General features: G+C 46.6%; 22 protein-coding genes, 6 long non-coding RNA genes, 1 other non-coding gene and 1 pseudogene across 89 annotated transcripts; 16 read left to right on the plus strand and 14 right to left on the minus strand.

The window, feature by feature from the left end:
• Positions 1–11106: 11106 nt before the first annotated feature.
• Positions 11107–28371, minus strand: LOC139079426 (uncharacterized). Its single transcript, XR_011533069.1, has 2 exons — positions 28034–28371; positions 11107–11461 (listed from the first exon to the last, which is right to left on the minus strand). It is a non-coding gene; the product is annotated as an uncharacterized lncRNA (long non-coding RNA).
• A 247829-nt stretch (positions 28372–276200) lies between these two features.
• On the plus strand, positions 276201–290220 carry CSF3R (colony stimulating factor 3 receptor). 11 transcript variants are annotated; one of them, XM_070594406.1, is made up of 18 exons: positions 276565–276695; positions 277833–277974; positions 278657–278805; positions 279822–279905; positions 281934–282230; positions 283175–283298; positions 283456–283643; positions 284421–284590; positions 284714–284867; positions 284965–285044; positions 285481–285694; positions 286665–286853; positions 287246–287347; positions 287965–288111; positions 288222–288362; positions 288604–288697; positions 288944–289025; positions 289444–290220. In XM_070594406.1, the coding sequence occupies exons 4-18, from the start codon at positions 279842–279844 to the stop codon at positions 289921–289923; spliced, it is 2526 nt and encodes an 841-aa protein (XP_070450507.1). In that variant the 5' UTR covers positions 276565–276695; positions 277833–277974; positions 278657–278805; positions 279822–279841; the 3' UTR covers positions 289924–290220. The 11 variants fall into 11 exon arrangements, with proteins under 11 accessions (XP_008515754.2, XP_008515759.2, XP_008515755.2 ...); XM_070594425.1 differs by having other exon boundaries at positions 276638–276695; positions 277921–277974; XM_008517532.2 differs by lacking the exon at positions 278657–278805 and having other exon boundaries at positions 276201–276695; positions 277921–277974.
• Positions 290221–291272: 1052 nt separating this feature from the next.
• On the plus strand, positions 291273–298172 carry MRPS15 (mitochondrial ribosomal protein S15). Its single transcript, XM_008517531.2, has 8 exons — positions 291273–292096; positions 292354–292398; positions 293534–293609; positions 294434–294482; positions 294969–295053; positions 296244–296302; positions 297583–297774; positions 298023–298172. The coding sequence occupies exons 1-8, from the start codon at positions 291961–291963 to the stop codon at positions 298155–298157; spliced, it is 777 nt and encodes a 258-aa protein (XP_008515753.1). The 5' UTR covers positions 291273–291960; the 3' UTR covers positions 298158–298172.
• A 2842-nt stretch (positions 298173–301014) lies between these two features.
• Positions 301015–326461, plus strand: OSCP1 (organic solute carrier partner 1). Of its 2 annotated transcripts, XM_070594465.1 has the most exons (11): positions 301502–301865; positions 306944–306973; positions 310400–310554; positions 313605–313772; positions 314310–314390; positions 321877–321980; positions 322429–322557; positions 323087–323156; positions 324713–324852; positions 325812–325875; positions 326113–326461. In XM_070594465.1, exons 1-11 carry the CDS (start codon positions 301754–301756, stop codon positions 326227–326229), a joined length of 1170 nt encoding a protein of 389 aa, XP_070450566.1. In that variant the 5' UTR covers positions 301502–301753; the 3' UTR covers positions 326230–326461. The 2 variants fall into 2 exon arrangements, with proteins under 2 accessions (XP_008515752.1, XP_070450566.1); XM_008517530.2 differs by lacking the exon at positions 306944–306973 and having other exon boundaries at positions 301015–301865.
• Positions 306030–329850, minus strand: LOC103549274 (uncharacterized). Of its 3 annotated transcripts, XR_011533119.1 has the most exons (8): positions 329326–329836; positions 328891–329023; positions 321344–321473; positions 311319–311410; positions 310277–310401; positions 309285–309540; positions 307595–307677; positions 306030–307059 (listed from the first exon to the last, which is right to left on the minus strand). It is a non-coding gene; the product is annotated as an uncharacterized lncRNA (long non-coding RNA). The 3 variants fall into 3 exon arrangements; XR_011533120.1 differs by lacking the exons at positions 310277–310401; positions 311319–311410 and having other exon boundaries at positions 309285–309418; XR_011533118.1 differs by lacking the exons at positions 306030–307059; positions 307595–307677; positions 309285–309540; ... (1 more) ...; positions 311319–311410; positions 321344–321473 and adding an exon at positions 324859–325616 and having other exon boundaries at positions 329326–329850.
• Positions 329851–335601: 5751 nt separating this feature from the next.
• Positions 335602–338174, plus strand: LSM10 (LSM10, U7 small nuclear RNA associated). 2 transcript variants are annotated; one of them, XM_008517525.2, is made up of 3 exons: positions 335616–335907; positions 336506–336675; positions 337363–338174. In XM_008517525.2, exons 2-3 carry the CDS (start codon positions 336507–336509, stop codon positions 337755–337757), a joined length of 564 nt encoding a protein of 187 aa, XP_008515747.2. In that variant the 5' UTR covers positions 335616–335907; position 336506; the 3' UTR covers positions 337758–338174. The 2 variants fall into 2 exon arrangements, with proteins under 2 accessions (XP_008515748.2, XP_008515747.2); XM_008517526.2 differs by lacking the exon at positions 336506–336675 and having other exon boundaries at positions 335602–335907.
• A 4946-nt stretch (positions 338175–343120) lies between these two features.
• STK40 (serine/threonine kinase 40) lies at positions 343121–386228 on the plus strand. 3 transcript variants are annotated; one of them, XM_008517521.2, is made up of 11 exons: positions 343121–343348; positions 365460–365579; positions 367506–367591; positions 367956–368099; positions 370222–370449; positions 371284–371336; positions 376833–376948; positions 381546–381690; positions 381841–381960; positions 382437–382521; positions 383878–386228. In XM_008517521.2, exons 1-11 carry the CDS (start codon positions 343330–343332, stop codon positions 384094–384096), a joined length of 1335 nt encoding a protein of 444 aa, XP_008515743.2. In that variant the 5' UTR covers positions 343121–343329; the 3' UTR covers positions 384097–386228. The 3 variants fall into 3 exon arrangements, with proteins under 3 accessions (XP_008515743.2, XP_008515744.2, XP_070450697.1); XM_008517522.2 differs by lacking the exon at positions 343121–343348 and adding an exon at positions 343363–344108; XM_070594596.1 differs by lacking the exon at positions 343121–343348 and adding an exon at positions 344322–344537.
• Positions 386229–392534: 6306 nt separating this feature from the next.
• Positions 392535–394205, plus strand: EVA1B (eva-1 homolog B). 2 transcript variants are annotated; one of them, XM_070594616.1, is made up of 3 exons: positions 392535–392722; positions 393113–393216; positions 393496–394205. In XM_070594616.1, exons 2-3 carry the CDS (start codon positions 393150–393152, stop codon positions 393924–393926), a joined length of 498 nt encoding a protein of 165 aa, XP_070450717.1. In that variant the 5' UTR covers positions 392535–392722; positions 393113–393149; the 3' UTR covers positions 393927–394205. The 2 variants fall into 2 exon arrangements, with proteins under 2 accessions (XP_070450717.1, XP_070450712.1); XM_070594611.1 differs by having other exon boundaries at positions 392537–392722; positions 393144–393216.
• Positions 394206–395034: 829 nt separating this feature from the next.
• On the minus strand, positions 395035–407042 carry SH3D21 (SH3 domain containing 21). 4 transcript variants are annotated; one of them, XM_070594561.1, is made up of 16 exons: positions 406386–407042; positions 406048–406205; positions 405896–405959; positions 405535–405653; positions 405233–405323; positions 405004–405059; positions 404866–404911; positions 404616–404716; positions 404410–404496; positions 404205–404247; positions 397144–397237; positions 396996–397048; positions 396799–396893; positions 395458–396644; positions 395299–395362; positions 395035–395225 (listed from the first exon to the last, which is right to left on the minus strand). In XM_070594561.1, the coding sequence occupies exons 1-16, from the start codon at positions 406387–406389 to the stop codon at positions 395148–395150; spliced, it is 2340 nt and encodes a 779-aa protein (XP_070450662.1). In that variant the 5' UTR covers positions 406390–407042; the 3' UTR covers positions 395035–395147. The 4 variants fall into 4 exon arrangements, with proteins under 4 accessions (XP_070450662.1, XP_070450669.1, XP_070450664.1 ...); XM_070594568.1 differs by lacking the exon at positions 405233–405323 and having other exon boundaries at positions 406386–406608; XM_070594563.1 differs by lacking the exons at positions 405004–405059; positions 405233–405323 and having other exon boundaries at positions 406386–406602.
• A 295-nt stretch (positions 407043–407337) lies between these two features.
• On the minus strand, positions 407338–488615 carry THRAP3 (thyroid hormone receptor associated protein 3). Of its 5 annotated transcripts, XM_070594539.1 has the most exons (14): positions 488451–488615; positions 487387–487447; positions 484748–484895; positions 448239–448346; positions 426710–426879; positions 421641–422546; positions 419385–420098; positions 418283–418455; positions 417412–417523; positions 416288–416372; positions 414166–414353; positions 411567–411762; positions 410766–410909; positions 407338–408907 (listed from the first exon to the last, which is right to left on the minus strand). In XM_070594539.1, the coding sequence occupies exons 5-14, from the start codon at positions 426844–426846 to the stop codon at positions 408686–408688; spliced, it is 2877 nt and encodes a 958-aa protein (XP_070450640.1). In that variant the 5' UTR covers positions 426847–426879; positions 448239–448346; positions 484748–484895; positions 487387–487447; positions 488451–488615; the 3' UTR covers positions 407338–408685. The 5 variants fall into 5 exon arrangements, with proteins under 5 accessions (XP_070450640.1, XP_070450620.1, XP_070450629.1 ...); XM_070594519.1 differs by lacking the exons at positions 484748–484895; positions 487387–487447; positions 488451–488615 and adding exons at positions 476234–476286; positions 477185–477297; XM_070594528.1 differs by lacking the exons at positions 484748–484895; positions 487387–487447; positions 488451–488615 and adding exons at positions 476234–476286; positions 476933–476993.
• LOC139079453 (uncharacterized) lies at positions 477030–488217 on the plus strand. The gene is made up of 2 exons (XR_011533150.1): positions 477030–477120; positions 487835–488217. It is a non-coding gene; the product is annotated as an uncharacterized lncRNA (long non-coding RNA).
• Positions 488616–497300: 8685 nt separating the features above from the next.
• Positions 497301–519173, minus strand: MAP7D1 (MAP7 domain containing 1). 8 transcript variants are annotated; one of them, XM_070594629.1, is made up of 18 exons: positions 518724–519173; positions 505999–506349; positions 505785–505853; positions 505045–505208; positions 504216–504330; positions 502691–502801; positions 501368–501490; positions 501117–501271; positions 500853–501022; positions 500037–500365; positions 499582–499759; positions 499356–499494; positions 499144–499248; positions 498823–498876; positions 498588–498630; positions 498395–498485; positions 498084–498277; positions 497301–497901 (listed from the first exon to the last, which is right to left on the minus strand). In XM_070594629.1, exons 1-18 carry the CDS (start codon positions 518767–518769, stop codon positions 497891–497893), a joined length of 2448 nt encoding a protein of 815 aa, XP_070450730.1. In that variant the 5' UTR covers positions 518770–519173; the 3' UTR covers positions 497301–497890. The 8 variants fall into 8 exon arrangements, with proteins under 8 accessions (XP_070450730.1, XP_070450725.1, XP_070450754.1 ...); XM_070594624.1 differs by having other exon boundaries at positions 498588–498633; positions 518724–519156; XM_070594653.1 differs by lacking the exon at positions 502691–502801 and having other exon boundaries at positions 518724–519156.
• A 4963-nt stretch (positions 519174–524136) lies between these two features.
• Positions 524137–534096, plus strand: TRAPPC3 (trafficking protein particle complex subunit 3). The gene is made up of 5 exons (XM_070594660.1): positions 524137–524434; positions 530648–530745; positions 531228–531327; positions 532687–532869; positions 533338–534096. The coding sequence occupies exons 1-5, from the start codon at positions 524393–524395 to the stop codon at positions 533455–533457; spliced, it is 543 nt and encodes a 180-aa protein (XP_070450761.1). The 5' UTR covers positions 524137–524392; the 3' UTR covers positions 533458–534096.
• Positions 534097–542861: 8765 nt separating this feature from the next.
• Positions 542862–566613, plus strand: COL8A2 (collagen type VIII alpha 2 chain). Its single transcript, XM_070610317.1, has 4 exons — positions 542862–543043; positions 551089–551133; positions 561660–561877; positions 562489–566613. Exons 3-4 carry the CDS (start codon positions 561676–561678, stop codon positions 564405–564407), a joined length of 2121 nt encoding a protein of 706 aa, XP_070466418.1. The 5' UTR covers positions 542862–543043; positions 551089–551133; positions 561660–561675; the 3' UTR covers positions 564408–566613.
• Positions 566614–567864: 1251 nt separating this feature from the next.
• Positions 567865–573272, minus strand: ADPRS (ADP-ribosylserine hydrolase). Its single transcript, XM_070610318.1, has 6 exons — positions 573002–573272; positions 570502–570598; positions 570023–570230; positions 569736–569920; positions 569286–569386; positions 567865–568700 (listed from the first exon to the last, which is right to left on the minus strand). The coding sequence occupies exons 1-6, from the start codon at positions 573213–573215 to the stop codon at positions 568408–568410; spliced, it is 1098 nt and encodes a 365-aa protein (XP_070466419.1). The 5' UTR covers positions 573216–573272; the 3' UTR covers positions 567865–568407.
• Positions 573273–574030: 758 nt separating this feature from the next.
• TEKT2 (tektin 2) lies at positions 574031–578596 on the minus strand. 2 transcript variants are annotated; one of them, XM_008517511.2, is made up of 10 exons: positions 577785–578596; positions 576781–577000; positions 576572–576697; positions 576165–576370; positions 575494–575637; positions 575296–575410; positions 575042–575149; positions 574758–574901; positions 574508–574587; positions 574031–574341 (listed from the first exon to the last, which is right to left on the minus strand). In XM_008517511.2, the coding sequence occupies exons 2-10, from the start codon at positions 576934–576936 to the stop codon at positions 574128–574130; spliced, it is 1293 nt and encodes a 430-aa protein (XP_008515733.1). In that variant the 5' UTR covers positions 576937–577000; positions 577785–578596; the 3' UTR covers positions 574031–574127. The 2 variants fall into 2 exon arrangements, with proteins under 2 accessions (XP_008515733.1, XP_008515734.1); XM_008517512.2 differs by having other exon boundaries at positions 577697–577823.
• LOC139081939 (uncharacterized) lies at positions 577979–603105 on the plus strand. 2 transcript variants are annotated; one of them, XR_011537468.1, is made up of 4 exons: positions 577990–578119; positions 584450–584647; positions 590964–591068; positions 602647–603105. It is a non-coding gene; the product is annotated as an uncharacterized lncRNA (long non-coding RNA). The 2 variants fall into 2 exon arrangements; XR_011537469.1 differs by lacking the exon at positions 584450–584647 and having other exon boundaries at positions 577979–578119.
• AGO3 (argonaute RISC catalytic component 3) lies at positions 584876–700994 on the minus strand. 6 transcript variants are annotated; one of them, XR_011537467.1, is made up of 21 exons: positions 700553–700693; positions 679973–680144; positions 671535–671599; positions 665755–665875; positions 661525–661733; positions 660307–660443; positions 635632–635766; positions 631307–631394; positions 631033–631180; positions 630492–630611; positions 627888–628010; positions 627400–627533; positions 624073–624257; positions 616077–616236; positions 614689–614779; positions 610434–610628; positions 609961–610095; positions 606767–606868; positions 598485–598684; positions 597750–597913; positions 584876–586560 (listed from the first exon to the last, which is right to left on the minus strand). XR_011537467.1 is itself a non-coding variant. In XM_070610315.1 (20 exons), the coding sequence occupies exons 3-20, from the start codon at positions 671582–671584 to the stop codon at positions 597805–597807; spliced, it is 2442 nt and encodes an 813-aa protein (XP_070466416.1). In that variant the 5' UTR covers positions 671585–671599; positions 679973–680144; positions 700553–700888; the 3' UTR covers positions 594594–597804. The 6 variants fall into 6 exon arrangements, 4 of the variants coding, with proteins under 4 accessions (XP_070466416.1, XP_008515729.1, XP_070466417.1 ...); XR_011537466.1 differs by lacking the exon at positions 671535–671599 and having other exon boundaries at positions 700553–700994; XM_070610315.1 differs by lacking the exon at positions 584876–586560 and having other exon boundaries at positions 594594–597913; positions 700553–700888.
• Positions 642742–642926, plus strand: LOC139082134 (U2 spliceosomal RNA). The gene has a single exon (XR_011537862.1). It is a non-coding gene; the product is annotated as a U2 spliceosomal RNA (small nuclear RNA).
• Positions 700995–705876: 4882 nt separating the features above from the next.
• On the minus strand, positions 705877–740342 carry LOC103549279 (argonaute RISC component 1). 5 transcript variants are annotated; one of them, XM_070610311.1, is made up of 19 exons: positions 740094–740342; positions 735005–735188; positions 732565–732685; positions 731940–732121; positions 731407–731543; positions 731048–731182; positions 730810–730897; positions 730021–730168; positions 726337–726456; positions 725850–725972; positions 725580–725713; positions 722255–722439; positions 716733–716892; positions 716490–716580; positions 715202–715396; positions 713338–713472; positions 712626–712727; positions 712109–712308; positions 705877–711867 (listed from the first exon to the last, which is right to left on the minus strand). In XM_070610311.1, exons 1-19 carry the CDS (start codon positions 740116–740118, stop codon positions 711759–711761), a joined length of 2574 nt encoding a protein of 857 aa, XP_070466412.1. In that variant the 5' UTR covers positions 740119–740342; the 3' UTR covers positions 705877–711758. The 5 variants fall into 5 exon arrangements, 4 of the variants coding, with proteins under 4 accessions (XP_070466412.1, XP_070466411.1, XP_070466414.1 ...); XM_070610310.1 differs by having other exon boundaries at positions 707108–711867; positions 725841–725972; positions 740094–740334; XM_070610313.1 differs by having other exon boundaries at positions 707108–711867; positions 731407–731625; positions 740094–740300.
• A 37-nt stretch (positions 740343–740379) lies between these two features.
• LOC139081940 (uncharacterized) lies at positions 740380–741097 on the plus strand. The gene is made up of 2 exons (XR_011537470.1): positions 740380–740524; positions 740853–741097. It is a non-coding gene; the product is annotated as an uncharacterized lncRNA (long non-coding RNA).
• Positions 741098–770468: 29371 nt separating this feature from the next.
• On the minus strand, positions 770469–804771 carry LOC103549260 (argonaute RISC component 4). The gene is made up of 18 exons (XM_070610320.1): positions 804352–804771; positions 798742–798907; positions 795931–796051; positions 794334–794515; positions 794012–794148; positions 793780–793914; positions 792765–792852; positions 789806–789953; positions 789426–789545; positions 789175–789303; positions 788799–788932; positions 787523–787707; positions 786288–786447; positions 783376–783691; positions 783099–783233; positions 777112–777213; positions 776649–776848; positions 770469–774304 (listed from the first exon to the last, which is right to left on the minus strand). Exons 1-18 carry the CDS (start codon positions 804368–804370, stop codon positions 774196–774198), a joined length of 2586 nt encoding a protein of 861 aa, XP_070466421.1. The 5' UTR covers positions 804371–804771; the 3' UTR covers positions 770469–774195.
• A 35786-nt stretch (positions 804772–840557) lies between these two features.
• CLSPN (claspin) lies at positions 840558–871910 on the plus strand. The gene is made up of 25 exons (XM_008517503.2): positions 840558–840808; positions 842996–843101; positions 843839–844287; positions 844867–845028; positions 845722–845799; positions 846133–846205; positions 846774–846882; positions 847070–847647; positions 850443–850634; positions 852489–852751; positions 853687–853862; positions 853960–854024; positions 854597–854796; positions 855128–855282; positions 855850–856076; positions 856902–857013; positions 858349–858424; positions 858655–858758; positions 867974–868138; positions 868235–868356; positions 868602–868729; positions 869055–869160; positions 869738–869820; positions 870082–870243; positions 870551–871910. Exons 1-25 carry the CDS (start codon positions 840785–840787, stop codon positions 870659–870661), a joined length of 4026 nt encoding a protein of 1341 aa, XP_008515725.2. The 5' UTR covers positions 840558–840784; the 3' UTR covers positions 870662–871910.
• Positions 871911–890436: 18526 nt separating this feature from the next.
• On the plus strand, positions 890437–894804 carry C2H1orf216 (chromosome 2 C1orf216 homolog). Its single transcript, XM_070594661.1, has 2 exons — positions 890437–890900; positions 892945–894804. Exon 2 carries the CDS (start codon positions 892950–892952, stop codon positions 893637–893639), a length of 690 nt encoding a protein of 229 aa, XP_070450762.1. The 5' UTR covers positions 890437–890900; positions 892945–892949; the 3' UTR covers positions 893640–894804.
• Positions 894805–945600: 50796 nt separating this feature from the next.
• PSMB2 (proteasome 20S subunit beta 2) lies at positions 945601–977343 on the plus strand. Of its 3 annotated transcripts, none has more exons than XM_008533360.2 (8): positions 945601–945958; positions 946485–946629; positions 946792–947321; positions 951958–952080; positions 955275–955345; positions 973418–973580; positions 975056–975105; positions 977109–977343. In XM_008533360.2, exons 3-8 carry the CDS (start codon positions 947231–947233, stop codon positions 977214–977216), a joined length of 606 nt encoding a protein of 201 aa, XP_008531582.1. In that variant the 5' UTR covers positions 945601–945958; positions 946485–946629; positions 946792–947230; the 3' UTR covers positions 977217–977343. The 3 variants fall into 3 exon arrangements, with proteins under 3 accessions (XP_008531582.1, XP_070466423.1, XP_070466422.1); XM_070610322.1 differs by having other exon boundaries at positions 945614–945687; XM_070610321.1 differs by having other exon boundaries at positions 945628–945743.
• A 6798-nt stretch (positions 977344–984141) lies between these two features.
• Positions 984142–1001601, minus strand: TFAP2E (transcription factor AP-2 epsilon). Its single transcript, XM_070610323.1, has 7 exons — positions 1001210–1001601; positions 1000402–1000884; positions 999762–999813; positions 989507–989729; positions 988035–988153; positions 987301–987442; positions 984142–985064 (listed from the first exon to the last, which is right to left on the minus strand). The coding sequence occupies exons 1-7, from the start codon at positions 1001573–1001575 to the stop codon at positions 984782–984784; spliced, it is 1668 nt and encodes a 555-aa protein (XP_070466424.1). The 5' UTR covers positions 1001576–1001601; the 3' UTR covers positions 984142–984781.
• A 4871-nt stretch (positions 1001602–1006472) lies between these two features.
• Positions 1006473–1015392, minus strand: NCDN (neurochondrin). 7 transcript variants are annotated; one of them, XM_070610353.1, is made up of 9 exons: positions 1015042–1015168; positions 1014705–1014772; positions 1013963–1014148; positions 1013694–1013834; positions 1011625–1012593; positions 1010551–1010792; positions 1009749–1009973; positions 1009284–1009426; positions 1006473–1007984 (listed from the first exon to the last, which is right to left on the minus strand). In XM_070610353.1, exons 4-9 carry the CDS (start codon positions 1013814–1013816, stop codon positions 1007548–1007550), a joined length of 2139 nt encoding a protein of 712 aa, XP_070466454.1. In that variant the 5' UTR covers positions 1013817–1013834; positions 1013963–1014148; positions 1014705–1014772; positions 1015042–1015168; the 3' UTR covers positions 1006473–1007547. The 7 variants fall into 7 exon arrangements, with proteins under 7 accessions (XP_070466454.1, XP_070466457.1, XP_070466451.1 ...); XM_070610356.1 differs by lacking the exon at positions 1013963–1014148 and having other exon boundaries at positions 1014560–1014772; positions 1015042–1015151; XM_070610350.1 differs by lacking the exon at positions 1013963–1014148 and having other exon boundaries at positions 1015042–1015148.
• Positions 1015230–1105572, plus strand: KIAA0319L (KIAA0319 like). Of its 10 annotated transcripts, none has more exons than XM_070610348.1 (23): positions 1015264–1015376; positions 1016165–1016298; positions 1018024–1018100; positions 1018399–1018568; positions 1045336–1045865; positions 1067856–1068102; positions 1070385–1070486; positions 1073189–1073286; positions 1076107–1076194; positions 1077426–1077518; positions 1079621–1079753; positions 1082754–1082982; positions 1084278–1084401; positions 1085016–1085148; positions 1087379–1087527; positions 1088600–1088751; positions 1089109–1089247; positions 1091025–1091184; positions 1095375–1095517; positions 1096375–1096497; positions 1097068–1097158; positions 1098275–1098366; positions 1104283–1105572. In XM_070610348.1, exons 4-23 carry the CDS (start codon positions 1018427–1018429, stop codon positions 1104468–1104470), a joined length of 3156 nt encoding a protein of 1051 aa, XP_070466449.1. In that variant the 5' UTR covers positions 1015264–1015376; positions 1016165–1016298; positions 1018024–1018100; positions 1018399–1018426; the 3' UTR covers positions 1104471–1105572. The 10 variants fall into 10 exon arrangements, with proteins under 10 accessions (XP_008531576.2, XP_070466449.1, XP_008531579.2 ...); XM_070610346.1 differs by having other exon boundaries at positions 1015270–1015376; positions 1016165–1016196; XM_008533352.2 differs by lacking the exon at positions 1015264–1015376 and adding an exon at positions 1015481–1015718 and having other exon boundaries at positions 1016165–1016196.
• On the minus strand, positions 1031216–1085736 carry LOC103559658 (uncharacterized). 2 transcript variants are annotated; one of them, XR_011537471.1, is made up of 4 exons: positions 1085658–1085718; positions 1085339–1085398; positions 1081345–1081509; positions 1031216–1031488 (listed from the first exon to the last, which is right to left on the minus strand). It is a non-coding gene; the product is annotated as an uncharacterized lncRNA (long non-coding RNA). The 2 variants fall into 2 exon arrangements; XR_547027.2 differs by lacking the exon at positions 1031216–1031488 and adding an exon at positions 1036353–1036573 and having other exon boundaries at positions 1085658–1085736.
• On the minus strand, positions 1042172–1043263 carry LOC139081941 (zinc finger protein 485-like; annotated as a pseudogene).
• Positions 1105573–1110327: the final 4755 nt, after the last annotated feature.

Consider the following 1110327-nt stretch of genomic DNA (forward strand, 5'->3'; position numbering starts at 1 on the left):
AGTCCTCTCTATCCAGGCACTCACTGTGCCCCATTGCACAACAAGAGGGTTGAGCCTGAAGACGTTGGGGGGGTGTCTCCAGCTCTGATGCTCAAGCACCCAGTGGCCAGCAGCTCCCGGGGCCTCAGGCAAGTGGAATGTGAATTCCGCATCCCCAGGCCCAGGGGTGGGAGGTGCAGGCTCTAGGAGATGCTGAGGGCCCAGCTGTGAGTCAGGAGCTGATGGATGAGGGCAAGGGGGTTGGGTACAGGCTCCAGCTGAACCAGGGATGGAAATAGCACAGGAGAGAGAGATCCAGGCAGGAGGATGGAGGGGCAACCTGGAGGCTCAGAAGGGGGCTGGAACAACGGAGGGCCTGTCCCACCAGGAAAGTTCGGCCAGAGTTGGGGTTGGAGCCAACAGAATTGGACAGGGACAGATAGACCTGTCCTGGGCTGAGGGGGCATGCAGCAGGCAGAAGAGAACACGGGGGCCCTGGGCCAGGGGTTTCCAGGGTCTCAGCCTGTTGCTGATCACTTAGCAGGAGGCAGGACTACGCGCTTGACCTGCATCCTCCCCTCTAATCCCCCAGCTCTCTGAGATGGATCCCACCATTAGCTCCATCTCAGAGGTGAGGCAGGGGTTAAGACACTGGTCCAAGGTCACCTGGCTGATAGGAGGCAGTCAGCTTATGTCCCGGGTTACTTCTGACCCCAAGCCAGTGCTATGAACCTCAGCTGTACTCCAGGTGTTCCCCGTCCTGGGAGAACCCCAAAAGAAGCGGGGTCTCACTTTGCTAATCTCACCCATTTTAGGTACCACATTTGTGTTCTAATTTGCCTGCGGGAGCTAAACCCTTCACCCTAAGGGCACTAATGGGGAAATGTGAGGTGCTGGATTAGGCCTGGGCCAGGGTGGGGTGGGGGAGAATTTTGGCAAGGTGGGGCCTGTCTGCGGGGACCCCTATCTGATCTAGAACCTGACTCCCACCCCAATCTCAAGATCTCTGCCGTAAACATCTGCATCTCCCAGGACCAGCAAGGCTGCCTCGGAGTCTCAGGGCGCCCTTGTTGGCCACAAGCGCTCCTGGTGTCCTGTTGGCACAAGGGAGACATAAGCTGCATCTGCCACTTCAAAGCGTTTCTGAGAAGTGCCGAGGCGGCAGGAGCGTGGGAGCTGTCGGCGCGAGGGGACTAGCGGGCTGGCGCGTCTCATTCTGCAGGCAGCCCCACTCCGCGAGCTCAGAGACAAACGGCATGTCACGAGGAGCATCGTTCAGGCCCACAGCGGCCCTTGAAAGTAAACCCAGGGGAGGCCGTGGGAGACAAGTGGCTGCTCTCCAGGAATGGCACATACCAGGCAAGGCGAGAGGGGTCCCTGAGGAGCCGAGGCAACCAGTGCCCAGCCCAGTCTGGGGCCAGCATCAGAGGCCTGGAGAGCATCACCCCGACCTTCTGGCACTTCAAGAGCCCCAGAGAAATTCCACAGTCACCACCATGCCAGGCCATGAGGCTGGTAGTCATTGTCCCTCTTCCACAGCTAGGGAAACTGAGACTCAAATGAGAGGCTATAGTTAAGAGGGAGGTTAAGAATGTGGGCCCTGGACCACACTGGTTGGTTCAAATCCTGACTCTACCACTTCCCAGCTGTGTGTCCTTAGGCAAGTCCCTTGACCTCTCTGAACCTCAATTTTCTCATGTGTACTATGAGAGAAATACTAGTACTTCTCCAAGAGGTCACTATGGGAATTAGATGAAAAATGGAACTGACATGTCAGACCCGTAAGTCTTTGATATACGGTAGCTTTGGTGATTATCAGATTATTCAGGTCAATTCAGTTCAATACTTATTGACCACTTGGTTGAACTCATTAAAGTATAGAGTCAAAATAAACCAACTCTTTTCTCCTGGTTGATGATAATGCCGAACTGTTCCCTCCTAGGCCGCTTGCTCTGGTGATATGCGGATGCAGCCTGGACCATATAAAACCTGGGAAGGCAAGGCCACTCCAAAGTCACCATCCCTTCCACCCACCCCTCGCTCCATCCTCAGAGAAGGATGGAGAGCCAGTCACACACAAGGCTCTGCTCCTGCTGGACTCCAGGGGGCCTGGCGGGGTCCAGGTAGGGGAGGTCCCAGGTAAGCTTGGGAGGTGAGACTGGATGGAGTCCAGCACCCAAAGACCAGACGCCGGGTGAGAAGGTGGGAGTGAGCAAGGGCAGGTGGAGTCGGGAAGTGCAGCTCAGGAGGTGAGAGATTAGAGGTGATTTGGGGGGGGGGGGCGCCAAGTCAGGGAGACTCAGGATCAGAGATTAGAAGGGACCTTGAAAGGGCAGGACTGGAGGTGAGAGTTGGAAGGGAGAGCTCGAACAGGACTCCTGGAGGCAGCCGTTGGAGGCGAGCCCGGGCAGATCAGACTCAGAGGTCCGAGGCGGAGGGGAGATACAGGGGGTGTGTCTCGGGGGGTGTGTTAGTTTCCGATGGCTGCCGTAACAAATGACCAGCAGTTAGTGGCTTTAAAACAACACACATTTATTTTCTTACAGTTCTGGAGGCCGGAAGTCCCAAACCAGCTTCACAGGGCTGCAGTCAAGGCATCAGCAAGGCTGGTCCCTTCTGCAGCCTCTGGGGGAGAGTCCATTTCCTTGCTCTGTCCAGCTTCCAGAGGCCGTCCACATCCTTCCGCCTGTGTCCCCTTCCTCCATCCCCACAGCCAGCAGCACAGCATCTTCAAAGCTTTTCCTCTCTGTCCCTTTGCCCCGTCATCATCATACCTTCTGACACCAGCTCCTCCTGCCTCCCTCTTGTAAGGAACTTTGTGATTGCGTGACTCCCACCCAGATAATCCAGGATAATCTCCCCATCTCAAAATTCGTAATTGGAGCATATGTGCAGAGACCATTTAAGGTAATAGTCACAGGTTCCGCAGATGAGGATATGGCCATCCTTGAAGGGCCATTATTCAGCCACCACAGGAGGTGAGAGGTTGCAGGCGAGCCTCAGGTTTTAGATAACTAACAGACGAGATCCCTCCAGGAAGGAGAGAGCAAATTGCACCGAAGACCCAGACCCCAGGAGGTGGGGTCAGTGCAGGACCACAAGTCCAGGACTTGGGGGACAGAGCCCAGCCCTGGGCTGAGCAGGGCCTGTGGAGGTGGTGGCCGAGCCCAGGAGGTAAGGAGAGGACCAGGCAGCCACCACAAGCCAGCAGGGCTCTGTCACACTTGTGGCTGCTTTAGCAAACCAAGGCTCCGGGCTGGCTTCTGCCCAGGGCATCTCAGACGTACCCTGGCAACAGGGCAGTTGTCAGTGGCTGGGGCCGCAGAGGCTCAGGCCACAGGTCCTCATTCCCACGCCTGGCCTGGGCTGCTTCAGTCTCTGCCTCATGCACCCGCAGCCCAGGAAGAGCCGGTCTGCTATGTATCTGCAGCTGGACCAGGAATGCTCAGTGAGCTCGGGGTGGGGGTGGGGGTGGTCCTGTGGATCTGGGAACAACACAGACCCTCCTCCTGCTGCCCTTAGTAGCACACCCTGGCGGTGTCTTCAAGACACCCTGAACGTTAGAACATAATGTGAAAAATGTGCCTGGGCAATTTCATCACTCCTGTTCTGCACAGCATCCCCGGTACCCAGGCAGGGCTTTGACCAGAGTAAACCATCGAGGAAGCTGCCCACGTGATCTGGGTCTTTGGCGTTCTCAGAAGGTTCCTGGGCTGAACCACAATTAACTCTCTTTCCCCATGTCTCCGTTCCTCAGTTTCTCTCTTTCTCTTCTCTTCTCCTTTCCTCTCCTTCCTTCCTTCCTTCTTTCCCTCCCTCCTTCCTTCCCCCCTCCCTTCCTTCCCCCCTCATCTAATTTCTCCCACCACATTCCAGTCAAGAATCCAAGGCAGCTTATAACAATACAGATGTTCAACGAACATTAGGGAAGGGGAAATGAGAGCAGGCAGATTCAGAGCATGGGGTCAGGATAGAAAATACAAACCACACAACCCACAAGCTACTAGAAGGAATTTGGCTCTCAGCCAAAGCAGAGGGAAACGGGATCTGTCACCGGGTTTGGGGTCCACAGGAGAAAAGCAAGAATGCTGCACACGTGTTCTTGGTCTGGAGCCCGCTGAGCCACTGGAATGCCCTCAGCAACAGCAGACGTAAAAGTCCCGCCCTGAAACCCAAGCCCGTGAGCTGGCCATGTTCTCTGGGCCTGCAGCCTGACCCCCTCGGGAGACAGACGGCAGGGATCCAGGCCCCGGGTTCCCGCCCGAGCCCACAGGGACAGCCTCCCTCCCTGGCCCTGCAGCTGGTGCCCAGTGGACCGAGCTGGCGCCTCTCCCACAGGGCGGCCGCTGTCCTGCCCCTGTGGACCTGCTAAGAATCAGAGCGGGGAAGAGGGAAAGGAAGGCACGTTTACCCAGCTCCTACTGCGTGCCAGCCATTGCATCACCCCTTGAGACTTCCCAACGACTCTTTCCCACTTGCCTCTCTGCTGCTCCCTCTGCCTAGAATGTTCTTCCTCCCATTTGCCATTGGACAAACTCCTCACACCCTTCAGGCTCAGCTTACATGGGGTTTCCTCACTGGGGGTCCCCCAACCATCTCTCCATCGTGCTCCCTATCCTTCCCTCTCCACTTTCTTTTCCTTCACAGCACGCATCCCAATTTATGAGGCTTTAGAAATGCTTGTTAAATGTGCACGTCTGCCTTTGCTTCTGCTCTCTGTCCTTCTGTGTGTCTGTGGCATTGACAACAGTGCCTGGCACCTAGGAGATGCTCAGTAAAGACTTGTTGAAGGCGTGAAGGAACGAGGAAGAGACTACTTCCATTTACCTGATGTGTCTCTGGAAAATTCAGTCACTTCTCAAGGTCACACGGCAGGGAGGAGCTGGAGCCAGCCCTGGAGCCCGGATTGTCTGGCTCCAAAGTCCATTCTCTATCCATAGCATTAGCTGCCCCAAGGGGAGCAGACCCCAGCCCAGGATGTGCACATGGGGACAGAGGAGGAGGTGGCCTGGTGGCGTCTCCAGCAGCCCCAGGCAGCAGGAAGATCTGCCTGGCTTTGAATCAATCCCGCCACAGGAAAATGTGTTGCAAGGGACATTTCCTGCCACCTGTTATTCATAAATTCTAGAAACATTTATTGAGCGCCAAACACTGAGCTCAGTGGCAAGGATCCAACAGTGAGCAAGACAGAGGTGGCCCTGCCTTTGGAGACCTCGGTCTGGAAGGAGGCTCCCCGACCTGCTCCCAGTGACACGCGGGAGCCGGCTCAAACCGGCTCGAGAGAGCCGATTGTTAATTTTTCAAGAATTTTCAAGCCAACTGTTAAGCACAACCATTATTAAAAATGAAATTATGTAAACTAACAACTATATGTATTATAAACAGAAGTAATAAATTCTCAAAACTCATTGCATCTTAGTTATTTCACTGTTATCTATGATCTTGAGGTTTTAACATCCCCTGAATCTGGAAACACCATATAAGGACGTGTTGCTGTGCATCTCTTCTCAACTTCAAGTTCGGTGATGACACGTTTGTACTTTGAAATTGGAAGTATTTATACCGTGGAAGCTGGCAAATGCTGCCTATCGGGTTTTTTTGTTGTCTTTCGTTTTTTTGAGAGCCAGTTGCTAGACACTTACAACACCCCACTGCGCATGCCCCAGGATGTAGTCCAGGCCATCTTGGGCCATCTGAGCTCTTGGCTGGAAGTTGGTGGAGCTGGGAATCGGGGGAGGGGGGAGGCGGGGACTGTGGCAGGGGAACATGCTGACCCCTCATTCGCTCCTCATTGGCCTCTGGGTGAGTTTACAGACAGGCCGGGCCTCCGTGCTCCACTTCCTCACCTCCGCGGCATAAAATCTGGGCCTGGCTGCTCCGTCTGAAAACAGCTGCGCCCTCAAAGCTTTCAGGGCCGATTCCCGAACACAGACACAGCTGGACCGCAGCTCCCTCCCTGACGTGTAACTAACTCTCACTTTACTCACATTCTCAGGAAAATTGATGATTTTCTGCCGTTTTATTACACTTGACGATAATTTAAAAGGCAGGTTTAGTGCGTCCATAAAACCGACTTTGCAACAAGCTTGTGATGGTAGAAAAATATATTTGGCCGGGGCCTATTGTTTGGAGATGTAAAACAGAGGCCAGGGAGGGCCCTCTGGAGGGGCTGTGCCTGCCAGCATCTTCTGCTCCCCGAACCCTGGCCCATGACTGTCCCACTTCTGGGAGGGGCCAGGCTGGCCTGGGTCTTTTTCCTGCAGGTCCCCGTCTCAGCCGGAGCAGAACGCCCCCTGCCTCCATCCCTGACCACCTGCTCACTGACCAACGATGCTGCGAACTTGCCCCAAGTTCTGGGGCACACCTGCATGGACCTCTCCGTGGAGGCCCTCCAAGGGCAATGCTGGCTTCCGAAAGGGAATTTATAGCCGGCTAATCAAAGCTTAATTACAGCAGCTCAGCGGGCTCCAGCAGGAACTCAGGCCGGAATGGTTTTGCTAGGAAACTTTTTATGAGCTTAAGCAGAAGCAGAAAATTAGCAAGAATGAGAGGAAAATGGTCCTGCCTTAACGGTGTCCCTGAGCTGGGAATCTGCAGACTCACTCTGCAGAACGTGGCTCTGAGGGGACGGGGGCGGGTGGAGTGCGAGTGTGGGGGCTGCCTGGATGTGGTCCCCTAGGGTCAGTGGGCTGGACCCAGGTGACTCATGCTCCTGCCACCCTTGTGGTGGGGAACATGAGGTGGCCTGATAACTCTCCCCACCACCATCCACCCTCTCTCCATCGCTGCGGCCATCGGGCATGGCTGAAGGCCACCACACAGCCACGTGGCCTGGAGTCTCTCCTCATTCCTGGGCATCGCCCTCACCTCGATTCTTAACTCCTTCTAAGTGCTTCTGATCAATAAACTCTCCCACCTTCCTCCCAAGCCCCTCCACGTTTTAAAATTCTTCTCTGCAAATCTCTAATCCACCACTTACCTAACTCCTTCTCTCTTGCTCAGCCAAGGATCCCCAGAAAAACCAAAAGCCATTAGTTAGGAGTGCCGCCACGCCCCTGAACCCACGCTGTCCTGCACACGCACCCCTCTTTTCTCCCTCCCTCACTTCTCTGAGGAGAAGCGACGTCAGAGCAAGTGAGAGCCAGGCAGACCTAGGTTTGAATCTTGTCACTGCCACCAACTAAAATGTCCTTTCTCAGGCAAGTAATTTAGCCTCTCTGAGCCTCAGCGTCCTTGTCTGTAAAATGCGGATATAAAACGTTTAACACGAGGTGGTTTTGAAGCGTAATATTGAATAAACCACGTGCCGTTAACACCGGCATATTGTAACATTCGATAAATGGTGGCTATTATCTTTACCTATAAAATGACAGCAGAAATCCACAGAGGTGACAGTTGTCCTCTCAAAGCGGGGGTCTGGGGTTCTAGAGCTCCCAGACCCCTGTGTCCGTTGGTCAGACCCCAAAAGGTGCTGGCTCTGCCACCGGACTGGGGAGAGGGTACCCCAAAGGAGAGAGGGCGAGAGCAGCATGGAAGACGAGTAAAGCAGAAGGCTGGGGGCCTCAGGACAAAGAAAGGCAGAGGCCCAGGAGTGGCGGTGCACAAGCAGGCACTGGGCGACAGCGGGTAGCTCCCGGGGGGTGCAGAGCAGGAGGGCGGGGGCGCACAGGGCTCGTTCCAATTGTCAGTTAACGCAGGCTTCAGGACGCAATACTTTGATTTGCAAATTAAGAAAAGACTGAAACACGCTTTGTGGCGCTCTAGCCCATGAAGATGCTTGCTTTCGACTTTATGAACTTCTCTGACAATGAATAAAACCAGCCTGGCAAGACAGGCGCCTGTGTTATTCGGCACGGATTCCTCATTTCTAATGTCATCAATTACGATAATCAGATCACTGTAACACCGGCTGGAGCGGGGACGCCGCCGCCGAGGAGCAGGCGTGCGAGGCCGCAGCCCTTCAGAGGTGCTCGCTCGTGCTTTTAAAGCACCGGGAGACGGCTGAGAAGTGTGTGATTGCCCTTAAGTTTTAAATTACCTGCAATCATTAAAGTAATCTAGTTCATATTCATAAAGCTGTGATTATATTTTACATACCCCGTAAACACTTTATGAGAAAAAGCCACGATTCTGCAACAAAATAAAAAGCCTTGAGCTGGTCGTGTCAAGATGCTAGGACATGTCGGTGTGGAATCAGCCCAAAACACCGAGTTGGAGGTTGAACACTCACCACGGAACACATTCTGTGTCTCTGGGTTGGGCAGTGGGATGGGTTTTTGAAAGGATATTAGGCAGATAAGGAAGAGAAAGGATAAGGGAGGGGAAGACAGCCCATTTCCAGAACTTCCGGAATTGTCCTTGGCCCATGTGTCTGGGTTACCTCTGTCCATCTGACCCATCTGGTACCGGTGTTAAAGGTCACCACTATCATGCAGCATGCCCAGCACCACGCGATGCATGCTGGGATCCTCTAGAGAAGGAACTCTTGCTACTCGCATTTCATAGATGGGCAAACTGAGGCTCAGAAAGGTTAAGTGATTTTCCTAAGATCACACAGTAAGTAGGGAAATCAGCGCCAACTCCAGGTCTGTGTGACTCTGAAGCCTACCCTCCACTTTTGTTTAGGTGCCTTGTCCAAGGTCATGTGGTAGCAGACTGGCACCCTCCTGGCTGGGTGGCAGGTCTGGCCTCACCACATTTGGGCACTTTTTATCATGCCCATTCATATTGTGATAACATAACCTTGGCATTCAGTGGGATATCCTCTGTGAAGTGTCACAAGCAATGCCCACTGGGCACTGGATCTGAAGCCAAGCATTCTACCAAAATCCCTGACTTTTAAAAAAATTATCTATTTCCTTTTTTAATTTTTTAACAGGATGCTTTTTTGACACTAACGAGGCTTAAGCCCAATAATGGTATCCTTCTTTTCCCACCAGAATTAGACAAATGGAGATAAAAATACCAGCTTTAGTACATAGCAGACCGTGGTTCAGGTGTCAGAGCCATGTGGCCTTGTCACGATGAGCCTCCTGCATCAACCTCCTGCCAAGCGCAGCCCTGCCTCCCATGGGCAAAGCCTGCCCCACATAGGAGGGACAGGAGACAGAGCAACCTCTCTGCAGGCAGGCCGAACCCGGAGAGGAGGGGCCTGAGCTGAGCATGCTCAGTGCTTCACCCCAACCACCAATCAGAGGGCTTCCTCCTCTTCCCAAGGGCGGGAGAGGCTGGGCGGTGGCTAGCTAGGTCCGGAGGCATAGTCCGGTGGAAATGCCTCCACCTGGAAACTGGAGTGGTGGCAAAAGATCGCTCCTCCCAGCCCACAAACAATAAAGACTCTTCTAGATAGGAAGAACATCATTTCACATCCCCTGGCTCCCCAGACCTTCCCTTCGCAAGTTCCCTTGGCTGCTCTGCACATTTGCTATGACTGCCGTCGTCAGGCACATCTGTGCCCTTTCAGCACCTGCTACCTCGGAGGTTCCCAGGGCTGCTCGGTAACCATTATGGCCACATCCATTGGCTGGGAGAGGTGTTCATGGGGCAGGAGCCCACCATTGATGCAGGAGCTCCACTCCTTAGGGATGGGCCAGGGGCTGCTTCCAGAAGAGGTCATAATAAAGAGCTTGTGGTGGGTACTTAGCTTTTAGCCTTGTCTTGGCCATTCTTCCCCTGCTGTGCTGACCACCCAGACTCCCACGAAGTCCCAGCATGACTTTGGTTGGAAAATATCCAAAGGACCCAAGGAAATCTCACCCCCTTAAAGTTCCAGGGGCAGATGTGGCTTTTCCAGGTGTGCACTCATCTGGGGTTTTAGTAAATAGTGACCATTAGTGGGAAGGGGCTAGAGCTCCACGGGGCATCAGATGGTCAGAGCTTTAAGCATCCCGAGCCTGCCCCTCTGTAGGGCAAGAGCTAGTCTGGAGTCTTCTCATTTGGTAGCCATCATTCCACACACCTGCGACCTACTGTGAGGTCCTGACACCCCCCGGTTGGCATCCCAGAACAGCAGAGAAGGAAGACAGAGTTAAGTTACACCTAGTATACATGGAAGATAGATGCCCAGGATGGCCTGACATCCACCCTGCCCACCAGCCTCAGGAGCAGGCTTGACACAGCTCAAGAGCAACAAACAGAGCTTGCCTCTTGCACCAACTCCAATCTATCAGTGTTGGCTGCCTGGGAGCGGTGTTAAGGAGGATTCTGAGGCTACCCATGGAACAAGGCAGGGCCCAGGTTCTCAGAAGTATGTACAGGTTCAGAGCAAGGCCAAGATGCCAAATGCTCATCTAAAGGCCCCTGAGCTTTCTGAACCGTTTTCTGTCCCTTACTCTACACCCAGACCACCACCAAGTCCTGTTGACTCTACCTCCTAATACCACTCCTATACCTGCTGCCTCTCCCATCCCCAGTGGCTTGGCCCTGCCCAGGCCACAGCCCTCCCTCACCTAGACTCTTGTCTGTCACAGCTCCCTACCACTTCCTGCTTCTGCTCCTCACTCCTCCAATCCATCCTCCTTCCAGAAGGAGGTTTAAAAACACAGATATGATCATCTTTTAAAGCCCTCACCGTGGTTACAAGGCCCAGCAGCATCTGAGCCCTGCCCACCCCTCCACCCTCGTCTCCACCACCTGCCCCCCAACAACGGGCCAGCTCCTCAAACACACCATTCAGGTTTGAGGGAAGGATAAATAGCACCCTCTCTCCATGTTCAGACTCAGATTCCTGTGTGAGTCTGGTGAGAGAAAAGGGCCAAACTGAGCAAACACGGTCTCCCAAAACACCGATGACAGGAGTCTCTCCTCTTCCCTCAGGAGGGGCAGGGAGGAGCAGAGGGGCAGAGGAACAAGGTTACTTTCCCTGGAGCAGACATTTCCTCCTCGACCCGTGAAGACGGGACTAGGGTTCTCCCTGATATGCTTCCCACCTCAGGGAGCTCACACACGCTGTTCCCACAGCCACCAGTGTGCTTCCACCCCAACCCTTGACCTAATTCCCCTAATCCTCGAGCGCCCAGCTCAAGCGTCTCTTGCTCCAAGGAGCCTTCCTGATTCCTCATGTAAGACGCTGTCATGGCTCCTCACACTCCTTCAGATCACTCATCACAATTCTAATTAGACACAGAATTGAGAAAGCCATTGTTTAATGTCTGCATCCCCATCAGAATGGCAGTGCCCTGCGGGCAGGGTTCTTGTCTGGCTGCATCTCCATGGTAGCCCCAGGACCCTGGCTTTAGGAGCACTCATGCAATCTTGCTGACTGACGGACAAATGGAGTCTTCAGTACCACCACCATCCACGCCAGCGACGATCCACCAAGTCGTGCTGCAGTAACAAACAACCCCAGGATTTCAGGGGCTTAAATAACAAAGGTCTACTTCTTGTTCATGCTATGAGTTCGTCACAGATCATCTGGGTCCTTGGCCTCTCCCTCTGAGACTCAGGTTGACAGAGCAGCCATTATCTGGAGCATTGCTGATCACTGTGGCAGAGGAAAAGAGAGAATGGTGAATCGCACAGGGGCCCTTAAAGCTTCTGCCTAGTGATCACAAGATCCACATCCACTCGACCTCACTGGCCAAAGCCGGTCACGCAATCGCCTCTATGCTCAGGGGCTGGGCAAGTACAATCCTACCCCGTGCCCAGGAGAAATGGAAATATTTGACAGGCTGCACTAATGACTGCCACACCATTCATTCAGTCCCTGATGCCACCAGGCCTGGCCCAGTGTTGGTACTGGGCGTAGACGTGAATCCCAGACAGTGCTCTCTGAGCCGTCCAACGTGGTGACCACATGGGACTGTTGAGCACTTGAAATGTGGCTCGTCTAAATTTGCATGTGCTCTAAGTGTCGGATGCACACCCAATTTCAGAGACCTCCCATGACAAAAAGAATTTAAAATGTCTCACTCACTATCTTTAATTTTGATTACATATTGAAATGATGATATTTGGGATCTGTTGGGTTAAGTAAAAGAAGTTATTAAATTTAATTTCACCTGTTCCTTTTGACCTCATTTAATGTGGTTACTAGAAAATTTTAAATTATATCTGTGGCTCGCCTTTGTGGCTCACATTATCTTTCTATTGGACGGCACTGCTCTGGAACCTCTGAGCCCATCTAGGATGTGGCCCTGAGCAGGACTGAGCTTGCAAATGAAGTCAAGTGGGAGGGAGCCGAGAACGAAGGAGCCAGCGGGTGGGGTGGTCCAGCCACAACATCTCTCCCTCACAAAACCTCACTAGCCCTCCCTGATGATGAAGCCACTGCTCCAGCCCCAGGCAGGGACCCCAATCCCTGGTCTGCCTGGGGGCCCCCTTGCTGTTTAATGCAGGCAAGCCATGGGGTGTGGCACGGAGCATCGCTGCCACAGTCTGATGCCCAAGGAGCTGCAGCCAAGAAGGCTCTCTCGCCTGCAGAGAAGTGTTAATAAATATTTACCGAGCCCTTTGACAGTGCCAAGGAAGAATACAAATCAGCCCCAACGGGCGCCAAGAGAGCCTCCGCCGGGGGCTGGCAGCCAGAGGGGCTGGCCGCAGGGCCAGGCAGCCTACCAACCCTCGCCTGCCGGCACCTACCCCAGAGGGGCCCAGACAGCACTGTTTACAGAAGCTGTGAAATAGGACAATCTCTCACTATTGATTTTGTGCCTCTCCCTGTGATCGCCGCCCTGGATAACTCACAGGGTATGGATTTTTCTATAAACTCCCAAATTAATATCTGCAGCGGGAGGGGATATATTGCTGCTGGATGTGGCCAAGCCTCCTGGCTCCCCTGGGCTGGAGATGGGAGGACACACCCCCTGTGGCTGCCCCTCCTGGGCTAGGGGCCCCAGCCTCGCCTCTGCTTTGTAGCAGTCAGAAAGCTGGGGACACGGAAGCTAACCTGCCGGCCTCCCCCCACCTGCCCCGGAACTCCCGGTGTTCTCTGTGTTTGAACGAGCTTGTGCCCACAGGAGTGTTGCCTCCTCCGTACCCTACATTCATTAAGAAGAGACTCTCCAGAAATGGCAAGGAAAGAGCAATATCGCTAGATTCAGTGGACTTGGGTTCACTTCCAGCTCCACCACCAACCTGCTGTGTGACCTTGGAAAGTTACTTAACCTCTCTGTGCCTCTGTTTCCCAATCAGCACACTGAGGGTAATATAATCTTAGCCTTCCAGGGTTGTTGTGAGGATTGTTTACGTTCCCAGCAAATGTGAAACAATGTAATTTCCACTTGGGTAAGAGCTATAGAGGAAATAAGCAGGGTGCTGATCTAAAGAATAACTTGGGGAGGTCACTCGAGGTAGGGTTAGCAGGGAGGGTCTCTCTGAAGAGGTGACATTGAGCTTAGAAGGGTGAGAAGGAGCCGGGCAAAGAGTAGCGGATGAACATTCCAGGCAGAGGGAACAGCAAGTACGAAAGCCCAGAGGAGGGAAGAATAAAGGAGATGTGGGCATGTGCACAGCACACTTCCCTGTAGGGAGCAGGAGCCCAGGGTTGTGAAGTTCCCTCTTGCTTCAAGGGAAGGGACCTTTGTTAGGGCAGTGGCTGAGGGGGAGGGGCTGGACAGCGGAGAGGGGGCATCCAGCGCGGCTGCCCTCTGGCTCCTCTCTCCTGGGTTTAGCCGCGGACCTGCTGGGAGCCCCATCTCCTGGTTGGGGGAATGGAGAGGCAAGGCGCTGTCCTGGGAGATGGAGAAGAGCGGGGTGGATGGCAGGGGAGGACAGGTGAGATGAGGCGAGAAGATGGAGGCGGCCAGGGTGTGTGTCCGCCAGCCAAGCGCTCCCAGGGCCGCCAGCAGAGCGGGGAGCAGACACATTCGTGAAAAATGAATAAACTCCCCCAGCTGGAGCCAAGCAAACGTCTGCTGCAGACGCGGCTAATCCAATTGTCTTTAATAAAACTGCTAATTGGGCCTGGGAGTCTCCGCGGGGCCTGGCCACGCCAGCAGGCTGCTTAACTGCTCCCCAGTTTCTGCCCACCCGAGGGCCCTCCTCTGCTTCCGTGAGTTAATTCAACCCACGCTTTAGGGCACACAGGCGGAGGGCAAGTCGGGGCCAGAGGAGTTCTCTGACTTGGGCAGGCAGGAGTGCGGCTGGGGCGAGGTGAGACCGCGAGTGTCGCTGGAGCGGGACGTGGTGAAGGATGCGGGCTCTGGAGCCAGGCTGTCTGAGTTCCCATCTCAGCTCTCCACAGCCCCACACCAATTCCTCACCCTCGGGTCTCAGCTTGCTCATCTGTGAAATGGAGATGATAATGACTGTGCAAGCTTTAAGCTGCTATGTGAGGACTCGAAGAGGTGATTCACGGAAAGCGCTCAATGGCCGTGAGCACGTACTCTCAGCCTGCACTGCTGGCCCTGCCGGGGCCTGGCCTTGGACCTCGGTTCTCTTATCAAGTGCTTTATGCCTTTTCTGCCAGGCCTGAACCAGCCCGCTGGATCGCACCCCTTCAACCGGCAGCGTTCGTGCCCGGGGCCTTGTGGGGGCTGGATCCCGCTCCCAGTGGCCCACGGCAGTCCCAAGACAAGCCACATCCCCATCCTCCCCACCTTCCCAGACCAGGGGCCACGACTACATCAGGTGCTGTCGCTGCTTCAGCCTCCTCCGTCAAACTGGTTCCCCCAGCCCCTGCACCGGGCCCGGCCTGGGCCCTCAAGCCCCTGCGCTGCCAGCCTCTCCGCCTACCGTCTCCCCTTGCCCATCACATGTGGGAGAGTGCATCCCACGTGTCCAGGCCCAAGACTGTTCCTCCCGGAGGAGGCAGTGCCTGGCTAAGCCTGAGGCAGGTGCAGAAGCCGGTGGGGCAGGTGACATGCTGCAGGGGTGGGGACAGTGAGCACTGTGGCAGTGGGAGGGGTCGCTGTGTGAAGCCGCCACCAACAGTTTGATATTCCTGGAGCTGAAGGCCGATGGCGGGGCGTCAACAGCATTTGGGGGGCCCGTTAAAGTCACAGGGAGGGAAGAGGGGAAGGGCTGGGCAGAGCCCTGAAGACAAGAGGGGTGCTGAGGAGGAGAGGGTGGGGGAGGGGCTCGGGGGCGGGGTGGAGACAGGCAGGTGAACCGATGCTCACTGAGCCATTAACTAGTGAGCAGACAGTAAGCTGGACGGTCGGCTGAGGGGGAGAGTCGGGCACAGGGCGGGGTCCACGGAGCACAGTGAGGGGACCAGGGATCAGGACTCACCACAGACAAGGAAGGCTGCTGCTCACCCCTGTGGCCCCCCTGAGACTTGGGACCACAAATCCGCAGGGAGCCACGGGGTGTGGCCGGTGGTCTTGTCCAGGTGGCAGAGCCTCTGAGTAAAAGGATGGAAAAGAAGGAGGGAGGAATCCTCGCAGGCTGGTCCTACCAGGCCGGCGTGACACTGGCAAGGGGTAAGGGTGGGGCCGGTGGTGTAGGCAGCTTCCCCCAAGGGCTCAGGCTGAGGGGGCTGCGGGAAAGGCAGAAGAGGAAACAGAATCGAGAGCCACCATGTAGACCTACTAAGCGCCAGGCACTGGGCTAAGCGCTTGATGCCTATTAACCCACTCAGTGCTCACAGCAACCCTGCAAGGCGGGTGTCAGTAAACCCGCCAGGAAGTGGAGGCCCCGAGGGATTAAGTGACTTTCCTGGGATCACACAGCTCACTCCTTCCACTGCGTAACTTGAGAGGACCGGAGGTTGCAGACAGAGAGAGGGATGGGGCAGGTAAGGTTGCAAAGCTGCATCCGTGTCGAGTGATGGGAAGGTCCAGGGTGAGGCACCCAGGGTGCTGGGCAGCCTGTCCATGTGGCCACTGAGACCGCGGGACGGTGGCAGGACCGGGGGTGAGTCAGATGCCAAAGTCCTCATGAGATCTCCCTCCCTCCCTCCCTCTTTCCTTCCTTCCTTCCTTCCTCTCATTCATTCCTTCTGTCAATAACCCAGTATTTATTGAGCACTGGGTTCTAGCTGTGAACTAGATAAATTGGCCCCTCCCCTTGAGGGACTTACATTTTGGAGAGGAGAGAGGATTAAAAAAGCCAATAAATAAATTAATTCCAGCTAGTGACAAGATCGTGAAGAAAATGAGAAAGTGATTGGACCGAGTTCCCAGGGAAGGTCTCCCTGCACGGGAACCTGGTGACGGGAAACAGCCAGCCACCTAGGGCTCTGGGGGGAGAGCATGCAGGCAGAGGACACAGGCAGGAGAGCGTGGCTGAGTGGAGGACAGCCGGCGGGTTAGAGGTGCAGCAAGAAGGTTTGGCGTGGCCGGAGCGCGGTGAGGGGCGGCGGGAAGGGGTGGGCTTCCGAGGTGGTCAAGGGGAGCTTGAAGGGCCTCGAAGAGGCTGGAATCTATTCTAGTTACAACGGGAATCCACCACTTTAATCTGGGGGAAATACGTACCTTGACTCCCATTTTAAGAAATCCACTCCAGCTGCTGTGTGGACGATGGACCGTAGGCGGCGAGAAGAGGAAGGAGAGTGGGCAGTGGGGAGATTTGGGTCTTGTCCAGAGGAGAGAGAGATGCTGCTGGCCCGGACAAGGGGCAGGGTGCAAGGAGGAGATGATGGCAAGCTGGGGAGGTACGTGAACAGAGAGGGGTCCCCGGGAAGCTGGCAGTTCCAACATCTGCCTGTGTGCTCTGTGTTTATGTCCACCATCAGTGATATTTATATTTAGTGAGCACCTATTAGGAGCCGGATGTGCCCTGGGTGATGGGGATACAGCAGTAAACCAGAGACAAAACTCCCCGCCCCCAGGGAGCTTCTCTTCTCGAGGAGGGAGCCAGACAAGCAGCACGTCCAGAGGCTGTCAGGTGGTGGTGGGTGCTGGGGAGGAAAGGAATGCAGGGAGGCAGGATGGGGAGTGGGAGCGGGGAGAGGTGGTCATTTTAGATCCGGTGGCTGGGAAAGGCCTCACAGAGATGGTGACACAGGATGAAGATCTGCCTCAGCCAAAGGAGACCCGGGGAAGGGCATTCCAGCCAGAGGGAACAGCAGGTGCAAAGGCCCTGAGGTGCGAACGAATTTGGCATGTTTGAGGAAACGTGAGGAGGTCAGTATGGCTGGAGCAGCATGAGCAAGGGGCAGAAGAGGGAATGAAGTCACAGAGGCGATGGTGTCTCGTGGAACCCCCTCTACGACCCTACAAGGAACTTAGAGTCAGCCCCACTTCACAGATGAGGCATGGGAGGAGTGGAAGGGTGAAGCGGTGGCCCCTGGTCAGGTGGCAGTGGCCCTCAGAGTCCGGATTTAAACCTGGGCCAGTTCTGAAGCCAGTGAACTTAATGAGTAAACGCTACCGCCATCGCTGGCTGTCATAAAACAGGGAGGGACAAGATGGAGGATGCCTCCCAGCCACCCAGCACTGCAGAATATCAGCCAGCTGCTATCATTCCAATATTAGCCCCATTTTATAGATGAGGAGACTGAGGCAGAGAGCGTTTAAGACAGTTGGCTGAGGCCGTGCTGCTAGAGTGGCAGAGCTAGGCTTCAATCCCAGATCTGAGTCCAGCGCGACGCTCACCCCAGCTACTGCAGTTGGTCCCTGAGCTTGGACAAGGGTGGCCCACAGCCCAGGAAGAGGGAGCTAGTAGGAACAGAATGAAGCCCAGACTCCAGCCTGTTGGGGTACGGCCTGGGCCTCCATCTGTCCATCCATCCGTCCATGTATCCATCCATCCGTCCATCTATCCATCCAGCCTCCTACCCACCACATTTGCTGGCTCTGTACTGGGAATCTGCTACTGGGCCACAAGCAGATGACTTCCCTCCAGCTCTGTGGCTGGCGTTAGGGCTGACCCCTTGGGTCACCTCCCAGCCATACTCTACGCTCCAGAACCAGCCAGGCAGCCCCACCCACCAGCTGCCCATCAGAATGACACATCCTGGGACTTCTTGTCATTTCCCATCCAAGATTCCATTACGAGCTGTGATTGTTGAAGTAATAGACAGATAACGGATCTGTCCAGGCCCTGCCTGGTACACCGGGCAGCTGCCAGGTTTTTCCCCTTAGCCACAGGGCTTGACGGACGGTAATGGATTTCATACTGATACGGGAGCCTGCGGCGGATAATTCCATGATAACGGTTTATCAGGCACTGACGTGAGGTAATGGGTAATCACCAGGCAGAAAGCAAACCCCAGGGAGCCCTGGCCTCTGCCCAGCCCAGCCCCATTTTTGTTGTGCCAACTGCCACCTTTCCGGCTCACAGGCCACCTCCCCTCTGTGTTCTGGAGGACAGCAGAGCACGGGTCGACAGGGCCTGGTGCATCCAGGCCCGGGGTCCTCGGGACTCTTTGTAGAGGAGATTCTCGTGGGTGACACCCTCCCAGCAAGCCCCAGCCACATTCCTTCCCCCGGGATTTGAAGCGAACTTGAGAGAAGAACAAATGGGGGCTTCAAGGACCAGGCAACCCAGGTTCCAGTCTTCCTGCCACACAGAGCCCCGCCTCCTAGTTCAGGCTATCAAAGGGGAGCCAAACCCGAGCGGGACTATGGCCACGGTCTGCGTGCCCTGGGGATTAGCCAAACTCTCTGCAACCTGGACACTCCCTCCCTTGCTGCTTGGGGCTCAGGGGCCGCGAGGGCCCACTGCCGCCACCTCGATGGCCCCCACACCCCATCCACACCTTTGCACACGCTGGAGTGCGCCATCTTTTTCTAGCCAGGGCTGCCCTGATAGAGCCTGTCTTTTCCAAATCTGTAGACAAAGCAAACAAAAAAATGAAATGCATGGATACAGTTTCCCCCGCTTTAGAGTTTTCTCCCTTTTAATTATTTTGTAAACATCCAAACCCTCCTTGTTTCCTTGTGTCTACTCAAAGAGAATGAAACAAACAACGGAGGAGTAAATGATCTTAGAAAACTTACTTGGGCTCCTCATGCTCTGAGGCACCTGGGTTTCCTTGTGTGTTTCCCCGTTTGTTTCCTCTGCGCAGCTGGGATTGTCCAGTGTTTTTTTAGAGAACGTGCCCCTCATTACCTTTAACATTTCTAAGCTGCTCCAACGAACAAGTCCTGAATTATAACTTGTGCAATGTCCCAGTCCCCTCAACAGAGTTCCAGTTGTTCGAATGTGAGCAGTTATATGGATTCCCAAGACCCTCCCCACCGACGACCAGGTCTGGGATCCCAGATCTGAGGACAGGGAGGCGGGAGTGCTCCAGCCACTGGCGGTAAGTCCCAGCCACAGAGAAGAGGGTGCCCAGGAGTTAAAGAGGGTCCCTTCTAAAGAGCAGAGGAGGAGCCCGGAAGAGCCGCCTGGGTCCTGGGGGGAGGTGAGGGTCGTAGGGCTGGGGACCAGTGCCCAGAGGAGGGTGGGGGCTGCACTGGTCTTGAATGGATAGAAAGGACGCCCCGCTGTGAAGGCGCCACCCAGGGGTTATTAAATACACCTTCCTGGGTGCTGTACAACCAAGGCCCGACTGAACGCTCATGCCCTCCCAGGAAGGGAGCTTATTATTGTTATCATCTTCATCCTTCTCTCATAGATGGGGAAACTGAGGCACAGTGATGTTAGGTAATCTGTCCACAGTCACACAGTCACAGAGGTGGAGCCGGGACTCACCCAGGCAGTCTGGCCCCAGAGCTCGCGCTCCAACCAGGACACCATGCTGCTTCTCTCAACCAAGCTGGGGGCACCCAAGCTCAGAGCGGAGAACACACCAGGGCTGAGCCCGGGGGCCAGGAAGCAGGTGCTGAGCTGGGTCTGGAGGATGGCTGAGGCGAGAAGGGAAGGTGGTCCAGAACTCGGAGAGGTATGAGCAAACGGCTGAGAACAAAATGCATGTTGGAACAGCAAGAGGGAGCCTGGGGCACCAAACCTCGAGGCCAGGCTGGGGTATCTGGACCTCACCTTGCCAGGGTAAGGGAGCATGGCGGGCTTCTAGCTTACGCCAGAACAGGGTTCGAGGAAGGTGGGTCTGCTGGCCCGTGAAGCCAGGATCAGGGGGAACTGCTCAGTTAGGAAGCCATCAGGGGTCTGCAGGTCTGAAGTGTGGAGGCCCCCAGCTGTCAGATGAGCCAGGAGGGGCAACAGCAGGCCAGGCAGCCAGGCAGGGCACAGGGCTCAGCCTCGCCAGGTGGGATCAGAAAAGCCAAGATGCCCTGTATGCCTAGAAGACAGCAGCCTGAGGCTCAGCTGGGCTGAACATGGCCCTGCCCAGCCTGCAGGCCCAGGTTCCTGACAACCTGGGGCAGTGATGGGTGCGGCCGGCTCGTGCAGCTTCCACATGTGCTGTGGGCACCACCTCCCAACTCCACATCCAGTGAAGTCAGTAGGTACCTTCAAGTGGGCTGCGGTGCACACAATTACTGAAATCAGCAAACGCCACAGATCAGGGCTTGTTGAACCCTCTGAAGAGCCAGTTATTAAATCTCTGCCAGCGCAGACCTGGTGGGGAGGCTGGGGGAGATGACAGACGCCTGTGCAGGGTCAGTGAGCGCAGCAAGGAAGGAGTGGGCAAATCCCAGGGCCCAAGCTCTCCACCAGGACTGTCTTCATTCATCGTGGAGGCGATGCTTGAGCCCAGACTTCATTCATTCATTCAACACACGTTTAGCACAAAGCTGGGCACTGAGGAGACAGATCAAGTGCCAGGGGAGCCCCGGATGAGGGAGCCATGCAGCCTGTGGTGGGTGAGGACAAGGGGAGGGGACCCCCAAGCTGACTCGGAATGCAACCTGCTGCGGAGGGCGAAGAGGCTGGGGGCAGCATTCCAGGCAGAGAGAGTTCTGCTCCCCAGGCTGCAGCCAGCGCCGCCCTTCTAAAATGCAACCTCATCTAGCAGTCGTGCCTAAAGCTGTCAGGCTTCCCGTACCTCTGGGGACCCAAGACCCGGACGACGCCCTTCCTCCTTCTCCACCTCCTCTTGGCCTGACCTGCTCCCGGTCCCCAGACACACAGGCCTTCTTTCCTGTGCACAGAAGTGCCATGCTCCCTCACCGCAGGGCCTCAGCACACAGCCTTCCCTCCGCTTGGAGTGTCACACACATTCATGTGCACACACACTCAAACTCATCCTCACCTGGCTGACTCCCCATCACCCTTCAAATCTCAGCTCAAATGCCATTTCCTCGGGAGCCTCCCAGACCGCTCTGGGCCCTTCCCACAACCACATCAAGCCCCCACACTCTGCAGGTTTCTCTCTGAGCGCATCTCATAGTCTCTAAATATTCGTTTGTGTGATTATCTGACCAGCATTGTTGCCCACCTCTAAACAAACACTGCCCGAGACGGAGCCTTTGCCTCCTTTGTGGCTAGAACAACAGTGCCCGGCACACAGTGAGCCCTCAGTAATTGTTTGATGGACGTGTGGATGCGTGAACGAATGAACGGAGAGGCAGGCACAGGTGAAGGTGGGAGGCATGTGATGGCACCACAGGTGGGTCCCTGCGGCTGGAGCCCCCGATGCAGGGTGGGGGAAGGATGCCCAGGTCTGTCCTGTGTTGGGGAGAGGCAGAGTGAACTCTCCCCACCCCCGTGCCTGCCCTTTAACCCTTGAGGGCTCAGCACAGGGGGGTGAAGGGCTGGGATGGACAGACAGATGGACTGGGACTAGCCAGGTAGCCTCAGAGAGGCCTGCCGCTAAGCTAGAAGCAGCTCCATCCCCCTCCCCCCCCCCGCCGCCCCACAGCAATCCTGGCGGGCTGAGCCCCAGGGCTAATTAAACTGGGTTTGCTCAGCCAGGCCCTGAAGGGGCCCAGCTCCAAGCACTCCAGATGGGCTTTATTTGTCAATTTGAAAACTAATCTCTGACTATTTAAACAGCAGCTTATCCAGGCCCAGACCAGGATTAGCATTTGGCACCTTGGCTGAAGAGGATGGGCGGCACTCCCCGGGTACGAGGGAAGAATTTGAGGGTGGATTTCCATCCAGAAAGAGGAAGGGCCCGGAGCGCCCCTAACCCTCCAAGCCCGGGGCCTGGCCAACAGCTGGCTCCACGGAGCCCTTCTCTCCCTCCCCACATCCTTCTGGTCTCACGGATGTTCCCCCACCTCAGGTCCCAGAGAGCTTGTGATTGTCTCTGCCCTCACCTGGGGAGGCAAAGAGGGCAGCTAGGTGCCATCTCAGCTCACCCCTTGGCAGCCCCAGCCTCGCTCCAGAGGAGTTTGTAAAACCATGGTCTGGGGGCCCCGGGGAGGCCCACATGTCCCTTGATTATTCCCTGGGGTCTGTTACCCTTGACTCTTAGCCCCTGGGAGCACGTCCCATAGGTCGGATGGTCTCTCGGAAACAGGCAGACCCTGTGCAAAACCGTGGGCTGGCCTCTCCTGTTCAGCTCTCAGTTGGGGTGTCGTCCCTGCTCTCCTTCCCAGCGAGGCTCCCGCCTCCACCTCTGGAATTCACTAAAAATGATCACGGAGCCTCTGTCATGGACCTGGCACTGAACGAGGCCCTGAGAATCCAGGGGTGATCGAGAGACTTGGTTCCAGCCGCTCTGGGGGTGTCACCTCCCAGGGGAGGTAGGCACTGGCAGATGATTCTGCAGTTCCAGGTGTGGCGTGAAGGAACAGCGAGGGCTGATCGTGCGTGCAGTGGGCTCTGGCGGAGCTCCACGTGGCCAAACGCAATGGTCCATTCTCAGGCCTCATCTTGACCTCTCGGCAGCATTTGACCCAGACAATCACTCCACTCTTATCCCCCCAAAATCTGCTCCATTTCCTTGTGGGACCTCATGCTCGCCCAGTTTCTTCCCATCTGGCCTCCCCCACTCTGCGCCCCTACCTCTGAAGCAGGTTGAATGGTGGCCCCCAAAAGCATGTGCTCCAGGACCTATGATTATGACCTTATTTGGAAAAGGGGTCTTTGCAGATGTAATTAAGTTAAGGATCTAAGATGAGATCATCTTGGATTACCTAGAGGGCCCTAAATCCAAGGACAAATGTCCTTAAAAGAGACAGAGGAGATGACGTGGGGAGAGAAGAGGAGGCCATGCAAAGACAGAGGCAGATATTGGGGTGACACAGCTGCAAGCCAAGGGACAGCGGGGGCCCCCAGAAGCTGTAAGAGGCGAGGAAGGATTTTCCCCGAGACCCTCTGGAAGAAGCGTGGCCCCACAGATGCCTTGATTTCGGACTTGTGCCTCTAGAACTGTGGGAGAATGAGAAGCCATCCGGGATGACAGCTCTAGGAAACTGACAGAAGTCCCCTGCTAGTCCTGACCTCTCAGCCCGGACCCTGCACCTCTCCTCTCCTCGCTCCACCGTCTCTCCCTCGGTGATCTCACCCAGGGACGTGGCCTTAGACGCCCTCTATAAACTGAGGATGCTGTATGTGCGTCCAGCCCTAACACTGTCTCTGAACTTCAAACTCGTATATGCGGCACCTACTGGACATCTCCATTGGCCTGAGGCATCCCGAATTTTATAGACTCAAGAAAACTCTTGGGCTTCCCCCCTGACCCATCTTCCCGAGTCTTCTGCATCTCGGTAAGCCCTACTCAGTTGCTCAGGCCAGAACTGTTGCCCGCTTTCTTCCCACCCCATATCTAGTTTGTTGGCAAATCCTGCTGGCTCTACCTTGAAACTGTATCCAGAATGCAGCCCCCTGCCCCCACCTCGACAGCTACTGTCCTGTACCTTGTCTGCCCAGACCACTGGCCTGGCCCTGTGGTCTCCAGGCTTCCACACTCTGCCACCCACAGTCCCTTATCTGCACAGCAACCAGAGATGGCCTGCACAAGCGGGAATCAGATCACATCGCCCCTGCTTGACGCCCTCAAGGGCTTCTCATTGCAAAACCGAATAAAATCGCAAGTCCCTCCTGGGACGCACGAAGCCCCCTCTGACCTGCGTCCTATCTGTACCTGTGACCTCACCACCTGCCGCTCCCCTCACTCCCAGCTCTCCACCCACCCTGGGCTCCTCCAAGCCCACTCCTCCCACCCACGCTTGCTGCTCCCTCTGCCCGGAACTCACCCTGCTTAGATCTCCAAATGGCTCACACCTCCATTTTATTCAAGTTTGTGCTCACATGCAACCTCCCAAGAGAGCCATATTCTGACCATCAATCTGAAATTCCTCATCCCTTTCTTTAGGCATTCATTAAGCCTCGTGTCCCACCCACCCGCCTCCGCTCCCAGGGAAAATAGAAGCTCCACCTGGTCCCATTCACTGCTGGCCTCTATAAAAGTGGCTGGCATGTATTAGGGGATCAATAAATATTTGTTGAACCATTGAAGGCAGAGGAGATATGGTCTCCCTGAGAACGTGATATAGAAGCTGAGGCCGGGGAAATGAGAAAGGGATAGCAAGGCAAAGATGTGGAGGGTGGAAAGAGCTTTCTACACAGACAAAACAGCATGTGCAAAGGTCCTGATGCAAAAACTGCTGGCACGTTCCAGAAACACAGCAGGCCAGTGTGGCTGGGATGCAGTGAGCTAACCAGGAAAACATGGCATCCACCCCACTTAATCAGCCTCAGCCTGTAGCCCTCCAGCCCCCTGTGCTGACCAGTGGGGGCCTCGGGAAATCTGGAGTTTCCGTCCTGCTCAGGCGTCTCCAGTGGTGGAAGAACCACTGGACTGAAGTCCAGAGAACTCACTCCCTTCATGTGTGACCTGTCCTCTCTGGACCTCAGTTTCCCCACTTAGACCATTAAGAGTTGGGGCCTTCCAGCCAAGACAGTCAAGTTCTATGCTCCTTCCCCAGAGGAGAGAGGTTTTACCATCATCCAGGCTGAGTCTCAGCAAACCCACTATCACTGGGGCTCTTTTGTTGCAAATGACAGAAACTCCCACCCAAACTGCCTTAAGCAGATAGAAAATACATTGGTTCATGTGGCTGAAGAGTTGAGTAAATCTGATAAAGCTTCAGCTAGGGTTTGATCCAGGTCTCAAATAATTGTCCAGGTTCTTTCTTCTTCTGCCTCTCCCTCTCTCTATACATGTATTTCTATCTAGTTCCACTTTCCCACTGATAGCTTCTCTTCCAGGCTTCTTGTGGTTTCAAGATGGCTACAGCAATTCCAATCCCTGTATCCTCTCGGATAAAAGGAAGTGTGGTTGGAGAGGAAAGGACAAGGTGGGGAGTACTGAGGGATGAGGATACAGAATAGGCAGGATCAGATCATGCAGGACTTCACCCTGAGGGCAATGGAGAGCCATGGAACGTTTTCAGCAGCGGGATGACAATGACCTGACTACAGCTGAGTTTCCCAAGGCCACCATCAGCGTTGACCTGGGCTGACTCTGCCCGCCACCCGCCCCGGGCCTGCAGCCCTCACTTGCAGGTTTTTCTTCTGACTGTGCTGCTGCCCGGGTCTTCCCAGACCTCTGCCAGGGTCCACACGCCAGCTCAGGACAGAGCTGCCATGCAGGCTCGAGGCCTGGAGTGCAGGCCTGGAAGACGAGGAAAGAGGGAGAGAAGGAGAGAGGAGGCTGCGAGGGAGATGGGCTCAGATGGCCGAGCAATTCTATCCTGGTGGCCACTCTTGGTGGGCTGGAGGCTGAGGGGCAATTCGCTGGTTGCTGAGTGTGCTGAAGTGAGGGGGTCGCAGGGAGAAGAGAAGCACGTAGAGAAAGGTGGAGAGGCCCATGGGAGCAGTTAAAGGCCAGGGCTGTAGAGATGGACAGACTCGCTCTCTGTAGTAGATTTAGATGAGACGGCAGTAAATTCTCTGACACGCCTCCCATCTAAGTGCCCCCCTCCCCTTGCACTGGGGTGAGCTCTGTGATGGATTTGACCAACAGAACACACTGGAAGTTTCCCGACCTAGCCCTGAAGAGACCGGCAGCTTCACTTCCCGCCTCCAGGAACACTCGCTCTTGGAGCCCTGAGCTGCCACGTAAGGAGTCCAATGGCCCAGCTTGGAGAGACCCCATGGGGAGGCCCTGAAACCCCAGAGACAGGAGGGGGATCCAGTTGGGCCCACCAAGGCACCAAGCACACGAGAAAAGCCGTCGTGGGCCCTCCAGACCAGTCCAGCAATCAGCCGAATACCACTGAGGGACCCCGGCCGATGCCACGTGGAGCAGAAGGACCGCCCAGCCGAGCCCCACCTGAAGGCTCACCCACATGTGGTGAGATATCACAGATCGGTGGTTGTTTTAAGCCACTAACTTTGCAAGAGCCTTTTACCCAGAAACAAGTAGCCAGAAAGGCCCCACCATTTTTGTGACCTTGGGTAAGTGACAATCGTCTATAAAATGAGGACAAGGAGGAGCCAGCCTGGTGGTGTAGTGGTTAAGTTTGTGCACTCTGCTTCAGTGGCCCAGGGTTTGTGGGTTTGGATCCCTGGCAAGGACCTACACACTGCTCATCAAGCCATGCTGTGGCGGCATCCCACATACAAAATGGAGGAAGACTGGCACAGATGTTAGCTCAGGGCCAATCTTGCTCACCAAAAAAATGAAAAATGAGGATAATGAGAATGACTACCTCATAGGTCTACTGTAATAATTAAAGAGGTGATGAAGGGACAGCAGTTAGCACGGGGTCTGACACAGAGTTAGTACCTGGCAAAGCACATCTATTATTCTTATTTTAATATTGTTATTATTATTGAAGGATGTGGGAACAGAACAGCCAGCAGGATAGGCCGTAAGCCTGTATGCACTTGGCAGTCTCCCTAGGAGTGTCATTTGCATGGTGGGTAAGAGCACAGATTCTGGAAGCAAATGGTCTGGGTTTGAATCCTTGCCTTGCCGCCTCTTAGCTGTGTGACCATTAGTAAGTTCTTAACCTCTCTGGGCTTTGGTTTCTTCATTGGTAAATATGGGTAACTCTACCTACCTCATAGGATGGCTGGGAGGATAAAATGATTTACCAGACGTAGAGCATTTAGAACAGTGCCCGACACTGGTAAGGGCTCTCCAAATGTCAGTGGTTATTATTTTTAATTGTTTTGATTGTCTGGGATGAGGAGAGCCTGGGACTAGAGGAAGAAAGAATAATCAGCAGGAGGAAAGCAGAAGGGTCTCCTGCTGAAGAATCTGATGGTCGCACTGCCCAAGTGGACGCTCCGAGAGACTGTCCGGGCAATGGGGAACTCCTGGGGCCCTGGGGACAGACCCTGAGATGCTCTACACAGCTGCAGAAGCACACGGTCTTACCTTCCAACAAGCCGAGATGCGGGTTTGGAGACCCCCCCCTGCTGACACCAGCTGTGACACCTTAGAGACCCTGCACCACGGGCGGTGGGGAGAGAATGCACATAACCCAGCAGCTGTTGTGGACACTGTGGTGTGCTGCGCCAAGTCCACCTTCAAAACAAGACGCTCATTCCCCGACTGCTGGGAGTGTGGGCAGCTGACCGCTCGCAGCTGAGTGCCTCTCCTGAAGCTGGCCTCAGCCTGAGAGCCACCCGGCCCAAGGGCGAGTCCTCTCCCTGGAGGCAGGCCACGTTCAGCAAGATCAAAAGATCCAGTCCCTTTGCTGCAGGCAGGTCAACTCCGCAGGGGAGGATGGCCAGCCTGGCCCGGGTTGCCCAGGACTCTTTCAGTTTTAGCACTGAATGTCCCGCCCCCCAGGAAACCTCTAGATCCCAGGCAAACTGGGTCAGTTGGTCACTCTACTGCAGGTCCATCAGCTCCAGTGCTCCCGGGGAGCGAAGGCCTTTGTTGCAAGTGCCTCCCCATTCAACGCCTTCCTCTGCCAACCCAGCATCCTTCCTCTCCTCCCCATAAGCTTTCTCCACACAACTCCGCATCGCAGAGTGTGCCTCCAGGGGAACCCGACCTCAGCGAGCGCCTCCCCTGTGACATGTGCTGACACGCGCCTGCCCTCTTCAGTTCTCATCAGCAACACTGGAGATGGGCATTCCTGTCCCTCTGAGAAAACAGGCTCACAGATGCTACGGAACTTGTTCAAGTTCACGTGGCAAGTCCAAACCCTTTCCTCCGCCATGCAGTAAACCACAATGCCCTTGCCATCTAATTTTTTATTCCTCTATATATTTCTCTAATGGTGCTTTATTGGTTTTGGAAGTAAATCAAACCAGTGTGGGGATTAAATCCCTCTCTTTTGGCCAGGAAGAGCGAGAAAAACAAGAATTTTGCACCTGCCATGCAGAAGAGAGCGATGTGTCTGCCTGGTGTCGCCGGCAGGGGTGGAGCAGGCTGGGGAAGAGCAGCTGCGGGCTGGTAGCCAACTCTGCTTACCTGCAAGGCTCCTGTAAACTCAGATCCTTCTCCACGGCCTCCTGGATTGTGTTCCTTTCTTTGAAGAGAAGATGATGCTCTCAGCCTTCAGCCATAAATAAGCTCCCTGCTTTTCAATTTCTCCAAGAGGCAGCTGCCCTCACAGTTGCTGCTTGCTCGTGGGCTGTCCTTGCACTTGCCCTCTCATAAATGTCTCGCTCTCGTCTGCGGAAGGTCTAGGGCCAGCTTGCTCTCAGGGGCGGAGGGAAGTGCTTCTACCTCTGGGCCTCCCCTCCTGTCCCTTCTCCTCCGCCTTCCCCTCTGCTCACCCCATCTCCCTGCCTTCCTTTGATCTCCTCCCCTCCTCCCTGCCCCCTCTTCCCATCTTCCCATTCGCTGCGCTCCCTTCTCCTGCCCTTCCTTCTTTCCTCCTCTCTTCCCCTCTCCCCTCTCGGTTCCGGCCTTTCCTTCCTTCTTCGATCTGTATTATAGGAGGCCATAGCATCTTGGAAGGACCTGAGGCTTACGAATCAAGCTCACCTGGGTTCAAACCCCAGCTCTGGTCAGTTTTCTCACCTATAATATGGAACAAATGAGAACGAATTCTCAGGGTTATTGTGGAAATCCTATGCGATCGTGTAGGTGACAGTGCCTCTAGGATACAGCACATGGGAGGTGCACCATCTATTTTTATCCCGATCTCCCCAAGAGATATAACACAGATTGGAGTGTCCTCCGAGAGGGAGAAGGAGACGGATGAGGGAGATGACCCAGAAAGCCCCCGTTTCTCATTAGCACTTTGCAATTTGCTGAGAGTGAAGCTGCCCCCAGGACTCCACACCGCCCCCTCCCAGCTCCCGAACCCTTCTTCTGGGGTTGGGAGCGACGTCTGGCACGGGCTCCTCCAGCATGAGCCATCAAAGTGCCACCACACCATCTGGTCTGCCCACATCCTCGCACGGGATTTATTACGTATTCCCTTCCATTAGCATAAATAATATGGAGCTTGGGTTTCATGATGGTTTACATAATAAATAAAACAGGTCAATTGCCCACAAAACTAGTCTCTGTGAACAGTAACAGATTTAATTAGATTTATTTTACCCTGGGTTTTCTGGAGTGAGGCGGATGCCTCTCGTGCCAAGGATAAACTTCCCCATAAACTTCTGCTTCTGGGAAGGCAGCTCCCCATCCTCCAAGGAGATGAACCGAGGAGAGAAGAAGGGGGAGGGTGGGGGGAGAGAGAGGGAGGAGAGGGCAGAGACAGGAGGGGAAGGAGGAGGGAGACAGGGGGTGGCCCTGTATTAGCCCTCACCTTCCACCAGTCATCTGGTCCCTGCTCCTGCCTCCGTACCCGCCTGAACCGCTTGTTACGGACTGAATGTTTGCATCCCCCTAAAATTTATATGTTGAAGCTCTCCCCCTCAGTGTGATGGTGTTTGAAGATGGGGCCTTTGGGAGGTAACAGGGTTAGGGGAGTCGTGAGGGTGGAGCCCTCGTCATGGGATTAGTGGCCTTATAAGACGATGACCTTGCACGTGCCCCAGGGAAGGGCCGGGTAAGGACACAAAGAGAAGGTGGCCAGGAAGAGGGCTCGCATCCAAAACCGAATCAGCTTACACCTTGATCTTGAACTTCCTGGTTTCCAGAACTGTGAGAAATAAGCCTGTTGTCTAAGCCACCTTTTCTACTGGATTTGTTGTGGCAGCTCAAGCTGACTGAGACGCTGCCTGGCCACCTCGGACCGCACACCTCTGAGGGAATCGCTCTCCTGCTCTGAGTCCCTTTCTGCCTTTGCTTGCCCCAGAGCGAGACCAAGCAAGGTTGGCAAGGCCCCCCTCCCATTATTTCCCTTTACCTTGGCCTCCTCTCTCACCACCGCGCCCCACAGGCTGTCTGCACCTCGACCCTCCAGGCTCACATCACACATCACCTGAAGTTACTAAATGCTCTTTCCTCGCCCAGGTCTCCACACCTTTGCTCTATCTGGAACACCCCCTCCAGGCCCCTCCTGTCTCTATCAGTCATCCACCTTCCCTGCCAAGGCTCCCCTCCCCCTCCCCCCGGCTGGCCTAAGTGCCCATCTTCAGGGCAGCCTGTGACCTGCTGACTCAATCTGAGATCCTTGCACATGTGCCCCCACACACAGACCGGAAGCTCTCAGAAGGCAGTAACCGTGGGGCATCTCAACCTCCTGGGTCCAGACAGTGCCTGGCCCGCAGCTTCACTCTTCATCCAGAGCTCCGAGCAACCGACATCCAGTGGTTTTCAGTCCACGTATAGCAAATAAAGGACTCTCTCAAGGACTTCTGGCCTTCCTTGATCCTCTGCTCCAGCAGCGTCTCCACAGCCACCGAGTGACTGCTTAAGACACAATTTGATGAAATATTGAGAGGGTTACAATGTCCCTGCTGGTGGCGGACATCTGCGGGGTTGGCTCGGCGGCATCATGTGGTCACAGGATCCTGATTTTCCCTCGGGAAGCCCCCTCTCTCACACTCAGTCCCCTGATTTGGGTGGACAACACCTCCACGTTCCAGGAGTAGGTCTGTGGCCCAGGACTGGCCAGTCGAGGCACTGCGTCTCCCAGGCTTGGTGTCCGATTCGGGGACACCTGCTGGTCCCATGAGACTCAGCGTTGGATTTGTGTGTGGACCAAAGAGGAAAGAGATGTTTTCTTTTTGTGCAGATGGCTGAGCTGGCAGGATAGTAGCCTGGAGCTTCTAGGGGCCGGCACAGGGGAACAGCCGAGCTAGAGCTGAAGGGGGAGATAATGAGCCCTGATGACGTTGATTGAGTTCCGGATCCCACCCTGATGGAAGACACGTCCATCCTCCAGGCTTTTCCACTACAGGTGAGCCAATAAAACCCCCACCCACACTTGTTTAATCTTGAGAAGCCAGCTTGAGGGAGTTTCTGTCACTCCCGCCAAAAGAATTCTGACTGATGCCCTATGCTTTGGCACAGAAACTTCCTTTTTAGGAATTTGTCCTAAAGAAAAATAGTTTGAAACACAGACAGAGGTTTCTGTACAAAGTGTTGACTGATGTGCCTTCCGAGATCCACTCAGACCACAGCCCTTCTGGAAAGCCTTGCCCACCCCAGACTGAAGGAGGCGCTCCTGTCGCCCGCGTTCACGCCTTCTCCCCAGAACTCCACGCTGCAAACTGGACAACAGTAACCTCCTCAGCTGGACCTGCAAACGGAGGTCACACTCCCAGGAATTCCTAAATGGCAGTGCCTTGGACCGCCCACCCTCACCTACCCTGACAAGAGGCTCCCCATCTCTAAGTGGGTGCTGCCCCTACTTTCCTCGGGAGCATGCCCACCACCCTCTCCCCCCGAGCCCCTTCCGCAAACTGCCACCACCTCCTCTCACCCCTGCTGTGGGGTGCCAGCCTCCCTTCCGGCCCCTGCTCATTCCACCAAGGGTGCTGAGCGCAAGCAGAGCGCCTCCTTCCCTGTACCGCGCCTTCCCAAACCAGGAGGAGGCTCGTCCATCAGCCCCCAGCACATCAGAGGCCAGCCCGTGGTGTTTCATAGGCCCCACGAAAGTCTGAGGGTGATGGCAGGGAAGCGCCACGTGCAGAGACCTACAGCCTCTACCAGGCGGGGGTTTCTCTGAATCTACGGGCTCAGCACACACACTGGAGGTCCCTTAGTGAACATTTTCTGCCCAGCTTCCGCCTGCCTCCACAAGGCAGAGGCCAGCTCAGCCCAGTCCAGACCCAACTGACACAATGCCCAGAGGAGAAACGTGACTTTCCATCCCTCGGTTCAAGACCCACCGCCTCAGTCATTTCCTCTCCCAGGACCGGTCACTTCCTTGGATGATTGACAGGGGGACACTGAGCCCAGGAGAAGGGCCTTTCCCAAGGTCACACTCCAGCCAGGCCAAGCTGGAAGCTTGATCCAGGAAAGGAAGTGGCATACATGCAGGGCTAAGGGATTCACAGCCCCAACTGGAGGGGGGCCCTGTACCAGGGAGGGGACGGGTGACAGCAGGCCCTGCTCTAGCCCTGATTGGGTCCCGATGCTGCCACGGCCTCATGGCAGCCTCCAAGCCAAAGGTCAGCCCGCGGAGACCAGCGGGCCGCCTGCACACCCTGAGCAGACTGTGGGGTGGAAGGAAGTCACTGATTGTCCAGAGATTATTTCAGGAACGAGAGGAGGAGGCCAGGGGCGCATGCCCCACCCATCGGCTTCCTTTGGGGAGCTCATCTCTGCAGAACTATGCAGCTTTCCTAACCACAAATCTGCTAATTATTAATGTGCACTCTGCCTGCGGGGGCTGAAGGGGAGGGCAAGGAGAGTTTCGATTAAAGAGGAAATTGAGCAGAGTCAGGGCCCAAGGGCTGGCAAGCCTGGATAACAATCCCTTGCCCCACCCTTATCACACTCCTGGCCTCTCCTTGAGGCAAGGACAGGGGATGGAATGCCCCTGCCTGAACTTCAACCCTGTTTCCTCAGGCCCTGCCACTTCCTCAGGCTCGGTTGTCACCTGGCCTAGCCAGCTGGAGGCCTGAGTCTCCTTTGTCTGGGGGTCCCTCCCCCCAGTGGAGTTCTCTTTCAGGCCTCACTAAGGGTACCACACGTCATCTCTTAATGTGACACCCCTTGGACACTGTTCCTGGTGCCAGCACACCCTGTATGGTGAAGACTGGCCTTATTTGAAATTAGATAGAAAGATTACAACCAGTAGATCGAGAAGAACCAAGGGCGATCCAGCCTCTCTGATTGTGATTAACGCTAGGTTTAGATGGACATTTTTTTCATGCAAAACTAGAGTAGAGGGGAATCCAACAATATAGGCTATGAAATATATTGTAATATAAAACAGGGGTCATATCAGTCTGTACTCCTTATGAAAACAATTTACTAAAGGAAATGAAAGGCGTTTTCAGAAAGGCCCCAGCTTTTGTTTTCAATCATTTTTTAAAATTCACTCTCTGTTCTCTGTCCCTGTGGTCTTGCCTTTTCCAGAATGTCTCATAAGTGGAATGGAATAGTATGTAGCCTTCTTTAACTTAGTATAAGTTTTCAGGTCTCTTGGGTAAATACCTAGGGGTAGAATTGCTGGGTCATGTGAGGAGAGTATGTTTAACTTCATGAAAACTTGCTGAGCCATTTTCCGAAGGGGCTGTATCATTTTGCATTCCTACCACCAATGTATGAGAGTTCCGGTTTCTCTGCCTCCTTACTAGCACTTGGTATAGTCAGTTTTTTCACTTTGGCCATTCTAATAAGAGTATAGTAGCATATGGTTGTAGTTTTATAAGTTGACTCTTTAAAACAAGCCATAAAGAGTGAAGTGACAAAACTCCACTCAGTTGATTTTGGCCTTGGCCCCGTGATTAGCTCTGGCCGATGATATGTGGGTAGAAGGGACAATGTGTGAGTTCTGAGCCTCAGCCTTAAGAGTCATAGAGTGTTTCTTCTTGCCTCTCAGGGAGCTTTGACTTCCATCGTGAAAATAGCATGTCCTAGGTTGGCACTGGCCCAGAACAAGATATGAGTAGAGACACACTGGTCAACACGGGGGCCCACAGTCTGAGCAACAGCACCTCAGCCAACCTTCAGATTTGTGAGCGCAAAAATAAATACTCACTGTGCTTTATTGTAGTGTTTTGGGTGGATTGTTACACAGCATTATTGTGGCAGTAGCTGACTAAGACACTAAACAATCTAGAGATAACATCTTAAGTTTTCAATGAGCGTTAAGTGAATAAGCTCATTTCTATGTTCAATAAATTGGATTTTTAAATGGGAGCAGAGTAAGCGATAAAACAAAAGGTTTAGATGGAAAAGGAGCAAGCTGGCTGAGAGTCAGGCAGAAATCAAAAGAGGACAAGATGAGGCGAGATTGTAAGTAATACTTAAATCTTCATTAGCAGCCTAAGCCAAGAAACCACAGTGCAGAAAAATGGAATCAGCCACGTGAAGGACAAACTTTAAGAGTTTCCCCAGAATGCAAAGGAAAATGAGAAAGAGATTCAACCAGTCAAAGAGAAATGACAGATAAGGAAGAGAAACAACTGAGATCTAATATACAAATAATTAGTGTTTCTAAAATACATGTAACGATAGAACCAAATCAATCATCAAAGATATAATAATTGAAATGTGTTCAGTTAAAGAACAGTTTGAAAGGAATCACTAAATAGCAGACAAAAATATTGAAAAAAGCTAGAGCCTAAAGACGTCTAGTTAAATTTAATTTTTTAGTATAAAAAATTATCCTCAAAGCAGGCCTATAGGAAAAAAAGTTGGTTCCTGCAAAGAAAAAACAAAACTGGTCTCAGACTTACGTTCCAGAATGACACTGTCCAGCGCAGTGGTCACTATCCACATGACTGCTGAGCCCTGGAAGTGTGGCTGGTCTCAACCGAAACGTGCTGAAACTGTAAAATACACGCCAGATTTTGAATCTAGACTACAATATAAGATACTGTAAAATATCTCAATAATTTTTATGTTGCTCATATGTTGGAATGATAATATTTAGGATTTGCTGAATCTAATAAAACATATTAATTTCATCTCCTTCTTTTTACTTTTTTAATATGGGTACTAGAAAATTTTAAATTACCTATGTGGCTTGCATCATCATCATATTTGGAAGGTTTGGTGTTGCTCTGAAATAGGAATTGGCAAATGGCCCGTAGGTCAAATCAGGCCCACTGCCTGCTTTTGTAGTAAAGTTTTGTCTCAACACAGTGTGTTCACACATTTGCACGGCTCTTTCACACTACGGCAGCAGCGTTGAATAGTCGCAGAAGAGATCAGATAGCCTGCAAAGCATAAGATATGTGTTAGCTGCTTTCAGGAAATTTGCCAACCTCTGCTCTAGAGTCAAAAATACCAAAAGAGTGTGTAGAAATTTCAAACAGGTTTTGAGATTAAAAAGTAAGACAATGTCTAGATAGAGCCAAATTCTCAGGTGTATGTATTTTTCTCCCTTTCTGATTGGCAAAGAGATTTATTTCCTTCCTTCTTTCCTTCCTTCTTTTTTTTTCTTCGTTATTTTCCTTTTCTTTTTTTCTTTTTTAATGATAAAACCTGGTCTAGGTAAGAGCTTGAAGGAAACACACACCCTTAGAGCCTGTTGAAAAGAGTGCACGTGTTACCTCTACTTTTCTGGATGGCAATGTGTTAATAGGTGTCAGTGCCGTAGATCTAGGGCTCACAGGTAAGATTCAGCGAGGTCTATGAACTGGAGTGGGAAAATTTTGCATCTTTATTCTTACTAAACTCTAATTGAAATTTAGCATTTCCTTTAGTTATGAATGTAGGCGTGGTAGGCGGCAAAATGACCCCAACATGTCCATGCCCTAATCTCCCGGGTCTGTGAATATGTGACCTTACAAGGCAAAAGGAACTTGGCTGGTGTGATTAAATCAAGGATCTTGAGACAGAGAGATTATCCTGAATTATTCCTGTCGGCCCAATGTAATCACAAGGATCCTTATGAGAGGGAGCAAGAGAGTTAGAGCCAGAGAAGGGGAAGGGCCAGTGGAAGAAGAGGGCAGAGAGATGCAGGGCCACAAGTCAAGGAGTACAGGCAGCCCCTAGAAGATGAAAGAGACAAGGAAATGGACCCTCCCCTGAGGCCTCCAAAAGGAACACAGCCCCACAGACACCTTGATCTTAGCCCACTGACACTGACTTTGGACTTCTGACCTCCGCAAATGTAAGATAACAAACTAAGTCGTCGTCCTTTGTTACAGCAACAATGGGAAACTAATACACTAGTAGACAAACAGGAGTGAAATTAGCACCTGTCACCAATAGAAATCACAGATATTTTCATATCAGATTATCATTATCGCAGTATCTCAAAATACTGTTTACACTCATCTGAACTTCAAATTTCCAGTAGATAACAGACTTGCCTCTAGAGCTTGAAATTAAACATATCAATAAAAGAATACATGTGTCACTATGTCAAATTTTAAAAATAGTTTGATAATTGCATCCGATATAGTGCGTTTCCTTTGTAATCCTATGTGCTTTATTTTATGCATTAAAAGCATCATTCTGAGAAGGAATTTGTGGCTTCATCAGACCACCAGAGGATTTTGTGGCAAAAATATTTTAAGAACCCTTGTCACCAATATTCCTAAGTTTATTTCATCATTCCTCTATAGAAAGACAGTGAGGCTCTTTACAATCGTTTCATCTTACAAGGATGGAAGAAAGATCTTTATACCTGTCTCATTTTGCACATGTGAAAATAATTCTCAAAGGGTAAATACAAGAAGTGGAATCACTGGGCCAAATAACATGTGTATTTTTTTTTCATTTTAATGTATTCTGCCGATCTTTGATGATGCCAATTTCAGACGTGTCTCTGCTATGAAATCAGACAACCCAACACTTGATATTTGTCAAAGAAATGAGTAAAACATATCTCACTGTCATTTGTTTTCATGCCCCTAATTGTCAAAATGTTTTAAGTGTTTGTTGGCCATATCCCCCTCTGTGAATTGCCAATTCGTATCTTTTGCCTTATTCTGTATGATTTTGTTTTGCTTTTCTTTTAGATTTGTACAGTCTCATTATTTGTTATGATCATTAATCCTTTGTTATCTATATATTGCAAGTATTTTCTCCCAGTCTGTTGTTTCACTTAGCTTGGTTTCAGATATTCTTGTCTTATGGAAATTTTAAATTTTTGTGTAAACAGAATAATCAATCTTTTCTTTTGTGACTTTTATTTGTATCTCACTTAAGAGAATCTTGTCTATCCTACTTTCAGGAACATATCCGCCTACTTTTTTCTAATATTTGCTAGTTTGTTTTAAAGACTGAGTTTTGTTTTGCTTTGTTGAGGAAGATTAGCCCTGAGCTAACATCTGCCACCAATCCTCCTCTTTTTGCTGAGGAAGACTGGCCCTGAGCTAACATCCATGCCCATCTTCCTCTACTTTATATGTGGGACACCTGCCACAGCATGGCTTGCCAAGCGGTGCCATGTCCGCACCTGGGATCCGAACCGGCGAACCCCAGGCTGCCGAAGTGGAACATGCGAACTTAACCGCTGTACCACCGGGCAGGCCCCAAGATTGAGTTTTTAATTCAACTGAAATTTATTTAAGTAAGAATCTACATTGTTTATTCTCCAGATGACAACCCAATTAACTCAACATGACTTATCCTTTCTTCTCCTATTTAAATTGCCACCTTTCTCCTATACTAAATTCACATATCCCCTAATTTAATGAGCATTTATTGAACTCCTACTATTTGTCAGGCACTATTCTAGGCAGTGAAGATACAGTAGTGGACAAGACAGACAAAAGAATGTATAAAAAAGGAAAAAGCGTGAAACAAGATGAAAACGCAAAAGTACATGGTCAATTTTGACAACAAACACAATTGGACTAAATTTCCCTATTGGAAAACAAGGACTCTTGTTGTAGGTCAAAAAGCATAAAGTCAATTGTATTCTAGTCTAAAAATAGTCAACTAGACCAGAGGAATCTAACAAAAAGCCCAGAAAGAGATCCTAGCATTTAAGATAATTCAGTGGGCCATAAGATGGCCTTTTGAATGTGTGGGGAAAGAATAGACTAGTTAACGCGTGATCTTGGGGCAACCTGATTGACTATTTGGGGGGGGAGGGGAGTCAGATCTTTACCTCACCCTCATCAAAATAAATTCTCAGTGGATGAATAAGTTTAAACTATTAAATTCTAGAAGAACCAGAAGAAAATGTCGGTGAACATTTACCTGATTTGGGAGTGAGGAAGGTATTTCTAAGCACTGTGTTTTAGAAGAAAACACAAAGAAAAAGAATGACAAATCTGAAAACATAAAAACTAAACCATTAAGTAGATCCCAATATCATAAACAAAATTAAAAATCAAACAACAAACTAGGAAATACTATTTGTAACATATATGACAGGCGAGGTGAATAACTCCTACAAATCAATAAGAAAATCTGAAAACTCCATTAGAAAAAATGAGCAAAGGACATAAATAAGAAATTTACAATAGAAAACTACAAATAGCCAATAAATACATGAAAAATTTCAGCATCACTAGTAATAAAAGAAATTCAAGTTAAAACAATGAGACATATATTTTGCTTGTCATCTTAGCCAAGCTTTTAAAACATCTTAGACTTAGAGCTGGCAAAGGTTCAGAGGAAAGAAAACTCTTCTAGCCTACAGTGGGAGTGTGAATGGTCACAATCGCTCTGTAAGGCAATTTATTTATATGGATCAAAGGCTTCAAAATGTCCATATCCTTTGATACAGCAATTCCATTTATAACAATTTCTCCTAAGGAAATAATTAGAGATGTGCACAAAGATTTACTTCCAAGGGGGTCCCTAGCATTGTAGTACACAATGGCAAAAGAATGAAAACACAAAAAAATGAAGACAATTTACTTACAATCCCCTACACTGGAGGATTTGTTCAATAAATTATGTTAGATTCATATGATGGAATGCTATGAGGTCATAAAATCACGTTTTTGAATCAGATTTAATTTTAACAGAAGATGCCCAAGGTGTAAAGTTGTAGAGATGAAAGGAATACGAGACTACATCGATTGTATGGGTAATAGATTTCAAGAGTAAGTCTGCCCAACTGTACGACACATCCCCACTTCTAGCCACCCTCAACTTTCTGCTCCTTCTGCCGGGTGCTGCTTGTTTCCCCAGCACTGCCTTCTGTCCTGGGTGTCTCTCCCTTTCTCCCCGGATAACACCACCTTCTTTGGGCACTGCCCCTCTCATCAGTCCCCCTTACCTGCCACGGGCTTCCAACATCTCCAGCCAGACCCACCGTCAATGCATTGGCATCACCCGGTACCAAAGCCTGGTTGGGACTTTCAAATTCTAACTTGAAATAGCTAGATGAAAAGATGAGTTCACTGGTTCACGTGACCAAACCATGGAAGTCGAGTGGTGTACCTAGATTACAGAAATGACCAGAGCCAGGAGTTTGACTGTCCTCCCAACCCTCCTCACTCCATTTCTCACCTCTGCTTCTCTTGATGTGTTGGCTCCGTTCTCCCCTTCTCAGATTGATCTCTCCCACAGGCTGCAGGGAGGATGACACCTGTAACTTCGAGGACCACATCTCACGGTTTTGCCTTCAGAGAAAGACTGGTTCTTTTCCTTTAGTTCCAATTTTTAAAATTCCCAGGGAAGGATCCTGATTGGCTGGACCTGGGTCATGTGCTCACCCACAGGGCTATAAGGTTGACTTCTATGATTGGCAGCTCCCACTGGGACCACAGGGTTGGAGCAAGAGACGAAGCAGTTTCCCCAAAGAAGGGAAGAGTGGCAGGCAGGCAGGTGGAACTCCTCTCCCTTAGGGGAGTGTCAAAGGGGTGCTGTTAATGTCCCTAAGGTCTTATGGGGCTTTAGACAAATTGCTCTTTTTATTTTTGCTTTAGTCCCCTCCCTTCTTCCTAGGTACATACACAGGAGTTCATGTGGGTGGGCCGTGGGAAGATCTGAGCTACAATCCATGACATGCTCAGCCTCACCTCTCCTATACGGCCCCAAGGCTTTGGAACTGGCTACCATTCCCTGCATGCCTTCTGTGGGCCAAGTGACTCGAAGAATTTAAGATGCCTATAGACAGCATGGCCCAGTTCAGCAGGTGGGAGTACAAATGCAGACACATCTGTTAGTATGTTTCCAACCATTTAAGTGTCCACCAATCTTGAAAGTAGGATCCAGGGACTCCCTCTTGAGGCCTCTGTCCCCATCCACTCTACATTATTCAAAAGCCATAGGAGCTCATGCAGTCAAAGGGGGTCAAACTTACTTCCAAACACCAGTAGAGAGAGAAACAGGATGCCCCTCCCAGTTCAAGACTGGTCTCACCTTCCCAGGGGGAATCCGTCCATGCAGCAGGTCTGAATCTTGCCAGCACCACCTGGACATCCAGAGCACCAACTCTTTTATTATGCATGTGTGCATGCACACACACACATCCCCAAAAGATCTTATTACATCCCAGTAAGTTTGCCCACTGGCCTTCTACTTGCCCGACTCGGAACAAGACTCAACCAACTTCCCCAAACCAAGGAGATCTGCTCCATTTCTGTCTCTGTCTATACAGAGAAATAGCTGCTGACTTCTGGATATGAAAAGATTGTAGTTTGTACCCTGTTACATGTATTATTATCTCATTTAATCCTCTCAACAACCGATGAGTTGAGCACCACTATTATCTCCCATCTTATAGATTAGGGAGCAGAGAAGTGGGCCCAAGGTCACTCACCCACCCACCAATGGCAGAGCTGGTATTCAGACTCGGCTCTGTCTGTCTGGGAGTTCACAGATACTGCGCTGGCCCTACCTAGCTGCCTCTTCCCTCAGGGTAAGTTTTCTTCTATGAGGCACTTCCATCCCAGGAGAAATGGTGGTGGTGGCCCTGTGCCACCAGCTCATCAGACATGCTGGCGCAGGGCTGAATCCCAGAGCTGGACACAGCCCAGGCATCCGCTGGGAAGCCCTCTGCAAGCTGCATATACGCCTAAAGAGAAAAGACTTGGCAGAAACACAGTACAGTGTTAATAGTATTTATTGCTAGGTGGCGGGGCTGTGCATCATTTTAATTTTCTTCTTTATGCTTTTCTGTATTTTCCTGGTTTCCAACAATAAACATGAATTGCTTTTATCGTTTGAATAACATTAATGGATATATATATATTTTTAAATCTTAGCTAAACTATCTGTACTGTAATGTTAATGCTAATGCTTTTCTATATCCTCCATGTTTCACTACTGTCTTTCAGAAGATCCTATCTGTCTATCTATCTGTCTGTCTGTCTGTCTGCCTATAGGCAATGTATCAAAGGCTTTAACTTAGTCTCTCCTTCCTTGCTTTGGAATGATTGTCTGGACTCTCAGCGAATGAGAGCCATCCCTCGCAGCCATGTAGCGCTTCATGCCCAGGGACCATTTTCATGGACCCTATGGAGCAGGCATCACTATTTCTCTTTGACAGATAAGAAACCTGGGGCTCCGTATCCCAGCATGGTGCTGATGAATGTCTTTGCCCTCCATCCCAGCCCACCCTGGGAGTGGGGAAGGCAGTGGGTAGAGGAAGAAATGGAGTGAGCCGTACAACCTGGGTCATCTGTGCCCTCAGCAGCACCCCGGACAGGGCTGAGCACATGGGAGGACCTGTTAGAGACTGGCTCATCCCAGGAGATGCGTAGCGAGGAGGAAGGTCAGGACAGCCCCCTCCCTCCCAGGACCCCCCAGGCCCAGGCAGCCAACTGGGGGAAGCTGAGCCTGCCTCCTGCCTTCCTTCCAAGCCCTCTGCCCCTCAAAGACAGGCTTAGGATGCTGACAAGGATGAATCCCCACCTCCCTCTCACTCTGCAGAGCCCCTGAAGGCATGGGCTGAGGAATCTTGTCCTGGGGAGCCGAGTGGGTACTCGTCCACCTTGATATGGATGGTGCTTCCCACTCAATTAACCTGGCGCATGGGTGGCAGGGGTGGTGGGGGTGTCAGGGGGTGCGGGAAAGAAAAATACTTCCTGATCTTCTCCCTGGCTGCGAGATGAAGGACAGCCTGCAGCTCTCCAGCAGGAGCCAGAAGCCTTCGTCTTACCTGTGATGATAGTGAGGGTTTGTTTTCTTTCATTTAAACTCTCCAAACTTAATTTAAAGTTTCTCTCCTTTAAATATGTCCTGGCTGCAGAGTGAACAGCAATGAGTTGCCAAAGGGAAGTGGAGGGAGAGATGATTGCCTGGGTAGATATTGCTGCAGCTTAAATGAAAAACTGTATCCCCGGGAGAACCACGAGGGTAAGAGGGCGGGAGGAGAGCAGCTCTGGGACCAGGACAGGGAGCACAGGCGGAGGGGCTCCCCAGGGAACCGGGGCGGGCCCAAGGAGCCCCGGTCAGTGTCCCCCATGCCCCTCCCACCTCTCCTTTCTGCCCCTTCCAGACAGCATAGGGCCAGCCACACAACAGGGGCCAGCTCGTTCCACAGTGGGGCATGCCTGCTGCCACCCCCGAGCCTGCCCCAGACACCAGAGGGGCCACTTCCCGGCTGCGCCCAAGTTACACTGTAGTTGCCCAGTCCCTACACAGAAAAGACTTCTCCCAGGTAAACCCAGAGAGGAGGGGAGGCGACAACCTGGCATTGAGGAGCACAGCCCCTCAGTGCTCAGGGGGGAAAGAAGATGGCTCATCCAAAAGAAGCGCCAGAGTGTCTGCAGGGTCAGGCCCTGCCCATGCTCTCCACAGAAGGCCCAGAAGCCTCCGAATTGCAGATGTAGGCCCTTGGGAGGGAGATGTAATGAGACCAATAACGGGGATGAGGCATTGGCCCACCACGTGGCAGTGGGCAGATGCCTGCCCTCTCAGGCCTCAGTGGCTTCTAAATAAGAGGCACAAGGGGTATTTGTTGCATTTTGATTCCCCAAGACCCATGTTCCAATATCACCCAGATCTGGGGAAGCGGGGAGCGAGGTGAGGGCTCCTCTCCCATATTGAGTGTTGTCTTCTGGGAAGAAAATTCCAAGTGACCGCCTTCTGGTCTAGAAGATGAGCTTTTCCTTCTCCTGACCCCAGCGCAGTCAGGGGATGGGCCTGGGACCCCTGCTCACCTCCCATGTGACACTCGGAGGGATGTCATGGCAGAGGGGACGGTGGGAGGTCCGTGCTGGCCGCAGCTGTGTAGCCCGATGCTGCACCTGCGTGTCCCGATGCTGTGCCTGCCTGGAGACCACGCTCCCTTTGGCCTGGCCCACTATCACTCTTCATTCTCTCCTGTTGCTGAGGCTAGTTCTCATGTCCCCTCTTGGGTCCGAGAGAACCTAAGAGACTTCCGGTCAATGTCCTTTGGCTTACGTTGCCCAGAGTCCATTTCTGTTCCTTTTAAACAAGAACCAGATTGGTCCAACTGGCCCCACAAGGACTGGATGCTCAGTCTCCGTGTGACAGCCTTTGTTCTAACTGGCCGTGCATTTATGAAGTTTGCTGAGGTCAACAAGCGAGAACAAGGCCCTCGTGTCAGGTTTGTTCTGAGAGAGAGTCGGCTGCCCCTTCCCCACGGCCACCCCATAAACACTTCCCCCCACCACTCACTGCCTCTCACCCTCCTGTCACAGAAGCGAGGTTATGTGTCCTCCACGGCTCAGGGTGTCTTCCCTCTGCAGTCCTTTGAACGCCTCCTCCGGCTTCGCTGTGTCCGGCAGAGATCTCATCAGTTTCTGCAGTCCCCTCGGAGCGGAATCTGAAGGTTCTGTTCACTTTTGCATCCTCGTCTCATCTCAGCTCCTGCTCCTCCTGACTCTCATGTGCTGGTGTTACTCTCCAGGTCTGCGGAGGGACACGCAGGGAGAGCCCTCAGCTGGGCTTCAGGGGCCCCAGCACTGGTCCTTGCCTGCTCTATGACTGTGGGCACACCTTTGTTTCACTGGCCTCGATTTCCCCAACTGTGAAAAGATGGGCAGTGTCCCACCCAGATCTCATCCTCGGAGGGGAGGATGCGCTGCCCAGCAGACAGACCGCGAAGCAAACTGAGGTCTGATGATGGGATTTTTCCCTGGACTGTTGACCCATCACAGCCTCCAGAGGTCTCCCTGCCTCCAGCCCCACCCGGCTCTGCTCGGTCCTCCCCTCCAGTCTCCACACCAGGTTCGGTCACTCCTTAGCTTCACTTTGCTCCAGGCTGTTTGCAGCACAGCCCCATTCATCCAGGCTAGGGGGGCGGTTCCAACACTGAACAACCCCCGTGTGGAAGTGGTGCAGACCAACTAGAAGGATACCCGGGAGCAGACCCTGGAGGCTCCCTGCTGTGACTAGCATTAACCCTTTAGTTACAGGGCACAGGGAGGTGGGGGGGGACATAAGCGAGGAGCTGGGGGCTGGACAGTGGCTCTTTACTAGCCTGAACGTATTTCAATATCTGATCCACTGGTGCAGCCATGCTGTTGGCTTCTCTCCCCGTCCATCACCTGTGTAACCAACGCCCTGCCTTCCATCCCTTCTGTCCTCAACGTTTGCAGAGGTTTCTCTTTTCCCGGCTGAATCCTCACTGATATAACATCTGACACCAGAATTCCTCTTAGGGAAACAACTGTCTTTGTATAAGAAAAATACCTTGATATGGCACTTGGGGGGAGGTGACATCCTGAGGGGAAGATTTGACAAGAGACAAGGAACCAAAAGAGATAGTTAAACCGCTCTGCATGGGAAATAGGTGGAAATTTGAAGGTAGGGGAGAGGGAGAGAGCAAAGGGGAAAATAATAAAACAATGTAGCGGGAGGCTGATGCTCAGGCGGTGGGAATGGATGAGGGGCTTTTAGGAATGGAAATATCAAAGACAGGCTTTTACGCTGTTGGCGTTCTCGCAATCTATAAATCCTTTCTCCTCGCCATCCTCTGGAAATGCCTGCTACCCACAGGGACTTTGTGTGCCCAACCATGCTTTGTTTTAGGAGGGAGGCTGATTTTTTTTAATGGAACATCAAGAAAAGGATTGAGGTCCACGTCTGAGTTGACTCAGGGTGGAACTGACAGCGCCAGCAGGGGGGTGAGAAGATGCACAAACGGAATTAAGTCAGTTCAAACCGGAGCTCAGAGCTAGAAATGACAATGAGCGTAAAGAGCTCAGCTTTCATAGTGCTTTCAATGTGCCAGGCTCTGCTCTAAGCATCGCACATGAACTAATTCATCTAACCTCTCAACAACCCTGGGAAGCAGGTCCTCTTGCTCTCCACCATCCACGGACGTGGAAACTGAGGCACAGAGCAGTTGAGTGACGTGGGTGCCTCTAGCAGGGGGAGAGCTGGCATTTGAACCAGGACAGTCAGCCACGAGTCTGTACTCCTAACCACCACATGGGAGAGGCTGTCCTGGAACGTGCTGGAATCTTGAGACTCTTTTGGCATATGATCTGTTCAATGAGGGTTTGAACCTATCTGACCTGGATTTCAAGGAGCAGGAAGAGCCTAGCAGCATCTGGGTTTGTCCCTTTTCTATCAGTCTCTAACTACCTCTGAGCTCCCCACAGGGAGGGACCGCATTTTACTCCTCTGGGACCTCAGATCTACCGAAGGCCCTGGCACAGAGCAGGAAGCGGCTCGAGTTCACATTTCTTGTGTGAACCAGTAGAAGGGAGGGCAGAGGTAGAGAAGGAGGGAAAGACCCAAAGGGAAGCGGGTGTGTCCATCTGGGCCAGGCTGGAGCTGAAACCAGGGCCAAGGGAGACATTGTCGCCTCTGTCGCCTCCCCTCCCCCGGTGCTAATTCCAGCTCTGCCATCTCCCATGCGGGGCGTGAAGCTGTGGATTTTTCCTAATTGAGAAGGAAAACATCTTCTGTCTGTCTAGTCAAGGCGGCAACATCAAGGCAGGACTCTGGAGGCGACAGCGCGAGCTGGCAGCAAACAACATGTTTCGGAACCGCTTTTCTCACCGCTGTGGTGCGTTTAACTCTCCTTGTGTTTTCAAATGTAAGAGCCAGGACGCCCTCTTTGAAGGCCCCCAAAGAGACAGCGTGCTGGCATCTCAACAGGGACAGCTCTTCTGGGAGGTGCAGAGAGAACCGGGGGATGCCACAGCAAAGGAAAAGTCACTCTCTGCAGTATTGTCTCTTCAGGATCTATTCCAGCATTCTTTATTTCATTTTCATGTGATAAAAATTGAGATGTACAACTCTTGTCTCAGCAGACAGGGGTGGCAGTCAGCTGGGGAGAGCTTTGTTCCCCCGTGTGGGCGGGTGACAGGCAGGAGACAGGCGCTTGGGAAACATCTCTGGGGACCGTGGGGAGAGAAGCCCCTCCTTGATCACCCCCCCTCCAGCACACATACACACATGCAATGCACACACGAGTGCACACACAATACACATACGCATGCAATGCACACACAATACACACATGCATGCACATGTGTGCACACATCCCTTCTCCCCAAAGTCAGGCCCTGATTCAGAAGGAAACAAAAGTCCAGGTCTGTCCTAGGTTCAAGAGGCATGCCTCAGTGACGTCTGCAGACACTTCACCTCCTCCCTGGGGCAGAGCATGCTGGCATTGCTAGGATCAGCGGACTAGAAACTAGGACACCAGGAGGGGGCAGTAATGTAGGCAAGAGAAACTGCTGGCTTGAATTAGAGCAGAGGTGCTCACAAACGGAAAGGGAGGGGCAGATTCGAGAGATATTTGGGAGGTAGACCTGGCGGAAGTCTATAAGTAGAAGAGTAGGAGAGATGAAGGAGTCAAAGAAGGGTGGCAGGTTTCTGGCTTAGGTGCTGCGTTGACAGAGGTGATGTTCCCTGCCATGGAGCCCTGGGGAGGAAGATGACCAGGTCCATCTTGGAAGTGATGAGCTTGAAGGGCATCCAGAAAGAGATGTCTAGCAGGCAGTTGGACATGCAGCTCCAGGGCACAGGAGAGACACCCAGGCTGGAGATAGAGATTCAAGAGTCTTGGGCATGTGGATGGCAACTGTAGCCACCCAGTGGATGGGCTCACCCAGGGAGAGTGTGACACGTGGAAAGAGAAGAAGGCCACGTGCAGAACCCTGGGGATCATCAACACGGAACAGACCTCTGAAAAACATGAGATTGAGAAGCTGGAGCCAGAAGGAGGGCAGAAAACCAGGAGAGAGTGGTGCCTTCAAAGCCAAAGGCGTGTCCAAAGAAAGTGGGTGTGGTCTTCAGTCCCAAAGACTGCAAGATGCCAGGGGAAATAAGGGCCGAGGGGTGTCCATCAGGCGTAGCAGCAAGGGTCCACTGGTGACCTTGGAAGGTCTTCATGGGAACGGAGGACCAACTACCCAGTCGTGGGAGATGAGGAAGTGAGGAGAGGGAATGGAGATTGTTCGAGAAGCTTAGCCTCAAGGCAAACTAGAGACAGTGTCAGAGCCACAGGGACCACCAGGTCTTGGGAGGAGTGGTGTTGTTTGTCTCTCTTTTGGCTTATTTTTACAGTGGAAGAGCCTTCAGTAGGTTTATAGGCTAAAGGGAGAAAGGCAGTACAGAGGTAGAGGTGGCGATAATCAAGAGAGAGGAGTTACTCATGGAGGAAGGTTCCAGGAGAGACAGGGGAAGGGATGGCATCAAGGGCACAGGTGGAGGTTGATGGAACGGCAAGAGGAGCAGCTCCTCAGCTGAGGTGGGAGGAGGGTGTGAGGCTGGGGACAGGTGAAGATGGGTGTGGTGGGATAGGGGGCTGAGGGAGCCTCAGTCCCAAGCAGGCTTCAAGAAAGGGGAAGGAAGGAAGGGGCCTCAGCCTCAAGAGCCTAGGACTGACGGGAAGAGACTGGGGGCAGCAGTGAAGGTTCGGAGCAAAAGAACAGGAAAGATCACTGAGCAGGGACGGAAGGGCAGCTGGAGGCCAGGTGGTGGCCCTTCGTTCATGCCAACAGTTGACTGCTCTGTTGTGTCATCTCCTCTTCCTGTAGTCCCAAGGATAGAAGCTTCTTAAACCTTCCCAAGCCTGTCTGGGGCCAGGGAAGCTGATGGGACCACAGAAAAGGAGGAAATCTAGCATGAGGGAGAATTCCTATCAGAGCCCCTGGCAATGCCACCGGCTACTGTGGGAGGCAGTGAGTTCCCCATCAATCAAGAAATCTATGCCAAGAATCTCAGCTGGGGTCTGTCGCGGGGATCCTCACACTGGGTGGGAAGCTCTACAATGGCCCTCAATCTCCTATCCTGCCCTGGGTTCTAAAGGCACGGGACCAGGTTCGGTTCCCCCTCCCCTGCCCCCCGGGTCAGGAGGGATAACGCCGAGTCTGACCAGGCCAGTGCCCTGTTCACACCTTCCTCAGCCCCCCGCGGCCCACAGGACTCTTGGGAGCTCTTACGCCCATCCATCCTGGTATTCTGAGAGGCCCCGCCCGTTCAAGTTCATTTCTTGTTAAATTCAACCAATTAATGCCTCACTCATCTTTAGAACATCCCCAGTAGTCCCTGGCTATTTGTTTCCTGTAATTTTCAGATGGAGAAACTAAGGGTCAGAGAAATTAAGAATTTTGCCCAAGATCACAAAGCCAGGGAGGGAGCTAAACGATACCCTATAGCTGTGGGTTTTGTCCCATCTATTCTGCTCCACACGGCAGGGTCCACTGCCCCCACCTGGAAGACCGCCTGTGCAGCCCGGAGCAGATGCGTCAGTTCTCCAGCCACATCACTGAGTAAGGAGGCTGTCCCCCGCCCAAGCTCTCTCCGTAACAATCACTGAAAATGCCGCCACCCGGAGCCTCTCAGGATGGACCCCAGATGCCCACGTGCCCTCGCATCTCAGCTGCCTCCTCCCTCTGCCTCAAGGGTTGGCCCAGAGAACACACAACCCAGCTGAGTGTCCTGGCCCTTCCAGCCAGGGAAACTGCTCTTCCCGTCTTATTAATCCTCATGGAATCCTTGTAAGGGAGAAGTTCCTGCCTCATACATGAAGAAACTGAGGCTCAGAGAGGCAAAATGACTTCCTACCAGTCACACAGCCCGAAATGTCTGGGCTGGATCAAGAACTCAAATCTCGAGCCAGCCCTGTGGCGTAGTGGTTAAGTTCGCACACTCTGCTTTGGTGGCCCAGGGTTCACAAGCTCCGATCCCGGGCACAGACCTGTGCACTACTCATGAAGCCAAGCTGTGGTGGTGACCCACATACAAAATAGAGGAAGACTGGCACAGATGTTAGCTCAGGGTCAATCTTCCTCACAAAAAAAAAAAAAAAAGAAAAAGAACTCAAATCTCCTGATCCCCAAACTAATGTTGCTCCCCTTCCACCCCATGCCCTCACTGCTCCCAGGAAGCCAGATTTGATCCACTCTCCAGCTGGATGGCAGATGTTCAGGCGTGGGGACTGATTCCCCTGGAGGTATAGGTATTAATCAGCAGATACAACTTCTCTCCCTGCCTCCGTCCTGGGGGTCTCTGTGGCAGCACCTCAAGAAAGGTCTGGCCAAGGGCTGAGGGAGCTCAGGGCTGCTTAGCGTGGAGCTAGGAAGACATGGCCACTTGCTAAAGATCTCTGAGCACTGTCAGCGGACATCTGGAGTGGTCCCTTCCTGGGTGGTCCCAGGGGGCAGAGCTAGGACCACTGCAGGGGACAAACGGGGATAGTGATGGGATTTTAGCTCCGTCTAAGGAAAAACTCCCTGGAGCAAGGATTGGTACCCCAAGATGGAAAGTCTTGCTTTAGGATGGAAGGAGCTCCTTGTCTGTGGTGAAGGGGAACCCTGCCCCCCATCAGGATGCCATAAAAAATTCCTGCAACAGTTAAAGATCAAACCAAATAATCCCAAATGCCCTTCCTCACTCTGAGATCCTGTGTTCCATAAATTGCGGCATGTGGATCCCAGTCTCCCTCTTTCTCTCCCTCCCTCCCTTCCCTACTAGCCCACCAGTCTCACACTTGCATCTGCATCCTTTTTTATGAATATTTAAATGTCATCTGATTGCATTATGCGTCACGAGTAGAGTTGGAAAAAAATGGGTTCCGAATGGCCCCCTCTGCCTGTCCCCCTCCCTCACTGCCTCGTAGGAGCCAGAAAAACAAATCCATCCCTAAGTCACAGTTCCTGTAGCTTCCTTCTCCCCGACTCACCCCACCGAGCTCTCCTGGCAGCCCACATGCAGGCCGGGACCCGGCACCACCTCCTGAGCTGCCTGGGGAGGTGAGGGGAAGGGGGTTGGGGGCATTCGCTAGTCACAGGCAGTGGGGCCTCCTGACGTGTGTTTTCACGCAGAAAGTCCCTTGACAGGGTCGCGAGCCTCCTTTTTCTGACCCCGCCCCCAGCACATGCCCCAGCCACGGCCCCCATCACCTTCATCCGCGCAGCCCTTCCTCTGCCCTGGTCCGCTCAGGCTGCTGCCACAAAGGGCCACACACTGGGTGACTGATAAACAACAGACGTGGTTTCTCACGGTTCTGGAGGCTGGAAGTCTGAGATCAGAGTGCGACATGGGTGGCTTCTGGGGAAGGACCTCTTTTGGGTTGCCGACTGCCGACTTCTCGATGTGTCCTCACATGGCGGAAGGGGCAAGGGAGCACTGTGGGGTCTGTCTTATGACACTAATCCCGTTCATGAGGGCTCCACCCTCGCGATCTAGTCACCTCCCAAAGGTCCCACCTCCTAACACTGTCACATTGGGGTTAGGATTTCAACATGGGAATTCGGTGGACACAACATTCAGTCTGTAACACCCTCTTTGTGGGGATCAAAAGCTGGAAGCAGACAGTGGAATCCTGCCCCCAAGGCTCAGCTGTAGTGAAGTCATCTTGGCACCCCAGCAATGAGGTCTGGCTGAGCCTGGAGGAAAGAAGCAGGACTGTATGCATAGCCGCCATCACGGAGGGGTCTCCCACAGGACGTGTGACCTCAGGGAGAGGCAGGGAGGCAGCCAGGAATGAACACCCCAGCCCCCCGCTCCTGCCCTCTGCTCTCCTGTCAGGGCCTCCTCTTGGCCAAAGCCAGCCAGAAGCCAGAGGGGAGGAGCCTCTGGAGGTCAGAGGTGTTCGGTGGGTCAGTCTTGGGGCCCAGGGCAGGCTGGACGAGGAAGGGGACAGATGTGGAGCGCGGATGGAGGAGATCCAGCATGGCCAGGCTACCGCTTGGGCCCTGGCTGTCTCTCCCCTCCTTCAGGCCTTTCTTCTCCTTTCCTCTCAGGAGAAAAACTAATTCCTCTCACTTTCTCACGCAGAACCGTTTGGCCAATCTGTTGTTATTGCCTTGGCTCCAGTCAGCATCCTGCCCTCAGGATCCCACCTTCCTGCCCGGGCAAATTATCCAGGAATTCCCCCGAACAAGGACCCAAAGGGGAACTGAGCTGTCATCAGTTTCTTTCACCTGAACTATAAGAAAGGGGAGAGGAAGGGAGGGAGGCATTCCCTACGGGGGGAGTTTCCATCCTGTCCCAGAAAACTCTCTGCTGAGTCTGGAAGCAGAGGGACAGGCTTTTCAGCTCCTTCTGGGCCCCCCATGGTCCTGGGGTAGCGGCTGAAGCCCTACGTCCTCCCACCTGCTTCCCAGAAAAAGTGGGGGGTTCCTTTGGGCCCCCTATCTCCAGGATCTGTACCTACAGGGCTACCATTCCTGCCCACCCAGAGCTGCCTGTGACCCCAAATAGCCCGCTCCCGCCTTGAGGGTCTGTCCCCCGGCTTGGGGGCCCCCTGCCCTGGAGGATAGAGTGATGCTGCTCCTCCCACCTCCCACTCCCACTCCAGCGACAGGGACCCAGGGCAACAAATGGGGCTTTTAACAAAGGCTCCCCGCTGAGGTCTGAGGTTCTCCTCCAGAAGCCACTTCTCTAGCTAAATGCCACCCTCCCGATGTTTGGTAATGACCTTTTTAAGTCTGCACTCTCCTGCCTTGATATTTAGAGAGGAGCCTGGTCTCTGGGGAGGGAAGGGAACTGAATACTTATTCATGGTGCTTCAGAAGGCTGGCCCCAAAGGAGAAGAGAGAAAAGGCTCACCTCTCCCCCCGGAGGCTCATGCAACGGCGGCAGAGACCATAATTCCCCTCGGCCTGCAGCAGGGACTCAGAAGATGCCCCGCGGTGCTGCTGCCTGACAGCTGTCACTCAGGCTCCCCACACCAGCGTGCATGGATGTGTGCTCACACCAGCAAGTGAGAATGTCCGTGAGGGTCCTTGCATGGGTGTGCAGGTGCCAGTGGGAAGACGGGCCCCGCCTGTGTGGGTGCGGGCAGGTAAGGATCGTGAGCGTGGACACAGGGCCGTGGGGAGGTACTGGGACTGTGGCACGCCCACTTGTATGTGCATGTAGCTGGGAACGTGGATGTGCTTGTGTGCACACCTGTGGGGGAATTGGAGGCGTGATCACGTATTTGTGCACAAGGGGCACAGGTCTGTTGGTGGGCACATGTATGTGCACAGGATCTGCGTGTGATTCCGGCTGAGGCATCAGGACTGCAGGCCCCTTCCCACAGCAGGGGGCTGGCCCAGGTAAGCGCAGGAGGCTGGCCCAGGTAAGCACCTGTGAGTTTTCTAGCTGGCCAGGCGGGGCTTATATGGGGTGGGGCACCCTGCTCCACTTTCCCCAAACCCCAGGAACATCTGGCCTCTCATCTGAGCCCCTGGCTGTCCCAGACCCTCAGACTCACTCGTGCCACCATCCCGCCGGGGTCCCATTTTCCTTCATCCCACTGCTGGGATACGAGGAGCTTCCAGAGTGGGTGAGCATGGCCCTGCCCGGGTCCTAGTGGGCTCCATGCTGCCCACCCTTCTGTAGCTGGGGCTGCCCAGTCAGCCCCCCTGGATGCAGCAGGTTGATTCCAGGCCCAAGAACTGACTTCCATTAAGCCCCTGGCTGGTGCCCCAGATCCAGCACAGTGCCTGACACAGAGTGGGCACTCGGTACACACGTGTGGAATGAATGCGAGTAGATGAGGAAAGCACATTCTAGGCAGAGGAGCAGTGGGGCACACAGCACATTGCATTTGGGGAACTGTATAGTACGACTGAATGCATTCGGCAGTAGTTAGCTACATCAGTGTGCAATTGCCCACAGAAAGGTCAGGACTGTAAATTTAGTCTTTCGATTGTACTGTGGGTGCTGTGGTGCTGCCCAGATCCCCCTCAGGACGAGGCCCTCATTTCCCCAGCTGCTGTCTTCTCTCGCTGGGCCATTCGTCAAGAATAGCCTTTGGCAGAAGGAAGCTGCCTCACCCACAGCAATGCCCCCTCCCCAGCTCACATCCAGGGACTTGCCACTGCAGGGTCACAAGGGCTTGGCTCCCTTGCCTCAATTTAGGATAACTCTGAAGGGCCATCCCAGGTTCAAGGCCCCCGTGGGAGTGGCTGAAGCCTTGGTTGCATCCCTGGTCCATCTCTCCTTCCATGCTTCCCAGTCCTTCATTCCCCTCTGATGTTATTCCCAGGAACGCTCTTCAGGAAGCTTTCTGCCAGCAATTCTGCATCTTAGAGCCTGTTTCTGAGGACCTGGACCTAAGACAGGCATTGTTGGTGAGTAGTGTTAGATAAAAGTAGAGGAGTAGAGAGAGAGCCTGAGAAGAGTGTGTCCAGGGAGATGAGAAAAGAAGAGAAGGAGAGAGGATGGAGGGGAGAGGACCAAATACAAACCTCTGAGGAACAAGGATTGGAGGACCTCAGACCACCTCTGAGAAGTGGAAGGAAAACCAAAAGATCATATTGTCTGAAAGTCGAAAGAGTAGAAAATTTCAAGGAAAAGGTGGTTGATAGCATCAAACTCCACAGAGAGGTCCAACAAAATAAAAACTGAAAAAAGTCATTGGATTAGCCACAGGAGGGGGCTGATGACCTTCACCAGAGCAGTCCCCAGAGGGGGGTGGGGGTGGAAGCAGGTGTCACCTGGGTGAGCAGGAAGAGGGGGGAGGTAATGGGGGAAGAATCTTAGGTCATCCTTTGAAGAAGTGGAAGCAAGAAGAAAGATGGTGCAATGCTAGAAGTGATGTTATTATGATCACCATCATTGTTTTTAAGATCAGAGAGACTTGAACACAAACCTTGAGAATTTTCCAGCCAGAAGGCTGTATGCATTCATGGGCCCCAGAGAAGCCTCAATATGTGAACATGTGGGTTTTTCTTTCACCAAAAGCAAAATTAATCCCAACCACTCAAACAAGAAAGATCCGTTACTTTGAACTGAAAGGACACTTGTCACTACAGGAACACCCTACACTGTGAAAAATAGGATGCCAGCTGGTGACAGCCTGGCAGACTTTTGGGGTCTCCCTGAGAGCCCCCTCCATTCGAACATTGTTGCAGGCACTCTCTGTCATTCAGCCTTGGAGGGAAGCCCAGAAATGATGCTCAGAGGCTAAAGTTCTTAGTGAGGTGGCATATGGAATTGCTGTCCCCAACCCATGAACTCCCAAGTTGCCCTTGTTTGGGTCAGTTTGGAGTTCCTGTAGAACTGGGAGGTGGCCACATGCTCATTAGCCAATCCGAGCATGAGGTACAATTGCTCCTCCAATGCCAGGAGGCGAGGAGGGAATGTTGACAGCAGCTTCAGGCAATAGGGAAAGCCTGGGGTTGGTTGTGACTGCAGCACAGACTGGAAGGCTGCGTAGGGCAATAAACTAGAACCCCTGCTCTGGTGTCAGGCAGACTGGGTGTGAATCCTAACCTCACCACTGTATCAGTTATAGGAATGGAGACCTGACTTCAACACATGTGGTTTATTAACTCTCATAAAAGAAGTCTAAGAGAATGTGGGTTGGGACTGGTATGGTGGATCTACACATTCATCAGAAAATCCAGTTCCTGTCTTTCTGTTCTGACATGCACGGCTTCTGTCCTCAAGGTCTCTTCATGGTCCAATATGGCTGAAGGAGTTCCAGCCATTACATTTGCATTCCAGGCATCAGAAATGAGGACAAGAGAGGACAGAAAGGACTTGCCCCTCCATTTTAGGGATATTTTTTTAAATGGTCCTTATAACACTTCTGCCTATATGTCGTTGGCCAGAATTTAATCACATAGCCACATCTAACTGCAAAGGATGCTGGGAAATGTGCTCTTTTATGTGGGCACATTGTCAGTCCAAATAAAATAGAGTTCTGTTAGTAACGAGGAAGGGGAGAATGGATGGTAGGGTAATCAACCAGCAGTCCCTTCCACAGCCTGTGACTTCAAGATAATTTATTTGAGCCCTCTGGACTTCAGTTTTCTTACCTGTAAAATGGTAACAATGGCCCGTTATTATTGTTATTGCTGATCAGTATCACCAATAGGGGTCAAAAACGCAAATGTCTGCAGGGCTCAGGAAAGCAATTTAAATAAGAGACAATTGGGAGTGGCAGGGACTGGGGCTAACTGGAATGGCAAGCTCTGTCTAGAAAGGGAGGTCTCTATGCAACCCCAGCCTCCTGTGATCATGGATATGCTGAGCCATTGCAATAATTCACATTTTTTGACCCTATGAGGGTCACTACACACACTTGAACACACAAATCAGTTGATTAAATATGGCCCTGGAGTGTCAGTCGCTCTGGCCCAGGCACAATACCATCCCTGTTCTCCACCTTTTCTCAAGCCATCTTGATTTCTTTTTGGTATAATGTACACCTTTTCCCTGGTGACAAAGGCCTATTTGGGCAAAGGGTAGTGTGGACATGCCATCCAAAAGTCTATAATGACAGAATCTGGATTTTGTGGGTCTGAGTATGCGTGTGTGCTCGCTAAGTGTTCGCAATAAGTCTTGCAGACCACTACATTCCACCCCTGGCTTATTACAAACATCAAACCCTGAGCACAACCAAAGAAACGCGGTAAGGAACAGGACAATTCTGCATGCATTTCCATCCTTTAAGCAAACAATTGGAGCAAGCCAACAAAAATTTGGATTGGAGACCTGGTTGCTGGCCGCAACTGAAGTGTGAGCCTCTAGCCATGTGACTTGATCAATATCCCTCTGTAAACCAGATTGAAAACTGATGGCATGCATTCCAACTTCCCCTGGCATACTTCCTGTTAATTTCCATTTTTCAATAGCCTTATGGACTTAAGCTCTTTTATGAACTCAGTCCGTGCCACTTGCCTGGAATTACTGATTTTTATGCTCAGGTTGTCCCTGCTTGATTATCCTGATGGGGGTAGAGGAGACTCTCTTTGGGCTGGCCTCCGTGCACATTCCAGTTTTCCTGCAGACTTCTTTGAAAGCATCCTTGCCTTCAGACGCCAAGCCATCTCCACCCCAAAATCCAACATGGCTTAACCTTCAGGGAATTCCTGCTTCCTTTTGGTGCAAAGTGACTTAAAAGACTAACCCATGGTCACTGGGGCTGCTCGGTTATCACACGACACCTGGGGCAGGTGCGTTAGCCCAGAGAAGCAACCTGGGTTATCTCAGTGATGGAGCAGAATGTTAGTCATCTGTTCACGCTGTTCTTTCCAACTCAACTCCAGCTTTTAAATTCTTTCCTATCATCCTCTAATACATCTTTCTCAATTTCTAGGCTTCCTTTCCCTTCTGAGCCCCTAGCTCTTCCCTTGTCTTTTATATATGACATACTCATCTCAGATTCAACATATCACACTAAACGTTGTCACACCAACCATGTGTTGAGTTACGACGCTGCCCAAAGCTTGAGAAACATCAGCACTCAAACGCCAATCTGTTAATATCCCTTTGGGCCGATGGGCCCATGCTTCTAAGCCTCCTGCGTTTAACTTCCCTACTTCACTCAATTTGTTAAGAGCAGTTTTTGTCACTGACGGACTCAGGGTGGTTTGTAATGGTGCCAATTTTACTCAAGGCTCTGTGTCTTCCTTGAATAAGGTTGGACCTTGTCCACAAGTCTCATAAAGAAAGACCCATGAGGTTTGTGTCTGTGTATAATGACATGACTACAAAACTTCACACATTTAAAATCATCTTAGACACAATGCATTTGGTGTGGTCGGAACGGCACCAGGACAAACAGCGTTGGGTATTCCGGGCAGGCTGTGTGTTTTGGCAGCTGCAGAACGGGGGCAAGTTTGGATTCTGCTTGTGGCATCTGGTCTGACAAAACCAGAGCAGTCGTTTCGAAATGTAAATCAGATCATGCCTCTCCCCTCCTTTAAACCCCAATAGCTCCCCATCACACTTGGGACAAAAGCCAAAGTTCTCGTGCTGACTTAAAGACCCTGTGAAGAAGCAGCGTTGGCCTGGCTCGCCAGCCTCCATCCTGTGCCGCGTCCCCACCACGCACTCCGCTCCAGCCAGAGCGGCTTTTCTCTGTTCCTTGAGCACCCCATGCTCACTCCCACCTTATGCACTTTGCACCAGCTCTTCCCTCTGCCTGGGGCTCTTCCCTGGACCGCACCTGGCCAGCACTCTCTTGTCAGTCAATGTCACCTCCTAAGACACACCTTCCTGGTCACCTACACTAAAGTGGCCCCTCAGTCGCTCTCACCAGGCTGTTTGAATTCTCTTCCTAGCTCTCCTCGTTCCCTTTTTTCTCATTTCTTTGTTGAGTTTGTTGACTTCTGCCCTCACTAGACTCAAAGCTACCTAAGGGCAGGCTTCTAGGGGTCTTGTTCACTGCTCTGTCCCCAGCACCTGGCACAGTGCCTGCAAATGGTGGGCGTTCTGCAAGTATTTGTCAGATGGATAGATCACTGCAGGAGAGAAAGTGAGGAAGAGTCGTGCCCTGCCGGCCTGCACTGTGCAGGGAGGGGCGCAGACATCATGCTCCCAGTCTCTAAGTCCCTTCTTCCAGTCTGGCCAAGGTCACCACACCCATGCGCAACCCTGCCCACCCACCAAGTTGCCCCAAAGGCATACAGAGCGCACATCCTGCCCTCTGCTTCACTCCCCCCGAGCCAGAGTTGCCTCCTCTGATGGCAGGTGGTGGAGCAGAGGCTCAAGGAGCCAGTCCATCCTTCACTCAGAGGGCAGAGCCGCAAATTCTGAGGTCTCTGTCTGCACCTGTCATGCTCAAGGATAAACTCGCCATGGCTGCGGCGCAGAGCCACTCCTCCCCGTGACAGCTGTGCTGGCTCAGGACTCGCCCAGTGACGGATCTGTAGTCTGCTCAGCAGCATCCACTGACCGAGCTTGGGGCCAGGGCCAGGTGGCTGTGGAGACGGAAAAATTTATAGCCAACTTCTCCTTGGATAAACTTTGCTGGGGACAAAACAGAAAAGTCCCATTGTGAATGCCAGCCAAGGGTGGGGGCTGCCCCAGAAGGGAGCATCAGCACCATTTCCCAATAGTGCCACCCCATCTCCCCCAGATGGACTAGGGGCTCTCCTGGGCAAAGTCTGGGTCAAGGCCCAGATCCCCTACCCTACGCAACACCAACCTAGACCCCCAGGGGCTCCTCATACCGTGCTCCTCTGTTGACTGAATTAAGGGGCGGACCACTTCCGTTTCATTTGACCTTGACTGGTGGTCAAGGACATCCACTCTGGAAGGAGACAGACCTGCATGTGAATTCCTGATCCTTTCCATGCTCATCATGTGACCCTGAACAGGTGGCACCTCCCTCTCCTCATTTGTCAAATGGGGTAATATGGGGTCTTTGTGAGGATTACAAGAAATGCGTGTGAAGTGCTTACACAGTGTGTGGCGGGAATTAGGCCCTCGAAAATGGCATTTGTTGCTGTCGTTGTCGAGACGTTGTTGTTGTCCTCATGGTTGTTGTTTGTATCACAGTCTATCTTCTCAACCCAAAATCCGTTATCTTGGAGGAGGTGGCACCTTTGACACTGCCAGTGGGGAAAGGAGGCCGAGAGGCAGGGTTCATCTTCCTCCATCACAAGCTCCAGCAGCCGGATAGAGTCTGCTCCGAAGGAAGGTGACAGGGGACAGCCAGGGTCCTACAGGACTCTTCTAGAAGCCTCAAAGAGCAGCCCATGGCAGCGCCTGGAGGTCTCGGAAGCTCATAGACTCCATGAGTGTGTGTGTGTGTGTGTGTGTGTGTGTGTGTAGATTCAGAAAACAACAGACAAAAAGGATGCCTTCGGGCCATCCCTGCACCCGGAGGGCCCATTGTCAGTCTGCTTCCCCCACCAGCCTCCCCACTTGTCCCTCGCCACCGGGCTCAACTCTGACCTCCCTCCTGCCCCAGATCCGTGCCCTCCCACCCTGGCCAGGCCATGCCTGTTGCTCAGATCCGTCCATCCTCTTCCATTCCCTACCCTACTCATCAAACCTTACCCCTCTCTTGTCCCAGCCCCTCAGAGCCTTAGGCACTTTCTAAGCGGCAGCAGTTAATTTAATCAAGTGACAAAAAATGACACCTGCCCTCCCCAGGTGACATGGACGTTTTTTACAGGGCTCTTCCAAAGTCAAAGCTTTGATCACAGGAGGGGCCCTCATGGTGGAATTCAAAGGGAGTGAGAAGTGGGGACGGGCGGCTCGTTGGGGCCGCTACAACCATAGTTGACAGGGGACCGCCTCCTTGACCAAGGCATATGGCCCTGAGCTGCTTGCACAGCGGTTTTCTCTGTCTCCCCTCCTCCCCTCGTGTGAGTTCTTTAAATACAAGCCAGTGAGCTCCTCCGACCCACTGCAGGAGCTCAGGTGGGGGCCGTCACACCCTGGCCCAGCACACAGGCAATCGTTGGTCCTTCTCTACTTCTCGTCCCCGGAACCCAGGGCCGTGTCCGTCCACTCAGCCCCGCCTCCCTGTAGTTTTCTCTGAGGATCAGACACAGGAGGGTGAGTGGAGCTCCGGGCCTGGGGGAGTTACAGCCTGGATTTCCTCCTCATCAGCACTCTTCCGTCCCCTTTGGGACTGGCCTAGTGGTTTTGATGAGGATCCAGAGCCCCCAGGTCTGGATGACAAGAGCTGTTGACTATGGTCACACAGAGGCAGGAAAATCAGTTTTCATGGCACACGTTCAGTTAATGTCTTCACGGTAGACAGCTGCCACCCATCCCAAGCCCGCACTCTCCTCCTTGCAGAGTGGGCACCAGCTTCCCCCTGGCCAGGCAAGGCCACGCAGAGCTTGTTGTGAGCTGTGTCCCTCACCACGAAACCCTCAGTTCAAAAGACCCGAGCGAGGTTGGCCAGTCCACCCCTACCTCCAGCGCAAGCATGCTCTCTATCTCAGGGGAATCCCAAAGAACAATGTTCCCTTTGTCACTCACTCATTTACTGAGAACCGACCTCCTGTCCTGTGGCGGATCAAGACCCTTCTCTTGCAACCAGACGTGGATCTCATTGGTCCAGTGGAGGGCTGTCACAGGGCGATGTCTGAGGGTCTGTGAACAGCCTTGACTCTGGAGAGCTGTTCCACTCTCCCAGGTCCATCGTGAGTTTGTCTTATAAACCCAGTTCCTTCGCATACTCAAAGGAATCCCACCGCACCACCCATCACCATTCTAGTACCTGGAATGGAGTGTTTAGCCCCCGCTCACTCTGGCAAGCATGTTTCTGACTTCTGCAGCTGTTAACACCATTTATTAATATTTTTGACTATGACTCCCTACTTAGATTGAACACCTGTGAAGAATGGCAAAAATAAAAAATACTGGCAGTTCCTAAGTGCTGGAGAGGATGTGGAGCAACTGGAATCCTCCTCCGTCGCTGGAGGAGATGTGAAGTGGCTCAGCCACCCCAGAAAACAGTCTGGCAGTTTCTTAGAAGTTTATCATATGAGTCAGCAACCTTACTCCTAGGTATTGATTTCAAAAGAAATGAAAACTTATGTTCACACAAAAACCTGTGCACAGATGTTCCTAGCAGCATTATTCATAATTACTGAAAACTGAGAACAACTCAAATACCCTAACGGGTGAGTGGGTAACCAAAATGTAGTACAGCCATACAGTGGAATATTACTCAGCAATAAACAGGAACGAGCTATTGACACATGCAACACCATGGATGGATCTCAAATGCATTACGTTGAGGGAAAGCAGCCAGTCTCAAAAGATTCTGGGCTGATGATTCTATTTGTAGAACATTGTGGGAGAGATAAAACTGTAAGAACAAAGAACAGATTTGGCCCAGTGGCGCAGCAGTTAAGTGCGTACATTCTGCTTCGGCCCAGGGTTCAGCAGTTAGGATCCCAGGTGTGCACACGGCACCACTTGGCAAGCCATGCTGTGTAGGCGTCCCACATATAAAGTAGAGGAAGCTGAGCATGGATGTTAGCTCAGGGCCAGTGTTCCTGAGCAAAAAGAGGAGGATTGGCAGCGATGTTAGCTCAGGGCTAATCTTCCTCAAAAAAAAAAAAAAAAAGAACAGATCTGTGGTTGCCAGGGGTTTGGGTGGGGGATGGACTGGTTACAACAGGCCAGCATCAGGGAATTCTTTGGGATGTTGGAATTGTTCTCTATCCTGTTTGTGGTTGTGGTTCCTAGACTCTATGCATGCGTTAAAATGTGTAGAGTTGAACAGAAAATTTTAAAGCCATCTCTGTGCTCCAGGGGGAGAACTGGCCATCCTCATGCTCCAGGGGGAGGACTGGCCATCCTCATGCTCCAGGGGGAGGACCAGCCATCCCTGTGCTCCAGGAGGAGCACTGGCCGTCCTCATGCTCCAGGGGGAGGACTGGCAATCCTCATGCTCCAGGGGGAGGACCAGCCATCCCCGTGCTCCAGGGGGAGGACCAGCCATCCTCATGCTCCAGGGGGAGGACCAGCCATCCCTGTGCTCCAGGAGGAGGACTGGCCATCCTCATGCTCCAGGGGGAGGACTGGCCATCTCTGCGCTCTGGGGTAGGCATATAACCAGGCCCAATCAGCATATTCCCTCCCCCAGCCACAGTGATTGGCAGCACAGGACCCAAGTCAGTCCAATATTAGTCAAACAAGGGGCTTTTCAGGTTGGGGGTAGGAGAGACTCTCCCTCTAGCGTGTCTAAAGGCAGTACCAGCCGTTCACACCTACTGACTGTCAAGTCCTGCTCCCGGCACTTTACAGTTACAAACTCATCTAGTCTTCACAACAACCTCACAAAGTAAGTACTACTCTTATCCCCATTTCACAGATAAGGAAACTGAGGCCAGAGAAGCTGATTAACTTGCCCAGGGTCACACAGCAAGGCCAGAGTTTGACCCAGGTACTCTGACTTCAGAAATGGAGACTTTAACTTCTACACTGTTTTTCTTCTTGGAGTGGCATCCACGCCGTCAACAGCCACATTGAAGGAAGCAGGGGAGAGAGGAATTCCTGAAATCATCGTTTGAGCTCTTGGGTCTAGCCACCCCTGCACTTCACAGATACGTAAGCAATAAATTCCCTTTTATCCTTAAGCCTGTAAGAGTTGCATTTCTGCCACAAGCAGCTGAAAGAGTCCTGAGTAATGTGGTCACTCTGGCTGGGTGATGTTAGACAAGGGACCTCTCTGTGCCTCAATTTTCTCATCTGCAAAATGGGAAAGATAATCGAGCCTGCCTCCCAAGGCGGTTATGAAGGTTTAATCAGACAACAGATGGGCAGCGCTCAGCACAGTGTCAGGCAGAGTCAGCAGTCAATAAATGTTCCCTGTTATTGTTAACTTTCCAGGCTAAAACAGCCTTGTTTGTCCTTCAGAAGTCACTCCTGCCCATTCCTGTTACCAACCTGGAGCCACATTTACTCCTCCTTTTATTCAACAAATATTCACTAGGTGTCTACTAGGTACCATCACTGTCAGAGCGAAGAGGGACCTCAGAGGTCATCGAACGCAATCTCCCCACTTTACAGATGGGAAGACTGAGGCCCAGCAGGAGGAAGGGACCTGCCCAAGGTCACAGAGGAGGTTGAGGACGGAGCTCCCAGGCCAGGCTCCTCTCGCTGCCCCAGGCTGTCTCTTTAGCCAGACTGCCTGTATTTGCAGTCAGAGCTGCCGGTGGGGGCCACCAGGGGTCTTTCTAGGAGAGGAAGGGCAGTCCTTAAAGACACACGCAGCGCGACTGAAGGGCAGGTCTCCAGGCACAGAAGACAGCATGGGCACTCTGCCCATGTGAGTCATTATCACCGGGATGCACCGCAGGCATGGCTACGCCGGCGGGCCACAGCAGGGACCTCTGAGAGAGAGGATCCCTTTGGCCACCCCTCTGCAGGAAGCACCCTCTGGCCTTCTTTCCCTCTCTGTCCCTCTGACCAGCCCAGGAGTAGGTCAGCAGGCTTTGCTCCCCATTCCTGCCCTCCCAGCCTCCCAAGGTTCTAGGCAGGGCCTCTGGGTGACCTGCCAGCCACCTCCCCATCCCTCTCTGTGACCGCACATCATGAAAGGCACAGGAGGGCACTCAGGGTCAGGAATATGCCTCCAGAGGCCTGTGTCTACACCTTATCCCCTCTGCCTTCTCTCCATCCTATCGGCTGCCTCCACATGCCCAAGGGAGGGAGCTCCCCCCTCCTCTCCCAGCTCCCCACCCCAGTGCTTCACTTTTGGGTCTCTGTGGAACTGCCATGCAGGGTCCCTGAGGAGGGTACACTCTCCCAAGGCCCGTTTCCCTGGGTGAGAGCAGGAAACGGTCACAGAGGGTAAGTGTTTCAGGGCTGGGTAGAGCTGGCCGCCCAGCTGGGAAAGCGTGGGTCACCCTCCTGGTAGACACCAAAGAACAGGGGCCTTCAAGTCAAAGCCAGACCCTCCACTGGTAACCCCATGTTGCTTAGGCAGGTCCCTTCTCCTCTGAGAGTCTCAGGTTCCTCTGTAAAGTGGGCTCACGGTCCCAATAGCACAGGACTGTGCAGAGTCCTAAAATCACTTATTTCTTGAGCACCTGCTGTGTGCCAGGCTGTTATGGGCACTTGGAACTGGAGGATGAACATCCTTCTAGAAGGCCCAGTCTCTTGTCGGGGCGTTCGGAGGGAAGGGGGCCCTGGAACCTCTGCTCTACTTCCATGAGGACTCGAGCTTTGTCTGAATTACGACACTTAGTAAGCACTTACTACATGGCCGGCACCATTCTAAGCCTTGTAACAACCTTCCGAGTAAGGTACTGTGATTATCCCCGTGATACAGATGTGGAAGCTGAGGCCCAGAGAGCTGAAGAACCCGCCAGGCGGTAGTCCAGCTCTAGAGTCCACACTCAGGACCCTCTGCGATTCTGCCTCACAATGGGGTTTGCGTCTTCTCTAGGACGTTCTTTGTGACCATCCCCCTTTGCACTGAGCTGAGTTCCTTTGGAAAATAGCCTGCCTCTTTCTGCTGATGAGGACAAGGAGCGGGGCAATGCATGCACTTTGGCGGGACTGGTGTTGTGTCCCATCCAGGAAGGGCAAGGTTCAGGGAGTGGAACCTGAGCGAGAAGCCCCCAAGGGTTCCCCCTCCACCATCAGCACCTACAGCATTTCCCTCTGGGGCTTGGAGGGCGGAGGCCTCTGTGCACGGAAAGGGGGCTGCTGTATCCTTGTGATGTTTGGACGATGTGCTCCCTGAGTCTGCGAAAGAACCAAAACTCCGTGATACTGGTAACCACTACCATTTGTGGGGGGCCGCTGGGTGCTAGGCACTGACTATGCATTTTGCTGATCTCCTGTAACCTCCGCGTGGCTTGGTGTGGCCGAACAGGGACTGAGACCCAGGCCTCCCTGACTGCAAAGTTCGCGACCTTACCCTCTACACCCCTGCCGCTCCCCTGTCAGTGCTCGTCCATCATCCCGGAGACCGGCTGCAGCCCCAGCAGCAGTGGGAAGCTCAAAACAGGTCTAAAGACCCAGGCCTGTGACCTGAGCTCATAATGGTCTAGAGTCATCAAAAGCTGCCTCTCATGCGGATGACATTGGAAGAGACATTTAAAACAAGCAGTTGGGTCCATTGATAAAGCGTTTGCCGCCATGTTGGTCCACAGACCAAAAACAATTTCAACACCAATCCCACATTATAAAACATCAACAGTGTAGAGCACACTTTAAATATTAACGCCTTATTTTTCTTCAACTATTCATAAGATTATATATGTTAGATGATATTGTACATGAGGGAGAAACCCAGAAATACATGGCTTGCACCTCATATGCACACAGATGTCCACATCCATGTGCAACTCATACGTTTAATCATAATAAAGTGTCTTGAGTGTTTATTCTGTGTCAGGCCTTGTGCTAAACGCCTTACATGTATGATCTCATTGAGTTTCCCCAAACCCTCTGAGGTTGGGCTCATTTGATAGAAGAAGAAACTGAGGTGTTAGTGGCCCCAGCTCCCACAGCAAGTCAACAGCAGAGCAGAAACTGAGGCCAAAGCCCTTTGCTCCTTGGCTCACACGCCACACCCTTATTTTAAAGGATGCGAGTATTGCTCTCATTTTAAGCTTGGTCAACAGTTAGATCACTTCCCAGGAAGACCAGAGAAGTCTCTTCAGAGGCAGTGCCAAGGGATAACTTTGGCCCCATCAAAATCTTCACCAACATCTCACCTTGAGAGCTACTGTAAAAAGTATATATATAATAATGTTCTTAGATCTGAGCATGTGATGTTTTCTCAGTCTTGTGTAAATTATAACTGAAGTCATCTTTATAAAATTTTTGCTAGTTGTTTTGATCCATAGCATAAAACTTAAGTTAAAATCACATGCGTTCTATGTGTATAGCTCCAACACAAATCCCCTAGCCCTACCCCAAACTGCTTTCAACCAGGTTGTTACTCCAATCCCTCCCACTTGGAACCCCAAGAAACTCGGGGCCACCCCTGCGGGGTTTCTGTATAAGGTGGAAGCTGGCGCAGAAAGCAGAACCAGGATAGAATCACAAGTATGTATTAACCTAGACTTGGAACCTAGGGGTTTTCCATCCTACCCAACCAGGACTGACACAAAAAGAAGATTGGAGAAGCCCCCAGCCATGGGCAAAAGTGAGGCAGTTTCGAGGAGCTGGGTCTGGGACTGGGGGAGATCTCAGGCCAAGAGATGTCACAGCTGTATTTGGAGGCGTCCCCAGTACTAAATTTGAGCTGGAAACTTCCGAGCCTTCTGTTGACTCAGAAGCACTCCCCTGCATCTTTGCTGTACTTTGTTTCTTGGTAGTAGCTGGTATTAAAAAGCCCTTGGGAAAACGCAGAAGAGGGGTGTGCTCATTCCAGGAATGGAGTCTAAGGTCTCTGTGCTCTCCAGGAACTTGCACACAACTTGACGCATCACAGGGGCTCAGGATAAATGCAGGTTGGGTTGAGCTGAGCCGGAAGGGAAGCGACACTAGAGCAGCAGTTCTCAACCCTGGCTGCGCATTAGGGTCACTGAGCAGTTTTTAAATCACTCTTGCCTGGGTCCTATCCCTAGAAATTCTGACTCAGTGGTTTTGTTGGAGCCTGGGCATGGAATCTTTCAAAAAAATTCCCCTGGGTAATTCAAGAGGGTAGCCAGGATTGAGACCCTGTGGGCCAGAAGAATGAAATGGAACTGCCAAGAAGAACCAGGGGCAGGTGAAGTCAGGACCTGTGATCCACAGTAGAAGGGACCAACTGAGGCTTCACTTAGAAGCTGGCACTGCACTGAGGACCAGGGATAAAATAGGGAACGAGGCTTGGAGTCTGGTAGGGAAGGTAGATATCAGTCAAATAAACTCTGTGTGTGTTGTCTGTATGTGTGTGTACATACAAATAGGGGCAAATGCTCAGAGGAAAAACAAGGGCTATGTGAGTCTTGACATAGCTCAAAAGGCCATGGAAGGCTCCTTGTAAGATACACAAGGTGGAACAAGAGTGTTTTAGGCAGAGGGAACAGCTTGTGCAAAGGCCCAGAGGCGGGTGGGAAGACTGGCACATTCTCTTAAAGGATCGAAGGAAAAAAGACTGAAATCCAAAGGTGAAAGGGCCAAGTGACCTGAAATGAGGCCAAGGAGATGGCGGCAAGCAGCTCAGGCAGCCCCAAGAACCATGGGAAACCCGTGAAGGGATTTTATGCCAGGAACTGACACGATCAGATTTGCATTTTTCTTTTGCAATTTTTTTATTGAGATAAAACTCACATAACATAAAGCCCACTGTTTAAAAATGTATAATTCAGTGGTTTTAATATATTCACAGTGCTGTGCAACCACCATCACTATCTGATTCCAGAACATTTCCACCACCCCAAAAAGAAACCCTGTACCTACTCGTAGTCACTCCAGATTCCCCTCCTCTCTATCTCCTGGAAACCACTCATCTGCTTTCTGTCTACGAATTCTCCTTTTCTGGCCATTTCATGTAAGTGGAAGCAGACAATACGTTGCCTTTTGTGTGTAGCTTCTTTCACTTAGCAGAATGTTTTCAGGGTTCATCCATGTTGCTGCACGGATCAGCACTTCATTCCTGTTTATGGGCAAACAGTATCCCACTGGATGGATATAACACATTTTGTTTATCCATTCATCAGTTGGTGGACATTTGCACTGTTTCTACTTTGTGGCTGTTATGAGTATTGCTGCTATGAACAGTTCTGTAGGAGTTTTCATGGAAACATGTTTTCAGTTCTCTTGGGTGTAGACCTAGGAGTGGAATTGCCGGGTCATATGGCAATTCTATGTTTAACTTTTTGAGAAACTGCCAAACTGTTTTCCACCGCAGCTGCACCATTTTTGCATTCCCACCAGCGATGTGTGAGGTTTCCAATTTCTCCACATCCTTGCCAAGACTTGTATTGTCCATTTTGGTTTTTATGTAGCCATCCTAGTGGGTGTGAAGTGGCATCTTATTGTGGTTTTGACTTTCATTATCCTAATGACTAATGAGGCTGAGCATATTTTCATGTGCTTATTGGCCATTTGTATGTCTTTTTTTGGAGAACGTCTATTCAAATCTTTTGTACGCTTTTTAATTATTTGTCTTTTTGTTGTCAAATTGTAGGAATTCTTTATATACTCTGGATCATAAACCTTTAGCAGATATAGGATTTGAAAATACCTTCTCCCATTCTGCAGATTGTGTATTTACTCCCTTGATTGTCCTCTGCTGCTCAAATGTTTTTAATTTGTTGAAATCCAGTTTACCTATTTTTTTATGTTACTTATACTTTTGGTGTCATATTTGAGAAACTGCTGTCTAATCCAAAGTCACTAAGATTTGTATCTTTCTTTCTTTAAGAGTTTTATAGTTTTAGCTCTTACATCTAGGTCTTTGATCCACTTTTAGTTAACTTTTTTATGTTATGTGAAATAGGGGTCCAAATTTATTCTTTTGCATGTGGATAACCTGTCATTCCAGTACCATTTATTGAAATGACTATACTTTCCCCATTGAACGATCTTGGCACCCTCATCAAAAATTATAGATGTATGGGGTTATTTCTGGACTCCCAATTCCATTCCATTGATCTATGTCTATCCTTATGCCAGTACCACAATGTTTTGACTACTGTAGCTTTGTAGTAAGTTTTAAAGTTGGGAACTGAGTCCTCCAACTTTGTTCTTTTTCAAGGTTGTTTTGGCTATTTAGGGTGCCCTGCATTTCCATAGAAGTTTTAGGATCAGTTTGTCCCTTTCTGGAAAAAAAGGAAGAGAGAGAGAGGGAGGAAGGGAGGGAGGGAGGAGGAAAGAAAGAAAGAAGAAAAAAAGAAAGAGAGAGAGAGAAAGAAAATGTAGTTGGAATTTTCATAAGAATTGCGTTGAATCTGTAGTTTGCTTTGGGTGGCAAAGTCATCGTAACAATATTACATCTTCCAACCCATGAATACAAATGTCTTTCAGTTTATTTAAATGATCTTTAATTTCTTTCCACAATGTTTTGTAGTTTTCAAGCACAACTCTTGCACTTCCTTGGTTAAATTTATTACTCAGTATTTTTTTTTTATGCTCGGTAAACTGAATTGTTTTCTTAATTTTCAGAATTGCTAGTATATAGAAATACAACTGACTTTTGTATATTGATCTTGTATCCTGCAACTTTGCTGAACTTGTTTATTTGCTCGAATAGTTATTCTGCAGATTCTTTAGGGTTTTCTACATATAAGATCATGTCACCTGCAAATTGAGGTATGTTTACTTCTTTCTTTCCCATCTGTATGCCTTGTATTTCATTTTTTCATTTTCTTACTTAATTTCCCTGTCTACAAATTCCATCTAACGTTGAATAGAAGTGATGAGAGCAGACATCCTTGTCTTTTTTTTAAAAAAAGATTTTTTTATTTTTTCCTTTTTCTCCTCAAAGCCTCCTGGTACCTAGTTGTATATTCTTCGTTGTGGGTCCTTCTAGTTGTGGCATGTGGGATGCCGCTTCAGCATGGTTTGATGAGCAGTGCCATGTCCTCGCCCAGAACTCGAACCAACGAAACACTGGGCCACCTGCAGTGGAGCGCGCAAACCCAACCACTCGGCCACGGGGCCAGCCCCATCCTTGTCTGTTTTTAATCTCAGGGAAGAAATATACAGTCTTCCACCACTCAGTACAATGTTAGCTGTGGGTTTTTAATAGATGCTCTTTATCAGGTTAAGAAATTTCTATTTCTAGCTTCTTGAGCATTTTTATTATGAAAAGCATTTTTATTATGAAGGGTGTTGGATTTTGTCAGATGCTTTTTCTGTCTATTGAGATGATCATGTGGTTTTTGTTCCCTATTCTATTAATATAAGGTATTACGTTGATTTATCAGGTTTGTATTTTGAAAAGACCATTCAACTGTACTCTTTTTATAAAGTCAAACTAAACACTGTATTATTTATGGATATATTGTTTACAGATCACATTTAAAGCAAGAAAGAGAGGGGATGATAAAGAGAAATTTCATAAGAGCAGATTCTTTGTAGGGGGAGGGGCCAGGGAATGAGCCCCGAGAGAAATCACAGGTAATTATAGTGGTATTGATCATGTCTAATTTTTAAAAGCTCCCTGGGTGACAAACACGTCCCAGCTCAGACTACCTGGAGATGCTTAGACTGAACATATCCAGAACCAGCTGCCAGCTTCCTCCCTGAAATGCGTCCTCTTCTTATCTTCTCCATCATGTAAGAGGTTCAGCTACTCACTGAGCATGTGTTGAAATAATGACTGTTTTGCAGAACCCAAATTCTAGATTTAAGGAAACATCAGAGTAGAGGATTGCCTCTATTGGACAGTGACACCTACTGGCAGACTATAGCACTACACCCCAGCTCTATAGGCACTCTAAATACTCAAGCAAAAGGAAGTGCAGCAAAGTTTCAGAACGTCACACTAAGAGTGTCAGCAGCGGGGGTTCATACGGCCTGGGCAAAGCAGGGGAAGTGCACCTGAGAGGAAAGTGCTGTGGCATTCTAGAAGTCTCCCTACACACCCATGACAGGGACCTAAAGAAGACTAAGTGCTGACCATCATTTGCTTGATCAAAATTGTGTAATACTTTATAGACAGATTTGCTTCTGTTCATTTGCTCTAGAAACGGCCTCCAGAGAAAGAGGTGGTGTCCTCTGCTCCCAGATTTGAGCCCTGGCATGATTTCTGGAGAAACTGTTGTGGTTGTCCTCCTTGATGCTGCTTTCTAAATAGAAGCACTCAGTCCCAACCCGTGCACGGACAACTGCTTGAGGTTACAGACGTTGGATCCAGACTGTCTGGGTTAGAACCCTAGTTCTGTCACTTACTAGCTGTATGATCTTCGGCAAAATACTTAACTGCTCTGTTTCAGTTCCCTTGTATGTAAATGAGGGTAAATATTGTCCCTAAGGAGTCAGAAGATTCTGTGAGGATGAAATAAGATAATGCATGTGAAGGGCTTAGGACTGTGCTTGGTCTTAAGGTCATTCTGACATCAGATCCCTATAGGGCTGGATCCCTTGGTCACCAGCAACTCAATGGGAGACTCCCGGGCAGTATCTTATCAATCTGGAGCACTTGATACTGTTGACTCTTCCTTCTCACAATTCCTTCCACCCTCGGCTTTCATAATATCGCATAGTGGATGATCAATAAATGTTAGCTATTACTTTCTTCTAGTTTTCTTTTTAAATAATAAGAGCAAAGCATTTATATGGTGTTTATGACAGGTGCAATTCTAAGAGCTTTATATTAACTTACTCAGTCTTTATTACAATCCTTTTAGGAGTCACTATTATTACCCCATTTTGCAGATGAGGAAACTGAGGCACACAAAGTCACACAGCTAAGATACAGCAGAGGCAGGATTCAAACCCAGGCATCCGGCCCGAGACCTGTGCACATAACAGCTGCAAAATGCAGAACTCTAATCCAAGCTGGGGGCAGATGACAGGAACTTCCAGGCTTCTCTGTCAGTCTCAAGTCAAGCATGAGCTGCCCCCCCCCGCCCCCACCCACCCCCCCCCCCCCCCCCGCTTCTTTTCTCAGTCTAGCCGTCCACGGGCTGGCTGCTCTGCAGGTATCCATGCCTTCTCTAGGACACCGCTGAGTTTTTCCCAAAACTTCTTCCTCTCTGGCTGCTCCAAGTAAGCAGGAACCACTCGACAAAGTGTGGGGCCACCTTGCCTAGCTGGGCTAAGCCCTGAAACTGTCTCTAACAATAACAGAAGGAGGAAGAGGGAAATGAGAAAGAGGAGGAGGGAGAGAGGGAGGGCAGTGATGTCAGAGTGGTGACAGACACCCAGGGCAGACAACCAAACAGTGTGAAGCCCCTTGAAATAAAACCCCAGGGGATTTTATTTCCTGGCCCATGGTTGATTTGAGATTGCTAAGCAATAGCTGGGGCCCCTCTGACATTTACTCCAAACTTAGAGCAGAATTATTAGAAATTAAGAGAGACTAGAGAATGCATGATTTGCATGATTAAAAACAGTGCCCAACCCTTGGAAGCAAATGTTTCCTCACAATAGAAACCAAACCACACGGATTCCCAGCAGCTCCTTGTGGCAACCCGCTTCCTTCATTTCCGCCTGTGCCCGGCTCCCCACCCCCAGCACTGCGGTTGTCCCCCTGCTGGTGAGCCCACTTGGAGCAGACAGCTGGGGCTGCTTCCAGCTGTGTGTCAACCATTCCTCAACCCTGAAGGACGCAGTGATGGAGACCCCCGCCTCCATCGCACTCCAGAGAATGGGGAGGATGCGTTAGACCGCCACTTCCATGTCCACCTGGGAGTCCAATTCAGTTTCCCCTCTATCTTCATTCACCAAAAGCTCCATGTCTCTTCTTTTCTCTTTTTTCCCTTTGAAAAAACTTTGTCTATCCTTTCACTAGGCCATGTGGGGGGATCTGCCAAATTGATAGCAATTCTTGGTGCTAATCAAGTGTCAATTAAGATTGATGGTGCTGCCGAGAACTCCAGGAGGTTGGCGGCTTATGCTAATGCTTTAAAAGTCTATTTCATATGCCTTTATGTTGAGGCATTTCATTAGGTTTATTAAGAGCCCAATTGATACATTTCTTGTTGACTCCAAATATTCCTGAGGTGATTAATTCTGAACAATGGGGTTAATTAGTCTGCAGACTTCAGAACACTTCTTCAGGCGGGAGCTTAAGAAACCAGTTTCCAGGGAACGTAATCTCCAAAAGAATTACGTTCCTTTCTTCTTGAGGAAAGGGGAAAAAATTCTCCCTAGGGAGGAAAGGATGGCTGTGATCTCACGGAGAGTTAAATGAGTGTTAAACTCTAATGGGCCTCTGTGGTTGCTTTTTTTTTAATGCTTCTACTTTTACTTTCTGACTAGTAGGTAAATAGCTTGAATTTGAGACGTGAGTGTATCTGGGGACAGGACGCATGGACCCACAGGAAGAGACTGGTGTGGGGAGCAGAAAATGGGGATCTCTTTCCTGCCTCCTGAATAGATGTGTAACCCCCCCCCCCCGCCCCCCCGCATCCGGCAGAGCCGTTCGCCTCTTGGGACATTCCTTCATCCGTAAAATGGGGACAATGACATCGGCCTTCCCCCAACACCCAGAGCCGCTGTGAGGGTGAGATGAGATCACACGTGTGAAAGCCTTTTGAGAAGAAAACGCTTTTCTTTTCTTTTTTTAACCTTTGAGAGGTTAAAAAAAAAAGGGGGACCCATTTTAGAAGTGGACTTTTTTAAACTCTCTTTTTTACATTATTATTCCCTCATGAAAGGGTTTCTTCTTGTAGCTGGGATTTTTCATCTCGTGTTAAAGAGAGAGAGAGAGAGGGAGAGAGTTTTAAAAATAGCTATTTTAATGAAAAGAACGGCTCCCCTAAAGAACTGGGCAGCCCTTTCTGCAGGCTTTGCCGCCGAAACTCACGGTCCAAATTGATTTTTTTTTCCCCCTCTTCTTTAAAGGTAAGTGATAAAATACTGTGGGTTTGAAAGGGCTGACATTTTGGGTAGCAATTAAACTCAGTCCCATCTAGCCGTGCGGCAGCTGGTGGCGGGCCGGCTCGTTATGGCGGAAAGGCTGGCAGAGGATTACGCGGTGGGCTGAGCCGGCTCTCAGAAGAGCTCAGGCCAGCTGTCTGCAGCCAGGTAATTAGACTTAACAAGCTGGCCTGTCCCTCCACCTTCCCACACCCACTCGGGGCAGGGCAGCCGGGCCCTGGGGACCCACCTCACACCCCCTCTCCCGTGAGATGGCCAGCAAGTCGCAGATCCTAATCACCACGGTGATGGACAATGGAGATATTAATGTTGAGGTGCTAATAGTTAGGAATTCATGGCACACAGAGGCGGCAGGGCCTGCTGTATCCCTGGAATCAGCCGAAGGGTGAGGCACTTCCGACAGGTCAATGGGATGTGATTAGAAACCTGTGCAAGGGAGGGACCGACTGGAGCACTTGGCACGAGTTTTCATCCTTGCCCCAGCCATGTTCCCATGGAAATACAGCAGTAACAAGTCACACTGCCAGAATGTTCTTCTCAGGAAAATCCATTCCTCAAACTCCCCTCTGGTGGGGAGTCTGTGATCTCCCTGTGGAGACCCGAAGACCAGCTTGGCCATGAGAGAACCACCTGTCGAGAGGGCTTCAGAGAGCCTGCCACGGGCTGAGCGCCTTGCTTTTGCTCTGCTCTCCAGGTGGCTCCAACCTGCAGCCAGGATGGAAAGCTTCCTGTCCAGATGCAGGCCAATGGTTCAGCCCAGCATGCAGACCCACAACGCCTGGCAGAGTCCGACATGTCTGTGTCATCGGCTGAAACTCCCAACTTCATCCACGTGGCAACAAGACTCAAGAGAAAGACAATGCAGTCCATCTGCTGTTGTCTCTTGGCCACTCTCCCCCATACAGAAGGCATCAGTGACTTCCTGGGGCAGCAAGATCGATCCAGGGCTTTAGCTGAACATTTGGAGTCCTGGAACTGGAGGAACCTGGAGCCATGGGTCTCAGCCCTGAGCTGCCCAGTTCCTTTTGCAGCACCAATGACCCTGTCTCTCTCCAAATTTCCGCTTGCCCATCTGTAAAAAGGATGGGTTGGCCCATTTGAGTGCTCCACCCTCCTCAGCCTGAAATGCCAATGGTTCTGCAAATCTGCCGATCTCTCCTGAGTCACACACACACACACACACACACCGCACACACGAACTCTTGACCCTCCTCTGGGACCAAGTCAGTGGGTGGAGTTGCTCACTAAAACCTTCCAGGACATCCCCAGCCAGAAGCCCCGTCTCTGCCCAGCATACCTGGTTCAGCCGTCCTCCAGAACGTCAGCGGTGATGACTACTACAAATTGCCAGTTGATGATGACAACGGCAGTCAGAGCACCTGGCTCTCCAGGGCTCCTGCTCAGTCCTGCTTTCACTGGTTGCCCCCGGCATGGAGCCACGTCTACCACAGGCACCCATGTACAGTGGGCACGATGAAGTCACGAGGGGAATCGACTTGCCCAAGGCCACACACCTCCTGATGCTCACAGCCAAAACTCCAATGGACGACTGACTCTGAGTCCGGCATTCCCCTCTCATTGCCCAGATGCTTCTAGATGTTTTTAACTGGTCAGTTTAGGGGCCTTCACAGATTGTGCCCCCCTCAGCACGTGCATATATGTGCACACACGCACGCACGCACAGGCATGCGCTCACTCAGCAAGTGCTTCAACTCCTCCCACTCAGGAACTCATTAATCACCGGCTTTGTCCCAAGTCTCTGAACTGCGTTCAAGACCCCTGTCACTTGAGAGGCGTAGGGAAAACCAGGCATCTGGGTTAGGAAGGAGGGTGATCGCTAACCCCAGCAGCAGTTTTCCAGAGAATAAGAGGCATCGGAATACGCCCAGATTCCAGCCAGCACAAGAAGGGGCGTGGGAATCCAATGTGCAGCGCTGCGCAAGAATAAGGGAGGGCGTAGAGGCACGGCGGGGAGTGGGAAGGAGCCCAGGGACAAAGGGGCGGCAGCTGGGATCCAGCCCTATGAGGTGCTGCGTGCCCTTCTCCGAGGGGAGGAGAAGATGAGGGGCAGAGACTTGCCAGGCCCTCGGAATCCACTGTCTTCCCTCATGCCCCCCGCCTTCGGAGGGACAACAGATCCAGTGGGAGTGGGGATCCCATTTGAGGGGACTCCGGGAGATGGGTGGGAGTGTGATGAAATGGCAGGGCAGAGCAGCCTCTGGAGTAATTAGAGGAATTAAAGATGGCTGGTTTCAATTCTCTGCAACCCACCAGCATTTGTTCAATGAATTGAGTAGCCACATCAGGCACTTTAAAGGAGGTTACTTCTCATTTTCTCATTTCCTCCTAAGATCTAGTCAGTGATGTGGGAGTCTAGTCACTGTTCTCTCAACCCCCCTACGTCAGTTGGGGTGGGGCAGGGGAGAGTAGCTAACACCTAAACTGTATTTACCTTTTTGCTTTTCCTGCCAGGTCTTGCTCAACCAGGAGGGGCCAAGAATGCAATCCTGCCATGTGGCCAGAGGTGTTGGACTGGAAACCTTCCTGTTAACTCCCTAGGGAATGATTCATCTGGTGGGAGGTTGGGGAGAAGGAACACGGAGTGTGGGTGGACCCCTTGGGGCTGCCTCTAGAGGAGAGGCCTGCGGTTGTCCACTTCTGCGCGTGCCTGGAGGGCAGGTGTGGAGCAGGGGGCCTAGGGGCCCAGTGGTGGCCACGCTTCCAAGCCACATCTTCCATGACTCTCTCTGCCCAACTCCTGACTTATTGTTCAGCTGGTTCCAAACCAGTTTGGGGAGCAGAATAGGATTATTGCTCCAAGCCCCCTGAGAATAAGTAAGGCTCATTCTCTTGACTCCTCATCCACTCAAGGTGAGATAATAACAAACAAAACTTGGAGAAATGTCCTGTACTGCTGAATATGGGCTGCGATAAGATGGCGGAGGGTTTGCAGACACAAAAGGGGATGAGATGGAATAAGGATGAGACAGGATGGGAATATGAAGGTGTAGGATGATAGGGTTGGACTACGATGGGATGGGGGAAGCAAGACCCAATGGCAGGGAGGCCCTTCTGTGCAGAGCTGAGCTCTCATCTCAAGACGCAACCTTGCAGCCCATGTTCCTGGCCAACAGGGTTGCAACCAGTCAGCCCCCTTCCCGATTGCTCAGCAGGTGCCAGAACCCGGGGAGAGGGAACGGATGGCTCTTCAAGAGGCTGGCACAGGTCCCAAGCAATCTGTTCCCAACTTCCTCCTGCGTGGGTGGTGGCGGCACGTCCCCAGCCGGCCCCCACGCCTCTCACCAGCCGTCAACGCGCCCTCACTCTCTCCTTGTGTGTGTTGTCAAATCTTCCCAATATAGCAGCCCAGAGTCTGTCAACAGTTCTGTTCTGTGCCTACTTTCCCTCCCCAAAGGATGCCAAGTCTGCTGTCCCCTCCCTCGATGGGGGCATCTCCTGTCACGCCTCACCCTCAGCACTGGCAAGCAGAGACACACAATCCCCCAGAGGAAGTGTGCTTGGAGAAGCCATGCCAGCTTCTGTGGTCCGGGTTACCTGGCACAGGAGCGGAGCTGTGCCAGGACATATTTGAGTGACATTAAGGAAGAGGAGTCCAGGGGCCTGGGACACTGACTGGATGCGGGGAGGAGGGAGAGTGGAAGTTGCAGGTGATGCTCAGATTTCTGACTGGAAGGGATTCGGGGAAGATGGTCCTGTTCACTGAGGTAGGAGGTCCCCGAGAAGGAGCAGTTTAGGGATGGAGAAAGAGATGAGAGCTTGAGATCTAGGGAGGCTGAGATGACCGTGGGTTTCTAATGAGGAAGTGCTGTAATCATAAGCAGGGTGGAAGCTCAGGAGAGAGGTCTGGGCATGCAGAAGGTCCCAGAGGGTGGAATGCAACCATCACGGGACAAGCCAGCACACACCCGTTTGCTCCAAAAGCATTCGGCAACAGGATGTTATCGGTACAGCAACCCCCGTGATTCCCTTTACAGACTTCCCCTTGTGTGTCCTGCCAGGGTGCTACTGTGTGGACCAGCCTCCAACTCCAGATGTCTGTTGCTGTGTGCCATCAGCTGCCTTCTCTTTTCCTGTTCCAGCTGTCTCTGCTCCAGGCAACAGAGAGCGACCTGGTCTGGGCTAAGGAGCCCTGAGCTCCCATCCTAGCTCTGCCAACTGCCTTCGGGAATCTAAACGTGTCGCTTTCTCTCCCACAGCCTCCGTCTCCTCAACTGTAGAATGGGACCAAAGACTGTTGGGTCAAACAAGACAGTGCGTGCAGATACTTTACACTTGTGAGGAATTTGGGTGAAAATGCCCAAAAGTCTAGCCAGGTCCCCTCAGTCTTTTCTCCCCACCCCCCACCCCCACTGGACCCACAGCAGAACCTGGACCAGGTGTGGGGGGCACACTGTCCCCATCCTTTGTTGCCTCTTCCTCTGGGTGGGGGGGGGGGGTGGCTCTGGGACACTGCTCAGGTCTCCTAAAACCTCCACAGATGTCCCCCATCCATGCTTCACCAGATGACCCCACGGGTCAGAAGACACCATTAATAATGCTCACATGATGACATTTATGGCGGCCCCAGGCGGCCCTGCTTAGCTCTCAAGGCTGACGGGAAATGTCAGGCACAGAGTGAATTGCTCCTTACAGTGCATATTGGGCAGAACATTTGTAATGATCCCTTATTTGCTGATCTTAATTGAGACCTCGCTGAGGTGGTCAGACCCTCCTCTCCTCTCCTGCCATCCAGCTCAGACACTGGTGACCCCTTCGTCACACCCACCCGAGAGTCCATCTTTACAGAGGACCCGGGGTGGGGAGATGAATTAAGGTGAAGACAAGCCACAGTCCTCCCGGGATGCTGTCCCTTCATTTCAGGAAGGGGTTGGGGGTGGGAGTTGCTAACCTGGGCCTTGAAGGTCAGCTCATGAATCTGAGAAATGGGTTGGTGCTTTTGTGCCCAAGGGAGAATGTCGCACACCCCTGCGGGCTGTGGTGGGTGCATATTGTTGTCTGCTCAGCGCCCATCTATTCCTCCCTAAGAGAAAGCCCCTCAACTGGAGGAGCCACCTTCCCCCACACCAATTTGCCATCCTGGCTGCCAATCAAAGGACTCCACCCCCGGCCACATGGGCAGGGCACAACCCAACCCCGGACCAGGGAAAGTCTTCCCCTGAGGTTTGTCCATTCAGAACCAAAGGAAGACAGCAAATCAGGCAACATGATGGGCAGGTGTTGCTGGTGGCCATGGTTCTGGTCCCCGGAAGGAACCAATCTACAAAGGAATTAAAAATAAAAAAGAATAAAGCCGACACACAGAAGAAAGAGGACTGAGAGGAGGGGGAGATGGTCCTGACGGCTTTGGAGTTCCTGCTTGCCATGGTCCCTGAGACCCAGGTTCTGTGAGCCAATAAAGTCCCCTTTGTGCCTTAACTGGTTCCAGTGGGGTCGCTGTCACCTGCAGCCAGCACCCCACCACACTATTACAAATGCGTCCTCTCTCCCGGCCTTCTGGAGGCAACTCCCACATCTTTGCTGTCTACTCCAGACCACTCCAGAGGGGATGGCCCAGAGACACGGAGCAGGACAGACCCAGTGATCGGACCCTTCCACCAGGGCCCCTCCCTGCGGGACCACTTGACCCCTCTGCCTCCCATCTAGTCCACACTCTCTGCCCTCTGCTGCCCCCACTGGCCACAGGCCCTCATGTGCTCAATGCCCCAGGCCCGAGACCGGTCGAGGTGAGTACACGATAGGGACCCAAATGAGGAAGCAGAAGGCGGCACAGGTATGAACAGAGGCAGCCTCTCACAGCACCGTCCCAATAAGAAACATCTCTGGAAATGGGAGCTCAAAAAAATTCTCACTGTGGGCTAAGAATCCTGCCATCTTCCCCGGGTGAGAACAGCACAGTAATATAAAGTGGGCGTTGGCCTGCCCATGTCGTCTTCCAAGTGAGACCCTCTAGGCAGGCTTCCCAGAAGGCCGGAAGAGCGGAACATAAAGACGGAGAGCCGAGGAGAGAGGCTGAGGAGCTCCAGCGAGAAACGGAGTCAAGAAAACCATAGGAGCTAAGGGGAGAGGGAGCCAAGCCGGAGCGCAGAGTGAGGAAGGCGGGGACAGTGGAGCAGCTGGGGCGCGTGCGGGCGCTCCGAGAGGAGGGGTGGAGCCCCCGGAGCAGAGCAGCCTCTGGATCCACCCTGCCCACAAGTACTGAGGGGTGAGGCACCACTCGTGTGTTTTCAGTCTGCAGAACACGACAGCACACAACATAGCATTCGAGGTCACACCACTTGACCAGTAATTGCCATTGTCCTCATGCTTTTTCTCGCAGGGTAATAGAGATTCTGAGAGAGTTCGTGGCTTGACTGAGGCAACCTCTCTAAAGAGAGAGCCTGGACTCGAACCCAAGCCCGAGCCGCAAGGCCAGGGAGCTGTCTGCTGAGTGAGGCCACCTCCATATGGGTGGGGCTGTTTCTGTGTCGATCTGGTCACACAAAGTGAAAGCACAGCTTTTTGGGGGTCCAAGAAACAGAACCGAGTTTCAAAATGTGGACCCTGCTATTTATAAGCTGTGTGCCTTTGGACAGGTTACTTAACTACTCTGTGTCTCTCACACGGGTGTATCCGATGGGGTCGTTTTAAACATCATGCATCAGAACTTGACACTTAGCAGGCATAATTATAACAGTCACAAGACAGCGTGTGTATATTTCCAGAGCAATTCTCCCATGATGTTTAGTCTGATTTTGTGTTTTCCTGTGAAATCAAATCCAAGAGGTCCACCCCGTAGCCCTATCTCATCATTTTAACCACAGCAGAGAAGACCCTAGAGATGCCTCATCTCCAAAGCTAGTGGTTGTTTTCATCCTTATCACACAGATGAGAAGCTGAGGGTCGGGGGCAGGACAGGACACAGCAGCATAGAGATGATACTTAAAGCCAGTGGACTAGAGGAGGTCTCCTGGGGGAGAGACCTATAGAGAAGAGGCCCAGGACTGAGCCCTTGGGCCCTCCCACATGTGAAGATCCAACAGGGCAAGGGAGAAGGGCCAGTGAGCTGGAAGATGGTGTCCTGGAAACCAGAGGAGAGGATGTTTCAAGAAGGAGAGAGTGGACAGCTCTGTTCAATGTCCATGAGAGGCCGAGTGAGATGAAGACCCAGAAGCGACCAGTGGAGTCCGGCCACGACCTTGGTTAGGGCAAATACTACGTGCAGCCCTGAGCCTCACCCATTCCGCATTTTCCCCCATCCCTCATCCTCTCATGCACTCTTCACTGATAAGATGAAAAAGCCAAAGACAAACGGGTTTTTGAGAATCAAACCCCACCAGAATGTCATACATCACCTCCAGCTGCTCAGGACGGGGTTGACCACAGAAGCAGAAGACAAGGATGTACGGATGGAGATTGTCCCTGCAGATCTTGGCAAGAGAGGCTGGGCTGTCTCGCTCACCACCATTTTTTTTTTCTCTTAAAGGTTAGCACCTGAGCCAACATCTGTTGCCAATCTTCTCTCTCTCGTTTTTTTTTGCTTCTTCTCCCCAAAGCCCCCCAGCACACAGTTGTATATTCTAGTTGTAGGTCCTTCTGGTTGTGCTACGTGAGATGCTACCCCTACATGGCTTGATGAGCGGTGCCATGTCCACACCCAGGATCCGAACCGGCGAAACCCTGGGCCGCTGAATTGCAGCACACGAACTCAACCACTTGGCCCCGGGGCCGGCCCCTCGCTACCATTTTTAAGACTGGAGACATTGCCATTTCAATCCTCCTTCGTGCCATTCTTCAGCAAATAAATATTTATGCTCTCCCACTCTATGAAAAGTCCTTCGTCAGTCACTGGAGACACAGCCATGAATAAGTGACTTTGACTTCAGCCTTGACCCTGAGGAGTTCACAGGGAGGACACACACATCAACAGCTCCTTACAGCAGATCGTGGACATGTCCTGGAGGAAGAGCCCCAGAGAGGGCTCTGGCAACACAGTTGAAGGGTCAGGGAGAGCTTCACGGAGGAGGTGACACTTGGTCTTGGCCTTGAATGACGAACAGAAGCTCAGCCAGCAGGCAATGGGATCACCCACATCCCAACAGGGGCAGTGGAGGCACGAGAGAGCGTGTGGTGACTGGAAGCCTACCCTTCCCTGGAGGGCTGCAGCAAAGAGCAAATGAGGGACCTTGAGGGGTGCGGGGCCCAGGTCTTCAAAGACCTTAAATGTGAAGCGAAGACTCTTGGACTTTACTCTGTAAATCAGCATTTCCTCAGGAATTTCCTGTGAAACTCGAATCTCGAATTTGCTATGCAAAATCGATGAATCAATAAACTCTGGGATCAAACACATTCGGGATCTTCTGCAGAGTAGACCCCTCCTCCTGGAGATTCGCTGTGTTCATTAGCATTTAAAAGCTCAGAGAAAGCAGAGAGGAAAAAGAACGGAAGAGAGAGAGGGAAAGAGGGAGAGAGACAGAGAGAGAAAGGAAAGAAACAGAGAGAAAGAAAGAAAGAAGGAAGGAAGGCAGGAAGGAGAGAAAGAGAAAGAGAAAGAAAAAAAAATAAAGAAAACATACCTTTTAATTTTCTCCATGCATGCCCCACACTCGCCTTTGTTCGTGTAGGGCACACTGGCATCCCCACACAGCTAATACTCCTCAGTCACACAGTGGGAAAAGCTGAACGAGGAATTGAGAATGTTTGCATTTTAAGCAGTTGAACGGTTCCCCTGGAGGCAGAAGGTGGTGAGATGGCTGTCCAGGGGCCCCATTAGCCCCGGAACCCATAGACGAGGTCCAAGATTACCCCATTACCCTGGGACTAAAATCTCTTCACTTATGTCTTCAGCAAATATCCGGTGAGCACCTTTTCTGGGCCAGCAGTGTGGTGCTGGCGGGAGGATGGGGGGGAAATCAGACAGGATCCCGGCCTCCTGGTGCTTATCGGCTTTCAGACGCTGTTCACATAATTATGTAGGTTGAAATTTGAAGGAAAACAACACAGTCTGCAAGAAAGGAACTTGGAATCAGCAGGATTTTCCTTAGTAAGCCATACCTGGGCTGAGATTCGAAGGATGGGTAGGAATTAACTAGGCAAGGAAGGGCAGTGTTGGGGGAATGGCATTCTGAGCAGAAGGAACAGCATATGCAAAAGCCCTGTGGCAGCAAGAAAAATACTGCAGATACAAGACAAAAGGGAGAGTGGGAAACGGTTGCTTCCTGATCATTCAGCAACTTTTATTTGCAGTCCTGTTTATGGATATATATGTCTGGCCACAATTAGAAATAAAAGGCCCCCAGAGTCTGAAATTTGGATGCTCTGGAATGAAGGAGGTCCAGCGAATTGACCAGAGGAACAAGAAGCCCGCCCAGAGTTTCCTGCTTAACAAAGGAGCAAGTGAGGCGTGCAGAGGGCTCGCTGGGGCCTGGTGAGGCTGGGGGGATGGGACGGGGTGCAGCCCGTCTGGGTAGACCAGGTGTTTCAAATCCAGCTGGATGCGACCAAGCTCCGAGTCCCTGTGAGTGGCATAGTTAGCACAGAAAACCTCCTTCCTAGGAAGGGACCCTCGCCACCATCTCCTGAGTGATGAGTGTGAGCCGAGCACTGTGCCCAGTGTGTTGCACATATAACCTCACACTGCAGGCACCTGGATGTCCCCACATTGTCCGATCTTGTGGGTTCACCTTCCTTGTAACATAGAAGGCAAATGGCCCCAGCTTGCATCCCACATCTAGTGGGAAACCCTGCAACCCCAGCAATACCTTCAGGGCCGTATGTATCGCCTAGAGCTCACCCGGCGGAATTCTCCATCGCGTCCGGGTCTTGCCTCCTGCCACTGGAGTCTTCTCTCTGCCCTGGGCTAACAAAGAACGCTGCAGCCTTTCCTTCCATTCCCCAAAGCAACCACGACACAGTGCCGTCCCACGTGAGTGAGTTTCACCGACGCTCTGAGGATAATGACAGTGGTCACACAGCGCAGTTCCTGACTCAGGATCGAGCTGATGCCCTTGAACCTCAGCCGTTCCCGGGGACAGTTCATCGCCATCTTTTACCTTCAAGTCCATGGGTTTCTTGCCATGTGGCTCAGACTCCCTGTCTGTCAAAACCCTCCTTACGCCTCTTCCCGTATACCCTGGGAAGGCACCCATCACCTCAGATGTCTTGAACTGGGTTCACCAAGAAGCAGAGCTGAGATAAGGGTCTGGGTGCAAGTGGTTCCCTTGGGGGGTGCTCCCAAGAAGCAGAGCTGGGGGAACAGGGAAGGTGGGGAGGGAGGGAAGCCGAGGTGCAGAGTTAACGAGTAGGGTACCACCGAGGGCACCTGGGACTTTGTCTCGCTGGGGACCTCTGGGAGACAGTGTGGAACGTGCCTCGCAGGTAACCCACCCGAGGGTCCGAGAAGCCATACTCGGCCTCTGCTTCCGTCCATTACTGGCCGAGGGCTGCTCCTGGTGGCATTCGCTCCCACCTGCACCCAGAGCAAGGCAAGAGAGAGCCCTCGGTTGGAGGGCTGCGGCACCTTGCAGAGGATGGCACTGACCGCTGGGCCATGTGAGCAGGGCGCCAGAGCATCTGCTACAATAGACGGGAAAGGTCGCACACAGCCCATCGAGTCTGTGCCCTTGGGAAAGGGGCAGGCAATTTTCACTGCAAAATGCACCTAAACATTAAGATATGTTGCTCCATCTACCCTGGAGAAAAATTATGCCTCTTTCCCAAAAGATGGAAGGGTCTGTACACAGCTTTGGTTTGAAAAGGGCAGTTGCTCTATAAGGTAGGTACTACCATCACCCCATCTTATAAATCAGGTAATGGAGGCTGAGAGAGGCAGTGAGAGAGTAACAGACCCACGATTCAAACTCCTTCTGACTGCCATGACCACACGCATTCGTTTCTTTCCTTTTTTTTTTTTTTTTTTTTGCTGAGGAAGATTAGCCCTGAGCTAACATCTGTTGCCAATCTTCTTCCACTTTATATGTGGGTCACCACCATAGCATGGCTGACGACTGGCATAGGTCTGCACTGGGAATCTGAACCCGCAAACCTGAGCCACCAAAGTGGAGCATGCTGACCTTAAACCACTATGCTGTGGGGCCGGCCCCATGACCACACGCATTCTTAACCACTGGGTCGTAGGGTCTTCCAGAGCCTGAGAGGCACTTCAATGAACAATCTTTAACAATGACACACATGGACCAAACTTGTCACATTTACAGTTAGGTCCCTCTCCCACCATCCTGTGTCTACAGAGCGGGCCACTATCATTGTGCTCATTTTACAGACAAGGAACCAGAGTCATGGATAGATTTAATTCACGTGCCCAAGTCCCCACAGACTCGCACCATGGTGGCTTTATGACGACAAATTCCAGGCCCTATAACTGCCCCTTTAACTCCCCTGAAACACCAGTGCCGATGCCTCCAGGGCAAATGCATCCCCACCAACTGTCAGAGGCTGCAGCTGCACCCGAGGCGGGATCGGAGGCATGACCTTCAGAGATAAGGGTAGCCTGTCATCCTAACCAACCCCATCACCACCACCACCAACGGGAGTGGCAGCGGCAGGTGCTGGGTGATCAGTACATCACGGGAGGAAACAGCATCTAAAGAAGAGACGGCTCCGGGCTGAGAGGAGGGGCTCACAGTTGTTCTCCAGCACAGAGAGGTGAAGAGCACAGGCAGCCTGGCTTTGAATCCCAGCTCAGACACTTGCCAGCTGCTTGAGCTTGGGCAGGGCACTTAGATGCTCAGTGCCTCAGTTTCCCCATCTGTAAAATGGGGATAGTACTATCTACCTCAAGGGTAGCTACGAATTGGTGTGTGGGGAGCCTGGCACATGGGAAATGCCATGGAAATGTTAGCAATTATGAGGTTAGTGGTCAGGGCAGACTCTGGTCTCTTTGGGAATTAGAGAGCTAAGCAGGGAAACTGAGGCAGAAGACAGGGTCATATGGGGTTAAGTCAGGAGTGAGGTTGGGGAGAGAATGGGTGGGACCTCCCAGGCACATGATCAACAGCATCAGGACCGAGACAAGCCTCAGCCCTGGTGGGACTGGCCCCCTCAAGCCCCACCTTCTCGGGATCAAGGACCAGCCGGGACCCACACTACCCTGGGCAGGTTCTTCTGCTGACATCACCTGTAAAATGAGAGGAGCGAGTGCTTCCCCTGAGGGTTGACAAGGTGGTGGCCTGGGGCCCACTGTCCCCTTGAAGCCCTCTCTTCTGACCACTCCTTGTCAGACTCCCACATGGCCTCCTCCTCATGCGACATCAGCAGCCATCGAGGGGCCGTCCAGGGCCTCTCTCGTGCTCAGTCTGCACGCTGTCCCTTGGAAACCACATCCACCCCCACGGTCTCGGTTACCAACTTTAGCTGCAGGTGTCTGCCAGCTCTCCTTTCCCCGCACAGACTTCCTCCTCGAGCTCCAGATCCCCTTTCCAACTGTTCCCTGGACATCTTCCTCTCCCAGGCACCTCACACACAGCAGGTGCCAACTCATCATCTTTTTCCCACCCTGCCCCTCCCGTCTCGGGAGACAGCGCCACCTCCTACTTGGTCCCCACTGCCAAAGCTGCAGCTCCATCCTCACCACCCCCTCTCCACAGGCCCAGGAAACTCGCTCAAATCCACCCACCATCCTAGACCAGGCCACCATCATCTCTTGCCTCCACCTGCATCCGTCCTGCAGCCAGAGCGATCTTCCTAAGACACAAATATGGCCAGCATCTCCCTGCTTAAATTCCTCAGTGACTCACCATTTTCCCCAGGACTGAGGCCAAACTTCTGAGCGTGGAGTATGTGTCTTCCCACCGCCCAGGCTCTGCCACCCGTGCCTGCCTCATTTCTTGCCCGCCCCTGCAGGTACACCCTGCAGCCCTGATTTCAGGGCAGCTGTCCCTGGATACACCCTCCCAGGTGTCCTGCCGAGGAGGGCTGGGATCTGAGCCAACCCTGTGTCTTCGAGGACCAGCAGGGAGGACGAATAAATGAATGAGGCAGGTCCAGAGCTGTGTGTTTCTATGAGAGGGCTCACGTAGACTGAGAGGCTGGGGAAAAGCTGCTTGGAGATGGCGAGTAGGGGGGAGGGGCAGCTCTGAGGGACATGAGCGCTGGCACCTTGTCTTGAAGGAGACAGTGCTGGTGGGGGAAGGACAGGTGCCATCAGCGAGAATGCCACCTCCCTCTGGTGACCTTTACCGAAGACATTTTCTCTGAATGTCAGGTTCATTAGACACAGGACTGGGGGTGGAGGAATTGCTTTAAAACTGAATTAAAGACAGGACAGACAGACAGACATCCTCCAGGCTGGTGGTGACAAGCCAGCCTGGAGGGCAAGGAGACCCACCCCCTCTATGGGCCGTGGTCATCCTCCTCCGACTGGGGGGTCCTGTCAGGGCCATGTGTCTCCTTCAGGGAGGGATTCCCAACACCCACAGATTGTTCTCCACCCCAGGGTCCAGGGCAAGCTGTGCTAGAGGGGACCCCCAGTCCGTACTGCTCACCAACTGACGAGGATCCAGTGTCCTGGGGGCCCCCAGACTTGGAGCATGTCATCTGCCCAACGCCACCCCTCAGGCCCAGTCTGAGCCACCCAAGGATCTCAGAACCCACTCTGGGTCCACCACATGCTGGACGCTGGGGACACAGAGGTAAATCAGACATTTGTCCTGCCCTCAAGGAGCTGCAAGTTTCATGAGGAAGACACACAGGTGCATAAATATTACCAAATGGTGGACTTGGTGCTGTAACAGAAGCAGGTTCAAGGTAGAGAGATGCTCAGAGGGGAGTGTCTCTGGGTGAAGAGTCGTGAATGGCTTCCCACGAGAAGGTAACATCTGAGCTGGGCTTTGAGGGATGAATAGGAGTTTGTCATCTTGTTTGTTTGTTCTTTCTAGGAGGCGCTGGTTTCCAAAAACAGAATTGGCTGCTTCTGTGGGCCATGAGCTCCCTGGCACTGAAGAGTACAAGGCAACTCTGAGTTCTTGACCCTCAGGTCACCTTCAGTGCTGTATAGCATGGTCAGGGCACTGGAGAGCAAGGGACCCATGGATATCACTCCTGCTTACTGCCCCCCAGTTTTCCTCCACAGCCTCTTGGCATCACTGATGGCGCAGTAGTGCATGCTGGGCACCTTCTGCTCCAAAACTGACAGGCCTCTCCGGGTCTCCTGCCACCCCAGCTCACAGGAATTGGGCTCCTGTGCCATCTGCTATGACTCCGTGTGTTAGTGCCCAGGTCCATGTTGAGCTAGAGTGGGCAAGATGAGACCCAGAAAAGCAGGATTTTCTTTCCTGAGAGCTTCCAGGCGTCACCCCGCCCCCCACCCCCATCCTTAGAACCTCATCCCCATCCACGCCATCTCCAGCTCCCTGCAGACCTCGGTCCCCACCTGGGCGGACCTGCTCTGACCCCACAGCTCGTCCTGGTGCTCTGTGGGGCTCCTCTGCCCCCGTGGACACCGTCCTCCCCCATCCTGAACACACAGCAGCCCCACCCGGGCTCCTGGCTCTGCACCCTCCACGGCTCCTCTGCTGCCAAGTCTGTCTTCACACCTCCCAGAGGAGCAGCTGTCAGCACGTTCTGGTGACAGGGATGGGAGAGACAGAGACAGAGACAGAGAGACACGGGGCGAGGAAGGGAGAGACGGAGAGGGGAGACTGAGAGAGGAAGCAAGCCAGAGGCCGGAAACGAGGGCGAGGGAGTCAGAGACCACCGTGAGGGGAACGGAGCAGAGGATCCCACAGCAGAGGGAGAGACGAGAGAAGGTGAGAGTCTGGGACGAGAGGCAGCAGGCGCACCTGAGAGAGAAGAGAAATCTCCGACGCACCGCGAAGTCCACTCCTGCCGTTGGGAGGAGTGACTCAGATGCACACACGCAGGCTTGTTCACACTCTGTGCTGAGGAGTCGAGGAAAAGACTGCCTGGAGTGTGTGCCAGAGGAAGGCTGGGCTCACACGTGGTTCCTGGTGGCCCGGAGCCTGGGGTGGGTGAGCAGGAGGAAGCATTTAAAGCTTAGCACTCGAGCAGCACAAATACATGTAGGCACACACATACACATGGATATACACACATGCATACAGACTTAGACATGCACACGGACATGCACATACCCATACATACATGCAAACATAGACACACACATACACAAACACACAGTGGTCAGTGGTCCATGGTGTGTTGGGGGAGGGGGATTTCTTGTCCCCTAAAGCCCCACAGAGGCCGAGTCAATCCGGATCTCCCCACCCCTGAGAGGGTGAGTGTGTCCACACAGAGCACAGGGGGTGCCCTGGACCCAGCAGTTTCATATCAGAGTCAAAACACCCATCACGGTGGAGCTGCCTCCAAGGCCTCACGGTGCCGAGGAGAGGGAGCCCAGGTCATGGGGAAGGGACCTGCCCCGGGCCTCACCCAGGCCGTGCAGATCAGGGACTGGAACCTGGGACTCCTGCCTCCAGCCTCCATCTGGCTCTGCAGCTCCAATTGGGAAGGCAGCCGCAGGGGTGACAGTGGGAACTGGGCAGACTGCAGGCACGGGAGCCTTTCCCAGCCTCTCTCACCACCAGGAGAAGCCTCTTTGCCCAGCCAGGCTGCTGTCCGTCACGGCCCCGGTCCAGCACAGCTCCCAGAGGTGGAGCTGGACCCACTGCATCCTGAGAAGAGCTCAGCTGCCCCGCCCCTCTCGGCCTCTGGTGGGCCGGGCCAGGCACTCTCTGGGCTGGGCGAGGCCGCCACCACTGGCAGGGGTGGGCGAGCAGGAAGCACATCCATTCACTCAGGGATTGTCTGACCCCTACAAGCCTGGATGAGTTCTGGCCTAGAGCTGGCTCTGCGGGGGATCAGGAGGCATGGGAAAGACTAGCCTGTCTGCCCCTGGAGACACCAAAGGCAGGAAGTGGGGCTTCAGGGTGGGAGAGGACCCAGCAAAGGCAGAAACGCAAACGGATGGAACAAAGAAAGATTGCACCTTAGGCCAGCTATGCAGACAGAAGTCACCCTGCAGACAACCCAACAAGCCCTTTCTGATGCTACACAGGCTGGGCCCCGTGCTGGGAGCCGGGGACACAGATGCTGATAAGAGTGGCCACCCATTATTGGCCACCACTGACCCTCCCAACAACTCGTGTACTGTTATAGCCATTTCACAGGAAAGGAAACTGAGCTGCAGAGAGCCAGACCAAGAATTCCAGGCTGAGCAGCATCAAAGCTCATCCTCTTTCTTCTGCCCATCCCTGCCTCCCTGTGTGTGCCGAGAGACAACTTGAGTAGGATTCCTTGCAAGGAGAGACCCATGTTTGCTGGGAAAAGACTGTTTTATAAATTCACATAGATACCAGTTTAGCCCCAGAGCCTGGAGCTAAGGTTTCAGAAAAGCCAAGCAGTGCACTGGGTGGTGGAACCCTGGGCTCAGGGCCACACTGCCCGTATCGAATGCGTCACCCATTTCCTCGTCCCCAAAGTGAGGACAGCAAAAGCACATCCTCACAGATGTCTCGTGACTCTTCAGAATTCTTAGAATGTTCCTGGCCCGTCACAAGTGCTGGGAAAACTAGCTCCTGGCATGCGTCAGGGGGGACCCCACTGTTTAACAGAGGGAGGAGCAGTTGGAGGGGTCTAGAAAGGATGAGCGACAGGGGGAGGAGCCGTGAGACAGCACCGCATGGCGTACCTGTGGCGTCCCTGTCCCCCGCCCCCACTCGCCGTCACTCCTGAAATGCTTGCCGAGACTGGATTTGTTGTGAAAACCAGCAAAGCAACACCTGAATTCTTTAGCCAAGAGGACTCAAGGTGAAGTGGAGGGGACGAAAGACCTCAAGTCCCCCGAGATGTCACAGCAATCCTGGAGAAGGCACTGGACTTCCCCAAGTCGTAGGAATTGGGACATTCTCTCCAAATTTTAACTTAAATGCAAGAACAAGAAGGCTTCTAACTGACATCTGGGTTAAACAAACGAGTGAGGTTCGTACGGCGCCAAGGGGTTGGCGATGATAAGACCAGCTGATACCCATCGAGCTCTCTCTACACACCAGGTCTTGGGCATAGCACTTACACGCATTAACTTATTCAATCTTCAAAACACTCCTATGGCATTGGCACCTTTATTAGTTCCACTTTATAGATGAGAAAACCTGGGAACAGAGAGGTTAAATGACCTGCCTAAAGTTACACAGCTCATCAGTGGTGAAGCTAGCAGACGGACCCACAACGTCAGGCTCCAGAGTCCACACGTCCAGCCACTACTGTTATTGCCTCATGGGGCATGAAGGGTACAAGTGACGAGGGGTGCAAATGAGAGAGCCACACAGGGCTCCCAGGAGCAGAGTGCCCCCTGAGCCTGACCTCTGGTCTGCAGACGCGGTCACAGCCGGCAGGCCTCCTATCCCTGACTCCAGGTTTAGCATCTCTCAGAAGCTCCAGCGAGCTCAGGGTCTGCCAGGCACTGATCCCCGATCCGTGCGAAATGTCAAGGGCTAGGATAGGGGCAACTGTGTGACCTCGGCCAAAGCTATCACAGGCCAGCAGCTCTGAACCCATGAGGCTCCATCCCTGCGGCCTGGGCCATGCTCTCCACTGAACACTTGGCTGCCCAAGCCTGGCCCCCACCGTCTCCCAGCACCCCTCCCCTGGCTCCATCCCTCTGCTCAGATGATGCCACCATCTGGGGCCCATCTGCAGGGAGCCTGCTGCTAGCTAGAGAGCAGGCATCGCCCATCTGCATCCCACAGGAGCATCCTGGGACTCCGTAAATCTCAGGACGAGCAGGATAGTACCTGCCAGCAAGAGGTTGGGGCATAAAACACAGTCCTGTGAGTGTCCTGCTGGGGAGGAAGGACACAGTCTAGCCACTCAGGCTGCTCCAGTGAGGTCAGTGCAAAGAGGCAACTCCACGCAGCAGAAGGAGCCTGAGTTGTGGAATGATGTGGGGTCAAATTCTGAATTCATCCTCATTGGATGGTATCCTCATGTGCGTACCCCTCACACTTAGAACAGGGCACAGGAAAGATGTTTGTGGAATGAATGGAGGCAGCCAACCCAATGGCCATTCCAACTTCCTTCTTGCAAACAGAGCCCCAGTTCAGGCCAGATGATAATTGCATGTGATGGCTCTCAACAAGTCATGGCAACCTTGTTCCTTTTATGGTGCTTGGTGAACGGTGATTGGTGAAGGAGTGGGCATGTGATCCAGTTCTAGCCAATGAGATAAAAGGGAAAGTTGGCTGGGGATTCTGGGAAAGTTTCCATTCTCAATAAAAGAAGGGAGGCACGTGGGGAGATCACGCCTGCACCAGGCCCGTCTTCCTCCTCGTGCTTTCCAGGCTGCTTTGGGGAGTAAGGTGTTTGGAGATGATAACTGGCAACCACAAGTGGAAATGTCACCATTATCTGAGGATGGCAGAAGAGAGAGAGAACAGCATGGATCCTCAGTGATACTGCTGAGCTGCCAAATCAACCCTGGAACCTCTTACCATGAAATTCCTTCTTAATTACCAAGAAATGTCCACTAGGTTGAAGCCACTTCCAGTTTAGTACGCAGCTGCTCACAGCTGTAAACATTGCTATCTGATACAGTGTCCAGTGAGTGAATGAATGAGTGAAGGAATGAGCATCTTGTAGCCTGAAAATAATTGTGCAAATGTTTGTCATTATCGACAATATTAATACCGTAACACCTCATTTATTCAACATTATCAGCAACAAGCTTTTGCTCAGAAGGAAATTTTCAAGATAATTGAAGTTTACCCCCTTTAGGCACCAAAATATTATTTTGATTTCAACTGTTTTTGATTTCAAAAGATCATCTGAAATGTATCACTCTGACATCTATCTTTCCTTTCTCTTTACATCCCCCCAACACACACACACACACACACACACACACACACTCATACACATACACGCAGAGGATGCTGGGGAGAATTAATTAAATTTGGCTCAGATACTGTGCTCACCAATGAACATGCATTGCTGAAGTGAGGTGCTGCCCAGCACTGCCCTGGGGCTAGCAGAGGTGGGAGGCTGCAGGATCTTGCTCTGATTTCCAGAGTCATCCCCCTCCCCCCCCAGCCACTTCCCATCAAGCTGCCAGCTGTCACAGAGTGACCGCCTCTTGCAGCCCTCCCCAGCTTGAACGAATTTCTCAGTTTTGGCTGTGAAACCAGATCACCCATTTGTTCGACTTATGTACAAAATGGATTTTGCAGTGAGCCCTGTCCTGGGCATTGCTGTAAGGGGTCTGGACCCCAGATGAGGAAGACCAGGCTCTCAGCCTAGAAAAAAGGGTCATTCATTTATTAAACAAATTTTCACTTGGCACCTACTAATTGAGGAAGCCAAAGACCTGAGTTCAAATTCTGGCTCTATTTACTAACGCCGCAAATCTGGGCAGGTTATATCACCTCTCCCAGCCTCAGTTGCCCTCATCTATATAATGGAACAAATAAAAGTACCTTCCACATAGGGGTGGTGCAAGGAATAAATAAGATACTCTGCTTAATGCTCCCAGAACAGTGACTTTTACTCTGTAAATTCTCAACAAATGCGAGCTATTGTCATCATTTTTACCGTGTCCTGGGCTCTTCGTGGGCCCTAGAGAACAGCGGTTATTAAGAATGGCGTGGCTAATCAGATAGATCAGATGTATTCCTAATAGCTAATAGCTAAGTGCTAATAGGAGAAGCTGGGCACAGGGAGGGGTCAGAAACCCAAAGGAGCGGGTAGAACCCAGACTGCAGAGGCCAGACAAGGCCCCCAGCTGTGCCAGCTGGGCCTGAAAAGTTAGTGGGTGTGTTAGTTTCCTGGGGCTGCCATAAATGACCAGGAACGGGCTGGCTTACAACCGAAGATTGTTCTCTGATAGTTCTGGAGATGAGAGGCCCAAAAGCAAGGTGTCGGGAAGGCCTCTCGCCCTCTTGGCCCCAGGAGACCATCCATTCCTTGCCTTTTCCAGAGGCTGCTGGCTGTTGGCCTTCCCTGTGGCTGCATCACTCCGGTCTCTGCCTCCATCTTCACACGGCCTTCTCCTCTCTTCTGTGCATGTGCGTCGTCTCCTCTTCTGTCTCCTTTAAGAATGTTTGTCATTGGATTTAGAGTCTGCCCAGGCAATCTTGGATGATCTCATCTCAAGATCCTTAACCTAATTACGTTGGCAAAGACTCTTTTTCCCAATGAGGTCATGTTCACAAGCTCTGGGGGTTAGGCTGTGGACCTATCATTTTAGGGGTCACCATTCAACCCACTATAGTGGGAGTCTGCCAGGCAAAGGGGAGCAAGAGATGGCCCAAAATGATGGGACCCCACACAGACAATATGGCGTGCCATGTAAGAGGGGATTCAGTCTGAGGAGGAGTTCAACTGGCCTGAGCAGTGTCAACACAGAGACAAGAAGCCTGAGCTTCCAGGGTCCAGAGAAGGCATCGGGCGCTGTCGCCCAACTCAGCAGGGATCCCCCATCCACACTGGTTATAAGAGGTGGGACTGGAGAGGGCCACAACTTGACAGGCACAGGAGTGCCCGAGGGATTTCTACGGACACCGACATTGCAGGTTTCAGGGCAACAGGTTAATTTCAGACTCCTCTCCTTGAATCTGGAATGGGATGCGGCCTCTGCTTTGATGCTAATCCTGGCTGCCTCCTTGTGCAGAGCCTGACATCTGGCTCATGCCATGGAAGCCTGGTGGTTCTGACTCCTCTGTCCCACGCAGCCCTCCAGACTTCCACAGAGCAGACCCCTCCTCAGTATCAGCCAGGCAGTAACTCCACAAGCATCAACATCCTGAACTATTTATCCAGCCACCCTTATGAGTTCTTTTTAAATGAGCACGTGCCTACACTCGGCATGTTTATTTATAGAACATATTCCTGTATCACTGTGCTAATATTTTACACGCATTGTAAGACATAATTAAAATTATTTAGATTAAAGATAAGATAAAATATTTTAAATTTTTGATTTACTGTATTTATTAATGGTTCAAAGTATTTTTGCCCTCACTAAAAATTTTAATGAGAGCCATGTGATTGAAAATGTTTCATTTAAAAAAAAACAAAGCTTTGTGATACAGCAGCTCAAAGGTCTGATTCTTAATTCAGATCATTTTGATACCTGGTTTTAATTGCTGTTACGGCTAGAGGGAAAAAAAAGATACCACGCAAAGATGCATTGACCCAAATGGGAAAACAGCAAGGCTGCCTACACTTCTAAATTCTCATAGGTATTTTTCATTCCCATCCACCAATTATGCAAAGTTTTTTGTTGAAATTCAGCGAGCAAATTTCCATCTTCCCTGATGTCAATCAGTGGTTCTTGCAAACTAATCAAAAGGTGTTACATTTTTATATTTTTAGCAAATAGGTTCTAAAACACTGTGTTTGAAAGATTTTTTTAAACGGGTTAAAAAACCCTCTTTCCAACTTTTTAAAGCTTATATACATGGGAGCTATTATAGGTGATATATTTTCATCATTTTCCATCACAAAAATCGCAACAATGGAAACATTTCCAAATATTTGTTTTAAAAATGCCCTCTCTATAGCACTAGTTTGTTTCAGAACGCAATTTGTCTTTCAGTCATTGTTTGCATGTCAAACATATCCCAGAGGGACAGAGAAAATGTGTGTGTCTGTGTGTGTGTGTTTCTTTCAAAATGTCTGTTCCCCAAATGCAATGCGGTCTCCTCAATTGGAGTCGGGAACAGAAAAATGGACATTAGTGGAAAAACTGGTGTAATCTGAATGGAGTCTGGAGTCGTGTTAATGGTAATTCACCAAATGTTAATTTCTCAGTTTTGACAGATGTACCTTGGTTATGTAAGAAGTTACATCATGGGAAACTGGGAGAAGAGTACACAGGAATTCTCTGTACTTTCTTTGCAACCTTTGTAAGCCTAAAATTATTTCAAAATTAGAACTGTTTTTAATTTGGTTTTGTAGCCTACTATTGATAGCAAGTTGTCATTATAAAAATAGACAGCAAGTGAGAAACCCTTTTCTTTTTGTGAGAGAAAAATGCATAACTCATCTTTAAGTTCCCCATCTTATTAAAGTATTTTGCCACTAGATAACCATCAAACCTTCATATCTCATTACAAAATAATCAAACCTCTATCTCCTAGTCGCAAAATACTGTAAGGATCCTACTATATATCAAAGGTCTTATTTTTATTATACAAGTCGCATCGATGGCATCCTGCATCATTTTGTGCACGTCTGGCCTCAACTTCTTTATTTCAACAGCTAGTCTTTGAGTCAATTTCATCTTTGGAGCAATCTCTCTAACTTTAACCTGGAATCCTTCACGTATTGCAGTTAAGAATCTACTCTATAGAGGGTTATATTTAGACTGTTTTTCCATAAAACATTGTTTTTATTAAAAAAGTCATTGCTTATTGAAACTACATCTTCTCCGGTCCATCTCATAAAAAAGTAATTCTTTGTATATTTTCTTATTGAAACCCAAACCTAGCACACACCATAAACTGAGACGTGTTAGGAGCATCTGGACTTCCATCAGTCGTACAGTTGAGTCTCCCCCACTGCATCGTTTGTTTTGGTACTTGTCACCTCGCATCTTCAGAGGTGCCCTCTTGCATCTTCCAACCACATTTGCTGACAAAGAAATGCATTTTATTTTGTCCATGAATTGTTTTCTGTGGATTACTTCATCCATTTTTGCCCGAGGAAGCAAGAACAAGCATTTTCTTGATGGTATGTGCCCTTTTTTAACTTTCACTATTAAGTAAGAAAAATCTCAAAAGAGGCATCTAAATAGTTGTCACAAAGTATCCGAACTTATGTACAGAACCAGAGGGAGTGTCACGTAACAGACATCCCTGAAAAAAAATATATTACAGGTTTATCTCTGTGTTCTGGGACTTTGTTTTTAAGGCTTTTGTTGCATCGGTAGGGTTACATGATAACAGACATTCCTGATATCTTAAAGCAATGCAGGTGGATTGCATGCCGTAGGCGCGTCACAGGTCAGCTGTGGCTCTGAGACACAGCGTCCTCACCCAGGGACCCAGACTGACCAAGCAGCTCCTTTCCAGAACGTTGCCAGCCCTTGTGGCAAAAAGAAAAGAGAGTGTGATGGATTGCACACTGGCTCTTAAAGCTTCTACTTGGAAGTGACGTCTGTCACTTCTGCTCACATTTCAATGCCCAAAACAAGTCATATGGCCACACTTAACTCTAACCAGCCCAGGAAGTCAATCCTATATCACGTGCCTGAGAAGAGAACCAGAAATATCTGGGGTGCAGCACCGATGACATCCACGCTTGTTAATTGCAGATGCTTCACACTCTCATTAGCACATATCTCAAGTTTTATCATTGACAGTCATGTGTGTAAATCCACATAGCAAAGACTTCTTAAACTTTTCCTCCTTTCTTGTCTAAAGTCATGTTGAATCTGATTAAATCATCATTGTTGACCCCAAAATTTCTATCTGGAGTAGAAATATCAGTCTTTCCATCTTATGGCTGTTTGATTGTACTTGCATTTATTAGTATTAATGATTTTAAAGCCACGTGCCCATTTTGAGAGGATGGCTTTAATTAAAATTGAATTATCTTATAAAAGGGCACATATATTTCACTTATTGCTTATTATATCCAAAAACTGGAAGCACCATTAACAGGAGAAGAGATATATGTATGCCATGAAATGTTATACAGCACGAGAATGAATGACTTGAAAGAGCCTCACAAATGTAACATTGAATGAAAGAAGTAACTCAAATATAGTGCTTCATTCATACAAAGTTCAAAAACATGCAAAACCAATATATAGTGCTAAAAGTCAGGATAGGGGTTACCCAGCGGTAGGCAGTGACAGGAACGGGGCACAAAAGTGGCCTCTGAAGTGCTAGCAACTTTGTTTCTTAGTCTGGGTGCTGGCTCATTGGAAGTACTCACTTCACGAAAATCCATTGACCTGTATCCTTATAATTTGTGCACTTTTTCTGTATATAAATTATTCTTCGATTAAAAGTTTAGTTAAAGTCAAACTAGATTGCATAATCCATAGATCCCTTAACTGGCCACATAAAACGGACGTATATAGCCAGAAGTGACAAATGAGGGCAGGCACAGCCATTAACCCTGCTACTCCCTCAGCGTACCTTGGCCCCTTCATGCCCCATGGCTGCCTGACATATAACGGGACACCAGTGTCAATCCGTATATTAACCATTAGTAAAGATGAACTTGGCTCTCACTTTTAAATGGATAAATCAATGTAAATTGCAGTTCTAATATTTTCACATTCCCAAAGGACGGTCTTGAAAACCCCACTTTGGAGACAGCTGTTCCTCAGTTCTAAGCCCACATCAGGACCATGGACGGGTCCCGCGGGTCCCAATGATGAGCAGCACACAACTCTAAAATCAGATCCTCCCCGCCCTGCCCAACCAGCACGTAGTGAGGGCCACACCCTAGCCAGCAAGTCTTTCAGAGGCCTAGCACAGATGCTCTGATCATTTTAAATATGGGAAAACATGGTCTTCAACAATGCAAAACTAGGAGTTCTCATTAAACAAAATGCACACACTGGTAAATCTCTAGTATTCCGTTTGATCATGAAATAAATGCTCTGGTGAAGCAAATATCCTGCACAGTAGAGTGTAGATACACGGATCGTTGATTTTAAAGAAATCAGAGTAACATTAAATGCACTTTGGTCTAATACTGCACTAACTGGCTGGACGGCACTGTATTTTGGATGATTCAGAAGACATTTCAGACTGTAATGCTTTAAAACATACAATAAGCAATTGAGGTAGCATTTGCATCCATGTCTTTCTAGCTCCTAAGCTCATGTTCTTTTTCTACCTTATCCTGCATTTTTTTTTAATAACTCAACTGTTAAAAATAGAAAATTCAAAGGACTGCAAAGGAGGGCAAGGCAATTATACCAATAAATCTAGGCTGAGGTTTCCTCCAAACACACCTGAGACAGGCTTTGATGCAAGGAGTTTATTTGAGAGGTGACCCCAGGGAGCATGTGAGGAATCAGGAACACAAGGAAGGAAGAGAACCAATAAGGAGGGATCCTGCGTGGATTACTGCTGTGAACAACTGGATTCTGTCCTCCTGGGGATCCTCTGTGAGGCTGCAGACCACACTTCAGAATCATCCCATCCATGGGGCAGGGAAGCTGAGGTATATATATTGTGGCAGGATGAATAATGGCCTCCCAATGATGTCCACATCCTCGTCTCCAGAACCTATGACCACGTTACCTTACATGGCAAAAGGGACTTTGCAGATGTAAGTAAGTTAAGGATCTTGAGATGGGGAGATTATTCTGGATTGTCTCGGTGTGCCCAATTTAATCGTAAGTGTTTATGAGAGGGAGGCCAGAAGGTCAGAATCAGAGAGAGATTGGAAGATACTATGTTGCTGACTTTGAAGGTGAAGGAAGGGGCCATGAGCCAAGGAAAGGAGGCAGCTTCTAGAAGATGGAAAAGCAGGAAAACAGATCTTCCCTCACAGCCTCCAGAAGGAATATAGTTCTGCCAACATCTTAATTTTAGCCCTTAAGACCCACTACAGATTTGTGATCTCTAGAATTGCAAAATAATAAATTTGTGTTGTTTCAAAATGTTAGGTTTGTAGTAATGTATTACAACAGCAAGAGGAAATACATATGTATAGAGTTGGTTTCTAATTCATCAATTCACATCCTTCATTGATTGAAGATGCAAAGCATGTTCTCACAGCCAGAGAATGTTTTCAGACAGAGAGACATGGGAAACCATCAGGAACTCTGCAAGTGATTGAATGGTAATTTGGATGTGAGCGTCCTGGTAACTATGGCAAAAAGAGAAAAGAGTGGGTCTTAGAAGTCTCTCTCATAAAATGTTCTTCATAACTTTCATCTGTCAGTGAATTCTTCGAGGAATTGATCAGACAGGATTTTATAGAGAGGACGCTTTCAATGAGAGTTTAAAAGAAGGTGTAGAACTTCTTTTCAGATGCCTGTTTCGCAATCAGCTCTGCATAAAAGTAAAAGCAAAACATTCAAACTGAGGTTAGGGAAATTGTCTTTGTGGTGAGTGAGTTGCGGCTCTCTCCTGAAGGCAGAGCTTCTAGCGTGTTCAAAAATGCATGTCAGTCACCCTTTATCCTCTCTCTCAGCTGTTAATTGTCTCTCTGATTTGGGGCAGAAGCTAGATATGGAGAGCTGGTTCTTTCCCGGCTGAGCTCCCAGTGTAATCCAGGAAGGCAGATGCTCTGGCACCAATGGAAGGACACCCACGAGCTGGGAGTCCCAGCTGAGCAGTCTCCATGTTGGCCCTGTGCCATGGAAGCTGTCTGGTCTGCCTTCTCTTCCAAAGCGGGTCCTATAACCAAGAGTGTTGGGTTGCAAAGACTAGAACCCCCATCAGACTTTCTCAAGCAAAAATAAAGAGTATATTATAATGAAACAGAAGTTTCACTGGATTCAAGGACAGAAAACAAAGTTCACCCAAGTTTTCCGGAAGCAGAGGGGCACAGGGACCAGGCCACCCCTCTCTCCACCTCCTTTCTGGGCTCACGCGGCCTCTCTCTTCTCTGCATTTCTTTGAGAATCTGCTCTGCTCTCTCTCCAAGTGCTGGTTCTACATCATGATCTCTCAGTTTCCACTCCCTACTGACTATTCCAAGACATCTGCGTCCACATTTCAAATTCCCAGTAGAGAAATTCAGCCCAGCTCATTGTTTGGGGAGAAGCCTGCAAGGTGCAGGTCACTAGAAGCCAGTGGAGAAGCCTCTTGGAGTCAGAATGCGGTAGCCCTGGGCCAATCAGCCAAGGGAAGGAGGGGCTTATGAGGGTTAGGGGTCAATGTGCCCTGCCAGGCGTCATGCAGCCAGGGTTGGAAATCTCACCCAAAATGCAGCTTTGGCTCTGCTCAAAGATCTAACGGAGGCTTGACAGAGGCCCCAGCAATGACCCCTGAAAAGTGAATATGGTCAAGAGATTACAAAAATGTCTCCCATCCTTGACTCCTCTCAACATCAATACCCTCGCACTGTGACTTTGCGGCTCCCGCCATCAAGAAGTGGAGTCTGTTTTCTCACTCCTTGAGTCTGGACTGGCCTTGTGACTTGCTTCAACAAATAGAAGGCAGCAGAGGTGACAGTGCACCAGTTTTAAGCCTACACCTCAAAAAGCTTGGACGCTTTCTCTCTCCCCGCCCACCACTTCGCTCCTCTCAGAACTCTGATGCTGCCATGTGAACAAGCCTGCTGGAGGGATGTGAGAGACAAGTGGAAGGAACCCCCATTTGGGTCATTTCCCCCAACCAAGGCCATCCTAGACCAGCCAGTTGACCATAGATGCATGAGCAAGTCCTGCCAAAACCAGCCAGGCCTGGCCCAGATCAGAAGAACCAAATGCTTGACCTGTAAGCCTGTGAGTGGTAATAAATGTGTGTTGTTTTAAACCAAGCTTTGGAACATTTTGTTATGCAGCAATAGCTTACTGATACAGCAAGTGAGTACTTGGGTCCCCAAACAGGTCCAGGGAAGTGTGGTTATGAAGAAGTCTGACCATTTGGCTCCAATGGACAACATCTGTCCCTAAGTAGTCACTTGTCTTCCTCTGCTGCCCCAGGCACCAGCCAGGTTGCAGGAGCTGCCAACATCCGCATACAACAGAACCAACTGGCTTGCACATGGGCTATCTGGAAATGACCTCTTGGGTTTTACAGGATATTGGCCAAAAGAGACTTTTGCTCCAACAAAGCTGATCTCCTCAGCAGAGGGAGGATTAGTAAACAAGAGTAGCTGAGCAACAAGACCATGATCAGAGAGAAAGAGAAATAGGTCTCTGTTTACTCCAGCAGGATGGAAGTCTGGGTCGCCTAAATACCAAGTCAAATCAGAGTCCAGAAAGCAGGAAGAGGACTGAGGCACCAGCCTGGATTATGCCTGCCTGCAGACTGAAGTCTGATCTCCTGAGAGATTATTTCTTCTTGCTCTGATTCGCAAGTATTTGAATCAGGGACATTTAATCATGAAATATCAGACTAGAGCTAGGGCTACATGGGTTCAGAATTTTGCCACTTACAACTGCATTTGGGAAGGTTTAGGGGTTTTTTTCCTAAGAAGAGTGTCTGTAGCTTTTCTAAGATTCTCAGAAAAACTATGACCCAAAAACAGTAAGAATTCCAGCTGCAGAGAGATTGCGGGATGCAACATGGCCTGTCTATATCAGTGCTCCCACAGATCTGCAACTGCGTATTACTCTGTCTGCATGTTATTGTACTGATACATTACAATTCCCATAAGAAATTGTAACCGTAGTATAGTATCCATGTATTACTGTAGTTATCTATCCCTTATAAGGAATGTCACTCTAATTATGACTGATGGCACCTATTTTTACTGTATCCGACTTAATGTATCTACACATTACTATAACATATCTATTGCTATAATGTGATACTGTATCTTGATATTGTAATTTTGTTACTTTATTTGTTATTTATCTATCTTAGTGTAGCTAAAAGTTATTTTGTGTATATGCAACTGTATCTATGTGTCCTGCAATTACATTACTGCATCTATATGTTACTTTATCCATGTAACTGATTCTGTTATTGTGTGTAGGAATCTAATTGTATTACTCTATTTATATGTTACTGTATTTATGTTATTGTAGCTAGATGTTACTGCATTTATCACTAAAGTCATGCTTTCTTGCAACTAAATGTTACTGTGAATTTGCATTTCCTCCAATAACAAAATAATAATAGCTGCTTTGTTAAGCAAGTTCTCTGTGTCAGGCCCTCTTTAGCTGCATGCTTTACATACAACTACCTTACTAAATCATACAACAGCCCTGCAAGATAGATGTTATTCTTCGCATTTTACAGACGAGCAAACTGAGACGCAAGGAGGTTAACTCACTTACCCAAGGTCACACAATCAGTATGTGGCAGTGGAGGGCAGGGAAGAATCTAGACCCTCAGTCTGCCTGACTACTGCAGCTATTTGTGACAGCAGCTGTATAACTCTTGTACTGTACTTTCACATTTAGGGCCTAAGCACAGAAAATGGCTCATTGTCTAAAGGCATGAAAAGGTACTTGCCGGATGTAGAATAAAGTTTTTTAAACTATCAACTTCATTTTCTAACACTTCTGTTGAATTAGGAGTTCCTGAATTCAAAAACAATTAAGCTACTAAAAGAACCTTGATTGAGTTAGCAGACAATAAATTTAAAGAACAATGAAATTCATTCTCCTAACTTTCAATGAATTTATAAAGACAGAGATGGTTACATGAGCTTAATTGTTGATGAGCTCTGTGCTTATGAACTTTATCGATTCTAAAATTGCCTGCAGGCTATTAAATGGCAGAAGTCCTCCAACAAAACTGTCACCACCAGGAATGGAGCCCCTTACTCACACCCTTCTACTCCCCGCCTCCCACCGTTGCAACCTGTAACGACCTCAGGCTTCCAAGGAGCCTCCAGAAAATTCCCCTCTACACTCAGAGTTTCTGATTTCAAGGCTGTAGCCCCAACCCCAGCCAATCTTCTTGGCCTTTGCTTCCTGCCCAATTCCTATGTCCAGGAGTGACTTCTCTTAGGAATGAGGCCAATAGGACCAGCGTCTTGAGCTGGAGTCTACTGAATAAGTTCTCAGAGAGGCCTGCTATGACCCAGCCCCACCACCAGTCCTGCCCTAAGCAGGGCCAGCCCCAGGCACACTTGTGAAGTCACCTCCCTTGGTCTCATTGCCCACTGCCCTCTCATCCCAGGCCTTAAAACTCACAGGTAACTCTCCCAGCCTGCCTGCTCCATTGACTCCCATGATGCTTGCTGCCCTGACCCCCTCCTAAGGCTAGTCATTGCCCCTTTCACATGCTTCCCAGCCCCCTAATGGATTCCACTCCCCAGAACCAAAGTCTCTCTTCCTTTCATGGTGACCATCAGCTATCTTTATGGGTAATTGGGACAGAGCTTTAGAAGACCCCCTACCCCTCAGACCTGAATAAAATTGAAGCATAGTGACTAGGGCTTCCTGAGACTAATGTCTAGATTGTTAATGAGCCTCATTTTGAACATTCATAGCACTGAACAGCTTTAGATCAAGAAGATCCTTTGCAAATCAAGAATCTAGCCTAGGGATGGTAAATCTGAGACACGCAGAGCACCGCTCCTTCATCCTGTGTCCATTCCAGACAGCACTAATCAATCACAGATACACTTTCCTAAGGACCCTGGGCACAGCTACAGAATCCTTCTCAGCCCACATCTCCAGCTACCACCAATTAGCCTGAAGTGCCACATGAAATAAAATTCCTTTCTCTTCCAGGCCAACTGCTTCATTGTGCAGATGGAGAAATTGCAGCCCAGAGGAAAAGTAAATCGCCCACGTTTACACAAGTCAGAAGCAAAATCCAGATGACAACCCGGAGATCCCGGCCTCTAATTCCAGCCATGAGGGCAGAAGATACGGCCACACAGTGGGGCAGAGTTGGGGAGATTTGAGCCTCACTTCTAAGGAGGCCCCAAAACACTAGCCAAAGAGGAGCCAATGAGAGCCCTGCTCCTCCACCCCATGGTTTCCATAGCAACCCTCTGGGCCCTGGTTTGGGATGGGGAGAAAGAGCAAGGCTTCTGAAGTGCTTTGATTCAGATAGAAGATAACCTAAACCAATCTTCTACATACACTAACCCACCTGCTCTCATAATAACCCTACGAGGAGGAGCTGCTACCATCCCTGCTTTACAAAGAGGAAACTGAGGCATAAAGAGTCGATCAGTGACTCGCCCAAGCTCACAGAGCTGCCAAGTGCCAACGCTGGGGTTTAACTCAGTCTCCAGAGTTGATGAACTTAACCACCCGGGCTACCAGACTGCACACACACACACACGCACATACACACGCACACATCTACCCCTGCCAACAGCACATGCGAGTGCCCATTTCCCCTGTGGCAGCCACTAGATATTATCAAATGTTTCGATGTTGCCCACCTGATAGGTGAGCATGGGCCATCCGTGGAGGGTTGATCCTGATCTCGGTCCAGGTCTCACCTGAGCCAAGAGCCGCACCAGGGGTACCTGCAGGAGGGAAGCGAAAGGACGGCTCCCACCCACGGGGATTTCTTTCTCCACAGAGGAAGGCCAGTCCACCAGAGCCCTGAGCCGGAAACAATAGATCATCCGTTCACCGGGATTAATGAGGCTTCCCCGTGTTTGTGGAGAGGTGATTAAGGAGCTTGTAGCTGCTTCGCCTCCTGTCACTAGAACAGAAGGCTCAGCGGCCGCTGTTTCCAGAGGCTTTGGGGGTGGGGTACAGGCAAAGGGGTTCAGGGGTCTGCACCTGGCTCCACGTGTGATTTCCTATGTAGGCACCAAGCACCAGGGCGTTCGTCCCACCCTCCCCTGGTGTAGAACCCTCCCCATTGCTGCCCATGCCCTCCACATGCATTTATGAGTCCCTAACATACACCAGTCACCACGCCAGGTACTAAGGGTACAGAGACAACCAGGACAGAAATGGCCCCTGCCCTCACAGTCTGGCAGGAAGATAGGCTAAACCACTAAATATATGATGATTTATTTAATCGCAAGTGTGATTAAATGCTGCCCAGAAGTACAGAGAATCATAAGTGCACATGACAGGGGCCCTGCCTCTCCAGAGGGTCACAGAAGGCTCCTGGGAGGTGGAGGAGGGGGAGGGAGGGTCTGAGCCGGGCCTCTTAGGATGGTCGACTTGACGGGCCTGGCAACTGAGTACACGGTGGAGGTGAAGATGAGATTTCTGACCCAAGGAACATGATGGGACGCACCACAACCTACGTACAGAACACAAGTAGCAGAAGAGACGTGGAGAAGACAAGATGGTGAGCCTGGCGTGCACGAGGCGGGATGGGCCTGCGGCTTGGGAGCGTGGCCTGGGCTGAAGACGTGGGTTTGGAAGACAATGTAGAGGTCACACAGTAGTTAATGCTGTGTGGTTAGATGCCACTGCCAGAGGGAGACAAAAGGGGACCGGAGACTGACCCCTGAGGACGGCTGTGGGAACCAGAGCAAGAGGCCGATGAGAGAGGAGCGGAGAATCTGGGAAAAGGAGATGTCTCAAAACAGGGGAAGGGAGAATTTGCAGAAAGCAAAGGCATTGATGGTGTCAGCTGCTGCCAAGAGATCTAGTAAGAGAGGGACTGAGCTGTGTCATCGGATTTGGTAAGTGAGTCAGCGATGGCTTTGGCAAGAGGTGGAGACAGAAGCCAGAAGAGAGCAGGTGAGGAGAGCGCAGAGATGAGGAAGCGGAAATGGGAGTGAGCCTTTGAAGAGTGTTGCTGTGAAGGGCAGGTGAGAAGTGGGGCGATACTTAGGAGGCACTGAAAGGGCTTTCCAGCTGGGGAACACGGGAGCAAATGTGCCAGCTGAGGGCTTAATCCAGAGGTGGAGAAAGACGGGGAGATGTTGAAGAAATGACCAAATGGATGAAGAAGAAAAGACTTAGGGAGCTAACTGACGGAGGCAGGTCCTAGAGCTGGTTGGAGGGAACATGATCCAAGGCACTCACAGAAAGGGTGGGAGGCCTGGCCAAGAGATGGACCCTTCCCTCTGAAATAGGGTGGAAGTGAGAAAAGTGAGGGCGAATGGACGGAAGTAGAGGGAGCCCACCTCTGATGACCTTGATCTGCACAGTAAGGTCAAACTGAGGTTGTCAGGAGAGAGTGACAGCAATAGAAGGAGGGTAGAGTTTGGAGGAGGGAGGAAAGATTTGGTGAGCAGCTGGGGCCATGTGACAGGAAGACAGACAGAGCTGGGTACGATGGCCATGGGCAGTGAGGGCCCAGATGATGTTGGAAACCATTCTCATTACCCACAGCTACAATAACTCCCATTTGTTGAGTATCTCTACGTAAGTTATTTCGTTCTCTTAAGAGCCCAGTGAGAGAGGTCTCATCCCTTATGTAGAAACAAAGTTACTGAAGCTCAGACAAATTGAGTAACTTGTCCAAGGTAACACACCACTTAGGCAGCAGCGCTGGAATTCTAACTTGAGACAGTTAGATGCCAAGCCCTATGATCTTTTTTCTGACCTGTGAACCAAACTCTGTAATTATCCTCAGCACCACTTAGCAGCAGGGAGTGGGAGGGGAGACAGAGATGTGGAGTCAGCTCAGGGCTGGGGGCTACACTGGCCAGTGGTGCCTTGGGGCCAGGAGACCAGAGAGGTGGGAGACCAGGAGAGAATGGCTGCCCAGGGGTCTGGGCCAGGGGGGAGGTGGGGCGGTGCTGGTGGCCTACAAGGGACCATGAGGACAGAGAAGAGCAGAAGGGCCTGTGGCCATGTGGAGCACGAGGAGAAGGGTAGGAGGGAGGGAAGGAGAAGTGGTCAACACCAAAGAACTTGGAAGCAGGACCAGAGCATGTCACACTGTGAAACTGAGGTCAACGGACTTGACTCAAAGGGGAGGAATTCAGACAACCATTTGGCGGCTCAGAGACATCTGGAGTCTGAACCCACCCTGTCACTTTACTGTCTCTGTGGTGTTGGTCAACGTGCTTGAATTCTCTGGGCCTTATTTTCTCCCATTTCCACCATGGAACCAATAGCCTCTATCTATAGCCTGTACCTATAGAGCAAAACACTTCAAAAGCTTCCTGGGCAAACTTCCCCCCATGCCTAACAGACACTGCATAAACTCGCCCTGCTCATCTCTCCAGCCTCATCTCAGCCCACCATCCCCATCATTCACTGCTTCAGTGTATCAGTCAGTGCCACGATCATGCTGCATAACAAACCAGCCCCAAACTCAACGGCCCATAACAAGAAGTCTGTGATTTAGCTGGGGTTTGCTGATGTAGTCTGGGCTTGGCTGAACTTGGCTCCAGACCGTGAATTGAGTTCAGGTCTCCTACACATGCCTTTCATTCTTCTGGGGCATTCTGGGGCATGTCTTTCTCTTAACAGCAGCAGAGCGCAAGACACAAGCCCAACCACATGAGCACAATTCAAGCCTCTACTTTTATCACGGCTATTAACATCCCATTGACCAAAGCAAGTCACATGATCAAGGCCTAAATTAAAACAGTGGCGGAATGTGCTCCTGCCACCACAGCTCCTGCTGTGAGGCCACAGCAAACATATGGCTGTATAATACAACTACGGAGGAGAGAGGGGTTGGGACAAATCACTCTGTCCAGCAAATCCAGTCATTTCGGCCCCTGTCAGTGCCTGGGTCCGGCTTTTGCACCCTTACAGCCCTTATCCCAGCCGTTGCCTCTGCCTGGGATGCCCTCTGCCACCCTCTCCCATTCATCCCATGGCTGGGTCCTGTTCACCTTTTGAGTCTCGACTTACCATTGTCCCTTTTAAGATCTTCCAATTTGCCCAGGGAAGGAGTAGAAAAAGATTTGGTGAACACGGGACGTTATCCCTGCCACAGATCACACAGAACAAAGGCCTCCATCAGCTGGATAAGCCAGCCACCAAAAGTGGACAGAGAATGAGGCGGAAAAGCCAAAGGAGGAGATGGAGGAGTTAGAGACAAGGACACACAGCGAGAGAAACAAAGGCAGAGACAGCAGGGTGAGGGGACCAAGGGAAGATGCCTAGGATGCAGAGTGACAGACGCCTGCCAAGGGAGGCGCAGAAGGGGACAGTGGCTGAGAAAGTTCATGGAGCCAGTGGCAGCGGCTGTTGCAAAGAAATAAGACCCAGAGGGGCCGTGGGAGAGAGGACGAGCAAGCGCGTCCTCCTGCAAATGCCGTGTTGGCAGTTTCCGGCCCACTATTTCATTCCCCCTGGCCTGTCACCGACACACAGCAGCGGAATCCGAAATCTAATTTGGCCTTTGCCAGCTCCGTAAATGGTGTTCTTTAGGGGTGATTCCCTGGTAAATGGACGGAAATTCTAAATTGGAAACCCACATTGGCCATCCGGGACCCGTTCTCCCAAACTCCGGGCAGGTCATCGTGTGAGTGTTAATGCCGGTGACAAATGGGAAGGCACCAGGCTGCTTAGGCAGCGACTTCAGACAAGCCGGCCCGCTGGCCGCTGGCCCCGGAGATCTAATCAGTGCAGGCGCAGCCCCTGATTGCTGTGGCAGCAGAGGAAATAACTAGACCCCACAAGGATGAGGGTCTGTAACTAATTATTAGAGCAGGAGAGGGAGGGACAGGCCCTCGAGGAGCTGGGGGGTCCAAGCAGGGCAGCTCCTGTCCCCTTCTCCTAGGGTGGTCTCTGGCCTGGTCCTCTCCAACCGCCAGACAGAAGTCACCAACACGCAGAGTGACCATGTCCCTCCCTGGCTCTAAAGTCTTTGCAGCAGATGCCACTCCGCCCAGAGTCACTTCCACTAGCCCAGTATCACCTCCACTCAGCCCACCTCTGACTACAGCCACACGGCGGTGGACAATCGCCCACAAGCTCAGATCCATCTGGCACAGACAAGTGCCACCTGGAAGGGGCATTCCAGGCGTCTTCCACTTCTGCCCCAGGATCTTCTCAAACATTCCAGGAGCTTGGGGGTTCGCTTGGTTGTAGGGAAAACTCAACCCAGAGAAGCTAGCGTCCTCAGGGGCACCCTTCAACAAACAGGGGTGGGGGTCGGTGGAGAAATGCCTCAGCTCTCAGTCTTTCAGGGGGAGGATTCTGGGTCTTTCTCTGGTGGGATCATGCTCCCATCGCCCCCAGAAGCAACCTAGATAACTTACTCTTACTTTGGCTTCTCCTCCCTCCCTGCCTCAGTTTCCCTCTTGTCCCACTCCTGCTTCCTGAGATCATCCCCTAAATAAACCACCTGCGCCCAGGTGCCTGCCTCAGGCTCGCTTTTCAGTATTTTTCCAACTGTATTCTTGGGGTTGCCAGGTTCAGGGCAGACAGCAACAAGAGCAGCTCGTGTGGTTTCTTCCCTGGGACAGAAAGGAGTGGGGTCTGTGGCCCACATCCTCCATAGTCCCAAGACCCCCTAGGCTACAGCCCAGGCTCTCTCAGACCAGGGACTCCCCAGGCACAGCTCCCTATGAGGAAAGTGTACATTTTCATTTTTAAATGTCACTATATAATTTTCATCATGTTTCAAAAAGCTAAGTCTGAGATCATGTGGAACTGCCCTAACTCTAAACCTTGATAACAGAGAGCAGCGTTCCACTGAGAAGAGGTCACATGAGCCAAAGAGCTACAAAGACGGGAGGTTAATGGACGACCTCGAGCATCAGAAGCAGGCTGAGATTTTAGACAAGAGCCATCTGCAGAGGTTGAGAAGTTTGGCCAGGAGAAGGGATCAGGGGGAGGAAATGCTTTTCTTAATTGGAAAAAAGACAGCCCCGGGAAAATATAGCACACGTGTCGCATGATCCCACTCTCGTCTGGTTTTCACTGTGAAAGAGGAAGATGTCGGGGCTGGGAGCACAGACAAAGGAGACCAGAGGCCTTCCGGGGATTTGCAGAAAGCAATCACAGATAAGCTTCCTTCACTGAGGCAGTTAAAGCTGCAGAAAGCAAAGGCACTGGGTTTAACACCTCGCCTAGCTGACCAGAGGTCTCGGGGTCTCAGACAAGCCTCAGAGAAGCCAAGGTTAAATTGCCTCGAGAACGAGAAAAGTGAAGAGTCGAAGAAAAATTAAGCTTAATTATGAACAGTTAAGGGCTAACGAAGATGCTTGATTTACCTAACTGTTTGGCTATTTCTACATCTTGCCCTAAATTAGCTATCACTTTTTGTATGTAGTCGTTAGAGATGAGTTAGCTGTTATGCTGTGCTGTTTAATAAATTCTTCCACACATACACACATATTTTATGTACACACACACATAGACACACAGCATCGGGTTTTGTTTTCTTTCGTTTTGTTATTGCAATGCACAGATTTGGGAAAACACTCAATGTCCACAATTATCCTCAACCAGGCAGAGGCTTTTTGTTCAGGGGACTCCAGCCCGGACCCCACAGTCCCCCTAGTGGCAGCTGTCCAAATTGCAGCCTAAGGCCCAGAACTCACCTGACAGTTTCCAATGGGAGATGCGCATAAGAGGCAGGCAAAGGGGAAGCCATCAGTCGCTGATCCCACAGGAGATGAGCCCTGTGGGGAGCGGCTGGGCATGCCGCTCCGTGGCTGGTAGTGGGGGGTTCTCAGAGGCCAGGCAGGTCTCAGGGACTGGAGGAAATCGGGGGCAGGGAAGCCACCCCAAACCAAGAACAGCCCCCTGCCCTGGGCCCAAGGGCAGGAAGGAAGAGGGCTGCAGGGAGAGCCCAGACCCGGCGTGAGGGAAGGGCATCTCCAGGAGGACTGCTGAGGAGCCAGAGGGAGGAGGAGAGCACAAAGAGGACTCCGCGCGAGGAGCAGGAAAATATTCTGAGCAAGCCCAGGGGGAGAGGAAGAAGGAGGAAATCGAGTTCCTACTGACATCAGTCATTCAAAACACGTGCCCGGGCTTGGACATCGATCAATGGGGAGGCCTCAAAGTCAACGAGTTAGAGAGAGCGGATGACGTGCCCAAGCAGCGAACCCCTATGTTCAGGGCTCCCAATCTCCACACCTTCCTTCACCCATCAGTACATCTAAACCTGGTCACAGCTGAACCACGGCCAAGGGCAAAGTCTCAGGGAGCCTGGAACTGTCTTTCTGGGTGGATGCTGCTAACCGACCCAAACATTATTCTCATGTGGGGGCTCAATTTATTTATTTATTTATTTACTTATTTATTTATGTATTTATTTTTGGTGAGGAAGATTGGCCCTGAGCTAACGTCTGTGCCAATCTTCCTCTATTTTATCTGTGGGACACTGCCACAGCATGGCTTGATGAGCGGTGTGTGGGTCTGTGCCTGGGATCCAAACTCACGAACCCCAGGCTGCCAATGCAGAGTGCTCAAACTTACCTACTATGCCACAAGGCCGGTGGGGGCTCAATTTTTAAATTTCAGTGCAGATGACCTCTCTTGACTTGGTCCCTGAACAGGGTCCAAAGCAGAAAAACAGTCCCACTGGCAACTTTGGATGGGTCACAAGAGCATGAGAACACAACAGGAGATGAGGGTCTGAGTGCCAACCACATAAGGAGCTCGGGGCAGGGGGACAGTAACCCCAGAAGCCTTGTCCCATGGGAGACTCCAGCATGTGACCTCGCAGCGAGGGTCCCTGGTTAGGGGAGGCCCACTCACTAGACGAAAAATTCCAGGATGTGTTTGGATGGAACTGAGTGAACCGGGGAAAGGGCAGCCTCTTCCTGGCCTCCAAGCCCAGCGTACCTGCCTGCACCTCAGAACCCCTGTCCTGAGGGTTGCAGCCCTTGGAGCCCTCACAGGGAGCCAGGCCGCTCAGGGCCACACAGGGATGGCTGAAGCCCTGCTCCGGAGGCCTGCCACTGGGCCTGTGCAGCTGCTGCCATTGGGTCAGAGCTGTTTGACCTTTTCCCCAGGTCTCCCTGGAGCCTCCCTCAGCCTTTCTGCTCCCTCCTTGAGCAAGCTTTATCTCCCCCATATGGGGGTCCCCCCACTCAGAGCAGGGGGTCGTCTCCTCAGAACTGCAGGGGAGAGAGGCCTGCCAGCTCCTCATGAGGCATCTAAGGCCTTATAAGGTGGTGGGCCTGCCTCTGCTCCTCTGAAGGACGAGGTGGCTAGACCCAAAGACCCCTGAGGAGCCTCTGCTCTGGCCACGCCCGCAGGAGGTGGCTGCACCCAGCTCTGGGGACCTTGAACCAGGTGCCTGGGCAGATGATTGGGCAGCTCTGGATTCACGCAGCACAGTCCACAGCCAACATGGACAACCCCTGCACTGGCCCCACCCCTCCATCCAACACCCTCTCGCCCCCAAGGCGACCTTAGGGCAGACTCTGCACAGAATCTTCTCCATCGCTCCAAGGGCCATTTCAAGGCCCAGGAACACAGGTGCTGGAGCCAGACCCGAATTGAAATTCTGACACTTCGTAACCCATATTATCTTGGAGAGGTTATTTCCCCTACCTGAGTGACTACCAGTTTCCACACCTGTGCACTTAGCACGGTGGTTTGTATGGAGGAAGCATCAGATAGTGGCTCAAAGGAGAGAGCCAAAGGATAAATAACAATAAATAAGGAGGGAGAGATTCAAAGTTACCCAGAGACAAACATCCTGAGGATCAAGGCCCAGGACAGGGGTTTAAGCCCCCCAGGATAGAAGCAGAGATGTCTTGCCAGGGAAGAAACAGCAGGAAGGTTTGGGGAGAAGACGGCAGACTGGGGAATGAGTCAGTTCTCACGGCCGCTGAATAATTCACAGGGCAGGCAGGATGGCATATGCTTCCTCTAAGCCCTCACCAGCAGGAGTGCCAGCCTCCTCCCCCTCTCCCTCGCTCCCCACCAGTCGTCGCCCAGGAAACCAGCCCCCTCCTCCTGGAGGAAGGGCCACCTGAGGCCCGGAGAGCTGGGTGATGGAGGGCGGAGAGAACTGGGAAGGGGAGCCGTGGGGCCGGGGCAGGTGTGGGCAGCCCAGGAAAAAGTCGGCTCTGCCAGTTGCTGCCTGGTGAGAGGGCAGGAAAATCTTGGGGAAGAGGAGGCAGGGATCCTGGGCACCCACCCTCCTCAGAAGCCGCTGGAGATGCTACAAAATGAAATAATAAAGATCCAGGAGCAGGAACTGCTGACAGCAGCAGGTCAGAACTGGGCCGATTTGGACCATCTGTCCAGGGGCAAAAGCGTGCTCAGGACGTGGGTCTGTTTTGCCCTAGCATCCTTTCTAGGGTTTGTGTCTGGCTTCCTCGGGGATCCCACTCTCCACCTTCCACCTTCTCCTCTATTCCGCTCTATCTCTCTGGAGAGCCCCGGGCATCTCCTAAGCTTGGAGTGGACTTTCAAAAATAGCTCCTTTCCAGCTCATCGCTGGTACGTGGTCCAGCATCATCCTTGGCCTTGGATAGACCAACACAGGAAGCCCTGGCCCACGGATGCCCGCGCCTCCTGTGTCACTCCTTTCCAGCTGCCTTCCCCATGGGTACCTGCCCTAGGGCCCCGCCCATCACCTGAGGCCAGGCTTCTCTTGTCTTGCACCTTCAAACTATCCCCCAGGGCCCAAGGCCCCCTCCTTGTCCCTGTCCCAGATCCTGTAGGGTCCCCTGGTGCCTTCGTGTTTTCTGATTACTTCCTAATGCAGGAGACACCCAAATTTGTCTTATACAGTAGACACACTAATCTAAGAAACAGAAACTTCTATGGCCTGGCCAGGGCAGATGGCTGTAGGGTGTTATGACAGAAGGAGATCTTTATTGTTAAATGAACTGAGGTTTGGCTCCTAATGTATTTGAAAGCGTTGGCTGGTTGTAGAACCTTGTGCAAGTGTCTTAACATCTCTGAACCTCAGTTTCCTCATCTGAAAAATGGGAAGGGCCCTGTCATAGGATTAAGTGAAATGAGAGAGTATGGCACAAAGTCAGTCATAGCTGTTGTTTAATATTATTATCATATTATATTTAACATTGCATTTATATACAACATATATGTGTGTGTGTTTCCATGTGTTAGTCCTTCCTTTCATCACCCTGATATTTTTTCTGCTCACCCCAGAGGAGCTCATGCTTGCAGCTAAGCTGCACAGAGTTCCATCTGAAACAAAGTCTAAAACATTGAAAACTTCACTCAATTAGCAAATTTGTCATTATTGTCTGAGCAAGCTATAGTTTTTGATTGGATTTGCCAAACATGATAATTTTATTGAGCAACTCAAATTACATAAGGTTGCATTTGCACTCCTAAATTAAGAGAGTGACTTTAGATATGACAAGGGTGCTGCAAAAATAAGTACTGCATATGTTTCAAATTTTCCCAAAATTCCTATTTTTCCCTGTAAAGAAAAATAAAAGGTTTGGGTTATGTTTTTTTTTTTTTAACCTAGGCTTTCCGAGTTTCCAAAAATGTTGTATTTCTCGACCCCGTAAGGTGAGGGAAATATGCCAGAAGCACAGGATGGCGTTTCTAGGACACCCTCTAGCTTGACAGCCCCATCTCTGAGTCACCCACCTACAGCCCAAAGAGACGGGATTGAGCCGGGAGCCCTGGGCTGCCTGCCCCAGGCTCTGAGCCAAGAGGCCTGGTCCCCCTCCCCAGGTTCAGGGCCTCGAAATGAGAAGCCAGATTTGGCCTGGCCCCAGCCCCAGGCAGGTCTAGCATTTCCTCTCTGTCTTCACTTCCAAGCGTTTTCCTGTCTGTTCTCACTTCTCGCACCAACTACACAACTAGTGTTCCCCAAAAAGACACATTGAAGTCCTAGCCCCCTGGTACCTGTCAGTGTGACCTCATTTGGAAATAGGGTCTTCACAGATGAGGTCCTACTGGAGTAGATGGGCCCTTCATCCAGTATGACGGGTGTCCTCATAAAAGGAGAAGAGACACAAAGACCCACAGGGGAAGGCCGTGTGATGACCGAGGCAGAGATTGGAGTGACACAGCTACAAGCCAAGGAACGCCAAGGATGGCCAGCAGTGACCAGAAGCTAGAGGACAGGCGAGGAGGACCCTTCCTTCGAGCCTCCAGAGGGAGCGTGGCCCTGCCAACCTTTTCATTCCAGACTTCTAGGTTCCAGAGCTGTGAGAGAATAAACGTTTGTTTCTTTAAGCTGCCCAGTTTTTGGCCATCTGTTACGGCAGCCCTCGGACACCCCTGCGCCCACCAATGCCAACCCCAAGGGAAGCAGGCAAGCAGGACTTCCTCTCCTTTGCTGATGGACAAGCAGAGGCTAGGGGAGGTCCCCGAGGTCACATCCCTCAGGGAAGTGGACAACCAGGGTCTCCTAACCCCCCGCGCGAGGGGGAATGAGCAGCAGACTTGAATCGAAGAACTGAGTTCAAGTTCCGCTTTTTCTGCTCATCTGCTGTGACCTAGAGAAGGGCGCACAGCACTTGCCTCTCCTGAACACCGTCTCTTTGTTGGTTCGTGATCTGTCTCCCTCCACCCACCCCCGCCAGGATGCAAGCTCAGGAGGGCAGTGATTTTTGTCTGTTTTTTGTTCTTTACTGTACCCCAGGGCCTTATCGAGGAAGAACGGTGTGCCTATAGGAAGCCCAAGTAAATATCTTTTAAATTAATAAATGACTCCTTCTGCCAGGCCTTGTCCTGGGCCCTCGGCTACAAAGACGCATTAGACACGGTCTCAGGCTTCCAGACAGGGGGAGAAACTGACAAAGAAACAGAGAAAAGAAAGAGGCAGTGTGGGGCTCAGAGGAGGGAGCGGGAACTCTGCTGGAGATGGGGGTCAAGACGTTTGCCTATAAAGGAGAAGAGGATGGGGGATGAGGGAGAAATCTGTGCATGTTTTTGGACCGAAGGGGAAGAGACAAGGATGAACATTTCCCTAGGCCCACATTCTGCCGTGCGAAAAACGTTTGGCCTGGCACTGGCAGGGGATGGCTCCAAGCAGACGGGTGATACCAGGATTCGATTTGTGCTTCAGGACAATCTCTCTGGCTGCTCTGAGCAGAGGATGGAGTGGAGGGAGCGTTGGGAGCCCAGGGGAGCTGTGAAGGGTCTGTAATAACAGGCCAGGTAACAGATGATGAGGCCAGAACTGGAGCGTGTTGTCTGCGGTGGAGAAGAAGAGACCGGTTCAATCGAGTGAATGGCCTGTTAGATTTTGGAGGGAGACGTTCTCTGATGGGAAGGAAAAGAAGTCTTCAGAACAGAGAGGAGCTGACGGGATGCAGGTGGGCTCCAGGCAGAGGTGCCTGCTGATTGGCCGTTGATTTTTCTTTTTTTTAAAGATTGGCACCTGAGCTAACAACTGTTGCCAATCTTTTTTTTTCTTTCTTCTTTTTCTCCCCAGATCCCCCCAGTTATAGTTGCATATTTTAGTTGTGGTTCCTTCTAGTTGTGGCATGTGGGACGCCACCTCACTGTGGCCTGATGAGCAGTGCTGTGTCCGTGCCCAGGATCCGAACCAGCGAAACCCTGGGCCGGTGCAGCAGAGCGCATGAACTTAACCACTCCGCCACTGGGCCGGCCCCTGGCCATTGATTTTAACTGACCCAGGCAGGTGTGTCAGGACAACATCACATCTCAGCTCACTTTCCTGGCTTCCAAGGCCCAAAGCCCCTCCAGGGGGCAGTTTGGGAGGTCATCTTCATGTTGGCTCAGGAAAGGAGGCACGTGGTTGCTTTTGGTGACCCTCAGTCCGGGGAATCAAATCTGAGATGGATCCTTTGGAGCCGCCTTCTGGGAGGTCATTGTTAAGCCTCATGTGGAGGGGCAGGGACAGAAATGCTGAAGAAGCAGAGGAAATGAGTGCAGACGGCTCCATCAAGAAGTTTGCCTACAAAGGAGAAAAAGATGGAGGATGAGGGAGAAATCTGTGCATGTTTTTGGACTAAAGGGAAAGAGAGAATAGAGAGGAAGTTACCACAGTGGGGCCCCCCCAAAGTGGATGGGAAAGGATACTGGGCAAAGGGGAGGATATTTATCTTGGACAGAAGGATTCAGAAAATCTGATCCCCAAAAGATGAACTGTGGCTGGTGAGAAAGGACACAGCACTAAGGAGCATTCCCGACTAACGGCCTCTTTTCCTAACGAAGCTGGAGTTGTGTCAGCTGAGAGTGAGGGGTTGGGAGAGGACTGGGGCTCTAGGAAGGTCCGAGTAGTTGGTATAGCCAGGGAGGAGAAGGGGCTGCTGGGAGGAGGCAGAAGGACCAGGATGGTGGAGGTCCCGAGTGGGTGCGGGCCCCAGGGGGCAGGGCACAGTGGTAATGCTTGACTGATGGGCTAGGCCGTGTGTCCTGCAGTCACACTGGGACTTAGATCATGCATCCAGATTTTTGAGTGGGAAAATATGTTGCCTGCTGTCTCAGTTAGGGTCTCAGCAGGAAACAGATGGCACACTCAAATTGGGTAATTTAAGGAGAGTTTATGAAGGGTCTATTTACCAAGGTGTGGGCAGAGCGTGGGGGACCCACAGAGGCAGTGCAGTTCGCTCAGGCTGATTTGCGGGGAGACTGGAACTGTGTTACCATCCCGGGGCTCCAGGGGCAAGGGCAGGGATGGCAAAGTCACCCAGAGAGAGAGTCCTGACGTGGGCTGGCCGACTGAGACTGAGACCTTTGGTCAGCCGGCAGAAGGGAGCCAGGGAAGAAACACCCCAACCTCACTCTCCTGCTGCGGGTCCCTGTTGGCTGAACCCAATGGGAAGCCAGAGGGCAAAGGAGCCCATCTAAGGGTCCATAGAGGTGAGCAGGGTGGAGAAGGATGGAGAGTGGGTCTGCAGGGGCAAACAGAAGCCGTCGGAGCCAGCCGTAGGGATCTCTGCCTTCAGAAACGCTGTGCCACCCGTGGAAGAGGGAGCAGGCCAGTTCTTGTGGCCCCAGAGGGCTCAGACAACACAGCTGTGTTTTTGTGTGTGTCGAAAGGGGAAGGTGTAATGTGGGGGAAGAGGAGACCCTTCTCATCGGTGTCACAGCTCGCCCCCATTCCTCTTCCTCCCACAGCACCTGATTTCTCTCTGGCAGCAGAGTGGTGACACTCCTGTTTAGAAAGAGTTAGTGATCAGATTGTATGATTAGGAGGAAGAGGGTGGGAGACAGAGAGAGAGAGAAGATGCTACAGTGGGTTAGAACCTCTGGGCTCAGCGAACAACCAGGTGGACAGGCACACAGACCAGGGACCACCCCCCACTGACCCCTGTCCTGCTTCTTGTCCCATCAAGTACAATTGAGTCAAAGGTGCTAATAGATCCCTGAGAAAGATAGATGGAGCAATCAGGGTGAATGAAATTAACATGCACAGGGTAATCAACACTCATTAAGCCAATTTAGTGAAGTGATGACCTCAGTCAGCTTTTATTTAATCATATACTTAAATGTCAAATCAATATGCAAATCTCACCCAGGGCTTTTCCAATTATAACCCATTAAAAACTTTCAAGTAAATCAATGCAGCCAGGCAGAGCGGGCGAGACAGGGAGAGACAAGCCGGGCCCCAGACAATCGGACAGTGGGCCTTTTGTTGACCCACCCCCTCTGCCCCCCTCCTCCCAGGGCCCTCGCTGGTCCACCCCACTCTTATCCTACCCCCATGGTCTACCATCAAAACTTACCCCCGCTGGGTCCCATCCTTGGCCCCAGAAACGGCTGTAAGGAAAAGCAGGACACTGAACTGGCTTTTCCCTAAAAGTCACATCATAACCATATTCGCACCTCCATGTACCCAGCACTTTGCTTGTTTCAATGAGTATTTCTGCCCACTGTCTTGTTGGAGCCCCCCCCAACCCCAACTGGGTAGACATTAATATCCCCAATTTACCAACAACCAAACGGAAGCACAGGAAAACCTAAGGGCTCCTCCCGAGATACCAGCTCTCCAATAGAGCAGAGAGAGCGTGACAGCATCCTGAGGCCAAGCCCAGCGCAGACGCCAGTCTGCCCCCGTGACATCCAGGCAAAGGCAGAGGAGGGAAGGGGGAGCCAAAGAGGCCTCTCTTCCCTCCCAAGACCGAGTCATCAACGTCCTGTGCCCCACCCCCAATGCCCTCACGAAGCTGGGCGTGATTGATCCGTGTTTAAAAGGCTGTGTCAAATTCAGTTGACTTGTCCTAGGCCTGTGAAAAAGAAGCCAAACCATGACTGTCTCTGCTTATTATTATCCCATCTGCCTCTGACTCTGGCAGATATGGGAACACCAGCGAGATAAAAAAACAGACAGACAGATCAAGGTCCCATAACAAGGGAAATAAGACAAGAAAGGGCTGACTCTCACCAGATTCTTGCTAGGTATCACACTCACACTGTGACAAGTGCTTTTCCTTTAGTGGTCTCATGTGGAAGGTCTTACTACCCTCTCTACAGATAAAGAAGGGAGCAAAATCAGAGAGGGTGGTTAATGTCCCTGAGGTCACACAGTGAGTAAATGGTGGACTTGGGAATAAAAACCAGGTCTTTCTGAGTCAAAGGCCTCGACGTCCACAGGTCATTCATGCCCAGGGGAACCTGGAGACCTGTTCACATGGGCCCTTCCCAGGGGGATGTACCACCAGTTGGCACAGGCCAGGCTGCTGGGCTAGAGGCCTGGCCTCCTGGAGCTGATATAAAGGGTCCAGGAGCCCCAGCTCAGGCTGGTGCAGCAGAAATGGCAGCTGCTTCTCAGAGACCTGCTTGTCAGGGTCAGCCAAGAACTGACAGGTAGAACACTGGAAGAGTCCTGATAACATCACAGCGAGCCAGATTGAGGATGCGTTCCTGGGGAAGTACATGGTAATTGACGCGCATATGGCGCACTGGTGCTGGGAGGCGCACTGGTGCTGGGCATCGCCCCGGGAAGTGATGGGGAGTGTCAGTGACCAGTGGTGTGAGGGAGCCAACCCTGGTGCCTCTGATAGTTTCAGGGCTGCTGGCCTGCACCTCTGAGCCATTCCCCAGGGGGTGGAGATGGAAGGCCCCCGAATGAGTAGGGAGTCAGAGAGGATCACAGTAACCCAGCTGGCAGAGCCAAGAACCGGTGCCCCTGGCCAAGGCTGGCACTGCGAGATTTAGAATGTGCCAGCCCTGCATGCTTATCCAAGACGGGGTCAGAAATATGCAGATAAAGCGTTAGCACGAAAAGGCAGATGTCTCAGAAACCCCGCAGTTCTAGGCAAACCCCGATGGTTAGTCCCCCATAGATGAGCCAGCTGGGGCCGTCCACAGGAATGGGGTCATCCTCCTCCACCCTCCACCCAGCAGCCTGGGCGCGGCTTAGGCAACTCCTTCTGACAGTTTCACAACAAGAAGGCAGAGGAAGAAGGAACAGGAATAAGAGGCGTGAAAGGGAGGAGCCGATGCACATCAATCAGGGCCTGCAGGTGTCCGGCCTGTGCTGGGAGCACGCAAATCTACGACCTCACTTAATCCTTGGAACGACCCTGGCAGGCAGGTTATTATTCCCATTGTAGAAATGAAGAAACCAAGGCTCAGATCTGCTAAAGAACTAAGAAGAGTGACTACTTCTCCAGACAGACTTTAACCAGTAAGTCACTGCCAGGGAAGAAGAAGCGAGAAGCACCGAGGGCCTTGGCTGTACCAGCCCCGGTGGGCCAGGGAGGAGAAGAGCAGAACTCAGTCTGAGAGATGCTCCTCCTCTAGGAAAAGGTAAGGCGTTTTCCTCGTAGAGATGCTAGCCCCTCTCTGGGTCTTCACAGAGGAGGATGGTTCCAGAGGGGGAAATGGGAATCTAACAGTGAACGGGACCTGCAGTGATCCTGGTTAAGGAGGTCAAGGAGGTCTGTCTGGGGAGGCAGCTCCCCGGGAAGCCCAGATTTAAAGGGGGTTTGTGCAGAAGGCAGGGGACCAGGGCAGAGAGCCCCCACAGACCCACGGGAACCGCCAAACCACTGGCTTGCCAAGGCCGCCCAAACTGCCAAGGGGACTGAAACACAACAGGAAAAAGCTTAAGATGCATCTCAAACCCCGGGAAAATTTCCATCCAAGAAGATGAGAGAGCCCGAGAAATCCTGGAGAACAGAGGAGGAGCAAGAATATTCCAGACAAGCCAAATCTCTTCATCTGGCAAAATGAGGCAAAGGTGCCTTTTCCTAACTTGACCTCCGCCCTGGCAAGGGGCCAGGACCTCCACTCTGTGCACACACGGAAGGCAAGTCGTGTTCGTGATCCCCGGGGCCCAGCACAGGTTCCCCCAAATTTCCTATTCTGTCAAGTGACCTGTCAACTTAGTGAAACTCCGGGGGCTTGAAGCAGTCTCTCAGCTTCTTCGTGGGTGGGTCCTAGGGTGCCGGATGGCAGAGCCGCTCAGGGGGTTCATCATGGCTGGGAGGGAAGGGTGAGCACGGTTTGCCCTTGTGAGTCTGGGGCCAGGGGTGCCGGGGAGTTCCAGGCAGAGGGAACAGCAAACGCAAAAGCAGGGCAGTGGGAGACTCAGAAAGGGCTCGTGATGGTTCCTTCCTGAACAGTAAGCAGGTAACTTCCCGCCCACAGGCCCTCACCATTCACACCTCTCACTTCCTTGACTTAACCAACCCCCACAACACTCCCTTATCTCATTCCTCAAAGGAGCGCTCCTTGAGAACCTACTGTATGCCAGGCACTGTTCTAGGCACCGGCGCAGAGCCATGCGCGAGGCAGACAAGGCCTGGCTTTCATGGCATTTGGAGTCTAACACAGAAGACGATGCTGGGCAAGAGTTTCCAGCTCCATTCTCTCCCAAGGACTCTCCCTCCGTCACACGGAGGTAAAAGCTCCATGTTCTGGACGACTCCTGAACCTGTGCCTCCAGCCCCATCTCTCCCGGGAACGCCAGACGTGCGTTTTCTGTGGCTTCCTTGATATCTACGTTTGCATTTCTATCAAGTATTCTAAACTCAACGTCTCCAAGACAAAATAATTCCACACCTTCCCCCTCCATGGATCCTGTTCCCACTTCTCCTCCAGCCTCCTCAGTTACTCAGGCAAGAACCTGGAAGTCGTGCCACATTCCTGTCACTGTGCACATACACGCACACACACATGTGCACACACACACACAATCCATTCCATAGCCAAGTCCTTCTGGTCCTAATGTCACATACACATAAATGTCCCAAATGTGACCCCTTCTTACTGCCTGCACAGCTACCACCCTGCTCAAAGCCACCATCGTGTCTCCTGAACCATTAAGCCAGTCTCCGCTGCTCCCCTGCCCCCCATCACTCACCACCCTACGTCTGCAGCCACGCTGTTGCCCAAGTGATTTTTTAAAAAAAATAAATGAGACCCTTTCTCTCCTCTGCTCAGAACTCTCAACCACAAACCGTGCCAGGGTCCCTGCAACCGAAGAGAAAGCAATGCCCCAGCTGCACCCTCTCCCGGCTCCACTCTGCCTCAGGGGTCTAAAAGGGTTTTCCTTCACTCACTGTCTCCACTCGCTCACCTCCCAGTCCCATCTCAAGCCACTGCCATCTGCCTCTGAAATTATTCTCATCAAAGTGACTCCTGACCGTCCACTGGCCAGATCCGAGGCTCACTCCGTGGCCTCCTTGGTCTTCATGGGCCATGACATTCTGCCCGTGACGTGGCGTTTCCTCCTCCTCCTCCGAGTGCCCCCTCCCGGGGTTTCTGGACGCCAGCAATTCCCTGGTTCTCCTCTCTGACGCCTCCTCCATCGCCTCTCAGACTTTTCCCCCCGCCGCTCTGCAAGTGGTGGCGGTTCCCAGGGTTCAAAACTCTTTTCTGCTTATTGTAAACACCCTCTTCCGCTTTCACTAATTCATCGCTAATTCGCTTCACTAATTCTCTGAAGGTTCCCTAGTCTCTGTCTTCAGCCCAGACTCCTGTCCCAGACCTGTAATTATACCTTTGTCCTGGTCGCAGCACAAACCAACACATCAAAGCCAGCCATTATCTTATTGCTTTATCCTCACGCAGACCCTGTTCTGATCCAATTTCCAGTGCCAGAAATGTTGGCATTGCCCAATTCTCCTCTCTTCCCCCAACCCCTATATTTAATTTGTAACTTAGCTTTATGGGCTAATTGGTCCCTTAATCGTGCTTGTACTGTCTCCTCCTTCTCCTGTTCCTGCCTCCAGGAAGGCCCTCGGCACCTGCCACCTGGATCGCTGTCTTCAGTCTCACCCGTTCCACTCCACCCTCCAGGGTCACAACACCGAAGAGGTTTTGCTGAAATGCAGATCTGGCTATGTCCCTCTCTTCCTCAGAACCCTTCAATAGTGCATTAACTACACAACACATCGCCCCAAAACGCAGTGGCTTCGAATAACTGTCATTTGTTATAACTCGGGCATCTGTGGGTTGGCTGGGGTCACTCACGGTCTGCAGGTAAGATAGGGACTCAGCTCTCATCTGGCTTCATGGGGGCTCATCCTTTCCCGGGGCCAGCAGAAACATGCGAGTCATCTTGAGATGTGGGCTCAGAATTGACACACAGTCAATTTGCATCATTCTGTTTTCCAAAGCCAGACACACAGCTGAACTAGTATCAAGAGGTGAGAAAACGTACTCTGCCCTGGATGGGAGGATACGCGCAGTTACCTAGCGGCAGGCATGGGTAAAGATGGGTGAAGGACTGGGGCCATTAACGCAACTCACCGCACTGACCTCCCACGGCCCAAGGGTCAAGTCTCAACTCCGACACAGAGACCCTCCAGGAGCTGACCCTGTCACCTCTTCATTCCCATCTCCTGTTGCTCTGAACTTCCATCCACTCCCCAACTTCCACAGCTCCCCAAATATGCCTCGTTATTTCACATTCCAGCTTTGCCTGGGTGCATGCTATTTTTCATTCCTAAGGCTCCCCTCCCTTTTCCACCGTTGTCCACCTGGGGAGTACGTACCCATTCTGCAGGATCTCGCTCAGCAAGCAGCTTCTCCTTGAGGAAGCCCTCGCAGACCCCTTTCCCCACCCCACAGGGTGGGTCACAGCCTCTGTTCACCCCTCCCCCTTCCTTTGTACCCTATTATGGCACTTACCCTGGGTGGAGGTGTCCATTTCCTGCCCTAGGTGTTGAATACCTTAGGACACTATATTAGTTTGTTATCACAGCTGTAATAAATTGCCACAAACTCAGTGGTTTAAACAGCACACATTTATTCTCTTACTCTTCTGGAGGTCAGAAATGCAAAATCCATTTCGCCGGGCGCAAGTCAAGGTGTCGGCAGGGCTGCTTCCTTCTGGAGCCCCTGAGGGGAGAATCCATTTTCTTGCCTTTTGCAGCTTCTAGTGGCCGCCTGATTCCTCGGCTTGTGGCCCCTTCCTCCGTCTTCACAGAGCAGGACGGCGGGCCGGTCTCTCAGCACCTTCTCCTCTTCTGCGCCACATCTCCCTCTCCCTCCATCTCGTGATGACACTTGGGACTACCTGTAGGGCTCACCTGGATAGTCCAGGATAATCTCCCCATCTCGAGATCCTTAATCACATCCGCCAAGTTCCTTTTGCCGTATAAGGTGACAGCCACACCTTCCTCGGATTAGGTTTCTTGGGGGCCATTATTCCGCTTGCCACGGACAGTTTCCGTTTTTCCACTTCTGGTGTCTCGTCCACCTGACTCAGGACCTGGCACAAGACGGGTGTTCAGCACACTGACGAATGAGAGAACGAATGAGGGAGAGAATGAATGCAGCATCCGAGTGGTCACGGGAGGTGCCAGGGTCCCCAGCAGGCTGCTGGTGCAGTCAGTGAAAACCCACGCTCCAGAAACTCCATTCCCCACACTCACCATAACAGAGAATATTCTCTGTAATAAATAAGAGATCAAACCAGCCTTCTGTGCAGTGCAGCAGCCAGGCTGCCTGAGCTAAAAAGGGAAGGATTCCGCCCCGGAACTGCAGAGACGGAGCTGAGAGCTCATCCCACGAAGCCATAACCCCTGCTCCTCGTCACGACGGCACAGACCGGGCTGCATGCCCGTTTCTCGGGCACACGCTGCCCTGTTCCTGGGCATTCAACAGAGAATTGTGGATTCTCCTTTGTGCTAGTCTAATAAAACATGGGCCCTGCCCTCAAGAGGCTGCCCATCCAAACTCCTTTTGAGCATCCTCAAAACAGTCGATCCTCAGCCCAGCAGAATTTCCAAACATGTGGGAACTCATGGCAGTTCTGTTCCTTATACGTTCAGAGCCCCTCTTGGCAGGGCCTTCTATTCATTCAACAAACATTGAGCCCCGAAGACGCGACCAGCCCTGTATCAGCCCTTCGTTCATTGTGGGGCTATCCCAGGAGCTCCCCACCAGCCACAGGTTGACATTCCCTACAGGACTTCTGGAGCCTTCCACCTGGCCCGGATAGTTCCCACTGTAGTGCCAGAGACTGAAGAGAAGTTGGGGGGGCGCCTGAGAAGGGAGATGGGGACAGCCACTGGAACGTCATCAGTGAGTCAACCCAGAGAGGTTTATGTTCAGGTGGGAAAGGAAGCCAAGCTAATTGAGCACAACATGGGAGATGGGGCTATAAAAACAACGACAGTAATAATAGCCACTAGATATTTAATTAGCTCTTACTATGTGCCAGACTGTGCCTGGGCTCAATATGGATTATCTCACTTTATCCTCCTAACAGCCCTGTAAGGTGAATATTATTAGCCCCACTTTACAGATGAGGAAACTGAGGCACAGAGAAATAAAGGAACTTGCCCAAGGCATACAACTGCAAGTACAGGCAGGATTTGAAACATCTAGACTATTCCTTCTAGAAATCTGACCGTGGAGGGAAGATAAGCCGTGTGTGTGGAGAGGGAGGTGCTGTGTTCAAGGGCCTTTATGCTTGGAGGACCCGTGAAGGCAGGGGTTTGTGCAGAAAATAACACACCAGAGCTGCACTGATGGGCGGGGGCTCAACTGACGGAGCGGAGAGGACCCAGGATGTGGGGAGGGGCTGGGCCAGGCCCAGAAGAGAAGGAGGAGGAGGTGGATGGCGACCCAGAGGCCATAAAGTGTCAGAGGGTCTGGGGGCAGCGGGCAGGCTGGAGGCAAATGGCTTCAATATTCACCATTTACAAATGTCCCCCGTACAGCCTCTTGCTGGATAAATCTTCCTAAGAAAGTACGAGTTGAAGGGAAACAACGGAGGTTTGGAGAGGTGACACAGTTGGCCCAAGGTCAGAAAGTTGGTGGCAGCGCTGGAACTCAAACCCATTTGTTGCACAGACACAACTCTGACCCGTGAGACGCCCTGTGCGGGGGTTCGACCCCAGGAGGTGGGAGGATACGTGGCCCACAGCTCACGCTCGAGCCAGAGGGACTTTGCACTCAGAGCTGGAGCCAGCGCCTCAGCAGCAGAGGTCGCAGGGTCTCTGGAATCGACCCCTCCCCCAGCACGGCAGAGCGAGTGATGACAGCTGGACCAGGCAGCCGTGCTCAGAATTTCAAAGCAAGACTGACAGGTGGACCCAGCGTTTCAGAGACTTCCTCTCACCCCCAGACTAGGCTAGGAGACGCTTCTAGAAAAACACAGCAGTACTTGAGAGTGTCTGAAATCAGAAGATTAAGCCAGGAAGGGGGTGGGGATGGTAGGAAGGGAGCCCAGAAATAAAAGGAATGATGAGCTGTCACCTTCGGATAAGAACGTCTCCTGCCCACACAGGGCTGAAAATACTGAGCCCGGATCTTCCTGGACGGGGCTGCTTCCTGACTGTGTGTCCAGCTGTGAGTCCTGCTTGCTCCTCTGGTGCCCCAGACCCTGTGCTAATGCTCTCCTTCCCTCTTCCCCGGCTTTGGAGCTCAGAGACTGACATCGGTGGAACGGCCTGAGGAGCCCAGCTCTGGTGCAGCCCCCGAGGAGAGGGAGCCAGCCCAGGGGCTGGAGGAGACAAGGAAGGAAGAAGGTGGCACGGGGCCTTCATGCATTCACTCATTCCTGCATTCGCTCCTTCGTTCAGCAAGTATTTATTGGGCACCTACGTGCGAAGTATCAGCACTGGGAGTAAAAGATGAGCAAAAGACAGACAGGTCCGTGATCTCAGGGAGTTTACCGAGAAGGGAAGGCAGGAGACCGGCTGGAATCGCGTAGTCACAGAAATGGAAGTAAAACGGTGATCGTCGTCAGTGTGAGGTACAGAGGCACGTGGTCTCACAGGCACGTGAACAGGGGTCGAGCTATCAAGAGCTCAGAGGCTTCCCTAAGGAAGCAGCTGGTGGCCTGAGGTGGGACGCACGAGGGGATTGTCCAAGCGAAACTGGGAGGAGCACCCAGGCAGAGGGGCAGGGGCCACATGATGGAACACTATGGCAGGACGGGCCTTCCAGGAGTGACAAAGGGCCGTCCCCCTGACATCACAAGTTGTGAGTGGGATGATTCCATTGACATGGTGTCATTCCTAGGAAGTGTGGAGCGTAATAGTAGCTAACACTCATGTCACTATGATTAACAATATATGACACTAACGTAACTAATAATATGACCACTAACAGCTAACACCTGTATAGAATTTACTCGATGCCAGACACTGATCTAAGCCCTTTTCATGTTAAGCCTTTTAATTCTCACAGTAATTCTATGAGGTGAATAGCACTGGTATATTCATTTTACATATAATGCCCAGAGATGTTAAGCAGCTTTCCCAAGGTCACACAGCTAGTAAGTGATGGTACCTAGATCCAAACCCAGGCAGGGAAGCTGGAGGCTGGCTCCAGAGCCCAAACCACCTCCGTTTATTGAGCCCTTACTTTAGGCCATGTTCTTGCTCAGTGCTTTACGCGCATGGCACATCGGCTCCTCACAACAACCCTACGGGGTGGGTGGGTACTATTTAGTACCGTTTCCATTGTGTAAATGAGGAAACTGAGACTCAGAAAAAGGGTGGGACTTGCCCAAAACACAACCAGTACATAGAGCAGCTAGTTTAGAACCCAGGACTCCAGAGTTGCCGGGATGGCTTGAAGGAGTTAGAGAAGACAAAGGGGAATATTGGAAGCCAGCCCAGAAAAAGGGGCCTCTTGGGGATCTCTCCGTGGCAACAGACGGACTCATTCATTACTTTAGGGAAAAAGGGATTTGCCGAAATTACGCACGTGCATGGGTGTGATACAACAAAAAAGAAATATTTGGTCTTTGTCCCTGGTTCCTGGCACACAGCTCCTGAAACCGTTGGAATCTCCAGAGTATTAAGAGGGTCTTTTGTATGCTAATGGGATGACTGGAGCCTGGGCCCCTAGAAAGCTTCAGAAGGGGCTGGTCACCTGAAAGACCAAGGCTTGATTAAAGGGTTGGAACTGTTAGCCCCACCCGCTAATCCCCACTTCCCGACCTCCAGGGAGAGGAGAGGGGCTGCAGATTGAGCTAATCACCAATGGCCAGTGATTTAATCCATCATGCCTGCATAATGAAACTCCCGTAAAAAACCCTAAACCCCTGGGTTTGGAGAGCTTCCAAGTTGGTGAGCACGTCGAGGCGCTGGGAGAGTCACGCAAACTGAGAGGACCCGAGGACACGGAAGACCCGAGCCCCGAGCCCAGACCTTGCCCTGTGCATCTCATCCATCTGGCTGTTTCTCAGTTGTGGCCTTTATAACAAGCTAGTAAATGTAAATAAAGTGACTCCCTGAGCTCTGTGAGCTGTTCTAGCAAATTATCAAACCTGAGGAGGGGGGTCATGGGAGCCCCCGATTTATAGCCCGTCAGCCAGAAGAAGAAGCAGCCCAGAATCTGAAGGTGGGGGGCAGTCTCGTGGGATGGAGCCCTTTAACTTGTGGTGTCTGACACTAACTCTGGGTATTAGGGTCAGAATGGAGGTGAATGGTTGGATCCCCAGCTGGAGTTGGAGAGTCAGAGGATTGGTTGTTGATGTTGGAAGACCCCACATATTTGGTGTCAGAAGTGTTGTGAGTAAAAACAGTACAACGGTTCGTGGCCAACCTTTGGAAAGGCCTTCCTTGGGCAAAGCATCCATTTCTGATCAGTCGTGTCCAGGCGCGGCTCACGTGGCCTTCTGTACACTCGGCAAGGGATGGGGCGAGCACGACCCCAGAAGGCGGTGAGCAGCCTGAAATGTGGGGCGTGCGTTTGGGTGAAACAGAAGCAGTTAATATAGGACGTCATGGGGGAGGGGAGGGCGCATGGGAGGAAGCAATGTGGGGCAAGGTCAATGCAGGGGTCACATGTGAGGGTGAAAAGAATGAAGTTATGGGGCAGAGGGCAGGCTGGAGGACCAGGTCAGCTACACACAGAGAAAGAGATAAACGCACAGAACTCTCGTTAGCCTGTGAACTGGGAAGGTCGACCAACCCTGAGCTTCTCTGACACAAACGGCAGCCTATGGAGGGGTTGGTGTCCCCCAGCACCGCGAATGTCCACGGGGCACAATGTCAGCGTGGCAGAACGTGGCCAGGGGGGAGCACAGCTGTGGCCAAAGTAGACGTGTCGAGTGTCAGTTCTGTGGAATTTTGCTGGGGCAAAATGTAAGTGAGGCAGACGGCCGACAGATCAGAATGACAGGGCGGCAGAGTGCCTGTGTGTCAGAAGGGCAGCGTGGCGGAATAGCTGCATATTGGAGTGTCAGTCGGGGGAATGTAGTGTTGACAGGCTGTCGGTGGATGGGAATGTCAGCGGGGCCCGAGGTTGCAGCTAGCTGGTAAGCTTGACCCCTATTCCCTGGGACCCAGGCCACGTAACACTGGGACGTGGGGCTTGCTGTGCTCCTGGCAGGGGAGCGAGCGCCCACGAGGCCTGGCTCTCCCCTCCAGAACAGGGATCTAGAAAAAGGGAAATGAGGTGTGTTCATTTGCTGGGGCTGCCATAGCAAAGTACCACAGGCCTGGGGGCTTCAACGACAGAAACTTATTACCTGACAGCTCTAGAGCCTGGAAGTCTGAGATGAAGGTGTGGGCAGGGTCGGTTTCTTCTGAGGCCACTCTCCTTGGCTTGTAGGTGGCTGTCTCCTCCCTGTGTCTTCACAAGGTCTTCCTTCTGCCTGTGCCCCTGTCCTAATCTCCTCTTCCTATTGGGACACCAGTCATATTAGATTAGGGACCACCCTAAGTGACCTCATTTAACCTTAACCACCACTGAGAGGCCCTATCTCCAAATACAGCCCCACTCTGAGGTTCTGGGGGTTGGGACGTCAATATATGAATTGGGGGGTGGAGGGAGACACAATTTACCCACAACAGGAGGCAATTAGGGAAACCGGGTTAAAGACCTATTCAGTGTCAGGAGCCAGCGGAGAGAGAGGCCCCTACCAGGTGTCAATGGCTCAATCAGGGAAGACTTCCTGGGGGAGGCAGAATGGTAGACAGAACTTAGTGGAACCCAAGGAGACTTCAGCAGCCCAAGGGTGTTAGGTCTATGAAAACAGAGAACCCCTAAAAGTAGAAACAGGGGGAATTCAGGAAGAAGCAACCACCCAGAAAGCTCTGACCTAGGGGCTACCTTCCAGAGGAAACCCTAAGGGACTAAATTCAAAATCTCCCCAGAGTAGAGATAGGTTTAATAAATAATAGCTTTTTTCCCCGTTTTTGAGAGACATTGAAGTTTTAAGAGCATGGGATTTGAGCTCTGACCAGCCTGGATTCCAATCAGGGCTCTGTCATGGTCTGTCCCCTCGGACAGTCTTGTGACATCCCCGAGCCTCAGTTTCCCCATCTATTCAGTGGGAAGGATCCTAGTGCCAGCCTCCCATGGTCATCGTGGGATGGCTGAGACGACATTGTAGAGAAACTTAGAACAGAACTCGGCCGGTAAAATGGCTCAATAAATGGCAGCAAGATGATGAATCCACAGGTCTCTGATTTTGTAACTCCCTCCCCAGACCCAAGCCCCCGACAGAGGGGTCCCTCCTCCCCGTGTGCCCTTGAACCGGGGGAGACGGCCAGCGCCTGCCTGGCCCTCTCCTCCCCCAGGAATCCTCGCAGGTCTCTCCTTGCCTCCTTCAGATCTCGGCTCATATGTCTCCTCCCTGGACCAGCCTAATTAAAATCGCAACGCTTAACACTCCCTCCTGCGTCCCAGCTTCATTTTCCCCATGGAACTTGTCACATCACACACACCCGCTATTTTACTTATTAATGTCTGTGGTCTATCTCCCCACCTCGAGAAGGATGGTTTCAGGAGTGCAAGGGTTTTTCTATTGTGCTCCCCAGCACCTAGAAAAATATCTAAATACATAAATCAGAAGAAATGCTTAATAAAGACCCGTCACCTGAGTGGACTGAGATGAGGCGCTGATGCTGTGGGGCAGGGGCCGCAGCACACAGACAGCTGCAGGGTCCGTGGGAGCGGAGGGGATGGGGTGGCGCTCCTGTCCTGACTTTTCCAGGGGGTTAAGGATGATCAGGGGACTGTGATTCCAACCCTGCCCAGGCCTCCGTGGGTCCAGCCAACCGGCTTTGCAGGGATGAGGAGAGAAGAGGCTGCTCAGGTGTGGAGCCTCCAGCAGGAGCTGCCGAATCTGATAAGGAAACCATCCTCCCTGTGGTTTGCCCATTTCTGGCTCAGGGAACTGAAAAGCCTCATTTCACGGCCTCTGGTTACCAGGAATAGCCCAGGACGGGAGGCCCGGTGATCTCCGCCCAGGACCCAACTGCATCCCTGACCCAGAGCCCACCTGGATAGAGAATCCTAGCCTCTGTTCCCGGAGCCCGGATCACGGAGCTGCTGTTCATGGTGCTGAGTGTCTTCCCTTTGTCCCTTGCGCACAGATTCACAGGATGAGTCCCCTCCCTTCCTGAGTCTCCCCTCCTCTGGACTCACTCTATAGCCAGGGTTCTGGAGGAGACACAACTTCAGTTGCACTCTGAGTGGTGTAGGGGCAGGGGCACATGTGGACACACCTGTGCAGATACACGTGTACACGCACGTGTTTAGTTTTACACATATGTACACAAACACCATCGAGACACACATGCTACCCTGTTCCTCAAAGTGATATCAAAGGGTAGACCCCTGCAGAGGAGGGTTGGCCTCACACCAAGAGGATGCCTGGCTCAGCTCCAGGCCCTTGGCCCCCAGAGAAGGTCATGAATCTGAGAGCCCCCTGGTAGAGCTGGCTGGATGCAGTCTCAGTGTTCTCAGACTGGCCCTTCCAGGGGTGACCCAGGAGTGTCCTGTTTGCAGGCACGGCTGCTGTGTTGGCGGGGCTGAGGGGTGGAGTCAGCACGCAAGGGGACCCAGAGAAAGCAAAGCCTGGGCCCAGTGCCCTTAGGATACTTTGGCCAGAGATTCTGGTGTCTCCAGACCCCAGAGGCTGGGGAGGGACTGGAGCTGGGGCTGAGGCTGGGGCTGGGACAGGCGATGGATCTGGGCTGAGTTGACACTGGAACAGAGAATGAGGGTGACATTGGGGCTGGGGCTGACGGATGACTGGAGCCTTGAGCCTGTCCTGGGGAACACATACAAGCGCCTTAGGGTCTTCAGCTCCAGCAGAGCTGGAAAGCCAAGAGACAAGAACCTGGTTGCAATTGGCCCCGTTCTACATTAAGCAGCAGCTGATGAATGACTTGCTTTTTTGGCTAATGAGGTGAAATAGGAGTGAAGCAATGACAACCTGAGCCTGGGGTCTGCTCTGGAACATCAACAGCGAGAGAGCCAACCCTCTAACCAGCCCCTCGCCTCTCCTGGCAGACGTGGCCTTCCCTGAAGGAGAGGGAGGGTGACAGGATACCCCTAGAGTGTCTACCCAGGAGTGTCTGTGACTGGGATGTCAGCCGACTGTCCCCAGACCCTCCCCACCTGTGTCTGCAAGGGAGGCCTCTATTTTCCCCCCTCCCCCACTGTCCACCTGCCCAAGGCTTGCCCCCTCACCAGGAAGGGCCTTGTAGGCTGGCATCCTCAGTCCAGAGGTGGGGGAGGGAACTGGACAGAACTGGAGTCAGAAAGACCTGATCTAAACCCCACTTCCATCAAGCTGTGAAAATCCCTTCAGAATATAAATAACCATAAACAAACCAGCTGTGTGGCCTCTGGCAAGTCACTTAGCCTTGCCGAACCTCAGCTTCCTCATCTGCAAAATGGGAACAACACGCTTTACTTCTCAGACCCTCCATGCTCTTGAGGTGGAAGGGGCCTATTCAGCTCAAGGACTCCAGGTCCTTCCTGCTGTCCCAGCTGGTCTTCCCGGGGTGGACTCGAGTCTCAGGAGCAGGCAGCCAGAGCCGGAGCCAAGAGTCGCGGTGGAAGAGAAGGGGACCCCACTGCCTTTCATCTCCTTTCTCCAAAGCATCCACGGTCTCCTCAGGAGGGCGGCAGGGCCAACTTCAGGAGAAAATGCCCCAGAGTCTTGACCGAGGATAACCATTTGTACCCACCCCATACAAGTGGCACTTGCTGAACACCTTCTGAGTCTGGCCTGGAGTGTGAATGTGGAACAAGGCAAAGGACAGCCCTGTATGTAAGAACAGCCCAAAAAGAGAGGAGAACGACACAGACTCAAGTGACCATCACACAAAAAAGACCAAGAGATGCCGGTTGACACATAAAATACAAGATGCCCAGTTAAATTCAAATTTTAAATAAGTAACAAATCAGTATTTAGGATAAATTTGGGGGACATATTTATACTAAAGTGTTGCTCATTGTTTACCTGAAATTCACAAAAACAAACCTGTATTTTTATCTGCTAAATCTGACAAACCTAGTCATAGGTGAGGCAGCTGTGATGCGATAGAAACACGCACCTCAGTCAGACGGTCTCCACTTCAAATTCTGGTTCTCCCACTCATTGACCGTGTGACCAGAAGGCAATCGCTTAACCTCTCTGGGCCCACGTTTCCTCACCAATGACATAAATTCTATTTCTTGACCAGGGTGGTGTTTACATGGATGATTGCTTTATAATTTCTTGTTATATTGTACATTTATATTTTATGAACTTTTCTTTGTGTGTTATGTTGCTCAATAACAATAACAAAATATTAAATTTTTAAAATACATATTAAATAAGATAAAGTATGTAGCAGGTCCCTGGCACGGGGGTAAGTGTTCAATTTTTTTTTTTTTTTGGTGGGAACGCAAATACTACTAGGAGTTCCAGAGGTGGTGACAGCACAGAGTAGACAAACAGCCCTTCCAGCTGGGAGAATCCTGGCCGACTTCATGAAGGAGGTGACTTCAGAACTGGACTCTGAAGGAGGAGCTAGATTTCACTGGGGGAGGCAGAAGGGGGCAGGGCAGACAAAGAGAGCTGCATGGTCCAGGCAGCATTCCTTCGGCCAGATGCCCCCTGGGGCTGGCAGGCCCTGGGTTTTCTGAGCATTTGGACATAAATGCTCATGGGGGGACACGAGCTCTCGGTGGTTCTCCACAGTCACCACCACTCCCTGCTGCCCTACGCCCAGTCTGCTTCACTCATTGCCTTCTAGCCTGGCCTCTGCAGGCTTTGAGTCTGTCACTCTGCTAGAGTCAAGGAAAGGAAGGGATGCACAAAGCTCCTTGAGGCTCCTGCACAGCCAAATGGAGGGCTGGGAGAGAAGGTTCTGGAACCTGAAGCTGGAGAGGTCAGCAGGGGCAGGCCATGCTGGGCCTTATATGTTGAGCTGAGGAGCTTGGGCTCTCTCCTCAAGTCGCTGGGGGAGGCCAGTGAAGACTGTTGAGCAGGGGAGGGACGTGATCAAGTTTGCATAGTCAGTTCAGTTCAACCAACACCTACTGAGCACCTCTTAGATGCCTGGGGCGGGCGGGGTACCCGGATCTTACCCCCTGAGCTCACAGTCTGCAAACAGGGGACACCAACTGGACAGCAGGCCATGTCAGCACATGACAGTGCGTGTGCAACGTGGAAAGCACAGTGACAGGGGAGTTTAGAAAGCTCGTGCTGGCAGCTGTGAAGGGAAGGAGACAGACTGCAGTGAGCTGAGACAGGAGACGGGAACACTGCCGGGGAGCCGGGGGTAGGGGAGAGGGGACCGCACCCGGGCCGGCGTGGGGCAGAAGGCCAGAGAGAAGGGAGCAGAGCTATGGGGGTAGAATCATGATATGGGAGGGGGGTGTGAGGGAGAGAATGAGTGATGCAGCTCGGGGGTACCAGCTCCCTGAGAAGAAATACAAAGTCAGAAGGTACCCCCTCTGCAATAGAGTCCCGCCACGGCCCCCAGCATCCTGCCAACACCTGTGACTCTTTTTGATCGAGGGAGCGTGCTCTGAGTGTACGCAGGGCAGTCTGGAAGTGCTGAAGTTAGCGACAGCCAATGACTGATGGGAGTCGGTGAATAAGCACCCAGCTTCTCCGCCCCTCGACTGGGGTAACGCAGAGTTCAGTTGTCTGCAGCAGCATTATGCTCGCTCCACTTGCCCACGGTGGCAGCTTGTTCACGTCACATTCGGTGTTGGCTTCCTCCCCTTCGCTGTCTCACATTCCCTCTCTCCTACCAGTGTTTCCTGGGTCACCTCCCCAAAAAGCTAGTTGCACTTAAATCCTTGTCTCAGGGCCCGCTTCTAGAAAACCCAAAGTAAGATCTGGAACTTGATTAAGTAGTGACTTCCCCATCACAGGAGGTATTCAAGGAGCAGCTAAACAACTTTCCCTGCAGGATCACAAAGAAGAGCTCACTCCAGCAGCGAGTGGAGACCAGCCACCATTCTTGCAAGTTCATCAAACATTTTCTAAGCACCTAGCCAGGGCATGCTTGGCTCTGCTGGGGAGAACCTGGCCCTGCACACACGCCCAAGGCTTACGGCTGGGACAGGGGTCAGGATGCTGGACCCCAGGTGTTCTCTGGACAGGGCTGAGACAGAGTCCAGTAGAGGGGTGGTGGAGGTGGTGACAACGGAGGAAGGGTGACTGCCCACAGTCTCTGCTCCCTGGGTCCGCAAGGCCTGGAGTGCCACTTCTGAGTCCTGCCCCCCGCACCACGTGAGCAGGCCTCCACTCTCATCAGAGTGGGTGTGAGGAGGCGACTCTGGGCCAACTCATTCCGTGAGAGCTTCTGCTCAGGTCCATTTCTGGAAGATCACTCGGCAGAGTGAGTTGTGAGAATTTCAAAGCAGTTTCTGAGTCAGGACATTGTCGGGAACACTATGGCCGCTGTGGCTGCGTCCGCACTGGTCTGACGGCTGGAACGTGACCAGCTCAGTGGAGGCTCCCAGCCTCCTCCTGCCTCTCCTGGAGGCCTGGGGGTGCTCTGCCCCATACTGCGGGTCCTGCTCCCCATCACCTGAGAGACTGGCATTTCCTCCTGGCCCTGACATGGACCTGAGCAAGTCTCCTCCCCTCCAAGCCTCAGTTTCTTCCTGGGGACAGTCCTGGCTCTACTGGGCTGGGTAAGACTGGCAAGGAGGGACAAAGTGATAACAATCAGTTCCCTAAGTGTGTATTGAGAAAACCTGCTCCAGGCCATGCCTGTGCTGGGCCCTTGAACCTAGACATAAAGAAGACACAGCCCTGTGTGTTCTCCACTGGTGGGAAATGAAGCCCACAATAAACACGATCCACGCCCCTTTGCTCCAACAGAGGCCTGAACGAGGTGCAGTGGGAACACACAGGAGTGGGTGACGTCTTCGGTCTGGGTGGGCCAGGAGGGGTCAGGGAAAGCTGAGGGAGTAGGATGTCAGCATCACTCATTCATTCCCCTGATGTTCTTCGTGTGTCTGCCGCATGCAAGCACTGTTTTCAGGATATGGAAATAAACAAAAAAGACCCCCCAAAAAGTTCCCGTCCTCATGGAGCTTGTCGTCTGGTGGAGGGAGACAAACTGAAAAATTAAAATTAGAGGAAAAACTAAATAATAAAATATATAATGTGTTGGTGATGCACGCTATGGAGAAAAATAAAGTGGAAAGAAGGGACAAGGAAGTGCCAGAGGTACAGGAAGTTTGCAGCTTTCAAGAAGAGTTCAGGAAAGGCGTCACTGAGAAGGTGACCTCGCAGAGAACTGGGGGGTGGTGCAGGACAGAGGGAACAGCAAGTGGAAAGGCCCTGAGGCAGAGTGTGTTTGGCATGGTCAAGAAACAGCAAAGAGGCCAGTGCAACTAAAGCAGAATAACAGGTAGGAGGTGAGGTCAGTGAGGTCATGGGGTGGGGGTGAGGGGGCCAGATTGTGTGAGATCTTCAAGGCCCTGGAGAGGCAGCAGCTCTCTCTTTGGGTGAAATGAGAAGCCAGTGGGGGGGGGCGGGGTTTCATCAAAGGAGCAACATGCTGAGACTCGTGGATAATAGAATGGGGACAGAGGCGGGGAGGCCCAGGCGATGAGTCTACCACAGTAATCCAGGCAAGCCCCCAGGGAGGCGGGTGGTGGGAAATGGTCAGATTCCTGCTATATCTTGAAGTTAGAGGCAACAGGATTTGGTGACAGATCAGACACAGGCGTGCAGAGTATGAGAGAAAGAGAAGAGACAAGGATGACTCCAAGCTTTGGGGTTGAACAGCCCGAGGAGCGGGACACCATGACCTGCGCTGGAGAAGCTGCAGGAGCAGCTTGCTGGAGGAGGAAGTCATGATTCCTCGAGGAAAGAAGGAAGGCAAGGGCATTTCAGGCTGAGGGAACAGCATTGGAGAGGCACGAACATACGTGCTGTTGCCGGGAGACCCCACACAATCCTGAAGGTGCTAAAATCTGGAATGCACGGTATGGGGGTGGTCGGAGGTGGAGCTGGAAAGGCAGTTGGAGCCAGCTCAGGAACGGCCCTGAGGGCGATACAAGGGTGTTCTGGATTAATCCCATAAGCAATGGGGAGCCTGCGAGGTTCTAAGCAAGAGCGTAAAGAGGGTCTGAGTCCCTTAGAATGATCACACTCTAGAGGCTTCGCTGGGGAGGGGGAGGCTGGAGAGACAGACCAGGGCTGGCTGAGTGGGCAGGAGATGGTGAGGCCTGAACTCGGGCAGTGGTGGTGGAGGGAAAGGAGGACTCTCTGCTGGAGACCCCTTGTAGGAGGCCAGGCAGCCAGCTGGTGAGTGACGGAAGGAAGGCGTCAACGACAACATGCAGTTCCTAACTGGGGGACTGAGAAGTGAGTGGTCTGAGACCATATAAAGGGAAGGGGGAGATGGGCAAGCATCCGGGGGCCATAGATCCTGTGTCAGGAGGGCTGGGGAAGGGCCCTAAGGCAGGCACCCCATGGGGCTGAGGGATGCTGGCTCGGGACTCAGGCACAGACAGAATAGGCCATTCCACGCTGCTCCCCTCCCGGGGCAGGGGATGCAGGACAGGCCTTGGTCATGTGGACCCTCAGCCCCAGAGGACCCTAGGCCTGTAGGAGATGCTGGATGGGCCATCCAAGTAGGGGCAGCATCTCTGTTTCCAAGGTCCAGCCCAGGCCCTGGCAGGAGCCCCTCCCCTGCTTCCATTTCAGCTGCTGTAAAACTAAACGGCGCCGGGCCTGCGTGCTCTTCACATCAGCACAACAAGATGCTTAGTCAATAAAATAGCTGAGCCAAGTGAACCCAGCATGTGACTCCAGGAGGAGTTTTTTTTCCAGGGGAAATGTTATCATTTTCCATTCCTGTTTAATGAATCATGGGAATTATAGCAACATTACAAATGGCTTTCTGCGCAGGCTATTACTTTGTTTCTGCAGGGTTCTAATGACAGGCCCGCTTCAGTGAGGGCCCAGCCCACCCCCGGCTGAGGAGAATAATGGTATTATTATAAGCAGTCCCCTTATAAGGCTGTGACCTGGGAGGAGTGGTCACCGGGGACCTTATGAATCGAGACTAAAGTGGGAAACCCTGAGTGATGACTTGGGAATTTCCTGGGGAGTCTACACAGGCGTTCCGGGCACTTTCTGCTGCGACCAGGCACAGCACAGCCAGGCCCCCAGGGCTCAAGCCAGAAAATCCGGGAGGTTGGAAAAGGAGGGGAAGTGAGGGAGGCCTGTGAGCTTTATTCCTGAGCCGAGTGTGGAATAGAGGGAGCCGCAGTAACAGGACAGACTCGGTCCCTAGGGGATGCAGGGTGCTCAGAGACAAGGTGTGGTGAGCAGACATGTCACAGCCCTCACAAGACCGCTGGGAGCCCCGGGCTGGCTCCTGCCGTGATGGATACCAGAAGGAGCAAGCCTGGTCCCTGTCCATGGAAGCTTCCGGCCAGGGCAGGGGCAGAAGAGAGGCGAAGGGGAGAGGCTGACCGAGTCAGGTCTGGTGCACAGAGAAAGCTGTGGGTGCGGGTCCCTTGCCCAGCCGCCTGCCCATCCTGCCTAGAAGTGGAGGATCTGGAGAGCCCGGGAGATGCTCCATGGATGGAACTCTCCTTGAGAACGCCCCGTCTGCCCAGAGCAAAGGCTTGCTACCTTGCTTCTTTTAAGCCGCTGCCTGCTTTCTCAATGTCAAGCAAGAGCTGATGTGGGTCTTAAAGGGCTATTGGATCATCCCAATAGCACCATTTGGGGCAGCCTCCCAGCTCACAAGCCCCGCCTGGCCACAGCTGATGGGCTGAGGTAGACACCTAACCCAAACGGAGCCATTCAGATCCTGTCCCCACCACAGTGTGAGAGGTGAGAGAAGTCCTTCTGTTTCATTTGCTCGCTGCTGTCTCCTCAGAGCCTGGAATTCTGCCTGCCACCCAGGAGGGGCTCAATAAATATTTATTGAGCAAATGGACCAACCAACAAATGAATGCATGAATGAGCCTCTATGAGGAATTTGGAAGTTTTAACTCAGAAATACAGAGACTGGGAGACGTGGAACTGAGTCACCTTAGCTGCACGACTAAGGAGCACGTGAGCGGCTCCTGGAGAGAAGACTCACCTATCCCCACGGCCAGGCCTTGGGGCTGCCTGGGTCCTGCCTTCCCAAAGCTGCTGGTGCTCCTCTCGTTACCTCTGAGACGGCCCAACACTCTGACCACAAACCCCCTTCCTGGCTTAAGTCTGTTTCCATTGCTTGCAACCAAAAAGCCTTCACCAACATGGGAAATTCTACACCCTGATGTCCTGAGATGTCCCCCACCTGGCTCTTCTCTTGAAGTCACAGTCACTCCTGGCTGTGCCTGGGGCTGTACCCAGGTCTGTCACCAGCTCTGATGGGCGCTGACTCCGAGGTTCCAGGGACCCAGAGGCAGGGAGGGGCGGCGTGCCAGGACCCCAGGTTCTTAGAATGGGGGGACATAGAAGGCATGGTACCCACCTCCCTCCAGGGATCCCTCAGATGCCGGCTCTTGGGCCCCTCACCCAGGTCAGAGACATAGTGTAAACCCAGGCGCCAGGCTTAGCGGTTCCTGCCTCCCCACCTGCCTCCCGGCCTGCACACAGAGAGGGGAGGGGGTGGTGGAATCAGAGCCCTGAGAAGAGACGAGCTACAAGCTGAAGCAAGAGGAAGGGGCACCCCAGCCCCCAGCCCACCGAGGCTGCTCTCCGCCTGGCTGGATCAGCTCGCTCTTTCCTTCCTCCTGCCCTCGCCCTGGGTGCCCGGATACTAATTATAATGACCCGGTGAGTTACAAGACGGTGAAATTGCTTCCACCTGAGGTTGTCACGGGCTGGGGAGAAATACCAGGGCTGGAAATTAAAGTGTGCCAGCAGGCCTGAAGGGGTGGGAGCAGGAGGGAGGGGGGTGGAGGCGGGAGAAGTACCTGCAGCTTATAAAGTGGTGTTTATGGGATGTCGGGAAGAAGCGTCCTTGGCCGACACTCAGGAATGACTGGAGACTGCCCGTGCGCTGCTGGTCACTGGACATGAGGTGCTCCAGCAGAGGGTGAAGTGGCCAGGGGCCAGCAGAAACACCACAGCCACTGGAGACACAAAGACAGAGAGAACAGCAAACTGCTGTCCTGGGAGATGGGTTGGGGGCAGGCCCGGCTACCCAGACACAGACGCACACACCACGACGTGTGTAAGTCCTCTCTGGCGGGCTCTGAGAGAGAGGGAGGAGAGGAAGAGGGTGCCTGGAGCCCAGCCCAACCTCAGCAGCCACCACATCTCCAAGCCCAGCCTGAAGAAATCCGCCAGATCTGGCCCTTTCGCCCTGGGGACTGTCTGCCTGCCCACCTTTGCTGTGACTTTTTTTTTTCCACTTACAAATGTTTATCTTTATTTCAGAAGGACCTAGAGGACCTTATCCAGATAGAGGTCTTGTCCTCATTTCTCATGGGTGGTGACTCAGTTTTGCTTCTGTGGACGCACAGTAACAAAGCAAAACTGTCTCCCACCAAAACTGAGGTCACCGGAAAGGGGCACCAGATGGGCGATGAAAGCTACTTAACCACTCCCTGTTTGCAAGATGACTTCTTTTGCATTCCTAAAACTTCCACTCTGATTCCCAATATATCCATTTAAAAAAATCATTACTCTCACACTATCTAGAAACAGTACGTTTAATCAATAAGGTTCAGCAAAGCCTGGTCACTTCTAGCAAACCTACGACACCTGTCTACGCTCAAGACGGCGTTTGGCTATCGAAGATGTGCTGGGGTCTTCTAAGCTTTTCCTCAGGATCCACACATCTCCCGAACCTTCCAGGCATGTCCAGCATGGAGATCCAGGACGGTGGGAGGGAGGGTCCCACCTGGAGGACCCGGGAGTCTGCATCTCTGAGGCCAGGACGGTTCTGCTGGACCAACTGCCGAGGTACAGAATCATCTGCGTCACTGAGACCCTCTTTCCAGGTGCGAGCAGCAGGTTGAGGTTGGCCCCCTCGAATTCTACCAAATCCTTAATGGATGGATCTCCCCAGTGCTATTTAAACTGTTCCAGGACACAGGAGAAGGGGGAAACTTCTCAATTACTTTTACAAAGTGAGCAGACCACTAGTATTAATACCAATACCCGAGTGAAAGAACACAGAAAATAACAGATCAATCGCGCTTAAAAATTCCCCCACAACCATTCTAAATAAAAGAAGAGCATATAGAATCTGGCGACACAGAAAAAGAACAATATATGGTGACCCAGTGGTGGGTGGTGGCAGGACACCTATTAATATAATTTGCCACATTAGAGAATCTAAGCACAAATTAACCATACAAATCAGCAACCATTCTTCATTTTCTTAAATTCTTAAACAGCAACTTCTTACCATGATAAACTATATCCATCTTAATCCCAAATGAGGAAATTCTAAAAGTGTTCCCATTAAAGTCAGGAAGGAGACCAGGACATCCGATATCTTCAATACAGTCCTGAGCCACATAATGATGTTTCGGTCAACGATGGACCACGTATACGACAGTGGTCCCATAAAATTAGTACCACGTAGCCTGGGGTGTAGCAGCCCATACCATCTAGGTTTGTGTAAGTGCCCTCTGTGATGTTCACACAGTGATGAAATCGCGTAACAACGCATTTTTCGTATCCCTGCTGTTAAGTGATGCGTGACTGTATCACCTGACTTCTTCTGGTACCAGCTAATGCAGTTAGATAAGAAAAATCACTTAACTACATGAAATTTGAAAAGAATAAGTAAAATTATCATTATTTGCAAAAGATATGTATGTATAGCTGGTACAACGAAGGGAATCTATTGATTCTCTGAAAAACTGTTACCAACAATAAAGAAATTAAATAATGTGTCCAGCTATAAAATTAATCTCCAAATACAATGGCTTTCATTCTTAAAGATGACAACCAGTGGGGCATATAATGGAAGAACATATGACATTTACAATTATAATGGGAAAAAAATCCCTAAAAGTATGCAAAAAATATTTATAAAGAAAACCCTAAAATGCTACTGAGGGACCCAAAAGATGACTTGAACAAATGTAAAGGCATACCATGTTCGTGGAAAGGAAGAATTGACATCATAAAGCTATTTCAGTTTTCCCTTAGTTAATCTATAATATTTACATGTTTCAACAGGAATTTTTAATGAAATGAGATGACTCTGAAGTTCATATGGAAAAAGAGAATGCAAAATAGCCAAGAAAATTCTGAGAAGAGTAGCGAGAGGAGGCTAGCCCTATTAGGCAGTTAAATACATTCTAGAACTGCAGTATTTAGAATAATATGGTAGTGCCTCATGAGTAAACAACCATGTTAATGGAACAGAGTAGAAAGCACTAAAATAAATCCAAAAATGTGAGCACTTAGTGTATAATGAAGGTAGCATTTAAGTTATTGAGCAGATGAATTATTCAGTAATGTTACTGGGACAACTGGGAAGCCATTGAGAAAATATTAAATTAAATCCATACCTCACACCTATACCAGAATAAATTCTAGGTTGATCAAAGATTTAAATATTTTTGAATGAAATAATACGTGGCCTAGAAGAAACAACAAGGGAATTTTTTTAAATAGTATGAATGTAGGAAAGGCCTTTGACAAGACAGCCGGAAGCCAAAAAGAAAAACACTGATAAATTTCGCTATATAAAAATAGAAAACCTCTCCATGGCAGAAATCACCATTAGCAAAGTCAAAAAAACAACAAACTAGAGACGTACCTGGTGCTTACCAAAGATAAAGCATTCATTTCCCACTTGTATCAAAAGCTTTTACGAATCAATAGGGAAAAGACCAATAATATTAGAAAAATGGGCAAAGGATATGAAGATAGCTCACAGTAAGGGAAACAGAGATAGTTCTTGACATTTGAAAAGACGCTCAACCTCACCGGTAATAAGAAAAACACAAAACAAAATGACCTGTATACCTTTACAGATCAGATTGGTGAAGATCAAAAAGTTTGCTAACACACTGTGTGGGTGAGGTTGAAGGGAAATTGGCATTTCATACATGGCTGCTGGTGCGATCTCTGTGGGCAGTCAGGCAATTTAGCAACATCTATCAAAATTACAAATGCGTATGCCCTTTAGCACGGCAATTACACTTCTGGGAAATATACAAAGAGATACATATGGACACGTGTGAATTAGTGCATGCACAAAAATATTCCTTACATCATTGCTTGCAATAGTAAGGAAAAAGGTGGGGGGACTAAAGGTCCATCGACAGGTGATTGCTTAAATAAAGTGTGGTACATGCATTCGATGAGATACTGGGGGGCCATTAATAAGAATGAAGAGTGGCCCAGGATTTCCACTCCTAAGTTCACACCTGGGAGAAGTGAAGACCTGTGTCCACACAACGACTTGTACACAAATATTCATAGCAGCACCATTCATCATAGCCAAAAAGTAGAAACAGCTCAAATATCCATCAACTGATGACTGAATAAACAAAAGATGGTATATCTGTACAACAGAGTATTATTCAGCCGTAAACAGGAACGAAGCACGGATGCATTCTGTGAGATGGGTGGACCTGGAAAACATTATGCTAAGTGGAAGAATCCAGACACAGAAGGCCACCTGTCATATGATTCCATTAATAATAAATGTCCAGAATAGGCAAATTCCATAAAAACAGGAAATAGATTAGTGGTTGTGAGAGACTAGGGGGAGAAGAGAATGGGGAGTGACTGCTAATGGGTATGGGGTTTCTTTTTGGGGTGATGGAACTGGTCCAGAATTAGATAGTGGTGACAATTGCACAACTTTGTGGATATATTAAAAATCACTGAAGTTTACTCTTCAACAGGGTAAGTTTTATGGTATATGAATTATATCTCAAAAAAAAAAAAGAAAAAGAGAGAGGAGGCTCTTTCTGTCTTGTTAGGGGGTGGTCTCCAAGATGTACTGTAAAGTGACAAAATGACGCACAGAAGCCCGTGGCTTATATGGTGCCATTTGTGAACAAAAGAGGAGGAAAGCATATTTCGTAAAAATACGTCTGTGTATCCAGATATTTTCCTGTATATGCCTAGCATGTTCCTGAAGGGACATAGAGGAAACTGGTAACACGGCCTCCAGGGAGGGAGCTGGGAGGCTGGGGGTGGGGTGGGAGGGGGCTCTTGACTGCAGACACCCTTGAACCGGGAGAATTTATTACCTACTCAAATATTAAATTGAATTAAATTTTGTAAATGAAAGTGACCCCTCTGTCTGTCAGAGGTGGGGCGAGAAGTAATAGTAATGAAAGTGGGGCTTCCGTGGGTGGGCTTAGAACGACAAAGGCCTGGGCAGAGATTCCCACGTCAGCCATCCTGGGGCCTGCATGGGGGCTCGAAGAGGGAAGAGGTCCCAAGATGAGCAGGGGCTCTGGCAAAGCCCAACAGGATCCATCAAGAAGGCAGCCGGGGACAGAGGGAGACAGAGGGGGACACTGGGGGACAGGGGAGGACTCCCGTGCCTTTTCCTGGAGACAGGAGCCAGCTGCTCGGAGCTGTAGGAGTCACAATGGCCTGGATGAGGTTGGAGGACAGGGAGGGGCGGAGAGAGAAAATGGTTGGGGGGCCATTTGCAGCACCAGCTGGGTCTCCCTGTGGCAGTGGCAGTAAAATACTTGTGCCCACCCTGTGCAGGGCATGGGATGCAGGGATGGGTCAGACGTGGTCCCTGCCTTCCAGAAGCCTCTGGTCCAGTGGTTTCTGAGGGCTGTGATCTGCCTGTAGCTTGTCCCCAAAGTGCCCCCATGGACAATGAGATAGTGCTCCCAGCCATGACACGAGCAGAGCTGAGAACGACCTGCTTTAGGGGGGAGGGAAATAAGCTGAGGGCAACCTTGGTTTCACACCTAAGGACACGGGGGGCCTCACCGCCCTTGGTCATAAAAACCTTTCTCCCTTTTCCAGTGGGGGGCAGGGTGAGTGGCAGTGGGAAGTCCCTTGGCCACATTGCTTTGGGTTCCATGTCTCCTGTGCCATATTCAGCTTCTTCTTTCCTCCAGCCAGAAAGAGGACCCCATTCATGGTCAGTCCAGAGACTTGGGGAACCAGGGGGAAGCTTCAGGAAAAAGACTCTGAGAAGCCCAGCGAGCTGGAGAACATTCTCCATGCAATGGATACAAGCAGAAACCCTCCTACCCCTGTCCTCAGCTCCCCAGACACAAAAGCCCACATGTGGCCTGGCACGGGGGAGAAAGAGACGTCTCAAAGAGAGAAATCTCCAGAATCCCAGAAGTTAATGGCTCAAAAAAAAAAAAACCTTTTATGATCTCTCATGAGTCCGGCTTGGCTGATCTCGCCTGGCTTGTGTATCTTTGGCAGATCCACTGGACACTGGCTGGTCCAGGGAGCTCTCTCCTGAGTTCTGCTCTGCCTGGTCTCTCGTCTCCCAGGAGGCTAGCTCTGGATTGCTCTCATGGTAGTGGCAGGGGTTCCAGAGAACACTTTTTGAAACTTACTGCTTACACCAAGTTGGCTGTGTCCCATTGCCCGAAGCCAGTCACACGGCCAAGCCCAGAGCCACAGTAGGAGGGGCTGCAAAGCTGCCCGACACCCGTGTGGATACAGGTAGATCACTAATTGGGGCCATGAAGGTAATCGATCTCTCACACTGCAAAGCAAAGAGGAATAGTACCTCCGCCGAGGTAAGAAATAGGGGAAGGTAGGGACCCAGGATGTTCTCCAAATCTACTTCTGCCTAGGTCTCCTTGGAGCCACAGGGAAGGGAAAGGGAGAAAGCCAGCCCCAACCCAGGCCTGTCCCCATGCTGAGCAGCAGGCGTCACGGAAACAGCCCTTTGCCAATTCCAAGGCCCCACTGCAGAGCTGACCACTGGGCCGGACTTCATCTCTAAAGCCCTGAGAAGGTGGGCAGAGAAGGCACAGGGGTTAAGAGCACAGAGAGACCCGGGTTTGAATTCTAGGCTGCCACGTCTGGACTGTGAACTCGAGTGGGGCACTTGCCCTCTGAGGCTGTTTCCTCTTCTGTCAAATAGGGATACGAAGAGACACCATTTCCCAGGGCTTCTGGGAAAACGAACAATACCCTACACATACAGCCCTTAATACAGTGTCCGGCACCTGGTGGTCGCCAGTTATCATGACCCCTCTTTTATGGGTGAGAAACCTGAGGTCCCGAGCAGAGAGAAGGGAAAGGTAGAGTCTGCCACCCACATCCTCTGACCCCCCGGTGTGAGGCTCTCCCTTTGCCCCAAGCTTCAGCCAGCTTGCAGAGACAGGAAAGCAGCCTTTGGAAACCCTGACAACAAGCTGCTTTCCTGGATCCCTGTGCCGATGGCCACGTTGGGGAATATGGGAGCACCGTTTTTGTTTTTGTTTCTGCAAAAAGCTTTATTGCTTCCATTTGGTCCACGGCTTGGAAGAGGGCTCCAGGGTAGTTGAAAAGTTTCCTCGTGCTGGAGGGAGAGGCACAGACCAAAGCCCTGATATCAGGGGGTGCAGAGGGGTCCCTCAAAGGGCGCTGGGCTCCTGAGGCTCCTGGTCATGCTTGAGTGATATGAGTCTTCAAAGAGATGCTCACCCAGCCCAGCTGGAGGTTGGTCAGGGGGTCGCCCATCTTGATGGGTTTCACCTCCTCATCTAGGAAGGGCTATCCAGGAAGTCACGGAGATGAGGGGCTGTGTGGGCACACAGATCCCAGAGGACCTGGTTCAGATTCTTTTCCAGGGCCACCGAGGCTTCCATGGCGGCCAGGTTTTCACCCCACTCATCACAGGCGGCTTCTGCACGTCCTGGAAGAGAGTGTGGCCTCGCTGTGCTGGTTTTGCATCTTCAAGAGGCGCTCCACGCCCTCAAGCTTCTCCTTGGCCAACTCGAGGAAGAAGTGGCCCACGCCCTCCAGAACCACGCCCTGGCGGTCAAAATAGAAGCCCAGAGAGAGGTCGGTGTAGGAAGCGAACAGATGCTGGCTGACCAGGTTGTAGGATACTTCTGACAAATCTGGGACTTCACAGTTGGTTGGCAGTAAGGAGCTAACCACAAAAAATGGTGTTGGCTCGTCGCAGAAGCAGGGCATGGCCAAGAAGATGATCCCAGAGGGGGCAAATGGACATGAGGTTGGAGGGCGATCAGAGGCTGGAAGAGAGGGAGTCCCAGGCCTGTTCCTTCCAAGCGCTATTGAAACAAGAGACAGACGCGCAGGACCGCCAGGGGTGCCTGGGACACCCTCTGTAGTCAAGGCTGGCGTGTCAGTCAGAAGCCCAGCAGGAAAGAGATGTCACATTCAAATTCAACAGAACTTAATAAGGGGGCTACGTACAGAGGTGTGGCAGGATGCAGGGAAATCAACAAGGGGTGGTATAGGGCAAAGGGAGGGAAGCTGGAGGCCATAGTTGTGGGAAGAGGGCTGCATGGCAGGAGCTGTGGCCTCATAGAGGATCGCAACCAACCCCCAATCACATAGAGGGATGGGTGGGAATGGAGGATGAAAGCTATGGCTCCATTCTCCTCCCACTGACCAGCGCCTCTCGTTCACCCACCTGACCAGCCAAAGCACAAAGGAGCCTGTTGAAGTGTCTGCACTGATCAGCACTCTGCATCGCGGGGCAGGGCGGAGAGGGCAGAGAGTGGATCTGTGGACGCACTCGGAAGACGTCCAGCGCATCGGTGACCCTTTGTCTGTGAGCTCCAAGCAATAGACTTCTTCCCAGAACAGGAGCCACGGTGAGCCGAGAAACTCAGTTACTGGGGCTGATTCCAAAACACACCAGCCTGGCCAAGGTGACCCGCAACACGGCCACCCCCTGCTCCGGCACTAGGACCCAGTTCCCTGACTCTTGGGTCCTTGTCAAAGTCAGAAGGCAGAAAGCAAACTCTGATCCCCCTGTCAATCCTGTATCGGGGCGCAGGACTTATTTTCAAACCAGCCAAGCGTCAGAAAGTCACACATCAGGCTTATCTCTCCTGCCACTCATCCCCCGAAAGCCCTTCTCCCGTCCCTGTCATCCCAGACAAATAGACCCCCTCCCCCTGCCCCACATCCTAATATATGTTGGAGCTCAGGGAGCAGTGCCCAGCCCTGCAGAGCCCCAAGCCTGCCCCGCCTGTGCATCTTTAGATAGCAGAGTTATCCTTGTCTGCTCTTCTGGCCTGGAAGCGGCGAGGTGCCCCAGCCACGAATGCAAAGAAAGCCCCCACTCCTCGCCCCAGCCACCTGCCTCTACCCCAGCAGCTCAGAACTGGTGTCTATCTCCCTCCACTCACCACAAGAGGGGCTGGGCCGAATTCTAGCATCTTTGACTTAATGCTGTTTGTTCCAGAGCTGCCATCGGGCTGAGAGGGGTCTGCTGGGACCCCAGACCCCAGGTGCCCCCTACATGTAACAACCCCTCCCTCTATAACCTCCTTCCCTTTGACAGTGACAGGTGGCCCTGGTGCAGGGGCTGCCAGCAGGGAGCATTTTTTTGAATCGGGTTCCTGGATGAAATCCTCGCTCTGCTATTATTGCCATGGGACCTCATTCATTCATTCATTCTTTCATTCATTCTTTCATTCATTCTTTATTCACTCAACAAATATTCATCGCTCGAAGCCCAGTTCCAGGCACTCTTCTAGGCCTGGAGCCACAGGGGGAAGAAGACAGACAAGGCTTCTGCTCTCCTGGAGCTTACACTGTAGTGGGGGCGGCAGGAAATAAACAAGGAGAAAATAAAGTGATAAGGTGGAGAAGACTCAACGTGGGGGTGGAGGAGGAAAAGAATAAAATGGGTGGTCAGGGGAGGGTTCTCTGAGGAGGTGACATTTGAAACAAGACCTTGAGCAATGATCCAGCCTCTCAGAACCCATTTCCTAAAAGTATTGGGGTAATTTTAATCATGTCTGTCTCTCCAGGTTGATAAAGAATTAAATGAGTTAATAGGCATCAAGCCCTTGGCCCAGGGCCTGGCACGGAATAGTGCTCAATAAATTGTAGCTCTGTGTCCAGCTAAGGAAACGGGGACTTGAGGAGGCCCTACAGACCCAGGTATGACTCCAGGTGCAAAGGGAGGGCTCGGTGGCCTGGCTGTATCTGGGTGAGCTTCCTGGAGGAGGCTGTCAGCAGTGGCCAGCTGCTGGCCAGAGGCCAGTCCAGACCTCTAAATCAAGAATGTGCCTCCCTGCCTCCGTGACCTGAGAGGACCCCAGCGCCTGGGCCCCTGAGTCTGGGGAGAGCCTAGACCTATCTGTAATGCCTGAGTCATAGCCTCCACTCCCACCACTCCCCACCCCAGGCCCCTGAGCTGCTGCCTCAGTTTCCCATTGAGGCTGGAGTCTGCCACGAACCCCTACATTCCTGTTCTGAATCACCCAGAGCCACAAAGTTGGATGAATCCAGAACATGGATGAACTCCTTCCGGAGGGTCCACCCACACAGAACTCCATGCCCTTTCGACCAATGGCCCCCGTACCGTCCCCTCCTCCCAGTCTTGCCTCCTCCATCCAGCTCAGCCCCAGCTCCTCCCTCCCCTCTGGGAACCAGAGTCCCATCCCTCCTTCCTCCTAAGGGTGGTGGAGCCCCAGCCAGAGGGAGGAGCAGACAGACTGACGGACAGACGGCAGCCAGGGGAGGGCAGGACAGAGCTCTCAGTCCCAGAGGGAAGGTACACGTGTCCCCTCCTGCCCCTCCCAGGTGCTGCCCTACAAATGCCACCACTCCTGACTGATGGCGGGAAATTGGTCCCCCCTAAGCTCATCTCAGGAGGACTGAGAAATCCTCATGGGGAGGGGAGCAGGATGGAGCCAGGGGGAGGCTGGAGGGGGCCCTGATGGGGTGGGGAAGGGGAGGGCAGCTGCTCTGCAGAAATGAGCCCCCATCTCTCCCAGCCCCGGGCCTCCCCCTTGGCCTCTAGGGGAACTTGGGGGGGCGGGGTGGACACAGTGATGAGCAGACAGCCGGCTCCTGTGTCTCTCTTCATAAATATGGGGCATTCCCTTGCCCTTTCCACCAAAGTCTTTCCCATCCTTCAAGGCCTAGCTGGTTCTCCCCGCTCCTCCCAGAAGCCTTCCCACATCCTCCCAACTGGATGCCAGCTCCACTCCTGAGCACTTACTGTATGCCAAGCCCGATACTAAGCATTCTATATACAGTATCTCGGCAATCCTCACAACTCTCTGAGAAGTAGGAATTGTTACACCCATTCCCCAGATGAGGAAAGTGAGGCTCAGAGAGGTTAACTGATTCCCCCAAGGACACACAACTGGTAAATAGGCAGTGAGACCGGAGTTTGAACCCAGGCCCAACTGACTGCCAAGCCTGCATGCTTCACCACGACGTTCTCCCACCTTGTTCTCTTATCAGCACCTTAAGCCTCTGATATAGACCCTGCTCACAGACTCCCTTATGTTACAGGTTGCCTCGGCTCTGTCTGCGGGCCCCCCCCCACCACCATTAGACTGTGAGGTTTTCAAGGGCGGGGCCATGACTCACATCCCCCCAGCGCAACCCTCCAGAGGCCAGCCTTGGGTCTGCACACAGTAAGCGTCCTTACTCCTGTGTTGGTCTCAGTCTAGGAGGACAAAGAGCCGAAACTGCCTTGCTCCTCCCTCCGCCCACCCTCGCCTCACCCCGCCCCACCCCGCCCGCTCCCCCCAGCTCCATCTGGGGCCTCTAAACGTTCCTCCTGGCTTCACTGAGGCTCTCTCTGAGTTTCCAAACTCTCAACGAGCCTTTGCATTTTAAGCAGACGTGATTGTATCAGATTTCCTCGTCTTTCCAGCGGCTCAGCTCTGCCCAAGTTTGATGAACTGATCTCAGTTAGATAAATCGCGTCGGCTGTCAGCTTTGCTGAGTTTCGGGGAATGACAGTTCCCCGGTTTGCTCAGGTTTAACACGAAGGAGACATTCCTGCCGCAAACCTTCAAGGCCAGGTGAGACAAATAAAGGGTTTTGTACAAATGGCCCCACTCCGCCAATCTGGGCCATCCCGGCCTGTTTCTAGCTCCCTGTGGTTTCTGGAAGGCTGGGAGCTAGCCCACAGCACACCGCGGAGGGCGCTGGGGATGCAGCCTCTCTCTTGGCTTGATGGTAATTGGCAGCATTTCCATATATTTCCATGCCGGATTATGCCATAAATTTACTTGGCTCCAAACAGGGATGCTCACAGTAGGGAATGTGGTAGAGGAATAGGGCCCAGGTGGAGGGAGCAGGGGAGTGCCCCCAGATCTAGGCCTAAGCATCTTGGAACATCCCTCCAGCCCCTTCACCCCAAAACTGGTCTCTCCCAGCCCCACAGGCTGACTGTCCCTGGAGGCAGGCCTGGGGATCTGTGGTCCAGGGCAGCCCCGAGGAGCAGAGGAATCCCAGGTGGGACAGGGAGGGGTGGAGGCTCCAGGTATCTGGGGACAGCACACACGTAAAGGGACACATGGCAACCTCTTCAAATCTTCAGAGGGGACCCCTGAGAGCACTGCTGTGCCCCGGCTGCTCAGCTGGCCAGGGCAGGCCTTTAATGGGCCATGCTTGCCGCTGGACCCAGGGCCAGGGGAGCTGGGGAAACAAAACCACCAGGACAGATGTGGGTCGAAAGGGTCTGTTTGCCTGTGATGTGGGTCCATGAGGAATAACGACTTGCGGGGAGAAATAATCTGCTTTGTGAGGACCCCTGGAGATGAAGTGGACGTGTGAACACCGATGCAACAACCAACACTCGCTCCCGGGGACCCCTCCACTCACGGACATTCTCATCCATGCCCATTCGCTGAAGCCTGCACGCACACCCACCTGCACGTGCACATTCCCCCACATGCTCACAGACACCTTCTCACTCACAGGCACACACAAGCGCAGACACACTCCCATCTACCCACATCCACACGCTTAGCAAGGACCCGTTTGTTGCTTTGTGATGAGTTTGGTTTGTTGTGTTTTTTTTTATGAACATCTTTTGCAAAACTAATTAAGAGGGATTGAAGCCCAGAGCAGAGCTAATGAGCTATTCAAATACCCTGGCAGCAGCCCCACTGGGGAGGTTCAGGGATGTCTCAAGCTACAGTCAGAGGGACGAGACGCCCCCTCCAGGCTTCTCTCCATAGCAAGGAGACTCGGTGTGGGTCTTGCAGGCTCCTCCCTCCAAGGGGCCTCCCGCTGCGATGGGGGGCCGGTGGGAGGGAGCCACCGTATGGAGGGGGCAGTGCCTTTCAGCAGTAATTCTCAAATAGCAGCAGCAGGATTAGCTGGAGGGCTGCTCCCACCCCCTGGGTTTGATTCACACAGCTGGAATGGAGCCTGAGAATCTGCATTGCAAACAGGCTCCCAGGGGATGTGCTGCTGGTCCAGAGACCACCCTTGGAGAACTCCCGCCTCGGGGGCGTCTACTTGCAGCCTCTGCTCCAACAGGTGCCCACCTGGGACGTGTGCAGTTAGGGGCTTCAGTGACCCAGGGGTTGATGGGGAGACACCAGACTCCAGATCCTGCCCTTGACAAGACAGGGCCCATCACACCACAGAGGAGTTAAACCCCCCCAGGATCCCAGCGAGAACAAGATCCCCACCCTCACCTTGGTGCCTGGGCCCCATACAGCAATCAAAGGTCATCCACAGCCATTAGCCCCTCTGTGCTCACCCAGCCCTGGCAGCCTGGCATCCCCAATTGACGGATGAGGAAACTGAGGCAGAGAGGCGAAGTGATGCACCTGAGGTCACCAAGGAGAGCTGGGATCCTAACTCAGCTACAGGCCCCTTTCTAACGAGCTTCCTGCTTTGCCCCACAGGAAGAAGACAACATACACTGAAGTCCTGCACAGGGTTCAGAGAGAGGAATTTTAGTGAAGAAACACAGCACAGAAAAATTTGCACAAGAGCAGCAAGCCAGAGGAACAGAGCTTCCCACTCTTCCCGCTTTGTCCCTCTAAGACCCAGAACCAACTGTTGAAAAAAACCCAAGCCGTGGCCTGCTCCCCATACCCGCAGCCACACCACAGAGTCACGTTAAGCCAGGGAGCGAGGCCGATGCTGAGTCACCCGGAGGCTGCCAGCAAACCCAGGCAATTTCCCTCCAGCTGCCTACCTCCCCCTCAGTTTACTGGCCTTGCCCATGACATACGTAACACCTTGATCTCTTACTCCTAAACAGCCGCCTACACAATGCTAATGTCACCGCGGCCAGCAGAGCAGGGGAACAGGGCCCGTGACTGGGTGCTGCAGGAAGGCACCTGGGACAAAATTCACCTCTGCAGCTGTAGATCTCTGTCCGGGTCAAGTCGGTTGCCCGTGGAACTGTCTTGGGAAGAGCAGAGAGGGGAGACCCAAGCCGTCCCTCCCTCCTCACCTGCTCTCTCAGCCAAGCCTCAGACTGAGGCTGCCAGGACCCAGATTCTTCCACTAATAATTAATCGTTATCGGCTGGTCTAGGCAATGAGTGCATGAACCGGACTGGGCTGGGGCAAGAGACAGGAATGAGCTAGAGCCCCATGAACGTGACCCAGCCCGCAGAATTTCCCTTTGTGCTCCAAGCACAACAGACCTTTTTGGGCCTCAGATGTCTGAAATGGAGAAGTGGATGGATGCCCGCAAAGAAGAATTTTTCTTATCATTTATTGAACACCTACAGTCCGCCCAACGCCTCTCAAGCACTATCTCCAATCTCTACGATAACCCTAGAGCATCATTTGTTTTGTTATCCCTAATTTATAGGTAAGGTGACAGTCGCAAAGAAGATAAGTGACTTGCTAATGCTCACACAGCTAGTAGCTGAACCGGGATTTGAACCTATTTTGTTCTGACTTCAAAGCCTTTTTTTTCTGCTTCGTTGCACTTACCTCATGGATTATCTTCCTCAAGAACTCCTATTCATCCTTCAAAACCCAATGTCACAGCATTCTTCCCCATGTGAAGCCTTTGTTCATTCTCTCTCTCCACCTCACCCAGGCAGGGTTAGTCATTCTTATTAGAATGCTAAATGACATTCTGACTTAGTAAGTGGCATGTGACTGAAGGACCCAGGAATGCCTGCATTTGTTTTGCTAGTTATCCCTCCTCTTTAAGCTACACACCCAAAGAATAACAGAAAAATTGCCACTTATTATTAGCTGGTCGGTGTCTCAGGTCCCTGGGGCATGATTCCTGCCCACAACCCTAAGTCCAAACCTTAGCACCATTGGTGGCTGTGGAATTAGATGGAGCCTATTTCCCCTCCCCTTGAGCATGGCTGGGCTTAGTGACTTGTTTCTAATGGACAGAATAAGGCGAAAATGACTCTGCACAGCCTCGGAGACTAGGTCAAAAGGCACTCTGGCTGCCTCCTTGCTCCTTCTATCTTGGATCGCCCATTCTAGGAGAAGTTAGCTGCCATGTCATGAGGACACTCAAGCAGAACACAGAGAGGCTTACATGGCGAGGACCTATGGCCCCCTACCAATAGGCAGTGAGGAACTGCGGCCACGGCCATGCGGGTGCGCCATCTTGGAAGCAGACCTCCCAGCCCCAGTCAAGCCTTTGGATGACTGCTCCCCCAGCCAACATCCCGATTGCAGCCACCTGAGAGGCCCTGGCCCAGAGTCACACCAGCTAAGCCACTCCCAGATTCATGACACTCAGAGACTGTGAAATAACAATTGTTTGCTGTTTTAAGGTCACCAGGTTTTAGGGTCACTTGTTATGCAGCAATAGATAACTACAACAGTGGCCGACCCCAAAGCAGTGGAGACTCGAGAAGAACTGTCTGAAAAGAGAGTCTTAATGCCTGGCTCCAGTCTTGGTTCCAGAATTTCTACACGGGCTTAGGGTTGACAACCCAATAAAAAGAGGCAGCCGGGGGACTTGTCTTGAAAGCACATCTGAGTAGCAGGCACGGTGTTTTGATTTCATTTTATGAAATTTTATTTCATTTTGGAGTGGAAATGCCAATGGAGGTTGTAGGGGACGGAAGTGCCCCAAAGGCACTGCCTGGCTCAGCTTTTAGTTCTACCATAAGGACTAGGTGAGTGACAGCACGGCCTCTCACTCACAAGGACCCTGCCTGCTAGGACACAGGACCCAACATCCTCAGTCTGGCCAAATCAGCCCTCCTCTGGGGGAAGCTGTATTGGGGATCAGACATGTTCCCTACCATACGTTCTCTGTTCTGCCGCCGCAGCACCTGGTTCATTCCTGTCTCACTCTGTCCCTTTGCCTCGTCCGGGCCCATGTCTAACCCGCTTGCATGTCCTCAGTGTCCACCCCAAAGCCTGGCCCAGATGCAGATGAGGGCAGATTGTAGGAGGTGGGGATCAAGAGTTCTGGGTAAGAGGTGGGGGATATCCCAAGAAGTCAGTACCAGCATCTTCAGAGACCACACGGAGAGAAGGAGCAGAGAACAGACAGGAGACCGATATGGCTAGAGAGCAGAAAGCAAGGCTGCAGTACAAGAGGGTGAGCCAGAGAACCGGGTTCCAGGAGGAGAGGCAAGCAGGGCCTTGTAAGGAATAATGAGAATGTGATATTTATCCCTCGAGCAAAGGGGAGGGGCACGATCAGATTCACACTGGGAGAGACCTCTGTCATTCTTTGTGGGAAATAGATCGAGGAGTGGCCAGCGATGCAGGGGCACCTGCTGAACGTTTCTGCATGTCCCCGGTCAAGACCATGAGGAAATCAGTTCCTGGGATGGTTAATTTTATGTGTCAACTTGGCTGGGCCCTGGGATGCCCAGATAGTTGGTCAAACATTCTGGACATCTCTGTGAAGGTGTTTTTGGGAGAGATTAGCTTTTAAGTCTGTGGACTTGAGTAAAGCAGATTGCCCTCCATGATGTGGGTGGGCCTCATCCGATCAGTTGAAGACTTGAATAGAACAAAAAGACTGGCCTCCTGGAGAAAGAGAGAATTCTCCAGCAAATGGCCTTTGCACTGGACCTGCACCGGTGGCTTTCCTAGGTGTTTAGCCTGCAGCCCTGCAGTCTTGGATGTACCAGTCTCCATAATTGTGTAAGCCAATTCCTTATAATAAATATCTTTTGGGGCCCGCCTGGTGGTGCACCAGTTAAGTTTGCATGTTCCGCTTCTCGGCAGCATGGGGTTCACTGGTTCAGATCCCGGGTGTGGACATGGCACCACTTGGCAAAAGCCATGCTGTGGTAGGCATCCCAGGTATAAAGAAGAGGAAGATGGGCATGGATGTTAGCTCAGGGCCAGTCTTCCTCAGCAAAAAGAGGAGGACTGGCAGTAGTTAGCTCAGGGCTAATGTTCCTCAAAATAATAATAATAATAATAAATATCTTTATAGATTAGATAGATAGATAGATAGACATAGATATATAGATAACATGTTATGTATTCTATATATATACACTCTGTTTCTCTGGAGAGCCCTGACTAGTACAGTTCCCTTCACAGCAGCTCACCCAAACCCCAAGTCTGGCAGAAGACTACGCACAGCAGCACAGGGGGTTTGAACCAAGCCGTCCTGTCTCCCATGAGGTTCCCTGTCCCCTTCTAACTTCTCCCTTGGGTCCCCTCTGCTCCACCACGTGGGCCGCAGGGAGCTCCGCCCAGTTGTGGGCCTGGGGCCTCCAACACTGACTGTCAGTGATGCCACTCAAGAAGCAGAGGCAGGCCTGTCCCTCCCACCTTCCCCAAGGCACTGGCCAGTTTCACAGGCTCCTGACCAAGAGCCCCCACATCCCAGGTTCCCATCTGCTGTTGACGAAGACGATGATAGCCACACAAAGCTATTGTGTTTTCAAATTATGCTCTGAACACATCACACATATTAACTCATTTAATCCCCTCAACAACCCTCAAGATAGGTATTATTACGAAATCCGTTTTACAAATGAGATAACCAAGTCACAGAGAGGTTCAGCAACTTGCCCAAAGTCACACAGCTCGTAAGTGAGAGAGCTGGGATTCAAACCAGGCAGTCTGGCTGGCTCCAGGGTCTATGATCTTTTTTTTAATTGGGGTAAAATACACATAACATACAATTTACCCTTTTAACCATTTTTAAATGTACAATTTAATAGCATTAAGGACATTCGCGTTGTTGTGCAACCATCTCCACCATCCATCTCCAGAGCTTTTTCATCTTCCCAAACCGAAACTCCACCCCTACTTAACACTCCCACTCCTCCTCCCCCAGCCACGGGTAATCTCTATTCTATTTTCCATCTCCATGAATTTGTCTGTTCTGAGGACCTCGTATAAGTGGAATCATACAGCCTTTGTCCTTTTGTGTCTGACTTATTTCACTTCGTATAATGTCCTCAGAGTTCACTCATCTTGTGTCGTGTGTCAGAATTTCCTTCCTGTCTGAGGCTGAGTGATATTCCATTGTATGGATATGCTATACTTGGTTTCTACGTTCATCCATCGAAGGTTGTGTGGGTTGTTTCCACCTTTTGGCTATTGTGAACAATGCACCTGTGAACACTGGTATACAAGTGTCTGTTGAAGCCCCTGCTTTCAAAACTTTGGGTGTGTGCCTAGCAACAGAGTCTAGAATCTTAAGTATATATTCAATTGTCCCTAAATAGTAGACTTTGCAACCACTCCAAAGAAAGTCACCCCCTCTCCCCAGATCTATTCAGCCGAGCTGGCTTCCCTCCCACTTCTGGCTCCCACTCCCCATTAAGCCCTGTGCCCAGCTTAAACCTTCCTTAACTCCAGGCTTTTATCTGCAACTGCCTCCCGGACGTTTCCACCTCTGTGTCTCACAGGCACGTCAAACTCAACATGTCCAAATTAGAAATTCCAGCCCGCCCTCCCCCAAGGCTGTGCCTCCTCCTCCCCCCATGTCACCATCTCAGTTGCTGGCCCTTCTGACAAGACTGAAGCTTGAACCAAATAGGCATCGTCCTGAACACTTCCACTCTCCTGCCCTCACTGACATGCACCATCTACCACTGAGGCTGTCAGTTCTAACCTCTTCACTTCTCTCCATCTTCACCACCCTCACTCCCCAGGCCAAGCCAACACCATCCTTTGCCTGGACCACTGCATCGGTCTCCTCTCCTGTTTCTTTGCATCCGCTCTTTGCAGCCTGACAATCAGCTCTCAACACAGCAGGTGTGATCATGTCGAAACTTTCCCTGGCCTTCATTGCTTGTGGGATATAGTCCAAAGCCTTTACATGGCCCCGAAGGCCCCAGAGATCTGGTGCCTGCCTCTTTTCCAGCCTCCTTTCATCCACCCCCACCCTTGGCTTTCCTGCAGTTTCTTCAGGGGACTTACTCTGTTGTACGTCAGAGTCTGCACATGCGCTGTTCCCTCTGCCTGTAACACTCTTCCTCCCCACACCCATCCCCAACAACCTTTCCTACTCATTCTTTAGACCTCAGCCTAAATGTCACTTACTCAAAGAAGAAGCCCCCTTCACCTTGACCCCCAGGCTAAATCAGGAGCCTTATGTTGGTCTTACACAGCCCTGGGTTCTTTGCCTCCATAGCAGCTATCAAAAATTATGATGACATCACTACTAAGATAATTATTTGTTCCCTCTCTCTTCTCCACGTAGCCATCAGCTCCACGAGTGCATGGTCTTTGCCCATCTCGTTCCTCGCTGTATGTGTGACACCCAGGCTCAAAAAATTATGTTTTGAATGACAGTTATTGAAGACCATGGTTCCTCCCATCAGAAATGACCTTCAGCCTCAGGTGAATTCCACCGCCACCATCCGCCTCAACCGGAGCATGGCTTCTCACCAAAACCCACACCAGCCGTCTCACACAGGTGCCGGGTGACATGCACACATACACACACACACACTTTCACAGGCACCTGCAGCACACTGACACCCACAGCCACACACAGGCATACGGAGCCTCACGGTCAGACACAGGCACCTGGAGCAATGCAGTCCCCCAGCCCACACGCTCACACACTCACAGACACGCACATACATAGACATGTGAAGACACCCACAGGTGTCGCATGTGCACACTGCCATACATTGTCGCACCGGTGGTCATGCACTCACAGCCATGGTCACAGACTCATGCAGACACTGGCACACACATAGCTACACATGTAGCATACAGCACTGTTCACATAGTCTCACACCCATAGACACAGTCAGGTACATATGGGAGGGCACACCTCCCCCAGGGCCTCCCCTGCCCACACGTGCACACGAGGGCATACGTGGCCGGGTCTCAAGTGATGTCTGGAGGAGCCTCAGAGCTGAGACAACCTGTCTCATCTCCTGGATGTGAATCTCTTTCCAAGGCCCCCCCAGAAGCCTTCTACTCCCTTCTGGCACATTCTGCCCCCCTTGGCCATCTGCCCACCAGCCCAGTCCATCCTGGCTCCCAGACTACAGCTTTGAGCCTGGAGCAGATGTGGGAGGCATGACCGAGGGTAGACAGGACCCGCTCAGCAGAACTGTTTGCTGTCTCCCAACCACTGGTAATTATTTACTCTCACACTTTTTTATGCATTTCCATATAAAATTACTCTGATTCTTGGGAAGAATTCAAATGAGAAAATCCCAGAAACAGTGAAATCGGCTGGGTAATAAGGAGCCATTGTCATTTCTCAGGACCTGAGTACTTCTCACCCCAGAGGACAGGAAGTGAATTACACACAGGAGCCCGGCATTGCTGTGCGGAAGAACTGGGATCCGAAAGGGACCCGCGTGCGTGTGAGTGTGTGTGGGTAAGCATGAGAGTCTGTGTTGTGTGCTGATGTGAATGTGTGTGCATGAGTGTGTGTCTATTCCACTGCTCTGTCGCTGTATGGCAAACTACCCTGAAACTTAGTGGCTTAAAAAGACAGTCATTTGATCATCACTCACGATTCTGTGAATCAGAAATCTGGGCTGGGCTCAGCTGGGTAATTCTCCCATTTTATGGAGAGTGAACAGGATGATGGTCAGTTGGAGAATGGAGTGGTCCGGGCTCCAGGACGGCTCCACTCACACGTGTGGTGCCTTGGCGGGGGTGAGGAAGGCTGCGCTCCACCAGAACTTTCAACTAGAACACTACACATGGCCTCCCCATCAGGACGACCTCAGGGTATCGGACTTCTTGCACGGTGGCTCAGAGCTCCCAGAGTTTCCTAACAGGGTGGAAGCTGCATGGCTGCTTATGGCCTAGCCTTGGAAGTCCCAGAACATTCTGTCCACCACATGCTCTTGGTCAGGTAAGTCTCTAGGCCCAGCCAGACTCTCGGCGAAGGGAGGTAGACTCCACTCCTCTCGAGAGGAAAAGTGGGGGAAACCTTGCCGGCATCTTTCATGAACCACCACGCGTATCACACTCCAGAAGTCATCACAGTGTGGTGGAAAAGAAGCTGCGTTTAAGGGAGTGTTCGAGCTAGGTTGGAATCCCAGTGCCTCAACTCACTAGCTGTGTGGCCTTGGACAACCTGAATAATTCCTCTGAGCCTCAGTTTCCCCATCTGTTGTTGGGAGGACTTGTATGTAAAGTTCAGGCAACAGTGTTCAGTGAGCACCTCCTGTATACGAGGTGCCCAATGCATGTGCGTTTCCTCCTGCTTCCCCCTGCTCTCCTGCTCCGGGCCACACACCTTAGGAACTCTTGGGATGGGCGGTGGGGGCGAGTAGGAGAGACAGACCCTGCTCTGAGCCCCAACAGCCTCCTGGGGTCACATCAGGGCCTCGACCCACAGCAGCCTGCCTCCGGCCAGCCTCCCACTGGTCGTCCACTCCAGTACCAAGGCCCGAGGTGAGCCCCGGAGCCTCCACCATCTGCTCCAGCTGGGCGGCTGCGTCAGCTCAGGGCCGTCCCTGGCTAACAATGGCGTTAATTTTTCATTTGTTTGTTTGATTTTCTGCAGTGAATGAGGAATGTTGGAACAACATCTGGAGCCGCCCCAGGCTGAGGCATGCAGAGCGGCCGTGGCAGCGGTGACAGCTCAGAATACGGCCCTCTCCTAGCATGCACATCCACACATCCACACATATACACAGGCTGTGTACACACACGCACATCTGCATGCACACACACAAATGTGTGCATGTGTGTGCACACATACAAACATACCATATACATGTGCATGTCTGAATACGTATGGACATGTGTGTTCGTACATGTGCATGCATACATGAACCTCTATGCATGTGGGTATGCCTACATGCACCCACAAACACGCGCTTAGATATACATACTTGCACACACACACAAGCCTGGCCACATCACAGGACTAGGCTAAGCGCTCCGGCTTGGGTCTGGAGCTTAGGAGGGCCATAGCCCCAAGAGGCCCCTGTAATCCCTGTTCTCTGTGCCCAGATTCAAGCCAGTGGGAGCCAAGACTCACCCACTGCCTGGAGCGGGAGCCCAGCTCCCCATTGCCTGCCCCTGGGGACACAGGTCCTGCTGCTCCCCCCTGCTCCTGCCCTGCTCCCTCCCCAGGGCTGGCCCTGGCCAGGAGCCCTCTCACAGCCTGTTCCCCTGCCGGAGCCCCACAGGAACAGTTTCCCTCTCTGCCCCCAGGAGCCTGCTCACCACAGACCCCATGCTTAGAGACAGGTGCACGGGGGACAGTCACCTCCATCCCCCCAAATGATTTTTTCTCCAATTCTAAAATGAGAAGATCGACCAGACAACAACACCTGAGGGTCTAGCCGGCAAGGACTCTCTCTGCCACCACGGCTCAGCTCACCTCCGGCCCAGGGCATGTCTTCATGGAGCCACGGGGGTGTGTGTCTGCATGTATAGCTGCATGTGCATGCTTATGTTCCTGTTTCTGTGCTGGCGTGTCTGCCTTTGCGTGTTGGTAAGTGTCCACGTGTCTAACTGCATGTGTCTGTGTCTGTCCATGGGTCTGTGACTCTATATGTATATCTGTTATCTGCATTTGTAAGTGTGTCTGTACATTTATATGTCTTTGCTCGTGTGTTTCGGGATCATTGTGTGTCCTTGTGTCTGTAGTTGCTCTTAGACATTTGTGCGAATCTGCAAAGCTATGTGTGCTGGCGTGTGCCTGTATATGTGTGTCTCTGTGCTTTTATACATATGTAAGTGTATCTGCGCCTGTGTATGTCAGTGTGTCAATGTGTGTATATCTGTGTGTGCAAGAGAGAGCACAGCTGTGTGTATGTCAGTGTGTATGTGTGTGTGTGAGCACCCACTGGGGGCCAGGGTGAAGGCAGAAGGCAGTATCAGGGCCTGATCTCTGGTTTCTCTCCAGCTCCATCCGGGCCCAGCTCTCCAGCCAGGGGGCATGGGAAGGGGACAGCCAGAGAGAAGGGAGCTTCCTAGACCAGAATTGGGCCTCTGCCAGACTGTGCAGTGTGGCCACAGCGGCAGAGAGGCATGGGGGCAGGTCTGTGTCTCTGAGGTCCCTCCCCACCCAGGCCAATGGGCAGCGGGGGAAGCTCACACTTCGCTCTCTGTGCATCCCCACAGCATCTTCTCGAGGTCTCCTTGCTGGCCCCTCTCATGGGGGCTCCTCCCTTGACACTCTTTCATGCTCTCTGCACACACGTGTGTGTCATTGATCAACTTTATGCCTCTCTCTCATTCATTCTTTCCTCAACATTGTGTGCGTCCACATCTCACACACACACACAACCCACAGACCATTGGTCTCTGTCCTACTCACACTCTTTGTGAAGTAATCTGGCACACGCATTTGGTTGGATCTCCATTATTCTCTTTCTCTCCCATCCCCTCATCCTCCTTCCCCTCCCAGGGTTGGCAAGGGGGAAGTCCTTACCCTAACAGCTGTAGTAAAGCGTTTTGGATTGCTAGTAACAGAACCCAATGAACAAGCACAGGATTTTTTTTAAAGCAAGATGTTATAAGGATATAGCGGTGTCTTGTGCAACCCAAGGGCAGAAGCAGAGCCCAACCTCAAAAGGACTGTAAAGCTGATGGGAGCCCAGAACCTTCTCTCTTTGTTGTCATCTATCTCCTCCTCCTTCTTCTCTTTCAGCTTTTCCATGCACATGACTAACCACAGATGGCTACCCCACCACGCCTGAGCTTAAAGTGCCTCAGCGCCAAAGACCAGCCCAGACTGACCAGCATCAACCGACAATCTGAGAGAGACAATCTGAGCGGCTGTGCCTGGGTCAGTCGTCCACCTCTGGTCCAATCAGCAATAGTTGGCGCAGAGTCATGCAGAAACATGGCTGCCAAGACCCACCCCTTGGGAATGCCCAGCAGTCCTCAGATGAAAAGTCTAAAGGCAAGAAGTTCAGGGCCAGGCCAGGTGAGTGAGGGGCCTAGGGTCTGCCAGGTAAGGAATCCTGCTGGCACCTGGATGTACAGGGCTGGAACTCAAGACTGCAGATGACGGTGAGTGTAACGGACTGAACCGTGTTCCTTCCAAATTCATACATTGAAACCTTAGCCCCCAGTGTGGCTGTATTTGGAGATGGGCCTCTAAGGAAGGAATTAAGGTTAAATGAGGTCATAAGGGTGGGGCCCTCATCTGATAGGATTAGTGTCCTTATAAAAGAGACAGGAGAGAGCTCCCATGCTAACTCTCCCTGCGTGCATGCACCCAGGAACGGCCATGTGAGGACACGGCTAGAAGACGGTTGTCCGCAAGCCAGGAAGAGAGTCCTCATCAGACGCCAAATTGCCCAGAAGCTTGATCTTGCACTTCTAGCCTCCCAAACTGTGAGAAAATAAATTTCTGTTGTTGAAGCCACGCAGTCTGTGGCATTTTGATATGGCAGCCTGAGCTGACTAACAGAGTGGGTTCATCCATTTAGGAGTCATTAAAATGGAGGTGATGTTGAAGCTGCGGGAGCCCATAGGATCATGTGGGGCTGAGGAAGGGACCTGGGGCTAGCCCACATTACAAGCTTAGTCCTCAAGAGCACCCTTAGTTTCTGATTGGATTTACCCTCTCCACAGCCCACCAAGCCCCAGGTTAGTGCAGCCCTGGACCCTGCCCCCAGCAGCACACCCTCTCTGTCCACCTCCCTGTTCTAGGTGGACGCCTCCCACCCTCCCACCACACTGTGCAGGCCGGCCCCTGCGTGCCACGTCACCTCTTCCTGGCTTCCTTCTCACCTCCGCCTATCCTGGCCCCACCCTCCTGCACATCACCCTCTAAGAAATCCTCCAGATTGGGGGCCACAGAGAGCGGTGCGCACATAAGCTCCAGTTCCCTCCCAGGTAGGTGGTCCTGTAAGTGAGAGCCAGAGCTCAGAACCATGAGAAAAGGGGAAGAAGGGCTTCTTGCCTCCATAGATCCATAGGAACTGGGTTCACAGGTTTGCCAGGAATCATCCCGGCCGCTGACAATAATAATAATAATAATAATGAGCACTTACCATGTGCCAGGCACGGTGCTAACCACACTACGGGCATCACCTCCCTGCATTCTCACAGCCTCCCTCTAAGGTAGGCCTTGTGATACCCATTTTTTGGACAAGAAAATGAAGGCTCAAAGGTTAGATGACTTGCCCAAGGATCCCCAGCTAATTAGTGGCAGAACCAGGATTCAAATAGCAAGTCTGTCCAGCTTCAAAGCCAGAACTCTGAACCTCTGTGCCCTGTCCTCACTACCGGGACACACATCATGTGGTTGGGACAACGGTCAAGGGATAGCTGCACGTGACTGAACAGCCTGCCCTCTGTAGCCAGGAGCTGACAACTACAGGTACTGAAAAGACGAAAGCTAACCAACCCCTCCGAGAACAAAAGAGTTCCAAGATTAATCCACAGTCTGTCTTCACATACTCAATAATTCTGTGCTGTCTTGTTCCTGCTTCAAGTCTTGTGTCCCCAACTAAACTGTAAGCCTCTGGAGGGCAGGACCTGCGTCCTCGTTTTCACCCACATTCTCCAGGGCTGCACAAAGGAAGAATTCAGTACAAACTTTCTGCATGGTTGTCTACACGTTGGTTAGGTAGGTGGTGGATGGGTTGTTTGCTTGGACTGTGGTTGGTTGCTTGGATGGCGGGATGGTCAATTAATCCGATGATGACAAGCTGGTTGGATGGTGTCAGAGCATAGAGTGAGGCCAGGGGGCATTCCCTGAGCTGGAAACTTACCATCTAATCCCAATGGGGGTTCTCTTGGGCTAGAAAAACTCTCCCCAGGAGGGAATATGGAATCCTCAAATGCTTCTCCCTTCCTTTCTTTCTTCACCCTGCCCAGCCACGCCAGGTCTTGCAAGGAAGAGCAGGGTGGTTCTCTTTCCCCATCACCAGCTCTGCATCATGGCCTAATGCAGAGGACCCGGTCACTAGGAGGGCCATTGAGTAGCCCAACATGGTCACCCCTGGGAAGCACCTGGGTGACTGGCTGTCCTTGGTTGAATGCGTGGGCCACTGGGTGGGTCCCTAAGGGCTGGGATGCTGCAGTGTAGAGAACAGAGAGCCCAGTGCTTGGGAGCAGCTCTGCTCATCCTGCCCGGGAAAAAGGTCATGTGCTTCGATATGAGTAATTAATTTTCTCCGAGCCGCGTTGAAAAGGTTAACCTGATTTATGGGATGCAATTGAGTGTAGAATGGGTTGTGTATCTTGTAAAAGACCCGTTCCAGCGTCTGAGTCTATAGACTCGCCCGCAGCTGGGAGCTGGCCCTACCTTTTATGCCTTTATGCAGAATCCACATGAAAATCCTGAAGAGAGCCCTGCTTGGCCAGGAAGTTGCTTCGTGGACTCCAAATCCTAGTGAGAGGTCACTGGAGCATGCAAACAAGGGTCTTTTCTTCTCCTATTACAACGCCCCACTCGGCCGCAGCCGCAGCCTTAATGTTTGTGCAACCCAGGATCCAGGAAGAAAAGCCCAGCACTGGGCTTGAGTTCTGAGTTCGAGGCCAGGCTCCGCCACTGATTCTCTGGCCTTGGTGCTGGACTACACAATTCCCCCATCTCTAAAATGGGGTGAAGATTCCTCGCCTTCTCTCCTTCCTTCTCGCCATTTACTAGCTGTGTGAGCTGGGGCAAGTTACCTAACCCCTCTGTGCCTCAGTTTCCTCATCTGTAAATGGCAGTAATAATAGTACCCACCTCACAAGGTTGTTATGAGGATTCCTTGAGTTAATATTTATAAGAACTTAGGACAGCGCCTAGGTCTAGTAAATGGTGCATAGGATTTGTTAAATAAATGAATAGAGATGGGACCTGAGATGGGAGATGACCAGGGGCTTAGATGTCAGGATGTTCTCAGGAGGGTGTCAGGCAAGGCCAGGACCTGGCCAGCAAGGTCACCTGAACCTTGGCTCCCAGCTGAGGAGGGCACCAAAGGTTCTAGGGCCCCAAGGACATACTGGACTATGCTGGACAGAAAGGAAGCAGATGGAGATGGGATGTGTGGCCAAGAGAAGTTTTTCCTTGTGTCTATCTCTCTTCACCCAATATGTAAGCTCTGCTCCCCAGAGCCAGCCAGGAGCCTGCCCATCAAACCCAAAGATGCTAGTCTAGCACCACCTAGTGGAAAGACTGAAGCCAGCATGTGGATGGCTTCTGGGCCCCTCCTTGGGGAGGGAAAAGAAGCAAAGGTGCTTTTAACTTATCCACCCGCTGGGCACCGGGAGGGGGAAAAAAACACTCCACTAGAACCCTCTCTGAGAAACTGCTCCAGCTGAGAACATCTTCACTCGATGCCCCAGTAGTATATGGCGGTATGGTCCTTTACAGATCGGCATAGGCAGGTGTCTGCAGGCATATATTATGTGTGTGCTTCCGTATGTCTATTTAGCTAAGTGGATTAATATGTATGAATAACTTAGACCAATGCCTGGCACATAAAAAGCATTTAATCAATGTTTGTCAACATTATCATTGTGTGTGTACGCGTGAATGCATGTGCATATACACTGTGTCTGAGGGCTCATGTAAACGTGGATGTATGGATTGTTTGCATGCCTATGTCTTTGTTCATGGATGCAAGCATGTGTATATACGTGGACCTAAGAATGTGTATGTGTTTATGCATGTATATATGTTTGTGGATATAGACATATTTTTATGGCTGTTAGCACGGTGTACATGTAAACGAGGAGGTGTGGATGTTTCTATGTCTGCATATACGCGTGTCTGTGTATATATGGATGCCTTCAGGTATATCTGTACCTTCGTTGAATGGAGTGCCTGGGTATTCATCTTCTGTGGCTGCGTAGCTGTACCACAAATTACCACAAACTTGGCGGCTGAAAACAACACCCAATTATCTCACCATTTCCTTGGATCAGGAATTCAGGCACAGCCTAGCTGGTCCTCTGCCTAAGGTCTCACAAGGCTGCCACTAAGGTGTTGGCCAGAGCAGTGCTCTCGTCTGAGGCTCAGGGGCCCTTCCAAGCTCATGTGGTTGTTGGGAAAATGTGCTTCCTTGTAATTCACGGCAGCATGCTTGTTCAGGGTCAGCAAGAGAATCTCTCTCTCTCTCTCTGACCTTTAGAACTTCTTTTAGGGGCTCACCTGATTAGGTCAGCCCCACCCAGGGTAATCTCCCTTTTGATTAACTCACAGTCAGCTGATTGAAGATCTTAATTTTATCCAAAAAATTCCTTCACTTTTGACATAAAACGTAACCTAATCATGAGAGTGATATGGAGCCGAGATAACCCGGAGCCAGAGTGAGCTGCAGCTAGAAAGTTGCCTATGGCCACGTAAGTTTGTGAAACTCTGCCTGCTCCCACCCCCTCTTGGAATTTTGTGTTATAGGTCAGCACAGCAAAGGCTCTGAGAAGGCCTGCAAGGAGGAAACCTGTCTGCCGTGGTTTAACCAACACTAGGCAATGGATTTGTCCGCAAACCCACTTTTCTCTAAACATGTTCAGCAGAACACACTTTGGGCAACATGGTTTTCAGCTATTCTTTGGCTCCCTGGAAGGCTCATGCAGGCCTTTGGGATGATGGTAAGGATCAGAGGGGCGCTACTGTGCAGGGATCCTGACCCAGTGTGGAAGGGGCCTTCTGGGAGGAGAAGCAGGGAGCCTCTGGAGACGACTCCAGTGCAGGTGGAGGTGGGTGGTCAGTCCAGAGGCAATGGGGCAGAGGACACGGGGACTGCTGAATCCCACAGACACCCTGGATTCAGAAGACAAGCGGATGCTGGCAAGGAAGGTTTGTCTTCCCAAACCCAGGATGCAAACTGGAGGCCACAGTCTGAGATCATATGACTGGGGAGCACCCTAAAATATATGGTTTAGTGGTCAGGACAAACTTTGTCAAAGCAACGACTTTGATTCTCAGATCCACTGCGTATGAGCTGTGTGACTCTAGGCAAACTGTTTGACCTTCCTGAGCCTCAGTCATTTCATCTTCAAAGGAATGGCGAGTTCACATGTCATGAGGATTAAAAAGATAATAATAACTTATTGTGTATTCTATGTGCTGGGCGCTGTCCTGAGCATTTATCTGTGCTAACTCATTTAATCCTAGCAACAACTCCAAAAGTTGGTGCTGTGATTGTCCCCATTCTACAGATGAAGAAACTGAGGCACAAAGAGGTTAGGTCATTTGCCCAGGGTCACAAAGGTAGCAAATGGCAATGCTGGGATTCATACTCAGGTGGCCTGGCTCTGGGTATGGCAGGAATGGCATTCAGCAGAGACCCATTTAGGAAATAAGTAAATAATGCCCGCTGTTACTAGCTCCAGGTGTGCAGGTGCTGGAGAATTGGCTTCTCCAGTCTCTTCCTACCAAGAGTCCACGCCCAAATGAACAGCAAAGGTGAGGTGCCTCCTGCCTTGAAGGCTTCAGGCAGAGGACACCCCAGATCCCCATGGGACACAAAGGCAAAGGGAGGGATGCAGCGGCCAAGCTGAGCCATCAGAGGCACTTAGGGTTAATTTGTTGCGTGCAGAGAATAAATCTGGGGGTGGAGCTGTGAGCCGGAGCCGGGGGTGCGGGGGGTCGGGAACGCAGGAACACATCTGTGCATCTCCCTGTCATCTCGAATTTCATATTTACTTCTGTTGATGAGATTTCGTCATGCTCGATTACAATTCATAGACTCGTGTTTCCAGATTTTATGCATCAAAATGCTCTGATTTACAGAGTCACCCTAAGCCTGACACTGGCCCCCCCCAAGGTGCCGCTTCTGAGCGTGAGCACTGAGGCTTGTCCTGGGGTCACCCAGAGGCCTTGTTTCTGGGTACAGTGGCCTCTGAAGAGCCTCAGGAGGGATGCGGCGGGGTCAGGGAGAGTGCCAAACACCCATGTCTGGGCCGTGCGTGGGGGCAGAGGAGCAACCGGGCTATGGTGGCAGCCACCTGGCAGCCGTGGATGGGCCCACAGAGACCCCATACCTCGCTTTCTCCCCTTCCTCCTGACCCACCTTCAAACCCCTCCCATCCAGCTCTGAGACTCTCTCTCCCTTGCTGGCTTTGACGAAGCAAATGTTGTTTCTAACCAATGCAATATGGCACAGGATATCACTTCCGTAATTACATAAGATGATTAAAAACAAGACACTGGTCCCGCCCACGCCCAAGGGGAGGAGTTTATGCGAGGCCGTTAACCAAAAGGCTAGGAGTATGGGAACCACCTCAGTGAGGAGCTGCCACACAATCCTCATGGCAACCTGTGACCTCATGGCAACCTTTCCCATCTTACAGGAAAGGAGATTGAGTCTTATCAACATTAAGGACATTGTCTAAGGTCACCCAAGTATAAAAGCAGGAGACAGCTCTAGGACTTGACACCTGGTTGGTTTGTGTCCACAACCTCGGCTCCCCCACAGGACGATACTGTGAAGGAGAAACCACACGTAAGCCCAAGTGACCTCCTTGGCAGGAGTCTGTGGCTTTCACATAGGGACTGTGCAGCACCCTCAGCCTTCTCGAGGACACTGAGTCTGCTCGGGCAGCAAAAGTGCCACGCAGGTCCTTGGTAATTGATCTGACCTGGATGCCAAACTTCTCCAGAGGAGCAAAGAGTGCAAAGAGGACTAGAAAAGTCCGGAGCACCAGGGTAAGGGCTATAGCGGAGGCCATGCCCAATATATGGCAAGTCCCCAAGCCCAGGGGACATTTTCACCCCATTCTCAGGCTGGCATATTGACCATGGCTTCAAGGATGGACTCCTGTTAATTTTGCTGACTTGGGGCTCTTCTTGACAGCTTTTCCTAGTAACAAGATTACAAGTCTGTCCCTTGGCTCCTGCCTGGTATCTGCATTCTGGATCTCATAGCAGACCCCTTTTCCTCCCCTCCATAGGTTGGAGGACATTTATGAAGGAAAGTTGCCTTGAAGGATAGAGGATAAGTCACCTCTACTGAGCACCTATTTTGTGCCTTGACACACGTTAGCTTATTTAATCCTCTCAACAACCTTTCAAGGTAGATATCATTATTTCCAGTCTATGTAGAAGAAAACTGAATCTCGAGGTAAGTAACTTGCCCAGGGTCTTATAGCTAATCAGGCCTCATACCCAGGGCGGTCTGGTTACCCAACCAGTGCTCATTCTACTCTGCCAGTCACCTCTCTTTGGGGCTCCGCTCATCACCCTCTTGGCCTCTGCATCCAGGTTCAGGGCTCTTGTTCTTTCTGACTTATTTAGTGCGGGTTTGATGCTTTTCGAATCTGTCGGACCCCTCCCCATACCCACCCTCCCATGGACTCATCCATCACTGTGGGGGAACTTGAGTTTGTCCTCATGGGGTAGGAGTCCTTCATATACTCTACTTTAAGCCGACCAACACATAGTTTGTACCCAAGCCATGGGTCCCTATCGTTCATCATTGGTCTCTGTCCATGGTGCTAATCTGTATTTCTCCAATTCTCAAAGCCCAACCAGAACGTCTTCTTGACCCTTGGATATAGTGCAGAAGTCTGGCTTCCAGCCTCCTACACAATCGGCCTTTGGAATCCCTGATTATCCTCCCGTCACCTGCCTGTCTGCCTGGGTTCCTGATTCCAGCGGAGCTGTCCATTTCTCTGGCATCCGAGCTTTGCCTTCACAGACTTTCATGCCCCAAGGCGGGACATAGCACCACGTGGCGCTGAATTCGTTACCCTCTGCCTAACTGTAGCCACTGGCACCTTAACATGTCTGCTCCCACTATGGACAGCTCACTTGGTTTAAATTGGCTCTGCTTTGGCAATCACCTGCAGACCTCATCTCCTGTTTCAGCTCCCCTCCCTTATCTCCTCAACCCCATTCTTATGGGTCTTGTCCAGTCCTGTGTCCACACCCTCACTTCTGATTACTTTTTCAAAAGTTGTCACCACCCTTCACTGCACTATCCATCACCATTATCACAGCATAATTACTATCACACCTCTCACATTACCACCACTGCTGCCATCACCTTAACCATCACCAACAACAAAATCATCACTTTCATCACAACCCCCCAAAACCATCAACACCATTGCCTCTAACTCCACCATAACCATCATCACCTCCCTTTCCTCATATCACCTCTAACAACAGCACAATCCCAGCACCACAATTCACCTCCTCATCATCACCACTCTTGCCATATCCATCACTACCACCACCACACCACCATCACTGTCACTTACCAAAGCCTTTATTAAGCATTTAATTGGGGCCCAGATATCTTAATTGGGAATTGAACTAAGTTAGAAAGACAGCGGTCTCAATCTCAGACACTCCATGGGCTGATGCTAAATTTCTCGCTGACCCAAGCCTAGTTTGCCCACACCTGTACTGTCCTCACCTCCAACCTCAACACTTTCCCACAGTTCCCTAGGCTTCCTCTATGTCCTCAAGCTAAGAAAATGCCTGTCCTTTCTGATGCCACAGCCACCGTTTGCCCCTGTGCCTTTCTGGGAGGCAATTGCTCAAACACCAACCTCCCTCCCTCCCCACTTCTCTCCTATGTGAGTTGGAGGCTATCTAGCCCAGGCCCTCCTGATCCCGGCTGTTACTACCACTTCCAGTCTTTCCAGGAGCCCAGGGAAAGCTGTGCCTCTGCCACCCCCACCCTGGGCAGCTGAGAGTCTGGCATTGATTACCAGCCCCATAATTACCCCGCAGGCACTGGCAGGGATTTCAAGGCTGATTGACTTCAAATGAGAAATCCATGGGGATTCTGGGCGGGTGGGGGACCCTTTGCTGGGGGGAGGGGCAGGGAGGAAGCCGCCCTCACCTCCACGGACCTCTGTATCCAGAACCACAGCTTTCGCAAGGGAGCATGTCCCTGCTGGGTCATTAGCTGGAGGCCTCACCTGGAGACTGTGAGATCTCGCCAAGCCAAGGCCCCTGCCCTCAGGCACATCAGCCCTCAGAGAGGAGGCATCCTGAGGGAACCTGGACAGGCTTAAGGAAGAGCAGGCATGCTGGAGACACCTCTCCGGAGTAGACAATTGAGGTCTCTCCTCACTGGGTGCACAGGAGAAAGCTGGAGGGTCTGGAGGAAGGTTTGGAGGGGTAGGTGGCAGTTCAGTCAGGCCACTCCAGGCACTAGAAGAAACCGTTCCTGGGTACAAGGGAATTCAGAGGTAAGGCCCACTGGGAAGTGCCTTCTGAAATGAGACACACAAATATCCATCCTCTGATCCCACACGTATTTCCAAGCTCAAGAATTTCCCCCAGGCACCTGGACGCACACATTCGTGCCTGTGAACACACTCTCACCCATGTCCTACATGCAGGCCCTCACAAGCTCAGAGGCAGAAATAAGCACAAAAAAGAAGGCCATCACACGTGCGTCTAGTCACACACACACACACGCATACACATCTTCCCCCATCCTAACACACACCCACTAACATACTCCACACCGTCACAAACTCACATATATGCTCACACATCTTCAAACACATTCTCGCATACTCAGAAGCCAAATACTCAGAGAAAGAGAGAGACGTCAGCTACACCCTCATTTGCTCCTTGAGAAATTGTGGAAAGAGGCGAGCCACTTATTCTTTTCCCCCGCTCCCCCCTCGCAGAGGGGTTTTCATTTAAAAGTTGCCTGAGCCCCGGCTTTGAGATTACAGTCTAGACTATATAGGTTTCCGAAAGATAAGGCTGAGAAATTGATTTCAATTACCAAAATGGAGAGGCTGTGCTTCTCAGCCTCCCGAGCATTAACCCTGGAGATCCGGGAGCTGGCGAAGAGGAATCCTGCACACAGGCACACGTGGAACCCACGACGTGCACTCGGAGCTCACACGCACCCGCTCCCACGCAAAATCTCACTGGCACTCAGCTTGGGCAAAAGGCCCAGGCCTTCGAGTCAGGAGGCCTGGGTTCTAGCCTCGGCTCTGCCAATAGCTTGCTGTGTGATCTTGGAGACCTGCCTTTCTCCTCTCTAGGCGTCTCTTCTTGGACCACATTCCTGCTCCCGAGGGCTCATGAGGCCTGAGCTGGCTCCAGGCTGAGCAGCCGTCTCTGCAGAGAGTGTCAGCTCCCCAAGAGACCTAAGCAGACACTCAGATGCCTTAGGACCCAGTCTCGTCTCCACTCTGCCCCATGGCTAGTGTGCATGTTCCTGCACGCTGAAGCTAACAGGGCCTGTTTTAATCAGAATGAGCATTGTTAGCTGCTACAAGAGGCAGGCTTTGAAATCTCACTGGCTGGACGGATCTTTTCTTAGGCACACAAAGTCCTATGTGGGTGTATTAGTTTTCTATGACTGCCATAGCAAATGACCACAAAATCAGCAGCTTTTTAAAAATACCACTGGTATTCTCATAATAGGTGAAATGTCTGAGCTGGGATTTGGCTGGGTCCTCTACTTAGGGTACCACAAGTCCGAAATCAAGCTGTTGGCCGTCAGGGCTGTTTATCAGAAGGCTCTGAGAAGAAGTGCTCCCAAGCTTATTCAGGTTGTTGGCAGATTATAGGACTGAGGTCCCCATTTCCTTGCTGGTTGTTGGCCAGGAGTCAGTGTCAGCTTTCAGAGGCTTCCCACATTCCCACACTCTCACGTTCATGGCCTCTTCCATCTTCAGAGCCAGCAATGGCTCATCAAGTCCTTCTCAAACTACAAATCTCTCTGACTTCTCCTCCCCACATCTCTCTGCCTTCCTCTCCTGCTTTTAAGGACTCACGTGATTACATCGGCTTTCCCCAGATAATCCAGGATAATCTCCCTATCTAAGGTTATCTGCTTAGTAATCTTAATTATATCAGCAAAGTCCCTTTTGCCATGTAACGTAATACGTTCATGGGTGTAACATTAGGGGCAAAGGTCATGGGAGCCAAAATTCTGCCTACCCCAGTGTGTCAAGTGGCTCTCCTGAGTAGCTCTCCTCTAGTGGTGAAAGGGATCCAGGCTCCTCTGTCATGCAACTCTGCCCTCCTCAAGGTGTGGCCCCCAGTATTGCCACTGAAGGAAAAGAAAGGGCTGGGTAATTTCATGAGATGTCTTCAAGTGCCATCCTGGAAGGAACGTACATCAGTTCTGCCCACATCTCATTGGCTCGAACCAGTCGTGTGGCCCCAACCTGACCGCAAGAAAGGCTGGGAAACATACAGGGGCACGTGGACGTTTGTGCACATGACAGCACACAATTGGCCTCTGTCATAGGGCCCAAGCTCTAAGGACCCAAAAGGAGGAAGGTTGGGGGGAAAAGAAGAGTCTGCCATCTTGGTTCTTTACAAGGAGAAGCAGCGGGAAACTGTGTGTCAGTCTGGGATTCTCCTGTCCAGGGCCTCCCAGTGGGCTCTGCAGAAGTGTGCCAGTCTGCCTATGGGCCGAAGATCCTGAGACAAAGGGAATAGAGGCCACCGTGTGCATTGCCATCCTCTCCTAAGTTCAGGAGAGGGAATATGAGAGACTTGCAAACTCAGGACCACATCCAGGATGCAAGACAAAGTTGTGAGGACCTCGTTGGGAGCACCTAATGTGGTGTATCTGGGAGGCTCCTGACACTGCCAACCCCCAGTAGGATCTTCTCAGAGAGTCAGCCTGGCGCTCCTACAGAGGATTGTTCCATTGGCCATGACCACTTCTCTTCTCTTCCCTGTGCCTTCCTCAGGGTCTTAATGACCATGTCCTCTTCTCTCTTTAGGCTTCCTACCACCCCCCATCAAGGACTGATGACGAGGGGCCCACAGCCCATGGGGCTGTGAGGACCAAATGGAACAGACTTGGGGAAGCGCTTCTCTTCAGCCCAAGGGTTGACGTCCTTTAATAGACAGACAGGGAGGAAAAGAATGCCCAATCCACTTCCATTCCTGATCTGACCTGATTTTCTTGGGACATGACCGTCTCAAAGAGACACGCAAAGGAATCACCATAGCTACTGTGCATGACCCAGTTAACCAGAAATCTCTCCAACCATCACCCAATCTGCTTAGCTAAGTGCAACCCATAGAGCTTTATTAAAAAATGGGAGACTGAGTCATGGTTAGGTATGTGCAATAATCAGCAACATATCAGTGGGCAGAGTTAAGGCAGATCAGGGCAAATGACTTGGGTTAGAAACCAGAAATAAAATTAAGACATATAAACCCTGTTTGGGGGAGAGCTGGCTAAATGATTTGAGGATGGAACCCCCAGTTTTAAGGTTCCTGGGCAGCTGGGATGCTGGAAGATGACGGAGAAATGCAATCACGAGGAGAGGACACAGGTGGTGGTTATACTTGCAAATAGAAGCTGAAATCAGTCGTGAAGGAAAGTTAGAGTAACAGGCAAGAGACTTGCAGACAGCACTCAGGCCAGAAGATTTTTTTTTGCTGCCTAAATCAACTGAATATTTTAAATCCTTTCCACCGCTACAAAAGATGTTCTAAGGCAAATCAGGAGTCGTTGCTTTGGGAAGACTGTACAATCACGGCAAGACATGGGAATAAAAATCACAGGAATAAAAACACTGAAATGGTAGGCTCTGGGCCGAGGAAGCAAATACAGTCTGTACTTAAAGGAATAGTCGTAGCTTCTGCACCTCCCACCCCCCGACCCCTCCTCCCCCCCCCCCCCCGCCCCCATGAAAGTAAAGTCTGAGACAAGGGTTTGTATGTAAGTAGTTTACTTGGGGAAGTAGCCCAGGGAATAGGAATTCAGGGCTAGAGAAAAGGATGAAAATCCAACACGAGTGTGCATTATCAGACTAGCCACTGCTGTGCGCATCTGGGGTTCCACCCTCCTGGGACCCTCTGAAGAGAAGAGTTATGTCGAACACATCAAAGAATTGTCCATCTGAAGATGGAAGGGGAGGGCATTTATCCACCAGTTCCTGACCCCCACTGGTCAAGGGTTGCCCCATGGGGTGGGTGTTAACTCTCTCCGGTAGTGTGTGCCGGTAAATGAGTTCTGGGTGGGGTGGAGGGAAGCCCTGATTTGTAGCATTTGCCAATTCCCGTGGTATAAATACTCCTGCCAAGGCTGACTTCAAGCTGCCCAGGGTTTAACATCTGGCTAGCAAATTTTCTGAGTAGGTGACAAGTGGCTCTTGCAAGCCGATTCAAGCCGGCTCCAGCACATCCCTGACTCATGCTCCCGGGTTTGCCCACATATGGGTGCTGAGTGTGTCCCCACAGGGACCTCAAGCCCCAGCACAGGGAGGCGCTGGGGCAGGAAATGAAAGATGGGCGGTACAGCCGCACAAGGTGCCATCAGGCACACCTGCTTGAAGCGGGTTATGGGAGCAATAGCTGGAGTAGAAGTGGGCCGAGAGAGTTCCAGCACGGCACAGGAGTGGCCCAACACAAGATTACACCCTGAGCGAGACAGGCAGAGGGGGCGGTAGGGACCGGTGAGCTTATCAGGAAGCGACCAGGCCATGTCCCATGGGACTCAGGAGTGAACAATGCGAGTGGGAGTCCCAGACCCCGGAGACAAGAGGAGGGGAGGCGAAGATAGTCACCAGGGGGCTAACCCGTGTGGAGGGGCTGGTGGTTACAGACAGGACAGCACTAGTTACAACTGCAGGGGACCAGCAGGGGACAACAGCTCTGTATATACTTAAGTTAACTTAAGCACTCGACATGGCTCATCCCCTGGGTGGGATCAGTTCTCCACTCCCCCTTCTATTACCTCAATAAACATTCATTCAATCACTAAATTATCTCAAAAGTCTTTGCTCTCAATGAGGTAGCAGCATTGGCCCCAGTGAACAGAGAGCTAAGCCTACCCCTCATGGGGCAGCGAGGAAGCAGGGCCTGCCCTGTGGGCATAGTCACCTTGCCCCAGGCCGTTGCTCAAGTTCCCACCTCCGAATCCCTGTAGCAGCTTGGGAGGGATGGTGGGCAAAATCCAGCCCTCCTCAGGGCCCCCAGGGCAGGGCAGGACAGGGCTGCTGTCTCAGTCCATTCAGGCTGTTGAAACAGAAGACCAGCAACTGGATGGCTTATAAATGACAGGCACGTCTCTCTCACAACTTCCGGAGGCTGGAGTCCAAGACGAGGCCACCAGCAGTTTCACTGTCTGGTGAGGGCCTGCTCCCTGGGTCACAGATGGCCATCTTCTCCCTGCCTCCTCACCATGGCAGAAGGGGCGAGGGAGCCCTCTAGGCTCTCTCTTCTAAGGGCACTAATCCCATTCCTGAGGGCTCCACCCTCATGACCCAATCACCTCCCAAAGGCCCCACCACCACCTTCAAAGACCATTGCACTGGAGATCAGGGTTCAGCATTCAGGGAATCTGGGGAGACACAACCATTCAGTCTGGAGCAACTGCCTTGCTGGGGGAACCTCCAGGGTGGAGAACAATGCTCCCCCATCCTGCCCAGGATCCTCTGGGAATGGCTCTCACCCATCTGTGCTCCCACTGCAGGCAGGCAGGGCCACCACCAGGGTCACAGAACCTCAAAGGTGCCACCTACTGTCTTAGAGCTGGGTGTGAAAGACTACAGGTGTGACAGAAGTCACATTCAGAAAAGCCAGAGGCAAGGGTCACATCCAGGCCAGGAGGCCATGGGGGTTGTGAAGGTCGACAGTTGGACATCAGCCAGGACAAAAGGTGCCAGGAGCTGAGGGAGCAAGAGACATCCACGTGTCAACAGCCAAGTTCACAGAGGATAGAGGCACATGAGATAGCAGACCAGAACATCAAGGGGAATGGCTGAACAGCCCAGAAAATTCCGGCGATGGGGCTTCCAAGTGTGTAAAAGCTTGCACACGTGGGCACTCGCCTGTCCAGCTCACTGAGGACGGCGTTTGCAGGCCCTGCCCAGGGCCCGAGAGAAGGGAAAGTGTGGACCATAGAGTCCAGATTCTTCCTCCTGAAGCGCACAAGAGGAGCTCCCTTCTGCAAGCACTTACGGTCACAGAGAGAGCCAAGGACAATTTCCTTACCTGAAAGGGTCACCTAAAGGTAGAAATTCGGGCTCTGTCAGGGGTGTTTCCCAGGCAGAGTTCTTGCTGCTTCTCCCCCTCCCCACTGCCCACGGCCAAGACCGGGCCTGCCTGGATGGGAGTGAGTGGACACGAAAGAACAGGGCATTTCCATTTGGGGCAAACTCTAGCTCAGGCCCAGAGTGCAGGGTCCCCTCTAGAGTCTTTCTCGTCCTCAGCACCTCCTCCCCTGCTTCCCAAGCCCACTGGTCTCAGTGGACTCTGCCTACTGCCCTCGGAGGGGCGACGGAGGAGGTGAAGGGAGAGCGGGAGTCAGGGAGGACGCAGTGTTCCCTTTCCGCTCCTCTGAGCCTTAATTAAGTGCTTTCATTTCCCTCCTTCCTCTCCACACAGGCCGGGCTGAGATAAGGCATTGATCCCCTCCCAGAGGAGGAGCAAGCCGCGGGAGGCCTGCGGCTCTCTCTGTGGGACAAGATGGATGGTTTATTAGCCAGCCCTTAACAGTGTGGTTTGTAACCTGAGGAAGTTCAAAGAGAAAAGAAAGGAAGGCTGAACTGGGGGCTGTCTGGGGGTCCATTTCTCCCCTCAAGGAGGGTTCTGCTCCACATCCCTGACAGCAGAGTCCAGCCCGGCCCCCGCAAGGGGAGAGCTAGGACTCAGGAATGTTCTCGAAGGAGGTCATCTCATGCAGCCAGAATGATGTTCCGTGTTGCCCGAGGCAGGCAAGGACAAGACCCCGAGCTGGGAGTCCAGAAACCTGGGCGTGGGGACCAGCTCTGCCACTGGCTAGCTGAATGACCTTCATCAAGTCTACGCCTCTCTGGGCCTCAGTTTCCCTTTTTATTAATCGAGAGGGTTGACCTGCACCCTTGGTGTTTGAACCCGTGTGAGGCCTGTGTAGCAGGGAGGGGTAGAAGGAAAAGCCAGGGCCCCCACTCCTTCCTTGAGGCCCATTAGACCCCCTGTGTATTGGAATTTCATGTTAGCTCTGTGACATTGGGGACGCGATTGAACCTTCTCGTCTCAATGGCCTCAGCTGCAAAATGGGCGTAGGAATAGAATCAGAGGACTGTCGGGCACTAAGACAGTTCTTAGCACACGGCAAGAATGCCATCATAATTACTTCTTTCTAAAAAACATTTTCTTGCTTTAAAAAAACAAAATGATTTGATTCAGTCTCACGACAACCCTAGCTCAGGTTACTGTCCCTGTTTTAGAAGTGACAAGACTTGACTTAGAGCAGTTAACTGTCTTGACAACAGACACACAGCTGCCCCCAACAGCCCAGGACTGAGATCCCCTGGGTCTTTCCCCTTCCAGGGTCCAGAAAGGAGGGGTGACGGTCACTCATAGACTGGCTCCCAACACTCGCCAAGGGGAAACACTGGCCATACCCAGCCAGAGAGACGGCACTTCCCAGAAGTGGATTTCAACCCACTCAGAAGCTTGGTCTCTTCTTGACCCTTGCTTGTGAAACAGGTGGGTGGGTGCTCTGTCCATTCGTAGGCAATGCCCACCCTGGGAGGAGAAGCAACAAACTCCATCTCAAATTTCGGGTCAGTTTCAAAAAACTAGAGTCTAAAGCTCCAAATTGTCTTCCCCAAACGCAGATGTTGAGAATCAAGACGACAGAGTCTGCCGCAGGGGTTTTCAGACCAGATGCCATAGAACCCTAGTGTTTCTTGAAGGAGTTTTAAAGGGTCAGCCAGGTGTATGATGTCACTAAACAGGGCTCCCGACCCCCATGTCCCCTCTCTGACCACAACTCAAATAGAACGTCTCCCCTTCATGTGTTTTACGTTTGAGGTGTCCGTATGAGATTTCACTTTCTGAAAGATTCTGTAGATTTTTAAAAGTTTAAAACTCCCCTTTTAATGGGAAAAGCAAGGTGCAGGTAGCCAGAAGCCTGATTCCAGCCCATCTCTGTCCCATGAACTTGAACACATCCCTTCCTCTATGTGTACAGAGGACTGGGCAAGGGGGTTTCTCTCCGAGGGGCATTTCCCCCTGTGGGTCTCCAGTCCAGCTTGCCTCCCCAGGCCACTCTGCAGGGTGGGGGTGAGGCCGGGTGAGGCCCGGTGACGGGGGAGCCACGTCCCCAGCAATCCTCCCTGCATGTGTCCCCAAAGCCACAGGAGGACTAATAAAGCCTGGGGTTGTTTTCTTCCTCCTCTCACTCCAGAAATATTGATACTGGCTTGCCAAACAGAAAAACAATTCTTCTGTCCTTATGGCGGAAGGAGGACAAGGAAAATGAACCTGCTCGTTAGCAAGGCCACCTGAGACGCCCCCACCTCGCTCCTCTGTTCTCCAGAACAGCTTGGAGACACAAACTAAAACACAGATGAGAGATATTCATCTGTTTGCATTCGATTTGAGCCCGAAGTTCCCAGCTCTTGCAATGGAGAGCCGCAGTCCGACATGCCGGACCAGGACCGGGGTGGTGGAGGAGTGACGGCAGCCTGTGAGGTGCAGTAATTATAAATCAAGGGCTTCTCCGTAATATCCGGGCCCCTTCACTGTCTCCTTGGTGATTAAAGCAACACAAAAAAGTCAGGGCAGGGTGGCTGATTTAAAGAGGCACTGGTGAGGACGGCCTCTTCCCAGACCTCAAGGAGAATCTGTCTCCATCAGGAATAGGACACAATGGCTACCCTTTACTAAGTGTCTACTGTGCGCTGAACTCAGGGCATCAGAGACTTTATCTCAATAAATCTCCCCCACAGCCCTGAGGCAAAAGGGGAATCGTGAACGCTCCATTTTACAGCTGTGGAAACTGAGGCTCAGTGAGGGTTGGAATTTGCTCAAAGTCATGAAACTCGAGGCAAATTCTAACCAGATCTGTCTCACCCCAAATCCCACAGCCTACACTCTTCACCACTCACTCCCCTGTTGCCTCCCAAGTTCCAGAGTCCCTGGATACGAAGACTAATAATAAATTATACTTTGTCGAGTGCTTACTGTGAGCCAGACACACTGCTCTAAGCGTTTTCGGCTATCTCATTTATTCAACAAACTAGGAGGTACGTACTAGTGTCCCCATTTCACAGATGACAAAACTGAAGCGTGAAGAAGCTGAGTCACCTACACAAGATCACACACTTGGTTAGGAATGGAGCCGCGACTCAGTATTCTATAGACTGACCATTTCCTGTCAGTCTTACGGCCAGTGGGTGGGGAGGACTGAGCTGGGACCCTGTGGGCAGCTGGACATGGCTGCACGCCCTGTTGCCGACTCTCTTAGTGATAAGCAGGGGGCAGAACTGTCCTCTTACACATGAAACGAGGAGTTTAAAAAGAAGCTGTCACAGAGGCACTGAGATTTAAAGAGGCACTGTGTGCCAAGTGAGGGGCCTCACCAAGCCTCCATCCTGGCGTCTAACTCCCGCCAGGGAAATCTAACCAGAAAAGACTCCGGCGGAGAGGAGGCAGCTGCCCTGGGGGTGGCCTGCTCATCCAGAACATGTGGGGCCAAAGGCTGTGCAACTGTTTACTGCAGATCCAGGGGAAAGCGAAGAGCTCGGGGTCACAGTAAGTCCTGCTGGGAAGCGAAGGGACTCACCCCCGGGAGCTGAGGGGAAGCAGAAAGAGATGCACACCAGCCAGCCCCCGAGAGTGCCAAGCCTTATTCAGACCAGAGCAAGGAAGGCATTTCACTGGCCCCCTTCCCTTCCTCCATCTCCTTCCCGAACCCTGGAGGGGTCAGTTACAGCAGCCACATCTCGTGTCCCCTACAACCTGTCAGCCACTCTGGCTTGGGGAGGGGAAAGATTTGATATTGAATCACACTTGAGATAGAGATTAATAGATTATTATTATTATTAAAGATTAATAGCTGGGACTATACATTCCAATTTTGGAACTGAAACCTGGTTTATGCCTGAAAGTGACTTTTGTAAATGGATTTATTACCTAAAAGTCAGCCAATAGGCCATGGGGATGAAATTTAAAAGGATAATGGGAGATACAAATAAAGTCTCATTTTGTTTACATCCTACAAATTGTAATTTCTCAATGTATCAGTTCTACCTGCCAAATTCAGGATTCTGCTGGATGAGGCAGCCAAAAGTACAGAGAAAGAGATCCAGAAGCACAGCCCAGAGCAAAAGGACCAACAGGATTCATCTCCTAACGGCACCATGCGGGTTAGGCAGGACCTCTGTGCCAGGCCCCGGGCTGGGGTGTGTCAGGAGAAGCAACAATGTAACCCTCAAACCATGTCAATAGCAACTCTGGGAGGGGTCCAAGGAGGCTGCACTTCCCAGCTGGCCTGGTTCTCCCCTTGAGACCTCCTGTACCCCTCACTAGCTGCAGGAGGCTGAGACAAAACTTTGGAATTTACCTAATGCCTCAGCTCAGCCTTACTCTGCAGACAACTGTAAATCATTGGAAGTGTTTAAGCAAGAAGGCAGCTGGGACTTCAGGTACCTGAGACCCCGAGGGTCAAGAGGGCTAGAGAGGGGGCCTTGGTGTCTCAGGGGAATGGCTTCTGGCTGCTTCTGGGCCACATCTGCCCATCCACCCACCCTCTAGTCCAGGTTAAGAGCTTTTGTAACTTCCCACAGCCAAACTTTAGACTGATCTGGACCTCTCAGGGCCCAACGACAGGAGCTAGAGCTGCCCAGGCCCCCCAAGCGCGCAATTCCTGACGCAGCTGCCCTTGCCGCCTCCAGCCCCTGAGACCTCCTGGCCCGAGCAGAAGAACCACAGTGCAGGCCCCAGCATCTCCCTATATGCCAAGACGCAGTGTCTGCCTGGATCTCGGGGAAGCGGGGTGACCAGCCGTCCAGGCAGCGCGAACCAGGAGGGATGAAGGTGGCACATGTCCCAGAGCCCATATCCCTTGAGACTCCAAGGAGAGAAAGGTGAGCCTGGCATCTCCCCCACAGGCCTGCTGAACACAAAGAAGAACAGAGAGTGTTCTCTGTGGGCGTGAGCTCCAGCCAGCTCCCAGCCATCCAGCTCCAGCCCAGGTCTCAACATCAGCACCAGCTCCAGGTAGGGTCCACCGCCCTGCCCTAGAAACATGCTCTCATTTACCACTTACTAGCCCTTATGCAAGTTACTTAACCTCTCTGCTGTCAGTGTCCTCATCCGTCAAACAGGTGTGAGAACAGGACCTTCCCAATACGTCTTGGTAAGTGAGTGAACACAACAGTGGCTAGCTAGCACCCGTTTGCCCCCAGTCCTAGCGCGGACTCCAGCCCTCGCCCACTTCCCTGCTTCCTGGGCTCGGAGGGCTGGCGTAGCGTACTTCCCTCCCCTCCCTCCGGGGTGGATTGGTTTGAATGTGATCTGTAATCTCCTGAAAGGCCCCAGAGGGACCCATCGTCTCCTTCTAAGGAGCATTAACTCAAACCGCAAGCAGCTCTCCGAGCCTGCGGGGAGGCCAGCTCCCTGGGGAGCCCTCTTGACTGCCGCGGAGGAGCGGGCGGCCCGTTTTCCAACTTGGGAGTGGGAATCGCGTGGCAGCGGCCCCCAGCCCAGCCCCATGCATGCCCAGGAGCCCACCACCCCTCAGAGGCCCCTTGCCCGGAGTCCACCTTGCAGAGCTGGTTTCCTGTGAGGAGGAAATGGCTGCAGAGCCACCTGGGCAGGTACAAGATGGCCCGAAGCCTCCTCCCTTCCTAGGGTTGGAAGCTGCCCTCCACCTTCCGGCAAACGGATTCCCTATGAGTTTGACCACCCTGCCCAGGAGACTCTGCTTCCCCTGTCCTCCTCTTGGGGTGGAGCCGAAGATTTCCCTAGGAACTAGCTCACTGGGGCCCTCATGTCCCTGGCTGCTGCCCCACCATCCACCTGCCCGTGCCAGTCACAGGGCTCAGGAGCAGCGGGAATCACCACTTGTGGGCTCCTCCCTCACCAAGACCAGCAGTCCCGGGGTAAAATCGCAGCAAACACCCAGGGGCCCTCACACGGGCCACGCCCAGGGCCTGTTCCATCCTCCCAGCAGTCCTCCGAGCTCGTATCTCCTTCCTATCACTGCTGTGTTACCACGAGGCCCAGAAAGTTCACGCAGGTTCCCAGGGGCACAGAGCTAACAAGGGCAGCCCCTCAGCCTCTCTCATTTGGGATGGGGGAGGAGGGAGCTCAGCCCACCAGCAGATAAGCCTGTTAGAGGTCTGCCAGCCTGTCTACCGACTCCCTGGACAGGGCCTGCCAGCCTCTGCCCAGCTCCCAGCAGTGGGATGTCACGGGCTGAAGCTGGAGACCCCGCTCCAGTCCATCCCCGCTGTGTCCAGAGCCCCCTACCTCTTATTCCAGGCCTGAGCTGGGGTCCTGCTGGGCCAAGAAGTGACTGAGCCCCAGGGAGGAAAGAGAATAGAGCCAAGTAAATTATTCCCTGCCCCGCCCCCTCCCGATATGCGCAGATGCAGGTTGCCACTCAAAAAGCAATCTCTCCAAACGTTGAAAAACTGCCTGCAATTTATATCTTGTGCTTGACAGAGCATCTCCAAGTCATTTCCTGGCGCACACAGTACAGACTCCTGAGCCCAGGGGGCTGCTCCGCCCCTGGCCCAGGTCACTAGGTGGGGTCCCACCATGGGGGAGGGGAGGGAAGATGGTGGGGAAATCCCCTTTGAGACCCTTCTCACCTTGGAGGGGCTCAGAGGGAAGCCCCAGAGGCCAACAGCTGCAACCTCAGCCGGGGAGTTACAGAGCCACAGACAGAAAAGGAATCTGCTCCTTGATTCCTCCACAGACATTGGAGTAAGCCCCATCCCCGCTCAGGGGAAACAGACGATTCTAACGCCCAGTGTGCTGAGCTCTAAGATAGGGAGCCTGAGGACCCAGCGACTCAAAGAAGAGGTGTCAGCTTTCCTTCGCCAAGCTGAAACAGAGAAAGGAATTCCAAGTGCAGGGCACAGCATGGTCAAAGGCACAGAGGTATGAAAGAGCCTGAGTGTCGCAGGAGGTGAGGCTGGGGGATGGGCAGAGATTAGGGAGGCCCCTGGCTCCAGGAGCTAGCTGACCCTTGAAGTGTGTCCAGAGGGCCTTCAAGCAGAAAGGGACATTGATGGGGGGACAAAGAGAGGCAAAGAGGCCAACCAAGACAGGAGAGAGGCCCCTCAATGAAGAGATAGGGTTACCGTGGAGACCTGGCGATCTGAACGTCTGTGTCCCACCCCCCCACACTCCCCCACCCCCACGCCCCCATCCATTCCCACCTCATCTCCTTCCACCCTCCCCTCGCACACTACCCCTAGCCACACTCACCTTCCGGTCTGTTTGTGAGCCTGCCAAGCTCGTTCAGTCCCCAGAACCTCGGCCCGGCTATTTCCCCCGCCTGCAACGCCCTTCCCACAGATCCTCGGGTGGCTGGCACCTCCTCCTAATGCAGGTCATCGTTTAATGTCACCTCCTCTGGGAGGCTTCCTCTGACCTCAATATCTAACAACGCCTCCCTCTGCCCCATCAGCCTTTTTCATTGTCTTCAGAGCATTTACCGTCTGAAATTAGCTTATCATGGTTTTACATCATTATTCTCTGTCATCTTCTTGGAATGTTAAGCTCCATGGGAGCAGAGGCCCTGTCTGGCTTGTTCTGGGAGGTATCCCGGAGCACCTAGGAGGGTGCCTGGTGCATAGTAGGCACATTAAACATCTGCCAAGTGTATTGACAGGCCCTTCGTCACAACGGCTGAGATTCGAGCTCCCTGTTCAGAGCCGGGCTCTCAGCCTGCAAGTCCCAGCCCCGGTCATTGTCTGTGCGGTTCCTTCTGCAATTAATCATGTTCTGTCGGTAGTACCCTTTGTGTTGTCATTGGAGCCCACATCTCATCCATCTCTGTCTCGCCCCAGGGCCCGGCGCATAGTAGGTGCTCAATCAGGGGTTCCCTGTCATTAGCCCTGCCACCTCCCCCTTGTGAGTGATGGGCTCAGCAGCAGACATTCCAGAGGGCTGAGCAGACAGCCCCTCCCCGACCCCTGCAGGTCTGGAGCAGAGAGAAGGAGCGGAAAGGGGGCAAGTCAGAGAGGGGCAGCTGAGGGGAGTGGCTCAAAGAGGACCAGCATTGTCAAGGACTTGCCATCCTGCCCTGAGGGAAAGCTTCCTTCTGGGGCAGCAAAGCAGCTGTGCAGCCAGAAAGACACAGGTCTTATTCTCCAAAAGCCCCGATTCCAGCTCAGGAAACAGCTCCACCACTTGGAGCTGGGTGACCTTGGGCAAGCCAATTCACCTCTCTGAGCCTCAGGTCTCCCATGGGAAAAACCACAGTGTGGTGGGGAAGAGCAAAGGCTGTTGTGAACAGAGAGTGGCTAGAACATGCCTGGCACCTGGTGGGGGCCCTGTAAATGCTAGCAATAAAAATAATAATAGTGATAACTAGTGCATATGAAGAGCTGACTCAGTGTTAACTACTTTGCTTTCAAGGTTGAATTTAGTCTTCACAACAGCCCTCATAGAGGTAACTTTTTTTTTTTTGGTGAGGAAGATTGGCCCTAGGCTAGCACCTGTGCCAATCTTCCTCTATTTTGTATGTGGGACCCTGACACAGCATGGCCTGATGAGTGGTGTGTAGGTCCACGCCCAGGATCCGAACCCGTGAAACCCAGGCTGCCAAGCAGAGTGCACGAATTCAACCACTATGCCACCATGCCGGCCCCTAGAGCTTCTATCATTAATACCATTTTGCAAGTAAGGACCAGGGGATCCAGAGAGGTTGAGGAACTTGCCCCAGGCCACAGAGCTGGCAAGTAGAAGAGCCAAGATTCGAACCCAGGAATTCTGGCTTCAGAATCCACCCTCTCAAGTTGACATTATTATTGCCAGCACAACACAAAACTGAACTAAAGCCCAAGCTTAACCTCTTGAAGCCTCAGTTTCCCTGTGTATAAAGTGGGTATGATACCCTGCCTGCCCACAGGGGCATTAGGATCCAGGCCCAGGTAGGAAAGCGATTGGGGCGCAGTGGGCCCTGGGTAAATGTCAGTGGGCTCTGCTTCCCGTGCCCAAGGGAGCAGCAGCCAGCCGGCTCCGAGAGCTCCGAGCAGGAAGCTGCATGGAGAACAGAGCCAGCTGAGAAAACAAGTGTCCGCTGCTCATTTGGTAAATGGGATTTGGTTAGAAAGATGAACGCTGCCACTTCTGGCTAATGTGTCATGTAAATTCTAATGATAATACAGCTCCCGCGCCCGCGCCCGCCCCGTGCCCGCCGCCTCTGCCACCGCCGCTCAATTATCTCCCGAGGCTCCTGGCAGAATCCATGCTTCACTGGGATCCTCGCCCTGGCCTGCCTTCCCCAGCCGCAAATAATGAAAACCCGCCTCATCCGCGAGATTGCTCACTTACATTTTCTATTAATTTTTTCCTTTCAGAGGAAAAATGAGAGGAGCTGGGGAAGGAGGGGATAGGGGGTGCGGGGCAGGGTGATCTGCAGCCTTTCCAGGCCCAGTGAGCTCTGTCCGAGGGACACAGGGCCAGCATGGGGAGGGGTGGTGAGGACTGGGAAGACGCCAGCATCACAGCCTCAATCATGGAATCCCTGAGACAGAGGAAGCTCCCCCAGTCAGTGAGGCCCAGAGGTCAGAACCAAGACCCTTGGGTGGGGGAAGGAGCACTGGACTAGGAGTCAGGAGTAGAGGTTCCAATCCTTTATTCACTGGCTGTGTGACTTTGAGCAAGTCACTTAACCTCTCTGGAGGCAGTTCCTTCATCTGTAAAAGGTGGGTAAGCTGGTTGGCTGGTGTCAAGGTCCATCTTGGGCTGACTGGCTGTGATTCTTAGTCTCGGGGACAGACTTCAGCTTCTTGCAAGGAAGGACTTCTCAGCAGACAGGAAGGGGCTCCGTGAGAAGTGATGAGTTCCCCATCAAAGAAGGTATTCAAGCTATGACAGGAATGTACAGAGACTCGCCACTCTCTCTGGCAAGGTTCTGAGTCCAACCCCAGATACTTATGCAGAATCTGATGGTTGGGGCAGAATGGAGAGTGGGGAGGGCAGGGAGAGTGGTCCCCATTCTAGAGAAAGGAAAGCTAGGGGAGGGAGAGCTCCACCCCAGGTCCCACCCAGTGTCCTGAGTCTGCGAGGGGCCAGGAAGAAGCTGCTGTCACTTTTAGAGCCAGTGTCTTTCATGTGCTAGAAATGGTGGATAAAGCCTGGAACCTGACCACAGTTTGTCTTCAGGGAGCTATTTACACTCCACTGGAGTGGAAGGGGGACCTACAAACGGGTGATTGCTCTGAAAAGAGTACATAAACGAATGAAAAAAGCACAGGAGGTCATAGCAGCAAGAGAAAGACACCCACCCATCGCCAGGGAAGGCCTCCTGGAGGAGGTAGCATTTAAGCCAAAAGGCCCTAGATTGGGCAAAGGCAGCCTAGAAGATTCTCTAACCTGTAAGAAAGCATCTAGTATACAGTGGGCACTCAATAAATGTTGTGACTCCACCACCTCCCCAACCCAGAAACCCAGGGTGGCTGGCTTCATGAGGCCAGGAAGTGGACTCAGTCTTGCATGGCTGGAGAAGGGACTATCTTGGCTGTCCCAGACTCCATGTGGCCTGGCCCCTGTCCCTGTGCACACCTCCTATCCATCCGGGAGGGACAAGCACCACCTCACTGCCCTATGACGAGGCCAGCACAACCTCCTTACCCCCCATCTCTGCTTCTGAGACTGCCTGGTGAGGCCACTGTCCACCAGGCCCACAGCCAAGTGGCCTTCCCCAAAGGAAGCAGCCTCTGCCAGAGTCAGAGGTAGCCTCCGCCTTGACCATGCTGGGGCACCCAGGCAGGGAGGTCTATGCAAGAGCCCAAGGGGCCCAAGGCAGGGCCACACACACACAGGGCTCAGCACGCATTTGAAGAGAGAGTCGGGGAGTAGGCGACAGAATTGTACTTACAAGCATAAACACGATGCCATTTTCACAAAGAAAAATCATAAAACCCTACGGTCTTATTTGTATGTATATGGGGAAGGGTCTGGAAGGACACACTCGAAACCGTGGACTGTGGCTGCTCCTGGAGAGCGGGCCTGAGAAGGAGAGGACATTTACCCTGTACTCCAGAAACTTCCGAATTCTGATTTTATAATGAGGAGGCATTACTTTTGTAACTTTAACAACGACTTTTAAAATGAAAGAAATGTTTAAGTTTTTGTAGACTAATTAAAAATTAAATCTGTATCAGAGAAGATTCCCTTCTCCTCTGTTCCCCCATCCAGTAACTGTCCTTGCCAGGAAGTCCTTCTGGATATCAAACCTAAGTGCCTCAAGACATAAAGCTCACTTCTTGGGCTATCTCCAAGAGAGAGGAGGAGGGGCTGGCAGAACCCTCCGGGCCACAGCCTGAGCACTGGCCAACACAGCCTCCACGGCTGCCCTGGGAGCCGCCCCCAGCCCCACGGAAGTGAAGAGGAGGAGGGGGACAGTTTGGGCCTGGCCCCCCTCTGGAGAGAGCACCCCACCTCCCAGGAGGGATTTTCCTGGCAGAAGCAGCCCCTTCAGCTCCCAGGACGCGTGGGATGCCTCCAGGCCCAACATATGTGGATCTTCTAAAACAGGGACAGAAAAAGAGGAAAAATAAAGTCTGTTCCCCCAGGTCTGTTTTCTCAACATGCAGAGGCCTCCAGAAACGCTTCCCACAAGAGGCACAGGGGTGGGGACCAAGATTCAGAGGCAGGGTCCAGTGTACAGATGGGCAAACTGAGGCCCACTGGATGAAAAAGGACGCGCTCTCCATCACCCTGCACAGTGGGCTAGAGGCAAAACCAGGACTGGCAACCTCTGGATTGGAACATGAGGAGAGGGAGACTGCAGGCCTAAGAAGGGGTGAGGGTAGGGAAGTGAGAGCTGGGGAGACCGGGAGTTGCAGAGAGAAAGCTGGAGAAGCTGGGACTGGGTTGAAGAGGGGAGGAGGAGGGTGCCCCTGGCCAGACTCCAGAAGGCCCTTTGAGGGTCACAGGGGAGCTCCTGGGCCCCACGTCACGTGCAGTTGGCAGAGAGTAGACATCATAGGTGCTGCCCACCCCATTCCTCCCCCGTCCAGGCAGGTGGTCGGATTGCCCTTCCTGTCATTGGAAGTGAGGCACACAAGTAGTTCTGGCCCCTTCTGTTAGTGGTATGGTCACTCCCGGGCCAGAGCGTTTAAGTGCCAGCACACCCTCCAGAGCTCTCTTGTCCTCTGCCCAGCAAGGGGCAGAATCCAAGATGGTGGCTGCTCTGTCAGCCAGGTGACTGAGACGAAGAGAGTGACGGTGATGAACAGAGGCTCTGCTGACCCTCGTTGGTCAGTAGAGATGAGAAATAAGTCTTTGTTGTTTTTAGCCACTGAGACGTGGGGATTGTTTGTTATGGCAGCACAACCTGGCCTGTGCTGACGGATACACAAAACACCAGCTTTGGAACCAGTGGCCCAGGTTCAAATCCCACCCACTCCACTGACTCTCTGAATGGCCGCAGGCAAGTCCACTTCCCTCTGGTCCTCTGTGTCCCCTCTTAGAAAAGTAGAGGAGCCGTGCCTGAGATTCCTTCCAGCTCTCAGAATTCCTAGGACTCTCCACCCTTGCCTTAAAAATCTCCCCGCCCCTGGTCAAGATCACCCAGGAAGGTTCCAGGGAGACAGCATGTCTCTGGGCATGCCCAGACGGAGGTCTTTCTATGGCAGTGGGATGTTCTCCCCGCCTTGCTGCTCATCAGCATCACCTGGGGAGCTTTAAAAATGCAGGTTCCTCAGCCTGACTCACAGAGATTCAGATGCGGGAGGTCTGACGGGGTGCCTCTGCTGCCGGGTTTGGGAAGCTGCAGACCAGAGAACCCCCAATGGGTCTCCACAAGTCTGGCAACGGGGAGGCTGGACTGAACGGGCCACACCCAGCCCTGGATCCCCACAGAGCCCTCTGCCTGTCTTTTTTTTCAGGGGTCAACATCCCCATCTCCCTCCTGGGGCTCCGGAAGGGTGGCCTCCTCAGGCAGTCCTGGCTACATTGTAGATAAAAGCAGAACAGGGCACTCAGTAATGCGCTGGAACCCAGCTCACCTGCGCCACCCTGTCGCCCCCAGCCGGGTGCCAGCTGGATAAATCTAGCTTGGAGGCCTGACTCCTCCTACCAGGTCCCTCCCTACCAGGTCCCTCTCCATCCTCCTCTTCTCTCTTCCTCCATCCTCCCCAACCTCCCACTGGGCCAAGGGAAGAAAAACACCAAAGTGTGAATTTCTGATTAAAAACCAGCCTCTGCTTATTGCCTTAGTTCTTCTTGCAGGAGGAAAAAAAGTTCAGCTCGTGTGTGCATGCACACGTGGGCTCAGCTGTGTGTGTGAGTTACTGATTTGGGGGGGGGGGGGTGTGCCTGTAAATAGATGTGTGTGAATGTCTATGTGTCTGTTAGAGCCGAAGGTGTGAGAGTGTGTGTACCCAATTGTCTGTAAGTATATGGTTTGGGTGAGCATATGTATCTGGGTATATCGTGTGTGCAGGTCTGTGTGTGAGTGTGAGCGTGTTCAGACGTGTCCCTTAATGCAGGAAGAGACTTCTAGTTAAACTAACACCATCAGTTTAGGGTAGTGAGTTAATCAAAGGTTAGTTCTGGGAGAAATCATTAAAAAATTACACACCTTCCCAACTCCAATATTTTATTTCAATAAAAGTAAAAGCATATAAGCTTTGTGCCTTTTTAATTTTCTTTAGTGCAGGACCAAAGGTTCCCCTTTGCCTGTGGGTCTGCTGGCGGGAGCAGTGTCATCTTTCTTGGGTAAACTAAACCCGTAACGCACCATCCTCGATTTCCAATTTCAATTTCTCTAAAGTGGAGCACGAACTTAAAAGACACTTGTAAAGTGATGTGAGTGCCGAATCTTCTAGATTTTCACATTTCTGTTTCCCATCTTATCTTACCATTGCTTTTCCACACCTAATTTGATAGCAATATTTTTAGCAATTCACCTTGATAGAGTCTTTCTGAAGACGTCCATTTCGTTTTATAGAAACAGCAACTTTTTGTGTTCACAATATTTTGTTTTACTTATTATTTAATTGAATTAAACAACTTCCATAACAAGTGCCACTGGCATAAATGAATTTGGAAGCAAATGCAAATGACCTTTTGTAAGCCCGTAATTCAGCCTGTGGGAGCAGAAGCCAGTGGACTAGCATATTAGACACAAGCCTCGTGGGCGGGCAAGGTCTGCATGGGGTGGATGTTTTATAGAGAAAAAAACTAACCCCAGGCGAACAGTGGAGGGAAGACGAGTGAGAGGAGCCTCCTGTCAGTGTAGGTCTGCTGAGTGTGTGTGTGTGTGTGTGTGTGGGTGTGTGAGAAAAAGAGAGAGAGGGAGAGCATATGTGCCCAGATGTTGTTGGGAGCACATCTGTGTGTCCCAGTCGCTTACCCCCAGCAGACAAGTCCCAGCCCAGACCACAGGGGACCATGGTCATCCACCCAATCATCCATCTGTGGCAGATGACAGTGATGTTGGTGGTGGCTGGGTCCTCTTCTTAAGTGAGCTGGGCCTGGGCTGTTGGTGGCATGATCTGTGTCCCTGGCAACATGACACAGCTGCGAGTGGGGCAGAGCCCGCAGGTCCTGAGCACCTGCTCCATGCCATTTCTGTGTGCTCCCCCTACAGCCTGTGAGATGGAAATCCTTCTCTCCCCCGCCACACATGAGGAACTGAGACCCTGGGAGGTGAGGGGCTTCCCTCGCGGGACAGGGGTGACATTATGCTGCAAACACAGACCCACCCTGGTCAGGACAGCCCCCCAAGAGATTTAGAGACTTCTGATTTCCCCTGAAGCATTGCTGAGCCCTGTCATGGACACCAGCCTGCTCCTCACGGGCTTCTGTGGAGTTGGGGGAGGGGGGGGGCCAGGGAGGCCCACTGCTGGGTGCCCAGGGGATGGGGAGGGGGCTGGAGACAAGCTGGCACCCACTCCTAACCAGACCAGGGCTCGTCTTAGCAGGGCTCTCTGGATGCTTCAAAGCCGCTAAGCACATCCCCTGGGCGCTGGATGCTCCCATCTTCCTCAGGAGGGAGGAGGAGGGGTTCTTCTTGCCCGTTTCACAGATGAGGAAACAGAGCCCAAAGAGGCAACCCCAGCAGGGAGTGAAGCTTGGGCGTGACCCGCACACATGTCTGCTCGCTTCCACCCAGACTCTCAATGCCTGGCAATTAATAAGTGCATGACAAAATGCGTTCTACTGACCAGAGTTGCCAGATAAACAACAAATAAGTTTTTAGTAACACTATGTCCCAAATAGTGCATGGAATATATTTCTACTTAAAAATTCCTTTGTCGTTGGATATTCGAGTTTAACTAGGCACCCTGCATGGCTGTTGGCTAAATCTGGGACCCTACAATGACCCCTTCCCACTCACCCACCAACCCTCATGGGCAGACACGGGGAAAGGAGAGTCAGCCCCCCACCCCTCCAGAGAAAGAGCTGACGACCCGATGGGAAAGACTCGGGAGGACCGAGGCGTTGACTCAGACAGCCCTGGGTCCTCCCTCCTTGGTGTGTCACCTTGGCCAAGTCTCTTATCCAACTAGTCTTCATGGACTGGTTATGAGTATTACATAAAATAATGCATGCAAAGCGCTGTGTCCTGTGTAAACGTTCAATGGAAGGGAGCCATTATTTTATTATTATTATTATTTACCAGGTGGGGAAATCAAGGCTGAGAGAGAGAAAGTGACTTGTAGCAGACCAGACAGATGCCTATACTCAGGGTTCCTGTGTCCTGGCCCTGGGCACTGCCCACTGCCCAGCTGCTTTACTGCTTTGTGGCCAAGACGCTGGTGGCTGGCTGGGCAGTCAGGGCCCAGTGACCTGTCCTTGAAGGTTCTCCATCTCTAAGCAGCTGCCTCCCCAGCACCCTGGGGCACAGCAAGCAACTCAGAGCCCAGTAGGTTAGACTCACCCACTGCTCCCATCACAGAGTACCCAGAGACTGAGGATGGCCCTTAGTCGCCTCTCCCCTGTGATCAGGGGCTGCCTCCCAGCCCCCAACCCTGGGAAGTTCAGAGAGGCGCTGGACGACAGGAGTGAGGAGGGCACTCCCATCCAGCCATCTCCAGGAAACCAGGAGGCCTGCGGCTCCTCGGCCCCCACCCTCACATCCAGGTTACTTCCAGATGCAACTGCCCAGAGAACCTGGGACTTTGGAGCCTCTCCTGGGGTTGGGAGGGACTGAGAGAAGAGAAGATGGGGCCCCCACCCGGCATCATTGAGCCATCCCTGCCTGGGGCTCCACAGGGGGCCTGGCCAAGAACTCTGCCCCCTCCAGCTCCCTTCCTCCCTCCCCCTCCCCCAGCACCCCATCTGGAACCCTAACGAGCTGCTGACAGTCCCCATCTGCTCCTCTCTGGCTTCCTGGGGAAAGGGAGAGAGAGGAGGGGACGCCAAGAAAGGTGGAGCAGAGGGAACAGAGTGGGTTTCCGTCTCATGCTGAGCCAAGCCCCGTCTCATGCTGGGGGGCTGCCCGTCATCTCCAGCCTGCATGGGTGCCCGCTGCCCTGCCGCCTAGACCTCTTCACCCGTTCCCTGGAGGCCCCACTCCTAAAGGTGACAGAGTCTTTGAGAGAAGAGGTTGCAGCCACTTTCTGTCCTGCCCAGACCACCAGATCCAACAGCGAGAAATCTTTAGCTCCCAGAGGGGCTGTCTCAAGAAGAGAAGGGACAAGCCTTCCTCCCTAGGCCAGGAATTCCCAAAATAGCTCCTCCCCCATCCTCTCTGCACCCCACCTCCCCCACCCCACCCCCACGCCGGGTGCCCAGGACTTCTGCCTTAGCCCATCCTTCCCAGCCCAGCCCCCTCCTGGCATCTGCTCCCCGGCTCCTGCTCGCCAATGCTGCCATCTAGAGGTGAGATGGGGCACTGCAGGAACTGTTGCATGGCCCCGGAGCCCCAGGGGTCCAGGCCCACCATGGAAGGCTGGACCAAGGATGGTAAGGCCCAGACACCTTGCCCGGGAGGCCCTGGGAGAGGTCACTTCATCCATCCCCCTGCTTCCAGGTAGCCATGTGGCCATGAGCTGTTACCTGGTTCCTTGCTCTCTGGGTGACCCCATCCAGGAAACTCAGGGCCCACAGGAAGAGAAACTTCTGTGCAGGCACTTCTTATACGTCACCTCCTCTGAGTCTCACGGCAGCTGCCCTGTGGATAACGTTGCTCCGTCTTATGAAGGAGGACTCAGGCCCAGGCAGGCAGAGGGAACCATTCGTTCAGAGCCATTGACGCCCCCACCTCAATGGGAGCAGTTTTTCTGACTTGTTTTTTCGGGGTTCACTTCAGTGCCTCAAAGTTTCACCGATGTGCCAGTCGGTGCTGGAGGGGCACCCAGTGTGTGCCAGAGTCTGTGCCGGGCCCCGGGCAATCCAGAGACGTTGCAGACCCTGCCCTCGCCCTGGGCATGCTCACTATGGTGGGGAAGGTGGGGGAGCAGGACCCCTGGCCTGGCCCACTCACCAGGGAGTCACCTGAGGCATGAGGCATGAGGGCCCTGTGAGAAGTCACCAGCTGTGACAGCCGTGCTAACAGACATCAACGGCCAGGATGGACCCTTCGGCAGCTCCTGCCTCTCAGGAGTGCTCTGTCCTGGGCTGTCCTTCAGAGCTGCCCAGTGAGGGACAAGGAGAGGCCACCATCCACCAATCCTCTCCTCCAGAGGATCCAGCCTCTCCCAGAAGCACCTGGGACCAACCCCCAGCCCCCTAGCCAAACTGAAGAAACCCCGGAGCCTGGCACACAGTAGGTGCTCAGCCATTTTTTGAAGAATGAGTGAGTGAGTGCATTAGGGGCTGTTCACACTGGAGCTCCCAGCTATATAAGGATGGGTCTACCTCCCAATCCATCCCTCCCCCATTTGGGGCTGCCCTCCCCAAAATGGCCAACGAAGTCCCTAGAGTAAAGGAAACCCAGGAGAATAGGATTCTAGTCCCTGTTCTGCTTCTCACTGGCTGTGTGACCCATGGCGAGACCCCACTCTCTGGGCCTCAGTTTCCCCCTGTGTGTAAAGGGCAGTTGGACTAGGCAGGAGGCCTCTAAAGTAGGCAAGAGGAAGGACCTTGGTACTGGGGAGGAGGTCTAAGCCCACCCAGCCGCCCTGCCTCTCTTGCCCCTTCCGTACCTCCTCACCCAGGGTCAAAGGTGAGGCCATGAACTAGTGCCCCATGGAGACTCAGAGGAATTGCTGCTCATTACGCTTGTGTGTGCCCCCCACATACACAAAGCACACGTGTGTACAAGCATGCACATACGTGCATGGAGCCACATGCGCACACATGTGGGTGTCCAAGTGCCCACGTACACACGCCTGTGTCTGCACACCGCACGCTCCAGCGCGTGCCCTCTGCAGAGCCTCGGGAACAAGTTTAGGGACGCGCTGAAGTTATGAAATTGATTTCTCTGGGAACACTTGGAATTAGTTTTAATTATCTTTATCTTTCTTCCAATTGTGCTCTCAGCCTTCTCCTCGCTGTTTAATCCGTTGCTATCGACTTCCCCGTAGGCGCTGGGGAGGGGCGTTGGGGGGTGGGGGAGAGGGTCATTGTGTTCATTTTCAGAAAAAATAAACAACAGTAACAACCACCCTCACCCGCCTCTTCCTCTGCACCGGAGAAACCAGCCCCTCCCAGGCAATCAGCAAGGCGTCCTGCACACACACACACACACACGTGTACACACACACATATGCAATGGCCAAACCTCAGTCTCCAAGGAAGCCCCATCTGGAAACCCTCCCTGGCCGAGAGAAGAAGGGGCTGAGATGTGATGTGTCCAGATGTCAGCATCTCACAAGTTGGGTTCTTCACAGTGGTCCCCTCAGGAAGCCGAGCTTCATTCAAGATCCTCAACCCCCTGCTGAGAAGCCCTTTCCATCACGTTCTCCAGGCTCTCTTTCCTGAGCCCACCCCCAGCAGACGGGGCCTCCCGGCCACAGTACTTACTGGGGGGAGGGCAGGGCTGGGGACAGGTTCATCTCTGAGACTAGCACACAGTAGGTGATCAGTAAATATTTGTTGAACAAATGAAAGAGTGAATGAATGACAGCCTCTTTGAACCCTGCCTTCAGAGTCTGGCACAGTCACTCATTCATTCATTCAGCCAGTACTGAGCACCAGGGATGCTCCAGGCACTGGGTCAGGTGCTGAAGATACAGAAATGAATGTGACCTGGTCCCATCCCCGTGGACCACCCTACCTAGGAGATTGAACAGGTGGGTAGGGGTTCCCAAACTGAGCTAGTGTAAAGGGTGTACCTGGAGGAAGAAAAGACAGGGGCAAAAGCTTGTGTTTTAAACACCCTTGATGAAGGAAAATCTCCATTTTTTTTTGAGGATGAGTCAATTTCCTCACTCGTGCTCTGCCTCCAGAACTGGGGGTACTGATCACAGGGTGCCCTGTTCTCCAGGGGTCCCCCTACCTGTGCCCAGGCCCAGGCCAACTGTGCAGCAGGCTCCTGGAGGCCGGGTGAGTGTGAAGGGGGATGTTGGCCCCTCCTCCATGGGACACTCCCCTTGGAGCCATGGAGGGGGTGAGGGGCCATCCCTCACCAGCGAGGTGCCAGTGCTAAGTGCCCTGCGGCGCTAATATTTTATGATTAAAAACCATTAAGCTTTAGACCGTGAAAATCCGAGGGACACAAAATCAATGGCCCAATATTGCTTCCCCCAGTAAGTTGTGTAAATATTGTGTCTTTTATTGTTTGGCCGATGGCAAGAGCAAAGAGACAGGTGCAGATTATACTAACAACCCCCCCCACACACACACTACCCCAGTCCAGCCCTGATCTGGCAGAATCAGCATCCTGGCTTGGAGAGGCCTGGAGAGCTGGACGCCGGGAGGGCCCAGGCCGGCCCACTGTGGAAGGTCATGCCATTTCTTCCTCTGCCTCCCACAGCCTGCCCGCCCCTAGACGTCCAGCCCCATTGGCCAAGGGCAGCCCCCCCCCCAGCTCCTCCTCTCCCTGTGCAGTACCCCCTACACTAATCGCACAGACACACGCTTATACAGAGGCACAAACATCACATGGTGACGTGCTCTCCTGACAGCCCGTCCATCACCATGCTCCACCATCTGCTTGCATTTGCATATTTAATCAGGATCTGTCTTTCCTCCTCTGGGGGTTCAGATAAGGGTAGGAAGATCACTCCAGGGGTTGCTCCTGTCTTTCTGGGGAGGAGAATGATGAGGGCCTGTGTCTCCTATCTGGAGCTGAGGAGACTGTGTAATGCCCGGGCTTCCTCCTGCCTCTTTGGGGATGGGGTAATGCCAGATACTGCCCCTCGTCCTGGGAGGGGTCGGAGATGATGCTGGGGTCCCTCTATCAGTGGGGGCATGGGGATGCCTGAATCCTCTCTATCTTCTTCCAGTCTTGGCTGCTCCCTCCTCCCTACCCTGTCCCTCTCAGGGAAGAGTGAGGTATGACCCTGGGATCAGACACCACAAGCCATGTTCTGCTTCCCGTGTGGGTAAGGGAAGTTGGAGCAGAGCGAGGGGATCCTCTAGCAACGCCAGAGAAGCTGCCCTGGGGGAACCCAGTACATTCCTTCCACGCCCTGAGGAGGTGTCCGGAGAAGAGAACCACTGACCTAAGGAGAGAGGAGCCAGCCGATGGGGGCAGCTGGGCTGATGTGATGGGGGAAAGATGTTGAATAAATGGGGAAAGGCTGGGCGGATATTGGGGGGAAAGAGCTGAGCAGATGGGTGGGCCACCTGGCCTGAGGTGAGGGCTCACCACTGGTCTAATAAGGTGGAACAGCTGGGTAACACGGGGAACATCTGGACTGACATGGGGGAACAGGTGGCAGACATGAGAGAACAACTAAGCTCGTTGGGAAGCAGCTGGGCTGATAAGGGATGGTCATCTTAACGAATGGTGGGGGACGGCTAGGCTTATGCTGGGAGAGTAGTTGGCTGAAGTGGGGGAACAACTGGGCCAATGTAAGGGAACAGCTGGTCTGATTTGAGGGGACAGCTGGGCTGAGGTGGGGGACAGCTGGTCTGATTTGAGGGAACAGCTGGGCTGAGGTGGGGGGACAGCTGGGCTGAGGTGAGGTGACAGCTGGGCTGAGGTGGAGGGACAGCTGGGCTGAGGTGTGGGGACAGCTGGGCTGAGGTGTGGGGACAGCTGGGTTGAGGTGGAGGGACAGCTGGGCTGAGGTGGGGGGACAGCTGGGCTGAGGTGTGGGGACAGCTGGGCTGATTTGAGGGAACAGCTGGGCTGAGGTGAGGGGACAGCTAGTCTGAGGTGAGGGGACAGCTGGGCTGAGGTGAGGGGACAGCTGGGCTGAGGTGAGGGGACAGCTGGGCTGATTTGAGGGGACAGCTGGGCTGAGGTGAGGGGACAGTTGGGCTGAGGTGAGGGAACAGCTGGGCTGATTTGAGGGAACAGCTGGGCTGAGGTGGGGGGACAGCTGGGCTGAGGTGAGGGGACAGCTGGGCTGATTTGAGGGAACAGCTGGGCTGATTTGAGGGAACAGCTGGGCTGAGGTGAGGGGACAGCTGGGCTGATTTGAGGGAACAGCTGGGCTGAGGTGAGGGGACAGCTGGGCTGAGGTGAGGGGACAGCTGGGCTGAGGTGAGGGGACAGCTGGGCTGAGGTGAGGGGACAGCTGGGCTGAGGTGTGGGGACAGCTGGGCTGAGGTGAGGGGACAGCTGGGCTGAGGTGAGGGGACAGCTGGGCTGAGGTGGGGGGACAGCTGGGCTAGGTGGGGGGACAGCTGGGCTGAGGTGGGGGGACAGCTGGGCTGAGGTGGGGAAAAAGACACCATGGCAGTGGGGACCGAACAGAGCCACAGGGCAGTGTCAGTGAGTCTCCAGGTCCTGGAAACCCTGGGTATAAACCACAGTCTTCAGTCTTCTGGCCCACATCCTACTTTCCAAAAAATGCCTTTGGAAGGGCTTGCCAGAGCGTCACCCTGATGCCTCCAGGCCACAGCCAGGGGAGGGTCACGGGGGGAACATCCTCTCCACCCCCTCCCCCTCTCCCATGGCCGCAGCTGCGGGAAATGGGGCGGGAGGGCAGCCAGCAGGGGCCTTCCACTCCCCTCCAGAGACTCACAGGAGCTGGCGAGACCCTGGTTCCAGGGCCACACAGCATCAGAAAGGAGCAGGTCTTTGGAGAGAGTCCAGCCCAGGCCCCCATTTTACGAGCGAGGAGAGAGGCCTGAGACAAGCCTGGGCTGCAGGGTGGCCCACAGGGCCGGGGAGCACTGCCTCCGACCAGCCTCCCTGCGGCCATCCCCCCATCTTGTCAGCTCGGGCGCCTGTACAACACACCACAGACTCGGGGCTCAGACCACGGACATTTATGCCCTCACCGAGCTGGACACTGGAAGCCCGAGACCAGGATGCCAGTGTGGCTGGGTTCTGGGGAGGCCCCTCTTCCTGGCTGGTGGGAGGCCACCATCAGCTGTACGCTAACATGACCTCTTCTGCATGCTGGGGGGAGAAGGGGAGCAGAGAGAGGCAGCAGGGTGGGGTGGGGAGGCTCTCTGAGTCTCTTCTTACAAGGGTGCTAATCCCATCATAGGGCCCCACCCTCACGACCCCATCTAAACCTAATTCACTCCCAAAGGCCCCGCCTCCAAGTACCACCATGCTGGGCGTTAGGTTTCAAGGTATGAATTTGGAGGGGACACAGTTCAGTCCATAGCAAGCCCCCAGCCCACTCGACCCCTGCCCGAGGCCGCTGGGGTCCTCCCTTGGTCTGAAACTCCCTCCCAGAAGGAGAGCTGAGCCCCTCCCGAGATTCCTCATCTAACCCCCAATATACGGAGTTGCCCTCAATGAGGGTCCCAAGAACTCAGCAGCCAAGGGGACAGGGCAGCCGCATGCCGCACCCCACCGTGCCAGGCACTTTGCATGTGTCCTTTTATTTAATCCTCCCTGTTCCAGGCTCTTCATATCTAGGCTGCAGCCCAAAGCACCTTTCCAGACTTGTCCCCAAGAAGCAAGGCCTCCAGTGCTGTCCCACAGCCTGACGCACCGCCCCCTCCCTGTTTGAGAAAACCAGTTCCCCACCGGCTGCCACGGGCAGCTTCCTCCCCGCCCGGGCCCTGGGAGAGCCCAGTTGCCTAAAGTAGCCATTGCGCGTGACGTGCAGAGGCCATCTAGGACCTGGGAAAAGGAAGAAGGCGGGGACAGGGGACAGGAGAGCCAAGACAGCTGCCCTGCTCAGAGGGGACCAGCGAAAAATCTCACCCCACGCCGGCCCCCAGGACTCCTCTCCAGGCCCTTTTCCAGCGTGAATGACCCCTCCTCTCAGAAGCAGGTCACCGTGCAGTCCTCAGTCTGTACCCTCTCTGCACACAGCCCTCCCAGGAAGAGGGTGGATTCCCCCAAAATGGGCCATGCTGGTACCATGACTGTGTGTCTGTGTGTGCAGGCAGGTCTGGGTCTGTGCCCATGCTGGCACGTGGGTTTTTTGGTTAGATGCAGACGTGAGGAAACAGTGTACATAGAGGTTACTCAGGAGTCTGATGGCCAGAGTTCAAATCCCAGCTTGACCACTCCAGAGCTGTGTGACCTTTGGCAAGTCGCTTAGCCTCTTTGTGCCCAGATCCCTCATCTACAACCTGAGGCTAATAATGGTACCTACCTCCATAGGTTGTTGTGAAGATTTTTAAAGTTTATACATGTAAAGTACTTAGAACAGTTAGGGGCACATGATAAGGGCTATAGACGAGTTAGCTGTAATTGCTGTGTGCCCATACCCCGATCAAAAGAAAGCTGCTTGGGGGCAGGCACCAAGTCCTACTCTGTCCAGTCCAGCACTGCCCAGGACAGAGCAGGAAAGGTGTTCCATGATGACCAGGGATCTGAACGAAGGAAACAGCCTGTGGGCGTATGAGTGTGTGTGCGTCAACATTGTGTGTAGGTGTGCATGTGTTATACACAGGTACATCATTAACTTGTGTGTCAGTGGTAGATGGCAACTATATACACCACCGTCACTACTGTGTTTTTGTCTATCAGCATTAGGCGACCAGTGTGGCACACGTGTCACTTGAGTGTGGGTGCTGGTGGGTACTGGTGTGTCTACAGAATGTAGGTCAGTGATTGTGTGTTTGTGTGTGTATCAGTGTCAGGCATGTGTCAGCCCCGTGAGCGAGAATGTGTCAGCATGTGTGTATGTGATGTCAGTGTATGGATATATGCATGTGTGGCAGCACTGTGTAAGTGAGTGTGCTTATGTATGTGTCAGCACTGCACACGTATGTAAGTCAGGATTTGTGCATTCCTGTGTGTCAACATTTGGAGTATGTGTGTGTCAGTGTTGAGTATTTGCATAGATGTGTGTCAATGGTGTGTCAATGATGGGTGTATGTGTTTCTGTATGTCAGCATGTGTGTGTGTCCACATCAGCAATGGGTGTGTGTGTGTCAGCGTGCTGTGTATGTGTGCACTGGTGTTGTATATATATATGTGTATGTCAGGGATGGGCATATACATGTGGCAGCATTGTGTGCATGTGTGTGTCAGTGTTGAGTGTGTGTATGTGAGTGTGCCCATGACAGTGCATATATGTGTTTCCGTGGTGGATGTATGTGTAGACATGTGTCAGCTTTGGGTGCATACGTGTGTCAGTGTTGCATGTGTGTGTGCCAGCACTGAGCATGTGTGCACACCAGTGTGTGTGCACATGCATCTCTGCCCTCAAATCCCCCCGTTTGCCTTGAGAGGGGAGGCAGGGAGGGGCCCCTCAGGCCCTGGGTCCGGGCCTGGCTGCCCGGGACCCCTGGGGGTCTGGCTGGCCAGCCCTGGTGCCCGCGCCCACCCAGCCCCTCCCCCCACCGCAGCCTCTCCCTGACTGGCACCCGAGTTAATAAGTGCTGCTTTTCTCCTATTCCGCTCAGGCCCGTGATGGAAAATCCTCGGGCTGGAAGTGAGCCCCGAATCGATAGTCCATTCCATTTAACAGGGTGGCTGTCACCATAACGAGATAAAAGTGGATTAGCTTCTGCGCTGCTACCGCGTCCGCAGGAGCCCATCTGTTCCCTGCACAGCCGGCCGGGCTCGGAGCAGCCACACGACCCAGCGGGACCTGGCCGCGGGGGCTCCGGCCAAGGCCTGGGATGGGTGGAGCGGGGGTCAGAGACGGCCAAGACTGGGATCCAGATGAGGTTCAGACTGGGGCTCAGGACAAGGTCCGGGTAAGATCAGGGTGGGCTCTGGATGGAGATGGGGACAGGGAGGAGGACAGCAAGGGACGAGGGCCAGCTGTGGGCCTCTTTGTCCAGTCTGAAGATCCGATGAACCCTCTGAGAAGCCTGAACACCCCCCAGGACTTTGCATGTGGCTGGACAATGTCTGCGGGTGCATGAATGCCCTTCAGCGTCCAGACCTGGATGCCCAGGAGCCACATAGAGTGTGTAAAGTCACTTCAAGGACAGGCCCTCCCATTCCCCTTAGGCCTGAGGAATAGAAAGGCTCCTATTGCAGCAAGAAGGATGCAGGTTGGACACCAGGAAGAACTTCCTGACCCTGAGGGTGAGCGCTTTCACAAGCAGATGACCAAATGCTTGCTTTTTCAAGATTTGTTCTAGCTTTTGCAAAAGCATGAGATGTCGGGAGCAAACTAAAATGGTGATTGATTCAATTAAACCCTAATCAGTTTCTTTTTTTCTTTTTTTCTGTAGTACATACTGCCAATATTTTTTCCCACTTGGTCTGCTTTTTAACTTTGGGGTTCTTTACTTTTATTTTGTCAGCTCTCACAGTCCTGTCGGGGATTTCTTCCCTATTTCCTTGGGAAGACTCTCATCATCCTGGAATAATCACCTTTGTTTCTTCTAGTTCTTTCATGATTGCATTTTTTCTGTTAACGTGTTCATCCGTCTGGAATTTGCATGAAGTAGGTGTCTTTATTTTTCCCAAATGGTTAACTAATTATCCATCTCCATTTCATGACCAACTTATCCTTTCTCCACTAGTTTGAAATGCTGCTTTTATCGTTTGTAGTAGGGTCCTATTCTGGACAGCTCTGTAAATCTGTTAATTCTTGTGCTAACCAACACAAGTTTGATTCAGGATAGCTTCATGACATATGGTGACATCTGGGAATGTGTTCCTCTCCATTGGTGCCCCTATATCTGGAGTATTTAATAGCTGTGTAAACACCAAATTTTATCTAATGAAGGTACCAGAAAAGCATACTATTTGAAACCTGTGGCGACTGCTTTTGAAGTGTGAGTGGCAGTCCCCAAATACTGTGTCCATTCAGGTTTTGTGGCTCCAGGCGCACGAGGCAGCCTGATGGAGCAAGAGTTGACCCGGGGAGGACTCCCGCGCAATCCCGAGAGATGTGCATATCCCAAGGCTTGCTCTTGGCTGTGCGGGTCGGACAGACCATGAGTCCTGTCTTGGTGTGGGATCCCCTAGGAGCCGTCTCTGAGACAAGGATTTGAATGCAAGCAGTTTCTCTGGGAGGTGAGCCCAGGGAACCCCAGCAGGGGATGCAGAGGGAGGAAGCCGAGAAGCGTGCCCTTTCAAGCCAGGTGCTACAATGGGGAACCGGAGCTCCACTCCACTGGGGGCCTCGGGGACTGTAGACCGTGGGCCTGTTATCCCTCCCATGGGGGAAGGAGCTGGGGCATTGATACACCAACTGGCCTCAGTAGTTGGCCTAGAGGGGCCCTGAGAAGCGGGGTGGACTGTTACTTCCCCAGCATGTCCTGCCGGCCCGGGTGGAGGGAGCAGGCTGCAGCCCCAGACGATGCTGCAGGCTTTTGGAAGTAGGAGGAGCGTGCACTGCATGGAAAGGCCCAAGGGGATCTGGGCAGGGCACCGACCAGTGAGGGAATGGATGTGGTGGCCGGGAAGAGAGGACGAGATGCAGACAAGGGCAAAGGTAACGGGTGTGGGGGGTGAGGCTTTTAGGAAGCAGAAAGGACAGAGCTTGGGGATGGAAGACCCCGAAGGGATGGGTGGGAGAGGATACCAGGGCAGCCCTCAGATTTCAGGCCTGGGAGACAGGATGGATGATGGAGGGAGGCACCTGGATGGGAGACTCGAGAGGAAGAGCCAGGAAGGGGGCTTTGGGACATCAGAGAGGCAATGTCCGGGAGGCAGATGGGTATGCGGGTCTGGGGCAGCGTCGGGAGGTAAATGGAGAGTTGGGAGCCATCATCGAAGCCACTGAAGCCAGGGATGTGGATGGGGTAGGTCCCTGCTGAGGAAGGATCCAGGTTAGGACCGGAAACGGGGCATATGGGGCCTCAGGGAACATCCCACGGACGCACAGGAGCCATTGTGAGTGAAGCTTGACATGGCCTTGTCTCCTCCTGGTTCCCCAATGACAGGAAGGCCCCTCCCATCCTCCTGGGGTAGGGAAGAGTGATGCTGAGGGGGAGGGTGGGAGGGAACAGAGGGGACAGGATGATGCGGATTCCAAAGGAGCCGACAGCTGTCAAATAATATAAAACCTCATATGTTAATAATTCTCACAATTTTGCCAAAGACTTAATGGCTGGCCTGTCAAGAGTGGTGACAGAAGCTATTATGGAAACAAGATGGGAATATTTTGGAGGCAACATCGACAGCACAGCCCTGTGCCAGGCCTCCAAGGACCAGAAGGAGGACAGCCTGGCCTCCTGCCCGCCGCCCCCAGGAAGACCACGTGCTCAGTCAGAGAGGAGCTGGGTCATTGCAGATTCAAGCCATTGACTGTGGATTGATCACCTCTGAGGACATTTTAATTAACCGTCAGCTCCTGGAGCTTCCCCATCCTTCCTGTCCCCACCTCCCGCCCACGTCTGCAGCCACCTCCACCCCAAGACACAAAAAATAAGCAATCGGCCCACAGCACAACACAGCGACAGGCACTGCCGGGTTTCAGTTGTGGGAGGGGCCGAATAGAGGGTCCGGGGACTGGCCGTGGCCTGATCTGGCTGACCTGGGAGCTCTCTAAAGGGTCTTGCATTGCTCATGGCCCCAGGTCTCAGGACTAGACCCAGTCCTGCAGCGGATTCACTAAATGAGCCTGCACTAATTACTTGGTTTTGAAATGCCTCAATTTCTCACATTTAAAATGGGGACAATAGTAGGAAAAGTATATAAAACGTGCGAAAGTGCTTTTAGAGCTTTGATGTCTCAGAATCACTTTCCCCGACTCTCTGAAGCACCTTCTGCTTCATCTTATTTCACTCTCCCTTCAGCTCCAGGAGACGGCATCGTGAGCTCCTTGTTCACAGACGGGGAAGGTGAGGCAGCGAGCACGGCCGGAGTGGGCACACACCCTCATTTGCAGAGCCAGGATTTGAGGCCCCAGTCTTCTCTCCAGCACCAGAATCGCCTTCATATAAGGGGTTCTTGTTAGACTAATAATCTCGACAGCTCTACTTAGAGTGCTTACCTGGTACCCAGAGTTGTGCTAAAGCAGAGCTTCTCAAACTTGACTGTGCACGAGGAACCCTGAGCATCTTGTTGAAATGCGGATTCGGGTTCAGCAGGTCTGGAGCGAGGCCTGACAGTCTGCGTTTCCAAGAAGCACCAGGAGCTACCGATGCTGCTGGTCCAAAAACCATCCTTTGAGAATCAAGGTGCTCAATGCTTTATCTCATTTAATTGGCCCAATGCTCCTATGAAATGGAGACTCTTATTATCACTCTTGTTTTACAGAAGAAACTGAGGCCTGGGGAGATGCAATAACTTGATCAGGTCAGAGTTAAGCAGAAGAACCAGGATTTGAACCCAGGTCACCTGGCCTGAGACTGCCCACTTAGCCCCAGAGCTCAACCATCTCCCCCGTGTTTGCCTGGAAAGTTAATGATCTGGAATCGTCTGAGCCACACCAGGATGAGGCTCTGAGGATGAGAGAGACAGCTCCCATGACACAACAGCAGGTGGTGTTGGGAAGGAGTTGGGTCTTCAAGAGAAACCTTGGCCTCAGCAGGGAAGGAATCTGCACTATGGAATGCAGGTGCTGCTGTATCCTGAAGAGACTGATGCTGATTCTGGAAAATTCTCCTGCTTCAATGGGAGAGCTCCAAACTGGGGATGGTTTGCTTTGATAAGAGAAATTTTGACCTGGTCTAGGAAGAAGCCCCAGAGCCAGGATGAGAAAGAGGAGGCCCCACCCTCAGGGACCAGGAGCTGGGAGGACTCGCCCCGGCCTTGGGCTCAGGGGACGACTTGCAAGTGCCACAAGAGAAAAACTACTCATGCCCTCTCCTGCTCACATCCCAGGAGGGGTCCTTGCCTGCCCCATTCCTCAGGGTGTGTGTTTACAGTGAGGGGGAGAACCGAGAGGCCCCAGGAACTGGCTGGCCGAAGGGGCAAGGCAGAGTCACTGTCAGAGAGAAATCGGTGGGCCCCGGAAGGGGGGAGGGGAGAGATGAGAACAAGGTCATGAGTTCAAATGCCAACAGGGGCCAAGTGGGTGTCAGGAGGGAGTGGGGTGGGCCATGGGGAGCTGGAAAGCACATGGCTCCATCAGGGCCCAGAGCTGTCAGAGCTGATTCTTCAAGTGAACCTGGAAATGCAGATTTTTACATGAAATCCCCACTTTTTTAATGTTATACACTACTGCAAAAAATATTCATGTAATGTTGTGCGGACCTAATAAGTCTATAAGCAAGATATGCTCTCAGGCCGCCATTTTGCAACCTGTGGACCAGAGCCAGCACAGGCTGGGTTGGGGGAGAGTTTAGAGGGTCCTGAGAGAGGTTGAGGGGCTGCAGCCATGCCTGTTAGATAGATAGATGATGGATAGTTAGATAGATAGATGGATGGATAGATGGATGCATAGACAGATAGATGGCTGGATAGGTGGATGGATAGATAGAAGATAGACAGATGGATGAATAGATAGCTAGATAGATGGATGGATAGATAGATAGATGATAGATAGACCAATGGATGGATAGATAGATAGATGATAGATAAATAATCAGAAACTAGAGCTTTAAGATGCAATGCTGTGTGCTGTGAGTAGAATCTTCCTTAGTGTTGTTCAAAAGACTTCAGCAAACATTCAAGTGGTTCTTCCTTTTTATTGGTTCCCAGACTGCTGTGTCTTTAACTGTGACAACAGGCAGTGACTGAGCTATGTGGCTGCTTGGTTTTACACAGGTCCCACAAGGAAGGGCAAGCCCACGGGAGGCTGAGGCCCAGGGGAGCTGCCAGCCTGGAGCTGAGGGCAGGACCAGCAAGTGTCTGCCCAATGCCTTGAGCAGACATCCTGGGCTGAGCAGGTGAGACCACATCTCACCTATTCCACTTGGAGTGGAGGGTTTCTTCGGGAGCCAACAAGTAGATCCTGTACCCTGAGCCACTGAAGACCCACAGGCACCAGGGGAAAGAGGCCGTTGGCACAGAATACAAGTGGCCACTGGAAATGCCACAGGGCAGCTGTTCCCGGGTGGGGCAGGGAGGCTCCTGTTCACGGGTGCAGGCCTAAGGTAAAGGGTCTGGGCAGACCAAGGGGCAGGGTACAGATGAGAAGCCAGCCTTACGGCCAGACATGGAGGAGGATGAGGAGGAGGAGAAGCGGGAGGAGGAGAGAAGAAGAAGAGTAGACATTGTCATGCACCAGGCACTGCTTGCATCATCTCATTTAATGCCCACAACAGCCCTTTAAGGGCCTTAATCTTATTATCTCCGCTTTGCTGTTGAGGAAACTAAGTCTTAAGAAGATAAACATGAACCATCCCAGGGCGCCCTGCCAGGAAGCGTGGTCCAGCAGGGTCGTGATTCCAGGCCTGTCTGGCTGCAGAACCCAGGCTCATGCCTGAGTCTGGAGGCCCTTTTCTGGTGTCTTAGTCAGCTCAGGCTGCGCTAACAACTTACCATGGACAGAGTGGCTCACACCAGCATCGACTGCTCACAGTTCTGGAGGCTGGAAGGTCCAAGATCAAGATGCCGGCAGATCCACTGTCTGGTGAGCACTCACTTCTTCGTTTGCAGACGGCAGCCCGTCTCTCACGTGGTAGAGAGCAGAGAGAGGCAGCAAGCTCTTTCAGGTCATTTCTCCAAGGGCACTGACCCCATCCTGAGGGCTCCATCCTCACAACTTAATTCTCTCCCAAAGGCCCCATCTCCAAATACCCTCCCATGGGGAGTTGGGGTCTCAACATATGAATTGGGGGGAACACAAACCTTCAGTCCTGAGCAGCTAGTGTAGGAAAAGGATGCTTCCCACGGAGATGCCCCCGGGGTCCAGTTTCCCACAAAGAACAAAGCCACGAAGCTCCAGACAGTCCCCAGGGCTCTCTTTCCCGCAGCCAGGAAACAGAGCGACACCCTCGCTGGGTCCTCCTGGTCCCCGCCTGGCCCTGCTCCCAAGCCACGGGGCTGCGAGCCCACACTGCCTGCAGCCACCCGCCCAGGAGCATTAATTGAAAATTAATCCGCTCGGTACGTGCCGAAGTGCAAATCAAAGCTAAGTGTCTCAATTAGGAAGAGAAATGGAGTCGGGCGCTCTTCTCGGGCGCCAGCTTATTTATGGGGATAATATCGTTTTTAACGAGGGGAGCTACTAAAAGGCACAACAAATGCAACATTTAATAGAAAAATATTACAGCATTCCATCAACGGAATGCTGCTGGGAGGGTGGGTTCCAGGACACACAAACACCCTGGAATCTGTCTCCGGTCAGGCGGGCGCCTGTGTATGAGCACCTGTGCATGCGCACATGTCTGCGTGAGCACGCATGTCTACGTGTGCATGCATGTCAGCATCCAAGCTCATGTATGAACATGTGAGAGGGTGTATGTGTGTGTCTGGGTCTGGGGGGAGGGGGAGCAGGCCTGCGTTTTTGCTACAGACGTGGAAAATCCACCTGCTGCCTAAAGTACCCCCATGCAGAGGGCTGGGGCAGCCAAATAAGGATTCAGGGTGTTTTCCGATGCGACGGGGGGCCTGGTGCATTTGGTCCCTGGAGAATTGTAGGTCTCTGTCACCCATCTCCATGGAGGGGCATAAAGGGGGAAACTAGATGCGCGGCCTCCAGCCTCCTGTGGGCTCTCCTTCCACACACGGGCCGCGGTGTCCCAGCCACGTCCTGAGAGCTACAGGACAAGGTCTTCCAGGTACCACCCTGCTGCCCCAAGCTGGCACTTCAGTGTCAGTCTCACACGCAAGAGCCAAGGCCTGTGCTTGCCAGGCTCAAGTCCCAGGTCCCCCACCCACTGTCCCCCCCCCTCCACCCAGGTGCGACGCAGCCCCAGCCACCGTGGCCTCAGCTTTAGCATCTGTAGAATGGGGAAGCGCTGGAGGTGGGGAGTTCAGAACCCAGCCTGACCTCCTGGCCTCCTGGCCACCCAACACATATGCACGCATCGACCTCCTCACCTCGGGACCCCTCCTGGAACGCGAGTCCCAGTCCTGCCCTCACTTCCGTGCCGGGAGCAGCCATCCCACAGCCCCCTACAGGCAGCTTGTCTGACCACCTCCCTCAAACCCCGGACCCCTCCAGAGACGTCAGTGCCTTCACCCATCCGAGGGGCATAACAACAAGGCCTGCCCCTCACGGAGGCAGCCTGCAGCGAGGAGAGAAGCAGACAAGGAAGTGCACTCGGGGCACCCCCTTCAGCACACGGGCCAGAGCGGCTCACAGTCAGGATCACTTGATTCCTGCGATCGGGGTTACAACATCCACCTCTGCCACCTCTTCTCAGCCCCATACCAACCCTGGGAGGCACAGAGTGGGGATCTTTATTTACCCTTGTTTCTCAAAAGAGGAACCTGATGCTCAGAAAGGTTGAGAGACTTGCCTGAGGCCACACAGCAGGTGTGAAACATCAAAAGGTTTGCAGAGGTTCCAGAGGACACCAGAACCCCGACCACCTGGGGCCAAGACCTGGGCTCTCCCGTTCAGAGAAGCCTGTGGGCTCCAAGCCAAGGGACTCCCATTTAACCCAGCTTTGTCTCCCACCAGCTGTTCGACTTTGGACTCTTTACCTAACCTCTCTGTGTGTCTGCTTTTCATCAATAAAATGAAGTGATAACAGCACCTACTTGGTGGGGTTTTGTCAGGGTTAAATGAGCTGATCCCCACAAAGCACTTAGAAGCAGGCCCTGGCACAGGACAAACGTTCAGTGTGTATTGGGATGTCGTTACTAATATCAGGCCACCCTACCCCCAAACGCTCTCCCCATGTCGGGCAGCAAGAATCAACCATCAAGTGGTCCTCGAAGGTCCTTGAGGACAGAAACACCCAGCACAGGAGCCGACGTTGGACTCCTTGGCCAGGTGCCCCCCACCCCTTGCATTGTCATCATTCGTGGAGCTGCGTGCTTCTATCTCATGCATATTTCCGTATGTGTGTTACGCTTGAATTGTTTTAAAGTAAAATAACAATAATAATCAAACAAAACCAAGCAAGGGGAGGGGGGTTGTGCCCAGGAGAAGAGTACTAACCAGGCAGTGGCATTGGTGGGTATTCATTTAAGGTCTGCCTCCACATGCCCTGTGGAGAGTGCTGTCTATCTCCTTTTCCGCACCCAGAAAAATGTCTGGACGTGGCAGGTGACCAGTTATCACCAAAGAAAGGGAGGGGGCTGAGGGCAACTCTTCCCTGGGCGGAGGTCTGAGTCCTTGGGGCCTCAGGGTCAGGATGGAGACCCCACCCCAGACTAGAAGGCTGAACTGGGGGGGCTTCCCCCTCCCTCCCAGACCCCAGGCACCTCCAGATTGACGACATTTGAAAGTGAACTTCCCACAAAAGTCCCTCTCCAGGATTAATATTTATTTCTTATGAAATTTAAATTTTTTAGTGTAATTAAATTTTTATTCGTCTTGAGTTATAGATAAAAATATTTATAACTTTCCCTTTCGCGCCACTGAGGATGAGTTTCAGATGGAACCAATTATCCAGGCCTCCTCCTGGTGACGGCTCCGGGGTCAGGGGCAGGGGGAGGTCAGAGGGACTGGCGGGGCGAGAGCTGGCCTCTGTCACCCCAGGCAACGGTGTCAGCTGGGCCTCCTGCATCCGAGCAGTGGGGGTGATAGGTAGAAGGGCTCGGACCCACCCCACCCCCAACTTCCTGGCAAGTAACTCAGAGGGAGTTGGGCATCAGGGCCGAAGAGAGAGGCCAGAAGGAGTCTGGTGGAGGACAGGACAACGAGACCAGAGAACGAGTGAAAGAGAGGAGGGAGGGAGAGCAGAGAGAGGACCCACATCTTCCCACCGCAGCCTGGAACACGGTGGAACGGCCTGTCAAAGGCAGCCCGTGTTGCTAAGGAGATTGTGGCTCTTGGCTCTGGGGCCTTCAGTCACCTTGTGTGCAGAATCACCACGAGCATCCTCTTAGGTGGCAGCCTGAATGGCACATCTTCAGCAGAAGTGAGGGAGGCATGGCAGAGTAACCACAACTTCTGAAGCCAGGCAGGCTAGCATTCAAATCCTGCTTCTGAAGGACCCAGGATATGTTGTATACCCTCTCCTAACATCAGATTCCTCTTCTGTAAAACAGGGGCCTGAAGATTGCATCAGATGATGTGTAAAGGCCTGGGCATACAGCTGGGGCTCCAATAACGATAGAGGATCCTGGGCTATCTATCCACTGACAGGGAGCTCACTACCTCACAAGGACAGTCAGCTTCGTTGGAAATCCATTTTCTCACCAGACCTGAGCCCTACACCCTTAAAGACAGGGCTAGCTGGACCCCCTCTGATTTTACATGTATTGCTCTGGAACACAATTCCCTCAGGCACTGGGAGATCAGAACCCCCACCCTCGAGACTTTCGCATGCCCACCACACAGGCTATCAACATGGTCTCAAATCTGCCCACGAACTTGCTGCCTTGCTAGGAGACAACTTGGTTCCCCTTGGCCCTTGGTGCAATGATATTATGAGCTGCACGCTGTACAACAGCCTTCCCCAAGAACAACACGGGTGAGATGCCACCAACATGGCCACATTAACAATGACAGTGAATCAGGCACTTGCCACGCCCTCCTCGCCTCCTCCTCCCGTGTGCCAGAGCCCCCAGGTCCAGATCAGACAGGGGCCGGGACTCACCTCCCTAACGCCACGGCACAGGGCCTAGGCTGGCTCTCCCTCCTCCCCTTGCCGGGGCTGCTGTTTGTGCTGGCTAATTAGACCTGTCCCCGGCCCTGAATCATCCCCAGGCCGGGCGGGAGTGGTCATGAAACCAGAGACGGCCAAGCGCTAAGCCGGCCGCGCTGGGCATTCACAGGGCTCCGGCTGGGAGGATTTATAAGGTTTGTTAAATTTCTAATTGAGTTTAGAGCGCAGTGCTGTGGTCTCGGTGACCAAGCCGCATGAACAAGAATCAAGACAAGTGCCCCCATCCCTCATGATCTGGGAAGACAGTGGCCTCCTCATCACACCCTCCACCGCCCCCACCAGCCTGGCTGCCCAGGCCTAACGACAGTATGGTCCAGTGGGCAGCCCCAACAGAGCCACTCAGCACACCCTGCCCAGCTCTGGGTCCACAGACCAGCCTGGCCAAGGGCTGCAGGCCCAGTGTCCACTTGCGGTTGGTTGGTTGTTTGTCTAGACTGGTTTGTCTGTTCTTTTTTTTTTTTGGCTGAAGAAGATTTGCCCTGAGCTAACATCTGGTGCCAATCTTCCTCTTTTTCTACGTGAGCCACTAACACAGCACAGCCATTGAGAGAGGTATGGTGCAGGTCTGCTCCTGGAACCGAACTGGGTCTGCTGAAGTGGAGTGCGCCATGTCTGTTCATTTTTTTGAATAGTTAGTAGACTCACATGGTTCAAAATTCAAAGAGTATAAAAGAATCTCAGAATAAATCTGTCTCCCACCTCTCTCCCAGCCACTGAGTCCTCCTCCCCAGGAAAAACCAGATGTTATCAGTTTCTGGCAAATCCTTCAAGATTCACACATGTGAGCAAACATATACATATGTATGTGTATACTCTTTTGTATGCACGTATTTTCTTTTTCTCCCTTGATATACACTTTTATGGCCCTTGCTTTTTTCACTTAATACCAGATCTTCGGAGTCTAGAGTAGAATGCTGACTTCTCAGCACCCAGCAGCCTGGGCTTCAATCTCGGCTTTGCCCCTTGCTATGCTGAAGCTGGCTCCTGCCTGCTCGCAAGAGCTGATAGTGAGTGTCTCTTCCGACTTCAAGTTCAGTGATGTCATGTTGGTAGCTTGAAATTCTGTGGGAGTATTTACACCACAGAAATTGGCAAACATCATGTATTGAGGCTTTTTTCGTTTGGCGAAACATTGACCAACACAAAACCAGCTTTGCCACTTGTGAGCTGTGTGATCTCAGGCAATTCACTTGGCCTCTCTGAGCCTGAGGATGTTCATATCTAAAATGGGTATAAAATGTACCATGACGCGGTTGTGAGGATTCAATGAGATAACACACATGTTCAGCACCATGCCTGGCACATGGGAAGTGACGTGCTGCTATCGAGGATGACACTATATCACTCTGGGCAGCCCCATTGAGGAGGAAGGCAGGGAATGCTGGATGAGTATTAAGTCGGGGTGATGAAATGGCAAGTTTGTCCTGAGGGATCCTTGAGAATAGAAATCAACCCAGTCTCAGGGACCCAGCTCAGTCGGCATCATCACCCCATCACCATATCTGAGGTGGGCCCGGGCCCATCCCCATGCTGGGCATGCAGGATGCAGAAATGAAGATCGCCCAGGGCTGCCCGCAAGGGGCTCCAGTCTAGTGGGAGGGGATAGCCATCTAGACAGACGATGCCATCGTGCAGAACAGGGCAACCCCAGTGGGTAGGGAGTGGCTTCCCAGAGGAGGTACCCTTTAGGCTGGGCACTGAAAGATGGCCAGGAGCCCCAACAGAAAAGGCTTGGCCTAGAGGGTAACATTCCAGAGCCAGTCTTAGAAAGCCGAATTCACATCTTCTTAGCTCAGAGAGAAGAAGCCACTTGTCCAAGTTCACACAGCGTGGAAGTGACTGAGCCAGGATTCTAACCCAGATCTTCTTGGCCGAAGGCATGACTTGCTCTCCTGCTGCATGGTCTGCTCTCCACCTGGTCACCAAGCTGTCCTGTAATCAATCAGCACTCGTGGCATTGGGAGGGATCTCAGGAGCACTTAGCACCCCCACAGGGAGGGGGTGCCCCTGCAGCTCCCGAAGAGACCGGGCCTCTGGCAGGGAGCCCACGTTCTCATAAGGGGCAGTCCTCACGGTCAGAAACCCCATCCACAGGCTCAGCCGGAGCCTGGAAAAGCACAGGCGTCCCCCAGCTCTGCACTCCCTGGTTCCACTTTTCCAGAACGTGGGGGCTGGAGCCCACCCTCAGGGCCCACGGCTCCCTCCAACCTCCTCCCATACCTCGGCTTGGGTTCCCCGGCTTCCTGTCTGAGGAGCCTGCCACTCAGCGGGGAGCGGATGAGAGAGTAAGGAGTCCAGAGAGGAACGAGCAGTGAGCCCCAGAGCATCCCAGAGCCTGGGCCTCCAGGGAGGGGCCGGCGTGACTCTGCGCTGTCTCTGGAGACCTGCGTGAGTGACAGGCAACTGTCCATCCTCCTCGTTCTCTCACTGGATAATACCCATGGGGCGCCTCCTACTGTGTGCTGTGTGCCAGACGAGGCCCATCAGGGAACAAGTCAGGCAAGGTCTCTGCTCTAGCGGGGCTTTCCTTTTGACAGGGGAGATGGAGCGTAAACCACAAACTAATTTCAGATGGTGACAGTGCCCTAGAAGAAATAAAACCAACTGGTGAGATGGAGAGGGACCGGGTGTGGTCAGGGAAGGCCTCTCAGAGGAGGCAACATCGGGCCCGTTGCCTGAATGGCAGGAAGGAACCAGGCACGTGAAGATCTGAGGGAAAGACGTTCCAGGCAGAGGGAACAGCAAGCGCAAAGGCTCAGAGGCTGTGTTTGAGCTGGAGGAGGCAACCCTCTGGAAAGAGAATGGCCCAAGGGGGCATTGGTCATGCCCAAAACAGAGAGTGCAGTAGAACCATGCACACCACATGCCAATAGGTGACCTCAAACTGTCCTTCCTACTCTCTGGGCCTCAGTTTCCCCATTCGTCTATGGGTGGATAGCAAAATCCTTCCAACCTATAGAGAGAATGAAAGAGCTTGCGTGGGTGTGAGCCTCCCCATTCAGAAGGCATCTCCCCCCCTTCTCCTGGGATGGCCCTGCCGGGGCCTCGGGAGCCTGAGGGACCATCTGCAGTCCGGGGTGTGGGCCTCCCCTGACCTGAGGAGGGGCAGCGAAGGGCTCAGCCCTGAGGCAGGCCAAAGGGCTGGGACAGTTAAGCCAGGTTTCTGCCTCCTTGGAGGGACCTCAAGGACGATAGGGTCTCCCTGCTCAGTGATGCCCAAAGGTTTACTCGGTCAAAGCCACAAGGAGATTTTGGGGTCCAGGACATGGGAGAAGCCAGCAAGCACCCCCACCGAGTTTCCACCCTACTGGGCCCACTTCTTCCCTTCCCCAGGAAGACACAGGTGAGCCATTTCCTGGGTCCGTCTCTGGGTGGGAACCACGGGAGGGCGAGCAGCAAGAGCTGAGACCCCCACATCCTGAGCCCCAGAGTCAGGGCTCCTAGAAATGCCTTCCCACTCCCCACAGGCATTTGCAGCACCTGCACCCAGGGCTCCTACATGATAATCAATCACAGAGACTTCTCCCAACCCAAAGAGCAGCGAGGGCACAGAGCCCCTGGTCCAGAAGCTGGGCATCAAGCGCCGCCTGGTGGCGATCATGACAACCCAAAGTCTGGAGCTGTGGACTACTGGATGGAGAACTGGTCCAGCCCCCTCCAGTATGGGGGGGGGGGGGCGGCGCTGAACAGCAAAGCCCGTGGCTCATCTGGCACAGTGTGCAGTGAGGCAGGTGGGGCCTGACTTTCAGCCACTACCCACTAGAAAAAGGCATGCCCTGAGATGGCACAGAACTTGTCCACGGTCACACAGCAGGTAGATTGCACCTAGTGGCCAAGAGGAGCACTCATTCATCCATCCATTCGTTCCATCCTCTTCGTTGAGCATCCACAGTACGCCAAACACTGTTCTAGGCATAGATCACCCAAGAGTGAGCAAGACAAATTCCCTGCCCTCGTGAGCCTGCAACTGAGAGAAAGAGACAATGAGCACATGAACAAATAAATATGCAGGGTGTCAGGTGGGGATAGGCCCTATAATGGAAAATAAAGCAGAGTAAGGAGAGGAGCAACAGGGGGCTATCTTAGGTCAGATAGTCATGGAAGGGCTCTATGAGGAGGTGACATTTGAGCTGAGACCCAACGGGGAGGTAGAACAGGCAATATCTAGGGGAAGAGCATTCCAGGCAATGGAAAGAGGAAGCCTGCCCTGAAGCTGGGGCATCCTTGGCATGTTCCATTAACAGCAAGAAGGCCTGTGTTGCCAGAATGGAGTGAGCAAGGATGAGAAGGGAGAAGATGAAGCGACAGAGATGGTGGAGGCCATAACAGATAGGGTCCTGTGCACCATGATAAGGACCTTGGCCTTTGTTCTAAGCTGGGTTATGAAGTCACTGGAGGGTTTTGAACAATCCTGATGGGGCTAACATCTGTAAGGACTCAGTATTGCTGAACGAAAAATAGACTGTAAGAGGATAAGGAATGAAAGCAGTCAGTTTGGAGTTAGGAGACTACGGTAAGATTCCAGAGGAGTAATGATGCTGGCTTTAATCAGTAGTTGGGGGTAATGAGAAGGTCTCAGATTTGAGATACACTTTGGAGGTCAAGCCCAAAGAGGTTGCTGAGGTGCTGATATAGGATGTGAGGGAAAGAGGATGAGGCCAAAGTTTTTGCCTGAACATCTGAGTAAATATTTCCCGGGATGGGGAAGACAGGAAGAAGAGATTTGACAGGGGGAGAATCAAGAGTTCCATTTTGGACACGGTGAGTTTGAGGTGCTAGCCATGACTATTCCATATTAGATAAGGGAGTATGGAGTTCAGGAGTGAACGTGGGAGTTATCAGTACATAGATGGTGTTTAAACTGTCAAGAGACTTCTGCTTCCATCCAAGATGAAGGAACAGAGACCAAATTTACCATCCCATCTGAAACACAAAAATAAACCATACAAAATATATGAAACAATGGTTTTCAAGACACTGGACATCATACAACAAAGGACAGCATCCCTGAGAGACAGGAGACAAATCGTCTTAGCTTACTGCACTGAGACAGTTTCCAGGCTGCAGCAGAAAAAGTAGGAGTGGAGGTGGAGCCTGGAAAACACCCTGAGTTGAGGAGATGCAGTTGAGAGTCCACAGAAACCAAGACAACTAGAATTTTCAGGACAGAATACTTGAGAGGAGAGACCTAGAGAGAGAGAACCCTAGAGATCTGCAGAGAGTCCCCCTCAAGTATTTATCAGACTACTGATCAGCATGTGTGCATGAGGAAAATAAGCAAGGCCAAGCCAAGAACAATCCAAAGGGATTAGAGGGAACAGTGCCCAGCACTCATACAGGGTCTGGATTAATGTCTGTTCTCACCAAGACCAGCAAGCCTCATAATTCATGCAGCACTGAGTAAAGTATGCAGCAGAGTCTTGCCTCAGTAGTGAGTAATAATTATCCCTAGCATGAATGCTACTCTGGTCCCACCTAAAATATCTTAAAAGCAAACCCCAAAAGGATCAAAATCTTCCTGCAAATAAATTGCATTCCAGAACAGAGCTTGGAATATTTATAGAAATACAAAAATAACCAGAAACACAAAAACACCTAATGTGTGTGTGATTGGAGTACACAAAGAGATGCAAGATACCCAAAAGGTAAAAATCACAATTTCTGACATCTAATCAAAGATTACTAGACATACCAAGAAGCAGGAAAATATCATCCTTAATGAAGAGAAAAATTGATCCATTGGGGTCCGGCCCCATGGCCAAGTGGTTAAGTTCACACACTCTGCTTTGGCAGCCCAGGATTTCATCAGTTTGGATCCTGGGCGCCAAATGGCGCCACTCATCAAGCCATGCTGAGGTGGCGTCCCATATAGCAGAACCAGAAGGATCTACAACTAGAATATACAACTGTGTACTGGGGCTTTAGGGAGAAGAAAAAAAAAAAGAAGAAGACTGGCAACAGCTGTTAGCTCAGGTGCCAATCTTTAAAAAAAAAGTTAAAATGGCAAATTTTAAAAAAAACATTGATCAGTCGAAACTGACCCAGAACTCACACAGATGTTAGAGTTATCAGACAAGGACATTAAAATCATTATTATAACTGTATTCCATATATTCAAATAGTTAAATGGAGGCATTTAAGATATAAAAAAGACCCAAATCAAACTTATAGAGATGAAAGCTACAATCTGAAGTGAAAAATACACTGGATGGAATTAATGGCAGATTAGACATTTAAGAAGAAAAGATTAGTGAGCTTGAAGACATAGCAATAGAAACTACTCAAAATGAAACACAAAGAGAAAAACAGAATTTTTTAAAAGGGGGCATCAATGATCCGTGGGCCAACTTTAAGCAGCCTAATATATGTGTAACTGGAGTGCCCAAAGGAAGTCAGGCAGGGGGGCAGCAGTTAATCTGTAATTCCAAACCCAGCAAAAATACCTTTCACAACAAAGACAAAATAAAGAGTACTTCAGACATAGAAAAGTTTAAAGAATTCATCAACAACAGACTTTCACTATAAGAAAAGCTAAAGGAAGTCCTTCAGTCAGAAGAAAAAGGATACCAGATAGAAATATGGATTCAAGGAAGGAAAAACACCAGAATTGGTACTAGACAAGTAAATATATGAATTTTGTTATTTAAACCACTTTTTAAAAAGTTAACTATGTAAATAAAAACAATAACAATGTATATTGTGGGGCTTATAACATATATATAAGTAAAATGTATGACAGCAATAGAATAATGGCTGAGAGATGGGAAATGGAAGTACACTATTGTAAGAGTCCTATACTATACATGAAGTGGTACAATAGCATTTGACAGCAGACTGTTATAAGTTAAAGATATATACTATAAACCCTGAAATAATGACTAAAATAAGAGAACTAAAAGTTGTAGCTAACAAACCAACAATACAGATAAATTGGAATCATAAAAAAATACTCGGTCCAAAAGAAGACAGAAATATACAAAAAAGAAAACAAATAACAGATGGATGGCACAAATATAAACAGTTATAATATAAACATTTAAAATATAATATAAAATATAACATAAACATTTAAAATATAAACAAATATAAACATTTGTGCCATCAAATATAAACACACCTCAAATATAAAACACAAATATAAACAAATATAAAACATTTAATAACCAGATGATAGGCTTAAGCCTAACCATATCAACAATCACATTAAATGTAAATGATACAAACACATCAATTAAAAGGCAGAGATTGTCAGACTGGATAAAAAAGCAGGAACCAACTATATGCTGTCTCAAAAAAGACACATTAAATATAAACAAATAGATTAAAAGTAAAAGAATACAAAAAAGTATGCCATGATAACACTAATGAAAAGAAAGCTGGAATAGTTATATTTATATAAGACAAAGTAGATATCAGGTCAAAAGGTATTACCAGGGATAAAGAGGTTTATTTCACAACTATAAAGGGGTTAATTAATACAGAAGACATAACAATCCAAAATGTCTGTGCAAAATACGTGATGCAAAAACAGATAGAACCACAAGGAGAAATAGACAAATCCACAATTATAGTTGGAGATTTCAGTACTCTTCTCTCAATATTTGATAGAATGAGTAAACAGAAAATCAATAAGGATATAGGAGACTTGAGCAACAGTATAGGGCAACTTAAGCTAATTGACACTTACAGAACACTCCACTCGCCGTCAGAAGATACATTATTTCCAAGTATGCATGGAATGTTTTAACAGATAAGGCCACGAAACAAGTCTGAACAAGTACAAAAGGATTTAAGTCTTACAAAGAATGTGCTCTGACCACAACGGAGTGAAATTAGAAATCAATAACAGAAAGGTATGAGGAAAATCACCAAATCCTTTGAAACTAAACAAGACACTTTTAATAACCCATGGGTCAAAGAAGAAATCAAAAGGAAAATTATAAAGTATGTTGAACTGAATGCAGATAAAAACACAACGCAAGATAAAAACACAAAATTAGTGGAATGCCACTATAAAAGTACTTAAGAGGAAATTTATAGCACTAAATGCCAATAGCAGAAAAGAAGACAGCTCTCAAATCATTGACTTCAGCTTCCACCTTAAGAAACTGCAGGGGGGGAGGGCAAGACTGGGTGAAGGAAGCCAAAAGGTACAAACTTTCAGCTATAAAATAAATAAGTCCTGGGGATGTAATATACAGCATGGTCACTGTAGTTAATAACACTGTATTGCATATTTGAAAGTTGCTAAGAGAGTAAATCTTAAAAGTTCTCATCACGAGAAAAAAATTATAACTATGTGTAATTAACTAGACTTATTATGGTGATCATTTTTCAAAATATAGAAATATCTAGTCATTATGTTGTACACCTGAAAATACTATAATGTCATATGTCAATTACACCTCAATTTAAAAAACATTTTAAGGGGGACCGGCCCCATGGTGGAGTGGTTGAGTTTGTGTGCTCCACTACGGTAACCCAGGGTTTCGCTGGTTTGGATCCTGGGCGTGGACATGGCATCTCTCATCAGGCCACGCTGAGGCGGCATCCCACATAGCTCAACCAGAGGCGCTCACAACTAGAATATACAACTGTGTACTGGGGGGCTTTGGGGAAAATAATTTAAAAAAAGATAAAGATTGGCAACAGTTGTTAGCTCAGGTGCCAATCTTTAAAAAAACAATTTTAAATAGTAGAAAAGCAAATTGAACCCAAAGTAAGTAGAAAAAAGGAAATAAAAGAGCAGAAATCAATGAAATAGAAAACAGAAAAATAATCAGTAAAGCCACAAAGCGGTCCTTCAAAGAGGCCAATAAAATTGATGAACCTCTAGCTGGACCCATTAGGAAAAAAGGGAGAAGGCACAAATTATCAATATCAGGAAAGAGAAATGATATCACTACAGATTCTACAGATATTAAAAGGAATAAGGGAATATCATGAGCAGCTTTCTGCAAATAAGTCTGACAGCTTAGATGAAATAGACAAATTCCTTGAAACACAAACTACCAAAGCTTACTCAAAAATAAATAGATAACCTGAATGGCCCTTTATCTATTAAATACATTGAATTTAGTTAAAAACCTTCCAACAAAAAAAACTATAGGACCAGATGATTTTAATGGAGAGTTCTAGCAAACATTTAAGGAAGCCATAACAGCAATTCCACAAAAACTCTTCCAGAAAATTAAAGGGGAAAGAACACTTTCCAACTCATTCTATGACGCCAGCACTGCTCTGATAACACAGCCAAACAAAGCCATTTTGAGAACAGAAAATCGCAAATATCCCTCATGAACCTAGATGCAAAATTATAAACAAAATTTTAGCAAATTGAATCTGACAATATATAAAATGGATAATGTATCAGGACCAAGTGAGGTTTATCCCAGGAACACAAAGTTGGTTTAAGATTCAAAAATAAACCAACGTAATTCATCATATTAACAGAAAGTATTCATGTCCCATTGCCGCTATAACAAATTACAACAATCTTCGTGGCTTAAAACAACACAAACTTACTGACTCACCATTCTGGAGGTCAGAAGTCCACAGGGGTTCCACTAGGCTAAAATCCAGGTGACAGCAGGATTGCATTTATTCTGGAGGCTCCAGGGGAGAAAACTCTTCCTTGCCTTTTCTGGCTTCTGGAGGCTGCCTGCATTCCTGGGCTCATGGCCCCTTCCTTCATCTTCAAAGTCTGCAGCAGCACAACATCTCTCTCTCTCTCTCTCTCTCTCTCTCTCTCTCTCTCTCTCTCTCTCTCTCTCTCAGTCTCTCTCTCTCTCTCCCCCTCTCTCTCTCTCTCTCTCTCTCTCAGTCTCTCCCTTCTGTTTCTGTCATCGCATTTCCTTCTCCGATTCTATCATCTTTTAAAGACTCTTGTGATTACATTGGCCCATCTGGGTAATCTAGTATAATCTTAAATTATTCATGTCTGCAAAGTCTTTTTTGTCATGTAAGGTAACATATGCACAGGGTTCAAGGATTAGGACAAGGACATCTTTGGGGAGGCATTATTTCGCCTACCACACAGACTGAAAAACAAAAAACATCTAATCATATCAATAAATGCAGAAAAAGAATTTGATATAATCCAATATTCATTTATAATTTTTTTAAAACTGAGAAAATCAAGAACAGAAGGAAATTTCTTCAGCCACACAAAAGGCAATTACAAAAAATCTATACCTACAATTACAATTAATGGTTAAAGGCTGAATACTTTCTGCTTAAGATTGGGAACAAGGTAGGTGTGTCAACTCTCACCACTTCAAATGAGCATTGTACTAGAGATTCTAACCAGTGCAATAGAAGAAGAAAAAGAAAGAAAAGCATTCAGATGGGAAAGGAAGAGGTAAAATTGCCTTTTTTTTTTTTTTTTGAGGAAGATTAGCCCTGAGCTAACTACTGCCAATCCTCCTCCTTTTGCTGAGGAAGCCTGGCCCTGAGCTAACATCCATGCCCATCTTCCTCTACTTTATACGTGGGACGCCTGCCACAGCATGGCTTTTGTCAAGCGGTGCCACGTCCACACCCAGGATCCAAACTGGCAAACCTCGGGCCACTGAGAAGCGGAATGTGCGAACTTAACCGCTGCGCCACCAGGCCAACCCCAACATAAAATTGTCTTTATTCACAGATGACATGACCATCTATATAGAAAATCCAATGGAATCTGCAAAAAAGGCTACTAGAACTATTATGTGAGTTTAGCAAGGTTACAAGATAAAAGAAATATATACAAAAATCAATTATATTTTTACATACTAGCAACGAACTATTGGAAACTGAAATTCAAAAATCAATACCACTTACAATAGCATTTAAAAATTAGTAAATACTTAGGGATAAATCTGACAAAAGATGTATAATACCCATACCATGGAAATACAAATTATTGCTGACAGAAATCCAAGAGAGCCTAAATATATAGCTATACCTTGTTTACGGGTTTGAGGGCTAATACCGTTAAGATGGCAATTCTCTTCAAAAGGATCTATAGATTCAACATAATTACACTCCCAGAAGTTTTTGTAGAACTTGAAAAACTATTCCAAAATTTATACGGAAAATGCAAAGAATCTAGAATAATAAAAAACAATTTTGAAAAAGAAGAACAAGTTGGAGGACTAACATTACCTAATTTCAAGACTGAGTGTAAAGCTACAGTAATTAAGACAGCATGGTAGTGGAGAAAAGATAAATATGTAGACCAACAGAACAGAACAGAGTCCATATATTCATATACAGAGACATGTCCCTCGCGAACATAAACGTAAATATATATATGTGATTTTCAACAAATGTTTAAAGTCAATTCAGTAGAGAAAGTCTAGTCTTTTCAGCAAAAAAGTCTAGTCTTTTCCATATCTACATGCAAAATAAAACGAACTTTGATCCACACCTCACACCATATACAAAAATTCATTCAAAATGTATCATAGTCTTAAACGTAAAACCTAAAACTATAAAACTTCTAGAGCATAAGATAGGAAAAAAAATCTTTGTGACCTTGAGTTAGGCAAAGATTTCTTGCTTACAACACCAAAACACAATCTATGAAAGGAATAATTGCCGAATTGAAGTTCATAAATAATCAAAACTTTGTCCATTTGAGAGACACTTTTAAGAGAATTAAAAAAGAAACCACAGACTGGGAAAAAAAGCTTGCTAAGCATATATCTGACAGAAGACTCATATCCAGAACATATAAAGAACTCCCAAAACTCAATAATAAAAATCAAACAATCCAATTAGGAAATGGGCAAAATATTTGAACAGACACTTCACTAAAGAAGATATAGAGACAGCAAATAAGTGCATAAAAGATGTTCAATATCATCATTCATGCAAGAACTACAAACTAGAATCACCATGAGATAATACCATACACCTATTAGAACAGCTAAAATTTGAAAGAACAATTATATCGTGTGTTGTTAAGAATGTGGAGCAGCTAGAACTCATATACTGCTGGTTGGAAGGTAAAATGGTACAAACACATTTGAAAACAGTTTGACCGTCGTATATTAAAAAGTTTAACATATACCTATCATGTAGTCCAGCCATTCATCTCCTAGGTATTTACTCACGAGAAAAGAAAACATATGTCCGTACGAAGACCTGTACACAAATACTCATAGCAGATTTATTTAGAACAGCCAAAACTTGGAAATAGCCCAAATGTCCATCAATGGGTGAATGGATCAATAAACTGTGGTATGCCGTGCAATAGACTACGATCCAGAAATAAAAAGGAATGAACTAAGGATACAGGAAACAACACGGATGAATCTCAAAATAGTTATGAGAAAGAAGCCAGGCCAAAAAAAGAGTACATACCGAATGATACTATTTACATAAAATTCTAGGAAACTCAACTTACCTCTACGGACGGGAAGCAGACCAGCGGTTGCCTGGGGATGCGGTGGGCAGGTAGGTGTGGGAAGGAGGAATTACAAACGAGCAGGAGGAAACTTGGGAGGTGACGGATATGTTCCCTATCTTGATCGTGGCAATGGCTACAACGATGTAAATGTGTGCCAAAACTTATCTAACTGGACGTTTTATGTGTCATTTATTGTTTATCAATTATATCTCAATCAAAAAAAATTATTGCAAGAAAAATAGAGTTGTGGGGAGAGGAAGGACTCCTAGGGATTGAGGGCACCAGCTGTCCAGGTGTTTTTTTTTTTTTTTTTAAGATGGAATTCACCACTCCATGTTTCTTAATGAGTTTCTATAAGGATGAAGCATCACTTGGTCCAGCCTCCTGCACCAGAAAAGCGTGTACCCAAACCCCCAAAAGAGAAGAGTCTGATGTCTGTCTCCCTAACAGTCAGAGGGTTGGCAAGGGCAGGACTCACCAGAGACTGAGAAGGGGCGGCTAGTGAGGTGGCGGGAGACCCTGGGTGGGTGGAGCCTGGAAGCTGAGCACAGTCTTTCAAGGAGAAGAGGAGACAGTGATTGACTCTCAAATGCCCGCGAGGACTGAGAACTGACTGCTGAATTGGCAACGCAGAGGGCCCCGGTAACCTTGACAAAGCTGTCTCAGTGGACTGGTGGGGGCTGGGGGCTGGGGTGGGCTCAAGAGAGAGTGGGAGGAAGGAAGTTGGTGGTGGTGAGCATGGACGATGCTTTTCAGAGGTTCTGCTGTGAAGGGGAGAAAATGCTCATGGCGGTGTCTTTCACGGGATCTTTTATTTTACGGCAGAATTAATCACCCCTTGTCTGTTTAATGACGGAAATGAACGAGTCGTAATGCAGCTCTGAGGGTGAGCCCCCTGCCCCCAGGAAAACCCTGGTGGAAGGTCAGACCAGCAGGTCTCGGAAAATAGCACCAAGGCCCCACTTCTGGGGCTGGAGTGATCGCCTGGGGCTTGCGCCACACTCAGCGACAAACTATTGGGAGCCCTAGGAATGTTCAATATTTCCCTGCCTAGAAGAGCCCCAGGCCCCCAGCCACTGCTTAGGGGCCGCTGTGCCCCACCCCAGCCTCAGCCCGCTCTCTGCCCTCTGCTGAAACAACAGATCCTTCTTTAGGAACTTGCCTCCTAGGGGCAGCGGGATCCCAGGGGAGGCGGCTGATGCAGAGAAAAGAACTCCAGCTGCAGAGCCAATAGTCCTGGGCTCAAGTATTCGCTCCATTCTCCCTATAGGACCCTGGGCAAGTCCCATGAGCACCCCCCAGCCTCCGTTTCCTCTTCCGTAAAACGGGGGGGTAACCCCATCCTCCCAGCATGGTGGTGAGGATGACAGGAGATACATGCGCTGCTCCAGGCACAGAGGGCGGCCCAAGGGACGTGGCTTGTCCTTTCCCTCCAGCCTGCTTCCTGAGCTTCCTGGGGCAGAGGGCTCTCCACTCCTCCTAGCTTACTCCCATCTTGGGTCTCCATTTGGCCCCAGGGGTCTCCAGTTCCTCCCCTGCTTCTGCCCTGATGTGACAGTGTCCCATGGCTGCGGCCAGCAAACGCATGCTGCCAAGGTTGAGCCTGATGGAGGAAGTCTCCCAGCTACCCAGGGTCCCCAGGACCCTGTGAGGGCGGGTGGGAGGTGGAGGAGCCCCATCCCAGGGGATGTTTAGCAAAGTAGTTAAGACTGTAGCTCAGGACCCTAGTTGGAATCTCGACTGCCCACTTACTAGCTGTGAGACCCCCACTAAGTCACTTCACCTCCCTGAGCCTCAGTTCCTGTTCTGTAAAATAGCATCTGCTTTAGAGTTGGCAGGAGGATTAAATGAGAGAACGCATGAATGGGCTTCACCCAGCCCCTGGCCAGTGAGGAGAAGGGTACCTAGGGGCCATTGTAGCTGTTATTTGCTCCCACCAAGCTCACCGAGAGGCTGGTGTCCCCACCCACCTGCAGTCTGAGTTTCCTGTGAGCCTGGGTTCAGAGAGCAGGGAGGGGCAGGGTCTGATGACGCTCCCTTGCCTAACACAGTCACACCCCACCCCTCAGCTCGGTCAGAGGCTTCACAATAATAGACATCCCCTACTCCTGCTAATCCCCTCTCTAGTGTCTGGGGTGTCTCCGAGATCTCCAGCCCAGTTTCTGCTTCTCTCCCAGCCGGGCCCCTCCCACCTTGGCCCTGCTGTTCCTGGCTTGGGAGCAGGGTGGGACCCAACAGAGGAGCAGACTCCACCTGTCTCCCTCATGTAGTGTAGTCTAGCAACTGAGCGGAAACTCAAGCCCAACTGCCTGGCTCTGCCTCCTCCAGGCTCTGTGACTTTAGGCAGGTTACTTGACCTCTCTGGGCCTCAGTTTCATAATCTATGAAACAGGGCTAAGAATGATATTCCCTCATAGGATTATTGTGTAGATTAAATTAGCTAACAAATATAAAGTGCTTACAGTGGTGCCTGGCCCCACTGAGCGCAATATAAGTAATTACTATAATTGTTATCATTGCACACAGTAGGTCTCAGGGCGTGCTTATTGAATGAATGGATAGATGGATGGATTAATAATGAACCAACCAAGCTTTAAGCTTCCTTAGTTCACTGACAACTGAGATTGATGGCTACGGGTTTTGAGCACCTAGCAGGTACCAGGTGCTTCGTAACCCGTAATCTACCTGAACCCTCACAACAACCCAATGAAGCGAGTATTTTTACGCCTGTTTCACAGAAAAGGAAATCACAACTCTTAGAGGTTAACATGTCCAGGATCACACAGTGATTCTTTTCCTTCCTCTTCAATTTTTAATTATACGTGAGACAAAATCACTGAAGAAAAAATTTTCAATAGAGAGAAGCAAAATAAAAGCAATAAAGATAAAGCCGCTTGAGATTCCACATCTAGGATGGTCCATTGCTAAGTGTTTGCAGACTCATGTAGATTTCCTCATGCAAACATATATATATATATTTTTTTAACAAAGATGGGCTCGCATTATGCATACCCTGCGCTACAATAGAGTGTGGCTTTCTTTCTGTGTCAATAAATCCACGCCACTGGCAGCAGCTAGTATTCTATTGTAGAAGCGAATCACAATTTATTTACCCAATTTGCTGCTGTGGAATATTTAGGCTGATCCAATTTCTCACCATTTGATGTGATGAATATCCTCCTTATCCATACAACTTTCTGAACTTGTCCAATTATTTCCTTAGGATAAATTTCCAGAAGTGAAATTTCTGAGTCAAAACAATACACTTATTTAGGGCTTTTCATATACACATACTGCCAGGTTATCTCCCAGAAAGGTTATACCAATTTACACTCCCACTCGTGGGAAATGAGATATGGGCCACTGCTATTGAAGATATATGAAATAGATCAGAAGTGGTGCATTAGTCAGGAAAAGCTAAGTCAAGCTGCAGTAACAAATTAACTCAAATCTCAGTGGCATAATGCAACAAAGATTTCTCTCTGGCCCGCATTGCAGGCTCAAGCTGGGTCAGCAGAAGGAGCGTCGCTGCCTCACACAGTGAAATTCAGGGACCCAGGCTGATGGAGAGAGACCCCCGCCATCTTATAGCTGCACCACTTGGAACACTGGACCTCCAAGGTTGGCCCAGAATTGGAAGAGTGAGCACCCAGGTTCTTAAACACGTGGCTCAGAAGTGACACCCATCGCCTCCACTCATACCTCACTGGCCAGAACTGTCATGTGACCCCATCTATCTGCAGGGAGGCTGGAAAGTGGAGTCTTCCGTGTGTCCAGAAGGAGGGGCCGACCCGACTGCACCAACGCTAGTAATGTCTGCTACAGGAAGGAACGGGTAAACGTCGCAGAGGGTTCCCTTTGGCAAGAGAAATCAGAACTGAATCCTCTTGCGACTTGCACTGGGCCCCGTTTCACTCTCTGTGGTGTGGTTTTTCTTATAACTGTTTTGTCTCGGTGCAACGAAGACAAAGGGGAGGGCAGGCAGTGGGCTGGTGACAGCTCCCCTCTTCCCTGCAAAGCAGCCCCCTCCGGCTTGTCCTGGGCTCCTCACCAGAGCCACATGGACCCCGGGGAGGCTGCACCAGGTCCTCTCTTCCTACAAAGGCTGTGAGAGGCGCAGGAGCGGCTGCTTCGCAGCCCCCTCGGCTGGCCCCTGACTTGTCGGTAATAGAGAACAGCGTGGGGGAGCCCACCCCAAGTCAGGAAGCAGGAAATTGGGGAACAAAAGTGGTAAAAATGAAGGTTCGGGAGTGAGACTGCCCGGGTTTGTGAGCCCGCTGAGCCACTTACTGTCTGTGACCTTGAAAAAGTTACTTTACATCTCTGGGCCTCTGTTTCTCTCTCTCAATGGGGATGATTAAGAGCAGCTACCTCCAAGGGCTGCCACGAAGCTTAAAGAAGTCAATATTCCTTCCTTCAACCGACAACCATACAGCAGACACCCCTATAGACGCTGGGGACACAGAGGCGACCCAAACAAAGCCCCTTCCCCCGAAGGAGTTTATCTTCTCTTAAGGAGACGGGCAACAAATAAACGAACAACAGAGAGCACACAGATTTTCAGGGGGTAATAAGTGAAAAAAAAGAAATTAAGCAGGGGAAAGGAGAGAGAGAGTCATGGGAAGTGCTACTTTATCCAGAGTAGATACCTCTAGAAAGTGACATTTGAGCAGAGATCTAAATGAAGCAAAGAGAGAGCCATGTGGATATCAGGGCAGAAATGTTCAGACAGCAGGGGAGATAAGCACAAAGACCCTGAGGCAGGAGCAGGCCGGCAAAGAGGCCAGCATGGCTGGAGCAAGTGAGCAAGAAGCATGCCGGGAGATTCAAACAGAGGTGCCTATGGCCATGATAAGGACTTTGGATTTCACAGTGGGTGAGATGGGAAGCCACGCAAGGGTTTCGTGTGGTGTTTAAAACACCATACAGCCAGGGCCAGCTCTGGTGGCCTAGTGGTTAGGTTCGGCATGCTCCGCTTCAACGGTCCAGATTCAGTTCCCAGGCATGGACCTGCACCACTTGTCTGTCAGTGGCCATGTTGTGGAGGTGGCTCACATACAAAAAGAAGAAGATTGGCAGTGGATGTTAGCGAAGGGGAAATCTTCCTCAGCAAGAAAAAAAAATCCAACACCATACATCCAGATGACACCAAATGCCTGGTACACGAGTGCTCAGCAGATGTGTGCCATGATGCCAATGACCATGGTGATGACCATGATGATGATAATGATGGTGACCAAGGAAATGTGGAATTCAGGTCAGGTGCTGAGTCTGTACATACCATAGAGATGGAGACAGGAATCTAGGAAGACACAAACAGATGAGTGTTTCCATGAAATCAACCAATCGCTCTCCTTCCCATCCTACCCCCACCCCCATACTGTCCTCCCGCCTAATCTCACTCCCCTGAAGGAAACCTCAGGATGGAAGGGAAATAGTTCTCTCCCAGGCATTAAAAGCTATATGCAACAGGGAATCAAATAGGGTGGAGAGCAGAGGCAGGCTCGGTCAACCCAGACATCGGGCAAGATGGAAACTGCTGGCAAGGCCGGATGCCAGTCTCCCTTTGCCTCAGGTAGAGGATTAGAGGTGGGGGCGACGGAAGAGGAGGAAGAAGAGGAACAGGAGGCTGTAGGGACAGAGAGGGAGGGTAGGGGTGAGCCTGGGCTGGGAGAGGGAGTCCAAGGGCCCAGGAGGCTGGCATTCTCCAGCCACTTAGAGAGCACCCAGGCCAGATGGGGGCCAAGGCTGTGTGACCTTGCCCAAGGTCATCCAAGTGATCTGAGCAGTCTCCTCCCCACCCCCACCCCAGCTGTAGGCATGGATTAGGCAAGGCAGGGGGCGGGGCATTTCCTAATGTCTGCTCCCCAACAACACCCAGGAGGAGATCTGACTTGGTGTGTTCCCTTCAGGGCTGGGGAGGGTCTGTTCCCTAATTAGGGTTCCTGCCCCTCCCCTCCTCTTGGCTCTCTGTGATCTGGACGTGCGCACGCACACACACACACACCCCAGAAGCCCACACAAGCCTTACACAAGAGAGACAAGAGAGTCTGCTAGTGAAAAGCGAAGCCTCTGAAGCCAGACCACCTAGGTTCAAACCCCAACCCTGCCACTTACTGCTGTGTGATCTTGAGCTAGTGGCTTCTCCTCTCTGAGCCTCAGCTTCCTCATCATGGGTTGTTGTGAGGATTAAATGAGTTAATCTGAATAGCAGTACCTGGAACAGTACCCAGCACATACCAGTAAGCGTGAGTGGCTATTCTTGTAGATATCCACACGGGCTCTCGCAGAGGAGCAAAAATCTAACCGTCACCCGCCCGTGTGCACTCTCACAGGTCCACAGACTTGCACAAACACACGGACACAAGCGCCAGCAAAACCCAGTGCACCTGCACATCCCCAATGCAAGAAGGCAAAGGGGAGGCGTTCTTCCTGGGCCTGGCAGCAACTGCCCCCTGTCAGCCTGAGGAGACCCAGCCCACAGGGCAAACTCTCCTACTGGCCAGTCCCCAAGCACCATTGCCCGAGTCCCCACCCTCACTCCGGGGTCTGACCACCCAGCTTCCCTTCTGGGACAGAGTGGCTCCAACCCAGCCCCCACCCACAGGTGAAGGGGCAAGGGTGGGGTCTCTCTCAGGCAACCCCTGGGGCCTCTATTCCAGCATTGGGGACCTGGATCAAACTCTCTTCCAGTCCTCCATCCTTCCCACAGCATGAGATTTGTCTTCTCAGATCTCCTCTGTAACCCTGTCACTATCTGCTCAGAAACCTCCACGGGCTACCCAAAGAGTGGGGCACAAGGCAAAATCTTTAACCTGGTGTTCAAGGCCCTTCAGATCTGATCCCGAACTGCCTGGCCAGCGCCCGTGTCTTCACGGCCAGTGTAGCCTCAACACCCTCCACAGTTCCCCACTTCGGTTCTCTCTGCCTGGAGTCACTCGTCACATCCCCTCCCACCCCGACCTGATCAACCCCTTAAGGTCGGGCTCAAAGTCTTCTCCCTCCATGGAGCCTTCTGTAAACAATGCAGTCAGAAGTCACCTTCAGATTCTTAACCTCTGCACCCCGCAGCCCGGCCTCTGGGCTCCGCCTGCCCGGGCGCATCACTGACTCCTCTGCGGTCCACTGCCTGTCATGAGTCTGTGAGTCTATGAGGACAGGGACCTGGTTCTCTTCGCCCCAGGAAGCCCAGCTGGCATCAGGGACAAGGTATAGAATCATCCTAGTAAATAGCTCCGAGAGAAAGAAAAGAAGGGAAGAGGGAGAAAAACCGCTCTAGACACAGTCAGACCTGTGTCTTAGGCTCCGGGAATAACAACGGACATTTATTGGGAACTTACCAGCCAGGAGCTGTTCCAGCTATCAGTCCTACGAAGAAGGTGCTGTTATTCTCCCAGTTACACAGAGAAGGAAACTGAGGCACAGAGAGGTTGACTTGTCTGAAATCACACAGCTGGGCAGAGACAGAGACAGAGCTCAAACTCAGGAAATTTGATGAGAGCCTGTGCCTTCCTCCTCGCTCTCAACTGCCTCTTGAAAGGCAGATTTCTTTTAAAAAATTAAAGAACGGAGAACTCTCCGCCCCTTGGGCAGCGGATCAGTTCACTGGGAAGCCACTCCAGGCTAGGCTGGTCTCCCAGAGGGATGCACCACCAGGGACTGGTGAGTGAGGGGCCAGGACACGGAGGTGGAGATGATAAAGGGGCTGTGGCACCACACCAGGGCCGGGAAGGCAGCTGTGCTCCGGACTGGTGTGTCCATTCTCCCCAAAAGGGTAAAAGCCGCTCCTCCTCTGTCCAGCTCACAGCCGCTCTATCAGCCAATTGACAATTGGGCAGACAGGGCAGAACAAACGCAGCCAGGAGCAAGGAGAGGTGGGAGCACAGACAGGAGGTGAGTGCGGCTGGAAAACAGCTGCTGTCCCCAGGCCAGATGAATCGCGTCCCAGGGTGCATGTGGGCTCGAGTGTACTGTCAGCAATGGGAGGACTCGAGCCTCGAACAGGCAGTGGCGTCCACGTGTGGGACAGCAGGTGCAATTCCAGCTCTCTCAGAGGGACATGGATTCCAGAAACTTCAGGCCGGGGGCTCACAGTGCTCAGCTCCATCAGCATCATCAAGGCCCCTGCACATCTGCCGCCTCATGTGGACGCAGACCTTGCATAGGCCTGGAGCGTGCTGGGGTTGTAGGCGAGGAGAGATCACGGGGCGTGACAGGGACCCAGAGGCCGTGCTGATGGCCCTGGAGGCCATCAACCAGGACAAAGCAAATCCAAACAAGGACACAGCCAAGGCTCTGGCCCATACCCAGGGCTCAGCTTCAGAAGCTTTCGAGATAGAGAGCTGGTCCGGTGAAATAGCCTCCTCCACCATCTGGCTGGGAGTAGGGGAGGGTCCCTCCCAACGTCGCGGTACCAGAACTCAGCTCAGAATTCCTGAATGAAGCGAGCCAGCTGCCACCCCATCCTCCGAGCTCAGGGCTAGAGGTGGGACTTCTGAGTTGATAAGAGAAGAGTAGAGAATAAATAAGCAGTATTACTTGTGTTCCCACGGAGCCCTGTGGGAGCCTGGAAGAGAGCGAAGTTAATCCTGCAAAGCGCTCTCCTACTCCAGGGTGGATTATCAAAGCACTAGGCTGTGAGGACTCAGAGCAGGTGTGATCACATCTCGCCCGGCGACCCCCATTTGCTATCTCGGAGCGACCCAGCCGTCAGGGAAGGCTACAGACTCCGGGTGTATAGACTGCAGATGGCCGTTTACACAAAACCCCACGCTCTCCTGTGGGAACCACACACACGATGCAGAGGTGGTGGGGAAAGGAGACCTTGGATGACCGTCTGACTAGTGAAGTGGCCTCTGCGTGGGACAGGCTGTGTGGGTCAGCACATGGCCATGGCTTGGATATAGACCGAGAAGATTCCATCTCCAGGGGAGGGGAAAAAGCTGCCAAGAACAGCCACGCAGGTGGGCAGCGGTCTGAGAATCACTGTTGGCTGCAATGGCCACGTCCCAGGTGGGATCACCAGCAGGGGCCTCACAGAAGGCCTAGTGGGCCACGTTATCTAGCGTAAGGGGTTGAATTGTGGCCCCCAAAAGATATATCCACCCAGATCCCCAGAATGTGGCCTTATTTGAAATGAGGGTCTTTGCAGGTGTAATTAAGGTAAGGATCTCAAAATGAGACCATCCTGGGCTAGGTGGCCCTAAATCCAACGGCAAGCATCCTCAGAAGAGACAGAAAGGAGAAAGCAGAGGACGCAGAGAGAAGAAGCCCACATAGAGACGGAGGCAGGGGTGGGAGCCAGCAGGCCCGAACCAAGGAACACCAGGCGTGCTGGCGCCCACGGGGGGCAAATAAGAGCCACAGACGGACGCCCCTCAGAGGCTCCAGAGGGAGCCAACCTTGTGAGACCCGGATTTTGGAGCTCTGGCCTCCAGGACTGTGGGAGAATAAGTTTCTGTCATTGGAAGCCACCAAGTTTATGGTCATTTGTAGCAACAGACCTAAGAAACATTTGGTGACCATCTCAGTTATCTAGGGCTGCATAACAAACTCCCCCAAACTCAGCGGTTTAAAACAACAACAGTGTATTATTTCTGGGACTCTGTGGGCCAGGAATTCAGGCAGGAATGAGCTGATGGTTTTTCTGCTCTGAATGGGTCCAGCCGACAAGTAGATCAGGCTGGAACGGCCACGATCTCACTCACACGTCTGGGGCCTCTGTGCAGCTCCATGGGGCCCCTCTCTGTCTCCATGCGGCTAGCTGGGGCTTCCTCCCAAGAAGGTGGTCTCGGGTAGTCAGACTTCTTACCCAGCAGCCAGCTTCCGAAAGGGAATGTGATAAGTAACAGAAGTGGAAGTTGGAGATCTCCTGGACATTCAGCCTTGGAAGTTACACAGGGTCGCGTCTGCTGTTGGTAAAGTCTATCTGAAACTCAAGAGGGAAGAAAATATGCTCCAACCCTCAGTGGGAGGAGTGGCAAAGAATGGGTGGTATGGCCGTCTTTAACCTGCCATAGAGATCAAACACTTGATGAGACCACATTCTGAGCCTGGGGTGGTGGTTCCAAACCTCAGTCGGGGCAGGAAACACATGGCTCATTCAAAGGGCTCCAAGAGACAGTTCAAGAGAGACTGGACTCTTTGCAGGGGTGCGTGCAGGGTTAACGGTTAAACGGGCTGCCACCCAACAGAGGCCTCCCATTATCCGGACCCAGCTAGAAGCCAGAGGAGGCGGGCAGATGATGCCCTCCATCCATAGTGGTTCTGTGTCCCAGGGCACAGAGGAGGGGGGAGGGTGGGAGGCAGGGTGGGGAATGGGCAAACACCAGCAGGAAGGAGAGAATTCGTGTTTGCAGAGCACTCCTGTGCTCGCCCTACTGTGCTCCCAGCGCTCTCTGTTTGTTGTCACTGCCTCCTGAGCTTTCCTGGGCTGGAGACGGAGGCAGGGCAGGGGCGGGGAGGCCTGGGCTGGACCAGGCTGGGGCTGAGGGGTGAAGGAGCATAGGGCTTCTGTCCAGGCTAAGAGGGCTGGCCAGGACTGAGGGTGGGGACACTCCTGACCCTGACGCCCAGAGGAGGCTGGGACCCCTGCAGCTGGGTGCCCTCACCCCCACCCCTCTGATGGGCCACCTGGTCCTAGGACTCAGGATGGGACACTCCCCCCACACACTCCATCCCAGGCTCCCTCCCTCCCCTGGCCAGGCCCCACCCTCACCACCCTAAGGAAGTTCCCCGCTGACACCTCCTAATTCCCCGATGATTAACTTCCAGCAGATTAGAACCAGGACAGCTATTTAATTAACACGCATGTCTGCGATTACTCAGGACTCATTAAGACTCCATGATTGACTTGTTAACGTGCAGGAATTCAATTATTTGCCTGGCACTGAATTCCTGGCCAAGGCATGGGGAGGGGGTGGGCAGTGCCCGAGAGCCCCAGTCTGAGGGAGGAGACACGGTTTGATCCCAGGGAAGCTGCGATCTGAGCAGAAAGTCATCCTTGTCCCCCAACGCCCCAGGCCGAGGGTGAAGACACAGCCTCTACTTTGAGCATCTCCAAGTGTGAGAGGCAAGATGCATTTCTTACCCCAAGGAGCTTCCTGAGGGGGAAGACCCAACTCATGTCCCCGGGAGCCCCCACCTGGGGAGGCATAGCCTCTCTCTTTGGTACCCCCATTCTGAGAGGGACAAGACAGCCGTCAGAGGGGGCAGCCTCGCCCCTGTTCTGGGGGCCTCAGTGGAGGGGAAAGAAACACCCCCATCATTAGAGGCCCCCGTCTGAAGGGGGAGATATAGCCCAGGCCATGGGGAGTCTGTCTGAGGGAGGACACGTGGTCCCTTCCCAGGAGAGCCCCTGACCCATGAGGAAGACGGGCACAAGGCCAGCGTCTCCACAGGAGGGACCTGGAAACCCAGAAACCTGGAAACCCACAGCATCACAGGGCCGGGGAGGGGCATGCCGGGAATCACCCTCCCCCAGGAGGGGCCAGGAACCAGCATTTCCTTAGAGACTGATGGGGAAGGGGGAGGGGACAGAGAGCCAGTCCCTCGTTCCCTTGCTCCAGGCCTGGTGGCCCCATCCACACACTGAGAGCCTCAATGCTGGGACCAAGATGGTTGACCTCTACAGCCCCAGCACCGCCCTGTGCAGCCTAGGACCTGAACTGTAGCTTTGGAGAAGGACTAATTGAGGAAACTGAGGAGAGAGAGGAGGGCCCAGGTAAGGAAGTCCGACAAATAAGGTTGGATGCCCACAACAGTGATGATAGCAAACTGCCTGAGTGCCTCCTTGACACTGAGCGTTTTTCATCTGTCATCTCAGTTAGTCTCCCCACTTTACAGATGTGGAGACTGAAGTCCAGAGAGGTTATGTAACTTGTCCAAGGTTACACAGCAGTAACCAGGGGAAGCTGGCTGAAATTCGAGTGGTCTTAATCATTGCCCTTTACTACACTGCACCCAAGCCTCTTCAGGCCTGGTGGCCCTGCAGGATGGCCAGCTCACACGTACTCCTGCAGCTCCTGTGGATGAAAGCTCTCTCCACAGAATTGCATTAAGGAAATTCACAAGGGCAGGGTGTGGGTCACCCAAGGAAGGCAGCCCCCTCTGGAGCCCAGTGAAGGGGAGAGTGCGTGAAGGAGCCTGGACCACCCTGCCAAGGAGGCCCATAGGAGGGTGGCACTGCAGGGGGGGAAACTCAGGGCCAATCCCTGGAAAATCTCCACAGTGCATTATTCTGCTGGCATGATAACACTGGGAACAGAGGGGGAAGCCGAGTGGGTGGACTCTGGAGACCCACAGACCTGGGCTCTGGGCATGGCTCTGCCTCCCATAAGCTGTGTGGCCTCAGGCAAGTTATTTCACCTCTCTGAGACTGTTTCTTTACCTTTAAATCGCAGGTGGTAATAGTACCTTCTTTATAAGGTTCTTTGGGGGAGTAAACAACATAACGTATGTCAAGAGTCCATAACCACGCCTGGCAGGTGGAGAGTGACCGGGCGGTCATGGTCACTTGTTAACATTTCAGGAAAAGTGAAGTCACCAGGAGCTAACAATGGTTCACTCTAAAAAGTTACGTCCTGCTAACTAAGCTCCACGTGGAACAGCATTTCTGAGAGGAAGAGTGGAAGAGCACTAAAGATACTTCAGGAGCACATCTGACGCTCTCCTAGAGAGCCTCGGTGATGCTGTGAGAGACGGGCCGGGTAAAACACTGTCGCATATCAACCAAAGCCGTGCTGAGTGCTGATTAAATGGATGGGGGCCATGTCACTGGAGAACGTCGTGGCAAACACATCTGAAGATGACAAGACATCATAAAGCAGGAAGGGCCAACAGCAGGACGTCAAATGACTCGAGGTCCAGAACAGCACATCCAGGCCAAGACGACGGGTGCCCTTTGAAAACTGGTGGTTCCACCAGTATGACAGGGTGCTGTTTAGCAAACAAAGCAGTAAACAGAAATAAGAGACGGGGAGAAAAAATGTGTGTGTGTGTGTGTGTGTGCATGTGTGTGTGTGTTTTGTGTATTCTTATATATCTTAAAATACCCTTTAATGAGCCAGCCCGGATGGCGTAGCGGTTAAAGTTCAGCGCTTCCGTTTTGGCAGCCCGGGTTTGCTTGCCAGTCACAGAACCACACCACCCGTCTGTCAGTTGCCATGCTGCAGTGGTGGCTTACACAGAAGAACTAGAAGGACCTAGAACTAGAATACACAACTACATACTGGGGTTTTGGGGAGGGAAAAAAAAATTAAAAAGGAAGAAGATTGGCAACAGATGTTAGCTCAGGGCAAATCTTTCCCTGCAAAAAAGAAAAATAAAACACCCTTTAAAATCCTTTAAAATAGCCTTGCAATATCTCAAAGGATCTTAAAATGGGGCCAGCCCTGTGGTGCAGCAGTTAAGTCCAGGGCACTCCACTTTGGCAGCTCAGGTTCACGGGTTCAGATCCTGGGTGCAGACCTACACCACTCGTCAGTCATATTGAGGCGGCAACCCACAGACAAAATAGAGGAAGATTGGCACAGATGTTAGCTCAGGGTGAATCTTCCTCACCAAAAAAAAAAAAAATCTTAAAATAGCCTGATCTATCTTCAAATATCTCTGGAGACATACGTCAGAAATTAATAACTTTTCTTTAGCCTGTGGGGAGGAAGGCAAATGCCAGAGGACAGGGGTGTGGGAGGGTCATTTTTCTCTGAATAATACCCTTTTCTAATTTTTAATTTTGAAGCCTGTGAATATATTGCCTGTTCAAAAATTAAATTAAAGAATGTTAACACTGGTTATCTCTGCTTGCTGGGGTGATGGGTGGTTTTACTTTCTTCTTCATATCTTCCTGTATTGTCTGAGTTTTTTTAATGACCGTGTATTACATTTTTAAATCAAGAAAAATAATAGAGCTATTAATATTTTCTTTAAAAGTCTGCTTCCCTGGCAGAGGCTGAGGATCTGGCTGGGCCACAATTCACGTGACAAAAGAAATATTGGAGGCTTGCCATCCAAGGGAAACCATTTAGAAGTGGGAGCGGGCTTGCTGTGTGGCCACAGAAGGCAGAAGGAGGAAGCTGGGGCAGAATGACATACTGCTGCTGAGGGCAGCAGCCAGAAAGAACTTTCTAGCAAGGTTACCGTGGGAGGAAATGAGCTCCCCATGACTGGAGGTATGCAAAAAAAGAAAACCTGAAGTGCTCATCAAGAGGTTACAGAGAGAATTCCTGCTCAGCAGCGGAGGTGGAGAGTCTAGGAGCTATGGGGTTCAAGCTCAGATGTCAAGGGTACCATGGTCTAAGCCCATTGGTGCTGAGCAGGAAGCCCACCTCAGAGGTCGGGGCCTTGCCCACAGGCCCTGCCTGGACCTGCCATTCATTACAGACACAGCCTCATCTGTAATGCAGCAAATGGAAAACTCTTAATAATAGTTAGCGATAAATGATCATAAGAACAGCTCATTTTATTGAGCACTTACTATGTGCCAGGCACTACCCTAAGCACTTGTGTAGAATAACTGATTTCATTTTCAGCACAACCCTGGGAGGTGGCTACAGTTATTATCCCTGTTTACAGAGGAGGAAATGGAAGCAGGGCTGGGCCAAGATGTTGTCTGCAGAGAACACTATGCTGGAGAATTTCTCTCTCCCGGTGTTATGGGATGAATTGTGTCCCCCCCAAATTTATGTCTTTTTAAACCCCCATGCCTCAGGGGCTGGCCCCGTGGCCGAGTGGTTAAGTTCGCGCGCTCCGCTGCAGGCGGCCCAGTGTTTCGTTAGTTCGAATCCTGGGCGCGGACATGGCACTGCTCATCAGACCACGCTGAGGCAGTGTCCCACATGCCACAACTAGAAGAACCCACAACGAAGAATACACAACTATGTACCGGGGGGCTTTGGGGAGAAAAAGGAAAAAATAAAATCTTAAAAAAAAAAAAAAAAAAAACCCATGCCTCAGAATTGTGACCATATATGAAGATAGTGTCTTTAGAGTGGCAGTTAAGGTAAAACGAGGTCAGGGCCAGCCCTGGTGGCCTAGTGGTTAAGTTCAGTGAGCTCTACTTTGGCAGCCCGGATTCAGCTCCCAGGTGCGGATCTACACCACTCGTCTGTCAGTGGCCATGCTGTGGTGACGGCTCACACACAAAAAGAGGAAGAGTAGTTCAGGGGTTATCTTCCTCAGCAAAAAAAAAAAAGTAAAATGAGGTCATATAGGTGGGCCCTAAGCCAACGTGACTGGTGTCCTTATAAGAAGAGGAGATTAGGGGACAGACACACACACAGGGAAGACCATGTAAAGACACAAGAAGATGGCCATGTAGAAATCAACCCTGCCGACACCTTGATCTCAGACTTCCAGCCTCTAAAACTGTGAGAAAACAAATTTCTGTTGTTGAAGCCCCCAGTCTGTAGTCCCTTGTTATGGCAGCAGCCCCAGCAAATGAATACACCAGTTAGTTATAAGCAGACATCCAGGGAATAGCACGTTGTTTAGTCTCTGTCAGTTGTAGGGCTGTGTGTGCCTGTGCTGGTGAGCAGGTGTGAGCGAGTGTGCAGATGCAACAGGGCCAGCGCCAGAATGTGTGTGTGTGCATACACCGTTGTGGGGTCTGCAGGTGAACAGGCACTGATTTGGGGAGACGTGCACAAGTGCACGTGTGAAACCACAGATACGGCTCTGTGGGCGGGCATGCAGGTACACCCGGGGGTGGAATTGTCTGCACACAGGTGTGTGTTCATTCAGCCCAGCCTGGAACAGACTCAGTGCACACACACTCACGTATGTACACCCACGACGACCTCCCCTCCTCATGCCCGGGATGTCTTGATTGGTAAAACATTTCTGTACCGCCCCTCAAGCCAACCCAGTGGGGCAGCCAGGACCGGGTAGAAATGGAAACCGAACTCACAGAACGCAATCCCCAGCCAGGGTTTTTGTCTACATTCTGCTCTTTCACACACAGACCTGGACATGCACAGGCACCATCACACACAGACACACACATGGGTGTCATCACATACCCACACACAGGTGTCCATCACAACACACACTCAGTGTCCACCACATACACACACACACACACACAGTGGTGTCCATCCATACACACATACAATGTCCATCACACACACACGGGTGTCCATCACATACACACACATACGTGGGTATCCATCACACGTGCGTATGCATGCAGATCCCCAAATATAATATAATAATAGTTAATATTTTGCTCAACAATAGACTCAGCACCTTATATGCGTAATCTCACTTCATACTCACAAAAAGCTTGTAAAGTAAATGCCATTCTTACCTTACAGACAAGAAAACTGAGGCATGGAGTGGCTGAGTTATCTGAAGTCACCGCTGGGAAGCAGAAGGGCCAAACCCTGTGTTTTCAACCCCTCTGCTCCACGCCTCCCTGAGTGCACCTTGTTCCATCTTTCCTTCACTCTGTGGAGGTACATAATTATTCATCATACAATGGTCTAATATTAAAATGAAATTAGCAGCGACCTAGGCGTGGGCAGACACTTTCAAACTGTGGCTCCCTCCCTCATTCTCTTCCCGGGAAAGCCAGAGTGGTTTGAAATGATCATACATCTGCATAATGTCTGCCCTTTGTTCTTTTTCTTCCCAAGAAAATTGGCCAAAATACACACTTCTGTTACACCTGGAAGCCTCCAAACCGGGGTCTAACTATGGCCACCGGCAAACAAGGGTACCCGTGGGAAAGGTAGAAATGTCAGTTCTACTGTGGGATGCACAGTCTAGAATTCGGGAATTTTCAAGTTTGGCTGAAGGCACCAAGGGGTCAATTGATGGCCTATTTGGAAGACTGAACTTTAGTCTAAGAGCCTCCTGGATGAAGAGCAAAAGTCAGAGACGCAAATTGTCTCTCCTGCCGAGGCCAGGACGCCGGATGGAGATGGAGATGAAATTGGCAGAAGGCAGCGTGGAAGTTATTGTCCCTTCCGGGCTTAGAAAGCCTGTGCCAAAACCTTTCTCTCTGAATCAGGCTGGACGCAAGACTTTGCTAACCCTCACCCTATGGAATATGCTACCTGTTGATAAAACCTCTAGAACATTCTGCCAGCCGGGCAATCTCAGTCTTAATTTTTGTCCCACCACACACAACGCTGGAAGCCACAGCTATGGGAGGATGGATCCTGGTATCAAAACACACTCACGAAGTGAGTATTTACTGAGCAGCTATCATGTGCTAGGAGCTGAGGATGTTGCTGTGAAGAAGCCACGGTCCAGGGCCTGCTTCGGAGCAGAGATGGGCTCTGCCCCACGCAGCAGTCTCCCCCAGCTAGTGGAGAGAGTAGGACACAAGGCAAGAGCTTCCTCCTGTGTGAGGGGTCTTGACACACAGCCTGGAATGCCCTGGGCACAGAGAGAGAGAGACGCAGGAACATTCCTAGAAAGGGCAGTGGAAACCCCCATGAAGTCCCCGACAGAGGACTGAGAGGACTCAGCCTGAGGGAAAAGGAAATCTCCCTGTCTTCTTTTGTGGCCCTTCTCCTCTCTCTCTCTCTCTCTCCTCTCTCTCTCTCTCTCTCTCTCTCACACACACACACACACACACACACACACACACACACAACCCACCTCTGGCTCTAAGGACAGAAAACCACACCAAAAAGATAAAGAGGAGAAACAAAGGAACAAAGGTCCCCACGCAGCTTTCAGACCCAGAGACGACCCTGACCCTCACTGCCGGCCAACAGACGGCTCCCCCACGGGCGCTCACCACAGGCCAGACACTGAGCGAGGGCTTCGCGGGGCCTGTCTCATCGGGCCTCACCATGTCCCCGATGCATGGCCACTGCAGCCTGCGCTGGTGTTTGGGGGTGAATCTTAACAAGGCCCCGCCTTGGGCTAGTGGATTAGAACCAGGTGCTGCTGGGGAGAGCCCACGGCTTAGAGCACAGAAGGCATCTTTGTGGTATAAAAACGGCATCCTGTCCAGGCTTTGTGGAAGCTGTTACTCCCTCCACCCCACCCCCGAGGGATGAGGAGGAAGTGGGGCCTGAGGTCACAGCTGGTCAGTTAGCAGATGTGGGATTTGAACCCAGGTCTTCAAAGCCAAGGCTTGCACCAACTTTGGTCTTCAGCTTCCAAATGTGCAAGGGTGCCTGTCACACACAACGAGATATGCACGCACAACCTGCAAGCTGGAGGGCATCTGGGACACTTGACACTCTCTTGGGGGATCTCCGAATCTCAGGGGAAACGTCCCCACCCCATGGGAGCCCCTGTCAGAGAGGGAAGCAGAGCTGTGCCATCTGGAGCTCCAGCCTGAGGGGACAGATCTGGCGGACTGGACACAGGCCTGTCCTGGGGTTCTCCATCCTGCAGAGTGATGGGACAAACATGGAACGGGGAAGCGCTGCCAGACCAGCTCTGCCCTTCACCCCGCCAATAGGCCACGGCAGTGGGGTCCCGAGGCTCGATGCTCGCAGGCTGGGGGTCGGGAGGGGCGCCGTCAGCAGCCCGGGACTCTCGGAGGGAGAGCCAGGCGGAGGCAGGAGCCGGGAACAGGCTGTCACTCAGCCGTCGCAGCTCCCCTGGGAACGTTTTACAACTTCACCTATTCTGCGTCGCCTGCTTGACGGAGCATCCAAAGCAATTCCAGGACTATATTTCATTGTCACATTTATTTGCAAGGGGTGTCAGTCAGGCCCCGGAAGTCGGCTGCCCTGCTGCTCCCAGCTCTTTGTTATACACACACAGGCACACACTCGCTGAAACCCACATTCAGGTACACCTCCAGACACACAGAGGACAGCCAGAAACGCACAATCACCCACACGTCATGGACACACAAACTTGGGGTCCATGAATCAGCACCACCATGTTGCACAAAACCAGGGGCACCATTTGTAACATTGTTACTCTGATATATGGTCATCTATGTGCACACAGCAAAGCACGTAGATTCAGTGTCCTTTGTGCACACAGGTGCACAAATATGGACACACACACACTCAGACACCCGGAGAGCCAGAGTCCTCAGGCCAACGGCACTACAGGCGGGCCCTTCCCAGGCAGGCTGGCAGGAGACCCCCCCACGCTCCGAGCCTTCTGGGGCCCCCAAGATCAAATGACATGGAGGGGAGAGGAGCGACGAGCTCTCCGAAGTCCCATCTACCTACGCCATGAGTTTCTGGAGCTGAGAAGGCCCTGCGACAGCCCCCCACCCCACCCTCCACAGACACACAGACACACATATGCAGCAAGAACCCCTTCAGCTGCCGAGTTGAAGCTCAACCATTTGCACTAATTGTCACACTTCTTGGGAAAGGGGTTTAATTAACTCTCCGCAGGCGCTCGGAGGGGAGCCAGGGCCCCGGGCAGGCTTGTTGAGGCGGGGCCTCCCTCTCCTCCCTCATGTGGCTGTTCAGGTGCTGGGGAAGGGTCTCCAGTGAGGGAGTCGAGGGCGTCACATGTCTGGACCCCGGATATATACTGACACCTATCATACGCATTCTGATATATGCATGCCTGTGCACAGACATACTGGGAATCATGCCCACATACACGTGACCCCACGCTTCAAAACGATCGATAGGTAGATAGGTAGATAGATAGATAATAAATGGATGGATGGAAGGATAGAGAATGGATGAAAAGATAGACAACAGGTGGATGGATAGATGGATGGACGGATGGATGGATGGATGGATAAATAGACAGATGAATAGACAGATAATAGATGCATGGATGGGTAAATAGTGACAAATAAATAGATAATGGTTGGTGGCTGGATGGGTGGGCAGGGGCAGGGGAAAGAGAGAGAGAGCGATGTGAGTGGGTAGGTGGGTGGCAAATAGATGGATGAATGAACAAATATAGTTACATACAATCAAGGACACAGGAACACACACAGCCAGGTACTACACACAGTCCTACACAGGGACACACATTCTAACCTCTCACATACTCATTCACTTTCACGTTCTCACTTCCTCTCTTCTTCCCAGCGAAGGAGGCGTTATAGCTTAGTGGTTGAGAAGGGAACTCTGGAGTTCAACTACTTGGAGTTGAATGGTTCTGCCATTTTCTAGCTGCGTGAACTTGGAGACGTTCTTCAAGCTCTCCATGCCTCCACTTCCTCATCTATGAGATGGAGACAATGGCACCTAGCACACACGGTTGGTGTGAGGAGTAAAGATGATGAAAAGTCCTTAGAAAACACGGCAAGTGCTTGGAAGAGTACCTGGTACATAGTAACGGCTCAATATGCTCTAGCTGCTATCGCCGAGGCAGGTATTTCTCCTACAGGGAACAATCTGGAGGTTCCAGAACTATCCAGAACAGGCCCTTGTCCCCAGAGAAGGAAGTTGAGGGCCTGTGGCTCCACCTGTCCTCCCCTCCCCAGCCTCCCAGCCACACACACCGAGGAGACCAGGTCCTGGACCGGAGCCCCGAGGGCAGGCAGGGGATTCCCTGGGGATCTTGTGAGCAGAGAAGCCATGTGTGCAAAGACGGGCTGAGCCCAGCACCGAGCGATCAGCCAGGGAGAACCCACTTCCAGGGCCCCCGAGCCCCTAGCCCCAAACAATGATATACATTTTAAATTTTCTCAAAGATTACATTTTTTTTCCTCCAGACGTTCATCTTGTGCTTTTTGACCAGGATAAACTGAAAAATAATAGAATCCAGATGGGAAGGTGATAGTCATTCGTCCTGCACAGATTGTGCTTCCAGCACCAGCCCCTACCCCTACCCCTGGGGAACGGCTGGGGAGCGAGTGGTCAGGCCCGAGCAGGATGGGGGATCAGGCAGAGGCACCTTGCAGCCCCCTGGGACACCGCAGACCCCGCTAGCCTCCTCACAGTCTGGTGGCACGGAAAGAGCCAGGGTGGGGAGCTGGGAGGACGCTGTGTGACCTTAACTCACTCCCCTCTTAGAGACTCATTTTACTCATCTGCAAAATGGGGTCATAATTCCTCAGCTGTCTACCCAAAGACAGGATGGAGATTTCAATGAGCTCGCATGGGAGGGCTTCGAGAGATGTGGCCCCCACCACACAGGCAGCATCTGTACCCTGAGTGGCCCTGGCTTCCCCACCCACAGGCCCTGGCTCTGGGCCTCAGGGCTGGGTCTAACACATGGGCCTCCTCATCCCCTCTGCAATGCCTCCCTGACTGTACTACCTCCCATCCCCGGACCCTCAGGCCCATCGGATGGCTTGCCACAGCTCCAGCACCCTGTCTAGCTTAGAAAGACTGCCTCTTGTTCCGAAAGACCCTCAAAGAAGGCAAAAACCACAGACTCCCATTCACCATGTTAGTGCCCACTCCTTGGGGAAGTCCTTCCAGTGTCTAACTCAAATCCACTTTGCTGCAACATACTTGCTTACTCTAACTATGGTCCTAATAGGATCAAAGCCTGGTTGACCAAGGTCTACCATTTCCTGCCAAACAAAATCTTTCTTTTCCAATGTTCCTTTCACGGAGAGAAGGCTGACTGAGGAATAAAAAGGACACTGGCACTTGGAGTTCAAGTACCAGCTCTGCCACTTACTGGCTGTGTGACCTTGGACGACTTACCTAACTTCTCTGAGCCCCTTTCTGCCTAGGGCTCAGAATCGTGCCGTGCCTGCCTCCAAGGCTGCTGTGAGAAGATGAGGAAGCCCTGGGTAAACTGAGATAACCCCTGCAGACTTGAAGGATGCCCAGTCCCACAGCCCCGTCCCCTCCTCCCCGACACCCCAGCTCCAGCCTCCCTGCCAAGGGTGAGACTTTATCTCCCCAGAGCAGGAGGGAGGTGATTTGAAGGAGAGGAGAGGAGTGGCTCACTCTCCGCCCAGAGTCATCGGTGGTAATCCGCAGCCGGGCCTATCGCCTCACTCCCAGCTGTGGGGAAGCTGCGGCCTCATCATCCGTCATTAACCGGCTCTTCTGGCGGCTCAATTGTAGAACATGATTTTAATAACCCTGGCAGGAGGGGATCATTTTTCTTTTGTCACTTAACTCCGATTCTGTTGGAGAGAGACAGAGACACAAAAAGAGAGAAAGACTAGCCGACAGAGCTGCAGAGACAGGCAGAGTAAAGGGAGAATCAGGGACAGAGAGTTGGGGAAGGAGAGGCATCCAGAAGCTGAGAAGGGGCAATGGGAGAGGCAGAGCGAGGGAGAAGCAGGGGTAGGAAGCAGCAGCATGAGAGCCCGGCGAGGGTCGACAGCCTTTGCGCCCCGCGGTTCCCTCTGTTGCTCCCTCGTCCTGACCCCCAACCCCCACACCAACCGACAGCAGTTGTGCAGCTGTCAGGGTTAGACACCCCTGACCAGGCAGCCCGCTTTCTGGGGCTGTTCCTTCCCGGCCAGCTTAGGGCCTCGCCGGTGGTCCAAATGCGCCAGGGTTGGGGTGGAGGAGGATGAAAGGAGGTCCTGGGTCTGGGGCCTTTGTCTAAGAGCAGTAATTCTTCTGGACGTGAATACTCCAGTCCAGCGCAGGGGTTAAGAACACAGGTCTGAGTCAGACAGACGCCAGGCTGCGGGCCCGGCTCTGCCACATGCCAGCGGAATGGCCGTGCCGTCCTCCCATGACCTTGCTGTTCTCATCTGTACAACGGGGATCCCCTTCACACAGTTGTGTGATGAGTACAGGAGACGATATGTGTGCCACACTCGGCACAGTGCACAGCACGTGGGAACAGGTGGGAAACGAACACTTAGGCCGCGGAGAACACGGCCGAGCAGTGGAGAGGCCTCTCGGGGTGGCAAGGAGCCAGGGCAAGGGGCGTGCCGTGAACGCGCGTTCAGACTTCTCAAGGCCCGGCTCTGCCAGCCCCGGCAGACATCCCACCCCACCAGAAACCACCGGCAGAGGCAGGAGGGGAGCCACAAAGGGGCCCTGGCGGGATGGCAGGCTCCACGCGAGCCTCCAGCGCTGCAGCCCAGCCCCCAGCACCCGCAGAGCAGAACTGCCGCGCCAGGACCTGCGGTGGGCAAAGCTGGGGACACAACGCCACCTGCTGGCCATCGAGGAATGATACAACGGACCTGCTGGAGAGGAGAGGCTGGGGCTTCTCAGCTCCCAGGAGCACCAACCTTGGGGGCCTGACCAGAAAGAGATTGGGTCTCTGGGTCCTTCTCCCCGCCACAGGGCCCACCCACATCTCCCGGGCAAGCCCAGAAGAAGGTGGTGACTTGGTCACAGCTCTCCAAGTCGGGATTTACAGCAAGGGCAGCTCCATCATCTGAATGGCACTTTCCCTCCAGGCCCCAGGATCTGGACACTGGGAAAGGACACCTTCAGTCCAGCTCTGCAAGACTGCTGTGGACTGGGGGCCTCGGAGAAGAGGGCATCCAGTCCCCAACCTGGGCGAGCCACAGTCCCATCGGGGTGGAGGTGCCGAAGGCAGACCCTCAGTGGGGTGGGGGGTTGTGAGGCTGAGAACACACAGCAGCCTGGGCTGTGGGGGGGCACGGGGTGCAGCGTGAGTTCTGGAAGTCAGAGGAACCCCTTCATCACTGTCCTTAACTCAGTGAGACTCAGTTCCTCCAAGGGCCAGGCCCGTGGATGGGGTTACTCCCAGCTCCATCCAGTGACCACAAGTGCCGTCCCCTCTCTGGGCGTCTGTGTTTCCCCACCTGTGAAATGGGACGAAGAGGGGGAACCCAGGTCTGTGTCCTGAGCCCAGGACTCGCAGCCTAACGGTGCCACCTCTGATTTCTGCTTTCTTCTGTCCAGGAGGAAGCCGTGCTATTCTGAGACCTGCTGGAAATTCCTCTTTCCCAGGAATGGCAGGCGAGCCCAGCAGCGAGCTCAGAACCTGGGCAGGAAGACGGGGCACTGGTGTCCATCGGGCCAGGGCTTGAGCAGGGGCGAGAGGAGCTGACCAGCATATCCTCAGGCCGGGAAGCAAAGGCTCTCAGCCTACAGACCAGCGGGACTGCTCTCTGTGACCGAGGAGCCCAGGTCAGGGTGTCCCAGGACCCTGGAGAGACTTGAGTGGGAGGCCTCACCCTTGTCAGACTTGGGCCCCAGAGCTCCAAGGACTCCTCACCTGGTACTTCACCTGGTATGGGGCTCCTCTGGGCACTGCCAGCCCCCCAGCTCCAGGGTTCTGGAAGCCTGGAAGAGGGCAGGAGGGAGTCTGCACGGCCCCACTGACCTCCCACGAGCCTGCTCATCCCCTGCCTCTCCCGGAAGCCTTCTCTGAGCCAGGGTGTGGTTTGTAACGTGAGGACTTGCCTTCAATAAGCCCCCATGAGGTGCTGGCGCCCGCATCACACTTGGCAGCCAGGATCATTGTTAATTTCTCCTCCCATTGGAGAGAAAATGTGTCCCATGTCATGTTTCCCTGGTCATATCCAGTGAACGTTCAAGTCCTCTTGATTCTCCCTCCTTGAAATCCTTCAAGTCCCTGCTTTTCTGGTCCCCCCATGGCCTGGGCCACCTACAACAGCCCCTGTGTGGTGTCCCCCGCCTCCGTCCACACCACTACAATGAGCGGTACCTTCCAACCAATGTGCCCCTCTCCATCCACCAAGAACAGCTCCGGGAGCTCCTCTGCCACCTCTCCCAGGCCAACCTGGAGGACCCCAGGGCAGCAGAATGATTGTCCCCTTGCCTGGGAGCAGAGCACCCCAACACGGCACCTAACACAGTCCTGGGGTTGGTTCTGGGGTCCCAGGCATTGGCAGGATGCCACAGCAGCCCAAGAGCAGTGCCCTTCGACCAAACCACTGTCGGGAGGCAGGCAGGCTTCCAGCATTAGGATCCAGCCCCCAGACCCAAATCTCTCCACCAGCTCCTCCTTCAGTGTCCCCCTGTGTCAGTCTCAATCTGTTGTCCCTCAGTCTGGGGGCCTTCCTTGCTCTCCCCTACTCTGCGCACCAAGGGGCTGACCCCTGTAGGCTGCATGTCCCAGGCCCCTAGGACAATAAGAGGCTTTAGCTGGAGCTGAGGGTGGCGGGAAGGGAGAAGCCAGGGTATTTCTCAGCCACTCTCCCGCCTCAGGTGGCGTTCCTGACAACTGCAGCATCTCCTTCCATGGCTCCAGCCCGAGCCTGGCAGGCCCACCATGGGGCCGACCCAGCCCCTGATTCCAGGAACATTCCAGGAACTCTGCTCCCCTTGTCTCTCCTTCCTAAGAGTCGTAACAGCTTCCAGCTGTTCATAGTCTCTGGGTTTGCCTCCCTGTCCCCTGATTGGCTTCTCAGCCCCTCCTATTAGCCATGTAGCCAATTCCCTGCATTAAATTCCCTCTATTTAAATACTCTTAACCTCTCTTGTTCATCTGTAAAATAGGGATGCTGCTGGTAGCTGCCTCACTGATTCTTATAAGGACTAAATGAGTTAATACATGTAAAATGCTTAGTTAGACTAGTGATGGGCATGTAGCAAGCCGTGTATGAACACTACATGAATTAAAAACACTGCCAATTGGTTCCACTGTCTTTGTTCAAGTTGAGATGTCCTCCACGTATGCATCCAGATTCCATTAACCCCCCAGTTGACATGTGTCCCCTCCCCGCAACTAAAACCCACATGGCCCAGACTCCCTTGCAGCTAGGTCTGGCATGTCCTTATTCCCTGGCTCTAAAGTGCTGTGTGGCAGCTTCTGGGACCTTAACTTAAAAGAAAGCTGGAGTTTAGATCCCATCCTCCAACCTGTTTCCTAAAACAGGAGCTGCCGTCTTGGACCATGAGGACAAGAGCCACACTCTGGGGATGGGAAGCACTAGGCTAGCCCGTCCCGAGCCTCGGACTTCTACATGACAGAGAAAAAAGCCTCTCTCTTGTTTCAGTCCCCAAACAAACAAATACGCTTTCCCAGTTGCCATGTAGATGGAGATAGTGGCCTTGGACTTTGGCATTCCAGCTGGAGAAGCATTTCTCAAGTCAAAAATCTTTAAAAATCTCCCAGGTCAAGTCCATTCTGGTAGGGAACACACACGCTGACAGATGCCTCGCTCACATCACTGAGGCCACTGAGGGTGCCTTCTGATCCCCACCCGGGAGTTCAAGCCCAGACAATGCAGACAATAGGTCAATCCCAACCAGGGGATTTTGACTCTCAGACAAGAAATGTAAGTACATTGTCTTCTGAGGCTCAGTGCCTGGAGGGATCTCCAGGTAGGTTCCTCGTGTGGGCTTCTTCCATTAGAAGTCAGGTTTCCTATTCGTTCTTGACATCCTCTGCCATCTTGGGCCAGAAAAACTGAGCCCCACTAGCTAGAGTTCTGTCCCTCTTCAGGAGGTCAAAGCCATCCTGCAGGGCTTGTAAGGTCAAAGGGCAGAATTTGGGGGCAGCCAGGTCTTTCCCGATTGTTCCCACTGCCCTTGGCAGCTTCTCCCTGATGAGTTTTTCTACCCCAGTCTCCACGATAACATGGAGGAGCCTTTGGGGAGCGTGCTGATCCTTCCAGCCAGGCCCTGTTCCTCCCTTCCATTCCCACTGTCAGCTGGGGGCTTGATCAGCCCCCTCCTCCTTCCTCTCCTCAGAAGGAAGGTGGAGAAGGGGCTCTGGCACCATGAAGTGAGCAACTGCTGTCCCTCACTGCCTCCTAAACTCTCACTCTTTCAAGAGTCCCATTCACCATGGGGATCACTTCAGCGGCCGTGGACACATCCAGCAGACAAAATGTTCTCATTGCCGAACATGTTTTGACATATTTGAGAGCCCAGAACTTGCTGGACTTAGAACTGACCTTGGTCCCAGGCTGCCCATCCTTTGAGTGGGCCCGTCACCTCTCTGTGTGAGACCTTGCCCACCCCTCATTCCAGCCTTCACCTGAGCAGAACCCACACTCACTGCATTTGTCACATCTCTGCTCCTTAAGCTCTTTGGCCTCCCTAGAGGACACCCCTGCAGTCCTCCCTGGGCTCTCATAACCCTAAGGGTATCAGCACCCACTTGGCAGGGTGGTTGTGGGGGAGGTTCCCCTGGACCCATCACTGGCCCCAGACTTAGCGCACCTGAGCCAGGTGAGAGGCTGGATGCCTCGATGACAGGCTGGACCCATCCAAACTACCAAGAACACGCCGATCTTGCTGCAACCGCTTCTCCTGCCCATCAGCATCCCCAGCAGAGACTCAGCCACGGCTCTCCATCCTCCTCCCCTCCTGCAAGCTAGAAGACTGGGGCAGAGAATGCGGATGGCACTGTGCACGCTGTGCTGGTGGTGGAGAATCGACTGGTTAGGATCAGGGCTGGGAGAGGGTAGAGACGGTTCAAAACCCCAACTAGCACCAGGAGAGCTGGTGCAGTTTGTGGCAGGGTGTACCAGAAGTTAGTGACTCAGGTGGCTTTATGGGAGGTGTGTCAGGCTATTGGCCCAGCCAGGACTCTGCTTAATAGGAAGCCCTGGGAAGCGAACTACAAGCCCTTCCCGTCAATGCAGTCCTGTTAGAAAAGGGGTCTCATTTCCGGCAGGGAGAGAAAGTTTGGTTGGGTTAATTCCACGTTGGCCCAATGGGTAGACGGCAGTACCAAGATGAACACTCAGAGAAATCATTCTACTTTCCCTCCTAATACTGAGACACTTCGGGGGAGAGTTGAGGCTATTTTCTCTTTCCCCTTAAGTTTCAGTCTGTTGCTTGTCTTTGAATTTTGCTTATGGTGTCATTTGTCTTATAGGAGATTTTTATTGTTATGAGGTCAAACCTGACAATGTTTTCTCTTATAGCTTCTTTTTTTTTTTTCAAGATTTTATTATTCCTTTTTCTCCCCAAAGCCCCCCAGTACATAGTTGTACATTCTAGTTGCAGGTCCTTCTGGTTGTGCTGTGTGGGACACCACCTCAGCCTGGCCTGATGAGTGGTGCCATGTCCAAGCCCAGGATCCGAACCTGCGAAACCCTGGGCCGCGGAAGGGGAGCACACAAACTTAACCACTCAGCCATGGGGCCAGCCCCTCCTTTATAGCTTCTGAGTGGTGTGTTTTGCTTAGTCTTGTGTGCCTTCTCTGTCCAAAGGGGGAATTTCTCAAGAATCGTCACTCCAGGACCAGAAGAGTCACTTGAGCCCTGTCTGGGCCAGACAGGTTACCAAGGTACTACGGGGAGAGCTACCCTGGAACATTCTGGAAGCTGATGGAAGGCCTGAGTGGCCCAGCAACGGTGCTTTAGTGATAATAGCAAAATAATCATGCATGTCTTTTCAAAAAGCTTTTTATTTGGAAAATTCCAAACAGAAGGGTAGCAGAGGGCTCTGAGCTCTTATGTAACCCCGCTGCCACATTTCCCTGGGCAGGTCCTGGGACTGAAGCCCTCTCTTATTACGTACCCTTGCCCACATCCACCTTCATACCCTTTCCACAGTGTAGTGGTGTTACCGCACAGAATTGGGGCTCTCTGCCCAGTGCACACAAACAAGCCAATTAATTATGGCATCAGCCTCTGGGGGAGAAATCAGCTTTTTTTCTGCAAGATCGGTCTGCAGGAAGGCAGGGGGCGTGTGCCCTCAGACCTATCTCCCCAATTCAGGATTTCAGGCGAAATTTAAGAGGTTGGGGAGAACCGGCTGGCACACGGAAACGCTGGTGGGACAGGTTCTGATCGGTGGGCTTCAAGCATTTAGGGTAAGGTTTTAAACATTTATGACAGGATGGGGAAGGAATTTAAACACTGGATCTTCCTGAAGGAGGGACCCCTCGCTTCTGATAAGAGTCCAACTTTCAAGTTCCGGTTGTGTCTGGTCCTTGGGTTCCGTGGGAGGGAGGATCTTTGGTCCCGAGGTCGTTTCAGGTCACGATTTCTCCTCTTGCGCATGCCCTGGCTACATGACTTTGCAGATCTTCTGAAAGACAATCCTTAATCACGCTGTTGATGAGAAATGGGGTCAGTCGAAGTGGTCCTGGAGGGCCTGCGGTTACAGCGGCTCACGCCGGCCTTTCTGCTCAGATCCACTCTGACCCTCAGCTCTTTTTCTTCTCCTCTTGTATCCAGCCCTGGAGCTCCCAATCTCTGCCCCCCAGCAAGGACCTCTCTGATTGTTTTGTTCCCCACATGTCATCTGTTGGAAAAATTCTGCCTCCTAAGCACCAGGGTTGGCCCCACAGGGACTCCTGACCCTATGCTGGATTTCTCAAAGTCCCCATGCTGCCAATCACAGCAGTGGCTGGTGCTGGTTTCCTGAGCCCCATCCAGCCATCAGACCATGAAGAGCTTTGCAGCAATGGAGAGCCATTGAAGGTTTGGGGCGTGGTAGTGAACACCTGCTGTCCCAGTGCTGCTGGGACATTGGCTTAGGGTAGGGCTGGGTGCTGTTGAAGCAGAAGCAAAAGGATGTGGGCCCTACCGTCTCTATCAGCCCTCAACTCTACCTCCCCAACACCGGTTGTGATATTGTGATTTATGAGAAATATATATTTAGTCATTCAGATGACCAGAATGCACTTCTCACATACATTTGGCCTTCCTCCACGGTTCTTAGCTCACAGCTCCCATTGGAATTTCCTGAGCGATACGAGCAATGGGAACCTCTTTTGTTATATTTAGTCTCTTGTCTCAGTTCCTGGAATGGCCTCAGAGCCATAGAGGTGAAACGGGTGACCTTTCACCTTATTTATAACAAGCCCCTTTCCACCACAACCGGGTTTATGCTAGTGAGGTGACTTTTGGAAAGCACTTAAAGATGGGGGTGGTTGCCAGGAGAACCAACCATGTGATTAGAGGGCTGGAGTCTTCAGCCAGACTCCTGACCTCTGGGGATGGGAGAAGGGCTGGAGATCGAGTTCCATCGCCAATGGCCAAGGATTTAATCAACCATGCATATGTCACGAAATCTCTACAAAAACCGAGAAGGATGAAGTTGGGAGAGCCTCCAGGCTGGTGAACACGTGGAGATTTGGGGAGAGTGGTGCTAAAAGAGAGCAAGGAAGCTTCACCCCCTTTCCCCATACCTTGCCCTACGCATCTCTTCCAACTGGCTGTTATATCCTTTTATAAGGTATTATAAAAAGATATACAGGAAGCACAATGTTTCTGTGAGCAGCTCTGGCAAATTAACCGAACCTGAGGAGGGGTCATTGGGACCTGCAATCTATAGCTCGTGGGTCAGAAGAGCAATTGACAACCTGGGCTTGCAATTGGCATCTGAAGTTTGGGGACGGGCAGTCTTGTGGGATGGAGCCCTTAACTTGTGGGATCTGATGCTGTCTCCGGGTACAGGGTGTCAGAATGGAGGTGCTCGTTGGTGTGCGAACCCTCCCTGACATCTTCCCCCGTTGGAATGGGGTCCCAGAACCTTCCTACCAGTATCCTTCGAACTGACAGCTCCTGGGCTTCACCATCCTCCATCTCTGTGCTCAGCCAGGTCTGCAGGGGGCCTGCTCTGTGCTGCACACACAGGGGAGAGGGGAAAACAAGCCAGCAGGCCCCATCACCAAAGCCTCGCTGTTCCCTCTGAGCCTGGCATGGACCACTCCCCTCAGCTCTACGCCCCCATGTCCTCTCCCACCTCCGCAGTCACCTCCCCCGGAAGGCTTCCTCGAGAGAGCCAGCTCTGCTCAGCTGCCTTCTCTCCCACAAATCTCCAGGACTCTTAAGGACTTGCCTATGGCACCTGGTGTTTGTTCCTCCTGTGACTGAGTGTCTGGGTCACCCAGTGAGATCACCCACTGGTTGCTCTCAAGGGCGACAACTATCTTCTACCTTCTTACATACCTGCTCCCCCAAGTCCAGCCCCTCCACCCTCACCTCCACGTATCTCGGCCACACTGCCGAAGAAGCCATGGGTGCAGCCACAGGAGCGCCCAAGACCAGACCCAGGACAAGGGGGAAGCCGTGACTCTGGGTGGGTCTTCCAGCAGTAGGAGCCCCCGAAAGAGAGAGGCCCAGCGGGAGTCCCGGGAGGGCTAAAGGGCACAGCCAGCAGGTACAGCTCACTCTAAGCGCCCACCCTCCCCTCCGCCCCGTCTAGCAGGAACGCCGGACCTCTCTCCTCCCTCTCCTCTGCCCCTCCTCCCCTACCCAGAGGTCAGCACTGTAGCCTCTGATTCCTCTCTCTTACAGGCCTGGAAACAGCCCTTGCCCAGGTCCCCTACTCCTCATCAAAGCTTTTTCTCAGCCCTTATCCGCCCAGGCTTCTCTTCAGAATTCTATGCACCTCTTTCACAGAGGTAACACTGAGCCCAGCGAGGGCCCCAACTCACCGCAGGGCCCCTGGTTCGTTAGCTGAGGAGCTGGGCTCCACTGGAGACTTGCACACCCCCAGCCAAGCACTTTATCCATCAATGGGACGATGTGACCACCCCCTTTTCCTCCAGATTCTCTCCTCCCTCGCCTTCGGGAGGTCAGACCTCCATCGGTTCCTCCTCTTCCCCGGCTGCTCCTACGCTGTCTTTCTCATGGACTTCGCCTTCTCCCATTTTTTAACCAAGGAGCTTGCCAAGGGAGCATGTATCCATTCTCCGCTCTTCTCTCTCTCGAAGATTTCATCCTCTGCCTCCCCTGCAGCTCTTACCTCTGGACAGAGGGTCCCCAAAGCCCGTCTCCAGCCCTTTACTCTCCCTGACCCTGGGTCCTTCCCAAGGTCATCTCTTCCTGACCTTGGGGTTGTTAGTACTGACCAACCCCAGCTTGTGTCTGAGCTCAGTCCTCCCCTGGGGCTCAGACATGTCTGAGGAGACCCAAGGCGGGAGGGCAGGCGGGCAGCCGCCCCTGGAGACTTGCAAGGAGCAGAAGGAGCCTGTGCTGGGGTTGGGGGGCATCTCAGGAGGGTCACGCTGAGTCTGCCACTCCCTGGGTCCATCCCCAGCACTCAAGTTGGAGCTGAGAGGGGCTGCAAGAGTTAATGGAGCAACTTGCACTGGGATTTCTGTGATACGCAGGGCAGAAGCAGCCTAGCTTCAGTACCCATGCAACAAAGTGTGACCCAGACTGGGGACAAGGGCCATGCTCCCGACTTCTCCAAGGAACTCAGTATAACTTTAATAGCTTGAAGTCTGCAGGAACCTGATGCCGCTGCAGCTTTGGGTAGTGTCCAGAGGAAGCACCGACAGTGCGGTGGGCATAGGTGCCCCCATGCAGGGCCCTGGCAGCTGTGACATGGTGAGGCAGCCTCAGGCAACCTCCCAGACAGTGGATATCAAGGGGGCAGGAAGCAGGAGCAGGAGCCGAAGAACACAGTGGGTACCATAAGGTCACCCAAGCTGGATGGCTCTTTCGTGAACACCAGGCCCCCTGGAGCCTCCCCGAAATAACTGGACAAGACCTTCAGGTTCTGGAAATCCTGGTGTAACAGATGGGGAAAGAAGCAGGCCAAGGGCAGGTCGTGACTGTCAATGCGATCCCACTGGTACCTTTCCCAGGCTGGTGAAGCTTTGGGGAAACTCTACACAAAGTGCCAACATCACGACGCCCTTATCACTGAATCCTTCTCTCTGGTTCTTGTCTCATCATCCAGCCACCCAGACTCAAATGCTCAGTGCTACCTTCAAAAAGCTCACATGTGTTGAACATTTACTCCATGGCAGATCCCATACTTAGTAGTTTACAGGAATTATGTCCATTAATCCTCATGGTGACCTTTTAAAGTAGAGATGATGAAGACCCCAATTTACAGCTAAGGAAATTCAGAAAAGTTGTGTGATACACAGAGAGCCCTGAGTGAGTGACAGGCATTTGCATAGAGGCAGTGTGGCTCCAGAGCCCCAGCTCATCACAGCATCCTTCATGGTTTTATGGATGGCCAATTCTTCCCTCGCTCCCCCACATCCTCTTGTTGTTGTTATTGCTGCTGCTACTGCTGCTGTCATAGTTTTGAAAGTAATGTGTGCTTCATCTTTTTCCCAAAAGGATATATGATGGCTTTACAACAAAAAAAGATTAATTCATTCAACAGATTCATATTGCTCAAGAAAAAAAATAGCAGTCTTAATGGTTGCCATAGTTGCTGTGACTGATCCTGAAATTTGACTTTGAGCTTCCTGGTAGCCAAGGCAAAAAGTGAAACACTACATTCTGACAGTCTTATTATCAGAAAGGAGGAAGCAGATCAGTTCCTTCACAGGGGCAAATATTTCCAGGAACCAATTCTGAAAGAGGCTTCTTATGTGGGGCCTCATGTCAGGAACATGGTGTGACAAAATAAAAAAAGAAGTCTTCTAAACAATTTGATGGCAGGGGCAAATGGAAGGCTTTCAGTATAAGCACAGGGGACATCATGCAATTGTGGAAACAACAGACTCAGGAACTCCAGTGTGTGGATTGCCTATAGGCTTAGAGCTCAGAAAAGCTAGAGTTCTGCCCATGCGTCTCAGTTCTTGCTGGGCTTTGTCTTCTGAGCACAGAAAGCTGTAGTTGGTTTTCTGACAAGTCCCAGTGGACTGTGGGGTGGGGGTGCGGCACAGCCCCAAGCTATGGAAACCAGAGATGATCCAGGAAGGGTAGTCCTCTTCTGAAAGTTGAGACCATGCACACATTCACTTATCAGATATTTCTTGTGTCCCTTTTGTGCTAGGTTTTGCAGTAGGTGGAATAGGAACCAGTGAAATAAATACACATGTTTCCTAAGCTCGAGGAATTCAAGCATTAACAGGAAAACCTCCTTTTTTTTGAGCACCTACTATGTGTCAAGCACTGAGCTGAGTACTCTACATATAGGATCTTATTTAATATCTCTAGCAAACCTATACAATAAGTTTACTATTGCCAACCACAGCACAGGACCAGACAGAAACTGAACCCCACATTTTGGGCCCCACAATGGGACACGCCCAACAAGGAGGCCAGAGACCCATCAGCCTCTCTGTGTCCAATAGCCCTCGTCTGGTTGAAGGAGCTTTCTTATCTAGAGTCCTGGTGGGAAACTCCACGTCAACAACATCAGATGATGTCCTCATGTATAAATATGTTCCTGATCAACAAATCATTTCAGGCAAGAGAAATTTCAGGGCGGGAAAAAGGGCCTCTGTTCAATTCAACAAATGTGTATGGAGTCACTTCTCCAGGCCAGGACTAGTGCCAGGGTGGAGCCCCCAACAGTGAGAAACCACCCCTGACCTCAAGGAGCCCCCCAGTCTAGTGGAGAAGCAAATGTATAAAAGGTAACTTTCAACATGATTTGATGACTGCTAAGAGTGAGATAAGCCCAGGGAAGGCTTCCTCAAGGAGATGAGTCTTATAGGATGAATAAGACTTATCCAGGCAGAAAAAAATAGGGGTGGGGGAGACAGTTGAAAAAGAATTTCAGGCCGTAGGAAGAGCTCGGGCAAAGGCAAGGAAATAGACAAATAACACGGAATGGGACTCAGAGGGAGCAAGTAGGAGCCACAAAGAAGTTAGGAATTGAGGCTCCTAGTTTGAGGCTAGGAGCCATGGGGATGAGACTGGAAAGACCAGCAGGGGCCAGGCGTTGAGGAGCCTGGACTTTATTTTGAGGGCACTGGGATTGCTGGCAGGTTGGAACCAGGAATGTGACGTGATTGCATTTGTGCTTTGGGAACTTCTCTCAAGCATCAGTATGGAGGATGGTTTAATATCCTGGAGACAGGAAGAAGACACAGTCACAAGAGACTAGGGAGTTGCACACAGTGGAGGACTCGGTCAGGCAACGTTGTGGACACCAGGCCCTCTCACTACAAATCAACCAGATCCTTGAAAGAAAGAGCCTTTTAAAGCATTGCTGGGCGTGCAGGAATAAGGGACTACGCCAAGCCCACTATCACAATCAGCAGAGAGATTGAAAAAACTGAGAGTTGACATCTGGATGGGATGGGAGCTGTAAGAAAACAAAGGAGTGAGGGTAAATTCTACCGTCAGGAGACAAGAGTGGGCTAGAAGCAAGATGGGGGCCATCACCTTAACATTAACCCAGGACCCTCAACAGAGGCTAAAGCAATCCCAGGTCAGTGGTGTCCCTTGACCCCTGACAAGAGCAAATGAATCTTCTCTGGAGGAGACAGCATCCCCAACTTAGGCACTCAGGATTCCCAAAGAATATACATAGGAACCCACAATTTTTTAAAAAAATCAAACACACAAGGAGGTGACAGGGAGCAGAAACAACAAACAATAGATTTAGATCCCTAAGGATGTCAAAAATTGTAATTGTTATAATTAAAATATATGAAATAACTATGATTGAAATTTTCTTGAAAAGATGAAATCGTAAGAGTGATCAAGTAACAAGACAATAAAAAGTGAGCAGTCAGATCTGGGAAAGAACAAAATAGAACTTCGAGAAATGAAAGCAATAACCGAAACTGAAAACTCAACAAATGGGTTAAACAGCATTTGGACACAACTGAAGAAACACAGAGTGAGCTAAAAGATAGATCAGAAGAAAATACACAGATTGCAGCACAGAGACAAGTAGATGGAAAATACGAAAGAGAAGTGAAAAGCCATGGTGGACAGAAAGAGAACAGAGGGAGAAAGAGGGAGAGGAAATATCTGAAGAGATAATGGCTGAGAATTTTCCAGAACTGATGACAGGCATGACTCCACAGATACTGACAGCATAACATATATCTAACAAGATAAATAAAAAGAAATCCACATCTGGTCATAGTGTGGTGAAACTATGTAACATCTTAAAAGCAGCAACAGAGAAAAGACATACCACACACAAAGAAAAGATGTTTAGATGACAATACACCCTCAAAAGCAACCATGGAAGACAGAAGACAGAGGATATCTTCAAAGCAGTGGGAGAAGATAACTGTCAACCTAGAACTGTGAACTTAGCAAAACTATCTTTCAAGACTGAGGGTGAAATGGAGATATTTTTTTCAGATAAACAAAAAGAGTTTGCCATTGTGAGATAATAGAAAATATACATAGATTGGTCTCTGCCATAAATTCCTAACTGATAAGGGCACTAGGAGCATTTTTGTTCTAATATTTGGTCTTTGACCCTGGTTCCTGACACAAAGCACTAAATTCCTTATAATTTCCTGGGTGATAGTCTTTTGATCTAGTAAGGTGACTCTGGGTGGGCTTCTGGATGGTTTCTGGATGGGGCTGGTCACCAGAAATACCAAGCCATGATTAGAAGCTTGGAATTTTCAGCCCTGCTCCCGATTCTCTTGAGAAGGGAGAAGGGCTGAAAATGGAGCTAATGGTTGATCAAGCTTACATGATGAAGCCTCCATAAACTCCCAGAAGTGTGGGATTTGGAGAGCTTCCCAGTTGGAAAACACATTCACATACCGGGAGGGTGACACCCCCCACCTCCACGGGGACAGAAGCTCCTGTGCTCAGGACTCTCCCAGAACTCACCCTGTATATCTCTTCATCTGGTTGTTCACATGTGTCCTTTATTATATCCTTTAATAAACTGGTAAATGTAAGTTTAGTGTTTCCCTGAGTTCTGTCAGCCACTCTAGAAACTTAACTGAACCCAACGAGGGGGTCACGGGAACCTCCAATTTGTAGCCAAGTCACACAGAAGTTGTGGGTAACCTGGGGACCCACTACTTGCGATTGGCACCTGAAGTGGGGGGGGAGCAGAGCCCTAACCTGTGGGATCTGACACTGTCTCCAGGTAGATAGTGTTTGAATTGAGTTAAATTCTAGAACTCCAAGCTGGTGACGTGGAGAATTGCCTGGTGTGGGGAAAACCTCCACACATTTGGTGACAGATGTGTCAAAAGTGAAGAGTTTTCTGTGAGTAGGAAAGAAAGACACAGGAAGAGCTAAAAACTGGACTTTTCCATATATAGGAGGAAAAGCTTGATAGTTTTTCTTACTGTCTTCAATAACTCTTTACTAAAGGAACCTCGGAAGGGTGTGCTATAAGGAAAAGGGAAATTATCCCAGAAGTAAGGTCAGGTATGCAAGAAAGAATGATGAGCAAATAAATTGATAAACACTTAGATAATTCTACACAAACATATAAAATTATAACAACACGTGGGAACAGAAAGAACTAAAATACTGCACAAAAATGGTATGTAAATCTGCAGTAGATCAAAGTTAAGGGGTTCAAAGTTCATTGCTTTATTTGGGAAGGGGTTTTAAGATACTAATAACCTTAGGCTTCATTAGGTATGCAGAATAGAATTTCTAAAACAACCACTAGAAATACAGAAGTAGAGTATCACAATCAATGAAAGAGATAAGAAAACGTAGAATAAGAAAATAAACTCAATAAATCCAAAGTGGGGAGAAGCAAGAAAGAAAGGGGAGAAAGTATAAAGGAAAAAATGGGATGTTAGAAAATAAAAGTAAGTCAAAAGATATCAGTAATCACAATAAACTTAAAAGGACTAAATTTAAAAGACACAGTGTTAGATTGGCTTTTTTTAATGCAGCTCTTTGCTGTTTACAGTGGCACATCTAAAATATAAGGAATTAGGTTGAAAGACTATACAAATACTAATTAAAAGGAAGCTGGGACAGTTACACTAAAACCAGAAGAAAAAAACAGACTTTAAGATGAAAAGCATTACTAGGGATAGGAAAGGTCGGTCCATAAAGATTAAAAGTTCACTTTTCCTGGAGGCACAGCAATTCTAAGTCTGCATGGACCTCATAGCTGCAAAAATTGATAGCACTGCAGGGGAAAATAGAAAAACCCCACTATCTTGGGGGTAGATTTGAATACTCATCTCTCCATTATTGGTAGGACCAGCAGACCGAAAATTAGTCAAGAGGATTCGTACAATATAACAAGCTAAGTTTAATGGAAGTGTATGGAACTTCGCATCCAAGGATTAGAGACAAGACTTCTCAAGCACACATTTTTTTAAATTATGGCCGTGTGTTGCTTAATGATGAGGGTACGTTCTGAGAAATGTATCATTAGGCAATTTCATTGTTGTGTGAACATCATAGAGTATACTTACACAAACCTAGATGGTACAGGCTCCTACAGACCTAGGCTATATGATACTAATCTTATGGCACCTCTGCCATATATGTGGTCCATCATTGACTGAAATTATGCGGTGCGTGACTGTTTTAGTGGGCCACATACTAGGTATAAAGCACGTCTCAATTCCAAAGAACCATCGTCACACAGATCGTGTTCTCTGACTACAGTGCTTTAAAATTAGAACTCGGTAAGAAATAGATCCATTTTAAATTCCCATACTTTGGGAAATTTTAAAGTTTTCTTCTGAGTAATCTGTAAGTCAAAGAAGAAATCATAATGGAAATTTGACAACACAGAACAGAATGATAATGAAAATAGTGCCTGTCAAACTGTGAGATAGAGCCAAAGTAGTATTTCTAGTAAAATGGAGAGCCTTGAAAGTTTCTGTTAGAAAAGATGAAAAGCCAAAAAATTAATGAGCTAAGCACCCAATATAAGAAGCTATAAAAAGAACCATAAAATAAACCCAAAGAAAACAAAAGAAAGCAATAATAAATCTGAGAAATTAATTAAATCAAAGGAAAGAGGCAATAAAAAGATCAACAAAGTCAAAAATTGGTTTCTTGAAAAGACTAATAAAAAGACAAATCTCTGGTGAGATTGATCAAAGTACAAAAGAGAGAAGTCACCAAATTTTGTATTAAAAATTGTTTTAAGTGGGGGCCAGCCTGGTGCATAGTGGCTAAGTTCATGAGCTCTGCTTCAGCAGCCCAGGGTTCACAGGTTTGGATCCCAGGTGCAGACCTACACACTGCTCATCAAGCCATGCTGTGGGAGCATCCCACATGTAAAATAGAGGGAGATTGGCACAGATGTTAGCTCAGCAACAATCCTCTTCAAGCAAAAAAAGGAGGACTGGACAGATCCTAGCTCAGAGCCAATCTTCCTAACCAAAAGAAAAAAAATTGTTTTAAGGAAAATATATACAGAAGAGATTAGAAAGACAGAAAGTGAACACTATGAACAATTCTATGTCAAGGAACAGAGCATTCCAACTTATATCAACTCTTACAGAGAATGGAAAAAGAGCACTTCCCAGCCCATTCCATGAGGACAGTATAACCTTGATTCCAAAATCTAACAATGAGAGTATGAGAAAAGAAAATTATAGGACAATTTCGCTCAAGGATATTGACACAAAAAATCCTAAACGATGTAATAACAACCTGAATCCAGCAGTGTATAAAAATGATAATATATTATAGCCAAGTTGGGTTTATCCCAGAATGGCAAAGATGTTTTAATATTATAAATCTATATATAGATATATATATATATATATGTTATTTATCACATTAACCAATTAATCAAGAAAAAACATTATCCTTTCAATAGACGCAGAAGCATTTGATACCCTTATTCATGATTTTTTTAAAACTCTTAACAAACTAGAACTAGAAGGGGAATTTCTTAAACAAGAAAAGTTATTTACCCAAAACCTTTAGGAAACTTTATTCTTAATGGGAAACATTAGCATTTCCTTTAAAACAATGAACCAGACAAAGGGCTCACTACCACTGCTTCTCTTCAAAGCCACACTGGTAGTCCCAGCCAGTGCAATAAGACAAGAAAATAAAATAAAAACATACAAAGATCAGAAGAGAAGAAATGAGCATCATTCACAGATTAAACGTTTATTTACATAGAAAACCCAAAAATCTACAAATAAAGTCTTAGAATAAGAGACAACAAAGTTGCTAGATTTTTAAAACGATGTACGAGGGAAGAAGAAAGATGTCTTTTCCTATAGGGGAAAAAAATCAATTGTATTTAGGAGATGTAATTTTAAAATATATATCACTTACAATTGCAACAAAAACATAACCAGGAATATATCTAACAAAAGATGTGTAAGACCTGGATGGAAAGAATCATAAATCTTAAAGACAGTAAATAAAATCTCTTCAAAATCCTCCATGTATAGGGAAAATCAGTAGTTAAAGATGTCAATTTCTTCTAAATTGATCAATAAAATCAATGTAACTCCAATCCAAATTACAACAGAATTTTTGTGGATCTAGACAAACTAATTCTAAAATAACTTAGAAGAGCAAAGCTCAAGAATAGACACTACTGGCAAAGAAAAATAAGGTGAGGGGACTTGCTCTGCCCAATATCAAGACTTATAAAGGTAAAGTAATTGACATAGTATGGTATTGGCACAGGGATGGTCAAATAGACCAACGGAACAGAATGGAGAGCCTTCAAACAAACCATGAATATACGGAAATTTGACGTATGACCTAGAAGAAATATTGCAGATCACTAGGGAAAGGAAGAGCTATTCACTAAGTGAATACCTGGATATCCACACAGAAAAAAATGAAATTGGATCCTTTCCCCAAACTATAAATGATAGCAATCCCAGGTGGATTAAAGCCTTTAATATGAAAGGCAAAACTTTTAAATTCATAGAAGGAAATACAGGAGAATATCTTTCTGACCTGAGAACAGGAAAGGCTTTCTTCAACAAGATAAAAAGCACCTAGCTTAAAAGAAAATATTCATAAATTCAATTACATTAAAATTAAAAATTTTTATCCATCAAGACATCACAAAGACAATGAAAAGACAAGCCACCAACTGGGAGAAGTTATTTTCAACATACACAACTGACAGCCCAGTGAAAATATGAGCAAAAGACATGAACAGACCAATCAACATATGAAAAGAAGATCAATCTCATTAATCACCAGTCAATGCAAAGTAAGACATCACGAGCTCCAATTTTACACCACACTGGCAAAAATAGAGAAGTCTAACACTACCAATGGTTGGAAAGGATCTGAATCAACAGGAACTGTTACCCTCAGCTGGAGGGAATGTAAATTAGTGCAAGCATTTTGGAAAAGAAGATGTGTCATTTGTAAGTTTCACCATTTCCATATCCTACTTGCCCCCAAATTCGTCTTCTAAAGAAAGTCATGAACTTATGCATCAGGAAAGATGTATAAGAATGATCCTAGTAGCAAAAAAAAAAAAGGGGGAACTATTGCAACATCTATTAGTAAGAAACGGATAAAACTAATTTTGGGCATAGCTACACAATGAACTATACAGAGATAAAAATGAATAAGCTTCTATCACTAATAGCAATGTGACAGAAATATAATGTTGAATGAAGAGAGTCAAGTCGCAGAAGATTGCATTCAGTATGATAGCATTTTTATAAAGTACAAAAACAAGCAAACCGAGTAATACATTGCTTACAGACACACACATAAGTGATAACTAGATTTTTAAATAGAAAGGGAATAAAAAACACAAAACTCGAGATAGTTGTTCCCTCTGGGGGCTGAGGAGACGGGGAGGTACAATAGGAAGGAGTTTACTGATGGAGGAAAAGATATGGGTGATGTTCTAGATGTTTTCCAGTAGGGTAACCATTAGCCCCATGCGGCTATCTTGATTTATATTTCAATTAATTAAAATTAAATAAAATTTTACAATTCTGTTTCTCAGTCATGCTAGCCCACTTTCAAGTTCTCAATAGCCACATGAGGCCAGGGGCTGTGCTGTTGGACAGCACAGATTTATAGACCATTTCCATTATCACAGAAAGTTCTATTGGACAGCTCTGTTCTAGAACAGAGATTGGCAACCTTCTTGGTAGAGGGCCAGAGGGTAAACTTTTTGGCTGTGTGGAACCTAAGGTCTCTGTCACAGCTGCTCAACTCTGCTGCTGTAGCTCGAAAGCAGCCACAGACAGTATGTAAACGAAGGGCTATGACCGTCTTCCAACAAATCCTTACTTACCGAAACAGGCAGTGGGCCGGCTTTGACCTACAAGCCATAGTTGGTTGACCCCTGTTCTAGATCCTAAGTTGGGTGATTGGTTGAGAGATGATCATTTTATTATTGTGCTTCATAATTTTCAAGCACTTTTATATATTAAATGCTACATAGTACATTTTAAAATATATATCTAGGGACAATTGATGAAATCTGAATAAGATTTGTAGATTAGATGGTATTATGGTAGCAATGTTAATTTCCTGATTTTTATCATTGTTCTGTGGTCATGCAAGAAAATGTCCTTGTTTTTAGGAAATATGCAATGGAAGTACTTATGGGTAATGGAAGATCATATGTGCAACTTACTCTCAAACGGTTCAGAAAAAAAAGTATATGTATATGTATGTATATGCATATGCATACACACACACACACACACACACACACACACACAGACTGTATTAGTTTTCTAGTGCTGCCATAAGAAAATACTACAGATTTGGTGGCTTAAACAACAGAAGCTTATTTTCTCATAGTTCTGGAGGCGAGAAGTCTAAGATCAACGTGTTGGCACGTGTCCTGAGGCCTCTGCCCTTGGCTGACAGATGGCCGCCTTCTCCCTGTGTCCTTACATGCCCTTTTCACTAGATGTGCACATCCCTGGGGTCCCTTCCTCTTATTATAAGGACACCAGTCACATTGGATTAGGGCCCTATATTAATGGCCTCGTATTAACTTAATCACCTCTTTAAAGACCTTACCTCCAAATACAGTCACATTCTGCTGGGGATTAGGACTTATCTGAATTATGAGAGGACACAATTCAGTCCATAACATATAGATAGATGGATGATAGATAGATAGACAGATAATATAGATAGATGATGAAGGAAAGAATGGAAGGAAGGAAGAGACTGAGAGAGAGAGAAAGAGAGAGAGAAAAGGAAAGAAAGAAAGGAGGAAGGAAGGGAGGGAGGGAGAGAGAGAAAGAAAGAGAGAAAAAAGAAAGAAAAAGAAAGAAGAAACAAAGCAAGAGAAAGAAAGAAAAGAAAGAGAAAGGAAGAAAGAAAATCTGATAAAATGTTGAAGATTTGGGTGAAAGGAACACAGAAGTTTTCTGCACTATTCTTGCAACTTTTCTACAAATTTTTAATGATCTCAAAATTAAGAGCTTAAAAACACTACATACACAATTATATATACATAATAAGGCTAAAAATTGCAATTACAATTTTACAATGGCCTATATATGTTATTCTTCAATAAAAAGTTTATTTTAGGGGCTGGCCCCGTGGCCGAGTGGTTAAGTTCGTGCGCTCCACTGCAGGCGGACCAGTGTTTCGTTGGTTCGAATCCTGGGCGCAGACATGGCACTGCTCATCAAACCACGCTGAGGCAGCGTCCCACATGCCACAACTAGAAGGATCCACAAGGAAGAATATACAACTATGTACCAGGGGGCTTTGGGGAGAAAAAGGAAAAAAATTTTAAAATCTTAAAAAAAAAAAGTTTATTTTAAAAAATCCATTAAGTTAAAAGGAAGAGGAGGTGGACACTGGCAAATTCAGCAGCCCGGCTGAGTAAGGAGCCGACAGGGAAGAACCTATGAAAAATCTGGAGAGAGATGCTCCTACCGAGAGACGTAGTGGAAGCCAGAGCAGACTGGGCAGTGAAGAAGCGGAAATGGCACAATGCTGACAACTCTTTACGGTAATTGGGCTGTGAATGGGAAGATAAAGACAGGGCAGTACCGAAAAGGAAATTACGTTGAAGGAATGGATGGAATTGGACCATGATGAAATACTGCTGGCAGAGTCCTGGAGCTGGAAAAGCCCAGAAGCAGGATGGTACAGACATAGCGGTTATGCACACAGAATCTGGAGTCACGCTGCTGGGTTCAGAACCAGATCTTGTCTCTGCCACTTGCCAGCTCTCTCAGTTTTCCCGTCTTTGGCATGGGGTAATGTGACAATAGACCCTCCCTTACAAAGCAGCCAGAAGCATTAAGTAAACGAATGCCAAGAGCTTAAAACAGTGCACGGCCTCAGGAAGCACTCAGTAGAGAAGGTTATGATAGGTATTATCAGTACAAAAGCAGAGGGAGAAATTATGGTGAAGGTCGCTGCAAAGTGGAGGAACTTGGAAGAGCGGTGGAGGGAAAAGTTGGCCTTGGACCGTGGGAGGGATGCCTCATCCTTGGACAAGGCCAGGATAAGCATGTTTGCGGAGCAGAAAGTCAGGAGTAGTCTCTCTTACTGGCCTGATTTGGTAACGGGAACTCTTAAGAAGGGTCCTCAAGTGTCTCAAAGGCACTGAAGGGAGAGCTTGGGGACAAAGGACAAGAACCGAGTTTGAGGGATGGTTTGAGGGCCCAGGAGAAATTGAAGACAAGACCAGGTTCCCATCTCATCTTCCATGAGGGTCTACACAGGCCCCACGCAAGGCCAGGGTGGGGTTGGAGGGGGAGACAGCTGATGACAGGCCATGAAGATCCATGAGGCTCTTCTGGTCAGGGAGTGGGGAGGACAGGACTGAAAAAGTACCAAGGGCATAGGTAATCATCAATGAGTCAATGTTGGGAGGAGAAGGAAGGGAAGGGAGGCGAGGAAGAGGCTGACAGATGAGGAATGCAGGAACTGGGGCCTGGAGGCCTCTCTGAGCCCAGAGAGCAGGAGCAGTGGGGGTGAGGGGGTGAGAGCTAGATGGATAGAGCCTGTAGTCAAAGAGGGAGGTGCTGGAGTGTAAGGCCTTAGAGGCTGAGCAGTTCCAGATGATGGTAAGTTCTACGGTGTGACCATAGTATTGGTGGATAAAGTGGAAAAGCCCCTAGAGATGACTGGTCAAGGAACCAAACAACCAGGGTGCAGGTGCATCATCCATGTGGCTGATACGGACCCTACAGATGGTGAGAGGATGGGAGTAGAGAGGAAGACTACGAGGCAGGCACCCAAGTCAAGAGAAGGAGGCCGAGTAACTGGAGGCCAGTAGGAAAGGAGTGATGGGGAGGCAGAGGGTGACACAGCTGCATGGGCAAGGGCTTCAAATAAGGACCCAGGAGCCACATCTGGATGCAGCACTGGGATCAAGAGGAAATCCAACCTGGTTTCCGGCTCCTGTCCCACTGGAGCTTGGGAGAAGGAGCTGCCTCCATTCATAAGGGCTGCCGGCGGGTGGGGGGGTGCCCTTAGGGATTGGAGGCAATCAGAGGTTTGTGAAGAGCTTGAGAGTATGGGAAGTTTGCTTGACAAAGACAATACAACCCGGTTCTTTACTCACACACTATCCTCGAGCCCAAGTGCAGGGCCTGGTTGGTAGTAAGTGCTCAGAAATATTTGCTGGATTGATGAGTAGGTGGGTGGATGGGTGAGGGCATGGATGGCAGGTGGATGAATGAATGGGGAGGTGTGATGCATAGACAGGTGGATGGATGGATGAGTGGGCGGATAGATGACTGAGTGGGTCGATAGATGGATGGGTGAGTGAGAGGATGAATGCAAAGAAGAGTGAGAGGGTGCGGCATGGGGGTGGGTGAATAGATAAATGAACAATTGAATCAACTGCACATTCCAGGAAACACAGGAGATGGGCCTGGGAGGTCCAAGAGGTGATAGAGATAATGTGTCAGGCCTTGGCCCAGCAGTCTACACCACTCGTAAGAACAGCCATAACCACAAGGAGGTTGCAAAAGCCACCATCCCTCTGCTCCGTGGGCACGCCAGCCTGAAGACTTATCTGTAGGCAGAAGCCCCTGTCTGTGGCCCCTGGGTCCAAAGGGCAGAGCACGTAGGACCAAGGAAGCACACTAGCTACCTCCGGGGACCCCTCTTCTCTCTCAGGATCCAGGCTGGGAACCCCAGGAAGCAGGGGAGAATGCAGACCCCCGTTCTCTTCACAGACGTTACAGATCTGTGTTCACCTCTCTCTCGCCTTAAACAGGTTATTTGACTTCTCCTGGCCAATCTTCCTGGCAAGCTTTTTAGGAGAAATGCCCCTGTCTTCTCCCTTCCGCTGTGCACCCCTGTGCAGTGGGGACGCGAAGCGGCTGCCTGGATCCAGCTCTCTCACCCAAGGAAGCCCACGGTTAAGATGGAAGTTGGGGGGCCGTCCTTGTGGCCGAGTGGTTAAGTTCGCACACTCCACTGCAGCGGCCCAGGGTTTTGCTGGTTCGAATCCTGGGTGCGGACGTGGCACCGCTCATGAGGCCATGCTGAGGAGGCATCCCACATGCCACAACTAGAAGGACCCACAACTAAAAATACACAACTATGTACCAGAGATGTATGGGGAGAAAAAGGAAAAATAAAATCTTTAAAAAAAAAAAAAAAGATGGAAGTTGGCCTGGCCTGGGGACTCTCTCCTTTATCTAGCTGCCCACTACCCTGTCTGCCAGCCACAGGGTTGCAGAAAGGATAGGTTTCCTCCAAGCCAAGATAAGCATCTGAGCTTTGCCTCCCCTCAGCCCCTGATTCCCACCCCCAGGACTGTATCCCTCCCCCGCCACACCATGGAGAGCAGAGATAAGGCCCTCCTGGCCAGCAGACCACAAGCAGAGGATGGGGGATCTTCCCTTTTGCCCACCCAAAGCTAGAATTCTGCTTCCTTCCCTAAAGGCGGGCCCCACGGGAGCATCTGGGCAGCTGTCCCAGCCTCTTTGCCGCTTGGGGCCCTGCGTTTTCCCCTCCAGCATTCAGCGTTGATTGCATCTGAATTGATTCATTTCTCATTTGGGGACACCAATCCCAGGCAGAAGATCCTGCCAATCTGAGCACCAGGGAAGCAGGAGAGTACAGGGGTGGCTGCCACTGGGTGAGAGAGACTTCTCCAGGCCCCTTGGCAGGTAACCTGATGGCCACTCAGGACCTCTTGGGCCTGAAGACCCAGATCCAACATCCAAATTGTTCAGCATCCTTTCACCGACACCTCCTCCACGCCAGGCCCCATGCTGGGTACTGTGGTCACAGATCCAATCCGTGCCTTCACAGAGCACCTGGGAGCCCAGGTGAGCAACACCTAACCCAGCCCAGGAAATCTGGGGAGGCTTCAAAGAGGAGGTGACATTTCAGCTGGGTTTTAAAGGATGAAAGGGATTGATTTCTTCAGACACAGAAATAAAGAGAGGAGCAATCCAAGCAGAGGGAACCGTGTGGGAAAGGCCTGGAGGCATGAAAAAGCAGCATAAAATCGGACAGTGATGGTAAATGGAATGGCTGGGGTGTCAGGCCCATGAAGGCGAAGAGGAGGTTGGGAAAAGGAGTGTGGGGAGAGAGGCTCCAGTGTCTGGGAAGATTAGGTGCAGGTTTTAAAGGGCCTCAAAGGCCACGAGGAAGACTTGGAACTTTATCCCATGAGCAGCGAGGAACCAGTGGCTGGCTCCCCATTGGACAGCGACATGCTAGGACCTGTGCTTTGGAAGATGCCCTCCAGCCAAGGATCACAAGAGTGGCAGCTCAGAAACGAAGGCAGGGAGGCCAGGAGGAGGCCACTGCGCTCATCCCGAAGAACAACGATGGGGGCCTGACGCCTGCAACGGCCAGGAGGTGGGAGAAGTGGGGCGTACAGGGGTAGGGGGGTGGTTCAGGCCGAATCCAGGTGTCTGGACGCCAGTCACCAGGACAGAGAACTGGGTTTTCAGGAGAAAACATGGGGGAGCTCAGTTAGGGGCGTGTTTAGTTTGGGTTTCTGTGGAGTGTCAAGATCCACAGATCTTGGGATCTGAGAAGGGAGAAGGGGATCTGAGAGGCAGGACTGTGAGGAGCCGGCCAAGGTCGTGCAGCGTCAATGTCATCTCTGGGCCCGGAATGCAGGCCTGCCCCCACCCCCACCATCCCCAGGCCTGTGCTCCCTCCTCCCACCCCTCCTGTGGCCTCCATGCACGCTTTTCCCATTCCAGCCTCCCTGCCTTTGCTCTTGCTGTTCTCCTGCACAGAATACTCTCCCCTCCTCTGTACAAACCCCCTCTATCCTGCAAGTTCCAGCTGGAGCCCCAGCTCAACCCAGGGGCTGGAGCAAAGATCCAGGGTCCGAGGTGGGCGGGGTCCGAAAGAGAGGTGGCAAGTGTGGCAGAAAGCAGAGACTTGACTTAGGGCCCAGCTCTGCTGAGAGCTGGCTGGGTGACATGGGGAAGGTCACTTTCCCTCTCTGGGCCTCAGTTTCCTGTCCTTTCAGAGGTGAATAAGGAAAGGTCCTTGCTCTCAGGGGCCTCCCAGCCTAGGAAGGGCCATAAGGTATGTGAGAGGCATATCAAATGCCTCGACTACGGAAATGAGGAAAAAGTGGATGGAGAAAGACTTAGCGGCATTTTCTCTGAGCCTTGAGGATGGGTAAAATTTCAAAAGTAGAGATGGAGGTGGGAGGGGGCTCCCCAGACAGACAGCACGGCCAGAGCAAAGGCCTGGCGGCAGAAAGCTCGGGGTGTGTCCGAGGAAGGATGAGTGTCCAGATTCTGGTTTCTCTCTGAGTCAACAGCTCAGGGGCTTTTTGTAAGCGGGCGGCTCAAAGCATCCAGTAAACACCTGTTTGCACAATCGAGGTCACACACAGGGACGTGTTTGCACAATGACCTGTTTGCACAATCTCAGCCGACTGCTGGATTCCAGCGAAACCAGCCCCCAGGGGACAGCACAACCTCCACTTCCGGACACTCCCCCTGCCCGGGGCCCCCCCGGAACAGCTGGCTCCTTGACCCGCCCAGCAGCCCCACACATCACGCATCACACGCGGTAACAGAAACCAAAACGATCCGACCCCCAGGAGGGCTGCCGAGAAGGGGCTCCCTCCCTGGGGCTCCCTGACTGGGGTTTCCAGCCCCTGTCTGATGGAGGAGGGGGCGAGGGGCAGGCAAGCTGGAGGAGGAAGTTTCCACAAAGCTGACACTGCGTGTCAGTGAAGGTGATGACTCCACATCTGCCTCGTGTTTTTAGCTCACCAGAGTAAACACTTATTGAGCACTTACTGTATGCCTGACTCTGGGCATTATTTCATCAAATTCTCTCAAGAATCCCATGGAACAGATATAATCATCCCCATTTTAAAGATGATGAAACTGAGGCTCAGAGAGGTTAAACAACTTGCCCAGGGTCACACAGCTAGTAAGTGGCAAACCCAAGCAGTCTGACTCCTGAGCCCCTGCTCTTTACCTCTCTACCCTCTAATGCCTCTCCCCAAAGGAAAGACAGTTCTTCCTTAAATCTAACTTTCATTTCAGCTGCTGCAGCTCCATTTCCTCGTGCAGGTCCTCGGTGGAGAACGGAGCACAGATGAGATCAGTAAAATCTTGCTCTGAAATAATGAACTATGCAGAAAGGAAAAAAAAAGAAAGGAATTTTGTTGAACACCTACTGTACACTGGTTACATGCTAGGCTCTGTAACTCCTGTAGCTCATTTAATCCTCACAAAATCCCTGGGAGGAGTTATTACCCCTGTGGCAGATAAGGGAATGGAAACTTGGGAGGGTAAACAGCTTCTCCAAGATTCCGCAGTCCAGGAGACACACCCCAAGAACCCCCTGTGTGCCCAGTGCTGAGGCTGGAGGCAGAGATGCGTACGTGGTTTCTGCCATCAAGGAGTTCAAGTCTAATGGAGAAGGCAGACAGCCAACAGCCCCTGCAGTATTGCAGGAGAAGGGAGGGCACCCGACCGGGCCCGGAAAGATGCTCAGCACAGGCTGGATTTCTGAGCTGAGTCAGAAGCAGGACTCGGCCAGCTGGAGGTGACAGGGCAACAGCAAGAGCAAACGCACAGAGGTGTTCCAGAGCCTGGGGTGGGCAGGTGGCATGAGCAAATTCAGCACCTCTAAAGCATGAAGTGGAGCGTCCGAGGAAACGGAGGCAGAAAAGGCAGGAGAGGGAGGCGGGGCCAGATCATGGGGTATCTTGATTGTCCCGTTAAGGAGTTAGGATGTAAGGAAGGGACTCTGAAGACAGGGGCCCCGCAAGGTCAGTGCAGATAGGAAAGCTCACTCTGCTAGTGCTGGCAGAGGTGGCGAGAGCCCGGAGCAGGGAGCCCAGTGGGGAGGCTGTGAGCGTCCTCCGGTAAGGGCTGGGGGGACCCGACCGAGGCAGGGAGGGGAGATGAATTTCAAAGTTGTTGACAAGACTGAGAGCTCCACAAAGGCAGGACGCAGGCTGCTTCTGCTCACCATGGTGCCCCAAACCTGCTCCAGGAACATATTTTCTGAATGATGAACAAAAGGCCCACTCTGCCTTCATTCTGAGCTGACTGGCTGAGGGAGTGTGGAGAAGGGGATGTGAGGAACAACTCCTGGGTCCCTGGGTTGGGTGACTGGGAGAGGGGGGATAGGGGTATAATTTACCAAGATGAGGCATGAGGGGATTGAGGATAGGTCTGGTGAAGTGGGGGGAAGTTTTAGCCATTCAATCATTCATTCAACAAATTTGTATTAACAGTGGGAGGTAGGGGGCAGGGACAACCAATGTCAGGTTAATGGGGGAAAAGAGAGATAGATATGGGGGGGGTTGCAATTTTTAAAAAGGGTGATCAGAGAAGGCCTCAATGAGAAGGTGACATTTGGGCGAAGACCTGAAGACTGGGAGGGAGTGACTCGTGTAGTTATTTGAGTGGAAAGAATCCAGGCAGAAGAAACAGCAAGTGCAAAGGCCCTGAGGCAGGAGGGAGCATAATAAGTTCAAGGAAAACAGAGTGACTGGAGCAGAGCAGCAAGAGGGAGAATATCAGAGAGGGATGAGGGAGGGAACAGGGGCCCCAGGTTGAGGAGGGCTTTGGTAGATGAGTGAAAGGCTTTGACTCTGACTCTGAATGAGATGAGAGCCACTGGGAGCTGGGGGCAGAGGATGACGTGAACTGACTGCTGTTTCATCAGTGTCACACTGGCTGCTGCAGGAACAACTAACTGGTGGGGACAAGGATGAATGGAGGTAGGAGACTGGGGAGGGGCTATCGCAATGATCCAGTAAGAGATAAGGGTGGCTTAGACCTGGCTGGTACTGCTTTAAGTTATATTTCCATTTTCTAACTTTTTATCATGAAAATATTCAAACTTAGAGCCAAGTTGAACTTTCCAATGATTATCTGTCAACCCAGGATTCTGGTTACATTTTGAAAGAAGAATCAATGGGATTTGCCGAGCATGTGGGGCCTATGGGACATCCGGGGAGCCTGCCACAGACCGTTGGGTATTTCAGTCCGGAACCAGAACAGCAGCCCAGGCCCGCCCCATCACACCAGACTCAGGAGCCCACTTTTCCTAAAAAGGATCATATGTTATGGACACTCTGCTAGTCGGTTGGTACCCAGCCTTTATTGGGTCATAAATCCAATGAACTGTCTGAACCTTCTTCAGAAAAATGCACAAAAAATTATAAACAATTGCAGGGGAATCATGGATCCAGGCAACGAAAGACATAAAATGTAGTCTATTTCACTCAATTAAAAAATACTCAGGGCCGGCCCTGTGGCCCAGTGGTTAAGTTCACACGCTCCGCTTTGGCAGCCCAGGGTTTCGCTGGTTCAGATCCCAGGTGCAGACAAGGTACCGCTCGTCAGGCCACGCTGAGGTGGTGTCCCACATGCCACAACCAGAGGCACTCACAACTACAACATATAACTATGTACCGGGTTGGGGGTGCTTTGGGGAGAAGAAGGGAAAAAATGAATAAAAGAAGATTGGCAACAGATGTTAGCTCAGGTGCCAACCTTTAAAAAAAAAAAAATTCAGTTCAGCAGAATCATTATGAGTAAATGTGACTAATTTCTAGTGAACATATGATGACATTGAGCCTCACAGGTCATCCCCTGTCTTGTTCCCAGAATCCCCATTTCTCCATCTGCCCGGCCTACAGGCAATGGTGGAGAATATGCAGCCAAGTAGGGGGCAGGGAGGAAGGTGCTGTGTTACAAACTTCCCTGTCACCTGAGGCTGCCCGGCTGAGTATTGCGAGGATCAGAGCCTCAAGACTAGTGCTGAAAAGAGGCTCAGGGCGGAGAGAAACTTCGAGCCGGGGTCTGTCTCCCAGGGATGCTCCGCACAGGGGGAGCACGGGAATGGCACTCAGCCTGGTTGGAGCTGGGGCCCTGGACAGCCTCAAAGCATTGAGGTCAGGAAATCCGGAGGCAGAGGAGGGGGACATCGTTGCCACATCCCCCAGCCCCTCTCAGACCCCTCAGGCAGGAAGGCTGCCCGGGCCTCCACAGCTTCCCTCCCGGGCTCCTTCCTGGGAGGAAGGGGCTGCCCATGCGCGGGGACCGTGCAAGGGAGGGAAGGAGGCTGGGCAGGTGTTGCAATCCACCGCCCCTGAGCCTGTCAGAGCTGAGCCATTAACGACAGGGCTGGGGACAGAGGCCCCGGTGGCTGTTTTCAGGAACTGCCTTGAAGAGGAGAGCAGAGAGCGGGGAGGCCAGGCGGCTGCGGGCTGCAGGCTCCTACGTGAGTAGGGGAACCCCAGGGAGGGCTGAACCTTGGGCTTGACGGGGCCCTGGAGTCCCAGGTCCACTCCCCCCAGCTCTGCCAGTGCCCATTCACAGGGGACCTAGGCCTGCGACCAGGGCTCCTGCCTTACAATTTGTCCCTTGGGACCAGGAGCCCCGGACACTGAGTCTCTTTTCCCAGAGATGCCCCCACTTTTTGGGGGGTTGCATCAGGGAAGTCACAAACAGCCGGATATCTCTTTGGGGACACCGAGCGGGGCTCAGAGAAGGACATAATCGTCATCCTTCTCTGGGCCTCTGTCTCAGAACCTGTGTGTCTCCACCCCTCCCTGTCTCGATTTCTACTTTACTCTGTTCCTCCCTCGCTTGTCTTGGCTCTGAGTTTCTCTCAGTCTGTCTTGGAGTCTCTGTGCCTCTCTGTCTCTCACCTTTTCCTGTCTCTTGAATCTTAAACTCTCTTGGCTTAAACCATACCTGGCTTCTCAGCCTCCGAGCGCCTCAGTCTCTCGGTGTCAGCATCCTTGTCTCTTGGGCTCTTTTCACTCTCTGTCTGTTTCTCGACGTCTCTCCTGCCTCCACATTTATCTCCGTGAGTCTCTCCCCACGATCTCAGTTTGTGTGTGTATCTCGCTTTCTTACTCTTTCTGCCCCTGTCTCTCCTGCTCTGAACCACATCTGGGAAGGGCTCTCCCTCGGTTGATTCCCAGCCCCCATCTCCCTCCAAACTTCTTCCCGTAGAAAGAATCTCCACTTGACCAAGAGTAAAAAGAACGAGGGGGAGAGAGGTGTGAACCAGAGAAAGGGAGAGGAGGGGAAAGAAAAGAGGGGAAAGCAGAAAGAGGGGTGGTGGCAGTGACTCCAGGGGGCAGCGTGGTGTGCTGGGACTCAGAAGAGTGGGGAGAGCCCCGCGGACATGGCTGGAGGGAAGGGAGGGTGGGGGGCCAAGGAGCTGGAGGCAAGGGACCCAGAAATGGGGCTTTGAAACTGTGCAGCATGACACAGACCAAAGCAAGGAGGCCGTGCCCACGCAGCCTGTCAGGGGGTGGGGGCACCAACCACGCCAGATTCCAGGAGGCGGTGTCCTGTTCCCCCGCACATGAAAGTAACGTGGTTATGGAGTGCTTCCTCCTCGCAGGCTCCGTGCTAAGCGCTTTGACCACGGATCATCTCTTTTCATCCTCACCACAACCCTGAGAGGTGGGTGCCATACTCCTCTTTCACAGATGGGGAAACTGAGGCTCAGAAAGGGGACGTAATTTGCCCACGGTCACAAGCTGGTAAGTGGCGGAGCCAGGTTCAGACCAGGTGGTCTCAGAGCAGGGCTCCCAACCTCTCCACATACTGGTCCCCAGACAGTGAGACCCTGCTCCAACAGGCCCAGATCCCACTCAGCTGGGGGAGGGGGTCCCCTGGGCTGCCCTGGGGGGCCAGAGACCAAGGTCAAACATTCCAACAAGCAGCAACCCATGGGGAGGATGCCTGGGCCTCCTGGGGTTTGGGGTTTGGCTGCCCACTCTGGATAGGAGCCAGCGGAGAGGGATGAAGTGGTACCTTGCTGAGCATAGGCTGGGCCTGAAGGTGACCCTTGCTAGGGGAGCAGGCCTGGGGTATGATCAAAAACACATGGAGACAGAAACCAGTGTCCCCAAATCTGGGCCTAGGAGGCTAAATCTTCCCCCACAAGTGTGCATGGGGGATAATCAACTTAGCATGCTGAAGTTTGCCAACCACCGAGTGGCAGCCTGGGGTGCTCTGAACAGTTGTGCAGGTTTCTCACTGCACAAAGCTGCCCAGCAGAGGGGCAAGCCGAGGCTGAAATCCTGCCTGTTCTCCAATTGCCGGGTCCTAGTGTGGGGCTGTATCTGTCCAGAGGAAGGGGTACTTTTTTCTGATTTGCAAAAAGTAGATGTATGGGCTAGCAGTTACCTGGTATCCTGACACTGTGATATATATGGATAGACCAGGGGTTTGGGGAAGACCCCTGGAAGCAGGAACAGCCTTGGGTATCTGGGCAGTTCTTAGTCACATCTCTGTCCGGGAAGAAAAGAAAAGAGAGAGGAGCATTCTCCCTTCTGAGCACAGAGGATCTGCCGGGACACCACGTACAGGTATGTGTTCACGTATGTACATGCAGGCTGGTCAGCGAGTGCCACCGACCTGCCACCAAGAGTGCCAATCAGCGCTGGAAGATCAGGTTTCTGGCCCCAAGACCCTAGTGAGAACAGAGTGGAGGGTTAGGCTAGAAGCCCATCCAGGCAGCAGAAACCTTTGCATGCTTCCTGAGACTGGAACAAATGACCCCTCCATCCAGGCAATGTCGCCCTGGCCCCAGAAGGCCTCCAGAGGTCTGTGCCCAGAATTGGGGGTGTAGTGAACCCCCTGTGTCCCCCACCTGATATCTCTCAGCCCACTCTTCCCTCCAGCCATGGCTGCAGCAGCCAGCTTCCCACAGATGTAGCCGGATAGCCCCTTCCCTCGGCAACCTGGACGTGCCAGGGAGTGAATACCCAAAGGGACATTCCTTGACCAATGGGGGACAGGAGTCGGTGGATAAACGTTTCCTTCCAGCCGAGGATAGACAGTCTCTGGACAGTTCTGAGGCGTGTTCTACACGGTTCCTTGGAAGGTTCCAGCAGGAGCAAGCCCCAGCTGTCCACAGAGGGGACCAGCTCGAAGATGCACCCTTGCGTTGGCTTTCCCTCCCTAGTTATTTCATTCTCCCCACTCCCTCACTCTGTTCCTGGGATCTTCCCAAAATATACCCCCTGCACGTAACTCTCATCCCAGGCTCCGCATTCTGGGGGGGTACCCAGCTAAGATGGAAGGGCGTGGGGAGAATGCTGTTCCCGGCTCTCTCCCGGAAGGCATGCACAATGACAGTGCTGGCACTCAGAGTCACTTCCTAGGTGCCAGGCACTGTCCGAAGCCCTTGACTTGCATCATTTCAGGTCTTCCTCCCAAAGTCCTATAGGGTATAGGCTGTTGTGACCTCCATCTTACAGATAAAGAAACTGAGGCTCAGAAAAATCAGAGAACCTGGCCAAAGCCGCACTGTGGCAGAGTGAAGATGAAGCTCAGCTCTTCTGCAAAGCCCATGGCCTTAACCATCCCCCTCTGCCTCCAGGTGAGCCCCAAGCTGGCACGATGGCGGGGCTGGGAACCCGGAACCTGATCAGAGCTGCCCTGGTCATCCTACTACTCCCCGGAAGTGAGTGTGGCCGGGGGCGGGGGTGCCATGGGGGGAGGGAGTTACAGGGAGAGATCCCGGGGTGGAGGAGGGAATCAGTTCCCTGCACTGCCACACTGCTCCTGCCGTCCCCAGAGAATCAAGACTGGGCTGCAGCTGTGGGGTAGGCGGCCTCCCACCCCAGAGCTCTGTAGGCAAACCATCCCCTATGGGGCATGGTGAGAGGACTCAGGACGGTCAGGCTGGAAAAGGCCAGGAGGACCTCGGTCTTCTCTGCAAAGCTCTGTGGGGCTGTCAGAAGGAACCTCTGAGTCCTATGCAGCCTTCACAGGCAGCAAAGGATCAGGTGGAAGCCACAGGAGGCAGGTCTCATCCTGAAATAAGGAAGCCCAGGCAGAGCTTTCCAACGTGGAAACTCTATCTTGAGAGGTAGAGAGCCTCCCATCTCTGGGGGTATGCAAGCTGAGGCCAGGATCAGCAGAGATGCTACACAGCAGGGGTCGGCAAACTTTGATCACTATCTTCAGGCTTTGCAGGCTATGTACAGTCTCTGTTGCATGTTCTTTTTTGTTTTGTTTGATTTTAACTCTTTAAGAACATAAAAACCATTTTTAGCTGGCAGGCCGTAAAAAGGCAGTCAAGCGTAGCCCTGCTGTAGAGGACGCAGCATCGGGCGGAGTTTGGAAGTAAAGAGTCTTGCCAGGTTCCTTCCAGTCTGCAGTTCTGAGTCTGTGAAGTGGTGGGAGCCCCATGCTGAGAGGCATAACCTGCTCTGTGACCTGAGCAAACGGCTTCTCCTCTTGGAGCCTCAGCATCCCCATCAGCAAAACGGGCCTAAGAACGCCTGAGACAGGAGAGAAGGCCTTGTGGGAAGAGGGCAGTGTTCGCTCATTTATTCAGTAAAAATTCACCGGGGCTGACTCTGTGCCAGGCTCTGGGAATACAGGAATGAGCAGAACAGCCAAGGTCTCTGGGCCCTCGGAACCTACGGTCCAGCTGGGGAGACAGACAAGCAAATGATCACATGACTCCACAATTATGAAGGATAATGAGAGCTTTGGGAAAGTTCAGGGGGCTCGGCCTGGTCTGATTGGTCAGTTAACCAGGTGAAGGCACAGGAGAGGGAAGAACACCTCCAAAAGGAAGAGCAGGTACAAAGAACCGGAGATCAGAGAGAGCATCGCGCTTTCAAGGAAGAACACGAGGGCCAGAGTGACCAGAGCTGAAAGAGGATGATCTGAGCCAGAACTGGGAGGGTTAAGCAGGGGCCAGGCCACAAGGGCGGTAAGAAGGATCTGGGTCCTTATCCTAACCACGGCAGCAAAGACTTACATGCCAGGCACTGCTGTCAGTGCCTTGCACATGTTATCACCTCCAATCCTTCCAGCAACACTAAGGTAGAGCTATTGTCATCCCCATTTTACAGATGAGAAAATTGAGACACAGACAGTCTCAGGAACACACCAGAGTCACATAATGAGTAAGCAAGAGAACCAGGCTCTAGTTCCAACATCCACACTGCCTTTCAGAGCAATAATGTGCCACTGAAGTGCTGTGATCGAGACAGGGTAACACGATCAGATTTGAATTCTGAAAAGATTGCTGTGGCTGTGGTTTCTTATCACTCTAACCGTCGCTTTCACCATCCTTGGGGACAGGACTGGTCTCTATCCGGTGCTGTGCTGGAGTGGCTTACAAGAGCTGATCGTCCTCGTTTCTTCCCAAGTGCACATGCAGTGATGTCACACTGCCAGCTTGAAATCAGCCGTGGTGGGAATCCTTACACGAGGGAAAGCAGCCCATATTTCAAATCAGGATCTATTTTTCTCTGTAGAGCCGGTTGATACACACTTACCCACACATCACTCTCTCTAGCCTGCCCCTGAGAGCCTCTCACAGTCCCCATACACACCTCCCCATTCCAGCCCCCAGGTCTTGGGGGATGGAGCAAGAAGGTGAGAGCCCTGCGTCTGGAGCATGAAGCCCTAGCTTAAAGTCTGGCTCCACCAGGCAGCGGAGTCACTCACAGCCCATTCTCTTCCACCCCAGGCCTGGAGGAGTGCGGCCGCATCAAGGTCTCAGCCCCCATCGTCCGCCTGGGGGATCCCATCACGGCCTCCTGCATCATCAACCAGAGCTGCAGCCACCTGGGCCCAGAGGCACAGATTCTGTGGAAACTGGGAGCAGAGCTTCAACCTGGGGGCAGGCAGCAGCGTCTGGCGGATGGGACCCAGGAATCTACCATCACCTTGCCCCACCTCAACCACTCTCAGGCCCTTCTCTCCTGCTGCCTGCGCTGGGGCAACAGCCTGCAGATCCTGGACCAGGCGGAGCTGCAGGCGGGCTGTAAGTCCCTGCGGCCGCCCACCCACTCTGCCTGCCATGCCCTCCTGCCAATACTAAGAAGAGCTATTATTTGCAAACTCTTGCTCAATAAGCACTTTACAGGCATGAGATCAGGTAATCTTCCCTACCAGTGCATAGCGCTATTTAGCCCCACTTTGCAGATGAGGAAACTGAGGCTCAAGGAGGGTAAGTGATTTGCTGAAGCCCACAAACTAATAAGGGTGGAGCCAAGCTTTATATCAGGCAGTGTGGCTCCAAAGCCAGTGTAGCAACCACCACTCTATAGGCTGCCAAGGAAGCCCAATGCTCCGACCACAGGAGCATGTGCCCATGCGGGACATTCCCCACCAGGTGGGCTCGCTCCCAGTTTCTCCTCCACCCCAGTCTCAGCCTTCTGCTCAAACTGAGAAGGATGGAGTTTGTGCCAAGCCAATGCAAAAGGAAAAACGAAGAAAGGTTCTGTTTAAGAATCAGTTACGGCAGACACAGCACTTACACATCACTTACTATGCACCAGGCACTGCTCTGAGCACTGTGTATACAGGAAGTCACTCAGCTCTCACAACTACACTAGGGGGTAGCTATATTACCACTACCCCCATTTTACAGATGAGGAAACTGAGGCACAGAGCAGTCAAGTGACTTGAAGATCACACAGCTAATGAATGGCAGAACCAGGATGAAAACTCAGACCCTACGCTGTCACTGTCAAAGGGGGCAGAGTTGAGGGGCTTCGAGGCTCTGGGATGCTTATCCCTGTACATGCCTGTAATTTGACTCCCCCAGGGCTGCCCCTCCAGGGTCACCCTGCATGGAGACAGGAGAATAGACAGGGTGACCCCAGAGGGAAAGACCCAGAGCAAGGAAACAAAGCCAAGTGGTCCGAGTGGGTGCTTTCTGAGTGGTCCTACCCAAAGCCCTCACTCTCCCCACCCTATGCACAGACCCTCCCGCCACGCCCCACAACCTGTCTTGTGCCATGAACCTCACAACCAGCAGCCTCATCTGCCAGTGGGAGCCAGGACCCGACACCCACCTGCCCACCAACTTCACTCTTAAGAGTTTCAAGTGAGTAGGGGTCTCTACTCCAGCCCCATTCCTTTGGGTGGACCTGGGGCAGGACCTGGGTGGGCCGCGGGGATGGGGAGGCAGAGGCAAAGATGGGAGGGAGAAGGGAGCCTCACTTTCTTCCTCTGCTAGACACCCAAGTCTGGCCTATTGGCAGGAGCCGGCGTGGATGCCAGACCCAAGAGGACCCCATCACCAACTGCGTGCCTGAGAACGGGCAGAGCCGCTGCTCCATCCCACGCAAACACCTGCAGCTGTACCAGAACATGAGCATCTGGGTGCAGGTGGAGAATGCGCTGGGGACAAGCGTGTCCCCACAGCTGTGCCTGGTTCCCATGGATGTTGGTGGGTGACACTGGGAGCAGGGGAGGGGAGAGGCCCCCAGAATGGGCAGACCCAGAGAGGCACAGAGAGGGAAACACAGACCCAGCAACAGGCAAGGAGACACTGGAAGACCCAGAGATAGAGAAAGAGAAGAGAAACAGGCCAAGTGGGACGCAGTTGGAGACACAGAGTCGTGGAAGAAACACAGAGGCAAAGAGACGCATTCATTAATTCTTTCAGCAAATTTCTTGAAGTGCACGCTATGTACTAGGCACTGTTCTAGGTACTGAGGCTACAGCAGTGAACAAAATATCAAAAATCCTGCCCTTGGAATATTACATTCTAATGGGCAAAATAGATTAAAAAAGAATGTTAGATGATGATGAATGTGATGGGGAAATTAAAGCAAGGAAGGGGATAGGGAGAGCTCGGGGTAGGAAGCAGCTACTATTTCAGTAGGTTGGTCAGGGAAGGCCTCCGTGAGAAGGTGACATTTGAGCCGCTGGATATCTGGAAGGAAAGGGCTCCAGGCAGAGGGAACAATCAGTGCAAAGGCCCTGGGGCAAGACTATGAAACAGAGACCCAGAGAGAAACAGACACATATACAGGGAAGACCTGTGGAAACACGATGGCATAGAGAAGAAGAGACACAGAGAGAGAGGGAAAGAAAGACACAGAGACCCCATGGATGGAGAGCCAGGGAGGAAAATGGAACCACAGATGGGGAGACACGCGGGAGCTAAGGCAGAGCTAGACGATGGGACAGGGAAAGGTTCTGACAATCCCTCTCCTTGCAGTGAAACTGGAGCCCCCCACACTGTGGGCCCTGGACCCCAAGACTGAGGTGGTTCCACTCCAGCCAGGCTGCCTGCGGTTGCGCTGGGAGCCATGGAAGCCAGGCCTGTACATAGAACAGAAGTGTGAGCTGCGCCATCAGCCACAGCTTGGAGAAACCAGCTGGGCCCTGGTGAGGCGGAGGGCAACCTCAAGAGCCTGGGGTGGGGGTAGCAGAGGGAAGGGTAAGTGGAGCTGGCCTGAAGGGCACAGGGATCCAGGCTCAGAGCCACGGCTCCACCCCCCGCCACCCCAGGTAGGCCCCCTGCCCTCCAGGACCCTCCAGCATGAGCTCTGCGGGCTCCTCCCATCCACAGCCTACGCCCTGCAGATGCGCTGCACCCGCTGGCCCCTGCCTGGCCTCTGGAGCAACTGGAGCCCCAGCCTGGAGCTGACCACCGCACAACGGGGTATGTAGGTGGTAAGGGGCCTGGAGAACCATCAGGACCCAGTCTGGCCTGCAGGGCCCTCCCTGACCAGCAACTTCTCCTCTCGCTCCATCCACAGCCCCCATCGTCAGACTGGACACATGGTGGCGGCAGAGGCAGCTGGACCCCAGGACAGTGGATGTGCAGCTGTTCTGGAAGGTGACCCCCTCTGAAGGCCATCCCTCCACCCCTGAGACCTCCTCCAACCCAGACAGACCCCTGCGAGCTGGGGCTCAGGACTCTGACAGGTCTGGGAGGCTTGGGTGCATCTGTATGTGATTTGCACACGCTTTGCACGTGCCAAGGAAGCTGGGTAGTGCCCTTCTGGAAAGACTACAACCAGAACTCACCTATGGCAGAGGGTCCGTTCAGGGAACAGTTAAGAGCCTCCTGCACACACCAACTCGCTTCTTCCTTCCCTTTCTCCTAGGACCCGGCACGGGGGAATGGGGGAAGAAAGGAGGGGGTAGAAAGGCTGGCTCCCAGCCCGGGGGGTGCTCAGTTCCTGGGATCTAGCCATCCCACCCAGAAGGCCTCCTCCACTCAAGATGAGCTGTGCATCCTCCTTGTCTTTTTCCTCCTATGCCCACCACAGCCAACACCCCTGGAGGAGGACAGCGGGCAGATCCAGGGGTACCTGGTCTCCTGGAGACCCTCAGGCCAGGCTGAGGCAGTCCCACCCCTCTGCAACACCACGGAGCTAAACTGCACCTTCCACTTGCCTTCAGAAGCCCAGGAGGTGGTCCTTAAGGCCTATAACACAGCTGGGACCTCTCGTCCCACCCCAGTGGTCTTCTTGGAAAGCAGAGGTAAAGGCAGCTGGCAGCTAGTAGTGATGGTTAAGCGTGTAAATTTGGAGCCTAGACTGCCTGGGTTCAAATCCTGTCCTGTCACTTGCTAATAGAGTGACTTGGGTAAGTTGCTTAACCTCCCTGGCCTCTGTTTACTCATCTAGCAAATGGGGGTGCTACAGTGCCTACCCCAAAGGGTTGCTGTGAAGATTACAGGAGTTAAGACAAGGGCTAGAATAGAGTAACTGCTCTGTATGTGTTAGCTATTATTATAATTAGGCAGAACCAGGCTAAGCTGGTGGTGGTGTCTACACACACATACACACACACATGGAGTCCATCCTGCCAAGGAAGATGTGAGAGAAAGCCCCACGTTTTTCCAGCTGGAATACGGTCCCTGACTTAATTGCTTATTCTCAGGGGATCAGCCACCACCACCCCCAGGTTCCCCTGCAAATAGGTCCTCACAAGGTTGTTAACAATTGTTAACCTTGTTAACCTAACAAGGTTGTTAAATTTTTAACAATAACAATAGCTAATATTCCCACTTGCTAGCCGTGTGACCCTAGACAAGTTACTTAACTTCTCTGTGTCTCAGTTTTCTCACTGATAAAATGGGGACGGTAGTAGTGTCCCCCTCAGGGGACTATTAGGGGACTCAATGAATTAACACATCCCAAGGACTATACCTGGCACACACCCAGAACTACAGTGTTAGTTTTTATCCTTATCAAGCACTACTCCACACCAGGCACGGACGCTAGGCTTGTTTCACGCATCATCTCATTTAATCTGCACCAAGACCCTCTGATGTAGGAACTTTTATCATTGTTTTTGCCTTACAGATGAGGAAACTGAGGCCCAGGTGTTGACTTACCCAAGGTTACCTGGCTTGTAAGTAGCAAAGCCAGGATTTGAACCCAGGCTTCTGGCTCCGGGGCCTGCATCCTTTTCCCCTTCATTCCATCGTCTCCTATTCTGTCCCTAGGCCCACCTCTGGGCAGACTCCATACCATGGCCCGAGACCCTCACAGCCTCTGGGTGGGCTGGGAGCCCCCCAACCCTCAGCCTCGGGGCTATGTGATCGAGTGGGGCCTGGGTCCCCCCAGTCCCAGCGGCAGCCATCAGACCTGGAGGATGGAACATAACGGAAGCATCGCAGGGACCCTGCTGCAGGGTGAGGCAGGCCTGGGGGCCGGGCAGGGCCAGGGAGAGGTGGGGAGGCCGTGCCTGTCTGACAGTAGGCAAGGGGCAACCTCAACCACCCTGGAGAAGCACATTCCCCAGTCTTTCTTGAGCCTTCACTACTCTCATCTCATATCCTCAGAATCAGGAAGTTCTTCCCACAATCTAACTGAATCCTTTCTTTCTACAGCCTGACCCTCCCACCTTTCTAGCTCTCTCTTTCACTTTTTCCCCCTTCTGCCTACCAAATGATTTGAAGAAGAGATTGCAGAGGCTAGCCCTGCACTATGAGGGCCAGCTATCCCTGACTAGAGGTCTGAGGTTAGCTCCTGATCAGCAGAGGTTAGCCCCTAGCCAGAGAGCCTTCCCTGTTTCTCTCTACAGAGAACATCAGGCCCTTTCAGCTCTATGCGATCACTGTGACCCCCCTGTACCAGGACACCAAGGGACCCTCCCAGCTCATCTATGCCTACTCCCAGGAGACAGGTTCGTCAGCTACCGGGCCCCTTCTCAGCATCCTCTCCTCTCTCTCAAGGCCTGCCTGGGCCCCATCAGGAATATGCGGGAACATTCCCTTCCTCCCCTACCTCTGGCCTGGAAGACGGTCCTCCCAATCCTGAAATTACCCCTGCCTTACACTGGACCCCTGCAGCGGGACAGAAGTCAGGCGGTGGGCTGATAGACATTGGGCAGGGAGCTTGCAGAATTGGGGGAGCAAGTCTGGCAAAAATCAATCAATTGCCCTGAGAGAAATCAGGTGCAGGCTGATAGAAATTAGACAGAAGGCCTGGCATAAATTGAGAGAGTGAGTGGCAGAAATTAAATAGTGAGTCGGACAAAATCAGGCCTGGCAGAGATGAGGGAGCGAGGCTTGGGAGTCAAAGAGAACCAGGTTCACATCCTGGCTCAGCCACGTAGTAGCAGTTGATGGAGTTTGGTCGAAGTTCCTCGGAAAATGAGGCTTGGACGCGAGTCCCCATCTCTTATATCACCCCCCCTGCAGTAAGTCCCAGTTCTTGGGTCTGGGGAGCCACAAGAAGTCCAACTGGGCTCTCCACCCTGCCCCACACCTGGTCAGCCCCTGCACCTCTCTCTCCTGGCAGCCCCCTCCCGTGCCCCAGAGCTGCATCTAAAGCACATTGGCAAGACGTGGGCCAAGTTGGAGTGGGTGCCCGAGGCCCCTGAGCTGGGGAAGAGCCCCCTTACCCACTACACCATCTTCTGGACCAATGCTCAGGACCAGTCCTTCTGTGAGTCTAACCTCAGCGCCCCACAGCCCCAGAAGGCCCAGAACAGGGTGCTCAGCAGCCTTGGAGCCTCACCATACACACCCAGGGTGACCATTCTCCTTTGCTCCCAGCCACTGTTCTGAATGCCTCCTCCCATGATTTTGTCCTCCATGGCCTGGAACCTGCCAGCCTGTACCACGTCCACCTCATGGCTGCCAGCCGGGCAGGGGCCACTAACAGCACAAGCCTCACCCTGATGACCTTGGCCTTAGGTAAGGGGAGAAGAGGGTTAGCCAAACAACACTTTTAGGAGGGTGTCTTACCCAGAGGATCCCTGTTTTGAGGGTAAACAGGCCTTGCCTGCGTACCCTGGTCTAAGAGGAAACCCAGCCCTGCTCATGGAGCCCAGTCTGAGGGAGGAGGCCCAGACCTGCCCTTCGCTCCCAGTCTGAGGGAGGAGGCCAGCCTTACTTGCCTGCACTCTAACCTCTTCTTGCTTTCCCCTCACCCCAGAGGAGTCTGAGCTGCACACCCTCCTGGGTCTGTTTGGGCTCCTGCTCTTGTTCATCTGCCTCTGTGGGGCTGTCCGGCTCTGCTGCAGACCCAGGTGAGTCCTTTTGAGAGAGCTGACATCCGGCTACCCCTGCCTACAGGGAACTGCAGGCCCAGGTGGGCCAGTGTGAGTCCCTCCCAGCCTTCCCAGGCCGCATGGCCCACGTCTGGGATTCAGGCCCTCCACCTTTTCCTCTCCGCACTAAGGGGCCATCCCCTCAGCTGCTGGGAGTGGGTGAGAGAAAGGATGGAAAGGTGGGAGGGCATGCCTGCCCCAGGCTTCACCTGCCCCCTTCTCCAGCAGGAAGAATGCCCTCTGGCCAAGTGTCCCAGACCCAGCCCACAGCAGCCTGGGCTCCTGGGTGCCTACCATCATGGCGGAGGTGAGAACGCTGGAGGCAGAGGGAAACGGGGCTGGGGGCATTGGTCCAGGCTCCAAGTGAAGGGATCCCCTCTGAAGACAAGTACTCAGGCCTTCCCATCACCTCCTAGCAAGAGCCCCTCCCTTTGGAGTAAAGCAGACCCGAGTTTGAATCCCAGCTCTACCCATTTCAAAGCCTCAGTCACCTCCCTGTGAAATGGGGCTGATCCCACACAGAATCGTGGGGAGATTCGCCGAGCTAAGTGTGAACAGGACAGAGCACGTGTCAGGAACATATGAGGTGCTTTGCAAGTAGAACCCTTTGAGTCCAGCACAGAGCAGCAGGAATGAGCCCACAACTATCCCAGCTCAGGAAGGGACAGGGGCTGGGGCAGACATCTGAAATGAATCATGCCCTCACCCCACGTGCTTGTGTCCAGGAGACCTTCCAGCTGCCCAGCCTTTGTGATGCCAGCATGCCACCCATCACCAAGATCACAGTGCTGGAGGAGGAAGAGAAGAAGCCAGGGCCCTGGGAGTCCAGTGACAGCTCAGGGACCTGTGGCCTCCCCACCCTGGTCCAGGCCTACGTGCTCCAGGGGGACCCAAAAGCCGCTTCCACCCCGCCCGAGCCCCAGTCTGGCACCAGTAACCAAGTCCTCTACGGGCAGGTGCTGGGCAGCCCCACAAGCCCGGGGCCAGGGCACTACCTCCGCTGCGACTCCACCCAGCCCCTCTTGGGGGGCCTCACCCCCAGCCCCAAGTGCTATGAGAACCTCTGGTTCCAGACCAGCCCCCTAGGTACCTCAGAACCCCTAGTCCCAAACCAGGAGGACGACTGTGTCTTTGGGCCACTGCTTGACTTCCCCCTCTTGCAGGGTCTCCGGATCAACGGGGTGGAGGGGCTGGGGGGCTTCTAGGGTTTCCTGGGACTCCCCACCTGGGCCTGCCTCTTGAAAGGCCTGGGCCATCCAGAGAAGAGAAGGTCAGTAAGCCCATCACTAAAAACCACTCGGCCCCAGGAACGGCAGAAAGGCTCCCCGTCTCCCCCATCCCTGGCCCCCAGCAACCTTCCCCACCAACCCCTCATCTCCATGGGCTGGGCCTCCCACTTCAAAGGCCAGAGAATGCTTCATCCAGCCCTGCCCACTAGCCTTTTGTGCTTATCTCCTGTAATATCAGTCCCTTAAAGTGATGTATGGTTTGGTTTTGAGAAACTCTTGAGTGTGCCTGAGTCTCTGCTCTTCTTGCTTTCGGGGCCCTAGCAATTGGGGGATACTTCTCAGAACTGTTCCTTCGTTTATTCTTTCCTTCATTCACTCATCCAACCAGCCCTCACATCGCATCCAGGCCCTGGGCTGGCAGCAGGGATGCAAAAATGACTCCGCTCAGTCCATCCTCAAAGGGCTCCCATTCTCGTGGTGGAGACTTGAAAACTGACCACAGTGTCAGAGGCCAGGGTTACCCGGAGGGAGTTACACAGTACTGCGGAACATGGGGAATAAACCTTGGAAAAGAGGGAAGTATAATTAAAACCAAAATCTTCCGCCAACCTAGAAAACCTCTCCACAAGGGTAGAGGAGGAAGAAAACAGTTTTATTATTGAATGATTAAACCAGGATGTGATGCGCATCACAGGCAAGAGCTTACAAACACAGAAAGAAACGTTCTCCTTTTATACAGCCAAGTGGATACAACTTATTGCATACCTTTTCTCAAGATAAACAATAAGGAGTCCTCAAGCAAGAGGACTTGGCAGCACCGTTTGTTACACCAGGTTCATTCTAAATTCACCTGGGAAACGGGGTGGCCACCTATGTTTGCTAACTGTCTTTATCCAAAGGAGAGAGAAATTTCTCATATCTTTATGAGAGGACGTAGGTTTACGACTTGGAGCCAGGCACCAGCTGGTTAGGCTCCCACCCTCCCGCAGAAACTGGGAGACAGGGGGACTATCCTCCTTAAGGATTACATTTCAAAGAGATGGTTTCCGGGTCCTTGAGAAAAACAATCCTGAGTTGTAAAACTGGCAAGAGGCTTATTTGGCTTTCAAAAAGATTTACATACATCTCAAAAGGGCCGAGAAAGAATTCACAATTACAAATATTCTAAAGTAAATACTCTTAAGAAAAGTGTGAGGGAGGAGAGTTTTTTCCCTTTTTTGCACCAGGGAGAATTAAAAATCATTTTACCTTCTTTTAAGCTGTATTCATCCTTAGACCTTTCGTTTCACAATTATCACAGCTAACACTTATTGAATGCTTATTATATAACAAGGATTTGCTCACAACCGCCTCAGTTAGTCCTCTAACAACCGAAAAGACAGATACTGTTATTACCATCCCCATTTGATGGATGAATACACTGGGGCCCAGAAAGGTTGAGTGACTCGCCCACAGAATCACACAGTGAGTAAATGGCTGAGCTTAAAGTCCAACCCAGTGGTGTCCGATTGCAAAATCAGCGACCTTAATCGCCAGGCGACAGGGCTGCTAGAGAGGAGGCTGAAACCCAGTAGTTCTTACAGGGCCCCATGCCGGACTCTTGGGGGAGAGGGGGTGGCAATACTAGGTTGGGGGAAAAAGGCTACGGCAGGCCCCCTGGGAAACCCCAAAATAACCGGGGCCTGAAGACTGGTAGGCAGAGTAGGACTGCATTCCCAAGGAAAAATGCCACCTTAGAATTTATACAGTATTGTACACCACTAACGAGGCCACGCAACCACCAAGCCCTTACTCTGGAGCAGACCGCTCACCAGACCCCGCCAATAGACCCGGATCCGCCTCATCACTGAGGCCCGCCTTTCCGATCCACCCTCTCGGTCCTCGTCTGCTCCGGTCTCGCAACTGCGCTCGATTGGTCGAGCCTGAGCCAGCATGGCGGCGCCCGTGTAGCCAGTCCGCTCCGCGAAGGGGACGGTGGCCGCGGCGCGGGCCCCGCGGGGGTCAGAAGTCAGCATGCTGAGGGCGGCGTGGAGGGCGCTGAGTTCGGTCCGGACCCGGGCAGTGACCCACGCCCCAGTCCTTGGGCTGCCGGGCAGAGGGGGCGCCAGGCTTCCCTGCGACCCGTGGGGCCTTCTGTCACCTCCTCGAGGTGAGGAGCTGAGAAACCGGACAGCGGGAGTAGGGAAACGGGGGGCGAGGGTGGGGAGAAGCGGAGCGGCAGGATAAGGGAGAGGGGGAGAAGTCAGAGGAGATGAAGAAACGTGACGCAGCGGGGCGGGGAAGAAATGGGGCGGCTGCTAGGCGCACAGGCGCGCAGACCGTGGAGGAAGGTAATGCGAGAGCCGAGGGGGGATCGAGGCTGGGCTGTTTAAGGAGATGGGCCTCGGTCTTCTCTCTTCGATGCAGGTCTCATCCTCCAGGCCGCCCGCGGATATGCCGTCCGGAAACCAGGTGGGGGCTCTTGGGGTGGGACTTGGAGCCGAAGGAGACTGCCTGGAAGGCTTGGGGTGGCCAATGGGACAGAGGTGGCTAGTCAGAGCCACTAGATGGGGTGGGCAAAGGGGTGGGCCAGAGATCCCAAGCAGAAGACCCCACGTCCGTCTGTCACAGAGCTGTAGGCCTGAAGCCTGCATGGAGGGCGAGGGGAGGGGCGGTGAAGGGCGGGAGCCTTCGGACCGGGTATGAGTGAAATGAGCTAGGCAGAGGGAATGCGTGGCCGGCCCTAGCCAGGCTTGCCTAGAACGTAGCACTTCGTGTCTGCCCTTCTGACTTGGAGGGCGTGGTTTCTCATTCCAAGGCAGTCTGCATAGTGGTTAAGCTCTCTCTTACTAGGTTAATGCCGTTGGATAAGTTACGTCCTCTGAGTCTCATTCTAAAATGAGTGTAAAAGTGTGTATTTGAGAGGATTGTTATTAGGATTCAATAACGCATGAAAAGCATCCTTAGCACTGTGCTCCATAAACAGTAGTATTTATTAGTCTTAATATTATTGCTCTTAAAGTATTATAATATTAATATTAAATTATTGCCGCTATTGCATAGCGGCTAAGAAGGGTCTAACTGGAGAAGACAAACTGATCTCTGCCATGCCTCTCCCTCACCTCCAAGGGACGACAGCACACAGGAGGCTGAGGGTTTCCTGTGGCCTCTAGTTGGTGCTTACTTTTCCATTGTGCTAAAGCTAGGAGTCCCTCCTCAACGCCCTTATTTCATTCATGCAGTCAGCCGGCAAGTGTTTGCTGAGTGCCTGTTCTATGCTGGGCCATGGACCAGACTGTGGGGAATTCAAAGGGAGTTAAACTCAGTCCTTCCACAGGAGGACCCATCCCAGTGGGGGAATCTGATAACTGTAGATCCAGACAGGTGTATGAGAGGTCAAGGCACAGTATGGAGTCTTAGGAAAGGCCAACATGAAATATCAAGGCAGGAGCCCACAGGGTTTGCAGAGGAGAAACCGAGCCCAGAGATGTCCAGTGCCTTGCTTGAGACCCTGGATGTCTCTGACAGAGTTGGTGAGAAGAGCCAAGTCTGGGAGGATGGGCAGCGAGAGTTGACTCTTGGTGTTTTCCATCCCTACACTTGACAGTCCGGCCCAGCCAAGAAGATGACCCGCCCCCTTCCACACTGCTCAAAGACTACCAGAACATCCCTGGAATTGAGAAGTAAGCAGGAAGAAATCTCTTTGATGAGGCAGGGGTCCTGGGAGGATTGGCAAGGAGAGGGAGAAAACAGTGGCTTCAAGGCCTGGCCCGCTGCGTCTGAAGTTTGATTATAGAATGGGGAGAAGTATAGAAAGCCAGGCATGGTGAGGGTGAGTGGGCAGCAGGACAGATGGAGCTCAGTGGCTTGCCTTTTTTGTACTCTAGGTAAGACCTTATCCCATGAGCTGCCAAGGAGGCAGTATGCCTCACGGGTCTTTGTAGAAATCTCTCGTCTCCTACTCCTCCAAAAGCCCCGCGAGGGAAGAAATAGTGTCCCCAAGTTATAGATTACCAAGCTGCCCAATGTCGTACAGCTCCTAAGGGGCAGAGCTAGGGTTTGAATCCAGGGCTAAGAGACACCAAAGCCAGGAGCCTCTGTCCTGCACCGTGGGAGCTGGGCAGTCCCCCAGTCCCTTCCATTGTGCCATGAGACATGAGAAAGAACAACGATTATGGAAGTAAAGTGTCTCGAGACAGACTGAACCATATTCTAGCTAAAATGGAAATCCTCTCTTTGCTCTCCCTGTGACAAGTCTAGAACACTCGAGCTGACAGCCCCAATTTTCTGTAGTTATCACATCGTTCTATGTTCTCAGCCCACGTTGAGGTCAGATCCACGCTGACTTTTAATCCCTGAGAAATGGCTCCCGACTTCCAGAGAGACTCATTTGTTGTAAAAGAAGTTTTCGCTCATCGTTGCTTTTCAAACTAAAATGGAAACGGCATTGCTTCCCCTTTTCCCCCTCTCCCTACACCTGTCTCTCATTGCTCTGGTTTTTCCACAGGGTTGATGATGTTGTGAAAAGACTCTTATCTTTGGAAATGGCCAGCCGGGTAAGTGGCCTGGGCCAAACCCCAGCCTCTCTCAGTCCTCTCCTCTGGGACTCCATCCTACCCTGGTAACACCTCCCATCCCATGCTTCTCAGGTCATAGCACTTATCCCACTGTCATTCTGTGTCCACTTGTCAATACCCCCAGACTGAGCATCTCAAGGGCAGGGACAGTCTTGTTTCCCCATTGTACCCCTAGCATCTGACAAACAATAGGTGCTCAATAAAGATCTAATGACTGAATGAAGGAGCAAGGTTTGAGGAAATTCATCCAACAAGCCATTTCTCCTGTCAGTGGCATCGGCCTTAGGCTCACCTAGATGTGAATAGCCTTGTGGTTGCCCAGAGGCCATGCCCTGGTGAGCAGAGTGAAATCAGGCCCTGAGCCTTCAGCCCAGTTGCTATGACTCAGCCATGGCCTCGGAGGTGCGAGGGCTAGTCCTTAGTGGGTGGCAGACCTCACAGGTTCTCTGTCTCTATCTTCAACAGAAGGAGAAGCTGAAAGTCAAGCAAGAGCAGTTGATGAACAAGGTCGTGGCAAACCCTGAGGACACCAGCTCCCTGGAGGCTCGAAGTTGGTCAGGGTGCCCTTGGGGAGTGGGGATGCAGGGGAGTCTGCTACCTGGTACTTGATCCAGGGCTCTTGTCTGCGAGCGCACTAGGGATTAGATGTGGCTTGACAGAGGGAAAGACAGGAAGGACCAAGGGCACTGAAAACTGGACTCTATCCTAAGCTCTGTGATGCTGGAGTCAGTGCCCAGGTCCTGCCTCGTACCTCTGTGTGAGCTCAGGCAGGGTCCCTCAAGAACCAAAGCTTGTGTCTCTGTCTGTCTCCACTCTACAGTTAAGTAGTGTGAAGGGCCTTGTGGTCAGGGCCAAGGTTCCCACTGCACTCTCTGCCGTGCTCCCAGAACTCAGCGTGTGTATGGGAAGGGCCTGCTGTAATGACAGTCTCTCCTCCGGGTCACCTTCTGCTTTTGCCTTCACCCCCATCTTTGCAATACGGGCAGGAATCAAACAAGAGGATACCTGAAGGAAGGATTTTCTGGGCCTTTAGGAGATGAGTGGGAGCTGATAATTTTGAAAACTCATCAGTGAAAACACAGAGATAAGGGTGGCAGCTGGAAGGGGAGAGGCAAGGAGTAGACCCTTGACAGTTTTAGAATTGCATTGGCTAGGACCTCCGGTGCAGTGTTGAATCATTAACCATGAAGCATACATCCTAGACAAATTCCTGTATTTAATAGGAATGCTCTAAAGTTTTGCCATTAAGAATGCTATTTGCGGGGCCGGCCCCATGGCCGAGTGGTTAAGTTTGCGCTCTCCACTTTGGCGGCCCAGGGTTTCGCTGGTTCGGATCCTGGGCGCAGACATGGCACCGCTCATCAGGCCATACTGAGGCGGCATCCCACCTGCCACAACTAGAAGGACCCACAACTAAAGATATGCAACTATGTACCAGGGGGCTTTGGGGAGAAAAGAGGAAAAATTTTTAAAAATCTTTAAAAAACAAAATGCTATTTGCTATGGTCTGGAGATGGTATCTTTGTGCGATTAAGGACCTTCCCTTTCTTAGGCTTTGCTTTCTAAAGGAAAAATAATCCAGTCTTTTGAGAGCTTGAAATTCAGAGTGTTTGGGGAAATATAGAGAGCTATACAAGAGCATTGGTGATTGTTATTCCTTGAGGTCTTGAAACATAACCCAGGCCTGGGCCCTTCCTTCCTCTGTGCCCGACTCTCATCCTCTGTGGTTTGTGGTTTCAGTTGTTGCCTTGACTGTCAAGATCCGCAATTATGAAGAACACATGCGGAAACATCGAAAGGTAAACCTTGGGCATTGTTCACAGCTAAGCCCCAGCAGCCCGGAGAGAGGAGCCTGGGAGGTGGAGGGCTCTGGGAGAAGCAGCTTGAGAGGCCAGGTGGCCACAACCCGAGTGCCCACCCCTCAGATGCAGTGGGGAAGACATTTCCCTCCCGCCTCCGGGGGAGAAATGGGAGCCTTCCCGGGCTGTGCTGAGTGTCACCAAGGTCAAGAACACAGACTTTAGAGCATGGTCATGGTGTCTGGCACGTAGTGGGTGCTCAGTAAGCATTCACCAAATGCATGAATGGGGTCAGATTTCCCTGCGTTCAAATCCCAGCTCTGCCACTTCCACTTAACTAGCTGTGTGACTTTGGGGAAGTTACTTTACGTATCTGAGCCTCAGTTCTCCTTTCTCTAAAATGGGGATCTTAACAGTGCTTGCTGACAGGATTGCGAGGACCATGGGAAATAATAATGGCAGCCAACATGATGCCTATGAGGTATTGAAGCTTCACGCTAAATTCTTTACACGCATCAGCTCATTTAACCCTTAGAGCCGTCTTTCTATCCCATTTTACAGAAGAATAATCTAGGCATGGATTAATTAAGTTATTCCTTAAGGCACACCACTAGGAAATGATGTGCTAGGACTTGAAACTAGGTGATCTTGCTCCAGGGCCCATATTTTTAACCATTATGCCGTATCTCAGCGGTGTTGGGCACAGAGCTGCTGTGACTAGGGAATTGCTGGTATTTTTAATAAACCCGTGGTTGTGAATACAGACTGACCCACTGCTTGCCTGCACCTCAGTGTTTCCTGGAGCTGGTCGAGCCTGCTCCTCGGAGGTCAGTTTTGTTCATTTGGAGCGTGGACCACCAGCCCCACTGCAGAGGTCCCTCACAGAGCAGCACCTGGCTGCGGGTAGGGGTCTCCTGGAGGAGCACAGGCCTCCCCTCCTCCCCACCCCAGCTGACCATTTGCTGAGCTGTGAAGAGGCTGAGTGGTGGTGTAGGTGAAAGAGTGAGACCAGTAGACCCGAGTCAAGACCTGACCTCACACGAGGTCCCTGCCCAGCACAGTTCTAGGACCTCACATGAATCAGATAACATCTTTGAGCCTTTGTTTCCTGTCTGTAAAATGAGGCTAACGATGACAATATCTACTGCTAATATTTGCACTAATATTTGCTTAAGGTTGTTGGGAGGTTTCGATGAGAAGATGAAATGACCATCCTTTGCTACCATGAAGTGGCACACTAGTTATTCATAGAATACTAAAAGTAGTACCGACTCTTACAGGACAAAGCCCACAAGCGCTATCTGCTGATGAGCATCGACCAGAGGAACAAGATGCTCAAAAACCTCCGTAAGACCAACTATGTTGTCTTTGAGAAGGCGTGCAAGGAGCTGGGAATTGAGTACACCATTCCCCCTTTTTACAAGCGAAAAGCCCACCGCCGCTGGGTGACTAAGAAGGCTCTGTGCATTCGGGTACGAGTCAGAATTGCTACTTTGGTTGGCCCCACTCTGGGACTGTGCTGGAGAGGGCAGAAGGGAGGGGTCTTCTGTTTTTGATCAAGGCCTGGCACTGGCCCCAAGGCCTTGAGGTGGCTCACAGGCCACCAGCCCCATGGAGAAAGGCTGGAGTGCCCTCTGGGGGAGTCAGTTCCCAGCCTGCCTGTTCCAGGTCTGAGGTCTGCACAGGATCACAGTCTTTTCCTGCTCCCTTGCATCCCCAGGTTTTCCAGGAGGCTCAAAAGCTGAGGAAGCAACGGAGGGCCTTAAAAGCTGCTGCAGCAGCCCGGAAACAAAGCCAGAGGAAGCCAGAGAGCCCTTCCAAAGCCGGACCAGAGGCACTCAAAGAAAACCAATAAATCCTGTTAAAGTTATGTCTTTCTGCCTTGAAGACTAATAAGAGAGAAGGTGGGGCTCTTTGTGGCCTGAGGAGGAAGAGGAATTCATCTGTTCATTCAGCTCTGGGATCCCAGGGCTGTCTGAGACAGAGGGCACATGCTCATCACACACACTCGCATGCACCACTCCCTGTCGTCCAGGTGGCACTGCAGTGGAGGCGAGACTGAGCCCACAGCAGCACAGAGGAAGTGTGGCTGGCTGGCTGCTAGGTGAGAGGGCCAGCTGTAGCAACTGCCTGCTAGACTGGGCCCTAAGGGAGGAGTGGAAGTTCACAGGGCAGAAATGGGAGGGAAGGGAACCTGGGCAGAAGGAATTGGATGCACAAAGGCGGAGAAGCCTACAGGTGCGTGCTGTATTCAGAGAGCAGTGAGGACTGGAAAGAAAGCTTATAGGGAAGCCGAAGCTGGGCCGTGAGAGGCTCTGTGTGCTAGGCTGAGGAGGGTGCGCTCAGGGAGTGGGGAGACAGTTAAGGGTTTAAAACCGAAGGCATGATGACAGCAACAAGTCTGTTTAGATAGTTAAGCAGCAGCAGTGCAGAGGGTGGATGGGAGGGGGAGAGATCAAAGCAATGTATTGTGTGGGGGAAAGGGATATTGGGGTTCAGACTGAGAATCTGATAAAAGCTACAAGTGTTGTCCCCAGGAAACTGCACATATATAAAACTGCTTATAAATTCTGGGGAGTTAACAGCTATCCCCTTCCCAACAGAGCCCACCTGTTTACACCAAGTTAAGTGCCAAGGCCTTAAAGCCTGGCTGTGTCTTCACATGCATGGGGAGAAGGGGATCTCTCTTCCTCTTCTTATAAGGGCACTAATCCCATCACGAGGGCCCCAGCCTCACGACCTCTTCTAACCCTCATCACCTCCCAAGGCCCCACCTCCAAATACCATCCCATGGAAGTTTGCACTTCAACATATGAGTGTGGGGAGGACACAGACTCGGTCCATAGCACTGGGGAAAAACTGGGCTTCATTGTGAGTGTGAAGGGAAGCCAAAAAGGAAGACGATGTGTTAAGTGATGTCCAAAGGGCAGTAGGAAATTTAGATCCGGGGCTCTAGACAGGTCTGAGCTAAAGACAGGTTTGGGAGTTAGGTTTCGGTGGTGCTTGAAGCCCTGGGCGTGAGTGAAAGTGCCCAGGGAGAATGTAAAAGAAGAAAAAGGGCCGTGTCAGGATGAGAAGGATGATCTCTGAGGGCTTAGCCTGAGTCAGGAGGAGCAGCTGAGGTCGAGGGGAAGGTGAAGTGAGGGTGGCACAGAGAGCCTGGGGTCCTGCAGAATCAGAAGTGAGATCAGAGGCTCAGAACTGCAGGTGAACTGTTCGGATATCACTCCGAGAACAGGAGGGAAGGCTTTTGATGGGGCGGGACTCTGAGTGGACACAGCTACTTAGAGATCTTGTCCTGGAGGGCCAGGTGCCAACATTTATGGGGGTTAGTGGAGAGGAAGGAGAGAAAAGGAACAGACGTTAGTGGAGCAGGCCCCACAGGAAAGGCCTTGTTTTAAGGGCTGCCTTTTTAAGCACATTAGCTAATCTTCAAAGGCACTTCTCCCTCCCCCCCCCCATATTGACATAATTATCCTCATTTTACCATGAGAGAATTGAGGTTCAGAGAGGTTAGGTAACTTGTCCAAATTTACACAGCTAGTTAGAGGCAGACCTAGGATTCAAACCCACATCTGTCTGGACTGCAAAGCCCACGTTCTGTTCGCTATACTACACTGCCTTGGGGCAAACAATGGTCTGAGAAGCTATGGGAGGAAGCTACACTATGGCAAACGCAAATGCCTTTAGCAACCAGGCAAGTAACACAAATACAGGAAGGCCAGGTGTGAGAGTGATGCTAAGCTGCAGGTTACATTCCTATCCTAGTTATGTTCCCCTTTAAGATGGTGCACAGACCAGGCAAAATCAAATCAAAGCCTTGGGCTGCCAGCCTTCAACTACTGCATAGTGTCTGATGCTGAGATGTCAGTTCAGGACCAGAAAGGCTTTACTGTGAAGAGTTTCAGGAGGTGGAGAGAGCTGAAGCCCAGCTGCAGTGAAGTGGGGAGTCAGGATGTAAAGGAAACCCAGGTTATGAGTGTAGACTACTCTTTCAAAAACGTAGCTGTGAAAGGAGGGAAAATGGACCATAGGAGGTGTGGGAAGGACTTGAGTTTGGTATATGTCAAGACTTTCCAGTGGTGGGTGTGGTTATGAGGAAGAGAAGGTGATGCTCCACAGAGGGAGTGACTACCGGTGAGAAGAGTTCAGCTGGATTAAGGGAAGAGGGGATGTCTCCCGAAACGTAGTTGGAGAGCCTTGAATGCCAAGCCGGGCATCTAGACTGTGATCTGTCAAACAGTAGGGAGCCACTGAAGGGATGTGTCATATTGAAACTGGGTCTTCTGAAATTCAGTCCGGTGCAGGTGGAGGAAAGAAAAGAGCAGTAGTATGGAGGAACATAGTAATGCAGACAGAAAAAGAAGTGAGATAAATATAAGAAAGATTTTGGAGGAAAAAGGAGAATTTGGTGAATGATAATTAATGGGACCCAGGGAGACGGAGTTGGAAGCCAAGGCTCAGGTTTCAAGTGTGAGCGGCTGAACGGAGAGATGATTAGTAGGTTTTAGAAGTATTGAAATTTACAGAAACGGTTGCTCATCAAGTAAAAATGCACAGCCGATGGCAGGAAGGTGATCCTGAAGCTCAAGATGGAGGTGAAGCATCGGGTCACCGTTCTCAAAGCAGAGAAGCGGACGGGCGGCCTGCTGAACGGTGTGCCGTAACGCCCTTAGGAGGGCCGCCGGCACGCACCTGCCGGGGCGGGACACACGTCAACGGTGCTGGCTTGCTACGCGGAGTATGAAAACAGGTGGGGCTTCACTCCGAGTAGCTTTTAGGGAGAAATACAAATAATTCAAGGGCTTCTGGTCCTTCCCTCATCTAAAAGAAGTCAGTTCCCATTTTACTGAGTGCTTTCGTGGCACTCTGCACGGTCTCGTTGTTTCCTCCTTGCATCCCTATGAGGTGGGGGTCACCTTCACTTTACGCCTCAGGAAGCCCAGGCTCAAAGCACCTGCCCAGAGTCACACAGCTAGGCAACAGGCGAGCCGAGACTGGAACCAGCTCCGTCTGTCCGGAGTCCGCTCTAAAGTTTTGCTCGGATTTGCCTCCTGCACGGGCACGCAGCCTGCGGCCGGGCGGGCCCGAGGGTGGTCGTGTGGACAGGGCCGGGCCGGCGCGGAGCCGCCCCTTCCTCCGCACCACAGCCCGCCGGCCGGCCGCCGTACCCCGGCCCCCAGACCCTGCCCGGCCCGCGCCCTTCCGCCGGGGCTCAGGGAACTGCAGCCAGCGTTCCGCGCGCCCCTCCTGCCTCCGACTCGGACCAATCCCCCAGCCCAATAAGCGGCCGCCCCCGGGCGCCTCCCAACAAACAGCCTGCTGATTGGCTCCCTTTGCCGCCCGCCGCGTTGCCCTGGCAACCAGGCCAAAGGGACGCGGCGGCCCCGGCCTCCAAGCCTCCGGCTACAAGCCCCGGGCTCTTCGCCGGCCCTGCTCGCTTCCGGCACCATGTCGGTGCGGACGCTACCGCTGCTCTTCTTGAACTTGGGCGGGGAGATGCTTTACATCCTGGACCAGCGGCTGCGGGCCCAGAACGTCCCGGGAGACAAGGCCCGCAAAGGTGAGAGGCGCCCGGCCCGCACGGCCAGCCCCCGTTACAGGCTGAAGTACACCCCTGCACCCTTCGCTCTGACAGGCAGGGACCTTTCTCACAACGCCACAGCCCCATCCAGTCAGAGCCCCGTAAGATTCAAATTCCGCAGAAGATCTTTTCACAGCAGAGGGATTTAATACCCCCATTGGATATTATTAGGGTACCTGACAGCACCCCCCAAATTCCTCATCCCTTCAGATTGAAGAGTTAATTTCCTAATCTCTGTTGACAACTGGTCCCTCCCAAATGTAGGAGTCCCAGCTGCCCACTGCCTGGCAACAGTCTCTGCTAGTCCAGGCATCCTCTTGCCTCAGGAAACAGGTTCTGATTCTCCATGTCTCTGTGTAGTATCCTCCTTCATTAACTGGAGGCCAGTCTTGCTCATTTCAGAAACTATTCCTAGACAGGTAGGGTTATGAAATAACACAGATAAATAAGAAAACATAAGAAAGTCACAGTAGTTGGAAGAGAATGCAGTTGTGGAAATAATTATGTGAGTTTCTAAAATGCAAAATCTGTCTCCCATAAACACCACAGCTAATCGCCAGAATAATGACCACCTAGAACTCTCTGCCACCCTTTTCCTCTGTCTTTTCCTCTTTTCTCAACCGACAGCTGCTTTCACCAAGTTTCCTGGGATTAAGTATAAAAGAAATGTTATATTTCAAAGGAGAGGAAGAAAAGTTGGTGTAAAGGTAACTGACATGGCCACTGATTAAAACATTTATATTCTCTCCAACAGTCTCTGTATGCTCAGCTGATGTTAAACATACATATTCAGATGTTAAGCATACATATTCAGATATTCACTATTGTGTCTGTGCGATTGCTTCCAAGTCCATGCGTGAAGAGAGAAAAAGAACTCCCCATAGCATACCTGCCAGTGAGCTTTCTGAAATGCAAATCTGTCCATCGTCCCCCCTACTTAAAACCCTTTGTCAGCTTTCCACTGCTGCCTGGGTGGAGGCCAAGTCCTTGGCAGGACATTCCAGGGCCCTTCCTGATCAGATCTCTGTCCACCTCTGCAGTCGCACCTCCCACCACTGCCTGCCTTCTACTTTGTATCTTAGTAATACCAGACTGCATGTAGGTCTCCACTTAAAGCATGTTCATTCATGTTTCCATGCTGGTAATCCCCATACTACCCCAAATCCCCCATTTACATGCTAGTCATTTTCCTTCCATCTTGCATTATTCAGCTTAAGAATCATCTTCAGGAAGCCTCTCAACCTGGGGAAAAGGCCTGCGTATACTCCCATGGCACCCCACGCATGCCTCTCTCTACCTTGTCACTGGCCATATTATAGAGAAATGGTCTGTGGACATGGCTGTCTCCCTCATCTTTGTACTCCAGCACCTAGCATAATGCCTAGGGATAAACTGGTGCTCAGTAAATGTTTGTTGAACTGATGATCTAAGTCAGCTGTTTTATGTGATGTTGCCATTTCTTCCTCAAGCAGGTTCTGTTTTCCTTGGTGCCTGGGTTATGTGATTTCATTCCGGCTAATGAGCTGACAGGTAGTTCTTGGGCTGGTAGCCTGTATCTTGGAAGGTGGTGTAAATTAGCAATTAAGAGCATGCTCTCTGGAGTCATACAGATATCGGTCCCAATTCCAGCTTTGCCATTTAACTAGCTTTTTGACTTTGGAGTGTAACCTCTATAAGCCTGTTTCTTTTTCCATAAAATGGAAATAATAATACATACCTTCCAGTGAAGTTGTAAGGATTGAATGAGATCATGTATTTAATGTGTTTAGCACAATGAGCAGCAGGTGCTGTCTTTCAAGAGGCAGTCTGGGCAAGACCTTGTGAATACTAGGGGGCTGACTTCCTTTGTCTTCAGGAGCTGTAGTCCTTCTGGGTTTGCTAGATTCAGTCTTAGGGAATTTCAGCCATCTTTAGTAATTCACACCCACACACTCATTCCATCCACAATTTGGGTGAGTGTCAGGTATCATGTGAGATGCTGGGTGGAGCCTGGTCCAGACTTTCTGTGAATTCACTGGAGGGAGAGCTTTTGATCAGTCTGGTCTAGTAACTGATTCTAAAACTGGGAGATATATCTTCCTAATGACGACAACAAGAAAGATTTAGTAAGCACTTACTGTGTACCAAGGACTTCTCTAAACAACTAACCCCCACGACTATCCTATCATGGAGGTGATTCTACTATCCCCATTTTATAGATGGGGAAACTAAGGCCAACGTGCCCAGGGTTACATAGCGGGTAAGAGGACGAGTAAAGTATTCAAATCCAGGTCGTCAGCCTCCTGCGTTCATACTCTTAACCAATATGTCTGCACTGTACTTCCATACCTGGGGAGACTATCTCAGAATCTTTGAGGGGGTTGAAAGGTCAGGAGAAGATGGAGAGATTTGCAAAGAATATCCAGTATGCACACTGATTTTATAAAAGAAATGACAGAAAGTAGTTGACTGATGGGAGTTTGTCAAAGATAGAGTGAAAAGGCAGAGTAGACAGCGTGGGATTCGAGAAGTTGAGAAACACTCATCTGTTCCAACGTTTGGAGCTGGTGTAACCGCAGGAGCAAGAGCCGCTGTGACAAATCCCCGTGCACAGAGGCCTAGAAAACAGCAGACGTGCTAAACTAGTCTTCATGGAAGCTTTGAATGGAAATCGTATTTCTTCTAGATGTTTTCATTATCTTGCACAACTAATTGGTCTCCTGGAGGCCATCCCGCTCCCGCAGGCCGAAGGTACATATTGCAGTATTTCCCCACGAGGCCTCCTCTGGTTTAGCATTCAACAGAAAGGAAGTGCTCTCTCTGTGGGGCAACTTTTAAGTGTTGCATATTGAATGTTGTCCCACATTTTAAGCATAGCAAGAATAATAAAAGCTGCCTTTGCCTCACTCCCATCCTCTTGAAAATACTCATAAATAAGACCCTCTCACATTTTGTTTACATTCCTCATTTTACAGAAGGGGAAACTGAGGCTTGGAGCCTTTAAGTGATTTTTCTAAGATGGGCGGATCACAGTGGAATACTGAGCAACCAAATGGTGGTGAGGTTCTGTTTTTGTGTTTCTAGTTCCAGTCTAACAGGCAGCTCTGGATAGCCTTGGGCCTGCCTCCCACTCAAAATATAACCGAAGTGGAATTGTCACAAATAAGGCATCTGGACTAATAATAGAAAAATAGGGCATCGTTTACCTTCCCCTGGATCCCGAGGAGGAAAGGGGCTGGGAGCGCACAGCACTACAGAGACCTCTGCTGGAGCGGAGCATCATTACCCGCGGGCATGCCTCTGCCAGCTCCACTTTGTCAGCAGCAGGTAGTCACTGTGGCTTAGGGTAGGTGAGGCCCTTTGCAGCTCCACTGTTCCCAAACACACCTTCAAGAGGATGGTAACTCCATCTCTCTGAATTCCCACAAGCCTATCAGGCAAGACCACCTAGCAAATAAATGCTACAGAGGGGCCAGCCCGATGGCACAGCGGTTAAGTTCACACATTCCACTTGGGTGGCCTGGGGGTCGCCGGTTCAGATCCCAGGTGTGGACCTAGAACTGCTTGTCAAGCCGCACTTTGGGAGGTGTCCCCACATATAAAGTAGAGGAAGATGGGCACGCAGGTTAGCTCCGGGCCAGTCTTCCTCAGCAAAAAGAGGAGGATTGGCAGCAGATGTTAGCTTAGAGGTAATCTTCCTCAAAAAAAATTTTTTTAATGATGGATAAATAAATAAATAAATAAATGCTACAGGAAGATAGAAGATATGGACCTTATGCCAAAGAAGCCAGTGTCTGCTTTCTTGGTGCTCTTCCCCAATGTTTTCTCTCCAAAAGCTTGCGACTCTTGTGGGAGAAAGATCGCAAATTTCCCCAGAAGAGTGTGACCTTGCAATGGGAACCCTTTGCAGCCCGTTAGAGCGTGGCGCTGACTGTGCCCTCAGACTGGTCTCATGGGAGCTGTCAGTAATGTGTACTGAAGGCACATACGCGCTTTGATTATAACTTCAGAAATCACCTCTGAAACAATCTAGTGCAAGCTTTCCAAAAGAGACCATTCAGTACAAAACGTTTTTAAAATGTGGACATGTGTAGAACTCTGTGTATCTGGGGGTGGTTTTTCTAGATTGAAATCTCCCGCAAAAAATGAAGAAACGAAAAAAAGTCATCTTTCATCTTTTATGGGTATTCTCCAAAGTTCTGCGGTAGAGAAAGCAGAGCTGGAAGAGAAGGCAGCCAAGTGCTTGATGGGTGTTGCCCATCTCATCCCTACAGCAACCCTAGGAGGGAGGTGCGATTATGATCCCCATTGTACAGATGAAGAAACTGAGGCTAACCAAGTTGCTTGGAGTTACATAGCTAGTAAGTGATAGAGCCAGGTCTCAACCATAAAGGGTCTTGCTTCTCACAAGATTTCTCTAGCCAAGTACATTTTTCCTTATTTGGTCTCCTCTTGGCATCTCCCTGACTGCCTCTGTCCTCAGGAGCTTTCTTGACAGTGGTCCCATCATTACTTCCCTCTTTTTACATGGAAGTCATGCATCTATATATAAAACTAAATCAGAAACAAATAGACAAATTTTTTTCCTTTTAGTTTACATTTCAAGTTTTCTAATTTGACAGTTCCATCTGTACTCTAGAAAGGGAAATCTTACATTAATAAAACATCAGGTTTTACAAAAAGAAAATCCTTTCTCGACCTGTTCTTGGAATTATTCTTTCTCAGGGAAGTTAGTGTTTTTAAAGGCCTTCTTTTGAATGAGGTGTATTCTCATAGCATGGGAGAGGATGACTTCTCGAGCCTGTCAAGATAAACCCCGGGGTGGCTGGTCCTCCTGAGCTCCTCTCTTCCTGGGCCACTCTCTATAAGATATTGCCTCCCTAGGGCTTTTTTGGAACTTGTTATTTATCCATCATCCTTTAAAAGTTTCAAATGGAAGGCGGGGGTTCGCATTAGACATCACTGCAAACATGAAAAATAAGGTTTCATAGACCAGATAATTGGCATTTTAAAAGCCTCCTTGGAAATAATGCTCTTCCTTCATGAACTGGTGTTTTCTTTTTCTCTGCTTCGTGTAGATGAGTGGACAGAGGCGGACAGAGGACGAGGTATGCTGTCTCTGGGCTGCATGTGTGCAGGCTGCATCCACAGGTTCACTCAGTCCTTCATCACTGGGGCTTCAAGTGGGACCACTCTGCATATTTCAAAGTAAAAAATAGGCATGAGTTTCTCTTTAGGCGAGACGTTGGTTACACATTTGAATCTTTTACTTCAATAAATACCACGTGTAAGATGAAAACCAGACAAACTTTGGTAAAAGGACCATATTGCACCCGAGGTATTTGTCTCTTTTCATCAGTTCCAAGTGTTGCAAGGACAACTGGGGCAGTAGCTGCACTTCTGGGTAGGTTGTCCTATTTGGTAGCCCTTAAAACAATTCTTTGATAGTATCATGTCACCAAAGAATTGTGTTTCAACATGAGTGACCCTCCCTGAGCCATTCTTCTTAGCACACTGAGATAGCTGTTGAGCAACCGAGAAAAATGGAAGCATGTGACTGCATGGCTGCCAGGGCTGCGGGCAGAAGGCATGATTTCATGCATGCGGTATGACTGTGTCATGCCAAATCTTCCATTCCCCGTCACCTACAACTAGCAGCAAACCTGAGAAAGTTGCCGATCCCTCAGAATAACACCTTAGCCTTTCTCGCCTTTAAATGTCACGAGTACCTGCCATCATTTGACATTGGGGTGCAGTTTGTGCATGTCGTCGGTCGTCGTCCTCCATATATGCTCTCATCACACTGAGTATGCTAAGGGGATAACATACATGATACATAAGAGCACAGGCTTTAGAATCAAACAGCCCCTTCTAACTTCAACTCCACCACCAGCTGAGTGACCTTGGTCTTGAACCTCTCTACGACTCAGTGTTCCTCCTCGATAGAATAAGGATAGTTCAGAGCTGCCTTGGGATTTAAATGAGATAGTTCATGGAAAGTTCTAAGCTCAGAGCCTAGAACATAGTAAGGCTTTGAGATGTGGTAACCATCCAAAAGCAGTAGCTTCTCTCTTTTACCCTTGGTTCCAAATTGCGTGTTCCCATAAACAATTAGATTTATAGCAAAGATCGTTGGTAAAAACTCAGTTGCTTTCATCAAGCGAATTATTTCATCAGGCCAGGCTCAAAGAAAAGCCCAATCAAGGTACATGCTATACTTTTATTATATTTCACAACCATCTTTTGCCACTTCTCTTGAGCAATTTTTGGCCCACCTCTTGACTCGCGACAGAATTTCAGGCAAGACGTGTGGATTTTGAAGGCTTTTTGTATACGTAGTTGAATCACTGGAATTTATTTTAACTTAAGCATTCAGAAATGAGCAGAAACTGACTTCCTAATCTGAACCCAGGACTAGAAGCCTGATATATTAAGAATTCAGTTACTAAACCTTCTGACGCACCTGAGAGAAATCGCTTCCTGACGAAATCTGGCTCCCAGTGCATTCCTGCCTTGTGAAATTATGCAAAGCTCATGTGGGTCCCAAAAACTAACACCAAGACAGGCTAACAGAGCCGGTTAAAACCATTTCTCAGGGGCCGGCTCCGTGGCCAAGTGGTTAAGTTCGCGCGCTCCACTGTGGCGGCCCAGGGTTCGGATCCTGGGCGCGGACGTGGCACCGCTCGTCAGGCCACATTGAGGCGGCGTCCCACATCCCACAACTAGAAGAACCTGCAACTAAGATATACAACTATGTACAGGGGGGTTTGGGGGAGATAAAGCAGAAAAAAAAAAAAGATTGCCCACAGTTGTTAGCCCAGGTGCCAATCTTAAAAAAAAGCCATTTCTCGGGTTTAGAAATGGGCTGCTTCTCTAGGGCAAGGACGTCTCCTCTCTCTCTTTGTCCCGGTGTTTCTCTCAGTGTCTGGTACCTAGCAGGCCCGTCTCGAGCAGGTGCTAGGTGAAGCACACTGTGAGATGTAAGCCTGTTCATTTGTGCCCCCATTTTCTTTCCAAAGAGTTAAATGAGAGGTGGGAGCCCTGGGTGCCGGGGCCCAACTGTAACACTGCCGTTTCCTCTTCGGGGGCATTTGTGTTCACAGCTCTGCCCACAGGGACACGGCCTGCCACCCTCTCTTTCCAACAGGTGAACTTTCTGGACCTTCTCTTGCAGGGAGCCATGGTGATATGTAGCTTTTTCACTTCCCAGGGGAAAGGCTTCGTTTTGCTTTTTAGTTTGCCAGAGCACCTAACAATCACCTTGGGATTTTCTTTCTTTTAGAACTGATTTATTTGGGCCTAAGCTATTTTCCTTGATCCTGCCAAGGGCTCAAAGACGCTAGAGAAACGCCCCAGCCCCTAGAGGACTGGGAGTTATTTGTGAGCGTTAGCATAATCAGAGCTGATGGGATTCTTTACCTTGGATTCTTCCTCTTTGGCACTCCTTCCTGGCCTATAAGTCTGTGGAAAATTCTTCAGATTCTCTCTTTTGAGGCCTCTGGGTGGCTTTTCAGTTGCACCTGTTTCCTTGCAAATTGTGCATTTTATAAGGGCTGCGGTGAGAAAAACATTGGAAACCCCGGTCTATTGCAGATCCTTGCTTATTTGGGTCCAAGGCAAAAGGCCATGCATGCGGCAAACCTGGAAGAGCCCCTCCGTCTCCAAGCTGTCCACGCTGGGGAAATGTTAGCGCACATTAAGGGCAAGCTGCAGTGGGTTTTCCTAGCGCTCAGCTAATGTATTTGAGTAGCACAAAATATCTAGGTATTAAATAATTAAGTATTATTTATTATTAAATAATAATCTATCCGAATGAGTGAATGAAGAACTAGAACTATAAATTCTTTGGTTGGCACCTGCCTTAGGACCTTTTCTTCTCTCCAGATGGAAATTTTCCATTTGAGCAACAGTGCGAGACACGTCACTACAGTGACACTGCTACAGTGTCATAGCAATATTAGAGATGAAATGTAGGAATTAAGCCATTCTAAAGTGGGACTCACCTGAAGTGCATGTCTTATAGAAACATTAGAAATGTTTTAATCTCTAACCATTTCATAAAATGTTTTGAAAAAAAGAGAATCAATTACCATTATTGGTCCCATTTTTATAAAATTTAATTTTAAAGTAAAAATGTTATAGATTTGCTAAACAAACAAACAAAAAAGAGTGATGCTGTTTCTCGTCTTAAGGAAGATTCTGATCTACAATGCTTATAGGAATCTTTTTTAAAGAAATGTTTCCCCTGTAAAGTGAGATAATATATGTAAAAGTGGTTTGTGACCTCTGAGGCACAGCACATTTGTACACTGTCACGTTTCTGTTTGCTCTGCGATGGTCTCATAAAGCACTCGGGACCCCGCTTTCTATTGGGACACCTGTGTGGTTTCTCCCCAGGGAGCAGGTCTCACCCAGCACGTCAGCATCCCCATTCTGCGTAGGCCCAGCTCCTCCGTTCCATTCGCACGGAGAGCGTTTCCTGAAGAAGGCTTCCTCCAGTACCGTGCTCGGCTGTATTTTCTCTGTTTCTGCAGTTCTGAATGACATCGTCTCAACCATGTTCAATCGGAAGTTTATGGAGGAATTGTTCAAACCCCAGGAGCTCTACTCCAAGAAGGCCCTGAGGACTGTCTACGACCGCCTGGCTCATGCCTCCATCATAAGACTGAACCAGGCCAGCATGGACAAGGTGAGCGGACGGCTGCCTCTGTGGCTGGTCATAGACTGGAGTCAAATGAGATGATGTATGCAATGGTGCCTTGCCAAAAAATGGCACTCATAAATATTAGTTGTTACTGAGTTTCAGAGTGGGGAAGGACCTCAGAAGTCATCCACACCAGCCCCTCTGTTGTTCCACCTGCCCGAAGAGGACTGGTGTTTATGCCCATATTTTTGAACACCTTAGCCCAATACAAGAGCTCAACCCGGAAAACTTTAATTCCCCTTCATTCCTGACAAATGTCAGCTCTGCACTGAGGAAACCAGGCATTTGTTAAAGCAAATTCAAAACTGCTCGGTCTTTACTTGTAACATGAACATATCTGTTTCTTTGGGAAACAAATTATTAGGGCATTCTTATTTTAAAAATAATTTCAAATAAATAAATGGCAGAGGATAGACAAATTTCCTATTCAGAAGAATTCAAATAATTTATGTAGATGCTCTGCCGTCAAGAAAGGAGAACATAACTCCCTACTCCTTCCATGGGGGCCGCACTTAGTGACTTCCTTCAAAGAGGACAGTTTGGAAAGGGGGAAAAGCAGTTAATGGTACAGTGGAGAAAGTGACAGATACGACCTCAGCCAGGTGCTGAAGGTCAGCATTGGCAGAGAGAAGTCATGTTGGAGGTATGTGTCCTGATATGATGTGATGAGGATGGCACTTTACCCCTCTTATCGTCCTCCCCAAACCCACCACCCCCGTCTAACCATGAGGAAAAAATCAGACAGATACCATCCGGAGGTCATGTTACAAAATTCCTGAGCAGTACTCAGAGGCCACCAAAAACAAGGAAAGGCAGAGAAACTGTCACGGACGCGAGGAGCCTAGGGAGACATGACAACTAAATGTAATTGGTCATTACAGAGATCCTCAAACAGAAATAGGGCATTAGGGGAGAATTCATGAAATCTCAATAAAATACGGACTTCAGTTAATTTAAAAATCATCATCATAATAATTCCTTTTCCATTTTTTCCATTATATGGATTTTTAAAAAATCATGAGGCCTGACAGTGGATGCTGGGTGTGCAAAATCAATGCTCACTTATTGCTGGCCCCTGGGAACCTCAGGGAAACAGACCGCCTTTAACTGTGCCCCCTACCTCCTGCCACTTACCTCTGGAAAGTTGCTTTATCTCCCTGAGCCTCCACTTCCTCATCTATAAAATGGGGGTCATCATAGCTACTTCATCAGTGCTGGGAGGATTAAGCGGGAAACATACATGTATGATGACATGCCTAGGCCTGGCACAGAGTAGGTGTTCGATAAGTGCGAATTATCTTCTCTGCTCTGCTTGCTCTTCTCCCTCCGCCTTTAAGAAGGTTTAACTTTCCATAGACAAATGACACAGAAGATTAAATGGGATCAAATGAGGTAACGTATATAAATGTGCTTGGTACATGATGGTAGTACACGGTACAACAGATGGCAGTGGTTATATTTTCAACCCTGACTCAGACGAGTCCATAACTTCTCTCCTAAACTGGTTTATCCTGTCCCCCGTGCCCCAGACTTCCCTGCCTCCGTCAGCAGCAGCATCCTTCTCCCAGGTGCTAAGTTGAACGTGCTGTAGTCATTTGGCCAGCCCTCATCTTCATCCCCCACATCTAGTCACATCGTCACCATATACTCACAGCCTCTCCTTCTAAGTACCACATGCTCTTCTTTTCCCTGCCTTTTCCGTTCCCACCATCTTTATTCCAGGCCTTAAGTCTGGATTACTCCAACAAAGTGTTTTTCATTCATGTAATCAATGGATATTATTGCAAACCTACTAGGAGCCAGGTATCAGCTAGTCTCCCTGACTGCAGTCTCTCCCTTCTCTCACATCTCATTATTGCCAGACTGACTCATCTTGGTTAATCACCGCTTTTATCATGTCGGCTCAGAAAACTTCAATAGCCCCCTAATTTCTTTATTTCCCACCATCCCCGACATTATCTGTCCTCTCCGGCCAGGCTGTTCTCCTCATTCTCCCAGGAAAATAGCATACTCAATGCTGCCTCCAGGCCCTCACGCATGCTGTTCCCCTCAACCAGAATGCCTTTCCTCTCCCTCAGCCCATTTGAACCATATCACTGCCTTCTTCTTCCAGAAAGCCTGTCTTCACTACTTTGGTCCTCACCAATTTCTCGCCTCTTGTCATTCATGGACGGTCATACCATCCATGGCGCCTGTTGATATCTTCTTAAGTATTGTTCATCATTTAAGATTGTTCTTACACAGTTGTCGAACTTTACACTTGCCACTTTCGCACATATCCTCTCATTTCCTACTCTCAGCAGCTCTGCAATGACAGGAAATTAGGGAGTATTTTTATAGATGAGAAAATTGAGGCTCAGAGAGGTGAAGAGGCTTGGCCAGCGCCATCCAGCAAGTCAGCAGCAATGGAGGGCTTGAAGTCGGGATTTTGCTCTCCAAGTTCAGCACCAGCTCAGGGCCCCACAGCTGCTGATACTGTTTCAAACATGTTCCATCAGCAATACAGAGAAGCTGACCAGAAGTCCTGGTTTACCCAGGAATGCCCTGGTTTACTCCTGTTATCCTGGCTTAATTACTAATATCACCCCCTTTTACTCTCAAAAGTGTCTTGGTTTTGAGCCAGCCCAGTGACCAAGTGGATAGGTTCGTGCAGTCTGCTTCAGCGGCCCAGGATTTGCCAGTTCAGATCCTGGGCATGGACCTACACACCACTCATCAAGCCATGCTGTGGCAGCATCCCACATAGAAGAACGAGAATGACTTACAACTAGGATATACAGCTAGGCACTGGGGGGCTCTGGGGAGAAAAAAAAAAGAGGAAGGTTGGCCACAGATGTTAGCTCAGGGCCACTCTTCCTCACAAAGAAAAAACAAAAAAGTGGCTTGGTTTGGGTGATAGTTGATATGGTTGTCCGAGCTGTATGATATGCCCAGAACTGGTTTTCATTCAGTGAGTGCTTGACTGAATCATTGTTTGGAGGTTCTGACATCTGCTCTTACAATCCTATTTATTTTGTTCGTGTATGGGTTGGCAGCTCTATGACCTGATGACTGTGGCTTTCAAATATCAAGTCTTGATGTGTCCCCGTCCCAAGGATGTGTTGCTGGTCACGTTCAATCATTTAGATGCCATCAAGGGGCTCATCCGAGACTCCCCAGCCATCCTGAATCAGGTCGATGAGACTTTCCAGCAGCTGACTGAGGTAAGCGCATTGTCAGCTTCTCACCTTTCAGGCCTGGTACTTGCTCTCATTCCTCAGTTAAGAGCGGGCAGATCCTATGACAGAGAGAACAAGATGAGGAATGGCAAAGCCTGCCGCACTCCCAGAAAATTCTGAAGATCTATAAGTGTCCATTTTGGTACTGCAATTGGCGTTACCATCTTATGCCCTCTTACTGTTGCCTTCAGAATTGGAAGGCAATGATACTGAGCATGGTCATTTTCTCCTAACTCTTCTGAAAGAGAGTTGCTGGTTGATGTTATGCTAAGTCCTGAGGAACAGCCTCTCCAGGTCTGTGGGGACCGGGAGAGGTGAGGTGTACCCCACTCAGGTGTGGCATAAGGGGGTTTTTCATTAGTGAGGGAGCGGGGCTGGCTCTCCTGCTGTCCTTCTCGCCCCATCAGCTGAGTCCTCTCCTTGCTATCAGCTCCCATCCCTGAGCGCCCACCACCCCTGCCTGTCTGCACTCTCATCTCGCCTCTGAAAGTGAAGTGCTTCTTTCTGCCTTGGCTCCGGCAGGTATATGGGGGTCTCTCTGCGGGGGAGTTCCAGCTGATCCGGCAGACACTCCTCATCTTCTTCCAGGATCTGCACATCCGGGTGAGTGCACGGGCAGCCCTGGGAGCGCCATGCCACTGCAGTCCTCGGGAAACGGGGTGCCAACTGGTCAGGCAGACAAGGGCTGAAATTCTGCGCAGTTGGTGATGTCCTCGGTGTTTGGCTCCATGATGATAAGCTTTCTGATAACAAATCTCAGCAATTTTGAAGTGGACCAAGGAACACAATGGTGCTGCCATTCCTTCCCAGTTACCTTCCGTGTTTCTTTAAAATACGGTTTCTCCCCTTGCTTCTCCAGAGGAAATGTACTCTCAAGGCCTCCAGCCTAAGATCAATTCCAAAGCCTTTTCCTAGCCGTTAGCATCCTGGACCTCTCCAGGGTCTGACACCATCAGGGGGCTGCCCTCCTCCTCCACGAGACTCTCACCTTTCCTGGACTTCATGGTGCCAGACCATCCTGGCCTTCCCTCACCTCTCCCGCCTCTATGCCTGCCACTCCTTCCTCTCCCTCCTCCTGTCTCCAAACCTTCCTCCTCCTGCCTCCACCCCTCCCCTCTGTTTAGGAATTCTCTTTCCTACCCCTTTCCAACTCCGTCAGCCAGGACTCCTGAGTCTAGCGTCTGCTCTGGCCTCGCCCAGCCCTGCCGTCCCGACCCACATCTCCCCACCTGCCTGCTGAGTGCCTACACTTAGTGCCTACAGCTGAATGTCTGTGGCCAAACTAACCTCTGAAATTCAAGTCCTGCCTCAACTTCCTGATTTCCTCTGAGGGCACCACCGTTCCTTCACTCACCCGCCTCAGAACCAGAGCGTCACCGTTGATTCCCCTTCTCTGACCTTCTCATTGCTTCTAGGCCCGTAGAGTCTACCTTTTCCATCTCCACACCCTCCTTTCCACTCCTACTGCCACCAGCCTAGCCCAGGCCCTTGTATTCTGGTTGGCTATTGCCTCCCAATTGACCCTGCCTCCCCCCGTCATGCCTACTCCAGACAATTCTGCACCCTAACTTTTTTTTTAAGATTGGCACCTAAGCTAACAACTGTTGCCAATCTTCTTCTTTTTTTTTCTGATTTTTCTCCCCAAATGCCCCCAGTACATAGGTGTATATTTTAGTTGCGGATCCTTCTAGTTGTGGCATGTGGGACGCCTCAGCGTGGCCTGAATGGTGCCATGTCGGCTCCCAGGATCCAAACTGGTGAAACCCTGGGCTGCTGAAGCAGAGCACATGAACTTAACCACTCGGCCCCAGGTCCAGCCCCTACACCCGAACTTTTAAAACACATTTCTGAGCTTCTGAATTTGGGGCCTGTCTCTCTTGGACAGAACTTTGCTTCTTCCCACAATTTAACGCACAGGTGTGGGAATGACGGTCTGAAACGGCCAAAGCAGCCGAGGCCCCAGAGTCAAGCACACTTGCGTTCGAGCCCCAGCTCCAGCCAGCTCCACGAACAGGCAAATTGCTGCTCTTGAGCCTTAGCTGCTGCTTCTGAAAAACGGAATTGAAAATACCTAATGTAGCGTTTGCTGGGAGGGTTAACTGAAGCAGCGTGTGTGTTTGCTTGTACGTGTGTGGCACAGAGTGCTCTGGAAAGACAAGAGGCTGGTCGCAGCGGTTGCCTGCTGGGAGTGGGGACCTGCGTGAAGGACAGGGAGGGGAGAGAGACTTGTGTTCCATCGTATACCCTTTGAATTTTGTGCATGTGCATGTGTAACACAGTCACAAAATAAAATTCAAACAAAAGGAGAAATAGAATGTGGTTAGTGCCTGGTTGTTATTTCCCTTTCCTGGACCATGAAAGACAAGTAGATTTCAACTCTGAGGCCAGTTTTATTGTTAACTCTCGTGAACAATTTTACTTGCTATGGATGGAGCAATAATAACATCAATATAAATTAAAATCTCTAATAGTCATCAATTAAAATAAAAAATATGAAAGTACAAATAAGATTGAGTTTTGCGTTGCTTTAAAATAGTGAAAACTCTGCATCATATTGTCATCAAGACTGAGCATATTTGGATATTATGGATTGTAGTAATATAAGCAGTCATATTGATTTCTCAATTCTGATAAGATAAAATTCATTATAATGAAAAGACTTTCCTAATAATAAGTCTATAACAAAATCACTAAAACATATTAAACCACAAAATATATTAAGCTTTAATTGCTAGATGGACAGGCAATGAAATGTCACAATGTTCATTGAAACATCAAACAAAATCGAACATCAAAAGAAATAGGGGTCACACAGCCTGATGACGTCCAGCCGCTGATTGTAACATCGGCCTGGTTTTCCAAGTCTGATCTTTAATGCTGTTTCTGCTGAGCTGCAGTTTGTGATTGCCTATACAGATTTTCTGTTTTCAAAGCAGTCTTGACAGTTTTTCGGTTTGTTATCAAAACCAACTAAATCAAGAAAACGCAGCTCTGATCTAACACTCTCTTGCTCGTTGTTTAACCAAAGCGAATACAAAACTCCTCATCTGGATATCCAAGGCTTTCTGGGGAATCACGAAACAACCTATGGTGGCCTTAATGTGGTCAAGGCCCTGACCTGTGCATGGGGCCTGGCCAGAAACTGCATGAAGACCATTTGGCGTCCTGAGCAGTTGTTTACAGCCATCTGAATTCCCACCGCCTCTCAGCCCTCCCGAACTCCTCCAGAGTTGCCTCCTAAAGGGTGGGCTCCTCAGGTCACCCACCCCCTCCCACACTCTCATTCACATTTGTGTGTCCTTCCTTCATGGACTCTCCTTGTGTTTTTCCATCTTCGCCTCTTCATAAATGTTCTTTCAGTCCCACTCCATTATGCACTCCACTTGGAAATATGTCATCCCTGGAAAACTAGTCAGCCTAACAAATATTTATTGAGTGCCCACTCCATGCCAGGCACTGCTTTCAGCATTGAGATATGTAAGTACAGAGAACAAGACAGGGGTCCTGCCTTGAGGAGGTTCTTGGCTAGTAGGAAGAGACAGGGAGGACGAGCAAGTCACGTTCTAGTTCTGATAACTTTTAGGAAGATGGCAAGATAAGGTAGTTATAGAGGGTCGCTGGGTGGGATGTTGCACTCGACCAGCACTGTCCAATAGAACTGCCTGTCGTGATGGAAATGTTCTCTGTCCGTGCTGTCCGATATGCTAGCCACTAGCCACATGTGGCTGTTGAGCACTTGAAATATGGCTGGTGTGACTGAGAAACTGACTTTTTAATTTAATTTTAATTTTCATAGCCACACTTGACTAGTCGCTGCTGTACTGGACGGCACATCCTTAGATGATAGAGTCAAGGACAGCCCTTCTGAGGACAGCCCTTTTAGCTGAGAGTATAACTCACAAAGATCCCAGGAAGAGCATCTAAACTGAAGGGAGAGCAAGTTCAAAGGCCGTTAGTGGGGAGAAGCATGATGTGTTCCTTGGATGAACAGAAAGCCAATGTGAATGGAGCATCTCTAGGCAGGAGTGATGCTCAGAATATAGTTAACAGGGGCTGGCCCCGTGGCCGAGTGGTTAAGTTCACGCGCTCCGCTGCAGGTGGCCCAGTGTTTCGTCGGTTCGAATCCTGGGCGCGGACATGGCACCGCTCATCAAACCACGCTGAGGCAGCATCCCACATGCCACAACTACAAGGACCCACAACGCGGAATATACAACTATGTACTGGGGGGCTTTGGGGAGAAAAAGGAAAAAAGTAAAATCTTTAAAAAAAAAAAAAGAATAAAGTTAACAACCTATGCAGCGTGGGCCCAGACTAATGGGAACAGAGGCTGGTCATAAACTGCTACTTACTGGTTGACTTAGCTCTCGGCCCTAGTACCCAGCTTCTTCTAAGACTAGAGGAAAGATTGCAAGCACTGTAAGGTGAGAGGTAACGTGATCCGATGTGGGTTCTGGAAGATGAACTGTGTGGGACAAGGGTAGAGGTGGGACAGCAGGTGGGAAACTCCTGTAGAAATCAGGTAAAAGTGAATGTGTCTACATGAGGTCTACCAGTGGAGACAATGAGAAGCATTTAGGTTTGGCATCTGCCGCATTTAGGATCTCGGGGCAAGATCATCCAGACTTACTAAGAGCTTGGATGTGGAGAATGAGGGAAAGAAGAATGATGAGCAACTACTGCTAAGGTTGTGGCCTGAGCAACTGAGGTGCCGTTTACTCAGAGAGGGACGGGCTGAAGGAACGTATATTTGTGTAGAAAAACTTAGTTCTATGCAAGTTTGATTTGCCTGTTAGACACCCAAGCAGCAATGTCGAATAGGCAGTTGAATATCCAAATCTAGAGCTCTGGGGAGAGCCAGGCTGGAGGCATGAATGTGGGAATCCTCAGCATACAGCACAGAGGTGGCGTTGGAAGTCCTCTGGCCACTTGGGGAGGCTGGGCACTCTTTCTCACCTGAGGCAGGATGGGAGAAGCAGGGTCGGTGTTCTGCCAGCTTCCCTCTCACTTTCAGATCGTTATTCTCCCGCTCTCACACTCAGCCCTCCTCTTGTAAGGCCATCAACCATAATACCGTCCAGAGCCCTGTACTCATCACTCACTGCTGAAACTGTAAGCCACCACCATATTCCCTGAGCCTTTAAATCCCTGGCTCACTCCTCCCGACCACCGGAGTCCCGCCATCGTCCCGGGGAGCGTGAATGCTCATGGAGATGTCTCACACAGCACTCCAGCCCCGCAGCGCAGTCACCTTCATTTCCTTTTTCCATAGGAAACATGGTTCCTGCCCTCAGGAACTTATTAGAGAAGGGGAAAAATACACTAAGTGCCTTACAGATGTTTGGTTCTGAAATAGAAGAGTGCAAAGAGAGAGGACACAAAGGAGGGGGCGTCGCTTCCACCCAGAAGAATCAGGAAGTCTTCACAGAGGATCTGCTGTCTTCTCATAGAAACTGGCTTCCACAGGGCCCTGGGGACAAGGGCAGGGGTCGAGACGGACACCTAGGCAGAGGACAGCGTCTCACTAAGGGCAGGAGGCATGTAACTGCCTGATGTATTTGGCGGTGGAGCGGGGCGGAAGGCTGTAAGCGATTGAGTGTGGCTGGAACATAAGTTCAAGGAGAACATGGCCACAGAGAGGAACAAGGACCACCTGGACATTATCTGGCAGGCAGCAGAGAGCCACTGAAGCAGAAGAGGGACACGGTCAGACATGAGTTTAGAAGAGTCTCTTAGCAGCAGAATGGAGGCTGGATCAAAAACAGGTGAGGGGGCCTGGCCCTGTGATGCAGTGGTTCAGTTCAGTGCACTCTGCTTCGGCAGCCCAGGTTTGCGGGTTTGGATCCTGAGCACGGACCTATACCACTCGTCAGCCATGCTGTGGCAGCAACCCACGTACAAAATAGAGGAAGATTGGCACAGATGTTAGCTCAGGGCGCATCTTCCTTGGCCAAAAAAAAAAAAACAAACAGGAGGCAGGGAGACCAGTCAGGAGGCTCCTGCAGTGGCCAAGCAAGAGATGATGAAGGCCTGCACTAAGGAGCAGGGCAGAGAGGAGGGGCCGGATACAGGAGTGATCATTGGGTTGGCAGGACTGGGTGACTGAAGAGACATGGGAAGATGGTGGACGGGACAGCTTAGATTGCTGACTTGGCACCTGGCAGTGTCATTCAGGGAGATTAGCAACACCAGGGGAGGGTCAGGTTTGGGAAGACAAATGATGGGCCCTGTTCTGAGCAGGGTGAATTTGAGGTGCAGCCCATGGAATCTATAGGTGGACACATCTGATAGGCAATGGGATAGATGGATCAGGTGCCCAGGGAAGAAGGCTAAGTGGGAGCTCGAGATCTGGGGGCCATCAGCACAGAGGTGAACATTGGCTTATGGGAATAGATGAGATTACCTGGGGAAAAAAGAGGTGGAGTGAGAGGAAAAGGGCAGGGAGAGTCACACCCATAGCTGAGGGCCAGCAGAGGAGCTGGGCAAGCAGACAGACCCAACAGTCCTGTCGAGCCACAGGCAGGTTCTCAGGTCAAACACCACCACACACTTGACTTAAATTTGTACATTTCAGATCTACTAGGACATAGTCGACACTATTAGAATTAGGCTAACAGAGGCTCCAGCACATATGTATATTCCCACTTCTCTCTCCAAATTTTCTTTCTCCATGCCTGTAGTATTCACATCCCTTGGTCACAGAATCTCAAGTTTAAAAATTCCTTACAGGTCACCTAGCCAAACCCTCTGACCAAACTAGTTTATACATTCCCACCAAAACATGACTTGTGCCTGCCCGTCTCTGCTTCTGAAGTGTCTTCACACCCACCTTCTTCCTCCAGGCCCCACACCAAACCCACAGTCGCCCCTACCTACCTCCCGTGCTGAGGTCAGCGAGCAAATATGCATGTGCTATTCAGCGCATCCTGCTTTATGGTATCATTTTTTTCCCCATTTTATGTTTGTGTCCTGTGTCCAATTAGACTGCAATACTGAGAGTATTTGCTACTATTTATTGAGCAGTTACTATGTGTCAGGCTCTGGGAGAGTGCTTTTTGTTCATTATCTGACTTGGTTGTCACACTAACCCATTGAATAGATCCTGTTATTACCCCCAATTTACCGAAGAGAACATTGATGCGCAGACAGGTTGTGTGACATACCAAAAACCCAGAGCCGAGGGGCGGCCCAGCTGAGAGGTACCCTAGCCAGTAACAGCAGCGCGCCACACTACAGCTTACAAACACTTACCGCTGTGCATTCTCACTGCCTCGCACACAGCAGATGCTTATTTTTGGTGATATTCCTAATATAATCTTGTAGAATTTTAGAGTTTGAAAGAACCTTCAAGTTTATCTCATTTGACAGATGAGGAAGCTAAGGGCCTAAAAAATTGATTAACTGCTACAGTCTTCATGGGATTTTATCTGACCAAGACGTCAGTATAGAGTGCACAAACCAGGTAGTGGAAATAAGCATAATGTGGTGTTTTTGGTCACATAGAAGAGCTTCAAACTCTAATGCCAACCCGATCCACCTCTCCAGCCCCTTCTCACCAGTCCAGCTCACGGCTAAGACCTCGGGCTCCAGAGTCAGAAACTCAAGGGTTTGAAGCCTCGGCTCTCCCCGCTGTGAGCAGGCCGGCCCTGGGGAAGCGTCTTCACCTCTGAGCTGCCGATTCCTCGTCTGTAAAATGGAGATAATGAGGTCCTTGCAGCTCAAGCCTTGCGGCTGGATGGAAAGTTAGCAGGGAACTAAGGAGTTTAGAGTCAGTGTTGGTTTGGATGCCCGGGCCTGTCTGTTACTGTTCTCTTTGGGCAAGTCGCTTCAATCTGAACCTCAGCTTCCTCATCTTTCAAACGGGGGTAATACAGCTTTCCTGGAAGATTTGCTGTGCGGTTCGCAAGAAGTTCTGTTTGTGCAAACACTGCAACTCTGCAGGTGTGAGTTCTGGTGAGTTTTTCTCGCTTCTTACTGTTATAAACTCACTAGGTAACATTTCCAAACCCTTATACGCTTTCCAGCCTCAGAATGCTTATGTCTGTGAAAATGTACTAAGAAAAACGACAGTAAGTGTATTGTTTTCCAGGTGTCCATATTTCTAAAGGACAGAGTTCAGAATTCTAATGGTCGCTTTGTGTTGCCCGTGTCCGGGCCTGTTCCCTGGGGAACTGAAGTTCCAGGACTCATCAGGTGAGTTCTCAACAGTAACTGTCAGATCAGTGCTTGGGGTGCCGGTAAATCCATGTGTGGCCACCACAGAGAATGCGGCATGCTGGGCCCCTCCCTTTCTTCAGCAGAGCACAGCAGCCAGGAGGTCATGTTCTGATGCCAGCTCTGCCGCTTAGCAGACACTTGAGGCAAACCGCCCCGTTCTCCAGGACTCATTCCCTCGTCTATTAAATGCTTACTGTGAGGATGACTAAGACAATAAGGCTCTAAATGCTTACACAGTGCCTGGCGCATAACGTGTGCTCGATAAATATTATTATTATTGTATGATTGTTATTACCCTCAACCAGCATCTTCATCTTGAAGGAGTGCATGAATTCCTTTTTGTCCCATAGTACAAAGAATAAAGGAGCCTCCAGGACTACCCCAGCTTGGAGAACATTCCGTCATATCACCCTTTGTATTGTAGAATGTTCAACAGCAAAGGCGAGGAAGTGAAGACTGTAGAATTCAAGCACGGCGGAAACTATGTCGCTGCACCAAAAGAAGGTTCTTTCGAACTTTATGGAGACCGAGTCCTGAAACTGGGAACTAACATGTAAGCACATTCTCCCTCCCTGAATGAATTCAAGTCCCAGGGGGTCCCTTCATTTAAAACTCCAGCTTGACTTCTGCCGTGAAAATCCCTGCTGACAACTGGAGTAACTTCTCCCGACATACAAGGTGCAGAGCCCTGGCGTTTTCACAGGACACCTAAGATGGCCAAACATAACGCACCTCCACAGGTTTAAAAGACAATGTTAAATAGTCATGGAGCACAACTAGCCAAACCCTTCCCGCAGTGGAGACCCAGGAAGGCTCGGCCTTCACGTAACTGTTCATGTTTCTCCAGTGATACCCATTACTTTGCAAGAGGAAGCATTTGCACACAGCTTCCCAGGTATTTTGGGGGGAGGAGAAGTGAAATTTGAGTGGTTGAACCCACTTAGTTGTATTCTGTGCTCCCAGCACCTTTCTGGATGCTTTTTAATGTCTCACAATAAAAGCTGTGCACTATCTTGATGAGTAAGAAGGAATTCGGTGTAAAAGGGCTGGACAGTGAGGTCATGGTTTTCTGTTGACACCAGGTACAGTGTGAACCGGCCTGTGGAAACCCATATGTCTGGAGCATCAAAGAACTTAGCTTCACAGACACAGGTGAGCTTCTGCCCCCCCTCCCCCGTATTTATTTTCAGGCTTATTTCTAGGTACAAAAATCTTGATGGGGAGAAGGGTGGGAACTCTAGATTTCAAAGCCAGCCGCATTTCCCTCATTGTTTGCAGCCTTCTTGAGTCAGCGTTACGAGTACACAGGTTTTTAATTGTAGTTTCTCATGGAGACTTCCAGTGATCTGACTAATTAGGTAATTTTAGGCTTGGCTCAACCCCATAATTAGGCAGGAACCACACACCAGGATATGTGAAATATCATTGTACCAGTGCTATTAGGTCCGTGGGTGCTGAGTCCAGCACCTGTGTGTATTCTCATCATTACAACATCCCTTTTCAGTGCTTCCCTATAGATGATGTGGTAGCTAGGTTCAAAATGGGGTTTTAGGTTCTCTGAATTCCACCTTTACAAATTTTCACTGAACTAGGTACCAGCCAGCTATAGGACAAATCACGGAATAGTCAGTTATTCAGCAAACATTCGCTGAACTAATTCTGTGGGCTGGGTACCCAGGGACACAAAACTGGCTTAGTTGTGGTCTCATCCTGAAGGCCTAAAGAACTCTGGGCAAAACAGCGATCGAAACAAATAACCGTAACACAGTGGTATTCTGAACAAAATGCTGTGCCAGAGCACGTGTTCTGACCAATAGGGTGGGGTGGGGGGCAGGGGGCAGGGGTCAAGAAGGCTTTTCAGAGGAGGTGACATTCAAGTGGGTCTCTAGAGTGGGTAAGATACTGCGTAGCTGAGAAGGAGAAATGGGCCTGCAGACCAAGGCGACAGTGTGGGCAAAGGCACCGGGGGCTAAAGAGCAGAGTGCTGGCGGAAGTGGGGAGGCAGCGTCTCTCCCACATGCTGCCTCAGAACGTAACTGAGGCAAGCAGCCTGAGATTCAACTGGATGGGGACACTGGGGCCTTAAAAAATTTGGACTTTGTCCTTTAGGCAGGAGACAGAGGGGTTTGTCTCCAGCAAGGGAGAAGTGAAGTGAGAACTATTTTAGACAACTCTGGCAGCAGAGGGGACAGCTGGATTAGAGAGTGCCAGGTCAGGAGGAGGCCAAGGCTCAAGTAGGGCCAGACGGTGAGAGAGGAGGGAATGGATGGGGGAGTGCGTTCATGACAGTCACCACCTGAGGGCAGTGCGGTAGCTCCTCAGGAATGAGGGCCCTTGGACCCGGAGCCTTTACTGAGGCTCCTTGTAAATGCTGAAGGAGCCAGACTGACTGAAGAGGAAGCAGTGTCCTCCTTAAAGGAGGAAGGCAGTCTGGGGAGAGCGGGGGTCCCTGGGGCCTTCCACTCATCTTGAAATTGTGAAAAATTTCGGCTTTGCTGCCTTGCTCGAATCCCCCTGCTTCTGACGCAGATTATTTCTCCTTTTGGTTAAGCCTGTTTTCTGTGCTTTATTTGGACCTGGTTCTCCCCAGAAACAATTTAAACAGTTATTGTTTTGCCTTGTTTTGTAATACCACCCTGGGTCTCTGGGTCTCCACAGGAAACGTGATCACCTTCATGTGGCTAAAAATCGTGAAACTGTTTCTGCAGGAAAGCATTGCTCCAAACCCACTTGCTAAAGAAGAGCTGAATTTCTTGGCCAGGCTGCTGGGAGGGATGGAGACTAAGAAACCCAGTGACCCTGAGGCGAGATTCCGGCTGAATCTCTTCGCCACTGAGGAAGAGGAGGAGTATGTTTTAAACCCTTTTTTTTTAAGACATGTAAAAAATTTACATGACATTTTAAGACATGCATAAAAATCCCGAAGGTGATAAGAGCCCAAAAATGACCATGATAAACCAGTGACACCTGTAAATACAGATGAGAAGATCATAAAGGAAATAGCAAATTCAATAACCTAGTTAAAGCAGAATCCACCAGTATTAAATAGCCTGAAGCTTCTGGATTCATTCAACAGTAGTTCTGATGTTTCACTTAGCAAGGCACAGCTGGACAAGAAGTGTTGGTGGTCGAGATAATCATATCAAGCAGAGTCTGTTAAGAAACCCGAGGGAGGTTAGAGGGTGATGTCTTTGGGATTAGACAGTCTCCCCCAAAACCAAGAGCAGCGGTCATTCACCGAGATTTATACAGTGGTTTACGGAGCTTTTCTGTCCTTCGTTATCTCTTGATCCTCCTCACAACCAAATATTTGGGGGTGGGGGGTTGCCTTCTGTTTCCCTGTCCGCTGAATTCGCTTCTTCTGTGCACTTCTGTGTGGCAGGTGCTATGGTAAGTGCTGGGGACACAAAGTTGGAGCCTGTCCTCAGAGCTCCCAGCGTAGCAGGAGGATGAACGCTTCATGACTTATTTCATCGCCGTGTCATAAATGCTCTGATGGATGACACGGTGACTGACTTTGCACCGGCCGACGGAAGGAGTTGGCATCTGAGCTTGGTCTTGGGGTTTGCCAAGCAGAGGAAGGGGAGGAATATTCTTGGCAGAGTTTGGTATCTACAAAGGCACAGAGACATAGAGGACTTGACTTTCTGGAGTGCAGAGTGCATGGGTTGGGGACAGTGGAAAGGTGAAGGGAAGTAGCAGAAGATGAGGCAGAAAAAATAGGTTGCCAGATTATCAAGTGTCAGATGACCATGTAGCAGGGAGAAGACCCTAACCTTTGACCCATTTCTCTACCATCTCACGCAGGCAAGCAGCGCTCACCAGGCCAGAAGAGTTATCCTATGAAGTTATCAACATACAAGCTACCCAGGTGTGTGCAGGGGATTACACAAGCCAAATTCCCCTCCCCACCTGTAATAACCTTGAACTTCGAAGGCCCCCCTTCTCCTCTCTAATCAGCATGTAACTATAGTCCCTGTTCTGACAAACAGGTGAGGAACTGAAATGCATCCCAGTGGGGGGACGAAAATTAAACACCAGTTGCACAAAGAGGCTGTGGCGCCAGCACGTCCTCTCCGTTCCCTCTCACCTCTCGTTTCTCTACCAGGACCAGCAGAGGAGTGAAGAGCTGGCTCGGATCATGGGGGAGTTTGAGATCACGGACGCGCCGAGGCAGAGCGCCAGCAAGGGGGACGATTTGCTTGCCATGATGGATGAGTTATAGCTGTGCCGACCAGGCATACCCCTCCCCTATAGGGAGAGGCTGCCTGATGAGGACCCTGCGGGATGCCCCAGGGAGCGAAACGATGCTGCTAGTTTCCTACTGGGTGAAGCCCTTCCGCCTTGTTCCTGTTTATGTTGTAACGGACTACGTGAGTCTCCCTCCAGGAGCACAGTCTCTGGAAGGAGCACGGGCACATATTTTCAGCAGAATATATTCCGGCTTTTAAATCGGATCTTCCCCATTTTCTTTCTGGTTTTATGGCAACCATCCAAGGCATCCTGGGCCATAGGTTCAAGCCCCAGAGAGGGAAGGGGGCATTCCTGTCGCCACTTTCAATTACAGCTTTCCTGTGGGGACCTACAGCTCACAGATGCCTGGGAATCGTCATGAAACTTCAGAGCTTTCTGGGATGTATTCTGCCTTGTACGAGAGTTTGGACTAAGTGGAAAAGACAGTTGCCTCAAACAGTTAGGGCCCAGTTTAGACAGCCCTTCTCTCCCTGGTACACTGGGAACTGTAACCTCAGAGGCAGAGTAAGCAAGGCTGTGGCAGGGACACCCAGCTGGGCCCCACGCAGTGCATGTGGGGTTTGAGTTCTCTGCACATCTCTCTGTCCATATGAGGTGTGGGCTTATACCACGTGGAGATGTGTACCAAGGAAATATTTTGCTTTTCAGCATGATATGTACTCCTTACCCCCAGAATCTTCCTCTGCCACAGTGTTCTTTCCTCCTCGGGTCACCCAGCATGATATGCCATGACACCTGTCTCCTCTGCTTCACCGTCAGTGGCCAAGCAGAGCCTTAAGTGGGAGACATGGGTGGCACATGTGGTGTGCCACTGGCCCTTCCGCAGGGTGCCAAGTCTAATTGGGATGCATGTAAAATATCTCAGGCCACGGCTGCCCTGATTGCCTCAGGAAGGAGCGTCTGCCCTGCACCACATGCTCATCCCAGGACTAACTGGTGGGCTTGGGGCCAGCCAACATCCAGAGGTCAGTGTCCTCTCAGTCCTCTGGAAGGAATATCCAGAATGGCAGAGGGTAGGAGAGAAAGGGCAGGAGGAGGGTAGCTGAGCTGGTCATTGCCTGAGACAGACCAACCACAGGGACCACTCAGGCTCCTCGCACCTGGGCAAGAGTGGAGGCAAACACAGTTCTGGAATGTGAGGGCCAGGGAAGCTGTCCTTTAGCTTGCCCAAGGCATGGGGTTTGGATACAGAAAGGTAAACCACCAAATAAATTTAAGTTGCTTCCTACCCATGAAGTTACACTTCCTCACCTACAAAGACCCCCCACCAAGGGGTCAGCCTGGTGGCAAAGCAGTTAAGTTCACATGCTCCGCTTCGGTGGCCCTGGGTTCACCAGTTTGGATCCTGGGTGCAGACCTACGCATCGCTCATCAAGCCATGCTGTGTGGCAGCATCCCACATATAAAGTAGAGGAGGATTGGTGGCGGATGTTAGCTCAGGGCCACTCGTCCTCAGAAAAGATAAATAAATAAAATGCCTTAAAAAAAAAAAAAAAGACCCCCACCAAAAGTTCCTTTGGGGAGGAGAAGCATATCGTGCTGTAAACCACTTGTTACAGGCTTACAAAGTGCCTTCTGTTTTAAGCAATCTGGCCACCAGTGGGGGTGGCCTAACTGGGTGACAGCTGAAGGGGAAGGTTCTCTCCTGTTCTGAGTCTGGCTCCCACCACCCTGCCACAAACACGAACTTCGCTGTGGGCTCTGAGCATGTCCTGGGGCCTTGGAGGTGGGCCGCGAGCTGCCGAGAAGCAGCCGCCTCCCTCCGCCTACCCCAGAGCCATGCCAATGGTTTCAAACGTATCTGTCCTCCTGGTAAATAAAGAAGATACAGATCTCTGGTAAGGCAGCCTCATGATGAGGCAATCTTGGAGTTTCATGTCTCTAGACTTGCACAAATATTGAGAAAAACAAGTTTATTTGCACGGTGGTTTAGAGCTTCCAGAGAAAGCACGAGAGTCGGGAGGAGGCAAAGAAAAAAGAAGACAGGGATTACTCTGGCAAGAATGCAAACCAAGTACTAACAAGGCATCAGTGTTCACTTCAACCAGGCCACAGGCACGAGGGTGTCACACAGCAGTGCCCAGTGTGCTTCAGGGGAAGGCACGCCACGGTCAGAGCCAAGATGCTGGGCCTTGCTCCCATCGCCCCCTAATGCACCCTGGCGTCTGGGGCAGTTACCCTCCCCGAGCCTCAGCCCCTCATCTGTAGGAGAGAGAAAGAACTAGTTCAGTGGCTCAAAGCCGACTTGCCCAGATAGGTTGTTGAGTTTACAGATTCCTAGGCCCTGTCCCAGGTGGGACCTAAGGATGGGAATTTTTACCCCTCCTGCCCCCTACTCCATGCTTGGGGGTATAGAGCTGCTCTCTTTCAGCTTGTCTGTGACTGACCTCTTCTCAACTAAGTTTCAAACTATTCCTCTCTTGTCCTTAACAGAGTGTGAGAATGCCCTACAGATTATGCACGGTAAAGCGCCAGAAAATCCTTCTGAACGAAAGTACTTCAGTGCCTCCCAAGAGATGTGATAAAAATTGAGGGGGGAGAGGAAAAAAATGTACTTAGTCCTCAGTTCTAAGAGGAAAGTCATCCCATGTAGTCCACATAAGTATCTAACCTTTTTTAAAGGTAAACTCACTTTTCGCCTTAGATCCACAGCCTATAGGTGAGAAACTTCAGCACAGTAAGCGGATCCCAGAGATCCTGAAGTCTAACGAGGATCAGACTCATTCACCCACGTGCGTGTGGTTCACATCCAGTATAGAGACCGACTCAGCCACAGGAAACCGTAGAAAGAGAGATGCAAATTTTAGAAGAAATATATATTTGCCATACAATACCTAATTCTAAAAACTCAAATTCAAGCCTGAAAACTAATACAACCTTTACCCACCCCTCACTCTCTTGAAATTATGCCCTGGATGACTCCTTTTCAGCTGCTAAGTTCCTGGACAGCTGACAGCAGAGAGAGTTAAAGGGGATGTTTTTAGGCCAGGGAACCGCCTTCACAGCTGAAGGTCCCCTGCCGAGCTTCGTGACTTGCTGTGAAGGAAATTCTCAGATCATAACTTACCCCCTTTCCAATAAGAATGTCAAGATGCTTTCCAAGGGTCAATGGAAATTATCGTGGATTATTTGATGACCTTAACATTTCCCCCCTACATACACGCTGCATTTCTTGTTTGTTTCTGGCCAGTGGGTGCCTCTGCTGACAAAAATAGCACTAGCTTCTCTGTTACTTCCCAGAACTGCATGAAACCCCGGCTGCGTTAGCCCGGTGAGGCCACACCACTAGCACAGCCCAGAAGGGCTGGAGGCAGACCCCGCACTCCTAAATCCTAGATGTGCGCATTTGCCTCAGATCCCTCTGCCCTCCTTTCTCCCTATAAAACTCCCTGACTTCCTTCTGAAACGTTGCGGCCAGCATTTTTTCAGGTTCTCAAGGGGAAGTCGTGGTGTCAGCCAAGGACATTTGACCCGGGTTTTCTGGATAACCTGAAGACCTCCCAGCTTCGGTTGCCAATGAGAAGATAGTCCTGGGTTTGTGACTCTCACTCCTGTCTCCTCTGTACCTCAGCCTGTCTGTCAGCCACGCCCTTCCTTCCCTTGGCCACACCCAGCTCTCTCTGCACCTCAGATGTTTATCTGAATGGCTGCCGAGGATCTGCTCCTCTCCAGACCGCTCCCACACACACCTTCGCCCTGCTTCTCCAGGGCCTCGTTCTCTCCGTCTTAATTCATCCAGCTGCTCCTGCGTCCCTCTCCATGCCCTCGCCAGCCCTCCAGCTTCCTTGCTGCCTCACCTTCCCCCGCCTCCACCACCATCTCCCTACACAGGCGCCTCCTCCGTCCCCAGGCCCCCACTGTGCTAGATCCAATAGCCTTCCCTCCTCCCCATTCTCCTTGGCTGTCTGAAGGCTCTTGGCCCTACTAAACGCCCCTTCCTTCCTAAAACTCCCTCACCCTTTGGTGGCTCAAATCATGCTACTTTCTGACCATACTTCCGCTCTCTCCCTCAGTGGCTTCTGACTGAGGATTGCCCTGTGTGATATAGATGTTGATGTAGCCATTTTTAAGTCTGTCAGGACGGCCAGGTCAGTTGCCAGAGGATCCTTACTTCATCCCTGGCTTGTTTTTTCCCATTGCTTGCTCTCATCTCATCCCTCAGTCTCCCTCCGGTGCCCGCCCTCCCCCCATCCCTTACTCTCACCCCAGTGCTGACCAAATGTTTTATGTGCCCTTCAGTGCTTAGTTTGCATTCTTCTGCAAATTGTTTTGCATCCCTTTTTTTTAGAGAGGCCATTACTTTCAACCATTACTGTTGACTCGCAAATCCCTGTATCCACCCTCACCTGAGCGGCAGGCCCACTCCCTGAGAGACTCCACATCACCTCACATTTAGTGTCTAACACTGACATCATGTTTATTTACTTAATACATTTACTTCACTTTCAAAAGGCATGAGGGAACTTCTAAAATTAAATATAATACAAAATAGGACAGTTTTCCATAGAAAAGAACTAGAAGCAATGAGTAAAAGTTACATGCATCTGGTTCACATCCAGTATAGAGACCAACACAGCCACAGGAAACCATAGAAAGAGAGATGCAAATTTTAGAAAAAATATATATTTACCACTACATCTGTGGTTAGTCGTTAGTGCCATCAACATTCCTAACAAAGGAGCAGAACACCTGGCAAAGACATGAGTTGCTGGTCACTGGAGTCTGTCGAGGGCATTTGGACACTGAGTGGTAGCTTGGAGCGGGTGACCTGGGAATGGCCCTCAGGACTCTGTGATCCTCTGACAGTTGGAAACAGAACCGCGACAGAGCTCATCTAAAAGGAAAAATTCAAGGCTCCTGAAATGAATTAAATTCAGGTGGGCCGTGTACTAGTTTGGGTTTTTGGCAGCAAAAAAATTGAAACCAATTCTGGCTACTTAAGTAGAAAAGGAATGTACTGAAAGGGCTTCAGGCAACTGACAGTTGTCAAGAAGACTGAAGAACCATGAGAAAATGGCCAGGAAGAGGGAAGGGTAGGCAGCCTAGGGAAGGACTCCAGCACCAGCAGCACCCGGGAATAAGGCGCTGGATGACGCAGACACCAGGATGGAGCCTAAGCAGTCCCAGCTAGCTTGTGTCACTTGCTCCAGATTTAAACGCCTGAGTTTAGGTCACAAGCCCATGCTGTAGCTGACAAAGATCAGAGACAATATCTGGCCTTTAAATTATCAGTAGTGGGATGCAGAACCCCAGCTCCCACCAAAATTCATAGAATGTCAGATTTCCCCAAATGTGGGGAAAGGAGTTCAGTGGCTGAATAACCAAAAAATGAGATATCCTCCACAGGCATGAGCCGCGTCCCCACTCCCAACCCTGTTATTCCTATCAGTGGGCCACCAGCTCTCTGGGTATGTTGTTAGTGCCCTCAAGTTGATTCTGACTCCCACTGACCCCGTGTACAGGAAGAGCGGAACCCTGCCCTGTCTTTTTGCATCGTCCTCTCATCTTCCAATGTTATATCAGACAATGCTCCACTGCTATTCGTAGGGTTTTCTTGGCCAATTTTTTCAGAAGTGGGCGGCCAGGTCCTTCTTCTTCGTCTGTCTTAGTCAGGAAGCTCTGCTGAAACCTGTCCACCGTGGGTCACCCTGCTGGCATTTGAAATACCAATGGTGTAGCTTTCAGCACTACAGCAACACGTAGCCGCCACAGGATGACAACTGACAGATGAGTGGTGTAGTTCACTGACCGGAAACAAATCTGGGCCACAGCAGGCAAATTTTAACCACTAGACCACCAGGGCTGGCTATATCTCTCTAGATACGCAGGGTTAAAATTTAAATCCTTGATTCCTCCTCCTCCCACCCGCACTCTGGATTTAATCAGCCTCCAAGGATTCTGATTAGCTCTTTTCAGGATCTTTAACATTCATCTCTTCTTCCCAGTCCCACTGCCACATCTTCATTCAGATCCCTATCACCTTCTCACCACATCCATAAAACCCAGTGTTCCTCAAGCAACTGTGGTTTGTAGTGTGAAGCGTTTGGGCCTCCTAAGGCCTTCTCCCTGTCTCAACACTCAGGAGACTAGTAGGAGAGGTGAGATTTACGTAGATCAACACAGCGAATCTGCAGGCAACAAGCAAACCTATAGTGAGCGATATGCCATAGGGGTCAGAGGAGAGCCGTCACTCCCAATTGGGGGAATCAGTGAAGACTTCAGAAAGGTACAGCGATTGAGCTAGGCTTTGAGGGAGGGACTGGACTTAACATCCACAGATAAGAGAGGATCTGAGGCAGACGGAGCAGAATAGCAAAGGCAGAGGCGAGTACAGGGCGTGTCTGGGGGTTGCTGAGTGGCTGAGTCTGACTAGAGAGGACAGTGGGTCTCAAATTTTAGTGTGCATTGTTAGATGTGCCAATTCTCAGACTCCACTTCTGATTCTGTAGGTCTGGGGTTGGGTTAAACAAGCATTCCAGATAACAATAAGGCAGCTGGCTCCCTTACCACATTTTAAAAAACACTGGTTGGAGAATTTGGGTAGAGTACCTGGGGGAGATCCAGCTGGAAGGTAGGTTGGAATCAAATCAGTGTTAGCACTGGAACCTTTATTCTGCTAGTGAATTGAACGTTTTCTTGGCACGTAAATAATAAGATCATAATTGTACTTTGTTGGCAAAGGATCATGAGACACAAAGACCGGTAAGATGGTTTTTCTGATGAATCAAGTGAGAGAAAGAAGGTCTCAACTAGGGTGGTGGCAGTCAGAGTAAACAAAAGGCAAGTGAAGGATGGGAGACACACTTCAAAGAATTTGCAGGGCTCAGTGCCTGTGACAGGTGTCGGGGAATCAAGAAGTGATAGAAGTTGTCAAGTTTATTCATGGTGCCCAACTTGGGTAGTTGAAAAATGGTGGTAGCAACCACAGCAATAGAAAAATGCAGAGCAGCAAGTGATTTTGAAAGGACTTGATGAATTTGTCTCATAGACGTGCTGAGTGTCAAGTACAGTAAGACATGTGGGAATCAGCAACAGACAGTTGGAAAATGGAGATCTGTAGAGCAGTCTGGGCTGGAGACCCAGACAAGAGACTCAGCGCATGCGGTAGATGGCGTGGAGACAGACACGACCAAGTAGAGAGCTGGACTGGGAAGAGAGCCCCAGAGAAAGCACACGCGTTTGGGGAGCAGGAGAAGAGAGTGGGGTTAAAAAAAAGGAGAGATGGAGAAGAAGCAATCAGAGAAACAGGAGAAATGAAATGATGCAATGCCCCAGGAAAAAAAAATACCAAAGAGGAGGATGGTCAATATCATCAAGCACTGAGAAGAATCCAGGGAAACGGACTAAGAAAGAAGATAAAGGTTCTCCTTATGAGTAAGGAGATTATTAGCAACCTTTGCCAGAGAAGTTAGTAGAGTCTTGGGGGTAGAAGCCAGATGACAGTGAGTTGAGTGAGTAGGTGAAAGCCCTTGGGAGAGAACAGCAGTTCTCAAACTTTTGGGTCTCAGAACCCCTTTATACTCTTAAAAAGTATTGAAAACCCCCAAAAGCGTTTGCTTATCTGGGATAGATATACAATATATCACCTATATATAAAACTGAAAATTTTAATGTTCATTCATGTAAAAATAACGATAATAGACCCATTAACATATTTTTATTAAAAATAATTACATTTTCCAAAAGACAAAGTTTGGGGAGAAGAGTGACATTATTTTACATTGTTGCAAGTCTCTTTAATGTCTGTCATAACAGAAGTCAGCTGGATTCTCGAATCTGCTTCTGCAGTTAGTCCGGTGTGATGTGTTCTTTTGGTTGAAGGACACGAAGAAAATCCAGTGTCACACAGATACGAGGCTGGAAAAGGGACTACGCTTGGAGAAACACCGGTATAGAGGCCTCTCTTGAGAAGTCTGACTGTGGAAGGGGAAGCTTGCATGGAGGAGAAAGTTTCTGTTTTCAGGATAAGAAGAGGCCACCTGTGATCGCGGGTGAAAAGGGCAGGCTCCTGGGGAGATGGAAACCAATGAGCGAGAGAGTGAAGGAACAGAACCAGCCTAACTCTCGGTGAGCATCTCCTAGGTGCCAGGTGCTTTCACACACTAATGAAGGTCCCTCAAACCTTATGACAGTTCTCTGACATAGACTATCTTTTTTTCTCCTGAGGAAATTGAGGCTGAGATGAGCGACTTTTCCAAGGCTATACGGAAAGACCTTTTAAAAATGTAGATCAGGGGCCAGCCCAGTGGCATAGTGGTTAAGTCTGGCACTCTCTGCTTTGGCAGCCCTGGTTCACGGGTTCAGATATCAGACACAGACCTACACCACTTGTCAGCCATGCTGTAGCGGCAACCCACATATAAAGTGGAGGAAGATTGGCACAGATATTAGCTCAGGACTAATTTTCCTCAAGCAAAAAAAGAGGAAGCTTGGCAACAGATGTTAGTGCAGCATTAATCTTCCTCAGCAAAAAAAAAAAAAGTAAATCAGATCCTGTCACTTCCCTTTGATAGCCTATTATTGCACTTCTAGTAATAGACAAGGAATCTGAGGCACAGAGAGGATAGTTAAGTTGTCTAAAGTCATAGTTAGCAAGGAACAGATTTGAACCCAGGCACTGCCTCCAGATCCAGCACTCCTAACCAAGAAATCCAAACTCCTTACCTTGGCTTACAAAACCCTAAATGCTCTGGCTCTTGCCTTCCTCTACAACCTCTTGTCACACCACTCTCCTCAGTCTTACTGGCCTGGTGAAACCAAATGATGCAATGCCCCAGAAAAAAAAAAAAAAAAAGACGAAGAGGATAGTCAGTATGGTCAAACACTGAGAAGGACATAACGGATGTTCCAGCCTGTCACGGAAAGGTCATCCAGCCGAACCTGTTTTTCTAATCTGTCAAGCTCATCCCCACCAGGTCCTTTGCGCCAGCTTTTCCCTCTAATTACAATGTTTCTCTCCTAGTTTTCACAAGGTCGTCTTCATGCCATTCGTTTCAGTTCAAATGTCACCTTCGCAGGACATCCCTAAGCATCCACACAGCCACTATCATATCACCCTATTTTAATCCTCTGAAGAACTTTTATCATAATTTTCTTGTTTGTTTTCTTATAGACGACTCCCCACACACACCCCCAGTAAATCAAAGGGTCATCAGATCAGGGAGCTTGTGTCCTTAGTCACCGCTCTACGTCCAGAGCCTGCGAAGGAGCCTGACACATTGGCGAAAGCTTGATGAATATTTACTGAATGAATGAATGACTCCAATGAAAGAGAGAATCCAATGACGTAGGCCGAGGACTGCAAGAGCGCGAGCCACGGCGCCCGCGAGGCATTCTGGGGATTGTAGTTCTGAGCTCGCCCCACCGTGGCGCAGGCCCGGCGCGCTGACGTGCTCTCTATGCTCCGGGAGGGCAGAGTGGCTCCGCCGTTGCCATGGCTTCTGAGGCCCGCTGCTGGAGGGAGCCAGCTCGCTTAGGCGTCTGCTAGCTTCCGAGGCGCCGCGGACCCGGAAATCGGAAGGGATCCGGCGCGGTGGGTTTGGGGAGCCTGGTACCCCGGAACTCCAGAGAGCGGCGGGGAGCAGGGGCAGCGTTTTCTTCCCGAATTGCTGAGTATAGCGCATCTCCGCAAGCCCACTCCCACTGCTCTGTGAGTAAAGGGTCGTCCCCATCCCCATTTTACCGATGGGCTAACGGCCTTGCAGAAGCTAAGTGGCTGGCTCGAGGTGTCCCTCCTAGGAAGTGACAGAGCCCGTCCGAGAGCCCGGGCCTGCCTCTTTGCAACCCCAACCCCTTGCTTCGGCGTACTCCTGGGGAAGCCTGGGCGGGGTCTTTAGACTCTTCCGGCCCAGCTCCCAGCCTCGCTCATCAGTGGTGTGGGCTGGCTTGCCCCACCTGATGCCACCCTGCACAGCCCTGTCGGGATTCTGAGTGAGGTCTTAAGGAAAGAAAATTCCACCAGCATCCACTCAGCCTCTGAAAATAGGGGATAGATAAGACAAAGTTACGTTAATACAATATTGGGGCACGTTGAAAGCAGAAGAAAGTACCTTCAATGTAGCGAGATTCTGTAAGCCTCATGTAGCCTATGGTTTAATAGATGTGAAAACAGGTTCAGAGACATTGAGTAACTGTCCTAGGTTTACAGAGTTTGTGGGTGGAGTGGGGATTCCAACGTAGCTTTCTCTACCTTCAAAACCTATGTGGTACTATTCTTTTCAATTAGTTACCTAAATTTCTACTTATAGGATGGCTGCATGGTGTAGACCAGTCGTTCTCAGAGTGTGGCCCCCCAGACCAGCAACATCACCATCAACGGAGAACATGTTAGAAAGGCACATCCTTGGACCCCACCTCAAACGGGCTGAGTTAGAAACTGGGAGTGAGGCCCAGCAATCTGTTTTAACAAGTCCTGCAGGTGATTTCTGAGGCACACTAACGCTTGAGAACTGGTGATTCATCTAGGGGCCCTGTTAAAACGCAGATTCTTCAGGAGGTCTGGGGAGAGACTAGAGAGTCTGCCTTTCTAACAGGTGCCTGGGTGATGCTGAGACTGCTGGCCCCCAGACCATACTTTGAGTCGCAAGGGTGTAAATTACACTCTAGATGATCAGTGGTTCTCAAACTTGGATGCACATTAGAATTACCTGGGAGCTTTTAAAAAATAGGATACTTGGGCCGCGCCCCTGACTAAATGAATCAGAATCTCTTGGGTGTGGCAGCCAGGTAGAAACTCACTGGGTGATTCTAATATGCAGTGAGGGTTCAGAATTGCTGATGTGGGGTTTGGAGTCGGGCTGCCATGGATTTGAATCCCAGCACCACCACTTATCAACTTATGATGTTAGGCAAATTACTTAACTTCTCCTGGCTGTATTTTCCTCATTTATAAAATAAGTATAATCGTTGCAAGGTGGTATGAGGATTCTGAGGTGTGCACATGAGTACCTGGCTCCTAAGGGTGCTCTATTGACACAAAAATTGGGGAAGTACACAGGCTGGGGGGAGTCCATGCTGAGAATTCTGTGCTAGAACCTGGTGGAGGTGAGTTGGCAGCTGCACCCCCTCGCCTGCTGCAGCTCCCATCTGTGTGCTCCTCCCACAGGGAGCAGCCAGCAGTGTGGAAGAATGGCCGTCAGCCACTCAGTGAAGGAGCGGACCATCTCAGAGAACAGCCTGATCATCCTGCTGCAGGGCCTCCAGGGCCAGGTAACCACTGTGGACCTGCGGGATGAGAGCGTGGCCCGGGGACGCATAGACAATGTTGATGCTTTCATGAACATCCGCCTGGCCAACGTCACCTACACAGACCGCTGGGGGCATCGGGTCGAGCTGGATGACCTCTTTGTGACGGGCCGTAACGTCCGTTACGTCCACATCCCAGATGATGTGAACATCACCGCCACCATTGAGCAGCAGCTGCAGGTCATCCATCGGGTGCGCAACTTTGGCGGCAAGGGCCAAGGCCGGCGGGAATTTCCCTCCAAAAAGTATAAATGAGCCTGTCCCATGAGCAAGCTCCAGTCCCCACTCAGGTTCCTCCAGCGTTCTACTGAGCCAACTGTCTGCCGTCCTTCGCTGCCCAGAACCTGGGAAGGGATGGGGCCCAGCCCAGAACTGATGTCTCTGACAGACACCACCTGTCACAGCTGCCTTTCATAGGGTTCTACTTCCCAGACTCACCCTGGGACGCAGAATCCTATTTTTCTGACTGTGGCCTTGGGGTAGGTGAAAATCCTCCCTTTTGATCATTTGTATCTGAATCTTTTGATATACTGGTTTAGAGAATCTCTCAAATAGTCTTCAACCCTCTCCCAGTGAGTGTTATTAAATGTGCTCAGCCTGAGCCACCCCTAAGTGTCCCGGTTTCTCTTGCAATTGTGTTTGTTTTCTCATAAAACTAAATTTGGATACAAATAAGCCAGTGCCTCGTGCTTCTGCTTGATGTGTGCCGGGCTCTCTGTTGGTTCTGTACAGTGGGGCGCTGACTCTCCACCTTGGCTGCCCAGCCGAATCACGTGTCCCACCATCAGCTATTCAGATGTAACTGGTACGGGGCTTGGCCTGGGCATTGGGGAGTTTTTTTAAGTTTCCCAGGTGAGACTAATATGAGCAAAGTTGAGGACTACAGTCTGGAGACTGTAGGAGAGTCCTTCAGTCTGGTCAGGTGGAAAGTGGCTTTTCTGTTCCGATTCCCTGTTGAAGGGGCTGTTAGTCTCGTTGCCGTTTCCTTAGGTAGAGAGGCTGGAGTAACCCTGGGCCCTCCCCTCCAGCGTGGGAGCTCATCCAACAGCAGGAAATCAGGCTCCGACTCAGACTTGTTAGGTCCTCAGGGAAGAAGGGCTTCTCAGGTTAGAACCCAAGTCTTTCTTGTAGCTGCTAGCAAACTACCGTTTCAATGAAAGCAGCTCTGTCCCATGGAACCAGAGAGTTTGTCTTCATCAAACAAACATCCACAGAGCAGCCGCCACATGCCAGGCTTTCTGCTGAGCACATTGTCGAGTAAGATTTGGTCCCTTCTGAAGAGGGGCTTATAATCTAGTGGAGGAGGTAGTCAAGAACCACAAGATGAGATCCAGCCTGAGAACTCCCACACCCGAGTTTTGAGTAAGGCAAGGCCCTTGACCTTAGATGCTTTCATTTCTTGAGGGAGATTTGAGCGAGGAGTGTTCATGTGGGCACGAGTAGCCCAAGGTCATTGCATTCACATTCCAGCCCAGTCTTGGTCAAAGTGTTGTCCTTGGACCACCTCATCAGAACCATCCAGGATGTGTCTAGAAAAGACACTTTCCTGGTTCCCCTTTTCCCCCAACATGAACCAGAATCTGGAACCCTGGAATCTACATTATTAATATCTGCCCCCCCATGATTCTTCTGCACACTGTATTTATTTCATTGCCCAGGGGTCCTAGAACCTGCTTAGATTCTGCCTTTTGCCTTCAGGAGAGAACAGTGGGTCCTAGCAGAGAGAAAACCACGTCTCTGAGGTTCCAGGCCCCTCTGACAGCTACAGTTAAGGGGATCGACACCGCAAGGTGACTGCTGGTAAGAGAAAAGCAGAGGGCAGGCACAGAAGGGACATCCTCCCTGTGGAAATGCCCACGTCCTTGCAGCACGTGGGGAGACAGCCACCCTGTCTGGAATAATGAACTGGGGGGAGTCCTCACTGCAGCCCCCCTTGCCAGGGTTCCCCACATGTCTGCAAACATTTCCAGCCTTGAAGAGGGCGTGTGCTGGGAGTTTGGCCTAGGGATGGAGGACAGGTGTACCTCTGATGCTTTTAAATGGTGCGCCAGGGGCTTCTACATCCTCAGCAGGGCAAGGAGAACCCTGAGGCCAGGGAGGGAAGTGGGAGGCCTAGCGCAGATGGCTGAGAAGAGAGGCTCAGGACATATTCCGTGAGCATCGTGCACCAGACCCAGTGGGCCCTCTGTCGTTCCTAGGCAAGGCTCTGGGAGGATAGATGGGAAGGAGAGGAACCAGCCCCACTGAGACACAGTCCTGCTGATCCCTGGGGTAGAGCACAGCTAAGTCTTCAAGCCCCAAGGTGATGGGTCTTTTGACATCCAATCCTGGATTCCTGGGAAAGGCTGTCAGGGGCCCGGGTGGGGACTGAGAAAGCTCAGTGCCTACAAGCCTATGGCGAGCCAGGAATGTCCTAACTGCCACTGGTCATTCACTCCACAAGTAATTCTGGTCATAATGCTAGCTTCTGAGGGAACATCACGATGGACGAGGGTCCTGCCCTTAAGGAGCTGACATTGTAGAGGGGGAGACTGACCACAAACAAAAAAAGTAAAAATATTTACAGATGTCATGAAGGAAATAAACAGGGCACTTTGAGAGAGAATACAGAGGTGATTTTATTTTGGAGAGTGTGGTCTGAAGAAGTGAAATTTAAACTGAGAAGGGGGCTGCCATTTAAAGAACCAAAGGAAGGTAGAGGAAACTGCCAGAGCGAAGGTCCTGAGGTGGGAACGCTTGGGGGTCAGCAGCAATGACAGAGTACCATCGTGACTATTGATGGAGGAGAGAGAGGCAGGCGAGGCAGAAGAAATGGCGGGGCGGGGGTAAACAAATGATACCAGGCCTCATCGGTAAGGAGTGTAGCTGGTTCCAATTTCTGGTGTGTCAGTAATATAGCTTGAATTTTCTCTAACTTGATTGAATTCCTGCTTTACCTCACTTAGCCAGAGTGGCAGAAACTTAATTGCAGTCACTTCAAAGTTCCCCCAACTTTTCTTGGAATTGGTTGAATGTTAGGGCACTTCCTTTCAAGGTGCCAAAGTGTGGGAAGGGTGGCCTGATCTGGTGGTCATCCCATCATACTAGCATCCACTGAGATGTCCTCGTTTTGTTCTGGTCTTTCGTCTGCTGAGTTGCTCCCCCCGCCCACCTGTCTCAGCATTCAGATTTTTATTCTACTTTTCCCAAGCCAGTCAGGCCCAGGAAATTCTGAGGATCTTGGGATGGTTAGGCCCTGTTTGCCCGCATGCAGTACACAGCTGTTTCTTCAGAGGGTTTGGTTACTTCCTGGCGCTCCACCAGGAAAAGGAGCGCAATTCTTCCTGCTTCCAGACCCTGAGACCCGGCTGATGCCCTCCAGCTACCAGGCTGAGGAGAAGCTTCTCTCTCTGAGGGACCACCCGCTAAGTCTCGGTCTCCCAGATCCCCTTGGTTGCATGGTTTTCTCAATGTGTTTCTGCACAGAAATTCTTTCCATTCCTCCCCGAAGGCTAGGCTTCTGGAATTCAAAAGCTAAAAATGAACTCTGCATTCTGTTGTATCATTTGTTTCCTGACGTAATGAATGCAGAGTAACCTATCGATCTGCATAAGGGAAGGGCTGAGGGACACCCAGGAAAAGAGGAAAAACATATTTCAAAATGTCATCGCCCCATCAGAGCTTGGGTTTGTGGTACTCATTGCCATGGCCTTTGTTCAAGCATGCACATACACCAACATGGGGGCTCAGTTGATGACTGAGTCCCCGGGAATTCTGAGTGCTCAGGGCACATGGTGTGTCCCCCAACCCCTTCCCACTCCAGGAGAGAAGAGTTCAGGGGTCTCTCTCATTTTGGGGTGGGGACTATCTGGGCAGGGCTCTGAGGAGAGCTGAGTGGGCATACGGCTTGACGTTCAGATCTCCCTGGAGGGCCGTACAAGTGACGCGGAATCTCCAGTTCTCAGCTAGATGGGACTTGAGGGAGAATGTCAGTTCCGTGAGTTCCAGTCTGGCCTCCTGGCTGAAGGGTCCTCGAAGGAAACTGGAATCCCTTGGGAGACAAAGTCTTACCAAATATGAGGCTCATGTGGAGGGAGAATACTAAAAGAAGCTTCGAAGGTGAGGAGGCTGGGAACCACTGATCCAGTCCACCTCCATCATTTTACAGTTGAGGAAACTGACGCCCAGTTTCCTCAGGGGGAAGGGGGAGGGGCTCTCCCCAGGTCCCACGATGAAGTCAGTGGCAGAATGCCAAGATGGTCTCATGAAAATAGCTACTGCTTGTTGACTCTCACTGCGGGCCAGGCCCTGCGCCAGGGCACTCCACACTCTGGGAGGGCAGAGTGGCTGTCTTTTTTGTCCCACTGGGTCTCCAGCTCAGAGCTCTGTGCATAGTGGGCACACCATACATCTTCGTGAAATGAAAGAATCATCTCATTTCACCGTTACAACAACCCTGGGAGGAAATATTAATAGCCCCATTTTACAGATGAGCAAACAGGCCCAGAAAGATTAAATGACTTGCTCAGGGTCAAAGAGCCAGTGAACGGCAGAGTAGGGATTTGACCTCAGGTCTGCATGGCTCAAACTCCATGATCTTAATGATTACACTACACTATTCTGCTTCCTGGCACTCCTGACATCACACTGATGACAAGCACAAGCAATGCTCTGCTCACCTCAGTGGTGGTACCCAGCCACCAGGTATGTGCCTGGCACTCTAAACTTACCATCCCCAGGCCTTGGAGCTTGTCCACAAAGAGAAGCCAGAAGCCCAGGCAGTAAGTAGAGTTTGCTGGGTTTCAGAAGCCTGAGGAAGCTTCCCAGGGTTGAAGCTCTCCTCCTCTCCTCCGTGATGGGCAGATCTGCCTATACCTTGTCAAGCAACCATCTCACACTGTTGTGACAGGCATCACTTTGTTATGGCAGCACCATCTGCCAGTATGCCCAGAGTTGGAGAGCCAGCAGGAGAGTATGTCACCGTGCCTATGTGTGTATGTGTGTGTGTGTGTGGAGCAGTGGTCTCCTCATGCTGGTGTCCTGATGACAGTTTCTCATTTCCTCTGGCTGGCACCTTTAGTTTCTATTCATTCCCTCTTGTCCTCCCCTCTTTCTGGTCCTCCTCCTCTTCTTTGTTAAAATCCTATATTTTGAATCAGCTGAGAGTTTCCCGGGGGCGGGGATGATGGTGTCAGCTCCAGGTGATTCATCCAGCTGATAATTAGAGCTCTGGAAAAACCAAAACTTGTTCCTGTCAGAGTCAGGGCTTCCGGAATCCCTAGGTTTTTCCCTTTGTCAGAGAGAGGAGCTTGGTGGGCCGGGGCTGGCTCCTTCGTGCCTGACTGCCAGTCATCCCCGTCACTGAGATGAGTGTGAGCACTCTTACTCCCAGGTGCTAGGAGAAGATGTTTCCAGACTCAGTGAATCCTCACGGGGATCCCACCACGTGTTACCCCTATTTTGACAGATGGGGAAGGTTAGAGAACTGGCACGTAGTCACTCAGCTTGTCAGGGACACAGCAAGGACTCAAATCCAGCCTTTTGGGAATCTAGCAGATTTGGTTCAAATCATAGTCCTGCCATTATTAGCTGTGCGTCTTTGGACAGTTTACTTCACTTCTCAGGGCTCCAGCTTCCTCATCTGTAAATAGACTCCTAATGCTGATGTCTCTAACGTGCTTAACACAGCCTGTGACACAACAGTAGGAGCTGTTTACATTACTATTGTAGTTCAGCCATATCAGATCAGCGGGCACCGGGCATTCAGAGAGACAAAGAGATGGACCCGGGAGGAGGCAGCCAGACTCACTCGCACTAACTCTCATGTCCTGGCACCGCCTGTGTGGAGATGACAAACACGCATACACGTAAGTGCCTGGCCAAAAGCCCTAGGAAAACCCAGCAGCGCACACAGGCTTGGACACGCGTGCCCACACATGGATACAGAGTGACCCAGGGGACAGCTGAAAAGACACCGGGGAGTTAGCTAGTCCTATGCAGCAAGCACGCTGGCTCACACCTCTGAGACAAAGACGTGGAGCCGTGATCACTGGTGCTACTGCCATTGAGCCCTTCTAGCTGCTTCTGCTTGCCAGAGGAGGGAAGCCAGGCTCTCGGAGGGCCCCAGTGAGTCACCAGCCTGATGCAATCCCTTTAAAGGGCTCATCTGCTGGTGCAAGAAGCTGATTCATGGAGGGCGTGGTTGCTGGAGGAGGAGGAGAAAGGGACCGAAACTGCAGCAGGAGGGACTGAGGTCAGACAGCTGGAATCGTTCCTAGGAACTCTTCACCGTAACCCTGCCAGGTCAAGACTCCAGGGCTCTACAGGTTGAAGCGGGGTTGCTACAAAAGCGAGGGGTCTTAGAGGGAAATGAATTGTGAAGGCTGCGACAGGAATTCTGTCGTTTATTGAACCTAACCGCAGCATTCTCCGCACGAGCTCCAGAGACCGAGAAATGGGGATCAAGGAAGAGCCATTTTTCTAACCAATACACTACAACTGGCCGATCTTCCAACCACTGGAGACTCCTCCCAACCCGGCAGGGCGAGTGTAGGGCACGCGAGGTTCTGCGGAGTTGGGGCGGGGATGGTGCGTCCAGCCCAGCCTCACCGCAGGCATAGATCAGCGGTAAGTACCGCCCCTTTAGCACATCGGGCTCCAATCGCTTCACATGTTTCGGCCCAGACCCTGCTCTTAACCAATCAGCCATCGGATTCTGGCCTCTTGCCTGAAGGCTTCCGCCCATCGTCAAGATGGCTCCCGCCCCCGCGCCGTGGGGCTGAGGACGCGGGCGAGGGGCGGGGCCCGGGGAGAGGGGAGGGGCTGCGGCTTGGCCCGAGAGGAGGGGGCGGTGCGTCACTTCCGTTGTCAGGTGGCGGCGCCGCAGCCATGGAGCGAGGCGGCGGTGGCGGCGGCGGCTCGGGCAGCTGCGCTGGGAGGCGGCGGTGAGCGGCTCCACGCCCCCGGCCCGGCTCCCGGCCCCCCGGGACGGAGCGCCGAGCAGCCGCGGCTCCGGGCTACGGACTATGGGCGAGCAGCGCTGAGCCCCGGGGGAAGGTGAGGGCGGGGGTCCCGGAGCGGGGAGCCTGGCGGGGGGTGCGGGCTGGGGGGGCGGGCCTCAGCGGCCGCGGCGGTGACACCCGGGTGACAGCCCGAGGCCGTCCGGGTGCGGCAGAAATGGCAACAGCGGACGCCCCGTCCTCTGCCGGAGGCTGCCCTTCCCGGGCGGCGGGGGCGGGAGCTGCCGCGCACCGGGTCCCGGGCGGCCGCGGGGAGCCTCGGTCCCGCCGCAGCCCTGGGAGGGGGGCACTGCCAGCCTTGCCTGGAATCCCTCGGCCGGTGAGTGAGGGCACCAGCATCTGAACCAGCCAGGTTTTTCCCAAGAGACACCCTCCGCCTCTCCATGCTTCCGTCCCGATCCCGAGAGTGACTTGAAAGTTAGAACGAGTCCCCAGGGAGGGCCAGCCGGGGCTTCCTCCGGGAGCCCTCACCTGATGGCACGGGCATCATGGCTGCTGGGGAATTTTCGCATCCCCGGCGGCGTTCAGGTGCGGGTCAGAGCTGCCTGCCTGCCATGCTCCGTTCGGCCGGCCTTTTCCAAGGAGAGAGCCTGCTGCTGTGGTCACTGTTTCACATGCTGTGCCCCGTCAGGCCCGCCCATTCCCACGCCGCTTGGTCTCACCTTCCAGGCAGTGGGTAGGGGCATTGGGATTCCCGACACCCTGTTTTTTCTGCCCACCCCCACTCCTTAGGATGCCTAGTTGTTGGCGGAAGGAAGAGATGACAGCTGCCTTCGGTGGCAGGATAGACTTTGCTCTGTTTTAAGTCATAGGAGGAAACCGGTTGGCTTTGCTTGGTTTTGAGAGCTGTGGGGAAGAGGGTAGTCATTCTGGGCTGGGCGTGTTTCCCTCTTAGCTTAGCTTTGCATGAGATAAGGAAGAGCAGAATATGTCATTGTAAGGCCGAAAGAATCCTTGTTTGTAAATAGTGCTTGTGAGCTGCTCCAGTGCTCCTTAAGGGCCCTGCTCTGCCGGTTTGTCAGATCTGGACAGTCTGGAGACAGTCCTCATTCATTCATTCCCCATATGACAACAACAGTGTCCTTGCCTGGAGAGGCACGGATCCCATATTATAGTGGTTAAGAGTGGGCTTTGGAGCCACACTTCTTGAGTTCAAATTCTGGCTCCACAGCTTTCTAGCTGTGTAACCTTGGGCACATTGTTTAACCTCTCCATGCCTCAGTGTTCTCATCTCTAAAGCAGGGGTGATAACGTAGAGTTGTCATGAAGATTTGAAAAGTTAACACATGTAAAACACCTAGAAACACGTCTGTCACATAATAAGAGTTCAATAAATGTTAGCTATTATTCTTATTTCAAGAAGTTCATGTTCTGGTTAAAGTAGACTGACCTGTAAACCAATAGTTGAAATGTGGTCTAAACAAGCTGGTAGCAGGGGCCTGCCCGGTGGCACAGCGGTTAAGTTCGCATGTTCCGTTTCAGCGGCCTGGGGTTCGCAGGTTCAGATCCCAGGTGCCGACATGGCACCACCTGGCAAGCCATGCTGTGGCAGGTGTCCCACATATAAAGCAGAGGAAGATGGGCACAGATGTTAGCTCAGGGCCAGTCTTCCTCAGCAAAAAGAGAAGGATTGGCAGGAGATGTTAGCTCAGGGCTAATCTTCCTCAAAAAAAAAAAAAAAAAAAAAAAGCTGGTAGCAGCAGGAACAGAGAGCTGTGGGAGCCTAGCAGAGGAAGGTGCTAGCTCAGCCTGGGTACAGGGAGGGTCCTGGGAAGGCTGGGCAGGAGCGATGATGCTGGAGCTGCATCAAGAAGGACAGGAGGGCTTAGCCAAGTGAGAATGAGGGGGCAAGGTGTTCTGCTTAGAGAGGGAGAGACAAGCAAACTTCTAGTTCATTCCAGAAGCCTCATGTTGTTCAGTATGATGGTATGAAAGTTGACAATGTGAGGTAAGGCATTATAGGTTGACAAGGGAATGCCACATTAACAATTTGGGACTTTACACCAAGGGCAGTGGGGAACCAGTGAAAAGGTTTTAGGCAGAGGAGTGACACGATTGGATCTGAGTTTTAGAATTCTCTCTCTGGGGTCCTGGCAGAGGAGAGGAGAGACTAAAGGACTGGAGACATCTCCAGAGGCCATTGCAGGCCTCTGAGAGGAGAGTGGCGCTGGGATCTCTGCTGAGAACACACTGTATGCAACCGGTGGCAGATGACAAGCTTCCTGCATTGCCCTGGGCTTCTCTGCCTGGCCCAGAAGTGCCTGGCATATGTGCCCCTCTCTTCCTGGGATTACAGGTGCTTGAGCAGCGGGGGAGGTGAGGCTGCCCTCTCAGAAGACCAGTTGCAGGGGGTGCAGCATTTGCTCCCTCAGGCCTTTAATTTGACGTTTGGGAAGGCGGCCGACTGTAGTGGTTAACAGCCTGTTTGGCTCTGCAGACAGACAGATCTAATCCCAGTACTGCTAGTCACTAGAAGTTACTTATTCTCTCCATGCCCAGCTTCTCCTCTGTAAAATGGGCATGGTAAGAGCCCCTCCCTGGTAAGTTAGTTGTGAGGATTAAGTAAGGTGTTCCAGGTCCTGCATTTAGCACACCCCGAGTAAGAAATGCTTGGTAAGTGTGAACTTTTATTACAGGCTGTAGGAAAGAACTGCCAAGAATTAGCTGAAGCCATTAGTGGCAACTACAACTATGTCCCATTGAGCTGTCACAAGTGTCTTGAGGGATAAGAAGATCACAGAATTTTATTGTATTCTTTCTGAAAAGGAAATCTCTGGGGAGTTTACCGGTCTGTATGGGAGCCATGCGAATGATTCAGCTCGGCTCTTTAAAAGAACCACTTTTTAAAATAGAAGTAGGACTGCTGAGCAAAAAATCGTATTTTATTTTATTATTTTTTTAATCAAGTCTTTTTTGTGAGGAAGATTAGCCCTGAGCTAACATCCGCTGCCAATCCTCCTCTTTTTGCTGAGGAAGACTGGCCCTGAGCTAACATCTGTGCCCATCTTCCTCTACTTTATATGTGGGACAGCTGCCACAGCATGGCTTGATAAGTGGTGTGTAGGTTCGTGCCTAGGGTCTGAACCCCAGGCCACCAAATTAGAGCACACAAACCTAACCACTACGCCACTGGGTCAGCCCCCCAAAAATCATATTTCAAAGTATACTTGGGAAAAAAAATATTTGGAGTTTCTTCCATTTGTGTCCCTATTGGTGACCCTAGTCTGGTATCTGAATTAGTATTGTCAGGAAGCATCACACACATTGATGTGTGTGGTAGCTCAAAATCCAGAACCCCAGTTCCACATGCATGAGCTGCCACGTATGGCTGGGGATGTGCTGGGTACTGAGGGCAGAAGGAGAATGGAGAGGCAGGTGCTGCCCTGGAGGAGCTTGTGGTCTAGCAGGGACTGGGCAGGCTCCTGACCAGTTAAAACTTGCATAGAGTTGGGCAAGTCTGTCACAGGAGTCTGTGCCGCATATAGTGGGAACCAGAAGGAAGTGATTCCCCTGGGGGATGAAGAAGACACTGGGGAGAACTTTGGAGAGTCCTTAGAGCTTAAACTGGATCTTGAAGGCTGAATCGCACTTTCTGAAGGCTCGTGGAGCCCTCCAGGCAGGGGAGCAGCGTGGCACAGCATGAATGCGTGTTGGTGTCTGTGCACTTTGGGAACCACAAGAGGTTCTAGCACAGGGTGTGAAGGGACCTGGCTGTAGAACATGCTGGATAGGTAGGCACCAGTGCCAAAATGCTTGAACTTCTGATTTTGTTGGTGATGGGGTGCTTTGTTTTAAGTGAAGGAAATACCATTAGACCCGCATCTTCACAAGTGGCCTCCTACTGCAGGAGGAGGATGGATTCAGGAGAGAGTCTGGCGTCACTGTAGGAGGCTGTTGCAATAATCAAAGCAAGGGTGAGTGGGGGCCTGGATCAGGGCAGAGGCAGTGGGGACGGAGAGGAAGGGCAGAGGTCAGAGCTATTTGGGGGGAGAGATCAACTGGACACTGAGAGTGTTTGGAAGTGATGGTTGAGGGAGGAGCAAGGGTGGCAGGTGACCCTGAGGTTCCTGGTTTGGATGACAGAGTGAATGATGGTGCAAATAGGATGGCTTGGGAGAAGAAATGTCCGGTGAGATTGGCCAGCTCCGTCAGTCGGCCCTGAGCACACTCTCCCAGGAGAGGATCTGTTGCGAGTCTGTGGCACCCTGTCCAGCTCCGGGCCAGGCTTCTCTCTGGTTTTGCTGGAGTCAGTGCCCTGAAGAAGGGCAGCCTCCCTCCCTTCACCTTCTTCTGCCCAGATTTGCCCAGGCAGATGAGCTTCTTCAGAGTTTTAGGAACTCAAGTGGCTGAGTCTGCAAAACTCCTGTAATTTCTTCAGCCTTCAAATGTCCCTGAAGAGCAGCCCCCTTCAGTCTGGCGTTGTCCACACTGATTCAGCAGATGACCAACTGATGGCATCCTGGACAGCGGCATACCCTCAGGGGAGAGATGGCTTTTCTAGTACTCCCTGGAGATCAGATCTAGAAAGACTGAAATTGGGTTTATTCAGTCCCTCTTCTCAGGAAGGAGAGGTAGCTGCCAGAGGCCACCTAGGACTCCTTCACAGCCATCAGAAAAGTGAGAGGAAGCTGCCCGGGTGCCCTCATCCCCCTGAGATCTCTGGAGTGGGAGCCAGACCTGAATCTGGCTGGGCTGTGGAGAGGGATGTGCTGATGGGCCTCAGACAGGTCCTTTGGAGGCTGACTCGTGCTTTCCGAAGGCTCGTGGAGCCCTCCAGGCGGGGGAGCAGCATGGCACAGCACGAGTGTGTGTTGATGTGTGTGCACTTTGAACTGGGGAGATTTTCACAGGCTTTGTCCTGTCATTTGTGGTGTCAAGAAAGTAGAAGAGAAAGTGGCCTGAGATAAGAGCATTTCTTCCTCCTCCACCTGCTCAGGTGAAACCGTAGCCTTGAAGGTGGCCCTGGGCCCCCCGCAGCCCTGCGTGTCCTCTTGGGATCTGTAATTGAGATTCGGCCGGGAAAGGATGGTACTGCTTGCTGTGATTTACTCTGTGTCTTAGAACTGCTTCCACTGTGGCACATGCACGTCTGGGTCACTTTCAGCTACATTGTGTCATCCCCGGGTGTGTGATTTATTCCTCAAGCTCTCTACTGATGAACTGAGGTTAGTTTGTCTTCTGCTCTCCCAGCAAAGCTGAAGCAACTCTCTGTATACATAGAATTTTGCCCATCTTAGGTATCTGCAGCATAAATTCCTGGAAGAGTGTTGCTGCTTCAAAGAGTACTTTTATTTTTTTATTTATTTTTAAGAATTTGTAGAAGCTGGCCCCGTGGCCGAGTGGTTAAGTTCACGTGCTCCGCTCCAGGCGGCCCAGTGTTTCGTTTGTTCGAATCCTGGGTGCGGACATGGCATTGCTCATCAAACCACGCTGAGGCGGCATCCCACATGCCACAACTAGAAGGACCCACAACGAAGAATATACAACTATGTACCGGGGGGCTTTGGGGACAAAAAGGAAAAAAAATAAACTCTTAAAAAAAAAAAAAAAGAATTCGTAGGCCCCCACCTTTTTTTCAGTGAGGAAGATCAACCCTCAGCTAACATCTGTTGCCAATCTTCCTTTTTTTTTGCCTCCCCAAAGCCCTAGTACATAGTTATATATCCTAGTTGTAGGTCAGTCTAGTTCTGTGTGGGATGCTGCCTCAGCATGACTTGATGAGCAGTGCGTAGGTCCATGCCCAGGATCTGAACCAGCGAACCACTGAAGCAGAGTGCTTGAACTACACCACCATGCCATGGGTCAGCCCCATAGGCCCCCTTGTAATAAAGTGGAGCAGCTTGATTTTCCCCCAGCAAGCAAAGGTACTCTTTTGAGGTGAGGTCCTCCTTCCTGAGGCGACAGTGAGAACCCCTTCCCCTGAGGAGGCCACAGCCCAGTGGCGGTGATCCTCTTCTGGCTGATGGCAGCCTGTCTTGGGGGTGAGTTTCGACTCCCCGGTGCAGCAGTGCACAGGCCTGTGATTTCAGAGATACTTGAGTTGTTAGGAAGCACAGAGGTTGCAAAACTGAGAAGGGCTTTTGTCGTTCAGAATGAAGCTCTCCCCTCTAAGTATGTTTACAGGCCACCAGCTACTTGGCAAAAGAGACGGAGGATCTTTAGCCTTTCAGGAGTCTGTGACCTGAGGGACCAGAAGGAAGAGAAAGTGGCCTGCACGGTGTGGTGGGAATTGGCGTGCGTGCCGTTCCTCTTGGGGTTTAGGGCAGAGCTGGTTTGAGGTTTGATAAGGGAGCAGCACCTGCTTCTAGGGAGGGGCTCGTTCATCCCCATGGGAGACTTTGGGGCTGGCATAGCCCACAGTTCGGGGGCGCTTTTGGAACCTGACTGCTGGCGTCTGCCAACTCTGGAGAGCAGGAGTTTTTTTTGCACCTTTTGCAGTGGATGTGGAGCTCCTGGCGTTACCGTGTTTGGGGTGAGTTCCATGGGGTATGTCCTCTTCAGACTCTTCCCCAAACAAGTCCTTCCAAGGCATAGGAAGGAACCCAGCCAAAAAAAAAGGCTCCCCACCACCTTCCAGTCCTCTGTGAAGTCCCCTGCAGTACACATTGAATCCTCACAATCTAAGGAACACGGGGTTACCTCTGTGTCACAGAGGAGAAGCCCCAGGCTCAGAGGGGTTAAGTAACCTGTCCACTATTACACAGCCAGCAAGGGCAGAGCCGGATTGCCAGCCCACACTTGGGTGACTCAAGCGCCCATGCCATCCCATTTCTCCATCCTGGCCAGGCTCTGGCCCCAGGGAGCCCAGCCCACGTGGAATCTTGGACTCATAGAGCCATAGAGCAGGAAGGGACCTTGACAAAGCTGAAGCAGCCCCTTCTTTGCCAGAAGAGAAACTGCCACTGCCTGAGACAAGTCCCCCACTCTGGCCCTGTGAGTAGTGGGTAAGGAGACTTTCAGCCATGTCACCAGCACTTAAGGGCTTAGGCTCAGATCAGACCTGGCTTCAGAACCCAGTTCTGCCACTTGCTTGCTGAATGACCTTGAACAAGTCACCTCCTATCTCTAGGTATCCTCTATGAAAATAAACAGGACACATGAAATGGACACAATGCTCCTTGCTCCTAAGATCGTAATGAGGACTAGACAGGAGGTATCATGTCTAAAAGCCTAGTGCCTGGCCTGCAGTCAGGACCCGGGGCGGCCTCTGGTGAAGCCCAGGTGAGCTCTTTGCTAGCAGGTCTGTGATTGTCCCAAAAGCGGCATCATGAACCAGCCTCAGGTCTCCAGTTTGGATGGTTTGGTGGTCCTCCCAGCCCTGATGGATGCCAGGTGGCGAGCAGGAAGTTCCTTATAGGTGTGTTTGCAAGTTACCTGGGAGAAATTAAGTGTACCAGGCAGGAGTGATGGTTTTGTGCCACCCCCCGGCCCGTGCAGCCTTGCATCTGCACACAGGCCAGTACACTCGGGGCACACACGCTCACATGTGTTCCTGTGCCATACTTCCTCAGGTGTGCCTTCTCTGAGGCCCAGTCTCCCCCAATTCCATTACCACTCCTAACAATTCTAATAGGTTCAGAAAATTTTCAAATTTTTAAAAATTATTCTGGTAGTCTATGGTAAAATAGTTAAACAATATGGAAGAATAGAAAACTCTCCCTTCCCTCCTTGGGCCCCTAGTTCCACTGTCTGGAGATAGGTACTGTTAAGTTTCTTCTAGAAATTTCCTATGCATATTCAATGATGTGTACAATCTTTTTTTTTTTACCCAGATGGTATCATATGATACAAATAGTACTGCAGTTTGCTTTTTTCTTAATGTGATGTATCATAGACATCTTTGTCAGCAGGGGTGGACCTAGTCTTAAAGACCACATAGTACCCCATTGTCTGGATGGAACCAGTCCTCTCTTGGTGGGCGTTTGAATTCTTTCCTGTCTGCTTTGTGCGTGTGTTGATTTTAGTGGTTTTGTCTTTTGTGATTTCTTGCTGCTCCGCGTGGTTCTGTAGGGACCCTCACGCATCTCTGTCTTTGGGGTTTTGTGTGAGTACCTCTGTAGGGTAACTCCCTGGAATGGGAACTGCTGGGCCCGGGGCACGTGCGTTTTCTTTTACTTTGTTGGCCGCAGTCTCATACCTGTCTTCTGCGCACCTGTTGGGCCTATGCAGGGGGCTCTGAGCTGGACAAGGCCCCATGCCCTGCCCCCAGGAGCTCACTCTCTCAAGAGACACAGGCAAGCAGCCGTGTGACAAGCGTGTTCCCACTGATGTGTGACAGAGTGTCGGTCACTGGGGGCTCGTGGCCCTCGGGATTGGCCGTGGCTGGCTTCTAAGCAGCTCAGAGCAGGCGAGGCCCACTGGTCTGAATGGGCCCTGAGAGTCACCCTGATGGCAAGGCCTGCGTCTGCTTCTGTAATCTTGCCTCTCTGGGCAGCCACAGCCGGCAGCATTTGGTAAAACTGCAGAAAGTGAACTGTACTGCTTACTGTCAAAGTTGTGAAATGTAATTGAATTTAATTTTTGATGAGGCAGTTAAGGAAAGGCAGTTTGCTGGCCCCAGTCCAAATTGCCTTTCTCACAGGATGATTGTAGTGATTTTTGCTGTTAAAAACAGTATAAAGAGAGAATCACATGCACCTGGGCCTGGCCGGGGCTTTCCCATCTGTTGCTCTGGAAATCTGGGCTGGAAGGAAGGAAACTTAACATTTGTCTAGTGCCTCCCACGTGCTGGCTCCTGGCAGTCCTCAGGTAGCCCTGTGCGGGGGCAGCACTCTCCCCCTCCTCTAGATGCGGAGACTGCAGAGCAGAGAGACATGCATCCAGGTCACACTGTGGACACAGAGATGGCTCTCTGACTCAGCCAGCCCTTCTGTAGTCACTTGCTGCTTTCTCCCTCCTGATTTGGGCCGTGGTGGGTGGCAGGAACCTGAACTCCACATGGGACCCCATGGCAGGCCTCGTTCCAGGGCTGACTCACTGCACAAAGCAATAACTGATGGTTTGAGCTGAGGGGCTCCCTACTCAAGTGCTCATGCTGGGGTCCCCCTCGTTGCAGGGAGGCTGGCATGACAGGAGAGGGCTGTCAGTGACTTGGTCTGCCATCACTGCAGATGGCAGAAGGGCCCCTGCAGAACCAAGGGGCCACCAAGAAGGCCTCCCAAGCCAGTGTGCTTGGCTGCTTCTCTGGGTGGGAGAAACCCGAGCAGCACAGCCCGAGAAAGAGCTATTAAGTCTGTCCCTTCCTCCTCCGACACCCACACACAGTGACGGATTATTTGTTGTCACATCAGCTGCTTCCGGAGGCCCTCGGGAGGGGTGAGCTGGTGGCTCTGAGACCAGCTGCTGAGGAAGCCCTTTGCCCGTCTGCTGGGACTGGTTTCTTCATTTCTCTTTTCCATAGAGGGGCTACCAGTCCCCCTCTGTGTGCACAGCCCCAGAGCCTTTGCCCCCAGAATCACTCTGGGACACATCTGCCTGGCCAGGGGCCTTTAGCCTCCAGTCTCTCCCCCCAGCCTTTGTGGAGGCCGCGGAGGAGCCCAGTGGGGACTTCGCAGGGCAGTGGGGTGAAGAGGGACATCACCGATTACATAATCTCCTTGTGTGTGAATCCTGCTTCTTGGAGGAGCCTGGAGCTGGACCGCCACACTGCAGACGCTGGGCTTCCTGTGAGCAGCGGGGTCTTCAACCCCCGCTGGGCCCCAGGACTGCTGCGCCCAGCACGTTGTAGTCCTGCTGAGGAAAGGCGGCAGCCAGAGGACTGGTCTCGGGCGGATGTGCTGAGGGGGAGCAGGCTGGGCACAGGGCCCTCTTTCTGACCGCCCCTCCCACTTCCCACTGAGCTGAGTCACTTCCTCTCTGGCTGCTGCAGGTACTCTCCCACATGCCCAGCACAGAGCGGGCTTCAGGGGTGGGGTTCACCCTGTGCAAGGAGAGAGCTCTGGCTAGAAGCAGCCAGTTCACTCGTTACCCCCGAGGCAGTAAAGTACTGCATTTAGAGAATGATGTGATGTTATGTATTCTTGACAAATTAGAGCTATACATATCCTGCATTTTAAAAATGAACAAAATCATCACTCTGTTTTGGAACAGTGACGATGACAGCACATGCATGAATCTTTGTCATCAGGGAGTCCTGGCTGAAGCCGAGGGATTACTAATCCGCCTCCCCATCCCCCCAGCATCCATCCTGAGCACAGAAGCAAATGGCTCCCAGTGGGTTCCTGGGGAGATTGCTTGTAGCCTCCGGCTCCCGCTGAGAGGGTTCCCGCCGGCCTCAGGGATGCCTGCCATTCAGACTCGAAGGAAAAGCCCGAAACAGAGCCCTTTCCAGTCAGCCATCAAGAGTCGCAGAAAACAGGCCGCAGGCAGCCTCCTCTGGCCCTGGTGAGCTGGGCCGGGGTCTCTAGGCTTTGGTTTGTCAGCAATAAAGGGGGGAAATATTTACTTTGTAAAGTTATGAGAGTTAAAGAAAATCTAGGAAACTGAGAACAGTTCCTGGCAAGCAGTAGGTACCCATAAACTGATACTTAACAAGGTATGCGCCTGGAGAGACTTGTCACCAGGGGGGTTCCCTCAGCATGGAGCAAGGCATGCTCACTGTTCACCCAGCAAAGACCTCACAGCACCTCCAGCTACAAGATCGTGTCTGATCCTTCAGTCATCCCTCTTTGACAGATGAGGAAACTGAGGCCCACAGAGGGTAGGCAACTCTCACAGATGGTAGGTGACTAGTTCAGGGTCACAAAACAAGTGAGTGATGGAAGCTGAAATTTGAACCTGGGCCTACCTGATGCCAAAATCCATCTTGCTCTCCCAATTGACATTTGGGTAACTACTCCACAGTTTGAACTGTGGGCTGCAAATTCCTCTTGGTTCCTGGGGTGACTTTGTAGGTGGAGAATGGGTCTGTAGAGAAGTTGGTGGCAGTGGTAGAAGCACCTACACGTGAGTATTGAGGTGCAGTGGGATGCTTGGGCCAGGGAGGGGTGGCTGGCACTGGCGTGTTGGCTGGTAGGAGGATGTCTCAGTATCCCAGCCTCAGACTCAGCCCTATTCTCTAGAGAGACCCTGCCCGAGGGCCCTGACACACCTCCTCCAGGGACAAGCAGGGGCCCCCTCTCACCCTGCTCACCTGCAGCTTTCTGGCTTGGCAGCTCCCTGATTCCAGGAGAATGATTGCTTATACGGAAGTCCAGAGGGTACTGTCCTCTCCATGGTTGGCATTCCTTAGAACCACCCCTGACATCATGTGGAGAAGGAGCAGCTGAGGAAGCAGTGTGGTGAAGTAGAAGGAATATGGAATCCAGATTGGAAAGCCTGGGTTCACATAGGTAAACTCTTTCAGCAACTAGCCAGGTGACTTTAGGCAGGTGTCTCAGTATTTCTGAGCCTCAATTTCTCTTTCTAGAAAATGTGTTTTGGGGTCAGGGGGCAATCAGTTATAGTCATGTATTTGAAAGTGCTTTGCAAGCTAGAAAGCTGTGTGCAAGAGTTAGTTGTGATAGTTAATGTGAGAGTGTGGGCCTCCTACATGGATTCTGATTCCAAAATTCACCATCCAAAAAGGGGCCCAGGGAATTTTCGAGGGAACTGGCAGTGCTCTAGTGTGGAGGGGGTCTGGTCTGTAAAGCACCGATCCACAGATCGTCTTAGTTGGATCGTGTGTTCAGATTTCACACCGCTTGCCTCAAGTCTCATCATTTTCATTCCAGGTATCGTCAGCTGAATGCATAGTTGGGCCAGAAGTTCTCTTTTCTGGGGGAAGCAAGAGTGGTAGGAATTTTTCTGACCAGTAGAAGGACCTTCACACTACAAACCTAGAGTGGCCAGGAGGACCTGTCACTGGTGTGAGGGGGCAGGCCAGGCTGTCACTCACATGCTCCCACAACTTGCTGCAGGAAAGCGCATCTTTTTGCTAGATTCAGCCTAAAGGGAGCTGGTCTGTCCCTTTGACAGTGAGGGGTTGGGCCTGAGCTGCAGGCATGGCATGGATGGGTCTCAGTCCTCAGTGGGTGTTGCTCTCCAGCAGTGAGCACTGTCTAAGCACAACTCCTGGTGGTCAGCCAGCCTGGAACCCGCTGGCCGCAGGCATCTAGACATTTCTGACATGTGACTTTTCCTGGACAAACTATTTCCAGCATCGCTACAGCCTGTTTACCTACAGCTGTGACACCCCATCTCTGGTCCTGGATTCCATCTCCTGCCATGAGCTGGTGGACCATCCGTACTTTCTCTTGGGTCCTACTCCAACCTGTGGCCTCTAGTTGGGTGATCTCTTTCCCCTGTCCCAATATGGGCTTTGGTGCCTTCTGGGTGCATAGCAAACAGTTCTGTACTGTTTTCTCATTCAGCAGTTTGGCAGGCACTGGGCAGAGTGCAGGGAAAGCAGAGGTTGTTCCCTCAGCCTGCGATGGGGGCAGTCAGGCAGATAAATCAGTGGTTATGCACAGCAAGAGGAGACAGAGGGATGCTCAGGTGCTCTGGGAGCTAGAGGAGGAAAGGTGACACCAGTGAGGACTGAGGGAGAAGGAGGAGCCAACCAGGGAGGGGAGGGCAGGGCAAGGGTGTTCATGGCACACTCAGGGAATTGTGAGTCATTCGGTGCGGCTGGATGTAGGGGGCATGTAAGGGCGGTGAGGGTGAGGCTGGAGAGGTAGCCTGGGTCTGGCCAGGCTCACTGAGGAGTTTGGGTTTCTTCCTGAAGACCACGGGAGCATTGGAGGAACCCCCCACCCCCACCCCAGCAGAGACAGACAGAGATACTGCAGGCCCACGTCCCTGAGCAGAGGAGGAAGTGCAGCCTGCTGGAATCTGTCTGTCCAGCTCCAAATACACAGGTGGCTGAGGAGGTGTCTTCTGATGGAGTCGTTCCTTCTTCCTTCCTGATCAGCCTCATGGGGAACAGAGGCCCACTGTCTTGCACCCGTTGCAGAGAAACCCTTTGAAAATGTGCTGCAGAAAGACGCCACCAGGTGGCAGACCTGGAGATTGTACAAAGGCCTCATTTTTTTCCCATTCCTTTAGCACAGTGTTTGGGAGGGAGGAAGGGGGACATTCAAGACTGAAGTCCTGTTCATGCTCGGATAGCTCTGCCCAACAAGTGTGAGATTCCGCCGTGGGCTGTGCACCCACATGAACTCCCTGGACACACGTTCCTCCAGGGTCTTGGGAGCTATTCCAGCCAGTTGTACTTTCTCCTTTGTCTCTGGGGACCTGAGAGTAAATTGCAGACATTATGACCTTTTACCCCCAACACTTCAGCATCTATCACCCAAGAACAAGGACATTCTACTATATAACCAGAATACAATTTTCAAATTCAGAAAATTTAACCGATATAATACTGTTATCTAATATACAGTCCATGTTCAGATTTTGCCAGTTGCCCAGGCACGTCCTTTATAACTTTTTCCCCTGGGATCACCCATCACATTTACTTGTCATATGTCTTTAGTCTCCTTTAATCTAGACTAGTTCTTCAGCCTTCCTTTAACGATCTGACATTGATGTTTTTGAAGCATACAGGCCTGTTTTGTTGAATGTCCCTCAACTTGGGTGTGTCCCACGATCAGATTCAGGTTATGCCTCATTGGCAAAAACAAATAAAATAACGTAAGTGATGTCGTATCCTTCTAAGTGCAGCTTATCAGCAGTGCCATGATGTCGGTTTGTTCTCTTATTAGTGATGTTAACTCTGACCATTTGGTTAGGGTTACAGCTTGCTTTTTTCTTTAATTGAGGTACATTTACACACAGTGGATTTTACAGATCTTTTTACTGTACAATTCTGTCGTTTTGACAAATACATACACCCGGAATCACATCCTTTTGATTGTAAAGGTGTACAGGCCAGTGTACGTGCTCCGTCCCCCGCCCTCAGTCCTGCTCCAGGAGATCTTGGACTGGAGGCACTAGGTCTTAGTTCCACACTCTTCCCCGCCCCAACTGACGTATTGAAGGAGCCATTGGGGTGGCCTCATCATCGTAGACCATCCTTTCTTGTGCCTTCAGTTGATAATTGCCGGCTGGTGCTCAACCTTTGCTCCCCCATAGACCAGTGAACAAAACGAGGGTGAGATGCTGTGTGCCTCTGCTCCCCCATAGACCAGTGAACAAAATGAGGGTGAGATGCTGTGTGCCTCTGCTCCTCCATAGACCAGTGAACAAAACGAGGGTGAGATGCTGTGTGCCTCTGCTCCCCCATAGACCAGTGAACAAAACGAGGGTGAGATGCTGTGTGCCTCTGCTCCCCCATAGACCCGTGAACAAAACGAGGGTGAGATGCTGTGTGCCTCTGCTCCCCCATAGACCAATGAACAAAACGAGGGTGAGATGCTGTGTGCCTCTGCTCCCCCATAGACCCGTGAACAAAACGAGGGTGAGATGCTGTGTGCCTCTGCTCCCCCATAGACCAGTGAACAAAACGAGGGTGAGATGCTGTGTGCCTCTGCTCCCCCATAGACCAGTGAACAAAACGAGGGTGAGATGCTGTGTGCCTCTGCTCCCCCATAGACCCGTGAACAAAACGAGGGTGAGATGCTGTGTGCCTCTGCTCCCCCATAGACCAGTGAACAAAACGAGGGTGAGATGCTGTGTGCCTCTGCTCCCCCATAGACCAGTGAACAAAACGAGGGTGAGATGCTGTGTGCCTCTGCTCCCCCATAGACCAGTGAACAAAACGAGGGTGAGATGCTGTGTGCCTCTGCTCCCCCATAGACCCGTGAACAAAACGAGGGTGAGATGCTGTGTGCCTCTGCCCAAAAGAGCAGACCCTCCCCTTGACCCACAAAACAGCTGTCCTCTGCCCTCTACCACCAAGTGTGCACCTGGCACTGTCCAGAGCCCTCTGCCTCCTCAGCAGCTCAGCTAAGCCACAGGCCTCCTCTCTCCCCCACACCGAGCTGAACGTGTTGCTCAGGCTGGCCATCAGACTCCCTAGGCCTGTAGTCTCAGGCCAACAGACAGCAAGTTCAAGGTCTCTTAAGCCTCAGTCTTGTTACCCTGCTTCTTCTGCACCACCACCCCCAACTCAGTGCCTAGCTATCCCTTTCTCCTTGGGCGGGAGAAATTCAAAACTACTCTTTTTAAGCTAATGGTAGCACACTTTATCAAATGCTTACCATATGCCAGTACGTGCTCTGCTAAACCTTTTGTATGGATCATCTGTTGGTCCTCTGACCACCCTTGTAAGGTAGACATGCTCTGTGTTTTGTAGATACAGAATAAATCCCTTGTCCAAGGTCTCATCGCTATTAAGGGATGGTGCTGGAACCAGGTCTGGCTTACTCCAGAACTCTTGCTCTGACTCAGAGGTTCCCAACCAAGGTGGCTTATGTGGGTCAAGATGGTGATGCCTTCAACCTGAGGGTGACTGGGCCAGACAGAACAGCTGAGTCCCTCAGTCTTTTCACCCCAAAGTGCCATGCAAATGTTTCCCTTTGTGTTGTGACATGAAAAAGACTGAAACACAATGCTCTAACCACATTGTTCTGCTGCCTTAGTGTCCTAGGAGCACAGACTGTCCTCTGCCTCCCGTCCTCTGCCTCCCTCCTGGAGTCTGGTGCCCATCTAGACACACAGACTCTGAACACGTGTGTGGCAGACAAGCTCGAGGCCAGGAGTGGGTGGGAGCTCCATGCTCATTTCTAGGTGCTGGGTGGCCTGGACCAAGGTGCAGGGTCCGTGCTTTCAGTAGACACTGCCAGGAGTACAGACCAGAAGTCAGGCCTGCATGGTTCAGGAACTTTTTGTTTGTTTTGTTTCATTTTGATGGAGCCAGGAAACATGAGGGTGGGGATAGGGGTTGCTGACAGGGAGAGCTTGAATTGTGACGCCATCGGCTTGGTCTGATCATGCAGTATAGACACAATCCTTTGGCTCCTAGCAGGCATTGGAAGCTGCTGACATGTCGTGACTACCAGCTGCTGTCGTCGTCACACACACGCACACACAGACAGCGAGTAGTGCCCTGGGCCGAGGCCCACTCTTGGCTCTGCAGGGACTGCCCTGGCACTCTGCCTTCACCGTGGTTTGTAGGGTCACTCATCTCTCCAGGAGCCCAGAGGTTGCAGCAGGAAGCCTAGGACCACGTGGAGTGAAGAACTTCCTGCACATGTGGGCAGGCCCCGTCACTGCCCCTCATATTTGTGGGGGATGGGGGCTGGCTCTGCCCCTGTGCATGTGTGAGTGTCCTGGGACTGTCTGTCTGCGCCCCTGTGTGGAGGCCTGTGGGGATGCTTCTGGGTGTGAGTGCCAGGCCCTCCTTGCCTTGGTCAGCTACTTTGCACTCAGGTGGAGGTGAGGAAAGGCTGAGCTGGGAAGGCCTCAGAACCACCTCTCTTTGCAGCCACCTCCTTTTGGGGTTGCTGGTCCGTCCCCTGTGTTGAACCTTGCCCTGCCATAGGGTGCTCTGCCTGGCTTTACCCCACCTACCTGCCTGTACCCTGTCACACTACATCCCTGAACGCGGCATCCTAGGCCTTAGAACCTTAAGTGTTGCCAGCATCCTGGCCTTCGTGCCTTCTGGGAGAGCTGGGCCCCCATTGCCAGCAGCTTTGGATGAGATGACCTTAACCCCCAATTGATAGGGTAGGACAGGCATCCCCTCCTCTGGGCCTGCTGTGGTGGCTGTCACAGAGCTGAGACCCTTTTATGCTGAGGCCCACATCTCACTCCCCAGGCTGGGCCAGGCAAGCGGAAGCCCCTGCTTTCAGAACCAAGGAGCAGAGCCCCAGCCTGCAGGCAGCGGGGTGCCAGGCTGGCTTCTCTGCCAGTGCTTCCCTCCCGGTCTCCCCACTGCCCCTTGTTGCCTCACTGAGCTTCCTATTGAGGCCAGGTCCTAAGGGGACTGGTGCTGACTTGGGAGGATAGCAAGTGGAAGAGTTGACAGATTTAAAGCTCCAGAGGCTTCTCACCCAGGACTGCTGAGTCCCTGGGGAACTGAGCAGTGGCCCAGGAAACACCAGGCAAATGTCTGCCCTTAGCCAGGCTGGGCCAGGGCCCTTCAGGCCAGCCTGAGGACCAGTGTCTCTGGAGGGGGCTGGCCCCAAGTCCTTCTGAGACCAGGGTAGCCAGAGCTTCCACATCACAGTCTCACTGTGAAACTGGGATCCCTCAAAGCAGCCTTTCCCATGGGAGCATTTGTGGACCATTTGCAGGTGTGTCTCTGGAGGGACCATGTCAGGATGATTTGAGAATGGGGTGCACCCTCCCTGTGCATCAGCAGGGGAGTGGGGGAAGGAGGGTCTGTGCTGGGGGTTTGTTCTTGCTGTCTCACCAGTGAGCCTGCAGCAGCTTTCGGTTTCCCAGGCCTGCCTCTTCACGCTGCTTCCTTGCTTCCGCCAGCTCTGAGGGGCATGAAGGGATGCTCAGGAAGGGAAGCAGCCTTGCTCCCACTTCCCCTGCCAGCATCTTTTCCCTCTCTCTGCCCGTCTGCTGCCAACCTTCTGTCTGCCTACATTTTGGAGCAGTTCCCATGCCGTTTGCTTGAGCTGAATCCTGAGCAGGGTGGGAGGGGTCAGGCTGAGCCCACTCATTGTCTGTGCTGCAGCTGCTGCCGGCAAACTGTTGTCTAGACCGTGCCTGTGCGTAGGCGCCCAGGCAGTGACTACACAGATGTGAGGACGCCTCCATGGTGCTCTCCAGGGAGCCGGGAAGAGAGAAGAGACTTAGTGCTCCAGGGAGGATGGAGAACAGGGCCAGAACGGTAGTGAAGCCAACTTCTCTACTAGGGCCGGGCCAGCTCGGGAGCCGCCTGAGGCACACAAGCACAGGGCTGCCGACGCAATGAGAGCCATCACCAGCTGGAGGGAAGGCACTACCCACTCAGAATAGCTGCTCGGCCAGGCACTAGGGGTGCAATCTTTTTTTCCTGTGGAAGTTTTAGTCTAGTGATGGGGGGCAGACATTAAGCATATAAACACACAAATACGTAATCATAAAAAAACGGAAAGTGGTCTGAAGGAAAGTTGTAGGATACCAAGTGAGACTGATTGGGACCCACTGGTGTGGGGATATCGAGGAAAGCTTCTCTGAGGAAGTGGTATTTAAATTGAGAAGGATGCACAGAAGTTCCCCAGGCAAAGAGCAGGAACACTGTTCCAGACACATTACTGCCCACGTTTTTAAGATTTTTCTAGAAGCAGTTTCATTCTTCCCTGCTTTTGTTTGAATGACTTTGAACCTGCTTCCAGCATGAGCCTTTTTGGCAGAAGTCACGGCCGAGTCTAACCATGGCTTCTGCTCCATTTGGGGACTTTCAGGGCCTACTGAGTTACATGGTCCTCGTTACTCTCAGAATGAAATCACGGGTCTGCTCCTCAGTGGCACAGCTCTGAAAACACATTGCAGCTTGATGGGAGGCAAGCCTGGCAGGTTGGACTAGACATGCAGCAGGTCCTCTCTCCTACTTTCCGCTTCACGGCGTGGACTCAGTCTTCTGGGGGTTAGAATAAGGGCCAAAATGGCAACATGTGAAGATTTAACCTAACTAGTGAACATGGACCTGTTCTCAGAGTGGGGAAGGCCTTCCAGGAATAACAGCAAAAAACAAACTAAAGAAGAAAACAACTATTTGACTACATAAAAATTTAATCTTTTTTGGGGCCGGCCCTGTGGCTGATTGGTTAAGTTCGTGCATTCTGCTTCAGCAGCCCAGCGTTTTGCCGTTCAGATCCTGAGCGCGGACATGGCACCACTCATTGGGCCATGCTGAGGCAGCGTCCCGCACAGCACAACCAGAGGCACTCACAACTAGAATATACAACTATGGACTGGGGGCTTTTGGGGAGAAGAAGGAAAAAAAAAGGAAGATTGGCAACAGTTGTTAGCTCAGGTGTCAATCTTTAAAAAAAAAAAATTAATCTTTTTTTAAATTAAAAAAGTTAAAAGATCAAGAAAAAACTACATCCTAGGTCAGTTACAGTCTGAATATATAAAGAGTTCCTAAAAATCAATGACTGATACACACATAGCAGTTAAAAAAAATAATGAAAGGAGAAAACAATATGAACTGGAAATTCATAAAGGAAATAATGCACAGAACCAGTATGCATGTGAAACAAATTCGACTACATGAATAGTTAAACTATGAATTTAAGCGATGATAGACTTTTTATTACCCATCAAATAGGCAGTTTTTAAAAATAAGGAAATAGTCCTGGTGCAGTTTCTGGGACTGTCACCCACACTGCTGATGGTATATCAGTTGACACAGCATCCCTGAGAACAGCCCAGCAGGGTGTGTTCAACGCCTTTCAATCTGTGTACCCCATTTGACCCTGCAGTGCCACTTCTTGGAATTTATCCTGAGCAAGGGAGACAAGTATGCCAAGATCTATGTGCATAACGGTTAATAAAAATATATAAAAAGTGGAGAGAACCTAGATGTCCCTAAATAGGGGTATAGCCCAACAAATCATGGTAACAGTATATTCTTACCAAAGAGACTGTGTGGCTATTTCAAGTGATGCTACAGAAGAATATTGTCATGCAGCAACGTTGATTATGGTATTTTGTTTTGTTTTTTTATGGCTTTATTGATATATATTTCACCTACCATAAAATTCACCCTCATAATGTATTTTAGGTGGGAAAAAAGGAAGCTTACAAAATGGTATCACAGTGTGGTCGAAATTTCTGTAATAATGAAAACTGTACATAAGTGCACACGCAGACAGACACCCACACGGGAAAGTCTGCTTGAACGTTGACAGCCAATACTTCAGGGTGGTGAGATTGTGGGTACCTTATTTTCCATTTTTGCATATTTGTATTTTCTAATGTTTCTGCAGGGAATGTCAATTACTTTTGTTTGAAGAAAACGTACAGAAGTTTAGGGTTCAGTGTTCCCGAGCCCTTTGTGGAAGAATGAAGGCCACACTCCTGACGTGGCTGTGAGGCCCTCTAGGTCTGGGTCACCTCTCGCCACTCCCTGCCTCGCGCCGCACACTCCAACAGCAGCTGCTTATGTTGCTTATGTGCCATTTCTTACCTGTGTGCGTTTGCTCACCTGGGTCCATCTGCCTGGGATGACCTTGCCCCTTGCCCAGCCCACTCCTGTGTCACCTCCTCAGAGAAGTTTTCCCTGTGACCCCTCAGCCACACTGGGCCAGGGACCTCTCCTTGGGTTTGGGCAGCGGCCATCCCTGAGCATCCCTGTGACTCTCCACCTTCCCTGTGTGGGACTCACTGTGTACATCTGTTTCCTCGCCCCACCTCCAGGACACTGCATTCCTGAGGTGTTAACTATAGAGAGCTAGAGGGAGCAACTCTTTTTTGGGTTTTTTATCCATGTCTAGAGGTTAATGTCACCTTTCATTTTAACTCTGGAGCAGATAAGGATCACCAGGCAGATCAAAGTGCTCAGCAATCTCCACTGGTGTCTTTTAACTGGCTCTTAAATGTACAATATATATATTTTTAAAGTAATTAAAGAAAAATGTGAAAATAGAGAGGGAAGAGAGAGTAACCCCCCCATTGACAACTTTGGGGGGCTCTTCCATCTCAGAGGCTCTGTGAGTCAAGGAGAGTTTGAGAGGAGCTCCCCAGGGCAGTCATCCTCACATGTCATGGGCAGAAGCAGCCCTGGGCCTCATGCTCACCGTGCCATTTCCCAGGGCCCGCTCCCCGCCACCCCTAGAGAGCAGATCAGTGGGGGTTCCGTGGGACCCATGAACCAGCAGCTCGGACCACGGGGCTGTTGGTATTTGGGAGGAAGCCCTCACTTGGGAAAGTCTCCCTAAAGTACATCCACCTATAGTCCTGCTTAGTCCCAAGTCGAGGAGCCGTGGTTCTTTGTCACTGGGCACCTTGGATGCTCCTCTGGGAGGGGGAGGAGGTGGCAGCAGGAGCAGCAGCGGCAGCTGTGTGACGCATCCCTGAGTCAGAGACTCGCAGGCTGGGTTAGCATAAGGAAACTCGCTGACTCGCTCAGTGAGAAGGATCTTTCTCTCTCGTCTAGAGCTGAGAATGAAGCGGAGAGCATCAGACAGAGGAGCTGGGGAAACGTCAGCCAGGGCGAAGGCTCTAGGAAGTGGGATTTCCGGATATAATGCAAAGAGAGCTGGACCGTTCATCCTGGGTAAGCCTCTGACCACAGGGTGAGTGGGGGGGCTGGGAGCTGGGGCATGTGCACTGGTGTGCATTCTGATCTGTGGACATGCACAGTGCCACACCCACCAGCGTGGGATCCTGACCAACCCTCAGCCTGGACCTAGTTTCACCACTTTACATGTAGTCTGTTTGTGACTGTGGAAGATCTGGAGCCTTAGGTCACTCTGTTCCAAGAGGTGTCATTTTGTTGTAGCTGATCAGCCTTAAATCAGTCTCAGCTGAGAACTAGACTGTCTCTTCCCCCAGAGAATCCTGTAGTTGCCCCCAGGATGTCGCCCACAGGACTTACTCAAGCTGTGTTAGAAGGTCCCTCATCCAAGGCACTTCTATGACCATTCTGGGAAGGCATGGTTAATTTCACAAAGCATTTGGTATAGCCCCCCCAAACTTCTTGTGAAATTGGCAGAGAAATCCTGTAGAGTTGGGTGTTCCCAGTGGTCCAGAGGAGCAGCGGGGCCTTTCTGAGTGATGTCAGAGGCCTGGCAAATCCAGATTACTTGTGCTCAGGGTTGCAGGTGGAGTGGGCTTTGAGGACCCCAACTCTCCTAGCAGCCAGAGTCTGGGTGTGAGTTTTGCTTTGGGACAACATCTTGGACTTATGGGCACAGGACAGTTCCACCTCCAGTCATGCAGCAGAGGGTTATTGATGCCTACTGTGTGCCGCACCTGTGCCGTGTGCAGGGATGCAGCGGTGAAAGAGACAGACGCGCTCCTGCCCTCACTGGTCTTCACATTCTATGCTCAAGTGCTGCATAACAACGTTTCTGCCAACGTAGACTACATATATGACAGTGGTCCCAAAAGATTAGCACCGTATAGGCTAGGTGTGTCGTAGGCTATACCATCTAGGTTTGTGTAACTACATTCTGTGATGTTTGCACAATGACAGAATCACCTAACGACACATTTCTTAAAACTCATCCCTATCGTTAAGTGACGCACGACTGTAGTTGGAAAAAGAAACAGTAAACAATATACAAGATCCTCACCGGGGGCGGTAAGTGCCTCCATGAAAGCAAACAAGATGATGTGAGAGTCAGAAGGGCCTAGAGATAGTGCAGACAAGGGAGGGTCTGTGTGAGGAAGTGACATTTGAGCTGACCACCGAGGATGAGAAGGAGCCAGCCATGTGAAAAGCAGGAGAAAAGCATTCCAGACAGAAGGAGCAGCAAGTGCAAAGGCCCAGAGACAGGAAAGGGCTTAAAATCTTAGGAATAAGAGCCCAGTGTAGCTGGAGTATGGTCAGGGGAGTGGGGAAGCAATCGGAAAGGTGGACAGGAACCAAATCATGCAAGACCTTGGAGGCCAAAAAAGGAGTTTCGCTTATACATTAAGAGCAGTGGAACACTGTTAAGGTTTTTAGCAGTACAATAGCACTGTGACATTATCTTATTTGTGCTCTGAAAGCTATGGCAGAGCGCTGTCACAGGACAATGAGCAGTGTACATCTCCAGAAGTATAGAAACTCCCAAAAGCTGGTACTGGACAGGGGCCGGGTGGCTGTATCAGACCACAAGGGGAGCCTGTTAACGCTGTCGCCTCCTGCGCCCTCTCCCTGGAGTTGCTGATTCAGAGGCTCCAGGTTGCAGCTGGGATCTCTTTTTTTAACACGTGCTCCCCAGCAATTCCAGCATGCACCCACCATCGAACACCCCTCTCTTTGGGAAATGTGCCTGTAAAAGCCAGGTGTACCTCAGGCCGATGCACACTTACTCCTCCATTTGTGGAGGGGAAACCTTGAGAACTCTCCACCAGGAGACTGAGGGGTGAGTTCAGTGGATGTGATCCGTGGTGCCCTCCTGAAGAGAAGATCTAGCCAAAAGACCAATTGGTGACATGGCACCACCATAGACAGGGCCTCTGAAAAGTAAGCTGGTGGCTCTCTGTGCCATAGGTCCCCGTCTGGGCAACTCACCGGTGCCAAGCATTGTGCAGTGTTTGGCTAGGAAAGATGGCACGGATGACTTCTATCAGCTGAAGGTAAGTGAGGCATCAGGGTTGAGGGAGGCTGGGGACCCAGGGACCATCCTGCCAGCCCGGCTCCGCCCTCCTCTCCACCTTCATACCTACACCACTTGTGAACAGGAGTATCGCTGTCTCTTCCCAGGAAGCAGTCAGTTCACACAGTCTCGCTCTGAACAACTCCTGGTTTAAAGAGCTTGTCTGTGCATAAATTACATTGCCGTCACATTAAGAGAAACTTTCGCTTCGTACGAGCACGTGTGAGTGTGTGCAAGTGTCGCATGGTAGAACATGAACCCCTGCTTTGCCCGTTCTAGTCATTCTGCTTTGTAAAGTAAGGTTTTTGGGTTTTTGTTTTTTTTGTGTGTGTGCCCTCCTAAAGATCCTTACCCTTGAGGAGAGGGGGGACCAAGGAATAGAAAGCCAGGAGGAGAGGCAAGGCAAGATGCTGTTACACACCGAGTACTCTCTGCTTTCCCTCCTCCACACGCAGGATGGCGTGGTTCACCACCATGGGCTCTTTCAGGTGAGTGGCAGAGGGGGCTGCCTGTGCCCCTTCCCCCTGGCCCCACACCCTGCCTGGCTCCCAGGACTGGCACTTGCTGGGGCCACATCTGTACTGTGAGCAGCTCACCCATGCAGCCCCCTAGTCTCCCTGCACGCTGGGAGGGCTGGGGGTCAGGCTGGGATCCTGCTAGCCGCTCCAGCACTCCTGCTGTGATGGTCACAGCCCAGCAGAATGCACAGAGTTTGCATCTTGCAGGCTTTCTTTGAAGAGCCACTTTTCCAAGATAAAAGAAAAGCAGGAAGTCATTTAAAGACACAAGAGCTCTTTCTAGTTGTGGGCCAGGCCCCGCTGGAAGGGAAGGAAATGAGGAAGACTGGGCATTTGGGCCACCTGTAGATCTCTGTGGTTGTTTTTGGTGCCAACAGTCCTTTTTCCTGCCCAGGCATTTCAGTTCATAGGTGTCCCTGAGCCCCATGCTCAGTTGTTCCAGGTCCCTTAAGAAAGGTACCAATTAGCAACTTGTCCCCTGAAAAGAGCTCTCCTCAGGGCAGGACTGCAGTGTGTCTCCAGAAATGAAGAACTGGTTCAGCGTGCCTGGGGGGACTCCTGCTTAGGCCTCCCCCGGCAGAGCTTCTGGAGCCTCAGCCGGGTCTGCTGGCCAGGGCCCACTCTCGCGAGGATGGACCTGGTGCTCGAGAGGCAGCGCGGTGCAGGGAGGGCACACGGGTTTTGGAACCAGCAGTCCTGATTCAGGTTGTATGACCTCAGGCAGGTCACTTCAGGTCCCAAGCCTCAGACTCGTCATCTGTAAATGGGGTAATGACAACAGTGCCTTCCTCGTAAGGGGTGGGGAGGATGAGTGAGAGAGTATGAAGCACCGAGCTGCCTCTGGTCATCGTCGTTGTTATTTCAGGCAATAAGAGCTCCTTGTTGGCTCGATTTCCTGAAGTGACATAAATGGAAAACGCTTCCCACCCCACGCATACACCCCACCGAGGGCTTTATTCTTAGATGTGCAATTAGAGGCAACTCTGAAAATGGGAGAGTTTCCCTTAAACATGAGGTCAAACTGAGGGTGATTGGGATTTCTTAGTATTTCCTCTCTGGTTACTTCCAGAGCTTGGCCTGTCATTTTGATAAGAGAACCTGGGTGATAAGAAGTATTTCTAGAGTCACTCTGTGTGCCAGACACTGTGGTGGCCTCTGAGGAAGAGAGCATAAGACGTGCAATCCTGCTGTTAAGGAGAAACACGGGTATTCAGTCCCTAGGAGTTCCCCAGAGGCAACTGTCAGTCTGCTGGGGGTGACACCGAGGGCTTCCTCGAGCTAACAGGATAAAAGTCCCTGTGTTGTCCCTGGTTTTTGTCTCACTGGAAGTCCTTTTTCAACAAGGAAAATTAGTCCAGAGCTTGCAGCCGTGGTGGTGGTAGCGCTCAGTACCCACTTACTGAGCCCTGGCTGGGGCCAAACTGAGCACTTAGCATGGGTCATCTTATTCTCAGCAACCTGTGAGGTAGGGGTTGCCAGCTCCCTTTACAGATGAGGACCCAGTGGTTTGCACGGGTTGGGGGAACTGCCCTGGGTCCCACAGCTAGCATGAGGTAGAGCTGGGGCCCAGACCCAGCTGTCAGGGACCAGAGCTGTGTTCTTACGTGGCTGCCCACAAGTCCTGCTTCCAAACGAAAGCAGTTGTCTTAGACACACAGACCACTTGCACCATCTTGCACATTGGGAGGAAGTTTACATTGATTGTTGCTGGAATCCCTGAGAGTGCCATGGAGGAGAGAGGCCCCAGAGCCCTGGGTTTGCTACCTGCACCCTTGGCTCAGAGGGCCCTTTGGCTTTAAATGCCCAGGCCGTATCTGAACATTTGCATTAGGATCAAAGCATGAAGCCTGAACCAGAGCTGCATACATCAGCCCCTGGCCGGGCCTGGCATTGGCACACTAGAAGCTGGGCATTGCTTAGCAGCCCCATGTTCCCTGCTGCCCAGGCCCCAGGCCTCCACCGCCCGCACACATGCAGGCTTGTTCCAGGCTCTCTCATTGGTTTGTGTATCCACCTCCAGGGGAGAGGCCCTGGCCCTGGCCCTGGCCCTGCTGTGCCCGCAGCCAAGCCTAGTCTGTCCCTTGCCTCCCAGGACCGCACCTGTGAGATTGTTGAGGACACAGAATCCAGCCGAATGGTTAAGAAGATGAAGAAGCGCATCTGCCTCGTCCTCGACTGCCTCTGTGCACACGACTTCAGCGACAAGACGGCCGACCTCATCAACCTGCAGCACTACGTCATCAAGGAGAAGAGGCTCAGCGAGCGGGAGACTGTAGTGATCTTCTACGACGTGGTGCGCGTGGTGGAAGCCCTGCACCAGGTGCGCTCGGCCCCTCGTAGCGCCCTCCTCCTCTGGCCTGGGAGCATCCTGGGCCCCATGTGCCGCAGAAAGCCATCCTTCTTGCTGCTGCTCAGCAGAAGCAGCTCAGTCTCACCTTACTCGGGTGTGCTTTGCCCCTGAGAGTGTCCTGAAGGAAAGTAGCCGGCTGACAGTACGCAGATGAGGCACATACTGCAGGCCTCAGCCCGTGCTCCTGTGTGGGCTGCCCGGGCAGCATGGCAGAGCCCAGCACGGTAATCCCCCATCAGTCAAGAGGCTAAACTGTGGTCTCCCAGCTCGGATGACAACTGTGAGATAGCCACCAGTGGCAGCCACAGCCCATCTCTGAGCTTTTCCGAGGTTTGGAGTGTCCCATACCCCGAGGTCCAGGTTAGGAGAGCCTGGGCCTCTTCCAGGCACACAGCTCCTGCAGGCTGAGCCCGCATTACTTGGTCACCAGAACCATGAGAGTTCATCTCTGACCTCAGATCCATGCAGGGTGCTTGGGGGTTTTTTGGTTTGATGTTTGATAAAGGCAGAGAGAGGAGTGGTTTTCCCCATTGGATGTTGGCGCGAGGGGAGAGAGAGCTGGGCAAACTGCCCTGGGTGGGCAGAGACTGCCGGGGTCACCTTTCACCCCGTTGGTACACATGGTTATGAGGCCTTAGAATGGTCCTGACTGTCTGTGGCTTACAAATCCAGGCCCAAGCCTAAAGGGACATGTCACAGAGCTTTTTCCTTCCTTCCCAACACCTGGAAAGCCCACATCTTACAGGCTGGGCCCATCCCGGCTCTCACCTTCAGGGTACAAATCACGTGCCTGTTGTTTTCCAGAAAAACATTGTGCACAGAGACCTGAAGCTTGGGAACATGGTGCTCAATAAGAGGTAAGATTCACTTTTCTTCTTTCATGCTGTAACCTTGGGGTTGGCACAGGCTACATGCTGCCACTACCCAGCGCCCTGCAGTGTCCCCATGAGGACTCTGACTCAAAACAGCCCACTTCCCCCAGGAATCCCATGGGGTGGAGGATGGGATGGCTGCTTCTGCCTCTTGCCACCTGGGAACATGGTGCTTGCTAAGGGGAGCCTCAAGGGTCCCGAGAAGGGAGCTCTGGGAAGGATCTCAGAAGTCCTCCCTGGTTCATGCCTAGTGGGTGCTCAGAAAATGACTAGAAGAAGTGGACAGGGGCCAGCCCCAGGAGCATAGTGGTTAAGTTTGGCAAGCTCTGCTTCGGTGGCCTAAGTTCATTCCCCAGGAGCCGATCTACACCATTTATGGCCATGCTGGGATGGCGTCCCACATACAAAATAAAGGAAGGTTGGCAACAGACATTGGCTCAGGGCAAATCTTCCTCAGCAAAAAAAGAAAGAAAGAAATGGACAGGTGGGAGAAGAAGTGACAGATGAGCCAAAGGAGGTCCTGTCGGAGGTCAGGTTCCCAGGAGACAGACTCTGAGCTGGGTATGCAGGAGGTTTACTGGGGGTGCTCTCAGGGGAGAGCGGGGCACCGGGCAGAGAGAGAGAGGCTGAACTGCAGTGCAGTCATGACAGGGCCTCAGCTGGAAAACTCGAGAGCCAGGTGGCCCTTCAGATGTTCCAAATCCAGGCAAGGGGGCGCATGGCCCTGTACCCCCACGGTGACCAGCCACTGAATGCAGACTCTGCCCAGGGTGGGGCATAGCCTTGGCTAAGGGAACTTCCCAGGGAAGGATGCAGCCACTAGCGGTCAAAACACTCCCAGCAGCGGGGAGAGGGCGCCTCCATCTTGGAGAGGATCTGGGTGGCTCAGTCCAGCATCCTCAGTGAGCCAGGTGGCAGAGGAAGATCACGCAAGGCCCCTGTCTCAGGCTATCACCCCATTCAGGCAGAGGGTCTGGGCCTCTCCAGGTGATCTAGGGCAGCAGTAGAGGGACACCAACTGTGCAGGGACCCAGGACTGACAGGAGAGCCACACTGCACCACCACAATCCCAGGAATGCAGGGCTGGGAAGGGCACCCCTCTCTCACCTCCCTCTCATGTCCAGGAGTTGAAGTGATTTGGAGGGCTTGCAAGTGGCAGGCAGCACAAATCTCACAGCAGAAGCTGTGCGGGGGGTGATCTGTTCCGTAATGTGGTTGCCCACCCAGGAGGGTTCCTGGGCCCATTGTCCCTATGAAGTGGCCAAAGCCACAGCAGTCGCAGGAAAAGAAGCTGCAGGGAGAGGGACCTCGGGAGAGGGGCACAGGGGCCCAGACCCTGCGGTGCCAGCCTGAGAAGCCATCGGGAGGGGGCTGCCATCAGTGGCCCAGCTGGCTCCACTCTTCTGCCAGCACCACTGCTGCTGTGGCAGGCAGTGCCCAGAGCTCACGGTCTGATGGGGCGATGGCCTGAGAGCAGATAGCACTGTTTTGAGGACCAGCGTGCAGAGAGAGGGCTGGGGGCCACCAGAGGGGCCAGAGGCTCTACTGTCTGAGTCAGCCTGTGTGGGATGAGTAAGTATTTGCCTGCCTGAGAGTGAAGTGATGAAAACCTGACCCGTCGGCTCCACAGGGAGGCGGGAAGGAAACGGAAATTCCAGGGCAGCTGGGACCCTTGACTGGCCGCGTGAGAGAGTTCAGGAAGCCAGGGAAGAGCAGGACTTGGGGGTCTGACCTGCTCCCAGCCCAGCACTGCCTCTTACTTACCCTTGAGGCCGGAAGAGTTTGTTTGTTTGCTGATTTATTCATTGATTAGTTCATTCATGTCTTGAGAAGCTGCCGTGGTACCAGGGCTTCTCTGAGCTTCCATTTCCTCATCTATGAAAGTGGAGATTAGACCTCCTTGCAGAGAGTGGCCGAGCCATGAAACTGCCTGACAGGGTCTGGCCCATCATACGTGCATCCTCCTGCCCGACCGGCCAGGGACTGGGGGCCCAGCTCGCTCGCTTCCCCGTGGCGCTGAGGCCTGCTGTGTGTTGAGAGGCCGATGTGGACACCAGCAGCAAGGCCAGCAGTGGTGCAGCCGCAGCTCTGGATTGCAGGAGGAGGGCGGCTGGTGAGGAAACTGGCCATCCCAGCCCTGAGAGCGTGTCGTCTCCTTGTTGGGAGTCTCGGGCTTGGGCCTTCTGTGGGATGTTGGGCCAGTCACCATCCTGCTCTGCACTGTTACTGCTCACAAAGAGAGGGTGTAGTTTTTGAGCACCTGAGTCCATCTGGCTGCAGAGCCCGTGTCCTCTCTAGCCGTCCACGCAGCCACAGCCGTTTGTTGGCTCTGAATGAGTATCCCAGGGCTTGTTATGGGAACGTGCAGTTGGGCTGCCTGCTGACCACACCAGCTCTCCAGGCCTCTTTGTCTCTGTGGTGGATTTGCTTCCAGCTCTCATTTCTCCAGGCCCCCTAGGTTTGGGGAATATAATCAGGATTGTGTGTGTCTCGTCTGTGTCTGTGTGTGCATGCACGTGCATGTGTGTGTTTTCCCAGGATTGCAGGGCACCAACACCTCATTCAGACCCTGCATCTTGGCTGCACTTCCTTTAATCTGATAAACCCCCTTGTTGTGTCTTGGGGCAAGCAGAGTTTCTGGCTGCCTCTCCCTTGAGTCGTAGGTGCGCTGGAAAGGGGCAGGGCGGTGTGGTGTAGAGACCACACTGAAGACCCAGGGCCTGCTCCACGTGTGTCCAGGGACACCCTGCCCTTCCTTGCAAAGTGGAGGGTCAGCCTGGAAGAGCTCCAGCCCCTTCCTGCCCTACCCGTCAGGCCAGACCCTAAGTCTGGCTGCAGAGGCAGGCAGACAAGCTGTGGGCCTTCGTCTGCTCCTCGCGCAGCACGGAGCATCCCCAGGGGAGGGGACAGGCAGAAATGCTTGTGAAACAGCTGCAATGACAAGGTCACCCTGCTGTGGGTAAGAGGCAAGGGGTGAAGTCTGAAATCCCCTTTTGGGGTTATGCGAGGTTTGCTGTGGGTTCTTTCTCCTTCCTCCTTTCTTTTTGGGTAGGCAAGTTGCACACCAAGTTCCTAGAAAAGGAGAAAAACACTGTGGTAGCCCAAAGGGCCATAGCTAGAGAGTGACTCACACGGAGCGAAGCCTGCTGACACAGAACAACCTCCTCTGTCCCTCACTGCCCTCACCCCTGCCTGCCAGCATGAGCCTGGGGGGTCTGGGACTCCCAGGGATCTGTGCGCCACCAGCCGACTTGGGCGGTGGTGGCAGGCCGTGGAGCATCGCCAGGCTTCAGGAGGTCTTGGAACTGACCGTGCGGTTTCCCGTGGGAGAGGAGGCTCCAGGATCCTCGGCGGGCAGAGCAGCCCAGGCTGGGTCGGCCCTGCTGCCCAGCCCTGCAGTCTGGGCCATGTTTTCCTCGAGCCCCACGTGCCTTGCCCCATGCACGGAGCGCACAGAGCACCGAGGAGCCTGCCAGCAGAGCCAAGGGGGGCCTGGCACACACTGCATGTGCACTTTGGGGCCTGTCGCCACCATGCGGCACCTCGCTCCCTGCCGCGGAAGTGGCATCTGTCCTGGGGTCTCCCATCAGCAGCCTTTGCCGCATGTGCCCCCCGTTGGAGGATGAGGGGCTGATCCGAGCCAGCCAGGTCCTGGGCGCCATGCTTCCCTGGGATTACCTTCTTATCTTACTGAATCCTAACACCGCTCTGGGAGATAGGTGCTAATATTTTCCCTGTTTCACAGATGAGGAAATGAGGTTTAGCACGAGATTAAATAACATGTCCAAGATCACACAGCCAGGAAGTGGCAGAGCTGGGACTGGGACCTGGGAGTCTGGCTCCCACGTCCACCAGACTCTCCCCTGAGCCGTCCTCCTCCTGGTGTCTCGTGCCTCCAGTGGCAGTGGCCATCTGAGCAGGGGAGAAAACGCAGAGCTTCTGCGCAGCGGGGACCTTGCAGACAAGAGGCCTGTGCACTCCCGCGTGCAGGGCACTGATACGGCAGCCCAGAGTTGGAGCACTCCCCTTGTCGTGGTCCTTGGTCAAGACCCCCTGCCTGTGCTCCTGGGCCCTACCTGCCCTGGGGGCCCCCAGTCAGGTTTCTGCGGCATCGGACAGGCGGCCTATATGGAGAGTGAGAGACCGTGTTTCTGTTTGGATGGCAGGGGACAGACTGCCCTTTGTTTTGCACCAAGCCCTTTGCCAGCAGAATTCCCCCAGGCGGCTGAGGGCTCCTGGAGCCTCCTGGACACAGCTCCTGGGGAATTCCACCCTCCGCCCCACACGCCCCAGGCCTCTGGGAGACCTCCCCACCCCTGAGAGGCACCCAAGCCCCTCGTGGGCTTCCCTTCCTGCCATCCTCCCACTTCTCCGCCAACTGGCTGACATGGGGGCCGGGCAGGTGGCCCGCGTCTGTGGGTGGAGAGGCCCCCTTCCTCACTGGCCCTCTCCATGGGGCGAGGAAGCCTTCCTGGGCTCTTGGAGGGCTCCCCAACCCCCCGCATCCCCACGTGTGGTGTAAGGCCTTCTCTCTGGGCCACTTCCTTTGTTCACACCACGAGCCTCCTCAAAAGGATCAGGGCCCAAGGCTGCTCTCACCTGGGACTCTCTCAGATGGGGCATATGGGTTTCCAGGTCAGGGCAGAGTCCGGAGTACAAGACAAGGGCTGAGTCAGCCTTGATGGAAATGAAGGGAAAGTCTGGGGCTGAGCACTGTCCAGGGACACAGTGTACAGCCGGCCAGTGTCAGTCCAGAGCACAGGCTCTGTGGTCAGACAGACCTGGGTTTAAATCCTGCTCCACTGCCCGCTAGCTGTGTGAGCCTGGGCAAGTCCCTTGACTTCTCTGTGCCTTTGTTGCATCATCTGTGAAGTGTGGCAGTGAGAAGTTCTCCTCATCTCAGCTGTTGTGAGGGGTGAATGGAAACCATCCCCATCCAGCACCTGGGCCTGCACTTACCAAGGCTCAGCAAGCGTTAGCTCTGAGCACCGTCAGTGATGCTGACGGTAATGACAAAGGCGATGACCAAAGGGCTCAGCACAGGGGACAGAAGTGGCCTCCGAGAGTGGACCTCAAAGCTCTGCTGGGGTTGCTTTTCCTCGCATGTCAGTGAGGGAATTGAACTGAGTCTCTGGTCACTCCCAGTCTGCATGTCATGTGAGGTGGTTTTGGGAAATCTCCACCAGTTGTTCAAGCCCTGAGCTGTACCCCTGAGACTCCGCCAGGGCACAGGGGAGCAGCCAGGAAACACTCGCCTGGTCGGAGGGACTCAGCTCCCCGCCAGTCAGCTCGGCAGGGGACAACCAAGGGTGACTGATGGGCCAGTGGTCACCTCCCGAGTGGCACTCCCCACGCAGCCATGGGGACGGCAGTGAAGGCCAGGGGAGCAGGAAAGGATGCTCCCAGGATGGGGGGTGGGGCCAGCAGGGACGCCCATGGGTGCAGACACCAAGCTGTGTTCACTCTGCCTCCTGCTCCCAGGACACATCGGATAACCATCACCAACTTCTGCCTCGGGAAGCATCTCGTGAGCGAGGGGGACCTGCTGAAGGACCAGAGGGGGAGCCCCGCCTACATCAGTCCCGACGTGCTCAGTGGTACGTTTGGTGGGCCAGGCAGCAGGCCTGGGCTTCACACAGCCAGGCTCTGCGGCAGTTCATTCATTCAACAAACTGTATCTGTGGGCGGGCCCTGGGCCAGGTGCTGGGGCTTCAGTGGTGGCCCAAACCAGTACTGTCCCTCCAGGTACAAAATTGGGGTCTTACAGAGGATGAGATGGTGATCGTCACACTGAGGTGTGTTTAATTACCCTCTGAGAGTAGTGCTTAGAAAGGAAGAATGTGACTTCTGTGAGTGCAAAAAACGGGCGCTTGAAGGACTTCCCCGAGGAAGTGACATCTGAGCTGACACTGTCAGGATAAATAGGAGTCCACTGGGGTTGTGTGACTCGGCAGGGGCAGCCTGGCATATTTGAGGAACCAACAGAAGGCCCTTTGGCTGCTGCTCACAGAGTGAGCCTGGTTCACAGCCAGACAGGGGGCAGGTCAGAACCGCAGGGTAAGAGCCGCCATCCTTGATGTCAAGTGCGAAAGGAAGCCATGGGACAGGTCTTCCCTGGTGTGCGTGAGGGGATTTGCATGTCAGAGACGTCACACGCTTCATTCGTTCTTTCTTTCCTTCTGCTGGCGTTTACCCAGGGCCTCCCGCTTACGAGGCCCATTCTCAGCACTTTGGGCACAGCAGTGACCGGGCACAGAGCCTCGGCCTCCAGGACGGCCGGACGGAGACATGCCGCGCAAAGTGAATCCGTCATCTCACAGTTCCCCCACTGACCGTGCTGCTAGGGGCCAGGCGCTATGCCGAGCACTTGATGTACGCTGCTGAGAATCTCACAGCCACCCTGTGAGGCCACTGTTCCAAGTCCTAGTTTTTTACGGATGAGAAAACCGAGGTTCGGAGAGATCAGATCTCTTGTCCAAAGTCATAGCTAATAATAAACCGGAAAACCGAGGCTCTACCCGGGGCCACCTCCCACCCAAGCCCCACTCCTAGCTGCTTCACCGTAGGCTTTCTTTCCCTTTCCCACTGTCCTGTGCCACATTGGGGTCCCTCTGTCCTGATCCCTCAGGGGACCAAGGGTTACATCAGCTCCCGTCGCTCCAACATGGAGGTTTCAGGGTTGTCTCCAGGGTCTGCCATCCCCAGCACACCCCCATGTGTGCCCCTCCTCGCAGTGGCGGAACCAGCCTCTTCCCAGGTGGCCCATGTCTTCCTGAGGCGCAGGCTGCTGGAACTTGCCACACGCATTTACAGTCCCCTTGGAGGCTTCTACTGGAAGGCCAGGCCTCTCCCAGGGCTACCCACGTGCACAGGGTAGTGGTGTCCCTCTCCAGAACTGGGGATTTTGGTTCGAGTCATTGCAGCCTCAGCTAGAGGGATCTGGGTGCCAAGGGCTGGATCCCAATTCCCTGGGCACCCCCCCCCACCCAGCCTGGATGCCCTCTGTGCAAGTCCCCAAAGCATCCCTGTCGGTGACAGAGCCAGGAGGATGGACTGGGCCCCTCCGTCAGCCTGGGCTACGAGGCAGGGCTGTGACTGTGCAGGCCTGGGTGGGAGGGCTGCCTCTGGGCAGGACGCCTCCTCAGCAATGCCACGCTAGGGTGGCCTCTGTGTGCAGTCACTTCCTGCTGCTGCCCACTGCCCCTCTCTCCGGCTCTTCCAGACTCATGGCAGTCTTGCAGGATGGAACAAGGGAACCTACTGTTTCAGAGAGACTGAGACTGGGAGACCAGAGACCGGGGCTCTCATTCTGGCCTTGCTGACTGGCCACTCTGTGACTTGGCCTTCGGACCCATTCTCGGAGTCTCAGTCTCCTCATAGATTACAAGCTGAAAACAGTCCTGCCTCCCCCATTGTTAAGCAGATGATTATGAGTCCTGCCAGGTGGGTTTCCCCCACACAGCTCTGCCACCTCATTTATTCTGTGTGCCAAACTCAGTCCTGGGCATTGGGCATGGAGCTGTGAAAAGGCAAATGTGGCCTTGCCCTCACAGAGTTTATAGTCTGGTTAATAACTGTGTGACCTTGGAAAAGTTACTGATCTCTCTGGGCCTCAATTTTCTCATCTGTAAAATTGGGATGATAATAGCCCTCCTTCATTGGGTCCCTTTGGGGTTAAATAAAGCCTTTACCTAGTGTCTGGCTCAATAAACATTAGCTGGCATTATCTTTACAAAAGGAAAGCTTGGCGGTCAGTATTCCCTGGAAAGCCAAAGCTCAGGGAAAGGTCACCTGACGGTTAGAGCTCCTGGGAGAGCTTGCCTGCTGGAGGGGGCCGTACCTCTCCCCTCCGGGTCCGGGCAGAACTTCGAGTCCTTCCAAGTCAGCTGGCCCCGGCTGAGAGCCCACAGCAGTCCTGGCAGCAGCGCCCCTCCCTACGCAGCCCGCGATTCTGGCTCGGGCATCCCAGCAGGAACTGCCTTCCAGCTGCTGCAGGGTGCCGTGCCTTCTGTGGAGCCACACAGAGCTAAGAGTAGTGGCCCAGTGCACTCTCCTGGGGGTCCCACTTGGTGGAGCAGTCTGGGAGAAAGGGGCTGCCCTTGAGTTGGCCCTGGGGGCAGCTGCACAGGGTCGCCCCAGCTGCTTTCTCGCATCGGGGGTAGAAAGGGCCGGGGGCGTACAGCCTCAGGAAAGCGTGGCAGGGCTCGTCTCCACAGATCTGCCTGTGGGACCAGCCAGCCGAAGCTCTTGCCCCACGGGTGCCCTTGGCTTCTCATCATTGTGCTTTTCAGATGAAGTAACAGGCCCGTTGAAGGTGGTCCGTGGTACCTTCGTAGGCACAGGCCAAGGCCTGTAACAGCATTTGTCCATGCGCGTGTGCACACTCCCTCCCTGTTAAGTTGCTTGACCCCAGGGCTGGCCCGGTGGCCTAGTGGTTAAGTTAACGTGCTCAGCTTTTGCAGCCCAGGGTTCACAGGTTCAGATCCCAGGCACGGACCTACACACCGCTCATCAAGCCACACTGTGGCAGCATCCCACATACAAAATAGAGGGAGATGGGCACAGATGTTATCTTAGGGCCAATCTTCCTTACCGAAAAATATATATATATTTGTCAAAGTGAAAAAATATGTTGGAATAAGTTCACAATTTAAGAAAAAAAATTGCTTGACCCCAGTGGGCCTGGTGAGACCTTCAGAACAGACGTCTCCCACCCCGAAGGCATTTTCAGCCACCCAGGAAGGAGGCTTTTGGACCAGAAAAAGGATTTTAGTTATCTGCGCGCTGCCTGGTGCCCAGGGAGATGACGCCAAGGTGCCCGGCAGCGTCTCTTCCACACCCATAGGGAGTGAGCCATGTTCTGGGGTGCTGGCTGCCATGGAGACCACTGCTGGGCCAGAGAAGGCGCTGTCTTGGGGGCTTGGCCCACAGGGGCTTTTGAAAAGCTTGAGTTGTTCTCATATTTTACGTTTTGGGGAGCAGGTCAGGCAGCAGCTGGCATCTGGGAGGAACTCTACTGCTGATGGGCAGGTGGGCAGATTGCCCTGGAAATGGGAAGGGGACGCTTGTACAGTCAGCTGTGTGACCTTGGACAAAAACATCCTTGTGCCTCGTTTTCCTCTTTGGAGAAATAGACAAAATACGGTCATCTCTTGGTGTCCGCAGGGAATGGGTTCCAGGAACCCACCTCGGATGCCAGCATCCACGGATGCTCGAGTCCCTTAAATAAAATGGCACAGTGCAGTGATTACGGTCAGTTGGCCCTCCCATGTCTGCAGGTTTTGCATCCGCGGATTCAGACCCCTGCGGATTGAAATGTGAACTGCGGATCGCTTGGTTGAATCCGTGGATGTGAAACCTGTGGGTACTGAGAGCCATCTGTATCTAATTCATAGAGTTGTGGTAGAGATTTAATGAAATAAAAGTGTTCCTTCCAATGCTGTCACATTGGTGCTCAGTTGAATGTTCGCTCCTCTCTGTCTCACAGAGAAGAGAACTGTAGCACAGAGCTGACTTAACTGGATTCTCCTTAATGTAGCAAATATATGAGTCCACGCTGGGCACGGGTTTCCGCAGTGAGCAAAGCAGAGGGGCGCCTGCATCTGAGAGCTTACCTTCTAGAGGGGGAGACGGGAGTGAACAGACAAAGAAGGGGATGCTCACACATGGCGCTGGCGCTGGGGGGGATAGTGACCGCGGAGGGCCGAGGCTGGCTGTCCAGGGCTGGCGACCTCCTTGTTCCACATACACTGTTGGCCACCAGCTCTGTGAGCCACTGCTGGGTGCTGCGGCCATAGACCCAGGCCCATCCTTCTGGGGCTTGAAGTCTGGCCGAGCAGGGCTGGTGCTGCCAGGAGGCGGCACGAGACACGCTGTAGGTGGATGGGCTGCACGAGGCCAAGTGTGACCCCTTCTCCTCAGAGGTTACACCAAGGTGGGGCATCGTCCTATTGAGCATGAGCAGGAGTCAGCCTGAGGAGCAGGGGAGGGCCAAGCATGGCCAAAAGCTCAGAGGACCAAGCCGGGGTGGCTTGCTCTGGGAACAAGGCAGGAGGGTGACTGGAAGTGTGGGTGGCAAGGTGGAGGGGTCCCGTGGGTAGGGTTTCAGGCACATAGCTGGCGAGTTGAGGGGATCCCAGGCCTGTTCTCCTTCGTGGCCTGGGCTAAGTGCGCGCGTGTCCCTGTGTCCCCCAGGCCGGCCATACCGGGGCAAGCCGAGCGACATGTGGGCCCTGGGCGTGGTGCTCTTCACCATGCTCTACGGCCAGTTCCCCTTCTATGACAGCATCCCGCAGGAGCTCTTCCGCAAGATCAAGGCCGCCGAGTACACCATCCCTGAGTGAGTCCTGCCTCCCTGCAGGGGGAGGGAGGCCCAGCCCATGGGGCTCAAGGGGCGGAAACAGCACAGGGAGGCTGGGAGTCCTGGGTCCGAGACCCAGCAGCAGCCTGCCCAGCCTGAGCCCTTGCCCTCTCCCTCTCACCGCATCAGGGATGGGCGGGTTTCTGAGAACACGGTATGTCTCATCCGGAAACTGCTGGTCCTCGACCCCCAGCAGCGCCTCGCCGCCACCGACGTGCTGGAGGCCCTCAGTGCCATCATCGCATCGTGGTAAGTGGGCGGGCACTGGGCCAGGTGCAGGGCTGGGTTCTGCCTGTCCTTAGGCACTGCCTGGCCTGCCCAGAAAAGCCGCCTGAGGTTGGGCCTGTTTCTCTGTCAGGCAGAGTCAGATTTCCAGATTTTGCCCATGGGTAAGATTGGGAGGATGCAGGCAGAAGTCAGGGTTGAGCATCTCCTGCATGCCAGTTGATGCCAGCTATGGGGTAGCATTCCCTCACTGAGTTCTCACCATAGCCTGTGAGGTAGACGTTGTCCCCCTTTATTGAGAAGGTGAGAAAACAGGCTCAGAGGAGCAGAGCCAGTCATGTCAGGAAGGGGCTGAGCCAGGACCCCCCCCAGGTCTGTTGACTCCAGCCAAGTCTTGGAGCAGTGGGGACCTGGGCTTCCTGGGCTCGTGCCAGCCAGGCCAGGGCAGCAGGGGCCTGGGGCTGCCTGGAGCCAGCCTGACTTGGCTGCCTCCCCTGCAGGCAGTCCCTGTCGTCTCTGAGCGGGCCTTTGCAAGTGGTTCCTGACATCGACGACCAAATGAGCCATGCGGACAGCTCCCAGGAGGTGAGTTGAGGAGGGCAGACAGTCCAGTACCAAGTCCTGGGGGCCAGCCTCCAGGGAGGGTGGGCAGGGCAGGGGCAGAGGTGGCAGCTCCCAGCAGGCCACAGGGCCTCCTCAGCCTGGTCCCCAGCCCTCCACTTCCCCTGGGAGGTGGGAAAGGGACACAGGCCTTTGGCATGGGACTTGCCTTGTGTCTGGCTCAGCTGGCAGTTCCATGGCCTGCGAGAGGGTTGTAGGGCAGCTGAGGTGGAGCCCCTCCAGGGAGGCCTCGCAGCGGCCCAACCTGGCCCTCAGCTTCCTCTTCCTGCCCCAGCCCTGGCTCTGCCACATGCTGGCCCTTTAAACAGTCACTTTCCTCTGCCCCTGACTCACAGGGTTCTCTCTCTGCCTTCCTGCTTTGAGTTTTTCAGATGATTCATTTTCTCCCAGTTTTCTCTCCTCCCCTGTTCCCTGCTCTGGAGAAAGTGCTGCGCCCGGGATGGGGGCGGAGACCTGGGCACTAGGCTGCAGCTGGCGGGTGATCTTAGGGTGCCCCCTGGAGGGCAGGGATGCTGTAAGGACCTTCCCTCTCTGGCCCACCCTGGGGTTCCACAGCAAGCGTTAGGTGGGCAGGACCAGGAGGAGCCAGCCTGGAACCATAGCAGAGAGGAGAGAGAGTTCCAGGTCCTACCCTCCAGCTCCCACCCGCTCCCAGGGCTGTTCAGCAGCTAAAAATAGTCATCACTAGCGTGCAGTGAGTGCCCACCCCAGTGCATCTCCCTCAAGCCTCTTACAGGCCTGTGGGGCCAGTGTTCTTATCTTTCTTTCACAAAGAGGCAATTGAGGTTCAGAGAGGGAAAATAATTTTCCCAAAGTCACACAGCTTGGAAGTAGTGGAGCTGAGCCTCGAACTCAAGTCTGATTGCAAAGCCCTGCTTTCCCCTTCTGATGATTAGTGCAGGGACCTACCACTTCAGATTGTGACTGTGCCTGGGCCTCTCCAGGAGCCCAGCATGGGGTGAGATAGAGTAGCAGGGTTGCCAGCCCGGCCCCAGGCCCCTCTCTTAACACTTGACCTGCATTGGCCCCCAGGGCTCTCTAGACCCTGTGTGAGGGGAGATTACTGCCCCCTTCACAGGCGAGGAAGCTAAGGCTTCTGAGGTAATGTGACCTCTGCCAAGGCCAGTGTCTTAGGAGAGGGGATCCAGCTGGAGTGGCACCCAGGGCGGCCAGCAGGGCAAGGTGTGGGTTGGCCAGAGGGCCTCAGGGACCCACATTCTCGGCCAGCAGCTAGATTGGGCGCCAGAGTGTGGGCCCGGGGAAGAAAGAGGCCTCTGGAGCTGGGCCACTGACACGCACACCTCCCTCTGTGCCTCGCAGGCCAAGGTGACGGAGGAGTGCTCCCAGTACGAGTTTGAGAACTACATGCGGCAGCAGCTGCTGCTGGCCGAGGAGAAGAGCTCCATCCACGAGGCCCGGAGCTGGGTGCCCAAGCGGCAGTTCGGCAGCGTGCCCCCCGTGCGCCGGCTGGGCCATGACGCGCAGCCCATGAACCCCCTGGACGCAGCCATCCTGGCGCAGCGCTACCTGCGGAAATAGCAGCCTCGGTCAGGCAGGGCCACCAGCGGCCGCCCGCCACCTCTTCCCAGCCCCCAGCCCAGCACCCAGCTGTGGGGGCTGGGCCCCGTGGTTCTGAACTCTCTCCAGGGTGCAGCGGGGACGGGGCAGGGACAGCCCAGGTCATACATGGGGTCAGCAGAGGTACCACGAAGCTACCTTTTGAGATGATTGCTTGATCGTTTGGTTTTTTAATCTGAGAAGCCTAGATAACTAATCTGCTTTTAATCACGATGTTTTAATCTACCTCTGTCTCTTTAACCATGCTGTCTCTGGACTGAGTGAGAGGGAGGAGGAGGGAGCCCACCCTGTCCCAGGGTCTGAGCCGGCCACTGCCGGGCAGAGCCCCCACAGTCCAAATAAGCTGAGAGTGCAGCTCGCTGCTGGCTCCCCATGAACGCCCACCCCACGCTCCCCCAGGCCCCTCCCACCCGGTCCCGTCCTGCCCCTCCTGAACCCAGGCCCTTCCGTCTAAGCTTTGGAAAACCTTCACCTCATCTTAAGCAGAATTCAAATATATTTATTTTTGTACTGAAACCAACTTCTCTCCCATCTCTAGGTGGCTAGGCCCGTGGCCTCTCCCTGCCCCCAGCCTGGCTGGACAGCAGGGGGCCACAGCCCACAGATGGGCCCCTCCCTCGCCCCCAGGCCCAGAAGCCCCTTCTTGCCGTCCCCTCTCCCCCTCCCACCCACCAGTCCCTCCTTGTTTCTGGTGATGGGGAGGCCTCTCTAGACTTGGTTCTCTTTCTCCCATCTCAGTAGCTTCTCTGAGGTGCTGTACCCTCGCATTAACCCTGGCTTCCTTCTCCGCCCCTCGCCGTGGTGCCGTGGTATCAAGGTAACTTGGACAGAGATGTGAAAGGGGTGCCTGTGGTCAGGCTGGGGAGGGCTGGCTGGACTCCTGTCCGTGTGAACAGGTGGCCCTGCGTGCACGCCCTCTCGCTCCCCACACCCCACTCTGTGTTCAGAGAACAGTGGCGGCATCTCCCCTCTGCCCTTGCCTCATGAGAGATGAGGCGCCTCTCCCAGCAGACCCTGGCCAGAGTCCTTCCTGCAGCCTGCGGGGCTCGTGGGGAGACCTGTGGGGACCGGGGGCCCTGCCTGGCTTGAGAACAGTCCTGCTGCCCCTTTTGAGCCGAGATTTTGAAGTGGATGCCTGTCTTGCCAGAAACGCTGTTCTCACCAGAATGCGCACCCCCCCCAACTGGACTTGGCCCTGCCCAGTGCCAAGCAAAGTGCTCCCCCCAGCCTACCCCCACCGCCTGCAGAGGCCCAGTGTTCCCTCCAGGCAGCCCTGGGGCTGCAGGCCTTTCCTGCCTGGCCATGCTCCCCAGTGGGGAGGTGACCGAGGCCTGCGTGACTTTGTTTCCCAGAGTGTGAGCTGCCCCCTCCCCAAAGCTGACTCACTGTGAGTGGCTTGGGCAAGTTCCCAAACCTCCTTGTGCCTCAGTTCCCCATCTGGACAAAATGGGGCCACCTCTTGCCAGCAGTAGCAGGGCCGCCCACGCCCCTTCCTTTCCATGTCCCCACCCCAGCACTTGGGCGTCCCGTGCCTCTGCCTCAGTGGGCCTTGGGAGCCCGTCTGAGCCCAGCACTTACCCCCTGAGCACGGCGCTCTGCCTCGACCAGCTGTCCAGCCGCTGGGAGCCAGGGCCTCGTGCCGTGGGGGCGGGGGGTGCCCTCTTTTCTATATTTATTTCAAAAAGAAGTCTCCTAAGGGAGTAGAAATGCAGTCCAGCCTAGGGCTCCCAGCCCCTGTGACTGTCCTGTGAGGGTCTCAGCCGAGCCCCCGTCCAGCAACCTGCCCAGACCCTCGGGCCTGCTTGCCACGTGTGGTCTTTCTCCTTTTCAAAGCAATATCCTCGGGTTCTGCAAAGCCCTGTCAGACAGACTGGTCCCTTCCAAGGTCAACCCATGTGTCTGATTACATTTCTGGTAAAGCAAGTGAGAGGAGGTGGGGTCTGTCCTCACTGGGGGTCACACGCTGAGAGAAGTCCTATTGTAAAGAAACAAAACAAAACGGAAAAAGTCACAAAAAAGTTTGTATAAAGACATATTTTTGTACTACATGGGGACTCTTCCTGCATGTCAGCAATAAAACTTCCTGATCTGGGGCCACTGTGGTCTGTGTCATCTGCCCTTCCCGCCCCCTCGCCTGCATCTCCATCTCCCACCCGGCCCGTCTCCTGCCGTCCCAGCCGGCCAGTGCGGGATTCTGCGGCTCTTGGCTGTACCACCAGGTGCACTGGATAGGTCCCCTCGGCCCGAGCGGGCTGTCAGGAAGGGGGGTGGGGCCAAACCACTCAGCATTCTCCCAGACCCGTTGGTGCAGGGGGACCAGAACCACCCGGCATTCTCCCAGACCCGTTGGTCCAGCCTGCCTCTAAGTGCCCGAGGGGGCGCTCCCTGCTCGGCTTGGCGCAGCCCGGACCTGTGCAGGCAGGAGGCAGCCCACAGCAGCTGCAGCTGGCAGAGTATTGATCCTTTCTCCTGGCCAAAGCCCCTTCTGGGGTCGGGGGACCTAGCCAGGCACAGTGCCCAGGTGCCCACACGCCCATCCAGGGCAGCTGGGGTAAGAAGGACCAGGCCTTTTCCTGCACCACCCTCCCCTCCCTTACCCTCCCCTCCATAGGAAGCCAAGGGGGTTCCTTCCTTCCTTTCCTCTTTCCTTCCTTCCTTTGCCTAAATTTAGGCTTTGCAGATAGAGGATCAGAGCAATGAAGCTAGAGGTCGGCTGGCCACCCCCCGGCACGGCACAGGGCACAGCAGACCCCCTTTTGTGGCCAGGTCTCCCACACAGGCCCAGGTCCCAAAGGGAGCAGAGAGCCAGGCCTGAGGAGCCCCCTCCCAGTCAGTGTCCACACAGCAAGAGGGGGTGGCACCCCTCCAAGGTGTGAGAAGACCCTGGCGCTCTGCAGCTGCTTTAGAGTAGGCCCCAGGCCCCTCAGCCCCTCCCTTCCCCCACGGCCCCACTCCTGCCCCAAGCAGCCAGGAGGCCAGCCATCCTCCTGGCCCCTCCTGAGTCTATACAAATTTTGCCCATTTCTTCTGGCTCATGCCTTGTCTATCGAGCTTTCCTAGATGCATCAACAGAAGGGACCATCACGCCCAAGCCACCATTGCCACCCTCCAACTCTACCAGCTGCCGCCCCTGGGCCTCGTCTCCCTTTTCGGCCTCCCTCCTATGCCCTGACCTGATCAGCCTGTGTTCTGTGCACAGGACTCCCCCAGGCCCTGCACGCTTACACTCAGCAGCACCCAAGCCAGCAGGCTGCACGCAAGCAGGGACTTTGCTCACTCATGTGTCCTCAGCACACAGAACGGGCCTGGCATGCAGCTCGCACGCCAGAACTGTCGGGTTATTAACCTAAACTTCTAAGATGACTCTTCACCAGTTTTTATTGCGAGCTCTGAAACCAAGGAAGGGGAAAGTCCCAGAAGGGTGGCATAATCTGCAGCCTCCTGTGCTCCTGAGGTGTTGAAGAGAACTGAGCAGTTCCCCTCAGTGTCGGCCAGCGCCTGTCGCCAGGGTCCTTGGGGAGCGTCTGAGGTGGGACAGGGAGCGAGGGAATGGAGGCTCTGGGGCTGAGTTGTTCAGGCTCCAAAGCCAAGTTCACCTTGACTTCTTGTCTGTCGATCTGTCCCTCTCTCTCCCTCGCATGACCCATGTCCAATCCTGCTAATCCTGCCAGCCCAGCAAATGTGAGCACCGGCCACAGCTCTCTGAGACCACCCCGTCCCAGCCCCTTCCCCCTTCCCGGTCTCCCTGCTCCCACTCCCCCCCTGACAGCCCAGTAGCCACCCGCCAGGCAGAGTGAGCCTTTTAAAAGTCCCGTTGGTCCCTCCTGCTCACACCCCTCTGATGGCTTCCACCCCAGGCAGGACAAGCCCCACAGGCCCGTCTGTGGTTTATAAGGCTCTGTGTCACACGGCTCTACACTGGCCTCTAACGTCTCGGCCCGCATCCCGCTCACTGTCCCAGGCACACAGGCTCCTCGCTGATCCTGAAAGAGCCGAGCACGCTTCCACCTCAGGGCCTTTGCGTTGGCTACTCCTTCTGGAAGGCTCTTCCCCCAGATATTTGCACGGCTCCCTCTCTCACGCCCCTTTGCTCAAAATGTCACCTCCTCGGAGAGGCCTTCCCTGACCATGTCCACCTGGTCTTCACTAACCCCTTCCCCTGCTTTAGTTTTCTTCATTGTGCTTATCACAGCCTGACATGATAGCATATATTTATTGTCTGTCTCCCCAGCTGGAAGGTTGAGCTCCTTGAGGACAGGACTCTTTTCTGGCGTCCGTGCAGGGGTAGTCGTCACAATGACTGGGGGGCGTTGCTGGCATTTAGAGGGTGGGGGCCGGGGCCTCCAGACAACCCCACGAGGAAGGCAGATGCTACGTCTTGCACGACATGAGTGAAAAACTTGTTTATAATGACCAGAGCCAAGAATCTAACTCCATTTTATACATAAACACAAAGGATTTGTGTATACCTAATATACTCTGAATTTCCTGGGAATGCAACTACCGTGTAAAAGGGAGGAAATCTGTCCTTGTTTGTTCAGAATTTTACCAAGAGTTCTTCATCGTTGCTGACACTGACACACCCCATACCCCAGAGTCAGTCTGTACGTGTAGCTCTCACCTTCCTGGCAAGTGATCACTTCCCAAATACATATCATTACCGTTTATTTATTTTACAAGATGGAACAGATATATACATATTTTTTTAAATTAGAAATGGAGGTAATTTATGGACATTTCTAGAATTCGTATTAGCCATACATTTCATTTCCGGAGCATAAAAGGACATTCGTCCCCACAAACATCATTCAACCTCTCTGAGCCTCATTTTCCTCCTCTGCAAAATGGGAGTCACGCTACAAACTACACAGGGTTCCTGGGAGGATTCGGAGGGTTGGTACGTGCACAGCATCCAGCAGAGTACCAGGGTGCAGAAGGGTACGCAATATCCACAACTATTATTCATTTTGCAAACTTTCACAGTACCCTCTTCCCGGCAGCTGTCCTGGGTGCTGAGGGGGCACTCAGCGGACTGGGAAGGTTTTAGGAGGCTCTGAGTGAGTCCCCGTCTTCCCTCCATCCAGGGCCTAGGCAGTCCCTGACCCCACAGTGGGATGAGGGCCCAGTGTCCAGAACAGAGCAGCCAGGACCAGGCCCCACTTGGCCACTGGGGAAGGGAGCAGAATCAGGCTCTGCACTGGGCCCTAAACACGCCAGCCCCTCCCAGGGGCTCTGGATCTCTCAGCCTCCAGACCGCCCATCAAGATCTGTCTTTCCTGCGTTTCACACTTTGTGCCTCCCAAGGTGACAAGTCTCGAGTCTCACAGGCAGACAGGAAGGCAGAGAGGCAGCCAACAAGAGGGCAGGTGGGCAGGCAGCGGGTCAGTCACAGGCCGACAGACAGGGAGGAAACCAGCAGGTGGACGGGTGAGATGCAAGCCAGGCCGGCAGGTGACAGATACGTGGAGAGATCCCAGCCAGCACTACCGGAAAGCAGGTGGCTGGGCAGACCTACAGACAGGCCGGCGGGCGGGGAAAAGCAGGCAGAAAAGCAGGTAGGCAGGTGGCCAGGGACTGTGGGGATGGCTTGCATGGGCCAAAGGCTTCAGGCTCCTCCCCAGGGCCCCAGGAGCAGCTCTCAGCTTCTTCAACCCCTCCAGGGCAAGGCTCACTTCTCCCAGCTGGCCTGGCTTGGCCACATGCATCCCCCTGGGGAAGGCCATACTCTGGGTACCATGTGTCCCTCTCTCAGAAGGGACCGGCAACCATCTGAACCCTCACTCTGCTCCAGCACGGCCACCTGCTTCACCAGGGGCGAGTCACACCTGACACACTCCAAACACACGTCACACGCCAACCCAGACACACACACACCTTTGTCTATAGGTAACAATACCTAGAGATCTGCATAGCACAGAGATGCACAGAAACAGCTTGACACAAACATATGCAAAATCTTACAGCCCCCACACACACGGAGAGGCACGCACGTGGACCCTCACAGAGACACAGGTACGTGCCATACAAACTGAGGCACAGCATCCTCCACACGCAGGGGCGGTCATACAAACACAGCAGTAGCACACACTCGTGTTCACATGGATGGCAGGCATTCAACCTGTCAGTGCAACTCACGGACACCCACTGAGCTCACAGCCAGTGGTCAGATTCTGGCCTCACCTTCACCTCTCAGCTCAGTTCAACAGGTCTTCTTCCCTCCTCACTAGCCTCTACGGGCTGACTTTTCCCTGAGACCTCTCGATGCTGGCGCCTCCAGAACTCAGGCTTCAGATGCCTTCTCTTCTCTCCCTGCCCCTGGGTGATCTCACCCACTCCCGGGGGCCCTCAATCCATCTTGTGTGTTGAGGACCCTCAGACACACTTCCAGCCCAGTCTCCTCAGGGCTCCACCTGCCTGTCTGACACCTCCAGCCAGATAGCTAACGGAAATCTCAAATCCAACTATCTAACAGGAAACGTGCTCCCCACCGAAGCTTTCCTCAGGCGCTCAGGCCCAGTATCAGGCCCCTGTCCTACATGCCTCTTTCCCTCACCTCCACGTCCAATGCAGGAAGTGCTGCTGATGCCCCCTTCAGCACACCGCCTGAATCCGGTCCTGTGTCACCTCCTCTACTGGCCATCTCAGGCCAAACCCTCAGCCATCGCTGCCTGGATGGCTGCCAGCCTGCTCACTGCTCTCCTGCTCCCATTCCTGCTGGGACCCATCCTACAATGAGCCCCCACAGGGATCTTTCCAAAGTGCATCACCAAACCATGACACGTTCCTGATTAAAATCTTCCAGGGGCTCCCCCTCCCTACACTTACCGTAACATCCAGGGCTCCCCCCTACACCCACAGTAATATCCAGGCTCCTCCACAGAGCCAACTAGCCCTTTCGCAGTCAATCGCCCCATCACTGTCCCCGGGCCTCTCCACCCAGGGATAGAGGTGCCCCAAGCGTGCTCCTACCTCAGGAGCCCTTATTCCTGCCAGACACCCTTTCCTGGATCCTGTCCTGGCTGCCCCTCCTGAGGATTCAGGTCTCACCCGGGATGTCCCTCCTGAGAGCCGCCCCAGGTGTTCTCCATCATATTACTCTGCTCCATCACCCTCTGAGCACACAGCAGCCCCCGAGATTATCTTCTTCATGAGTCGTTTGTCTCTCCAACTCCCTGTCAGCACAAGGGCAGAGACCCATGTCTGTTGGGTTGACTGCTGAACCACAAAAATAGTTGTACAAATATACAGATACGGGCAGAAATACCTCCACACATGCTCACAACACAGGTTAAACACCCAAGAATCCCTTTCCTATCCCCATGGGAGTCAGTCCTAGTCTTTTCCCCAGCTAGCTCTGCCCTCTGCTTGAACCCAGTCTCAGGACTGGGAGCAGGGGGTCTCCAGCCTGGACAGAGAGGGGGGTCACTGGCCCACAGGCCTCAGGCTGTGCCTTCAGCTATGTCTGCAATTTCCTCTCCCCCTTCCTTCCCTCCTCCTTTCTAAGGCTCCTGCCAAGAAGGCCTCCCCCTCACCCCAGCCCAGGAAGGGGGGCCCCAAAGCGGGGGTGGGCGTGGGGGCAGCCTAGGAGTCTGGGCAGGAAGACAACCAGGGCTGCACATACTGATCACACATGTTGCATGCACAAGCCTGAGCCCAGGTGGAAATGCACGTGTGTGCATAACCAAGTTTAGCTGGGAGAAAATATCTCTGCGCGCTCCGGTGCAGAACAGCACAGGGGCCAGCAGAGGCCCCAGGCAGGGATCAGCAAGGCTGGCCTGGCCCTGGCTCAAAGCCAGAGTCCAACATTCATTAACCTTGTGTGACCAGAGCTCCGCCAGCTGGACACACTCACCGCGGAGGAGGGGATGAGCACCCCCTCCCTCCATTGTGGGTTGAGAGTCTGGGGGAGGGCTGCCATGGAGGGGGAGAAGAGGAGCCATCTTCCCCGGGTGTGGGGGCCTTCTGGGAGAAAGAGCAAGGTATAGGGAAAGGGTTAAGGGCCCAGCCAGGTTCTAGGGTCAGAGAGCAGTGGGTTCAAATCCTGACCCTTTGGTAAAGTTATTCAATTTCTCCGTGACTCAGTTTACTTATCTGCCAAGTGAGGATAATGACATTCGTGTGATAGGGTTGTTAAGAGTAAATCAAAGAATATTATAAAGGGTTTATTTAGCCCATCGCCTGGCACCGAGCAGAACTTCATCCTCGTTATTATTATTGTTGTCAGTAGTAGCCTGGGGGCGGGTCCCTGCACCCGGCCTCCCCAGCGGTTTCCTGTAGGGGAGCAGACGCCCCGCAGGCCGCGCTCCCCCTCCTCGCGGCCGCCCGCTCCTCTCCCCTTCCCCTCCCGGCCCTTTTCCTCTGCGCCTCCCCCCGCCCAGCCCCGCCCCGCCCCGTCCCTCCTCTTTCCTCGGAGGAAACTTTCCGCCGGCTGGTCCATCGGCCCGTGTCCGGCCCGCGCTGCCGCGGCCTGGAAGCCGAGCCGGGCGGGCGGGGCGGTCGGGACCGGACGGGGCGGGAGCGGCCCGGCCCCGGGTGTATGCGGCCGCCGGACGCGCTGGGCGGGCAGCTGGGAATCCGGGCGCTGACGGTGAGTGAGCCCAGGCCTCCTGGCCGGTGGGTCCCCGTGGGGCGGACGAGATGGGAGAGGGAAGTGGCTCCCCTCCCCGGAGCCCGCCTGGAAGTGGGGAGGGCACCCGCGTCTCTCCCCTCCATTCTGCTCCCGGGATGGCGAAGCTGGGCCTCATTTGGGGACGCCTCAGGGGGCAGAGCCTTCTGAGGCCGACTCCCCTGACCCCAGGTTGGAGGGGTGTCCGTGCCCAGGGCAAGGATCCCCCCCAGAAAGGGCCCAAGTCTACAGCCGCTCTCTCCAGGGTGGAACCTGAGCTGCAGCTCAGGCAGAAGAGCTGCCCCGAGGAGGAAGCGGGGTCAGGGTCAGCTCTAGGCTGGGGAGAAGGATCTAACTTTGCTGACCTCACAGGCTGACAGGGGCGCTGTCCCCCCCCCCCCAGAGCAGCATGGATGCCCCCCGAAGGGACATGGAGCTGCTCAGCAACAGCCTGGCGGCCTACGCACACATCCGCGGTGAGGGCGGCCCGGGCGGCCCGGGCCGTGCACCCCTCCCTGGCCCCGCTCGGCCCTGCCCTCCCACCTCCCCCCACCATTAAAACCTCCCTTAGCCAGTCACCTACTCCCAGTTCCCCCATCCTCACTGCCCCCCATTGCCCGATAACGGCTACCTAATGTCCTTCAAATAGGGGGTACTGTCCTTGTCCCCCTAAACTAAGAACCTGGAGTCTTTTCGAGATGGAGTGACTCCTAGCCGCCAAGGCCCCTCCATGACTTCTGCCCTCTGACCCCCAGCTAACCCCGAGAGCTTTGGCCTCTACTTCGTGCTGGGCGTCTGCTTTGGCCTGCTGCTAACCCTGTGCCTACTAGTCATCAGTATCTCCTGCGCGCCCCGCCCGCGGCCCCGGGGACCCGCTCTGCGCCCGGACCCCCGCAGCAGCACGCTGGAGCCCGAGGACGACGACGAGGACGAGGAGGACACGGTGACGCGGCTGGGCCCCGACGACACACTGCCCGGCCCGGAGCTGTCCGCAGAGCCCGACGGGCCCCTCAGCGTCAACGTCTTCACGTCGGCGGAGGAGCTGGAGCGGGCGCAGCGCCTGGAGGAGCGGGAACGGATCCTGCGGGAGATCTGGCGCACCGGGCAGCCGGACCTGCTAGGCACCGGCACGCTGGGGCCCAGCCCCACGGCCACGGGCACCCTGGGCCGCATGCACTATTACTGACCAGCCCCTGCTCCTGCTGCAAGGCGCTCTGGGTACTGGACGTGCACACGAGCTCAGAGCTGCCCCAGGACCTTCGGACTGCCCCTGCCCAAGGTGCTACGGAGGCCCCGCCCCCAAGGCTCCCCCGGTGCTATAGGGCATGGGTCCCCACCCTCTGGGAGGCACCCTTCCCCAGTCCTGCCAGAAAGCCCTGGGGGGAGGGCAGGAAGCAGGGTCCCCACCCCCTCTCCGGGGACAATTGAGAGGTGAAGTGACCAATGAAAGCTGCATTCTCATTGACTCAGCCTCCCTTTGTCACCCCTGCCCCTAATGGCCCCAGGCTCCTGCCATGCAGGAGGCCCCAGGGCTGAGACCCCACAAGACTCCTTTACCAGGCTGACCACCTCCATCCACCCACCCGACGCCTCAGCACACACGCTCGCACTCCCTTCACAGATGGCAAAAACACGCCTGCACCCCGACTCCACCACCTCACCGCAGCCTCACACACACAAATATCACTCGCATTCCTCACTCGCGAATGCGTCCCTTACCGGCAAACGCCTGGGCACACGTCGCGCCCGTCCCTACAAATGCTCTTGGGTTCACTCATCATTGCAATGACTCCCCACCCCCACCCCAGCCCCCAAGGCCTCGGGACCCAGACCTTGACGCGAAGGCGCTGTTGGCCCCAATGTAACCAAATATGCCTGAACTGGGGTGTAGAGTGTCTGAGCCGAGGTGCGTTCCTTTGAGCCCTTCTGAGCGGACAGTGGGGCCAACTGGGAGGAGAGTAGGCCTGCCCAGCCCCTCCCCTGGCGCACAGCTGGATTCCGGAATCCGGGCCGGCGGGCAGAGCCCGACCCCGCCGGGGCCCCTCCTGCCGGCCATCTCTCCAGCGCCGAGCTGACGTCCGAAGGAGACACCCTTTCTCCGCTCCCCCCCCCCCGGCCCCCAGCCATCCGGTGGATAAAAATAGCCGCGCGCAGGCCTTGAGAACGGTAATGGGAGCCACATGTTGGCCAGATGTGCCCGGGAGAGACCGCCAGGAATGCGGAGGGCCGCGAGCGCCAGGCCGGCCCCGCCCCCGCCGCGCAGGCCCCGCCCCCGCACGGACCAGGCAGGCGCGGCGCGTACACAGCAGTTTACTTTCTTGCGTTTCCCAAAGTCGTGTGCAAGGACGTGGGTGGCCGGAGCCAGACTTCGCTCCTGGTCTCGCCGTAGTCCCTCCCGGGCCCACCCTCAGTGCGTCTGCGTCTGCGTCTGCGCGTGGATGGAGCCCCGGGCCCCGGACTCCTGGGTCCTCCGATTCAGCCGATCCTAGTCAGAAGAGGGCGTCAGGGGAGGGCCAGCCGCCTGCTCTCTCCCCGCCCGGGGCCCGCGCGCCACCCACCTCCAGCAACTGGCGCTTCTCTCTCTCCCTCTTCAGCTCCTCCCAGAGGTCGGTCAGCTTCCTTCTGCGGACGCGAGACCGAGGGGAGGGGGTGGGCCAGGCAGGCTTAGGGCCCCCGTCCCTCTTCCTCCCACACCCCTCCCTGCCCCCTCCACTTACTCCAGCTGCACCCCCATCATCTCCAGCGACCGCCTTAAAGACACCACCTCGTCTTGTAGCCTCTTTATGTCGCCCCTGTCACTTTCGCTGTCCGTAGGATTTTGCGGGACCAGGGAATGGAGGCTGGGAGTCTCCTGCGGTTGTGGAGTCGGCTCGATAGGATGTGGAGTCTGTTGAGTAGGGGCTACCTCTTTGGGGGGCGCCTCCTCTTTGAGGGTAGTCTCATCCTTCGCAGGTGCCTTCTGGAGAGGCGTGGTCGCCTCTTCCCGGGGGTGGGCCTTCTCAAGGGCGGGCATGGACCCTGGCTTGGACTCAGACTGGAGTGGGGAGCTATCCCTTTTATCCAGGGGGTGTTTCACCGTACAGAGTGGGGGCTCCTCTGGCATATGGACCTCCTCCTGGGATTGAGCCTCATCGGCCACAGGAGGCTTGACCTTCGGCAGGGCTTCCTCCGGAGAGAAGTGATGGAGCAGAGTGTCGTCTCGGGTGGAGGCCTCTTCAGAGAGCACCTGCTCTGGGGTCAAGACCCTGTCTAGGGTGGGGGCCTCGTCTCTAAGAGGGGCCATCTTTGGGCTGGGGGCTTCATCTTCAGGTGGGATTTCTGGGGCAAGGGCCTCATCCACAGAAAAGACCCTGTCTGGGCTTGGGGCCTTGTCCTCCAGAGTTGGGGTCTCCTCTAGGGTAGGGACCTTATCTAGAGTCAGGGTTTCCTCTGGAGTGGGGCCCTTATCCAGAAATGGGGTCTTCTCTGGGCTGGAGGCCTTGTCCTGAGATGGGGTCTTTTCTGGGCTGGGGGCCTTGTCCTCCAGAGTTGGGGTCTCCTCTGGGGTAGGGACCTTATCTGGAGTCAGGATTTCCTCTGGAATAGGATCCTGATCTGGAGACCGAGTCTTGTCTGGGTTAGAGGCTTTATCTGGAGACCGAGTCTTGTCTGGGTTAGAGGCTTTATCTGGAGACCGAGTCTTCTCTGGGTTAGAGGCTTTATCTGGAGACCGAGTCTTGTCTGGGTTAGAGGCTTTATCTGGAGACCGAGTTTTCTCTGGTCTGGAGGCTTTATCTGGAGACCTAGTCTTCTCTGGGCTGGAGGCCTTATGTGGAGACGGGGCCTTCCCTGGGGTGGGGGTCTTGTCCAGAGTGGGGATATTATCCACATGAGGGGCCTTTGCTAGGCTGCTCTGTCCTTCTTCCTGTGGTGATGGGGGCGAGGTCTCAGCTGAGGGCGGGGGACCTTGACCGTTTGAGTGGTTCCCCATGGCCTGGGAGCCTTCACCCTCACAGACTATCCCCCTAGGGGCCAGACTCTGCCCAGTATCCCCCTCTCCCATGTCTCGGGCCTCTCACCTGACTGGTTGCAGAGCGTTGCCGGGAAGCCTGGGTTTTGGATCGCTTTCTGCCCGGGTTGCTGGGACCTCCAGTGAGGAAGCTGCCACTGGAGCCTATGAGAGCAGAACCTTAGGGGCCCAGCCTACCCAGACCCTGAGTCTCTCCTTATCTCTGTCCCCAGTCCTCAACCACTGGAGAGAGGCAGCAAGACTTACCGTTGTCTCGGGAGGGGTGCTTCTGACTGTCCCAGCTGGGAGTCCCAGGTGGCCTGGAACGCATCCTCATCAGACCCAGAGGGTGGGGGGCAGGGAGCAGCATTGCTCTGGACCCTCGTCCTCCTCCCACCCCCACCCTGCTCCTTACTTGGCTTTGCTGGGCCCAGTGGGGGCTATCACCAGCTTCTTGACCATAGGAAGGGCTGTTTTGGGCACCATCTTTTTTGGTTCCTTAATGGGACCTGGGAGGGGAGAGGGGAGTGTGGCATTGGTTCACTCACTTATGCGTCCATCTCACAGTCACTGGCCCTGTGCTGTGCACAGAGGACTAGGGACAGGAGACGGATCATCTTGACTCTGCTTCCTGGGACTTCTGGGGAAGCTGACCACACCTCATGCCACATGGGCACAGGGGTGTGTGGGAGCACCCCGAAGGGACAGCTCGCACACAGTTGTCAGGGAAGGCTTTGTAGGGGAGATGGCTCCATCTGCCGCCAGTTTTTATCCGTACTTTCCTAAGACCTGTTCCCTGCTTAGTGCCTATGACTGCTTCCCTGGTTCAGGTCTCATCTCTCTCCTAGAACACGGCAATAACCTCCCCCTTCCAATACATCCTCCCATGAACTTCCTTGTCTTCTCTCTCTCATTTACTCCCTAAGAGATCTCAGCCAGTCTCCTGGGTTTAATTATCATCAACAAGCCAACGACTGCCAAATTTTCATCTCTAGCCCCTTCGTCTTCCCTCAACTCCAGACTCATATCCGACTCCCTCTCAGTATTTCCACTTGCAGAGCTAACTGGCGTCACACGCTTAACATATCCAAAACTCATCTCTTGCTCCCCCCCACCCCCTTGCCTGCTGAATGTGCCCCTTTCCCAGTGTCCCCATCTCACCCATTCACCCATTTGCTCGGATGACAAAATGAGGAGTCATTCTTGACCCCCTTTGTTCCCTTATGCTGCGCATTCAAACCCTCGGTAAATCCAGTCCACTCGACCTTCAAAACATGTCCTGAGCCCAACCACTTGTCACACCTCTGCCACTGAGCACGCTAGATCAAGTCAGCGCCATCTTCCCCTGGATTGTCACCACAGCCCCCAACCTGGGCTTTGGCTGCGTTCACCGTGCCTATGGTGTTCCTCCCACAGCAGCCAGTGAGGGAAGCAGACATAAACAAAAGAAACAGACTATGGAGTGTGTTCGAGAGTTACGAGGTGTTACTGAGCCAGCTGAAGCAGGGCAGTGGATAATTTTAAATGGGGTGGTCAGAGAACCTGGGTAGGTAACTTAACCCCCCTGTGCCCCAGTGCCCTCATCCGTCACGCATGGATAACAACAGTCCACATCTTGTAGGGTTGATGTGAGGTTTGAGCGCCTTACCCACGTGAGGTGCTTAGAGGGTTTGGCATATAGTCAAAGCTCAGCAGATGTCAACTTCGACCTCTACTTCCAGTAGTATGGCTGGTTAGGTGCTCTAGGGCCCTCTCACTAGAGAATAATTATATACTGCTTGGGATACAATTTTGGGGCACTGTTGGACTTAAAAACAGTAGGGGAGGTCCACAAAAAAGGGAGGAACTGGAGCCAGAAAGGTAGTGAGAGAGCATACTGCTATGTGGTCACTAAGCCTAGGGCCTGGGACGAGGAGCAGTGTCCCAGGCTCTATTCCCTCAGCTCGCCACAGGCCCAAGCTCGGTAGCCACACGGCAGTGCGACCCTTGCACCACTTCCTTCCAGAGGTCTGACGTGGTCTCAGGTGGTTGGTGCCCTCTGGCTACTGGCAGAAGGAGAGGCAAGTCCTCTCTGGAAGCGATCTTTCTCTACTGGGGCGTGCAAGACTCCCACAGATTGAGACCGAGTCGGGAGCTCACACACGAAGATCAGAGAACATGCGGAGGCGGGCCATGGAGAGCGGGAGTCAGCGACATAACACACGGCAGACACTGGGACTGCCAGGTGAAGAACTCAGCACAGCTAAAAATAGGTGAAGAAACAAAGGATGAGCATGCAACAGAGGGACCATCAGGAATAAGCAGGCAGATTTGGGAAAAAACAAAACAAAACTGAACTACTAGAGATGAAGAGCAGTACTCTTGAAATAAAATGCAATGTCTCGGCTAAACAGCAGATCAAACAGAGCCAAAAAGCTAGAGAGAGAATTAGCAAACTAGAAGTATAGTGAGCCGGGGAGTGAAAATTTTGAAAGCAATGTTAAAAGGAACAGAAAAGAGAACTCGGGCTTGAGGGTGGCTGAGTGAGGTGAGAGACAAATTCTCACCTCCCAAGGCAACCATTTCAGCACTCTGGAAATTGACCAAAGGCAAAGATGATGTGAGAAGCGTTTATGCCCGATGGGGTTCTTGCCTAGGGCTGCACCATCCCCGCGCCCTAGCTTGGTCCATGTGGACATTCTGCAGGGTAGGCTAGCTAGGCCGTGAGGACCAGCAGCTCCTCTGCTGTAGGTGAAGGGTTGAAGGGTGAAGCTCACTCAATTTTGGGGTGTAACCTTCGATTTGGCATTGGTTTCCTAGCTATGACACCAAAACCACAAGCAACCGAAGAAAAAAATAGATAAACGGGACTTCATCAAAATTTAAAACTTTTGTGCATGAAAGGACACCATCAAGAAAGTGAAAAGACAACCCACAGAATGGGAGAAAATATTTACAATCATTTATCTGATAAGGGACTTTTATCTAGAATGGATAAAGAACTCCTACAACTCAACAGGAAAAAGACAAACAACCCCATTAAAAAACGGGCAAAGCACCCAAACAGACATTTCTCCAAAAGAAGATATACAAATAGCCAGTAAACATATGAAAAGATGCTCAATACCATTAGCCATCAGAGAGATGCAAAGCAAAACCACAATGAGATATCACTTCATACCCACTAGGATGATTATAATCAAAAAGGCAGATCATAACCAACATTGGTGAGGATGTGGAGAATTGGAACCCTCATGCACTGCCAGTGGAAATAGAAAATGGTGCAACCACTTTGGAAAACCCAAAGTTAAACAAAGAGTTATCATGTCACCCAGCAATTCCTTTCCAGGGTATATACCCATGAGAGATAGAAACATGTCCACAGAAAAACTTGAACACCAATGTTCCTAGCCAAAAAGCAGAAACCATCCAAATGTCCATCAACTAATGAATGGATAAAATGGGGTGCATTCATACAATGGAATATTATTTGACACCAAAAACAATGAAGTATAATACATACTACAAAATGGATGAAACTTGAAAACAAAAGGGATAAGAGAAAATATTTTGTTGTTGTTGTTGAGGAAGATCAGCCCTGAGCTAACTGCTGCCAATCCTCCTCTTTTTGCTGAGGAAGACTGGTCCTGAGCTAACATCCATGCCCATCTTCCTCTACTTTATATGTGGGACGCCCACCACAGCATGGCTTTTGCCAAGCGGTGCCATGTCCACACCTGGGATCCGAACCAGCGAACCCCAGGAAGCAGAGAAGCGGAACATGTGAACTTAACCAGTGCGCCACCGGGCCAGCCCCAAGAAAAGATTTTTCTAATGTATCTAAATATATTAACAACTCTTTGGTGAGACTGAACAAGAAAAAAAGAAAGAAAAAATAAACATGAGAAATGAAAAAAAGACTGTAACTGCAGATACAGATTATAACAGAATATTATGAATAACATTACACAAATAATTCAAAAACATCAATTAAAAGGATAATAAAAAAATATAACTCATTAAAACTGATTCAAGAATTTTAGCCAGGGCTGGCCCCGTGGCGAAGTGGTTAAGTTCACGCGCTCCGCTGCAGGTGGCCCAGTGTTTCGTTGGTTCGAATCCTGGGCGCGGACATGGCACCGCTCATCAAGCCACGCTGAAGCGGCGTCCCACATGCCACAACTAGAAGGACTCACAACGAAGAATATACAACTATGTGCCAGGGGGCTTTGGGGAGAAAAAGGAAAAAAAAAAAATCTCTAAAAAAAAATTTTAATTAAATTAAAAAAAAAAAAAAGAATTTTAGCCAGATTTCTGGCCAGCCACTGTTACCCAGGGACCAGGAGACAGAATGCTGTCTGTGCAAGTTTCCTAAAGTGTGAGATTTCTTCCCCTCTGAGTCCCAAGGTGAAGCCATTTGAAGAGAAGTTGTAAAGGGGTCTTTGAAGATGTAATCAGGTTAAGATGAGGTCGCGCTGGATGAGAGTCGGCCCTAAACCAATGACTGGCGTCCTTATTAGAAGAGGGAAGTTGGACACAGACACACAGGGCAGAAGACCATTCGAAGACAAAGGCAGAGAACAGAGTGGTGCATCTACAAGCCCAGGATTGCCAGCAACTACCAGAAGCTAAAAAAAAGGCAAGGAAAGATTCTTCCCCTAGAACCTTCACAGAGAACGTGGCCATGCCATCATCTTGATTTTGGATTTCTAGCCTCCAGAGTCGTGAGAGATTAAATTTCTGTCATTTTAAGCCAAAAAAGAACAAAATTTTAGCCAGACTTGCCCAGAACTATTAAAGAAATTGAAGAAGTTTAAAATCTTCCCATAATGGAGACAAACAGGGCCAGATGAATTTACAGGCAAGTTTTACCAACTTTTAAGGAAAGATGACACCCATCTTATATAAGATCTACCAGATAATTAAAAAAAATAATGTATCCTCCTCCACTCATTCCTCGGGCCAGTATAATCCTGATAATCAGATGAGAACCGTAAAAATAAATGCAAAAATCTTAAAAGAAAAACTGGAAAAGTATTCCTACGGTATATGAAAAGATAATAAACCATGACCAATTTGAATTTATCCCAAGAATGCAAGGGTGGCTTAATATTAGAAAATTCTAGGGGCCGGCCCAGTGGCACAGTGGTTAAGCGCGCATGTTCTGCTTCAGCGGCCCGGGGTTCGCCAGTTCGGATCCCAGGTGTGGACCCAGCACCGCTTGGCAAGCCATGCTGTGGTGGACGTCTCGCATACAAAGTGGAGGAAGAGGGGCACGGATGTTAGCTCAGGGCCAGTCTTCCTCAGCGAAAAGAGGAGGATTGGCAGCAGATGATAGTTCAGGGCTAATCTTCCTCAAAAAAAAAATAAATAAATCTACAAGTGTTATTCATCACATTGACAGATTAAAGGAGAAAACCCATATCATTTCAAAAGACTCGTAGAAACAATTTGAGAAAATTCGACATCCACTTGACAAAAATTCTAAGTAAACTGGAAATAGAAAGGACCTTCCTTAGCCTGACAAAAATGTATGTACGAAAGATCTAACCAACATCCTTGTTAAAGGGGGAAAGTTAGAAGCATTCTCCTTAAAATCAGGAGCAGGGTAACGATGTTCAGCATCACTACTTCTATTCAAAATTGTATTGAGATCCTAGCCACCATAGTGAAACAAGAAAGTGAAATTAAAAGGCACAAGGAGTGGAAGAGATAGAGAAAAACTGTCATTAAAACAGACATGACTGTCTTCATAGAAAACATTAAAAATCTACAGGTAAATTAGTGGAAATAACCAGAGTTTAGCACCATGCTGGCCAAAAAGTCAATATACAAAACTCAATGCATATCTGTATTCCTGCAATAAATAAAAGGGTATCTATTTTTTTAAAAAAAGACAGAATAAAAACTCTGAGGTATCTAGGAATAAATCTTGTAAAAGTTGTGTAAAACTTACATGCAGAAAATAATAAATTATGCTGGAACAACTAAGTGTCCACATGGAAAACGGTATAATTGCATCACTGATTAAAACCAATGCTACATAGATAAAAGGAATTAAAAATGAAAGGCAGCACTTTAAAAGTTTTAAAGACATTATAAATGACTATCTTTCTGAACTCGAGGCAGGAAGGATTTCTTAAACAAGAAAAAATCTGCTCACCACTAAAGATAAGATTGATATGTTTGCATTAAAATTAAGAATTCCTGCTCTTCAAAGATCCTAAAGAAAAAAGAAGACAAGCCAAAAACTTGAGAGAAAATATCTGTAAGATATATAACCCATAAAGGATCGGTATTCAGAATATATAAAGAACTCCAACAAATTATTACTAACTAACCAGGAAAATGCAAATTAAGTCCACAATGAGATGCTATTTTGTACCTACTAGATTCACAAAGATAGAGAAATCTGATAACACCAAGTGTTGACGATTTGGATCAACAGGGTCTCCTCTACACAGGTGGTGGAGTGTTAAAATGTGCAATCACTTTGGAAACCAATCCGATTTTATTTCCTAAAAGTTGAACATTCATACACCCTGCAATCTTGCAGTACCGCTCCTAGCATCACATCCTAGAGAAATGGTGATACCTGCACACTGGAAGGCAGGCACACAAATGTTCATGGCAGCACTATTTGTAACAGCAAAAACTAGAAACAATGAAAATGTCCAGCATCAGAAGGAGACTGGGTACAAAAACTGTGGTAATTCCATTTATAAGGAATATTATACAGCAGAGAAAAATAAATGAACTACATCTGCACACAACACGGATGAATCTTAGAAACATAATGTCAATTGGAAACAGCAATTCCTAGCAGAGTATAAACATATGATACCATTTTTATAAAGCCAAAAACAAGCAAAAATAAGTGGTACATTGGTTAGGCACACACACATGTAAGTAAACTTCAAAACTCAAGGGAACTATAAACACAAAATTCAGGATAGTAGTTACCTTGGGTGTGGGGAAGCAGCAGAATGGGAAAGAGAAGGAACAGACAAACTATTGGCAATGTTCTAGTTTTTGGAACACCACAGGTGTTCATTATTAAGTTTTAAAATACAAATGTTACATAGATTTTTGGCATGTGTGAAATATTACATGGAACAGTAAATGCAAGGACACACATTACTACAGACACACTGATACATATACAGAGCTCTTCACTGACGCACTTACTAGTTATGTGAACACACACACAGTATCATAGACCCAGACATATCGATCTACACATTTCCTTACAGAATGAAACAAATCTAAACCTGCTGATAGCCATATTCTCAAGACACACAGAGACACAAGGATGTTAACAGACACAAAGTGACATGTTCCCAAACACCGACGACTCACAAACATTTCTACCAGGCCCTTAACCCATGGGGAGGTGCTCCTAAGGAGGTGGGCTGGACCACTGGGGAGCTGCGAGTGTTTATGGGCTGTGGGTCTCCCAGAGAACACCCCCCAAACCCAGGCTTCCCAGGCACCCACCTGATTCCCGAGATACCACTTTCCGTGGGGCCAGTTTCTTGATCTGTGCAGAAAGGAAGTATCAGAACCCGACGAGGAACAGCCACATTTCCAGGCCCACCCTCATTAGGGGCGACCCTCCAGCTGTATCCAGTGAGTGCCATGACCCCCAACTTTGTCCAGGGTAGCCTGCCCCCGCCACCTGAGTACCCAGCTCTGTACTCACTGGAGGTGGTGGGAGCACAAAGTTGTCTGGGAAAACTCCTCTTCTGCCTTGAGACTCTCCTTCCCACCAGCCCTTATCCTCTGTGGTCTGGGAGAGAAAGCTGCCTTGGGGAGGTGAGCCAGGTCCCCAAGCCCCTTCCTTCCCGGGTCCCACCCCTTCTCAACATGCCCTTCCCTGCGCCCTCCCATGCCCTGTGCCTTTCACACCTTCCTTAGTACTTTCACCTCGTCCCCCCTCCGCAGCGCCAACTCGTCTGGGGCCTCCGGCTGGTAGTCAAACAGGACCCTGTAGGTCTCTGGGCGGGAGCCTGAGGGGAGGTCAGTCCACTGAAGCCAAACCCCCCTCCCTAGATCAGTCAGCAGCTCCCTCCTGCATCAGCCTAGCTGCATCTCCCTCCCCCCAGTCACAGTGGCTTGGGGGAGGGGGTTCTGAGGGACGTTTTGGCTGGGTGCTTACCTGTCCGCAGGTAGTCTGGAGGGCTGTCATAGGTCAGGCTGCTCAGCTAGTGGGGGCGGGGGGTGGGGGGGAACAAGCTGAGCCTCCAGCCCCACTAAGAGGGACTCACCACCCCTGTGCCCACTCCACCCACTTTACCTTGGGAGGCCGCTGGGGACCAGGGCTGATTGAAGGCATGTCTGGGTTACCAAGGCCTGGTGGGGGATAGTGAGGTTAGGGGTGGGTGCCAATTCACAGTTTAGATCATGGGAGAGGTCAAAGGGGTCCCAGGGTCAGGATGAGAGAATCACAGGCTCAGGCCACTGGTCACTGCAGATCGCAGAGTCTGGTCACAGGGGTTGAGGGGGTCACAGGGTCCAGGTCTCACTTGGGGGCCCACTGTCCAGCAACTCCACAAAGTTGGATGGGAAGGCTCCCAGCTGCCCGTTCTTCTTCCCCAGCCACCAGCCGTCCTCAATCTGGGGAGGAGGGAGGACGGAGGGGCATCTGGTTCTGCCCCAAGAGTCTCTCTAGAAATCTTACACCCTTGGTCCTGCCCGGATTCTGCTGCCTCACCTTCCCATCTCTACGCCCCTCACCATCCCCACCGCCCACACCCTCACTCCCCTCAGCCGGAGACCCGTGCTCCATCATCTCCCCCCAAACCCTCCCATCACCTCATCCCCTCACCTCCTTTACCACTTCCACAATCTCCCCAGCTTGCAGCTTCAGCTCGTCCGCCTGCTCCGGGCTGTAGCTGAAGTTCACTTTGCACCATCTTTGGGGATCCCGAGATTTGGCGGGGCGACCTGGGGTCGGACGAGAGTGAGGCCGCTTGAGCCCGGCGCGCCAGTCCTCAGAGCTGAGGGAGGGGCGGGCTGCCAGCGTGCGGCGCGGTGCCTCCAGGCCCCGCCCCGGGGCGGAGCATTGTACTCGAGAGCCAATCACAGGCCGCAGGGCGGCCCCGCCCAGAGCCGCGCCCGTCACGGCGAGCGGGGGGCGGACTGGGCCGCCGGGGCCCCGCGCGCCCGCCCACCTGCCCGGCGCTCACCTCGGCGGCGCGCACAGCGCGGTCTCGGCGCCTCCCCGGCGCCGCGCAGAGTCTCCGGGATCTCCTGGGGACGAGGGCACCGGAAAGGGGGCGCTCAGCTCCCGCGGGCGCGCGCTGAGACCCCCCCAGCCCGACCTCCGGCCCGGCCTCACCTGCACCAGGCGCTCGGGGAAGAGGCCACGGTGGTCCCCCAGCTCTCCGCGCAGACAGCCCCGTGCGGGCCCCTCGCACACCTGCCGCACCACGTCCCCGGGCGCCAGACTCAGCTCGTCCTCCTTCTGCGCGCGGTCTCCGGCCAGGACCAGCATCTCTGCGGGCGGAGGACGGGGCGGAGGCGCGGTTCAGAAGGGCCCAGTCGGGGCAGACGGGCCACGGCGCGAGTCCCGGGCTCCATGTAGAGGAAAGCGGGAGAACGCGCGGGTGGTGTAGACTTCTGGCACCATTTCCACACGGTTGCACAGAAGAGCCGCCCTGAACCCTCTGCACATACCCATGGCTGCCGGGCACCCTTCAGAGCCAGGCGGGGAGGATAGTGCGGTCCCGCTGGCAGCCGAGTACTGGGCGGGTGTAGGGTGGGACGAGCTGCGAGAATGTGAAGCAGAGGAGGCGGAGACACACGAGCGTAGGCCAGGCTCTAGGTGCTGGGAGTGGGCGTGGGAGAGGGGGCGGCCCGGCTCAGCAGGTTCGGCCCCCAACCTCGGGGTGAGGACTCCAGGGCAAGTGCTGGAGTCACAGGTGGGGAGAGGCACAGAGCAGGGTGGGGCCCCCCACGGGGCAGCAACCCCTCTAGAGCCGGCCCTGGGTGGCTGGTAGTCCCCGTGGTGCACACGAAGCTATTGTTGGTATACTCTGCTTTCCCTGGGAGGCATCTCCTCCTCCCAAAACCCTTGCTTCGGTGGCCAGGCCTAGTCTGGTTTCAGAAAACACCTCGGTTTCTCCTTGGGGGAAGGTAGCAAGGAACCTGAGGAGCTTTCACCGCTCCTGCTTCCTACAGCCAAGCCCAGAGCTGGCAAAGGCTGAAGGTCAGAGCCCACCTAGTGCCAATCCCATGTGGGCAGGGCTAACTTTCAGGTAAGCCTCCTGCTCAGTGGTGAACACAGAAGGCCGAGTCTATTATTTACACCCCTTGACCCCTGCCCCCCACCTTGGAAGCGGAAGTCCTTGCTCATGACACTATAGTGAAAAAATCTGGTTCTCCTGGGGTGTCCAAGGTACAAGATGAAACAAAACCACTGTGATGGAAATGAGGAATTATTAGCCAACAGGGAGCGGCTGAGGTTCCTCCCAGAGGAAGCAAGTGTGGGGCTGGGAGGATGGGCTGAACAGCAGTCTGGGCCCAGGCCCCACACACATTTTCTCTCTCCAGGTCCCTGAAGCGGCTGTGGGAGAGCTCCGCCTCCCCCCAACACACACACACTCAGGCTGACAATGACCAGAACCCATTTACATCTGCCACTTCATTTATTATTTTTTTATTTGCAGGAGGAGTTGAAACAAATTTTAAGGGTGTTTTCATTTTTTTTCCCTAAACATGAATCATTCAAGTAAAACCAACTTAACTATAGAAATGTAGCAAAGTAAGGGGAAAGTAGCACAACAACCCAAGAAGCAAGACTGGGGGGAAGAGGTGGGTGCAGTCCGCATATTACATATGCATAGATGCCATATGATTCACCTGCTCAGGACCGCCTCCCCAGAAGGCAAGCACAAGGACCCATTTTAAGAGGATGTTTTCCCCCCAAACATCTGAGAATGTTTCAACTTAAAGCTTAAGGTTAAAAAAAAAAGGAAAAGAAAAAACAAAACCAAAAAACCCCACAAACCACCCAGCCATAACCACCTTCCTTAATCGATCATAGGAGTTTCTTTTCATTTTATAAAAAGATTAATAAAAAATATTGAAAAAATTATTTTTTTCATCTTATATTTGTAAAGATAATAGAATTCAGAAGTTTCTTAGAAAACAGACCAGAAACTGCTGTCCAGTTTCCACCCCTGGTGCTGAGAGGATCAGCAGGACTAGAAGGTTTGGGATACTGGAGCTGCTGGTGGAGAATGGGAAGCCCAGCCCAGAAGAAATCAGAAAATACTGGGGAGGGGGCACACATGGGGTGTGGTCAGGAGCAACACCATGGGATACATGGCTGCGCAGAAAAGGGGAACACAAGGTGGTCAGAAAGGCCCTGAACTCCTCCTCGACATACAAAACCGATTTTTACAAAGATCCAAGCAGTTTGGTCCCAAACTGAGGTGAACACTTCAATGTTTATTCACATGCTTTGTTTTCTTTTTTAAGAATCAAAGTTGCCCAAATTAAATCTTTCTGCTCATGTTACTACATATGCCTAAAAAAAGAAGAAGAAGGGCTTTTAAAATCAGGATAAGGGAGAAGAGATTGAAAATCATCAAATAAGTCCTCTTAGCTCCAAAGGAAATGAAATTAAGAACAAAACTGTTGGTTTCTAATAGGGAACAAACCAAAATCCAAGACTCGCTCTTCCCTCCCTACCCCAGCCCCCACCCCACACACCAACGACAAATGAGAAACACAGCTAAAGCCCAACGTGTTGTGTTCTGCTCAAGAGCTGGGCCTGCCCCCAGGCTCTGCGGCTGCCGCCTCTGTCCAGTGGGACGCAGCGCCAGGGATGCTTTTGGCTATAGGATTCCGCACGGCCAGTGGGGGGTGGGGGTGGGATTTTCAGAATCTTCTCGAGGCTCCTCTGTTTAGCTCCTCACCAGCCATCTTCCCGGCGCCTCTCTCCCCTGGGCAGGGGCTCCCATCAGTGGCCCCTACTCGGTTGTGGGCTGTAAATTGTCCTTCTCTTCTCGGTTCTCTGTCCCACTCTCATCATCTTCAATCTCCCCTTCCTCCCCACTGAACTTGTCATGGGCCCATTTGGGGCTGGTGCTGGATTTCCGGAACATGAAGCGGCCCCGTCCCCGGGGAAAGGCTCCTCGGCCCCGGCCCCGGCTCACCCACTTCTCACTGCCTTCGCCTTCGCGGTCATCATGCTGAGGAAAGAAAGCGGCCATCAATGCCAGCCAGAATGAAGGAGAGTAGCCAGAACCTTTTCTACTCCCACCCAAATGAGACTTTTTCAAACAAATCTATGCCGCAACCCACCTTTTGCTCCTTTTCTGTCCTCCTCCCTCTCCCCTACTCCAAAACTGCTACTGATTCAGATCCATGAGAATATTCAGTTCGGTGCCTTAGGAATTCTAAGGCAGTAGCTCGGGCATTATAACAATGATGACGACGATAAAACCCTAACCAAGCACTGGAAGAGCTTCACATGCATTCTTTCATTTAATCCTGACATCTACCCTATCATTATCACCCTCCACTATGCAAATGAGGAAACAGGCTTAGGAACTTGAAGCAGGTCCATATTATTTACTATACTCATCTCTCAAAAGATGGGTTTGAGAGAGCCAATCCACCAAAACATGAAACTCTGTCTCATCTGGGATGTCGGGTAGCTCACAACAGAGGAAGCGACACTCAGAATGCACAGCTGGGGCTCCAGCTCTCCCTGACTCTCCGCACCCTCAGCCAAGAACAGGCAGTGAGACCAAGGGCAGATGACCTATCTGCTCACGGTCTTAGATTAGTCAGTGGCACAGGCAGGACCACAACCCAGCCTCCTGTCTTGCCTCTCCCTTCTTTAGTTTTATGCAAGGAGGCAGTGTGGCAGAGTAGAACACAACCTACACATGTCTCAGACAATCCCTGCTCTGACGATCTCACGAGAGGAGGGGTCCAATGAAAGAAGGAACAAGACAGCACTATGAAAACCAGAAGTCGCTGTCCTTGTTACCTCATCAGCTCCATAGCCCCAAAGAGTCTAAACCATCCACCCACACAAGTAGGACCTCAGGCTTCTAGGGGTCAGCTCAGCTGAAGAGCCAGCTGCTGCTTATCAGGGATGCTTGCTCACCAGCCTAAATGAATCAGGTCGGCGATGCTCTTCAGGTGGCAGACGGGCAGGAAAAAGGGCTTTGTATGACCTTTAATCCCTTCCCCTAAAGCAGTCCCACTCCAGCACTTATCCTGGGCTCAGCCACCAACATTTCCCTAGACATAGGTTCTAGGGTCCTCTAGGAGTCTCAAAAGCAGCTCCCAGCAGCCCTAGAAAAGCAAAGGTGGCCATGCACAGTCGTCTACCCAACAACCTGTTTCCTAGCCGTGCAACTCGCACCAGAGACCCACGCCAGCCCTTCTTGTGGGGGATGGAGACTCAGCTCCAAGCTCACCCCGGTTACAACACTCAAGAGTCACATTTACTTGGATCTGAACCTGCTGTGGACACAGGAGGCCAGGAGAGCTCACTCATTGGCCAGGTAATTCAGCCTAGAAAAGCCCCAACCTGAGACAGGGCAAGAGGCCCAGAAGGTGCCCGGTACCTAGGAATGACCAACACCCTAGATGAAAGACGCCCTAATCTCTTCTTCAAAAAGAGATCCTGAAATGGCTTTCCTGTCACTCTTGCACTGGGGAGCAACAGAGAGGAGCTGTGGCCTCAGGGGAAGGTTATGGCTCCATCTCTGGGAAAAGGCTGGAAGGAAGCTGAAGTTGGGTGAGCAGTAAAACAAGTTTACAGACTAAAAGGACAAGAACCACCCTTGCTGCTTATCTATCCTGAAATCCATAAACATGTTAGACGATCAACCCTCTCAAGGCCAGGGCCACCTCTCTAGAGAACACTCATCCCACATCCCAGTGTGTCCCACAAGCGCCCATCCTCCCAGCTCAATATGACTGCCTGAGTATTTAAGCACAGTTTTGGACAGACCAAGTAAGGCCTCAGCATCAGCCACGGTGTGCGCCAAAAAGCCCTCTGGCCCTTCCTGGTTAGCCCCACACACATACCAGGTAATACTTCTTGCTTTTGGGCGTGTACTCAGGGTCCCACTCCTCCTCCCGGTTTCTCTTTTGAAAATCGTTGCTGCTGCTGCTGTTGTTGTTACCAGAGTAGTTGCCTCTACCCCAGCCTCTCCCTCTGGCTCGAAATTGCTGTGGCAGTAAACAGGGAAAGGGAATAAAACACCATGTCAGGAATGGAGGAAAACACCTCCCTGCATTCTGATCAAACACTTTTCTGGCACAGAATAGATAGTTGCCCTCAATCAATATCCTCGTCAACTGGTTTCTAGCCATTCCCTCTGCTCATCTCAACATAAGTATACAGCCTAGACAGCGGACAACATGGCACATGGATTCCCTACATACTGCACGGTCAAGATAACTGGGGGGCCAGCCCCATGGCAGAGTGGTTAGATTCAGCGTGCTCCGCTTCTGTGGTCTGGGTTCACAGATTCGGATCCCAAGCGTGGACCCACACCATTGATCAGCCATGCTGTGGCAGCAACCCACGTATAAAGTGGAGGAAGACTGGCATGGATGTCAGCTCAGGGCTAATCGTCCTCAGGAAAAAAAAAAAAAAGAAAAAGAAAAAAGGTGGGACATCCTGAGACCAGAAGCCCTCAGAGGCTTTCCGGCCAAGCAATTATAACTAAAAATGGAAAACCTGGGGAATGGGGAGCCACAGATTCTGAGGCCTAGAGACTGACTACTTGTATCGAGGGCAACAAAACTGGTATTCTGATAAACAGAAAATTAGAACTGGTAGGAGCAGGGGCTTAGAGAAAGGGGGAAGGGACAGGGTCTTACATAGGTCCCTCGAGCTCTGCCTCCTCTTTCACTTGGACCCACAAAGTCTTTGGTCCCCAGTCTTGATTTGTCAAAGCCCGTGGTGCTCTCCTCTCTCTCCTCTGTCTCCTCAGTGTACTCTTCCGCCTTGTAGGAACGGGATGACTGGGAGGAAGAGGATGATGACCTGGACCGGTCTCGTGCTCTCCGGTGCTTCCTATGAAAACAGAAGAGCCAAGGAAATCAGTAAGCCTCTAGGGGCTCAGCCCTTGGGTGGGGCCTCATGGATAAGCAGCATGGGCAATGAGGAGTGCGTCTGTGATGAAGATATTGAAGACAAGTAACCTAAGAAAATCCAACTTGCCCCCAACTTATCCACCCAGGGTACCTGGGGAGCTTCCTCCCAGTTCTGTCAGTCATGTTCAGTGACAGATCTATGTCTGAGCCTGTGATGAACGCAGGACATAGACAAGAGGAACAAAGCACAGTCCACGGCCTCTGGTAGCTCAGTCTAACACACATGCATGAATCAGAAGGGCAGAAGGAAACTAGCACTGTACTGAGAGCCATGATGTATCTGGTACTGGGACAGAAGCTTTATATATTACCATCTGCTTGTGCTTTATGTTCCTTTTACTTCTCAATACCTGTCTCATGGGGTTGCTCTAAAGATTAAAAAAACAATATGCTTACACTTGACATTGACATAGCAGGCATACTGTAAATGGCAACTATGATTACTCAGTATTATTTCCTCCATTTTATGGATAGGAGAGTCAGATGACAAAGCTGAGCAGAACCTGGATTCAAACCTAACTCTGACTAATTACGCCACTACTCCACACACCACCTTCCAGTGGCCCCAACGGGTTGTGTTATGAAGCACGGGATCTAGCGAAACTCTTCCCAGAGTTATTTCCCTAGCCCTTCCCTTCACCTGGGGGGAACTTATAGTCTATGGCAAACTACACTAATATGATGAGTCACTGCCTACATACTAGAGGTCGGGGCCAGCCCTGCCATGTGGTAGTGGAGGAGGTTACCGGCTGCCTCTAAGGTGGCAGGAAGGCCAAGGTCCCAGGAGTAAAGAAGGACTTACAGGGAGAAGCCAACCAATAACCTATCGTTTGCGTCCTCCCTTCCCACAATCCTGCTCCATTATGAAAAGCACCTTGCGCCCTTCCTCCCACCTCCATACGTAGGAGAAGCTCAAGAACTTAAATATGTGAATCATGTTGGTGTTTCCTAGCATTTACTCATAAAAAGGATAAATCTGAGTTCATGTCATAGGATTCTTATAACTTAGATGTCTAATTCTGACTCCTAGAAATCAATGCTCTTTTAAGAGGTTTTCAAAAATAAAATTCCAAAAGGCCCCAGATTTGAGTCCCAGCATTGCCTTTTATTACCTGTGTGACCTTGGGTTAAGTCATTCTTCAGTCATATGAGAAAGAGTTCTTGTGAAGTGAATGTGATACATAACGACAACAAGGACATAAGGAGCATTTTTCTTCTTGCCTCAATCACAGAATACTAGGGTTGCAAGAGACTTGTTCAAGGTTACACAGCGAGTCAGAGGCAGATGCATGTGTTCCAGGGAAAGGAACCAGGGTAAGTAATCCACACCCAACCCTGAAATGCTCAGGGCTTCTGCCTGCTTTCCACCAGGGGCAGTGCTGAGGACCACTGTCCCACCACTTTCATTCCCCAGTGGGGATCAGCACGTCCTCTATCTGTGGGCAGCCCTGAAAGCTGCTATGGCTCCTTATGCAGAAGTAACACGGTGGAAGGGGAGATAAACTGGAACAGAAGATCTGAGTTCTGATGTCACCGATACTTGTGTAATCTCAGACAAATCGTTCTGAACTTAGCTTCTTTATCTTTCAATTGGCAAAATCAGTATCACAATAACTGTCCAACTTATCTCAAAGAATTGTTATCAAAAAATGCCTAGGAAAATGCTTGCCAGCTGAAGTTCCACAGCAGAAGAAGGGGTGCCGCTTCTGTGGGAAAGGTGTGGGGCCGCAACCTGCCACGTTGAACAAGACCCGACTGAAGAGTCATGCAACTTTCAAAAACGTAAACAGAAACGACAGCACCCTGGCATGCACGCTTCCCTATGAAGTTCAACAATGCTCCCTCTGTTTAGAGAATACTTGGAACACCTCTCTTGGAAGTGTCTGTGAAACTAGTTCAGAAGGCGTTTAAGACCAACAATCTCGTCCTATCTAGTTCCACCCTGCTTCTCTGACTAAACAGCGTTATTACCTGACAAGGACTTCGAGCCATTTCTAACACAGCACCTCCCCATGAAGACTTGCGATGAACAAGGAACGTCTGAAGAACCGCAGAAGGAATTCCCAAATGATTCCTCACGCTGTCCTCACAGCCCCATTAATGCCACCTCCCAGGAGGCCTCTCTGACAAGGACCACACCTACTTCACACAGAAGTTCTGTTTTCACACTCGAGACCTCACTTGACAGTGACATGGTATAAGAGAAGAAACTGCCCACGTTGCTATCATCCCTAACCTCAAAGCTCTGGTGTGCAGCCAAAAGGGATCAGGCAAGAGACTCCACTCAGGAGTCGGAACGAGGGGACAGACAGGGGTCACGTACTTCTGCTTCTTTGATCCTTTGTGAGTTTTCTCTGTTTTCTCAGCTGACCTTTCCCTCGAGTGGCTCGAGTCTCTGGAATCCACTGATTCTCTTGATTTACCTCGTTTAAGATCTCTCTCCTTATGTTTTTTACGACGTTCAATATCAAGGCGGAGATCAACAGGATCATCTTTGTATTTTCCCTCAGCCTGCCAAAAGAGAAATCAAAATTAAGGTTTCTGTGACCCACAGCTGCCAACTCAACCACCCCACAAACTGTGGTTTCTACTGCCATGGAGTGGTACACAGGAAGCACTGGGAGTGTGTGGCACCTCACCCAAGCCTGGGAGGGACACAGGATGCCCCACAGAAGTCACTTCATAAGGATCCCTGACAGAGCCCAAACCAGTTCTCTAACATGATGATGACGACCACCTTCTGGAAACGCTCTATACTGATCTCGCATTGTTTCCTCTGCGGCCCAGTAACGACTGGCTAACTTAGAAGTTGAGAAAGCCAAAACCAGCTCTGGAAGGTGGCTGGTTAGGCTGGCTCCGGCTCAGCCACCACCAAGAGTGGAAGTGTTCATGTTATCCTTCCCCTACCTGCGCTGGAATAGCCACCTGGGGCTCATCCTCTACTGAGTCCAAAGACAGACAATGAGAAACTTAAGGAGACCTCCAAAATGCTTAGTTATATTGAGAAACTTCTCTAGAGATAGCATATCAAAAACCATAACAGAGCATTCAGAAAATGGCAATGCCAGGTCAAAGTTTACTGTTAAAAAAAAGAAGAAGAAAAAAAAATCTTTTTCACTCACTTCCTAGGAAGTGTAACTATCAGGGTATGTATGCTGCAGACACAGTACGAGCCCAGCAGCATCAAGAGGCTTCCACCCCAAACCATCAGGGCAAGGGCTTTCAACAGTCCTCAGGAAACTCAGTGAGGGTAGAGATGCAAGGTGCTTAAGGACATTATACACTAGGTCTTGTCTCGTGGAAGTAAAATGTCCCTAATCTAAGAGGAAGGAATGAGCAGTTCACTCTGTATGAACATCTTACTTACACAAACTAAGGTTTTTGGTGAAATAAAGTTTAATTTTAATTAACAGGAGTGGTAGGTAGAAGTAGGTTTATCTTATCAAGCTGTTTGTTTTTGAGAGAGGGAACGGGGCCTCTGCACCCTCCAAAGACAGAGAGAAACGTGGCCGCTGCTCCCTTGGGCAGTGCAGACAGCACCTCTAAGGAGTTGGCTTTGTGAGGCACAGAGGACGAGATCTCTTCTGATGTTTCAAAAACGTGCGTTTCACATGGTTACTCCCAAGCTGGTGGGTACTTGGAGAAAAAGAAAAGGGGGATGGGAGAGAAGAGAGATTGTGCAAGAGGGCCTCTCATCACATTCAACTAACAAGACAAATTTGTTTGGAAAACTTTAAGATTAATATTTTTAGAAAACGTTTCAGCAGCATCGGAGGAGCCATCTCTAATTTTAAATTTCAACTGTATATGTGAATGAAGGTCAATAAATACTAAGATTTTAAAAAACCCAAATCTAGTATTTCATAGTTAAAGATTGCATACAAGTTTTAACCTCTTAATAACAGTGTTTACGTGCACATCATAGCAAATGTAGCTGGGCTATCAAAGTCATGTTTAGCTTTAAAGTAACAGTAACCGAGAGATGACAGATATGGTACAATGTTAGGAAAAAACTGGACTAGCTGTTCAAAACAGTCTACGAAGTTAAGATATGAATATTTTACTCTGCTCTGACATGCATGTCTTTTTGAAATCATGGTTGGAAATAGTGCATGTATATAGTTGATTTGATAATACTTACAAGCAGAAAAATATCACAAAAAGTTTCTTCTCTCATCATGGGCACTTGTTCCAAAACTCCTCTCTTTTTTCTCAAGCTCACCTCAATAGACTTTGGGGTCATTTACCATATTCTAACCACTTCACAAAGGTTGTTGATACATTTAATAAAAATTAACCCTTTGTAGTTCATTTTTAGAATTATGCCCATCCTTAAAAGAAAAACACAAACTTAAGTAGAGAGTAATTTAAACAAACACATTTCTGTCAAGTTCATGCCCAACGCACTCATTTTGTTGGAATTACTGATCAAAGCAACAGTTCACCTTGTAGCCAGGTTCCCGGGGACTTTTCATGTCGTCATGAGCCAAACCATGTTTTCTGAATGTACTGGGGGAAATGTCTATCCTCCTAAAATCGAAAACACAAAAACTGTTTAAAACGTCACACTGTGAACATAGTACTAGTAATACCTTCGCTCTTAAGTTGGGTAACGGAATCACAGGCATTCCTTTTTATTACGTTTCATAACGTACATATATATTACTTACACCCTTTGCTTATATATTTATATTTTCCCATAGGCACGCACGTGCGTGCGCACACACACAAAATCTCAACTTCTCAGTCAAACTCATACTGAAGAAACTTCTTATTCCCTCCCTGTACTGTTACAGCCAGGAAGACAGACTCACACACAGCCATGCCTATAATCTCAAGTTCACACAAGAGTATGCTCTGCTAAACCCCAAGCGCAGTTCTCATCTTGGGAATTAGAATATAATGGCTCATTATTCACCTATGACATTAGGTCTAAGTCAGAAACAACCACCCGGCATGTGCACACATCCCCAAAGACCCTAAATCCAAGACTGTTGGACAAACATGGTTCTCCTACCTATGGCAACAGGTTCAAGAGCTGACTAATAAGGAATTAAAAAGATAAGGCCAACTTTGTTTCTAGACAAAGTCCCTATTTGCTAAGTAGACTCCCACAACCAAATGTGAAATTCTTTAAATTTTCCGGGCTTTTAAAACCTTTGATAGAATCCTACAAGCTCCCCTACCCCCAGCCCCTACCCACTGCAAATTCTTCCAGAAGAAGAACTGATATATCAAATAGATGGGATGCTTAAAGAAACTTAACACTTACTCTACCTACAACAGCTCACAGTGCTCCCAGGTTGCTGCGGGCCAGCTCCCAAGAATACAAGGGCTCATCTATATAAAAACAGCCGTTTTCCTCAGACCCTTTCCAAGGTGAGAAGTTCGCAGTCACGGAAGCACGCCCTTTCCACGCACAACTAGACGCCCACTTGCTATCCTACAATCTGGAGGATGTTACCCTAAATCCTGTTGCTAATACACCTAACATGGCAAAAACAATACAAGTTTCGTATCTGATGAGCAGTCTGTTATCATCATCTCCGGTTAAGGCTGAAGTCCTCACCTGTGTATTTCTGGGCTTTTCTTGTTTTTAGCTGCCTCTTGCTCAGTTCCTCTTTTTAGGTATTTAGTAAAGCGTTCATGCAATGTCATTCCTGAGGACCCAAAGTGATGCTCTGTGGGAAGTCAAAGGAAAACACATTAGGCTATCAAAGGCAGACACAATATACAACTCTTCCGCATGAATCTGCAGCCACACAGATGAGATGAAAGTAGTCAAAGCCATAAAACATAGAAAAGAGGACGGAAAAAAAGCTGGTTCAGACAAAACCCAATGTTGGGCACTGGATTTCCACCGTAGCTCCCTTATCTTAGGACATGGATACAAAGACACCTGACGTTTACTAGCCTTTGAATCAAAGCATCAATTCCTGCCTGAGTTTAAATCTCAGATGGAACCGGTAACTGGCCCAACGAGCTACTACATCATCTTCTCTTGGCCATTCCCTAAACTCACCCACTTCCATGTGCCCCGGAGATGGTAAAATAACGTGGGGAAGAAATCCAAGCCACAAGGTCTACAAGAGATCTCTAGAGGCTTCCATTTGCGAGACAGGAAAAGACAGAGGTGTTGCAAATGCCACGTTTCATACCTCCTTTCTCAAGCGTTTTAAATCTTCATGGGAAGGATTTTACCTATTCTCACAATTACAGGTTACTACCAGCATTTCAAAATACTCAGCAGTATAACTAAAAAAGGAAAACTCCTCCTCCTGGACGGAATTTCCTTCAAGCCAGTCCCTAGCTTCAAAGGCCCTTTCAAGGAGATAAAGGGCCCCAAAAGGCTCCCTTCTTCACCCACTCATCTTTCTGCTTGTAATAGAGGAAGCTAAGTGTGTGGGAAGGGAGCCTGAGCAGGCTGGGTTTGGACTCACCTTTAACATGGTGAACAATGGTCACTATATGCTGGGCAAACAGTTCCGAGGGGCTCCGCTGAGACTGAGCTGACTGTATGTGCTGGAAAATGGAACGGAATTCCTGTTCCTTTTTGTTGCTATGGACGAGATCCCGACAAAGCTTGCGCTCCTGAGCCAATAAGCCACTGGGTCTGCAAATGACACACAGGGAGGCCCAATGTAGTAAGATATACAGAAAGTCAGAACATTTAAACCTTAAAGATCCAATGCATTTTTTTCCAAAGAGTTTTTCATTTATCCACCAAGTTCCTTTTTTTCTTCCTATCAAAGTTCAAAGTAACCTCAGTACACCATAACCATGGAAAAAGGCATCCAAAATCTCTCTCTCCCTTTTACTGGGAATCTTTAATAGGAATAAATGGGCAGGATGAAGCGTTAAACCTCAGTGACTGTTTTTGGGGTAACTGCTGGTTTTAACACACAAAACAAGTGGGAAGGTATTTTCAAAAGATCAACTGGCTTGGCCAGCCAGGGCCAACCAGTGAAGTGACACAATGAAGCAGGAGTGGGATATGGCTGGAATGCTGCTCAGGCAGACTTCCAATTGGCTGCACAGTTTTTACACCAAGTAAGAAACAGTCAGCCTGGGCCTCACCACCCTTTCCTAAAGTTCTCCTACCAGCCCCAACTCTAAAATTGCTACATCATTTGATAGAATAAATAACAGACTCTGGTGACCTAGCTAACAATGGAGAAATGGATCCTGGATGGCTCCACTGACAAAAGACTTCAACCTTAAGCACATTTAGGAAGCAGCAGGATGACTGGGGCGGTGGGGGTGGCACTGCAGCGGTGATGGACAGAGGGCACCCAGCAGCGACAAAGCCAGTCACTAAAGACTGAAAGGATGTTTCACTACCCATGTGAGACTGACTCCAACACATAATCACTCAGTGCCACACACTTGCCTCTGAGAACCGGTCGACATGAAGGCATCAGCACTGAGACCTGGACAGCAGGGGAAACACAGGAGGGGCCTGTCCTGGTTCCAGAATGCCCTCGGGGAGAAAGATTAGGAGACACCACTAAAAAACCCTGAGGATCAAGGACGACATCTCACCTTGCAAGGTCCTCATCAAAAGAGTCCATCCGGACATTGACCTGGGCCTCTCGAGTAATAGAAAAGGAAGACTTCCCCGTGGAGAAGTCTCCTTTGGCGCCTAGCTTCTCTCGGCTCTCAGAGGTCTTTCTCGGTGGAGGCGATGAGCTTTTCTCTTGGACTGATTTGTAAGCTGTCACTCGGAAATTCTTTTCAGGCACAAACCCCCTGTGGCCACTTTCACTCCTCTTGGGCCCTCCCCGATCCTCCTTTTTGGATCTCTCTGAGAAAGACTCCTCCTCCAGCTCCTCTGTTTTTCTTTGCTTTTCCTTCCCTGGAGGTGCATACACCAGGCCCTCCCATTTGCCTGACTTCTCCTCCTCCTGGTTTTTGTTTGCACCTGCTATGACTTTTGACATAAACTTGGGTTCATCATCAAACTCAGATTCCTTTCTCCCTTTAGCTTTGTCCTTATCCTGATCATCCATCTCCTCCTTGTGGAAGTCAGCCATCTTCTTCTCAAAGTCATCTCGGAGCTTATACCTTTTGGGAGACTGGCTACCCCGAAAAGGCTTCTCAGTGTCAGTTTTGGGAGCAAATGGATCAGATTTCATTTTCGTATCACCTAAGCCCGTGTCAGAGAAGCTCCCTTTCTCTTTCATTTTCTCCTTATCAGTATTTGTTTGTTTCTGTTCCTTATCTTTTCCATTCTCTGTCTTCTGCTCTTCTAGATACCTAATTATAAAAACATAAGGGAGACACACAAGAGGCTTCTTAGGAAACCTGATCTAAAACAGCACCATATGGTCTTGGGTTTTTCATTCTCTGAACAAACATGTCTTGTGGATTCCAGTGTTACCAAAGGACTTTCTACTTGGTTACCTTCAAGTGATTTCTGAAAACCTGCCCTTCACAGATCTATGAACTTGGCATTTAAGAGAAAAATACATGGTCCATAGAGTTGTGTCTTACAAAAGCAACCAAAAAGAAAATAATAAAGGTAATTTTTAGGATACTAAAAAACAAAAACCTACTTACCTGTGAGTGGTCTAGGAAAAAAAAAATTAAGGTCTTATCCAACCTTCACTCAGTCACTTAAAATCTGCTTTCAGCAAAGTTAACATAGAATGTTCAACCTTGGACTGTTTTGCTTTTATACAACTCACACTTGGAAATATAAGTCTCAAAAGAGACTTCAAATTTGCTTCAAGTCACCTAGAAGATCTAAATATGAAATGTACTGCAAACACAAATAAAAACAAAATACATGTTAATTGGGGGAAGGGGGTAAAAATCATCCTACTCTTTCTCATGGAAAAGTAGAACTCACGCCCGAGTTGTCTAATGAGATTCACAGTCCTGGCAAGGAACAAAACTTCTATTTAAGATAGACTTACTCAAGGCTGGAAAGTACAGATTCTGAACATCTCACTTGTATCATTAATGGAGAAAGCCTAATCAAGTCACAGTTGCATATTAACATGGCAAAGAAGAATCAAGGGACAGCAGGGCATCAAAGAACATACTAACAAGAGAAAAGAAAGAAAAAAGGAAACCACTTGCTCGGTTAAGTCCCTCTTGACAACCTGGTCCCAGTGCAACGTCCCTGTTAGGTCTCTGCCATCCCAATCCATCCAACGACACAAACAAAGATTCAGGTTCCAACTCACCATGTCCCCCAGGGTAGAAAGACGGAAGCACTGTCACGTCCTCTCCTAACACGCAGCCTGGTTGGCTTCTACTGGGACATGCACCCACCTTGCGATTTTAAAATAAGGCCTTCCTGGACTAAGCCTTGGACTTTCCCATTCTGCCCAGTCTCCTCAACTGGAGGGTATGAGGATGCGAGGGTGCAGCTCTTCACCATGATGGGCTGATGTAGATCGATCACAACAGATGGTGGGTCCTAGAGGGTCTAACAGCTCCAATGGCCATTCACTTTGGCAAAGACCATAATTTTTTGATAGCTGACCCACAAATCTCTACTGTTCTCTGGCTTACATTGGTAGAATCCAAGGCAAATTTTAAATGTGAAAACATCATTGCAGAGTAGTCTAAAGAAACTTTATGCTGCAATACAAATTCAGGAAGGTAGGAAAGCTAGAGTTAAGCTAAAGGTTTCCTTAGGTGATGCTTTTAAAGATTGCTAATGGAAAGTTTAGGAAATGGGGGTTACCTTATTACCATTAATCAGAGTTCTAACTTAGATCGCATTACAATTAAACTGCCAGCTGGTGAGATAAAAACACAGCTAGGCAGGAGAAACAAGATACTTGCCTCTTTGTATAGGCTGCTCCTCCTGGAGCAGCAGCCTCCTCCTTCTGAGACGAGCCATACGTGGAGCCACTGGCCGGTGGACTCTTACCCACAGGGCTCTTTTTGGATGGACTCACGGACCCAGAGCCATGGTCGAACTGACCTTGGTGTGTCCCAGCCTGGTACCCAGCACCACTCTGCAGAGTTGAGCCCATCTGGGATGTGCTAGAAAGTGGAGGGCTGGGTTTTGGCACAGGGCTAGGACGGGGTGACCGCCGCCTCACCACCACAGACTGGAGGGGGCTTTTGAGAGCAGGGCTTCGCTCCCGGGGACTCAGGTCGGAAACTGCCGAGGCCCGTGATGCAGAACTAGCACTGTATGTAGTGGCATCTGGCCATGGCTTCGAGCTCTCAGATGCTTTCGTATCTTGAGAGGTGCCTCCAGAGAACGTCTGCTCCTTGGCCTCGTCTCCCTGGTTATCCCCGGCAGCCTGAGATGGCCGGCTATCCTTGGAAGAGGACTTTTTCTCCTTTGCAGACTTGCGCTTAGAAGATTCAACTCGGCTGTGGTTGGAGGAAGAACGAGAGGATGAGGAGCGCCTTGACCTGTCAGAGGAAGACTTATCCGAGTTTCTAGAATGGCTCCTGGACCTTGGTGAAGGAGACCTTCTCTTTGGGGACCGGGATCGGGAACGGCCCCGACGAGGACTGTATGCTTGCCGGTAATTCTGCCAATTCGAACGGTAGTTTCCATAGCCTCCTCGGTTATACTGGCCCCACGGATAAAAGCCTCTGTTGCGCCCACGGAAGTAATAGGGCCTTCTATAGCCTCTGTTGTGACCTCGGAAATCCCGATTCTGATACACTCTTGGGTGATTTCTCTCTCGGTTATGAGCTGGAGAATATGATCTGGAACGAGACCTAGAACTGAAAAGGGGGACGGGGGGTGGGGAGAAATGTTTAAATTTTTGACACAAGCATTTTTATTCAAGAAAAATCTGCCAACAAAGAGGTAACATTTTGAAATCCCTGCTCTTACATAGCATTTATTTTCAGTTTTGTTTTCAAAGAAAAGGCATAAACTTACATATTTAATCCCTCTGCTTATGGTCCATATTAAGTACAAAAATATAGGTAAGAATCACTTTAACAAATGAGATGCAAGATTGCTTCATTAATATTGTAACACATTTCAAAGGAAGACAACGTACTTCTAGTGAGTGAAATATCAAAACGTTCTTAATGTAGTAAACTAAACAAAGACCATTTTAATAGAGCACACTAACTGCTCACAGTTTCACAGGCAGAGGGCATTTTACAGGTGCAGGAACTGCAGGCTGTGGTACCCAGATGGGTAACTTCAGGGTCCTCTGGCCCCTACACTACTATAAACTCTACTCCCCATTCTAGTTACCACTCTCTGTCTGGGCAGGGCTAATTTCTGAGATTCCACTAAGATCTGGGGTGGTAAAAACACAGTTACAACAGGTCTAAACCAAACAACACTTAAAACTTGGAGAATGAATCTGTTCAAAGTTTGAAAGAATTTTAACTGAAATTGGATCAGCAAAAGACATAAATGTTGGTTTTTTATTGGGGACCTGCAGATGGCCTCACTATTTAGAAGGTCAAGTGTCTGTGCTATCCTATAAGATCTTACCTAAGTGCCACAAGAGGGCACCATCTGACCACAAGACACCCAAGTACATGGGAGGTTAGCAAGAGGAAACTACCAAACAGCCCGAAACTTGCACATCTTTCAAGGCAACATAAAGCCTAGTGCTGTGTTCTTCTTCACTGAACAACACAGAACTCTAAGTCAGCAAAGGTACGTTTGAGAACCACAGGGCCTCCAGAGTAACCTAACTTTGTAAAGTTACACGTTCATGAATGCCAGGCTTGTCAGGACAGGGAGTTTTGTTTCCATTAAAATTCTATGTGTTGGTGTAAAACTCCACTGGGGTTCTTGGATACCACTCGTTTCGTCAACTATGATATAGATCATTAACATTAACCACTACTCCTAAGTAGCTGGCTAGAAATATCTAAAATTACTAAAAAAACTCTTTCCAAAAATATTTTCTTTACGTATAAAATAAAAACCCTTCAGCTAATCAGCAGACCTTCTCATGTCAGGCCTAACTGGGAAAGGATGCACTTTGGTTGCTTGCATGTTTCATAAATAACTCTATTTAGCAAATGCGACAGGTTTTAACAACTAAACAAAATGGTATTTTTAAAAAGAAACTTACATTTAATTTAATCTAAAGAACATGATGTGGGATTTGCTTTCCCACTACTTACTACCCACAGGGCTCAGGTTCTTTATCTACCCCAAGAACAATAGCAACTGGCACAGATGCACCACACTGCTGGTTGTTAAGGTTGCTATCTAAGTACAATTAAAAAAAAACAAAACAAGAACTTACCTTCCACACTTCTCATTTGAAAACAGTAACAATACAAGAAAAGGAGGGAGAGGCGGATGCAGGCTATAAAACTGAACACCCAATTAAATGGCTACACTTGAGGGAGGTGATGCACCACGAGCACTAAGGAGGGTTTAACTCATGTTCCCATCCTCAGAGGCTACTGCTGCTTCTGTCACCAATTACTAGTGAGGGCCCTGTGGCATACTGCATCCAAACCCCGCAGTCATTGCACAGATGCAGGAACATGAGTCTCTGCAGATTGCAAATGAAGTTATTTCTGAGAAGTCACTTAAAAGGATACAGTCTGTGAAATACAAGGAAACAATCAATTTTCTCCAATTCTGTAGAACTCAGCATTTAAGTTAATTTAAAGGCATGGTTTCTCAAACTCTCTGGATAGTACACTTTCCTTGTAGGAGAAGGAAAACAAAAGAAAAAAATCATGAAACAGATAAGCCAGAAATAAAAATGGAACATCCAGTGGCAAATTTATCTGTTTCTAAAAAACAGAGAAGTCAGAATAGAATCAAGTATAAAAAAATGTTCTAGTGGAGAAATTCCTCCAAAATAACAATCCTATAGGTGTAAGATGGCACCTCAAGTGGCTCCAGACCTCCCCCAGTACGTCCTGCCCTCATGTGCCAAGTCAATGACCATGCCAAATGATTTGCAGAATAAGAGAAGACATCCGCCCTACAGATCTGCCCAGAATCCCAGCTACCACAAACACTTCAGAGCCGGGGAGTGTTTTTTCAATTTGGTTTGTGTCAGTTCCACTGACTCTCAGTTTTGGCTGTACAGCCTCTAGTAGGTCACCTTTAAGAAGCAAGTGAGCTAAAACCGAGGTTTAAACGGCCCAAATCAAAAGACTCTGGGTGCGAGGCAGGAGCTACCAGAAGTCTGCTCAGTCCCATGGCCTTGATGGCAATTTCCTGAGGTAAATATAAGTATACGTAGTGGGTTTTCCCTCTTCTTTTTTGGGGGGTGAGAAGGCGCGATAGAATTTTACTTAGCCTGTGACCTAACTGGGCAACAGACAGACTCTATCTAGCCCAGGGCGTGAACAAAGTGTGGTATGAAAATGGATGCCCAAGAAACATGGGAGAGAGGGAAAACTAGCATGGGTTGGCCTCAAGGTGTAATGTTACCTTAAAAAAAGAAAAATCTAGTGTTACTTTTGTTTGATGGAGAGACTCAAAGTTTATAGCCTCCTATTCTACGTTATATTGGAGTCATCAATATTTATGCACACCTACTTTTTGTTCAACCGTTAGTCTGAAATTAATTTTCAGGCAGGCTTCTCACAGAAGAATTTACTACTTCTTCATTTAAGAATTAACTCCTTGGGGCCGGCCCCGTGGCCGAGTGGTTAAGTTTGCGCACTCTGCTTCGGCGGCCCAGGGTTTCGCTGGTTCAGATCCTCGGCATGGACATGGCACCGCTCATCAGGCCATGCTAAGGCGGCATCACATGCCACATGCCACAACTGGAAGGACCCACAATAAAAATATACAACTGTGTACCAGGGGGCTTTGGGGAGAAAATGGAAAAATAAAATCTTAAAAAAAAAAATTTAACTTCTTGTTCGAAGGGGAAAAAAAAACCCCACCAACCATTTGTTTAACAGTGTTTCAGAAGTACTATAGGACTAAGGAAACCATGAGGAAAAAAACTTAACTTTTCCTGAAGTTTATTTTAAATTTCATAATCAATTCACTTAAGAAAAGGATTCTACATACTCATTTGAAATAAACAGCAGGTACTCCAAGTGGCAAAACTGAGAAATTATCTCCTTGCCCAGCGCAATTCTGACAAAAAGAACGAAACTGTGCAAAATCCCCCTTTGGTATTTAAACACATCAATATTTCCCTAACACACATACAGAAACTTGCAGCTACTGAAAGGTTCTTAACTATTTACAAAAGAGAATTAAACAGTTTTAAAGAATGAAAAACCCAACTCACAACACATCAAAAGAGGAAAAGACGCTGGAGGTTTGGCATCCTATTCCAAGACATAATTGAAATAGGGAAATCCACCTAAAGGTATGAAAACTGACTGAATTAAAGAACATCGGCAGTAAATTACAAAGAATTTAGTATGACAAACTGATGTCTACGATAGTGATTCTTAGATAGTTTCAGGATGTGTTTTACTAAATAGATGCAGGTTGTTAGTAACTGGCACATCACGTATATACAAACGACTCCTGATAAGTTTTTTAGGTTTAATTATTTAGTTGGTTAAAGCTCCCTTTCCTCTCACTGTTGTATTAATCCTCTTAGCTATCCTTTCTCTGCTGATGATGCAAATAAACTTTGGTCCAAGCCTCCAAAAATACTTCAGTGAAAAATAATCAGGTGTAGAGATTTGAAGCAAGCAGCTCAAACAAAAATAAAATGCTCCTTCTTCCAAAGTAGATGAGAAACAGAATGTGCTGGCAGAGGAGAAAAGGAATTAGGCAAACAGTACGGCAATCAAAGCTGCTGTGGATTTGGAGCATTTGAAGAGCCCTAGAATATCTTATAGCCCAACCCTCCACCTCAAGCCAACCCCCCAGTCCATTTGACACTCACAGAAAGAGTCTAACACAAGATCTTCAAGACCCATAGTAACCGAGGAAACGATTACCGCATTATACAATCGCACCCCCTTACCTCAGCCTGCGCTTCCTTGAACGAGACACAGATCGGCTTCGGGACCGAGACTTCGAAAATGAACGAGAACGAGATCTTGATGCAGATCTTGAGCGAGAAGAGCGAGATCCAGACTTGGATTTGTTTGTTTTAGACATCTCTGAGAAGAGAGGGTCACTTTTCAATTACACCTAATGTAAGAAAAGAGATTCAAACAAATGAGTGAGTTTCTCTGCAAACTTGAACTTCTCTGGACGCCTAGAAACAATTTTTTAAAAAAACAAAAAAACAGATGAACTGGGGCTGGCCCCAGGGCCGAGTGGGTCAAGTTCCATGCGCTCTGCTTCAGCGGCCCAGGTGCACAGGTTCGGATCCCAGGCACAGATCTCTTCCACTCATCAGCCATGCTGTGGAGGTGTCCCACATACAAAATAGAGGAGGACTGGCACAGATGTTAGCTCAGGGCCAATCTTCCTCACCAGCACAAAAACCAAAAACAGATGAAATGACTGATTTTAAAAAAATTTACTCTTTGCCCTTTCATCAAGCGGGATTTCTAAGCAGCATGATCCCAAAGAGACCAAGCCACAGCAACTGGAAAACCTGACAGGAAACTCCAAGTGCAGAACGCTATAAAACACTGACAAAAATGAGGGGAGCTATCAATGATTGGGTGCACACAATAAGCAGACAAATTTTGTGAACTAAGTTAGCTGTTAATAAAAGTACTGAGATGACCTGAAACATGTTTCCCAGTTCTAACAGAAGAAACCCTACACAACGATATCTTGGTTATAAAAAGTATACAGCACATTTGACCACTTCTCTACTCCCTCAACCTTGAAGCCATGTGGCATATCCTTAATATTTACTTCAAGGAAAAGGTTTAAAAAGTGTACAAGAGGGGCCGGCCCTGTGGCCAAGTGGTTAAGTGCACATGCTCTGCTGCGGGGGCCCAGGGTTTCGCTGGTTCAGATCCTGGGTGCAGACATGGCACTGCTCATTGAGCCATGCTGAGGCATCATCCCACATGCCACAACTACAAGGACCCACAACTAAAAATACACAAACTACGTACTGGGGGACTTTGGGGAGAAAAATTAAAAATAAAAAAATCTTAAAAAAAAAAAAAGCATGCAAGAGTATTCTCAAATATTCTAATCTCATGACAGCACATACTAACTACATCCTGTAAAATACAGGGTACTAATCCATAAACATAGGCCTAATTTATAAAGTAAAGAACTGTCACTTTCTTCTAGCTCTTTTTGTTTGGGGGGTGAGGAAGATTGGCTCTGAGCTAACATCTGTGCCAGTCTTCTATTTTCTATGTGGGACACCGCCACAGCTGGGCTTGATGAACAGGGTGTAGGTGCGCAACCAGGATCCAAACCTACAAAGCCCAGGCCACTGAAGCTGAGTGCAAGAACTGAGCCACGATGGCCAGGAGGCCCAGGCCCTCTTCTAGCTCTTCTTTACCATCAAGAATCAACCTTCTTTCAGGATCATTTTCCCACGAAAAAAAGAAAACTGTCTTTTCCCCTTTTCTTCCCCCTCCACAGAAATGAACAGAGAGGCTCAGAGTTGCCCTGATGAGTGACCGCTGGGTTTGGTCAGCAAGGTGCACTATCAACCCTTCTCGCTTACTCTCCTTTATACCCTAGAGAACTGTGGGCATGTTCCAAGGAGCAAACACTTGAATTGCTATAGCGTGTGTCTATCAAAGACCAGGAAGAGTAAGGGATCAAAGATCACAAAGCTCGTCAATAGTCAAACCAGACCCAAACTCCAGGGCTTCTTCTAGCATACCTCACTGCCTCACTGCTTAGCAAAACAGTCTTTTAAGTGATGCTGCCCCTGGCTTTGTTAACAGGGGAAATAATGATCAACATTTCAGCTGCCCCTACCTCTCAGGTTTTTTTGCTATTCAGATCTCTGCTCAAAAGCTCTCTCCTCAGAGGTGTGCCTGGCCACCCAATCAAGAGTAGTCACCCAGTCATTCTCCAGAGTCTAGTCCAGTACCTTACTTTTTTCCTCAGAGCCCTAAACTTCGTACTTGAAACTACTGTGTTTACCTGTTGTTCCATCTTTATCCAACTAGAATATAAGCTCTCCACCAGCAGAAATCTCTCCCCCTTTTTTGGCTTAAAAGACGACAGTTGCGTCTTACTGTCGGAGGTAAGCAGTTCAAAATGGGTCTCACTGGCTAACCTCAAGGTGCAGGCAGGGCCACATTTCCTGTGAGGGCTCTGGGGAAGAATCCATCTCCCTGCCTTTTCAGCTTCTACAGCTGCAGTCCTTGGCTTGTGGCCCCTCCTCCGTCTTCAAAGCCAGCAGCACAGCATCTTCAAATCTCTCTCTCTCTCTGCTTCTGTCTTCACACTGCCTTCTCTCTTACAAGGACTCTTGTGATTACACTGTGCGCACCCTGATAATCCAGGATGACCTCCCCATTCTAAGATCCCTAGTCACACCTGTAAAACGTGTCCATTTTGCCATATAAGGTAACATTCCCAGGTTCTGGGAATCGGGACCTGTTCCTTTGGGTGGACATTATTCAGCCTACCCTGCTCTCCTGAGCAAGACGCTCAACACACGTTTGGTGAATTGCATAAGAAAGGGACGGACTACTACCCCAGCAGAGAACCAGAGCACGAGACCTGAGAAATCCCCAAGGCCCCTCCCAACTGGGAGGAGGGACCAAATCACTACCCTCTCCTCCCCCAGAGAAATCTCATCTTTCTTATTTACTGCTGTATCCTCAATGCCCAGAACAGTAAAAACTTAAACAGTGTATTTATTAACTTATTTTATCCTCAAGGCAGGCATTACATATCCCATTTTACAGATGAGGTTACTAACACATAAAAAGAGGGTAAATTAACTTGCTCAAGGGCACACAGCTTTAAGCGGCAGGCCTGGGTTTGAACCCAGGTGACTGGCTCCAGCCAGTCTAAACTGCTGTTACATTGCCTCTCCAGCGGTGTACAGCACACAGAAGGCCTAGATTTGTGGAATGAATGAATGCACATCTCCACTCTTACTGAGTGTACGATCTGGTTAAGGAGGCAAGATACAGACAAACTAAAAGGTAATATGTGCTTCAAATTATTATATTCAAGTTTTAAATATGAGTTTTAAGAACCTATGGAAAGGCAAAGGGCCCAGGAAGCTGCTCCAGCTCTCGGTCATGGAAATAACTATAATCTCAGAGACGTATTACAGGAGAATGAGAAACTGCTAGGAAGCCAGAGACACAGGGCAATGAGTAAAAGATTGCTAAATGAACCTAGTTCCTAAACTGCTGGTTAAGGGCCTGGTATGATCCAAATATCCTCAACTTTCCAACATTCTTCATATAACGTGGTTTCCTAGTTACAATATTACCTGTTTACCCCGAATCAGTCTGTCTTCCTTCACTGGGATACTCAGAACTTAATGTAACTCCCCAAACGTGGCCTAATACAGAACTATTTAGATACTATTAACGGATCCTAAAATTTCTCTGACAGCCACCCCACATGTTGATTCCGAGTGAGCTCAGAGTCACTAAGCCCCAAAGCCCTTTCTCATAAATCCTTCTGCAGCTAGAAGATCTCCTCCTCAGCCTTGTATTTATACAACTGCTATTCTGTTTCTCCCCCCCCCCTTATTCTAAACCCAAGCATAGAATTTCAAACAGCCTTTTGAAATCATTTCAGACACGCTTGGAGCAAGGGGGTTCATCTTCAAACTGTTCTGCAGAGCCACCTGAGAGGATATCTCCAAGCCCATCGCCCTTTCCAAAGCCCAAGCCTCTCCACCCAAACCACTCTGATCACCGAGCAGATCAACAGCCCTTGGAAGAACAAGGCTCTTGGAAGAACAGACACATTTTGCTTTAAACAAAGGTCTCAAGATATATAATTACATGGGTTTTATATCATTAGAAACACAGATCTTATTTTTCTACTCCAAGAAAAAGGAATAACATAAGCAGAGGCGGCCAAGGCAAGCTTCTCCAAATCAAAAACTCTGAAAGATAAGGAAGAATTAAATCACTCCTTTTCCTTTCTCACTCTGGACTGTAGTTTGTTCTTAGTGCCCCTAGTGACTATGCCAGCATGGCGCTTGGCACATGGTGGTGTATGCTGAATTCACCAGAACGAACATTTTGGGAGTATGTGCTAGTCTGCTTCATGTCTGGAACCCTGTAGGCAGCCTATGGAGAGGCTATATTTGGCAGGAGATTGGGTTCCTAATACTAAGTAGTGCCAAATATAACCTCTCAAGAGGCCACCCTGGGGTTCCAACCTTGGCAGCCCTACATGGCCAAGCTACAAACAAACTGCAACTGTCCTTCAGTCCGTAAATATTAGGTACATATTCAGAAAGGTCTTCTCAGAGAAGATTTAACTGTTTATTTGTATAGAAAAAGGACTTACTAGTCAAGCAAATAAAAATGTAAGGCAAACATACTACAACCTGAAAACAGAACAATAACATAAAACAGACCCAAAGCCTTCCTAATATGTAAAAAATTCAAAACTAAATTCTTTAAAGCTCTCTGAAGCCATGGAAGGACATGGAAATTGAGGGCCAGGGAACTAATGCCTATGGCGAACAGTGTGATCTCCGGATATCCACACCTAAGCCATTGTGAATGGCTTCACTGCTGTAATTTAATGTCTGTACAGGGCTTTGCTGGGCAAACTATTTTTTCTTTTCTCATTCCCATTAACGTCAAACTTACTATCTCACAGGATAGTCAACTTCTTCAAGAGACGGGCTGTACCTTAAAGTGCATATCCAGAGCATTTCTTATGGTGCTCTCACTTCAATGCTCACAGTACACTCACTTTAAGACCAAAGTACTAGGTAGTCTCTTGATAAACACCAGTCTCTTTCTCTAGCAGGACCAGCTGCTTCCCTGCAGCAATGAAGCATAGAGGTGTCTTTATCTTATTTTCTTAGGTTATCAGAATGAATTCACATCATGAAACTGTTACTAATTCCCACTCCAAGGATTCAGGAGAGAACAGCCAAATGGTAATTCAAGAAAACAGGAGGAATAACATTTATTTTTAACGTTTAATTTGGATTATAGGACCCAAATAAGATCTAAGCCTAGAGAATTTCAGGACAGATGAATAAATCTCACCCTCTAAAAGGAAACTACAGTAGTCTTCCATTATCTGCAGTTTCGCTTTCCGTGGTTTCCATCACCCACAGTCAACCATGGTCTGAAAATATTAAATGGAAAACTCCAGAAATAAATAACCCCTAAGTTTTAAACTGCATGCTGTTCTGAACAGTGTAATGAAATCTTGCGCCATGCCGGTCCATCCAGCACATCCACACTGTATCCGCTACCCATCGGTTAGTCACTTAGTAGCCTAGTCGCTTAGTAGCTGTCTCAGTTATCAAGACTGACTGTTACAGTATGATACGGCTTGTGTTCAAATAACCCTTATTTACTTAATAATGGCCCCAAACTCCAAGAGTACTGGTGCTGGCAATTCGGATGTACCAAAGAGAAGCTGTTGTTAATCTCTTACCGTGCCTAATTTATAAATTAAACTTTATCATAGGTATGTAGGAAAAAACATAGTATAGAGAGTTGGGTACTCTCCGTGGTTTCAGACATCCACTGGGGAGTCTTGGAACATATCCCCTACAGATAAGGGGGTACTAGTGTCAAAACAATGGATGAAGACAGTTACCTACAGAAATCTTCCCAAAAAGCAACCCTCCAAAAAGAAATGCAAAAATCTCAGCATAAAACTTAGAATCCTTGAGGTAGGTCCCTAATTTAAGACATCAATATTGTAAGATATACTGAAATATTCACATGTTCAACCTCTATGACATGAGTTTATAAACACACAAGTTTTAGTAATGAATATAAATACTGAAAGCGGGAAACTGAAGCATAAGAATTTGCATCTTCTTGAACTTCACAGAAAGAGGTGGCTATGATTTAATGAACCATAACAATTATCTAAGGAAAACTACCCACCTAGAAGGAGGGGGACCATTGAGTTCAAACCTAAAAGTTAACAGATAGCCCAGCAAAAGATTTTTGCCGTTCTGGCTGAGTCAGGCTAAAGGTGCGGGTGTCACACTTACATCTAGCAATGTGAAGTTTACAGGATACTTGTGTTGACAGTGGGGAAAAGGATTTTAAATTGGGACTATCTTGAAAGGTTGGGATCCATCAGTTCCTCAGGTAGCACTATTCAGCTACCATGATTTGACGGATTTACTACTTAAAAACATCCAGCTCCTCGTGCTCTGTATCTAGAATGTGTTCATCAAATACCCTTCTAAATTAGAGTTTGGTCTCTGGATGGACCAGCCTACCAGAAAAGACTGCCCCAGGCAAATACTGGCTCTCTTGCTAGATGTGTTTCCATCAGAAATTGATTCTCTGGCACTTTAGCAATAACAACTGCTAACCTTTACTAAGATGTGCCAGATAAGGAGCTGGAAACTTCAGTATTATTTTACACACACAAACTGCATTAAGTACTAAGTTCTGTACCTGTTTCACAGAAAAGGAAACTGGGACTTAAGGAGTTAGGTAATTTGCCCCCAAAGTTCCACAGCCAGTTTAGTCCAGAATTCAAACAGAGATCTCTCCAACATCACACCAGTGACACACCATTACTTCATGGCTACCCCCCAGTTACACTCCACCCATCAGTCTCTTGTGAATTTGATCAGTTAAAAAAAAATCTCCAAAGCATAATTATCTCTGAATTTGGTTCTTAAACCAGCAAAGCCGAGATGCTTAACTACAGCAGCCCACAGTTCTCCTCCCCACACCTATCCCTAACTCACAACATGAAAAAATGGAAATAGGCTCTGCCTGAAACCTGTATCAGAACTTCCAGTGCAAAAAGAAGCCCCTTGCCAAAGACTGGAGGAATGCCTCTACTGGAGGTGATTTTAGAGAGCCTGAACTAGGAAAACTACAGCCAGGTGTACAGAACAAAGAGCTTCATGTAACGAGAGACTAATAACAAGAAACATGAACATAATGACAAGGGTTAAAAAACTGTCCCCGCCTGGAAAGACAGCCCCCAGAGGGGCAGATCCACCCCAGCCTCCTTCTGGAAGGATTCTCTGCTACAGAGCTTCCTTCCACTGCCCTCCACCTTTAAGTATGATGATAGCTGTAGGTTTTTCATAAATGTCTATGATCAGATTGAGGTTTCTTTCTACTCTTAGTTCGTTGAATATTTGTATTATGAAAGTGTGTTGGATTTTTTTCCAAATGTTTTTACTGTGTCTACTGAGATGATCATGTGGTTTTGGTCCTTTGATCTGGTGTATTCCATTAAATAATTTTCAACTGTTATCACGTAACACCTGCTTTTTAAGATATATCCTGAAATTAGTCTCCCCTCTTTCTAGATCTCTAGCATAACCTTAAAAGAATGGGAAAAGTCCCTGAGGACTGACCCCATGTCCCTGTACTCCCTCCCTTCACCCAGGCCTGAGTCTCTTCTCTGCCAAGAGGACAGCACACTTTTTCAGATGAGATGAGACTACATTAGATAACTATTAGGTAATACAAGAGTGCTAACCAAATTAAGCTTAACAATTCAGGACACCAAACCCAGGAGGCTACAAAATGGACTGCTCAGAGATCACGTCTGATTTGTTCTCCATTTTATCTTCAGCACTTTGCACAGTGCTTAGCCAGAGTGGACACTTGGTATTTGCTAAATGAGCAGGTTCTTTCAAACTTCCTCTTCATCCTCCGTTATCTTCATCACACAAGCAGGAATAATAAAAGATCAGTTTATCAAATACTAACAACACAGTCCACGAATAAAGCGTGTATCACAGCCCTAATCATAATCACTCCTGCTCAACTAGAAGCTGAGGTCATTCTTATCCCTTCTACATCTTACTCAAAGGCACAGAAGGCCAAATGATCTCAGTGTGAGGGAGACACACACTTCATTTATTAGTGTCAGCTCAGAGGGAAACTCCACTGCCTCAAAGTCAAGACAGGCATGCTTTCAACACTCACTAAAGGCAAGAAACAGAAAATTCTTGGTGAATAAGACATAAAATGACTAAGATAAAGAAGAGATACATGAGAAAATACCAAGAAAGAAATCCGCCATTCATAAAGGTTTGTAGAGAAAGTAGTGGGCCTGATTTGTGCTCTGTATGCCTCTGGATAGTCAGAGGTGGAAAAGTAGAGCTCAGGTGAAATATTAAACATGTTTACTATTTTATGCTTTTCTCTGGAGATCATGCTCTCCTGAGTAAAAGAGGGAGGGAAAGAGGGCATAGAATCAAGAGCAGCTGTGGGTAGCTCAGGATACCACACTGCCAAGGCTTCACCTCCCCCCATCTCCCTGAAGGAATCAAGTCAGAGAGCCCTTTCCAGCATGTACTCTACTAAATGGCTCCCATAAATTATTAAATAAATCAGTAAATATAATACTAATTTCAATTCTGAGGTCTTAAAATTTACAGAAGAGAATACCCACATGGGCATTAAGCACCTTCCTGAAAGGGGGCAGTGGGGCAGTCCTTTGGCGAGAATGGCAATTTTACTGCTTAAACAATTTCAGGATACAATAAAAGGCTTGCCCTTGCCTATCTTATAGAATCAAAAGTACTCTGGAGTTTAGCACCAAAATTCTTACACTTTAAGTATTGAATTCTATGGGATTTGGTATAACTTGTTTTAAAAGTGTGTACTATGTAGGTACAGATGTACATATAAGATAAACGCATGTAAGCACATGCAGCAAACTGTTAACAGTGGTTACCTCTGTGGAATAGGAAGGAAGATATGAAGGGGACGGGGGCAGGGGAAGGGAGAGACACGAAATGGGGCAGACAGAATGGGAGCACTTGCTTCTTACCTTGTATTTTACTTTTTTAGCTAGTCATTTTACAGGTGAATTCCCATTATTTAAAAAAGAAGTTGTTGGTACTGATTTATCTTTAATGTGGAACCAAACATCTACCTACCCTCTTCTGAGATATTTAAAAAATCTGAAAAGTTAATTTCTACATGACCCTAAGTAAATAAAACTGTATTTTATTTATCTATTTATTTTTTGCTGAGGAGGATTAGCCCTGAGCTATCATCTGTGAGAATCTTCCTCCACTTTATATGCGGGATGCCACCACAGCATGGCTGACCAGTGGTGTACGTCTGCTCCCAGGATCCAAATCCATGAACCCGGGCCACTCAAGTGGAGCACAGTGAACTTAACCACTACACCACAGGGCTGGTCCCTAAAACTGCATTTTAATCACTCAAGGTCCATTTCAGGAAACCTTATTAAAACAGAGTTGTTTTGCTCTTCTATGACTTTCAAGAGGGTTAAGAAATCCAGCCTTACAGGAAACTGGATTCTATTTTTTAAAAATATTACTATGGAAGTGTTGAATCAAACAATGCAAAAGTAGAAAAGAATAAACAGTGTAAGGAACTCAAGTGTACCCATCATCCAGCTTCAAAGATTATCAATTCTCCGGACCTGTCCAGTGACGCAGCAGTTATGTTCACATGCTCTGCTTCAGTGGCCTGGGGTTAGCCAGTTTGGATCCTGGGCATGGACCTACACACTACATATCAAGTCATGCTGTGGCAGGTGTCCCACATTTAAAATGGAGGAAGGGGGGGCTGGCACCGTGGCCGAGTGGTTAAGTTCGCGCACTCTGCTTTGGCAGCCCAGGGTTTCGCCGGTTTGAATCCTGGGCGCGGACATGGCATCACTTATCAGGCCATGCTGAGGGAACGTCCCACACACCACAATTGGAAGGACCCACAACTAAAAATACACAACTATGGACCAGGAGGCTTTGGGGAGAAAAAGGAAAAAAACAAAATCTTTAAAAAAAAAAATCTTTATAATGGAGGAAGATGGGCACAGATGTTAGCTCAGGGCCAATCTTCCTCAGCAAAAAGAGGAGGACTGGCTCAAGGTTAATCTTCTTCCAAAAAAAAAAAAAATCAATTCTCTACAGGTGAGCTCTATTTATGGTCAAAATCCTAAGAGGTCTGGGTGGATACAGTCAGTCTCTGCAGAAATTTTCCCATACCTTTTCCCTAAAAAAAAAATCAGGGGCCAGCCCGATAACATAGTGGTTGAGTTCACATGGTCCGCTTTGGCAGCCCAGGGTTCACGGGTTTGGATCCTGGGTACAAAGCTACACACTGCTCATCAAACCATACTGTGGCAGCATCCCACATACAAAAAAAATAGGAAGGTTGGCAGAGACTTCAGCTCAGGACCAATCTTCCTGACCAAACAATAACCAAAAAAAATCAGAGATTCCTTATGTTAAAAAAATCCAGACAGGGGCAGCCCTGTGGCCGAGTGGTTAAGTGCGCACACTCCGCCTTCGATGGCTCAGAGTTTCACCAGTTGAGATCCTGGGTGTGGACATGGCACCGCTCGTCAGGCCATGTTGAGGCGGTGTCCCACATGACACAACTAGAAGGACCCACAACTAAAAGTATACAACTATGTACTGGGGGGATTGGGGGAGAAAAAGCAGAGGGAAAAAAAAATCCAGACATACAAATATCAAATCATTATGTTGTACTTCTAACACTAATATGTTATATGTCAATTACACCTCAATTAAAAAGCAAAAACAAACAAAAAACCTGACATGCAATGAAGGGAGCCAAATGGCTCCCCTCTACAGGCTTCTCCATTTGTGCTCTCCAAATAACATGATAAAAGGAGAAGCATTTAGTAGCAAAAAACAATCGCTCCGATTTAAGTTCAACCACATTTCCCTTACGTATGTATTTATTTTTGAGGAAGATTAGCCCTGAGCAAACATCTGCTGCCAATCCTCCTCTTTTTGCTAAGGAAGACTGGCCCTGAGCTAACATCTGTGCCCATCTTCCTCCACTTTGTGTGGGACGCCTGCCACAGCGTGCTTTGATAAGCAGTGCGTAGATCTGCGCCCAGGATGCAAACCGGCCAACTCCAGGCCACCAAAACAGAGTGCATGAACTTAACCGCTGCGCCACCAGGCTGGCCCCCAAACACATTTAAAGTAAATTCCAAAGTGCGACCTTAAACTATCTCCTAATACAGGACATGAGTAGTCCAAAACACCATTCTCCTTGGGGGCTGTTTTTAGAAATGTGAATAGTTCACAACAGCTGAGGAAATTACTGTAAGAGGGGAGAAAATACACATTAACAGACTACATTTTTTGATTAGCAACCCAAAAAAGCTAAGGTTTCTAACTCTATGGAGTCCAAAATCCACTGTAAAAATTGTGAGCTCACTTCAACTGTTTGGCATTTGGGGAAATACGTGACACGGTAACGTTTTACCAATGTGCCTTTTGTGCTAGCCTTACTACTGACTTCCCTGAAAATGCCTCTTTTATTAATGAGAGCATATATTTTAGTTCCCTTATTCTAACAATGGACTTGTTTACAAAAATTCTCAACTGTCCTTCCGAAAAGTTGTTGTTGGGCTGGAAAGAGAATTCAGAGGAGGAACCAGCTCGGCAAATTTCCCAGCAACAACTCAGCACAGGGATGCCTCCGTGCTGAGCAACTGGAGGGCTCAGGGGCAGCCAGTAAGGCCCGCCCCCTCAGAGAAACAGTATTTGGCCCTTGGTTCTCACATCAAGGTTAACTGCAGAAACAAACGGCCCAACTGTGTGTACTGTTTTCACTACGTAAAAGGACTAACTCGTGTTAGTTATCCATGGACACAGGGATAATTTTTCTAAGCGAGCATTAAGAAGTCTCCCTGAGTGGGGCTGGCCCCGTGGCCGAGTGGTTAAGTTCGCGCACTCTGCTGCAAGCGGCCCAGTGTTTCGTTGGTTCGAATCCTGGGCGCGGACATGGCACTGCTCATCAAACCACGCTGAGGCAGCGTCCCACATGCCACAACTAGAAGGACCCACAACCAAGAATATACAACTATGTACTGGGGGGCTTTGGGGAGAAAAAGGGAAAAAATAAAATCTTTAAAAAATAAAAAAAAGAAGTCTCCCTGAGAGCAAGCTCTGAAGTAGTTGAAAAGCAAAGCAATTAAGGAATGGCAAGCCTCGAGTAAAAGTACACACAGTTTATTTATAAAAACAAGAGAGCTCTTTTCCCCTAAGTCAAGAACATTGCCAATGTGGGAAGTACTGGGCCAGCTCTTATCCACAAACGTTCCCCTCCAAGTCCTCCAAAAGTCAGTCTCTGCTCTCCCTGCTCCATCCTATTACTTTAGACGGCAAATAGGAACACCAAGTTATCTGCCCCAGAAAATTCATACCAAACTGCATCGCAAAAACAGAAAAAACGATGACATTTTGCTGTGACTTCAAACTTGAGGAAAAGGAGTAATTCCTTTCTAACAGTTTTGCTACTTACTTTTGATGCCTTGGCCAGTTTCTGACCTGTTCTCCCAGACCTTGTCTCCAAAAGCCACGCGATGCCCTGCATTCAGTGGGTGGTGCGGGCACTCAGGGCTGTCTATCCAAGAGGGAGCCCATCCCACTCCAGGAAGTCTTCTTGACTTCCTTCCTTTCAAACCCAAGAGCCAGTCATCAACTAAGAAACAAGAGATGTTGCTTTAGCCTCCTGTTTGGCTATTGAATGGACTTTCTTCCTTCTCTCTTCCCTCCTCTGCCCAAAAATATCAAGACTGCTGGGGGAGGGCAAAACTCATCTTTTTCAATGCCACTGGTGAGCAATAAAAAGCTGCAAAGAAAAGAAAATCACTGGCACGAAGCAGTGTTCAAACACCTTAAATGAGAAAAATGTGCCAAAGCCAACTAATGCTCCTGATGAACCCAGAAACCCTTAGTTGGGACAAGTGTTTTCACCTTTCTGTGCTTATTTTTTCATTAATATAATGAAGATCTGGAATGGCACTATCGCTGACTAAAAAGAGTTTGCACAAACTGAACAGGACAGTCCTCACCCCTACTTCAGCCATGTCCGAAAAACAGAATTAAACGGTAAGGGTTAACGCTTTGCTTTTACAGAAGAACCATCCCTCCAGCTCCACGCCATCCACTCTGAAATTCACTGCAGAAGAGATCACTCAAGATTCCTATCACATCCTACTCCTCCAGAGAAACTGGCCAATCTGCCTGAAATAGTCCAGCTGATCAGGGACTTGGCCACTGACTTGTTGACTGTAATTAAACTCATCACTTGCCTTGGGGACAATCCAGCTACACCAAATTCAGGCGGCACCAACCTGACTTGGGAAAGACAAGTTCCCAGAACGACTCAGGGCTCTGCTTCAGCACAGGCCTGTCAGGGGGAGGGACACTGCTGCTTCTTTCCACCAGAAAGCCAGAAAGAAGTCACATTTCGTTCTTGCTCTTCAGTGAGTGAACAGTTTCTGGTCCTGAAACATGGCAAACTCCACTCGTTCCATCTTTCACTTTTTAAAGGAACAGGACCACATTACTTCTCAATATCTTGGAAAGGTAGGAAAAAGTCAAAGAGATATGTATTTTCCATATGGCACACAATACAGCATGTAGAGGATCACTCATTATTTCAAGTCTGATTTCCACACAGGAATCAGAGTCTCATTAAGCTTTCTTCTTTATTTACTTTTTTAACACCAGAGAAAATATTAAATAATTTAAGATCATGACAAATCTTTGCTGGGAAACAACTAAACTCCTGTATCTCCCCCAATCAGAAAACATACAGAAGTCTTAAGACAGCTAGGATATTTAATATTCCCAGAAAGCAACATAATTTAATCAATCAGCACATGAAAATTGTGAAAAACATACAAAAATAATGAGCTTAGGTCTCAAGTTGCCAGCTTGAAAAAAGCTAGTACAATAAAATGTATGCAAAAAATTTTATGCACCTATTTCTTTTACTGTAAGTATGCCTCCCAGAGGTATTCTGGAGGAGCAAGAAGTATGTAGGTGGAAAACACAACTTTATTTGCCAGCACCCTGTGTTCTAAGTATAGTTTATCTAATAACATCATAGCAAAAGGAAGTGACTCAGAGTAAGAGAGGGGTTCTGGGGGACTTGAAGAAAGTATAATCTCTGTAGATTTCAATTTACTCTCTTGTTAAACGTGGATAATAGTGGACATACAACTTAACTTCTCAACTTTCAGGATAAGTAGCAAGTAGGTTGGGCTTTACAAACACAAACAGGACACTGCACTAAGAGGTGCTTACTGGAAAGGCAAATACACAATTATTTCACAATTTTGTAAATAGTTTTGCTTTCTCATTAAAGCAAGTTTCATAATCTCTGTACTTTATAGGTACTTTGGTAAGACTGGTGTGAGCATAATCTCCAAAAATACCATGGTCCAACAAGTACCAAGAGCATTCTTCTGATCATTCTATTGGAATGTACTGAACACTTACTCCGTGCCAAGCATTATGCTAGATGCAGCAAACAAGAAAGACAAGTTCCTTGCCCTGTTGCAGAAAATCATTTTTTAATATCTCTTCAGGCCCATAATGTGACTTGGGAAGTTTTCTTTTGCTTGCACCAGAGTAAAGTCAGAAAGGAGGTCGCCAGTTGTGAGATCTTTTCCAAGCCACATTCCCTCTTTGAACTGAAGTTTCTCATGTGTTAAAAATAGGGATAACACTTAAGTTAATAATGATGTATCAATATTGGTTCATTACTTGTGACAAATGGACCGGACCAAAGCCTTCAAGATGTTAATAACAGGGGAACTTGAGCATGGGGAATATAGGAACTCTTATGAGTTAAATTCTGTCCCCCTACCCCCAAAATTCTCATGCTGAAGTCCTAACACCAGGTACTTCAGAGTGTGACCTCATCTGGAGACAGGATCTTTACAGATATATGACTGATGTCCTTACAAAATGGGGAAATCTGGACACAGACATAGATATGCAGAGGGAAGAAGATGTGAACAGACACAGGGAGAAGATGGCCACCTACAAGCCATGGAGAGCCCTGAAAGATCCTTCACTCATAGGTTTCAGAAGGAACCAATCTTGCCAACACACTGATTTCTGAACCTCTAGCCTCCAGATCAAATCATGTGGGACAATAAACTGCTGTTGTTAGTGAGCTAGTTTGTGGTACTCTGTTACAGCAGCTGTAGCAAACTTACACAGGAATTCTGTACTAGCCTTGCAATTTCTATACATCTTACGCTACCCTCAAACAAAAAGTTCATTAAAAAAAAAAAAAGACAGGGGTAATGGTGTTCATATGTAGCAGTTATGAAGACAAAAGTAGACAACTAAAAAAATCCCTGCTTGATGGAAAGGGAACGATGTGCACACAGAACACAGGATTACCCAACACACGGTACACAACCAGGCTAGGCCGAGAATCCAGGTTTTCTTCAGTGTTTTCCATAATATAATGGCACTTCAAGTTGGGCATAAAGGTGGGTGGTAAGTGAGGGGATATACTGGAGTGTATTATCAATCTAAAATGCCCTGTCCCAAATGGACAGGATCCTTGAGTCACTTTCTAATACTGGACCAGGTACTGCAGTGGGTAGTGGCTCTGGCACCAAAAAAGAACTGAGTTCCAATCTTGGCTCCTCCACTCATTAGCTGGATAAGATACTCTCTCAATCATCCAACAGTGACCTACACCTCCCAGGACCGCCATGGGAATTAAGGAAGTGTACGTAAACTGCCCGGCATGCAGCAGGTGTGAGCTCACACCAGAAACTATGTTTAGCCACAACCCCAGAGGGGTGAGAGGGAGATATTTAGGAACTTCTCTGAGAGGAAACAGATTTCACCACTGATTCTATTTTCTTGCTATTAGTAATAAGTATTCAGATATCTTCCTACACAGAATAATAAGTGTTTTATACCTTCACTGGCTACATTGGGATGTGCTGCACTGAAAAGATGTACAGAAGCAGGAAAAGGCCGTGTTCTAAGGTTATGACCTTTGGAGAAAAAAAATCCCTTTGCTGCTGGATGTTTCAGGGAAAATCAACAGCAAGCTGAAGCACCATTCATTCACAACTTGTTCATCACAATATCCCCACTGCAGGCAATTTCTGGTATTTTCTCCTGAGAATTTGTTCATTGGGTGTCTATTAAGCTCAGGATCATCTATGCAATTAAGCGTCCATCATTAGAGAAATAGAATGAATAGCACAGTATAGTCAGCAGCTTAAATAAAATCTCTGATTCACCCCAGAGGCTCCTCTCCTATGTCCCTAGGGGACAGTAACAGCAATTTTAGTTCCTGTTTTAAATGGGTATGTGTTACCACTGGGGATTATTTTCTCCCCATTTTTCAGAAGAACCCTCAGCTTTTCTAACTTAATAAAGACACTATAGCCTATGTTAACTAATGATCTACAGCTTCCTTCCAGCTCTCATTACGGTAAACCTTTTTAAAAACTAAATTAAACAGCCAATCATGACAACTATTTACTTTTCAAAATGAAATTATTATTAAAGACCTTGGGCTGAACCAGTGGTACATATTACAATCACCTACAGAGCTTAAAAAAAAAAGTCTATCAAAATTCTTATTCAGAATACCTGGAAAGAGATTAAAAATCAGTGGTTTATGGACATTCTTCACAGATCCCAAGGACCAGGACTATGGTCTCTCTTCATCAAGTAATAACCCCACCACTGATACACAGACATCTACTGTTCACATGGAGTTCTACATAAAGCCTATTTACAACTCTAAGAGCAGAAATCAGTTGTCTGACATCTTTTATAGACATTAGTCATTTTAGGATCAAATCATCTTCCCCAAACAAGTCTATCACACAGAGGTTTGGAGGGGAAAAAATGTGTGTTTTTATTTTGCTACATGTTAATCTATCACTGCTCTAAATTCTGTTTAGAATATGGAAGAGCATCAATCAATAACTAAATCATATTCATTTATGTCTTCTGCCCTTCAGAAGTATGAGCTCTTAGAGCTGCACTGTCCAACACACACGTGGCCACCAAGCACCTGAAATATGGCTGGTCTGAACTGAGAGGAGCTGTACGTACAAAATAAATACAGGATTTCGAAGACTTAATACGAAACCAGAATGTAAAGTATCTCATTAACTATTTTTTATATTAATTACATGTTAAAATGAGAATGTGGTGGATATATTACATAAAAGATATTAAAATTAATTTCATCTTTTTTTTTTAATGTGGCCTCTAGAAAATGTGAAATTACACGTGGCTCATGCTAGACTTCTCTTGGACAGTGCTGTCCTAAAGGAAAACAATGATTACGTCTTTTCAGGTGCTCAGGTTTTGAACCTGATCCAATATTTTCAGTCGCTTTTAAATTCATCATTTATTTTCGCAGTTTCTAGTCTCTATCCACTAATAGTTCCTGTTGAGCTAACTACCTGATGTCTTTCCATTTACATCGCACTTTACCAGAGAAGTTGGGGGAAAAAAAAGAGATGTCTTAACATACACAAAACTCTACGTAAAAAATCAAAAACGATTTCAAAATCTGCTATCATTGGGGCTGGCCTAAAGTTTGCGCGCTCCGCTGCAGGCGGCCCAGTGTTTCGTTGGTTCGAATCCTGGGTGCGGACATGGCACTGCTCATCAAACCACGCTGAGGCAGCGTCCCACATGCCACAACTAGAAGGACCACAACGAAGAATATACAACTATGTACTGGGGGGCTTTGGGAGAAAAAGGAAAAAAATAAAATCTTTAAAAAAAAAATCTGCTATCATTTTGGATCTTACCACTCACCTGAGTCTACAAAAGAAAAGAAATCCAAGAACTCAATCTGTTGCTTCCATTTAAAATGAATTAAGGCACTATTCAAAGCTACCTAAATTTGAGAAAACTCAACTACCCCAAGCCCAGGTAGATGCAAACACTCAACCAGAACTTAGCTCAGACACACGTGGCCACTGCAGCTCCCCTCTCTTGGATTTCCTTCAGGAACGGCATGTAAACTACCTAGACAAATAAGCCTATTTCCTAGAACACCTTAAATTTGCTCTTTTAAAAAAGGAACAAAACTGATTCATCAGATTTATAATACGAAAGCTCTGGCTTGCCAGTTTCAAAACTCTAAGTGATCTGGCCCCTGCCTACTTCTCCATCATCATCTCCAACCACTCTCCCCGCCTTCAATCATTCTACCCGAGCCAGTACGGCCTTCTCTCTCTTCCGTAAACAAGCCAGGCATCCAGACACTCAGCATCTGTACACTGGCCCGTGTGTCCACACAAACACCCTTCTGCGGTCTCAGGCAGGCTGGCTCCTTTCTCATCCTTCGGATCTCAGCTACTTGTCAAGATCTTCCTCTAGTTCACTATCCAATGAAACCTCACTGTTTCCACACCCCCAAGTTACCCTGCAGTCCTACTGTTTTCCTAGCACTTAGGAAAATCTGAAACTATCTCATCTGCCTCTCCAAACTTACAGTAAGCCCCCCAAGAACAGGGGTCCTGTCCGTCTTGCTCACAGCTGATATCCCTAGCACAGACAACAGGCACAGCAATGAGCACTCCAGCGTCTGACTGAATGAATCAAAAAATCCAAAGCTGCCTTTACACACACTCACTCCCCATTAATAGAGGAGGGAAAAAAAGCTGCCTTAAAAGATGAAGGTGAGGGGCTGGCCCCGTGGCCGAGTGGTTGAGTTCGCGCGCTCCGCTGCAGGCGGCCCAGTGTTTCGTTAGTTCGAATCCTGGGCGCGGACATGGCACTGCTCATCAAGCCATGCTGAGGCAGCGTCCCACATGCCACAGCTAGAAGGACCCACAACTAAGAATATGCAACTATGTACCTGGGGGCTTTGGGGAGAAAAAGGAAAAAAATAAAAATCTTTAAAAAAAAAAGATGAAGGTGAGAACCTTAGAGGTTAAAATAATCTAGTAAGCTTATTTTAAAAATTATACAACTGGCTTCCTATGTACATGTCCTTCTAGTCTTTATTTTCTAATTTCTAATACTTAAGCCTCTTGAAGAACTGCCATATTTCTGTATGGATAAAAATAAGTACAGAAATAATTACATTTTGCTTGCTGAAGCTGGAGAGGGAAGAAAGGCTTGCATCACTAAGTATTTAAAGATGAAATAAGGCTATAATAATAAAAATATTGAGGATTAGCACAAGACTAGACAGATAACGGTAAAAAAGACAAAGTTTAGGGCCAGGCCCCGTGGCCGAGTGGTTAAGTTCACGTGCTCCGCCTTCGTCGGCCCAGGGTTTCACAGGTTCAGATCCTGGGCACGGACATGGCACTGCTCATGAGGCCACGGTGAGGCAGCGTCCCACATGCCACAACTAGAAGGACCCACAACTAAAAATATACAACTATGTACCGGGGGGGAATTGGGGGAGTAAAGGCAGGGAAAAAAAAAGAAGACTGGCAACAGTTGTTAGCTCAGGTGCCAATCTTTAAAAAATAAATAAATAAATAAAGACGAAGTTTAGAAACAGACCCTATAATACACCCTTACAAAGGGTGCTTTTCAGGGGCTGGCCCCGTGGCCGAGTGGTTAAGTTCGCGCGCTCCGCTGCAGGCGGCCCAGTGTTTCGTCGGTTCGAATCCTGGGCGCGGACATGGCACTGCTCGTCAGACCACGCTGAGGCAGCGTCCCACATGCCACAACTAGAGGAACCCACAACGAAGAATACACAACTATGTACCGGGGGTGCTTTGGGGAGAAAAAGGAAAAAATAAAAAAAAAAATCTTTAATAAAAAAAAAAAAAACAAAGGGTGCTTTTCAAAGAACCAGAAAAAAGGATAAACCAATAGTTGGGACAACTGACTAACGACTCGGTACAAAAAGCTGGATTTCTTCTTACCATAAACAGAAATAAAATTCCAAATATAGTAAAGAAATGTAAAAATATAAGCCATTAAAAAAGAGAATATTAGTGTCAATTTCATAGGCCTATATGAGCCTATTAAAAAGATTATCACTGGGGGCCAGCCCGGTGCACAGTGGTTAAGTTTGGACGTTCCGCTTTGGCGACCCGGGTTCGCCGGTTCAGATCCCAGGTGCAGACATGGCACCACTTGGCAAAAGCCATGCTGTGGTAGGCATCCCACGTATAAAGTAGAGGAAGATGGGCATGGATGTTAACTCAGGGCCAGTATTCCTCAGCAAAAAAGAGGAGGATTGGCAGTAGTCAGCTCAGGGCTAATCCCCCCCCCACCAAAAAAACAATATCATCAATTTTCTCAAAGGTAAAAGATACTGTATCCATCATAAATGCTGACAAAAATAAATTTAAATGAAACCTTAAAAAAATAAAAATATAAGGACAGGAACACAAGAATAAGAATAATAGGGGGGCTAGCCCTGTAGCCGAGTGGTTAAGTTCACACTCCGCTTCAGTGACCAGGGGGGTCGCTGGTTCAGATCCTGGGTGCGGACATGGCACCGCTTATGAGGCCATGCTAAGGTGGCATCCCACATGCCACAACTAGAGGGACCCACAACTAGAATACACAACTAGGTACTGGAGGCATTTGGGGAAGAAAAAGCAGGAAAAAAAAATAGAAGATTGGCTACAGTTGTTAGCTCAGGTGCCAATCTTTTAAAAAAAAAAAAGAACAGGAAAATTGACCATAGCATGCAACATAATTTGGCTGTGAATAAGCTACACATAACCATAATACTGTCAACAGTGACTATTACTCTAACCAAAATTATATTATAAACAGTGACAATAAATGTGGATATATGACGTAGTCAGGGGATTCTACCAGAAACTGTTACTATCCAAAGTGGGAAGTTAATAAATAATACCAGAAGCTGTAAAGTCATTAAGTAGCAAAATAAGCTTATCATTTAGAGGTAGCACCAAAAGAAACAGTAAAGAGTTGAAAACGACTGCCTCTAGGGACTGGGAAGGAGGTGGGCAGGCACTGCTGTTTTTCATAAAAAGCCCTGTGGAGCTGATGGTCTGACATGTCTATTACAGGGTTTTTGTACATGTTTTAATAAAAAGTAAAATTAAAAAAGTACAAATGCATATGGAAAATGCTTTTTAAAGTTAAGACAGGAAAATGTACTATGGGGGAAATCAAATGTATACATGAATTTATTCATATCCATCACAAAGTTATCTAAGACAGGGAAAAAGGAGAGAAAAGACTAAATGCCTACCAAAAAGGAGCTAGTGAGATCAACTATATGGCACATCCATGATGAAATACCATAAGTCATTTAAAAATGCAAACAGGAAAAAATTTGTTCTTGTGAACAAGAACCATGTGACAAGGAAGTACAATTCCAATTTTGATTACACACACACATATCCAAGTAACACAGGGATGAAAAGAGTGTTCACAAAATGTTAATGATAATAGATAAGTTTATGGATGATCTTTCTCAGTATTTCCAAATGAATAAACGTGTTATTAAAGAACTCAAAAGTTAGTTAAAATAAAAAAGTAACTGCTGCTTCTACAAGTTGGAATGAAATCAGAGCAAAGCTACTTTATCATCTTGTTTCAGTTTGTTAAACTGAAAAACAAACACTGCCTAATAAGAAGCCAGAACTTCCATTAAGGAATCTCCTGGATAAACAATTCTTAACATAAGACTGGTTTTGTAAGTCAGTGAAGTTATTATTAGTTCCTTTTACTACCATGCACTTACCTTATTTGAACAAAGATTCAGCTTGCACCAGATCCTAAACAGACACTCCCTCAAAAGAACACTGGCAGTGCTGCTGGCTTCTCCAATGTACAAAGTCAGGATAGGATTCTGGAATGAGAGGAAATAAGCGGTGATAAAAGTTATCCAAACCTTGCAGATTGCATCTCAAAATACAGATGCTTGAAATCTATAACCAAAAACTCTACTTTAGCCCTCAACTTCACCCTAAGTGGACACAGGCTTCTCTCTCAAAGTACCAGCCTGAGGAGCTCTGTCTCTCTCACACGTTCCCCTCCACCCAACCTTCCACAGCAAGGCTGCAGTACGGAAAGCTAAAACCTTCCTCTTGTAACCTGATACTTTTGCCAGCAATATTTCAGGTGGTATGGTTTGCATTATGCAAGACTAATTCACAAACTGCATAATTCAACCTGGAGGATTACCTCAGAAGAATTAGACACTTGAAACCAAAAACATTTAACTGAGGCACGCTGAACTAAATTTAACAAATACATTTCAAGTTAAAATAACTCCCCATTCTCATCCCTCAAAGCACGTGGAAAAAAGCCTTCTGATCCAATTGTTTAACATTCTCGTATCTAAACATTACTAAAATGACTTTACATCAATGCTATGTAGTGTTACCCAAAACAAGAAAAACAAAGTTCCAAGATCATCAAGCTCATATATGTAGTTAATGTCCTCACTCCTAGCTTATTAAAGCCTTATCATTCACCCATATTACTATAAAGTAGGAAGGTACCCAAGATTCAAATAACCTGAAGATGCAGTCTTGACATTAATCTTTTCTTTTCTTGCTTACTCAGCATTCACTCAGATACCCACCACCCTTAGCTTTCTCTGAAACCTGTGGTTTGCACGCTGCTCACCCTTGCTTAGTGCACCAGGAAAGAAAGGAATCTATTTCCTTAAGCTATGGTCTCTTGGTACATGTTGAACCCTCAGCCTAAAATGACTCCTCCCCTCTCAGCAAACTCCTCCTCATTCCTATGAGGGTCTCCTTCCACAGTACGGTGTCCCTGGCTCGTGAAGCCTGGGTTAGGTACTGCTTCTCTGTGTTATCCTAGACGTGTCTCTCCTTACACTCATCTCATTGTATCTGTTAATATGTCAACTTCCCTCACAGGGCTGCGAACTCTATACACCTAACACTGATGTGTGTTTGCTGAGTAAACTGAATACCCAAGCAATAAACTCTTGACCTATACCAAAGGAAATCAGTAAGTGATATTACAAACAGGCAATAAGAATCCACTCTCAAAACTAACAGGATAAGACTTTGATCCAGATAAAATTAGTATTCAGTCAGATCCTTTACCAAATTAGAGACAACGTTGATAGATTTACTCAGTTGATAAACAGTAAAAATATAGCAATTTCAAACACTCATTCTTTCAAAATACTTTTGCATTTATTCTTGCAGGTTATTCTTAGAATTCATCCTAGGTTACATGAGCCAAAACTTCTTTCCCTGTTTCTAACTGCACAGGGGCTCACATCAGCCACCTCGAGGAAATCCCGATGACTGCTCCAGGACTGAGAACCGCTTACTCCACAACACAGTGAATTAAAGAAACAAACGACAGTATTCCAATACATCCATCCTTAAGGTTCTAATCGGACAGCAAGCACACATAAATTTGCCATTTTACTACCCCATCATGTTTCTTTCCTATTATTTAACCTCTTCTTGGATACTGGCAAGAATTCTATCATCCCAGCAAGTCTTCAATTTTCCACTGTCACAATGGGTGGAGAAGCAAATCTGAGGTTCTGGCCCTTAGTTATTCTGTGACAGTAAGGAGATACCTGAAGCCCTGAGTCATCCCTGCCACCACAGCTTTTATGTCCTGCCTGTGTCATCTGGACAGTCACAGGCATACTTTTCAGCCTTTATCTCCTGAACCTCCCTTGGTGAGATACCAGTATATTACCAAGGACACCCCAGCTAATACACACCGGTATATTAGCAAGAAAAGTATCTCTTTTCCTCTTCTACACAATTTCCTTTTAACTGTCCACTTATTCAATAAAAAAATGTATCAAGTACCTACTACATTGCCAGGCACTATTCTAGGCAATGGAGATTCAACAATTAAAAACTCTCCTCATTCCTGGAGCTTACATTCTAGCGGGGAGATGGGGGCACATGAGGGAATGAAAGTTACGACTTTATATAAAGTGGTCAAGGAAAGCCTCTCTCACGAGACAGTTGAGCAGAGACTTGAAGAGAAAGAGTATGCTGTGCCTTCTCTGAAGGCAGAGAGGACCAAAGAGAGGAAACAGTAAGTGTAAAGACCTGGGGAGGAAACATGCTTGCCTTATCTGAGGAAGAGAGAAAAGGAGTGGCTGCAACGCACAACGCCGCCAGGGAGCAGTCGGAAGATGGGGTCAGAGGCTTGGGTGAGTGGATGAGGCCTTGCACGCCATCATAAGGACTTTGGTTTTCCTCTGGGTGATGTGGGCAGCCACTGAGTGTTGTGAGCAGAGGAGTAACATGACCAGAATTACGTTTTAAAGGACTGAATTATGTTTCAAAAGTTATGTTTTAAAAGGATCATTTTGGCTGCTGAGTGTAGAATAGATTTTAACAGGGCAAGGTCATAAGAAATTGGCAGATATTGCCTACAATAATGCAGGTAAAGGAATGCAGTGGCTTAGACCAGAATGGAATACTCCCACACTCCATACACTGCTAGACCTTAAGTAACAACATAGTTCCTAAACACAAAGCATGAACACTAACATTCGAGGACCATAGCACTTGTACCTTCTACGGTTAAAGAAGACTTGAAATGTTTTTCTCATCTCTCCTCAAGCACCTCTGGTAATCTTTTATGAAGATACAGAATACAAGGAAATACAAGGATGACCGTGCCTGCTCCTATGAACCTGAGGTCAAGGCTAGTCCTTTAAGCCACCAGGCAACTTGCTTATATATTACTTAAGGACTAATGTGTTCTAGTTTCAAAGCATGATGGTGTCAACAAAAGTGAACAAAAGAGGACAGTGTCTTCTATTCAAGTTAACCCAAGGTATCCAATAAATAACGAAATTTAACCTTAGCCACTCCCCATTGAAAAAAATACTAGGAATTGATGAGATTAGGACAGTTGAGCAAATAAACCTTTAGTCTGTCTAAGCAGCTTCCATGGGTATCAGCAGGAACCAAGATTGAATCCAAGACTGGTGAAATTACTATGAACGGCTCTGGAGAGAAAGACACATACCTCCAAGTGCGTCATGCATACAGGGCCTTCTACATTAGGGGGTCAGCAAATGATGCACAGGCCAAATCTAGCCCAACCTGTTTTTGTACCACCCATGAGCTAAGAACGGTTTCCACATTTTTAAATGGTTGAAAAAAATCGAGATTTCATGTGAAATTTCTGTGAAATTCCAATTTCAGCATCCACGAAGGGTTTTATTGGAAAACAGCTAGATCCATTCGTTTACAGACAGCTGCTTTCACACTACAACAGCAGAGTCTGGTTGCAAAAGAGACTGGATGCAGTGGTCTCACCACTCTGCACAGCTACAAACTGCAGTGAGGCAGTTACAACTCTACAGTATTTGAAGCACTGTGCAGTGTCATATCATATATTATTTTTAAACCATCAGTGCATATCCATATGTCAAAACAAGAAAAGAAAAGCGGACTGTTAAAGAGAATGTTGCCCATTTAAGGCACAGTGTGGAGGTCAGTGGGGGCAACATCAGTAGTCAATTACAAGGCAGGTGGAGGGGAAAGGTGCTGACCTAAGTAATATGAAAATGAGTGGAAGAGGGAAGAGTGAAAGCAAAAGGAACTGCACATAACCACTGTATTCTAGTTGTTAAAGTCGTTTCCCAGGGGATATGGGTTAACAATTCTGACATCACTACACGTATATACTGGAATTAATAAATAAGAACATGGTAAGAGCCAAGTTTCTCGGTTGAGAATCGGAGGATAGTCAAGAAAAAAGCAAAGGCTGGAATGGTGCACACAGTACTGGATTAGAGTTGGAGACAGCACTATGAACTCATGTTTAGCTTACTGCAGATACAAATGGATATATGTGGAAATATCAAGAACTCAGATATTTCTATACGTATACAGAATACATGTTAATATACAGATATTTCCTGTAAGTATACATATTTTTCTATAGGTATATGAAATATATGTTAGCATATACACATCTATTTCCTTGCTTTGTCAGCCTACAAGACCTAGAAGCAATAATACTCCAGTAGCAAAGAGCACACCTAGCACCCAGACCTTGATTTCTAATACCATTGTCCAGTGAAAGAAACCAGGGCTCCTTGGAGAAATGGCTGGATCCTAGGGGTGGGGCAGGCAATACACAGGATGAGCCTGGAGTATCTTGCAAGGTCAGAAAGTAAGGAAGTGTTTAAAAAAAAAAAAAAAAACCCACAATGAAGGACACTCCTGTCCATCTGAGAGTTCTTAGCCAAAACTGGAAATATCTGAACAAAATACAGTCGTACCGGATAACTCAAAGTATAAAATATCCATGAGTCCACACAGATATAAATAAACGACTGAATAAATCAACAAATGGATGAGAAGAGACCAATCTCTCCTGCAGAAGAATTCCAAATAAATTACGTATATACTCCACCTTCAAGGGGGTGGAACATAACTCTCCACTCCTTAAGTGGAGTGGAGTCAGCCTAGTGATTTCCTTCCATAGACTACAGTATGGAAGGCAAGGGAGGGAGTAACTTACGTTGGAGAAACTAGCCAGGACTAAGGTTAACATCAACAATAAATCACGTTGATAGCATACACTCCTTGACATGATATGATGAAAATGGCACTTTACCTCTGTGGGCTTTCTCCCCAAAATCCCTAACGCCTGTCTAATCATGAGAAAAATATCAGACAAATACCAATTGAGGAACATTCTACAAAACATCCAGTACTCCTCAAAACTGTCAAGGTCATCAAAAATAAGAAAAGTCTAAGAAACCGGTCACAGCCAAGAGGAGTCTAAGGAGACATGACAACTAAATGTATATCCTAGATGAGATCCTGGAACAGAAAAAGGACATAAGGTAAAAAAACCAAGAAAATCTGAATAAAGTATAAACTTTAGGAATGTGTCAATATTGGTTCATCAGTTGTGACCAATGTACCGTGCTAATTTAAGATGTTAACAACAGAGGAAACTGGTATGGGGTAGAACTCTCTGTACTGTTTTCTCACATTTTCTGTAAATCTGAAACTCTTCAAAAACAAAACATTTGTGTGGGGCTGGCCCCAGGGCCAAGTGGTTAAGCTCGCGTGCTCCGCTTCGGCGGCTGCGTGTTTCCTTGGTTCCATCCTGGGCGCAGACCTGGCACTGCTCATCAAGCCTTGCTCAGTCATCAAGAGGCAAGGAACACCAATCAAAATCATTTACCCTTTTTCCTAAACAAATGGGTTTTTTTTCCTTTTTCTTCTACCCAAAGCCCCCCAATACATAGTTGTATATTCTAGCTGTAGGTCTTTCTTGTTCTGCTGTGTGGGACGCCACCTCAGCAAGGCTTGATGAGCAGTGCTAGGTCTGCGCCCAGGAGGGAACCAGGGAAACACGCAGCCGCTGAAGCGGAGCACGCGAGCTTAACCACTTGGTCATAGGGCCAGCCCCACACAAATGTTTTGTTGTTGAACAGTTTCAGATTTACAGAAAATCTGAGAAAATAGTACAGAGAGTTCCTGCCCCGATACCAGTTTCCTCTGTTAACTTTATTTTTTTGAGGAAGATTAGCCCTGAGCTAACTACCACCAATCCTCCTCTTTTTGCTGAGGAAAACTGGCCCTGAGCTAACATCCGTGCCCATCTTCCTCTACTTTATACGTGGGACGCCTGCCACAGCATGGCTTTTGCCAAGCAGTGCCACGTCCGCACCCGGGATCCGAACCGCAAACCCCGGGCCGCCGAGAAGCTGAACGTGTGAACTCAACTGCTGCGCCACCAGACTGGCCCCCTGTTGTTAACATCTTAAATTAGTGCGGTACATTCCTCACAACTGATGAACCAATACTGATACATTCTTATTAACTAAAGTTTATACTTTATTCAGATTTCCTTAGTTTTTACCTTATGCCCTTCTTCTGTTCCAGGATCTCATCTAGGATATACATTTAGTTGTCGTGTCTCCTTAGACTCCTCTTGGCTGTGACAGGTTTCTTAGACTTTTCTTATTTTTGATGACCTTGACAGTTTTGAGGAGTACTGGGCTGGATGTTTTGTAGAAGGAGGATGACTGAAGCGATATAATTGATACTGCTGGGCTGTTTACTGGAGAAGTCAATGCTGAGTCTGAAGTGACTGAAGAGTGAGTTAGCTTCTACGAATAATCTGTGTGGAACACCAATTCAATACAATCCGAACTTGAATCTGCTAATATGTGTCACAAACGATGGTGATAAAAATGTGTGGAGAACAAAGGGCTAAGTTCGACAAATTTAGAGAACTTGCAAAAATGTAAGGTATTTAAGGCATATGGTTGGTTATTCACTGTACTATTCATCAGGAGGTATTTTGCAAAAAACTTTTAATCCATCGTGTGTTACTGAGCCAGTATTATCAGGAGTGACCTTCATGCGCTCTCAATTCACTTTCATAGACTTAACTATCATCAGTTTTGTGAATTCTTGGCAGAAATATAAGATGAATCCTGACATGCCCTATCAAATAGGCTTAGCATAGTTCAATGGCTTAGCAGCAGTAAAATTTTTTGGTTGTTTTTTAGCTCAGGGCTGAAAGTGAAATTTTTCTGAACAAGAACCACCACCCTTAAACACTATTATTGAATACTGAATAGCTTTGGAAATTAGCTTTTCAGCAGACTTGAGCCAACTGTGCAACTGAGGAGCTTCCATCTACTCTTCGATTGGAAATGATTAATCTGCATGCTAAAAGGCAAATATCAAGTATCTAACAGAATTCTATAAATGCATTCCAAGTGATGAATATGCTCAGTTAGAATCATATGCTCCAAATAAATCATATGCTCATGGATTAATACTAGCACTTGGCAGTACTTATCTGTGTGAAAAGACAGTTCCAAAGATAACATACGTAAAGTCTCACTACACATTTCAGCATTAACAGATGGACATTTGCCATCGATTTTAATAGGTAAAGCTAACTTTCATCCCCAATGACGTGGAATGCTATCCCCCAAAAAGAATTCCATTCTTCTCACTAACAGATCTGCCTTACAAAACTTGTATTCAATTATTATATTTTGAATTTTGCCAATAAAAAAAGTTCTCTCTTGTTATTTAAGTACCTACATAATATCCCCAATTTTGCCCAGCAACTTACAGTAAGGCAAATAAAATTAGTAACCAATCATCCCAAAACAATTTCCAAAGCACTGACCCGATAAACACTATGAAAGCACACGCTCTAAAGCTGGACAGCCTAGGTTTGACTCCTAGCTCCACCAGCTAGTAGCTGTTGAGACCTGTGATAAGTTACTTAATTAAATCTCAATCTCTGTCTCCTCTCTGTGAAACTGGTTCCTACTATACAGGGTTGTCATGAAAACTGACTAAGTTAATATATGTGCAAAGCACTTGACACAGTGCTTACCACATAGCAAATACTAAATACTATTATTAATCAGGCCAATGTCAAATGACAGGGTTAAAAGCCAACAAGACTTCTTCCAGCGGGTATGAGTAGTCACTTGGTTATTAAACAATTACCTTCTCTATCAAGAATTCAAAGTTTGGCTTTATGGCAGACTCAGAACATAAGACACTTTTTATATCTTCAAAAATTCTTAAAGAAGCAGTGTGCTCTGGCAACAAATCCAAGCCTATACTTGATTCCACGCTGAATGAATCTGCCCTGTAAATGACGCCATTATTCCGTGCCCCAGGTTCTCAACTTACAGGACAGGAGCAACATGCCATCTGTGCACCTGATACTTTCTACCTAGACGGGTGGTTTTTCAAGTCATGCTCTCAGGCTGAAACCTCCAGCACATCCAGCTGACAAGACTGTCGGGAAATCATAACAGCTACTTTCCCAGAATTTATCACCTTTTTATCACGTTACACAACTGTTATAAGCTACCCCATTTCCCTACAACATAACCCTCTATTTCTCTGAAAACTACTAGTCATGCATTATTACTACATGGCACCTTGAGGGTGAGTACTAAATCAAATTCCTTTTTGTGTCCCCAGCGTCTAGAAACATGTTTGTTAAATGACAAATGAATATTAGCTATATATATATATTTTTTTTTACTATAGTAAAATATACCTAACACAAAATTTACCATTTTAAAGTGTACACTTCAGTTCAGTGGCATTAAGTACATTCACACTGTTATGAACCATCACCAATCCATCTACAGAAGTTTCTCATCTTTCCAACTGAAACTGTGCGCTCATTAAACAGTAACTTCCCCCCTCCTCACAACCACAATTCTACTTCGTCTCTATAAATTTGACTACTCTAGGTACCTCATGTAAGTGGAATCATACAACATTTGTCCTTTTATGTCTAGCTTGCCACCTACCATAATGTCTTCACGGTTCATCCATGTTGTTGCATATGTACACAGTTTTAAAAAGAGAAAAACATGTACAGAATCAGAGAACTTGAAATATTAACATAAACTTTTCTTTGCTTGAGTAAACAGAAATGTTTAATTCTTTTTACCTAGTTTTTTTTTCTTTTTAGTAATACGTGCACAGTAAAAATTTCAAACTGTACCAGAGTATATAATGAAAAGAAGTCTCCTGTCTAACTTCTACCCTCCGTCTCCCCAACTTGCAGTCCCCCTCCCTGGTTTAATATTTTACTTTGGAACACAACCACCAACCATATGCTGCCTTGCCTTGAGGATGTCCTATTAGTAAGAGATTCAGTTGGCCTATCAGGACTGGCTATTCCTCTCTTCTAAAAATACTAACACAAAGATATAAAACAATGTACAAAAAAATTTTTTAAACATTTTACAAATATTTCACTGGGTTAACATTCACTGAGTGCACCCTATGAATAATGTCTTCACTAAACAGCATATTGAGGCAAGAAAGAGTACAAGCTCTGGAATCACATAAAAAGCAGTTTAAAACATTTTGATTCTTGAGCCTCAGTTTCCTGATCTATCAAACAGAAGTAACACTACCTCAGAAGTTGCTGCAATGATTAAATGAGGAAAACATCCAAATTATAGTATGGTTCCTAGTAATATAGGAAGCACTCAAATAACAGTAATAAATAATTGTTGATTTCCTTCAGTGAGCAGTGTGGAGAGCACAGATGAATGCGAAAATCCATGCCATCCCAGGTGCTTATAACGGAACAGAGGAGTTTCTCTCTGCTCAGTATTACCCTGATTCCACGGAGAACCTGGTGAATACAATTTCCAGCCTACGTTTATAACTTTTATGGATCTACTTCTAAACCTCACTAAAATAGTTATTTGTAAAAAATAATTGGGACTGGGAGCGCTGGGAGAAGGAAAAGTTCATTATCATCAGACCATGTGTAGGGTATGTAACCTCCACATGGTCTATAGCTGGCTTTAATCAAACAGCGGAGGGGCCGGCCCGGTGGCACAGCGGTTAACTGCACACGTTCCACTTTGGCAGCCCGGGGTTCCCCAGTTCGGATCCTGGGTGCAGACAGACATGACACCGCTTGGCAAGCCATGCTGTGGTAGGCGTTCCACATATAAAGCACAGGAAGATAGGTACGGATGTTAGCTCAGGGCCAGTCTTCCTCAGCAAAAAGAGGAGGACTGGCAGCCGTTAGCTCAGGGCTAATCTTCCTCAAAAAAATAAAAAATAAAAACAAAAAAAGAGCAGAGTCTTGTGATTAAGAGACCACGATCCACTCTAATCTAGATGCAAAAACACTACCCAGGAGAATATCCACTTTGGACAAATACGACTGGAATTAGTTATAGGGCATTAAGAACTGGAAGCAGTCCTAGAGCTCTTATCTAGCACAACCCTAGTTTTACAGACAGGAATTGAGTCCAAAAAAGGAAGAGATCTGCCCAGGAAGTGAGCTAATACTGGAGCCCGAAGGCTCCCGGCTCTCGGTGGCCCAGTTCTTTCACATCATCATGCCTTTTATCTGTTCAAGAACTTTAAGCCACAAACTTCATCCAGTTGGCTCTGATTTCTCACTTTTCTTCCCAGTTACTTACTATCGAAGGGAAGTTTGTTCTTAAGGTGCCTTAGGAAATCAGTCTTAGAAAACATTCCTAAATAATCTCATTATTATTTGGCTAAAACGTACTCTACTGGAAGCTCCAGGGAATGTTAAACAAGAACAAACGTAACTCACTAAAGACCTATTTGAAAGGCAATTTCAGTCAACAGAAAACTCTTAATTTTAGAGTTGCAAAAGCAGATGGTACATTCAGAGTTCATCTTCCACAACTGTTTAGTTTTACCAAAAAAGTTTCACCCAAAATAGTAATTTGATTAATAACCCATTTAACCCAGAGTATCAGACCAGGATAACCAACTTTTAGATGAGTCACACTTGCTTTCTTTTGTAAACAAGCAACAGGAAAGAGACTGAATTTGATGCCAGAATACTCTGCCACAAATATGATCAAGTCATGCTGGAGAATCTACTAAAACACATTCATCTTTGGAGATTTTTTCTTCTTTTTTTTTTCTTTTTTAAATTACAAGTCAGAAGTAGAAACTGGTTTGACATGAAGGTCAATAACTACTTCTCAGAGTACTGCCAAATTAAACTTATTTTTAACCAAACTTACTACTAGAAATAATCCTACAAGCAGTCTGAAAATCTATCCAAAATGTCCATCTTTTCTGGTTCTAATTCTAGAAAATAAATGTGCAGCTGCTTTGCAGCTGATGTTAACCCAACAGCAATTTACAGACACCATTAGGGGAACGCAAGCCTCCTCCTGCAAAACACCAAGGCCACCTAGGCACTCCTAGCACAGGTCCTCATGAAACGCATCTTGCTTCCGAAGCAGTCACAAGCAATCTAACAGCTACCAGAATCAGCCCTACATTCATAAGTTTAACCAGGAAAATAGATTGCTACAAAAACTGGCATAACCACATATGTTATTTACTAAGAGAACTGTCATCTGTCAAAGTGATTCTTGTAAATAGAGTTTTCTCTCTAAAAGATTTAATCAGCTGTTTGACTCATGCCATCCCTGATTTAGCAATCCTGCTTTCCAGTTCCTGGAAATTTGGTTTCAGAGTACATTAACATTTTTCCAATTTCTCATGCATAAAGTTAAGAACATTTAAGCCCTGGCGAAAAGGTATAAAGGTCACTATACATAGCCCAAAAACAAGTCAAGACTTGAGGCTCAGAATATTGAGGAATACTAAAATAAATCACATGGGAAAAGTAAGATTAGACTCCTACCTCACATCCAAAACAAAAATAAACTCCAAGCGGACTAAACAAAACACAAGCAAATAAATATTAAGTGTGAAAAGGTTTTAAACTTTTAGAAGAAAACATAGGAGAATATCTGTACGAATTCAAGGTAGAGGATTTCAAAGAAGATATAAGTGTAAACCATAAAGGTAAAGATTGATAAGTATGTCTACATGCTTTAGAAAATCAAAACAAACCTACAGACTAGGAGAGTATATTTGCAACACATATAACCAAGGATTAAAATCCAGATTCTAGATTATATAAAGAACTTCTAGAAATCAATAAAAAGGCAAAAAATTGGGGGCCGGTCCAGTGCTGTAGTGGTTAAGCTCGCACACACTGTTTCAGCGGCCCAGGGTTCACAAGTTCAGATCCCAGGTGCGGACCTACACACTGCTCATCAAGCCACACTGTGGTGGCGTCCCACATACAAAACAGAAGAAGACTGGCACAGATGTTAGCTCAGCAACAATCTTCCTCAAGCAAAAAGAGGAAGACTGGCAACAGATGTTAGCTCAGGGCCAATCTTCCATAACATAAAATAAAAAATGGGGGAGTGTGCTCAAAAATTCAATTGTTTAGGTGAAAAAAGATTTATTAAATAAATATTTATTGAACACCTACCATACACCAGGCACTGTTCTAGGCACTAAAGATACAACTGACAAAAAGAGAAAGTCTTTGACCCCATGGTGGGGTGAGACATACAAACAAGTTAACTCTATACTGTGTATTAAATGACAACAAATGCTAAAAAATAAAGTGGAGTCGGGATAAGAACACGCAATTCAAAACAGAGGAAACTTATACGGCTAAAACACATATGAAAAGATATTCATCTTCACCAGTAATCTGAGAAATACAATTTAAAACTATAACAAAATATTTCATACTTATAAGAATGGCAAAAATTTTAAAGTCTAACAACATCAGGCATTGTTAAGATGTGCAGCATGGAGAGTATCAACTAGTCTAACCTCTCTGGAGAATAGCGTGATAGTGTCTAACAAACATGTGAACAGCCGGGGCCAGCCTCATGGCCGAACGGTTAAGTTCACGCACTCCGCTTCGGTGGCCCGGGGTTTCGCCAGTTCGGATCCTGGGCGCAGACATGGCACCGCTCATCAAGCCATGCTGGGGCAGCACCCCACATGTCAAACTACAAGGACCCACAACTATAAGTATACAACTATGTGCCGGAGGGCTTTGGGGAGAAAAACGAAAAATAAAATCTTTAAAAAAAAAAAAAAGATGTGAACATCCTATGACCAAGCAATTCCGCTTTTAGGTATAAACACTACAGAATCTCTCCCAAATCTATAGAAAATACATACAAGAATATTCTTGGGGCCAGCCCAGTTGCATAGTGGTTAGGTTCGCATGCTCCCCTTCAGCAGCCCAGGGTTCACAGGTTCAGATTCCGGGTGCAGACCTAGCACCACTCGTCAAGCCACACTGTGGTAGCATCCCACCCAGACAAAATAGAGGAAAATGGGCACAGATGTTAGCTCGGTGACAAATCTTCCTCAAGCAAAAAGAGAAGGACTGGCAACAGATGTTAGCTCAGGACCAACCTTCCTCACACACACACACACACAAAAAAACAAGAAAAAAAATTCTTGACAGCACTGAGTACGAATAGAAAAACGGATATGAAGCTTAAAAACACACAAAAGTGATAGCATATTTTGTTTAGGAAAACATACATTCTTAATAGAAGTCTACAAAGACATGTAAGTATCATAAACACGAAAATCAGATGAGTACTTGGAGGCGAAGGGGGGAACAATTCTAAAGATTTAGCTACGGTGGGAGAGCTTTATTTCTTATAGGTATTAAATTGATCTCTGAAATACATGGGTACTAACTGCATTATTCTTTGCAATTTTTTGCATGTCTTATTTTTTTCTTGTTTTGTTTTGTTTTTTTAAAGATTGGCACCTGAGCTAACAACTGCTGCCAATCTTCTTTATTTTTTTTCCTGCTTTTTCTCCCCACTTCCCCCCAGTACATAGTTGTATATTTTAGTTGTGGGTCCTTCTAGTTGTGGCATGTGGGACACCACCTCAACATGGCCTGATAAGCGGTGCCATGTCCGCACTGTAGGGGAGGAGGACATTTCCTCTCCCCAAATGGGGGTTCGTCTGGCTGGAGAACAAATTAAATTCACATGAGACAGAATAGCAAGAGAAAATTAAACAAAGCTTTATGAGGAACCATGGCCCGGGGCCTTTCTTCCTGAAGGAAGAAAGGGCACCGAAGAAGTGGGGTGCAGACAGTGGTTATATACCCCCAAACGGGGTGTTTCACATGTGATTGAAATGTCCCTCCCACAATAGTCACAAGATTGCCCTGTCGGCACAGTGCTTGATGGACACAGCAGGTAATGGTCTGCTATCTCGGTGGGCGTAGCAGGAGGCAAGTGGATTGTCTGGAGCTGGGCAGTCACAGGTGAGCTCGGCAATCAGTTCCTAGCCTAAGGAAAGATGCTTAATCCTTAAGAAATGCCAGCATTGGGAGGGGGAGGGAAGTTAGTTACAGGTTACCAGACTAGCACAATAAAATGCAGATTTAAGTCTTTGCCTTTGGCATTGATTAAGAGCTTCCAGAGAGAAGGTCATCTCCTTTCTTCTTCCTGGTACAGAGAGGGAGCCACCCCCTACAGATAGAGATTTACCCTACAAATGCAAAGGTGTCCCAACAAAGGGCAAATCTCATTCCTCAGAGCCTCCTTCCCTGTCCCAGTTTATCAGAAGCAATCAGCCTCAAATAATCCTGATTCCAAAGAGACATATCTTGGGGTGGCCAATTCCAGGTCCCCACAGCACCCAGGATCCGAACCAGCGAAACCCGGAGCCGCCGAAGCGGAGAGCGCGAATTTAACCACTCAGCCACGGGGCCAGCCCCTGCATTCTTTTTTTAAGCATGAAAAAAAAAAACGTTTGTACAATGCTGAGCACTGAGGTTTTGCTACCTTTAGACTTCCTTTCCCAGTCCCTCTCTAGAGGGAAAAAAGACTAATATAATTCTCTATGAAAGTGACAGAAAAGTACAAGTATTCCTACGTTGCTCACAAGCTTCTTGGCCACACACATTAATTCAGATTTTTGCAAACAACTTCTAAAGATTGAAATAGGATTCATAAAGCAATGCTCTTAAGGTCAAATCAAAGAAACAACCTCATATTGAAGGGAAGGCATATGAAGGTGTATGTTGAATAGAGGCAGAGTGGTTAAGAGAAAGAGTTGCAAACACATGACCAACTTGCATGAAAATCCTCACTCCACTACTGTGCAGGCTCGACCAGGGTGTATAATTCTACTAAGTTTCCTCATCTTTAAGCAGTAGATACACTGGTCTTTTAAATTTATCATAAGGATTAAATGAATTAATGTATGTAAAGTACACAGCATGGTTTATTCCATAAGGGCAGTTTGAAAAATAACAACAACAAGAAAAGTTGGAAGGGAGAGGATAACAATGGATAGACTCAACAATGAGAATCTTGGGGCCGGCCCTGTGGCGCAGCGGTAAAGTGCGCACATTCCGCTTTGGCAGCCCGGGGTTCGCGGTTCGGATCCCGGGTGTGGACATGGCACCGCTAGGCAAGCCATGCTGTGGTAGGTGTCCCACATATAAAGCAGAGGAAGGTGGGCACAGATGTTAGCTCAGGGCCAGTCTTCCTCAGCAAAAAGAGGAGGATTGGCAGCAGTTAGCTCAGGGCTAACTTTCCTCCAAAAAAAAAAAAAGAGGATTTCATTTTTCCAAATTGTTTCAGTAGGAATCGAGGTGTATTTTACACTTCATTAAGACACTCCCCACCAGCAACATGCTTACATAATCACCAAACAACAAACCAAATCCTTTAAGATATTTCCATATCCAGAATCACCTTCAAAAAACTAAGCTGATGCATCTGTACAATGGAAAAAAGAGATCGTGCTAAATCCCTAGGATTTTGCCTAACTCCACATGAGGTCCTGACAATTCAGGTTCTGAATTACTTAGTGAGAAAAAAAATTTTCACTAAACGCTATATAACTTGTAACAAAAATGTAGCCAAGAAAAAGTTTTGAAATATTTTCAGCAGGAAACTAGATTATTCAAGAGATACTACATGAAAAGCTGAGTATTGCACTCACAATGCTTTATGATGGGAGACAAGCATCAAAATCGTATCCAGGCCTTACAATTTAGATCTGAACAATGGCTTCCTACACACTAAAAGGAGTAAAGGCAGGAGGATGAACAATCCAAAAGACAAGGCCTGTATCCCTTTACCTTTGCAGTGATATTTAACACCCAACAAGGAAACCAAAGATCCTCTCCCCCTCAGAAAGCACTCCCTATTTCTTACTGGCAGCTCTAAGATTAGTTATCAGAATAAGATTAAGTGAGAGGGCAAGGTCGAAATTCCAGCTGGAATAACATATATTGTACACAAAGTTGCAGCTTACATATATTTTTGACTAGTACGTAAAATCTTAGTTTCCTAACAACCACAGCAATAATAATAGTTAATTTCAAAACTAAATAATTTATTTTTCACTTAGATTCATGGCTCTTGTATGCAAATACCTCAACACATTAATGGTCAGAGTCAGGAAGCTTGCACTTTGGTTAACCATGTTAAAAATTTTTTCAGGGGCCGGCCCCATGGCCGAGTGGTTAAGTTCCTGTGCTCCGATTCAGCAGCCCGGTGTTTCGCCGGTTTGGATCCCAGGCACAGACATGGCATCGCTCATCAAGCCATGCTGAGGAGGCATCCCACATGCCACAACTACAAAGACCCACAACTAAAATACACAACTATGTACCAGGGAGCTCTGGAGAGGAAAAAAGGAAAAATAAAAAAATCTTAAAAAGAAAAATTTTTTTCAGTTTCCTTCTCTAAAGAGAAGATGTTTCAAAAATAAAAAGAAGGGGCCAGGGGTGGTCCCGTGGACAAGTGATTAAGTTCGCACGCTCCGCTGCAGGCGGCCCAGTGTTTCATTGGTTCGAATCCTGAGCATGGACATGGCACTGCTCATCAAACTACACTGAGGCAGCGTCCCACATGTCACAACTAGAAGGACCCACAACAAAGAATATACAACTATGTACTGGGGGGCTTTGGGGAGAAAAAGGAAAAATAATAAAATCTTTAAAAAAAATAAAATAAAATAAAAAATAAAAAGAAGGGGCCAGCCCGATGGCAGCAGCAGTTAAGTTCACATGTTCTGCTTCGGTGGCCTAGGATTCACCAATTTGGATCCCAGGTGCTGACCTACACACCGCTTGTCAGGCCATGCTGTGGTAGGCGTCCCACATATAAAGTAAAGAAAGATGGGCACAGACATTAGCTCAGGGATAGTCTTCCTCAGCAAAAAAGAGGAGGACCGGCCACAGATGTTAGGGCGAATCTTCCTCAAAAAAAATAAATAAATAAAATAAAAAATAAAAAGAAATGATCGTAACTGATATGACAAAGCATTTTCAACAGTTATATGACACTTATGTATCATTCATTCAGTAAATTTCAGATGCATTGCTTCTGAATCCAGAGCCCAACAACAATTTCTTAAGAGTTTATTCACTGCAATGGTTAAATTCAAATGGAGTGTAAAACAATTACATTTGAGAATTTCTACTGTGCTCACCTAATGGTTTACTCACCTGTCGAAACAGCACTAGACTAGAAGTCTTGGTTCCATTTGTGCATAAACTCATGTGAGACAAGATTTAACACTTTTACACATCCCAACCATTTAATAATCCAAACCATTAATAATCTGTCAGTAATAAAAGAAATGATAATACATGACTATGCTTAACTTTCACAGGATACTGAACTGTATAATTTTTCATGTATCCTTTATATTAGTATCAAACATATAAACTGTAATTCTCTCAAGGGAAGGAAGGAAAGAAGCAAGGAGTATTTTTATTTCAGAGATGGAAAGATCCAGAAAGCTAGGCAAACATTATCAATTCTGAAATACATCTACTTGCAGCAAGGGGTATCAAAAAGCCTCCGTGTCAGCCGGTGGATTCAAGTCCATTACTCCTGAATAGGAGTTAAATAACTTAACTTTGGATCTAATAATCATGACAACACAAAATGGAGATGTTTTATCATCTAAGGAGTCTGTCCTAATTTATTGGTCAATCTACTCCCTGTACCCTTACTCTGAGCAGCAGCACAGTGGCTATGAGGGGAGGTTTAGAATCAGACCTAGGTTCAAATCCATCTCCCTTAATTAATCTCTTGTGCCCCAGCTTTATCATTTGTAAAACAAAAGACTCTTCACTTACCTCGTAAAGTACAGGATTAGATGAGAGAACATATGTAAAGTGCTTAAAGAAGCACTGACTTTGAAAGAAATCTCAGTCTATAAAAGTACTTCTTTATGTTGGGGTTAACCTTACACCCAGGTTTGCTCAAGACAGTTTACACCTGCTGTCCCAGAGTATTAACAGTGTCCCCTCTCTCAATAGTGTCTTGGTTCAAAGAGATAAATTATATGGTCACAATATCAATTAGGCAAAAATGAACCTAACTCAAGATAAACGTCATCATTAAACCAGGTGAAAAGTGAACTATTCCAGATAAGAACTGGCACCAAAACCTATCCAAGCACTTATAAATTAAAGAAAGACAGTCGCATTTCAGTGTGTAAATTTTAACCCCCTCCCCTCCCAAAAAGTGGAATCATAAGCAAATACTGAACTCTAGCTAATGATATGCATGTTGACATGTTTAGATGTGAAATGTACTGATATCTGCAACTTACTGTAAAATGCTTCAAAAAAAATAAGACAGGAAATGGGCAAGGACTTGAAAAGACATCTCTCCAAAGAAGATATACAAATGGCCCATAAGCACATGAAAAGATACTCAATACCACTAATATTAGGGAAAGGTAAACCAAAACTACAATGAGATACCACCTCACACCCATTAGAATGGCTATTAAAATTAAACATAGAATCAGCAATTCCACTCCTGCGTATAATACCCAAAAGAATTGAAAGCAGGGTTTTGAAGAGCTATTTGTATGCCCATACTCACAGCAGCATCATTCACAGTTGCTAAAAGGTGGAAGCAACCCAAGTGTCCAAGGAGGGATGAATGGATAAACAAAATGTGGTATACACATACAATGGAATATTATTCAGCCTGAAAAGGGAAGGAAATCCTGACAGGTTACAAGATGGATGAACCTTGAGGACATTATGCTGTGTGAAATAAGCCAGTCACAAATAGACAAACACTGTATGATTCCACTTATATGCTGTATTTAGAATAGTGAAAATCTTAGAGACAGAAAGGAGAATGGTGGTCCTCAGAGACTTGGGGGAGGGGAGAATGCTGAGTTACTGTTTAATGGGCAGAGCTTCAGTTTTTCAAGATGAAAAGAGTTCTGGAGATGGATGGGTGGTAATGGTTGCATGACAAAATGAATGTATTTAATACCAATGAATTGTACACTTAAAAATTACTAACATGGTAAATTTTATGTGTATTTTGCCACAATAAAAAAAATTGGGGGGAAAAAAGATGGATGATGAGTTTAAAAGATATGTTATAAAGCACATACAGCAGAACGCTAACAAACGTAGAACCTCGGTAACGGGCATACGGGTGCTCGCCGCACAGTTCTTTCAACTCCTCTGTATGCCTGAAATCTTTCATAACACAACGCTGGAGGAAAAAAGAAACCAAAGAAATGGTCATCCCTGTTAAAATACACCTGCTGCAGAGCACTTAACCTAAGAAATATGAGGGAAACACGAGCCTTCCGGGGAAGACGGAACTTCAAGGCGAACTTATTACATTAAATCTTCTAAAATAAGAAATTGTGATTTAGCTTACCCAACATAAATATCCAATATCCTGAAGACAATACGCGAAGCCCTGATTTAAGCAATAAATTATTCCGCTTCTAAAAAACAACTAACTTGGATAGAAATTAAACCCTAAAAGTATATCAATCAGTAAAGACACTGTATACCACGTTATTTTCACTCTAGTAAATGCCTAGCACTTCAGTAGGCATTTAGTAAGTATTTAATGCCTCATTTCCCCAAAAAAGGAAAATTCAAACAGTCCTTCCATCAATATAAACCCCAGTTCCCACTCAGTTGTTTTTAAAATGGAGAACAGAAACTCTACTAAGTTAAAAGAAAATTCTAATGCAGAGCTAAGTTTAGCAAAATTGTCCCCACGTTCTTCACTTTGGCCACAGAGATAACAGCATTCTCTCTGCCCTCTGAGCAAACCCATTGTGGGCTAAGAGGTAAAGAGAGTTTAAACAGCATGAAAATGGAGATACATAAATGTCACCAAAGGACAGTTCAAAACTCTTCTGTGTCATCAAAGGGGAGAAAACCACCTACTATGAGGCCCCACCTATGACAGGTGGAAGTGACGCTGACAAAAACATGAAAAAGCAATCTAGGCCACTGCCGTCCAACAGAACACTCTGAGATGACAGAAATGTTCTACTCCTACACTGTTCAACGTGGTAGCCACCAAGTTACGTGTTGCTACTGACCACCTGAAATATGGCTAGTATAAAAGTTATATTAATTAAAATTATATTTAATTTTAATTCACTTAAATTTACCTAGCCACCTTCGACTATGGGCTACTGAATTGGACCACGCAGATCTAGACCACAGACCACGTACCCAAGGTAATTTTCTCCCCCAAAAGAATCCAAAGCTTAGTACATACTTAATAAACATTGACTAAGGAGGAAATGGAGAGTGTCAGAGGTTTCTGAGCCAGACAAAAGCATCAGTTCTGGGCACTTTTTTTTACTCTGCATTATGTCAACAAATATAGTTCTCCAATCTACAATATCTTTTCTACCTAGCATTCCACCATATAAAAGTACTACAACATAAGCAGTTCCCTAGTGTTGTACATTTAGGTTACCTTCGATTCTTCTCAACACAAATAACAGTGTGATGATTATCCTTAAGAACCTGTCCAGGGGCTGGCCCCGTGGCTGAGTGGTTGAATTCGCGCGCTCTGCTGCAGGCGGCCCAGTGTTTCGTTGGTTCGAATCCTGGGCGCAGACATGGCATCGCTCATCAAACCACGCTGAGGCGGCATCCCACATGCCACAACTAGAAGGACCCACAACGAAGAATATACAACTATGTACTGGGGGGCTTTGGGGAGAAAAAAATAAAATCTTTAAAAAAAAAAAAAAGAACCTGTCCAATTATTTCCTTAAGGTATGTTCCTCAAAGTGCATTCTGTTGCTCCCCAGAAAAGCTGCAGCAATTTATATTGCTACCAGCAGTACTGAAAATGTCCTTTTCCCCACAACCTTACCAACAATAAGTGTCTCGTTTTTTTAAGTCACTATGGAGATCTGAGGGAGAAAATGGTATCTCGTTGATTTAATCTGTATCTCTCTGGTTTTCATATGGGATTTATTTTCGTCAAGATAATCTAATTTTCAAACGGTTAGCCAATTGTTCCAGAACTATTTATTGAATAATTAAGCCATCCTTCCCTCAAACCTTAAAATACCAGTACACTCAGCACTTTCCATCTGCTATCAGCTGAGGGCTTCTGGGTGTTTTTCATTGTCCTTTCAGATTTAATGTCACATGACTACTTCCTTTTCCAAATAACTAACAAGCAACTCTTCCATAAAGAATAGTAAGATGAATTTGTTGAATCCCTACTATGCGCCCTGGCACTGGACGAATCATCTAACCATCACAATAACCCTACTGGAGGCAGATAGAGATTTCTACATCCGTTTGAAATTGAACAGACACTACGAAGAGTTAAGCAACTTGCCCCAAAGCCCCAGTTTTAAAAAAAAAAAAGCTTTTGATGAGGAAACAAAGACCTCCACCTCCCATCACAGTCATCTGAGAAAACAAAACCCTCCAGGTATCACAGATCACATACCTCCATGAGCACGCCCTATCAACTGAACACCACAGCCGAAAATCGGACAGAAACTATTCCTCATCACACTACTTTCATCATATGAGTCCTCTAACACTGAGCAGCCTCCAGAACAGAAAAGGAAGATAACAATCCATTAAATACATTCTCTTCCTGACAACATGCTATTGTCATTCAATACAGCACTACAGTCAAGGCCACTTTTATCCCCCCTGGCAGGCTGATGGTGAAACAATTCATAGTTGAAGGTAAAATGTCCAGCAAAAACATATGTAAGTGACTAATAAGCCTGAATCAGAAATAAGAGAAAAGAAAAAGCAGGCTAAGTTCTATTCTCCGAACAAAGATAAAGCATTCACCATTAACCCAAGAATCAACCTATTACCTTCTAAATTTTCCAGGAAAAGAAGAGGACTATCACAAACAATACACTGTTACAACCTAAGCTGTTCTGAAACAAGGTTTTAAGTATTAAGCTTTCACAATAAACCAGAGGTTTATCTCTACTTCCTCCATGGTTCCTTACTGTATGACTTCACTATCAGAAATATCTTCACCCAGTCTGAAAGGAAAAACACAAATCACACGTACAACACACCAAAACAGGAGAAATCTCTTGTATATACCCAAATTGTTAATGCTGGCCTAAAGAGATGGCAGTATAGGAAACTTTTACTTTCTACATTACGTATTTCTGCAATGTCTGAACTTTTTCATCAAGCATCTGTCTGTAGGGGTGGGGGGAACAAAACTGAAGACAACTATCTGCCCCCACCAAGGGTTTTATAGGCTGTGCCTTGCTTAACTAAACCCTGGGGTAGGGGTGGGAAGGCCTTAGGGAACCGAACGGTTTTTTATCTTTTTAAAAATGACAAGTTAAGCAGCACCCCAAAGTACAAATTCTCAATGCAGACCTGCTCTGACTGAGATGGAGGGTGGGCTGCTCACAGCCCTGCCAGCTCGCCTCTTGCCCTCAGTAGCTCTCGAGGCACCTCCACGCTCCACACAGAGTATTGTAGAATCTCCTGTCTAATTGACACTTGGCAAAACTTACTAAAAATTCAAGGAAAACAACCACAACCTATGTAGAGAGTTACCTCAGTTTTACAGAATGATCTTTAAAGGATGGGTTTTGAATACAAATTTTTATAAATCCACTTTATAATTCACAAGAGATACACACACTTTAAGAATACAGTTCAGTAACTTTTGACAAAATACACTGTGTAAACACCACCTCAACGAAAACACAAGAGTATTTCCATCACTCCAGAAAGGACCCTCTTGTCCCTTTGCAATCTCCTCTCCCACCACACAAATTTTCAGCTGGGAGCTTAAGAGAATCTAAGTAAACTAGGACTTCATAGTGGGAGCACTTAAAAACACTGCCACCCAGCCAGCCACCTATTTATTCCCACATTCATTCATCCTTTCTTTCAATATTTACTGAGTCTCTTCTATGTGACAGAGAACGTCCTAGGTGTGGGGATTAAGCACTGAATCAAACAAATCCCTGCTTTACTCTCTAAAGAGGTGAAGACATAACAGATTAAAAATAAATAACATAGAGGCCAGCCCGGTGGCGGAGCGGTTAAGTTCACACGTTCCCCTTCAGCGGCCTGGGGTTCGCCGGTTCGGATCCCAGGTGTGGACATGACACCGCTTGGCAAGCCATGCTGTGGTAGGCGTCCCACATATAAAGCAGAGGAAGATGGGCACGGACGTTAGCTCAGGGCCAGTCTTCCTCAGCAAAAACAGGAGGATTGGCAGCCGTTAGCTCAGGGCTAATCTTCCTCGAAAAAAAAATTTACCTGACTCTCTTTTCGTAGTGAGCAACCCCACTCTGGCACCTGACCAACTTCCTCAACCTTCATTTTTAAAGACTTTTTCTGATAGCCCATAGTCTGGTAGCCAAAAGTATTAGTCAAGACTCTAGGGCACATCCTTTAGATACTCCGGGACCATCTTCTGGGAAGCCCTCATGGAAGGGAGAGCTCTGCAGAGAAGCAATCTCCCGGGTAACTTTACAAAGCGGTCTCACCTCTATGGCTTCCTCCATCAATGCTTTATTTATCCTGCCCTTTTTATTAAAGTAGAGAAAAAGAAAACTGAGTTATTAACCCCTCAAAAAACACACAGAATTACTGAGGGGCTGGCCCCGTGGCCGAGTGGTTAAGTCCGCGCGCTCCGCTGCAGGCGGCCCAGTGTTTCATTGGTTCGAATCCTGGGCGCGGACATGGCACTGCTCATCAAACCACGCTGAGGCAGCGTCCCACATGCCACAACTAGAAGGACCCACAACAAAGAATACACAACTATGTACCGGGGGGCTTTGGGGAGAATAAGGAAAAAAATAAAATCTCTAAAAAAAAAAAAAAACACACAATTACTGAAAGCAAAGCAATGGGTTTCACAGAGACATATTATTAAAAAACAAACAAAAATCCACTTTAGTTCTTAGGCCTCGGGCCAGGAGCCCAAAGCCTTCTAATTAGACATTCAGCAATGTCTCTTTGCTTGGCCTTCTATCTTCTGAAACAAGCCAAGCTACACAGTCACAACATTCCAGATGCTAAAAAGCAAATCAGGCAGAACAAAAATGAGAACACTGAAAATACGCCAGCTAAAAAGCCTGGGCAGGGGTCAGATCGATGCCTTCATACTTTCTAAAAGCCCTTGGGTTTCTTCAGTTTGGAAACAAAATAATTCACTGTTTTGAGGTTTCTTCCCTCTTACTGCTTCGTCTTCCTCTTCTAAAGTTAACTAAAATTTCCTTTTGTTTAAAAGAAACAAACGAAAAAAATAAGGCACCAAGACAGAAAAAAATTTTTAAATGGTGATGTAACATTAAGACAGCCAGATGAGGAGCCAGCCCCGTGGCCGAATGGTTAACTTCGTGCGCTCCGATGCAGGCGGCCCACTGTTTCGTCGGTTCGAATCCTGGGCGTGGACATGGCACCACTCATCGAGCCACGCTGAGGCGGCGTCCCACATGCCACAACTAGAAGGACCCACAACGAAGAATATACAACTATGTACTGGGGGGCTTTGGGGAGAAAAAGGAAAAAAAATAAACTCAAGGAAAAAAAAAAAGACAGCCAGATGACTTTAAGTGGGGGCATTAGAGACCTGTATCATGTCTCTAGAACAGGGGAACAAATGAAAACGCCTACAACAGACAAGTAATATAAAGGCAAAAAATAGTAAACACCAACGCACACCCTGCTCCACGTCAGGGACACGCGTCAGGCTGTGGTGAGGTGGGTCACACTGGAGAAGACATGCCCAACCAGAGAAGATGGCTGCGGCAGAGCAGACACACAGGTCCACGGCTGCCAGATCGGATTTTTCAAAAGCAGCCTGAATCCAAATTTTTACACGGAATCTCCCTGTTTTTTAATGTTGACAACTAACTCCAATTTTACAACTCTGTGTGAGCCAAACAAAACACATATGCAGACTGGATCTAGTCCATGAGCCTTCAGTTTCAACCTCTGCCACAAAAAAAAAAAACTTGGTTGTTTCAGCAGAACTCTCAGCTTTGGGGTAGAAAGCACACCCTCTGGTTCCAGTGACACGCTATCATCTGAAAATACACCACCAGATACACGAACATACATCTGAAACCCATAACTGAAGGAAAGCAAGAAGAAAATTATCTTGCTCTTTACACACTAGGGTGCTCCATTTCTACCACTAAAATAGGAACAGTAAACAAAACCCAATGGAAGAAAAGAAAACAATAGGAACTGGGTTTTTGTTAAACTGGTTCACTAATGTCCAGCTTTCTCAGAATGTCCATCAGCCCTTAACTTCCAGACAAAAGAAACTAAAAGATGATTTCTAGGGCATGGCATTTAACCTTGATTTAAAAAAAAAAAAGAGGAGTTCCCTTGAAAGATTAAGAAAGTCAATCTTTTAGAAAGAGTGCCCATGACTCTTACTCTCCTGGTATGTGGTGGACAATTACTTTTTTATGGGCCATAAACCTACGTTACAAACTCTAGAACAGTGGTTCTTAACTCTGAGATTCTAATGAATGTGAAGGAAGGTAACAACCCTTTCCTTGAGAAAACAGACTTCCTCACAAAAATTTTAAAGTTCGTGGGTCCCTTGTAGTCCACCGACCATAGATTAAGAACATCCTGCTCTAGAGAATATTAAACCTACGTAATCTCCAAACCCTCCGCTTCTTCAGCTCTACTCCCTCAATCTACTTCAAACAACTACCATCTTCAGTATTGTACCAACTACTATGTACCTGGTACAATAGCCTCTTAATTCATATCCCCCATAATCCATTTTCCACACCTCTGCAAAAGTGACTCTTTTTTTGGGGGGAAGGAAGATTGGCCCTGACCTAACATCTGCTGCCAATCCTCCTCTTTTTGCTGAGGAAGACTGGCCCTGAGCTAACATCCGTGCCCATCTTCCTCTGCTTTATGTGTGGGACGCCTACCACAGCATGGCTTGATAAGCGGTGCTAGATCCACACCTGGGATCCGAACCCAGTGGACCCTGTGAACTTAACTGCCATGCCATTGGGCCAGCTCTATCCAAAAGTGACTTCAAAATATAAATCAGACGGCAACCCCTCCCACCCATGAGAAGGTTTCAATGGCTTCGGTGTACAACCTCACCTCTCAATCTCGTCTTTAACCACTCTCCTCATTATGTGTCGGCCACACTTGGCCTCTTTTCAGTTCTAAAAGCACACTAAATTCTTCCCATCTTCTAGTGTTGGCACTTGGGGTTCCCTCCACCTGGAATGCTGTCTCCTTGATGCCCTACAAAATGGTCTCCTCACTCTCAACAAAAAGAACAAGTCTGACCACCCTCAGGCCTCTCCCTTTTTAGTGTCCACCCGAGTCCCTTGCTCAATACCTTCACGTCACTTTTCTCAATGTGTAATTTACTTACTTACCTGTGGTGTCTTCTCCCACTATACTGTAAGTTCCCAAATGGCAAGAGCCCCTTCTGGCCCAAACCCCCATGTATTCCCAGAACCTAGGACAGGGGCCTGCAGCTGGTAGGTTCTTAGGCACTATTTGCTGAATCAATCACTCAATCAGTTAAATACGGAATTAATCTTAGATGTTTACAAAATAAGTGTGTGAAGCAAATCACCAAAATCTAGTATGTGAGAGACTAGCATTAACCGCACTTCTTTCAATCCAGGATGTCACCATGCCCAAGGGAAACAGGCTAGCACCTTAAGATTCTGAGTGGTTAAGACTATGCATTCTAAAAAATAAAGAAATCGGGGCTGGTCCGGTGGCGCAGCAGTTAAGCGCGTACATTCCGCTTTGTCGGCCCGGGGTTCACCAGTTTGGATCCCAGGTGCGGATCCCAGGTGAGGACATGCAACCGCTTGGCAAGCCATGCTGTGGTAGGCCTCCCACATATAAAGTAGAGGCAGATGGGCACGGATGTTAGCTCAGGACCAGTCTTCCTCAGCAAAAAGAGGAGGACTGGCAGCAGATGTCGGCTCAGGACTAATCTTCCTCAAAAATAAAGAAAGAAAGAAAGAAAATAAAGAAATCGTGGGGCCAGCCCCAGCGGCCCAGTGGTTAAGTTCGCATGTTCCGCTTCGGCGGTCCGGGGTTCACCAGTTCAGATTCCGGGTGCGGACATGGCACTGCTTGGCAGGCCATGCTGTGGCAGGTATCCCACATATAAAGTAGAGGCAGATGGGCACGGATGTTAGCTCAGGGACAGTCTTCCTCAGCAAAAAAAGAGGAGGACTGGCTGCAGATGTTAGCTCAGGGCTAATCTTCCTCAAAAAAAATCAATCAATCAATCAACCAATCATATGTCTTATGTTCTCTCTTAGCCAGCCACATCTCTCCCCGTCCTGCTGCTAACCTCGGAAATACTCCAAGCTTCCTCCCACCAACTGCTCAGTAGAAAAGAGGCCACTCCTTTTACAATCCATAACTTCACTGGCTAAACCAAATTCAAAAAGTACCTGTACCTGGTATCAAAGGAATATAGTCAAGAATTCCTACTATGACTGCTGCTGCTACTATTACTACCACCACTGCGAGGATAGGACTGTGCCTCGATTGCAGACTAAAAATCCCAGTCACCAAAACCGGAGCTCTTTCACTTGTGCTAAAAAGTTTAAAGAACCGAGATGGAGCTGTATTGACATAAAAGGTTTTAGTTAAACAGTCTGCTACGGAAACTTCAATTCGCCTCTTCTACAAAATACAATCAAGTCTAAAGGGCTGCAGAAAAAAACTGTTTTCGATATTGCTAAAGGGTGTACACTAGTTCACAAAACACATTCCCCAGCAAAAAACAAACTAAGCCCGATTTGCAAGACTAGTTACTCATGGCAGCAGTCGTTTTTGGCTCCTTAACTGGCTTCTACATAATGATACACCCATCAGACTATCTAGATAACAGGACAAACTACAACAGTTAGTATTTCCACAAACAAAAAAGGGAGGGCCATCTGAAGGGGAGGCAAATGATGGTGTGATACAGGCCTTTCCACTCTAGGCCCACAGTCTAGAAATCCTATAAATGATGACCACGATAATAATTTTCAATACATGTCAGGTAATGAGCCAAACAATTTTCAGTTTAATCTCATTTAATCTTCACAATAACCCTGTAAAGTGGTCATTGTTACTCACCGCTATTTTGCAGATAAGGAAACTGAGGCACCTGGAAGTTGACGCCCCTTCACCTGAAATCAAAGTTAGCAGGGCCAAGATGCGAACCCAGGCAAGCCGGCTCCAGGATCTTTCTATTATGCTGCCACCAGAAGCTTCACTGGCTCTCTCTCGCCATGCTCCACCATACTCTCAGAGGCTTTTCCTTCAATCCAATTAACAACCTCCCCGTAAACACTGTACTAACACTGATGGCTTCCAACTCTTGGCACCAGCGCTACTCGCCAGCTTCTGCTGCTATGCTCCACCCTTAAGATTTCGAAAGGCAAAGACAATAGCTGATAAAAGTTGATTAGTTGGGAAGAGAGGCAAAGGACACTGCCTCATAAGCAGAAACACGCCGATTACTATGGGAATGCAAGTCGGCCTCACCTTTAGCCCGAGAGACTGAAATAAAAGCAGATAAATTTGGACTATGCCTCTGCTGGCCACAAACTAGGAAAGATCCGAAACGGCACTAACATTTACTGAGTGCCAGCCACATGCGCTCTAGGAGAAGACAGAACGAGGCCAATTGAGACTAGGTCGGGGGGAAGGGCACCCAAGAGTTCCGGGAAAAGGAGAAATCCAAATAATGGGGTTCATATGACTAAAGGAGGACATGCAAGTGGTGCAGGCCTCTCCCTGGCAGCTTGCAAGGAGAAGAAAGAAGTGTAGGACCTGCTCGGGAGAAAAGGCGGCTCTGAGCGTCGGGACTAGGCCGGAGCGAGGGGAAGCCCTGAAGGGCGGGGAGGGGGAGGAGCCGGAGCGAGCAGGGCCCGCTCAGAAGAGGCCAGGAGGCAGGCGCGGGGGAGCGGCTCCGTGCTGGGCCTGCCCGGGCACCCTGACCCAGCCGCCGCGGAGAAAAGGTAAAAGATGAAACGACTGGATCCTCCTGAGCTGCCCTAATTCCCATCACAGGCCCTCACTCACCTGGGCCCACCGCAGCGATCGCAGCCGCAGCCTCGCAACGGCACAACCGGCCCGAACCTCGCCCCCGCCCGACAGCGCGCCCCGCGTCCCCGCTCTCCGACGGCGGCAGCGGCGGCGTCGCCCCGCTGCCTCCTGGGAAATGTAGTCCTAAGCCCGTCCCGCCTTGCCAACTTGACGGTAGGCTAAACTACGCTTCCCATAAGGCAACGCGAGCGCTGCGCCCGCCGCCTTACGTCACGCGCCAGGTTGTCGGCATCACGTGGGTACCTCCGTTCCATCCCCTCCCCCCGCCTGGGTGGCCTGGGGAAGAAGGAGGGAGGTGGACGGAAGGGGCGGGAGCGTTGCTGACGCCACTGCCCCCACCATTTTGGAACCAGCCCGGAGGGAGGACTTGAGCCCCACCCACTCGCGGCCTGCTTTCGTTGCCGAAGTCTCGAAGCAGGAATGTGGTCGTTTGGATTTCAGTCTCTGTCCTGCTACCTCTCGCTCTGTGACCTTGAGCAAATCGTCTCCCTGCTCTGAGCCTCAGTTTTCTCCCCTGTGAAATGAGGTTCATAGTTTCTACCGCACAGAGTTGTCGCGGGCTCCGACAAAGTAAGGAACGTGAAAGTGTCTGGTACCCTGAAAGCGCGACGCAAAATGGAGTTGTTTTTATTGTGATAGTGTGACCTCCTTCGGAGACCCACGATCCCATGGGCAAAGCTCTTTCTCGGTTCATCCTCCGCCCCCACCACCCCTTCCATGTCAGTGGGAACACATTAGTGTGGTCCTGTGGAGCTTGTTTAAATAGGTGCCACTCACCTACTGAACCAGAAGTTTCCCGGGGGTGTAGCCCTAGAATCTGTATTTTACACAGACCTCTCCAGTGATTCTTAGGCATATGTTTGAGAACCGCTGCGTTGATCAGAGTTTTACACAGGCTGGTTTCTGCTGGAATTCCTGTCCTAGTGAACTCGAACCCTTAAGCTCAAATGCCAGGTCTTCTGTGAAGCCTTCCACGTTTATTAGCTCCTCCCCATCTCTTGACTCCCAACAGTACTTTTGCACTTTATAATTATCAGGGTCTGTGTTTGTCTTCCCCACCAGACTGCGAGCTCTTTGAGAACAGAGAGCAGGTTTGATGGATTTCTGCATCCCGAGGGCAAAGTAAACATGAGTAAATATGGAAGGAGTGTACTGTTCTTCTACGAGAAAAGCTTAACAGGCTCAAGTCTCAGACCCTGCCACATCAGCCCTCACCCTTACCGGCTTCAGCAGCATTCCTTCCACACTGCCTACTCTTTCTTCCTTCTTTGAGCGCTTCCTGTAGGCCGCATCCTGTGTAGTGCTTCTTGAAATGTTCTGACGCAATTTAATCTTCAATTCACAGATTTTCTGAGTGTCTACTGTATGCCATGCCCAGTGCAAAATACTAGGAACACAGTGGTAAACTAGATGGATACAAAAATAATACATAGTCGTTCCTCCTGTTTTCTGAAATAACTATGCTGAATCTCTTCTTACCTCTCTCTTCCTCTGCCAGTTTCCTGGCCCAGAAACTTGCCATACAGTTGCAGCCTCCACCCTCTCCTCATTCAGCCTCTCTCCTTGAGTGAGCTGGCATACCCCAGTAGTCTTTTACATCTCGTCTTATTCCCACAACCACATCTTAGCCTCAAATCACGTAGTTCCAAATGTTTGGAAGTCACCATATCCTGATTTCCCACCTGTATCTCAAACTAAACCTGCCGAAAACTGAACCCTTCTTCCCTCCAAAACAGCTTTAGGGTAGTTAATTGTGTAGTTAATTGTTTACATGTCCAAATTCTCCACTATGCTTTGAGCTCCTCTCAAGGAAGAAAGGCTTATCGCTTATCACTTGTCCCCTTATCACTCCATTCATTTACTGAGTACTTAACTATGATGCCAGGCTCTGTGCTAGCAGCCCAGGAGGAAAACAGTAAACAAAACAAATGTGGTCCCTGCCCTCAGAGAGCTTACTTCCAACTGGAGAGACAGCATTAAGAAGTCTATCACATGCATAATTGATTACTACAGCAAAGTGTATGGTATGTCCTATGACAACAGAGAAGTAGTGTCAGCAGACTCCAGCCTATGGGCCAGTTCCAGCCTGCCGCCTCTTTTTGTATGGCCAGAAGCTAGGAATTGTTTTAACATTTTAAATGGTTGAAAAAGAAAAATCAAAAGAAGGCTAGTTATTTCTTGACTTGTGAAAAGTATGTGAAATTCAAAGTTCGGCATCCATAAATTTGTTTATGTATTGTCTATGGCGGCTATGATCCAGAGTTGAGTAGATGTGACACTATGACCTGCAAAGCCTGAAATATTTACTATCTGCCCTTTACAAAAAATGTGTACTGACTCTTGGCATAGAATCTGGAGGTCCAGACCTGAGGCTAAAAGGTCAGAGGAGACTTCCCTGAGAAAGTGACTGATAAACTTTGTAGTTAACCAGGCTAATAATTGGGGAAGAGCATTCCCGGAAGAAGAAAAAACACAAGGGAAAGCCCTGTGGCCTGAAGGAACTTGGCACATCCTCAACATTGTTAGGCCTGCCATTGACTCTGCCACATCCGGTAGTAGGAACTAAAGCACAATGAGCCTGGTGAAGTCATAAGGCAGATCCTGCTGGGTCTTATAGTCCAGGCTGAAGATACTGGATTTTAGTCTGAAAGTAATGGGAAGTCATTGAAAGGTTTATAGGCAGGGGAGGAATTCAGATTTCCTTTTTTATTTTATTTATTTTTTATTTTTTGAAGAAGATTGGCCCTGAGCCAACATCTGCTGCCAATCCTTCTCTTTTTGCTGAGGAAGACTGGCCCTGAGCTAACATCCATGCCCATCTTCCTCTACTTTATACGTGGGATGCCTGCCACAGCATGGCTTGACAAGCAGTGTGTAGGTCCACACCCGGGATCCAAACCAGAGAACCCCGGGCCACTGAAGTGGAATGTGCGAACTTAACCCCCATGCCACCGGGCTGGCCCCCCAGATTTCCTGTTTTAAAGGATTATTCTGGACAGTGTGAGAATGGATTAGGGCAAACCAGAAGGAAAGTGGAGAAACCAATTAGGAAGTTATATTACAGTAGTTCAAATGAGAAGACACAATGGCATGATCTAGTGTGTTCTCAGTGGGGATAAAGAAAGTAGGCAGATTCAAGATACTCAAAAGATATTTAGGAGATCAAATCTACTGGTCTTTGTGATTGACTAGATGAGCGAGGGAGGGAGGGAGGAGCCAAGGTTGACGTCCCAGCTCTCTGGCTTGAGCAACTGTGTGGATGGAAGTGCTATTACTGCCTTCCTACCCTATTCTGCTTGTACAAGTCTTCCCGCCCTCGTTACAATGTCCTGAAATCATCCATGACATACCTGTGTCTCCTGCACAGCCATCACCTGCATGGCAACAACTTGTTTGTTGTTCATCTTCCTAGGTCCGGGCAGTGGGCTAGGCACAGAATTGGCAGCAGTGTATGTGTATGGACTTTTCTTAGCTCTCCTTTCTCTGTTTCTGATAGGGGCTCCTCTATCCTGCTCCCCCAAGTTAAAAATCTCAGAGGAATCCTGGCTTCCTCTTTCTACTTCATCTCCCATATGGCATCAGTTACAAAGTCCAATGTATTCTGCGCCCAGAACATCTATTGAAACCCCTACCACCCTGTTTCAGGTCTTCACATGTCTTAACTGGTGTAAAGTCATTAGAAAAGAGCCTGGGACAGAGTAAGCGGTATATAAGTGTTGTTTATGATTACGGTCTCTTGCCCAGCCTCCCTGCCTCCTGCCTTTCTCCATCCAGGCCATGCTCTGGAAGGTAGTCAGAGTTCTGTCTCTTCCAGTACAACTCTGATCATGTCATCCCTGGTTCCAGTGCCCTCAGGATCAAACCCTAAATCTTCAATGTGGTCTACAAGGCCCTGAGGGGTCTAACTTTTGACCCTCTCCAGCTTCACCTTCACTTTCAAAGGCTCTCCACTGCCATCAGGATGAAGGGCAAGTTCAAGGCCCTCAACCGTCTGGCCTCCATGTCCTCACCAGCCTCAGCTCCTTCATACACAATGCTCTGGTCATGAGTGCTCATCTTGACCATACTCTGGGCTTCCTGCATCCTCGTGCCAGCTGATGCCCTCCCTCCCCAGGGGCCCTACCTATCAAAGGCTAATCTATCAGTTCAAGATCCCCCTTCCTCACGAGTACCCCAGTACCCTACTCTGCATTTGTCAGATCCTACCTTACGTTGTGATTTCTGCACATTCCATTCCTTCAGTAACCTGGGAGCAAATACAGTGGCCATCTGTTTCTCTGCCTGCTCAACAGCCCTCCATTCCTCTTCCTTCTGGTAACAGCACTCTGATAATCCTTTGAGAAGCCATCCCTCCCCCACCCTTGCTCCAGGGTGGGCAGGTGACTCTAGCTGATCAGCACATTTCATTCCTTTGACCACAGTGATTGGCAGGTGGCTCAAACCAGGCTAGCAGAGGGAATGAGTATCAACCCGAGACCTATTCCAGAACACTGAGAAAAGGGCTTTCTCTTCCTTCTGGGATTGCTAAACTAGAAGAGTAGCAGCCTGGACTTGTTAATGGTCATCTTTGCCACTATTTGGAGAGAACCTTCCTGAGAATGAAGCCAACCCAGCTGGAAGGCAGAGCCATGTGTTGAGAAAGACATACTCCCAGCTATACCAGTTGAGCTTTGGATTCAGCCATGCCTGAAGCTAGCAGCACCTCTGGACTCTTTCATACATGAGCCGGTTAATGAATCAGTTCGACTTGGGTTTCCATCACTTGTAAACTGGAGTCATGACCAGCAGAGAGAAGCTGTTGGAGCTATCCATTGTATACAAGAGGCTCTCAGGGCAGGAAGGAAGGTGAGAAGGGAAATCAGAAGAGACTGGGACCAGCACCAGTATGTGACCCTCTAAGTCTGAAGAGCCACCTGGGGAAAAGAGGAGCAGTTACCTTTGCTCTTGCTCAGACCAACCAAGGTACCTTCACTTCCATCTCTGCTTTGCAGAAGAACCAACCAAACTTTCTGGTCAGGGTAACAGTTGCTTGTATTGTTGATCATTGGCAAGAGGAGGCCCTTCATGGCTGAGCTTAAGCAAGAGATGGTTAGTCCTTAGCCATCAGCTAGCATATACCACCAGGAAATACTCTAGTCCTTGGATCCCAAACTTGTATGTACATTGGAATCATCTAGGGATAGTCTAAAAATCCCAACACCCAGACCAAGTAAATCACAGTCTCTGGGGTGGGATCACAGGCATCACTATTTTTTTAAATTTCCACAGGTGATTCCAACATGCAGACAAGTTTGGGAACCACTGCTGAAGGCCCCCATTTTCCTGTTTCCAAGTCTTACGTTTTTAGATAGGAGAGATTCTCCACCTAGTTGACATTTTGTCTTAAATGTCCATGTCTGGGCCCCACGTCTCAGAGATTCTGATTCATTTGATTTGGAATGGGGCCCCAAGACTGGCTGCTATAGACTGAATGTTTGCGTCCTCCCCAAATTCATATGTCGAAACCTAATCCCCAATGTACTGGTACCTGGAGGTGGAGGTTTTGGGAAGTGATCAGGTCATGAGGGTGGAGCCCTCATGAATGGCATTAGTGCCTTTATAAAAGGGACCCCAGAGAGCTCCTAACCCTACCTCCTCCCATTCCCTTTCTCATTCACTTGATCTCCCCCTGGGGAGAAGGAATGTTTTATGGGATCGAGGAGATTGAGAGAAGCTTCAACAGGCAAATAAGACCTGGGCTCCACTCCCTTTTCACACCTTCCCGCTCCTGTCCTTGATGTGGTGAACACATGGCCAGGGCTCCACTCAGATTTCTAGAGGCAAATCTGGAGAACTACCTCGCTGACCCCATTCTCAGGGTTGGCCCAAAGACTGGGTAGGTATGTCTGTCCTGCAGATCCAGACTGTCCCTTGGGTGGGTCTTCTCAAGATCTAGACATGAGAGGGCAAATTTTTTTGAGCTTAGGTCCAAATACCAGCAGCTACCAATAAAGCTGACTTGGCTCTCCCTCCTCCTGCCTGATGGGCCTATGTGCATACCTCTCAGCTGGCCTGAACTTGGGGAGGGGGTGTAAGTATCACTCTCAAACCCCAACGCTAGCATTGTACCAACTCCATTCATTGGTTCTCCCTGAACTGGACTGTGCATTGTGTCCTGTGTCCTCCGTATTCCCCTAGCACAGAGACTGCCACAGAAGTTCTCAGTATAAATAAAATAATTGACTCAGGTCTTGATTGAATTCCTGCCCCATTTATGAGATAGAAAGGGATACAAAATATACAAATGGGATGCAGTATAATGCCTGCTCTCAGGGCTCTCCAGTGACCAACAGCCTTGGGGGCGCAGGAAAGGCTTCCCAGAGAGGAGGCATCTGAGCTGGTTCTTGAAGGATGGGACGGGCACTGCAGGAAAAGAGCAAAGGTCTGGAGAGATGAAAGGTTCTTTATGGGAATATTGTGTTCCCTCAAGGGCGCTCCGAAGGACTGCTCTGGATCTTGCATCAGAAGAAGGAGCTTGGACCTCACTGATCTATCTCCACTAAGCTACTTCACAACAGGGGAGTTACTCCTCGCTGGCACATTTTAGTTACTCCCAAGACCTACTTCTTTGAAACAGTTGCTTTTTTACCTTTGGTCTAACTCAGTGGTTCTCAATTGGGGGCCATTTTGTCTCCCAGAGGAACGTTGGCAATGTCTGGAGACACTTTTGGTTGTCACAACCTGGGGGGTGCTACTGACATCTGGTGGGTAAAGGCCAGCGATGCTGCTAAATATCCTACAATGCACAAGACAGTCCCCACAACAAAGAATAATCCTGCCCCAAATATCAATAGTGCCGATGCTTCTCAAGCGATGCTGTGGCAGGTGTCTCACATATAAAGTAGAGGAAGATGGGCACAAATGTTAGCTCAAGGCCAGTCTTCCTCAGCAAAAAGAGGAGGATTGGCAGCAGATGTTAGCTCAGGGCTAATCTTCCTCAAAAAAAGAAAAAAAATAGAAAAAATAATATCAGTAGTGCCAAGGCAGAGAAACTCTTTATCTTGCTTAGAGAGAAAAAATGTTCAATGACACTAAGCTGTAAAATATTCTTATGGTCTGGCCAGCATTAACTAACACAAGGTTGTTGTTTCACAATTCAGCAAGTTGTTGCTTGCTCTCCTTTCCCCGGCTCCTGTGTGAGGAGGTGGTGGAAGTTGTGGGCAGGGGATGCTGCAGAGGTAGATTAGTGTCAGGTAAGGATGAGAGATGGGGTTACACAGGGCAAAGAACACAGGCTTTGGAGTCAGATCTGAGTTCACATTCTAGCCTTGACTACTTCTTTAGCTGTGTGCCTTCAGGCTAGTAACTTACCCTCTCTGAGCCTCAGTTTTCTCACCTGTAAAATAGGACTACTCTCACCTTACAAGTTTCAGGCACTCAGCTACTAATAAGACTTCATCCTGAGGCTGTAGGGAGCCATCAGAGGACATTATATAAGCATGGGGGAGGCATATCAGCTTTGAGTGGTTGCGGGGGCAGCCCGGAGGGGAGACTACTTACCTTCACAGTGTCTGGGTTTAATTCTCTGCAGGCAGGTCTGGAAAACTTTCTTGAACTCTAGCTGGAACCTCTCCTTTCATAACCTCAACCCTTTTTTGTTTAATTCAGTGCCTCAGTGGGTTGTTGCCACCGCAGTGCTCTGACTAGGCTGCAGAGAAACATATTGAGGTCGTAATTTGCATTTTGGTCTCCTTGCTGTGGGTATGTTTCCTCCTTTGTGCCTGGGGGTGGGGACTGAGGCTGTTAAAGGCTTTGGGGTTGCCAGGCCGAAAACAGAGGTTGCCAGGCACCAAAGACATTCCCCCAGTCGAGGCTTTTGTTTACCAAGGTCCGGCTCTAGGAGACGTGGAGCTGGGTTATTCCAGAGGGCAGGGCTCCCAGGCTCCAGAGGGGCGGAAGTGGGCCGATCAGAGAAGGCTGGAAGAGTTTTCCCAAGCCTGAGAAAGTGAACAGCGGTCTGAGTGTCTTTGCTGCTGCTGTTGTCTTTCCTTGAGTAATAGCAACTGTGCACCCCTCCCACTCGGGTCTCCTAGGACCTCTGATGGGCCTGCAGAGCTGCAGCTGCTAGTGGGGGGAGGGGATGGCTGTTTGCATGCGTGCTGAGAGTGGTGCTTTGGGAATCACGGCAAAAGCCTACGCAGACCCACGAGGATAGATGGAAGTTGACTGACGATCAGAGTCCTCCCCTGAGCGTTGCGGACTGGATAAACCCTCAGGAATTGTACCCAGTGCTTCGGAGGGGTGGGGGCATTATAAAAAACTAAGTTATGTAAACTTACAGTTAAATAAAGTGTATTCAAAGGCAATAACATTCAAAGGGCATCACTTCCTGATAATTTTTCTGTATTTTGCTATTATTTATGCTCTTGGGGTTACTCACATCTGTGTGGCGGAAACGCCACGTAATGGTGCATTGCTACCCACCTCTTCCCAGCAACGCCATTAGTGACATCATGTTGACAGCTTGAAATTGGCCATGGTGGGAGTATTTACACCATGGAAATTGGCAAAGGCAAAATCAAGTCCCTCCCTAGCACCAGCCCCCCTCGAGCCATTTACCAGCACACCACTGGGTAGAGGATTCCCAAAATATGATTGTGATTGAATTTGGGGGGAGTTTGGGGTAGAAAATGTGATTTAGAGAAATAAGTGTGACATGTCTTACAGCTGAGTATTGTGGATCAAATGCAGACTTGCGACAAATACCTAGTCCAGACATACCTGGAGGCTCATGTCTCCCTCCTCCCTTAGAGACAAGAGTGCACATCCACTCACAAAGCACCCTCTAGTGCATCCCAAAATACACCTGTGGCACCTTCTGGATGGAATACGAGCAGAGACACCCTGAAGGCAGGGACTTTGTTGACTGCTGCTTCAGCAGCCCTCAGACCCCATCTCAGTCTCAGTAACGCTCCCAGTTTCCATGGCTTCCAAATCGGGGCAGTTGAAGCCACGCTGGGGCCAAGGGGATGGACAAGGGCTGATGGGAGAATCAGCCAGACACCAGGAGTTGCCTCTCCTCAAGCACATGCGTCTACTTGGGAGCAGGGAAGGTGGTCGGTCGGGGGCAATTCCTCCCCAGGGACCATTGGCAATGTCTAGAGACATTTTTGGTTGTCACAACCTGGGGGGAAAGGGTGCTACTGGCATCTGGTGGGTAAAGGCCAGGGATGCTGCTAAACATCCTACAATGCACAGGACAGCCCCCTCATCAAAGAATTATTCTGGCCCAAACATCAATAGTGCTGAGCTGAGAAACGCTGTGATGGGGGACTCAGTGGGGAGAAACTCAGACAAGGCAGGCTCTAAGAAGAGGTAAAGAGAAGGTAGCTACTGATCTGGCCCTGCCACGACACCCATTTCTCTGTTTGGGCTGCTCACTCTTAGCCTGTCTTGCCCTTCTTCTCCGGTCTGTCTCTGGTGCTGTCCCTGTTTATCTCTGTTTATCTCCTGGTCTCTTTTTCTCACTCTAAGTCGTGCCATCTGCTCTGGCTGGATCCTTGTGTTCTGAGCAGGGAGACAAGCCTTTGGCATTCGTACTCCCTCGGCCCACGCTAATCACTCCAGCTGCCTCGGCCTGGGAGCCGGGCCAGGAGGTTGGCAAAGGAGGAGGGTACAAAGACAGGGGCCCCAAAGGTCCCCACTCTCCCCACCACCCAACCTGCCTTTGCCCCTAGGGCCCTGAGGCCTGGAGCTTCAGCCTGCTCTCGCCCCCAGGACCTGGGACCTAAGGCAGCCTGCCCAAGTGGCCTTGCCCTGCCCACTTCCCCTCTCTCCCCGCCCCCCCAGCTCCTTAAATTTCTCCTCTAGCCTAGTCCAGCAGCTGTTACAAAACAACTGGGGGGCTGGGCAGCGCCTCACCCCCGACACCACCCTGGGCAGTAAGTGACACCAGGCTCATGACTGCCACTGAGCCCAGTACCCTCTGCCCAGTGACCGGGAACTTGTGACCTCTGCCCTGGTCCTGGTTTCCAGGAAACAGAGTCCAAAGCTCAGAGCCAGGACATGGTTCCCTGTGCTTGGCACCCAGTGCTCAGCATCCAGACTCAATTACCAGTGTTTGTCACCAGGATGCAGGGCCCAGGACCCAGCTGTCAGTGCCCACTGCTAGAGCTGCCCGCCCTGCCGCTCCCACTAACCTCACCTGCTGTGTGCTGGGCCAGCAGGGCCTGGGGTGAGCGCTGTGTAAGGCCAGGGACCCTGCAGAAAAGTTGGTGGCAATTTTTAAAACAGATTTGAGTGACTTAAAGTAAAAATCATTCAAATGGGGATTTAAAACACAAATTGGGGAAAGAACCAGCAGTATGGGCAGAGGAAGGGGACAGAGCAGGGCTCTCTGCCAGATCAAACACAGGCTGCCCTGGGAAATCTGAATCTCAGGTAACAACAAAGACTATTTTAATGGAAGTATTTTCATGCCGCATTTGGAACATAGTTATACTAAAAAATTATTCATTATTTATCTGAAATTCTACCTTAACGGGGCCCTGCATTTTTTAAAATTTATTATTTATTTATTTATTTATTTATTTTTGAGGAAGATTAGCCCTGAGCTAACATCTGTGCCCATCTTCCTCTACTTTATAGGTGGGACGCCTACCACAGCATGGTTTTGCCAAGCGGTGCCATGTCGGCACCCAGGATCCAAACCGGCCAACCCCTGGCCGCTGAGAAGCAGAACGTGCGCCCTGAATCGCTGTGCCACCAGGCCGGCCCCAGGGGCCCTGCATTTTGATTTGTGAAATCCAGCAACCCCAGCAGGGGATAAACCTCTGCCCTCAGCCCTCATCCAGAACCTTCCAGTAGCTTTAGAGGGGAAAACAGGGAGTGTTTCTATTACTGTGCACTTTTGGGTAGGGGGAAATTCAGGGGATTCTACTTTTTATTATTTCTACTTGTATGTATCTTCTCATTTTCTTTAAAGAGTCAGCATTAGTGTTCCGTAAAAAAATAAAATCTTATAGACACTATGTCTTGCCTAGATTATTGCAACATACCCCTTTGTCTGCTCTTTAATTGAATTTTTGACCAGGTAATACAGTCGCGATTCTAAATTCCATAGGTACAGAAGAGCACGCAATGAATATCTCTTCCACCCGTCCCTCAGCCACCAAGTCCCCTTCCCCACTTCTCTATGTTTCCTTCCAGAGACATGTTATTGCCACAGCCTCACAACAGTCCTCCTGCCTCTCGTCTTGCCCACCTGCCTCCATCCCGTGGCCAGCTGGTGTTGCACCTCCAGTCACGTCACCTCCTGACTTAAAACCCTTCTGGGGTCTTCTGTGCCATGGGAGAAAGAATAGACTTGCCAGCTAATCAGGATACAAGGCGCTCGGTGCCTGATTCCCGTCCAGCTTCCGGGACACTTGGCAACATCGCTGCCTGTCTCGCGTGGCACCAGAGGAACATGCCCTGCCTGTTAGTCTCCCTCATTCCCCCAACTGTTCTGCTTCCACACTCTTGCTCCTGTTTCTCCCTTTCAGACATTTATTGCACACTGACAGCATCTGCTGCATGCCAGGCACAGGGGGCCAGACAGGACACAGGGGAGAACACAACTGAAATGTGCCTGCCCCTGTGACTCAGGCTCTGGCAGCGGAGCAGTTAATAGATGAACAGTGGCAATAAAGCGTTTGTTGTGCTGGGGTAGGTACAGAGCTCTGGGGTCAAAGAAGGCCTTCTGGAAGAAGCAATATTTAAGATTTGAACAGTCATCAGCCAACTATGGGGAGGCAGCCAGGGGGGTGTGTCCCAGGCTGAGGGAAGAGTTCATGCAAAGGCCCTGAGACACGGACAAGAGTCACAAATCCAGGGTGGTGGGAACACAGAGAAGAGAGGAAGAGTGTGAGAGTCACAGGCTGAGAAGCCCCCAGAAAGCCACTCTACAGAGTGTGCATTTTATCGTGAAGGTGATGAGAAGGCCTGATAAGGATTTAGGCAGGGGAGTGCCCTGGGCAGATTTGTGGCTGTTGTGAAGAGACTAGATTGGAGGAGAAAACTTTGCTGTTCTTTCTAGGACAGCAGAGAGGATGGCAGCCTGAGTTAACATGAGGGCACCGGGGACAGAGTCAGAGACATTTCAGAGGTGAGGAGGCATGAGGAGTGACTTCCCAGAGATTCTCTGGCTTGGGAGACTATCGGATCCTGGTGGTGTTCTCTGGGAAGGAGTTTGTGAGTCCTGTTGAATTGGTGGTACTTGCAAGATGTCCAAGCCAGGGGGCTGGCCCTGTGGCCGAGTGGTTAAGTTCACGCACTCCGCTTCAGCAGCCCAGGGCTTTGCCGGTTCGAATCCTGGGCACGGACATGGCACCACTCATCAAGCCATGCTGGGGTGGCGTGGCACATGCCACAACTGGAAGGACCCACGACTAAAAATACACAACTATGTACTGGGGGGCTTTGGGGAGAAAAAGGAAAAATAAAATCTTTAAAAAAAAAAACATGTCCAAGCCAGGATGTCCGGCAGACAGATGTGCAGGCTGTCAACCTCAGGAAAGAGGTCTGGACTGGAGATTCTTATTTGGCAGCCATCAGCATAAAGAAAACAAAACCAAAAAATGTTATCTAGCGTCTATTGAGATTTACCGAGTGTCAGGCGCTTTTCTAAATTCTTTACATACATTAACTGATTGATTCCTCACAGCAAACCTGTGAGGTATGTGCCATCACTCTTGCCATTTTACAGATGAGAGGGAATAAAGTTAAGTAATGTACCCAAGCTTACACAACTACTAGTGACAGAGCCAGGGTTTGAACCCCAGGAATCCAGTGCCAGGATCCGTGCTCTTAACGGCACCATCCAGCCTCTCACGTGCACGGTAGTTTGGGCCCCAGAAGTGGATGAGAACAACTTTGGAATTGTGAGTGAGAAGAGGACATAATCAAGCCTGAGGAATACTAGCATCCAAAGCCCAGGGGCTGAATCTTGCTCTTAGGTAAGTTTTCTCTGAAATGCTTAGTGTTTTCATTTTTAAAAATGAATTGCTATACAAAAATTAATTCAAAATGAATCAAAGACCTAAACAAAAGAGCTAAACGATAAACTCTTAGAAGAAAACATAGGGGAAAAGCTTCATGACACTGGGTTTGGCAATGATTTCTTGGATATGACACCAAAAGCACAGGCACCAAACGAAAAAAATAAATTGGACTTCATCAAAATTCAACACTGCTGTGCATCAGACGCATTCGGCAGACTGAAAGGCAGCCCATAGAATGGGATAAAATATTTGTAAATCACATATCTGATAAGTGATTAATATCTAGAGTATGTAAAGAACTCCTAAAACTCAACAACAAAAACCAACTCAATTAATAAGTGGGCAAAGGACTTGAATAGACATTTCTCCAAAGAAGACATACAAATGGCCCATAAGCACATGAAGACGTGCCTAATATCACTAATCTTCAGGGAAATGCAAATCAAAACTACCTTGAGATACCACTTCACACAGATTAGAATGATGGTCATTAAAAAAACAAGTGAAACAGAAAATAACAAGAGTTGGTGGGGAAGTGGGGAAATTGAAACACTTGTGCATTGCTGGTGAGAATGTGAAATGGTATAGATACCATGGAAAATATGATGGCGGTTTCTTGAAAAAATTAAACATAGAATTGCCGTATGATCCAGCAATTCCACGTCTGGGTATATACCCAAAAGAACTGAAAGCAGGGGCTTAAGCAGATATTTGTACACCCATGTTCACAGCAGCGTTATTCACGGTAGCCTAAGGTGGAAACAATCCAATGGTCCATCAGCAGACGACTGGATGACAGAACGTGGTAGATACATACAATGGAATATTATTCAGCCTTCAGAAGGAAGGGAATTCTGACACATTACAATACGGATGAACCTTGAGGACATTATGCTAAGTAAAATAAGCCAGTCACAACAGACAAATATTATACAATTCCACTTATATGAGGTATCTGCACTAGTCGAATTCATAGAGACAGAATGTAGAATGGTGGTTGCCAGGGGCCGGGCAGAGGAGGGAATGGGGAGTTAGTGTTCACAGAGGACAAAATTTCAGTTTGGGAAGGTGGAATGTTCTAGAAATGATTGGTAGTGATGGCTGTACAACAACGTGGATGTACATAATGCCAGAGAACTACACACTTAAAAATGCTTAAGATGGTAAACTTTATGTTATGTGTATTTTACCATAATTTAAAAAAATGGAGAAAAAGTAAAGAGGATAACTTTAACTTTTAAAGATACTATTTAAATTTGGTAAAACATTTCATGTTTGAATTAAAATTTGCACTTTCCAAACAAAAAAATATTATACCTTAGAGTTCCCACTGTTTTAAATTTTAAATACAAAATTCTGTTTATTGTTGTTTTAATAATAAATATGTAAGTTTTATTAGCACAAATGGTCCCGTGGAATGATAGAATTGAAGTAACTTAACTTCTGTTTCTTTGCATTTACAATCAGTGTGTCACTGTTCATTCTTGAAACTACTGTTTAAGCTCAGGAACATGTATTGTCACAGAGTTGGAGACACCAACTGAGCCCAAAGCAAGCTTGAGCGATCCCAAATTATTAAGAAATCACTTTTAAAACAAATGTGTGTATCTGAGTCTGTGTCAATTCAAGTAAGATTTCTCCTAATTAACTTCCATGTAGAACCTCATGTTTATTAAAAGATAAGTAATAAATTTGTAGTTTACATATATATTACTAAAACTCAACAGTAACTAACAGACCAAAGTAACAGACCAATATTTTTTTCAGAGAGATTTTTTTTTTGAGGAAGATTAGCCCTGAGCTAACATCTGCCTCCAATCCTCCTCTTTTTTGCTGAAGAAGACTGGCCCTGACCTAACATCCATGCCCATCTTCCTCTACTTGAGAGAATTATGTTTTAACTGACATTGTTTAAAACTGCTGATGGCTGGTGATACTCAAAAGCAGAACAACTTTTCGTCCTTTCTATTATGGTTCTTGAATTCCTACAGACAATGCACCTTTATTGCCCACACCTGGGGCAGACCCCTACCATCATTCTACCCCTGCTAGGCCACTCATGGCAGTACTGGCATCCAATTCCACCTGTGAGCCAGTTGCAATTGTAGACCAGGGGCTGCCCTTTGGAGGCATTCAAGTTCTCAACCCTTAATTTAAAGGATTTTCTCAGATGTTATCTCCTACGGGAAGCCTCCCTGACATTCTCTCCCTCCCTCTTGAAGCTGGATCAAATGTTTCTTCTTTATCTGCCCATTGCACCCTGTGGCTGGTTCTGTTGCTGACCTCTTACGTTGTATTGTAATTGTATGTCTCTTTCCACTTCTAGACCCAGCACCCTCAAAGTAAGGACCTGGCCCTGGGGATAATTAGTGCTCAATATTCGGGCCACATCAGTATGTCTGGCATGGCTGTCTGAAGTGGAGTGGTTTGGTGAAGGGACTGGTGGTACCCAGGACTGAGTTGTCCCATGATGTCAAGGCCCCTTGAGGTGGGGAGAGGGCCTCATACCAACAAAACTTATTCTGTGTTAGCTCAAGGAATGCCTCACTTGCATCAATAGCCCTATTTTGCAGGCGAGGGAATTGAAGCTCGCAGAGCTCAGGGGAATTGCTCACAGCTGTAGAGTGAGTCCCCGGCCAGGCCTGGACACACACCTCCTGACCTCTCAGCCACAGCCCTGCGTCTGGTCCCGGCAGCTCGGACCTCACCTATCTTGCCAGTGTGCCAACTTAACCACGAGAGGGCGCCAGATGCCCGTCCATGGGGTAGCCGGGCCCAGGCTAAAGGGTGGAGTGACTGCTCTTTTGAGAGGCTCCCACGGACCGCCGGCGGTGGAGCCGGGGAGTCCTGGTAAAGAAAGGGTGTGTGTTGGGGGCAGTGTTGTAAGAGAGCCGGAGTTCAGCAGCGCTGGCGGCTGGGATGGAGGGAGGAGGAGGGAAGGGCATGTGCTGCCTCCTTCCGGCCCTGCCAGGTCTGGCCCTGTTGGGGAAAGGGCAGAGCTGGAGAAAGGGAGGGCTCTGCAGAGCATGGGGCCCCTGCCCCGCCTCCATTCTCACGATCCGACCGGACATTCCTGAGTCTCCGGCGGCGGGAAACCAGGAAATAGACCAGGAGGTCTGCAGCCTGGCCAGTTCTGCCCAAGCCCGCCCTGCCCCAGGACTTCCCGGAAGAGCCCTGCTCCGCCAGAGATCCATGCCCGCGGCTCCCCTCCTGGAACTCCCCCCCTCCCCTTCCCTGCTGCCCTCCTGCCCCTCCCTCCCAGCCTAGGGGATCAGACCCATCCCCGGGCACCAGACCTGTACAAGAAATTGCTACCCAGCGACTTCCAGGTCAAACTCGTGATCTGTCCCCCTGCACGTGGCTCGCTTCCAGAGCTCCCTCTCAGTGCACCATACCAGGACCCATCTGGTTATTTGACCTGGAGAGTTTGGAATCGTCCTTGACACCTTTCTTTTTCAATCCGCATGTCCAATCCATTTTTTCACCTCCTCTATCTACCTCTTGGTTTCCACCCCTCACTGGAGCTGTGCCCATCGTCTCTCACCAGAACTCGTGTTCTTGTCTGGACTTCTTTCTGTCACTCCCCTTCTCTCAGTTCCTTTTCCAGCTGGTAGCCCTGATCATCTTTTCAAATCGTCAATCTGATCATGTTACCCACCTGCTGAAATCTTTCAGCAACTTCCCACGGCTCTTGCAATAAAGACTCAAACTCTTAGCATGGCCCACAGGGTCCCGTGTGGTCTGGTCCTTCCAACCTGTCTGGCACCACCCTCCATCTCACTCTGTTCCAACTATACTTGATGTGCTCATCACAGGGCCTTTGCACATGCTGCTTCCTCTGTCTGGAATCCCACCTTTCTGCCTTGTTAGCTCCTATTCCTTCAGATCTCGGCTCCAGCATTGCTTTCTCAGGGACACTCTCCTTGACCTCCCTGACTGGGTCAGATCCCTTATTATTCACTCTCCTAGCACCATATACCTCTCCTTCACATACCTGTCATAGTTGTACCTGTCCATTTGTTTGTAATATTATTTGATTAATGTCTATTTCTTCCACTAGACTATAAGCTCCATGAGGGTAAAGACTATGTCACTTTTGAATTAATTAATTAATTTTGGAGGAAGATTAGCCCTGAGCTAACAGCTGCCATTAATACTCCTCTTTTTTGCTGAGGAAGACTGGCCCTGAGCTAACATCCATGCCCATCTTCCTCTACTTTATATGTGAGACGCCTACCACAGCATGGCTTGACAAGCAGTGTGCGTAGGTCTGTACCCGGGATCCAAAGTGGTGACTCCTGGGCTGCCGAAGCAGAACGTGAAAACTTAACCGGTGTGCCACCTGGCTGGCCCCAGTTTTTGCTCACTTGAAATCTCCAGCACTTATGTGACTGGCACATAGTAGGTGCCCAACGTTTCTTGAATAAACATGTAAATTAATGTTGCACACTTCTCTCCATCTCTATTTCCTGAGCCTGAACCTCTATCATCTCCTTTCTGGACCTCAGCAATCACTTCTTAACTGGTCTCCCAGTTTACAATCAAGTCCCTGCCGGTTTCCCACCCGACAGCCAGAGTGGTCTAATGAAAATGCCAGTCTGACCATGTCACACTTCCTACTCCCTGCTTAGTAGCCTTCAGTGGCTTCCCATGGCCCTTGGAATAAAATCCAAACTCCTGACACAGCCTTACAAGGCCTTGCACGGCCTGGCTCACCTCATGCCAAGCTCCACCTCCTCAACGGACCTTTCTTAATTCGACAAATATTGAGCGCCTATTGTACCAGGCTCTGAGGATGCAGTGGTGAGCAAAAGCAGACTCCTTCAGACCTGCTTACCACCCTCCAGGTGCACAAACACACCTCCTTTTCACGCAGGACATTTGCATATGCTTTTTCCTTGTCTGGAAAGTGCTTTGTTCTCCTTTCTCTATGTTCCTGACTTTGCCCAGTCAACACCTACTCACCCATCAGATCTCAAATTAAACACCATTTATTTGGGAATATCTTATCTGACCCCCAACCTAGGTCCCCCTGTTAGATGCTCTTATTGCTTTCTGTCTTCCACCTTCATAGCCCTTATCACGTTTTCTATTTTTACGTTTGTTTGTGTGGTTATTTGGTTAATATCCCTCTTCCCCACCAGGAAGCACTGGGAGCTTCCACGTCTGGTTTTTGCTTACCGTCGTATCCCTCTGGGGCTTAGCTGGTGCTCCACAATTTATTGAATGAATAAATGAGTGACTAAATGATTCCCCTGCAAGAGTACTGAGGGTACTGCCTTCAGGGAAATGTTGGTTCTTCTGCCTTGGTGTGAATACGAGCTGGGGGCTGGGAGGGGTGAACAAAGCTCTCACCAAGGAGAAGGTCCAGAAACTGTTAGTCCCGTTCCTGCCCCTCCTTCATCCCCAACACCTGTGACTCAGCCCCGCCCACCTCTCCTTCCCCACCCAGCTCTCTTCATTGTCTGCATGCCTCAGCAACCCTGCCCCTGCTCCTGCTCCTCAGGCCTTCCCACAGACTGCGCCCTTCACCTGCAACTCTTCTCCTTGCTCTTTTCCACATGGCTGGCTCCTCCTCATCCTTCAGGTCAAGTTGAAATGCTGCGTCTTTAGAGGACACCTTCTCTGAGGAGGTCTCCCTCTTATTGCCCATGCTTTTATCCAGTTCATTTTCTTCATTGTAGCTCACAACAGAATTGCATTTACATATTTGCTTATCATCTGTACCCCTAGATAATTTAGAAGCTTTTGGCCACACATAACAGAAACGCCAACTCCATTGGCTTGAGCAATAAGGAAGGCTGTCTGGTGGTAGGACCTGTTTTGGGGCTGGTTAATTCAGTGGTGTTCTCAAGGGAGGACCTGGGTGCTCCCCATCTCATTGCTCTGCCACCCTTGATGTTGCTTCGTCCTCAGGTTGGTTAGCAGGATGGATGCAGCAATTCCAGGCATCGCAGTTGGACTTCCTATCATACGATGAGGGTTTTCTCCTTGTTGTGTCTTAAACCACTACTATATAACAAATTATCACAAAGCTTAGCAGTTTAAAACAACATTTATTGTCTCACACTTTCCGAGGGTTAGAAACCCAAGAGTGGTTTAACGGGTTGGTTCTGGCAGAGGGTCTCTCATGAGGTTATTGTCAAGCTGTGGACCGGGGCTGAAATCATCTGAAAGCTTAACTGGGGCTGGAGGGTCTGCTTCCAAGCTCGTTCACATGGCTGTTGGCAGAAGGCTTCAGTCCCTTGATACGTGGGCCCCTCCAAAGGCTGTTCACAACGTAGCAGCTGCCTTCCTCCAAAGCGAGTGATTCAAGAGCAAGAGAGCAACCAAGACAGAAGCTGCAGTGTCTTTGTGACCGAATCTCAGACGTGACGCTCCATCGGTCACTTGGCCCAGCCCTGGCACAACATGGGCAGGGACTACACACGTGAGAACTCTAGGAGGTAGGAGACACTGGGAGGTCATCTTACAGGCTGGCTCCCACATGGTACTGTGTTTCAAAAGTGAGGGAGCCTCTCCTAGAAAGCCCAGGAGGCTTTTCTTTATATCTGTGGGCTACAATTGTGTCACATGCCCATACCTAACCCAATCATTCACGAGAGGCTCGGGACCATCATTTTTGGCTCACTACAATCATGGTTCATCCCTGGGCCTACAACTCATCTCCACTGATGCACAGGGCAGGATCCAGGGGGGAGACGGCCACCTGAACAAGATCAGGATTGTCTGGAATGAGGAGGGGGCGATGGGAATGGATGTGCAGTAGGCGACTCACAGTGTCTATGACGCTCCCCTGCTGGACTGTAAACTCCAGGAGAACAGACGCTACATCTTTTCCTACTACTGCACCCCAGCATGTAGCCCACTGCCTGGTACAGAGGAGATGCGACCGTATTTGTTAAATGAGTAAATGAATGAATTCATGACTAATTGGAAGACCACAGGCTGGTACCAAGTAGGGGTAGATATCCCCAGGCCCTGGCTCCTTAAGTTCACGTTAGAACTCAGAAGGCCACTTTCTCCCAAGCCCACCACCCGCCCCACTTGCCAGCCCCAAGGATAGACAGGACTGGCAGAATTATTCTCACTTTATTTCTGCAGAAGTTTGATCAGATGCAATAACACTGATTCCAGGCAAGGGCAGGGGGCATGGGTACCCCTAAAGCAACAAGTATCCTGTGGCCCAAGGTGCCCCCCATCCCCAGACCTGGGTTCCCCCTCAGTTACAGTTAAATAGAGAGAGGACGATCTCCCCAGGGAGTCTTGGGAGGGTCTGCCTCCTGCACCCACCCCCTCCACGCAGAGGAGTCTGAGCACAAGCTATTTACAGTATTCACATCCACTGTACCCCACCAAACCAAGGCAAATACTACAGGTGGCCCTTCCCCAAGGGAGGAGGCCCGAGAGGCTGTGAGTGTATGTGTGTGTACTGGGGGGAGGGGGTGTCTGCACATGTGAGCACACGAATGCACTGAGGGGCAGGGTCTGGCTCTGGCCAAAGAGACATCAGTCTATAAGGTGCAAATTAGAAATAACAGAGAGGACCCACCCCCAGGGGCCCAGGCCACTTCCGGCTTTGTTCTGTCTCTTTTTCTTCCAGACATCCTAGCGGATGACGCAGAGGAGCCCCCATAGCTGTGCCTGGATCCAAGGCACCTCCTTAAAGGACTTCTGGGAAAAAAGCAGGAGGGAAAACATCAGGTAAAACCATGCCTCCAAGCCCAGGCAGCTGGTGGTCTTCCAGGTGGAGTGTGAGAGGGCCGGTGGCAGAGCTGGAAGAGAGGGCAGGACCGGGGAAGCGAAGAAAGGCTGCTGAGAGGGAAGGCTGTGGGTCCAAGATCAGGGATCCCTACCTGTGACCTGTGGGGGCTGAACCACAGCTTTCTTGAGGAAGGCTTCTGCCTCTGCGAAGGGCAGGAGTGCCTCTGGCGTTCGGCCCAGACTCTTGTCCCCAGAGGGTCCCTTAGGGGAGAAGCCATTCTCCTGGTGCGCTGGGAGAGGCTGCAGGCCATTCACCAGGGACCCCGGTGACTCCTTGCTTGGCAGGCTGTGGACGCAGGGGCCAACAATCAGGTACCTCCCATCCCAGGACAGCCTAGGCACCCCACAGCTCCAGCCTGACCCTGCCTCCCTGCTCGGGGTCCCTGGGAATCGGAACAGATACCTCCACTGAGGCTCCTGGGGGGCAGGCTCCTCTTTCTGCACAGCCTCCTTCTGCAGCCCCAATGGCCGAGCCTCCCCGGCTTTTGCAGGGTCTACCACAGGGAAGGAATGGCCATCAGTTAGGGGCTGGCGAGAGGAGGAGGTTAGAGATGGGATGGCAAAGGGGATGGAGATGAGGGGAACAGGGTCTTTACCTGGGCTGGAATTGTTGGCTTTTGCCTCCTTTCTGTCTTGCTTCTGCTTTGAAGAGGAAGAGCGGTCAGACTCAAGGGATACCGGGCCCCACCAACTGAGGGGCTGAATTCCTCTCTGCCCAGCCCAGACCCTGACGGCCTTCCCACAGCCTCCGACCCCACCCTAGATACCTTTCCCCCGCCACCTTTCCTCACTGGACCCCCACTCCCAACACTGCCCTTCGGGAATCCTGACCTTGGTTTCAGCAGCTTCTGACTTCCGAGTCCTCTTCATTATCTCCTCTAGACGCTGTTTGGAGGTCCCACACCAGTTAGGCCCGAGCCACGCCCTAGTCTCCAACCTCCCACCAGCCATCCCCTGTCCTGGAATCGCAGGGCCCTTCCAGCTCATACCAGTCCTTTCCAGGCCAGGAACCAGAGCTCGCCCCAATTCCTTCTCGTCTTACCTTCTAAGCTCAAGGCAGGGCCCACTCCCCCCAGCCCCGCTAACTGAAGCCTGGACACCGCCCAGCAGCTAGCCCCGCCCACACAAGCCCCGCCCACTTCCCCCGCACACCTTTTTGCGCTCTTGCCGCTCCTGCTCCTCCCGCTGGAAGTGCTTTTCCCGCTCCAGACGCTGCCGCTCTGCTTCTTCCCGGGACCGAGCTTCGGCCTCCTCTTTCTGCCAAAGACCCCCGGGGAGCTTTAGGCAGCTGGACCCCTGCCTTCCCTCCGGGCCAGCCCCCGGCCTGCCACCAGGCGGCGCCCGCGCCCAGCCCAGAGGGGCACCTGCTTCTGCAGCCGCTCCTGCTCCTCCTGCTCCGCCTGCGCCTTCTCGCGGGCCTCCTGCTCCTCCCGCCTCCGGGCCTCGGCCTCCCGCTCAGCCCGGGCCTCGGCCTCCCGCGCCAGCTGCTCCTCTCGCATTCGCCTGGGGGACAGAGGGAACTCAGGCTCCGTCCTGTGCTTCTTCTGCAGACCCCGTAAGGGCCTCCTCAGTCCCCGAGGGCGCACTCACTTGTCCCTTTCTGCCTGCAGCCTCCGCTCCTGTTCCTCGCGCTCCCGCTGCTCCCGGGCCTGGCGCCGCTTCTCAGCCAGGAGGCGAGTGGCTTCCTCTCGGTCTGTGGTGCCCGCCATGGGTTTGTTAGGGGTCGCTGGGGAAGCAGGGGCTGGGGGTGTGGTCAGGATAGCAGTATCTGGAACGGGATCCAGGACCAGGAGTCAGCACACACCAGCACAGGCACCTCCATCACCCCAGCATGCCCCATGCTTGCTGGACCTCAAGGCAACCTGCCATCGTCTCAGAGTGGTGAGGTCCTCCTCTTTAGCCTGTGATCTGGGGCTGGTCCTGCTGAGGGCAGGAGCCTCCCCTTCCTGTCTCCCAACATCCGCTCCCCAGGCATCCCTGGTGGCCCACACCTCTGGCCACCTCCCCCACACACAGGAGAAGCTGGCTTCTCTTGCCCTGCCCACCTGCAGGGATCTCCACCGTGGGCTGCTCCTTCTGGGGCTGGGCTGGGGTGGGTGAGGGCACAGGCGAGGGTGCTGGAGAGGCAGGGGCTGCAGGCTCCCTCTCGTCACTGGCCTTGCCCTTGCTCTGGTTCTTGTCCTCAGGCCCTGCGGCACTGGGGCTCTCCTTCGCTTCATCCTTCCTCCGAACCCGCCCCTTGGGTGATGCAGTGGTGCCTCGGGGGGATGGTGGTTTTGGAGGCAGAGCGTGGCCTGGTCCTGGGCTGGGGCAGGGAGAGGCAGGCCTGTGCCGGGATGTGGAGGGAGAGGATGGCCGGGCCTTGGATTTGGGACTGAAGAGAAAAGGGGAGAGTTAGGCCTTGAGGGCACAGAGTGTCCACACACACACACTCTGAGCATGTCACTTCATCAGAGAAGTGTCCTCCCAGGGCTAGGTCAGCACCCCCACCTTATATGCTCTTACAGAACCATATAATTTCCTGTTAGAGCATATATCCCAGTTTGTAATTACATATTCATTTGTGATTCTTTGACTAATGTCTGTCTCCCTAGTAGCCGGTACGATTAATATGAGTGAAAACTGGGCCTGGTTTGGCTCACTGAAATGTCCTCAGCGCTCAGAACAGTACCTGGCAGATCCATTCATTCATTCCGCAGGTATGCGTTGAGCGCTTGCCAGATGCCAGGCACTGTTCTAGGTGCTATAGTACTTCAGTGATCAAAACGCTCAAAAAAATATTTCAGGCTAGGGGTGGGTGCCCAACAAATATTTGTGAATGAATGAATGGCCGGCCCTGCCCCTGGCCCTGGCCCGCCCACCTGAGCTCGGCAGCAGTGGCAGCGGAGAGGCGCGGGCGCGGAGAGGGGCGCGGAGAGGCGCGCGGAGAGGCAGGCAGTGACTGCCGCTTCTTGAGGCTGCGCTCGCGGGCCAGGGCACTCTTCTCCTTCTCGTTTTCCCGCTCCTTGTCCTTCTTCTCCTTTTTCTGCACCTGGCGAGGCGGGGGAAGGAGAGCGGGGAGAGGGGGAGCACGGTCAGCGGCTCCCCGGGCCGGGCTCCCTGTCCCCACCTGCGCCGCCACTCACCGGCGAGGCCTCGGGCCGGCGGCGCACCGAGGCGGGGCTGCCCCCCGCGCTGGGCTTGCGGCGCTCCCCGGCGGGGGCGCAGCGGTGCGCGCTTCGGGGGGCGCTGCACGGTGTCAGGGGGCTGGCGGAGGCCGAGCGCGGACACACCGGCACGGCTGCGGAGGCATGAGTGCGGTCTGGGTGAGGCCCACGCGCGAGGCGGGCCCCTGCCCCGCCCCTCGCGGGGGCTCTCCCGGTGCCGCCACCCCTACCCTGGTCCCGGCCGTTTCGTGGCAGTGTGACCGCACTGCGACTCCGTGCCAGGAAGGAGAGGGTGGGCGTCATCAGACGGTCCACGATGCTGCTCTCCCATGCGCTCAGCTGCAGGCTGCGATCTAGGGGAAGAAAGCCAGGAGAAGCCGGTCACCGCCAGGGGCCGCAGGAGACAGGCAGAGGCATAGGGGGATGGCCATGTACCATCCCCACGCCAAACCCAAGGAGTCTCCCCCAGGAGGACTCTCCCCCCAGTCACGCAGGACCACACTTATCCACCCTAAGGTCTGAGCTCCACTGGAGACCCAGGCAACAATACACTTCCCAGGGCAACCTTCTGCATCTCTTGAGGGTCTTCTGCGACCACCCTCCCCAGGTGAAAGGGCTCTGAACTGTGAGCACAGAAAGGAGCCACCCAGGGTTGGTGGAAGACCCAACTGCCCACTTCTACATCCCACTGTGGGGCCCCTCCCCTCCTGCTCTCAGAGGGCTGGCCTGGCAAGGCATGACCCCATGGATTTGGGACAGGGAGGGTCCTTGTGCCCCTCTGACTCAGGAGAGTCCCAGCTTTTAGGCATCCCATGCCAGGGAGAGGCTGCTAGGGGGCCTGGCTGCCCTGGGCCACCCTGCTCTGTCTCCTCAGCTGCTGGGTTATTTTTAAGCCTCAGTCAGGTGGGGTTGGTCCAGCAGCTGATTTGGTTGCTGGGCAACAGAGCAACCAAATAAAAGCTGGAGGAATTTATAAATAACTCCTATCATGGCCTCTTAACATGTGAGCACCAGAGCATGGTGGGAACACAGGGGCCATGCCACCCCGATTGGTCACAACTCTGGAAACAGCCAAGGCCATGGCTGGGGCTCTGAAGGCAGAGAGGGCAGGGTTGCATGGGGTCTCCAGGGTGGAGCCAGAATAAGGGGCCCCCTCCACCCACGCAGCACCCAGGCCAGTCTGGAACTCAGGGGCAGGCCACCTGCCTAAGGCTGGCCTAGGCCAGCTGGCTGTGGTTGGAGATGAGGCTGCCTGCTCATTCCCACTCCCCCTCCCCCCCACCTGCTCTTGAGGCCCCTGCCAGGCTCTCTGCCTGCTGGGACACTGCCCTTTGTCTCTGTTCTCCTCCCCTGCAGGGCACACCTCTGTCCTCAGGGTCCAGACCCAAATGCCGGCTCCCCCGAGGGGCACAGAGCCCTGGGTGGGATAGAGTAGGGATGGAGACCTGGAGTATGTGAGGGTCCGGGGACCTGGGGTTCTTGCTGAGCTCTGGAGAAGGTTTGGTTGTGGCTACAAGGGGCTCTGGAGGGAGGAGGGCTGGGCCTTCTCTTACTTCTACTGGGGGAGTTCCAGAGCGTGGCAGAGGACTTTGAGAGCCGCTTGTTGATTATAGAGTCCACGTGTTTGGGCAGGTTTACTGCCGACACGGAGCACCTGCTCCCACCTGGAGGGGAAAAGACACGGCATTAGGGCCGGGCCGGGCAGGAGCCAGGGGGGGCACTGAGGCCTTCCATGCAGGATGCTCCAAGGGGAGGGTGGGAGAGGGAGGAGTGGGCAGGCTAGGAAGGGGAGGAGGAGGCAGACTTGGCTCTAGGAGGAGGGGAGGTAGGTGACCCGAGACCACCTGGATTGGGGGAGCCGACGGAGAAGGAACAGAGGAAGGAGATGGAGTAAAACTACAGAAACTACAGCCTTCCTGGCCAGGAAGCCATTCCCTAGGGCTGGGCGCTGCAACCCCTCCCCCACAGCCACCCAGTATTGGCACTTGCTGACACTGCCCAGCCAAGGCGCTATGGCTACAACACCCACGGACTGGGACAAATGCAAAGATGGTCCTAAACAGAAGAACCCACAGACACAGTCATTCGCACAAATCCACATATTCATACGGACACACAGAGACAAAGACATGCAGGCGCGAGCATATCGAGTGACAGGTACCCGCATGCACACGTGTGCAGACATGCACAGATAGAGAAACACAAACACTAACAGATAACGTGTCAGACCCAGATGCACACAGGCACAAAGACATCGAAGCAACATTTAGTATTCGTAACAGCTAACATTTGTGGGATGCTTACCATGTACCAGGCACTGTGCTGGGCACCACACACCTGTTACCTCACTTGATCCTCCCAAACATCTACCTACAACCTCGGAGGCAAGTAGGATGGTTATCCCCATTTCACAGATGAAGAAAGTGAGACATTGAGCAGTTAGAGTTCACACCGCAAGTGCGAGAGCTGGGATCCTAACCCAATTCTGTCTGACTTGGGAGCCCTCACTGAGGTCCACAAGGCCACAAACACACCAAGGCAAACGCATATGAAGACACACAACACACAGATCCATGAGTACATACACCAAAAGATACACAGCTAGATATTCTGAACCTTGCCATTACATAAAGACATCCAAACACAGAGGTACATACATGCCAGCAAAGAATCAGACCAAAATCCATGATGGCCCTACATGAAGAATGCTCAGAGACAAAAATCTACCTTCCAAGATAGGTACATAGGGGTAATAGTTTTCTTTAAATACCCAGTGTCCGCAGGGCATTAAAGTCCTCTTTTATGTATCATCAACTAATAATAATTGACAGGAGCAAAGAAAGCTAATCCTAAAATGACAGAGGTTTGATGAGCAAACCAAATGAAGAGAATCCATCTCTGGCTTGAGAGTGGAAGTCCTTGGGAATGGACAGTTTGGTTGACAGACCATTCCAGAAGACACAAGTCACATGAAACAAGGCATACCTGCCACAGGGAGCGGCCGGCTCTTTGCACTCAAGCTGCTCCCTTCCCCTACTCCTCAGGCCCCAGCCTCGCCCAGTCCCTCAGCCCACTCACTGGTCTTGTGTCCTGGGGAGCTGTGGTGCAGGGCCCCTGCCCAGGACCAGCGCTGCTGCCGGATTTCGGCCCAAGTCTTCTTCACTGACCGCTGGATGGCTGCTTCATAGCGTTCCTGGGGGGCAGAGGGGAGAGGGGAGAGGTCTGGGCTCAGAATCATTCATCATACCTGGGAAAAAGGCTCCTCTCTCCTGTGACAATGCCTCTCCCAACCCGAGAAGTTTTCCCTGACTCATTGCAGGTAACCAAGGTTACCGAATCCTTGCTATGATTAAAGACCATTTGCAACAAGTCCCTTTCAAATTGTTCTTGGGGAGCTTTTCACTGTTCTTGAGTCACTTCCTGAGTGGATGAGCTGTTTCTCTGGAGATGGGGTGGGACGCTCCCAGGCAGGGCCACGTCCCCCTGGGCCTGCGGGTCCTGACCTTGGGGCTGTTTTCTTTTTAGCCTGAGGGCCTCTGGCAGGGCCCCGGCCACCTTTCCCTCCATTTCCTCACTGGGGCTCAAGCCAGGACTCTCATGTCGTGGAGCTCAGCACACTCACACAGACACACGTCTGCACACATACAAACACGCACACCCAGGACACACGCCCAAATACGCATACTGACAGCGCACCATTCTAAATGCCCACCCTGGCGTGTACAGAACCAAACATGTCTGCAGTCTCAGATGCCCAGATGTTGTGCAACCAGGGCCACAACTGTAGATGTGAACACAGATATGACCATGTAGACACATGTGACGCAGAGTTGTGAACACGGCTGTGTGTACACACACAGGTACGTAGATCCACGCACACCCAAGCCAGAAAGCAGCACGGACGCACCTTATTCTTCTCCAGCTTCTGCCGCTGCCGCTCCTCCAGGGCTGCCCGGCGCTGCTCCGCTTTGAGCCGCTGCTCCTCCAGCCGCCGCCGGCGCTCCTGGAGCTGTTTCTCCCGCAGCGCCTTGGCCTTCTCTTCCTTCTCCAGCCACACCGCCTTCTTGGCCGCTGTGGGAAAGGAGCCCCGGTGGGTGTCAGGGCTTCTGCAGCAGCTGGGCCTTGCCTGGTACCCCGCCCTGGGTGGGTCTTCCTCCTGTCTGCTTGGGGGGGAGGTGCCTTGACTCTCAGACTCCCCCTTCAGGTTTAAGGGCTTCCTGAAGACTGGCTCAGGCCTCAGAATGAGGGCTTCTCTGACAAGAGGCCTATTCCTCCCCCACTGGCCTCCTGGTCTCTTGGCGCTGAATGAGAAATGAGTCCTTCAGTGCCAGATCCCTGTCTGACTTGGGGGCCTGCTGGACAGATTTCCATGTAGGTATTGTGGGAAGAGCATGGGATTTGGGGTGAGATGAGGCTTCCAGGTCTGAATCTCAGCTACTCCACTAGATATGTGGCTTAGGCAAATGATTTCATCTTTCTAAGCCTCTGTTTCCTCATCCTCAAAATGGGCAGAGAGGATTAAATGAGACAACACGTGCTGCTCTCAGCACGGCATACATATTGACGTGTTCCACAGGGTTAGTGTCATTAATAGGATGTTGACGGTGATGATGGTGAAGAGGGTGATGATGCTTCCCACTCACTCACCCAGGTACTTGGCCCGCTCTTCTCGCCTCTCCTTTGCCAGCTTGTGCCTCTCTCCTGACTTCTTTACGTCTTAGTGGAAGGAATAAGAACAGACTTAGGTCAAGAGGCTCCCTCTAAAGGGAAGTCAGCCTCAGGGCCCACCCCACAGGCCTCATCCCCATCTCTTTTCCCATCTCCCTGGGTTTGAGCCCAGAACTACGGATATCACACACACCTTGCTTGGTGGGAGGGCTGTCAGAAGCTGGCACTGCCGTTGGGGATGGTTGGCTGCTCCTTCGAGGAGGCCTGGCATCCCGTGGGCCTGTGGCTGGTGGGGTGGGTCCCCTGATCTTCACTTCTGAGAAAGGCGACTCTTCCTGCTGGGGGGCTGGCCTAGGCCCTACCAGCCCTGGGGGGCTCTCTGGTTCCAGTGGGAGCTGCTTAGGGCTAGTGGCATTCTTCATGGCAGGAGGGGTATCCGGGGGAGTGTCGGGAACCAAGGCTGACATCGGTGGTGGTGGTGGCGGTGGGGAGGGGTCACCTTCTGGAGAAGGTCTTGGCTCTGGGGGCGTCCTGGCTGCCAAAGCTGGAAAATGAACACAAGAGAGGAGAGAGAGTCAGATAGAACATCTGTGCCAGAAGTTGAACATGTAGCTCTCTCCCTTGTCCAAGTGACATTCATTCATTCATTCAACATGTTTACTGAGCTCCTTCTATGTGCCAGGCCCTGTTCCAGGTACTAATAATATAATGGTGAGAAAATGGTCATGGCCCCTGCCTCTGTGGAGCCCACACTCGAACAGGGCAGACAGACAAATCGCTAGGCAATTACAGTAGAGGATAAGTACTATGTCTGGGGGTTGCACAGCAGAGATGGCTAACCTAAATTTTGGGGGGCTTCCTACAGAAGTAACAACCAAGCTGAGATCTAAAGGATGAGCTGGAATTGGCAAACTAAGAAGGAGAGGGTTCTGGCAAAGAGAAGAGCATTTGCAAAGGGGCGGAAGGGAGCAGGTTGCATTGGAAAAACCGAGAAAAAGTTTGTAGCACTGATTAGTGCCTCCAATGGTAATGACTGGTTTCCACGTCTGCCTCCCTCACCTTTCTGCTTGGCCTGAGGGTCACGGTGCCCAACCCAGGGCCCAGTGCTCAGAGGGTGCCAGCGCTGGGCACATGGGGCCGGCCAAGAGGAAGGACGTAAACATGGGGACAACAGGGATGACCAAGTCACAAAAATCTCCAATGGGCTGGGCAACTGGCTACGTCTCCACGGTAATCTTTTTTTCTTTCCCAACCCTGGGTTTCTTCTTTTAACATGTAAACATTTCAAGGTCCCTGTAAACAACACCAAAGTGCCAAGTAAGAAAGCCACATTTTTGGGTATGTACATGTATGTGCGCACATGTGAACACATGTACGTTATGGGACAGTTGAAAGACAGGCTTCGGAGTCAGTCAGATGAGGGCCCAATTCTGATTTCACCACCCCAGGACAGGAAGAGAGGGCCTGTTTCCCCAGCAGGTAACCTTGGGCAAGCCATTCAACTTCTCTGAGTCTCAGTTTTCATATCTGTAAAATGGGGACAATGAGCCCAAACCAGTAGGGATGTCAAAAAAGTGACTGGCCCAGTTCATGTGCCAGTAAACAACCCACCTCTCCCTTTTCCTGTGGGTCTTACGAAGCTGCCAAACAGAAGCTCTGCATGTTGAGCCCTGGTGACATCTGCTGCTACCCTCTGGGCACTGAGGGGACCAGTGGGGACACAGCCACTGACCTGGGCCGAGAAAGAAGCCCCAGGGTCCACGGGAAAGTCAATCTAAGCAAGGTCTTCCGCTATGGGAACTCTGGCCCTCTCAGGAGGTGACAAACTCCCCATCTCTGTGGGTGACAACATGCACAGAAGGAGAAGACCGTCCCAAGGAGTCACCTTTGGGACTCTGGGCAACTTTTTCAGGCAGACAGGTGTCCAGTGGTTGAGTATGGGCTCCAGAGGTGGACTGTTCGAATATGAATTCTGGCTTCCCCAGTAACCGTGTGACCTTGGGCTGGTGTGACCTTGGGCTGGTTACAGACCCTCTCTGTGCCACTGGCTCCTCTTCTATAAAATGGAGATAGTACCTACCTCACAGGATTGTGATAAGTGTTAGTGATAACAATAACCATTAACATTTATATGTTTCTCGAGAGCTTCCTAGTTCGAAGCATTTCACACATATTAGTTTTAATCCTCACTGACAATACTTAAGAAGGAGGCGCTATAAATATCTCTTTCATACAAAGGAGGACAGCAAAGCAAAAAGAGGTTAAGTAAAGCAATTTGAGGTTGCTCAGCAGCCTGGACTTGAACCCAGGGTCTGTCACCAGAGCATGTGCTCTAACCCACTACACCCTCCTGCTTCTGTTTAAGGCAGTATGAGGTCATACATGTTACGCAATGAAATTATCTGAGGCTCACACCCCTCCTTCCTTGTCCTCCAGCTTCCTGGGCTCCAGGCAGGAGCCCCACCTAAGGCCCTGTCTCCCCAGTGGCCCCTGCAGGTCAGCCCCTAGGCTCCATGACTGTCCACCCAGCTCTCCCCATGCAAGCTCCAGAAGGCTGCTTGGTCATTGCTAGCCTATTCCCCAGCCACCTGCAAACTCCACTCCAACTTTGGTGGGCAATAAAACTGGTGGCAACCATTGCATGAGTGCTTACTACGTACCAGGAGTGAGGTGGGCCCTTTGTGTCCCCATCCTGCATCCGCATATGAACTCTGAGAGGCAGAGATTCTTGTCCCCATTACACAGATGAGACGACCAAAGCTTACCCCACTAAGGGATTTGCCCAGGGTCATAGAAGTAAGATGTGGCAGAGGCAGGATTTGAACCCAGGACTATCTGGGGCCAAAAGGACTAGGTGTGTAAGCACTAAGCTTGAAGGCTGAGGGTGAGGCCTGTTTGTTGCCATTCTCCTAGCACCTGTGCGTGCTGCAGGTGTTGCAAGGAAAACGGGTAGGCGGGTGTTTGTCTACACCTAGGCAAATCACACCCACCAGGCAAGATGGTGAATCTCCCCCTAGGTCCCGGCTAGCCATGTGAAGGAAGTCTGGAAGGAGGAGGAGGAAGAGTAAGGCCTGGAAGGACCAGCCCAGGAAGGACCAGGGTGTCAGATGCAGCAGAGCAGCAAGGTGCCAGGCTTCAGAAGCAGACAGGCCTGAGTGGGGAAGCCCAGCTCTGCTGTGGGACCTGGGACAAGCCCTGAACCTGGCTGAGCCTCAGGGTCCTCACTGAGCTGTTGGGAGTAAGTACATCATCTCTGGCACCCGGCTGGGGCTCAGTAAGTCACACCTGCCCGGAAGAATCTGTCCACTTCTCCCCGTCTCTGCCATAAGAGCCCACTTGGGTCAAGCCTTCACCCCCAGTGCTCCATGACACTACTCTTCTCAAGGTCACCAGTGACCTCCACGTTGCTAAATCAGCAGCCATTTTTCTGTCCTCGTCTTGCTAACCTATCAGCTTCATTTGACACGGTGGATCCCTGGGTGATCCTTGAACGCTTTCTTCACTTGCTTTGAAGACAATACACCGTCCTGGTTTTCCCTCTACTTTGCCGGCTGTGACTTCTCAGTCTTCTTTGCTGCTCCCTCTTTCATTCCCTAACCTCCTTGCTGGAGTGCCCCAGGGCTCAGAGGAGGACCTCAGCTCTTTTCTGCGTCCCTCTGTGCACTCCCTTGGTGATCTCATCCAGACTCAGGGCTTTAAATACCATCTCTCTGCTGATGACAACCAAATATGTGTCTCCAGCCCAGACCTCTCCCTCGAGTTCCAGTTTCGCTCATGCAACTCCCTACTTGACACCCTTGGATGTCTTACACCCCAAATTCAACACAGCCAAAACTGAGCTCCTGATCGCCCCCCTCCCCCAAATCTCTGCTCCTCCCCAGTCTTCCCCATCTCAGTCAATGTCAACCCCGTCCTTCCAGTTTCTCAGGCCACAAATCTTGGAGTCATTTTAGAACCTTTTATCATCTCACACCCCACATCTAATCTCTCTAAATCTTTCTGGCTCCATGTGCAACATATATTCTGAATCCAGTCACTTCTCATTGTTTCCACTTCTGTCGTCTCAGTGCAGCCACTGCCATCCCTTATAAAAGACTCCTTGATGCCATTCTTTGTCCTCCTCTGATTTTTTTCTCAACACTGCAGCAGAGTGCTTCTGTTTAAAAATAAATCAGATTGAGTCACTCCTCTGACAAAATCCTGCAAGGATGCCCCATCTCAGGGGGAGGAAAAGCCAGAGGCCTCACAATGGCCCCCAAGACCCTTCAGGACCCTCCCTCTCCAGCCCATTACCTCTTGGACCTCATCTCCTCCTCCTCTTCTCCCCATGCTCAGTCTCTTCCGGCCACTGATCCTGGATTGGGCCAGGCTCACTCCCGCCTCAAGGCTTTGCATTCCCTGTTCCCTCTGCTGGGAACTGTCTGCCCCCAGATTCTGCATGTGTCACTCCCTCACCTCCCTCAGCTCTTTATTCGAATGTCCCTTCTCAGTTAAGCCTTGACCCCCTATTTAAAATTACCAACTGCCATGGAAGCCTCCCTCCCCTTGCCAACTGTATTTTTTTCTTTTCAACTCTGTTTTGCCCCATAAGCATTAGCACCTTTTTAACACTGTCTCCCATCCCCAGAAGATAATCTCCAAGAGGGCACACATTTTTCTCTGTTTTGCTAGCTGTTCGATCTCCAAGGCCAGCAGAGCCCAGCAAATAGCTACTCCACAACTAATTCCTGAATGAATATATCAATGAACTCCACCCTGGCAGATATCATCATTGTCTCTCTTACCTGGGTGACTACAAATTCCTCCTACTGCTCTACCCACACCCATTCCCACTCTGCTCTTCACGGAGCAGCTAGAGTAATTGTTCCCAAATGCGAATCTGATGATGGTACTCTCTGCCACTTGAAACTTCTCAGTGGCTTCTCATTGCTCTGGAGATAAAGACAAAATCCTTGAACCCAAGCTAGAAGGCTGGCATCATCTTAAGTCCCTGTCTCCCTCCCTGCACCTCTTGAATCTCCTCTCCTACCCTGCTCCCTTCTTGCTCTTTGCACACTCCAGCCACACTGACCTTTTCATTCTGATAACCATCCATGCTTCCTCAGCCACAGGGCCTTTGCACATGCTCTTTCCCCTCTTTTCTTAACTCCCATTTACCCTTCAGCTTTTAGCTCAGTCATCATTTCCTCAGGGAAGCCTTCCCTGGCCTCTTCGATCAGGACAAATTCCTTCACTATATACAGTCATGGCTTCATGTTTGGAGTACTGTGACTTACAGTTGTACACAACTTGCTTGTGTAGTTCTTTTGTTCTTGTCAACCTCACCCTAGACTGTGAGGAAGCCCTACAAGGGCTGGGCCATGGCTGCTTTGCTCACTGCTGCATCACCAGCAGCCACCCGAATGCCAAGCACATCGAGACGGTCACAGAATGCTGCTGAGTGAGAATAAAGTGCTGTGCTAAGAAGCCACCCTTGCCTAGAGCAGGTGCATAGAGAAGGAGGAGACTCCTGCTTCAACAGGGAGTGAATCCGTGTGGCCGTTTAGTGCAAAGGAATACATACTTGAAGGGAAGCAAAACAACTCGATCTCAGTCGAGTCTGGGCAGCTTCCTGGGTAAGGCACTCAGGTAGAAGTTAATAAAAATAATAATGACTGTTTACTCCAGCAGCTCGACAAGGCAGACTTCTTGAGAAGCAAACAGGTCGTTTGGGACTCTTCTTTTGACCCGATGAACTACTGACGCTGAATACAAATATTTTCCTCAGAAATGTGCCAACCCAGGTAAAATGTCATTGGGACGGTGATATCGGGAACAAATCATATTAAGCCAAATTAATTCCTTGGTTAAGTACCTATATGGTATGGTTAGACCAACATCTGATTATTCCTATTTTCAATCATCAAATGTAATCCTTCAGCCACTTCGTTTTATTTTATTCTTGGTCTGTGTCGGACTGTGAGGTTTTAGCCACTGTTAGTTTTATTTCGCTACGTTGACATCTCCCAGAAGTGTCTGTTAAGAACTGGATAAGAGACAGATAGTTTGTATTTATTTCTTGGCACAAAGAGCCTTCACAGCGCAAAGCCGCAGGAGCTGGTGGTGGGGTCAGTAAGTCCTGTCTGATCAAGAGGGACTGCCCCGGGGTGGGCAGAGACATCAGGGCCAGGGGTCTCAGAGGGCCTGTCACGTGTCTCAGGGTGCTCGCTCCCCACCTCCACCCTCTGGGAGCTGGCAGTCCTTTCTTCTCATCCCTACCTCCTCCCTCCCCAGCAACTGCTGCTGGGCCAAATATTCCTCTCACAACACTGATAACCCAGTCTGGCTTTTCTGTTCACCTGCCATTCCTGCCCCTGGCAGGCTGAGAGCGCATCATGAGAAAAGATCCTTCTTGCAGCCCTGAGCCTGATGCAGGACCTGACCCAGAGCAGGAGTTCTGCATTTGTTTGTTTGTTTGTTTTTGAGGAAGATTAGCCCTGAGCTAACATCTGCTGCCAATCTTCCTCTTTTTGCTGAGGAAGATTGGCCCTGAGCTAACATCTGTGCCCATCTTCCTCTATTTTATATGTGGGATGCCTACCACAGCATGGCTTGCTAAGTGGCGCATAGGTCCACACACGGGATCCGAACAGGCAAACCCTGGGCCACCGAGGTGGAACGTGTGAACTTAACTGCTGGGCCACCGGGCTGGCCCCTGTGTCTGTTTAATGAGCAGCTGGATGGATGGATGGACAGACAGACTGTGGAAAACATAGTAAAACACCAACCTGCTCCAAGCTTAGTCTCTTGAACCCTACATGTCTTTTTGTTGTTGTTTTTAAGGAAGATTAGCCCTGAGCCAACTGCTGCCAATCCTCCTCTTTTTGCTGAGGAAGACTGGCCCTGAGCTAACATCTGTGTCCATCTTCCTCTACTTTACATGTGGGATGCCTGCCACAGCATGGCGTGCCAAGTGGTGCCATGTCCACACCCGGGATCCGAACCAGTGAACCCCGGGCCACCGAAGTGGAATGTGCGCACTTAACTGCTGTGCCACCAGGCGAGCCCCTACCCTACATGTCTTGATCATATCAGGGCCCTGTGTGTGCCCAGCCAGCTCCTAAGCCCAGGAAGGGAAACAAACTAATTCACCAAAGCCCCACCATATACCAGGCACTTTCCCTCATCTCATTTAATTCCTACGACAGCCCTAAGGGAAAAGTACTATGGAGGACCCCCACCTCACAGGTGAGAAACTGCTTACTCAGACAGGTTAAGTGAATTGCTCATGTCAGTGTCAGAGGTAGGACCTGAACCCAAGGCTGTCTGATGACAAAACCCTTATGTCACACTGTTTCTGGTAGGCGTCACGTCACCCCTCTCCAAGCCTCCTGCCTGTTCCCCGAAGAAGGAAATGATTTGGTAGTTCCCCAAGGGAGGTTCCCCTCTGATGGTGAAGGATGCAGGTGGGGCGGGCAGGCACTGAGCTCAGAGCGCAGGAATGCAGGGAAGACAGGCTCCTGCCCAGGCTGGCCACCAGGAGGCAGGAAGTGAGGCACCTGCACAAGGGGTGGGGAAGAGGGGCCCTCCTCCACGGGACAGAGCAAGGGAGTGCCAAGGGAAGAGCTGGTGGAGAGGGGGTGCACAGACAGCACTCCTGGACGGGGAGCATGGGGATGCAGAGGCGTGAGGCAGAGAAAGGAAACAGGACAGAGAGCAGCACCTCTAGCCTTAGCCCTCCTGGCTCTCGAAGCAGCTCCTTAGGTGGCAGCTCTAGACCAGACAAATGAAGACAGTGAGGCCGACAGAGGGCAAAGACACACAGAGAGACAGAGAGGACACACCACAGAGAGAGCGGGACACCCAGACAACGTGGACAGAGCCTGCACAATGGCAAGAGACAAGACACATTCTTTCCTCTCTCTCTCTCTCTCTCTCATACTCTCAGGAAACAGACTTCCTGGGATCTGGAACTCTACACAGACACAGACACAGACACACACACACACATCCTCAGGTATGCCCGCGCACGGAGCCTGGCACCCCCTCCAAGGCACGGACAAAGCCTCAGAGACGCACACACAGCACTCAGAGACACAGTGCCCCCAGTATATTTATATGGCCTCCTCCAGCGCACTTCTGCCCTGCCCCTCTGGGCACTCCTTTACCAGGGCCCAGGGAAATTCCAGGTAACAGCAGCGACAGTTAATGCTGTGTTAGGCACAGCTAAACACTTTAAACACATCAGTCCATTTCATCTTCACCACAATCCCATGAGGTAGATATTATTACCCCGTTTTACAAATGAGGAAATAGATTCAGAAACATTAAGACACTTGCTTAGGTCACACAGCTGACAAGTAGCAAAGCTGGGGTTTGGAGCTGCGTCCGTGTGACAGCCTGTACCCTGCACTCTGCTACCTTAAGGGGGCAGCCTCCTGGGTCTCCTCTCCTGGAGAGATCTGGGCTGGAGGCTGGGGAGTGGGCAGGAAGGACGAACCCTGGGGGATGCCTGACTGTGGGGCTGGGCCAGAAGGGGCCCTTAGGGAGAGGCATTACTCCTGGCTTGGACAGAGCTGAGCCAGCTGTGGGAGGGAATGAACTAGGAGGCGGGCAGCCTGCTCCAGCGGTCCTCAGAACCTGGGCCACAGGCCCTTGGCAGCAGGGCATCGGGGCCAGGCCAGGGGCCTCTGAGGGTGATAAAGCTGGGAACCCAACCGAGACTGCAGATCTGAAGGAGCTGTCTGGCCCGGTCGGCAGCCATTGTTCCCAGCCTCCAATCAGGAGCACCTACTTCCTGTTATTTTAGGCGGCAGGAAATGACCCCATGCCGCAGCCCGGGGCCCTCCCTTCGGCCCCAGCAGGGCTGCCCACAAGGAGGCCTACATAGTAAGGGCAGAGGCCCAGCCTCAGGCCAAGGCCTAAGGATGCCCCACGGGCTGGTCTGTCACCGCTGCCCAGGTCCAGGGCCTCCTTCTGGTCCCACCTGCTCAGACTCCAACCTGGCAGGAGGCAAGGCGAACCTGCTCAACCTCTGCCTGCCAGAGAAAAGATCATGGAGCCCCCAAGACCAAGATGCCCACAGAAGACAGTCATGCAAGGGAAGTGGGCCAGACTCTGTCACTAGCCAGCTTAGCCATGATAATTCAGCATAGAGGTTTGGAGGCTTTAGAATCAGATGGCCCTGGGTTCATATCCTGACTCTCCCAGTTCCTAGCTGTGTGACTTTAGGCAAGTGACTTTGCCTCTCTGTGCCTCCTCTGTCAAATGGGGATAACATTAGTCCCTACTCATAAGATTGCTTTAAGGATCAAATGAGACAACGCATCTGAGTGTTGAGCATTGTGCCCGGCACAGAGAAGGCCCTTAATAAATAAGAGTAAGAAATAAGTTGGTTCTCCAGGGAGTCTATTCCTGGCCCATATCTCCTCTTAAATTGGCGAGCAGTGCTAATAGGAGAAGCAATACTGTGTTCTCTACCCCGTACCGTGCTCTCTGCTCCTCTCAGGGCAGAGCTGCAGCTGAGAAGTGACGGAGGAGATGCTGAAGGCTGTGCCCTGGGGTGCCAGGCAGAGCTGCCACCGCCAACAAAGCTGCATTATCTGAGCCTGGCCCCTTGGCTCCCTTACTGGCCCCAAGGCCCAGCAGGAACCCAGGGACATGGCTCCCAGCTGCTTGCGGCCTACCTTCCAGGCTTGGTAAGACCTGAGACCTGCCCTGACTGCCTGGAAATGCCACCACTCCAGTCTGCGCCCTGCTTTCAGCTCCTCCCCCTCTCCCTCAGCCCCGCCCACCAACACTGATGCCCATCCTGAGGGGCAGGGCAGGGGAACTGGTCTAGTGCCCCTTCCTCCTCATTTGCATATGTGTGACTGCATACTAGGGGCTCATTAGAGGTCTCATTACTGGGCCCACCAGCCCAAGGAGGGATGGAAGCTGCCAGTGGAAGGTGCCAGCCAGGCTGGCTGCTGTATGTAGAGTGGCCCACTGCGCCAGTCTCACCAACTTCTCGTCATCCTTTCAGGTCCACCTTAAATGCCGCCTCCTCTGTGAAGCCTTCCACAAGAAGAGCCCAATTATACCTGGGTTTTCCTGCAGTGAACAGCCTGCATCCGCCACTGGGCCGGCAGCTCCCCAAGGGTAGCCACTCTGATTCACTTCTCTGCCATCTGCATAGCCCGCACCAAGCTGGCCACATGGCGGGCATCGGCATGGGTGTGCCGGCTGGCTAGCTGGACCCATCTCCTGTGTCTCTCTCCTACTCCCACTACCCCACTCCAAGTACAGGGGACCCCTCTTTTCCCCAGACACACCCTGGCTCAGGTCCTTCTAGAATTCCCCTCCCCCTTGCCCTCTGTCCCACATTTACCTCCTGAAGTTCTCATTAGTCACACCTCTTTCTCAGGCCTCTGGAGGAACGAAAAATAATAACATCCAAAACCAAATAGTGTTTATTGAGCATGAACCACATGCCAGGGACTAGGCTAAGAGTTTTGTGTGTTCATCTCATTTAATGATCCCAATGTCTCTGTGAGATCATTTCTAGCATTATCCTCATTTTGTAGATGGGAAAACTTAAGATTTAGGTTAAGCAACTTACTTGAGGTCACAAAGCAGTAAATTATGGAGACTTAAACTGTCGGACTCCAGAGTCTCTGCTCCTAGGTAAAATGACTCCCAATTCCTGTCCCCGCCTCCCCCATATTTCGTACCTCCCTGCTGGCACCGGTTCCGATGAGCACAGCCATAATGACGGTAATGATACTGTACTGCGGGTGTTTGGGTGCCAGCTTCCTTCAGGTACATCATTTCTAACCCTCACATTAACTCCACCAGGTTGATAACACTACCTCCATTTTCCAGGGGTATAAACTGTGTGTGGAGGAGGCAAGTTAGTTGCTCCAGTCCAGTAGCCAGTAAATGGCTTAGCTTTCCATCCTGGGCTCTCCATCCTGGTCTTCTGACCCAAAAGCAGATGCCACACTGGTCCCCTACTCCACACTGCCTCCTGTTAATGCTGTTTGCAAAGGGAACTCAAAGAAAACAGGGATCACGTCATGCACACTCAGAGTCTCAGACCCATGTCTCAGACTCTCACAGGGCTCATGCAGTGGGCACGACTTTTATTCCCAGGAAGCCCTTGGTTCATAGGGAGCCCCTGTCACCTTCAACTTCTGTGTAGGGACCAGCCACCATTCCAATCCAGGTACTCAAGTAACTCTATCTAGACCCCTGTGTACAGAAAAGTCTTCCTAATCCAGGACCTTGTATGCAGGCCCCATGCAGGCTCCCCAGTACATCCCATGCATGCCCTCATATTTGGTCCAGCATCCCACTCAAGTGCCCTAATTATAAACTAGCCACCCACTCGGGCCCTCATCTATGGCCCAGTCACCACCCCCATTCAGGCCCCAGGGAACACACCAGTGCCAGGAAGCCTCCGGTGCAGAGGGCCAGGAAGCACATGCAATGGACTCAGGACCTCCCTCTCAGGCCCTCTCAGGCTCAACAGAGCCAAGACAGACCCAAGTGCCCTTGTTCAGCACGGCCTACAGACCTCCAAAGTGCACCAGTCAGATAGCCTCCCCTCTGTGCCCTCCAACTCCCACACCCACACAGTCCCCTCAAAGAACCGCGACGGCACAGGAGGAGCCCACCCACAGCCAAGCAGCTCCACCTTGTCCTGGGCTCTCCACAGGCACAGACACTGTTTCCTCCTAGGCCCATGCCCCAGGGGGTAGGGAGGTGACCCGGATTAAGTTCTAGGACTCCACGGAGGTGTGGGGCTGGGGCCACCTCCCCCCTGAGTCAATGGGAGCAGGACTTGGGTCCTCAGTAATCATGCTCTTCCCTCCCCTTTCAGGAAGAAAGAGAAAGAGAAATCCCTCCCTCGAACACGAGACCCAACCAGAAACCTGTCCCCACCCCCTCATCAGCTGCTCCCAGATCCGAATGGGATTTGCAGAAGTCCTGGGCACTGGTGGTTGGTGGGGTGAGGGGAGGGCAGGGGCGCTTTGATGGTCTGGGGCCTGGAGAGTGTGTGAGTGTGTGTGTGTGTGTGGAAGAGGGGAGATAGCCAAGGCCTCGGGGTGAAGAATGATGTGGCAGGTCCCTAGAGTGCCGGCCTTGAGCCTTCACCTCATTCTCCAGGGCGAGACTCAGGCGCAGAGAGGCTGGGGAGGAGGGCGGCAGAATAAGCAGATTTACTTCTGGCCCCTTCTTCCTCAAATCGGGCTGGGTGGGCTCTGGAGGAGGCCAGGCTGCAGGGGAGGCGGCCCACTCCCCAGCTCCCGCCCTCGCCCCAAACAATGCCGCCTCCCCCTCCCCCTCGCCTTTATCCGGCGGGTTACTTGGCAGCCGCCGCTAGAGACCTCCCCCTCCCCTCCCCTCCCGGCCGGCCCGCAGCAGCAACAGGCCCTTTGCGCGGCAGCTGGAGGGATGGGGTGGGGGCGAGGTCTGGGCCAAGGCCTAGGCTTCGGTATGCTGGGTTCCAGGCCTGAGAATCTGCACCCCCAACACACACAGTAAGGCTGGGGTCAGATGCGCCCACCCGGGATGAGGAGTTTGACACAGGCCTCAGCTCCGTAGAAAAGGATCTTCAGGGCCCGGGGTGGATCGGGAAGAGGGGTGGGGGCGGGGAAGCCGAGGTGGCACTGGGCTGGGGCGGAAGGGTCACCGAACAACTCTGGAGCGGGGTCCGTGCAGATCCCGCCGCCCAGTGCCTCCCAGCGCCCGGGGTGGGGGAGGGGGCAGCTGTCAGAAGATGCGTCGGTGGCCCTGGAGGCGCCGCCGCCGCCGCAGCCTTTATTTTTAAACTTCCAAGTGGTGAGAGGGCGCGGCGGGGGAGGGGTCCTCGCTCCGCGGGCCGGCCTCATCCTCGGCCTCCCCGAGGCTCCTCGACCTCCCCGCCGTCTCGCTTCTGCCTGGCTCCCGGCATACCTGGGGGAGCGCCGACACCCGGCTCCGCATGTGGGCCGCTCTCCATGGCTGCGGCGTCACTGGGAGGACTTGTGGTCTCAGCGGCGACGGCGGCGGCGGCCAGCGGCCAGGACTGGGGTCCCGCGGCGCATCACGCCCGGGCCGGCCCGGCGGGCAACGACTCGGAGGCGGGGGCGCTCAGGGGAGGGTGGAGGCTGGCGCGGCTGGTGGCCTGCGAGGCTCGGCGTCGCCAGCCGCCCAGTGTGTCTCGGCTGCGGCTGCGATCCTGCTCCTGCCCCGCGCCGGCCCAGTCCCGGCCGCGGCCCAACCCTATTGTACCGCCCGGGCTGGGCCCTGCCTCTCCGCCGGCGCGTACCAAGTGCGACGCGGGGAGGGCGGCCCCCGCAGCGCCCGGGGCCTGCGAAGCCGCGCGCCCGCCCCGCACGCCCGCCGCGCCCCCCTCTGGAGCGCGGGGCCTCGAGCCTCCCGGCGCCTCTTCTGTGGTCGCGGCGGAGGGGCGCCAAGGCTCCCGGAGGACGTCCGTCGAGCTGCCTCCCCCTGCGGCCGCGCGTTGGTATGCGCCGCAGCGCGAGAAGACTATGTAGGGAGCGCTCTGGTGACTCACCCGCCACTAGGACTGGGGGGAATGGGGGGGAGCGGGAGTGGAAGCCCCCAATCTCACTCTGGGGCCTGGGAGCTCCAGCTCTTGGGGCCTTGGTGGCAGCTTCAAATATAAATTCTCTCCCAAACCCACCTCAAGCAAAACCCGCCAGGGAGACATGAAGGAGAGTCACAAGGAGACCCTTAAAAGGTCTCCTTGGTTATGGCTGGGATAGGATGCCGCCCGGGAGCCTTGCTGCTGCCCTTCCTCCAGCATCCTATGGTTGGTGTCTTCTCTGCATCTCTGGGGTAATTATAGGCCTGCACCGCTGCTTTACCCAGGTCTCTAATCTGCTGGGTCCCTCCCGGCTCCCAGCTGGGTGGTCCTGGCCCTGAACCTCCCCCACCCTCATCAGCCAACCCTTGCAATCTCCCCGGAAGGATTTTCTCCCCTGTGGCCTATTGAAGGAGGGAATGAGCCCCTTCTGACTCCCCTCCCCCAAGGAGCCCTGCTTCCCAGCCCTCCGGAGTGGATCCCCCAATCCGCTCGCTGGTTAGTGCCAGCTGAGGTGGGGCCTCAAGCCAAGTCCGGCCGGCCTGGGCAGAGAGGGGAGAGCTTCCTGGGAAGGTGGATCAATGATGGTGCTGCAGAGATTGACAGAGAGGAAGAAGGAGGAGGCGCAGCTGGGCCCTGCCCACCCCATCCCTGCCCTTTGTCCTGACCTCCAGAGGGTCAGTTCTCTAGTTCTCCATTGTGCAGAGATTAGACCCAGTAAGATGCTGTCCGCCTGCTCCCCTTTCCCGCCAGAGTCTCCTTTCTTTGAGCAGCTCCAGAGAGCAGCCATTTCAAGAAACAAAAGGGTCTGGGTCTCAGGCAACCTGGGAGCAGCCTGTCCTGGGAGGTGTGAGTAGTTGGGGGCCTCAACTCTCTTGGGAGTGCCTGGGAAGGGAATAGTGCCCCCTCAGACCCATCATTAGAAAAAGATGGTGATAGAAGGCCTGCAACTGGAGCTGGTAACTTTAAGCTAGTGTCTTAACTTTTCTGAAACCCAATTTGCTCACCTACAAAATCAGGAAAATAATAGTACCATGAGGCATCATGGGGTCATTGCAAAGGTTAAATAAGGCAATGCAGATGTAGTGCTTAGCACAGAGCCTGGCATATTGGAAGTGCTTAATAAATATGATGATGATGGGGCTTCAAGGTAACAGTGGATTAAGGTGAGGAGCACATTCCCATCATTGTCGTCAGCTATCCCATCTGCAGGAAGAGGGGACCACGTGGATGATGGAGTCCAAGACTGTCCTTTGCGGGGCTGGAGGCCTCAGGGCCTGCATTTTCAGAGCTGAACAGGCCCACCCTGAGCCAAGCAGTGAGTAGACTCAGAATTCATGAATGGAACCCAACAGGGAGAGAGCTCTCTGCGATAGTTTTCCCCCCACCCCACACCTGATCTTGTAACTGCAGGAATAAAGACATGTAGGTGCAAATAGTGAGACACTCTCATTGGCTAGAGCTCGAAAATAGTGGAGGAGAAAATGGTAGCTCAAGATGAAAAGACAGGCCAGGGATGGTCTATATAGGAGGATTCGAAGGTCAGCTGACATCGTGATCTACATGATGTAGACCGTGGGGAGCTGTTGAAGGTTCTTCAGAAGGGGAAGGGGGAACAGTGCTCTAGAACTGGAAAGCCTTCGTTGTGTCCAATGATCTGGGATTGACTCTGAAGAGCTCACTGCAAAGAGACAGTGTGTGGTATTAGCCTACATCAGGTTCTCAACCAGAGGCAATTTCCCCCCCCCCTGCCAGGGGACATTTGACAATGTGTAGAGGCACTTTTGGTTGTCACAACTGTGGATGTTACAGGCATCTAGTGCTTAGATGCCAGGGATGTCCTTTAACATCCTACAATGCACAGGACCATCCCCAGAGCACAGAATCATCAGGACCCAAATGTCAGTGGTGCCAAGGTTGAGGAACCCTTCCCTAGATTGAGGGTGGAGACACTTGCACCCCCTCACAAGATGCTACTGGTTGGGACCAGCAGGGCATCTGGGAGCTAGGCAACTTGATGGACAGTTCTCCTGGCCAGCCTCAGAAGGCTTCCTGCACAGCTGATGGGTCCACAGTGAGTCCTGGGAGGATGACTGACAGGGAGCTGGGAGAGCACAGTGTCCTGTGATTGATATAGTCGGAGTAGACAGACCGAGTGGCCTCCTCTTCATTTGCCCCTGACTGACCAGGATCCCTGGCAGATTCCAGGCCCCAGAACCTGAGAGGGTTTAGAATGGGTGTCTCTCTCTGTGTTTGAGGCTGCATGACACTGTGCCCCACAGTGCCCCACAAATGTTGGATATCCCAAAGAAGGAGCAACTGGGGCACTTGCAACATCAGGGGCTGCCTGTCGCTTCCCCTGTGCCTCCCCTTCCTCCTGGGGCAGTCCCCTCCCCCTCCACAGAAACTGGCAAGAATGAGCCATTAGTCTCACCGGGAGGCTGGGCTGGCACCAGGGGGCAGGTCACTGACTGGGGATCAGAAATACGTCTCCTTCTTGATCCCCTTATGGGGAGGGCAGGAGCCAGAGTGTTTAGGTTTGGTGGGGCTAGGTCCAGGATGAACCTGATGGGGGGTGAAGGAAATCACTGGGAGATTTGACAGACAGATGTGAATCAGGACCTAGGCCCTGGAGGCGGCCTCCACACCCACAAAGTAGGAAGTGGGAGGGGCCTCATGGTGGGGGCAGCAGAGAGAACAGACACCGGATTCTCCCTGCCACCCCATGAACAAGGTCCTGCAGCTGGAAGGGGTCTCTAATCCAGTCTGGCTGTGCTGTAGCCTCCAGGGCTCACTCCCTGCGGCGGGGGTGGGGAACATCCTCAAGGGTGGTGGTGGCACCAGCTGCAATAAGGCCCCCCTCCCTCCAGCTCTCGGGGAGAGAGAGGAACAGAGAGGGATTGGAGGAGGAGGAACTCAGATCTAGGACTAAAAAGGTTCAACCCTTTGGGTTCCTGGGAGGAGGTCCTTGTCTAGAGTCCCTACTCCCTGCTAGGGATAGGAAGCTGTCCTTGCTGTGTTGTTTTCTAGGGAGAAGGAGATGAGGGCGGGGAGGGGGTGCCCATTGTCCCTAAATGTCCTGACCCCAGGGGTGGTGGAGAGGGATTGGGATTTGGGAATGATGGGAACTGTACTCAGAGCCCTTGGAGCAGCTGAAGAACTTTTAAATTCCCATCTGAGCAAGGAGGAGACCCTACAGATCAGCCTGAATGGACCCCACCCCACTCTTAATTCAGGACTGATGACTCTACAAGGAGGAGTCCCAAAGAAAAAGAGGATGCCAAGAGGAGGGATCACAGGCAAAGGAAGAATCTCAGAGGTTGTAAGACAGGCAGAGGGAGGCTCCGCCTCCTGTCTCTCCAGAACTGCCCTGTCTGACAGCAGGCTGGGTGGGGTTGGTGGCTGGCCGTGACTGTGACTCAGGTTTCTGTGGGCAGCCAAGGGCAGCCGGCAGGGAGGAGCCCAGACCGACAGGCCAGCCAGCTGCAGCTTTCACCTCAGCTGTCCTCTCTCTTGGGAACGCAGGAGCCTCCTCTCTAGCTGTGCTGGCTTCTGGGGGCTAGCTGACCCCTGCTTCCCCCTCCAACACACACACAACCCACCCTCATGTTCCTTCCCAGAACCCTCAGCCCTTGGCCCTGTCTCCCAGCAGCACTGATGCAGGAGGGAGAGTCAGGGGTCACTGACTCTAGGGAGGCTCCAGTCTGTGCCCCAGGGTATAATAATGATTGGTCTTGCACCCTGAGGGAGAGACTGGGGGAATCTCGGGCACTGGCTTTCAGCCTGAGGAGTCTGGGCCCCCCAGCCTTCCCCAGCCTGGTTGGCTCATGTCTGGGCAGGCTGGTTGTCATGGTGAAAGCTAGGGGCTAGAATGCAGCTGCTGCAGAGTCAGGCTACCAGACTAAGTGAAAAGAGGGTGCTCAGGGACCCCCCCCCCACCCCTGCCTCTTCAGAACTGACCAGTCAGGGAGGCATGGCTGGAGCTGGAACCAAAGAGCTACAGTCAGGGACTGTAGGACTTCCCCTTGGTGGTGGGTAAGAAAGTGGCCAGCACATTCCCCTTGTGTTTTGGGGGACTGTTTGTTGGGCTGTGTTTTTAGAGAGTGGCTGGAAGAAAGGAAATACATGTTCACTTTGTGCCCAAGTGCTCCGCATTCATGTCTCACCAATCTTCACAGCAACTGAGGGAGATCCAGTAACTTGCCTAAAATGGCAAAGCTGGGATTAAAATCCAAGACTGGCTGCCACCAAAACTGATGAACTTTCTTTTCTGGGAACCAGGCAGTATAGTTGTTCTAGGGGGGGCAGAGGGAGAAAGTGACCTGGACTTTTTCTAACAGACTGGATATTCCATCAAGAGGGCACAGGTGGTAGGATGTAGATGCTGGCTGCGTTTGGGGTTCGGGGACAGATGGCAATTTGAAGAGAAAGCCACTAGCGAAGGGCTTGACATATAGTAGGTGGTCATTAAATATTTTTGTAATTAAGAACCCAGATCTGCATTATGAGCGATAGCTAGTTTTCTGGGACACCCTGGGAGCTTCTGAATCTGAATCGCAGCAACAGCGGAAGAAGCTAGTTCGAAAGAGGGACTTTCCAAGACCAACCCCAGGGAGAGAGGAATTTGCGGAGCATCTTTGAGTGGGAGGTGGAGGGGTGGGGAGGAACCAAAAGCGTGTGCACGATACAGGATTACCGCAAGATGCGGACGCCACCCAGCGGCCAGAATGCAGCCTGGGGGAGCCAGGCTCTACGAGTCAGCCGCGCGCGAAGCACTCTGGGAGTTGTAGTCTGGCTGAACTAAGGGGCGGTGCTGCCAGCGGGGCTGTTGGGTGTTGTAGTCTGATGTTTGTTGGGCGGGAGTTACGCTTGTCGACTACACCACGAGTCCCGTGGTGCCTCGCGGCAGGCCGCGCAGGCGCGGTGAGTCGGCGCCGGTCAGGGCTGGAGGCTCAGGGGCCGTGGCTTGGTGGGGCGGTGTGAGGAGGGGTCGCCGAGTGGGTCTGTGGCGAGGCGGGGTGGGACGGCCGGCACCATGTCGAGGCAGGCGAACCGTGGCACCGAGAGCAAGAAAATGGTAAGTGGGAGCGCGTGACCTCGGCGGGCGGGGCGGAACGACCCGTTTTGGGGAAGGGGCCCGGCGCGGGACGCGAGGCGGGCGCAGGGGGAGAGGCGGCCTCTCTGAGCGCTGGGAGGGGTGGTTCCGCGGGAAGGAGGAGGAGGCTGCCCGGCGGGTCATCCCGGGGGCGTCCGGGCCTGAGGCCGGGGGGAGGGCCGCTGGAGTAGCTCAGAGACCCCCTCCCCGAGGCCGGAGTGCAGCCTTGTGCTGGGTCAACAACAACGACGGTAGTAACAGTAACTACCCCGCATTGCCCTCTTGCTGTGTGTTGGGTCCTGGGCCAACGACTTTACGTACATTCTCATTTAATCCGCAAAGTAATCCTCTCAGGTGGATAGCGTTATCGCCCTTTTACAGCTCCGAGAGGCTGCCTAACTTGCCCGAATTTACAGTTAGGAAGAGTTAGGATTTGAACCCACGTCTCTCTCAACTCCAGAGCTAATGCCTCAGACTAGTAGACTATTCTCTCTCGCGCACTGTGCCTTCGCATTGTAAGAGACACTCCCATAGTGGTCTTGCCAGAAAGGAACTGGGTATCGTGGAGTAAGAGGTGGGCCAGGGTAGGCAGTGAGTGGTGCCCCTCTGGTGAGAGATGGGGCAGGGGCGCCCCCTTCTTGTCCTGGGAAGAGGGAGACACCGTATAGTCCCATGAAGTTCGGCTGCTAGTGGGGGCTGGGCCTGCAAAGTAAGGTGGATGACATTTTTCTCCAAGCTCGGGGGACTTCTTGCCAGATGTTCCTTTTCTTTGGCATATTCTTCCCTCCTCCAGAATTGCCCATGCTTTGTTTTCCTGTTTAAGAACCTAGTATAGGGGGTTGCCGGCAGGGCAGATCAGGGGCCCTTTGTTGACACTCTGCTCTAGAGGGGATGGTTACACTTCCGCTCGCCTTTCCGTCTTACACCAGGAACAGCCAGCAACCGTGGGCTGCAAGAGGCCCTGTTACTCCACAGAAGTAGTTAACTTTTTCTCTCTCAGACCCCGTTTGAGAAGCTGATGATACCTGTGAATCTTCTCAGAAATATTAAATAGACAAACATACACACAGACATTTGCTTACATTTTGGGGGCATTTGTGGAGCCCCTGAAGATACTTCAAGGGTCGCAGGTTAAGAATTCCTATTTTGGAGGAAATAAAGTTTGAAAGAATAAGAGAAAGAAGAGAATATTTTGCTAGGAAACAGTAACATGTAGGGGCAAAGCATGGGCATTGGTTGGAATTCTGTCTTACTCGATTGGTCCTCAATTTCTTTTTCTGTAGAGTGGGGACAATGATGCCTACCTAGGATTAAATAACAGTGTAAAATAAATGGGCCGTGGTAAATGCTTATTTCCTGCTCCTTTTCCTAAGATGTGAGCAGATAGGAGAGGTCTTCCTGCTTAGTTCTCGTATCTTGCTCGTGTTTTGTACTTTTTTTTCCTGGAATCAATATTGAAATCTTTAATACCACTTGAGCAGGAACCTGCAGGCTCCATCTCCAGTCCCGTTATGCACTTAGCTTTAGCGAAGTGAGGGGGTTAGGAAGGGGCAGCCGTACACGCCTGCCTCAAAGCTTTTGCAATTACTGGAGTCTCTGCTTGGAACTTCCTTCCCACAGATAGTCACTGAGCTCCTCCTCACTTCATGCACAGTTTCAAATGTCACCTCCTCAGAGAGGCCTTCCCTGACCACCTGACTAGTTCTCTATTCTCTTACTCTAGTGTTTTTCGTAGCACTGTCTTATTTCATGTTAATTATTTCATTCAAATTATATATTCACTTGCGTATTTTCAGTCTCTCCCATGAGAATGTAAACTCCACAAGAGCGGGGATTTGTTGTGTGTGCTGCTCCGTTCCCAGCATCTAGAATGATGCCTGGGCCTAGGCAGTCTGTATTTATTGAATGAATGGTGTGACAGTTTGAGTGCATCCTCGAACTGGTGCCTGCTTGGGGCTTGTCACATGATGCTCTTTTTGGCCACAGGGTTTTGACACGCTCATCTCTCTAGGTGGAGAGTCTTCCCCTCTAGCAGCCTTCTTTCCAATCAGCCAACCTTCTGCTAATTGCTCTGTTCCCTGTTAGCCTTCCAAGACTTAAAGGTTGATATGCTCAGGTAGCTAGATCTCTGCCTTTAGTCTGTGCAAACAGAAACAGCCCCTTTGTCTAGCAGAGTTTTCCTGAGCCCCAGCTGTATGGAGAGCTCTATTCTAGGTGCTGTGGGAAACGCAGAGATGACATCCTAGTCTCTGACCTTGAGAAGCACGTACTCTGTAAGAGAGACATACACAGCACAGGGGTGTAGTCCCGTCTGGGATTGAGTCCTGGCTTCAGTGCTTGCTTTCTGTGTGACCTTGGACAAGTTTCTTCATTCTTCTAGCATCAATTTCACCATCTTTTAAAAATAAATAAATAAATGAAGTAAAGATAGAGGCTTGGTTGAGGTAATGCATGTAAAGCTAGCAGTGTGGCCGTGCACCTGCAACACAGTTGACACGTAGTAAATGTCAGCTGGCATCTTCATTAGTAAAAGTATTCGCCTTTGTGTATCTGTGTAGTGTTTGGTTCTTAAATACCGGGGACAATCAGGCCTGCCCTTCTTTTGTGTCTTGTTACTGGTAACCCACCCCCAGCCTCTCAGTTCTCCAGAGCTCAGGTGAGTTATTCCATAAGTAGCAGCTCTCAGTCTCCGTGACAGGAGGCTGGAGAAAAGAGAGGGGGCTGGACTCAATCCTATTACTGATCTTCCTTCCCCAGCTGCTGGGGGCCAGTCACACAGGCTTACTTGTTTTGACATAAATAGTAAGTGTGACTCTTGGAGCATTAGCTCCAAAGATCAGCCCCCTTAAGGAAATCTGATGTTTGGTTTGGGGCACTAGCTGAAAACCCTTTTGAAAACATCAAGTGCAGTAGCTCGCCTGAATGTAGGCTTGGCTTAACTTACTCTTCTAGGCTTGTGCCTGAAGTACTTGGAGAAGTATGTGGAGATCATGTTGGCTATGCCAATATGAAACTGCTCCTGTCATTTCTTGATCTGCAAAGCATCTTCAAGGCTATTGTCTTATTAGCTCCTCTCAACAACCCTGTGATAGGCATGACAGATTTTACTGTTGTTTCTATGTGAGGAGATTGAGGCTTAGCAAAGTGAAATGACTTACCTTAAGTCTCAGCTAGTAAGTGGCAAGGCCAGACTCAGAATCAGGTCTTCTGCCTACAAACCAAGTATTCTTTTTATCTGCCTTATTAATTGTTAGAAAGTTCTTTACATTGATTCAAAATCTCCCTCCTTGAACCTAGATCACAGTGCTCTCTGTGAACCAGTTTAAGAATAAAAATAACAATATCCTGAGTATGTAGCATGCAACAGGTGCTCCAGAAACATTATCTCTTTGGTATCTCACAGTAACCCTGAAAGGCAGATAATATTGTTACCGTGGTACAGATGGGAAAAACTGAGGCTTGAGATTGAGCAGTGGTTTAGGATCACACAACTCTTTTCAGGACAGTGCTCCACTGTAAGAAAACTGATGAGTCTCCGTTACTTAACCTGTTTAACTGGGGGTAAATTGTGTTTGTTCTGCTAACTTCTCTTGGTTGTTCTGAGGATCAGTGAGAAACTGTGAAGACATTCTGAGAGTTTTATAAATGTTAATAACTATTATTCTTAAACATAAAACAGTCTGAAAGTAGAAGTGTTGCAGAAGAGATTCATGTTTTCATTGGGAGGGAGAATGTGGTGCTTTTGTTTGGTGAAGAAACTGGACTGGGTGAATTAGCTGACCTTTAAGGTCCCATGGACGTTCGTTATAAGGGTCAGGAGGACTGAAAACCCATATCTTCACACTCTGCGACCTCCTGTTACTTCTCTGCGCTTCCTCGTCTGTTCTCTCTTTTGTTCACTCCTCTCTAATCATGCTGGACTCCTTACTGTTTCTCAGATATGGCAAACATACTCCTATCTCGGGGCCTTTATGCTTGCTGCGCAGAATTTTTTCCAAGCTGTCTTCATGGCTTACCCTTACCTCCTTCAGGTCTTTGCACAATTATCGCCTTAATGAGGCCTTCTCTGACTACCCTATTTAAAATTGACACCGCCCCCCCCATGCACATATGAACATGAATACTGCCTAATCTCCTTTTGTGTTTTTTTTTTTTGCAAACCATGTATTCTGTTTATTTGGTTTATTATCTGTCTACCTCCTATTAGATAGTCCCTGATACATAGTAAATGTTGCATAATGATTTTTTTCTATACATAGCCCTACACCTATTTTTAAAGCATGAAGATCTTTAAGTTGTATATTTATGTTGCAGGCTTGGTTCACAATTGAAGATGGAGACAGACTTGCAAATTAAGAGAGGGTGTGGAGAGCCTGGGTCAGGGATCTCATTCTCAGATCCCAGGCATTTTGATTCTGTGACCACAGACAGGTCTATCTGCTAGGACCTTGGTTTTACTTATTGGTAAATTGGGGGCTGCTGCCTGGATAAGGTGCTTGATAACTCACGATGTGCATGTTATTTGGCATCATGGTGGGCCGAGGCTCTTGGAGTCTCCATCCAAGGGCTCATGAATAATGGAAGGAAAGCTCTCCTGATTTAAGGCAGTGGTGCCAACCCTGTGGATTGGTAAGTGCTGGATTGTCTCCATCCATTCATGCCCAAGCCATTCTAGTGCCAAACCCTTAACTTTACTAAAAAATTATTTTCCTCCTTAGTAGTTTCCCCTTAATTGCCGTATTTGGTAAATGGTCTCTTGGAGACACCCTGATTTGACTGTTTTAGTTCAGTTCAAAGAGCTTCTTGATTGCAAAACTGATTTTCTTTGACTCCCTAGTGCAGCTAAGCTTTTTTGTTTGTTTTTTTAGGCAGGGTTATTAATATTGCAGTTGTGACTAACAGTGGATAGAATGACCATTGGCTTAGAAACTCTTGGTTTTTGTCCCCCAAAATTACTTTTGTCAATAAACAACTGTTTGTCTTTGGGCAGATTACTTAACCGTTCTGAGTCTCAGTTACTTCATAAAATGAGATTAATTCCTGCCCTTTCTGCCTTACACAGTTATTGTGGGGTGGAAAATGAGATGAAAAATAGAATGCAGTATGTAAGCAGAAGGCACTCACATTATTATTCTTGCAGTGACGTCACCACCAGGCCGTTCCTTAACATTACTTGGACTTTCTTCCCCAGGAGACTTAAAGACAGAAAGGTGCTCTGCTCCAAGTTTGACAAGCCTCCATTTGGAAGGGAGTGGTTGGGTGGCAATCTTGATTTTTCACCCTTATTTCTGTGTAAATCCTTTGGTCCAAATGTACTGTTAACATGTTTCTTACTTTAACTCTGATAATGCCTTTCCCTTCACCTGCTGCTTTCATTTTGTAACCTTGGTATTTGCCATTCCTTTCATCTTCCACATCTCTCTGTTTCTTGGTAGGCAGGTGACAGGCTTCTTTATCTGAGAGTTTCTCTGATTTTAGCTCTGGTTGTAATAGAAACCAGTCCAGGTCAGTAGTGTGTTTCAGGTACACAAAAGAGTATATTGCTTTCAGAGTTACTCACTTTATGGAAACATTTTAGCTATGTGTCAAGAGGAACAGTATTTTTTCCATGCTGATGACTTAGGAGAGGGCTTATCAGTGCAATGGTCTTCAGCTAAGACTGACTTCCTTCCTGATTGACTGGGCCCCTGGGTCCTCTGCTGCTCCTAGTTGGGACCCTGGGAGTGCAGTTTAACTCTAGGCCAGGACACGCCACATATGCTAAACTTTGGAGAAGCCATTGGTCACTCCTGCCAACCCAGGGACTAATTTGTAAATGTCTGTTTTGGGTCCTTCACAGTATCTAGTGAATGACTACTGCTGCTCCCACATCAGATTCTGGTGACCCAAGCTTAGACTTGGCAGCCATGGTGGGTCCAGGGTTGGCAGAAGCCCACCTTGGTGTGTTAAAAGAGTGACTGCTCAGTGCATGAGGTGCCTTTTACAGCCTTTGATAGTGGGTCTAGCTGCAGCTCTGCCACGTTGACCCTAGAGGGCCAAATCTCTTGGCCACTCCACAGTGAATGATATTCTTTCCCACTAGACACAGGTGACCTTCCTTTGAATTCTGACAGTTTCATGGAGGCTGATCCAGACTCTTACCAAACTTTCTCTTTTGTGCAGTTTGGTCCTGACTGCCTTTTGAATCTCTTTTAGAGCTCTGAGCTCTTCACCCTGACCTATGGGGCTCTGGTCACCCAACTATGCAAGGACTATGAAAATGACGAAGATGTGAATAAACAGCTCGACAAAATGTGAGTGAGCCCCTCTGTGGGAGAGACAAGAACGGGGCTTCCAGCACACTGAATCTACGTGGTCCTTTAGAACCCAGAACACGGTCTACTCTCTTTTTTTTTTTTTAAAGATTTAATTTTTTCCTTTTTCTCCCCAAAGGCCCCCGGTACATAGTTGTATATTCTTCCTTGGGGGTCCTTCTAGTTGTGGCATGTGGGATGCTGCGTCAGCGTGGTTTGATGAGCAGTGCCATGTTCGTGCCCAGGATTTGAACCAACGAAACACTGGGCCGCCTGCAGCGGAGCGCACGAGCTCAACCACTCGGCCACGGGGCCAGCCCTGGGTCTACTCTCTTATAACCAACATTTTGGGTAGTTTCCACTGAGGTCATTTAGTGGAATGTTTTGGGATTGTCCCCATTTTCCCTTTACCACAATAGCCGTATGTTCAGACATGAGACATTCAGACCCCATAGTATAGTCTGTTCTCTTTTCCTTCCCAGGGGCTACAACATTGGAGTCCGGCTGATTGAAGATTTCTTGGCACGGTCAAATGTCGGGAGGTGCCACGACTTTCGGGAAACTGCAGATGTCATTGCCAAGGTCATTATCTGGGGCCACCTGGCCATGCCGAAGAATTGCCATTGGGAGGCACTGCTTACCACTTTTTCCATGTCCCTTAGAGAGGCCTTTAATATTCCAAAATACTAGTTAGGCAGCTGTTTGAGCCAAAGCTACCACTTCCTGAGGGTTTGGGAATAGCACAGATTATGAAAAAGGGAGCAGTGGTTAGGAGCATCCCTGTGGATGAAAGCTCCACTGAACCAAAGCCAGATCCCTCCACCGCGAAGATGTAGCCGAGGAGCAGGGGGTTAGGAGCACAGGCTTTGGACTCCGACAAACCTGCCTTCAAATTCTGGCTCCAGTACTTACTGGTTCTTTGGTACGTTACTTTTAACCTCTTTAATTACCGTTACCTCACCTTTAAAATGAAGAAAGTAAGAGCTACCTCACAGGGTTGTTGTAAGGAGTAAATGAAATAATGAATGTGAGCATTCAGGTAAAATTAATATATTTAACTTGGTGTATATATAGTAACTGTTTGCTATTAATAATATTAGTGTTGCGTATTACAGCATTAATAATAAATGATGAGACACCTGTAGCTTTGTGGAGTCAGTTACCTAAAGGTTGGTTGTTTCTGTTGTGGAGCATGCTGGCCATGCCCAAATCCTAGAGAGGGTTGACAGTGGAGAGAGCTCTGTGAGGTTTGGAATTAGGACGGTAGACAGAAGGAAAGATGTCTGCAGAGTAATTCTGCCCCAGTGACCTGTATTCGCTTTCAAGAAGAAGTGTTCAGATAGCACAGAGAGAGGACGGGGAAGTAGGTTGGGGCCTCTCTGCGCTCAGGTGCTGGTTCAGGGCAGCCACCCCCGTCAGAAGATCAGTGCTCCCTTCCACTAAGAAGCACAGGTTGGGGGGCCCGCCCAGTGGCACAGTGGTTAAGTGCGCACGTTCCGCTTTGGCGGCCTGGGGTTCGCTGCTTTGGATCCCAGGTGCGGACATGGTGCCGCTTGGCAAAAAGCCATGCTGTGGTAGGCGTCCCACATATAAAGTAGAGGAAGATGGACATGGATGTTAGCTCAGGGCTAGCCTTCTTCAGCAAAAAGAGGAGGCTTAGCAGCAGATGTTAGCTCAGGGCTAATCTTCCTCAAAAAAAAAAAAAACTGCAGGTAGACAGCAAGTTGTTGCCTAATTGCATAGATACCTTGAAGAAGAGGAGTGTGTAATTGTGCACAGATGCTTTTCCTTTTTGCCCCAAATACCTAAAGCTTCAGTGTCTTGCAGAGGCCACAGTTTTGTTCCCAAGCCACTTAATTCCTCCTTGCCAGTCCCATCACCTTCCCTCTTGTATAGGCCTTACTCCTCTTCCCCATAGTGCTGTTGTGTGTCCCTTGGCAGGTGGCGTTCAAGATGTACCTGGGCATCACTCCAAGCATCACCAATTGGAGCCCAGCTGGTGACGAATTCTCCCTCATTTTGGAAAATAACCCCTTGGTGGACTTTGTGGAACTTCCCGATAACCACTCATCCCTTATTTATTCCAATCTCTTGTGTGGGGTGTTGCGGGGAGCCTTGGAGATGGTGAGTGCAGCTCTTTACCTTCCAGGACACCTGAAATGTAGTAGGGGCTTGAAAAATGTTTGAGTGAAAGAGGGAGAGAGGAGAAAGATCTTTGGCTCACCCCAGTGCTTCGCTGTCTGAGATGGTGACACTGCTGAGTGTGGGATCCAAGTTGGACATCTCCACGTGATGATGATCCTCCCTACTAGGCTGAGAGATGGTGCTGTCAGCCCCTAAAGCCTAGGAACACTTTCCCATATTGGCTTATCTGGTGACAGTCTCATTCCTGGGTGTTCTTTGTGAAGTCTCTCCTTTTGGGTTGGGCCCCTGCCTTTTGCAAGCAAACGTTGGAGTTGGCAATCTTGTCCTTGTGGGAAACCAGCCCCCTTGTTTTGGCTGCTGGGGATTGGCCAGTTGTAGCCCCATCCCCAGTGGTTTCCCAGGGGCTGTGGCTAGGCAGCTGCCTCTTCATTTCCCCACTGTCCCCAGGTCCAGATGGCTGTGGAGGCCAAGTTTGTCCAGGACACCCTGAAAGGAGACGGTGTGACAGAAATCCGGATGAGGTTCATCAGGCGGATTGAGGACAATCTCCCAGCTGGAGAAGAGTGACCGTCCCCAGGACTTCAGGGTAGCCGACAGGAGCACTTGTGGGATCAGAAAGCCTCAGTGCTGCCTCTGTCCTCTAGAGCTCAGTGACTCTTTAACATGGATGTTATATATTCTTCTCACCTTGTTTCCATTCTCCGTGCTAATAAAGAACAGACTGTAACATAGTCCATTTACCCCACAAGTGTGCACATTCAGGAGGGAAATTCTTTGTTCCCTTTCCTTCCAAAGGGGCTGAATGTAGTCATCCTTGATTGGACTAGAAAGAGCTCAAACCATTTTACATTCCTGTTTGAATTTTCCAAAGCAAAACCCACTTTGACCCCTTTAAGAGGGAAGCCTGGCACGTCTGTCCCTGGGCCTTCAGGAGCTGTTGGGAAATGGCCATAGGGAATCCAGGGTTGTGGGACCGGGAGAGGAGAGGCTGGGAGGGTGGATCGGAGTTGCTAGCTATAGTGTGACACGCTAGCGCTTGCCAGGATAGGGGAACCGGTCGTGCCGGAAACACTGACTTCTGGGAAGCCACCCAGGTCTCTCATTCCTGCCTGCTGTTTGGAGGCAGCATCTCCTCTTTTTACAGAGGGTTCATCCTTTTTTCTTACAGATTCTTCAATAAAGACACATTCTTGAGTGAAATCCCAATCATGTCCTGTTTTCTTTCTGCTCAGCCTTGGGAATTTTGTTGCAATGGGGTGAGGAGACCAGCTAAGTTCCTGGGCCCTGCCTTCATTTTACCTGGTCTAGGAATGGCTTCTCCCCACATACCAGAGTCTGGGAAACTTGGAGCAAATGAGGCCCCTTCAGAGTCATTTGTGGTCTGCTGTCTGTAGCAAAATCTACAAACAGACTATTATCCCAGACATACCTAAAATGGATGATCCTGGGCCCTTGGCCACCATGAGTTGGAAGGTTTGGCTAGGAAAGACCATTTTTAAACCCTGATATTGGGGGGCCGGCCTCATGGCCAAGTGGTTAAGTTCACATGCTCTGCTGCTGCGGCCCAGGGTTTCACCAGTTCGAATCCTGAGTGCGGACATGGCACCACTCATCAAGCCATGCTGAGGTGGTGTCCCACATGCCACTAGAAGGACCACAACCAAAAACACACAACTTTGTACCCGGGAGCTTTGGGAGAAAAAGGAAAAATAAAAAACAATCTTGAAAAAAAAAAACAAAACCCAGGTGTTGGGGAGCCATTTATTGAGTGCTCACCACGTGTTGGACGCTGTACTGAGCTCTGTGTGTCATCCCATTTTTAGAGGGAAGGCGACACATTGCCCAAGGTCATAGAGCTAGTAAGTGGAGAAGCCAGGTTTCAAAGCCCCAGCCAGATTCCAAAGCCCCTGTTCTTAATGATGCTGCCTGGTTAGTATTGTCGGGGGAGGAGGGCACAGGCCTTACAGAGCTTAGGATAGCTTTTTTTTTTTAGGATAGCTTTCAAAGGCGGGGATCAGAGGTTGTCAGGCCATTTTTGATAGCACTGTTCTTGGGAACAGCCTAGGGCTTTGAGGTCCAAATACTCAGGTTGTTGCGGGTAACCAGGGTCCCTAGGCCTCCCCCAAGGTCAGTGGACAGGCCTGAGATGAGAGGAACAGTTATAGATGCATTGTGCTTGAAGTGTTTCTGGGTTGTGTAGGTTAGGACCAGGGTTCTGGGACACCAGTGAGAGGCAGTTTGCACACAACTGGCTGCCTCCAGCTGGGTTAGGCCACGAAGGGGGAGGAAAGGTCACTTTTGTGTCCCCAAGTATAGAGAGGCTAATGTTCTCTCTGGGATCCCATCCTTCTCTGAGCCTCTTTACCTCCGCCTCAATTGGGGCCCTAGGGCAGGCACCTCATTTTGGTCAACTGTATCCCTAGCACCCAGTATAGAGCTGCGTCAGATCACACCACAGTTTGAGTGAATGAAGGAGGGATGAACGGAATGAATGCTGGGGCCCAGATGTGCAAAGTGTGTGGTGTCTGGACTCTGCCAGGAAAAGTGAGCTGCACCACCCTTTCCCTTCTCCAGGGGTACCCTCGCCCTTCCTCTCCTCCCAGTACCACAACCTGCTTTCCAGCAGCCATTTGTACAGCGTGAGGTTTTGGATATTTCCTTCCCCAGAATTAAACTTAGGCAACAACACAGGGTTGGCAAGCTGGGGAAGCAAAGGCCCCTTGGTGACCTTTCCCAGTTACAGCCCCTCAACTGTGTGATGCGCCTCTGGGGCTGAGGGGAGGGAAGGGCTGAGGACTATGGAGCTGTTTGGACGTCACCTCCTCATCTCTCCCAAATGAGCCAAACACACAAGTGCCAGCAACTTACCTTCAGGTCCCCCCACCGTACCCCCACCCCTGGAATTAATTAGTTGTAAATTACATATCCCTCTGCTTTACTACGACTGTGAGGCTGGGACAGCCCCCAGGCTAGGCCATTCCCCATTCTCCTTGATGTACTGGCTCACGCCCTCCCAGCAAGATGGCGCAGGTTTGCCTGGCCGTATGGGAGGGGCTGACTAATGAGGTCAGAAACCTGGGTCCTAGTGGAGTGCTGGGGCTGAGGAGTCGGTGCTGGTGGCCTTTGGGCTTGGCTGGCTGGGCAGAGCTCTAAGGAAAGGCCTCGCTCTATAGCGTTTGGCCACCAGGGGTCTCCAGATCACCACTCTGCTGTCCCAGAGAGTGATCATTGGACTCCTGGTTTTCAGAATTTGCTGGAAGATGCACCTGATGGGGCATATCTCAGAGGCTGGTCAGAGCCTGGAAGTGCCCCCTTCCTCCTGTCACACCCACGGGACTTGAAAGCAAAGCTCACATCATGGCCAGGCTGAGGGCCTCCCTGCACAATACAGGGCAGTGGAAAGAGCACATTGGCTAAGAAGTCTGTGGCCCCCATGCACACCCTAAACTCTCCTGCTGGCCTCCTGAGTTCTGCAAGCCAGCTCTGAGCCCTCCCCTAACCAACCCCCTTTACTTCCTGCTTGGAGACCAGAGCACCAGCCTGGTTCCCCCACGTAAGAGTCCTGTCCTGCCCCAGACCGCCGGCACAAATGACACTTCCATATTCAGGTTACACCCTCCCCTGGTGGACTGGCCTCCTCTACATTTGTTCTGGGCATCCAGGTCTGAGAAGGAGGTGGCAACAGAGGCTCAGGAGCAGAAATTGCATTAAGTGAAATTAAAATAGTCTAACAAGTAGTTCATTGTGGATGGGGGGTGGTGCAGGAAGAGCATCCTCCCGTCCTCCCCCAGCTTAAGTGCTACCATGTGCTGTTCCCTGGAAGCCAAAGGGCCGGTGGGAGGGGAGGGGCGGGTGGCGGCAGGCGAAAAGCCTCGCTGTTACCGCTCTCCAGCCTTTGATGCAGGGCCAGGCCTGACCCCAGGACGGCCGCTGGCCACTGCCAGGGGAGCTGTGGGATGCAGCAGTGCATTCCTGGGGGCAATTTACGCTTCTGGCAGGAGGAGAGGAAAGTTTCTACTGTGGGGAAGGGGGTGGAGAGAGGGTGTTGCAGAGGAGGTTAGGTGTTGTGAGGAACAATGGAGGGAGCCAAGGCACAGGGCAGGACCCTTCTGCCTCAACCTGGCTCACTTAACTGCTTAGACGGAGGCCTCCCCCAGGAAGCTTTCTCTGATGGACCAAGAGCAGGTGAGGAGCAGCACCTTGGCCCCCACCGCACATGTGGGCTGCCCAGGTATAGCCCGGAGGACGCCGAGAGAGGCAGCTGCTCTTCCCTCCTGGCTCTGGGGGCCTGGACTGTCAGGCATGAGGGCATCTAGGACAGAGCTAGGCTGGAGGAGAGCTGGGAAGATGGTGTGATGGGTGTGAGAGCATGTGTGAGTGAGTGTGGACAAATGTTATTCACAGCAACGGCTAATATTTATTGTCAGCGCTGGTGTAAGCACTTCACATGTATTTCTCAGCATTCACAACAACCCCATCACTATTCCTGCTTTGCAGATGAGAAAACTGAGATCCACAGCTAGGACATAGTAGATCCAGGATTTGAACCAAATAGTCCAGTATGGGACACCAAGGTCTTATCCAGTACATTGTTTTACAGGTGTATGTTTTTGTGTTTCAGTGTGTGTTTGTCTGCTTATGTTCCTTGAGGAGTGTGTCTGTAGGTGAATTACTTTGTTTAACAAAAACGTAAGCCTGTTCTGGGGGCAGGGAACATGGAGATGCTGGAGCATCTGCCCCTGGGGAGGCAGCTAATACAATGTGGCGGCCGGGGTGTGGCGGGGTGAAAACGAGAGACAGAGACAAGTCCTGGCTCTGCTACTTACTGGTTATGTGACATTAGACAAAGGATTTGAATTCTGAGCTTCAATTTTTCATCTGGAAAATGGGGATAATAACGCCTAACTCGCTGACTGTTTGAGGATGAACCAAGATGAAGTATGAACGTTTCCTGGCATAGGCTCTTTCATAATTGGCAGTTATCATGAGCACGTTATTAGGGGAAATGTCTTGCAAAACTACTGTATGTGGATATGTGAGTGTCTGCGTGTGGGCAGAGAGTAATTTTGTGAAACCAGGGCCATGTCTGTGTTGTTCATCGCTGTATCCCCAAGCTTCCAGCACTACTTTTCGGCACAAAGTAGGTGCCCAATCAATTTTTATTGATGGGGCGTTGACTGAGTGTGAGAGTGGAGTGAGATGGGCCCACAGAGAGAGGGGTGTGCGGGCAGTGTGGGCTTCCACTAGGACCGGCTACGTAATTTATGGGGCTCAGTGCAAAATGAAAATGCAGAGCTCCCTGTTAAAAAAGAACAGTCATGAGCCGCATACCAACGTTTCAGTCAATGACAGACTGCATATACAACGGGAGTATCATATAGCCTAGGTGTGTAGTAGGCTACACCTCTAGATGTGTGTAAGTACACTCTGTGATGTTCATACAACGACAAAATCACCTAACAATGCCTTTCTCAGAATGTATCCCCATTGTTAAGCGATGCACGACTTTATTAAGACTTTTTTTGTTGTTTTTTTTTTGAGGAATACTAGCCCTGAGCTAACGTCTGCTGCCAATCCTCCTCTTTTTGCTGAGGAAGACGGGCCCTGAGCTAACACCCGTGCCCATCTTCCTCTACTTTATATGTGGGATGCCTACCACAGTATGGCTTGCCAAGCAATGCCATGTCTGCACCCAGGATCCGAACCGGTGAACCCTGGGCTGGGGAAGAGGAATGTGCGCACTTAACCGCTGCGCCACTGGGCCAGCCCCTATTACGAATTTTAAGATGACCCAGCAGAGCATTAAACCAAGCCCTTTTTTTTTTTTTTTGAGGAAGATTAGCCCTGAGCTAACTTCTGCCAATCCTCCTCTTTTTGCTGAGGAAGACTGGCCCTGAGCTAACATCCATGCCCATCTTCCTCTACTTTACATGTAGGATGCCTGCCACAGCATGGCTTGGCAAGAGGTGCCATGTCTGTACCTGGGATCTGAACCGGCGAATCCCGGGCCGCCCAGAAGTGGAACGTGTGAACTTAACCGCTGCGCCACCAGGCTGGCCCCTAAACCAAGCCCTTCTGTTCCCGTTGCAGGCCCATCAAGCCAGCCCTGGGCTCCCCTCGCCCGTAGAACATCACCAGCCCCCAGCCACCCCAGCCCAGCTGTTGAGGAGAGAGTATAGGGAGACTCCACCCATGGCCTGCTGTGCTCCCCAGGCTGCCTGGGGGAAGATGAGGAAGGGGACAGATTGCCCAGCGTGGGTAGGCCAGGAGAAAGCAGAGGGAGGGACCCAAGGACCTGCAGCCCTCTCCACCAGGGAGCCCCTCCAGAGCCAGGCCCATGCCTGAGAGAGCCCTCTGCCCTCCATCCCTCTAGGAGCTCACCCCCCCACACACCCCCCAAACACCCCCCAACCTCCAACCAGGCTGCTGGGTGGTCTGGGCACATGTGGTCACATTTAGTTGTTGATTGAAGCAAAATTGTTATAAGATTAGAATATTTAAGGTAACTTTAATTTCCACTGCATTACTGGGATTTTTGAGGATGGGGCTGAGAGATCCCCTGGGCTGGAAGTGAAGAGAATGGTGAGGGCTGCAGGAGAGGTCTTCATTTCCCGACCGAAAAGAAGAAGGAGGGTTAGACAGGGGACAGACTTTCCAGGAATTGTAGAATGAGGAGTCTAGTCCTCCAGCAGATGTGGGAAGTCAGGGGTGGGGATGGGGGGTACACAATCACCAAGGCCCTGGTGGAGCAGGAATTTACTGGCACCACAACCCTCCCCAGACGAGGTGCACACCCTGGGCCACACATCTGTGCAAACACCCCTTCCTCCCCTCAGCTGGCCAGACAGACAAAGGGTGGCAAGAGGAAGGTTCCATCCACACCCTCCCTAGGCTCCAACCTGGGGTGGTTGGAGCCTGGAGAGTTTTCTTATCGGCAGATCAAGATAGAAATTTAGAAGGGATGGGAGAAGATGGTAACGGTAATAAGGGTCGCTAACATTTACGGAGCCACTACTATGTGCCAGGCTGTGTTAAGCCCTGTGTATTCACTATCTCTTCTAAGAGGCCCTTTAGCACTGTGGGAAAGACGAGGACTGGGGAGCCAGCCTGCCTGGGTCAATTCCCAGCTCACCCACTTCCCAGCTCCGTGACCATGGCGAGTCAGTTAACCCGTCTGTGCCTCAGTTTCCCAGGCTACAAAGTGGGGACAATAATGATACCAATCTCAAAGGGTCATCTCAGGGTTGTTGTGAGGATTCAATGAGTTAATCCCCATAAAGTACTCCAAATAGTGCCTGGCACAGAGTAAGGGCCCTGCGAAGGTTAGCTGCTGTCATTAGGGACTATCATTATCCCCCTTTCCAAGAGAAGGAATTTGAGGTTTGGAGAAATGAGGTCACTTGCCCACAGTCACAGAGAGGCAGAGCTGGGATCCAAACCCAGGTCTGCTCAACTCCTCAGCCCATGCTCTGAACCAGCAGGCGGGCGCCAGCGGCGGCTCTGCCAGGGGCTGCGCTAAGCAGGTTACATGCCTCATCTGGTTCAGTTTAACCACCCACCCCCTTTGACACCCCTGCTCAGGCCGAGAACAGTCCTTGAATCCTCTCTGGCCAGCCTCTGATTCTTGTGGCTGAGGGAACTGAAGTCCAGAGAGAGGCAGCACTTGTCCAAGGCCACACAGCAGGTGACCACAGGCAGAGCTGACTCACTGATATCTAGACATCACCAGAGACACAGCAAAGGTGGAAGCCCCTGACAGATGGGATGGCGAGCCTGGCTGAGAATCTGGCCTGGCCTCGCTCAGAGGTGAGCCTGGTGGGAGAGTCTACAGACTTCTGGCTCCAAGACACGCATTTCCTGCCTTGAGGTTTGCTGCGCAAGGAGCTGGTGGACAAGGAGGCAGCTGTGGCGTGGTTGTGGCATGACTGTCTCAGCATCTGTTGGGGGATGAGCAGCAGAGGTCCACCTAGGGGGGCCTGTGAACACTGGGGCCACAGGACCACAGGACAGGGCCCAGACTTGGCCTTCCAGGGCCGACTGAAAGAAGGAGCCAGAGCATTCCCTCCCTGCAGGGCATCGGCAGGGCAAGAAGGGAGAGGATGGTGTGCACCGCATAGAACCAGGCCGGACGGCCCTGGGGAAGTTTATGGAGTGAGTCAGGAGAATTGGGGGAGGGACCGTGTTGGGGACTGGCTGAGTGTGTTTGAGTGTCTGTGTGTGCAGAGCCCACGGGAGCCTCTTCCCCGGCACAGCGCCCCCCTCACTGGTCGGCTTGCTTCACAGTGTCCCCTTCACTGAGCTCCCCTCCCGACTCGAAGATCAGCTCACACTCAGAGCTAAACACTCTTTGCGGATTCACAGATTTAATCTTTACAACAAGCTTTTCAGAGGAGGAAACTGAGGCACCAGAGGTCAGATAACTTGCTCAAGGGCACGCAGCTGCTGAGTGGTGGCCCTGGGACTTGAACCCAGGCAGTCTACCTCCAGGATCCATGCTGTCAACCTTCAGTCCCTGCTGCTTAGCTCCCATCCGCTCCCTGAACACTCGCCCCTACCTGATCCCCATCAAGGGCCCGGTGTTCACACCATCTCTGGGCAGGGCCCCAGCTCTCCACTCCAGCCCGTGTCCTCTTAGGTACCTGGCCGACCATGCCCTGTCGCCTTCCTTGAACAAGGCCCTTGCCTGGCTCCCCTGTAGTCCCTCTGGGATGGCTCAGGCCAGGAGACCAGACCCAAAGACCCCTTGCAATTCCCCTGGTCTGAGGGGTAGGATGGGAGTGGGCCCAGGCTCTGGAGGTGGGCGAGGGTGAGAGGCCCCATTGAGGAGTGGCGGGGCTGGTGTGTACCTTGGCAGGGGGACAGCAAAGTGGGAGGCCTTTGGAGGGCAGGCAGTAGGAAGGGGAAGGGGTGATGGAGGTGGGCCTAGACCCAGAGACAGGCAGCCTTGGGCCCTCCCTGCTCCTTCTCTGGACCTGCTGAGGGCTTGGCTCTTTCCCACTTAGAATACACACACACACACACACACACACACACACACACATTGTCACCCAACCCCCCTTCTCCTGGCTTCAGTTCATCTAAACTCTCTACTGCGCATGCTGCCTCCACCTCCTCCCTTGTGGCTGCTCCTTTGGCTTCTGAGCCTGGCTCTTGCTCCTGCCCCCTCGCCCCCAACCACCAGCCTCTAATTCCCAGTCCCAAAAGGATGCTCTTCTGTGACACCTGACACTGGGAGCCTCCCTGGCCTTCTAGAAACACTCTGCTTTTGCCTTCTGAGTCATTGCTCTCCTGGTTTCCCAGCGCCCCCCACCCCTCCCCGGCCCCCCTCACGGTCCCACCTCATTGGACCAGCCAGGATTATGCCAGCAGCCTCCTTATTGTCCCTGCCTCTATCTTCCTCCACATAGAAGTCAGGGCGCTCTCTCTAAAGCACAACTCTGGACCACGTTACTGCGTTGCTCTAGAGTCTTCTGTGGTTCCCCATTTCCCTGAAGGTGCCCTCTAACCAGCCTCAGCCTGGCCTACAAGATCGCGCAGCATCGGACCCTGCTTGCCGCTGAGCACACAGGCTCACCTCGCTGAACCCCAACGTGCCGATCGCCGCCGACGCCCGTCCTTCTCCTCCCCCTGGGCCTGGGTCACCATTTGCAGGAAGCCTTCCGTGCACTCCTCACGTCTGGGCCACAACCCCTGTGCTGCCCCTTGCCCTCACTGACCACACCGCGCCCTCCTTCTCAGCGGCGGGCTTTGGGGCCCCCCTAGACCCGGAGCCCTCGAGGGCAGGGGACGTGCAGGACGGCCCTCGGGACGCAGGCACAGGGGGCGCGAGGAGGGCTGGGGCCGAGCCGCCCGGGACGTGCGCGGGGGTGGGCGGTCGGAGCGGTCCCGGGGGGAGGCGATGTCAGGCCGGCCGGCGCGCGCTCGCCGGGCGGGGCGCAGGCCTTGGCCGTGGCTGTGGAAAGAGGCGGGCGGAGGCCCCGCCCCGCCGCGCCCCTCCCGCCCCCCACTCTCGCCCGCCCACTCCGGAGCCGCGAGGGGCGCCGGCAGAGCGACGCGGAGCCCCGCCGGCGCGGACCCCGACGGCGCCCCTCCGGAGCCCGCGCGCGCCGCCGCCCTCCAGGGCCAGGAGCGGCGCCGGCGGCCGGCCCTGCAGGTAAAGGCGGGGGCTGGCGCGGCGGCTCGCGCTTGGGGGGCCCCGAGGGCAGGGCCGGCCTGGGCTCCCGCTAAGACTGTCCTGGACGGCCGGGCCAGCGCCTCGGACGCCGGGATGGGGACTCGAGGGGGACTCGGGCCCGGGGGTCGGTGCTGGGATGAGGGAGCCCATCCCAGTCCCTGCACCCCGTTTTCGCTCTGCCAGAGCGGCCTAGGCAGAATCCCGGATAAAGCCCCCTCCTGCCTTCCTCTCCCAGAAGCGGGGGCTCTAGCGTCAGACAGTCCCGGCTGGAATCCCTGACGATGTGGCTCCGAGCGTGTCCCTTCACCTCTGGGGGTCTCCTTTCCCACCTGTAAAATGGGAATGACAACGTTTCCTTCGGAGGGTGGTGGAAGAGAGAGGAGGGGGTGGGGAGCCTTGAGCCCCTTCCAGCCCCCCGCCGGGAAGCCCCCTCGGCTCTTCCCCTCCCCTCTCTTCCCATCTCTCTGCCGTTGCTCTTCGCTGGCGGCCTTTCAGTTTCTGTGTTTTTCTGCCTCTGCCCCGTAGGCCCTCCTATTCTAGGTGTCCTCGCAGCCCCTAAACTGGAAACTGGGGTTCTGAGGAATGTCCCCGCCTCAGCTGGGGACTGAGACTTGCAGGGGGACGGGGGCTGCTGCCTGGCCCGAGGGACTGGGCTCTGAGGGTCCGGAACAGCCTCTGCAACATCTTTGTCCTGGGGCTGGAGCACTGTGGCCCCGGCCCCCCCTCCCCCCGCAGAAAGGGTGTTCAGCCCGAGGAGCCCCGGAATGGCCAACAGGGAAGGGCAGACCCTCTGAGTTTGCTTGTGTGTATGCGTGTCCCCGTGTGAGCCTGTCAGTGCGCGTGTTTGTGGGGCGTGAGGGGGACAGCGAGTATCTGCCGGTATGTTATTAATGTGGGCCAGTCTGTGTATGCTTGTGTGAGACCCTCAGTGTGTGTGAGAACATGGTGGTTTCCTGACACAGAAATGCCGCTGACCTCCCTCGGGGCACCCTGGCAACCCAGAAGACCTTCCTGTCTGCCTTCAGTGCCTCTTGCTGAGGCCCAAGCCCTTGTCTGGCGCCAAGTGTCCATCCCCTCCTGGAGCGCCCTTAGCGAAGGCAGCCTCCTGGGGGCTGCCCTGGGCTTTTGGAAGGTCTGGGGGCTGTGGGGCTGAGATGGCCAGAGGGTCAGGCAGCCTGAGGTCCCTTTCTGGGGACTGACCCTCACTGACCTGAGCCGACGGGGGGCCCTCAGCGAGCCCATTCTAGAGCCCAGGGGAGGAGGTGGGGGTCTGGGGAGGCACCCGTGAGGAGCTGGTGGTCTTGATCAGGGCATAGATGCCCCGACTGTCCTCCGTGTGGGCTGGTGAACACTGACAGACACTTGGACACACAATCACCCGAAACGATAATGAGGACACACCAGACATACACAAACAGCTACACTCCCTCCCACTGACAGTCACACACCATCACATACACAAACATGCTCTACTGAAACACACACCACAGATGCTGAAACAAGGACAGACAGGGCATGTCCATCCGCATGCGTGCGTGCACACGTGCACACGCACACAGACACAGACACACAGACATAACAGACGCACCCAAACTCCTACAGACACACGGCAGGCCCCACATGGCCCAGCCAGACGTGCTCAGACAGGACAACAAACATACACGCACTCACAGTCACCCTCAGACATACTCACCAGGGTCTCTCTCCAGTTTCACCTTGTCCACCACAGTGAAAATGAGTGTTTCTGCTCTTTGGCTTTTTGGCTCAGAGGAAGGGGAAAGAAAAAATCGAAGTGAATGTGTCTGCTAGCCAGAGGCGGGGGCAAGACACCAAGCAGGGCTGCCAGCCTGAGCACCTATCTGCCACCTCCCCTCCTCTGGGTCTGCGCCAGACCAACGGTGGCCAGAGCCCCCACTTCCTGCCCTGCCCTGCTGGACCCCTGGTCCACTTCAGACCCCCCAGGCACAGGCATGGGGCTCCCCTTGTAGGGAAGTGGGGCCTCTGATGAGCTGGTCCCATCTGTGGCCCGAGGGACTTACGGAGTTGGGTGGAAGAACCAGAGAGGCATAGCGGCCTCTCATGTGGGGTGCAGCTGCGTCTCAGGGTGCCCGTCAACGTACATGATGGGGAGGCACCGTGCAAGCCAAAGTTGGGGGCCAGAGGGGATCAGGGGAGGCAGCCCCAAAGACGCGGCTCTGCCTGGGCTTTCAAGGAGAATGAGAACTTTGACAGGTGCGCGTGCTGAAAGGGTGGCTGGGAGGACATTCCAGTCGGAGGCGACAGCAGGTGCAAAGATGTGCAGGAGGGACGCTGCAGAGTTCTCTCAGGAGACAGTGAGCAATTGGCCCACACACTGGGGAGTGAGTGGGAGGGACTGACAACTACTTTGAGGTCAGATTTCCAAGGGCCTTGTCAGAGAGAGGGTGTGAGCTGTAGACTGGTGCAGTCTGGGAATCACTCTCTTTGCTGGGGGCGGGGGTGGGGCGAGGATGAAGGGGCATCTTACAGGCAAGGAGACCACTGCAGAGGCGGGGCAGAGTTTGAGGAGGAAGGTGATGGAGGCTGAGGTGGGTGGTTGCCATGGGGATGAGAGGAAGAAATAGTTGGAGAGGAGTAAGGAGAGAGACTGGACAGGCCTCGGAGACTGACTCTCTGTGGGGGTGAGGAGAGGACTGGCCAGGAGCCTTGCACTGGGTGGCTGTGGCCTGTCCCCAGAGGAGGCAGGAGAAGGGGAGATGTGGGCTTGGACCCCGGGGTCTAGCATGCTGAGATGGTGGGGAGCTGGGTGTTGAGTGTGGCCATGAGTTGGGGGGTAACTGTCTGGGAGGCCTGGGGTGTGTGAGGCCATTATGTGTGCATACATGTGCCCAGATGTCAGCCAGGGAAGTCACGCTCCTAGAAAGAGAATTCCAGACCCACTCTGTTCTGTGGGCATTTCCACGGTGGTGGGGTGTGGACAGCGGATCTTGAGTGAAGGCAGCACATGCAGGGAGGGGAAGAGCTGGCCTTGGGAGTCAGAAAGACCTGGGTTACTTTCCATGTGATCCTGGGTGAGGGACTTCCCATCTCTGAGCCTCAGTTTCCCCATCTATAAAATGGTAAAGCTAATACTTGTCCCTGGGGTCGTTTTGCCTGCAGAGAGGTGAGGAGTGGTCCCAGGTTGCACATGTGATCAGGGTGCAATGCCTGGAACTTTCCCCCAGACTGCTGATCACTGTCCGTTATACCTCTCTGGTTGGATCCTGGGAAGGGACTGGGGAAGACCTGGCCCTTCTTCCCTTCAGATTCTTGTAAAGTTTCTTTCTTTCTGTCTTTCTTTTTTTGAGGAAGATTAGCCCTGAGCTAACTGCTGCCAATCCTCCTCTTTTTGCTGAGGAAGACTGGCCCTGAGCTAAAATCCATGCCCATCTTCCTCTACTTTATATATGAGACGCCTACCGCAGCATGGCTTGCCAAGCAGTGCCATGTCCACACCCGGGATCCGAACCGGCGAACCCCAGGCCGCCCAAGTGGAACGTGGGAATTTAACCACTGCGGCACTGGGCCAGCCCCCAGATTCTTGTAAAGTTTTGAACTGGGAGGTGACTGTCCCCGTGCAACTGAGCTAGGCTGAGCTTTCTGGGTCTTGGAGGACAGAAGCCGGTGGCAGAGGGTTAGTGCCTCCTGGGGAGAGCCATGCTGACATTACCGGCTCATCTCAGGGATGGCATTATGGAGCGTCAGAGAAGAACATACCTGAGGTCACACAGCAGCCAGTGGCAGAACTGAGGCCAGAGGCCAGATCCCTTCTCCTAGAGGCTGCCCCACCTAGCAGGGCCCAGCAGGGACCTGGGATGGAGGAATCTTGTCACCTGAGGTCTCTAATTTCAATTCTTTATGTCCTCTTGGGGGAGGGTAACAGTAAATTTATTGGGCCCCTTCTGTGCACCAGGTCCTGTGTTCACATGTCTCATTGAGTCCTTGTAGCAATGCCTCAAGGCAGGGATCAGTAGCCCATTTCACAGAGGGGAAGGTAGAGGCTCTGAGTGGCCAGTAACCTGGCCAAGTGTCACCTTGCTGAGTGCCAAGCTGGGATTCACTCCCAGATCTGAGAGGACGCACAGCTCACGCTCTTCCCACTGACCTCCCGGGTCACTGCCCTCTCCAGGGCCTGGTTTGGCCTGGTTTTCTCCAGGGAAAGAAATGGAAACTTAACTGTTGAATATCCAGTGTCCCAGACATTTTCTTAGCACAAGGTGCTTTTTCGAGGAGTGGGGAACATTGGGAGTAGCAGGCATGACATCAGGCCCAGAGAGAGCCCAGAGCAGTGAGGGTGGGGATGGCGTTTTCTAGTATCTAAGAATGCTGTGGTCCTGGTGGGTCCTGTGAGTGAGGGCAGCCTCTGGGAGGAGGGGGTCCTGGTCTCGGGTCTCAATTCTGCCACTAGCTGCTGTGTGACCTCAGTGAGCTCTCCTCTGGGTCTCCATAATTCCCCCCGTGAGATGGGCCAGTGGTGCCATCCTGGCTCTCCACGGAGCCTGTGGTGAGCAGCCCCGTAGACTGTGGGGCGGAGGAATCATTCCTCTTTTCCTGAAAGATCCCAGGAGGCCAACTCTTTGGTCTCCGCCCCCATCCAGCGTCCACAGTCCTCATTACCCAGAAGTTCTCTTTTCTGTCTAGCCTCCTTCCCTCCCACCGTGGTGGCTGCTGGCCGCCACACAGCTCTGCGTGGGCCCTCCGGGCCACGCTCCCTCTGACAGGCGACCACGGCTCAGCTCGTGGCAAACATTCTTTTCATAGTTCCCGGAGCACAGCAAATCCGGCTGCTTAGCCAGGAATGCAGAGTCCCCTCCTGCAGCAGCAGCAGGGGCTTGGGGAGGGGAGCCCCTGGGGGTCAGGCAGGAGGGGCTGAGGGGGTGGAGGACCCCCCCCCATAAACACACACAGACACACACACACACACTGTGCCTCAGCTCCATCAGCATCATCTGTGGACAGCTTCGGTCCAAACTCCGGGACCGTCCATCACTGGCTAGCTGATGACATTGGGCAAGTGACTTCTCTCTGAGCCTCAGTTTCTTCCTCTGTAACATAGGGTTTATAATACTAACATCACAGGGCTTTTGGGAGGTGTCATGGTGATGATTATAATAATAATAGCAAACATTTCTTGAATGTTCCATATGCCAAGCACTGCTTGAAGTCCGCTACATGAAATTGACTTGTTTAGTCATCACAAATGCTCTCTGAAGTAGGAATTGTCCCCATTTTATTGAGGAAGCAGCTGAGGCACAGACGAGAGGAGCCACATGCTAGTAAGAGGTCCGGCTGGGAGAACACGTGTGGCTGGGCTCCTGAGTGGTCCTTAACCCGTCATGATTTTTTTAAGCAAAACTCTTAGCCCAGGGCCCGCTTGGGGTTGGAGCTCAGAAAATGAGGACTTCTTCTCCCATGAGCCCACCTCTGGGAGGAGCTGTGAGCTCATGGCCATCGGCACCTCAGTTTGGAAAGTTGGGATGGGCACCTGGGCCAGGGGCCCTGGCCAGCCTCCTTGGGAGCCCGGCAGCTGTCAGAAGCTGGTGGGGGACAGGAGGTGCAGACTGTCCCACCCACATCTGGCCTGGGATTTAGCTGGCAGCAGGCTCTGTGCAAGGAGGAGATGTCGCCAGGGGAGGGGCTCAAGGAGGAGATTAGGGAAGGCAGCTGGAGACGGAGGTTAAGAACAGAGTCCCATTGAAGTTGGCTCAGGCAATGCCCCAGCACGCCCACCCGCCCCAGCTCCCTATTTTGTAGGACAGAGGGAGCCTTAGTCAATGGGTGTGCACTCCTAGGGCCCTTGATAGTGGCTTCCCTCTGTCCCCAGCCTTGCCTGTCCCTGTTGCCATCTGGGACAGCCAAGGGTGGCGGAGAAGTCGAGAGACAGACTGGTGGCTGAGGTCTCCAGGAAGCCCAGGAGTACAGGTTTGGCTGTTTGGGGGCTGGACAAGCCCCAAGGTTCAGACCCCAGCCCCGGTGCTTCCTAGCCCTGTAACCCTGGAGAATGGATGTCACCTCTCTGGGCCTCAATGCTTCTCCTCAGAAAAATGGGACAGCAATTCCCACCTCACAGGGTTATGGCAGAATCTGATAAAATAATGCCAGGGGTGTGCCTGGGGCTATGTCTGCTGCCGAACACGGACTTGGGATTTAGAAACCGTTATAAGGGCTAACATGGGTGGATGGGATGGGGAGCTAGCTTTAGGCTGGGTCTGGGGTCTCTGATCCTGATATCCAGGGCATTTCTCAGGCTTACCTGAGCCAGCCCTTATCACGTCAAATCATCTGTGTAGTGGAGAGGTTAAGAGCCCAAGCTTTGGAGCCAAGAGCCTAGGTTCAAATCGAGGCTCTACCCTTGATGAGCTGTGTGACCTTGGGCCAGTTACTTAACCTCTCTGTCCCTTGGTTTCCCCATCTGTAAAAAAGGGAAGATGAAGTACCTACTTCACTGGGTTGTTGTGAGGATTAAATGAGATAATCTATGAGAAGAGCCCTGAGCAGTGCCTGGCACATAGTAGGTACATAGTCAGTGTTAGCTGTAATTGGTTAGTTCTCTTGTTTGTTTCTTTTCTTTTTGTTATTTCCATCCCCTGAATATGTCCAGGGCTTTTGCATCTCCAATACCGTCACCCGCGTGGTTCCCTTGGCCTGGACCCATCGCCTCTCCCCACTACCACCCGGTGAAATCCACGTTCATCCTTCAAAGCCCAGATCCAGCAGCAGTCACTTCCCCTCTTGAGCCTCTCGGTGGGGGTTGGGGCTGGGGCCAGAGAAGCTGGGGTTGAGCTGGGCAGTGAGGACCTCCCCTCCAGGCTCCCTCAGCCAGGAGGGGCCCTCTGAGAGTAGCCTCATGACCCACCTCTGGGTGTTCAGAGTGGCGGGGATGGAGGCAGGGCCCAGCGAGTTGGCTCCGGTCTCTGGCTGCTTGTGCAGAGACAGGCCGGGATGTCAGAGTTTCCATGGGAGCGGGCAGAGGCGAGCAAGCAGCTGGGGGAGAGAGTGACGCAGCCAGCAGTCCTCTCTGCCAGGTGGGCTGGCTAGGCGTCCCCTCTCCGTCACCCGGGAGTCACGTCTGGGTCTGGACTGCAGCCCCAGCTCCCCTGTGTGCAGCTGTGTGATCTGGAGTAGAGCTTGCAACAGCCTGGCATCCTGGTTGATGGAGGCAGAAATGGGGACCTGGCCGTCCAGGGCTCTGACTGCATCGTGGCCCAAGGAACAACCTTCCGTGGCTCCCCATTGCCTTCCAGAGAAAGGCAAGCACGGGATTCACGTCTCCTCACTATATTGCTCCAGCCTTCTCAGCCCCTGCTTGTCCTCTCAACCCCACAGCACTTCTGGAACCTTCCCTGTATCTGCCAAGTAGCTCCCTACTGCCTGAAGTTCCTTTTCTTACTTGGTCTGCCTTTGAGACTCCCACTCATCCTTCAGGATCCACCTCCGATGTCCCTTCCTACAGGAAGCATTCTGGGGAGACTCGAGGGGGAATCAGTGCTCCCTGCTCTGTGCTCCCATAGCCTGAGATCTTTGCCAGTTACATGCAGGCCACTGGTCTGATGCCTCTAGCTAAGTCAGAGCAGGGCAGGGTATAGGGCCGAGCCATTTCTGTGTCCCAAGGCCCAGCTTAGGGTTCCCCACATAGTAGGAGCTTCCCCAAGCAGGAACCCTAGCCTATAATGTGGGCCACTCCAGCCCAGGGCCTGCCATATAGTAGGGGCTTCTCCAGTAGGATCCTGGCACACAGAAAGAGCTTCCTCAGCCTGGGCCCGAGGACAGGAGGAACGCCATCAACCCAGGGCCAGGCGCCCTGGGGCATTACTCTGTGTGCCTGGAATGAATGAAGGAGTCTCACAGCCTGGCCTCCTGAGAAGAGAGACTGGGGTGGGGGCCAACGTTGCAGCAGGGGCTCCTGGTCAGAAGCCTGTGGCAGGCATGGGGGTGGCTGTGAGTTGGGGCCAGAGGCTGCCCAGGCTCCTGGCCTCTTCCTCATTGTTTCTCCCTTTCATCCTCAGGCCTTCCCTCTGCTGGGACCTTCAGAGGCCCCTCCGACCTGAAAGGTAAGCTAGATTTTGGGGCGGGATTCTCTGATTTCCCTGGCTGGGTGAGGCCTGTGCTTGCTGCTGTCTAACCTCGCTCCCTCCTGCTACAGTGGAAGCCCCTCCCAGGCTCAGCTCAGGGTGTCCTGACAGGCAGCCCCTCTTGCAAGTGACCTCAGCTCCCTGCAGCCTGGGCTTTAAAACCCTGGCCCAATTCGGAAGCAGCTTTTTCTCATTTGTGAACTATTTCGCCCCAGCTCTTTGGCGCAGCCCATGTTTGCTTGGCCTGCCCGAGTGCAGTGGCCTGGCGGGCACTCCTGCCGGGTCCCCTCCCTACCCAGCCCAGCCCCTCCTGCCGTCGCGACGCTGCCGCCACCGCGCGGGGAAGCCGCGAAGGCCCAGGAATCTTGGCAGGCGTGGGGAGGCAGCGGGCGGCGGGTGGCGCTCCGGAAAAGGCTGCAAATGTGAACCAGAAGGCGAGGAATTGGCAGCCGAAAAGGCCCCGCCTGGGCCGGCCTGGAGCCTGGGGGTAGCTGGGTCTCAGGGGACGCCCCCATGTCAGTCCTGGTCAGAAGCTCAAGGCCTCTGCTGGGAAATGAGACTGGCTCCTTGGCGGGGAAGAGCCAGTCCCCTGGCCACCTGCCTGAGGATACGTTGTTGCCCTGGGTCCTGCCCACTGCTGGGCCTCTTCTGTTCCTCTGCCCCTGCCTGGCTGTTCCTACCGCCCTAGGGAGGACCAGCTGGGGATAGTGGGTGTCTAGTCTCAGAGATGGGCAGAGACTGGGGGCCTGGGAGGTGGACCTAGTCCCCTGTGGGGAGGGACGTTCAGCCCAAGCCCCCTCCCACCTGGAGCTAAGAAGGACTCCGCAAGAGCCCCAAAGAAGAGGGGGTCCTATGAGAAGCCATCCTGGGGGCTTGGCTGGAGCTGGGAGGGCGGGTTGTCAGAGGCCTGGAGCTTGAGCCCCTGGGCTGCAGACTGTATTGCGCACCTACTGTGTGCCAAGCCTGAGTCAGGGATAAGGTGGGGGAGGAGGTGCCCAAGCGGAATAACGTCTGCCTGGAGGAGAAAGACAGAAAGGACCATCCACGCTTGGGGATCATGCTGGCAGAGGCAGGCAGGGGGTAGAGGGAAACATTGAGAAGTTTGGGGTGTCTGGATCCTAGGGTGCTGGAGCCCAGGGCTGCTGTGGGCTCCTCTCACTCCCTAAACATGAGTGCTTTCCCCAAGGGTGAGCCCATGGCCCTCGTCCAGGCTGCCCCAACCCAGCCAGTGAAGCCCTATTTTTTTTTTTTTGAGGAAGATTAGCCCTGAGCTAACATCTGCTGCCAATCCTCCTCTTTTTGCTGAGGAAGATTAGCCCTGAGCTAACATCTGCTGCCAATCCTCCTCTTTTTGCTGAGGAAGACTGGCCCTGAGCTCACATATGCGCCCATCTTCCTCTCCTTTATACATGGGACGCTGCCTCAGCATGGCTTATCATGCGGTGCCATGTCCACACCTGGGATCCGAACCAGCGAACCCTGGGCCACCGAAGGGGAATGTGCGCACTTAACCGCTGCGCCACCGGGCCAGCCCCGAAGCCCTATTTTCATCTTCAGCCTATGTCTCTTTCTCTCGAGCTCCAGACCCGCAGGTTCTCTTGGACACCCGCACCCCAGGAGCCCCCTCGTCTTCCTTGCCCAGATGTTTGCTCTGCCCTCGGTTTTCCATGTTGCACCATCACCTGGCCCTATGGGTCTGTTGAACTCTGACCTGTCCTTCAAGCCTCCTTCTAGTACTGCTTCCCAGATAGAGGTCCCCTGTAGTCTGGGAGCCTTACCTGTGGGGGGAGGGATGCTGGGACTCTTGGTGGAACCGAAGCCAGGTGGGTAGGCAAGGTGGGGAGGGGGCAACCTCCGGTCCTGCCATCAACCCGGATAGTGAGGCAGCCCCCAGGTAGCCCTGCCCCAGCCTGGCCGCCTCCCCCCGCGCAGACTGCAGGCAGCTCTTTGGCCTTGGGGTGGTCCTCACGCCTGCATGTTTAAATTCGAGGGGTTCAGAGTCTTGTAGTGATCCCGCAGGACAGAGAGCTCAGCTCATGGGCTCTGGAGCCACAAGTCCCCACCTAGACCTTGGGGGCTGCTCAGGGAGTGTCCAGGGAGGGCAGACCCGGGCCTGATGTTAGCATGAGCGTGAGGCTGTGGACGCTGGTGTTCCAGAGGGTCCCGTCAAGTGACTGACAGCTAGAGATTTACAGAGCCTGGAACTCAGCCCGGCATCTAGGGACAAGGACATGGGAGAGGACAGAGAAAGACAAACGGTCACAGAGATGGGCAGATGGAGGGGACAGTGACACAGAGATAGGAGGAGACGCACCAAGAGATGCCTGAGATACACAGGCAGGTGAGGACCTGGACTTGGTGACACAGAGATGTGGAAGAAGGGACTCAGATGGGAGTGGCGCACACCCACATGGCTCCCACAGCGAGCTGGCCCCAAGACTGCCCCTTACACACATACCTCTTAGCCCTGGAGGGTATCTCTCCACCCCCTCTACCCCCTCCATCCTATTCGGTCCACATCCTACTGAGTCTAAAGTAGGAAGGTCTACAAAATTGGTCTACATCCTTCCTGAGTCCTCCTCCAGGAAGCCACACAGATTGCAGAATAACATGGAAATTATCATGTCGGTACCAGGGAGCCACTGGAGAATCCAGAGCAGGGGAGGGCCATGGGCAGAGCTGTGCCAAAGTATGGTCCACAGCATCAGCAGCAGCGTTAGCATCACTGGGGAGCTTGTTAGCGATGCAGATGTTGGGCCCTATCACACCTACTGAATCGGATCCCTGGGGTGGGGCCCAGGAATAGTTTAACACACCGTGTGATGCGCACTCAAGTTTGAGAAGCACTGCTGGAGTATCTATAGGATGTATTGAGGGAAACAGAGAAGCTGAGGGTGAGGGGTGGGAAAGAAGCTCTTGTGGATAATCCAGGTGAGAACTTGGCAATTTAACTTAACAAACCTTTACTGAGTGGCTTGGATGCACCAGGCCCTGGGTTGTGTTAGGACAGTACAAGGTCTGTATTAGGACAGAGACTATGGGGAAGGAGGGAAAGGAACAGAAGTGAGAGAACTAAAGGAGGCAGAGTCCACAGGATTGGATTGGCGGTTTGAGGGTAAAGGAACAGGGCTGTCGTGTACAGTTGTGCAGGTTGGTTACTGTACAAGCACCCAGGAAAGGTGATGAATAGGGCCTGAGTCAGCTGGAGGGAGGGGTAACCTTTTAACCTTTTCTAATTGTGCTAAGGCACGGTATAGGCTAAAGAAATTCCTTACTGAACCTGTACAGAAAGAAGAGTCAGAAATGATGTCCAGATTTCTGGCCTGGGCACCTGGGAGTAGGGGAGAAGCTAGTAATGGGGGAGAAGGTAATGACAGTAGTTTGGGTGGCAGTATCTGAGGGACAGCCAGGTGAAAATGCTCAACTGTAATGGAGCACAAGCATCTGGGGCTCAGGGAAGGAGACATGTGTCTCCTTGGTGGTGGGAGTGGAACCATGGGAGCTGGTGAGAGCTGGAAACTGCAGAAGAAACATCGAGAGAGAAGAGACGAGGCCTGAGCCAGCTCCTGGGGCAAGCCTGGGTCTGCAGAGTGGGCAGAGGAAGGGAGCAGAGAAGACTCTGAGGGGCAGCCTTCCCCGGAAGGAGGAGAGCAGGGTCCTGGGGTGCGATTCAGGGCTGGGGAGAAGCAAGGGCCGAGGCGGGAGGGTGGGGGGCGAGCCGCCGGCGGGGCTGAGGGCAGGGACGGTTCTTTGGAGAAGCCTGGCTGAGAGGCCCGGAGAGAGATGAGGGTGGCTAGGGGCGAGCTCAGGCCTGCGTGGACCTGGGATGGAGAGGCTGGGGACTCGGGGCTGGGGCAGGCATCCCCCGACGAGAGGTGTGGAGGGCCTGGGCCTTGCGTGGAGCAGACCCCCTTCATCTGGGACTCAGGAAAGGAGGGTGGTCAGGGCTGTCCCATCTCCACGGGCCTCCCCGCCCGGGAGGGAGGTGGGGTGGAGGGTTCGGGAGCCCTGGAGTCTGGAGCTGCCCGGCTGGGCCATTGCGGGTGGGCGTCATGCCCAGTGGGTGAGAAGGGCAGCTCCTCTGCTCCTCGCCAGGATCCGTGACTCCATCCTAGTCCCAAGCCGGCCGTGGGACCCTGGTCAGTTTCATTTCAGGAGTGGTCCGAGGACAGGCCTAGAAGCCCAGAAATTCTCTTTGGGGAACTTTCGCAAGGACCTGGCCTTTGGCAGCAAGTCACCTGAGCTTTTTAAGGGTTAGAGGAGATGTTGCTTTGCAGCAGGCGGAACTGAGGTTAGACTGAAGGGAGGACTTGCTGGCCTTCTGGGTAGCAGGACAGGGCAGCGCACCTGGAGGGGCTGAGGACTAGGATCATCTCAGTTAATCCTTTCACAGATGAGGACACTGAAGTTCAGAGAGGGTAAATCACTTGTCCAACATCACCCAGCTGGTAAGCAGCCGGCTAGAATGGGAGTCCAGAGGCTGCCTCGACCTAGGAGGGCCTGAGGGGTCCCCAGGGCTGCAGCCCTGATAGGAAGAGCCTGGGCAAGAAATGCTGCCCCCTGTTGAGGTGACAGACGCAGGGCTGGAGAGAGAGACACACACACAGACAGGAAGAGAGAAATGAGGCAGGGCCAGAGACCCAGGGAAGGAGCAGGGATGAGGCTGGGCGAGGAGGGAGCCGGGGCACCAGGGGAGAGAGCGGGGCAGCCGCTCTCTCTCACAGAACCGTCTCCACCACAGGAAGCGTCTCATAACATACCTGTGGTTTGGCCAGGCCTGGCTGCCTGAGCGCTCCCACCGCTCCCTTGCTCCCACCGCTCCCTCGGCACAGCTGGCTGGGGGGATGGGGGGAACTGGGAGCAGCAGGAGGCACGCCCCCCCCCCCCCCCCCCCCCCCCCCCGGCTGCTGGAGCCACACCAGCCACACCCCTGCATGGTCAGTTGGGAACTTGGGGGCCCTCAGGCCCCCTTTTTGTCTGGACCTCTGATAGCCAATCTGTGAAATGGGATGGGAGTGGGCAGGCGTTTAAATGCCACGGGATCACCTGGGCCCCTCTGCTGGTCACCCTGGGACAGGACCCTTTGTGAGAGGGCCCTGGCGGGGAGGGGTCACTGTGAGCTGATGCCCCTTCCCCTCTGACAGCCATGTCCCGGGGAGGGGTCAGCATCCACGCCACTTCTCCTTGCTGGACCCCTGTGCTCCCAGCCAGCCTCCTTGGCTGCCCCGGGAGGAGGCCCAGGCTGCCACAAAACGCTGACTTGGACAAAATGCTGTTTTACGGGGATTTGTTGAAAAGGGGGGAAATCCCCGTTAAGGACTTGCAGCTGTCCAAACACCGCGTCTACCCCGCTGCCGCCACTCCTCAATCCCCTGAATCAGCGTCTCCTCATGCAGCCCACCTCGTGCCCTGCCAGCCCAGCCCCTGCCCAGCTGCCCTGGCTCCTGCCTTCCTGCCTAAGGAGTCACCAGAGAGGGTGATGGCTTGCCCAAGGTCACGCAGCAGAGCTGGGCTTGAGCCTCAGGGCCCTCCCCCGGCCCCTCACTCTCCTGCTTGGCCACCATTCCCGAGGGGAGAACAAGTCTGCCCTTCGCACCTCTATTGCCCCTGCAGGCTGCTCTTAGCTGAAGTCCTGGGATGGAGGCCATGTGAGTGTCCCCGCCTCTTCCCATTCTGGCTGACAGGAGCCCCTCTGCCTGAGGAGGGGGCTCTGTGGGTGAGTGTGACATGGGTCTGTGCAAAGGCTGAAGAAAGGACTGAGGGAGTTACTGGTCTTTAAATTCATTAGTGGTCTTTAAATCTCACGGTGAATTGTGAGCAGACACTCAACGGAGCCTCCCTGTGTGCCAGTCGCGTCCTGTGCTGGGCATGAAGTGGGGGGAACATGGCGGGCAGAGGAGAAGAGCCGGAGAGGGTAACAAGAGCTGTGTGGGGACCCGCAGGCGTCAGCTGAGCCAGGGGAGGCCTCCAGCGGGCTTCCCGGGTGTCCAAGAACCAGTCCGAGTCAGGAGGTGGCGAAGCAGAGGGAACCAAATGTGTGGAGGCCAGAGAGCCTCAGGGAGTCTGGGGGTGGTGTGGGAGGGCGGGAAAGGGGTGACAGTGAAAAGGAGGCCGGGGGCTCAGAGGCGCGCAGGCACCTTTGGCTCTGATGGTGGCTGGGGGTGGGGGGCAGTCTGTCCCACCTGGACTGTCATGGGGTACCATTCCAGGGGGGTGTCATTTCTCTCTGCAAACCCTCTAACAGGCTTAGCAGTCCCCTTCTCAACACGGCCGTGCCCTTGCTCCACTCCCCAGCTCCCCACCCAGCCTGGCACATGTCAGCCTCCCTGCTCAGAGCTGGAACAATCCTTCCCACCTCAGCCCCGCAGGCGGCTTGGAGCCCAGAGACAGTCTCTCTCTCTCTCTCTCTCTCTGCTTCCCTCTCTGTCTAGCTTTGCGCTCTGGTGCTCCCTCCCTTCCCCACAGCAGAGTGTCACAGCGGCTGGGGGCTCAGGTTTTTAACCGACCTCTGCTCAAATCCTGGCTCCTCGCTCCTGCCAGTGGGTGCATCCCTGTGCTGCTCCAAACCTCAGGCTCCTCACCGACAGAAAGAGGACTCCCCACAGCTCCTCTTGCCCAGGGATGCTGTGGGAATTGAACCAGATATTGAACATAAGGCACCTAGGCGATGCCTGACCCGAGGTGGGAGCCGGCCTTGCTCAGACACGAGCCTCCTGCCACAGGAAACACCTGCTCTGTGGCCGCTGCGGACCTTTCCCCCCTTGGCAGGCAGAGCGAACGCAGTGCACGAGGTGCTGGGATGGGGCAAGCCCAGGGCGTGGGCAGGGACGCTTCCTGGAGGCCTGCGTTGCCAAGGAGGAATGGCAGGTGGGGAGCTGGCTGGGGGCCCTGCCCGGGCTCCTGGCTGGACTTGGGGCTCTTCCTTTGGCGCCCTGACTGTCTGTGTGCCTCCTTAGCCCTCCCACACCAAGCACCCTCCCACACCAAGCACCCTCCCAGCTAAGCCTGAGGCTGCCTGCACCCTGCACCATCCCCCACCCCTGGTGAGGCCTCAGCTCAGCATGGGAAGGGAGTCAGGGCTCCTGGTGCCAGGGCTATCCTGAGTCCTCCTGTGGCCATGCCATGACCTTGGCCTCTGGCCTACACAGGCCAGAACCACTCACTCTCCCCCTCTGCTTCCTAATACAAGCTCTGCCTCCTCCACCTGCTCCCTCGGCCCCCTGCCCCCCACCAGGCAGAACAGTCTGGCTCTGTGCATGTGTGAGCACCCCTTTTGCCCCCATGGGCCCCCAGGTCAGGTGGCCAGCGCAGGAGGGCCCTTATCCTGCAAGGGGGATGGTGTTGGGGGTTGGGGCTGGGGCTCAGGGTCAGACTGCCTGTGTTTAGGTTCTCACCACATGGGGTCTCCTCATGGCTAAAACAGGGCTAACGTGCCTCCCAGGGCTGATGGGATAGAACTTTGGGTGTTAGGTCAGCGTCTGGGCAGAGCCTCCTGCAGCAGCACCCGGGCAGGCTATGTGGCAGCACCTTGTGAGTCCTGGCAGGGGGAGCAGGTGGCCTGTGCTGAGGGCAGCTCTGCATGGGGCCTCAGCGCTCACACCTGCCAATCATGTGTCCTGGGCAAGAGTCTGACAGTCGAAGAATTCTTCTGGTCCCACATGTATAAAATGGACATAATGACTGGGTGAGCCTCAGGGGTTGTTGAAAGGATTCCGTGAGATGAAGCCTGCCCAAGGGTGCAGAACAGGTTGATGGCAGAGCTGGAATTTGCACTCCAGAGCTGAGCTGGCAGCTTCCCCGACCTTCTCCGGAGCCCTGCACCCATTCCTCCAGAGCTCTATGCAATGCCGCCTTTGCAGGAATGTCAGCCTGCAGCTCCAGACTCACCCAGCCCCAGGGAGGGCTTTGCTGCCGCACGCATCCCTGGGTGTGCACATCCCCCAGGCCCTCCTGCAGCCAGGCGCAGGTGCAGAGAGGCCCATGAGACGCAAAGGGAAGTGGGGCTTGGGTGTGCAAAATGCGATAGTCCCTCATTCAGATATTGACGGGTGCCCGCGGTGAGGCAGACACAGTATCTCTAGTAGCTACAGCAGCCTGAGAAGCAGGTTGTTAGCCCAGTTTAAAAATAACACCTTTAGGGTCAGCCCCCCGGCCCAGTGGTTAAAGTTCCATGCGCTCTGCTTCAGCACAAGTTCGTGGGTTCGGATCCCAGGTGCAGACCTACTCCACTCATCAGCCATGCTGTGGAGGCATCCCTCAAGTAGAGGAAGACTGGCACAGATGTTAGCTCAGGGCTAATCTTCCTCAAGCAGAAAAAAAAAAAAAGAGGAAGATTGGCAACAGATGTTAGCTCAGGGTAAATCTTCCTCACCAAAAAAACAAAACAAAAGGACATCTTTCTTGAGATATAATTCACATATCATACAATTATCCCGTTTAAAGTATACAATTCAATGTTTTTTTTAATTGCGGTAACATTAGTTTACAACATTATATAGATTTCAGGTGTACATCATTATGATTTGACTTCTGTATGCATCATGTTCACCACCAAAAGTCTAGTGTCTATCTGTCACTGTACAAATGTCCCCCTTTACCCATTTCGTCCTCCCACCAACCCCTTCCTCTCTGGCAACCACCAGTTTCTTCTTTGTATCCATGTCTGTTTGTTGTTTTTGTTTATCGTCCACATTTGAGTGAAATCATATGGTATTTGTCTTTCTCCATCTGACTTATTTCGCTTAGCATAATACCCTCAAAGTCCACCCATGTTGTTGCAAATGGTAAGATTTCATCTTTTTTATGGCTGAGTAGTAGTCCATTGTGTGTGTGTGTGTGTGTGTGTATGTATATAGATGTATATACATATATATGTATGTATCTACCACATCTTCTTTATCCATTCATCTGTTGATGGACACTTAGATTGTTTCTATGTCTTGGCTGTTGTAAATAGTGCTTCAATGAACATAGGGGTACATACATCTTTTTGAATTAGTGTTTTCATATTCTTTGGATAAATACCCAGCAGTGGAATAGCTGGATCATATGGTAGTTCTATTCTTAATTTTTTTAAGAATCTCCATATTGTTTCCCGTTGTGGCTGTCAGTGGTTTTTTAAAGTATTCACAGAATTGGGCAACCATCACCAAATCAATTTCAGAACGTTCTCCTCACCCCAGTAGAAACCCTGTACCCATTAGCAGGCACTCCTCTTCCCTTACCCGCAGCCCGAGGCAACCACTAATCTGCTTTCTGTCTCTATAGATTTACCTGTTCTGGACACTTCATATAAATGGCATCATGTAATATGCTTTTGTGACTGACTTCTTCGCTTAGCATGATGTTTTCAAGATTCGTTCGTAGGGTAGCATTTCTCAGTACTTCCTTTTTATCGCTGAATAAAATTCCATTACATGGGTCTACTGCACTGCATCCATTCATCAGTTGATGAACAGCTGGGTTGTTTCTTCTTTTCGGCTGTTATGAATCATGCTGCCGTGAACATTGGTGTATCTGGGTTTGTGTGACGTGTTATCCCATTTTACAGATAAGGCAATGGTCCACAGAGTGGAAACCTCTTGCCCATCTTCCCCGGTCGCGAGTGGAGGACTGAGCCTGGCATCTTCCCCACGCGGCCTTGTTCCCTCCCGAGCTGAGCCAGATGCGTGACAGGGCTAGGCTGGGGCCAGAACGAGCAAGGGGGTAATTTTCTAGAGGAAGGGGTGACAGCTCCCCAGGCTTTGAAGGATGAGTAGGAGAGGAGAACATCGCAGGCAGAGAAACAGCAGGCGCAAAGGCCCAGAAGTGTGAGGCTGCCTGGTGTCTGGACCCGCAAGGAGTTCTGTGTTGCTAGGGCAAACGGTGGGGGAAGGGAGAGGCAGAGAAGGGGCTGGGAGGTGATAGGGTTGGAGACACAGCCACAGGTTAGATGTAAAAGGCCTTGAATGCTGTGCTGGGCACCATGGACTTGATCCTGAAGGCAGTGAGGAGCCCGGAAGGGCGTCACCGTAATGTGAAGTCAGATCTAGGTCAAATCCCAGTTCTGCTTCCTAAAGACCTTTGCTTTAGTTTTGTCTTCTGGAAAGTGGGGATGACAATAATAATACCCTGTGAAAGTGCTGGGAGGATTGAGTGAGTTCCTGCCTCTGGAGAGGCATAGCCCCGGGCTGGCAGAGGGCCAGCCCAGCAAATTGTAGTGGGTGTTATCATCCAAGGGTTTTTGGCAGGGCTGCCGAGGTGGGATGGTGCTCTGGAAGCATGTCTGGCTGCAGAGTGACTGGTCTGGGGAAGGCTGCTGTGCAGGGTAGGGGCCGGGGAGACAGCGATGGGGATGCAGAGCCACGGGCGGGTTGGCAGAGGTTTAGGAGGCACTTCTCTGGACTCCGAGACTTCGGGAATTGCCTGTGAATAACAGCTGAATTCTGATCTTTTTATGAGCCCCTGGGCCTGGTGCCAAACCATCCAGGGGCTGGCTTGATGTTCCCTCTGGTTCCTCCCTGCAGCACGCCTGCGGACGCCATGCGGGGGGCTCTGACGCCCCTGTCTTCGCTGCCACTGCCACCTCTGCTGCTGCTGCTGCTGGTGTTGGGGTGCGGGCTGCAGGCAGCCACTGGCGGCGGGACCGGCGGGGCAGCCGGCTACGCGCCGGTGAAGTACGCGCAGCCCATGCAGAAGGGACCTGTGGGGCCGCCCTTCCGCGAGGGCAAGGGCCAGTACCTGGGTGAGCGCCTCCCCGCCCCACAGTGCCTCCCACAGCTGCTGCCGCCAACACCCTGCCTCCCGACCTCCATCAGCTCCTCCCAGGCCCCCCAGCCACAGCCCCTCAATCCTCACCAAAGATCTTCCCATCTCCACTTTTCTTCCTGATGCTGATCCAGGGCCTCCCACCCCCGGAGGGCCTGAAAGTAGGGTGCAGCTGGCTGGCAGAGGTGGTCTTCAAGTGGGATGGGGGAGGGGACGGGAAGGTATGTTGGGAAGTGGCGGGGGGGGGGGGGGGGGGCGTCTGCTCTGACTGGCTCTAAGGAGGCTGCTGGTGCCCCCTGGCGGCCATTCCACCCCCAGGTCATTCAGAGATGAGAGCCAACTCAAACTCTTGGGGAAGGCCCAGGCTGGGTAGGTTGGGTGCTAGGAGCCCACAAGATGGTCACTGGACCACCCCTAAACCCCATCTTCCGTGACAGCAGGGAGGGGGAGACCAGGGCACGGTCTTCATGAGCAGATACAGAGCCTTGTCTTCTCCCCCGTGTACCCCATGCTGGTGCGGGGAGTGGGTAGGGGGTCCCCGGTCCCCGCTGTCCAGGCCCCTGACTGACCCTTCTCTCTCTCTCTCAGAAATGCCTCTGCCGCTGCTGCCGATGGACCTGAAAGGAGAGCCTGGCCCCCCTGGGAAACCGGGGCCTCGGGGGCCCCCTGGCCCTCCTGGCTTCCCAGGAAAGCCAGGCACCGGAAAGCCTGGGCTACATGGGCAGCCTGGCCCTGCCGGCCCCCCTGGCTTCTCTCGGATGGGCAAAGCTGGTCCCCCAGGGCTCCCAGGAAAGGTGGGACCACCAGGGCAGCCAGGGCTTCGGGGGGAGCCAGGGATACGAGGGGACCAAGGCCTCCGGGGGCCCCCGGGACCCCCTGGCCTCCCTGGGCCCTCAGGCATTGCTGTCCCTGGAAAACCGGGCCCCCAGGGGGTGCCAGGGCCCCCAGGATTTGGGGGGGAGCCAGGGCCCCAAGGGGAGCCTGGGCCCCCAGGTGATCGAGGCCTCAAGGGGGATAATGGAGTGGGCCAGCCAGGGCTACCTGGGGCCCCAGGGCAGGGAGGTGCCCCCGGACCCCCTGGCCTCCCTGGTCCAGCTGGCTTGGGCAAACCAGGTTTGGATGGGCTTCCTGGGGTCCCTGGAGATAAGGGTGAGTCTGGGCCTCCCGGGGTGCCAGGACCCAGGGGGGAGCCAGGGGCTTTGGGCCCAAAAGGGCCCCCTGGGGTAGATGGTGTAGGGGTACCAGGGGCAGCAGGGGTGCCAGGGCCACAGGGCCCAGCAGGGGCCAAAGGGGAACCAGGGACCCGGGGCCTCCCTGGCCTGATAGGCCCCACTGGCTATGGGATGCCAGGACTACCAGGCCCCAAGGGGGACAGGGGCCCAGCTGGTGTCCCTGGGCTCTTGGGGGACAGGGGTGAGCCAGGTGAGGATGGGGAGCCGGGGGAGCAGGGCCCACAGGGCCTTGGGGGCCCCCCTGGACTTCCAGGGTCTGCAGGGCTCCCTGGCAGACGTGGGCCCCCTGGGCCTAAGGGGGAGGCAGGGCCTGGAGGACCCCCAGGAGTGCCTGGCATTCGGGGTGACCAGGGGCCTAGTGGTCTGGCTGGGAAACCTGGAGTCCCAGGAGAGAGGGGGCTTCCTGGGGCCCACGGACCCCCTGGACCAACTGGGCCCAAGGGTGAGCCTGGTTTCACGGGCCGCCCTGGGGGACCAGGGGTGGCAGGAGCCCTGGGGCAGAAGGGTGACTTGGGGCTCCCTGGGCAGCCTGGTTTGAGAGGCCCCTCAGGAATCCCAGGACTCCAGGGCCCAGCTGGCCCCATTGGGCCCCAGGGTCTGCCAGGCTTGAAGGGTGAACCAGGCCTGCCAGGGCCCCCTGGAGAGGGGAAAGTGGGGGAACCCGGCGTGGCTGGGCCTACAGGGCCCCCTGGGGTCCCTGGTTCCCCAGGACTCACAGGCCCTCCTGGCCCTCCTGGGCCTCCTGGGCCCCCTGGTGCCCCTGGGGCCTTCGAAGAGACTGGCATCGCCGGCCTGCAGCTGCCCAATGGTGGTGTGGAGGGTGCCGTGCTGGGCAAGGGGGGTAAGCCCCAGTTTGGGCTGGGCGAGCTGTCGGCCCATGCCACGCCTGCCTTCACCGCCGTGCTCACCTCACCCTTTCCCGCCTCGGGCATGCCTGTGAAATTTGACCGGACTCTCTACAACGGCCACAGTGGCTACAACCCGGCCACTGGCATCTTCACCTGCCCTGTGGGCGGGGTCTACTATTTTGCCTACCACGTGCACGTCAAGGGCACCAATGTGTGGGTGGCCCTGTACAAGAACAACGTGCCAGCCACCTACACCTACGACGAGTACAAGAAGGGCTACCTGGACCAGGCGTCTGGCGGGGCAGTGCTCCAGCTGCGGCCCAACGACCAGGTCTGGGTGCAGATGCCCTCGGACCAGGCCAACGGCCTCTACTCCACTGAGTACATCCACTCCTCCTTTTCAGGATTCTTGCTCTGCCCCACATAACCCGCGGGGGACCCTGCTGCCCCGGCCTCCTGCTCTTTAGTGGTAGAGAGACCTTCTCAGTTACAAAGAACCTCCATTTAAAGAAAAAACCAAAGGCTGAACAGAGGCGGGAACAGAGGTGGCCGTGGCCTTGGCCCCAGGAGACTGACTTGGTTTCTCCCTCCATGCAGGCTGAGGTTGTTTCTGGAAGAGGCTGATCTGAGTTCCTCTCCCCCAAGTGTCTATGCAGTGTCGAGGTTGCGCCCTCATTGCAGGCGGGGCCCCAGGACACTTGGCTCTGCTGTCAGAGACCCGTGCCCCCTTGTGAGTCCTGGGCTCTGCTGGGCAGTGGAGGATGCTGCTTCTGAGTCAGAGCTGAGAGGGACTGAGCTTCCCCCTCGGGGAGACATATTCCCAAGCCCTGCCCTTCCTGCTGGCCCCTATATGGCACCTGCTCAAGGAATGGGGCACCCTCAGTTCTTGGCTGGGACTCTTCCAGCTCCCCCGGGACCTCCAGCGTCTGACGGTGGGTCCCCTAAAGAGTTTTTGTTTCCCTCCAGGGGAAAGGGAGACGAGGGGATCCAGTGAGGTGGCCAGTGTGGACGCCCTGCCAGGACTGCAACCCCAGGGGGGATGCTGTGCATCAGGCCTGGCCATGGTGGGCACAGGTGCGCGGCCCCTCTGCAGGCTCCAGCTGCAGCCATGGGGAAAGGTGGTTTGTGAGGGGTAGGAGCATGGATGTGGGGCTGGATGGCGGTTCTTCACACTCATTTCCATCTCCCCAGGCTCCCCCCGCAAGTCTGGCTCTGTCTAGCATAGGGGCAGCTGCGCAGGCCCCTAGGGACTGCCACAGGCAGGCATGAGGCAGGAGGGACAGCCAGCAGACATAGGATTCCTCCCTTGCTCTCATTCAGCTGCTGCGAGGAGGGCTGGTTTTCTCATACAAAATTGTAAAGGATCCTTGCCACCCCAACCCCAGCATCAAGGCGGGAGCCTCGTTTGGCCCTCAGAACAAGGTGCACACAAGCTGGGGGATGAAGGCCCCGCCTGCGTTTCCTTAATAAGAACCATGTGGTGGGTATGTGCGTCTACTAGAGGGGTTACTGTGGGGGCTTCCTTGCCTTCCACCCTCTGGTTCCAATTTCCTGTTCTGAGTAGGATTAGGGCCCAGGAGGCTGAGGCTCTGAGAAGAAAGGTGCCAACAGGCCCCTATGGAATGAGTTGGCTCTGGAGGTTTCTGCCATCTTCCGCAGCCAGAGCTCCCCTGCAGGAGAGCAGGGTCCCACTCCCATCTCCGCAGCCCCGAGTTCGAGCTGGGGCAGAGAGGGCCACTCTCCCAGCGCTCGGGCCTCTCCCTTAGGCCCCCAAGCCAGCCCACTTCCCTGCACCAAGTGTGACCCTCGGTCGGTCAAGGGGATCTTGTTGCACAGCCTGTCCATGCTGACCATGGAGGGTGACTGCTGACTTCTGATGGTGGTTCCCTCCGGCCCCTGGCCAGGCCTCCTCCCCACCCACAGCTTCTCCCAACACAGCAGGTCATCTGACTGCTCACTTTAACTTTCAAAAGAAGTGACAACTCAAATCTGCTCAAGTGACACTTTCAGAACAGGTTTTGGCTGGGGTTCATGGTGGATTTCTTACTGCCCAACACCCCAGAGAGCTAAGGAGTCTCAAACCATACCTGGTGGGGCCTTTTGCCCGGCCTCGTCCCTGGCTCAGAGTCCCCGCCGTCTGACCTGTTAGGGAGACTTCTGATAGGCGAAAATTCATCAGCTCCTGATAGGAGCCCAGGGAACTAAGGAGGGAATGAGGGGAGCCAGAAAAAGAGCTGTCTCACAGAACTGAGCTTCTGCTAAATGTCATTCCTGAAGCCTTTGGGGAGGGGTGGTGGGTGTTTGCGAAATGTGTATGGGATTTTAGTTCCAGGTGTCCACTTAACTGACAAGCTCTGATAAACGATGTCAGGTTTTAACTATGAAAACTACAGTGCCTTGTGCATTTTTATATTCTGATTCCTAATTTTTAAAAAAATTAAGGTTTAAATGTTTTCAATTCATTTCATTTCTAACCTGGTATAGGAAGTTTAGTTCTTTACTTACCTATTATGTGCCCTGTGTCAGAGATTTGGGAAAATGCACTCGGGAATCAAAGAAAATGGGACTTCTTTCTGAAAAGAAACATAATGGTATTGACACAACCTCAATAAAACCTGTTGTGTGAAACAGCACTGTGCTGACATTGGCATTGATGCAGAGATGTCTCAAGCCTCTGGATTTCACAAAGCATCCAAGGAGCTCGCCAGGGCTCTGCTCTCCGCCCTCTCGAGGCGTGTGCATTCCTCACTAGCTCCCCCGCCATGGGTTCTGTCACCACCACATCGGAAATGCTTGATGCTCCGAAGCTGCCGAGACTCTGTGCCAAGTAGATGCCAAGAGGCATTTTAAGAAACCAAAGTGAGGCCGTGGCTGGAGCTAGGGCAGATGGGTCAAGCTTCCCTGGAACATTCCTGCGAGCTCTCAGGGGTAGTGGAGCATGACAGCTGGCTCAGGATCCCAAGGGCCAAGTTTCAACATCTGATACAAATTATGAATGAAATCATGAATCTTTGCTCCTGTAGCCAGTGCTAGTGCCAGGCCTAAGGCTGAAAGCAGGGCTGGGGGAGCTGTCCTGGGCAGAAGGCACCTGCCCCACAGCCTGCCATGCTCAGCAGCTAGGGCTCCATCCCTGGCTCTGGGGATCAAGATAGCACACCTGAGACCAGTCCATGACCTGAAAAGTCCTGTGGTTTGCCCCAGCCTGGCAGAACCCCGTCTTGGCTGAAAGCAGACCGGCTCAACAGTCCTGACATCTCAGGCCAGCAGCACAGCTGGACATGCTTCTCTCTGCAGAGGCTGGAAGGATGCTCAGAGAACATCCCTGAAGTTGGAGGGGAGGCGGCCCCTCGCTTTCAATTTCCCTTTCTTTGAAATGGATGGCTTACAAAACTTCCTAGTGGGGCAAGGCCTGTGACTGGGGCCTGTGATGCAGCATGAGGCACAGCCTTCTGTACATCCAGGGCACCAGAGATGCTGTGGCATCCTCACCCAAAGATCAGCAGTCCCATGATAGGAGGTGCCCTCTGCATCCTCCTCCAGGGTTCCCGTTCCTGGCGCAGCAGGGCCTGGTCCTATCTGGGGAACAGCCTATGAAGAAGGCAGGCTCCGAGAGCAGGAAAGTCTGGCTTGTTCCTGCCCACTGCCTGGGCCACTCTGTGTGATCTCCAACAGGAAACAGCACCAAACCATGCCTGCTCTGCCCTTCCTGGCTGAACAACACAGCCGGCTGGAAGAACTGGGGGAATCTGCCCGACAACCGAGCAGCTCATCGCCTTGCGTTCCTGGCTGCTAGGAGCGTGCAGCCCAGACAGAGGGGCACCAGGCACAGAAGGTCGGGGGGGAAGAATCCATTCTGGGCAGAGGAAAAACATAGGAACCAGTGGTGGGATTTACCAGAAACTGTTTATTGCTGTGTGACTTCCACTGGAAGCTGTTAACAAGCCCATGGCAGCCAAGGGCCGGGTGTGTATCTAGATCAGCTAGATTCAAATGTCTGTCTTCTTGATCCATATAATCTTGCTCTTTGGGGCCTTGCCCAGTCAAAGACAGGCTTTCTGGCAAACTGGATAAATCCCAACAAGGAGAAAAGATGCTACTGCCGATCATTTCCACCTCCCCCAATCCCAAGTCCTGGATAAAGAAAAATGCCACGAGTACCCCTCCAAAATCAAACCCACCCTGGTCACTCACGTCTGACTGAGGAGCTGGGAGTGTCCCAGGCTCTGCCACCAGCCAGAAATGCAGCACTAGGAGTCCCTCACACGGCGTTCCAATGACCTCTCCAAAGAGACCCCCGCCCCAGTGGGGCAGTCCGCCCACACTGCAGGAAGTCTGAGGCAGGGAGCCACACTTGAGGAACCTTAGGGTTTCCAATCTGCCTGCAGGAGGTCCCGCTGGACATGGCGGAGCCCCAGCAGCTGTGGCCCTCACAGACTCTTCTGGAAGACCCGGTGCAGGGTCTGGGCCAGGATGTCTGTCTCCTCATAGCCCTCACAGCTTTGCTGCCAGCTCTCCGGCACTTGTTCCATCCCATAGTAGGCACCAGCAATGGCCCCGGCCATGGTGGCAATGGTGTCTGTGTCCCCACCAAGCGAGATGGAATAGATGAGAGTCCTTTGGAGGCTGTTGAAGGCGGCGGGGATCTCAGGGTCGGGCTCCATGCAGCGCAGGAAGCAGTAGATGGCGGTGGGCACGGATTCAAAGGCAGCAATGCCATTCCCTGTGGGGAACCAGATTATGGAACTTGACCCCCCAGATCCCCAGGCTTCCTGCCACGAGTGAACACTCTCAGTTTCAGGCTGGGCTGTGATAAAGTTCACAGGCTCTAGAGTTAGACCATCTGGTTCAAACCCTGCTCCCCTCCCTACTGGCTGTGTGACTGGGAAAGTGCCCTCACGGCTAAGGGGCCCATACCTGGGATTCGCCTCCCCATGTAGAGAGTGAATCAAGTTAGTAACTCACAGGGCGGCTGTGAGGGGGAAATGAGACCACAGAGGTAAAGCATTCTGCACAGGCCCAGAATGCAGTAATAACGCTGTGTAAACAAACACCAGTTCTCAACGTTAGCTGTAAGGACTAGTGGCCAGCTGCCATTTCTGGGGACATTTATACATAAGGCTGAAGGTGCTGTGGCCCGAGAGCAAGAAGGCACTGTACTCACAACCCCAAGGACTCTACAGACCTGGCTCTGCCGGCACAGCAGCCCCGGGCACAAATGTGATGGCAGGTGGGACTCCATGCTCCCCTCCCACCCCTAAGCCCAAGGCTGCCCCTGAAGGCTGACGGGGGTGGGGGGACCACCCACCTAGCTCAGACACCACCTCCTCTCTGGTCACCGAGTCCTGCTCGAGAAGCTCTCCAATCTTCTTCAGTCGGCTGGAGTACGGACGCTCCTCCATGCCCAACCTGTGGGTCAGGAGTGAGATTTCAGGGAGGTCGGAGCCAGCAGGGTGGAGACGCCAGGCAGGGGGAAGGGCTGTGTGGGAGGGCGAGGGGGTGGATGTGATCAGGCTGACACCCAGGTACAGGTGCCCTGACAAGAAGTGGGCCTGGGCTGGGTGTGAGCTGGTCATGCTGTTCTCCGCGGCCGAGAGCCGTGAAGCACAGCCAGGGCACGGGGCTCTCCCCACCCTCCCTCGATTCTGCAATTAAAGAAGGAAGGTTTCAGCCTGTGGCAAGGCCAGAGGCCCCCACCCCCCCCCCAGGCATACACACTCACACACGCTTCCAGCCTGTCTCCCTCCCACATACTCACTCCCTGGCATCCGAAGCGGACTGGGCATCACTCTCCAGCTCTTCCATGTGGCCCAGGAGTTGCTGGAGGAAGTACCCACTGGACGACTCACCCTGCAAAGCCAGGTGCACAGCCAGGGCCTGCAGGATGGCACCATTGTACCCCAGGGAGGAGGCATGTGTCAGCTGGGCCGAGAGCCGGGCATACTAGGGCGAAGGCAGTGGAGGCAAAAAGACCTACTGTCACAGAACCCAGAGCAGAGGGGGAGGGAGGGAGGGAGAGTCCAGAAGCCAGCCCGCCTGGACTACCTTCTGTACATCCTGGACACTGCTATAGGCCAGGGAGATGCCGGCCACGCGCATGGCACCCCCGTTGCCATAGGAGCCTTTCCCGTTAAACTGGGCCCGGGCGGGCTCATAGACATCATGACACTTGGGGCTCAGGAGCTTCTTGAAGACAGTGATTACTCCAGCACCGTAACCCCGGTCAGGTTCTTTCTTGTACTCCTGAGCAAATCTAGGGGAGAGAAGGAAGACGGGGTTAGGGTTTAAAAGATGGCTGTCAGGGTTGGGAGAGAAGAAGTCTGGCTGGTTTGGGAAAAGAGGAAGCCTTGGGGACCTAAGGAGCCTGTAGCAGCAGTGCTGTCACTTCTAGCTTGGGAAGCTGCAGCAGCCTTAGACACACGTGCCGCTGAGGGTGGGGGTCCCGGCATGCAGGACACCATCGCTCTGGTCAAGTGCAGTAACGCTACCCACTTGGTTTGCTTCACCCCAGGACAACCCCTCACCTGTGAGCCATGTCCACCTCGTCGAAGGCCTCCTTGGCCAGCAGGGACTGCACCAGCGCTCTGGCCATGGCTGTGTCGTCTGTGTAGTACAATGTTTCTGCAGGGACAGGGCAGGGGAGAGCGAGCTGCAGGGCTCGAGGCTGGCGGCTTTGGCCTTCCGCTCATTCCTTTTATTTACTATTTCTGGAATGCCTGAGGTCAGCCTCTCGCTTCCATCCAGTTTCCTGGGCTCTAGGCCTTGGGGTTTTCAGCCATTCTTTATTCTGAGTCAGTCGCCACATCCTGCTCCTTTCTGAAGGAAAACCTTCCCCCACTGCTGGCTGCCATCACTGCAGCTCCAGACTTAAAACGACCTGCTCTGAGCCTCTCACATGTCCTGCATATTCCCCATCCTCCAACCCAGCCTATATGTGCAGCCAGAAAATTCTTGCCAAGAGGAGACTATTACTTTCCTCATCTCACTCTCCTGCTCAAAATGGCTGGCTGTTGCCTTCAGGCTGAGGCCCAAATTCACGGCCTTGGCGCTGAAGCCCTCCCTCCTCAGCCGGCTTCCACCCCACTGCTCCCCCACACGCCCTCAGGACGCAGGCTGGGCGCCCGAAGTGCTGCTCTAGCACTTCCAACACGGCACGACTGGCTATGCGGTGGCCCTCGACGAGGCTCTAAGCCGGCTGCTGGGGACAGAGACTTGGTTCGATTTGAAGGAAGGCACGGTTCTAGAGGAGGAAGCACACTCCCTAGTGAGCCCGGTTTCCCATTCCTCACACCCGCCATGCCACCCCCTCTCCGTGTATCCCCAGCCCCACCGCCACCTTCTCCCCACTGTCCCTGTTAGGAAGCCCCCACCCCTACTTCACTGGGAGGAGAGGCGGACAGACACCTCGTCCACAGCTGCACTCTCCAGCCTCCCCTCTGGAGGGCGCACTCTCTTCCAGTCCGGCCCCAGCCCAGGGCCCTGGAGACCGTGTTCTTCCTTTGTCTCCTCTCCTGCATCCTCAGCTTCTCCCTCTGTGGTGGGGCGGCACCCACCCTCTCTGCGTTTGCTCCCTGTGCCCTGCTTTCCCCCAGCGAAGCACTTCTCTCCCATTCTCAGCCCACGTGAAGTTAATGCCACCTCCAGCCTACCCAAATAGCACGGCCCACTCCCTTGTTCACGGATGGACAGGTGACCTCAGCCAGGCCAGTGAGACTCGATTTGGGACTACTACACAGAGAAACTGTTCCTCTGCTGGAGCGCTGAGCTGGGAGCTGCTGGGGGCCAGCCCATAGGAAGGGTCTGCCAGAGTGAGTGAAGCCCACCCGGAAGAATGCAGATGGAGCCAGGAGGGGAACTGAGTCTTGAGGAGACGGCTTGAGCCCCTGGAGTCAGCTCTGCTTGAAGCCAGACCCAGTTCCGGACTTTTCTGCCACTTGCGTCCAGAGGGTTCTAAAACACCTCTCAGCCTAAAATGTTTTCTCCTCATATTAACATCAAACCAAAAAAAGAAATTAAAACCATCCCTCCATCCTGCCTTCCCCTCAGCCACAGCCCCTCTCTCTCCTTCCCTTCACACCAAAGCTACTTCCTCATTTCCTCCTAAACCCACTGAAACCTGACTTCCAGGCTTCAACTTTCTACTGAAAATACTTTTCTAAATCCAGACTTCCCCTTACTTAACCTCTCTGTAGCATGACGCCAGTGACCAGCGTCTTCATCTTGAAATGCTTTTCTTGGGTTTTTGTTCAGACCCCCCCCCCCCCCCCGTGCCTCTCCTACCAAACCGTTTCCTTCTCGAGCGCCCTGTCCTCCTCCAGGGTCCCCAGCATGGCCCCTTTTCCTTCCTATCCCACATGATCTCCAAAAGGGCTCATCCTCTGCTTGGCCTCAGACGTGACACTGCGCTGATCTGGGGGATGAACTGGCTGCACAGGGGAGGGAGACGCGGAGGGGACAGTGCTTTACAGGCAGGGGACAGCACAGCCAAAGGCCTGGGCCAGCAGCACGATGTGAAAGGAACTGAAGCGCAGGAAGCAGGGCCACGAGTGGTATAAGACGAAACTGGAGACGCGCAAGGGCCCGCCAGGTGGGACACGTGAAGGAATTTGGCTCTAGCCTAAGCGCACTGGAAAATCACTGCAGTTTCACGCGGGGAGGCCGCGATCGGATCTACGCTTTGAGAAGAGCACTCCCCGCTGTGTGGAGAATGGACTGGCGGGGCACTGATTCAGAGAACCGGGTAGGACAGGTGAAATCGGCAGCGGTGTATACATTGCGCTAGGCACAATCTGGGCGTGGCGGGCACGGGTGACAGGATGCCGTTGCCAGGCCCGGAGTTGGGGAATGCTCGAGGCGAGAACAGTGGCGATGGATTTCGAGTCTCTGGGTCCGAGGTGCCTGCGGGTCAGCCAGACCTGGCCCCTGCTGCCCTCGGCAGCCTCAACTCCGACCACAGGCCTCTGGTGGTCGCGGCCCCCTAGTTCCCCCGGCCCCCGCGTCCCACGTGCGCCCGGCCCCGCCCACCTGTCCGCGCGCTCCCCGGCGAGCCCGGGTCCGGCTCCAGGCTCTGGACGTGACGCAGGACTGACGTCAGGCTGACGGGGTCGTACGCCTCGTAGATGGCGCCCACGCAGTCCCCGAGCAGGGCGCCGGCCAGGCAGCCTCGGAAGCGGGAGAGGGAGCGGGCCGGCCCAGCCCCTCCAAAGCCCGCCGCCGTCATCGCTGCCACCGCCGCCATCCCCGCGGACCCGTCGCCACTTCCGGTGCGTCCGTCGCGCGCCCCACGCGCCGCTTCCCCCCCGCCCACAGCGCCCCCCCGCGGCCCGGAGTCTCGTCGCCGGCCCCGCCCACAGCGCCCCCCCGCGGCCCGGGGTTTCGGCGGCGGACCTCGCACATAGGCCCCCACGGCGGCCCGGAGTCTCGGCGCTGCCCCTTGCACACAGCTCCCCTCCACGGCCCGGAGTCGCAGCTCCCGCCGGCATGTGACCCGCGCTGGTCCCGCTGCTCTGGTTCGGTTGGGCGAGGCCTCTGCTTTCAGCTCCCATTCTCCACACCTGTAAATGGCGTCCCAACCGAGGGGGACGGCCACGAAAGTGTCCTCGAGGGGTGTACGCTGCACCAGACCATCGGACCACGGCAGCCCTGCCCTTCAGGCCACTGCCCCCAAGGCCTGACTTTATGAAGCCTCACCTTGTGCTCCAGCACCCCGAGCCCTCCCAGCGCAGCCCTCCCTCTTGGCTCCGGCCCAGGCTTGGGCCCCCACCCTCAAGCCCCTCCACTGTGATCTTAGCCCCCTCTGGGCCTTGCTTAGGCATCAAGAGGGCAGGCAAGGGTCCAGCTGGGGCAGAGCTGGTCAGAGGTAACGCTGCTAGAGCCCTGGGGGTGCTGGCCTAGCCCAGAGAGGGGTTTCCTGAGGAGAAGGCAGAGAAGGAGGTGGATTTGGAACACGAAGCTTGGGGAATGACATTTCCCATCTTTGCTCCTCCCTACACAGGAGGGCCGAGAACCCGACCCCTCCCTGCCAGCTGTGTGCAGGGGTAGCAGAGAACGGTCTGGACTGAGAACCCCAACCTTTATTAGATTCATTCTCTCTGCCCACCTCCCTCTTCCATTTTCCGCCTAACCTTCCCCTTCTCCCGCTGCCCCCAGGCTAGGCCAGCTCCAGCTGGCAGCTTTTGAGTGGACTCAGGGTGCGATTTGTGGTACGGGTGAAGGTGTCCACCTCAGGCACAAACTTCTCAGCAGGCACAGTCAGCTTCCGACGGGTGTCCAAGCACTTGGTGTCCAACAGCATGGAGTTGGCCTTGCAGGCGATGTCAGCCTGCAGCCGGGCCAGGTGCTTGTACAGGGCATCCAGAGCGTCCCTGGGGAGGAGGCGTTATCAACCCACCACCCCTGCATGGGGCTGGGAGGTCAGGGCTGAACTGTGCGGCCTTCAGTCAGGAAGAGAGCAAGGAAGCCAGCAGGGGGCAAGAGGCCCTGTGGGTGGGAGGTGTCTCTCTGCCCCTCCTGCCCACTCCCCAAACCTACTGTGCTTGTGCCAGCTTCTGCTTCAGGGCAGCGATGGTTGCCTCTAACTGGTGAACCTCGTCAGTGAGGCCGTACTGTGCCTGCAGGCAGAGGGGCGGGTTGGGAGACCCAGGTCAACCATACTATCCTTTAGCCCACGGGCCTGGGTGCTGCCCTACGCCAGCACCCCTGCTCTGCCAGGAATATGTACTGGGGAGTGACCCCAAGGACACCTTAGCAGGGACCCGTGCCCCACTGGGTACCCTCGAACCTGGTCCCGGCAGAGTTCCACATTGGGACGGTAGGTTCTGGACTCTAGCCGGGTATGGCATAGCTTCAGGTTCAGTAACTTTCTGCGCAGACCCTCTTCCAGGTGCCGGATGTCCTCCTGCAGCTCGGCGATCTCTTCCAAGGTCTGCAGGGGACAGAGTGACCGGTCTCCACCAGCTGAACCCACCAGGGTGCGCTCAGTCCAGGCTTTCCTGGCAGGGCCTCAGGCTCCTCATCCCACAGCAGGAAGTCCAGGCCCCAGGGGTCTGAACAGAGAAGACTCACATTCTTCTCTTGCCACTTGAGCTCACTGTACACTTTCTCCATCTCCCGCAGCCGCTTCCTGAAGGCAAATTCTGTTGCAACCCTCTGGGCTTCGAGTTGATTGTTCGTCTGAAGGACAGGAAGGAGGCAGGGCAAGGGGAGGGTGGAAGCTCATGGCCATCTGAGGATATCGCTCCAGTGAGGGGATGGGATGCCACATGGCCAACAGGGAACAAAAGATAAGGAAGAGCGGAACGGGTGGAGCGGTCAGTCACCTCGGCGATAGTTAGCGCGATGGCCTCCCTCAGCTCTATGGCCCCTTTCATCTCGGCCTCTGCTCGGTTCTTGTTAAACTGACTGAAGTCATCCCACTGCTTGAGTGTGGAGGAGCTGCAGGTGACAGGAAATACTGGGGTCATAAGAGTATAGCCTAGGAGAGGAGGAGGAGAGACTGATTGAAACACTCTTCTTACCCACTGGGGACACGTGTGGGATCAACCTTCAGAGAGATGTTTGGGGACTTGAGGTTGAGAGAGAGGCAGCCTCTGTCAATGTCCAATGTCTCCATTTTGCCCCTATGGTCAGAGTTGAGCTGCTGTCGGACTTCCTGCAGGAGGCTGGGGAAGGAACAATCTCGATCAGGAACCACCCCTCCAAGGCCTCAGGACTCAGCCCCCATTGTACTGGAAGGACGCTGAGGGATGAGGAGGCTGGGGTGACAGTGCAGCTGCTGCTGCAGCTGAGACAAAGACCAGCACACCTGGATGAACTCCCCATGGACAAAATTATGACACCCAAGTGCTTGTGCACACCCACGGTGGCACACGTATGTAGCTACACTCACACAGCTCACATACACGCTCACAAATAAGGCACAGTCCAGGGTGGTGGCAAACGGGTATCATTTCTCATGCTTCCAGTCAATTAACAATGGCTCCCTAGAGTAGGGTCATGAGAAGTATTCTGAGACCCCGTCCAGGTGGTGGAAAGAGTGCTACAATCAGTTGGTGGTTTCTGCCAATGGGCACAGCAGGGGCAGAAGGCAGCCTGGGAGCCAGTTACTATTACCCACCACACAAGTGTTCCACGTTTAAGAGAGTCCTCAGGTGCGGGTGAACATGCGAATGACACATCTCCCCCTTACCAGAGCTTCTCAAAGGCCTGGCTAATCTTCTGTTGCAAGGCCTTCTTGGTGGCATCAATGACCTCCACCTCTTTGTGCAGCTCTTCTTCTACGGGGTCCTTCACCACATCAATGTCACGACGACTGTCCCGCAGGGTCAGGCACTCAATCGCCACATCCAGAGGCAGGTTCTTGGCCTGCAGGCTTTGCTCTGCTGACTCTCTCATCTAGAGAAGAGAGGGCACAGGAGGCTGGAGGGGCCGTCCACTGGGAAGCAGCTCTCATCCCCACTTTAGCAGAGGGGCCCGTGAGTGACTCAGATGGACATGCCACCAAATACCCCCATCAAGGGTTCCCCAAGCCTGAAGTGGGGAGGGCGGGGGGATCCTTGCAGCAGGGTCTCCTGGCACCCTGCCCTGGCTGCCTGCCTGTGTCAGGGCATCGATCTCAGCGTCTAAATCCATCAGACATTTGTCCAGCATCTCTTTCCATCGGTTGACAGTATCAATCCTCTCTGCCAGTCGAGTCCTATTGTCATGTTCATCCCAAATGGTCTGGAAGAGACAGAGCCAGATGAAGAGGGTGTTTGGGTTGGGGGTTATCCCTGAGCCCACCCAACTGGGCTCCTGCTCCCAACCTGGTTGGTGGTCTCATTGCGGAGGACCCGGGCCTCCTGGCGGATCTGGTGTGAAGCATCTCGCTGCCGCTCAGCATTAGTGGACAACAGGTAGCTGTTGGTGTGCCAGTCTGGCAACCGGTAGCGTTGACTGGGCTTGACGCTCAGCGTGGCCATGGTGCAGGGGGCAGGGGAGGAAGGGTCCGAACCCCCAGGTCCTGTTCCAAGACACCCACGTCTCCTGGAGAGGGAAAACAAGGCTACAGGAGAACGTTCAGGATGTCCTCTCCTAGATCAAAAGCCCCCTCTGAAGGACCTCCTTCTGTCCATTTTGCTTCAAGCCTCGTCCTGCAAGAAGCCTGCTAGGGAACAGCCCTGGCTTCACTCAACTCCGTGTGAGGCATTAACTGAGTTTCCTCCCACCCGTGCGTCCACAGACACTAACTCTTGGACGCTGCAGCTCCTGGAGCAGGTGACACAACGGGATAATGGAGTCCCTTGGGGGTGTGTGTGTGTGTGTGTGTGCAGTGCTTAGTGGGGCTGGCAGAGGGGGAGTTAGCAGGAAAAATCGCTTTAATCCAGTTTCCACCCCCACTTCCAGCAACCAAGTCCTGTGGGGCTTTCTCTTCTTTCTCTGCCGCAGCTTTGGGCCAGGACCCGAGAGGAGCCCGAGAGAAGGAGCTCTGTTCTCCATCCAGAAAGGACGGGCTAGTTTGGCAGGGCAGGCGGGTTGGCACTGGGGACCGGGGGTGGGGCTGGGGTGGGGACGCTGGCCCTTTCCCCGTCTGGCCGTCACGCTCCCTCCCTCCGCCCTCTGTCGGAGGAGGAGGAGCGGGCGTGTGAGGGGCCCACTGGGAGGAGCTGGGGCCCGTCTAGTTCCCAGCCGAACTCCTCCCCTCCCCTCTCCGGGGTAGTCATCTTCGGTTTAAAATAATACCCCGGCGCTGGCGCAGAGGAAGGAGAGGGAGGGGGGAGGCGGCCCTGGGTGTGAGCCCCCCGGCGGCCCCGCTCCCTCGGCCTCTCACCTCCTTCCCGGCTCGCGCCTCCGCCTCCCTCGCCGGCTGCTCTGCGAGCGCCCCGGTTGCTAGGCTCCCGCCGGCCGCGCCGTCGCCACCGCCCTCTTGTTTAGCTTGGCAACCGCGGGCCGGTGGCGGCGGGCACGAGGCCTTCGCGGCAGGAAAGAGGCGGCTGCGGGGCCGGGGCTGAGGAGGGGCGCGAGGAGGAGGGCACCAGGATACCGCGCTCACTTCGTTCACACGTTAAACGTTTTTCTTTGGATCAAAGTTATGCATCGACAGGATAAAAAACACGTACAGTACATAGAAAAAGTACTCTCCCGCTCAGGCTCACTCCCCAGCAAGTATCGTTCCAGAAGCGTCTATATATTTAACCTTATTTACACACGTTCTTTGGATCCCGTCTTGCCCAACGGTTTCAACCCTCGGTTTGACTGCACAGAAGGAATGATAATCGTATTTATTTGCAGAAGGCACATCCGTGGGAGAGGTAACTGCGGGTTAGAAGCAGTGCCAAAAATCCAACCATTTCTTTAAAAAAGAGAAGGAAAAATAATTCAACCGTGCCAGTACTGTTCCAGGCCTTGGGAAGTGTTGACACTGAATGTTCATAATTAATAGGTGAGATAGGCCTTATCCCCCTGTTCGCAGGTAACTAAAGAGACCGCCTTTGCTAAAAGGCAGGAATGGAAATTCAGGCGTCTGATCCCCAGATACACATTCTCTCTCTTACGACTCCACACTGCCTCTAGTGGTGGCGCTGGAAATCGAGAGGAGGGCAGGGATGCTGTCCCCAACGCTCCCGCCCGGTCCTCTTCTGCAGGCTGTGCAGAAGGGTCCTAGGAGGTGGGTGCTGTTACCGCGTTCATCTTACAGGCGAGGAAACTGAGGCACAGAGAAGTGAGGAACGAACCCAGGGTCGCATAACTAACTGGTAGAGCCTGGATCCAAACTCAGGCAGTCTACTGGAGAGGCCAAGCTCAGGTTTGATGGTTGAGGGAAAGAGAGGAGTCCAAAGAGGCCTCAGTTTTGAAACCCCAGTGATTGGTGGGATGGTGTCATCCTTCACAGAGGGTAGGTAAGGGGTTGGGTTTTGAGAAGTTTGAGGTGCTTGTGATGGATCCAGGTGCTGATCAGTAGGCAGTTAGAAATGCAAGTCTGGAGCCTTGCAGAAAGACTGAGGCTAGAACGTTTCCCAGACTTCCTCGATCACAGAATATATTTTTTTCCACAGAGTATTTTATAAACTCGAATATATGGCTCGTAAGCCAGACATGCATGGAAATTTGTGACAGCTCTTACTAGGATTAAAGAAGACAAAAAAACAGGTCTTGGACAAATTGATTGTTGGAAGAAATGATCACATTTTGGCTATAAAATGTTTTGAAACATTTTGAAACAGAAAGAAGTAAACAAGTATGACCAAACGGTGGGGCTTTGGCGAATATCTCTGGTTGTGGTGGTGGCTGTGGTGTTCATGACTCCTGAGGTTCCCGCACATCCTGGCCAAGGGAAGAAGATATTAGCAGAAAAGGTCAGACAGCTGATGGATTGGACCAAGAAAATCAGAGTAATAATGTGATGCCGTATTCTATCATTTTGTACTAGAAACACCAAGAAACTACCCTATTATTGTGATGTTTACTACTCTCCAGAAGTTTAGATCATGTGTAACATGCAAACGTGCTGCTGAAGAATTTCAGATCTTGGCAAATTCCTGGCGACCCCCCAGTGCGTTCACTATTAAGGCGTTTTTGCTATGCTGGATTATGATGAAAGCCCTGAGGCCTTTCAAGCACTCCAGTTGATGTCAGTTTTCCTCCAAATTTCCTCCACTTTTCTGCTAAGAGGGAATTTACGTCAGATGACGTTTATCATTTGGAAGAAGGAGGTTTCGTAGCTGAGCAAATGGCCAAATGGGTAGCTGAGGAAACTGAGATAAGGAAGGTCAACAGAATCGGACAGCCTACAGATTATCATGGGCCCTTCAAATTGGGGATATTTTTGGCTTTCCTTGGTAAAGTTGTGTATTTACTGAAATAGAATAGGAAATTTATTTTTAACATAAATTTGTGGGCAGTTTTAGCTCTGTGTTTTGTGATCATGATGACATCTGCTCAAATGTGGACTTGTAAAAACAGAGCCCCATATGCTCAAAGGAATCCTCACACAGGATGCATACGTTATATCCATGGAGTGAGTTACTCTTGGTTTGTAGCAGAAATGTCCATCATTTCTGTTTAATACACACATTCTCCTGGGAATCGTGCTCTTAGATAAAGCTGCCATATCTTGTGTGAACATTATAGAGAGGAAGATAATGGGCATGACTGGCATGTGTCTAGTTATAGTATTCTTTAGTTGGCTGAGTTCTTTCTTCAGAGTTAAAGAACATGAGGATCCATTCGGCATTCTCATGGATTCAAAAGAATCCTAGAGATACAGACAATGAAGCAAGAAATTGTTAAAAATGTGAAACAGAAGAATGTGAACTCATTTTTTTTTTTTTTTTGAAGATTAGCCCTGAGCCAACTACCGCCAATCCTCCTCTTTTTGCTGAGGAAGACTGGCCCTGAGCTAATATCCATGCCCATCTTCCTCTACTTTATACGTGGGACGCCTACCACAGCATGGTGTGCCAAGCAGTGCCATGTCCGCAGCCGGGATCCGAACCAGCGAACCCTGGGTCGCTGAAGCGGAACGTGCAAACTTAATGCTGTGCCACCGGGCCGGCCCTCTGAACTCAACTTTTTTAAGTGACTGAGACTTAGCCAAAGGAGACATGAGGTGCCTCGGCAGTAACAAGCCATTTTCTCTCAGAATCTGTGAAGTCTTATGGTGTGTATCTTCCCTGTTCGTCTCATTTTTTCCCTTCCCGTAAATGTCACAAACTACCTAACTTAGTGAACCCCAATGATTAAAATCCTCAGAGAGTAGAAGTTTTCTCGAATTAGAACAATGTTTAAAAGTACTTTAGTTAATCCTTGGTCAGCTGATCTTATTCTCCTATGGAAAATAGCGTCTTAGTAAGGTAACCCTGCATCTAGCTACTGAAACTAAGTGTCTTGCCTTTCCTGGAGGTGTATATTTGTTCAGCCTGCTTTGTGTGTTGTCCTCTGAAGCCTAAGTGTCTTTCTCTAGAGCGTACTTCCAATGTCTAGAGGCAAATGTAGTCCTACTTGGCACTCCATCTCCCATGTCTTTCCTACTGCAATATGCTACCATGCTTCTTGACTGTTGGACATACTACAAACTCCCTGAATACTGGATTATAATTTCTCCATGACTGGTAACCACTTTTTATCTGGAAAGATTTCAGATAAATTATCTTATTTTTCTTTCAAGCGGCCAATCTCTAACAAAATAGTAGTTCCTACTTTGGTGTTGACTTGAGGTCATTTCCTATTTAAATCTAAGAGAACAATAGATATAAAGACAACTCAGAAGATGAATAATTTCATTCACTCTTTTCTGTTTAGGAGCAGGCCAAAATATCAAGTTATTTCCAATATGCAGAAATGTGAAACTGAACATCTTAAAAGTTATTCAATTTCAGCCTTTCTTCCCTCTTAAGTGGAAAAACAAGACACAGATTGGAAGACTTTTTTCCCCCTTTATCTTCTTTCTGTCCTACGTAGATAGTGACAGTTAAGTCCTAAACAGTTTATTACCGTGCTTGGCAAAGGTTGAAATTGCGGTTTACTATTAAATCAAACCCTGGCCTTCCCTCTGGAAGTTGCTATTTACAAATGTGAGAACTGTGATTGTGAAAATGTTTTTTGAGCAACAACAATTTAGTGTGACATCAGAAGATTTCTGCTCTCAATTGGGACTGGGTTGGCTATTTACAGCCACCTGACCCTCCCCAAAGCTACAGTGGGAGACTTTGAGGTTTCATATGAGTTGTTTGCCACGGGAGTTGGGTATAACTGCCCCAGAGTAAATTACAATTTTTTTTTTAAACACAGAGTGGGTGGGATAGTTGACCTCCCTCACTTTAGACACTTTTTGTTTGTATGTTACTCGAGAGGAAACTGCTAGACTCTGGCCTTTGATCCAGCTTACTTTTCTGGTGGTCTTGCACTTGTCTCAGGCCAAATAACTTCAGGTGGAGATGCTCGGGGTCGAGCCTCAGGCGAGGCTGAGTCGTTCGCACAGCACATGACTCAGGGAGAAGTAACGGCTGCTTTAAGTGCACAGTGGCAGATGATGTGTCCTGGAGGCTGAAAGAAATTTTTTCCCCACTTGATTTGCCCTTCTTATCTTCAAAGCCCACTCATCTTGTGTAAGGAAGAAAAGTTTCTCAGCTAAAATGAATGGAAAATAGCTTTGCTGCATTCAAAGCAAAGTGTTATACTTTTGGGCAGATTGTCAAATTAATATCTAAAGGGCCTTAACGTAGACAATAGTAATACTTTTTAATTAAAGGTTTAGATGGCACCTCAATTAAAAAAACCCTTCTATTCAAAGGGATTCCACAGATGGCAAACTTTCATAATGGAAAATCTGTATAGAAGTACAAAAATAAGTTATAAAAATTAAACCCACAAAGCAAAATATATAGGTGGTTAAACAACCTTAATTTTACATTTGTATAAAATACAAGTAAAAACCATCTGAATGATAGTAGTGACTGAAATCCTGTCTGGTGCAGCGTCAAATCTATTTCTATGTTCTGGTTTTGGTTTTTGCAACAGAATGTGTAAATTCTATTTAGCAAGAATGTTATAGTAAAGAAAGACTAATATTGTACAGTTAGCAGTGTCAAGTATTTTTGAATTGGGCTATTTCTAAAATCACTTAGCACAAAAGTCTGTTAATGTCTTGTTTCAGCTGAGAATCAGACATCATATTAGGCTTTGTAATCTTAAGCCACTAATGTGTCTGTCTTGTTTATAATTATAAATAAGTTTTGAACCCAAGTATTATTCATAAAGGAAAATATTTTAATAGAGAAAAATGCTGCTTTATAAAGGCATTGCAAAGGTCTTTATAGACTGTGGAAATGGCAGAGGTAACGAAAATGACAGGAGACAGAAAAAGGATCATCTTCTTTCTACAGACACAAAGATTTCAGTCTCCTTTATGGTGAAAACATCAAATATTGTAAAAATGATCACACCCTTTCCTGGCATTGACAGATTAACCTAATTAATTTCCTAAAAGCATCTGCAAAGGATGCAGGTCTCCAGGCAACTGAACATGGAGACCATGAAAACTTAGACTTCAAGATGTATGGCCCTCCTCCAAAAAAATACAAAGCACAACACCTACGAGTTTCTTAGACTGCCACATTTCTGTATGCTTAAGTGTAGTGTTGTGAGCACTCTTTTCTCTGAAGGCAGTTTCAAGCAGTTGAGCTCTAATGTAACCGGTGATTTGTTCTGTCCAGTCTAACGCGTCTTATTAATCAGAGCGATAGGCTGACGACGGTCTGCTTAGATGACACGGTGCTTTTCTGGTACTACAATTATCTGCCCTACAGCCTCTGTGATTTTTCAGGGCATGGCCTTAGTGTCACTGTTACACATATTTCCCCCATTTAACTGTATGAATTTGGGTATAATTATTGATGTTTTTTGAATTTTTCTGTTTGTGTAGTTACTAGGCAAAGACTGACATTAGAGTCAATTTGTCAAACTTATCAATTGACACATACTGTATAGTTTTTTAAAAACCAACCAACCCTAATAGGCTAACTAGTGCTTCTTTAGTGTAACAAGAACTTTCAAGAATACAAATTATACTGTTACGGGTTGTACAGCGTCTGGGGACAAGTGGCTGGAAGACTGGGGCGGGGGTATAGATAATAGCAAGAAGGGATTGGACTTCATTCTATGATGTTTTGGAGAACATAAATAGGGTGGATGGGAATTATGAAGGGACTTTTCTTTAATATCTAGGCTGGACTGCTTCAAAGTAGTGAGCTAGCCCCAGGTAAGGAGCATGTCCTCTGAGGGATTCCTGTATTGGTCAGAGGCCTCACCTCACACTAGGGTTCAAGTCCAGCGACGGCAAAGAAAAAATGCTTGTGCAGGCTGGGCAAAGAGTGCTACGGGCTGTGGAGAGGCTGCCCCCTTCAAAGGGGGCGACCACTATGGAGTTTCCTCTGATGGCACCCGGCAAGGAATGCAAGACGGGATACCATGAAGTTGCCGAATCTCCTCACTTTTCAAGAGAAGACAAAATCTGGATTTTTATGTGAGATCTTCTGATTTCTTAAATGTTAGTCACTTAAACACCAAACAAAAATTATTTGCAGGCCAAAATTGGCTTGCCAACTTGAGACCTCTGATTTTAGTCCAAAAAATTCAATTATAAAAAATGAAGAGAAGTGACATACCTGAAATTATACAGTTGTGACAGTTGAGAGCTGGCTTCCAAAATTTTAGTCCAGTGTTTTCTTGCATATCATACCTGGGCTGCGTATCCACTTCTGGGCCTGTGAAGATTCCCCCAGTTCATTTTGGTTTCTTTTTTTCCTACATGTTCTAAAATTCTTTCACCACCTGGCAGAGTTTGTAAGCCTGGCTTCTTGCCTCCTCCTCCTCTTTCCACTCCACCCAATGTCTTTTATTTAAGGGAAAATGGATGTGGGTGGTGGGGGGGAGAACCTATTTTTCTTTTCTTCTCCCCAAAGCCCTGCAGTACATAGTTGTATATTCTAATTGTAGGTCCTTCTGGTTGTGCTATGTGGGACACAGCTTCAGCACGGCTTGACGAGCGATGATAGGTCCACGCCCAGGATCCGAACCAGTGAAACCCTGGGCCACTGAAGCAGAACGCATAAACTTAACCATTCAGCCATGGGGCCGGCCCCGGGAAGAACCTCTTTAAAACCTGAGCTCCATCCACATGCCCAGCATTATTAGGTACCTTCCATATATTATCTCATTATTTCCCAACAGCCCTATTATCATCTTTTCACAGTGGAGGAACCTGAGATTTACAAGCATCAAGGAACTTGTCCAGAGTGTTATGCAATCCAGATTTTAACCCAGGGCTTCATAACTCTTAAAGCCTAAATTATTTCCAGTGCATCACACTGGCTCCCTTTACCTAAGCCTGAAGAGCTGTAATGATGAGCACAAAATAGAAAGTTTGGAGCAAAGCTTTCCTTTTTATTGCAGTTATTAGTGAAAGTTACACTTCAAACTGAAGCTAAGCAACGCTAAAACCATTAATTATTTTTTTAAATCAAGGATTGAAAACAAATACAACATAGAACGCTTCCAATATGCAGAATGGCAGAAAAAAGAAGAGTGGTTCTGTCACAGGACATTCTAGTGACAGTTTGGCTCAGAAAGAATTATGACAACTTCTTTAACATAAAACATTGTAAGTGATTGAACTGCTTAAAAAGCGGCTTCTTCAAGCTTCTTGATCTCAACCCTAAGTTTTTTGTAGTAATTTTTTTGAAGATAATTTAACTGAAAGTAGAAAATTTACTACTAAACTTTAAATACCGAAAAAAAGCACTTTTGTTTAAAAACTTTATTTGCCTCTGCTCATCATAATTACATAGTCTTCAAGGAATTAAAATGACAATCAAATCCAAAGCCTGGCCCCTAAGTACACAGTGATAGGATTCAGCATTTGGTGTTTCGAATTATACAGTGATTACATATATATCATCACAGACTTGCTCCCACCCCCACCACGTAAAGTTCCAATTTCCTCTTAACAAAATGTGGCAGTCAAGTTTAGTATCCTTCAAGATCTTATCTGGTCCTATAGCATATTACAAACTCAGACTCATTCCACTGTTTTAACTGATGTTACTGTGTAACCAAATATTAACAAAGGAAGGCTTATAGATACACATTTTGAAATTCTGCAGTCCTTAAATTACTACAGTAAATTGTTCTTACTTATGAAAAGCCAACAAAAAATATAAGGCCAGGCCAGGTTTAAGACAGGGTAGGGAAGATGAGGAAGGAGGTCTGAGTCCAGCACTTTATCATGCTCAAACTTGGTGTCAGTAGAAATATTTGGCAAGAATAGTTGGTGTGGAAAGGGAGGATGGAGAAAGAGGTTACTCTGATTTTATTTGTAACAATTCAGTTTCAAAACATACTGATATCAAGCCCCAAAAATAGTTCACATCTGCAATACAAATAGGCACACACGGTCAAGATGGTTGAAAAGGAAAATTGAAAAGGCTATTTGTCCATCTGCAAGACATGTGCAGGTGGCCCCACCCTTCCCACATGTCCTGTATTTACATTTTACTGTTCAGAAAAGCCCCTTTAAAGAGTGCTGTTTCCTCCTCCATTACTTAGGGTTAAAAAGAAAGCAGCAATTATCTAAAGTGGGAGCAGTTAGCAACGCTTCAAGGGTGTGCATTGGTGTGTAATATAAATGTTCTCTAGAGTGAGTGGTCAGATTACGCTGGAATGGTTATATTACAATTTTAGTCCCTAAAACACTAAAGAAACATTTTTTCTGTATAAACTTATGTAATACACACAGTGTTATAAACATAGAATCTTTATACACACAACCCCCACACACACCACTGCTTCCCACAGCCTATGAATGCATCCATATACTAGTCCACAAGAATGATCTTTATTCACAAGATACAGTAATACTTTTATGGGTCCATAACTCAAAAGAGACATTAAAGCTACACATTACAGCAAAAATTGTTTAAAAGAATTCCTGATATATCAATGTTCTTAGTTATCTCACTCAGCAAGGTGGATTTTTTGTTCATTTTTCCAAGCATGAATCTCTCCAACTTTTCACTTTCAGTACTTGCAATTCTCATTAGCCTATAAAACTAAGACAGATACCACTATGTTAGTGATGAGTTGGAAGAGCCCAACTGCCTGCAAAAAAGGGAGGTCAGCATCTACAGAGAGAAAAAATAAACACTGAATGCATCCATACCCTGTATACCTAAAATGCATCCTTTTTTCTTAAAACAAAAACAAAAAAACAAACTTGTCTGTTGTGACAAGGCATTGCCTACACAACCTGTGGCGATGTGCCCTTTGTTATTTCCTAGAAAGAAGAGCCCCTTCCCCCCATGGAAATGGGTAAGCCTGTCGAAATGTCAGGTTCTGCCCACCAACCATGAAGGAAACTGGGTCAGACACCACGAGGCTTCCTGATATCACCTGCAGATGCTCAGAATTGAATTAAAATGAAAAACTTTTACCATATTTTAACGTTTACAGGTACGTGGTGATTGGAAAGCAAGGTTCAACTCTGCAAAGTGATGAGTGAAATAAGCACACTTTCCTTCTTAAAAACCTAACCCCCTAACCTAACTCCAAAAAAAGGTAACAAAAATATGCCAAGAAACAAAGGGCTTAACTATCTGGTTGTACAACAGCTTCTGATGCCACATGTAGCAAAAACACCTGAAGGCGAAAGGCAAGTTAATGTCTGATTATCTGATGGTTTCACATTAATCTAACTCAAAATACAATCGCAGCTGCCATAGCACCGCTAAAAGGAGTTTGGTTTTTGAAGTTACAGTTTTGCCAAGGATTATTATAAAGAAAAATTCAGCCTGTGTGCTGGCTATCTGACAGGGGAGAAACAGAACAGGATCCATTTGTAAGTGAACACCATACCGTGAAAAGGCCTGAGTTTCTCTTATACCTGTTTGATAAAATGCTCTTCGAGAATTAAAGATATTTTCATAGAGGCAAACTGGAACTGAACCCTTCATACAACAAGACTCCATTATCTTGAACTTCTGAATAGCTTTTCTTGTGGAGAACTCAAGCACTGTCACAAACATTATCCTATTCTTACAACAATTGTGTGAGGTAGGTGAGGGCAGGTATTATCACTACCATTTGACAAGGTAGGCACAGAGAGATTAAGGAAATTGCCTAAGGACGCAGAGCAAATTAGTGGTAGAGCTCTGATTGAATTCCAAGGTTCTGGCTCCTGGTTAGAGCTCTTTCTACTCCCAAAGGCAACAGTTCTCAGCGGCTGTTTTCCAGTTGTGATCCTCTAAAAGTTCCTGCACTTGAAAACACCCATGCCTTCTCCTCTACAGCTCAAGTTTGACTAGGAAATGGGTTAAAAAAAATTTTATATAGAATTTTGCATATATCGAGACATATGTGAGAGAGAGATCTACATAACTGAAGTCGGAGAAAATCAATGTGTAAATTAAGAGGAAAGAATAGTCTATGTGTTCATTCAATACAACTTTTATACTTAAGAAGACATGTCAGAATAAAAGTCACAAACCTTTTAAAGTTTAAATCAGAGTCTGATTCATTAAAACCAGAAGCTATATTAATTTTAAGAAGATAGGGGTCTCTCTTGCAGAGGTTGGAATATTACTTTCAAGAGTAATTTTCTCATCACTTTGCTATAACATCGTATTTCAGATATTCAGTCTGTTCACATTATCACTCTATAGCTAGAGATAATACCTGCAGCATTAACATGTTCAATCTCAATTCTCATTTAATCGGGTTAGGATTTCTTTCCATCTGTATTAACTAAAGTTGCATTCTAATGATTCTCATTCTATTTTTCTTGTTTTATCCCTCCCCCTTAACAGTGTGTGTGTGTGTGTGTGTGTGTATGGGGGTGGGGAGAGAACTGCATGATTCATAAATGCATGAGACACTGATTATATCACAAAACAGAGTGACAGCCCTCAAGTAAATCAAAGCATGGTATGTCAAAGGAAAAACTTTAGAATCTAAACATGAAAAAAGGGCTCAAATAGTCTCTCAATCAAGATATAACTTGTGGCATGTGATCTTCCTTCCCCAACTATTTTAAAGACTATTATTTACTGATAGTAGAAGTCTATGTAAACTGCCTCTAAATCCTTCCTCTTTTCTTCCTTTTCTTTTTTAAAGAGGAGAAAGGGGTTGTACCCTGGGCTAAGAGATGAGAAAGCTCCTAGAAAACTTCTTAAGAATCTTGTAGGGTCAAACTATTAGCAGATTTCGGTCAGTGCTTGCTGTTTCTGGTTTTGTGCACATGTGCAGGGTCATCATCAATACTATGAGATCCTTCTCTTTCTGTGAAACAGGGAGATCTTCACAGTTAATTACCATTGGAGATCCAAGTCTGTTGCTACCAGAACAAAAGCTTCCTCTTGTTAAACTCCCTGGGACCAAACTGTATCCATTAACCTGGTTGGACTGTCTATGTTAGGCAAAATTCCTCCTTCATTACAACCTACCAGTGTTTTTTCCAAATCTTTCACCAAAAACATTTTCTTTTTACAGGAAAGACTACCTTGTCTGCAAAGGCTCTGGTTGGTGTTTTCTATGTAAAGGGAAAAGTTGGAGAAGCCATGTTGATGGCAATGCCATGGCTCTATTTAAGGATACATACTTCATTTAATCTCTTTATTGTCATTCAGAAGCAATTTCCAAGACTTCTCCAATTTACCAGGAACAGATCGAGCTCTAGGTCTGCACAACCAACATAAAGTAAGCTTAGTTCACGGAGGCGCTCTTCTGAGGCCTCTTCTGTAGGTTCAAACAGCGACAGTCCCGCTTTTACCACGGGGTTGTGAGAACCAGATAAACAGTAAACAATTGTTAAGGTTTCTGTCCAAGGATCCAGCAAAGAAATCTTTTCCTCATTTCCCCCCTCACTACATACCCTTATTGCAATCCCACTGATCTGTTTCTTTACAAAGACCTCCTGTTTCTATAGGTTCTTATAATAAAGATAGAGTCACATCTGCAACATTTTTTGTAGAGAGTCTTTCCTTCTTTGGTTCTAAAAATATTATTAAAGGGCCAAATGAAGGATTTTTGTTTGTCCTTCCAACTAAAGCCATGAGGTAAATAAAGATGGAAAGTTTTAGGCATTAAATACCAGAGTGTAATCTCCTTCTCTAGTCTCTGGCACAGCCTCTTAAACTCCAAATATAAAATTACAGATGTGCATAGTTAATTTTTGGAAATAATAAAACCAAAATAAAGCAAAGTTCTAATGACCAACACTCCCATCTGTTTTCTATTCAGGTAAGACTGTTCATGACAGTTCTTTTTTGGGATGAACTATTACTTACTGTAGAAACATTTCTTTCTTAGGAGGTGGACTATAAACATGAACAAGTCACCAAGTACTTCACTGTGGTAATTCAGTACTGATGCTAGGTACCTTGATTTATGGGGCCAACCGGTTAAAAAAGCAAAAGAAGCTCTATGTGTCAGGTTCCTATAAGCTTTCAGGAGGAAAAAAAGAAAATAAAGGACTATTTCTACTTGAGGCTGCCTTAAAAATGTTTGTCTACAAGGATTATATGCCTCTCAATCTAGGATAGTGTTGAAACATAATGAATAAAACTAATAAAGATATAAGCACGATAAATATCCTTGAGGAGGGCATATGCTTGCAACAAAAATATATCTGACTGCTTGAAACATATTTGGCAGCAACAAATTCCTATAATCATAGTACCAATCTTCAATTAATACTTCATGTGAGGGTGAAGGAAGTAGCTCAGAATAGTATATTAAAAAAAAATTACTGTATCTGGCAAAAATGCAGAAAGAAATGATATGGCCAATGTCTATATGAAATCACATGCTGATTCACTGTAAGTTGTAAAATTTTACATGATATAAAAATAACTTTTTCCCAATGATAATTACTTGAAGCTTTTTCATTTAGCCCTCTTAGTGGAAGAATAGATCACAGTACAGCAAAATGTCATACACTGAGCCTTGATAACTTAGAATTTAAAACTCAGAGAACGAGATAAAGTTTATCTTTTAATCTCTAACAGAAAAATGGCCTACCAAGCAAATTCAGTGTAAAAATAAAATGGAAATATTTTATCTGCTTAAGAGAATTCACTTTTTCCACATACCTTTATAAAAAGTGTGCCAATATAAGCAATCTTGATCTATTCACTAGGAAACTGGAGTGACCATATATGTTTGAAATGAATATTCTGTAATCATACTTTTCATTGCCTTTCAATTAATTTACATTCATCAATTATTATTTAAATTTTTAATTAACTTAAATATTATTTTAATCATTCTTTATCCCTGGCTCTACCTAGCCACTTAAACTCTGTTTCGTTACTGATACTCAGGGTTGAATCAACTTTAAAAGTATGCTGGAGAAAAGATGAGGGTAGCTAATTTTCCACATAATATAATTACGGGGGAAAAATCCCATTTCAAAGTCAATTATCAGTGACTTCTGGATCATTTGCTATTTGTTTTCCAGGTCTATAAAAATGGTATCAGAATCCTAATGCTGGATGATGTGACCATTTCAGCAGTTTCGAATGTAGCTGAAGTTAAAAAAAGAAATGTACCACTCATTTATTTGGTAAGTTGTCCCAGAACTGCAGATCAGGTAAAATAAATCCAATTTGTTAGTGTTAGTTTGCTACTTAAGGGAAAGAAATCTAACTTACAGAAAAGCCCCACCTCCCCTCCACATTTAGAAATCTATCTAAAGACTGTCTTTAATGCCCACTATATAAACAACATTAAATATTCTAAGTTAGAAAATAGTGTTAATGGTTTATTGGTAAAAATCCAAACTCTAGACTTTATGGAACTAGTAGTTTGGTGGGTATATTAACATTCCATCTTAATCTTTGCTAATATTACAAAGAAAGAGGAAACACTAGAAATATCTATAAAAATAAAATACCTTAAAACCAACATCTAAGCAAAATATAAAAGTTGCACACAAATTGCCAATAAATATAAACATCACAATAGAAAAATTAATATAAAAAATAAACTCATAATTGCTATTAAGACATTATAAAAAATGAAAAAGTTTAATGTGCATGTATATTTGCAAACAGACACAGTACACTCCAAACAATATAAATTTACTATCATTATTACATAATGCAGCATACAAGGTTACTGAGGTGTGGTGTTTTTTGTTTGTTTTTAGTCTACTTTTTTCTGGAGGAATGCTCACCAAATTCATAAGCAAGAACTGGTTAGGTGATCATTTACAGCTGTTCACTGCTTCCGAGTCCAGGGGAAAACTGCTTTCTGGTAGATTACTAAATTTCTAAGAAGTACGAATGGTCCTGCTATTATCCTTCCTTTTGCTTATTTCCTCCACAGCCCAATTTCGCATGTTCTATTTCTAATTAACTGATCATACCCTTTTAGATACACTGTCATCATTTTTCATAGTTCCCCCATGCTAGAACACAGTGGGAATCATTTAAAATATTTTTTGGTGCCTAAAAAAGAAAATTTCCCCATAGGTAGAGACATAATCAGTTTACTTTTTCTCTTAAACCAATTTCCACGATGACTTGGCTCTCCCTTTATAAGCAGTTTTCTTTAATAAAGATTAATTAGAAAATGCTACCAACAGATATTTAAATACTTACAAAAGGGTCAATCTATATTAAAAAAAAAAAAAAAGGAAAGGTAGCCTATGACTTATCATTCCTGGCAAGTTACCTTTCCCTTTGGGCACTCACTTGCTACTATATCCATACTCTTGTTAAAAAGTTAAGCAGATTTGCTGTTTTTTGTGCCTTATAGATTACAGTCAACATAGCTGAGAACTGAAAGGGTCAATTCTGTTAAAAATTTTGTTTTCAAACTTACAAAATACATTTGGTGAGCATTTACCTAGACACTTTACTGAATAAAAGCTTTACCTGGTTCCCTTGGACTGGATTCAGGACAACGAATAACTATTTATATGAAACTGTCTCACTCTTGGAGTTCTAAAATAATTCATCTTTTAAATTTTTAGTCTCATGCTATTTGAAAAATAAAAATCTACAGCACCATCTTCTGAAAAGGCACTTTCTAAGAACCGCCTTACTTTAAAAAATGATTTAAAAATTTAATTCAGCGCCTACCCTGAAGAACATTTTTGCTTAATACTGAGACCCTAACATCGATACATTAGATTTTGGTTACCTCAGACATTGATATCAAAAAGGAAGGGAGACCAATGGCTGGATAGATGATTTGACAGGATCTTAGTTTTGTCACATTGCTTGTTACTTGATACTTCAACAGGGTTTCTCATTGGTAAATCTCAACGCTCCATATTAAATTTATTATTGTTCTATCTTTAACTAAAATTAGAATCTTTAACTTCTATACTTTAAGAGCAAAAGATTCTTGAGGTTTAATCAACAATGTAAAAATCTAGAGTACTTTGATGGGTAAAGAAAAATAAAATTCAACTAGCAGTAGATAATATTAGCACAAGCCTTGACCATTATCTCTTGGTTAAGAAAAATTATTTTGACCAACACGGAAAATTATAAACTAAAATGTAGTACCGTTTTTAAAAGCAGGAAAAAGTAGTAAGTGTTTTATCCCTTTGAAATATGCATATATATATATGAGAGAGAGAGACAAAGAGAGGAGAGTGATTTTTTTCCACAGGGGAGTCAGCTTGTTTCACTAATCACAGTATCATTTCTAATACTGCCACTGATAAAGAATGTTCTTAGTACAAGCAGGAATTTTTTTAAAAAACAATTTTTTGGAGAAAATTCTCACTTTCACATTTTTGTACTGATTTTACATGTCTATTCTTGGCTTATTTTTTGATTCCTCTAGGATCACAAAAGTGCTTTACATGATCAAATGGGAGGGAAATAGGAAAATACAACATATATTAGAGTCAGGGTTCTACTGCTACTCAGGAAGGCCTCACTTGAGATAAAAGCCTCCCATTATTATTACTGAAGCTTTAAGACATCCATGAATTCTCAAAAAGAATGAAAAGGATTAACTCCATATGGATAAAAAATGCCAAAATAAAGATGCCAAGCCAATGATGTCTTTTTACAGTTTAAGTGAATAAAGGGTAATTTAAGTAGCAAGTTACTGTTAGGGGCAACTTGTCTTTAAAGGTATTCAATAGGAGAACATCTAAGAGGATGAGTTAAGCAAATATTTAACTCAGGTTTAATGATACTGAATAAAAATTATACAGAGCTGACAGTTAAGCTTCTTGGAAAAACATTACCATCAAGTTTGAAATAGCAAGACTACAAAATATTCTAGCTGAATCCAAGTGGCTAGCTTCATGGATTTCATGAAAATCACTACCCTTGGCAAATTCCTGTTAGCCTCTGAAAAAACTCACCAAATTCCTTGAATAATGGTCTCTAATTCCTGGTTTATAATCCATCTAATTATTTCAGATCTATTACTGGCACTCTGAGTGTTCACTTTTTCTTTAAACACTGAGATCCTCTGCCAGCCGTTTCTATTGAATGGCAACTCAGATTTTATTTCCCTAGACATTCCTTAAGTCTGTCATGACTAAGCCTGTCATACTAAACTCCACTAGAGAATATACAAGTAAACATTAGGCAGTGGTGGGTCATCAGAGAATCTAGTTTGGAATACTAGTACAGGTCTTTAGAAGGCTAGGAGTCCCTATGTCAGAAGGTAGAGATGAATCTTTATCAAGTGCCTTCCGAAATACCCAGTACATTCCTACTAGAATCCCTTCTAGACTCTCTTCTAGGAAGAGAAATAAATTAATGGTTACAAACAGGAAGATTTCCATAGACAATATTTTTTCTGAGAAACTTGTTAAACGGTAAATATTAAGAAAAAATAGAGGGCATCTGTACTTCTGTGAAAATATGCCAAAAACCACTACTGAGGAGGTTGAGGTACCTTTTTTCAAAACTGCTAAAGTCAAAATCCACATTTCTAAAACAAAAGAGTATTCTGATATTAAATTGAAACTAAAATGGCAGCACCCATTGTTACCTTGATATTTCACGTTCTTAATCTTATTTAGGGAAAAAAAGGGGGTCTAACACTAGCCTTGAATCCTGCTCATCTCCTTATTGTTTAGTGCAGTAACTGTCAGAGTCTAGTGAATTAAATAAATATAGCAGCTACAGTATTATAAATGTATGGTCCTCAATGCCAGTAACTTGATACTCTAAGATAATAACATGTATCCGCACTTTACACAGACACATTTGCCATCCAGAATATACATTAAAACTCCCAACTCTTCACAGAAAGGTCACTATTGTGTTTCATGACCATTAAATTCAAAACAACCTTTTTTTAAAAAAAATAAAAAAGATCGGAATTCGACACCAGAAGTATAGTAATAATTAAAACAAATTTCAAAAAGTATTTGCCACTTAGACTTCTATGTTAAAATTCTAAGCACAAGATTTCTTGTAATTAGGTTTGATATACCAATTTATTAGTAAGCAAAACAGAAATACACTATACATACTCTTTCAAGTATGCTGAAACCTCAAACTTAACCTTAAACTAGCACTGTTGAAAGTCTAAGAAAGAAACCCCCCAAAAGAATTCACTTCAAAGGTAAAGCTTTATATTTAAAAAACCCTCTGTATTTCCTTCCAAATTGGCTTCACTATAGCACATGTGAAACTAAGTAACTGAAAATTAGGTAAAACAGTAAATAGGGAAAGGGTATCTACAGTGCTTCCCTGGGCCCTAAAGTTTCCCACATGAAACTGCAACTCTCACCGTTAAAGGAAGATGTTTTGCTCATACTGAGCAAGCACAGAGCAATCAAGTTTCTACCATCTAGGATATACTACTTTCTTCTCTTGCCGTTGTTCCTGACTATATTCAGTGAAATTTCAATGTTAAAAAACAACCAACCAACCAGAACCATGCTTACTAGGAATCTTTTTTAGGGGCAGGGTTGGGAGAAAAAATGTATATACTGTACAAATATTATCTCATGTAAAGAGCTTTGAAACAGTGTTGTAAATTGCATTTCAGACACTTCAATATAATAAACGTACAAAATACAGTACTTTCCTAGTTTTCTGGCAGAGGACAAAAGATTTCATACCTATTGGAGGACATGGGCTCAGATTTTAGGCTCAAAATACAGTAAATTGGCAATAAGAGTGGATTATAGGTAAGAGAGAAACTAAAGAGCTAATCCATTCATTTTCATGTGCAGATGGAATACTGAAAGGTTAAGAACAATGCCCACTGGAAACAATCTTTAACATCTATACTCTGAACCAGTGCAAAAACCAAAAAATTAAAATGCAATTTTCATGAGTTACAAAGTGCAAAGCTCCCCTGAATCCAATGTTACTGATGAACTCGGTCTTGACAGCTTTATAGTACTTTTTAATATCTTAACGTGAAGTCAGTAAAACAAAAGTTTTGCAAAACTTTTTTCCACATTTCAGTGATTTAACTCATTTAAAATTATCAAAGTCCTAACTTCCTTTGTCACCATAACCCTAATTTTAAAAGGAAAGTTACGATGATGATGTTAGCAAAAATGTTTTTAAAATATCATTTTAATTTTCCTGATTCATTTTAGTAAATGAAAATGGGCACCTAACCAGTATGATTCTTCAATAAACATGATCTATTTTCAAAGAATTTAAATATCTTCTAAATCTTAAGCTATTCACTGTCCTGCTTAAATCAAAATTCAACTTTATTTCTAATATTTAAGGTCAGACTCATTTAGGAAATTTAACTTCCTTCATTTTCATTATGATTTTTAAAAGACATGCTTTAAACTTGAAAATTACAAAACTTTCCTTCTGAAATTAAGGCTGTATTACTTTGCCCTTTTAAAATTATGGAGGTGCCTGTTTCTCCCACTTTCTGTGGTAAAGATGTCAGACACAGCTTTCCTTTAAAACTGCTTATTGCACTAAAAGATAGCAAAAAGAAGTTGTCAGTTCTTAAAATAAACATGATTATATTTCTATAAAAGATGTGGCCAATATGGTTCTATAATTATTAAAGCACTATTCTAATAAATATAAAAGAAAAGGAAGCTATACTTTAAAACACATACATATATGTTTATATATACACACACATATATATAAAAATATATATATATGAAAATCACATTAAGGTATGAGAGGCAGCAAGTAAACTAGCAAACAAAAAATTTTAAAAACCTCAACAACCCCCGCCCCTCCATCCAATTTCAGAGGCCACAACCCTACAGACTTCCAATCATTTAAAATATTTACCCTTTATAAAAGCTTTAAGGGATTTCCATGTATAACCCATAGAAACAGAAGGCTTTAGAATACATATCACTTATAGAGAGAAAGAGTTACAACTTCTGACAAGGTTTTATATTTATAGCAGCTTTAACAAACTCACTAAAGAAAAAGAATAGTTTAGGTTGCTACTGCTTATGTACACATTGCACAAATGGCAAATGTAAGTTCAGAGCAGGAGGGGGCAGACACACACTCTCACAAAAACAAATATATATATATAAAATAATTCTGTTTTTTAAGAAAGCACTATCAAGAGTTGAGGATTCAGAATTGTGTATGAGACAAGAGACAGGAGTAGGGTGTGCAAAATAAAAATTAAAATCTAGTTTGCCATGCTTCATATTCAAAGGAACCAGATACAGGAACATCTGAATGTCACTGATAGCATTAGGAAAAAAAATGTAGGTGGTGAAGGCAAGGCAGGTCGAGAAAGAAAGAAAAGTCGTGATGGGGGAATAAGAGGGAAAGAAAGTTCCCCAATGGAATGAACTATAAAATATATACATAGACACATATATATCTATTATCAATGTAGATCCAGATATATATGCATATGAAGTATGCATGTATATATTTAAAATATACATAGATACCTTTTACAAGAATACATGAATGCACGTTATTTTTTTTGCACACATAATTGTGAACAATCACTTTGATTATTCATGTAGGTGTGTGTTTTTTTTTTAAAACCATCATTTTCTTTTTCTTTACTTTTTTTGCAAAGATAGTTGTGCTGCCAAGCAACTTGAGGTAAAGGCATTAAAAGGGTTAGACTACAAGAAAGTGAAAACAAAACAACTGCGATACTTCCTACAGGAGACCGCACAAAAAAGCAGTTGGCTGGTTTCATATTGCATAATGGTGCTGTGTTCCTTGATGAAGTAAACAATCTTCCTTGCATCAACATAAAGATCAGACCCTGGCCCCCAAACAGTGTTGGTTTCTGTATGGTTGGAGGCATCACCACTCAACTGACTCCACTGGAAACATACGTTGTATGTCGATTCATCTTTCGGTTCTTCCTCTCAGAGAACATTCTTGGACTTTTTAAGCAAAGTACATTGTGCGTAAGGTATCTTGGTGAATCTGTACAGCCTTGGCAAGAGCTTGTGGATCTCGCCCATTGCTCTGTCCTGAAACGTGGCTTCCTTCAGCACTGTAAGACAAGCGGCAAAGAACACAAAAACAAACCCTATGCTGATGTAGTAATTCTGAAAAACATTATTTGTTGTAGAAAATTTCAAAAATATTAAAGAAAACAGAGGCTAGTATAATGAACTTCCACATGACTATCACCTAGCTTCAATAATTATTAACTCAAGGCCAATTTTGTTTTACTTTTCTCACCTCCCCAGGATTATTTAGAAGTAAATTCCAGACATTCTATCATTTTGTCTGTATATGTCACTTTTATTATCAATAATCTCTCCTTTGAATTAATTTTGTAAAGCAACTAAATCACTATATCATTCTATTACTAAGAAGCCTAGCCTGCACATTTTAATGGGAACCCTTATCTGGGGGCAGTCAGTTCTGACTATCATTGTTTTTCATATGGATCACTGACTCCTCTAATAGCTTGTGGAACTTTAATACTAAATGGCTGTGCTTTATGGCAAATAGAGAGGCACATACATGGAAACAAAGAAATTTCCCAAGAAAATTCTAACATGCAGACCATGTTCAGATTTGGGTGAGAATCTGTATCTGTTTAGCTTTTATATTACCTGTCATGTTCTTTGTCCACGAGATGATATCTGGCTCTAAATGCCACCAGGTGAGCGTAATACGCTGGTGCAGGTATAGAAACAGATCGTGTACAGCGCACATAAGTGTGGCAGAGCTGGTAAGTCAGCAGCTGAAGTTCATCTGCAGTAAAGCAGTTATCATCCCATAAAACATGATAGTGTGAAGGACGGCTGGTACCCTACAGAGAAAGCAATGGCATAGTCTATTGATTTCTAAACTTTTAAATAAATATTCAGCACAGACTAAGTTATATTAAAAACCAGCTTTGTACATTAGTAAAACATATTCTAATTTAATAATCAATTAAAGAACACTTAGTTGATTCTGAGTATATATCCAAAAGAAGTGAAAGCAGAGATTGGAACAGATATCTGCACACCCATGTTCAAAGCAGCACTATTCGCAATAGCCAAAGGTGGAAACAACCAAGTATCCATTGACGGGTGAAGGAAGAAACAAAATATGGTGTGTGTGTGATATATATATATATATATATATATATATATAATGAAATATTATTCAGTCTTTAAAAAGGAAGAAAATTCTGACACATATTACAACACAGATGAACTTTGATGACATTATGCTAAATGAAATAAAACAGTAACAAAAAGACAAATATTGTACGATTCTCTTATATAAGGTACCTGGAATAGTCAAATTCATAGAAAGTGAATGGTGGTCACCAGGGGCCAGGGGAAGGGAGGGAAAGGAGTGTATGTAATGCGTAAAGAGTGTCAGGGAAGATAAGTTCCAGAGATAGATGGTGGTATGGCTGCACAACAACATGAATGTACTTAACGTGACAGAAGTGTACACTTAAAAATGGTTAAAATGGTGAATTGTATGTTACATATATTTTACCATAATAAAAAAATCCAGCACATTTAGTTGAGCTCTTCTGTACTATGTTATTATGGATTCAAAGAAAAAGTCAAAGGTTTCCCGTTTTTTGGAGAATATAATTTAGTAGAGGAGGAGAGGAGACAGAGCATCTACAATTATAAAGCAACTAATAAAGGGCTATAGTAGTACTGGCACTTAGTCCTTTATGAGAATACCAAAGGAAGTAATTGTGGGGGTAAGCCTGGGGGTACACAAGGGAGGAATGAGCGGGACTTGGCCTTTTTTGGGCAAGGAAGGGTGAGGAGACACTAGAGAATGAACAGCCTTAACAAAAGGACAGGAGACATAACATTTCATGGCGTATCTGGGGAATAGTTAATAGACTAGTATGAACAGAGTATGGTGCATGAGAGGAACAAGATGAAGTTGAAAAGAAAGTTGCGAATCAGACTGAATCACATGCTTAGGCATTTGGACTTTCACCAGTAGGTGGCAGGGAGGCACTGCACAGTTTTGCTTTATTTTATTTTGTTTTTGAGGAAGATTAGCCCTGAGCTAATATCCGCTACCAATCCTCCTCTTTTTGCTGAGGAAGACTGGCCCTGAGCTAACATCTGTGCCCATCTTCCTCTATTTTACATGTGGGACGCCTGCCACAGTGTGGTTTGATAAGCTATGCGTAGGTCCATGCCTGGGGTCTGAACTGGCGAACCCTGGGCTGCCGAAGCACAGCGCGCGAGCTTAACGGCTACGCCACAGGGCCAGCCCCCTGCACAGTTTTTTTAACAGGAGATTTTTTAGTTGTGATGAGACTGGGGTTTTATAAAAGCAACAACAGCAATAATACTGAGGATGGATTAGACACCTGAAGAGACTGAAAGCAAGAGGAGCGGTTAGGAGGCTGTTGCATTAGTTCTGGTGCAAGATGATAAAAGTATGAACTAAGGAAATGCCAGTGGCAAAGGAGAAAGATTAGCTCATACTTTAATAAATATTTGTTTGAGTATCATCTGTCAGACTGTGCAAGATTTGGGGGATAAAATTCAAATTATTACTAAATCCTACCTCCCCCAAGTTATTTGTTTATAATGCATATATAATATATTGTACATCCACACATTCAATATTTACTGAACACTCACCATATGCCATGTCCTGTATCTGGTATTGGGCACACAGTAACGAATAAGACACATGCTCCAGTAATGAGACAGATAATACATACATAAAACCATCATAAATTAGGCTATCAAGAGAATTAAAATGTAGGATAGCATGGAAGACTATGTCTGTGCCTTCTTTAGACTGGGTTGTCAGGGAGGGTCTATCTTTCTGATGAGGAGACATGGAAGTGAGCTCTGAATGATAAGGAGGGCTTGTCAGATCAGAGGGAAGAGCATTTCAGGCACAGGGAAGAGAGGGGGCAAAAGTCCTAACTATACGCAATTCATTCAGTGTGCTATCATCACCATGTTAGCCCCTAACTATACGCAATTCATTCAGTGTTCTATCATCACCATGTTAGTCCCAAACACCATCATCTTTTGCCTCGACTATGTTAACAGATTCCTAATTGATGTCCCCAATACCGTTCTTAATCCCCAGTAATCTGTACTTCAATAAGAGTGAATTTAAACTCCCCTCAACACACACCTAATTATGTTAGTGTCCAGTTTAAATCCTTTTAATGGCTTTCCAATGCACTTAACACTAAAATCCAAGTCCTTATCTTCACCCAACAAGGCCTACATGATCCAGCCCGGGCTACCTTTTTAACCTACTCTTTTTGAAGACTAGCCCCGAGCTAACTACTGCCAATCCTCCTCTTTTTGCTGAGGAAGACTGGCCCTGGAAGACCATGCCCATCTTCCTCTACTTTATACGTGGGACGCCTACCACAGCATGGCTTTTGCCAAGCAGTGCCATGTCCGCACCTGGGATCTGAACCCGCGAAGCCTGGGCTGCCGAGAAGCAGAACGTGTGAACTTAACCGCTGGGCCACCGGGCCGGCCCCTTAACCTACTCTTACGCTGCAGTAGCAGTCTCTATTTGATTCCTCAATGGATAAAAATTTTTCCACCAAAAGGGCTTGTACACGTGCCTCTGGCAGGAATTCTCTTCCCCATTCTTGGCTTGGTTAACTCCTACTCATTCCTTAAGATCTCACCTTAAATATCATTTCTCAGGGAAGCTTTTTGTGATCTCTCAATCTAAATCAGGTCCCCACTAAAATCTCTCTTCCTATCTTCACTTTTCCTTTATTGCATTTATCCCAGTTAATAAATATATATGTGAGATTACTTACTTAATATGTCTTCCCCAATAAGCTAAAAGAGGAAGGGATTGGCTTTATTTGCTCACTGTGAATACCTAGTATCAATACCTATCTCCTAAGAGGTACAAAATAAATATCTGTTCATTGAATGAATGAGTAGCCTCTGCCTTTTGGGACCTTATAGACTAGTGGAAGGGGGAGAGAAACAAAAGCCTGGTTACAATGCTGTGTAATAAGTGCAAGAAAGAGGTATGCACAGAGTGCTCTGGCAGTGCAGAGGAGGGTCATTTGCCTTGGGGAAGAATACAAGAAAGGAGTTGGGAGAAGGATCTGGGAGGAATTGATGTCTGGGATGAGTCTTAAAGGATGAGAAAGAATAAGTTAGAGAAGGAATACTTAAGGTAAGGGAGCAGCATGGGCAGGATAGAGTTAGAACCACCTGAAGGTAGTTTAGAATGGCTGCAGCTTTGTGTTTATGTGTGTTTGTGTATGTGAAAGAGAGGAGAGGGTCATAGAGAGAGGAGGTGAAAAAGAGAGGGAAGGAGGAGGAGGGAAGAATGGGAGAAAAGAGTGAGAGAGACACACACTGAGGGCGCAGCAGAAGTGAAGGGAGTAGGATAGGACATATTGGGAATTGAGTTATACGCTGTCCTAAGAAGATAAAACTTCACCTTCAATGGATATGGAGCACTAAGTGGATGAATGATAGGGTCGTATCTATGTTTTAGTTAATCTGATGGAGAAGAAACTAAACGAGGGCACTTAAGGATCATTTTGCAATTTTATAGAAAAGTAATAATGAGACTTGGAACTAAGCAGGGAAGGTGAGAATAAGAAAAAGGGATAGGTCTGGGAGTGAGAAGGTAGATTCTATAGGGTTGAGGGATTCATGAGATCAAGGTGGTAGGTGACAAGGTGTGGTCAAAGACAACTTCAGGGTCTAGAAATTAGGAGAAAAATTGTGTGTTTAAAAAGAGATTGCAAATGAATAAACATTATTTGAATTTAAAATGTTAAAGGGTTCATGGAAGAATAAGAACCAAATCAAGAAAAGAACAGAAGGGGAAAATGACAGGTAGAAGAAAAATATGCAGTGGAAGCCAAATGGGAGACGGTTTCGATGAAGAGTCAGATGCTGCAGAGATCAAGGAGCAACAGTGGTGGCACAGAAGGCAGGCTGCTGTAAGTTGATGAGGAAACAGCATGTGTAATCTTTTTTCTTCTTAATGTAAACATTTTATAGAAATATAGAGAGATAAATACATGGACCATAAGTGTACACATTGATGAATTTTCACAAAGTGAACATGTCCATGAACCCAGCACCCAAATCAAGAAATTAACTGCAACCGCAAAGCCCCTCTGCGCCCTCTCCTGCTCACTACCCTTTCTACTCTGTTCCTAGTAAACTGACTTCTAACATCATAGATTAGTTTTGCCTGTTTTTGAACTTTATAATAAATAGTATTGTAAGCGTGTACCCTTTGGGTTTAGCTTCTTTGGTTTGACATTGTGTTTGTGAAATTCATAGATATTATCGCATCATTCTCATTGCTGTACAGTGGTCTGTTGTACACATATACACTATTTATCCAATCTATTGATTGTGAGGCGTTTGAATTGTTCATAGTTTTTCACTATTATGACCAGTGCTACTATGAACATTAACATACGATCCTTTGGTGAACACAGATACGCATTTCTGTTGGTTATCTTGCAGTGGAAATCCTGGCTTATAGAGTATGCATATATTTAAATTTAGTAAATAATGCCAGACAGTTTTCAAAGATGTTCATTTTAATTTATACTCCCACGAGCACAGTATAAGAGTTCTAGTTGCTCTATATTCTTACTACTGTTTGTCTTTTTTAAAATTTCAGCCATTCTGATGGGTGTGTTTAGGGTGTTCTTTGAAGAATAGTTTGGTGACAAACGGGAGAAAGACATGAGGCAATGACTTAAAGGAGAACAGCAAGATTTTAGGATGGGGCTAACTACAAGCTAAGGGAATAGAATCAGAAGCTTAGAAGAGACTAAAGATATAAGAAAGGATAACCGGTAAACTAAGGGAAACTTAAGGCAGGCAACAGCAAGTGAGACCAATACTACAGGTTGACTCTCCTGTGAGAGAGGAGGGAAGAAAGTAGGCAAGACAGACAATATAATTTCTTAGTGAGGTAAAAGGAAGGGGTCATGTGCTGAGTGTTGGAGCAATACACCAAGTTTAGGGACTGTTGGAAAATGGTAATGAGAGCTATGAAAGAGGAGTCAAAGGATTGTTGAACAACAGTGAAGGATATCTTTGAAATTTTGGTGATTCATATTAGGAAATTATAATTTACGGCACTGCCTACTCTGACTCCTCAACTGGGAGCATTTCTCCATTCAGGAGAATTCCCTTTGGTGGGTCGGGGTGGTCACATGCTCCACCCAGTTAACACATTTCTAAACAGTATGTCGAATGGGATTTATTTTTCTTGCTATCCTGGAATTCCAACTATGGCCCAAAGCAGAGGACTAAGGGTGCTAAGCATCTTACATTCTAAAGAGCTACCAACCTTTGAAGCCAGCCCCCTTCCTTCAAGGGCTCACTGAGAGGAGCCAGTTCAGGACAGGTCTCACCATCAATTCCCCGGCTCTGGCCTCTTGCATCTTATCCCTACTCACTCAATATAGGAAGAGGGTGATTGGGGGTTTTGCGAAAATATGGAATTTTAGTTGTGAGGAAACGCACACTCTCCCCCCTTAAAGGGGGACTCCAAGAAAATCAGTTATAAAGATGAGAAACTTCTAGAAAGGGAGACTATCATCTCATTCCCTAACTGGATATTTCCTGAGCTCAGAGTCCATAGGCCCACTCTGCCAACTCCATAGACCCAGAGTGGTGAGAGTTCTTGGAAGCAGTTTTGGGAGCCAAAAGAATGAATGTGAGTGGAGGCACAGGAGCCATGAAGCCATGCAATGGGATACCTAACCTAAAGGAGCTGGAGTCTATACCAATGAAGAGGCCAAAGCAAGACAGTGCTGCCCTTTGAGGGTCCTCAGCTCCACAGCTAAGGCATCAGAAAGAATCAGAATGGACTACTGAAAAGCTTGTGTTACCCCCCCCCCCCCTCCAACCACTGAGATGCTGGCAGTCAGTGATACCAGATGAGTTAGAGTCCTAGAAGGAGGAGAGGAAGGAGGCATCTCAGAGGCAACCCATGGTCCCTTCTTCTACTTAAAGCTATTGGGAGTGAAGCTCTAGCCTGCCCCGGGCAGGTGCAGGGTAGAAGGGAGGAGTCAAGTTTTGACTTGACTTGTAAATTTAAGTTTAAAAAATGAATGGAAATTTTACTGCAAAATTAAATGAGGAGGGAAGGAAATGGGGCTAAGCTGTAAACACCAGTAAGACCAATAAAAGTATCAAAAAGTTATGGAATTTGGCCAAAATGTCATTAAAGGATCTATTACTCACTGGTAAAATTAAAAGTAGTATTATGAAAAAATAATCTCTTATACTGATTAGAAGTGATTGGGTTTTTAATTTTAGCTGGTAAAAAACAAGAGTCCTTTTTCTCTTTAAAGATTGGCACCTGAGCTAACAACTGTTGCCAATCTTTTTTTTTCTTCTGCTTTTTCTCTCCAAATCCCCCCAGTACATAGTTGTATATTTCAGTTGTGGGTAAGACTCCTTTCTTTGATCTCAGAGAAGTTTGAAAATTCCAATAAAAGCTAAGATGTTTAAAGAACCATCTTTAGTCCCTGTGAAATATTCCTGGTTATTTGCTGACTCGAGCAAAGTTTCAACTCAGTGTCCCAAAGGGAAATTGGTCCCTGAAGTCTCTGGTTAAATACACGGGGGAAAATAATTCCTGTCCTTGAGATTCATAATGACCATCTGCATATGAATGGTATCCAAAAGTTCTAGATTAAAAAAATGTTTAAGCAGCACTTCCAAAATTTATTTGAACAGAAAATCTTTTTTTCTCCTCTGTGATACTTATTAAAAAGTCATAACAGTAGTGTTCCTTGAGATACATGGATGGTAATACTAGGTTAAAATATTTACTCCAATGATAGAGATTTTATCTCTAGAAGGTACTTTTAACTTTTTTTTTTGATGAAGATTAGCCCTGAGCTAACTGCTGCAAATCCTCCTCTTTTTTTGCTGAGGAAGACTGGCCCTGAGCTAACATCCATGCCCATCTTCCTCCACTTTATAAGTGGGACGCCTACCACAGCATGGCTTGCCAAGCGGTGCCATGTCCGTACCTGGGATCCGAACCGGTAAATCCCGGGCCGCCGAAGCAGAATGTGTGAACTTAACTGCTGCACCACCGGGCCAGCCCCTACTTTTAACTTTGTTTTGCTAAGTGACTGTTATCACCCACGATGAAAATGTACAACACTGATTTTAAAGAGGAGCAGATACAAGAATACAGATAAGTGAGTGGGACAATAATTTTAAAGCTGCAGAGTGAAACTGGGCTCAGTATATTTGCGACATATAAAGCTTTAAGATACAGCTGTACAGTAAGGTACATCTTCCTGAAATTTCTATTTTAATCTACGGCAAGTAACCTAAAATAGTTTTGGGCTACATTTTCTCAGACACCCCAAGAATGTGGATTCATTTTCTGCTGCTGAAAAGTTTAAGCAGCACTGAATTAAAGCTTATGTTCTACTAGGTGTAGCTGACAAATTAACAGAGAGATTTTCTGAAGAGAATGAGACTCTTAAAATTATTTAACTGAAACTTAAAAGCTGTAATTCTATAATTAAACTCTTCCACATGCTGAATATCTGCTAATATATGTCAAAGTTTTCTATGAAGTATTATTACCAAAAAGAAGCATACATCAAAGGAATAATCAGGTATTTAAAAATTCTTTTGAAGTATTAGGTTAAATTAAGGACCTAGTTTAAGGAGATTCATTCTATTAAACTACTTATATCCTAGTATTTTCATAGAAATAAACCCCTCTAAAGGTAAGACAGGGGAAGAAATTTATTTACTGAGTTTCATCTAATTTCACGTGGAAATAATTTGGAGTGCAGAGAAGAGTATTTTTTTCTCTTTTTTCTGAGATTTAAAAAAAATATATGTAAGAACGGAAGTTCCTGAATTACAACATTTCACCCGACGTGTAGGCTTACCTGTATTCCAGCATGGCTACAGAGGTAAAAGTCAAACTCATACGGATGTGTAATATCGGTATCAACTGTTGTTCCAGCTGGGATATTGCCACTTCTTCCGACCTAGATTTGTTTGATCAAAGTTCAAACAACAAGACAAAGGTAAAGACCGGGTCTGAAAGCACTTAAAAAAAAATGTATAAGTATATAAGCTGATCCCATGTTTCATTACTTTCAGCTTAAAATATTACTTAAGCAGGCCTTAAGAGCAGAGCTTATTCTAGTCCTGGTTCCTATTCTTAAATGTTGCCGAAAAAAAGAGCTGATAAAACAACGAGTTATTAGTCTCTACTGATGCTTAGCTGGTAGTTAATCCCAGTATGGGTGGAAGACTTAAATAAATTTTTTTTTTTTGGCTGAGGAAGATTTGCCTTGAGCTAACATCTGTGCCAATCTTCTTATATTTTGTATGTGGGTCACCACCTCAGCATGGCATGAGTGGTATAGGTCCATGCCTGGGAACCAAACCAGGGCCACCAAAGCTGAGTGTGCCAAACTTAACTACTAGGCCACAGGGCTGGCCCAAGCATTTTTTTTTGGCTGAGGAAGATTCATCCTAAGCTAACATCCACTGCCAATCTTCTACTTTCTTGTATGTGAGCTGCCACCATAGCATGGCCACTGACAAATCAGTGATGTAGGTCCATGCCCAAGAACCATTTGTATGGGGAGGGCCAGCCTGGTGGTGTTGGTGTTAAGTTCATGTGCTCTGCTTTGGTGGCCCAGGGTTCGCAGGTTCAGATCCTGGGCACGGATCTAGCACCAGACATCAAACCATGCTGTGGTGGCATCCCACGTACAAAACAGAGGAAGACTGGGACAGATGTTAGCTCAGGGTGAGTCTTCCTCAAGCAAAAATAGGAAGATTGGCAACAGATGTTAGCTCAGGGCCAACCTTCCTCACACAAAAAACATACCAAAAAACAAAAAACCATTTGTATGGGGAAACCAAAGCTCAGGAATATAAAATAATTTGCCCAATAGTATACAATAAAGGGCAGAAGTGGGAGTCAAACATGGAAATGACTGCAAAGAAAATTTCATACTAGCAGTTTCAACATCTTATAAGGAAACAGACATCATGATTTCCTCTGAGTAGATACGATGTAAAGGAAATGGTTTGAAATTCCTGATAATGAAAGGCTCCTAATAAAACATTTTAAAATGCATATGTATACTCACCTCCACCTCCTTATTCCTAACACATTAAAATCATTAACAATAAGCAGAGGTTAACAAGGCTAGCAAATCAGAATCTATTTTACCGACTCAGACATTGTTTCTGCCATGTGAAGGACGTGGTGGCTTGAGTTACAGCTGTGTGGACCAATGAACTAGACTTTACTGAGCATAAAACAAAGAAAACAGTTCCTAATCTACTAAATTATGCCTATTCTTAACACACAAATCTCCGAATTAATATAAATATAAAAAGTTTTACTCTATTTAGAGAGGCAGCAGAATGCCTGGGTTCATATCACAGCTCCACCAGTTTCTAGTTATGCGATCTAGAGCACAGTATTTTACCTCAATGTGCCTCTGGCTCCCTCATTTCTAATTATCTCTCATCTGTAATTAGTAGTACTATTTAGAGCAAAGGTGACAGAGAAGCAAACAAATGATGGATTGGCATGACTAAAATCAGATATTTATTAATCATTAAATCTAACTTACCTGTTCCTAATTTTACCTTTGAAGAAATCTTTGGTTTCCAAGGTATGGAAATGTACCTAGTAATTTGGGGTCAAAGGCCTGTAACAACCTGGAGGCCATATTAAAACTATCACCACTGCTATTAGAGACGTAGTATAGAACAGTGATTAAAAGCACTCTGGAGCCAGACTGACTGATTTGAGCCTTAGCTCTACCAACTACTAGCTTTGTAACCTTGGGAGGTTACTTAACCTCCATGTGCCACAGTTTCCTCCTGTGGAAAGTGGAGATAATAATAGTAAGCATCTTAATGTGTTTGTGAGGATTAGATGAGTTAAATTTATAAAAAATATCTAGACCAATGTCTGCTATTATTATTCCTTTCTCTGTATTACTACTACCATCACCACCAATCTACAGCTAGCTAACCTTTATTGAGTGCATAGTATGTGCCGAACACTATTCTAAGTGCATTACATATTATAATTCATTTAATCCTCTCAACAATTCAAATAAGGTAAATAATATTATCCAAACCTTGCTGAGAAAGAAACAAGCACAGAAATGTTAAGCTACTTGCCCAAAGTTACACAGTGAGTGTAACCAAAGACCAAATACAAGATCATTTCTCTCTCTCCATCTTTTCCATTGAACCCCTTTCCCAGCGAACACTGACACTTGCAATCCTCAGATTTCTCTGCTTCAAGGTTTGCAGGATACGGGCAGAGCACTGGAAATGACAGCAAGAGCTACCTGCCTATGTTGCACACAGACAAGACGACAGATTTCCCTAGGTATTTATACCTCCCTCCTCTTCCTGATTATAAAAATACATACTCACATTATAAAATACAGAAAACAATTCTGGGCATGTTAAAGCAAGCATTGTTTAAAAGTTAGTTTGCATGAATTTCCACTATCACTCTAGAAAGTCCCTAGCTTTAAAAAAAACTAATTTTTATAAGATATTTTAAAAAGAGAACATACCTTTTTCTTCTGAACATTTAAGAAAAATATGAACAGAGAGAACAATTTTAAAACTATGAGTGTCTTCACAAAAACAAAAAAGGGGCTGGCCCAGTGGCGTAGTGGTTAAGTTCGTACTCTCTGCTTGGGCGGCCCAGGGTTTGCCAGTTCAGATCCGGGGTGTGGACCTACGCACCGCTTATCAAGCCATGCTGTGGCAGGCGTTCCACATATAAAAAGTAGAGGAAGATGGGCATGGATGTTAGCTCAGGGCCAATCTTCCTCAGCAAAAAGAGGAGGATTGGCAGTGGATGTTAGCTCAGGGCTAATCTTCCTCAAAAAAAAAAAAAAAAAAAAAGAAGAAAACAAAAACACAAAAGCATTAATGGGATTTTGAACATTTAAAGTGGTACTAAGCAGAAATGTGCTACTATATATTAGAATTTCTGCTGTTGCAGGAAGCCTTTGTTAAGTGCTCTATGAACTATGTTAGATAAGGTTGGCTTATCATAGTATTAAAACAGACGTAAGATTACCCGTTCTGTCCTATCAGCACAAAATAATCGAGTGTGATGTCTCTTCTGAACTACAATATAGGTTATTCCAGGTTGATAGTCTTTCTCCAAACTGATGCAGGCTTCTCGAATGGCTAGTAGTTCATAATATAATACCTAGAGAAGATGAAATAGAAAGAGTTGATATAGCCAGCTGTTCTCTTATACATACTTCAAAGTAAGATAATGATTTAGCTTCAGGATTTAGTAATGTCATCACTTTACACCTAAATAGACCTCTCTTTTCCATCTTAACTATTATGAGAGCATGGTCTTAGCAATCAAGGCTTATACATCCATAGTAAACATGTTAAAAGGGAAAATCTAAGGAAGCATCATATTTTGACTTTAGGAATTCTTAACTTAATTAAGACTTCTAAATTCAGAACGAGACACCATATTATAAACCCAGTATCTGATTTAACCAAAGTATGCTGAGATCCCAGGGAACCAACCTGCCTAAACTGTCCCTCTGAAACACCATCCCGATAAAAGATGATACGAGTAGGTTTGAACCGAGTTGACTTATAAAACTGAATGAGAAGTTCTCGGACCATGGAGGCCAAGTCCTGGATGATCTCCTGTCGGGGTCTCTGAACTCTTACTGTAGCACAGTATCTGCTTGGGTGGGCATCCATACTACCTACAACCTAGGTTGGAAAAAGTAAAGAAACACAAAAATTAAGATAATCCAAACTACAAGAATATAAATTTTACCACAATAAAAAAAACTGAAAAAAAGAACATGGATTTCATTTAAATTTGTATTTTATTATAATCTTCCTATTTATCACTGTTCATTTTGAGAGTAATCAAACACAGATAATTCCCAGTGAAGAAGAGAATAAAAGACCTAATATAGGGTCAAAAACTATTTTCCTATAAGTAGGCTGCACTTTACTTTTAATAATTAGATTTAAATTTATAGATGTTGCTGGTGGACCTAGAGATTACTAAGGAAAGAGACATAAGGAAAATAAAAGAAAGGAGGTAAGGTAAAAAGAGGACTCAACCAAACCTTTGATTTCGCTCTCTCTCTTACACTTTAGCAAACCACCCCAGAAGCCAGGCTTAAGACTTTGATATCATCTTGGAACTGTTATGCTTCATAAATTTTAAAAGAATTTTTCTGGGCCCAGGCCCGTGGCTGAGTGGTTAAGTTCGCATGCTCTGCTGAGGCAGCCCAGGGTTTTGCTGGTTCGAATCCTCGGTGCGGACATGGCACTGCTCATCAGGCCATGCTGAGGCGGCGTCCCAGATGCCACAACTGGAAGGACCCACAACTAAGAATATACAACTATGTACCAGGGGGCTTTGGGGAGAAAAAGGAAAAAAATAAAATCTTACAAAAAAAAAAAAAAAAAAGAACTTTTCTCATTGAAATGTCCTTCAACCAGAAGGCTTGAATCTATAGTCAGTCTTAATGTCTTAAATTTGTGTTCTGTATCTGTTCCTCAGAGAAGTTAATCTTGGCTTTGAGAATTACTCTTAATTTTTCTCTTTCTATGTCTCTTTAAATATTGTTATGTGTTTGGAGCAGGGGGAACTTTGAAACATGATCTCTGGAACCCAAATATTTTTATTTTTTAATTTTATTTATTTTTCTTTTTGAGGAAGATTAGCCCTGAGCTAACATTTGCTGTCAATCCTCCTCTTTTTGCCAAGGAAGACTGGCCCTGAGCTAACATCCATGCCCATCTTCCTCTACTTTATATGTGGGATGTCTACCACAGCATGGCGTGCCAAGTGGTGCCACGTCCACACCTGGGATCCGAACTGGTGAACCCTGGGCCACTGAAGGGGAACATGCGCACTTAACCGCTGCGCCACTGGGCCAGCCCCTTGAATATTTTTAAAATGTCTACTACACATCATTCTGATCAGACCCTAGGCTGAGAACCAGCTGGTCAGTGCTTCAAGCTTCTCTTTCTTTTAGGGTACTATTTATACCAAAGTCATGCCTCAAAAATGGAACTCTGGGGGCCGGCCTGGTGGCTCAGTGGTTAAGTGCACATGTTCTGCCTCTCGGTGGCCTGGGGTTCGCTGGTTCGGGTCCCGGGTGTGGACATGGCACTGCTTGGCACACCATGCTATGGTAGGCGTCCCACATATAAAAGGTAGAGGAAGACAGGCACGGATGTTAGCTCAGGAAGAGGCTTCCTCAGCAAAAAGATGAAGACTGGCAGTAGTTAGCTCAGGGCTAATCTTCCTCAAAAAAAGAAAAAAGGTTCATTGCAGCATTATCTATTGTACCCAAGACATGGAAACAACCTAAGTGTCGAATGAATGGATAAAGAAAATGTGGCATATACATACAATGGAATATTATTCAGTCATAAAAAGAATGAAATCTTGCCATTTGTGACAACATGGATAGACTTGATTGCATTATGCTAAGTGAAATAAGTCAGACAGAGAAAGACAAATACTATATGATCTCACTTATATGTGGAATCTAACAAAACAAAACAAAATCAACTAACCTCCTAGATACAAAGAACAGACGGGTGTTTGCCAGAGGTTGGTGGTGGGTGATAAAGTGAAAGGGTAAAGGGAGTCAAAAGGTACAAACTTCCAGTTATAAAAGTCCTAGGGATGTACTTTACAGCATGGTGACTATAGTTAATAATACTGTATTGCATATTTTAAGGTTGCTAAGAGAGTAAATCTTAAAAGTTCTCATTAAAAGAAAAAACATTGTTCGTAACTGTGTATGGTGACAAATGTTAACTAGACTTATTGTGGTGATCATTTTGCAATTACACAAATATCGAAACATTATGTTGTATACCTGAAATTAATGTAATGTTATATGTCAATTACACCTCAATTAAAAATAAATAAATAAATAAATAAAAACAGTACTTCAAAAGAGTTTCTAATTTCGTGTCAGTATTTTAAATGTCTTACTTACCTGAAACCAAAATATGGAACATTTTTACATTTTTCTTCTGTGGGTCAGATTAGAAAATAATCAAGAGTTTTTAAAAAGATAAGCTAGAACTTCTCTACTTATTTATGTACATGGGTTGTATCTGCTTTTTCTTTATCTTCTATATGTAAAACAAAGGAAAAAAAAGAGCTCTCACCATTTCTTTCCCCTGAATGGTATCTCACTACTAAAAAACAAATCCATATCCCTTCTGATGGCACAGAAAGCCTCACGAAAGCTTCCTAGCCTCACAGCCTGCTATACTACATTCCAATTCTCTGCATTTCTCAACGTTCTCCAAACACTCCAGGTTTCTGCCATCTAAATTTTAATATACATTGCTATCAAGGTAGTATCTATTATATTATGTGGCATTTATTACTTACATTTGTTTCTCACACTAGTCTTTAAGTTCTTGGGAATAGAGGCCATATAGCAAAAAGAATCAATTAACAAATTCCATTTACAAAACCTCTGATAATCTAAAGGAAGTGGATATTTTGTAGAAATGGATCTAGTAGAAAAGAACAGTGACCACCTAGAAGTCCAAAAGAATTCAAGTATGAGTAAGCTTTCTTGGAAAATGACCCCAAAATAGCAAACCTGAAATAAGTTTTTTGAATTTCTTTATCATTTTATCTTCTATAAGAACTTTTTTGTGTGTGTGTGAGGAAGATTGGCCCTGAGCTACCATCTGTGCCAATCATCCTCTGCTCTGTATGTGGCATGCCGCTACAGCATGGTTTGACAAGTGGTTGTTGTAGGTCCGTGCCTAGGATCCAAACTGGTGAACCCCAGGCCGCCAAAGGGGACCATGCAAACTCAGCCACTACGCCGCACGGCCAGTCCCTATAAGAACATTTTAATGAGTACCACAGATGGCTCAATACTACCTCTAGGATACTTGAAATGTAAATAATTTATGCATAACTATAAAAATACAAAGTAATACAATTTATTAATAAAGTCAATTTTCTTTATTAATGAAATAGCTTTGGAATCCTAAGTGAAATTTTTAATATTTATTACTAACATTTTCAAGGATAAATAAGATTTATCAGATTGTTAAAATTTAAACAAAGATTATAATAATGGATGGTAGAAAAAATATAAAAAGTCTTCCAGTTTAACTTCTGAAATTTACCAAGTATGCCTAAAATATGTTGACATTTTCAAAACATTGGCCTTTGTTAAAATTAAGCAGTTTTCAAGTTGGGTAAAACATTGTCTGGCTTTCTGCAATTTATAAGAAATACACTTAAAAGATTGACAGAGAAAGGTTACAAATATAGAGGTGGGCAAAGATATAATGGGCAGATGTTAAAAGTAGGAGTGGCAGTATTAAAACAAATAAAGACTTCAGCTGCAAAGTATTAAACTGGATGAAGGTGGCAGATATCTTATATTGGAAAAAATGCAATCCACTAAGCTTATATGTAATGCATCTTTCTGTAACAAAGACATGACTGAAATACATAAACTCTTTGAATTATAAAAAGTAACTGAAATGTATAACCATGGAGAGAAACAGACAAATTCAAGTAGGAAACAGAAGACTTGAGTAATTTAATAAACTTGATTTAATAGATATATGTAAGGAATTTGTAGTTTCCAACCATAGAATTCTTTCAAAAACACAAAGAACATTTGAAAGTTGGCTCTTAGATATATATATATTTATAAAAGTTAGTTTCCAATAAAATATTAAAATTAAAAAAGCTGAAACCAAAATGTTGATCTTTGCGTAAACTTTAGATACCCTGACTAATGACACTCACAGCAGCAATAGAAGGCTTCTTCCCATCACCAGCTGGTGGATGAGTGACATCTGCTCCCAAAAAGATCACTGGTTGCTGGAACACAGAAGGTCTTAAACACATTTTTTAAAAGAGTTAGATAATCCATTTTTTTCATTATCCATTTATCTGTTTCATAATACTGTAACACAACTTCAAGTTGCTGACACAGCACAGAGGAGGTCCCGTATAGACAGTTTCACAGGCCTGATCTACTGACAGCTGTGTTCTCTTAATTCGCGAAGCCCTAGTCAATGAAGTAAAAGCTGTCACAATGGGTCTATCAATGTCTTATTCAGAGCAGTCTCCTCCCTTAAGTGACGGTGCTGGTGGTTGCAAAGGGCAACTGCTGCTAGTGTTCTTCGTAATAGGCATAAAGTAATAAATTTCCTCACATTAAGCCACCAATTTGTATCAATCTTTCTTTAATCTATTTACATTTTAAGCTTATGTAATCTCTCAAGGAGAAAAAGAATCATTAAACTTTACACTGGAAGGGATTATGGGAGTCTATTATTCCCCCTTCCCTGGCCAAAAGTATAAATTTGAATAACATATATTTAATAGTCATAAAGCAGCTAATAGTTCATTTTATTTTCAAAACTCTATCCTTTAAGATTCAAACGACTGTCTCTTAGTTTAGACTTAATAAAATTCTATATTCATTTCAGTTATGAATCTCATTTATTAGGGATAGGAAGTAGAGGCTGTATGGAAAAATAGGGAAAAAAAGAGCTTTTGTGTCAAATACACATGGATCCATCCTTCTAATGCTAATTTGTGGTGCATACTGGTCAAGATATTTAACTTTTTAAAGCCCTAGCTGTTTCAACTATTTAAGGAAAACTGTCATTCAATTCTCCAAATAACAGCCTCTTCCCCAGCAACTGTTTCTAGGTCACTGAGCTCTTGGACATGCTAGCAACCTAAGAGAAACATCTGCCTTCCCCCCCTGACTGCAGCTGCAGCAGGGGCTGATTGCTTGCCTAACTGACGGACTTAACCGACATGGCCGCTGCAAGACCCTCCTTTCTAGGTGGGTGAGCGGCCTCACGATACCAGGTTGAAGATGACTATCAAAAAATGAAAAAATTTTTCAAGCTGGGCTCTCCTGTGAGAAATAAATAAAGCTCTCAATACTTTCTAGCTAGGCAAGAGGTACTTTGCATACTAAATGAACATGGAGGTGGGAGGGGATTTTCACAAGGGAATCTCTTAATCTGGCCAATCCAAATTCTTTTAATTTTTTGCCAAAATGTCTACTTATCTACCATGGCAAAAATCATCAAAGCCATTTCTTACAGAGATCTTAGATATGTCAATATATAGAAAAATAATGACTATGTTATTAAGTGATTAGCTTATCTTACCTTTGATGAGGTACAAGAATATTATTTATCCCTCCGAGTTTAACATTTATCTTTAGGCACAGGTTTGAGAGAGTCTGAGGGGATGTTTTTATGACATTCTTGACTTGAACACACTGTGTAGCCATACCCAAAAGTGTATCTCCTACACGTTTCACCTCCGCTATGGAACAAATGCAAACATCTCTAGTTATAACAAAGGTCACACTTTACTGAAAATTAAGCCAATGTTTCCCCCCTTGAAATACAACCCTCCATTACAGGATACCAAAAATTACACCAATACTAAAACAATGCTGTTAAAATTTAAAGTATACTGCCTTAAAGAATAGGTTAAGTATTTAGTGATAATTTTTCCAATGGTTTTCTTCTTTGTATAAGAGAGCATATTTCTACCATCATAAAAATAGTATAACCACAATAACTGAAAAACCATAAGAGGAGAGTATCATATATAATCCCTTATCAGCATTTTACTGTACTCTTCCAGAACTTTTGTCATTTATATTATTTTAATGCAATTATAATCATAGTCTACTTATAACTTTCAATGCTATTCTCTGACCTTTAATTTAAAAATACAGAGGTATTACAGTGTAAAGAATAAAAGGCCTTTGTTCCTTTCCCCTTCTCCGTCATTGTAACTACCATAAAAAGTTCAGTGTACATAACTTCCTATATATAAAACACATGGAAAACATTTTAAAATAAAAATTGAGAACATGCCATCCATTCTATCTTGCAACTTGTCATTTTCATTTAATGATACAGTATGTTCTGAATCTCAATATATACATCACCCTTATTATTTATAACAACAGCAGTTATGCTGTTTCTACATGCCATAAGGTATCTAACCAGTCACACACTGATAGATTTCTAGCTTGTTCTAGGTTTTCATTATTTCAAACAATCCTAGGAATAATATCCTTGTATATTTTTATTTTTCTTCATTTGTGTAACTACAGCTTCAGGATAAATTTCTATAAGTAGAATTCAGGGGTCAGATATATATATATATTTAACATTTTTATAGATACTGACAAACTGCTCTCCAAAAAGGTTTATTTAGTCATTCAACAAATATTTAATGTGCACCTACTACATGTTACTATTGTGCAAGGCTCTGGATATACAATGGTGAGTCAACAGAGACACTGTTCCTGCCCTTACAGAGCAAGAGGCATTAAATAACTGCTCAAATTTAACATTACAACTGTGAAAGCAACATAAAGGAGAGGTATAAGGAGCTTTAAGATAAAAAAAGTGAGAGAATTTGACCTTGTCAGGGAGGTAAGGCAAAGCTTCCCAAGGAAGGGATGTCCAAACTAAAATTCAAAGGAAGAAAGTCAAAAGAAGAAGGCACATTTACTTGGTGAAGGGTGGAAGGTGGGCTATGAGAAGCAACACAGGTAGAAAGAAGGGAATGAAGAGTTCCTGTGGGGAAAAAGAGCACAAAGTGAGATGAATTCTGAAGAAGTAGGAAGACACGGATTTGAACATGCAAATCCTTGGAAGACCATATTGAATATCAATTTTATTAACTGCATAATTAAAAACTAAATGGGGGTGAAAGGGAAAGGGATAAATTGGATTTGTATCTTAAAAAGACCACCCTGAATGCTGGTTATAGCTCCAACATGTAGAAGGCTTGAAGGTCATCCTTCCCCTTCTCAAAACAAGAAAAAAGCTGAATGAAAGTCAATAACTTTTTCTTAAATTCATTAGAGAACTGAGGTCACAGGACAAACTGCTACTCCCAAAACAGGTGAATACAAAGAATCACAACCAAGATCAGCTTATTAGAAGCAGATGCTGATGAAGCTAGTAACTGGTAGGAACAATTAAACAGAAACTCCTATAACTCAAAAAGAAAAAAACCCAAACAATCCAAATAAAAAATAGCCAAAGGACTTGATTAGACATTCTCCTGAAGAAGATATACAAATGGCCAATAAGCACATGAAAGATGCTCCATATCACTAATCATTAGGGAAATGCAAATCAAAACCACAACGAGATACCACTTCAGACCCATTAGGATGGTTATTATCAGAAAAATAGAAAATAACATGTGTTGGCAAGCACATGGAGAAATTGGAACCTTTGTGCATTGCTGGTACGAATGCAAAATGCTGCAGCTGCTGTGGAAAATAGTACGGCAACTGCTCAAAAATTAAATACGGAAGTAATTCAAATATCCATCAATGGATGAACAGATAAACAAAATATGGTATATACATACAATAAAATATTATTCAGCCTTAAAAAGGAAGACAATTCTGATATATAGTACAACATGGATGAAGCTTCAGGACATATGTTAAATGAAATAAAAAAGTCACAAAAGGACAAATACTGTATGATTCATTTACAGGAGGTACCTAGAAGAGTTAAATTCATAGAGACAGAAAGCAGAATGGCAGCTGCTGGGGATGAGGGACGAATGAGAAATTATTGTTTAATAGGTACAGAGTTGCAGTTAGGGATAATGAAAAAATTCTGGGGATGGATGGTGGTGATGGTTCCACTTAACACTACTGATCTATACATTTGTTAAAATGGTAAATTTTATGTTACATATTTTATCACAAAAAAGAATAAAATTTTGATACATGCTACAATATAGACAAACCTTGATGACATTATGCTAAGTAAAACAAGCCAGAAACAAAAGGACAAACACCACATGATTACACCTATCCGAATTACCTAGAATAAATTCATAGAGACAGAAAGTACAACAGAGGCTACCAGAGGTTGGTGGGAGGGGGAATGGGGAGTTATTGCTTAATGGGTCCAGAGTTTCTGTTTGGGATGATGAAAAAGTTCTTAAAATCGATAGTGGTGAGAGTTGCACAACAATGGGAATATATTTAAAGCCAAAGAATTGTTCACTCAAAAATGTTTAAAATGGTAAATTTTATGTTACGTATATTTTATCACACACATAAAAACTTGTTTAAAAAATAGTTAATCCAGGAACACTCCCATAAAAACAGTACATCAGAAGGAATGAAACTATAATCAAAATTTGACACCAAATGACTGACTTAAGGAAGTTATCACCTCTACTAACATGAGACAAATGAAGAGATCCCAGGGCTCAGGCAAAAGAGGGCAAGAGTACAGAAGGAGCTGAAAAATAGGTAGCAGCAGTCAGGAAATGAAAATTAAGTAAAAAATAAGTGGTAAAAGATCAAAGAGTTTTTCTACAAGTAAAAAAAATAGGGTGAAGGGCATAAAGGGGCTTTTTTTAAAAAATAAGAATTCCAGAATGATCTAACACTCGAAACCATGTGAGTCGATAGTCTGATTTATAGGTAAACATAAGACAATTAAATGATTGAAAAAAAACTGGAGGAGTGACATCAGTATCACGGTGGAGCAAGCTGTTCCCTTAGTCTTGCCCTGCTAAGATACAATGAAAATGACATTCATTAACCAACAGAGGACATTCACACAGCACATATAGGACATCTGAGAGATCCAAGCAGCCATACGTCTGAAGGTCGGGGGACTGGATCACTGGGAAACAGTGGAAGGAGCTAAGCAGATCTCTTTTCCCTCCCCAGCAGCAGCAATCTAGAGCATGGGATCTCATGCAGTGGCTGGTGCATGATTCTGAGAGGTGACAGGGGAACAGGCAGCCCTCTATGGGAATGCTTTCACTCTTGGAGTTGCTTTCCAGCCTGTGGGAAGGCCCCACATCGAGGCAGCTCAGATACCATGTGGGCACCCCAACCAAGCCAAGCAGCCCAGGCAGACTGCCAGTGAGTGAAGAGCAGAATCACACGTGTGAAAGAGAGTGCCCTTCCCCCCACCTCCCACCTGGCACACCAGCTTGGCTGGTCAGGCAGGGCAGCAGATCTGTGCCAGAGCACCTGCATCTGCATGTGTGAAGTAGTGGTGGCCAGTGGGCAAACACAGAGAGTCCTATTTATACATCTAATGGATGCAGTGGGTCAGAAAACACAGTTCCTGTCCTCCACAGTGGTGGCAGATGGAATCTGCAACCAGATACTACTACTATGTGCTGGCAAAGGTCCACCCCATCAAACACCATGAAGAAATACATTAACATTCCAGAGCAGAAGGAAAATGACAAATCTCAAGAAACCAATTCTGAAGTCACAGAAATTTACAATCTAAATGACAGAGTATTAAAAATAGTTACCATAAAGAAACTCGAGTTACAAGAAAACTCAGAAAGACAGTTCAGTGAACTCAGGAATAAAATTAACGAGCGGAAGGAATTCTTCACAAAAGAGACCGAAACTCTAAAAAGGCAAACGGGCCAGTCCCATGGCTGAGTGGTTGGGTTTGTGTGCTCTGCTCCAGTGTCCCAGGGTTCGCTGGTTCGGATCCTAGGCGTGGACCTGCATATCGCTTGTTGGGCCATGGTGTGGCAGCACTCCACACAGAAGAACTAGAATGACCTACAACTAGGATCTACAACTATGTTCTGGGGTTTTGGGGGGAAAAATAACAAAACAAGAGGAAGATCAGCAACAGATGTTAGCTCAGGGCCAATCTTCCTCACCAAAAGAAAACAAAGCCAAACCCCAAAAAAACTCACAAACAGAAATGCTGGAGATGAAGATGACAATGAATGAGATAAAAAATAATGCAGAATCCTTGAAAAACAGAGCTGATATTATGGAAGACAGAATTAGGAATTTATAGAGGACAGAAATACAGAAATACTTCAGGTGGAGGAGGAGAGAGAACTAAGGCTAAAACGACATGAAGAAGTTCTCCAAGAAATATAGGACTCAATTAGGAAAAGCAACATAAGAATTACAGGTATTTCAGAGGAAGAAGCGAGGGAGAAAAAGAGTAGACAGCTTATTCAAAGAAATACTGGTTGAGAACTGCCCAAACCTAGAGAAAGAACTGGAATTACAATTAAATGAAGCCAACAGAACTCCCAATTACTTCAATGCAAAAAGACCTTCTCTCAGGCACACATCAGTAAACTGGCAAAAGTCAGTGACAAAGAAAAAATACTCAGGGCAGCAAGGCAGAAGAAAATAACCTACAAAGGAATCCCTATCAGGCTTTCAGTGGATTTTCATCAGAAACCTTACAGTCTAGGAGAGAGTGGAATGATGTATTCAAAATACTGAAAGACAAAAACTTTCAGGGGCTGGCCTGGTGGCGCAGCAGTTAAGTGCCCACATTCTGCTTCAGCGGCCTTGGATTCGCTGGTTCGGATCCCGGGTGCGGACATGGCACCACTTGGCAAGCCATGCTGTGGTAGGCATCCCATATATAAAGTGGAGGAAGATGGGCATGGATGTTAGCTCAGGGCCAGTCTTCCTCAGCAAAAAAGGAGGACTGGCAGCAGATGTCTTCCTCAAAAAATAAAAAAAAACCCACCAACTTTCAGCCAGGAATACTCTCTCCAGTGAAACTATCCTTCAGATATAATGGGGAAATAAAAACTTTCCCAGATAAATAAAAGCTAAGGGAGTTCATCACCACAAGATGCCCTCTACAAGAAATGATCAAGAAGGCCCTCATACCTGAAATAAAAAAGAAAAGGTTTACAAAGCCTTGAGCAAGGAGATAAAGAGACACACAAAATCAGAAAATTTAAGCTCTTTATCAGAACAAGTTAGCAAACAATTACAACACTAAATATAAAGAGAAGGAAAGCATCAAAAATAAGTATAAACACTTCATTTTAATCACAAACTCACAACACAAAATGGAATAAGTTATGATGACAATAACTTAGACAGGGAAGAGGAAAGGGATGGATCCTGCTTAGGTTAAGGAGATAAGAGGCCATCAGAAAATGAGTCATCATCTATGAGATCTTTTATACAACCCTCATACTAACCACTAAACAAAAAATGAGAACAGAGACACAAATGATAAATAAAGAGAAAACCATCATAGAAAATCACCAAACTGAAATGGCTGTAGAAATACACAGGACAAGAGACAGGGAAATATACAACAATCAGGAAATGAGATAAAATGGCAGTATTAAGCCCTCATATAAAAATAATCACTCTAAATGTAAATGGATTGAATTCTCTAATCCAAAGACACAGAATGACAGGATGGATTAAAAAACAATACCCCAAACAATATGCTGCCTCCAGGAGATGCATCTCAGCTCTAAAGACAAAACATAGGCTCAGAGTGAAGGGACGGAAGACGATACTCCAAGCAAATGGCAAACAAAAGAAAGTAGGTCTTGCCATATTTATTTATATCAGACAAAGCAGACTTTAAGGTAAAAAAGGCAATGAGAGATAAAGAGGGGTAGTATATAATGATAAAAGAGACATTCCACCAAGAGGACGTAAGACTTATGAATACATATGCACCTAACACAGGTGCATCAAAGTACATAAAGCAACTATTAACACACCTAAAGGGAGAAATTGATGGCAACACACTAATAGTAGGTGACCTCCACACCCTACTTACATAAATAAATAGATCATCCAGACACAAAGTCAATAAGGAAATAGTGGAATTAAATGAAAAACTAGATTAGATGATCTTAATAAGATATATATAGAACATTCCATCCAAAAACAGCAGAATACACATTCTTTTCAAGTGCACGTGGAACATTCTCAAAGACAGACCATATGTTAGGAAACAAGGCAAGCCTCAATAAATTTAAGAAGATTGAAATCATACCAAGCATCTTTTCCAACCAGAATGCTGTGAAACTAGAAATCAACTACAAGAAAAAAGCTGGGAATGTCACAAATATATGGAGACTAAATAACATGCTACTGAACAACCAATGGATCAATGAAGAAATCAAAGGAGAAATAAAAAAGTACCTGGAGACAAATGAAAATACATCATACCAACTCTTATGGGAGGCAGCAAAAGTGGTCCTAAGAGGGGAAATTGATAGCAATATAGGCCCACCTCAAGAAACAAGAAAAATCTCAAATAAGGAATCTTAAACTACACCTAACAGAACTAGAAAAAGAAGAACAAACAAAGCTCAGAGTCAGCAAAAGGAGGGAAATAATAAAAATTAGAGCACAAATAAATGAAATGGAAACCAAAAAATATAGTAGAAAGGATCAACGAAACTAAGAGCTGGTTCTTTGAGAAGTTAAAGAAAACTGACAAATCCTTAGCCAGACTCATTAGGAAAAAAAGAGAGAATAAAAATAAATAAAATAAAAATAATAAATAAATAAAATAAACAAAATAAAATAAACGAAAGAGGAGAATTACAACTGATACCACAGAAATACAAAGGCTTATAAGGGAATGCTATGAAAAACTGTATGCCCAACAAACTGGACAACCTAGAAGAAACAGATAAATTCTTAGACTCATATAACCTCTCAAAACTGAATCAAGAAGAGGGGCCAGCTCCAAAGCCTAGTGGTTAAGTTCGGCATGCTCGCTTCAGTGGCCCAGGTTTATGGGTTCACAACCTGGGTGTGTACCTACACCACTCTTCAGCCATGCTGTGGCGGTGACCCACATATAAAAAACAGAGGAGGGCTGGCCCCGTGGCCGAGTGGTTAAGTTCGCACGCTCCGCTTCGGCAGCCCAGCATTTTGCCGGTTGGGATCCTGGGCGTGGACACGGCACCACTCATCAGGCCATGCTGAAGCGGCATCCCACATAGCACAACCAGAGGCACTCACAACTAGAATATACAACTATGTACTGGGGGGCTTTGGGGAGAAGAAGAAGAGAGAAAAAAAAAAAAGAAGAAACAGAGAATCTGAATAGACCAATCACAAGTAAAGAGATTGGAACAGTAATCAAAAACCTCCCAAAAAATAGAACTCCAGGACAAGAAGGCTTCTCTGGAGAATCCTACCAAACATTTGGACTATTTAGTTTGCTCTACTGATTTGCCTTTTTAAAGTTAAGGATTTTAAATACTGTAGCTATAAAATGTTTTAATGTTTGGAAGTTTTAGGATAGGTTTTAGCACAATTCTAAAAGGAACATCAAGTACTTGAGGAAAAACTCAATCTTAAGATATCCTTACCATACACTGGTGTCTTCCCCGGCAAGATGACGATAATAAGCTGGAGCCCAGAGTAGGTGTTCTTGAGATGCCGGAACATGGGCTCCACGCTGTCTGCCCCCTGCGCATATTTGCAGAAGCAAGGCTGGCCCTGAATGGGCATCCCTGCATCTTTAGAAATCTTACGCAGCTGGTCCGTAAAACCCCTAGAAGGAGAAATTAATAAAAATAAAACCTTTGTCTAGTCATAAACACCTACAAAGTAGTAATGGAAAGTTTGGAAAGAGAATGATGAATGAAGCAAAGATACGTGTGCTCCACATATGAAGAGGTCACCAGACTACTGATGTTAAGGGCAATGTTGGGTCAGTAATCTATTTTGCAAACTAACACTACTATACAATTATGTGGTATTTTGTAGTTTACAAAGGGCATTAGTAATAGAGTGTGTTAGTTAAGAGCTCAGCTCTCGAGTTAGCAAGACAGGTTCCAATTTTAGTTCTGATACTAGCTATGAAATTTTAGGCAAATTTTTTCAGTTTCTGTCATCTATAAAATGATTACTTCCATTGTAAGGCTGGTGTGAAGATTAAATGAGATAATGCATGTAAAGCACTTAGCACCTAGCTCAAGACATGGTAAGAGCTTGATAAATTCAAGCTAGTGGACATGTTCTGATTTGATCCTGACATGATTCACAAGGAAGTAGTAGGTTAGGTGTTATTCCCATTTTATAGATCAGGAAATAGTTTCTGGCATATTAAGTATACACCTGAGGTCAAAGGGTTAGACGAATGGCAGAGTTAGAACTATGACCTAATCTAGAATTTCTTTCCATAATATTAACCATATCAAATTAGGATAGCAGGAAAGATTGTATCCTCAGAAAAGATTAAAAAAATATGAAAACATTTTAAAAACAAATGCGGCAGGCAGCACTTTAATGTACTTTTATCCACAGTGAAAAAACCAAAAGACTAATAATTTCATATTTAAAGAAAATTCTGCCTTTAGCCTAGGATAAATGAGTAATCACGTACAGGTTTAACAATTACTTTACTTGTTTTTAAAACAAATAGGTCTAAGTCAAGGATCTGAATTATCTTTGCTTAAAAATACTCTGATTCTCTCAGGACAGAGATCAAGTTTGTAGGAATTCCCTTCTTATTTTTCCTTATTAGTGTTTAACTCAAGAAGTAGCAAGTTCAGGGGCCAGCCCGGTGACGCAGTGGTTAAGTGCACACGTTATGCTTCGGTGGCCTGGGGTTCACCCGTTTGGATCCCAGGTGCGGACACGGCACCACTTGGCACGCCATGCTGTGGTAGGTGTCCCACATATAAAGTGGAGGAAGATGAGTGTGGATGTTAGCTCAGGGCCAGTCTTCCTCAGCAAAAAGAGGAGGATTGACAGCAGTTAGCTCAGGGCTAACCTTCCTCAAAAAATAAATAAATAAATAAATAAAAAATAAAAAAATTAAATAAAAATTAAAAAGAAAAAGCATGAAGTTCAATATTTTCAGTCAGCCTGAATAAGAGCCATTAAGTCCACGATTATAAGACTTCTATCAAGCCATGAATAACAAATACAAAATGAAAAGAATAACTGTATGCTTGAAAAACAACTAGAAGTGTTTTCTTTGGTCTCTGGAGGTCAAGTAAGATAACTGTAGCATTGTCGTAAACCGTCCTTACATTTTACTTGAAAGCAGGGGGATAAAAACTTTGGAGAAAAAAACATATTCGGTGAACTTTAAGACATACATTTAGAGATCTGGAGCTAATAAAAAGGAGTGAACAGAATTAAATAGAATAAAAATTTTACTTCTCACATGAAGGAGGCCAGGCAAATTCTAAACCGACCTGGGGTAAACTGGTCTCTATATCACTCAACAATTATTCATTATGTGAATACTTTATAGGATCTATTAGTGAAGATTTAAACTAGACAACAGTAATTTTCTTAAGAAAATCAGATTTTAGAGGAGAGAGAAGAAATTTACACAAATAATTATAATACAATTCTATTTTACGCAGGAAGTGACAAGTACAAATAGAGAGGATATTGATAAACTACTATGTTTACAGTTAAGAGAGATTACTGCCAGCATCACAAATCATAGAAAATTGGGCATTATTTAGAGGAGTAGAGACAGGAAGGAGGAGTTTTCAGTAAAGAGCAGCATGAGTGGAAACGGAAACTAAGGCTCCCTGGGAGATAGAGGGAATACAGTGCTTCAATTTTTTTGTCCAGAATATGTGAAAATGGAGAAAGGACTTAAGAGGCAGGTGAAAGATTTTAAATGTCATACTGATTTTTAATGTTATTCTTTTATATTTAATAATTTAATGTTATTCTTTGTCAAAGAGAAGCCTAAAAGTTTTGGAGTGGGGGTAGTCACAAGCAGAGCTGGTACTCTTTCACAACAGCACAGCTCCTCAAACAAGAGTAACAGCAGAAGCCCTTGAGACTACCAGAGCCCCAAAGACTTGAGAGTTCCAAAGGAGAGGAGATAAAAAAGAAAAGAAGCGAAAGTGATAAAAAGGAACCAGAAAGGCAAGAAGAGAGAGAATGTCAAGAAGGTAGTCAATTGTACCTAACGCTGCAGAAATTTTGAGAAAATAATGGCTGAGAAGAGCCCATTAGAGTTGATAACCACAAAGATATTAGAGATCTTCCAGGAATCAGTTTCAGCAGAGCACTAAGATTTCAAAGAGGGAGAGAGAACGGAAATCTGGAAGTCTGAGAGAGTAAGTAAGGTAAATTGAATAGTGAAGATTTTGTTTGTTTTAAATTTAAACAGATGATTGTTGAGCACCTACATGTTGACAGAAAGAATCTAGGGAAGAGGGGAAGTGGTGAAGACGGAGGCCAAATTTTGAAAAGTAAGGAAGTGGAAATGAGGAGTTAAACCACTCTTTCAAGGGACTCAGTTGAGAAATAAGGATTTTATTTAATCCTCATCCATTAGATAAGTACTATTATCTCTATTTTAAAAGGTGAAAACTGAAGCATAATGAGATTAAATAAATTATCCATGGGAATAAAGCAAGGAAGCAGAAAAGCTGGGAATTAAACCTATTTGCCATCAAAAGCAGTGATGCTCTGCCTATACCACATAAGCTAGTCTATTAGGATGGCTAGAAGAACGAATCAATGACTTTACTATGACTAACAAATTTAGGAACCTTCATCAAACCGTGGAGAAGAAACATTTTTAAAAGTTTCAGTGATTAAATATGCTCCATTTTGAGACAATATTGCTTAGAACATTAGCTGAGTAATTTAAAATTGAAACACAAAATTGAAACACAAAAAGGTCCCAGAGCCAAACTAATGACAAGACTTACTTCAATATTTCTTCTCTGCACTGCCTCTGTGTGGCAAAACAAGCTATAGCCCACATTTTGATTTCAACTCCTGTGTGGAACTGTTTCCCTCGCATGTCCCAGACTCCGTGGCTTGGCGTTGCTACTGTCCGATTCTAACAGAAAAAGAGAAAGAGAAATAATAAGGCAAAAAAGAATAAACACTTAACATACAATTTATCTTAATGAGCTGAAATAAGCATTTCAAATCACTGAATTGTTATATATCTGATATTCTACATGGAATAGGCTGTTCTAATCATTCTTATTTATATCTTTATAATAGAAAAACAAAAGTTCCACTAAACTCAAGCAAAGATACTCACTTTGAAACGAAAGAAATATTGTTGGAACAACAAAACACTTTCTACATTCCACATTCAGCTAGGATGCAGGATTCAGTAGGATGCCCTACTCTCCATACACTGAAATTGTATGTTGATAATTAAAAAACTATCAAGAGGTTTTACCCGTCCTCCATATTGGAGCATAGGTGCTGGAAGTACTCGTCCAGTTACATGGGCCATTTCATCTCGAACCTTAAATTGAAACTCCTGAACAAATGGATCTGTTTCATAATTTGCACTTCTTACCTAACAACAGAAAAAATTTGTAGTTACTTTCAAAATTCCCCCCAATTCCCTGCTTTACTCATTAGAACCGTCTATCATTTTTTCTTCGCTATGTCCACAATGTTTAACAATAGGTCTAGTTAGTGTCCTAATGATAGAGCAGAGAATCTTAACCTGAGGACCATAGATCATGAATGGACTGAAGGAAGTCTGCGAACTTCTGAGTAATTTATAAAAAACTTAAATGTAGTAGGTTAATAATAAGAAATTTCAACTATTTATAACTCATGAAATGGTAATTTTATATGATCAAATGTAGTATATTCTGGGGAGGGTTATCTAGAGATTGCAAGAGAAAGAAATATCTGACCTAAAGAAGGTTAAGAACCTCTAATTAGAGGATCCAGACATATACTATTAAAATTTATCTTATGTAGACTTTGATAACAAATATTGATAATCCTAAGGCTTCTGTTTCTATTTGATCTACAATTTATATAAAATTTACTTTAATATTTTCAGATGAAAAGTGAAATATCATAACGCTTACTTAATATTTATACACTTGAGACAGATAAGAAAGCCAGTATGAGATACAGATGATAATTTTTACATAATACATCCATACATACAAAGATAAGGAATTTATTCTAATTCAGTGTAGACTTGGATCTCAGAGTGTAATTCATGCTTATAGTATGCTATAGTAACTGTGTTTTTCAAAATATATTTACTTGGTCTCAGGGTAAAAGTCAAACAAGATTACAAAAAGAAGGTAGAGTTCAAGTCTTTGAGTAACAATCCACTTAAAAAAACACCTATGTAATCTAAATAGGTAAAAAGAATCTCCTCATAATAAGCAGGAAAAATTGTTTTCTAAATTAGGCACTAATGCATCTTTTCTTCATGCTTAAATGCTATTCATTTCTGGTGTGTTTTAGTGTACCTCCACAGTAATGTTACAAAGATTAACATCTATTATTTACGAAGATTTGCTGAGTGATGTGCTTGATGCTAAATGTTTTAGAATTTTCACAATAACTTTATGACTATAAAAGTAGGTTTTTATAATCTTTATTTTACAGAGGATAAGCTTAGTAAAGTTAAATGACTGCCCTAAAACCATATAGCTAAGCAAGTGACATTGAATCTGAAACCACGCATGTTCTGATTCTAGAGTTCCCACTCTCAATCACTGCACTAGCCTTCCAGATGCTGTAATTAGAATAACACAGTAATAGTAACAATAAGTGGAGAAGCTAGACTTTGAACCCAGAGCCATTAAGATTCCAAAGTCCGTTTTAACTACTACAATACTGTCTCCCTGAATAGAAAAGTTGTAATAAACGAGTTAGAACAAGTTAGATTTATAGAGACAGTGAAAAGTTCTAGTTTCTTAAAGGTTTTATAATCTTGTCATAGCAGATAAGAGAAAAGTCCACAATGAGAACCAACCTGTATTTTCCTAATAAAATATCATGTAATAACTTTAATTCACTCCTTAGAAAACTATAAGAAAAAAAGGTCTGGGGCCAGCCCTGGGGCCGAGTGGTTAAGTTCACATGCTCTGATTCGGCGGCTTAGGGTTTCACCAGTTCAGATCCTGGGCGTGGACATGGCACTGCTCATCAAGCCATGCTGAGGCAGTGTCCCACATAGCACAAACCAGAAGCACTCACAACAAGAATATACAACTATGCACTGGGGGGCTTTGGGGAGGAGAAGAAGAAAAAAAAAGGTTGGCAACAGATGTTAGCTCAGGTGCCAATCTTAAAGAACCAAAAAAGAAAAGAAAAAAAGGTATTTTTTTCTGTAATTGGCTTACAGAATGAAAGTCAGTTCTGAAATCCTTTTTCAACAATCTTTGAAATTACTTTTGAAAGTGCTATTGTTTTGGGTAACATTCATATTTCCAGACTTTTTTCTTCTTCACTTGGGTAATTGAAATGGTATCCAAGAAGACAGTAAGATCAGATCCACCAGTTGCCTTTTAGTTTTCATTTTGCTTTATTCCATCAGTTTTATAAAGTGGAACTGATAACTCTTCCTCCCCATACAGAACAAGGAGACAGCTTAGAGATCCTATGTGGTTGAAGCTGCCTTTAATTTCTTTATTCATCCTATACAGTCACCAGCCTGAGACTGGGGGCTAAGTAATCATACTCAGAGTGTTAAAGACTCTCACTATTGCTAGTCATAATACTTTGACCTTCCCTCCTTTCTCCTTCTTTTAGGTAGGAGGTAACAAAGCTCTAGTTCGTGAAACTGAAACATTAGTTCTGAGAGAATCTATTCTGGATCTAATTAAAGAGTCTGGGGTTAAATTAGAAGGATCCAACCCTTTGCATAGAACCCACTAAGGTTTACCCTCAGAACACGACTAGATTACTTCCATGATCCCTTCTAATTGTGATAATCCATGAAATGGTAATAAGGACATAGTTCTTTAGGAGCTCACCCTAATATGCTTTTAAAGTCCCATTTCTAGGGTTAAGTACTAACCAGTCTGCTAATTTCCTCTTGTCTATCTGGCGCAGATCTTGCTGTTGCTTTGATCATAGTAGAAGTCTGATTGTCCGTTAGCTTCTTGATACATCGTTGCCCTGCCACAATATTACAGACCTACAGATGGAAAAAAGTTTTATACTAGATGTATATATCCTTTTTAAAATTCTCAGTGCCAATTACATGTCAAAACAAATTTTAAAATCTACTTCATTAAACTGCTTCTTTTACTATCATGTTAAGTAAAAAAGTAGTAAAAAATACTATTTTACAGAATGATTATTATTAGCTAAAATATACACTGGATAAAAAGGCTGAAAAGTGTACCAAAATGCTAACAGTGGTTACATTCAGAGTGGTAGGACTGTGGATGAATTTTTTTCGTATTATTTCATTACCAAAATTTAGAATAAAATAAAATTTAAAAACAGGTCAATCTCCAAAATAAATGTGAGAGTATGAAGTAAGTTATAGGCCATAAAAGACCCCAACAGAATGATGAATAAGAGTATAGTAATAAGCAGCCTAAACATATTACTTCTAGTGGCAGATAGGTATGTTTCTGCTCCTGTCCCACTTGCAGACAGGGAAGGTGCGGGTACTTCAGCTGAAGAGTATATTTTTCTCTGAAATACTGTGCTACTGTTCTCTCCACAGTTTGGCCATTTTCTAACTGTAAAGGAAAGCTGGAAAAAAAAAAAAGTACACATTAACAACTCTTATCTCATTATGAGCTGGCAAAACTCCCAATTCACTAACTACAGCAAGCTGCCTCAATCATCTCTGCTCTGATAAACACCAGCTTTTCTTACGTTTGATGACTGGCAGGCCTTCTTGTTACATTACAAACACGGTATTTCCGTCTCATTGTTCCACAATGAGTCACTTCAACCTTCAGACCTGTTCCCAACAAGAAAAACTGAGGTTATAGAACTGTCACATGTAAAATATTTATAGCTACAAAGCCCGTCCACTACTATAAAAACTCCAATTCTAAACAGACAGAAAATCTGTGATACAGTCAATGTGATATTAACAAAGGCTTTTATACATAACATTGATAATAATGGTTACAATTATGATAGACCTAACTCCAAATCTTTTCCCTATCCCATCAAGCTCTACACATTATAAAATAGTATCACAAGGGGCCAGCCTGGTGGCTTAGTGGTTAAGTTCATGCACTCAGCTTCAGTGGCCTGGGGTTCGTGTGTCTGGATCTCAGGCGTGGACCTACACATCGCTCATCAAGCCACACTGTGGCAGCGTCCCACATACAAAATAGAGGAAGATTGGCACAGACGTTAGCTCAGGGACAATCTTCATCACCAAAAAATATATATATATCATAAAATTTGCAAAGCCTATAGACCAAGGGATAAAGTTCTCCATTAATAAAAAACCTTGTTTATAATAAATTCAGGTATTTATGCTGGGAGAGGAAAAGAGTAATGAAAGGAGTTGTAATAATTGTCAAGACATTCTATAACTTTCAAAATATGTGTTATTTGAATAGCCCAGTCACTGCATACTGACTGAAGATCAGAATTTCATAAAGCTCAAGAAGGAAGTCCTTCAAAAATTTTTAAACCAGGAAAAAAAAATCCAAGGCCCTTTTAACAGAAGTGGAGAGACAATTTAGTAGAAGTGTAATATAGTAACACAGCTCTTTTACTATTAAAAATTAGAAATCAAATGCAAACAAATAATTACTAGAGCGGGTGATCCCTACTTTCTTATGAAATCACTGACCCCTTTGTGAATCTGATGAAAGCAATAAACTCCTAGAAAAATGCACATACACATAATTTAGCATATGATTTTAGATGTTCCTGGATCCTTGCAGTCCATCTGCAGACCCGACCCTGGGAGTTTGAGGATCCCAGGCCTGCTTTAGAATATAAAGCAACGGGCTTTCAAACCACTGGCTGGAATTCTTTGGGATGAATTTTCTAAGCAGTGTTATCCACAGAATTTTCTGAGATGATGAAATGCTTCACATTTGTGCTAAAATTATTAACAATATGTGTTACTGAGCATATGAAATGTGGCTAGTGTGCCTGAGAAACTGAAATATTAATTTAAATTTAAATAGCTACATGTGGCTAGTGGCTACTGTATTGGCTAGTGCAGTCCTGGAACTCTCTAGAGAAGAGTTAACAAACAGATATATATAGTGGCTACTGGTCACAGATAAGCTTCACTCTATTTCTATGGCCTACATTCCAAAGGAGGAAAATCTAAAAAAAGGTAGATAGAGGACAACTTTTAGTTCCCTGATAGTATTTGTGGTTATTATGTTTCTGTTATTTCCCTTTTTTATCTGTGATTCCTAGAGTGCGGTGGTTCTCAATCAGAGATGATTGCGTCCTGCAGGGAACATTTGGTAATGTCTGGAGACATTTCTGATTGTCACAACTGGGGGGTACTATTGGCATCTAGTGGATGTTAGATTTAGGGATGCTGCTAAACATCCTACAATGCACAACCTCCCAGCCCCGACCACAAGAATTATTCAGCCCAAAATATCAATAGTGCTAAGGGAAAGAAGTCCTATTTTCCTATCTAATTATTAACTGTAGTACCAAACACAAAGTTCACTCATAGTAATATTTTCTTCTGCTATAATCAGCACAAATCAAGATGTTAAATGGACACAGTGTCACTGAAGCAGATTGGTGTGAGTTTTTCTTGAGAAGTACTCCTAATTGTATCAGTAGAAGTAGTTTTTATTAGTAACTACCTTTATAAAACTAAAGATCAATTAGAGAATTTACTATGCTTCTATATTATAAAGGAGACTAGAAAATAAAATACTCCCAAGGGAAGTTCCTAAAAGAAGGAAATACCAACAATATGAAGTAAGCAAGATATAAAAATATTTATGTTTAGGGGAAAAACACAACAGAAAAATTTAAAACAAATTTCTGTTATCTACACTACTTAGCAATTTGTTTTTGAGTCTTCCCTTGAATTAAAAAAATTATTAGTAAGGTTCTATAAGCTTACTAAATAAGTTTTTACCAAAAATAAATTGGTACTCTTATATACATAGGATACTTTTACCATAAATTTCCCTCAGTATTTCTGCTCTTGAACTATGAGGAATTATTACACAAAGAAACCATCCTAAAGTTAATATTAAACATTTAGGAAAAACTTCAACTGGAACCAAATGAATATACTAAGAAAATCTATTCATTATAGCACACTTTATATCGCTATTTAACAGTTATCACCAACTTCCTCATGCCAGCGAAAAATGAAACCCAAATATAAAGCACAGAACACACAGCTTTGATTCTCGGGAGTTACTATGGTAGGAATACATGATGTACTTTAAAGAGTCCTCTTTAAAAAAAAAAAAAGCAAGATTTCTTGACTTTGAATGGAAGAAATAATCATCAGTTTGTCAATTAGATCCAACTCAGATTTTTCTACCCCAAATCTAGGGTCATAGGTGCCTGAGGATTAGACCCAAATCCAGGGATTAGCAAAAAGTTGAAATTTTAAAAAATGGACTAGATAATTCTCTGCCCAGGTCCCTCCCCAAACCCTCCATCCAACCAAAACAAATTTTTGGCTTTAATAAATCAAATATTTAACCTATAAACTTGGCTTTACCTTCACTATAACATCAACTTTATAATGATTTCTAGTCATTTTTTTCAGTCATTTCTTTGGGCCCCTGAGCAGTTGAAGTTAAGATCGAGTCCATGCTCTTCGGGCAGCAGTTGAATCCTTGTTCTGTACATCTTGTATTTTCTGTGATAGAGTGGTGATATGAGTTGATTGCATAGTTACCTCAAAATAATGTAAGTGACTTCATGATATCAGAGGTGGTAACTAAGCAGCAACTCCACTGGAAATCATGGCATTTAGATGGTCACATATTAATGGTGGCTAATGCACTACCTTCCAACAAAGTTAACTGTGCAATTAATACTGATTATGAAAGGACAATGGTATGGTTGCAATACAGTAATACATAACACTTTATTATTTTGGCACTTAAATAACTTGAGATAAATGGATGCTTATTTTCAAAGCAGGAAAGATTTTCCTTTTAATGTTTTATTACAATGACTCTCTCCTGGTTACTAAAAGGCAAAGAATAATTACTGGAGCAAGCAGGATGTATTCAGGTACTCTAACTGATTTGGGGAGCTGAAAGATGTTCAGTGAACAAACTTCAATGCTTCATTCAAACTACAGGCTGAAAATTATCTACAACACATAGGTAAAACCTTAAAATAGAATAATTATTTTCGACTATTTAAGATCTAACCCTTAGTATACAGAGAACTCATACTACTCATTCTAATTAGAGAATATCTAAATTCTCTTCATGTCTAAATAATAAAGACTAAATACAGTGGAGTCACATCTTACATGAGGATTAGGTTCTAAAGTCATGAACAAGACAAGAATTTTACACAATCAAAATTAATCTTGAAATATTCCTTAAATTGTGATAAAGTACAGTGTATATGGGTTCCCATATAAAACTGTCTATGTATATTTAAATGTACATAGAAATGTACACATATAAAGAATAAATATATACAAAATCTAAATTTCAGGACACTATTAAAATTACTTTTTTCTTTTTCTCTTTGGAAGACTATGTAGAGATGAATTTATATTAGTAAAATAAGCATATGATGCAACACCATTGTACAATTTTTAGCTACTAAAATAGGCAACACCAATGGTCAGCATAATGTACATGAAATAACTGACTTCCAACTCTAAAACAACACATGAAACAGGCTAGCTCCCTATCCATAAATTTTCAAAGAAATAAATATTCTGCTATCATTTCAGAAAAATAAGGAAGTCATTATATTAGAAAATGTTCAAAGAATGACTCCAGTTCTGAAATAACAATATTTTTTTGAATAAGCTTTCTCTTTTTAACAATATTATAGAAGCATTTTTCCATGGGATACTCTTACATCTTCAGCAAGTAAGACAAAGTATCAACAAAAAATTAGCTGGTATCAATATTAATTCCATTACTTGGCATTTCTTCCACTGAAACACTACCTAAGATGTTATGATAATGAATTTAATGTAACATTTTATAATTGCTCTGTATTTTTTTACTGATGTTACATGAATAGATTTAATTCACCTTTTATCTCTTTGGTGAACTTTACCCGATGAGAATCAGTCAGAGGTCTTGGTTGCTCATCAATATTATGAATGTCAAGAACTTCACACATGAACTGAATTACAGGTTGTGCTTTGTAGAAGGCAGTGGCAGAAACTAAGAAGAAAAAGACAAATAGTACTAATTAATGTTTCCCTAAAAAAAAATTCAGAAACTTGATCTCAGGCTCCATGATAATTATCTAATTACAGAGTAAAATCATCCTTTATGTATACTTACATACATATAAAAATCTTTCCAAAATTAAGCAGTTTCAATTTGACCTGTTTGATTGGAAGACAAGCACAAGAACAGAAAAGCCAAATACTATAGCTTCTACAATCTGTCTCTTTCATCACGGGTACGTGAATCATTCCATTCTCTACTACATGTACAGAGAAGTGTTCTGGGTACGAGACAAGGCCTGTGAAGGGGCAAAGAAGGCCAGAGTCCCTTAGCAGATGAAAAGGTTAATTACTGTTTCTTAAACAAAGCTTTCTATGCCACCCCAGACTGCTTATCTATTCTAGCGAGAGCTCTCCCTATCTTGCAGATTTGAAAAGACAGTGGTATTAAATGTTTTTAGTGTTAATCCAAGCTACAGCTAGTAACAGCAGGGCATATTTGCCCAATGTTATCTAGCTAAAGTTGACAGTTTTCTAAAAGTCAACCAGCATGATTTCTTAATTTTGGGTTTTGGAACCAGAAGAGCTTCACCAATGGTTAGTAGATTACCATCACTCATTTCTTAAACACATCCTTACTGACTACTATGATGTCCTATAAAGGCACTGGGGATACAATGAAAAGTAAAACCAAAGCAGACAATAAGCTACATGCTATCATGTTATTTTTCTGCTTAAAAAACAAGCCCAGTGAGGAAGCTTGGCACACATGTTAGCTCAGGGCGAATCTTCCCCACACAAGAAAAACAAACACAAAATAACATGCCCACTGTCTGCTGAGCTAAGTGTAAACTTTTTATGTGGTGCTCTTTATCTCCCTCCCTTCACAAATGTCCCTTACCTCTGGAAGGATATTTATCAAGCCTTTAACAGCAGTTATCTCAGGACATGCGTGGGTGGTAAGGCTACTGTGCATATTTTTTATTTTCCTCTTTTTAATTTTATCTTTGAATCTTTTTTAAAATAGTGAACATATATTACCTTTTCTTTTATTATAGAAATAATATATGAATGAAGTCTCATCAATATAGATATAGAGAGTAAAGACTTCCTCCAGTCTCCAAGTATCTTTAAGAAGTAACCACTGTTAGTAGTTAAATATGTATATATCCTGTTCTTTTAAAACGTACTTAGAGACAAAAATGTACATACATTTTTTTTGCATGAGATAATAAATGTTCTATGATTTATTTCATTATTTTTAAACTTAACAATATGTCTCAGAGACCTTTCCAGGTCAGTACATTCTTTTTAACAGCTTCATACTATTCCACAGTACGGGTGCATGATAATTAAGTGAATATATACTCTTTTCCCCTCTTAACAAAACAGAACACAAGTAGTAAAACATTAGCAACACTATTCTGTACTTTGACTTTCTTTTTCTCATTATATATCTTAGAGATAAATCTATATGTATGAATACGGAACTGAATTACTGTTTTTCATAGCTGTAGGATATCTCATTGCATGGATGTACTTCACGTCCCTAATGCTGAATAGTTAGGCTGGTTTTGTTTTTTTACTATTCCAGTGAATGTCCTTATATATATATACACGTATGTGTGTGTGCATGCACACACATCCATCAGTACGTCTGTAGGAAAGATTTAAGAGGAATCAATACCTCACTGCTAAACTTCCATCCAAATAAACTTTAGAAATACCTCTACAATTTCTAACTAATTAAAAAAAGAGATTGATAAGACTGTATTAGCATTCTGGATACCTTATTCAAATCCACAGTAGTTTAAACAATGTATACATTACATTCTTCTATTAAAAAATGTGAGAATATTGTGCATTAAAAAAAGGCTGGCAGGATACATACCAAATAAACACACACTGCTTCTGGGTTAATTTTTAAAAAGTAAAGAGATAAAGGAAAATAAATATATGACAAGTAACATGCTTATTTTGCCTTTCCTTTAATCCTACAGGTAAAATTTCTTCACTGGATTACTATACTACTACTACTATTGAGTTTTATATCACTGACTTGAAACTACTAAACAAACTGTGCAACATTCTTCTGTTATTTTTCCCTGTTTATCTCACTATGCTTCTAATCATTTTACTGTTTACCATCTTCTCCACAGGAAAGGCGCACCTGAAGTGAAAAAAGTTCTTACAAAACATGGGTTGAAATAAATGATTACAGCTGAATTAGGCTTGAATTTGAATGAGCAAAGATTTGCTTCTCCACCCCTTGGCTGAATTCTTAATATTTTATAAATCTATACATATGCATTTTATTCCTCCTTCTCCTTTCAGGAATCAGCTAATTTACAGCAAAAGTAATACTTACTTTTAAGATTTTAAAAATCTATTAATGAAATACACCACATTAACATTAAAGGAAATAAGCATAAAATCATTTCCCTAGATGATGGCCCCAAAAAAGCACTGGATAAAATTCAGCACCATAGCTAAAACTCTCACTGTACCAGGACTAGAAGGGAACTTCCCTAATTTGATAAAGGTATCTACCAAAAATCTATGGTAAATTCAACTTCATTTAATAGGAGGTCCTAGCTAGCTGAGTAATGCAAGTTAAGAGAAATAAAAGGTAAAAAGATTGGAAAGGGAGAAATAAAATTATTATTCTTCACAATAAGACTATCTACTAGAAAACCCAATAATCTATAAATTATAAAATTAATGAGAGTTCAGTAAGGTTGCTAGATTTAAGATAAAAAATATAAAAATAGGTTACATTCTTATACATTAGCAACCAACTTAAAATCTAATTTAAAAAACATACCACTTAAAATCACAACAAAAAACATAAGGCACTTGGGATGAAATCCAAAAGATAAGACCTACAGAAACAACAAGCATCTTTACTATTGAATGATATTACAGAATATCTAAATAAATGGAGCAATATACCCTATTCATGTAAATTATCCTCAAATTAATCTTCAAACGCAAAGCAACTTCAATCAAAATACCAACAGGCCCCCTCGACCTCTGGAACTTAAGAAGTTGATACTGAAATTAACATGAAAGAGCAATAATTTTTAAGAATAAGGTCTGACCTAACATTCATCAAGATTTGTCAAAAGACTGTTGGGATAGACACATAAACCAGCAGAACAGACTTGAAAGCCTACCTCAGGCTAAATACAAATTCCTACTTCGAGAACTAAATATGAAAAGAAAAATGAACGTTTAGAGGAAAATATAGAATATCCTTATGATCTTGGAGGTAAGGAAGAATTTCTTAAACAAGATACAAAACTACAAATGATGAAAACTATGAGAAAAAACATACCACAAACAAAGCTCAAAGCAAAACAAAAAACAGGCTACAAATTGGTAGAGGATATGCGTAACACATATAACAAATGATTGGGATCTAGAATATGTAATGAGTTCCTACAAATCAAGATAAGACAATAAAAGTGGCAAAAGATATGAGCAGGCATTCATGGAAGAGAAAAATCTAAATGTCCAGAAACATAAATTTTCACTAATAATCTTATTTGTAATTAAGGAAATATATATAAAAACAATATGAAGCTATCATTTTACACTAATCAAGATGGGCACAAATTTCAAGATGGGTAACAAAAACTGACAACAAGCCAATGGAAGAATGAAAGCTCTTATACAGATTGTAGGAATATAAACTGATACAATCAGGAGAGCAAATGGCAATATACAGTAAATTTGAAGATGGGCATAATTTTCAACCCAGCAATTCCACTATATTGGAATACATACTACAGAGAAATTGCATATCTGCAGAAGGAAACACAAACAAGAATGCTTACTGTAGTATTATTTTTAATAGTAAAATGAATGGAAACAACCTAAATATCCATCAATCAAATAGATAAATTCATAGCATATTCATACAGTTAAAATTAATGGGCAGGTACTAGAATTCAGATAATTAAAATTAAGAAACAAAGTACAGATATTACCTGAGAAGAGTTTGGTGAAAAATGAGATATTATCAACTACTTAGAATGCCAGTATTTAGATACATATAATACAACTAAGGAAAAAAAATTTATCAAAAGTCTAGATGTGTAGAATATCAGTGGGATAGTCTTTCAATTCATGAACATAGTAAATCTCTGAATTTATTAAGATCATTTAAATTTCATTAAGATTTTGTAATACACTCTATAACTCTCATGCATCTTTTAATAGATTTATCAATAAATTGATAAAAATTTTTGTTGCCGTTAGAAATGTATGCTTTCATTTTTTGTCACATTAACTGTTTGCTGCATGTTTATTTTTTTCACTAGGTTTATTTTTTCTTTTCATAGGTAGCAGTGATAGAATAATGAAAAAAGGACACGTTTGGAAATAAAAGACTTAGATTTTAATCCTAGGTCCAGCACTTACTAACTATGATTTCTCTGAATTTCTATTTGTTCATCTATAAAATCAGAAAAATATCTACTACTTGCAGCATTAGGGTGGAGAGCCAATACAAGGCACCTACTTGTGCCTGGAACATGATAGGAGTTCAACAGAACTCTTCATTTTTGAAGAAGTGTCTATTCATGTCCTTTGTTCACTGATCTACCAAAGTCTTAATTCTAGGCAAAATTGTTTTGTCGATATAAACTAACTCCTTGAAGAGGTTGTATGGGAGAATGCCTCATGAAGATCTGTATTTTTTCTATTTTTAATGTAAAATATCACATATTACTAAAGTGTATAAAACACAAATGTGCCACTTAGCAAATTATCTTAAAGTGAACTTAGCAAATTGTTATAAAGTGAATATCCACGTAACCAGCATTCAGATCAAGAGCTAAATATTGCCAGTATCCTAGAAACTTTTTCCCTAGCCCCTTCCCAATCCAAACCTCCTCTCTCAAGGTAAGCAAAATTCTGGATTTTATGATAATCACTTCCTTTCCTTTATAGATTTACAACATTTAAGTACAGATCCCTAAGCACTACAGTTTAGTTTTCCTAATTCTTAAACTTTATGTAACCAGAAACATAAAGTATGTAATACTTTTGACACTTTTGCTAAAGATTGTTTCTAACTCACCTATATTAAATGTAACTAGTATCTTCATTTTTATCGCTCTGCCTAACACTCTGTTGAAGAAATATACAATTTATCCACTCTAATGTTGGTGGACATTTGTGATGATACTTTCCTTTGGTTACTTGAATAACGTCATGAACATTCTTATGGTTTTTCTGATGCACACACAAATACAAATTTCTCTAGTAAAAAAGGCTATATATCGAGGAGCAGAATTGCTGAGTCATGAAGGATGTCTATCTCTAATTCTCCTAGATAATGCCAAACTCTTCCAAAGTGGTTTAACTACTGACCCTCTTACAATCAGTGTCTAAGAGTCACTATTGTGCCAAATTCTCACCAACTTTTGTCAGACTTGAATTTTAGCGTTTCTGGTGAGTGTGTAGTGGTATCTCATTTTTAAAAAATAATTTTGAGGTATAACTTACATATAATAAAACACATTTTAAATGTAAAAGTTCAATGATTTTGATAAATGTATACATCTACTCTACTACTACCCTCAATCAAGACAGAACATTTCCATCACGCTAGAAAGAACCTCCCTGCCTCTATGTAATCAGCTTCTCCCGCATCTGCCCCAGGCAGCTACTTATTTGACTCCTTTCATAATAGATTAACTGGTTCCAGAATTTTATATAAATGGAATTATACTGTATATACCATTTTGTGTCTGGCTTCTTTTGCACATCCTAGTTGAGATTCACCCATACCACTGCATAAATTAGTAGTTAGTTGTTTTTAGTTGCTGAGTAGTATTTCATTCTATGATTAGATCACAATTTGTTTCTTCATTTAGCTGTTGTTGGAAATTTGGGTTGTTTCTAGTTATTATGAACATGAAAACATACACAAATCTTTGTATGGACCTATTTTTTAATTTCTCTTGGGGAAATACCTAGGAATAGAATTGGTGGGTTATATGGCCAAGAGAATGCTTAAAAGAATCTGCCAAAATATTTTCAAAATGGTTGTAAAATTTTATACTTTTACCATTTCGACTTGCTCCACATCCTTATCAACACTTGCTATTGCCAGTCTTTTTTTTTATTTGGTGAGAAAGATTGGCCCTGCACTAACATCTGTTGCCAATCTTCCTCTTTTTGATTGAGGAAGATTGTCTCTGAGCTAACATTTGTGCCAATCATCCCCTATTTTGTATGTGGGATCCCGCCACAGCATGGCTTGATGAGCAGTGTGTAGGCCCATGCCTGGCATCTGAATCTACGAATTTCAGGCTGCCAAAGTAAAGCCTGCAAACTTAACCACTATGCCACCAGGATGGCCCCTTGCCAGCCTTTTTAATTTAGCCAATCTTGTGGGTGTGAAGTGCTATCTCATTGTGATTCTCGTTTGCATTTCCTGAATGACCAATGATGTTTAACTTATTGGCCATTCACATATCTTCTTTTGTTAATTATCTGCTTTTGACCACTTTTTAAAATTGTCTTACTGAGTTGTCCAAGTTTCTCATACATTCTGGACACAAGTCATTTGTTCACATACATGTTTTGCAAATGTTTTCTCCCAGCAGTAGCTTGCCTTTTCATTTTCTTAATAGTGTTATTAAGAGAGGCTTTTTACTTAGATGAGGTTTCCAATATTTTAAGAAATTTTTGCCTAGTCCAAGGACGTGAATATTTTTCCCGTTTTCTTAGACATTTTCCAGTTTTGGCTTTTATGTTTTGGCCTGTGATACACTTTGAATTAATTTTTGAATATGGTATGAAATAGGGGCTAATGCTTATTTTTTTCATACAAATATCCACTTGCTCTAGTATCATTTATTGAGAAGACTATCCTTTCCCCATCAAATTATGTTGGCCCGTTTGTCAAATATCAATCAACCACATGAGTGGGTCTACTTCTGTAGTTATTCTAAAAGCGTCTCAGCCTTTTGGCTAAGATCAAGTGTAGTATCTGTAGCTAGTCTATAACCTGATTGATATGTCCATTTTACCCCAATATCATACCATTATGATTACTGTGGCTTTATATAGCAAATCTTGAACTCAGGTAGTATAAATCCTCTAACTCTGTTCTTTGTCAAAATGGTCTTGGCTATTCTAGATTCTTTCCATTCTCATATACTAAGAGTCATATTAGAATAAATTTAATAAACAAATAAATCATATTTAGAATAAATTGTCAGGACACATTTTTTAAAAAGCCTAATGAGATTTTGGGATTTTGTTGAGTCTATAGATCAATTTGGGGAGAACGGACATCTTAACAACTTGAGTCTTCTGGTCCATGATCATGGTATATTGCTCTCTGCTTATTTCTATCTTTCTTATCTTTCTCAGGAATGCTTTGTAGCTTTCAGCATAGGGCCTTGCACATCTCTAAGTCTATTCCTAAATATTACATTTCTGATGATATTATAATAAATAGCACACACTATTTTTTCCAATTGTAGAATGCTGGTATTATTTCCTGTTATATTGCTAGTGCTGATTTTTGTATAAGCAACTAGTCTCTTGGGACTTTACTAAATTTATCTACTGATTCTGGTAGGGTTTTCTGGGTAGATTCCTTAGGATTTTTTTATGTAGACAATTGTGTCTTCTGCAAACAAAGATAGTTCTATTTCTTCCTTTACAATATTATGCCTTTATTTTTCTTGCCTCACTGCACTGGCTTGGACCTCTAGCACAATGTTGAATAGAAGTAGTGAAAGCAAGTAACCTTGCCTTGTTCTTGATCTCAGGGCAAAAGTGTTCACTCTTTTTACCGTTTAGTATGATGATGCTTGTATATTCTTCTAGATGCTTTCATCAGGCCAAAGAAGTTTCCTTTTACTGCTAGTTTGTTGTAATTCTTAATCATGAGAATCTTAAAATGTGTTAAATGATTCTTCTGTCTGTTGAGAGGATTACATTGCTTTTGTCAGGTGTCAGTAACACAGACAGACTAGCCTAACGAAACTGAGTTGAAAAGCCTTTCCTCCTCTTCTGTTTTCTGAATTTGTGAAAGATTGGTATTATTTTTTCCTTAAGTGTTTGATAAAATTCACCAGTGAAATCATTTCGGACTGGAGTTATTTTTGTGAGAAAGGATTACGAATTCAATTTCTTTAACAGATACAAAGGTTATTCAGATTTCTCTGAGTCAATTTTTCTAACGTTGTGTTTCAAGTTATCAAATTAATCGATACAAAGTTTCATAACATTCCCTTATTAACGTCTCAATGCTGAAGGGTCTAGTGATACCCCTTTCATTCCTGATGCTAGTAATCTGCTTTTTCTATTTCTCTTGATTAGTCTTGCTAACAATTTATTAATTCTATAAAAAGAATCAACTTTTGGCTTCATTTTCTGTACTGTTTTCTATTTAATTAATTTTTGCTGTGATCTTTATTTCTTCCCTTCTACTTACTTTGTGTTTAATTTGTTCTTTTTCCAGTTTAAGACAGAAACTTTGTGTGGTAGTCAGCCTCCAAGACAGTCCCTAATGGTCTTGCCTCCTGGGATTCACACCTTTGCGTAAGTCTGACCTACACTGAATATATCTGATCTGTGCAAGTAATAGGATATTACAGAAACAGCACAATGTAACTTTCAATGCTAGGCCTTAACGTCTTTACAGCTTTTGCCTGGCTCTGTCATGGATTACCTGCTTCAGGGGAAGCCAGCCACAATATTGTGAGGATGCTTAACCAGCCCTATTGAGAGGTCCATGAGACAAAATGCTAGGCCTCCTTGGGGCCGGCCCTATGGCTGAGTGGTTAAGTTCGAGCACTCCGCTTCAGCGCTTCAGCGGCCCAGGGTTTCGCTGGTTTGGATCCTGGGCGCGGACATGGCACCGCTCGTCAGGTCATGCTGAGGCAGCATCCTACATGCCACAACTAGAAGGACCCACAACTAAAAATATACAACAATCTACTGGGGGGCTTTCGGGGGAATAAGGAAAAAAACAAAATCTTTAAAAAAAAAAAAAAAGAAACTAGGCCTCCAGCATAAACTTGTTACCAACTGAGTTTTACAGATGTAAAACAAGACTTAATCATCCATTTAAACATTTACTAAGTACTTACTATATCAGGGACTCCTTTATGGGTCAGAATTTAGAGATGAATCAGACAAAGCCTCTACCTTTTAAGAAAAGATTCTGGGGTAAGATGGCAGATTAACCACAAGCAGTTTATTTCATATTCCATCCCTAACTCCACTAAAACTATGGTAAGGAATTAAAATAAAATAAAAAAAGACATAAACCTAGAAAGAGAGGAGAACAAAAAACAGGAAATGCATCAACATTTTAGAAGATGGAAAGTAACTGGACAAGTGGTAACTGACATAGCAGATTCAGCAAAATGAAATCTCAAGCCAGCTATGTTGGGAAAGATACGAATCAACTGCATTTACATTGTAGAATTCTCAAAAGGCACGACAAGTAGTAGCATTAGGTACCTCTGAAACTGGTGATAGAAGGATAGGCATGGTGCAGAAAAAGAGGAAAGCTGTTTGAGAAGCAGGTAAAGTCCTAGATCCCTTGTCTAACTCCACATCGCTGAACAACTGCCCCTTCTTCACCCCTGCATAAATCTGGAGGTTCATTGTTTATAAAAAGTAAAAGGCTCTTTGGAGGGAAGAAGTCATGCACAATTGAGGGCACAGGGCTGTACCAAAAACAAGGGTTAAATGACTACAAATATTAAAACTGAATGCAGACATTTCCCAAGCCAGAATCCCCAACTTGGCTTCCAGAATGTAAGCAACCAGACTGTTACCCTTCCAGCAGGAATTTGGAAGACTCATCTTTGGGTAACTTGACTAGCCAAGAGGAGAGGCCTAAGGATATTAACACTGTAGGTTCCCCAACATCAGCCCACTGAAATCACTGTGTGATGAAGCTCAAAGTCAACAGGCCCCACTAATGCATTCAAAGCTTTTAGTCAGTGTTTTAGACTCCCTCTGAACTACAAGCAAATAATCAAAGAAAATATACATTTGAGCAAAGCCTCCAAAATGGAAGACAGATCAAAATAAACAAAAAGGAAATCGGAAGAAGCATGAGCATGTGCAGGAAAAAGAAAACTCCAAAATAAATTATTCTCAGTGAAGTAAGAGAGGATACTGCATCTGTGACACAGGAATAGTATGCTATAATAAAATAACATTCAGGAAATAAAAACGAACTATTAGAAATTAAAAACGTAATGGTAGAAATGAAAAGTGACTAGAGGGTTGAAAGATGAAGTTGAGGAAGTTTTCCAGAAAGTAAAGCAAAGCAAGGGAAACAAAAAGACAGAGGATATTCACTTAAAATAGGTGATTATTTTTTTTTTTTTTAGAAACGAGGTCTTATTCTTTTTTTCTTTTTAGGGAGATTGGCCCAGAGCTAACTTGGGTTGCCAATCTTTTTTTTTCCCTCCCCCAAAACCCCCCAGTACTTAGTTGTATATCCTAGTTGTGGGTTCTTCTAGTTCCTCCATGTGGGACACTGCCTCAGCATGGCTTCATGAGCCATGCTAGGTCTGCGCCCAGGATACAAACCCATGAACCCTGGGCTGCTGACGTGGAGAACACGAACTTAACCACTTGGGCATGAGGCCAGCCCCTAAAAAGGGTGAATTTTATGGTATGTAGACTAAACCTCACTAGGGCTCTTTAAAAAATGGAGTACTGCTTTCAAATTTATGAAGAAAAATTATTTCCAACATAGGAACCCAGCTAAACTATCATTTAGGTTTGCCAATACATTTTCTAATGTGTAAGGTGTCAAAAAATTTTGCCTCTTGCAGTACCCTTTTCTCATGAAACTTCTGAATATTAAAAAAAAAAGGGGGGGGGAGGGGGTAAAGAAACAGGAAATCAATATAGGAGAAAGACAAAATTCCCCAGGGAGGTAGTGAAGTGTGATCCCAAGAGGACAGCTGTGCACCACATATGAAGGGCACAAACAGTGTAAATGAAGAAGCAGATTTGATGGAGACTATCATTGAGATTCCTCCTGCTGTTATACTGTTTTTCTAATGTGAGAATAGACTGTAAGCCTATCACAGAAATCTTTACTTGCCCTGGCTTGATCACGGGTTGATAAAGTTCCTGCCCTACTGCCTAAAAGCAGACTCTCATTTCACCCTAAAGAAATGTTCTGCTTTGATCTACTTCTGAGAGGACTAATTTAAACATTATAAAAATCAAATTATTTCTTAATCCTAGAGATCGATACTTGAACTCAAGACAAACATATGCAGCAAGCAACACTAACATCACTAATATTGTGATTAATAAGTTACTTACTAGAAATCTGTTTTCCTTGCAAAGGAAGCACATTCAGTGTGAACTTTTGACTCTAAAGCAGAATAAATTACAATTACTAAATTCTACGACCATTTATATACTCTGACTACTTTCTTCTAGGAACAAAAATAGATACTGAGTGTTTTACAGAAAGCTACTTTTGTACTCTTTTTAAACTACTTTTTACTTTGCTTTTTATAGAAAAGCACAAGGAAGAAAGTAAAAATAAAATAACATTTCTCAACTCAGACGTCCTGGGTCTGAGATTTTTTCTGCCAGGAATCTTGTTTCTTAAGGGATGCAGTATACAGCTATGAATATTAAGGGTGTAAGCTTTGGAGTCAGAACAGTTGACCTCTAACATATGAATATAAACTATGTGACCTTGAGCCTTAAATATAAACTGTGTGACCTTTAGAGAGAGAAAGTCACCTTAAAGAGATTTCCCTCTCTAAACTTCACTTGGGGGTAACACCTAACTCATAGAACTGTGGTGGAGTTTATATGAGATAATGTAAAACACTTAGCATTCTATTTGGTACATAATAAGTGGTAAATAAAAACATCTTAAGGGAGATACAACTAATAACTAACTAATAACTAATAAACACTAGATTCACTGTGATGCTCTTAAAACACAGGAATTACAATAATAAAATGTAAGGTGCAAGTGAGTTAAGCCTAAAGAAGGCTTTATTAAAAAAACATTCCACATTTTGGGGCTGGCCCCGTGGCCAAGTGGTTAAGTTCGTGCGCTCCACTGTAGGCGGCCCAGTGTTTCGTCGGTTCGGATCCTGGGCGCAGACATGGCATCGCTCACTGAGCCACGCTGAGGCGCTGTCCCACTTGCCACAACTAGAAGGACCCACAACTAGAATACACGACTATGTACTGGGGGGCTTTGGGGAGAAAAAGGAAAAAAAATAAAATCTTTAAAAAAAATATTCCACATTTCATTGAATCTAAGATGCTAATGATGATAAGGTATATCAACATTTTATGTATGCTAAAAAAGAAACTTGCCAATTAAACTATGACAAACCACCACACCACCTCTAAGACATCTCCCAATTTCAGAGATGATGAAATGTGAAAAGGATTTTTTTGAGTCTTAGTAAAATTCAGTAAGTTTAATTACTTAGTTGAAAGTTAGGATATTAAATGCCATGAAAACAATGATTTTGAAGACAAGATTAAGTACAATTAGAATTAAACTGCGCTTTTTTCTTTTTGAGGAAGATTAGCCCTGAGCTAACATCTGTGCCCATCTTCCTCCACTTTATACGTGGGACGCCTACCACAGCATGGCTTGCCAAGTGGTGCCATGTCCTCACCTGGGATTGAAGCGGAACGTGCGCCCTTAACCACTGTGCCACTGGGCTGGCCCCATAAATTGTGCTTTCTTACTCTTCCATGTTTATCTCCACCACCAATTTCACCTAGCTCCCATCTGTTACTTCCTCAAAGAAATGCTCCTCAAACACTGAGACTACAATGGATCCCTCTATTGTATTGCCCCGATTGCACTCAGTACTTTATAGTACTCATTATATTGCTCATTACTAGTCTTCTCCAGTGGATTTCAAGTTCAGTAAGGGCTGTTTGGTTCAGTGCAATACACCAAGTCCAAGAATTGCAAAATCAAAATCACTCAGAAACAAAAAAGGAAATATAAGCAAGTAAGATGGTCAGTGCAATATTTTCATTCATTATTTTTCACGGCAGCATTACATATTATTAACAATTAAAAAATAAACCCATCAGGACTGGCCCAGTGGAGCAGTGGTTAAGTTCACACACTCTGCTTCAGAGGCCTGGGCTTCATGGGTTCGGATCCTGGGCTGGGACCCAGCACTGCTCATCAAGCCATGCTGTGACAGCATCCCACATACAAAATGGAGGAAGATTGCTACATATATTAGCTCAGTGACAATCTTCCTCAAGCAAAAAGAGGGAAACTGGCAACAGATGTTAGCTCAGCGCCAATCTTCCTCACACACAAAAAATAAATAAATAAACCTGTAAAAATTTCCAGGCTTTATTTTCATTTCATTAAGATACCATAGGCCTTAAAAAAAAACACTACTAATCTTCTGATTTCTTTGCTTCACAATGGCATAAGTTATCTATACAGTTTGTTCACACAAATATACTCTCACATTTTTCTTGAAACATGCAGCCTTTTAGGTCTATCTCTTCTCCCTACCCCAACCAACCTATTCCATTCCTTTTCCTTCTTCCTAAAGGGAACCACTATCCTGAAGTTGGTGTGTATTTGTCCCATGTTTTGATCATTTTACTGCGTTTTTAGGTATCTAGTATATACTCTTATTCTGTTTTAAATTTACATAAATAATAATATATCCTTTTGCTATTTGATTCTCCCCTCCCCAACACTTCTTTCAATAATCCACGTTGATACACACAGATCTGGTTCATCCATTTGACTGTTACAAAGTACAGCACAATACTATATAACAATTCCTGTACTCATTCAGAATTTTATTTATTCCGCTATTGACAGGAATTAGGCTGCTTCCGATTTCTGCTATTACAAATAATGCCTCAGGCACATATGCAAGTTATCCCTATGGTATTCTACGAGTTTTAAGACGTGCAATTTCATCTTTACTTCATCTTTTCTAGATATTGAAAACTGCTCTCCAAAGTAGTTGCAGCAAATCATACATCTACCAACATTGTGTAAGCGTTCCTTTTACTGTATTCTTACCAACATTTGATATGACTTTTTAATTTTTACAAATCTGACACAGGTGTTAAATGGTATCTTACTGATTTCACTTGCATTTTCTTGACTGCTAACGAATTTGAGATCGGGATTTTCATGCATTTATTGGCCATTTGGGTTGCTTCTTTTGTGAGGTGTGTGTCTTAATCTGCCTTTATATTTTGTAAAGTTCTTGGTTATATGTGCTGCAGAAATCCTAGCATTTTACCTTTGCTTATGGCGTCTTTTATAAGTTTTAAAGTTTGATGTAGCCAAGTTTATCAGTATTTTCTTTGATGATTTATACATTTTAAATTTTGTTCAACATTAGAGATATTCTCATTTTTTTCCTAAAAGAATTTCAAAATTTTGCTTTTTAAATTTAGGACTATAATCCACCTAGAAATAAATTTTGGGTATGATGTAAGATGGGTCTAATTTTTTTCATATAGTTATCTGGATAAACACCATTTATTAAATATTCTACTCCTTCCTTGGTTATTTGAAATGCTACCTTAACATTTACAAAGTTTCTATATACACACACACAGCTTATTTCTAGGCTCTGGATTTTGCTTCATTAACCTGTCTTGCGCTGCACTTAAAGCAGTGTGGTATAATTGTTATAGCTTTAAAATAAGGAGGGCAATTCCTCCCTCTTTATTCTTCTCTAAAATTATATTGGTTTTTCTTGGTCAATTATTTTTCCATATAAATCTTAATAGTGACTTATCAAGTTCCATGATATATCCTATTGGGATTTTACTTAAAATTGCATTTATAGATTAATTTTGCAAGAACCGACATCTCATCAAATTGAGCCTTCTCAATGAGCCTAATATATTTCATTCCTTTAGATTTTCTCTTACAGTTTTCAATAAAGTTTTATATTTTAGAGACCTCTCAGAAATCTTTTATTCCTTGTGTACCTCCTTTTCAACCCAAATTTCCCCAGTACATAGCTGTATATTTTAGTTGTGGGTCCTTCTAGTTGTGGCATGTGGGACGCTGCCTCAACGTGGCCTGACGGGCGGTGCCATGCCTGCACGCAGGATCCGAACTGGTGAAACCATGGGCCGCTGAAGCAGAGCACGTGAACTCCGCCACGGGGCTGGCCCCCTATGCTCTTGTTTTTATTTATTCTTTATTTATTAATTCTAATAATTTATTAATTGTTTATATGACCAAGAGTTGTGCTAGGCATGGAACATATGTATACTAGTGAATAAGATGGACAGTCCTTAGGTCCATGGAGCTTTCATTCTAATAGGAGACACAGAACAATAAACATAATTCAGGTGACACATGCTATTATAGGGGAAGTATACTGTGCTATGGGAATACATAAGAGAAATACCTAACTCAGACTTGGGGAATGGCTGGATGGGGGGGAGTAAGGTGTCAAATACTGCTTCTCAAGGAAGTAACATGTAGACTGAAACCTGTAAGAAGAACAGAAGTTAGCAAACACAATAGTGACTAAATATCATAGTACTGACATCCTTGTCTTACTCTTGATTCTACTGGAAAAGCTCCCACTGTTTAACTGTGAAGTCATCTACTCTTTGAATACGTTTCCTCCCTTGGTTTCCTTGACAACGTTTTTTGGCTCACGCTACCTGTACGATAATCATTAATTGCTCACTGGCTCTTCCTTAATGTTAGTATGCTTCCTTAAATGCTAGTATTCCCTATGGCTTTATCCTTCTTATCCCTGTTTTCAATCAAAATACTATTCCTAAAGAAGTTTTTCCATTTCTACAGTTTCAAATATGGATTTATATACTGAGGAGTCCCAAAACTTTTACTTTTAGCTCCCACCACTACAGACTTTCATATTGGCATTTCCAACTACATACTAGATCTCTCTATCCAGATGTTCCATAGAATCCCCAAGCTTTAGACACATTAGCATTTATCTACTTATACACGGTACATACTGCCAACTAACCAGCAACAGTAGATCGACTTCCCATATTCAGTTGACAACATTACCCTTCACACCTGGTATGAGTGAGTAACTACTCTGAATGTATACTGGCGAGTGCACCCTTGTTGGCAGTTAGTTTATTATACAGCACAGTCAATTAACCTGAAGGTTGTTTCAAAGACTGAATAATCACAACATTTTGTAGGACAGGTATGGGGTTTTGTTTTTGTTTCGAATGTGTCAACTTGGGTAGGCACTAGTTCCCAGTTATTCAATCAAACACTAATCTGGGTGTTGCTGTGAAGGTATTTTATAGATATAATTAAAGACTATAATCAATTGACTTTAAGTAAAGGAGATTATCCTGGATAATCTGAGTGGGCCTCCTGCAGTCAGATGAAAGGCCTTAAAACAGGGCAGAGGCTTTCCCAACACAAAAAGAGAAGAAATTCTACCTACGCACAGTAGCTTTAGCAACTGCCCAAGAGTTCTAGCCTGCCCTTCCGACAGCCTGCCCTAAGATTTCAGACTTGCCTAGCTAACCTCTACAATTGGGTAAGCCAAATCTCTCTCTCTCTATATCTCCTACAGATTCTGCTTCTCTGGCTGAGCCTGACTAATACACCAGGTTTGTAGTTTATTTCCAAAAACAATTCCTTCAAACACCTAGTAAACCTTCTGGTCTATTCGTTTTCAATCAGTTCCATGTGCCAGTAACTAAACCCAAAATTTTTTCTGGACATGGTTTTTAAACCTATTTTTTCAACTTAATCCTTGGAATATGTTCCTTTCCTCTCCATCCCACATAAGACCATCACCATCTCTTACCTGAACTAGTGATTGAAAAAGCCTCCTAACTGGCTTCTCAGATTAGTTTTTTCTCCTCTATCTATTCTCCACACTGCTGCCAGAGGTCTCTTTCTGGAAAACAAATATGATCATGTCACTATCCTTCTTAAAAACCTTTGAAGTCTTCCTACCTACAGGATAGAGGTAATTTTTTTCTGTTTCTAACTCTTATTTCCTTCTATTTTTCTTTGCATTTAATTTTGTTATTTTTCTAACTTTTTGAGATGAATATGTAGCTCATTGATGCTGTTCTTCTTTTGTAATAGGTTTTTAAGGTTTAAAATTCTCTATAAGCATTGCTTTAGCTAATCATACCAGTTCTGATATATACTATTTTCATTACTCTTCAGTTTGAAATATTTAAAATTTTCTTTGTGATTTCTTTGACCAATGAGTTATTTAGAAATTATTTCTTAATAATATCTAAAACTGGACTTCTAGTAGGAAAACAGCTGTAATTTATTTCTAAATTTTCCCACTTTCCTCCTAGAACTCAATACAGAGCAACAAAGAGAATGTTTAAGAAAGAAAAGAAAAAATCCGTCATCTTGAGTGAACCTAGAAGACAATAAAACCTGAAAGTGCCAAATTACAAGTAAACATGGCCCAAAGTACTTCAGACTAGTAGAACCAAAACAAGGGAGAAGGACATGAAGCATGAAAGGAGACTGGTGAAGGAATAGCAAATATTCACTCCCGAAGAGGGTCCTATCCTAAGTGGGAACTGCAATGTTAGAACTGAGATTGAATGGGGGAATCTCAAAAGGATTAGAGAAAGGAGGTGTAGAAAGTGTCATGAGAGTGAGCGGAAGGTGGTCTAGAAGTGACAGATCTCAGGGAGGACTGCCTTTCTAAAACTAAGGCACGCACTTTTCCTTTGTAATTTCAAACTTACAGAAAAGTTAAAAGAATCGTACCAAGAACTCCTGTATACCGTTCACAAATTCTCTACTTGTTAACATTTGAGCAGGCACTTTAAAAGGCAGGAGCTATATTTCTTGGTAGCAGAAACTAGTAAGGACCTGGTGGAGCTCAGGGCTGGTAGTTCACACCTCTTAAACATGTAAATTACTGAAAGGCAAAGGAGATGTGGCTAATCCATCGAAACAATAGAGGACAGAGGCCTCGAGCAGAGAAACCTGGAAAAACACTTTGCTCCTAACGTCCTATCCCCCTTCTTCTAATAGGTGGTTTGGGAAAACTATCTCATCTCATTCAAATATGAATTAAAAAAAAGAGACAAGTATCTGTACAAAGATATCATCCAAAAAATGTAAAAAAGCAGCATAACATTCCTGACAAAGAAAACTCAAAAGAAAATATCATCACAAAGTAGATGAAAATCATAACATTACTTTTTAATATGAATTCAAAAATTTTAATGCAGCTATGTAGAAAGATCTCAGAGCAGAAATTTAAGAACTCAGGGAAGACACAGCCAGTAAACAGGAAAAAAGTGGAATGAGCATTGCGGAGGGGCTGGCCCCGTGGCCGAGTGGTTGGGTTCACGTGCTCCACTTCAGCGGCCCAGGGTTTGGTCAGTTTGGATTGGATCCTGGGCATGGACACAGCACTGCTCCTTAGGCCGTGCTGAGGTGGTGTCCCCCATAGCACAACCCGAGGCACTCACAACTAGAATGTACAGCTATGTACCGGGGGGCTTTGGGGGTAAGAATAAAAAAAAAAAAAAGAACAAAAAAAGACAAAGAAGATTGGCAACAGATGTTAGCTCAGGTGCTAATCATAAAAAAAAAAAAAAAAAGCACTGCAGAATTCATAGAAGAAATAGAAGAAAAAGATTTTTAAAAATTCAAAAAATGGGGGCCGCCCGGAGGCCAAGTGGTTAAGTTCACACACCCCGCTTTGGAGGCCCAGGGTTTTGCTGGTTTGGATCCTGGGTGCAGGCATGGCACCGCTCATCAGGCCATGCTGAAGTGGCGTCCCACATAGCACAACTAGAGGAACTCACAACTAAAATATACAGCTATGTGCTGGGGTGCTTTGGGGGAAAAAAAATAAAAAAAATAAAAGAAAAAAAGGAAAAAGAAGATCAGCAACAGATGTTAGTGCAGGTGTCAATCTTTAAAAAATAAAAAAAATTAAAAAAATAAAGACTAAACTACAATGAGCACATGGTAAAAATTACACCACAAACGGCACAGTAAGGAGCAAACAGGACAGAAATGTTTTAAAAGAAAATTAAATGATAGATTAAAAAAAAAGACTCAAAGGGAATCTCATGTTTTAAATAAAAGTGACCCAAAACGTTCAATAGTGGGAAAAAAAATCTACTAAAAACAATTGTAAAAAAAATACCCTGCAATCAGACAAAAAAAGCAGGTCCCTTCTAGGGAAAAGAAAATCAAGCTTACATCATACTTCTCTACTGAACATTCAATGTCAGAAGACAGTGGAAAAATACCTATAAGATACTCAAGAAAATGTGAGTTGATAATTTTATGTCTAGCTAAACAGTCCTTCAGGAATAAGGCTACAGACAAATGGCTTTCAATATGCAAAAAGTTAGCTCTTATTCTTATGAGATCTTCTTGAAGAAACAACTCGAAGACAAACCAAGAGATGATAGGAAAAATTTCAGCAAAAAGACTGGTAGTTAGCACCAATACAATTAACTGTAGATTTAAGATTAAGAAAAATGTACATAGAGGTGACTGAATGGAATGTAACTGTTACATGCTCTAACAATGTAGGAATAATACTATATACAAATAAATGAATGATAGGAGTAGAAAACAAAAAGTAGAATAAACTCACTGACTGCACCTTACAGTAAAAGATAGGAGTCAAGGTTGAAAGTTAAGTAGTAAAATTTTAAGCAAAATTATAAAGAACAATAAAATAATACTCTATTGCCTAAAATTAGTTAGTAAAGGGGAAGATAGAGAACAAAGCTAATATTATTGTTACTAAGAAAAAAAACTGCCTTAAAAAAAAGAGAGAAAGATGAACATTATATGAAGGTCTAAGTATAAAGGTAACCAGTAGTGGAGGAAAAAAAAAAACTTCCTAATATCAGAACTATCATTTAAAAAGCACAGAAAACAGACCACTTAAAGTTTCAAAAATATCTATAATCAGAAAATATAAAATAATTTGACACACCACAACCAAACATGTACGTCCTGCCTATCTATCTGGCTTAACTCACCCATTAGCAGAAAAAAAGTTTTCAACTGACCCACAAAGCAAAACCATTCTATGCTGCTGTGGAGCTGTATCTGTGATTCAGAAAGTATAAAATATTTAAAGGAAAGGAAAAACTAATGGATAGGATAAGGTTCACAAAAACATAGATTGTAATCCTTTTATTAGACAATGTAGACTTCTGGCCCACAAGTATAAAAAGAAACTCACTTTATCATTGTACAGGGTACAATTCACAATGAAGAAAACAGAGAGGTGTGTATATATAGATATACTCCCAACAGTATAGCAGCAACATTAAGAAAGCAGAAATTACAGGAGATATAAGGAAAAATAGACAGAAACACAATAACAACAGGAAATTTAAATTTATTTCTCCCAGTCTGAGAGAACAAGTAAACAAAAGTAAATGAGAAAATAAACGATCTAAACAGCATAAAATGGTAGTGCTGATGGGTATTCATTTAACTCTTCCTTAATAACTGAATATACTTTATTTTCAAACAGCTATTAAACTTTCACAAAAACTGACTATATATTAGGCCATAAAAAATACCTTGACAAATTCTAAAAGTAGAAATACAAACCAAATTCTCTGATTAACAACATGTTAAAACTAGAAATTCCTAACAAAATCAGAAAATAAAAAGATCTTCAATCTGAAAATTTAAAGTCTCTCAAACAACATTTGGATAATAGGGGAAATACAAATGAAATTTCTAACGTTTCTAGAAAATAACATAATAAAAATATTACATATGAGACGCTTTGGAATAACAGCTAAAACAGTAATGAGAAGAAAATTTACTATTTTAAATACTTATCAGTAAGAAAAAATGAAAGTAGATGAGTTACTAATAGAGCTCAAAAAGTTAGAAAAACTAAATTAACTGAAGTAAAGGAAAAAACCTACAGAGCTAAAAGCAGAAACTAAGGAGTTAGAAAACAGAAAGCCAGAGAACTAAAAAGAATTTCAAAAGCTCTTTTGCTGAGAAAAAAAGAAAAACATCAATTGATTAAACTACTACCTTTCCTAATCAAGAGTAAAAATGACAAAGTACAAATATACAAAATAAGAAATGGGGGCAAACCAGAGAAATAGATAAAATTTCAAAAATATGAAACTACTGTGTAAAACTCTATAGAAATAAATTAAATAGATAAAATAAATAATTTTCTAGTAAGATATAACCTACCAAAACTGACCTCAGAGAGCCTAAACAGACTGATTTTCACAAAATAAACGCGGGAAGTCTTCAAAGAGCTACCCACCAAAATACACCAGGCACAAGATTTTACCGGCTAATTCTAACAAATTTTAAAAGAACTGATATTTTCAATACTATTTAAAAACTGTTGTCCATTTTAGAAAATGGAAGACTTCCAAATTCTTTATGACATGTAACATTAATACCAAAATGTGAAAGAGTGCCCAAAAAAAGAGATGACTACAGATCAATCTGACTTTTGCATTTTGATTAAAAAGGTAAAGTATTAACAAAATCCAGAATCACGTTAGAAGGATCCAGAAATACAAGTTTGATTCAATGTTTGTTAAAAAGAAGAGAAATACCATAGCATTAGCTCCCGAGATGCTGAAAAGACATCTGACAAAATTCAATATTCATTCTGGATTAAAAGTACTTAGTAAAACAGGAATCAACAGATACTCCTATACATATACATATATATGTATATACCATATTTAATGCAGAAACACTGGAAGCAGTCCTTCTAAAGTAAAGAACAAAAAGAGGATGCCCAATAATAACTAACATTTAACACTGTCCTCTCAAATTAGTCAATATAATCTGATAAGAAACAAATTAGAGGTATAAAAATCCAAAGGAAGAGGTAAACCTATCACTACCTATAGATGAAATGATTATAACCTAGAAACTCCAAGAAAATCTTTTGAAAAACTACTGTAAACCAAAACACAACTCAAAAAGGCAGAAGAAAAAAGTTAGTATACAGAAATCAAAAGCCTCCATGTACATAAATAATAACCAGTTAGAATCTATAAACCCATTTAATATCCAAAAAGGGGAGAAAATATCCAGGAACAACAATACAAATATATAAATTCTATATGAGGAAAACTCTAAAACACTCCTAAATGAAATAAAAGTTTTGCACAAATGGAAAATCTTTTCCTGGGCAGAAAGACTATCTTTAAGATGCCAATTTGTCCTCACTTAATTTATAAATACAATGAGATCTCAATAAAAATAACAACCCCTACTCCCATACCCAGTGGATCTGGACAAGGTGTTTCTAAAGCTTATATGGTAAAATAAACAAGTGGCCTAGATAACCCTGAAGAGAAAAATAAGACTAGCCCTAATTAGATATTAAGACATAAAAGAAATGACTGACCAATACATATAAATGTTTGTATATGCATATCTACACACACACCAAAGAGAGAAACTTCTCCGTGGCAAAAAACAGAAACAAAAACCAGACTATACCACAGATCAAAAGACAAATAACAACCTAGAGACAATATCTGTAATTCATATCACAGACAAAAAGCTAAGCTCCTCAATTTAGAAAGCTCTTTCAGTAAATGAGGAGACCAAAACGCCACCAGAAAAAAAAAAATGGCAAAGGACATTAACAAACAGTTAATAAAAAAAGAAATAAGGTGGCACTTACATATGTGAAAAGACAGACAAATGCAAAATAAAAGTACATAAGGGAACTATTTCTTGCAAATCCAACTGACAAAAACCTAGAGTTTGATACCTCTAGTGGCAAAGGTATAAGGAAACAGGTAGCCTCATGCAGTGATGCAAAACGTTTATAGCCTCTATGGAGGGCAATCTGGCAACACCCATCAAAATTACAAATACATTTGCCCTTGATCCATGATTTTCACTTCCTGGAATCTATCTTGAAGATACATCTACATACATATGAAATGATGTTCTGAAATGGCAAATAATTAAATACGCCCTAGTATACATCTAAAAGGGACTACTGAAATATAACTCCTCAATGACATATCCTCACAACGGTAGAAGTAGCTGAAAATAATGAGGAAACTATGTACCGATCTGGAAAGATCTAAGGATCCTTGGAGGAAGGCTGATTCCAGGTACAGGACAGGAAATATAAGAGAAGCCTGGAACATCCTGCTGTGCCAGAATGCAAGAAAGCTATCAAAGACTAATGAATTATCAATAGGACATTGTGATTTTCAACATTAAAATTGCATCCTATGCAAAAGGAATAACAGATAAAAATACCAGTTGGTAATCCCTAGTGAAATAAATGATTCTGGTAACAATGATCAATGAATGGAATATTAGTAACTGAAGAGTTGATTGGGAAATTTACAACGGAGAGATGGGGTCTATTGATCTCTGAACCTATTGACCAATCTTAGTATCACTAAAATTGAGACCACTAGATACTGTGTGCCTCCTAGTATGATAAAATAGGAAGCACTTATGAAGTATTTTGAACCAGAACTGAATCAAGCTTCTAGGGCCAATTTTCATTTTCAGGACATACAGGGGATAGAGGAACAAGGTAATGACATCACAAGAAAACAAAAGAAAAATACAGATTTTTGGATATTCTACAGGAGAAGTGACAGAGCTTCTGCAACGAGTTGATGGCATAAAAAAATGAAAAACAAAACAAAACAAGAGGAAAGGAAATAGGACTACCACATTTAAAAAAGGCATAATAGCCAAATGTGACTGTGTGGATCTTGTTTAGATGCTGATTAGAATCACCTAACTATAAAAGGACATGTTTGAGACAATCAGGGAAATCTGACTATGGACAGGGTATTAGAGGCTACGAATAATGATTATTTTAAATTTTCTTACACACGATAATGGCATTGTGACTGTGTAAGAAAACATCTGTATTTTTAGAGGTAATTACTGAAATAGTAGGGCTAAAATAATGTGCTATGTCTGGGATTTGATTTAAAGATACTACAATAGAGGAAGAAATGTAGATACTTTAAGCAAAGGTAGAAAAATCCTGACAATCTGGATAATTGCTACATAGGTGGCAGTTTATCATACTATTCTCTGTACTTTTATATATGCTCAAAAGTATTTATAAATAAACACCTAAAAATGAGAATGCAATTAACACCACATTAAGCATCAGCAGGAGGCATAATGCCTGGGGTCACCATGATCAGTAGACTTCTCCTCCTTTAAAACACGTATTTCATAATGAAATACTGACTTAGAGTTAAAAGAACAAAAGTGAATTATAACAGAATTGCTCAGACGATCATGTCAAGGCTTTTATATTTGCTTTCACGTGCTTACTTCATGTTTAATAGCATTCCAGGGCAAGTTCTGTGTGAAGGCTTTCAAAATGAAATGTAATAAAAATAGATTTTTCCAGTTCGTCTTAATGTATGTACAAATATTACTTCAAGACAGTACAATTATATATAAAACGTACATATGTATCTATCTATATACACACACACACAGGCCATATACAAATCACCTACTCAATACAGAATATGGTTTTAGTTCCCTTACCGTCAATATTAAGCATCATTTTCCACATGGCAGGCCGAACAGACTGATGGAATCCGAACCATACTTCCCTGCCCCCTCCTAGAGGGTGGTCATATCCTTCTGGAGCTGAGAAAAAGGAACGCCCCACAGGTGTATATCTACAAAAATTAAAATGGCATGTTCAATCCTTTCCTTCTCATGCATGTACTTAACTTTGCAGAACAGGTGAGTCTAGAGCACATAAACTTAATTTATCATAATGACGCTTATCATTATGAATATATGAAACTAAACATTTTTCCAATTTGTGAAAGCTAAAAGCAGTATTCTGAATGAGAACAAAAACATCAACATCCTTCACTGAAATTTTCTATTACTAAAACTAATCTTAGTTTGAATAAAAATAAATTTTATTTAAAATGCTTTCTTAAAAAGATTTTTAAAAATTAACAGTTCCAACCTTAGAAAACACTAAAGAGTAAATAATTATTGATCAAAAAGCTATTTCTATAAATGTGTTTGCAAGACAATGTTTTTCTTCAAAAAGACACATTGATCCTATATATATATACATACACAGATACACCACAGATACACACAATACATGTGTGAGGTGCTAGTGTGATTAAGAGTAGCAATTTCAACACAATTTGATACCATTGCATAAACAATGAAATTACCTCTAAACAAGATGATTTAACTACAGGAATATATCTGAAAATATATCATTACTCAAGATTTATACCTCCTAAGGGAAAGCGTTAGACATTTTTATAAAAAGTATACGTTAAAATAGCTAATGATGTGCATTTACTTTCAAAAGTCAGACTATTTCTGTAACTTACTTCTATCAATGAGTGTGTACACATGCTATTCATCAACTGAAATAATCAAAATGTACAACATCTGGGGCTGGCCCCGTGGCTGCGTGGTTAAGTTCGGGTGCTCTGCTTCATTGGCCCAGGGTTTCCCCGGTTTGGATCCTGGACACAGATATAGCACTGCTCATCAGGCCATGCTGAGGCGGGCATCCCACATGCCACAACTAGAAGGACCTACGACTAGAATATACAACTATGTACCGGGGGCTTTGGAGAGAAAAAGGAAAAATAAAAATCTTAAAAAAAAAAAAAAGTACAACATCTGAAAGTTAACCAAAGGAAGCCTGCACAATTCACTCTTGGGAAGAAAGCCTTCACACTTAAAATCTAAAGAGGGAAAAAAGCCAGAAGCACCCACTTCATGGAGGGCAGATGTCGTAGCACCACATCAACGGCATGGACAGGATTAGTGCTGATTGGCTTGTCTAACTCCAGTGGCTCAGGCAAGGTCCGTCCTGTCAGTACTTCATGTAGTAGGTGCCAACTCACCCGAGACACAAATTTGATTGACACCTTGAAAGGTCGATCTTTTCCACCTTCCCCAGGTAAAGTAACATCTAAATCTACCTGTTGATGGGAAAAGAGTCAACCGATAAAAGTTGAAAAAGATAAAAACAACTATTTTTAAGTTTAACATAAAAATATTTAAGAGAAAACAAGGCAAACATAAAAAATCAATCTCAATGTTGAATCAATAGACTAAAATTTAAATGTTATTTATTCCAGCATTATATGTCACTGTAAAGTACTGGAAACTACCTAAAGGCCCAAACATTTAGGCAGCTATAAAAAAAGAATGAGAAAGATCTCTTAGAACTACAACGGAATAATTTCCAAGCTATACTGTTAAGTGAAAAAACCAAAGTACAGAAGATTACAAATAGTATACCATCTTTTGTGTGAGAGAGAAGGGGAAAATGGGAAACTATTCATACATCTGCTTATTTTTACAAAAAGAAACATAGGAAGAATTAACCAGGAACAAAGAAATTAGGTATTGTCAAAGGATGCAAAAGGAACAGACTGGAAGAAATAAAGGAAGGATAAACAACTCTAAGTATATTTTTCAGTATGGTTTTGACTTTTGGAAGCATGTTAAAGTTCTATATATTAAAAAATTAAAGACAACAAGGATGGAGGGAAAAACTAAAACCGAATGTAGACAAAGTTAAATGAACCAAATGCATTTCAAATAAATAACATAACCACACTGAAAAAAGAAAAAAAGAAAGAAAACACTGGCACGTAGCTCCTGAGCAGAGTGTGCGCACCACACTCTCAGTTGGGGTGTGGAGGAGGGTAGGTGGGGAAGAACTGCAGACACAAAATAACCCTTGAACTCTTAGGAGCAGGTTTGTTTCTGCAGTGGTATAGTGCAGTAATTCAGAACTACTTTACATGCACTGTAGAACTGAACAAATGAGTAAAAGTGGTGATGTCTTGGGGAGCCAGGGGTTTAAAGAAGAAAAATACAAATATGCAGTGTGGGGAGTAAAGGAAGAATCCTATAGGGATAGACTGGACCTAGAAGAATCAGTTTGAACTCATGATTTCCAATATACATATTGTATACTGCATACAATAAGTTGTACTTGCAGGATACATGTTACTACATGACATGTAATATTTATTGTCTGTTTCTTTATTTACTTATTTATATATTTATATTTCCTACCTCCATCCATTGAAAAGGCTTACAAGTACACAGTACTTATAAGTAATAAGTAATGGTACCCCAGTAGCAATGAGCACATCCAGTACCCAAATTTTGGTTTCTAAATTGCATCCCCCAACTAAAAGAAACCAGTGCTCCTTTGAGAAATGACCAGTTGCAGGGATGCAGCGGAGAAAATATAAGATGAACATCTTGTGCCAGAAAGTAAGGAAGCACTCAAAAAAAAAAGTGTGTCATGTCAAAAGGACATAGGAATCAGCTTAAAGGGGCTCCCATTGGCGAAAACTAGGACAATTTGGGCAGTCAAATAAAGACAGGTAAACAGGTGAGAAGAAAACGTTCTCCCTTACAATAGACTATCAACTAACAAATGTAGAAGGAATGGCAGAATTAGAAAATCAGCATTACTACAGAGTAATAATCCTTCCACGCAAGAATCATCAATTACTAAAAAAAGTCTAATGAGAAATAGGATCCTTAAAAGTATCTCCCATATCAAAATTAAAAACTTCCGTACATCAAAAGAGACAATCAACAAAGTGAAACTGCAACCTACAGAATGTGAGAAAACACTCACAAATCACACATCTGATAAAAATATATAAAGAATTTCTAAAACTCAGCAACAAAAACCAAACACCCAATTAAAAAAATGGGCAAAGGACTAGAATACCATTTCTCTAAGGAAAATATACAAATGGCCCATAAGCACATGAAAAGATGCTCAACATCACTAATCATTAGGGAAATACACCTCAAAACCACAATAAAATATTACCTCATACCAACTAGAATGGCAACTATCAAAAAAACAGAAAAGAACAAGCATAGGTGAGGGTGTGGAGAATGTGGAACCCTTGTACACTGTTGGTGGGAATACAAAAATGGTGTAGTCGCTGTTGAAAACAGTATGGTGGTTTCTCAAAACATTAAAAACAGAATTACCATTTATATGACCCAGCAACTCCACTTCTGGGTATATACACAAAAGAACTGAAAGCAGGGATGAGAACAGATATTTGTACACCCATGTTCATTGCAGCATTATTTGCAATAGTGAAAAGGTGCCCATCAACAAATGAATGGCTAAAGAAAATGTGGTATATACATACAATAGAATATTATTCAGTCTTAAAAAGGAAGGAAACTTTGACACATGCAACAGCATGGATGAATCTTGAGGTCATTATGCTAAGTGAAATAAGCCAGTCACAAAAGGACAAATACTGCATAATTCCACTTATAAGGGGTCCCCGGAGTACACCCATGTTCCTAGAAGCATATATTCACAATAGCTAAAACATGGAAGCAATCCAAGTGTCCATCAACAAACGAACGGATAAGCAAAATGTAGTGTATATATACAATGGAATATTATTCAGCTGTAAAAAGGGAGGAAATTCTGACACCTGACAACATGGATGAACCTTGAGGATATTATGCTAAGTGAAATAAGCCAGTCACAAAAAGACAAATACAGTATGATTCCACTTATATGAGGTACTGAGAGTAGTCAAATTCATAGAGACAGAAAGGAGAATGGTGGCTGCCAGGGGCTGAGGGGAGGTGAGAATGGGGAATTAGTGTTTAATGGGTACAGAGTTTCAGTTTATAAGACAAAACAAGTTACAGATGGATGGTGGTGATGGTTGTGAATATATTAAATGCCACTGAACTGTACTCGAAAAATGACTCAGATGGTAAATTTTATCTTGAGTATTTTACCACAATTAAAAAAAATTCTGGAGATGGCCTAGTGGCGAAGCGGTTAAGTTCACATTCTGCTTTGGTGGCCCGGGGTTCGCTGGTTCGGATCCTGGGTGCAGACATGGCACCGCTTGGCAAGCCATACTGTGGCAGGCATCCCACATATAAAGTAGAGGAAGATGGGCATGGATGTTAGCTCAGGGCCAGTCTTCTTCAGCAAAAAGAGGAGGACTGGCAGCAGATATTAGCTCAGGGCTAATGTTCCTCAAAAAAAAAAAACCCCAAAAAACAAAAAAACCAACGCTTAAAATAAAAAAATTCTCTCTCCACAAGAGCAAAGAGAAAAAGAACAACTTTACAGAAGAAACGCAGCAGATACCAACTTAACTAAATGATCAAAGTTAACATCACCATTAATGGAACAAATACATATTACATGCCTCCTGATATGATGTACTGACAAGGAAAGAACATTTTTGTAACATTCCTGCCAAAAATGCTTAATCAGAATCTAATCAAGAGGAAGCACCAGACAAACCTAGACTGAGGGACATTCTACAAAATAACTTCCCTGTAATCTTCAACCATGTTCATGTCATAAAAGAAAAAAAAAAATGGCTTGAGAATTGTTCCAGAACAAATAAGACTAAAAAGACATGATATCTAACTATAATAACAAACCAGGACTGAATTCTGTACTAATAGGAAAAAAATGCTAAAGGACATCACTGGAACAAATGACAAAATTGGAATATGGGTTGTTGATTAGACAAAAGTATCATATCAATGTAAAATATAGTAAAGTTGATAACTGTATTATGGTTTTTGCACTTCTTAGAAAACACACATTAAAGGGCATTATGTATGCAATCTGCTCTTGAATGGTTCAGGAAAAAATAAGTACGTGTATCTCTATATACAGCTGTATCTATAAATATAAAGAGAGATCAAGAGAATGAATGATAAAATGTGGCAAACATTAAGAACACACACTGGTGAATCCAGATGATGGGTATACGTGAGTCCTTTGCACAATTCTTACAACTTTTCTGTACGTCAGGAATTATTTCAAAATAAAAAGTTTAAAAAGATAAACAATGCACACTTACATAAATATGAACTGTAATAAAATTAAATGGTAATAAATTCATTTAAAAGGAGACATTGCAAACATACAGCTTTCCAATAAAGGAATGCATATCTTACCCCAGTAGTTGCCACAGGAAGTGGATTGGCTGTGTAAAGGCTTCTTTTTCCATCATAAACTGGTCTTCGGTCCCCAAATATAGTTACTTTAAAATGCTGAACCATTGAGTCAACTACCTCCCTGAAAAAGGGAAAAAGTACATTCACATAATCCTACGCAAGATGAAATACAAACATTTTAACTAAAGAAATTTCTTATATTATTTAAAGCTGTCAAAATTCTAAAAGACAATCACACAAGATAAAGATTTTGCTTTCAGGACCATGGCTTAGGATACCAGAAAGTTTGATTTCTGGCAAGAGATGATATTAATTTCACAAAACACAGAGAAGAATGAATCCAGTGAATTACTTAATCATTCTGGACCAAGTTGACCTGCAAAATATTATCCTTAGAAACTGATCCCAAATCCCTTTCACCATCTCTAAGCACTGCCTGACACATTCACCTCTCTTTCTCAAAGAGTTTGATGCTCTTTCCTCTATGCTCAAATAGTACCTATTACATCTATTAGAATACTTACTCTGTTTTTTCTAATTATTATATACTTAACTTCTACTAGATTCTGAGGTTCTTGAGTGCAATAAACACACTTATACCTTATACTCTACCATCCTTCTACCTCCTTACCCCATCTTTACAATAATATCAAGCCAGTAAGGATATTTTGAAATGTCCATTTTTACCCAGCAAACATTTTTATCCTGTATACTTACATGGAAACATATTCAATACTTATATGTTTTTTAAAAATTACAGTCTATAGAGAAAATAATACCAAATATCCAAAGGTCAATATTTATTTTTGTACATACATTATTTCTAAAAGCAGAGGAAAGATATTATGATGAGAGTATACTCACATAATGCTGGCATAATTTACAAAACATTTAAAAGAATGAAAAAAAAATTCTTGCCCAGTCAAGTGGGTAAATGGGAGGGAATGGAGATAAAAAAAATATTTTCTGGAACAAAATAATTAAGCTGACTTGATACCCAGAGGAATTTTCTACATGCTCAAAGTTTCTATTTTTCCTCCTCTTTAATTTTATTTTGCCGAAACTATTTAAATCAAGATCAAGTCTTTCCTAGAGTAAATTTTACAACGAAGTTTTGATCAGCTTTTGGGTACCAAACAAATTTCAAAGATTTTCTGCCATTTTAAGTTTTCTTTTGTGACAATTATCAATTCCAGTTTCCTAGGTGAAATTTTACAGACCTAATTTGTCAGGACGTTTTGAATATTTTGTCACTTTTTAGTCAATAGTAAATTGGTGTAATTTTAAGCTTACTAATCCTGACAACTCAATCAAAACCACTCTTAAGGGTCAAAATGGTAGAGGAGATTGAAATAGTAGGGCTGAAACGTCTTAGGGATAAAAAATGTTCTGCTTTGATGGCTAGCACACAGTATATTCTTAAGCAATGTTCGAACAGTGGATAATCTACCTCAATGAACTGCTAGAACCTCCAGTGGAACATATCTAAAGCTGAATTCAACATATCTCCCCCAAGTCAAATCTGGTTATCCTCCTGTTTACCACTCCTATTTAATTATCGGTGTCACCATCTTCCCATTTACCCAGATTCAAAACCTGCCTCATGTCTTCATTCAAGTAGTTGTTGACTCCTCCACCTCTCTGCAGTACTTCTTACATCAGTCCTTTACTTTCCATTCCCAATTACTACCACCTTAAATTAAAACTTCATGTCCTAGTACCTGGGTACTATTTTAAGCTTCTGGTCCTTTATGCCTTTAATTTTTTCTTCTCCAACCCGACTTACACACCACTGCCAAATGAGTCCCCAGCCCTCACTTTTATTCCCAGGTACAAAAGGTTAAGTTAATCAAATTCCTCAGTTCACGGCGCATTATCTTCATTCATCTGTATAAGACCCGTCTTCTAACTAATTGATTTCTTTCCTTGCATGTTCATTTCCTATCCCCATTTCCCTTACCAGTAAGTTATTTCTTCTAATGTGTTTGATGAGCATCCTTTTGTTTGTATACATTCCTACCTTTACCCTCTGTACTAGGTTTTTCAAATCTATTCACATTGTGGTGGGACACTTAGTTCATTGTTCCTGATGCAAAGTACTCTACATGTTGCCTATCCACTCCCCAGCAATATAGGCTCAGAGTATTTTTAACTGTCAGCCACCCAAAACAATGCTGCCATGCAATAGCTGCTTCTATGTCCCCTTACGAACTTGTGTGAGAATTAACTTCCGGTTATACATCCAGGAATAGAACTGTTAAGTCCTAGTGAATTTTACCAACTAAATGATGAAGAACTGCGAAATTGCTCTCCAGAATGGCTGCACTAATCTACACTCCTGGAGGTTCCTACTTCCGTACATCCCAAACAAGATTTGGCATTATCTAGCTTTGCTTTCTAATTTTTGCTAGCCTAGTGGGTAAAACTAAAAGCTTGTTTTAATTTAGATTTCTCTTATTACTAATGAATTTGAGCATCCTTTCATGTGTCTGTGTTTCTTCTTTCATGAATTCCCTGTTTCTCTTGCTCATTTTTCTATTGGGGTCCCAGTCTTGTTGAATTGAAGGAGTTTCTTGATATTCTAGATATTAATTCATTAACAGGTTTAGTTATTGCAAATATCTTCCCATAAAATGTTATCTGCCTGTAAACAATGTCCATGTATTTGTTGAACTGAAATCTTTAATGTTGTATCATCAAATCAATCATTTTTTACCTAACGGTTTCATGCTTTTGAGGTTTTAAGAAATACTTTCCTAATACTAAGTCACAAAGATGTATTATGTTTTATTAACTTAATAATTTTGTCTATATCATTTTATTTGTTATTTACATATTTATTATTAATTATTTTAATCTATATTTATTTTATATCTTATTTTGGTCATTGATCCCTGAGGTTCTTCGTTATAAACAGTGCTCTGTAAGGACTCAATTTTACTTTTTTCCATATAGTGAGTCAGTTTTCCCACACCATCTACTAAACAGTCTATACTTAACTAATAAATTTATAATGCCATCTTTATCTTATTAAGTTCTCACATACACATGGATCTGGCTCTGAGTTCTCTATACCGTCCACTCAGTGGTCTATTTGTTTGTTCTTAGACCAGTATCATGTTTTAATGATTACTAGAGTGTTTTATTAAGTTATAATGTGGGGCAGGGCAAGATCCTTTTCTTTTTCTAAGCTGACTTGGACATTTGTGGAAATTTTTATTCAGAATAAACTTCTAAAGTCCTTCCCCCTCCAAAACAAACCTATCAATACCGTAAGCAAAAGAAACAATATCTAGTGCCCTACATATCACATATAGTAACTAATCAAAAAACATCCATTGGTTAAGAAACTCTCAAATAATACATACTTGGGAGACATGGCTAGTACGCTAAAAACAAATCACTGTGTTAAAAGCTGACAAACTACATAAATGAACTCAAGGAAGAGAAAACATAAAAAGGGCAATTGTAAAATCTAAATGATTATGTTTGAAAAGTTCAACTGCAATAAAAACAAATTAGAGAATCTGAACTGACCCACTGCTCTTGTGGAAAGGGGCTTTAAGGTGACTATAAGTCCAGAATGAGCTAAAAGTGTGATACAGCTTCCTCAAAATTAAAGAACTCAGGTTGCATATATTTAAGTACCCAATATAAGGGAGGCAACCATTATCATATATTACTACACAGGTCATTTCACATTCTGAAGTACTCTTTCAACCTGGAAAAATTTAAGACCCTAAAAAATGAAACACAACCAGTAGAAGGTAATCCTGATGGAAACTCATATAATATGTGTAAAAATAAATCAAAGTAAGGACTTTTAGTTTGGAATAGGAAAGACTCAAAGGAAATTACAGAAGTCTTTGCCTATTTTGATGGACTGTCATGTGAAAAACTGAGTAGAAAATCTGTCTCGTATGGGAGGATAGAACTAGGACAAATAGTTGGAAAAATATAAGGAGCTAGATTTTGGAAGAAAAATTTCCAACATTTTATAACCACAAGAGTTATTCACAAGTGGATAACGCTATCTTGTAAAGTACGTAAGTTCATCCTTGCTAGAACTGTTCAAAGAACAGTTATGTCAGGGAAGATACCAACCAGAAAATTGAAATGAATAAACTCTGTAATCCCTTCTATCAGTAAAATTTAATTAAGAGAATACCAAATAATGAAACGCTGCAGATTTTATCACAGCATCAGATATAAAAACTCCTTTATGAATAATTACATTAAACATTGATTTGAACTTAAGGCTTCAGAGCCTTAACAGGATGGGGTTAGAATTTTATAGACACTGGACAATTTTAACATTAAACTATCTAATTTTTTGTAGATTGGCCCTGAGTTCACAACTGTTGCCAATCTTCCTCTTTTTTTCCCTTTCTCCCCACTGTGCCACTACATAGCTGCATACTTCTAGTTGTAGGTCACCTACTTCTTCTATGTGGGATGCCGCCACAGCATGGCTTGATGAGCAGTGCCAGGTCCATGCCCAGGATCTGAACCTGTGAACTCCGGGCAGCGGAAGCAGAGCACAACTTACCACTTGGTCACTGGGCCGGCCCCCTGAAACTACTTTTAAGTTCAGAACTGTTAAAACCTATGCTTCAAAGGGAATCAGTTTTTATGAGGACCATCATTTATTATCATCTCTCTTCACTTTAACCTCTCGCTAATATGATGTAATTAATTGATGAATTTTAATGAGACTTTAGTATGCAAGTTAACAAAATGACAAATCCAGCAACTGTAAATTTTCATTTCTTATCTCAAAAGATACTGTGGCAAAGAGCCGTTTATTAGAATGTTCATCAGGCAGGCATGTGGAAATAGAGAAAAAACTCTCTAAAATAGTACTTTATGTAGTCAGCTATAGCAGCAAAGGTGCTCATTGTATTATGAAGAAAGTTTGAATTGGGAAACTGCCAATTTGAGAAACCTTTAAAATATGCTGAAACATAAGTATTGGAGAAGAAATAAGTAGACGTAAGTTTTTAGTCCTACTCTGACACTAAGTAGTTAATGAAAGTTACTTGGCCCCTCTGACTTTAGTTCCTTCATCAATAAAAGTGGGATAACAGTCTCAGGGCTGTTACAGGGATCAAATGGGATATTAGTGAAAGTATTTTGGGGGGAAAAAAGTAAGTACGTTTGATACTATTTTTACATAAAAAATTAAGCATAATTGTCTCAAAAATATACTTCAAGAATTATATTGAAGTATTAAAGTCTTCCAAATAACAGATATATCACAATGCATTAGCATCAAATATAATAAACTAACACAAAAAATGAATTCTGGTAATTAACAGAAACTGAACTGAATTTTCTCTATATCGTAGTTGTGGAACACTAGTCTTTTATTACAACAATGGGAGGGATCCTTTGATCTTTTGTTCAAACGTAGAAATTTTAGCACAATATTAAGTGTATAGTGTTAAGCCAGCTTCTTAGCTTATGAAACAAAGTAAAATGACGATAACCAAAATACATTAAATACTTTAACTTCTAAAGCAGTACTTAGGAAAGCAATTTGGGAAGAAAATCTGAGTAAATGATAAGAATTTCTAACCAATCTTTAGTGGCTTCCTTTTACTAATAACTTTAGTCTGAGGAGGAAAGAATTCTTGCAGAGTATAATATGGTGCATTTTTGTAGAACCTCAGGATAGAATTTTAAAATCCTTAAGAATATCTGGTGATTACTACAAAAATGGAACCTACTTTAATACGTTAGGTCTTACAAAGGGCTACAGCCTACCTTCCCACTCTTACCTCAACCACCACTTTCTACATTCTGGTACCAAGTCTTTTGACTCCATCATGCTCTGGTGCACAGACTGTAAAGTAAAATTTAATACTGGTTTCAGTAAGTTCCACTTTACCATCTGACTCATACAGCAGAAAAACGGTAGAAGAGGGTGACTTTAATGTAAAAAGGAGGGGAAATTATTTTCCTGTCAATTGTTACTATAAAGCTCACACAGACCAACCTTCATCTCATGTTTAGGTACCTCTTAATTCTCTGCTCTCAAACGGTAGAATGGGAAATATTATTCTGGTCTACAAGAGAAGACATGAAATAGTATTTTTCCCCAAAAATGACTGTTCCTATTAGTTTAGTATTCATAGCTAAAATAAATTAATCTGTCACGATAGCACAAACAGAAAGAAGGAAGATTGCTAAGGTATAACAAGATGCTAAAATCACCCAGAGGTTCATAATACAGCTGAGAGTCTCTCTTTGTATCCTTCCAACCTCTAATTTATCTTCATAACCCTGTAGTAAGTAGCAGAGAAGGTAACCAATGAATACTTTTGCATCAAGACACAGTTTAAAAGATACAGAGTAGAGAAGAAAGGGGTTATATGCTAGATCAAATTTTTAATACTTTGTAATATAAAATCTGTAGTACACCAGAGCATTTTACTATAAACTATCTTCACAGTCATTTCACATGGGTATGAATTTTTCCATAATCTTACATAACCACACTAACTAATCCAGTGGAGTAAATATTGCTGGAATTCACAAATAACTGATAGATTAGTTTAGATTGAGAAATGAATTTTTAACTCAATCTGGTTTACACCAACAACTCTCCTCTACAACACTTCTTCCTCAGGCCACCACTGAATTCTTAATAGACATGGTCTCTTTTCAGTCTTTTCACTCCTGGCTGCTTCTAGCATTTGCCGCTGCGATCAATCCTTGAAAACCATGATTCTTGCCTTACCTTCTCTGAAACAGATTCTACTTTGTCCTGGTTCTTTTACAATCTCTAAGTGTCTTCACTGGCAAATATGAAACAAAAGTAGCCCCTGAGATCTATCATCAGTCCTCTTATCTTGACTCCATGCGCTTTCCCTAGCTTTTAACTGTTACCTATATGCTGACACATCTCAAATCTCAATGTCCACCTTGACTTATTTCCTGAGGTCCAGGTACTTATTTCCAATAATCTACTGAACTTCTCCATTTTCATGTTTCTTACACAATTCAACCTCCAAATATCCAAAATAGAAAATAAAAAACTTGGTCCTTTCTCCATCTGTATTTCTGTTAAAGCCATCACCATTGCATAAGCTAGGAACTATGAAGCCATTCTTATCTCTTCTCTTTCCCTACACACCTCAATTGTTCACTTTTCTTCTAAATCTTACATCTAAGCCCTCCCTTCATCAACTCTGCCATTGCTGTTAGTTAAGTCTGAGAACACATTTCCTCTAATCTAGAAAAGTAGGTACTAGAGGTACTAGGGGGTATGCTGGAATATGAGGAAAAAAGACGTATTTCTAGTTAATTTTCATCTAACAATTAGAAATTAAGATTTACTAATATTCATGAACATGGATTGACACTGGTGCCCTCACTTAGTCCATGTCAGATGGTCAAGTGTAACATATAGTACACCAGGAATCTTAAGAGAATAATGGGACCTCTATAACACATAAGAGTTGACAGTGGAACTGTCACTCATTCATTCATTTTAGCATGTTACACCTTATTGCAGTTCAAGTGTGTGACATTAATTGGTACATTAATCCGAAAATTTCAAATTATTAAATATATTCTTAATTTATTTCAAAATATTGTTTCTCACACCTTTCATTTTTCTAGTTATGCAATATTTTAGAATAGTAGTACATGTATCTATAAATTAAAAATTTTTAAATGTGGGTGCATATATCTTTTTTTCTTTTAGGAAGATTAACCCTGAGCTAACTACTGCCAATCCTCCTCCTTTTGCTGAGGAAGACTGGCCCTGAGCTAACATCCATGCCCATCTTCCTCTACTTTATATGTGGGACACCTACCATAGCATGGCTTTTGCCAAGTGGTGCGATATCCACACCCGGGATCTGGACCGGCGAACCCAGGGCCACCGAGAAGCAGAACGTGCGAACTTAACTGCTGCACCACTGTGCCAGCCCCTAGGTGCATATATATATATTTATCTATTTATTGTAGAGTGCATGGTCAAATATACTTTAACTAATGGGAATATGTGATCAAAAGTGTGAAGACCAGTGATTTAGACTATTGCGCTAGCCTTCTAAATGATTTCCAGGACTCTGGTCTTTCTCTTCTCTAATTCATTCTCCACACTGCCATTAGTTACACTTTTACTTTTTTTTTTTTTTTTTTTTTGCTGAGGAAGATTCACCCTGAGCTAACATCTGTGCCAATCTTCCTCTATTTTGTATGTGGGTTGCCGCCACAGCATGGCTTGAGGAGCGGTGTGTAGGTCCGTGCCTGGGATCCGAACCCACAAACCCTGGGCTGCCAAAGTAGAGCATGCCGAACTTAACCACTAGGCCACGGGGCCAGCCCCTACACTTTTAAATATAGATGTTCCTCACTACTCAAAAGCCTCCAAGGGCTCTCTACTGTTTCTGAATTCACAAGCCTTAGCATGGATTTAAGACCCTTTATAACTTACCCTTGGCTAACTTTTCAGACTCTAGCTACTCTATTTATACTACCCTACTTCTGTTACAGAAACATGTTATACCTTTGCTCATGCCCTCTCTATACGGATTATTCTTTCCCCTTGTCCATTGGGCAACTATTCAGCTCAGATGCCATGTCATGTACCCCATATCTTCCTCCCCACCAAAAGCAGGAATCATTACTCTTTCATCACAGCACATAATGCACTTCTCACAGAACTTGTCACTCCATACAGACTATGAAATCCTTAGCAGGGATTCTTACTTATCTTGTTATCTCCAAAACCTAGCACAGTGCCTGACACAAAACAGAGACACAATACATTAAATAGTTAATGAAAACAGAGGAAGATCTGAAAATGATCTTTAAGTTTTAAAAGTTATTGCAGGATTTAGAATTATAATTCCAGTGAGGGTCCATATATCTTTGAAGTAGTACCAATAGCATTCTACCTCGGTACAACCACATGGCAAATTCAGATAACTGGTTTAAATTGATCCAACTTAGTGTAAGAAAAACACTAGAGCAGACTAAAAGTAAACAAATCAAGGCACATCCATACAATGAAATACTATACAGATGTTATTATAATTTAAATCTACACAAATGGACAGATGCTAGGAACAAATCCTACCTACTACTCCCTGATGTTTAGCTATACATTATTTATAAAAGTATCTTTGAATTTCAAATATATTGTAGGAATATTAGCCAAAAGACTGATTTCTACTGACTAACTTATTTAGATGCTACTTTAAAAGAATTCTGAGATTTGAAATAATCACCATCTGCTGGCTTTCCTATCTTCCAAGTGATTAACTAATGAGGAAAATAAAACTTGCTTATTAACTGACATATTTTGTATGGTATAGTTTCCCCAAGATAGCTAAACACTCAAAACTACGCCATTTGATTTCCAGTGGCAGTGTTTTCTGGACTATGTCGTCTAAATCATTTTAACCAGAAGTATACCCCTCTATAGCTATGACACCAAAAGAAATAATTAAATGGACTTCACCAAAATTAAAAATGTTTGTGCTTCAAAGGACACCATTAAGAAGTGAAAAGGGGGGGTTGGCCCAGTGGCACAGTGGTTAAGTTTGTGTACTCCACTTTGGTGGCCCAGGATTTGCAGGCCTGGATTCCGGGTACAGATCTACACAGCAGTCATTAAGCCATGCTGTGATGGCGTCCCACATACAAAACAGAGGAAAACTGGCACAGATGTTAGCTCAAGCAAAAAGAGGAAGACTGGCAACAGACGTTAGCTCAGGGCCAATCTTCCGCACCAAAAAAAAGTGAAAAGGTAACAGGCAGAAAATTTTTGCAAATCATTACATCTGATAAGTCCTCTGATAAGGGAATTTTAACTAGAAGGTATAAAGAACTCCTACAACTCAATAATGAAAAAACAAATGACCTAATTTAAAAATGGGCAAAGGACTTGAATAGATATTTCTCCAAAAATATACAAATGGCCAATAAGTACATGAAAAGAAGCTCAACATCATCAGCCATCAGGGAAATGCAAATTAAACTGCGATACTACTTAACACACTAGGATGGCTATAATAACAGACAGATAACAAATGTTGCTGAGGATGTGGAGAAATAGGAATCACCATACAGTGCTAGTAGGAACGTGAAATGATGCAGCCACCTTGGAAAAGAGTCTGGGCAGTTTCTCAAAAGGTTGAACAGAGTTACCATATGGTTCCATTCTTAGGTATACACCCAAGAGAAATGAAAACACATGTTCACATAAAAGCCTGTTTAACGATGTTCATAGTGGCATTTTTCACAAGAGCCAAAAAGTACACACAACTCACATGTCCACCAACTGATGAAGTGATAAACAAAACATCCATACAATGGAATATTATTCAGCAATAAAAAGCAATGAAGTACTGACACATGTTACAATGTGGATGAATCTTGAAAACATCATGTCAAGTGAAAGAGGTCAGTCACTCAAAAGGCCCCATATTGTATAATTCAATTTATATGAAACATCCAGAAAAGGCAAATCTACAGAGACAGAAAGTAGATTAGTGGTTGGCAGGGGCTTCAGGGACAGAGGCACTGGGGAGTGACTGCTACTGAGAATGGGATTTCTTCTTGGGAGGACAAAATTCTCTAAAATTAGATTGTGGTGATGGCTGAACACCATCTCTGTGAACGTACTGAATTGTATACTTTAAATGAGTAAATTGTATAGTATGTGAATTTTATATCAATAAAGTTGTTATTTAAAAAAAAGTATGTCCCTCTCTTGGCGGACTACCCAATTATAACACTATGCCAACAATATTGCTAATAGCAGAAAGGGATTTCCCTCAAACACTCTGATCTGAGATCTCCATTTAAAAACTAAAAGGGTATCAATATAAATTTATTTTTTCCTTCTAAAATTCAATCATCAGAATTACATTACATCCACATACAATATGCAAATATTGGTACTATGTTATTAATCATAACAAAATAGTAATGGTAATCACAGTAGTAAATGATTATAAGATAATGTTTAATTTATAAAAGAAAATTGAACTAAAAAAAAATTTCTACCATACTCTACTACCAATTACTTCAACATTTTTTCAAATCTTTATTCGTTTCAAATAGATCATGCAGTTATAGTAATGCTGTATATACAATTTTTTCCCACCTATTTCAGTATTTAATGATTTTGAATAAGTACATAACAGTCTACTCAAGATTTCTCCCCACATACAAAACCAGAAACATTGGAAATCTGCTTAACAAACATGCTCTTTTACCAAATGATCATTTTCAATCAAAATCATTAAACAAGAAAAAACGACACACACATACACCTGAAAGGAGTGATGAAAGGACAAAACAAAACAAAACAGAGAGTCTAAAGTAGAGAAGTTGATTCACAAAATGATTCAAAAGCATTTCCTGGATATTTTGTCCAAGAAAACTCCTCTGACTAAGTGGAAACCTGTTTGGCATCATTTTACTACTATGATTAAGGCCATAGTGCCAAATATTTGAACATGTGGCATATGGACAAGAGAAACCTCATATGTGTTGATTTAAATACTGCTGCATTTTGGCCCATAACTCTTTACCTAATATTGAAAAGGAATTATAAAGTTCTATCTACTTTCTTCTAACTTTTAGAATTCCAGTTGTTGAAGTGTAGGAATTGAAGCCCACTAACAATTTTTAACTGACTAGTTATGTAGTAGTAATGCAAAAAGTGAAGACAAAAGCTAGGCTTCTGAGGAAAATAAAGGGACTAAGTTTTGCAGATGTTGACGTAAAAACAAGTCAATATTATCTAGTTCTCTTTCCTGTCCCCCGCCACATTCATCCCATTTTACTTTTATAAGCACTTCCTTCACTCTACTGAGTACTTATTATGTGCCAATAATTGAGCTAAGATCAGGGCTACAAAGATGATAAAGAATATTCCTTTTCATGAAGAGGTTATACTGAGAGAAGAGGGGAGCAACAAATAATCACAATACACTAAAAATACTACAAGAAAAGTGTACACCAAGTACTACACAGTCATGGAAAAATGAACTACCCTCTGACTATGGAGCTCAAAAGGTTTGTCTTGAAAAATAATAGAAGTCTGCCAGATAGACAAGGGCAGAGAGGGCATTCCAGGTAAGAGTTGCAGAAGATGGAAAAGGATATAGGTTAGAGCCAAACTAAGAAGGGTACACTGTACCAAATTTCGGATGTTACTCTGTAGGCAATAGGGAGCTGAATAAATTTTAAAGTAGGGGAGTGATATAATCAGAATTTTTTATTTAAAACCCTAACTATGTCAGAAGTGTGAATAATTAACCAGACTGGACAGAGAGAAGTTAAGGGAGACCAATTAGAAGATCATTACAATAGTCTAGATAACAAGTAAGGGTCTGAAACCAAGGTGGTAGCAATATAGACGGAGAGGGGCCAGATTAGGAAACAATTTCTGAAATAGATGCAAGAGGACTGGACGACCAATAGGAGGAAGAGGAAATGGAAGGTCTAGTCGGGGATTTTGGGGAGAGAAAAAGAATATAGTCACATGAGCAGAGTGCGGGGATGGAGATTGACAGCATGAATTGTTTTGACCTGTCTGAAGCAGTGGAAGGAGGTAGAGGCTATACCAAGATTAGGACTCATCTATTCATAGATGGTAGCTTAAGGTAGTACCTGACCAGAACCTCCCCGTTAAGCTTGGCTTAGGCTCACTACACCTGGTTCTTCTCACTTGTTGTACTTTGTTACTGTTGTCTCATCTTTAAAAACACTGTTCTCTTTACTACAGCTATCCACAATTCTACCACTTGTTTTAGATTAACTCAAGTCCTTTTTTCTTGCTTTACAAATATTTATTAATAACTATCAAGTTAGGATTCTGGAGTTCTGGTCTTACCTTTGCTATCAGAAATGTGTGTTCTTGAATAAGCCTCTTAACCTTTCTGCATTTCAGCTATTAAATAAAAAAAGGATCAGATTACCTGATCTCTTTGACTCTTTCCACTTGTAACACTCTGCAACTCCCTTCCTGACCTCAGAAAGAACTCTGCATCACATGTTAATCAGAACATTCATAGGATGGGTTGTTTTTTTTACACGTTATCATAAAGTCTCTTAATACCCATTTGCTTCACATTTCTTGTCTCCTAACCTCTACTAAATTACAAATTTCTTGACAGCAAGAACCATCTATGTCTTAAATGAAGCCTCTGAATAATACTTACTGAATAAGAAAAGGCTGGGGTATTTGACAGTACAAACCAAAATGCTAAGTTGAATATCACTGTTGTCTAAATGTCTTGTCCATCTTTTTTTTTTTTTTTTAAATGTTTTGGTTTTTTTTTGATTTTCTTTTTTTCCTTTTTCTCCCCAAAGCCCCCCCGGTACATAGTTGTGTATTCTTCGTTGTGGGTTCTTCTAGTTGTGGCATGTGGGACGCTGCCTCAGCGTGGTCTGATGAGCAGTGCCATGTCCGCGCCCAGGATTCGAACCAACGAAACACTGGGCCGCCTGCAGCGGAGCGCGCGAACTTAACCACTCGGCCACGGGGCCAGCCCCTTGTCCATCTTATTTTTTAAAACCTCCTTCAAGGAGTATATCACACCATAAACTCCTTTTATATTCCCTGTTTTACCTAAACGACAGCCATATCTATATATATCTATATATATCTATCTATATATATATCCTGTATTTGGGGGAGCTGGGAGAAGAAGCTTACTGAAAGCAGACTGATAAATCTATAAACATCATATGTATTTGTTCCTAGATAAGAGTAAGGAACAGTTAGGAGTTGAAGATCAAGAGAACAGAAAGCATGAAATGATGACAACCACCATCTCTACCTACCACTGCTACCACCACTATCATCTTAAAGGGAATATTACAAAAGGTAAGTAAGGTGGGTGTGGGGTGGGGAGAAAAAAGAAAGCACAGATATAATACCTAACAGCAAGGGAAAAGATGCTCAGGCTGATTTCGAGAGCCTATAAAAATGATTTGGACCTTTTCTATTATCACAGAGAAAAGAAAGCTCATGTTATAATGGAAAAATTTCAAGACTGTTTATAGATTTTTTTTCTGACCATCACACCTCTGAAGTATAATTAATTTCAAAACAAATTACCATGTGTTCTTGGTCAAACTGTTAGGCATTATCATTGTTACTCAGATATACAAGATAAACATAATTACTAAAGCAAAGGCAAATACCAACAGCAAAAGATTTCTGTGACTTCATCATTCTTACCTGTTCACTCTCCTAGGACACTTGTCTGGTTTAATATCTACCTCATAGAGGTAGACATCAATCTTTGGGATTTCGACTTGAAAACAGTTAGCCAGCAATTTAATGGGTTTGCCCATGGTGCCATAGCCAGGTCTTCTGGGCACCATGAGTAGGGGCTGGGCCCCAACGGGTCCTGCCAGGGAGGGGAAAAAAAAGAGTAACACTGTTACAAGCTGCATTTGATAATCTTGTCAACCAGAGTGTGTTAGAACTTTAAGTATAGCTGATAATGGTTGAAGCCTAATGCTGAAAGATGACATCATTTCTAGCAATTCAATGTCTTTCATCCCAACTTACTCTCCTCATTAAAACATAGAAAAAAAAATCTGCGTACTTCTGGAAAATAGTTTTGGAAGGAGAAAAAAGAAAAACAATTACATAAACCCAGGTGAGCACGAGCAAGCACAAATCAGACATAATGAGTATGACAGCAACAGCAAAGTAAACTTAAAAAGGAGATAATGAGGATAAGAGCAAATAAACAAAATAAAAAACAATATACAATAAAAAGGATAACAAAGCACAAAACCAAATATTTGAAAAGATAATTAAAATGAATAAACCCCAGGCAACACCGATTTTTAAAACAGGAGTAAAAACGTTTAAATAACCAGTATTAGTGAAAAAATGATATCACTACAGATACTGAGGACATTACAAACATTGTATCAATAAATTTGAAAGTTTGATGAAAGACATTTCTACAGAAATACAGCTTACTGACACACAAAAAAATATAAAATTTGTAAAGTCCTCTATTGGTATAAATGTAAATGGTGCAGCCACTTTGGAAAACAGAATGGTGGTCCCTCAAAACAGTAAAAATAGAATTACCATAAAATCCAGCAATTCTACTTCTGGGTATATACCCCCAAAGAATTGAAAGCAGGGTGTTGAAGAGAGATTTGTACACCTATGCTCATAGCAGCATTATTTACAACAGCCAATAGGTGGAAGCAACCTAAGCATCCATTGATAGATGAACGGATAAACAAAATGTGTATATACATACAATGGAATATTAAAAAGGAAGGAAATTCTGACACATGCTACAACATAGATGAACCTTGTGGATGTTATGCTAAGAGAAACTGGCTAGTCACAAGAAGATATTGTATGATTCCACTTATTAATACCTAGAGTAGTCAAATTTATACAGACAAAGTAGAAGGGTAGCTGCCAGAGGCTAGGGGAAGGGGAAAATGGGGAATTTTTCCTTAATGGGTATAGTTTCAGTCTTGCAAGATGAAGAGTTTTGGAGATTGGTCGCATAGCAATGTGAATGTACTTTACTACTACTGAACAGTACACTTAAAAATTACTAAGATGGTAAAGTTAACGTTATGAGTATTTTATCATAGTTTAAAAAAAAAAAACCTAGGTAAAAAAAACCCCTAAGTGATGTCTATCTAGCATTGTTTTTAAAGCTTAAAATGTTGTAGCCTTGTTAAACAAAGTTCAAACAATGAATTCAGTTAATAAATTAATTTAACTATTATCTGAATGAACTTACATTCAAAATATCTGAAAAGTCCTGTAACTACTTGGAAAAATTAAATCCACAGTTAAAAATATTTGCACACACACTAAATGATTCCAGATCCTGATGGCTTCTCTAGAGAATTATACCAAACATTTAAGGAAAACAATACCAACCTTACACAAATTCTTCCAGAGAATAGGAAAAAAGCAAAAATACCCAAAATTCAACTTATGATGCCAGAAAAGCTCTGGTCCCAAAATCTGCCAAGAATATTATGAAAAAGGAAAATCATAGGACAAAATCATTCATGAACATACAGGCAAAAATCCTAAACAAAATGTTAACAAATTATATCCAGCAATATATTAAAAGGATAATGCATTATGACCAAGATGAGGTTATATCAGGAATTAAAAGTTGGGTCAACAAAAACTTTCTTTTTAAACTGTGGATGAAAGTACACTAAAGTGCCGCCTGCATCAATCATTTTTAAATTTTGTTGTTAGATATTTTTAAAATCTCTTCTGAGGGCATAATTTTTCCTGCTATCCTAGACTGAGATAGGTAATATTGAGGAATTCTAGACTAGATCATAGTTCTGGTGCTGCCATTTATCTAACCATTTGACTTTTGTCAAATATTAATAGCTCTGAAATTCTATTTCCTGACGTATAAAATGGGAATAATACCTGATCTGCCTCTTTCTTACAAATCTTGTTAGGATCAAATCAGAAAATGTACAACAGCTAACATTTATCAAACTCTTATCATGTCTTGGGCAATGTGCTAATAAATGCTTTACAAGCATTATCTCGTATTCTTCATACAAACCTTATATTGATTTTATAGATGAGGAAAACCGAAATGATTTGACTAAAACATCATAGCTAATAATAAGCAGCAGAACTGAGATTGGAACCTGCCCTGCTGGGCTCTCTATTTTGTTCCATTGATATATTTGTCTATCCTTTTGCCAAAAACACACTGTCTTAATTATTATAGTTTTATAGTAAGTCGTAGACAGTGTCAGTCCTGACTTTATTTTTCCTTCATATTGTGTAGCTATTCTCGGTATTTTGCCTTTCCATATAAACTTTAGGATGAGTTTGTCAATATCCACAAAATAACTTGCTGAAAATTTGATTGGGATTGTGCTAAACAAATATATAAATCAAGCTGGGAAGAACTGACATCTTGCCAATATTGTCTCCCTATAGATGTACATGAAATAGCTCTACATTTATTTAGATTTTCTTTGATTTCTTTCATCAGAGTTTTGTAGTTTTCCTCATATAGCTCTTCTTGTACATATTTTGTTAGATTCATACCTAAACTGGTGGGGGGGTTTTTGGGTGCTAATGTAAATAGTATTGTGTTTTTAATTTCAAGTTCTAATTGTTCATTGTTGGTCTATAATTCAAGACTTACTATAAGGCTACAATAATCAAGACAGTGGTATTGGCCAAAGAATAAACAAATAGATCCACAGAACAGAATAGACAGCCCCAAAACTGACCCACACAAATACAGTCAACTGACACTTGACAAAGGAGCAAAGGCAATTAACAGAAAAAGGACAGTCTTTTCAAAACAAGTGGACTATCCACATGCAAAAAAAAAAGAATCTAGACACACTTTACAGCTTTTCCAAAAATTAACTCACAATGGCTCATAGACCTAAATGTCAAATGCAAAACTATAAAACTCCGAGAAGATAATGTGGGGGACTGGAATTGGCCACCCCAAGATATGTCTCTTGGCACGAGGATCATTTTGGGCTGGTTACTTTTAAAAACTGTAGACAGGAAAGAAACTCTGAAAAGTAGAATTTACTTACCCTTTGTTAAGAGACATTTAGATTTGTAAGGGGAATCTCCATCTGTAAAAGTGTCTCCATCTCTACACCAGGAAGAAGGGGGTATGACCTTATCTCTACAAACTCTTATCACGCTCCTGGGTATTTACCCAAATAAACTGAAAACAGGTCTACACAAAAACCTGCATACGAATGTTTAAAGTAGCTCCATTCATAACCGCTAAAACTTGGAAGCAAACAAGACGACCCTTATGTAGGCGAATGGATAAATAAATTGTGGTACATCCAGACAACAGAATATTATTCATCTCTAAAAAGAAATGAACTATCAAGCATGAAAAAACATGGAGGAACCTTAAATGCATACTGCTAAGTGAAAACAAGCCAATCTGAAAAGGCTACATACAGCATGATTTCAACTATCTGACATTTTGGAAAGGGCAAAACTAAAGAGATCAGTGGTTTCCAGTGGTCCAGGGGATGAAAAGGAGGGGGAGATGAATGGGTGGAGCACAGGGGGTATGATACTGTGATGGTGGATACATGTCACCACACATTTTTCAAAACCCACAGAATGTACAAATCAAAGAGTTAACCCTGATGTAAACCATGGACTTCAGTTTATAATAACGTTATCAGTATTGGCTCATTAATTGTAATAAAACTTACCACACTAATGCAATAATAGGGGAAACTAGGGGGGAAGAGGAGTAAGGAGGTATATGGGAACTCTCTGTACTTTCCACTCCATTTTTCTATAAACTCAAAACTACAAAAAAAAACTATCAATTTTTTAAAATGCATTTGTACTTTGACCTAGTAATTCTATTTCTAAGGATTTATCTACACATATTCTTCCACATGCGTAAAATGACATTTGTACAAGGGTATTCTTGTCTGTAGCACCGTTTGGAGTAATAAAAGAAAATGGAACGGTTCCTGGCATACAGTAAACAATAAATATATACTAAATGAATAAATCAATGCCCAGTGGGGAATTAATGTTACAACCATACAATGGGATAATATGTAAGTAATAAAATAAAAAAGAATAAAGAAACTCTTTAGTATTAATAGATAGGTCATATGAAAAAAACAGTACAGGATAGGGTATACAATGTGTTCACTTGCAGGAAGAAACAGAATATACATTCATATTATACATACATACATTATTTGAATATCTATCTAGTAGGACACCAATATAGTGGAAGCAATGATTGCCTTCAGAGAGGGGAACTAGATGGCTGGGGGGCCTAAGAAAGAAAGATTGATTTTTCTCCCTGTGTAGTCTACTGTGATACAATATGTGTTTTTGTAATACAAATAAGCTTATATGCAATTGTAACAGGGAAATTATGTCAGTTTAACACAAAGGGTTACTTTGGTTCACATGTGATTTTCTTCAGCCTATTAATGCTTTCCCTCACCAAGTAACAGCAGCTGAATACAAAGTATACTAACACAAGTGAATGCAACAATCTGCAGAGGAATACAGTATTGTCCACGATACCCATTCACCTCTATGGTCTTCCCCTTTGGCTCAGTCTGGCCACATGCTCTGACTTAAAATATCTTTTGTGTGATTTCCTCTGAACTATGTGCTGTTTGCCTTTATCTCAGTAATCTGGCAGTCTCAAATCTTCCTTACATCCCACTTTATCAGGCCACCATCATCTTTTCAAAAGATTTTAATGTACAGTCCTATGCTTGTAGTAGTACTTACTCATTAGGACTTTTTTTTTTTCCCCTTTTAGAAATATATTTTTTTAACAGCTTTCTTGAGGTATTATTCACACCACACAATTCACCTATTTAAAGTATACAATTCAATGGCTTTTAGTATCTTCACAGAACTGTGCAACCACCATCATAATAAATTTTAGAACATCTTCATCACTCCCAGACAATTGTTACCACTAATCTACTTTCTGTCTCTACAGATTTGCCTATTTTGGACATTTCATACAAATGGAATCATATGATATGCAGTCCTTTATAACTAACTACTTTCACTTAGCATAATGTTTTTAAGGTTCATCCATGTTGTGGCATGTATCATTACTTCATTTCTTTTTATTCCCCAACAATATTCCATTGTTTGAATGTACAGTTGTCCCTCAATACTTGCAGAGAATTGGTTCCAGGACCCCCCCCCCCCACCCCGATACCAAAATCCATGGATGCTCAAGTCCCTGATATAAAATGGTGTAGTATTTGCATGTAACCTATGCACATCTTCCCATATAGTTTGAATCATCTCTAGATTACTTACAATACCTAATACAATGTAAATGCTATGTAAATTGTTGTTAGATTGTATTGTTTAGGGAATAGTGACAAGAAAAAAGAAGTCTGTACATCTTCAGTACAGATGCAACCATCACAGGCCTTCCGATGTACAGCTGGTTGAATCCACATTTTGTTTATCCATTCACCATTTGATGGACATTTAGGTTGTTTCTACTTTTTGGCTATTATAAATAATGCTACTACGAACACTCACATCATGCCCTTATATGGACACAAGTTTTCTTTTCTCTTGAGTAGATTCCTAGGAATGGAATTGCTGGGTCCTATTTAGCCTTTTGAGGAACTGCCAGACTGTTTTCCAATCATTACGAATTTAACATGTCTGTTTAACTGTGCTGTTATTTTTATTAAATTTTTCACTGTTTTTATTATACTCTAATTACAAAGTTGCATAGGTTTTTACTGGCTGGCTTATCAGGATTACACATATCATATTACAGCAGAAACACCTGTGAATCCCTTTATATCTTTACGAATTTTGAATCATATGCTGCTATAACCTGTTTTTAAAAAATCAAGATAAAGTTTACCTTGTTAATGGAACAATGTATCCAATTAATGGAACATACAAGTTTTATTCAGCCCATTCTACCACCCCTTTCCAAGTTAGATTCTTGGAAAGAGATCATAATCAGTAGTTGAATACCTCATGTAGTGATGAAAGACAGCTATAAATCTCTACCATTCCTTCCATCAAAAGGTGGAGTTTTTCCTTTCCCCTTGAATCTGGGCTGACTTTGGGTTTCAAGAGAATGCAGAGGTAGTTATGTTCTGTACCTTCTGAGACTGAGCTTTAAGAAATCTGCAGTTTCTGCCTTTGCCTTTTGGAATGCTACTTAGCCTCCATGCTGTGAGGAAGCCCAACCTACCACATGGAAAGGCCCAAGTGGAGAATAGCCGAGACTTCCCAGACGTTTTCTTCCCCACTCCCTTCCACTACCAGCTGATCTTCCAGCCACCAAATCTCGAGAAATGATAAACTGTTGTTTTTTTAATCCACCAATACGGTAACAGATAACCAAACATTCATCATTTTAGAAAACTACAGAGAAAATATCTCTTTATAGGACAAACAAGTGGATAATAAATTAACGTATTTAAGTTTATATGGTTTCTTTGCTCACCACCCATGCTTTCCAACTCTGAAAGTCTCTCTTCTTGATATTTCAAATTCATCTTTCATTATCCTAATGCATGTCTTTAAGTAGTGTTATACCAAAAGGCACCTAGGGGATATATTTTCCAAGTCTTTATATATTTACGAATGTCTGTTACCTTCATACACAACCTGGTTTGACACTGAACCCATACATTCAACAGTTTTATCTTCAAATTTCCATAGACGTTGTCTTCTAGCATTTGGTCTATGTTGATTACTTTTTCTGTATGCATTCTTTATATATTTAAGACTTGAGAATACATGAACATGTCCTTGTGTGGTTCTCTTTTTGATAGGTTTGCTTGGAACATAATACATGTCCAATTTTCAGTTGAGATCAATATTTCAGGGAGGTTTCTTCTGTTATTTAATTATTTTTTTCTTTTTCAAAGACCTCTAAAATTTGCCCTCAGTAGGTTGTATACATGGATTTTATATCCAGCCAAGTTACTACTAGAGGTCTTTAAATATACTTTTTAAGAAATATTTGTTTTATAACGTGCATCTGTTAGCTTCAATATCTGAAGTCTGTGATTTTGTTTCTATTGTCTGTTGTCTTTCTTGCACATGGTATCATGTTAGCATATATATCTGGTTATCAGACTGTGTGGTCAGTGTACTTAAAAAATAATTTGAGACCGAATTATTTTGTATAATATATTTCTCAAGGAAAGATCTACATTTGTTTCTGTCAGGTGCCCGGGAGTACTAACAGTCCAGTGCAACTTAGAATAAATTCAAGATTTTAGGCTTTCTGTGAGGGTTATCCACTTCAAGATTATTCTCACCTTTGAGTATAGCATTTTAGGGTCCCAGTTAATGGCAGGGGAGGTCTCCTGTACACTCTCCATTATGTGCTTTGATTTCTGTTCCCCTCACCTTCAGGTATCAAAATTTAAAGTGTCCACGATCAGCAAACGCCTTCAGGGAAAAAGTGGCTTCTATGTTCTTTATGTCTTTCCGTTTCCATTTCCCTTCCATTTTGGCCTGATAATTACAGGCATACCCCATAGAACCTAATTTTTCCCTGTAAAATAACTCTTGATTTTCATATAGCAAACTATCTCCAAAACTCAATACAGCACTTTTTGCAAGGAAGATTGTCCCTGTGCTAACATATGTTGCCAATCTTCCTCTCTTTGCTTGAGGAAGATTGTCCCTGAGCTAACATCTGTGCCAATCTTCCTCTATTTTCTTTGTGGGACACTGCCACAGCATGGCTTGACAAGCTGTGTGCAGGTCCACACCTGGGATCCAAACCCAAGAACCCGAGGCCACCGAGGCAGAGCACACAAACTTAACCACTATGCCACCAGGTCAGCCCCTGCATATATATATATATTTTTTTAAAAAAGCAAGACAACATGTGGAGAAAAGTTTTAAGTTACACTCTGATGCAACTGGTAGAATATCAGAAATCACATATACAAGTTTTTAAAAGCCTGCTGAGTGTCAACAAAGGGGATGTGCTGCTGGTGTTAAAGAAAAGGTAATGAAACCTCATGGTAACCACAAAACAAAAACCTATAGTAGATACAGAAAAGATAAAGAGAAAGGAATCGGGGTCGGCCCCGTGGCTGAGTGGTTAAGTTCACGCACTCCACTGCAGGCGGCCCAGAGTTTCGTTGGTTCGAATCCTGGGCGCGGACATGGCACTGCTCATCAAGCCATGCTGAGGCAGCATCCCACATGCCACAACTAGGAGGACACACAACGAAGAATATACAACTATGTAACTGGGGGGCTTTGGGGAGAAAAAGGAAAAAAAATAAAATCTTTAAAAAAAAAAAAGAGAAAGGAATCTAAGCACATCACTAAAGAAAATCATCAAATCACAAAGGAAAAAAGCAGGAGAAGAAAAAAGGAACAGAGGAACTACAAAAGAGCCAGAAAACAGTTAACCAAATGGTGGTAAGTACATACATATCAATGATTATTTTAAATATAAATGGACTAATTTCTCCAATCAAAAGACACAGAGTAGCTGAATGGATTAAAAAAACAAGACCCATCTATATGCTGCCTGCAAGAGATTCATTTCAGATGTAAGGACACACACAGACTGAAAGTGAAGAGGTGGAAAAAGGTATTCGATACAAATGAAAACCAAAAGAAAGCTGGGGTAGCTATACTTATATCAGACAAAATCAACTTTAAAACAAAGACTGTAATAAGAGACAAAGAAGGGGAGTACATAATGATAAACAGGTCAATCCAACAAGACGATATAACATTTGTAAATATTTATGCACTCAACATAGGAGCACCTAGATATATAAAGCAAATATTAACAGATCTAAAGGAAGAACAGCAATACAATATACAATACAATAATAAGTAGTGACTTTAATACCCCATTTTCATCAATGGATAGATCACCCAGACAGAAAATAAGGAAACATCGGCCTTAAAAGACACGTTAGACCAGATGGACTTAACAGATAAACAGAACATTCCATCCAAAAGCAAGAGAATACACATTCTTCTCAAGTACACATGGAACATTCTCCAGAATAAATCATATGTTAGGTCACAAAACAGGTCTTAATAAACTTAAGACTGAAATCATATCAAGCACAGAAATACAACAAATAATCCTAAAACTGGTACAGAACCCCAAAACACCCAGAATAGCCAAAGCAATCTTGAGAAAGAACAACAAAGCTGGAGGCATCACACTCTTTGATTTCAAACTATGTTACAAAGCTCCTCTATTTTTGTGAAAAATGCCATTGGAATTTTGGTAGGGACTGAGTTGAATCTGTAGATCACTTTTGGTAATATGGACATTTTAACAGTATTAACTTTTCCAATCCATGAGCACAGAATATCTTTCCATTTATTTGTGTCTTCTTCAATTTCTTTCATCAATGCTGTATAGTTTTCAATGTATAGATCTTTCACCTCCTTGGCTAAATTTATTCCTAAGTAGTTTCATTGTTTTTGATTCTATTGTAAATGAGATTGTTTTCTTTTTACTTTATTTTTTAAAGATTGGCACCTGACCTAACAACTGTTGCCAATCTTTTCTTTTCTGCTTAGTCCCCCAAAATCTCCCCAATACACAGTTGCATATTTTTTAGTTGTGGGTCCTTCTAGTTGTGGCATGTGGGACACTGCCTCAGCATGGCCAGGTGACCAGTGCCATGTCCGTGCCCAGGATCCAAACCAGCGAAACCCTGGGCCACCAAAGCGGAGTGCACGAATTTAACCACTCAGCCACGGGGCTGGCCCTAGGGACTGTTTTCTTAATTTCTCTTTCTGATAGTTCATTGTTAGTGAACAGAAATGCAACAGATTTTTGTATACTGATTTTGTATCTTGCAACTTTGTTCAATTTATCAGTTCTAACAGTTTTTTTTGGTGGAGTCTTTACTGTTTTCTATATATGATATCATGTTATCTGCAAAGAGTGACAGTTTTACTTCTTCCTTTCTGATTTGGATGCGTTTTAATTCTTTTTCTTGCCTAATGGCTCTGGCTAGGACATCCAGTACTATGTTAAATAGCGGCAAGAGGGGGCAACCTTGTCATGTTCCTGATCTTAGAGGAAAATCTTTCAACTTTTCACCGTTGAGTATGATGTTAGCTGTGGGCTTGTCACATACAACCTTTATTATGTTGAGGCAAGTTCAGTTATTTTATTTCAAAAATGAGATAAAACCACCTATACATTCTAGCTGTGCCTGACACATAAGTCATAAAAAAAATAACTGTTCAACAAATATTGATAAGCACCTGTAACATATCATAAAATACACTAAGTGCATTTCCCTGCATCAAGCACCTACTGTTTTATTGGGGGAAGGTAGAGAGAGAAACTGGCACACAGAATTTTTCCTTCAGATAAATTTCAGAAGTAGACCTGCCAGGTCAAAGGGCACAGAAAGAGAAACATGTTTCTGACTTTGGATATTTACTGACAATCTGGCATGTGAACACATTACTATCGCCAGATTTCTCTCTCTTACCCTCTCTAGCATTAGGCATTACAATTTTAAAAAACCACTTATGTGTTAACAAATAACTTTCTGCTGTTTTATTTACATGTGACTACTATCAAGATTAGCTTAAAAACATTTTATTGTTCTATATCCCCCATTCTCTTACAAAACTCATTGTCCCCATAGACAAATTTTTTAAAAATCAGAAGCATAAGAGGTCATTTATCTACGCTATTTATTGAACAATTATGTTCGTTTTTATAGATATATAGATTAATTAATAAGTCACAGTTACTTTGCTTAAGTAGTTCATAATATACTGGGCAATATCCCATCTTAATATTTAAGGAAAGTAACATCAACAACAACAGTAGCTAACATGTATTGAGTACTAAATATCTGACATACATTAGATGATTTCTTACAACCTAACTTTTGAGGCAGGTACTATATTATGCTGAGGAAACTGAAGCACAGGGAGATCAAAAACACGTTCACTGCTAGAAAGTGGCAAAGCCTGGATTTGCAAATAGGTGGTCTGATTTCAGAGCCTGCATTTTTAACCAGTACATTATACACAAACTAACAATTGCTGAATGTCTATCAGTCATTAAGTCATTCATTCACTGACTTCTTAATTTGTTCATCAAATATTTATTGACTGTCTCTAAGTGCCAAGCATTGGTGAGGCTCAGGTGAACAATAATTTACTAGTAATAATAAAGACCTGGTCCTCAAGAAGCTTTTATGGGGTGGAGGGGGCAGATTATGTTGTATTTCCCTTTTGCCAATCGGTTCATAGTAACTACTATAAAGAAAAATAAAATAAGTTAAGGCAATAGAAACTGTGTGTGTCGGGGAGAGAAGAAACAGAGTAGGCAGTTAACCATTTTAGATAGACTGGTTAAAGAAAGCCTCTTTGAAAGGGTGACAAGTAGGCAGAAAACAGTAACAAGTGAGAGAACAAGTCATGTGGATATCTGGAAGAGCATTCCAAGCAGAGTAAAAATCAAGTATAAAGGAAAAAGCAGAAGCTTGCTTGATGTTTGATGTATAGCAAGGAGACCACCATGCCTGGAGCAGGATAAGCAACAGAGAGAATGGTAAGAGATGAGGTCAGAGATATGGGAGATCAGATCATACAGGATTTGTAAGCCATGATGAGGCCTTTGGACTTTATTCTGAGATATGAGAAACCAAAAAAGGCTTCTGAGTCAAGCAGCATTCTGATCTGACTTAAGTTTTTTAAAAGGATCACTCTGGCTGCCATATTAAAAATTATATGTAAGGGTACAAACGGTACAAGCCGGGAGATCAGTTAGTAGGCTGGCTGACTGTGCAGGCAAAGGATAATGTTGACTAGGGCTAGGGTGGTAGCAACTGCGGCAATGATATTGATGTGGAAAATATTTAGAAGGTAAACCTGATGGGAACTACTAATGGATAAGGTGTGGGGTATGGAAGAAAAGAGCTCCCAAGGTTTTTTGGTCTAGGCAACTGAAAGAATGGAAGTATCACTTAATCAGATAGGAAAAATTCAGTGATAGAAGCAAGTTTAGATAGGAAATCAGGATTTTTAGGACATGTTAAGCTCGAGGTGTCTATACAAGTAGGTGTCTAGTAGGCAATTAGATGAGTGTGGAGTTTAAGGGAGAGGTCCACGTTGGAGATGTAAATATGAGTGTTCTCGGCATATTAGTGCTATTTACAACCACTAGACTAGAGGAGATCACCCAGACTGTGGTAGGATATAGAAAAATACTAAGCCCTAGGACATTCTCAATGTTTAGAGATTTGGGAGATAAAGAGGGAACAGCAAAGGAAGTGTAAAAGTGATAACCAATAAAGTTGAAGGAGAACCTGGAGAGAGTGGTACCCAGGAAGCCAAGTGGAAAAAAGAGTGTTTCAAGAAGGAAGCAACTTGATCAAATGCAGTTGAAAACTCAAATAAAACGACGATTTGGGAATTGACAACTGGGTTTAGCAAACTCTTTGCTGACCTTGGTAAGAGCAATTTCAGTGAAGTTGTGGGGACAAAAAGCTAACTGGAGTAAGTTCAAAAAGAATGCCCTGGATCTGATCAAGCCTTTAGATTCTAGCAGTTTACAGGAAATTCAGAGGAACATGTTAAATTACACCATGAAGATGGAACCAGCAAAATCCAGACTGTGACAAACAATCCATAAATCGAAGGGGGAGGAAAAAAGGACAGAAAACTTGAAGATTAAGGCACTTAAAAAGACATACCAATCAATCACAATGTGTGGAACTTATTTGGGTCCTGACTCAAAAATCAAAAAATATATAAATAAAAGGCAAACTGTTAAAAAAAAAGTATAATATCTGAGACAAGTAGAAATTTGAACACTGGGTATTTGATATAAAGAAGTATTACTATTATTTTGCTGTGATAATAGTACTGCAGTTTATTTAAATAGCCCAAATCTTTTATAAATACATAGTAGATATTTATGAATGAAACAGTATTATGTCTATACTATGCTTCAAAAATACAGGAGAGGGGAAAGTAGAAGGGACACAATTGGACATAGGTTGACAATTGTTGGGTTTGGGTGATGGGTACGGGGAGTTTATCACACAATTCTTTCTATTTGTATACAAATATATCCTCAATTCTCCATAATAAAATGTCTTAAAAAATAGGAAGTAGCATTTCCTTTGCATACTTAATGTCTTTTTACCATCCCATAGTACAGATAAGGAAATTAAGGTTAAGAAAGATTAACTTCACTGCCCAAAGTCACAGTTAATTTTTTTTAATAGACTTTATTTTTTAGAGCAGTTTTAGGTTCATGGTAAAATTGAGCAGAAGGTAGAGATTGCTCATATGCCTCCTGCCCATCATCATACACACATCCTCCCCCACTATCAACCTCCCTGTACCAGAGTGGTATATTTGTCACAACTGAGGTACCTACAATGACATCATTATCAAGTCACAGTTAATTTGAGAGCCAGGATTTGTCTCCAAAACCCATGCTTTTTACACTATATCGCACTGCCAACTTTTTTCTCCATCATCATTATTTTGCCTGGTGCTTTTTATACAGACTGGCAAAAATCAAAATTCTGTTTCATGAATAAGCAATAGAACAGAACTCTACCATTAGTAACTATAAAATAATCATCATCGAGTTTAAGTATCCAAAAAATATTTTAACATAATCGAAGAAAGCATTCAGTCAATATAATAAATTATACTTCCAGTGAAGCATATTTTAGTTATTTAACAAATACATATATTACCCATTAGAGTTGAAAATGTAATTACACAGAAATACAAAGGACAACCTGGAATTTCTCTGCATCTCAAATTTTTCTTTTAGTAGCTATAGTAAGTACTGGCTAATATCAACAAACCACATTATACTTCAAAGATAAAACCACACATTTTCAAAGCATATGTGTGTGTATACTGTTCACTGACTTAATACTCTAACACTTACTAGCTGCAAGTCTAAAACTAAATAACAGCCTACAGCAAATGTTAACCGATGAAAAATAAACAGTAAACAAATCAAAATCAACTACAGCATCTACAGCCTATTACCATATTGAGGATTTTCACTGGGAACTTTCTTCAATAGTCATGGAATACCTCTTGTTTCAACAATTCTACTTATAGGAATTTATCTTAAAGCAATCACTGGACCAGCATATAAAGACATATGTACGAGGATACTTACCAAAGTTTTATTCATAACTTTAAAAAAAAATGGAAAAAATCTAAACCACTATCAATGAGACTGATTAATATATAAAATTAAATGCTATGTGCTCAGTAAAAATTATTATATTGCTATATAGCTCTAAGTATTAATATAAAAAAGTCCATGATACATTGAGTAGAAAAAACAAGTTAAAAACAATTAACATGAGGGATAGACAGACAGACAGATGATGGATGTTCTGGGAAGAAATACAAGAAAAAATTAACAATGGAGGATGGGATCATATTATCTCCACTTTGTATTTTAGACTTTCCTATATTGTTTGCTTTTTAAAAATAATAAACATGCATTTTTATAATCAGAAAGACTTCTATTTTTGTTTTGAAAAAATAAATATATTGTGTTGACCTCTAAATTTAACATAATAAAATGCCTCTGTTTACTAGTTAAGCCTACAAGGCTAACTAGTAAATATGAGCATGAAATTGTAATAACCTCTTACCTACTAATTCTATCTATTCATTCAATGAACCTGCACAAACATGCTGCACTTATTATTATATTACATTTACTATATGCACTACAGCTAAATAATCATTTATATAGAACATTCAGCTTATTGAGGGTTAAATTTCTCAGATGGCAGTATGGGGAACAATTTTTTAAAAGTCATTTTCCCCTTTGAAAACAAGATGGGACATTACCCAAGTAGTCCCAGCACTATGGAAATGCTCTGAGAATTATTTTGTAATTAAAGTTTGGGTAGCTTTTGAAAAACTTTGAGCACCCAAACAAAAATAGTAGAAAATTTTTGAGTAATGCCATTTTTATGTCAAATATACAGATAGAGATCAAGTCCTAATTTAGAAGCCAGAAGTTGCCAAAAACAACAACAAAAAGACTTCATTACTAAGGTGTAAGCCCATTTTTGCAATCTATTCTTTAATCTTTTTTAAAGAAATTTTGAACCTTTTATAAAATTCAGAGATACACTAATGAACTTCTCTTGTTAGAAGATTTAGAAATCAGTTAAAATATCAAGTATTGGTAATTACTCAAGAATAGTATTATATAAGCCCACAACTGAGAAAATTTTGCAAGAAAACATCTTCCACAAATGAAAAATATCCCATATCTATATTCTACAGATATCTTCTGATTCCCCAAGAATTTGACAATTTAGAAACAATGCAGAAAACTGGCTGAAGTGAAACAAAGAATTCTTCCAGGTTATTTCATTAAACTGACCTCTGAGACTAATGCATATGATTTTTTTATTGTAACCAAACCACAAAAAGCCCACATTTAAGATATGAGAGAAAGCATCAGTTTGTGTGATAAGGTTTGCTAAATCTCAATAGGTTTTTTTTTTTAAGCACTGGCTAGCCAAAGAGTCATTAATATTAACACAGACAATGGCAGAAAACTACAAAAACTCCAAACACAGAAAGGCTGTTCATGTATCCTAACAGCATAATCATTATGGCTGAAAAACCACACAATATTCTTTCTCACATCTGTTTTGTTAATGAGCCAAGAACGAGGGTCTATTGAGTATCCTAGACAACTGAATTAGAAGTAGGAATGTCTGGTGAATGCTGTTCATCCCAACAAACAGACTAAACAGGTTTGGAAAGGATACTGTTTTTAAATAAATTATCTTTTTAGTTTTACCTTCCTGAAAACAGAGTATTTGCCTTTCCCCCCCATCCATTAAGGGAAAAAATCCCATAAATTACTGAAGATCTTAGTTTTAAATATTAAAAGAGAAAATGTTTTGTTAGATGAACAAAATATTTATTTAGTTCATCTTTCAGGTGGACTCTCAAGCATTTTGAGACTAGCGAAACCAACGTGAAAAAAGATGTTTGTGATATGAAGCAACATAGTATTCAAGCAGACTCCAACAGCTTATGACAACTTGGCTTGAATTCTACTCAGAGCTAGGGTTTTTCCATATACAACAGAGAACTCTTCCAGGAAATGTCCCCTTTACAGGGCCCCAGGCCTCTCTGCATACTATCAGGCCAGGCTTATAGAACCAAACAAATGCAATGTTCTCATTGGAAAACAGAAATTAATATAAATTAATTCTTAATTATCAATTTACTATATAAAATTCTCCTAAGAGTAAAAGGAAGTAGCATCTAGAAATCATTTCATTCATTCTAACCACTTTTCTAAATTACTTAACTCATTAAAATTTTTTACACTAATAGATTTATTAATTCAGAATTTGGTTTAAAAATTTAAAGAGGGGTTATATCAGGGTGATGGAATCATGGATAAATTTTAAAGTCTTCATCATGTTAATCAAATTACATTTGAGGGTTATATGTATGTTCTTGTCTTCCTTTGCTTTAAAGTCCTTCTTTAGAAGACAAAAGTTGTTTCTTGCCTCCTTTTCAGTTTTCTCTCAGAATGATCCATCACTGTCAGAGAAATTAAATTCTAAAACAAAAATCAAAATAGGCTTGCACATTTTTATAAGTCCCACTGTCAGTCACGAGCAGCAAATACTAGGAAAAAAGTTATAATGGCCACTCCAGAGCACCACAAGTTAAGTGACAACCAAGTAGAAAAACCACGTTCAAAGTTCATGCTCTCCAGACAGAACAGCATTTTGACATATTTTTCTTCAAGACAAAAATCGACAAGTGAGAAAACTTATATAATAAAAACATTTCACAAAGTGATTAAAGAAGATTGTTTATTTTAAATACTAAACTGAGAACCTAATGGCATTATACATTTTAGTATTTTGAAACCACTTTTATCCATATCTCATTCAAATCTAATTTCATACATGTAATTTTTGTTCCTTTGGAATTTGTTCTCATATGACTTTTCTTGATTTTTATTATTAAAGAAATGTAGAGCCTTAAAGCAACTATATTCAAACACATTAAGAGTATAACTAAGAAACAGTCTATTCACTTTTGCAAGATTGTATAGGACAACTACCAAACATGTTAAATCAATTTGCATATTATTAATTTAAGGTGAAAATAAACGTTTTTCTTCCATTGGGAGGTAGTACAATTCCTTCTGCCCTACACAGTAGTCTGACTTTATCTAAAAATACAGACTAGAGGGGCTGGCCTGGTGGCACCGTGGTTAGATTCACACGTTCTGCTTTGGTGGCCCAGGGTTCGCTGGTTTCAATTCCAGGTGCAGACCTACGCACTGCTTGTGAAGCCATGCTGTGGGAGCCATCCTATATAAAAAGGAGAGGAAGATGGGCATGGATGTTAGCTCAGGGCCAGTCTTCCTCAGCAAAAAAAGAGGAGGATTGGTGGCAGATGTCAGCTGAGGGCTAATCTTCTTCTTCTTCAAAAAAAATACAGACTAGAATAGTATGGTCCTACTTTTTAGGATATCTCTAGATCCTGATAGAAATATCAGGAGAAGTGATATCTCAATGAACATTTCTGCTTCCCCTATTCCCACTTTCTTTGGAAGTAACATAACATATACTCTTACTCCAACTAAAAAACAGAGTTTCATCAGAAGTTCCCCTAACTGAGTTACAGGCACAGATGCTGAACTACTGATTACTATTATTTAAAAATCAACTGTGCCGGCCTTTTCAGTTAAATCAAAGTTCACACAGTACTAAATCAGTAGATTGTACAGGACATCGTTAAAAATCACTTAAAATGTTTCATGTGAAAGGGAAGAATAGACAAATATTAACTTTTACCGAGGAATGACTCACGAAGAAACAATTAAATAGTATTTGTATTCAAAGTCCTCTAATGTAAACAAATTTTTCTATGTATCCACCTAACAACTAGAATTTAAAATACCCTGTTATAAGGTGGTTCTTGAGAATCTCCACACAAAAGAAAAACCTAGGACAGAATTGGAGAATCAAGATCCAACAGTGACTATTAGAGAACATTTACATCTAAAATTTATAAACCAAAGTATGTATCTGTCAAATTCTTGACTTAAAACTCAGTTTTACATTTTTCCCAATTATGCCTTCAATTTCATGTGCAGCATAACAAGTACATGTAAGTCTCGGGAAAAATAAAAATTTTGTTTTTGTTTCTTTTTTAAAGTTTGTTTGTTTTTGGTGAGGACGGTTGGCCCAGAGCTAACATCTGTTGCCAATCTTCCTCTTTTTTTTTTTCCCTCCCCAAAGCCCCAGTACATAGTTGTACATCCCAGCTGTAGGTCATTCTAGTTCTTCTAAGTGGGATGCTGTCCCAGCATGGCTTGATGAGCAGTGTGTAGGTCTGTGCCCAGGATCCAAACTGGCGAACCCCAGGCTGCCAAAGCATAGCAGGTCAACTTAACTGCTCGGTCACATGGCGGACCTGAAAATTTTGTTTTTGATGATGACAATCTTGAGCCAAATTATACTTATCTTTATTATTAGGTTACAGTCAATCACGTATAAACTACACTGAAGACTAAATTTTGCATTTCAAGACGTCCAAGCATATGGTTGATAAATCTAACTATAACTCCCCAGATGTGAAGACAATTAAGTGGGTATCTATTTCGGGAATGGCACATGTAGAAAGAAGAGATAAAACTTATCTGTAGCTCAAGAATTCAAAGGAGCATTTACTGAATCATATTTGGCTAGGTGGATCAGTTGGTTAGGTGGTTTGACTTGAGAAGTATTTTCTAAGATGTTGTCCATATATGTGGGCGTAATTTCATATGAAAAACCCAAAGGAGAAAAAGAAGAAAACTAAAAAAATTTTTTGAAATATCTTTAAAAGTTTTAAGATGACTAGCAAAGTGTTTAACTTTCACATTTTGTTTTCCAGGCTTGACAATAGGACAGTTATGTAAAAATCACCTAAAGCCCTGAATTATCACATTTTCTAAATAGTACAGTAGAAAATTAAAAACCTAAGGCAGGACACAGTTTCAGACATACACAAACCAATGATAAAAACTGAGAGTCTAAACCTCTTCACAATCTAGACAAGCTTTCCCTTCTAAAAAGAAATGAAGGCAAAAAATGGGGCATGCAAAAGAGAAATGGTAGAAACTGATTAAAGAAAATTCTATATAACAAAACTTGTTAATAAAGCCCTCTCCCCATCCCTAATCAACAAATCCTTTATCATCATTATGTCACTGGTTTCTTTTATGTAAGTTTTTCTTATCTTATATTTAGGTCCCTCCCAAACTGGCAAAATGAGATATGAAATTCACGGATTTGTGATACTATTAGTAACAAGACACCTCCCTCACACACAATATTCTGAAAATTAGTTTATATATTTGTGACGGTCTAGATGGAGCATACTTTCAAATTTAACATACCAAGCATGATCATTTGGAAAGCAAACCGTTATGTAACACCTACTTTATGTCCTTCAATTAATTACTTCAGAACCATAAGAGTGTGCTTTTTCTTTTTTTAAGATAAGTACTGCCCGTGATGCTATTTTTCTCAAGAGTGTCGTTTTTCCCAAAGAGAGAAAGCAGTTTTCCTAATCGCCAAATTTCCAGGAATATAACAACTGCTTCTCTACAGAATAGGGAACGAAAAAAAAATATTGTCAGCAATTTTAAGATCCACCCCCTCACATAAGCAGTGATCCAGGCTGATATGACATTTCCAAGATCCTCAGGAACTCTACACCACGCTGCCACAAACATCAGAAGAGAACTCGGGGATGGGAGAAATGCCATCTTGCATTTGACGTTGCACTAGAACCTATGCCACACTTAATTCTCCTCCGTTATCTCAACGTATGTCCACAACCACCTTAAGGGGTAAGCAAGGGAGAGGGCTGGCCGCCCAGTGCCTCTATGGGACACACAACCCGGCTAAAGGACACGCACACCGCTACACCTTCAAGTGGAATAACAAAAGCGACGGCAAACCGTTCTAGACTTCACAAAGAGAGTAACAGCGCCTAGAGAACGCCAAACTTCAATCCTGTAAGCAGTGTGCGCTCCCGCAGCTTCGCCTACTCAGGGCCCCAGGGAACTGCAGCGGGGCCGCGGGGCGGGGGCGGAGGCGGCGGCGGCGGGGCCGGGCGGGGGCGGAGAGGCAAAGCCGCCCGGACGGCGCTCACCTCGCGCACCTGGGCCGGGGCGGAGGGAGCGACGGGGCTCCGGGGACAGCCCCAGCGACCGGGCCGACAGCTCGGACTCACCTGCGGAGCCGATTTCCATTCATGGAGCTGGGGGGAGTGCTTCCAGTGAGAAGGGCGCCCGCCGCTGGGGGCAAGGAGGCGTCGCAGGGGGCGACGCGGCGCGACAGGCACCGTCAGTCGGCCCCGAGGCGGGGTGGCGACGGCTTCTCCTCAGCAACCGCACTCCGAAGGCTCTCACAAGAAGAGCTGCGGTCGGGAAGCAGCACGCGACTAGGCGAGAGGAAGGAGAAGCGTGAGGCAAGGAGAGCTCCTTGCGGAACTTGCGTCGCCCGCGGCCGCTTACGCTCCCACCGTCCCTCCACGACTGCGGCGCCGCCGCCGACCTCCCCCGGGGCCGCCCCCGGAAGTCCGGTGGCGTCAGTTCCGCTGCCCCGGCTCTCCAGACGTCTCAGCCTCTCCTCTCCGCCCCAAGCCGTGCGGGCGCGACGTCGGTGCGAGCACTGCCGGCGCGGAGGACGCAGGGGAGGTGTCGGGGAGCCGGCGCCGGGCCTGGGCGGAGCCTGGGCCCCGCGTGGCGGGGCGTGGCCGGCCCTCCCGCGGTCCTCCGCTGGGTCGTGCCGGCCGGAGACAACCCGGAGGGGTTGGGCTCTTCGCGCCACCCTAGTGCGGGGCGGTGCCTGCCTGAGGCGACGTCGGGGAGCGCAGCGTAGCTTACCTGGGGAGGAGCCCGCTGGAGTGTGACTGCTGAGGTGCAGGACCCGGCCTTGCAGCTGAAGGCCCAGGCCGAGCGCGTCTTGGGCAGGGCCACCCTCCTCCCCGAGCCCCTCCCGCCACGCCCACTTTGGGCGGTCCCACGAGCCGCTTCCTCAGCTGGCGGTCAACTGACCACCACTGTTGATCCCTCTAAGTCCGTACGGTCGCTCTTTTAGGGAGAAAAATTTGCAATATAGTTTGGGAAAAGACTAAGAAACGGAACATTACATAAATATCAGATCGAATAATTCCCATACTTAAACTCTTGAATAGCGCCTCGTCACAATGAGAAGACCTGAACTCCTTCCCAGGGCCAAAACGCGGCCTACGGGGCCCCTGCCTTTCTCAAGAGAGGCTCTCCCTCACCGCTGTGCTACAGCTATGCTGGTCTGCTTTCAATTTCCCCAACAGGCAAAGCACTTCTCTCCGACCTGGAGCCTCTGCTTTTGGTTCCCTTGGCCGGTAACCCTCTCTCTCCACCCTCACCCGCCGCTTCTTTTTATACCTCAACTTACGACTTATCTCAGGGAGGCCTTTTCCCAACCACCAATCAATCTATGGGGTGGGACACCTCTTACTGTATTACAGTATTTCCTTAATAACCCTTCTCCCAATCTGTAATTTGTTATTGTGTGCCCTTTCCCCACTAGAATGTAAGCTTTACAAGGTTACCAGAGCCAGCATATTAACTGGCAAATATTAACTCCTTAACATTTGTTGCCTTAATGAAAGGTACTATTACTTGATTCAGGCCGAAGAATGATTCATGATTTTCCCCTATGTCCCTAAGCATCAGTAATGTTGTTTAGACTTCTAAAAAATCAAAATACATTCTTTTTTTTAAAGCTTGGGATAAAGAGGAGAAAAAAATATCCTGTCTTCAGTTCCCCTCAACCACTGTGGGACTCTGGATCAGTCACTTGACCTCTGGGCTTTGGTTTCCTCCTCTGAAAAATGAGAGTGTAACATGTACCTTATACAATTGTTGTGAGGTTAGGAAATATACATATAGCACAGAGAAAACCCTCCCTAAATGTTAGTGAATAAAAAAAGTATTTACTATAGTTACTGCATGAAAGCACTTGTTAGATGCACCTACCATATGGTAAAAGATTAATAAATGGATGGGATTCAAACTCACATCTGTCCGACTCCAATTCCACCTTTTTCCTTCCCACCTCTACCCCTTTGAATGAAATTGCCCTCCCCAATTTTAAAATATCAAATTAAATGTCACCAGATGAAACACTGTATCTTAAAATTTCCAATCCCTGACTGTACACAATCCACGTCGGTAGCAGCATCAGACAAGGTAAATACCAACTCTTGTGCAAGGGTCTATCACACCCTCAACTCCCCTGAATCTGGAACTGGTTCCCTAAATGACTGCAGGCTTCTTTGGCTTCTCCCAGACAGACATGGTGATGGTGATACACCCTGGAGCTGGGCCACTGTCTTCTTTGTTGGCATTGATGAAGCAGGATTTGGACCTTCAAATTCAGCCTCTAATTCAGACCAATTTAATAAATGCCTTCCCATCTACTTCTGCTATCCAGGACCTCGCCCTCTTTAGAGTGAGCCCATGTGAAAGGTTCATGATCAGAAAGTGAGAAGACAAAATTTTAAATAATTCTGCGAAAAGCAAAGTTGTATGAAGCTCTCCCCTGACCACACAAACACCCCTATTTTTGGATAACCCATTCCCAAATGAATCTGCTCTTAAGGGCACAGAACAGGGTCTTTCTGTATCTTGTTAACTGTCATAGCCCCAGTGCCTAGAACAGTGCCAGTACCTGGCACATAGCAGCATTCAATAAATATTTATGTGACGGATGGATGAATAAATGAGTGGGCTTCAAGAATGGGGCTCAGGGAGCAAGCTAAAACTCTGCCCTCATCCCTTGTGGCACTGGTTGCCGTCAGAAGGGAGAACTATAGCAACAGTACAGAAATCTCAGGGACAAGGAAATCAGTGCCCTCTGAAAGCTGATTCTAAGGCTTCCTGTGCTAGACAAACATCATCACTGGATGAGGAGAGCTTCTATGCAGAATCCTCTCCTCTCACATAGACTAAATGAGTAGACTTGACACTTGAGTTCAAACCTCTTCTAGACCAGTAGTTTTTACACAGCAGAAAGAGAGTTACTTCACATTGCAGCACGACACCTTATAAAACAGACTGGCTTTAGGGACAGAGCGGAGACTGAAGGTTCTCTGCTACCATCTGTGGTTCTAGGAAAGCCACTTTGAGTCTCACATTCCTCATCTGTAAAAACCAGAGTACCCACACAGAGTAGACATTGCTGGATGCCTACCTAAGAGCCCTTATCCCCTTCTTTCTTGCTTAGCAGACATGACTAGTCTTTCTAACCCACATGACTCACCGAGTAACTCCTAATTAAGCCACTCATGATAGACGATTTCATTTGCTTTGCCAAAGACAGTATAGAAGTGGGAAGATGACCCATTTCTTGCACATGAGACATGAGACATGAGGCCAGATCTGCTCGCGCTTCCAGGCATTTCCTTACTTTAAAATGAAACACTGGGAAAATTAGCCCTCTTCTGCTAGACACTGCTCTGTCAGCATTCCCTTCCTGCAATTATGGTAGTCATCTTGGGACCCTGAGGTGAACTAGCATGAAGATAAACCAACACAGAGGATGGCAGGGCAAAAAGACTACAACAACCTGATTTGTTGCTATTATCACTGAGCCATTGAATTAACCAACCCTGGAGCCATATTAAATCAGGACTTCTTGTCATGTGAGAGTTTCCTTATTTAAGCCAATTTAATTGGAGTTGTGTCATATGGAATTGAAGGTAACTGATAAAGTACTTCACGTGAATGCTGTTAAGATGCAATTAAATAACAGATACTGTACAAAACAACTAGTCAAGAACTTCAAAGTACCCAACTTTCTCCTCCTTTTCCAGTTTACTTCCATAAGCCTTTTCCAAAAACTTGGCTGGTAGCCTATGACCTCTTTTAAGAGGAAAGTTCCTTGCCTTCAGAATGAGGGGGAGAGGCATGGAGGGCTCCCTAGAAAGGTCCCTCAAGATTTCTTTGTCCCCAAAAAAACACTGCCAAGAGGACAGTGGTGAAGCTACTGCAGTCCAGAACAAGAGGACAGTGTGTTCCCACAGGGTAAGCCACAGTCACCTAAAAAACCTTGATACGGTATCCCGGGGAAAGCAGCTGTGGTGCTTAAGTGGAGAACTTCTAAATGTACCTCACCCGCAGCAAGTCCACTTTTCCAGCTCCTCCTCCTTGATATAGATGCCTTACAGCATCTATGCTTCTGTCATGCTTTAAGCTGGGCAGGTTTCCTCAGCCTACAGCCAGACAAATAAATGTCTTGAAAACAGGAAACCAAAGAAAGAGCTAATTTTCCAATTCAATGCTACTTTCCATTCATGCAGTACAGATAGCAGCCTGGGATGGCCTAAGCTCAGAACTTGAAAATAGTCTCTTTGTACTTATAACCCTTTCCTTTAGCTGCCAAACCATAACTGCCATGAGACTCTGGGATCTGCTAAGCCAAGAGATAACCCAACAAATACCCAGCCTCACTCTACACCAAGGCACTTGCTAGACAAGAATGTGTTATAGTACATGTCGCCAACTAACTAGGCAAAGGGAAGGCTGCTCAACTAATACTGAAAATGGATGTCCACGGGTGCTAGGACAAGCCTTAACTCAAAACCTTGAGCTCTAGGACCAGACAAATCAGACCTTGGGCTCCCACCATCTTTTTCTCTTGAGCAGCAACCAACAGCCAAATCGTGGAACCTTTTTAACATCAGTAATTTCTAAAACTGAAATTTATGGCAAAAATGTGCCATAATGACCATTCCCCAACTCCCTCTGCTAAATACCTTATTTCTGCTTTATCAAGGGTTATAAATTTACTTTAAGTCGTATTTCAACTGGGAAAAAATCTTTATGTTCCAATTTACTCTTCAAGTTCAACCAACCTCATTAACTCTTGCTGCTGAAAAGGAGCATGGGTCTGGCTGGCTTGCTCCCAAGGGAATCTGGCAGGGGGTAGCCACAGGTTAGTTCTGCAATTTGAAAAGTCTCAACACTTGGCCTCCAGAGGAATGCTAGGCCCACTTATGTACACACTAGCTGCCACTGAACATTTCTCACTGGGCTCTGTGCCAGAATCCTTGTCTGAGCCATCTCCTCACCAGTACACAGAAATACCAAGCTCTAGCAGTACCACGGAGGAATGCCAGAACTTACATGCTTGACAACTGTATCATCAGCTTAAGGGACAAAAACATAGAACCTCCAAGTTGGGGTGACAGTGAGAAAAGATGATGGTAATCTGGTTACATTTCTGCTTACCTGAAAATTCATGAATGCTGAGTCCATCCTGTGCACTCAATATCACTTCTTGATTCTCCCTACTCTGTATTCATGAACCACACATTTCTAGCTCATTTCAATTCTATTCAAATATTGACCTCTTGATATATGCTATGGCCCTAAGATGACAAAAAGGAATAGAATGTAGTTTTCGCTCCTCGGAGTTCACAGGCTCTGGGGAAAACAAGTCATGAAAATAAATAGAGCAAGCTGCTAAGTGCTATCAAGTGCACTGGAACACCATCTATGACACTGGTTAGGAACAAAATTAGGTTTGTTTATTTTATTCTTTTACAAGGATCTCCTGAGGACAGGAGGAAGCTGGAGGTGGAGGTGGCGGTGGTGAACAACTTGGAAGTCCTAGTCCTAGATTTATTTAAATTAGGTTTTTCCAGTGATCATTTTCAAGAAATACTGGAGAATGACCATACAGTTATAAGATTGCAGAGAAGATGGGGTGGAGGATGGTAAAGTAAGTAGAAAAATTACCTCCTTCTCACTGCAGCAGTTCACGTGGTTAATTACACCCTTCTTGGATCGTATTCCACTCTCTTTTCTTCCACCTCATTAAATCAGTCAAAAATATACAAGGTCTCTACTAGTGAACTGACAGTCATCTTAGGCTCTGCTTCCTCTCCTCAACTGTTAAATTGTGTTTCCTAGAGTTGTACACTATGTTTCTCTCGCTCTACTTTCTTCTAAGTCATCTTGTTCATTCCCATGAATTCCTATGGCTGTAACTACCATCTATATGAGTATGAATCCCATATCTATAACTGTAGTTTTGTAGTCTTCCTTCAGCACCAAAACGTGTTTACTGGAAACCTCAACCTCATTGTCACATGGGAACTCAAAACTCAGTCTATACAAGGCTAATTGTCTTTCTTCACAAAATTCATCACCTTCCTTCTAGTTTCCCCGCTTTCCCTTAATCTTGATTAGAGGAATGTCCCAATATACTCACTTCCTCAAGCAGAAACCTGGGCATTAGGCTCTACTCCTCTATTCTCCTTCCGTTATCCATTGAGTCCTATTAATTATATCTACTGAGTGTCTCTCAAATCTGCCTTTTCCTCTCTATCTTCACTGCTATAGCCCTATAGCCTTGTTCCAGTCCCTCATCATTTTTCTCCTGTACCAGGGGACCATTTGGCTACTCATATCCTCCACCAAACTGTAAGCTCCTCAAGGAGAGAGACACTGTTTTCCTTATTTTTGAATTGTGTCTGACTTCTCCTCCACAATACTGCTGGACACAGTGCTTTGCGTGTTTGTTGAATAAATAAATGGAGGCCCTGTAATGTATGATTACATACAATCCACAGTTTCAACACTCCGGAATTTGTTTTATCCACTTTCCTCCTTTAGAAGGGATGGTTCTGCTCTTCTAACAATCTACTATTCTAACCTAAAATCTACAAGAAATATAATTAATCCCAACAGTTTGCTTTCCTGATAGGAAAAAAAAAGAGAGAGAGAGACCGCACTTTAGAAATAGAAGCCACTGTTGTCTTTATAAAACACAGAATTGTGCTGCTGTTGTTGCTTGCTTCAGAAGGAACTGTACATTACAGCTGCTGGGATAACTTTACAATGGACTGGACAAGGTACAGCTCAAAGCAGGACACAAACACAAGTCTCAAAGGGAAACAAATGCAAACAAGTACACAGCTGTGGGGCTCCAGGGACATTTCCCCATCCATGCTGGACTTGAGAGGGATAAAAAGTTTAGAAACTAATGTGAAACCCAGAGTAGTCACACATGCCCACCAGACGGCTGCTAAGTGCAAACATCACACAGCAATCAGGTTGGACTGTGTGCACAGGAAAGTCATTTCATTTTTCCTTATTGCTACTACACCAGGGAACTCAGTGCATTCGACACATTGTCTTTACTTGCACAATCCTTGGAGGGTTTCCTATTTTCCTTTTTAAAGAAGGAAATTTGCCTTCCCCACTTTATTCTGGTTTTTTCATTTTGTTTTGAGCCCATTCCCTCCACTCCCTTTCTTGGGCTCCCAAACAGCAGCCAGAGGTTCTAAGTCAGTAGGAGTAGAGTAAGGGGAGAGCACCAACCTAGCCTCCCTCCCTGCCCAGGGAGAAGGCAAGTCCTAATAAATGGGGGTAAAGAGAAAACCAGAGAATCTCTTTTCCCCAATCTGCGTAAAAGGCCAAATAGGAAAGAGTGCCCTGCATATCCCTGCCATGATCAGACTTTAAGAAGGAAGGCATCCCAGCTACCATCCTGAATTGGCCTAGGCCCAGTAAATATAAATAAAAATAACTTCCCCCGATGTAGTTTCCAAAACCGCATTTTGGCTAGTTTGAGTTGACCTCCTACCCTGAAGGGGAAGGAACCTCCATCCTTCTTTGTTACACATGATGCCACGTCTAAAACACTGTCCCACCAGCCTTGCAGATATCCTATGGGCCAGCTAAGAAGTCAAAGTGTCCCCTCAGCTGCCCATCGTCAGTGCTAGCCTCGTTTACAGAATTCTGGATAAGAAAACTACCCAAGAACATTGTTGCTTAGCCAAAGAGGAGGCCACAGAGGAGCTATCTAGGTGGGAACCAAGAGCTTTTTAGGGAGGTTTCACACTTTTGGGTACCTTCTTCTTCAGCATTATTTTAAACCTAAGTTCCCAGCAACAACAGCCCCAGGCTCATCCCCAGAGGCCAGCAATAGCACCTCAACTCCCAACAGGTCAGGCTGGACTGGAAAAATGATCAATATGCAGTGCTCTCCTTTCCCACCTTTTATCCAAATTCTCTCCATTTTCTTCCCATCACTCTCTTCTTCCCCCATGTCCATTCCCTAACCCTTCAACCCTGGATACAAGTAGCTCAATCCTAGGAAATCCTCAGAAAAGAGAAGCCCCAGGTAGGGAGAAATAGAACCAGGTCCAGAAAAAGCAACGAGAGGAACAACTCCAAGGAATGGACAGGTGTGGAAGTTGCCAGAAGCCCCCTGATTTCATGCCATTTGGGCAGGCCTGCTGCTCTGCCCTCATGTAAGTTTGAGGGCAGTCCATCCCAGAGAGGACATCACTGGACTTGGGGACAGATTCTTGGTCTTCTGCAGCCAAGGAGCTAAGCTTGACCTTGCCAGCTAACAGTGGGATCATTGTAGCCATGCAGAGAATTCATCATCACGTAGGTAGGCAGGCAGGCCAGCAAGCAAGCTGAGTGAAGAGAAAACAGGAAAAGGAAGCCAGGGAAAGAGAGAAGACGAAAAGGAAGGCAAAAGAGTGGAATGAAGGGAACAAGAGACCTGTCTAAGAGGATGAGGCTGAGGTCTCCCAAGCATTTCCTTAGAGCTTAAGTAAGAAGCACCCCTTAAAACAAAGCCAAAGCTTGTTGCCAACACCACTTCTCAATTTGCATGCACCATCTTTCAAACAAGAACAATCCTCAAGGTCAAGGGTATTTTTCAAGTCTCAATGACTAAAAAGAAAAAGCAGAGTAAGAAGTCATTTTCTTGCCATTGCCCAAGCTGCTTCTCTTGCTTTTATTTCTTGAATGGCATGTGCAATGCCAAAGGGCTAAAAAATGCATTTCAAGCCCCAGCTCAAAACCCAACTGGAGAGAGTGAGGCAAAGAGAGAAAAAGGAGAGAACACAAACTTGTTGCTGAGAGTAGGGGGCTACCACCAGCTCCCTATGGACATTTGCAAATGCTGGTGAACGAGTGGACCCTCCAGAAATAGTGCCCTGATCCCAGCCCCAAAATGCACCCAAGAAGAGAACATGCAGAGCCCATTGTTCCAAGAGAGCTCCCATCCCCAAAGGGTGACTGAACACGAAGTAGACAGTATATGAAGGCGATGGACAGGGCAGATGGAGTGTTGGCATCACTCTCTTTAGGCACTTGTGTAAGGAATGTAGGCTCTCCAGTGAGCTGCCTCCTCCCAGAGCCCTCCATTCTGCTCTGCAGCTGGGCTGTGCCCATGGGGCACCCCACGCTGTAGCCAGTAGGAAAGAAGTAAAGGAGGAGTTACTCAACAGTCCTGATGCCTTCTCTATAATCAATGTTTGTGCTACGTTTTGTGAAGTCGCTGAACAAAGTAGCCAATCAGAACAGAACCTGGGATAGACTGTTTTGCATAGCAAATTTGGCTCTGTACAAGGGCTGCTGGGGAGGGGAAATGGTACCTCTAACTGCACAAGCCCAGATTCAGACCGGCCTTCCTCCGCCTGGCCTCCAAGCCTGAGCTAGGTCTAAAGTGTCATGGCTTCATCATCAGACTGGGGCAAACCCAAGCCCAGGCTCCTCAAAAAGAGGAATTTCTGCACTGAAGCTGCAACTCCTCATCCCAAGCAGTGGGACAGGAAAAAATAAACGGTCAAGGAAAGAGGGGGCCTTGCCTCAAGGCCAGCAGGCACCAAGCTAGAACCCCCTACTTTTCCAGTTCTGCAAGACAGCCAAACCCCATCTCTATCCAGGGAGATTTAAAAAAAAAAAAAAAACGCCCATGCTACCCACTCACATGCCCTAGTGGGAAACCAGGAAAAATTCATTTGTGTAAACAGAAGCAACAGAGAGCAGCAAAATCCCCCCAGCCTGTCCAAAGGACATGCTGGAATCTCTGATGAGCCAAAGTGTCAGAGGACAGTCCAGAGGAAGGGAAGATGCACTTGCAGGAAGAGTGCAAGAGTGCAGGGCAGTGCAGGTGAGGGAGTTTGTAGCAAGAAAAAGGTATTATCTGCACAGAGGAAGGATGGAGCCTGAGCCCCACCTTGGGGAGATAACCACCTCCTACCTAGCCAGGCCAAAGAACAAGTCACATACATAGTTCCTTCTGATGGCTCAATGTTTCTGGGATGTAAACTCATTGGGCATGGGAGGGATTTCCAGATTTTGGCAATACACTCAAGTTATGGTATAAAAATAACATTAGCTTTTGTTCTTTTTTCTTATTTTAGACCTAAGGATCATTTGTTATAAGACACCCCAGTTAAGAAATATTGAAACATAAGAGACTTGACCATCAGGGGAAAAAAGAAGCCAAGAGTGAGAAATGTTATGAAAGTAACTCCAGACCCAGGCAGGTGGGGAGGTAGGGAGGACAGGGAGAAAGGGAGGCATAAGTTGAAAGGCCAGGGGCCAGTCATCTCAGCAGCTCCAGGACTCATCAGGTCTGAAAGTGCAAAGGTCAATGGATTTTAACCAACTTGAGGTTGTTATCTTTTTAAAAGCTCAATGAATATGGAAGTCAATTCCTTCAAATGTAAAATGGCTGGCGCTCAGGCTGGAGGCTTGTTGGGTTAGGGATATTTCTTCCCCACCTACCTCCTCTCCCACCCCCACCCCATCCCCCCAAAGAAAGGTACAAAAGGTTGCAGTTCTGCAGCATTACCGTTACAGGGAAGGCACTGGTTACCCACCAGCAGGCGGAAGGAAGACAGGGTCATGTCACTTCAGAGCTAAGTGCCATAGTGCCTTAAGTCTTACTAGGGCTGGATGTCCATCAGGGAGCAGGTGTAAAGTGGGGTAGAAAAGGTGGAATAAGGGAAAGGGGGGGGGGTGGCAGCTGGGGGAGGAGCAACCAAAACCATTAGCATTAAAAATCTTCCTACAAACTGGATTCTCAACCCATTAAAACATCTAGTATCCTAAAATATTGATCTGGGTCTGGTTTCGTTTTTCTCCTTAAACAAATCTAGACCTTTTCTGATTAAGGCTCCTAAAAAAATCCTTCCCTCCTCCCACCCACTTTCGCAAGCCCCTCACTTTCCCATCTAAAGTATCAAACCCAAACCTACCAGCTTTTGTCCGTAGGGCTGCAGAGCCAACCTTACCAAGCTGTCAGGCATGAGTCTTTAGCACTGTGAGTCACATGAGACACCTGTGTATATGGTGGGCACCGGTGCTGCCCCTCTTGGTCCAGTGGGGTCAGGGCCAGATGTGACAAGATGGGGTGAGGAGTGGGGGGGTATGAGGTGGATATCAGAGACTTCTGGCTGGTGGTCTGTCTTACTGGCCCTGTTCCCTACCCTTTTGCCCCCTCTGTAGAAGGAAACAAGGCCTTCTGCACTCTCCATACCCCACCTCCCTCCCTGCTTCTTCTGGATTTGGGCAGCACAGCTCTTGGGGCTTGGAAAGCTTTCTTCTATCCAGTGAGGTAACAGCGTTCTGCCTTCAAGCGAAGTACATGGTGCGCAGAGTATCCTGGTGAACCTGCACGGCTTTGGCCAGGGCCTGGGGGTCCCGCCCATTGCTCTGCCCCGATATGTGGCTCCCCTCTCCACTGAAAAGGAAAAATGAAAGAAGTCCTTCCTGGTGAACTTAGCTGCTGCTAATCCGTTCCCCCATCCTTAGGGTGCCAATTCCCATACCAACTTAAGAGAAAACCCCAACCCAGATTTGGGCAGGTGAGCCCAAGGACACCAAATTGGACAATACCCATTTCCTTCTACCTAAAGAAAGTTGAGAGGGTCTAGCACCAGAGGCTGAAGCAAAAACGAAGCCAGCCTGATCCCAGGCCTCACCTGTCATGCTCCTTGTCCACTAGGTGGTATCGTGCCCGGAAAGCCACCAAGCGGGCATAGTAGGCAGGTGCTGGGATAGAGACGGAGCGTGTGCATCGTACATAAGTGTGGCACAGCTGGTACGTCAAGATCTGGAGCTCATCCGCTGTGAAACGGTTGTCATCCCAAAGGACATAGTAATGGGATGGTCGGCTGGTGCCCTGGGAAGATAGGAAGGTGAGGGGCCCAAGGTTGGGCAGAGGGGATGGCTGATGATAAGGAATGGGATTACTGTTAAGAGCATGGCTGGGTTGGAAGACCCACCCATGAATAGGCAGACACAAAGCCACCTAAGTCATAAAGCACCCTTCTTATGGGCAACCTGCCTAAGACAAAGTACACTTGTGTCCAAGTGCACTAAGGGCTTATTAAGAGAATAATACTGATTTGAATGCCACTCAGTGATATATTCTAGAGGCAGTGGGAATAATCAACTACTTTGTGACCCATTGGAAACCCCAGGACATAGCCCAGCTACCTGGATGCCTGCGTGGCTGCACAGATAGAAGTCAAACTCAAATGGGTGGGTGATGTTGGTGTCCACAGTGGTCCCAGCTGGGATGTTACCACTCTTCCCAATCTGTATAGAGACAAAGACAACCAAGATCCCAAGACCTGCCTGGCCCTAACTAAGAGCCCCAACTCAACTCTGCTCTGGCTCCACCAGAATCCCAAGAGTAAAGCAGAAGTTGCTGTTCCCAGAGGATACCAGGTCTTGAAATAATGGGCTCCTAAAGTCACACGGACCTGTGTTTAAGTGCTGGTTTCACCATTTCTTAGCTACGTGATCTCAGCAAATCATTTAACCTTTTTGAGGTTAAACTGGAGATAACAATAGTACCTACCTCACAGGGCTGCTGTGAGGAAGACGCCTTGTACAGTGTCTGGCACATAGGAGAAGTTCAATAAATGGCAGTTCCCTTTCCCTTCTCTGGGAGCTGGTCTATATATGGGGTCTATAGGCCAGGGAGCTAGGAGGAGGGAGAGGAAGTATAAGGGAAGGAGGGGAGACGGGGGAACAAAAGGAAGGAGGTGGTAGAGGAAGGACCACAAGAACTAGGGTGGAGAAAGGGGCCAGGGAGGATGGATAGGCCAAGGACTAAATCCCCAGATTTTATAACAGTCTTCTTCCATATCAAGAGAAGGAAGACAGGATGAGGTATGGGTGCCTTCCTCAGTCCCTTACTCACTCGCTCATTCTTGTCAGCACAAAAAAGCCGGGTGTGATGGCGTTTCTGCACCACAATATAAGTGATCCCAGGCTGGTAGTCCTTTTCCAGTTTGATGCAGGCATCACGAATGGCCAGCAACTCATAGTGGAGGATCTAGGCACAGGGTGAGGAGGGAGACAAAGAGACATACGGCTATTCTTGAGTTCACACATCTCTCTGAACTAAGGGGTTGCCACTTGTTATACGGCTTTTGTTCAGCCTCCCTTTATAAGCTGACACCCAATCATTCGAGATGATAAGCCCTTTCCACCAAAAAGACCCTTATACTCAGTTCACCTGATATGTTCCTATAAAACCTTGTCTGGGAGGCTTGGCATCAGCAGAGAATATACTCACCTGGTTCCTAGGCATAAAGAGACCTAACATCAGGACACAGAACTAAAGTTCACAGAGAAATCATTAAAATCACAATGCCCAAAGTAAGGTCAATTAAAGGATCAGGAGGATAATGGAAGTTCCCCTGTGAGCTCTAAGAGCACACAGGGGTGGGACCACCAGAGAAGAGCAGATACACTTCAGGAATGGGTGCAGAGAAGGTATATGAGTTCAGTCCTACAAAGAAGCAGGATTACAAAAAAAATGGACTAGCTAAAGAAGCAGCCACTGGTAAATAACCATGGGCAACAGTTGCCTTATGGCCTTGGATGTCAGATGCAGGGAGTCAAAACTGCATGACAGAAGTGGATAGAATTTGAAATCAATTAGAACTACGTTTAAACTCAAACTTTGTCTAGTTGTATTTCCTTTAGCAAGTCACTTAACCCCTCTAAGTCTCATTTTCTCCACTACTAAAGTTACTAAGAAGATCAGCCTCACAAAGATGTTGTGAGGACTAAAACAGATAATTAAGTAAAAGCACAGAAAACCTAGTAGGGGCTTAATAACTGTCAATTGCTTTGCTAAGCAGTTTGAATTTTAACCCAAGGCTATGTGATGCCACCAGACATTTCTGAACAGAGAAGTGATAGGATAAATTTATCTGATATTTTAGTAAACACTGAATGACTTGGAGGAAACTGAGCATAATGGTTAAGAGCATGGATGTTGGAATCAGACCAATTTGTCTGAATCCCAGTTTCACCACTTATTATTTCGGGTGACACTGAAGAAATCATTTAACATTTCCAAGCCTCTGCTTCCTCATCTGTCAAATGAAATAATGATTATTATTTCATAGGGCTATTGTAAGCATTAAAGAGAACACATATGAAGTGCTAAGAACAGTTCATGGCACATAAGAGGTAACAAATAAATGGTAGTTATATTACTATTAAATAGTAGTCAAGGAGACCAGTTTAGTATCCTAGTCTAAACAATAGAATATGAAAGCTTGGGGCAGGGAGAAAGAGTAAGAAGAACACTATGAAGGAATGTCAACAGCAATGATTCTCAAAGTGTGGCCTCCACACCAACAGCATCACCCAGGAACTTGTCAGAACTACAAATTCTAGGGGCCCATCCTAGACTCAATGAATCCCAGAAATTCTAAGGGTACAGCCCTGCAAACTGTTTTAACAAGCCCTCCAGGAGATCTTGATGCATGCTCAAGTTTGAGAACCACTGGTCTAAAGAATCAGTCTTCAACATGAATCAACTAGTAATTAGGCACTGAGGGTTGTCTGTTACAAGAAGATAGATGTATAGATGCTTGCACACTTCACTTCTCAGTTGTGATCTCTGCTCCCAAACCATTTAGGAAAGCTCCCCTAAGAAGGAGCACCTCCCAGTGCCCATAGCTTAGAAAAGGCAAAAGTATTCTCTGCTACCATTAGGCCCTCTGACCTCAAATGTGAAGGTTTTTTCCACCTACTGTGGGCCCTACCTGGGGAAGCTGGCCTTCAGGAACCCCATCTCGGTAGAAGATGATGCGGGTAGGTTTGAAGCGGGTGGACTTGTAGAACTGGATGAGCAGCTCACGCACCATGTAGGATAAGTCTTCAATGATCTCTTGCCGTGGTCGCTGAACCCGCACAGTAGCACAGTAACGGCTGGGGTGGGCATCCATACTGCCTACCACCTGACAATCAAAGAGGCAGGATCAGCCCCAGAACCTCCATCTCCTCAACACTGTCAGGCTGTGGGTTTGTGGAAAGGCTTCTTAGCAAGAAAACTATGCAATCAAATGAGTAGGGTTTTACATTCAATGAGGCCTGGTTTCAATCTCTGTTCTATCAACTCATGCAAAATGTACTTAATTCATCTGACCTTCTTTTTCTTCCTCTCAAATGGAAATAATTCCACCTGCTTGCAGTCCTGTTGTGGTACACATAAAGCACCTTGCACAGGGCCTAGCACCAAGCACAGTAGGTACTTGATAAGTTTGCTTTCCCTACTCCTTGCAGAGGGACATGTAAAGGTTTGGCACTACTAGCTCAAAGAGTGACCTCACCTAGCCACAAGTTTGTCTTTTTTTCAATTCAAGTATTAACCTACCCAAGAACTGTGGTGAAGAGTACTCTTGCAGGTGGTAGAAGTAACATTTTCAAAGGGGACAGTGACCAGAGCCTAGGATGGATGGCCACAAGGAAAACAGGGATACACATAGTATAGGGTTTCCCTGCATTTAGCGAGATAAGCCCAGTCTGCCTAGAGAAATGTGAGGGTTGAGGAAAGAGAAGTGGGAAGGAAGGCCTGATCCCTTAGCAATTCAGACACCTCTATGGGACAGGGAGTAGAGAAGTCAGGAGAGGGATTGGAGAGACATCTAATCTACTAGGTGGATCAGGGGTAGGGATGGGGAAGAGGAAAGGACAGTCCCAGCAACTAAGTAACTCCCTTATAAGGGACTTCAGAGAAGTGATATAGTTACTCCCATATCCCAAAAGTGAGCATGGAGAGAGAGAGAGAAACTCAGACACAGAGCAAGAGTGATAAAGACTGGGCCAAGTCTCTGGCCAAAGCCTACACTCTCACTACCCTCTCTGGAAAAAAGACACCATATAGAGTTAGTTTTATGAAGATACCAAGGGAGTGGCTAATAGAGATGATCAGCTAAAAGGAAAAGATCTTATGAGTTGTCAGGCACCAGGGTTGAGGGAAGGAAATCACGTGTAGTCTTGGGGGCTCAGAGCTAAGAGAACTTTATGAGGAAGTTGGAGAGTATCACTCACTGCTGTGATAGAAGGTTTTTTCCCATCCCCTGCTGGAGGGTGTGTAACATCTGCTCCCAGGAAGATCACTGGCTGTTGAAAGACAGCAGAGCTGAACAAGGAAGAGAAAACAAACAGTGAGGAGTTGGGTATTCTCTTCCTGGTACCATCTAGCACTTTAGTCCTGGTCAGCGTCCTATCTTTTCATCAGTCCCTAGGAGGGTACCTAGCTTGACACGGGCAAGTGGGCAACAGAGTTCATACCGCTGGTGTGGGACTAGGATGTTGTTTATGCCACCAAGTTTAACATTAATCTTCAGGCAGAGGTTGGACAGAGTCTGAGGCGAGGTCTTCACCACGTTCTTCACTTGCACACACTGTGTAGCCATTCCCAAGAGTGTATCTCCAACACGTTTCACCTCAGCTACGAGCAGGGAGAGAACTGATTAGTGTATTCAAGAAATACTCACTGAATTCATACTAGAGGTCAGGCAGTATATGAGACACAATGGTGACCAGAAACACATGGGCTCTCTATTCTCACAGTGTTTACTATCTACCACTAATTTTAAAAATCATGAAGAGCATAACAATAATAAATGCTACAACAGAAAACTTCATGGAGCTATGAGAACATATAATAGGGGGCAATAACCTAGCCAGGAAAGGAATGAGTCAAGTAATGATTGAACTGAAATCTAAAGATAGAAAAGGACTTAGAAGAGAGAAGGAGTTTGGGAGAGAGCACTCCAGGCAGAGGGAACAGCATGCAAAAATGCACTTTGATAGGAGATAACGGCATATATTTAAGAAACCGAAGAGCCAAAGTAACTAAAAACGAGATCAAAGGAACCATGATGTGAGAAAGAATGTGGTCGTTAGACTGATTCAGAGTAGCTTATATTAAGAAGGCAGTTGTTGAGATGGAGAGAAACAGATTCAAAAGATATTTAAGGGACTCAGAGAATATATATGTGAGTAAAGGAAAATAATTTTTATGGATAACTTCTAAGTTTCTGGCTTTTGTAACAGAATAAATTCTTTTTTGAGAGATTTTGAGTTTGAAGTGCTTTTTGGTCATCCCAGTGAAGCTATCAACTAGCAACTAGGTACAGTAGCTGGAAGCTCAAGAGTAGCCTGAAACAGACATACAAATTTGTGAGATATTTAAGTATAGGGAGTAACTGTAGGCATGATCTTGATGAAACCACCAAGGAAGAGAACAGAGTGAAAAAAGAAGAGAGCTTAGACCTGAACAGGAAGAAGATCAGTCTGCAAAGAAGAAAAACCCAGAAAACTAGGAGGAAGATCAAGACGTTGTATTATGAATGCCAAGAGAAGAGAGACAGTGTTTCAAGAAAAAAACAAGTGTTCAACAGAGTCAAATGCTGCTAAGAAATCAGGTAAAATCAGGATCAGAAATGTTTTTTGCATTTAGTGATATCAAGGCAAAAAATAAATGCATAGAGGCAAAAACTATTTTGGTGATAAAAAGTACCAAGGAGGAAATGCAGGATCAGTGATGGGTTTGGTACGTTTTCAATGGGAGAAGCTTGAGCATGTCTAAAAAGCTAATGGGATCATTTCTACTTTCAAGAGAGATGGAGCAGTTAGTGGCAAACCAGTACTTCTGCAGAGAACATTCAGAAAAGCCAGATAAAATAGAGAAATCATCTTTTTGAAGGCTGCAGAGAGGTGCTGAGACAACAAGAGCAGGAGCTAAAACTCCAGGGACAAGAGAATCTCACAGAGGTGAGCTATCTTCTGCCGCTGCTTTTTACCCTGGGTACATTTCATGATTCTAGGTGTGGGCAGGAGGCTGAGATTCTAGGCTTTGCATCAGCAGAGGAACCACCGCCAGGGGAGAGAAAGCAATAGAGTTTCTGGTGGAGACAGACTAGTTCTAAATATGAAAGGTTAAAAAAAACATTTACAAGAAAACAGCCTGGTATGTTCATTGCCTTGAGATTTCTTAAACAGGACACAGAAAGTACTAACCATAAAGGAAAAATATTGATAAACTGGACTACATTAAAAATTTTAAATTTCTGTTCAACAAAATACCCCATTAAGCAAGTAAAACAGCAAGCCACAAAGCAGAGAAGATATGTGTAATACACATCCATATTAAATGAAGGAATTACAAAGAACACCTATAAATCAATAAGAAAAAAGTAGTTAACTCAATAAAAAAGGAAAAGATTGAGTAGGCACTTTACAAAAGAGGCTAGTGAAACAGCCAGTAGACATATAAAGATACTCAACTTTATCAATCATCAGACAAATCAAATTAAAAACACAACACAATATCATTAAATGCCCAGAAGAATGGCTAAAATGAAAGAGACAATACCAAGTTTGGTTAGGATATAAAGTATCTAGAATTCTCATACACTGCTGGCAGAAGTATAAATGTGTTCACTTAAATTCCCTCTGAGATATACACCCAATAAAAATAGTTATATACGTTCAAAGGATATGCACAAGAATGGTCACTGAAGCATTATTTACAATAGTAAAAACTGGAAACAACCCAAATATGTGCATTAACAGTAGAATGGGTAAATACATATAAATTGTGTTATATTCATATAACGGAAAAACTGTAACTACAACTACGCAAACATGGATGAATCTCACAAAGATAATGTTGAGTGAAAGAAGCCAGAAACCAAAAAAAGAACATATATGATTCCATTTATACAAAGTTCAAAGACAGGCAAAATTAATCTATGGTGTTAGAAGCCAAAATAATAGTAATTACCATTAACGAGGAGTTTTAGTGACTGGTAGCCTGGAGTAGTGGTAATGTTCTGCTACCAGAACTGGGTATTGGTTACCCTGCTGAGACACTTCGTGAAAATTCATTGAACTGAACACACAGGATTTCTACATGTACACTATACTTCAATAAAAAGTTTACATTAAAAAAAAGATGATAGTATCAATTTAGTGGAGAGGAAGGAATTAAAAATACTAAAGACAGGATGAGGTATGGTACCAGATCCGAGCTGGGCAAATATGACGCTGTCCTTCTACACTCTCAGGGCAACCACAATGCAGCTGGATCTTGTTTTAACCATCACCTGGCCTCCCAGGAGGGAGGGTGAAGCATCTTTAGAAGAATATGACTGCTCCTCTTATCTGCTGGCTTAATTCCTAGGCAGATGGCCCCACTGTCCAAGTGGTATAATCAAGGAATGGCATGTAAGTCAAAGAAACCCAAGGTCTTAATCAAGGTATGAGACTGGAGAGAGATGTAACATTACTGAGCCCAGGGAAGGGAAAATCCTCTGAGCGAGCACTGCCTTCCCCAAGCATGCTACACTATACTCCCCAAGCAAGCCAAAACATTAGATTCTCCCTTTAATGGAGGGAACCAAAAACGTGGATAATTACTCAAGGCAGTTCTCCTAAAAAGCATGATTACTTGGGGGCCATTAATTTAAGGCCCAAGAGAGAGAGGAATTGGAGGTCAACCAATATCCCTCTGTAAGTAATTATTGAGTATCATATTAGTGGATGGCTCTCCCTTAGGTGTATTTGTACAAAAGGAAGAAAGTTTCAGAGCAGATTCAGACCTACTCTATGCTGCAAAAATATCAAGTAAGGTAGTAACTGATCAGCAGCCTGATAAAATTTCTAAAGGAATCCAGAACGAGACAAGTTGTCGTCTAGATGGGATGACAAGAGAAGGCTTTCAGGAATAAATATATTTAAACTGGGACTTGAAGGAAGGCAAGGTGAGGGATAAGAAGAGTACTTAGATATTTGAGGCAAAGGCAAATGATGTAAGCCAAACTAGAGACTGGAAAGCACAGACAAGGAATGAGCAGTTAGAGTACCTACTATGTGCCAAGTACTCTGTTAGATGCTGCTATTTATATAATTAATTCATGAGGCTCAGAAAGGTTAGGTAATTTGCCTAATCCAGTAAACTGGCATAGCCAGGATTAGAATCCAGTCCAAGCTAATTCCAGAACAAGTGATTTTTCCAGTATGTGTGGCAAAGAGAACAATACAAGATAAAGCTGAAAAGGTTAAACTAAGATCAGGGCCCTTAAAAACTTTTATTTTGTGAAGGGTGACCAATGAAGGTTTTTTGGGGAGTATGGTCACAAAAGGTCTCATTCAGTAACCTATTCAAGAAAGATTTGAGAAGAAATGTCAGAACTAAGTTGAGAAGTATGCGTGGAGAGCAAGGACTATATCTTAAGACCATAAAAAAAGAACGCTGGAAGCAAAGCAAAGAGAAGACAGACTGCCTCTAAAGTTTGGATGAAGGTACCCGGAAGCAACTGTGATGCCCAAGAACGAAAGAAAGAAGTAAAGAAAAGGGCTTAAGGTAGAAAGAGGAGAAGACGACAAGCAACTAAAGAGATGGTCCACCGAAACACTTTATAAGGGCAGAGGCTACATCTGTTTCACTCGCCAATGTACTCAGGATCTGGCACAGTGTTTCACACATAGTAGGTAATCAATAAATTCCTGTAGAAGTAAGAGAGAGAGGTCAAAGGGACAGATAGGAGCTGCAGAGAGGTCAAGGGTTGGATCAAGATTTTAATAATACATTATATGATAACAGTAGGTGATGACTGAAGCAACTAAAATGGATGAGAATTTCACTAGAATGTAAAGAGAAAAAAAGGGCAGAGTATAAAAATCCGGAAAATAGCAGGCACTCCTGGTAATGACACAAATAACTAAGGAGACAGGAGAAAACATCAAAAAGTCAAGAGAAAAGGACAACTGAGAAAGGTCATTGGTGACCCTTTGCAGAGGAGGTTTAGGACGGTAGAGGTAAGATAGATGAAAGAGGTGAAGGAGTAAGTGGCTGGTGAGGAAGTGGGTGTAGAAAATGCAGAGAACTCACTCAAAAAGTCTGAGGAAGAAAAATAAGAGGGGCCAGCCCCATGGTCGAGTGGTTAAGTTCACGCACTTGCTTCAGAGGCCCAGGGTTTTGCTGGTTCGGATCCTGGGCGTGGACATGGCACCGTTCATCAAGCCATGCTGAGGCGGCATCCCACATGCCACAACTAGAAAGACCCACAACTGAAAATATACAATTATGTACCGGGGGGCTTTGGGGAGAAAAAGGAAAAACAAAATCTTTTAAAAAAACCCAAGAAAATAAGACAAAAGCTAAAGTTGGTAATGTGCTCTAAGATGAGGAATCTGAAGACGTTTGAGGTTAAAGGGTATGAAGATCCAAAGGTAGTAGGATGGGAGGGGAACAAGAGCATACACAGGCTGAGCAAGGTAAGAGGAGGGACATCTCTTCCTTCAAAGCAGGAGAGATGGAGAGGGAAAAGAGAGTAAGAAAAGTACTGAGCCAGAGATGTATACAGTCATTTCTATTCTGAAAAGAGAGAGAGAGAGAAAACTTCTCGCAAAGTCCAAGTCATTCCCAGGCAATGGAACACTAACAGAACTACCACAAACTCTGTTTGGGTGTGCTACACAATGTCCTGATAGATAACGCACTCCTAAGGACAGGAATCTCGACTGACCCATTTCTGCATCTGGACCAGCTCAGCCTGGCATAAAGACCAGCACGCAGAGGACTCCAATAAATGTTACTGAGAGGCAGTGTGAACAGCTAAGCAGGACCTGGGATGACTCAACGGCTCATACAGGCTGATATTTTTCCAGTAAGAGGAGCACTGACATTAAGAAACAGCTCTGGCTAGAACCAAGAATCCACCCTGAGTCCTCCCTAGGAGCCTCCAGGGAGCTAGCCTGAGAAGAGTCCTATCACCATTATCACTGTCCCAAGAGAACTGTACCATACACTGGCGTCTTCCCTGGCAGGATGACGATAATGAGTTGCAGCCCTGAGTAGGTATTCTTGAGATGCCGGAACATGGGCTCCACGCTGTCTGCCCCCTGTGCATATTTGCAGAAGCAAGGCTGGCCCTGGATGGGCATCCCTGCATCCTTGGAAATCTTCCGCAGCTGGTCTGTGAAGTTCCTGCAGCACAAGTATGGTCATGACAGGAGGCAGTAAGTCCCACATTAATACCTCTGACCAAGTGCCTCCATCTTAGGTACCTAACACTATGACGGGCACTGAGAGATTCTAAGAGGAATGAGATATAATAACAGCTAGCGTAAAAAATACATTTATAGTTGAATAGGACAAGATAGGGCTTGCTAAGTGTTCAATGGTACAAGCAGAGAGCTGAGGGAGCCCAAAGAAGGGACCTGGGGGAATTCTCAGAGTCCCCACCTTGTCTCACTCAAGCAGCTGATTCCTGTGCTCTGTTATAAGTCCATAGCAATAGGCAGATGCCCAAGAGGAAGGCCTCTTTGCTCAGATTAAAATAAATAAAGTTCTAACAGTGATAGAAGCACAGGAGATGCTCAGTAAAAATGAGCTCCCTCCTCCCTTAGTGGTTCTTTGAAACCTGAGAGCAAACAATTAAACAAGCTTTTTTCCTTTAGCTTTAGGGCTTTATCCTAGGAAAGGAAGAAAAAGTTGGAAGAGGGCACACAGGGAATAGATTAAAAATCAAGCTACATAAATATGACAGACTAAAATGAGCAGCAGGAAATTTAATTTGTGAAAATCCTGCATTTAGATTAAAAGCAATAATGTACAAATAAAGAACAAAAGCAATTGTTTAGGGGACGTCATTATATAGCATATAAATATCAATAAGATAGATTCAAAAGCCTATGTAGTATTTTTTTCACATATTTAGTAAAAAAAAAACACAAGAAAGCTAAATACAGTATGATCCTGTTATGTAAAATTTTAAATCATTCATATACATATAGGTATATAAAAATACGTAAATTGGATATAACAATTCAAGACAGTGGCTGCATCAGAAGGGAGGAATGGGACTAGGATGGAGGATATAAAGGAACGTCAAGTTTATCCGTAATATTTTATTTACTTTTTAAAAAAGAACAAATATGACAAAACTCTGGGTTATGGATACATGGGTGTTTACCATATTATTCTGTATTTTTTAATTTTTGAAAATAAATGTTAGAATAAAAAAATACAACCTAATCATTATTTCATGTAAATCAGAGCCAGGGCTCTGATGGACAACTAACAGTATTTCTTCCACTTCTCTGCCTTGTATACAACTGCAGTCTAGCTACTAAAAAAGCCAATGTGTTACTAGATTCCATTAATAAGTGGGTCTCTACTTCAAGGAAAGTGGTATTCCCAATTTTTTCTCTACTATCAGATCACACCTGGGATATTGTGTCCAGTGCTGGGGGCCACAAAATGTTGAAAGAAGTCGAGGATGAGGAAGGTCTTGAAATTCTGTCCTAAAAGTGATCTAGCCAAGGTAACGGGGCCTCTTTAGGAAGAAGAAAAATTCTGAGGGTTGACCCTAGGACTCCCTCATCCAGCCCCTATTACCAATTTCGCCACCTCCACAGCCACCTTCATCTCTTCCCCCTGTCTCAGTGGAAAGGATGCCTTTTCCTGTGCTCTGGATCCCATCCCCTCATACACATTTAGGAACTTTTCTCTATTTCCTTTCCAGGATCTCTGAGTTCTATTTTCAGCCTTTGTTCACTATGCACATTCTCCCTGGACAATCTCATCCACTGCCATAGCTGAAGACTCCCAAATCTTAACCTTTAGCCCAGAACCACACATCCAACTGGGTACCACCGACCCAGGTGTACAAGTCACATTCTTACCCCTTGCATCTAGGGATAACTGGGAGAAGGGGATGTCTGATGAACTAACTCCTTCCAATTCTGAGATTCTAGGTTTATCAGTTTCTGTACTCCCAAATATCCAAAACAACGGATTGTGTCTCAAAAGAACTGGACAGGAGAAGGACATGGAAATAAGAGAGAAGCACACAGAGAACAGAGTTACCAACAAAGTGACACAAAGGCAGAGAGTTGGGAGCCTTTCCAATACCGCTAAGGGCCAGCTAAGCCAAGGCTAGGAGCAGCCTGGCCTGAGCGGTGCTAAAATCCCAAGAACCCAGGAAAAGAGACAAGAGGAACCCATTTAAGAGAAACTATAATTGTGAGGGTGGTAGTTGTATATCTGTGAAGGGAGAGAAGAGAAGGGGGGCAGGGCAGCCCGAGTCCCCACATTCATCAGGGGTTGCTGTAACTAATCCTTATGAAAATCCAAAGGCCGACTGAACCGACTAGGGCACACATCACTATTATCCTCGTCACTGCCCAATGTGCTCAGCTCCACTCACTCTTCCTCAGCCCCAGAGTGCACTGACTCTATTCCAGATCCAGAGAAAATTAGAAGGCGCCACTTCAAAAAACTGCAGGAACTACCAAACTGTACACTTTAAATCGGTGAATTCTGTGGTATTTCAAATAAATCTCAATAAAGCTGTTAAAAAAAATGATTATAGGGGAAGGGTCCGTGACTTCTTTACCTATTCATTCACTCACTCAAGACCAATCCTCCCCTAACTTGTTCCTCTAAATCATTTGGCTATATCACTTCCTTCAATGCTGTCATCTACTCTCAGAGGCTCAGCCACAGGTGACTGAGGCCTTTACAAATCATGTTCACCTAATTCAGGTCATTTGAACCTGACTGAACAAATTGCATGCACAGGAGAGGACAGCTCAGAGAACCAGCTGAACTTTTGTTTCCAATTAGGAATACAAGCTTCAAAGCATCAGATCTGACTCAATTCAAACTCTGACACTTTCTTGATATGAAAACCTTGCACAAATTACTTAACCTCTTTGAGCCTCAGTCTCCTGAAAATGGAAATACCACCACCTACTGTGAAGATGAAATGAAAGAACATAAAATTAGGTACTACGTTGGCATAAACGTTAATAGTCATCACTACTACTATTTACTATCAGTGTTAATAATTATAACAATAAAATAATTCAGGCCTCCCTTCAGAGATTCATGCCCTGAAGTCATCATCTCTGACACAGATACGGCTCCTCATCAAGACTCCTGACCACAGACAGACAGAGAAGGAACAGACAGAAGTCGGAGCCAGATAGCATAAGGAGGCAGAGTCACAAGTCACAGAAAGAGCAGACTACAAATTAAATTTTGGCCCCCTGAGGTTAAGGGAAGGTAGGCAGCTCTAGGGTCCTTCCCACCGTTCCACCCACACACCCAACCCTCCTTACTTGAGCACCTCTTCTCGACACTGCTTTTGGGGTGCGAAGCAGGCGATGGCCCAGACTTTGATCTCAATCCCATTGTAGAACTGTTTCCCTCGCATGTCCCAGACACCCTGATTTGGTGTGGCAATGGCCCGGTTCTGGGGATAGGCAGAGGGGGTGCCCAGGTGAGCCTTAATAGAGCCAGGTGGGTAGGGGAGCAAAAGTCCCAGGCTATACAACCCAACCTCCCCGCCATATGCCCAAGAGATGTTGTCTGGCCCTGACCCTGCTCACCCGGCCGCCGTACTGCAAGATGGGCGCCGGCAGCACTCGTCCCGTCACCTCCGTCATGTCATCCTTTACTTTGATCCCAAATTCCTGAATGTAGGGATCTAGGTTGTAGCTGGCATTCTTCATCTGTAAGACAAAAGAAGGGGAGCTCAGCAGAGCAGCAGCTTGGCAATACTGCTCACCCTCTGGGTCCCAAGGAGAAAGCCCTGAAGAGCAGCTGGGGCTGGCAAGGAATAGCCCTAAAAAAGGGGGTAAAGTGGAAGATGAGGTAAGTGGGAGTAGATAACACAGGGAAGTAATACAGGAGGGAAAAAGAGATAGGAAGCAAAGTACTACAGAATCAAGAAGCGAGAGCAGTCCTAGGAGTCCCAGGCAGCAAATCCAGGCTTGTGTTCTCCTGAGGGTCCTGCCAAGGCAGAAAAGCATCTATGCTACCAGGGGCCCCCATGACTGAGCAACCAAGCATACATTTCTCTGCAGCCCCACTGACCAGGCGGCTGATCTCCTCCTGTCTGTCTGGGGCCGACCTAGCTGTAGCCTTTATCATGGTCGAAGTCTGGTTGTCGGTCAGCTTCTTAATGCAGCGCTGCCCAGCCACAATGTTACAGACCTGAGGAAACGAGAAGGACAGGTAGCTCTGGCTTGAGTACAGTCCACCTTGTACCTAAAGCCCCACAGTAAGGGAAGAGACTTTGGCCGTCAGCCCTGTGAAGGGAACTGCAAAATCCCTTTTGCATAGACAAGTAAGTTAGAAAACATCCATGTGTAACACAAAAGGCAATATAGCCACTTTGTGATTAAGAGCTTGGGATCCAGAGCCAGATATGGGCTCAGGTCTCATAAGTTAAATAGGGAGAATATTAGCAATCTCATAGAGTTGCTTGGAGAGTAAACAAAATAAAGCACTTAAAGGACTGAGTACAGTTCTAGAGCACAGTAAATACTCAATAAATTGTAGCATAAATTCTTATTTACCAAAGGACCCAGTATAGATCTCTTCTGACTACTAAAAAACTCAATATAAACAAACTGGATTCCTAAGGTAGTAGGCAGCTCTCCAATGGTGACGGGCAGTAGGATGCTTCATCTCACAATCCACCAGGAGATTAGAGATGGCTCTTAATTCTTGAGCCCTAGCCTACAGGTGATCATTGAGATTCTAGAGAAATCAGTGTCTCTGTTGGCTGACAGTGTCCTCTGTTGATGTGAGGATGCAGTTCCTCTGTTTTGGGCACAACAGAACACAACGGAGATGAGAAAAGACTTTCTGGTGATATACAAGACTTCCATTCCCCAATATACTATATTCTGGATGCCGTGAACAGGAAGTCTTTTCGCAGAGTAGAGAGAGCCAGTAGATTTGGAAGTCTTGAGTTTGAAGCCCAGCTTTGCCATTTCTAGGTGATGTTATCTTGGGCAGATCTCTTAACCACTCTGAGACTCTGCTTCTCTAATTTCAGTCAAAGGAAAAAATACTAGCTGTCTCATGAAGTTGTAGTGAAGATTTAGACAAAATGAAATATATAACTTGCTCCCAAAGGTCCAACATTCTGTAAGTACTGGTTCTCTTCCTAATTTCCAGAGTTCATGCTGAATTATGGTAGGGAACACCAGGACAAGGTCACCTGCCCTTAAACTCCATTTCCCAAAGAATACACAAATTAGTCAATTCACTTAATGAAAATCCAGAATTGTTAAAATTTGTGAGGTTGCTCTCTTGAAGGCACCTTAAAGTTGTAGCACTCTCTACAGATGATTTCAGCTACAGAACCAACACTAGGAAAAAGACTAAAGCAGGGATGTGGAGAAACTGGAACCCTTGTGCATTGCTGATGGGAATGTAAAATGGTACAGCTGCTGTGGAAAACAGTATGGTGATTCCTCAAAAAATTAAACACAGAATTACCATATGATCCAGTAATTCCACTTCTGGGTATGTACTAAAAAGAGGTGACAGCAGGGACTAGAACAAATACTTGTACACCTGTATTCATAGCCGCATTACTCACAACAGCTAAAAGGTAGAAGTAACCCAAATGTCCGTAAATGAATGAATGGACAAACAAAATGCAGTGTATACACACAACGGAATATTACTCAGCCTTAAAAAAGAAGGAAATTCCGACATATGCTATAACATAGATGAACCCTGAATACATTATGCTAAGTGAAATAGGCCAGTCAAAAAAGGTCACATTATATAACTCCATTTATATGAAATGTCCAGAACAGATAAATCCATAGAGACAGAAGTAGATTAGTAGTTACTAGGGGCTGGTAGTGGAGTTGCAGGGGAGAAGGAATAGTAAGTAACTGCTAATGGATATGGGCTTTCTTCTGGGGATGAGGAAAATGTTTTAGAATCAGGTAGTGGTGACGGTTGCACAACTCTGTGAATAGACTAAACACCAATGAACTGTACATTTTACCAAAGTGAATTTTATGGTAAGTGAATTACATCTGGATCAAGCTATTCTAACAACAACAAAAATTCCCACCTGAATACAACAGCCTACATAATTTGACCCTGCACCTCTCTCCAAAATCACCTCCTATTTTTCCCCCCATACACCACAGGCCAGCCACTATGGCCTCTGTCTATCTATCAAAAATATCCACGCCCCCTGCTGCTTGAGAGCCTTTGTACTTGCTATTTACTTCCTGCCTGGAAGGCTCTTCTCTCAGGTTGCTACAAGGTTGGTTCTATCCCATAATTTGGGACTCAGCTCAAATGTCTCCTAAAAGAGAACTTCCCTGACCACAATAACTAAAGTAGCTCTCCAACTCCCTCCAACCTTACTTCTATCCCCTTAGCCTGTTTTATTATTCTTAGAGCACTCAGAACCATCTGAAAACTATCTTTATTAATTAATTTATTGTCTATCTCCCCCTTCTAGAATGCAAGCCCCATGACAGCAGGGACCTTGTCTGTCCTGTTAATCTCTACATTCCCAGCACATAAAAAAAGTAGTATATGACACATTATTAGGAGCTCATTAAATATTTGTTAAATAAACAACAGTAAAAATCAAATATAACTCATTATATAAATTATTCACCTTGGAAATTATTGTTTAAACAGAAGTAATGTTAATTTACTAACAAATCTCAGCTTGTAGTAGCTATTACCTAAAGCCTATCTACTTAGCTGAGATTGTCCCTAAAGACTTCTGTTTACACCTCAGAGTATACATTGCCTTCATCCCACTTTCTGTGCATCAGTAGCTACTAAGTCAGTCAGAGTTCTTGCGTTTTGGGATCTCTTCTCCCTTCAGCCTAATTCCCTCCGGTTAGTTCTGAAATTCAGGAAGCTCACAGAAGGCTTGAGCTTTGGTCCCAACTATCTGACTCCTGCTGCTGAAACAGAGTAAGACGGTCTAGGCTAGTGCTTCTCCAACTTTAATGTTGAATCCTCTTTGGATTCTGTTAAAAGACAGATTCTGATTCAGTAGGTCTAGGTGGAACCTGAGACTCTGCATCTCAAACAAGTTCCCAGGTAATGCCTATGCTGTCGGTCCACTGACCATACTCTGAGTAACACTGGACTAGACAATGAAACAGTTAGAAGCCGTTTCTCATTAGCTATTTTGGCTAATGTATACCAAACCAAATACAGCCCAATTTGTATTCTATGACTTAAATAGCATTACTATTTTTTCCTTAATTGCAGGATTTCAAAGGTCTGCTGAAGCATAAGAATATGACATATCTTGGGGCTAAAACTTTTTCAAAAGGAACACATTGATCACTGGGGAAATAGGATTCATGTTATAGGTAACATTCATCTCCATTTTCTGTAAAATAAAGTACACTTGTATCTCTAGGTCATTTAGGATCCCCAGCTCCAGAGGGAAAGAAAAATTAAGAGGACATGAATGTGGGTATCTGAAGTCTCTGTCTGAACAAACTAATTATTTATTAAACAGTAAATACAGCTTTCACCTCTCCCTGGCAGTCCTGAAAGAACATGAAAGCAGGATGGGGGACAAGGAAAAAACTTTGCAGGTAAGAATGAGGCCTCCATCTCACAGAATGACCTCATACCTCTCAGAATGTCAATTTTCCAAACTTCAAAATGAGGATGAGAGACTATGAATGGAAGAACAGACCTCTGAGGATCAGTATGGAGGTACAATGCTTGTTCCCCAGCCCAGCTATTACTAGGCAGCCTCACCTCTAGGGGCAGGTAGGTATGCTTTTGTTCCTGGCCAACTTGCAGGCAGGGCAGGTGGGGATACTTGAGCTGAAGGTTATATTTCTGCTTGAAATACTGTGCCACCGTGCACTCCACAGTCTGTCCACTCTCCAGCTGCAAGGGAAATCTGTTTGGGGAAAGAGAAGAGGTCATAGCCCTGCATTAAATCCCATCTCTCCAGACCCACAACCATGGGAAGCCAAGACTTGGCTTCACCCCTATCCAGCCTCTTTGAGCACTGCCACTCACAGGAAAGCAGGCAATACAGGGCTCCAAGAGTGAAGCCAAAGATCTGAGAGGCAAGTTCCACAATGGTCACGACCATATCTCACCCATCTACATTTCTAGTGTTGAGCATAAAGTAGGCACTCATAATCCAGTACAGTCTGAGATCAAGAAGGTGGATGGGATCAGTGACAACTTCCCCAAGGTCTAGCCCAAGAGCCCAGCTTTCTTTTTCAGGAGGAAGAATAAGTTGAGAGCAATTCTAACATCTACAGAACCAAGACAGGAGTCAAAGGAAGATGCCTGCTCTATAGTAAAGGCCCAAGGAAGAAAGGTGGAGACCAAGAAGGTAAGAATGGTAGGGAGAATATCTATGGATCTAGGAAGATTGCAGAAGGGATGCCAAATTCCCACAGCTAATCTTTGAAAACAGGGCTCATCCTCAGGGTGAGTGTTCAGGGTAGGGGGGAGGAGTGAAGGGAAGGTGTTGAAATCTCAGCCTCCTTTCACCAATGGTATGCCTTAGCAGCCCTGTTAACTTACGTCTGATGGCTGGCAGGGCGGCGGGTAACATTACACACGCGGTATTTCCTCTTCATCTGTCCACAGTGGGTCACTTCCACCTTCAGGCCTGGGATACACACACTGCTTGTCAGGGTTGAAAAAAGTTGCTCATGTGCCCAGGCTTGGCCTCTCCCCTGAATATATCCCAAGGGGATTTCCTTTTAGGACTAAAGAGAAAGTAGCACCATTTCCCTTCCCAACCTGGTTGGGTCCTCACCCTTGATCTCCTTGGTGAAGCGCACACGCTGAGAGTCTGTGAGGGGCTTGGGCTGCTCATCTATGTTCCTGATGTCCAGCACCTCACACATGAACTCAATCACCGGCTGAGCCTTGTAGAAGGCAGTGGCTGAGACTGTGGGGACAGGGTAGGTACAGCTCAGCTCAGGTTCTGTCTTTCAGAATAAACAGAGGTACTGCTCTTTACACCCTCTTCCTTATAGGGTATTGGGATGGGGGAGGGGTCCCAGGGCTATAGGGATTAGACTAGGAGTATGGTTACAGAGCTGGGAGGGATGAGGCTGGGAGTGTGGTCACTGGACTCAGGGTGCCCCTGGCTCCATAGCTCTCCCCACTCACCATCAATGTTGAGCATCATCTTCCACATGGCAGGGCGCACAGACTGGTGAAAGCCGAACCAGACCTCGCGCCCACCCCCCAGCGGGTGGTAGTAGCCCTCAGGCGGTGAGAAGAAGGAGCGGCCCACGGGGGTGTACCTGGCAGGGACAGGCAGAGAACTGGTCCCTCGGGCACAGGCCCCCACCCTGTGAGGCATCCTGGGCACGGAGGAGCCCTGGCCTGGAAGGCAGGACACCAGGGCTTTAATTCCAGCTCTGATCCTTTACTAGTTGTGTGACTGACCTTGTGCAAGTCTCTACTCTTTCTCTGCCCTGCAGGGACAAATGGGGTGAAGTCCAAAGATATCTAAAAGGGACAGGGCCAAGGCTTTAAACCATCTAAATGTTTATGCACACTTGCCTGGATATGGTAGGGCTTCAAATAATTTTTTATTTGGAAAGCACACTGTGAGACCTTAATATGTGCTCATTCCCCTCCTCCCCACATAACATTCTGCCACCACTAGTAGCCCAGATACTAACTACACCCAGTACCTCATGGATGCCAGGTGCCTCATGGCCACATCCAGGGCTTGTACAGACTCCAGGGGAACAGGGATCTGGCCACTGACCAGGGCCTCATGCAGCATGCGCCAGCTCACAATGGCTAGCCACTTGATGGAGACCTTGAAGATTCGATCCTTCCCTTCCCCAGGGATTGTCACCTCAAAGTCAACCTTTGGGAGAGAGAAAGAGGTGAAGGACTGCCAATACTTTCCCACAGTCCAACATTCTTTGCCCTGCCCCAACTGTCCCCCACCCCATAGACTGGCCAAGAATCTGCTCCTTAAGCTGATAGGAGATTATAATGAAGACTTCAGAGTAAATCCAGCCCCTTAGTCTCCAGCCACCTTGGCTCAGGGCTTCTGTCTCTCTCAACCACACCTAGCAGGAAGTCCTTTAGGTCTATTTTAAGTCTAATCTCAGTCAACTTGGGGCAGGTACAGACATATAGTAGACTAAATAAACATCAGTACCTACCCACCCCTCACCCTAAAACACACTTTCTTTGCACAAAAGATGAAAGGGATCTCTACACAGCCAAACTCCAAACAGGGTTACAGGAGATCTGTCCCAACCCAGACCCCTGACACAGGTCTAACCTGACTCCCAACCTTACCCGTTCGTTGCCAATGGGCAGTGCCGTGACAGTGTAAATGTTCTTCTTTCCATCATACACGGGTTTGCGATCACCAAAGATCTGAGGCTTGAAATGCTGGACCATGTATTCCACCACTTCCCTGTGGGGGATAGGAGCGGCCTGTGGAAGCTGAGAGACTACCACTTCAAGCTTTTGGAAGTAATTCGAAGTCCAGGCAATGTCCCATCTACTACTTTCTGTCCTAGCATCTACACTAATCTCATCTACTCTATGGTAATGCTTCTCAAACTTAAACGTTCATATGAATTACCTGGAGATCTTATTAAAATGCAGATTCTGATTCAGTCAGACTAAAGCAAAGTCTGAAATTCTACATTTCTAACATGCCAGCAGGTGATGCTTCTGGTCCTCAGATCACCAAGGCTCTAAAGAACCTGAAAGAGTGGGTAAGAGTGCCTTCTGATCAGAAGGGGAAGATGAGGGGAGAAGGGCTTAATCCCAGGGTCTATCCAGAAGCAGAATCCAGGCTACTCCAATCCCCAAACTGATAAGCAAAAAAAGTAGATGGGGAGATCTGAACTGGAATAAGAATAAACTGTGGAAGAAGAACCTCACCTCTTTCATCTCTCTGAGGTCCTTAGTCCCACCACCCCATTTTCTCTCCATTATCATCTCTTTCTTGATTTCACTTCCTGTCCCTTGCCACTTACTTCGATCTCAGAGTGTCCATTTAACCTTCAAAATTCCAGCCCATCCAACTATCTGACTTCTTCACTTTTTTAAACCAAAGCTCTTGAATACTACTAGATAAAAAGACTGTAAACACACAGTTTCAATCCCAGTTAGGCTTCAATGCTGCCTAGCAATCTTTTTCATGTCCCTGATCACTTCCATCCTTCATAGACTGTGTCAAACCTTCTCAACTACCCTCTAATTCTAGAACCTATTCCTACTTCCTATTAAAAAGTAACTCTCATAACTCTGAAAAGAGTAAAGCAGAGCAGGCAAAGCCATTCTCAAGTGCCCAAATAAACATATTTATATATGCACGCCTCTTTTCCTCTTTCTTTCCTCTCACACTTGAAATGTCCCTTCCATATATAATTTTTAAACATATGAAAATATGTTCACTTTCACTCATTAGAGAAACAATTTAAAATTAGACCAAGATATAATTTATTACTTATCAGAATGTCAAAGATCAAAAAACCCAATATATTGGATTGGTGCAGATATGGGGAAGAGAGACTCTGTTACCTTGCTGATGGGGTATAAACTGGTACAACTTAGTGTAAAAAAAAAAAAAAAGCAATATTTCAAAATTTTTAAACGTATTGTGCCAGCAATTCCACTCCTAGGAATTTATCCTACAGATGCACTCACATTTGAGTGCAAAAATGTATCTATATTTAACAATATTCAACAGTTTCATTTTTGTAGCAAAAGTTTAGACTCAACCTAAATGTTTCTCAATAGACTTATTAAATAAGGTATAATACATCCACTTGATAAAACACCTACAGAACTATGTAAAGGAATGAAGCAAGTATGTACTTGATATGTATTATTTTCCAAAACATATTGTCCAGTGGAAAAACGCAAGGTGCAGAATAAGGTATACAGTGTTCTATATTCTGTGCATTTCAAAAAATGTTCTATATAAATATATGCTTACAAATGCACAGAAAAATATCTGGAAGAATACTCAAGACCAATGAATGCCTCCAGGAAAAGGGACTAGGGGACTGTAGACCAGGGTAATACAAGACATTTTTCATGCTACTCTTTTTGCAATATTTTAATTTTTTACATCGTACATATATAGTTTTTAAATAATAATAAAATAAATTAATTGTAAAAAGAAATACTGCTTCTTCTAAGGCTAATCCCTCCAAGTGTGTATCCTGTAATGTCCTCCAGCCTTAGTAATGACATCCCACTCATTCCTCCCATCTCCGTCCTATACCTTTAACCTCTCCTTCTCCACTAGCTCCTTCTCCTCAGTTTATTAATATATCCATGTCTCATTCTTAAAAACTTTTCATTCACTCATTTCAACAAATATTGAAATGTACCAGGCACTGTACTTGACCCCCATAGTCCTCTCGAGCCAATATATTCCCTCTTTCCCTGCACTTCACTGTTCAGCTATCTGTTCTCACTATCCCTACCACATTACCTTCCACTTATTCCTTAACTCACTGTAGTTAGATTACTAGCCCAACTACTCTACTGAAACTGCCCTGGCAAAAGGCATCAATTATCTCGTAATAGCCAAATCCAATGATATTATTCAACATTTACCTTAACTGGAATATCCTCCCCCAAAACTTTCTTCAATTTGGTGATACCATCCTCTACTAGTTTTCCTTTTACCTCTCTGGATCCTCTTTTAAGGTTCTGAGACCCAAGAAAGTGAAGACTCCTGGACTTGGTGGCTTAGATGTGCATCACTTACCGGTTGACTCTTCGAGGACACTTATCTGGCTTGATATCCACCTCGTAGTGGTAGACGTCAATCTTAGGGATGTCCACCTCAAAGTAGTTGGCCAGGAGCTTGATTGGTTTCCCCACAGTGCCAATGCCAGGCCGGCGAGGTGCCTGGAACACCTGCTGCAGGGGGGGCAGGTAGGCGCCCGCAGCTAAAAGACAAAGAGGCTGGTGAGGGTAGAGTCTGGCAATCTCCTTACCACTTTGATAAGAGAATGCACAGGCCTTCCAGAACAGGAGCAGGAGAGTGTAGGGGAAGCCTCTTTCCTGCCAACCCAACCCAATCGAGGGTTTCCAATGGCTCAGACAACCCAGGCTCACTTTTTTTTTTAAATCTCTCTCCAGTTAGGAAAATTCCCCTTGCTGTCTATCTTAAGTTCATCAAGTGAATATGTAATAAGTTCCTATTACACATTACGTAGAGGGCTAAATCTGGCTCCCAGTAACAACTCTTTCTTCCTTCTACTAGATTAACACACCTGCCTCTACCAGGTATCTAGCAGACCAAGAATGCCCTATTCTCTGCCAGCCAGATGCTCACTTGAATCATCACCATCCTGAACACAAAATAGCAGCATCTTAATGCTCCTCTGCAGTGTAGGCATGAATAAGATCCAAAAGAAGCCAGATTTGGGAGAAATAACGGGGACATTGTTTGATAAAGGACTAAGGAAACTAAATGGCTGAAGTTTGAGAGACAGAAAAGGAAAAACGGCTAAAAAGAATAGAGTTTAGAGACTAAGGAAAGGAGAGAGGCTGAAATAGAGAGCTGGTGAAGAGCCCAGAACTGGAGACCACAGTAGGAAAAGGCCTGAACTGGCAAAGAGGAGAGGCTGGAGTTAGCAGCCGGGGCAAGACAGGTTAATACTGGGAGCTTGAGAAAGAAAGTTGCGATTGGGGAGACAATAAAGAAAAATTCAAAAGAAGAAAAAGCTAGGGAATGAAGACAGGCTGAATATAGGAGACTGAGGCAGGAGTGGGATAGAGCAGAGAACTTGTGAAGGAGAGGCAGCCATCAGCACGCTGGAGAAGGAAGAGATGCTGGCTCTGGGAAGGAAAACACAAGATTCTCCCCAGGGCCCACAGCTCCTTGCACACAGAGGGCCCAGACAGTAGCAGAAAGGATCAATTTCAAGACAGAGGGGACTCTTGGCAAAGGGCTAGGGCAGAGCCAGATCCCACTACTTTCTCCTCTCTTGCCACCAGCCTGACTGCTGCCCCTACTTTTATTTTCTAGCTTGAGGGGAAAGGAGGAAAAAGGGAAACTGCCTAAGAGAAGCCTTTGTCCACAGCTACTATTGTCCTTGCCAGAGGAGGACCAGCCCAGGTGGGAGGGGAGAGGAATAAACCAGCACAGAACCTCCCATCACTAGAGCTCTGCTTTCACGGTCAGCCAGGCTGGGGGGATGGGGCATATCCTCAGCTGGGGGGGTCAGGAAGAGGTCAGAACCATTCACGGGAGGGGCACGCTTCCCAGAGCTAAGCTGCTGTGTCTCCTAACCACCTGTCAAGCCCAGCCCAGCCTGGGGGAAAAATCTTCAGGACTCAGCTACACCGGGAACTAAAAGCCTAACTATGAGCACCTGGCCGCCGCCTACCCCAGCATGAGCTAGACAAAAACTGCACACAAGCCATAGACAGACACATACAGAGTGGGAACACATTCCTGTCATACACATCCAAACACACACTTAGACCTAGACAGTGTATCTTTATACACATACCCCTCACTACCTTAGATTGCGAGTTCTTCAAAGGCAGACACTTGTATCTGCCTTGGTCAGTGCTTAATCTCCAGTGCCTGGTATACAGGAGGTGTTCAATATACAGATATTAAATGAGTGAACAAAACAGATCCACAGACACACCACAAAGAACACACAAGCATACAGAGCACACAAACACACGAAGACCTGCAAACTGCTCACGAACAATTATAAACCCTACAAACATGCACCCTGGTGGATGTAGCTGGTAAGAGACACCCTTCCCCTCCCCAAGTTCTTACATTCCATTCACCTTCTTAGTCTCCCAGGCTGAATAATCATTTGGAGCCTTGGGAGAAAGACATCCCTTAGAGCTAGGGGCTGGGTAAAAATGATGGGGGATGGGACAGACACTCTAGCCTCAAAGCCTTCTCTTCCCCAGAAATAGGACTACACAACAGACTTAGCCTTAGGCACCCTCCACTCCAAGGAGGCTTTAGGAAAACAGGAGAATGCCTACCCTCCCCTTCATCCCCAAACTAAGGGAGGCAAGAGGAAGGGAGAACCTCTCTCCCACCCCATCCCCCTGCAAGCCTTACAGCTGTACGAAGTTCCCCCCAACCCAACCCTGCCCCCAGCTTTTAGTCTGAGAAAGGGAGACACTTCCCTTCAGACCCAGACAGGGACAGACGGCCACTTTGTGATGCAGATGAGGGCCCCAGCACCGAGGACAAAGCTTGGGCCTTGGGGGAAAGGGGCGGGGCCCTTCCCTGCAGACAAAAGCAGGGAGGGAGGAGCCATGAAAAGGACACTCCCCCTCCCCCATCCCCAACTAGCCCTGAGAAGCAAAAGTAACAGAGCTGAAGGGATTCCTTCCCTGCAGTTCTGAGGCCCACATACCTCCCAAGGAGCCAGACCGCCTATTCAAAAGACAAACTTAAGGCTGGGTTAGCTGTCCAGTAAGAAAAGACTAAGAGGCCAATCTCTCCAAAAAGAATGTCCACACAAGAGTATACACAAATTATTCAATATCAACATATGTGCTTAACCATTTATGTTCACACTAGAATGTCATTCAATTCAATTAATAAACATGTACTTCGTGTCAGGGCCTAGACACTCGCTGTTGCCATAGATAAATCAGACACTACTCTATCTTCCGAGAGCCCCAGTCCAGTATATGTGCTTGGAACATGTCTAAGCACAGAGGAACACCTGGCCCAGTGAAGTCAGCAACAATACCTTAGTTTTGTATATTGTATCTTCCAACTTCCAAGAGAACAAGCTGGGCCTAGGAAAGAGGCAGTTTTGGGGTCCCTCTATACACAGCTTCCAGAATGAATTTCAATTTACACCCTTTGACGAGGCAAAGCCTGTCCCACTAGGCTACAGTCAACTCCAGATACCAGGCTCTAGTCCCTTCTCTGGAAGTTTAATTCTTCTAACAAAAAAAAAGAAGTCAATTTTTCCATCACTCCAGAGCCCATTAGGAATTCATGGGTGCCAGCTCTCAGCAATCCATCTGGACCGCTATGACTTACTCCTACTCTAGTCCACAGGTTGCTGCACATCCTCTCCAGCCTAGAAATCCAGGAGAGTTCCTGGAATGGAGAGAGGGGCCTTAGGCAAGGAGGAAGTAGTTTTCTGAAGTCAGTTGCTCCCTGCACTCCAACTTAAGATTTACCTGGCCTTTACAAGGTGGTTCGTGTTTTGGGGAAAGCAGTCACTAAATACTTGTGGATCACTGAATGGATGACTTGAATGAGTTGGTACGAGCTATTTCCTTGAGGGGATTAGATCTGGTATAAAAGACAAAGATCTTTCTACCAGAAACGAAATTCATGTCCCAAATGGAAATTCTATTCCCACCCCTAGATCAAATGGAAGGAGGTGGTGAGATAAGACCTAAAGGATTCCCAGGTCTAGATTGCTCCTCCCATCAAAGGGTAACAGAACTAGGACACAGCAGGTGCCACCACCTCACAGCCCATCCTGGGCACTCTGGTCTTCTTGGGGAAACCCTGCCTCAGTTTCTCCTCTGTTATTATCTCTTTTTCTCCTGATTGTTGTGAATAAGTTGTTAAGGCTATCACCTGGGACTCACCAGGTTGAAAGCTAAAAACTACCCCCTCCCCCAAACAACTTTGTGACAAAAGGCTAGCTTAACAACCTTGGGTCTAATGACGTGACCCTGGCAGTTTCTGGGGAATAGAGAGAGGAAAAAGAAAAGATACCCAAGAAGGGAACAGAAGCCAAAAAAAATATTAAAGTATACAAAGAGATTAGGCTGTCACCTCAGGAGACATTTCCATGGAAAGGTCATTATCCTCGGGTTAAGATTCCATCTCTCAGTACTATTGGACCAGAATAGTGTAAACCAGGCAGGCAACCTCTTCCAGGTAAACCTGGTCCTGGCCTTTGTCCCTCAGTAATCAACACCTTTTCTAAGATCTATCTTCAGGAAGGATCCACTCCCAGAACATCGCATCGCTTACAGTCTTTGCTCATCCCAGTGGCAGAATAAGGCACTTTGGCAGCTTCCCTCAACCCATTCTTGGCAAATTGTGACTGAGGTTTTTCAGGGCCAAGTGTAAGAGCCCCCAAGATGAGGAAGAGAACCATTTCTATTTACGCTTTGCCAGGATAACCTTAGCGAGAATGCACCCCATCAGCGCGCTCCTTTTTCGAAGCCAAATCCAGCGGTGTAGGGAGTGGGGGGGATTCCGGCAGCCACGCCCCCAACACATCGGGCAGCCCCTTCCAGCTGCCACCTCTGCGCATGCTCGGGCCCCTCTGTTCCAGCTCCCCAGACTCACAGGGGGGAATCCCGGGGCTGGATCCCCACCCACCGCCCCCTGACCCTCGCCCCCGCGTCAGGCCCAACTGGGGCGGAGCTCACAGCCCAGCTCTAGCGCCTTCACGCAAGAGCCACTAGCCCAGCCCAGCCCGGCTGAGCCCCCGCCCCCAGCATGCGGCAACTCTGGGCCCATTTGTGTCGACCCCCTCCTCTTTTGGACACCTGGAGCCCGCCCCCTGCCACCTGCCGGGCCTCTCCCTAGGCCTCCTGGGATCTCTGGGAGTCCTTACGTGCGTTCAGGCCCTTCTCCCAGGTTACTTCCCACCTCCAGGAGTGCATATAGGCTCCTTTGATAAACGGCCCCCGTCTCAAGGTTCCCTTCGCAAGGTTTCCCCCGGAACTGCACACAGCCCCCTTCAAACTGGGCCCCCCATCCCATAAGCGCCCTTCTCCTTACTTAGGAAACCTCCCCTCACTCGGAAATCCTGCTTTTCACGCGGGAGCCCCCCTGGTCCTTGGAGCACGCACCGTACCCCACTCTCGGGGGCCCTTACCTGCTCCCGAGGGTCCCGCTTCCATCCCATATACCCGTGCGGAGGTCAGGCGGCCCGGAGACTGTGGAGTCCAGCGTGAGGGGCCTAGATACCCCGCACTCTAGCTGCTCGGGCTCCCGGGCCGGGCTCGGCTCCCCCCCCAAGCCCGGCCGCTTGCACGGCCGCCCCCGCAGCCTCCGTTGCCGCCGCCGCCGCGGAGCCTGCAGCAGCTCCCCCTGCGAGCGCCCGGCCAGCTGCCAGTGCGCAGGCGCGACCGCCAGGCCCAGGGGGCGGACGGGAACGAGTCAAGCGGGGCGCTCCGACGGCAACAAAGGCCAATGGAGAGGGGCGGGGGCACCGGGGACCCGAGGCAGCGGCCCCTGGCGGTCATCCGTCGCCATGCAGCCCGGCGGGAGGGCTCCGGTAGAGGCGCCGCGGAACCGCGCAGCGGCGTAAGTGGGGTGGGGTGGGGGGGGGCGGGGCGGGGCGGGGGGACACCCCCGCAGCAGCCTTTGGCCCTGTCTTTTCCCCAGACAGGTCCCTCCAAGACTACACACCTCCTCCACCCTTCGCACAGAGCCACGCGCACATTACAGGAACCCCACCTCATTCCCAGGCCCCCCTCACACACTCCGAGCACCCCAACACCCAGGGCCCCTGCCTCCCACCTCTCCTCCCAATCACCCTCATCCTTCAAGCCTTGGCTGCAAAGCGACTGCCTCCGCGAAGCCCTTCTCTGTCCCCAGTCACTGAACTCACTGACGCCACCCTCTCTTCCAGGCCGAGTGCTGGGCGCTGAGACCACACATATGAAAGAGACGCTGCCTACCCTGAAAGATGTCATATTCTCAACTTAAGAGCGGCCACAGACCTCTATCTGTGGGACCTGGGAAGCACCTGCCTCCACTTTCTCATCTACAGCTCACGCCTGAACTTGGTCAATCTGCTTCTGGCCTCACCACGTCACTTAAAATACTGTGCATGTCAAAATGCAAAGGATAATTTTCAATTCTTATTTCTCTGCATGATCTGACACAGTGCCTCTCCTTCCTTTTTGAGCCTTCTACTTGGCTTCAGCATTTTCTTAGGTCGCCTATTGCCTAAGTCTTTTTCTGTCTTCAAGGGCCCTCTCTTGCTTTTGCCCCATTAAGTAACAATGTTCGCCGTTTCAAACCCAGCTTTCTTATTCTACTCTCCACTTTCCCCTTGAAGGTCTCATCCATTCTTAGGACTCAACTATCCTTACAAATCTCTGTTTTCAACCACGTCTCAGACTCAGATTTCCAAGTGTCTGCTGGACAGCTCCACCTGGATCTCCTACCAGCACTTCAAACTTGAAGAGTCCCAAACTTTTATCTTTCCCCTACAAAGATGCTTGTCCTATGCCTCCTGTCTCTGCCAATAGCACCTTCATCCCAGAATTAGCAGTATCTCTCTCTCCCTTGCTTCTTCCCCTTATTCAGCTGTTCTCCAAGTCCTGACATGTTTACCTCCTCCTGAACTGCTCTCACATTATCCCCCTGCCATTCTGATGGCTCCTTGTGCAGGTGCAGACCCTTATCATAACTTGCCAAAAGTATCACCTCTTCCTTGCTAGTCTCATAGCTTCTGGGAACATTTCTCAACTTAAGAGCGGCTACAGACCTCTATCTGTGGGACCCTTTGGGTCTGCTGCAGCTGATAGGTGGTAAGAGACACAGCTCAAACATCACTTTCTCATATATTCATTCATATGTATTCATCCATATGATTTCTGTTCTTTTTTTGATAAGGAAGACTGTCCCTGAACTAACATCTGTGCCGATCTTCCTCTATTTTATACATAGGATGCCCCCACAGCATGGCTTGATGAATGGTGTATAGGTCCATCTGTGCCTGGGATCCAAATCTGTGAACCCTGGGCCGCCAAAGTGGAGCACATGGACTTAGCCATTATGCCACCAGGGCAGCCCTCATATGTATTGTTTGATGCCTACTTTACACTAGATGCTGTGCAGAGAGCTAGGAAGTTAAGAGGGAGACCATCCAGTCCCTACCCATGGAGAGATTAATTTCTGACACATCACAGTATATGCCTTGCTTCTCTCTAGCAAAGGTTCTCAAACAGCTGGCATCAGAATCACCTGGAGGGCTTGCCTCCAGAGCATGTGATTCAGTAGGTCTTTGGTGGGACCCAAGAATGTGAATTTCTATTAAGTTTCCAGATGAGGCTGATGCTGCTGATCTGGGGACTACACTTTAAGAGCTACTGCTCTATGGTATAAAGTTAAGAACAAAGACTCTGGAGCCAGACTGTTTTGGGTTTCAATCCTGATACTGCCATTTACTAGCAGTGTAACACTGGGCAAATTCCTTAACTTCTCTGTGTCTCAATTTCCTCCTCCCCAATTTTAGAGGGTGAAAATAGTACCTACCTCATTGAGCCATTGTTAATATACATAAAGACCTTAGAACAGTACCTAGAAGAATGAAGGCAATGTATTACCTGTTATCATAATCACTGTCTGCCTTTTGCACTGCCTTCTAAGTTCTTTAAGAACAGGGACCATAAAACATTGGCCTTAAATAACACATTAAACCAGATGGACTTAGTAGATATATACAGAACACTCCACCCAAAAACTGCAGAATACACATTCTTTTCAAATGCACGTGGAACATTCTCCAGGATAGATCACATATTGGGCCACAAAATAAGTCTCAATAAATTTAAGAAGACTGAAATAATACTGAAATAATACAAGCATCTTTTCTGACCACAATGGAATGAAACTAGAAATCAACTACAGGAAGAAAACTGGAAAAGCCACACATATGTGGAGATTAAATAAAATGCTACTGAACAACGACTGGGTCAATGAAGAAATAAAAGGAGAAATCAAAAAATACCTTGAGACAAATGAAAAGGAAAATACAACATGACAAAATTTATGGGATACAGCAAAAGCAGTTCTGAGAGAGAAGTTTATAGCAATATAGTCTACCTCAACAAACAAGAAGAATCTCAAACAATCTAACAGTGGACCTAAAGGAACTGGGAAAAAAAGAACAGAGAAAGCCCAAAATCAGTAGAATGAAAGAAATAATAAAAACCAGAGAAGAAATAAATGAAATAGAGACAAAAAAACACCAACAGAAAAAAATCAATAAAACGGAGAGATGGTTCTTTGAAAAGATAAACAAAATTCACAAACCTTTAGCTACACTCACCAAGAAAAAAAGAGACAAGGCTTAAATAAATGAAATCAGGAAGAGGAGAAATTAGAATGGACACCTCAGAAATGCAAAAGATTATAAGAGAATACTATGAAAAGCTATATGCCCACAAACTGGATAATCTAGAAGAAATGGATAAATTCTGAGAATCATACAACCTTCCAAAATTGAGTCAAGAAGAAACAGAGAGGGGCCGGCCCCGCGGCCAAGTGGTTAAGTTCACGCACTCCACTTTGGCAGCCCAGGGTCTTGCCGGTTCGAATCCTGGGCGTGGACATGGCACCGCTCATCAAGCCATGCTGAGGCAACATCCCACATGCTACAACTAGAAGGACCCACAGCTAAAAATACACAACTATGTACCTGGGGACTTTGGGGAGAAAAAGGAAAAATAAAATCTTTTAAAAAAATTTAAAAAAAAAAAGAAGAAACAGAGAATTTGAATAGACCAATCACGAGTAAGGAGATCAAAACAAGAATCAAAAACCTCCCAAAAAATAAAAGTCTAGGGCCAGACAGCTTTCTTGGTGAATTCTATCAAACATTCAAAGAAGACTTAATACCTATCCTTCTCAAACTCTTCCAAAAAACTAGAGAGGAGGGAAAGCTACCTAACTCATTCTATGAAGCCAAGAATACCCAGATACCAAAACCAGACAAGGACAACATAACAAAAGAAAATTACAGGACAATATCACTGATGAACATTGATGCAAAAATCCTAAACAAAATACTAGCAAATTGAATAGAAGAGTACATTAAAAAGATCATATGCCAGGATCAAATAGGATTTATTCCAGGGATGTAGGGATGGTTCAACATCCACAAATCAATCAATGAGATACACCACATTAACAAAATGAAGAATAAAAATCACATGATCATCTCAATAGATACAGAGAAAGCATTTGACAAGACACAGCATCGATTTATGGTAAAAAAAAACTCTGAAAAAAATGGGTATAGAAGAAAAGTACGTCAACACAATAAAGGCCATATATGACAAACCCACAACTAATATCATTCTCAATGGAGAAAAACTGAAAGCTATCCCTCTAAGAACAGGAGCCAGACAAGGATGCCCACTTTCACCACTCTTATTTAACATAGTATTGGAAGTCCTAGCCAGAGCAATCATGCAAGAAAAAGAAGCAAAAGGGATCCAAATTGGAAAGGAAAAAGTGAAACTGTCACTATTTGCAGATGACATGATTTTATATATGGAAAACCCTAAAGAATCCACCAAAAAGCTTTCAAAAATAATAAATGAATATGGTAAAGTTGCAGGATACAAAATCAACATACAAAAATCAGCTGCATTTCTATACACTAACGATGAAGTAGCAGAAAAAGAAATTAAGAATACAATTCTATTTACAACTGCAACAAAAAGAGTAAAATACCTAGGAACAAACTTAACCAAAGAGGTGAAAGACCTGTACACTGAAAACCATGAAACACTGTTGAAAGAAACTGAAGACAGAAAGAAATGGAAAGATACTCTGTGCTCTTGGATTGGAAGAATTAACACATTTAAAATGTCCATACTCCCTAAAGCAATCTACAGGTTCAACACAATCCCTCTCAAAGTTCCAATGACACTTTCCACAGAAATAGGACAAAGAATCCTAAAATTTGTATGGAACAACAAAAGACCCCAAATAGCCAAAGGAATCCTGAGAAGAAAAGAACAAAGCTGGAGGTATCACACTCCCTGATTTGAAAATATAATACAAAGCTACAGAAATCAAAACAGCATGTACTGGCACAAAAACAGACACATGGATCAACGGAACAGAACCGAGAGTCTAGAAATAAACCCACACACTATGGACAGCTAATTTTTGACAAAGGAGCCAAGAACATACAATGGAGAAAGGAAAGTCTTTTCAATAAATGGTGTTGGGAAAACTGGACAGCCACATGCAAAAGAATGAAAATATATCATTATCTTACACCATACACAAAAATTAACTCAAAATGGATTAAAGACTTGAATGTAAGACATGAAACTTCTAGAAGAAAACATAAGCAGTACATTCTTCAACATTGGTCTTAGCAGCATATTTTCAAGTACCATGTCTGACCAGGCAAGAAAAACAAAAGAAAAAATACGTAAATGGGACTACATCAGACTAAAAACCTTCTGCACAGTAAAGGAAACCATCAACAAAACAAAAAGACAACCTAACAATTGGGAGAAGATATTTGCAAACCATCTATCTGTTAAGGGGTTAATATCCAAAATATATAAAGAACTCATTCATCTCAACAACAAAAAAACTAATAACCCAATTAAAAAATGGTCAAAAGATCTGAACAGACATTCCTCCAAAGAAGATACACAGATTGCCAACAGGCACATGAAAAGATGTTCAACATCACTAATTATCATGGAAATGCAAATCAAAACTAAATGAGATATCACCTCACGCTTGTCAGAAAGACTATAATTAACAAGACAGGAAATAAGTGTTGGAGAGGGTGTGGAGAAAAGGGAACCCTCAAACACTGCTGATGGGAATGCAAACTGGTGCAGCCACTACGGAAAACAGAATGGAGATTCCTCAAAAAACTAAGAATATAACTACCATATGACGTAGCTATTCCACTGATGGGTATTTATCCAAAGAACATGAAAACACAAATTCGTAAAGATATATGCACCCCTATGTTCACTGTAGGATTATTCACAATAGCCAAGACTTGGAAGCAACTTAGGTGCCTATCAAGGGGAAAATGGATAAAGACAATGTGGTATATATACACAATGGAATACTACTCAGCCATAAAAAGGATGAAATCTTGCCATTTGTGACAACATGCATGGACCTTGAGGGTATTATGCTAAGCGAAGTAAGTCCGAGGGAGAAAGTCAAATATTCTAAGATCTCACTCATAAATAGAAAATTATAACAACAAACAAACACACACAGATTGGATTGGTGGTTACCACGGGGAAGGGGAGAGGGAGGAGAGTGAAAGGGGTGATTAGGCACATGTGTATGGTGATGGATGGTAATTAGTTTTGGGGTGGTGAACATGATGTAATCTACATAGAAATTGAAATATAATGATGTACACCTGAAATTTATATAATGTTATAAACCAATGTTACCACAATAAAAAAAAACAAAGAACAGGGACCATATCAGATGCATTTCTGTCCCCCTTTAGTGCCTGGTACAAGCTGTGCCTAGAATGATCAGTAAATCTGGATTGATCTGAATCAAACAGATGGCATCAAAACATCCTCAAAAACAGCAGGACCTCTGCCTTGGTATAATTAAGCTGGAAGCTCAGCATTCTAGAAGAAGAGTTTTAATCCCCTCTTCTAAATACCAAGCCTCACACTTAACTTTGGGGAAAGGTACTGGTCACTATTCCGACCCTCTCCAAAGTGACTAGTGGAGTCAAGCCCTGGCCTCTCAGGGTCTTTCTGCAGAGTGTCTCCATCATCAACAATTTTACTCTTGGCTAGGCAAAGTGGTAGAGTATACAAGAAATCCAGATAGCATTTTGCTTTTTTATGCAAACTTCTGGTGACTCCTGATGTACCTTCCCAGAAAGCCGTTGGCTTCTGTTTCCAATTCAATCCTTACATCTCAGTCCATAGCTCACACCCAAGGGCCTCTGTTGTGTGGGCCAGAGCCCAGATCTTTCTACTTGTACACCTTCTCTATACCCAGAGTTTCCTGGCCCAACACAACAAGAATGGCCTGAGAAAAACTGTGCACCTTCATCTATATTTTCCTTTAATATTTAAAAAACAGCCTGGGAACAATGAAATCAAGGTAGTATAATAGACATAAAACAAATCATATACCCTACTACCAGAAAATGAATCACTGACAGCTCTTGCATGCACCATCTCTTTTTATCTATAATAAAATGTATTTCTTATATATTTCAGGGGATAATTTTAAAAATCAGAAATCATGCACAATGGAATTAATGCCAGCTGGTACTATGAAAAGATTTATGAAAGTAGAATTTTTTAATTACTTTTTTAAAACTGAGGTATAATTGACATCCAATAAACTGTACATATATAAAGTACACAATGTAATCAATTCTAACATATATACAACCTGTGAAACCATCACCACAATCAACAGAATGAACATATCTATCACTCCAAAATTTTAAAACTCATCACAGAGATTTAATAAATATAAGGGAATTTTTTACATAACTATAGACTAATGAATTTGAAAACCCTGAGTAAAATCTTAAATTACATATATATTTTTCCTTTAAAAAATGAAAAACAAGGACTCAAAAGCAAGAACTGAGCAACAATTAAGGAGGACACTGAGAAAGTTATCAAAAATGATCAAAGAACACCTGGCCACGAAGGTTCACTATTTAATACTTTCAACTATTCCTGAAAGAGATAATTCTGTTCCATGTTATACGAATGGTTCTAGAATATGGGAGAAAGGAGAATTTTCCTAATTCGCTCACAATAGCAGATAAAGATCCTCATCTCTTATCAGATGATGATATTACAAAAAGAGATCTCAGGAATATGGATACAAAAGCACAAGTCAAATACTATCATATAGAATTCTATAAGAGTAATTAAAATTATGATAATACTATTAGCTAACATTATTAAGTGTCTACTTAATATTAAGTGCCAGGCACTGTTGCAGTACTTTACATAGGTTAACTCACATAATCCTCACAAAAATCCTGCTGCATCATAGAACAGATAGGTGGGCTTGGGCTGAGAAGCAATAGGTAAATAACTAGCACAGGCAGGTACTATTATTAAAAATGAAAACACAGAGAGGATAAGTAACTTGCCCAAGATTACATAGCTTGCAACTAGCAGAGGCAGAACTTGAACTCAGGCTGGATGGTTCCAGAGTCAACACTCTTAATCACAACACTCTATGACATTATTATTAAAAGAATAGCATACCACAAACAAAATGATAATTCAGGGATGGTTCAAAAATAAAGAAATATCTTAACATAATATACCATACATACAGGTTAATTAAAAAATAAACATTATTGTAATAGATAAAAAATATTTTATAAATTTTAATAACCCATTCTTAGTAAAATAATTAAAGTCACTCATCCTTAACAAGATAATAGAATATCTATTTCTAGCTAGTGGAGAAGCAGTAGATACTTTCCCTTTAAAATAGGAATAAACAAGGTCACTCTTCACCACTAATACTATTTTCATACTGGTTTGGATATTCTAGCCAGAAGAGAGAGACAGAGACAGGAAAAAAGAGAGCAAGAGAAATAAATTTCAGTATATAAGAAAATATCTTTATTGTAGTTGATGCAATTAGATAATAAGAAAATAGTCTTAAAATTAATAAGACTAAGTAAGTGGAAATATTCAAGAAAATAAGCAAAAATCTATAGCATTCACTGCTGATACAAGTAATAACTAACTAGAAACTATACTGATAAAATATCAATTCAAAATACTTAGAAATAAACTTAATGAGAGATGTTCGTGATCTATGAAAAAATCTATAAGAATCAGTAAGAAGACATATAAAACAGTCTGAATTAAGTAGAGAAAGAGGCCAAGTTCCTGGATGGAAAAATCAAATAATGTAATGATGTCTTTTGGACCCTTGCTATTTCAGCCTCAAGTTCTGAGGACTAGGGTCAAGAATCCCCACCCATCCCCATGTATTGTGTTCCAGAAATACAGAAGCAAGGATGGATTCAAGCCAGTCCCTACTCCTAAGAAAAAAAAATATATAGATCAGTGCTATCCAATAGAAACATCATGTGAGATACAGATGTAATTTTAGATTTTCTAGTAGCCACATTATAAAAGGTAAAAAAAAAGGTGAAATTAATTTTAATAATATATTTTATTTAACCCCAAAATATTATTTCAACATTTAATCAATATAAAAAGTTATTAATATTTTACATTCTTTTTTACATAAATCTTTGAAATCTGTTGTGTATTTTACACTCATAGCACATCTCAATTCAGACCAGCTACACTTCAAGTGCTTAACACATGCGGCTAGTAGCTACTGTTCTGGACAGCACAGATGATCATTTCAATGCAATTTTGAGTATATTGACAAAGGCAAGCATGGGTGCCATGGGAACTAAGAGGAGATATGTCTAACACAGTCTAGGGTAATCAGGGTAGGTTTCCTAGAAGAGACACCCACTTAAACAGGCCTAGGAGGATGAGCAGGAATTAGCCAGGCAAAGGAAGGGTGGGAGAAAGGCATACTAAGCAGTATTAGCAGAGCATGAAGATTAGAAACAGCGCATTTGCCAGGAACTAGCAGTAGTGATATTCCAGCACAAAGAAGGTAGCAAGAAACAAAAGAGGCTAGAGAAGTACACCATGCCCAAATCTGCCCACTCGTTCCCCAACCCAAGCCAGAGGAGGGGCAGCAGGGGGAGGGACAGAGGGAGCTGTCCCTGGTTCTGACATCCAATGCAGATTCACAGTGTAGTTCCACCCAGGTTCACAGTTCAGTTCCACCCAGGCTGGAACTGAACTGATCTAGCTCAAGCCTATTTCCCTGGGTCTTCTGTAGCACAACAGGGGCCCCCAGAACAGGGGCAGAACAGGAGAGCCCTTCGGACAGGCTAGCCCTGACTGGGTTGCAGAATCTTAGGAATATCCAAATCTAGGAACAGAACTCTAAGATATTAAAGTTTAGGGTCAGGTATGGCCAGGAAAGGCATTCTCTCTGAAGTAAAAGTAGACACAGAAGGGCTGGTCTGGTGGCATAGTGGTTAAGTTTGTGCGCTCTGCTTCAGTAGCCCAGGGTTCTCAGCTTCAGATCCCAGATGCGGACCTACACACCAGTCATCAAGCCATGCTGTGTCAGCATCCCACACACAAAATAGAGGAAGACTGGCACCAATGTTAGCTCTGGGTCAATCTTCCTCACCAAAAAAAAGAAAAGAAAAATAAAAGCTAGACATAGATCTACTTTATCAAGTGAACCCCAAAGATGATAGTCAAGCTGCATCTTGATCCCTTGGAGAATGTAAACTAACAACTCAATTTTCAACCCAGAATCTGTTTGGGTAGATGTTACCAAGCTGCTGTCAGTGGAAATGATAGGGGCAGAATTAACTCCTACTATCTTCTTTCACCTCCATTAACCCACAAGGGGGCTCAATGGGAAAAAGCTTAGAATAAATATGGCTTCAGTACACAATAGGCCAAGAAAACAGATAGTCTGAACAAGTAGGACTATATAATTACCATTCATTCATAAGAAAGTCAACAGAGAATAATTCTATATCCATTAATTTAAAATTTTAAAGTTTTTCTTTTTAGATTTTATTTTTCCTTTTTCTCCCCAAAGCCCCCCAGTACATAGTTGTATATTTTAGTTGTAGTTTCTTCTAGTTGTGGCATGTGGGACACCACCTCAGCATGGCCTGATGAGCAGTGCCATGTCCACGCCCAGGATCCAAACTGGCAAAACTCCGGGCCACTGAAGCAGAGCGCGCAAACTTAACCACTTGGCCACAGGGCTGGCCCAGATATCCATTAATTTTTAAATGTTTATTATGTACTCAATGATCAAGATATTGTGATGGAACTGGTACACTGGCACTTTATACCAACACATATGATCCTTTGGAAATCAATTTGGTGACATTTATCAACAGCCAGAATGATGTCTCTGCTCTTTCACTTATAATTCTACCCAGTTACATATTAAAACACTTGGAATCAGACAAACGTGGGTCAAATCTCAGCTCTACCACACGTGGACATGTGACCTTGAGCAAGCATAATCCCACTACTAACTGTAATTTCCTCATTCATAGAAATCTCACAGAGTTGTGGGAGGATTAAATTAATGAATGAATGGCAAAGACTAAGCACAGAGTTTAGCACTTATAGGTGCTGAATACACGATAATTCCCATGGCCCTCTGCTCTGCTCCTGGGACAAGTCCTTGTTTTCTTTTCTTTCTACATCATCTCGATCATTCTCATGGCTTAACTTTCCTTTAATCTTTTAAAAATAGTAAATAAAAATAGAAAATAAAGAGGAAAGCAAATTAGTCACAGCCTTTAAAGGGCAGATACTTATATTCCTATCTCCTCCTAGGTTGGGCTCCAAGAGCCAACCCCTAATAGGTTTCTGGCTTGAGCAAGTAGCAGTGGTCCCTTACTCTGAGATTGAAAGCACTAGGGAAGGAGAAGGTTCGGTAAGAATGATAACAAGTGTGGGTCTGACATATTGAGCTTGGGATGCCTGCAAGATATCCGAGTCCAGATGTCTCATACATGGTTGAATGTACAGTGTGGAGCCCAGAAAACATCTTACACTTAAAGATCCACATTTGAGAGTTACAATCATACAGACAGAAACTGAAGCCATCGGTATTAATGAGAACTCTCAAAGAGGGTGTGTTGCTTGAAGACAGAATAGAGCAAAGACAAAATACTACTTAACTCATACCCTCCTATCTAAGTGGTAATAAAATCCTGTGGATTCTACCTCCTAATATCTTTCAATCTTCTAATTTTCTATAGCCCTACTGCTACTACCCAAGTCCAGGTCACCACTAACTCTTGCCTGGATAAGTACAACAGTCTCCTAATTCTCTACATCCAGTCTTGCACCCTCAGATCCATTCTCTAATTGCATCCAGGGCAATCTATCCAAAATACAAATGTGTATTCATTCATTCAACAGATATTTACTAAATGCCTACCAGTTAGTGAACAGGGCAGCTACGTATGTTCCTTGCCCTCATGAAGATTACAGTGACATGGACAATAAACAAGTAAAAATATATATATATATTTCAAAATAAATGCTTTGAAAGAAAAGAATAGGTGGCTGTAAGACAGAATAAGAGAATAACTGGAGATGGTGACTATTTGATATCAGTTGTCAAGAAAGATGGAGGTATTTCTTTAATAGGAGAGAACTAAAATACTGGTCACTGGCATGTAAGTTGGGAGGTTGGGTGATCAGAGTTAAAGAGTTCTAAAGGTCCTTTACTGTTTAGGACAAGGATAAAGGTGTTGATTCACTTTAGACTTTGCTAAGCACACATGGTAAAACTTCAAAAAAAGGTTTTAAAAAATAGAAATACAACTCCAAACCATTAGCTAAATACCTCTAGAATGATTAAAGAAATTGAGTCAGTAGTTAAAAATCTTCCCACAAAAGAAAAATACATCAAATGGTTTTCCAGGAGAGTTCTGCCAAACATTCAAGGAATAACAGATTATGTCAATCTTATACAAACTTTTCCAGAGAACAGAAAATAGAATACTCCCCAAGTCAGTATAATCTTGATACCAAAACCAACAAGGACTGTATAAGAAAGGAATATTACAGGCTACTCTCTCTCATGAACAGGATATAAAAATCCTAAACAAAATAACAGGAAACCAAATCTAGTGATGTATTAAAAAATATATATTATATATATAATATATGTGTGTGTATAATGACCAAATTGTACTTATCCCAAGAATGCAAGGTGGTTCACCATTACAAAATCTGCAAATGTCACGTTAAAAGAGAAGAACAACAGATGCAGCCTATAGATGCAGAAAAATCACTTAATAAAATTGAACACCTATTCACGATGTTTTTTTTAAAAAACCTCTTAGCAAACTAACAAAAAAGGAGTTTCTTAAACTGTTAAAAGGTATTTATCAAACCCGGTAGCAATCACTGTTTAATATTATATTGTGAAAATGTTCAAGCATACACAAAATTAGAGTGATTGGCATAATGAACTACCATATACTCATCATCTCATCCAGATATAACAATTACAAAATACCAACTTTATTCTTTTTTTCTTTTTTAAAGATTGGCACCTGAGCTAACAATTGTTGCCAATCTTTTTTTTCTCCTGCTTTTTTTTTTCTCCCCAAATCCCCCCAGTACATAGTTGTATATTTTAGTTGTGAGTCCTTCTAGTTGTGGCATGTGGGACGCCGCTTCAACATGGCCTAACAAGCGGTGCCATGTCTGCACCCAGGATCCAAACCCTGGGCCGCTGAAGTGGAGCGCGCGAACTTAACCAGTCAGCCACAGGGCCGGCTCCCAAACTTTACTCTTAATAGTAAAACATCAGAAGAAGTCTCTTTAAAATTGGGAACAAGACAAACAGGCCCTTACTTCTTTCAGCATCATACCGGAGGTCCAACCAGCACCATGGGGTGAAAAGAAAAAACAGGAGACTAGAAAGGAAGAAATAAAACTTATTATTCACAGGTGACATGATTATCTACAAAGAAAACTCAATCTATAGACAAATTATTATATATAAAATAAGAGTTTAGCAAGACTGATGAATATGAGATTAATATTCTAAAAAATCCATCATTAAAAAGACAATAATTAACAATAGCAACAGAAATAAGAAGACACCAAGGAATAAATCTGACAAAAGCTGTGTAAAACCTGTATTAAAAAAATTGTAAAGATTTTATTGAAAAACATTTAAAAAGACCTAAATAAATGAAGACAAAAACTCTGCTCCTAGATAGGAAGTCTCATTACTGTACTCTCAAATTCATCTACAGGTTCAGTTCAATCACAACAAAGGTTCTATCAGGTTTGTGTGTAGATAACTTAATAAGCTTATTTTAAAATTTATGCAGATGAACAGAGGCCCAAAGAATAGTAAAGACACTTAGAAAGAAAAATATTAAGGTGGAAGAATTTGTCCTACCAGATATCAAATCTTATTAAACAACTATGGTAATTAAGACAGTGAGGTAGTGGCTTAGGGTTAGATAAATTGGCTTGTATAACAGAATACTATGGAGTCTGGAAATAGACCCATGCATGTATGGAAACAACACTGGTATGACAGAGGTGGTACTGCAGACCACTAGGCAAAAGACACACTAATCAATAATGGAACTGATTATCTAGTTGCAAAAACAAATTGGAGACCTACTTGACTCCGTACACAAAAATCAACTCCTGTGAAAGGCAAGTCTTGAAAAATGTGTAGCGGCCGGCCCCGTGGCCGAGTGGTTAAGTTCGAGGGCTCTGCTTCAGTGGCCCAGGGTTTCACCAGTTTGGATCCTGGGTGCAGACATGGCACCGCTCATCAAGCCACGCTGAGGTGGCATCCCATATGCCACAACTAGAAGCACCCACAACTAAAAAAATGCAGAACTATGTACCGGGGGGCTTTGGGGAGAAAGAGGAAAAATTTTAAAAATTTAAAAAAAAAAGAAAAATGTGTAGAAAAAGATATAAACAACTTGAGATAGGAAAGAACTTAAGTAAAACAATACTAACCAAAAACACACTAACCATTAAAAAAAAAAGACTATGAATTCAACTAGATTAAAATTAAGAATTTAAGGGGCCAGCCTGGTGATGCAGCAGTTAAGTTCACATGCTCCACCTAGGCAGCATGGGTTTTGTTGGTTCGGATCCTGGGAGCGGACATGGCACCACTTATCAAGCCATGCTGTGGTAGGCGTCCCACACAGAAAGTAGAGGAAGATGGGCACGGATGTTAGCTCAGGGCCAGTCTTCCTCAGCAAAAAGAGGAGGACTGGCAGTGGATGTTAGCTCAGGGCTAATCTTCCTCAAAAAAAAAGAAAAAATTAAGAACCTAAATTCATCGAAAGACATTATAAAGAAAGTGAAGACAAGGCAAAAACAAATATTTGCAATACATATAACCATCAAATTATAAGTATCCAATATATATTAAGAACTCCTAAAAACCAGTAAGAAAACCAATTATATTTTTACAAAAGCAAGTCATGAACAGCCATTTCACAGAGGAGGAAACATGAAAAATGCAAAACCATACAAAAAAAGTTCAATCTCATTATTTATTAGCAAAATGCAAAGTAAGATCACAATGACATACCAATTTCACCCACTACATTGGGTAAAAATTAAGGATGTAGACTAATGAGAGCTTAAATACTGCTAGTCAGAGTGTAAATTGATACAACTAACACACTACTTTGTAAAGTTGAAAATGTGCATACCCTACCACCCAGCAATTTTGGTCCAGAGAAATTTCTGCTTTTGCCAACAGATATGCGTAAGAATATTCTTAGTAGCATTGTTTACAATGGCAAAATATTGAAACAACACTAACTCCATCCATAAACAGAACAGATAAATAAACTGAGATACATGTAAATTCTAGAAACATGATATTGAGTGACAAAACAAGAAGTTGCAAAAGAATGCATACGGCATGACTCTAGTTATATAAAATTTGAAAATACGAGAAAGTAAACTATATGGTTTAAGGATACAAACATATATATTAAACAATATAGAAAAGCAAGGGAATGATAAACCCAAATTTCAAGACGGCAGTTACATCTGAGAGGGGAAAGAATAGGACTAGATTTTGAAAGAACACATCTCAAAAGGTAAAGGTAAAACAAAAAACAAAAACCAAAGGTAAAAGTAATATTCTCTTTTTCTCTGTAAACTATAGCATTCTCCTTCATACTATACGTATGTTATAAAAACTCTTTTTTAACTATTTGTGTGATCTTAAGCAACTAATTTAGTCTCCTGTGCCTCAGTTTTCTTATGTGTAAATCAGGAAAAACAATAATACCCATCTCTATCCGGCTGTTGGGAAAATTAAATTGTTTAATAGATACAAAGTGCTTAGAACAGTGCCTCAACTTAGCGTGTAAACATTCACTTACCGCCTGTTTTCAGTGCGGTAATTGTACTTAATGTCTCCCAGACTAAAACTGCTTTAACCTCTCCAGAGAGTACACCCTCCATCTTCTATCAGGTTGGATACGGCAGAGATGGGCAGTCATCTGACTGTTGTGAAGGTGGAGACAATCTGGAAGTCTTAACGGATTTTTACCATTCTTTCAACCTATCTTCCTGTTTTCAGCCTCACCTTCACGCCTATGGCCAGAGGTTCTGGTGCCCCCAGCTCCTAACCCGTGTGTGTTTGTGTTTGTGTGTGCAAAAAGAGCTTGGGAGAGAGAAAAAAGGTGATCTGCAGGGAAAATTGGTTGGCCTTTGGCTTTCCCTCACATTACTTTAGAATTTAGCTTTCTGGCATGTGCAAAATCAGTTACCACTGGCCCACAGGACTTCTAACTTCCGGAAACGTGTTCCTGTTCTCTCCTCTCCTTGGTTCTGTTTTTAAAGGTTTGTACTCTTTTAAAGAAATAAAATCCATTTATTACTATTTTTGTGCGGTTAGTGGAGGAAACAGGTAAATGTGGGTGTGTAATCCACCATATTTAACCAGAAGCCAGGTCTCACTCTTAAATATGAGGCAACACAGAATAGTCGTTAAGAACACACACCCTAGGCTGCTTTGGTTATCATCTTGGTTCCACCACTTTCAAGCTTTCTGACCTTTGCTAAGCTATTCAAGTTCTCATTTCCTTCATTTCAGCATTTATAAACCGAAGGTAGTAGCACCCAACTTATGAGTTATGAGTATTAAATAAATTAATATTTGTAAGAACTTAGAACTTTTCCCATAACACTGTAAATGCTCAATAAATGTTAGCTAATATTTGAAGAAATTTCCCAACATGAAAGTCAGACAACAAAACAAGCAGTAAACACAACTTAAAGGAAAAAGAGACCACCCAAAGCAAATACAAGAAAACTTACCCCTAAAACTGCATTTTATATTCTCAGAAAAATAAAAGATCCTGCCATCACTAAACAAGAGGAGACTATAACGATAGGAACAATTTAAAGGAAAATAGTAAAAGTTTAAAATTCAGACATGAAAGATAAAATTGAGAAAATTATGCCAGGAAGTAGAACAAAAAAACAAAGACAGAAAATAGAAGAGAAAAAAAAAAGAAAAGAAAACTAGAGGAGTAATTCATTAGGTCCCAGATCTGAACAATACAAGATCCAATTCAGGAGAGAGGAGAAGAAATTATCAAAGATCTAACACAAAAAACTTTCTCAGAACTAACCAGCATGTGTTCCCAGAAAGGGACCATTCTGCACTCAGCAAACTAAGAGAAAAAAACTCACAGAAGAGCAGATCATGGTAAGATTTCAAAATTCCAGGGGAAAAAAAGGGAGCTTCCTATCAGAGCACTTAGCACTTGTTTGTTATTTATTATTTTGTCTGTCTATGTGAGGACAGGGACAATGTCCACCCTCCTCACTGACAGATTCGGCGTCAAACGCAGTGCCTGGAAAAGAGGAGGCACGTGGTATCTGTTCAATTGATCTTGTGTAATTTTTGAAAATATGCAAATCCCTCAAAAACCCCTCAATATTTCCAGCGGGCATTTATGGGCTGGCAAAGTCAATGCATCGATTAGACCGATGAATCCCAAAGTGAATATCAAATATCTGGAGATTTTCCTTATGCTTCGAAGGAAGGACCTCGGGGTTTGGAGTGAAAAAGCGCGAGATTTGAATCCCGGCTCTTGCGAGTGGTGCGACCTGAGATTACTCAACCCCTTCAACAAAAATGGACTGACCATGGGCATGGGCAGGGGTGCGTGCAGGGAAGGGACACTTCGGTGCTAAGTACGAAACAGTCCTTTTCCTCCAGAGTTCAAGGTTGAACGGACAGACCAACAGGGAAAAAAAACTACCACAGCCTCCCTACGGGCCGTTCCCCACCCTCTCGAGCCCATTTTCCACGCAGTTGCAAAATATTGTTTCCAACTGAACACCGGCTTAAGTCACTTGCCTGATTAGAGTCCTTCAGGGGCTCCCCTGGGCCCTCAGGATAAAAGGCCACCGTGTTCTGGGAAGGCCTCACGCAGCCCCGAGGCACCAGCTTCACGGGGACCGCTCGCGCCATGGCGTCCTCTCGGGTCTGCAGACACGGCGTCGCCAGACAGGGAGCTGATTGGTGAGCGTGGAGGAAGGACTGAGCATGCGCAGCCTAGCTCCGCCCTCCCTCCCAATTTCGGATCCTCAGGTCTACAGACGGCTTACATTCTCGGAACGTGCTTCCAGTTCTATTGAGGTTTAATTGACATTCAGTAAACTGCACATATTTAAAGTGTGCAATCTGATGAGTTTTGATATAACTATACATACGTGAACCCATTCCCACAATCGAGATAATGAATATATCCATCACTCTCAAAAGTTTCCGCCTGCCAGTTTGTAATTCTGCCTCTTGTCCCTCCTTACCTTCTCCCTTGCAACCACTAATCTGCTTCCTGTCACCATAGATTACTTTTCATTTTCTAGTATTTTATACAACAGGAATAAGTTCTCCTTTTGGCTTCTTTCACTCACCATAATTATTTTGAGATTCACCCATGTTGTGTGTATCAATAGCTCTTTGCTTTTTAATGCTGAATAGTATTCTATTATATGGATATACGACCATGTGTTTACTCACATGTTGATGGGCATTTGGGTTGTTTTAAGTTTGAGGCTATTACAAATAAAACTGCTGTGAACATTTGCCTATAAGTATTTTGGGCACTTGCTTGGGTAAACACCTAGGAGCGGAATGACTGAGACTTACGGTAGGTACATAACTTTTAACAAAGAACTCTTTTAAAAAGCGATCAAGGGGCGGGGGAGGCGGGGTTAAGTTCACGCGCTCCTCTTCAGCAGCCCAGGGTTTCGCCGGTTTGGATCCTGGGCGCGGACATGGCACCGGTCATTGAGCTATGCTGGGGCCACGTCCCACATGCCACAAGCAGAAGGACCCACAACTGAAAATACACAACTATGTACCGGGGGGCTTTGGGAGAAAAAGGAAAAATAAAACCTTAAAAAAAAAAAAAAGCAAACTGTTTTCCAAAGTGATTGCATCATTTTACATTCTCACCAGGAGTGTATGAGAATTCTGGTTGCTCCACATCCTTCTGAACACTTGATATGCTCAGTCTTTTTAATTTTAGTCCTTCGCGGGGTGGGGGGGAGTATGATGGTATCTCATTGTGGTTTCAATTTACACTTTTCTAATGACAAATTACGCTGAGCCTCTTTTCAAGTGTTTATTTGCCATTTGTATATCTTCTTTTTGTTTTTTCAGAGGGAGAATGGTACTTTATTTTTGTTGTTACCAGAAGCTCATCCTTTATCTTTTTAAATTATTATTTTGCTATAATTTTGTTATTGAGGTCATATTAGTGTATAACATTGCATAATTTCTGGTGTACATTATTATATATCAGTTTCTGTATAGACTGCATCATGCTCACCACCAATAGTCTAGTTTTTACCTATCACCATACATGTGGGCCCCTTTACTCCTTATGCCCATCCCACAACCCCCTTCCCCTCTGATAACCAATAATTTGTTCTCTTTATCCACATGTTTTTTTGTCTTCTGCATGTGAGTGAAATCATTCAGTGTTCATCTTTCTCCATCTGCCTTATTTCACTTAACATAATACCCTCAAGGTCCATCCACGTTGTTGCAAATGGGATTATTTTCTCCTTTTTTATGGCATTGTATATATACACCACATCTTCTTTATCCATTCATCCGTTGATGGGCACTTGAGTTGCATCCATGTCTTGGCTATTGTAAATAATGCTACGATGAACATAGGGGCACATAGATCTCTTTGTATTGTTTATTTCTTGTTCTTTGGATAAATATCCAGTGATGGGATAGCTGGATCGTGTGGTATTTCTATTTTTAATTAATGAGAAATCTCATACTGTTTTCCATAGTGGCTGCACCAGTTTGCATTCATACTAGCAGTGTATGAGGGTTCTCTTTTCTCCGTATCCTCTCCAACACTTATTATTTCTCGTCTTGCTAATTATAGCCATTCTGACTGGTGTGAGATGATATCTCATTGTAGTTTTGGTTTGCCATTTCCCTAATAATCAGTGACATTGAACATTTTTTTTTAGTTGTAACTTGATTTTTTTTTTTCGGCAGGGAAATATTTGCCCTGAGCTAACATCTGTTGCCAATCTTCCTCTCTTTTTTATCCCCCTCCCGAAAGCCCCAGTACATAGTTGTATATTCTAGCTGTAAGTTCTTCTGGTTCTTCTCTGTGAGTTGCTCCCACAGCATGGCTACTGACAGACAAGTGCTGTGGTTCCATGCCTGGACCAAACCCAGGCTGACGAAGCAGAGTGTGGCAAACATTAACCACTAAGCAATCACTGCTGGCTCTGAACATCTTTTCATGTGCCTGTTGGCCATCTGTATATCTTCTTTAGAAAAATATCTGTTCATATCCTCTGCTCATTTTTTGATTGGATTGTTTGTCTTTTTGTCATTGAGTTTTATGAGTTCTTTAAATATTTTTGAAATTAACCCCTTGTCAGATATTTGATTTGCAAATATTTTCTCCCAGCTGGTGTGTTGTCTTTTCATTTTGTTCATGGTTTCCTTTGCTGTGCAGAAGGTTTTTAGTCTGATGTAGTCCCATTTGTTTAGTTTTTCTTTTGTTTCCCTTGCCTGAGTACACACGATACTCAAAAAAATGCTGCTCATACTGATGTCAAAAAGTCCAGGGCCTATATTTTCTTCTAGGAGTTTTATTGTTTCACATCTTACCTTCAAGTCTTTAACCCATTTTGAGTTAATTTTTGTGTATGGTGTAAAATAATGGTCTACTTTCATTATTTTGCATGTGACTGTCCAGCTTTCCCAACACCATTTATTGAAGTGACTTTCCTTTCTCCATTTTATGCTCTTGGCTCCTTTGTCAAAGATTAGCTGTTCATAGATGTGTGGCTTTATTTCTGGGCTTTCAATTCTGTTCCACTGATCTGTGTGTCTGTTTTTGTGCCAGTACCATGATATTTTGATTACTATAGCTTTTTTTTTTTTTTGAGGAAGATTAGCCCTGAGCTAACTACTGCCAATGCTCCTCTTTTTGCTGAGGAAGACTGGCCCTGAGCTAACATCCATGCCCATCCTCCTCTACTTTATACATGGGACACCTACCGCAGCATGACTTCTGCCAAGCGGTGCCATGTCCGCACCCAGGATTCGAACTGGTGAACCCCGGGCCGCTGAGAAGTGGAACATACAAACTTAACCGTTGCACCATGAGGTGGGCCCCTTGATTGCTATAGCTTTGACGTATATTTTGAAGTCAGGGATTGTGATACCTCCAGCTTTGTTCTTTCTTCTCAGGATTGCTTTGGCTTTTCAGGGTCTTTTGTTGTTCCATATAAATTTTGGGGGTTCTTTGTTCTGTTTCCATGAAGAATGTCATTGGGATTCTGATTGGGATTACATTGACTCTGTAGATTGCTTTTGGTAATACGGTCATGTTAACTATGTTTGTTCTTCCAATCCATGTACATGGAATAAATTCCGTATCTTTATGTCTTCTTCCATTTTTTTTCAATAATGTCTTATAGTTTTCAGTGTATAGGTCTTTCACCTCCTTGGTTAAATTTATTCCTAGATATTTTATTCTTTTTGTTGCAATTGTAAATGGGATTATAGTCTTGACTTCTCTATCTGCTAGTTCATTATTAGCATATAGAAATGCAGCTGATTTTCGTAAGTTCATTTTGTACCCTGCAACTTTGCTACAGTTGTTGATTATTTCTAATAGTATTCTGGTGGATTCTTTAGGGTTTTCTATATATAGAATCATGTCGTCTGCAAACAGTCAGAGTTTTACTTCTTCCTTTCCAGTTTGGATATCTTTTATTTCTTTTTCTTGCCTAATTGCTCTGGCTAAAGCCTCCAGTACTGTGTTGAATAGGAGCAGCGAGAGTGGGTATCCTTGTTTTGTTCCTGTTCTCAGAGGGATGGCTTTTAGTTTTTCACCACTAAGTATGATGTTGGCTGTGAGTTTGTCATATACAGTTTTTATTATGTTGAGGTAATTTCCTTCTACACCCATTTTATTGAGAGTTTTTATCATAAATGGATGTTGGATTTTATCAAATGCTTTCTCTACATCTATTGATGACCATGAGATTTTTATTCCTCATTTTGCTAATGTAGTGTATCATATTAATTTATTTGCAGATGTTGAACCATCCCTGCACCCCTGGTATAAATCCCACTTGTTCATGGTGTATGATCTTTTTAATGTATTGTTGTATTCAATTTGCTGATGTTTTGTTTAGGATTTTCACATCTATGTTCATCCGTGATATTGGCCTGTAATTTTCTTTTTTGTGTTGTCCTTGTCTGTTTTCGGAATCAGGGTAATGTTGGCCTTATAGAAAGAGTTAGGAAGCATTCTGTCTTCTTCAATTTTTTGGAATAGTTTGAGAAGGATAGGTATTAAATCTTCTTGGAATGTTTGGTAGAATTCTCCAGAGAAGCCATCTGGTCCTGGATTTCTGTTTTTTGGGAGGTTTTTGATTACTGTTTCAATCTCCTTACTTATGATTGGTCTATTCAGATTCTCTATTTCTTCTTGATTCAGTTTTGGGAGGTTGTATGAGTCTAAGAATTTATCCATTTCTTCTATGTTGTTCAATATGATGGCATATAGTTTTCTATAGTATTCTCTTAGAATCCTTTGTATTTCTGTGATATCTGTTATAATTTCTCCTCTTTCATGTTTAATTTTATTTGAAACTTTTCTCTTTTTTTCTTAGTGAGTCTGGCTAAGAGTTTGTCAATTTGTTTATCTTCTCAAAGAAACAGCTCTTAGTTTCATTGATCCTTTCTATTGTTTTTTTAGTCTCTATTTCATTTATTCTGCTCTAATTTTTATTATTTCTCTCCATCTACTGACTTTGAGCTTTGTCTGTTCTTCTTTTCCTAGTTCTGTTAGGTGTCGTTTAAGATTACTTATTTGAGATTTTTCTTCTTTGTTGAGGTGGGCCTGTAATGCTATAAATTTTCCTCTTAGCACTACTTTTGCTGCATCCCATAAGAGTTTGTATCTTGTGTTTTCAGTTTCATTTGTCTCCAGGTATTTTTTTATTTCTTATTTGATTTCTTTACTGATCTGATGCTTGTTCAGTAGAATGTTGTTTAGTCTCCACATATTTGTGGTTTTCCCAGCCTTTTTCTTGTAGTTGATTTCTAGTTTCATAGCATTGTGGTTGGAAAAGATGCTTGATATGATTTCAATACTCTTAAAATTTATTGAGGCTTGCCTTGTTTCCCAATATATGGTCTAGCTTTGAGAATGTTCCATGTGCACTTGAGAAGAATGTGTTTTCAGCTGTTTTTGGATGGAATGTTCTATATATATCTATTAAGTCCATCTGGTCTAGCATTTCATTTAAGCCCACTGTTGACTTTCTGTCTTTATGATCTATCCATTGATGTAGGTGGGGTGTTGAGGTCCCCTACTATTATTGTGTTGCTGTCAATTTCTCCCTTTAGGTCTGTTAATAGTTGCTTTATATACTTTGGTGTTCCTGTGTTAGGTGCATGTAGATTCATAAGTGGTATGTTCTCTTGGTGGAATGTCCATTTTGTCACTATATACTGCCCCTCTTTGTCTCTCACTGTCTTTTTTATCTGAAAGTCTGCTTTGTCTGATATAAGTATGGCAATGCCTGCTTTCTTTTGCTTGCTGTTTGCTTGGAGTATCATCTTCCATCCCTTCTCTCTGAGCCTATGTTTGTCTTTAGAGCTGAGATGTGTTTCCTGGAAGCAGCATATTGTTAGGTCTTGTTTTTTCATCCATCCATCCACTCCATGTCTTTTGATTGGAAAATTCAATCCATTTACATTTAGAGTGATTATTGATATATGAGAGCTTAATACTGCCATTTTATATCTTGTTTTCCGGTTGTTCTACATTTCCACTGTTTCTTTTCCCTTGTATATCTGACTGCCATTTCAGTTTGGTGGTTTTCTGTGATGGCTTTCTCAATTTTTGCTTTATTTATGATTTGTGGCTCTGCTCTGATTTTTTTTTTTTTTTAGTGGTTACCATGAGGTTTGTATGAAAGATCTCATAGATCAGATAGTCCATTTTTCTGGTAGCCTTTTATCTCCATTAGCCTAAGTATGTTCCATCCCTTTCCTGTTCCCCTTCTAAGTTATTGTTGTCTCAAATTGTTCTTTTCTGTGTGGTGAGTGTGACTAAATTGAAGTGTTTATAGCTATTTTTGATGCTTTCCTTCCCTTTGTCTTTTATGTTATGATTAAGTGTTTACTAACCTATTCTGATATAGAGCTGCAATTTTCTCTATCTGTCTATTTATCTCCTTGCTCAAGGTTTTGTAAACTTTTTCTCTTTAGTTTTAGATGGGAGGACTCCTTTCAACATTTCTTATAAGGCAGGCCTAGTGGCAATGAACTCCCTCAGCTTTTGTTTATCTGGGAAAGGTTTTATTTCTCCTTTGTACCTAAAGGATAGTTTTGTTGGATAGAGTATTCTTGGATGAAAGTTTTTGTCTTTCATTATTTTGAGTATTTCATTCCATTCTCTCCTAGACTGTAAGGTTTCTGCTGAAAAATCCACTGAGAAGCTGATAGGAGTTCCTTTGCAGGTTATTTTCTTCCGCCTTGCTGCCCTTAATATTTTTTCTTTGTCATTGACTTCTGCCAGTTTTAATATTATATGCCTTGGAGAAGGTCTTTTTGCATTGATGTAATTAGGAGTTCTATTGAATTCATGTACTAGTAAGTCCAGTTTCTTCCCCAGGTTTGGGAAGTTCTCAGCTATTATTTCTTTGAACAAGCTCCTGCTCCTTTCCCCCAACCCTCCTCACTCTGGAATACCGATAATCCTTATGTTGCTTTTCCCAGCTGAGCTGGATATTTCTCAATGAATTTCTTCAGTTTTTAAAGATCTTAGTTCTCTCTCCTCCTCCACCTGAAGCATTTCCATATTTTTATGCTCTAAATCACTACTTCTGTCCTCCATAACGTCAGCTCTATTTTTATGGATTCTAGATTACTCTTTATGTCATTAATTGTGTTCTTCATATCCAGAATTTCTGGGGATCTTTTTCCTTTCTTTTTTAGAGTTTCAATCTCTTTGGTGAAGTATTCTTTCTGCTCATTAATTTTTATTCTTGAGATCATTGAACTGTCTTTCTGAGTTTTCTTGTAACTCATTGAGTTTCTCTATGATAATTATTTTGAATTCTCTGTCATTTAGATTGTAAATTTCTGTGAGTTCAGGACTGGTTTCTGGAGACTTGTCATTTCCATCTTGCTCTTTGCCTAATTCTCCAATATCTGTGTCTATTTCTCAGTTGTTTCTGAACTGGTGTAGAGAAAAGGGTGTGATTTATTAATTCCCAAACCCTCAACATCTCCTCCACCTGACTGGGGAAACCTACTTGTATTTCAAAACTCAGCTCAAGGCTTCCTGACTTCATGACAACTTCCTGACATTCCCTCCCACGTGTCCCTGCTTGCACTTCCTGTGGTGCATGTGGCAACACTTAGCTGCTCTGGTTTGTCAATATAGCCTTTCCTTCTTCCTCCTTCTCTTACTTCTAAACACGTAAAAGTCTCAAATACATGAAGAAAAACCATACTTGAAATTATTATGACCACAAAATGACATGACTTCAGTCTTGAAAAAGGATAACTGTTCATTATGTAATAGTTAATGAAATAACAGAATACAAAATCGTTAAGATTACAGCTATATAGAAATGTGTTTGCATTGAAAGGTAATATGTAAAATAAATTGCCCATTGTGTTTGGTACCTTTTTTAACAAGAATTTGAAAACTCTTCCTTATTCCTAAGTCTGAATTGCACCCCTCACATACACATATATGGGTTGGGGGTGGGGGGTTAATGTCACATGGAACACTGAGACTCTGAGGGTAGCCAAGTGAAGGCAGTTGGAGAAAACAGGATTAAACATGAGAGAAACCAGGTTCAAATGCCAACCAGGGTCAGAAGCAGAGTCAAGGAAAGAGATCACAGGCGAGTAGCCTGGTTTGGCGCAGTGGTTAACTTCACACATTCTGCTTCGGCAGCCTGGGCTTCACCAGTTTGGATCCCGGGTGTGGACCTATGCACCACTTGGCAAGCTATGCTGTGGCAGGTGTCCCACATATAAAGTAGAGGAAGATAGGCATGGATGTTAGCTCAGGGCCAGTCCTCCTCAGCAAAAAAAGGAGGAATGGCAGTAGATGTTAGCTCAGGGCTAATCTTCCTGAAAAAAATAGAGAGATCACAGGGACTAGAGTTCAGAATTAGATGAGACAGAATCACTGGAGAGCAAAGTTGAGGGTGTAAGGGAGTTAAAGCATTGCTTCCATAAATATCTGTGGGAGGGTCAATGGATTTCATTTGTTTCAGGTATGAATTTTTAAATACTTGCTATTTTAATATTTTTCTTTAATTTAAATTTTTCCTACTGTTATAGTCTCCTCTTGTTTAATGTATGCAGTATCTACCTTTATCTTTCTGAGAATATAAAATACAACTATACAATCATGTAGGGGGCAGTTCTCTTGGGTTCCTTTTGTATGGTCTCTGTTCCTCTTTTTTTTTTTTAAAGATTGACACCTGAGCTAACATCTGTTGCCAATCTTTTTTCTTTTTTTCTTTCTTCTTCTTCTCCTCAAAGCCTCCCAGTACATAGTTGTATATTCTAGTTGTAGGTCCTTCTGGTTGTGGTTGTGCTATGTGGGACGCCGCCTCAGCATGGCTTGATGAGTGGTGCCATGTCCACGCCCAGGATTCAAACCAGCAAAACCCTGGGCCGCCAAAGTGGAGTGTGTGAACTTAATAACTCAGCCACAGGGCCAGCCACTGAGGTCTCTGTTGCCTTTGAGTTGTGTTTACTGTTTGTTTTGTTCTCTGACTTTCATGTTGGAGAGTTTCCTCAAATAATAACATTAGCTAACATTTATTGAGCAGTTACTATATGCCAGACACTGTGTGCTGGTTTCACAAAGATGTATAAGACAAAGTTCTAAGCAGAATAAATACAAAGAGACCTAAGCCTATTATAGTAAAAGTGTTGGAAATCAAAAACAAAGAGAAGATACTAAAAGCAGCCAGAGGAAAAAGGGCAATTGCCTTCTATATTAGTCAGTGTTCTCCAGAGAAACAGAAACAATAAGATATGTATAGATATGTATACTGATGGCTTCCAATCTCTTTCTCCAGTTCACATACAATACCCTCAAATCTAATTTGTCCAAAACTGAACTTACCATCTTCCTCCTTCCCACAAATCTGCTTCTTCTTCAGTGTTCATTCTCTCAGTGGCACTTTTATCCACCCAGCTACCTGAGCCAAAAACCTGGGAGCCTTCCTAATGGGTCTACTTACTTCCCCTCACTCTCTATAACCACTTTCACCAATTTCTGCTTTTTCTACTTTCTGAATGTCTCTTGTGTTCATTCCTTCTCTCCAACTGCACTATCATCGCTCAACTACAAGCCCCATTATCTCTTGCTTGGGCTATTGCAAGAAAAGCCAGCCCTGGTGGTCTACTGGTTAAGATTTGTTGCTCTTACCATCAGGGTTCATGGTGGCTGCATGTTGCTGCGATGCTGAAAGCTATCCAACCAGTATTCCAAACACCAGCAGGGTCACCCATGGTGGACAGGTTTCAGCAGAGCTTCCAGACTACACAGACTAGGAAGAAGGACCTGCACCCACTTCATAAAAAATGTGGCCATGAAAACCCTATGAATAGCAGCAGAGCATTGTCTGATATAGCACCAGAAGGTGAGAGGATGGCACAAAAAGACCAGGCAGTGTTCCGCTCTGCTGTATGCAGGGTCGCTAGGAGTTGGAATCAACTTGCTGGCACTAACAACAACAAATTGCAATAAAACTCTAACTTCCCTTCAGCAGAACTTCAGCTTCAATCTACCCACAACGCAACTGCCAGTACTAACACAGGTCAGATTCTGCTATTCCCAGAACTCATGAATAAACTCTAAACTCCTTAGAATGCCATTCAAGTCCTGACCTGTCAGGAACTGGTGCTTGCCTCTGTGGTCCAATCTTATTACCTTCACTTCCCCCTTCACCTTCTATAAATTAAGAGTACTGGAATTACTTGTAATTCATCCAAACAAGTTATGATCTTTCTTTTTTTTCACCTCTGTGCCTTTGCTGTGACAAGAATTCCTAGAATGCTTTCTTCCACTTTATTCATTTACAAAATTCTTATTTATTCTTTATGAGACAGTTCGGTGTTCATTTCTTCTAAGAAGTCTTCCTTCATTCCCCAGGCTGGGTTAGGAATCTTTCTAAGTGGTCCCATGGTTCCATGTATACATTTCTCACAGCACTTAACTCTCAAACCTACCTTGTTACATGTGTGGCCACCAAGTTTACAAGCGAACCTTTCAATGGCCAGAACTTGTGTCTTTCATCTTTATGTTACCTAGTACACAACAGGAGCTCTAGAAATGTTTGTTAAACTAAAATAATTTCTTTCCTTCTCCAGGCAATTTGTAATATAGTTGCTAGTTTCTCCATCTCATATTGTCCCTCTTCTCCTGAAAGATATGCCATTAGCATCTGGAGAATAAAGTCATCACAGAGGAAATCAGAGCCAAAAGATGGAGAAAAAAGAGACAGAAGAGGCACACGTCTTGTAACAGTGCTGATCAGCCTGTGACTTCTGTACTTGCTGGCCACCCCTTCAGACAGGAGTGGGCACATGAACCATTCTGGCTGGTGTAACACAGTCCTCCAGGGACTGATTCAAGAATGGACATGAACATGACACAAACGGTGGGGGACGAATTGAGAGAAAGGCCATTTGGACTCACCTGAAACACGCAAAATAATGGGGTTCCCATATGGAAGAGGGATTCTGGGCCAGCCTCGGTGGCCTAGTGGTTAACTCTGGCTCACTCTGTTTCAGCGGCCTAGGTTCGGTTCAGGGGCATGGTTCACTCATCTGTCATTGGCCATGCTGTGGAGGCAGCCCACATACAAAAAGAGGAAGATTGGCAGCAGATGTTAGCTCAGGACAAATCTTCCTCAGGAAAAAAAAAGAAAACAAAAGAAAGAGGGATTCTATCACCCAAAGAAGGAGTAAGGGACAACATTTGAGTAGGTGAAAATTGTAGCTACCATAATTGACTGTAAGGGAACAATGTGTCTAGAATCCCCTCATCCCCTCCTTGTCCACCTGGCAAATTCCTGCTGATGCTTCAGGATCTATCCTAAAACTCACCACCACTGTGAAGTCCTTCCTGACTCCCCACGGCAAAAAGTTGTTGTTGTCCCTTCTAGATTCCTATGATTTCATGCTCAGTAGCAGGTGTAAGGAAGTTAGACAAGCATAGACTTAAAATTCTAGCTTTGCCACTCAGTAACTGTGTGCTATTTAACTCTTTGAAGCTGATTCCTCATCTTTAAAATGAGGATACCACTATCAACCTCAAAGGACTGTTGTTGGGATTAAAGACATCAGTCTAAAGTGACCGGCGTATACTAGGAACTCAAGTAATGTTAATCTCGCTGCCTCCTCCTCCCCACCCCATGCCATATTAGAATGAATTCTGAAGAACTGTTTTTACTCTTTTGTGTTCCCAGCACCTAGGCAGAGCTTGGCATGCATTGGGTTGATGAGAAATGTTTGATAACTGCTAAATATAGAGAGAGAGATATTGTGCTGATGGAAAAAACAACTAACTGAAGCAGAGTTAGTTGTGTGCAGGACTTGCTCCTCTGGTCAACTATAAATTCTCTGAGGATAGGGCCATATCATGCCAATCTCTGCTTTAACCCTGCCACGACTTAACAAAAGGGCTTTGATGGTGAGAATTATTTTTAAATTATTTTATTGAGGTCACATTGGCTTATAACATTGTGTAAATTTCAGGTGTACGTTATTATAGATCAGGTTCTGTATAGACTGTATCATATTCACTGCCAATAGCCTAGTTTTTATCTGTCACTATACGATACGCCCCTTTACTTCTTTCACCCTCCCCCAACCCCTTCCCCTCTGGTAACCACCAATCTGTTCTCCTTATCTATGTGTTTTAAAAGATATGATTTTGGAGAGCCCCAGGTTGGGTGAATTGGAGCAGCTCTTCCTCTGGAGAAGTCAGTCCTATAAAGTATGTGGCCATACTGCCATCTGGAGATGGTAGATTTTTCTCGAAACATCACTTAAATAGATCTTCCCATTAAGAGCTATAACCAGAACCCTGAGGAATCTTGCAAAAGTTTTCATATGTGAAATATTGCAAGAAGCTCTTTTAACATTCCCAAATAACAATTTCTAAATATAGGGAGAACCAGGAGGTAAAAACACAAAGTTTTCCCACTGTCCTTTTTTCTCAAATTTCTTAAATTGAGGAAATTGTTTTTAAAAAGCAATCATGTATGTTGCCATTACAGTATATTCCATATTTATTAGACAATTGAAATAGACAAAAGAAAAACAACTGTTGGCACGAGAATGCCGATTTATTCTTTTTTGGACACATGAACACAAAATATCCCTGCAGGCCAAAAGAAAAAATTGCAAAATTTAAACAACCATCATCTTATCTCAACATGGGGATACCACCTCTCCCTTAATAGTTCAGAAAGTACCTCGTATTGCTAGAGACATACATCCAGTCCAAATTTAATAAAATACATTTTAAAACGTTACAGGCCTAACAATATAGAAAAAAATTACACCATTAGTCAAAGGAACAAATGCAAACATTTTCAGCCACTAGACATAGAAAGAGCATGAATATGTCAATAGCAAGGGATAAGAAAATGGTTAATCCATAACAAGATCTTCCCTTTAATTTTACAAGGAAAAATCCTTGGAGTTGAAGCAGTATTGATACAATGCCCTCAGGCTCCACTTTCTTAAAATGAAAGCAGAGCTACCGCCTTGCTATTGAGCAAGAAAATCTTACAGCACATCCACGAAGGGTAGCTCGCACAGGGCAGAGGGGGTGAGCCTTGTTAAACAGTGGATTACCTTTTCCCACAGAAGGGATAGGTAGCTGAGCCTGGTAGGTAAGCTCTGATATAGGCTGGGCACCAGATCCTAAAATACAGACCATATAGAATACGTCTGCTTATAAATCATCACCTTTGGAAGCAGCAAATAGAATTTACAGTAAGACTGAATATGTTCTGCCTGCCCAGACTGCCAGCTGCATCAACCAGCTAGTTCACTTTATAAACCACTCAGGGTTCACTAGCTAACAACAGCAACAAACATAATTGGTTCAACACTTGGATCTTCACCACTCTCTTAATGTCCCCGCGCCTTATCCCCAATTTGTTACTCTTTAGCATTGCTACACTTAAATCTTTCACACCACATGACAGTGCCTAAACAGGCTGTGTTTTAAAAAACCAAACAGCCTAAACCTACTTCTAGAGAATGCACACCTCCCATTGATTGACACATGCATAACGATTCGGTCAGTCCCGAGGGGTTATGTATTCAAACTGTCAAGCCGAATTAAAACTATGCATTCAGACTTGCTGGCAATAGGATTGCTGCAACTCTGACTCCGCAGTGATTACCTCTTAAAGATTCACCCCTCAGCAAATTTTTTCCAATAATCCCAGTTCTTCCATATTTCTTTCCTTTCGTCCCAAACGACAGCATTGCACCTTTAAAGGTACTGTGTTCCTATAAAAATAGGCCTCCCGGCTTTTCCTCCACCACCACACTGATTTACCCCAGTGTCCTAGGACTGACTGAGGTCATACAAACTGTAGAGTTCAAGGTCAAGCGTATAGCCTAATTGCAGGCAAGCGAATCAGGGCTTCCCGGCACTCTGCCTCGCTCTTGGCTCCATATACGCCAGGAGATGGTGAGAAGTGACGCTTCTTCTGTGCGTTATTAACAAGCAAGCCGCAGGCACTCAAGTGCAGGTGTGCTGCCCGCTGGCCAGCCAGCCAACCACCAAGAGTTCTTCACATCCTGGACTCCAGTGAGTCCTTTTCCTAAAAAAGCTTCCGTTTTTTCCTCCTCATGGGTCCAGGGTGGCCATGCTGAAGGGTATTTTGTGCTCTCCCTGAACAACTGTGAATAAAAGCAGCAGCCAGCCCCTCACCAACAAGTCCTGATTTGTATTATCCAAGTGAGGTATTTGCAAAAAGGGAAAAGCTTAAGAAATTAACATCTGCCATCTCTTCACTCCTGCCTAAGTTGTGCCTCAATTACAGAGCTTGCTTTCTTCCCACTATCTGCAGAGAAGAAGATACTGCAGAGAATACCTACTCATCCTAATGAGCTAGAGGACTTGATACACATTATAAAACTCTCAGAGACCAGTCTCAGCAAACACTGGTGGCGCCACTGATCAGCAGCATGTGGAAATGTAAACCTCAATGTATTTACAAGCTTGTTTAAGAGACTGAAGAAAAACAGTGCTTTATATTGCTGGGATTTGAGAAGGCTAGTTTAAGAGATTTGGACTGGCTAATGAGTTCAAGCAAACACCTTTCACCATCAGATCCAGTGTTTCCCCCCCGGCAGTTTCCAGATAGAGGTGGCAAAACCATTTTACCACATCGTGTCTGTCTCTTCCCCTAGCACGTTCCTCAGCCATATGGAGTGTGGCTCTGGGCCTTTCATCTCCTTTTCCAGCTCTCAGTCCTGAGGTTCCAGGACAGAGAATCAGAAGTCAGTAAAATTTGGGCTAGGAAACACTGGCTGGAACTACCAAGACTGTATGTAACTGTTGTCCATTCACAAAGTATTATCTACACTAAATACAAAATACATTTTCCCCTACGCTTTAACTGATGCTTGCTTTAGATCAACTCCCTTTGTTTGGACAAGAAAGGAATCCTGTCTCTCTGTGAAGAGAATTCAGAATCTATTAAGAAAAATCAACCTTCTCTATGCAGTTTTAGCTTAATAAAAGGAAGGGAACCCCACCAAGTACATTTCAGGTTGAAAGAGAAGCAAAAAATTTGCACTGCAAGTAATTGTGCGAGTAACCTTGATTCCCAGGTAAAAAAGTTTTAAACGCTGGTACATTTTTTGCAAGTTGCAGCATCACTCAATGTACCTTAAGGATTGGCAAAGCCTATCCAATAAGGAAGCATCCTGGTTCTAGCTTATTTTAAAACAAAGTGACAGGACACCAACTGTGACTATAAAACAGATAAAAATAATTCTTTAAAAAGGCATGGAAATATATGTCTTTTCTGACTGGTTTCAGAAATTGCCAGATTATGATCTATAAGAAATAGCTGATAAAATCATACTGAGATCTCATCTAGAAAACTACATTGTTGGGGAAGGAAGAGGAGGGACCTTAAAAAATGTTTATTGCCAAAGTTAACTTTCTATGAGAAAAGTTTAAAAATCATTTAGATCTAACAAACCACATAGCAGCATAAAATGGGCACTTTTGAAAACTTTGAAAAATACTAAAAGCTAATTTTTTTTCAAAGAGGGGAAAGTGTGAGTACTTTTGCCATGGCAGTGTAATCTGTCACCGCGACGTGTGTCACATCTGTTTGTGTTACACAATCACCAGAGTCAACCAAATAAAGGAACTGCCTTTCTGAATCTGCAGCCACGTATAGTGCAATTGCCTGGCAGCCTGTACTTACACCAGCACAAGTCTGTAAAGATCAACAGGATAAAGTAGTAAAACTAATAAAACTCTGTAAAACTTTCAAAAATCAATGCTCGTTAAAGGCATTTACAGTGGTGAAGTCAGAAACCTCCATTAAAAAGTCTATGGACCCACACAATTAAATAGTTACACCGAACTGAAGTAGATTGTTTGGTTTTTCTCTCCCACTTATGCATACGCCCCACTTGATGAATACAGAAAAAAGGAATAATCTCTTATAAGACTAGAGGGATGCGGTGAACACCACAGCTAGCAAAATATTCCATAGAAACCTTTCTTGTAAAGTCCTAGAAAGTTCAGGCTGATCAGCCTTTGCATGTTGAGGTAAAAATTCAGTCCAGTGCATCAGAAAAGACAATCTAAGAGTATCTATTACTTTAAAAAAATGGCTCAATTTTGTTGATGCATCAGACAGTGCTGCAAAGTATAGATTCAGTGCAACTATTCCGAGCTGCTGGTAGAAGACCACCTGAAGTCAACTTGGCGCTCTCTAGAGGCGGTAGGCATTTGAAACATTTTGAGGCTGCGGTGCCAAATTGGTGGAGCTCTTTTTCTGAGATTCTCAGGCAAAATACATCGTGTGCTGGGTATCATGGTGGATCTGCACAGCTTTAGCCAAGGCCTGAGGATCTCGGCCATTGCTCTGTCCTGACACATGACTGCCTTCTGCACTGTAAAGAGAATAAAGCAAAAAACCAGGTGTAACAAAAGACCGCTTCAAACTTCGCATGTTTCAAATAGCACGAATAGTACTGGATTCAAGATCTTAGGCTCAGGCTGCGGCTCCTTAAATCATTTGTAATGTCTCTCTAAACATCAGTTTGCTCAACTGAAAAATGCAATACAACTTATTTAATGGACTGCTGCAATAATTAAATGAGATAATGTCTGCAAAGACGCAAATACTTGGGGACCTTCCCCGCGGTGCAGTGGTTAAGTTTGGCACACTCTGCTTTGGCAGCTCGGGTTTGTGGGTTCGGATCTCTGGTATGGACCGACACCACTTGTCAGCCATGCTGTGGTGGCGACCCACATATAAAGCAGAGGAAGACTGGCACAGATGTTAGCTCAGGGCTACTCTTCCTCAAGCAAAAAGGGAGGAAGATTGGCAACAGATGTTAGCTTGGGGCTAATCTTCCTCAGCAAAATAAATAAATAAAAAAGACCCAAATCCTTAACAGTGCAGATGTAAGAACTTCCATTGTCCTTTATGTCTGCTTAATGCCTACTCGTCCTTTATGCTTCAGTCAAATGTCATTCCCCCCCAAAGTTTTCCCTAACTCCAAAGTTCAGGTCAGAACCACTTGGAACATGCTTTTACAGAATCCTCTACTTTTCTTTCATTTGAAATAAACACAATTGATATTAAATTATTAATTGGCTAATTATCCCCCCTCTGGGATACAAACTCCAAGAAAGCAGCAACTTCATCTATCTTACCTCTGGATCTCTAGTGCCTGGCACATAGTATAACCTCAATAACCATCTGTTGAATGAATAAATGAATATATGTACCTAGCACAGTGCTGTAACATAGGGGACACTCTGCAAATGTTGCTATGCCACCAGTCTCACTAGCTATATGACCTTGGACAAGCAACAACTCCTCTGAACTTTGGTCTTTCAGGACAATAATAACAACTTCCAAACATAACTCTTAAGGGTGCCGTGTGATATAAAGGGCTTGGTAAAGTGTCAATCATCATTCCTCTTCTGCCTTCTCTACTTAAATTATTATTATCCTTATCATCTAGACTCAAAGTCTTAGTCATCTTTTACTTCATCCTCTTCTCTGCCACTCACTCTCAATTCACTAAGTACTATTTTTTTATCCCAGGAATAGATTTTTACATTTAACAAATACAATCTTGCTCTAATATACTTTCCCAGCATCATGCCTGCTATTCCCCTTTCACTTGCTCCAGCCAAAAAAAAAAGTGTTATTGTCCAAACATGGCACTTGCTTTCTCTTCTTTGTGTCTGTTATTCCCTCTGCCTGGAAAATCCTTTTCTCTTCTTTGTAGAGCCAAATCCTAGCCATCCAGCTATGAAATCATCTCTAACAGCCTTTGCTCGGATGTCCCATTGCACTTTCATCTATACTGCTCTGGGCTAACTGTCAGTTCCACATTTGCTTGTATTGTTTCCATAACGAAACATAAAATCCCAGGAAACATATCTTCTTCATCTTAGTGTTTTTAGTACCTAACACAGTGCCGGGCACACAGTCAATATCTAATGAACATGTTGAATGAACAGATGTATTACAGAATGGAAGGTACAAAGCCACAGCTGGGCATTTTCCATAATAGCGTATTTTCAACCCTTACAGAAATAGACTTGCAGTGGAATGCCTACTATTTAGCAGCTGAATTCAGACTTGGGGAAGAGCCCAGAAACTGCTACACTTCACAGATGGTCATTTCGAGAAGAAAATTAATGCAAAGAGCTTGTTTAGCTATTTAATAGTAGCTCAGTAATGGGTCAAAATGTCTGATTCTCTTGAGATCCCTATTTGGGGGTGAGAATGGTCTGGCACCCCTCCTTCTCCCACATATACATCCAGGTTCACTCTGGTGCATTCTTCCAGACTGTCCTGAAAACAAAGTGAACAGGTCAGGACTTCCCCTTGCATGAAGTAGAATCCACAGGCCTGTGACTGCTCTGATTGGAGCGAGGGCACCATGTCGGCCACTTTTTGAGGCTGCTTGGGACCTGAGCAGAACCAAAATGCATTTGGCTCTCTCGGAAAACCACAGGCAGCTCCAAATTAGACTTCTTTCTTTGGGCAGACTTTAGACACACCATACAAGTATGAACAAGCCTGAACACTTCTTGGATCAAAAGTCACAGTATAAGCTCTTGAAGGCACACACAATTTTATTTGCTCCTTGAAATTTAAACCCTAAAAGGAAGTTTAACACCTCCAAAAAGTTTTCTGTAGTAGCTCATTTTTTTTTTTAACACACTGCTAACATAGACACAAAGAGATTTTATTGTGACTGAGAAACTTGCCTGTCATGATCCTTATCCACCAAATGATACCTTGCCCTGAATGCTACAAGTCGGGCATAATATGCAGGGGCTGGAATAGAGACTGAGCGCGTACACCGCACATAGGTGTGACATAGCTGGTAAGTTAGCAGCTGGAGCTCATCCGCAGTGAAGCAGTTGTCATCCCACAAGACCTGGTAATGTGAAGGACGGCTGGTTCCCTGGAGAGAGAGTTTTATGATTAATATATTTCTGACAGGGGTTGACTACCTGAGAAAAGAGATGTGAAACCTACTCCTTAAAGTCAGAAGTATTCCTGCCCAGCACACCTAAAAGCAGAGACCTGGACCAAAAGATAACAGCTCTAGGAAATAAGCTTTAACAGAGTTCGCATAGTGTTCTAAAACAAGTCTACTCAAGCTAGTTGCTAAATTTGCAAACATCTCCCTATCAAGTCAACAATCTGGACCAGCTTCCAAATTACCTGAATTCCTGCATGACTACAGAGGTAAAAGTCAAACTCCGACGGATGTGTGATGGTGCTATCCACTGTAGTGCCTGCTGGTACATTGCCACTTTTCCCCACCTACCAAAAAAAAGGTATAATTAGTCATCGAAGGGCCAAACTGAGCTCAGGCCACTTTTTTTCTTTTATGTGTTAATTGATAACAAGTTGGTAAACTGCTCTTAATTGAAGTCTTGAAAACCAGTTTAATTCAAGATGTTGAATTTTCTGTAATTTTCCATTAGCCTAACCATTTCATCCTTAAGTATTTTCTCAAACAAATATCCTCCATGGTTTCTCTGGGGGAATCCAGACAAAGAATTATTTTGCCTGTGGCTTTGGGCTGCATTTTTGTTATCTATTTACAGATGACACATTGGTACCTTCACGGGGGGGCGGGGGGGGGGCGGGGGGGGGGGAAGACAGCTACAATGGAGAAGCTTCCTGAGAAAAAAATCAGTTCTAGCCCTCACTTAGAGTAAAAAAAAAAATCCACAACTTTCAGTAAAAGTAAAGATGAAGGAATCTTTAAACTGGTTCACCAGGTTCAACAAAACTAATACTTTTATGGGATTAGTAAGTCACTGGCACATACATTATCAGGAGGAATGCGCTGAAATGGGAATTAGGAAAACAAGAGTTTCAGTTGTAGGCCTAGCCTTGCAACTACATATCTTGAAGAAAGTGTAATATCTTTGGGTCTCAGTCTAACTAGCTACAAAATTAGGTGATGATCTCTTACACTTTTAAAATTCTAAAGTTCTTCCATAGCCAAAACCCTAAAAATCAAACTTCTAGGAAAGCAGAGAGGGAAACTTCAGAAGTGCATTTACAAGGAAAGGAATTGAATCTTGCTATTTGGCCAATTTTCATCCTCTTTTGCTGTACAGCAGGATTCCATATGAGGAAGTTTATTTAGCATATAGCCACAAATTTGATGGGAATTTATTTGGCTCCATTCTAACTACTGTAACTTTCAGTTGAATAGCATACATCAATGCATCCAAGAACATCTATGAGTATAGAAAAGTCTCATTCCATCAAATTCGTATGTGAACTTGGGTACCTAGCTGGACAAGAGGAAACGTAACTGAGTTATAATAGTTCCAGCATTGTTTCACAAAGTGTGTGCTTTGGGAATATTAATTCTGCAGCATGTGTTTAGGTGTTTTATGGTCAAACAAATTTGAGAAATACCAGATTAAGCCAAAGTTAAAAAGGATTTTCTACTGTATGACTTCTCAGAGCCTTTGCTTCATAATAAAGAGAGATTCAGAAGGCTTATTTAGTAATTTAAGAGGGAGATGGAATATATAGTGATCCCCAAACTTATTTCACCATAGAATCCCTTTTTAAAAAATCTCTTGGAGCCTACAGATCAGAGCCTAGAAAGGGGATGCCCTGGGGAAAAAGGGGATCCAGGCAGGTTCAATTCAACAGTTATTGCTTGAGCATCCGTGTGTACGGCTCTGCAGCAGAGGTTGGGGATGAGAGACAGAGGCAGAGAGAAAACTAGCCAACTTCCCTCCTGCCCTTCATGAAAACCATATACAACAGACCACAATGCAATGTGATGAGGGCATTATAGAAGGCACCGAGAAAAACTGGTGGGAGGAAATAGTGGAATCATGCCTGATAGGATAAGTAGCAGCTGAAAGAGGGGATGGGATAAAAACGGGAAACACTCCAAATATCCCTTCACATCAGGAATGGATAAACAGGGGTTGGCCCGATGGTGCAGTGGTTAAGTGCACACGTTACACTTCAGCAGCCCGGGATTCACTGGTTCGGATCCCAGGTGTGGACATGGCACTGCTTGGCAAGCCATGCTGTGACAGGCGTCCTACATATAAAGTAGAGGAAGATGGGCACGGATGTTAGCTCAGGGCCAGTATTCCTCTGCAAAAGGAGGAGGATTGGTGGCAGATGTTAGCCCAGGGCTAATCTTCCTCAAAAAAAAAAAAAAAAAAAAAAAAGGAATGGATAAATAAACTGTGATTCATCTCTATCATGAAATACTACTCAGCAATAAAAAGAAACAACCTACTGATACACACGATAACTTGAATGAATCTCAGAAGCATTATGCTAAGTAAAAGACGCCAGACTCAAAGGATATGGGATTCCACTTATATGACATTCTGGAAAAAACACAAAACTATAGGGACAGAATACATACCAACGGTTGCCAGGGGCTGTAGGTGAGGGAAAGGGTTGACTACAAAAAGGCATGAGAGAAGTTTTGTGTGTGATAGACTCATTCTACATCTTTACTGAGGTGGTGGTTACACAACTATATGCATTTGTCAAAATTTGCAGGACAGTACACTAAAAAGGGTAAATTTTACTGTATCTATATTATACCTTAATAAAAACAATCAAAAAAAGGAGTAGGATGGATGTGGTCATTCCAGGGATAAAAATGCTCCATGTACACGGGAAATGGAAGGTGTATGAGGGCGTGGTAAAAGACGAAACTAAAATGTTATGTTTTGGCTATCTTGGGAAAATACTGACCACCATAAGAAAGCATGGGTGAAACAGGTGAAGGGGATTAAGAAGTACAAATTTTCAGCTACAAAATAAATAAGTCACAGAAACGTAAAGTAAAGCATAGGGAATGCGGTCAATAACATTGTAACAACTTTGATGGTGACAGAAGGCTACGAGACTTATCATGGTGAGCACTTTGTAATGTAGTATATAATTATCAAATTACTATGTTATACACCTGAACCTCATATAATGTTGTATGTCAATCATACTTAAAAAAAATTTCAGGGCAGAACACAGAGGACTATTTGACTAACTGGACATGGGAGGACAGTAAAGGAGAAGAAGAATTAAAAGACAACCCTGAAGTTTCTAGCTTGGCTGACTCAATATACAGTGATGCCAAGTAACAGAAGAAAAGGAACACCGGGGGTGGAACGGTTTTGGAAGAGGATAAAACAATAAGTAGAAGGTTTAGATGTGTTTTGCTTGAAGTGCCTGTGGTAGTTTGTATCACTGGGGCCAAATATTCCCGTGCCCCTCCCTGGGGGAGGATCATACATCCCCACCCAATTAACTCAGCAGTGGCCATGTAACTTGGTTTGGCTGATAAAATGTGTCCTGAAACGTGTTACTTCTGGGCAGAAGTTTGAGAGCCAGCACACGTCGTGTCGTTTATCTCTTTCCCCCTCTACTACAATGACTGGCAATGTTCCAAAGAGATGCTTCTATGTCAGTCTAGCCTCCAAAGGGAGGACAGCAGGGTCACAGCTGCAGCAGAGCCACAACGAATGTGTAATGTGAGCAAGAAATAAATCTTCGTGGGGCCGGTCCTGTGGCCAAGTGGTTAAGTTCAAGCACTCTGCTTCGGCGGCCCAGGGTTTTGCCGGTTCAAATCCTGGGCTTGGACATGGCACCGGTCATCCCACATGCCACAACTAGAAGGACCCACAACTAAATAAACACAACTATGTACCGGGGGGCTTTGGGGAGAAAAAGAAAAAATAAAATCTTTTTTAAAAAAAAGAAAGAAATCTTTGTAAGCCACTAAGACTTTGGAGTTTTTTGGTAGCACAGCACAGCCTAGCCTATCTTGACTGATACAATGCCTATAGAGCCTTTAAGTAAATATGTCTGGTAGATAATTGGAAGTGCAGATCAGGAGCTGCCAAGAAAAGTCTAGAGCTGGAAATACAGATTTAGGAATCTATAAGAAAACACATGAATCCAGGAAAGTAGGTGAGACTAAAGAGAACTGAAATTGAGAAGAGAAGAGGGAGGAGTATGAAATGCCAGGAAACATCAGTGTTTAATGGACAGGGGAGGAAGCGGGGGTCAAAGACTGATTACAGAGGTGGGTAGCGTTCCTGGAAAGTCACATTGCTAAGGCCAAAGAAGGCAATCATCCTACGTGCTCCAGAGGTCAGTGTGGGAACCTGATAAGATATTGCTAGATTCAAAATGATCAAGTCATTGAGGGAACAACTTCGATGGAGTCATTGAAATCAAAGCCTATAGAGAATCAAACCATGATGTGAGAAGGTACAGATAGAAAGTCAAGTCATTTTTTTCCTTAAAAGTTTGGTCATGAAACAGAGGAAAGATAAGGTGGCAGGTTGACTGAAGGAGAGGCCGAGTGAAGGCAAGTTTATTGGGGGGACTGAGGAAGAGTGAGAAACTTTAGAGGGTGAGAAGGAGGCAACAGAATGGGAAAGATTGAAATTTTGGGAAATAATAGGTAATTAATGAAGTAAGGCTCTAGAGAAGGCAGGAAAGATTAGGAACACAAGCGTAAGTGGGGGGAAAAGAAAGCACAGGTGTAGAGATTAGCCTTTAGGACATGAGGAAGGAGATATGAAAACACAAGCTTTAACTAAACTTGAAAGTAGAGGAGAGGAAGCCAAGGAAACTCATGCCTTCTAGATTTTGTTTTCTGGGGGAAATAGAAGGTTGTTCTATCGTTGGCAAGGTAAATTGTTGGCAATGAAGGTGTCATGGATATGGTTGGGGAATTGAGAAGAGTATAAAGCTTTGGAACAGATGCTATGGAGAACAGGATACATGAAAAAATTGCAGCATCAAAGGCCTAGCTGAGATTTGCTATCATGAATTTGTAATATGGTTCATTATTAAACAAATGACTTTTTCCCTCAGCAAGCCCTATCAGCCTAAAAGTAGAAGTAAAGAAAATGGGCAAGTGGACTGATTCAGAGTTGGAGACAGGCAAGAGGCATATTTAGAGAAGTGAAGATACTGGGAAGGGTCGGGGGTGTAAAGTAGACCAAAGACTGGGACCGGCAATCTTGAAAGGTTAGGAGCGACACAGGACAGTAAAGAACAAAACTATGACACAGCTTGGGGTTTTAGAAAGATAATCCAAGTCCTAAAGCTATATGGATAGCAAGCTGCCAGCGGGATGAAGAGGTGACAATGCAATTAAGGAGGGGGTGGTGGGATGTTTTGTGCCCAGAGCTCCGGCCAGACTTCAGAGAATCCGTATTAGCAGAGTCTAAGAAGTACCACTGAGTCACGGTTTGGGTAACTTAGAAAACAGCACTTTGAGTCTGAGCTGATTGGTGAACGTGGGGCCCAAGGAGAAAACCTCAGTTCTCCAAGGATTCAGAAAACAAAAAGAAACAACTCAGCCTTGGATTAGAGACAAAAACTAAGGGCTGTTCTAGAAAATAATGGGAGTGACCCAGATTACAAGATTAGGCAACAGAAAGAACTAGTCTCCCTGGGGGAGGATCAGGGAGGGTCTGGAACAGATGAAGTAATGTCACAAAAAATATAGAAGCAAAGTCATCCAATATTATACACCTAAACTTACCTAGTTTAGCCAGAAATATCAGATTATAAATAGATAGAATACAGAAAATGTCTTTTATTAAGTGCTTGGAATTGTACCCCAAATGAATATTCATTTATTAACTTAATCCTTACAACAACCCTGTGAAACAGATATTGTTCTTAATACATTTTACAGTTGAGAACATCATGGCTTAGAGAAGTTAAGTAACTTGCCCATGGTTAATAAGTGTGACATCAGAAACATTCAAAGTTGGTACCCTAAGAATCCACTTAACTGATACAAAATCATTTGGAAGAGAAATGTTTCTTTATACTCTAGAACCACGCCCCGGGCACTGGCAGCAAAAAGTAGCAAATGGCAGTAAACCCCAAACAGATAAATCTGCCCTTCAGGAGGTTGCCTTATCATCCTAGTTACCTGGCATGTTTCTGACCTCCCCCCTAAAAACTCTACAAACCAGCATTTCTGTCACACAAGAGAAATATTCAGTCTTGAAGCCTGTATCATTCAGAACTGGTCATCTAAGATCGACTGTAGTTAGTATATTTATTAAATGACTATTAGGCACTTTTGCTTTTAGAAAAAAAAACCCTGTATGTATGCCCACTCAAAAACACATTTACGTGCATCAGATAATGAAGCTTATCCTATGTTTTCTTACCCTTTCTGTTTTATCTGCACAGAAGAGTCGTGTGTGATGTCTTTTCTGTACCACAATATAGGTTATTCCTGGCCGGTAATCTTCTTCCAAGCTAATACATGCCTTTCGAATTGCTATTAGTTCTGGCCAAGCTACCTAGGAGTTAGAAATGGAATGATGTTTAGTTGAGAACTCACTTGAAATCTCTCAGATCTGATTTACCCAGAGTGGCAGATGGGAGGAAGCTCTGCCAGACACCTAGAAGCCCCAGAGGGTAACTATGAGATCATGAGAGTACCTGTTTCATTTGTCCCTCAGACACTCCTCCACGGTAATAGATGATCCGAGTGGGTTTGAAGCGCGTGGATTTGTAGAACTGGATGAGCAGCTCTCGAACCATGTTAGTAAGGTCCTGGATGACCTCCTGACTATAGAGGAGCTCCTGGGAGATCTCCTGGCGGGAGGTCTGCACCCGAACAGTGGCACAGTACCGGCTGGGGTGGCCATCCATACTGCCAACCACAGCAGCAATGGAAGGCTTCTTCCCATCCCCTGCCGGAGGGTGTGTGACATCCGCTCCCAGGAAGATGACAGGCTGCTGGAACACCGAGGGCCTGCTCAGATTTAAGGAGACATTGCCACTCAGACATACAGATGACAATGTTTGTGTTGAGTCAGCTCACCAGATACAATCACAGGTATAATCTTATAAAAGAGAATAAATACTTGTGCCCATTGGTAGAGAACTCTAAGGCCCACTGAGCAGCTGTGCCACCCAGTATAATGCATCTGAATTGACCGAAGAAGTCAAGACGGTTCCTCTGTAATAGTCAGAAGGGAAGAATTAAAAAAGAGGACCCGATCCAAATTTAACAAAATCTCTATGTGTAAAGGGAAAATTTCTCCAGAACAGGCTTTCTTGGAATCCTGAGATTTCTACAGTGGATACAGAACTGCAGGATGTACATGGAACTGGGATAAAAGCCCCACTTCTTTTTAAGATATGAGACTTAGAAAAGAGAATCAATCTATGTCCTTCCCTATTTTATTTTTACTGATAGTATTTATCACTTACACCACATATTTTACATATTTATTTTATTTACTTTCTACACACACACACACACACACACACACAAACACAATGTAAACTCCACTAGGGCAGGAATTTTATTTTGTCCTGTTGACTGCTGCAACCCCAGTGCCTAGAACACTGCCGAGCTCACAGGTGGTGCTCAATAAATATTTGTTGAAGGAAGGAATTCATTTATTTGGCACTGATTTCTCTATCTGAGGAATCAAGGAGGAAAACATCACGCTTCTCTGGTCAATTCTTAGAGGTAGGATTTGGGACTGAGTATTGATTCTTAAAGTGTAATATAGGAGGCATCCCAAACATGAAAATCTCTTGTAAGAGGTACTAAAGATGTAACAGATACTAAAGAATAGATACTTCCCTGAGGGCAGAGGCTCTGTTGTATTTCTCTATACCTATCATCATACAACATGGACCTGGCACAAAGCAACATAACAGCAAAGATGTATTTATAATATACATATATATAACATAGTAACAGCTTACATATACTATGTACCAGCCACCATAGTAAGCACTTTACATGTATCAACCCACTTAGTCCTCACAACAATTGTATAAGGGTGGGACAATTATTATCTCAGTTTTCCAGATTTAAAAAATGAGACATAAGAGGATAAGGAACTTGCACAAGATCCCACAGCTGGGAAGTGGTAAAGCTGGAATCCAAAACCAGGAAGTCTGACCCTGAAGTATACACTAGGCCACTATGCTATACTGTCTCACATGTTTGGGGTAAAATTAAACGATTTCAGCCTTTAGGTGAATTTCCCCTGTGGCCTGTATACCTCACCTACCAATGCTGCAGGAAGGATTTATTGACCTAGAAGTTTCACCCAAGGACAAAAATGAGAATTGTGATATGAACGTGCAAGAGTAAGGGACTCAATTTCATCTTCTTCTCAAGTATAGCAACGACTAATACCACAGCCCTAAACTTAACTTTTCAAAGCACTTTCACATACAGAATTTCCCATAAAAACATTTTAGAGTTAACAAGTCAGATATTATCTCAATAGATAAGAAAACTACAAATGAATGAAAAGACTGACGACCCAATCTAAGAAACAGGCAAAGAACTGAACGGGCCTATTGTAAAAGAAGATGTCCAAATAGCCAAGAAGCATATGAAAATGTCCTCAAATAATTAGTCATCAGGGGAATGCAAATTAAAACCATAATGAGATACTATTACCCCCAACCAAAATGGCTCAAATTAAAAGGACTGATACAACCAAGTGTTGGTGAGAATATAGAGCAACTAGAACTCTCAGTGGAAACAAAAATTGATACAACCACTTTGGAAAACTATTTGGCAGTATCCTTCAATACTAAATCCATGTATTCTCTACAACTCAGCAATTTCACTCTTGGATATACACACAAGAGAAAGACTTAAGTCCACCAAAAATGAAGAAGAATTGTACATATTGAAGGTACAAGAATATCGATCAATAGTAGAATAGATAAAAATTTTGTGGTATACGCTTATAACGAAATAATATACAACAATGAAAAAGAATAAACTACTACTTAATACAGTAACGTGAATGAATCTCAGACACATAATGTTGAGCAAAAGAAGACAGATACAAAATACTACATACTGTATGCTTCCATTTATATGAAGTCCAAAAACAGGCAAAACTAATCTATGGTGACAGAGGTCAGAATAGTGGTTACCTTTGGGGATTATCTATTGGGACAGGCCACAAGGAAGCCTGATGAGGTGCTGGAAATGTTCTTTTTTTTTTCCTGCTTTTTTTTTTCCTCCCCAAATCCCCCCCAGTACATAGTTGAATATTTTAGTTGTGGGTCCTTCTAGTTGTGGCATGTGAGATGCCGCCGCAACATGGCCTAACGAGTGGTGCCATGTCCGCGCCCAGGATCCAAACCCTGGGCCACTGAAGTGGAGCATGCAAATTTAACCACTCGGCCACAGGGCTGGCCCCATGGAAATGTTCTATATTTTAACCTGGGTGGTGGTTACATGAGTGTATAAATACATAAGAAAAAGTAACTGAGATGCATATTTGAGATTTGCATGCTTTACTGTAAAATTATATCATTAGAGCTTTATAAAAAAGCGGGAAAAACAGAGTCCAGAATCTTACCTTTGATGAGGTACAAGCACGTTGTTAATTCCTCCAAGCTTTGCATTTATCTTCAGGCAAAGGTTGGAAAGGGTTTGGGGTGAGGTCTTCACCACATTTTTTACCTGGACACACTGTGTGGCCATACCCAGGAGGGTATCTCCAACACGTTTCACCTCCGCTAAAAAAATATATTCATTAATTAATTTTAAAATGTTTAAATATTCTTCTAATTACTAAGAGTAAGGAAAAAACCTCACCCATTAACATTTACAGAGTGCCTACTATATACTGTACACCATGCTAGATGCTTTTCATCTGTGGCCCTTTCATCTGCTAAACCCCAGGGCAATTTTTTTTCAGTTTGGATAAACCAGCCCTCCCCCTCCACTCTTCTTTCTTCCTGCAGGCCTTGAAGCTGGCCCACTTCCTATAGCCTTAAATGCTGCGTGCCACCACTCACTCAGTCCCTTGAGGTTATTTTTCCCACAGGACTGGTCAGGCAAAGGAATCAGTCTCCCCAGCTCCTCCCTCTCAGTACACAAGCCAGCCCTTTGAATTTTCAGGTTCTTTATTCCTTTTTTTCCCCTCTAAATACTAGAGATATACAGAAGGTAACAAAAGAAACAGAGAGAGAGTTGAAGACATTTCGTAAAGTTCAAACAGCTGGTCTGTCATTCCCAAGTCGTTATTCAGATGATAGCCAAAAGAACTTTGTATCATTCTTCTTAGAATAGATACAAACTACACAGCTCCTTTTCTGGAAGTGCTTGGCTCGCCCATTCTTCCCCACTCTGATATGCCTAAGTGCTTTTCACCAAACATTCCAGTTCTCTCTGCTTTGGGGACTATGAGAAGTGCACTGTATGCCCTGGCCGGCATTCCCACCACATTCCCTGGCCCCCACTCCCGCATCCCCCGCACAGGTTGGGTGGGCCATACAGCTGGTTGTGGCCAAATAGTTGCAGATGTTAAGAACTCTCCAGAGCTCTCTTTTCTCTCTGCCTTGGGGCCAGCAACATTCCAAATAGGGACTGCTCTGCCACCCTGGGCCTCAGAGTGAAAACGATACGATGACATGGAGCAGAGGCTGAAGTCTACCCTCAATGGACACAGAGGGGTAAAAAAATAAACCTTTGTTGCTTTGAGCCACTGAGAACTTGGGGTTGTTTTGAGTGCAGCTTAACCCAGCTTATCCTGACTGTTCTACCTGCTACTTGAAATCATGGCTCATTCAACATTAAAAGGGTCCATACCATATACTGGTGTCTTCCCGGGCAAGATAACCACTATTAGCTGTAGGCCCACATAGGTCATTTTCAGATGTTTAAACATCGGTTCCACGCTGTCTGCACCTTGTGCATACTTGCAGAAACATGGCTGACCCTGGATGGGCATTCCTGCATCCTTAGAGATTTTACGGAGCTGGTCAGTGAAACTCCTGTCAAAACAGACCCAGTGGCACAGTGCTTTCATTTCAGAGTACATTCTTAGCATTTATTTCCCTTTAAGATACTTCTTTCAGTTCTGCAAATTCTTAGCCAAAATTAGAAACAAATAAAAAAAATCTTTGGTTGCCAAAAATAGACTGGCAGATGTATCAGTGCAATTATAATGCACAAGAATCTGTATTACTAAGATATCAGATTATCATTTTGAATTTTTAAATAATTATGCCTCAGCTGGGCCCCAGTGACTAGAACAGCATTCTTGTCCAAAGATTTTTTTAAACATTCAAGTTAGTATACTGGACTGAAGAGAAGTAAGGTCAAAATTTCAGGTAACGTGTTCTGGTAAGCTTGACACAAGAATAGCTGGGTAAGGTTGTGTTCAACTGAGAACACAGAAACACATTGTCACAAAATCAGCGTATTGAGGATTACATTCAAACTTGTAACAAATCTGATGCAATAACACTATCAAAAGAAATCATCACTTAAAGCAAAATTCATCATAAAGTTTTAAATTTTGGATTTGAGAAGTCACTTCAATCTACGTATAAAGGTTTCAGAGCAATTCCTTTTGCGCGTTTGCCAATATTTGGTAGGATTCCTTTCTTTCATCCCAGTTCCCTTTTCCTGCCTTAATTTCTCCACCCTTCTCATTAACTGTCTTTATATAGATAGCTGCATCTGTAAGACGTGAACCAATCATCTCAGTCAGTGACCCTCGAGTAAAACAAGCTTGCTGGTAAATTACAATGATTAAAAATGAACTAGTTTTTATCTTAGCTGAAAAGATACAATTAATACCACAGGAAGCTTCACTAAGAACCCAAGAATTTGCCAACGAGCACTGCTTCAGCCTTGTTAGTCAGAAATTTCTGCTTTAAATGTAAGGAAGCTGAGTCAGATTCTTAATGTAATTCCCACGTTTGCAATTTACTATAACACAAGGTCTTTTTCCTATAGCCAGATGGTGTCACTATAGGAGTCAGGGATTTAGGGCCAGTGCACACAGCACATTCACATAAAGATGGTATTTTCATATCTGGAAGGGATATTACTAAGCTGAAAATACGAAGATACTCACTTTAGCAAATCTTCCCTACATTGTTTCTGAGGCGCAAAACAAGCAACTGCCCAAACTTTAATTTCAATGCCAGCATAAAACTGCTTTCCTCGCATGTCCCAGACACCCTGGTTGGGTGTGGCTACTGTTTTATTCTTTAAAAAAACAAAAACAAAAAAGAAACAAAAGAAAAGAGAAAAGACATTACAATCTAAGGCCATTTTAAGGTTGATGAGGGGATAAACAGAACTCTATTTGGTATTAGCCAAAAGACAAAAAGCGATAATGAGCAAAACTATGGGCAAATTCAGTGTAGTGGTGTAGCGGAAAAACCCTGGATTATTCTCTTTTTGACTGGTTGTTGGAAGAAGCTTGGTGAATAAAATAAGAAGCTTACCCGGCCTCCATATTGTAGCATTGGTGCTGGGAGTACCCTGCCTGTGAGCTCTGTCATTTCATTGTGGACAACAATACCAAATTCTTTAAGGTATGGATCAGGTCCACCCACCATGCTGTTACTCTTCACCTAAAGGACAGGAAAGCCTGCATATATAAAAACCAAAGAGTAACCGTGTCCCATCAGGAGTTTTCTATTGTTTTGTTTTTTCATCTTAAAGCGAGCTTTCTTAAAGACCATGCCTTACTGACCAGTCTACTGATTTCTTCCTGTCTGTCAGGAGCAGACCTTGCTGTGGCTTTGATCATTGTGGAAGTCTGATTGTCTGTGAGCTTCTTTATACATCGCTGTCCAGCCACTATATTACAGACCTACCAAGGGGCAAAGAGAAATTAGTTTGTGCAATGGGCTTCTATACCTTAAGCCTTTGTCAAACTGCATCTTACATCTTCCATTTCCAAAAACAGAAAAAAAAAAACCTCCAAAATTCTGTTATATAATGAAGTTAACTGCCAAAAATATTTTAGAAATTAATACTGAATTCTACCACTAGCTGAGAACACGACTTTTTTTTTTTTTTAACTCATTCAAGAGATTGGCAGATTGGAAAAGGAAATTGAGTTTAGCTTACCTCAAGTGGCAAGTACGTATGCTTTTGTTCTTGTCCCACTTGGAGACATGGAAGATGGGGATATTTCAGCTGCAGACTATACTTTTGCTTAAAATATTGAGCTACTGTACATTCCATAGCTTGACCATTTTCTAGCTGTAAGGGAAAACTATAGGAGAGAATGTCTTTTTAGAAATTTCTTCAAGTTCTTTTTTTCAAACAAGCAAATACCTACTAACATTTTCTATCTTGATTAGTCACTTAGAAAACAAAGGCCAATCTTTTTTTTTCTTTTTTTGAGGTAGATTAGCCCTGAGCTAACATCTGCTGCCAATCCTCCTCTTTTTGCTGAGGAGGACTGGCCCTGAGCTAACATCTGTACCCAGCTTCCTCTACTTTATATGTGGGACGCCTATCACAGCATGGCTTGCCAAGTCGTGCCATGTGCGCACCCAGGATCCGAACTGGCAAACCCCAGGTGCCGAAGCGGAACATGTGCACTTAACCTCTGTGCCACTGGGCTGGCCCCCCTTTTTTTTTTTAAAATGATGATGCTGGGAGGAGTGTATACTTGGGTGTGAGGTTCTTTTTTTTTTTTTAAAGATTGGCACCTGAGCTAACAACTGTTGCCAATCTTTCTCTTTTTTTCTGCTTTTTCTCCCCAAAGCTCCCAGGTACACAGTTGTGTATTTTCGTTGTGGGTCCTTCTGGTTGTGGCAGGTGGGATGCCCCCTCAGCATGGCCTGATGAGCGCTGCCATGTCGGCGCCCAGGATCCGAATCAGCGAAACCCTGGGCCCCTGAAGCGGAGCACGTGAACTTAGCCACTCAGCCATGGGGCCAGCCCCAAGGTTCTTTTTTTTTTTTTTTTTAAATATTGGCACTTGAGCTAACATCTGTTGCCAATCTTCTTTTTTTTCTTCTTCTTCTTTTCCCCAAAGCTCCCCAGTACATAGTTGTATATTCTTGGTTGTAGGTCCCTCTGGTTGTGTTATGTGGGATGCCGCCTCAGCATGGCTTGATGAGCGGTGCCATGTCTGTGTCCAGGATCGGAACTAGTGAAACCCTGGGCCGCTGAAGCGGAGAGCGCCAACTTAACCACTCGGCCACAGGGCCGACCCCTGGTCAATCTTTATTTGAACATTTTCAATTAAGTCATTCTTTAATCAGAACAGTGATTCTGTTGGAATTTTCCATGTTTGTTGAAGCTAGGATGAGAAAAACTTTAAATTAAAATTTAAAAAGAATTTAAAACAAGAAGAAGCTGCAGAACCAGAAAATGCAGAGCCTCCCTAGCAGTCAGTTAACACCCACAGATACAAAGACAATCTCTTACTGGCTGGCTTCTTACAGATGTTTAAATTCAAATAAGGATCCTGAGTCATCCACATGGGAGCTTTGTTTGCTTAAGAGAACTTTTTATTTATTTATTTATTTATTTATTATTTTTTTATTTTTTCCTTTTTCTCCCCAAAGCCCCCCAGTACATAGTTGTATATTCTTTGTTGTGGGCCCTTCTAGAACTTTTGTAAAATGAGTGTAGCACAGTTACGGGTCACATTTTCAGATCCCCAAACTAGGACAAATATATGTAGATCTGAAGGCAATCAGACCAAATACATGAAATTGAGAGTGCGCCAGAATATTTGGTATAAATTGGGGAGCATCATTGAAGAGATTCTTTATTTGGTTCTTCCAGTGAGCAAATTATCTCAAATACTTGGCAAAATAATAACTTTAATCTTGCTTTCTTAACTGTCACAGCCCCACAAAGTAACAACGCAGTGAGTATCAGCTGTGTGATATTTAAATCTATGTGCTTTTAACTCTCATGCAAAGATTATACAGGTCTATAAACATAACTATTTTTACAGGGTTATGTGAAGTAATTAAATAATGAAAAAGACAAAGTTCTTCTTGAAACAAATACTACAGTTCCCAATAGTGACTTCACAAGGTTTTGGTAACTTTTTTTTCCCTAGAGAATAAAGTCAACATTGTAATGTTGAATGTTATAATGTTATATGTTAAAATGGTATAATATGAATATGAAGAATACATGGAATATCATTTTATAACTCAAGAAATTCATGTAATGAATTCATTTATATGAGTCGATATGGAAGAATTTATTCAAATCAGACTGAATACACATTTATCCAGAGGTCACCCAAAAACTTCAACTATCTAGAACAAAGCCCTCCAGGTGATTTTGATTCACATTAAGATTTAAAAATTGAGAACATGGATTTACAACAAAGTCAGACTGGAATATAAGCAAACATACAAACAAAAGACTTCTGACTAACTAAAATCATGTCAAGTTTATATATTTAAGGTCATGCTCTCTACGTAGAAGAGCCCATGTTGTTTGTCTGACATGAGTTTAAAGATCTTGATTACAAGAATAAGACTACATATATAGTAATTTTAAAAGCACTTTCATATATATTATCTCACTGGGCAGAGTTCACAGTCAATTAGAATTTGGGTGATTAGAAAAATGAGATTGACGAAGAGGAAATGAGCGTGCCGCTGGAGGCATGCCAGACACACTGAGAGCTGGAAGAACGGGCAGCTAGCTACAAATGGAGGGAGAAAATTCCAAACAAATCACAAAGCAAATCTTCCCATGACAGCCTTATGTGACTGAGAGGCCTTAACAGACCCTTTGGGCCATGCATTGAGAATTACAACAGTATCACAAATGATGCTTATAATGATGACTCTGCATCATTATATAAAAGTTGATGTATGTTGAGCATACTCTGTTTAAGAAGTGAAATGAATTAAAGGCAAGAAATATGTTTTATAAATATCTCTATCAAAAATATTTAAACATTTCTTAAAGGTTTCGTGCTTAAAACTGATCTTGGTGATTTTGAAAATCACAACATGGGATACCAATTTCTCAGATGATTATAGTAGCTTCCTCTGTTACCAAAAATGTAGTGGTATCATTTTAGATGTGGTTAACATACGTTTGATGACTGGCTGGCCGTCTAGTCACATTACAAACTCGGTATTTTCGTTTCATCTGTCCACAGTGGGTCACCTCAACTTTAAGACCTGAAGTTAAAAAAAAAAGTCAAAACATCAGTATTAATTAAAATCATAGTGACAAAAACAGGTTCAAATGTTGTCTTCAGAAAGCCCTGACATTGTACAGGACCAAAGTTGCAAGGATATAGTAACAATTTCATCATGTAAGGCAAAGAGCCTCAGCTGAGCAGAAAAAACTAGAACCCAGATGACTTAAGATATGCAACCTACTTTAATTCATTAATTCATTCAAAAAATATCTACTAAGTGTCAACTACGTCCTGTCACTTATTACCAGGTCCAGAGACAGGCCTAACGAAGCTTATATTCTAGTGAGAGAAAATAGCTAATAACAAGTAAAGAAGAAAAGAAATTTCAAAAGGAGAATAAATGAACTCGTGCCATTTTATTAAAATGAAAGTTTTTAAGTGGGTAAGGGTTACTTAGTGCCTGATATGTGCCAGGTACTGTGCCAGAAGCTTTATACATCTAACTGCATTTAATTCTTTTTTTTTTAAGATTTTACTTTTCCTTTTTCTCCCCAAAGCCCCCCGATACATAGTTGTGCATTTTTAGTTGTGGGTCCTTCTAGTTGTGGCATGTGGGATGCTGCCTCAGCATGGCTTGATGAGCGGTGCCATGTCTGCGCCCAGGATTTGCACTGGTGAAACCCTGGGCCGCTGAAGCAGAGCACGCGAACTTAACCACTCGGCCACGGGGCCGGCCCCTGCATTTAATTCTTACAATAACCTTATAAGATATATATTATTAACTTTACCCTAGAGATGAATAAACTAAGGCTCACTGAAGTGGTTAAGTAACTTGCTCAAGGTCCCATTGATAGAAGTGGCTGGGGTGGGATGGAAGCCCAGGCGTGTTTGACTGACTCCAAGACCATGCTCCTTGCACCGTGCCGAGCGGCCTCTCCAGGACTACAGCAATGCCAATACCTACCTCTGATTTCTTTGGTAAACTTGACACGCTGGGAATCTGTTAGAGGTTTGGTCTGTTCATTGATGTTCTGAATGTCTAAAACCTCACACATGAACTCAATGATAGGCTGGGCCCGGTAGAAAGCAGTTGCAGATACTAACAAACAGAAAGGAAGGATACTTAGCTTCAGGGAAAGGGAAAGACCGAAAAAAAAGAGCCCAAACAGTAAAGGGTAAAGAGAGCTCCATCCTACCATCAATATTGAGCATCATGTTCCACATAGCAGGTCTCACAGACTGATGAAAGCCAAACCAGACCTCCCTGCCCCCTCCCAGAGGGTGGTAGTAACCTTCAGGAGGTGAGAAAAAGGAACGACCCACTGGAGTGTACCTAAAGAAAAAAGAGTTTGTATGTTTCACAATAAAAACTTGAAAGGTCTTTCATTTCACTCTCAACTTTGTAAACTGAACCAAGTTTGAACTATGACTTATGCAGAAAACTTTCAATGGTTCCAATGCAACCCGCCAAAAAGAAGTCTGACATTTATGGCAAAGAACTCAACCGAACGTACTAACCTCATGGAGGGAAGGTGTCTTGTGATAACATCAAGTGCTTGCACAGAGTCATCTGGGACTTCATTTAAGTGCCCGGCCAAAGCTTCTAAAAGCAACTGAAGACTTACAACTGATACCCACTGAACAGACACTTTAAAGGTTTGGTCTTTACCCTCACCTGGAAGGGTCACTTCCATATCAACCTAAGGAAAAACACATATACACATATATTTACAAAGCCTGAGAGTAAGATCCGAGCAATATTCAACATAGTATATGTATAAGGATATTTATTTTAACACTTTCTATAATTGTAAAACATTGGAAACAACCTATCTGTCCAGCAATAGGGGAATAATTTAATATTGAATATTATGGAATAGTTTAAAAACAAGGTATATGTTACACTATGGTTTAACCTTGAAAATATTACGCTAAGTGAAATAAGCCAGATAAATTCATAGAGACGGAAAGTATAATAGTGGTTACCAGGGAGTGGGGGAGAAGGAAATGGGGAGTTATTATTTATAATGGGCACAGAGTTTTAGTTTGGGATAATGAAAAAGTTCTAGAAACGGACAGTGATCATGATTATACAACAATGTGAATATACTTAATGACACTGAACTGTACCCTTAAAAATGGTTATAATAGTAAATTTTATGCTATGTATACTTTACCACAATAAAAATATCTGAATTAAAAAAAATAAGGTAGATTTAAATGTACAGAAATGGAAAGATCTCCCAGACACATCGTTAAATGAAAAAATAAATCCTAGAACAATATGCAAACAGATAAGACTATACATAAACATATGCATAAATAGCTAATTCACATAATATCTGAAAGGATACATACTAAACTATTACAGCAGCATCCTCTGAAAAGGAAAATGGGATTGAGGGGTGCAGGCAGGTGGGGAGGCAGGAAACTACTGCATTTCTAGATTGCCTGAATAAGTTTATAATGAGTATATACATATGTATTGCTTTTCTAATTTTAAAAACGAACATTTTAAAAAGTTACTGGGGGAGGCTGGCCCAGTGGGGCAGCGGTTAAGTTTGCATGTTCCACTTCAGCGGCCTGGGGTTCCCCAGTTTGGATCCTGGGTGTGGACATGGCACCACTTGGCAAGCCATGCTGTGGTAGGCGTCCCACATATAAAGTAGAGGAAGATGGGCACGGATGTTAGCTCAGGACCAGTCTTCCTCAGTAAAAAGAGGAGGATTGATGGCAGATGTTAGCTCAGGGCTAATCTTCCTCAAAAAAAAAATAAAGTTACTGTGGTATGATGAATATTTTCATAAGTGGGTACTTTATAATATTCTATAATTTACAGAAACTCCATTGTTCAGACTCAGGTAGCACTTAAATAATGTGCAAATTTGGGAATATATGTAAAGATGACATAATCAACTAAATGCTAATGCTCATCTCATCTCCAATTACTGATTAACTAAGGGACAAGAGAATATAGACAGAATAACAAATCTATCACCCCTAGGAGAGACAGCTCTTAGAATTGAATTGTTCTTAGAAAGGAAAACATTTTTTTCCTACAAATTACCACTAAATGACCTAAGTCAAATAAATATTTGTTGCCGTTAACACTTACCCTATCCCGTCCGATTGGCAGTGGATGTGCTGTGTACATGTTTCTTTTGCCATCATAGCCAGGCTGCCGATCACCAAATATTTGCATCTTGAAGTGCCGCACCATTGTATCTACTACCTCCCTTAACAGGAATGGAGACAGTGGAGGTTAGCTTTGAGAAATGGTAACAGTGAGGAAATCATCAGCATACTTTACTCAGCTACTTCAGCTCAACACTCCTTAGAAAAAGTAAGGGTCAAAATTAAAATTGACTCAAATAATTCAAAAAATAGTTAACTGAAGAATGGTGGTGACACGTAAACAAAAGCAGCTAGGAGATGATAAACCAAAAGAAAGGGGAATAAAAGGAAAGAGAGCACAAAATTTACCGCATCCTCTCAAACTCCTGCTTTCCAAAATCCTCTCCTAGGATAAACACAGCCTTATAAGAATAACCTATCTTAGGTATCGAAGTTTGGCATGTTCATAAGTGAATGATGATAAGTCTATTAGCAAATAAACATCGTTTTTGAAGTATACTGGTTTTGGAAAAGAGAGTGGGCAGAAATTCAGAAATCTGAAGATCAATTAATCTAAGATGCATCATACTCAAAGGAATAAGTCAACCCCTTTGACCAATGCTGGTAATTTATTATTCTGCACACTAACTTGTTTTATTCCAAAGTACTCCTAAGCAGTGTAGAGAAGGGAATGATGTAAAATATCCTCATTCTATAAAGATTAGCGATGTAGTTTCTTTCTCCTTAGAATGAAAGCCTTTCTCTCAATCAAGCATGCATAGCTTTATGTAAGTGTTCCTGCATGGATGCCAGGCCCTGTATGCAGGCTCTGAAATAAGTGTAGTCGTAGGAATACTAGAGTATACAGCTTAAGACAGACAGATCACAACTAGGTAAGGTATGAATATTACTACAAATGGAATCTGAGAGAAAGTCACGTTTTCAAACCAAATCACACAACTGAAGAAAATGGATGGAGAAATGTAGTATCATATATTCTCAATTTAAAAAATCTAACTTAAGAACTAACTGTACATTTTTCTACTGGAAGGGTAATTTCTCATCTTACATTCTTTTTTTTTTTTTTGCGGAAGATTAGCCCTGAGCTAACATCTGCTGCCAATCCTCCTCTTTTAGCTGAGGAAGACTGGCCCTGAGCTAACATCCGTGCCCATCTTCCTCTACTTTATATGTGGGATGCCTACCACAGCATGGCTTGCCAAGCAGTGCCATGTCCACACCCGGGATCTGAACCAGCGAACCCCGGGCCACCAAAGCAGAATGTGCGCACTTAACCGCTGCACCACCGGACTGGCCCCATCATCTTACATTCTTAAAATACAACCATAAAGAGTTTTGCAGTGAAGAGATGTTTTCACCTCTATTCTCATTAAATCTCCACAACAATCTTGTGAGATAAGTAGGGCAATGCTTATTGCCCTCATATTAAAAAGAAAAAATAAAAATTCAGAATGGGTAAGGAACTTACCCCTGGTCACACAATGATTAAGTGGCAGAGCTGTATGACCCTGGGCAAGTTACTTAATCTCTCACATATCTATTTCTTCATTTGTAAAATTATGATAATCATAATACCTACCATAGAAGTTTGCTGTATAAGCAAATAAGTATACACAGAGTAATTAGGACAGTGCTTGTCATGTAAGCCTACTTACTCTGGTGTGCTCATGCATATCACTCCAGGAATTTTCCTCTCTCCTGAATCATCGAATTTTTCCTCTCTAGAGCACACAAATATGCTATAATTTATATCATCTTATATATAGATGTAATATATATATAATATCTCAGTGGCTCACCCCCACCCCCTTCCCTATCTTCTACCCGTTTTATTTTTCTTCATAGCACTTATCACCAACTAACAAGTAATATGTTTTGTTTGCTTATTCATTTATTTTCAGTCTTTTCCCCCATTAGAATCTAAGCTCTTCAGGGGTAAGAACTTTTGCCTGTTTTGTTCACGTTGTATTCCTAGAGCATGGAACAATGCATGGCACATAGCAAGCACCCAAGAAAATATTTGTTGAACGGATCAATGTTAGCTATGTACACCACTTCTATTACAATCGACCCCAGTTATACAACAACCAAACCATTATGGGCCTGCAGGAGACTAAACTGTACCAGAAAGCCAAATTATTGATCTATAATGAGAAAAAAAATCAAGCAGCATAAAACATTTCACTTAACAGCAAGGACACTCTTAGAAAAGCAAGAATCTTAAGATGAAGGACTGCTTGAATATCACAGTGTGGAAACAGAGAAAAGGAAAGCGGGTGTTCTCAGCGCACCGTAAGAATGTCTACTACATGACTATGTCGTCACATTTGGTAGATTCCTGTCATACAGACCACAATGCTTAAAGCATCTAATCTAGACCACTCTTGGATAATGCTAGAATTAAACAGATCTTCTCTCTGAGCTTACTTTTTTCAATACTCCAAGATGATTCTTCTGTCTTTCACTTATATTTTTCTCATGTCTAATACCACCACTTAATAAAATTTGAATTTCCAGACAGTTCTGTTTCCCATAGAGATTAATGTCTTTATAATGAAAGAGTGAGCTTTCTTCTTCATTCAATAAATATTTACTGATTGAACAGTGACGTATCCAGCACCCTGCCAGAATCTGTGGAGGATACCCATGTATGAGACAGCAAACCTGCTATTAAGAAACTCACCATCTTAGAGAAAAATAAAGCCTTCATGTTGAAAGAATTTAGAGAATATGATACATCATAAATTGTATGCATTTAAATACAATGAAGTCTACTCTTTCTAATCCTTACCTGTTAACTCTGCGAGGCCGTTTTTCTGGTTTAATATCCACATCATAGTGATACACATCTATTTTAGGAATCTGAACCTGAAAATGATTGGCTAACAGTCGAATTGGTTTTCCAACAGTTCCAAGGCCAGGACGACGAGGCGGCTGAAACAGGCTGGCTGGAGGTCCTAAAGAGATTGAAAGACATTTGATGTGCTATTCGGTCATGAAGGATAATGTCCTCTGCATGATCATCATCATGATAATGATAGCTACAATGATTGAGATTTTATTATTCACCGAACATATTCTTATATAAAGAGCTTGGAGTGTCTTTTGACCTATATTTCTAAATATTTTGCCACGTGGCTATTATTTTGAATATGGGGGACATCAAAATTAGACGGTATGATGAACGCCTCTCAGATGTGGGCTATTGTATAAAACCTTCTATGAGCATCAGTAGATCTATAGATAGGTTTACAAAACTATATGTATTTTAAAATAAAGCCACTTCTAAACTCTGGGGGCCACCACCCTATTCAGGGTGGAGATGATTCATTAATCCTCCACAAATTAGCCTTTATTATTTTAGTTTGTACAGACAGGAGGAGCTTAAACAGCAGCTATATTTATCAACTTACCTGCTAATTTAGAAGTAAAGCAATACCAATAATGATACACTTTCTTGTTTATAACCTGATATTTTTTAGAATCTGGACAATAGATCAGCAGGTCTAGTTTATTTATTCAACAAACATTTATTCGTTTATTACATGTCTAACCTGCACTAGGGACTCAGGAAAAAAACAGAGCCTCTGCCCTCAAGGAACCTACAGTCTAGACCAGCGGTTCTCAACCTGGGGGAGATTCTGTCCCCCAGAAAACATGTGGCAAATGTCTGGAGACGTTTTTGGTTGTCACAACTTGGGGGGGGGGTGCTACTGACATAGTGGGTAGGGGCCGTGGATACAGCTCAACATCCTACAACACACAGGACAGCCCCCCACAACAAAGAAGTATCCAGTACAAAATATCAGTAGTGCTAAGGTTGAGAAACTCTGGTATAGACAGAGCAGTCTTCCCAAATTATTCCATTCATGGTTCACAAGATATTCCACACACACACACACACACAAAAGATACCATAAGTTAAAGAAACTGCATATTCTCTTCCCCTTCTTAAAATTACCTTATACATTATCGTATTAAATTCTCCAACAAGTCATGTAATAAATAAACCTGCTTAACTTTAACTCATCATTTACCCAACTTATGTTTGTCCAGAACTCTCTCTCTCTCCTTTTAAAATCAAACATCTATCAATATTCAGCAGATATGGATTTGGGGAAACAGTTTGGGAAATATTTGTCTACAGAAAACCTTACTCCTTCTCAATGATAATGTTAAGTGAACACTGGTCTGGAAAATAAACTTCTTTTCTGCTATGAATAAGTGTTGAGTAAAATGGACTGTGATTCCAATGGAAAGTTACAACAGGTTCTCTTATTGCAACAGCATTTCGCCGAGAACAAAGACAGTTCACTAAGGAGAGAAACTTTGAAGCAAGAAGTTGTTCCAGTCCAACGTCACTTAGGAAAATCAAAGCAAACTCTTTAATGAAATTTGTGTTAGATCACTATACACTAATTATTAAAGTACTGAAAATATTTTCACATATTAAATTCATTGTTCACTCTTCCTCTAAATTCTACTCATCCTTCAAAACACAGGTCAGGTGTGACCTCCTTGGAAAGCTTTGCTGGAATCTCCTAGACTGTAGGATGCATCCTCTGTGTTCTCAAGACCCTCTGTACAAGGAAGCACTTAGCACAAGTACATAGAAACAACATGTTAATTACTCTGTCTCCTCCACTAGATTGTAAACTCTTAGAAGAAATGGACCTCTGGTTCATTGTTACCTCCTCAGTACCTAATTCAATGACTAGCACATTGTAGGAATTCAATAAATGTTGAGCTGGACAGTACCAATAATCCTTGTAGCCATTCCAGATAGAAACTAAACTGAATTCCAGCCATTACTAAAACCCGAGAATTGTCAATTATTTTTCATTAAAGCAAAAAATTTATACTAAAAATATTATAATTGCTGGGAGTTGACTCCATTTCTATGTACAAGGGGATCTACTCTGGGTGTGATGATATATTTACAATCAAGGTAAGAGGTAAAAGCCATACTGAATTAACTCAATTAAATCATACGGATAAGTCAGCCCTGCCTATTCCAAGATACACTTAAGCAATCATTGTATCATAAATCCAGCTTTATGATAGAAACTTGGAAACAGAAATTTGGATCGAATGACATGCACAAGGACATATGACTTTGATTTTAAATCATGCCTAGAATCTAGGTCTCCTAACTCCCAGGCCTGTGCCTTTTTTTCCCAGATACACATCACAGTCCTATGGTATCTCTCTCTCTCTCTCTCTCTGAAGTACTTGATGCCAAAGAGACAGAAGCAGAAGAAATGAAAGAAAACGCATTAAGAAGTGGAAAAAGTAAATGTGTTTCTTTTCCTTGGCAAGAGAGAAAATTTGGAGGGTGAGTGACCATTTCTTATAACAAATTTAGAAGATTTATTTAGAAAACTATACTCTAAAATTTTCCATTCCAAAAACTGGTTTCTCTGAATTTAGCAAACCACTTATGATGAATTAAGAAACCATGGCTAAGGCCCTGGAGCCAAACTGCCTGGGTTTCAATCCAGTTTTACCACTCCGTAACTGCACGACCTAGGCCAGTTTTTTAGCCTCTCTGTGCTTAGTTTCCTCATCTATAAAATGGGGCAGGTGTGGTAACAACAGCATCTATCTCATAAGGCTATCGTGAGGATCCCACGAGATGATATATATAAAAGGCTTAACACAGTGCCTCTTAATAGTAAGCACTCAATAAATGTTAGCTATTATGATTGTACTTGCATAAATGTTACAGTCAGTGATCAAAGGTTCCTGGGCTTCATAGTGGGGGCATCTCCAAAATTTGGTGACAAAGTTAGAAAATTACATCTTCCGAAAAGGAAACAAGTAAGATTCAACGTAGACCGGATGAAGTCAGACTTAAATGAAGAGGAGGGCATTAGACTAGGAGTTGGATGACCCAGACTCATCCTCATTTCACCAATCAGCCTTCAGACCTCGATGAACTCACTTGAACTCTCTGAATCTTTTTTCTCATCTGTAAAATGGGGATAATAGCTGCCTTGCCTACCCTACAGAGGCTCAAATGAGCTAAGAGCTATGAAAGCACTTTTCAAACTATAAAGAACTGTAAAAATAAAAGTTATCATTAATATAACCAAAATAAATAGCAATCTAATTAAACATATTTCCAAGTTATTATTGTCAGAAACCGAAAGGGGTGAGGGAGAGGAGAGCAAGACTAAGAATGCTTCAAGGATGGTTCAAATGAGGAGAGCACAAGGCACCAGATGGGTGTGCTTTAACAATGAAGCAGAAAAGCTTCGCCAGGTTCTAAAACAGCCTGGATGAACTACCCCACAAAACTATCAACATCCTTTGCTCTGATTCTCTGCTCAGCAAGCAGCTTCTCTTTTCTTCTGCTTTATCTCCCCTCCCACCCCCCCATACACAGTTGTATATCTTAGTTGCAGGTCCTTCCAGTTGTGGGATGTGGGACACCGCCTCAACGTGGCCCGATGAGCGGTGCCATGTCCACGCCCAGGATCCGAACCCTGGGCCGCCGCAGCAGAGCGCGTGAACCCAACCACTCAGCCACGCAGCTGGCCCCAGCAAGCAGCTTCTTGTTATTAATTGGGTTTCCAAAGAACCAGGACACGAAAAAGGACTTTGCCAGAGAGCAGACAAGAAAATAGTCCAGTCAACGGAAAAGATCTATGTAACACTTCGGTTTATTCGTTTGTGTCATATAGATGTGGTTAGTGAGAATTAATTTTGCACAATCCTGGGTGAACTGATAAGTCCTCAAACCTGCAAAAGCCAAAATCAAACAAACAAACAAAAAGGAGTCCCTGGGACGCTCCTAACACCACCAGGTTGATCTTTTCCGTGAAATGCAGTTGTACACACAGTTACATAGTCTCTCGCAATATCAGCTCATAAATGCAACAGTTGCTTCTATTATGAATTACTACCAGGGCAGGAAGAAACATTTGTTGAGTATCTACAATGTATCAGGCTCTACAGTAAGACTTCTCACATACATTATCTGATTTCATCCTCACAACAATCTTGCGGCACACAATTATTATTACCCTCATTTTATAGATGAGGAAACGAAAGTTCGAAGGAATTAAGTAATTTGTGCAAGGTTATACGACTATTAAATTACTAGATTGGATTTGAATAGAAGTCTGTTACATTCCTAAAGACCTGATCACGCCTTTAGCTGGGGGGCATAGGTGAAGTGACCCAGCATAATACTTACGCTGAGGTTCATCAAATAATATTAATGTGACAAAACCAATTTATTTTTAAAAGGCCTATGAAATTTGATTATGCAGGTTTTTAAAAATACTTTAAGCAGCAAGCTAAGGTGGAGTTTAATCATTCGGCTACGTAAAAAAGTTCTAAGTAAACAAACCTTCAAACTTTCCAAATTCAAATGGTAAACAAAATTTTCTATGCACTGAAAAACCTAAAATGCTCTACAACTGAGTCCACTATGTAGTTAAGTTTTGATATTAAAGTTAATTCTATCACAGGCCCTAAACTCTGCCTTACTTAGCCAAGGCATTAGAAACCTGTTGGGGTTTGAGGTGGGTGCACCAGGTCCCAATCTGCAGGGCATTTGTTACAACCTGGAATGGTGCCTCTGGTTTGTGCCGAGTGGGGGAGATAACCAGAGGCCGTTCCAAAGATGGGGAATTAGTTTCCAAAGGACTTTCTTCTTCATTTGATCCTCACAACCACCCATAACCCAATTAGAAGAGAACTTGGGGCATTAAAGCTTGTGCTGGAGCCGGCTAGCCGGTAACTAGCCTGTCATTAAGTGCTAGCCCAGACCACTCTGGGACTGTCGCACAGAGTGACAGACAGGACCATATAGAGACTTCAGAGCCTTCAAGAAAAGGTGGATACTTTGCCCCTTCGTCTTTGCGGATCATGAGAAGTGTCTGCGGGAAGTTCTCCTTCTTCCTTATCTGAGAGCGTTAGACCGTCTGCCAGGGCAAAGAAAAATAGGGGTGCGGCCCCAAACCAACAATACCCCTGGTAGTGGCTGGGGGTCCTTCCCGTTCAGCTCCAGACCAGGCCTCCGCTGAGCACCTGGCACAGATCGTCCCTTCTGAGGCCCAAACTGGCCTCGCCTCAACCCTGGAGGACAGACCACCTCCTGAGGTTGGGTCAGTTCTCCCCTCTACCTGGGGACTCGGGTCACCTTCCTGGGCCTCCGTCCCTTAGACCTCGAGATCTGGCTCATCTCTCCAGGCTGGGGCGCGGTCCCCGCCTCCCGAGGCCCGGGTCAGCTCCCTCCGCCTTGTGCAACGGGGCACAGCTCCCAGTCCCCGAGGCCTGACAGCCCGAGCCCAGGGACGCGCGAGCCTATGGGGGCGACGGGGAGCGACGGTCCCGCCCGGCCACCCGTCCCGGGCCCCGATCCCGGCCCCGGCCCGAGCGCGCTCCTCACCGGGTCCCAGCGCCTCCATGGCGGCGGCGGGGGCCGCCTCGCCCCGGTCCCCGGCGCCTCCCGCTCCGGGCCCCGCCGCCGCCGCCGCCGCCGCCGCCGCCGCCGCCGCCGCGTAACGCTTGATCTCCGGAATATTGGCGCTGGGGGGGGCGCCGCGGAGACGCGGGCGCTGGGCAGGGGGCGGCGGCGGCGCCGGGCCCGGGGACAGGGACCCGGCTCCCGCGGCTCTTCCGGCCTCAGCGACAACAAAAACAATCCCCGTCGCCGCCGCCGCCGCCGCCGCCAGCGGGAGCGGGAGCGGGAGCCAGCGCGCGCGCCCGCCGGGCGGGGACGGGGCGCGGGGCTCGGGGCGCGCGCGGCCGGGGGTCCCGGCTCGCGGAGGGGGCCGTGCGTGGCTCCAGGCGCCGGGTCCACTGAGCCCGGCGTGGGGCAGGGGCGGGGTGGGGCGGGGGCGGGCGCGCGCCCGGAGGGGGCAGTGCCCCAGGACGTGTCGGGTGCGCGCCCGCTCGCCCGCACTGCCCTGTCCGCCCGGGGCGGCCGTCCTCTACAGATGGCCTTGGGGGGCTGCGTGCGATCCTCCCGGAGTCTCCTGACACATAGTACTCCCCCAGCACCCCCAAAACATTGGGATTCCAGACCGCGCTGATCCACAGACACAGTTCTCCGCTTCTGGGGTTGGAAAGTGTCCTGAATTTCACATCAGTCCCCTCTCCTCCTTCCTCCCACCTCAAACTATTTCTCTGTCCTCTTTCTCCACTGTCCTGGGACAGAGAACACCAGGGTCAGCACAGACGCAGCTCTTTTCCTCCGCTTCTTCATCCAACACCGCACACCCACCTGCCCTTCCCTCCCCATGCAGCCAGAAAGCACCACAGGAATGGACCACGATGAGTGATGCATTCTCTCCTTGGTCCGTGACAAGCACTTCTGGTGGGCAAGTCATCAGTCACTTCAGAGGAGAAGAATCTTGCTTTGCTGGCTGACTTCACTTTGGCAGCCAAGAGCCAACATGCTCTCTAAGGCAGCCTGGTCAGGCCAGCAGGCCCAGCATCCTTGGGCCTTTTAGTTGAGACTTCGACTTGGAGAGCATAGGACTACAGGCCAAGAAGCAGGTTCTAGTCAGCAGAATGAGGAAGCCCTCTGTCCACCAGTTTAAAAGGTACAATGTGTATGTGTGGCATTAGTTTGCTAGGGCTGCCATTACAAAGTACTACAGACTGAGTGACTTAAACAACAGAAATTTATTTTCTCATAGTTCTGGAGGCTAGATGTCCAAGATGAAGGGTTGGTTTCTTCTGAGATCTCTCTCCTTTGCTTGCAGGTGGCCATCTTCTCCCTGTGACTTCACATGGTCTTCCCTCCGTGCATGTTTGTGTCCAGATTTTCTCTTCTTATAAGGACACCAATCATACTGGACTGTGGCCCACCTTACAGTTTTCATTTTAAATTTGTTCCCTCTTTAAAGATCTCATCTCTAAATACAGTCACAGTCTGAGGTAGTGGGCGTTAGGATTTCAACATGAATTTTGAGGGGGACACAATTCAGCCCATAAGAGGTGTAGTAAAATATTCATTTGAGCACCTACCATGTGCAGCCATAGAGCCAAGTAATTTTTGTAAGTAGTGATAAAAAATGTTAGGGGCAAACCACGGCCAGGCACTATATTATGGGCCCTACATGTCATTTAATCTTCACGACCACCTATAAGGTAGATATTATTAAGGAAGTTATGTGTACAAATGAGGGAAGTGAAGCTCAGGGAAGCTGAGGAAGTCAGGCTCTGCATTATATGATACGGCAGTGAAGCGTGGAAAAATTGGAGTTCTACATCCTGCATTCCGGTCCTGGCCAATTGCATCCCTGATTGGCTGTGGAAATGGGGACTTTTAATCGAGTGACTAGATTCTAGTCTACTGATACCATGCTCCAGTTTCTTTCCAAAGCACCACACTACTTCTCTGTTAAACTAGATATTAACTGGAAACAATAATAGGGGACAGAGAGTTTGAAGGGGAGGAAGTATTCACCAAATGAATAGACTGGTTTACAGCTAAGACGGTAAGAAAAGCCAACTAGAGGTCAAGTTTTGAGTTAACCCCAGTAGCCACCTCCTTTCTTCTCCACTCCAGGCTAAATCCTTTGCACAGTTGAAACAGTGCTGGTGGCTTCCAGCCTGGTTTATGGCTGACTTTCCCACTCTTAGTTCCTAACAAATTTTCCCCGTATTCTGCTTGCTACCCTGAGCAGAGACCACAGCTTGTTTCCTGTACTGAAAATAGCTCAGAGACCTGAGTATGAAATGTATTTACCCCAGTTTCAGTTGAGACTGCAATGTCTCAGTTGCTCAGTTTCTCACCCCTGTCATTCTTGACCTCTCTGATCGTCTACATTCTCATTCCAAAACTCACTCACACTCAGGCACCTCCTGCTCCCTTCCCAAAGACCCTTTTGACTGAGCCCTCCCAAACCTAACATTTTAGTCAATAAACTCCCCTAAACCTCAGCCTGTTCAGCAAGCCCTCCCTCCATTTCCTGCTGTGGCTGAAAAGAAGCCATGCCCCAGAATACCACTTCCCCCTCAGCTCTCTCTGGTGGTGGCTGCTCATTCCCCCACACGCCACACATCTACAGGACAGGGTCGGGGGTGGGTAGAGAACTTGCAATATATTTACCTGCATTGCACCAAACCTTGAATTCTCATTCTCATATGAAAACCACTTGCCATCTGGCCAAACCACCACAGGGCCTCCCTTGGTGGTATAATTAACTCAGCTCCTGCCTGGTCATATGTTTCAGTCCAGGCCTGGCTCCCGTTACATTTTAAACCCTTGAGGGCAGGGCTTATGCCTTATTCAGGTACTCAGGTTTGTGTTTCTGTTGCCTAACATGTTACCTGGCACCAAATGCTTATTCAGGGAAATTTATGGAATGAATAAATGAATGAATGAATGAACAAGTGATATATAATTAGTGGGAGCTAGAAATGGTCCAGTGGAGGGGCCTAGGTGAAAAACTCTGGGTGAACTTTCAGCTTCTCCAGAGCACGGACTTCTGAATCAGATGGTCCTGGGTTCAGATCCCAGTTCTACACCATACTAGCTCTAAGTACCTGAGACAAGTTCCTTCACTTACTGCTCAAGGATGTCCTGAGGAGGACGTTAAATCATATACATCCCTGTTCTTGTATGTCTGGCGAGGAATAAGTGCCCAATAGTCACTAGTTCTTCTCCCTTCACTCCTTTCTCCCAGCTAAAAGCTGTCCCCTGCCACAGTCTCGCTGTCCCCTGAGAGACAGTGAACTCAAGGTCTCGGCTCAGTCCAAGGGAGGCGAGTAGGACCTTCCAGGCGGAGCACGTTTACATGCCGTGTGCCTGAGCCACCTGACAGGGACTTGGCGCACCCATCTAGGGGTAAGAGCCAGAACATCCTCTGTCAAGGTTTATGAATGGAACTGAACTTCATGAATGTGTCAATGCTCCCCTGAGACCAGACTGAGCCAGAGGGAGCCTTGCTAATGGACACTGTGCCAGAAGGCAGGGCTCCAGCCCCTCATGCTGCTTCATTCAAGCCCTCGTCTGGGCTGCTGGTCTGTGTTGGTGTTTTGACTCCCCAGCCTCACCTCACGTACTAACTTTCCACATGTCTGGAGCTTAAAGGAGAGGAGGAACTTCTTTGCAGTTGATCACTTGGGCCAGGGGCTTTCCCTCTTCTTTAGCTGGAGAGCCCTTTATTCAAACAAAAACCTTAAGTGGGAGCTGAAGTGGGGCCACTCTGGCTGAGGAGGACAGGGACCTGCATTGAACACAACTGAACTAGAGACACCACCTGGCATCCGAACAGAATTTCTGCCCTCCTGTTCCTACTCCATCGGCAGCCTGGCTCTTTTACCTTTTTTTTAATTGAGATGTAATTCACATACTATAAAATTCACCATTTTAAAGTGTCAAATTTGGCGGTTTTTAGTGTGTTCACAAGGTTGTGCAACCATCACCACTATCTAATTCCAGAACATTTTTGTCATGCCAAAAGGAAACCTCGTACCCTTTAGCAGTCACTCCCAATTCCTTCCTCCATCCAGCTCCTAGCAACCACTAATTTACTTTCTGTCTGTATGGATTTGCCTATTCTGGACATTTAATCTAAATGAAATCATACAATATGTGGTCTTTTGTATCTAGTTTCTTTCACTTAGCATAATGTTTCCAGGGTTCATCCATGTTGCAGCTTATATCAATACTTTCTTGCTTTTTATGGCTGAATAATATTCCATTGTATGTATACATCATATTTTATTTATCCATTCATCAGTTGATGGACATTTGGGTTGTTTCCACTTTTTGGCTATAATAATGCTGCTATGAACATTTCTGTAGAAGTTTTTGTGTGGATATAAATTTTCAATTCTTTTGGGTATATACCTAGGGGTAAAATTTCCGGATTATACGGTAACTCTATGTTTAACGTATTGAGGAACTGTTTCCCACCATGGCTACACTATTTTACGTTCCCATCAGCAATGTATGAGGGTTCTAATTTGTCCTCACTCTCACTAACACTTGTTATTTTCAGATTTAAAAAAAAGTTATAGCTATCTTTGTGAGTATGAAGTGGTATCTCATTGTGGGTTTGGTTTGCATTTCCCTAAGGACTAATGATGTTGAGTATCTATTTATTTGCCTATTGGCCATTTGTATATTTTCTTTGAAGAAATGTTGATTTAAATCCTCTGCCCTTTTAAAAGTTGTGTTATTTATCTTTTTTCTTATTGAGCTGTAGGAGTCCTTTATACATTGTAGATATTAAGCCCCTTATCAGATATATGATTTGCAAAACTTTTCTCCCATATTGTGGGATGTCATTTCACTTTATTTATGGTGTCCTTTGAAGCATACAAGTTTTTAATTTAGAAGAAGTCCAATTTTTCTTTGACTGCTTGTGCTTTTTTGTTATCATATCTAAGAAACTTAATCCAAGGTCATAAAGATTTATCCCTCTGTTATCTTCTAAGAGTTTTATAGTTTTAGCTCTTAAATTTAGGCCTTTGATCTATTTTGGGTTAACTTTTGTATACGATGTGAGGTGCTGGTTCAAATTCATTCTTTTGCATGTGAATACCCAGTTGCCCAAGAACCATTTCCTGAAGACTATTCCTTCCCCCAATGAATGATCTGGTACCTTGTCAAAGTCCATCTACTGTAAATGTAAGGGTTTATTTCTGGGCTCTTAATTCTATTCTCTCAATCTTGTGTCTATTGTTATGCTGGTATCACACTGTCTTGATTACTGTAGCTTTGTAGTAAGTTTTGAAATCAGGAAATGTAAGTCCTCCAACTTCGTTCTTCTTTTTCAAGGTTGTTTTGGCTATTCTGGTCTCTTGCATTTCTGTACGAATTTTAGGATTGGCTGGTCCATTTCTGCAAAAAAAGGCAGTTGGACTTTTGATAGGAATTGCATGGAATCTGTAGATCAATTTCAGGAGTATTGCCATCTTAAGAATATGGAGTATTCCAATCCATGAACACAGGATATCTTTGCATTTATTAAGGTCTTTTTAAATTCTTTTCAACAATGTTTTGTAGTTTTCTGGGTGTAAATCTTACACCTCTTTGGTTAAATTTATTTCTAAGTATTTTTAGGGGGATGCTATTGTAAATGGAATTGTTTTCTTAATTTCATTTTTGGATTGTTCATTGCTAATATATAGAAATAAAACTGCTTTTTTATATTAATCTTATACCCACAACCTTACTGAATTTGCTTATTATCTCTAGCAGTTTTGTGTGTGTGTGGATTTTTTAGTGTTTTCTATATATGAGATCATGTTGTCTGCAAATAGACATAGTTTTACTTCTTCTTTCCCAGTATGGATGCTTTTTCTTTCATAGTCTTGCTTAATTGCCCTGGATAGAACTTTCAGTACAATGTTGAATAGAAGTGGCCCTGTTTTGTACTTTGCAGGTAGTTTTCTACTTATTCGTGGTCTAGGGGCCAGGAATCAAGAGACTTGGCAACAATATTTGATTTGCCATCTCTGTCAATGAGATGGCATAGCTAGTAAGGAAAACCATGCAAATCGATTAATATGTTTGCATTTGCTTTTACTTTCAGCCTTTATTTCTACTACACTTTTTTTTTTTTGAGGAAGATTAGCCCTGAGCTAACATCTGCCGCCAATCCTCCTCTTTTTGCTGAGAAAGATTGGCCCTGAGCTAAAATCTGTGCCCATCTTCCTCTACTTTGTATGTGGGACGCCTGCCACAGCACGGCTTGATAAGCAGTGCTTAGTTCCGCACCTGGGATCCGAATCGGCGAACCCCAGGCCTCAGAAGCAACTGCACAAACTGCTTTGCCACCGGGCTGGCCCTCTACTACACGTTTTAACCAGGACAACTGATTTTTCTCTCTTCTTCAACATGAAGCAAAGAGAATGAATTAGGGAATGAGATAAACCTGGACTCGAATTCCAATTCTGTATTGTAATTCTCAAATTTCAGTTCTATAGACCACGTGACATTGTCACCTCACCTCTCTGAACCTCAGCTTCCTCATTTGCAAACTGGAGATGACACTAACTGCTTCATAGGATTATTGAGAGAATCAAAGAAGATAATGAATGGAAAGCACCTACCACAATGCATGGCACTTAGAAAGGGCTCAAAAAATGCCCAATCCCATTGACTTCCTCTCCAGCCCTGAACAAGCCTCCTTTATCTGTAGGTTGGAGAAAATAACCAATTTTAAAAAGACTTTTCTAATACCTGGAGTGGTTTAAGAAAGGAAGGGTTTTGGGAAGTAGTGAGCTCCAGGCTCCAGGGCTGTTCAAGCATATTTGAGATGATGAAAAGATCAGGTCCAGTGACTTTTGTGGTTCCTTAGAGTCTATTAAGTTATGTGAAAATATTTATTGACTTATGTGGTATACAAAGTTTTTCAGCAACTATTCATTGAGTACCTACCATGTGCCAGACCCTGTGCTGGGTGATGGGAAGACAAGGGTGAGCCAGAGAAGCAGGGTTCCTGTCCTCATGGAGTTCACGGTCTTGAAGTGAGACTAACAATAAAAAGAAAACAAACCAAAATGAAAGAATAAGATAGTTACAAATCGTGATGAGTGTTGTAGAATAAATAAGTAACATGAGATAAAGCACCTAGGGGAGGCAATTTTAGGAAAAGTGGAAAGGGACAGCCTCTCTGACATAGTGACATTTGAGCTGAGAACTTGTGGTGGTTTTAAACATGGCCACAAATTCTTTAGCATTTCACCCATTAAGAGGTGGGGTCTATGTCCCCCCATTTTGAATACGAGTGCGCTTGTGACAACTTTGACCAATAGAGAACTAGAGAATTGATGCCATGTTACTTCCATGACTAGGGCATAAAAAGTCGTGCAGTTTTTACCTTTCTTGCTGGAGCTCTCTCTCTGGGAGCCCGCAGCTGTCATATAAGAAGCCTGACTACCCTGAGGCCGCCATGTTGGAGAGGTGCTCCAACACCACCATGTGTAGGCACTCTGGTTGACTGTCTCAGCTAAGACCAGCTTTCCACTGTTCCTGCTAGGGAGCCAGACACGTGAGTAAAAAAGCCTCCAGGTGATTCCAGCCACCAGCCATTTGAGTCACCCCCATCTATTTGAGTCTTGCTAGCTGAGGCTCCAGACACCACAGACCAGAGACAAACCATTTCCACTATTATTTTTCTGAATTCCTGACCCACAGAATTCATGAGCATAATAAAACGGTTGTTTCCTTTTTTGAAATTGAGACATAATTGACATACAACATTATATCAGTTTCAGATGTACAACATAATGATTTGATATTTGTATATATTGTGAACGATCACCACAATGTCTAGTTAACATCCATCACCACATACAGTTACAAATTTCCTCTTTTTTTTTTTTGAGGAAGATTAGCCCTGAGCTAACTACTGCCAGTCCTCCTCTTTTTTTGCTGAGGGAGCCTGGCCCTAAGCTAACATCCGTGCCCATCTTCCTCTATTTTATACGTGGGATGCCTACCACAGCATGGCATGCCAAGTGGTGCCATGTCTGCACCCAGGATCCGAACCCGCAAAGCCCAGGCCGCCGAGAAGTGGAACGTGCCAACTTAACCGCTGCGCCACTGGGCCGGCCCCACAAATTTCTTTTTCTTGTGGTGAGAACTTTCAGGATCTACTCTCTTAGCAACTTTCAAATATACAACATATTATTATTAACCATAGTCACTATGCTGTACATTACATCCCCAGGGCTTATTTATTTTATAACCAAAAGTTTGTACCTTTTGACTCCCTTTATCCATTTCACCCACCCCCCACCACCCGCCTCTGGCAACCACCAATCTGTTCTCTGTATCTATTACTTCAGTTTTTTAAGGGTTTTTTAAATTTCGCATATAAGTGAGATCACATGATATTTGTCTTTCTCTGTCTGACTTATTTCGTATAGCATAATGCCCTCATGGTCCATCCATGTTGTCGCAAATGGCAAGATTTCCTTCTTTTTTATGGACTGAATAATATTGTATATATACCACATTTGCTTTATCCATTCATTCATCGATGGACACTTAGGTTGCTTCCATGTCTTGACTATTATAAATAATGCTGCAATGACTATTGGGGGGAGCACATATATCTTTTCAAGTTAGTGTTTTCATTTCCTTTGGATAAATACCCAGAAGTGGAATTGCTGGATCATATGCTAGTTCTGTCTTTAAGTTTTTGAGGAACCTCCATCCTGTTTTCCGTAGTTGCTGCACCAGTTTACATTCCCACGAACAGTGCACACAGGTTCTCTTTTCTCCACATCCTTGCCAACACTTGTTGTGCAATGGTTGTTTCTTTGTGCCACTAATTTCAAGGGTGATTTGATACCCAGCAATCGATAACTATAACAGCAACAGGTAAGTTTCTTTTCCTTTCCTTTCCCAATTCTGAATCTCCCTCCTGCAAGTATAAATGACCTAAAGATTGTAAAGAGAAGGAGGAAAAGGAAGGCAATGAAGAGAAAGCAGAGCAGGAGGAGATGGGAAAGCTGGAGGAAGAGGTAGAGGAGGAGCTTGAGGAGGAAGTGAAAGAGCATGAGGAGGAGAAGGAATAGGAGAAAGAGAAGTAAGTCTCCACGATACTAAAGTAATGTGTGCGTATGTGGGAGAAGACAATTAGATTCTCTTCTTAAGGTTGTAGCTGGTGGGAAATCTTGAAGACGGGGAACCTGCTTCATTTGTTTCTGCATCCCTAATACTTAGCACAGAGCAAAGGGCCCTTGTACTTGCAAGCTGGGACAGTTAACTGGAGCATCTACACATGGCATCTCCAGCATGGTGGCCTCAGGGAAATCAGACTTCATACATAGCTGCTCAAAGCTCCCAGAAAGTGTTCCGATGAGCAAAGTAGAAGCTGCATGGCCTTTTATGACCTAGCCTCAGAGGTCATATAGTATCACTTCTATCATTTTCTATTGGTCAAAGCAGTCACAAACCCCCCATATTCAAGGGGAGGAGATGTAGACCCTACCTCTTCATGAAAGGGATGTCAAAGAATTTATTGCCATACTTTAAAACCACCACAGCTGCATGGTTAAGAAGCTTTGAGGGAGAGGAAGAAGTCTGAAAACTGAAAGCTAGATTTGGAGACTTTTCAATTCCTACCTTCTCTTCTAGCCATCCTGTCTGGTAGAGGGAGAGATGCTGCTAAAGTGATAGGGGAAGACCAACAGTTCTACGTTGGATCTGTTTAGTTTGAAATGCCTATTAGCTATCTGAAAGGGGCCGTCAAATAGACAATAGTATTTGTAAGTCTGGAGTTCAGAGGCCTTGTCTGGGCTGGAGATAGAAACTTGGAAACCAAGAGTATTATTCACCTGACATTTATTAAAGATGGTGGGACAGATTTTATTCAAGACTATTACAACAGGGGAGAGAGTCTGAGCACCACTCTGAGGGCATGTAGAGATTTATAGCTAATAAGTAGAGTGAGGAGGTTAGTTAACAGAAAATTACTAAGAGGAGACATCAAGGATAGGAGGATTCTTACTAAACTGGCCTAACAGGATTCTTGCTAAAGTTAAGCCCAGAATTAGACAACAAGAGTGAGGGATAGGGGCTGGCCCCGTGGCTGAGTGGTTAAGGAGCTGCAGGCGGCCCAGTGTTTCGTTGGTTTGAGTCCTGGGCGTGGACATGGCACTGCTCATCAAACCATGCTGAGGCAGCGGCCCACATGCCACAACTAGAAGGACCCACAATGAATAATATACAACTATGTACCCGGGGGCTTTGGGGAGAAAAAGGAAAAAAATAAAATCTTTTTTTAAAAAAAAAAGAGTGAGTGATAAAGGCTTGATCAGCTGTTAAGGGTGAAGGATTCTCACTAAACTGACTTAGCAGAATTCTTGCTAAAACTGACAAGGCTGGGCCCAAGGATGAGACCTAGTGGAAAGAGGGCTCAGAGAAGCCTGTCTAAAATTTAGTCAAGGAGAAAGTCTTTGTCAGCCATCAGGTGTTCAAAACCACTGGAAGTGGATGAGATCACCAAAGGAGTGAGAAGACAAGGGGGCGGAAAATGGAGTCCTGAGTCACTCAACATTTGGAGTTTGGCTTGATAAAGAGAAGCTAACAAAGGAGACTGAGAAAGATCAGCCAATGGGGTAGAAGACAACAGGGAGAGTGGCATGTTACCAAAGCTAAGAAAAGAAAGTGTTTCGAGAAGGAAGTGGTTAACCATGTTGAAAGCTTCCTAGAGGTCAAATAAGATGAGGACGAAGAAGTTAATTTGGCAGACTAAAGGTCACTGGTAGCTTTGACAAGAGCAGTTTCAGTGGAGTGAAGAGATTAAAAGACTGGTGGGAGCGTGCTGAGATGATGGAAGGTTAAGAAGCAGAGAAAGCAAATTTGGACAACCTTTCCCTAAGTTTTGCTATGAGCAGGATTAAGAGGAATGGCTGCTGAAGAGAGATTTGGTGTCAAGGGAGGGTTTTGCTTGTGTGTGTGTGTTCTAAGATGAGAGATATTAAGGCATGTGTGTTTCGTGATGGAAATGATCCAGTAGAGAAGAAGTTGAAGATGCAGCAGAGAGAAGTAATTTGATTCTTGAGAAGGCAGAAAGATGTGTGATATAGTGCAGACCCAGGTGAGAAAGCAGAGAATATGGCTCCTGATGCAGATCAGAAAAGTTGGTAGATTAGGTTAGTTGGGAGGAAGAGGAATCTGAATGCTTCTATTTTCTCAATGAATTGTAAATTGAGGTCATGTGAGAATGAAGCGGGGGGAGTACATTGGGGGTTTGAAAGGAGAAGAAAAGGTTGTATTGGACAGTGGGAAAACAAAACTACTGGGGAGTACAGCAGGATCGCTGGGCAGCACTGAGCGCTCATTTAAGGTCTGTAGGCAGAAATTTGGTTGAGGCAGCACAGTTGTGTGATTTTCTCTAGCTGTGTCCACCTGCTCAGATGCAGACACAGACTACTCAGGTAATTGGGTTTAGGAGGACTTGGAGTTTTGTCAGTGAGTATAATGAAGAGAAAGTGACAAGAGAATTAAGAATATTTACCATATGGTAATTACAATGATGTACCATGGAATCTAGACTGGGAAAGGAAAAAATGAGAACATGAGGAGGGTGGGATGATTAGTGAAAAGTGATGATGTTGGGGGATTAGAGGACTCCATGAGGTTCTGATTCAACACTAGGAGATTTATTCATATCATTCATAGCAGAATAAATGAGAAAAATAATACACTTATCGCAATAGATGCTGAAAAAACATTTAGTAAAATCCCACACTCATTCCTGTTAACACACTTGTGCAGACACACATACACACACACAAACACAATTATTTAGTAAGCTGGGAATAGAAAGGAATTTTCTAAATGAGTTAATAAATATAACTAAATGAGTTAATACATATAAAGTGCTTTTTTTTTTTTTTTTTTAAGGAAGATTAGCCCTGAGCTAACTGCTGCCAATCCTCCTCTTTTTGCTGAGGAGGACTGGCCCTGAGCTATCATCCATGTCCATCTTCCTCTACTTTATATGTGGGATGCCTACCACAGCATGGCTTGCCAAGCGGAGGCATGTCTGCACCCAGGATCCAAACCAGCGAACCCCGGGTCGCCAAAGCAGAACGTGTGAACTTACCTGCCGCGCCTGGCCCGCCCCATATAAAGCACTTTCAGCAGTAACTAGCACAAAGTAAACATATAACTTTTGCAATTGTTGTTGTTATTATCTTTTCATAACGTAATAATATCTACCGGAAACCAAAGGCAAACATTGTGCTTGTAGTGGAGGCTCCCCATAGGGAGATGCCCACGCTATGACCCCCATAAGGGCAATCATCCAGAGCTAAATAAATACGTACAGATGTGTTCTATTAAATCAAATCCTTCATATTAAATACAGATGTATTCTGCTAAGTTGAACAAGTTACTGTAATGTGTACAAGCTTTGCTACCAATGCAAGGAAGGGGTATAAAGAGTAACTGAGAAAGTATTTGGGCGGCTCCTTAGTCTCCACGAAACTCACCTCGTGTAAACTGTTAACACCTTGGTCCCCTGATCAGGACATTTCTATGGAACTAAGGGAGATCAGCTACAGAATATCCCTTCCATGATGGCTTACCGTCTGTTGAATGAAGTAACTCTGAGTAAACAATTTGTTTAGATAATACATTCGTGCTTCTGATAATTGCGAGTCTATCCGCCAAATAACCTGTTACAACAAAATGACAGACTGCAAACCCACTAAAATAAAGAACAAGGAATCATGCCAATTATCATCTCTACTAGTCAACATCATATTGGAGTAGGTAACTATTGCTGAGAGACAAGAAAAAGAGATGAGGTATAAATATCAGAAAAACACAATGTAAGCATTTTTTGAAGATGAAAGATACTGACTAGAAAATCTAAGTGAACCAACTGAAAAATTATTGGAATGGATAAGAGAGCTAATAAAATTGCTGTATAGAAATCAATAGCTTTCCTCCAGACCAGTGATAACTTATTAGAATATGTCATGGACAAGAATCAATTCACAATTGCTGCAAAATCTATAAAGAACCAAGAAATAAACTTAACAAGAAATGTGACAGTCCTATGTGAATAAAATTATGAAGTTTTATTCTAAGATAGAGAAGAAAATACAGATAAAGATGTATGGGATTCCGCTTATTTTAAAGATGTCTTTCTACTCAAATTAATCTATTTTTTAAATGAAATTTGGCAAATTAACAAAAAATGTGGGAATAGCCAAAAATGTTGACCAAGTAAGAGGAAGGATTTACCCTATCAGATATCAAAATATGCTATAAAGCTGTAATTATTCAAATAGAACATTATTGGCCGAAAGACAGATGAACATTAAAAACAACATCAACAGAATAGAGGGTCCAAGACCAGATTCTCTCTCTCGCTCTTTCCTCTATCTATCTATTGGAATTTAACACATGAAAAAGATGGCATTTCAAATTAGAAGGGAAAACAATGGCTATAACAAATGTTGTTGGGACAACTGGCTATCCATTTGGGGAAAATGATATGTTCCAACCATTCTTCACACCATACACAAAAAATAAATTCCAGTTTGTTTTTGGATAAATTCCAAAAATGAAGTAATAGTAGAAAATATAAAATATTTCCGAATTGTGGTGTGGGGGTTAAGAAAGAGATCCTTAAACCAGACATAAAATTCAGAAACCATAAAGAAAAGGACTGAGAGATTTAATGTCATGAAAAATTAAAACTTCCCACAAAAACCACCATAAAATTAACTATAAAGAGCTCCTTCAAACCCGTAAGTAAAAGGCTAAGAATCCAGTAGAAAAATTAGCAATTCACAAAAGAAATACAAATGCTAACAGACGTGAAAAAGTGTGCAATCATGAGTAATCAGGAAAGCAAAGTACAAAAATGAGATATTTTTTAAATTTATCACTTGAAAAAATATTTTTAAAGTCAATTACATCCAGTTGGTAAGAGTGAAGGAAATTAGTACTCTCAAGCATTATCGGTAGAATTGTAAATTGGGACAAGTTTTTTGGAAGATAGCCTGTCTATCAAAAATTTAATTGTGGCTTCTCTTGAACTCTTAACTCCATTCTTGGTCTCTGTTCTTGAGAAACTTGAACTTCTGTCCACACATAACATATAGAAGGATGTTTGTTCATTACAGCATTGATTGCAATAGGAAAAATAGAAACGACCTTAACATTCGTCAAAGAGAATGGTTTAAAAAAGTAGGTTATAGTCATACTGTGGAATAATAAGTAACAGTTAAAATGCATGAGATGCATCTCCATGTACTGACATAGAAGGATCTCTAAAATATATTGTTAAGGTAAAAAAAATCCCGTTGTAGAATAAGATGCACAATAAATCTCATTGATATAAAATATGGTATATACTTGTATGTGTGCAACTATAAACTCGTAGAATAAGATCTGAGATTACACACAGAAAGTATTAATAGTAGTTACCTCTAACAAGAGAATTGGGAGGCAGCTAAGGAGGACTATTCATTTTATTCTATATATACTCCTGTTTTCATAGAATGTTTAAAATAAAGGTAATGTAGTCACATATTTTGCATCAAACTAAAATAAAGAGTAATAAAATGTAAGAGAATTAGTTATAGAAAGTTTGGAAAATAAAGAGAAACATCCCTTACAATCTCTCATCTAAAATCAGGACAGCAGTTTTATGAAGGTAGTAGGTGCACATTATTAAATTCTCCCCATCTTTACGTCACAGAGTCTTACTCCCCCAAGGCAACCATTTTCAACTCTTTTGGGTGTTTCTTTGGATACTTACTGCCATATTTTGAAGTAATGTGCTTATAACAGTGTTTGATTAATTACTAACACTATCTAAAGACTATTGCGGAAGATGTGAATTTGACACTGTTAACCTATCGCCTTCCCTCCGTTTCCCCAATACAGCTATATCGCATTTTTTGTTAAAATTTTGCCTATTTCTTATTACATTAGTATAATTACCTACCTACTATGATTATACCTCCTTTGTTGTTTAAGTTTTTTGTTCTTCTTAGAGTTAATAATTGCTTTGTTTCTGTTCTCAAACAGTCTTCAATGTCACTATTTCTTTTTTTCCCCCAGCTTTATTGAGGTATAATTGACAAATAACATTGTAAGACATTGGAAGCATACGTCATGGTGAGGATTTTTGTATACCTTGTGGAAGGATTCCCACCATCTAGTTAATTAACGCAGCCATCACCCTCACTTATTTATCTTCTTTTTAATGAGAACATTTAAGTTCTACTCTCAGCAAATTTCAATTATATAATACAGTGTTATCAACCGTAGTCACCATGTTTTACATTATCCTCAGAGCTTGTTCATCTTATTATCCTCAGAGCTTGTTCATCTTATAGGTGAAAGTTTGTACCCTTTTACCAACCTCTTCTTAATTCCCCCACCCCCCAGCCCCTGGAACCACTTTTGTACTCTCTGTTTCGGCGAGTTTGACTTTTTTTAGATTCCACATTTGAGTGATACCATGCAGTATTTATCTTTCTCTGTCTGCTTTATTTCACTTAGCATAATGCCCTCAAGTTGTGTTCAAGTTGTTGCAAATGGCAGGATTTTCTTTTTTCTCATGGCTGAATAACATTTTGTTGTGGGTATGTGTATATGTATATATATGTGTGTATATATATGTGTGTGTATATATATGTGTATATATATGTGCATATGTGTGTATATATATACATAAACACACACCCACATCTTCTTTTCTTTTCTTCCTTTTTTTTTTTTTTTTTGCTGAGGAAGAGTCACCCTTTTGCTGAGGAAGATTCACCCTGAGCTAATATCAGCTGCCAATCTTCCTCTTTTTTTTTGTATGTGAGCCACCACCACAGCATGGCTGCTAACAGACGAGTGGTGTAGGTCTGTGTCTGGGCACCAAATCCAGGCTGCCAAAGTGTAGTGCGCTGAACTTAAGCATTAAGCTACCAGGCTGGCACACCACATCTTCTTTATACATTTGTCCTTGGATGAACACTTAGGTTGTTTTCATATCTTGGCTGTTGTGAATAATGCTGCAATGAACATAGGAGTGCAGCTATCTCTTTGATATCCTGTCTTCATTTCCTTTGGATATATACCCAGAAGTGGGATTACTGGATCATATAGTAGTTCTGTTTTTAATTTTTTGAGGAACCTCCATATTGTTTTTCATATTGGCTGTACCAATTTACATTCCCATCAATGAGGCATGAGGGTTTCCTTTTTTCCACGTCCTCGCCAACACTTATTATCTCTTGTCTTTCTGATGATAGCCATTCTAACTGATGTGAGGTGATTTCTCACTATGGTTTTGATTTGCATTTCTCTGCAGATTACTGATGTTGAGCACCTTTTCATGTATCTCTTGTCCATTTGTATGTCTTCTTTGGAAAAAATGTCTATTCAATTCTTCTGCCCATTTTTTAATTGGATTGACATTTGTTTTTTTTTTTCCATTGAGCTGTATGAGGCAATGTGACTATTTCTTATTCCTCCCAACAGTCCAACATAGTTATAAAATATCTCTTTTTAAAAAATAACTTATTGAGGTGAATTTCACGTAGCATAAAATTAGCCATCTTAAAGTGAACAATGCAGTGGCCTTTAGTACATTCACAATGTTAACAACACCTCTTAATACTATTCCCTCTTGGTCAAACATATCAGGTAATTATCAATTCAGTTTTTTTCTAGGAAGCAACTTCCTTGAAAGTCTCTGTCTTCCTGCTCCAATCTGGATATAAAATTCTGGGTTAGACATAATTTTCCTTCAGAACACTGACAGCATTTCTCCATTGTTTTCCAGTGTTACTGTTGAGAAAACCAATATCATTCTGATTCTTGAGCTATTTTCCTCTCTGAAACTTTTTGTAGAATCTTCTCTCTATCTCTGGTGTTCTGGAATTTCAAAATAATATTCCTGGTGGTGGCTTTTTTTTTTTTAAGTCACTGTGCACTCTGTGAACCCTTTTATTCTTTTTTTAAATTTTTAATCTTTTTTTTCCCCTCGTCCCCAAAGCTCCAGTGCATGGTTGTATATCCTAGTTGTATGTCATTCTGTTCTATGTGAGCTGCTGCCACAGCATGGCAACTGACAGATGGGTGGTGTGGTTCTGCCATTGGGAAGTGAACCTGGGCCGTCAAAGTGGTGAGTGCACCAAACTTTAACCATTAGGCAATCAGGACTGTCTCAGAACCCTTTGAGTCTAAAAATTCTGTTCTTAAGTTCTGAAATTTCTCTTGATAATTTCTTTTTTTTTTCCTTTTAAAGATTTTATTTTTTTCCTTTTTCTCCCCAAAGCCCCCCGGTACATAGTTGTATATTCTTCGTTGTGGGTCCTTCTAGTTAGTTGTGGCATGTGGGACACTGCCTCAGCGTGGTTTGATGAGCAGTGCCATGTCCACACCCAGGATTCGAACCAACGAAACACTGGGCTGCCTGCAGTGGAGCACGCGAACTTAACCACTTGGCCAAGGGGCCGATAATTTCTTTGATAATTTGATAATTTCTTTGGTAATTTCTCTTTTTCCTCTTTCTGGATCTTCCATTAAATGAGTATTAAACTTGTTAGACTCATCTTCTTCATTTTCTTTTTTTTTCTCTTGAGGAAGATTAGCCCTGAGCTAACATCTGCTGCCAATCCTCCTCTTTTTGCTGAGGAAGACTGGCCCTGAGCTAACATCCATACCAATCTTTCTCTACTTTATATGTGGGATGCCTGCCACAGCATGTCTGCACCCGGGATCTGAACTGGTGAACCCTGGGCCGCCAAAGCAGAACGTGGGCACTTAATCGCTGAGCCACTGGGCCGGCCCCTCTATATTTTTTTGTTCTACTCGCTGGGAAATTTCCTCACCTGTATCTTCCAACACTTCTAATGAATTTGTTAAATTTCAGCCATTATATTCTTTAACTTTCAAGAGTTTCATGTACTTTTAAAGTTGGATATAATATTATTTAGGAGGGTCTCAACTATAGAGTTTGATTGTCCATTCAAATTGTAGAGTGGGGCATGAAAAACTTGACTGGAATTTTTTTTTTTTTTTAAAGATTGGCACCTGGGCTAACAACTGTTGCCAATCTTTTGTTTTTTTTCTGCTTTTATCTCCCCAAACTCCCCACTGTACACTGTTGTATATCTTAGTTCAAACCCCCCCTGTACACAGTTGTATATCTCAGTTGCATGTCCTTCTAGTTGTGGGATGTGGGACGCCGCCTCAACGTGGCCTGACGAGCAGTGCCATGTCCACACCCAGGATCTGAACCCTGGACCGCCGCAGCAGAGCACGTGAACTTAACCACTCAGTCACGGAGCCGGGCCCTGGAAATTTTGTGTATATAGCCATGGTTTACTTTCTGGTGGGCTTCACTTTTAACGTGATTTATTTGGATCATTTCATTGGAGGAGCCCCAACTATCGGAGTGTGTGGACTTTTCCCTTGGCCAGTTCAGTTTCCCTAAGGAAGATCTTCCAGTCTCCTGGAACATAACCACTTGGCTGCTAGTATTCTTGGAACTGAGTGAGGATATGAGGCAGAGAGTATCACCATTCAGTATACAGATTCTTACTTAATCCATTAGAACGTAGTTCACCATAGGATTACAAGGAATAGTAAGGATAGTAGGTTGAAGTTGACTGAAGAAGATAAGTGATAAGAGATGAAGTCAGAGAAAAGGTGATGGATATGCTGATAATTAAGGCTTTGTAGACCATTTTAGGAACTGGGGCTTTTACTCCGAATTAGTTGGAAAACCATTAATGGGTTCTGAGCTGGAGTAATATAACCTTGGACTTTAAAAGGATCACAATAGACCGTGGGGAGGGAGAGTGTTATGGGTTGACTTGTGTCTCTCCAAAAAGAGTGTTGAAATCCTAACCTGCAGCACCTCAGATTGTGACTTTATTTGGAAATAGGGTTTTTGCAGATGTAGTCAAATTAAGATGAGGTCATTAGGGTGGGCCCTAATCCAATACAACTGATTTCCTCATGAAAAGGAGAAATTTGGACACATACACAGACATGCACAGAGAAAAGACTATGTAAAGAGCACAGGGAAAAATCACGTAAAGGTGGAGGATTGGAGTGGTGCATGTACGAGCCCAGGGACACCAAAGATTGCCCACAGACCACTCAAAGCTAGGAAGAGGCAGCAATGGATTCTCCTACAGGTTTCAGCGGGAGCATGACCCTGCTGACACCTTGATTTTGGACTTCTAGCCTCCATAATTGTGAGACAATAAGTGTCCATTGTTGTAAGCCACCCAGTTTTTGGTGTTTTTTTAATGGTTGCCCTGGGAAACTAATATATGAAGCAAAGGTGGAAACAGGGAGACTAAGAAGCAAGCTATTGCAATGATCCAGGTGAATGTTGATGGTGACCTGAGTGAGTGATAGTTGTGGATTCTGGATATGTTTTGAAGACAGAATTTGCTGATGGACTGAATACGGGGTCTAAGAAAAGGAGAGGCATTAAGGATAATTCCAAAGTTTCAATGCTGTTAGTGCCCGAGGTGTCTGCATCTCTGTGCCTGAGGCCTTTCCCAGAAGTGCGAGAGGAAAGCCACTCTAACAATTCCTACCTTAGACTGGAAGTTCTAGGAAATTAGCCCCATCTAGGGGAAGCCCTCAACCAGTGATTCGCGGGAGTCCGTGTATAAATACCCCAGTTCCCTTATCCCTCGGATGGAATAATTCTGACACATGTGTTTTACACTATTTCCCGTAAGATTAAGCTCCAGTCAACCAGTGGTAGCTGGCTTAACAACACATCTTTATTGGCTGCCTTCTCTTCCATATATCACTTCCCCACTCTCCTACTAGCGGCCCCTGCTTCTCTAAAATAAACTATTTGTACTTGAATCCTTATCTCGGAGTCCGTTTTGGGGGAAACCCAAACTAATACACAAGGTTTTCAGTTTGAGCAACTGGAAAGACATTTGCTAGTACTTTTTTCTTAATAAATTGACATTTATTAAGATATGGAAGACTTTGGCAGGTGCAGATTCTTGGGAGGAAAATCATTAGGACATTTTGAACACATTAGTTTTGAGATGCCTGTTAAGTCACCCACTGGAGCGGTTGAGTAGGCACAGAGATATATAGTCTGGATTCAGGGGTGAGATTGACCTAGAAATAGACATTTGGGAGTCAACAGCATATAGATAATATTTAAAGCCATGAGGCTGAGTGAGATCGCTAAAGGAGTGAGGACAGATGGAGAAGAGAAGAGGCCCTGGAATTGGTAGGGTCCTGGGCACTGTAACATTTAAAGATCAAGGAAATGAGAAAGATCCAGCAAAGGAGACAGAAAAGGAATAGCCAGGGAGGTAGGAGGAAAAGAAGAGTGTGTGAAGTCTCAGAAACTAAGGGAGGTAAGTGTTAGATTAGTCCCCTCTTTTCATTTGTTTTAGTCTGCTTCCTTTATTCTGGATGCTTTCATCAATGTCTGGTGATCCTTTTTTGTCCATTCACCTTGAGGAGTCAAGTATCCTAAGTTTGATTTGAATTCTGTATCCACGTGTGGAGTTGGTCATTTGGTGGCTTTCATAATAGAAGCTACAACTTCAGGTCATGTCTCTCAGGCTGTTCAGTTTCTCCAGAGAAAAATTCCCTGTTTTCATGTCTACGGAGGGAATAGCCTAGCAAAAAAGCCTAGCTTCACCAAAGAAGGAGAATGTAGGGGATAGGGGGAGAGTGGATGAGAAACATGTTTGCTCTTTGTTCAGTATGCAGACTTCCCGTGAATCTCCCTTTTTGTAGTAAGGCCCTCTCTGGTTCAGTTGCTGTGCAAACTAAACCTCCAGACCCCTGCCAGGGAGAAGTAGTCATCTGACAGGTGCAAGATTGTAGAGGGGAGTTGAATCCTAACAGATGCTAATAGAGACTTTGGTCCAATCCTCCTGTCTTCAACCCGTTCTTCACCCTGGGTCTTTCTGCCTGGGTTTCTGGGTCCTCTAGTACTTGAGCTTAGCTGGAGTTCTGTGGCAGGAAATGGCTTGCTTCTCATTAGCACCACCTCTGCAGACACTTGGTATGCAGCTTACTCAGCCCTGCTATTTATTCCACTTGGCTTTCCATCTTCTCATCCTCTGATGTCTCCTCTCCTACTCTCTTTATCCTTGTGGGTTTATTCTGGTTGTATTTGCTTGCTATCACTTTTGTGGGGCTCCAAGAAAGAGAAGAGATAAACATATGTGTTCAAACTACCATTTTTCCTTCTCAACAATGGTATCTTGAGACCATCAAATGTATAGCAATTTTCTAGGTTCTGGGACCAGAATTTCAGGAGAGAGGAGAGTTCTTCCCTGGAGAAGCCACATTCCTTAGAGTTCTTGGTGCCTTTGGTCTTCCAGAGTGTCTCTTGTTTTCTTTTTCCCGGAGGCTAGAACTGAGCCAGAAGTGTTTCTGCCTGGTCCATCCATCTATTTTCCAGCTACCTGAATGTGGAGGCTCTTCCTACTTGCCAAGGAAGATTAACTCCTTCCTGTTGTCAACCCTTAAACATCCTTGATGTCCACACAGGAGGATATACACACAACTCTATTAAGTGCTGAAAGTGATGGTAGTTCTGAGAAGGAATCTCCAAGATATATGGGGAAAATATTTGGAAACTTTGGGCTCAGAGTATGTATATGAAGTAGGTAGAGGTGATTTGGGCCACAAATTTTTATTTATATCACTGTCCACACATCCTGGTGTTTCTGAATCTGCTGAAGTTGGTGCTAATAATTGAAAGCATTTTTGTAATGCTTGTTATGAGCCAGTACTATTTTAAGTGTTTATATATTAATTTATAAAATAAATAATTAGATATTAACTACATAATCTTCAACAACCCTGTGAAGTAGCTACTACTATTGTCTCCAGTTTACCACTAAAGAAACTAAAGCACAAAGGAATGAAATACAAGGCTGGGGGAGGGGAATTGAATCTAGGCATTCTAACTCCAGAGCCCAGATGCTTAACCGCTAGGCAATGCTGCCTCTCTTCTTAGGGCTGGATTATATTTTGTTTCCTTTGACTCATCAGTTGAAAATTTTAGGGGCTGGCCCCGTGGCCCAGTGGTTAAGTTCACTCTCTCCGCTTTGGCAGCCCAGGGTTTCACCAGTTCGGATCCCGGGTGCTGACCTAGCACTGCTCATCAAGCCATGCTGAGACAGTGTCCCCAGAACTAGAAGGACCTAGACCAGAATATACAATTGTGGACTGGGGGGTTTTGGGGAGAAGAAGAAGAAGAAGAAAAAACAGATTGGCAACAGATGTTAGCTCAGGGTCAATCTATAAAAAAAAGACAAAAAAGAAAATTTTAGGATATCAAGTTTCAGAAACTGATCAAAGTCTTTCCATACTATTTATTTCTCATTGTATTTAACACTCAGACCATATCTTGATGGCACTCTCACTGATTTTAGCCTTCTGTTTAAAAATGGGAGTCTTCAACAATCTGGATAGTCGTGGACCCCAAGGTAATATTGCTTCTCTATAATTGGGGTCAGTGACGGGGTGGATGCCTGTAACCTTATGACAGTGCCTCTGAGTACTTAAGCACTTGGTCCGGGTTGCAGTTCCAACAAAAAGGAGGGATCATTCTGATCATTTTCATTATTTTCCCAGGGGCAGAGTTTGTGGGCCCATAGTGAAATTCAATCACAATTTCTTTTATTTTTTATTTTTATTTTTATTTTTTTTAAAGATTGGCACCTGAGCTAACAACTGTTGCCAATCTTCTTTTTTCTTTTGAAAAAAAGGCTGAGGCGTGGCTTGATGAGCAGCGCCATGTCCGTGTCCAGGATCCCAATGGGCGAAACCCTGGGCTGCTGAAGTGGACCACGCGAACTTAACCACTCAGCCACGGGGCCAGCCCCTAATTACAATTGCTTTTTTTCTTATTTGGGATATAAAGGGAAAAGTTTTCTTTATCTATTTATGGGTGCATCCATTAAAAAAACCCAACAAAATGTGAGCAGGGGCACTGCGGCCTTAATCAAGGATACCACAGCCATCTCGCAAAAGCTGGAGGTAGGGCAGCAGGTGGACAGCGATCTGCCCAGACACAGAAAATCAGACATGAGACTAATTCTCCAGTAACTCTCAAATTTAGCAGCTAAACTGTAAAGTAGAAAGAGATCTCCTACAGTTCAGAAATCTGAGAACTGGCTTAAAGCATAAAAAGTTTGCTGGAATATTACTGATGCTCAGAGTCCAAGCCCTGCAGAAGGGGAAGTTCTGATCTATCCTAAAAGCATTTGAAACCAGTAGTGAACTGAATCTAACTAGAGCTGCAACAAAGCGAGACCCAGCTCCATTACAGTTTAGAGTGACGGATTTCCTCCACACTGGTAACCTGACAAAAAGGGGTTTACCCTTTTCTCTTTGTGTTGGTTTCTTTAGTTCTTTTACACAAAAACAGATCATTAAAAATTATCAGACACACAAAGAACCAGAAAAAATAAATGACCCATGGTCAAGAGTAGAAATAGTGTTAGAAGCAGATGAAGTGATAGCTCAGATTTAAAAGGATCAGAAAGAACTTTAAAATAGCTGTGATAAATATGTAAAAGTTCTAGTGGAAAAGGTGGATAAAATGCATGAACAGATGGGAAATTTCAGCAGAGAGGTGGAAACTGTAAAAAAGAACCAAATGGAAGTGCTAGAAATGAAAAACATATAAGAAATGAAGAATGTTTTTCAAAGGGCTTAATAGTACACTGAACACAGCAGGGGAAAGAATCAGATGCTTGAAGACACGTCAGTGTAAATTATCTAAACTAAAATGGTGAGAAGTGTGGAACAGAGTGTCCAAGAACGAGACAATATTAAATGTTCTAACATATGTGTAATTGGAGTCCCAGATAGAGAGGGAAGAGAAGATAAACAACAACAACAACAAAAAGTATTTGAAGAGATAATAGCTGAGATTTTTTCTAAAATAGATGAAAAATAAAATACACAGATCCATGAAGCTTAGCAAATCCTAAGCAGGATCAATACACATAAAACCACACCTGGACATATCCTAGTCAAACTACTGAAAACCAAAGATAAAGATAACATTTTAAAAGGAGCCAGACAAAAAAAAGACATGTTATATACAGGAAAGTAATGATACAAAGGATGGATGACTTATCAGAAATGGAGGCCAAAAGACAATGGATGACATATTTAAAGCGCTAGAAGAAAACAACGGAAATATCTTTCAAAAATGGAGATTAAATAAAAACATTTGCAGGTAGACAAAAGCTGAGAGAATTTGTTTCAGGTAGACCTCACTACAAGAAATGTTAAAACAAGTTCTAGAAGCTGATGTCAAATGATACCAGATGGAAATTCAGATCTGCAGAAAGAAATGAAGAGCACCAGAAATGATAAATATCTGGATAAATATAAAAGACCTTTTCAAAAAAGATCTCTAATTAAATTTAGTTACCTATGACTGTTGTGTGTGTGTGTATAATGTATTGTAGTATTTATAAACATATAACAAGGATTCAAATGGCAGAGGTGAGTAAATGAAATTATATTATCGTAAGGTTTCTTATGTTATTCATAAGAGTACAATATTATTTGAGGGTAGACTGTGGTAAGTTAAAAATGCATGTTAAAAGAAGTATAGCTGAAAGCAGAGAGTAAATGGGATGTTAGATTCACCCAAAAGAAAGCAGGGAATGAGGAACAGATGAGACCTAGAGAAAACAAATACCAAAATGGTGGACTTAAACCCAAGCACATTAATAAGTTACACTAAATTTAAATGGATCAAGCACTCCAATTAATAGAGATTTTCATACTGGAAAAGAAAAGAACAAGAAGGATTTCTGAATAGAGGAGCTTTAAGAAGCGTATTTGCATTTGTTCATCTTTCTCTCTTAATTCATATATGCACATATCTTGTAAGAAATGGCAGAGGGGTTGTGATAGCCATACTTTGATTAGTGGTCATAATGTATAAGTCTCATTTGCTTCCATGAGAAGGAAAAATTATAGCATTGCTGTGCCAGATATTTCATTTGGTGATTTTTCCAAGTATTACTGGTAGCATCTTGGCTTATTGATCAAATATATATTTTTATATTAGGAATTCATATCTAACAGCCTCCTAAAAACTTGGCATTTATAACAGAGTTTAATCTCTCTCTCTCTCTTTTTTTTAAAGATTTTATTTTTTTCCTTTTTCTCCCCAAAGCCCCCCAGTACATAGTTGTATATTCTTCGTTGTGGGTCCTTCTAGTTGTGGCATGTGGGACGCTGCCTCAGCGTGGTTTGATGAGCAGTGCCATGTCCGCACCCAGGACTCGAACCAACGAAACACTGGGCCACCTGCAGCAGAGCGCACGAACTTAGCCACTCAGCCACGGGGCCAGCCCCAATCTCTCTTTTAATAAGATAACTTGGTCATCTATCTGTAAATACTGAAAAGAAACACTCCGGAGCAGTGAAAAGAGCATTGGCCTTGAAGTTAGAGAGACTAAATTCAAATCTTAGCTAAGCTATTAATTAGCTATGTGATCCTGAATAATAAACCCTCTTTCTGCCTCTTGTTCTTAGTTTTTATCTACAGAAATGGGATAATTGTACTGACTTGTAGCTTTGTTGTGTTGATTAAATAATGTCTATGAACAGAGTCTATTCTAGTGCCCGACTTATCAGTTTCTTCCCAAAGATAAGAGTTGAATCTGGTATCATAGTATTTGGAAAGCTGGTAGTAGCTCAGAGGAGGGAAATCAAGACATTAATAGACACAAAAAGAATATTAAGACTGAAATCTTGAGAGCAGACAACATCTTTACTTCTTTATCATCTCTGTACTTTGAATATAATCAAGTTCCCTGCTTAGCAAAAATTTGTTGATTTGAAATGATCTTATCAGGCAAGAAGAGCAAAGAGAATTCTAGCAAATTACAGCCCAAATGTTGCTTCTAGTGTTTGGTGACAGGCAAGAGGTTCAGCCCTCAATTAACTAGTCTTTCTGCATCCATTCCATCATTCCATATTACGTTTTAATGGTGGTGAAGGAATTAGCATTTATTTAGTGCCTACTGTATGCCAATCAGAGAATTAGGGGTCTTAAGATATAGCATCTCATTTAACCATTATTTCGTTTGAAGAAAATTGAATCTGAGAAAGGAGAAGTGACTTCCCCGCAGTTACATGGCTGATAAGTGGCGGAGCCAGCCTGTGAGTGAGGATCCCTCTGATGCTGGTGCCCAGGCTTCTTCCATTGCACCATCTTCACCTCTGACTCTTGTCTCACCTGGGATAGCAACAATCTCCTCGCTGGTGCTCCTGTCTCCAGCGTTTTTCTTCCCAACCCATTCTCCAGACCGCAGCAGGCTGAACTTCCTAAAACACTGCATTGTTTACCTTGACTCAACATTGGTTGGCTTCTCTTTGGTAACATGGGTTCAGATTGTTTGTTTGGCATTTAATGGTGACAAGAATCAATTTGTTATGTGACCTTGGGTGAATCATCTTCTGTTGCAGACTGACCCAAGCCAATTTGCTCATTTATTAATTTTATTATATGTGTATTATATACATTTATAAATGTGTATTTGTTAATTATTGAACAGTTTTTGTTGTCGTTGTTCTTGAGGGGATGAGGGGCAGATATCAGTAGCCTCCAAGAGTGAGAAATGGGTCACATTTCTTTCCCCAAACCTTACTACCAAGTGGTGTGTTATGATGAAAGCAAGTCTCAGACTGAAATCTGCCACATGCTCAAAATATTTATTAACAAGCAGGCAAAACCAGTTGTACAACTTATAAGCTCAATGCAGTCCCAGCTCTTGATCCTTTTAGACACTTTGCCAAACACCTTGCATGAAAGGTTTACTGTAGGTAATAAGACAATATTCTAGCAGCAGGATTTATCAAACCTGCTAGTCAGAATCACCTAACAGGATCCTTCACTAAACGGGGAGAAAGCACTGAGTAGATTCTAGCCCAGAACATTACTCTGAAGAACCTAGCTGCTGGGTTCACTAAATTCTTCTATCTTGGTCAAGAGTGGAGTTCCTTGTACAACACAATACTTCTAGCCAAATCACATATTTTGATACCACTCATTTCACCCACGAAAAACCGTATCTAACATCTAACCATATTTACAGCCTTCTCCTGCTGATTGGAGATGAAGATAGTTGAAGTTTCTGTTGTAACTGCTATTGGAATGTGAACTATTGATTTGAATTTCTCACATGCTAACTAACCACTCCCAGAGTGTATATTTCTTATTAGATTAACTAACAGCCTCCAAAGTTTACAGTAAAACTAGTTGATACACATGTATATCAAATTTTCTAACCTGAAATATTTTAATATGTATCATATTAATATGTTATATATCATGTATTTCATATAACATATTATAATATTTAATATAAGTAAATTACAGACAACATAACATCTTCTCTGAGGATCAGTTTGTTCATGTGAGGAGATGGAACGAACTGATTTCTAAGGCTTCGTCCATGATTCTATAAATGCATTTTAATGCAGTTAGAAAGGTCTGGGTTAGGATCATGGAAAAACTTATCGATGGTTGGTAGAGGGTCCTCAAGCATGAAAACCTCTTTTCTAGAACACTAATATTTTCTTCAAAGGATTTATTTTTCTAAAAGAGCAGCTCTTTTCCTTAGCCCCGAACCATAACTGTCATCCTCTAACCCTTCTCTCCTCTTTTTTAATAAACATTTTCTTATTCTTGAGGTATAGTTAACATACAACATTATATGAGTTTCGGGTGTAAAACATAATTTCATATTTGGATATATTGCAAAATGCTCATGACAATAAGTCTAGATAACATCTATCACCATACATAGTTACAACTTTTTTTTCTTGTGATAAGAACTTTTAAGATCTGCTCTCTTAGTAACTTTCAAATATGCAATACAGTATTATTAACTATGGTCATCATGGTGTACATTACATCCCCATGACATTTATTTTATACTGGAAATTCGTACCTTTTGACTCCCTTCACCCACTCCCCATTCCCTCTCTCTGACAAACACAAGTCTGTTCTCCGTATCTATGAGCTTGGTTTATTTTATTTTATTTTATTTTTGCTGAGGAACATTCACCCTGAGCTAACATCTGTTGCCAATCTTCCTATTTTCTTTGTTGTTGTTGTTGTTGTATGTGAGCCGCCACCACAGCATGGCAACCGACAGACAAGTGGTGTAGGTCCATGCCCAGGACTGAAACTCAGGCTGCTGAAGTGGAGCATCTGAACTTAACCACCAGGCAACCGGGGCTGGCCCAAGCTCAGTTTATTTTTCAGATTTCACATATAAATGGGATCATACAGTATTTACTTTTCTCTGCCTGACTTAGTTCATTTAGCATAACGCCCTCAAGTTCCATCCACATTGTCACAAATGGCAAGATTTCATTCTTTTTTATGGCTGAATAATATTCCACTGTGTATGTATATATACACATATACATATGTGTATATATACACTACATCTTCCTTATCTACTCATCCATCAATGGATACTTAGGTTGTTTCCATATTTTGGCTATTGCAAATAATGCTGCAGTGAACAAGGGGGGGCATATATCTATTTGAATTAGTATTTTCATTTTCTTTAGATAAATACCCAGAAGTGGAATTGCTGGATCGTGTGGTGGCCCTATTTATAATTTTTTGAGGAACCTCTGTACTGTTTTCCATAGTGACTGTACCAGTTACGTTCCCACCAACAGTGCATGCGTTCCGTTTTCTCCACATCCTCGCCAACACTTGTTATTTCTTGTCTTTTTGATAATAGCCATTCTTGTATGTGTGAGGTGATATCTCACTATGGCTTTGATTTGCATTTCCCTAATGATTAGTGATGTTGCATATGTTTTCAGGTACCTGTGGGCCATCTGTATGTCTTCTTCGGAAAAATGTCTATTCAGATCCTCTGCTCATTTTTTAATAGATTTTGGGGGGATATTTTTCTGTTGAGTTGTATGAATTCTTTATATATTTTGGGTATTAACTCCTTAGCAGATAGAATATTTGCAAATATCTTCTCCCATTCAGTATGTTACCTTTTCATTTTGTTGATGGTTTCCTTTGCTGTGCAGAAGCTTTTTAGTTTGATGTAGTCCCACTCATTGACTTTTGCTTTTGTTGCCTTTGCTTTTGGTGTCAGAGCCAAAGAATCAACACCAAGACCAAACATAAAGGAGCTTACCACCTATGCTTTCTTCTAGGGGTTTCATGATTTCAGTTTTTACATTTAAGTCTTTGATCTATTTTGAGTTAATTTTTGTGTACGGTATAAGACTATGGTTTAGTTTCATTCTTTTGCAAGTGGCTGTCCAGTTTTCTCAATGCTATTTATTGAGGAGGCTTTCCTTTCCCCATTGTATATTCTTGGCTCCTTTGCTGTAAATTAACTGACCATATATGCTTGGGTTTACTTTTGGGCTATTTTATTCCATTGATATATGTATCTATTTTTATGCCAATACCATACTATTTTGATTACTATGGTTTTGTAATATATTTGAAATTAAGGAGCATGATGCCTCCACTTTGTTTTTCTTTCTCAAGATTGCTTTGGCTATTTGGGGTCCACCCTCTAAACCCTTATCATCCTTTATTTTTCTCAAAACATTTATCACTACCTGACATTATATAGTCACAGTCACTTAATGAGGGGATATATTCTGAGAAATGCCCCATTATTTGATTTCATCATTGTGCAAACATCATAGAGTGTATTTCCACAAACCCAGATGGTACACACTTAGGCTATCTGATACTAAAATTATGGGATCACCATTGTATGTGTGGTCCATCGTTGACCAAAACGTCATTATGCAGTGCATGACTGTACATTTATTTACTTATTTATTTATTGTCTATCCTGCTATGAGAATATAATCTCCATAAGAGTAGAAATTTTGTTTAAAACTGTATCCTCCAAGCCTGACCCATAGTAGGAGCTTGTTTCAATTATCTATTGCTGCATAACAAACCATTCTAACATGTAGTGGATCATTTATTTGCCCACAATTCTGTAATTTGGATAGGCTTAGCTGGTCAGCTCTTCTCTCAGTTTCACCTTTAGTCACTCACATGGTTGCATTCATCTGAAGGCTTAATGGGACTGGATAGTCCAAGATGGTTAAGTCTTGCATTTAGCAGTTGGCTGAAGTGCCTTGACTTGCCTCTATGTGGCCCATCCAACAAGATACCTTGGGCTTCTTAAGTGGTGGCAGCAGTGTTCTAAGATAACGAAAGTGGAATCTTAAGGCTAAGCTTCTGAAGCTATATATACAATGTCACTTTCATTATATTCTGTTGATCAATGCAAGTAACAAGGACAGCCCAGATTTAAGAGATCAAGAATTAGATGGGAGGTGCAGCAAAATCACATTGAAAAAGGGAAAGAACACAGAGACCCATGATTATTCTAACAGTCTATCATAATGCTCTATAAAGGTTTGTGGAATAAATGAATGACAGTACTATATCAGGTCTAAAGTTCCATGCTTCACACGCAAGTTCTGCTGTGATCAGCACAGATCTCATTATCACTCATCGCAATCTGCTCTGTGATTTATTTACTTGTGTGTGTGTGTTTTCTCCTCAAAGGAAGGTATCTTGTCTTATTCTCTCTGTATATACCATGCATCTAGCAGATATTCAGCCTCCAAAGAGACACTCAGTAGATTCTTACTGAGTTGAATTTAATTCAACAACCTTGACATCTTATCCTTTACCTTCCTTTCCATCATCATGAAGTCACCAGTTGACTAATTCCCTGAAAATCTCACCATCATTCCTGTCTCCGTGCCTTTACCCATTCCATTTTCCCTGCCTAAAATACTCTCCCTCTTCCTCTTTGCTTATTTCAGTGTTTCTCCCTGACATTTAGCAACCTTGGCCCTACTCACTAAATTCCAGTAGAGGCAAGGTCATTATGACCACTGTGATAAATACCACCAGTGAAGCCATTCTTTGGGCCTATAGTGGGAACAATATTGTTTTGTGTGTCCAGCACCACCTCCTGTCTTAGGAAGTGTTCCTTCCCCCAATCCAACTATATCGTGCTTGAAGGAGTTATTATATTCCTATAAGACTCTGCCTTTCTAGGTACAGTTGAATCACCCTGCATGTCTGAAGCAGGTGCTGAAACTGAATAGAAAGTAGGAGTGGAGCAGATCAGTCTTTGTCCTTCTGGGATGGAATCCCCTTCCTTCAAATGTACATATATTGGTAGAGTCTCCTTAGGCTGGTTGAGGCATATGCAACTGAGGTGTAATTGACCCAGTGTTGAGGAAGCTAGTGTCTAAATAAACACTACCAGCACCGCCAAGCCATTAAGTTTCTATAGGGCTTTAGGGAAGGTTTGGGTCATGAAAACACTTGGGTTTTTACAAAAACTGAAGCAAAATGCTTGAGGAAACAAAAAGAATAAAACAGGGCAGAGGAATTTCTCTCATACATTTTTTCCTGGGTAGGTAGCCAGAAAGGAAAAGGGTATTGAAGAGAAAATATATGACTGGAATACAAAAAGCTGCTGAGTTAAGGTTTTGGGGTTGCATGGATGGCAGTTTGGAAATGGAATGGGGAGTGGACCTGTGCCTGGGGAACACCTCTTCGGTCACCAGAAAAGCTAAGAGAGAGAGCCAGACAATGGGAAGACAGAGCTGAGTTAGGAAGGGGAAACCTCTTATTCTGCAAATTAACTTGTGCCAAGCTAAAGTGCGTCTGTATTTGGAATTGGTGACCTATGTTCTCAGTTTCGGTGAACGGCACCATAAACCATCTCTCACCGATCCAGAAACCTGAGAGTCACTAGAATCACATTGACCCTACTGTCCCTCAACCCTCAAGGTTAATCATCCAATGAGCCCTGTCAATTCTGCCTCTTTTTTCCAATCCATCTCCTCCTCTCCCTTGTTACTACCGCTGACCTAGTTCAGGCCCCTAGAATCTCACAGCGAGACAACTAGTCTTCCTGCCTCCACTCTAAGTCTAATCCCCTTCCAATCCATCCGTTATGTGCTGCCAAAATAATTTTTTCAAACATGTGTCTTAACAACCAGTTGCTCTCCTTCCTTTTTTTTCTTTAGATTTTAGATTTTATTTTTTTCCTTTTTCTTCCCAAAGCCCCCCAGTACCTAGTTGTATATTCTTCGTTGTGGGTCCTTCTAGTTGTGGCATGTGGGATGCCGCCTCAGCGTGGTTTGATGAGCAGCGCCATGTCTGCGCCCAGGATTCCAACCAATGAAACACTGGGCCGCCTGCAGCGGAGCGCACGAACTTAACCACTCGGCCACGGGGCCAGCCCCCGCTCTCCTTCTTAATAACCCCCCACTCCCCAGCTGCCCGGTTCATCCTGTCTAAAAACTAACCTTAAGCATAGCATTCCAGACTTTTTGTTCTTCGTTTAACTTTCAGCCTTTGTTCTGGCCATCCCCTTCATCCCCAAAATCACACACCCTGTGCTCTAGTCATATTGACCTACTTTCAGTTCCCCAAACACAACATGCTTTATCAAGCCCCTATACATATCTGGAAAGCCTTCTCCTCCCCGGGCCAGCCTGGAGAACTCCAATCCATCTTTGAAATTCAGTTCAGGAGTCATCTCCCCTTGACTTACCCCAGGCAAAGTCAGGTGCCCCTCTCTCAGGCCCCCCAGAGCTACTTGTATGTACTTCCACTATTATACATGCTTATTTACTTGCCTGTTGCCAGTCAGCAATGGGAAACTCTCTGAGAACAAGACTGTATTTTATTTATCTTTATATTCTCCATATCTAGCTTGTGTGTGCTGGCATGCCTTAGAAAAAGGCCCTGGTATTTTTTGTTTTTGTTTTTTAGACCATGGTATTTTAATCATTCATTAAATAGTTATTTATTAAGTACCCACTATATATCAGATCCTGTGCCATTTTTAAAGGTCAGGGGGTACTACATTAAGCAAGAAAAAACATCAAGGCCTTCAAGCAGGGCACTCTCCAAGAGAAGCTTTATGACTGCATGGATTTACAGTACAAAGTTATTTTTGAAAGCAGATTCTGGCAGATGCAATTATTTCACGGTTCCAAAGGAAAGTTTAAACAACTCTTTGAATAATTTTAAATGAAGAAAAAGGGTTTTAGGATAGAGTGGCTGGCTACCGGCAATAGATGGACTAACATGACCAAGACCTGCCACATGGTGGCAGTGCTTCTCCAGGAATGAAGATTTATCGCGTAGGACTCCAGAAAAGTAAGTGGTGCTCACGCTTTTCTCCAGAGGAACGGTAGTACTGTACTAAAAAGTTAACATGGTAGACTTTCTCAATTTGGAGAAAAGAAGTAAAAGATATAACCTATTCAACTTTCTACCTCCAAACTTTCATAAGCGTTTGGAATCTGCTTTTGTTTGTCTGTCAGCAAACAACTAAATAGGACTTTGGAATGGGCTGAGCATGTTAAATTCCATGGTTTATTTTTTCACAGACAGGTAACCTTAGATTTTTTTTAATATTGATCATGTGTGATATAATGATAGATCCTACTAGTGAAAACATTTCCTAATTTATATGACCAGATTAAGTGTGTCAGTACTGCACAATATTTCCTGTAGAGTGCCATACTTCTAGGTGTTCTGCCAATTAAACTCATTTGAGAATCATGATCTGATCCAATGTTTTCTAATTACAAATAAGGAAAACAAGGCTCTGAGAAGCTAAATGATTTCCAAAGGCCACAAAGCCATTTGTGGGACAGGTTTAGGCTAATTCCTGCAAAGTGAACATTCTAGATCTTTCCCTTGCTGCCATCTATAAACATCATAAGAGCTTGTTGGATGATTGACCTTGAGAGTCAAGAGACAGAGAGGAGGCAGGATGACGCCCAGGTTTCTGAATTGGTGAGTGATGGATTATGGCGCCAGTTACCCCAACTGAGAATACAGATTGCTAATTCCAAAAAAAGACTCGCTTTAGTTTGGCACAAATTAACATGTAGAATAAAAGGTTTCCCCTTCCTAGCTCACCCCTTCCACCCGCTGTCTAGATCAGAGTTCTCTCTCTCTCTGTCAGTTTCTCTGGTGACTGAGGAGGTGCTCCCCAAAGAGAAGAAAAAGCTAATTAGTTCTCAAAATGCTAATGTCAGGACTACTATCTCATTTACTCACTTCCAGAGGGGGGTCAAGAAGAATAACATAGTTGTCAGGTGACTGAATTAATTAGTTTAACAAATATTGACTGATTTCTCTACCATGAGCCAGGTATGTTCTATACCCTTGGTTCTCAAAGTGTGGTCTCCATACTACCAGCATTAGCATCACTTGGGAACTTGTTAGAAATAAATTTTTGGGGCTTACATCAGAGATACTGAATCAGAAACTCTGGGAGTGGGGTCCAGCAATCTGTTTTTACTAGCCCTTCAGATCATTTTGATGCATTCTCAAGTTTGAGAACAACCATTCTAGATAGTGAGGATATGGTGTTAAAGAGAATAAAGTGCCTGTTTTCTTGGAGCAATTACATACAAATACATAAAAATAAAATTTCAGGCAAAGGTAAGTGTTATCGAGGAAAACAGAAGATGGAGGGAGAATGTAGAGGGTGCTCAGGCAAGGTGTCCCTGGAATATGAGCTCCTGGGTCAGATTGGGCACGGTGTGAATATTGGCTCCACCAGTTACTAGCCTTTTTTTTTTTTGCTGAGGAAGATTTGCCCTGAGCTAACATCTGTGCCAATCTTCCTCTGTTTTGTATGTGGGTCGCTGCCACAGCGTGGCTGACGAGTGGTGTAGGTCCATGCCCCGGATCTGAACCCACGAGCCCAGGCTATCAAAGCAGAGTGCACCAAACTTAATCACTACGCCATAGGGCTGGCCCCAGTTACTAGCCTTTTAAAGGTTTAGTTTCCTCATCTGCTAAAATAGAGATAGTAATATTACTTACCTCACACAATTACTGTGAAGATTAAACAAGACAATGTTTGCAAAATTCTTGTAACTGTTTCTGTCACAGGGTAAGCCCCCAATAAATGTTAGCCCTCCAAATATGAGGAAAGAGTGCTATGGATATATATTTGGGGATCATCAGGGTAGAAATTAATAGTAAAGTGGGTGAAAAGGTAGATAGACTTAGACGTGAGAGAAGAGGATGGATGGTGGGATCTTGGTGGGGGCAGAAGTGGGTTGAGAAGTGGTGAGGAGGTGAAGAAATGAAGATGGAGAGAGAGAACTTTTATTTGAACCCAGCAGGAAGCTTGGGAGAGGAGGCCAGTGGATGGGGTGACTAACTATCCTGGTTTGCCTAGGCCAGAGGAGATTCCCAGGACGTGGGACTTTCAATGCTAAAACTGGGACAGTCCTGGGGAAATTGGGATGAGTTGGGCACCCTACCAGTGGATAGACTCATGCGGGTGATGTGGGGTTAGTAACTACTGTGACTTTTGTTTTTTGGTGCCCTCTGATCTCCTTACAGTAATCTGGTAAACTATCCTCCAGTAGTTTGAGTCAACCCGAAGGGCAAGGGAGCTCTGAGCTCTGGTGATGCAGTGGGGAGAAGTCAGCCTTGCCTGGACAGAGTAGGATAAGGAAAGACAGAGAATGGACCTGACAGGGCAAAAAGATACTAACCAGCACAGTGACAAGAGAGAGAACTGTCTGAGATTAGTCTGATTCCAGACCTTTTATTCTTTTTCCTGCCTTGTCCAAAGAGTCTAGGAGTGGGATGGGTGGGTGTTTTCTGCATCCTCGAACTAACCTTAAATAAAATTATAAAGGTTACCCAAGGATATTCTTTGGTATCTGAGCAGCCCATACAACTTTCCTTTTTTGATGTTCAGTGGTGTGACTGCCGTGTACAAGAAGGGGCAGGTAGGATCTAGCGGCTCCAGGGATAGAGGTCCTGGAGAAAATCCCCACAGGGGCGCTCAAATACGGGACAGGGATGCCCTGGGGTGCCCGTGGATTTTCTCCCAGCTCACTTCCCGCCTGGAGGGTTTACTCCTCAAATTGTGCTTGATGGGAGCTGTGGCGCTGTGGTAAAGGTCAAAGGTCAAAGTCCACCACTCGCCTGGTGCGCTCTCGCAAGGCCAGACAGCCCCGACCACCCGGACAGCAAGTACACCTCCAGCCTCCCCCAGGCTTAGTTTACAAGAGCAGCCTCCACCCGCCAATCCAACTCGGATTACAGTGTTGTATACTTGTAGGGCTGGCCGAGGCGCTTCGTGATTGGTAGGACGGAGACAGGGCGTGGCCTCATGTAGAAAGCCTCTTCTGGATTGGTGTAAATCGTGGAGGGCGGGGCTTCCACTGTGGCTGGGCGCGAAAGCTCGAACGGCGCTGCGGGGCTGCAGACGGCGGGAGCAGCCGCGCCCCGGCTCACGGAACCGGAGATCTGCCTCATCCCGAGCGGAGCGCTGGGAAGGCCGGAGTCATGACGGGCGAAGTGGTTTCCGAGGTGAGTGCGTGAACGTGCCTCCATCCGCGGCTGCGGGGGCCCGGCGCCAAGGGATGGGATGTGGCCGGGGTCGAACCTGGCGGAGCCGGTCGCGGCGTCTGGGATGACTACAGTTCCCGGCGAGCACCGCGCGGCTCGGCCTCGCGGCCCCCCGGGATCGCCCGGCTGTCCCCGCAGGTCCGCGACTCCGCAGTCCAGCCCCAGCGCTGGGGTTCCCGCGCCCTGGTCTCGCGGCCGTGTTGCTCTTTCTTTGCGGCGCGGCCAGCCCCTGCTCAGCCCCACCCGCCCCACCCGCGCTCCCGTTTGGCGCGTTTCCTGCCGAGGGAGCTCTTCCTCCCACAGCGCCCCAAAAGAGAAGAAATTCCGGGCCGAACCGGGCCGCTGGGATGCGGGGCGGGATTCTCTGTAAATGGACGGCGGGAGTCTTAGGGAATTCGACACTGGGTCTGGAAGGGGCCTTTGAGGTCGCTGCACGGGGCCCCGAGAGGGGAAGTAGAGCCTCAGGGCCTCCTGGTTGGTGGCTGACTGGTCGCTGGCGGATTTGGGCAGAGAAACATCTGTTTTCAAAACTATGTTCTTTTCTCGGGCCTGGACTAGGGTGAGACATTTGCCTTGGGAGCACAATTTAAGGGGGCGCCAAAAAGACTCAGTAATGAAGATCATATTTTAATGCAATATTTTTAAAAATAAAAATTAATACAAAGATTCCATGATTTGATTTTGAACAAAATATCAGACTTTTAAATAAAGACCAGATCCGACCCCGCCCTTGCACTACTCTGCCGAGCTCGACTCACCCCAATCCCGGCCCTGGTTCCAATAAAACTTTATTTACAAAAACAGGCAGCTGAGCTCATGAACCACAGTTTGCCAATTTGATTTTTTTTTTAATATTGCACTAAGGTATTATCTTGATGACTAAGTTTTTTGAGGCCCTCTCTCCTCATCCTGTTCCTGGCCCTGGCTGTTGCTGGTACTGCTGCCAAGAATAGAGTGATTAAGAGCATCACTATGTACGTTTTTGAGCTTTGTGGTTACCTAAACTTTTTGCACATCCACAAACAGTCTTACTGCTTTAAATTTTGGGGAGAATCGTGATCCTCAGTGATTCCGCAGCATGCATTATCTTTGGTTATTATTTTAATAAATGTACCAAACATTCAAATCAATTTGATAATTGTTTGAGAAACCATTAGGATGAAGCCTTGTGCCCTATACATTACAGATGTTAATATTTTCCCCCTTATCAATAAGTTGATTCAGAGCCCTAAGAACCCCAAGGAGGTAGGAGACCTGGCATCTAGGGTCAGCGTGGTCACTAACTGGTCAAGTCACCTAACATACCCCTCCTCAGATTTTTTCCCTTGTGACTTTTAGAATGATTTTATTCAGAAAATTTCAAACATGTACAAACATAGAAAGGCTGGTATAGTGAACCCATCACCTAACCTCAACAATTATCAAATCATGGCAGTCCTGTTTCATTTACACCCCCACCCACTTTCCCCCTCACTGGATAATTTGGAAGCAAATTCTAAACATAATTTCATCCACAAATATTTTATCATGCATCTCTAAAAGATAAGGGCTTTCCATAACAGATAACCACAATATTATTACCACACTTGAAAATTTTAGAATTATTGCTTAATGTTAAATATCAAGTTAGTGTTCATGTTTCTTTGACTCTTACATATACTTTCAGTTTGTTTGAATCAGGATCCAGACAAAGTCTGCATGTTGCAAGTGTTAATATGTGTGTTTATGTATATATCTTAACTCTCTTTATAGGTTCCATTCCCTCTCTTTTTCCTTGCAAGTTACTGTTAAAGAAACCACATAGTTTGTCCTATAGGGTTTTCCATATCTGGATTGCATCTGTGTGATGTTATTTGGGTACACTGAGAAACAGTTCATACAGAAAAAGCATAATAAATGCTTGATTATTTTCATTTGTTTACCGTTACTCAGAATAAAGAGTTGGTTCTATAGCATCCTTCAAAGGTGAACAATGAATTTTTGTTTGTTTTTTGTCCAGTAATTCTTAATGTCATCCCTTCGTTGAACCATTATATTGGGTTTTTTCCTTATTTCAGCCTGATGATCGCATGATGATTTGTATATTATTATGTACTTAGAGTTTTCTGTCACCTGCTGGTTAATGTAAAGTATATTCTCATTTTCTAGGTTCACCTAGAAATCAATGATCCAAAACTCATTCCACAAGAAGCAGATAGTCCTTCAGACAGTGGACAGGGCAGCTGTGAAACAACTGGGCCCTTGAGTGAAAGAGGTTTGTAACAGTCACTACTTTTATTTTTAAAAACAGAATGTGGGGGCTTGTGTCGTAAGTGGGTCGAGTTAGTTTCATTATTGTCTTTTTTTTTTTTCTTCCCTTGGAAAGGAAGATTTTCCCTGGGCTGACATCCATGCCAATCTTCCTCTATTTTGTATGTGGAAAGCTCCTGCAGCATGGCTGATGAGTGGAGTAGGTCTGCACTGGGTATCCAAACCCCTGAACCCGGGCTGCCAAAGCAGAGTGCATGGAACTTTAAACACTCAGCCACGGGGCCAGTCCCCTCATTATTCTCTTGATTTACTAAATTATTAATGCCTAACCTTATTGTTTGCTTTATTATAAAAGCATAATAATAAGCTGTACCCTTTTGAAAATAATCCATTTCTATTATATTATTGAATGTATAAAATGTCTAGAAGCTACCACATTGCCTGGTTGAATGCATTCATCTTATAATAAAAGAATTTTTAACACCTGCCAGAAGGATTAGAACAACTTTACACATTGTAAATATATATAATTACATGTCTCAGTAAGAGACACTTTTCCAGGGAAAATGTTTTTCAAAATGTATTTTTAGATTTGCTTTGCTACAATCAGTTCTTGGTGATAGTTACATAATTTCATAAGGTGATATATCACTTGGATAATTGGATGTTTTTGAGGAGTAGTGGGACTAGGAGGAAGGCCAAATGACAGCAGACCTCTAAAAAAAATTGTGTTTCCTCCAGATTCAGATGAAGAGATATTTGTGAGTAAGAAATTAAAAAGCAGGAAGGTGCTACAAGACAGTGATTCTGAAAGAGAGGACCCAAATGCCTCTCCAGAGAAAAATACCTATGACAGTGTGGAGGAGGAAAATAAGGAGAATTTATACGCTGGAAAAAATGGAAAAGTCAGAAGAATTTACAAAACTCTGGCAGACAGAGACGAAAGTGACATCGAAGAGTCTTCGTATCAGGAAAATCTTGAGGCCCAAGAGACACCTTGCTTAGAGCTGGGTCTCCAATCTGAAAACTCTGTGAACTTTACAGTGGACAGAAAGATTTGCAAAAAACCCATATGTGATAAAGAAGGAACTGGAGGAAAAGCAAGAGTAAAATCAAGGAGAAGACTTGAGAAAGAAGAGAGAAAGATGGAAAAAATTAGGCGGCTAAAAAAGAAGGAAACAAAAAATGAGGTACATTAAAAAAAATAATTTGCTATTTTGAAGGCAGATTAACATTTTAGAAAAAGTTGCTTTTACTTCTTGAGGTTGTTTCTGTACTCAGAATATAGCTTTAAGTTGATTGTTTTGTATTGTGAATGATTTAAAACTTGTTGGTCTTATTCTCCATTTCGGATACATGGAAGACACTTCCAAATAAATAGGTTTCTGATTTTCTTTGTGAGCACGTGGGGTAATTCTTTGCTCATTCTGATCTGATGAAAATTAACTTTCAAAGGAGGATTTTTCATGCATCCATCCATCAGAAGTCTTGTTTGCTAACTAGAAAAACTACACTCAAGTTTTATAAACTAGTTGCTTAATAAGTATTTAACTTATTTGCTAATATGGACAGTGGCATAAAAACCACAGCATGGACTTCAAAGGATGTCTGTGGGTTAGGAACCAGTGAGAATCTTCTAGAATGCCATATATTTGTCTATTAATGAAAGATGGGGTTTTTTTCCTGGCCTGATGCAAATTGCCATATGATGTTGTAAAATATTGGATTTTGAAATGATTGGACTTTGCCTTTCTTTGTGCATTATCCAGGAAGATGATATGGAACAGCCATTTAACGATAGTGGCTGTCTTCTTATGGATAAAGACCTTTTTGAAACTGGGTTGGAGGAGGAAAATAACTCTCCATTGGAAGATGAAGAGTCATTAGAATCAATAAGGGCAGCTGTGAAAAACAAAGTAAAAAAGCACAAGGCAAGTAAAAGATGAATGTAATAAGACCTAACCCCCCGCCACCACCACTTCTAACCTTTGTTTTATTTTCTGATTTACTCTTGGAACCTGATTTATTTTAACTGAAGAAAAACACATGTCAATTGATTTAAGTTTTTCAGCTGTTAATTTTAAAATCTTGGAGTACAAGTGATAGACATACTAACTTGTTTGGAAACTAAGTATTTTGATTGCCCTCATAGGAATGTTGGGAAAAAAAGTAAGATACTTTATGTTGTGTAAGAAGCGGGTAAATAATGGGGCAGAGATGTAAATTTTATAATCCTGTGGCCTCTAAGAAATGAACCTGTAGGGTTTTAGGAAGGGCATCAAAGAGAAGCATCGTCAAAGCATTATCGTCCTGAGTGTTTACAAGCATAATCGTTCTTGCTAAGATTATCTTTAGCTCCCTGGGAGTCAGTGTCCCTCCTTAGGGAAATACGTGATACAGAGGTATAAGAAATGAGGGCCCAAACTCCATTTGAGACTCTAATTTGTTTTCTAGGCTTTATAGAATGCTGTGTGTTTAAAATTTTCTATTTGATAATTACTGATTTACTATTAATGTATCATGATGTGATGTTGGAGGACAAAAGCCATCTGTGAATAAGCAACAGCCTCTTGTTTCAGTTTAATTTTTGTCCGTGTTATTCAACTTGTAATCTTCTCTTTTAGAAAAAGGAACTGTCTTTGGAGAGTGGAGGCTATTCATTTGAAGAAGAAAGTGAGTTATCAAAAGGCAGCATGAGAAAGGTGAGGTAGAGCCCTGTTTGGTGTCATGTTGATCTCTTTCACCAGGAGATTGTGAATTTCTCAGGGATAAACATTTTTTCATGTCTATCATATTTTCCTGGTACTCAAGATATTGCTTTGTACATAGTAGAGACAAAAATATGGATTAGATTGAATTAATTCTATGTGAATTGCAAATAAATGAGCTCCTTGAGTTTGTATTGTATTGAACTTATTGGTGCTTACTGTGCCCCCTCCATCCTCTTTTCTTGGAGAAAGCAAACTTTTGAGGGATGAATATCTATCTTTCTGGATAATAGCATTAATGTAATCTTACTTTTTCTTCTCTTTTAGGAAAGAAAGGCAGCCAAGTTAAGTAAGGAAGCTTTAAAAAAACTGCATAGTGAGACTCAGCGCCTTATTCGAGGTAATACAAGCCAGTACAATAAACTTGCAGGCAAATCGCAGTATTTCTTTGTAAGCTCAACTTGGATGTTCGGGATTTTTGTTTTTTTCAACATTCCTAATATGAATTGGATTATAATATCAAGTTTAGAATTGATCTTGGAGAATGGCCATTGTTCTAAAGCCTCTGGAACATTAGTATAAACTGAAAAAATTTCTAGAACTGTAGTGGTGGTAGGGAGGGAGATTTTTTAATGGTTTTCTATGGACCCACTGCATCAGGATTCCTTTGGGAACCTTTCAAATGTGTAAATTCTTAGGCCCCACAGAAATTCTGATTCACTAGGCATGAAATGGGTTCCAAGAGCCCATATTTTTAGAAAACTTCCTGCATCAGTTTGATTTCACAACTAGGTTTAAAAGCCATTGGTCTTTAGGGAATTGTTTTGTACTTAGGTCCTGTCTTTATTAAAGCCAGGATTGTTCCATTTCTGGTGATGGCTTTGGCTGTACTCTTTAGTTAACTGAACATGAAGTGACATTTCAGAATATACAGTATACGTATTTGCTTGTTTTGTTCCATTTTATAGAGTCTGCACTTAATCTTCCATATCATATGCCTGAGAATAAAACCATTCATGAGTTCTTCAAACGTAAACCCCGGCCCACTTGCCAAGGAAATGCCATGGCGCTACTGAAGTAAGAACCCTCTTTCCTTTTGATTATAATTTTCGTAAACATTCAGTTTTGTAGCAAACACATGGTGTAAAAAGTTCAGATTCCTCACTCCCTTAAAACTGATTTAACTGATTCATTATGTGCTAAGGAGTGAGAATGTTTCACATTGAGGATAATTTTCAACTTCAGCTCATTTTCCCTTCTCTAGGTCATCTAAGTATCAGTCAAGTCATCACAAAGAAATCGTAGACACTGCAAATACAACTGAGATGAATAGTGACCACCATAGCAAAGAGTCTGAGCAGACAACAGGTGCGGGATCTGAAAAGGAAATTAAAGCACTGCCTGTAGTTTCAAAGACACTGCAGATCACTGCTGGATCAGACGTGTCATGCCGTAAGGATTTGATGGGAGGCCAAGAGCTAGAAATTCAGGAGAAACAGAATCAGAGTGATGCTAGATCCTCACCTGGGGACAGCTCAGTGGTGGAACAGGAATCCAGCTTCCTTGGGAACAAGGACACTGGGGAGTATCAGGCTGGAGGTCTTGTGGCACCTGAACCTCATGCCCTGGAGGGAGAAGGCCTGAAAAAAACAGAAGAACCAGAGGAGAACGTGGAAGAGCCCAGCCAGCAAACTAAATCAGCAGCAGCTGTGCCACCTGAAAAAGTGAGGCGGTTCACGCTGGATAGACTTAAGCAACTGGGAGTAGATGTTTCCATCAAGCCTCGGCTGGGTGCTGATGAAGATTCCTTTGTGATACTTGAAGAACCTGAAACTAACAGAGGTAATCCTTTGAATTGTGGGAGGCCTCTCCAGAGTGGTTTATTCTGGCAGCTTTCGATTATAGGAAGGACAGGGAACACAGGAGAAACCGATGACCACACATGATCATGTTCTACAGGGGTACCCGATACTGGTGGACTCTCAGATAAATTTGGCAGGGTATCAGAATGTTCTAAACCTGATTTAAAATGGAAGCCTGCTGATGGGTTAATATACAAAAGAGGTGCATTGCTGTTGTGTTATGGTGTGAAATTCATAAAAGCATTGTTCAGTTTTTCACAGTTAAAGAGAAACAGTTCAGTTCAGTAAATTGTCTGCAAAACTGAATTTCTTTTTTTTTTGCACTCAACAAATATTAACCTATCCACTACATGCAAGATGCTGTAGGGCATAGCAAGAGAAATCTGACATTTATCCTACACTTAAGCTACTTACACTCTAGTAGGGAAGATAAGAAGTATGCAAATGCAGTATTGCAAGAGAGAAGGTGGTAAATGGCATCTTCTATAATGAGCATGTGTCACTGATAATTGGAAAAAATTAAATAACGTGAAGAAACGGGAAACATATTCTTTGCTGAAAGAAACATTTAGAATAAAGTGCAATGGGAGTTCAGAGGAGGGGTAAGTTTCTTCCAATAGGTGGTTAAAGGAAGGCTTGGAGAGTAGGTGGATGTAATTACCTGTTCATTGTTTTTCCCTTTATGCTTTGAATAGGAATCTTCTGACTTGTTCCCTACTCTATCCCCAGTGCTTCCACAGTAGATGACACATTGTAGGCATTCATATTTATTAAACGAATGAATGATCCTTCAAGACAGAACTCAAGTATTACCACATTCAGTAAACTTCCTGACTCATAGGTAGAACTGAGTGTTCCCTCTGCATCGAGGCAGTGTGGCATGATAATTAAGAGCTTAGACTCTGTCACAAGACCAGGCTTTGAATCTAGACTATTCTACTTACTGTGGAACTTTAAGCGTGCTATTTGGCCTCTCCGAGCCATCTTTTTTAAAAATTTAAATAACAGCACTATTTGGTTCATGGGGTTATAGTGAAGATTCGTTGAAATAATGCATATGAATGGATAGCATAAAGAAGCACTCGAATACTGGCTGCTGCTGCTTCTCTTATTAGTGAAATTATTTCCACCAAGACTCTCCTTCACTAAACAGCTGACTCTTGGCGGGTGCTATGTCAGCCACAGTATCTGGTGTGTAAGACGTGCTCAGTGAGTCTTATTTAAGTCCCAAGTAATCTTCCTCCTCATTCATTTCTTTTATTCTCTTGGTGCCAATAATGACCTACCTGTTTCTGTTCCCTTTCCACTGCCACCCCCCGTTGCTTCCGCCCTTACTGAACCACTGTCAAATAGGATGCAGGCTTACAGCTTCTCTTCCTGCTCTTTTGTTTGTAATGTAAACATATCATCCTCTGGAGTTGGGTTTTTGCTGCTAGTAATGTTAGGGACTCAGAATACAAAGGTTTCCTTCCAGTTCTTTTTCCACTAAGACCTTCCAGGGAAGGAAAAATTACATCTCGATTGTAACCACAAAACTCCTAAAGTATGATTCGAGTGCATTTTAGAAAAAGAACCAAACTGAGAGTATCCTGGACATTTTATCATGGAAAAGAAGGCGCATGAAAATATCCAGCATCTGTCGACCCAAAGGGCTTTTCTCCTTTTCCTTTTTCTTTATAACTGTCATTGTCCTCACAACAGATCCCACTTTGGTATGAGGAGTTAGACTGAGTAGGGTTGGTGCCAGGGAGCAGCTGGCTGAGGGAGAAAGGAGGAGGAAATTCTAAACAATACTAGCGGGGAAGAGGAGCACGCCCTGTTGCCACTGGACTGCTGAATTTACTGCTCCCAGTGTCAATAGTCCTGTTCGCATACAAGTTGGGTGTGTGTGACAGAGGCCATGTGTAAGTGAGATTTCCTCTCTGATTGTGCTAGTAGCACTAGGATAACAGCTTTACCAAAAACCTTTTTCCAGTCCTGCTGCTGAGTTACATCACTGCCTGGATTGATTGTCGTTTTCTTTGTCCTTTTTTAAATTTTTGCCCATATTTAGTAAGATTGCTGGTAAATAATGAAATGTTCAAAATAGGGAATAAAAAAAGGAGATTGAAACTCCTGAAAAATTAAGCCCTTGAATAATTAAGAATTGTGGTATTTTTTCCTACTAGTTTAATACTTCTTCTTTTTAAGAATTGAACATATCTAGGACTAGAAGATTAAAAAAAAAAGATGGGGGCCGGCCCAGTGGCATGCTGGTTAAGTTCACACACTCTGCTTCAGCAATCCGGGGTTCACAGGTTCGGATCCCAGGCACGGACCTACACACCACTCATCAAGCCTTGCTGTGGCGGCATCTCACATAGAAAATGGAGGAAGATTGCCACAGATGTTAGCTCAGGGACAGTCTTCCTCAACAAAAAGAGGAAGATTGGCAATGGATGTTAGCTCAGGGCCAGTCTTCCTCACCCCCCAAAAAACCAACTGCACATATTTAGCAACTTCAGTTATAAACTTATATCTTAAAAGTCTGATTTTTGAAATATATTGAGGAAGAGCAGTTGCAGCAGTCCGTTGACCCAGAAGTTTGGGTTAAGTTCTAAGTTATAAGACATAGGTGTTAGTAGCAAAGGGGTTTTTAATGTCTCTGTATTTTTTTTCCCTGCAACTTTGTTGAGCTGAGAAACTTAGTGTATATATATACAGTTCTTGACTGGCATCTTAAAGGAAAGAGTTTAAGCATGGCAAACTGACATACTGGTTGGCTTTTGGGTTTAGAACTGGAAGCCTTGAAGCAGCGTTTCTGGAAGCATGCTAACCCAGCAGCCAAACCCAGGGCTGGTCAGAAGGTGAATGTGAGCGTCATAGTGAAAGAGGTGGGCACTGACGGAAAGGAGGAGCTGAAGGCAGAGGTGGTGCCTGTGACTTTGGCAGCTGAGAAGCTGGATGGAGCAAGCCACACAAAACCAGGTATTTGAGTCCACAGTGTCTTTTGCTTTGTACTCCTGGCAGGTCTTTATGGCTACTGGAGACTCTATAGTGAAAAGTTATAGAACTTTTTCCTTGGAGACTGGACAGCAGTACCTCCAGCATGATTCATGTGTAGCATTGCCTGGAGGTGTAGGGTGGGTAGGATGACTTTATTTCTTAAAGTAGCCTTTGTCTTATTAAAAAAACTAATAAATATCTGTCGTAGAAAATCAGTGGGAAAAATAAACAAAAAACTTCTGCAATCCTCTGTCAGAGACAACTTCTATAACCATACTGTGTATCTATCCTTTTAAACTCTCCTCTTTGCGTGTATGTCTGTGGATATTTAAAGAAAAATAATGTGATCAGACCATGCATTCTGCTTTGTAATCTACGTTTTTGTTTTAACCATGTATTAGAGACAGGTCTATTCTTCCTGCTCTCACTTTGACAATACAAGTAATATATCACGTAGAAAAAAATAAAACATTGAAGAAAAGGTATAAAAGGAAAAATTATTCTTCCCAAAGGTAACTGTTAACAGTTTCTTGTGTGTCCTTCTAGGAAAATTCAAATGCATATACCACTGTGTATGTGTGTTTGTATGACATTAATTACACTTACTCTCTGCCAGCTACTGCTCTAGGTGTTTTACAGTAAATAACATTAGTATCCTTATTTTATATATGAGGAAACTGATATAGAGAGCATTTAAGCAACTTGCTCAAGTTTACACAGCTAGTGAGTAGTAGAACCAGCAGCCTAATCCAGACCACCTAATTCCAGAGCTCAGATACATATTATCTTGCCTTTGAGGTTTTTTTAACAGCTGCATAATATTTCATTGTATGAATATAACGTGATTTGTTTAACCATATTCCTATTAATGGACATCTTGTTCGTTCCAGTTTTTGGATTTCATAAAATGTTGCGTCTTAGGGTCGGATATATGTTGGTTTATTTGGATGTGAAATTCCTTACAGTGGAATCATTCAGTCAAATTTTGATATATATCATCCCATTGTCCCTCCCAAATAGTTGCCCCAATTTACACTGAGTCTCAGTGTATAAGAGTTTCTGTTTCATCTTGTTAATAATGGATATTATCGGGCTGGCCCTGTGGCTGAGTGGTTAATTTCGCACGCTCCGCTGCAGGTGGCCCAGTGTTTCGTAAGTTCGAATCCTGGGCATGGACATGGCACTGCTCATCAAACCACGCTGAGGCAGCATCCCACATACCACAACTAGAAGGACCCACAACGAAGAATATACATCTATGTACTGAGGGCTTTGGGGAGCAAAAGGAAAAAATAAAATCTTAAAAAAAAAAAAAATGGATATTATCAAAACTTCTGATTTCTGCAAAATATGTCAAAAATGGTATCTCATTATTTTGATTCGTATCTCTTTAATCAGAAGTGAGGTTAAGCATTATTTTTAAGTTATTAACAATATATGTTCATTTTTCACTAAACTACCAGTTCATATCCTTTGCCCATTTTACGCTTGAGTTATTTCTCTTTTTCTTTAATAAAGATAGATTTATCAATGTTTTCCTTCAAGGCTTCTGAGCCAGAGACTTTTGAAGTCCCACTCCTCCCCTCTTTCCTCCCTTTTTAATAATGATTTTATAGTCTCTGCATAGGGTATTATCCCAGGTGTAGAACCTAACTGTGGAAGTTCTGTCTTACTTCAGTTCATAATAATCCCCACTTGTCAAAATAACAAATGGCTAGCTCTGATTCTCCTCTGGGATGTGAGTAGAAGCTTCTGGAGTCGCCTGAAGTGCACTTACATTATTGTAGTATGTAGGCAGTCATTACGTCTAAAGCATTTCTTCGTATTTCTGTTCAGGTGAAAAGCTTCAGGTGCTGAAAGCTAAATTACAGGAAGCAATGAAACTGCGCAGATTTGAGGAACGCCAGAAACGCCAAGCACTATTTAAATTAGATAATGAAGATGGATTTGAAGAAGAGGAAGAGGAGGAGGAAATGACAGATGAGTCTGAGGAAGATGGAGCAGAGGAAGAAGAGGAAGTGTTAGAGGGAGAAGAGGAGGAAGAGAAAGCAGTAGAGGGAGAAGAGGAGAAAGAAGAAGAGGAAGAGGAAAGCAATCAGGTCTCTGGCAATTATGTAATTTTTTTGCTTGGTCAGGATAAGGGTAAAAGAAAATTGGATTTGAATAAGAGTATAAGAAGCATGTTCAATTGTATAAGAGGTTTTAGGAGCAGAGATGAACATAGCTAGCTCTTATGTACCTAAATCTTCCTGCATTCAGTTCTGTCAGCAGCATCGAGCATCTGCAGTTCACATAGCCGTAGCCTTGGCTTCTACTGTTGGTTTACACATTCTAATATAATGCTGATATTAAAATGGCTGTGCATTAATAGAGACTTTCATCTTTGTTGTTTATTTAGCTTTCTCTATTCAGAATAAAAAGCACTTTTAACCTTGGCCAGATTGAGGTCTGAAATAAATTCTCAGGCAGGCCGAGACCTTCTGAGTTATTTTCATTCTTCACTGAGGAGGGCATTTGTAGAAGGGCTTCTTGCCCTTGTTCCTGGTATTGTTTTCCATCTGGGGAAGATAGGTGATGATAGCATTTTGGTATTAGAAAAAAGAAAAGCTTTCTTGCTTGACCCCTGGCGTCTCTCGGAAGAGTTGGTTGATCTTTAACCCTGGGTAAAGGAAGAAAGCAATGGCTGGACTGGGCAGCATATCACAGTCTGTGGTTGGTTTGAGATCAGTAGTTATCCTGCAATCTCAGGCTAATCATTTAAGCTCTCATTGCTTCAATAAAATGATGATCCAGTCTTTCGTAATCTTGTAGCAATTTTGGGAGGGCAAAAGGTAAAATAAGTATAAAAGAGCTCTAGAAGTGTCAGGGAAAATTACGTTAATGGTAATAATTAGACTGAGCTTCCTTCAGGGTTACCTTCTCAGATTTAAGATGTGACCTGTAACCAGGCAGCCGTATTTGAAGCTGACAGTGTGTTTGCTTTTAAAACTTTTGACTTCTCTCATTTTGTTTTCGGGTGGCATGATTGATAAAGATTGCAGAATTCCTTCTTGGTAGTGAAGAAATTGAAACCAAAGATGAAAAAGAAATGGATAAAGAAAACAATGATGGCAGTAGTGAAATTGGCAAGTCAGTTGGCCTCTCTGTTCCCCAGCCTCTCTCATCTGATTCTATCTTACTTCTGTTTAAAGACAACTCTTCCAAGATGGGGTAAGTAATTCTCCCTAAGGAAAGATAAGATTCCTTTGGATGTGTCCATCTAGTAAGGAAAACAGATACTCAAACAATTTACCTCCTTATTTTGTAGTTACTTTCCTAGTGAAGAAAAATCAGAAACAGATGAAAACTCAGGCAAAAGGGCTAGCAAACTGGGTAAGCAGTGACTCTTATGCAGAACTTGACTCTTCTTTGATCCTCTAGCTTTGATACTTACAGACTACAATTCCATAACATTTCATTTTTTGAACTCTAGTGGGCTTTTCCCAGTCTGACATGTGACAATGAAAGGGATTAATTAGAATTTTATTTTGGTCCAGGAGTTTTGAAAACTTACATGCCCTTTCTTTGTATTTGACCTTGGGTATATAATAGGTCTGTAGTGAGTATGTGTTGATTGAGTGAACCATTAAATATTTCTATCATATGTAGACCAAAGGAAGATGTGTAAGTGATTGAATAATGGAGAGAGTGATTTTGGCCATTAGGTAGGGTGCCTACCTGAAAGATGGGAACTTTCAGGTGCCACTTTGTTCCGAGTGATAAACCCTGATCGGATAACGCTATCTTAATACTGTAATTTACCTTTAACTTAATGTTTTGGAACATATAACTTTAGAAGTTTGTCTGTGAGTGTTACCTGACAAGTTCATTCTCAACCCTTTTTCCTAAACAAATCCACCTTATTTCTGGAAGCACTCACTTAGAAGTTGCTTCTCTTTCTTTAGATGAAGATGATTCATGCTCACTGCTAACAAAGGAGAGCAGCCACAACAGCAGCTTTGAGCTAATTGGCTCCACAATTCCATCCTATCAGCCTTGCAACAGACAAACAGGCCGTGGGACCAGTTTTTTCCCTACTGCAGGAGGATTCAGATCTCCTTCCCCTGGGCTATTTCGAGCCAGTTTGGTCAGCTCAGCTTCTAAGGTAAGATGGTAATGGCTTTCTAATCTCCTCCCCCTATTGCTTCCCACATTGCTAAATAAAGTGTGTCCAAGCCAACCAACTCCCACCACATTATGTATGTTCAGTTTAAAAAAATCCACCCTCTTTGTGTATTAAAAACAAGCCTCATCCAGTGTTCTTACTTTTTGGGGGATATTTTTCTTTCTGCTTCTCTTGGCTATGCATTGTCCTCCTCAACTGCAATTGCCTGAGAGTAGATTACACATTGCAAATAGCAACTTCTGTTGTTGTCATGACAGTGAATGACATTTGTGAAATGTTTTGTTTTTGTTTGGTTTTGTTTTGGTGCCAGAGTTCAGGAAAGCTGTCTGAGCCTTCACTTCCCATAGAGGATTCCCAGGATCTGTATAACGCCTCCCCAGAGCCTAAGACACTTTTCCTAGGAGCAGGAGACTTCCAGTTCTGTTTAGAAGATGACACCCAGAGCCAACTGTTGGATGCAGATGGGTAGGTAGTTTTATGTTTCTGTGGGTGGTACTGCTTAATTTTGTTTAAAAATAAAGTGAGCTTCTGTTACTCCATCTGTGCCTTCTCTTCTAAGAAAGAGAAGGTGTACAGACCATTAGTATTACATTCTACAAGTCTGAACAAAGTCTGTCCAGAAAATAAAACGTAAATAAGCCTTGCTGGCATTCTGATCCTTCGATCTCTGCCTTATTTGAAATGCATAGCTCTTGTAAGGGCATCAGACTTCCCTGTATCCATCCTACTATGTTATGATTGTTGGATGGGATTGAGAGTTACAGACTTGTGGCACGTTACATGGACATAACACCAAGCCTTACTCTAGCACCATCTGAAATCACCCTTTCCCCTTTACCTTTTGAACAGCACTTATTCTTTCATAAGACTTCCCCCTCTCTCTGTAGATTATCACAAGGCTGAAGTTTGAATCTTGTCTTCTGGTTTGGAATTCAGCTTCTAACTTTGGTATTAGAAATGTGTTCAGAGCTTTTCACCCACTACCTTGTTTTTTTCCTAGAGAATTTCTTACACTCTTCCTTGTGCTTGTAGGTTCTTAAATGTTAGAAACCACAGGAATCAGTACCAAGCTCTGAAGCCTCGATTGCCATTGGCCAGTATGGATGAGAATGCCATGGATGCTAACATGGATGAGCTGTTGGATTTGTGTACTGGAAAGTTCACATCGCAGGCTGAAAAACATCTGCCCGGGAAGAGCGAGAAGAAAGAGAACATGGAGGAACTTCTGAATCTTTGTTCAGGAAAATTCACTTCTCAGGGTAAATATCCAACAGAGAGCATTACGCTCACCACAGCCAAATATCTTAAGTCAGTATCTTTGAAAGCCCCTTACTCTTGGGTAAAAAGTTCATAGAAGGGGCTGGCCCCGTGGCCGAGTGGTTAAGTTCGCGCGCTCCGCTGCAGGCGACCCAGTGTTTCGTCAGTTCGAATCCTGGGCGCAGACATGGCACTGCTCGTCAGACCACGCTGAGGCAGCGTCCCACATGCCACAACTAGAAGAACCCACAACGAAGAATACACAACTATGTACCAGGGGGCTTTGGGGAGAAAAAGGAAAAAAAAAAAAAAAAAAAAACTCTTAAAAAAAAAAAAGTTCATAGAAAACAGGGCTGTGGTGGATTCTGGCATGTAGGCTGAATTAACTGCTTAGTTCTCTGACATTTAGAGCTCTTAGTTTCTTAGGGTGGTAAAGTGTCGACTTAAGACTGCTTTAGCTTTGGCCTTATGATTCATCGTTTATGGTTAATATGTATGCAAAGCTTAGAACAGTGTCTGGTGTATAGTAAATTTCATATAAATGCTAACATATTATTTCCACCTGCACACTTCTTTCTCCACTACCCCCCACCCCTGCTAGAATGTCAGCTCTGTGGGAGCCAGGATCTTTGTTTTGTTCACTGCTATATCTCTGGTGCCTAGCATATAGTAAGCACTAAATAAGGATTTGTTAAATGAATGGATGGTGAGCTCCTTTTGGCAAGCTTACCTTAAAACTATATGAGCAGGCATGTCTTTCGATGGCTGGGAAAAGAAGATTAAGCTGTCATTCCTTGGTGACAAATCTTTTTCTTGCTGTGATGTAGATGCCTCCACTCTGGCTCCATCAGAGTTAAATAAGCAGGAGAAGGAGAGCAGCATGGGTGATCCAATGGAAGAAGCACTTGCTCTCTGCTCAGGCTCCTTCCCAACAGACAGGTGAGTCTCAGCGTTTGGTGGGAACCTGGGAGGGCACGGTCTTCTGATAAAATCTTGGGGTCAGGTTCTCTGAGATTAGCAATAACTGGTCATCTTAGGGGCTTCATATCCTGAGTCTTGCAGTGGGTTTGAGTCTCATATTTACATAGTAAGGAAATTATAATGCTTTCATTTAGTTGGTGGAAAACAGGGTAAAAAAGGGCAAGAATAAGCACATGAAAGTGCTCAACATCACTGATAATTAGGGAAATGCAAATAAAAATCACAATAAGATACTACCTCATACCCATTAGGATGGCTACCATCAAAGAAAGAGAAAATAACAAGAGTTGGCAAAGATATGGAGAAATTGAAACCCCTGTGCACTGCTGGTGGGAATGTAAAATGGTGAAGCTGCTATGGGAAACAGAATAGCAGCTCCTCAAAAAATTAAAATATGATTCAGCAATTCCACTTTTGACTGTATACACAAAAGAAGTGAAAACAGGTATTTGTACATCCATGTTCGTAGCAGCGTTATTCCTAATAGTCAAAAGATGGAAGCATCCCCAGTGGATAAACAAAATGTGTTGTGTTTAAATGCGTTTCCTTCCCTTAAAAGGAAAGGCAATTCTGATACATGCTCCAACACAGATGGACTGTGAGGACATCATGCTAAGGGAAATAAACCAACCACAAAAATACAAATACTGTATGAGGGACTTACAGTAGTCAAATTCATAGACGGAAAGTAGAAGGGTGGTTGCTAGGGGCTGGGGAGAAGGAAGAATGGGGAGTTGTTTGATGGGTATAGAGTTTCAGTTGTGCAAGATGAAAAGAGTTCTGGAGGTTGGTTGCACAACAATGTGAATGTACTTAACCCTTAAAAATGGTTAAGATGGTAAATTTTATGTTGTGTATTTTATCAGAATTTAAAAAATTTTTTTGTTTAGGGCAAGGTATCTTGTTTACTGTTTCTTGAAGAGTTTGTTGGTGCTACTAAAATATTTTCTTTTACTTTTTTATTTTTTTATTTATTTTTAATTTTTTTTAAAGATTTTATTTTTTCCTTTTTCTCCCCAAAGCCTCCTGGTACCTAGTTGTATATTCTTCGTTGTGGGTCCTTCTAGTTATAGCATGTGGGACGCTGCCTCAGCGTGGTTTGATGAGCAGTGCCATGTCCGCACCCAGGATTCGAACTGACGAAACACTGGGCCGCCTGCAGCGGAGCGCGCGAACTTAACCACTTGGCCACGGGGCCAGCCCCTACTAAAATGTTTTCAATTCTTAAGTTGGCTGAGTGCTTATAATTTGCTTCTGACAACTTATTTTTTGATTTGTTGATTTGCATTTTAGGGAAGAAGAAGGTGAAGAGGAAGAATTTGGAGCCTTTCGGCTTGTCCCAAATGACAATGAGTTTGATAGTGATGAGGTGAGTTTTATGGGAACAAAATCATCATAACTGAACTCCATGTATTGATGCTGTAGGTTTTGTTTTGTTTTGTTTTTCCCTAGACTGAGTTCTTGGGAATTTTGTTTGGCATCTTATCAGAAGCAGTTTCCTAGAATGGGATGTTTGGGCAGAAGTTTATAAATCCTGTTTTAGTTGAGGATACATTTTATTCTGTGTAACTTGGGGAGTGATACTATATGATTTTGCAGGATGAACACAGTGACTCTGATAATGAAGATCTGGCGCTCGAAGACCACGAAGATGATGATGAAGAAGAGCTCCAGAGGCAATCGGAGAAGTTGAAAAGGCAAATGTAGGTGATCTGTCCATTCTTCAATTGCTAGAAAGTTGTTTGTTTGTTTTTAAATTGAAAATAGTTTATTTGAACAGGCAGTGAGATTATAGGTTTTCTCCATTTTTAATTTAAGATTTTATTCTTTAAAATTGTAGGGTTTTTTTTTAAATTGATGTTATGATGGTTTACAACCTTGTGAAATTTCAGTTGTACGTTATTATTTGTCAGTCATATTACAGGTGTACCACTTCACCCTTTGTGCCCACCCCTCATCCCCCTTTCCCCTGATAACCACTAATCTGTTTTCTTTGTCCGTGTGTTTGTTTATCTTCCACAGATGAGTGAATCATACAGAGTTTGTCTTTCTCTATCTGGCTTATGTCGCTTAACATAATACTCTCAAGGTCCATCCATGTTGTTGTGAATGGGATGATTTTATCCTTTTTTATGGCTGAGTAGTATTCCATTGTGTGTGTGTGTGTGTGTGTGTGTATACCATATCTTCTTTATCCAGGCATCAGTTGATGGGCACTTAGGTTGCTTTCACATCTTAGCTATTGTGAATAATGCTGCAATGAACATTGGAGTGCATAAGTCTCTTTGAATTGCTGATTTCAAGTTCTCTGGATGGATACCCAGTAGTGGGATGGCTGGGTCATATGGTATTTCTATTTTTAATTTTTTGAGAAATCTCCATACTGTTTTCCGTAGTGGCTACATCAGTTTGCATTCCCACCAGCAGTGTATGAGGGTTCTTTTTTCTCCACAACCTCTCCAACATTTGTTATTTTTTGTCTTGGTTATTTTAGCCATTCTAACAGGTGTAAGGTGATATCTTAGTGCAGTTTTGATGTGCATTTCCCTGATGATCAGTGATGATGAGCATCTTTTCATGTGCCTATTGGCCATTTGTATATCTTCTTTGGAGAAATGTTTGTTCATATCCCCTGCCTATTTTTTGATCAGGTTGTTTGATTTTTTGTTGTTGAGTTGTGTGAGTTCTTTATATAGTATGGAGATTAACCCTTTGTCGGATATATGATTTGCAAATATTTTTTCCCAGTTGGTGGGTTATGTTTTTGTTTCAATCCTGTTTTCCCTTGCCTTGTAGAAGCTCGTTAGTCTGATGAAGTCCCATTTGTTTACTCTTTCTATTGTTTCCCTTGTCTGAGAAGACATGGTGTCCGAAAAGATCCTTTTATGACTGATGTCAAAGAGTATACTGCCTGTGTTTTATTCTAGAAGCCTTACGGTTTCAGGTCTTACCTTTAGGTCTTTGATCCATTTTGAGTTTATTTTTGTGAATGATGAAAAAGAATGGTCAATTTTCATTCTTTTACATGTGGCTTTCCAGTTTTCCCAGCACCATTTGTTGAAAAGACTTTCTTTTCTCCATTGTATGCCCTCAGCTCCTTTGTCGAAGATTAGCTGTCCATAGATGTGTGGTTTTATTTCTGGGCTTTCAATTCTGTTCCACTGATCTGTGCACCTGTTTTTGTACCAGTACCATGCTGTTTTGATCACTGTAGCTTTGTGTATATTTTGAAGTCAGGGATCGTGATACCTCTAGCTTTGTTCTTTTTTCTCAGGACTGCTTTAGCAATCCGGGGTCTTTTGTTGCCCCATATGAATTTTAGGATTCTTTGTTCTATTTCTGTGAAGAATGTCATTGGGATTCTGACTGGGATTGCATTGAACCTGTAGATTGCTTTAGGTAGTATAGACATTTTAACTATGTTTATTCTTCCAATCCATGTGCGTGGAATGTCTTTCCATCTCTTTATGTTGTCAGCAATTTCTTTCAGGAAAGTCTTATAGTTTTCATTGTATAGGTCTTTTACTTCCCTGATTAAATGTATTCCAAGATATTTTATTCTTTTTATTGTGATTGTGAATAGGATTGTGTTCTTAAGTTCTCTTTCTGTTAGTTCGTTATTAAAGTATAGAAATGCTACTGATTTATGTAAGTTGATTTTGTACCCTGCAACTTTGCTGTAATTGTTGATTACTTCTAGCAGCTTTCCAATGGACTTTTTAGGGTTTTCTATATATAAGATCATGTCGTCTGCAAACAGCAAGAATTTCACTTCTCCATTTCCGATTGAGATTCCTTTTATTTCTTTTTCCTGCCTAATTGCTCTGGCCAAAACCTCCAGTACTATATTGAATAAGACTGGTGAGAGTGGACACCCTTGTCTTGTTCCTGTTCTCAGATGGGTGGCATTCAGTTTTTCCCCATTGAGTATGATGTTGGCTGTGGGTTTGTCATATATGGCCTTTACTATGTTGAGTTACTTTTCTTCTGTACCCATTTTATTCAGAGTTCTTATCATAAATGGAGGGACCGGCCCAGTGGTGCAGTGGTTAAGTGTGCACGTTCTGCTTTGGCAGCCCGGGATTCACCAGTTTGGATCCTGGGTGCAGACATGGCACAGCTTTGCAAGCCATGCTGTGGTAGGCGTCCCACATATAAAGTAGAGGAAGGTGGGCATGGATGTTAGCTCAGGGCTAATCTTCCTCAAAATAAATAAATAAATGGATGTTGCATCTTGTCAAATGCTTTCTCTGCATCTATTGAGATGATCATGTGGTTTTTGTTTCTCATTTTGTTAATGTAGTGTATCACATTGATTGACTTGCGGATGTTGAACCATCCCTGTGTCCCTGGTCTAAATTCCACTTCCGCATGGTGTATGATCTTTTTAATGTATTGCTGTTTGGTTTGCCAATATTTTGTTGAGGATTTTTGCGTCTATGTTCATCAGTGATATTGGCCTGTAGTTTTCCTTCTTCGTGTTGTCCTTGTCTGGTTTTGGGATCAGGGTGATGTTGGTCTCATAGAATGTGTTAGGAAGTGCTCCATCTTCCTCAATTTTCTGCAGTAGTTTGAGAAGGATAAGTATTAAATCTTCTTTGAATGTTTGGTAGAATTCTGCAGAGAAGCTCTCTGGTCCTGGACTTTTCTTTTTGGGGAGGTTTTTGATTACAGTCTCTTTACTTGTGATTGGTTATTCAGATTCTCTATTTCTTCTTGATTTGGTTTTGAGAGGTTGTAAGAGTTTAAGAATTTATCTGTTTCTTCTAGGTTGTCCAATTTGTTGGCATATAGTTTTTCACAGCATTCTCTTATAATCTTTTGTATCTCTCTGGTATCCATTGTGATTTCTCCTCTTTCATTTCTGATTTTATTTATTTACATCTTCTTTCTTTTTTTCTTAGTGAGCCTGGCTAAGGGTTTATCAATTTTGTTTGTTTTCTTGAAGTACCAACTCTTTGTTTCATTGATCCTTTCTTCTGTCTTTTTTGTTTCAATTTCATTTATTTCTGCTCTGATTTTTATTATTTCCCTCCTACTGACTTTGGGCTTTGTTTGTTCTTTTTCTCATTCTGTTAGGTATAGTTTGACATTGCTTAATTGAAATTTTACTTGTTTATTGAGGTGAGCCTGTATTGCAATGAATTTCCCTCTTAGGACCACTTTTGCTACATCCCAAATGAGTTGGTATGTGTGTTTTCATTTTCATTTGTCTCCAGATAATGTTTGATTTCTCCTTTGATTTCTTCAGTGATCCGTTGGTTGTTCAGTAACGTGGTGTTTAATCTCCACATCTTTGCTGCTTTCCCAGCTTTATTCTTGTTATTGATTTCTAGTTTCATAGCATTATGGTAGGAAAAGATGCGTGATATTATTTCAATCCTCTTAAATTTATTGAGGCTTGCTTTGTTTCCCAACATATGGTCTATCCTTGAGAATGCTCCATGCGTACTTGAGAAGAATGTGTAATCTGCTGTTTTTGGATGGAGTGTTCTATATATATCTATTAAGTCCATCTGGTCTGGTTTTTCATTTAATTCTACAATTTCCTTGTTGACTTTCTGTCTGGATGATCTACCCATTAGTGTTAGTAGGGTGTTGAGGTCCCCTACTATTATTGTATTGTTGTTGATATCTCCTTTTAGTTTTGTTAATAGTTGCTCTACATACTTTGGTGCTCCTGTGTTGGGTGCATATATATTTGTAAATGCTGTATCTTCTTGGTGGAGTGTCCTTTTTATCATTATATATTGCCCCTCTTTGTCTCTCTTTACCTGTTTTGCCTTGAAGTCTACTTTGTCTGATGTAAGTATGGCGACACCTGCTTTCTTAGGTTTGCTGTTAGCTTGGAGTATCATCTTCTGTCCCTTCACCCTGAGTCTGTGTTTGTCTTTGGGGCTGAAGTGTGTTTCCTGGAGGCAGCATATTGTTGGGTCTTGTTTGTTGTTTTTTTTCAAAGAAAGCTTTTTTTTTTTTAAGATTTTACTTTTTCTTTGTCTCCTCAAAGCCCCCTGGTACATAGTTGTGTGTGTGTTTTTTTTTTCTTTTTTTTGAGGAAGCTCAGCCCAGAGCTAACATCTGCCAATCCTCCTCTTTTTTTTGGCTGAGGAAGACTGGCCCTGAGCTAACATCCGTGCCCATCTTCCTCTACTTTATATGTGGGACGCTTGCCACAGCATGGCTTGATGAGCAGCGCCATGTCTGCACCTGGGATCCGAACTGGCAGACCCCAGGCCACCAAAGTGGAATGTGTGCACTTAACTGCTACACCACTGGGCTGGCCCCAGATAGTTGTGTATTTTTAGTTGTGGGTCCTTCTAGTTGTGGCATATGGGATGCTGCCTCAGCATGGCTTGATGAGTGGTGCCATGTCCATGCGCAGGATTTGAACCAGCGAAACCCTGGGCTGCCAAAGCGGAGTGTGCTAACTTAACCACTCAGCCATGGGGCCGGCCCCTTGGGTCTGTTTTTTAATCCATCCTGCCACTCTGTGTGTTTTGATTGGAGAATTCAATCCATTTACATTTAGAGTGACTATTGAAATGTGGGGGCCTAATGCTGCCATTTTATCATTCATTTTCTGCGTCTCCTGCATATCCTTTGTTTCCTGTCCCATGAATTTTGGACTACAAATTCAGTTAGGTAGTTTTCTATGTTGGTTTTCTTAGTTTTCTCCTTATTTGTACTTTGTGTCTCTGTTCTAATTATTTCTTTAGTCGTTACCAGGTTGTTTGTATAAAACATCTCATAGATGAGGTAATCCATTTTCCTTTTTTTTTAAAGGTTTTATTTTTCCTTTTTCTTCCCAAAGCCCCCTGGTACATAGTTGTATATTTTTAGTTGTGGGTCCTTCTGGTTGTGGCATGTGGCGTACTGCCCTAGCATGGCCTGACCAGTGGTGCCGTGTCCGCGGCCAGGATTCGAACCAGCGAAACCCTGGGCCACCAGAGCAGAGCGCACGTGAACTTAACCACTCAGCCATGGGGCTGGCCCTGAGATAATCCATTTTCTTATAGCCTGTTATTTCCTTAGACTAAGCCAGTACCATCCCTTACCTCTTCCCCTTCTAACTTGTTATTGTCACATCTTTTTTTCTTCTTGTGTTGTGAGTTTGTGGTTAAAATGACAAGATTATATTTATTCTTGGGGTTTCCCTTCCCTTTGTCTTTAATGTTATACTTAAGCATTTGCTAACCTGTTCTGAAGGAGAGCTGCAATTTTCTGATTTTGTCTTTCTACTTATCTCCTTGCTCAGGATTTTGTAGCCCCTTTCCTTTTTTTTTTTCCCCAGGTATGAGGGCTTTCCTGAGCATTTCTTGTAGAGGGTTCTTGCAGCCATGAACTCCCTTAAGTTTTGTTTATCTGGGAAAGTTTTTATTTCTCCATCATGTTTGAAGGATGTTTTCGCTGGATAAAGTATTCTTGGCTGAAAGTGTTTGTCTTTCAGAATTTTGAATATATCATTCCACTCTCTCCTAGCCTGTAAGATTTCTGCTGAGAAATCTGCTGACAGACTGATGGGGATTCCTTTGTAGGTTATTTTCTTCTGCCTTCTTGTCCTTAATATTTTCTCTTTGTCATTGACTTTTGCAAGCTTCACTACTATATGCCTTGGGGTTGGTCTTTTTACATTGATAATGTTTGGAGATCTCTTGGCTTCTGTCACATGGATTTCCAGCTCTCTCCCCAGGTTTGGGAAGTTCTCAGCTATTATTTCTTTGAACAAGCTTTCTACTCCATACTCCATCTCTTCTCCCTCTGGAATACCTATAATCCTTATGTTGCATTTCCTACTTGAGTCAGATATTTCTCAGAGAGTTTCTTCATTTATTTTTAGTCTTAGTTCTCTCTCCTCCTCTATCTGAAGCATTTCTATCTTCCTATCCTCCAGACTGCTAATTCTGTCCTCCATATTATCAGCCCTACTGTTCAGGGAGGCCAGATTTTTCTTAATCTCATCCATTGTGTCTTTCATCTCCAGCATTTCTGATTGGTTCTTCTTTATAGTATCAAGCTCTTTTGTGACATAACTCCTGAACTCATTGAGTTGTCTATCTGTATTCTCTTTTAACTCATTGAGTTTTTTAATGATAGCTATTTTGAATTCTTTGTCATTTAGGGTATAGATTTCTGTTTCTTCAGGATTATTTTCTGGGTATTTGTCATTTTCCTTCTGTTCTGGAGATTTAATATATTTTCTCATACTGCTTCATGGCATGGATTGTGCCTCTGCATAGAGATAGAGTTTGGTTACTGCCTCCACTTGCTGCCACTGCGGGGAGGGAGCAGGAGCTGTGTAATCTGCACCCACCAAGATCCCTGTCAGCTGTTCCTGACAGACTGGGCCACTCCTTGGGATCGCAGAGGTACTGTGGGGTCTTCCATCAACTGTGGGAAAAATCACACGGGGGCTTCGGGTTGCTGCTGTCTGCTCCCACAGACCCGCCCAGACATGCTCCCTCCTTAGGGATTGCAGTGGTGTTAGGGGCTTTTGCAGCAGCTGGGAGCTTTTTCACCAAGACTCTGCCACCGTCTGGTCCTGCTGGATCTCACTTGCCCTCTCTGGGCCACAGCAGAGCTATGGGCATCTAATGTAGCCAGCAGTTAGCTTGCCCAGCTGCACCGCATCTGCTCCTAGGTTGCCCAGCCTTTGTGCTTGGTGGGCAGGGCCTCTCCACTAGGGTCGAGCTGAGACTCTCCCTTGGGCTGGCATGGGACCATGGATTTTCCCATTGAGCCAACGAGCAATCATGCTGGGGCTCTGGATTGTCCCTGCCCACTTGCATGGTCCTGCTGGATCTCACTTGCCCCCTCAGGGCTGCAGCAGAGCTATGGCTATTTAATGCAGCTGGTGGGTAGATCTCCCAGCTGCTATTGCTGAAAAGTTTTATCAGTCAAATTTTAGCTTGCTACCTTTTAACCTAAATTTGCTGGTTCTACTTTTGCTTTTTGTGATTAATACAGATTAAATAAAATCCTTTTACATGCCATCTCTTGACTGTTCAAAGCTGGTCAGGTCCTCCTCAAGTGATTTCTGTATTAAACATCTCTAGTTCCTTCAGCTGTTTCTCACACGACATTGCTTCCAGACTCCTCACGTACTGGATATTCTCTTTATCCTCAGGTGTGGTCTGACTACTGCTCTATGTTGTGGTATAGCCTCATCCCTTGTGCTGGATGCATACTACTTCTAAAGTAACCAAAGATCACAAGAGCTGAATCACTGTAGATCCTGAGGATCTGGTAGACAACTAAAATTCCCTGGGTCTTTTTTCTTATGAATTACTCTCATTCCAGGTTTTCCTCATCCTAGTCTTGGGCAAATGACCCCGCCTTTATTTTTTTAAATATTTTATTATTGTTCTGATTATAAAAGTAAGCTGTTTATTTTAGAATATTTTAAAGGATACAGAAAGATATAAATAAAAAGTCATCCATGTCCACCATCCAGAATATTTGTGGAAGTGTTGATGGTGGTTATTCCTTCATAATCTTTTTTTTTTTTTTTGGTGAGGAAGATTGGCCCTGAGCTAACATCTGTGCCAATCTTCCTCTATTTTGTATGTGGGACGCTGCCAAAGCATGGCTTGATGAGCAGTGCAGAGGTCCGCACCCGGGATCCAAACCCATGAACCCTAGGCCACCAAAGCAGACCACGTGAACTTAACCACTATGCCAGCAGGCCAGTCCCCTCATAATCTTTTTTATGCGTATATTTTTATATAGTTGAGATCCATACAAATTTTTTTTGTATGTACAATTTTGCATCTTGCTTTTCTTCCCAGTTAGCATATCCATTAGCCTTTTCCCATGACATTAAAAGTTTTATAAAGATCATTTTAATAGGTGTTCAATATTATATTGTATGTGGATGACTTTTGGAATTCACATATAGGACATCGTATCGATCCCTATGAGATTTATGTTGGTTTTTTTAGCCCATCATTCTACTCTGTTAAGATCTGTTTTGGGTTCTAATTTGTCACTTGTCAAATTAACTATCTCATACAGCTTTGGGTCATCTATAGATTTTTCTAAGGCAATGGTTCTTAAACTTTACTTAACTGCAGAGTCCTTTGTTCGAATGTAATCTTATAAAGAATAACAGCTAAAAGTTGAACTGCTCAAGGAGGCTGGATGGGAAGATTGGGAAACTGAGTGGCTATAGCCCCTAATGGAATCCCCAGGAACCCTAGGATTCAGAGGAACTCAGCTTAAAAAAAAATAACATAAGTCTGATAAAACTCAGCCTTCAGAAAGCCATCAAATTTCTGCCACTCATGACCACAGATAACAGGACTTTGAACCCAGGGTGATAGCAGATTTGTTCTTAATGGGAACTGAAATAGTAAAATTCACTAGTAGCTGTTTTGATTACCAGGAACTTTGAGGCTCAGTCATGCCTCTAACTTGGCAGTCAAGATTTGGTGGGCTGAAGAAGATCCCACTCCATTACCTTTCTATACTGTACTATCTCCAGTCTGTCTCCCAAAGCTGGTGAGCTTAAATGTAAAACAAAATAGTTTAAACCTTCCAGCAGGTATATCCCAAATGTTCGGGGGAGACTGAGAGTTCTGGCTTTAGAGTCACCAACCTAGTTAAATCCGTGTTCTGCAACCTCCTAGCTGTGTGACCTTGGGTAAGTTTACTCTGAGTCTCAGTTCTCAGTTCTCAAGTGTAAATTGAAGAGAATAATAGTACCCCCTCCTGAGAGAATGGGATAATGCCCTTAAATACAGTTATTAGCACACAGTGTGTATAAATGTTAGACTTTTAAGTATTATCCAAATATATTATAATTATTAATTTAAGCTTATTATTGTTATTAGAGATGGCTCTATATTCTGCTTTTCTTATTGCTTCCAAATTCTGTGTATATTCATTGTTGAATTTTCTAATCTTCAAAATTGTTTTCCAGGAGATTGAAGAAATACCTGGAGGATGAAGCAGAGGTATCAGGGAGTGACGTGGGAAGTGAAGACGAGTATGATGGAGAAGAGATTGATGAATATGAAGAGGACGTAATTGATGAAGTACTTCCTTCTGATGAGGAACTACAGAATCAAGTCAAGAAAATACACATGTCAGTGTCCCAACAAGCCCTTCTGAGTCGTGGGGTGTGACCCTCTAACCAGCCAGAGTGGTCCTGGTTTTGAACACCATATTTCTCCTGTTGTAGGAAAACAATGTTGGATGATGATAAGCGACAGCTGCGTTTATACCAAGAAAGGTACCTTGCTGATGGGGATCTGCACAGTGATGGTCCTGGACGAATGAGGAAATTCCGATGGAAAAACATAGGTATCTTGGTTATTGCCTTTAGAAGGAAATGGTACAAGGTGCACGTTTGTCCAGTTTAAGACCGCAATTGGAAATCAAAGTATAGCCGGCTGTTATGGAGGAGCTGGCTGTAACCATTATTTTCTATCAGTGGATAGGAAAAGTTTGTCAGTATATGGTAAACAATGGGAGTTCATTTGTGTCTGTCCACACACCCTCTCCTGTGGGGACTGCAGAATGCTGATGGCCTTAACTCTCTGCTTCAGATGATGCTTCGCAGATGGACTTGTTCCACAGAGACTCCGATGATGATCAGGTTGAAGAACAACTTGATGAAACAGAAGCCAGATGGAGGAAGGAGCGAATTGAACGAGAGCAGTGGCTTCGGGACCAGGTGGGAAGTCTGCAGGAAATTTGCCTATTCTGACCCTAATTTATGAGGAGGAGAAGACCCAGTCACCTGGCTTTTCATGATAGTTTCAAAATCTTGGGCAACATACTGCTGTCCCTTTTAGTCCTCGGATTTTCTTTTGTGCTTTGAGAAGGTTAACCTGGGCAGTTCTCTTCCTGTTTGTCCAAGTTCAATTCTTTTGTCTAAAGCAACAAAAGGTTGCAAAAAGGAAAAGAAATGATATCCCAGGTGCTCTAGCTTCGAAGCTATGCTAACTATTTGGGGGAGCTGCAGACTTCTGTTACTACTGTCTGAGTTTTATTTTCAGGCACAGCAGGGGGACATTCCAGCTGAAGAAGAAGAAGAAGTTGGGGAAGACAGTCAGTTTATGATGCTAGCCAAGAAAGTTACAGCCAGAGCACTGCAGAAGAATGGTGAGCGCTTGGTCCTCCTCAGGGTCCCGCTCCCTGGATTGTTGGTGCTGGAGCCTTGGAGGCAGCTCCAACCTTTGGGGACTGTCACAGCTTAGTCATGGGCCTCTGTTTGATAGTGTCTTAAAGAAGCCTCTCAGAGGTGTGGAGACAGCATGTTTGGATCTGAGACTGTTGGGCAGTGGACATTGTACTTGTGAATATACGTAGCTGGTTTTACTTCATGTTCAAAGGCAGCTCAGAGTCGTGAATTCTGGCTTCTTTATTTTGTTGCCCAGGATTATATACCTAAGTGTTAGAGCTAGAATTTCAACCCAGAGCTAAAGCTCTCAAACACTGCTCCACACTCTGACTACTCTTGTTTTTTCATATTAATTCTGTTAATGACTAGTCGATAAGTTCAATTTAGTTATCTTTCTTCTCATAGCCACTTACTCTAGTTTCAAGTCATCATTGTAAACTAATCAGAGTTCCTATGGCTTTAGTTTATGGGTTTGGTTAAAGGCTTCTGAGCTTGTTTAGATTTAAAAGTAATTCTACCCAGCTCTGCCCAGAACGAGCTTCTGTCTTTTCTTTCCAGTCAGTCGCACCGTGGTTATTCAAGAATCAAAGTCTTTATTCAGAAATCCTTTTGAAGCCATCAGACCAGGAAGTGCCAGCCAGGTTAGTTGGGGACTTTGTCGCCTGACATCAGGATCTGCAGTGTTATAAAGGCCCGGGTCAAGCTAAGGGGAGATTTTGTCTTTAGGGGAGGGTGGTGGCTACAGAAATGGAAGTAGGTGTCTAAGGAGCCTCCTATTTCTTTCCTACCTGAGTCGGGTAGGAATATGTCCCCTCGATACCTGGGGGAGGCAGGGAGGAACCGACTTCTCGTTCTTGCCTTGACCCTTGGAATTTGCTACCAGATGTCTCTTCTTTCCTCAGCTGAAGACAGGCTCACTGCTAAACCAGCCCAAAGCTGTGCTTCAGAAACTGGCTGCCCTCTCTGACCTCAACCCCAGTGCTCCCCGAAATTCAAGAAACTTTGTCTTCCATACACTTTCTCCTGTCAAGGCTGAGGCAGCAAAGGAATCGTCTAAGCCTCAGGTAGGGAATTTGAGAACTGATTTGGTGACTCTCCAAAGCAGAATTTATTTATTTAATTGTTTGTTTTTAAAATTAAAAAGTATATATTTTTGGCTTAAAGGCTTATGCTGCAGTGTTGATCTTGTGCTCCCCAGCCAAGGGGATTGCAACCCCCAGTAGATAATCAGCTTTGAACCTTGCCTGGAAAGTTTCTATTTCTTTTTTTTTTTAATTGTTCATGATTTAGCTTTGAGTTGCTTAAGAGCTAATTGAAGGTAAATACTGGCATGAGGGTCTTGAGCTGGCTCTGTCTCTCTCTGCTCTCTAGGTAAGGAGACGGGGTCCATCTTTAGTGACATCCCCTTCACCCAAGCGCCCCAAAGCAGACGATAGCACTTCAGGATTGAAGGAAAGCATCTTCAGATACTTGGAAAGCTAACACCATCGAGGGCGCCAGCAGCTGTGTTGAGACCGCGTTGAGAAGTATCTGGCACTGAAGGTTGGAATTGATGCTCATGTGGATGATCCCCCCTTCCTTCATAATCAGTGCATTAAGATTGTGGACAGAGATTCCAGTTCTTTCACCGCAAGGCTCTGGACATCTCTTTCCTTTCCTAGTATTATTTCCTGGGTTAGCCACTAACTTAATTCTGCGGTGTTTACAACATCGACCCACGGCATACTTGGATATTTTATCCCAGCAGCTTCCTGGGTTGATACCTCTTTGTGAAAGGGGTGGTTGGAGCATGAGGGGGAGAAGGAAAAAGTGAGGCATTACAGAAAATTACAGAACACAGTGATTGTCAATACCAGAAGGACTCTTTCACACCCCTAAGATCTGTACCACAGTGACCAGGACTCAGTGAAAGAGGGACTTCTTAGGCAGAGGACCGAGTAACCAACAGATGGGCTATTAGTCTTGCCCTTTCCATTTTTCTCTGTGCCTCTTCGCAAGGCAGCCTCAAATTTCCAATCAACCCTTGCTTTCTTTGTAGTAAGGACTCAAACTGGTACCCAAGTCAGTTGGCCCTAATTTTCTGGAGTATGAGGATGAAGATAAAGGGTTACACCCAGTGTCTGTCCACATTAGTTACTCCATGGGGCAGAGAGTTCTCTCCTGGGACTAGATTTTTGACTTGAAACACTTTTGCTCAAGGATCCCTTTTCTCATCCTGACAAGAAGAAATATAACCATTATTTATTGCATTCGGCTGGGTTGAATACATTTCCCTGACCAGAGGACAATTTAATACTTCGTTACCTTTTTTGAGAGGAAACCACCATGGAGTTTAATCAAAGTATTGTTGAAGAGACTTGCCGTCACTTCCGATTTTCCTTGAACTTCCATGAGGCTCTCAGAATTTTAGGCAGATTTTTTTCCCCCTCAGGACTGAGTGCCCCTGCTGCTTTGGAAAAACATTCCATGTGATACTGTGGTTTCACTGTCAGGAGCTGGACTTGGGAAGTTGGATGAATTGTGCCAGTTTTTTATTGGCAGATGGGGAACAGCAATTTAATTGATGGAATTAGGGTATATTTGGGTTTTCTACAGTTGTTTCTAATACTCAAGATGCTGACTTTGACGGAATTTATGTTTGTATATTTGTAATCTTGTCATGGGGAAAATGTATATAAAGAGGTTTTAATATGTATGTAGTTTTTCAATAAATCTCAGTGCCTTGAAAACAGGATTTGCTGCCCTGATTGAATGCTCCTTCTTAGGTCACTGCCTGTCTAATGTTGAGGAGCATTTTGTTTTCAGGGTATCTCCTTCCCAGGGAAGCCCTCTGGGCCTAGAGTGAGAGGCTGCTGCAGTTGTCCCCTCACTGGCTTCTCAACTCCTGTGAATTGATCAAATTAACTTACCAAGTGGTTTGGGTTCAGTGCGGGCAGAGAATTTACCTAAGTGGAATCTGTTGTTACAGCCCTTTGATTGGCAGCCATGGGTCCAAGGGGAGAGTTATTGCCCCTCCCTTTGAGCTCTCTAAATAGTGCCCAAGACCAGGCAGCCCTTGCTGGGCAAAAGAGAACTAAGGAGGGCTAGGTATTTCCCCTCTTGCCTTCCCATATCCTTTTTTGGGGGAGAGATGGAGAAGAGGGTTGCAATTGACCACTGAGGATGAGACATCAGTGCCTGAGCAAATGGTTTCTGTTCCAAACTCCAGAAAGAAAGCACTTTTTGGAGAAAAACAAGTTGAGTCTTAAGCTCTCGGTCACTTTTCCCCATGCCAGTAAAGCTGTCAAAACGCAGCTTGACCTTGGTAACAAGACAGAAGTGGAGAATTGTGACCTGACCCATATGCCCAGCCCAAAGCCGTGAGCCATTAGCTTCTGCTACGTTCTAATGAAACTGAAACCCCAGGGCCTGCTGCCATGGCTCCTGCTCCAGCAGCTTGAAAATTACATACTTGGAGGGATGTGAGCCCATGAGTCTGGGAGGTAAAGTATGCTGTCTCAGTCCTTTTGCCTCCTTGTTCCACACCCTGGGATAGGGACACATGGTATTTACGTCATTTAAATAGTTCTCTGATCTCATTAATTCAGTCCACAGTTGCAGAAGCCATACTGGGGTCTCTTCTGTAAAGCATCAGGTTATATTTGCCAAAGCACCATAGAGACAAGGTGCTTAGTTCCCTGCACGGTTTTTCAACTGCTTCTCTACAAACTTTACCCCACGTTGAGAATTTCTAATGCCTCAGACTGGGTGTTTTGGGTTTTATCTCCTGGAGTTACGTCTAAGAACTCTTGGGGCTTCCTATCCTGGGGCTCGTGCACCTAAGGGTAGGGGAGAGTATTTCTGGGTGGAATATTGTCCTGACACTATCTGATTATGTCATCCTTGAGCCAGTATAATGTCTTCTACCTTTGTGTCCTACTCACTGCCTGGCACATGGCCTGGAACGTAGTATTGCCAGTAAAGGTTGAGTGAATCATACCACACCATTCAGAACCTCCATTTATATCTATTAAATGAGGATAGTAATTTATGCTTGTCTCAGAGTTGCCGTGAGGTGTAAGTTGGACAATGTATGTGAATGCATTATGTCAAGTGCTGCTCTGCAAGCATCAGAAATTATCAGTATCACAACTGCATCATGTTTTGTGGACCACTCTTCAAAGGCACGTTGTCTCAAAGCATCTCAAACTTAATATCTTTAAAAATGTCATCTTCCCTCCCTAAAAACCTGCTCTTCCTCCTGTTTCCCATTTCAGTAAAAGTTACCTGTACACACCCAGTCACTCAGGCTGGAAACCTGAAGGGCATTCTTAACACCTCCTTCCTTACACCCATAATCAAACAATCTCTAAATCCTGATATTTCTACTTCCAAATTACGTCTTGAATCAGCTCTCTTCTTCCAGCTTTAGCCAATGCCCTGTTCTAAGATTCCATAATTTCCTGCCAGGGTCCTGCAGTAGCCTCCTATCTCCCTGCTCCTATTTCTGCTTCCCTTCCATCCAGTCTGCACAGCAGCTAGAGGGTGACCTTTGAATAAACATGAATTGGAGGATGCTGCTCCCTCACGTAAAACTGCTCAAAGTCTCCCATTGCACTCAGCATTAAGTCCAAACCCCTCATGGCCTGCACGGCCCTGCACGATAGAGCTCTGCCTCCCAACCTCCTATCCACTCTTCTCCATTCATATTACACTCAGCCTCAGGGCTTCCAAAGTGTCCTCTTTGCCTGGAATGCCCTTCCCTCCTTTGTCTGGCTAATGTATAATTCTCTAGATGTTGGCTTGAATCTAACTTCCTCAGAGATCACTTCCATTACCACTCCTTTCTTTTTTTTTTTTTTTTTGAGGAAGATTAGCCCTGAGCTAACTATTGCCAATCCTCTTTTTGCTGAGGAAGACTGGCTCTAAGCTAACATCCATGCCCATCTTCCTCTACTTTATATGGGGACGCCTACCACATCATGGCTTGCCAAGTGGTGCCATATCCACACCCGGGATCCGAACCAGCAAACCCAGGGCTGCCAAAGTGGAATGTGCACACTTAACCACTGTGCCACCGGGCCAGCCCCACCACCCCTTTCTTAATTAGTTTACTTCTTAGTTTTCTGTTGTTTACTTTCAGATCTTTTATCACAATTTGCCACCTTAATGTTTGTTTAGCTCTGCCTTCCTTATTAGACTAAATTCTGTGAAACTAGAGACCATATGTATTTTGTTAAAAAAATGTATGGGTAGTGCCATGCCTGGCACATAAAATTGTTCAATAAATATTTACCGAGCAGCGGCCGGGCCAATAGCATAGCAGTTAAGTTCACGTGCTCTGCTTTGGTAGCCTGGGGTTCACAGGTTCGGATCCCAGGCACAGACCTAGCACCACTGGTCAAGCCCTGTTGTGGTGGCATCCCACATAAAACAGAGGAAGATGACCAAGATGGCTGCCTGAGTAGTCTTCTTTGTCTCTCCCCCTTCAAATCTACAACTAATTGGACATTCATCACTTGACAAAGGATATCCATATAGCGTCTCAGGACGCCTGAGAGACCCGTGCTGCTATATATTGGAAGGCGGATGGACTTCCCCCCGGGAGGAGGTGCAGATAGGTGAAAACTCTCTGACCCTGACCCCCGAACAGCCTAGTACCTGCAAGTGGCTTTCTTCCAGCGGACGCCCCCAGAACATCGCCACACACCAAGGGCAGGAGTATGGGCACACCAGAGGAGCGACGGTGGAAACAGGTGACCACAGCCCTACCTAAGCCCCCCACGATTACACCTAAGCCCAGGGGGAAACTCCAGGGTCCCACACCACTGGTGGCAGGGAAAGCCTCTACTCGCCATTAGCGGAGAGGCCCCGCCCAGCATCCACAACGCCAGGAGGCTCCCGGAGAGAATCCCAAATGGGGCAGCAGCCCGCCAGCTGCCGCCGCCGGTCTCACAGACTGCAGCTGACGCCCGGATGGGGTATGGGGCTACCGGAGATCTGGGAGAGGACTGGGGCTGGGTGGAGTTCCAATGGCCGGCTCCGTGGCCCAGGGGGAAACTCCAGGGTCCCGTTCTGGTGGCAGGCAAAGCCTCTACTCACCATTAGCAGAGACGCCCTGCCCAGCATCCAGAACACTGGGAAGCTCCCAAAGAGAATCCCGAACGTGGCAGCAGCCTGCCAGCTGCTGCCACCGGTCCCACAGACGCTCATTGTCACCCAGACGGGGCAAGGTGCACCCGGAGATTCTGTGGGAGTGGTCTGGGGCTGGGTGGAGTTCCAGCGGCCTGGCTCCGTGGCCCAGGGGGAAACTCTACAGTCTCACAGCAGCCTCAGCGAAAGCCTCTGCACAGCACTAGTAGAGAGGCCCTGCCTGGCAACAAGGCTGGAAGACCCTGGGACAAAAGTAGCATAGCTAGATGAGCTAACCACAGACTGCAGAAGATACCCATAGCTCTGCTGGGACCTGTAGTGGACGAGTGAGATTTTGTGGGCTCCAACAGTGACAGAGCTACAAATATAGGTGATCCTGCCCCTGGCTGATGGGAAAGCCCATAACACTGCTGCAGACCCTAAGGAGGGAGCACGTCTAGGTGGTCTGCAACAGTAAGCACCAGCAGCCTGAAGCCCCCTTGTGACTGCCCCCACAGCTGAAGAGGGACCCAACAGGACCACTGTGACTACGAGGAGGGGCCCAGGCCAAGTTAGCAACAGCTGACAGGGTTCCTGGTTGGTGCAGTGTAAACAGCTGCTCCCCCACCACACCAGTAGAAACAAGTGGAAGCAGTAACTAAACTCTCTCTCTATGCGGAGGCACAAATATACACCATCAAGCAATATGAAAAAATATATTAAACCTCCAGAACAGAAGGAAAATGATAAATACCAAGAAAACAATCCCAAAGACAATGAAATATATAACCTAAATGACAATGACTTCAAAACAGCCATTATTAAAAAACTCAATGAGTTAAAAGAGAATTCAGATAGACAACTCAACGAGTTCAGGAGCTATGTCATAAAAGAGTTTGATACTATAAAGAAGAACCAAACAGAAATACTGGAAATGAAGAACACAATAGAGGAGATTAAGAAAAATCTGGATGCTCTGAAGAGTAGGGCCGATAATATGGAGGACAGAATTAGCAATTTGGAGGATAGAATATAGAAATGCTGCAGGCAGAGGAGGAGAGAGAACTAAGACTAGAAAGAAATGAAGAAACTCTCCGAGAATTATCTGACTCAATTAGGAGATGCAACATAAGGATTATAGGTATACCAGAGGGAGAAGAGAAGGAGAAGGGGGCAGAAACTTCTGCCTGTTCAAAGAAATAATAGCTGAGAACTTCCCAAACCTGGGGAGATAAATGGAACTTCATGTGACAGAAGCCAATAGATCTCCAAACTTTATCAATGCAAGAAGACCAACCCCAAGGCATATAGTAGTGAAGCTTGCAAATGTCAATGACAAAGAGAAAATACTAAGGGCAGCCAGGCAGAAGAAAATAACCTACAAAGGAACCCCCATAAGGCTATCAGCAGATTTCTCAGCAGAAACTTTATAGGCTAGAAGAGAGTGGAATGATATATTCAAAACTCTGAAGGACAAAAACCTGCAGCCAAGAATACTCTACGCAGCGAAAACATCCTTCAAATACGATGGAGAAATAAAAACTTTCCCAGATAAACAAAAATTAAGGGAGTTCATTGCCATAAAACCTTCTCTTCAAGAAATGCTCAGGAAAACCCTCATACCTGAAAAATCAAAAAAAGGAAAGGGGTTACAAAGCCAAGAGCAAAGGAGATAAGTAGAAGGACAATAACAGAGGGTAGCAGCTCTCCATCAGAATAGGTTAGCAAAAGTTAAATAAAACATTAAAGATAAAAGGAAGGGAAACACCAAGAATAAATATAACCCCATCATTTTAACCATAAAACTCACAACACAAGAAAGAAGAGGAAAAAAAAATCTGACAATAACAACCTAGAAGGGAAAGAGAAAAGGGATGGAAGGTTTTAATTTAAGGAAATAAGAGGCTATCAGAAAATGGACTATCTCATCTGAGATGTTTTATACCAACCATCTGGTAACCACTAAACAAATAACAAGAATAAAGACACAGATTACAAATAAGAAGAAACCCAATACAGAAATTTACATACCTGAATTAGTAATCCAAAAATCATGGGACGAGAAACAAAGGAAATGCAACAGAACTGGAAAACAAGAGATAAAATGGCAGCGATAGGCCCCCACATTTCAATAAACACTCTAAATGTAAATGGATTGAACTCTCCAATCAAAAGACACAGAGTGGCAGGATGGATCAAAGAACAAGACCCAACAATATGCTGCCTCCAGGAAACACACCTCAGCCCCAAAGACAAACACAGACTCAGGGTGAAGGGATGGAAGACAATACTCGAAGCTAATAATGAACAAAAGAAAGCAGGTGTCACTATACTAATATCAGACAAAGTAGACTTCAAAGCAAAACAAATAAAGACAAAGAGGGACAGTATATAATGATAAAAGGGACACTCCACCAAGATGACATAATGCTTATAAATATATACGCACCCAACACAGGAGCACCAAAATTTGTAAAGCAACTCTTAACAGAACTAAAAGGAGACATCAACAACAATACAATAATAGTAGAGGACCTCAACACCCCATTAACACCAATGGATAGATCATCCAGACAGAAAATCAACAAGGAAATTATAGAATTAAATGAAAAATTAGACCAGATGGACTTAATGGGTATATATAGAACACTTCATCCAAAAACAGCAGGTTACACATTCTTCTCAAGTGCGCACGGAACATATCTTGGGAAACAAAGCAAGCATCAATAAATACAAGAGAGTTGAAATAATATCAAGCATCTTTTCCTACCATAATGCTATGAAATTAGAAATCAACTACAAGAATAAAGCAGGGAAAGGTGCAAAAATGTGGAGACTAAACAACATGCTACTGAACAAACAATGGATTATTGAAGAAATTAAAGAAGAAATCAAATATTATCTGGAGACAAATGAAAATGAAAACACGCCATACCAACTCATTTGGGACGCAGCAAAAGCAGTCCTAAGAGGGAAATTCATTGCAATACAGGCTCACCTCACTAAACAAGAAAAATCTCACATAAGCAACCTCAAACGACACCTAACAGAATTAGAAAAAGAAGAACAAACAAAGCCCAAAGTCAGTAGAAGGAGGGAAATAATAAAAATTAGAGCAGAAATAAACGATATTGAAACAAAAAAGACAGTAGAAAGGATCAATGAAACAAAGAGTTGGTTCATCGAAAAAATTAACAAAATCGACAAACCCTTAGCCAGACTCACTAAGAAAAAAAGAGAGAAATCTCAAATAAATAAAATTAGGAATGAGAGAGGAGAAATCACAACGGATACCAAAGAAATACAAGGGATCATAAGAGAATACTATGAAAAACTATGTGCCAACAAATTGAACAACCTAGAAATAATGGACAAATTCCTAGACTCTTACAACCTCCCCAAACTGAATCAGGAAGAAATAGAGAATCTGAATAGACCAATCACAAGTAAAGAAATAGAAACAGTAATCAAAAACCTCCCCAAAAATAAGAATCCAGGACCAGACGGCTTCTCTGAATTCTACCAAACATTCAAAGAAGATTTAATACCTATCCTTCTCAAACTATTCCAGAAAATTGAGGAAGATGGAGCACTCCCTAACATATTCTATGAAGCCCCAAACCTGACAAGGACAACACAAAGAAGGAAAACTACAGGCCAATATCACTGATGAATATAGATGCAAAAATCCTCAACAAAATTCTGGCAAACCGAATACAGCAGTACATCAAAAAGATTATACAGGGGCAGGCCCCGTGGCTGAGCGGTTAAGTTCGTGCACTCCGCTGCAGGTGGCCCAGTGCTTCGTAAGTTCGAATCCTGGGTGCGGACATCACACTGCTCATCAAACCATGCTGAGGCGGCATCCCACATGCCACAACTAGAAGGACCCACAACTAAGAATATACAACTATGTACTGGGGGACTTTGGGGAGAAAAAGGAAGAAAATAAAATCTTTAAAAAAATTTTAAAAAAAAGATTATACACCATGATCAAGTGGGATTTATACCAGGGACACAGGGATGGTTCAACATCTGCAAGTCAATCAACGTGATACACTACATTAACAAAATGAGAAACAAAAACCACATGATCATCTCAATAGATGCAGAGAAAGCATTCGACAAGATCCAACATCAATTTATGATAAAAAACCCTCAATAAAATGGGTATAGAAGGAAAGTACCTCAACATAATAAAGGCCATATATGACAAACCCACAGCCAACATCATACTCAATGGAAAAAAACTGAAAGCCATCCCTCTGAGAACAGGAACAAGACAACGGTGTCCACTTTCACCACTCCTATTCAACATAGTACTGGAGGTGTTGGCCAGAGCAATTCGGCAGGAAAAAGAAATAAAAGGAATCCAAATAGGCAATGAAGAAGTAAAACTCTCGCTGTTTGCAGACAACATGATCTTATATATAGAAAACCCCAAAGAATCCATAGGAAAACTATTAGAAACAATCAACAGCTACAGCAAAGTTGCAGGGTGTAAAATCAACATACATAAATCAGTAGCATTTCTATACACTAACAATGAACTAACAGAAAAAGAACTCAAGAATGCAATCCCATTCACAATCGCAATGAAAAGAATAAAATACCTTGGGATGAATTTAACCAAGGAAGTGAAAGATTTATATAATGAAAACTGCAAGACTTTCTTGAAAGAAATTGATGACTACATAAAGAGATGGAAAGACATTCCATGCACATGGATTGGAAGAATAAACATAGTTAAAATGTCCATACTACCTAAAGCAATCTACAGATTCAATGCTATCCCAATCAGAATCCCAAGAACATTCTTCACAGAAATTGAACAAAGAATCCTAAAATTCATATGGGGCAACAAAAGACCGCGAATTGCTAAAGCAATCCTGAGCAAGAAAAACAAAACCGGAGGAATCACAATCCCCGATTTCAAAACATACTACAAAGCTACAGTGATCAAAACAGCATGGTACTGGTACAAAAACAGGTCCACAGATCAGTGGAACAGAATTGAAAGCCCAGAGATAAAACCACACATCTATGGACAGCTAATCTTCGACAAAGGAGCAGAGGGCCTACAATGGAGAAAAGAAAGTCTCTTCAACAAATGGTGCTGGGAAAACTGGACAGCCACATGCAAAAGATTAAAAATTGACCATTCTTTTTCACCACACACCAAAATAAACTCAAAATGGATCAAAGACCTAAAGATTAGGCCTGAAACAATAAGTCTTCTGGAAGAGAATATAGGCAGTACTCTCTTTGACATCAGTTTCAAAAGAATCTTTTCGGACACTATAACTCCTCAGTTGAGGGAAACAATAGAAAGAATAAACAAATGGGACTTCATCAGACTAAAGAGCTTCTTTAAGGCAAGGGAAAACAGGATAGAAACAAAAAAACAGCTCACTAATTGGGAAAAAATATTTACAAGCCACTTATCCGACAAAGGGTTAATCTCCATAATATACAAAGAACTCACACGGCTTAACAACAAAAAAACAAACAACCCGATCAAAAAATGGGCAGAGGACATGAACAGACATTTCTCAAAAGAAGATATGAATATGGCCAATAGACACATGAAAAGATGTTCATCATCGCTAATCATCAGGGAAATGCAAATCAAAACTACACTAAGATTTCACGTTACACCCGTTAGATTGGCAAAAACATCCAAAACCAAGAACGACAAATGTCGGAGAGGTTGCGGAGAAAAAGGAACCCTCATACACTGTTGGTGGGAATGCAAACTGGTACAGCCACTATGGAAAACAGTATGGAGATTTCTCAAAAAGTTAAAAATAGAAATACCCTATGACCCAGCCATCCCATTACTGGGTATCTATCCTAAGAACCTGAAATCAGGAATCCCAAGAGTCCCTTGCACCCCTATGTTCATCGCAGCATTATTTACAATAGCCAAGACGTGGAACCAACCTACGTGCCCAGAAACTGATGATTGGATAAAGAAGATGTGGTATATATACACAATGGAATACTACTCAGCCATAAAAAAAGACAAAATTGGCCCATTCGCAGCAATGTGGATGGACCTCGAGGGTATTATGTTAAGCAAAATAAGCCAGTCAGAGAAAGACGAACTCTATATGACTCCACTCATAGGTGGAAGTTAATATATTGACAAGGAGATCTGATCGGTGGTTACCAGGGAAAAGGGGGGGTGGGGGGAGGGCACAAAGGGGGAAGTGGTGTACCCACAACATGACTAACAATCATGTACAACTGAAATCTCACAAGGTTGTAATCTATCATAACATTAATAAAAAAAATTAAAAATAAATAAAAAAAATAAATTTATTGAGCAATGAGTGATCTGAAGCCTGGAAGAGGTAATGGTAAAAAGCTTGGAGCTGAATTGCTTACAATGAAGTTTTCTAGCATGAGATAGAATATAGGTGGTTGCTGTGTGAGACCTTAAGTCCTTGCTCTGCAACTTGCAAGCGGCATGACCTGGCATAGGTCATTCTCCGAACTTTTTTCCTCAACTGGAAAATGAAGATAAAGTGAAATGGTGTGGTTTAACTCACAGGGTTATGGTTAGGATCAAGGGTACAAATTAATGTGGAATGATTGAGCACGTTTAAGAGGCTGGCTAACGCACTGCTGAGGAAGGGGTGGGGCTCACGCCCCACGGTCTAGCTGAGCAGGAAGGAGAGGCCCAAGCCTCACCAGACCTCCGCAGCCACCAGCGCAGAGCCTGTCCCAGGACCGGTGACGGGTAGCTCTGTGCTGGGACTTGTGACAGTGGTCAGGATGGAGGTCTGCTTGTGTGCCTGGACTCTTGTAGCGAGCTGGAGAAATAGCAAGGCTTCGTGTATGGCTGGTGTCACCCCAGATTTTACCTTTTGAGACCCAGGTGCCGGATCTCTCTGTCTCCAGCAGTTGTATTCTCCTGGTTTGTACGATCCACGTCCTTCCCGTTCCCTCTGTCTGTCCTCTCTTCTCTCACCTTAAAGGTTTTTCATTTTCAGTTTATTGATCTCGTTCTTCCCTGTGGTGGGATATATAATGGGAAAAGGGGCTTTGAAGTAGCTATAGCCTAAGGGTGATCAGAGGAAGCTATAGGGCTGGACGCCTGGGTTCGCTCCCTTTGTTTTAGAAGGAACCAGAGCCTGCTACTCTTAATGGCTGGTGGGCTGGAGGTGGGGGTGAAGAGGTAGCTTCCAGCTCCAGGTGGAGAATTACCGGGCCCAATCTACGGGGTAGAACGCTCCGGGCCAGGCCTGGGAGTGAGTTGTGGTGCAGGTTTTTCGGCCCCCGTCTCTTTTTCTCAGAGGCTGAGGGAAGGGAAAAAGCCAACTGCCCACCCCTCTCTTTGTTTGTCTTGTCTAATTTAACTTATGTTATTTATCAAAAAGACAGGTTATTTGGAAAACCAGATGGACCCAGGCAAAAATCATCTGGGTTTTCCAAACGTGAAAAATTAGGTTCTGGGGGGCCCAGGAGGAAAGGCACGAGCGTGTGTGTGTGTGTGTGTGTGTGTGGTTGGGAGGGGGCGAGGAGTATTGAGGGTACTTTAAGTCTCTGTACTCAGACCCAGAAATTGCTCCACGACATCCCAGCTCCCCCCACTACCTCTTTTTCCTTCAAGTCCTTTATGATTAGAATCTAAATGGGCAAACTAAGATCTTTATGTTGGTGCCTGGGAGTGCTGAAAGGTGTAATTGGCCAAGGATGAGAACATGTCAGGGCTGCAGCAGACCAGCTGCTCACACTTTCTCCATCTCTCCTGCCCTCGCCCCCTCCCACAGAGCTGGTGGGTTAGCAAGAGGTACAGGGTACAGAGAGGTGTCTGGAGCAGAAACCTCCGCCTCTTGTCCCTTCAAGGTTAATATCCCCAGACAATCACAACAGATATGGAAGTTAGACATTAGGGGAAGAACTTACCCTTTCATGACTTTCTGATGATCCGATGGCCAAAGAACCCTGGGGATTGAAGGTTGTGTACCCCTTAAATACCCAGGGAAAGAGTAAGCTCTAGCTATAACCAGGGATTTTTAAAGCTTGTTGTTCTGTTACCTCTGGGCAGCATTATTAGGAAGGAACTGAAGCGGAAGGCTTCGGAGGCATGACTCTTGCCTGCAACAGAGGAAGTGTTCTGACTGAAAGCAGAGACAGCCATCTCTCTACATACATACGTCGAGACACACGGACGAGAGCCAAGACCCTTTCTGGCCTGAAGAATCTTTGGCAGCAGCCATAGCACTTGTCCCATTGTGAATGTCATTTTTTTAAAGTGTCATTGGACTGTGAAAGCCACTTAATAACTTGATCTCATCTGAATAATCTGATTTAATACTAGCTCCACAGTTGCGAGGATTAAAGAAAAAAACATTTGTAGAGTGTCTGCCTCCAGGCCTAGCACACAGTAAACCTCAGTGAGTGCTTGTGAATGAGTGAACCCATGAATGTGAGCATTAAGACGCCCCTGACCATTTCAAAGGTCAGTGTATAACAGTTCCAATAACAGACTTGTGTGCTGTCCCATTGAGCCCGGAGCCTGAGGCGTGATCTAACCCTGCCGTTCATTTCACACGTGTTTAATGAGTATCTGTGGTGTGTGGGGCAGACCCTGTGAGGCACCACCCCATTTCCCTTCCACGGAGGCCTTGTTGGCCCAGCTGCTGGGAGCTCTGTCTGCAGACAGCCTTTAGGGAGGGGATTGCCTCGGCTGCAGAGAACACCTTGCCCAAGGTCATGCCCCTGTCCAGCACAGCCCACATCCAATGACAGGAGGAGTATAAAGGCCTGGCCCTCTCAGCTCATTTGGGGACAATTCTGAAGGACCATTTTAGCTTCAGAGCTCCCCCAGGGGTTGACTGAGGCTTTCCTGGGCCTGTATGGCAGTTCAGCTTCTTTCCTCTTCCTTCCACAGACGTGGATCCCAAGGGCAATTTTTTTTTTAATTTTTTTTTTTATTGAGTTAATGATAGGTTACAATCTTGTGAAATTTCCGTTGCACATTATTGTCTGTCAGTCGTGTTGTAGGTGCACCCCTTCACCCTTTGTGCCCACCCCCCACCCCACTTTCCCCAAGGGCAATTCTTAATAAACATCCTGCATGCTAAATTGTCTGAGTCTGCTTCCTGGGAAGTCTAGCCTGCGAATGTGCTAGTCCTGGTGGCCAAGGCTTTAGGACAGGAAAGGGCAGACTCTTGCAGTTGCCAACATTTGTTTCCAGCGTTGGAGGTGTTGGTGCTGTCTTTTCATGCCCACCAGAGGGCAGCAGCTTCCTAGCAACCTGCCCTCCTGAGATTGAGCAGAGTGGGCTTGGGGCCTTTCCAGGTCCCCCTCTGACCTCCCACCACCAGTATGCAGTATTAGGCAGGATCATCTCCCTTAGTGTGTCCACCCTCCTATCCAATGGAAGAAAACTTTCCGAAACTGTCTAGGCCTTAGTTTTGTCACTCAACAGCCCTCCCTCCTGCCCCAGCACAGAAGGCCAATTTGTCTTCCTACGGCAACCCCTACCCCCTCCTCAGCTGGGCAAACAACCCCCCTCCCAGCCTCTCCCCACGTACCACACACAATAGATTTGTTTTCTGTGTGACAAGGTAATTATGAGCTTGGGGCCAGGAGGCCCAGGGGCCAGTCTGAGGATGGTCACTTCAATCTGGTTCTCCCTGTTCCGCTACCGTTATTGATTTTCAGTTTTATTTATTATGATGATTTTTCGTGTGATCTGGCCCTAGTGACATGAGGTACGGAGGCGAGAGGGCAAGAGCAAATTTATTCTTGTGACAGTTTACCTTCTTGAAACCACCTAACCACCCAACATTTTTTTTTTAGCTACTGGTTTTAGTATCTTTATTTACCTGTCTTCATTCTTTCCTCTAATCCCCAAAGTTCTCCCAAAGATTCTTCCAAGAATCGGAGCCAGATGTGGCTAGAGGATGGAAGCTGGGGAGAGGAATGAGGACAGCAAATAAAGCACCTTTTGTTAGCAGCCATTAACCCCTTCAGCAAGCATTTATTGCATCCTGTGACTGGTCAGTTATTTCCAGGCTAGCTCCAACTGCCTGCTTCTTTCTCAGCCCTTCTCCAGGGCAGTCCTGAGACAGGCCAAGCTGTGCGCCTTTTTTTTTTTCTGCATCAGTTTCTCTGGCTGTGAAAGGGGTGACAGGACAACCTGACCAGGAAGCTTTCAGAGTGTGATTGAGACTGGGTGGAGCCAATTCAAAGAGCACGCCTGCCTGACCTTCTCCCGTCCAGTACTCCACTTCCTTATGGGGAAGAGGAAGGGCAGGCTTTAGGCAAGAAATTACAAGTGGGAGGGGGCGCTCCAAACCGTGGGGACTGCCTGATTGCCGTGGGAATCAGCTGAGGCCAAGGGCGATTTGTGGGGCCATGTTCCCCCAGCCTGTTTTCTCTGTGTGTGCCAGGAGAATGAATAAATCATTGTTGGGGGGGGAGGGGGGGCGGGGGATGCAGCTGCCGGGCTCCTCCCCTCGGCACATGCCCCGACTCCAGCTCCTCCATTGAGGGCTGCTGGAGCAGAGCAGTTTATACACCCAGCTCCCCAAATCCTATTGAGGCCTCCCCCTCTGCACGAGCCACCGGCTCCAAGCGCATTCAGCCTGGCCCTTTGTGCTGGGGGTTAAGTGGTTACATGTGGGGGGCACCCAGAAAGGACCTGTCAGGCCCTGAAAGGCAGTGCTGATACTGTGCCCGCCTACTGATGAATGGGGTGGGTGGAGGAGAGGTGGGCGGCCAGAGGGTGGGGTAGAGGAGAGGGCATGGGGATTATGGAGCCCACAGAGGCAGCTGCTAGGAAGGGGGTGGAACAGGCACCCCCTTCTCACTCCTCCTTCAGATCATCTTCTCTAGCTCGCTTCCTCTGTTGTGGGCTCTGGGCCGTTGGATTTAGCTTCTCTGGGCTCCTGATGATAGAGGGGTTTGGGAGAGGCCATTTCACTTGGGTGCATTGGGAAGGAAGAGTCTAGACTACCTTTTATTCTTCCAGCAGCTCCAAAACACCCCTCAATTTCTCCTTTTTCCCTACGGGGTCAGGAGGGAGGGTGGGTTGGGGGCAGAAATTCATCTCCCGGGCTCATGTGGTACAGTGGATTTGAAACTGTGCCCCACTGAGCTTTCAAATCCCCCTGGGAGCCCTCTCAGGAGCCCTTTAGGGTGGAGGGTTCAGGGGAGGGGAGATCTCAAACTGGGTGTGTTACAAAGATTTTGTTTGAAAAAAACGATTCCAAAGCTTAAAAAAAAAAGCTTTAAAATTCCAGATTTGATGTACTTCCCCCTCATTTTACAGCTGAGAAAACAGCCATATTGGGGGTGGGGAATGGACATGTCTTCCCTAAGGGGATCACACAGCAATTTCTTGATAAACTAGAGTGGCACTTTACCTTTAAGAGGCAGTGGAGAAATGGATGAACAAAACAACTAGGTCACCAGCTTCCAGGGCCTTCCTTTCCTGAGATGAGCTAATTCTGGGGAATAGTTTTCCTTCTAATCTGCCTTAAGGGCTCTTTGGTATGTCAAAGGTCCTCCAGGGCTGAGCCTGGTGTTGGGAGCCCAAGGAACAATGTTCACAATTATAAAGTTACTTAACAATGTTAAGGCATATTATTTTTATTTAACCTAAAAAGGTTAAAATGATTTGATTTGCCTAAGTTCGCAAAGCCATGTGGGGAAGTTGACAGATGATGCGAGCTCAGGAAAAAAGAAGAAAGCAGGACACAATGTAGCTTGTACTCCAGAACTGAGGCCTGTGCTTTGTTCTGATGTGGAACTTTTGGGGGCTTCCTCAGTTATTTCCCGGCTGCCCACAGGATGAAGCCCAAGCTCCTTGGAATGGGTCAAGGCCTTTCACAACTAGGCCAATTTTATCCTCCAGGCTCATCTTCTGCCTCCATTGCCCCCCAGGCTCCAGCCATGCTGGCCTCCTCTGTGTTGTCTGAACACACACATGGCATATGGTCTCCTCTGCCTTCTGCTTTCTCTTGGTGAGCTTCTGTTCATCCTTCAAAGCCTGGCTCAGATATCACCTCTGTGAAGCCTTTCCTTCCCCTCTTTTGTGCACATTACTTTTGCCTTCTAGCTCTTTTGCAGGGGCTGGTCACATTGTATAGCCCACGCTTGTCTATTTCCCTTTCTAAACAGGGAGCTCCCCAAGGCCACCACCAGTTCTGATTCTGCTCTGAATCCCCAGTATAGTACCCGGCACAGAGTAAGCACTCTGTTACTGTGTGCTGAATGTGAATGAATGGATGGCAGCGCACAAGGTCTTTGAGATTGAAACACCTTGGTCTACCATCCCTTTCTTCCCAGGAGCACCGATATTGAAAAATTACTCACCTATAGAGGAACTCTGATGCCTGTCCTATTTCCTGGAGTAGCAATTCCTCTCATCTTCCCTTGTCTCCTTGCCTGACACCCCAGGCCTCCAAGGCCTGGATCTGACTACTCACCGCTAGCCTCTCTTGGCCATCTGTCTTCTTGTCAAGATATCTCCTCACTGCCCACTGCTGGACCTTCATGATGGGCTGGCCTGCTGCAGAGCCCTATTCGGGCTGATACTAGCCATCCCTGGTGATTTCTGTGTCCCTGCCAAGTAAGTCCCTGCAATCTATGTAGCTGGGTGGATACAGCCACAAACACCCCTTCACCTGGGGTGACTGATTCCCTGGTACCCTGACCGAGGAAACTTCTGGTGAATGAAGAACAGACATCTGTACACCTGCTTGTCTGTGGTCATGCAGACACAGGCACCCCTGCCTTCCTGGGGTTTTTGTTCTCCAGGCTCCCAGTTCTCTGAAAATTATGAAATCGCCAGGACCACTGTCTGAGCACTTACTGCACTAAATACACAGTTCTAGAGAATCCCACACGACATTACCCTTGACTAAGAAAAGAGAGGCTACAGACTGATGCCCTGTAAGTCACTTTACTTATTAGGTGGAGAGGTGGTATTATGTTATTTAGAAACAACTAACTTTATAGAACAATGGGATGACCAGTTGATGACTCATTCATGCCAGGTTGTGTGCTGCCCTGCAAGGTACAAGATAGGCTTTAAATCAACAATCAATATATAATTGTCTTTTGTAGCCAGAATACACATGAAGAGGTAGACGCGGGTGTAGCACATTATGGGATTGTACCTAATTACTTTCTCAAAGAGTTTGCTTCCCGTCTCTGACATTCTAGGTTCTGCAGGTCAGGAGGTTTTAGCATCTAGGGAGGAATGTTTCTAATCAGGGAACATAAGATGATTCTGCTGCATTCCAGGCGCTCCTCATTATACTAGAGGAATAGAAGAAAGGAGGTCACAGTGTAGGCTGGACTGATAATGGATATCAAGAGGAAATAGAGTTGCTACTACTTACTGAGGGCTGAGAGGTGCGTGAGTGGGACCCAGGGGACCCCTGCATCACCACCGTGTGCTCTTGTATTAATCAGGATTCTTTTGATTGCTAGTCAAAGAAATTCCACTCAAGTTGGGCTTGGCAAAATCAGGGCCTTATTGGAAGGTACACAAAGGCCTCGGGAAACGGCCTGGAACATCACCAGGACTTCTGTCTTTTGTCTCTGTGTCTGTGTGTCAGCATCATTTTCTTCTACTACAAACTGATTTCCACTTGGCAGGGAATGTGATTGCTACAGCCCTAGGCTCACGTCTTCCCTTAATTTTATTTCAGAAAGTCCCAGAGAAGGACTCTGACTCACCTGGAGTGGAGTTCCTATCCCTGGACTCATCAGGCTCTCGTTTGGAGACAGAGCCGAAAGGAGGGGTGGGAGGAGCTGCTCTGGGCCCACCAATTAGATGCCTTTGTGGCTGTAAGATACGAGAAGACCTGCATAACTCTAGCCCACCAAAGCCCAGAGCCTTCAGGAGTGAGGATCTGGGTCAGCTCCTGAGGAAGAAAACTCTGGCTAACGGCAAGTGGGACTTGCAGTGGATAATGGAAGACTAGTTAGGCCCTAGGACCTGATGGAGGAATGGGACTGAGGTCTCCACCCGCGTATTCTTAGCTGGGGGAGTGGCCAGAGTTTGAGTTACTTCTGCCTTCACCCTTTTATTTCCATTTCCCTCTTAAAATAGGAGTTGTCATAATCATAAAGTGGGTTTTTCCTCTTCCATTCCCCATATTTTTGTATATAGGATTTGTTGGTGTGATGGAATTTGCCTCTTAGTCTCTAGGTTGCAGAATGGACATTGGAATCAAGTTGGGACTAGAAGAGGATGCCTCATCACGCAGATCACGGACTTGAATTCTTCCTCATTAAAAAAGAAAGCAAAAGAAAGGGAGGCGGGAAAAAGACAGGGGTATTTCTAATGTCTTAGGATTCAAAGATGAATCCATATAAGTTTTGCTTTGTTTTTAACGGGGGGAGGCCATGAGGAAGGGGTAGCCAATTGCTTGGTTTGCTCAATAAAGTAGGGGGTATGGAAGGGACTTCCTGGGATCTCATGTCCCTAAAGGCTAAATTTGTCCCAGTCTTCTTCCTGGGGCTGTCTCTAGGCAGAACTTCATCTAAGAAGCCTTAACTTCCCTAACACCAGCTAGTGCTTTTTGGTTTTATGGTTAATGTTAGCAATTACTCCGTTCTTTTTGATTCAAACTGAGTCCCCCCTCCCCGCCCCAGAAGGAAGGGAGTGAGGGGATCAGACTTCATTAAGTAGAAACTGCACAGCTCACAGAAGAGCTCACTGCACAGGCGGCATGAAGGGGTACTCTGCCCTGCCTGGAGGAAGCCACCCAGACCAGGGTACAGGCCATTAGCTCGAGCTTTGTCCCAGAGGGGATTTTCTTTCTTCTGTTGAAACACAGCTTTCATTAAATGACTTGAATGAAATAAGCACAAAATGAATATATAATTTCAAATTGTGATACATGCTATGAAGAAAAGAAACACCGGGGGATAATACAAAAGGGGGAACTAATCTGGGTCTAGGAAGTCGGAGAAGGTTTATCTGAGAAGGGATCTGAAATAGGAGTAAATCGGGAGAGGGAAGAGAATTTTAGAAGGAACAGTGTGTGCAAAAGCCTCACGGCAGAAAGGAGTGTGAGGCCCAATTGCAGAGACGGTGGGCAAAAGGATGAAGCTGGAGAGGTAGGCAGGGCTGGATGCTCAGAGCCCTGGGGCTGCTGCCTTAAAGATTTACGCCGCAGTGGGGAAGCCGTTGAAGGGCTTTAAGCAGGAGGGTGGAACACGATCAGAATTTCATCTTGAAAACGCCACTGTATCTGCGGTGAGGCAAACCGATCGGAGGGGCCCAGCGACTCCTATTAGGAGATAAAACCGGACGTGGACGGGCTCGGTCACGGTTGCGGAAGGCAAGGGAGGCGGTTCCGGCGCTTCGACCTCGCGCGCTGCTCCGCGGAAACCCGAACCTGCCCACGTGGGTCGCGCCGCCCGCCCCGCCCCGCCCCGCCCCGCCCCGCGCCCCGCCGCGCCGACGCCGCCCGACTCCGCAGCCCCGGCCCGGATCCCCGCATCCCGCGCCCCGGCCCGCGCGTGCGCCCAGGCCGAGGGAGCACCCCCCGCCTCCAGCCTTGAGGGACGAGTTCCCGCCGCGGGGCCCGCGGAACGAGAGCCAGCCGCGCCGGGCGGGCGCCTCCAGGCCGTGAGTCGGAGCCGGAGCGGGAGGGCTTGGGGTCCAGCCGCTGGGGTGGGGTGGGGTGGGAGGTGGGGGGGGGAGTGGCAGCCTCTGCCCAGCTGCCTCCTTTGGGAAGATTAGGGAAGGATGATCTCCATCCTCTGTCTCCTGAGGGTGGTCTCCCTCTCCCGCAAAGCTAGGCGGGAAGGGAGGCCCCTCCCGCCATCCTTACAGAGCCACTTTTCCCCCACCCCGGCAAACTGCGGATTAGCTTGGAGAGAAGCCTGATCCGGGGGCGTCTGGGTTCCCATTTTACGGCCTCTGAGAACCGGGTTATCTTTGGCACCATGTCCGCTGCATCCCAGCTTCCTTCATGGCCCCGCCCAAGTTTAGGAAAAAGAAAACATTTGGGCGGGGAAGATCTCCAGGCACCTTGCTTAGCAGGATGGGAGTGCGTAGGTTACACAGGGGCTGTCCCCACACCATTCCCCCCAGGACTTCCACCCACTACTGGAAGTGGGGAGGGCTCCTGCCACCTCTACTAATGCTATCTCAGGCTCTCACAGATCCCCAGTTTTTCTAATTCTAGTCATATGTGGTCAGTAGAAACCTCTTGTCAGTTCAAGCCCTAATTTGGGTAGAAGCTGGCTATTGGGGAGGAAAGAATAGTGTGCTGTGCCTTCCCTCCAGGGCCTCAGGATGGAGCAAGCTAGGGGCAGGGACACAAGATAGCAGATAAAGAGGGAAGGACGCAAGGTCAGGAGAGAGGCTTGTCAGTGGGGGGAGGGGCTTCCCTGGGGCAGAGGAGGGAACTGAACCCAGTTCTTCCAGCCCTGGGCAGCCTGCAGTAGCCTCCTGCTGCTGTTGGCCCCATTTTCCTGAGCATAGGTTATCCCACTGCAGTCCCTCACCCCCATTCACTCATCAGGTATGTACTGACACCTGCTTAGCGCCAGGCTCCGTGCTGGCTCCAGGGAATGTGATGGAGGACGTACAGAGGAGTTCCATGTCTAGTCAGGGAGCCAGATTTATAAGATGCTATTATAAGATAGTTTTAAAAAAAAGCAAAACAGTTGAATGGACATCTACTGACTGTCTACTATATGCCAAGGACAGGAAACAAACGTGGATAAGATAGTGCGTCCCCAGGGCGGTGGGGACCCAGAGGAAGGCCTGCTTAACTGTTTGTGTGTATTGGGACAGTGGGGAGAATATCAGGATGGCTTCAGAGAGGTGGGGGTGTTAGAGCTGAGTTTTGAGGTACAAAAAGGAATTTGCTGGGTGCAGAAGGGAGGACCTTAGAGGGGAGAGGAGAGGTAGGATATTTTAGGCCAAGGGATTGTGTGCAGAGAATAATGGTGTGTTTTGAGATCTCTGAGCAGTTTGGTGTGGCACGAGGGGCAGAGTGGCAAGAGGCAAGTCTGGAGGGGTGAGCAGAGGCCAGAGGAAGCACAGCCTTGAGGCCATGGAGAGGTTTAGCAGGAGTTGAGGGAAGGCCCTCGGAGCTGTGAGAAATCAACTGTATGTTTTTAACTGGAGGCAGAGAGATCAGTGAAAAGGCTGTGGTGGTCAGTAATCCAGGTAGGAAATGGCCTGAACCAAGTGAAAGGAGTGGACATGTGTGTACATACACACACAGAGGTTTTTAGGAGGAAGAATCGTCGGAATTTGGTGGCCAGTGAGATGGGGGAAGGAAGCAGGGTGAGGACCTGTGGTTGGTTGTAGAATTGGAGAGCGGTTGGATCTGGGCTGGAGACAGAGCTGAGAGTCATCGACACATGATGGTTCTTGAAGCTGCAGCAGAGGATGGGGTCATCTGGGGAGAAGTGCATAGAATGAGAAGACAGCCTGCCTCAGAGGGCTGAGGGAAAACTCGGTGCAGGCGACTGAGAATCCACAGTCAGAGAGGGAGGAGGAAACCCACGAAGGGAGGTGTTAGCGGAGTCAAGGGAAAGGGACTGAGGAGTGGCCAGGCTCTCACTTGCTGCCTGGTCCCTGCAGCTAGATCGCCATGGCTTGAGGTGCACCACCCTGTCCTGCTCTGACTCATTCTTCTGCTTCCCCTGTACAGACCAGATGTTCGCCATGCAGCCAGGGCTAGCCGAGGGGGGCCAGAACCTGGGGGGCCCACCCCCTGGAGTATGTCCGCCCGAGCTCCAACCGGACAGCAACTCCAACTTCATGGCAAGCGCCAAGGATGCCAATGAGAATTGGCATGGGATGCCAGGCCAAGGGGAGCCCATCCTGATGAGGAGCTCCTCCGAGTTGCCCTCGGACAACCAGGCCTTCCGGGCCCCTGGACTCTCCGAGGGGGAGGTCCGCAGCCCACCGGAGGGGGCAGAGATCCCTGGAGCTGAACCTGAGAAGATGGGTGATACCGGCACAGTCTGCTCCCCTTTGGAAGACAACGGCTATGCCAGCAGCTCCCTGAGCATCGACAGCCCTAGCAGCAGCCCTGAGCCTGCTTGTGGGACCCCTCGAGGCCCTGGCCCTTCAGATCCCCTTCTGCCCTCGGTGGCCCAGGCCGTGCAGCAGCTGCAGGCTCAAGAGCGCTACAAAGAGCAGGAGAAAGAGAAGCACCACGTGCACTTGGTGATGTACCGTCGCCTGGCCCTGCTCCAGTGGATCCGGGGCCTGCAGCATCAGTTGGTTGACCAGCAGGCCCGTCTGCAGGAGAGCTTTGACACCATCCTAGTCAACCGAAAGGAGCTTATCCGCTGTCTCCAACAGAGGGCAGCACCATCTAGGCCCCAGGACCAGGGCTAAGGGTGTACCTCCACAGGGGTGCAAGGGTATATGTATATATTTGCACGCATGTGTGCGGTTGTGCACAAGTAAGTACATGATTCTTCACTGATATGAGTGCAGGTAAGCGTGAGTATATATGTGCCAACATGTAGGCAGGTATGTGCAAGCATTTGTGAAGCAGCACTTGTGTATCAGCTTGTGTGTGCACACGAGCTAACTTAGGTGCACACCTATACGAGTATGTAAGAGGGAGCATATGTATATGTATAACGTGTGGAAGAGTGAGTCAATTTGTATATGCACGTGTGGACAGGTACCCAACAGTGTGTGTATATGTGCATGAGTAAGGATGTATGTGCAAAAGATGTGTGTACATATGAGTGAGTGAGTAGCCTTGTAGTGGGCGTATGTGAGTGAGCCCTTGTGTGTACAGGCCTATGTGCGGGGGTGCACGTGTGCAGGTGCAGGCATGGGAAGTGTATATTAGGAGCATGTATATTTTCAGGCAGACTCACAAGCAGATGTGTGTAAATAGATATTCAATTGCATGTGCGGGGCATCCATCCACACCCTGGGTTACCCATGACCTACCCTAGCCTTTTTCTCCATAGAAGAAGGAGGGCTCCCTGGAGAGAGAGGGCTAGCCTGCTGTCCTTTATCTGAGGGTTGTGACTGATTCATTTTCCTGGGATTTCCCAGGCCACCTCTCCTTCTCCCTTCCCCTCCTCCCAGACCTCACTCTGCTAAGCTGTTGTCCCTGATGGTGGATTTGCTGCAGGAAGTTTGGTGGCTGCTCTGATCTGCTGTGGCTTTTTGGCTGCGTTTTTGCCAGGGCAATTGGTAGAGAATTAGTATCAGGGAGGGGAGCTGGGGGTGGTGATTGACACCATGGCAGGGGTGGGGGCAGGGTCAGAGAAGATGGGGGACTTCTCTTGAACTTCCCTCTTGAACTCTGCCTTTGGGCACCTGGGAGATGGGGATGAGGGAGACGACAATTGCAGAACCCTGTGAAGAATAGAAGAATTCTACAATATCAGTTCCCAAACAAACCACGCCTCTCCGCTGCAGACCAAGTCAAATGGTTGCAAACCATGCTGACTTAAGCTTCTGATGAAATGGAATGTGCTAATATAATGTTATATGGCAATTGTACCTCAATAAAAAGTTTTTTTAAAAAAGAAAAGCAATGTGTGCTTATAAGTTTGCAAGGAATGGACGAGGTGTTCCAAGGCCTTGGGGAAAAATCTCACTTCCCTCTCTAGGCTTCCTCTCTGCTTTAAGCAACACTGGATGTTGAATTAGTTTGGTCCATTTCCCTGAAATCAGACTGTCCGGGCCAGGAGGAACCACCGTTCTGCTTCCAGGGTGGGCAGGAGGCAGTGTCAGCCCAGCCTCTGGAAGCTCTTAGGATGCTGGGTCATACCCACTTCTGTCACCACATGGCCCTTTAAATGGGGGTTGACAGGCTCCAGCAGAGGCTCCGTGAGGTAGAGGGCAGGTGGGTTCTGGGCAGAACCAAGGTCTAAAGTAGCTGAGCTCTCTGCCTTGCTTCTGGGAGCCAAGAGGATGCAAGATCCTGATGGGTGAGTAGTGGCCTGGAGGTCACGATGCTGCCTCTGGCCCTCATCTCCCTATCTGCAAAATGTGGGGCTTTGGGGCCGGCCCAGTGGCGCAGTGGTTAAGTTCGCACATTCCAGTTCTCGGCAGCCAGGGGATCGCCGGTTCGGATCCCAGATGCAGACATGGCACCGCTTGGCAAAAGCCATACTGTGGTAGGCGTCCCACCTATAAAGTAGAGGAAGATGGGCATGGATGTTAGCTCAGGGCCAGTCTTCCTCAGCAAAAAGAGGAGGATTGGCAGTAGTTAGCTCAGGGTTAATTTTCCTAAAAAAAAAAAAGTGGGGCCTCTTTCTGACAATCTCTAAGAGTTCCATCCCTGATGGTGGGTGGCTGAAAGGTGTAGGGAGTGAGTCTGAAGCAATGGCCCTGGGGATTCGGTGTCCTAGCCCTTGCATGCTGAGTGTGAACCTGGCCTCTGGACCAACCCAGGATGAATATACTGGGACAGAGAAATGCATTTCCTGAGTTTGTGTTTTTATTCTGCCTGGTGTCTGGTGGCCTCTTTTCCACACCGGCTGAGCTCCCCTTTTGAGCAGGGTTCTGGGTTGGGAGCTGGGGTAGGGGGGGAAGACCCTGGGGAGGAGGAATTCTGCCTGCAATGGCTGGCAGTCTGATGGAGGGGAGGTCTCTCCTCAGGGGCCTCTCAGTCTGACAGGAGAGACTTGGCCCCTGCCCGAGAGCCCCATATGGGACTGTCCTTGTCCTTGCACCTTTGGGCCTGAAAGGGGGGCAGCGGTTATGAGGGACACATGCTCCTGTCCCCGCATCCAACATGCACAAACACACTTACATACTCAACCCTGTCCTAGAGCCACCGCTCCGCTGAAGGGGGTCCCAAGTGCAAGACTGAGTTAGGGTCCTTAGATCGGTCTGACACGAATGTAGCTATAATACATGTACATGACTTCAGATACTTGTGGATGCCAATCTAGACTAGATCTATTTTACATTAGTTTGATGATTTATTAATTTCTCAAAAATTCATTACTTTTATAAAGTATTAGTTACCTATTGCTGCATAACAAATTGCCCTAAAACTTAGTGACTTAAAACCACACCCATTTGTTGTCTCCCTATTCCTGTAGGTCAGGAATCTCTCGCAAGGCTGCAATCATTCCAGGGTCCACAGTCACATTTGTTGGGAACATTCAGTTCCTCAAGGGCTGTTGGCTGGGGGTTGCCTTCAGTTCCTTGCCACGTGGGCCCTTCCAACATGGCACCTTGCTTCATCAAAGCATGCAAGCCGAGAAAGTCACAGAGTACTAGCAAGACGGAAGTCACAATTTTCTGCAACCTAGTCACAAGAGTGACATCCATCCCCTCAATGTTCCTATATTCTATTGATTAGAAGCCAGTTACTCAAAGGGAAGGTATTACACAAGGTTCTAAGTACCAGGAGGCAGGGATCACCAGAGGATCTTAGAGGCTGCCAACCACAGAAGGTATATTTTGGTTGATTAAATAAAGTCGGGTTTTTTTTAATCCTTTTTTTTGGAGAGGAAGATTGGCCCTGAGCTAACATCTGTTGCCAATCTTCCTCTTTTTTTTCCTCCCCAAAGACCCAGTACATAGCTGTATATCCTAGTTGTAAGTCATTCTAGTTCTTTTGTGTGTGTGTGAGGAAGATTAGCCCTGAGCTAACATCTGCTGCCAATCCTCCTCTTTTTGCTGAAGAAGACTGGCCCTGAGCAACATCTGTGCCCATCTTCCTCCATTTTATGTATGGGACGCCTGTCACAGCATGCCTCAATAAGCGGTGCATAGGTCCGCGCCCAGGATCCAAACCAACAAACCCTGGGCCACCAAAGTGGAGTGCTCAAACTTAACTACTGTGCCACTGGGCCAGCCCCCCATTCTAGTTCTTCCATGTGGGATGCCACCACAGCATGGTCTGATGAGCAGTGCACAGGTCCACGCCAAGGATCTAAACCAGCAAACCCTGGGGCACTGAAATGCAGTACACAAACTTAACCACTTGGCCATGGGGCTGGCCCAAGTCATATTTTCTTGTTTTTTTTTTCTCCTGAGGAAGATTTGCCCTGAGCTAACATCTGTTGCCAATCTTCCTCTTTTTTTGCTTGAGGAAGATAAGCCCTGAGCTAACATCTGTGCCAGTCTTCCTCTATTTTATATGTGGGTGGCCACCACAGCATGGCTGAAGAATGGTGTAGGTCTGTGCCCAGGATCTGAACCCACAATCCCGGGCTGCTGAAATGGAGTGCGCCAAACCCAACCACTACACCATGGGGCCAGCCGTGTTGATCATTTTTTAATTACGCAAATAAAAATTCTATTCTACTTATAATTGAAACATTTCAGAGAAACGTAATGTCCCCTTTTATCCCTTCCCAACAAGGTATATATATTTTAAACCTCGCAAAGTATACTTCTCACTGTAACAGTCATTGACCCAGAACATTAATAATTCTTGCTGTCTCTACATTTGACATTGAAATAGAAACAATACTGAACCAGTTTTAACAAACTCCCCTTATTAAGTGTTGTTCCAGCAAAGGGCTATAGCTAAATTCGAATAACTTTAACCATGGAGATTTCTAAAAAGGCGACAATATTCAAGCTCTCGGAGCACAAGAGGGTGAATTGCCAGAAGGGGCCCCTTTCCTGAATGTGTGAAGGCTCTTCTAGAACAACCAGAGGTTAAGAGCACAGACTCTGAAGCCAGAGCCCCAGATTTGGATGTTGTCACCATTGCTTCCTGTCTCTGTGACCTTGGACAAGTCAACTTCTCTGTCCCTCAGTTTCCTCATCTTGAAGTGGAGACAACAGTAGTAACTACCTCATAGGGTTGCTGGAAGAATTGAATATATAATATGCAAAATACTTAGAACTGTACCTGGCACATAGTAAACCCCATTAATGAAAGTTATGGTTTATTATTATAAACAGTGCTTTTGTGATGCACATTTAACTTTTTCATAGAAAAACACATTTTTCCTTTAGGAATTTGAATCTAAAATTTGAAAGGCATGGGTCCTGCCCGGTGGCGCAGCGATGAAGTGCGCATGTTCTGCTTCGGAGGCCCTGGGTTCGCCGGTTCGGATCCCGGTGCGGACATGGCACCAACCCGCAAGCCACGCTGAGGGAGGCGTCCCACATATAAAGTAGACGAAGGTGGGCACCGATGTTAGCTCAGGGCCAGTCTTCCTCAGCAAAAAGAGGAGGATTGGCAGCAGATGTTAGCTCAGGGCTAGTATTCCTCAAAAAAAAAAAAAAAAAAAATTGAAAGGCATCTTAAAAAAAACAAAAGCTTTTTTAAAATAAAGCTGCCTAATATTCCTGGCCACAAAAGAGCTTTCTGAGCTGAGAAGGAGATGAAACCAGACCAAGGACCAGTGTGATGAATTGTATGTTTATAGGACCCCTGCTGGTCACTGAGGGTCTAGGGACAGGCCTGCCTGGCTTGGCAGTGGGTTAGGGAAGGAGCCTGCCAAGGGCAGGGAGTCAGCCACAGCCAGGCCAGCAAAGTTTGGGGTAGGGAAACTGAGGCCGTACCCCAGTGAATGAGCCAACCCAGCCAAGAACTGCTGTTTTCCATCAGGTAGCTGGCCCTCAGGCCTGATCTGGGAAGTGCTGAGGCTACTGCTGCCCGTCCTGTGGGTGGCAGACCCGGTCCAGAGATTGTCTAGACGGCCTGCATCTCTTCGCCTGTGGCAACTGTACGGACTGAATGAGGAAATGGACCTGAAGGCGCTTTGTACGCATTCGAACGACTGAGCGCCTCTGCACCAGGCCCTGCGGAGCCCGCCCCTGCCCTAGAGCAGATCTTGCCGCAAAGGGAGATGAGACTTGCATCCAAAAGACGGCTACACGAGCCACTCTGAGCCTAGCAGAGGAGACGGTGGCGCGGGAGAAATGGGTGTTCATCGTACTAAGGTCAGAGCCGGGGGTGGGGCTAGGTCCCCCCCAGGGCCTGCCCGCCCCCCACCCGGGTTGAAACAAGGCTCGGGCTGTGCGTTGGGAGCAATCCGAGGGACTCTGAGCGTGACCTTGCCCCAAGAGGGGGCGCGAGGTGAAGCTCCAGTGCTCCGCGCTGGGGAAGGAGAGGGCTGGAGGCCGGCGTTCAGCTGGTGTTCAGCGGTCCTCGGGGGGGGGGCTCGTCCCCCAAGGCGCAGACAAAGGGGCGGCCGCCGCGCACCCCGGTGCCACCTCGAGGAGCACGGGCCGCGGGCTCCGCACAAAGCGGGGGGCGGGCGGCGCCGAGTCCGCCCCACGCGCCGGCGCGCACCGGCCTGTTGATCCGCACGATGGTGAGCGACGTTTCCTGCGCCTAATCCCAACAAGCATGAAAACGGCTCGCGCCGGCCCGCCAGCAGGCCCTTTGTCCCGGCCCCTCGCGGGACAGCTGCAGCCTGGGTCCCTCCCCACTTTTGTGTCTCCTCCCCCGCCCCCATCTCCCCCCCAGCTGCTGGAAGGCCGGGAGCCTCCCAGGGCTTTCGCCTCCGGCACTTGGGCGCACAAAGCGGGACAGCGCCCCTAATCTTGGGGCGGGGGGCGGGCAGGATTAACCCCAGGGTCTGCAGCGAGAGGTGGGGCCGCGGAGGGAAGAGCAAGAGAGTGATGCGGCCTTCTAAGTGAGAACATCCCTGTGGGACTGGACCTGTGGGTGTGCCTGTAGGGGTGGGTGCGAGTTACAGAGCTGGAGGGCACTTGGGTTGTTCCCCATGCTTCTTGGACTCCTCTAGCCACCCCCTAACATTCAGTGTTCAGACAGCTCTCAGGGCAGGAAAATCCCTAGACCTTGATGCTCTCCTGGGCTGTCCGGAGGACCTCTTCTCTCCACACACCTCCTGGGATCTCCTCCACTCTGTGCCTTCAGTCCCCACCCATCTCGGGGCTCCCAAACCTCTGTCTCCAGCGGGACGTCTGCCTCCCATCCCTACCTACACATCAACGGCCCACTGGACAGCTCCACTCAGATGACCCACAGCTCCTCAAACTTCCCCGGTGGGAAGCTGAGCTCATCTTTCCCCCCACAAACCTGCTCACTCCACTCAGTTATCTGGGGCCTAAGCCTCCACCCTCCTAGTCACTACTCACGCTCGTCAATCACCAAGTCCTGTCCCCTTCATCTCCCAAGCACATTTCCAGCCCAAGCCTTCCACTCCATTCCAGCTTTCCCCACCTTGGTTCATGCCACCGTCATCGCTCACCTGGACAGCTGGAAGCGCTGCTGGTCTGGCTCCCTCCCTTCGGTTCACCACACTGCCCTCCAGTGGGCTTCTAGAAGACTCTGCCAGCTTAAGACCTTTTCAAGGCTCTCCAGTGGCTCAACTTGCTTAGCTTGGCTTGCAAGTCCCTCTCTGACCGGTTCCTGCATCCCCATTGGCCTGATCTGGTGTGCCACAAGTTACTGTCTAGTCCACAAAGACCTTCCTCAAGAGCCTTCATGGGGGGTTTTCCCTCTCAGGAAAGGGAATGAAATCACTGGCTGGCCTTGCTCCTCAAAGAACCATCCATCAGAGCCCAAAGGTCCAGGGAACTACAGGGCAGTGGATGGTTCAGGAAAGCCAGACCCTCCAGAGATGGTGTGTATTGGCCCAGCCTTACCCACACTATGCCTGCCACGTGCAGGACAGCTGGGTTCCTCCCAAGCTGATGAGGTTCTGCCCTCCTTTGGGCTCCCTTAGGCCCCTTGTGGCTACCGAGGCCACTCAAGGTGCCTGAATCCCCAGGGATGCTGGCACCCTTGTCTCTGTCCCAGATCCCTCAGGATGGACCACATCCCCTGAGGCCCCAGAACCCCACAGTTTGCAAGCATATCTATGCCACTCTGTATGTCACCATTGTCACCAGACACCTCCTCCCAGGCACTGCCGGGAACCTGCCTCCAGGGTGCTCTTCACATCCTCATCTTAGTCACAGACAGGAAACTCCGGCATTCAACAAGTGTTTCTTACTGTCTACCATGTGCCAGACCCTGTGCTAGGCACTGGGGACCCAGAGGAGTCAGACACAGTCCCAGCCCCCAGGGACTTCAAAGTCTATAAGTGCTAGCAGAAGTCTGTACACGGTGCCATGGAAGCACTTTCCAAAGCAGGTTCCAACAGGTGGGAAATAAAAGATTTCCATGATCAAAGGGGCTTGGAGAACACTGGGTTAGACCATGCTAACTGGACTCCTTTACTGCAGGACTTCTCAGGGCCTTTACAGTGCCAGCATGCATTGTAAATTCCTAAGAGGAGGACAGTGTTTGAAGAGGGCTTCTTAAACTTGTTTGAGCATGGAACCCTTTTTTCATGGATCATCTTATAGATTGAGTGTTCCAAGGATCACATGTGGGAAACACATAGCCATGGGAATCTAGAGAATGGAGGGACAATTCTGTGTTTGGGGTGGGAAGAGGAATGAGGGAGGTGAGGGACAATTAGGAAAGAGTTCAGAGAGGAGCTGATGTCACCTGGAGGATGAGTAAAAGTAGGTAAGGAGAAGTGAAAAGCATCCTAGGAAAAGTGAAGGGACTTGCCCTGGGGAGGCAGGGACCAGGGGGTCTCTGAGGGTTCAGAAGCAGGGCACTTTCCCAGAGACAGAAGAGTCTTTTGGAGCCAGAAACTGCAATGTGGAGAGGGGCTTTATCTGTACCAGTGTTTTGAATGCTCACTCACATGAACTTGGCCTGAGGCATCTCATCACTTCCTGGGATGCTGGACAGTATACTAAGGTCAGTGAAATATCCCACCTGTTTGTGAGCCAGACACACCTGTCTTCAGGTACGCCCAGGACCTTCACAGTTTAGATGTGTATGGGGTAGTAATGGATGCAGACCTGGAACCCCAGAAGCCAGTCCTCTGAAGAGAGTTCTGTACCAGGGTCATTGGGCTTCATTATAGGAGCCAACGGGATTGCCTCGAAAGACCCTCCCTGCTTTGTGTCAACTGAATTTGCTTCAGTAGAAACCCACCAAAGGCTCAGTCCAGAACACGCAGGTGTATACAGAGGTGTATGTGTGTGTCCAGACTCCTGGGAAGAAGTCCAAAGCTTCTATTCTCTGGTGGGTCTGGTGGGTTTTAATGCCATGCTCTCTCCCATTTTATTTCTCCCGCATCCACGTGTTATTCCCATCCCCGTGGCCAGCTGATCCCCCTCCCATTCTCAACACCATCTTTCCCAACTCACTTCTCTATTACAGCCCAAACCATCTCCCTAACAGCAACAACAACAACAACAAAAAGAGAGAAGAAGAAGCAGGAGAAGGGAGAGGAGGAGGCAGAGGAGGAGTGGAAGGAGAAGAGCATGCCCACAGAGTGCCTACTTTGTGCCAGGGCGGGCATCGTTCTTAGTACTTTAGGTGTTATCTCATCTAATCCTCACAATAACCCTAGGAGGAAAATACTATTATCATCCTCATTTTGTAGATGAAGAAATGAGGCCCAGGGATTTCCAGCAACCTGCCTAAATTTGCATAGTTGGTAGGAGGCAGAGCTAGGATTCAAACTTAGGCAGTCTGGCTACAGAATCAGTGCTCTCACCACCCCAAAATCCACACTGCCCCACATCCATCCCCTACCTACATTTATAACCATCTCCATTTCCTCCTACCTGTATCCCCATCTGGATCTCCTTCCCAATACCTGTCCTGAGTATGCTATTTCCATCCCACTTACTCCATGTCAGTTTCATCCCCATTCATCACCCCCACCCCTACCCAATCTTTGAATCTTCAGCGTCCCCATTCCCTTCCTCTTCCTTGTAACCCTTGGAAAACTGGCTTTAGAGTCTGTTTTCAAGCTCACTAGCCTTGTGACCAAAAGATTAATTCACTTAATCTTTTGGAGCCTTAATTTCCTCATGTGTTAGAAGGGGGGAAGAAAGCAAGTACCGTCTACTTTACAAGATTGTTGCAAGGATTAAATAATGCTTTTGAAGTTGCTTTGTAAATTGCAAAATATTTTACAGCCCAATGTGTTGTTTTGTTAATTTTCCTTGATATTATTTTTCACCCCTTCTGGAAGCAACTGTTTTTATTTCAGTAATTGACCTTTTGTTTTCAAAACAGGGAAACTTTTGTGCTGTTTTGAAATTAATTTTAATGGATGCTACCGAAATGGTAATCTTTATTGTTTGTGATTATTAATAATTTAAGAGAAAGGAAAGTAAATTTGCTTGTGTTAACAAGGTTGTGAATACTTTCCACAGGAGGTCCCGCTTTTAGTATTCCTAAAAATGGAATTGTGAAGAGTGAAGGTGCTCTGGAACAGGGTGGAAGGAGATGAGATGAGAGAGGAGAATGGGGAGTGAGGATGGAGAAGTGGTTGCAAATACAGTAGAGATAAAGAGCAGCGAAGGGATATGGGTGAGAAAAGAATGACCAACACAAATCAGGCCTTCCTGTGCAGTTTCACCCTCACAATAACCCATGAAGCAGTTTCTCTGCTGTCCTATTTTACAGGTATATAAACATAAGTTTCTTTAGATGGGTTCCACTGCTGGCACACAGACACACTACTCTCCATTCTCACATTCTCCATTCGACCCCGACCAGGAAGAAACAAGGTTACAGACTTCTTGCATGAGAAATGAGCTCGTTTGTACCCAGAAAGGGTTCTCTAAGCTAGGGAGCATCCCCACTGACCCACCTGAGGCTAAGTGCAAAGGAACTGAGCAAGAAAGAGGTGGGGCAGGGCTGGCCTGGTGGCACAGCGGTTAAGTGAGCACGTTCCACTTCGGGGGCCCCAGGTTCCCCCGTTCGGATCCCAGGTGCGGACATGGCACTGCTTGGCAAGCCATGCTGTGGTAGGCATCCCACATATAAAGTAGAGGAAGATGGTCACAGATGTTAGCTCAGGGCCAGTCTTCTTCAGCAAAAAGAGGGGTATTGGCAGCGGTTAGCTCAGGTCTAATATTCCTCAAAAAAAAAAAAAAAAAAGAGGTGGGGATTTGCCATTGGAATGGAAAGGGGAGGGAGACACGACAGCAGGTGACAGCTTCGTGCTATACAGCTTTACAGTTAATGCTCTAGAGCACTGTTTCCTCCTTCTCAGGAAAAAAGAAGGAAGGGAAAGGAAGGGGCTGCCTCTTCTGCTTCCTGAGCCTGGAGTGCCTGAAATAATCCTCCCAGGACTCACAAACCCCTTTCCGCCTGAATTCGTTCCTACCCCCAAACTCATCCAGAGAGCAGCCGACTCTGCTAAGTCGATTTCCTGTCCCCCCTCCCCAGACCCTCAATTTGTCTCAGGTACAATCACCACCTTGATCTCCATAATGAAACTTCTCTTATATGAGACTCAAATACTCCCCTACTTCTTTTATTTTTTTTAAAGATTGACCCCTGAGCTGACATCAGTTGCCAGTCTTTTCTTCTTCTTCTCCTCCTCCTCCTCCTCCTCCTCCTCCTTCTTCTTCTTCTTGTCCCCAAAGCCGCCCAGGACATAGTTGTATATTCTAGTTGTAGGTCCTTCTGGCTGTGCTATGTGGGACCTGTCTCAGCAGGACTTGATGAGTGGTTCTAGGTCCGCGCCCAGGATCTGAACTGGCGAAACCCTGGGCCACCTAAGCGGGATCGGTGAATTCAACTGCTTGGCCACGTGACTCGCCCCCTCCCCTAATTCTTAAAGGGATCTTCTACTTTGTATGTACACGTGTGTGCATGCACATACGCATTTCGGGGATGGGGAGTCAGAATGGCTGTGCACTCATCTAACAGATGAGGAGACTGAGGCAGGAACAGGAGAAGGGAGATTTTCTGGCTCATCTGGAAATGGCAGATTACCTTATGGAATCTTCTAGTACCTTGCCTCTTCATAATATTTAACATTTTTCAAAACACTCCCAGTTCTGCTATTTGGCTATAGAGTAGGTGCAACCAACCCCAGTTTTCAGCCAAGAAGCTGTAGTCAAGGTCAAGCAGCATCAACTGACCTTGTGACTTATATGGGTCCCTCATTCAGTGAGACAGGAATGGTTAGGGTCGCTGCAGCCTTATAAACTTCACCCATAGAAGGATAACTGCCCTCAGGAGACTCTAACTAAATTAGCAGCCTACTGCTGTGCTCCATGTTTGTAATAACATCCCTCACATGTGACCAGAATTTTATAGTTTATAGAGCCCTTTACCTCACTTTTCCTATTACTTTCTTGTGACTACACCAAAAGGTTGGCATTGCTATGCCTTTTTATAAAAGAGGAAATAGAGACTCAGAGAGGTTAAGCGACTTGCACAAAGCCTGACAGCTTGTGATGGAGCAACGACTCTGCTCATTCAGCTAACTAACTACTCAATGGCCCAGGTCTTGATTGAATCCCACGGCAACATGCAGCAGGACTTAAAGGAAAGGCTTGCGCATGCATGCCGGGAGGGTTGCTGGCTCAGTGGGAATGCCTTTAGCATTTGGACAATTCTTTGAGTGGGACTGTCCTAGGCAATGCAGGGTCCCAGTTTAGCATCCCTGTCCCCTAGATATAAAATACTAATAAGATTGCCTACCCAATTATTGAGACAACCCAAACACCTCTCTCATAATTTTAGAAGCCCCCTGTAGAGGTGGTATCGGCCTCGCCCACCCCGCTCCTCCCCCTGCCACTGAGAACCACAAGGCTAGTTCTCAGCTTTGGACACTTGTCCCCTTTCTATTGTCCACCCCTTTCCATCCTTCTTTCCTCCCAGGGCAGTCTCAGGACCCCTCCCTCCCAGGCTTTCTCAGCAAGAAAGTGTTAAGAGGTACTGAGACTTGAGCCCCAACCTGCCTCTGAGGCTAAGGAGGCTGCTCCTTTTAGGAGGTTGGTTCCCAGGACTGGGAGGCGGGTGGAGGATAGTTGAAGAAGAGGAGGGAGGGGACCCCACCCCCGCCCCCTGTAGGTTTCACCTAATCTCCACACTGTGCATTATTACCCGCCTAACGCAGCGTGCTTTTAAATAAAATATGCAAAGATTTCCCTCTCAAATTATCTCCCCGGGCCGTGCTAGCTCAACTCCAGCTTGTTAATGGAAAAAATGCAAATAAAGCCTCCCACTTCTCTCCCCCAGCCTCTAGGCTCCGGACAGCTAATGTGATTTCCTTCTTTTTGGGAATTTCTGTTTCCATTGAAACCATTATTTTTAGGGGGACAGGGGGGTTTTTCCCAGGTGCCATCCAAAGGGAGAGTCTTAGAAGGGAGGGAACAGCTCAGGTAGAAGTTTGAGGAAATCACTCCGTTATGGAGCCTGTCCCTTTCTGAGCCTCATTTTGCTCATCTGAGATCTCAATTAGTCCTTCCCAGGGCCCTGTGAGGCTGAACCCAGGGGAAGGCATGGGGCTTGCTGAAGGGTGATGCGGCTTCGGCAAACCAAGGAGTTGAAAGAAAGATTTCTTGGACTCTCAAGGTCTGGTCGTAGTGCTCCTTTATTCAGAGAATAGCATGGGGATAGGACCCATGGGCAGTGAAGAGCAGCAATGGGTTGAGGGTAGGGCTAAATTTATAAGGCATAGGTATGTTTATTATCTCTTTACAAGACAAAGGAAAGAGCTTGTAAAAAAAAAAAAAGTCGTTAAAATGGTATTAGTGCAGGTGGGGTCTGGTTATTGGGTGGTCCTATAACTTTGGATAGGAATCAGGTTGGATCAGGTCAGGATGTCCTATGCTTCCCAGAGGATGATGTTGATCAGTTTGTAGGCCAGGCCACCTTGGCCTTCTCTCCCTGGGGCGGCCTTGGTCCTCATCATAAAATCCCCCCTGAACACTATTTGGCCCCCAAATCTTTTGGGGATATGGACGATGGTCAATCTTCTGTAACTACGTCCAGCTGTACAAGGTCATAGAGCTGTCCGTAAATGGGGCCGTAGGGGTATAGGCAGGAAGTTCAGTGGACTGGAAGGCTGCACCTGTGGAGTCCAAGACTGATAAGGTTACAGATCCTCTGGAGACGAGAGAATCATTTTATGAGAAGTGGTCCAGGAGGCGAAACTTCGCTGACATGTGGAAGACAAACAATGAAATAGACAACAAATTATAATAAGAAATACAAGCAATATGATTAAACCAATGAATAAGGCTTTGATAGTAGTCCAGAGACCTGGACCCGACCAGGAGTCCAACCAATCATTTAGGGATAGGGTAGGGTCAGACATAGATTTAATTTGGTGACTCATATTGGATAGGAAATTTGTTTAGGGCTTCCATGTGCCAGATGATACTTTAGATTCCTCATTGGGGAAGGAAAATTGGGGCAAGGTGATCATACCAGTGGAAGACAGAACAGGTCCAGTGTTGTTGTAAGCTGGGTAGGTTAGAAGGAGGAGATATAGTAAATGTAGTTCTACCTTGCATTCAGGCAAAGTCTAAGTTGCATCATCCAATCCATCCAGGTGGCAGTTAAGACCATAAATTGAAGACACATAACCATTGAGTGCCATGGTGTTAACCAACATATGCTGGGCCATCTATCCCAGTCAGTCCGAAACCACAGTATGTTTTTTTAAGGCTATGATATAAGAACACATATAACATGGAATTTTTCCCCACAGGTCGGGTTCTATTAGGTTACATATCACAAGTATGATTGGTTTGCTGCCAACATAGAGTGGCCTTTTGACTGAGTTGACCTCTAGTAGGAGTGAGCCAAATATATTCATGCCAAATTTGATATTATCCATCCTGTTTGTTCGATGGGTTGGGGACTTTACCTTATGAACTCGTTGTTTATGATCCACCTGTGACAAGGTGAATCTAGTTAGTATTTGGGCAGTAGGGTTGAAGGAAAAGGTTTGATTGTGGCCAGGGAGCTCCCAGGTATCAGAGATGGATGGCCACAAGGTGACATTATGATTAGTAATAAATGAATCTTGTAGAAGAGAAGAGCTATAATCTAATATCCATGAATGTGTACTATAGCTTCTACTGAAACATAATTTTTCTCTCTAAAATCACCTTCATTTTTACAAAAGATAGCCAAATTAAGACGAACTGGTTTGCAAAATAAGTGTAGTTTCAATAAAACTTGGTTCAATTATTTACATAAGTGCAGCAAGAATAGAAATTTGTTGTATAGACTCTTTTAAATCTGCTTTGCTGGAATTTTTTGAGCAACCTCAGATTGAACTTTAAAGGCCTCTCAAGGCCAGGAAAGCCAAGCCAAGGACTTGCCATCAGATTTTGCCTGAAATATCTACAGATTTGGGTGGATTCCTCTCTTCTCAAGCTCCTCCAAAATATTTCGAGATTCCAAGCACCTGCCAGATAAGCAACCTTCCTTACTTACCAGATAAGATTGCTGGAATCCCTGTAAACAAGGTACCAAGGCCAATATTTCCAGAAATATTTATTTTTCTTTATTCCAGCTTTATTCCAGAAAGTTAACCTTACCCTTCAAAGACTGTATTGTCCAATCTGAGCCTGTATGTTTCTCTCAAATATGACATTCCAGTCACAGCCTTGGTAAGATAACCAATGTTTCCAAATGTGTCCTGTTATAAGGAGAACAGATTCTTATTGAACTTATGCAAATAACTATATTGTCATGAAAACTATACTCACTCACTCACTGAGTTTCCAAATTCTGGACGGATCAGGTAGGGCGAAAAAGATAAATGTTTCAGTTCTGCTCACAAAGGTATAATTTCACCAAATTGCTATAAGTTATAGTTAGCACAAGAGAAAGGAGAAAAAGATTTCCATAAATCTGAGAAAACAAAGCAAAACATCAAAAAATCAACAATATTTCAAACAAAAGTCATAAAAAATTATAATCATCCTCGTCAGTTCATACGGTCCTGTAGAATAGATTCTTTTTTATTTTTTTAAGATTGGCACTTGAGCTAACAACTATTGCCAATCTTCTTTTTTTTTTTCCTGCTTTTTTTCTCCCCAAATCCCCCCAACACATAATTGTATATTTTTAGTTGTGGGTCCTTATAGTTGTGGCATGTGGGACGCCACCTCAACGTGACCTGATGAGTGGTGCCATGTCCATACCCAGGATCTGAACTGGTGAAACCCTGGGCTGCTGAAGCAGTGCACACAAACTTAACCACTAGGCCATGGGGCCAGCCCCCTCAATTCTTGATCTTGATCTTCTGTTATCAGTTTCATGAGGTCATCAGTTTCTCTGTTAGATTTCTGTAATTTACCCAGTTCAGTTTTACCATCTGAAAGTTTATCAGAAATCTGTATTCTAGAATCCTGTGTCAGAATCCTTTCCATGGATTTCTCTGAAGAAGAAACATATTTGCAAAAGCAAAAAGCATCAGAGTAAGCAGCAACTATCTGCAAATTACGAAAGACTCAAAAGGACAATTGACAAAGAAACTTGGCTGCTTCTGTGACATCAAGATAATAACTGGGGGCTGGCCCCGTGGCCGAGTGGTTAAGTTTGCACACTCCGCTGCAGGTGGCCCAGTGTTTCGTTGGTTCGAATCCTGGGTGCAGACATGGTACTGCTCATCAAACCATGCTGAGGCAGCGTCCCACATGCCACAACTAGAAGGACCCACAACGAAGAATATACAGCTATGTACTGGGGGGTTTTGGGGAGAAAAACGAGAAAAATAAAATCTTTTTAAAAAAAAGATAATAACTGAAATTATGGCTGACAACCAGGACAGATCAGAACTTTAAGAATGTTATATAATTTTAAAACATTTATATCAATAGCATTCACCCATATAATACCACCTAAGAAAGTTTATCATCACTTATTTGACAATGCTTCCCATGTAATTTAATAGACCAAATAAGGCTAATTAGTTTAGTATTTTCCTCCTTATAGGAAGAGAGAGCAAATTTCTTTGAGAAGTCTCAGGGGCCCTCTGAAAATCCTGAGAAATTCTCTTCCTTCTACCAGGTCAAAAGAAAGCCTTTATTCAGGACTTGAATAGTTTTTTGAGGGGACAGCTTGTCAAAAATATCAAACGGTTTTAAAACACTTGTTCAAATAGGTAACAACACTCACTGAGAAACAATGCTCAGGTATATATTCAAAGTGACAACAGAAACAGTCAAAAGATCTTAACAGAGAGATCTCAGTGCTTCTGAACATAGGGAATTATTTTAACAAAACATAAGGTTTCTGTCTTTAGGTGGACTTACTCAAAGAAACACCTTTTATAACCTCTTTATCAAGAGCAGACCCAAAGTTCATGAAAGTTATCCTTTTGAAAGAGAAAACCAAATTTTAATTTTTGCACCAGCTTATTTGACATTAAAACTCAATTACTTAATTGGATTTACTTTAATCTTAGCCAACTTGACCAGGAATAAAACTCTTTTCAGAATTTCTTCTTTACAACCTTCTACAGCTTTCGGAGTGTGGTCAGGAGCCATAGGGAGGGATCCCAATCCAGCCTTAGGAAAAGAAACCTGCCACGGGAGTCTTGGAGATTGATGACCATCCTCATACTTAAGTGGTCAACCCGTGCCTATGTAAAATTTATATATTAGAGATAGGATTAGGAAGGAATGGATTAATTCATCCTTCATCACCTTTAGGCTTAAGATACTGATTCTCTTCAGGCTGAATTCCATGGTTTGCCCCATAGTGTATCCATGAGCAGCAAACGTGGATTCATACAGCTGTCTGAGAAAGTTCCTGATGAAGTGAATCTAGAGCCATCCTTGAAGAAGAGAAAGGCACAAGGAAGAAAAGTGCGCTTAGCAGAATTTAAGCTCAAAGGCCGGTGAAGCAAATTCCCAGTATGGGCCACTAGAAGAAATGAGGCAGGCTCAGCGAGCTGAGGAGTTGAAGGAAAGATTTCTTGGATTCTCACGGTCTGGTAATAGTGCTCCTTTATTCAGAGACTAGCATGGAGTAGCATGGGGACAGGACCCATGGGCAGTGAAGAGCAGCAATGGGTTGGGGTTAGGGCTAAATTTATAAGGCATAGGTATGTGAGTTATCTTTTTACAAGACAAAGGAAAGATCATGTAAAAAAGTCGTTAGAATGGTATCAGTGCAGGTGGGGTCTTGTTATTAGGTAGTCGTATAACTTTGGATACGAATCAGGTCGAATCAGGTCAGGATGTCCTGTGCTTCCTGGAGGATGATATGGATCAGTATGTAGGGCAGGACGCCTTGGCCTTTCTTCCCGGGGCAGCCTTGATCCTCATCAAAGGGTGGGTGCGCCTTTTCAGTTTAAACCTGCTATGCTTGGTGGATACAGAGATGGAGAAAACACACAAGGCGTCTGCCCTCATGAAGCGCACAGTCTAGCAGGAAAAAACCCAGATCATTTAACATTTTAAAAGCAATTTTAGGATACCTTAATCAAGCAATCAAAATCAATGTCATCATAGTGAGACCAATGGACACCCATCTCCTGATATGAAGGCCTGAGGATACACCATCACCAAGGTAACATTCTCACCAAAGATGCAGAACCTGAGGAATTCAGAACCAGAAGGGAAACCATCAGACGAACCTAAATCCAGGGTCAGGCTAGGAAACAGCTGGCAGGGGCTCTTTAGAAATCTCATGTCATGACAGAAGAATTAACTGTTCCAGATTAAAAGGCCTAAATAAACATGACGACTAAATGCAATGCATGATTCTGAATCAGATACTGGATTGAAAAAAATTTCTGTGAAGGACGCATTGGGACATTCAGCAAACTGTGAATATGGATTGTATTATACACATTTTATTGTGTTTATCTTAAATTGCCTGAATATGATCATCATATTATGGTTACATAGAACATATATTTCCTTGTTTGGGGAAAATATGTGGAAATTTTAAGGGTAAAAAGATCACGATATTTGCAACTTAGTCTCAGATGGTTCAGAGAACAAATGTGGCAAAATGATAACAATTGGTGAATTAGGTGAGAGGTTTAGGGTTATTGATTGAATTATTCTTGCAACGTTTTTGTAGGTTGGAAATTTTTCAAAATAAAAAGTTGAAAAAATTGTCGTTGGCTTTTTTTAAAGCATGAAAATGATATTGTCACTATGATGTTTAAAGTCCTTATCTTTTAGAGACACTTGCTATCAAAACATTTTCAGATGAAATAAAATAATCTGTATTATTTGCTTAAAAATAATACAGGAGGAGTGAAGTAGTTGCGGTGAAACCAGATTGGCCGTGAGTTGATAATTTAAGTTGTGTGATGAGAATATCCTCTTCTTTTTTCTTTTTTTTTTTTTTGAGGAAGATTAGCCCTGAGCTAACTGCTGCCAATCCTCCTCTTTTCGCTGACGAAGGCTGGCCCTGAGCTAACATCTGTGCCCATCTTCCTCTACTTTATATGTGGGACGCCTACCACAGCATGGAGTGCCAAGGGGTGCCATATCTGTACCCGGGATCTGAACCAGTGAACCCCGGGCCGCCAGAAGCAGAATGTGCGTACTTAACCACTGCACCATGAGGCTGGCCCCCTCTTCTTTTTTCTTACATTTCAGTTTTCCATAATAAAAAAAAAAATCTCAGCCTTACTGGACAGATGGAACACAGACCCACAAGAGCAGTATCAAAGCATTGTTTTATTGCATTATTTACAATATTAAATAAAGCTGGGAACAATGAAGTGTCCATCAATAGGGGAATGCCTAAGGAAATTATTACATCCAGTCATGTTTAGGAAGAGGTTGCGAAGATTCCCATTTTATCATATTAGATGAAAAAGCCAGAAGCAAAATGGCAAATGCCATGTGACTTCAATGATATTTTAGAAAGAATAGAGACAAGAAAACATTGAGAGGAAACACACTGAAATACTTACAGTGGTTACCTCTAGATGATGTTATTTGGGTGTGGTTTAATTTTTAAAAATCTGTTTCCAAAATATCTAGTAATATGCTTGAATTACTTTTACAATGGGAACATTTCAACCTTATTTTTTTTTTTTTAAACACCATTGTTTTTGGTTACAAATGAATAATGGTGAATATCATTAGCCATCAGGAAAATGCAAATCAAACCACAACGAGATACCAATTTACACCCACAAGGCTGGCTATAACCAAAATGACAGATAATAACAAGTGTTGATGAAGATGTGGAGAGATTGAAACCCTCATGACCTGATGGCGGGGATGTAAAATGATGCAGCTACTTGGAATACAATCTGGCATTTCCTCAAAAGGTTAAGCATAGAGCTACCATAATTCCACAACCCAGCAATTTCACTCCTAGTGATACCGACCCTGATATCAGTTCCCCCACATTAAACCCAGTGTACGTGGAGTTAAAACCAAAGCACTCATTCCCTGCTTGCTCCCTGGCTTCCTGGCTCCAGAATCCACTATACTCCATGGAGACAGACACAGCCAAGGACAAGCACCTGGATTCACTATCTCCTCCCTGTAAGGACATACAGGCTGGTGGGAAAGCTGCTGACCAGCAAGGTCATGGGCTCCCTCCTCTCTGCAAGTGTCTCAAGGCCAAAGACAGGCTGGTGGGAAAGCTCCAACCAGCAAGGCCATATGGTTCCCCTCCCCTACCTAAAACCCCAAATAAAAACCCTTCCTTTTAGCTTTTTGGGGAGTTTGGGATTTCAGCGTTAGCTGCCCTCTCTCCTTGCTCAGCACTGTGCAATAATAAAATTCCTACTTTCTTCCACTACACCCGGTGTCAGAGATTGGCTTGCTGTGCAATGGGTGAGCAAACTCGCTTCAGGTTCGATATCACTAGTACACATATGCCCAAGAGAACTGAAAACATATGGTCACACAAAAACATGTACATGAATGTTCATAGCAGCATTATTCGTAATAGCCAAAAGTGGAAACAACCCGAATGTCCATCAACTGATGAATGGATGAACAAATGTGGTATATCCTCACAGTGGAATATTTCCTAGCAATAAAAAGAAATCAAGTACTGATGCATTTTTATTTATTATATTATAATTATACTACATTATATATCTTGTATCATATCATATCATATCATATATTATAAAATAATAAGGCCACCAACTACAAGTTTGAAAAATAGGCTTGTGGAATTGTAAACAGCTGGTAGTGACTCCATAAGTATTGTGTAAGAGGGGCTTCAGATAGCAATCTAATGGAAGGGCATGGATCTTGAAGTTGCATTTCCATAGCACTTTACATGCTAAGAAATGATGTTGTCAATATCACAGACTGAGAGGGAGAGTATGATGAGGAGAGAGAAGCTAAAGATATCAGGGATGACTTTTCTCAAATACAACAACTCTTAGAATGCTGGTGTATTTTCTTTCAGATTGTTTACCCTGAGCATATTTTTCACATGGTCACAATCATAATACATAAGCATGATGAATTTGAATTTTTTTTTTGAGGAAGATTAGCCTTGAGCTAACATCTGCTGCCAATCCTCCTCTTTTCGCTGAGGAAGACTGGCCCTGAGCTAACATCCTGAGCCCATCTTCCTCTACTTTATATGTGGGATGCATGGCTTTATATGTGGGAAGCACAGCATGGCTTGCCAAGTGGTGCCATGTCCGGACCGGGATCTGAACTGGCGAACCCCGGGCCGCCAAAGCAGAACGTGCAAACTTAACCACTGCGTCACCAGGCTGGCCCCATGAATTCGAATTTTTGACTTAACATTGTAGTAATTATTTTCATACTCTTACATAGACTTTTTGACCATTATTTTAAATGATTTTATAATGTTACATAGAACAAACCACAGCTTACTCAACTCATTAACCCCTATTGTTAGATATTTAAGTTGCTTCTGATTTCTTTTACTATAATGAAGAATGCTATAATTAAATCTTTGTTCATATTTTCCCTCATATTTCAAACTATTTGTTTGGGGTAGATTCTCAGAGTTAGAATTCCTGGGTCAAAGGCTCTTCATTCTCTTGAGAAATATTACGAAGTCATTTTCAAAGACAACTTTGCAAATTTAATAAATACAAAATCAATAATTATTAGATATAATTGCACATATAACAATGAACAAAGTATACTGCATATTATTATACACAATATTACAATTAATAAAATATTATTAAAACTGTTATTTTAATTTTCCTCCTTCCTTTTTTCCTTTCTTCCTTCCAGATTTCTAGGGAGGTTGAGTAGCTCTCTTTTTTTAACAGTATCCCAATAAATCTTTCATGTAGCACCTATTTTGTGCTAAGTGGCTTTTTCTGCTGAACCTGTTGGAAGATAATTGAAGTACCATGCCATAACAAGGATGTGAGGGCCTGAGCCAGGTCAGTGGTGTTGGGGAGGGAGGAGATGCGGATGAAGTCAACAGACTTTAGGCAAAGTCTAATACCCTCTATGGGATGAGGCAGGGCAAAGGAGACGGAGGATAACTGAATCAGAGTTGACAAGCCTGGGAGTTTGGTCATAAGATGAGAGAACCCAGAAAAAGAGCAGGTTCAGTTCAATCTGGGGCATATCGAGTTTGTGATATCTGAGGACATCCAGTGTGGCTGGCGTAGTGGATACTGTGGTACATCACCCACATTCCTTTTCAGGGGCAAAACACTGATTCTCTCCATTTCTGGAAGCTTTAGTGGCTGAGAGAGCTCTCAGCTGAGTCTCTTTATTGGCCCTCAGCTGAAGAAGCCACCTGGCTCCAGGTCACACTGCCTTCCCAGGCAGCCAACATCAATGTCTGACCAAAATGGGGATATAAAGGCCAGACACCCTTGCTCGAGGCAAGACAAATCTGAAGGCCATCCAGATTCCAGAGGTCATTATGGGATTGGTTGTGGCTTTGGTTTTGACCATTCAGTTCCTTCAACTGCCCAATTTTACTTCCTTCCCTCCCTGACTGGTGTTGACCCCAAGAGCACTCCCCAATACACTTCCTGCCCGCAGATCTCCATCTCGCAGTCTGCTTTCAGGGAACCAACTTTAGATTGTTGGAAATACACATCTGGGCTTGGGAGGAAAGATTGCTTGAGCGATAGAGATTTGGGGACCATTTGTCACAGCAAGGATGGTGGACGTGGGGCAGTGGGTGAGATGATGGGAGATGAGGAGCCAAAGAGTAGAGAAGGGAATCTTAGGGAGTGAAGGGATGAAGGCCTACATTGAGGGGGTGGGAAAAGAAGAGTAGACAGAGAAGGGAGCAGAGACACAACAATGTAGGCTCGAGACCCGTGTTTTCGGGAGGGGCAGCCAGTCAGGGCCGCTCAGAGGTTGACAGAGTCTAGGCCACTTCTGTTTATTTGAAGGGCCAGAGTACATTAAAAAAGTCTAATACCAGAACAGTGTATTTTAAATGTGGTATAATTTAAATGCTTTCATGAATAAACTAATTATTTTAATAGTGATATAAAAATACAATGAATCTGTGTACAATATCATTGGAAATAAAATTAAAAGTGCAAAATTTAGGTTCTTCATGCATATGAAGCCTGGGCCCAAAGCCTCTCCTGGCCACTGATGGTCCCACCTTCCTCTGTCCTAGGCCCTGCAGTCAGCAGAGGCTGACCTGGTCATAACTCGGAAAACGAAAACAGAAAATAACAAATGTTGGTGAGGATGTGTAGAAATTGGAACCTTGTGCGTTGCTGGTGGGCATGTAAAATGGTGCAGCCGCTGTGGAAAACGGTATGGCAGTTCTGCAAAAAATTAAACATAAAAATTACCATATGATCCAGAAATTTTACTTCTGGGTAAATGTCCAAAAGAATTGAAAGCAGGGACACAAACACGTTCATAGCAGCGTCATTCACAGAAGCCAAAAGGCAGAAGCAACCCAAGTGTCCACTGACGAATGAGTGGATAAGCAAAATGTGGTATATACATACAATGGAGTATTATTCAGCCTTAAAAAGGAAGGAGGGGGCCGGCTTGGTGGTGCAGCGGTTAAGTGTGCACATTCTGCTTCTCGGTGGCCCAGGGTTCGCTGGTTCGGATTCCGGGTGCGGACATGGCACTGCTTGGCACGCCACACTGAGGCAGCCGTCCCACATGTAAAATAGAGGAAGATGGGCACGGATGTTAGCTCAGGGCCAGGCTTCCTCAGCAAAAAGAGGAGGATTGGCAGCAGTTAGCTCTGGGCTAATCTTCCTCAAAAAACAAAAAAAAAAAAAAGGAAGGAAATTTTGATATATGCTACGTCATAGATAAACCTTGAGGATGTTATGCTAAGTGAAATAAGCCTGTCACAAAAGGACAAATACTGTATGATTCCACTCATATAAGGTACCTAGAATAGTCAACGCCATAGAGACAGAAGGTGGAATGGGGTTGCCAGGGGCTGGGGTTCGGGGGAAGTGGGGAGTTATTGTTTAATGGGTAGAGAGTTTCAGTTTTGTAAGATGAAAAGAGAATTCCAGAGATGGCTAGAGGTGATGGTTACACAACAATGTGAATGTACTTAACACTGCAGAAGTGTACACTTAAAAATACTTACGATGGTGAATTTTTTGTTACATATATTTTACCACACACACAAAAATAAACAAACAGAAAAAGTGATCGCCTCAAGCTCCGCTCTGAGAGCACATCCATCGCTGACTGTTGCCTGGACCAATCAGACCTGAGTGACTTCATGCAAGCCACCCTCAGGAGCATCACGTGTACGGCAAGTCGCACAAGCTGCACCAGCCGTGAGAGCTCAGGGACTAAACTAACTCTGTAGGCGACCTGGGACTTTATAGGTTATGATTGAAACATCAATTACTTATGGTTGTTAACTAATAAAATAATTAGCTTATACCCACTGCAAAAAAAAAATTGTCTACAGGTAACAAGCGTGGACAGCCTGAATCAGGTGCTGCAAAAGAACTGTAGTTCTCATTTCGGAAGGATTCATCTCTTTGACTTTGGTAATCTGTGCCTTTTGGAAAAAGGAAAAGAACCTGAATTCGTGTCAGTGGACTTGACAGCCAGTAGTGACTGGAAGGAAGTGCAAAGATGGTTATATTATCATCATGGTTTATGTAAATGGTACCCTAGAGTTATAAAGTCTACAACCTGCACAACTGTACTGAGCTCCCTGGGTAGCAGGCAGTGGGTTAGAGGAACACATAAACATGTCCCAGAATCCTCAGCAATACACGGGAGAGGGGATGGACTTCTGTGGTCACCCACGATGGGCACTGGGATTTGTGTTATTTGACTGTAGCCTCAAAGGTACAGGTAGCTATGTTAGGGAGTCTCCGGTTAACATGTGGGCAGGTGTGTATTTACCGGACACGAAGATCACCTCCTCCTCAAGCAGGTGAGAGCAGAAGGAAGTGCTTTCTCCCTAATGCCAGGAACTGGGTGTGATGCCCCTGGCTGTTAGAATGATGTTTGTACAACTCCCATAGACCATCCACTCTTCCAGAACAGATGTGAACTGTGGGCTATGAGGGCTGGAATGGGGTCCTGAGATGCTGACCTTAGAGACAGCCCAGCCCCTCCCTGGCCCAGTGGTTCAGCTGAGCCCTGCTCCACTGTCCAGGGGCAGGGAAGGAGTACCCACCCGGGAGTTAAGTGTTCCGGCCTTAGCGAGTCTCCTGGGGTCCTTTGACCCCCTTGTGTTGGGGTGAGGGGAGGGCGCTCTGAGGAGCCTTCCTGGCTGCAGCCAGGCCTCTTCTGAGGGGCTGACCTGGGGCTCCAGAGGCTTAGGGTTCTGGCCACGTGCCTGCTCCGGTGTGGGCATCCATTCAGCCTCCCAATCTTGTTCTTAGTTATAGAATCCTCACCCACCCCTCCCCCAGCTCATCAGAAACGTGGCGGGCTGGGTCTCCCCCGGGCAGGAGCAGAGACGGTGGCAAAGCCCAGGGTGGAAAGCAACCCCATTCCTTCCCCGGGACCCTCTTTGCCCCTCTTTGCCACCTCTTTTCCAGGGGCTCCTTTGTGGAAACGGAGTGAGAACCAGAACAGAGCAAGCCTCTGGCTCTTTATTAAAGATGTGTATGTGTGCGTAAGGAGAGAGAAGTGTGCTGAAAAATGAACGTGTCCCTTTTCCAATTTCCCCATGGCTCCCTCCTCCCAGCCCTGCTCATCTGTGCAGGTGGAACCGCAGGCTTGTCATTAACTCTCTGTCTCCGACGCCTCTGCCGCTTCCATGCCTGGGGCCCCTCCCCCGCCTCCCCTCCCCCTCCTCCCCCCCTCCCCCTCCCAGCTTCACAGCCGCTGCTGCTCAGCGTCCCTGAAGCTACTCCCTCCCACCCCAACACCCGACCCCAGTGCTTTCCCTGAGAACAAGCCCGTCACAAAATAACCCCTCAGGCACTGAGCTCCTAGATAATAGGAGGAGGAGACGGAGGAAGGAAAAAGGGCAGCAATGCAGAGAATGGAGCTGAGTCTAAACTGATCAAGTTTAGGGAGGAGAGAGTCAGACTGTCCATCCAGCTTTTCATTCTTTTTCTTTCTTTTTTTTTTGAGGAAGATTAGCCCTGAGCTAACATCTGCTGCCAATCCTCCTCTTTTTGCTGAGGAAGCCTGGCCCTGAGCTAACATCCATGCCCATTTTCCTCTATCCATGCCCATCTTCCTCTACTTTATACGTGGGACGCCTACCACAGCATGGCTTGCCAAGCGGTGCCATGTCCGCTCCCGGGATCCGAACCGGAGAACCCCAGACCACCGAGGAGCGGAACGTGCACACTTAACTGCTGCGCCACCAGGCCGACCCCACAGTGCTACTATTTTATCTTCATCTATTCACCTAGCCATCTGCCCACCTGCCTCTCTCTCTCTCTTTCTGTGTTTTCCTTTGATATATTACTTATCATTCATTCATTCATCCATTCATTCATTTCTCATTTATGGATCAAGTCCCAGTCAAATAGAACTACAAAACACTGTACATATAAGAAAAATTTTCCAAGCTTCAATTTTAGAAACCTTGTTTCACCCAGTACTTGCATTCTTGCTTCCACTCTCTGCCAAGGACGGTTTGTGCCTATCCCCCTTCTATCTCTCTGTCTCTGAACCCTAACACCACCCAGCCCTACCTGGGATGGCTCCGCCTTCTCACGAGCACCCCACTTCCCTCCATCTTGGCCTCCTGCAGGCACTGCCTGCCTAACACCCGCTCCAGCTGGCACACTGCTGGCTGCGGGAGGGATTCCCAAGGCCTTTCTGCACTTGAGGGGCACTCAGTGATGCTCTCTCTCCTGTTCCCGCAGTATTGCACATGCACAGGTCTTCCCCCAGCACCCCCTATTCTGCTCCTCCTCATCCCCTCCCTCAACCTGGGCTACGATACTGACTCCACAGAGCCCCCTCAATACGCACCCCCGCCCCAAGTTGAATGATCTCTGTGCTCTTCCCATCCCTCCTTCCCTCTGGATTCTGATTTCTCCTTCTGGGAAACCTTGTTTTTTGAGATGTAACTGACATGTAACGTTATGTTAGTTTCAGGTGTACAGATAACCATTCGATATTTGTATACACTGCAAAATGATCACCACAATAAGTCTAGTTAACATCCGTCACAATACATAGTTACAAAATTTTTTCTTGTGATGAGAACTTTTAAGATTTACTCTCTTAGCAACTGTCAAATATACAATGCAGTGTTATTAACTATAGTCACCATGCTGTACTTTACATTCTCTTGACTAATTTATGTCATAACTGAAAGTTTGTACCTTTTGCTCCCCTTCATCCATTTAGCCCATACCCGACCCTCTGGCAACCACCGATCTGTTCTCTGTATCTATGAGCTTGATTTCTGTTTCATTTTTTAGATTCCACATATTAGTGAAATCATATGGTATTTGTCTTTCTCTATGTGACTTATTTCACTTAGCAGAACACCCTCAAGGTCCATCCTTGTTCGTGCAAATGGCAAGATTCCATTCTTTTTTATGGCTGAGTAGCAGCCCATTGCATATACATACATAGGCTATATCTTCTTTATCCATTCATCTGTTAGTGGGCGCTTAGGTTGTTTCCATTTCTTGGCTGTTGTAAATAATGCTGCAATGAACATGGAAGTGCTTATATCTTTTCAAATTACTGTTTTCATTTTCCTCAGATAAATACCCAGAAGTGGAATTGTTGGATTATATGGCAGTTCTATTTTTAATCTTTTGAGGGACTTCCACACTGTTTTCCACAGTGGATGCATCAATTTACATTTCCACCAAGAGTGCACGAAGGCTCCCTTTTCTCCACATCCTCACCAACACTTATTATTTCTTGTCTTTTTGATAACAGCCATTCTGACGGGTGTGACATGATATCTCAATCTGGACAACTTTGGGTTCGACCTCTGCCTTCTCTACTCCTTGTGGGGCTTTTCTTTCCTGCGTCTTCTGTCTCTTCTGCCTCCACTATTTTCTTCCCGCAACCCACAAACGCCTTCCGCCCTACCTTTTGTCCCATTGCCACCAGCTCAATCTCCTGTCTGCAAAGTTCCACTTCAGGAAGAGGGGTCCTAACTCCCCCTCTCCAGTGTCTCCCTTTCACTCTTTAGTCCACTACAATTAGGCGTCTGTCCCCCACTACTCCACGAAACAGCTGTCACCGGGGTAACCAATGACCTCCAGCTCTTCAAATTTAACGGTATCCATTCAGCTCTTATTTCACTTGTCCACAATGCAATATTTCATGTGATATACTTGATTCCCTTTCTTGAAACGTTTTTCTTTATTGTCTTCTGGGACATCATTGTCTCCACGTTCTTATCATACCTTTGTAATAATTTCTTCCTAGTATTTCTGCCCAAAGATGTCAGACTGAGCTGGCATTTTGATCCAAACACGTAGAAATGTGGGATAGAAGGTGTTAGATTTTTTTTTCCTTCCAATTAAAGATAATGTGTAGCTGAGCTACACAGCAAAGGTAAAATTTCAAACGTCAAGACAACACTATGAACGCTTCAGGGGCGAGTAGGAGCCCAAGCCACGTAGGACATGAAGGTGTTGAGATCTAATCCTTGGAGCTGGGCTTTTATCACTAGGTGCTGGGGCCAGAGGCAAGACTACAGGCTAGAACTGGGCTCCGTGCATAAAGCTGGAGGCAGGAAAGAGCTGTCCTGTCTGTTGATTTGGGCTTACAAAACTCCCTACCTGCCCACTGCCTGGGGGATACGGCCAGAAGTGGAAATGGACCACTCAGTTCAAACAAGGAGAGGTATTCATGTCAACCCTGAGGAATCTGAACCTCCGGCTTGAGCAATACGTGAACAGAGGGTTACAATTCTGAACTACTTTCCTGATAGAGATACCCCAACCTCAAAATAGCCCCAGCCCAGGAGAAAAATTGATCCAGAGCCAGTGAACCACATTGGCCAGAGGCAATCCAAGATCTACTGCACAACCCGGGGCATTTATAGAATCCTGTGGAAGGCAATTTCCTAGGAGATAAGTTCACAAAGAAAAATGACAAAACAAGTAAAGAAATCAAATACCGTAAGAGATAGTCTGCAAAGCATAGATAATAATCTAATACTGTTTAAAATGTTCAAAGAGAGAAAGAAAATAATAAAAATAAATAATAAATTTAAAAATAATAATAAAAATAAATATTTATAAGATATAAAAACAACAGGTGAATTTGAAATATGTTCTAAAAATAAAAAATTATAGTCTTTGAAAAAAATAATTCAATGGATGAGTTAAACAGTTGACTAGATATAACTGAAGAGAGAATTGTTGAATTCTAATATATATGTCAGTGGAAATAACTAGGATATAGCACAAGGCGGGTATAAGTTAAGAGAGGGGGGGTAAAAGTTAAGAGACTTGACAATAGGATAGTAAGCTTCAAAATACGTCTAATAGGCATTCCAGAAGGAGAGAAAGGAGAGAATGAGGGAAAGACAATATTAGGAGAGAAGAGGGCTATTAATTCTTTAGAATTAATAAATGATATGAATTCTCAGATTGAAAATAAATGTGGTGTCCCAAGCAGGATAAATCAATATAGAGTCATACCCAATAAATCACAGTGAGACCACAGAACGTTAAATAAAAATAAAAATAAAAAATCTTAAAAGCCACCAAAAAGAGAAGATAAGATATATTACATAAAAAGGAATGGCCATCAAACCAACAGCAGATTTCTTAACGGCAACAAAAGATGCTAGAGGGCAGTGGAATAACATCATGAAAGTGTGAGAGAAAATAACTGTCTACTTAGGGTTCTATAACCAGCTGGCATATCATAGAAAGGTGAGGGCAAAGTAAATTTATTTTAGTCAAACAAAGACGAAGATAGACCTTGCTAAAAGAATTATTAAAGGATGTACTTCAGCAAGAAGGACTTTAAATTCAGAAAGAATATGTGGGATGCAAGAAACAATGGTGTTCAAAATGTTTCCGAATACTAAAACCTTTTTCCATCTCCTTTACAGGCTTCTCCTTCTCTGTTGATATCTTAAATATTATTATTCCCTTGAATTCTGTCCTCTGTTTTTTTTCTGATTCTACTTGGGCAATCGTATCTACACAAATGCCTTCAGCTAGCATCTATAAACGGATGCCTCAAGACTCTATCTCTATTCTTGGCTTTGGGTTCATATTTGCAATTGCCTGATGGACATCTCTATTTGAATGTCCCAAAGACACCTTCAAAGCATCATGCTCAAAGTAAATTCACCACCTTCCCCAAACCTGCTTCTCCTCCCGATCCCCTCTCACAAGAAATGGCACCAGTACCTACTCAGGGGCCCAAACTAAATGTCTGGACATCACTCTCAACCCGGTCTCCCTGAATCCAATAAGTTACTGACTTCTAAAATGTTTCTTAAATCTCTCCCTGCCTCCCCAAGTCATCGCCTTGTTTCAGACCACCATCATCCCCAGGCTTGACTGTAAAGATAAGTAAGCTTTTGCTTGTAAAGCTTGACTTAAACAAGGCAAAATAATTGGCATGGTGCCTGACAGATAGTAACTACTTAATAAACGATAGGTATTTATTTTTTCAAAAATTAGGTAATCATAAACACTTTGTGAAGTAGGTTCTACTCTTACTCTCATTTCAGAGTTGAGAAAACTGATGCTCATGGAAACTAATGTCACTGACCCCAAGTCACAGAGCTTTCTGATTGAAGACCTCAAATTCTGAACTACTGTCCTCCTCTGCTTCACTTACCCCGTGCTTTTAATCATAGACAGAGGCGACTATTTCCCCCAAAAGATCAGAAGGTGCTCAAGGAGAGGGACCAGATTGGATTTGTTTCTGCGTTATCAATAAATATTTGCTGAACTGAATCTGACTGACGCTTTTAGGATGGAGTGGGCATGGGGTGGGTGCCCCTAAGGATTAATGGTAGAGTTAGTGAAGAGATTAGCAGACAGGGGAGTGTTTGTGGGCAAGAGGTAACTCAGGGGGCTTATGGAAAGAGGGGCTTGATGAGAGGGGCACCTGAAGGACACTGCCTGGGAGTTTGAGCCTCTGGTCCTATGGCTGCTCCTCTTTAATGGTTCGTCTGCTTTATTTGGGGGTGTGGTGGGGGTTGGGCAAGGTAGGGATGCAGGGGCACTATGCTGGCACTGAAGGGCTCACATTGCGAGCATCCACTCTCTTCCTGGGACCTCAGGATGGAGAACAGAGAGATTTAGGGCTCATTTTCCAGGGACAAAAAAGTGCCTGATTCAAAGCCAGGTAACACAATGTCAATTTCTTAGTTTTGACAAATGTACCATGGCAATATACAATGTTAACAATGGGAAAATTGGGTGAGGGGTATACAGGAACTCTCTGTTCTAGCTTTGCAACGTTTCTGTGAATCTAAAGTTATTCCAAAATAAAAAGTTTATTAAAAACAGAAAAGCGGGCCAGCCCAGTGGCACAGCAGTTAACTTCACACGGTCTGCTTCGGTGGCCTTGGGTTCGCCAGTTTGGATCCCGGGTGCAGACATGGCACCGCTTGTTGAGCCATACTGTGCAGGCATCCCACATATAAAGTAGAGGAAGGTGGGCATGGATGATAGCTCAGGGCCAATCTTCCTCAGCAAAAAGAGGAGGATTGGAGGCGGACGTCAGCTCAGGGCTAATCTTCCTCAAAAAAAACAGACAAAAAATATCAACCAGAAGAGCGAGTTACAGCTGATCCCATGGCTGGAATCCCAGGAGAGCATGGCTTTTGAACAGAGAAAGGAAAACTCCTGTTGTCCTTGGACAAGCTATTCTGTTGCTCTGAACTTCAGTTTGTTTATCTGCAGAAGGGAGAAATATCCTTTTACAATGTACCTGCTGGGGGTATGGTGATGATGAAATGAGTGAAGGGACAGAAGGGAGGTCGGGATCCCACAGAGCAGTGAGATTCAGGAGCAGGCTATAGGTCTGGCGAGGAAGCAAGCCCAAGTCCTGGGCAGAAGCAGTGGTGGGATTGGGTTCAGTTCATCCCAATACACTGGATACTGAGGCAGGCTAATTCAAGACACTGGCCCTGGGAGGTAAGGCAGCTCCATCCTCCGCCTGATGGAGCAGGGGCAGGCAGAGACTAACACTTCCTAAGAGATGATGCCCCAAAGCCCTGGACCCTGGATGGCTTGTCTCTGGTCATCTTGTCCTCTTGGATCTCCTGGGAGAGATGGATAGTTCAGAGGAAGTTGAGAGGACAAGGCCCAGTAAGAGTAGCGGCCCAGGTTCTGGCCCCAGAAGACAGGTCCTACGTTATACGTGGAGGTAGGCAGGCAAGTAGCAGATCATGGCCAGAGGAAGAAAGTGGCAACTTTGGGCTGGGGGCAATGAGTGAAGCTGGGCTCTGGCAGGCAGAGCCTGAGTGTTTCTGCCTGCGTGGGTCTTCTTTACGTTAATTACCCGCCAACATGGTTTGTGCGCTGCTCTCCCTTGTGCTGTTTTAATTAACAGAGATCTCCTCTGAGCAAACCAGCTGCTGTGTAAGTTGTCAAACTGTCAGCACACGCAGGATGGGTGCCATGGGACATTAAGTGTGGGAACTACCCATGGGTTCCCCATCTCCCTAGCACATTTGAACCTCCCTCTAAACCCACCCCAGTAGTAATAATGGGCAGGAGAATATCAAGATCAAGAACTTGGCTTTGGGTTCAGACAGACTTAGGTTGAACTTTGTGCCACAAATTTGCTGTGAGAGTTTTGGCAAATCACTTAACCTTTCTGAATTTATATTCCTCATCTGCAAAATGGGAATAGTAACACTGATCTTGCCACAAGGATTGTGGTAGATAATGTACATTACGTGTTTTATCTAGTGCCTGTAGTGCCCAATAAGTTGTTATGAAGTCCATCTTCCTGGTCAGTATAGAGTTCCCTGCTAGGCCCTTTGTAAGTTCATTATGGCCAGAGAGGAAACTTTAACTAAAACATACATGGGAGAAATCCCATAGTTCTCATTATTGATTTTCTATTTTTCTGTGCAATGTCATTTTCCGTTCAATGAACCCTTGCTTTCTCAATAGCTTTGCCTCCCATCAAATCATTAGGAGCCAACAGTCATCTTCTCCCACTTTCATCCCTTCCTTAGCGGGTCCTTAATTTTGTCCAGGCCTGTAGGCCTCTGTGAGTGTGTGTGTGTGTGTGTGTGTGTGTGTGTGTGCTCGTGCACATATGTGAGCCTAAATAGGAGTGTATGAATGAGCTTTTCTGTGAGAGTATGCTTATGAACTTGGGTGTGTGTGCATCTGTATGGGAATGTGGTGGATTTTGTGTGTGTGTGTGTGTGTGTGTTGGCCCGTACATATTTGTGTAGGCCTACGGGGGAATGTGTGAGTGTGTCTTAGTGAATTCATGGACCTGTGTGAACATATATTCCCTAGCCAAACAGGGTGAGCTTGTGTGTGAATCTGTGTGTGTAAGGTTGATGCATGAGAGCTCCTGCGTGTGTTCATGGGTTTGCGTGTGTGTGTATATGAGCCTGTTTATCAATAATAATACCTAATATTTGCATCATGCATAGTTTTACAGAGCATTTAGATATGCTTTTCATTTGATCCTCACAACCTTGTGAAGAATACAAAATGGAATATTCAATAAAAATTCCACATACACTAATAATGTCTACTATATGCCAAGTAGTATGTTGGAAAGGGTATGTGTGAGTCCAGGGGTGGGAATGAGGACATATGTGGTTAATATCAGTGTCAACACACCCACATCTGCCCATGTCAAAGGTCAAAGGGTTCCCTCTTGTCAACACATGTGGAGCCTGAGCTGGTCTGGGCTTTCTGACTGTATACCGAGGAAGGAGGTGGAAGGAGAGATGGGGGAGGGGGCGGGATTTGTAGCATGGAATAGCAGGGAAAGCGGAGTTTGTAGGACTTGGGCAGGAGGTTCTCTAGGCATTTGCCAGATAGGCTAGCAAGATGTTCAGTTGCATTCCCATGAAGCAAACTGTTCCAGATGGAACTTCAAAGGTGGGTGGGAGTGGGAGGAGGGAAACATATTGAGCAGAGTTCCTTTGCCAAGCTTGGCACTGTTAGGTACAGGTGTGTATGAGGGAGGACTCAGATATGAATTACGTATTAGAAAGTGCAATGCCATGTGCAGGGTCATGCCTCAAGTCCAGAGAAGGAGAGGGGAATCCCAAGCCATCTCAGCCGCTGGGCAAGGACTCTCTGTGCCCATCCCACTCCTATTCTGGGCCCTATGGAAGGAAAGCATCAATAAGAAGATCACATCATGTTAGACCCTGGTGTGGTCTGGCTTGTGGCATCCTTTGGCTTGTCTTGTCCTGGTGTAGGCCATCTCAGAAGCTCCCTGGATGTTGCCTTGTGTCTCATTAATGGCATTGCCAAGCTCATTAAGTTGATCTTTCTCCTCTTCTTGTCTCCCAGGTCTGAGCCATCACCTCAGTCACTCCAAGCCTGGGGCTGGGTTAACCCTTGATGGCTCCAGCACAGAGGATCCTGCAGAGGTTGCTGTCGGTCCCATGACACAGGTTCAGAAAGACTGACCAGAGCTCCCTTTGCAGGTAGATTAGTTTTCCAGGGCTACTGTAACAAAGTGCCGCAAACCAACTGGCTTTAACAATAGAAATTTATTCTCTTACAATTCTGGAAGCTAGAAGTTCGAGATCAAGGGGTCAGCAGGGTTGGTTCCTTCTGAGGGCTGCAAGGGAAACTCTGTTCCAGGCCTCTCTCCCAGCTTCTGGTGGTTTGCTGGCAATCTTGGGCATTCCTTGGCTTGGAGAAGTATCACCCCAGTCTCTGCCTTCATCTTCACATGGTGTTCTCCCTGTGTGTGTGTCTGTGTTCAAATTTCCCCTTTTTATAAGGACACCAGTCATGTTGGATTAGGATTTACCCCTAATGACCTCATTCTAAATGGATTTCCTCTGTAAAGACCCTATCTCCAGATGAAGTCACATTCTGAGGTACTGGGGGCTAGGAGTCCATTATATCTTTTTTGGAGGGCAGAATTCAACCCATGAAAGGGACAATCTTTTGCCTTTCCTAACCCCCATCTGAACACTGTGTGTCTTTGGGAAACACCTAAGCCTTTGCATCCAGAATGGCATGAACTGAAGCTCAGAAATAACTTCCTGGTAGAACATGGTGATAGATAAGTCTTTGGCTGGGGTAAGAGGAGGAGAGCAGGAGGAGGAGGAGGAGAGAAAAGAGGAGGAAGTTGAGAAGGAGCGGGAATGGAGGAGAAAAGTCACATCCAAACTCGTTTCAAGACAATGCTATTAAGAAGGGAAACCAGGGCAAAGTCTCTCTAAGGACTTGGGTTGAATATCTCAGCTGGACCCAAACCAAGGCCTTGGCCAGGGAATATGATTTATAAGAAAGAACCTTTCTTCTCACAGAGAAAATGCTGAGCGAAAGAAGTCACGCATAAAAGAGGGCATGCCATATGATTCCATTTCTCTGAAAGTTAAGACTAGACAACAAGAGTCTATGGTGATAGAATTCAGAAGTGGTTCCCTTTGATAGATATTGACTAGGAGGGGGCATAAGGGAGTCTCTGGGGTACTTTGATTTGGGTAGGTGTACATGTATGTGACACCATCGAACTTTATAGTTAAGATGATCTCACTTTACTGTAACTAAATTAAACCATAGAGAAATGTGTAAATCAACCCATTTCTTACTTTTCTTCTCACCACTGATCACTCCGGGCCACTTTGTCCAGCTCTCAGGTTGCTTCCATACTCTTTATGCTCACGATGCTCACAAATGTGAGATAACAGAAACGTCCAGCATGATGCCCGGCACAGAATAGGTACTCACAGGACGCAAATTCCCATCATGCTCCCATGCACATCGTGTTCTGGGAATACAGAAGGGGTGGTGTCCAGAGATGACCTGGGCTCCCTCCTCTCCTACCATCCATGGGGCTTGATGCCGGGCCCTGGGAATAGAAGGTGTTCAGGGCTTGGTAGAAGACTAGTAAAAAATCATGTCCCCTCTCCCCAGGAACAGAACACAGCCCAGCAGAAACCCCAAATCATAATTAAAAGATGCCCTGAAACTCTCTAGGCAGCATGAATTTTGAAGATGAAAGTAAATGATTAAAATAATTAAACACTTCAAGCTGACAAGCTGGAGCAGAATCTTGCCAGCGGACGTTTGTCAGTAATTAGCTAATTAATCCTGGTGCAGATTATAAGCCATAACAAACCAGTCAGGCTGAACAGAGCCGGCTGCTCAGAATTAGACTTTTAAAAAAGAGGAGAAGGAAGGGTGGGGTGGAGAGGGCATATAAGAGGGAAGAAGGAAAAATAAGAAAAAGATATGGTATTTAGGGTCACCTGTCCTTACCCTAGCAGACAGTATGGGCCCAGCCAATAGGGGGCCTTCTGGAGAGTTCTGGGCCTGTGTCTAGACCAGAGACCCAGCATCCACTGGTACTTCAATCAGAATGGATGCTAAGGAGGAGGATAGGGAGTGCTCTGGACCCCAAACCAGAAGGAACAGTAGGAAGGAGTCCAGACAGGAGGTGATGTCTGCATCAGGTGGGTACAGCATTATTCTATTCATTACACCATTCAGCAAGGGACCCCCAACAGTGACAAGGGTCCCATTGGTGTGGACAGGAATGACAAGATCCAAGAGAGGGATCAGGGCCCAACCAAGCAGTCTGGAATCAGGACAGGCTGCAGACCTGTGCTTCCAAGAGAAAGAAAATGAGAGCCACACATGTAATTAAAGAAAGTAAAAAGAAACAGATGGAATTAATTTTAATAATATTTTTTACTTAACCCAATATATCCAAAAGGCTATCATTTCAGCACATAATTAATATAAAAACATTTTTTCATATTTTACATTTTTTTGTACTGTCTAAATTCTGGTTTGTATTTTACATTTACAACTCATCTTAATTGGGACTAGTCATATTTTAAGTGTTCAATAGCCACACGTGCCTAGAGGCTCCCATATCAGAGGACACAGCTCTAGACAGAAGAGAAGTGATGGAGTGGGATCCCAAGCTCTGGGACAATCGGCAGCAGGGTGGAGGCAGACCAGAGTGACATGACCTCCTCACTGTTTGACTTTCTCTCCTTGGCCATTCTCCCTCCTACCTGCTCGTCTTGGCTATTTCCAGTGAAATCAGCCTCAACTTTGCGGGTCTCCAAGAGGAAGGGTCAGGGAAGGAGAGGAAAGAATCCAGAGTGACTGGACTTCTGCCCTGGTGTGACACGTGGGACAAGACAGTGCTACTGCTGCACGCAGAGTCGTGCCCTGCAGTCTGAGAGCGTGAGTGCATCTATGCACCTGCGTGTTTCAAAGGCGCTCTAGGACATGAGCACTGACGCTCAGAGAGCTCCCTGCAGCTGCAGCCCTTGGGTAAAGCTCAGTTTCCTTCATAATAATCACATCGGTCAAGGTACAAGAGACAGCACATTTCACTCAACTGGAATGTTCCGTAAAGACTGTCAGATGGAATCTGTCTCTTAGAAAATAAACAGGATCTTTTCTCTTTCCAATTTTTTTATTGTGTAAAATACACATAACATAAAACTTACCACCTGAACCATTTTCAATGTGCAGTTCAGTGGTATTAAGTACATTCACATTGTTGTGCAACCATCACCACCATCCATCTCCAGAACATTTTCATCTGGCAAAACTGAAACTCTGTATTCATCAAACAATAATTCCCCATTCTCCCTGTCCTTCAGCCCCTGGTAACCATCCTCCCACTTTCTGTCTCTGTGAAGTTGACTACTCTAGGTACTTCATGTAAGTGGAATCATACAGCATTTGCCTTTTTGTGGCTGGCTTATTTCACCTAGCATGTCTTCAAGGTTCATCCATATTGTAGCATGTGCCAGAATTTTCTTCTTTTTTTAAGGCTGAATGATATTTCACTGTATGTGTATGCCATATTTGGCTTATCCACTCATCTGTCAGTGGACACGGGTTGCTTTCACATTTTAGCTATTGTGAATAATAGCTAGTCAGGATCTTTTTGAGGCAAAGACCAGCTGCTTCTAGCCAGAGATAAGTCCATTTTCCACCACCATCCTGGCTTAAGCTCTCTGTGGATGTGCACTGAATCTCAGAACCCACATCAAAGCTCTGGTAAAAGCGAGGGAGTGAAAGGACACAGCTTCTGGATCAGTGGTGCAGACTTGTCAGTGGAGACGTGCCACTGTCCCCACTGCCTGGAGGAGAGATCTGGAGAGAGGGGAGGAGACAAGAGGGACAAGGTGGATTTTGAGGGCCAAAGCCACAGATCAGACTGCAGATTAATAGAAGGCACTTTAACTCCTAAATTCACCACCAAAGAAACATAACATTTCCCTGCCCCCAAACCTCATCTTTGCTTAGCCAAGCCCATGTCTCCCTTGTGTAAGAAGAAGGAAGAAAGCTCTTTAGTTGTACACCAAAAGATCCACATCTGACTTTGCACCTTGGCCAGTAGCTCTTGTCCGTAATTGAATAAGGCAGCATTGCTTAGGGCCAAGGGAGGTGCAAAGAGAATCTCGTGGTGGTCCAGGGCTCAGGGACATCCTTATCTTGGTTAGTGGGATTGATCAGGGAAGGCCCCCAGGAGGAGAAAAGCTTGAGCTGTACCTTGGAGACGGTGAGGAATCAGAGAGCAGAGAGAAGGAAGGAGGGCACTGTGGTAGGGGAATTTAACATAGACCCTCTCATTCACAGAGCTCTGTAGAGCTTATAAATTATGTTCACATGTGTAACCTCATTTCATCCTCATTGGGCTGTAGGATCCCAGAGGTACTGTCTCATTTGAGAGGCAATATAGCATAGTAATTAAGAGTGAAGTCTTTGGATTTCTGGCAGATGGAATACATGCATTTATATCTGTTCCCTCAACAAACCTCACTAAAAGAAAAGTAAAGGAATATGAAAGAGACAATGGTGGACCACAGATGTCAACACATTTTTGGAAGACAGCAAGTGGATGGAAGAGTTGGCAGAGCTGGAATAGTTGCATTCCAAGTGCTACAGAAAAGGATGCCAGACAGGAGTCAGCCAATTGGAGACCCAGGACCAGGGAAAGAACAGATATTGGAGGCAACAGTTACTGCAGAACGTGGGAGGGAGACATGGGGCTAAGAACAAGGGAATGGGCTGAAAGTCTGCCTAAGAAGCAGATCCCTTATGCAGACAGCTGACTACATCTTCTACACCCTGCCAGAGACTGAAGGGTTTATTCTGTTTAAAAAGTAAACCAGAAAAGCTCCAGCCAGGAACACCGGGCAAGGAGGATATCAGGGGAGAAATGTCATAATGAAAAGAAGGACATTAAAGGAGAATCTGAACAGTGGGATTCTAGGGCCCACGAGACATCATTTCTAGAATGCTTGTGGTCAGGTGTGTACGCTCTCAAATGGAGACTGGTACATTCTTCACTGGAGAAACTGAGCAGAGAGAAGACCTTTGTATATTAAAAGAGAGATCAGATAATACGGAGAGAAGATATTCACAGAAGTAATAGGAGAAAATTTCTCAGAGCTGAAAGACATGAGTTTCTAGAGTGAAAAGGCCTACCACAGGTGTAACAAATATGATAAACGGAAATAGGCCCATACCAAGTGTCATCAGCATGAACTTTTAGATGGGCAAGGATACAGACCAAATCTTAAAAGTTTCCGTACAGAAAAGACAGGATAGATATAAAAGATAACATAGAATCAGCAATAGCAAATAGACTTCTCAACAGCCATGTTGGAGCAATGCCTTCAAAATTCTGAAGAATTTGTATACCAGTCAAGCTATAAATCAACTGTGATGGGATAAAGAATTTTCTGAAATTCAAGGTCTCAAAAATTTCACTTCTCAGGAAAAACTTTTGTTCTTTCTCAGGAAGCTACTAAAATATGTGCTCCATCAAAATGAAGGACTAAACCAAGAAAGAAAAAGATGTGGGATACAGGAAAAGGGGATCCAGCCCAGAAAAAGTACACAGGGAATCCTCTGAATAATCACCATGCAGAAGGCCCAGAGAGTAAGTACACATCGAACAGGAAGATGGAAGGCTCCAAGAAGCCTTCAGGAAAGAAAAAAATGGAATTAATAAATTACCTGACGTGTTTTGCCATGTGGATATTAGCATTTAGAAGGTTTTTACATTCTGTTGAAGAGTTTGGGAAGAATTCACGGTCAGAATATGGAAAACTAAGAAAACGAAAGAAAAAATAAGGCCATTAACACAAGGGAAGATGAAAAAATCTGTACAAGAAACGCAATGCACTATCTGTTTCAGCAGTGAACCGTGTGTGCAAAATCAATAGGGCAAACCCTGAATATTGATTCAACCAAAAGTTGCTATATAATTATGTTAGATGGATACAAAAGGAAGAGGTAAGCGGGTGGGCACGGTAATAATATTAAATTATCATCTTTCATAATAGATAAGAACTAGCAGAAAAGCATATTATTTATATATTCAGAGGTAAGTACCGGTAGACACAGCTAAAATGATTTTAAGTAGTTGCCTTGAAGAGTGAGACTGGGAGGTGGGGTATGGACTACCGTTTTCTGTGATAAGACTTGAAGTACTAGTTGACTTTTTAAAACCATGAACACGTATTGATTTGCTTTTAAAGAAGGAAACATACCATGGAATATCATTCAGCCTTAAAAAGGAAGGAAATTCTGACACGTACAACATGGATGAACCTTGAGGACATTATGCTAAGTGAAATAAGCCAGTCACAAAAGGACAAATACTGTGTGATTCCACTTAGATAAGGTACCTAGAATAGTCAGATTCATAGAGATAGAAAGTAGAATGGTGGCTGCCAGGAGCTGGGGGAAGAGGCGAATGGGGAATTATTGTTTAATGGGTATGGAGTTTCAGTTCTGCAAGATGAAAAGAGTTCTGGAGATGGATGGTGGTGATGGTTACACGACAATGTGAATATACTTAATACCACCGAACTGCAGACCTAAAATGGTTAAGATGGTAAATTTTATGTTATGTTTATTTTACCAGAATTTAAAAAATATAAATAACTTAAAAGTTGGTTAAGATAGTAAATTTTGCGTTATGTGTATTTTACCACAATTTAAAATTTTTTAATTAGAAAAAGGAGTGCAGTCTAAAATTCAGATTTCCGGAAGATCAAATGTAAGATTAGAATGTAGGGATGAAATGTAAACTCCAAGAGGACAGGAAATTTTGTCTGTCTGCTCACTGCTGTATCCCTGGAGCCTAGTATAGTAGTCACTCAATAAACAAATATAATGACTACTCAATAAATGCTATCTATTATTATTCTTTGTATTTGTCTTCAGGGCACATCGCTTCCTGCTGCAGCATCAGCATTTCTTCCCATCATGCTTGTGCACACCTGTACACACATGCACTCAAATATGCAGGTAAGCCTCAGGGCATGTTCCTTCAACAAGTACTTGCTGAATGAATTAAGAATGACTCTGCAAGGCAAGCATTATTACCCCACTTTCCAGATGAAGAAAGTAGGCCATACAGCCCATAAATAGGATAACCAGCATTTCCAACTTGGCCTTTAGACTCCATGTCAGGTGTTTTTCCCTCAGTAGCCAACTGCTGAAGAGTGTTAGAAGAGCAGAGCTGAGTAATCACCTAGCTGTAATGGGAATGACTAATGGACCTGTATGGCTGGAAAAGAGGAGGATTTTTGCAGGGGAGGAGTGGGTGATGACTCTGGAGATGTGAATGCTTCTCAGATGATGGGGGAGGGCCTTGAATGTCAAGTGAAAGGACCTAGAAATTATTCAAAAGCAATGTAGAGTCATTGAAAGTCTTCAGACAAGAGAGGCCCTTTAGGAAGCTTTGTTTGGCAGCAGTATATAGGATGTACTGAAGTGGGAGGCTGGGGCACAAAGGCCTCTTAGGAGGCTGCCACAATGAAATGATAACGGTGTAAACTGGCACAGTGGAGGCAGTGGCAGGAGTAATGAAAAATCAATGAGACTTATAAACCTTTAGTCAGACTAATGAGGAGAAGTGGAGAGGAGATGCAAATTACCAATATCAACATCAGCAACGAGAGAGAGTTCATCACTACCTATTCTACAAAAATTAAAAGGATGGGGCTGACCCAGTGGTGTAGTGGTTAAGTTCGTGTGCTCTGCTTTGGTGGCACGGGGTTCGCAGGTTCTGATCCTGGCTGCAGACCTATAGACCACTCATCAAGCCATGTTGTGGCAGCGTCCCGTATACAAAATAGAGGAAGATTGGCACAGATATTAGCTCAGCAACAGTCTTCCTCAAGCAAAAAGAAGAAGACTGGCAACAGATCTTAGCTCAAGGCCAATCTTCCTCACACACACACACACACACACACAAATTACAGGGATAATAAGAAGATAGCATGAACAACTTTACACCAATAAATTTGACAACTTGGATAAAAATACAATTTTCTTGAATTACTCAAGAAGAAATAAATAACTTGAATAGTCCTACTTCTGTTAAAGAAACCACATCTTGTTTTAAGGTAAAGGAGAGTACACCTATAACTTCCCACTGCTCGTTGCAACAAGGCTTGGCATTCGGTCCACCACAGGTCCCATCGCACTCATCCAGCTCATTTAAATGCTGGCTTGAGCTAGTTTAAAGTAGGTTTCCACTTCTTGTAATCAGAAGAATCTTGGCTAATCCAGGATCTTAAAGACCGCTCTTCCAGGATAACACAGCCTGTGGTGTCTGTCCATGGTGCTGACTGTGTGCCCCTATTCATTGCTTCAGCATGAAGTCAGGGCCGCTGAACTCACCCTCAACCTCAGGCCCTCTGTACCCTGTGGATTCTGTCCAGGGTCCTGACCACAATCTGATTTGCCACTACAGCGCTAAGGGTCAATATCAGAGCTTATAACTCTTAACCATACGCTCCAAATTTGGAGACTCAAGAATATGCCCCCCTCTGGCTGTAGCGTCAGAGAGCCTCAGTGGTTCTGCAGTGCCCACTCAGGCAACGCTGAAGCCAAGGTCTGGTGACAGAAGGGCTAAACAACCCGGGGCAGAAGGCCAGCCATCAATAGACAAGTCCAGCCTCCTGGAGAGGATTCTGGCAAGATGAAGGAAGGGAATCAAGGCCACTACCTACTCGGCAGAGCTCCACCCTTTGAGGGACAGGAGAGAAAACTAATGAAAGAAGCCGACGACATAGACTAGGTACATTTGGGGGTAATAGAAGAGGTCACAGCCTGACAAGCACAAGAATGCACAGGGTACCCCTAGATACAATGTGACAAGCTTAGGATAGAACCTCTAAGTCTAGGTGGACCTTGCAGGTCTGATAAATCTGAGTCTGTCTGGTTTCCTTGCTGGAACTTGACAGCTCATTCCACAAAGGCAATCTAATACTATGGCTGAGCTTCCTTGGAGGCAGAATTTCTCCAGGTCAGAGAAAACACTGAGTCTCTTGCTGTCACTTGCACATGGCACTCAAATGATGAAAATAAAGATAGAAGTGGGATCAACCAGAGAGAGCTTCCCAGAGTGGGTGCATCTTGAGAAGAGTAGAGAGTCAATTTCCAACTAACATTTTTAGTTCCTACTATGTGCCAGGGACTGCAAAAGTACTTTCACACACATACTTCCTTATTTAATCCAAACAGTCCAGTGAGAAAGCTATTTTTAATCCCATACTGCGTTAGTCAGGCTTCTCCAGAAAACAAAACCGATAGGATATATATAAACATATATAAGAGGAGATTTATTATAGTAATTGGCTCACACAGTTATTGAGGCTGAGAAGTCCCACAATATGCCACTTGCAAGCTGGAGCACCAGGAAGGCTGGTAGCATAATTCAGCCTGAGTCTGAAGCCTGAGAGTCAGGAGCTCTGATGTCCGAGGGCAGGAGAAAATGGGTGTCCCAGCTCAAGAAGAGAGAGAGAATTTCTTTCCTCTGTCCTTTTGTTCTATTTGGGCCCATCAGCAGATTGAATGATGCCCACCCACATTGGTGGAGGTGGATCTTCTTTATTCAGTCTACTGATTCAAATGCTAATCTCTTTCTGAAACATCCCACAGACACACTCAGAAGTGTTTTACTAGCTATCTGGGCATCCCTTAGCCCAGTCAAGTAGACACATAAAGTTAACCATTATGCATACACATAGGGAAACTGGAGCCCAGAAGGGCAAATGATTTGCCCAAGGTCACACGGTTAATATGTGGCAGAGCCCTTGCTTTTTCCATTGCATGTAAACTCCAAGCTGAACCCTGCACCCACTCGCTCACTCACACTGGACCCTCCAAGCAAGCAGTGCCTTTTGGAAAAAGGCCATCAGCTCCTAGCATGGTTGAATGAGGTGGGTACCTGCCGTGCCCTCCTGTTTTGGTCAAGAGCAGCTAGAGGAGCTCTGAGCACCTATTAGGCCTGGGAGTTGGAGGAGGTTTGGAGACTTTAGGTGGCAGGGAGGAGGAGGAAGCCTCTGTGGAGGGAGGAAGCTGGTGGGGATGGAGGTGGGAGGGGACTGGCTCCCTGCTGCTCCCAGAACCATTCTCACCTGCAGATGGATGGCTAGAGACTCATGCAAGTGCTAATCAGCTCCTTTGACACACGCAGGCTGGGGCTACAATCCATTTTCACATGGAATGCCAGATCGATTCCTCATTCTCTACAGTCGCCAACCAGCCTCCTCAGGCCATCCATCCTTGAGGGGCTGAGGAGCTGGTTAACTCTCTGCACCTCTGGCCACCTGCAAGCTTTGGCCTTCTCTGTATTCTCCCTGGATACAGTCTTCTCCTCAAACCATTGCCAGGCAGAACAATTTAGTGGAACTCTGGGCTGGGAGTCCAACAGGTCTAGGTTCCAGCCTCAGATCAGCAGCTAATGTGTGACTTTGGATAAGTCACCTCATTTCTCCTAGCGTCAATTTTCTCAGATGTGTAATGAGGATAAAAATTTCAGCTCTGCAGGGTCTTTGTGAGGATCCCAATTACATCTAGTGGATGTAAAGTTAGGAAACATTGCAAGACGTAGCTAATCTAAAGCACAGGCTGCTGCTTCTAGAATAGGTTCCTTCTCCAAATCTGGCCCTCCCCCTTCACCTCAAGCCCTATCCTTGAGATCTGACAATTCAGGGAGGGAAGATCTGTTAACATGGTTGTAAGAGAGGTTTTCTCCTCTCTCAGGTTACGTTAAGTAGCCAAAAACAGCTCTTGAGCTGTTGATCTCCTGACATGGTCAGATCTTCTGGTGAGGGCCCGTGAGTTCTGGAAACTGAGCTTAGAACCATCGGAAACCAGCAGACAGGAGCTGGACTCAACAAAGCCAGGTGGAGTGCCTGGGAAAAGGTGTTTCTAGAACTCTGGGTAAATTTCTCGACTTATCTCCTCCCCTCAAAAATGAAATCTCACCCATATTGACAGAAATTTTGTCAGTACTCATCAGTTTTATTTAATTTTAGGAAAGAGGACCATGTTTTAGAGATACCCTCCATATTCTTCCCATGCATATCCTCTTCCAGAAGAAGGAGCCCTCTGTATTCCTTAATCCTATCTCCTAGTCATAGATGATTAGAGAGGAGTAGGGAACATTTGCCCTAAGCTGAGCCAGTCAGATCCTTTCTAACTTCGCGTGCATTGAGGCAACCATAATAGTGTATGTGGAAACAGAAGTCAGTTCACTGAGAGAAGAATGGAGCAGACAAGCAGAAAAACATAGAGACAAGAAATCATGGGGCCCTAAGAGAGAACAATGGGAGGAATTGCTGTCTGAGGATTTTCTGTTTCCAGAAATCTATCTGGAATCTATTAATCTAGGAATCTGTCTACCTCCAACAATGTGTGTAATCCTATATTGGAATTACTTGTTGATCTCATCCTCTCCCTGTGGACTCCTCCTTGAAGATTTTAATCTTTGTAACTCCTTTAGAACCTTGCCCAGTACCTGGCATACAGTTCGTTCTCAGTAAATGTGTTTTGCAAGAATAAATGAATAGTTATCAAGAATGGTGATGACAGTAATGATAATGTCAACCATTCAGATGAATCTGGTGTGTGACTGCGACAGTGTGGGCCAGGGGCCAGGTACATCATCACAGTCAAGCCCCAGGCCAGGAGGCTCCTGGGGAGATGACAAATACTTCAGCATGTAGACCAAGCCGTTGTTGTCACTGTGATTATTTCTGTCATTAGAGTTGGTGTTATGCTACCGTGTGGCAGCTGCCAGCAGAAAGCTGGCCTGCCATGCTTCCTCATGGCAGGAGAACCATCAGGGAAGAAAATGCTCTTAGAGGATAAGCAACAAGGAGGACCAGGCTCAGGATAGGCTTTTAGCTGGGACTCTCATCAATCTAAGCAGCAGTTCTGGGTGGTTGTGGTCATTTGCATCTTCCTCCTGTATCCACAGTACAAATCCCTAAATATGTTGGGGAGCAAGGATATAGAGGAAGGGTGCTATGGAGCAGGAACCACCAGATTAAGGGCCCTAAGCAAGAGGGCTCATCAACTTTCATTGCATTAGGGCCTGAGTGGGCAATGGAATACTTGGGGATGGGCTCCAAGTGGAAGTTGGATTTAGGGTGAGAATGGGAGGGGGACAGGTAATGCAGAGCTTAACATGCTCCTGAATTCTTTTCTAGTCCCAACCCTTGGAGGCGGCCCGCCAGGATTCTTGGATCTGTATAACCTCCTTGGGGACCAGAAGTCAGATAGAACAAATTATACTTCTGATGTTTGTGCAGAATCCCCGTAAGTCCTCTGTGACTTTTATTTCCTAAAGGATCCCAGAATCATTGTATTGAATGATTACAGGCTTTTTGGGCCACTGGAATCCTCCAAAAGTCATTAGGTCCAGTCCCTTGCCTCTGGACAAGAGGTTGAGACAATTATAGATGGTAAATAGCAATTGTTTGCCACTGATGTGCTTGGTGAAGTCAGTTTTAGACAGTACAAGGCAGCAACAGGACCAACGAACAGGACCACGTCAATTCTACTGCAGCTGCATCAGCTCCTGTGGGACCTACAGGAAGAGTTGTGTTTTTGGCCACCAGCAGATGTGACCGCCCTGGTCCTTAGGGGTCATTCAAGGAGCATGAAGGTGTCATTTGTCTGACAGCCTCTGAGATGCTGGAGCCTGCTGCTGAAAACACCAGTCAGCCCTGGTGTTTGTGTTTTGGGTCAATTACACACTCCAGGGAGATGGGGGGGTGGGGTGGGGCGGGGAATAGGAGATTTTCCAGGGAGAAGTCTTCCTTTCCAGGTGGAGAAGCTAAAGCCTGGAGTGCAAGACCCAGCCATAGAGTTTGTCCAAGCTCTAGGTCCTTGAATTGTAATTTAACCTCTTCCCCAGAATTGGCACCATTCCAGAGCCTTCTAACTGAGAGCCAAGCTTCTTTTCCCCAGGTCAGTCGTGGGGAAGACGAGAGAGAATTTGAAATGTGAGAAGATACTTATCTGTCTTGGCTCTTTTTCTCTGAGACTCTGCTCCTATCACCTCAGGTTACCTTGGGCATTCATTCCAAATCTGCACAGTTCACCCATTTGTACTTTAATCTTTGTCTGGTTACCCCAAACACACCCTCATCTATCCCTGGTCTTCTCCCCTACACTCCCTCTCCATTTGAGCTTTTGAGGGGCTGCCTTTCCCTTTCTATGCTTTGGTTTGGTACCCTCGGTACCATCTGGCATAACTCCCCTCTGGCCCAACTCGCCTCTGGCCCAATCTCTTCTGTAATGAAATTCCTGCTGGTACAGCCCTGGTACATCCACCTCCCACGGTGGTAGATAGCCCTGATGGACAGTTCTTATTTGGCATTGACTGGCCTTTTGCATAACTACTGGATACCTCTGGGGCTCGAACAGCTACATATGAAGATAGTGAATGATAAATAATAATAATAATAGTATCATTTATTGCTTACTTAAAAACTTAATTTATTGCTTACTTAAATATATGCTGATCAGGCACAGTTTCTCCAAGAAGAGGAGACTACATATCTTAGAGTTTTGGGAAAGCATGGAATTCAAAGATTCGTGGATTTTCAGGGGCTGAATGGATTGACATAATTTTTAGAAGCGTGGTCATTTGGGTGAGATTTCATTGGCTGGCATTCAGAAGTATGTTCCTTACAATGAGTCAACTCTTGATTGGCTGACTTTTAGAAATGAGAAGCTGTCACTCAGTGGTTGGCTTGCAAAAGCAACTTCACTGATGTAACTGATTATATCAACAAATGTTGATTGATGAAAATGGTTTAAAATCTGTTCTGGTTATTATTTTTTACCAAGGGTATAGAACTCTCATTTATCAATTAGACAGGTTTAAAACAGATTCTCGCTTGATACCATGACCTCAGAAAACAGTCAGTCTTGGGGCCGGCCCAGTGGCCTAGTGGTTAAAGTTTGCGTGCTCTGCTTCAGTGGCCCTGGGTTCACAGGTTCTGATCCTGGGCATGGACATAGCACCGCTCTTCAAGCCACACTGTGACAGCATCCCACGTAAAATAGAGGAAGATTGGCACAGATGTTCGCTCAGCGACAATCTTCCTCATACACACACAAAAAGAAAACAGTTAATAATTTCATAATACTGTGGGAACTTTTAAATTGTGTTTTCCCTTTTGGTCTTCACTGAGCCAAAACTAATCAAAAGAGTCTGGAAGTCACTGTAGAAATGTGACCCAAGATTTCCCAGGTCTGACCAAGAAAACGTGTTCAAACAGCTCCTTGAGTCTGCCTTAGATAGCCAGGTTGTGTTTTCTTTTAGCTTAGATGTGAACTTTTCAATTTCCCTGTGTTGTAATTGATGTAAAATATGAAGTTGGCGGCCAGATTTTGTGCACTTGTGATATAATCTTTGCACCTCTCCAGGAATTTGTTTTTCTGTTCTATAAGAGGTTCTTGCCTAAGGTTCTTTAGACATATCAGCTTGTTAGCATGAATATCTGCTAAAGAATTCCCTTTAGCTTCTATATTATCTCTTTTACTGTGGGTATCTACCCTCACAACAGCAATTTCTTTGGGTAACATCAAGGCATTAAGCATATTAGCTTTCAGTGAATATATTAACTCTTTTGTTTTCAGCAATTTGACATGCCTAGAGAGGGCCACATTTTAGTCATTTGAATTGATTTGGCTTCTAGTTAAGGAATTGGATTCTATAGGAGACTTGGCTAGTTATTGTGGGAAAATTAATATAACACAGAGATGACACCACGAAAGTTGCTTATTCCACGTGAATGCAAACTGGTGGATTTTTTGTTTGTTTGTTTGTTTTGAGAAAGATTAGCCCTGAGCTAACATCTGCTGCCAATCCTCCTCTTTTTGCTGAGGAAGACTGGCCCTGAGCTAACATCCGTGCCCATCTTCCTCTACTTTATACATGGGCCGCCTACTACAGCATGGCTTGCTAAGTGGTGCCACGTCCGCACCCGGGACCCAAACTGGCAAACCCCGGGCTGCCAAAGCAGAACGTGTGAACTTAACTGCCGTGCCACCAGGCCAGCTCCACAAACTGGTTTTGATTCTCCTTCTTGAATGATATAGAAGGGATCAATAACTGCATACCATGTACCCAAAGTTGCATTATTCTGCTCTAGTAAAGATACTAAATCCAACACAGCAGATGCAATGGAGGCTATTACTTGGTTAAGTGTTCAGTAATCCACTGTCATCTGCCATAATCCTTCCAGTCTTTGCATGGGCTAGATTGATGAGTTAAATGGAGTTATGATGGGACAACCACCACTGCGTCATTCAAATATTTGAGGGGGGCACCAATTTCTGTCACATACCCCCAGGGTGGAAATATTGTTTTAAAATAGCTATCTTGAGATATAATTAACATACAATAAAGTACACATACAGTCTGATGAGTTTTGACGTATGTATACATCTGTGAAACTATAACCACAATCAAGATAATTAACATATCCCTCACCCTCCAAAATGTCCTCATGCCCATTGCATCCTTTTCTCCAATCTCTCCCTGGCTCCTCCAGGCATTGCCAGGCATCCACATATCACCTTTCTCTCACTGTAGATTAGTTTGCTTTTCTAGACTTTCACATAAATGGAATCATACAGTGTGTACTATTTTGGTCTGGTGTTTTCATCCAGTATAATTATTTCGAGATGTTTCTAACGTTGTTGTGTGCATCATCAGTTCATCCATTTTTATAGCTGAGTAGCGTTCCATTGTGTGGACACACAACAACGCGTCATTCACTCACCTGTTGTTGGGCATGACTCCCCTCCTCCATCTTTTCCAGTTTTGGGCTATTACACATAAAGCTGTTCTGAACATTTATGTACAAGTCTTTCGTGTCTTTACATTTAAACTGAGTATCTTGTATACAGCATGTAGTTGAGTCTTGCTTTTTTATTTAATCTGACAATTTCTGGCTTTCAATTGGAGTGTGTGGATCATTTATATTTATGTGACAATTGATATCATTGTATTTAAATCTATCATTTGGCTATTTGTTTTCTATTTGTCAAATATGTTTTTTTGTTCGCTTTTTCTTTTTTGTCTCCCTTTGGATTGAGTATTTTACTTCATTTTACGTCCTTTGTTGGCTTATGAACTGTAACTCTGTGTTATTTTAGTGTTTGTTTTGGGTTTATTACGTACATCTTTTACTTATCATTGTCTAATTTTGAGCAATATTATACTACCTCATATATAATCCAAGAATTTTAAAGCAGTATCTTCCAATTTCTCCTCTCCTGGCTTTGTGCTTTTGTTGCCCTACATTTTACTTCTAAATATGGTACAAACCCCACAAATATGTTATTATTTTTCCTTTAAATAGTCAATTATCTCGTAAAGACATTTAAATCATAAAAAACAAAGCCTTTTTATTTGTCTACATAGATATCATTTCCAGAACTCGTCATTCCTTTGTGTAGATAGAAGATTTCATCTGGTATAACTTTCTTTCCCCTTTAAGGATGTCCTTTAATATTTCTTGTAGGGTAGGTCTTCTGGTGACGAATTTTCTCAGCTTGTCTATGACTGAAAATGTCTTTGACATAGCCCATCCTAGTTCAATACAGGGGAAAGTCTTAGCAATTGCACTGTTGTAGCAAGTCTGGGACTGTGACTTTTCCTCCTATCACCAGTGTTGGTGTCCTCATTGTCATCCAGCTGGTGAGTGTCCCACTCCAGAATCCCTTGGAGACTGCTTTCTGGGATCACTTTTGGTACCAAATATTTTAGTTTGAGTTCCCTAGAAGCAAAACTGAAATGCTTATTCAAGTCATTTATGGGGGGCTTGCTCTCAGGAGAAAGGGAGTAACAGAAGTAAGATAGGACAGGGAAAAAAGCTAAGCAAGAATGTGGTCTTGTCTGGAGACTAGCGTTAGAGTGATCCACGGGGAAACTCGGGAGGACAAACTATATCCCACTTTAAATTAAGGAAATTGACCTTTTAGCTCTGTGTCAGTCAGTCATTGGCTGACGGGTGGGTCTAGATGCATAGTCTCCCAGGCAAGGATGTCTCCCAGGCGGTTGAGAGAAATTCCCTGCATAAAGGGACAGTTGTGAGTTGTTATCAACCAACATTTACAGCAGCTGGGGATGGCAGCTACCACAGGTAGGTAAAAGGGTTATTGGCAGGGCATGAATAGTATCCAATACATTAACATTTCTGAATATTTACAGGTGGGCCACTGATATCCAGTCTACCATCATCTCAACCCTATTGTCTAAGCTCACAGGATATTTTGAGTGTGGGCTGTGCTGATGCTTTCATGTCCAGCTTGGGCTTGGGAGTCTTGGCAAGGCTGGCAGCTACCATAGTATGGCCATGTTCCCTAAGGTCCTGCCAAACTTCCAATGAAGGAGCAGGATATGTTTCCTTATACTTATGGAACCATCCAAACCTGCATCTCCTTCCCATCTCAAGAGAAATGCAAGCAAATCTCTCTTCTAAATGTCCCTTTTATAAATAAGGAAGTTGAAGCTCAATGAATTTTTCACCAAAGTGGGAAAAGGTAGGGCTGTGACCAGAGTTAAGTGTTGATTTACAGGTCTCCCACTACATCAGAGATCTGCAAACTATGGCCAAATGAGCCAAATCCACCTCTTCCCCTCCCCCTGCCTTGTTTTTGTAAATAAACTTTTATTGGAATATAGCCATGTTCACTTATTTATGTATTGACTATGGCTGCTTTTGCACTACAGTGGCATCGTTGAGTAGTTGTGACAGACACCATATGGCCTGCAAAGCCAAAAATATTTACTATCTGGCCCTTTACAGAAAAAGTTGGCTACATCATGCCGGTTCCGGAACCTCTACAGACATTCTTTCCAATTCTAAGACTCCATTATCCTAAGACTTTAGTTGAAGGAAGGATTCCCTCTGATTCCTAGTGAGATAGAACAAGTTAGGTCTTGAAAATCCACTTTCTTCTACACTAACAGGAAGTTACAGAATCTCTGGTGTGACTTAGCTAGAGGGGATTTCAAAAGAGTCCTGGGGAGGAAGAGGGAAGAGCCAGCTTGAAAAATCTTTGGGTCCTTTATTTTTTGTGTGGTGGGGTCCTTTTTAAAAATTGAATTTCCCAATTCAGAATGCTGCAGCCTTTGTGAATGAATGAATGAATGAATATTGGTATATACAAAGGAAAAAAGGTCTGGAAGAATACATGCATCTGGTGGGTAGTTACCTCTGGCGGGAGCAGGAGAGATATTTAACTCTTCATTTCTTCTGTATTATTTGTGTATGTGTGTGTATAGTATAACTATGTATTTTTGGCATTTAAAAAACACACAAACACACATAATGAGAGAGGGAGAGGATGGGAGAGAGAGAGAGAAAGACTTAAGAGACTTCTTCTCCAGTGGTGTTTAGAAAAGGATCTTTCTAGGATGATGGATGCATCTGCGTTCATAGTGGGATACTTGACTTAATGACCTCACTTGCCCCTGGCATCCATCCCAAGATAAATGGGCCACTCCAAACTCCTCAGGCTCTGTGTTCCTTCATGGGCAGAGAGCTGGAAGAAACATTCAGAATGGAGTAAGGACTGCACATTTCTGCAGAAGCAAGTGAATTGAATAGTTCTGTTTGGAGATATAATTGCAACTGGTTTTCCATTTCCGAGGAAGTTAGCATGGCTAGTATGAAGACACAATCATGGATGACAGAAACTAATCACGGAATATTTCATCTTTTCCCAGACTGGCTGCAAGATATAAAGGGCTAGCTGCGCTTTTTCCTATTGATAAAAACGAGTAATACATGAGCATTTCGAAACATTCAAACAATACAGATGCGTATAAAATAAAAAGTGGCAGTCTTCCCTTCAAATCATTCTTACCAAAGGTAACAACTGCATGTAATTTGAGGTTGGAACACCTGTAAATAGATCTTTTATGATTTTAGTCTTAATGCTTAGATCTTTAACTCAACTATATTTTATTTTTGTGAAACATGTAAATAGAGCTCCTGTCAAGGTTACTTTTCTCTCTCTAATCCGACTTGCAGGGAAGGAGTTTCTGGCGATACTTTACCGAGTAACGAAGGGAAACGACCACGTAGGGACGCACGCCTTTTTGGCACCCACATGTGCTCGGCCCTTTATACATAGTGCGTGATTTCATCCTCAAGCAAGTCTCAATCTCTCAATTTATAAAGAAAGAAACTAGGCGCTACATAGCATAAGCCATCCGCAGTGCCCGGATTGCAAGGAACCGGGACAGGTCGACAGCCGAGCACAGAGTTTAATACACCCAACGTCACGCCCACTTTCCAACCTCTCGCGACACTTGTACGTCATCCGAAAGCGCCAGTGACCGGGGCGGTCGCGCGGCGTGCGTCGCGCGAAGCCTCGCTGGGTGGTGCTGTCTCACCGGTGAGGCCCGGAAACCGGCGAGGCGCGCTCTCTGTTGAAGCTGCAGCCCCCGGCCTCCTGCCACCCGCCAGCATGGAGTACCTTATCGGCATCCAGGGCCCCGACTATGTCCTTGTCGCCTCCGACCGGGTGGCCGCTAGCAATATTGTCCAGATGAAGGACGGTGAGAGGAAGTAGGGGAGGCCCTGCCGGGCCTGGGTGGAGGGGCAGTCAGAGAGAGTTGGTGTAGGGTTGGATGAGTACCAACCAGGGAAGTCTGCGAGGTGGAAGCCCGCCTGCCCTGATCAGCACTTGCTCATTTTTTGGAACTAGGAGGCGGGCAGACAAGTTTAGGGCCTTGACATTCACTCCCCCCCGGGGCTCCTGGGTCAGTGCTGTGCTCTGGCCTTCGCTAAATGCTTGCTGGGCGAGAGTTGCCTAAGGAATTCAGTTTTTAAGTGTTTAAGCTCCTGCCGGGCTCCAGGCTCCCTAGAGGCCCCCAAATCTCTGATAAGTTTCTTGTTGTCACTACTAATGAGGTTACTTTGCTGACACCGTAAGTGGGATCCTGGGGAGAGTGAGACTGTAGGACTGGAAACCTGGCATTTCCCTTCTGCTGCCTGTATCTCCCCGTGTCTTAGCTCTGATCCTCCTTTTCCAGGGCACTGGCTGTTAAGTTTTCCTTGTATTTAAGTAGTCAGGGGACTGGAGCCCTGTCACTTATTTGCTTTGTGACTTTTTACAGGTTATTTCACGGTGCCCAGATTTCCTCATCTGTTAAATCAGATTAGTGATACCAGCCTCCTAAGCTTGTTGGGAGGATTGAGTGAAAAACTTTTGTGCAAATGCTTAGCACCGCGACAAATACTTAGTAGTAGAAATACTAAATGCTTAAGTAGAAATACTTAGTACTTACTAAGTACTAAGTAGAAGTACTAAGTACTAATGCTAATACTTAATAAATACTAAGTAGAAATACTAGTACTAAATTCTAAGTGAGTTTTTATGTAGTAGGAATACTAAGTACCGTTGCTATTTTAAATGATTTACATTAATTCGTTTAACCTTTTGGGATAGGTTCTATTACTTTGCTACTTTACAAATGATATTTCTGGAGTGTAGAGGTTAAGAAACTTGCTTTAGGTCACAAGTGGCAGAATCCAGGTTCTTCAAACCTATGCAGTTTGACTCCATATCTTTTGCCCGTAACTACTATGCTACACCGTCTCCCTATAGTCAGTACTCAATAAATAATTTTAAAAAGATTTTGCCTGTTGATCTGTGGAATCTAAGATTGTGTTTTCATAATTGATTGTAGACATGGTACTGTTGAAAAAATGTTATGCTTTCGCTCTGATGATTTAATGTTCACTTGACAAATAGATTTTGGGCACCTTTGTGCCTGTTACAGTGCTAGGTGCTGAAGGAATGCAAAGAAGAATAAGATGTGGCCTGTATCTAAAAGAAGTTACAATTTAATACAGACTCATATGTGTACAAACAGTTATAACACAAGCTAGAAAATGATACTGCATATGAAAAGTACAATCAAACTTCTCAGGTAGTGCAGAGGAAGCAGAGATAATTTTTAGGTAATCCAGAGGAAGAAGAGATTCTTTCTAGTTCTAAAGATTAGGGAAAGCTTAGAGGGCAGATAACGGTTCCTCTTGGGTTTAAGGAGACAAAAATGATTAAATCTGGGGTTTCCTGAAGTATGTGAACAGAGGCAAAATAGTGTCCACCACTGCTTTTGTAAGCGACAGGCATCTGATTGTCAGGCTATCATCGCTTGGGGAGCTGGAAAGAACTGAGGGACTTTGCCTGAGTTCTGTTCTTTCTGAAGAAGAGAGACCTAAAAGTGATTTGTTAAACATCTATGATATGTCAAATTACTTTACGAAATTCCATGATAAGTTTGTAGAAGTTCTATTTGTAAACCATACTTTCCAAAGGAGTAAATTTGTTTTGAGAGTAAATCTGTCCATTTTTTTGAATAGTAAAGCCTTTGACATGCATGTGATTGATTTTAGCATGAAGTAGTTTCTAGGTAGAGCAATAACCAAGTCAGTATCTTTACAGGGGATCTGTGTCATCACAAAAATGTATGTGAAATGACTTTGAAGAGTGGAGTGTACTTCTAGGTGTTACAGAGGATGCAACATACTAGGTATAATCCATAGAGGTCTAAGACATTAAGAAAACAAATAAATACTACAAGGTGATTTTGTATGATAAAGAAGTATCACTAGTAAGTACTAGGTTAGTTTTAAATTAATGATTTCAGGAGTATATCCTAAGGGTATTCAGAGAAAAGGAAGGTCACTGTGATGTGGAAGAAAGATGAATTTGAGTTAGTTCTTGAAAGATAGTTGGAAATAATTGCGCTCAACTCTCTCTAATTTTCCCTATAGCCTTTCCTGGTATAAAAATTTTTATTATAGCAGCTTTGGAATTGTATGAGGACTTTTTCGTATCTTTCATTTCATGAGGGACTTGTGTAGGATAGGCACGAATGCTGAAAATGAGTAACCTTTTGGAATTTGTTTTCTCTAAGTATAAAATGAGAATAATAGTTCTAGTCAGTTTTTTGGTTTATCATTTGTAAGATAGTTTGATACCATAGAGAATATGTTTCCCAGAGATTGCTTGCTTATTAAAGTGGCACAACTCTTCAGTTTGGTTACATGCCACATTTCATGTCTCTTGTCTCCAGGCCTATATGGAATTGCTTTTAAATTACTCAGTACTTCAGCCCACACAGAATTCTTTTCTCTAAATTCCTGTAGCGTGTATAATGTGAACTCTGTTGTTTAACACTGAGTATAATAATAACATGTACAGTTTTCCCCACCTATAAGTTAGGCAGGAGTAAGTGATAGTGTTATCATTTTACATGCTTGGAAACTGGGGCTTGGAGAGGGCAAATAATTTGCCCAAGTGGGGAGGGCTGAGCCCAGATTATAGCCAAGGTCTGTGGGGTTCTAGTTCCAGTTGGCTTTCCACAGTATATTGTACACTGATGTTCATTTTGTTGTTCATTTGTTTCATGTGTGTTGATCTTGTAAGTTCTTTGTCAGGGACCGGAAATTCTGTAGAGCTGCATAGGCTGTTTCCCCGCACAACGCAGGGAGCCATTAGCATCTATTGCTTTTGTTTTCATATCGCCCTTCACAACTCGCTGGACGTGTAATAGATGTTTGAAAAACACTTTAGGTGTTATATTAAGTTCATTTCAAAATTGAACAGTTTATTGCCTTAAATTTCAGCATTTCTTTTAAAGGTGGCAAGTTCTTTGTAAACAAGTTTTTTTTCCCCTCAAAATAACAGTTTTTTAAATGTTTTCTTACCAAATGACGCATGTCACATATAGACATTTTAGGAAATATTGATAAGCAAAAAGAAGGAAATAAAAATTGCCCATACTCTTGCCACTGGCAAGAACTTAGATGCCAGTGGCATATAAGACTCTTCTGGTGCTTTTTCTTTGCATTGGTAATATACCTTTAAGTGAATTTTTTTCTTTAATAAAAAGTTTGCAAACGGTCTTTAAATCTCCTGTAGCCTATAATAAAGGTGTGTTTGTTTAGGAGTTTCAAGGGGGTTTGATACTATCCACAGGCACATTTTTTGTGGGTTTTTCCCCAAAGTCTAAGAAGCCATATTACTGTTGCCTACAACTCTCAAACACTTGTGAAGTATTTGACTGTAGCATTTTGTTCTTTAAATCCTATTTAGGGATTTTGACATTTCAGAAGCTTTCAAACAGAAAACATGTCTCCCAGGGAAGATTATTCAGCACTACTTGAAAAATGAAAAGTGAAAGTGAGAATAAGATGGGGAGATAGGCTTTTTCTGAAGCTACAGACTGAATATGGAGTTTTCTTCCTTGGGCACTAATTGCTATCTGAATATTTATTTCTCTATCTAATCTGAATGAGTCTGGTTCAGCTAGATAAGATTAGAGTATTGAGATTTTCGAAGTGTTTCTAAAAAGCTTAGTGTTAACGATGTTTGTTAGAATTTTTGTTTTGGAAGTCATTTTAATTTTCTCTTTGCTTTAGAAATGGTGTTGATTTACTTTTTAAGATGATGTATAGTCTCAGTTTTTTTTTTTTTTGAGGAAGATTAGCCCTGAGCTAACTGCTGCCAATCCTCTTCTTTTTGCTGAGGAAGAGTGGCCCTGAGCTAACATCCATGCCCATCTTCCTCTACTTAAATGTGGGACACCTACCACAGCATGGCGTGCCAAGCAGTGCCATGTCTGCACCCAGGATCCGAACCAGCGAACCCTGGGCCGCTGAAGTGAAATGTGCAAACTTAACCACTGTGCCACCGGGCCAGCCCCCTCAGTTAATTTTTTGTTCTTTCTAGAGATAGCTTCTTAATTTCAAGACCAGTATTTTTCATATATGCTTTTGTATGTGTATAAATATAATTAACATTTGTATTTATAGAGACATTTCAGGACTTTGAAATCATGAGCCTAAAGATAATGGCTGTTGACTTGATACTTTCATTTCTTTGATTGTTCTGTTGCTTGCATTTCAAATGCCTTTACGTGTTTTTAGCTATATTTTCAATTGTCAGCTTTTATATATATTCTCTAACTGAAATTGACATTAATAAAATATGCTGAGGAGTTTAACATGGAGAGTGAAAGAGAGTATTTAATACAGTTGCCCATTAAAGCCTTTTAAAAATAGTGATTAGTAAAATTATTCGGTATAGTAATTAATAAACCTGTTTATGATTGCCTATATAATAGCAAGAAATTTCTGATAAGGTAACTTCTAACAGTGGGTGTTTTTTTCTTTGGGCAGATCATGACAAGATGTTTAAGATGAGTGAAAAAATCTTACTCCTATGTGTTGGAGAGGCTGGCGACACTGTACAGTTTGCAGAATATATTCAGAAAAATGTGCAACTTTACAAGATGCGAAATGGTGGGTAATACTTAGAATGTAGCATTGTTTGGTTTATCTTTAGATTTGCACTGAAAAAGAATATTCTCTACTAGCAGTTCTGCACATGAGCAGACTGGTGTGGTCATATTTTTATTTGAGTCTTCCTATTTTTAAAACCTTGTCTAGACCCTCCTTCTGATCCTAAAGATTTTTCTACAAGAATCACAGAGCAGAAAAGAGAACCGTTAAAACACTGATACTTGGGGGATAAAACTAACACCATCTTGTCGATGAGCATGGTGATATCAGACTTTTTAAGTGTTAGATATTTCAGAAGATGTGCTTTGAGCTAAAGTATATCTGAATCTCAGACCTAAAAGACCTGAATTAAACTCGGTTTTACTAATTTTTTTTATGTGACAAGTCACTTATCCTCTCTGGGGCTTTATTTTCCTTATTTCTAAAATGAGACTCTAGAAATATTAATGGACAATATGCATAAAAATGGTTTGTAAACATAAAGCTCTGTGTAATTGTAGGAGGTCACTCTGTCATACAAGAGTTCTGCCTTGCCTCACTAGTAGGTTGTTGTCTAGGGAGATAATTAGGATTTTTGTGAGATATTTTGCAAGCCCTCATTGGAGCTATCCCCAGAGAGAGATTCTTATCCACTGAGAAAGCCTCCCTATGCAATAATACTGGCCACTAGCTCTCTAAGCCAGGAAAGTTTATAGTGCCACTCTAGCAGAAAGAAACTTACTTCACAGTTTAATAACACTGTTATACACAGCACTGGTATAATGCAGAGCTATGAAAGAAGTTACTTTGAATATAATTTTATGTGTAATATGACTAGATATGATCCGTTCATAGTTTTTTAGGCAGCAAATTTAGCATCATGCAATCAATTCCATAAATATTTTTGAGGGCCTCATCTATGTGAAGCACTGTCCCAAGTACCACAGAGAATTCGAAGATAAACAAGACTCAGTCCTTGCCTTTCAGGAAGCTAAAACACATGGTACTTAGGTTTAAGCAAGTTCAGAATATTTCAAGAATTTTTATTATTATTATTCTTTTTTAAGATTTTATTTTTCCTTTTTCTCCCCAAAGCCCCCCGGTACATAGTTGTGTATGTTTAGTTGTGGGTCCTTCTAGTTGTGGCATGTGGGACCTCGCCTCAGCATGGCTTGATGAGCCGTGCCATGTGCACGCCAGGGATCCAAACTGGCGAAACCCCGGGCTGCCAAAGCGGAGCACATGAATTTAACCACTCGGCTACGGGGCCGCCCCTCAACAATTATTTGTTAATGGTTCTACTTTTTGCTTACATGGCAGGTGAGGGATACCAATAATGTTTCTGAAGTACAGTAGGTACAGCAATACTTTACTCTCTTGTCATGGGAGAGGGAGGAGGAGTAAACATGAGTCGAGAGAGCTGCTTGTTACATGTGTTTTAGGATCTAAAGTCAGTGCATCAACAAGAATTGTGTATGGTTAAAATTGTCCTTAAAACCCCATAAGTTGGGCCGGCCCCGTGGCCAAATGGTTAAGTTCGTGCTCTGCTTCAGCCACCTGGGGTTTCGCCGGTTCGGATCCCAGGCGCGGACATGGCACTGCTCATCTGGCCACGATGAGGTGATGTCCCACATGCCGCAACTGGAAGGACCTGCAACTAAAAAATACACAACTACATACTGGGGGGATATGGGAAGAAAAAGCAGAAGCAAAAAAATATATACATATTAAAAAAAAAACAAAACCCAGAAGTTACCTGTCAAGTATAGTTCGGTGTATGTAACCCTACACAGTAATTCTTCTACATATTAAAGTTGAAGAACTGAGCTAAAATAAGGGAAAGAAAAAATTTATATGCAGATGGTCAGGCATCAGACTTTTCTGCCTTTAAGATAACTCTCAAGTCCTTACTGGTGTTCAGGGGATTGGATAGAAAATTGAAAGTATTCCTGCTTGTCCAGAGTTGCTTCCATTATGATTTAATATGTACTGATAGACTGGTTGTGAGGATGGAATTCGGTAATATATGTCAAAGCACCTAGCACAGCATGGACCCTGAAACATGGTAGCTGTTAAATATTTGTTTGAATTCTAATCTAGATTGTACCCGATATGACACTGGTGTTTGAAATGTTGTAGGGAATAACTTAACCACGTGCCATCTGTCTTTTTAAACTGGTGTTTTCTCTGTGGGTCCACTGAGTTGTGGGTCATTCTTGTGTCTTCTGGCACTAGTCCCAGTTTACTGGGGAGTTAATTTCCAAAATGAGTGCACCGTTAAATGCACACATGATGCCATTCCTCTGGGTTATACTTTGTTGGTGTTACAACTTTTTTCAAAGGTTTTACTTTTGAGATACTCTATTTTTAAAAATGTTGTAGTTAGTGATGGAAGCATTCTTTTTCTGTGACTCGTACTTTTAAAAAATCATATTATACTTAATAAAGTTACTTTCAATGGAATACTACTCAGCCGTAAAAAAAGGACAAAATCGTCCCATTCACAACAACATGGATGGACCTTGAGGGTATTATGTTAAGTGAAATAAGCCAGATAGAGAAAGACGAACTCGGTATGACTCCACTCATAGGTGGAAGTTAACATATAGACAAAGAGAACTGATTGGTGGTTACCAGGAGAAAGGGGGGGTCGAGGGGAGGGCACAAAGAGTGAAGTGGTGCACCTACAACATGACTAACAATAATGTACAACTGAAATTTCGCAAGGTTGTAAACTATCATAATCTTAATAAAAAGAAAAAAAAAAACCTTATAAAGTATGACTCTGAGGCTGTCCTAACTTCCAGCCTCTCTTTTCTCAATATCCTTTTTAAATAAACTTAAAAAATTGGCATCTCAACACCTCTTTTTTTTTTCCACACTTGTGTATCTGTACCCCTTTCTTTCTATTGAGGAAACCACAGTCTGTTGATGAATGAATCACTTAAGGAAGGCTGTGAATTTTATCTCACCACAGAATAGTTACCTTGGTTCTGTTTCATGGCCAGGAATTACTGTCAGTACTGACCAGCTATTTCACAACTGTTGAATGGGGAAAGGGACGAGAAGAAAGATTGCACCCCTCATTCTGTGCACTTTATATACTCTGAGTGTACAGTGGGTGGTAGCGGGTAAGAACAAGGTTGTGGAATGATTTGGGGTACTGTTATTCCTTCTGCTTCATTTTAAGTGTGACTGTTTATCTCTTGTGCCAGGTTATGAATTGTCTCCCACAGCAGCAGCTAATTTCACACGCCGAAACCTGGCTGACTGTCTCCGGAGTCGGGTAAGCAATAGAGCCGGCAGCCTTAGGTACCAGCAGGAAGATCTGTGCTGCTTTACATTCCGATTACATGCAAGTAGTATTTTTGCCGTTTTTTGGCCTTTCTGAGCCCTTTCTGTTGCTGTTCATCACTCTTCGGTCTCTTTGGATTTGTTTTCTCTTTTTGCAGAGTTGCTAATTAAAGCCCAGAGGGCAAATACGCATTCCCAGAGAATTTGGATGGGGCAAATTCTCCAACAGAAAGACCTGTGACAAGCTTTTAAAGTTTTTTTCAAAGTGTTTTCGTGCAAACCATGTTTCTTAATTCCTGTCGTTGAAAGTCCCTACAAGGTAGTGGAGGTGAAACCTTGAAAATAATAGTGCAGATTTCATCTTGAGATTGTGTCTTTCTGTGACTATACTCTCCAAAGCACACAAAATGATTCCTCCTCCTGGGGGGCCGGCCAGGTGGTGCAGTGGTTAAGTGCGCACGTTCCTCTTCGGTGGCCCGGGGTTCACCAGTTCGGACCCTGGGTGCAGACATGGCACCGCTCATCAAGCCATGCTGTAGTAGGCGTCCCACATATTAAAAAAACAGTAGAAGAAGAGGGGCATAGATGTTAGCTCAGGGCCAGTCGACCTCAGCAAAAAGAGGAGGATTGGCAGCAGATGTTAGCTCAGGGCTGATTCTTCCTCAAAAAAAAAAAATTATTCCACCTCACTTGTTGTGTCTGTATTGCTATCTTGAAACCGTCTTTGTTCCATAGACAGCATGTTAAAATGCAACATTAAGTTAAGGATTGAATGTATTAAAGATTGTGTAGGATGTCCCAAAAAGGTTCCTATGATTGGTAAAGGTGTGTATTATTCCCTTCCCACAGGGACTAAGTAATTGGAGCCTCACCATGTGACCTTACCCTCTGTGCCTGTTTACTCATCTATGAAATCGAGATAACTTCCTAACCCCACAGGAGTGCGAGGAAATGAATGCTTGTAAATCATAATATTTAACATTCATATGGCTTTTGCCCAAAGCATTTTGCTTAATAATTTAATCTGCTCACTATTCCACTGAGATATAGTAGATAATTCTCTATCACTGATAGGGAATGAAAGGCACAAAGTGGCAGAAGAACTAGCTCCAGGTCACACAGCAGGTCAGGCAAAGCTACACTAATGGTGCCATAATTGAGTGTTCTTCATTAGCTGCTTGGTTTTTCAGTAGTGTTTCTAGAACAGAGGTGCTCTTTGTATTTTTATTATGGTTTTAGTTTCGTGTGCATTTGCTTAAGCTGAGTTATGACAGAAATCTAAATAAGTACAGGTGTTACTTTTTTTAAGTTGTTTATTACAGATCTTTAAAGCAGTTTATTTTCTAGTACCTAATAATACTATTTGAGAATGTCTCAATAAACGGAATCTCTTTTTCTTAGTGCTAGCTTTGACCAAGGGCCTTGTGCAATATGAAGGTCATGAAATTTGAAGAGAAACTAGAGACAAGATGGATTGGGAGGAGGAGACAAACTTACATACATAGTTCTGATCTGGGTAAAAGGTCAGTCGCCTTTTCTTGTTCACTCCTCCCTGAGTGAGCAAAGTGAGTCGGTCGTATGTGACCTTTACTTTCACCCAGAAGTTCCTGTGGTATTCAGTAAAGAGTATGCTGTGGCTTGCTGTGTAAAGTATTCCTCTGACTTGTCGGGCAGAACTGGAAGAAGAATTCTGGCTTTGAGCACAGTAAACACTTTGTCATAAATGCTCTAGACATTAAGTGAATTAAGCTTCTTTTAGAATTGAGTAAGAATGGCACTGTGCTTCGTGCAAATGCAGTGAATCTGGTTAATCTCCTGGCAGAAATATTTGATTCTTAACAAATAAATACCCCTTCTAGACAGTGACATGGGGCTCTAGTAGATACTGACTTCCTCTGCTTTGTGCTTCTGGGTCTAATCCCTACTCCTCTACCTTCCTATCAGTATAGGTTGTTAGTTCTGAAATATGAATTTATATTTTAGGCACTTTATTCTGGAGAGAAGGGTAGTGGTGGTTTTTCAGTCTTTCTAATATAAATGCAAAGCCACTAGATTTAGTACATTTACACAGTTAGACCAGTTGGCACATGAGGCTTATTTTTGGTCAACCAGTTACCATGCATAATTGTGTGTCTATATCTCAGATTGTTTGATTTCCAGTTTGCTGGATGTGGGTGTGTGGTATTTGGTTCAGAGGACATTTATTTATGACAGGGTATATAATGAATCTTGTGTGAACTGGTTCTTTAAAATGCAGGCAGTTTAGCCTAGTGGTTAAGCACAGTTTCTGGATTTAATCTGCCTGGGTTTAAATCTTTGCTCGCTGACTTGCCAGCTATATTCTTTGGACAAATTCTCAGCTTAATTTCCCTACCTAGAAAGTAATAGTACCTACTTCATAGAATTATTATAAAGATTAAATGAGGTAATCATGCAAAGCTGTTAGCACAGTGTATGGCACATATAACTAATAAATCACTTTTGTTTTTATGCTGTTTTTGCTTTCTGGTTGAAGAAGCAATTTAATAGCTATAAGTGAGTTTCTTATGGGAGATTCTTTGTTGTGGTATTTTAGTTGACCTGATTTGCTAGTAAAGAGTGGGGTATAAAAAATTACTGATATTGATAGGGAAAATAGAAGTAAACCTGTGTGGATTGTCTGTTATGTGCTAAGCTTTTTTCCAGATCAACCCAGTCCAGTATGGTAGCCACTTGTCATATGTGGCTATTTAAATTTAAAATAATTAAAATTAAAACAAATTTAAAATTCAGTTCCTGGGTGAGAGTCTCCTGGACTTTGAATGAGAAATAAACTTTTATTTCTTTAAAAAAATGTGGTTCCTCAGTCACATTAACCAGATTTTAAGTGCTCAATAACCACATATGGCTTATGGCTACCGTTATTGGACATTGCAGATATGGAACATTTTCATCATCATAGGAGGTTCTCTTGGACAGTGCTACTCTAGATAGTTATATATGTGACGTTATATATGGGACGTTATTTAGTGCTTATTATGACACCGTAAGATGAGTGTTATCCTCATTTTATTTACAAGGATACCAAGGCTGGTTAATAGAGAGGTTGAGCTTACCAAAGGCACATATATAGCTGATCTATAAAAGGCTGAGGTAAGATTCTAACTTCAAATACTATACTCTTTCACTGTCTCCTTTATTGGTTACTGGACTAATGTATAAGTATGTTTGTGCATTTGGGGAAGCATAAAATATTCAGTTCTAATAAAATGTAAGGATCTCCACATAGGGGCCTGGCCCCATAGCCCAGTGGTTAAGTTTGCACGCTCCGCTTTGGCGGTCCAGGGTTTCGCCCGTTTGGAGCCTGGGCATGGACCTAGCGCTCCTCATCAAGCCATGCTGAGGTGGCATCCCACATAACACAACTGGGAGGACCTGCAACTAGAATATACAACTATGTACTGGGGAGCTTTGGGGAGAAGGAAAAAAGATCTCCACATAGGATTTTATAGATAAGATATAACAATAAATATTTACTGAATAAATGTCATCCAGTTAGGTCCACATATACCACTGAAGTGTTATTGTGCATTTATACGCTGGAAGGGAATTTTATTGAAGTATTCTTAATGAATGGATATTACTTCTCCATGTAAGGATTAAAGAGCAGGAGGAGATGAAAAAAGACACAGATTGGGGAAAAAATCAATAGCTTTCATTTTAGTTTTTATGTGAATCCATGTGTACATTTAAGTTGGTTTGCTCCTGGTTATACTCCAAGGAGCTGGAAAAGGGCTTATTAGGCTTTTGCTATGGGTTTGACTCCCCAATTTCAAATACTTATGAGGCTTCTTTGAGCATGGGTTTTGGAGTCCAGAGCTCCAGTCTCTTCCCTGGTTTGTATTAATTTGGGTAGTCTTGAATAAATTACTTCTGTTTGCTGAGCCTCACTTTCTTCATCTATGAAGAAAGAAGGAGTGATCAGAGTGGCAAATTAGGAAAACTGAGAATTAACCAAATGAAATATGTTTTGAATGAGTGAATGATTGTTGTTAGTGCTGTCGAGTCAATTCTGACTCCTAGTGACGCTGTATACAGTGGAGCAGAACCCTGCCCAGTCTTTTCTCTCCATCCTCTCACCTTCTAGCTCTGTGTCAGACAATGCTCTATTTCAGAGGGTTTTCATGGCCGGTTTTTTCAGAAGTGGGTGGCCAGGTCCTTCTTGCTGGTTTGCCTTAGTTTGGAAATTCTGCTGAAACCTGTCCACCATGGATGACCCTGCTGGTGTTTTGAATACTGGTGGCATAGCTTTCAGCATCACAGCAACATGCAGGTGCCACAGTATGACAATCAACAGACAGGTGATGTAGTTCCCTGACCGGGAAACAAACTCGGGCCATGGCAGCGATAGCAGTGAATCTTAAGCCCTAGACCTCCAGGGCTGGTGAGTGAATGATACCTCCCTGGAAAATACTAAGTATCTAATTTAAAAGTAACTTCATTGTTAAGGAGCTGCTACTTGGATTTTTAACAGGATTATTTTGAAAATTTTGTAATGTCTTAAAGGAATAGTTTGCACAATGCTTGTTTAAAATTCTCCTTATGATTTGATTAGTGGGCTATAGAAGGGAGAGTGATAAGTAATGGGGCTGTTTCTTGCTTGAAATGAATTATGTGGCATGTTTGGTGTAGCCTATCTGAATGCCCTAAAATCATCTATGATAATCCACCAAGGTCTCCATTTTATATATGTGGAGACTGAGGTATGAACCAGCCAAATCTGATATCTTGGGGGAATGTGGAGTTTGTGGCAAGGCTTAGAGTACAGTGCTGGCCTCCACGGTGTGTAATCTTCAGGCTTTACTACTGCTACTCACTGGCCAAAGTGTTTTCATAGAACCTTTTCTGGAGTGCTTGGTGAGCCTTTGGTAATTTATCTTTTTATACGGCTATACTTGTAAATGCTTAGCAAATAAACAGTAGAAATAATGAGTTTGAAGAATATCATTCAACCCAATGTAGAACTTTCTAAACTTTGTTCCATGAAGCTGCCTCAGGAGACTCACCAAAGAAGACCAGTGTGGCACAACTTTAGCTCTGCTTTATATAGATCAACTCGACTTTTATCTACTTTATGTTGGGGATTCCATTTAAGATTTTACTTGAAAAAAGTGTTCACTTCTCACCAAAGTTTGAAAACTAGTGGGATAGTTGCAAGAGCCCTGCTCCAAGAGGTTTAGCACCAGCTCTTCTGTGAGCTCGTTGAAAAGCCTTGGGAGAAAGAGAGGATTTGATTGAATCATTTTTATGGTTTCTTCCGGCCCCCAAATAGTATGATGTAAAGATCTGGTGTCAAGACTATAAACAGATTTGAATTTATTTTTTCAGTGAAAAGGAAAGAATATGTAGGAAAGAATTTCAGATATTAGTCATTTCCAGAAGTGGCCATGACTTGTCCCAGCACTGTGGCCTAAATGCGTGTTTGGTCTGATTAATAGTAGTCATGTTTAGTGTGTTCCTTTCCTAGAAGAATCCTGTTACTTTGAGCCTTCTATTCTGACCACTAGAGTTGTTGTCCTCATGCCTTTGGTGGCTAGCACAAAGACATCATCTCTTGGTATCTGTGACCTTGTGAACAGATGGTCCAGGTGAAACCTTGACTTTGCAGGTCTTGTCCCCTAAATATGACCATTTGTTATGTGTGATTAAAATACCACTAACAAGGGCAATTTCACATGCTTTTTGGCAAATGTGGTTAGCAGGATGTGACATGACACAGTACTGCCTTCTTCCTCTGTGTGCCATCTCCCTTGAGGCCTCATCTCCCCTGCTTGCCCCCGTCTCACCCATGCCCAGGCTTGCCTTCCAGCTCACCTGCTCCAGATGGGCGGCTCAGTGGGAGGACACTGGCAAAGGCAGATGTGTTTATTTTCCGGAGACAAAATGTTGTGCTGCTGCAGATGGCAGTGCCTTGGAGCAAATGGCAGCCTTTGACACCACTGCCACACAGCCTGGGCATCTTGACAGACAGAGCTGGCTTCTTTTTGGTGATGGGGAAATTGAAAAAAAAAAAAATCGAGATGTTCATCGTGAAGCTCATGGAATTTCAGTGTAAGTAGCAGTTCTTCTGGACCTGGAGAACAGTTTTCTTCCATACTGGACCTGGTCAGCTAACAGGATGTTCACTGTGGGCCAAGAGTTATATGTCTATTAATTACTTTTGTCTCCTAGCCTAAGTAAGACATAAAGTAAAAACTGAAAACATGCCTACATTTAGATGGATATTCAGTGGTACTGCAAAACACATGTGCATCCCAAGTTGCATCTCACAGGAGTCTCTTAGGATTGGGGCTGGCTTGTGTCTGCCCCATTGGAGATACTCCTGTTCTATTTTTGGTGGTCATTTTGATGATCCAAAGGCCCAGAGACAGATGTGCCTTGAAGTTGAGATGCCTTAATTAATATGACAACACTCTGTGCTTATAGTGTTTTTCTACCAAGAAGAATAAGAATTCTGACAGCTGCCCTTTTAAGCAGTTTGCTTATACAGTCATTAGGGCTTGAAGGAAGACAAAGACCTGGATGTTGAATCATTACACTTACTAGTCTTCTAAGAAAAAATGGCTTAAGAAGATAGCTCTTGAAAGTTACTGGCTTTATCAGGAAACCTTTTTTTCTTTTTTTTTAAATATGTGCTGTTTTTCCCAGCCCTAGTGCTGATAGAGTTAGGAGTTTGCAGGTGTAAAGTCCTCCCCCCTCCCCTTCCCCATCTCTCTCCAGGGGGCTGTATGTGAGAAGGTGTTGCTTTCTCACTCAGAGAGCATATATGTGCTACCCTGTTGGATGCCTGCTGTGAGCAGAGAGAACCCCAGTTCTGGTTGAATGGAATGATCCTGTTGGGTGGCTGGGATTGTGCAACCCCCTAATGCCAACTTTTCACTTAAAGCATCTTTCCTACCTACAATGAGGGGGAGCCAATATAGGAAATGGTCTAAATTTGTAGGGTTTTGAAACTTGCATCTTGAAAATTATGTAATTTCCTGTTAAGGTTTGGTTTAAGCCAGGAGCAGCAGAATACTGTGTCTGCTTAGTAAAAACATGCTTTATTTTGAAAATGTTTACCATTAGAAGTAAAGATTTATCACACCTTTTAAGATTACTTTAAACCAGTGCCCTGGCCTGGTGGGAATGCCCTCACACTCACAGATACAAATACACATATACCTTGGCTTCTTGGTGCCTCTTTTTACCTCTTTTTACCTGCCCCAGCCTAGGATTGTGCAGGGATATGAATTCAGTGGCTGATCCCAAAAACTCAGTGAGACAATGAGGTTTTCTTTATTCTCTCCCAAAAAATCAGTAATCTAAAATGCAGGTCGGTGAGAAGTCTTTGGAGGGAGAGTTGACTGTTCTATTTCTTGTCCTGGGAGGTAGTTAACATGTGTATTCATTTTATTCATTAAGCTGTATATGTGTATTTTGTGCAGTTTTTTATGTGTTATTTCACAAAAGAGTTTAAGAAAATAACAAGGGTAAAAGGGCAGGAAAGCATAACACATTTTTTGAAAAGTTAAAAATGGAAAAAATAAATTCAGATTTATTGTTACTTTTGAGTGTAGACAATAGAACAAATAGGATTAACTAGCTTGAAAAGTAAAAGGGAAAGGAGAGGAAATAATAATCTCTAAATCTTTATAAACTGAAATAACCCACCAGAATTCCACATTTCCCTTTCTGATGCCTCCTAGAGCTGAGAAGTTTCATAGGTGCTGATAGTCATTCATTCAGCAAATCTACAGCCTGCATTGTCCTTGGGGCTGAGGAAAAGGTGGAAAGCTCAGAGTGTGCCTTCAGGTGGGGAAACAGAGAAGTAAACAGTCAATTGCACCGCAGAGTGTCAAGTACTACAGTAGCCCTTCGGATAGATAGGTGCTCTGGGAACAGGGCCTAACCTGAGCCTTGAAGGACTAGCTGTCATTAAGGCAAAGATGAAATCAAGGAGGTGCATGAGAGAATGTGTTAGGTTAGGCACTGTGGTTTCCTAATGATGTTCAGGGCAGGGACAAATAGTTCTCTGAGCCTCCTACTCCTAATTTTTCATCTGTTTTAACTAGTGAGGTACTGTATGCAAATTAGGGCTCTACTGATTGAAAAACAAATATAAATAAATATTTTATATGATTTTCTTCTACATAGAGCTAGTTTGTTAAATATGGCTGAGGGTTTTAGAGGAATGGTAAGAAATTGAAACCAGAGAGGTGTAGTCCATGTTATGAAGACCGATGAAAACCTTTATGCTAAACGCAGCAGGGCTCTCTTATTGGCTAAGAGGTGATAAGCATGATCAGATGAGATTTGGTTAGACCATTGGCTACTCTTTGGTGGAGCATTTGGGGAAAGAAGAAGGAAGCAGGGAGACCACTGAGGAGTTTCCAGGTCTATTAAAGAGGTAGGAATAACTTATGTTAGACCTAGGCTGCTAATGTCTTCTAATAGGAGGGCTCCCAGTCTTTTCCCCAGGATTTTCTTAATACTCTACGTATAGTTGCTGTGCACGTCCGAAAACATGTCATATATGGTCCTAAATAATCTTTTCCAGCAAACCTTACTTTTTAACTCAGGGAGTTGAATCAGCTCTGATGTTCAACATTCATAGATATTCATGGGCATGCTTAACATGTACAACTTAATATAAGCCTTGGTGGTATACAATACATGGCTTCTGCCCTTGTATCTTTTGAGAACTGACTTAAAGGTTTATGGAGTCTTAAATTTTCCTTGGGAATTGCCAGCTCATGAAAAAAAGAATTCAAGTGGCCTTGTTGCAGACATGGTGTTGTTGGTTTTACCATTGCACAATCAGCAATTTTATTTTGATGTTATTTGGGAGAAAGCAGTATTTTTGATTAGCAAGTAAAATTAATGTAGAAAACAAATACTGTTAACTAGTTGGTATAATAAGGCATCTGTGCCATGTTGCATTTCAACTCATTAAATTTCTAAACTTCTAATTACAGTAAGATTACAACTTTAATAGGAGAATCATTCAAACTTGGGGTTAGTGATAGCTTTAGAGAGGTAAAGTTGACAGAAATTTGGGGATTATTGAAGGGGAACTTTAAAATCTAATTTTGCTAAAAATTGAAATATACACAATATTTAATTTTTTGCTTCTAAAATTCAGATTCTTTTGACCTTTATCGGGCACCTACTATTTTCTAGGCCTCCCTCCAAGGACCTTTAGTACAGATGAGCACTTTTCATTCCTCACAGCTGACAGGCAAGCAGTAGTATCCCCCACATTCAAATAGGGCACTTGAGGCTCCACGGCCAAGTGGCTATCTCTGGTAACACAAATGTAAAGTTATAAAGCCACGGTTGATCTCGGATTTTGATTGCTTTTTTAACAAAAACACATGCCTATCTTATGACTCATGGCATTTAAAATCATAGTTCTTTCAAATAATTTTAAAGATGTTTTGCTTTTAAAGTTTAAAATGTTGGTTGTAAATGCTGTAACATTCCTGAGTTTAAGTTCACTCAACCATTATAAGAATTTTTGCCAATGTGTTATGCAAAAACATTTGAACATGAGCTAAGTATTATTAAAGGAAAATGAAGACAATTTTTATATTATGATTTTGCATCTGCCAGCATCAAACAGTTATACCAAATACACTTTCAGAGACCTAAGGTGAAGAAAAGAAAAAGAGAAACCTTGGTTAGTTAGTCTCATTTCCAGAGTTAGTGTTTCTTTTATTTTGTCTTGGGCTTCTGAAAATCAAAGGTTTGCTTTGTGTTGAGGCACATTTGTTTCCTTATATCTCAAGTTAGTCTGAGAATTTATAAACATGAGCTGCTTTGTTTTTTAGTGTTACGAAAGAGAAATGTCTCTGAAACAGGAGAGAATCAGGAAAGTCAGGCAATCAGCTTAATTTAGCTTCCCTCTTGGAAAGGTCAGTGTAGGATTCTGAGTCTGATCAGTTTAAACTCCTACTTTTTTCAGTCACAGGATTAAGAGGAAACTGTTTCAACTTCCAACTCATCTCTCTTTTTTTTTCTCTGTAGCAACAGTGGATAACAGGACTTGTCCCAGCTTGTGATCATGAAAGAAAAAAAGTCCAGTTTCTTCTCAGCTCCCCAGAACTGCTCTCTTAAACTTAGAAGTTCACAGTCTCTTGCATTTATTATAGATACTATAAAATAAAGAAAACGAAAAGTTCATAGTCTTAGAGATTAGCCTCTCTGCTTCATCTCTCTTCTTTCACTGCTTCCCCTGCTCTCTCCCCAGACCTGCCTCTGACCCCTTTCTCACTCACATTGTCCACTTCATACTGAATCACTTGCACTTCCCCTAGCCTGCCATGTCTCCTCTCTTGTATCTCTGCTGTTGCGGCCTACACCACTTTGCTGGTCATTCTCCCCTGAATGTACTTGCACGTCTCCAGATGGGTAACTCTTAATTGTCATTTGAGACTCAGTTCAGCATTTTTCGGAAAACTTTCTCTGTGCTTCCCACTCACATACGTTACCCTCAACCTCTTTGTGCCCTCATGGCAACCTAGGAATACCTCTGCCATAGTATCCTGTTGTAATTGTTTTCTTCACTGTCTTCCACATGTGAGCATAGGAACGTGTGTGTAAATAAAACCTCCTAACTGGCTGGCTCTTCATTTGGTCTCATAAATTTGGCTGTATACTATTTTATCTTGCCAGCTGCCTTTGCACAGCATAACTTAAGCTCATTGGATCTAAATTGAGCTTTTTACATTTACTCTACCACATTTCCCCTTATTGAGAGTCCTCTTAACTCCTCATCTTCTATTCTACTAGTTGTAAATTCCTATCAGTTCTGCCTTCTAAATACATCTCATATTCCGTATCTCCCCCTGCATCCCTACTGCTTCTGCAGTGTTCTGAGACATGAAAAAGGCTTGAATCAGCAGGGGAATGGGAATGGTTTTCACTGGTCCTCCATGGTTTACATAGTGAAGTTCATACTCTTTAGGAAGCCAATGACGGTATCGTCCCAGTTCCTGTCATCCCATTTCCTCTCTGCTTCCTGCTGAAATCATGTAATTCACTAGGTATACATGTCCTATATTCACCAGTACCCAAACATTTCGTGTTCCTACGTTTCTTTACCTTCGCATGTATGCTATTTCCTCTATCTGTAATCCTTCCTACCCTTGTCTACCTTGTGAGCGCCTTCCAGATCCAGGCTTCCATCTTCATCACCTGGCACAGTGCTTCTCACATAGTAAATGTCAAATAACATTTATTGAATTTATAATATATTCACATTCCAAATGTACAAGTGAAGTTGATTAGGGTATCCACCCATTTCATAATTATCCTGTGTTGTAGTCTCAGAGAACTCTCTCGGGATTTGGTTGAAGCTTTTTATGAACTCTGTACATTTATACTTAAGGCATAGTCACCATTGTTATTAGAAAAGAGATTTATGGGTTTCCTTAAAAAGGACCGCATCAAAGAGGATTAAAGTTACGGCACAAATGCTTCTGTATTGCGTAGACATTAAGGTTAGGTAGTTCTTCCCCAACCACCACCCCATCCTAGAACCATAATCTTTTAGAGCTGGAAAAGGTACTTCGGTCACGAGGACAGTTGGAAGTTGCTGAAATCTTTGAGATTTTTTTTTTAAGTGTTTGAAATAGTGAATATTGCAATTCCAATATAGGTACAAAAGTCCTTCTTTAATTAAAACAGCAAAATTGACATTGAAATTTTAAAGTTATACCACCAAACCCACCCAAAGTGGATAGCTAGTAAATTCTGTTGGTTATTGGAAACAAGCTCCTGATTCAGAGTTCAAAGCACCAGTGTAAGAAAATAATAATTGATTTGTTAATTAAAAATTAATTAATTAAACCTGCCCTTTTAAAACTTGAAGTGTTATTGGTCATATAAGATGTGATAGAGGAAATAGAGAACAATAGGTACGGTATGCAAAATAGTACATTTTGAAATATTCGAGTGTGAAACTTGCATTTACATATTGAATCATATTTCACACTAATTTCCATTTTGTGGAGGCAGCATGGTTTCCTAGAAAAGTGCACAAGACTTGGAATCAGGAGGCCTGGTCCTGACTCTGACGCTAATTAGGCGAGTCACTGTCCCCTCTTTGAACTTGAGTTCCCACATTTGTAGAAGGGATTTTGTATAAACTAGTGGAGCTTTTAGATCCCCTCTAACTCTGTAAACTGCATTTGTGTGAAATACTTAGTGCCAAAGATGGAATTTTAGGTTGCTTTGACACTGGCTAGGCTAAAAGAAATAGTAAGCACTGTTCCCTTCAAAGCCCATTCTCTGTTTAGTGTGTTTAGAAGTCTATTTGTTAAAACACTGTCATCACTAGACAAACTCCTTTATCCCATTGGTGGTTTCTGCATCTCCTTCCAAATTACTGACCCTCCAGGAATGGAAGTATGCTTCACACGCTGCTTAACATTCCAGGTTGCAGCACGTCACAAAAGAACCTGCACTGTTCTCCACGGCACCTCACTCATAGCAACGTTGTCCTATTCAATTAGAGGTGGCAAAGGCTGGCCTGGCTCCAAAGGAAGACTGTCAATTCCTCTCCTTTTCTGTGTCCACGCTCGGCAGGATGCTTCCTCACGCCCACCTCTCTCCCCCTTGCTGTGACTTTGGCTTCCGCCAGATGTCACACCGCTGCTTGTCACCGCCCAGACTCTCGTCGCTGATTTTGTTGTTTCAGTGTATTTATCACAACTGTTCTCTTTAGCTGTAAAATTTATGGAATTTCACACTCTTCTTAATCACTACAGTGTTTCTTTTTCATGAGAGAGGGAATATTCAAGGAGTTCTGTGCACAAAAGTTGGAGGAAGGAAACAACTCCATCTAACTTAAGGAAAGTTTGCCTGTGTGTGCCATTTACACCCCTTCCTCCCAAATGTATAAAGGAACTGAGCTCAGTTCTGGAGGGCTCAGGGGTACTTTGGATGTCCATTTCAATCCCAGGGAGAAGTACGTAAGAAATGTGCTTATTGGTTAAATTTTATCCCTTTTAGCAACTAAAAACAGGTGAATAATTTTATTGGTTCTCTGTGTTATGTCTTCCTGATCTTCTTATATAGTCAGATCTGTAAATAATGTAGTCAGATGCTAAAAATGATGGTGGTGGTGGTGAAATGATGGTGATAATAGCTAATTTGTATTTTTACTATGTGACAGGCATTGCATTGACCACTTTAGATTTATTTATTTAACCCTTGCTACAGTCCTGTAATGGTGGATACTGTTACTATTCCTGCTGTATAGATGAGGAAATATCAAAATGACTTAAAGCTCTCCACTTAAGAAATAGGCTTTTGGGGCCAGCCCCGTGGCCAAGTGATTGAGTTCATGCCCTCCGCTTTGGCGGTCCAGGGTTTCACTGGTTTGGCTCCTGGGTGCCAACTTGGCACCGCTCATCAGGCTGTGCTGGGGTGGTGTCCCAACATAGCACAGCTGGAGGCACTCACAAGTGGAAAACACAACTGTGTACTGGGGGGCTTTGGGGAGAAGAAGAAGAAGGAAAAAAAAGATTAGCAACAGATATTAGCTCAGGTGCCAATCTTTAAAAAAAAAAAATACGCTTCTATCATGTATTTTTTAAGGGAGGAAAAGATACCACGTTGCCTAGGTTTTTTTTTCGCAGTTGTAAAAAGAGGCAAAATTTTGGCGGTACCTTATTTTAGAAGCTAAAATTCATTTTGAGTTCCCAGGATGGTTTGTTTAAAATTTTATGTATATATATATATATCTCAATTAGATACAACTTTTAAACCTAAGCATGTTCGTATTTGCACTACAAACCATTGATGGTGATCCTCAAGGCCATTGGGCAGAGTATCTCAGCTAAATGTTTAGATTCATTTACTGGTCATTGGGAAGTTTAGGTTAATTCAAAATTATATATACTATTCATCCTAGCCTTTGCTGTGGAAGGTGCCTAGACATAAAAGATACAGTTCCTCACCTTGGGGACCTCATAACTTTGTTTACCGCCTAGACTTGCTATCTAAACAATTGGAATAGTGGAGATAACCACAGACTCGATTATGTCATGCACAGAATAAGGATTACTCGTAAAAGATAGAGGATTTCTGGCATTTCTGTCGTGATTGATTAGTGTTCCCATTTCCCCAGAATCATTGGCAAATTCTCACATGTAATACTGATCATGGGAAAGAAGAGAACTGATGAAAAAGTAGTTCGAAAGTGAGGCTTAGCACTCAGGAGGAACATACTTGTAAGGGTGGAAACAGCGTGAAGGTACTTAATAAATAGCAATTTACTCTCCAAATCTGGATGTAGGATTTGTTTTTGTTTTTTCAGGTTTCCAGAAAATGCCTATGTCAATCTCAATATAGGTTAGGGTGTGTTGACCGTGAAGCAGATATGCTCTAAGTGTCAATGCTTGTGAATGTTTTTGACAATGAACTCCATCACGTTTAGAGCCCCTGAAGAGTCAAGGAAGGAAAGAGGAGTAAACTGTCATTCACTGTATTCCTACCATGTGTCAGGCAGTGTACTGGGCACTTTTTAAAAACATCTCTCTGTATCCCTTTATGAAGACATAGATGAGGAATTTATCTTGTATTTCAGTGCCAGGAGTAGATGGGCTTCTCCTGAATACTTGCCCTGTTTATTTCATGGACACTATGAACTTCGTAGATGATTGTTTTTCTGGTAGTAATTTTAGCATTTATCAAACCTTCGCTATGTTTTAGGTACTATGCGTACCATTTATATGCATCATCTCTTTGAATCTTCACTGTAGCCCTTTTGTGGTAGGTATTATCCCCTGTTTTCAATGTGAACATTAGAATTCAGAGAGGTTGTGACTAACTTTTCTAAAGCCACACATCTGGTACTAGAGCCAGATTTCAAACTCAGATCTAACTCTACAGTGTAGCCCAGCTCTTTCTTCCTGAGATATTTATTTATGCTTATTGTTCTCTCCTTCATTCAATTCTAAATGCCTGATCTATATCCTAAATTTTTCTTACTTAGCAACCCATGTCTAAAAGGAGGTAGAAAGAGAAGGACCCAGGAGTCTAGCAAAAAGCAAGAATATATGTGCATTCAAAGAGATTCTGGCAATTGATTTAAACTTGAACCAGTTCTCAGAAGTAGAACCTACCTCTTTCTAACATTTGTTTAGTGATTTTCTTAATCTTTCTTCTTGTGATACAAGGCATTAGCCATATATATATTAAGACGTGTAATGCTTTCTGGTATGCTTATTATTCATTCATTCAACAAATATTTATTTATTTATTGAGAATATACTATATACTTGTACATCATTGAACAAGCCTTGTATAGTCCTGCCTTCATGGAGCTGATGTTTGGTATAAATATTTGAATAGATGGATTGTGCCTTACACATACTATTTCCCTAAACACACCACAAGCAGTCACATGTGTGTGTGCTGTAAAAAAGCACAAAATTGAATGGCTTGGAATTTGTCTCATTCTAGGAAAACACTAATGAGTCAAGAATATGAGGGAATATAACAGTCAAGAAAGCCATAACTATGGCTTTGTCATTTTGAGCTGTCAGTCTTAGAGGAGTGAGAGAATGACAGTACACCAAACTTTATTTGAAATTTTAAAAAACTAGTGTAAACCAGAGATCTTTGATGGAGCATTGTCAGAAGAATTTCAGAAACTGCAAGTTGTTACACAGATGTATTGATTTAATTAGTCTAGATAACACCATTTATTTATGCTTAAGCATCTCACACATGCAAAAGTTGGTAATTCAAAGTCACACAATAATTTGTGAGTTATCTTCTATACCACGTGTTTTAGCTCCTGAATACTAACTTTGATGAATGTGTGTGTCAGATGCCTGAGCATAAATAAATATTATATAGACTTAAGAAATACAGTTTGCTTTTGGAATTCTGTTAACATAGTTTTATGTAAAATCTTTTGGTGGTGGCTTTTAAAATCACATTAATTGTTTTAAACGCAGTTTAATCTCATAGTATGGGCAAGATCCTCACTGGAGACAGAACACGTCTGGGTTCTGCTGGTTAGGCCTCTTTGGATATCTGGGTGGATCCTTAATATACCACTGCAACTTGCAATAGTTATTTTGTTTTGGTTAACCATACAATGAGTGTTTTGGCGGTGAATGAGGAAGAGTAGAGTTATCCTCTTAGCAAAAAGAAGAACTTATTTTTTGATACGTAAGAGACTGTATTATAAATCTCTTGGGGAGGGAAACCATTTAGAATCCCCTTGCTATATTTCTCTGTCTCTCTCTCCTTTTGCTATCCTAATTTTAACTGTAAGAACACCAAGATATTCTATGTCTGCCTGATTTTACAATAGTTTCCACACACACAAAAAAATGCTATTAGTTATATGTTTTTTGTCTTTAGTTAATTTCAGTAGTTTTGTTGTTGTTTAAAGTGGTAAGCTATCAAAAGGAGACTGGGGTATAGCTCATATACTAGGAATTTAGGTGGCATCTTTTCTTCCAGAATTTGGGATACCTCACCTCTGATATTTTTTCTCACCATACTCCCTAGAAGGTGGGGGAAGGATTAATTAACCCAGTTTTACACATAAGGAAACAGAAGCTCATAGGGGTTAAATATATTGCCTAAGGTCTGGCTTACTAAGAACGGAGTCACGGAATGCAGCAGAGAATTCCAGGTCCTGGCAGAGTATAGCACACTACCCACTGGGAAATGTGATAGGCAGGTAATTACTTTCTCAGAAGACTTGACTACTGCTGGTCAGTTCTTACTCCTCTGAGTCTATCCACCATCTTATCCCCAAAGCAGAAACTTGTTTGCAGGTTGGGGTTACACTGTAATATTCAGGAGATGTTACTTAGCACAGCTGGCTTGGAATTCCAAGTAAATATGTAATATTTTCACATGTTCCTCTAATCTGAGTTTCTTCAGGCTGCCATGTTAATCAGTGTTCAAAGAATGTAACATATCACTTTTAGGACCATTAGCTGTTATTTATGCTCTATAATAGGGTTCATAAGTGTATTCAGTTTCATTTAATGTGCATTTAATTGAATATATAAGTTTAGGGATGGGCACATAACCATGGGTAAGGGCTGCTCACTACCCACTGAGGCAAATGCAAGAGGAAAAACAAATTTTGCAGAGAAAAAGGAAGCCGTGTAAGGTGGGAGTCTCACCACTGATGCCTGGGTTATAGACAGACTGAATTTAACATGGTAAATGGCCTAGCTGCTGTAGAAAAAATAATCATCCATTTGGAGATGAAAAGCAAGGCAGACTTGGTCAAGGTCCTTTGTAGAAATTGCATTTTTAGACTTGCAGGTAATACAAAGAAAGGACATCTATAAATCTAAGTTATAACTACTTTTTGTCTCATTGATAAAAATGACTTCTTAGTTATCTTAGAGGAGCCTTGTTAGATTAGAAAAATGTTAGCATCTCACCTAAATCTACAGTTCATCTAGCATTACTATGTTTCTTTGTATCTGTGGACTTCCATTGTTACTGTCTACATTAAAAGTTTAGTTATTTGACTTAAATATTTGAGAGCTACTATCCTTCCCCACCCCAAGAGTTGTTTCTTTAAGAGTGAGGCAGACAGTTTACCACTTGAGATTTTGGTCCAGGTACCCAGACTGAGTCTCTTTATTTTGGATGATGTGGTTGGAGCTGCTGCTTCCTTTAGTCTGTGGCCTGACACTCTCAGAATTGTGTTTATTGGTTTCAGCAATTAGGAAAGACATAAGAGCACCCATGCTTTGCCTTTGAAATGCTTTTGTAACAAGTTCTGGTCCATAGGCTTTAAGCAGAGAGCAGCTCTTATATATACCTTAAAGTGCTCCAAAAGCTCTTCTATTCAAAGAAAACACACCAACCTCCCTTCACCTCTTACCACACTCTAGGTCCTTTAGATTTCTCTGAATTTTTACTTTCATTGTGATTTACTCAGCTGCAGCTATTTTCTTATTCATCAAGAATTGGGATGCTCCCATTTGCCATGGGAAGAGATGTTGGTGTTACTGCTTGACCATCACTTTGCCATGTCTTTCTTTTGTAGACTCCATATCATGTCAACCTCCTCCTGGCTGGCTACGATGAGCATGAGGGTCCAGCTCTCTACTACATGGACTACCTAGCCGCCTTGGCCAAGGCCCCTTTCGCAGCCCATGGCTATGGTGCCTTCCTGACTCTCAGTATCCTGGACCGATACTACACACCAAGTAAGTTCCAGCACTCGAGGTAGGGAGTAGTAGAGCCCTGTCCTCAGCTACTTTCTGGTCTTGTGCACTACCCCTTGGAGTTGGGTGGCCAGGGCTTGAATAGAGGATAGATCCTAAGAAGCATATGTAGGTATCCTCTGGAAGCTACTCTCTCCTATGGGTCAGTACGGTTATTGAAAAGCTGATAAAAAGTCCCTCTTTTGCAAGACAAAATGAGTATTATGGCCAAAGCTGGGTTTTGTTTTAAAGGGGAATTGGAGTAGTGAGTAAAACTATAATTCTTCAGTTACAAAAGTTCGGGTTTTTTACTCATTTTGCCCTGCTTAGATGCTTATTAGCATCTCAGCTCTGGAGAATGAGCAAGTAAACCAAGTAGTGTGTTTGTTTTGAGCCTGTGAGGATGAACAGGTCCCCAGCATGACAACTGAAGATTTCTTTGTTTAAATGTCAAAGCTTTGGAAGGCACAAGCCTGGGTCCTTCCCTTGGTTCTTATCACCTCACAGCTGCCCCCTCCTGCAAGAAAAAGTTGGACTCTCTACTTGTCAATAAACTGTCAGCTTGGCAAAGCTTCTGGACAGGGATGCTTTTGTGCTAAATTCTATCTTCTGACCCCAATTCCAACCTTGACTTCAGCCACTGTGAGCAAATAGGCTTTTAGGATTCTTAGCTTTTTCAGGCTATAGATGCAGCACAGATAACCACTTCTTACATTCCATTCTTCCCTGTCAGTATAGTAAAAATCTGACTTGTTCATTCCTTTTTTGGTGCTGCCCTCTTGCTCAACCTCACCCACACCAGAGCTCCAGGCCACATCCTGAAAAGAATTAGCCTGGCCTCCTAGTGACTGTTGCTTAATTTGGCATCTGTCAGTAATACAGCTGATTTGCCCACCGAAATAACCACCAACCACCCCTGAAGCCTGACTGCATAATATGTCATCCCGGTTTGCCATGCCCATACACTCTTCCTTTGGCTCCTATTTTATGCGAGTCTCAGCTCCATCCTATGAATTCTCTTTCCATTGTTAAACTGAGACCCAGCTGGGAAAGTGAGACTAAAACTCTGGCCGTGTCCTCTCTTTCCCTGATTTGCAGCTGGCTAGGGCAGATGGAACTGATTTAAGCCCTGGCCTAAAGCGGGGGTTGTGGGGGGGATGGGCTATGAAAAAGAGGCAGGCCGCTGGACTCCTCTAGAGGCAGGCCCTGGCCATGGGAGGCAGAATTCCGTCATGCTTACCCTTCTCTGTAGCAAATCAATTTGCAATGGCTTGTGGCTGCCAGAGCATTGGATCTGGAGCACCCTCAACTGCATATGGAATACGTTTTTTGCAAGCTAGAAGGCTAGGCATATTTTTGCTTTTTTTGTTTGTGTGACACACTGACCTGAAGAATTTTGAAACTTAATCAGAAGTTGCAGTGGAGAGTTGGACTTAATGGCAGCACCTTGAGTACTTGGCCTCTGTGTTCTCTTACAGCTATCTCACGTGAGAGGGCAGTGGAGCTTCTTAGGAAATGTCTAGAGGAGGTGAGTAGCTCCCCTGGGATCCTGAAAGGAATGTTTTGTCTCTCTCTTTGCCAATAATTGTTCCAGTTCCTTGGTTGGATTTTTTCTGATCCTTGCCAGAAGGTGTAATAAATACCCACTAACCAGATGTGAAGTTGCTACTAGGGATAGAGTTTGGTGGGTAGCAAGCTTATTTTTTCTCTCATGGGTCACCTCCTCATCAATGTCAGTCTTGTAATTTGTTTACATTTTGGTTCATCCAGACTAGTGGTTCTCAAATTTTAGCATGTATAGGGATCATCTGGGGAACTTGTGAAGAAAAAAGGGCAGATTCATGCCTGCCACACCCCACCCCCGAGATTCCGATTCAGTCGTCCTGGTGTAGAGCCTAGGAATATTTTCACTAGCAGTCCTAGGTGATTTGGCTGCAGGTGGTAAGTGGGCCATACTTGAAGAACTACTGCCCTAGACCTTATACCTTCTCTATTCTTGTGCCACCCATAGTTGCCATACTGTCTGTTCCCTTAATAGTGCATGAGTCCTAGAGAGAAAGCCTCCCCTGAGAACTCAGGAGGCCATAGAACGCAACTGGGGAGCTTTGGGCAGACGAGGAGAGTAGTCGTTAGTTTATGAGGCCAGGAACATGGACCTCACCCATTTTGGTACTGCTCCTAAGAGTCTGAGGCTTTGGGCTGTAAATGGAGAATGAAGAGGAAAAGAAAGCGGGCCTGTTTTCATTCTTTAACTGTTCTTGGGGCCTAAGGCTAAACTGGAATTCGTGGTCTAGTGAGAGAGTAGGAGAATGAGAGCAGCTGGGAGCATTGGACGTGATGTCAGTTTGCCTCTTACACAAGCCTGTCATTTTCAGTCCACAGTGCCCCCTTCTTCCTCTTGTTTGTAAATCCCCTTTCTAAAGCAGAAACAGATTAAACTCATGTGCTTTACTTAACCGTTCAGCTGAGAGACCATATTAGTCTGGCAGCCCCAAGTGTCAGGAAGAAGCCACTGGAGTATCAAGTGCTTTGAGACGTTATTACCCAGGGATCCTAAAGACAATCATTTTAGAAACCCACATTTCCTTATTGTCGCCTTTTCTTGATCTTGAAGCTTGTTTCTGGACATAGGAGTCATCAGCCAGAGGACTCTGGAATGGAATGGGTTGTTGCTCCCCAGCCCTCAGCTGAGAAAGAGATGGGAAATAGCAAGGGAGGGGGGCTTAAGCCTGGGGAGGTGGACGTTTCTGGGACGTGCTCCTAAGGGAGGAAGTAGAGAGCTTTGTGCCTTCTTTTTTCTTCTGGAGACTTTAAGTGAGGTGTCCAGGAAGGATAGCCACAGAAGCAAAGATTTCCTCCAGCTCTGTTCCTCAGTCTACCCAGGTTAGTGGGGCTGTCTGCTTCCATGGATGCAGGCCACAGCTCCTGTGGAACAGCCTCTCAAGCAGAGTCTTAGGAGAGTGCAGAGGTGTTACTTTAATGATGGGTCAGCTTGGATTGGAGGAGACAGAAGCAGGGGTTGTTCCAAGAGCAGTTCTGCCCACATCCTTCCCGCCGCCCCTCCAGCTACACACACAAGCACACTCACACCCAGTTCTTATAACGTGGTTGGGTGACTGGAGCAACTGTTGGGACTTGAGAGTACATTGCTTTGTCCAAAGCTTATTCCTAGGGCAGTCACTCCTTTATTTGCCTTATTACCTTGAGACGTTTTAAAAGAGAAGTCTGTGTTTCCCAGGCTGATAGGTAGCACTGTGGGCAATATGAAGCCTTGGAGCACTGGATTGTCTCATTCTTTCATCCGCCGACTGACCAGAGAAAGCTCCCAGCTGTGCCTCCCACTTCATGCTCACCAGCTTCCAGTCAGCTGTCAGCTGCAGTTTGGGCTTTCCTCAGTGTCTTAGGACCAGCTGCCCCAAATAGAATATAAGCTCTTATCTGCTGGTCTGCCCAGTGCCTAGAACAGAATCTGGCCCATAGTTAGTGCTCAGTAAATATTTGTTGACTGATTTCCCTCCTGTCTCTCTGCAGCTCCAGAAACGCTTCATCCTGAATCTGCCAGCCTTCAGTGTTCGAATCATTGACAAAAATGGCATTCACGAGCTGGACAACATTTCTTTTCCTAAACATGGCTCCTAACATCATGCCCTCCTTCACACTTGCCAGGGAACTTTTTTGGATGGGCTCCTTTATTTTTTTCTACTCTTTGGACCTGCACTCTTGATAGGTGGTTAATTCAGAATAAAGCTGCATATGGACAAATTGAGCTCTCTGGTTTGAGTCTCAGTCTGCCTAACGTCACCTCAGGAAGGAATCGGGGGAGGATTGTCTGCATTGGACTTTTTTCCAAGACTGTCTTTCCTCTTGTCCCTTTCCCTTCATCACTGCTCTAATTGCCCTTTAACAGCTGACGGCCCCACGTTCCATTTCACTGCCCTGCTTCCTTCCCATCTAGCTCTTTCATATATCTTGCTTGCTAATGACTCATTCCCTCTAAAGCAGTGGTTCTTTTTGCCCCTAAGCTTAAAGTTTTTTAAATCAGTTAGTTAATTTGAGTGGCCAATACCATGCACTTAATAGAAAATGCAAACAGTACAAAAACACATAGTAAAAATGTCTCTGCCCTCACTATAATTTGATCACCTGCTTCTCTTCCTAGAGGAAACTTCAGCTACTAATTTCTTATCCTTTAAGAGACATGCTGTTCCTGTATAAAGTGTGTGCGCGCATGTGCATGCCTACACACATGCAGACGTCCCCTTTTAATTTTATGTAATTTTTTTTATTTTTCTTTTTTCTCCCAAAGCCCCCCAGTACACAGTTGTGTATTTTTAGTTGTGGGTCCTTATAGTTGTGGCATGTGGGATGCTGCCTCAGCATGGCTTAACGAGTGGTGCTGTGTCCGCGCCCAGGATTCAAACCAGCGAAACCCTGGGCCACTGAAGCAGAGTGTGCGAACTTAGCCACTCAGCCATGGGGCCGGCCCCAATTTTTTAATTTAATTTTTTTTTTCCTAGACATCCCCTTTTAAAAATATTTTAAATGTTCTACACATTGCTTATTTCATTTAACACTATATTGGAGTTTGTTTTATATCAGTACATATATAGCTACTTTATTCTTGTTGACAGTTGTATAATATTCTGTTAAATCGATGCACTCTAGGCACTTAGCCAGATATCTGTTTAACTTCCTAATCTAGCTTTTTGGGAGTGAATAATATAGATATTTTTTGATTGGTTCCACTAAAACAGTGGTTCTTTACCAGATGTCTGTATGAGAATCACCTGGGGAGTTTTCTTTTTTAGTCTACATAATTAGGCTGCATTCACTCCCGGATTCTAAGTAGGTTTGGGGCCTAAACATAGGAATATTTTTTAAAGCTTCTCAAGGTATTCTTATCTTCAGTAATGATAGAGAACCGCTAGATTTGAAACTTCTTTGGAGCAGTGGTCCTCAACTTTGGCATGCCTCCCAGTCCGCTGCAGGACTTACTGTAGCACAGCTTGCTGGCTCCTACTCCTATAGTTTCTGCGTGTTTGGGGTATGGCCTGAGATTTTGTGTTTCTGACATTTCCAATTACTGCTGCTGCTGGTCTGGGAGCCACACTTCGAGCACCATTTCGTCTTAAGATAAGCCCTACTTTATCTAATTCTAATTCTTTGCTACTCTTAATATCACATACAGATAGGTTTTTGGTTTATCTGCAGTGAAATGTATCATTTCTAAGATACTACCTCTCTAGAACATTCATATTAACAGTATTGAGTTAACATCAGATTTGAATGTCATACACTTTTTCGTACACCAGTGGTAAATGCTTTATACCATAAGGAGAAAGCTAATCATAGAATAAACGGGGGAGGGGAGGAGTCACATCACCACAGCTGCTTCAACCTCCAACACCACTATGAATATTCATGGCTTTGGGCTTTTAGCTAGATTCCTGAGTCTCTCTCTAAGGCATCTATTCTAAAGTTCCACAGATGATTCTGATGCTTGCCTCAGGTGAGTACCACTACTAAGGCAGAGGCAATCCTGCTTCATGGTTTTCCCATGAAAACCATGGGGTTTTCCATCTATAAAATGGTCATAATTGTACCTGTTCCATGGGGGAGGTTCTGAGGATTCCATGAGATAAAGTAAAGCATTTAGAACGGCCTGGCAAGTAAGTGCTCAGTAAGTATGTTATCAATGGTAACCTTGTTATTCTCCATCCAGGCCTCTCCAGAAATGAACTGGTTCTCTGTCTTTGAATGTAAGTGTCCTCAGGGTAATCTCAGGCAAGCCTACCAGCCCATCCTGACTCCTAATCTCTTTTCTCTAACCCAGATCTCTTTTCTGAGTTCCAGATCAACTTATTCTTCAGTATCTTACCCTCCAGCCAGAGGGACATCAAACTCAACATGTCTGAAGCTGAGCCTTACCATCTGCCATCCTCTAAACTTCCTCTGCAGCATTCTATCTTAGAGAATTAGAGCCACTTGGCTCCCAAGTGCCCAAGCCAGAAATTTAGGCATCATTTATTTATTTAAGCTTGGCACCTGAGCTAATATCTGTTACCAGTCTTTTCTTCTTCTTCTTCTTCTCCTGAAAGCCTCCCAGTACATAGTTGTATATTGTAGCTGTAGGTTCTTCTGGTTGTGCTATGTGGGATGCCGCCTCAGCATGGCCGGATGTGAAGTGCCATGTCCGCGCCCAGGATCCAAAATGGCAAAATCCTGCGCCGCCGAACCACTCGGCCACGGGGCTGCCCCCAGCATCATTTATTTTTAATAAACTTATTTTGGAATAAATTTGGTTTTACAGCAAAGTTGCGAAGATAATACAGAGTATCCTTATACCCCTCACCCAGTTTCCCCTAACATTAATGTTGTCCATAGCCACGGTACATTTGTCAAAACTAAGACACCTGCATTGGTTGGTACGTTAGTATTAACTAAACTCCAGGCTATATTCAGATTTCGCCAGTTTTCCCACTAATTGTCCTTTTTCTGTTCTAGGATACAGTTCAGGATACCACATTGCATTTAGCTGAGCATCATTTTTTATTTCTTCTTTTTCTCCTGCCTTTACATAGTCACCAAGATCTGGCATTTTTACTTCCTAAATCTCTTAATAAAAATCTCTGTCCCCATTATTCTGGTTTATCCTGCATCATTTCTTTCTTAGACTATTTTAACAGCCTCCTAACTTCTTTCTACTTTTAATCTGTTCTCTGTCCAGTTCTTCTCTGTACTCTAAAACCACGTTTGATCATTCATTCCTCTCCTCAGTTAAAACTCAATGATGTTTTTCCATTGCTTATAGAATAAAGCCCAATTCTTTTAGTTTGACATGCTAGGCTCCCTGATCTAGCTCCCCAATTTCCTTTCCCTCTTCTACATCTCCTAAAGCCCATGATCCAACTGAATTTATGTGGCCTCAGCATAGATTTATGACGTCACCCCTCTTTATATACTTACTGTGAAAACAGTAAGCATTGCTTTGTGGAACTTTTTACAGATATGTATATAAGTGTGCTCGAGTCACAATGCAGTGCACGCTGGTATTTTTCTAATCTGTTTTCTTCTATCAGATTTTATTTTTTTAAATGCCACCTGTGTCCCTGTAAATCGATTTCCTGAAGTTTGAAAAACGCTGGGAATGCACCGATTCTTTAACATTCCTTACCAAACACTGCTCAGAATGGTCTTCTGATGGGTTCCCATCTGCTTTCAGGTGATTAATACAGTTTATTCCTTTCCAGGCTTGGGGTGAGAGGGGATAGGTTGGAGGAGAGAGCAGCTGTTTGCCTCAGGGTAGGGAAGCTCAGCTCTGACTGGAGAAGAGGTCTGTGAGGCTGACAAAGAACCTCTAAGAGAGACGGAAGAGGCACTGGAATAGCTTGGGAAGCTCTCAGTGGTGTTGCCGCTGAGCAACAGTGGCTAAGCCTGCTCTGCCTGGATCCTGGCTAATGCCTGAAGCCCAGAGTCCTTTCACTGTCTCTTCACCTTGACCCTTGGACTAAAGCAACAGCCATGCCCAGTCAAGAGAAGGAGGGACATTCCCGGGATCCTTTCTAGATGTCTGCTACTCGCTGAGCTCCTGTGTGTGAGTTACGAGTTTGTGTTTGGGAAGAGAAAGGCCTGCATCTCTTCCTTTATGAGGTTTGAGGGAGGGAAGCTTTTCAAAGGCTTCCTTTTTCTTATTCCTCCTGAGCACTATGATCCTTTAAAAGAAAACAGGAAAGTCTTGTCTTTTAAAGATTGGCACCTGAGCTAACATCTGTTGCCAATCTTCTTTTCTTTTTAAATTCTTCTCCCCAAAGCCCCCCAGTACATAGTTGTATATTCTAGTTGTGAGTGCCTCTGGTTGTGCTATGTGGGATGCTGCCTCAGCATGGCCTGATGAGCTGTGCCAGGTCCACACCCAGAATCTGAACCAGTGAAACCCTGGGCTGCAGAAGCGGAGTGCACGAACCCCAACCACTCAGCCATGGGGCTGGCCCCAAGAAAGTCTTTTTTTAAGTGAAAGTCTTTAAACTCCCAAAATCGTGATGCTTACCCAATCTAAATACTCTTTCAGTTTGCAGCTACTTGGCAAAAAAGAAGCTGTGTAAACCATCCGTGTATACTTTTTCTTTAATCATCGTCCACTTTTGCTTAGGGCTAAACCAAACAAGTCAGTGGCTAAAACACTTTTTGCTACGGGAAAAAAGACAACCAAAAAACCTTACTGGGAAGAATCAAATGCAGAGACCTCATCAGAAGCTTCTTCTGCCACTTATAGTCTCCACACTGTCCTGCTGCCTCTGCACTGTTAGAACCCTGACCATGTACTGGAGGAGCAGAGCCTTGGGGCCCAAAGGCCTGGGAGGACCTGCTTCCCCTCTCTGGGCTCAGGCCCCTGAACCTCTCTGCAGAGGGCCATGTGGTACAGCGGAAACGAAGGGATTGGTGGATCAGACAGATCTGCCTGCGTCCCATTTACCAGCTCTGTGACCTTGGGCGAGTTGATAAGATTTTCTTATCTCTAAAATAGGATTGGTCAGGACTACATGGTTAATTTAGGGAAATTTATCCAGCACTGAAAAGTTTGTGATAACCTAGTTTCTTCCTTTTTCACCTTAGAGGTACTTACAACCTTTTACTATGTGGTGGGCATTGTTTAAATACTGTATATCTGTTATTTCATTTAATCCCTTCAACTTCCCATAGTCTAAGATAATTTTAGTTGAATGTGTCTTGCCAGACCCAGGGCTTTGGTTAAAGCAGAGCATGCTTCCAGCCTTTCCTCCATTCCTCCTTTCATATGGGTGGGTTGCGGCAGCGAAACTTCTTGGGAAAAGGAATCACATCTTTGGACTTTTACCCTGGGAGATGATGCCTAGACCCCATGCTCCCTTCTGCAAAACACTCAATATCTGTCTCTGACAGCACACCTACAAAGAACCGGGGGAAGAGCATACCAAGCAAAGAGAACAGTGAGTGCAATGGCCCTGAGGTATAAAACAGAGTGGTAAATTGAGGAACAGAAAAGAAACCAGTGTGGCCAGAACAAAGGGAATGATGAAGAGAATAGTTTAAGATAAGGTTGAAGAAGTAGGCGAAGTCCAGATCATTGCAGGGCCTTAGTATGAAGTTGTACCAGGGAGGCCAGTTGCAAGACAGTTGCAGTGGTCCTGAGGACTAGGGTGGTGGCAGAGGAGAAAGAAAGAAGATCATGGACTTTCTGATGGATTGGGTGTAGAGCAGGGATCAAATATGACTCCCCGGTTTCTGGCTTGAGCAACTGGGTAGAGGGTGGTGCCATTTACTGAGCAGGAAAGTGTGAAGGAGGTCAAGATTTGAGTACTTGACATAAATTGAAGATGTGTGTTAGACAATCCACTGGAGTGATCAGGCAGGCAGTTGTACATCCAAGCCTGGAATTCAGGGCAAAGGCCCCAAGGAAGGCCCACGGTTAGAGATTAAGTAGAGAGGGAACCAGAGTTGAAACCAGTGAGGTCAGAGGAAACCAGAAGTTGGAAGCCACAGAGAAGAGAGTGTTTCAGAAAAGAGTAAGTGGTCAGCCATGTCAAATGCTGCTAAGTCTAGAAAAAAGGCCTTTGGATTTGATACTGTGGCCATTGAAGACCTTGCTGAATGGATTTCAGTAGACTGGAATAGAAGCCAGACTGAAGTGAGCTGAAGAGTGAATTGGGGGTGAGGAAGTGGAGATAGGGATAGCAATCTTTCAAAAACTTAAACTGCAAAGGAAATAAATGGGAAAGGATTTATGTTTTGTAAGAGATCCTAGAACGTGTGCTTTGGGGAATGATTAGTGGACGATTCAGTAGAGGCAGGGACTGATGATGCAGGAAATAAAAGATGCCTGAAGAGAGAAATCCTCAAGAAGAACAGAGAGCTGGATTAGCATTGGCCAGACACATGTAGCCACCTGCATGCACACTGACACATACAGACCCACCACCAGGGGTCATGGTAATATGGACCTAACGCATTCACACACTGACACATTCACACACAGGCCCACCAAGTCAAAACGGTATACATACTGACCCAGGATTCCCTTCACACACCACACAGAACAGCCACAATGACAAACCAGAGAGATCCACCATCTGTACCCCCCCCCCAACCCCTGCCACACACACAGGTGCCCACAGCTCCTTCCCATGATTTCCCCTTAGAGGCCCCTTCCCACTCGAACCCCTCCTCCTAATTCCAGGCTCTGCCTCTCCCCAGTGACCTTGCCCTCTTCGGAGGCAAATCCAGGCCTGGGCTGAAGAAGGACAGAGAGGGCTTCATATCCAATGAAAAGGTTTTATTAAGAGAATGAGAAAGCAATCTGAGAGGTGGGGAGGTACAGTGATTGCAGGGTCAAGAGAACAACAGCAAATACGAAATCCCAGCGACAACCTCAGGGTCCCTGACACATCGTTCTTCCCTCCCAGCCCACCCACAGCCCTTTGCGAGCAAAAACACCCTCTCTATTCTGGTCCGGCTGGACATCTCAGTGCATGAGCAGAAAAGAGGGAAATGAGTCCTCAGCTTATTGGGATAAATAAGTTGCACTGGACATTTTTAAACTTTCAAATTTAATTACAACATACATAAATAAATAGGACAGACAGCAACAGGAGTGAAGTGCAGCCTGGATTCAAGTTCTCCAATTTGTGCTTTATCTTCTTTGATCCTGAGGGCCCCTCCTGCCCACTTCCTTCCAAGATTAGGAGGGGTCCAAAGAGCCCACTGGGGCTTCCTGCCAGCAGCCCTTTTCTGGGGGTAGGAGATTCTGGATGAGGAGCACATCTCCTCAGTAGCACCTCTGGTTTGTTAACATTTTCCTTCCTGCCATCAGTAAAAACAGCAAGGCCTTGGCCCCTAGGAGCACCCATTGCTACCCAGGCACCCTAATGGGCAGGGCTCAGCCCCAAGAACCAAGCTTTCCCATGCCAATTTCCTGTCTAAGCACTTCTCAGCAATCAAGGGTCAGAAAATTGCACATGAGGCAGATGCCTGAGCCCTTATCAACAAACCACCACAGAGAGGCCACCTCTCCTCTCCAACCCAGACCCCGAACTCAGGGGTTTCTGGATGAATGTCCTCTTTCTGGCCTAACTCCAACCCCACCTTTTAATCCTTTCAGGCCCATCCCCAGGAGCTAAGACCTCATTTCGGGCCTCAGGAGCCCCTTAGGGATGGGGCGGGGGAAGCGGTTATTTCCGATGCTTGGCATCCTTCTCTGAAGCCTTAGTGTCACCATGCCCGCTGCCCGCACTGCTTAGAAACATCTTGTCCAGCCCCTTGAGTGACTCCAGTAAGTAGTTCTGGAAGGCAGTGAGGGCAGCACAGATGGCGGGCCCACCGAAGCCATGGGTGATGAGGCTAAAGTGTGTCAGGCAACTCTGCACTCCGGGCTCCAGGATGAGTGCTGGGCGGCTGTTCCCCAGTGGTGAGCGGTCCTGAGCCATCAAGTCTGCAAACTCCTTGCAGATCTGCCTGGTGGGGGAAGGAGGGTCAGAGGTTAAAGAACAAAGGTCTGAGCCCAGAGAAGGACCTACCACGTGCTGGGTACTTTATATGTATTATATTTATGATGGCTGACCCTGCCAATAGTCTGCAAATGATGATCATACCCATTTTTCAGAAAAGGAAACTAAGGTTAAGAGAGTTTAACTGACTTGCTCAATATCACACAACTAGTAAACAGCACATGTCAATACCCTACAATCTCTCTTCCTGTGGGTATCCTGCCCACATTCAAATTCCAGCTCAACTATTGCCTTATCCTGGAAACTTTCCTTGATCCTCTCTCCCCCTCTCACCCCCACCACACACACTCAATGCTTCACAGAGCTTTGTCTTTGAAATTTTTTGTTGTTAGTGCCATCGAGTCGATTCCAACTCCTAGCGACCCAGTGTACAGCAGAGCAGAACCCTGCCTGGTCTTTTTGTACCATCTTCTCACCTTCCAGTGCTCTATCAGACAATGCTCCACTGCTAATCATAGGGTTTTCATGGCCAATGTTTTTGGAAGTGGGTGGCCAGGTCCTTCTTCCTAGTCGGTCTAGTCTGGAAGCTTTACTGAAACCTGTCCACTAATGGGTGACCCTGCTGGTATTTGAAATACAGGTGGCATAACTTTCAGGATCACAACAACAGCAGCCGCCACGGTATGACAATCGACAGATGGATGGTGTGGTTCCCTGACCGGGAAATGAAACCAGGCCGTGGTCGTAACAGCGGTGAATCTTAACCACCAGACCACCAGGGCTGGCTGTCTTTGAAATTTTTAGGGAACAATCCAGAATCTACCTTGAATAATTAATAGCTAACAGTGAACATGAATTGAGGCCTAGACGCTATACCAAGTATACTATGCATCATCTCACTCAATCCTCACAACAAATCTATACCGTTATTATCATCCCCATTGTATGATGAGTAAACTGGTTTCAGATAGGTTAGATGACCTGCCCAAGTGACTAAGCTGGGATTTGAATCCAGCTCCAGTTTGTGGCCGTTATTCATTTCTTTGTGCATCCTGCATGTGGCTCAGGCAGGAGGATCACTCATGTCTAAGCTTTGTCTCACCATGGAACCCAGCCAGCATCTTAGACATGACTGGGACCCAGGAAGTTCTTGATGAGTGAGCTGACTAATGAGTGTGATGAGTCCCCCTGGATATGTTTCTCCAGCGACAATATGAGCAGCCTCAAAGGTCCTAGGAGTCATGGCAGTCCCCTGAGTCTGTGATTTCACCTCTGCCTAGGGGACTTGAGGAAGCCTCAAAGGAGGGAGAGCGGAGTTGTGATTTGAAGGACTGCATTGGGTGAGGGGACTGGAGGGTGTTCTAGCAAACCCAAGGACGTGAGGACAGGAGAGAGCAAGCAGGTCAGTTAAAGTGGTTGGGGTTTGTGTGGCCAGATTGTGGGCCCTCAGAGTCTGGACTTGGCCCCACAGATTGGTGGTTTTCAAAATTTTTTTTCACTCTTTCCCTCTCTTTTTCTCTCTCTCTGTCTCTTCTTGAAAGGGGACTCTTTCTAAAAACTAAATCTTAATGGAATACCAGCTCATTAAACAGGCCCTGCGGCATCCCCACAGAACCTAGTTTGAAAGTCCATGCAGTAGCAGTGGGAGCTATTGAAGGTTCCTGAGCAGGAGAGCCGTGCATGTGCAGGAAGGCTGAGGGAGCAACGGAGCGCTGGGGTGAGGGGCCAGAAGTGAGATGAGGAGACCAGGGTTGAGGGGACAGTATGTGAATGGTGGTGAGGGAGACACCAATGAGATTTGCAGAGGGGACTGTGTGGGCATTGGTGCTCCGATGGAAGTCACTAGAACAGAAGGGCTGATGGGCAAGGCTCAGGCAGGGAGAGCTCTGCAAGACCACAGAAGCCCAGACCCATGATAGGACTGGGGCTGGTCATGCCATGGGGCAGTATATGGGGTGTGGTACCCACACAGGCCTAGGTAAGCCTCTCTGTGACACGGTGTTTGCTGATGCATAGAATCCAGATATGTTACGTGTCCATTTGTGCCCCTGTGGCATGCACAGCATGGAGCCTGGGTGTGCCGGTGTGTGGTGCCATTTGTACATCACACGTGCACATGAGTGGTGTCCACTGTGACCATGCTTGGTGTCTATGTGCACTGCACCTACACGTGCCTGTTGTGGCACCCCATGACATCCTGTGCATGGTGCCCCAAAGTGCCCACACATGGCATCCTCACTCACTTGGCGGCCAGCAGCATGCTCTTGCGGCTGTGCAGTTCCCCGGGGTCAGAGTGCTGTCGGCACAGGTACTCGGCAGCTGCCTTGGCTGGGAACTCGGTCTCACAGACGTAGCCAAAGTCTCGGGCCAGGTGCACAGCCTCTCCTGGTGGGGACGAGAGTCAGAGATGAGCCTTCACTACAGACAGGTGTACGTTTGAGCCCGGAGCACAGCCTTGACCCTCCGATCCCCTGGCCAGGGGCCATCCTGCCCTGCCCTGTCCTGCTTCTACAGATACCTTCCTCTGATGCCCCGCCACAGCCCAGCTCCAGCACTAATCTCATTCCCCTCCCTCAAGGCCACAAGGGATGGGCTCTGAGCTCAGGGGTGGGAGCTGAGTCCACCATGTATCCCAAAGCCTGAGCTGGAGATGACCAAGCCCAGCATCACCAACCTCCAGGGAAGGAAGGAACCTTCACCGCTCATCCCTTTACCACATCCAAACACTGGCCACTCCTCCCCGCATACACACACATACACATGCTCTCTTTTGTGTGGGTGCATCCACGCGTGTGCATGCACATACACATAAAGACTCTACACACATATCACACACACTCCTTACTTAGACATGACACACAGAGAACACACACGTGACTAAACATACCCTGCCGCATCAGAGACAGCCACACAGTCACACTGGATGACACAGGTCCCCTCATGCTCACACGCATGCCCACCCTCAGGCCTCACTCACCCTCCACCAGTGAAGTCAGCAGCGTCACATTGGCAGCCTTGCGACGGCCGGCCGGCAAGTTGAGCCCGATCTTCTCCAGCCGTTCCCGCAGGCACCGGCCCCCGTTCTTGGACTTGGCCCTTGACGTGCACAGAGAGAGACAGACACACACTATGAAGACAAGAGAGAAGCATGTAGGCTAAGTGACCCCGATGGGGCCTTGCTGCCTCCACCAACCCCTGCTGAGACTTGGGTCTGGCTCTGGGGATGCTCTGGGGCCTCTTTCAGCCTGGTTCCAACCTCTTCCTAACCTCACTGGCTTTGTAGCCAAGATGGGGGCGGGGGGCCTAGTACCCAGCTCCAGGAGCCCTTCATTTCTCCCTAATCCTCTCGCAGCAGGAACAGCCCAGGGTGGGGCAGAATAGGCCAGCATCTTGGGGTCCTTTTTCCCACTTTAGCACACCTGTTGGGCCATACACAGCTACCCAGAGACACGCAGACCTATATGCAGAGATACACAGGAGACACAGGTACACACACAGTCACTCTGGGACACATAGATAATATACACACACACAGGTAAACACACTGAGGGCCAAGAATAAAGACACACACACACCAATAGAGAGAGACATATGCAGACACAGACACCCAGGGACACAGGGACACAGAGACACATGTTCACATCAAGTCAGGATCCCAGGGACATGTGTACAGACACTGATGGACTCACACAAGTCCCTCTGCTGTGCTCAGAGACCAGGAATAAGAAGATACCCCCACACCTGCACAAATGCAGCCCCTACACAGAAGTACAGACAGGTAAACATACGTACATCAGCTTCAGATGTGCATGCAATCACACAAACACACACAGAGTAGGACACACTCCAGCCAACACATCCACTAGAAGTAACACAGGAAACTCACACTCATGGAAACATGTATTCCTGGCCATCCCCTACACCACAGACACATGCACACATATGCACACACCATCCTGAACACATCAAAACTCATAGCCTTGAAGCACAAATACCCTACCCAGGCACAAGGACATGCAGAGAGAGAGACAGACACATACCTATGAAGACAAACCATGGACCCCTAAACACACACCAGAGAGGCCTCTGCTCCACAGGGAATGGCTGTGGGTCCTGGGGTCCCTTTCCTGGAAGAGGGGGTGAAGATGGCACTCTCTCTTCCCCAGACTCAGCCTTGTCCATCCTGCCCAATGTTGGTGAGTCCTCCATCCCTTCTCTGTGCCCAGGCTTCTTTCTCCACCACCCACCCCCAAGCCCACAGACTTGTGGTTGCTGCTGGGGACCTGGGCCTCTCCCCAGAGCATACACAATCCCCCAGGGAGACCAAGGTGGACGTGACCCTGTGGCCTGGGGTGAGGCTGGCCCCTCTCTGACCCCCTGAGAAGGTCTGAAATGACCATGGATTTTGGCCCAGGCACTGTGCAGGGAGTTGTGGGCTGGCCTTCCTACCTGCGAAGGACGCCACCCAGGAGGGAAGCATTGAGGCACTCAGGAGGAGAGAGTCGCCGCTGGACCTCCCCCACCGTCACCTTGTACTTGGACGTCGAGCTGAGCAGTGAGAGCCGGCCTGGCACGGAGCAGAAGACCTCACTGGGGTTCGTGATGCCGCCAACCAGGCTGTCTTTGGCCAGTGAGAGGGCTGAGAGGCTGCTGGCTTTGGAGGGGATGGGGACTGCGGAGCAGAAGCAAGGGCCAGGGAGAGAGAGACAACACTGAGCCAGGGACACAGCACACGGGCACCAGCCAGCTGTGGCATGAGCACGTTGATGAAGCGCCAGCTGTGTGCTGGGCACCCTGCTACATGCTGTGCACACAGAGCTGCATCTAAATGTGCCAGCAGCTTTCTGAGGGAGGCTCTGCAACTCCTGCTTTACAAAGGAAGAAAGTGAGGCACACTAAGGTTCACGTGACTCACCCAAGTCTACTCAGCTAATAGGCAGTGGAAATTGAACCCAGAGCTGTCTGGCTCTTGAACCTGTGTTCACTGAGGGATTCACTGAGCCAGGCTGGTTCTCTGTTAAAACTCAGACAACTTCAGCAGAGTCTTGGAGTTTTGGCATGTGCAATCAGGGAGGGAGATGGAAATGAGGAAATGGATCTGAGCTGGAGGCAGGATTCCTGGGTCACTGTAGCAGGGCAAGGCAGATCTGCACAACCACAAAGAGTCCCTGACATCCCCCCGGCCACTGTGACCCCTATCTCTTTCCCACCCCCAGGACAGTGAGAGGCCGGCAGGCTTTGGACTCCCACATCCCAGGGACAAGGAGGTTGTGGCCCCATTAGGCCTCCAGCCTTGGCCCACTTCCTGCCACATCACCCTGAGTTGCTCAAGGAGAGCAGGAATAAAGAGGCGCACCCTCTCTCCCAAATGCTCTCTAATTATCAACGAATATCTATGGGAGGCGGGGAAGGGACTCTGAGAAGTTAATTTTATAAAACCTTCTTGGATACTCTTGGCTCTAAAAGAAAGTTCTTCCTGCAGTCTAACCTCTATCTTCCTGCTTAGCATCAGGGGGAAGGGAGAATAATTGAGGCACTTGCTTCCCCTTGGGCTTCTCTTCTTTCAAGGAAGTGGGAGCATGGTAGAGAAGGTGGGCCTTGTGTGGGGGGCAGGCAGGGATCAAGCTGGGAGTCTGGGACCAACAGTTACTGAGCACTCACTATACTGTGTGCTTACACAGATAACCTCACTGAATCCTCAGAACAACCCACTAGGGGTCTACATTTATTATTCCCATTTTACAGATGAAGAGATGAAGCCTGAGATCACACAGGTGGTAGACTTAGAACCAGTAGTAAGCCCTGGACTGTGGTCTCAAAGGCAGTGCTCTCAGCCCTCCAGCCATTCGGCACTATTTGCTGAGCACCTGTGTGCCAGGACTGTGCTAATGCAGAGGTAAGCAAGGCTGATCCTGTCCCCGGGCTGGCAGAGCCCCTCCAGCATTCCCACTCTCCACCCAGTCGCCCAGCCAGAAACCTCCATGATGCCCTCCACATCGCCCTCTCCCACCACATCCCACCCATCACCATGTCCTGGAGCTTTCATTTCTCCATGTGTCCTGGATGCAGCTCCTTCTCTGCATGCACAGAGATGCTCGCTAGCTTCCCGCTTGAATGTCTATACAGACCCTGCTCAGGTCTCCTGCCCTGCTCCAGAAGAATCTTTCTGAAACACGCATCACTCTGCAGCCTAAAACCCATCAGTGCCTGGTCAGTTCCCTGAGAACCAAATCCCAGCTCCATAGCTGGGCAGAATCATGCTGCCCATCCTTCAACTATCTACTACGTGCTTTCCATGAACAGCTCTGTGGGGGCCGCCCCATGGCGTAGTGGTCAAGTTCGGCGTGCCCTGCTTCAGTGGGGCTTTGCAGCTTTGGATGCAGGGCACAGACTTACAGCACTCATTAAGCCATGCTGTGGCGGTGACCCACATACAACATAGAGGAAGACTGACCACAGATGTTAGCTCAGGGTGAATCTTCCTCAGCAAAAATAATAATAGTAACAGCTCTGTGGAGCAGATGCTATTATCCATCCCCATTTCAGAGTGAAGAAACTAGAAGTTCAAAGAGGTTAAGATGGCACAGCAATAAGGAGGAGAAGTGGGTGTTGAACTCTGACCACAGACTCCAAAGTTCATATCCTTAACCCTCACAATTCCCTCCTTCACCCTCCTTCGTGGTCCAGCCGATGCCTTACCTCTCCTGCTTGGTCCTCCATTTGTCCTTTAGGCTCTCAACCCACACTGACCAATAGAAATATACTGTGAGCCACATATTAAATGTAAATTTTCTAGTACCTCATTTACAAAAAGTAAAAAGAAACAAGTGAGGTTAATTTTAATATATTTTATTGACCCCAATATATTAAAATTTTATCAGTGACATGTAATCAATATTTTAAAAAGCAAAAATGAACCATTTTACATTCTTGCACTTAGTCTTCAAAATCCAGTGCTATTTTACACTTACAGCCCATCTGAATTTGGACTAGCCACATTTCAAGTGCCCAATAGCCACACGTGGCTAGTGGTTCCGCAGTGGACAGCACAGCTCTAGACTTCAAAGGGGGAGCACAACAGGTAACATAAGCCAGCGAGGTATGGGAGACGTGCCACCCTAGGTAAAGCCACCACTTGGCTGAGTGTTCCCCTGCAGGACACACCAACGTTGCCAGAACTCCCAGTTTGTTTTTTTGGCTGGTGAGACCAGGATTCTGGATTTCTATGTGAAATCTCTGGGTTTTTAAACATTGGCAACAGATTCAAAAATTTAAAAACCCAGTTCTGGCCAAATGGAACATGTGTGAAGCACCACCTGAGATATGGGACCACCAGCGTGTGAGCTGGTGGAACAGCTCACTGTCTCTCTCAGGGCCCCCTCCTTCCAAGCCTCGGTTCAGGTTTTGGCACCATCCCTGGTACAGAGCTTCCCGTCCCTCGGCCTCAGCTCCCTCTCACGCCATCCCTGTCCTGACCACACTGAACTTTCATGTCTGCTTCCACGGCTGCCTCTCCCACCAACTAGGAGTGCCTTGAGGGCAGGGTTTTGGCCCAAGTGGGCATCAGTGAATGCGGAATAAATGAGTGACACAAGGGCCCTTGAAACCTGAAACGAGGAAAAGAGTGATGGCCCACAGCCCAGGTTGTGTGTGAGGGGACGATGGGGGAGCCTCATTCCTTTGTTAGCAACTGATAGTCAAGCTGCCCTTCCTCCCTGGGCCCCCATTCGGGCACCAGGGAGGGCTCAAAAGGTCATGGATGGGGTGAGTGGGAGAGGTGGGCGGATCTAGAGAAAGGGAGCAGCACACACCCTACCCCAGGCAAGTTCCCTGTCCCCAGAGCAGGCCCCAAACTAGGGTGAGGCAAGTGAGGCGCAAACCTTGGGTGCAAAATTTAAAGAGGTGCCAAAAAACTCAGCCATCAAGATAAATAGTATTTTAATGCAATATTAAAAAAATAAAAATTAATGTAAAAACATCCATGGTGACAAAATATCAAAATTTTAATTAGAAACAGGTTCTGATTCTGCTCTTGCACGATCCTGCCTCACTCCCCTTGCCCTCATCCCAGCCCTCTCCCAGAGTGAGAAGCAAGGATGTCCTCACTCAACAGACACACTGACAGTGGACATGCAACGGGAGCGCTGCCTTCCTCCCCCCCAACATCCCCCAGGCCTGTGCATGGGTTCCTTCTTCACCTGTGTCCCTCTGCCTTGAGGAGAATCTTTGGGCTGACAAAACTATTCTACATCTTGATTGTTTGAGTGGTGACATGACTATATGTTTACATTTGTCAAAATTCATAAAAATGCATATCTGCAAAGGGCAAACTGAACAGTATGTAAATTGTACCTCACGCTTGATTTAAAAAATAAAACTACAAATTAATAAAATAAAAAGAAGGGCAGAGCGACTCTCCTCCCTCTCACAACCTCTAGCCAGAGAGCAGTCAGAGGAACAGAAAATTCTCTCCTCCAGCAGCCTCCTCCATCCAACTTCTAATAAAACCTGGGGCCCCCTGGGGCCGGGTGCTGTGAGAGGGGCGTGAGACTGTTCGTGCATGTGCAAACAGGGACATATGTGAGCACACGTGTGTCACAAAAATGACTGTACACAAACACTGTATGCCCTGTCATAGAGCAATGAGGGTGAGACCGTGCATTTGCACACTTACTCAATAAATACTGAGCCCCAGGTATGCACACAGCATAGTCTCTGCCCTCCTCTAGTGCTGCAGGAATGTGGCAGCATGCATATGGATATCTGCAAGTGCTTTTGCTCCTGTTGATATATTTAAACACAGAGTGTGTGCCGGATTTATGCAAACGTAGGTGCAGCTAAGCGTGGATGCCTGACAGGTGGCCATGTGTTTGTGGACATGAATGATAGACTTTGCTGCTTCCCCTACGTGTCCTTTTCCTTTTCCTCAGAGCCTCTTCCCTCAAAAATGGTAAGAGGGATGGAGCCCAAGGTTAGGGAAGCAAGTGGCCTGGGGAAGGGACAGTCATGGAGGTGGGACTTAGACTGGCACAGATTGCAAAGCAGGGACACTGATGTTTGTCTCCCACACCACGGTGACTCCTGAAGCTGAAGTGGTCTACTCATGGTGTCCCCCTGGTGACACAGCAGAAGTGATTCCCATATACACACTTCTACAGACACGAGAGCTCCTAGTAATTCAACCTGTCAGACGAGACTCTCACACACATCTACGCAGTATACGGTCTGACCACTGAATCTGGGGCGTGTGCAACAGATTCTCCTGGAAAGCTGGTTAAAGTCGCAATTCCTTCTAGAAGAAATCGTAGGAGGAAAGTCTTTGTGACCTTGGTTGGGGCAAAGAGTTCCTAGATACCACGCCAAAAGCATGACCCAGAAAAGAAAATAATGACAAATTGGACTTCATCAAAATTAAAAACTTTTCCACCTCAAAAGACTATCAAGAAAATAAAAAGACAAACCATAAACTTGAAGAAAATATTTGCAAATCATATAAGGGATTAGGGATGTGACTCCAGAATATATAAAGAACTCTTTAACTTAACATTAAGATAAACAACCCAATTAGAAAATGGTCAGGGGCCGGCTGAGTGGTTAAGTTCACGCGCTCCGCTGCGGCGGCCCAGGGTTTCGCAGGTTCGGATCCTGGGCGCGGACATGGCATCGCGCATCAAGCCATGTTGAGGCAGAGGCCCACATGCCACAACTAGAAGGATCCACAACTAAAAATATACAACTATGTACTGGGGGGCTTTGAGGAGAAAAAGGAAAAATAAAATCTTCAAAAAAAAAAGGTCAAAATATGTGAATAGACATTTCACTGAAAATGAGATATGAATGGCTAATAAGCACGTGAAAAAATGCTCAACATCCTTAGTCATTAGGGAAATGCAAATTAAAACTATACTGAGATACTATTAGGATGACTATAATAAAAAAGATAGTGTAGGTGAGGCTGTGGAGAAACTGGAACACTCACGCATTGCTGGCGGGAATGTAAAATAGAACAGCCACTTTAGAAAAGAGCTTGGCAGTTTCTTAAAAAATTAAACACAAACTTACAATTCCAATTACTACCTAAGAGCAATGAAAACAGATGTCCACACAAAGACATGTACGTATGTGAATGATCATAGCAGCATTATTCATAATAGCCAAAAAGTGGAAAGAACCCAAGTGTCCATCAACTGATGGATGGATAAACAAAATGTGTTTCATCCGTACAATGGAGTACTACTCAGCAATAAAAAGAAATGAACTACTGACACGTGCTACAACACAGATGAACCTCAAAAACATTATGCTAAGTAAAAGAAGCTAAATGCAAAAGTCTGCATATTTATATATTCCATTTATATAACATGTCCAGAGTATGCAAATTTATAGACAGAAAGCAGATCAGTGGTTGCCTAAGGCTTGGGGTGGGAATGGGAATTAACTACAAATGGGAATGAAGGAATTTGGGGGCGGTGATAGAAATGTCTTAAAATGGCTTGTGGTAATGGTTACACAACTCTATAAATGTGCTAAAAGTCATTGAATTATACTCTTACCACGGGTGAATTTTAGGTATGTAAATTTTACTTCAATAAATCCATTAAAGAATGAAAGTGCCCGGGATTCTCATTCAGTAGATGTGGGGTGGTGCCCAGGAAATCTTCATTCCTCAACAGGCACCCCCAAGGGGTTCTGATGCTGGTGGTTCCTTAGACCACGCTTAGGGTGCCACTGCTCCAAAGCCTGGGGGGAGGGAGGAGCAGCAGGAGGAAGGCAGACAGAAGAGGTAGCAGGACCTGCTGGTTAAATTTCCCTCTCACCAACTGCCAGCGGGTTTGTTTTACATACAGCTCCTACCCTTCACCCCCTGCTCCGTGCTGCCCTCGGGTGCAGCCCAAACTCTTATCTGCAAGGGCACTGGTTTTTCCATCCCTTTCTGGGGCAGGCAGTGGCCTGGGAGGCAAGTGAGACAGGGTTGTGGGAGTGCAGGGTCGGATTCTGCCTTTTTGTAAAATTTTGATATTTGTGTTTATCATGGATTTTTTGCATTATTTTCCACTTTAAAATATTGCATTTAGATATACCATTTATCTAAATCTTGCCTCACTCACCTCCCCCTAGGCCTGGCCCTGCTTGGAGAGTCACTTGGAAGCCCAGACTGTCCCCATCTCCCTCTTCCTTCCCCAGAGGAGAGGGTGACAATTTACATCAGGTCCTGCCCTGGAGATGCCCTGAGATTGGACAAGAGCCCAGCAAAGAGGGATTTCCCACCCCCAGCTCGGCAAACCCCCCCCCCCTTCCTGGAGGGAAGGAGGAACAACTCAGTTCTCACCCCCAAACCACTCCCCTCCAGCTGTGACTGTTTAACTTGAAATCCACAGAGACTTTTAACCTTTTTAACCCGTCTGGCTTTTGTACAGTCGAGGGCATTTGTACATGCTGTGCCCAGGGTGTAGCTTGGCCCTTTCTACACTCCCTCTCCCAATGCACTCAGACTTCAAAACCCATCACTCATTCATTCAACAAACACCCATGGAGCACCTACTGAGCCGGGTCCTAATGTCTCTCCCCCAGGAATCCTCCCAACATCACGGCACCTCCTCTGAGCTCCCCGAAACAGGTGTTTCCTGGTTGATGGGAAGCATTGCTTCCAGCCGATGGGACCCCTGTGAGAACCACTCTGCTTTTTCTAACTTGTTCTTTCTTCAAAAAGAAAAACTAATAAAATTAGACGTATCTGTACAGACCCTGCTCACCACTCTTCTCAGCTAGAAAACTTTCCCTTCAAAGTCTGTCTCCCCTGCCAGTCCTGCCTGCTTTCTGTGCCTCTAGGACAGGGAGCAAAACTGGAGGTGATAAATGTGGGCAGAAAATGGAGAGCTCCCTGCTTCTCCTCCTGCCAGGCCCTATCTGCCATCCTCGGATCCACACCGTGGCTGCAAGAAGCAGCTGATCTGCAAATGTGTGGTTGGACAGAGGCTTCGCTTCCCCTCCCCGCCCCAGGACAAGTGCTTGGAGCAGAGAAGATTTTACAGCCAAGGTCTGGGCCCCAGAGCCTCTGGGCTCCCCTCCCCGGCGGCACCCTGCGGTAGGAAGGCCTCTTCTGGGGTAGAGCTGGGGCTGCCTTCATTTTGTACTCAGGACCCCCAACAGCTGCCCGCGACACAGCCGGCCCCACCACCAGGGCCGGGAGGAGCTGGAGGAACCGGATGCTTCAGCTAGCCAAAAATGGCTATGATTCCAGGGCCCGCGTCGGACTAGGATCCCGGCGGGTGCCGGAGGTCTTCAGGACACGACAGGGGCTCCCAATGCTGTCGGAAGGGCCTGAGGGAGAAGAAGGGCGCTAATCTACAGCCCCTAAGGGGCTGGTGACCTGACCAGAGTCCCTCAACGACAGCGCAGGGCCTAGGCGAAAACTGCCCGCTGCGCGCAGAGCTCCACCGCCACCAGCTTAGCCACAGCGGCTCCGCTCGGCCGCCTGCGCACGCTCGCGCCTAGGACTGGCCCTCCCGGAACCAGCTCCGCCTCCGCGTTTACAAAGCTCGAAAGCGCCGGTATGACCCTCTCTCCTCCCCAAAGGCCCGCCGCACCAGCAGAAGGCTCACGGTTCGAGACCCAGGTGCTTCCCTCTGCAGGGAGCGCACCCCCAGCCCCCTGCAGCGCTCGGGGCTGTGACTCGACGTCGGGGTGGAGCGCCCAGGACGCAGTCTCCGGCTCTGGTCGCCGGCACTCCACCACGCTGCGCTGGGCCACCGACAGGCCAACACTGTCGTCCGGCCGGTGTGCGCACCCAGGTCGGCGATGCCCCGCATCAGGACAGTCCCGGCTGCACTCACTGTGTTCTTGGGACCGCCTTTGGGGATTCCGGGCGCACACCTACGATCCGGGATTTAGGGAAGCTGATACCCTTTGAGAGAAACCAACTCGGGCCATTCCAGGACCTCCTCGAAGCCAGTCTCCTGTCCTGGCTCTGGCCTGGGGATTGGGGTTTCAGGAACTCAGAACCCCAACTGATCCTCTACGCTGCCCCAGGGCAGAGGTCCTCAAGCCTCTTCCCAAAATGCAGGGGGCTGGCCTCCTCCAGGGAGTCAGTGAGCCTAGGTCCCCCAGCTCCCCGAGCCAGTGCAGGAGTCCGGAGCTGGGGGCTGCGACCACGATCGATCGTTGTCAAAGAGTAGACGCAGCCCAGCGATAGGCTCTTGCCAACTGCAGACCTAACTCTTCCTTCCGACGGGTTCAAAAAGTTCCACTAAGCCAGGGCAGCGCCCAACAGCAAAGAGTAAGGTCCCACGCACACCTCCGCCCCCAGTCCAGGCCCCCGGGTTCCTAGCGTCGTCGCCACACCCCCAGTTCCAGATGACACAGCTGCAATACCTGGAGCACTCCTTCCCTAAGTTCCAGGAGGCCCGTCCCCTTCTCTTCTCTACACACTCTCCAGGCGGTCCAGCTAATTGTCAGCCCCTGGGAACCCAGCCCCAGCTCCTGGAAATCCAGCGCCCGACCCCCAGCCCCAGCCCCAGCCCCAGCCTCCCCCGAGAACACGTGGAGGGCAAACAGCCCGGGCTTGAATGCACTCTTTTGAAAAACAATTTGAGCCAAATCCCGCGGGAGCGGCGCCTGCCCCAGGCACGCAGGGCTTGTCTGCACCTCCAATTCCTCCTGGGCACCCGCCCCAAATCTAAGGAGCCGTGAAGCGCCTGGACCCCTCTGAATCTCTGTTTCTGTCTTTCTGTCTCTTTCTCACCTTTCCCTGGCATGGCCAGAACTCGTCCTCAGGCCCGAAAATACACTAGAGGGTCGGTCTCAAACCCCTGGCTTTTACTAACGCAGAGACAGAACACTCCCGAAAATACACAAGGAGCGACCCTCACATGCTAGGAGATCCTCGGTACCGAAGAACAAATTCCGGGACACTACGGAGCCCCTAACACACACATGGAGACCCCCAAACCACAGAAATGTATGCCAACATAACAGACACGCATCACACACTCAGCAACAGAGACATACCTACACGCCAAGAGATACCAGAAAGACACCTAGGAAAGGAACATACGGAGACAGACAGGACCTCGAACTCACGTAGACACCAACACCCAGGAGCAGGCCACCCTGACCCTCCTGCACACCGCCTAACACACGACATTCACACACCAGCTCCCTTAATCCTAAAGGCTGAAAGAGGCTCCTGCACGGAGAGAAAATTCCCCAGGCAAACACGAGGCCGCCGAGGCTCTGCTGAGAAGGAAGGGGCCGCAAGCACTTGCCAGGCTCGGAAATGGTAAGGCTATGTAATGTGGAAATCATTTAATGAAATCCGTGGGAACAGCACCCCGTTCCCACCTCTTAGGAAACAGGGAAGTGGTTTAACTCGTTCTGCAAATTAACTCCAGATCCACAAGAGCGCCCTCCCCTCCGTAGGGTTTGTGTGGCTTGGCTGGCCCGGGCAGCCCAGTGAGCGCGGATGACCTCGAGCCCACTCCCGGCTGCAGGCTCTGGGGCCGACTCACCAAGCGCGCAGCTACCCAAGCTCTGGCCAGGCCCTCAGGCTCCGCTACCCGTCTGCTGGGCGGGAAAGAGTACCCCGTGGCCACCGAGTCTGACGACGCACAAAACACACGCTCCCCGGGAAAGAAAATGGGTCTGCGCGTCCGGGGCCTGCACCGTCTCGCCCGGTTCTGCCCTGGCAGATGCAGCCATTCCTTACCTTTCTTGATCACGGACTGGTCCAGGAGACTCATTCCGGGCTCATCCATGGCCTGCAAACAGGAGAGGCGGTGGTAAGGGCGTCCGTGGAACTAGTCTCTAGTCCCTTCCCAAACCCCTGCTGTCACTGGTCCCTGTTCTGTCTGCTCCGCCCCACGCGCACCACCGTCGCCTGGGGCGGAGACGGGCGGATGCAGGATTCGCCCTGCCTCGGCAGCATCTGCGGCCCAGCCAGGAGCCCTGGGTACCTCGCCGTGCCGTGCAGAACGGGAACTGTGAACCTTAGACAGGCAACTTCCCCGCCTCTCTCCGCTCCAGGCACGGCTGCCCCGGCAGACTGAGACTGGGCATGGATGCCCTACGTGGCCCACTGGAGAGGGAAAGAAGTGGTTCTGCCCCTGTCCATTTACTCCGCCGAGGGTTGCCGCCATCCAGGCACCGCGCAGGGACTCAGTGCCAGGCCGCGTTAATGGCCAAGCAGCATCTACCCCAGGACGTGGGACGCATCCTCGGAGTCGCGAGCGAGAAGCGGCAGGCTGGGAGAAAAGTCGGGTCCCCGCATTCCTCACTCTTTCGCCTCCAGACAGAGTCCTAAATCACCGCAGCCGATCCGGGCCTATCCCGGACCCTTCGGGCCTCACCTGCAGGTCCTCCAGGCCGGGCGGCGCCGCCAGCCCGGGGAGGCCGAGGGGCGCGTCCGCCAGGCCGTGCGCACCGTCGGCCAGGCCGTGCAGGAGCCGGGGCACCGCGGCGGCGTAGTCACGGCGCGGGTCGAGGCCCAGGGCGCGGGCGGGCGGCGCCAGCAGGCCGGGCGGCTCCTCGTGGGCGCGGGCGGTGGCGCGGGGCGCGGCCCAGGCGGCCTGTGGGGGCTGTGGCTGTGCCAGGGGCGCTAGACCGCCGTACGGGTCCCCGGCCAGGTGGGGAAAGGCGGCGGCGGCGTCGGACGCCTGGCCGTAGGGCAGTGGCGGCTGCGGGTAGGGCGGCGGGAAGTAGGGCGGCTGGAAGTCGGCGGCAGCGGCGGCGGCGGGCGCGTGGCAGAGCGGTGGCGCCGGCCCGTAGGCCGCCTGGGGCAGAGACGACAGGCGGGCCCCGCCAGCCGCTGCGCCCAGCCCGTCGGGGCGCTCCTGGGGAAGGAGAGGGGCGCGTTAGGCGACTCACCGGCGGCTGAAAGGACCCCAGCCCGAAAGGATCCTCCTCGGCTCGCGAGGGTCCATCTGCCGTCCTGCCCGCTTCCCGGGGCCCGAGATCTATTTCTGAGTGACCTGCGGGCGCGGGAGCCTCGGGCTGGGGACTGCGGTCTCCTGCGCGCACCGTTCTCAGCTGGAAGAGTCCCTATGGCCCCCTCCCTCCGAGATTTCGTTGGAGGTGGAGGTTCGCAAGGACCAGCACTCAGGCTCCCTAGTCCCCGACCCTGTATGCCCCCGTGTCCCCGCCCCGGAGACTACTCACCATGGCGGAGTAAGTGTGCACCAGCATGGGGCGGGCAGCGTGGGGCGCGAGGCGTGGCGGCGGCGGAGCCCTCGCTCGACGGCGAGCCCTGCGGACAGAGGCGCGGGGAGCCTGCACTGCCGGCGGAGGGCACTTTGCGGCGGCGGGGTGCAACCCAGCCCGGAGCCCAGCGGGCGTCGGGTCCTCAGCTGTGGGCGCCCATGGGCGGGTCCATGGGGGCAAGACGTGGGCCGGACGGGCTCTGATCGCACTTGGAAAAGTCGGTCGACGGGTGCCCAGCGCCCGCCCTTCTTCCTCTGAGCGCAGCCTGCTCCAAACACTCCGGTTATAGTGGCGGGGGCGCGCCGGGCCTCCGGGGACGCGCATTAAAGAGACATGCTGTGGCCGTTTTCTCTCTTCTCCCCAGCGACCGCTCCAGGGGAGGCGTGGCTTTGGCGCGCCCCCACAGGGGGGTAGCAGCCGGTGAATTCAGCAGGTCTCAGACGCCTTCTAGGCTTGAAGCTCCCAGCTGTGGTGACACTGGGAAGGATTCAAGGCTGGGACATAGAGGCCGGAGGTTTGCGTCTCAGCTCCGTTGCATCTTTGCGTTTGGGCAAAGCGCTGCTCTGATGCGGCCTCAGCTTTCTTGTCTGTAAAACGGGTATCAGTCCGTTCTCTAAACACCTCACTGCACCATTATGAGGTGGGCGAACGTGAATGTGGACAAAGTTTGGGAGCTGCAGACTCAAGCCCACTGGCTCACGTGTGCGTGCGCGCAGGCGCGCGCGCGCGCGCGTGCGTGTGTGTGTGTGTGTGTGTGTGTATGTGTGTGTGTTGGGGGGGTATCACAGTCTCTCTCAATGTTTCTGGATCAAACCCCTTTGAGGGTGCCCACTTCACTCAGGCTTTCGCAGGCTGGTAATTCCTAATCCCAAGCCAAAGTCCCAACTTCAAGGAGGTTGAAGACACAAACTGGCCAGACAGAGAGTTGTCTGGAACGGGGGTTGGGCATGAGTTCCACCTGAGAAGGGCTCAAGATGTTTCTGAAGCCACGAGGGCCTCGGCTGGTTGAGTGTGGGCCTGTCACACCCAGAGACTGTTGACTGAATATGAGTGTAACTGACCCACATGGCGGATGGTGTGCGTTCGTTACACCAACATGCGTAGGCTATGTGTTTGTGTGTTACCATGGCGGGCACTGGCTGTTGCTGCCCATGCCCAGCTCTGGGGATCCGGTGTTCTCTCCAGCAGGCGTGAGAAGGCCAGAATGGCAGGATGGGCTGCCTGGCCGGTGGCTTCCTTGGGTTTCTTCACCCTACTTCCCTGCAGTTCAAGACACTCCCTTCTTGGCTCGTTTTCCTCCTTTCTGCTCTGACCACTTCTCAGTCTTCTTTTCTGTCTCCTCTCTTTTCACCCACATCCTCAATGTCAATTATTCATTCTCAGGATTGAGTCTTCTGCCTTTTCCTCCTATCTACACTCTTCGTGAGTCAGTTCATCCTTTCTCAAGACTTTAATGACTACCTGTCCTCTGTTATCTCCCAAACTGGTTATCTCCAGTCTGTATCAATCCAATCTCATAAATGCAATTGCCAGCTGAGTATTCCCTCCAGACATCTTGTTGCAGCCATCTGAGACTTTCCAGGTCTCAAAGTGAACTCAACACCTCCACCCCCGCCACCAACCCCAATCTGCTTCTCCTCTTGTGTCCTATAGTTCTGTAAATGGCACCACCATCCTTCAAATTAAAACAGAGTCGGGGCCAGCCTGGTGGTGTAGTGGTTAAGTTCGCGTGCTCTGTTTCAGCGGTCCTGAGTTTGGTTCCTGGGCGTAGACCTACACACCACTCATCAAGCCGTACTATGGTGTCATCCCACATATAAAAAATAGAGGAAGATTGACACAGATGTTAGCTTAGGGCCAATCTTCCTCACCCCAAAAAAAACCCCAGAATCATCCCAGACTTTGCCCTCCTCCTCACCCCCGCAAGCTCATCTTCATAGACTGTTGTCATTTCTAACCCTTAAACATCTCTCTCCACCCCTCTGTCAGCACCTTAGCTACTATACTATTTCTCACAGACCAGTAGTTCTCAAAGCGTGGGACCAGCATCACCTACAACATCTGGGAACTTGTTAGAAGCGCCAGTTCTTGGACCTCACCTCAGACCTACTAAATCAATAACTCTTGGGGTGGGTCCCAGCAATCTGTGTCTTAATAAGCCTGTAAGGTCACTCAGAAGCACAGTAAAGTGTGAGAACCACTGGCTGGACCATTGCAACAATCCTTTAACTGGCCTCCTGCCTTCATGCATATCTCTTCTGATCCAATTCCAATTCCATTCAGCCACAAGAGTGACTGGCCCATGTCACCCCCTACTGAAAACTCTTCTGGGGCTCCCCATAGCCCATCTTCAGGGAAAAAAAGTTTAAACACTCTAACCAGCATTCCAGGCTCTTCACAGCTGCAACTAATTTTTCTTTCCTGCCTCATAAACCACTTCACAAGAAGAAGAAAGGAGAAATAGAAAATCTGTCCTGCACTGGGCTTGGTGTGTGGCAGGTGCTCAGTGAATGCTTATTAAATGATAAATGAATAAATGGATGAGTTTATGAATCTTTCGGCCTATTGAGGGATTCTTTAGGAAGCCTCCATGTGAACGTGACCCTGGGTAGCTAGACATAGAACCCAGGAATAATCTAAGGAGATCATTTGACAAATGACTTTGATTATGGCTAGTGGGGAGAGGAACGTTCTCCATGATCTGCTGCTGCTTTGGGGCTCCTAAAAACTTCAAGGTCCTATGGCTGCAGACTCTGTGTCTCTTCTCTTTCAGGGCCCAGGGACTCCTCACTTTCTGAGGCATGGAGGTGGGCACTGCTGGTTGCCCACTCTCTGGGATACATGCATACATGTGGAGGCCTGGGACGTGCACAGGGGAACACATGCAGATTCTCCTGGGCACATGGGGCATACAACATGCACAGAGACACTCATGGGAAACACACACACACGTGGGAACACGGGATATATATTGACACATAGGTGTGCGTGTTCAAACACGTATGGACTCCCATTTGGCATACTTGGCATATTACTCTTCTCTCAGACTCAAATCTTTCCCTATCTTTTCAAAAAGTGAGCTTGCATTTGGACTGTATGTTAAGAAAAAACTCAGGCCTGCCTCCTTTATTGTGGACACAGCCTCCCTCCTCCCAGCCTTTGACAACCTCCTGCTCTGGGTCTGAGTGTTTGCAGGCTGGAGGAAATCTGGCACGAGGAGATGCTGAGGCGCCACCTCGTGGTTAGATCCCACAACTGCAGCTCAGGCCCCCCTTTCCTCCCTCTCGGCTGAATTACCAGGAGCAAGCTTGGTCTCCCCTAGTTAGGCTAGCCCCCTCCCTGATCTGGAACCCAGAACTCTCTGATCATCTCTCATTGAAGTACAGAGCTCAGTCTGCCTTGTATTATGAGGCTTTCTGTGGGGTTTGGCTCCCCCACTGCGTGAGGGAGAGTACTTTGAGAGCAGGAACCATGTGTGGTCGCCACTTACTTTGGGGCCCTTCCCTTCTCTTTTCGCTTCCCTAGACGGTCTCAGTTACTCCCATGACTCTAAGGACCCTCTGACAACTCCCCAGTCTGTCACTCACCCAGACCTCTTTCCAGCTCCAGAAGGCAGAAGCAACTGCCCCCTGGGTATTCCACAAGCAGCACAAATTCACCATTTACCAAAATGAGCTTATACTTTGCACGAACCTGTTTCTCTCCCGGTGTTCCCCATGACAGTGGATGGCCCCATTATCCACTCAGTGGCCCAGATCAGGAATCTCGAAGTCATCCTTGGCTCTTTATTCCTCTTCACGTCCAATTAATCACCAAGCCCTATTAACTAACTCCTACCTATATTTTCTCCGTCCTCACTGCCACTGGCTTAGCTAAGGCTTACTACCACCTCTCTGAGCTCCCTTCCTTGGTCGTCCCTTTTGCAGCCAAAATCATCTTTCTAAAATGCAAGCTGGATCACGTTCAGTCTGCTCCAAAATCTGCAGTCTTGGCATGATCTCACATCTAAGCTTCTTAGCATGGCACACCAGGACTTGTTAGATCTGGTCCATGGTCACTGGTCCAACCTCACCTTCCACCACCTCCCACTTCCCACCCCTCTGTCGCACTAATAACCTATTGCAGTTCTCAAGTTTGCATGCCTTTACACCTGCTGTTCCTCTGCTTGTCTATCTGGCAAGCCCCTCCTCACCCTCAGGTCTCAGACCAATACTTCCTGAGTTTTCCTGGACTTATTCAGCCAGGCTGAGGGGCTCTCATGCTTCAGCCACACTTTGTTGTGACCCCCATAGAAGCAACTGCTTATATCTTTAGGAGCAGTCTGTTCCCTTGTTTCCCCTCTAGATTTCAAGCTTCTTGAAGACAGGGTCTTTTTATATTTTTCAGGGATTTCAGGGAATCCACGCCAAGAGTGTGACTCTCAATATATCAATAAATACACGTTCCTGTCTGTCTATGCATAGCCAACCACAGGTAGGCACTTAGGATGTGCTCAGTGAATGTTGCAGACTTGAGGGCCTAGGTGGAGAAGAGTCTGCAGAGAGTGTGGGCTTAGGGCTGGTCTGGCTCCAATCTGACAGCTTGGCTCAGGCTGGTGAGACAGTGGGTGCTCGGCTCCAGCCTCCTGCTGAAGCTCTCAGGCCCTTCTCCTTCTCACTTGGCATAGAACAGAGGTGAACAGCTGGTTGCCTGAAAGCCACATTTGGTCTGCAGGTGTTCTGTTGGGGTAGTAGTGATTTAATTTTTAAAAATCAACATTCAAAAAATCAGATTTCACATAAAAATCAGGATTTCTGACTTCCCTCTTGAAATGGGAGGATGTGGCAGTGCCACTTGGCAACACCCTGGTGACATGGAGGGGCAGGACTTCATTTGTAAACATCAGAACCCCCACTAGGCCTGGCCACATTAACATTTGAGTTTGCAACCGTGTTCTAGCAATGAAGGGTGTGGGCTGAGAAGTTGGATAGCCTGGTGGAGGCTGCCTAGTCTTGGCTCTGGCACTTACTAGTTGCAACACCCTGAGCCAATCACCTCCTTATCCTGTTTCTTCTGTAAAATCAGGATAATGCCTGCTTCACAGGATTCTTGGGGGCGAGCTGAATGAGATAACACTTGTGAAGTGTGCCTAGCAGGGCATGTGTTCAGCAAATGGTAGTTGTGAGCTGCTGGAGCCTGGAAGGGAAAGAGAAAGTGCAGGACAGAGCACACAGAAGCCATCTTGTCACCAATGAACATTTATTGAGTGTCCACATGTGCACAGCTTTGAACTTGGCAATCACAGAACAAACTGGGGGAGAGTAGGGGGGCAGGAAGGGATCAGGTTGGGGGGGGGCCCTGGGTTCATGAGAAAGGTAGTCCCTGCTGGAGCCGCCAGTCGCGTCTCTCTGCAGAGAGGAATCATAGCAGGGTGGGAGTTAAAGCCAGGCACCACGATGGCAATGGGGTGCAGTCACTAGGGAAACATGCGGATCTGGGGAAGGGTCCCTCCTGTTCCTGGCTTCAGCCAGGCCAGATGGCACCAGGAGGACAGGGATCAGATGCTCAGGTGTCCAAGCAGGGATAAGGACAGGCAAAATAAATAACCCCCCAACCCCCACTGTCACTCTGCTGCAACATGACACAAAAGCTTAGAGACCAGGGCCTAAGGGCTCCTGGGTCCCATCAAGGAAGCTCAGGTGGAAGATTTCCCCACCCCCCACCAGGCCTGTCTGTCCCAGGTTTCCCTGGAAGGATGGGACAGTTCAGACCCTGGGTCACTGACGTTGATAGGAAGAACTGCGATGTCAATGGCCTGAGCCTATTCTCTGCCCAAGGGGGCCAAGGGCAATAACCAAATGGCCACTTTAAAGGACGTGGACCTGGGAGGCCAGAGGGGCACCACAACCTAGGGGAGCCCACGCCCTGGCCGGCAGGGCACATGGGCTGAGGCAGCCAGCTCCTGCCAGCCCTGTCCCACCCTAGGGCCTCCCTCCTGTGAGGGAGCCAGACATCGGACACAACGACACCTAGTGCCCCACTCCCTGGGGGCTGCTCCAACCTTCCCCGGCCTGGCGGGGACAGCCACATTGATTTCCAAGCCAATCCTTGCTCCTGAGTAGGCCCAGGAGGCGGGACGCAGTTCCTTACACTTGAAGGGTGGGCACCATGCCCTTGCCCTCAGAAAAGCCAGAAAGCTGGGGTGTTTAGGGGGGAATTTTAGGGAGGGGAGGTCCAGTTTGGGGGCTTCAGGGAAGATGCCTCCTCCCTCCATCCCTCGCTACCCGCCCCCGGGTCTGTCCCCAGTGGACACCCCCTCAGGGCTCTGACAGGCATTGCTCCAGGGCAGCCATACGGTAGTGGCTGGCAGTCTCCTCGCCCGCCTGCAGCCTCATGGCCTCCCGACACAGCCGGTTGGCCCGTGCCAACTCAACCAGGACACCCTGATAGGCGGCTACCATCTCTGGCTTGACTGAGTTGGGGCTGACGCTGCCTAGTAGCTGGAGCAGCTCCTGCGGCCAGCGGGAGCGCAGGGCAGCAGGAGCCAGCCAGGGCAGCAGTGGCACGCAGCCTGTGAAGGCCTGCATGCCCAGGAACCAGAGCTCCTGCAGATCGGCCCAGATGCCCTCGTAGTCAGGGGACAGGGCCAGCACTGCCTGGTCTGAGCCAGGCGTCGCCCGAGCCACGTGGGACTGCGACAGGAAGAGGATGGCAGCTGCGAAGAAACCCCGGGATGCTGGTGTCCCCTGAAGAGCTAGAAGGCAAGGAGGGAGTCGGGGCATGAACCAGATGGGCCAGCTGCTTTGCCAGACCCTTACTTTCCCTTCCTGGGTGGGCACACTCGGGCAGCTGAAGCATAGCCTGGCATCAGCCTGCCTGGGTTCAAACCCTCCCTTTGACTTCACGGCTTAACTTTGGGTAATTCACTTTTCTGGGTCTCGTTTCTTCACTTGTAAAACGGGGCCAATAGTGCTAATCTTAGACATCTGTTGTTAGAATTAATGTAATAATCTTGGTACACTCAACCTCAGGGTCAGATCCTCCTGTAGTCAGAAGTGACAAGAGCGTCTGTTGGGCCTAGAGCTCCTCAACAGGCTAAGGAGATGCACCGATTTGATTCTTGGGCCAGAAGAGGGCACCAGAGGGACCCACGGGCTGCTGACCTGGGCTTTGCTCACCTGCCGGGCAGGGGTTCACCCCTGCACTGCAGATGCTTCTCTTGGAGGCTGTTAGTCTAACCTGGTGGCATTGGTGGGTAAACTAGCATTGGGGCTCTACTCAGGGCCTATGGAGATGCAGCCTGGGACTGAAGGAGCATGGGGGCTAGAGGGCAGGGGTCTCCTGGTCCACTGGGATGTACTTCCCATCCCACTGCCGGGTACCCTGCTGGGATCCCCGTCCAGAGAACACAGAGGCAGCTGAGGGTACGGGCTTGTTACACCCTGTTCCCAGGCATCTGCTCAGCTCCTCCAACCTGACAGATGGGGCAGAGGGAACAGGCAGGGACAGAGGGACCCAAGCAGACACCCACGGCCAAAGTGGGAGACACAGAGGGCTGGTAGGGCTGGAGGGGACGCCCCTCCCCCTGCACATAGCCAGAGTGAGGCAGTGAGGGGAGAAGGTATGTGCAGAGGAACACTGAGCACTGAAGGGTGTCACGAGGGAGGTGAGGTGCTAAGCAGAGAAAAACCTCAATGGAAAGCAGTCATGTTTCTGACTCAAGGCCTGGGTGGGGGCGGCTCCACCTTGAAAACACTGGATTCAGATTCCTTGAGCTGCTGGGAATTCCAGGTGCCTATGCCTGTGCCTCTGAACAGGCCTGTACTTACACCCACCAGCTCCTGCCTTAAAAGTCTTCAGAAGGAAGAGAATGTTATCATTTTGGAAAGAAGGGTGGGGTGAGGTGGGGGCTGGAGACATACTTCAGAGATTTCCTCTTGATTGGAAAATTCTATAAATCCATTTTCTGAAAATGGTGGCTTATGCCCCGAACACAGCAGGTCCACCCAGCTCTTCTGCCCCCATCCTTTAGGACTGGGTCCCCAGGGCTTACCTGGAGAGGTGCTAAGGAGCCGGGCCATGAGGAGGCCTAGGGTGGCCACATTGGCAGCCAGAAGCAGCCTCCCCTGCTGTTGCACCAGTGCGGGCAGCGAAGTCATCAGGGTGTTCATAAGAGACGTGAAGCAGGCATCTCGCCTGGGGAGAAAGGGAGGGAAAGATGGGGGAGGCGGGGGGTTAGGAGAGCCAGACCAAGGCTTGGCAAATTAGACAGCAGGGTAGAGAGTTAACCTCGGGCCCCATTCATGGCATCTGGGGAGCAGAGACTGGGTATGTCTGGAGCAGGCAGATATACCCAGAGGGGTTCCAAGTAAGCCAAATCCGTTAGTGGGGTAGTTCTGTCTATTCTGAGACCCTTTCATTCCCACACTAACAGGAATCCCTGGGCCTAGGAGACTAACGATTTGGGGCAAGTTTGAGCAGCCCCCCTTGCTTCTTCCGACCTGCTCCCCAGCCTCACTTGATCAGTCCTGGTGCAGTGACCACGAGGTTGAGAAAGATGTGACAGCAGGTCTGCAGGCCAATCTCCACGCTGTCAGGCAGCACTGAGGTGTCATGGCCAGGGGATGTGAGTTCCCACTGCTGCAGGAAATACTTGCACAGAAGTGAGGGGGCCCCCTCCTTGATCAGGATCTCCCGGGGCCCATCTTCGACTGTCAGGTGGCACCAGCCGGGCAGAAGGAGCCTGGGGGTGTGGAAGGAACAGATGAATAAGGGGTTGGGAGAGATGAAGGCAAAAGGCTTCTCTTTTTGGGGGCATCCCACATAAGATAAATGGAAGCAGGGGAGGAGGAGGACACGACCTCAGAGGTACTGCAGAAAAATCACAAGCTTCAGAGTTGCACAGCCTAGGCTCAACCTGGGCTCTGCCACATGGTGTGAGTGTGGGCAAGTTACTTGAACTTCTTTGAGTCTCAGCTTCCTCATCCTGAAGATGTGGATGAGACTCATGTCATAGATTTTCTGTGTGGACCAAATGAGATAGTTTTGGTAAAGGGTACAGCAAAATGCCTTGCAGGGAGCAGATGCTCACTGGGCATGAGTTCTGTCTTGATAGAGAAATCTGGGGTTGGCAAGTGACACTTGGCAGTCTGGGAGTCTTGTGGGAACAAGTCCCTGAAAACAAACAGAAATAACCCTAAAGGCAATCTCATGCCCCAGTCAGGAAGCCCAGCACAGCCCAGCTTGGGGGGAGGAGGTGTCCCTGTACTACACGTGTCTTTAGAACTGTCTGGCTGGACAGGCTGTAACTACAAACTCACCGGAGAGCGTCCCCTGGCCAGGTGGGCCCTGAGGTGGTGGGGGAGATGGCCAGGGTGGCCACCTGCTGGGAGAGGTCATTGGTCTCCTCGGCCTCCTCGTAGAGGGTCTTGGCATAGCGGACAAGGAAGGGCAGCAGCTGGCAAACCTCCTTGCGCAGAGATGAGGTCTCTTCGGCCAGCCAGGCACCCAGGATGCGCACGGATGCAAACACAAAGGGCTCCTTCTGCTTCTCCTGCCCCACCTGTTGCCATAGGACCCCTTTGAGATGGAGCAGGACCAGAAACTCTCTGTGCCTGGCCAGCATGCCGGCCAGTCTAGGAATAACACAACTAGAAGGGAATTCTGGCCCACGAGCCCTTCAAAGACAGGCACTGAGCCTCATTCTGCTTTTTGTGCCCAGCACCTAGCACATGGTAGGGACGCACCCAACAGGGGCTTGGCACAGAGCATGCCCTCAGCTGATCGAACTGGACTTCAGAAGACATAGCCCTGCACTTGCTGGGACACAAGTCACATGCCCCTCTCTGCCCATCTCTCTAGTATGTCAAGGCTAGACGGAAACTCACAGATCCAAGGCTAAGTAAACACTCCCTCGGTGTGTTTGGACCGGGGAGGAGCTGGCAGAACCTCTACAGAGGCCGGGAACCAGTCAGCCCTGCTCCTTTCCCCTGCACCGCTGCAAGTTTGTATGTGTATGTGGGTTAAATGATGCTACAGAGATGGAGCAGAACAGACTGCTTCGATTTTGTGTGTGTGTACCAGGGGGAGGGGGGAGGGTTGTGAGTGGGAGGTTACCGTGTTGTGTGTGCGCGTGTGTGTACCGTGATGTGAGTGCACATATGGTGTGTGGTTTGGTGCTTGTGTGGAGGCTCGGGGACGGGGGGGAGAGGGAGGTTTGGTCACACACTACTCCCTGGAGTGCTGGAGGATCAGCCTGTGGTAGTGCATCTTCATCTTCCCATTATACTGCTGTCTCCCCATTACACCAAAGTGCAGGAGTTTCACTTCCCCCTTTCCCCTGCCTTCTGCCTCCCTCCGCACTGGGCTCCCTCTGCAGGCCACTGCACCCTCACCTGCTGCAGGTAGTGGATGACAGCCCCGATGGCCTCCTTCATGATGCTCACAAGCTGTACCTTCTGTGGCTCCTTCAGCAGTGACTGCTCACAGCGGGTGCATTCCTGGATCCCCAACTCCATGAGGGCATAGCAGGCGGTCACTACATCCTCTTTCACCTCCGTGCCTGTCTCCTCCAGTGCCAGCCGCACTTCCACGCATGCCAGATTCACCAGCAGGGCCAGGAACTTGCTCCCGGAGCTGCCCGCCGGGATCCAGTCGGAGCCGCAGGCGTGTGCCAGGCGGGCTGCCAGCTTCAGTGCGGGGTTGCGCTGCCAGGAGCTCAGCTTGCTGCCCAGGATGCGTGCCAGCCCGGCCTGCAGATCCCGGAGGCATTCAGAGGGCACGGTTGTAGGGGGCAGAAAGAGGGGTAGCAACTGGCAGAGCTCAAACTTGCTGGCATCCTCAGCTTTCTGGAAATCTTCACTGAGGCCCCGCAACACAGCCAGCAGGTCGGGCTCTGCCTCCTTCCAGCACTGTGTCTCGGCAGCAGCCAGCAGCCCCACCAAGAGTGCCAGGGCCTGGTCAAAGCCATAGCCATGCCCCAGGTATGCCTGACACAGGGCAGACACAGTGCCACCAGCAATGAGGTGTCGTGGCCCACGGGGTGTGCCTGCCACAGCCGTCAGGCACTGGTAGGTGTCATCGATCATGGAACGGCGGGCAGCATCGTCGGGGTCCCCCCGGGCTGTGAGGAAGGTGCTAAGGATGGGGATCTTGTTCAGGACCTGGGGATGGGCGGCCAGTTCAGGGTCACTGCAGAAGCAGGCCAGCAGGGCCACGCCCAGGGCCCGGAGGACGTGGTCAGGGCAGCCATCTGGTGCCTCCTTGCTGGTCAAAAGACGATTGGGGAAGGTGAAGCCTACAGCATCGAAGATCCGCCGCCGAGTTTTGGCATCGATGTCACCTGCTTTGACTGCCTTGGTCACCTAGGGGGAGTGTGTGCTGTCAGCAGGAGGAAAGAAAGAGGTGGCAAAGACTGTCCCCTGCACCCCGGTGCACTGACCATTCGCATGATTAGGTTATGTAATGGGACTCACTCTGGGCTCAGGAAGCCTCTCAGAGGTCATTTCATCCTGCTCCTTCCTCTTCCCCAGAGACAGATAGGTGTGACCTCTGGGACCCCTCATCTACGAGTATATCTGTGGAAGGGGTCTAGTCCTCCTCAACTACTCATTCTGCTGTTTCATCACCTGGTCAGTCGGGAAGTTCTTCTTGATGTCTAATCTAGACACCCACAACCTGAGTTGGAAGGGGCTTAGAATTCAGTGTTTAAAATCCTCCAAGGATTTAGGGTCCCTTCCTAATTGTTCCCTCTAGAGAAGTCTCTGATCATTCCCGCCACCTTCTCATGGGAAATGGCTCCTGTGTCTCGCCGCTCTGCTTGTCAAAACATTTCCCCTTACATTTCCCCTAAACACCTCCTCTGCTGCAGTGTGAGCCCTTGACTCTGGAGCCTTCTTCCTGTTGCCATGGCAAACAGCAGCGGCTGTACTCCCTCCTCCCTTCACCCCCCCCCCAACCTAACCCCCCCTTCCCAGCACTGCAGCTCCTGCTCTGCTGTCCCCAGCTGGGGTTCCTCCAATACAGCGAAGCCCCAAACCACATCCCTTACCCTCAGCCTAACTACTGCCGGCCCAGCGATCCCCTGGGACCCTTTCCCGGTCACTTACAGCCTTGCTACTCTCTCCACCCCCAGAACAATCATCCCCAGCCCTCAAGTACTCTGCACTAGTTACTACCTGCTGCTGTTACCCTATGAGTCAGCTCCCATCTGCTCTGGGACGCCCCAGAGAGCAGACCCAGGCAGCCTCCTCCAACGCTCCTAGGACCATAAGCCGTATTCACCCCCACTCTCCCCTTTGTCCCCATACTCAGGGGAGCAAAAAAGAGTCCAAAGACAGGCATCTTAGGCCTTCTTTGGTGCATCTAGGGTTGCCTATATATCCTTGGGGACTTGTTGACCCCATTCCTGGGGGGCCCAACCACCCAGCCCTTCCCACCTCCCAATTTTCAGTCAGTTCCTTACTAGCAGCAGGGCTGCAAACTGCTCGCTGTCATTCTTGGCCTCACGGAGGGCTCCTAGGTAGCGCTCCAGGGTGGGGTTTCGGCTCTCTGCCTGGTTCAGAGCTGGCTCGCAATCCGAGGCCATGATGCCCGCCTTGCCCAACTGTGAACACAAGAGGGACTGAGCATCCCTCTGCAGAGGAGGGGTGGGGGTGGGGGTGGGAGTGGAGGATGGAGGGAGGGATTGGCACAGAAGGAGGGATCAGGAGGAATGGGCTCCTCAGGACTGACCTCCTTTGGGGAGCCTCTTTATGGGGCTGGACCCTCAAATCCTTAGGGATGAAGAAGGGACCCTGGTCCAAGGTCACCTCCAGAAAGCGGGAAAGAAGGACCATGCATGCTGCTCCTCTGCTGGACAGCTCTCCTCACCAATCTCCTGGGGGTGGGAGGGTGCTGGCCCCACTGCTCAGCTGTCCCCTGGCACCAGAGGTGGGGTTTTATCTCCCTCCACCAGGCACACACGGAGGGAGTGGTGAGGACAGACAGGGAGGAATGGAGACATACATGGGTGAAGTTCGATTATCCGGACTCAGGCTGACATGAGGGAAAAGGGCATCCTAGGTTTCCTTTCCTCTCCCATCTTCAGAATAAGCAGGAGACAAGCTTGAGCAGAAGTGAGGATGCAGGACGCTGACCAGGGAAGACCTGGAGGGCCCTCTGGAGACCCCACCCCTCCAGCCAGGGCTCTCAGTCGCCCCCGCAGGCTTCTTGCCTCCTCTCCTTTCCCTCCCTCGGGCAGAAGCCGCAGCAGCAGCAGCAGCAGCAGAAGCAGCAGCAGAATTAACCCCTTGCGCTCCCTCTCCTAGCCCTCCCCGCACCGCTACCAGCCTGTGGATGTCGGCAGGGGCTGGAGAAGCAAGAAGGGGTCCCGGGCAGCTCCCAGGACAACGGAGACTTCAAAAGCCGGATAATCGAAGCGGGGCTGCTGAGATGGGGAGATGAGAAGGGGAGGAGGGTTCCTGGCGGTCACCACCTGTCCCGCCGCAGCCAGGTCACAACACGACATTGATGAAGTCACGACAAGGCGGCGATGAGATCACACTTCACGATGGCGCGGTGATGTCACGGAGAGATCACGGCAAAATCACGACATGAGACAGCCCCCAAAGATGACAGGGCAAATAAAAAAAATAGAGCTATATATTGAAAAGGGCTGTGACAAAATGGAGTCTCGACAGGGCACGATGATGTCGCGATATGGCGCGATGGAGTCGCGATAGGGTCCCCGGGGTCTGTCGGCATCGATCAGCGCCAGCTCGGAGAGGTCCCGGCTGGGATGTAGGGGAGGGCCTGAAGGGGGCTGAGCTCACCAGGCTGCGGCCCCGAACGGCGAAGTCTTCTCCGAGAGCGATGCTCCAGGAGCCTGGGGCCGCTGCTCACGCCGCGTTGCCCACTCCGGGCTCCAGGCTGCTGCAGCTCCACCCCCACCCCCGCAGCGATCTCGACCAATCCGTGGCGGCTTCACTCCAGGCTCTGGCCAATGGCGCGGCAGGGCGCTAAACCGTGGGGGGTGCTGCCGTTGCGGCCATCTTTCTTGTGGGTATTGCCCGAGTCTGAGGCCTGGGGCTCGCGCAGGGCAGGCGAAGGTGCAGACTGCCTCTGGAGAGCGGGAGGCGACAGCCTGGGGGCCCAGGTTCCTTTGCTCGTGCGTAGTTCTAACCCCCAGGAGTGCCCCTCCTCCCCTCGGGCTCGCGGCTGGCATTGAGCTTCCGGGGGTGGGGGGGCGAGAGTAGGAGGCCTTGCTTAGCAGGAAGTGTGTTTCCGGGTTGAGCCCGGGGAGGTGGGAGGAGGCGGTGTTTCCGGCCGCCGTCGCTGTCCAGGGAGGCTGAGGCGAGAGGGAGCTGTCCGGGTGGGGAGTCCGCACTACCTTCTTCCTCTAACTCCTCCTCCGGGTGAGGGGAGCGAAAGTTGGGGCCCCGACCGCATGGACCCGAAGGAGGCGGAGGCCGCCGAGAGCCGGGGCCCCACTGTGTGGCCCTGAGCCCCGGTAGGTGGCCGGCGGCGGCTGGCTTCCAGGCCGAGGACCACGAGCTCAGGGGAGGGGCAAGCGGGACGGGTTATTTCTGGGGGTGAGCTGGCCGGGTGTTGGGAGCCGGAGGTGGCCCTCCTGGCCCGGCTAGGACAGCCAGCTGCTTCTGACTTTGCAGGTGCGGAGCTCGAGTCCAAGGCTGGACCCCGCTTCTCTCGGGCCCGGGCCTGGTCCTGCAGCTCCCTCCATTCCCTGACAGTCAGACAGACAGACCGGGCTCGGGGCCCTGCTGTCCTTCTTCTCCCTCGACGAGTGCAGCCTCTCCCTTAGCTGCTGTCTCTGGTTTTTGGTTTCCCCACCAAGATAGAAAGTTGATGCAGAATAAGGGGGCGGGGCTGAGCACTATGTGTTGATTGTGATGTGAAACTTGCCTGATTCAGGACTTCGAAAATTATGCCCCGCAGATGGTCCTGTGGTGACTGCAGTGAGCACAAAGGTGCGACGGAAGAAGTCAAAAGAGAAAACCTCAGGAAGAATTCCAGGAAAGCTTTGCCTTTTCTCACCTCGTGGTGGTTGTGCCCAACCGACAATAGCTGCAGTTAGTGAAGAGCATTAGCTGACTCTCCCTATGTTTTCTTATATGATTAACAGACTGGAAGCTAGGAACAAATCGGAAAGACGACCCCCAGAACAATCTGTTCATTTTTCCAGCTATTTAGAAAACAGTGTCTGCAAATATAAGCAAAGCTATTCATGGCAGTCTGTTCTGTAACTTTCCCAAATATCTGATTCTTTTTTTCTTTAAAGAGCTTTATTCTTGATTACTCATACCGGCTGAATAGGCTGTTTCAGTCGTGCTCTGTCGTTCAAACATATCTTATCGCTGTGTACATAAATGGAGTTCCACGTATGCAGCTGACAGACTGAACTATGATACATCCCCCATCAACCTGAAGTATTAAGTAAACATTCCCCCCTGCTCTGTCTGAACAGCTGCGGCAACAGAGAGAGCTTTTATTTCGGGTGTACTTGTAACGCCCTAAATGCCAGAACTATTGCAAGCTTTTCTAGATTTTCATTTGTCAAGTATTGTGGGGGTGTGTGTTCTCTCCCTAGGTTGTTACCCTTTGATTCTGTAACAAACCGTTTAGATCTTGGTGATGTGTTGTTGTTCCTGCCTCTGGTCAGCAAGCCTTGGACTGGACGCTAGCAGTGATTTGTGCCCTTAGGCAATTGTAGGTTTCAGAGGAATGACTAGTTGGGAGTTCACCGGAAATTAGTCCTGCCTCTCTCTTATGCATGGTTTGTAAGCCTTCGCACTTCTAATCAGCTTGCTGATCCAGTAGTGTTTGTTACTTCCATTATCAAAACCTATTCATTTCTTTTATGCTTCTCTCGCCCACCTGTCACGCTATTGATGACAGGTGTTGAGTCACCTTGAGTTTAAAATCCTTTTGTGGTAGGCAGGAACGTGTTGGGTAAGACACATACACATGCACGCCATTCCATCTTGGGAGGCTAGAGAAGTTGCTGGCTATACTTTGTGATTTAGGCTTCATTTCGTAATCTCTTGAACATATCTCTGGCCCACACACCTCCTTTCTGTCCTTCCTACCCCCATCCCCCGACGCCGCTCCTTAAGATACAACTACAAAACAACTGGAAATAGGAATGGATGGAAGTGAGTGAGAAAGATGAAATGAAAGCCTTTCCTTGGGGGGCTGCACCTCAGTTTTGCAGCTGTGTGTGTGTCTATTTCCTGGTATTTTTCGGCATTGATGCTCAAACCATGCAATGCCAAACTCCCTATATGCTGGCTAGGGGTGGGGCTTGTCAACCTATGCCATTTGCCAGATGTGGATGACAGGTGCACATTTAGGACAGAAGATTTTGAATTACTTCTTCAGAACTCAATCACCCTCCTCATAATGTAGCCAAGATTTATATAATATAGGGAAATTGTGTAAGAGAGAAGAAACTGATGGAAAATTACTTTTTCTTCTGGAAGGGACATCAGTCATCTAGCCCCTGGATTCTAGAGTAGCCAGCACAATGCCTAGCACATAATAGGAGCTATGTAAATATTTGTTGAATGTATATATCAATTCAAGTCAGGAATTGCAAATGATTTTAGGGATCAGGGAGGTGACATTAAAATGTATATTGGATAGATTTTTAAGATAATAGTGGTGGGGACAGTAGCAAACTGGAGAGTGCGTGCCCTGCCTAAAGACAATCACGTTAAAATGTTTTAAAAACGTAGCTAGACAGAACGCTCAGGTTATTAGTTTACCTCTGACGGTCCAACCTCTTCTTTTCATAGATAAGAAAGTGTGTTTGGTCAAAGTCACAAAGCTATTAGTAGCAGAGCTGGAACTGAAACTCAGATCTTTTTTTCAGGTTAGTGCTCTTTCCATTCTTCCACATAGACGATTTACTGTTAGATTAGAAAATAATGCAATATAAAGTGTTTCAGTTTTACAGTAGATTCATTTCGTATCCCTTGCTGTGTTTTTATCCTGATAATTATAGGGTATGTCAAAGCTCAGGTTTAAGATTTATGGGCAGGGATGAGCAGTGAAAGACAAACTTGAAATTTCTGTTCCCCCTGATCTGTTGCATTCTCTAGCATTCCACATTTCCAGGAATCAATTATTAATTACTTGGCATATAATTTGTTCTCTTTCTGTCTTTCTAGGGGACTGGTTCTGCCTTTCTGGAAGGCCATGGAGAAGAGGCTGGGAGTCAAGCCAAGCGCTACTTCCCGGATTTTATCAGGATTTTGTTGGCAGACGTCCGTGAAGTGGTTGAGAGGCCTCTACCTGTTTTATACTTGCTTCTGCTTCAGTGCTCTGTGGTTGTCAACAGGTACCATTTTCTTTATGGATTTAAGATTAAAAAGAGCGCTTTTTGTGAGTCCTTCGGTTCATTTTAAAGACCAGTAAGAGGCAGAAAAGCAATCTGCTAATCAACAGAAATGATCATCCTTTTGGTGGGCACTTTGTTCGGTTTATTTGTTTTGGAACCAAAATTAAATTTGGGTTCTTTCTCATGGCGGAGAATTGGCACGATCATTTTGAGATTTGATGAAGGTGTAATGAAAAGAAACAGGTTTCAAAGTTGGATGGACCTTGGTTGTGGAGCTGAATGTTTTCACTAAATAACTATAAAAGCTCGAGCAAGTTACTTATTGTCCATAAGGAAGAATAAGACCTACCTCATAGCTTGATTTGAGAGAGAATGTAATTAAAGCGTGTAGTACAGCACTCTGAACATAGGTGCTTAGTAAATGGTATTTTGCTTCCTTTTCTTTCCTAATGGAATCTACACTTACAGGGAGAACGTGTTTCTTGCTTTTTCCATAGAAAGGGGTTATGCTGATAGATTTCCTAAAGTGTGCTTTCCTCCTAGAGATTATTTCACCAGGCTACAACCTCTTGCCAGGAAAGAGTGCCAAGAAGGCAACATTTCAAAGAATATCCTTTCTTTCTGTCTTGTTTCTTTCAGTTCTTTTGTTGACATTGTTCCTTGCAGAGTGTGGAATATGAGAAAACAGCAATTTGAGAAAGACTTCTGAGTATGCTGCCATTCTGGGCAGTGACCAAAAAGCTTTCTGTTGTAGGGACCACTGTCTGAGATAACTAATCAGCCTTCTGCTCCTATAATTACAAAGATTTCTGAAAGGAATTGGTGGTCACAATCTTGAGAATCAAGTAATTACTGTATTTAGCAATTTCAGTAACATCAGCTTTGGGGTTTTTGTTGTCTGGCACTGGTGGTTGATGACTGCATAATTATAGCAGTGGAAATTGCAGTTGACAGAAAGCTGACCTAAATGATTTTTACCCAGATGATGCTTTGCTGGGACAGCTAACTATTTCAGGCCAACATTTTATGTAAGATCATTTGAATTAAATAAGTAATTGATTTAGTACCATCAGAGAAGGAAAATCACATTTTTTGAAGTGGACCTACCACATACCAGACCCCTGGTTATAAACATCACATCTCTTATCTCATTTAATCCTCATGATAACCCTAGAACAGATAGTTTTATTCTCACTTTATAGATAAGGAAATTGAGGCCCAGAGAGGCAAAATGACTTGGCCAAGGTCACACAGCAAGAATCCGACAGAGCCAGGATTCTGAACCTAGGTTTGTTGACTCCAGTGCTCGTGCTCTTTATCTTCTGCTGCTCTACTTTCCAAACACAGGTGATCTTTTGGAGGACCAAAGATAGTTTTTTTTTTTTTTTTTAAAGATTGGCACCTGGGCTAACAATCGTTGCCAATCTTTTTTTTTTTTTCTGTTTTATCTCCCCAAACCCACCCTGTACACAGTTGTATATCTTAGTTGCCGGTCCTTCTAGTTGTGGGATGTGGGATGCCGCCTCAACGTGCCCTGAGGATCCAAACCCTGGGCCGCTGCAGCAGAGCATGCGAACTTAACCAGTTGGCCACGGAGCCGGCCCAGAAAGATAGTTTTTTACCTCGAACCGTGATAGGCAGCTTGTTATTTGAGGGATTCCAAGTACAGGGCAGGAAGAAGCGTTTCTGTATTTTCCAATCTAACACTTAGTTAACCATAGTACTATGGGCTCATTGGGCCGGTCTTAGTATCCCTTGACCTTGGGACTTCGAAACAGCACCTAGCGAGCAGATTGAGTATAAAGGTACAAAGGCGGTATTGTTAGGAGTGGTTCTAGTGGGGATTAGATTGTACCAGTTCCATTTTAGAAAAGTTTGGAGCTTTTACCATGGAAGAACCAAGAACCACGTGTGTTCAAACTGAGGGAACATGCAAGCAACACATGGCAGATGGATTTGTTATACATGTTAATTTATCAGAACTCTTTCGCATCGATTTTTCAAAAAACACCATATCCTAATAGAAAAAAATGAATAAAGGATCTAAACAGAGTACCATATGTAAGAAATTAAAATGACTTATAAACATTTAAAAAATATTAATTCTCATTACTAACCGGAGAACTGCAGATTAAAATGAGAAATCCTTTTTAATCTATCTTATTGATGAAGATTAGTGTAAAAACATCTAGTGCTGCCAAGGGGTAACGTGGTTGCCTTCATATTGTGCTGGGGAGTTTGAACAGAGAACTTTTTGGCATAAATATCAAGATCTTTAAAAAGTTCATGTCCTTGGGGCTGGCCCCGTGGCCGAGTGGTTAAGTTCGCGCGCTCCGCTGCAGGCAGCCCAGTGTTTCGTTAGTTCGAATCCTGGGCGCGGACATGGCACTGCTCATCAAACCACGCTGAGGCAGCGTCCCACATGCCACAACTAGAAGGACCCACAACGAAGAATACACAACTATGTACCGGGGGGCTTTGGGGAGAAAAAGGAAAAAATAAAATCTTTAAAAAAAAAAAAAAAAAAGTTCATGTCCTTTGATTTAGTAATACCCCTTTTAGGAATTTATCTCAAGGACACATTTAGATAGTTGTGAATGAGAGCCTTCATCAACGCTCATTTATTCTGTGTTGTAAAACATTGCTACAACCGCCCAACAACAGGAGGGTGGGGAAATGATGGCGTGTCCACATAGTGGAATATTATCCAACCTCAGAATTTATATTTTAGAAAAATAAATACATGGGGAAATGCTCCTATGTTAAGTGGTAACAGCAGGATATACAAATGCATATTCACTATGGTGCCAATTTTGTGAGAAGAAAAAAACATTTTTATATGGTAGAAAGTCTGAAACAAGATATTCAACTAAATATTTGTATATTTTTTGAGTAGTGGCATTATTATCTCTTTATTCATTATCTCTTTTTAGGCAGCTGGTCTACAAATTTTCTTGATTATGCAGTCTAATCCATAAAAAAATGGAGGATGTATCCCAATATATGTTTGTTTATATAACAAGTACCATTGTACTAATGCCTCATGTATATCAGATACCAAAACCAAAAATTTTAAAGGATTAACTAAAAAATAAATATAAATAGTTTTAATATTTCCTTTTCATACCCCAGTGATTTGTCTTGTGCACGTCTTGTAAGCAAACACTCTACTTTGGAGATCATTGCCTTAGGGAACTGGGAACTATTGGGAATTTTAAGTAGAAGAGTAAAAACTGGTAAATTTCCAGGTCATTTTTGCTGGAATATAGAAGAATGATAATGGTGGGGATGGGAGGTAGATGGAAAGGGGAGGGAGGGCAGGGCTAGAGGTAAGAATATCTGTTCGGAAGCTAATGAGATAGTCCAGAGAACATTGATGAGGTGTCTGTCTTCAAGGAACCTCTCTCTCAATGAAGAAAGTCATTTCACTCAATACAAATCGGTAGATGTAGTGCTAAATAAATGGGTAGGATTTAGGAGTTCTGTAGTAAGAGATAAAAGGAAGTTATTATTATTTTTTAATTGAGATATAATACTGTTTAATTCCAGAACACTTTCCTTACCTCCCCAAAGAAACCCCATACCTATTAGCAATTACACCCTATTCCTCCCTCCCCTTAACTTCTGGAAACCACTAATCTACTTTCTGACTTTGTGGATTTGCCTGTTCCAGACATTTCCTATAAATGGATTCATATAGTATGTGGCCTTTTATATCTGGTTTCTTTCACTTCGCATGTTTTCAAGGTTCATTCATGTTGTAGCATGAATCAGTACTTCATTCTTTTTCATGGCCGAATAATATTCCACTGTATGGCTATGCCACGTTTTATTTATTTACCTAGGAGTGGAATTGCTGAATCATATGGTAACTCTTTGTTTAACTTTTTGTTTTCTGCAGCAGCTGCACTATTTTACATTTCCACCAGCAATGTATGAAGGTTCTAATTTCTCCATGTCCTCACCAATGCTTGTTATTGTCTTTTTGATTACAGTAGAGGAGGTTATTGAAAGTTAGAAAAATCAAGGAAGGCTTCATGGAGGAAATGGAACTTGACTTGGGCCTAATAGATATCTAGTTTGCAGATAGACAAACTGACATGGCAAGAAACAAGGACTGGTGAAACAACCAGATGGGTACAGATCATTCATTTATTCATTTTTTTAAACTTACTTATTCATTCAATAAATATTTGTTGAGCCAGGCATGTTCTCTGTGAGTGAGCTCTAGCCAGGTTGCTGCCTTAGTCTTCCCAGTCTGCGAAGCTTTCTGAAAGAGCAGATCACAGTTGCTGTCTCCATTGTCCCACCTCTGTCCTCTTCTGAACCCAGCAAGGTCTGGCTTCTGCCTAAACCTTGGCTTTTGCCAGGGTGACCAGTGACCTCCCTAACTGGACACCTTTACTTCTCACCTTCCTTAACGTCTCTGTTGCATTTGACCCCTTTGACTCCTGCTTTCTTGATGCCCTTTCCTCAGCTGCCTTAAGTTACACCGTGCTTTTCTTTGTTCTCCTTCTCGTCAATGCATTGAGCTTTCAAATTATTCTTCCCACATTCCCTTCTCAGCTTGTCCCTTAAATGTTTTGTTCTTAAGGTTCTGTTTCTACCCTTTCTTGTCTGACTCTTCTGTACTCTCCCTGGGCAATCTCATTCGTTTCCGTAGTTGTGACCTCTGTGCTCACTACTCCCAAATCTATAACTGTTCATTCTCTTCTCTCCAGACCACATAGCCACTGTATGTCACACATCTCCAACTGGATGTCTCACAACTACCTCTGACTTAATATATCAAAACTGAACCCATGATCTTTTACCCCTCTTCCTCCTCCTTTATTCCCTATAACCGGGAAAAGACCACCTCCACTTGTATTCTGAGGTAGAAACCCCTGAGTCATTCTGTACTCTTTTCTCTCCTCCACATCCGAATCGCTGTTGATAGAGTGCCATCTCATGTTTCCACGCAGAGAGCTCCGTTCCTCTGCACGTGCACTTACCGTTTCTGCCTCTGTATTCTGATTCACGTAAACATGAGCTCCCTTCTGATGCTCTCCCCGAAGCCCCTGGTTTGAACTTGTCCTTTAATTTCTCATGGTGTCTATGTCTCTCCCTATTATTGTATCGTATTATACCGTATATGGCTTTGGGCTTTGTGAGGAGAGATTCAGAGTAGGTTTTGCTCCAGAGTGTGGTCCTTAGTCTTCAGTCGAGGCCTTTCTGGTGTCTGCTTGTCTGTGGTGTTAATGTGATTTCTTCGTTCTGGTAGAGCTGGAATTCCAAATGCTCCTACCTCCTACCCCCAGCACTGCTTGACCTCTAGTGATTCTGTTTCCCTCTCAGCCCTGTAGCATCTGCTATTGAATAAACCTCAGGTGGTCTCGCCCTGTGCCTTTACATCCCAGCTGTCAGCCACAGACTGCCAGGGGACCCTCCAAGTGGACGTCTGGGGCCCCCTCTTTTCACAGCTCCTTCCTCTCCAGTGTCTCGCCGCTCAAATTCTAGCCAAACTCAGATCTCTGCTTCTTGGGCTCAGTGAGACCCCCTTGTTCTGTTTGGGTTCCCTCTGTGTGCCGTGGTTGGGAAGTTGTCCCTTAACAGAGAACTGGGCAATTGTGGGGCTCGCTTCAAGTCTCCCTTCTCTTAGGGACTACAGCCTTGCTCGGCCTGTTACCTCCTGACTGAAAACGTTGTTTCATATATTCTATCCAGTTTTATAGTTATGTGTGGTAGATAGTGAATCTAGTACCAGTTACTCCACCATTGCTGGGAGCAGAAGTCTACTATGATTACTTGCTTATGTATCTGCTTCATGAAATTGTCTTACTCATAGTTCCATACCTAGCATCTAGCACATGGTAGGAGGCAATAAAGGTTTGTTAGGTTAACCTAAAGATAATACTGGAGGGGCTGGCCCCATGGCCGAGTGGTTAAGCTCGTGCGCCCTGCTTCGGCGGCCCAGGGTTTCGCTGGTTCGGATCCTGGGTGCGGACATGGCACCGCTCATCAAGCCATGCTGAGGCAGCGTCCCACATGCCACAACTAGAAGGACCCCCAACTAAAATATACAACTATGTACTGGGGGGATTTGGGGGGAAAAAGCAGGCAAAAAAAGAAGATTGGCAACAGTTGTTAGCTTTAAAAAGAAAAAAAGATAATACTGGAAATAGCACCACTCTGGAGAATACGTATTAAGGAGAATCATTCTTTCCTACTCTATTTTTCAATCTTGGCCCATTAAGTGGGCACTTCATTTCCCAGGAGGGAACAATATTTGGAAGGTAATTTTTGCTCTCTTTTCCACTTTTTCTCTGAATGAATGGGAGAGTGATTTTTCTGTTTGGTGAGATTGGGAAAGAATCCCGTTGTGTGAAATGGCTGGTCTTCAGGATTTGCATGCATTCTCTCCCCGCTATGCTCTAACTGGCCTGCCCATGTCAGGACAGCCTGCGTTTGTCCAACTGAGTAAGTTTAATTCAGTACAGGAAAGTATTAGATTGAGATTGTACATCTAAGCTATGTTCTCCAGTCACCTTATCACTTATTATAAAGATGGTATTTTGATCTCCATCTATGCTAACTGCCATGTTTTATTTTTTAATTAGTCCCAAACTCTGGGTGGGAGAGATTAATTATCACTCTCAACCACCACAGAGACTGCAGGTGGGACAAAGACAGCTCCTGGCTTAGCAAGAGGTCTTTTTCCCCGCTAGTTGCCGTTCTTTCTGTTCTCGTAACTGCTTGCATTTGCCCCTGGCAGACAGAAGGCACCTGAACTCTTTTCCTCCCTTGCTCCTACCCTTTGGTGGTACTCTGAGAGCTGTAGCCCCTGTTGCACCAGTCAGACCAAAAGGGATCTTTTTCCTTTAAGAGAATAATATATTTTGAACATGCATCAGTCTTATCTTCAGGAGAAAAGCACTTTCAGGAGACTTTTTAGGTGGTGTTATATCTCTGTTCTTCTTGCATCTGCTGGGCACCTAATTTAAGGTGAATGACTAATGGAATACATCTCACCGCGATGAGCCTTCAGCAGGAACTTTCTCCTGCCAAACTGTCCTATATTCTTAACTACATTGCAGTACAGGAAGGTAATAAATTATTAATCCTAAATCTGTCTCCTCAGATTGTAGGATAATGACTTGAGTACATGGCAGCCGGGGGAAGGTAAAGTTTTCTGGCTGTTAACACGAACCCTGAAAGCTGCTTGATTCTAAAATTCAGCTAGTATTGAGCAAGTCTGTGGGATCTTGTTATATCACAGTTTAATTGACCTAAGTAAGACCAATCAGAACCCTCTAAAGTTAGGCTGCTCCAAGTGAAATGAAGTAATTGTCTCTTGCTTAAATACTCTTCAGTAAAACAATCATCTAAGTCCTTCTCTCTGTTTGAGAAGACTGAAGTTTTGTCTTTTTGCTTGTCTTTTTGTCTTTAGAAACATTTTGCAAACACAAACTTATTTCCTAACTTGTGTGACACAGTGAAGAGGGATAAAAAAATGGCGTAATTGGGCAGTAAATCCAGTTCCATTTAAAAGCTGTCTTAAATTGACTCTCCTCAGGAATTCCTCAAGGGAGGAAATAATAAGATAGCAGAAGAGTTTATAAAAACAAAATAACAATTGCAGGGCCAAAGCAAGGCCTTTTGGCTTATTTTGGAGATTGTGTAAAAATCTTACTAATTGGAACAGCTTCCAATTCAAGGCATTATGTGGAATTGGCAGGAACATGAGCAAGAACTGTGTGTCTAGTTAGTGTTTGGACATCTGTTCTCAGGTGAGTAGTACTGAAGAGTTTGGGTCAAAACGCATAGCTCTTGGGGCTGGCCCCATGGCCTAGTGGTTGAATTTGGTGTGTTCCACTTCAGCAGCCCAGGATTGTAGGTTCAGATCCCAGGCGTGGACCTACACCACTCATTGGCCATGCTGTGGCAACGACCCACATATAAAATAGAGGAAGATTGGCAACAGATGTTAGCTCAAGGCTAATCTTCCTCAGGAAAAAAAAAAAAGCATAGCTGTTGCTTTCAGGGCCTGCCTTTTGAACTTTCTTTCTGATCCTTCATCCAAGAACTTCCTTAAGCAAAGTCAGCCCATGTGGCTAAGGTCCTTTGGCCACTTTTGATTCCAGACAGTACAAGATAAGTTTTAGAGAGATGTTGTAAGATGGTCTTGACCACCTACCTATTCTTCAACTGAGCAAAAGACAGGCGGCAGAGTGGCCAAGAGCATGAGCATGGACTTGGGAGTCAGACAAGCATGAATTTGAGTCCTGGTTCTGTTATGTGCTGGGTAGTGTTACTGAAACCCATCTTCCCTCAGGTTCCTCATCTACAAAATGGGAATAATAGTACCTCTCATGGGATTGTTGTGAGGATGAAATAAAACATTCATGCAAAGTTCTTAGCCTATTCCCAGGTGCATAAATAACAGTTCAGCAGATATTAGCAATAGTCATTATAATATGATAACATAAAATCTTGTTTGGTTAAACTCTTGACTAATCCCAAGATGACCCAGTAAACAGTAGGTTTGAGGTCTCTGCTAGCTTCTTTTTGTTTTCTTTTGGTGAGGAAGATTGGCCCTGAGCCAACATCTGTTGCCAATCTTCCTCTTTTTGCTGGAGCTAACATTGGTGCTAGTCTTCCTCCATTTTATGTGTGGGACACCACCACAGTATGGCTTGATGAGTGGTGTGTAGGTCCACACCCAGGATCGAACCTGTGAACCCCAGGCCACCAAAGTGGAGTGTGCGAACTTAACCACTGTGCCACCGGGCTAGCCCTGCTGCTGACTTCTTAAATCTCTGTCCAGTGGGACCTCAATCCCCACATTTTTGAAAGTATAACATAGGCAGCTGGCGTTTCTGCATTGTCAGGAAAAGTAGGCCTTCATTCATATAGCTTTACAGCTTTACAGCCCTGAGGTTGGTTGAAGCCCATGACAGGGAGAGCTGTATTGTGCCTTTTCCATTATTGTAACCTGCCACTAAGGAGCATGACTGGCTGCTTGTTTCCTCCTTCAGCCAAGGATATTTCTCCTCTGAAAGAGGACTCTGTTCTGCTGCCATGACACCACCTGGCCCTCAGCCCCAATTCAGTTCCCCCGACACTGATGGTGTGCCCATGCTTGGCAAGGCCTGTTGCTAGGCCAGGTAGGTTCTGTCTTTTGGTCAGGACAGTGTTTTGACTGGGGCTGATTCAATAGCACTTTTGGATTTTGTGCAGAAGTAGCTTACAGAGTTAGTCCCTTCCTTCCTTCTAAATGTCTTTATTGGGTGCCTACTATCCTAGGTATCAGACGTGCAGTATTGATTAAGACAGACATGATCTCTGCTTTCATGGATCTTACGGTCCATTGCTTCCTCTGCCATTCTAGGGACCAGAAATTCTCTCTGAGAGGGATGATGTTATTGGTGTTAAGATTCCCTTCAAAGAGGCTGAGGTCTCCCTTGGGTTCCAAGGTAATTCACTGACAACAGAGGCCCAGTCTTCCTTGCAGAATCCCAGGAATGTAGGAGACTAGGCAATTTAATGTCTGAAGCTGGGCTCAAAAGAATAACTTCGGCTCAGAATTATTTAGGTGAAGCCCCTGTCTACAATACAGTCTGTCTCCAGCTTTCCTTTAATCCAGCCCACTCTCTCCACCACCGATAACCCGTATCCCTGAATGAGCAATGAGGTGGTTATCTGGAGGTGGAAAAAGTACTACAGCTGCAGCCTTTGCCCCCAGTTTGGAAGTGTGTGTCCTCTGGAGATTTCATGGGTATTAGATATACCCAGCCAGTCACCTCTTAAAAGTCTTTTCTGTATCAGGGTGCTCCTGCCTTTTTGGTATCAGGTTTGTTACTCAGGCCCTCAGGTGAGCAGTTCCACAGCTTAGCATCATGCAAGACTCAAATTATATAAATCCTGAATTTCTCTGGTCAATCACAAAAGGAAACTGTAAAATACCCTAAGATAAGAAGGAATTATGCGTGTCCCTGAATCTTGAGTTAGCCATCACAGATGCTGTCCTAGGAGAAACAAAAGCAGAGAAGAATTTTGGCCAAGGCCTATCTGAAACTCCACCAACTGCAGACTCTGTCCCCAAAGATGGGTGCCCGGTGCGGCTTACCCCAATTCCCCTTTTTAAACTCTCTCAGCAAATGACAGGATTTTTAGGAATGCTCTCTTTCTTCCAACTGGTGTAACATTTTGCTTTGATTCTAATCCAGCAACACATTTGAGTTTGTTTGAAATAAATGTGTGCTCATGGATTCTCTCAATTTTAGATAATGAGAGGAATACGTAGTGTTATCAGACCTGGGAGATGGGGAGTTTATATTGATTGGATTTTACTTCTGTACTCTAATTTCAGATGCAGGTTTAAAATTTTAAAAGAACTGCCATCCTGCCTATTAAGAAATGGCTCCTCTGATTTTTTGCATACAGCTCAGTGTATATTGTTCTTAACTGAGGGCAACCTGAGTCAGCTGGAGGCTTGTGGAAGTGGGCTGGGTAGAATGAGTGAGTCTTAATCAGAATACATTCTTCTCCTGTACAGAGAAGCTGGAGACAGATTCCATTTCCGCAAGTTGAGTAATCTGCATCCTGCTTGGTCAGTCTGTGGCTTTTGGCCTGAGGCAAAACAGCCCCAAGTGCTCAAGTGGCGCCAAGCTTCTCTTCTACCTGTGCGTTCTGCCTCGTCAGTCTCTAACTGCTTGGTTTTCAAAATCTCTCTCAGCTCTGCTCTCCAGAATATGCTTACACGCTGCACCCTGACATTTCTCACAGTGTGCTTGTCAAATAATGGGGTGAATTTTCCTGTTACCCTTTCTGCGAAAGGTGAAAGGGAGGGCTTGGCCTCTAAGTTCGGGTAAGCAGACTTTGGGCAGGGTTATTTGCCCAGGATGGTCACAGCAGAAGCAAGAGTTTTCTGGCCTTTCCATGGAGACTTTCGCTGACAAGCATACCTTCCTTACCTTTCCCAAGCTGTTTTGATTGAGCTGTTTCGCCTCCACTCTTTCATATTTCACGTGGGGGTTGCTGCCTTGGCAGCATGGCTGCCTCTGTTAGTGAGGAGGAAGAGGTGAAGAGTGAAGGCCCTTTGTGTATGATGTGTTTTCAAGGGTTTTCCTGTGTGCCTCCAGGAGTGTGTGTCTGTATGTGTATGTATGTATGTGACACACACACACACATTACTGAAACACACTTGGATATCCTTTTTGCCCTGCCTGGAATTAATGTTGCTTATGACGCAGCAGAGAAATAGTGCCGTTTTACAGATGAGGGTAAGGAAAGGGCAGTTTCTTTGTGGCCAGAGAGAGTCCATACTAGATAATTTGGTGGTGAGGAATTTTGACCATTTTGCCCCAATTTTTATTTCTGTCAATAGAATGTGTGAATTATAGTCAACTTGAAATGGAGGCATGAGAGAAAGATACATATAAGCACGTCATAAAAATGAAGTCTGTTAAAAGCCACACATCTGCAGTAAATAAACCAAACAATTCCAAGTTATCTGAATGTCAGTCTGTATTATGTAGATGACCTTAACTAGAGCACATGTTTCTAGTATTTGTGATCCCTGGCTCTTTGCATGTCTTATCTTATATTTAGTGCCTTAAAGTATGCTTATTGCATTTTTAATACCTTCTCTAGGATGCTTAATTCAAGTCACTTAATGATAATTAATATCTAGGGGTTATGTGCATACTATAGATACATACGATTCAGGTCAACAAACACTGTTGCTGGCTAAATAAAACCCAGTTCCTGCCATCAGAGAGTTCACCTATGGAGGCAGAGATAGATGTGGAAACATAAAGAAGCGTGAGAAATTCCAAGATGTGCTCTAGGAGCACAAAGAATGAGGCAGGGAAGAGCTGAACCCTGTTCTATAGCAGGCTAGTGAGAAAAGCGATATTCTAATCCCTTTGAGCTTCCTTCTCCCAGATTCATTTGAAGTGATTTTTAACCTGCAGAGCTCTTTTCACTTCTTTACATCAAAGGGAGGTGCAGAGGGAAGAGCGTGTGCAGCTCTGTAAAGCCTAGAGAGTAAGAGCCCTGAGAAAATTATTTCTGCACAGATACAGATTGGCTTTGATTTCATTTAAATAAACTGGCTCTCAAAAATTCTAAGAATACTAGCTACTCACACAGTTTTGCTTTCATTTACACACAGATGAGAAAGCATCTGTAGCTCTGCATTTTATTTGCTATAAGCAAAAAGTGGTTCGAGATATTTCGGTATCCGAAGCTTGGTTGTATTGAGCCCTCACATGGCCCAGTTCAGCCCACTGCAGGTTTGTTTTTTTTAAAATTTTTTTATGACGCTTACATAATACTCCAAAAAGAGAGGTTTTTAATGGATAAATTGACATAAACTTTTCCTCTACTGGCTATGTCTGCTGAAATAACACTTCTTTGTTTGCTATATTATTTCCTCCCAAGTTTACTGCTATTTTATTTAATTTATGTATTTCTGCTGCAGCCCTCTAAATGACCTTCTGTTTAGAAACAAAACCAGCCAGCAAAAAACAAAACAAAACGAAGAACAACCCTTCCCAAACAACAAAACAGTGCTCTGATTCAAGGTTTGTCGTGTGGGTTTCCAAAGAAGGTTGGTATGGTTATGGTGAATGCAAATAATTTATCAGCCCTGCAGTCAGAGATGGCAATCAAATGTAGGTTCTTAACAATAGCATCTACAAGGGGGCTATACAGGGAATTGCTAGATTCGTGACATCATATCCATATGCTTTTCTCTTTAGAAAAAAAATTTCTGTCTTTCTAGAACGACTTTTATATGCAGGCGCAAGTTTATCTGTTATCATTTGATACCTGTGCTTTTTGAAGTACAAAGACAGTGTTACATAGAGAGGTGTGGGTTCCTTCACGCTGTGGCTTGGAGGCGTGCTCTCCTTGCTGACAGCATTATCCAGAGTCTTTTAGTCATAAGGTGGTGGGAGAAAAAGCAAAGCAGGAGATTCTGAGTATATTATATGCAGCATTGTAACCCCCTAGTTACAGTTTTTTTTAAAAAGTACATGGTTTAATCATTTGCCTTCAATCTGTCTTTAAATATTATAAAGCCCTTGATGACTAGATCATTTCTGAGCTGGTGACTCTATGGTAGGAGAGCTATTTTCAGCTACACCAGTGTTTCGATTAATACTCTCACTTATAACCTGGTTGTCAAAATGGCTTTGGACTAAACCTTAACAGATAGGTCTTTTGAAACTTAATAGCAATCGTACCCAATTAATACAAACTTTTGATTAATAAGTACCAGGTAGCAGCTAAAGGCATTACAATTGTGATAGACTGGTTTCCATTTTTTCGCCTAGGTGACCAGACTTTGAGGTGTTTTTTCCTTTTCCTTCTTATGATTGCTCAGGAGGAGGGAAATGGATGGCTCTAGGTGTCATCAGTGATGGATGGCTATTTGCCTAGGTGAACTGGGAAGCTATTCTCCACCGTTGCTTTGTTCAGAAAGTTCCATCTTATGAAAGCCCATCTTGCCTTTGAGTGAAGTGGAGTGGTCTGAAATGGATAGCTCAGGGAACTGAAATTTGGTTGCTCCTTTTATGAGGAAAGATTGCTTTGTGATTTGAAAGGATTTTTCAGTTTAGTGTTTAAGCAGGAAAGGCTGTTTCCTAGCTGGTTATGTTAGATTTAGTTCTCTCTTCTTAATCCACTTGGCTTTTCTTCAGTTTCTCTTTTTGCTCATCTCTTATCATACCTCCCATTCTAGTGCTCTCCCTAATTTAAGTTGAAAAGCTCTCATTTCTTAGTGAACTGAGAACTTTGTTTTTCTCTCCTGTCTCTCTCCTCCTTTAGCTAAGGAAATTAATAAACATTGAGGATCTGACTCAAATGACTAAAACTCGAGTAATTCCATATCGGAGCTGACATCTTTTGCTAGATTTTGTTAGTTTAAAAAATAACATAAATTTATTTAAATATTGGGTAAACTTTTAAAATTAACAAATAATTCTTTGAAGGCTTATTATGTGCCAATCATTTTGCTGGGCCTACAGATACACAGATACAAGATACAACCCCAGCACTTAGAGAGGACAGAGTATGTGAGGTAGACAAACAAATAGGATCCAGTGACAGAAATACTACAATAGAGGTATATGTAGGATATGCAGAAGAGAGGAATTTTGGGGTGAAGGTTTCATCAAGGAAGACTTTCTGGAATAAGTGGTACCTGAGCTGAAATGAAGTGTAGTAACAACAATAAAAGTAATGGCAGCTAATATTTACTGAGCTTTAACTACAATGCCAGGCATTATGTTAAGTAGTTAAGTACTTTGCATAGCTTATCTTGTTTTATATCTATAATAACCCTGTGAATTAAGTACTGTTATCATCATTCCAATTTTTACAAATGGAGAAACCCAGAAATTTAAAGACCCACGTTGACTCAACTAGTAAGTTAACTAGATTGAGATTCAAACCCAGGCAGTCTTATTTCAGGGACCAAAGCTTAACAAGACTTGTAAGGTGGGGGCCAGAAGATGAGATGAGAGAGAATAAGGGTATTGATCTTTTATTTATTTATTTATTTATTATTGAGTTAATGATAGGTTACAATCTTGTGAAATTTCAGTTGTACATTATTGTCTGTCAGTCGTGTTGTAGGTGCACCCCTTCACCTTTTGTGCCCATCTCCCACCCCCCCTTTCCCCTGGTAGCCACTAATCTGTTCTCTTTGTCCACAGGTTTAAATTCCTCATATGAGTGGAGTCATTCAGAGATTGTCCTTCTCTATCTGGCTTATTTCACTTAACATAATTCCCTCAAGGTCCATCCATGTTGTTGCAAATGGGACGATTTTGTTCTTTTTTACGGCTGAGTAGTATTCCATTGTATATATATATACCACATCTTTTTTATCCAGTCGTCTGTTGATGGGCACTTAGGTTGCTTCCACGTCTTGGCTATTGTAAATAATGCTACAATGAACATTGGGGTGCATGGGACTTTTGGAATTGTTGACTTCAAGCTCTTTGGCTAGATACCCAGTAGTGGGATAGCTAGATCATATGGTAGTTCTATTTTTAATTTTTTGAGGAATCTCCATACTGTTTTCCATAGTGGCTGCACCAGTTTGCATTCCCACCAGCAGTGTATGAGGGTTCCTTTTTCTCCACAACCTCTCCAACATTTGTTACTATTTGTGTTAGTTATTTTTGTCATTTTAATGGGTGTAAGATGATATCTTAGTGTAGTTTTGATTTGCATTTCCCTGATCATCAGCCATGATGAACATCTTTTCATATGCCTATTGGCCATCCGTATGTCTTCTTTGGAGAAATGTCTGTTCATGTCTCCTGCCCATTTTTTGATTGGGTTGTTTAATTTTTTGTTGTTGAGTTGTGTGAGGTCTTAATATATTATGGATATTAAGCCTTTGTCAGATGTATTACTTGCAAATATTTTTTCCCAGTTAGTGGGTTGTTTTTTTGTTTCAATCCTGTTTTCCCTTGCCTTGAAGAAGCTCTTTAGTCTGATGAAGTCCCATTTGTTTATTCTTTCTATTGTTTCCCTTGTCTGAGAAGACATGGTGTCCGAAAAGATCCTTTTAATACTGATGTCAAAGAGTGTATTGCCTACATTTTCTTCTAGAAGCCTTATGGTTTCAGGTCTCAGCTTTAGGTCTCTGATCCATTTTGAGTTTATTTTGGTGAATGGTGAAAAGGAATGGTCAATTTTCATTCTTTTACATGTGGCTTTCCAGTTTTCCCAGCACCATTTGTTGAAAAGACTTTCTTTTCTCCATTGTGTGCCCTCAGCTCCTTTGTTGAAGATTAGCTGTCCATAGATGTGTGGTTTTATTTCTGGGCTTTCAATTCCGTTCCATTGATCTGTGCACCTGTTTTTGTACCAGTACCATGCTGTTTTGATTACTGTAGTTTTGTAGTATGTTTTGAAGTCAGGGATAGTGATGCCTCCAGTTGTGTTCTTTTTTCTCAGGACTGCTTTAGCAATTCAAGGTCTTTTGTTGCCCCATATGAATTTTAGGATTCTTTGTTCTATTTCCGTAAAGAATGTCATTGGGATTCTGATTGGGATGGTGTTGAATCTGTAGATTGCTTTAGGTAGTATGACCATTTTAACTATGTTTATTCTTCCAATCCATGTGCATGGAATGTCTTTCCATCTCTTTATGTCGTCATCCATTTCTTTCAGAAAAGCCTTGTAATTTTCATTGTATAGGTCTTTCACTTCCTTAGTTAAACTCACTGTGAGGTATTTTATTCTTTTTGTTGCAATTGTGAATGGTATTGTGTTCTTGAGTTCTTTTTCTGTTAGTTCATTATTAGAGTATAGAAATGCTACTGATTTTTGTAAATTGATTTTATACCCTGCAACTTTGCTGTAGTTGTTGATTGCTTCTAAAAGTTTTCCAATGGATTCTTTGCGGTTTTCTATATATAAGATCACGTCGTCTGCAAACAGCGAGAGTTTCTCTTCTTCCCTTCCTATTTGGATTCCTTTTATTCCTTTTTCTTGCCTGATTGCTCTGGCCAGGACCTCCAGTACTATGTTAAATAAGAGTGGTGATAGAGGGCATCCTTGTCTCATTCCTGTTCTCAGGGGGATGGTGCTCAGTTTTTGCCCACTGAGTATGATGTTGGCTGTGGGTTTGTCATACATGGCCTTTATTATGTTGAGGTAGTTCCCTTCTATCCCCATGTTGTCCAGAGTTTTTATCATAAATGGCTATTGGATCTTGTCAAATGCTTTCTCTGCATCTATTGAGATGATCATGTGGTTTTTATTCCTCAGTTTATTGATGTAGTATATCATGTTGATTGATTTGCGGATGTTGAACCATTCCTGTGTCCTTGGTATGAATACCACTTGATCATAATGTATGATCCAAGAATAAGGGTATCGATCTTAATTTGGAATTTTCTTTTGGAAACAAATTTTTAACTCAGTTTTCTGAGGGTTCTCTATGAACCTCACCTTGGAGACTGTATGTAGTTTTTCATTAAACCAAGATTAAATGAGAGTGGTTTTCATAGTTCCTTTAACTAGTAAAGTATAGTAATTCTACCTTAAGTAGGTAGATTAAAAGAACATTTTCCCCCTCTTTTGCCTGTAAATATTGCCCTCCTGTAAGATGTTATGGTACTGTTTTTTTCTTCAGCAACTTGCCACAATCCAGTACGTCTGAGGCTTCTTTCGCGACAGTCTTAGAGGAGAGGACTTACTCTTCTGAGTGTTCTTAACTAGAGAAGTGCTGCAAGTGTCAGGTTTTGTGAGGTCCTGGAAGCTTGTTTTCCATCTAGCCCACACTCAAGAGTTAATGTGAATAGTGGCTGAGAGGTATCTGTTGGGCAGCTGGTTCCATGGGGAGTTTGTCTTTGATCAAAATGGTCTTTGGGAAAAATGGAAACATTACAGTCAAGGGAAATGAGTCATATGGACACAAAGCCTTTTGATTCTTGTTTAGCAGTTAGTTTAGTTTGAGCAAATCACCTACACCATAACATTTAACAAACTGTGTCTTAACAAAGCTAGGCACACAGGAAAGGCAATGGATAGTAATTATTTTCTTTTCAAAGGACTGCTTTTGTGAGGCTGCTGCCACGTTTCAATCCAACCTGTGTGCAGCTGAGGAAAGAAATGGTGGCCCTTTTTGAAAAGGGAAGAGGGCAATGGTTATTACCCTGACTTTTTCCAAACTTCATAATGCCTGATTGTGCCCTTCAGAGGCTTTGGTTACCTCCTCTGCCTTGCTTTGTGAATATTCTAACCCCCGCAGGAGAGAACTGGGATGGAGAGTAACATGGAACCACTTTTTTATTTGTTTATTAGTGGGTGTGCAGGTGACAGACATGCTGACAGTCAAAAGTAGGGTGGAACGTGCCCCCTGAGGTGGTTTGTTTTCGAACGGTTCCTGTGAGTTGTTTTGGGATTGATGATATGCCTGCTTGTCTCATTTTCACGTGGTAGCCATCTTGGCTGGGACCCACTGCTTCTGAGAGAAGGCATACTTTTGATGATAGCTGCAGGAAGACAGAAGGTGTGGAGCCATAGTTCAATCTCTGACTTCAGCACCAAATTTAAGGCTTCTGCCTTACTGCTTGACAATAGTTCATTACAGGTATAATTATCAAAGGAAACCTTTGAATGGATTCTTGACCATATTATACAATCGTGAGATTTCAAGAAAAGAATTCTGGTTTCAATGAATGTTAAAAGTAAGTGCAAATTTTGCCTATAAAACCTAACCATGTATTATTTTCTACAGAAACTTGGTTCCCCCGCCTGCAAAAGAAGAATTTACCAACTACTCTTTTTTAAAAAATAGTACTGGTGGGACATTCTCTCTACTCCCATTCCCGCCGTCTCAGCCCTTCCACTGGGATACAATTTGATGAATTTGGTTAAAGTGTGAATTCCTAGTGACCTTAACAATATAGTTCCTAAGATAGCGGGCGTTCTGTCTCTGCTTTCTTCTTGCTTGCCAGCCAGCACAGTTTCCAAGTTAGCTGGAGAAGTCAAGCTTGTTACCTGAGATTTAAGAATGCCAGAGGCAACAGCACTGTCTCTAAATATTTCCAGAGTTGTTCATAGCTTTCTAAAAGTATTCGATGAATTTTCTTCTGGCTAATAATTCATATATTCTATAGACTTTTCCACTCTGCTGCTTGGAATCATGAAACCTGGTCTAGATTTTGTGCCAGATTTATTAGAATTCTGTCTTTTAAGAGGTGGTAGTGATAAGTAAGCATTGCTAGCTCCAGAGCCTCCTGTTCTGGGGATCCTCCAGGAAATGCTTGTGGGAGCCCTATATCCTCTACTTTGCCGTGGCTTTAGAAAGCAAAGGATTGGCTCTGCTTCCCTGGTCTCACCCTGGGCAAGCTTTCTACGTGCTCCTACCAAAGTGAGTTCCAGACTTTCCCAAAAGGTTTTCAGTCTAATGTTCTACCAACTGTAAGCCCTTTTTTGTAAGGATTTAGTATTGCTTTTGCTTAGGCCCTGGGAGCAGAGCCAGGCTATGGCGGCGTGGGCAGGAGAGGAACTGATCTAAAATTGGAGCTTATTTTCATCTTACCTTTTATCCAAGTTACTTCTAGAATCCAATATTGACTCTACCAATGCTTCCCTGCTTCCTCCTCTGATGAACTCTTTTCCCAAGAGTAACAACAATGAAAATTGAATCTAAGAGAGGTTAAATTACTTTTCAAAGTTTGGATTACTAGTAAATGGTGGACCTAGAGCTGAAACTGGAACCCATATCTTTTAACCATTCAAAATGGTTAACCATCTTTTAACCATCTAAGAGGAAGAACTGTGATCCACTGAATGGATGAAAAAGACCTGTTTCCCCCCCATATTTTAAATTATTGAACACGTAATAGAGCAACATTAAATAGCATTTAATAAAATAAAATAACTCAGTTAAAATTCCACTAACTAAACATTTCAACTGATAAGTCAGCCTCCTCCCCTTATTGGGAACTATTAAGATTAATTCTCTTAGCAATGCTGTAGCCAGCTAACCTCCCCCAGATCTCACATTTCTTTTATTCCTGGTCACTGTCAAAGATATAAGTGCTTCTGATCATCTGTCCTCTCCCAGGCTCTATTCCTGTGAGCTAAGACAAAGGATCAGATTGTCAGATAATACTCACATGAATCAGAGATCTTACCCATTACTAAGCTTTAGTAATAATTTTAAGAATATAGCAATCAAGAGGTACAATGAAGCAGGGAAGATTTGGAACATCCTGTATGAACCCCCAGATTGTTCCTTCCCTCATTGAACATGTTCTCTGCAGCGCAGAGTAATGGATGAGATCTCTAACTGAGGCTTCCCAGTCACCTCACAAAGCAGGGGGAATGTTTGGGTTATGAAACATTTCTCTTTCATACTACCAGAGAGTTGTGTAGCTTTTGTGATATTCTTCAGGGAGCCATGGAAGCAGAAGAACGCCTTTGCAGGACAAACCAGTGTTGAAGCTTTCCCCCCTGCTTTTAAAATTTTTTTTGTGAGGAAGATTGGCCTTGAGCTAACATCTGTCACCAATCTTCCTCTTTTTGCTTGAGGAATATTGTCCCTGAGCTAACATTCCTGCCAATCTTCCCTATTCTGTACGTGGGACGCTGCCACAGCGTGGCTTGATGAGTAGTATGTAGGTCCACGCCTGGGATCCAAACCCTCGAATCCTAGGCTGCTGAAGCGGAGTGCCCGAACTTAACTACTACACCACAGGGCTGGCCCCTCACTCCTGCTCTTATCTCCTCCTCTTTCAAAGATCTGGATTTTACCAGAGGTGCTAGCAACAACCAGAGAATTAGAATTTTTTTTGCTATCTTCCTTTCTTCTTTGTAATCCCCATAAATCCCCTTGACCATTTCTTCTGAGTCCAAATCTGTTTACCCAAAATTCCATTGGTAAAACGTCTCTGTGACTTGCCTTAAAGCTTTCACCATTTTGTACCAAGGATGGATAGGCAGCCATCCTGTCATCAGTTCCTCATCATTTCCATTCTCTCCTTTTTTCTTGCTATAAAGTGCCTTAACCATTATCATTTGTGTGAGTCTGATTTGACATTCCTGTATAACTTTGTGCTTTTCAACTCACTCGCACTTATCACCCCTCTTTCCCAACTTTTTAACTGTGACAAGAATTCATTGAGTTATTAAACCTTCTCTATACTCAAACTTGTTAGTCAAGACATTAGATAGAGAGAATGTTCTGAGACCTGGCTTTCTCTTGGAGAAAGACAGTGTTTTCCCTCTAGCCTGCAGGCAATGGTTGCTCATTCTCCCATATCCCATGTACCTCTCTCTGAGTTTGGAGGTGGAGCTGATGTCCTTATCACTCCTCACTGTCACTTCTTGAACATTACTCCTCCACTTTCATGTAAAAGCTTCGCTCTTTGAGATTTATACCACTTCCTACCCCTAATCATTACTCATCTACCAACCATCATTCACCCCCCCACCTCACTTATCGTGGCATTTGGGCCTCATCTCTTTTCGACGTACTATCATCAGCCTGGTTGCCTTCAGTATGACCCACCTGATACCTGGCCACCTGGTTTCCTGACAGTTCATCTGTTCATTCATTCTTTCAGTACTTTATTCATGCATATGCATACATGCACTTATTTGTGCATTCATTCATAAAAGATTTTTTGAGGGGCTGGCCTGGTAGCATAGCAGTTAAGTTCATGCACTCCCCTTCGGCTGCCTGGGGTTAGCTGGTTCGGATCCTGGGCATGGACTTACACACTGCTTATCAAGCCATGCTGTGGCAGGCATCCCACATATAAAATAGAAGAAGATGGGCATGGATGTTAGCTCAGGGCCAATCTTCCTCAGCAAAAGGAGGAAGATTGGCAGCGGATGTTAGCTCAGGACTAATCTTCCTCAAAAAAAAATTTTTTTTATGCCAGAATTGGAGATACAGTAGTGAGAAGAAAAAAAACACCCCAGACATAGTCCTGTCATACTGGAACTTACAGTATAGTGGGGGGAAAAGACACTGAATAGATTATCACACAAAGAAATGTAACTTTATAAGTGCTGTAATTGCTTTGAAGGAAAGGGGCAACAGAGCCCAGAGAGTGTGCAATTAGAGAGACGTGATTTAGCATGGAGGCTTCTCTGAGGAAATGATGTTTTAACTGAACCTTCATATATGGAGTTAACTGGATAAAGAAGGGAGGCAAGAGAGTTCCAATAGGTTGGGCAGCATGTGCGAAGTCCAGTTAGGGGAGAGAGCATGGTCCATTTGAGGAGTGAAAGAAGGCTGGTGGGTTGGAAGTAATGAAGGAGGAAGAACATGATACAAGGTGGGCCAGAAAGGTAGGCAGGGTCCAGATCATACAAGATCATTTTAGGTTATGTTAAGGATTTTGGTCTTCATTCTAAGAGCCTTGGGAAGCCATTGAAAATTTTATTTAAATTTTTAAAGTTTATTTTTCAAAAGATAAAAAGATAATACATGTACATTGTACAAATTCAAAAGGTATAAAGGGTATTTAGTGAACAAACAAGTCTCTTACTTCAGTCTCTTAGCTACCTAGTTTCCCCTCCTAAATGCAACCATGCCAATTTCTTGAATATGCTTCCCCAAACAGTCTGTGCATATGTATACATAAACATATTTCCACCCCCCCCCCACACACACAAAAATTGTAGAAACTATACACACTGCTCTGCCTCTTTCTTTTTCCACGTCATGTATCCTGGATATCATTCCACATCAGGACTATACAGAGTGACCTTATTCATCCCAACAACTCTGTAGGTCTTCCTTAATTCATTTAACAAGTTCTCTATTGAGGGATGTGTAAGTTATTTCCAATAGTTTTTTATTTCAAATAACATACGGTGAATATCATTGATATCATGCCACATATGTGATAATATATCTGTTCAATAAATTCCAAATTTAGCTACCTTTATTCTAGAAAGGCTGAAGGAAAGACCTCAGAGCTCTTACATTAGTTTGCAGTCCTACATTTATTGTCTGTTTAATCTCTGTCTCCCTCATCTAATTTATAAGCTCCATCAAAGTAATGCCTAGTGTGAAACAAATGCTCAGTAATATTTGTTGAATAGGTGAATGAATAAGGAGATAAGGGTAATAGCCAGGTGGGAAGAAAGGGTGCCTTTTTATATCAGACAGAAATAATTTGCATCTCTATAAAGATCAAAATCATCTGCAACTTGTCAATAAGTTAACATCTGAATTTACGCTCTAATTATAGTTAATAGTAACTCAAACAAAAGTACGTTCTCTTAGACCAAGGGTTGGCAAACTTTCTTAAAGGGCTAGATAGTGAATGTCTAGGTTTTGCCGGTCTCAGGAACTCCGTTGCAGCTACTTAACTCCGCCGTTGTAGCGCAAACGCAGCCGTAGACAATACATAAACAAGTGAGTGTGACTATGTTCTGGAAAACTTCTATTTTCAAGAAAGCTGTAAATAACTTTTGGAGTTGGCCCTAGGGCCATAGTTTGCCGCCTGTGGCTTACTGAATCAGTAGTGATATCCCTTCTTTCATTCCTGATATTGTTAATTTGTGACTTCTCTGTTTTTTTCTGTCATCAATCTGACTAGAGCTTTGTCAGTTTTATTGATCTTTCAAACAACCAGATTTTGGTTTCATTGATTTTCTTTATTGTTTTTTGTTTGTTTTCTGTTTCATTGGTCACCCTTGTCTTTATTTTTTCCTTTCTCTACTTATTTTGGATATAATGTACTCTTCTTTTTCTAGCGTTTATGATGAAAGCATAGGTCATAGATTTTTTTTTTTATGTTAAAAGTTTGGCCTTTATTTTTCCAGATCTTTTTGAATGCATATAATATATATGTACAAACAAAAAAGCTTCATTTAAAAAATAAAACAAGACCATAATATGTAGATTTTCTGCTGCTTGCTTTTTTAACTTAACGAAGTATCATGAGGATATTTCTATGTCTGTACATGGAACTCTGCCTCCTTGTTTTCGGTTGCTACATAGTATTCTAGAGTAACTATTTTTGTATTGACAGACATTTATGTTCTTCATATATTTCAGCAGTACATACTATTCTAAATGAAATCCTCACAAGTGAGAAGTTCCCCAAGATAGAGGTGCACAGAATATTTTTGTTAAATGTGTGATTTATCGAATGTCAAAGAATAAACTGCTTCTGTATGATTTACTGCACTAACTACATTTGATGACCCTTTCTTTGTTATGAATTTTCTTATGTTGTTTAAGGGCTGAACTTTGGGGGAAAAGTCTTCCTACATTCATTACATTCATAAGGTTTTTCTCCAGTATGGATTCTCTGATGCTCAGTAAGGCCTGAGCTGTGCTGGAGGCTTTCCCACATTTCTTACATGATAGAGTTTTTGTCCAATATGAATTTTCTGTTGTTCGATAAGGACTGAGCTCTTCCTAAAGGCTTTCCTACAGTCGTTACACCAATGGGGTTTATATCCACTATGAGTTTGATGATGTCCAGCAAAGGATGTATACTTGAAAGATTTTCTACATTTACTACAATGATAGGGTTTCTCTCCTGTGTGTATTCTTTGACAGCTAATAAGAGTCGAGCTCTTCCTAAAGCCTTTTCCACATTCATTATACCAATATGTGTGTATGGATTTTCTGATGTTCCAACACAGTCGAGTTATCTCTGAAAGCCTTCTCATATTCATTACGTTTAAAAGGCTTTTGTCCCCTATGTGTTCTCTCATGATGAGTAAGGGTTGCCTACTGAGCAAAGACTTTCCCACAGTCTTTACATTTGTAGGGTTTCTGACCAGCGTGAATTCTCTGATGACTTAAAAGGATAGAATTCTTTCTGAAAGCTTTTCCAAGTTTGTTGCATTTCTGGGGTTTCTCTCCAGAATGAATTATCTAATGATTAATAATTGAGTGCTTCTTGAGGAATTTCTCACATTCAATACATCTATAAGTTTCCTTGCTTATGTGAATTTTATGATGATTTAAAAGAGATGAGCTGCTCATAAAGGCTATCCGACATTCTTTACATTTATGGAATATCTCACCAGTATGATTTCTCTGGTGACTAGTAAAGGAGGAATTATGTCTGAAGACTTTCCCACATTACAGTACTCTGTGGAGCTCCATCTTCCCAGTCAGGGCCTATATCAATCATGATGCTTTTGGTTTGCTCTTACAGAGCAGATCCTTCAGAAGTATTTTGCTTTAGGGCTGACATCTTTGTTTCAAACCAGTACTCCTAGACTGCACACGTAGCTGGTGGAACTTCTTGCACTTTCATCCAGGGCTCTGTCCTTTGCTCCAGCTGGGCAATTAATTTTAGTTTGAAAGAGAGAAGCCCACAGACACCAGATTCCCATAGTTTTCCAGCATCACATCCATATACATGTCCACTGAATAGCATCCAGGTGCCTCCGTTCAATCTGGGTAAAGGCCACAGCCACACCCCAAAATGTCAGTGATCCCTGGAATCTAGGCTGTTGGTAGTCTTGGAGCCATCTGTTTCCTAAACTGTCCTCTCAGGCAAGGGCAGAGAATCCCGCATAAGCCAATAGTTCTGAAGGCTAGAAGTCCAATGTCCAGGTTTTGGCAGGGGTGGTTCCTTCTGAGACCCTGGGTAGAATCCTAACTTGACTCTTCCTAGCTTCTGATAGTCACTGTCAGTTCTTGGCATTCCTTGGCTTGCAGCTGTATCACTCCAATCTCTGCCTCTGCCATCACATGGCATTCTCCCTGTATGTCTCTCTAGATCATTGATTTTAGACTTTTCTTCTTTTCTAAAATAAGCATTTAAAGCTATAAATGTCCCTCTAAACATTGCTTTAACTGCACCCCACAAATTTTAATATGTTGTGTTCTCATTTTTGTTCAGTTCAAAATACTTTCTAATTTCCCTTGTGTGTCGACCTCTAAGACTGAAGGGGATCATTGTCCAGATGTCTGGAGCTTTTTCTCTGTGTAGCTTTCTCCTTTTTGGTAGTTTGTTCCAAAATTCTAGCTATCACAGTCACCCTGAATTCTCTTTCCTCAATTCAGCAAAACTGCACTGTTCTGCTTGGTTCTCCCTCCTTGTCCCACTTTCCTATGTTAAATATGAGAGAATTCTGAGAAGAATGATGGAAAGTTGCCATAAAAGTAACTGACAGTAGTTACTGATGTAACAATTTATTAATTTCAACAAAGTCTGTACACTCAAGTAGCTGTTTCTAAGATTCATACCGTTGGTTACTGTCTTGGAAGGAGGATGAGGAAATGAGGGTATTTTTGTAGCTCTTGTTGGCTTCATTTTTTTCAGTTACTATTTCTTCATCTATTCTTAGGGAAGTTCTGTTTCTTCTGGCATTTTAAATTGCCTTGACTGGTGTTAGATTGGTGCCAGTGTATCTCTTTTCTTTTAAGTAACATTGGCAGATTGGCTTCCATAGTGCTTGCTCAACTCAATATCAATAATCCAGAGCCTGCCCTAATCTCCTATCTCCCAGTTGCCCGGGGTCCACATTTAGTCTGTTGGACATGTGGTAAGTGTTTCCTGGGAATCAGGTTGGCTTTGGCTGTTTATCAGGTTGTTGCTTTAGTTAGTCATGGCCCTTTTCCAGTTATGTGTACATGCAGACATAATTATCCATCTCTTCAGTACTTTGCTTCTACTGCATATTTTCTATATGTCATTCTAAAATATATTTTGTGTTATAGCCCGAGATCCTGGGCTAGGGTGAAGAAAGAGGCACCTCGGGCACAAAATTTAAGGAGGCACTCACTCTCAAGGTTGGGTGAGCCAGCCCTGCACTTACATGACTCTGAGAGTGAACGCTTCCTCAGTTTATATTGCTGCCAGTTCAGTGGGGAAAATATTCCAGCTTGTTCAGCAACCTGCTCTGCTGTTCCCATAGTCCTCACACTGGCCCTGAGAAATACCTTGGAGGTGAGTAGGAAGTCGAATAGCAGGACTTTCCCCAGCCCCTCATCCTTCCATATGCTTCCACCGGCATAGCTCCTTTGTTTTCCTTTTTTCCTGTTTCATGTACTGGAGTTCTGTGTAAAAGGTCTCTGTAGAAGGGACTCATTGAGAAGGGGAACCACTGATGAACTGGAGTAGTACTTCCACATGCTAAAATATCCTGAGCCGAAAAATATTCTTTTCCTTCTTCTGTTCCACTTACTAGACAGGTTTCCCACTCTCTTAAAAACCAGTCTTCAAAATAGCCTCAAACGTTGGTGTTTAGCACTCTTTACAAAGCAGTACTCTCTGTTTTTATTTCATCTTAACATGTTTTCATTCTTTGTTTTTAGATGCCAGTGAAAGCAGGTGCCAGCAGGCGAAGACACAATTTGGAGTTGGCCTGAGATCTGGGGGAGAAATTCACCTCCAGCTTCTTGAAGGAACCCCCTCCCTCCAATCGTGTTGGGCTGCCTGCTGCCAAGACTCTGCCTGCCATGCCTTTTGGTGGTTAGAAGGGATGTGCATGCAGGCAGACTGCAGCAGGCCCCAGAGCTGCCGGGCTTTTAGGACAGACTCTTCCAATTCCATGCTGGTGTTTTTAAAAAAAACCCAAACCGAAGATGATTTGGGCTTTCCACATGAAGATGGTGTACCACATATTCTGGGGCTAGATTGGAGCAGGGCATCTTGGAGGAGACAGAACCCACACAGAGCTACACTCAGACCTGCTGTATCTTCCAGTGACCAGCAAAGCTTAATCAGGAAGCTTCTGAAGAGAAGTAGTCCCAGGGAAGAAGTAGTTACACCGTTAGTGACACAGCATTCTGAAATGAATGACTCCAAGGAACTAGATGATAGGAATACCAATGGCTCTACAGAGGTAAGCAAATTATGAATAAGGAGCAGAGAAACTGTTAAATCTGCTCTCACATTTGGCACATGTGAGCAATGAAACTGATGCTTGTGGGCAGCACTCATAGACTGAGGAGTGTATGCAAAAAGCTGCCACGTGTCATCTTCATGGGTACTGCCCAGACGTACAAGGGTAACTTGACCTTAGAGGTGTTCACTCCATGCAAGTCTGACCTTTGTTTTGGTGAAAACAGAAAGCTGTTCATTATCTAGTCTAAGCTGGTTTTTGGCTACAGGTAAGTGCAATTGTGTGGGTGTTAGTCTCCACCAACGATTCTGCAGTGTTTTCTGCCAGATTGCAAAACACTTGATTGATGTGGTTGCAGTCAAGTTCTCCTCCTCCTCCCCCATCTCTTGCCTGTAAACACATTCCTTATGAGATAGTTTCTATTCCAGACTGTAGTAACCATGTCTGGAACCACAGATTAAGACCTGACTTGCCAGGCTGGGTAGCCGGATGTGGCCATTAGCCAAGCGCTCTCTGGGGTGAATTCTCACCAAGCTTTGTATGCCAAGGGAGATGCCAGCAATAGAGTTTATTCTGCTTATTATGTGTCTTCATTGTTGATTTTCCTGGGCAAATGATTAAAAGGAATGACTCACTCTATGCTCAGTCTCTCTTGATTGCTGTGACTTATTTTTGTATTTCTTTTGTTCTAGTTGTCTCTATCAAGTTGAAGCCAGAGTGGGGAGGCTACGACATGCCAGGCGCTGTGTGTGCTAATCGTTGTACTATGTGATTTTGTTTAATTTTCATAGCAATATTTCCACATAGGTATTATTAGCCCCATTTTACTAGTGAGGAAACTGAGGCCCAAAGAGGTTAAACGGTTTGCTCATGCAGTTAATTCAAACCTAGAATTGGAACCCAGATTTAATATTAAGAAGAAATCTTTTAGTGCAGTATTAGAGATACGGTCTTAGGTTTAATATGCCCCAAAACATTTATGGACACCTATTATCATTGTCAGGTACTTTTCTAAGCACTAGAGATACAAAGATGAACAAGAGAGAAGAGATCCGTGCCCTCAGGGAGTTTATAGTCTAGATTCAGACATGAACATAGGTATTTACAGTAGTGTATATTTATTGCACTAGGAGATTTGTGTAGACAACACAGTAGGAATACAAAAGAGAAAGTGATCCACTTAGGCAGGCAGGTGGTGTGTATGTGCAGGGAAGACTTTACAGCGATGTGTAGCTTGTTTCTTGAAGGATGTTTAGGATTTCACTACAGGGTTAAAGGTAATACAGAACATTCTGGACAGAGGCATAGTGTATGCAAAGGCTCAGTCAGTCAGCAGATATTTATTGCACGTTTACTATGTGCAAGGTACTACACTAAGCTAGGCACTGGAATATTATAGTAAATAAGATGAACATTATTTCTGCCCTAACAGAGCTTACACTCTGGCAAGAAAAACAGACATTACATTTATAATAAATCATTATAAGTTTGGTGCAGGTTATGAGAGGATAAGTGCAGAGAGCTGTAAGAGTATCTAACAGGCACCTAGTCAAGACTAAGGGTAAAATTAGACTACCCCAAGTAAGGAAAGTTGAAGCTGAGACTTGAAGCAGAAGTAGGAGTTAGGAAAAGAAACAAGCAAAGAGTATTTCAGGCAGAGAGAGTAATGGTTTCAAAGCTTGTTAGGTGCCCTAGAGCATGGCAAGATCAAGCAGTTGAGAGAGACTTGTCTTGTTTGGTAAACCAAGCAAGAGAGCTAGTGAAAGAAGAGGCTTGAGAGGTGTGCAGAGCCTGAGGCCTTCTTAAAATATTGGTCTTTGTATTAAGCAGGGAATGATATGATCAGCTGTGTTGCTGTGTGGTGAATATACTGGAGAAGGGCAAGGATGTACACGGAGCAATCAAATAAGAGGCACTTCAGGCAAGGGAACCATTGCACTGAAGAAGGGGGTTGAAGATCCAGGAAAGGAGATAAGCAACAAATAATCCTTTAGAGCTGTGGTTCTCAGACTTTAACACGCATCAGAATCAGCTGGAGGCCTTGTTAAAAATAGAGTGCTGGGCCCCAAGTCCAGAGTTTTTGATTCAGTAGGTCTAGAGTGGGGCCTGAGAATTTGCATTTGTAACAAACTCCTGGAGAGTCCTGATGCTGCTGGTCTGGGAGCACTTTGTGAACCCCTGCATTATAGGTCAGGTGGAGTCCAGAGCACGGAGCACAAGATTACCCTTAAGCAGGAGGAGAGACCACTCCTTCATTGTGATAGAAAGGAAGAAATGGGTGGATATAGGTGTAGCCAAGGTGGATTTTTAGGTTTGGTAGAAGGAAGTTGTGGTGTTCTAATCTCATTCCTGTTTTTTTCTGAAGTGGGATAGATCATTTACAGAGCAGAGAAGCAGAGGTAGGTAGAGTGGGGATAGGTGGGTAGTAGGGAGGAAAATCAGAGGTTTGGAGAGAATGTTAAAGGTCTGAAACGGCCATTGTGGAGGGTAGGAGAAAGCAAACTAGGTGATGAAATAGAAAGATTGCTGGGTAGCATTGAAGATGGAGACCATGAATTTATGAGTGGTACTGATCTTTATAGTTGTAAGATTCTCCTCAGTAGCTCTCAGCCACCTGTCAAGAAAAGGCTGATAGTTTGATTCATCTAAGATTGGGACTTTGCCAATCTTTTATAGAAGGAAAGTGGGGCATGGAAATTAAGGTTGTTGTCAAGAAAGTGGATGAAAGAGAGAGCATAAGAGGAAAGGAAAAGAGGCAAAGATGGGAGGGGCTGACAGAGATACGATCGAGGAGTTTGGCATTCAGAGGTTTCAATGATGAGAAGCAGATAGAAGGGCAGAGGTAAATGTGAGTCCTGGAAGGACAGGAGATGGTAGTCAGAGTATGGGATATTTGAATTTAAGATGTTGGAAGTGGAGAAGTTCTGGTGATTGCAGGATCTAGGGTGTACCTGTGGAAAAGAGTTGCTGAGGTAGAGTGGAGAAGAAATTTATTGGCAACAAGGAGCTCAAAGAACGTATTGAGTTATCCCTGTAGACATTGAGATAGACTTTAATAATGATGATGACGGTGACAGCAGCAATAGCTAATGTTTACTGAGTGAGCACTTACTATGTTCTAGGTACCATTCTGAATCCTTGATGTGTATTAACTTTTAATCCATACAACAAATCCTATGAAGTACTATTACCACCTCTATTTTATAAACGAGGAAACTCAGGAAAAGAAAGATTAAGGAACATGGCCAAGGCAACATAGCTAGTATATAGTAGTACCAAGTCTTGAACCCAGAAAGTCTGATTCTATCCAGTGTTTGTCCTCTTAATCCTCTTACTCTTTAGGCAAGGACTTGGAGTAAAGAGGAATTTTGAGAGCCAGACATCAAAGCCATCAGCTAAGTAGGAGGAGTATTGAGTAAGTTGGGAGATGACAGCTCTCATAAGGACTGAAGTGTAGTACAGCAAGATGGCAAAGGAGAAGAGGTTTTCACAAAGAAGAGTAACTGTTTACAAAGGGCTTTGGGAAGGGGAGCAAATAAAATAGCAGCCCACCTTCAATCCTGAAGTATGGGGGAATAAGTAGCCATCATACTGCAAGGATACGTGGGAAACAGTATCCTCAGGGGAGGGCAGGCTTGCAATTAAGAATAGGTGATCAGGGACCACTCTATGGGCATGTGACCCGTGCAGTTAGTTGTACAAGTCCCCACACTTAGAAAGGCGCTGGTTAACGCTCGGCTGTCATTGTCTTGAAATTCTTAGTAATTTTTTAACAAGGGACTCTGCATTTTCGTTTTGCACCAGACCTTGCAAATTATGTAGCCTGTCCTACAGAAGGTATAGGGAACAAAAGATGAAATGACTGAGTGTATAGGTGACTTTTTGATCATGAAGTAGAAATTCCAGACAGTTCGGTGGAATGTTTGAGAGAAAGAAAAGGAGGTTGGGTCTCACAGGAGAGGAAGTGTATATAGATCACTATAGGGGTAACAGTTGTAGTGTGGTAAATGTTAAACAACTGGTTTTCCCCCAGAAAACAAAAACAAGCCTTGACTTACAGACTTTGCCAATTTCCATGGTGTAAATACCACCATGACCAATTTCAAACTACCAGCATGAAGTCACTGAACACAGAGTTGGGGGAGAGAGGCATTGTCAGCTCATATGAGCTGGCTCTGGCACACTACAGGATAATTATGATCAATAAAATTAGACACAGGCCAGTAAGATTAGAAATATGGTAGATTTAGGCAGTCTCCTGGAAGATGGTGAAAATTCGAACTTGACCCTTATAGAATTAAGGTGTACGCTGGAAGGAAGATCCTGAGGTTGTATGGCTGGGGAGTTCTTTTCCTTCTTGTTTAGCAGCAGTGGGCAGTGGCAATAAATTGCTGCCAGTGAACAGGATCTCAAGCTTTATGGTCTAACATGAAGAGTGGGTAGACATGGGGGGAGGAATTTTGAACTTGGACTATGAGCCCCAAGAGTGAGAGTGGGCCTTTGTGCAGTGTTCCACAGAGGCATTACATAGTTTGGCATCGCATGTTGAGAACTGCAAGCATTGCTAAAGAACGGGGCAAAGTGAAGTCTTCAGATCCAGACAAGTTATATTTGACCTTATATGCCATGCTTAGGAGCTTAATAGTTATCCTGAAGGCCATGGATAGCTCTGGAAGGGTGGTGGGATCACCTTGTGCATTCAGAATAAACTGGTAGGTATTTCTTTTAGGAGAAGACTTGGAGTTCAAGCTTCTGCTTAATGCACTAGGGAAAGGAAGAGAAATGTATACACTGCTGATCTTCTCCTCCTAATTGGGGATGACTGGCTAGCAGCACTAGTTTCTAGTTTGTGCTCTTTTCGCTAAGGTAGGTCAAGCAACTCTGCATCCAAAGTGGGAAGAAATTATATCATAAATTCCTTTTGTCTTGCCTGAAATGCCTGTAGAGCTGCAAAGGCATTGGCTTGTCAGTAGCATTTTTCGTTCTTTTGGAAACATACATATATTGTATCCAAGAGCAGGTATTGTAGACCTTTTGCAATTCCAAACGTGGATAGGAGTGTCACCAGTTTATTCCCCTTTCTCAACTTAAGGAAGAAGTTTGTACTGCTTGGTTTGTGTAATGCATCCTTTCTATGCCGTGAACCTCTGAATTATTGGCAGGAGGAGCATGAAGGGTTGTTGATTGGGTCCTGGAATGTTTGCAGTACAAGCAGTTCAGCCACTGGCAGTTAATTGCTGCCAGTCCTGCTTTGTGAAAGGAGAAGGAGTGTTCTCTTTGAGCCCAGGAAATGAAGGTCCAAATAGGTATCCCCACATGTAAGGTTTGACTTCAGGAAAACTGAAGTGCTCCTGTTTCTGCCATCACCATGTCCCCATTTCCAGTCAATCATCACAGCATTTCAACCCCTACAAGCCAATGGTTATCTGTGGAACAAATGACTGAGAGGATAAGTGAGCCAAGCCCTTGGACACCTCTCTGCTGCCTTTTTTCACCAAGGAAAACGCTTGTGCTGGCTCTACATAAGGCCGGAGCTTACCTCTTACCAGAGGATAAAGGCGTGGGATGTGGGCAGTAACAGAGAAGAGCCTTGCGTAACCAAGCACAGAACCAAGCACTTCTGTTTCTCTTCATCTGGATTTTTGTTTTGTTTTGGTTTTGTTTTCAGGTTTTTTTGCTTGGTTGCTTGCTTTTGGGTTTTGCTTTTAAATCTTTCCTTTAATCTTTTAGGCTTGTGAGATTTTTGCCTCGGGTTCCTTTATTCTTCTGGCTATTATTTTCTGACAAGTTTGGAATCCTTCAGGGCCTTGTTTTCCCTAGACTGTCATTCTCAGTTATCTGAGCAGCAGACATGGAAAATTTTTTAGCCCCAGGCCCCCTTCCAGCCCTCTGACCTGGGTAATATGTGTGGGTTTCTCACCCCTCAGTGTTCTAGGCCCTTCCAGTGCTCTCTGTGTACATATGTGTTCACTGAGCACTCCCCCGAACCCCACCCCCCTACCAACTCCCCCCCACCGCCATTCTGATTTTACCTGAGTGGCTGATTGTGTCCAGAGAAAAACTGGGCAGCCTATTTCCTTGTGTGTGAGTGTGCAGAAATCCCTACTATTGTACTTTTCCCTTTTCAGAAGTATTAGTGCCTGAACCATAATACTTTTTCCTTATTTTATTTTCACCATAACACTTTTTGCTTATTTTTTTTTTCACCATAACTGCTCATTTTCTTCTCTAATCTCCTAAGAATCCTGGTTCTTTTATCTTCTTGTCTGGTTTTTATTCTGTGAAATGAATTTGAAGATGTGTTTATTGGCTACTTTGTAAGTTAATTTATGAAATGAGGTGATGAGGGTTTTGGTGTGAATCCTTTAACAGGTCCTTGCTAATTGACAGAACTTGAACCATGGGAAAAATGTCTCAAAAACAGCCATCTCTTAGTTCTAACACTCCTGTCATCCCTCCCCCTTTCTCCCTTCGTTGGTGGTCTTAGTTTCTCCCAGGAGACTCTGAGAAGACATAACTTTGTAACTGACTGCAGAGATAAACCCTGCCGTGTTCTCCAACGTCAGCTTTAGTTGCTGAGAAGCGCTTTGGGATGTGTCTTTAAACCCTACTGGTTTTGCTACCCCAGGAGGACACTCTTTCCTCTAGTAGGATTTTGTTAGTGACAATGGTAGTTTTTGTCTTATTTTAATACAGTTGTGTCTCAAATCAAAATGTGTTGAAATCTGAATTTTTGTGAATTGTCCTTTGCTCTTAAGTAAACATCAGAGTAGCAGGTGTCTTCCCAAGGAGGGCCCCTACCTGGACTGTGATGAGATAACTTGGATAAGTGTGAATGTCCTGTGTGTGCCCTGCAGGCTCCTACTCAAAATGGAATAGTTCATGATGGAGGGGTTTTGGTCTTCTTGAGTTATGGTATTAATCACTGGGGCTGGCTTGGTTGATTTGGAGCCGGTAGTCCCAGACTAGGGGTGGGGAGGAAGAAGCAGGGAGAAGGAAAAGGAGGGAGAGAGAAATGGAGAGATGGAGAAAGAGCATGTGAATAGAAACCTTTCATCATTTCACCTAAACTTCTTTGAAGAAGAAACAGGTGTATGCACTGGGGGCATGATTGTATGACTTATGGTTTGTGCAGAATGGGTTAGTTTTTATGATTTTTGTCAAGTGCCCAAAAAAATTGCCCAAGGGAATTCCACCCAAGTCTCCCCAACCCTATATCATTCCCTAAAAATTTTCAGTATTGGGGCCGGCTGGGTGGCGCAGCAGTTAAGTGCGTACGTTCCGCTTCAGCAGCCCGGGGTTCGCTGGTTCAGATCCTGGGTGCAGACATGGCACCACTTGGCAAAAAGCTATGCTGTGGTAGGCGTCCCACGTATCAAGTAGAGGAAGATGGGCATGGATGTTAGCTCAGGGCCAGTCTTCCTCAGCAAAAAGAGGAGGATTGGCAGTAGGCTCAGGGCTAATCTTCCTCAAAAAAAAAATTTTTTTTTCAGTATTACTTCATAGTTTCTGAAGTAAAATAATTTGCTCCGTATCATCTTTTTGTTTCCTTAAAAATAAATAATAATAAATAATAAACTAGCTGTTTCTTTAAAAATACAAATCTGCTTGCCTTGCTTAAAAATATTTGTACTCTTCTGCTTTTGGGAGTCTATTCTAAAGCAGTAATTCCTAAATAAAGAAAGAGCTTTGCAAACAATGATGAGACACTGTTTATTTAATAAAAAAGCGGAAGCAGTCTGTTTATTAAGGGGAAAGTGGACATTGTGCAGCCAATAAAAATACTTTTTGTTTTTTTGGTGAGGAAGCTTTGCTCTTAGCTAACATCCATTGCCAATATTCCTCTTTTTTTTTTTTTTGCTTGAGGGAGATCAGCCCTGAGCTAACATCTGTGCCAGTCTTCCTCTATTTTGTATATTGATCACCTCCTCAACATGTCTTGATGAGTGGTGTAGGTCCACGCCCAGGATCCAAACCTGTGAACCGGGGCTGCTGAAGTAGAGTCTGCCGGATTTAACCACTACGCCATGGGGCCAGCCCCTAAAAATACATTTTTGATTGCATGAATGGCTCTTTTGTTACTCTCTTCTACTTTCCACTCCAGCCACACTGAATGTTTGCTTTTCTGTGGAAACCATACTTTTTGAAAACAGCTTTATTGAAGTTTAATTGACATATCATAAACTGTACACGTTTAAAGTGTATAACTTGATTAGCTTTGACCTATGTATATACTCATAAAACCGTCACCACAAAAAAGACAAGGGACATGTCCTTTACCCCCAAATTTTCCTCCTGTCCCTTTGTAATCTGTCTTTCCCGCTCCTTTCCTTATCCCCAGGCAACCATTAATCTGCTTTAAGTTATTACAGATTTTCTGGAATTTTTAAATAAACAGAGGCGTACATTATGTACTCATCTTTTTAACAACTTTATTGAGATATAATTTCTATACTATAACACTCCCTGCTTTTAAGTGTACAATTCAGTGATTTTAGTAAACATATAGAATTGTACATCATCACCACAATCCAGTTTGTTAACATTTCTATCACCCACCAAAATACCCTTATCCCCATTTGCCCCAAAGTTCCCCTGTGCCGTCCCCACTCCCACCCCCAGCTCCAGGTATCCCCTACTCTGCTGTCTGTATAATTTGCCTTTTCTGGACTTTGCATGCAATATGCAGTCTTTTGTGTCTAGCTCCTTTTACTTAGCGTGTTTTTAAGTTCTTCCTTGTTGAGCATGTGTCAGTAGCTGGTTCCTTTTAATTGATGATTTAGTTTTGGTTTTCGGCACATGAATATTCAGTTGTGGTAGCACACATTTTTTCCATCCTTTCTCCACTGAATTGCTTTTCACCTTTTTTGAATAGCAGTCAACCATATGTTTATGAATCTATTTCTGGGCTCTGGTTCTGTTGATTTATTTGTTTATATTGATATCAATACCACACTGTTGTGGTGACTATAACTTTGTAATAAGTCTTTAAATCAGATGTAAATCTTACAACTTTGTTCTTTGTCATCAAAATTGTTTTGGCTGCTCTAGGCCCTTTATATTTCCATATAAATTTTAGAATCAACTTGTCAATTTCTTTTTAAAAAGCCTTCTGGGATTTTGATTGAGATTATATTGGGGCTATAGATCAATTTGGAGAAAATTGATAGCCTAATAATAATAGTGAGTCTACTGATCCATGAACACAGTATGTCTTTTCATTTTTGTCTTTAATTTCTCTCAGCAATATGTTGTAGTTTTCAGGGTACAGATTTTGCATATCTTCTGTCAGATTTATCCATAAGTATTTCATATTTTTGATGCTATTATATATTGATATTTTTAAAAATTCAATTTCTGTTTGTTGGTAGTGTATAGAAATACAGTTGTTTTTTTGTATGTTGATCTTGTATCCTGAAACCTTGCCAAACTCACTTATTCATTCTGGTAGCTTTTTTGTAGATTTCGTAGGATTTTTCCATATATGTAATCACATCGTCTGTAAATAAAGACCATTTTACTTCCTCTTGTCCAATCTGGATGTCTTTTATTTCTTTTTCTTGCCTATTGCTCTGGCTAGAACCTCTAATACAATGTTGAATACAAGTGGTGCAAGTGTGCATCCCTATCATATTCTTGATCTTAGGGGGAAATGAGTCTTTCACCATTAAGTATGAGTTAGCTGTAGGTCTTTTGAAGATAGCTTTTATCAGATGGAGGAAGTTCCTTTCTTTTCCTAGTTTGATGTGAATTTGTGTCAGAATACATGTTGGATTTTATCAAATGCTTTTTGTATGTCTATAGAGATGATCATATGACGTTTGTTTGTTTTTTTAGTGTGTTAATATAGTGGATAACTTGATTGATTTTGAGTGTTAAACCAACTTTGCATTCCTGGGATAAACCCCACTTAGTTATGATGTATTATCCTTTTTATATATTTATTTATTTATATATATATATATATAAGCTCTGTTATTTTTTTTGCAACTGTGTTCATGAAGGAATATTAGCCTGTCATTTTCTTTTCTTGTAATATCTTTGGACTTTGACGTCAGAGTAATGCTGGCCTTATAGAATGAGTTGAGAAATTTTTACTTTTCTTTAATTTCCTGGAAGAGTTTGCATAGAATTGGTACTATTTATTCCTTAAATGGTCAGTATAATTTCCTGGAAGCCATCTGGGCCTGGAGTTCTTTTAGGAAAGTTTTGAACTACAAATTCAATTTATTTAATAAATATATAGCTATTTAGTTTATCTATAATAACTCTTCTTGAGTGATCTTTGGCAGATTGTGTCTTTCAAGGAATTTGTGCATTTTATCCCAGTAGTCAAATTTATTGTCATAAAGTTGTTCACAATATTCCCTTATTGCCCCCTTAATATCTGTAGAATGTGTAGTCATGTTACCTCTCTCATTCCTGGTATTGGTAATTTGGGTTCTCTCCTCGTCTCTCCCTCCCACTTTCCTTCCTTCCATTCCCTCCCTCCTTCTCCTTCTTTCTCCGCCTGATCAGACTGGCTAGATTTCCTCAAAGACAATCATTGGTTTCATTCATTTTTCTCTGTTGTTTTTCTAGTTTGTTGATTTCTTTATTATTTGATTTCTCCTTCTTAATTTGGAATTCTTTTGTTCTTCTTTTTCTAGTTTCTTAAAGTGTAATCTAAAGTCATTGATTTGAGACTTCCTTCTTTTCTAACATAGGCATTTAGTGCTATAAATTTTCCCCATGTACTGTTTTAGCTGCATCCAACAAATTTTGATATTTTGTATTTACAGTTTCAATCAGTTCAAAATATTTTTAAATTTTCCTTTTGACTTCTCCTTTGACCCATGGGTTATTTAGAAGTATGCTCTGTAGTTTCCAAATATTTGGAGGGATTTTCCAGATATTCTTTTATTATTGATTGGTAATTTGATGCCATTTTAGCCAGTGAACATTGTATGACTTGAATTCTTTTAAATTTATTGAGACTTGCTTTATGGCTCAGAATATAGTCTACTCTGGTAAATGTTCAATGTGCGCTTGAAAAGAATATGTATCCTATTATTGTTGGGTGAGTGTTTTATAAATGTCAAATTGATTAATGTTGGTCAGACCTTCTATATCCTGACTTATTTTCTATTAATTTCTATCAGTTCTTTAGAGAGGTGATGAAATATGACACTATGTTTGTACATATATCTATTTCTCCTTACTGTTAGATTAGCTTTTGCTTCAGGTACTTTGAAGTTCTATTATTAGATGCATAGGTGTTTAGGTTTGTTATTGCTTCTTGATGAATTGACCCCTGTGTCATCATAAGTTTATCTTCTTTATCTCTGGCAATATTCTTTGCCCTGAAATTTGTTTTGTCAGGCTTTCTTTTGGTTAGTATTAGCATAATACATGTTTTTACATCCTTTTACCTTTAACCTATTTGTGTCTTTATGTTTAAAGTGGATTTTTTATAGACTGCATATAGCTGGATTTTGTTTTTTATCCAGTCTGACCATCGCTGCCAATTAATTGGAGTGTTTAGACCATTTAATGTCATTTTTGATGTGATTGGATTCGAATCTACCAACTTAGTATTTATTTGCTGTTTGTCTCATGTGTTCTTTGTTCATTTTATCCTTATTTTTATGCTTTCCTTTGAATTAGTTGAGTATTTGTTATTTCCATTTTACCTCCTAATGTTGACTCATTAGTTGTGGTGGGCAGAGTGATGGCCCCTCCCAAGGATGTCAATGCCCTCATCCCAGGAACCTGTGCATAGGTTATGTTACGTGGCAAAGAGGAATTAGGGTTGCAGATGGGATTAAGGTTGTTAGACAACGGCCCTTAAAATAGGGAGATTATGCTGCATTTTCTGGGCAGGCCCAATTTAATTACAATAGTCCTTAAAAGTGGAAGAGGAAGACGTAACTATGGAAGAAAGCCAGAGAGAGATGTAACATTGCTTGCTTTGAAAATGGAGGAAGGAGACAATGAGCCAAGGAAGCTGGGTGCCTCTAGAAACTGGAAAAGGCAAGGAAACGGATCCTCTCCTACAGCATTCAAAAAGGAACAGAGCTGTGCCAGCCCCTTGATTTTAGCCCATTGAGATCTGAGTTGGATTTCTATCCTACAGAACTGTAAGATAATAAATTTGTATGGTTTAAGCTGCTAAGTGTGTGGTAATTTTTTACAGCAGCAGTAAAAAAATTAATGCATAATTATAATTCTTTGTTATATAGTTTTGCTGGTTGCTATAAAGTTTGTAGTATACATCTTTAGCTTATCAACGACTACCTTCAAATGATATTTTACTGGTTCGTGTATAGTATAAGCACCTTACAAGAGTATGCTTCCATTTTCTCTTCTGGCCTTTATGCTATTGTTGTCATACATTTTACTTCTACATATGTTGTAAACTCCACAGTATATTGTTATTATTTTTGCTTTAAAGAGTCAGTTATCTCTTAATGAGATTTAAATAATAAGAAAAAATATATACTCAGTTGCTGTTTTTAGTGCTCTTCATTACTTTGTGTAGATCCAGGTTTCCGTCTGATATGATCTTTCTTTGTCTTGAAGGACTTCCTTTATCATTTCTTGTAGTGTAAGTTTGTAGTGATGAATTCTTTCAACTTTTGTAGGTCTGAAAAGTCCGTATTTCACCTTTATCTTTAAAAAACCCTTTCACTGTTTAAGTAAATCTAAATCGGCAGGCTTGGGTTTTTTTATTTCTTTGCTTTCAGTTCTTTAAAGGTATTGTGGCAACATCTGGTAGCTTGCATTGTTTCTGTTGAGAAATCTGCTGTAATTTTTATATTTGTTCTTCTATACATAATGTGGCTTTTTTCTCTGGCTACTTTTAAAATTTTCTCTTTATCACTGTTTTAAGCAATTTGATTATGTTATTTATAGGTGTAGTTTTCTTTATGTTTCTTGTGTTTGGAGCTTGTTGAACTTCTCAAATCTGGGTTCAAATGTGGGTTTATAGTTTTCATCTAATTTGGAAATTATTGACCATTATTTCTTCAAAAATTTTCTGTCCCCTCTTCCTTTGAGAACTCCAATTAGGAACGTATTTGGCCACTTGAATTTGTTCTACAGTTTGCTGATGCTCTGTTCATTTCTTTTCAGTCTTTTTTCTCTGTGTGTTTTATTTTGAATAGTTTCTATTGATATATCTTAAAGTTAACTAATCTTTTCTTCTGCGTTGTCTACTCTGCCATTAAATCTCTACAGGGTATTTTTCATCTTAGATATTGTAGTATTCATCTTCCAGAAGCTTGAGTTGGGTTTTTTTTTTTCAATCTTCTACGTCTCTACTTAATATATGCAATCTTCCTGTAGCTTCTTGAGCATATGGAATACAATCATAATAATTATTTTAATATCCTCATCTACCAGTTCTGTCATCTATGTTATTTCTGGATTAGTTTTAATTAATTGATATTTTTCCTCCTTACAGGATTTATTTTCTTGCGTCTTTGCATGTCTGGTAATGTTTGATTGGGTACCAGGTATTTTCCTAGTTGAGTTCTGGATACTTTTGTATCACTATAAGTATTCTTGAGCTTTATTCTGGGATGTAGTTAAATTATTTGAAAACAGTTTAATCCTTTTGAGTCTTACTTTTAAGCTTTGTTATGTGGGCCCAGAGCTGCATTGAATCTGGCATTAATTTTTCCCCACTGCTGAGGCAAGACCTTTATTAGTACTCTTAACTGATGTCCCATGAATTATGAAGTTTTCCATTCTGGCTTTTTGGAATAGGTATTATTCCTAGCCCATGTGAACTCTGGGTACTGTCCCTTGTAATCCTTTGGGTAGTTCTTTCTCTGACCTTGAGTAGTTTCCACACATGCATGAGATGATCAGTACTCAGTTGAATACTTTAGAGCATCCTCTGCAGATTTTCAGAATTCTGTCTCTGTGCAGCTCTCTTCTCTCCCATACTTTTAGTTACATTTCTTCAACTCAGGGGTACTGCCAGTTTCTGCCTGGATTTTCTCTTCCTGTGCTGTGACCTAGAAATTTCTCTAGACAGTAAGTTGGGGCACTCTTAGGATTCATCTAGTTTTTTTTCTCTTAGGGATTGCTTTTTTTCATTACCCAATGTCCAGTGTCTTGAGTGTTGTTGTTTCATATATTTTGTCTGTTTTTTCAATTGTTTCAGATGGGAGGATAAAAATCTGGTCCCTATTACTTCATCTTGACCAGAAGCAAAAGTCCACCATGTTTTGTGTCTTTTTCTTTTTTTAAACCTTTTGGCATTTACCTGCCTAACTACTACATGTTCTTTGAGACTCGCCCCAGGCTTTACTTCTTCTAGGAATCCTTCTCTGGTATCCACTTACCCAGATAGGGCCCAGATGCTCTCCTAAATGTTTGTGCAATAGCCTAAGCTTTATCATCGTCTCAGACAGAAGTCTGAGAATATGATGCTTATTGTTCAAATTCATTCCTTCCATATATGTCCTTGATCTTGTCCCCTTGCATCTTTAGTTACTCTTACATTGCTCTCTTTTCCTTTTCATCTCAAAATTTCTAAGGTAGCCTACACTTGCTTTCGCTTTTTCATTCACTTGTATTTAATCCTCAGCCCTGTGGAATTTGGTTTCCAAGCTGCTCTTGCCAGGGTCACCTGTAACCTGACAATTGCCGAGTGTAGTGTATTCTTTTGAGTCCTTATCTGATTAGATCTCTCTGCATTATTTCATATTGGTTGCAATTGTCCTTTCTTTCTTGTTATAGCACACTTTCCTGATTCTTTTCCTTCTATTTGACCATTCCTTCTTAGTCAGTTTTGTGGGTCATTTTGTCTGCTCACATCTTAACCCTTAGTATTCCCAAGTATTCTATTTTCAAGGCTCTGTTTCCTTTACTTACATGCTCTTCTTGGGCAAGCTCATTTACTCCCATGGCTTCACTACTATCTTTGGGAACTTACTTCCAAGTGTGGGTCTCTATTTGAATTTCCCAGAGGTACTTCAGATTCAATATGTCTAAACCATAACTTGCCTGTTATTTTCTTAAAGCTGCTCCTTTAGTTTTTTGATACCACTATAGTTAGTCCCTTACTCAAGCTAGAAACATGGAGTCATCTTAGCTTCTTTTCCCCAAGCCCCAGATACAGCTCAGCTTCAGAAATATTAGATCCTTAATATTTTAAAATCTGTCCCATAGGGGGAATTTCCAGTAATGGTGGGAGAGTAAAGTGCTCTCCTGAACCCTCCCACAGAAAATAATTATAAAATATGTAAAAAATGTATTTAAAGAAACTGGAAAGGATCCAAAAGCAGACAGAACCTAGAGGAGAGTTTACTTTTGAAAAACAGCAACTAAAAGTGATAAAAATTGTGAGTTTGCAGCTTTGAAAAATTTGCCTGAGGGTATTCATCAATCCCTAAAGTAGAGGAAGGTGGCAGAGAAAAACCTCAGCCTTACTTTCTTATGGTGGCAAAGAACAGAGTTCAGAATAGAAAAATTATATAGATATTTGAGGGGAAGTGCCTTTGAAAGTAAGAAAATCACAGAAGAGGGTGAAACTCATAACCTGACTATAAAATCTACTAAAATCCCTGGCTGAACCGCTCAACTACACTGTTCCCAACCATGTGTATCTCAGGTGGCAGAAATCTGAAGTCTTATTGACTTGAGCTGTCAGAGGACAGAGTCTAGGGCTGAAAAATTGGGGAGTGATCTCCAGAAGTAAAGAAAGCACAGTGAGAGCAGGCCCCAAATCTGAGTATAATCTGTGGCCAAGTTCTTGGCCAGTTATTAGATTACCCAAGAAGACCTGCAGGGGACCAGGCTAAAAAAGTAGCTGCAAGAATTACACAGAGGTATCAGTTGCTGCACATTGCAGGGGAAGCAAAGTCTAAAGTTTAAGTCCAGATAAGTTACTTGCCTATTAGGAATAAAACCCCCAAACAATCACAATCCCAAGGAAAACAAAGTAGAATCCAGAGTTACTACAACTGGTAGCTAGAATGTCCAGTATTCAAACAAAATTACTAGACATGCAAAGGAATAGGAAAGAGTACTCATACTCAGAAAAAAGCAGTCAATAGAAACTGACTCCAGCTTGACTCAGATGTTGGAGTTAGTAGTCAAAGACTTCAAAGTATGTTCAGAGAACTAAAGGAAATTAAAGGGAAATGGTTTTAGTGAGTGAACAGTTAAGGAATTTCAAAAGAGAAATGTAAGCAATTTTAAAAATGGGAAAATGGAAAGAAGAGAACTTCCACTTATGGTATTATAAAGGGGTACATAATTTTCTCATTGTAAAAAACAAGTATAAAACTGGACAACATTGTCGAAACCAAATATTTCAGGCCATTAGAAATATAATGGAGGCAGAGGCAAAGTGAGAAGCATTTATTCTTGAAAAGCTGGTAATGCTTTGAGCAAGTACAGTGGGAGTCTGTAGTCTGCTTCCTGGGGCCTAGCCATCTGTCCCTACCTCCATCACCGCAGCTCAGGTGACAAGAAATGTAGTTTTACCAGTGTGTGGCTGGACATGAAAACTAGTAACTTTTCTGCCAGAGGGGTTGGACTTAATTTGGGGCAGAGGGTGAAAACGTACAACTAAAAGTGGCAAACTTGATTGGGAATTAATAGAGAGAATCCACAGCTTTTCTAGCCCGAGGTTGCAATGCCAGTTGGGGTAAGTGGTGGACCTGCTGGAAACTTAATAGGAAGATCCTGAAAATAAGAAAGCCATAGAAGGGCTGAGATAAGCTCTACAGATGACTGAGAAACTACCTGCACATGCAAGAGAGACCCAAGAGAGCCTGGTAAAAAGTAAAAGTCAAGGGAGACTTGAGGATTGGCTGCTACTTTGAATGCAGTTCCCCAAGCAACACACGGATGGATTGGCAGAGGTGAAGCTTTATGGGCTCGAAGTATTTGAGTGACCGCTGGCCAAATTATTGGCTGACTGCCAAACTATGCAGATACAGGTGTGATGCCTAGGAAGCCGGGCTAAAATAAAAACTGGAATAAAAAAAAACTGAGCAGAGATATCAATGGCAACATACTGTGGGGGCGTCAGATTCTGTAGTTTAAGTACAGGGAAGTTACTAAAAATAACCAGCAGCCCATCAGAAAAATAAAACAGAATCCAGAGTTCCTGCAATATATTATTTAAAATTTCCAGTTTTCAACCAGATGTTATGAGACACGCAAAAAAGAATCAAGAAAATGTGACCCACACTGAGAGAAAAAAAGTGATCAATAGAACTGAATTCTGAGTGGACTCAGCTGTCAGATTTAGCAAAGACTTCAATGCAGCTATTAAAAATGTGCTCAAGAGCCAGACCTGATGGCCTAGTGGTTGAAGTTCTATGCTGTCCACTTTGGTGGCCCAGGTTCATTTTCTGGTCGCAGAACCACACCAGTTGTCTGTCAGTTGCCATGCTGTGGTGGCAGCTCACATAGAAGAACTAGAAGGACTTACAACTAGGATATACAATCATGTTTGGGGCTTTGGGGAGAAGGAAAAAGAAAGAGGAAGGATTGGCAACAGATATTAACTCAGGGTGAAACTTTCCCTGCCAAAAAAAAAAGTGCTTAAAAATTAAAGGAATCTATGCACATAAAAGCAACTGGTTAAGTGAATTTGGCAAGCTTGCAGGATATAAGATCAATATTCAAAGATCAATTGTGTTTATATATTAGCAATGAATAATTGGGAATTGCAGTTTTAAAAACTGTATTATAGCACCCAAAAACATGAAATACTTAGGGATAAATTTAACAAAATATTTGCACATATACTGAGCTATATATTGAAAACTATAAAACACTGCTGAGAGAAATTAAAGAACTAAGTAAATGGAGAGATATTCCATTAAAATGGATTGAATAGTGTCCCCTCCAAAATCGTGTCCCCCCGGAACCTCAGTATATGACCTTATTTGGGGAGAGGATCTTTGTCGATGTAGTTAAGGATCTTGAAATGAAATTATCCTGTATTTAGGGTGGGCCCTAAATCCAATTGCTGGTGTCTTTACAAGAAGAAGGAGAGGGAGATTTAGAGACACAAGGAAGAATGCCATATGAAGATGGAGACAGAGATTGGAGTTATGTTGCCACAAGCCAAGGATGCTAAGAGCCTCTGGGAGCTCTAAGAGGATTCTCCTCGAAAGCCTTCAGAGGGCCTGTGCCAGTGCTTTGATTGTGGACTGCTGGCCCCAGTGCTGTGAGAGAACAAATTTCTGTTGTTTTAAGCCACCGAGTTTGTGGTAGTTCGTCATGGCAGCCCTAGGAAACCAATACAGCCATGTTCATGGATTGGGACTTAGAACGATCAAAATGATTTTGAAAATGAACAACCACGTTGGAGGACTTAAACTATCTAACTTTTAAGACTTATTATAAAGCTGCATTAAAGCAGTGGTATTGGCATAAAGATAGACTACATCAGTGAAACAGAATAGAGTCCAGAAATAGAACCATACAAATATGGTCAATTGATGTACCAAGGCAATTCAGTGGGGAAAGGATAACTCTTTTCAATAAATGGTGCTGGAACAGTTGTTTAGTGATATGGAAGAACATGAACCTTGACCCTTACCTCACACCGTACAGAAAAGTTAGCTCAGAATGGATCATAGACCTAAATTTATGAGTTAAAACTATAAAACTTGTAGAAGAAAACACAGGAGAACATTTTTGAGATCTTGTCAGTAAGTAAATAAGTCATTAAAAGCATGAGCCATAAAAGAAAAAGTTGATAAATTGGAGCTCATCAAAATTACAAACTTTTGCTATTTAAAAGACACCATTAAGGAAAATGAGAAGGCAAGCCACATATATTTGCAAAGTACCCAACAAAGGACTTGTTTCTAGAATATATAAAGAGCTCTTGTAACTTAATTAGAAAACTAATAACAAAGCAAAGGATTTGAACAGATAGCCCACCAAAGAAGATATACAAATGCACAATAAGTACATGAAAAGATGCTCAACATCATTAATCATTATGAAAATGCAAATTAAAACCACAATAAGATGCTACTGCACACCTCGATAATGGCTCAAATTAAAAAGACTTCCCACACCAAATTCTGGCAAGGTTGGAGAACACCTGGAATGCTCACACTGGTGGTGGGACTGTACAGTGGCACAGGACTTTACAAAATGGCCTAGCAGTTTTTTAAAAAGTTAAAAGTACATCTTCCATATGACCAGGCTCTCTACTTGTAGATATTTACCCAAGGGAAATAAAAGGATACGTCCATACAAAGACTTATAGAGGAACATTTCTAGCAACTCAATTTGTCATAGCCAAAAACTGGAATCAACCCATAGGTCCAAATTGTGGTATATTCGTACAATAGAATATTACTCAGCAATCATAAGGAAAGAACTATTGATATCCACAGCAACATGGATGAATAGTAAAATAATTTTGCTGAGTGAAAGAAGCCAGACCAGAAAAAATTACATACAATTTTTTGGATTCAATTTATGTAAAATTCTAGAAAATGCAAACAATGAAACTATGATGATAGGAAGCAGAGCAATGATTGCTTAAGGATGTTGGTGGGGAGAAAGGATTATAAAGGAACATGAGGAATCTTTGGAACTGATGGATATGTTCATTGTCTTGATTGTGGTGATAGTTTCATAGGTATACACATATGTCAAAATTTATCAAATCCTACACTTTAAATATGTTAAGTTTATTATATGTCAATTATACCTGAATAAAGTTGTAAAAAAAACCGACAAAGATTTGAATAAACTTCATCAAAGAAAATAAGTGACTGGCCAATAAACACATGAAAAGATGTTCAGCCTCATTAGTCATCAGGAAAATGCAAATTAAATCACAGTCAGATATCATCAGAATGATAAAAAGTAAAAAGACCAAGAATACAAAGTATTGAAGAAGTTGTGGAGCTACTGGAACTCTCATATATTGCTGGTGGAAATGCAAAATGGTGCAGCCACTTTGGACCAAACAGTCCACAGTTTCTTTCTTTTTTTTTTTTTTCCAAAGATTTTATTTTTTCCTTTTTCTCCCCAAAGCCCCCCCGGTACATAGTTGTGTATTCTTCGTTGTGGGTTCTTCTAGTTGTGGCACGTGGGACGCTGCCTCAGCGTGGTCTGATGAGCAGTGCCATGTCCGCGCCCAGGATTCGAACCAACGAAACACTGGGCCGCCTGCAGCGGAGCGCGCGAACTTAACCACTCGGCCACGGGGCCAGCCCCCAGTCCACAGTTTCTTATAAAGTTAAACATACACTTGTGTGTAACCAGCAATTCTCCTTCTAAGTATTTACCCAAGATAAATTGAAACATATATTTACAGAAACATTTGTATTCAAACACTTATAGCAGCTTTATTTATAAGAGCTGAAAACTGAAAACAACTTAAATCTCCATCAATAGATGAATGGATAAATAAATTTTGGTATATCTCTGTAATGATATACTACTCGGTAATAAAAAGGAATGAACTACTGATACACACAATAGCATGGATGAATCTTAAAAGCATTTTTTATGTTTTATGTTGAGTGAAAGAAGCCGGAAACAAAAATGCTATGTATATGACCCTTTTATAAGAAAACCCAAACTAATTAATGGTGACAGAAAACAAATCAGTGGTTGCCTAAGCCTGAGGGTGGAGGCAGGAATTTACTGCAAAGGAGTGTGAACCAGCTTTTGGGGCTGATAGAAATGTTCTCTCTCTTGATTGTGGTTACATGGGTGTATACATTTGTCAAAACTCTTTGACCTATACACTTCAAATGTGTGCAATTTATTTTATGTAAATTTCACTTCAGTTAAGTTCTTTAAAAAAATCCATACCGCTATCCTTGTTTAGCCATGCATCATTTCTCGTTTGGATAAATAGAATACCCTCCTAAGTGGTATTCCTGCTGTTGTCTTATTTCTTCAAACCCATACACTATGCAGCAACCTGAATGATCCATTTAAGACAGAAACTTGACCTTGTCCCTTCCTGCATACAACCTTTTAATTGCTAGCAATTACCTGGTTCCTTAAAGTAGCATATAACGTATTCTTTTTTTGAGGAAGATTAGCCCTGAGCTAGCATCAGCTGCCAATCCTCCTCTTTTCGCTGAGGAAGACTGGCCCTGAACTAACATCAGTGCCCATCTTTGTCTACCTTATAGATGGGACGCCTGCCACAGCATGGCTTGCCAAGTGGTACCGTGTCCGCACCGGGATCAGAACCGGCAAATCCCGGGCCGCTGAAGCAGAACATGCGAACTTAACCACTGCGCCACCGGGCCGGCCCCTATAATGTGTTCTTTAGTCTGCCCCTTGACTGTCTTTCCAGCTCATATTCCATTACTTCCTGCTTCTCACTTTGCTTATGACTCTCAGTTCCCGACACACGCCATGTTAACCTCATTTCTTGTGCCTATATTCATCTTTCCTCTCAGCCCTTTGTTTACCCTTTAAAATTCAGCTCAAGACTCTCTTCCTCCAGGAAGCCTTTATTTATTTAAACAATCCTTCTTCAGTTGCTCCCTCTCTCCAAAAGAGAGGAGTTAAGTACCCTAAGATTGTGTTCCTTTGGTTCATCATAACTTTTATAGTTATATTTACCGTTTGGCTTATTGTGTTTTCAGTTCTCTCCCTCTAGATTGTGTACTGGTGGTTGAGCCCAGTGATTATGTTTTTTTTAAAATATTTTGGATCCACAAGACCTGTTCCATAATAAGTGCTCAATAAGTATTTGTAGAAAGATTAAATATAAATGTCAAGTGAGAAAAGACGATAAAAGTATACATAGTATAATTATTACTATTTTGTTTTAAGCAAAACTCTTTGTAAAGACAAAAAGATTGGGAAGATTTATATTAACATTTTAACATGAGTTTGGGTGGTGAAATTAGTTTCTTTAGTATTTTTGACAGTTTTGCATTTTTAAAAAAACATTTAGCATGCAATTATTTCTTGAGACATAACCTAAAAAACTGGCTGTGTAACTTTTGCCTACTCAAATGAACTTTTGCATTTTTTTAGGTCCACATGGCAGTCACAATTTCCAATCCCTTAACCATAGACCTGACTGCAGAGATTGCTGGTCGGTCAAAGAATGTATCAGTCCAACCTGAGACATCAGAGGATCCCGGCACCACGCCTAGTACTCAGCAAGTAAAAAGCCCGGGGAAAATCCACATTGCTAGCCCTCTGCCTGTGGCTCCCTCCTACAGTTATGCTACCCCCAGCCCCCAGGCCTCTTTCCAGAGCACCTCAGCACCATACCCAGGTGAGGCCCTTTGATTCTGCCCTGGGAGATAGGATGGGAACCTAGAGCATTTGATCAAAGTGTTCTCTTTTAGTGGAAAGAAAGGAGGGAGACATGACTTTTGAATACTGTAGGTTAGAGAAAAAATAACCCTGTCCCTGTAATCGTAGGACCTAGGGCTCTCAATTCTTTTCTCAACAGGCTCCAGCCTATGGGAATTTGTGAGGCTCATTTTCCCAGAGCCAGATTCCGCTGTGCCTGGAACTTAAAGGCACAGGATTCAAATAAGTAATGTTCAAGGAATCAAGCCAACGGAGGCTACTGGGAAAAAAGAGTTGGATCTGTTTGTTGGATCTGAAAGGCTGATTGTAGGTCAGGTATTTATCTCTCTGATTTTCACAGCATCTTTATTTTTAAAGTAACCCATAGGAAGGAGAGTTATACATAAAGTGTTGCCTTAACAACAACTCTGCGCATCACGGGTGCTGTTCTAAGGAGTTAGGAGGAAATAGTTAATCAAGGAAACCAAGTTGATCTTTATCCCCTGAAAAAGTCAACAGGGTGAAGCAAAGCCAGTGAAAACAAAATTTTGCCAACTTTTAATTTCCTAGAGTCTCCTTTGGTGGTACTATAACATGAAATTTTAGGGCTTCAATCCTGAGGCACCAAAGTAATTTTTGTATTCAGACAGAATTTCTGTAAGTTTTGGTGTAATTGTGAAGAGTTTGAGTTGCTCTGTATTTTTGTCCATTATACAATCTCTGAGTATCATAGTTTCTTTCTTTCTTTTGAAAATCACTTCAGAGAATTCTAATTCCACTTCCTGGAGTGTCTAAATGCTGAAGCTTCCATAAAGGATGGTTTCATTTCTCCCCAAGTGCAATGTTCCCAAGCAGACAGACACATCTCAAATTTCATATTTTTCTAGGAAGCCTTCTCACCTCCCAGTCTTGAATTATGGCTGGACCAGCCAGTTGTTTGCTTTAAGCTCTTCTAGTCCCTAGGTCTCATACCAAATGAACAATTATTGTCAGAGAAAGAAGATTTATATAATCAGTGGTTCTCAACAACCTGCAAACATTTTTGGTTGTTATAACTATGGAGGAGGGGTGCTACTGGCATCTAGTGGGTAGAGGCCAGGGATACTGCTAAACGTCTTACTGTACGCAGAACAGTTCCCCTACAACAAAGAATAATCTGGTCCAAAATGTCAATGGTGCCGTGGTTGAGAAACTCTGATATACCTGAGATAGCTAGTGAATAGTATAAAGATAGTATATAGCTATTTGCTAATGTGGGTGTTCCAAAAATGCTAAAGTAGATCAGTTTGAACTGAAATGATCTGGGAAGATTTCTTGGAGAGAAGACTGGCTTTAAGCTAGAAACAAAGCACTGTATTTGGAATAAAGAAAGGCAGGTAAACACTCCAATTGAAGGAAATAGCTTTTACCAAGTCCTCAAGAGTAGACCATGGCTTCTATGGGGTACAAGAGGGAAGATTAATATAACTAGAGGCAGAACTGGGTAGGAAGGGTGAGATGGTGTGATCAGATGATAGTGGTTCTCTAATGCCAGGTTAGGAGTTTGGTCTTTAACATGGTGTGGGAGTCAGGGTCTTAAGTAGGACAGTAACATGATAAGTGGGTATTTTAGAAAAATTAATGGTGATGCGTGTTTTAGGAAGACAGAATGGATTAGAGTGGGGAGAGCTAGCAGAGGGAAGACCAATTAAGATTCTTGGAGTAATCTAAGTCTATGGTTATGGAAACTGGAATGGAAAGAAATTAAGGTTGGCCTTGTGACGTGACACTTGTCTTTCCTTCTAAGAACTGTATATATGTATTTTATTAGCAAATTATTTATCAGCATAAAGGTGATCCTTGAAATAGAATTGAACTCTGTGGAAAGTAGTTTAGGAGGGCTTAGGAACAGACCATAGTTAAAATACAGTAGAGAAAAACTCAAAGAGAAAGGAAGAAAAGTAGAATAATATGGCGTCATGCTAACCAAGAGTTTTAAGATGGAGCTAGTCAGCAGAATGAGATGCCACAGAGGTGAAGGATGAGGGTGAGAAACAGCTATTTAATTTACTAAGAAGCAGTTCGCTGATGACCCCCAAAGATTCTTTTCAATGGAAAAGTGGGGGCAGAATCAAATTTCAGGGATTAGAGAGGATAAATAATGAGGAAATAAAGGCAGTGGCTGAATATTGTTCATAAAAGAAATTTGACCACAAAAGGAAGGAGGGGAGTGAGAGGGCCTGGGTCTAATTTCTTATCTCGTGTATATTTCCCTTGTTTCAGTTGTAAAGGAACTGGTGGTCTCTGCTGGAGACAGTGTCCAGATAACCCTGCCTAAGAACGAAGTTCAGTTAAATGCATATGTTCTCCAAGAACCGCTGAAAGGTAAAACATTCCCTTACATTTGGGGAACTACTGTTTTAATTTATAATGCTACTTAAATACCTTAACTCATTTACTCACTGCAACAGTCCTGTGAGAATAGGAGATAGCAGGTGCATGCACAAATATTTATGTGATACAAGAGGCAATATACTATAATGTTTGAGATCATAGACTTTTGTTGTCAAGCCTGGATTCAAATCCCAGCTCAGCCAGTCATTAGCTGAATGATTTTAAGCAAATTATTTAACTTCTCTGAGTTTCCATTTCTTTCTCAGTAAAATGAGGATAATAATTCCTACTTCATAAGATTACTTTAAGAGCAAAATGAAATGGTATATAAGGCATCTACGTCAGTGCCTAGCACACAGCTGCTGCTCATTAAATGTAAGTTGTATTATACTCATTTAGAAGAGGAAGAAGCTGAAACAGGTTTGTCTGTTTGTTTTGCCCAAACTAGTAAATAGCAGATGCAGAACTTAGAGAGAAGTTATTCAAGACCGCTGCTAACATAGATTTAAAACTTAAAAAAAAAAAGACAATTCCAGTGTGATATACAAAATTCAAATTTATAAAATATATAAATAGGGAATGATTAATTCATTTTTTAAGAAAACTTTTGTAAGATGAGCATCCCTGTCACCTTTGAAGTATATGTTAATATACCAAAGTTTAACTTATAAGCACATATGTTTAGTACCTTAAGACTATCTATGACATGAAGTGAAGCATACTTTGATGCAAAAGGATTGCATTGGGTTTCTGTTACTCTCATTATAAGGTTAGTCAAGTAGAATGCCATACTCTATTCTAAATGGAGTCCTTCCATTTTAGGTACACACATTTCTAATACAGTATTCCTAATTTCTAGGCGTAATAGCAAATAGTATATTTATGCAAAAAGTACTTTAACAGAACTGAAATGCCCTCTCTGTTCTATATTTCTGCCCTCAAATTGAGGTTTTCTTGTCAATTCATTCCACCTTCCTCTAGAGAGCTTTTTCCTTTTCTCCTCTAGTGGTTAGTTAAGGTGAATGGATTCGTTGGCCTTTGAAGACGGAGGTGAGGAAAGAACTGCCTTGAGTTGTGATTGCTTCAACTCTTTTGTGAAAGATATGCTGGGCTCTACTGTATTTTCTTTTCTAATCCCTATTTGCATGTATATTTCAGTAAGTTAATATCACCTTGTAGATCAGTATTTCAAAACACATCAGTTGAGAAACAGATTCTCTTCAACTCTCCTCTTCCCAAGTTCTTCAGCCCTTATCAGATACATGAGATGGATGGTTTCAAACTTTCAAAGTTTGGTGATCATGAGACGGGAGCAGCTCTGCCTGCTCTCCATCCCCCCTCATATCCTGTGACAGCAGCTCTCAGGATCCCTCTTGGGTTCAGAGGCACAGTTTGAAAACCACTAACCTAAATCATTAAAACTAGCATTCTGTCTAACAGACCTATACTCAGTTGTTCTTACCTTTGGGCAAATTTCTGGCTGTAAGGCATAATTCATCCCCTGAGCTTTTCTGTCCTAGGAATATTGTCCTTTTTTGAAATTTGTGTTGCTAGCCTTAGATATTATAAAATTGTCAGTTCCCAGGCTAGTGTGAGTCTGTTTTCTGTGTGGAAAAGAATTTCCAACTATAGTTGGAAGAAATGTCATCTCAGCACCAGTCCTACTGCTGCTGCTGCTTTCCTGCTCCTCACCTAACCTACCTTCCATGGATAGAATGGTGAGAGCTGCCTGGGGCTGACAACTGGCCATAACAAAACTAGTATTTTGGGGAGGAAGGAAGAGTACTCGATCTTATATCTCAAGCTTATGAAATAAAATCGGCCTTAAGATGAAGGCTATCTAAGAATTAGATTCTATGTGTCAACTTTAACTTTTGAACTCATGAAACAAGAAAAAGAATACCATTCTCTTCTAAGTTTGAGGTTTCTTTTTTTCCTTTTATTTTTTCCTTTTGAGTAGTCACTTAAACTAAGCCTTTCTACCAAATCCTACCCTTCCCTAGCCAAGAAATGCATTTTGTTCCCCCCAAAATTAAAACCACTTTTACTGGGGAGGGATTCTATCCTTGCCTTCCCCAGTCATACAGTCTAAGCTACAAATGAGGACCATTTAATGCTTCATTTGATCTTAATTAATTTCAGTGGGGCCTGTTTTAAATGGGCCATCCCTACCATCTTCTGCAGTGTGTTATTTAGCTCAGCAGGAATGAAGTAGCTCTTTTAACTCACCAGGGTGTGATGACCTCAGTGAGACGAGCATTGTGAACACTCTGTAAAAAGCTATTTTTGAACCATGTTATTTAGAAGTCATTGCCGTGCTTTGTTGCAGAAGTTTTGCAAGAAAATGGCCTTTGTTCCCAATGAGTTCATCTGCAGTGGTTGGTAGGACATGTATCTTCACTGGGATGCCATGAGCATCCCTGGTATTTTGAGGGGGGATTGGCCTTGAGAAGGGTGGGTATGGGGCAGGAATGAGCATCGCTGGGAGAGTGGAAGAAGCCCTGACTGTGGCTGAGTCAGCAGAATCCACCCTTTCAACAGAACATTTGGTTTCCCTAGAGGCTTTAGGGTGAGATCTAAAAAACAAAGGCCTTGTCAAGATTTAGAAGAGGTTTGTTATTGGCAGGCTGTCTGGCTGCCCTCTTTGTGTGTAGGTGTGTGTTTTCATGATTTTTGTAACTGCCCTTTTATAGGAGAAACCTACACCTACGACTGGCAGCTGATTACTCATCCTAAAGACTACAGTGGAGAAATGGAAGGGAAACATTCCCAGATCCTCAAACTATCCAAGGTGAATTTGCCTCCTGTCATTTTCAGGGCTGGGGTAGAGGTGTTGACCATTTCCCAAAATGTATACTGTTGGATTTTTTGTCCACACTTAAGTCGGGAACAATCTTTTGGAACTGAATCCTCCAAAAGTGTGACTGGCTGACATCCAGTATTTGTTAGTATATGATTCTCAGATTTTCATTTATGTTGAGAAGACTGTATAAGCATGGTGGTGATAGCTGAAAATATACCCTAAACAGCTTTTAAGGGTAACATAAGGATTTTAGAATTTGGGAGATAAGCTAGGTTATTTGTGGCCACATGACTGTGTAAATTGGCTCAGTCTTTTTTGGGATTCAGTTTAGTTATTAAGAGCCATAAAAGTGTTCATATTCTTTGGCCAAACAATCTCATTCATTCATTCATTCTTTCAACAACAGTTCATTGTATAGTAGTTATGTGGCAGGCATTGGGGGCTTACCAGTGAATTAATCACAATCCTAATATTGAAGGACAATAGAGTCTAGTAGGTGACACTGACCGGAAGCAGGTGTTATAACAGAGGATACACTAGGTCAGTGCAGGGAGTCTTGAAGCCCTGAGGAGTTAGAGTAGATTTCTTACAGTTTGCCTAGTTAGGTTGTGAAAGATGACTAACTTACCAGGTAAAGGATAGAGTGATAATACCCTAAGCAGAGGAAGTAATATGACCACTGGGCCAAATATTAGAGAGAAAATGTGGGAAGAAGGGAATTATATGTGGTTCAACTTGACCAGACCCTATGGTATGAGAAGAGCAGTAGCACAAGTAAGTTAGAGAGATGCAAGGGCCAGATTGCACAGAGCATCGTATGGCAGAGTTAGGACTTTGAATCTTATCCGGAGGGAATATAGAGCCTTTGAAAGATTTTAAGCAGGAGAAAGACGTGTTCAGATTTTCACTTTAGAAGGATCACCCTGACTGCAGACCAATGAGGAACGTGTGGAAAAATGTAGGTATGAGATGATAATCGTCTGAGTAAAAAAACTAAATGAATAAAATAAAACTTAAAAACCACCTATTGAGCTCATATCATGTGCCAGACACAGTGCTGTTGTTTTATGCAATTATTTCATTTAATCTTCATAACAACCCCAAACTGTAATGTTAACATCTGTTTTACAAATGACAAAACTAAAAATTGGAAAAATAGAGTGATTTGGTGAAAGTTCACAAAGATATTAAATGGTAGATTTGACCTGGAACTTTCTGTCTCTGATGCGGATGCTTTTAACAACTGTGCTGTGATGAATGGTTAAAAACTAAGGTGAGGGCAGTGTGAATGGAGAGAAGTGAGTGGATTTGAGAAATATAATGGAGGTTGACTTGATTTGACTTGGTGATCAATGAATTGGGTGGAGGTGTTGGGGAAGAGAAGTCTAGGATAATTCTAGCCTTTGGCTTAGGCAGCTGCACGGATGTTGATGTGATTGTGGTGATATTCACTAAAAGGAGGAGCACAGAAAGAGAGGAGAGTTGGGGGAGGTTTGCAGATGACTAATTCGTTTTTGAACAGAGTGAGTTTGAGGTACCTGTGAAACACTTGAGTGGAGGTGTCCAGTAAATAGCTGGGGGTGTGAGGGCCCAGAGATCTGTATACAAGTCTTGGGTGGAGAGATAAATTTGCACACCACCCTCAAATAGATGACAGTTGAAGCCATGGTAGTAGATGAGATCATCCAGAGAGCGTGTGTAGAGTGAAGAAATAAACGAGTTGTGATTGGACTCTTGGGGAACACTGTCATTAAAGGTATGAAAGAGAGAGGAAACTGAAAGAAATGAGGAGTGGGCAGAGAAGTGAAATCCAGGGAAGGAGAGCATTGCAGGAAGAAGGAAGTAGTCAAAAACGCTACATGGAGTCAGTTAGCATTTACCCAAAGAAGATAATTCCACAGAAGGAAAAAACCCCATTTGCCTGAAAGATGTTCATCACAGCATTAGTTATAATAGTAAAAATTTGGGAATGACTCAAATATCCAACAACGTGGAATGCTTATGTGAATTATGGCACATTTATTCATGTACTAGTCTGTAGCCATTAAAATGACTACTAAAAAGACTCTTATAATGGGGAAAGTGTTCATGCTAAATGAATGGAAAGAAGAAAAATTAAAAGTTTGATACGCACCTTGATTTTACCTGGGCCCTGAATACCATTGAAATAGGAGTTCCTTAAAGGTAGGGATCTTATCTTACTCATCTCCAAACTCTATGCCTAGGACAATGACTGATATGTACTTGGTTCTCAATAAATGTTTGTTGAACAAATGAACTGTTTAAAACTATTTTTTGCATGTGGTCAAGGATTGGAAAGAAATAAGAGAAATATGATAAATTGATGTGTTAGGACAGTGGGATTGTGGGTGTTTTTTTCTTTTATGTTATGTTTATACAGTTAGTGGAAATCAAGAGGGAAAAATATTTAGATATTTGGGAGCTATTTGATATTTTTACAAAATGTTTTTCTTTGCAGAGATGATTGTTTTAATTTCATAATTCTGTAAAGTTGGATGATTGGGCCCTTAATAGTTCTTCTGCAAAGAAAATGGGAGTACAGAGATATTGAAATCCCTTCTGTTGTTTGAGAGTCAGCTAGTAATAAGATTCACATTAAAAGCTATGTTTTTTTCGTTTATAATTCATTGTTTCATCTCTTCAGCAAGTTTGCTTTCTCCATTTTGGAAACAGTGCAAGAAGAGGAGAGTGCAAGCATCAGCATAGGAAAGTTCAGATATATGTGTTATTTTAAATGTAATCGCTGTTCTTTGTGATTGTCTAAAAGATCTTCTCTCACTTGTGCAGCTCACTCCAGGCCTGTATGAATTCAAAGTGATTGTAGATGGTCAAAATGCCCATGGGGAAGGCTATGTGAATGTGACAGTAAAACCAGGTATGTGTTTCTCAGTCCTGGCCTTGTCTCCATCACTCCCTCAGCAGAATTGCCTAGGAGATGGAGATTTGACTTCAGTCATTCTTTTTTAATTCTCATTCTTTTTTTGTAGTATATTTATTGGGCAATTCCTAGCACAATGTAGTAAAAGGTTAGAGTGGCAAAGTATGTACTTTGGTTCTAGTTGGAACACTTGGCTTGGCGGGGAAATATTAGTCACATGGCCCACAGTGCAGTATGGCCTGAGCAATAGTCTATTTGCCTGAGAACTGGTTCTCCAAGTGGGTCATGCTGAGAGAGGACCATGTGTTGTACTTAAGAGACACAAGAAAGCCAGGACCCTAGGAGAAGCATGTAAAAGGAAAACCAGCCAAGTGGCTGGCTTTTCTGATCTCTTTCCAGAAATGTGGGCCTTTGCACGCAGAATTCCTCATTTAAACCCTGCCAGTCCTCTTTCACCTTGGAAATGAAATTCAGGCTTTCTTTTAAGTGATCCACCATTGGTAGATTACAGCATAATAGCAAGATTTCTTGTTTCGTATTTTCAGAGGATTTGGAGTAAGTTGGAAAGTGGCACATACGTTGGCACAAATTCTTAGTACTGTTTTCTGTCTTTGTTGGTAATACATTTTCTTTTCATTCCTTGAACTTTGTAGTCAAGGTAATCTTTTACCTTCTTAAAAATGGGTTTGGCATAAAGACCATTCAATCATTTCTCAAAGAAAAGGCTGCTGGGTATGTAGCTCACAGTCGGGTTGGACCAGAGTGGTTCGTGACCTTCCCATCACTCAGGCCTAGTCACCTCACACACAGTCAGCTCGAGGACGGTTGAGAAATCACCTGTTATCTTTTCAGCACAGTCTGTGTTAAGGGATAGTTTGTTTGCCGAGGCCTTTATTGCACAAAGCTTGCTTGTTGCCCACCTCTAGTCAGCTTGCCCTGAAAGCAATCACTTGCTGCTATAGTGCTTTTCGTAAGCTAGATAGCACATGAACATTGAAAGAACACACAGGCCATGGTCTTAGGACTAGTCCGGTTTGGAAGAGGCTTTAAACACTCTCAGGTGTCTTATGTTAAAATGGCAACCTGGTCTTGTGACTTTCCCATTTGGCTATGCTTCAACAGTCACTTATGTAATAGAAGCTGCTTTATAATCCACCCAGATGTGGCCCGCTCCTCCTATAATTTATAAAGCCCCTCTTCCAATTTCTTCTGGGTCATTTTCTTACAGAGCCCCGTAAGAATCGGCCGCCTGTTGCCATTGTGTCACCACAGTTCCAGGAGATCTCTCTGCCAACCACTTCTACAGTCATTGATGGCAGCCGTGAGTACTTGTCCAGCCGTAACGTTCCAGAAGAGCATTCACTGTGTGCTCTCGTAGAAAACTCTGGTAGAAGATTTGGAGCCAGCTATGTCTGCATTCTGTTTAGGCCAGTCTTCTTGACCGTGTTCTAGGAAGACCAACCATCGGAAGCAACTGATCAGGAAGTAAAAATCAGACAGGCTGGATTTACAATCCCCATGTGGCTTGTTTGAAGTAATATTTCTGCTCTGAGATGGTTAAAAAAGCAAGTGGCTTTATGCACATATTTAGCATTATTTTAGTTCAAATTTGGTGTTTTTCAAATTTGCTCAGATATAATTGCCATTCCCAGTTACGGAAACAAAGCTCCTTCTATCACAGCAAGATAAGTAACTGAGAGTCTTGACTGAGGAGCTCTCACCCAGCCTTCACTGCCTAACAAGGTTCGTGTCAGCCTTCTCCTGGAAAGACTCGCAGAATGTACTCTACACCCCTGCCTGGGCTCATTACATCTTACCCTTCAGGATAGTGTCACCTGATGGGTGCCATGAGAGGACTTCTGAGTCTTTGCCTTGGATCCTGACTATGTGTGTGCAGGAGGTTTCAAGCCTCCCATCTCACCAGCACTTGCCTGGTTTCTTCTGAGACCCGTTGAGGCCCTGTTACCCTGACTGTCTCGGCACTGACAGTGGGTTTTGGCAGAGGCAGTCACTGCTTTAGCAGAGGGATCTCTAGCAAGGTTAAACATTTCATGTAGATGGTTCTGGCAAGAAGAGGAGGCTAGAAGAATAGCAGGCCAAGAGGAAGGAAAGAGAACAGTAAGAAGCACTTGTGAGAGTACTAGAAATGGTTCTCATAGAGCCATTTTATTTTGTATTTTTGTAGCTTTTTTTTTTTTTTAAGGAAGACTAGCCCTGAGCTAACTACTGCCAACCCTCCTCTTTTTGCTGAGGAAGACTGGCCCTGAGCTAACATCCATGCCAATCTTCTTTTCTACTTTATACGTGGGATGCCTACCACAGCATGGCTTTTGCCACGCGGTGCCATGTCCGCAACCGGGATCCGAACCAGCAAACCCTGGGCTGCCGAGAAGCGGAACGTGCATACTTAACTGCTGCGCCGCCAGGCTGGCCCCTTATTTTGTATTTTTGAATAGGTCAAAGTTAAATAATACATAAAGGTATACTGTGAAAAGAATCGCTACCATCCCTGTCTCCCAGCTATCTAGTTTTCCTACAGACGATCAATAGTATTATTTTATGTATCTTTCCAGTGATAATTCATGCATATATAAGAAAATACATATGCAGTCTTTACGATAACACTGGATACACACTATTGTGTACAATGCTTGTTTCTATATGTTGGAGAATTTTTCTTGAATCAGTACATGAAATTCTTCTTCATTCTTTTCTCTTTTAATGATTACATGGCCTTCCATTATATGGATGTATAATTTCATTGTATGAATGTATACTTGTTTTCAATCAATCTCCCTTGGTGACCATTTAGATTATTTTTGGTCTTTTACTATTACAAATGATGTTACCATGAATAATCTTGTAAGCATGACATTTAACATACCTGCAAGTATATCTGTAGGATATATTCCTAGAAGAGGAATTGCAGGGGCAAAGATAAATTTTACCAAATTGCTCTTATGGAGGTTGCATCAACTCACACTTCCACCACGACTTATGAGTGAGCCTCTTTCTCCACACTTTTACCCAGATAATGTGTTATGAAACTTTGGTATTTACCAATCTCATAGGTTAAAAAAATGGTTTCTCAAGTGTAGTTTTTATTTGCATTTCTTTTATTTTAAGTGAGGTCGAGTATCTTCTCACATGTTTAAGAATTTTTGATTTTCCTTTTTTTATACAGTAGCATTTTAACCAGAGGTTGCCTGTGTTGCGTCCTTGGAAAACTACGCAGTGGCGTATTCATAGAGAGGCAGAATGACCCAATATTCCTAGGGAAGAAACACTCTGGAGAGAGAGTCTGTAATTTCATGACATTTTCCTAGCTTCAAGTCTCTGGGTAGTTGTCCTGGTTTGTGTAAACTGGATAAATGCTGAGACCCAGTGCTCTCATGTTGTAACTGATGTTTCTTTGTGGTCAAGAAAGCACTGATGATGATAAAATCGTGCAGTACCATTGGGAAGAACTTAAGGGGCCTCTGAGAGAAGAGAAGATTTCTGAAGATACGGCCATATTAAAATTAAGTAAGCTCGTCCCTGGGAACTACACTTTCAGGTAAATTGGGATCCAGCTTCAGGTTTACTATAGGCCTTTTTTTTTTTTTTTTTTTGGTCTTGTGGGTTTTACATTCTTATAGGAATAACTCTGACAGATATCAAATTCACTGTAGAGTTGGTTGATAATACAGCCTGTGATTCTATTGGTTCTCTGAGCCCTATGGTGATTGTGGTCACACGATGATAACATTTTAGGGCAGAGGGCCCTGCTTGGTAGATCAGGATCCACCACAGTTGTTCCTTCTGAAAGCCTTAGCTAGCAGATCTCCAAAGTTTTTTTAGGATTTCCGTCATTAAGTGAAAGGGCCCATCTTCCTTTGTCTTTTCTCAGGCAAAATCTGGAAGGAACCTACTCCTAGCTGTCCCTTCTCTTTGGGGAATGCTTCCTCAACTTATGAGATCTCAAAATCTTTACTTTTGATTAGTGGTTTATTTGAATATGATTTGTAGAATCTTTCTCTATTGGAGATTTTTGGAGAACTTGATTGAACGAAAGTCCTTTTGGGAACTAGTGGCGACGTTCTAGAATGTGATTAATGAGAGTGTAAGGCTGACTCTAGAGTAATCCTCCTTATATTTGCATAATTCCTTGTATGTTACAACGAATGTGTCCATGAGTATCATACAAACACCATACGTGCAAGATACTGTCTTCATTTTACATCTGAGGAAATGAGCCTTAGTCTATTTACTAACTTCTCTGAGGTCATACAGCTAGAACTGAAATGCAGATTCTCTAACCCCCAAGTCAAGGCTTGTTCTGCTCCACTCCGTGACTCCTTGACTTGACCTGTACATATTTTGTTTATGCTTCCTTGCATGCCCTTCTCAATCTGTTGAGTTCTGCCCATCCTTAAGGACCTGCTCAGTTTTCCACGAGGCTCTCTGAGATCCCTCCATGGAGGACAGGATATGTCTCTCCTCTTGTTGCACTCAGTGCCTCTCTGGGGCACCTGCTGTGGTGCCCCAGCTTATTCATGGGCATCCGTCTTCCCCACTGGGGCTGAGAGGAGTCAGGTCTGACACACCACCAGAGCCACAGCAATGAGTGTCCTAGTGCGACATCTACCAGAATAATAAATACACAAGTTTTGACTTAGCAGCACTCCCATTGACTCCAGACTTCAGGTGAATGAAGAGTAGCTGCCAGGACAAGATTGGAGCCTTCTCACTGGCTTAAAATGAATTTCTAATATAGGAATTTCAATGTTAATGGAATTTAGCCTGAGCCATGTCGATCCTTTTTAAAAATAGTAACAATAATAGCTACTGTTTCGTAAACATTTACTCTGTGTTTAGTACTGTTCTGAGCTGTTTGCATGCAGTATCTCATTTAATCCTTGTAACAGGTATTATAATTGCTCTTGTTTGACAGACTAGGAGATTTAGGCACAGAGAGGTTAAGTGACTTGCCCAAGGTCACACAGGCAGTTTGGCTCCATAGTCTGAGCTTTTAACCACAATGTTGGCCTGTAGAGTTTTGGGTGGATGGGGTATTGGGAGTGATTCTTTTTCTAAGTCTCAGTCTATGAAATGATGGGTTTGGGTTTGATTAACATTAAGGTCCAATCTTGTGTGATTCCACTTACCTTTTGCTCTCTCTGCTTTTATGTGGCAGTAGCCTCTTTCCCCAGCCCCATGGTCAGCTGCGGTTTCGTTCCAGGATACTTGCATGCAAGCCGGGGACTGCTCGAGGTGAAAGTTGGAGTAATGGGCAGCTGCCATTTGTCTACAAGTAGACAAATGGTTTTGTTCTGGAATAGGATATGTTAAAAAACAAAAAACTGAAAACAAGGAAACTGGAAAAAGAGAACTTCTCGGATTTTTCTTTTTCAGATGTTTGCTGATTTGCACATGTCTGTGTGTCTGATGTTTTTGTGCACTTTTTCTAAAGACTGTAATACCAAAAATGCCCTTCAGACCGTAGGGAAAAGGTGAGATTGTGGGTAAAACCCCACAGATGTCTGGCTCTGTCTGTGGCTGGTGGCGAGATTTAAACAAACGACATGTCTTTTCTATGCTTTTCCTCTTTCTGTCAGCAAAATGGAAGGAGCCCAAACCTCCTTGCTTGCTTATGCTCACATTTTGAGGTGGCAAGAGAAGCTTTAGGCTGTTCAGCTGGAAAGCATCATTTAGGTAAAAGCCTGCTCTTATAAATGAACATTTTTTTTTCTCTTGCAAATCCTATTTCACACTGGCACAAACTGTGGAACTGTTGCGTGGGAGAATGCATTTCCATCTCAGGCTCCTGTCTTACCAGAGCCAGCCCTCCTGGTCCATCCCAGAGGCTGTCTGCCTAGGATGTCCGTTCTTGTGATCTGTACTCAGCCGAAACAGGATGATGGGAGGCAAACCTGCTGCAGACAGAGCTTGCTCTATTTAGCGCAGCGTCCTTGAACCCCACGGGACTAGAGGCCAGGTATCCTCTTGTCTGAAGACTTGGTTTCTGGGCTTTGGGGTCAGAGAACTGGGCTTGCATCTTAGCTCACTGTGTAGCCCTGGGCAGCTTATTTAGCCTCTCTAAGCCTCCTGTAAAGTGAGATCGATGGTATCTACTCTATTAGATTGTTGTGAGGGCCGCATCAGACAGTGCTTCTAAAGACACGCAGGCAGCAGAGCAAAATGGTGCTGGAGACATATTGCCTGGATTCGGATCCTGTCTCTACTCCTTTCAAGCTGTGTGACCTTGGCAAGTTACTTTGGCTCTCTCTGCCTCAGTCTCCTCATAGATGTAAGGAGTAAAATGAGGACGGTACTTTACAGAGCTGTTGTGAGGATTTGATGAGATACAAAGCGCTTGGAACAGTGCCTGGCACAGAGTAAACGCTCAGTCAGTGTTAGCTTCTAGTATGACTGCCAGGAGGAATGGGTAAGAATTGGGTACCAGTTAGTAACCCTACCACCTTGGGATTCCTCAGCTTTGATTTGCAGTCCTCTCGTGTTTATTCCTCTTTCCTTAAGCCCATCTCTGATTGCACAACTCTCTCTGCCCTGATAGTTTGACGGTTGTAGACTCTGATGGAGCTACCAACTCCACCACTGCGAGCCTGACGGTGAACAAAGCTGTGGATTACCCTCCTGTGGCCAACGCTGGACCCAACCAAGTGATCACCCTGCCCCAGAACTCCATCACCCTCTTTGGGAACCAGAGCACTGATGATCATGGCATCACCAGCTATGAGTGGTCGCTCAGCCCAAGCAGCAAAGGGAAAGTGGTGGAGATGCAGGTAGGAGGGGGTAGTTTCTGTCTTTTCTTGCCCAGGGGGCTTAGAGCTGCTGGACTGGGTCACCCATCCAAGGCCTGTTTTTCTCCATTTTAATTACCAAAGTCAGATTTGTGCATAGAATACTTGAATTTTTTAAAAATCCAGAAAGTTTAAGGGGACTTTAATTAACACATTAGCAAAAACCTTTATCTTAAATGTTTAGTATTAGAGGAAAAGGCTAGGTGAGAGATGGTAGTTGTTCTAGATGATTCCAGAGGGTCAAAACTATTTAGAAGCTATAAGGGTGCAAACCTTAGTGAACTCTATTCCAAATTGGAGTCGACTGCCTGACTAGATGGTGAGCATCTTCTCTGTGGAGATATTTAAGAAGAGACTAGATCTGTCACCAGGCAGGTAATGTAAGTAAAGAAAGAAAACTGGATGGGGGCTCTGGCGAACTGGAGAACTTCAGCCCTGACCAAAGGGGTCAGCTGCTCTTCAGGTCCAGCTGGTTGTTGCCACATGGAAGTATGGTCCTAATATTGCTTGATCATCCAGCTTTTCAAGAGAAGACAGAAATCTAGACCTTTATGTGAAATTTTCTAACTTTTAAGACACTACAGGTCAAACAAAATGTCTGCAAGCTGGATTCAGCCCAGAGCCTGCCAGTTTTTACCCACCATTCTAGAGGAAGTTCCTACATTGGAAGTTTGCCTTAAATGATTTATAATGTTCCTTCTGACACTTAAGAGTCTATGTTTCCAGACTTGAGGCATGACGTGAAGCTCACATTTCACCTGGCTTTAGTTTAAGTATCATGTTAGGTTTTGCTTCTGTTGCAGAATCTATACAAACCTCACAAGGGGACAGTGTGGTGTTAGCGTCCTGAGTCGCTGCTGTGTTTTATTGAGGTAGCTTTATTAGGATCACTGCGTGGCTTTTGTAGGAAGAACATGGCTTTTAAAATTGTGTTATTTTATTTTACGTTCATGGTCTTCTCTCTGGCTTGGCTCATAGAGACTGACCTTGGTTATCTCTGCACATTTTCCCGTTCTCCCCTCCCTTGTGAGAGCTCTGACTTTATTTGAAGCTGCTGCTGTGTCAGGGAGGGCTGTTCCCTTGAAGGGAGAAACTTTGCAAGATGTTCCACAGGGGCTGATTCAGCATTCTCTAATTCTGCTGAACTGGGAGGTGATAGCCCAACGCCAAGCTGGGTTTAGAAAACCGGGTAAATCATTTCTACCAGAGGAGGACTTACTGTATGATGTTGTGATTCTGGGAGTCTGCTTTTCCACTTGTCTGTTTTTATATATTAGGGTGTTAGAACACCAACCCTGCAGCTCTCTGCCATGCAAGAAGGAGACTATACCTACGAGCTCACAGTGACTGACACAATAGGACAGCAGGCCACTGCTCAAGTGACTGTTATTGTGCAGCCTGGTAAGTTCCAGCCTTGTGGTGCAGCCTCTTCTGTTGGCTGGTCCCTTTAACCTTGGGGAAGAAGAGGGTTTGGGTTCTGAGCTATATGAGGGTAGAAGCAAGAGGCACTGTTCCATGAAGCCCCTGGCAACTTCTGTTGTCCATTCCCTTAGTGCTTTGTTCACAACCAGAGAGAAGGAGTACCTCACAGCCTCAGCTTATGCCCTTGCCCTTGGCTAGTTATCATTCCTTTGATGGGACCTAGCAGATAGAGGCTCTGCCATCCCGAATCTTACCATGTCCTTTAAGGGCCAGCTTAAAGCCCACTTCTTCAAGAAAGCCCAACTTTATCACTCAAACCCTTTCATTTGAACTCCTGTAGTATTATATTTCATATTCAGCATGGCATTATAACTTCATTATGTTCCGTCATGTTCTTTCAGAATTGTTTTATATGTTTCAGTCTTACATTCTTCATTTGAGCTCCCTGGCTGTCCCCATATCTCCCACAGTATCTGACCGTTCTGTGGGCAGAGAGGCAGAATCCTCATGGCTTCCAGAACATATGTCCCAAATGATTGCTTTCCTTTCCCAACTGGACTGTCTGCTTTTGACTCCAAGGCTCTGTCTTTTAGAAAACAACAAGCCTCCTCAGGCAGATGCAGGCCCAGACAAGGAGCTGACCCTCCCCGTGGACAGCACAACCCTGGATGGCAGCCGAAGCTCAGATGATCAGAAGATTGTCTCGTATCTCTGGGAAAAAACACAGTGAGTATTGACACCAAATTCTTATTCATGCAAAGGCTCCAGACCTTTGAAGAGCAAGGTTTTAAGTAAACTTGCTTGCTCTTACTGACTTATCCAAGGGAGTGACTGAGAAAGAAATGTTTGTAATCCCAAACTTCAACTCTAAGAAAATGATATGAAATAATTCTTGTAGGAAAAAAAGAATGCTTACCATCAGCTAGTCCCCGGGCAGTATTTTTGTGGTCCTGGTGCTTTTACAGGTACAATCCATCTGTGAAAATGCATAGTTTAATTACACTTGAGAGGCAGGATGGAAGGGGTAATGGAGCAGAAAAATACCGTTGCTCAAAATTAACTGGGTAAGGCTGGCAGGGGGGATGGGGCAGAGCAACTATTAAGGAGAATTGAAAATTCATCTACAAAATGAAAGCATCGCTCTGTTATTGTTTCCTTGAAGACACCATTTACCAATTATGTTAGCCAGAGGCCAAAGGCAGTAACCAAAATAATGTTAATTAAACTGGAATTACATAGTTGACCCTGGTTCCCACAGTTTCTTCTAGCTCCTTTAAACCGTAACAAATGGAACTCAGATTATATGCAAGATTCTACAGGAAGCAAAAGAATTCCAAGGGAGAGTTAAAAGCATTCTCAGTTTCCAAAGGTAGCCACCATGGGACAGACTGGGTTTTTGTTTCTGTTGTTTTTGACCAGGGCGTTAGAGAGGGGCAGGAAGGGGCTTTAATTTGACTATAGAAACCACCTGACTTAACAATTGGTGCGTTAGATTCTAAAAATTATTTTCCTCAGCTCTTGATTCAGTCTTTTGGAGAACCTAATCTTCCTCAGTCCAGTGTGTTTTATTTATTTATTTATTTTTAAGATTTTTTATTTTTATTTTTTTCCTTTTTCTCCCCAAATCCCCCCAGTACATAGTTGTATATTCTTTGTTGTGGGTCCTTCTCGTTGTGGCATGTGGGACGCTGCCTCAGCTTGGTTTGATGAGCAGTGCCATGTCCGCGCCCAGGATTTGAACCAACGAAACACTGGGCCGCCTGCAGCGGAGCGCGTGAACTTAACCACTCGGCCACAGGGCCAGTCCTATTTATTTTTTTTAAAAGATTTTATTTTTCCTTTTTCTCCCCAAAGCCCCCCGGTACATAGTTGTGTATTTTTAGTTGTGGGTCCTTCCAGTTGTGGCATCTGGGGCACCACCTCAGCGTGGCCTGATAAGCGGTGCCATGTCTGCGCCCAGGATCCGAACCTGCGAACCCTGGGCCGCCGAAGTGGAGCGCGCGAACTTAACCCCCCAGCCACGGGGCCGGCCCCAATTGTGTTCTAATTATAACTGTTTGTTGAAAATACAGCTGATAAACCTTTCAGTTGAGTTTTATTAGTGTTTACAGCTGGAATAATGCTTAGCATAGCTTCGTGGAGGAGAATCTGTTTCAGGAGGGGCCACTAGGATGAGAGGTTATATGTTTCAACAGCAAAGCAAAAGTAGAAGTCGGCAGATTTCTCTGGTTGTCCTGCAGTTTTAAAGAAAGCTCTGGGGCATTTTGATGCTTGAACAGAAGAGCTCCCTGGTATGTGCAGCATTGTGCCCGGATGTTGGCACAGAGCTGACACCCCTGCTGCAGGTTACTGTGTGAGGCCACAGGGGAGAAGGAAGGAGGTAGGGTGTCCTGGGTCCTCTGTGGCCCCCGTGCAGGAGCTGGAGGGAGCTTTGCTTATAGAGCAGCGAAGAAGACGACGGTAGCCTTGAGAGTTCTTCTGCAGCCTTGGCCCCTTTCCCTTCCCTCACTTTTCAGCAGGAGAGAGTTTGGCTTGAGATTAAGAAATGCATTTTGCTTCTTTGCTGGCAAGAGCTGAACCAACTACTGAGCCAGAAATGCTTTTCAGAAACATCACTCTTAAATCATTCTTTTGATCAGAGACCTGTTCAGAGCACTTTCTTCCTCTCACAAACTGAAACAGCAAAGAGTTTGAATGTTCTAGAAGCTTATATAAGGGATAAGGCTAGGTGTGTTTCAAAGTTGGTGAGTGGAATTTTCTGATCAGCAGGTGGCCTGTATTTTGGGGCCAAATGACACTCTGTCCAAATGGAATATTTTTAAATATGCCCTCTCAAGGTCTGGGAAACAATAGTTCATGTCTTAGCTGAGGCAATAATTGTCTCCTCCTGCTGAGTCAGGGACGGGAGAGCAGCAGACAGGTGCAACTCCACCCTCTGGTTTCTCTCTTTGTCCAGGGGACCTGACGGGGTACAGCTTGAGAATGCTAACAGCAGTGTCGCCACTGTGACGGGGCTGCAGGTGGGAACCTATGTGTTCACCTTGACTGTCAAAGATGAGAGGAACCTGCAAAGCCAGAGCTCTGTGAATGTCATTGTCAAAGAAGGTACCTCCTTGCCTTGGGTTGGTGCAGCAGACTCTGGGGCAAATAACGGAAGAATCCATCATCTCTTGTTAGAGTGCAGAAATTGATTAGAGACAAGGAGTGGGAAGAAGGTTGGGGTGAGGGCAGCTATTATTTGCTTTCCTAAAACAACCTTTAAGTGAGAGTGACTGTGAGGTGAATTTTAGCTTCTTGTTTTCCCCTTCCTCCTTCCCTCCCTTCCTTTCTTCTCTATTGAATAGGGAAAGAATTAAGGTTTTTTCCTTTGCGTTTTAATTTTGCGTTTGTGCTGCTAAGCCCCAGGGTTTCTGACTCTCCAGGTAGCTGCAGTGACACCTGCTGTCAGACCTCAGAATGACTGTCCTGCACGGTGGCTTCCTGTGCTCGGCCTATGAGCCTGCATGCTGAGGTCAACTTGAGGCAAGAGTGGACTGGCCTTGCTCTGGTTTGCAGGCGTGGTGGTCAGTCATGTTTTGGGGCGAGGGCTGTCAGCTGGTAGTAGGAAAACCCATCAGATATGCGGATGGCCTCCAGATGCAGTATCCTGAGCTCAGTAAACAGGGCACACACCTGCGTAAACAAAGTTGCAGGTGGGGCCCCAGATGAGCAAGGTGTCTCTCTCCCTTTTCTCTATCAACATAGTAAGGAAGGAATCAAAAAAGATGTTCAGAGAATAGCATTTTAAGCCATGTTTTAAAGAGAATTTGTGGTATCAGCTAGAAGCATCCTAAGCTCCAAGGGTTTAATACGTTTTGGCCCTTTGTTTCCAGTCATCACATACCTCCAAAGCAGAGAGATGGAGTCCTTTCAGGGAGGCTGCTGGAGAATACAGGAGGAAACTGCCCCTGTCCCCTCTATTGTACGGTGTCAGGAGAACATTTCTTTGAGTGGGACTCGAGCCTCAGGACCTGTGGCCCTGGTGGCTTTAAATCTACACTCTTAGTTCCTGCCATGGATAGGCACTTAGTTCTCCATTTAAGATGCTTTCAATGTTTAGTTTCCCCATAAGCATCATGAAGAAGCAGACCTGCTTTTCCAGAATGTTACATTATTTCAGTGATTTCTCTTTGGTTAGAGATGAACAAACCACCTACCGCCAAGATAACCGCGAATGTGGTGATTACTCTGCCCACGGACACGGCAGAGCTGGATGGCTCCAAGTCCTCGGATGACAAGGGAATAGTCAGCTACCTCTGGACTCGAGATGAGGGGAGCCCAGCTGCAGGGGTAAGTGTGCCAGGAGCTGGAGAGCTACACAAGGTCAAGGTCGTGAGATGGGGAGAGGGGCCTGAGCCAAACATTCCAGTTTCAACCAAGTGGTCCCTTATATCAAACCTGGATTGCTCTCTGAAATCCAGAGAGGTTAAATGACTTGCTCAGGGTCACGCTGCAAGCTCCTGTGGCACAGAATGTGTTTCTGTCTCCTGATCCAGCAGCTGTGGCTGCATTGCCATTCCAGAGCAGAAACTGCCCAGCGTTGAAGCATTCCAGCCCTGAGGGAGCTTAGTTGTGACAAGCAGAACTGATTCCACGAAAGGAATGTGGTTTTGTTCTGCAACATAGCCATGTTGTTCAACCCCACAGGAGGTGTTAAATCACTCTGACCACCACCCTATCCTCTTTCTTTCCAACCTGGTCGAGGGAACTTACACATTTCACCTGAAAGTGACTGATGCGAAGGGTGAGAGTGACACAGACCGGACCACTGTGGAGGTGAAGCCTGGTGAGTTCATTTAGTGATGAGACTGAATGGAGTCCTGGATCAGCCAAGCAGGGCCTCGAGTGTGAGCAGACCTTCCCCCGCAGGGACAGAGCCAGTCGGCATGTCCAGCTTTTAAAAAAATCTGCAAACCCGAAGCCAAAAAATTCTTAGAGACTGTCTGTTCCAGCAACACCTCGCCTACCCACTCAAGTATATGGATCTCCCCCTACTCATCTCAGATGGAGGAACAGAAACTCAGAGAGGGCAGGGCTTGCTCAGCGTCACACAGCAGTTGTGTCAGAGCCAGGCCTTTGTGCTCCTGGTCCAGCACTTTCTCCTCTACACATGGCTGATGGGAGCAGGCTCTGGGTGCTTGGGGAATCAGAGCACAGGAATAACTTGAGTCATGATGGCTCATCAGCACCCAGATGCAGAAAACAATTTATTTTTATAAGTTGAGCCTCAGGCTTTGTCTGACAAGCCAGGGAAGGTAAAGTAACTGGTAACCTTTACATTTTCAGATTTTCAGAAATAAAATTTCTTTCTTAAATGGAACTATGTTTTTATTTTGCTTTGAGGCTAATTTGGTATTAGGGAGGAAGCAAGTGTGGGGGTCGGGTAGAGCTTTATAAATTCCTGAGCATCTGACGAGAAGGTATTAACTTTTAACCTGCTCTTTATTATCTAGGCCAAGCTCATGTATAGATGTCTTAATGGGAAGGGATCTTGGCAGGTCTTCCAGTCCTTGTCCTACCTCTTTGAAGGACAACAGCCAAGACACTATAAAGTCTCTTCTGTGTTTAAAATCAGATCACAGATTGTCTCCTAGTTATGTCAATTATACATCAGAACAGGCAAGTGGTGTATCCCAGTATGTGAATAAGGTATTCTGAATAATCACTTTTTTTTTTTTAAGATTTTTTTTATTTTTTCCTTTTTCTCCCCAAAGCCCCCCAGTACATAGTTGTATATTCTTCATTGTGGGTCCTTCTAGCTGTGGCATGTGGGACGCTGCCTCAGCGTGGCTTGATGAGCAGTGCCATGTCCGTGCCCAGGATTCGAACCAACATAACACTGGGCCGCCTGCAGTGGAGCGCGCAAACTTAACCACTTGGCCACGGGGCCAGCCCCTCTGAATAATCACTTTTAACTTCCAAGTGTAGCACAATGTTTAGGACATCATCAAATGTAAAGCGCAGTGTTCTCACGGTTCCAGAGCTGTAAAAAGACCGTGTAGCTGTGATGTTGCTCTAAGGAAATCCTTCTTTCTTGGCTGCTTGGATTTCCTTTGTGGTTACTGTTTTCAAACCCGTATGGTGGATGCATTCCCATTATTGATAAGATGGCTGAGATGAACATTTTCCCTCCCATTATTGTAGACAAAGTACAGCAGGTCACTGAAAATCAGGTGTGGATTGGGAGAGATTGCTGGATACTGCCTCCGGCTTGGCCAGGAGAGTTCAGCAAAGCCGATTGGGCAGAGGCTTTTAAAACAAGCCTTGAAGTGTTTCTTCCCCGCTTGCTTCACTCATCCCCTTTGCCTCCTTGCTTCAGCCTGATCCCCAGCACGTGTGTGGCCATTCTCAGGTTGGTACAGAGACCAGGAGTGCCTGCCTCTCCAAGGCAGCCCCAGGTTGCATTAGTAGGAATTCTCTGTTGTCGCTTTGCATTTGAAGGAGGTCAGTTGCATTTCTGAGTGCTCTCACTGCTTTTCTCCTGTGCCAAAGCAAACGCACAGCGGCAGGGCTGTGTTAACTCTCCTACTCCTGAAGCCGTGACTGATCCACATGCTTTCCAGATCCCAGGAAAAACAACCTGGTGGAGATCATCTTGGATGTCAACGTCAGTCAGCTAACTGAGAGGCTGAAGGGGATGTTCATCCGCCAGATTGGGGTCCTCCTGGGGGTGCTGGATTCCGACATCATTGTGCAAAAGATTCAGCCGTACACGGAGCAGAGGTAGCTGGGCAATGAATGGGGGGAGAAAAGGAAAGACCAGGGGCTCCCTGGGCTTCTTGACTGAGTGAGAAATAGTGTGGGTAGATAGAGAATGGGGGGCTTTCTGACCAGGAACCACTCATGGTGTCCATTTCTTTCATGAACTTTCCTCTTCTAGTACAAGTCACATGCTCTGTGCTAGACACTGCAGCAGGTACCGGGGTACAAGCTCAGAGGAGGCCCAATGTGTGTGAAGGCCGTAGTCTAGTAGGGGAGATGATCAAGTAAACATACAACGTTAGTACAGGGTGGATTTGACGCAACATGTGATTTTGTGGAAACTCAGAGGCAATGGAAAGTAATTCTTCCAGGAGGGTTGGGGTAGGGAGTAATCCAGAGATTTTCCAGAAAAAGTAAAACTTGCATTGATCAAGCATAGGTGGACTAGGAGGAAATTCAGAATAGGGGAACAGCAGGAGAAATGGTCCTGTGGTGTGAAAGTACAGTTTCCTCTGGAAGAAGTCATTTGGTTCAGAGCGCTTTGTGGGCCCCAGGACGCGGCGGAAGATGAGAACGACCATGCAGACTGAGAAGAGGCATATGGAGCCTGAGGAGTTTAATTTCAATAGTTTGGGCAGGAAGGCCCAAGTTAGTTTGTTTTATGTGTGTGAAGTTTTTGTTTGTTTTGTTTTTGAAGCAAATTAGTTTTTTGTTTTTGTTTTTTTTTTGGTGGGGGAGGTCAGTAATGTGGGGGCTAGACTAAAATAGGGAGAAATCTGGGAGACTAATTAGGAAGCTTTTGCACTAGTCTAGTCAAAAGGTGATAAAACCTGAATTAAGGTAGTGGTGATGGAAATGGCAGAAGAAATTAAAAGAAATTCAGAGGTAAATCAGTAGGATTTGGTGACCCTTTGTGAATGAAGGTGAGTAAGGCATCAAAGGTAAGGGTTTTGGTTTGGATGCCTGCATAGATGGTGAATGCCATTAGCTGAGATTAGGGAGACAAAAGGAACCAGTTTCAAAGAGAAGATAATTAGTTCAGTTTTGACTTTTCAATTTGGAGTGTCTTTTTTTTTTTTTGAGGAAGATTAGCCCTGAGCTAACATCTGCTGCCAATCCTCCTCTTTTTGCTGAGGGAGACTGGCCCTGAGCTAACATCTGTGCCCATCTTCCTCCACTTTATATGTGGGACGCCTACCACAGCATGGCTTGCCAAGTGGTGCCATGTCTGCACCTGGGATTCGAACCAGCGAACCCCAGGCTGCCGAAGCAGAACATGTGCACTTAACTGCCGCGCCACTGGGCCGGTCCCTGAATTTGGAGTGTCTTATGGGTTACATAGGGAGATATTCCATCAGGTAGTAGCAAGTACAGGCTGGAACTTGGGGTGAAACAAAAAGCCAGAGATGGGGAGTCACTGCACACATGGAGGAGTCAAAGCCAGGAGGATGAATGTGTCACACTGGGAGAGTGTCAAGAGGGTTGAGACAGCTCTGGAGAACACCAATATTTAAGGAGGAGGCAACAAAAGAAGAGCCAGCAAAGAAAACTAAGAAACAGCAGTGAGAGAGGTGGGAGGAGAACCGGGTGGGAGTGGCCTGCTGGAAGTTCAGGGACGAGCTGGGAGGAGGGGGCTGCCGAAGGATTCAGATGCTACAGGGACGACGGAGTGTGGCGTGGATGCAAAACAGGCCTTGGGTTTGTGAGTAGGTCACCAGAGCTATAGTGGGAGCATTTAATTACATGTTGGGGGCAGAGCCCAAATTCATTTCGTGGTTTCAGGTTAAAAAGATGGTAAGTATAACACCTCTTTGAAGAAGTTGGTGCCAGAAATAATATGGGATGTAAGACTGAGAGAAGACCTTTTAAAAATAGGACATACTTGAGCATTTTTATAGACTGAGGGAAGGTGCAGAGGAAAAGTAGATGGTGGAGATTGGGGTGGTGAGTTATAAATGGAGGTGGGTCTGGGGGACGGGCTGTGGGTAGAGCTAGGAACACCGCATTCTCTGGAGATAGGAGGAAAGGAGGGAATATGTGATATTATAGGTGAATTTAAAGGTAGAGAGGATGCGATTTGAGAGCATGGATACCAATGTCCTGCATTTCGTCTCTGAAACGGGAGGCAGGGCCGTCTGCTTCGAGGAGGTGGGAATGAGGTGGGCAGCCTGAGGAAAGTGTTACGGTTGGGAACGGCAGCTCCAGGAAAGGTTGCTGGCTTTGAGCAATATTAGGGTCTCAGCCAGGGTTAGGGACATGAAGTGAGAACAGTGGCTCGCAACTCTAGCTCCAAGATAGAATCACCTGGAGCTTTTACAGACATACCATCACCTGAGCCCCACCCCCAGAGATTATGATTCAGTTGGACTGCGTGAGTCCTGGGCACCTAAAATCTAAAAGCTCTCCAGGCGAATCTAATATGCAGTCACGGTTCACAGGGGCAGAGACGTTTGAGGATTAGGGCTTTGTTGTAAAGCTCTGCTCAGCAGCCTGTGAGTGGGAACAGGGAAAGTGGCTGCTTGGATGGATGCAAGCTGGTGGGAACTGGTGGGGTGGAAGCAGTGGGAAGACATCCGGGAGAGTGCGGGTCAGAGCTTTGCGGAAGGGTTTGTGTGCAGACTTGCTCTCCCTGCGTTTGGGGCACGAGGAATAGAGAAGCATCACAAAGACTCTGGGTTTCCGGCTTGGACTGGATTGGCTTAGTTGAGGAATTCAGGCGGAGGATATGATTAGAGGGAGATAGTATATTACAGTGGGAAATAGCATAGGCCTGAAGCCGACAGACCTGGCTTCTGAGCCCTGCTCCATTAGTGTCAGCTCTGTGACAGCGGGCGTGTTACTTCACCTCTCTGAACCTGTTTTGTCACTTGTGAAAATGCTCTGACCTGTTTATAGGATTATGGTTGAGGATCGAATAAGATAATGTTTGTATAACACATGGTGAGTGCTCAATTAAGGGTTATCATTTTAGGTTTATTTTGAGACATGTTGGATTTGAGGTGCCTGTGGAAGGTCTGGGGTAGATATTCTAGCAAGCACTTGCGATGTAGATTTGCTCACTCAGACAGACGTGGGTAGAGGTGATACATAGGTTTGAGTGTTATTGGTATACAGACAGAAATTGAAACTAAATCATGGAGTAGGTGACTAGGAGAAAATTATGGGAAATGGACCACAAAGCTTTTATGGTAAAGGTTGGTTTTTCATTCTGGAACTTAGAATGCTAGCCTCATTGTTAGCCTCACTGTGCAGCAAGATTTTAGAAAGTCTTTCATGACAGTGCTTACCAAACTTTTATGTCATGCCACACAAAGAAAATGATGTTTATGTGGCACTTTGGGATAAAGGCTACTTATACTGGAAGCAACTTGTCTGTGGTCTCCAGGTCCCACCTAGCCCCACTGTGTGCTGAGGGGATCAATATCTTGGGCACACCTCTAAAGCCAGTGTGACCCGCTTATTGGGAAGGTTTGGTTTGTGAGACTAACATGGAGCTCAAGAAGCAGGCTACCAAAAATGGAGGCCAAGCACAGAGAACAGATTCCGTGCCAGCCAGATGTGAGTTCAGACATGGTCTGCCTTGAACAGAAATTGACAGAAAGCAAAAAGATTCTGGACAGGGAGTAACAGAATCTTGCACCAGCCACACGATTGTGTAGGGTCTTTCTTGTCGCTGTCATAGTAATGATCATTTGGAGTATATTTTGACCTATGGATAATGCTTTGATCCTGTCCAACAGTTTACATTTTACAAAGCCTTGTGGTTTGTCTTACAAGTAACCCAGGCCCAAACCCAACGGCACCACCGTCTTAGTTGTTAAAAGGCTGACAACAGCGATGTAGCCATCACCAAACCCGCATTTTCCTGACCTCCAGTTACCTGTTTGGAATGGGTCCTCCTGTTAGCTGGAGCAGCTCACTGCAGTTTTGAAAGCACAGGCTTTGGAGTTAGACGCATCAGGGTTAGGATCCAGCTCTGCCATAATTAACTGTGTGACCTTGGGCAAGTTACTTAACCCTCTGAGCCCCAGTGTTGTCCTCCATAAAATGGAGATGACACTGATAATGCCTTTCTCGCTGGTGTGCTGCAGGGGAATGCATGTGACACCTAGCACAGGGTCTGGCACAAACAGAAGGAACTTAGTAAATGGTAGCTGCTGCTATTGTCGTTGACAGCTTCAGCTCATTCATACTGTGGCATGTCTCTGCAGCACCAAGATGGTGTTTTTTGTTCAAAATGAGCCTCCCCACCAGATCTTCAAAGGCCGTGAGGTGGCAGCGATGCTCAAGAGTAAGCTGCGGAAGCAAAAGACAGACTTTCTGATATTCGGAGCCCTGGAAATCAGTACCGTCAGTGAGTAGTTCTGGGAGGTTGGGAATAAGAGCCTAGCCAGTGCCCACAGCTCACGGGTCAGTCCCCGCTGTCCCCAGGCTTCATTTCCTGTTCTCCAGGAACATGGAGATAATCACTTTCCTCCACTAACATTATCCCCTGAAAGAGTTGAGGGGTTCTTAACCTGGGGTCCATGGGCCCCTGAGATAGTGTTCAGAGGGACTGTGAGTTTGAATGGGAAAAAATTGTATCTTTATTTTCACTAACTTCTAACTGAAATTCAGTATTTCCATCAATTATGAAGGTAGGCAACAAACTAGAGTAGTCTTAACAGAGCCTGTGACTTTGAGGCAATAGAAATCACAGATAACTTCATATCCCCCACATGATGAAATACTGTTCTTACTCATCACTACTTCAAAATTACAAGTTGTTAGACCCACTTTTAGAACTTGTTACTTAATGTTTTAATAAAGATACACATGTTATTACTTTTAAATTTTATATTTTTAAGTATTTCAAAAATGTTCAATATAATTGCTTTCCTTTGTACTACTATGTATTTTATTTTTGCAATTAAATTATTCAGAGAAGGGAATCTAGGGGACATGAAAGATTAAGAACTGCTAACAGAGAGAAACAAGTAAGAACAGCCTAGAACCGTCTTTCGGTGGCCTTTCTGACTGCTCCAGGTTGATCTGACCATGACGACGATTACGGGCAACAAGCCCAAGCTGTAAAAGCTCTTGGGGCAGGTGTCCGGGGAATTTCCCGGCAGGCATAGAGCAAGGGGTGCTTCTGTCTTCACGGCACCGGAAGCTGGTTATCCCCCTGGCTCTGACTCTTGTTGACTCTTTCCCCTTTCCTGCTGCTTTCAGCATGCCAGTTGAACTGTTCTGACCATGGCCACTGTGACTCATTCACCAAACGCTGTATCTGTGACCCTTTTTGGATGGAGAATTTCATCAAGGTGCAGCTGAGGGATGGAGACAGCAACTGTGGTGAGTTTTCTGCTTGGCGCTGTGCCAGCTGGTTTGGCGCAGATTGTGGTTCTGAGTTGAGTGGGTGGGTGTTGGTGTTTCCGAGGCAGATGAGCAAGTGAGAAGAAGAACTTTGTGTATTTTCTGTTCGCAGAGGACTTTTCCTTCCTTCCTCCACACTTGCTCAAGGTTAGAGGAAAGCTCTGAGGCAGGCAGGCATCTAAGAAGGACCAAGCTTAGATCAGACCAACTGCGACCTGCAGCTAACTCAGCCCAGCTGCAAGGCCTCGTGTATGGTAGAGTGCCTGCTGCTAGAGCCGAATGGAAGCCTTCAGGCTCCTTTCCCCCTCCCTCTGTTCCAGCTCCTCACAGCCTGCCCACTGCCCCAGGGTCTCAGAGCAGGGACTGGAAAGCAGGTCAATTCAAAAGGTTTAAAGCTTTGGCTGCCTTCAACTTCATGGTCTCACCTTCCCTGGGGAGCCCTGGGGACATTCTTGTCTACAGAGTGAAGCCCCCTCCTGCCCAAGGTGGGAGCAGCCTAGACCTCCCTTCTAGCCTCTCTCTTCCTCACCATTTTGTTTTTCTTGGCAGAGTGGAGTGTGTTATATGTCATCATTGCCTCCTTTGTCATTGTTGTTGCCTTGGGACTCCTGTCCTGGACTGTGATCTGTTGTTGCAAGAGGTAAGATGGATTCTCCTTGGAAATTCATTTGGGCTTCTAGTCATGTATTCATTCATCCGAGAGGTACCTGGCACTTTGCATAGGGAAGGTGCTGAGCTCTGGGTATTCACCCTACCTGTCACTGTTTTAGTTGTTTGGCCCACCCAAGTCATGTGCAGAAAGGCTTTCCTCACCCTCTGACACTCCTGAGGTCAGGAGCACACTCCTTCAGCCAAGTGGCTGTCTGCAGTAATTTGCAACTTGGAAAACATGGCAGGGGTTGGGGGGGAAGTAGGAGGGCCTGGGGTGTGGGCCTGGATCACATCTCTACGATGTGTGTCCTTTCATACTCCATACCTCAGCCTCACCACCTTAACACACGAGTTCTTAATTTTTCTGCTGTCCTTTCTAGTTGGGATTCACGTGTATACGTGTTTTCACATAATTCTAGACTTAGCTTAGTCAAGATTAAGTATTCTGGGTTTTTTCATTTGAGTCTTCCTATCTAGTCTTATAATATTTAATAGTGTTTATGTTCTTCATTAATAATAAGTATGATTTCCGTGTTTACTGAGTACCAAACACCATGATAACATTTTATAGTTAATATCTGTTTAATGTACATAAGAACCTTTTCTCATCTTACGGATGAGGAAACAGGCTCAGGAACATGACACACCTCTCCCTAGACACACAGGGAATGAGTGGCAGAGCTCAGGTTCAACCTACAATATAAGCACACATAAAACTTAGAAAATCGAAAGAATTTTTAAAAATTCCCACCAGCCTAAGACAACCACCATTGATAACTTTGTTGGTTTGTTGCTTTCCTCCACCCCACACCCCTCAAGCGTGGGGTTTTTGTTTTCTTTACATTTTTAACCAATCATTGCCAGTATGGAGTGGTGAGTCCATGCTAAGATGGCCGTATTTCCCTTGCCTTTTCCCAGAATTGGTGAGGAAGATTTGAAGAACAGATCACAGTTGCACCTTCCCCACCTGCGAAGCCAGGAGAAACAGCCCTCCCATTAAACCGCTTCCCCCAGGATGGGGCCCTGCGTGCAGTCTGGCTGTGGTGGGCTGTCTGAGCTCACGCAGAACCTCTTTCCTCAGCAGTGGTGGGATTGTGTTTTTCAGGCAAAAAGGAAAACCCAAGAGGAAAAGCAAGTACAAGATCCTGGATGCCACAGATCAGGAAAGTCTGGAGCTGAAGCCAACCTCCCGAGCAGGTAGTGGGGCTGGGAGCTGGGGCTGTCTAGACTTGTGCACTCTCCCTGTGAAGAGCCTCCATTGCTAGGCCCCTCCCGAAGGCGTCGCTAACAGCTGTTTGTGCCGGCACAGCATTTTGTCCCCTGCCTGGTGAAGGCTGAGGGTCAACCCCGCCCTGCTCTAGCCAGGCTCTGGCTCCAGGGCCCCTTCTCAGCGCCCCTCACTTTGCACAGGGGCTCAGGCTCTTGCTTTCCTTTGCCTGCTGTTCCCCTCAGGATTCCTGCCTCGAGTTCAGCTTTTCAAGCTGCGCCCTGTAGTCAGGCTCAGAGACCTTGGTCTCTTGGGCATGAGCCGTCTGTCCTTTCTGGGCAGACAGCAAGGGGAGGCAGCAGTGAGATCAAAGCCAGTGTCTGCCAGCGACCTCCTTTTCGGCCCCTTCCTCTCCCCTCTTCCTCTCTGGTGTTGGGCAGGTAGGTCCACAGGCTCCATCGTTGTCTTAGAGCAGGCGGGAGGCCAGCTTCCCTGCTGCCTCCGGGTGCATTGGGCGCATCTGACTGGCGCCTCCCACCGAAGAACTTCCAACCGCAGGAGCACTGAGCTGGCTTCCAGTGATGGGCTGGGAGGGGTCGGGCGGCTAGAGCCTCCTTCCTTGGTTGGCCTCGGTCACGGGTGAGGTTCCCATTCATCATGGACGCCCCCCCAGGACAGGCACTGTCCGTTTATGGGAGCTGGACTCCATGTAGAGCTATTCCTAAACACTCTGCAAGCAGAACTATTTTTATTCAAAGTATTTATTCAACATCTCTCACACTCAAAGCTTTGTATTAGGAGAGGCTGTAGGGGAATATAAGAGTTCTAAGACTCAGGCTCTGCCCTCAGAATTTCCGGCTAGTGAAGGAAAAAAGACACATCAGAAGAAAGCGAATGCTCACAGGCTGTCTGGGCTCTGTACCCAAGCAGCTCGGTTAGAGAGCACTGTGGGGTGGATGTGGAGGCGGTGGGCTTGTCCACTGGAGAAGTACAGGCAGTGCGTCCCACACGGAAGTAGGAGAATGAAGGCCTGGAGGTGAGAACGTGCACGACCCACGCTCCGCACCACAGCCCAGCTCGTCTTTGTGTTACTCTGACAGGGATTTTCCAGCCCTTGAAATCCTTCGGTGACCTAACTTTTGGTCTGGTAGACTTGGCCTTGGTGAGCTTCCGTCCGTGTGCTTTCCTGAGATCTTCCTCCTTGCTGATCTCACAAACAAATACTGCTGGTTCATATCTCTGTCCAGAAAGCTCTTTCTCATCCCTTCCTTAGCCTGCTAGTTAACGTCGTGCTCATCCTTCCCCCACATGCCTGCATTTCTCTCACTGTATTCTCTTAGTTCTGTGTTTGTTCCCTTACCAGTTGGTGGAACCCTTGAGGGCAGGGACTGTATCTTATTCTTTGGTGAATATGGATTGAGAGCACTGTGTGCTGGGTATGGTTATATTATGTTGAACAAAACAAACACACTCTGCTCTTGTTTGGCTTCTATCAGACAGACATTAAACGAACAAAATCATAAATATACAAACTGTGATAATGAAAGTTCTTTATGAAGAGTAGCACTTAAGCTGAGACCCAAGGGGTGAGTAGGGGTTAGCCGTGTAAAGACTCTGGGAAATAGCATTCCAGGCAAAGGAGCAAAGTTGGAGAAGGCCCAGCTGCTGGAAGGAGCAGAGGGCACTTGAGGAAGCAGAAGAAGGCGGCATGCTGGATGTGGTGAGCCCAGGGCGAGAGGCACGAGGCTGGACAGGGAGCAGGGATCTTGCTGTGGGTTCCTTCTAAGAGCAGTGGGCAACCATGGATAGTTTGTTAAGTGGGTGAATGGTCTCATTTGATTTACATTTTATAGACACAACTGTGGCTGCCGCGTGAAGGACTTGGAGAGGGTCAGGAGTGGGTGAGAGGAGATTCCATAGAATGTCCTTCTGGTGGGGAGATGATGAGATCACGAGAGGCACAGACTCCAGATGCACTGTGGGGGAGTCTTGATGAGGTTCGTGGAATGTCGGCCGAGAGGTGTGAGAGAAAAGGACAAGTAAAGGCTGGTCGCCAGGCCTCTACTCTAAATTTCTCTGGGTTGGGTCGCGTTAGTCCCTGAGATGGGAAAGATCGGAGAAGAAATGTTGGAGAAGATCACGTGTTTGGTTTCGGACAGTTTGATGAGGACTAACCTGTGGAAAGTCTTGAACATCGGCCTAAGGAGTTAAGCGTTTATCCTGATGGTGATAAGAGTGACATCTTTAAAGTGCTGGCTTAGGAAAATTATTCTAGTGACAACATTGAATCTACTGTAGGGGATAGATTACAGGTGGAGGCCAGCAAGGAGATTTTTGCGACAGTCCAAGGAGGGGGTGCTGGTGGCTCAAACAGTGTGGTGTCAGTGGGATGGAGGGACAGGAAAGGTCTCTCCAGCCTGAGAGACAGAGAGTGATAGCAGTATTGACAGAAGTAGGACACCTGGTGCAGTGACATTTGGGTAAGGGAAAATGAGTTAAATTGAACTCAGCAGAACAGTGAAGACTGGAGGTGCTAATGTAGGGGTCAGCCGTATGCTGCTGAGGATGAGCACCACAGAAGTGGATCACGTCCCTTCTGGGGAGAATGTCGAGGGACAAAGGAGAGTCCAGGGCTGAGGAGCCCAAGAAGACTGACAGCGAGGGGGAGGGGCATCATTAGGGAGTGGTCAGAAGAGGAAAAGAATAAGAACTGACAACGATGACAAGGACACAGGAGAAGTTTCTGGTCACCTGAAGAGCTAGGGTAGAATGGTGAATGACAGCAGAAGTGACAGTGCAGGTTATTTAGGAAGGAAGCAGGCAGAGAGGAAATGGAGGCCCTAAATACTTAAAAGTCCTTTTAGAAGTTGAGCAGTGAAAAGTGGAGGAGAAGCAGGACCGGGTTGGAGGCCGAGGGCTTTCTCGGATGGGGTTTTGGGCAGAGATGCAGAAGATGGAGGTGAGGTTCCTGAGGAGGAGGGTGGGAGTAGGGGAGAAAGGAGAGAGTGGGGGATAAATGGAGTTACGATACCCACTCTGAGGCAGGAGGGAGGGAAAAGCTGGGTTGAAGGGACAAAATGGGAAGGGAGCCTGATTGCAGGAGGGCGGACTCTAGTGGAAGGGGAGGTGGCAGGGGAGAGCCACAGGGTGGCCCATTGCATCCAGGTAACCAAGATGAGACTAGATGAGGGTCAGCAGGCCCTTCTCTTGCGGGCGGTGTCTGGGAGGGGCGAGAGTCCGCTTGGATTTGGTGTGGTTCTGACCAGGCCGCAAGCACCAGCTCTTCTTCTGGGCTCTGTGGATTAGCGGGTACAGCCCAGAGTAGAGGCCCTAGAAGGATGAGAAGAGTGGGACTCAAGACCGCATTGTATAAGGTGTGGAACTGCAGGTCAGCTTGAAGAAGAGTAGATGTAGTGGGCCGTGTTGCAGAGAAAGCCAGTGTCTGGGGAGGTGAGCCGAAACGGACGCTGTTTGCTGGAAGCCAGGTTAAGCTCGGAGAGGAGTAACTGGACCTGGAGCAGTCCCACGTGGGTGGGCGTGGGGCTCTCGGCCCGAGGCGTGTGGGGACGCCCGCCCTCCGGGGCTGTGGTTTATATTCAGCAGCTGTGGTTTGGGGTTTTGTTTTGTTTTGTTTAGCTATTCTATTGATTGTTTCAAAACTTTCTATTGAAGTATATTTGGTTGAACCATATGAAATTACTGATATTTGACTGTTTTGACCTATAAAATGGCAGTGTGTTATGGTTCAACCTTATGTGTACAGAAAACCATAAGCACAGCTTGATGGGTTGTTACAAGTGAACATGGCCATGTAGTCAGCCCCCAGAAGCACCCCCTTTGGTGCCTCTTTCCAGTCACTGCCTCCCCCGCAATTTACTTCTCGTGCCTTGGAGTGGTTTATATAAGTGGAATCACTGTGTTTGGCTCCTTTCGCTCAGCATTACGTTTTTAAGATTTGTCCATGCTGTTAGGCATACCAATAGCTTGTTCATTTGTAATGCTGTATAATTTCCACATTTGAATATGTGTATTTGTCAGATACACTGTTGATGGGCAATTGAGTTCTTCCATTTTCGGCTCTTCTGAGGAGTGCTGCTGTAAACGTTCTTGCCCACGTCTTTAGGTGGACATATGTGTGGGTTTCTGTTAGGTGTAGACCTAGGAATGGAGTTGCTGAGTCATTGGAGATGTTTGTGTTCAGCTCCATTGATATTACCACCCTCCCAGCTTGCAGTGTTTAGTGGGTGAAATCCACTCAGTTCTTCAAGCAGAGCAGGAACCAGTGGTTAGAGGGCCCTGGGTGAGTGCTATGTACCGTGGAGCCTGCAGCGTATCTCCCCTTGGTCTCCTGTCCTCTGCGGCTATGACACAGAGGGGGCTGGGGAACAATGGAAGCTGCGAGGGGGCCCTGGGAGGAGAAAGCCCCCAAAGGACACAGGGAAGCAGGAGGTGAGTATTTCATCCACAGAGGTAAAACAGGGATTTTGAGACCCTTGACCGTCCCCTGGACTTGATTCTTATGTTGACCGCTGTCCTCCATCACATGGGAGAAGCCCAGCAAGCTGGTGTTCTTCTCTGGCCCTGCTGCCCTGCCATCCCGAGGATCAGTGGGAGGCCATGGCTGTCTGCAGTTATGTCCCAGAACTGTACCCTGAGATGGACAGGCTGGCTAAGCTCCTTGCCTGAGCCCCAGAGCACACTGCACAGCTGGGCCAGCACATGGGCAAGGTCTGCAGGGGTGTGGTCCCCAAGTGACAGATGCAGTCAGAGTCTGGATGCCCCAACATTCACAGCCTGAAGTCATAGCTGGCCGGGAAGGAGCAGAATGGCTGAGAATCATCTCAGGACACTCTTTCAGTGTCTTGGGGATCTGGGTGGGCAGGGGGAGAGGGAGCGATGGCTGGATGATGAGGGTTCAAACACACCTCGCCTCACTGGCCACCTTTTTAAGAAAAGGGGTAAGTTCGCTGCTGGGGGTGGGCAGTGCCAGGGCCCAGAGCACTGCCAAGCTGGGTTCTCTCCATTGGCATTCCCACCTCCAGTCCTGCGTCCTCAGCCTGTCTTCTGCTTTCTCTGGAGTGGTACTGGTACCAGCCAGAGGGAAGCCAGCTTGCTGTTGGATGGATCTGCCCTAAAGCTATTAGCAGACAACATTTTATGGTGTGGCCCCTTTACAGCCATGGGCCTTGCAGAATCTCAGGCATCCTTTCTGACCTCAGGTGCTTCTTATGGGGCGTTTTTTGTGTGTTCTGATGAGCTGATGGCTTGGGACTGTCTCTGAGTCCCCATTTCAGTCAGGTTCTCCCAGCCCGAGAGACCTCTCTGAGTAGTGTGCCTGCTCTCCCATCTCCAGCACCTGCTCAGTGAAGCCAGAGCAACTAAACGCCAGAGGGCCCACCGAGCAAACATCTGTGTGGAGTGAAGTTGGTCCTCAGTGTCGGGAACCCTGGCCAGCACTTCACGTGCGTGCTGAGCCAGGGTACGGTGACAAGCTCCTTCTCTAGAGCCTGAGTCCTTGTTTGCTGTGCTTTCCTGCCTCCCGTAGAACTCCACCCTGTTCATCAAGGAAGCTGACAAAACAGTCCACATTTAAAAAGGGAAAGAAAAGAGAATGTCATTGGGTGGCACTAACCAAAGTTAATAGATCCTGGCGATAAAGACTCAGCATTGGACCCAGGTCTGTGGGTCTCCAGGCTGCTCTTTCTGGGACTTCCCTTATGGGACTGTGCCGGCAGCCAGGACTGGGAGAAGGGCTTGGGGGTCTCCTTCCCATCTGCCCCTCCCAGCCCAGAGAGGGGACCATGACTTTCCCCGTCCTTCTCTTCCGGCTGGGGGAGGGTACAGGCTGTGGCTCAAGCCAAGGAAGCTTCATGCTTCTGATGCTGGGCTCCTTGTCTCCCTTCCAGGCGGTAAACAGAAAGGCCCGATGCTGAGCAGCAGCCTGATGCACTCCGAGTCGGAGCTGGACAGCGACGACGCCATCTTCACGTGGCCAGACCGAGAGAAGGGCAAACTCCTGCATGGCCAGAATGGCTCCGTGCCCAACGGGCAGACCTCACTGAAGGCCAGGAGCCCACGGGAGGAGATCTTGTAGCCACCTGGTCTGGCTGTCTCAGGGTAGGGGTTGGCAGTGCCGGGGTCCAGAGCATTGCCAGGCTGGTTCTCATACCTCCCATGTCTGTGGGCAGCTGTTCTCCCAGCGTCTGCTGGTCACTCCACCCTACCACCCCCAACCAGAGCAGAGCTGCTGGTACTTGAATCTAGAGACATTCTCCGGGAACCCCTGAACGAAGCTGTGAACAAAGAGGTTTCCTCTTTAAACCTGTCTGATAGGCCCCCCAAAACAGCCTCACCTCAGGGCCTCCTTTTTGCAAACCCCTCCCTGGCTCCGACAGCGGACACAGCCAGCTCCTGGCCTCCTCCCCAGCTCCCTGTTGGCCGTGTTGCTGCTCCCAGGGCACCTGCACAGCGAGGCCCAGCTGGGCCCCCCACACCTGGGTACAGAACCAAGCACTGCCAGCCTCCTGCTCCCAGAGCACGCTCTGTTCTCTTCTTTGGGATGGGGTGTGCCCTCTCGCTGGGTCCAGAGGAAGGGGCGCTCCCTCCCCTCAGCAGTGATGCCAGGCTGGTAGGGCAGAAATGGTGTCTGGCCCAAGACTGGGGAGGACTGGCTGTTTCAGGAGTGGAGAGGGGCCCTTCTGGCTGCTGGACTGTTATGTTAGGGCAGCTAGGCTGGACGGACTGCCTCCCCTCCACCTCCTGACCAGCCCTGACTACTTCAGGGCTCAAGCCACTGCTCCCTGTGCCCCGAGGAGACAGCTGCAAACAGACTGGAATATTGTGGCCCGAGAGCGCATGTGTGCAACTGCCCCCCTATGGTCTCCTCTATGTCCGTCTGTCCGTGTGTCTTCTCTCTGTGCCCCTTGCATGTATGTGTGTGTTAGAGTGCGTGTGTGTGCACCAGCTCCTCACAGGGCTCTCAGCTACTCACAAGGCAACCTTCACCTGGAAAGACTTTCAGCTCCTTGGAACAGAGACTTCCTGAATCCCTCTGGCCCCGTCACTGGTCCCTCAGCTGTGGTATCTGGGTGTTGAGGAATGGGAGCTTTGGGGGAGTGACTTTTTAAAAAGAAACACAGTTTATACTGCTGCACTACTGTCTGTTGTGAGGTGATTAAACATGCTATTTAATTGTACACGTGCCTGCTGGGTGTGCTGCTTTGTGCTACATCGCTGACCTCTACCACGGCTCCAGCCACCTGTGCGTCCCTGTGACATCATGGCCCCTGACAGGGAAGTCGTGGGCCTGGCCTCAGCGTGTGGCCGATGGCGCTGGGATTCTGTCCTGGCCACTGCCTGCCTGCCGGTAGGGGACTGCGTGCCTCCTGGACCCCTGGCTCCTGGGGAGGGGAGCTTTCTGTGCTTTCTTCCATATGTTTGTTAACACAAAAATGATTCACACGCCCCCATCCCCACCACACACACTCCCCGTGGCCAAGCTGGGAGACACAGAGTGTCCTGATGCCCCCAGGGTGTGGCCTTTAGGATTTGGGGCCCCAGCTCTTTCCTTTTGGGTTTCCAAAGCAGAAGAGGTTGGCTCCCTGCCCCTAGATGTGTTCGCTGTGCAGTGTTCATGGCAGTGTGCTGGGTGTGTGGGCTAGAAGGAAGGCTGGACAACAGCCTTGGACTCCCAGGAAAGGAGAGGAGAGAAGAACCACGGCGCTCATACTCTGCCCAAGGCCTGTGCACAAACCCAGCTGAGGGTGGGCGGTATTGGCTCTGTTTTTACAGATACAGAAACCGAGGCATAGCGAGCACTCAGTCCGCACAGGTCATAAGTGACGGAATTAGAACTCAGGCCCAGCAGAGCTTGTGCTTGGCCTGGATCTAAATCACCTGGAAGGTTTGTTAAAACAGACTGCTGGGCCCCCATCGCTGAGTTTCTGAGTAGATCTGGGGTGGAACATGAGAATTTGCCTTTCTAACAAGTTCCCAGGAGATGCGATACTGTTGGCCCAGGGACCACACTTTGAGAACCGCTGGTCTAGAAGTACGTATTCAGCGCACATGAATACCAGGCAACAGCTGTCCCCTCCTGAACAAGGAAGTTCAGAGAAGTGAGAGCTTGAAGCTTCCAGGGGCTGCGCTGCAGGCTACAGGCTCGGGTTTCCCCAGTTATGCAGGCCCGACAGCACAGGAGTGGACGGGTGGGCAGGTGATCCGGACTTGGCCAGGCTGGTGTGTGGGAATAGCTTTCAATGATTCAGGAAGCAGCTACAGGACTTGATAACTTGCTGGCTTTCTAGATTTTTCCTGTTTCCTTTGAGCCTTATTTCCACATTTTATTTATCTCAGCCACAGCTCATTGAAGGGTATAGTTTTATCTCAGTTTCAGAGATGAATAAAATAATTTTTCATCCCCTGCTTCTCCCACCAAAAAAGGCACAAATTTCAGCAACCAGTGCTTTCCTGGCTTGGAGTCTGGCATTAAGAAGCCTGCCATGTCCCTACCCTTCCTTGCCTGACTTGTGAGTGGCAGAAATCCCTGGACTTGCTAAGGGAGTGCTAGGCTACCTCCAGATCAACCCCTGTCACCCCAAAGGAACCCTTCTGAAATAATACTGAATTTCAGGAGCCTGGGAACCCCTGTCTTGACCAAACTTAGCTTGACCAAACACTCCTCTACCTTTACCTAAGGCTTCTCAGTCTCTTCTCTAGAAAGGCAAGAAGGCCAATAGAGGGCATCCTTGCATTTCTCAAACCCCACGGGTACTGTGCACCTAGAGAGAACTCAGTCACCAGGAAGCAACACTCAAAGAAAACCCCTAAGACTGGAAGGCTGCAGCGTTGGCCTTCCTGTTTGGGGAGGGACTCTGATCTTTGTTCTTCCAGCTTCCCTTTGGCCTGAGAGGTGGAAGGGGCGGAAGAGGCGCTCACACACACTGAGAGTTGTTCTCCGGAAACAGGTGTGGAAAGAAGGTGTGTGGAATCAGGAGCCATCAGCCCCGGAAAGGAGGGTTTGAAGAGCATGGATCAGGCCCTTGACTCCTTCGTGGTTGTGTTGACTGCTTTAGGAGCCCTATATATTCTCTGGTCAAGCCTGAGCCACTGTTATAACCCTTCCCACCCCACTAACCCCCAGTTTGTGGGTGGTGCTGGTAGTGGCTACCTAATAGCAAAGATTTCCAGCATCGCGGCTGTCCACTCTCGTGCGTCCCTATAAAGGGCCCAGAGGGGTGTGCACCTCTCTGTCCAAGTGCTGCCGAAATAGGGAAAGCTCCCTCCCTCCCACCTGGGGGGACTCTCTGAGTTGCTCAGGTTTGACATTGGAGGGTATTGATCAGGCTTTTTTGGTCACAAGGGAAAAACTAAAGTTACCACTCATGGGAAGGACAGGCCTTGCCAGCTTTCTAGCCAATTCTCAGTGCAGATACAGAACTCTGCCCAGCAAGATATCTCTGCGCCCTAGTCTAACCTTCCCGGCTACACTTTAGATTCCCCTCCCTCCTCACTTCTGACTAATGACCACGTTCCTGTGCATTGACATCAGTCGTCCTCATGCTGGCTGCATATGAGAATCACCTGGGTAACTCTTAAAACATACTGATGCCTGGAACCCCACCCCAAAGGTTATTTTGATTTTTAAATATTAAGCTCATCTTTTATAAATTCCTCAGATAATCTGTGCAGCCATACCGTGCCATGACAAGGGGCAAAACCAGCCCTTAGCAGCTGGGCTCCACAAGACTTGCAAACGAGTTAGGACTGAGTAGACAAAGACGGAAAGTACCCAGACATCCAACACCTGTTAATCACCTCGATCAGCCCTTCACCAACCAGAGTCCTTTCCCAGGACACACGGCTCATCTACGTCTCCAGCACAGTATGGGCAGAAGAGAGGTGTTCCGTCTTCAGCCCTGACCCATTAAAAACTTCTGTGACCCTTGCTGACTCTGAGGCCACAGTGGAGACGCAAGATGGACGGAGCCTGGTCTCTGAACCACTGTCTAGAAGAAGAGAGCTGTCTACCAGAATGGCCATTGGATCGTTATGAGAGAAATGAACTTCACCGTGCTGGCCAATCTTTTCTTTTTTCTAATCATAGCTGGTGTTAAGATTGGGGGCCCAGGCTCTTCTGTGACAGGCCCCCCTGGGCCCAAGTAAACTACCAGGGTTGAAAGTGATGCCTCAACCCAGGCTTCCACGACAGCCACATGCGCTGCAGGACGGGCAGCTAGAGCACCAAGGCACACCATCGTCTTGGCCATACAGTTCTAGGTCACATGCTTTTTGTTCTTTTTCTGAAGAGCAGACAATAACAACTCAGATCCTCTCTTAGGGTACGGGCAACGTGCTTTGGGATTGAGCCGGGGGTATGTTTCCCTGTAGTATGTGGTTGGGGGTTTGAGGATCTTGGAGAATAATCAGCAGCAATCTGAGACTTAAACTCCTAGATCTATGTGCAGAGGAACTTCCCACCTGACTATTGACCGGAGCTATCTGGATTGTTCCTATATCTTTTTTGTGTGTGAGGAAGATTCACCCTAAGCTAACATCTGTTACCAATTTTCCTCTTTTTGCTTGAGGAGGATTGTCCCTGAGCTAACATCTGTGCCAGTCTTCCTCTATTTTCTATGTGGGACACTGCCACAGCATGGCTTGATGAGCGGTGTGTAGGTCTGCGCCTGGGATCCTAACCTGCAAACCCTGGGCTGCCGAAGCGGAGTGCACAAACTTTACTACACCACCGGGATGGCCCTGTTCCTGTATCTTGTAGCCCAGAAACTAAACTAAACACACTTCAAATACCCATTTCTATGATCTTGCTTAAAGGAAGAGCCAGGACAAATCAGTGCAAAAAGTGTTTAATTCAAACTTTGTGCTGTAATGGCTACAGCATTTCATTATTCTTCAATTGGAAATATGGCTACATGGAGAAAGTCATCTTTGTAACCTGCAGGTAACCACGCACACCCAGAACCTCTGAAGGCAGCCAGTGCCCTTGAGGAAAACAACGTCAGTAAACACCTGGAGTCAGACCTGGGTGGAGCCCAAAATGGGGACTTGAATATGGGAACACCTGAGTCACATGATTCTTCTTGGCATTTATTATTTGGCTAAATAAATTAAAGCATTAAAGCAGACCAAGTGCCATCCCCTGAGAGCACTTTAAGCTTTCTCCGTAATGCCCTCCAGTCCAGTAGATCCCAGCAGACCAGAATCTCTCCCTCTGAAACCTGGGGCTACCCTGGGGCTGACTCAGGGCCTCTTACACTCCGCTCAGCACTCCGCCTTTGTCTCCTACTTGCAAGTTCAGGAGGCTGGAGCTACCTCATGTTTTATCAGCACAGATAACAAAACAAATGTTATGTGAGAGCCAGATGATGTGGGAGTAGTCAATACCCAAGAAACTTCCCATTCTGATCCTGTTACATGGAGAAAAAACACGAGTCTCAAATACCTGCATCCCAGACAGAGAGGGTTCCTGGCATGCCCCCCATAATCCATATGCGCCCCTCAGGGATTAATGCCAATGATGGACAGCTGTAGAGAAACCACAGACATGGCTGTCCTCAGGAGAGACAGTGGCACTCTACCTGATCCCTACCTTATCTCAAAAATCCCAAGCGCTCTCCCTCAAAAGCATGAAGCACTTTTAAACACGGTACTCTTTGGAACTATTAAATACCATATTCTTATTTGGAAAAGCAATATCAACTTTACCATTCCAAAAGCACCAGTGTCCTCTAGTCATCATCTCTCTATCCCCAGCACAGTGGCTGGAATGCACTTTAAAGTGTGCCTATGATGAACACAGAGGCTGACTCAGATTGACCCAGCCTAGGGATGCGGGAGAGGTGACCTCTCAAAGAAAATGCCAGCTGAAGAGGGGAAGAAGATGGAAGATCGAGTCACTGCTGAGCTGAGCTGACACTCCAAGGGAACCTGGC

This window comes from Equus przewalskii, chromosome 2, assembly GCF_037783145.1.
Source record: "Equus przewalskii isolate Varuska chromosome 2, EquPr2, whole genome shotgun sequence".
NCBI classification, from domain to species: domain Eukaryota; kingdom Metazoa; phylum Chordata; class Mammalia; order Perissodactyla; family Equidae; genus Equus; species Equus przewalskii.

What these genes read in the sequence shown, in the direction of transcription:
- LOC103549279 (XM_070610310.1), bottom strand. Translation starts at nt 740,118, where the DNA reads ATGGAAGCGGGACCCTCGGGAGCAG. An exon ending in AGGGAAGACGCCAGTGTATG is followed by an intron (nt 716,893 to 722,254) that starts GTACAGTTCTCT and finishes CCCTGCTCGTAG; the next exon opens with CTGAGGTGAAACGTGTTGGA. An exon ending in GTGCTGACAAGAATGAGCGA is followed by an intron (nt 712,728 to 713,337) that starts GTGAGTAAGGGA and finishes GTCTCTATACAG; the next exon opens with ATTGGGAAGAGTGGTAACAT.
- TEKT2 (XM_008517511.2), bottom strand. Translation starts at nt 576,936, where the DNA reads ATGGCCACGCTGAGCGTCAAGCCCAGTCAACGCTACCGGTTGCCAGAC. An exon ending in GCAATGAGACCACCAACCAG is followed by an intron (nt 576,698 to 576,780) that starts GTTGGGAGCAGG and finishes TGTCTCTTCCAG; the next exon opens with ACCATTTGGGATGAACATGA. An exon ending in CCCACACGTGTCCCCAGTGG is followed by an intron (nt 575,411 to 575,493) that starts GTAAGAAGAGTG and finishes TGTCACCTGCAG; the next exon opens with CTCCTCCACACTCAAGCAGT.
- LOC103549260 (XM_070610320.1), bottom strand. An exon ending in CGGCCAGCCAGTCATCAAAC is followed by an intron (nt 789,954 to 792,764) that starts GTATGTTAACCA and finishes TCTCTCCTATAG; the next exon opens with TTTTCCCTTACAGCTAGAAA. An exon ending in GTGCAGATAAAACAGAAAGG is followed by an intron (nt 777,214 to 783,098) that starts GTAAGAAAACAT and finishes TTTTTTTGGTAG; the next exon opens with GTGGGGAAAAGTGGCAATGT.
- COL8A2 (XM_070610317.1), top strand. Translation starts at nt 561,676, where the DNA reads ATGCGGGGGGCTCTGACGCCCCTGTCTTCGCTGCCACTGCCACCTCTG. An exon ending in GGGCAAGGGCCAGTACCTGG is followed by an intron (nt 561,878 to 562,488) that starts GTGAGCGCCTCC and finishes TCTCTCTCTCAG; the next exon opens with AAATGCCTCTGCCGCTGCTG.
- TRAPPC3 (XM_070594660.1), top strand. Translation starts at nt 524,393, where the DNA reads ATGTCGAGGCAGGCGAACCGTGGCACCGAGAGCAAGAAAATG. An exon ending in AATAAACAGCTCGACAAAAT is followed by an intron (nt 530,746 to 531,227) that starts GTGAGTGAGCCC and finishes TTTCCTTCCCAG; the next exon opens with GGGCTACAACATTGGAGTCC. An exon ending in CTGCAGATGTCATTGCCAAG is followed by an intron (nt 531,328 to 532,686) that starts GTCATTATCTGG and finishes GTCCCTTGGCAG; the next exon opens with GTGGCGTTCAAGATGTACCT.
- TFAP2E (XM_070610323.1), bottom strand. Translation starts at nt 1,001,575, where the DNA reads ATGCGCGTCCCCGGAGGCCCGGCGCGCCCCCGCCACTATAACCGGAGT. An exon ending in CCAGTCCGTGATCAAGAAAG is followed by an intron (nt 989,730 to 999,761) that starts GTAAGGAATGGC and finishes TCTGCTCCGCAG; the next exon opens with TCCCCATCCCCTCCAAAGCC. An exon ending in CTGGGTGGCGTCCTTCGCAG is followed by an intron (nt 988,154 to 989,506) that starts GTAGGAAGGCCA and finishes GTGCACGTCAAG; the next exon opens with GGCCAAGTCCAAGAACGGGG.
- CSF3R (XM_008517532.2), top strand. Translation starts at nt 276,314, where the DNA reads ATGGCACTCAGCCTGGTTGGAGCTGGGGCCCTGGACAGCCTCAAAGCA. An exon ending in CGCAGGGACCCTGCTGCAGG is followed by an intron (nt 286,854 to 287,245) that starts GTGAGGCAGGCC and finishes TTCTCTCTACAG; the next exon opens with AGAACATCAGGCCCTTTCAG. An exon ending in CCTGATGACCTTGGCCTTAG is followed by an intron (nt 288,363 to 288,603) that starts GTAAGGGGAGAA and finishes CCCTCACCCCAG; the next exon opens with AGGAGTCTGAGCTGCACACC.
- ADPRS (XM_070610318.1), bottom strand. Translation starts at nt 573,215, where the DNA reads ATGGCGGCGGTGGCAGCGATGACGGCGGCGGGCTTTGGAGGGGCTGGG. An exon ending in TCCGCTTCGGATGCCAGGGA is followed by an intron (nt 569,387 to 569,735) that starts GTGAGTATGTGG and finishes CCTGACCCACAG; the next exon opens with GTTGGGCATGGAGGAGCGTC. An exon ending in GGAGGTGGTGTCTGAGCTAG is followed by an intron (nt 568,701 to 569,285) that starts GTGGGTGGTCCC and finishes GGTTCCCCACAG; the next exon opens with GGAATGGCATTGCTGCCTTT.
- OSCP1 (XM_070594465.1), top strand. Translation starts at nt 301,754, where the DNA reads ATGTCGGTGCGGACGCTACCGCTGCTCTTCTTGAACTTGGGCGGGGAG. An exon ending in CTTTCCAGCAGCTGACTGAG is followed by an intron (nt 313,773 to 314,309) that starts GTAAGCGCATTG and finishes TGGCTCCGGCAG; the next exon opens with GTATATGGGGGTCTCTCTGC. An exon ending in CTGAAACTGGGAACTAACAT is followed by an intron (nt 322,558 to 323,086) that starts GTAAGCACATTC and finishes TGTTGACACCAG; the next exon opens with GTACAGTGTGAACCGGCCTG.
- MAP7D1 (XM_070594618.1), bottom strand. Translation starts at nt 518,769, where the DNA reads ATGGAGAGCGGCCCACATGCGGAGCCGGGTGTCGGCGCTCCCCCAG. An exon ending in AGCGGCAAGAGCGCAAAAAG is followed by an intron (nt 498,877 to 499,143) that starts GTGTGCGGGGGA and finishes ACCTCCAAACAG; the next exon opens with CGTCTAGAGGAGATAATGAA. An exon ending in CAGAAGCTGCTGAAACCAAG is followed by an intron (nt 498,634 to 498,822) that starts GTCAGGATTCCC and finishes TCCTCTTCAAAG; the next exon opens with CAGAAGCAAGACAGAAAGGA.
- C2H1orf216 (XM_070594661.1), top strand. Translation starts at nt 892,950, where the DNA reads ATGTTCGCCATGCAGCCAGGGCTAGCCGAGGGGGGCCAGAACCTGGGG.
- CLSPN (XM_008517503.2), top strand. Translation starts at nt 840,785, where the DNA reads ATGACGGGCGAAGTGGTTTCCGAG. An exon ending in AGCAAGCCACACAAAACCAG is followed by an intron (nt 850,635 to 852,488) that starts GTATTTGAGTCC and finishes ATTTCTGTTCAG; the next exon opens with GTGAAAAGCTTCAGGTGCTG. An exon ending in GAGAAGTTGAAAAGGCAAAT is followed by an intron (nt 858,759 to 867,973) that starts GTAGGTGATCTG and finishes ATTGTTTTCCAG; the next exon opens with GAGATTGAAGAAATACCTGG.
- MRPS15 (XM_008517531.2), top strand. Translation starts at nt 291,961, where the DNA reads ATGCTGAGGGCGGCGTGGAGGGCGCTGAGTTCGGTCCGGACCCGGGCA. An exon ending in ACATGCGGAAACATCGAAAG is followed by an intron (nt 296,303 to 297,582) that starts GTAAACCTTGGG and finishes CGACTCTTACAG; the next exon opens with GACAAAGCCCACAAGCGCTA. An exon ending in AGAAGGCTCTGTGCATTCGG is followed by an intron (nt 297,775 to 298,022) that starts GTACGAGTCAGA and finishes TTGCATCCCCAG; the next exon opens with GTTTTCCAGGAGGCTCAAAA.
- EVA1B (XM_070594611.1), top strand. Translation starts at nt 392,672, where the DNA reads ATGCGGCCGCCGGACGCGCTGGGCGGGCAGCTGGGAATCCGGGCGCTG. An exon ending in TGGGAATCCGGGCGCTGACG is followed by an intron (nt 392,723 to 393,143) that starts GTGAGTGAGCCC and finishes CCCCCCCCCCAG; the next exon opens with AGCAGCATGGATGCCCCCCG. An exon ending in GGCCTACGCACACATCCGCG is followed by an intron (nt 393,217 to 393,495) that starts GTGAGGGCGGCC and finishes TCTGACCCCCAG; the next exon opens with CTAACCCCGAGAGCTTTGGC.
- KIAA0319L (XM_008533354.2), top strand. Translation starts at nt 1,018,427, where the DNA reads ATGGAGAAGAGGCTGGGAGTCAAGCCAAGCGCTACTTCCCGGATTTTA. An exon ending in TGCTCTGTGGTTGTCAACAG is followed by an intron (nt 1,018,569 to 1,045,335) that starts GTACCATTTTCT and finishes CTTTGTTTTTAG; the next exon opens with ATGCCAGTGAAAGCAGGTGC. An exon ending in ATACCAATGGCTCTACAGAG is followed by an intron (nt 1,045,866 to 1,067,855) that starts GTAAGCAAATTA and finishes GCATTTTTTTAG; the next exon opens with GTCCACATGGCAGTCACAAT.
- STK40 (XM_008517521.2), top strand. An exon ending in TGGTGGAAGCCCTGCACCAG is followed by an intron (nt 370,450 to 371,283) that starts GTGCGCTCGGCC and finishes GTTGTTTTCCAG; the next exon opens with AAAAACATTGTGCACAGAGA. An exon ending in CAGTCCCGACGTGCTCAGTG is followed by an intron (nt 376,949 to 381,545) that starts GTACGTTTGGTG and finishes TGTGTCCCCCAG; the next exon opens with GCCGGCCATACCGGGGCAAG.
- AGO3 (XM_008517507.2), bottom strand. An exon ending in TTCCTGTGGCAACTACTGGG is followed by an intron (nt 661,734 to 665,754) that starts GTAAGATATGCA and finishes TCCCATCAACAG; the next exon opens with GTAGATTTAGATGTTACTTT. An exon ending in AGGCCTGCCAGTCATCAAAC is followed by an intron (nt 631,181 to 631,306) that starts GTAAGAAAAGCT and finishes TTTTTTTTCCAG; the next exon opens with CTTTCCTTTACAGTTAGAAA.
- PSMB2 (XM_008533360.2), top strand. Translation starts at nt 947,231, where the DNA reads ATGGAGTACCTTATCGGCATCCAGGGCCCCGACTATGTCCTTGTCGCC. An exon ending in ACTTTACAAGATGCGAAATG is followed by an intron (nt 952,081 to 955,274) that starts GTGGGTAATACT and finishes CTCTTGTGCCAG; the next exon opens with GTTATGAATTGTCTCCCACA. An exon ending in TTAGGAAATGTCTAGAGGAG is followed by an intron (nt 975,106 to 977,108) that starts GTGAGTAGCTCC and finishes GTCTCTCTGCAG; the next exon opens with CTCCAGAAACGCTTCATCCT.
- NCDN (XM_070610350.1), bottom strand. Translation starts at nt 1,014,737, where the DNA reads ATGTCGTGTTGTGACCTGGCTGCGGCGGGACAG. An exon ending in ACCTGGCTGCGGCGGGACAG is followed by an intron (nt 1,013,835 to 1,014,704) that starts GTGGTGACCGCC and finishes TTGTGTTCACAG; the next exon opens with TTGGGCAAGGCGGGCATCAT. An exon ending in ACTGCACCAGGACTGATCAA is followed by an intron (nt 1,009,427 to 1,009,748) that starts GTGAGGCTGGGG and finishes CTTTCTCCCCAG; the next exon opens with GCGAGATGCCTGCTTCACGT.
- LSM10 (XM_008517525.2), top strand. Translation starts at nt 336,507, where the DNA reads ATGGCTGCATGGTGTAGACCAGTCGTTCTCAGAGTGTGGCCCCCCAGA. An exon ending in TGTTTTAACAAGTCCTGCAG is followed by an intron (nt 336,676 to 337,362) that starts GTGATTTCTGAG and finishes CTCCTCCCACAG; the next exon opens with GGAGCAGCCAGCAGTGTGGA.
- THRAP3 (XM_070594539.1), bottom strand. Translation starts at nt 426,846, where the DNA reads ATGTCTAAAACAAACAAATCCAAGTCTGGATCTCGCTCTTCTCGCTCA. An exon ending in CATTGTTCACCATGTTAAAG is followed by an intron (nt 417,524 to 418,282) that starts GTGAGTCCAAAC and finishes GACTTCCCACAG; the next exon opens with AGCATCACTTTGGGTCCTCA. An exon ending in CCCGGGAACCTGGCTACAAG is followed by an intron (nt 414,354 to 416,287) that starts GTGAACTGTTGC and finishes CTCTTTTGGCAG; the next exon opens with GCTGAGGGAAAATACAAAGA.
- SH3D21 (XM_070594561.1), bottom strand. An exon ending in TCCCCGAGCGCCTGGTGCAG is followed by an intron (nt 405,960 to 406,047) that starts GTGAGGCCGGGC and finishes CCTCGTCCCCAG; the next exon opens with GAGATCCCGGAGACTCTGCG. An exon ending in TTGTGCTCCCACCACCTCCA is followed by an intron (nt 404,248 to 404,409) that starts GTGAGTACAGAG and finishes CTTTCTGCACAG; the next exon opens with ATCAAGAAACTGGCCCCACG.